Source organism: Elephas maximus, chromosome 22 (genome assembly GCF_024166365.1).
Source record: "Elephas maximus indicus isolate mEleMax1 chromosome 22, mEleMax1 primary haplotype, whole genome shotgun sequence".
In the NCBI taxonomy this organism is placed as follows: domain Eukaryota; kingdom Metazoa; phylum Chordata; class Mammalia; order Proboscidea; family Elephantidae; genus Elephas; species Elephas maximus.
In genome coordinates, this window is record NC_064840.1 from 64,569,322 (window position 1) to 65,722,754 (window position 1,153,433).

The window sequence follows — 1,153,433 nt, forward strand, 5'->3', positions numbered from 1 at the left end:
TAGTTGTCCGACAGGATGAATGGTAAAGGCATTCACTGAGATGACTAAGTTTGGGTGCACAATAAAAATTTACTTTGGGTCATGATGACTTTAAGTTGCCTTTGAAGCATTCAAGTAGAGTTGACAAATAAGTAGCTATGTTACAGACACTGTATCAATTAAGGTTGAATCAGAGAAGCAGGACCATTAGGAGATATATTCTACATATCTATGTAACATATATAGCATTATGGAAGGTGGTTAAGCTGCACAGTCTCTGTAAGATTGTTTTCCCTGTTTCTGATACTGGAGCTTGAAGTCCACAAGGCAGGCAGTCAGGAAAGAAAAATCACAAGCATGCTTGAACCTACAAATGTGAAGAGGAGGAACACTACAAGAAAAGGCTAAAACAAATGTCTCTTCATGTTGCCTCTGACCACAGCAATGGGAGTATTCTGCAGAAGCCAAGGTTCTTCATCACAGAGTGGAGCACAGGCACACATGTGTACACATATGTGCACACACACACACCTGGCCCAGGAGTTGGAGAATCCTTGGCAAGGTAGAGCAGTTGCAAGCTCAGCTCTGCTTCATGCAAACAAGATGAGTCAGTAGGTCAGCAACGTGTATGAACTACAATACAGAAGCACTGCTGCTGTCCTTCCTTCCAGATCTCCTATGAATCTCCTTTATGGCTCACCCTAATAGGAAATAAAAGACAGAGAACTCTGGAAAACGTAGTTCAGCCTAGCCGTGACAGGTGCTGTGCCACATCTGGTGGAGTACTGTAAAGATTGAGACTATTTTTTATGCCTTTTATAAATGATGATTCTCATGTTATATGGTAGTTTTACCCCCATGCATCTGTCAGTTTGTTGTACTGTGTGGGCTTGAGTGTTGGTGTGATGCTGGAAACATTGTCTGATATAGTGCAAGAAAATGAGCCCCTCAGGTTGGAAGGCATTCAAAAGATGACTGGGGAAGAATTGCATCCTCAAAGTAGAGTCAGCCTTAATGACTTGGATGGACTCAAGCTTTTGGGACCTTCATCTGAAGATGTGGCATGGCTCAAAATGAGAAGAAACAGCTGCAAACATCCATTAATAATCAGAATGTGGAATGTAAGTATGAATTTAGGAAAATTGAAAATCGTCAAAAATGAAATGGAACACATAAACATTGATATTTTAGGCATTGGTGAGCTGAAACGGGCTGGTACTGGCCATTTAAAATCAATCGTATGGTCTACTATGCCGGGAATGACAACTTGAAGAGGAATGGCTTTATACTCATCGTCAAAAAGAACATTTCATTTTACTTGAATTCACAATTAACACCCATGGAAGCAGCAGTCAAGAAATCAAAAGACACATTGCATTGGGCAAATCTACTGCAAAAAACCTTTTTAAAGTGTTGAAAAGTAAAGATGCCCACTTGAAGACCAAGCTGTGCCTGACCCAAGCCATGGTGTTTTCAATAGCCTCATAGGCATGTGAAACCTGAACGATGAATAAGGAAGACCTAAGAAGAATTGACACCTTTGAATTGTGTTGGTGAAGAATACTGAGTGTACCATGGACTGCCAAAAGAACAAAAAAATCTGTCCTGGAAAAAGTACAACCAGAATGCTCCTTAGAAGCAAATATGGCAAGACTACATCTCACATACTTTGGACATGTTATCAGGAGGGATTATTCCCTGGAGAAGGTCATCATGCTTGGTAGAGAGTCAATGTAAAAGAGGAAGACCCTTAACGAGAAGGATTGACACAGTGGCTACAATGGGCTCAAACATAACAATGATTGTGAGGATGGCGCAGGACTGGGCAGTGTTTTGTTCTGTTGTACATAGGGTCACTATGAGTTGGAACCAACTTGATGGCACCTAACAACAACAACATGGTAGTTTTAAATGTAAAGGTATACATAGATGCTTTGGGAGCCTTAGAGGGGCTTTTCTCTCAGCTTGGGAATTCAGAGAAATGCTCTAGACCAAGTTGCTTCTTAGAAAATGTGTGTGAAACTAGGAGACAAAAAATGATTAGAATGGAGTTGTAAACAAAGAAAGCATCAAAACAAAGACACAGAAGAAGTATACAAGTCATTTTTTCATTAGATTATAATGTAACAAATTCCAAAATTTCAACGAAAGTTTATTTTGTGCTTGTTTGTTTTGCTCACATTAATTTCCACTGCAGTTGGCTGAATCATTCCTTCTTATCTTCTTCATTCCAAGACTCAGACTGAAAAAGCAGCCTCATCCCTCAAGGGGAATAGAAAAGAACAAATGGAACAACAACTCTTAAAGTTGTTTGGGAAAATTACAGAATTCATTTTCTCTCATATTTCATTGGCCAAAAATTTACATGGCCAGCCCTGACTTCAGTGAGGTAATCCAAAAGACACAAAGTAATAAATGTTGGAGAGACTGGAACACTTATACATTGGTGGTGGGAATGCGAAATGGTACAACAACTTTGGAAATTGATTTGGCACTTCATTAAAAAGCTAGAAATAGAAGTGCCATACAATCCAGCAATCCTACTCCTTAGAATATAAAAACCAGAAAAACCAAGCCCAGTGCTGTCAAGTCGATTCCAACTCATAGTGACCTTAGAATATATCCTACAGAAATAAGAGCTGTCACATGAAAAGATGTATGCACACTCATGTTCATTGCAGCACTGTTCATAAAAGCAAAAAGATGGAAGCAACCTAGGTGCCCATCAACAGATCAATGGATAAACAAATTATGGTATATTCACACGATGGAATACTATGCAATGATAAAGAACAACCATGAATCTGCAAAACATCTCATAACATGGATGAATCTGGAAGGCATTATGCTCAGTGAAATTAGTCAATCACAAAGGGCAAATATTGTATGAGACCACTATTATAAGAACTCGAGAAAAGATTTAAACACAGAAGAAAAAGTTCTTTGATGGTTATAAGGGTGGGGATGAAGGGAAAGGGGAATTCACTGACTAGATAGTAGACAAACGGAAGGACAACACACAATACAAGGGAATTCAGCACCACTGGAATAACCCAAAAGTGAAGAAGTTTCCTGAACGCAGCCAAACTCTTAGAGAGACAGTGTAGCAGGGGCAGGGGTCTGGGAACCATGGTTTCAGTGGATATCTAGGTCAATTGGCATAACAAAGTTTATTAGGAAAATGTTCTGCATCCCACTTTGGTGAGTGGCGTCTGGGGTCTTAAAAGCTAGTGAGCAACCATCTAAGATGCATCAATTGGTCCCAACCCACCTGGAGTAAAGAAGAATGAAGAATACCAAAGACACAGGAAAATATTAGCCCAAGAGACAAAAGGGGCCACATATACCAGAGACTCCATCAGCCTGAGACCAGAAGAACTAGATGGTGCTGGTCTACCACCAATTACCAGGAACACAACACAGAGTCCCTGACAGCACAGGAGATAACTGTGGTGCAGAACTCAAATTCAGGTAAAAAGACCAGACTTAATGTTCTGACTGAGACTAGAGGAACCCCGGAAGACAGAGCCCCTGGACTCTGTGTTAGCCCAGAATTAAAACCATTCCTGAAGCCAACTCTTCAGACAAAGAATAGTCAGGAATTTAGGTATTAAAATGATACTTGTGAAGAGTGTGCTTCTTAGTTCAAGTAGATACATGAGATTACATGGGTAGCTCCTGTCTGGAGGCGAGACAAGAAGGCAGAAAGGGATAGGAGCTGGTTGAATGAACTCGGGAAATATGAGGTGGAAAGGAGGAAAGTACAGCCACATTATAGGGATAGCAACTAGGGTCACATAGCAATATGTGTATAAATTTTTGTATAGCAAACTAACTTGAGCTGTAAACTTTCATCTAAAGCACAATAATAATAATAATAAGGTTAAGAAGAGAAGGAAGGTTGACTATATTGAAGAGAAAAAGAATAATTAATGGTCTTAAAAAAATTAATGGTCTTAAAAAAATAAAAAATGGTCTTAAGAGACATGAAAAGCAATCGGTGCAGTACATCTACATTTTGTAGATGGTAGAAAGCTGGCTGTTTGTTTTGAAGGCTTCAACTTTCTATGTGTGAAATATGCTATGTTTGCTTAGGTTAAAGGATTTGGCAGTTGGATAGGGGGCTAGAATAGAATATAAAGAACAAGAGTCTCCGAGGGAAGTAGGAGAGAGAACAGATAAATGCTAGAACCTTCAGGTAATTGACAGCATTGCCTACTATGAGTTTGTAACGGCTTTAAAAGGCACATTTGTTTGATTTTCTCCACCAACACTAAGTAACCCAGGGGTTTAAAGGGAATACAAGCTTAAGGTTATAAGGGAAAGGTACAGTGGAAACACTGAAGTTCAAGGTAATTGAAGATGTTGGTGTGATAGTGATTGAGGTAATAAACTAAGCGGTCTAAGCTACTTAGAGAAATGAATGAGCCAAAAAGTGGCTGATACCTGAAAGAAAACAGGCCAGCCATGGGGCCAAGACCTGTCAGCAGGTAAATAGTAGATGTAGTTGGAGTGAGGACATGAAGGGCATGACATATAAGAAGTTGAGTTTAGAGAGTGGGATATTTTCACTTAAGGTTTCTGATTTGGTACGGTTCTGATGTCTGGTTGATGATAAGGATTAGGACTAGGGAAGTGTGCAGCTTGAGTGGTGCTTAGGGGAAGGTCTTTAAAGTTGAGTAAAAGAAAGAAATATGAAGATACTAGTTGTGGAAACGGGCATTGAAGTCTGTCTCAGTGATATGAATGGTAGAAATAACATGTATGGCTTCTAAGGAAGGGGAAATTAAGGCAGGCTAGGAAAGAATGGGAAGGCTATTAAGTTGATTCCGACTGTGGTTGGACAAATCCTTAGATGACCCCCAGTGATCCACACCCTTGTGTAATTCCTTCCGTTGAGCGTGGTCAGGACCTGTAACTTGCTCTGACCAATAGAATATGCAGAGTTGATGGGATATCATTCCTGTGTTTATATTTTATTATGTGCAAAAGTGAGTGATTTTGCAGATGTAATTAAGGTCTCTGATTAGTTGAGTTCAAGTTAATCAAAATGAGATTACTCTGGGTGACCCTGATCTACACAGGTAAGCCTATGAAAGACGGTGTACAGGTCAGAGATGGGAGAAGTCAGATTGATGCTCTCCTGCTGGCCTTGAAGAAACAGAGAAACATATTGCAAATTTCTAATGGAGGCACAGTCTCTGAGAGCTAAGATTTCAGTCCTACAATCAGAGAAATTAATTCTGTCAATAACCACATGAGCTTGGAGCAGGACTCCAAGCTTCAGATAAAAACCCAGCCCCAGCTGTCACCTTGAATGTGGTCTTGTGTGACACAGAACAGAGGATCCAGCTAAGCCTTGCCTGGGCTCTGGATCCATGGAAACTATGAGATAATAAGTGTAAATTTTTACACAGCAATGGAAAACTAATAGACCACTTTCAACATACCACCTTATGTTAAGAGGTTAAAATGTTTTCATAAACTGTGGGTAAAATTCTATTAAAAAAAAGTTTTCAACAATCTCTTTTTGCCTTGAACTTTTATTCACTGAGACAAATATGAGATGGTTTCTAAATTAAGATTGTAGATTAGAGCATGGGAAGCAAGCTGTGCAGTAGATGGGTATACAAAGATGTGACGGATCTCAGTCATAACCCTCATTGCTCCTACTTGTCCTTAGTCAGCATGCCTGCACGGAGCAGAAACAAAAGGAACAGGTGCGTCCAGTCAGAGCGGCTTGATCTGCTGACAATCAACACCTCAGGAAAGGACTCTGGGCTAGGAGATGGGTAAAAGAAGGTGTGGGGTTTGTGGAGGGAGCTGAGGCTGAGAATGTGAAAAAGGTGGCAGAAAGGGAAGCCAGGAAAGGAAAGGAGAGCAGACAATCGCTCAGTGTCTGCTTTCAGAGACACACAAGGTTTCATGATGGTTTCTAACATTTCTGTTCTTCCCTAAAATAATTTACTTTCCAACCACTGTGGGAGAGTTTGCCTAGCCAGCCAGTAATGACAGCTCAATTTCATTTATAACCTGTGTTCTACATTCTGAAGTTATTAACAGTAACGTTCAGTCATTCTTGGACACAAAATAGGTCTGCATAAAAGCACCTTCTATTTTCTTTTATTCTGGTGTATCTATAGGCTTCATTATAAGCAAGAAAGAAGAGGCGTTTTGTTGGCTACAACAAAAATTAATGACCATGCAGGAAGAAAGCATTAACAGTTAAATGGAAAGAAGTAGAAAAACGTTTAGTGATATATGAATTCACATCACTTCTACTTACGCAAAACACATTTAATATTTCCGTTTTGTTTTAAAGGTTCACTTTGGAGCCAGAATGCAAACTTTATGAAATTGTTAAGTGCTTCAGACTAAATTCTAAGTCATACTTGGGGACATGGTTAAAGGTTTGTTAAACACACCACAGAGCAGATTAAAGTGGACGATGATTCAGCAAGGTACAGGAGATACAGGGACGCCTTTGATTCACTACTTATGGAATCAGGCTTGAGCTATCACTATAGAGTGATTTCTCGATGGTAAGCCTATAGTCTTGCCTGCTGAAGCTCATGATTATAGGAAGAGGGAAGCTGAGGTTGATTACCAATTCAAGATGGAAAAACAGTTTTTATTGAACTCAAAATGATCTAGTGACCACTAAGAGAAAGCAGAAATCAGAGCAAGAGCCAATATGAATGTATGACCACTGTGTGTGATTTGAGGGTTATTTCTGCATTTAAGACACTGCTTTTAAAACTGTTCATTCATTCATTCAACAAATGTTATGTGTTTACTCTTTATTCAGAGTGATAAAGTGTCTCAGTTATCTAGTGCTGCAGATGGTTTTAACAAAGAGAAATTTATTCTCTCACAGCCTTGGAGGCTAAAAGTCCAATTTCAGGGTGCCAGCTCCAGGGGAAGGCTTTATCTCTCTGTCTGCTGTAGAGGAGGGTCCTTATCATCAACCTTCCCCTGCTCAAGGAGCTTCTCAGTGCAGGAACCTCAGGTCCAAAGCATGCGCTCTGCTTCCCACATTGCTTTCCTGGTAGTATGAGGTCCCTCTGTCTCTCTGGTCACTTTTCTCTTTTATATCTCAAAAGAGATTGACTTAAGATATAACCGAATCTTGTATATTAAGTCCTGCCTCATTAACATAACTGCCTCTAATCCTGCCTCATTAACATCACAGAGGTAGGATTTACAACACAGAGGAAAATCACATCAGATGACAAAATGGTGGACAATCACAAACATAATGCTGGGAATCATAGTCTAGCCTAGTTGACACACAATTCTGGGGGATACAATTTAATCCATAACAATGATCTTGATCTTATTTTCAGTCAAAGGGGTAAATGAATTCCTTCCCTCTCCTGTTTATAAAAGCTATTTGACTAATTACACTATATAATTATTTTGCTAAAAGACCTTTACTTAGGTGAGAATTTGATCATATAGGGTTGGCCGAATTCATCACTATAATTTTACAGCCTGTATATCTACCTCCTTGGCAAGAGTGTCAGAAAAGAAATTTAGTGGGTTAGCATGTTAAATGTACTTATTTTGCAAGTCTGTGGTATAAACTGAAGGAGGCTGATGTTCAGAGTTGCATGAATTTGACTGAGCAAGGGTAGATATATAGAATTTCAGAGAATTATACTTTATATAAGCTACATTTGATGTTTTGTCTTAATATGAAGTAGAAAAAAATATATCAGCAGGACTAGGAAAACAATAGTCCCATTAATAAGCCACTTAATGAAATACCAAAAATAACCAAACCTCTGCTGTCAAGTCGATTCCGACTTATGAGACACTATGGAACAGATAGAACTGCCCCATAGGGTTTCCAAGGAGGGGCTGGTGGATTCGAACTGCAAACCTTTTAGTTTGCAGTCAAGCTCTTAACCACTGTACCACCAGGGCTCCTCTTACAGGGAAAAGGAATACGTGCCAGGGGGAAGCTGTACCAAGACTGAAATGAGACCACAAATTGATTTTGGAGATGGTCCAGTGAGTGCAAGACCTGCCTCTGAAACCAGTGATTTTCAAAGAGCAATGCAAGGAAAAAAATAAATAAATAAAAGATGTTCTTAGCACACTCAGTGGCCTTTTCCTGTATACAAAGAACTTTCAAACCAGAGAGCATATCTTTCTTGTGCTTAGTCTAAACCCATATATATCGTCTTGGTTATCTAGTGCTGCTATAACAGAAATACCACAAATGGATGGCTTCAACAAACGAAAGTTTATTCTCTCACAGTCCAGTAGGCTAGAAGTCAAATTCAGGGCGCTGACTCTAGGGGAAGGCTTTTCTCTCTGTTAGCTCTGGAGGAAGGTCCTTGTCATCCTTCTTCCCTTGGTCTGCAAGCATCTCAGCACAGGGATCTGAGGTCCAAGGGATGTGTTCTGCTCCCAGCGCTGCTTTTTTGGTGGTATCAGGTCCCCATGTCTCTCTGCTCACTTGTCTGTTTTGTATCTCAAAAGAAATTACCTTAAGACACTCCCTAATCTGGTAGATCTCATCAGTATAACTGCCACTAACCAGTCTCATTACATCATAGTGATGGGATTTACAACACATAGTGAAATCACATCAGATGACAAAATGGTAGACAATCATACAATACTGGGAATCATGGCCTAACCAAGTTGACACATATTTTTGGGGAACACAATTCAATCCATGACCTGTATCTTGTACTATATCATGAGCTGTCTAACTTCTCAATCTACCTTTCTGATTCTTTCTTTTTAAAGGAATATGCCTTTTAAGGAACTTCCCAGTTATCTTCTTCAGGGTAAATACTCCCAATCCCTTTAGGATTTTGTAAGAACTATTAATTTCCCTACACTTTTAATCACCTCTCTTGTTTTCCTCTCTGGACTCGATCCAAATTCTAGACATCTCTTTTAACATACTGAAATTAAAAATGGTACAGTGTTATGTTAAGGCCTTGGCCAATTTTGAACAGCATCTATGTTTGTGTGTCTTATTAAAACATCAAAGTCATTGGAAGTCAGTCCTTTTGCACGCTCAAGGTCTGTATAGCTTGGCTGAAAAGCTGTTGCTATTGAGTCAATTCTGATCCATAGTTACCCTATAGGTTAGAGTAGAACTGCCCCATAGAGTTTCCAAGGAGCTGCTGGTGGATTCAAACTGCTGACCTTCTGGTTAGCAGTCAAACTCTCTAACAACTAACCCAGTGCCCAGTACCCAGTGTCGTCGAGTCAATTCTGACTCATACCGACCCTATAGGATGGAGTAGAACTGCCCCATAGAGTTTCCAAGTAGCCCCTGGCAGATTCGAACTGCCAACCCTTTGGTTAGCAACTAAGTCCTCTTAAAATCAGAATAATACAAGTGAGAACTCTGTATCTTGCTGAACAAAGGAATCTGCTGTGGGTGCTTAGAGAGACTTCAGCTCTCTCTAGACATTATTGGCAGGAGCCCTGGTGGCACAGTGGTTAAGCGCATGGCTATTAACTGGAAGATCAGTGGTTCGAACCCACCAGCCACTGTGTGGGAGAAAGATGTGGCAGTCTGCTTCCTTTAAGATTTACAGCTTTGGAAACCCTATGGGGCAGTTCTACTTTGTCCTACAGGGCTGCTATGACTCAGAATTGACTCGACAGCAGTGGGTTGAGTTTGATTGGTTTTAGACATCACTGACATTGTTAGTTCATAGGCAAAGCACTTTAAGCAGCGCTTATTTATAGCCTCTCCTTCAATGAAGTGACATGAGGCTCCCAAGCACTGCTCAAATCACTGCATGATGAACTACATATTAGATGATCTTATGGCACTTCTGTTATTTACTCCCAAGAATCACTTTAGACACATGTATCTCCTTTCTCCAAACTGGGGATAAATCAAATAATGGTCGTTTGACTTCACAGGATTTAGAGCTGATCTAGAATGTGATTTTTCTGCCTTGTGGATGTCGTCATCACCTGGAATTTTCTCTGGCAGACTAATTAAGCTGCACAGATATATAACATTCACAGACTAAGGGGTAAAAGAGATCGCAATTATAGAAGGCTTTTACATTTGTTTTTGCATATCACTTATAGTCATCTGCATGCATTACATATTGCCATATTAAAAAAAAATCACGAGATGTTTACATCCTTTTAAAATGTTCTGACAATGGAATTGGAAAGAATCCTTGATTTAAATGTTGCACAAGTATTAAATGTTTGAAAGGGTGATTACAGATGGGATTTGTATCCAAGCCATTTTCCCCAAACAAGTTATCATCTGCAGGCCACTTAAGTGCAGTTAATTCATTAGAACAAGAAGAACTTGAGTTAAATACATTAGCGATGCACTGTTCATCTGTAATAAGGCTGACTCATGCTAGTAATTTCTTGCACAGTTATTATTCAACATGTACTCTGGAGGCTGGCTAAAAGAGAGAAAAACAATATGAAATGCAGCTTATTTTTAAGTGTCTAGCTTTGAGAATATTCTTTGCATGGTGCTGGCCTAATTCGAGTATCCGAGTATTATGTGCCATGGACAGGTCATAGAAGAGGGTAAGCACATTTCTATGATATCAGACCACCCAGAGAAGGCTGGAGGCCAGGAAATTTAGGAACAGTGTAGAGGATGGGTGGGTTTATTCCCAAAGGCTCATGTTTTCAACTCTGGGTTTGAAATTGCTTCTTACAACAAGCAAAGCCCTCCCGTAGAGCCAGTGACTCACCAGCAGACCTTATTCCCTGAGCAAATGAATTAATTTGGCAGTTGCTGTTCTTCTCCAAGACTAGCCATGTGGTCTGACTGCCTATTTCCTCCTTCCTGGTTTGGAACGAAATGCCTCCCTATCACTTCCTATATTAAATCAAAGCGTGTGTCAGCATCTAGTTGCCTCTAACAAATATTCTCCCTTGTCTTACTCACCTCCTCTTCCGCCTCCACATCTTCCATCCCTAGTCAGTGAGCTCAAGCCCTTCTCCCCCTCCACCAGGCTCTACTGAGAGATTTAGAGTTTCCAAGGTCAGTCCTCCAAATCTCATCACCTTTTCTTAGGTTTTGTGCCTATAAAACTCAAACGTATAAAAGGATAACCAATAACCCCAGTAGAGGTCTCTTTTTACAAACCCTATAATTCTTCCTTTAAAATCTGTGCTTTCCTTGCTAGTGGCTTTATAAACCTCTCCAAGTCTCTTCAATACTACTTCAGGTATTTAGAAATGCGTGCATTTGCAGGATCCCAATCAGCATCCCACTACCCTGGATTAATCTCTGATTTTAAGGAAAGCTAACCATTTTTTCCTACAGTTTAGCTTTAAGCAAACACTTATGTAAGAAGGATTCATGGATGAGGAATTACAAGGATACTCAGTGAATTTGCACATGTTTAGAAGGAGGCAGTCAGTCTACTGTTGTGCAGTGGAGGTAAAAGATGACCAAATATAACAATGCCACCTGGGATTCTTGTTAAAAATACAGACTCAATAGCTAAATCCCCACCCCTAAAAAATCAGACTCCTTGGGGCTAAAACCTGGGAATCTTTGCATGTAAGCCCTATCACTTAACTATTGGATTTGCTCTCTGTCTCTACCTTTTAAGATATAGGCTCCATGGGGACAGGGATTTTTCTGTTTTGTTCACTGCTGTTCAGTGGCTGACACATATTAGTTGCTCAGTATTTACTAGTTGAATGAATAAACTCTTGTTGTTTGGAGACAGCTTTGGAAAGCATTGGTTGGATGGATGGACCTGCGGAGCCAGATGATGCTGGGTTTGAATCCCAACTCTGGCAATTATTAGCTGTGTGACATTGAGGCCATCATTAGTCTTTCTGAGTTTCGATTTCTACATTTTTAAAATGGGGATACTAAATCCTAAAATACATACTTGTTGACTCAGGTCATTGTTAAGCATTGGGGATGATATATGTTAAAAACAATGCCTCACTAAATAAATGTTATCCAATATTACTATTTGGACACCGAAGTAGAGAAAGTTGGTGTGATTTTTATGAGGCCCTGAGGAAGTACATGGGAAAAAAACTGGACATAATGAGGTTGATGGCTGGCATAAGAACTGAGAAGGCTATGTTTGTTTCATGTCATCTTAAGGAACCAAGCTCTCAGGTTCTCTCTAGTGGCACACAGAACGTAAGAAGGGATGGGAAGCCGTCTTTTGAGTAGTGCAATAAAGCCTCCAGAAGAGAATTTGAAACTTACCTTTCAGACACCACGCCACCCTATTACCCCCACAGAATTCTAACAATCCCTCTTTCCACTGACTCTGCTCCGTCTGCTCTGATTCTACTCTGCAGTTGCCAAGTGTTCTTCTGCATTATTTACTGTACTTTCAACTTTCTTTCTGAATCTGTGTCTTTCTTTGATATTCAACCACCTTTCTCTACGTCTCACAATTAACTGTTAATATTAGATCCTATCTTAGAATGTCCCAGTACAGACCACATAGACTGAGTAGACTTTTCATGCCCAGTCACCTCACAGACATTTGGGAAGCTTCTATAGGTGAGTGTTTGTGATTGTACGTTAACCATTAGCATGATCCTTGCTGCCCAGAACGGAAAAGTCTTATGTCCCAAAGTTTGGTAATGTGTGTGTAAGGAGTCTCTTCTGGTCATTTTGCCTGGGAGATTAAGGGGTTGTCATTTTGCTGTTATTGATTGGAGATTGTATAAAGAGATATACATGAAATGCTCAGTGGCTATCACCTAGGTCCCATCAGGATCCATGAGGACAGAGTTTCTATTGAGGAAGGACATTTACATCATTATAAATAACCTTTTATGAGGATGCTTAACTTTATTTTTTGAAGATATACTCTAGCAAGGTATTTTAGATCACATCATTATCAGTTTATTAAGTTCTTAAACCTTAAAACTATCATTACATCATAGTTCCATGTTACACATACGCTAAGCTGGTGGATAAGTTTGATTACTCAGAGAGAGGTGATATACAGATACCTGATCTGGGGCAGTGGTTGGCAGTCAGAGGGCATAGAGGATGTTGACTGCTTCAGGGTGTGTTGTCTGTCTGATTGTCTTCCAGCCTTCCCCTTCAGGAGCAAAGTGTATCAGTAGCGGCAGAAATTCAAAGTAGGCGAATTCTTAGAGGCCAGATTAAAAACTAAATATGCAAAAAAGTTCTCTTTTGTGACTTCGGTGACAGAGTGTAGCACAGGTGAGGAGGAACTCAGCAGGATGAGAGCTGGCACAAGATCCAAGAATATCACTGTGACAGGAGCATATGGGGTGTGGTAAAGTATGAGGCCTCCCAGGACCAGAAGAGGCAAGCCAGATGGAAACACAAGGAAGAGTACCTTACATGAGCCCAGGAGTTCTGCCCCCAACTTACACACACACACACGCACACACACACACACACCCCTACCACTAACCCCTTGAATCAGAGAAGAGAATTTAGGGGCTAGAATTCAAATGCCTCTCCTGGAGGATAATGAACCTATTGTTTGTTATCTATTATTTCATAACCATTTGTCCCAAAACTTAGTGGCAGGAAATAATAAGCATTCATTACCCTATACTTTCTGTGGATTGTGGATTTGAGTGGTGACAATCAAAGTGATGGTTGGGACTTCAGTCATCTAAAGTCTTGACTGGAGCTGGAGGATCTGTTTCCAAGCTCACTCAGTGATCTTTGACGGGAGGCCTCAGGTCCTCACAACATATATCTCTCCATAGAACTACTTGAGTGTCCTCATGATGTTGATTTGGTTTTCCATCAGGAAAGTGATCCAGGAGAAGTAAAAAAATACAATAAACGGAAGGAAGCTACAATGTCCTCATCTCAGAAATCATACACCGTCACTTCCTCCACACTCTATTTATTAGGCGCAAGTCACCAAGTCTAGTTCACACTCAAGCAGAGGGCTACTAAGCTCTACTTCTTGAAGAGAGGAGTATCCGAGAATCTGTGGGCATGTTTTAAAATCACAATGCATTCTCTCACTACAATTTATTTATATTCTTCCCACATGCAAAAAGGGATCCAACCCCTCAGAAGACTCTCAATATTAGCTTGAAATCAGGATGTAGTTATATAAATGAGATACAGGTGTGAGTCGAGCATCTCAAATGTTCCCTAAGTACAACTCCTCAAGTCCAGTTACTCCTGATCTGAAGATCTGGGAACTAAAGAGACAAGCTATCACCCTGTCCCTATGCCCTATATTCAGCAGTGGGGTAGGCACCAGATAACCATTATAGACACCCCTGTTCAAAAACAGGGAACATGAAAGATACACAGGAGTCACTTTTCTATAGCAATTCTGAAATCCATTCAGATACAGGTAAGCAGTTTCTTGACCGGGACTAAAGACCTAAGGATAATTCCCCAGGGCTCTTAACCCCACCCTTGTCTCTGCCTTTTTGAGTCATCCATCCTTTTTCATGAAAGGTAGCATCTTGTGGTCCATGTTTTCATTGGCTTATTTTTGGGTGGATCACCAGGCCTTTCTCCCTAGTTTGTCTTAATTTGGTAGCTCCAGTGAGACCTGTTCAACGTCATGGCAACACGCAAGCCTTTGCTGGCAGATGGGTGGTGAGTGTGCATGAGGCACATTGGCTGGAAATCGAACCTGGGTCACCTGCATGGAAGGCCTAGGACTCGATCCTTCTGCCTGAATACTCTGCTCTCAGATCTCCATATGATTTTCTCCCTCACTCCCTTTAGGGAAACCCTGGTGGCATAGTGGTTAAGTGCTACGGCTGTTAACCAAGAGGTTTGCAGTTCGAATCCCCCAGGCGCTCCTTGGAAACTCTAGGGGGCGGTTCCACTCTATCCTATAGGGGGGCTATGAGTTGGAATCGACTTGACGGTAGTGGGGTGGGGTTTACTCCCTTTAGATTTTTGCTCATGTGTCACATTCTAAGGGAGATCCTAATTACCTTATTTAAAGTTGCTCCCCCAAAAGTCTCAAATCACCTCATCTGTATTATTTTATCCATAGCATTTATCATCATCTATCTATGCATTTTACTTATTTTTATGGAATGTTAGCTATAAGGGAAGTGGCTTTTATTGTTTTATTCACTGCTCTATTGTTCGCACATTGTCAGCAGTCACTAAATATTTTTGAAATGAATAAATATACTATCCACTCATTTCTTCATCCACATCTGCCTGGAATGTTCTTTCTCTCCTGAATTAAATCCAAACCTAGCTGATCAAGACCTATTTCCTCCAGTCACCTTTCCCTCACTAATGGAGTCGTCATTGACTTTCTTCACTTTAACTTTCTCAGCACTCATAGCTACAGCTGAGGTCACATTAATACATACTTGCTTGGTGTGCTCCATTTTTCTCCATCTTGCTCATACAGTCAAGCCTTGCTTGTGTAAATAGATACTTGAGAAGCCATATTCACTTCCCTTTTTGAACCAATCTCTTGCCCCTTTGATGTCATGCAACACGTGCTTTATAAATCCCTGTTTCGTAAACAACTGTTAACCCACTGAAATGAACTTCCTAGCCCAGCACCACTGATTGAAGATGCTCCTTTCAGGACAACACAATGTTTTTGTGAAATGCATATAATCATTTTCTATTTTGTACAGTATTAAGTTCCAGGAAAAAGCAGCTGAGCTACACAAGCAACTCTGATCTAAAACTCACAGCCTTATTATATTCTTTTTAGGAAATGGAATCCACTTTTCCACATGGACTGGAAATCATAAGACATTAAAAATTTTTGAAAAAGCTCCACCGAGATATAGCTTTCTTGCCGCGGTACTCTAAATTACTTCAGCACCATGGAAGGCATTATTATAAAGCACCATGATTTATATGCTCCTGAGCAAGCGTCTCTCAGAGTGTTTGCCAATTAGTTCATTTCTGAGCCAGGTTCTGATATCCCTGCAGATAAATGAGAAGAATCCCTTCATAGGCAACCCAAGCATAAGACAATATCGAAATCAATTATGTCAGCTAAATATTGTCATAAGAACAGCTTTAAATTTTCTGATATTTTGAAATGTTAGAGAAGCTCATCAAAGGATTATATGAAGAATTATGCACATAGATTTTCTTTCTTCTATGGCTTTGACATCTTTCTCTCCTTTTTGTTTTTTTCTAATTAAAGTTCCTTTTTATATCATGACTCAGATTTTGGCTAGAAATGAGATAGTTGGAAACTGTCCCAATCTGCATGTCTTTCTCTCTCTCTCCTTACCTTTGACACCATGCACGTCCACTTTGGTTCCAATAACTCTTCTTAGGTTGTTGAGACACACATGCTGTCTCCGTCATCTAGTGCTGCCATAACAGAAATACCACAACTGGATGGCTTTAACAAAGAGAAATTTATTTCCTCACAGTAAAGGAGGCTAAAAGTCCAAATTCAAGGCATCAGCTCCAGAGGAAGGCTTTCTCTCTCTGTTGGCTCTGGAAGAAGGTCCTTGTCTTCAATCTTCCCCCAGTCGAGGAGCTTCTCAGCTGCAGGGACCCCAGGTCCAGTGGACATGCTCTGCTCCTGGTACTGCTTTCTTGGTGATATGAAGTCCCCCACTCTCTGCTTGCTTCCCTTTTCTTTTATCTCTTGAGAGATAAAAGGTGGTGCAGGCCACACCCCAGGGAAACTCCCTTTACCTTGGAACAGGGAGGTGACCTGTGTAAGGGTGGTGTTACAATCCCATCCTAATCCTCTTAACATAAAATTACAATCACAAAATGGAGGACAACCACACATGGCCTAACCAAGTTGATACACACATTTTGGGGGGGACATAATTCAATCCATGACACATGTACATACCAGTTCTACACACTAAATCAGGAATGTTATACCTTGTGACTAACTTTTGTGAGAGCAAGAAAGTTAGTATTTCCAAAAGAAAAAATAGAAGTTTTCTCAACTATTTTTCACATGCTGAATTAGTACGGTCATCTAATGGCATCTGACTCAAATCTAAAGTTTGTTTCTCTAATTTACAAATAAATTCTACTGGATGCCCCTTCTTTATTTTATCAAAAAGACAACTCATTAACCTATGTTGAAACCTGTTGTTAGTTTAATATTTTAAATAATTTTGTAGAACATACACCACAATATGAGATATATGGACCCTATATACCACTTTAAGCTTACTATAAATTTCTGATGTGTTATTACAGATATAATTGAATTGTGTTACCATTGTTCTTATCAGAGTCATTACTAAAAATATCATCTTATAAGCTAATTGTGAAGAAAAGAATTTATCATATTTAGCTATAGCATACATGTCATACATAGCATACATATGTGTCTGATCCCGGAGCTAAAAGGGCCTCAGAGGTTGACTAATGCATAGATTTATGGCCTTTATTTCACCCCAGCACACCTGAGAAATGCCCATCATCAACAGTATCATTTTTGGTAATGTTTCCTAATGCCACTGTACTAAATTACCATACATTTAATGACTTAACACAAATCTACTATCTTCCAAAACAAAACAAAAAAATCTTAGAGTTCTATATAGCAGAAGACTGAAATGAATTTTATGGGGCTAAAATCACAGTGTTGGCAGAACTACATGCTTTCTGGGGCACTAAAGGAGAATCTGTTTCCTAGCCTTTTTCAGTTTCTAGAGGCCACCTGCATTTCTTGGCTCATGGCCCCTTCTTTGCATCATTTTGACCTCGGCTTCCATTGCTATGTCTCCTCTGACTCTGACATTCCTGCCTCTCTTGTACAAGGACGTTTGTAATTACATTGGCACCACCCAGGTAATCCAGGCTAAACTCTTCAAGTCAAGATCCTTAATTTCATCAAATCTGCAAAATCCCTGTGCCATGTGTAAGGACAAGATCATGAACCAGAACCAGCATAAGACTGGTTCCTATGAGGCTGAGGTCAAATAAACTTCTGCCTTTCCACTTCTCCATTATTTCACTTTTATTTATCTACTGGGTCTGATAATTCGCTGCAGTGGTCACAAAGAGCTCATATGGACTCACAGATTATATTCACAGTGACATAGTTTATTAGGGTAACAACTCAGAAGTAGCAGGATACAAATTGGGATGTGACTCAGAGTCAACATCAGGTAACTCAGGATGCAACTCAGGGAAAGGTATACAGATGAGGTCTGGGAAGACCCCCAAACAGAGAGTGTGTCTCTCCCTTTGTCAGATAATCTCCCTGCTGCAACAGATCTCTTTCAGGGCAACTCTTGGGCAGCTCTCCTCTCAATCAGAATAGCTCTACCTTCAAGTTCCAGGGTTTTTATAGGCTAGCCCATGTAAAAAAAAAAATCAATTACAAGGCAGGCCCCCTAAACAATCTGGGTAAAGGTCAGCTCCTCGCCCAATCCTGGTAAGATGAACTACAGGGTAGGTTGTAAACTAACAATTCCTTGCAAACTGCTTATGTAGATAGTAAACCACCCAATCCCTTCCTTGAAAGACTGCAGACAGACCGATCATTTTGGGAGGATTATGGATTGCTATGAGTTAGAATCAACTCAACTGCAATGGGTATAAACCCAGGGCCAGAAAGACTGTATAAGAGAAACCCATAACACCATGTAAGTTAACATATTCACTGATTACGGGGATCTGGATATAGACATATTTAAAGGGGGAAGAGCATTATTCTGTGGTCCACAGGTAGTAATTCTCAAGTAAGGTGGGGAAAGTATAATAAGAAATATTATTTTGGAGGGAAAAAAAAAACAGTATCATATTATAATTAAAACCGTGAACCCTGATGCCAGAGAGCTTGACTTCAAATTCCAGTTTTACCACACAATAGCTATGACATCTTAAGCAAATTATTGTGCCTTTGTTTTATAATCTGTAAAACTAGGGATGATAATATTAGTATCTATGTCATAATCTTTTAAAGATTCTATGAATTTATACACTTAAACTGTGAAAAAAAATAAAAGAGGCCCCAAAATCTACATGTTTGGAATAGGTGAGGTTTCTACCCATGGTACAGGTCAAAGTCCTTTTTGCATTGTGCTAACAGACCTGCGAAATAAAAGACATCTGAACTGAGCTCACAGTAATGGGTTAATTTACATTCATTCAGGGAGGAAAAGGAGGAGGAGACACAAAACTGTAGCTACCATCAGAAAGAATATTTTTGCAGCAACTGCCCTATCCTTGAAAGATAAGTAAAGTCAAAAAATGCTTGTACAAGCTAACTCCAGAACAGGACGTCTCTAGATTAGCTGATGTATGTATGACTTATAGCTACTAATGATTATTGTTTCTCTAAACTTATCCCATAAAAAAGCCCTTCTCATTTTCTGTACTTTGGAGCAATTTGTAATTTTGTGAATTTTTGCCCAACTGCAAATCTCTTTCATTTTAATTTTAACAGAGACTTCAGTTTTACGCTGACAAACACAGCTAGAACAATTCCTGGCATATAGTTAATGCTCAATAAATATTTGCTATTATTATGTGCCCCCTATTGTCTGAGAATGATTAATCTAATCCAAGCTTCTTTTATACATGAAAACATTGAATCCCAGTAAAATTAAATGATTCACACGAAATAATACAGTGGCGTTGAATTAGAAAACTTGTCACATTAAGATTATTCTGTATTATTGAACCAGCAACTGAGAAATCTATGTTTTCAGTACTGTCAGAGTTGAAAAAGCACCTATTTTCTTATTACCAATAACTCTTAATTAACCTAGTGACATTGTCGATAGCATACTTTACTTTTGCATTAGTAGCGGAACCCTAAGAACACATTTTCCAATTCTTAACTTCCTGTAGCTTGATAGGATTGTACTACATGCTGTAAAGGGTAAGATATTTTGACAGAGTGACAAGAATTTGAGAACATTCCAAAACCTAGCATTTCACAGGATGATTTTGTCCTTGACATTTTTGTACCTTAATAACACTATATGTTGCCATTACAATGTTTAGATGACTTTTAACCTCCATTCAAAATGTGGTTGAGATTTACCCATATTTATAGATTTGATGTTGTCAGATCTGTCCATTAATTCTGCAACATGATCAATCAGCCACTCCACCACCAAATTCTGTCCATAAAACCAAACCCATTGCCATCGAGTCAATTCCGACTCATAGTGACTTTATAAGACAGAGTACAACTGCCCCATAGAGTTTTCAAGGAGCATCTGGTGGGTTCAAACTGTCAACCTTTTGGTTAGCAGCCAAAGCACTTAACCACTATGCCATCAGAGTTTCCATTAGAATAGTCAAATTCAACATACCATGCAAGATGATGAGTTCCAATTATTTTGATTTTGCAGAAACTGTCATTGGCTCTTCATTTTGAACCATGCCTAAGAATCTTTCCAATCTAGGAGTGGGATTTTGAGAGTAGATGTTATCTCTTCCGTGCTTATGATCCTCCCAACCCTATCTGGACTGAAATGAATTTTTCAAAATCTTTTTTTACTGATTTGCTAAGCATAGAGTACAGAGAGAACTATTTTATGTGGAGAATTACTAAGTTAAAGACATGTTATTTTATCTTTCTGACAAAATAGGAATTCTCTACTTACATTTAAAGTCTCTCTTTTCCCCCTTAGCTAACAAATTGAATAGAGTCATGACATTTAAGAGCTGGAAAGGAACATAGAGATTATCCGGTCAAAAGCTCTCATTTTGTAGATGACAAAGGATATGGGAGAAAAAACTTGAGCCAGTTAATTTTAGGAATTTGAAAAAAATCCAGTCATAGAATATTTTTTGGCTCTAGGCCCAAAACATTTCATTTGATTGTGAATAAGATACATTTTTATTCACTCTAAGCTCTTGCCTCTCTGCTCTGTTCTTAAAGGCGAGGCAAATGAGTGTTAATCATCATATGAGCCTTGATGGTACTGTACCCTTTTGCTAAATGATTTTGCTGTTGTTCTGCCAGCTAAAGGTGGCCTTGTGCTCTTGAACATATTTTCAATGACTATTCTACAAGAAATGTTTATATTTTTCTGAACTACTGTGCTTATTCAATTTGTCAGCCTCCACTTTGCATTTGTTTTCCTTTTATGTCAGTCTTTTTTTTTTTTTTTGCAAGCAGCTCTGAAAGAAAAAGTATAAGCCCTTCCTAGATTCTACGACATCTCTATTGGGTTTTTTTTTATTGTATGACCTTGATTAACTGTTTGACTTTCTTCATCTGTAAAATGAAGACAATAACACATACAAAACAGGGTGAGTGCTGTATAATTATAAAATGAAGTGAGGTATCCAAGTGGAGCTTTGGTGGCACAATGGTTAAAGCGCTCGACCGCTAACCAAAAAGTTGGTGAGTCAAACCCATCGACCACTTCATAGAAGAAAGATGTGGCTGTCTACTTGCGCAAAGATCACAGCCTTGCAAACTCTATGGGGCAGTTCTAGTCTGTCATACAAGGTGGCTGTGAGTTGAAATCTACTTGACGGCAGTGGTTTGGTTTGGTTTGGTTTGGATTTATCCAAGCAGACAGTTGCAAGGCACTCACTTAAGTATCATGAGTTAGGGGGATAAAGGGAGTTAGGGGATTTCCAGTAAGAAAGTTATAATAATTGGATCTCTAATGTATCTTAAATCATAGGAAGGGTCTTAACAAAATTGGGGTCTTTCTGTCATTGGCTTTGGAAGTACACTTGTCTGTTGGAAACTGGTTGAATCTGGTATAGTGAGAGGAGCCCTGGTGGCACAATGGTTAAGCACTTGGCTGCTAACCAAAAAATTGGCGGTTTTAACCCACTAGCCGCTTCACAGGAGACAGATGCGGCAGTATGCTTACATAAAGATTACAGCCTTAGAAAGCTTATGGGGCTGTTCTACTCTGTCCTGCAGAGTCTCTATGAGTCAGAACCAACTTGAAGGCAACAGGTTTGATTTCTTTTTGGTTTGTCTGACAGGGTCAGCACTTTAAACCATTTTAGACCTTATTTTTAACAGCTATTAAATAACATCATTATTCCTTCTGGAATAGTCTGAAGTTTCACCTCTAAGTAGAGGAGAGTTAGCTCTCCTTCTCACTTTAAGATAAAATCAGATCGTCACAATTTGCCTATATCAGAAACATTTGAAAAAATAGTGTCACAATGTCTTAGTTTCCTTTGGCTGCTGTAACAAAATACCACAAAATGAGGGCTTTAAAGAACAGAAATTTATTGGCACTTCTGGAAGCTAGGAGTCCAAATTTGGGTATCGGTCATGTTGATTTCTCCTCAGGACTCTGAAAGAGAAACTGTTCCATGCCTCTCTCCTAGTTTCTGGTGGATCCTGGCAATCCTTGGTGTTCCTTGTCTTGGAGCTGAGTCTGCCTCTCCCATCATATGACCATTCTTCCTCTCTGTATCTCTTTGTGTATTTTCTCCTCTTTTATAAGACACCACTCAGATGAAATTAAGACCTACCCTATATATATATATATATATATACCTTATTTTTTTTATACCTTATATTAACTGATAATATTTTACTAATACCTTTCTAAACAAGGTCAAGGTCACAGGCTCCAGGGCTTAGGGCTTCACCATATCTTTTTGGAAAGCACAATTCAGTCCATAACAGACACAAACATAGAAAACTACATCAACACATATGATGGTGTGGTTTAAGTGGTTTAAGAGAAGGTAGCTGGAATGACTATTTAAACCTGTCCTGCTGTCGTGTGCTGTCAACAACCATTAAGCAACAGTGAGAAGAGTGTTTGCTCAGGCCCCAGTGTCCTAAATGCTCTCTTCATTCCCCATAAGAAGATAAACTGATTGAAGAAAGTAGTGTTTTCTACAGAGGGTATATGTTTGGCAATTCCCTTGTAAATCATTTTATTACATACAAATAAGTGTTTATTATATTTATATTTCATATAGAGTGAGACCACCCCTTTGCTTGTCTCAGTCATTTAGGGCTGCTATAACAGAAATACCACAAGTGGATGGCTTTAACAAAGAGAAATTTATTTTCTCACAGTCTACTAGGCTAGAAGTCCAAATTCAGAGCATCAGCTCCAGAGGAAGCCTTCTTCTGTCTGTCTGCTCTGGAGGAAGGTCTTTCTTGTCAATCTTTCCCTGGACTAGGAGCTTCTCTGCACAGGAACACCGGGTCTAAAGCACGCGCTCTGCTCCCATTGCTTCTTTCTTGGTGGTATGAGCTTCCCAACCCTCTGCTTGCTTCCCTTTCCTTTTTATCTCTTAAGAGATAAAAGGTGATGCAGGCCATGCCCCAGGAAAATGCACTTTACATTGGATCAGGAGTGTGACCTGGGTAAGGGTATTACAATCTCACCCTAATCCTTTTTAACATAAAGTTACAATCACAAAATGGGGGGCAACCACACTTGATTTAAGACCATTTCTTTGCCAACCAGATAAGATGAAAAAGAAGCACATATTCTCAGAGTTAGATCACACTGTTGTTTTCCAATCACATTTCAGGTTTTCCCCTCACTTCTTTGGCCATTTCTTAGTCCCCTTTGCTGGTTTGTCTTATCTCCATAACCCCATTATTGAAATCCAACAGTCCTTGGACCTCTTCTATTTTCAGTTTTAGTCCCTCTCTTGGATATATCATTGAGCTTTATGACTGGAGATGCAGTCTACGCACTGGTAACTCTCAAAGAGATATCTCCAGGCTGTTCTGTTTGTTGAACTTCAAACATATATCCTATTGCCTACTCGACATCTTCACTTTGATTGCTTCCAGGCATCTCAGACTTAACAAGTCTCAACCTAAGCTCCTGATCTCCCCAGCCCAAACCTACAATCTAGCAAGTTCCACCCCCCCACCCACTCCAGATAATGACATCTTCATCCTTCCATTGAATTCAGCCAACACATCGGAAGTCATCTTTAACTCCTCTCTTTTTTATCACAGCCTACATCCAAAAGCAAAAACTCCTTGGTGTTCCAGATTCCAACTTAAAACGTATCCAGAATTCAACCACTTCCCACCTCCTCCTCTGACTCTTGCACCAGTAACTGTTACTAAGATTATTGCACCAGCCTCCTCATCTTCCTGCATCTGTCCTTAACCCATTTGCATCTATTCCCAACAAAGTAATCAACATTTTTTTGATAAAATATAAGTCAGGCCATGTCATTCCTCTGCTCAAAACTCTACAATGTTTTCATATCTTACGCAGAGTAAAAGCCAAAGAGCGGGCAATAACCTATATGTTTCTACACTATTGCACCCTTATCCACCTCACACTTAAATTTATCTCCTCCTCTTTCACTTTCCTCTGGGCACACTGGATATTTCTTAAGCATGCTAGGCGTCCTCCCACCTCAGGTCCCTGCCTGGGATACTGCTCTACCAGATGCCGCACAGCACACTGCTTCACTTCCTTTAGGTCTTTGCACTCTTGTCAAATTCAGTGAGACTTTCCTAGGCATCTTGTACGAACGTACAATCTCTCCACCCCTCCCGCCCAAAAATTATCCCTGATTTATTTTTCCCCATAGCACTTATCAGCATCTAGAGTACTATGTATATTTATTAATTCTGCACATAGAGGTCTTCCCATAAGGATGTGTAAACTCCTACAGGGACAAAGGTTTTTGTTGGTTTGTTCACTCTTTTTAACTCAATAATTTGCATTGCTCCTGATACATAATAGGCAATCCATTGTAGTGTTGAATATTAATTATAGAACTTTTTTTTTTTTGCTATGATGATCTGATAGGAACCATACATTTTACATATATCATGTTTTGCTCCTTCCTGTTAGCCATGACTTTATTAATTTAACATAGGTTCTTAAGAGCCTGCTGTGTGCTGTCCATACTGAAAAATACCAAAGATACAGTGGTACACAGAGGAGATATAGTCCTTGCTTCCATGGACCTTAAAAGATACAGACAGAAATAGGCATTAATCAAAAACTCCACACAAATTATTGCATGATTTTGAATTAAATGTTTTTCACGAAAGAAGATGGTTTCAGAGACCACTTAACAAAGAAACCAGGCAGACTGAATTACACATGTAAAAATTGTTGAACTGGCAAATATTTTGTTAGGTATATTTTTACCACAACTGAAAAAAAAAAAAATTCAACAGATTTGAGGTAGACAAAACATAATGAAAGAAATGTTACTTGAGCTAAGATCAGAAGGAAAATGGTGAGGGAGATTTTCAGAAGCAATAAGCAATAACTGCAAAGGCCTCGTAGTGGGAAAATCATGGGATTAAAAAAAGACCTGTATGGCTGTGTAATTCAAGTGAAGAACAGAAAACAAGAGGAAGAATAATGGCATAAGAGGCCAGAGAGGTTTGCAGGTGTCTAAGAGACCTTTTCAGGGATTTAATCTTTATCCTAAGAGCAAGAGGAAGCCAGTGAAGACACTTATACAAGGGGAAGACCTCATCAGATGAGCGTTTTTAGAAAATCACTCTGAATCTGTTACAATATAGGATTGAAAGGGAGCCAGACTGGATACAGGGAGACGATCACGAGAGTTAGCATTTCCATATGGGGAATCCTTCCCACATTTCTGACTCCCAACATAAATGAGTTAAGAATTCATAAAAGCAGGAAAAAGTACCATAACTGGCCTGTGAGAATTAAAGCTTAACAATCAACATAGAGACTCTTGTTGATTTGAAGATATCCACTGACCAAATGATAAAGCAGAGCAGGAAACATTGACATGTGGAGTCAAAGGTTAAGGTCGACAGTGCTTGCAACCAGGACCTAGAGGAGAGAACTGGGCACAATCTGTAATGGATTGAGTTGTGTCCCCAAAAAATATCTGTTGTAAACTCTAACCCCTATACCTGTGATTAGAATCCCATTTAGGAATGAGTTTTCTTTGTTACGTTAATGTGGCACCTTCAGCGTACAGTGTGTCTTAATCCAATCTCTTTTGATATATAAAAAGAGCAGATTAATTAAGGAAACAAGCAAGCAGAAACGGGAGAAGAGAGATGCCAACCCACATGAAGATCACCAAAGAACAGAAGTTCAAAAGAAACAAGAACTTTCCTTCAGAACCGACAGACAGAGAACGCCTTCCCCTAGAGCTGGCATCCTGATTTCGAACGTCTAGCCTCTTAACAGTGAGAGAATAAATTTATATTTGTTAAAGCCACCCACTTGCGGTATTTGTTATAGCAGGACTAGATAACTAAGTTGCAATCTCATCAGTTACTCTTACTTGTAGCTGTTGTCGCATTGTGAGTATGTGTCTTTGGCCCAGTCTGCTTCTAAAGAGTAATAAAGAATATTAATAAATTTACATACATAATATAATATACACAAATCCTATGTGTGGTGTTCCCCAAAATAACAAGTTTTGGAAGCAAAGCCCTTAAGTTGGAATTTTGACACGTTATTTTGACTAAAGTATTAAGCTCATAAGTATTATTAGGACATCTGAATGTTACCTTATTTAAATACTATTCAATAAGTTATTTGCTGTCATTTTCTAGTGTTTGAATACTCACTTCGGGTTGCAGTTCAATGTAAACCCTTTAACAGAAGAAAGGCAGAGGGAATATTGCTGTGGGACATTTCAATGTGAAATCAGAAACTCATCTAAAGTTGGGATCACCAAAAGCAATACGGATTTTGTGGCAAAATCAAAACCAAGGCACGAGGACAGAATATTTTAACCAATAAAAAAGAAAATGAACTTAATTCCCAACTTAAAAATGCCCTCTTAAAAATTTAATCTCCAATGAACAATGTAAAAAAAAATTTTATTTTGGCAGTATTTGTCATGAAATAAAGGTCAAATAAAAACAACAACAACCAAACCAGTCACTGTTGATTCCGACTCATGGAATTCCCATGAGTCTCAGAGTAAAATTACTCCATAGGGTTTCCAAAACTGTGTCTTTTCAGAAGATCACGAGGATTTTCTTCTGAGGCTCCTCTGGTTGGGTTCAAACCACCAACCTCTTAGTTAGTAGTAGAGTACTTAAGCATTTGCATCACCTGAGGACTCTTAAGGGGCAATTCATATGTTTTTAAATTTCATATTAAGAATAACTTCTAAATATTAAATACCTGGGGTTTCTATTTCATTTTAAAATGATTTTATTTGGCATTTATTTTGTGCTAATATTCCCTTTATTTAACGTTTTTGGTAGCCATGTGTCTTTATCAGGGAGAGATCATTTTTACATGCTTTTGAAGTACAATCTTGTCACAATATGTTAGATAACAATAATAATAAAACCAGCATTTATTATATTCCTGTAGGAAACCTCTGAAACCTTTAGTTCCTATCACAGAAAAAAAAAATGCAGTATTTATTATTATAGTCACTCATTTTTTCTTCACTCATTACTATTAATACATGTGAGTGCTGTTAAAATACTATTGCAACCTCCAAAATTACATAAACACAGTGTTATGAAAAATACGTAATACCTCACGATTTTAAGATTTCCAAAGAATTCTCAGGAATTCTGGTCCTCATTGCCAAAACCTGAAGATTTGTGTCTGTCAGGAATTGAGAAACACCAGCAGGAGCGCCGGGAAGAGAGGATAGTATCTTGTACTATGGTGGTAGCAATGAAGAACGAGAAAAGTGGACAGATTCAAGAAATACCAGCAAGTAAAATTCACAGGAGCTATAGATGAACTGGAAACCTTGGAGGCATAGTGGTTAAGTGCTACAGCTGCTAACCAAGAGGTCGGCAGTCTGAATCTACCAGGCACTCCTTGGAAACTATGGGGCAGTTCTACTCTGTCCTATACAGTCACTATGAGTCGGAATCGACTGGATGACAGTGAGTTTGGTTTTTAGTTCGACCCGATGGCACTGGGTACTGGGAGATGAACTGGATGTTGGGAATGACGTAGACTGTCAAGAATCATGTCTATGTTTCTGATTTTTGTGATGGTGGGTGTCACTCATCACAATAGAGAGCACTGGAAGAGGAGCAGTATATTAGTCAGGTTAGGCTGAGTTATGTTTCATAAACAAGCATGTCCCAATTATTACTGAAGTAAAACAGCAGTGGTTCAGAGACAGAAAGTAGATTAGTGGTTGCCTGGAGCTGGGCTTCAGGGTGCCGGTGAGTGTGAGTGGGAGGTGACTGCTAATTTGTATGGGGTTTCTTTTTGGAATATTGAAAATGTTCTAAAATTATCATGTGTTGATCGCAGTATGACTCTGAATATACTAATCGTTTTAAGTGGGTAAATGTTATAGTATGTGAAATGTATCTCAATGAAGATATAATAAATTGGCGCATTTCTCATTCACACATTTCCATTTCAGGTAAGGAGAGTCTACTCCATAGGATGCTCATTTAAGGAAGAAAGCTGATGGTGCTCCAGGGACCTGAAATGATGCTGATCTCCTGGAAAGGGGTAAGGGAATATGGCAAATGCCACAGCAGCTCTTAAAGGTGTATACCTGGAAGTGATACATGTCATTTCTGCTCATAGCCCATTGACTACACGTCATGTAGCCACACTAAACTTCAAACTGGAGGAGGGGCAGAGAAATCCAATCTTACCAGAAAGAAAAGACCCAAAACCAGCACTAATAACTACCAGAAATAAGATTGGATATGAAGAGTTCAACTGTAGTTGTTTTATTTGTGATGCCTTGGCAATGTCCAAAGTAATGTGATTAAGTAGGCATTTGGCTTTGGGGGCCTAGGCACTCAGAAGAAAGGTCTGGACTGGAGACGGAGATCGAGTGATGACTGATAAATTGTTCTTGCTGTTGTTAGGTGCCGTAGAGTCAATTTTTGACTCATAGCAACCTTATGTGACAGAGTAAAACTGCTCCATAGAGTTTTCTAGGCCATAATTTTTACGGAGCCCTGGGGGTGGAGTAGTTTAGAGCTACAGAGAGCTACAGCTTCTAACAAAAAGGTGGGCAGTTTGAATCCACCAGCCACTCTTTGGAAACGCTTTGGGGCAGTTTTACTTTGTCCTGTAAGGTCGCTATGAATCAGAACCAGCTTGATGGCAACAGGCTTGGGTTTTTTACTTATTTATTTATTTTTAATTTGTATGGGAGCACATTGCCAGGTCTTTGTCCCTCAGAGACCCTGAATGTTTTCAAACCACCACCTTTCAGTTAGCATCCGAGCCCTTAACCATTGTACCACCAGGGCTGGTTATAAAGCCATTAGGAGTCCCTGGGTGTTGAAATGGTGAAGCACTAGGCTACTAACAGAAAGGCTGGCAGTTCAGACCTAACCAGAGGTTCCTTGAAAGAGAGGCCTGGTGATTTGCTTCTGAAAGGTCACAGCCATGAAAACCCTATGTAGCAGTTCTACTCTACATTCATGGAGTCACCATGAGTCAGAATTGACTCAACAGCCATTGTTTTTTTTTTTTTTTTTTTAATTTAAAGCCATGGGCGTGGAAATAGATGTCATCTATAGATTCATTATTTCTCCCTGCCATCCATGCACACACACATATACAATCACGCTCTAGCATGACTTCTCTCCTGAGTCACGTGGATTTATAACTATTAAGGAAATACTGGGGTTTGGGGGAGGGTTGTCAAATTCTCATTGATGTCTTGGAAGTATTGAAAGTGGATGAAAGGAATTGGTATTTCATGGTATTTATTGCTATTTTGGAAACCCTGGTGGCATAGTGGTTAAGTGCTACAGCTGCTAACCAAAAGGTCAGCAGTTTGAATCCACCAGGCGCTCCTCAGAAACATTATGTGGCAGTTCTACTCTGTCCTACAGGGTCTCCATGCGTCGGAATCAACTGGATGGCAACGGGTTTGGTTTTTTTTTGTATTTTAGGGTCCCTGGCTGAGGCAAACTGTTAAGTGCTTGATCACTAACAGAAAAGATTGGTGGCTCAAACTCACCCAGAGGCACCTTGGAAGAATGGCCTGGCAATCTGCTTCTGAAAAGTCACAAACTTGAAAACCCTATGGAGCAGTTTTACTTGGCACACATGGGATTGCCATGAGTTGGAATCAACTTGATGGCAACTGTTTTCTTTGTTTGTTTATTGGTATTTTGTGTTTGTCAAAGTTTAAAAGGTCCCCTGCTCAGTGAAGACTTTTTTATCCACTTATGTCACATATGATCTCTTTGCCTTCCAAATTTCAAAGCACTGTATTTAGCTCTTTTTTATAATAAATTCCACAGTCTGCTCTATTATTAAATGTGTTTACATACTTATTTTATCCCTCCTCCTAGACAATAAGTCTCTTGAGTTGAGGTTTGCATTTTAATATTTTCTACAGCCATCATAACACCTGGCATCAAGACTTCTACATTGTACTGCAAAAAAAAAAAAAAGTGTGTTACGTTAACTCATTTCTACAAAAAACTATAAGCTCTGTAAAAGCAGAGAATGAACTTTTTATTCCTTTGTGTTTTGCTTGTGTCTATCATAGTAATTTCCACATAGTTGGTATTTGATAGATACATCAAATATGGGTTGTTTCAGAGAAAGTAAAAAAAGTATTCCGCACATTGCATTTCGAGGTTTTTGCATTGTTTCCAGGTAAATATATATGTATGAAACACCGGAGGTGTCCCTTTCCCTTTGCACAACACAAACTGGAATATCCAAAGTTATTAGTTTCTGCAAAATACAGTATCAAAAATAACTTTGACTTCTCTGTCTCTGACATGTCAAACAGATAAGTTAATGTTTTGTAAGATACTTTATTCTCTGTAAGGTATTCCATGTCCCTGGAACTCCACCTTCAAACCTCAATAACAATTCTCAAATCATTAAATTTTACAGACTAAATTTTATTTTTTTTAATTAAATATAGAATACATCTATATACATCTATTATATACACACGTGTACATACATGGACATGGATTACCATATGATCATTATTGAAGGCATCGTAAATAATTTAATAAAAACTATAACTAGATGTTAGGATCACGTGGAACCAATATAATTACATAAGTAATATCATTATATGTCATATAAAAAAATTTTTTTTTGTATAGGTAATTATAATTGGGAGCAATAATCAGCTCAAGTATACAAAAGCATGATAAAATGAATGTTGAGGTAAAATGATTTAAAATGATTTACCTTATAAGAATTATTATAGAAAAGTATCAATCTAACTAGAATGCCAACATGTTATGAAAAACGGCAAAAATCTAAAGGATAACAAATCTATAAGAAAATAATATTCAGATAATATATGCAGTATCTAAGCCAAGTAGTTAAAAGGTTAAGGGGATACATTTTATTTGTATATTTTACAGAATTTTGCAATAAAGCCCAAGTCTAGAGATCCAAGAGTATAGTCTTAAAGACATGAAACTAATTCAGCTAGTTAGTAATTGTTCCATCTTTCAGGCCTGTTGTTAAACTGAAAATTATTCCCATCATAAGATACCCTCCCAGGAGAGATTTCTCCTCTTTGATTTGTATTGTTTCACTCACTCCTTTATAAATCAAATATGAATGAATATGTGTAAATAAATATATAAGCTTATATAAACGAAATAGATTTACAGTATATAAATACATAAGTAAAATATGTAAATGAAATGTAATACAAATAAATATGTATAAATAAATATAACCAATGAGAACAACCTTGTTATTGTAAATTTGACATTTTTTGTATCAGCACTGAGTAGCAGGGAGGTAGGACTGATGTGGGTACTGTTGAAACAAATTCATGAACCAAAATTCTTACAGCCCTGAATTGTGTTTTAGCTTTCTTTTTGAAATTTTGCTTCAGTTGAACATAACAAATATTTATCGGGCACTTATTTTTTTTTTTATTAGGTACCAGTTAATGTTCTATGATAAAAAAAATGAAGAGAAAACAGTTCTTGTCTTCAAAGAGCTTAGATCTCCATCCCACTATGAATGCCAATCACACCAAGGATTGATTCTTTCTCGTTGCTAAAAACTTTGAAATTCTATTTCCCACCTCCTTCAAAACTACCAGCCTCTCTGGCCCCCATGGATAATGAATTGATTTAGATAAGTGCAGAGCATTTTATCTAGCGAGATAGGTTAACTACCCACTCTTCACTGGTGAAGAAGGCAGTCTGAGGTGAGGCCTTTATCCTTGAATGTACAAGAATAACCAGCCATTGTAACTGATCCCAACAACACATTAGCTCTGTCATTTTTAATTGCCTCAGCTTTAGCACAGTGGGGGGGAAAAAAAAAAAAGCCTCACTCCCCACTTTTCACATATAAACCTTCCAGGATGATATCTCCTGAATGCCTTAGCAGGGCTCTGGAGACAACCAGTCACATATAATGAACTGTAATGGAACTAGCTGCTAAACTAAGCCTGATAATCCCAGCCGTTGAGACTTATCCATGCTGGTGAGGCATGGACTAATTCCCAGTCAGATACTAGCTCAGCATTTGCTGCTGAAGTAAAATCATTTCCAATTACCAACAATGTCTAAAGAGAATCATGCACACTCACCTATTCACACACATACAGCATACACGGAACAGACAGAGCTCACACACACAGACACACCTTATTCCTGGGTTGAAGCAGAGACCAACTGACTCTGAAAAGGCCGATAAATGACATAAAGCTGAGTCTCAGCAACAAATTCTTACAGTGCATTAGAGAGGCAGGGCTTAGCCTGAAATCTTAAGATTCAAATCCCTTAATTTCATTAGGTAGATATAGTTTAAGAAATGTTTTTTCCCTGCTCTTCCTCCATCACTTAATCCTTCCCCCCCGCCCAACCAGGTCTCCCACCATCATCACCTACAGAAAGCCTGCAGATATCACCAAGTCCCTTGACACTGACCACTTTGCATTGTTGATTTCAGGTGCCATTGAGTCCATTCTGTGTAACAGAATGAAAGGTTGCCCAGACTCACACCATCTTCATGATCTTTGGTATAGGTTGTAGAAATACAACCTACATAGGAGAAATATAAAGACAAATTTGGACTTGGAGTAGACTCGAACAGGAAATATGGCATCACGGAATCTCAATTTTCTCTTCCGTGAAAATGGATAAATAATATCTGATTGTAGAAATTCTAAAAGAAGAGGCAGATGGCCAAAAGAGCACCTGGTGGATTGGAACTGCCAACCTTTGGGTTTCACCACTACACCACCAGGGTTTCTGATCAGTGCTCATTTAGGGCTAATAGCTGCAATCTTGTCCACGTTTTTAACTTTTCTGAGGTCCTAATCTCTTAAACAGTATATATAGGCCCTGTGACCAATGCATATAGTTCTTGTATACTAAGTCAACAATTTAGAGAATTCAAGCATTCTTCCTCAGCGCATTTTCAGATGATTTAACTTATTCCAACATAAGTAGTTAATGAATATATTATTTGAGTCAGGTGTCATGTGAAGCTGTCATTAACTCTTAAGAAGATGATTTCTTCTCTACTTCCTTAAAGAGAGAATACATTTGGAGTCAGTCTCATTTCATAGAAAGATGACTAGGCTTTAGAGGTCATTTTGTGATCCTTTCTCTGTCCCTTCTCGATCAAAGAAGACGAGCCCCTTGTCCTGGCAGCAAGCTTGTGTGTGAACCCTACAAAGTGAGCATTTCTTCGACTTCCATCTTCAGAGATATTGAAAAAAGAACACATCCTTTAGTGCCATCAAGAGGATAAGGCCGGCCACAGGTGATGATGAGTAGGTAGAATACATAGGGACTTGACCTTGACTTAGTGAACATGGCACACTGGGAATGGTGCCTTGGCTATAGATTCTGAAACACTTTTAAATGGTACCAACATCATATTATTCATTGTCCATATGCTATGAGCCCCAGAAATGAAGCCTGATTTATAGAAGGTTAAATTTGAGTAGCAAACATGAAAGAGTTTCTTGATGGTTGCCCTTCTTCATTTGATCCTCATTTTGGAGAATAATTACTGATGGATTTTTCCTTATTTTGTCCCGTACCTTGAGGATTCAGTGGTCACAGCCATCTTAGAAGATTTATATACTTTGAGTAATTTTAGTGGAGTTTAAAGTGTAATTCTTCACAGTTTAAGAAAAGTAGTTGTTTCTGAGAAATATACACGTTGAAATTGGAACAACTCATTTTTTGTACTTTCCAGTGGGCAAGAAAAAGCCACTATTTTGCTGAACAAATTATTTTAGGCCTAGTGAACATAACGGGCCGTTCACAGAACCCACATGTAATGTTACCAGAATGTGACGTTAGCTGGTTTCCTGGAAGATGATTATGGTCAATACGAATCTACCAACTTTCTCTCGGGAAACATTTATTGAGTGATTTCTATCTGCATAATGCTTTTTCATATAATCTCTTACCTTTCAAAATAACCTTGGCATTATTACCCTCAATGTACACATAAGGAAAATGAAGCTTGCAAATGACAAGTAACTATCCCAATGTCACATCACAGGAAAGTGGCAGTGTCGGGGTTTTTTATTCCAGATCTGTCTGGTCTCTCCACTACACCAGACTGCCTCCCAGAAGAACACAGTCTTGTCTCAAAGCAGCTGTTCCTTTGTTTTGCTTCTTTCCTATCCTTTGGAACAGGCATGAAATTTCATCCAACATATACGTTTTACACTATATGTTTACAGCTTTTCTAATCATCTTGCCTGTGGATTTTTAAAATTCCTTGCCTTTTTATTGTGTCTAATAAGCCTTACGAAAAAAAGATGGCCATGGCTTTGGTACAACCCCTAATCCCAAAGTGGCGCTCAAGAAACTGCTCAAATTTTAGCGTTGAGGTACACAAAGCCCAGCGTTATAAGAACCAAAGTCCTGCCGTATGAATTATTTCATTTACATAATATGATTTGGGGGCTGGGGAGAAGGATGTTTTCAGCTATCTTAAAAGTTAATCAAGCAAGGCGGGGCCAAGATGGCAGACTAGGTGGACGCTACCGCGGATCCCTCTTGCAACAAAGACTCAGAAAAACAAGTGAATTGATCACATACATAACAATCTACGAACTCTGAACAACAAACACAGATTTAGAGACGGAGAACGAACAAATACGGGGAGACAGCGATTGTTTTCAGAGCCAGGAGCCAGCGCACCAGGCAGGTGACCTTCGGAGCCAGAGTTGGGGCAGAGCCCAGGGGCACAGATGGCACAGACAAGGGGCCCAGCCCTAGCCCCCGAACTCATGCCGGGAGCGAGCCCAGCCAGTTGGCGCTGGCGGCGTGGCAGCGCAGCCAGTGGGAGAAGTTCCCGGGAGGCAGTGACTGGTCTTGGCTCAGGGAGAGCAGCAACCCAGCCGGGGAGCCGTCCCCCTGGGAGTTTGGCGGGAAGTGGGTGGGGCGCGAGTGCGGGGACCACCTACATTTCCCTGAATTGACCCCGGTGGGGGGGTCCAGTCGTTCGTGCGGGAGGCGACCACCCAGTTAGCGCGAGCAGCGTGGCGCGCCGGAGGGAGAAGTCCCCGGGAGGCAGTGGCTGGTCTTGGAGTGGGGAGAGCAGCGTCCCAGCTGGGACGCGCAGTCGCACCCGCTTTGCAGGAGCGGCGTGCAACGCGGCTGGAGGGACAGGGAGCCCCCGGGAGGCAGCGACGGATTTTGGAGACGGGAGTGCACCGTTCCAGTAGGGGAGCCTTAACCTAGGGGGTGGGGCTGACAGCAGAGGATCTGACCGTGACACCAGCGGGCCAGACCCCCCGGGGGGCAATCTCCACACACCCAGTACATATAGGCGACGCGCCCCGAGGAAATCTCAGATATAAGAGTCATTCCAAGTAAGACAAACAACTCTGGCTATATTCTGAGGTGCTACACTCCTAGCTCTCTGATCCCTCCCCCACCCTCCCCAGGTGGCTCCACTAACATCCGAAAAGCCTGAGCCAGAGGGAGAATTCTGATAGGGATCTGACTACATTTTTTTTTAGCTGATTTTCTGGAAAAACTAGTTTCCCAGTGATGGCTCGGAGACAGCAGTCCATATCAAACCACATAAAGAAACAGACCATGACAGCTTCTCCAACCCCCCAAACAAAAGAATCAAAATCATTCCCAAATGAAGATACAATCCTGGAATTATCAGATACAGAATATAAAAAACTAATTTACAGAATGCTTAAAGACATCACAAATGAAATTAGGCTAACTGCAGAAAAAGCCAAGGAACACACTGATAAAACTGTTGAAGAACTCAAAAAGATTATTCAAGAACATAGTGGAAAAATTAACAAGTTGCAAGAATCCATAGAGAGACAGCATGTAGAAATCCAAAAGATTAACAATAAAATTACAGAATTAGACAACGCAATAGGAAGTCAGACGAGCAGACTCGAGCAATTAGAATGTAGACTGGGACATCTGGAGGACCAGGGAATCAACACCAACATAGCTGAAAAAAAATCAGATAAAAGAATTTAAAAAAATGAAGAAACCCTAAGAATCATGTGGGACTCTATCAAGAAGGATAACTTGCGAGTGATTGGAGTCCCAGAACAGGGAGGGGGGACAGAAAACACAGAGAAAATAGTTGAAGAACTCCTGACACAGAACTTCCCTGACATCATGAAAGACGAAAGGATATCTATCCAAGATGCTCATCGAACCCCATTTAAGATTGATCCAAAAAGAAAAACACCAAGACATATTATCATCAAACTTGCCAAAACCAAAGACCAACAGAAAATTTTAAAAGCAGCCAGGGAGAAAAGAAAGGTTTCCTTCAAGGGAGAATCAATAAGTTCAGACTACTCAGCAGAAACCATGCAGGCAAGAAGGGAATGGGACGACATATACAGAGCACTGAAGGAGAAAAACTGCCAACCAAGGATCATATATCCAGCAAAACTCTCTCTGAAATATGAAGGAGAAATTAAGATATTTACAGATAAACACAAGTTTAGAGAATTTGCAAAAACCAAACCAAGGCTACAAGAAATGCTAAAGGAGATTGTTTGGTCAGATGACCAATAATATCAGGTACCAGCACAATACAAGGTCACAAAACAGAACGTCCTGATATCAACTCAAATAGGGAAAGCACAAAAACAAACAAACAAAGATAATTCTAAAAAATAAATAAATAAACAAAATAATATACATAACAGGGAATCATGGAAATCAATAGATAAAAGATCACAATAATCAAAAAGAGGGAATAAATATAGGAGGCATTGAACTGCCAGATGGAGAGTGATACAAGGCGATATAGAACGATACAAGTTAGGTTTTTACTTAGAAAAATAGGGGTAAATAATAAGGTAACCACAAAAAGGAATATCAACTCCATAACTCAAGAAAAACGTAACGACTCAACTAACATAAAGTTAAACATTATGAAAATGAGGATCTCACAATCTACTAAGAAAAACGTCTCAGCACTGTGGAAAAATGAAAGGGCCAACAACACACATGAAGAGGTATCAAAATGACAAAACTAAAAACTTATTTATCTATAATTACCCTGAATGTAAATGGACTAAATGCACCAATAAAGAGACAGAGAGTCACGGACTGGATAAAGAAACAAGATCCATCTATATGCTGCCTTAGACTTAGAGACACAAACAAACTAAAACTCAAAGGATGGAAAAAAATATATCAAGCAAACCATAAGCAAAAAAGAAGAAGAGTAGCAATATTAATTTCTGACAAAATAGACTTTAGACTTAAATCTGCCACAAAGGATAAAGAAGGACACTATATAATGATAAAAGGGACAATTGATCAGGAAGACATAACCATATTAAATATTTATGCACCTAATGACAGGGCTGCAAGATACGTAAATCAAATTTTAACAGAATTGAAAAGTGAGATAGACACCTCCACATTTATAGTGGGAGACTTCAACACACCACTTTCGGAGAAGGACAGGACATCCAGTAAGAAGCTCAATAGAGACACAGAAGACCTACTTAAAACAATCAACCAACTTGACCTCATTGACTTATACAGAACTCTCCACCCAACTGCTGCAAAATATACTTTTTTTCTAGTGCACATGGAACATTCTCTAGAATAGACCACATATTAGGTCATAAAACAAACCTTTGCAGAGTCCAAAACATCGAAATATTACAAAGCATCTTCTCAGACCACAAGACAATGAAACTAGAAATCAATAACAGAAAAACTAGGGAAAAGAAATCAAATACTTGGAAAATGAACAATACCCTCCTGAAAAAAGACTGGGTTATAGAAGACATCAAGGAGGGAATAAGGAAATTCTTAGAAAGCAACGAGAATGAAAATACTTCCTATCAAAACCTCTGGGACACAGCAAAAGCAGTGCTCAGAGGCCAATTTATATCGATAAATGCACACGTACAAAAAGAAGAAAGAGCCAAAATCAGAGAACTGTCCCAACAACTTGAACAAATAGAAAGTGAGCAACAAAAGAACCCATCAGGCACCAGAAGAAAACAAATAATAAAAATTAGAGCTGAACTAAATGAATTAGAGAACAGAAAAACAATTGAAAGAATTAACAAAGCCAAAAGCTGATTCTTTGAAAAAATTAACAAAATTGATAAACCATTAGCTAGACTGACTAAAGAAAAACAGGAAAGGAAACAAATAACCCGAATAAGAAACGAGAAGGACCATATCACAACAGAGCCAAATGAAATTAAAAGAATCATTTCAGATTACTACAAAAAATTGTACTCTAACAAATTTGAAAACCTAGAAGAAATGGATAAATTCTTGGAAAAACACTACCTACCTAAACTAACACATTCAGAAGTAGAACAACTAAATAGACCCATAACAAAAAAAGAGATTGAAACGGTAATCAAAAAACTTCCAACAAAAAAAAGCCCTGGCCCGGACAGCTTCACTGCAGAGTTCTACCAAACCTTCAGAGAAGACTTAACACCACTACTACTGAAGGTATTTCAAAGCATAGAAAAAGACGGAATACTACCCAACTCATTCTATGAAGCTACCATCTCCCTGATACCAAAAGCAGGTAAAGACATTACAAAAAAAGAAAATTATAGCCCTATATCCCTCATGAACATAGATGCAAAAATCCTCAACAAAATTCTAGCCAATAGAATCCAACAACACATCAAAAAAATAATTCACCCTGATCAAGTGGGATTTATACCAGTTATGCAAGGCTGGTTTAATATCAGAAAAACTATTAATGTAATACATCACATAAATAAAACAAAAGATAAAAACCACATGATCTTATCAATAGATGCAGAAAAGGCATTTGACAAAGTTCAACACCTATTTATGATAAAAACTCTTACCAAAATAGGAATTGAAGGAAAATTCCTCAACATAATAAAGGGCATCTATGCAAAGCCAACAGCCAATATCACTCTAAATGGAGAGAACCTGAAAGCATTTCCCTTGAGAACAGGAACCAGACAAGGATGCCCTTTATCACCGCTCTTATTCAACATCGTACTTGAAGTCCTAGCCAGGGCAATTAGGCTAGACAAAGAAATAAAGGGTATCCAGATTGGCAAGGAGGAAGTAAAGCTATCACTATTTGCAGATGACATGATCGCATACACGGAAAACCCTAAGGAATCCTCCAGAAAACTACTGAAACTAATAGAAGAGTTTGGCAGAGTCTCAGGTTATAAAATAAACATACAAAAACCACTTGGATTCCTCTACATCAACAAAAAGAACACCGAAGAGGAAATCACCAAATCAATACCATTCACAGTAGCCACCAAGAAGATAAAATACTTAGGAATAAATCTTACCAAGGATGTAAAAGACCTATACAAAGAAAACTACAAAGCTCTACTACAAGAAATTCAAAAGGACATACTTAAGTGGAAAAACATACCCTGCTCATGGATAGGAAGACTTAACATAGTAAAAATGTCTATTCTACCAAAAGCCATCTATACATATAACGCACTCCCGATCCAAATTCCAATGTCATATTTTAAGGGGATAGAGAAACAAATCACCAATTTCATATGGAAGGGAAAGAACCCCCGGATAAGCAAAGCATTACTGAAAAAGAAGAAGAAAGTGGGAGGCCTCACTCTACCTGATTTCAGAACCTATTATACAGCTACAGTAGTCAAAACAGCCTGGTACTGGTACAACAACAGGCACATAGACCAATGGAACAGAATTGAGAACCCAGATATAAATCCATCCATGTATGAGCAGCTGATACTTGACAAAGGACCAGTGTCAGTTAATTGGGGAAAAGATAGTCTTTTTAACAAATGGTGCTGGCATAACTGGATATCCATTTGCAAAAGAATGAAACAGGACCCATACCTCACACCATGCACAAAAACTAACTCCAAGTGGATCAAAGACCTAAACATAAAGACTAAAACGATAAAGATCATGGAAGAAAAAATAGGGACAACCCTAGGAGCCCTAATACAGGGCATAAACAGAATACAAAACATTACCAAAAATGATGAAGAGAAACCAGATAACTGGGAGCTCCTAAAAATCAAACACCTATGCTCATCTAAAGACTTCACCAAAAGAGTAAAAAGACCACCTACAGATTGGGAAAGAATTTTCAGCTATGACATCTCCAGCCAGTGCCTGATCTCTAAAATCTACATGATTCTGTCAAAACTCAACCACAAAAAGACAAACAACCCAATCAAGAAGTGGGCAAAGGATATGAACACACATTTCACTAAAGAAGATATTCAGGCAGCCAACAGATACATGAGAAAATGCTCCCGATCATTAGCCATTAGAGAAATGCAAATTAAAACTACGATGAGATTCCATCTCACACCAACTAGACTGGCATTAATCCAAAAAACACAAAATAATAAATGTTGGAGAGGCTGCGGAGAGATTAGAACTCTCATACACTGCTGGTGGGAATGTAAAATGGTACAACGACTTTGGAAATCCATCTGTCGTTATCTTAAACAGTTAGAAATAGAACTACCATACAACCCAGAAATCCCACTCCTCGGAATATACTCGAGAGATACAAGAGCCTTCACACAAACAGATATATGCACACCCATGTTTATTGCAGCTCTGTTTACAATAGCAAAAAGTTGGAAGCAACCAAGGTGTCCGTCAACGGATGAATGGGTAAATAAATTGTGGTATATTCACACAATGGAATACTACGCATCGATAAAGAACAGTGACGAATCTCTGAAACATTTCATAACATGGAGGAATCTGGAAGGCATTATGCTGAGTGAAATTAGTCAGAGGCAAAACGACAAATATTGTATAAGACCACTATTATAAGATCCTGAGAAATAGAAAAAACGGAGAAGAACACATACTTTTGTGGTTACGAGGAGGGGAGGGAGGGAGGGTGGGAGAGGGTTTTTTATTGATCAATCAGTAGATAAGAACTGCTTTGGTTGAGGGGAAAGACAACACTCAATACAAGGAAGGTCAGCCCAATTGGACTGGACTAAAAGCAAAGAGGTTTCCGGGATAAAATGAATGCTTCAAAGGTCAGCGGACCAGGGGCTGGGGTCTGGGGAACATGGTTTGAGGGGATTTCTAAATCAATTGGCAAAATAATTCTATTATGAAAACATTCTGCATCCCACTTTGAAATGTGGCGTCTGGGGTCCTAAATGCTAACAAGCCGCCATCTAAGATACATCAATTGGTCTCAACCCACCCGGAGCAAAGGAAAATGAAGAACACCAAGGTCACACAACAACTAAGAACCCAAGAGACAGAAAGGGCCACATGAACCAGAGACCTACATCATCCTGAGACCAGAAGAACTAGTTGGTGCCTGGCCACAATCGATGACTGCCCTGTCAGGGAGCACAACAGAGAACTCCTGAGGGAGCAGGAGATCAGTCGGATACAGACCCCAAATTCTCATAAAAAGACCATACCTAATGGTCTGACTGTGACTAGAGGAATCCCGGTGGCAATGCTCCCCAGACCTTCTGTTGGCACAGGACAGGAACCATCACCGAAGACAACTCATCAGACATGAAAGGGACTGGTCAGCGGGGGGGAGAGAGATACTGATGAAGAGAGAGCTAATTAAATCAGGTGGACACTGGGAAAAAAAAAAAAAAGTTAATCAAGCATCACATCTGGATAAAGTAAGAAAAGAGAGATATCTTAATATGGCATCCCAAAAGGGCTTTGTAAACTAAAAAAATTATGTATGCCCTTTAAAAATATGTTCTCTTTTTCTAAAAGCAACCCAGATAATGTAGGTGGAAAGAAAGTATAAAAATCCAGATTTAATTCTGACCATTATTTTAAGTAGGTGTACTACCTTGGACAAGTCATTTCTCTTGGTTATTTCATTCTAATGAAGAAAATCAGAATCAAAGAGGTTAAATGGTAACTTCCAAAACTATAATTCTTGGTTTTTAGGTTAAATTAAAATCTCTAGGTACATAAGACTAAGAAATAAAAAAAAATATTATAATAGCCCATTCTTCGATGGGTGCCAACGTGGGCTCTTTTAGTAAAGAACCTACTTGACAATTATCAATTGCTTATCAGAATATGTAAAAGTTTCTTCACTCCAAATTTTTTGGTCAGATTATCTATTAAAGAAGTTACATGCATCATAATCCGAAAATGTGTTGGTCAATAAATAATAAAATACAGGAAACAAGCAGGCCATCAAGTTTGTATGATTCAATTGCTAGAAAAAAAATCACTCTTGTTTTATCCCACTCTAAGTCACTGTAGCATCCACCTACATTCCTTAAGCACTTGTTAGCTTCCTGTGCCTCCTCAAATACCCTGACACTTACTATTGCCATGGCCACGAAAGATTCACGGGAACTGTAGAATCTTGATTATTGGATAGGAAACCCACTACATAAGTATCATATGGTAAATACATGATGAAATTCTCGATTCTATCTACACAAATCTCTCTGCCAAACACTGACTAATCTCTGATCTCAACTCACCAATTTAGCTGGAGGCTGGAAAAACAAGCAAGTAAACAAAGGAACAAACAAAACAATTAAAAAATTCTAACAGAAGCCATCTTTAAAAAAACAAAAAGGAAACACATTGAAAAATAGTTATGTTACTAAGAGCAAAATTAAAAAAAAAAAAGGCAACATTCATGTGATCTTTTCGAAGAACAGACAAATCAATTCCAATCCTTGCTTGTGAACATCATTCTTCGGTTCTCCTTAAGCCTGTATTGAGTAGCTATTTTTTGGAAGGTGCTGTACTCTTTTTTTATAGGAAAAAACTATGGCCCAATATCCTAAGGAACTTACCCCATAACAGGAGAGATAGAAATGTACATGTATTATAAATAAAAGAGAATGGGATGGAGGAAAAAATGGCAAAAACTGTATTTGGTGTATGATGACTTTATACATGTGGTAAAATAATTTAAGCCAGATTCATGAAATAATTTTTCAATAAATCAATGGTTTGAAATCAGATAGTTACATTATAATTACCTGAGAAGATTTTTTAAAATATTACTGACTGGGCCTAACACTTAAATGTTCTGATTCAGATGGACTGGGGTAGAGCCGAGACACTGGTATTTTACAAAGGATTCTTAGGTTATTCTAATATGCAGACAGGGTGAAGAACTAATGCATTAAAACATTCTGTTGGTTTCCATCAGACAACAGATGCCCTGTATCCCAACACCTGGCAAATAACAATAAGATCTGGTCTCTCTTTTAAAGGTAAACCCAGTCTAATGGAGATGCTTGCACAGTTAGTTAAATTTGTATCTAATTGGATGACTGGACCATTATGAACTGGAAGGAAGGATTCTTGTGGAGTAACACAAGGCTCTATCCCCTACAAAGACTTGATTAAAGAAAAAGTTCACCTTCATCACACATATGAACCACCACTGGCTGGTAGAGAAATTGTGTATTTGGGACAATTAAATCAAAACTCAAGAATATGCAAACAGAATAGGAAATAGGGTCTTAAAAGACCAACTTGGTCTAAAACCAACAGATCTAAGATCTTAAACTTGAGTTCCAATTATCAGTTGCATAACTGCAGGACAGATGAGTTATAGCTTAAAAAATGCTAGAGAATCAATGGTAAGCTCAGTTGGAGTCAGTTGAAATGATCTGTGAATTCATAATTGAATTAAAAGAACTGTAATATCTAATTTAATTGATGAAATAATCCCACTCTTCTTTTGTTCTTGTCATATTAAACCTGGACCAAGACTTAATGCTTATGCCATCACTCTTGAAAAGAGATACAGATAAATGTAAACAAAACAAGACAAACCAAGACTGCAAAAACTATGTGGAGAATATTGAAGGAATTGAGGTGGAAATTTTAGATTTGGGATTATTGTGGCTGAAAGTAAAGAATGAGCAACTAAAAGTGGCTTAAGGAGTGTTATTTTATCATCTCAAAAAACAAGAAGTTGATAGTTCTGGAATTGGTTCAGTTGTTCAATGATATATCATCAAGGACCCAAATCAATTCTATCATTCTGTTCCATTATCCTTAACTTATTCCCCTTCATGCTGTGGCTTGTTCACTCATGTTAGCAAGATGGCGGCTGGATTATTTCTTCATACAATCTTGTCCAAGTAAAGCAAGGGAATTTTACCTTTGTGTGCCTTTATTTTTTTTTAATTAGGACAAAAGAGCAATCTGTATTTGTCATTGGCCAGAACTGGCCCACTCACTTACCCTAGAATAATCTCTGGTACGAGGAAATAGGGCTACCATCACTAACTTGGAAGAGTAGTGATTCATCTTCAGGACTGGGACCACTCCTTTTTAATGTGAACCACTCCAATATCTAAACAAAAGTCAGGAAAAATGGGGAATGGAATTGGGGTCAGTGAAGCACAGTGTCTGCTGCATAGAGGAAGGTCTCGATAGCTGCATTCCAACATTTAGGTGAAATACACTGTGAGATATGAACAAAAGGTATAAGTAAGACCAATGGAAGAAACCCACAGAGACCAAGATTTTTTTTCATACAGTTGTGCAACAAGTTCCTCAGGAACTTTAGAATTTGATATCATCAGTAATGCAGAATAGAGAAGTTCAAGTATTAGAAGAGTTGTTGACTCAAAAGAACTTTATGATGCCTTTAAGCTCTCTACTTCCACAAATGGATATAATAAAAGTAACAATAGATTTTTTAACATGTCACTGAGCACCTGAGGTCTAAACAAATAATGTAAATAGGTAATTAGGTAATGGATAATTCTCTTCTTCTTCCTCCTGCTCCTCCTCCTTCTCTTCCTCCCCCTCCTCCTCCTCCCTTCTCATTACACTTTATATATTTCCTGTTGCTGCTGTAACAAGCTCAGTGACTTCATAGAATAACAAATTTATTTTCTCACTGTTTGGGAGGTCAGAAGTCTGAAACGAGTAAATGGGGCTGTGTTTCTTCTGGAGGCTCTAAGAGACAATCCATTTTCTTGCCTTTACCAGCTTCTCAAGGCTGTTCACACTCCTTGCTCCTGACCCTGCATCCCTCTGACCATTTCTTCCATCATTACATCACCTTCTCTGACTCTGACACTTTGGCCCCCCTCTTATAAGGACCCTTATAACTACCTTGGGCCCACCCAAATAATCCAAGATAATCTCCCCATCTCAAGATCCTTAACTTAATCACACCTGCAAGTTCCAGGGATTAGGACCTGAACATCGTTAAACCAAACCAGTTGTTGTCAAGTCAGTTCAGACTCACGGTGACCCCACGTGAGTCAGGGTACAGCTGTGCTCCATAGGATTTTCAAGGACTTATTTTTTTGAAGTAGAGCTCCAGGTCTGTCTTTCGAGGTGCCTCTGGGTAGAGTCAAATTGCCAGCCTTTCAGTTAGCATCCGAGTACATTAACTGCACACTCACTTCAAATGTTTGTTTTTTATTTGATCTGTGTAGAATAGCCTAACCAAAAAATATTTAGGATCTGCTTCCCCCAGAAAACAAACATATTAGAACCATCCTTACATTTATATCAAAGAACAGATTTAACACATATTAAGAGTGATATAGATGTACAAACACTAGTGGTTACAAAATAAATATTGCACTGGAAAAACTGTATTTCAGGAACAGTAATGTAACATACGGAAACCCTCGTGGCCTAGTGGTTAAGAGCTACGGCTGCTAACCAAAAGGTCAGCAGTTCAAATCCGCCAGACGCTCCTTGGAAACCCTGTGGGGCAGTTCTACTCTGCCCTTTAGGGTCTCTATGAACCAGAATCAACTTAAAGGCAACAGATTTTTGGTTGTTTAATGTGACATATAACTTTGTGAATAGATTCACCTTCTTTGGACCACACTAACCAGAAGATTGAATGGTAGGAAAAATGTGTTCCCTGAGTGGTAGCAGAGAGAGGATTTTTCAAGTGTCTATGCGATGAGGTTGAGCCATATGGAATGGCGATTTTTCGTAGTTCAAACATAGTTGAGTACAATTAACTCCATATGGTTCAACCCAATATTATCATTCTTTACCTAAGCATCTTCTATAATATTTTTATTATGAAATATTGAAAACACACTGAAAGAGGAATAATATAATGGAAGTTCATGTACCTACCACCTATTTCTGTCAAATCTTATATTAATAATGTAATATACTAGCTTGTGGAACTGTTTTAAACGACTAGAACAATACAGTCGAAGCCCCTATATAGCCTTCCTCCAATCCCAATCTCACCTAGGGACCAGCAGAAAGTATTTTTTTATGGATTTTAATGCTCCCTCACTGGAAGTAGGTTTATCTTTCTTCTATGAAATCAAAATTAATGTGCAGTTTTTATTTTTTGTCCATTGTGCCACTCAATTTGTTTCATAAAAAATTTCTTCCATACATTGGTTTAATCTGATTACACTAAAAAAAAGTTGAATTGTCTCTGTCCATTTTGTCACATATTATTTGCAAAAGGGGCAAAACTAATTTTTAAAGCTTTTCCGAGTTATGTGATTGAGATTGGATGATCACACTGGTCCAAGCCACTGAGCCATCTTTTGACAGATAGTCTCAAAAGCATTGTGCAAGCAAGATGGTTAAGGATAGAATTAGAATGTCATATTCAGATAAGACAATCAATTGATATAAAACAATTAGCCTTTTAATTTCCTCTTTCTTTCTTTCTTTTTTTCTCATTATAGGTTTTCTGTTTGTGCAGATTCTTTCTCTTTTCACCCCTCTTACCAATCAGGTTGATCATCTGCCCTTCTTGGTCATGCCATCCGGGGCCCTGGCTAGGAGGTCCATACTACTTCCTCAACACAAATGGAAAAACCAGCCATGAACATTAAGGACGAGCATTCACAGGGCTCTGAAAACAAAAAATTCAAGCAGTTGTGTTTTAGCAGATTATATCTAGAATGGAGCTCTTTGTATACAAACGCATGTGGGCTTGAATGAGTTCAGATCTGAATTACATGTAGAAATTTTTTTAATTAAAATGTATTGAATGGTAGGAAACATCTACCTCTAGGGGAGCAACTGTTCAATATTCCTTTTAGTCTCTAATTTTGATTAAAGTTCACATCATTGCTTTCTATCTGTGTGCAAGTAGCCATTTCATCCAGAATTATGCTGGCAGCCTTCGGAATTTAGTGGAGGATAGCAAGTTTCTTCTGGAAATGAATAAAAAATTGAAGTTCTTAATGTAAGATATGCTAGTTGAAGTTTAAAATTTCTGCAAACTTTTATTTGGCATTTGAAGTCTACAAACCTCAATTCCTTTGTTGAAACTTCCCTTGCCAAGGGACCCCTGCATTTCATTTCTGTTAAAACAATTTTAGAGGCCAGGAAGCAAGAGTGTTATCTTTGGAAGTACAGGAAGACAAAGTGGAATATTTGATTACTTATGTTTTAATATCCACTTTTTAATTAGATTCAGACAAGGAAAACATGATTATAGCTGTTTCTGATACAAAAACACCCTTTATTTCCACTGAGATAATTTGAAAACCACTGAACTGGTTATCATCAAACTTTTCAATGTGATTTGTCTCTAGCATTGGAGCAAAAATGATTGTAGACTTCACACTCTTAAGATTTGTATATGTGGGTGTGTTTAAATGTATATAATTCTAATAGAGCTGTACACTGGAATGTAGAAAACTTTCACTTGGCAAGTAATTTGCTACGTGTTGAGGCTTTGTGATTGGGTGATACAATATTTAGAATAAATGGTCACAAGTAAGGGTTTGAGAATGAAGCTCTCCAAAATCTCAATTATAATAACCCCACCCTCCAAATACTACCTTTCATTTTTCTAGCTTATTCCTTCTGGTTTGCTGATTCCAACAATCCATTGACCACATTCAAACTAATAATCCTTTGATCTTTCTACCCTGCACCATCATGTCTTCCTTTCCTTCCTTACACACCTGAATTCCATGGTCTGACATAGTTCCCTTGGCCCTCTATAAGCCCACTGCATCGAGTCAATTCCGACTCATAGCGATCCTATAGAACAGAGTAGAACTGCCCCATAGAGTTTCCAAGGAGTGCCTGGCGGATTTGAACTGCCAACCTTTTGGTTAACAGCCATAGCACTTAACCATTACTCCACCAGGGTTTCCTTGGCCATCTATAGCTTTGTCTTTTTTGCTGTAGTGCCCTTATTCTGATTCCCATTTCAGAACAGAGGTATTCGTTCACCCAGCACCCAGGACTATTGGCTGCTCTTGGCTCACAACTGAGTTCCTCCCCCAGGAACTGCCCTCTGCCAAAGGGAGCTGACTTCCCCAAGGTTGCATCTCCTCCTCCCCAGCGACAGATTACATCTAACGACTGATTGACTCAATTAGAGACATGTCTGAAGAGTCATTTCAGGTTCTACTCTCCAAACGGGATTAGCTAAGGCCTGTGCTTTTTGGCAACCACACTGCCTTTCTGCTTCTCCCTCTGATTGATATTACTCCCATTACTCCCATGCCGGTTTATTCCCCTGGATGGCAGCTTAATAAAATACCTGCACACAAGTGCCCATCTCAGAGTCTGCATAGAAGAGAATGAGACGTAAAATAGAACCAACAGTGACCTGGACAGCAGATTCTAAAGTCCGATTTTGAAATTTAATCACCTATCTGCAAGCTGGCAATGAGGACAACATCACTGGTGGGAGGTGGCATTATGACAGCTCCTGGCAGGGACAAGGTGCAATTGGTAAAACTTTCTCTAGTGGTAAACTGAGATGATACACCCATGAAAGAAAATACACTGACAGATACAATGTCTCAGGCCTGTAAGAGATATAAGAAAATACTAGTTATAATAACTATAGAATTGGATGGCTGGTGCTTGGGTATTATTAAAGCACTGTAGAAAGATCATGAAAGACTATGGGTGATTAATTTCTAACTTAAGGCAAAGAGCAAAAGCCTCCTTGGCAGCACGTATGGAGCCTCTCATCTACTGTAGCTGGAGAACAGAGAAAATTGAAGATCAGATTCAGGACTTAATTGATAGTGAAATGCCATAAAAGGTTGAGTTAAAAACAAACAAACAAAAAACTGGCAAGTCTGCTATACAAAGGTTAGGGCCTTTGATACGAAGTAGTGTGATTTGAGATGGGGACAACCGTGTCCCATCAAATATATCAAGTAAATTTGAAAATTTTGAATGCTCAAATTTCCTTGAACATTCTGGGGCTGCAGAAGTGGCCCCCTTCTCCCTTTCAAAGGCTAGTTCTCCCCTCTTGCTTAATTGGAGAAGGTTCTTCCAAGCTCACGCAGGTTGTTGGCAAAATTTATTTCCTTGCAACTGTAAGGCTGAGAACTTCCTTTTTTTTTTTTTTTTTAAATCAATGAGAGATTGCCCTCAGCTACCAGAAGCTACCCACAGATCCCTACCAAGTGACCTTTTCCATAAATGGTTCACCATAGTGAAACTTGGCTTGTCATGACCAGCAGAACATAACCTATGACACCTGGCTAAACCACACAGTGATTAAATACAATTCCCTTCTCACTCATGTCTGCATTCAATCAGTTCAAGATGGCTAGAGAAAAATGCAGAGCAATGCTTATGTCTATCACTTTAAATTCATGACCACTAACCTCAAGAACTTTTTTTTCTTTTTTAACCTCAAGTGGGTCCTTGGGGCTGCCCGGCAATCTTCCTACATTTTCTTTGTCCCATTAACTCTCATGCTTTTTCAGACTACTATTTTATATCATTCCCTTTCTCCTCAAATCTTTAGCATCTCCTGTTCATTCTCAATTTCAGGGAGAAAATTAAAAAAAAAAAAACTTGCTTTTTATTTTAACGGGAAAATAGAAACAATCAGAATAAAAAGTTTTCATGCTTCTACTATCTCATCTGTTCACCTGTCTGCTTTTATTCATACCATCATGCTCCTGGAAAGGGCCACCTGCTCTGCCAGTAGAATTCTATTCCATTCCCTCTTTCCTCAAGGACATTGCTCCAGAAATTCTCACTTCACTACCATGCACAATATTGTTTTTGTCTTTCTAATGGATAGTGCCCCATCTGCATAGAAATATGCTTTCAAACATTCCTCCCTCTTGACACCATTACATCACCCCGCTACTGGCCATTTTTCTGCTCTTCTTTTTAGCAAAGATCCTTGAAAGTGTTGTCTACATACTTACCTCAATACAGCTCTTCACATTCTTTCTTGAGCCTACTATAATAAGGCTCTTACCTTCCCGTTCTATAGAAAAGACTCTTTTGAAGGTTGCCAGTGACCACCATGCTATTAAATTCAGCAGAAAAGTCTCAATCCTCATCTTGTACTATAAGGAATATTCAATGCTGATAATCATTCTCTCTTTTTGGAAAGATTCCATATTATTCTGGTTTTCCATCTGCCTCACCAGGCATTCTTTCTTAATCTTCTTTACCAGTTCTTCCTCATCGTCACGATGTTTTAATGTTGGAATACCCTAGTGTAATGTGGCGTATTCACAAGTTCTTAGTGAAGACTGTTTGGAACAGAACACAGATCAGAAACTGTTCTAATGACGTGGTCAACAGGTGTTAATTACTCACAGAATAAATAGGGCAGGAATGAGTAGAATAGCATACATCATCATCATCTAAGTTTCCGTCCCAGAATAATATGAGAGCACATCTAAGCACATTTCACATCATGTCTTGGGAGGAGAACGCCTAAGTCTGTCTCTCTGGGATTAAATACCAACAGGACAGCCTGTCTACATGTCTATATGCCAAGTAGCAAGTACAGAGTAAGGGGTAATAAAAGGTAAACGTGGAAGGGGTAATAAAAGTGGAAGGCCACCTACAGAGCAATGGACATTACTCATTGCCCTAGTTCAGGAAGGGCGACCATTTCCTGATGGCTCTTCTAGATTTACTGGCATCAGGAGCATCCTTTCCCCCTTTGTTCTACAAAAAGAACTTAAGAGAGTTCTAGATTTCTTCAGGGGGCAATCATCTCCCCCTAAGGCACATCCTTTACTTTGCATGCCTTAATAGCTATTATGTTCATTAGCAGCTAGGGGGACAATGAGGTGGCAATTATAACTTAGCACTCCTGTGCACCCAGCACTTAGGATTCATTCCTTGGACCTTTTCTATATCTAATCTGTTCCCACGATAAATTCATGCAGCATTATGGTGTTAAAAACAATATTTATGCTAATTACTTCCATGTTTATAATATCCCCCAGAACTCTCTTCTGAACACCAGACTAAAATATTCAATTGCCTTTGCAACATATACACTTGAGGTGTCTAGTAGACATCTCAGGCTTAGTATGTCCAAACCTAAAATCCAGTTTTTCACTCCCAAATCTTCTCCTCCCACAGTCTCTTTCATCTCAGTTAATGGCTACTCCATCTTGCCGGTGTCTCAGTTCAGAAGACTGGGAGTTATCCTAGAAGGCACTGATTTCATACCCTACATCCAATCTATTGGTAAATCTGATTGGCATTCTTTTAGAGTCTATCCAGAAGATGACCACTGTTTACCTTCTCCTCTGTCATCTCCCTGCTCCATGCGACCATGATCTCTCCAATTGATTATTACAATATCATTCTAATTGGCCTCCCTGATTTCACACTCTTACTCTCTTACAGTCTGATCTTAATAAAACATCCAGAATAGCCCTTAGAAAACAGAAATTTCATCATGTAATTCTTTTGCTGACTACTTTCCAATGGCTCCTTGATCCACTCAGGGTAGAAATAAAAGTTCTTATAATATCCTGCATGGCCCTATACATTCTGGTCCTTCTTAGCTTTCTGAACTCTCTCCCAGCACGTCCCCTCTTCTTCATTTCATTCTAGCCACACTGTCCTTAAATATTCCCGCATTTCTCTGCCTTCTGGCCCTTGCAGTTGCTATTTCCCGTGCCTTTGCAGGCAATTACAGTTATTGTTGCAGTTGCTTCATTTTTCCTCTTCTACAGATTTTACCAAATGTCATTTCTCTGTGAGAACTTCCCTAAAGTCTAAAATTACATCCCTTCCCTCTCAGCACACACCACACTTTCTATCTCTATTCCCTCCTTTATTTTATCTTCTTATCACTTTTCACCTTTTCGCATACTAAGCTTCATTAGGGCAGGGATTTCTTTGCTATCTTTTCACTGCACAGTACATAGTATGTGTTCAATAATATTTGCTGCATAAATGAATCAATAAAGTAATAAATGAATGAGCAAATTAATTAACTAAACTCTGTCAGCCAGGGTCACACCAGGAAAACAAACAAACCCATTCTTCTCTGTAACACATGGCAACCCCATGTGTTATAGGGTAGAAATGCTCCATAGGGTTTTCGTGGTTATCATCTTTATGGAAGTAGGTTGCCAGGACTTGTGTGTGGTGTGGTGTGTGTGTGTGTGTGTGTGTGTGTTACTACTGGGTGTATTCAAACTGTCAGACTTTAGGTTAAAAAGTCAAGTGCAAACTACGCCACCTAGGGACCACCCAGCAAGAAACAAATGGAAAATTCAAGTGGGGTATTTTAAGGGGTTATTTTCAACTTGTGGACAGAACAGGGTACCAATAAGGATGGTGCAATACCCAGGGAGCCAGGAACAGTGCGGGGTGGTTATCATCCCTATATTTAAAGGAACAAGGAGAAGAATCAGATACCATCATTTGAAGAAGGTAGCTGTAGGACAGAGCTGCCCAAAAGACATTGTGGCCTTCAGTAGGGAAATCAGCAAAGTCAGCAGCCAGTTAGAGGTGGCCCACTAGGAGAGGATCCTGGAAGATAAATACCCAGACCTCAGTCTCCTCTTGCCCTCATATTTCCTACTGATGCTCTGCTTTGGCCAAATCCAGCTGCAGGTCGGAGGAGAAGGAAGTCTCCTAGTACAGTCCCTAACAGCCAACCATCCAAGCACAAAGGGGTAGGGAAGGTTGTAGCATGAATCAGAAGCAAAAGGCAACTGTCTCGCCTATCTACATTTAACCTCGTCACTTACAGTTTCTTACGGAATGGGATAGAACCAACGTATTTTAAAATTAACATACTTTTGCTATAGGAGATAAGTTTAATTTATGCTAGACATTTTTATCCATAACTTTGTTTTCCCAGTGCCTATTCATCACTCATTCTTTTCCTTTTAAAATGAGAATATGCATTCATTGGAAGGTTTGGATTCTTTTTTTTTTTTTACTTTAAATCACTGTAGTTCAGATTGTTTTCTCAAATCAAATACTAACCTTTAAGAGAATGTCTGAAGGCTACATTCTCTGGCCTGTTCTATTTAGGTGAATAGGAAGAAATAGCATTGAAATTTGCCAAAGGCATCTTTGGAAATTTTTTGAAATGAGTTTTTTTTTTTTTTTTTTTAAACAAATGGAAGCAAAGTAAAATAAAAGGAGCTGAAGCAACAGCCCTGCTGAGGAAAGATAAAACTCAGCCCTGGCTAAAAATAACATCCATGACCACTGATGAGAAAGAGGCACGTCTGGTAGAAAGGGTGCATTCATCAGGTGACACTTCCGTGAAGATGCCTACGGCATTCAGGAGATTGTAACTGTGCCAATCTGATGATACTCCTAAGGAGCTAGAGTAGAAGCTCGGCAAAGGTTTAGCATTACTCATAATGTTTAGGTTATAATATAAATATTCTTACAATTTCTTTGCTGTAGGGTTGAGGCTTTTTACTGGTGAAAGAGGCTTACCCTACCTTCATCACACCTTTATTTTAAAAAAGCTTAAACGCACGGGTGTGCACACACACACGGGTAATTGATGCCTCAACAAGTTGGTTAACCCATTGCCGTCGAGTCAATTCTGACTCATAGCGACTCTTTGTACTGAGTAGAACTGCCCCATAAGGTTTCCAGGGGGCGCCTGGTGGATTCAAACTGTCAACCTTTTCATTAGCAGCCAAGCTCTTATTGGAAGGACTTTGGCCCAGTCCTTGAGGCTAAAATGTGATTTCCGTAGACCTAGAGGGTAATGGTATAATACAAAATTGGATAATGCTACTAGACAATTTTAGAGTGATTTTGTTTGGAGACTCTTGTTTTGTGTGCGTTATGCATTTGCTATGAAAATGCTGAGATGGTGGTTTTGTTTTCCTTCTGGCATTTTGTTACTCTGCAATGTATATCTCTCTCTTCTTTATACACTGAGCCCTTGGGATTTGCAATCTATTTCTGTTTGCTCCCATTTCTCTCTCACAACTCAGATGTGCTATCTTTTGCCCCCCTTCTTGTGTCTGTGATTTCCCTTCTAGCATTCTTTATCAGCAAAGAAATGCTCGGTGTGATGGTTACTGTTGTCGTTGCTGTGTGCTGTTGAGTCTATTCTGACTCATAGTTAGCCAACAATACATGTTTGCTTATTTCAGTAAACCACAGTGCCATATCACTTGGATACTTTTTACTCTATCTGTGAACTCTTGGTATCTCTGAATCAGTGGCCCTACCATATTCTTTTTACCCATCTCAGTAAATCCCAATTATAAATCACAAAAAAAAATCTACTTTTCTCACTTTTCTTTAGCCTCTGGACTAACTCAAAGCTTCATTTTCTTTCTCCACATGCAGCCCAGACCCCCTTTCGTGTCCATCCAGGTCTTTAATCAATCTCACTTACTTCAAACCCCGTTCCATCTGTTCTCTTTAGACACTACCCGGTTATTTTTTCCATTGTTCTCCACAGAACTGGGTAATAATCGAAGACAACCAAGAGCAACTTATATAAAATGAAATTACTTGTCTAATTTAGCACTTCTCAACCCCCATTGCCCCCTGGAATCGTCCCTGTCATTGCTTCTCAATATTTAATGCATGTACAAATCACCTGAAGATTTTTGGTAAAAATGTAAATTGTGACTTAATAGACGAAGGGTAAGGGCTCCAAGATTTTAAATTTCTAATTAAGTCCCAAGTGGTGCCAATGCTTCTGGTGGTCCGTGAGGTATAGTTTGAGTAGCAAAGACCTAGAGTGCTTTTAAGAAAATGTTTATGCCAGGGCCTACCACACTAATTAAATCTTTATAGGTGGGGGGCTAGGCACAGGTATTTGTTCAGTGCTGCCCAAGAGATTCTAATAAGTACCCTTGAATGAGAACCACTGGTCTAACTCCAAAATTTGCATGTATTCCACTATGAAACAATGCCTCTTAACAATCATTTATTTTTCTGAAGTATACCTATCTGGAGCCCTTGTGACACAGTGGTTAAGAGCTTGGCTACTAAGCAAAAGCTCGGCAGTTCGAATCCACCAGTTGCTCCTTGGAAACCTTATGGGGCAGTTTTTCTCTGTCCTAGAGGGTCACTATGAGTTGAATTTCATTTTGGGTTTTGATACCTGGCTGAGTATTTTGTTGCGTACTGTTTACCAATTTATCACGTAGTTAAAAAATGAAAAGAGGAAATACGTATTAGTTTCCTGGGGTTATCATAACAAGTTACCACAAATTGGGTGACTTTAAACAAATTTATGCTCCCACAGTCCTGGAGGCCAGAGGTCCAAAATCAGCATCTCTGAGCCAAAACAAGTATGTCAGCAGGACCACGCTCCCCCTGGAGGTTCTAGAGGAGAATCCACTCCTTGCCTCTTCCAGCTTCTGGTGACTGTCGACCTTCCTTAGTTTGTGACTGCATCATCGCTGCTTTCTCTGCCTTTTTCTTCACATCACCTTCTTCTCTGTTTGTCCGCTCTTCTTCCCCCTTCTTCTTATAAGACTATGCGTGATAGCATTTAGGACCCACCCAGATTGTACTTAATCACATCTACAAAGACCCTTTTCAAAATAAGGTAACATTTACAAGTTTCAGGGATTAGGATCTGATATTTTGGGGGGCTCATTAATCAGCCTCCTACAGGAAGCAAAAGGATTTAGAATATCTAATGCAATTTTGAATAAAAAGAGCAAAGTCACAGGACTTACACTATTTGACTTTAAGACTTATTATAAAGTTACAGCAAACAAGACCGTGTGGTACCGGCATTAAGGGTTGCAAAGAAATTAGTGGAATCAAAAACAATCCAGAAACAGACCCACATATGATTAGTACTTTGTTTTTCACAAAGGAACCAAAACAATCTAGTGGAGGAAAGGAAAGTCTTTTCAATAAATGAAGCTGGAACAACTGAATGTTGGCATGGAAAAATATGACCTGTAATTCACATGGATCCCAGACTTAAATATGACCCCTAATTCACGTGGATCCCAGACCTAAATATGAAAGCTCAAATTATAAACCTTTTAGAAGAAATTGTAGAAGGATATCTTCACAACATGGAACAGGCAAAGGCTTATTAGGACAGAAAAAAACAGTAATTAGAAAAAGATGATGAATTACCCTTCATCAAAAATTAGAAATTCTCAATAAAGACATAATTTCAAAAATGAACAAACAGGTCATAGACAAGGAGAAAATATTTGCAAAAACTATATTTGACAAAGATTTAATATTCAGGATATACAAAAAACTCCTACAACTCAGTAACAAAGAGTCAAATCACCCACTTTAAATGGGCAAGATTAAAACAGATAGTTCACGTAGGAAGATATACAAATGGCCAATAGTCACGCGAAAAAAAGTCCTCAACATCATTACTCATCAAGGAAATGCAAATTAAAATCATGAAGAAATACCACTACACACCCACCAAAAGAGCTAAAATTAAAAAGACTGAAAATACTAAATGTTGGCAAGGATGCAGAACAACCAGAACTTTCAAACATTATTGGTGAGAGTCTAAAATGGCACAACGGCTTTGCAAAAAGGGTCTGGCAATTTCTTATCAAACTAAACATACACCCACCTATGACTCAATAATATCACTCAAAGGTATTTACCAAACAGAAACGAAAACATATATTCACAAAAATACTTGAAGAAGGCTGAGAGCTTAGTTCATAATCACCAAAAACTGGAAAAGCCCAGGTGCCCATCGACAGGAAAATGGATAAATAAACTGTGTTAAATTCAAGCAATGGAATATGACAACTCTGCAATGTAGATATTGTTCTCTCCATACTCCACATGAAAAACCTAATATTCAAGCAAACCGTCAATCGTGATCACACCACTGGTAAGTAGAGAAAAAAACAGAAAATAAAGCCATTTGTCAAATTTAGTGCTTTCGATTGTCCTTGCTCAGTTAAAAAGAACAAACTCCTGACACAGACACTAACATGGCTGCATTTCCAAAACATGATGCAGTGGAAGAAGCCTTACACAACAGCGTACATACTGTACTGCTCAGTTGCTATGACATTCTAGAACTGGCAAAGGGGAAATCTTTGGTAGGAAAAAATCTAGAGTGGGAAGAAAAATAGAACAGTGGTTGACTGGAGGGGGTGAGGTTGATGACTCTCTGGAAAAGGGCATGAGGCAATTTTTTGGGTGATGGTAGTGTTCTTATAAGGAGGTTGTGCTACAAAAGTTTATGCATTAGTGGAAATTTAACAAATGGTACATGGCACTGGGTTTTTGGGTACACTTAAATTTGTGCATTGCATTGTGTACAAATTTTACCTAAAGAAAATGAAAGAAATATTGAACCGTAGTTAACACTAAGGGAAAACATATTGATGCGTGCAACTCACTTGGGAATGCATCAAAGACAGGATGGCTTGAAGGATCGATAGATGCATGGATATGTAATAAGTATAGCAAAATGTTAATTTTAGAAAGAATCTAGGTGGTGGTTACAAGGCTGTGCACTGTAAAATTCTTACATTTCAAATTTATAACAATAAAATACTGAAATGAACAGGTTAGGACAAAAACCTTTTGGAGGTTCTGAAAACTCTCTTTTCTGTTAAGAATATCTCCTCTTCTCTACAATAAACAACCCCATCTGTTATACCTTTATATATTTTTTACCACATTTTTGCTATGGAGTTATTCACACTTGTTTCACATTTCTGAAGGAGACGGTTCTAATTTTTTATATGACTTATAAATTTCAGGGCATGAAATTTGGGGTCAGCCAAATACCAAGTTTTAAATTTTAAATCCACTCTGCCCTTCACTTATTAGTATGTAAGTTTAGCCAAGTTACTTTGTTGGTCTTGGTTTTATAATCTGTAATTTGGTAATAATGATAATAATAATATTTTCTTCATAAAACCAAACTGGCAAATTGACATATTTAAGGTTCCTGTTCTGTCTTTATCTTTTTTTAAGACCCTGAGCCTACCACACACTCTTTGTTGTCCCAAACAGTCATATTTCATGGCTTGTTGCTGCACAACCACTGTTTTCCCCAACATACTCACACAATGATATAACTGACTGGACAAGCTTTAAATCAGACAAGTACCCTCTGGCTCGTGGCCCGGCTCAATTAGATGTAGTAAGCCAGTGCCATCGAGTCAATTCCAGGCTAATAGCGACCCTATAGGAGAGAGTAGAACTGCCCTATAGGGTTGTCAAGGAGTGGCTGATGAATTTGAACTGTCGACCTTTCGGTTAGCAGCTGAGCTCTTAGCCACTGCACCCCAAAGGCTCCATAAAACCATACATATGTTTCTCAAAAATATAAACTAAGAGAGTCAGAGAGAGGTAGTAGTTGGTAGTGGGTTCTGAGCTGGACAATCACATAGAGACAAGGGCTTGGGATTCTCTCCATTTGGGCCATATTTATGATTAGTAAGTAAGTAATGTTGATTGTAAGCATGTAAGCAGAGAGAAACAAAAATGTGAGGAGATATGCAGCTTATAAGATATGAATAAAATAGCCTCTATTACTGACTGTCCAATTTCCTGCTCCAATGACGCCTAAGTGTTCTTGATTCTCATCTGCTGTGTACCTAAATTTTCCTTTGGAATTCTTTCACTAAACTCCACTTCCTTTGAAATAGGTTGAATGGATTTCTCATCAGTTAGGATGGACTAGAGTATGCTGCTGCAACACACACACACAGAATCTCAGTGGCTTAAGATAACAAACATTTCTATTCCCGCTCATGCTGCATGCCCGTCTCAAGTTAGCTGAGCCTCTGGCCCACAGTATCTGATGTTTGGAATAAAGAAGCAGTTTCCTTTGGAATCAATCACATAACAAACTACCATGAGCTGGCTCATGAAGCTACCTCACAAAAGACACACTTGTTGTTTTTGCTCCCATATTATTGGTGAAAGGAAGTCACATGTCACATGACCATACATGAGTTCATCAGGGCAGGGATGTAGATCTTCAAGGAGGGGCACTGATATGGATGAATGCTAAACCAATCCATCACAAGATCTATTTGTATAATAAAAAAGAGCACTAAGTGAGGGTAGTGTGTATAACTGGTAAATAATATAGGATAAGTCAGAATAATCTGTCTTTATGAGGGCCTTTGCATATCGAAGGCTTTTCCCAAAGTGTTATAATGGTTTTTATTCATTCATTCTTCAAACATATAGAACAACCAAAAAAAGAAGAAGAAAACCCCATTGCCGTTGAGTGGATTCCTGTTCGTAGCGACTCTACTCGACAGAGTAGAACTGCCCCATAGAGTTTCCACGGAGTGCCTGGTGGATTTGAACTGTTGACCTTTTGGTTAGCAGCCGTAGCTCTTAACCACTACACCACCAGGGTTTCCCAAACATATTGCTATATGCAAGGTAGGATGCAAAGTGCCAGAAATAAAATGAAGAATAAGATAGACACAGATCCTGTAGATAGACACAGATCCTGTACACATGGAGCATAGAAAATAATGGGTAATAAAGGCCAATGAAAAGGAAATTACATTGTCTATTAAGATGCCTATGATAAGACAAATACTGGTGCCTGAAAACATGGGAGGTGAATCTCACTGAGATCTGAGGCACACAAAAGGTCTCTTAGAGAAAGTAACAATAACTGAAAACTGATGAATGAGCAAGAATTAGCCAGGCAAAGGGCAAGAGGGAAAAAGAATTTCTTCTAGACAGAGGGGCCAACAGAATTGCAGACCCAAGGGTAAACATTCAAGGAATTGCAAAAAGATTAAGAGAGGTGGGCAAACAGTTGTTAGCTGTGTGAAGGAAGTTGGACTTTACCCTAAAAGCAGTGAGCAGGTATTAAACAGTTTTATGTAGGGAAGGAGCTTGATCAGATTTGTGTTTTAGAAAGATCACTAAGGATCTAGAAGTTTTCTGGGGGCTTTGGCCTACAGTTAAAGACGTGCATCTATTGGCCAATCCTTGGCCTACACACATACTTGTTCACATTGAACAAAAAAAAGACTGGACACATGTTTCAACTAAACTGTGTGTTTCCTCCCTTTCTCCTCGTAACTGTTTTGTCTGTGGCACGCAGTCCTATGGTGTGCTCCAGTGAGGGCAAAAGCAATGAAATAGAAATTAGACAACCAGGCTCAGCCCCAATCCTGTCACGTTCCTCAAATATGATATTGGGAAAATGGCTTAACTAGTCTGAAAAGTGAGGATAACAGCCTAAATTAAGGGCTTTGAAAAATTATAAATCTATTTAATGTGGGCACCATTACTGGGAGATTTTGAATATTATTAGTAAAAAAAAAAAAAAATGTGAAATAATATAACCTGTTTGGGAACAAACTAGTATGACATAATTTGCTTGTATCATCTGGATACCTCTTATCAATAATCTCCTTGGCAAATAAGATACTCAAGTGCTACTCTTCAGATAGTATTCAGATGTATTAAATGAAATTTCCCTTCAGTTCTGTGGGCGAGAGAGTAAAACAAGAGCTTCTGAGAGACTTGATTAGCCTAACCCAGGAGCCATTTCTGAATACAGAACTTAGTCAATCCACACTCATTGTCCTTTCCTAGTTTGGGTTGGACTTTCCAATTTGCATTTGAAATTCAAAATGTCAGGCCTAATACTCCTGCTGCATCTCTGAGGGCATGACCTGGCCTTTATAACTAAATGTTAAAGCAGAACTCGATGCCTGAGAGTGGCAATTCCATTTTCCAATCCTTGGTGCTGTCAAAGGCACTATGTAATGTGCTGTCAAGCCAGGTCGGTCAAGCTGCAAAGAACACAGCCTCCTTTCTGGATGTCATTCTTGGAATAAGGAGCATCCTGTAGCCACTCGGTAGGGTATACCAATCATAGTGTACCAACAACGTCATCTTCTCTCTACTAAAGAAAACTCACCAGAGAAACCCATTTGGAGGACCCAGAGAGTCAAGCACCCCTGACGTTGCTAAAACATGTTTTATTTTCCCAATTATGCAAATCATTTTTGTTTTTGAGGGATGAGGCAATTGTGAGATGGAAAACTATCCTGTCAATAGATAGATTCAGTCATTTGTCAAAGACGGTCTTTCACGGTCTGCATGATCTACCTGGGTGAGAACAGAAGTATAGTTACTGTGATCCAGAAGAGAGGACTCCTAAAGATTTTAGAGAAACAGAACTAGTTAGTTATTAAAGGATTTTGAATAAGAGATGTTCACATAAAAGCTAGAGCCAAGATATTGTTCAGCTTATTGACTATCTCACTATGGAGATTATAAAAAAAACCTACTTACTAAGGGGATGAACAAACACTGACAAAAATAATTTTGCCAATAGATTAATGAGCGATGAATACTTTTGAAACCAAATCCACAGTAAAAGGGTATCTCTTGAAGGAAATAATGCAAAAGGGAAAAAATGTAGGGAAAAAAATGCATATGGCCCTGACCTGACAGTGAAGCTTAAATAAATGCAGAAATTTAGCAAAAGAAGTGACTTTGTAGAACTTTGGACAATCTCATGGGAATGAGATGACAAAAACAGAGCTCAGGGCCCACCGTGTTGGAGAGGCCTGGTAAATAACTTGAACTTCTAGGTAAGATGCAGAAGGGCCACACCCTAAGAGTAAGAACAACCAAGAACAGACCTGATGTTACAAAATTCTAAATCCCAAATTTGAAACAGCTCTAATTGCCTGCCCAAAAGCAAAAAAGAAATCTTTTCTGGGGAATGATAACATGAGCCAGAGCTTCAATATATCTATATAATTTTTCACAATAAAGTCTGGCATTCAATAAAAAATTATGAGGTATGCCAGGAGGAAGTACTGAAAACGAAGTGAAAAACTATATTCAATACAAGCAGATTCTTAAGCAATTCAAATATTATAGAAATCAGGTACAAGGTATAAAAGAACTGTTATTAATATGGTCATGATAATAGAAGACAGGATGGGAGGATTTACCAGAAAACTACAATCTGTAAAAAAAGACAAAAGGAAATTCTAGATCTGAAAAGGACAATAATTAAAGTTAACTTGATAAATAGGTTTAAAAATAGATTACACAGAGCAGAAGGGAAAAACAGTGAATTCAAAGTAGGACAAAAGAAACACCTAGAAATAAGGATAGGGAAAACAGGCAAGAATGTAAGAACTATATGGGGCACAGTGAAAAGCTATGACATATGTGTAATTGGAGAGAAATGGGGGGGGGAACCATACTTAAACATACATTGAGCAAAATTTTTTTTTCAAAACTGACTAAAAACAAAAAAACCAGGCCATTGAAGCAAGAAACTGCCCATACCCCAAGCAAGTTAATTACAGAGAAAACCACATATAGTGATATCATAGTATAATTTCCAAAAACCAGAAATGAAAGGAAAAGTCTCATAAGCAGACAAAGGAAAAAAAAGACTTGTACACTTTAAAGAAGCAACAAGAAGCTAGAAGGCAGAAGCAATGGAAAATAACAATTAAAAGGATGGGAGAGATAACTGCCAACAAAGAATTCTATATCCAGGGAAAATATACTTCAAGAATGAATACAAATCAAGATGTCTGGAAATGAAGACTAAGTAATTTTTTTCTTTTTTTTTCTTTTTTACCGGTAGACTCGTACTAAAAGAATTATTAAAGAGAGTAATTCAGGCCAAAGGAAAATGGTCCCACCTAGAAACACAGAAATGCAGGAAAGATGAAGGGCAACCGAAACAGTAAATATGTGAGCAGCCATAAACAAATGTTGATTGCATTAAATGATAATCATGCCTTTGGGGTAGAATATAGGTAGAATACAAAACATGACAGAATTACTTACAAATCTAAGAAGAGCAAAAGGCATTAAGTGTTCTTAGGTCCTTTCATTGTTTTGAAGTGGTAAATATTTCAGTTTATGCCACAATTCCAATGTCATGGATCAATTTTGTAATCTCCAGAAAAAAAGATATGAAGAATGAAAAAGTATATAACTGAGTTAAAAAAAAGATGAAGATAATATACTTACTGATCAAAAAAAAAAAGAGGCAAAAAGGAGAGGACTAGGATAGGTGGGTTAAAAAGAAATAAATAGGCTGGTAGTTTTAAAACCAAATACATTAGTAATTAGATTAAATGTAAATAGAATAAATACTTCAGTTAAAAAAACTAAGAATATAAAAATGAATTAAAATATATATATACATATTCAGTCATACACTACTTAACAAAAGACACAGCTTAAACTAAAAAAGAAAAGACACAAAGAGATTTTACCACTAACCAAAAGAAAACTAGAGCACCTCAACTGGTAGATATAATGCAAGGAACATTACCAAAGATAATGAAATTAATGATGAAAGTAACAATGTACGTAGAGAATGAATTCGTTATGAAGATAGAATTAACTAAGCCTAGGTCTTCTCAAGCTTTTTCAAGATCTACTCGCAAAGTTAAAATTTATTAAACATTTATTTCTTTAATTATCAGTTTATGATTCATTTCTTTAATCATCTTATTAATTCTCTCAAGATGGAATTCTAATCATTATGATATGCCCAAGATCTAGCATAGTGTCAAGCATAGACTAGAAACTCAATAAATAATCTTTGATAGAATAGATGTAGAGATGAGTGAGTTGGTGGGTGACTGGTGGGTGAGTGGATGGATGGATGGATGGTCAAGGTCCTGGAAAAGCAGTATATTTTATTTACTTAGTAAATAATATCATACTGAAAAAAACTTGAAGTTGGCTCCGAGTCATGGCAACATTATGTATAACAGAATGAATAGTTACCTGAGCCATCTTCGCGATCTTTGGTATGTTTTAGTCCATTGTTGTGGCTATTTATCTAGCAATAAATTTTAGTAACATAGTTAGGAAGTATCGGGATTATCTGAGTTACAAAAACAATGTATTATAATAATTACAAAACTTAATGAGTGTAGCATGTTAGAAACTTCCAAACCTGATTAAACTTGGCCCCTCATCCTCTGTTTATCTCATTTACTACTAGGCTTTTGCATACACCTCCTTGGATCTTCATGGGCTGATGAGTTATTAGAAAGGCAGAAGTGAATGTTCCTGGATCCTGTAGCCAAATGTCATCAATTTCCTCTAATAGTTATACCAGCTAAACTTAGTTATACATGTTTGTTTGTTTTTCTTCCTGCCAGCTGCTGTCATCTTATTTCTTGTATTATTTAGATCTTAGGCAGTAGGATAAGATGGTAACCAAACACAAAATGTATGTAAAACTATGACTCTCATTCCATGGGTCTCACAGGCTCCTAGTTGAATCATTTTCTGTGGTTTTATTGCTGATCACTGGCCTCATCACCTTTTTTTGCTCTATTACATTCACTCTCCATGTCCCCAAACCAAGTGGTTTTGGACAAAGAAATCAAAAGATTCTTTAAGGAAATCTATCCAGACAACTCTGTGGTCTCTAAAACATTTAAAATCTTTAAGCATCTGCTCAATTTTCGTTCTTGCACAGAAAGGTACCTGCTGCAAAATCATAAATACACTGCACCTTCCTGCAGACCTATAATTGAGTTAGTTTGGTTTCCCTGGCAACCACCACGATTAATTAGAATACTTGAGCATGGTAGGTTTATAGATGCAGAAAATATTTCATGTATAAATAGTGCAATCTGTTTATGCTCAAAGGAATTTTCCCCCTCAGTTGAGACACAGGGGTTAGTTTTTTTTTTTCTTTTTGTGTGGATTAATCACATTTTCTTCCCCATAAACTCTGTAAGTAATACTCAAAGATTAATGTTGATTGAACCTTTTCAGCAAAATATGTCAGCACTGGCACTCTGGATGATTTCTGGCCTGAGTCCTGGGCTCCTGCTGGGTGAGGCATGACTGGGACCATGCTGTATTTAGTGACAGAGCTGATGAAATCACACACCTTTTAGTGTCCTCTGGGTCCTATAGAAGTCCCCGTTCTTTTTGTAAATTAGCTCATTGTACTAACAATTGGGTGTGAGAATATTTATGTGAAAATTGGTTTCTCCCGATGATAAACCTTGCACAAAACCAAAATGAGCTCATCAGTTTGTAAAAAATATATCTTCCAGGCAATTAATATTTCTTTCACTGATATTATTAGCAAAAGACATACAAGAGCTAATGCTTATGAAGGTTTACTCTAGAAATCAGTCATTTATCCTAGTGTTTCAGATATGCAATTTCATTTAATATTCACAGTATTCCTGTGAGATTGCTCCTATGAACTTCATTAGAGATGTTCAGCTGAGGCCTTGATAAGTTAAGCAAATCGCTCAGAGTCACACACTAGTACTAAGTTTGGAGTTGGGTTTAGTTGTTGTTAGGTGCCGTCAAGTCAGTTCTGACTCATAGCGACCCTATGCACAACAGAACCAAACACTGCCCGGTCCTGAGCCATCCTTACAATCATTGTTATGCTTGAGCTCATTGTTCCAGCCACTGTGTCAATCCATCTCGTTGAGGGTCTTCTTCTTTTCCACTGATGCTGTACTTTGCCAAGCATGATGTCCTTCTCCAGAGACTAATCCCTCCTGATAACATGTCCAAAGTATGTAAGACGCAGCCTCGCCATCCTTGCTTCTAAGGAGCATTCTGGTTGTATTTCTTCTAAGACAGAGTTGTTCATTCTTTTGGCAGTCAATGGTATAGTCAATATTCTTCACCAACAGCACCGTTCAAAGGCCTCAATTCTTCTTCAGTCTTCCTTATTCATTGTCCAGCTTTCACATGCATATGATGTAACTGAAAATACCATGGCTTGGGTCAGGCGCACCTTAGTCTTCAAGGTGACATCTTTGCTCTTCAACACTTTGAAGAGGTCCTTTGCAGCAGATTCGCCCAATGCACTGAGTCTTTTGATTTCTTGACTGCTGCTTGCACGGCTATTGATTGTGGATCCAAGTAAAATGAAATCCTTGACAGCTTCAATCTTTTCTCCGTTTACCATGATGTTGCTCATTGGTCAGTTTTGAGGATTTTTGTTTTCTTTATGTTGAGCTGCAATCCATACTGAAGGCTGTGGTCTTTGATCTTCATTAGTAAGTGCTTCAAATCCTTTTCACTTTCAGCAAGGAAGGTCATGTCATCTGCATAACTCAGGTTGTTAATGAGTTTTCCTCCAATCCTGATGCCCCGTTCTTCTTCATATATCCCAGCTTCTTGGATTATTTGCTCAGCATACAGATTGAATAGATATGGTGAAAGAATACAACCCCGACGCACACCTTTCCTGACTTTAAACCAGTCAGTATTCCCTTGTTCTGTTGAAACAACTGCCTCTTGATGTATGTAAAGGTTCCTCATGAGCACAATTAAGGGTTCTGGAATTCCCATTCTTTGCAATGTTATCCATAATTTGTTATGATCCACACAGTCGAATGCCTTTGCATAGTCAATAAAACACAGGTAAATATCCTTCTGATATTCTCTGCTTTCAGGCAGGATCCATCTGACATCACCAGTGATATCCCTGGTTCCACGCTCTGTTCTGAAACTGGCCTGAATTTCTGGCAGTTCCCTATCGATATACTGCTGCAGCCGTTTTTGAATGATCTTCAGCAAAATTTTGCTTGCCTGTGATATTGGTGATATTGTTCTATAATTTCCACATTAGGTTGGATCACCTGTCTTGGGAATAGGCATAAATATGGATTGGATTTTAGGGAGGTTATCTAAATCAAAAGCCTAAGGTATTGATATATCTACCCTATTGTCACTCCTTTTCTTGCAAAGTAGTCATGGAAGAAGGAATAAGAGAGATTCTGACTTTAAATCAAACTAAAAGCCCATTGCTGTCTAGTCGATTCCAACTCACAGCAACGCTGTAGGATAGAGTAGAACCAGCCCACAGGGTTTCCAAGGAGTGGCTGGTGGATTCAAACTGCCTATCTTTTGGTTAGCATCTGAGCTCCTAACAACTGAGTTGGAATCAACTTGATGGCAATGGGCTTGGAATTTACATCAAAATAGGGTTCCCCGAATCCTTTGGTTTGCACGGAATCCATCTCCACCTTTCTTCTGAAACAGATGACGAGGAGTCGGGGAGAGATTACCCAATAAGCAAGGTACGCACGGGTTTACTTGTGCTTACTTACTAATCTGTAGTGCACGATTTCATCTGTTTTGTTTTTTTTTTTTTTGTGGTGAAACCCATGTGAAATTGTTCACTGTACATCAGTAAATAAACACAAGTAAGCCTGTGCATACCTTGCTTACTGGTTTATCCACGCCTGCATGGGGTTCACGTATGATATGCTAACAATTTCTTTTACTGATACACATTTGGCCTAAAACTGACTTCTTTAGTCAGCTACAACTGGATTTCAAGCTGGATTTCAGCATATGTGGGTAAGCTGGGGCCCTGGTGGCACAGTGCTAAAAGAGCTCTGCTGCTAACCGAGTGGTCAGCAGCTCAAATCCACCAGCCACTTCTTGGAAGCCCTATGGGGCAGTTAGTTCTACTATATCCTGTTGGGTCACTATGAGTCAGGATTGGCCCGATGGCAATGGGTTTGGTTTTGGTTTTGGGTTAAGTCTTGTGTACCCAGCCTGTGGGGAACAGCAGAAAAAACGCTGAACTAATGCTAAGGAGTTCTTCTCACTAACCAGATGTTTAGTCTGGGGAAGTGCATTTTCTCACTTTAAAACAGATACCTGGGTGATCACTTATTACCGCTTAGAATTTTAGAGCTGGTAGCGGCTCTAGGGATTACTCGTAGAGGTAGCAATATGAACTCCCACTGAATCTAGAAAATACCATCTAGGGTTATTCCATTTCCTTCCAAGGAAAAGGTACAATATTAACTGCAGAAATTCACCTTATTCTTCTCTTGGCTAAGTACATTCCAGCCCTGAGAAACAATGGGGAACTTAGCTGTTGTCGCAATAATTAACATATTGAAACTAACACAAAGACTCAGGAAAGGTTAATTAAAGTCCTATCTTTTGTCACTTGCCAATTTCACCATTTTTATCTTGTGTTAATAGTAATTTTTCTATTTATCACATAAGGATATCTAGTAAAAAAAAAAAAAAACTGGTTCCATTTTATTAAATTCTATAATGTCCTGAAACCTTAAGAGGGACTTAGGGTGTTTACTAATTTTTACCAGCAACTTGGTAGAACTTCATTGTAACTCTGCTAGCCTCTGTTATAAATACACATTCCTGCTTGCATATTTCAAACTAGGAAATGCATTTATAACATTTTAGAAACTAATTGAACTGCGCTAACATTGTTGATACAGAAACCCTGGTGGCATAGTGGTTAAGTGCTATGGCTGCTAATCTAAAGGTCAGCACTTTGAATCCCCCAGGCGCTCCTTGGAAACTCTGTGGGGCAGTTCTACTCTGCCCTATAGGGTCGCTATGAATCGGAATCGACTCGACGGAAACGGGTTTGGTTTTTTTTTGGAACATTGTTGATATTTCTTGGAAAACATTAGATTATTTTCTAATTTAGATGGATATTCAGTTTTAGGGTTATCATATAAATTGATTTTTGCTAGAGAGGTCTGAAGGTTGCCTTCATTAAATACGACCTGCTGACAACCAGAATCTGTACACTACACAGAATATCAGGCTTATTTGTGTTTTTCCTTCCTTCTTCCCCCGCCCCCGCCTCTCTTCTTTATTTCCCTCCCTTCTTTTCTTTTTCTTCCCAATTCTTTCTGCTCTGAAAAGTAACTGTTTCTCTTAGCCTCTCCTCCTTTACCATATCCCAAACTGTCCTTACTTTACCCCACTCCAGGTAGGAATACAGTTCAACTGACATAGTTTATGAAGCAACTATAGCAATTTAGGTCCTGAAGATGATGGTGAAATAATTTCTGGAAGAGTGGACTGGCAGTTGGAGGTAAGACATTTAATTAAAATTACCTAAAGAGTCTATAACTTCAGCTTTATATTGGTAGCTCCTCTTGAGAGAAAATGAGAGAGCTCACTCAATGGGGGAATAAAAAGTTCTGAGAACTTGCAGGCATTTTTCTAGAGTCATGCTATGAGTGCCCTAAGGACAGGAGCCCCATCTTATTTAGCTCTACATTTCTAGTACCTAGCACAGGCCTGGAAAATCTTAGGGGATCAATAAATATTTGCTGAATTGAAATTTCAACATTTTAATACACTGAACATATTTATTTTTGAGAAACTTAGAACTAGACTTGAGGATTTAACTATTAGAACTAAGGGAATCAGTATGTTTTTGCTCAGCTCTACGGGCCTTTAGTTTGTTATGACAAACTTAATTCATACAAAAGTTACTTCTTTTGATATATGAAAGAATATGATTGAGTTCATGGATTATTAAAATGGTGCTGACAAATTTTACAACTATTATAAACACCAACTTTGATTTTGTTCAGTGCTTCATCCAACTGAAATTCTAAGATGGCTCCACCAGGACCAGAGTGGAGGGAACATAATCATCTTCTGTAATAGACTGAATTATTTTTATATGTGTTGAATTCCTGACCCTGTACTTACGGATATGGTTCTGTTTGGAAACAAGATTTTACTTTTTGTTATGATAATGAAACTGGAGTAGGGTGAGTCCTAAATCTAATCACCTCTGGGCAGAATAGACACAGAGACACACACAGGGAGAGGACTGATGCCATGAGAAGACCCATCTACAAGCAAAGGAATGCCAAGGATTGGCAGCACACACCGGAAATTAGGAAAGAGACCCCCAGAAAGAATTGACATGATGGGGACCCTGATTTCAACTTTTAGCTCCAGAACTGTGGGAAAATAAAATTCTATTCTTTAAAGCCACAAACCTGTGATGTTTTGTTACGGCAGCCCTGAGAAACTAAGACATCTTCCATGGCATCAATCTCAGTAGGTAAGGATATTCCCAGATCGTAACCTTCTGCACTGACTCATTGCCTCAGACTATTGAAAATGTATTTTGAAAACTGGTAAAAGTAATAATGGCTAAAAGCTCTATAAAAAGTCCAACAAGTCTTTTATTACTTCCTATGTCAAGATGCTAATAAAACATTTATTAACTCTCCTGGCATTTGATTATTTTAATTGAAGCCCCTTAATTCTTTTAGCCTGTGCTTTGGAAAACAAACATTCTTTTTACCCAGGTACTTTGTTTCTTCATAGATATATTGTTATATTTCTGTTTGTCTTTCTATACTTAATGCTCTTCATCATTTATCTCCCCTCACATGGCAGCCCCCCAAACCTACAATATTTTGAGCGTTTCACATTCACTCACTAGTTTTTCCCCATATCATGAATCTCTAGGCTTTGACTGTAGAAAGGGACTAAGTTCAACCCAGGGTTCAGGGAATTAATCCCATAGAAGTGCTTTTCAGACAACCCAATTAATATGTCCAAGGAGGAACAGTAGGCTCCAGGAAGATAAAAATTGGTGTTGGTAGTCTACATGTCCTCATTAAGGAACAGCAGGGTTTTCCAAACAACAACAATCCTTCTGCATCAAATAGGTGGCAAAATTTTAGTTCTAGGTACAACCACAGTTCTCTTGGGCCAATAGACTCCAAATGCATAATACAGCAACATTTGTTCCCTGTGCTAATTGTCATTAGGTCTTCCAGTGATCCCCAAGACCAAGCATTTGGCTGCAGCCACCACACAACGTATACCTCCTTCTCCCTCTTCTACTCTGGCTCCCACTTGCCACATCCCATGAAGTACTCCCACCACCATGGCTTTGAGAGACTATGATGAATACCACAAGCGGATGGCTTTAACAAAGAGAAATTCACTCTCTTATAGTTTACAAGGCTACAAGTCCAAATTCAGGGTGGCAGCTTCAGGGAAAGTCTTTCTCTATCTGTCGGCTCTGGAAGAAGGTCCTTGTCATCAAATTTCCCCTAGTCTAGGAGCTTCTCTGTGCAGGGGCCCTGGGTCCAAAGGACATGCTCTGATCCTGGCACTACTTTCTTGGTGGTATGAAGTCCACATGTCTCTCTGCTTGCTTCTCTCTTTCATATTTCAAAAGAGATTGATTTAAGATACAACCTAATCTTATAGATTGAGTTCTGCCTCATTAACATAACTGTGGCTAATTCCACCTCATTAGCATCATAGAGGTAGGATTTTCAACACATAGGAAAGTCACATCAGATGCACAATACTGGGAATCATGGATTAACCAAGTTGACACATTTTGGGGGGGAGGACACAATTCAATCCATGACAGGTCATCTCTGGGAAAGCTCAGCTCTAACTGCAGATCTCTAATCTGCCTTTCTGACAGCTGGCCCAACTGTGTCATTGTTGCCCCAGCTGTGTCATTGTTGCCCCAGCTGTGTCATATCTTCCTTGACATATAGCAACCAAAACTGAACTCATCAACACAGGTAAGAAGCCCTCTTCACCCTCAAATTGTTTGGTATAAAGATAGCAGTATATTGGCTTTTCGGTTTTCACCTTCATTCATGATTGAATTGTGGCTCTATTGGCCTGTAAATTATTGTTTTTATGTCAGAGTCGTTGGCTCTGTAGCATCTCAGAGTGACTCACCTGAGTGTCTGATACGGCTTTTGAGAGATTATAAGGTGTTTGTTAAAATATACATGATAATAACATTAAAAATAGTAATAAAAACTGCCTTTTACTGAGTTACTGAGTTCTTACTTTGTATTGATCAATGCTTGGTGCCTGGGGGGAGAATAGCGTTGGGCCAAGAGCATCAAGACCAAGCTCACGGAAAGGGGATTTTTTCCTCTTCAGTGCTCTTCCCATGAGCATCACTTGTACTTGAAGTAAAGTTCCCACCTGTGATGTGAGCCTGCAATTTTCGTGTCTAATGATAATAACTAACTCATGAAGCACAACCCAATTTACAAAGCCTGTGGACAAATGGCAACTTTCTTGATGCCACAACCCTGAGACCAACAACATAAAGTGACCTGTTTTGTTTTTTTTTTTTATCCTCTCCTTTTTTTTTTTTTTGTAATGTAAGAGGGAACTAAGAGTTAAGGGTTAAGGCCATACAGCACGATGCATGTGGACGCTGTGTGACTGGAACCTATGCCTTTCCCTGCATGCCCCCTGTCCTCACCCTTGCCGTGGCCTTCTCCCTCCCATGCATCTGCCTGTTTAAGAAGACCTTCTTCAGTGGGTTGCAAGCAGGAATGGGATGGGGGGGCCTTCTGACATCTTGGTAGAAAGAAATCTTTCCTCCTGTTTTCCTTTTAACATCACATTTTTGAAGGTCAAAAATAAACTCTTTGGTGGCAGGTTTTTGTATTTCTTGCTTCGTTTCCATATCACTTACCCTGACTAGGCCAAGCAGTTGGCGCTCAATACACATTTCCTAGTGGATTGATTGGCCGGTTGCAGAGATGCAGAAAATTAGTACAGATGGATCAGTTTTCAAGGGTACATCCATGGAGAAGCTGCCTGGCCCGTTTGCTAGCCTTCTGTGTTATTTGTTTGCATTATTTGGCTTAAATTACCCAAGAACCCCTGCATCAGCTCCCATTTTTAGATACTGTTGCTCTATGTTTATTCATCATAGTTGTTATCAAAGCACAGAGCATGAATAAACTACTTAGTAAAGGCTTTCTGAACCTAACACAACAAATTGTTCAGCAGTGCAGAAACAGATGCTCCTTTGCTTCCTGAAAGCTTCTGCAAACAAGTTTCCGGGGTGCCACAGTAGAGGGGTGGGGAGTGGAGTGGCACAGTTCCATGCCGACGGGGCCCAAGTACCCACCACCGGGTAATCAGGTCATTCCCACCCACCTAGCAGCAGGACAGGTGGTGATGTTTTCTTCTTCTCACTGCAGATGCCTGGGATGATGGGAGACCGAAGTACCACACACACCCACAGCCACAGCAGGTGATGACTCAGCGGCGCTGCCAAGCGGGGAGAAGCAACTTGAGCAACTTGAGACCTCTTCTTACTCTGGATAGCAGAGTTTCCCCTGGGCCGCGCTGGGTCCCCTGCACACATACAGACATGGCCCCAGTACACATATGGCTATGTGTGTGATGACACACAAGCACACGTGTGCACACACACACACATGCAGGCATTAACATATCCTTGACAGAAATCTGCCAGCTTGTGCCTAACACACTGCTAAGACAACGACTTAGGTACGTTTCATGTCTGAAATCCAACAGATCTCCTTTCCGCTTATACCTGAAAAAGATGTTTTTAAAAGATGTTACAGGCCACACAGAGATGATTGGTTTAGAACAGGTGGCAGGAAGCAGGATGTGCCCAATGTCCCCTGTCCACTGACTAAACTCAACAGGCACCGGGCCTCTCTCTGAGTGTCTGTCAGGAGGGAGAAAATTGAAACAGAGCAACCATCAGGATACTCCAGCCCAAAACAATGAATAAAATAGTGATCTTCCTGTAACTGCTTATGAAAAGGGGACTCTTATATTCCATTTCCTCTGTGGTGCTCAGTGCTGTTGGATGTGAGATATTCTACAAGTTGTTTAGCTGTTTAATACCACCTAGGAACAGGCTGAGCTGTATTTGTGACATTCGTTAGCACATGCAGATCCATTCATCTCTGTCCTCTTCTTGCTTCAGGAACCAACCTTGCATGGCAAAAAAAAAATGTACACAGAACCCATAAAGACTCACTGGTAGAGTGATAGATCTTTTTTAAACACTGAGGCATTACAGGATTTTATGAAGCAGTGAAACTTTCTCCAGGCATGGGAAGTGCAGACTGACAGAAACCATTTTATCTCCAAGGCCTTAAAGTATAAGTGTCACATCGGACAAGCATAATAGAAGAGGAAAGAAATAATAATTTCAGGAAAGATAGCCAACTCCTCATGCAAAAAGGATCAGACCAGGAAGTATCTAATGATCTTTGAGAGACTTGAGAAGAGGCTAGCCTATATAGCTCCTGAGTTTTTCAGTCAGAGGCACCTTTACCACCTAGCCTGCCCCCCATTTCATTGCAAAAAACAGCATAAAATCAAAGTCATTCAAAATAAAATAAAAAAGCCTTTTCTGAAGTAAATAGTATAGACACTAAGAGAAAAAGATGATCCCATTTTCTTGCCTCATGTACTTCATTTCACCATCACTGTAACAGTTACATGTGTAGTGCTATTTTTCTACAAATCTTTGTTGAGCACCTACTATACACAAGGAGTCCCTGGGGAGGCATAAATGGCTAAGTACGTGGCTGCTAACCAAATGGTTGACAGCTCAAGTCCACCCGGAGGTGCCGCTGAAGAAAAGCCTGGTGATCTACGTCTGAAAAATCAGACATGGAAGACCCTATGGAGCACAGTTCTACTCTGACAAGTGAGGTCTCCAGCCAGGAGCTGGGGTTAACAGGACAGCAAGTAGTTCTGTTTGTTTTGGTTTTTGCGGGAGGACTGTGTGCAAGGCATTACATGCTGGGCGGGTAATGTCAAGTTTCTTGTCATATGAACCATAATTCTTATAGGAGAAGAGTAAACAAAGAAAATAAACAAGATACTTTCACACTGGTCGTAATGACTGTGAAAGAAAGAAGGGCGATATGATAGATTAACAAAAAGGGATGAGTGGGGAGAATAGATTATGTGATTTAAGAAGAAATGTTGTAAAAAAACAACTATGATATGAGCTTGACTAAATGTCCTTCCCTCCATACAGCCCATTTTTGGAAGGAATCTCCAGGGTCTTTAATTCATTCCACTTCTTTATCTTCGGACAAGATGGCTTATAAACCATTGTAGTCAGAGGGATGGCTGCGCTATATGAAAGGCTGTAGATTCCACGTGTTGCTTTTCTAACATTTCAGCATTCTAAATGCCTTTAGTCATGATGTTTCTACTTTGATCCAATTTCCTGCATCACTTAATTTAAGCATCTGTCCTGTTTTGCCAGTTTTAGTAGTTGTTGTTGTTGTTAGGTGCCATTGAGCCGGTTCTGACGCATAGTGACCCTATAGGACAGGATAGAACTGCCCCATAGGGTTTCCAAGGAACAGCTGGCGGATTAGAACTGCCACCCACCTTTTTGGTTAGCAGCAGAGCTCTTAACTGCTGAGGGCCGAAAACTATTATTATCTCACCAGCAAGCCTTCCCTTCTTCAGACAGTAAGTTTATTTTCATTATAAACATACTGTTTTCCAAGCTTCCCCCCCGCCCCCCAACCTTAGTAGCCTCTTCTGGGATGCCTCAAATATTCAGTCTCGTTTGGTTGATCCAAACCCAGCAAGGATGGCTTGGCTACCTAGAAAGAAACTCAAATTACTGGCTCATTCAAGAATACAGGTCATCTTCAGAGCTGCCCATAGTGAAGTATTCCCTGTACATCATTTAACCGCTGTGCCTGCCCCGATATGACACTAACAGACTTAAACCGAGTGGTGGAAGTGATTCCTTAAAGCTGCCTTCATCATTTCACTTCACTGTCACAAACGTTCGATGCCTTCTAATTGCCTAAGACACTGCGTTTTCCCAGCCTCCAAACAGCCATGAGGCTGTTCTTAATTACAGAGCTTTCTTTAGGCTGTGTCTCCACATGGACCGCTCATTTCTCTCACTCTATTACCCTATTTTTCTCTACCTTTCCTCTTCCATTAAGTCATTCTTGTTTGTTTCAGGCCATATTGTTCCTTTTGTGTGTGTGTGAAATACTGTTGGGACTATTATCCAAATACCTTTTTCAGTATACTTCATATATAAAAAACCAAGCCTGTTGCCATCCAGTTGGTTCCAACTCATCGCAACCCTACAGGTCAGAGTAGAACTGCCCCATAAGGTTTCAAGGAGAGGCTGATGGATTCAAACTGCTGACCTTTTGGCTAGCAGCCGAGCTCTTAACTGCTGTGCCACTAGGGCTCATATATTATATTACACATCATATATGTAGCATATTATGTACTTTACATTCTTCTCAACATGGTAGTTGGCACACAGTAGGTACTCAGGAATACTGATTGACAAAGACCTTCAATGTTATACCTTAATTGAGACCCTTGTTGGGTTGAGTTTATGCAAATTAGGCACAAATATTTTCACAGAGGATTTTTGCTTCCTTGAAATTATTTTCATGCAAATTAACTTGAAAGGTTATACAAGCAAAAACATAATTTTATTGCACATTTATTGGAAGAGGATATTACATAATAGCTGCACATTCTGAAAAAATCCAAGAAGTATAGCACCAGAATTACAGCCTAGGCTGACTATAAAACCCATCTGGTCAATATAAGTGGAAGGTGGCTGGAGGTCACTGAATTAAAAATATACCTTTGACTTGTATTGAAATCTGGCTAGACATTTAAAGGTGGCTTCTCTTCTGATGGCGCAGTGGTTAAGAATTTGGCTGCTAACCAAAATGTCGGCTGTTCGAATCCACCAGCCACTCCTTGGAAACACTATGGGGCAGTTCTACTTTGTCCTAGAGGGTCGCTATGAGTTGGAACGTACTTGATGGCAAAAGGTGTGGTTTTTGGTTTGATTTATCTTCTGACGAAAGGAGCCCTGGTGGTGCAGTGGTTAAAAGGCTCAGCTGCTAACTGAAAGGTCACGGGTTTGAACTCACAAGCCAGCTTTGCAGGAGAAACAAGTGATAGTCTGCTTCTGTAAAGATTTCAGTCTTGGAATCCCTGTGGAGCAGTTCTACTCTGTCCTGTAGGGTCACTACGATTTGGGATCAACTCAGTGGCAATAGGTTTGGTTTTTTGTGTTATCTTCTGATGAGCCCAGTGTATGAGCCACCTGTATGAGTCTCAAGTCTGCTTGGATGTGAGATGTACCCAAGATAAACCCAACTCCGTTACAAACAGCGTGTCCTTAGTTATGACATGCTGTGACAGTCGATGGAGAACAAGTGGCCATCCTCTAGGGTAAACTTCTCATTTTTCTTGCACTTTCGCTGATCCTTATATCATTTAGTCATTGTATTCACCACCCTGTAGTCACACACACCAGGGAATTCTAAATGGTGTGAAAAGTGAACATCTGTCTGCTGCAGGATGGGCACATCTGCATCCATTAATTTTTCATCATTTCCCCAAATCAGAGGTCAGATGTTCACAATGTGCTAATGTCCTGGCATCACTTTCCCCTGGATTTCATGCCTGTAAAGCAGATCCTGCAGTTACAAGAAAACAGGGTAGCTTCAGGGGAGAAAGTGTAGAGTTGTGGAGAGCCTACCTCCCACTCTCGGTGAAAAAAAATGTATTTAAAAGATTGCATCTTCAAGAGGATAGAAACAAGGCATCAGCTTGCTTCTTATGAAACATGGCATGATCGCCTTTGTTAGTTCCTATCTGCTTGTTTGGAATAAAATAAGCCTGATTTACGTGCTTGAGAGTTCCTTCTTTTGTATTCTGTTCCTAGACATAATGGCCCGTAACATTATCTTATTTTTCCTTCACCTTCTACCAGAACAGCTTACCAACTATTACCTCTCTCACCCTTTTTTTTTTCTCCATGTATTTCTCCATATTTTTTGTTTTACTTCATCTTTTATCTTCTTATTCCAAAGAGGAAGGCAATGAGCTGATGCTTCCTGACCCCTCTGTTAGCCACTCCACTTGACCAGGTTTTCTCATCCCTTCCCTTTCCATCTGTCACATGTGGTTGGGTATAACGTAGAGAAACAATTTGCAGCAAGTCAGATAATCATAACCCTTTTCAATGGATATCAGGGATTAAAGTCTGCAGTGAACTAACAAACATTTGCTTTGGGGGCTGTGGGGAACCCTCATGAAAATATTACTATTATATTCTTTAGCAACCAACTGTTCTCAGCAACATTGCTGTGGTTAATTACCAATCTCATGGTGTGTTAAATATCTAAAAATAACTATTGATTGTCCTTCTTTACAGGGAGTTGAAATCACAGCAGAAGGGCCACAAAGAGAAAAGGTATTTTTAAAACTTGGATGGTTTCCCAGGTTTTTTTTTTTTTTTTTACTTCCCACTTTCCAAAAATACGAGGTAACTTCAGAGATTTCCCAAGCTATCCTAAGGTTTGGAGAGGGCGTGTTGACATGTTCACTGCCCCTTAGGAAACAAGGCTGTTTTCCTTTCCAGTTTTGCAGTCCGTGTAAGCATTTTGTTAACACTAGGTCAGCTGTTCCAAGTTCACAGTCACTATCAGCATAGACCCCATTACCAAGGGTAAGAAAACACATTTTTGTGTGCCTGGTTTTCTTGAAGTTTCGCCTTTGTTACAACCCATAGCCGTTACTGCTTTTGTGAATAGATTTCCTCCAACAACCCTTCTTCCTTAAATAAAATTGCCTGGCTCCATTTCAGGTTTTTCACGGTAACTCTAAAACACTGCCAACAGCAGGTGCTGGCAACCTCATGGTAATTATCCAGTGGACATAGCACAGAGTTTTTCTTTTTCACAAAAAACAGCAGATTGGCATCCCATTATCAATGGAAGAGTTTGAGTACGTGCTTCCTTTACTTGATCAACCACTGGAAAAGTTCTGTTTGTTTCTGAGGAGCTAACTTTGTTCCAGGTGTTATGGACTACAAAAGGAAAAATAACGCTGGTGTTTTAGATATGTACAGCACTCTACAGTTTATAAAACATTTTCCAAGATGTCATGCTTACCTCCTAACTACCTTTTGTGTTAAGGATTTGACTGTGTTCCTTAGGTTGAAACCCTAACCCCTATACCTGTAAATGTGACTCTGTTTGGAAATAGGTTCTTTTTTTTGAAGATGTTAAGTTAATGAGGTCATATTTGAGTAAAGTGTCTTAATCCCTTTTGCATGCTCTCTTGTAAAAGTAAAGAACAGTTCATAATTCTTGATACTACTCAGAGGAGTTACCCGTCAGCACTAGAAATAGCACTGATCAGGCTGAAGACCTTGTGGGACACTGAGACTTTGGGAGTTATCTTTCCTACTGGGGTGGGGGGAAGAGTAATTTTGGGGGCAACTTGCAGCAATCTCAGACAGTCCATGTTATACATTAAAAACAAAATTAACAAACAAAAATACCTATCGTTGAGTCAGTTCTGACTCATGGTGACCCCATGTGTACAGAGTAGCACTGCTCGATAGGATTTCCATGGCTGTGGCTTTTCCCAAGCATATTACCAGGCCTTTCTTTTGATGCACTTCTGGGTGGGTTCAAACCACCAACCTTTTGTTTAGTAGCTCAACCCTTAAACTGTTTGAGCCACGCACGTACTCTTTGGTCTGCATTGGACTGAAGAGACTGCTATTATCTGACAAGAATTGATGCCTTTGAATCATGGTCCTAGCAAAGAATATTGACTATTCCATGGACTGCCAGAAGGATAAATAAATCTGTCTTGGAAAAACTACAGCCAAAACGCTCCTTCAAAGCGAGGATGGTGAGACTTCGTTTCATATACTTTGTACAAGTTATCAGGAGGGACCAGTCCCTGGAGAAGGACATCACGCTTGGTAAAGCAGACGGTCAGCAAAAAAGAGGAAGACCCTTGATGAGATGGATTGGCACAGCGGCTGCAACAAAGGGTTCAAGCATAACAATGACTGTGAGGACGACACAGGATCTGGCAGTGTTTCGTTCTTTGTACCTAGGGTCACTATGAGTTGGAACCTACTCGATGGCACCTAACAACAACATTTTCTGATAACAGGGAGCTCATAAAGATCCTATATCAGAGCAAGTATGATGAAGGCAATTTGTTAGGTAAATTAATGAGATGTTCATTATCCATCCACCTGTTGATAAACATTTGAGTCATTTTAAGTTTTGGGATATTACAAACAAAGCTACTATAAATATTCATGTACAAGTTTTTCTGTGGACAGATGTTTTATTTCTCTTGGGTAAATATCTAAGCAGTAGAATTTTGTGTTTTGTAAAATGGGCTGTGAATCAATGGAACAAACTCAATCCAACTAACATATTGAGTACATACCAGGTACAAAACTGGTAAAAAAAAAAAAAAATTTTTTTTTTTTTTTAGTAGGCACCGCAAATGATCTAGAAATGATTAAGATGCAATACGTCTTATAATTTGGTTGGGGAAATTTTGTATAAATATAATACAAGTTAAAACAAATTTAGTGAAATAAATTTCATAAATCCTATAAAAACAAACAGGTGTAAGTAAATACTAGGAATTAGACGTTTTGAAGGAAGAAAGATAGGTGGGTTTGCTTTGTTTTCTTATGGCTTCCTATGTGTGGGTCCCGCATCCCTGGTTCATCTGCAGGTTTCCAAAGAAAACTTAATGGGCAAGCCTCTTCCTGCAGAAAGTCAGGGCAAGGATCTGAGAAAGAATTCAGTACAGTGTCTTCTAACCACAATCAAGCCTTCATGCCACTAACCTGGATTTACCCAGTTTAGGTATAAGAGTTGAGATCACTTATCCTTATCATTCATTATCTCTCCCCCTGGACAAGGGGAGAGAGAAGATGATGAATTTAAGGAAAAGAGGAGGTATTCAAAGAAACACATTTTTCATCTTAACGTAGGGATCTAGGCCTGTGCTTAAATGTATAGACATGGAGAGACCCGGAAACTCGATTTCTGCTTGTAGCCCTGTGATGGCTCACAGCAGCAGAGAGGCACCTCCGGGTAATCTTTTTGCTGGCATATATCAGGACGGTGGTTGTCCCCTGGCACCTACACACAGGGCATGTGCAAAGTGAGCCCACGATAAAGTGATTTTTTTTTTAATTTATACTTTTGAATAAAATGCTTGAATAGGTAGCTTTATCCGCTAGCAACTTTTAAACTCAAAATTTATAGTTTTACTCTAGCAGTAAACTCATTTGGGACCACTTACAGGGTTGTTGTAAGATTTAAACAGAGTTAATATATGTGAAAAACACTTGGTCAACAGTAAAATTCTAGACAAATTTAAGAATTTATTTATTTAGTCTGAGTCTTGCTACAGAAAGAAGTTAAGGCTGATTATTTATATTTCTATTAATAGCTGTTCATCTACGGTTTGGCCAGGAGCAAAGCAACTCAGATACTGACTTTAAACACTTGTTCTGATTCTACCATCTCTACCCAGAGCTCTCACGCACTGGAAAAACACTTCCTTAGGAGGGTACGTGTGCCTTTGTGAAGACTGTATGTATGTGCATATATACACACATATATACACATGTGTATATATAGACTATATGTCTATATGTGTAAAAAAATAGTTGCTGTCACATTGATTCCGACTCATTGTAACCCCATGTATGTCAGAGTAGAACTATGTTCCATAGGGTTTTCAATGGCTGATTTTTCAGAAGTAGATCACCAGGGTTTTCTTACAAAGTGCCTTTGGATAGACTCAAACCACCAACCTTTATGTTAGCAGCCAAGTATATTAAGTATTGCATAACCCAAGGATTCCATGTATAGCATTACATATGTATTATACATAGTATTTTGTTTATATATATATATATGTTGTTGCTGTTGTTTAAAAAAACCCATTGCCATTGAGTCGATTCCAACTCATAGTGACCCTATAGGACAGAGTAGAACTGTCCCATAGGGTTTCCAAGGAGCACCTGGCAGATTCATACTGCAGACCTTTTGGTTAGCAGCTGTAGTTGTTGTTGTTAGGTGTCATCAAGCAGATTCTGATTCGTAGCAACCTTATACACAATAGAACAAAACATTATCTGGTCCCGCGCCATCCTCACAATTGTTGTTATTCATGTGTGTGTGTTGGAGCCCTGGTGGCCCAGTGGTTAAGAGCTCGGCTGCTAACCAAAAGGTTGGCAGTTTGAATCCACCAGCCACTCTTTGGAAACCCTATGGGGCAGTTCTGCTGTGTCCTATAGGGTCACTATACACACACACACACACATTTAAAAAAAAAAAAACCTGTTGCTGTCAATCCAATTCTAACTCATAACGACTCTATAGAACAGAGTAGAACTGCCCCATAAGATTTCCAAGGAGCACCTCCTGGATTTGAACTGTCTACGTTTTGTCGACGGCACTGGTTTGCTGGGTTATGTTTTGGTTAGCAGCCGAGCTCTGAACCACTACTCCACCAGCCGTTTGTCAGTTTGTCATACTGTGGTGGCTTGCATGTTGCTAGGATGCTGGAAGCTACCCCGCCAGTACTCCAGCACGGTCACCCATGTAGGACAGGTTTCAGCGGAACTTCCACACTGTCTTCCAGACTAAGACAAAGTAGATCTGCTTCCAAAAACTAGCCAGTGATAACCTTATGGATCATAACAGAACACGCTCCAACTTGCTTGCTTTGGACAGGCCATCCAAAAAACAAAACCAAACCCACTGCCATCGAGTAGATTTCGACTCATAACGACCCTATAGGACAGAGTAAAACTGCCCCATAGAGTTTCCAAGGAACGCCTGGAGGATTCGAACTGCCAACCTTTTGGTTAGCAGCCATTGCACTTAGCCACTACGCCACCAGGGTTTCCGGACAAGCCATCAAGAGGGATTAATCACTGGAGCAGGGCACCATGTTCGGTGAATTACAGGACTGACAAGAGTGTAGGAAGCCCTCAGTGAGATGGATTGGCACAATAGTCTCAGTGATGAACAAGCTGGCAATCATGAGGGTGATGCAGGACTGGGCAATATTTTGTTCTGTTGTACATAAGGTCATCACAAGTCAGAGGAGACTTGATGGCAGCTACCTACCTACATACCTGTCTGCCTATCTATCTATCATCATATATATGTGGCTCTATCTCTCCTGTCTTCTCAGGAATGACATATCAGCATTCAGTTACACTTATGGTACTTGTAATAGTTGGGGAGAAGCTCAACAAGGTGTTTTCATTTATGAGGAAGACTCCAGGGGCAATTCTGCAAGGCAGAGATAATTAATATCCCCCTCTCCTACGCCTCCCAGAGTCTAAGATGTTCCTTCCCCAACTGCTGAGGCTGTTGTTCTCCCTCTCCTGCCACAAAATGTGGCTTAGCCTCTATGCACACCCAGAGCTTTTGTCCAAAAGGGTCACTGCAGAGGAAAAGGGAATTTTTATCAGTCTTACAGAGACCAATTATGCCTCCCTACTCTTCCCTCGTGGGCCTCCCTGGGGGAATCTGCAGCAGTGTACTCAACCAAGTAGTCATTATACTTAACGATCTTGGTGATGTCAGCCAAACAAGATAATTCAAAGACCTGGGCCTCCTATTTAGAATCTCCTTGGGCCCCTTACAGCTGGGCTGTCACCTGGAGGGTGTGCCAAACATGCTGGCCTAGCATTGTCATTAGGGAAAAGAAGAAAACACCATGCTCAAGAATGGTCAGGGAGGAATCAGAGGTTTTCAAAATAGGTCTAATATAATTTACAACCTCTTTTGTCTTGATCGTTACCCAGAAAGTGGCCAAAAGAAGAAGATTCTTCTCTGGGGACAGCTACATTCAATGACTAAACTGCCTTACTAAGATGTGTGGTATAGGAGAAGGTGAGGAGGCTGTTCCAAACTCAACAATAGCAGATGCCTGTGGATGGTAAGGAAAGTGGAAAGTCCATCAAATATATTTACTATTAACCCATTGTTGAGTGTCTGCTACGACAAAATATAACGACTTTTAGTCTGAAATAGACTGGAAAGGTGAAAAAAACGTCATGATTAGTTTCGAATGCCAAAATGGTATGGCCAGAGTCAGCTGGCTGGATTGACACAACAGCACAGTCACCTGAAAATTCTGGCATATGGTGGTAAACTGTACATCAGTAAGATAGAGTCCTTTGTACCAAGTCTATGATGGTGTTTGTGTTGCCCGGTGATGATGATGACCCAGGCAGCAATATGACAATTTGTGCAGTGCAGGCTCATTCAGCAGCTTGACTATAGTTGGTCTCATCAGAGAATAGGTCCTTACTATGGGCATATAAGTGACACAGATGGCTCAATCAGCCGTTGCAGAAAGTATCTTTAATCTGCCCCAAAGAGTGTCTTTAATCTGTCAGTCTGAGGTTTTCCAAGTGGCAGATAGAACAGACGATTGGCAACAGCTCAAGAATCAGTAAAATGCAGCAAAGTTCATCAAGGGGGTTATAGGCCAGAGCTATGAGAACAGCCTTGCATTCTGCCCACCAAGTGAAGCAGCCACGTCCATTTTTAGCTCTGTGTAACTGGTGCAGCAGCCCAGTGGACATCATCAGGTTTCAGCTTAAACAAAACATCAGTTAACCAGGCCCAAACATTTAGAACATCTTTAAATCAAGGACCCCACTGAGCCAGTGGCTTCATTGCAGGCAACAGTGAGAGGAAGTAGTTCTTCCCAGCAGAGGTTGTTGTTTTTCTTAGCAGTCATCAAATTGACCCCAGATTCATGGCAACCCCATGCATACAAAATGGAATGCTGCCACCATCACCATGGTGACTGAACCATCTGTGTCACTTATATTCTTACTATGGGGTAACGAAAGAATCCAAGCACCATCCCCATGATTGGTTGGGTGTTATATCCGCAGCAGAGAGAAAACTGAGATACGGCTGGGGTCAGGCCCTTTACATTCTTGAAATGGGAGCGTTTCCCATTAAATAGCAAGTCTTGTTGGGCCCTTTTCACCTTGTCAGTCAATGAGTACGAATTGATCCAGGCCAAAATAGAAGTATCAGGTTAAAGAGTACCAAAACCTCCATGAGTTAAGGGTCCAGTTTTGACAAGAGCCCAATAGCAAGCTAATAACTACTTTTCAAAAGGGAGGCACTGGGTCTGAATTCCCCATCACCTTCAGGTAGAGGCTGCCTCCTTTTGCCAGATGATCCAATGGGCACAATCCTAAGTCAAGGAGACTTGTAGTACAAAGAGGTCTTTACTGTTTAGGGGCCCCCAAAGGCACTATCACCTCTCTACATGCAACTGATCCCAACTGGGAGAATCCCCTATGGAAAAATAGAGAAGTAAAAGGATAGAAAGCATGAATTCATCCTGTAAATTCAAATTTAGGAAAAAAAAAATCATTAGATTGAATTGGCCCAAAAGCCCTGACCCACCAGGTCATGTGAGCTTTTCTTTCCTACTGCAAACCTTACTCAAATTCCTAGAATTCAGATGCCCCCTCCCTCCACAGGATCGGGTAGGACGTTGACTTGGATGCCTGAAACCAGCAGAACTCTAACAGTTTGAGCCTTCCTCACCCTAAAAATTTTCAGCATATTAATACTGGTGTGTATAGTCTTTGGTACTCCTCGGGGACAGGGAGACCTTCGCCTTACTTCTAATTGTCTTTTGCTTTAAAGAAGTTGATGTTGAAGTAGAGGGAGGGGGAGAGGTCAGGTGGTTCCCATAGCAAGGTATGTTTACTTCCAGTTTTGAACATGGTGGCTACTTCCTGCTCAGCCAAACTAATTTTTTTTTTTCCTTTTTGGCCCACCTAGATTTCTGGAGGAGGACATCACGCTTGGTAAAGTAGAAGGTGAACGAAAAAGAGGAAGACCCTCAACAAGATGGACTCATTGGCTGCAACAATGGGTTTAAGCATAACAACGATTATGAGGCTGGCACAGGACCAGGCACTATTTTGTTCTGTTTTACATAGGGTTGCTACCAGTTAGAAATAACTGGACAATACCTACCAACAACAACAAATTCCTACAATGGCCAGCAAGATCATCACTACTGACATCATCTATTTCAGCTTTGGGAAGCCTTGACACAGCAGCCATAGCCACGTTATTTTCTAGCCAGAAAAACAGGGTTTGAGTCTTTGGTAGATTTGGGCTTGAATTGTACAGTTATATCTTTTTTAAAAAAAAAATAGATAATTCAATGTAAAGATTTATTAATTTCATTATTTACTGCTATTGTGTATTTTTTTTACTTCTTAAATAGCTAAAATTGTTTTTCTTTTTTATAACAGTTTTATTGATATTCATATACCATAAAAATCGCCCTTTTAAAGTGCACAATTCAGTGTTTCTACGTATGTTCACAGAGCTATACAACCAATTTTAGAACCTTCAACACCCTCAAAAGAAGCCTTATATCCATTAGTAGTTACTCCCCATTCATTCCTCTCCAACCTACCCATCGCACCCTTCAGGGCCCAGGAATTATTAATCTGCTTTCTCTTTCTATGGATTTGTCTATTCTAGATATTTCATATAAACAGAATAATACAATATGTGACCCGTTAGCTTCTTCCACTAAGCATGTTATCAAGATTCATTCATGTGGTTTGGTGAGTTTTATTTACTTACGCTTTTAAAAAAATTTTTTTATCCTCAAGATATGATTCTCACAACATGAGACGCCCATGTTAAAGTGTTGGGTTCCTTTTTTTTTTTTTTTTTTGGTGAGGGATATATATTCACAGTGTCATACATCCATCATCACTATCTAATCCCAGAACATTTCCATCACCCTGAAAAGCAACAATGGACCTGCTATCAGTCAATCCCAATTCCCCACTCCTCTCATCCTCTGTCAAGGTTCATTCATGTTAAAAAACAAAACCAAACCAAAACCCACTGCCGTCGAGTCGATTCCAACTCATAGCGACCTTATAAGACAGAGTAGAACTGCCTCACAGAGTTTCCAAGGAGTGCCTGGTGGATTTGAACTGCTGACTTTTTGGTTAGCAGCCATAGCCCCTAACCACTATGACACCAGGGTTTCCAAACCAAACCCACTGCTGTCAAATAGAACTGCCCCACTGGTTTTCCAAGGAGTGGCTGGTGGATTCGAACTGCCAGCTTTGTGGTTAGCAGCCAAGCTCTGAACCACTGTGCCACCAGGGCTTCAGTTTCATGTTATAGCATGTCTCAATACTTCATTCTTTTATGACCGAATATTTTATTATATTTTTATTTCGTTAAGCCATTCATCAGAGGGTGGACATTTCAGTTGTTTCCACTTTTTGGCTACTATGCATATTGATGTTCTATGAACATTTGTGTTCAAGCTTTTGTGTAGATATATGTTTTCTATTTTCTAGGATATACACCTAGATATGGACTTGCTGGGTCATTTGGTAACTTAATGCTCAACTTTTTGAGGAACTGCCAAACTGTTTCCCAAAATGGTTGTACCATTTTTCATTCCAACCAGCAATGTATGAGGCTTATAATTTTTCCACATTCTCACCAACACTTGTTACTATCTGTCTTTTTCATCACAGTCATCCTAGTAGATGTGGAGGTATCTCATTGTGGTTTTGATTTGCATTTTCATAGTGATTAATAATGTTAAGCATCATTTCCCGTGCTTACTGGCCTTTTGCATATCTTCTTTGGAGAAAGATCTGTTCAGATCCTCTGCCCATTTTTTAATTGGGCTAATAGTTCAAGAAGCTGGGCTGTATGAAGAAGAATGCAGCATCAGGATTGGTGGAAGACTCATTAACAACCTGCAGTATGTACATGATACAACTTTGCTTGCTGAAAGTGAAGAGGACCTGAAGCACTTACGGATGAAGATAAAAGACTACAGCCTTCAGGTTACACCTCAACATAAAAAAAAAAAAAATTCTCATAACTGGACTAATAAGCAATATCATGATAAATAGAGAAAATATTGAAATTGTCAAGGATTTTATTTTACTTGGATCCACAATCAACGCCCATGGAAGCAACAGTCAAGAACTCAAACAATGTATTGCATTGGCAAATATGCTGCAAAAGACCTTTTTAAAATGTTGAAAAGCAAAGATGTCACTTTGAGAACTAAGGTGTGCCTGACCTAAGCCATGACATTTTCAATCGCCTCATATGCATGTGAAAGCTAAACTAGGAATAAGGAAGACCACAGAAGAATTGATGCCTTTGAATTATGATGTTAGCAAAGAATATTGAATATATCATGGGCTACCAGGAGAATGAACAAGTCTGTCTTGGAAGAAGTACGGTCACAGTGTTCTTTAGAAGTGATGGATCGCAAGACTTCATCTCATGTACTTTGGACATGTTAGCAGGAAGTACCAGTTCATGGAGAAGGACATCATGCTTGGCAAGGTAGAGAATCAGTGAAAAAGAGGAAGACCCTCAATGAGATGAACTGACACAGTGGCTGCAACAAGGGTCTCAAACACAACAATAATTGTGAGGATGGCACAGGACTCGGTAGTGTTTTGTTCTGTTGTACATAGGGTTGCTATAAGCGGGATCTAACAATAACATTTATCCTTTTATTGTTTACTTGTAGAAGTTTTTTATATATTCTTTGTACAATTCTCTTAACCATTATGTGATTTGCAAATATTTTCTCACATTCCATGTTTTTTTTTTCCATTTTCTTGATGGTGTACTTTGACGCACAAAAGATTTTAATTTTATAAAGTCCAGTTTATCTGTTTGTCTTCTTGTCACTTGCACTTTTAGCTTCCTTTATTTTTTTATCTATGAAGGCTTTGCCTAACCTAAGTTCACAGAGATTTCTGTCTATGTTTTCTTGCAAGTGTTTCATAGTTTTAGCTCTTAGATTTAGGACCATTTTGAGTTAGTTTTTGGGTATGATGTAGGGAAAGGTTTCAAATTCATTCTTTTGCATTGATTGTACCATTCTGTTGAAAGAACTAACCCCCAATTTAATTGTCTTAGTATCTAGGTCTAAAATCAACTGATCATAAATGTAAGTTTATTTCTGGACCCTTAATTTATTCCATTGATCAGTATATGTCTCCTTTTACCACAACAGCACCTATTTTTGAGCCCACCTTATTTCCGAGCATTTACTGCCCCACTGTCAGTAACAAACAGGGGTGGATTCTGCAACAGCTTACAGTAAGCAAGGCACCCACAGGCATAATTGTGTTTGCTTATTAGTCTGTAATGCATGATTTCACATGGGTTTTACTATATTGTAGTGAAAATGCGCACGACAGATTAGTAAGTAAACACAATTTGCTTATGTGATAATCCATCCCTGGTAAAAAAAAAAAAAAAAAAAAAAAAAAAAAACACACCTTATATTCCTACCCGATTTCAACATCAAGAGTAAGGGAGTTTACCGTGACAGTAGGGCTGATCACAATAATTTATCTTTGGGATAGTTCCTCATCTCGGGTTCCTTACCTTCATCAGCATGGAGACATTGTCTGGAACAGCAAGAGCCCAAATATAATTCACTGCCTTATCTATGATATTCCATAGAATTTTGTTTCTCTCAGGGTAATCTCCCCAAGAAGTTAAATGCACTTATAGCTGCCAGATCCCACTGTAAAAAACTCTGAGACTTTTACTGTCATCTTTGGTTGGCTCTAAGGTTTACATAATAGGCTGAGTTATAAGATGGTTCAGCTGCTGCCAGCAGAGAAACTTTGGGAACCCAAATCTTTTCTGATGAGCAGTAAGCACCTCCATCTTTTCTCTGGAGGAAATACTACCTTTACCTTTCAAAACTATAAGCAAACTTGCCTTTTGCTTGAGAGGGAGACACTGTATTTTCCAGGCTATTCCAACAAACCCAGTGATAGCCTTAAAAACAAAGGTCACTTGCAAGATGGGCAGAAGTGTGAAAGATTCATAAAGAATTGTCTCTCACTGCCAATACCCAGACTTTTCCTCCTGCTTGTGGCATCTTTCTGAAGCACACCTCTTAACAGAATGGCAATAGGATATGGGGCTATGAACATAATCCCGTTGATCCTTTTTCTCCTAAGTTTCTCTACTACAGCCTACTTAGTGCCTAAACCACATGACAGAAGGTGTTTTCTTCACTTACCACTGCACACTTTGCTCATGCTTTTCCTTCCTGCTTAAATGACCTCTCTCTCTCTCTCTCTTTCCCTTTTTTGTAACCTTTTCTTTCAAAGGTCATCATTCCTGATACCATCTATTTCAGCTATTTCAGATACCTCACAGAGGCATAACTAGGTATGGAGGTATAGCAGATATTGCACCGGCCCTGGGCACGTAGCACCACTGAGTATTTTCTATTGCAAGTACAGCCAGCAGTGTATTTATGGAAAACGGCACCTATGGCAAGCGCTGAAATGGTGCCCCGTCCAAACATCTGACACCCCTCTTTTAAATAACTTTACCACAACATCAGCTCAGAAATACCAGTCAAGCTCATTATTCTTTTAATTAACACATTACTGTGCTTGAGGAAAAACATTGGGCCATGCTAGGTTAATAGAAATTGCTCAGAGGCACAACATGCCCAGGGCCAGCGCAATACCCTAGATACGCCACTGTCTCCATGAAAACTTTCCAGATGATAACTCCAACTTACATTACCTCTCAGTTCTCAAACTCCTTTGCATCTATTTTCTGTATCGAACACCTGACACTTTTTAATGGATTGTCCCTCTCTAGTTGTTTTTATTGTCCTACTTAGCTTTGTCTTGTTATTAATTTCTCTTCATTTCCCAATCAGTAAAGTAGACTGGGAAGACAATATGGGGAAGCTCTTAGTATTACCTATCTCAGTCACTGCTCCAGGGATGTAGCAGGTATTCCATAAACACCAGTTGGTAAATAACGGAAGCCCAATTTTACTTAGGAAAGGAAAAAAACCTGTGAAGCAAAGCGAAGTCATCCAGTCAATGTGACTTACCCTCCAGCTGTGTCAGCCATCTAGCCCATGGAAGCTTAATAGGAGGAGAGATATCTGGGGCAAGCTGCATTAGGAAAAGCTAATGAACACGAGAAGGGAAAGAATCCATCAGCAATACTCTGTTCACACCACTTTCCAGTGTTGGTACTGCTGGGGAATGGAAAAGTGAGATATAAGTTGCTATGTTCTTGTGCCCAAAAGATAAACAAACAAGCCCAGCTTGCCCAATTCTGTGTTTTGGCATAACCCTCCTGATCCTAACCTTATGTGACATCCATACACATACTGCATATGTGTTTAGATTAAGGAGGTGTCCTAGTGGGAAAAGACAGGATTTTGAAGTTAGTCAGCCCTGGGTTCCACTACTATCTTCTCAGCTTTATTAGCAAAGAAGTTATTAGAAGCAACATGTATACTCTCTGACTTTGTCCATCCATGTGTAAAATGAGAGATAAAGACGATAATCCTGAGAGACTGTTGTGAGGATTAAAGGAGAGGGAGGCAACAGAGCAGTGTGGTTGAGTGTCTGAGTTTGAATCTGTGACTTTGGGCAAAATTCAGCTTCTGCTCCTCATCTGTTAGAGAGGGAAGTTAATAAGACTTACCTCATAGAGTTGTCGTGAGGATTAAATGGGTTAATACACAAAAAGCCACTTAGGACAGTGCTTGGCACATAATAAGACCTCATTAAATTTCATTTTGACTGTGTTATTGCATCTTATAAAGAGCCAGTCCCTGGAGAAGGACATCATGCTTGATAAAGTAAAGGGTCAGCAAAAAAGAGGAAGGCCCTCAATAAGATGGATTGACACGGTGGCTGCAATGATGGCCTCAAGCATAACAACGATTGTGAGGATGATGCAGGATCGGGCAGTGTCTCATTCTGTTGTACGTAGGGTCACTATGAGTCAGAACTTATGAGTGCTAAACTTTGGGGACACTGAGCTAGAATAATAGAAAAAAACTTAATAAGAAAGAGGGTCTTTGAGGCCAAGTAGACTCTATGTGCAGCAACGGTTCCCAATCCAGGCTCCACACCATAACCACCTAGAAAAAAAAAAAAAAATCAAACACCAATGCCCAGGCTTTAGCTCTAGAAATTCTGGTCTAGAATGGTGCCCAGGAATCAGAATATTTTTAGACACCTCAAGTGATTCCTGTTGAGACTCACTAATATTTAAACATCCATATTTTATAAGTTTAAAAAAAAAGAAAAAAGCTCTGAGAAATTGAATGACTTATGGAGGTCACAGAGATAATTTGGACACTAACTCAGCTATCTTCATATTTAAACTAATTCTAAAAAAAAAAAACATGTTTATTGTACTGTAAGTATTTCATTAATCAAGCTTTATATTCACTCCTTCTTGGAAAATATCACAGAGTGAAAGCACTCCACATATTTATTTGCCTAATACGTTTGCCCAGGGAATGTCCAAATCCTTCCAGATTACGAGGGTATTGCGATTTTGCGTTTCATTGTGTCAATGGCTGTCCAAATACTTCCTGAAACACCCACCCCCCAAAGTTCCAGTTTTCTATGTAAATATGGCTGTCTTCGTTTGTTCATAAGTTATATCAAACACTCTCCCTTATATTTAATAGTTAACAGCACAATAAAAAAAAAAACAATGGAGATGACAATTTGAAAAGAGCAATCCCCATCTGGAAAATTTCCAAACAGGCTTTCTAGAGGGAAATAGGGTAGAATGTGGTGTTTCCTGAGCATCCAATAGACACACAACTCATTGATGGCTTTGGGGGTCACTTACCTAGTCTGGATAATTTGAAAAGCAAAGTGAAATGATAGTTCTGAAAAGACCTGGCACTTAAACTATAGAAATATGAACTTAACCATAGAAATATAAACTTAAAGAAACTATAGAAATACAATCCTTTATACCACTAGTAAGCTAAACCAGTACAGCCTTTGCTTCACAGAAACTAGCTAAGTGACATGGAGTAGAATAGTGGCTTTCAGAGAATGTCCATTACTTGGAGGTGCTTTACAGTTTCCATAAATGATTCAGATACTTTTTTTTCTTTATTTCAAACTATTCTAAAACTTGAATTCAAAAGAAAACATGCAAGCTCAATGTATTATCTGAATGTTTAACACAGGATGCTCCGTGCATTTGCTTGAGCGCTAACTGATCAGCTTTATATGTAAATGTTACAAATTTGAATTTATGCAATATTTGTAAACGTGAAGTGCTCTTATTGTTATATATGTTGCAGGTTTGCACAGCATTTCATTACAAAATATGATTCTACGCTTACATATTTGAAAATCATTGAACTAGAGAAAGATCCATAGGAGTGCTTAAAAGCCTCAGAGCTACCGGCACCATTGAAATAAAATAATAACCTGGAAAGAAACAAAATATTTCAAGGGTCTGAGGCATATCAGTGTCTACATATTTATTTGGATGGATTACTAGATAACACATATGTACATATATACTATTTTACAAAACTTATCCAGGAATAAATCTGTAGATCATTTCCTCTTTTTTTTTTTTTTTAAAGGATCTTGAATTGATGATACTTTTTTTTCTTTCCCCCCAGGTGGTCTGTAAATGAAGACTCTATTAGCCTTGGTGAGGAAGAAAAAAAAGATTCCTTTATAGTCTCTTCACCACCTGAAATCTATATCCATAGATTGAAAAGAGGAATACGCTCATGAATAGTAAATCCATCATAGAACACTGATGAATACTTAATGTTCTTATTCTCTTATTTATTGTATCACAGATTTCTACTGCTAGGATTTCCCACAGACTATTGAGGGAAATAGCTTTTGCCTGGGTGAACCACGGTTTGCTTTAATACAACACAGCCCCATGTCAGAGGTACATTAAATATTGCTGATATCTTCTCTCAGTTCTTACCACTGGTTCAGCGAAGACCATGCTTTCAGATCTATAACTTTCACCTTCTCTAGGTCAACCTCTGAGTTTCCATAATGGTGTCAATAATAAAGGGTCTGCTAAAAAAGGAATGACCCAATAGAAAAACCCTATTCTTCCCCCTGAATTGTGCGTTAAGGATAATGGACCAAAGAAATCATTCCAAAGGACAAAACTCAGGGCAGACAAATACCTCCCCAAGCTCTGGGGAGCCACTCACTTTGACGAGTCTGTGCTTTTCCTAGACAGAAAGAAATGCTACTAGATATTACTTCCCACATTCCCCTCTTCTATATTGTAGTTCTTCTTGTGATTATTTGTTTATCTTTGAAAATTGGGAGTATTTTAAAGGTGGTTGCAGTTTTTATTTAGCCCAAAGTTTGCAAAATCCTGAGAAATGCATCTGGATCTGATAAAAGTTGAAGACGGATGCAGTAGGTATATGTGATTTTGGTTGTTCTCCAGTAAGGAAGATCAGTATGTTTGTGCTTACATATAAAGCATGACATTATGATAATCAGGGACAATTTTAACAATTACATGTAAAGGAAAAAGGGTGTGTGTGTGTGTGTGTGTGTGTGTGGCATATGTATGGTACACACACATGCACCTGTACATGCGTGTACCTATGCACTGAGCAGCTTTAGCTTGTAGTAGGTACAAATTGGCATCGCTGCCTTACTCCCAACACTCCCCCAGTGGTTATTTTTAAACCTTCTCCCTCTTCTTCTGATAACCTTACACCCTGGCCATAATTGGTTCCATTATGGACACATGGACCAAACCAACCCATTAGTTATCCTTCTCCAATATTTTTCAGGCAGGAACTGGTGGTAAAGAGGTGCTTTGACCTTTGGTCACAGCACTATGAAAATGTGTATTCAAAGCTGCCATCTTTATTATTTACATCCGCACTTTAGGACACTAGCTATTTTGTTCGGAATATACTTTCCTTGATTTTTGCATGGCCAGCTGCAGTTCATTATTTATTCTCAACTCAAATATCACCTCCTCATAGAAATCTTTTTTTATTTATAAAAATCTGAACTGATCTGCTCCTCACCCAACCACATGCATCTACCGTTCACTTTCAATCACATCACCTTCTTTTATTTTCTTCATAGTCCTTATCATTATTTAAAAATATATACTTGTCTTAATCTTGGCTTTGCTCTTTTATCTCTCTTTATCTTTTCCCTCCAACTTTAAGTTGTGATAAGACCTCATGACTCTCAATGCCTCAAAACCATGAATCTACTCTAGTTATTAATTCAGTTTCAGCTTTGTCTCCTATTGCCATACTTTCATCGATTAAATTTCTAAAACAATTTGATTGGCTTTATTTTGTGTGTGTATGTGTGTATGTGTGCTGCCATGTCAAAAGGAGGCAATCATCTTAAGAATAATCAAACCTGGTGCTAGGTATCTACCCCTGTATTAGGGGGATGATCTTTACCCTAGCTTTATTTTCCTAACTGGCTGGTTTTCCACCAGAAAAGTGGTTTTCAATGTGTGGGCCATAGACCAGCAATCTCAACATCACCTGTAAACATGATAGAATGCAAATTCTCAGGTCTCACCTCGGATCAGATACACCCAAGTGTTTTAATAATCTATGTTTCATCTGTATTTTAATTAGCCCTCTAGGACTTCCAGATCACTGAAGGCAATGGTGGTGGCCTAGCTACTCTTCTCCCAATATTTCCTCCAGAAAATACAGAATAACAAATAAGGAAAGATCAGTCCATACAAAAGCCATGCTCTCAGCATAACTTGAAGACAGAGATTACCCAAACTTCAAGATAACTGTAAATAAAAAAGAAAAATGACCAAATCTCAGTGCACAATTTCTGAGGCATTCACCCCTGCTCTACAGCAAGGCTTTGTGGTGAGCAAAGACAGCTAAGAAAAACTGCTAGGAGGACAGAAGAGGGAAGCCGGAGAAGGAATCTTAGGTCCATCTAAAACTACCACCAGAAATATTGAGTTTACCCTATTTCCAAAAATACTAAAAGAGTATCCAGGTAGATCAGAGCAGAGACTACAGGTAAGTGGACTTAAAAGTATGTGAAATTTGAAGGTTCAGTCCTCAAAATACATAGATTTTGGAGGAGAGAAAAAAGAAGGAAGAAGCATCCATTGATAATAGGAAAAAGCACCAGGGAATTTAAGAGTCCTTCAATTCAAAAGATAACCATAACATTTTAGCGAGGTATAACCCCTTCTTCAAATCCACCAGGAGCTCCTTAGAAACTCTGTGGGGACAGTTCTACTCTGTCCTATAGGGTCGAAATAGGGTCACTTTGAGTCGGAATTGACTCAACGGCAATGGGTTTGGCTTGGTTTTTTTTTGGTAACCCCTTCTTCACCATCAAGTGAGCAAACAAAGAAATGAAAATTCATTAAAGTGTCTGACAGAAGAGGAGCCATTAAACTTGTTGTTAGGTGCCGTTGAGTCGATTCCGACTCACAGGGACCCTATGCACAACAGAATGAAACACTGCCCAGTCCCGCACCATCCTTACAATCGTTATGCTTGAGCTCATTGTGGCAGCCACTGTGTCAATCCACGTTGTTGAGGGTCTTCCTCTTTTCCGCTGACCCTGTACTCTGCCAAGCATGATGTCCTTCTCCAGGGACTGATCCCTCCTGACAACATGCCATCCTTGCCTCTAAGGAGCATTCTGGTTGTACTTCTTCCAAGACAGATTTGTTCGTTCTTTTGTCAGTCCATTGTATATTCAATATTCTTCGCCAACACCACAATTCAAAGGTGTCAACTCTTCTTCAGTCTTCCTTATTCATTGTCCAGCTTTCACATGCATATGATGTGATTGGAAATACCACGGCTTGGGTCAGGCGCACCTTAGTCTTCAGGGTGACATCTTTGCTCTTCATCACTTTGGAGAGGTCCTTTGCAGCAGATTTGCCCAATACAATGCGTCTTTTGATTTCTTGACTGCTGTTTCCATGGCATGTGCAAAGAGCTGGAGATGGAAAACCAAAATGGAAGAACACCCTCGGCGTTTCTCAAGCTGAAAGAACTGAAGAAAAAATTCAAGCCTCAAGTTGCAATAGTGAAGGATTCCATGGGGAAAATAGTAAAAGACGCAGGAAGCATCAAAAGAAGATGGAAGGAATACACAGAGTCATCATACCAAAAAGAATTAGTCGATATTCAACCATTTCAAGAGGTGGCATATGATGAGGAACCAATGGTACTGAAGGAAGAAGTCCAAGCTGCTCTGAAGGCATTGGCGAAAAACAAGGCTCCAGAAAATTGATGGAATATCAATTGAGATGTTTCAACAAACAGATGCAGCGCTGGAGGTGCTCACTCGTCTTTGCCAAGAAATATGGAAGACAGCTTCCTGGCCAACTGACTGGAAGAGATCCATATTTATGCCTATTCCCAAGAAAGGTGATCCAACCGAATGTGGAAATTATAGAACAATATCATTAATATCACAGGCAAGCAAAATTTTGCTGAAGATCACTCAAAAACGGCTGCAGCAGTATATCGACCGGGAACTGCCAGAAATTCAGGCCGGTTTCAGAAGAGGACGTGGAACGAGGGATATCATTGCTGATGTCAGATGGATCCTGGCTGGAAGCAGAGAATACCAGAAGGATGTTTGCCTGTGTTTTATTGACTATGCAAAGGCGTTCGACTGTGTGGATCACAACAAACTATGGACAACACTGCGAAGAATGGGAATTCCAGAACACTTTAATTGTGCCCATGAGGAACCTTTACATAGATCAAGAGGCAGTTGTTCAGACAAAACTAGGGGATACTGATTGGTTCAAAGTCAGGAAAGGTGTGCACCATTAAACTAGGCTCTTGTAAAACATTCCAATAGCACAAACAGATGAACAAGGCAAAAATGTACAGATCCATACAGACAATGGATTCAGCACATACCAACTAAGGAGAATATACCTTCTAACACCCAGAAAAACAACTATGAAGTGGAAGAAAACCATAAGACAAAACTCCGAATGGAATTAAAAATACTCAAACAATGATCTGAGGACATGAAACAGTCTTCAATATATAAAAACTTAGGGAATTCTACACTCATGCGCTTTTCTTAGAGAGTCTACAAATAGGAATTTAAGGATATTTTCATGAAATAATTCTGTCTCTCAGAAAAAAAAAGAAAAAAGGGCAGATCCATTGCCATCGAATTGATTCTAATTCATAGTAACCCTGTGGACAGAATACAACTGCCCCATAGGGCTTCCAAGGGTATAATCTTTATGTAAGCAGACTGCCACATTTTTCTCCCACAGAGCAGCCAGAGGGTTCGAATCATCGCCCTTTCGGTTAGCAGCTAAGCGCTTAACCATTGCACCACTACATATATATATACATAGTTCAAGCTTAAAAAGGAATGAATTACTGATGTATTTCAATGGATGGACTTTGAAAACATCAATCACATATTCTATGATTTCATTTATATGAAATGTCTAAAACAGGCAAATCCATAGAGACAGAAAGTATATTAGTGGCTTCTTAGGGCTCAGGGACTTGGGGTGGGGGTGAGGAGTGGCTCTTAATAGGTAGGAGACTTCCTTCTGGGGTGATGAACATGTTCTAGAATTAATTGTGGTGATGGATGCATGACCGTGGTACTATGCTAAAAACCATTGAATTGTACACTTGAAATGAGTAAATTGTATAAGATGTGAATTATATTTCAATGAAGCTATTTTAAAAAAAAGGCTGAGGAAAGGGAAAAAAAACCTTATGAAAGATGTGAGTTCAATTGTATTAAACAAGAAATTAAACAACCTCAAAATCTTTAAAATATTGACCATGATTATTTCTGGATGGTGATATTAAAAGTTATTTCTTCTTTAGGCTATGACTGCGTTTTCAACATGCCCATATGCTATTTTTAATTTGAAAAATTAATAAACCTTTATTTTAAATTATTAAAAAGGAGAGAAAAAAACTGGCTAATAAAACCATTTCCTCAGCGTGTCAAAGAGAGCCATTTGTGATGAAAAACATCAATAGGAAAGATCTATTCTAGTAATTAAATCCTGGGATGGCTGTATATCAAGACTGGAATCCACTGGACCCATGGCTGAGTAACTCCAAGCTCCGGTGAGCTATAAGAGACTGGCATGCCTGAGAGAGCCAACCTTGACAAAGACCTCTTTTCTAACGATCACCTTGGCTTGCCTCAGGTAGCTCAGACTTGGAATCAAGACACCTGGAGTGACTTACATACTGTATTCAGGCCTCAGTTTGCTCATCTGTACAGTGTACAGATAAAATATACAGAATAATGATCAGATTAGACTACGTCAGTGTTCCCAGGCCTGCAGAATCAGCATCACCAGTGAATTTGATGGAAATTTAAAATTTCAGTTTCCACCCTACACCTATTGAATAAGCAAATCTGTGAATGGGTCTGAGCAATCTGTGTTTTAGCAAAAGCCCCCTGGTGATTCTATGTCTGCTAGAGTTTGAAAAATACTGATCAATATTTCTAAAAAGGTCATGGAAAAAAGTCATTAATCAGCACCAGGGGAGCTTTTTCAACTCATATATCTCCAAACCATGTGCATTCTGAAATGCCCCTTTAAGCTTTTCATTAGCTCTCTCCAACACAGACATACAGGGACCCACATAGACACGCACACATGCACACACTTGAATTGCCTCCATAGTGAGCCATAGTGAACCATTTCACGTGTCCAAACCCAAATCCAAACTCACTGCTGTGAAGTCGATTCTGATTCATAGAGATCCCACAGGGTTTCCAAGGCTGTAAATCTCTACGGAAGCAGACGCCCACATCTTTTTCCCTCAGAGCTGCTGGTGGTTTCGAACTGCCAACCTTTCCGTTAACAGTCAATTGCTTTAACTGCTACACCACCAGGGCTCCTTTTTCATGTGTCCAGTGGTAGACAAAAGAGTTGAAAACCTTCATACAGCTTACCTCCAAATTCTTTCAACTCCAAAATACTGTGGTCTAGCAGTGTGGAAGGAATCATATCACCCCCCTGAAACTGCTAACAGTTTATGTAATTTCTAGGAAGTGTTGGCAGACATTCTTTTGGTTGGGAAAGCATTTTAACACCCCTGAATTCACAACCACTTCTAATTGGAATCAGAAGAAAAGCCTGGCAATCTACTTCCCAAAGGTAACTGCCTTGAGAACTCTATGGAGCAGTTCTATTCTGCAACACATGGGGTTGCCCAGAGCTGGAACAGACTCCATGGCAACTAGTTGTTATTTTTTCCCTGTATTTGGAAATACCTCCTATTGGAACTACTTACTCCTACCTTTTACTGTTCTGTTCTGTTGCACATAGTATTGCAATGAGTAGGAACTAACTCAAGAGCACCTAACAACAATACCACCTATTACTGTGGCCATTTTTTTTTTCCACAACATTCTTCAGTTCTTATATTTAACTCTTGAATTTTTCAAAAACTTCCTGCTGACAGATTAAATTTTTAGAACATTTTTCCTATCTTCCGCCTTCTTTCTGACCCAGTACTTCTTCCCTTCAAGTATGCGATAGCCTTTGGGGGCCAAAAGCTGTGATTTTGAGAGAAGTGTGTGCCATTTAAAATTGGTGGTCTGAGTAGCAGGGTTACAACAAACAACCGTGGCATTTGAGTTGATTCCGACTCAGTGCTGCCCCAATTTTTCGAGTTAGAGCTGCCTGCCACAAACAGCCAATTCTTGAGACGGGGTGAGGTGGGTAGCAAGAATGTTACTAGATATACAAGTATGTGGAGACAGAGAGGATTGATCTTCTCCTAAAGCCATCTGTCTCCCCAAACTACTGGCCAGCTAGGGTTTTAAAGGGAAAAGGGTCCATAAGTTTTAGGGACTTGTGGAATGTGCATTCTCTTTCTTCTGTTTGGTTTCGATGGTCATATCTCAAACATGTTGATCTTTTCCTGCCATTATTCCATTGGCTCAGGGGGTGGCTGGTGCCATCCTTCATCTTGTTTGACACGCTTAGATGGATATCACTTGTTTTCCATGGTCCTAGAAGAAACATTGGTTAACACTTAACATTTTTGAGGAACTAACAGCAGGACCTTACTTGGAGACAGGCTAGGGAACAGAAAGAAGAGAAAGAAGAAGTAAAAAAAATGACTCAGGAACAGTTCAAGATATGGCTGAGCAGCCTGTTTCAATAGCAATTCTATAAGACAGAGTAGAACTGCCCCATAGGGTTTCCAAGGTGGATTTGAACTGCTGACCTTTTTTTGGTTTGCAGCCCTAGCTCTTAACCACTTCGCCACCATGGCTGCACTTCACCACCATAGTTAGTTGGAAGTAAATTTCTAAATGCAATGCTGAGTTTACACACACACATGCACACACACACAGAGAACATACACACACGCTTAAAAGAAAAGGTAATACAAAAAGGCAAAAGTTTCCAAACACATGACTTTTGCCCATTGAAAAGAATCTAAATTTGAATTCTGTTTGTTTTCCATTATTGCTCTCTTCCTTATTTGCTCAGCACATTGTACAAGGCCCAGGGCCTTCGATAAGTGCCTTGATCTAAGAACAGTCTTGGAGGTTGAGCAAGGAAGTGACGATGGACCTCAAGTTAAATATCTTCTCTGACCTTTAGAAAACAACAGAAATAAGCAGATGCAATTTGTTATACTCACATTGTTGACAAGATTGCCATGAGTGCTACAGGCAAAGGCAGCAGCAAAGAGCTTACTTCATCTGCCAACTGTTCTGTGTCTTAAGGGAAGGTGCTGATGCACTCAGTGACTGAACTAAGCCATTTTGCAGAATACATGAATCTTGCCTCTGATCCTGGCACTTAATGACTATGTCGTGGGACTGTGTTCTCTGTGTCAGATACAATCTGTAACGTGAGAACTGCACTATCTCTTTTCCTCCCTTCCTCGTCTTATTTTTCTAAAGCTAAGGAGAAAAAAATTCTGTTACCTATCACTAATGCTTCTATGTTTCCCCAAGTTTCTGTGATTCAGCCTAGAAAAGGTTGATGAGCCTCATGATTTTGTAGGGTTTTGATAATTTCTTCTGCTCAGGGAATTTTTAATAATGATAAGAGGTGTTTGTCTATTTGGTAATTTCTGTCAGACCAGAGAGCTGGAAAGATGAGCCCATAACACACACTAAGAAACACTAGGAAACCCTGGTGGTGTAGTGGTTAAATGCAATGGCTGCTAATCAAAGGGCTGGCAGTTCAAATCTGCCAGGTGGTCCCTTGGAAACTCTATGGGGCAGTTCTACTCTGTCCTATAGGGTCACTACGAGTCGGAATCGACTAGAGGGCACTGGGTTTGGTTTTTGGTTTAACACATACTAAATTGACTGGGAATGGCAACCACACTTGTTTTGCTCTCCGAAGTAATTTGGTACCCATTATAATAAGGATATTTATAATAAGGAATGCAATGTGAAGTCTGTTTATATTTGGAATTTTTTCACTTTTCTTATTAGATTTTCTGATCTATCTAATGCCTTTAATGGAAATATTTGGGGGCCTCAATTTATCCTAGTTCCTTGCTTTCTTCCAAGAAGATATGACACAACCCAGGGATATTTTTACTTTCTTTCTGGCCACAAAGCCTTATAGAACCAAAGGATAGACGAAAGAGTGGAACGACCTTGGAAATACTTGAAGCCTTAGCCTGTTCTCTCAAATCAACCCAAGAGCAATCGGTTGCCTTGAAAGACTGGCCTGACCTTCTCTTCCAAGTGATTATTATTTAATCATCTATTTGTCTGTCCTACAGAATCCTGGATGGATGTCCTGAATTTCAGTAGCTTAACAGGTTACCAAGGAGCGTCCATCGTCTGGATCTCTTTCTCACTCTCCTCATAGTTGCGATAGAGTATATCCTCCTTTTTCACGCCCCACAGAATCTCAAGAGCAATGGCAATATTGAGATGGGTCCTACCACAAGTGTGCTGGATGGTCAGTGTGTTCATTCAACGTCGTGTAATGGAACAATACCCATACTTCACATCTTAACTCTGCAACATACAGGATGCATGATCTTGAGCAAAGTATCGACCCTTTCTAAGAATCAGTTTCTCCTTGTCTGTAAGGTACTATGCTACTGCTGTAGAATTCATCTGTAATTGAAAGCGTGCCAGGCGGTATATCTAATAAATATTAGCTTCTCTTTTTTTCTCCCTCAATTTATATCATTTAAATATATTTAAATCCTAGGGTACTAAACATTATAACAAAATCCCAGATCTCAAGGAAACTATCCAAAAATGGCGTAAGACTAAATTTCTTCTACTGGTAGAATTTTTTGTTTAATTATATAGTTCTTAAGAAAATAATTCACTTTCCTTTCTTGCCTCTCTAAGATTCTTAGGAAGAACAACTTACTGGCGATGACATCAAAATATTGGTGCTATACAGGTGAATGATATTAAAACAGCAGATAATTTTTAAAACCTGTACAATACAAAGACTGGAATCTTTATAAACATATTTATTCACCGGCTTTTGACCAGTTATGGGCTGAAATGTTTTTCGCTATTGAATCTCAAGGCCAGAAGCTTTTCCCTGGGTATCTGCATGGCTGCGTTTATGTATTATGTACAGCTAATCAGGGTAAATGTAATAGTGAGGACATGGAGCAATTGTCAGAGCTAATGACCCAAAACATTACCACCTAACACACTTTTGATGTTCATTTAGTTGGATTAAGTGTGATACTGAATACCAATTAAGAAATCTATTTCTTCGTATCCTGAAGCAGCAAGTATATATTGAGTTAAAAAATGAAATGGCAGCTCTCAGATGTTTTGAAGCTTACTTTTTCACAGATTATTTTCATATTCCACTATCCTTTGTCCCACATGTAATTTAGTGAGGTCATATGAAACTTAACAAAGAGCCCTTGTGGTACAGTGGTTAAACACTAGGCTGCTAACAGGAAGGTCGGCAGTTGGAACCCACCAGCTGCTCCGGGGGAGAAAGATGTGGCTATATACTTCCATAAAGATCACAGCCTTGGAAACCCTATGGGGGTAATCTACTCTATTCTATAGGGTTGCTATGAGTTGGATTCGACTCGATGGCAACAGGTTTGGTGTTTTTTTTTTTTTTGGTTTTATGAAACTTTAAATTCTGGCACTCTTTTGGGAAGTGCTCTGATTGGAGAAACTTCTTCATCTGAATAAACAGCTTCAGGAAAGTCAGGGTATGGTGTGAAAAGGAAGCACATTGATACTATTTCTAGCTGTACCAATTGGCCTTTTTCCACGTACCCATTAGCCACAACAGATAGAACGTGTTGATTTTCATGAATCCTGGAAAGTAATAAAAATCACAAAGCAATGAACACTGTTTCCTTGGTTCAGCTCTCATTTGTCAAACTTTGAAAATGTCACCACATGTTCTAAGATTTAAAGCTTATTTTTTCCAGCCAAATCTATAGGCCCAGCAGATTGATTTTCTCACTGAATTGTTTTGTTTTGTTTTTCCTGAAAAACATCTAAATAATTTCAGTACAATACTTATATTTGTGACTAAAATCAGAACAGAGGAATAGTCAGATCTTCAAAGTAGCCACTTATAATGATCACTGGAGTCCTCTGCCTGCCATTTTCCTTCAAAAAGTATTGTGCATGACAAATCGGGAGGCATGAAATCATTCTCCTGAGAGAACGGTTTATTGTGTCATGAGAAGCTGAAACTTGTCAACCTGTCACTGAAAAGGAAAAAAGGAAGGAGGGAGGAACAGAGGAGGGAAGGAAGGAAGGAAGAGAGGGAGGGAGGAAGGGAAGGGAAGGAAAGGAGGGAGGGAGGAAGGGAAGAAGGAAGGAATGTAGGGAAGGGAGGAAAGAAAGGAGGAAAGGAAGTAAGGAAGGAAAGAAGGAAAGGGAGGAAGGGAAGGAGGGAAGGAAGGAAGAATCATTTAATTCTGTTGGTATTCCATTAGGTTTTCAAGTGTCAGATCTGACAAGTCCTGTGCAACATTTAACTCAACCCTCTTCTTAAACTGTCGGGCTTGTATTGATGAAATTAATGCTGGGCAATCAATCTTTTGAATGCAGATGGATTTCTAGTGCCGAGTTCAGCAGAACTATTAAGAGGAAAGTAAGGGGGTAATAAGCTACACCTATCAGCATTTCTTTATTTAATGGCTGAAAGATGACAGTTTTTCTTTTACTCCTCGAGTTGAAAGAATTATTCAAATGATCAATGCAGAAATGTAGCTTAAATTTTACCTAAATGCTAATGTTTTGTCTACAAGGTAATTCCAAAGTGGTAAGGTTAATGGGCATTCTGTTTCCTATTTGGATCAAGAAATGGTTTTTTGAATCTCTCCTGAGACGCTGTAACATTTCATACCTGCTTCATCATCATTCACCAATATTCATAGACACAGATAAAATTTTCAAGACACCATACAGAGCTTTGTTGGTGATGCAGAAAAAATAGTCCCCCTAAGGACAGTACTATGAAGGAAGTAAAGTGTGCCCTTAGGGACCCTATATTTCTGCCCCACCTCCCCCCTGACCAGTGCCCCCTTCCCCAGGTGCCCCCTGCCTTCTAGAATCTGCCCACTGCTACCCTGAACCTGATGCATTCTGCGTCCCTTCCTCGCTAATCCCAAAGCATCATGCTACAATGCTAAAGTGATTGTAATAATCTAATTTGCATACATGTGTTAATGGTTTATGAGTTTAATGCATTCTCCCTCCCAGGCAACATACTTACATACTTGCATTTTTGCTGGAGCTTCCAGGCCTTTAATCTAAAGGAGAAATCTAACATCCTCAGGATGGTATTTGCTGATTTTAATAGAGCTCAGGGCTACCTCACAGTCCCATATCCAGCCATGTGCAGAAAGAGCAACCTCATGCCACCTCCTCTTTCCTGAAATATGACAAATCAATAGCCAGCTTCCCAAAATGCAATGAAAAGCCCACCGCAAGCCGCAGAAACACACTGTTCTGGTGGCAGCCTCTGGACATACACAGCCCCTGGCAGCACAACTGGCAGAAGCCTACCTGTGTTGTCACACTGACAGCATTGCCATCCATATGAGTGCCTGTCAGTCCTACATCAGATGAAAGGTGCAGGCATCTCAGCCCAAACATGGAAAAGCACCTTCAGTAGTTATTGCTTCCGGGAAGGAGGATTCAGAGGATTGCGTATTCTCCCAACGCTGTGCACCCGTCCCCAGGTGGTGCAAATGGCTAACAAGCTCTACTGTCAATCTGAAGGTCGGAGTCTACCCAGAAGTGCTGCTGGAGAAAAGGCTAGCAGTCTGCCTCCAAAAAAAAAATCAGTCATTGAAAATCCTATGGAGCATAGTTCTCTGACAGACATGAGGTCGCCGTGAGTTGAAATCAACTGGGCAGCCAGAGCAAGAACAAAGAACAGATATATCTGCAGGGGTCTATTTATCTCAGCCCTGACCGTTTCCCACTTTTTCAACTTCCTTGCACAGTTCCCTTTTCCCCTCATTCTCTGTTCTTAATAGCGGCATGAGGGTAGGAATCCATTTTAAAGATGATTTCTAGAAATGTATTCTTTTTTTTTTTTTAACCCAGAGTTTTGATGCTAAAGAATAAGGATTTGCAGGCCTAATTGTTTTTCCAAAGAAAGGAATAATGTGCAACTATTTGGGAAGCTTTTCTTTTCTCTAAGTGCCCTAGCTTCAGACATCCATTATATAGAACTGTTCGGTGGAAGGGTTTTGTACAGAAGACACTGTTTTGTTGCTATCTGTCCCTTCCCAAGTAACAGTGGAACCATCTGGCAGGCAGTAAACAGGGCTCTGCATTAACTGGCTGAGCACAGGAAACCTAACAGTTAGCAATTAATTTTATCCCTGATAATGCAGTGGAAATGATAATCAATGGGACAAAAAATGGACAGCATTGGAAAAGGGCTTGGAAAACACTGCACGTCTACAGATGTAGAGCTTCCTACGCATCCACTCAGATCAGAAATCAAATCAATGTCAGATCATCTTCTAGTTTATGGATCCTATTTGGTTGCATAAGTGGCAGCGCACTGATCATAAATTCCACACAGTCTTCCCTTAATGACCTTAATGGGTTGCCATTATTTTACTGTGCTATCGTTCAAAAAAAGCCCATCTGGTATTCATAAATACATGCAGAGGAGGGTGGACTTTGACAGATATAAATGCAACTGAAGACAATCTTCAGTTCAGGTGGAATCAGAAGATCCTCTGATAAAACCATTTCTCCCTCAATGAGTTTTCATGACGCGTTTGATAGATGCAAAACATTAGTGAGATCAACCCAGGTGCCTAATACAAGGGATTGGTTAAGTAAATTTCGGTTCTTTTACATGACACATTATTATATTAAAATATGTTTACTTGAATTTAAAGGTCATAAAAATACATAAGTGATGAAAAGTATCTAAGTACCATCATCTCTACCATCTAACAAAACTGCATAGACCTAGTAGCAAGTGACTTTCGCTCACTTTGTCTCCGTTTCTTCTCTTCTATGATGAGAAGTGCCTCAGTTTGAGTTCCTCCAGAGCATGCCTTAATTAAGAATTTGGGTACAAGTAGTTTATCAGGGCAATGACCCTCGGAAACACAGTGAAGAGTGAGGAACTGAGAAAAAGAAAAGAAAAAGCAAATCCAGCATGCTAGTGAATGAGCTAACCTTGTGGATAACTGGAGCTCGAGCCTGCTGGAGACCCTCTGAGATACTGTGTGTACCACTTCTCAGGATTGTCCACCAGGGTATTTATTCATCAGCTCTCATTCCCTATTGCTTGGCAGTTGCTCCTAGAACATGTTAGGCCTATTCCATGTGGTCCAAGCATGTTTCCGTGCCCAAGTAGAGAGCTTCAGGAAATCATCAGAGCAAAAGAGCACTGCCTGCAGGGTGGGCCAAGGGGATGTAGTCAGGGTAAAGACAGCGTCTTCTAGAAGGGGGTTGGATTAGATGACCTCTAACATACCTTCAACCCCGAAAAGCATATTTAGCAGACAGGGATAATATTAAATGACCTTGCAGTACATTCTTTAGAATTTTCTACAATAAGCTGTAGAAAGCAGAAAATAAGAAAGTGCTAGAAAGTTGGCAAAATGCTGTCCTTGTTCGGGTTCTCCAGCAGCTGACTCCAAGTCAAGAATTCAATTGCAAGTTTCTTTTTTTTTTTTTTTTCCTTATCTGGAAAGTTATTCCAGGAAAAATCATGGGCTACGAAGAAATCCAACAAAAGGCCTGCTATTAAGTCTATCACCACAGTTGTAAACTAGTCCTCAATCTCCCTGGGGAATTCTGGGAAACACTGTAGGTTATGTCCCAGAGATAATCTGCCTGAGAATCAAGGTAACTGAGGTATTGATTCATCCACTCCCATCAGTCATTTGTTGAAGACTGATTTTAGGGGCGTTATCTTCCCAGTATTTCTGGGCTACTCCATGGGTGTGCAGAGTAGGCTTGGGTGGTCAGAGGATATACTCAGGCAAAGAATTGCAGGTTCTCAGTGCTAGAATTCAGCCAGCTTAGATGGAAATGGTGAAGACAAGGGGATGAGTGCATTACCAGCAGCCATCTGCTACAGAATCAGTTGATAGCTTAAGCCTTATGGAATGCATGAGTCCCTTGGTGGTGCAAACAGTTAAGCACTTGGCTATAACTGAATGGTTGACAGTTCAAATACACCCAGACACACTTCTGAAGAAAATCCTGGCGATCTACTTCTTTAAGGTCACAGCTATTGAAAACCCTATAGAGCATAGTTCTACTCTGAAACACATGGGGTTGCCATGTGCTGGAATAGATTCGACAGCAAACAGTTTGTTTTATATGATATGCTTAGAAGCACTGAGGACCTTGTGACATCTCCTGCATACATCCTATAGCCTGCTGCATTAATCTAGGAAGGCCACTGGAAAAGTAAAAAAAACCTGAACACCAACTCAAGCCTACCGACTCCATTAAGACCCTTCCAATTGACTCTTTGCATGCAAAAGCTGGACAATGAAAAAAGAATAGGTACATTTGAATTGCGATGTTGGTGAAGAATGTCAAATATACCATAGGCTGTCAGAAGAACAGACAAATTAGTTTTAGAAAAGCACAACCGGAATTCATCTTAGAACAGAGGGCGGTGGGACTTGGACTTGTTTACTTCGGACATGCCATCAGCAAAGAGCAATTTCTATAAAAACACATCGTGTTTAGTAGAGGGTCAGCAAAAACAAGGGAAACTTTAATGAAATGGATTGACAGGATAGCCACAACCACAGACTCAAACATACGAAGATCATAGGCACAGGACGGGTCAACGTTTTATTCTGTTATACAAAGTTCACCATGAGTTGGAGCCAACTCGATGGCAAGTAACAAAAACAATAATCACCACAGCCTAGCTTCTTCCTCTTCTTCAAACTCCTCTCTAGTCTACACAAAGTTGTTACCAGTCTTCCTGAATATACAGCAAGTTTTTTGCAGAACAGAACCTCTGTCTCACTATTCTATCCCACTCTCAGTGCCTACCACACAGCAATGTTCCATAAATACTTGTTACCTTGAATATACTTTAAAACTTAAGTGTATTAAAAGCTGACAGAGAATATGCTCTTCAAAATGGTATCTATAGATGGTGGAATTATTTTTTATTTTATTTTGCTGTCTTTTTTTAATAAAAGCAATATATGCTCTCATGGAAAATTTGGAAAGTATGGTAAATTAACTTTTTAAAACTATATTTATATACTTTTCTTACAGTAATGAAGTAAGGAAACAGGCTGCCTCTTAAAATCAAATTTAACCTCACTCCCATAACTAGATTTCTATATCAAAAGTTTCCATTTTCAGATCACTTGGTGATTTGTTATTTCATAATTATTTTTATATGCCTACCTAAAATAACAGTATCATTGTTGAACAAAGCAAAGAAATGGTAAAATTGAAAAGATGACCTGTCCATCTTAATTTCCAGCTTTTCGAAGGGCTCTTTACCTTCTTGCTTCCAGACCTCTCCAGATAATATAGAATACTTCCAGGGACAGCACTTGCCTGATTTAATTTAGAAACTAAAATACACTTCCGTGTAGTGCTGAGCTTATGAATGAAATTCTTTGAACTGTGATGTTCCTCTTTAATTTCAGTGTATCCGTATAACCACCAGTTTAATTTCTCATGTTTTAGAGAAGCCTAGGTTTCAATCAGCACATTATTAACAATTAATGGTCAGATTTAGCATGGGATACTCTAATTTTAATAAAAGACTTCACAGGAAAGGTCACTGAACTCTATAGGATCAATCATTTATCAGCAGTCTTTGGTTTTCACTGAAATATTTATGAATGATAAAATTATTTTGACAAGGCAAAGTTCAATATAGAGGCCATTTCTGACAACATGACATGATTTTATAACAAATTCCTGGGTACAATTACAGTCAGGCCAAATGCTAAGTCAGAGAAAATGGGTAATTTCGTTTTCAACTCGCCAAGGCTAACCATCATTTGATGTGAACCTCCACATGGTCATATATGCAGCATGATCACAGGACCAGATCAAAAGATGCAGCCAAGAATGAAGCTTGAAATAAATATATGAGAAAAATAAAACCGCTCTCCAATGTCTTAGCAAGCAGATGTTTCAGTTTCTAAAGTACATGAGTGTCATTCAATCAAACATATGGTTATAGACAGGAAGAATCAGGTCAACACAATTTTTTTAATGTACAATTGCCCACCCCGCCCTCAACCAAATTGACACAATCGAAACTGACCATAGCATCGTGTTGTTCAATAAAACTGTAGCAGAGATCATAGATGGTTAGGCGGGATGAGAAGGCAGAAAGGGACAGGAGTTGGTTGAATGGACACGGGAAACAGGGTGGAAAGGGAGAGTGTGCTGTCACATTATAGGGATTGCAACTAGGGTCACATAGTAAATTTTTGTATGAGAAACTAACTTGAGCTGTAAACTTTCACCTAAAGCACAATGAAAAAAAAAAAATATGTGTACATGATGGGCATGGTGAATTGGGGCCTTCACCTTGGGGATCACTGGAAGAAAGAATTGTCTTTCAAGTTTCTTTATACAACATATGTAGAAAATTAGCCCATATGCCCTGGCAGCATCACCAAACAAAAAGGTGGGTCGCTTTTTCCACGCAGCCTCAGTCTGGAGGCTTTCGATATTCATTTTAACCTAATTTCACGTGCATACCCTGGGAATCCAGGAGGAAAAGGAAAACATTCTTAAATGTGTGAGCTCACAGTGTGATTTGCCGGCTGGCTCTTAAACAGCCCACACCTCCCAGACCCCATGGTAGGTCAAATCTACAAGGCCTTCCTGTTCAAGAGGAACTACGTTTATTTGGAGAACAGAATATGGTAGGGTGAAATGAATTAACCAACCTTAAAAACAGGTAATTTAAACTGCTTGGTTTATTTCTTTCCATATTATCCTGTAATACAAAATATATCTACATAATTTGGACTCAGTTAAAAGTTTCTGGAGCCAGTCTGAACTTGTTTAACCTTGTTTAAACATAGGACTCCTTGAGTATATGGGCAAAATGAAAAGTGTTTTGGATTTGATACATAGACTTGAAGTGTCAGTAAATTCACATTAATTTAGATTAGACAGAAGTATCCAAAATATAGAAATGTTAACATGATTTTATGTCAAGCATGTAAATATAAAGTATTATACAATTAAACTAGTTCCAAAAGAAGGCTGGGAAACAATTTGTAATATTAATTTGTAATATTAATGAAACTTTTATACTTTTCGCATTAATCATATGCCAGTGAGTGTTGTTTGAGTGGTTTTAGAATTCGTGAAAACAATTAATTTCCTTGAGATTTTGAGGATGACGCTTAGCCCATCTTTATTAGAAACCAGCATAAGAAATAATTATTTTCTACAGATGGTACAGGATTTCCAACTATTAGGCCCTATGCAAGTAATCGCAGATTTCAAATTAGCTAAACTAGAATTTATTAGAATATTTATTACATTTCCAAGATGATTTATTTCTGGAGGAATAGAGCTGACGTTCCATCAAGACAATTACTAATATAAGAGTTAACTCTCTGAACCCGCGAAAAATGAGTTTGTGAAGGTGGGTGGAAACCCTGGTGGCGTAATGGTTAAGTGCTACAGCTGCAAACCAAGAGTCTGGCAGTTCAGATCTGCCAGGCGCTCCTTGGAAACTCTATGGAGCAGTGCTACTCTGTCCAATAGGGTCACTATGAGTAGGAATCCACTCGACGGCAGTGGGTTTGATTTGGTTTGGTTAAAGGTGGGTACCTGCAAAACTGATGGTCTCTGCCAACCTAGATTGAGCTCTGCCTACCTTTCCATTGCTGATCCTCTCCTCCCAAGCAGTCTCATCTCAAGTGTGTTCAATATCTCTTGTCTACAGTCCTCTCAAATGCATCCCACCCTTTCCTTTTCAATTACTGTCCCCCTAGTGCAGTCTCTTGTCCCTCCTGGGGGCCACCTCATCCATATCATTCTCCATGTTCCCCTGAACACAATTCTCCCGCTGTTATTTCTCTATTCAGAAATCTTCAGTGGTCTCCATTCCTTTAGGTATAACATTTGAATTCCCAAACAGTAAATTGGCATAAGTTGAGCAACATATTTATACAGCATATTTTTAAAAAACTCATTGCCGTTGAGTCACTTCCAACTCATAGCACCACTATAGGACAGAGTAGAACTGCCCCATAGGTACAGCATATTCCCAAAAGAAAAAAAAAATTGCACTTGTTCCTGTGATTTTTCTTTGTCTTAATATTCTCATCTGTTGAAAGGGAATACCTACATTAACTGCCTTTCAAAACAACTGGGAACATTAATTAAAAATATGGAAGCGAAAAGGCCCTACAAAGTGTGAAACTCTAAACACATGCATGTTGTCATTATAATTATTCTCTAAAGCCTGTTGGCTTCTTTGCTTAGCAACGTTCCGGTAGAACCAGGGTTTTCATGTTTTCAGACATAACGTGAGCTGACATGCTTGCACTGGCCCTTAATTTCTGTTCTGCCACTGAGGTAAATAAACTAAAGTCAGACACATTTAGCCCCTTGCTGTGAAAGCCATTATTATTATTTTGTATAATTATTGTGCTTACGGATTTTATAATTCTTCCTTTGCATTTGACATTTTACTTGGTGCTCTGTATCCAATTATTGTGCAAATCAATTCAATTTAATCTCACCATCAGCCTCTTGAAACAACGGTTGCAAAACACCAGGCTTCAAAGTCTCTCTCCCTCCCTGCCTTCTCTGAGTCTTCCCTTGGTATTTCCAACATTCACATGTCCTCTTTGGAGATGAACACATAAAGAAACAATGCAAAAGGCAATAAGAAAAGCTTCCAGGATTCTTGTAAGCCTAATTTTCTGAGCCTCAACTAAGAGTCACATTTATAAAATGTACTTCAACGAAAGCTCAGTTACCTATTAAAAAAAAAAACCCAGGGCAGTTACAGTGCCTTAAACTTAACCCCCTGTGCACTTCTCTATCCCACTGAACTCCAACTTGATTAGACATCAAAGATCCCAAGACATTAACTCTGTCTAAAAGGGATGGACATACACACATACACGTACACAAAATCTTGCAGAAGGCATTCTAGCAAAGGTTTCTCAAAGTTTGAACTTGGCAGTTTTTACTTCCTGCATTTATGTGGCAGGTAATTTTCTTGTGTTTTATTCTTCCATACCCAAGGAAAAAAGATGGAATGGAGGAAGTAAAGGAAGAAAGGAAGACAAACAAGAAAAGAAATAAGGAAGCAAAGAAAATAACCAGTAAGTAAATGTTGAAAATAAAATAACGCAAATGAGTGAGATGAAATATATACATACATACACACACACACATATAAAACCTGTTGCCATCAAGTGGATTCTGACTCATAGTGACTGTCTAGGACAGAGTAGAGCTGCCCCATAGGGTTTCCAAGGAGCACCTCGTGGATTTGAACTGCTGATCTTTTGCTTAGCAACCAAACGATATCTATATCTTTCAAGGTCTCATTGCTAGCTTACCTCCTCTGTTTCCCACACAGAGAATCACATAAGTGGTCACTCATTTCCTGGGTTCACTCTAAGTCTGATTTTCAGTCCTACTGATGAGAGAGTTTCCCTTGCCACAGCTGAAAAATAGTAATAATGAAGTACTGTTATTAATCCATGTATTTATGCATCAGCATGAGCCAAACCCTGCTTTTCCATCCAGGCTCAGTGTAGCTCATCCAGGTCTAAAACTTGAAAGGCAAACACATAGCATTTCCTTCCTTTCATTTCCGTGCAGAGTTGTGCAGTAGTAAGACCAGAGCATCAATGTGCTGTCTCAACTCTCTAACGTTCACGTTTTTTCCTGGCTGCTGTTGACACTTTACAATGTGATGCAAGGTAATTACAAAACGTGATTTGTGTTAAGAGCCTTGACAGAGGACATGAAGTATAATTTTCAAAAGAGGGAAGGAGTCAAGGCCATCTTTGTTATTTCAAAAAGACCTTACTAGGTGCATTTTAGAAATATATATTATTAACCTTTTTGTCCTTGCATTTGGTGAGATATTAATTATCAGTATGGAAAAGTATGTTTCTTTCCCTAAAAGATTATCAAAAGTTATTCTAGTTTTATTACTCACCTGAATGACACTACGAACAAAAGAAACCAAAATCAGTGAACAATGGCCGGGACAAGAAAGCCGACCAAGTTGCATTATAAAATATCATCTACATCACAACAGGAATACATTCATTTAGAAGGAAATTAGCGAGATTCTGTTAACAGAATAATGAATAGCTGCAAAGGTTTACCATATCAAAAACCTCTAATTGTGTTCATTAATTCTCAACCCAACATTACTGTGGGAAAACTAAATGTGAACAAAGCAATCATCTCCCTCATATTCTCAGAAACCTGCACAAATGCTTGCTATCCATTGCCTTTACTTCAGAATGTCCCATCTTAATTACTCGGGCAATGTAATGAATACAACACAACAGCCTCTGAAGATAATGAGGAAATGCGTAGATTCAAAATGTGATTTTTAAGCGTTGTATGGGAAGAACACAAGAGATGTTTTAGGTCAAGATACCACTGTAGAGAAAAACAAGCGGTATACCTGAAGAATTCCCACCGTATAGCATAGATTTCAATCTGGCATATCCCAAATATGGGCCAACATTCAGACTCTCAAAGAAGAATTGAACTTACACGATTCAGTGGGAAAACTAAATCAGTCGAATGGGTAATTTGGGAACGTTCAGACTAAATGCCCAGATGAGTGACTGACATTTTCCCTTCGCAAACTGGTGGTTTTGGCAATATCAAACTCAACGTTGATGTCTGTGTTCCGGGGGAAATAAGTTGCAATGTTGCAATTTTTCATTTTTAATAATATTAGTTCTAATTTCTCTAGTGCCTTTTATTCCATTAGCTCAAAGAACTTTTCAAACCACTAATGAATTATATTTCCTGACATTTCAGAAAGGCAGAAAGCATTACATCCATTTTCAGAGCAAAATGCTTCACTGCTAACAGCACCAGCCATTAGAAAGTAACCACAATTTTTAGAAAAATATTTTATCATTTTCTCACTTCCCATTTTATCTCCTGCTTCACAGGTAAATCTGAGGCATTAAGAGGTTTAACAAGATCATCCAAAAAATGGGAAGATCAGACCCTCAATCCCCCCTATTTTTTTGGTCCCACATTGTAAAGTATCCAAAAGAAATGATCTACCGAGAGTTTCCAAACTCTCAAGGGGAGAATAAAGAACACAGGAGAAATGCTCCAACTCCATACTCATCACTAGGCATCTCTATTATCCTTCCTGTATTCATGAGCCTGAAACAGGAAGCTTCAAAGCGAATAGGTTAGATGACAAAAGTTATTTCCCAAAACTGAGTGAATCATTGACAACATCGTCCTTTACACTGTGAGAGAGGAAGCAACTGTCAAAAGAGAGCAACATTAATTTCAGTTCCATTTAAATTCCAAGTCACTTCTTTATCGAAATCCATCTCGAGTGAGTCCTTTTGGGTTTATAAACAAACAAATGACATGAGAGCAACTGAATGAGTTCATTTGTCCCCACCTTAAACAAGAGACTATGATACATTTGAAGGTTATCCTTTCAGGAATTTTTGTTTTTAAAACTTTTCACCTAGGCTAACGGATGACTTTTATCCGTCCTGTGTCTACTGTACTGAACACGTGAAAAAACATAAAATAAGCATTATACTCTCACCTGGCATTTACCTCCTACCTTTACTTCATTTAGATCCTTAATTGCATGTTTCCATCACTATGAAATTAGACACTTTTTTCTTTTTAAAGCACATAGCTCTTCTTTTTTCCCTCTAGACCAGAAGGAATTGGAAGGGTCCTTATGACTCAGATGACATAATTATGGTTCCAGGAATATAAGAGTTCCACAGGCGAGAGTAGGGTGGAGGGGAACTTTATACTAATCTCAGAGGTCATGGTTTTCTGCTTTGTATGAAGTGGAGCAGAAGAGAAGATGAGCAAGTGGACTCGGTAGGGAAATGGAACAACTTACTAGAGTCTTGAGTCAGAACTTTGTGTACTACTGTTGTTGTTGTTGTTAGGTGCTGTTAAGTCAGTTCCGACTCATAGAGACCGGATGTACAACAGAAACATTGCCTGGTCCTGTGCCACCCTCACAATCATTGTTATGCTTGAGCCCATTGTTGCAGCCACTGTGTCAATGCATCCCGTTGAAGATTTTCCTCCTTTTTGCTGACCCTCTCCTTTGCCAAACATGATGTCCTTCTCCAAGGACTGAGTACTGTAGGAATATATTATAAAATCTCAAATTATCAGATATATCCATAGTCAAATAGTAATTCAAGCATACCCTCAGGTTGAATATAAATCCTGTAAAAATTACAGTTACTATCTTAGCTTCCTAGTGCTGCCACTACAAAAAATAACACAAGAGGGTGATTTTAAAGAACGGGAATCTATTTTCTCAGAATTCTGGAGACTAAAAGTCCAAATCAGGTTCTCAGCTGCGTCAATTCCTTCTGTGAGCCTCTCTCCTAGTTTCCAGTGTCTGCCAGCAATCTTTGGCGTTCTGTTGCTTGTAGATAGATGGCATCTATTGTCCTCTGTGTGTGTGTGTGTGTGTGTTCATTTCTATCCTACTCTTTTTATAAGCCATAACTCAGAAATGACTAGGTTTAGGACCCACCCTGCTCCCCATGTGACCTCATTAACATAACAAAAGAAACCCTCTATTTCCAAACAGATCATATTTATAGGTACAGGGGGTAGGACATACTCATATTTTGGGAGGACATAATTTAATCCATAATTCTCCACTCTTTGTCTCTCCACAATTCATGTTCTTCTTACATGCAAGATACAGTCACCCTATCATAGGTACCATAACTGCTCTCTGTATAGATAAAGCAGCTGTCTGTACTGCCTGTCTAGATGTGTATAGCAGTGTATTTCTAAAATACGCACTACAAAGCAGAACAAGCGGGAATAAACACGTTTCCTGAGCTTCCACATAAACCTGTATTTACTCCCCACCAACACCAGATGGCCTTCCACAGCCACGTGTTCACTTTGTCTCTTTCCCCTCCTTAAGGAAAAGTGACAAATATTCAGAATGTTGTGAAAAACACTAAATATAAGTGTGTTGTGAGCACTTTTAGATGAGCATATCATCCATATCTAAAGCTATAGAAAAGCAGAGTCCCCCCGTATAAGTTTTTTCTAAAGAGCTCAATGTTAGATTAGTGATGTACTGCTATTATGTTTTTGGTATTCATGATAATTTCCTTTGGAAATAGAAAAATAGAATTTAGTAGTTCTACTTTACTGTTAGAGATCAATGAGATACCTAAAAAATTAAGTCCATAGCTAGAAGAATCCAGTGGAAGAGAAAGGCCAAGAATTTGGAGCAAGAGGGATCACTTGGATCTTAGAAGCTTAGGTAGAAATTGGCTAAAGTGTAAAGTAGTAAAAGTCATTTCCTATTACCTTTTTGAAATTATCTTTCAAAGAAAGATCAATCTCAAGCCTCAAGCAAAACATGTTAAGATCCCAGAATAAAGCATGCCTTATACTTTTGATTCTTACACTTGTACCCCCTCCCTTTGATTTTTGTTCTTTAGATGTTACTAACTCTACAATATATATGAGGAGCCCTGGTGGTACAAGGATTATTCACTCAGCTGCTAACAGAAAGGCTAGCTCTTTGAAACCACTCAATGGATCAGCGGAAGAAAGGCCTAGCGATCTGTTTCCATAAAGATTAAAAAAAAAAACCAAACCTGTTGCCGTCGAGTCGATTCTGACTCATAGCAACCCTGTAGGACAGAGTAGAACTGTCTCATAGGGTTTCCAAGGGGTGCCTAGTGGATTCGAACTGCCGACCTTTTGGTTAGCAGCCATAGCTCTTAAGCACTATACCACCAGGGCTTCCCCATAAAGATTAAGGAAACCCTATGGAGCAGTTCTACTCTGTCACATACGGTCACTATGAAACAGAGTCGACCAGATGGCACCAAACAACAACAGAAAATATGCACTGATGATACTTTGCTCAAGATTTTGTGAGCACAAGTAACTGAGATATTCCTGTTGCTATGTCACTCAGACGCAACTTGAATAATTGGAACATATTAAGACAGAAAGCAAATGGAATTTCCTTGAAAGGTTTTTGTTTATGCTACTGAAAAAGTAAAATGCATCCTCAAATAATCCCCTTGACACTCGATCTTTGTTAAAGGGCATGTGTTCAGCTACTCCTGTATGCTTTCCATGCCTTTATTAAGCAGTTAAAATGATATTACTAACAGCTTTCTGTAACTAACAAAGACTATTGCTTTTAGCTTGGGTGATGCGTGTTACTTTAAAAATGGGTGAATTGCCCAAAAGGGAGAAAAAAAAAAAAGAATTTAGTCTGTGTTCTATGTGTGAATTTGGTGTCTTTACAAAAGTTGCCTTTCAGCTAGCAGAGACCTTCAGTTCCTGAGGTTCATGTGCTTAGCATAGTGCCAAACGTGTCTTTGTTGCCTATTCGGTTAAGTGCTTCTGGATGGCAGAGGCCATCTTTACTGTATCTATATCTTCCACAAGGCCTAGCACAGTGGGTCAAACTGGGATCAGTGAATATGGGTGAATGACTACATTGGGTGTGTTGAATGAATTTGTGTTGACTTTTTACATTAAGCCAAGAAAAAGAATTTTTTTCTTCTAGATGCTTGACAGGGTTTGAAGCACTCTGAAGGTGCTCTGGAAGAAGCAATACATGATGTGTGCGTAAGATTTCACCAATTGATAGAAATAGGAGTCATGCACCCTATCAGAGGCTCTGGGTTCCAGCCTGAAATCAGGATAGTATGGCCAAAGATAGGATTTACTCTGGCCTAAGAGCATGTAAAAAGCATGTGGGTTCCTGGAACAACTAGATTTCCACTGCAAAAGAATGAAGTTGAACCCATACCTCATACCATATATGAAAATTAACTCAAAATCTATCAACAACCTAAATGTAAGAGGTAAAACCATAAAACTCTTAGAAGAAAACAGAGGGTAAAATCTTCAGGATCTTGTTTTTGCCAATGAACTCTGTGACGTGACACCAAAAGCTTGAGTAACAAAAGACAAGATAGATAGATTGGACTTCATCAAAATTAAAACGTGATGCATTAAAGGACATTATTAAGAAAGTGAAAAGACAACTTACAGAGTGGTAGAAAATATTTGGAAACCATATATCTAATAAGGCCTTAGTAGTCAGAAAAAATAAAGAACTCTCAAGACTCAGCCACAAAAAGACAAACAACTCAGTTAAATAAATAAAGGGAAAATGACTTAAACATTTTACCAAAGAAGATACACAAATGGCCAATAAGCACATGAAAAAGATGCTCAACATCATTCCTGTTGCCCTTGAGTCGATTCCAACTCATAGTGACCCCATAGGGTTTCCAAGGCTGTAAATCTTTACAGAAGCATACTGCCACATCTCTCTCCTGTGGAGCCCTTGGTGGTTTTGAACTGCCAACCTTTTGGTTAGCAGTCAAGCACTTTAATCACTGTGCCACCAGGCTCCTTCAACATCATTACCCATTGTCATCAAGTTGATTCCGATTCAAAATGACCATATAGCACAGAGTAGAACTCTCCTATAGGGTTTCCAAGGAGCAGCTGGTGAATTCAAACTGCCAACATTTTGGTTAGCAGCCATAACTCTTAACCACTACACCACCAGGGCTCCTCAGCACCATTAATCATTAGGAAAATGCAAATCAAAACCATAATGAGATAACACTAGAACATATAAGTAACAAGTGTTGACAAGGATGTGAAGAAACTGTAATCCTGGTACACCGCTGGTGGTAAGGTAAAATGGTGTAGCCACTGTAGAAAACAGTTCGGAGGTTCTACAAAAAGTTAAACATAGAATTATCAGTGGCCCATCAATTCAACTCCTTCAATTCAGTCCCAAAAGAACTGAAAGCAGGGACTCAGATACCAGTGCTCCTGGCAACATTATTCATAATAGCCAAAACGCAGAAACAATCAAAGTCTCCATTGAATGGATGATCAAAAGATGGTATATACATGCACAGGAATACCTTTCAGCGAGAAGAAGGAATGAAAATCTAATACATTTTACAACATGGATGAATCTTGAAAAGTTTATGCTAAGTGAAATAAGTCAGTCACAAACGGACAAATATTGTATGCTCCCACTTATATGAAATATCTAGAATAGGCAAATGCATAGCTTCCAGAGTAGACTAGTAGTTACCAGGGGCTCGGGGTGAGAAATAGAGAGTTATTCCTTAATGGGTACAGAGTTTCCGTTTACAGTGATGAAAAATTTTGGAAATGCTGATGATGGTTGCACAACACTGTGAATGTGGTTAACGTCACTGAATTGTACACTTAAAAAAGGTTAAAATGGCAATTTTTTAATTATGTATATTTTACCATTTTAATTTAAAATGATAGGAAAAGATACTTGGGACCTGGAGGAAGCTAAGAGGGCTACTAGAAACTGGCCAGGAAGTCACAGGAGTAAGTGAAGAAGATTCTGGGTCTCCAACAGATACATATACAGATAAGATATAGATGCATATATGCATATAAACACATACATTATCTTTACATATACATTGGAAACTCAAGAAAATCCTGCCTTGACCTGTCTTGTCCATCTCAATACATCTCCCACTTCCTGAAGATAAGACTACTCAGCTTGACAAGGGTGATTCCTCCCTGTAGTTCTGCTCCAACTGGAGAAACACAGAAGGTGATGGGACAAAAGCAGAAATTAGGGAAAGGGGAAAAGAGGGCCCAACCAGCTGCTCCTTTGTTCTCCTTAATCTCTACACAGAATATAGTGTTTTCCCCTGAAGTCCCCAGACAGAGTAGGGAGTAAGGGTAGCAATACTGAAGAGCTATTACTTTTTCAAGTAGCAGAAGAAGAGATTGACCTTTGGGGGTGAGGCTGGGTATTAAAATGTTCTGTCTGAATTGATCTTTAACATGGGGTTTCGGTCTATAGCTCAAAGGAAGTGAGGCCACATACATCTTTATGTTTTACTTAAGACCCACGGACCTGGATTTGAATTCCAGCTCTACAATCTACACATTTTGTAACCCTGGGCAATTTTAATTTTCTGGAGTGTCCTTTTGTAAAATAGAGCTAATAGATTATAGAGTTTGGTTTTAGTGTTAGGTTTCGGGTTATGGTGAGAATTTACATAACGTGATAAGCAAATGTGATGTAACATATAGAGGGTTTTGTATCATGCGTAGGACATAGTAAGTATTGGCTTTTTCTTCTTATAATCCCCGATGAATGAGGGCTCCAACCACTCTTTCCTACATTTTGAGCCGCATTAGCTTATCAGGGCCCAACATCTAACAAATAATTTCTATTCATTCGAGTTTCTTTCTCATTTTTTGAAAAATATTATAGAGGAAATCATCTTATTAGGAGATGATCAAAGTCCAAAAGTTTTCAGCTTTGTCACCAAGAACTCATTTTGCAAAGAGCATCCCCTTCCTTTCCTTTCTTCCCTTCCTTCTTTTTTCCCTCATTTCTTCTCCTTCCTTACTGCTTTTTCTCCTTTCTTTCCTTCCAGCTCTTTTTTGTGTGTGTGCAAAAGTCACTCCCTAATTCTCTATCACCTTGCAGTTGCTTCATTGTCTCTCTCACACTCAAAATAAAATAAACTCGCCTTAAAATTTTTAAAGTAAAACAACATGTGAATATACACATGTGCATAAATGTTTTCCTTAGAAGTGGAATTACCGAGCCAAAGGGTCTGCGTTTCTTAGTTAATGCCAAATTGTTTTTCAACGGTTACTGTCTGTAACAATTCTTACCCCCACAATGTATGGAAGATCCTGTTTTTGTTGGTTCAAGCCAACTAGAATGGCATTGTTCAATTTGTTGCTTTTTTGCCAATCTGGTGGGTGTATAATGGTGTCTAATAGTTTACTCTGTATTGTTCTGATTACTAAGAGTTGGAGCTCCCTTTCAAATACTTATTAATCATTGAATTCCGTCTTTCCCAACATGCTTTTTTAAATCTTCTGGCCATTTTTCCACAGGATGATAGGAATTTTGTTTTTACTCTTGATACATAACCTTTGACAATTATATGCGTGTGGTGAATGTCTCTTTTCCACTGTGTGGCTTGTCTTCTCACTGTCTTTATGGTGTCTTTTTTATGAATAACCAAAAACTTGTTGCTGTTGAGTCAATTCCAACTCATAGTGACCCTATAGGATAGAGTAGAACTGCCGCATAGGGTTTCCAAGGAGCAGCTGGTCTATTCAAACTGCTGACGTTTTGGTTAGCAGCTGAGCTCTTAACCACTGCGCCACCGGGACTCCTTTGTATGAACAGAAGCTCTTAATTTTAATGTAGTCATTTTATTAATAATTTCCCTTAGAGTTAGTCCTTTTTACCAGTTTTAAAAGAAATTGCACCCTTCCCTGATTTCATGAGTTCAATTCTCTTTTCCCCTGTTTTCAAAAAAGATTGAGTTTACCAGGCACTTGAAAGCTGCTGATTCAGCCTTGATCCAACAGTGTTAAACCATACTTAGAACAATATTTTTCCATTAAATGGAAACTGCTTCAGTGGCAGAAATAATGTTATCCTTTCATTGGTACGATGGCATTGTGAAACGTTCTCATTGCTTTAGACCTGTGGATTGCTGGTTTAAGGCAAAACCCTTCACACAGTATCATCAGGAAAAGATACATTCCTACTGACAGCTTGATTTTAGAGAAAATGCTCCAAAAAAAATATTGGTTCTTCACTAGACAAAGTAGTAAAGGACAGGAGAAATGGCAAGATCACTGAAATATCATTAAGTGTGCTTTAGTTTTATTCAGGATGTGAGATTTTCCTCTATGCTAATAAAGAAATTTAAAAAAAAGTAACAAAATCTCTAAGAGATGGTTAAAATCTCCTGATATCATTTAGCATCCCTTTCTGTGATCGATATCACCAAAGATGTATAGCGCTGCTTATTCTATTGCTTTCATTTTTAAAAAACACAGTCAAGACCTTCTTCTCAAAAGATACCTTCCACTTACTTAAGGGAAGGGAATGTTCCATGATCCACTTAGAAGCATACCACCCTTGTACCCCAGGGCTCAAAATGGACATTCAGACTGCCAAGGCACAAATCAGGAAAATACAGCCACAAATCACTTTTTCAAAATAAAAAGGTCAACTAGTATTCAACTGATTCATTTACAGAGCTCGTTGAAATTAGCTGCATGTTCTTAAATTACGTCTTGATTGAGGACATTTGCCTCATTAATTCTAAACAACTTGATAAGACTGTTAAAGTCTCACACAAAAAAAAGACCAAAAGGACAAATGGCAAATCCTAGAAAATACATCCCCAGAGAGGAGCAATCCAGGACAAGACATCGTGACTGCCACATCCTCCTGTGAACGTCCACATTTTTTTCATTTATTTGTGCCTTCATTTTGCAGCCAGAGAGAACTTTCTAATACAAAAATTGAGTTATATAATTTTCCCCTTTAGTGGATCACTTTTGTCCAATGGAGAAAATCCTTGAGGATCTAGCTCCTGCTACACCTGCCCATTTTGTCTCCACCACACCAGACCCTTTTCTGTTCCTTGAGTTATTTATGCCATGGTTCACCTTTGTAGCTTTTCACCTGCTTTTCCTTCAGCTTCCTTGTTGTTGTTGTTAGGTGCCGTTGTGTCTGTTCATAGTGACCCTACCTACAACAAAATGAAACACTGCCCAGTCCTGTGCCATCCTCACAGTCGTTCTTGTGCCTGAGCCCGTTGTTGCAGCCACTGTGTCAATCCATCTCTTTGAAGGTCTTCCTCTTTTTCGTCGACCCTTGACTTTACCAAGCATGATGTCCTTCTCCGGGAACTGGTCCCTCCCGATAACATGTCCAAAGTGTGTGAGGCATAGTCTCATCATCCTTACTTCAAAGGAACATTCTGGATGTGCTTCCTCCAATACAGACTTACTAGTTCTAAAAAAGATAGTTCTAGCCTAGACTAATTTCTGTTAATCTTTTAGGACTCAACTTCTTAGTCCAGAAAGTCTTCTCTGAACTGGACAAGTCTGCCCTAGATATCCTATTCTGCTGTTAAAAAAAAAAAAAGGTAACAGTCATAGAGTCAATCTCAATTTCCTTCTTTCCCTTAGTATCACAGCTGACACGAGCACTGCTGGGAAGTGAAAATCCACTGCAGCATGGGTCACGAGAACAGGGTTCTTCCACATGACATTAGGGCCATCACTCAATCTTCCCTTCCTTTATGGATTCAAAAGAATCCCTTGATCTGTCCAATTTCTGAGTATTTTAAATTGCAAATTATTACTTCCACCCCCAGTGCAGCCTCCAGTCATGCTTTAACCATCCTATAGGTCAAATAATTTTACTTGGTCGTTATACAGCAACTTCTTAATTCTCCTAATAAATTCAGTTTCCTTCTCTTGATCTTATCAAGCAGTTTTTATCTACTTGGAAACGTAATCAAGGTCAACATTCCTTATAGGAAAGGCAAATATTCCTTGGTTTGAAAGAAGGATAGGTTTATATATTTGACTTTGACTCTAATCTGCCTCAGCGACACCTAGTATTGAGATCACCTTTCAGTCTACGGAACAGATGTAAACTTCAGGGGCCAAATTAATGTCTCCCAAGTTTATTTTTCTGGCTTATTTACTGTCATTTTGTGACCATGAGCTTGTGTAAATTTTTCCTTACAAGCATTCTCTTGGACATGCCCACAATGATAATACAGATAAATACCTTGCCATATCTTTAACCAGTCTTTGGGAAATTGATATCACGATGTTTCTGGTCCTGAAATTCGAAGAAAAAAAGAAAAGGAAAAGCACAAGCATGGTCCCCATCAGCATCTGCTCCTGAGCTGACACTGACCTGGGAGGCATTATAAGGATCCTAGCTGACACTGACCTTGGAGGCATTATGAGGGATTATGTGCAAACACATGGCTCTGTTTGCACATGCACACACTGCTACAGATTGAATTGTATCCCCCTTTGTTTTTTTTTTTTTAAATAAGTGCTGTAACCCCAACTCCTAAACCTGTGGATGTAATCCTGTTTGGAAGTAAAGTTTTCTTTTTTTATGTTCATGAGGCCATATCATTGTAAAGTGTGTCCTAAACCTAATCACTTCTGAGTTATAAAAACAGTAGAGTAGACACAGAAGCAAGTACAAACTGAGGAAGACAGATGCCATATGAGGGCTGTCACGAACCAAGGAATTCCCAGGATTACCAACATGGCTGAAACCCTGATTTGGACTTTTAGCCTCCAGAACTCTGAGAGAATAAATTTCTCTTCTTTAAAGTCATCCACTTGTGATATTTCTGTTACAGCAGCACTAAGTAACTAAAACACACACTTAGATGATTATTAAATCTCTAAGGAACATACGGGTACACACACACGTTGCGTAGATGGAAACCTGGAAACACATTTTGGGGATAGTTTGGATAATGGGTGCTCCACCATGGCCCTTCTGCATGTCTCCCTCAAAAGTGCTGCTCTTCCAGTGGAATAGCCTGGACTTTGTTTTGCTGTCATATCTAGAGATCCTTTTATGTCAAACTACATGTTTTCAACCCTAGATGGAACCAACTTACTGAAAAACTGCTTGTGCTTAGGCTGAGTTATTAATTTAGCCCCAAATTTCAATTTCAGACAGCCTGGGGCTGGCATCCCTAGTTACTAGTGCTCTCACCATCCAAAAGCCCTTTGTACACCCTATAACCTTTGGGTACCTCATTACCCTTTTTGCATGAATATGAGCATGGAATAAAATGAGTGTGAGAGAAACTAGAGCAAAGCAATGCATAAGGCAGAATGGAGGGGGTTCTTTACTCTGCCACCCTCAACTTGGTGACAAACCGGTCAGCATAACGTGAGTGCCAAGATAATTAGTGGGAATGCTCTTTATGGATGCATAATTTCTAACATCTTAAAAAAATATATCTCTACCTGACACTGTGTTCCAAGGTTACTTTTTTTAATGAGCTGGTTGGTATGTGTGAAATATTAATCCTGACACATAAAAATGGAACCACTGCTGACAAGGAAGCCCAATATAGTTTTTCAAATCTCATTTTTATTATTTTTAATTCTTGGTTTTTAAATGCATATTAAGCAGTATAAGACATAAAGGATACCAGCAGACGCCAAAAATACAAATTCGAAATGTTAAGACCTATTGAACGAGTTAGAGTTCGTGTCAAGGTTTCATCACAGCAGGGTTTTATGCACCCACTGATGAACTGATGAAGATTTTAAAAATCTCTTCCTTTTAGAGAACAATACCGTCTGCTGCCCCTTAATTTCCACAATTTTCTTTACAAGCAAGTAGAAATACATTAAAATATATACATAAGAGAGTCCTATCTGCAACTGATATTGGTTCTTCTTTGCAAGACCCAGGCATGATTTTCAGCCAAACTAATTGTCAAAGACAGTTGAAAGGAAACACTAAAATAGAGTTCTGAAAGTACTATTTTGAATTTATTTATCTAGTTCTAACTTATGAGTGGCATGTATCATTTAGGAATGATTCTAACTGTAAGTAACAGATGACACATCGAAGACTGGAGTAAACAATAGAGATCTATTTATTATCTCATTTAAGTAGACAAGTGGTAGATAGACTGATCCAATAATTCAACAATGTGATTGGAACTTTCCCTGGCATTCTGGCTGCTCATCAACATCCTTGTGGTCTCTGAAGTGTAACACAGCTGTCAAACTTTTGCTAGCAAGGGTTTATCTTTTTATACTAAAAACGAAGCTGCCTGCACACACACAAACACAAACACACATACACAACACACACATTTCCTTTTATGCGCATGTACACACTTTCTTTTAAGTCTTATTGGCCAGAATTGGATCACAAGCTGACTCCTATGACAACCACTGGTGTATTTGGTGACAAACCGGTCAGCATAAGATAAGTGCCAAATAATTAGTGGTAATGCTCTTTAATGGCTGCATAATTTTCAGTACATCATAAAAAAAATCTCCACTACGCCTGAAGTTCTCCCTTCAGCCAAAGATTAGACAGGTCTATAAAACAAACAATAACACAAGTGAGGAACATGCTTCTTAGTTCTATTATGTATATGATACCAAATGGGCAACAACACCTGCCCAAAAGCAAAGACAAGAAGGCAGGAAGGGACAGGCAAAATGGATGGATGGAAGTGGGGAATCCAGTGTGGAGAAAGAGAGAGTGTTGACACATCATGGGAATTGCAAACAATGTCACAAAATAATTGGTGTTTGAATTGTTGAATGAGAAACTAATTTGCCCTGTCAACTTTCACCTAAAGCACAATTTAAAAAAAAAAACCTCCACCTGACACTGTTTCAAGGTTTTAATGAGTACTGGTAACTGGGCCAGCTTCACTGAGATGGAGGGTCTCTTTCTACCTCAAAATCAAGGGTCCACTAGAAGGGAATAAGAATAGGAGGCTATTGGATTGGCAATTAATTGTGTCGGCCCCACAGAGCGGACACTGTGCCTCCAACAAATTAGGTCATTAAGAAGTTCTTCCTTAGATTGGCAACCAGTTTGCCTCTATGTGCCTTCATCCTTTAACTTCAATTCATTATTTGCTCCTGGCAGGCCTCCAGGCCTTATAAACCAGGACTCTCATCTCAGAACCAAGTTTTGTAGAATAAATAAACAAACTGTGTTACATTCATACAATGGAATATTATTCAGAAATTAAAATCAATAAGCTATTAAGCCATAAAAAGAATGGAGGAATTTTAAATGCATATTGCTAAGTGAAAGAAGTCAGGTTGACGAAGTTATATACTGCATGATTCTAACTATATGACCTTCTAGAAAAGGCAAAACAATAGAGACAGTAAAAAGGTCAGTTGCTGCCAGGGCTTAGGGGAATATAAGAGGGAAGGCTGACAGGCAAGTGTCCTACTGTGGTGGCTTGCTGTTGCTGTGACAGTGGAAAATTTGACACCAGTGTTTCAAATACCAGCAGGGTCACCCTAGGTGCATAGGTTTCTGCTGAGCCTCCACACTAACATAGACTAGGAAGACGGACCTGACGGTCTACTTCTGAAAAAATTGGCCTATAATACCTTACGAATAACTGCGGAACATTGTCTGATATAGTGCCGAAAGATGAGCCCATTAGCTTGGAAGACACTGAAAAGATGACTGGGGAAGAGCTGCCTCCTCAAAGTAGAGTTGACCTTAATGACGTGGATAGAGTCAAGCTTTCAGGACCTTCATCAGCTGAGGTGACATGACTCAAAATGAGATGAAACAGCTGCAAACATCCATTAATAATAGGAATGTGGAATGTACAAAGTATAAATCTAGGAAAACTGAAAGTCATCAAAAATGAAATGTAACACATAAGCATTGATATCCTAGGCATTAGTGAGCTGATATGGACTGGTATTGGCCATCTGAATCAGAAAATCATAAGGTCTGCTATGCTTGGAATGACAAATTGAAGAGGAAAGTCATAGAGCTCACCCTCAAAAAGAACATTTCAAGACCTATACTGAAGTACAACGCTGTCAGTGATAGGATAATATCCATGTGCCTACAAGGAAGACCAGTTAATACAACTATTATTCAAATTTACACACTAAACACTAAGGCCAAAGATGAAAAAATTGAAGATTTTTACAAACTTCTACAGTATGAAATTGATCAAACATGCAATCAGGAAGCATTGTTAATTACTGCTGATTGGAATTCAAAAGTTAGAAACAAAGAAGCATTGGTAGATTAAAAAAAAAACATGGCCTAGGTTTTAGGTGATAGAAACAATGCCAGAGACTCCGTGATAGAATTTTGCAAGACCAATGACTCCTTCATTGCAAATACCTTTTTTCAACAACATAAACAGCAAATATACATGTGGACCTTGTCAGATGGAATACACAGGAATCAAATAACTACATCTGTGGAAAAAGACAGTGGAAAAGCTCAATATCAGGGTTCTATCCTTTTTTTTTATCCTTTCACTACACTTATTCAATCTATATGCTGAGCAAATAATCCGAGAAGCTGGACTGTATGAAGAAGAACGGGGCAACAGGATTGAAGGAAGACTCATTAACAACCTGCGTTATGCAGATGACACAACCTTGCTGTAGCTGCAAGTGAAGAGGATGTGAAGCACTTGCTGATGAAGATCAAAGACCACAGCCTTCAGATTGGATTACACCTCAACATAAAGAAAACAAAAATTCTTACAACTGGACCAATGAGCAACATCATGATAAACGGAGAAAATATTAAAGTTGTAAAGGATTTCATTTTACTTGCATCGATAATCAATATCCGTGAAAACAGCAGTCAAGAAATCAAAGGGCACTTTGTATTAGGCAAACCTGCTACAAAAGACTTCTTCAAAGTTTTGGAAAGCAAAAATGTCACTTTAAGGGCTAAAGTGCACCTGACCCAAGCCATGGCGTTTTTAATTGCCTTATATACACGTGAAAAATGGACAATGAATACGGAAGACCAAAGAAGAATTGATGCCTTTGAATTATGGTGTTGGAAAAGTAAATTGAATATGCCATGGACTGCCAGAGGATGAAAAAATCTATCTTGGAAATACTAAAGCCAGAATGCTACTCAGAAGCGAGGACGGTGAGACTTTGTCTCACATGCCGTGAACATGTTATCCAAAGGGACCAGACCCTGGAGAAGGACATCGTGCTTGGCGAAGTAAAGAGTCAGTGAAAAAGAGGAAGATCCTCAGCAAGATGGATTGACGTAGTGGCTGCAGCAGTGGGCTCAGGCATAATGATTGTGAAGATGGCACAGGACTGGACAGTGTTTCATTCTGTTGTCCATGGGGTCACTGTGAGTCAGAACTGACTCAAGAGAACCTAACAACAACAACAGGGTATATTTAGAGCAGTGAAACTATTCTTTATGATACTGTAGTGGTGGATACATGATATATGCATTTATCAGACACCATAAACTGCACACAAAGAATGAATCCTAATGTAAATAATGGACTTTAGATAATAATAATGCATTATTATATAAAAATGTACCATACTGTCTTAGTTAACTAGTGCTGCTATAACAGAAACATCACAAGTGGATGGCTTCAACAAACAGAAATTTCTTCTTTCACAGTCCAGTAGGCTAGAAGTCCGAATTCAGGGCACCAGTGCCCAGGGAAGGCTTTCTCTCTGGAGGAAGGTGCTTGTCATCAGTCTTCCCCTGGTCTAGGACCTTCTCAGTGCAGGGACCCCAAGTCCAAAGGACAGGCTCTGCTCCTGGCACTACTTTCTTGGTGGTAGGAGGTTCTGCTGTTTCTCTGCTCATGTCTTTCTTTTATATCTCAAAAGAGATTGACTCAAGACACAACCTAATCTTGTAGATTAAGTCCTGCCTCATTAACATAACTGCCTCTAATCCTGCCTCATTAACATCATAGGGGTAGGATTTACAACATAGAGGAAAATCACTTCAGATGACAAAATGGAAGACAATCACACAATGCTGGGAATCGTGGTCTAGCCAAGTTCACACACATTTTTGGGGAGCACAAATTCAATCCACAGCACACACTAATGCAAGAACTTGATAGGAAAAACTACATGCAGGGCTGGGATTTGGGGTATTGGGAACGTGTTTCATTTTCTGCACAATTTTTCCATAAACCTGAAAATGTTCTAATGTTCTAAACAATATTAATAATTAGTAATTAAAAAGTAAAAGTAAAAGCCTGCATGACTCCAAATTTCACACTATTGCCAACTCGTTCTCTCTCGGTAACTTTTTGCCCTAAATGAGGTAAATTAAAAAAAAAAAAGTAACAGAGAGGAAATGAAGCTTAAAATGCTATTTGTTTCTTCTAAAAACAGCAAAGAACAAAAAACAGCTGATCCAATCCATCTACTATCTTGAGGTTTGGGAGATTGGGCAAATGAAAATATGGGAGTTAAGACCAAACAGGATGATCTTATAACTTATTGTCCTAACTGGAATGTTTTTGAAAGTGAAAGAATACTCTAGTAAATATTAAAGTGGGACAATAGATATTGTTACCGGGTGGAAACCCCAGGTTCTTACTCGGCATGACTCAGATTGGCCAATAAACGAGAGACTGACAATTGATGCAACAAAATGTATTAAGAAAACTTTCTGCATTCCACTTTGGTGAGAGGCATCTGGGGTCTTAAATGCTAGCAAGTGGCTGTCTAAGGTGCATCAATTGGTCTCAACCTACCTGGAGCAAAGGAGAACGAAGAACACCAAAGACATATGGTAAAGGTGAGCCCAAGAGACAGGAAAGGCCACGTAACCCAGAGACTCCATCGGTCTGAGACCCGAAGAACTAGATGGTGCCCAGCTACCACCAGTGACTGCCCTGACAGGGAACACAACAAAGAGTCCCTGATGGAGCAGGAGAACAGTGGGATGCAGAGCTTGAATTCTCATAAAAAGACCAGGCTTAATGGTCTGACTGAGACTGGAGGGACACTGACAGTCATGGTTCCCAGACTCTTCATTAGCCCAAGATTCAACCATTCCCGAAGCTAACTCTCCAGAGAGGGATTGGACTGGACTGTAAGACAATGATACTAGTGAGGAGTGAGCTTCTTGGCTCAAGTAGACACATGAGACTATGTGGGCAACTCCTGTTTAGTGGCAAGATGAGAAAAAAGAAGGGGACAGGAGCTGGTTGAATGTGTAACCGAAGGCCACTTGAGTTCTTGTCCTGTCTTATTAGCCGATTGAAATAAGACAGGCACTGATTGTAAACAGAAAGTGGCAAGTTTATTGTCTGCGCATACAAGAAGCCGTGGGGTCTAGTGAACTTACGGCCACGGCCACGTGCTCGATGACTAAGGGGGCTGGGGAGCTTTTTGTTTCCAATGGTGTCAGGGGGTTGGGTTTGGTACCCGGAATTTTCTGCCTTTAGCCCTCCCATGCCTATATTTGGGGGTGGGCGGGGAGGGGGTCAGCAGAAGGATGCGATTTCAACCTGTGCATGCCTCAAGCTGTAACTAGGGCTAGTCAGTAGAGGGAGCCACTACCTGCTGCGACTTCCTGCTCAAAACAAGCTTGTGGTTAGCAAGACAAAGTGGGGGGGAAGGGGTGTTGATTGGGGTTTTCAATATGGCTGAGCAGCCTGTTTCAAATGGACATGGGGAATACAGGGTGGAGAGGAGGAATGTGCTGAGAGCAGGAGGAGCAGGAGCTGTGAGGAGAGCATCTAGGTGTACAGAGCAAGGTGTGTATGACTTTTTGTAGGAAAGACTGACTTGATTTGTAAACTTTCACCTAAAGCACAATTTAAAAAAAAAAGAAGAGAGAGAAAGACCGAGGTGGGAGAACAAGAAAAGCACATTTATTTTGTTCTGCAAGGAAACGGAGTCAGTTGGATCTGTTGCTGCGAAGACTGCTTGCTAAGGGCGGACAGGCAAGTTACTTTTAAACCCACTAATAGTTACTTTTAAAGGGGTTTACAAGTAGGGAGTTCATAAAGTTACATCAGCAACCTCCTTAATCATACTAGGTAGACATAATGGGGTTTACATATATAACCTCCAAGCAAGAGCAGAATTCAAATGCAAAGCTCGGGGCACGTGGGGGGCAGGGGGTGGGGAGCCCAGCACAGGAAACAATTTTGCAATACAACACTGTAGGGGAGGAAGCCAGGTAAAGAACACAGCACTGTGGGGGTTCTGTCTCACCATGAACATAGGAAAATTAGGACCTATGATTGCCTGAACTGTAAACTGAAACAATAAATAAAAGCTTCCAGAAAACAAAACTTAGGGAGAACAAAATCAAGCCATATCCAATTTAGGGTTCTGGTATTGATGTTCACTTTCTTTGCTTCAATTCTATCTTTAAGAAACTCTTTCCACCGCTCTGCTATTTACAAAGTATGTCTGAATTGCTTTTATGAAGTGTACCTCCCCTCATAAGATTTAAGTCCGGGAGGTTTTGGCTTTTTTGTTCCAGCAAATCTTGTTTATCTGCCTTTTTGGTCTTCCCAGCTTCATTCTCCAGGCCAAGCATTCAGGGAGGGGAAGTTCCAGGAGAGCAGTATGATGAAAAGAGCTTTATCTGCGAAAACTGCGGGGAGCCCGTGCGTCAACGGATCTGAAAGAGATTTTAAGAGTTGTGTTTGTGCTGCTTTTCCTTCAGTGCCCTCTAGGGAAAACTCTCTGGAAAGAAAATTGGCGCTTGAGCCTGACAGGATAGTGGGAAGATCCCTGCCTAACTTTATAGACTCTGTTGAACTATTTTAGGGCTTTAAGAAAATCCAGATAGAAGGGAAAGAGCCAGGATCCCCTGTCAGGAGATGCAGGTGTGATTCTGAGAAGGAGAATAAAACTTTTTTTTCTGTTAATTCCTCACGGTGTAAGTGAAATGAAAGCTTTTAGTCATTTGGTTCCTGAGACTGTGGGAAGGGCCTGCGGGGAAGGCTATCCCCTTTGTCTACCCTGGGAGTGTGGTTGTTAGTTGTTACAGTTGTTAGTTGTTACAGTTGTTAGTTGTTACAGTTGTTAGTTGTTACAGTTGTTAGTTGTTATAGTTGTTAGTTGCCATGGTGTCAATTCTGATTCATGGCATCCCCACGTGTGCAGAGTAGGACTGTGCTCCATAGGGTTTTCAAGGCTGTGAACTTTTGGAAGCAGATCACCAGATCTGTCTTCTGAGGCACATCTAGGTGGGTTTGAACTGCCACCTTTTCGGCTAGTACCTCGTCAGTTTTGCATCAACCATCTGGTATCTGGGAAAACGGGGAGGGGGTGCAGAAGAATGCTATCCCCCATTGTCTGACTTCCTGGGAATGCCGGAGAAAATCAAAGATAGAGGTGCCTAAGGCAAGTCTGAATCAGACCGTCCAGGGTGGAAATTCCCCCATGGAAGAGAGTTGTATGCCCCAAAGGCTGAGGCTGACTTGGTCTCTCTGGTCATTTTCACTCTTGCAGGCTGCAGTGGCATCTTGTATTCCCACCAGCCTGGACGGCAGAGGTGGGATGTGTTGACTGGAACAGTCTGAGCCATTCAGTTGTTCAGCAGGAATGGAAAAACAAACTTAAGGCTCTGACCAAGCCTGCCTGCCTTCATATGCTGTTCCCCTGCTACTCAGCTCCTGATTGATGAGAGAAGGTGGTTAGAGGGTAGAGGGAGGGGGCAGGGAGAGTTTCAGGTGCTCCAAATTAGGGATAATTCAACATATTAGCCTAATGAAGTCAAAAAGTTAATTTGTAGCTGCCAGCTGTTGAAAGGAAAGTTATAAAGCTCCACAGCCCTGCACAGCCCAGTGGGGTAACCGCTGAGGCGGAGCGAAACACACAGAGGACTTTGAATAAACACAATCAACGATGTCAGTGGAGAAAAGCTTGGCAGTGGCCAGGTGGCCTCATGGATGATGAGATAATGGAAATAATGACTGTAGGTGGCCAGGTCTCCAGTGGGGAAAGAAAGGAATATTTCTTTGCTCTGGCACTGGATCTAATCCCTGGCTTACAGCACGCTGTTTTCAGTTGGTGCCAGGCTTCAAGGCCCCTGTTACTACATGGATAACACAGTTAGTGTCAGTTCTTGGTTTTCAGCCTCCTCTGGCAATTTATATTCAGCTCCATCATCCTCCCTCCTTTTTTCTTTCTTTTTTTAATCCACCAACTAGACACTTTTTTTAACTGGCTAATCCCCTGTGCTAACTCTTTTAGGAAGTACGCCTTCTAAGACAAAAGCAAAATTTCCATTGTCATATGCAAACCCAGGTGGTGTAGTGGTTAAGAGCTACAGCTGCCAACAAAAAGGTCAGCAGTTCAAATCCACCAGAAGCTCCTTGGACACCATATGGGGCAATTATACTCTGTCCTACAGGGTCACTATGAGTTGGAATCAACTTGATGGCAACGGGTTTTCTTATGGGAGAGGAGAGTGTATTCTTTCCTATCTTGGTGTGAAGACCATAGTATCACTCACTCTTGGACTCACCATCTCCCACCTGGATGTCAGGCTTGCTAGGCATCAGAGTAGGCACCACCTTAAGGTAACAATCCACGTAACTTCTGACTCTAGGGAAAATGTAAGGGGGCCAGGCAGGTAGTAAGTCCACTGTACTTCAAAAAGAGTATGAAGCTTGCTTCGTCTGTAGAGATTTATTTGAATCCACAGATAGAGCTCCTTTCAACTCCTTCACAACTTTTAGTAGATAGCAGTAATATAGAACGTCTCACACTGTACTGAGGGGAGCCCTGGTGGTACAGTGGTTAAGAGCTCAGCTGCTAACCAAAAGGTTGGTAGTTCGAATCCACCAGCTGCTCCTTGGAAGGCCTATGGAGCATTCTACCCTGTCCTATAGGGTCACTGGGAGTCAGAACCGACTCAAGGGCAACGGGTTTGGTTTGGTTTTATACTGTACTGTGTACATGAGTCTGTGAATGTTCTTCTCCAGTATACTACTATCTCCCCAAGTGAGTTCCAAGTGCCTGGAATTAAAAAATACGTCTGAGTGAATATCTATTGATTGAATTAAAAGCTACTCTTCAGATGGAAGCACCACAGCCCACCCTAGTTTTATTTTACCGTGGTCAAATATGGAAAGCTGTTCACAGCATGTGCTGGAATGCTTAATCACCTACAAAAGTTTTTTTTTTTTTTAATTACCTTATATACTCCTCTGCCCTGACAACTGCTTCTTAAAATGTGTGTACAACAAATTTGAATGTATACTTAACTGGTCTGTTGTCTCTAGACTCAGTTTGGGTCTGAACCTTAGAAAAGTGTTTCTACTAGATCAGGGACTGGTCATACGCAAAAAGAATACCCCCTTGCTTGTTGGAAAGTTATGCAATGCTGTGGTCGTAAGGTTGGGTCTTACTATCTGGCTGGTGATGAAGTCTCCAATCACTCACTCTGTGAAGTGATTTAGGAACTTGGTAAATGAACTGTTGAGGCTCTTTAGGCTTTTTCCCTAGGGCTGGAGGCTCCACCAGCTGCTCTGTAATGGCAACTAAGAGTTCGCTAACACCTAGGTCTGGCCAGGCGCTTGACATGGATCAATGCATTAAGCCCTTCCCACAGTTCCCCAGTACCGATTTTCTCATGTAAGCAGTGGAGATGACAGTCGTTTTACAAGTAAGGAAAATGAGTTTCAGAAAGGGTAAGCAAATTGCCTGAGTTTGCATAGATTGTAAATGGTGAAATTACCATTTGAGCCCAGGACCAAGTAGATTCTAAACAAAAACAAAAACCAACAGTTACCATCTAGTCCACTCCAACTCATGACAACCCGATGTGTGTCAGAGTAGAACTGCACTCCATAGGATCTTTGATAGCTGATTTTTTTTAAGTAGATTGCCAGGCCTTTCTTCCCAGGCACATTTGGTGGACTTGAACCTCCAACCTTTCAGTTAGCAGTGAGTGTGTTAGCCATTTGTACCACCCCAGAATCTCATGTAGATTCTAAAACCCATTAAATCTGTGTTTTTCAACGTGGAGTACAGGACTCCTAGTCCCTAAGGCCAGTGAGGTCTCTAAGAAAATCTATCAATTTTGTGTTTACTTATAGTGGCCATTTATATGAAATATATAAGAAGCCCTGGTGGCACAGTGGTTAATGCTGAGCTGCTAACCAAAAGGTCAGTGGCTGTAATCCACCAGCCACTCTGTGGCAGAAAGATGTGGCCGTCTGCTTCTGTAAACATTTACAGCCTTGGAAATCCTATGGGGCAGTTTTACTCTGTCCTGTAGAGTCACTTCAGTCAGGATCAACTTTCGGGCAATGGGTTTTTTGGGTTGGGGCAGTTCCCTGGGTGACGCAAATGGGTAAGCACTCCACTACTAGCTGAAAGACTGGCGGTTGGAACCCACCCAGAAGACAGGCCTGGTGATCTGCTTCCGAAAGGCGACAGCCTTGAAAACACTGGGGAGAAGTTCTGCTGTGCACACACTGGGCCACTGTGGGTTGGAATCAACTCGATAGCAACTAATACCAATAAGAGTCATCACTTTGGCCATGTAATAATCAATCTGAATCAGTCATCTAATGTGGAAGTTCAAGTTTGTGCTTACAAGTATATTCCTTCCAAGGGATAATCAAGCAGTGTCACGGGATATTTTACATAAAAACCAATGTTTTACCTTGATTCGAATAGGGAAAATGAGTAAGAATGTAGAACCATCGCACGGCCCACAACCTCACAGAAATGAAACTGCACCCGAGCCGTCAAGCTGTAGGCAGATGGCCAGCCAGTTCCCAGCAGAGAGTCCCATCTCTGCATTACCAGCGCAGTCAGAGTACGGTGATAGTAAAAATGAAATAAGGGCTATGTTCATTCCTACTGTCAGCAAAAATGGACGATTTTAAAGCACATTTCAGTAATGCACCAATGCTAAAATTACCAGAATCTTTAATTGAATAAGACACCTTTCCAGAACGAAACTTCATTAAAATTGGCAATCATGAATTAATTGATGACAGATTTGATCAAGTATGTGGTCTGATTAATCTGAACTAGCTAAAAGTGTCCGAAAGATATTAATACTATTTAGGAAAACACAATTACAAGTTAACATTTTCTGTGTCACTGAATTAAAAATACTGAAGAAGATTAAACATGGACCCAAACTTGAGGCTGCTTTTCAATCATTAAATCAAACATTAGCAGTTGAGTTACATCAAAGCAGCATCATGCATCATATTAAATTAATGTTATTAATCTGAATTGTATTGATTTTACCATGTTGTTTTTATACTTAATTTATAAACTTGCTTTGATTTTATGTAAGAGCTATCATCATAGAAACATAGGGAATTTCTATCGAGTTATATGTTAGTATATATTTAGTAATATTTTAACAAATAATTAAGTCAACATTCAGGGCTTACATATATGTATTTTTCTTACTTTAAAATAGTCCATAAATACTTGTGTTTGAGAGAGCTTACACCTTAATATACTGCTTTCTCTAGAAAAAAAAATTAATATCTCAACCTGAGAAAGCCGTGGATAAATATTATATACCAGGTTCATATCCTGGCTAGAGAAGCTGTGCTTTTATTTATTTACTTTTAAATGGTTCCAATGATAAAAGCCACCTGTATCATGCAAAGTTGTTTTTGAAAAAATATATATGCATGCATACAGTGATGGTTAAGGTTGTGTGTCAACTTGGCTGGGCCATGATTCTCAGTGGTTTGGCAGTTATGTAATGATACAGTTTGGCAGTTATGTGATGATGTGGTTTGGCAGTTGTGTAATGATACAGTTTTGCAGTTATGTAATGATGTAGTCATCTTCCATTTTGTGATTTGATGTGAGCAGCCAATCAGTTGAAAGGAAAGTTTCCTTGAGGGTGTGGTCTGCATCCAATATATACAGATATTCTGGCTCACTCTGTCTGGATCCTGCACCTGACTCATCATCTTCTGATCTCTGGTACTGGGAATGTGAACCAGCTCCCTGCCATTTGACCTGCAGATTTTTGGATTCACCAGCTCTCACAGCCCATGAGCCAGGAGCCTACTGTGTGTCCTGCCAATTTTGTGTTCATTAGCCCCTGCAACCACATGAATAAGAAGAAGCCTCCAGCCTGATGCCTGACCCACAGATTTGGGACTTGCTAGCCTCTACAACCATGTGAACCATTTCCTTGAAATAATCTCTGTCTCTCTCTCTATATGTATGTATATACAAAATCACAAGAAATATTAAAGAGAGTCCTCCAGTTAGAAAATCAATAACATCAGATAACAACCCAAGACTAGAACACAGGACAGAACAATCAGATATCAACCAAGACAGGGAAGTCACAAAAATAAATCGAAGCTGAAACACTAAAAATAGGGAAACAGAGACATCACTATGTAAAAGACGATAACATTAAAACAAAAAAGAGGTACTAAATAAGGTAGTCATAGAACTTTCATATGAACAGGAAGTCAAGTTGATATGAAATAAAATATTGGCTTAAACTTAAAAAACAGGGGTAAATATTAAGGTAACCACAAAGGAAACTAACAATCTTACACACCAAAATAAAAAAGAAGAAAAACATAAAGATTCAGCACATACAAAATCAACAACAAAAAAGATGAAAAGAAATTCATTAAAAAAAGACTCAGAACAGAAATTAAGTGGAACAGAGAAACTGTCAACAACACATGAAAAAATACAACAAAATGACAGCACTAAATTCACACCTATCGATAATTACACTCAATGTAAATGGACTAAATGTACCAATAAAGAGACAGAAAGTGACAGAAAGGATAAAAAAAACATGATCTGTCTATATGCTGCCTATAAGAGGAACACCTTAGACTCAAAGGCACAAAGAGGTTAAAACTTGAAGGATGGGAAAAAAACTATATATCAAGCAAACAACAATCAAAACAGAGCAGGAGTGGCAATATTAACCAATGACTAAATAGACTTTAAAGCAAAATCCTCCACAAAGGGTAAGGAAGGACACTATTAAGCACAATAAGTATTTATGCACCCAACAACAGGGTTCCAAAATACATAAAACAAACTCTAACAGGATTGAAAAGAGAAACAGACAGCTCCACAATAGTAGTTGGAGACATCAACATACCACTTTCAGTGAAGGACAGAACATCCAGAAAGAAGCTCAATAAAGACAGGGAAGATCTAAATGCCAATAGCAACCAACTTGACCTCATAGACATATATAGAACAATCCACCCAACAGCAGCCAAGTATACTTACTTTTCCAACCCACATGGACCATTCTCCAGAATAGACCACATATGAGGCCACATGAAAGCCTTAACAGAATCCAAAGCATTGAAATATTACAAAGCATCTTTTCTGACCATAAAGCCATAAAAATAGAAATCAATAACAGAAAAAGCAAGGAAAAAAAATCAAATATGTAAAAAGTGAACAACACTTTGCTCAAAAACTACTGGATTATTGAAGAAATTAAAGACTGAATAAAGCAATTCACAGAATTAAATGGGATGAAAACACATTGTACCAGAACCTTTGGGACACAGCAAAAACAGTGGTCAGAGGTCAATTTATAGCAATAAATGTACACATCCAAAGAGAGGAAAGGGCCAAAATCAAAACATTAGCCCTACAACTCAAACAAATAGAAAGAGAGCAGCAAAAGTAGCTCACAGGCACCAGAAGAAAGGAAATAATATAAATTAGAGCAGGAATAAATGAAATACAGAATAGAAAAATAATTGAAAGAGTTAACAAGACCAAAAGTTGATTCTTGGAAAAAATCAACAAAATCGATAAACCATTGGCCAAACTGTCGAAAGAAAAACAGGAGAGGAAGCAATTAACCTGAATAAGCAATGAGTTGGGCAATGTCACAACAGACTCAACTGAAATTAAAAGAATCATAACAAAATATTATGAAAAATTGCACTCTAACAAATTTGAAAACCTAGAGGAAATGGACAAATTTCTAGAAATACACTACCTACCTAAACTAACACAAACCAAGGTAGAACAACTAAATAAACCTATAACAAAAGAAGAGATTGAAGAGGTAATTAAAAAACCCACAACAAAAAAAAGCCCTGGCCCTGATGGCTTCACTGGAGAATTCTACCAGATTTTCAGAGAAGAGTTAACACCACTACTACTAAAGATATTTCAGAGCACAGAAAAAGATGAAATACTCCCAAAGTCATTTTATGAAGCCAGTATAACCTTGATACCAAAGCCAGGTAAAGACACCACAAAAAAGGAAAATTACAGACCAATATACCTCATGTACATAGACGCAAAAATCCTCAACAAAATTCCAGCCAATAAAATTCAACAACATATCCAAACAATAATTCAATATGGCCAAGTAGGATTCATACCAAGTACGCAGGGATAGTTCATCATTAGAAAAACAATCAATGTAATCCACCACATAAATAAAACAAAAAGTAACAACCACATGATTTTATTAATTGATGCAGAAAAGGCACTTGACAAAGTCTAATACCCATTCATGATAAAAACTCTCAGCAAAAAAGGAATAGAAGGAAAATCCCTTAACATAATAAAGGGCATCTATATAAAGCCAACAGCCAACATCATCCTAAATGAAGAGATCCTGAAAGCATTCCCCTCGAGAACAGGACCAGGTAAGGATGCCCTTTATCGCCACTCTTATTGACCATTGTCTTGGAGGCCCTAGCCAGAGCAATTAGGCTACATAAAGAAATAAAGGGTATCCAGATGGGCACAGAAGAAGTAAAATTATCTCTATTTGCAGATGACATGATCTTGTACATAGAAAACCCTAAGGAATCCTCAAGAAAACTACTGAAACTAATAGAAGAATTCAGCAGAGTAACAGGATACAAGATAAACATATAAAAATCAGTCGGATTCTACACCAACAAAAAAGGACATCAAAGGGGAAATCACCAAATCAATACCATTTACAGTAGCCCCCAAGAAGATAAAATACTTAGGAATAAATCTTACCAGAGATGTAAAAGACCTATACAAACTACAAGACACTACTGCAAGAAACCAAAAGAGACCTACATAAGTGCAAAAACATACCTTGCTCGTGGATAGGAAAATTTTCATATTGTAAAAATGTCTATTCTACCAAAAGCAATCTATAGATACAATGCAATTCCAATCCAAATCCCAATGGCATTTTTTAATGAGATAGAGAAACAAATCACCAACTTCATATGGAAAGGGAAGAGGCCCTAGATAAGTAAAGCATTACTGAAGAAGAAGAACAAAGTGGGAGGCCTCACACTACCTGATTTTAGAAACTATTGTACTGCCACGGTAGTCGAAACAGCCTAGTACTTGTACAACAGCAGATACATAGACCAATGGAACAAAATCGAGAATCCAGATGTAAATTTATCCACCTATGAGTAGCTGATATTTGACAAAGTCTGTTAAATGGGGAAAAGATGGTCTCTTTAAAAATAGTGCTGGCATAACTGGATAATCATCTGTAAAAATATGAAAAAAGACCCATACCTCACACCACATACAAAAACTAACTCAAAATGAATCAAAGACCTAAATATAAAAACTAAAATGAAAAAGGTCATGGGAGAAAAAATAGGGACAACACTAGGAGCCCTAGTACATGGCATAAACAGTATAGAAGTCATTAACAATGCACAAATACCAGAAGAGAAACTAGATAAATGGAAGCTCCTAAAAATGAAAGACTTATGCTCATCTGAAGACTTCACCAAAAAAGTAAAAAGATAACCTAAAGACCGGGAAAAATGTTTTGGCTACAACATATCTGATCAGGGTCTAATCTCTAAAATCTACAAGATACTGCAAAACCTCAACAACAAAAAGACAACCCAATTAAAAAATGGGCAAAAATATGAATAGACACTTCACCAGAAAAGACGTTCAGGCAGCTAACAGATACAGGAGGAAATGCTCATGATCATTAGCCATTAGAGAAATGCAAATCAAAACTGCAATGAGATACTATCTCATCCCAACAAGGCTAGCATTAATTAAAAAAACACAAAATAATAAATGTTAGAGAAGTTGTAGAGAGACTTGAACACTTATACACTGCTGGTGGGAATATAAAATGGTACAACCACTTTGGACATTGATTTGGTGCTTCCTTAAATAGCTAGAGATAGAAGTACCATAAGATCCAGCAATCCCACTCCTTAGAATATATCCTAGAGAAATAAGAGCCGTCACACAAATAGATATATGCACACCCATGTTCATTGCAGGACTGTTCACAATAGCAAAAAGATGGAAACAACCTAGGTGCCCATCAACAGAGGATGGATAAGCAAATTATGGTATATACATACAATGGAATACTAAGCAATGATGAAGAACAATGAGGAATCTGTGAAACATCTCATAACATGGATGAATCTGGAGGGCATTATGCTGAGTGAAATTAGTCAGTTGCGAAAGGACAAATATTGCATGAGACCGCTATTATAAGAACTCAGGAAAATGTTTAAGCACAGAAGAAAACATTCTTTGATGGTTACGGGGTGGGTAGCGAGGGAGAGGCAAATTCACTAACTAGATTGTAGATGAGAATTATCTTAGGTGAAGGGAAGGACAACACACAATACGGGGGAATCAGCTCAACTGGACTAAACCAAAAGCTAAGAAGTTTTCTGAACACAACCAAACACTTCGAGGGACAGAGTAGCATGGTTTCAGGGGACATCTAGGTCAACTGGCATAGCAAAATATATTAAGAAACCATTCTGCATCCCACTTTGGTGAGTGGCATCTGGGGTCTTAAAAGCTAGCAAGTGGCCATCTAAGATGTATCAATTGGTCCCAACCCATGTGGAGCAAAGGAGAATGAAGAACACTAAAGACACATGGAAAATATTAGCCCAAGAGACAAAAGGGCCACATAAACCAGAGACACAATCAGCCTGAGACTGGAAGAACTAGATGGTTCCTGGCTACCACCTATGACTGCCCAACAGGGAACACAAGAGAGAGTCCCTGACGGAGCCAGAGAAAAGTGTGGTGCAGAACTCAAATTCACGTTAAAAAAAAAAAAAAAAAAAACATACACACACTTAATGGTCCGACTGAGACTAGAGGAATCCCACAAGACATGGCCCCAGACTCTCTGTTAACCCAAAACTAAAACCACTCCGGAAGCGAACTCTTCAGACAAAGTCTAGACTGGACTATAAAATATTAAATAATACTCGTGAAGAGTGTGCTTCTTAGTTCAAGCAGATACACGAGACTAAATGAGCAGCTGCTGTCTGGAGGTGGGATGAGAAGGTAGAAAGGGGTAGAAGCTGGTTGAATAGACACAGGAAGCCCAGGATGGAAAGGGGGAGTGTGCTGTCACACTATAGGGATTGCAAGTAGGGTCACATAACAATATGTGTATACATTTTTGTATAAGAAATTAACTTGAGCTGTAAACTTTCACCTAAAGCACAATTGAAAAAAAAAAAAAACTCTATGGTTAAATTGGTAAATTTACAATATTAAAGACGTGATGTCAAAATCAATTTCAGCACTGAATGCCTTGGAGTTTTTCTACTACTTAAAAGCATGAGTCTCCTCCATGACCCAAGGACGCGAGGCCAAATTTCTAGCACTAATGAGATGACATCACGAGAAAGCCAAAGCCGCAAGCAACCACCTAAGATGCATCAATTGGTCCCAACTCACGTGGAGCAAAGGAGAATGAAGAACACCAAAGACTTAAGGTAAAGATGACCCCAAGGGACAGAAAGGGCCACATAAACCAGAGGCTACACCGGACTGAGACTGGAAGAACTAGACAATGCCCATCTACCACTGATGACTGCCCCAAAAGGGAACACAACAGTGAATCTCTGAGGGAGCAGGAGAACGGTGGGATGAAGATCTCAAATTCTTGTAAAAAGACCAGACTTAATGGTCTGAATGAGACTAGAAGGAAATCAGAAGTCATGGCCCCCAGACCCTCTGTTAGCCCAAGGCTGGAACCATTCCTAAAGCCAGCTCCAGTCAGGGATTGGACTGGACTATAGGACAGAAAATGATACTGGTGAGGAGTGAGCTTCATGGGTCAAGTAGACACATGAGACTGTGGGCAGCTCCTGTCTGAAGGCAAGATGGGAAGGCAGAGGGGGACAGGAGCTGGCTGAATGGACACGGGGAATACAGAGTGGAGAGGAGGAGTGTGCTGTCTTATTAGGGGGAGAGCAGCTCGGAGAACATAGCAAGGTGTGTGTACGTTTTTGTATGAGAGACTGACTTGATTTGTAAACTTTCACTTAAGGTACAGTAAAGAAAAAAAAAAAAAAAGCCAAAGTTTCTCTGTTCAAAAACAGTAGAACCATGTGATTTCTAGGGCCTGTTTTTACTTCAAGATACTATGGCATGAAGAAAACAAGATGCCAAAACAGAAGTTTATGGATCAGTTAATCATAAAGCTATGTTTTGACTCTTCAAGCTTCCACAAAGATGCCTGTGAAAACATCTATAGAAGCCAGTCTACACTCATCAATTCTGATGAACTTCTTCATTCAACTTCTTATTAATAATTTTTTTTTTAAGATTTAAAGTTACTTTTAGTTGAATACCATTAAAAATAATCAGGAAGTGCAAAAGAATGGCAAGAATTCTCTAGTGGTCTAAATGATCCTGTTATATTAAATACGCATTTCTCTGCTTATGATACTGCCCTATCTAGTCAACGTATATATGGTGTTTATAGTATCTAGCTAGTTAATTATGATGGCTTGATGACATTTCTGCATTTCTCTCAGCCTCTTGGCCAAAGTGAGTAAATTAAAGGCCAGCCTCGTACTTTATTTTTTTCATACTTTATTAGAGTTTCTACAGGAAAACCAGGTTTGACTGATAGCCCCTCTGCCAGAGATGTAAATCGCTGTGTGTGGGGGGGCTCCCCACATGTTGCTCTGCACCAGTGTTGTCTCCCAATAAGCAAAGGCCTGTTGCAATAAGAGAAAGTCAGCCAGTCAAACTCTGCCACCTCGGCTGCTAAGATATATGAAGACTTCCTTCTCCCGGTCATCAATCCCTACTCACCAAGCATGGGAGGCACTGTCCAAGGCTCTCACTCCCGAAGTCTTGGTAGGGAAAAATGATTGCTGTGCCTTCACCTGTGCCCCACTAGTCTGATTGCATGGGGAGAAGTCAGCAGAACTGCTCCGGGTCCAGCTGCTTGGGCTGCTGTTGAAAAATGTTGAATAATCAAATTGCCCATTTCTGCTCAATTGGTCTAATATATTATCCCAGGCATCCTGAATGCTAATGAAAACTACCTATCATGCCAGTCCATGTCACTCTACTTTATGATCTTATTAAAACCTCAGCATTTCTTCACCCAGTGACAAAGAGTAGAGAGTGGGACAGCTGTCCTCCTGCCTCCAGTGTGGTTCAGACACCCTCCCTGTCACTGCTAACACCTGAATGATTCAGGCCAAATGAGCAGCCTTGGAGTGATATTTTTATACCTGTGACAGGATTGTATAACTTAGAGAAAGGCCATTAGTGGATACAAAGGAATAAGCAGGAAGGGGAAGCAGGTGAAAAGATGGGCAAGTAAATCTTTGAATCTGACTCTTCATCATAAAATGCCCTTCGCGTTTAGATTTAATGAGCTGGTTATCTCATCGACAGGGAAAGTGGAACCGTCGCCTGAGCTTCCCAGCTTTTCTCAAGATGCACTCAATTACATAGGGAAGATCAGCCATATGCAGTAGGCAACAGAATCTCAGTATGGCCTTGTGGCCCTTGAGCCAGGAAAAGCCCTGTAGGAACAACTAACAGCCGTCGGATCTCCAAGACTAAGACTGGGAAGGAACCCAAGAGTTCATGTATTGTGACCCAAATATGATAGAAAGCTAACGAAATGTTAGCTATTTAGACACTTAATGTGCTGCCAGTTTCTTGTATCCTCTTCACTGAAATGGAAATAACACTATTTGCCTAGCTCAATATGGTAGAGACTATTTGACAGAGAGGAACCCCCGAATGGTACAAACAGTTAACACGCTTGGCTGCTAATCAAAATGTTGGTGGTTTCATTCCACCCAGAGACACCTCAGAAGAAAAGCCTGGCAATCTACTTCCAAAAAACCAGCCAGTGAAAATCCTGTGTAGCACAATTCTATTCTGACACACATGGAGTCGCCATGAGTCAGAATCGACTCAGTGGCAACTGGTTTGGTTTGGTTTATTTGACAGAAAGTCCCAAAGCCATATCTATTATCTGTGGGAGGAGAGAGGACCAAACCAAGATTTTCCTCTCAATATTGTTTCATATTAACTATGAAAATCATATGATATTAAAGATACCAAAAAATATATGAATTGTGTTTCTTTTAGACAGGTTTGTTTATAGAAACAAAGAATGTATTTCATATTTGTATGAACAGAATAAATACAATTTCCCAAATTTCTAATTTTTTTTTTTAGTTGTAGAGCAAACATTAGCCTCTGTTTTAAACAAGGCTTATATATAAAGCTGTGCAGTTTTAATTAGTTGTGGTATATTTATGTCTGTGTTTTCACATGTTTTTTCATATGAGAGTTAATAACCCCTAAGCTCACCAGCTAAAAGTCCTAAATCAGATTTCTATAGTCTTAGACCCTACGGAAACCCTGGTGGCGTAGTGGTTAAGTGCTACAGCTGGCAACCAAAACGTTGGCAGTTCTAATCCGCTAGGCGCTCCTTGGAAACTCTATGGTGCAGTTCTACTCTGTCCTATAGGGTCACTAGGAGTCGGAATCGACTCAATGGCGGTGGGTTTTTTTTGTTTGGCTAGACCCTACATTCGTACTATGGATAATTTCCAGGTACCAAATGGCAGGAAGTCATTGTCTTACATTTACTTTGGGCCCCAAACTACAACTCTGTTTTTCATGTCTTGCCCGAGTTGATACCACCTACACCTGCTCAAAATGAGTGGTGCCAATCCTCTTTTGCTTCCTGCTGCCTTCTCCCCACCCTGTACACAGCTTCTGTTCTCACCTCTTTTGCTGTTTGTAACTCCATCTCCTCTTCTCTCCAGATGCATACTGCTCATCTCTCTCTGGCTTATAAGGAAACTCCTTCCTCCCTCTTTTTCTGCACCATATTTTTTTACTGAGGGAGCTCTCGTAACGATTATAGCCAAGAACATCCTGTGGGGCAGTTCTACTCTGTCACATGGGTTCACTATGAGTTGGAATCAACTTGACGGCACCTTACAACAACACTAACAGGGAGATGGTTATAGTGGTAGGGCATCCCCCAGCATAAATGCTCACCACCACCTCAAAGAATACAGGTATTAGAGGTGTAACACACAGACCACTCTTCCCAAGGATGCTGACTCACCTTCGCAGGGCTGTATTGACACATATTCAGACATATCCTTACTGTAATAGAGTTACTTCTAACTGAGGCCTATTATTAGGCCAGATTCCTTCCTTCTTTACTGATATTTTCCCTCAAAGCCTTATAATCCCTCCCTGCAATCTGGCTTCTATCAGAGTCTATTCAGTTTCTCATAAATATCTGTACTTCTCTGTCTCCCAGTTTTGGTCATGGTTTAGGTTCTTGTTCATTGGGTCCTGGTCAAGTTATAAAAAGTGGCTGTTTTTGGGGGGAGAGGTAGCTGTGGTTAAGATGTTTCTTGTTTTTCCTTTTAATCTCACACTCTTGCATATCATACGGTGGATTGTATCCAGCTGGAGCCACACTACCAGTTAGGAAGAGGGCTAGAGAAAAAAGAGAGTAAGAGAGAGAAAGTAAAAGGCTAAAGCCGGCTACCCCTGAGATTAACTGATTTATCTGGACGTTCAATAAATAATGTATTAGATCCAACCTAAGCAAGAGGAAATGTTACAAAGTTTACCTGTGTGGTATTAAACTTTAGCCTAATGACCGTGTCAATATTGGTTATGGAGTTGTTGCATTCTCAAATTTGTTAGACATAGAACCAATATTGTTATCAAGGGAAATACTGCTTGTCTATTCCAAATATCACCTGCAGTTCAAACTTTGTTTTATGTGTCTGAAGGTGCCCATATGAATGCCAGAAAAGCAAAATTGTTTTTAATGTTAGGCTCTTTCTGCTTTTTTATTCTACTCACTCACTACCACAAAGAACACAGCCACAGAAGGAGAACGATGGAAAGCTGTGTGAATTTTTACTCTGCAGGCCAAAAACAAGACCTTTAGTCTATGTAAACTCTCCTCTGTGTGGTTCTGTGTATAGAGGTGTGTGGGTGTGGGTGTGGGTGTGGGTGTGGGTGTGGGTGTGGGTGTGGGTGTGTGTGTGTAAGAGAGAGAGAATCACCATTGATGTTCACCTGTGAAGAGATATTTTCAGAGAGACTAGACTAATAGTAGTGGACTTTAAAAGCAAGGCCCATTTATTGTGCGTTCCAGGGGATAAAATGCTATAAATGTTACTGCTTCAAACCTGACTAATGTTCTCTCCTTTGGATGGCAATTTACTAAGGATAGAGAACCCTGTGGTGGAACTGGACAGAGTGAATCTGCAAAATGAGAAGACCTAGCTTCTGCGCTATTGCTGTCTGACCCCTTTTCAGCCTTTCTATGCCAACTCCCTCCCTCTGCTTTAGTGGAAGAAATATGCAAGATCCAGTCACTCCACCATGCCAGTTACTCAATGTGTTCCATCTGTTAAGTGTGCATGTATTTTCAAAGAAAGCCATCAGTAGAGCTTGATGACTGGTAAATGCCCTACCAAGAACAGAAGGAAATGAAGTATTTAAAATAAAACCCAAAATATCAATAAAGACACTGAGGTAGACATTTAAAGAGATCACTATGAGTTGGAATAGACTTGACAGCAACAGGCTTTATAGGAGGACATGCTGTGATTTTCCCAACTTTCACTGTGTAGACTCACCTCCTTTACCAACATTAAGATGCCTAATGGAAAAAATGCAGCTGATAGACTTTGAGTTTGATCATAGTGAAAGAAGTTTTCCAGTTTTGGCAGAGAGTTTGGAGATAGATCAGTGACATATATTTTAAAGCAAAATTCTGTGGAGGAAAAAAGAGAGGCAATCATTAACTCCAGGGAAATCAAAGAGTGGTACAAGAAGACAATATAATTGTACTACCCTGCTTGGCTCAGCTAAAACACTGGGTATTTAATACATATATTGTGAGGATGGTGGTGGTGGTAGAAGTTATGTGGAACTGGTAGTGTAAGAGTTAAATCCTCATTTTTCATCAAGGAAATTTTTAAAAATACCTTAAACTAAAAATTTAAGAAATAGCAAAGTTATTTAGAAACATGGAGGCAAGTGGCAGAAGAAACAACTAAAAGAGTTAAAGCAGTTGCCTCTGCTGAGTGAATCAGATGGGAATGGGTGGGGCAGCCTCAGGTTCTGCTGTTTTTAAGTCTTGTGTTGTTGTCATTAGGTGCCATTGCATTGATATCAACTCACCTTGCAGGAGATGGGTCTGAACAGGTCTGCCTCCACACCAGAACAGTTAGAATGCTTTCAATTAAAAATAATAGAAAACCTAGACAAAACTTTCTTAAAAATGAAAGTCCAGAGTAAAGGCAACTCCAAGATTATTTAAATCAATGATGTCATCAAGGTGTCATTAAGTCTAGTTCTCCTCATGCTTGCAAGATGCCTGCTGCAGTTCCTGGAAGCCAGACCCAAGAGTGACCAGTAGAAGAAAAGGGAATATTTTGTCCTGTGTCTCTCTTTAAGAATGAGGAATTCTCTTCTAGAAAGCCCCAGCAGGTCTCCTCTCTTATCAAACTATTAAAAACTGGGTCAGATACCCATGCTTAAGTGAATCACTATCAAGGAGATTAGAGAGCATAATTAACTTATACTAACAGGATTTAGAAAACCCTGATGGCATAGTGGTTAAGAGCTACGGCTGCTAACCAAAATATTGGCAGTTTGAATTCACCAAGCATTCCTTGGAAACCTTACGGGGCAGTTCTACTGTGTCCCATAGGGTCTCTATGAGTTGGAATCAATTCTATGGCAATGGGTTTTTGTGTGTGAGGGTGTGTGATATATTCAATATTCTTCGCCAACAACACAATTCAAAGGCGTCAATTCTTCTTCGGTCTTCCTTTTTCATTGTCCAGCTTTCACATGCACATGATGCGATTGAAAATACCATGGCTTGGGTCAGGCGCACCTTAGTCTTCTAGGTGACATCTTTGCTTTTCAACACTTTAAAGAGGTCCCTTGCAGGAGATTTACCCAATGCAATGCATCTTTTGATTTCTTGACTGCTGCTTCCATGGCTGTTGATTGTGGATCCAAGTAAAATGAAATCCTACACATCTTCAATCTTTTCTCCATTTATCATGATGTTGCTCATTGGTCCAGTTGTGAGGATTTTTGTTTTCTTTTTTTTTTATGTTGAGGTGCAATCCATGCTGAAGGCTGTCTTTGATCTTCATTAGTAAGTGCTTCAGGTCCTTTTCACTTTCAGCAAACAAGGTTGTGTTATCTGCATAACGCAGGTTATTAATGAGTCTTCCTCCAATCCTGATGCCCCTTTCTTCTTCATATAGTCCAGTTTCTCGTATTATTTGCTCAGCATACAGTTTGAATAGGTATGGTGAAAGGTACAACCCTGACGCACACCTTTCCTGACTTTAAACCAATCAGTATCCCCTTGCTCTGTCTGAACAACTACTTCTTGATCTATGTAAAGGTTCCTCATGAGCACAATTAAGTGTTCTGGAATTCCCATTCTTTGCAATGTTATCCATAATTTGTTATGATCCACACAGTCAAATGCCCCTGCAAAGTCAATAAAACACAGGTAAACATCCTTCTGGTATTCTCTGCTTTTAGCCAGGATCCATCTGACATCAGCAATGATATTCCTGATTCCACACCCTCTTCTGAAACTGGCCTGAATTTCTGGCAGTTCTCTGTCGATATACTGCTGCAGCTGTTTTTGAATGATCTTCAGCAAAATTTTGCTTGCACATGATATTAATGATATTGTTCTATAGTGTCTGCATTCGGTTGGATCACCTTTCTTGGGAATAGGCATAAATATGGCTCTCTTCTGGTCAGTTGGCCAGGAAGCTTTCTTCCACATTTCTTGGCATAGACTAGTGAGCACCTTCAGCGCTGCATCCGTTTGTTGAAACATCTCAATTGATAGTCCGTCAATTCCTGGAGCCTTGTTTTTCACCAATGCCTTCAGTGGAGCTTTGCCCTCTTCCTTCAGTACCATCGGTTCCTGATCATATGCTACCTCTTGAAATGGATGAACATCGACTAATTCTTTTTGGTACAATGACTCTGTGTCAGGATGCAGGAAGCATCCAAAGAAGATGGAAGGAATACACTGCATCATTATACTGTGAAGGTAGTGCATTAAATGGCTTTGGGCCAGGATACACTTTCTAGTCCATGTAGTGCACAACTGTGCTTAGCAGCCCAGGTGAACATCATTTTTTAAAGACTCAAGCATAGCCAATGAGTGCTAACTTGAGGGCATGCCTAATAGCTACCTGAAGCCAAGGAGAATTTTGACAATAGGCTCAGGGTTGGGGAGAACCAATCTTGGGAGATCAATATATATCCCTGTGTCTTGGCTCCCTCATTTACTAGCTATCGAACAGGCAATTTAGATACTCTAACCCCTACTTTCTCATTTATAAAACAGGAGGAGAGAGAATAATACTAATCCAAAATGTATAGAGCTGTTGTGAGGATTAAACCATATAATTGAAGAAAAAAAATTATCACAACCCCTAGTATATAATTATCATCCAATAAATGTTTACCATTCATTGTGTTATTGTTACCTCAGGGTTACTTTCAAGATTAAGTAAAATAATGCATGCACCGTGTTCAACATCCTGCCTAAAAAAGAGTAATAATATCACGTTGAACAATCCAGGGGACTTAAATTACAACTGTTGTTGTTGTTTTTAGGTGTCTTCTAGTTGGTTTGGACTCATAGTGACCCTATACACAACGGAATAAAACACTACCTCAACCTGCACCACCCTCACAATCTTTGCTATGTTTGAAACTATTGTTGAAGCCAGTGGGTCAATCCATCTCTTTGAGGGTCTTCCTCTTTTTCACTGACCCTCTACTTTACCAAGCATGATGTCCTCCAAGGAATGGTCCCTCCTGATATCATGTCCAGGTACGTGAGAAGAAGTCTCTCCATCCTTGCTTCTAAGGAGCATTCTGGCTGTACTTCTTCCAAGACAGATTTGTTTGTTCTTCTGGCAGTCCATGGTATAGTCAATACAGCATTTACAACTAATACAATGCACAATGCAAACAATGCTACTCAGAGTTGGGTAGCTCAGTGGTCCTGCAGAACAAAGTTCAGTAATTGCTAGATACTATTATTGTTATTAATAATGTCCCATTCATCTTCTCAAAGACCAGATGAGTAGGGGTCTGCCCCTACTCCTTATGTACACATTTCTTGGGCTACACATTGCCATTAACTCTTTCAAGGAGGCTTTGAGGTCTTTGCTGTTTAATCAATTTCTTGTTACAATGAAGAAGGGCCCTGATAAAGTTTGGTCCTGAGACAGTTACTACCTTAGGGGCAATCATGGATTTCCCTTGATGGATTTCCTTAAAAAAAAAAAAAAAAAAGATAGGCTAAATTGCCCTCAAATATAAAACCTTACATGGTTTTATACTTCCTTGTACTGCACCTCATTTAATATCTATATTAGTAATAAAAACCGTCTGAGCAATGCCTCACTATCAGGAAGTTATTTTTCAGGCAACATCAACAATTTGTATTAACAGGAGCATGACGTTTTTCTCAGTAGGGAAGAACCCAAAGAAACTCTAGACACAAAATGACTCTGCTCAAGAGGCCTGTAGGGCTGCCCCTTTCATTATCATGTATGTACCACATTCCTTTTAACAAAAAGAAATTAAATTCTGTGTATATGTTCTATGGCTGTGTAAGTTAATATAAAAAAGCAATTTTTATCTTTTTGCTTGGCTGGAAATGACAAATAGATTTTATCATTAGGGCTAAATACTAAAGACTAGAGGTGGCTGCCCAGGATATCGTATTGAAAAGGATTCTAATGCCCATATCAATGTTTTCATTGGTACCCAATGGAGAGGATTGCATTTTTGCTGAATCTAATCTAATAAGTTCCAGTTGAAGAAATAGAGCCGTGGTGTGATAGGTTGATAAGATTACCATCCTAATTCTGATTACTTTCTCCATTTTTTTTTGGTTGCTTCAATACTCCTGGCAGGGAGGTTATTCTTTTTTTTTTCCTAGTACATTTTGTTTTTTAGAGCAGTCTTAGGTTTACAGAAAGTAGAGAGAGTTCTCGGATGCCCGCTTTCCCTGGTTGCAAAAAATTTCCCGTAGTGTTAACATCTTGCTTTTGTGTGGGACATTTATGACAATTGATGAGCCGACAGTGGCACGTTGTTATTAACGAAAATCTATGGTTTACATTAAGGCCCACTCTTTGTACTGTTCATTTCTATGAGTTTTGACAAATGTTAAAAAGTGTTTATAAGGGCAAGTTAAAATAGCTTCCCTGGGCCAAGAGCCAAACAAAAATTAGTCCCCGTTCACAAAAAAAAAAAAAGCCAGCTTTACAAGGAATCAAAACTTAAGGCAAGTTTTCCTTATCCACATGAGTTAGCAATTGTTATCAGTATGTTAGCAACACTCATCCAATCAAGATAAGCCAGCTTAGCAGTCAGTGACCAACTTTCCCAAAACAAAAGAAAAATTAACTGTGGTTAACCAATCAATGTAAAGGGAGAGATACAAAGTCATCTAAGCTTTAAAGGGGTGTTGTAACTGTGCAAACTCAAGCGTTCCTACCATTTTCTGTTTGGGGAGCTCACTGTTCAGTTTCTTGCTCAATAAACTTTGTTAACTCTAATTGACTCGTTAATTAGTTTTTTTTTCTTTCGACAAAATATATGTCATGTATCCACCATTACAGTATAATACAAAATAGTGTCACTACCCTTAAAATCCCCTGCGCTTCACCTATTAACCCTCCTCTCCTTTCCCTGAACCCCTGGCAATCACTGACCTTTTTACTGTTTCTGTAGTTTTGTCTTTTCCAGAATGTCATATATTTGGGAACATACAGTGTGTAGCTTTTTCAGCCTGAATTCTTTCACTTAGCAATATGCATTTATAGTTCCTCCATGTCCTTTCGTAGCTTGATAGCTCATTGCTTTTCATCACTAAATAATACTCCATAGTTTGGATGTACCATAGTTTGTTTATAAATTCACCTGTGGAAGGATTTCTTGGTTACCTCCAGTACTTGACAATGGTGAATAAAGCTGCTGTAAACATTCGTATGCAGGTTTTTGTATGAGCATAATTTTTTAATTCACTTAGCTAAATACCTAGGAACATGATTGCTGGATCGTATGATAAGACCATGTTCAATTTTGTAAAAAAAAAAAGCTGCCGAAAATTCTTGTTATTCCACATCCTGTCAGTACTTGCTGTTGTCAAGGTTTTAGATTTTAACCATTCTAATTAAATAGGTATATGGAAACCCTGGTGGCGTAGTGGTTAAGTGCTATGGCTGCTAACTAAAAGTTCAGCAGTTCAAATCTGCCAGGCGCTCCTTGGAAACTGTCTGGGGCAGTTCTACTCTGCCCTATAGGGTTGCTATGGGTCAGAATTGACTCGATGGCAGCAGGTTTGGTTTGGTTTTTGAATATGTATATAGGTCCCTGGGTGACACGAAGTTTATGAAAAGTTGGTGATTCAAACCCGTTCAGCAGCGTCATGGAAGAAAAGCTTGGTGCTCTGCTTCTAGAAAGATTAAAGCCAGTAGAACCCTATGGAGTAGTTCTACTGTGTAACACACGGAATGGCCAGGAGTCAGAACTGACTCCATGGCAACAGGTTTCCATTGTTTTTTTCAAAGGTGCATAGGGTTATCTCATTGTTGTTTTGATATGCAATTTCCGAATGACATATGATGTTAGGCATTTTTCTTTGGTAAAGTATCTGTTCAGATCGTTTGGCCATTTTGTAATTGGGTTGTTTGCTTTCCTATTGTTGAGTTTTAAGAGTTCTTTATCAAGATGTTTACCAGATATTTGTTTTCCAAATATTTTCTCCCAGGCTGTGGCTTGTTTTTTCATTCTCTGAACAATGTCTTTTTTCCAGCAAAAGTTTTTAATTTTAGTGAAGCAAAACATTTTTTTTTTCTCTTTTATGGATCAGGCTTTTGGTGTTACATATAAAAATTCACTGCAAAACCCAAAGTCACCTAGATTTTCTTGTTTGTTATCCTCTAGAAATTGTATAGTTTTGCATTTAATACTTAGGTCTTTGAGTTAATTTTCCTGAAATGTGTAAACTGTGTGTCTAGATTTATGTTTTTTGCACACACAGTGGTTGCAGCACCATTTGTGAAAAAGACCATCTTTTTCTATTGAATTGCCTTTGCTCCTTTGTCAAAGATCTGTTAACTATATTCATGTGGGTTTATTTTTGGGCTTTCTATTCTGTTCCAATGATCTGTTTGTCTATTGTTTCACCAATACTGTCTGATCACTGCAGCTTTATAGAATGTCTTGATGTTGTTTGGCATTAGTCCTTCGACTTTGTTTTTCTTTAGCACTGTTTTGGCTACTTGGGGTCTTTTGCCTTTCCTTATATTTTGTCAATATTCAAAACATAAGTTTCTTGAACCTTGTTTGGGATTTTATTGAATACGTAGATAAAGTTTGAAAGAATTAACATCTTGTTAACACAGGGAGTCCCCAGGTTACAAACTTCTGACTTAGGGACTTATGGACAGCTCCTAGTTGCCCTTTAATGTTATGTAAATTTGCCCTCACTTTAAAAAGACTGAACCAACCCCTAATTGCAAAAAATTCTTCATCACAATCACCTTCATTTCCTGCATGTGCAGCATTGAAATCATTGGAAAGACTTTGAGCCTTCTCTTATACTAAAATAAGGCTAAATAAAAGCCATATGCACCTGTTACTGACTAACAAATTTGACTTAAAGGCACAGTTAGGAATGATCTTGTTTGTAATCTGGGGGCTCCCTGTATTCAGTCTTCCTATCCATGAACATGTTTTAAATGAGCCTTTTTTTTTTTTTATATGATTCTATTTTCTTAGAACATCAGTTATACACTTCTTTTTTAATTTTATGTGTGTGCATGTGTGTGGTCACTCTAGAGTTTCTTTAGGTGATGAAAAAACAGTTTCTCTATAGGGCAGGCTATTGTGAAGGAGAACAAAGCCCTTTGACCATATTTCAAAATGATTACCTTCCCCTCCACTTGCTGAAACCGTGAAGGGATTTTTTTATTCTTTTTTTATTTTATTGTACTTTAGGTGAAGGTTTACAGAACAAACTAGTTTCTCATTGAACAGTTAGTACACACATTGTTTTATGACATTGGTTAACAACCCCACGACATGTCAACACTCTCCCTTCTCAACCTTGGGTTTCCTATTATCAGGTTTCTTGCCGCCTCCTGCCTTCTTGTCTTTGCCCCTGGGCTGGTGTTTCCCTTTAGCCTTCTTTTGTTTTATGGGCCTATTCGATCTTTGGCTGAAGGGTGAACCCCAGGAGTGACCTCATTACTGAGCCGAAAGGGTGTCTGTGGGCCATATTTTCAGGATTTCTCCAGTTTCTGTCAGGCCAGCAAATCTGGTCTTTCTTTTTGAGTTAGAATTTTGTTTTACGTTTTTCCACGAGGGAATTTTTATCTGATCTTTACGGTGAGAACCTGGTAGGGCTCCTGGAGGTGTAAGAGTGGGGTCCCTCTAAGGCTGAGCCTCCAAGAATTTTTATCTCTCAAGCTAGTCCATGTTTAGTCTCCAGCAACTAGTCAATTACCCTTTAAGTATTATTACCTGGTGCTGGACCCAGTGGAGGGTTCTGCTCCCAGTGAGCTCTGATTTTCTGTATCTGTCCGTATCTCCAGTTTTCAGAGCTGTAGTTTTCACTATGATCTCAACTATCTGATGGTTTTAAGAAAAGGTTGGTTTTCAGCTTTTTTCCTGTTGTGAAGATGGGAGCAATTACTTCTAAGCTTTTTTCATGTCGAACCAGGAAATGGAAGTCATTTTTTTTTTTTTTTGCTAATTTAACATATTTAATTATTATTATTATTTTTATGTTGTTAATAATATTTGACAATAGAATTACCAGATCCTTCACTTTATTTGGACTTTTATCCTTTACAGACAATTTCACCAGTGTGATTCTAGGCAAATTGATGAGAAAAGGCAAATCCTGACTGAATGAATAATAACAATAGTTTCTTCATAAAACAGCTTCTGCTCCAAATGCCTAATACGAGACAAAGAAATTAAATACAACGTTATAGTGGGAGTGAGTTTACCAAACATTTCTTAGGAGATTCAAACTAAAATAATGCCTACAGAATTAGTGCAGATGAGACCTGAAATAGTTTATGAGGTTAAAAAAAATGTATCCAGACTTTCATTTTTTTACAGTTAGTAAAGTGTAAAGATGCTAGGCAAGCTGTCAGGAGAGCTAACTTCTAAGTCAAATAGAAATTGGGTCTACAGACACCACACACTTATCCAGAGAGATGATTCACATATAAATTTATTAATTCACTGATTTATTCACTTAGTCTAAAAATCTGTACTTATAGACTAAATGAATGAACAAGTTAATACCATGTCCAGGGCAAATTTGCAGGCTAAACACTTAAAACATTGACCCATTAGGGGCTGTTATGGATTGAAGTGTGTCCCCCAGAAATATAGGTTGAAAAACTGACCCTTATTTGTGTGAATGTGATCCTGTTTGGAAATAAGAGTTTTTCTTTTCTTATATTACTGAGGTCTTATCAAAGTAGGGTGAGTCCTAAACCTAATTCCTTCTGAATGCTGTCTTATAAAAAGGGAAAATGAAAGTGGACACACACACACACACACACACACACACACAGAGGAAGAAGTGGCCATGTGAAGAACCATCCACAAGCCAAGGAATACAAAGTAATGCCCAGGGCTACTGATAAGGAGGGAATATGCCCTGGAGCTAATGTCCTGATTTGGACATCTAACCTCAAAAGCCTTGAGACAGTAAGTTTCTGTTCTTTGAAGCCACCCACTTGTGGAATTTTTGTTAAGGCAGCAGTTGGTATCTAAGGCAGGTGCTTTATCTTAATGTTGTCAGTTATCTTCTAGTGGGAGTGCATCATAATGAGACCAGTCTCTAGCTCTACCTAATAATAATAATAGCAATAAAAATAAATATAGTAAGAGCTAATATTGATCACTTATAGTGCCAGGAACTAGGCTCTGTGTTTTGTGTATATCTAATCCAATTACTACTTCAAGTTTCCTCTAGATCACAAAAGTGGCAGCTGTGTCAATTTTCCCATTAAATTTTTACTTTTTTAAAACCCTTTCAAGACCCATGGGACACACTGTATCCCACTCACTTTTTATGGCTCTGGAATCCTTTGGAAGAGGTGTAGTGCTATATTAAGGCATTTAGCCTCAAGGTGAGAGCCTTTTCAAATGCATGAAACTCAAAAATCCTGAGTGGGAGCCTCATTTTTGTGTAGACTGAGCATTGCCTTAGGTGATTCCTCCCGGGTGTGTGAATTTTCTAAAAATCTGACAGATTTTAATAGGTCTGCCTTTACTTTTGTGAGATAAGCCCCCTCACTATGCTTCCCTTTTTCTGTGTTCTTGTTAGAAAGGGCTTATGGTGAAGATAAGCTACTGCGGTCTTCATTTAGTCATAGTGGTCGTTTTCTCCTTTATGCCATTCCTTGTTTCCAGGTGTTACTGTCCCCCTTCTTTTCTAGCTTCTTGAATAATGTCTTTCCAATAATGAATAAATGCATCGTAGTGGCACTTTTCAAGAGATTGGATCGCCTATATGTTATTCTTGACTTGTACTCAATCTTAGGACCCAATCACTGCTCCCACATGTGACAGATAGAATGTAATTCTGCAATATTCCAGAACAGCTCTTTCTGCTTCTTAGCTGTTAGTACTGCTTTTGTTATAACGAAGAACACGTAGTAGTGGTAATTTTCCTGAGATTCAAGTTCCTCGAATTTTATTTATTTTGTCTCTAGATACTGCTTTTGCAGTAATGAAGAATGAATTGTAGTGGTAATTCTCCTGAGATTAAAAAAAAAAAAAATCCCTTGGCTTTATTTACTTATTGGCTTTATTTATTTATTTTGGGCTATAAGTAATGCCTTTGCAGTGAGGAAGAGTGCATTGTACCGTATTTTGAAAAGCTTCATGAAAAATAATAAAAAGGCTAAGAAAAAGGTGACCAGAATAAAATGTATACGCAGTCATTGACAGGTGCCTTCATGTTTTACCTTATGTTTTGCAAACTTTCAAGGAAAAAAAAAAAGGGGTTTTCTCATTGACTCATATTAGCAGAATACATATCGTCCAGAGGACACTGGAACATTAGGGATCCCAGATAATGGGTATCAAAATCCATAACTCATAACAAAATTCTGAATCGATCCTTTAATCGGCATGTTTTCATTAGTGAAAACACATAGTATCAGCAAATAATTCAAAGGAGAAAATACTTGGGTATTTGAAATGGTTAAAAAGGTGCTGATGTAGTACGGTAGCTATAACTACCCTTTCTTACTGCCTTTTCATAGCAGGTAAGATGTATCAGGAACTGTTTTAAGTACTTCGCATGTATTAACTCAACCCCCAAAAGGCTAAGTTACATTTCTATTACTTTAATCATTTCAAATACAAACAACCTGAGGTAATGTGAGATTTAGTAATTTGTCCAAGGTCCCACTAAGTGGTAGGGCGAATATTTTAATCCAGGCAGTCTGGATCCGGAGTTCATACTTTTAAAACTACCCTATGATTATTGAAGCCCTTAATATCTTTTGAATGTTCTTTGCCCATAAGTCATCAGTTACACCAATGATGATGGCCATACCAATGAGGTACACAAACATTTTAAAGGTGTTTCATATAAAGGTTAATTTACATATATATGTAAATTGTTCTTGGGTGTTCTTAGGTACGGTCTAGTCGGTTCTGACTCACAGGGACTCTATATACAACAGAACAAAACACTGCCCAGTCCTGTGCCCATCTCATGATTGTCGTTATGCTGGAGTCCATTGTTGCAGCCACTGTATCAATCCATCTCGTCGAGGGTCTTCCTCTTTTTTGCTGACCCTCTACTTTACCAAGCATGATGTCTTTCTCCAGGGACTGATTCCTTCTGATAATATGTCCAAAGTATGTAAGACATAGTCTCCCCATCCTTGCTTCTAAGGAGCATTCTGGCTGTACTTCTTCCAAGACAGATTTGTTTGTTCTTTTGGCAGTCCATGGTACAGTCAATATTCTTCACCAACACCACAATTCAAAGGCATCAATTCTTCTTCAGTCCTCCTTATTCATTGTCCAACTTTCACATGCATAAGAGGCAATTGAAAACACCATGGCTTGGAACAGACTCACTTTAGTCCTCAAAGTGACATCCTTGCTTTTTAACACTTTAAAGAGGTCTTTTGCAGCAGATTTGCCCAATGCAATGCATCTTTTGATTTCTTAACTGCTGCTTCGATGGATACTGATTGTGGATCCAAGTAAAATGAAGTCCTTTGCAACTTCAATCTTTCCCCCATTTATCATGATACTGCTTATTGGTCCATTTGTGAGGATTTTTTTTTTTTTCTTTATGTTGAGGTATAATCCATACTGAAGGCTGTGGTCTTTGATCTTCATCAGTAAGTGCTTCAAAGCCTCCTCACTCAGCAAGCAAGGATGTGTTATCTGTATAGCACAGGTTGTTGATTAGTCTTCCTCCAATCCTAATGCCCTATTCTTCTTCTCAGATTATTTGCTCAGTATACAGATTGAATAAGTATGGTAAAAGGATACAACCCTGACACATACCTATCCTGACTTCAAACCCCACAGTATCCCCTGGATGTGTTTTAACGACTGCCTCTTGATCTATGTACAGGTTCCTCATGAGCATAATTAAGTGTTCTGGGATTGCCATTCTTCACAATGTTATCCGTAATTTATTATGATCCACACAGTTGAATGCCTTTGCATAGTCAATAAAACACGATAAACCTCTTTCTGGTATTCTCTGCTTTCAGCCAGGATCCATCTGACATCAGCAATGATATCCCTCTTTCCATCCCCTCTGCTGAGTCCAGCTCAAATTTCTGGCAGTTTCCTGTGGATGTACTGCTGCAACCACTTTTGAATGATCTTCAGCAAAATTTCCCTTGCGTGTAGTGTTAATGATATTGTTTGATAATTTACATATTCAATTGGATCACCTTTCTTTGGAATAGGCATAAATATGGACCTCTTCCAGTCAGTTGGCTGGGTAGCTGTCTCCCAAATATACACCCCAGCAGAGTACTTGCTATTCTCTGGTCACTTTTGCATATATTGTTAACATCAAATCATCAAAACATTCCATACTTAAGGCTGAATTCTTAATACCCCCATTATACTGATGGAGAAGCTGAGATACTAGGAGCGTAAGTAGATTTCATGAGCTACGTGTTTGATGGGTGTCATGGATGTGACAGGAATCCAGGTTCTTTGACCTCTAGCCACAGGCTTTTGCCTGAACAAATATGATCTAGACCTACAATAGAAGTCTTAGAACAAAAATTTCCCCAAAATGATTTTTAATTTTACATAATTAAAAACACAATTCTGTTAGAAAACCCCTCCTTTACATCATAGATGAAATGACCACTTTAAATTTCAGTTAAGGAGCCACTAGAGCCTGGGTGGTGCAGTGGTTAAGGGCTTGGCTGTTAACTGAAAGTTCAGCAGTTCAAACCTATCAGCTGCTTTGAGGGAGAAAGATGCAGCAGTCTGTTTCTGAAAAGATTTACAGCCCTGGAAACCCTATGGTGGAGTTCTACTCTGTCCTATAGAGTTACTATGAGTCAAAATTGACTCAACGGTCATGGGTTTGGTTTTGGTTTTAGGGAGCCACCAAACAGGGGGAAGATGACCGTAGTATGAATTTTGGGTACCTCTTTTTTTTTTTACCTAGGCCAGTCATAATAACAACAACTATATTTCCCAAAGGCCCCAGGAGAAGCAGTGTCACAGTTTACCAATGGAAATACGTTGGCCCTAAAGAAGTGAAACTCCCAACTTGTGGTTTGTTTCCCTCCATGCCGCTTAAAATCAATGACCAATTGTTTTCAAATGTGCTCTTCATTTCTCAACCCCCAGACTTCTACTAGATGTCTCATTTGATGGTGTATTCAAGATTGCATTTACTGTGAGCAATAATTTTACTAGGCAATGACTTTGATATAAAAAATCACTCTTGCAATTAAGGAAATTTAAAAGTAATTCCCAGTTGGTAAGTATTAGGTTAATTACATTGGACATTGCATCCCAAAGGAAGAGCTAAAGAAAGGGAAGGGGAAATGTACTCAGACTCTAGACTAAATAAAAAAGAAACATGATACACTCAATTTTGCCCATTTCCCTGTCTTGCCCATCCCCTACCCAGAATGTAATGGAAAGAATTGGTTCTAACTTGAGCTTCTAAACTACAAATAGTTCAAACTTCTTCCCATTCCCATCTCAACTCCACACTCATTTTCAAGACCTCATTCAAGTCCACTTTCTCTATGAATTCTCTTGTTACTTGTTTCCTTACTCCGAGCTATGTACCACACGTTTGTCTTTAATTTTGGATATTCCATTATTTATTGTAAGAGTTTCTTAATCCTTTACATTTCATGTCTGCTAACCAAGTCAACAATCATGACGATGGTGCAGGACTGGGCAATGCTTCCGTCTGTTGTATATAAGATTGTCATGAGTTGGAGCTGACTCAACAGCAACAAAAAACAACAGTCATGTCTTGCCAACTAGGCTTCATGATTCTTGAGAACAGGAACCATATCTTATACTCCCCCTGTATCTTCTGAAGAACCTCGCACGGAGAGAAGACCATAGGTGATTTTGTTGAATGATCTAATTCCTTGCATAGCTCACGTCTCTTGACCAGACTGTCCTGAGCATTCACCTTCTGGGGCCTGAGACACATTTTTTAAATTCAGAAGAGGTTTTTTGATGTATGTGATGGGATCCCTGGTTGTTCACGTTTCTGGTGATTTAGGCAATTTATCTTTCTTGTTGTTACACTGGGCTCTGACCTATCTTGGCTCTCAAAGCCTGAAGTAATGTTACATCATTGAAGTGACTTGGATCGAATTTTCCACATGTCAGAAAAAGTCATCTAACAATAGTGTATTTTTCAGTCAGGCTTAATACACTTAATGCTTAAGTACATCAAACCTAAAACCAAATCAAACCCACTGCCGTCCAGTCGATTCCAACTCATAGCGACCCTATAGAACAAGGTAGAACTGCCCCATAGAGTTTCCAGGGTTCGCCTGGCGGATTCCAACTGCTGACCTCTCGGGTAGCAGCCATAGGTGTTAACCACTACACCACCACGGTTTCCAAGTACATCATGTAGGTTGAAAGTAATTGTAATTTCAATTATATCTGTAAAAGCGTACTTGGCACTGAAAACGGTGGAAGAATGGTGTAAAATCTCAGAGCAAAGATAACCTTCGGCCTCATGTTGGTTTCTGCTTCAATCAAGACTTTTAAATGTATTGAAATTTATAATTGGCGATGTTTCTTTTTTTCCATTCTCTAGTTTAACCTTTGGTGCCCAGCGATACATATAGCAACCATGAACATATTCTGTCTCTGGGGTTATTGGGAAGCTGCTTTCCCACTGATAGCATGTGATGCCTCAAGGCAGGGAACGTTATGACAGTTTGAAATTGGAAAAAAAAAAAAAAAGAATGTGTGCTGCAAATTACTGTTTTTATATGAAGTGTTGAACTTTTAGTAGAAAAATAGAAATTTTGAAAGTTTTTTACACATACGTACCAATAGACCCTGGTGAGAACTCTCGAGTATAATTAGTGGCACTTCATATGTACCAGTAAACACTTTGGGTAGGCTTATGGGAGAGGGCAAGGAAAAAAAAAAAAAACTATTCCGCCTATCAAAAATTCAAACCCATTCAATGATTTAGCCTGCTTCCATTAATGAAAATGCGTGGTATCAACGAAACATTCAAAGCAGAAAATGATTGTGTCACCAAAGGGTTAAAGTGAACAGATAGATGTAAGGGGTGTTCCACTTCAGTTAGGCACTCATTCTTTCCCTCTATTAGAGAATTGTGCTGGCTGGCCATGGAAATGTTTTTCTTCTTATCACAATGCTTCATTGTGTAGTCATGTATTCATTTCTTTTCTTTCTTTTTTTTATCACAATAAAATATAAATACAAAATTTTCAAAAGCTAAATTGTACTTCCAAGCTTGCACTGAAAAACAGCAGTTTTTTTTTTCACCATCCTATTCACTCCTACACAATTCTTGCTCCCCTGAGGCAACCACTTTCAAATGTTTTAGCTGATTCTTTTATTTTTACTTCTGCATTTGTATTTTGATACTACTTTTTGTTGAAATCATTTTTAGTTTTTGTATTTCCTATTGAATTCCTTACTAAAGAGGATAAGCATTTAGTTCTCAATACAAAAACAGCACCCACACGCATGCGCACGTACACGCATATCTACAACATAGCCACGTTCACTTACAAATGCCCCTTCCCTCAGTATAGTATCTTCTTTCCCATTACACTTACATCACATTTTTGTTAGATCAATATTACGTGTTCATATTATTAAGACTGTGAAACAATTATGCACAGTAGGGCCATGTCCTTTATCACTGCCACATTTTTTTGTTGTACAACACTGAGTTTCTTTCTGAGGTCCCTCATAACCACAGTTAATTTGGCTTAGTTATATGTGTCACATTCACAAACTTATCTTCAGCTTCTCTAAAATATTTGAAGATATCGCATATTTTATCTGTTTTATTTTCTCTCTGGCGATATTGATTCTCGAACCCACAGACTTTCTGCTCCAATTTTGATTGGTTGCTCTCTAGGCTTGAAGCACAGCCATCATCCTAGAGCTGCTTTTACCCAAATCCTAGAAATTCCTTTTACTTCTCTTGTTTTAGGTCAGCTGTTTCCTGGATTCCAGGCTTTTCTCTTGCTAGATTTCTCTTTTATTTAATTTTTTTTGTGCTTTAAGTGAAAGTTTATAAATCAAGTCAGTCTCTCATACGAAAACTTATATACACCTTGCTAAATACTCCCAATTGCTCTCCCACTAATCAGACAATCTGCTCCTTCCCTCCACTCTCTTTTCGTGTCCTTTTCACCAGCTTCTAACCCCCTCTACCCTCTCATCTCCCCTCCAGGCAGGAAAGGCCAACATAGTCTCAAGTGTCCACGCATCCAAGAAGCTCACTCCTCACCAGCATCCCTCTCCAACCCATTGTCCAGTCCAATCCATGTCTGAAGAGTTGGCTTTGGGAATGGTTCCTGTCCTGGTCCAGCAGAGGTCTGGGGACCATGACCAGCGGGGTCCTTCTAGTCCCAGTCAGACCATTAAGTCTGTAGATTTTTTTTTTATTTCATGAGTTGATCCTCCTGTAGTTCCCTAAAAAAGAAAATATTAAGACCATTCCTGTCTGAAAATACCTTTATTCTAGCCTCCTAATTTAATGATAGCTAAGCTGGGTACGGAGCCCTGGTGGTGCAGTGGTTAAGAGCTCGACTGCTAACTAGAAGGCCAGCCGTTCAAATCCACCAGCCACTTCTTGAAAACTCTATGGGGCAGTTCTACTCTGTCCTATAGGCCAGCTATGGGTCAGAATCGACTCCATGTTTTTGTTTAGACAGAGTACAGTGTCTCAGGTTGTAATCATTTTTTTTCTCAGAATAGAAGATCCCAACATGTTCTTTTGTCTTTTTTTACTTTGGAAACATTTAGAAACTTCTATCTTACCAAACCAAACCTGTTGTTGTCAAGTCCATTACGATGCATAGCAACCCTGTAAGACAGAGCATAACTGCCCCATAGAGTTTCCAAGGAGCCTGGTGGATTTGAACTGCCAAACTTTTGGTTAGCAGCTGTAGTACTTAACCACTACACCACCAGGCTTTCTTCTCTATCTTAGGTGTTCTAGAATTTCAAAATAATGTTCTGATCGTGGTTGTTTTTCTTTTCTTTTTTTTCTTTCAATGGGACAGATATCAGCTAGTCTCATCAATTTAAAAGTCATGACCTGCCATTTTAGGTTTTTTTTTTTTTAATTTTGCTTTGAGAATGTTTTTCTCTATTTTATCTGTTCTCTCAGGAACTCCTATTATCTTAATAGTAATTTTCAGGTTTGATTCTTTAGTTTTCTTATACCTTCACACCAATTTTCATATTGTTTGCTCTGTTTATGGGAGTTTTTCTCAACAAAAAAGTTGGACCTACATATATTTCTATGGAGTCATTTTAAATTTTGGTATCATAATTCTATATCCCAGAGCTCTTTTTTATTCTCTGACACATTTTTATAGTCTTTTTTTGTTTTTTAGATACATTCCTATTGTACCCATTTGAGAATATTAGTTATAGATGTTTTAAGGTTTTATCCTTTTTAATTTCAGTGTTAATCTTCTTCTCCTTCTATTGTATTTTTCCCACTTACCAAACCCATTGCCATCTAGTTGATTCCAACTCATAGCCACAAAGTAGAACCGCCCCATCCTGACCTTTTGGTTAATCATTGTGCCAGCAGGGCTTTTTTTCCCTCTTAGTTCCTTTTGTTCTCTTTTTCTATTTGGTATCCTTTTATGTTGGGGATCCTTTTATGTTAGAGGCTTTCCTCAAATGCCTACTCATCACTGGCTATCCATTCATATTTTAACATGAGTTACACACACACTAAAAACATCAAAAAAAGAAAAACAAAGCTGCTGAATAGCTCTCTGAATGGACAGGGCTTGTCAACTAGTGGACTTCATGGTTGGGTTATCAGGCTGACCCTGCCTGTCTTGTTTGAGGACCTCCAAATATTAGTTCCCAATGGCCTTTTAGGAGCCCTAGCGGTGCAGTAATTAAGTGCTTGGCATCTAACCAAAGGGTTGGTGGTTTGAACCCACCAGCCACTTCCTGGGAGCAAGATGTAAGCATCGAGAAAATATAGGAAATAAGACAAAGAACATATGTATCTGCATACGCTTTGAAAATCATCTTAGTCATCTTTGCTTCAGATTTTTCCTCTGTCTCTCTCCCTCATTTTTAAAGAACTGGAATATTACAGATGTGTATAGTTAAAGCCTCCTTTAACTTTTCCCATTTTGATTTTTTTTTCTTCACTCCTGAAAACTAATTAATATGACTTCATTTGGTATGTTTTATTCTCATCCATGGTTATGTATTAATGTAGATATATGAAGCCCTAAATAACATGAGGTTTTACTTTGTATGTTCTGACATTCTATGTAAATAATACCATATTGTATGTATTGTTCCGCAACTCTTTTTTCTCTCAACATTGTTTTCCAAATTTATCCATGTTGATATATTTAACAACTGCAAGTCATTCCTTACATACGTTCTTTATTTATGTCTGTCTTTTAGTAGAAGCTTTATAGGACTTGAATCAAGTCTGTAAAGCCCATTCCTTACGTTCACTAGAAGAAGTAATGTAGGTTTAAGGGCCTGGGCTCTGCTATGAGATAGCTCTGGATTCAAATCTAAAATCTTTCATTTACTACCTGCATGATTTAGGGCAAGACACCTAACCCTTTTTAGGCCTTGGCATCATCACTTCTAAAATTTAAATACCAACAATACGGACTTTCCAGTTGTTGTAAAGGTTAAATGAGATAGAATATAATCTTTGGTACGGTATTTGACAATAATAAGTAGTCAAATAATGGAGCAGCTATTATTATATGACGAACAACAGTTCTGTGACTCATAGAATCTAAGAACAGATAATTCAGTTATTTTAGGAGGTTCGAATTCTCTTTGAAGCCCTGGTGGCGCAATGGTTAAGCATTCGGCTGCTAATCAAAACGGCTGAAGTTCGAATCCACCAGGCACTCCTTGAAAACTCTATGGGGCAGTTCTACTCTGCCCTGTAGGGTTGCTACAAGTAGGAATCGACTTAATCCCCTCCACTTAGTATTCTGTCCTTTACTTGAACACCGTCAGTGACTTGAAGATCTTCTAAGACAGCTCATTCCAGTTTTGGACAGTTCTGCAATAAATGATGCTCACTATAAAGAAAAAAAAATCCCTGTAGTTTTTGGCACAATTGGTCTTAGTTCTACCACACAGGACCATGCAGAACGAGTGCAATCCGCCTTTCATATGACACATTTTCAAATATTTGAAGACAAACTCAGGTCCCCCTGAGTCTAATTACATTGAAGAAGAGAACAAAGAAAGAAAAGGAGGGGAATTGGTACATGTCATTGATGGATGAAGCCTCACATATTGAAACAAATAGATGAAAGCAGAGATAAGTACCTTAAATCTTCCTCTTCTACTAGTTCTTCCGAAATGAAAAGCTGTCATCAGTATCTCCCTTTGAGGAAATCTTGTACGTGCTCTTGAAATTTTTTGTTACTTCCTTTTGGGGACCTACCTAGATGGTATTAACGTAAGTGTTACCAAATGGCCTGGGAAATAATCTTTAATCATATCTTTTAAAAAGATTCTTTATTGTAATCTATTATACTTTAAGCCTGAAATGGGTAATGGTAGAAAGGGATGCTCTGATTTTACGAGGCAATAAACTGGTTTCTGAGCAGTCAAACTTTATTGTGAGGCTGACTGCAGATCACTGTATCGGAAGAAGCTATCTCTGAGAATTGTAGAGCTGCTCTCCTTGTAGAGCTATGGCCACGCTCAAAAGAGTTTTGTTAACAAAAACAGTTCTGGTTCCTACTTCCTTATTTGAGTTGCTGACTTTCACTCCAGGTATTGTGTTCAAAACATAAACATCTGTCTGCACACCTTCAACTGAAACCTCTTTCTTAAACTGCTTACTTAGATAAAAACATTAAGATATAGTATTTCTGATTGAATATTAGAAATTCCCCACCCCCCCCCCCCCCCAATCTTGGCAGATTCTTAGTCTTCAGGGTCTTCTGTGAGATGTCAATGAATCTTCCTATGTCCTTTGGACAAGTTGTCCCTCCTTGGAGTCTAAAATGAGAGATCAGGGCAGGGTTTGGCATGTTACATCCCTCTGGCCAAATCCTGCCTACTGTCTGTTTATGTACAGCTCACGAGATAAGAATAACATTTACATTTTTTAAATGGTGGGGAAAAAATCAAAATAAGACTGATACTATCTGAAAATTTATATTAAAATAAAATTTTAGTATCCATAGCCACATCCATTTGTTTATGAATTGTCTGTAGCTGTTCACTCCTTATAATGTCAGAAGTGAGTAGTTTCAACAGAGAAGTTGTAACATATTTACTATGTGGACTTTACTAAAACAGTTTCTCCATTTCTGGGCTAGGGAACAAAGACCCAATAAGTGGGAGAAACTAGGAGCCTCAATTTGAAGGTAAAAAGAGTGAGTGGGGACTTGATAGGAAAGACTCATCAAAGAACTGAGTAAAGTGCCGACAAAGAAAGCTTGGCACTATTTGTATTTCAATGAAAGTCATGGATCACAATTACCAGAAGCTTTTATGATTCCTTAAAAGCTCATCCCGTTTTTGAATAGCTCTGTGAAAATTATACTCACAATAAGGAAAAGCTCTGCAGTTTCTGCACTGTTATCCCACCACCTGGGACCACGCAGAACAAGTTTAATGCCTCTTCCGTATGACAGACTTTCTAATATTTGAAGATAAATACCAAGTCTCCCTGAGGTTAAATGTATTGAAAAAAGGGGAAAATAGGAAAGAAATGAAAAGATGGGAATTGGTAAATTTTAGTGATGGATGAAGCCTCACATATTGAAACATATTTTTTACCCCCACGGGCCAATCACTTTACAATAACTATGAAAAACAACCCTCAAATAAGTTCAGAACTGGCAATTAGTTAGATTTAGAAACAGGGATGGAGATAGTAGCGGAGATAATAAAACTTCTTCCATTAGTTGCTTCAGATGTTGAGCTACTGATGTTGGTGGCAAAGAGAAAGAGGCCTGCCAATTTTGGAGCTAACAGAAGGGAAAGAACCCAGAAAAGAGAGTTGGGGAGTTGAGAGATGGTACCCAAAAGAGAGGCTCTTAAGACAACAACACACTGAGTATTCTCAAGAAAAAAATGTCAAAGACTTGAACATGGGTGAAAGAAAGTACTGGAGGTCTTTTCAGTGAAGTGCTGAGTGTTGTCTAGGAAATTCTCTAGGAATTATCTGATTCTATGGGGTGTTCTTTTTTTTTTTCACTTGTTCTCTTGTTTTAATTTTTTTTAATAATAATTTTTATTGAGCTTTACATGAATGTTTACAAATCAAGTCAGTCTGTCACATATAAGCTTATATACACCTTGCTCCATACTCCCACTTACTCTCCCCCTAATGAGTCAGCCCTTCCAGTTTCTCCTTTCGTGACAATTTTGTCAGTTTCTAACCTTCTCTACCCTCCTGTCTCCCCTCCAGACAGGAGATGCCAACACAGTCTCAAGTGTCCACCTGATACAAGTAGCTCACTCTTCATCATCATCTCTCTCCTACCCATTATCCAGACCCTTCCATGTCTGATGAGTTGTCTTCGGGAATGGTTCCTGTCCTGGGCCAACAGAAGGTTTGGGGACCATGACGGCCAGGATTCCTCTAGTCTCAGTTAGACCATTAAGTCTGGTCTTTTTATAAGAATTTGGGGTCTGCATCCCACTGGTCTCCTGCTCCCTCAGGGGTTCTCTGTTGTGTTCCCTGTCAGGGCAGTCATCAGTTGTGGCCGGGCACCATCTAGTTCTTCTGGTCTCAGGTTGATGTAAGTCTCTGGTTCATGTGGCCCTTTCTGTCTCTTGGGCTCATAGTTATCATGTGACCTTGGTGTTCTTCATTCTCCTTTGATCCAGGTGGGTTGAGACCAATTGATGCATCTTAGTTGGCCGCTTGTTAGCATTTAAGACCCCAGACACCACATTTCAAAGTGGGATACAGAATGTTTTCATAATAAAATTATTTTGCCAATTGACTTAGAAGTCCCCTTAAGCCATAGTCCCCAAACCCCCGCCCTTGCTCTGCTGACCTTAGAAGCATTCAGTTTCTCCCGGAAACTTCTTTGCTTTTGGTCCAGTCCAGTTGAGCTGACCTTCCGTGTATTGAGTATTGTCCTTCCCTTCACCTAAAGTAGTTCTTATCTACTAACTAATCAGTAAATAACCCTCTTCCACCCTCCCGCCCTCGTAACCACAAAAGTATGTGTTCTTCTCAGTTTATACTATTTCTCAAGATCTTATAATAGTGGTCTTCTACACTATTTGTCCTTTTGCCTCTGACTAATTTCACTCAGCATAATGCCTTCCAGGTTCCTCCATGTTATGAAATGTTTCAGAGATTCGTCACTGTTCTTTATCGATGCGTAGTATTCCATTGTGTGAATATACCACAATTTATTTACCCATTCATCCGTTGATGGACACCTTGGTTGCTTCCAGCTTTTTGCTATTGTAAACAGAGCTGCAATAAACATGGGTGTGCATATATCTGTTTGTGTGAAGGCTCTTATTTCTCTAGGGTATATTCCGAGGAGTGGAATTTCTGGGTTGTATGGTAGTTCTATTTCTAAATTTTTAAGAAAATGCCAGATAGGTTTCCAAAGCGGTTGTACCATTTGACATTCCCACCAGCAGTGTATAAGAGTTCCAATCTCTCCTCAGCCTCTCCAACTTTTATTATTTTGTGTTTTTTGGATTAATGCCAGCCTTGTTGGAGTGAGATGGAATCTCATCGTAGTTTTAATTTGCATTTCTCTAATGGCTAATGATCGGGAGCATTTTCTCATGTATCTGTTGGCTGCCTGAATATCTTCTTTAGTGAAGTGCGTGTTCATATCCTTTGCCCACTTCTTGATTGGGTTGTTTGTCTTTTTGTGGTTGAGTTTTGACAGAATCATGTAGATTTTAGAGATCAGGCGCTGGTGTGAGATGTCATAGCTGAAAATTCTTTCCCAGTCTGTAGGTGGTCTTTTTACTCTTTTGGAGAAGTCTTTAGATGAGCATAGGTGTTTGATTTTTAGGAGCTCCCAGTTATCTGGTTTCTCTTCGTCATTTTTGGTAATGTTTTGTATTCTGTTTATGCCTTGTATTAGGGCTCCTAAGGTTGTTCCTATTTTTTCTTCCATGATCTTTATCGTTTTAGTCTTTATGTTTAGGTCTTTGATCCACTTAGAGTTAGTTTTTGTGCATGGTGTGAGGTATGGGTCCTGTTTCATTTTTTTGCAAATGGATATCCAGTTATGCCAGCACCATTTGTTAAAAAGACTACTTTTCCCTAATTAACCGACACTGGGCCCTTGTCAAATATCAGCTGCTCATATATGGATGGATTTATATCTGGGTTCTCAATTCTGTTCCATTGGTCTATGTGCCTGTTGTTGTACCAGTACCAGGCTGTTTTGACTACTGTGGCTGTATAATAGGTTCTAAAATCAGGTAGAGTGAGGCCTCCCACTTTCTTCTTCTTTTTCAGTAATGCTTTACTTATCTGAGGCTTCTTTCCCTTCCATGTGAAGTTGGTGATTTGTTTCTCCATCACATTAAAAAATGTCATTGGAATTTGGATCAGAAGTGCATTGTATGTATAGATGGGTTTTGGTAGAACAGACATTTTTACTATGTTAAGTCTTCCTATCCATGAGCAGGGTATGTTTTTCCACTTAAGTATGTCCTTTTTAGTTTCTTATAGTAGTACTTTGTTGTTTTCTTTATATAGGTCTTTTACATCCTTGGTGAGATTTATTCCTAAGTATTTTATCTTCTTGGGGGCTACTGTGAATGGTATTGATTTGGTGATTTCCTCTTCGATGTTCTTTTTGTTGATGTAGAGGAATCCAAGTGATTTTTGTATGTTTATCTTATAACCTGAGACTCTGCCAAACTCTTCTATTAGTTTCAGTCGTTTTCTGGAGGATTCCTTAGGGTTTTCTGTGTATAAGATCATGTCATCTGCAAATAGAGATAATTTTACTTCCTCCTTGCCAATCTGGATGCCCTTTATTTCTTTGTCTAGCCTAATTGCTCTGGCTAGGACTTCTAGCACAATGTTGAATAAGAGCGGTGATAAAGGGCATCCTTGTCTGGTTCCCGTTCTCAAGGGAAATGCTTTCAGGCTCTCTCCATTTAGAGTGATGTTGGCTGTTGGCTTTGTATAGATGCTCTATGGGGTGTTCTTTTTATTTATTTATTTATTTTATTGACTAGGCTACACTACAGCTTTGTCAGGGTAGAAGTTAAATTATAGAAAACTGATAGTAATGCAAATGATTTTTGTTCATAGAAATGCAAACAGATTTTGTCCAGATGCAATTGATTTCCACGCTATAGAAAAACTAACCCCAAATACTACATTTTATTGCCCTGTAGAATATCAATATATAGGTTAGTATTGCCCGACAGCATATTGAACAATTTTGCATCTATTGTTGCCTTATAGGATATTAACCAGTTTGTTATCTTTTAGAAAATTTATTTCAGAATTCCAAATTTCATGTGTATTTACAAACAAACAAAAAAAACCTGTTGTCATTGAGCTGATTCCGACTCATGGTAAACCCCAGGTGTTACAGAGTAAAGCTGCTCCATAGTGTTTACTTGGCCTTACTCTTTAAGGAAGTAAATCACCAGGCCTTTCTTCCGTGGTGATGTTGGTGGGTACAAACCACCAACCTTTAGGTTAGTAGTAGAGTGCAAACCATTTATGCCACCCATATATACATGACACACATTGTAAATAAATAAATATTAAAAAAAAAGAATTTTTCTTTTTTTGTGTGTGTGTATATCAGCTCTTCAGATTCTTCTTTGAACTACTTTTAATATCTTACCAGTTTCCTCATTAATGAATGAATTATATAAAATCTGTGACATATATTCTTTTGATATTTCCATAAGAGTTATGTTTTTAACTGAAAAAAAAAGTGATTTTAACAGTATGAAGAGTTGTATCAATGTATTCCCTAGAAAATTTCTTCTGACAGATGAATAGATTTATTTTCCTTTTTATGCATTTATTTCCTCTGATTGCACCAAGAAGGAAGCCTCAAGAAGGTGCTAACCTGTCTTGACCATCCTTAATGTCTTTTCATTTTACCTAGTCTGTCAGGTCTGCTGATCTCACTTTCCCTCAGAAGTATTTGTCCTCGGGAAGTCTTTGGTGAGCTGCAGCTTTGGAGAAACTTAGATAGGAACTCAGACTTCCACAGCCCCAAGAAGCTGCAGGTAGTTGAACTCCTTAATTGTGTGCCTTGGTAGTTTGTCCTGTTAGAAACCCTGAATTCCAAGTCCTTACACTTAAGAAGGCTCTGTTCATATATTGTGGCTGAGAAATATCAAGGCAATTTTTTTTTTTTTAATTTAAGAAATAGCACTGTGTAAGAAGACTTGATTTCAACTCTGTCACCAACTATCTTTATAACCTTTGACTAAGCTCTTCATTTCTGTGTTCTACAGCTTTTTTGCTCAATGAGATATTATTACCTACCTCTCAGTGCTTTGAAGAAAGTTTCTAGACACAATATATTTTCTTAATAAATGTTTAAATGTATTACTTAATGTATAAACACAAATAACTTTTATTTAATCCATTCCTTTATTGATATATTCAGTGTTAATGACTGTTGTCATGTCCTTCATCTCCGTTGAGGTCAATCACCAAAGGATGCTCGTGTCTCCCGGGAAATTCCTATCCCCTGGATTACAGTGCTTAGAAGGTTCTGTACATCTGACCCATCTCCCATCCTACTCAATTTATGAAACTCTTCTCTGGTGCCTTCAGTCATCAGCAAACTTCTCATTCATTTTTCTGATTATTCCCCCTTTTTACTCTTGCTGAAATTGGAATCTCACTTTAAAACAAACAACTGCTTCCTCTGTAGCCCTTTTAGGTAGTGACTCTTTTCTCTCCTATCCTTTATCACTAAGGTAGGGGAGGAGTTCTCCTTCCTTCTCATTGCCACTTCCAGACCCTAGAATTTTCCATTTTTGATGCTTATATATTGAGATAATACCACCCACTATCTCTCCTGGTTGCAATCATCTACTAATGCCTGGGTCACTTCCTCTGATTCACTGAAAAGTTATATTCTGGCTCACTGTCATTCTATTCTACATCGTCTTCTGTTTTAAGTTTTGGAGATTTCAGTATATGCATAGACGATTCTTCCACCTCCCTGCTCTCTTACTTCTTTGAATTTTGATTCTCCAATGATTTTTACCTTCCACCCTACCTCAGCCACTCATTGTCATCATCACATTACAGACCAGTAGTGCACAAGCAAGGGCAATTTGGGAATGTTTAGACACATCTTTTGTTGTTAAAACTGGGAAGGCCCTTTTGGTGTTTAAAGGGTAGAGGTAAAGGGCATGCTGCTAAAAAAAACAACCAAACCCATTGCCACTGAGTTGATTCTGACTCATAGCGACCCTGTAGGACAGAGCTGAAGTGCCCCACAGGGTTTCCAAGGAGGGGCTGGTGGATTCAAACTGCTGACCTTTTGACTAGCAGCCAATCTCTTAACTGCTGTAACACCAGGGCTCTTGGCAGGCTGCTAAGCATCCTAGAAATCACAGGGGAAGCACCCTACAAATCACAGGGGAGAAGCACTGTACAAATCACAGGGGAGCCCCACAACAAAGAATCATCTGGCTCCAAATATCAATAGGCTGAGGTTGAGAAACCCTCTTATAGACCTAGTCATTAACAACAAATACATCCCTCCATAAGCTCAGCTTCAAGCTTCTCACTCTCTGACACGCCTTGCAAGAAAACAAGTACCAAAAAAACCCCAGTTCTTCTCTCTTTACAGCAAAGCGTCTTAAAAGAGTAGGTCATACTTGCCGTTTCTTTTCTGCCTTATCATTTTTTCTTTCATCTACTTCAAACAGGCTTTCTCCCACATTACTCCATTTAAACTGATCTTCTTATGGTCATAAGTGACATCTATATTGCTAAATTAAAAGGTCAGTTATTAATCTTCATCTTACTGGACCTATGGGCAGCATTTGACATAGCGATTGTACTCTGCTCTATCACATTTTCTTCACCTGCTTCTTGGACTCCACTCTTCTGATTTTCCTTTTATCTCACTGGCCACTTATTCCTGCTCTCCTTTGTTGATTCTTTCTCATCAGAAGTTGTTAATGTTGGAGTGCCCCAGGACTTGATGCAGTCTTATGGTTTAAAATACCATCTTCATATTGACAACCACCAAATTTATGCCACTCTTCTGAAAGCCAGACTGTCATAGTCAGCTGCATATTCCAAATTTCCACTTGGATGTCTAATAATATTTTGAAACTAACACATATGAAACAGAGCTCCTGGTCTCCACCCTGTCCCGTAGCTTGTTCTTTATTCTGTATCTCCATCCCAGGTAATAACACCTACATACTTCTGGTTGCTCAGACCAAAACTTTGGAGTCATCCTTGATTTTTTTCTTCTGTCACAACATCCATCTATTACATCAGCAAATTGTGCCAGCTGTACTTTCAGAATATATCCATAATTCAAACACCTCTCATTACTTCCACTGCATCTACCCTGAACCAAGCAACAATCATCTCTTGCCTGGATTGTTGTTGTTGTTGTTAACTGCTGCTGAGTCAGCCTCCAAAGCATGGCGCCCCTATGCACATCAGAACAAAATGTGGCTGATTTTAGGAACTAGATCATCAGGCCCACTGACACCTACTTAGCATCATAGCTGAAGGCAAGCTTCCACTGACAGATGGATGGTAGCTCCACATGAGATGCACTGGGTAGAAATCAAACCTGCGTCTCCCATATGAGAAGCGAGAATTCTACCACCGAACCACCTCTTATCTTGCCTGGAATACTGGAGTAGCAATCTCCCTGATTCCCCTTTTCCCCCCACTATAACGTATTCTCAAAAAAGACACCAAAATGATCATGCCAGCCCTGGTGGCACAGTGGTTAAGAGCTCGGCTGCTAACCAAAAGTTGGTCGAATCCACCAAGCACTCCTTGGAAATTATGTGGCGGTTCTACTCTGTCCTATAGGGTCGCTGTGGGTCGAATCGACTGGACTGCAACAGGTTTGGTGTTTGGTTTTATAGGGTTGCTATGAATTGGAATCAACTCAACTGGCAACGGGTGCTCAAATTCCTACAATATCTTCCTTTTTCATGCAGATTGAAGCCAAAGCCCTGTGAGATCAAATATGACCTGCCCGCCTTCACTGAGCTTGTCTCCTACACTCTCACACTTGCACTGCTCCAGGGGCACTGACCTCCTCCCTGTTCCTTGAATACGCCTGCATGCTTCCACCTCAATGCCTTCATAGTGTGGCTCTGTGTGGCTTGAATCCTCTTCTTCCAGGTATCTCTTTTCAGTGAGACCTTGCCTGCAACCGTATCTAAAAATACAACCCTATTCACACCCCTTGAAGCCTCATTCCTCTTTTCTGCTTTATTTTCTTCACACTAATCATTACCATATAACATGCTCAATATTTCACTTATTTAGTTTTTACTTTTTATCTCCCCCCACAAGAATGGAATCTGCGAGAGTGGGGTATTTTGGTTGTTTTGGTCACTGCTGCATTTCCATTGCTTAAAATAGTGCTTCCCCACGTAGTAGATACTCAATAATTTTTTTTTTCCCAATAAATAAAGTTAGCACCTGGATAAAGTAGAGGGACAATTGAATACACAATTAAATAGTGAATAGTGTTGCCTTGGTTTTAAAGAAGGTAAGAAGATACCATTGTTTGGGCCATAAAAGCCCAGAAGACAAGTGGTAATTCTTACCTCTTTCAGTGATAACAGCAAATATACTGTCATTGATTGAATTGTGTCCCCCCCCCCCAAAATTTCTTTTTTTTCCCCAAAAAATGTCAACCTGGTTAGGCCATGATTCCCAGTATTATGTGGTTGTCCTCCATTTTGCGATTGTCATTTTATCTTGAGAGGATTCGGGTAGGATTGTAACACCACCCTTACTCAAGTCACCTCCCTGATCCAATGTAAAGGGAGTTTCCCTGGGGTGTGGCCTGTACCACCTTTTATCTCTCAAGAGATAAAAGGAAAGGGAAGCAAGCAGAGAGTTGGGGACCTCATACCACCAAGAATGCAGCACCAGGAGCACAGCGTGTCCTTTGGACATGGGGTCCCTGCGCCTGAGAAGCTCCTCGACCAGGGGAAGATTGAGGACAAGGACCTTCGTCCAGAACCAACAGAGAAAGAAAGCCTTCCTCTGGAGCTGACACCCTGAATTTGGGTTTGTAACCTACTGGACTGTGAGGAAATAAATTTCTCTTTGTTAAATCCATCCACTTGTGGTATTTCTGTTATGGCGGCACTGGATAACTAAAACATATATAGTTAAGTTTTAGGATGTAATATAATTTTTCACTTATGGCACTGGCAGGAACGCACGAACATTAATGACCCTTCTGAGTATTTGGATTTCTAGAGCTATGTGGCTAGGAAAGCAAACCATCATTGCTTCTCTAGGTATTCTAACCACATTATTCACCTAGAGCTCCTAGGAGAGGACAGAACAGGCCAGGAGTCACTTAAAATTTTTTATTGTATTCCCAACAATTAATTTGGTTTGAAAGTGTTACCCATTGACAGTCACTGTGAAGTTTCCATTCAGTTAAAATACCTGCCTGTTTTTTGTGTAGTACTTACTAGAATACAAAGCTTTTTGCACACACAGTGCTTCATTTGATTTTTGCCTTAGATGGATATGGAAGGTGGGACAGGACATGGATGAAGCTGATTTTACAGATAAGGAAAATGAAGCTCAAAAAGATAAAATGACTTGTCTGAGATTCCACTGCTATGCATGAAAGCCAAGATTAGAACATGTGCCTTCTTAGTTCTAGTCTGGGCTCTTTCTATTTAACGGCACAGCATTGTACCCATGGCTGGAGACCCACCACTCACTCCTTTGAAAGGAAGGAAACGCTGAATTTTTCTCTGAGCTTAGAGGGAGCAAGGTTACTTGACACAAGTCATTAATTGCTTGTAAAGATCCCTCTAGCTTTTTTAAACAAGTCATCTTTACAAGGTTAAGCAAAATATAACTCATTCCCATCAGTTTTAAGGATGTACTTTCTAATGAGTTATAGAGAAACATGGTTAAATCAAGCATTCATAGGCAAAATTTAAAATGTTAAAAAGGTTGCCCTGGGCTTATCACATGTTTGGGGATTCAAAGTTCTTCAAACTGAAAAGAAATGAGTGGGTAAAAAAAAAGGTGGGTAGATGAGAAAAAAGCAACTGAAGAAAATCTGAAGTAAATTAATTCAGGATGGAGGACACAATAGGTCTCTTACTCCATCTTTGGAAAAGTGAATTCTAAAATGTGAACTGTGAGATGTTACTCATATTCATTGAATAAGAGTTATTTGGTAATAAACACACGGAAAATGCTTCAAACCATAGTCTGCCCTGGGTGATTAAAAATCAACATTAGCATAGTTTCTCTTTTCCTCAGTTTCCTCATTTACAAAGTGTGAGTAATAATGGTACTTACTTCATATGGCTATTAGGGGATTATATTTTTTTTTTATGAGTGAATCCATGCAAAGGGCCTGGCACATTGAAAATATTCAGTAAGTGTTAACTACTATTGTTATTTTAAAGTCTTTGAGAGGTCTCACAACTAAGAAATCTCTGTAAATGTGATTGACTCAGTTTTTCCCAAACATGGTTAACCAGATCAGTACCTATTAATGGCATAGCTGTTTGGGGTGTGCTACTGCAGAAAATTCAATGGGTCATAAGGGCTTGAGACACAAAAAAGCAATATGGTAACCTCTTCTGAGTAAGATGCTTACCAAACCAAAACCTGTTGCCATCGAGTTGATTCCAACTCACAGTGACCCTATAGGACAGAGTAGAGCTACCCCATAGGGTTTTCAAGGAGTGCCTGGTGGATTCAAACTGCTGACCTTTTGATTAGCAACCATAGTTCTTAACCACTACGCCACCAGGGTTTCCAGTAAGATGTTTAGTAGTATATTTACCATTGCTAATCTGTTGAATGCTTTTCCCCCTTGTTTTTGTCTGACATTCTTAATCATTGGTGGTGGAGTGGTTGAAACAATGGGATAAATTCTCCACCCCGTCTGTACCCACAGCCATTACAATGTGCCTTTGCAACCATTTTCCATCAAGAGGTTGGTTCCATTTCCCTACCCTTTGAGTCTGAGCTGGTCTTGTGAGGTAATTTTGCCATTAGAGTATGACAGAAATGATAGTTCTCCAGTTCCAAGACTAGGCTTTGAAAAGCTGTGCACGTTTCTATTCCTCTGCTTTTAGAATGAGAATATACTTCAACCTAGCCTATTGGACAATGAAATACATGGAGCAGGGCTTAGTCTTGTTTTCCTAGCCAGAGCCCTAGATATATGAGGGATCCCAGCCTGGAAGAGTCAGCCCCAGCCACCCCTCCAGCTGACCACAGATACATGAATGAGCCTGGCTGAGATCAGCCAAGACAAGTTCAAATCATCCATACCTCCTAGTTGACCAATTGTGAAAACAATAAATGATTGCTATTTTAATCCACAAATTATAGTTTGTTATGCAGCTTTGTTATAACAATAGCTAATACATTATCTTGAAATCTAGCCCAATGGCATTTTTCCCTCACTCAACACAACCTAGATTAAGTGTCACTCCTTTATGCTTCCTTAACAATCTACACTTTTCTCTGTCATAATACTTTTTGTTTGATGGTATGATAATTTCTTAACTCAGAGCAAATCTCTTCAGGGCTGAGTTGATTCTTTCATTTATGAATGGCTGACTTGTACAGAGGATTTGGAACATAGGAGGTAATAGTGCCTGAGTAACTCTTTAATGCTTAGTTGGTACACATTCTCAGCCTCTTAAGGCCCTTGTGTCCTCTGAAAACCAGAAAATAGGTCATCTCAATGATGGAGCACCTACTATGTGCAAGAATGCTATCTTTTTTTTTTTTTTTAATGTTATTTGTCTTAGTGATAGATATATGAGGAACATGTATATGACTCATTATCTGCCTCAAGTTCCTTCTCTCCTAAAATCAGTCATTATGATATGAACACATTATTAATTTTGAGCTCTGTGTATTGAGTACTAACTTTTATATGTGAAAAGTAGTAACACATGCTTATCTTTTCTTGCAGGTATCAGAAAGACACTTAGGTTGAGTACAGAGTTAGCCCTATTGTCATCTCACTGTGGTTATATAACATGCACTCTAGAACATCTCTCTTCAGAACCAGAACTAGCCAGAGACAGGCTGAAATATGCTTATTCATTATAATACTTTTTGAAAATTTACTTTATGCCCACTAAGCTTGATATGATTACCCAAGACTTGGCCAAGCTCGTATAAGCACAGTAGCCAACTGAGTATACTATCTAAGCCTGTCTGGCTCCTAAACCCATTTTGATAACTACTATGCACACTGCCTCTCTAAAAATAAAATAAAAGCTAACACTCATTGATGGCTTACTACTAAGAGCTTTGTGTGCATTTTTTTCTTTGTATTTTCACAGTTTGGATAGAATCTAAAATTCTATTATCATCCACATATTATAGTTGAAGAGAAATGTTAAGTAACTTGCCTGATATCAAATTCTAAATGACAGTCAGGATTTGAACACCGGACTCTGTTATCACACAGTAAATTGTAAATAAATATTTTTTGAATGAATCCATAAACCACTGTCAGAATAAGTTTGATCAAAGTCTACCAAATTTTGGCAATTATAAAATGCATAAATTAGCCACACTGACATAATCCATTCAGAATTAGTTCCTAACTAAATAAAACATTTTTTTAAATGAAGGTTTTTATTAAAAAAAATATTTTGGACAGTTTTTACAGATTCAAACTGATCTGTTAAATATTCATCAGGATGAAGTAGTTATGTCTGGATCTTTAAGCTAGTCACGGTCGTAGTTAAAACCTATTCTGACCAATTCAAACTGGATACATTTGCTTTAACTATTCAAATAATTCTGAAATTTTTGACCAGGTTTTGTCTAATTATTTACCTAGTTTAAGTGAATTAGAACTAATTCTTATCCTACCAGTAGCTTGGAAATCCTGGTGGAGTAGTGGTTAAGAGCTACGGCTGCTAACCAAAATGTCGGCAGTTTGAATCTGTCCTATAGGGCTGATTATGAGTTGGAATCGACTCAGCGACAACGGTTTTTTTTTTTTTTTTTTTTACTAGTAGCTTAAATGCATTTTAATTAGCTTTAAAGCTCTGCTGAGTTAAAGTAGGCAGAACAGTTGAATGCTGTAATCATAGCTGGTGTGTGTATATTCATACCCTTTCCTACCAGTCCAATAAGATGGTACAAAAGAATTACATAATCAAAAAAGTTTAGGCAACACTGCGTATCTCCCACTCTTACAGATTCATCACACCCATGAGGAGTTTAAAGGTTTTGAGAAATCTAGAGAATTATACTTAATTTTCTTCCATAGCTTTCCAAACTTAATCTGAATAAAATTTATTTTCTGTGCAAGCAGTATTTTATAAAACAACAAAAACAATTTGGAAAATACTGGTTTAAACCAATTTTTGACCTTTGGAATTATAACCAACTAGTTTAAAGAGATCAGAATCTAACCTTGTGTAGATCTAAATAGCTTTAATAGGTTCTGACCAGACCTAAGTAGTGATGATAAAATTTTGGGGGAGCTTTCAGCATCTTAAAAACCATTTAAAATAGATGCAGTCAGTTGAGATGTGGAACTTGGTGATTATTTTCTTAATATTTTCCCATGGAGAGGCAGAGAATGTTTTATGCAGTCTGTAAGAATAACCCAAGCATCTTGGGGAATAAAATAAATGATGTCACACTTATGGTATGGCTAAGATTACTTCAGGGTATATCCAACTATATCTCAAGGAAAGGTTGTGCGTGTGTGTGTGTGTGTGTTAGGATGGGCATGTTAGGAGAAGATTTTTGCTTCCTGTAACTTCAGAGTATCTCATTCCTGAAGCCAAAGGGAGAAATTAGGATCAATACAATAACACATATCGGAAATTATCCTTGCGGAGAACATTCTAGCTCCTGCTAGAATGTGGTGGGAGGAGTGTAAAGGGCATCCTCATTGGGATTTCAAAGTTCCACCCATGCAGTATCCTACAATGTCAATAAAAGACTCTTTATTCATAAATAACTGATATGCAGTAATTTACGTCTGTACATTTATCTTGAAAAGTCTGTAACCATCCATTTTTTTTTTTTTTTGCAAACTCTACATAAAACATCCAAACTGTCCATTTTGTTCAATATAATATAACACAGCTGTTTGGCATTACCAAATATATATGTATAGATATTTATAGATATGTACATGTGTTGAAAAAGAAGCCAGCACAGCCTTTTCTAAGAATTCCATCCAAGTATTTACTGTACAACATTCAAAATTTACATTGATAATACAAGGCACAAAAAGTGTTGTATGAAGCCAAGGCCATGCTTTATTCAAACTCTCCCTTCTGGCTTGCTCACTCCTTCAGCTTCATGTCAAATTAAGTGTTCAGCCCTGCTCTTTTTTGGCATTGAACACATCAAATAAAAGTTGAGAGTGAGATGGGTTTGAGATATGAGTCACTTGAAAGAAGCCCCCACTCCCCCCACCCCCACACACCTTCCAAAAATAAACAGAACAAAATGAAATCTGGAAGTTCTTTCATGCAGACACGGAGGTAAGCAATTACTCATATTGTTGGAGTTTGGGTCAGAAGAATCAGCCAGTTTTCCTCTAAATGCTTATGTTTGCGATATTTTGAGGTTGAGTCTTCCTGAATTGCATGTACCAATCAGATACAATTATGAAGAACGGGAAGTTTTAAGTAGGAGTCTTTATTCCAATTTAGAAAAAAAGAAAATTGTTTTCCTGACTAGAAGATTTCCACAGAGTTTTTTTTTTTTTTCCAGCAGAGGGGAGTCTTTCTGAGTGAAATTTTTCGGCTACCCTCTGAAGAGGCTTAGATTGACATCTGGTAAAGGGTGATTTTCTGTCAGCATCATCAGAACTCACTAATGGAAGGATATTGGAATGATTGCATCTATTTCTGATTGTAATGTCAATCTTTTAGTAATGAGGTCAGAAGGCATGATATTCAACTTACTAACTTCCCTCAAATATCACCCCTCTTTTTTGTGATTTCAACAGAACTACAGCTAAATCTTTAACCACCATATATATAATATTTTGAAGGAATTTTATAATTTGTCCAATTTGGAAATCTGTACGTAAATAGTGCTTGAAATAAGCAAAATACTTTTGGGGCTTGGCAAAAACTGAGGCCCAGGGCTTTTTCATTTTGATCACGTCATTTTTAAGGGTACTGATATACATTACCATTCATGCAAGGAATTACATTCCCAAGTATAATGAGATCTTTTATAATTCAAAGCTGTAACTCTGAGAAAAGGCTCACCTCCTGTGGAATTCAATATTGGGGGTGGGGGAGGGGACATTTTTAGCCCAGGCCTCAACATGAAGCTTACTGCCTTTTCTATCTTTGGGTTCAGGCAGAGGGTGGGTTTTAAAGACATGAAGTTTAATGTTATTGTCTTAGGCCCACCTCATGAGGACATTCGAAATCCATGATCTTCACAGCAAAAGGAAAAAGCGATGAGTAACTGCTTCAAAAACCACAATTATTCTATGTGAGTTAAGTTTCCTACTGGAGATCACATTTCTATACACTAGTGACTAACGGGCCAGGTCTGATTTTCATCCCCTTTTGTCTTTCAGAAAAATACAGCACACAGATTGCCATTTCGATTTTGCTGATGACCCTGGAGCGGGGATGTGAAGTCCATGGTAGACACTGGCTCTCCTAAAACTGCTTTTGTAAAAACACCACATGCTGTCAATACAGCCAAACAGCTTATTAACTGCAGCTTTTGAAAGAGTTTGAGAAGTGAAAACACAAAATATGCAACACGTCTAAGATTAGTAACATTTTCACTTTTGTGACACTGGACAAAACACATTCTGCTCGTAGTTCAGAAGAATTCCTATGCAGACAAAACAGTGGAAACTGCGGAAACGGTGGCCGTTCAGCTTTTGGCTAAAGCGTCAATTTTCAAATACAGCGCTATGGCAGCTAACACCAAAGGGCTAATAAAATTTTGTCACTATCTTTAGGACAATATTTGGCTCTCCCATTTGCTGTGGCTGTCACCTCTTGTCCAGGATGTGGGGATTACTAAGGAGTCAGAACTTGACAATGTTTCATGAGGAAAAATGATTAAGATGGCCCTGAGGGGCACATTTTCCAGTTCCTTCACAGTTCCTCTAACCTTCACAGAACTGGAATAAAGGCCTCTGGGAGAACCTGACCTAGTATTCGCCACACTTAAAGGCGGAGTGACTAAGAGATTGAAGAGAAACGGCTAAAAGGGAAAATAAAAGCACACTGAAAAATTTTATAACATTTTGAAATTCACAGGTAAATTTGCTAGAAGTTTGCCAAGTGGAGAATACTATCTCAAACCAAACACTTATACCATTTTAATAATCTACCTTTGCTTATTAATCGTGATGTTGAGAATTCCTGTCAAGGAAAATTATTATAGGAAATCCAGAACTTTTAATCCAAAGAGAACCCCTGTTTTAGTGATTTGACATAATATCCTCTCTCCACGCCAACTGAAAGAAAAATATACGGACCATGGCAAAGGATAAATGTTGCAGTTGGAGATAGAACATAAAAAAGAGAGCACTCCCTCTTTTTAAAGAGAACTACATCTATTCCTTTTCATCTCTTACAAAAAGGCTAATAAAATTTTTGTGAGAGAACATAGGAGTTTTATGAGACTCCCTGCACCGGTAAATGAAGTTTGCATTTAAATCCATACAGTGAGCTTCCTTTTGGCTTAAAGGATTTTAATGTAAACCAGTAAGACTGCTCAAGCAATGCTGTAAAGTCTGTAAATTAACTTTATAATGCTGCAGTCGGGTGAAGCTGTGAAGTTCACCATTTTGGTGGCATAATTTTAAGTCTTGTTCAAAGCATGACTATTAGACACAGATGCCTTTGAGGACCGACAGATTTGGCATGTAAGTGGGCTATTTCATAAAAATTTTCAGTAACCCACCAAGTATTAAAGGCCACTTTTAATATTTTGGTTTCCGTTGCACTGGGAGAATAAGACATTCAAAGTAAGTGCTCAAACTGACAAATCTTTTTAAAGAGGAGTATTTGCAATATGCAAATGTCAAAAGAGCACAAATGCTTAGGTCACAGTAATTAACCAGAAATTCCAGCGTGAGCTAAGTCTTTATCTGATCTGCAACTCCCCTTGGTCTTCTATCACGAAAACATGGGTTCTCTTTGAGTTTCTATTGTAATTCTGCACAGCCTTGACATGCAATGGCCACAAAAGTTCATCTGCTTCTCTAGAAATTCTGTGTACGACCCTAACAGAAACAAAGAGAAATGTAAAAGAAGGGGAAAAATGGACTTAAAAGTGGATTTAAACCTTGGGCTGAAATCAGAGGTGAATCATGTTGTTTCCTTTGTTACTCTATATGATATCATGTTCAAGTGCATTTTCAAAATTCAGGCATATATATATATATATATATATATATATATATATATATATCAGAATTTATATCAGGGATGTCAAGTGATTTACACTCTCATACTTTCTATTGTCCCCTAGAATGAATAAACAAGTTGAGCAAAGTGTGTTCTCCTGATCTAGATATGGTATTTTGAAAGTATGCTTGGAAGTTCTAAGGATTTTTTTGTTCTGTACAATAAGCCTTTGGTTCCTGAGAAAAGCAAGATGCTTTTGAATTTCATGTAGCAAAGCCTTCTATCCAATACAGGGGACCATATATATACCACACATTAGTTAGAAACAATGGCCAACGTATTCAAGTGTTCTTCAATGCCTTATGCTTGGTATCATAAATTCAACCTGTCTTTAGGTCTTCTTCACATGGGTGAAGATTATACCATTTTTTTAAACAAAGGGATGGAAAAAACATTGTTTAAAAACATTAATCATATCCCCACTGCCAAATACTCCCCAACTTTTTTGACTCCCTGCCTACTTTTTTTTTATTCTAATACAGCCAACCACTAAGTAGCTAATTAGTTGCTTTGTGGTTAATCTAGGTCCTTGACTTTGGCGGTCCTGAGTGTGGACAACTAATTAAAATATCCATCAGAAGACAAGCAGGAGCAGATGAATTTATCTTTAGGCTACCGGGACATCTTGTCAAAAATGATTTAACAGGATTAGAAGTGGGAATAACGGGTTAAGATGAAGGTTATGAATTATCTGTGGATTTCAATTCTTCATAATGTCCCTGCCTCTTATTTAAAAAACAGATAATCAGATCAGAATTGATAGCCGTATGTTAATGGCCCTGTAAAGAAAGCATACTTGGTGAGGTTGAGTAATCAGTAATGGGAAGCTCCCTGAACAAGGCCTCAGTTTCTGGAACAGTGCGGTAGAGGTAACCCTCAGGTCTATTTAGATGGATACCATTTAGAGCAAAGACTTGTTTCCCGAGAGGCAAAGGGAGAATGATATACAGCCCTACTGAAAGATTTTGTGATGACATAATACCAAAAAGCCAGAAAATTTCAGGAACCTAGATTTTAAAGTACAGCAAAATCTCTCATGCCATTAAAATAACAATATTGGGGAACCAGGTCAACACCTGTCTTAAAATTTGAGGCCTGAGACATCTGCAGTTCATGCTTCCTGGGGCCTGATTTGACCTCTCCTGTCTCCAGTAATAAGCTGTAATAAGCTGTGCTCTAATAGTACTCTATGCTGCTTGAGTGGCTTAGCTGGGAATGGAGACGGTCTTGCTTTGTGGAGTTAGGAGAAATAAATTTCTATATTGGAAGATCTAAACATAGTCCTTGAAACCTCTCCTTCCTGCTGTAATGGATTAAAAAAAGGGGAGGAAAGAATGTGGGTAGGTTTGTCTTGAAGAAAATGAAGGAGGGGTTCACGTCAAGAACTTATTTGTGGTCTATCTTACTTTTCGATCTTGTCTTCGTTAAGTGGCTAGCATTTACAGGGAATTGGTGCTGGTGTAACGTACTCAGATTCTAAATTCTAAATGCCCTCATTCTCTCCTTGATGTCCTTGAAGTCATACAAATGGGTTGGCAGCCCAGTTACACTTCTAAAAGCAAGTTTTTCAACGATTCCCAACATCACAGTTGCCAGTTGGTAGAAAACTCTGACAATCTGGTATCAGAATCAGCTGCTCCTTTGGGGCACATTATTAAAAACCTGTTTCAAAACATGCACTTATTCAGTGTCTGCCTTCCCAGCTTTATTGTAGCTAATCTTTTCCCACAGCCACTTTTATCTAGATATGCCCCTCACTTTTATCCTTGACTCTCCAAATCTGAGGAGTTCATCAAGTCTTAACCCGAGTGTGGATTCAGAGGGGACAAAGGAGCCCTCTTATATCTAAGGGAGCTTGCATTTTCCCTATTGACACGTTTTACCTATATAAAATTCAATTTCTTCAACCAGGGATTCTCACTGATTGGAAATGAAGGCAAAATTCCCCAAATGCCACTGGGCAGAAAGCTGCCTCTTTCTTTCCCATTTAAAGCAAATGTCCCAAAGCTGGTCGTTGCCTTGTCTCTGGAGAGGACATGGACTAGAGTCCATTTTGCCTGCTGTAGTTGAAGTCGGCTTCATCCAGCTGGGATTCTGTAATATTTGAGAGTTTCATGTGTGTCCTTCCAATCTCTTCAAGGGCACAGGCCAGGGAGTCAAGATCACCATCGTGTTGATGACGAGCTTCCCACAGGTTCAAAATGACAGCAGATGGGCTACTTTGTGTAGCAAAATAAGATAAATTCCTAGACAGAGTTAAACAAACAAACAAAAAAGAACAAAAGAAAAAATAAAGGAAAAAATAAAAATCACCATAAAGGACTTAAAAATGAATTTTAATGGGTATTATTACAATAGAAGTAGAAAGCTACACAAGGCAGGTCTAGGCAGTTTAGTTTTTACCCCAAAAGGCAACAGAAAATACACTCTGGAATGTTATCAATGGCCTCCTCATTCTCCAAGCATTTTCTTAGTCATCACTTTCCTTGAGCTCTGTGTGTGTGTGTGTGTTTCCCTCTTGACCATCCTATCCTTGAAAAGCATATGTGATGATGTAACTTATTTTTCCAAAATATGTACCACCTTGTTATCTCTCCCTTGGTAAACATTAGGGCTGTCAAAGTTTATCTTTGGTTGCTTGTTCTTCCTTTCCTTCCTCAGTGGGCTCATATACTAGGTGGAGTAGTTATCAGCTCCAAATGGAAAGTGTTTAAATCTGCACCTCCAGTTTCATAGGTTAATGGGAACTAGTTACAGATCTCTAAGTGACTTTCGAGTTAGAGATTGGATTGCTTGAATTAGATGTCCCTCAACATTTTCAAACTCAATGCATCAAAATTTGATATCATCTCCATGCTTTCAAATTGTCTCCTTTTCTACCTATAACAAGTATCTCAGGAAATCCAATTTTCCTCTCATTTTTCACTCAAGGAAACTTATTATTATTAACTTTTATTGAGCTTCAAGTGAACGTTTACAAATCAAGGCAGTCTGTCACATATAAGTTTATATACATCTTACTCCGTACTCCCACTTGCTCTCCCCTAATGAGTCAGCCCTTCCAGTCTCTCCTTTCGTGACAATTTTGCCAGCTTCCAACTCTCTCTATCCTCCCATCCCCCCTCCAGACAGGAGATGCCAACACAGTCTCAAGTGTCCACCTGATATAATTAGCTCACTCTTCATCAGCATCTCTCTCCTACCCACTGTCCAGTCCCTTTCATGTCTGATGAGTTGTCTTCGGGGATGGTTCCTGTCCTGTGCCAACAGAAGGTTTGGGGACCATGACCGCCAGGATTCCTCTAGTCACAGTCAGACCATTAAGTATGGTCTTTTTATGAGAATTTGGGGTCTGCATCCCACTGATCTCCTGCTCCCTCAGGGGTTCTCTATTGTGCTCCCTGTCAGGGCAGTCATCGATTGTGGCCGGGCACCAACTAGTTCTTCTGGTCTCAGGATGATGTAGGTCTCTGGTTCATGTGGCCCTTTCTGTCTCTTGGGCTCTTAGTTGTCGTGTGACCTTGGTGTTCTTCATTCTCCTTTGCTCCAGGTGGGTTGAGACCAATTGATGCAACTTAGATGGCCGCTTGTTAGCATTTAAGACCCCAGACGCCACACTTCAAAGTGGCATGCAGGATGTTTTCATAATAGAATTATTTTGCCAATCGACTTAGAAGTCCCCCATAACCATGGTTCCCAAACCCCTGCCCTTGCTCCGCTGACCTTCGAAGCATCCATTTTATCCCGGAAACTTCTTTGCTTTTGGTCCAGTCCAATTGAGCTGACCTTCCATGTACTGAGTGTTGCCCTTCCCTTCACCTAAAGCAGTTCTTATCTACTAATTAATCAGTAAAAAACCCTCTCCCTCCCTCCCTCCCTCCCCCCCATAACCAAAAAAGTATGTGTTCTTCTCAGTTTATACTATTTCTCAAGATCTTATAATAGTGGTCTTATACAATATTTGTCCTTTTGCCTCTGACTAATTTCACTCAGCATAATGCCTTCCAGGTTCCTCCATGTTATGAAATGTTTCAGAGATTCGTCACTGTTCTTTATCGATGCGTAGTATTCCATTGTGTGAATATACCACAATTTATTTACCCATTCATCCATTGATGGATACCTTGGTTGCTTCCAGCTTTTTGCTATTGTAAACAGAGCTGCAATAAACATGGGTGTGCATATATCTGTTTGTGTGAAGGCTCTTGTTTCTCTAGGATATATTCCAAGGAGTGGGATTTCTGGGTTGTATGGTAGTTCTATTTCTAAATTTTTAAGAAAACGCCAGATAGATTTCCAAAGTGGTTGTACCATTTTACATTCCCACCAGCAGTGTATAAGAGTTCCAATCTCTCCGCAGCCTCTCCAACATTTATTATCCTGTGTTTTTTGGATTAATGCCAGCCTTGTTGGAGTGAGATGGAATAAGGAAACTTATTTTTGACTCTTCCCTTTATGTTGATTCTTCCTTTCTGACATACTCATCAGACCCACCCTTTTCTCTCCAGTATGTTCTTAATCGCAGCAAGAGCCTTGAAGCTCTTGTTTCCAAACTTTATATCCAATATTGCCTGCATTCTATCTCCACAATCACTAGGTATCTACTCTCTCTCTTTTCAATGCCTTCCATGGTCTTGCTCAAACTAGCTATAGCAATAAAGATACTTTGACTCAGTCTTCTTCCATCATCAACCCTGACTTAGTTAAAATATTGCTTCTTGCTTTCATTCCATCTATTCTGTTCACTAGCATTGCCCACTTCTTCCCCTTAACCTCTGATTACCAAGATCTTATACTCTTTCAGTAACAAGTACAATATTCATCTCCTCTTTGCTCAAAACGATTTATGTCTTCTCTGAGCTCTATTTATACTTGTGTTGAAACTTCCATGAGTAAAATGATTATCTATTTCATGTGAGAGAACTTTGCCTTTCCAGTGAGACTACAAACTCCTGGAGGGCAAGAATCACATCTAATAATTTTCTGAATCCACTACAACACTTATCATAAAACTAGACATATGTGACAGGCATTTATTCAATAACCACAAACTAAGTAATGGATTAGTATGAGCTTTTTTCAGATATATGATCTTCAGTGAAAAACAAAAAAAAACCTCTTGGACAATAACTTGCTATGATGAAGACTAAGACCTCACCAAGGACTAAAGGTCACTGTTTTTCTTAGGGGCTTTTACATCAGGAATAGAAATGCCACCTCTGGTAAAATTCTAGTGAGTTGAAGAGATTTTCCAGACTCAACCAAGATTTGTCTATTTTGAGGATGGTACCACTTTCCACAACCAAGCCTGACATGTAATAACAAAGTGGACCCATGCATAGAAAAGCACTTGGATGACAAGCAAGCTTTTAACAGCATATTACTGTGAAGATGGCCCAAGATGGTGGCTTAGCCAGACACATCATGTTGTCCCCCTACAGCAAAGACCCAAGAAACCAAGTGAAACAGATAAAGATGACAATCCTGGAATGCTGAGCTTCAAACGGAAGGATAAAGAATGAGATTGAACACCGACTGGAAGGAGAAACTGAATGAGAACAACAAACGAGGAGAGATACAGGGGAGAGATGCCTTGCCAGCTGGCCTAGCACAATGTGGCCATCTTGACATAAAGCCAGCAGTGATCCTGGGTGAGGAGCACAGGAAGGCAATGTCACAGAATTCCCAATAGGAGACAGAGAAACTGTACAGACATACCAGGAGTGAACCAAAGTGAACAGGACATGAAACGTATCTAAGGAGGGAAAGTACAGGAATAAGGGTGAGAGCTCCAGGGATCTATAAGTACGTTACAGCAGGGAGGGAGCCAGGATCCAGAGACAGGACTACCTACCAGCAGCAGTCCCTGACCATTAGGGTGGGTGATGCACACCAAGTAATAGATCTATAGGGTGTCAGCATGAGGACATTTACCCAACTGGAACCCAGGCAACCCCCTCCTCCTCACGCTTGGTTGGGACCAGGTCCTGATTGCTGGCTGCAGCCAACAGGGAGCACCCAGGCAGGTACCCATGCCCGGTGACCAGAGAAGCATGCTTCTCCTCCCCCTGCCTCACTGGTGTCATGAACCCCACCAACTCTGCCACCCCACCCACCCAGGGATGGTAGTATGTGCCCCTCTCTGTCCCCTCACCCAGCTTGCTCTACTTGCCACCTCCCCACCCTGCCAACCTGGCTAGCATGAGTGAGTGCACCTGTGCTGCTGGTCATCTACCACATCCTGCAACTCACCATAACCCCCCACCATCCCTCCATCCAGCAAGCAGCAGAGAGTGTCCCATGCCCCATATGCCTGCCACACCCCCTACCCATCACAACTCTATGCCCACTGCCCCACCCATCTAGCCAGCAGTAGAAAGCACTCGGTATCCCTGGTCACCCACCACGCTCTGATGCCCCCCACCCAGCATGCCCCAGTAAGCTTGCCCACGCCCCTGGCCACACACCACGCCCCCCCCACCTCCCCACCTACCACCTCACCCACCTGGTGAGTGACAGTGAGTGCTTCTGCACTGCTGGTTGCCTTCCACACCAGCTGCCTGCCACCCCGCCCACCTGAGAAGTGGTGAAAGTGCTCCTGTGCTCCCCATCCCCTGCCACAACCTCCTGCTCTCCTGCCTGCTCACATGGAGAGTGCCATCCAACACTCTCATGCCACTGGTCTGATGACAGGTGGGGGCCCACGTACACCCAGTCCACTCCTATCTGCCCTGCACACCCAGTGAACAGTGATGCATGCTCCTCCTGCCTGCCACCGTCCCACCCACCCGGTGACAGCTGGTGAGTGCTCCTATGTCACCAGTGATCACCTGCCCCGCCCCTGATATATCAAAACAAAGCCAGACAAAAAATCAGCACAAAACAAATATAAAATCAATCAATACATAAATAAATAAAATAGCTCCTTAATGCCTTGGAGAGAGCAGACAATAACAAATCATATGAAAAAACAGGATAAGATGGCTCAGACAAGTAAACAAAAGGAAAGAAAACCTTCCTAAAGAAGAAATGATAATGGAACTACCTGAGAAGGAATTCAAAAAACTTAAATTTAGGATCCTGAAAGAGATCAATGAAAACAGAAAAAAACCCTAGAAGAATTTAGGAAAATAATACAAGAAGAAAGTAACTGACTCAAGAGACAATAAGAAACCATGCAAAAACAACAACTAGAAATTCAGAAGATTAACAATAAAATATGAGAAATAGATAAGTCCATGGAAGGACACTGAAGTAGAACTGAATCAATAGAAGAAACAATCAGTGAAATAGACAACAGATCCCTTTATACTAATTTGTTTGAGGAACAATTAAAAAAATGAAGTAAAAATGAAGAAAGCCTAAGAGTTATGTGGGACACCATCAAGGGGAATAATTTACACCTAATAGGAATTTTAATAGGAATTCCAGAAGAGGAAGGAATAAAAAATACAGAGAGAATTTTTGAAGATTATCTTGGCTGAAAACTTCCTAAGTATCATGAAAGACAAGGTTACCATACAAGAAGCTCAGCAAACCTCATACAGGATGGCCCTCAAAAAACTCACCAAGACATATGATAATCAAACTTTCCAAAACCAAAGACAAAGAAATAATTCTGAAAGCAGCCCATTAAAAATGAATTATCATTTACAAAGGGGCACTAAGAAGAACTAGACTGCATCTGGCTACCACTACCAACTACTCTGACCAGGGACACAATAGGAGGTCCAGGTTAGAATGGCATAAAAATATAGATCAAAGCTCCAATTCACACAAAGAAAATCAAACTCACTGGACTGATAAAGATTGGAGGAACCCCTGCTATTGTCCTAAGACACTCTCGTAATCTGGAACTGAAGCCACTCCCAGAAGTCACTTTTCAGCCAAATAATAGTTTGGCCTATAAAATAATAACACCTGTGAGGAACGTGTTCCTTAGAACAATCAACTACACTATTCCTCACTTACCAACTCTCTCATTATCTGGCATTTTACATTTATGGACAATAGTTAAAAGTCTACTATCTGACTATTTTGTGCATTAACAAGGTGGTGGGCATGGTGGCAATGGCTGTGGAGCACCCCTTCCCTTAAGGAGGGTCCTGGTGGCCTCCTAGAAGCTGGGCTGTGCTGCTCTGTGCTCCCTCCTGGTAGCAGGGGCGCCATATCCAGCTGCCAAGAGGGTCCAACTTCCTCCTTGGCCATGGCCTCTGAGTGGAGGCTCAGGCAGCACAGAGCCGGCGGGCACCTGCTCTGCGTTACCAGCTCCTATGTGGCCTGAGGGCTTGCAGCTCAAAATTGCTATGGGGTGGGAAGGGAGGAAAGAAAGAGGCACAGAAGAGGGTATTTGGAAGAAATGCATGCAAGCGAGTTTAATGACATCCCCAAATTAGCCAAACTGGACCTGAAACCTCTGCCTCTGTGGGACTGGTGTGTGGCCAGGCTCCCAGCACCCTTGCAGGAAGCCCCGGCCCTTGGGACTAGACAGGCCCAGAGGGCACAGCAGGATCTGGGATCATGAATGCAGAGTTTTCAGGGGTGGAAATGAGCCCTGGGTGCAGCTTTGCTGGGGAAGTTCTGACCCAGCACAGGAGGAAGGTAAGTAGTTAAGCCGTGGGCCCTCCAGTCACACAGCCCGGCTTTATCCAGCTTTGTCTCCTCCAAACCTCCTTCTCCACAGAGGAATAATCCATATTCGGACTCATCACAGTGACGAGCACATCAACAAAGCTTAGCTATTATTATTTCTATGATCATATTTTCTTTAAAAAAATTAGACAAATGGGTGGTCTAAGAAAAAAACCCCTCCATTTTCACATAATGCCAATTTTGGCATAATGACATGGTCTTAGGAACCTAACTATGCCGATAAGTGGAGAGTTGGGGATAGGAGCCCAAAAGCAAATAAGAGAATGCAGGAGAGGCAGGGACGCTGGACGGATAGAAATGGGAAGACAGGATGGAAATGGGAAGAGTGCCGGCACGTTGCAGGGATAGCAATCAATGTCACAGGACAATTTGTGTATAAATTTTTGAACGGGAAACTGATTTGCTGCGTAAACGTTCACCTAAAACACAATAAGTGTTCAAAAACAAAAACAAAAAGAACCCATTACCATTTACAACCAAAACACCAAAACCAAACCCACTGCCATTGAGTCGATTCCGACTCATAGCGACCCTATAGGGCAGAGTAGAACTGGCCGATATAGTTTCCGAGAAGCCCCTGGAGGAATCGAACTGCTGACCTCTTGCTTAGCAGCCGTAGCACTTAACCACTACGCCACCAGGGTTTCCAACCAACACACACACACACAAATAGTAGTTCTGAGTGAATAAAGTATTGTTTTATTTCAAGGCCTTAAGAGGCTGATTAAAGCCAGTCAGTTGTCAAATAGCAAAAATATAATGGGTCACTATGAGTCGGAATTGACTTGATGGCACTGAGTTTGGTTTTTGTTTTATTATATATAGTTTCCAATCCATATGAATCTTTACTAGAGAGAGGAAGGTCAACTTTAAAATGTTCTTTCTAGTTTTGTTTTGTTTCTCTCTTCTTTCTCTCTCTTCCTCTTTCTCTCACTTCTTTCCTTCCCTCCCTCCCTTCTCTCTCTTTCTCCCTCCCTTCCTCCTTTTCTCTTCTTCCCTTCCTTCCTCCCTTTCTCCTTCCCTCTCTCCCTTCTTTCTTTCATGCTTCCTTTCTTCCCTCCTCCCATCCCTCCTTCCCTCTTTCTCTCCACTCCCCTCTCTCTCCCTCCTTCCTTCCAATCAAATATGATCATTTACATCTACACAAATAGAAATATCAATGCAAACCTTCCCTGAGTAGTTGAAGGGATCCTAGTTCTTCTTACTTAAGAACTTGGTTTTCAATATTGCTTTTTTTTTTCTTGGTCATATGGAAATGTTTGCAGGGAAAGTTGCTATATCTTCAGGTCTAAAAGTAAACCAGTACACCCGAGTGGCATTCAAGGCAGAACACAAACTGAGGGAATAGCTGGGAGAGGGGCAAACTCAGATACTAGGCATGAGAAGACTCTGGGTGGTCTGCGTGAAAATCTCTTTTAATGTACATCTCTAATCATGACTGTAGGCATACTTTTGTTTCTGGCATAGGTAAATAATTCTTTGGGATATCCATTGTTGCATTCATAAAGTAAAATAAAGACAGCAGCCACAACAAGAAATGTATCACCAGCTTTCCCATAATTTTACTGAGGATTTATACTTTGCATTTACTCTTGAATAACAATGGACTAGGGCCCTGGGGAGGTGACTGGAATCAGTTATACTTTATTAAATACCTGGGGTTGACAAACTTTCTCTGTAAAGGACCAGAGAGTAAATATTATTCTTGGCTTTGCAGGCACATGTGATCGCTGTTAGAGCTACTCCATTCTGTCACTGCAGCACAAACGAAACCATAGACAATACACAAATGAAGGAGCATAACTGTGCTTCAATAAAACTTTACAGCTACTGAAATTTTAATGTCATATAATTTTCACCTGTCAGGCCATATTACTTTTCTTTTGATTTTTTTCAACCATTTAAAAATTGAAAAGCTCACAAGCTCTAGAAAAACAGGTGGTGGGCCAGATTCGGCCTGTTGGGCACAGTTTTTCGACCCCTATTCTACACTGTCTTTCAACCCAAACTAGATTCCCAGAGCTGATAGCTATTTGAGAGAAGGTGAGATTGAATTTTCAGCTTTGTGCATTGGAAAGAAGGCACCTAAAGGGCCAACTTACTGAATTCCCAAGCTACATGTCCTGCCTCCCGCACTCTGAGAGCTTTGCCCTCAGTAAATGTTTAGGCAGCCTGGATATTTCAGGATTTGACAGGAACACCTGGGCATAAAAATGTGACAAAAAACTTTAAAAGAGGCATAAAGGATTTATGTTTTGAAGGCTGTGATGAATCTTTGTCCTAACAGAATATTCAAAATATCCATGAATCCGTGGAAGGTGGAAGGATGTGTTACAAGTGCGCTCGACTAGAGGAAGAGCTGCAGAGCCGGAGAACGTCTCTAGTGAGCCAGCTGGTTAGGAAAAGTCCTACAAATCTCCTGGTTTGCAGAACAGATACCTGAGGCTAAAGGAAGTTAAATGACCACAAGAGGCAGAAATATAATTCTCACTTGGCACAGGTCTCTGAACATACTGGAGCAAGTAAAGTGTGCCCGCTAAAGCAAGTTTTAAATTTATTCTTTGAATTTACACAAGCCCACTCAGCATAACACATACAAAGCTCAATTTTCACGGATAGATAAAAGAGCCTATCAGCCTTATTAAAAATAATACAATCAGCCACCAATCTCATTATCAGACATCCTATTCAACTATTTTTACCTGTTTCTACAGGAGAATAATCAATACATAAAAAGACCCTAAAGTCTTATACTGTAGTTTTGTATTCCTCAAAGATAAGCGAGTTACTTTTACTGCTCACACGCGTACAAGCGCATTGTGATTTTTTGATAATTGGTACATTTCTTTACCTCCATGCTACCTTTTTGGGAGCTACTAATTTTATTAGTTATGCCCTTCCTACCTTCTTTTATGAAGCAAGCTGCTAATCCCTATCTACGTGACCCACTTCTCTTCACAATAATGCCAGTGCATTTGATCACCATCAGACAAATGCACACACAATTCAGGGAACGTTGTTAGTACTACAAAATGGAATTCACAGCAATAGTTGATTTTAAGCAGTTTCCTGAGTGTCTTTGATTTCTTTGGAAACATAACTAGAATATTATCAAAAGCATTATTCCTGAATATTCAGGTGGATGCTTGAAATAAAATTATCTTTTTTTATCTTTGAAAAAAAAAAGAAAGTTTAAAGAAGCGAATGTTTAATTGTGCTCATCTCAGATGCTTCAAATTGTTATTTTTTTAATGCACTGAACTTTAGCTCATCTTTTGTCGTACCCTTTTCAAATTCTGACTGACATGAGGAAATTCTGAAAAATAAGATGTTTTTTCATGGTGTCATACTATGCAGAAAAGATGATCTGATTTGTAAAAATTAGAAATTTACTTTAGAATCATTCTCTCTCTTCAGCTCACATTCAGTGTAAACCCTGTAAACTCAATGAATTTATTTTTGTTTTTTGAAACATTCACTAAAGGAGGTTGATAAACCATAAGAGCCACATACAAGCAGGCAGCTGAAAGTGTACCCTAAGACAGTTGAATAAACTTATCCATGTAAGTTCATAGCATAGTAATGGTTTATTAAATTTAATTGTGCTTTGTTGAACCTAAATGCTTTCTATACACCTGAGTTTCTGGGGGTTTGTTTTATTACCATGATTAATTTCATCTTCCTGAGACTTCCCTATCCCCATTCCTCGGCCCCAGTTAAAATCCCATGCTTTACGTGGAAGCCAGGGCGAATCGTTAGCAATTTCACTAGCTAGACACAGGCCAACTTATAATAGTGTATATGGGTCAAAAACGGAATTTTTGCAGAGTATCAATTTTCAAATACACCTTCAAATTAAGCATGTTAAAACTAATAATGGAACTTATTAGGTTAGATTTGAGGATTCTTGGAACCAGTTATTATGCTTTCTGTTTTCTTTTTCAGCACAAAGAGTAGTGAAGAATTTAGAGACCGTGATAAAGGTCTGCCACTTAGAGTCTTCATAAACCGTTACAACACAGAACCAATTTTATGAAAAGGAAAAGTACCTAGATGACCATTCAGTTGAAATTCAGAGATATCAGCATTTCCAAAGTACTTTGAAAGCACGTAAGTCTTCTAGAATCTGTGCAGTATTCAAATGCAAATATATTAGGAAATAACCCAAACTCACTGCCATCCAGTCTACTGGGACTCATAAAGACCCTGTAGGACAGAGTAGAACTGCCCCATAGGGTTTCCAAGGCTGTAAATCTTTATGGAAGCTGACTGCTACATTTTTCTTGCATGGAGCAGCTAGTGGGTTTAAACCATCCACCTTTTGGTTAGCAGCCCAGCTCTTTAACCACTTAGCCACCAGGGTTACAGGGAATAGCAACATCTAAATCTTCAATCTGTTAAAAAAGATTTAAAAAAACCAAACCCATTGCCATCTAGTTGATTCTAACTGGTGGCACAATGGTTAAGAGCTATAGCTGCTAACCAAAAGGTTGACAGTTTGTAGCCGCTCCCAGGAAATCCTGTGAGGCAGTTCTACTCTGTCCTCTAGGGTTGCTATAAGTTGGGCGTGATGGCTAGGTTTTGTTGTTGTTTCTCAATCTGGGACAGTTTCTTTGTTTCTCAAACTGGGAAAGGAAAAAGCAAGAAAAACTACCAAATGAAATCAGCACTTCTCTTTGAATTAAGATACATCATGGAAAAATAGGTCTCATTTCAGTGAATTTTCCTCTTCAATAATCTCAAGACATTTTCCAGAATCCTCAGTTGTGAAGTGGAATGATCACTAGTTATTCAAGAGAAAAGACCACAGTGCTACACCTGAATGAGGAAACAGTGAAACAGTTAAACCCCTCATCTCGCAAAATATTTAGCACGTATTTCAATAGAAAGGGGCAGTAGTGGTTCACTGGTAGAAGTCTCACCTGCCATGAGAAGGGACTCAGGTTCAGTTCCTGGCCAACGCACCTCACGTGTAGCCACCACTTGCCTGTCGGTGGAGACTTGTGAGTTGCTGTGATGCTGAACAAGTTTCAGTGGAGCTTTCAGACTAATATGGACTAGGAGGAAATGCCCGGTGATCGACTTCAGAAAATCAGCCAGTTAAAGCCCTATGGAGCACAACAGCCCGATCCTGCTGTGCATGGGGCTGCCATGAGTTGGAGGCCCCATGACAGCTAACACCATTCTGACCAACCTCACAAATAACTGAAAATAAATATTTACCATAAAAGACACCCTAATGAATAAGGTAAATTCTTATAACTCTATTCAATTTATTAAGACATCATAGTTAGATATACTGACCTCGTTAGCTTTTCTGTACCATTTGAGACAGCGTTTGTGAAGGGGTAATTTAGGCTATAAAGGGGCTTTGACATGCCCACCTTTCCTGAAAACTACATTAGCTTAAAGGAGGGAAACCTATTCCTTCTAAGTCCAGCACAAGCTCACCCCTTTGCCTAGGGAGAATGGAATACCCCTTGTGACCATCCCCTGCAGCTCACGGTAGGAACCTGACTTTGTTTTTCTTGGAGGAACATAAAAAGCGTCTTTCCATATGGCCTTTAGGATGGACACCTGCCACGTGCAAACCATATACAGCTTGTTCATGGCTAAATTTGACCCAGAGCTGCCTGCTTCTAGCTTCATGTTAGTGGACACTTTCATGAGTCATTGGCTTCCGTGGAAAGAAAAGAAGCCCAGCTACTCACTACTTTGTGGTGCTGGTCCCTCTGGGTTGACTAGAAAAAAAAAAAAAAAAAAACCAAACCTGTTGCCACTGAGTTGATTCCAACTCATAGCGACCCTATAGGACAGAGTAGAACTGCTCCATAGAGTTTCCAAGGAGCGCCTGGTGGATTTGAACTGCTGACCTTTTGGTTAGCAGCCGTAGTTCTCAACCACTACGCCACCAGGGTTTCCAATAAGGGCTCTTCAAATTTCAGATCCTGTGTAAATCCACTGGGCCAGAACCAGAAAATCTGATCTGGGCTTTATGGCATTTTGCCTTCAAAAACCTATGTAATTCTATCCCCTTAGGTATTAATTCTCCTGAGAAAAGTCACAAAGATAGTTCTTTGGAAATGACAGCCTCACATCCATTTTTATCATTTAAAGGTTAGAGTGTGTTTTCTAGCCTCCAGCCAGCAAAACAAAGAAAGTTCAGTTTGGTATAATCCTTAGTAAATCCCGAAACACAGGAATGAAAATGTCTAGTCACAGCAGTTGCGAGGCACCCCCTCCGTGGTCACCTGACACTCAAGCAATTCTGTACACATTCCGTACTCTTCTGTCTCCCTCGCTCTTCTCCTCCCTCCTTCCTTCTCCCTAGAGGAAGCTGGCACTGGGTCTCTTTCTCTTCTAGTGAATTCTCAACAGTTATTCAGAGAGAGATTAATAAGCTGCTTTTTGACCTTCTGCCCTTGCCCACTGCCCTCTGGCCATTTCACTGCTGGTTTGCATCCAATTAAGAGGGTGCACAGAGGAAATGGAAGGATATGACCTCAATGTGAGAAGGTTCTGCTTCTCATTAGAGGTCCTGTTGAAAAACTTGGTGGAAAACAAGTTATAGCACTGCATAGCAGCCATGAGTTTCGAAGATTTGCGCATTTTTTTTGTATACCGCGACCCATTACCATTAACATCTGAAGAATGTTTGAGCTCTTTTTACCAGATGACCAATAAGAAACATGTTTCTCAGGCAGGGCTTATACATTTTCAAGCCAGTGCACTATTAGGGAGGATGCTGGGGAACAACTGTTAAGATATAATTTACCTGAACTTTCCATCTTGGAATCCTTTCTTCCATATCGGCTGCTTCCTCCCGCTACCCACCCTCGTGTCTCGTGCATTTTCTCCAGCACCTGTTCCCATAGCAACTTGGTCAAGCTGGCTGTGTATTCACAACAGCTTTGGAATACGAAAATCATGAGCCCTTAAAGAATTCTCTAACAGAGGAATTTCAGGTACTGTGTAAGACCTGAGGAAAAAGACAGTCTCCCTACAGGAGCCATATAGCCTTTTTTTTTGTTTGTTTTTGTTAAGACCAACTTTCAAAATCCTTTGATGCTTGCTCATAATCAATTTTATTCATTAGGAGGCACGTCTTTAGGGTGAAGCACATTATGCTGTAACACTGGTCATGTCATGCCATTCAGGAATAGTTATTGAATTCCCCCTAAGTTGATGGCACTATCTAAGTGCTATTTGTAATTAAAAATGAAAATGAAAATACAAAGCTGTTGTTAAGAGCTTGGCTGCTATCCAAAAGGTCGGTAGTTCAAATCAACCAGCCACTCCCTGGAAACCCTATGGGGCAGTTCAAAACTCTCCTATACGGTTGTAATGAGTCAGAATTGACTCAAGGACAAAGAGTGTGTATGTGTTTTATGAAAGTTTACCGTATTTTATGCAAATAATGCATGCATGCCCTCTACGTTTGTTTACCAGCTGCACCCTCCCTCCTAGAGGCACCCTCACAAATGCCACCAAGTCAATCCTCTTCCACATGTTTCTATTATAAAAACAAGCATAGGGCGCTTTATGAAACTGCCCCACAGGGGGAGGGCACAGCTAGCAAACAAATGCCTAAGTGGCGCGTTATTTGCTTAAAATAGGCACATATGGGGGAATATTTCTAGCTGAAGCAGTTAGCTTTAAATATTATTTAATTTTGTTTAGTCTTTAGCAATGCTGTCTGCCACGCACAACTACATGTTCAATTCCTTATTTCTCATTCCCACCCGCCTACCAATCACAAGTGGCCAACAGCCCTAAAGTAGAGAATTATTACAGCTGAATTTACGGAATAAATGTGCAATCTCAGCTTCGAAAGGCAGCAAGTATGGAATGAGTAATAGTCAAAGCTTGTTCACAGAATCTATAATTGCAACTGTTATCTGTGACATTCTTTGCTAGGTTCTGTAGCTCATTTGGTGTGATCCATATGCCAGGCAAGTTGCAAGGCCACCTGTGATGCCAGCCTCCTAGCACACACCACTGACATTTCTCACATTCTCATGGAGTGCTGAGCTTTTAACTTCATATTTCCTGTCTTTCCTTTCCCATTCAGATCTAAGTGGAAGTGCCTGTGGCGAAAAGGCAGGTTATCATCAATGACATTTGTATTTACCAGAAGGAAGGTAAGAGAATATTTTCACAGGAAATAAAATAAAAGCCAATGTTTCCCTCTAATGCCTTTGCAAACTCTTCTTTCATAATTTGAAGGCTCCTGCTTTACTAGCTTTTTAACAATGGAAAATTGAAAGGAGTGGAAGATGCAAACAGAAGCGTCACAAGATCAAGGAAGGCGAATTCCCTGTAGAAAGATTGGACTAAGTGCTCAGTGAGCATCTTCCTGTTGTGATCCCAGAGTTGATGACATCTTAAGCTACGGAACAGCTTTCTTATTCAATGATATTAGAATATCGATGTGTTTAGATTTGTATGTTTTAACACATATTTATTATTATTACTCCTATACTGTATTATTTGTGACCATCCAAAAAAAGCCCATTGCCTTCGAGCTGATTCTGACTCATAGTGACCCTATAGGACAGAGTAGAACTGCCCCATAGAGTTTCCAAGGAGCGCCTGGTGGATTCGATGTGCTGATCTTTTGGTTAGTATCCATAGCACTTAACCACTACGCCACCAGGGTTTCCAACTTTGTAACCATAAAAGAGTAAAAATAGTAATGATTTGGGAAGTTGCGATGAATTATATCTGAAAATTCCCACCAGGCTTGTCACACGTGTTTCTTTCCATGTAGGAGAAGACATATTTTTGGTACAGTAATGAAAACATCAAAGGAACTTGATAGTTTCTGCTAATGTAATGAGAATTGGCTAACACGATGCAAGATGGTCTTCAATAGTCTTTTTCCTAGTCTGCTTTTCCAAATATTTTGATGAATGTTTCTGCTGAAACCACACCGCTGCATGAGGAGCCTCAAAAAAAAGACCTCATCCTGCCCATCATGAAGAGGCTTGAATGTGGACCTGTGTGAGCAGGCTCAGCTCTCAGTGTTACCTTAATGGAATCAACAGGATCTTATGAAAGTTCTGCTACATGAAGGTTGTTGTTGGATGTTGTGAGTTGATTCCAACTCACAGTGACCCCATGAGGGGGACTTCTTGGCTGTAATCTTTTCTGAAGCAGACTGACAGGTCTTTCTCCTGAGTGGGACCCACTGGGTGGGTTCCAACTGCCAACCTTTCAGTTAGTAGCTGACCACTTAATTATTGTACCAGCTGAACTCCTTCTGCATGAGGGCGGGCTCTTTTAAATCAGGGGCCAGCAAACTAGACAGCACAGGCCAAACTGGGCCACTGCCTGTTTTTTAAATAAAGTGTATTATAACACAGCCATGTCCATTTGTTTACATGTTTCCTATGGCTGCTTTCTCATTATAATGGCACAGTTGAATGGTTGCTGAGTAGCCTGCAAATGCCTGTATATTTATTTACTATCTGGTCTTTTACAGACATAGTTCGCTGACCCCCGGTTTAAATCCTTCCCAACCCACAGTTAGATCACTTTTGGAGAGAAAAGCTACAGAAGAAGCTAGGAAGTGCCACTCACTAAAACAAAACAAAACAAAACAAAAGCAAACCCATTGCTGTCAAGTCGATTCCAACTGATAGTGACCCTACAGAACAGAGTAGAACTACCCCGTAGGGTTTCCCAAGAAACAGCTGGTAGATTCAAACTGCTGACCTCTTGGTTAACAGCCAAATGCTTAACCACTGTACCACCAGGGCTCCCCTCTCACTGAAGTTGAGTATCTATTAACGAAATAAGATGTAAAGACAGAGGAGATTACATACACTTATGATACTGTAGATTGTTATTAATTGAGAAAATTTTAAGGGGAATAACCAACATTCAAGGAGCCCTGTCATGCAGTGGTTAAGCTCTTGGCTGCTAACTGAAAAGCCAATGGTTCAAACCCACCAGCTGCTCCGTGGGAGAACTACGTGGCAGTCTGCTTCTTAAAGATCACAACCTTGGAAAAACCCTATGGGCAGTTCGACTCTGTCCTATAGGGTGGCTATTAGTTGGAATTGACTTAATGGCAATGGGTTTGGTTTTGTTTAACGAACATTCATCGAGAATCTACCACATAGACACTGTGTTAGAAACTTTCCGTAAGGTAAAAAAAAAATTTAATTACTTATGTCAAGGAAATTTAGGCTTTCCAGGAGATGAGGCCTTAGGGAAGAACACAAAAAACAAGCAGATGAACAGACACACCAAGTGCTCCAGTGTCATAACTCCAAACACTGATGGAACATCTGCTCTAATATGGCCATTTACTACTTGTTAGTGCCCAGAGAAAAAAGGCATACTAAACTTAGTCTCCCAGGTGGAAAGGCATTTTTCCCTACTGCGCAAGGCCAAGATGAGATGACTTTGGAGGCAGTCAGTGTAGTTTTCTTATGTATACTGTAAATGGAGAATAAAACAGGAGGTAGGAACATGCACACACTCAATCAGCAAATGAATGACAGCAATGGAGTGGACATTATCTATGTTTGTGGGCATTATCTATGTTTGTGACAATTATTTTTTCTCAATGGTAACTAAAAAGTCATATACTTTTAGAGTCAGATTGGATTATAGAATTAATGTAGTTCAAATTACTTTAACTGCACTTGAAGAAAAAGAAACACAGGTATGGTCAACGATCTAAGAATACTGGTATTTGGGAACAGAGCCAGAGCCGCTACTCTATCTTCTGAGTCCCTGTCCAGTGTTTTTTTTCCACCAAATTATGCTCTCTGGGTTACGTTTTCATTCTTGTCCCCAGGTGGATAAGAAACTACACTTGACATTGTCATCATGTTCATGGGTTATAAACGAGACATCTCGTTCTTCGTAAAAGTTGCTGGAAATTACTCAGCCTAATTCTTTTCTTCCTGTACACTGATACATTTTTGTATTCTTTCGTTTTCAATATATGCCTTCTCAAGACTGTATCTATTCTTTCTGGGCCTGCCTGTCTCTGTAAATTCAGTTTTCTCCTGCAGCAATGCTGCCTCTCTTGACTGTCCTCTCTGAGCCTGACTGCTTTCTCGTTGGGCCCTTCATTCTTGGATTCTGGATCCCTTTTGAAACAGGGAGCAACACTCTATCGTTTCTTGGCAGACATCCCCCCCCGACCCCGCCAAAGAATAAAGAGTCAGATAGGATGTCTGTGGAAATAAAGAACGAAAATTGGAACTGACAGAGCAAGCCAAATAGTAAGAAAATAAGGCTTCACTGCAAAAGAAAGAAAGACAAAAAAAAAAAAAAAGTATTAAAGGAAAGGGGAATAAAATGGTCTGGCAACATTATTTCTCTTTTCTATTCATTGTGGGGAAAGGGGAGGGGAGAATGACTAAGGATTTTATTTGTCAATGCTTTCTCCGTGCTAGCTACACCTCAAGCTGAGCCAAAACTTGCCTGCCCCATCCCTAATTCCCTGCTTTTCCTCATATGAAGTAATAAAGCCCATTATAAATCTCTCTATTCCACTCTCAACTCAACTACAACGTTAGCACAGTAATGGGTAGTGTTGGTTTTATCAGCATAATCATTTGCGGTGCTTAGGCATCCTTTCATTTATTTAATGTCCTCTGGCTTCAGCTGGAGAGTCATCATCCTCAAACTGTCCTGTTTTTATGCGGGGACCCACTTTTGCAGGCTAAGCATATCCCCATTAGAGGATAAATAATGCTAAGGTCGCCCTGTGGTGGGGAGGAGGTATGAGAGATTTACTTCTCTATGAAGCATATCTGTGCTCTGATCACTTAGAAGAACCAAGGCAATGTAGTCTAAGTCCCATTTGGCTGGCCCAACTAGTGAACCTGGAGATGGGACCAAAGGATGACCTTGTCCATGAGGTCCCCAAAGGAGAGAGGTGGCAGGAAATACTATATGGTATCAGGTGCGCTCTTCTCCCATTAGCCAGACCACAGATGAAATATGGTCAGAGGAATCCATAAACACATCAGGGACCAGAAACCAAATGGTTACACCCAACCCACTTTATTTTTCAAAGTTCTCTTTAGTTAAAAAAAAAAAAAAAACTTTTTCAGCATTGTCCACATTTACCTGTTGATGCTGTTTTTCTGTGCTAACATCTGCCAGTCTTTGCCTTTGGCATTGGGGGTATCAAATGTAGCACAAATTCGTTGTCTGATGGAGTAGGGAATTTTGAAGGCTTTGGGGCCAGTCTGTGCAGGGAAAGTGCTGTCCTCTTGTGCAAAGAAAGTGATGGTTTCTCTTTCACTCTATAAACAATATAAGAAAAGTATGATCAGATCCAACTGAAAAATCTGTGTTAACATATAATGCACAAAAGGCTTGCCTGTGGTGATAGACTCAATAAAATACATTGACAAGTTCCCCTCCTTTCTAAAATAGTAAAGAACTTTTCTGGTAGCCTAGTAAATTGTGTACAAGAGATTTACAACAGCCTCTTTCACTCAGAGGAGTCACAATCACCAGCTTCCAACATCCAAAGAGCTGTCACATAAGAACATGCTTAGCCTTTTCCTGTTTGGCTCTCAGGGATAGATATAGAATCAGTAAGAAGAAGCTATCGAATGACAGATTTCCGTTCGGTGCAACACATGACTCTCTGGTACTCAGAAGTGACCAGAGATGAATGAGCTTGATCAAAGGAGTTGACTGCGAAGCCATATGGCAGGAGAGCTGTAAAAGAAAACTGCCTGTATGTTGATCATCTTAAAGTTGTTTTTTTTTTTTTTCTTTTCCTCAGTTCTAAAGTTGCATGATTCTACAGTAAATATTTTGGTCTTGTTTCAGAATTAAATTGCTTTCATAAAGCAGAGCAAGCCATGAGACAGAAATAACATCCGGACTAGCTTGGGGACTTATGCGGTCTGAAAGGCTTTTGCCTGCTGTCTGCCCACCCTGCTTCTAGTTTATACCTGTCCGATGAGATTTAGTCACTGCAGGACATCATAGCAATTAGCATCCTATTCAACATGAAATCCAACAGAAATTGGTCAGATTGGAGCAGGTTGCTGGTGAATTTATATAGACTGACAGAACTTTGGTGCAGTGGTTAAGAGCTTGGCTGGTAACCAAAAGGTCAGCAGCATTTAAGGTCCCTAATAAAATTAAAAAAAAAATTTTAATCAGCTATTCTAATCAAAAGAAAAATTATCTTGGGAAGGGCCAGACCTAATTAGGTAATCCCTTAAAAGAAACAAGAGGCAGCTCTTGAGAGGAGGAAACTCTCCTGCTGGCTTTGAGTAAAGCAAAAAGCCATGTTGTGAACTGCCTATGAAGGGAGCCATGTGGCTAGGATATGAGGGTGGCCTCTAGGAGCTGAGAGTGATCTCTGGCCGATAGATGGCAAGAAAATTATGACATCTGTCCTATAGCTACAAGGAACTGAATTCTTCCAAAAACCTGGAAAAGTCATCTCAAGATGAGACCAGATCCCCAGTCAACACCACTTTAATTTCAGTCTTGTGAGATCCTGAGCAGAGAGCCCAGCTGTGCCATGCCTAAACTTCTAATCTACAAACCTGTGAGATAATAAATGGGTGTTGTTTTAAATTGCTAAATTTGTGGTAATTTGTTAAGCAGCAATAAAAGAGTAATATTGTGGCTATTGTTGTTAGGTGCCGTTGGGTCAGTTTTGACTCATAGCGACCCTATGTACAACCAAACAAAACACTGCCTGGTCCTAAGCCATCCTCACAATCATTGTCGTGCTTGAGTCCATTGTTGCAGCCACCGTGTCAATCCATCTCATTGAGGGTCTTCCTCTTTTTCCCTGACCCTCCACTTTACCAAGCATGATGTCCTACTCCAGGGATTAGTCCCTCCTGATAACATATCCAAAGTATGTGAGGCGAAGTCTTACCATCATTGCTTCTGAGGAGCATTTTGGCTGTACTTCTTCCAAGACAGATTTGCTCATTCTTCTGGCAGTTCATGGTATAGTCAATCTTGTTTGCCAACACCATCATTCAAAGGCATCAATTCTTCAGTCTTCTTTATTCATTGTCCACCTTTTGCACACATATGAGGTGACTGAAAATACCATGGCTTGGGTCAGGCGCATCTTAGTCTTCAAGGTGACATCTTTTCTTTATAATACTTTAGAGAGGTTTTTTGCAGCCAACTTGCCTAACGCAATGCGTCTTTTGATTTCTTGACTGCTGCTTCCACGGGTGTTGATTGTGGATCCAAGTAAAACGAAATCCTTTAAAACTTCAATCTTCAAAGTAATACAAAGGGAAACTTAAGAATCTAATCTAAGATTGGGTTAGAGGGCTAGTTAGGACTGTTTTAACTCCAAGAAGCTCTTCTTCACTTCAGGAACAGGAATTCTCTGTCTTCCTTCAAGTCAACACATGCCCTTTCCGAACTATCTGCCTTCAGTGATTCATGCCTTGATTATTTCTTCTGACCTTTGAATGCAGACATCCCAACCACGGCAGGTCTTCTCAGGTAGTACAAAGGTTCACACAGCTATAAATCATCAGACTGGGTGTATCTGGATTTCAAAAAGGTGCTAATTGAGGAAATTGCTTCACACAGAGATTTTATCAATTTGAGTGATAATGTTTTTTGTCTGTGACATAGCTGAAACTAGAATTCTTAAACCAGTAATCATTTCACGACACCACCCTGCTTCAGGACAAGTACAAAGAAATCCACAGAGTAGAGTGGTTAAGAGAAACACTCTCAGAGTAATATAAGCATTATGTTTCAGGAATTTAAAGTAGGGAAGGCTTCAAGGAGGAGGCGTTTGAGTTGACCTCAAAGGATATGTGAGCATTGGGCACTGACTAAATATAAATTGGATGGATATGTAGTCATTGCAGGCAGAGCGGACAACCTGGTTCCCATATATTAGATGGTGATAAAATAAACCAACTCAGGCTTCTTACTGCATAAAGCAGGTTACACGATACATCATTTTTTTTTACCATGGTTTGTAAAATTTCTTCTAGGCTCTAAAAATGCAAATGAAGTTAGAACAGCTTTCTTGAGTATTTCCTGACTTGAGAGTAGAAACTGGGGGATGGGGGGAAGAATTCTATCCACCTTAACGTGGTAGCTGTCATAGTAAAACAGCACCTGAGGGTATCAACCCGAGCAAAGGTGGCTTGCCAATGAAACTGAAAACTCTGAGTGTTCATGCCAAAGGATCGCAGTAGACAGAGGACTGGCTCTTGAAAGGCCTCATGGCACCTGTGAACTGTCGGCTGAACCCTGTCTTTACTGTCGGCAGAAGAAAGAACACCTGAAGCAAGACATCTTCAGAAAAAACTGGACAACGTGGTCTTATTTGAAGGTGAATAAACTCTTACGTGAGACTAAGTCTAAAAAGAAGTATTTTTTTCTATTTATTACACTTTACTGTGGGCACCCATTTCACTCATAAAGCATCCAAATTTAAATGATTTCCATGCACAAGGATGACACTTTATGTAACATTTATGACGCATTTTAAAAGACATCTGGGCCAAGTAATAAGAATCCTGTAGATACATCACATTTTCTGATTGTTTAAATTAAATATGCAAGAGGAACTGTAGATTTTCCTGCTCTGCACATCTGAGATAAGAGGCTGCTACCTGGTTGGCTTAGGGAGTTGTAAATCCATGAGAAATTCCAAGTATTTTGTCTATTCTGTAACAGGCAAATTATCCCCCAACTTCCACCACTTTTGAAAGGTAAGAGAATTGCTTGAAGGGAAAATTGTAAAATTGTAACAAGCAAGATTCTCATTTAAGTTGCTTTTACGGGGGCGGGGGGGAAGTTTTCAATAATATTACATTAATAAGAAATGATGAAATAAATTTCTTAGGGATTCTTTCTTTCTCTTCAGTATTCGTAAACTCGCTTTGTTCAGGTCTATAAATTTTAGACTGGTCTCACTGTTGTTTTATAGGTTATTGATGGGTAATAATCACTGTGAAATTCAGTTGAGTTCAATTAAAGAGGAACCAACCTACATCTATAGGTTGACATGATAATGACTGCTGTAAAGAACAGGAAGGATATATTACTTCTGCTACTGAAATAACATTTATGCCTGTGGATGAAATGAAGGATGGTATTTATTTGGAAAAGCATTGACATTAGAGGCATAAAGAAACATGATGGATGTGATGGGGAACATAAAGGATCAAAGGCCTTCAGTGAGGATGATCGCTGCACTGATGTGGACATTTAAAAATCAATATCATGATATGTTAAAAAATATATAGAGAGACCTAATACCTCTTATGCTTTGATCATTAAATTTATGAACCAGTGATACTAAGAGAACCCATTAAAGTAAATATAGGCAGTGGGATCTCTGAGCCTAAACGTGCAGGGATTTTTCTTTTTTTGCAGAAGAGATTAAAAAAATTAAAAAAAGAAAGTTGTCATAGATATCTCCGGAAAGCTTCAAAGTGTTTTGTTCCAGATTATTATTGTTGTTGTTGTTTAATCAATAAATCTCTTAGGAGCTTATTCAAGCTACTGAAATGCAGTCTTTTTCGGCCTCCTAGCCATCAAGTATTATGCACTTTAATAACTGAATTATCATTCATAACTCACCGACTGATATAGACCCATGTAATAGATTGAATTGGGTCCCTCAAAATATGTGTCATTTTGGTTAGGTCCCGGTGGTTGCCCTCTATTTTGTTTTTTCCTATGTATTATAAATCATAATCTCTGCCTGTGGTTAAAAAGGATTAGGGTGGGATGCAACATCCTTACCAGGTCATATCACCGAACCAATGTGAAGGGAGTTTCCCTGGGGTGTGGCCTGCACCACCTTCTATCTCTTAAGAGAGCGAAAGGAAAGGGAAGCAAGCAGAGAGTTGGGGACCTCATACCACCAAGAAAGCAGCACCAGGAGCACAGTGTGTCCTTTGGACCTGAGGTTCCTGCGCTGAGATGCTCCCAGACCAAGGGAAGACTGATGCCAAGGACCTTCCTCCAGAGCCAACAGAGAGAGAAAGCCTTCCCCTGGAGCCGGTGTCCTGAATTTGGACTTCTGGCCTACTGGACTGTGACTTCTTTTTGTTAAAGCCATCCACTTGTGGTATTTCTGTTACAGCAGCACTAGATGATGAAGACAACCCACCTCTAGAATTTATCCTGCCTCCCCCTGCCCCCAGGTACTCTTGATTTTTCAATTTTTCAGAGCTATCTGTATCCTCACTTTTAATTTAACCATACCCCACAAAAAACAAGCAGACAAACGAAAACAACAAAAGGGCCAAGTAATTTTTGGGTGAAGAGGACAGTTTTTATTCACTAGATTTATCACCTGACACAGGCTCTTTCCTGGAGTCAGACAACCCCGGGGTTGAAAGGAGCTTGAGTGGTCATTCAATCAAGACATCCATGTGCAGGCACATCTACACGCAGGAAAATCGTTCTATTCTTGAAGCTCTTTAGAATGGACACTTGTTCTGGTCCATCACGCAATGGGTTACATTCAATCTTTTTGTAGTTCTCGATGAAAGAATTTCCCAATTTTCATACACTTCCATGCACTTCAAGACAAAATCATTGCTACTTTGATGTTTCCCACTGATGCCTGACCCCCCAAAGAGAAGACATCCATTATGGACAAGGCCCACACAGTGAAGACTCTGATAAACTAAACAGCCTTGATTGGAATCCTGAAGCAGTGTAGTGTGATAGTCAAGACTGGAAATCAGGTGTCTTAATTCGGAACTCTGGCTCCCATCTCACTAGCTTTATGAAGGTTTATGTCTTTGAGAATGTTGTATCATGTAAAACTGTGATAGTAATGATACTTAACTGCACAGAGTTGTGGTGATTAAATGACAAGTGTGAAAACATACAGGACTGTGCCTGAAATGCAGAAGTTATTAGTTTTCTTCTGACATACAAAATATTAACAAATTAGACTTGTTTAAGAAATACAGTTTATTACAAAGTGATAGAGACACTCTGGGCCAAATTTCTGTAATAATCCGCCAAGCAATTAATAAAGTGTTCCTTGACAGGATCAAAAGGGTGACTGAAGCGTCCAAAATGCAGTAGGCTATAAATTGCATGACTGTAGTCCAATGTTGGATATCTAAATAGTATTCTCATATTTGCCTCCTATTATCAAGAAATACTGTGATGCCACCTTCAAGACCTTTCAAAGTGACTCTAAACTTGCAAAACATTAGAAAACGGATTGAAAGATAAGGAATAAGATTGTGTTTATTAGCTACTTTTCCTTCCATGTACTTCAAGAACTGATTTAAGCAAGCAGCAAAGATACCAGGATGAACCAACGCCATTACAGTCCTCTTTATATAAACATCCTGTACCAGCAGAAGCTGCTCTCCGATACCCAAACCCAAAAACCAAACCCATCGCCATCGAGTCAATTCTGACCCATAGCAACCCTAAAGTACAGACTAGAACTGCCCCATAGGGTTTCCAAGGAGCACCGGGTGGATTCAAAACTGCCGACCTTTTGGTTAGCAGTCATAGCTTTTAACCGCTACACCACCAGGGTTTCCCTTCAATATCCAGGTGCATTAATAAAAAGAAAAAAAAAAAAAAACAAGAAGAAGAAATTAAAACCTGGAATTCTTTTGTTGACCTGTTAACAGACATTCAGGGCAACGTGCATCAGAGGCAAACAATCCCCTCTCGATTCTGCCTTTTCACAGTTGCTCCTGAATACCAGCTCTCCTTGGATTTTTCTTTTGTTTTGATTTTAAAACATTTCTACAAATTTTATTTTACTTTAAAGTGGATTGTGTTAAGTATGCCATGACTACTCAAAAAGGAAGTTCTAAAAATATCCTACCCTGGGCTTCCTGATCTACCTTCACTATCAAAACCATCTCAGCACATAACGCAAATTGGCATTAATGAATGCAAATACTGCATAAACATGCCAGTTAAGACAGCTATCAATTTTGAGGCATGATACTTTGGAAAGTCATCTACTCTTCAGAAAAACTATTTGGGGAATTAGCAATGGCAAATTAGGAATTTGCATAAACAATGAATTGAAATGAGAATGGCAAGAAGCGATAATGTTATAAGGCTTCAAGATTTCAAAAAAAGAAAACAACCTGAAATTGAGTTGTGTATGTATAAATGTCTTAAACCTTCTGCCAAGCCTAAATTATTTATATATATAACCAAAAAAAAAAAAAAAAATTGCTGTCAAGTCAATTCCAATTCATGGAAAGAGTAGAACTGCACTCCATAGGGTTTTCAACAGCTGTGATCTTTTGGAAGTAGATCACCAGCTCTCTCTTCTGAGGTGACAATGGGTGGATCTGGACCACCAACCTTTTTAACATTTTTTTGGTTAGTAGTCTAGAGCTTAACTGTTTGCACCACCCAGGGACTCCTACCTACATGTGTTTGTGTGTGCATATATATATGTACATATATCCCCATCCTACAGGTGGAGCCTAGGTCTGATGGCACAGTGGTTAAGAGCTTGGCTGCTAACCAAAAGGTCAGCAGTTCAAATCCACTAGCTGCTCCTTGAAAACCCTATGGGGCAGTTCTACTCTTGTTCTATATGGTGGCTATGAGTTGGAATCGACCCGATGGCAATGGGTTTAGAGTTCTGGTGGCGCAATGATTAAGCATTCTGTGCTAACTGAAAAGTCAGCCTTTTGAACCTACCCAGCTGCTTTGCAGGAGCAAAATGTGGCAGTCTGCTCCCATAAAGATTTAAAAAAAAAAAACCAAACCCAGTGCCGACGAGTAGATTCCAACTCATAGCGACCCTATAGGACAGAGTAGAACTGCCCCATAGAGTTTCCAAGGAGTGCCTGGCGGATTTGAACTGCCGACCCTTTGGTTAGCAGCCATAGCACTTAACCACTATGACACCAGGGGTTCCCATAAAGATTACAGCCTAGAAAATGCTACAGGGAATTTCTGCTCTGTCCCATAGGGTCTCTATTAGTCAGAATCAATTCGAGGGCAAAGGGTTTGTTGTTTTGTTTAAGCCAGGAATTACCTCAAAATTACTAAAAAAAAACATTACAAACCTCTCCTCCCTTTATTCTGCCTCTCTGCTACTGTCCCCCTTTACCCCCAAATAACCTCTGAGAAAGGTTTGCCACTGTCCTAGTGTCTACTCTATAAACCCAAGTTCAGAACCAGGAAGTCATTCAGTGGTTTGGGGTAAATCAGAGCCATGGCAGAGAGCAGGTGTCTTTTTGCAAAAGTTCCCCAGTGAATTCTCTTTTGGCTCCCATTTTAATTCTGCCCTTCAATAGCGATATGCCCTTGGACAAAGTCTTTTACCTTCTGCACCTCTAATTCCTTATTTTGTAGAATGAGGTTAATATCTACCCTGCCTATAGGGTCACTATGAGTCAGAATTGACTCGACAGCAATGGGTTTGGTTTTTGGTTACCTTATATCATTGTACTGATGAATGTAGGTTTGATGGAAATGTGGGTGTGAAGAACCCCAAGACTGGGGGGCATGAGAAATTATAGGACAAAAAGGAGCCAAGGCCCCAAGACTAAATAACACATATGCGGCAAAACTAGTCAGAACCAGCAGAAAACAGCCTGACGGTGACCTTGTGCCTCTTTATGCTATGTATCTCAACTGTACCATCGGGAGTCAGCCAACAATGAATTTTAGATAATATTCTAAGCCTACTGGGGCTATGAGACTGCGGTTTTGTGTACAAAGAGCCCTGTACCATCTCCTTCCCCAAAGGTCCATTCACAGAGCCTAAGCTGGGCACAAACAAGTAAGTGCTGGAGTACTGGCCAAGGTTTGGCAGTTTGAGCCCACCCACAGATGCCTCAGAGGACGAGCCTAGTGACCTGCTTCTGAAAACCTATGAAGTGGTTCTACCTTGCTGCACACATGGGGTCTCCCTGAGTGAGAATCAACTTGATGGCAACTAACACAAGAAGGCCTTCTGATGGGTTGAATTTCTCTGCCCAGCCAGAAGCTCGCCTCCCTGCTCACTTAACTAGTTGCCCTGTGTGTCAGACTAGACTTGTGCCCCATAGGGTTTTCAATGGCTAATTTTTCAGAAATAGATCATCAGGTTTTTCTTCCGAGGCATCTGTGGGCTGTCTCGAATAGTCAACCTTCTGGTTAGCAACCGAGCGCATTAACCATTTGCAGCATCCAGGAACTCACTTAGCCTCAGAAAAGTCTTTAGTTTACTCGATCAGTAATGAGGGTTAAGAGTAAGTACATTTTGAAGCTCTTTCTCAACCTCTATAGCAAGGCTGAGACAGCTTTGTTTTTCTTATTGTCCTTTAGAATTGGGGTCGAATAACTGGCAGACCAAAGACTCACCTCTAGGATTGATGTCTGCACTTGGAGGATCTGTTCATGGCCTTTGAGCTGCCGGATGCAGATTTTGCAGGACAGCTGGGTGGTGGTGGGCGTGTAGCGCTCCAGGGAGAAGGCACAGTGCAGGGGCTGCCGGTTACTGCACCACACGCGGGAGAACGGGACCTCCTGTAAGGGAGATGGGGGAGAGAAGAGGGGCATGGTGTGCAGAGCCCAGCTGACACGAGTGGAGAACAGAAGAGACTTAACAGCAATAATTGAGACGATGATGACCACGATCGCAGCAGAAATAATTGCATAAGTGACTTTGGTGGAATTGTTGTAGAAATAATGTTCCAGTATACGCCAAGTAGCACAAAAGTAATTAATGTCAATGTCAACTGATAACATTTGAATTCCAAAACCGCACTGCAAGAGCTGAGATTTCACTTGGTGACTCACACAATTAGAAAAAACACCATACAGTTAATCATCGGCTTTTTTTCCAGTTAAAATATATTCTGCTTTTAGAAAATGCCGATGGCCAATCTTCTTTCCTAAGCCTGGGGTAGGATGATATCTTCCCACTTAAATGAAAATTATGCTCAATAATTGGTTGATGGAATTTATCTCCACACCACAAACTCATTCAGACAACTCACACAATATTCCTAATGTGTCCAACAGAAAGATTAATACCTACTGCAATATCACACACACACCCCCAATGGACCACTCCAGAGCAGTCTAATTTGCCAATTCCTCATTCATCCATCTATTCCACAATTATGTATATGGTGCCAGTTAATGGCCAGACACTACATTATTAGTTTCTTATCAGATAAACAATAAGACACTATAAGGAACAATAAAAAATTAAGTTTGGTCTCTACCCTCATGGGTTTTACAAGCAATTTGGTGGCAAAAAACAATTTTTACTAAATGGGGAGTGGGGGAAGTATTATAAAATCTACACAGATCACTTTTTTCCCCAATACCAGGTAGTGTGTGCCACTGATTGGGTTGTGCTCAGACATATGGCTTTGCAATAACGTGGAACAGAAGTCAGCCACTGGTATTCTCTCATGTACTAAATGCTCTGTCCTCCCTACTCAAATCTGGCAGAGCTCTTAGCAATGACCGTATATGACCAACCTCTAGCAATCCTTATCTCACTTCTTTTTCTCATCTCATTAATTTGCTCCTTTGCCTGTTGCTATAAATATAATTTTCTCAAATACTAAATCAGAAAGGTGGCAAAAGGTTTATCAAGTGTGAAAGTCTGAGACTCTGAAGTGTGACTGCTGATGAAGCCAGCATGTGCTACAGGACCAAGGGCCATGATTAAAATTCAGACTCTTCACTTGGAGGAACTGAGCTATCCAGTTGAGCTCTAATCTGCATACTTGTTTCCATACCTTCTTTCTAAATTGCTATATAGAAAATCCCACACATCTTGATTTGAGGTATTGCACCGGGGCAGCCAGCCAGGAGGGATGGATTGTAGAGTGTAGCACACTTGAAGAAAGGAGACTATGGGAACCTAGTCAAACATTTACTCCCACCATGCATCTCAGTCACCAATATATATGGACTTTCATTTGTTTGCTTTTTCTTAACCCTGAACCAAGGGAAAGGCAGTGAACTTCTGCAGTGGTGTCACTAGGTTTGGTGTCATATGGCCTGGCCTATCCCCACCCCTGTGCAGGGTGGGGGCGAGTGACCAGTTACCGCACTGGGTCATGGGTGACACCAACCCCAGTAACGTCACTGCCTTGGTGTCAATTCTTCCCCCTCAACACAGGTGTCCGCCGCTGCTGCTGCTGCTGTGCACCCTGGGGTCATTTTGGTGTCACCTCCTCTGGCAGTGTCAGGGGGGTGCAATCAGCACACTCCTAGTGATGCCACTGAACCTCTGTTTCAGGAAGTAGAGGAAATGACCCAGAGAAGGCCTGTATGTCTGACACTAAGTGACATTTCATTAACATTTCTGTGCAAGGCGTAGTCTGTTAGTACTCAGAACTATCTTTCCATTCTCGCTTCACTTCTCCATGTCAGGGGCTGGAAGCCTAAAAACTACATTTCACAAGTTCTCTTGTCCAAAAAACCCAAACCCCTTGCCACCGAGTGGATTCTGATTCACAGCGATACTATAGAACAGAGTAGAAACCCCATAGGGTTTCCAAAGAATGGCTGGTGAATTCGAACTGCTGACCTTTTGGTTAGCAGCTATAGCTCTTAACCACTACACTACCAGGGCTCAAATTTCAATTCTGCGAGTCGGAGTCATTCAAGCTAGATATAGGAGGGAGAGGAGAAGGAAAAGGCACCACTGCTCCTCCAGTCAGCAGGAAGACCCAAAGGCTTTGACAGTTAGTGCATGCGAAGTTCTCCTGAGAATCAGCTTCTTCAGTGCTTTTGCAGTTTTCTGAAATTCCTGAACTGGCTGTTTCCTAATATCAGGAGTAGTTTTCTCTGACCCTGGCTCCCCTAGCCCTTCCGAAGGTTTTGTAAGCATATAAATCCTTTGATTAAATCTCTCTCTAGCTGAAATACCTTGAGTAGTTTCTGTTTCCCTGGTCAAAATAATTATCTAATGAAACTACCAAGATTTGAAGTTCTCTTAGAAAATTCCACAAGCTGGGAAACAATGAAACGTACCATTAGTGGGTTCCACAGGGTGGCTGTCATCTATCTATAGGAAACCCTGGGACAAGCCCTACACTAATGGTCATGAAGGAAGCTTTGCTTGGAGCACAATTTGCTCAGGCCACCAGCAAGACAGCACAGGTCCGTTTTAGGGAACTTCCTTCTCACTTTCTTCCTATATAGAATTTTTTACTTAGGTTTTCTCTGTTCCCTTCCTGGTAGTAGACATTGCAGCAGAAGACACTTCTGTATGTTGTAGCCTCCCTCTAATCTTTAAATTTTCTCTAAAATACTCAAAAGCACTTTTCACCTGCATCAAATTCTATAACCACATAAAATAAATAATGGTATGTATTTACAAGCTCTGCTATTTCTTTTTGTTGTCTAATCTGATCCTTTTCCTACTTCTCTGGAACCTTCTTACATTTAATAAACTCATGGGTAACGCTTACTTCACATGACAGCCTTCTATGCTTCTCTGTCTACTGAAATTTTCAAGACCTCATATGTTTACATGTGCCCAATCACCATCTCTCTGTCGAGAACTCCAATAGCTACATCAATGTCAGTCTCTGACATTACACCTCTAGTTACTATAAATAATTTTAAATGGACTTTACTTTCCATTGCAATTTTACCATTTCAAAATTAATTACCACCATATTTCTTCTATTGCCATTCTTCTCCAATTTTCCTATCTCCATTAATGGTCTTCTCTCTCCTCACAATAGCTAACTGTAGTAAAAAACTGATCAGTCTTCTGTTCTTCAGTCTACTGTACAGAGCTATTGAGGGTGTCGGAGCTTGACTGGAGAGGCAAACAGAGCAGTTGATTGGTATTCTTGGTGTTACTGGTATTATTTAGGAATAACATTCATTTTCTTTTACCCCTGACCATGGTGGGGTACACCGCAGTAATCAGTTCACCTAGGAACTCTGCTTTAGTCACATAATTCCTTTGTGGCAAAACCATGGTCCCCTGTTGCCCCCCATGTTAAATCTAGTCCTCTGCCTGGCCTTCAAGGGTGTCCGCCATCTTTTGTCCTGTCTTCATTCTCTCCTTTCTGATTTTGATTAGCCCTCAGATGAACTCTCTTCTCTAAACCAGTAAATTTTTTGTAGAGCCTCTTAGTATGTGATTCTTTAATGCAAGTAACTGTAATATAGGGCTCTGTAGTTAACAGGTACTTTTCCCTAACTTTGTTTTGTTTTTTTCTAAAACAACTTTGAGTTATTACAGCGTCATGCAAATCTGTGGACTTCAGAGCCAGGTAGAGCTGAGTTCCAGGTCCAGCTTTAAGCAAGCCTACATTTTCTGGATGGGATTTGAATCCTGGATAATGCTTACCTTCCTAAAAAATATGGCACAGAACTCTTATTTAAAAGAGTCCTTCTCTGGTATCACTTGCTAAATTTTCTATATTTTCTCCTGAAAATATTGGAAGAAAGAAAACTGAGTCATACCCACTGTAGCGATAATCTTTCCTGAGAGAAACACATGACAACCAGCAAGAAAACGCCTCTCTTTTCTCTTTCCACTTCTGACTATGACAGTATCAAAAGAATATTTCTTTTAATTGTTGACTTGAGTAGCGGCTGCCAACAGTGCTCAACAAAACATTTAAAAATAATGGAATTAGCAGCACGGAGATTCGTTTGTTTTTAGGCCAATCATCTTTGCTTTCATTTATTCAAAACACACACACACACACACACACACACGATGCTCACTGAGCTGAGCGGAATTATGTGGCAAGTAATCTGGGAGGACAGAGTGTAGCAAAGTTATGGGTGTTTAAAGAATGGTGGAAATGTTTTCATTTGGATTCCCATTATAATTAGGTTCCTAGCAGATGGAGAGAATGTAAATCACATCCTAGCAGGAGACTGGCACTGGGTCCTCCAAGATACACAGCATGTTGAAAAAGACAGCTGCTTGTATTCTAGGGAGGTGACAGCCTGACTTTGTGTTTTGTTGGGTTTAAAAAATAAATGAATATTTCACTGTATACTGTTTATTACAGCTTCCCCACCCCACAGTTAGCAAGGATTAAAGCTTCAGGTCCCAGCAACCTATTGAAAAAAAAAAAAAATAGAGTTATTTACTTCCTAGACGGGTGTTGCTGACTCTGGAAGGGGACAGTGGCTCACCTCTAATTGTGGAAGAGTCTTAAAGCCTGAGAAGATAATGAAGAATAATTAATTGTTGACTTTGGGGGGACCAGCATTGTGGAGGAAACCCTGGTGGCATACTGGTTAAGTGCTACAGCTGCTAACCAAAAAGTCAGCAGTTCAAATCTGCCAGGCGCTCCTTGGAAACTCTATGCGGCAGTTCTACTCTGTCATATAGGGTCCTGTTTCCTTCTGTTTTCCAGAAGGAAACAGGAAGATTTCCTGGGAGGGTAGGGTTTGGGTACCAACCAGAATATGTCAATTCCCAGAAGGCTCATTTGAAGTTAAGAGAAGGCAGAGAGGAATGAAATGACAAAAGATGCTAAAGGTCTTCTCTGCACTGAGTTGGAAGATGACAGGAAGAATTATTAGTTGAAGGGAGGCCTATAAACTATGTCGGAAATAGTGTGATTTTCTGTCTCTACAATGGCTCTCTGGGATAACAAGAGAAAGGCCCTGTTCGTTCCTAACCACTAAGCCCTAATGAAAAGCTATCGTCCATTGTCTGCGCCAAGTTTGCCAGTACCCAGGATGCTTTACATGAGGTTCAAACAGGCCTGAACACAAACCCTCCCCAAAGCGCTTACATCTACCGCCTGGAGCAAACACAGCATGGCCATTAGGCCAAATGCAATATGCATTCATATGAGCTGGAGGGCTGCAATGATAATGCGGCAAGGAAACTGGTGGGCTGGGGTGGTGAAGGGGAAGGAGGAATAGAGCAGAAAGCCATTTCTGGGTAAGAAAAATGAAGTGAAATGAAAACTCAGTGGCAAGCCTGGTGCAGAGAAAATTAAACTGTTTCTCAGCCTTCCAAGACTCTTTCAAATTATACTCAATTATGAAAGGCAAATATTTATAGACATTCACAACCTTTAAGTAATCCAACCCATCCCAGCAGTAAAAGGTGTTGGGTTTCCTTGCAAGCCAATGCCCTTTGGTGCTGGCTGTCCCTGTTGTATCCTACGAACTCAGAGGGCACTTAGCCCTTCAAGCCTTTTCTGCCCGTGACTCTCTTTGGAATCCCTGGTGTTGAAATTATTATTTAAGTGCTACTGCAAGGTAATAGTTCTTTCATCTGATTTTTTTTTTTTTATCTCTGAGCAATAAACTTAATAGTTACTTTGGACTGAGTCACTGGTATTAAATAAGTGAAATAAGGTCCTTATAACCTATAAAGATGAATAAAGAGAAATTTGCCTGACTATCAGAACTTGCTTTAATACCCTGAAGTTCAATTTACACTAGAAACTTTGAATATTGCTTACTGGAAAATGGAGCCACCTAGGTCTTGAATATCATCAGCAACACATTTATTCATAGGGAACATCTATCCATAAGGAAATGTGCTGAATGTGTCAAAAAAAAAAAAAAAAAAAAGTTTCGGGCCATGATTGTTGTTGCTTTGGATACACTAAAACAATGCAGAAAGGAGCAGTTTCCCAAGGTAATGAGAAGTCTGAGAAGGTAAATAGAAAAATGCAGCCTTCTCCAACTTGGAAATTCTGAATTTTAGCAGGTGACAGGGCTGGTGGTTCACCTTGCCTCTAACTCTCATGCTGCAGTCAGGGTTCTCTCCGTCAGGTTTGGCTTGGTCCCATTCTGACAGGCTGGTATACTTTGTATATAGTTGTAAAAAATAATAATAATAAAAGAAAGAGTGTTACAAGGATGGAAAGGTTAAAAGGCCCCCCAGGGCTCTGCAGGTTAGGCTGATGGGGAGAGCAAAGAAGTGTGAAACCCTTCTGTGAATCCAGGTCAATATGAGTCCACCAGAAGCTTCTCCGGAGTTTTGGAAACACCCTGTCACATGAAGCACATATGCCTGTGGCTTAAGGAATTACAGCATTATTAGCCAGCTCCTTATAATGGCAATACTTATCACTGGGAATTTTCATGGAATTCAGTGGCAGGTCACAAATTGATAAGAGAGCTTCTCATGCTAAGCAGGTAGGGAAAAGTCTGTAAAAATGATACAAAGAGTCTCTAAGTCACCCTGAAACAAAATTTTTTTTTTTAAATCCAATAAAAAGGCCTGTGGACAGTAATATATAAGTATCTTTATTTATAAAAGGTTCTAAAGAGGCATTATCCTTCCTTTGCTTCTCAGTTTACGTCTTCTTCCCATTTTGCCCAATTCATTTGACAGCAACCACTTCATATATGGCTGACAGAAGCTCTTGCTTCCACCTAGTCATAGGTCTCTAACTCAAAATCATCACTCTGAAAAGATTTCTCCCAAGGTTAAACATTGCTGCATATCATGAAAACAATGTCTTATATAATGGGCTGATTTTAATAAACCAAACAACCAACAAACCTTGCTCTACGTTGTTAAGTTGCCATCTTCAACTTATATTGGGCAGCCACTCATAGAGAGAGAAATGTCATATTACCTGACAACCTTTTTCCCTACTGGTTTGAAACTTCTGAATTTAAGATAAAATATTTTATTTCTTGTGTGTGGCCCAAACTGTTACATTTCTGCAACAGTTTTGAAATTAAATCCATACTTACAAAGGAAGAAGAAAATCAAGAGGACCCTCACCAGGGTTGGGGACAGGCTTGTTGGCTAAAACAAAGATGTTTCTTTAGAAACCCATTTGGCCAGTACCTGGCATGCCGTGAATGGTTTAATTCTCCAGAGGAATGGGGGGATATCGAGGACAGAGATCTGAAGACTAAAGGTGTTCCCTTTGAAATGCAGCAACTTTGGTTCTTCCAGTAGTTGTCCACCATGATGCCTTTCATCTGAAACCACTTCCTACAAGAGAGGAAAAACAAAAAAGGAGCCACAATGAAGCACCCAGTTTCTTACACATTTTCTTTTCTTTTAATTGTGCTTAAATGAAGTTTTACAGAACAAATTAGTTTCTCATTAAACAATACATATATTGTTTTGTGACACTGGTTGCCAACCTCACGACGTGACAGCACTCTCCCCCTCTCGACCATGGGTTCCCCATTACCAGCTTTCCTGTCCCCTCCTGACTTCTTGTCCTTGCCCCTGGGCTGGTGAGCCCATTTAGTCTCATTTTGTTTTATAGGCCTGTCTAATCTTTGGCTGGGGGGTGAACCTCAGCGAGAACTTTAGTACTGAGTTAAAAGGGTGTCCGGGGGGCATACTCTCGGGGCTTCTCTAGTCTCTGTCAGACCAGTAAGTCTGTTTTTTTTGTCCTTTTCTTTTGAGTTAGAATTTGTTCTACATTTTTCTCCAGCTCTGTCTGGGACCTCTGTTGTGATCCCTGTCAGAGAAGTCAGTGGTGGTAGCCGGGCACCATCCAGTTGTGCTGGACTCAGTCTGGTGGAGGCTGTGATAGTTGTGGTCCATTAGTCCTTTGGACTAATCTTTCCCTTGTGTCTTTGGTTTTCTTCATTCTCTGTTGCTCCAGACAGGGTGGGATCAGTGGAGTATCTTCGATGGCCACTCAGAAACTTTAAGACCTCAGACACTACTCACGAAAGTAGGATGTAGAACTTTTTCTTTATAAACTATGTTATGCCAATTAAGCTAGATCTCCCCCAAGACCATGGTTCCCAGCCCTCAGCCCAGTAATTCATTCCCTCGGGGAGTTGGATGTGTCTATGAAGCTTTCATGACCTTGCCTTGGTCAAGTTGTGTTGAATTCCCCAGTATCTTACACATTTTCTACCTATGGATATAGATGCTCACAGCCATGTGTCTCCCAGAAATGGCCAAACAACACAATGGGCACATACTTCTTTTGCATCCCTGTGTCACTTGAGGTTCAAAACCAAGGGCTAAATACCAGGTAAGGATTTGGTCAGAAAGAAACAACTGTTCTTTATTATGTGTGTTAAAAACAAACGAACAAACCTGTTGCTGTTCAGTCGATTCTGACTCATGGTGACCCTACAGGACAGAGTAGAACTGCCTCCCAGGGTTTCCAAGGAGCACCTGGTGGATTCGAACTGCCAACCTTCTGGTTAGCAGCTGTAGGTCTTAACCACTATGCCACTAGGGTTTCCATTATGTGTGTTACTCAGGCTTTAAAATGCACTGAGCCTTTCTTTGAAAGAAAGAAGACTTGCCTTTCCCCAAGTAATTGTAACACTGTTGAGTTTCCACAGTTGTGTGCATTTCATTCTGAAATGAACATGATCAAGGGATGCATTCCTGCTTAACCTACCACATCGTATTTCACAATAAACGTAGCAACACCCCCTTCCACTTTGGTTCAATTGTTCTCCGCTAACACAGGCATTATCTGATATTTATTGATTTCTCTGGCTCAAAATAAATGCTACAGAGTGAATGTATTATGTTTATTTTTAGTAATGTTCATAAAGTTATCGTACCAAAGGCCAAGGGAAATTAAGTTGCTTATCAGGTTAGTTTTATCTCAGAAAAAAAAGAAATCAAATTCCTGAAGTAAATATTCTCATATCTTCCACTGAGAGGTCTTTAAGTTTATATTTAATGTGAACACACACACAATTCACATATATTCTATTGAGTATGTTATTTAACTGGTCGCAATTTTGTGATGTTGAGAATCACACTGGAGAGATAACAGGACATGTGATGTAAATGTATTCTAGAAAATGTTAAACTAAGGGGGCAAAATCTTTAGTGTTACTGGAGATTAGAGATCTTCCTAAATCCATTTTTAAAATCACCATTAATCGACTTCTAATTTCATTGCAGAGGCAGGATAAATAAGAAAACTGAAATCCTTTAATTATGTCCTATAATCTTCCCAGGCTCTCAAAAAGGTAAGACAAAGAGGTTTATAAATACATAAAACTAAAATTCCAATTACCAACAGATAAAAGCAGCTTTAGAGGTTATCTAATCCATCTCATGTCTCCACCTAGAATGACATTAATGAAAACATGTCTGACTACGATGAAGCTACCCACCTTCTATCCTTCACATATACATAAATTATTACTAGGTTGTCAAAGTCTTTTTTTTTCCAGGATGAAATGATTCCGTTCCAAGTTCTTTTCTTCAGCTCTTCAGTTGTGCTGGTAGGAGGGGTGTTTTGAGGACCCTCCAAGTCAGTGCTGTCCAATAGAACTTTCTGTGATGATGGAAATGTTCCGTATCTGAACTGTCCAATATGGTAGGTGTTAGCCACAGGTGGCTAGTAAGCACTTAAATGTGGCTGGAGTGACTAAGGAATCAAAGTATTATTTTAATTAATTTAAATATTCATGTGTGGCTAGCGACTACTATACCAGACTCTGCAACTCTAGGTAATTGACAACGTTGTGGATAAGAGTTGGGTATATTAACATGGTAGCCAGTGTCTGATGGGGGCTACGAACAATGAAGGAAAGTGGCAGGGTGGAAAGGAAAGAGAAGTAATTTTGAATGGTTACCACAGGAGAGACGTCAGGCCTTTTACAGACATTTTTCACTGGTTCCTTCTTTTGAGATTTAATGAGCGCCCACCAGAACTATAATTGAGCTAACTGCTGGATGTACACAGTTAAATAATCTCTTCCATCAAGGAGCTCACAGTCTAGTGAGAGGGTCAGAAAAGTAGGCATATGGCTATAATATAATAGGCTAAGTATTACAATCCACCACCGATTTGTCAGTTTGTTGTACTGTGGTGGCTTGCATATTGCTATAATGCTGTAAGCTATGCAACCTATAGGAAACCCTGGTGGTGTAGTGGTTAAGTGCTATGGCTGCTAACCAAAGGGTCGGCAGTTCAAATCCGCCGGGTGCTCCTTGGAAACTCTATGGGGCAGTTCTACTCTGTCCTATAGGGTCACTATGAGTCACTATGAGTCAGAATTGACTCGATGGCACTGGGTTTGGTTTGGTTTTTATGCCACCTATACTTCAAGTACCAGCAGGGTCATCCATGGTGAACAGGTTTCAGAGGGGTTTCCGAACTATCACAGACGAGGAAGAAAGGATTGGTGATTTACTCCCAAAAATTAGCCAATAAAAACCCGATGGATCACAGCAGAATACTGTCCTATATAATGTTGAAAGATCAGCCTGGGTTGGTAGGCACTCAAAATACACAGTGGCCACAACAATGGGTTCCAAATACCACCAGTCATGAAGATGGCACAGGACTGGAACAATGTAGAAAAGGGGGGTGAGAATGGTAGCACAACTCGAAGAATGTAATCAATGTCACTGAACTGTACATGTAGAAAGGGTTGTATTGGTGTATGTTTTGCTGTGTATATTCCCAATAATAACAAAATAAATAAATTTTAAAAAAAGATCTAACTTGCCCTTGATGTACAGAGAAGTAAACTGAGTTTAGGAAATGATTTCTTCAAGGTCATGAGTTATTTAGTGTAGAGTTATGTTAATACTTATAACCACCCAGGATCATCACACTAGAAGGAAACAATGAATTTCGATTGTTAAAAAAAAAAAGTTTGTTGTGACTCCATGTGTGTCACGTGTGTCAGAGTGGAACTGTAAGCCATAGTGTTTTCAATGGCTGATTTTTTGGAAGTAGATCACCAGGCCTTTCTTCCAGAGGAGTTCCTGGGTGGTGCAAATCATTAAGCCTGTGATTACAAACCATAAGGTTGTCAGAACATACCCAGAGGTGCCTTGGAACAAAGGCCTGGCAATCTGCTTCTGAAGGGTCATAGCCTTGAAAGGCCTATGAAGTGTAATTCTACTCTGCAACACATGGGGTCATCATGAGTCAGAACTGACTCCAGGGCAACTGATTTGGTTTGGTTTGGTTTTCTTCCAAGGCCCCTGTGAGTGGATTCAAACCATCAACATTTCAGTTAGAAGCCTATCTCGTTAGCCATTTGTACTACCCAGGGACTCCTATGGATCATTCAGTACCTTATTTATTTTTCTTTTATTTACAGATATAAACATGGAGGTCCCCACCAAGAAAGTGATTTGCCTGAAGCCACATGGTTAGTGATAGAAGACTGAAACAGTACAATTTGATTCATGGTCTAATGGCTTTTCGTACTAGATTATCTTGCCTTTTCTTATACTATGGTTGATTTTTTTTTTAAGAGTAATTTCAAGGTCTGACTGCTATTAACTTAGCCCCATAAATAAATTTTCATTGGTGCAAGATATGTGTACAGGATAATATAAATCAGTCTGTATCTGCCCTGTTGTTGCTATTGGGTACTGTTGAGTCCATTCTGACACACGGTGACCCCATGTGACAGAGTAAAACTACCCAACAGGGCTTTCTTAGCTGTAATCATTATGGAAGCAGATCACCAGGTCTTTTTCCTACAGAGCTGCTGAATGGGTTCGAACTGCCAGTCTTTTAGTTACTGCCCAGTACTTAACCATTGTACCACCAGGGCTTCTTGTATTTGCCCTAGAATTATATATTGTCTAGCAGCCCCTGAAATGCAGAATGGAGAAAATTAGAATTTTTTTAAGTGAATATTTGCTTATATTTAGCACAGTTCAAAGGGGTACACCTTTTTAAATTTATGCTTTAGGATTCAAAATTTAAATACGACCATGATTCATTTTTTTATTACTGTACTTTAGATGAAGATTTACAGAACAAACTAGCTTCTCATTAAACAATTAACACACATATTACTTTGTGACACTGGTTACCGGCTCCATGACATGTCAACACTCTGCCTTCTCGACCTTGAGTTCCCAATCACCAGCTTTCCTTCCTGTCCCCTTCTGCATTCTAGTCCTTGCCCCCGGGCTGGTGTGCCCCTTTAGTCTCATTTTGTTTTATGGGCCTGTCTATTTGAGTTAAATGAAGGTGAGCCTCAGGAGTGACTTCATTACTGAGCTAAAAGGGTGTCTGGGGGCTGTACTCTTGGGGTTTCTCCAGTCTCTGTCAGACCAGTAAGTTTGGTCTTTTTTTTGGAGTTAGCATTTTGTTCTACATTTTTCTCCAGCTCTGTCTGGAACCCCTCATTGTGATCCCTGTCTGAGAAATTAGGGGCAGCAGCCGGGTACCATCCAGTTGTGCTGGACTCAGTCCGGTGGAGGCTGTGGTAGTTGTGGTCCATTAGTCCTTTGGACTAATCTTTCCCTTGTGTCCTTGGTTTTCTTTATTCTCCCTTGCTCCAGATGGGGTGAACCCAGAGCAGTATCTTAGATGGCCGCTCACAAGCGTTTAAGACCCCAGACACTACTCACCAAAGCAGAATGAAGAATGTTTTCTTTATAAGCTATGTTATACCAATTGGGCTAGATGTTCCCTGAGAACTTACTTACTTTAATCTGCACATATGGAACCAACTAAATACGATTAGCAGTATCTCATAATCTCATACAAAAATATGAAGCAATTCTAGTCAGATTTCCTCATTATACTCTAGACCTAGTAAACTACTGTCCAGGACTGGGCTTGTACATCTGTATTTTTAAATGCTCCTCAGATAATTATGATGCCTAACCAGGTAGGGAAGCAGTGATACAAACAAGTCTAAAGAGCTTGTTCTGAATCACTCGCACAAATCTATCACCCCAAGCCTATAGTCTCACATGCTCTGGATTTTTCCTATCTGCCACCTATGCAGTTAGAACTTTCTGTTAAATCTCTGGTTCTGTTGTTAAACTGATATCTGAGGTAATTAAACTAAAAAACAGAGTCTGGCCAGATTTTGGTGTATAAAATGTAGCTAAAGGCTCTGGATGGTGATATTTCTAGTCTCTGCACTTCATCAGCTCACACTGGGAGTTACCAGTCATTCAATTCTAGGAGTTTTGGCCAGGAGAAACTTGTGCTTTGTGCCTTGCTGAGCTCTTTACGTTGATTTAATGAGGCAGGCAGCAATATTTAGGTGTGCTGCAGGGGTACTAAAACAGGCAGGCGGAATTTACATATTTATGAGACAAAACTGTTTGAACACACACACACAGACTCACACACACATGCACACACAAATTGTGTCATTGTGGTATTTGCCTTTAAATGCTTTAGGCGAACAATCCCTCTCGAGGTTGCATTATTGATAAACACGAGAACGACATCTGGAAAGAATCCTTCAAAATTAGATTCTAAATCCCCATTAATGCCAAGTAAGTAATGAGTACTGAGAGGGACCAAAGAGGAGTGTTGGGAGCGACAGAGCAAAAACTCGTTTTTTTCTCTGTTTTCTTTCAAAGAGAAGACAAATCCTTAATCCTTTACTTTCCCTATGTCAAGGTTTGTTTGAGTTAAATGCATATGTGTGTGTGTAATTAAACACAGTAACAAAAAAAGAAAAAAACTAGGCCTTAATATTTTACTCCTTCAAAAACATATCACCATTCCTGGGTCCCTCCTTCCTTTGGTTTGAATTTATCAAAGGGGGCCAAGTCAAACACACAAACAGGAAATGGCAGGTCGCATTATGACAGAAATGCAGAAGCAGGAAGGACGAGAAGTCACTTGGTCCTTCTCTGTCCAGCCTCCTCTCCCCCTCAGGCGGATGACATTTTTATTTATTTATTTTTAACACACCTGAGCTGATTTAATTTTCCATAGAGATGGTTTGAGGTGCGTTTATCAGAACATATCTTCAAATATCTGAAACTAAATTAATTACGTCCTAAGTGAGGTACAAGAGGTACTTTTTGTCATTCAAAGAAACGGCTACTCTTATTCAGATATAATTATCTCCAGAGCAAATGAAAGGCAAGCAGAGTGGCCCTGAAGGAGGACTAGGGGAAGGAGGGCATGACTGAAAATAGAGAATGTTTCTGTTTAATTATGGGAATTCTCTAAGGGATTTTCTTTCTTTTTTCTTTTTTTTTGATGGAGCCTGGCCCCACTAGTTCTGAGAGGATGGAGTGTAGCGTGTGAAAGATGTCCCTCTTGTAAGGTCTCCCAGAGAAAGCACAGAAGTATTTTGTGGGATATAATTTTCCAGTGAGATACAAATAAAATTAAAGACACAGCCATGCCCTTTAACCAGATTTTCTTCTTGGTTAAGCTCACAGCTCTGGTTAGGTACATATTTGTTATTGTTTTTTTGAGATATAACAGAAGCACTACAATAAATAAAGTAGCTGTCACAACCATGTTTGTATTTCTTTCCAAATCAAAATTTGAGGCAAATTCCAAGAGAAGCAACTTCTGTGGAAACGCTCCATGAAAAAATACATACGAACTTTAAGGAGTCAGGTTCTATCAGAGTTACCGAAAGTGAGTCCTGGCTGTACACACCATTTTTAGCTCACACCACATGACTTGGGGGAGCTAATATCAATCCGTGAAGTTTTGTAGAGGTTGAAAAAGTGAACTATGGCCAGGGCTTTCTTAAAGTGGAATTGTCTTAATGGGTTAAAGGAGTTACGGTCAAGTTGACTCCAACTCACGGCGACCCCATGTTTGTCACAGTAGAACTGTGCTCCACAGGGTTTTCAGTGGCCGATGCTTCAGAAGTAGATAGGCAGGCCTTCTTCTAAGGCGCCTCTGAGTGCATGGTGATCTCCAACTTTTTGGTTAACAGTCAAGCGTGTTAACCGTTTGCACCACCCAGGGACTCCCCTTAATGTGTTACTAACTAGATAACTTTTCCTTCTAATTAAATACTATATAAGGAGCCATGAAAAAATATTGCATAGATGATTTGGGATATTAAACTGGTTAAAATGAATCTGCAGAAGGTCCTAAACACAAACACTCAGCAAGAGGAAAATCCAGAAACAAGGTCTTTTCAGAAACAACAACAACAAAAAAAACAGAGACGAAGAGCAGGGAGTAAATGGTTGTTTTCTGGACTAGGAAATCTCAGTTCACAAAAGCTACAAGTTACATTTTAATCTAACAGTGGACCTGAGAAGTTATTCAACCGGCTGTTGGTCTCACAGAACCCTGGGGGAAAGTGTGGCCTTTGCTGGTCATGACAGCTATCACATACATCCTATCAACAACCAAACTCAACTTTAGCAATCAGCTTCATCTGACCTAACAGGAGAAGGGAAGAATCGCTGGAAGTAAATAGATTAGGATGAATGGGGTCAAAGGTATTCCCACTGAAAAACATTTCACAAAATTAAAGAGTTTTACCAATTTAAGAAATAGCTCTAAATCGTGAAATGAAGATATTTAGATTCAATTAGAGGGAGAATAACATTTTTCCTAGCCTCCACTAAGAAAAGTATGTTACCAAAGGGATTGGACAGTAGTTTGAAAAGCTGGGCTTCCGGCCTTGTTTGCAAGACTTCCACTGTAGTTCATATAGCTGAGCTGCCATAGGGTCTGGTAACAATCAACAGGCATGGTACCAGATGATCCGAAAGTCACTGAGAATAAACTCTTCAGGCAAATGCTAACCGGACAGTATATACGTTGGCTGTGAGGCCACTAGTCAAAGAAAATTCCAAGGTGGTTATGAGGGTTGACTTCTGAGGCAGCTGTGGAAAGTAAGTCTGGATAGTCTCAGGTATCAGCAGTAGGTTATTCATCTTTATGCCAATGTACTTGGTCTTTATGACTTGGCTGAGTTACTGAACATCCAACTTGAGTCATGGTGCATTCTGAAACTGTTTAGTGGTACTAGTGATCTGAGGATGAACCACTCCGTTCACTCAATTTTTGTTTGCTTAGTGAATGCCTGCTGGGAATTTTCTCTTAGAAGAAGACTTTTATTGGAGTGCGGGGGAGCAGGTGGAAAGTAGAGAAGGGCAACCACAGGATGTGGTTTACTACTTACACTAAACTTCTTTACCAAATAGCACCCTGACCAACGAAGCCCCTGTTTTGAGCAGTCACAGATGAAGTGTGTCCTTCGTAACGGCCCGTGCTGCTCGAGAATCAGTCAGGGAAGGTCTGGGGACATAGGCTGGCACTGTGTCACTTTCACTGGCTTATGCTCAGGATCCAGGTCACTGTATCTTTCTATTGGTAATCATGAATTTCCAGCTCAGTGTCTCAAACTCTAGTTACTGTGTAACAGACTTAATGATCCAGGACTGGAATAGCTGGGATATGGAATAAGGTGTGTCAAGAGAGCTATGCTATTTATATCTATGGGCACAGCTTACGTAGGCTCTTCTGCATTATTCTTGCTGCTATTAATAAACTTGCACTCTTCGTGAGTAGCTAATTTACAATGAATCTTACATGATTAAAAGTCCCAGAAATGGAAAGGAACCTTGAACCATCTCTGCCCTAGTAGCCCTGATAATTAATAGACTATGTGCCCAGGATATATAATACGGCTGCTTGGTGCTAGGAATAATTTATAATTGTTGTTTTCCAACTACAATCTTCAATTGATTCAAGTAGTTTTCTCACTGCCCTCTGCGTATCATGGAGCCCTGGTGGTGCAGTAGTGAAGAGCCTGGCTGCTAACCAAAACGTTGGCAGTTCAAATCCACCAGCCCCTCCTTGGCAACCCTATGGAGCAATTCTACTTTGGCCTATAGGGTTGCTATGAGTCAGAATTGACGCAAAGGGAGCAAAACTCTGTACATCAAATAACTCCTGTTGTTTCTGGGGATCCAGTCATTTCTTCTTGTCCATGGTATCCCTTTCTCTTTTGCTGCAAAATCTTATTCATACATCAAGGTTCACAAAGAGTTTCCAAAAACTCTCCTCTAACTCCTCCGTCAAGGCTAGGTTTCTGTTTTCTGATAAGTCTCTTTGTGAAACCAGTCGTACGGATTCATCTTTTAGTCCCACTGTAATAGAACTCTCCATTGCTACTGATCTTTAGGGAACCCTGTGCTTTGGTGACAACAAAAGAAGAATTTTAGAAAGAAAAAAAAGGCTGACCTGAAATGCACAAGGAGTATTGTCCACACAATAAACTCTCAAGTTGTAATCCAGGGAGTTACAGGACATGCAGCCAAAAACTGCCACCTTGAGCTGCTTCACGGCACAGTCTGTGATTGGTTCTCCAGTGAGGGCATATGTCCCAAAGCTGTCTAGGAGCACATGGCATGCAAAGGGGTCCAAAAGGCAATAGCAGGATGTCGACTCATCCTCTACTGACATCACTTCCTGTAGAGGAAACACGTGTTAAGTTTTCTCAGTTTAGAAATAAGATGTGACATAACAATTACTTTGCAAGGACATATATACACGCACATAAATTTTTTCAGACTACTTTTATCCTCCTAATTATCTTGATATATATACTGCTCTTTCTTCTATCAACATAATTGTTTAATTCAGCAACTCAAGAAATGGTTATATTCTACATGCTGGAATTCTTGATATAACAAATGTCACTTTGAATTTCCTCCCATTTTTAGTTAATTTGTGCAATGTCCAGTTTAAAAAAGGTGTCTTGGACATTAGCATCAATATACCAGCTCTTATTTATTTATTACCAAGGTCTACTTCTAAAAACCTCATTCCTATCCTTAAGATAATGCTGATTTGTATTCAAACATTTTATCCCCTTGCATTCTGCTAAAAACATTCACAATGGAACATTAAATAAATGACTGTTTGGGACAGGGACTATAATATCTCATCCTCCTTGATAATAACTTAGGTACGTGTGACTGGTTTGATAGAGTACAGGTACAGCACCAGCTGGATGTAAAAGATAGCCAGAAAGAGAAGAAAAAACTATAGTGGTAAAAATCAAGGCAAAGCAAAATATAATGAAAAGGGGACTAAAATATGGTCCCTTTTTGAAGCCCATGGAAATTTACGCCCCAGGAAACTTACCTGTGGTTGTACTAGAACTGAATAAATAGCAGAATGCATTTTGGAACAAAGGAAACGGACTTGTTTTAAGACATGGATGACCAGGGTCAATGTAATCCCTTGCAGCGACTGGGCATTTTCTTCCTCCAAAGAAACATGATTTTCCTTCTACCTCCTTTGCCTGAAGCACTTCCTGGGAGCCAAGATCCCAGGGCTAGCTGAAACAGGTCATTGTGTTCCAACAAGATAATTCACCCGCTTTCATGCAAACTGACTTCAGCTGAACATAAAAGGAATCCCTATCAGACAGCTAGATCAGAGATTTCACTTAAAGTAGTAATTCAACTGCAATCTGTCTTTGCTGGGACTGTCTCCCTTATTGTTAGCCTTCTATTATTTATCTTCATTTTCCTTTCTTGTCTCTCTCTTTTCTTCTCTCCTTGTACTATCTCTTTTACATGTCCTCAAATACCAAAGGAAAGAGACACTCAGAATTCTTTTCAATGCAGTCATTAATTCAGCAAACTTCCATCTCGCACCAACTGTGTTCCTAAAGGAAATCCTGATGGCATAGTGGTTAAGAGATATGGCTGCTAACCAAAAGGTCGGCAGTTCAAATTCACCAGCCACTCCTTGGAAACCGTATGGGGCAGTTCTACTCTGTCCTAAAGGGTTGTTATGAGTCAGAATTGACTCAATGGCAACAGGTTTAGTCTGGTTTTGGTGTTCCTGAATACGAAAATCTAGATACGTTGTAATCTCCGAGATGTTCTTTTCTGAACAGAGCCTGCCTGCCCTATGCCTTCTCCCTACACCACAGAGGCCACAGAGTAAAGTCAATTCGGAAAGGAACAGGGCCTGGAAGGAAGGGAGGCATAGGCATCCATGTCTGTGTGGGTGATGACAACTGCATTCTGAAAGCAGATAATAACAGCTCTGGATTATCTCTTACTTCTCTTTTCCATTATCACGGAAAATAAAGGAGCCAGTACCCTGAAGTTTGAAACATGTGCTCCCGACTCTCTGGAAAATAAGCAAATTTGCTCAAAAATGTCACAGTTGATTCATTGTGTTAAGAGAGGGTAAGGGGAAATCTCTCCCATAGCTGGAACTCAAATCCCATTTTTTTTTTTAAAGGAAGAATTAGCTCTCACCTCCCACTTGCCCTGCTGTGTCCTCTTCTTTAAATGGATAGTCCAGTGCTCAGAGCTGACATCTGCACAGTGTGGTATGGTCAGTGCAAAAGGAGTGGTGACGATCATGTCTGGGGGTCCACAGGTGACTTCAGGACTCAGGAGTACCTCAGATCCATCTGACTGGAGGCTTTACAGTTGGGAAAAGCATCAAAGGCAGAAGCATGTAAAGGAGGTAGCATATTTGAATAAAACTTTAGTTGCAGGCTGGGGTTTGCCTAGGCTGAAAAAAATCCCTCCCAGACGCCCCTCTGGTTTGCCCCCCACACAAGCAAAGGGTTGGTCTGAATAACCTCCAGTTTGGTGGTGAAATGGCAGGCGTTTACCCTGAATGGCTCAAGCGCACAGACTGAGTTAAAGCCTAGATTTCAAATCTAGGTTTTGACAAACAAGCAAAATGACAATGTGCTTCTTTAGGAATAAAGGGCAGAACTGGAGAAATTAAAGACCTGGCTTTTGCGTGATACAGTAGCTGCCGAAGTTGTACTCTTGTTGATAATATATCGATAGTCAAAAGACGAAAACTTTACAGAAATAACTGATCTGGTAATCTTACCATCAGGTTTTCTTTCCCCTACCAACACATTCTACAATATTTCCAATGCCAGTAAGTGATAAAACAAATTATTACGGAATAAAACAGCACTTCAAACATACCCAGATTGAGTATGTCGATTTTGAAAACATTTGTCTTCTGCCAATACACAAATATATAGGTTATACAGTGACAGCATAGTAGATAGTTATACATGTACATAATTGAGTACATTAATATATATCCCTCGACTCTTTCCCATTTTAGATCTAAATTTGAGATCACTCCACCAAAACCTGGTGTTCAGATATTTCTGTGCTGTAAATTATTTACAATGGGGAGTGCGGAGTCATGGAACATAAAAGAAAATGAAACTGAACTAATGGAAAATAATACCACTTCATTGAATGTCTTCCTCTTTCACTTTTTTGTATGTATTTTTTTTTGTTATGGTAAATACATATGTAACAAAACATGTGCCATTTTAACACCCTTCAGGCGTTGTCTATTGTTTCTAATCCCTGCTCCCCAAATAGTTAGGAGGAAGGGGTACATTATAGGACAAGAATCAGTGAGAAGAGTCCAGAAGTCTGCTCATTCTTCCCCAATGCCTCATGTGATCTTAAACAACCTATTTCACCTTCCTTTTGCTGGATTTTCATTGGTAAAAGATAGAGTGATAGACATTATAGTGAATAAAGCAATTCAGGACTTTCAAACAAACAATGCTACATCTGAGCTAGGATGGTGGGTACTACCACCAAAACTTTCATCACATCCAGGAAGGATATTTAAATATGTCAACCCTGATCAACAAAGCAACCCTTTGGGCCACATACCGGTGAAACTTAGTATTAAAACAAAGCTTCTTTCCTGTGATCTTGTATAAACAAACAGCTTTTCTCTGACGGCGTTTAACATGTTACTAATCTCTGAATGACTTTTGCTGCCATCTTTCATTCTCTGTCAAGTTACCAACGGTCACTCTAGCTCATTAGCTATAATTTGCTGCTGCAATAAATCCAAGCCTTATAACTGAACAGGGACATCTTACATCTACTTTATCTAAACCAGGCTTCAATGTTTTCACACCCTCCTCCCCAAGCAGCACTGGAAATGCCTTCCAAAATACTCAGTCTTGCACACAGCTAGCCACAGTCCAAAGCTGACAATTCTTCCTATAGAAGCAAAGTGTAGGTTAGCCTGAAAACATGCCTACATTTACCTATAAGCAGGGCAGGCGAGAGCAGAGGGGGCTGGAAAGCCATGCATTAGCCAGAGCAAATGCTCCACGCAAGGCCTAGAACAATATACTAGAGGTTTGAAAACAATGTAAAATGTAAATGTGAGCCCTAACATGCACAAAGCAGCAGCCCAAATGTGGATGCCTGCCAGCAGCCATTACAGAGGGTTAAGCGCATTTCGTGTCATTGGCGCCTGCATTATTCACAGACAGGAATAGCAGGGATGCTTATGAGTGACCAATGACAAGCTCTGCGAAAAGAACTATTTAATTGCTTTTAGAGGATCATCCCCCTTGTTGAACATATTGTTTAAACATATGGGAATTGGGGGAATTATTTAATGCTAAATGCACTGAAATCAGCTAATTAGATGAACTCTCACACTGGTTGTGAATAGCAAGACTTCTCTCCATAACAACTTACATGGTATTAGGAGTCAGAGGCAGTGCGTATTGAGCGTCAGCCAGAGCATGGGATGGGAGCTTTGCGTTAACCTGGCAGTGGGTATTTCCATCAGTGCAAAGTAAGTAAATCAAGATGTACATCTAATCTCCCAAGTGTGAAAATAGTGTGAGTTGGTGTAGGGTCTCTGGTGAAGGAACAAAACTTAATCTTTTTTTTCATGATTAGTAATAATTTGCCCTTTTCTGCCACCTTCTATCTGTGGCAATCAGAGAGCTTTACAAATATTAATTAAAACTCTTCACACACCTGTGGAGGTAGGTGGTGCCAGCAGAAGGTTACAGTGAAGTCAATCAAAGTAATGAGAGCAAAATAATCCTAAGTTTCTGATTCACAGGCCCCTGCTTTCCGTGGCCAGATTGAACTTTCCTTCTCTGCCTCCACGAGATTTCTGCACAAACCGTTGGCTCTTGTGACATTCTAGGAAACCCTGGTGGCGTAGTGGTTAAGAGCTATGGCTGTTAACCAAAAGGTCGGCAGTTCAAATCCACCAGGCACTCCTTGGAAACTCTATGGGACAGTTCTACCCTGTCCTATAGGGTCCGTATGAGTCGGAATCGACTTGACAGCAATCGGTTTGGTGACATTCTAAGGAAAGATGGGGTGCCGCTGGCAGTGGGGGTGTAGGCCAAGGGTAGCCAAGGCTACAGATTTAGGACATTTGAGGACAGAGGGCTGAAAAGAGACACATTTAGTTTGGTGTGGGCAAACATGAAGATTCATAGATGCCATTTAGGTTTTTCCACATGATAATACATGACAATGGAGCCCTGGTGGTGCAGTGGTTAGGAGCTCAGCTGCTAACTCAGACATTGGCAGTTTGGATCCACCAGCGGTTCCTTGGAAACCCTATGGGGCAGTTCTAGTCTGTCCTATAGGGTTGGTATAAGTTGGAATTCACTCGATGGCAATGAGTTTTGTAATACATGATAAGGAAGTAGTTATGCCCCTGCTGAGGAAAAAACAAAAAAAGGCAATGCATTTTTCTAAATTACTGTGAGCTAAGAACAACTGTGAACTGATAGCAGCAGCAATTTCAGAATCGTGATACCAACCACCTCAAGGTGTCACATACCCTAGTTTGGACTGTAGATTAAGAAATCTTGTCACATGGGACTTCTGCTGCGTATCTTCTTCATAGCATGCCCTCCCTCCCTCCCTCTCTCCCTTTTCCTCTCTCTTTCTTTCACCTTCTCTCTATATAGAGCCTGAGTGGATAAGTGGTTTGCGATTTCTGACCTAAAAGTTGGTGGTTTGAACCACCCAGAGGCTCAGCAGAAGAAGGCCTGTCAGACTGCATCTGTAAAGATTATAGCCTAGAAAACCCTACGGTGCAGTTCTATACTGCAATACACGGGGTTGCCGTGAGTTGGGGACTGACTCGATGGCAGCTAACCATCTATGTATCTATTTGTATGTATGTACATAAATATATATACATATACATACACACACATATACATATATATGTAAATAGAGTTTGAATGCTGTCCATGTTTATGGATATAAAAAGGTCAATAATTTAACAGCCTGGCCTGCATAACCTGGTAGCTTTTTGAGCAACTGTATGGAAACATGGCTGTGAAATCAAATATCTGCTCACACAGTGTGGCTGAGGGTCCTGGGGAAAGCTCTGCCAGGTTTGCAGTTTTGAGCCCTGGAACCTCAAAAGATGCATGCTAAGACAGTGCGCACATGAAGGCCACAGCAGCATTGCACAGGTAATCGGGTAATACAGAAAGACCCACAGTTACCAGAAATGGAAACCAAGCCTATCTCCAGAGAACACATGAAGCGGGTAAAAGCAAACCCCCATATTTTCACTTCTGTCCTTACTGTGCTCCTCATGGCTTCATCCCAATACCATGACCTTTCTATGACCTTTTCTCTGTCATGAAAACCAGACAGTGTGACAGAGGGCAGAGTTCATGGCTTTGGAGCCAGGCAGCCCTGGGTGTAAATCCTGGCTCCCCCTCATGCAGCAAGGGGGTTCTGGACAGGTTAGTTAACCTTTAAGCCTCACTTTCCTCAGATGCAAAATAATACCTACTCTCGGATTCTTCTGAGAGTCAAAAGAAAGAAAGCATAAGGAGCACCTAATACTGTTTGCTCAACAAGTGGATGTTCTGCCTCCCCAGCCCCAAACACCCACCTTTCTTGCCTTCTTATGGGCCTCATTTCTATGGGAACTCTGCTTTCTGAGATGGCTAATTTATTCAATAAATTGGCACTGTATCAATGTACCCTTTAACAAAATTTTGTGCATTGTGGGAATTTGAGGCACACTGGCAACACTACTGGTCTCCCTGCTTTCATCCTTGCCTTCCACAATCAGTCCTCAAGCCAGCAGAGTAATCCCACAAAAAATGCCAGTCTCTTCCCGCCTCAAGCGATAGCTGTTGTTGGTGCTGCTCTGGAGTGCTCTGGGCTGCCTGGAAGTGTTCCCCCAGATACCCACATAATTGGCTCCCTTGTGCCCTTCATGCCTTTGCTCAAATGACACCTACTAATGAGGCTATATTAGGAACCCTGGTGGCATAAGGGTTAAGCACTTGGCTGCTGACCTTTCTAACCGAAAGTTCGGAGGTTCAAACCCAAAAGCCGCCCTGCAGGAGAAAAGAGCAGCAATTTGCTCCCTTAAAGATTATAGCCTAGGAAAACCTATGGGGCAGTTCTACTCTGTCCTGTAGGGCCGCTATGTGTCGGAATCGACTCTATGGCACACAACAACAACAACAATAACAATAAGCCTTTCCTTGGCCATTATATGTAATCGCAACATTTCTCACTCCAGCAGCTGATCTTTGTTTTTTACCTCTTTTTTTATCCTCCACGACACTTAGATGCCTTCTAATATGTTATGTCATTTGGTTACTCATTTTCTGTCTCCTGCCAAGTAGAATGTAGGCTCCACAGGGCAGGGATGCTTGTCTGTTTTGTTCATTGCTGTATTCCCAGTGACTAATATATGCTGGTTGTAAGCATGCAAAAACACTTGTTGGAAAGGACACAAGAGTTAGCTTGAAGCAGTGCCCACTGATCAAATCTGAAGCATTTTGAGAACCAAACTAAATAATGGTAGTAAAAGATTAAAACCCGCTGAATAATAAGAATTCAGGGAATACACTGATACCAAGAAATGAATGAATAAATTCATGAGAAGGGAAAGCCCTTCCTCATAATAGGAAGCCAACTGGAAAATGTGGACAGAGTGATGGAATTAGAAATTATCATCTGGCAACCAACCAGATTGCTACTTGATCTAGTCAAGAATCATCTAATGATGCTAACCTTCTGGGTGAACGTTTGAAGAGTAACAAGAGATTACGTACACAGTCTCAATGTATCTCACCACAAAGAACTTACTGATTACTAAGGGTAAAATATCACTTTACGGTGGGGAAATTTGGAAGACACCACCTAAACCAAGTTAACAAAGTTGACCTTGCCAATAATGGGGCTGATTGGCAGAAAATACCTCCTGATGTGACACACTGAAAAGAACTCAGCATCACTTCCATGCCGGTCCTGCCAAAAGTGCATACCTGGATCTAATCATAAGGAAACAGAATCTAATCATAAGGAAGTATCAGACAAATCCAAATTGAGAGACATATTATAAAATGACTGATTTGTACTCTTAAGAAATGTCAATGTCATGAAACACAAAGACAGACCCAGGAACTGGACTAGATTAAAAAAAATAAGGAGTCTAAAAACACATGGGCATTGAATGGAATGAATGGGCTTGGATTTTCATTTGATCTAAAAGATACTATTGGGATAATAGGTGAAATCTGAATAATATCCAAGGAGTAGGTAATACTATTATGCCAATGTTAATTTCTTGATTTTGGTAATTGTGCTGTGGTTATGTAAGATAATTTCTTGCTTTTTGCATATACACATTGAAGTGTCTAGGAGTAAAGGGAGGTCTTGTCTGCAACATTCTCTTAAATGGTTAAAATACACACACACACACACACACACACAAAGGGAGAAAGAGAGAGGGAGGCAGGCAGAGAAGAATATAGCTAATGTTGGGATATGTTAACACTGGTGAATCTGGGTGCGATGGTTAAGACTGTGTGTCAACTTGGCTGGGTCATGATTCTCAGTGTTTATATGTGATCATTCCCATGATTGAATCTGCTGTGAGTAGCCAATCAGTTGAAAGTGATTTTCCTTGGGGGTGTGGCCTACATCCGAATATAGCAGATGCTCTGGCTTTTTTGCTCACTCTGGATCCTGTGGCTGTCTCCTGTTCATCTGACTTCTGGTTCCTGGGACTTGAGCTATCAGCTTATCTGCCAATCTTGGGATTCGTCAACCTTCACGGCCTGTGAGCAGAAGCCCTGCTCACTGACCTGCCAATCTTGGGTTCACCAGCCCCCGTGGGTACGTGAATCAAGAGAAGCCTCTATCCTGATCCATGGACTTCGGATGTTCCAGCCTCTACAATCTCATGAGCTCTCTCCTTGATATAAATCTCTCTCTTTATATATTTATATACTTCACTGGTTTTGCTTCTCTAGAGAACCCAGCCTGATACACTGGGTTATGATACTTGGGGATTCTTTGCACTATTCTTGCAACTTTTATTAAGTCTGAAGTTATGTCAAAGTAAAAAAAAAAAAAATTCTTGAATGAATGAAGATAGAAGGGCCAGGGTAGGAATATTTCCAAAGTTCTTACAGTGAAATCAACAGGGCCACTGACTACTGTATAAAATGTGTGGAGAGGGGTGATGGAGGTGCTTCAAGTGTCATGGTAAGGTGAGAATCTGAACCATGCCAAGCCGTAACCACCACTCTGCAGAACTCACCCCCACGCCAATGCCAATGTCTACAAAGTCAGCTCCATGGAGGCAGCTGCTCATCATGGCAGGTCTGGAGGTGTGTCAGTGCACATTTTCCTTTTGCTCCATTTCTTGACCTGATGCTAGACTTGTAAGTTGTCACTTTCTTCATGCTAAACAACCAGTTCCAGGTTCCAAAATCAGGTTTTTATTGTTGTTTTTGTCTGCCATGCTGCACTCGGTAATGATCGTCCCCTCCTTTCCTTTTTATGGTCTATATTAGAGATTAAAGTAGGTTTGATCACCTTTACCCAGACTATCACTCAGGAATCCAGGCAGAAGACCCAGGGTCGATACATAATTAAACTATGTTTTAATGGAATAGATATAAAAAGCAGATGGATGGAAGTTGTAGTTTTAAAATTAGAGCTCAGAAAGGAACGTGGCTCCAGCTTCCCATTGTTTTCTGCCCAAGAAGATACCCAATTTTAGCTATTACTATGCTCTTTCTCTTTTGATTAAAACTCTCCTATTTTGACCTGTTGTTGTTGGTGTTGTTGCGAGCTGTAGAGCTGATCCCCACTCGTAGCGGCCCTATAGGACAGAGTAGAACTGCCCCATAGGGTTTCCAAGGAGAGGCTGGTGTGTTTGAACTGCTGGCCTTTTGGTTAGCAGTCTGAGATTTTAACCACTTTGCCACCAGGGCTTCTATTTTGACCTAGGTTACTAAAATTGCTGTGGGTAAACATCTAGGTTTTTGGGTTAGTATTTCCGTTGTTGTCTTTGAGTCATACACCTGACTCACTTTCAAACTCTGACCAGAGGTTTCAGTTCAGTCCCAGGAAATGATATCACAGAATCTTCTGGAGAGCTGGGGCCTTTACAGTCGGCCTGGCTCATCAGTCAACCTCTACACTGCGACTCTGCCTCCTGAGGACTTTAATTCGGTGACAACTATGTATGTTTTAAGAAAACAGAATTCTGGAAAAGGAGAATACGGGATGAGGAACAGAACAGAGGAAGAAGAGTGAAGTTATGCAACATCTTCCCTTTATATTAAAATTAAAAAAAAAATCACCTGCTGTTGATGCTGGTGAAGCTTAAATGCTCAGTATTAAGGCCTTGGCTAAAACCACTATGACTGAAAATTTAACTGCACAGGGATTATTCCTATAACCTCTTTCTCTAAGAAAGCACATTAAGAAGCAAGAATGTCAGGTTAGGGGGTTGATTAGCAGTAACTGAATATCATAGCTCATCAAACCGTTCATTCCATTAGCTGGGGCAAGGAAGGGAGCAGTTAGAACCGTGGATTACATCAAGCAACAAGAGCAATTTACCAAGGATAGAAGCATATGGCTCTACTATTAAAGGGTTTAAAGATCGGGGTCACTCACACAGCATTATCCGAAATACCATCACAGGAAGGGAGATGGCACAAGGGGGGTTTGAGGTGGAAGGCGAATTACATACACACTGGAATGCCTATCAGAATTTGCTGAAATTTGAGCAACACCATGCTGAGATATTAAACTGTTTGCATATGTTAAACGGTTTTAGTTTACACACACTTTCGTAGGGTGTTTATCAATTTATATACTCAAGGAATCACAAATCATGTGTAAATCACCAGTTCCTAGACGCAATTTAAGCCTCATCTTTCATGCAGTGTCTGGCTTGCGATTAGCTTGTTTTCTAGAAGTGATACGGTGCCGTAAAGCGAAAGATAGTGAGGGGCAAAGGCGGAAGACCAGATCCATGCATCATGCTGCTGTGACACTTTCTGTATCTCCTAAGTTTACTCATTTACATTTCAAATCAGGAAAACCAGCTTCTTGGGAGGAAATCTGAGTCCTACTGCATAGAATCATTTGACTTTTGGCTGGGAAAGGACGTAGGAGTAATCAGGTCCAGCATCGTCATTGCTCACATGAAGAAACCAAAGGGCGTGGCATGGGGATGGAGGGACATGGCCAAAGTCCCAGTATAAATGTCCTTCCCAGTTACTGGTGGTGGTGGTGGTGGAGGTGTGTGTATGGGGTGGGGGAAGGGACTGTGGAAGGAACAGATGTTCCCTGGGACATATTCTCCAAATGTGGAAGTTTTAGGGCAAAATGGTGCCATGAACGTAGTTAATATTTTATTGATAGATGCTGGAGAAAGCCTTAGGCAAGCAGGACTTCGAAGCATACAGAGTAGTCAAAACGAAAGCTTATTAGTTTTCTAGTGCTGTTATAACAAATTGTCACAAATTTACTAGCTTACAACAACACAAATTTATTATCTTACAGTTTTGTAGGTCAGAAGTCTCACTGGGCTACAATCAAGCAGGGCTGAGTTCTTTCTGGAAGCTAGAGGGGAGAATCTGTTTCCTTGCTTTTTCCAACTTCCTTTAAGACCACCTGTATTCCTTGACTCCTGGCCCCTTCCTCAATCTTCAAAGCCAGCAGCATAACACCTTCCAATCACTCCCTCCTCTGTTTTATAAGAATCCTTACTTTGGGCCCACCCAGATAATCCAGGATAATCTCTTTATCTCCAAGTCCTTAACTTTAATCACATCTGCAAAGTCCCTTTTGCCATATAAGACAACATATTCATGGATTCCAGGGACTAGGGCTGGACATCTTTAAACCAAAAAAACCAAACCTGTTGCCATCGAGTCGATTCTGACTCAGAGAGAACCTGATAGGACAGAGTAGAGCTGCCCTACAGAGTTTCCAAGGAGTGCCTCGTGGATTTGAACTGCCGACCTTTTTGGTTAAGCAGACATAGCTCTTAAATACTATGCCACCAGGGCTTTGGGCCTTTATTAGGACTACCACAAGGCTTTTTACTGCTTGCTCACTTTGGTGTAAGAACTTAGAGACATTTCTGCTGCTGCTGCCTTCTGGTTGTTTTTTAATCTCCCAGACACCACACATTCTGACCAAGATGTCTCTTTACTTCTTCAGTTTTTTTGTTTTGTTCCTTTTCTGTTTTCCAGAGTGAAACTCCATATCTGCATATAACTTTATGGAGTCCCAGGCTGTTGTTATGGTTTGTATTAAAGATTGTAACCAAGGGAGTAAGGGGGTTGGTTGATTGCCCCCATTTTCAAAGGGCTATGTGGATTGTCTTAGAAAGTACAAAGGCAGACTCAGCTTGGGCAAGTGTCTTCTCCCAGCATTTTTATTAGGCTATAGTTTTTTTTTTTTTATAGCTAAGTGAAGTGGAAAGGATGATATATATATTAAATATTTTAATAGGACAGGTTATTTCTACTTCCAGCATGGGCAATAAAAGAGATGATACATACAAATAAAAATAATTACAGTATGTGGTGTTCCTTTACAATGTGCAATCAAGCTCGTGAACCAATGACTTTCCCCTTATGGAAATAAGGCACACCTTGCATTCACATCTATTAACAACATTCACAAACCATTGTTAGCTTGTCAACAGCATCTTTAATTAAAGCCTCCCCTGGACAACTCCAATCACTTCATATTGTGAGCTCACATGGGCTTCTAAGGTACTTTGATTAAAATGATGGCACTTTTTATTTATGCGTGTTTGTTGGTTTTTTTTTTTTTTGGTGGTGGACTAAGGGGGTGTGGGGGTGGAGTGAGGTCGAAGGAAATCTAAATCTAAAGGGCAAGGTATGGAGAAATTCTCTGTTCAAAAAAAAAAAACAAAAGAAAAAGATCATAAAAATGAGATTGTGAGAGTTCTTTTTTTCCCTTTTTGTTTCTCCATTTTGTTTCTCCTCCTCTTCTCCCTTTTTGGGGGAAATGGTATTATATTTTAACCTAAGTGACTTTGCGACGAAATCATCATGATTTTCCTGGGGAAAGGAGTACAGCCTTCAGCTAAAGGTGCATTAACCCTTCTAGGCCATTAAGATGCCATTTGATAAATTGCCCTTTTATCATACCGCATGGCACGGATAGCCTGAAAGAATTAATGCATTTCCCAAATGGTAGCAATTTTCTCCCCTTGCACTACCAGGAAGAGCCCTTTTGTTTGCTACTTAGAAAGTGCCTTTCCTTGGCAGTTTCCTAAGCATGATATAGAGTTAATTAGTGTCAAATCTCTTCAAAGGTAGTCCATTCTTCCCATAAAAACTTCTAAATCCGACTTCAAGCAACAAACTGGAATCCAAACTCATGATCCACTACTGAACAGAAACAGTGACAAGGCTAGTTCATTCATTTCCATCCACTGCCATCCATCAAGAAAAGCCTGGTGAAGTGGACTGGGACAAAGCTCTTCCAGGAGCCACCTTTCCAGCTTGACTGGTCATTGATCTCCTAATTGAAATGCCAGCCCACCTGGAGTGCATTGTTTGGACCCAAGAGGATACCTTCGAGTAAAATCATAGACTAGAGTACTATAAGAAATAGAAATAGATGCTAAGAACTTGATGCTGGGAGTTGTTTATATTTTTACAAGGCTCTTGACTTTACAGTAAATAATATGTTTACTTCGAATTAATTGTTCCTTTCAGTCTAGGGATGTGATAAACAGTAAAAAAGGAAGAACTCATCATCACTGGGACAGAGCTAAAGCAAATTCCATGGGTCTTCCAGAACTTCCATTATCTATGCAATTAGAAAAATTAAGGAGGCACAAAGAAATAATAATATCAAAAGTTAGCACTGATATAACACTTTAGGTTTGCACCAGACTTCAGATATATACAGTCATTTGATTGCCCTTACCCAAATCTTGCAGCACAATTAGTAATATGCCAGATCCATAGATGATAAAACTGAGACCTAGAGGAAAAGAATGATACGCTCAAAGCCATACAGCCTCTAAGTGGCAAGGGGACTGAAGCGCAGTCCAAATCCCTCTGTCCTCCCCACTCTACTGTGTCACCTTATTTCTGATAATTCTGTATTTCTCAATGTCTAAGTCTGTGCTACTTTCTTGATAATTTATGTATATTATCCATTCACTTCACTGAGTTCAAGAATGGGCCAATTCTTACCTAGGAAGTCAAACATACACACACACATGCTCACACCTACAAACACTAAATAACAAAGGAAGGCGACAGATTTAGTCTGGGGCCCTGGTGGGACAGTGGTTAAGAGCTCGGCTGCTAACCAAAAGGTCGGCAGTTCGAATCCACCAGCCGCTCCTTGGAAACCTTACGGGGTAGATCTACTCTGTCCTGTAGGGTCGCTGTGAGTCAGAATCGACAGCAACAGGTTTTGTTTTTGTTTTGTTTTTAAGGACTGTAAGTATTCTTTTTTAAGTATATTCTATGCCCAAGATCATGACATCTCACTAGTAAGTAGGTTGCTGTCAAAAAGCAGATGTGGGATTTCAATTCAGCAGTCTCTTCGTTCTTGGTTATAAATACTATTTTTGCCTTTTATTTATTTATTCTTTAATCTATTTTTCCCCTTATCTTTTTTTGTTTTTTCTTAGAAGTCAAAGAGCTGTGTATATTCTCTGGAAAGAAATCCAAAGCTGCTCCCGGAGTGACTATTATCACAAACTCTCAAGTGACCTTCAGCTGGCAAATCTCTCTTTACTAATTAATCACCAGTTCCCAAGCCAGAATGCTGGGAATTATCTTCAACTCCTTCATCCCTTTCACCCCATATTAAACACACACACACATACACCCCAGTTGCCAAGTTCCTGTGCAAGTCTTTCTCAAATCTCCCCACTGATAGCACTGTGGGGATTAGTGAACGGACTTAAAATGTTCAAAACTGGAGATAAGGACACTCAAACACAGAGTGACCCTTATTTCTTGCCTAACATGATGTGTTCTGAAGTTGAAAGGGGACATTATTAATAACAGTGTCAGCAAAATGCAACATATTTTACCCAACTCACAAGGACAGTGCTCGTATACTGAAGGCTTGAACTAGGGCAGTGGCCATGGAGAAGGAACAGAAGATATACCTAGAATGCCAACATGATCCTGTGTCCTTAATCTCAAGGCTTAGCAATCCCTACCCACCAGCTGAATTTCAACTTCCTCTAGGGAGAAACAACACTCTACATGATCTGCCGTTGTTAGGTGACTTTAGTTTGTTCCGATCCTATGTACAAGAGAATGAAACGCTGCCCAGTCCTGTGCCATCCTCACAATCGTTGCTATGTTTGAGCCCATTGTTGCAGCCACCGTGTCAATCCATTTCCTTGAGGGTCTTCCAATTTTTCACTGACCCTCTACTTTACTAAGCATAATGTCCTTCTCCAGGGACTGGTCCTCCTGATAACTTGTCCAAAATACGTGAGATGAAGTCTAAGGTGCGTTCTGAAGTTAGAATATCAGGTTACTTAATTCTGTGTGTGTTTAATCAGCTCTGAGCTTTTGCTGTCAATTCCAGGAATACAGATAATGTCCACTGTGTCCCAAACACCACTCTGCCACACATGTATCACTGTCTACTCCACGATATCCGCCCCCACTACCACAGCTGGCAATAAACTCCTCAAGCGTAAGGTACCGTATTCTTTTTACTCCACTGTACTCCATGTATTTGGCACTTCATAGTCATTGAGCTGAACTGAGTTCCAAATATCAGCTGGGAAAACCATCTGATTGGTGCGTAATACCTTGCAATGAGAAGGTGCGGTGTCTCTTGCCTTTTAGCCAGACTGTCTCCCATGCACCAATATCTGGCATCTGATCAGTTACCTGGTGTCAAGGTATAGCCAAAAGCAGGTATTCTTATTTGGAATTCAAGAGGCAAGGTTTTGACCGGGGACCACTACGTTAATCACAGAAACCTCGTAGCAGTGGCTTCGTACCATCCGAGATCTCAGAGCCATCAAACGCTCCAGCAAGGATAGAAGCAATTTCATATTTTACTGGGGATGAGAAGTTGTAGAATGATCTCAAAAGTCTGATTTAACATAAAGAATACTTTACTAAAACAGATTAATTTCATAAAAACTCCCTTTTTAATAAGTAGGCTGGCCAGGTGGCCGGTATTTTAAATCTCATTGATAAAAGATAAACATATACATGCATTCTTTTTAGTCTTCTAGTAAGGATATTCTCCCAAACAGTCTAATCCCACTTCTGAGTGCTTATGTCTTCTGTTAGGCATGATGGGTGAGTAGTTGTGTGTTTAGATGTTTGTTTTGGTTTGTTTTATTCATGCTACCATGAAAGAAAAGCCACATGGAGCCATTTCACAGAAGTAGCCTCTACTACAGTGTTTAATTGTGAGCCCATTACAGGAAGGAAATTCTATCGTCTCCTCCATTTCCCAAAGCTACTTTTTTCTTTTTTCCTAGGCTTGTATTTGGTCTTATCTCATATTTAGCTATTAAAACCAGTGCAACATTTAAGTACCCTAAAAAAGATAATTTTTTATATCACTATTGCCTTTACCTTCCCAAGCTTTACACCAAGATGCACACAGTGGACAGGCCTTCTATATATAGCATTGTATAGCAAAACACACACACTCATACATACACATGTGCACGTGCACACACACAAACAAAAACGAACAAAAAACTGGAAGACAAATTAAACTATCACATTTGGGCTGAGCACAGATTCTAAAAAGTCTCCTTTTGTAAAAGAGTCAGTAAGATCACTTACAACATTTCTGATTCTAGCCTAAGCATCTGGTCAGGAATATCCATATGACAGAATAATTGGAAAAAATAAATGAATGTTTGCCTTTGGTTTCATTTTATTGCTTCTCAGAAGAAAGCTCCATATAATAATTTTCTGGTCCAGTTCTCTACTCTCTGACCATGCGCTGGGGAGGCTCCCAGATGGCGGGAGAGACGGAGTGGGAAGAGAGGGCTACCTCTATGTCATCATCTTATTTGAATACATATTGGGAGAATATCTGCAGTGAGACATTTGATTTTTTAATTCTCTGGTTTGAACATCTTATTTTTATATATTAAAAAACATGATCAAAGCCTTATGACAGAAGATAGAATGAAAACATTTCCCCCAAAAGTACCACAAATCCTTCAATTTGGAGTTTGGGAACTGAGACAGGCATTTTGCATATTACTACTGCTTTTTTTTTTTTTTTTTTACTGCTGGTTTTCTCTCCTCCAAAGGCCTGTGATAGGAAGCTGGGTCTAGCACTGAGCTCGCTGCTTGAATTCCCTGAATCCAGAAGAAATCCAAAGGTTTCAGATTAGCAAATAATCCTGGCAGCCTGGTTTCATGCCACAGCCCTTCCATGAGGCAGCTCTAGCTCCTGTTTCTGCGATGTCACCAAAAGTCGGCTATTTTGTAACTTGGGAAATGCATGGAACCTTACTCTTTGTTCTGTCTGTGGCAGGGCCTGAGGTTCAGTGGAAGGAAGCTGCTTAAGGGAATGTTCTGGCATCCAAGTGACTTGAAAGCAAGGGAAATTATCTGCACTTAGCCACTCTTGAAGACTCCCCCACCACAGCCTTATAGAAACCTGCTGGAGAATGTTGTACCGGAGGCTGGAAATCATTGAGTTATAGCCCTTACACCGGTTTCTTTGTCTGGCTAATTCCTACTCACCTTTTAAGACTCAGCTCAGGAAGCCATCTCCAGGAAGCCATTCTCCCCCTTCTCTCTCCCTGCCTTCCCCTAGAATGGAGTAAAGACTCTCTCTTTTTTCCATTGTTCTGATGAAAGCCTTGCTTCTCATCAAGCACTCTAAAAGCAAGTCTTACTGAACTTGAGACTAGCATGCCTAGCTATTCCTTAAAGAGTTGGGGGCAGGGGGGAGGTGATGTGATGTAGTCTAAAGAATGCACTGTTAGTAAAACATCTGCTTTCATGCCCAATTCTGCCACCACCCACTTGTAAAACCTAAGGCAAACCCGCAAACCTTTCTTGGTCTTAATTCTCAAGTTTATAAAATTGGGATTTTATTATTATTATTTACCATGCAGGATTAGTATAAGAATTAGAAGATATACTGTAGGTAAAATGCTTTATAAAATATACATGTATCAATTGTTGTTGTTGTTGTTAGGTGCCGTCAATTTGGTTCTGACTCATAGTGAGTGTATGCACAACAGAACAAAACACCGACGGGTCGTGCGCCATCCCCACAATTGTTGCTAAGCTTGAACCCATTGTTGCAGCCACTGTGTCAATCCATCTCATTGAGGGTCTTCCTCTTTTCTCCTGACCCTTTACTTTACCAAGCATGATGTCCTTCTCCAGGGACTGTTCCCTCCTGACAGCATGTCCAAAGTATGTGAGACATAGTCTTGCCATCCTTGCTTCCGATAAACATTCTGGGTGTATTTCTTCCAAGACAGATTTGTTCATTCTTTTGGCAGTCCATGGTATCTTCAATATTAATATTAATAATAGTGTATTGATTAGGCTTTCTTATTTTATCACCTTTGAGACTGTTGTGTTCACTGTATTGTATCTCATGCAACTCAGCAGCATCCTTATAAGGTAGGATGGAAGTAGCTACTATTATTTTTAAAATGAAGAAACAGAGGCACAAAGAGTTCAGTTAACCTCCCTAAGGTCACATGAAAGGAGCCCTGGTGGCACAGTGGTTAAAGCGCTTGGCTGCTAACCAAAAGCTTGGTTGTTCTAAACCACTAGCCGCTCTGCTTGAGAAAGATGTAACAGGCAGTCAGCTTCTGTAAAGATTTACAACCTTGGGGACCCTACGGGGCAGTTTTAACCTGAATTTTTTTTTTTTTTTTTTTAATAGGGTCACCGTGAGTTGAAACTGACTCAGCAGCAATGGGTAAAGTCCCATGAATAGTAGTGAAACCAGGGCCTCTGCGCCTGAGCCCACATTCTTAGCCACTGAGGTCAAATGTTTTCTAACATGGTCTTTACTAAGATTTGCACTGGAGTAAAACTTATTTCTAGCCTTTCTGCTCTCAATTCTGTAATGTGTAACAATTTACCCCCAGAGACTTTTAGCAAATTCTCAACAGGCCTCAGACCCTGCCTGCCTCACTCTCAGAGGTCTTACAACGCTATCTGCAGGATGCCTCTTTACAGAGGCCAAGATTTGCAACACAACTTCAGAAAGTTGTTCTCCTAAAGCCTGCTACATCAAGGAGAGGTGGGATCATTTAGTACATGAGCGTTGGAATTGAAGCCAGATATCCAGAGTTCAAGTCTCAATGCTGTCATTAAGTAACGTGCCCTTGGGCAAGTAGCTTAGCTGATGCTTTTTAGTTTTTTTTTTTTTTTTTCTCCATCTCCACAATTGGTATAAAATCCTCTTCCTCAAATGTTATTGTGGAGACTAAATGAGTCAAATGTGTGGGAAGATATTTGGTAAATTATATAATACAGAGGTGAGCAATGATTACTTTTCCAAGAATGCAAAGCCCTGTTTGAGTAATTTAATGTGTGTGTATACACACACATACATATATTTCACATACATACATATACACAAATATGAGTGCATGTGTGTGTTTATATACATACATCTGGAAATTCTGGTGGCACAGTGGTTAAGTGCTACGGCTGCTAATCAAAAGGCCAGTAGTTTGAACCCACCAGGTGCCCAGGCGCTCCTTGGAAACTCTACGGGGCAGTTCTACTTCATCCTATAGGGTTGCTATGAGTTGGAAATCAAGCCAACAGCAAAGGGTTTTTTTTTTTTTTTTTTTTTGGTATATATATATATATATATATATCCAAAAAAAAGTCAGCAGAGATAATTTCCTAAACATTATAATCAACCAAAGCTCTTGATTGCTGGCAGAAGTTGGAAAGATTCGTTATAATGGTTGCTTAAGTCTAAAAATGTAGAGGTAGACAGAGAAAGGAATTTTGAAGAAGAAGGAAAGTGACATCCTTTCGCTTAAAGTACAGAGTCCCCTCTTGCAGGCTTACCGGGAATGCAAACAGGATCCCTCGAGAGAGACCGGGTATGATCAGTTCAGACATTGAACGACCTCACGTTAAGCTTACCAAAAAATCAAAGTATAAGCATACGAAACTATTTGAATACGGGGGCTGCTTTGAGTCTTTGATTCATTCCACACTGCCGTGTCCCTGGAACTCTGGTACAGAATTTGGACCAATGATATCAGTTACAGTTCCATTAAATCGTCACTCCGCTATACCAGGGAGGTAAGTTAGAAACAGGCAATAGGAAAATATCATCCATGTGCAGATGGAATAGCCTTCAATTTAAATAAAGCATGAAGGGGTTGTTTGGGAGCTCCTACAATATTCTGTGTGTATGGAGGTGTTGGAGAGTCAATAACTCCAGTTGTCACATCTATGAACTAAAAGGAGGGAACTCTGGTGGCCCCGAGGCAAAGATGAAAGACTCTCAGTGGTGCTGTTCCAGCTCTGAGGACTTGGAAGAAAATGGGCCTTATCCTGAACACAAGTTCAAAATGGCAGAACAGTATAGAATGAAAATGGATTTTCAAGTGACATTATGAAGAAAGAATGACACTAAATAGCTATATAAATGGTCTTTTCCTGATAAATCACAGGATTAAAAGCTGAAAAACTTAAATCCAAGCAGCTTCCTGGCAGAGATGGAAAAAAAACACCCCAGCGTAGAAAAACGAAAAATAAAAGTAGCGGAAAGACATTTGCTATTTTTAATGGTTTTATAAGTAGTTGAGAGCTACTCAAAAGGGAGAGAGGATTGCCAAGGAAGACTAAATGGCCTGTAGCCCAAGAATTGGTCATTTTCTTAGGAGATAAGAGTATCTAGGAAGATTTCAGCAATGTGAAAAAGAATGTGTGCTTCCTACAATTTTATTTTAACCTCAGTCTAATACATAGGAAAATGTACACCTCACCAGTCTCATATTTGGATAAACTGCTCCTGTTTCCTTCTGCTTTTCTAGACAGCAGTAGTGAACTCACATCTTAGATACAGAAGAATAAATTGAATCGGTTAACACGGGACATACAAAGCTACTGATGTTCCAGGGCACGACCACACTTGGTCCAATCTGTCTTTCGAGGTCTGAAGGCTTTACTGAGTTCTTGGGTATCTCTCCCTCCTATTTCACAATTACCCCATGTCAAATGATCATTATTTTGCTATGCTCTTAAGTCATTTTATTTAAGTCCTTATATGTTTGATTTCTCTTGCATATTCTACTTCTGACCTTCTAAGAAGGATCATCTAACAAGAGACAGGGATTGGGGTAAGTTGTAAATTAGATGCCTATGAAAATGACAAAGAGCCCTAGGCTGGTTTTCACAAAATGAGGTAGAAGATACTGGTGGTGGGTTTGAGAGGAAGAAGTTGAACATAGGCTCACTGGATCAATGACAATGAAGAAAAGAGGATGCCGAGGTAGAATTTGCAGGAGGCTGTGGCAGGACTTCTGTAGGACGATGTGTTTAAAAGTGTACAGTCGATTGTCCATGACCTTAATTTCGAACAGGTATAGTTTTTTTTTTATTTTTATAGTTTCCTATGTAAATCAACCAAAGGGATAAAAAAGAAGTGACTCCCACTCAGGGAACTCTGCTTTTAGATCTGCTTACCCGACTTATCTGACACTTTGAATAAATGCTTCAAAACTCTCCAAGCCTTGATTTTCCTCATTTGCCAAATGGAGGTATGTAGATACCAGCACCTTTTCAGTTGCACAGGTGAAGAATCTAGCTTTGCTGGACTAAGGAAATGTCATGAGAACCCAACATGGTACAGCTACACAGAGATAAGCCCAGACCCTCACCAACAACTGGCTGGCAGAGCTTTTCTTTCTACTACTCTCAAGCCCTGAAGAGCAGAAAGTTAAAGCCATTGGTCATCAACAAATTCTATAGAAATAGTTGTCGAAATCTGTTAAAACCATCTGTTTCTCTGGATGTTTTTCCTTGCAGGGTGGTTCCTTCATGTGTTTTTTGCTAAGAACAAAAAAATCTATTCTAAAATAATCAAGATGCTATGACTAAAAATGCCGAAGCTATCTACCCAGTTTATGAGAAAAATTGCTTTCTGAAGAAGAGTTTGGTTTATCTTGTGTAGAAGAAGGCAACGTTTCCACAAATGTTATAGTTGCACTAAGAAAACAACCAAATTACTTTCATTAGAAGAATATGCGATAACTGAATTATTTAATTCTGTTGGATTTTGTCAGACCTGAAAGCTTTCAGTTCTACTCTGTCCTAGAGGGTCACTAAGGAGCCCTGGTGGTGCAGTGGTCAAAGTACTCAGCTGCTAACCAAAAGATTGGTGGTTTGAACCCACCAGCTGCTCCACGGGAGAAAGATGTGGCACTCAGCTTCCATAAAGATTACAGCCTTGGAAACCCTATGAGGCAGTTCTACTCTGTCCTACAGGGTCCCTATGAGTCGGTATCGACTCTATGGCAACAGGTTTAAAGATTACAGCCTTGGAAACCCTATGAGGCAGTTCTACTCTGTCCTACAGGGTCCCTATGAGTCGGTATCGACTCTATGGCAACAGGTTTAAAGATTACAGCCTTGGAAACCCTATGAGGCAGTTCTACTCTGTCCTACAGGGTCTCTATGAGTTGGTATCGACTCTATGGCAACAGGTTTATAGGGTCACTACGAGTTGGAGTTCACTGGACAGCACGCAACAACAACCAAAGCAACATGTGTGTTTTCATTCTAGCCAATAGTTTGGGGACTGTTTTTCCCCTCTGTGTGGTCAAGTCACTCTCTATCTCACCCACACACTTTTATGTCTTATTATCTTAATAACTTCCAATTTTCTGCAAAGGTTCCATTCCATATCTAACATGTCATTAATATGCCATTCTTCTCTGTCTCTTACCTAGGTTCACCTTGGTTGATGGACATATAAATCTCCCAGGAATTCTCCTCAGGGATGGCACCATGTGGTATGAGTAAACTCACCCCTAAAACAGAAAATCCAAGAGGTTATTCATGAATTTTCCAAATATCTTGAAGCAGCTCAAAATATTATGGATGGTCAAAAAAGGACCTTCTCACAGCAATTCACGAAATCCCAATCCTTGGAAAATTTATAAAGTCCTTAAGTCTATAACAGTGACATAAAGAGGAGCATATTATTTAAGTGAGTGTTCAAATTAGTTTTTTTATTGCAAACTGTTGCAGCATTTTTTGGATCTTTTAAACGATTGTGTGCTTTAAGCCAGGCACTTTCAAACACAGCTGGGGATATAAAAGTTTAGGAGTTTATCAAAGCGTTAGTTAGTCTGCTTCAGATTTTAAAAATGTATTTATCTTGTTTCTGTCCACTCATTTCTGGAAAAGGTACCTGAGATGATGGGTGAGCCATCTAATAGTTTGCTAGATCCTGGGATGAAATAGTTCTACAAATTGTGTATCTGAGTGTAAGTGTAGGGAAGTGCTCAATGCAGTACCGCACTTTGTCGAGGAGACTGGAGAAAGGGTATCTAAGAAGCATAGGAGCTTAATAGGTTGTTGTATAGCCTGTAGTTGGCCCTAAATTTGAAAACAGAGGCTAGAAAGGGCTAAAGTTAGCAGTGACTTAACCATATTCATGCCAATGTCAAGGTGAATAAAACCCAATAGCCTTATTTGAGTAAAATCAGATAATGCAGCGAGGGCAGACACCAGAACCACATCAGGCTGCATTGACAATGTCCCTCTCTCCTCCTGAGTGCTGTCAAGTAAATATTTCATGTTGACCAAAAATGAAAAGTCTAGAGAGAGCAGGGATTCTCTTTAATGTAGCTTCCTGTTTATAAGAAGAAATAAATTAGAGACACAGTAAGATCTTTAGGAAATAAAATCTCAGGGCATCTTTCTATTCTTTGAATAATGCGGCTCTCACCCATTCTCCTTTCATTAGAGCTAATGTAATTGCACAGAAAGCTTTCGGGTTGCTGATGATAATTTAACTCGAGAGATGGCAGGCTTTACTGATACCTTCTACGTGCCTGTTAGCTGCTCTTGAGTCAAGGAATGCAAGACTCATTGCAAAACAAGTTATCTGTGATTCACATTTATGAGCATTATTCAGTAACACACTAGTTATCATCAGTATCTTTCACTAGCACTAAGAATGAGGCACATTTAAATCTTGCTTACAGCCTTTTAACAAGATCCATTTATATTCTGGACCTTAATGTCAATATAGAAGAACTGTAATTGCCATATTTAGGGGCCTTCATTTAAGCTTCTCCTTCCATTTCCTATTCTTCCTTAAATGTGGCTGCCAAATGACGTGGCCTCTATATAACATCCTTCCCTGCTGTTGAGCAGAAGTTGTAATGCACAGGATATTCAGTGTGCTTGGACACCAAACTAAATACATGCCCTAGGCATTTTGTCTGTACCCTTAGTTTGACATAGTACTTCCTCTCTGTTGCCTCTCCTTTTAGGCTGTTATAACAGAGACATCCAGTCCCTATTCTTCATATATAGAAGCATGGGAGACCATCATCAAACAATAATGCTATTTTACATCAATAACACTTAGCACAATGCCTGGCACAGAGTAGGCACTCAATAAATATATCATGAATAAATGAATGAATGGATAGGATTCAAAATTCTTACTGAAAACACCATGTTATGAGATACCAGGGCCTGACGGTCAACTCCTACATCAAATCAGAAGAAATATAGGTATGGACATTTGAGAAGCGCTGTTTGTACAGCAGATCAGATCTCATTCCTTTCAAGTCAGCTTAATTTCCTAGGTTTAGATTGAAACAGTGTTCATAATACTCCCAAATTCAGCCTGAATCAATGGGATCATTGAAGCTTTAAACTGTTTCTTCTTTCCTTCAATCAGAAATTGTACCATTATCCTTTGGATATACTTCTCTCTTGCTACCCAAACAGGCAAATTGTACACAGAGACTGAAGACAGCTCAACAGAGAAGCAAGGGTCGTAGGGGTGGTAATGGTGGCAGCAAGTTTTGTTTTATAAAGAATGAGAGGCACTGTGGGAGAGCTTCATGCCTATGGTCCCCTAAAGAAGCATCCGTGTTCAATATGTCATTCACCAGTTATCTTTGATTAAAGAAAAATATACTTCCCCAAACTACACCTGCTACCTCGACAGCCTTTTATTTGATATGACAACATAACCACCTGTCTGCGTTTCAGATTTCATACTTTGCATAACAAACCATCTTTAAATTGTAGGGACCACCCTGATCTTCTTAGGAAATCATTGCCAGACACCATACGACAATTTTCCATGGATTGCATTAAAACAATCTTATTTCTGTGCCTTGCTTTCTTTACATACTAGCTACCCAGGGCATATTTTGCATTTATGCCCTGCAAATAATAGAGCATAGGTTTCAATTCCCTACACTTATTGGTCCTCAAACTCATTCCCAGGGAACAGCTTCAATCTTGTCCAAGGCTCCTTGTTAGGGGCTTGGAAAATTCTCCTTCCACAAAGGAACTCTTTGGTAATCACTCGTAACACCATCAGAACCTTTTGTTTTTGGCATGAGTGCTTCTCGAGCCAGAGGGAAGGAAGAAGAGCCTCTGGTTCATCCTGATTCATCTCTTCGCTTTCTTTGATTAACATTAAAACAAACGTAGCCAATGAATGTGTTGGCTTTGGCATTCCTCCACGTGCGTATAAATGAGAATGTGTACAAATGAGAAGAGAGAGTGTCGGTCAATTTATTCATCCAATAACTACTGAGAATCTTCTCAGTGCCCAGCACTGAGCTAGAAGGTGAGGAGGAGATAAATGCACAATAACTCAAAGTGTATCTTTATGGGATTCTGCTGTGTATACCCTAGTCACTTTGAGAGGGCAGGAGTTGTGTCTTTTACTTTTTCCAGAAACCATGCTCCTTGTTTATGGATTATTACACAAGAGGGCACTTGGTAAATGTGGCTGATTGGCTCATTTTGAAATGAGTCTCCCATATTCGTCTGCTGGTTATCACCAGGGATGACTGCATTGCACGCAGACCCTCAGACATATTTAAATGAAGATCTCTACCACGTCCTAATCTTCCTGAGGATGAAAATAGAGAGAATTGGAAAGTTAGAAAACAACATCATTGTTAGGGCTGTACTGAGGGGGATATTTGCCTGAAACGGAGTTTGTAAGGAAGCCATTGGTCTGGAACAAGACGACATTCATCAACTCGAATGAATTGCAGTCTCAGGTCACCAAGCTACAAGGTGGATCAGCTGGGTGGAAGAGCAGCATTAGACTAGTCCTATTAGAGACTTAATTTTTATAACATAAAATGTTTGATTTGGAGGGTTCTTTAGCTTCACCCTAGAGAAAATCTGCCAAGGAACATGGCCCTAAAGACCATGATTCAGTGTTAACCTAGTGGACTCTTTTCCCTCTTAGGAGTAAACAGATCAGCCTACTATCTAATTCTCATTGCTCCAAAATCAGGGAAGATATTCACCTCTTCTGTCACCCAGTTAGGTCTCAGATGGAACCCGAAGACTAATCCATAGATAGACATTTTAAAAATGATCTGGTCTGGGCATCTTAAGTATCCTGCCAAAGCATCCAGAAAATCTTCTCCCTCCCAACCAAAAGGAGGAAAAGAAAAAACAAAAAATACTCAAGAACTACTTGTGCTTATGACATATCCCTGAAACTGAAGTTTAAATCCTTATCATTATAGCATTATAGCCAGGTCTAAGGACACTTTTTGGTTTTTAAGGACACTGACAGTGGTCATTAGGTCAGTTACTGATAAAAGTACACTCTGAGTGTCATTTCACTAAATTATCTACTAGTGCTTGGGTAAATATGATACCTGACAGTCCTGGCCTTGGGCTATATCAAAGAATGTTTTCAATGCTTGCTTATCATATCATTGGAAATGTATTTCCAAGGAGTTTAAGCCTTGAGGAACTACTCAAATCTTTTGAGCAAATATGGCTATCAACTCTAATTGGGTATCAAATGGAGTGTTCAGTCCATTCTGAGATGAAGAAAGCAAAAATCTAATCTCAGTGTCGGTTCTAGTTTGCTGTGTAAGTCACGTGGACTTATGGAGCCATGGTGTTTGTAGCTCTGACAAAGGAAGAGCAAACATCGTAACATGGATCTGAGGGGACACGATCATGTAAATATAAAATGTTTACACAAATGCAAGAAAAATACAGACATACACGCTTGTCACTCACCTGTATTTGGCATTACTAAGCGGCCCCCTAAATGGCCAAAGACACCAGTTGTCCTTAGTTCTGTCCTTGTGGGAAGTGATGATAGATTTTGGATGTATGGTGTTTTGTTTCTAGGATGCATTGTACTAAAGCCACGGTTGTTTCCATGGGGAAAAGTCCCAGGATGATTCTTGCCATGGTACTCGGCTCTCTCAGATACTCCCAAAGAAACCACGAATGAGCTCTGGACTTTGACTTTGATGTCTGACAAAGGGTTAAAGAGTGAAGACTCTGTCATGAGTTCCTTATCCAGAGGGTCCTGTAGGCATATGGGCCCACTGTATGTTCGGCTCACGGTCAGGTCTGGTTGCATGGAGGAATTCAGGAGGAGGGAGTTACCTGGTTGAAAGAAAAAAAAAAAGGGTCTGTCACTCAAAAACTATAAGGCACTTCTGTTACCCCTTTCACATCTGCCTCTACTAACTACACAACAAGCTGTGTGGTTGTCAGCTGTTCCACTCAGAACTGGCTCTTCAGGCCCAACCTGCATATCTAGAGTAGTTGTCACAGGCTGGACACCTGTGACCATGGCCGTGGACTCAGGAGCTCTGGAGTCCCTGAATGCCACTGACAAAATCATTAATTTCCCAGAGCTCCTCACGTGTTATCTTTTCAAAACAAGTATTTCTGGCATTCCTTCAGGCAACTACCTCAGGTATTATTGTTCATGTGATTATTTTAACTGGCAAAGAGAAGCTAAAAAAAAGAAAAAAAAAAAAAGGCAGAAGAAAGATGTTTTGTAATCCAGCCTGGAACAAAAATAACACCTGTTCATTTCAAATGGCAGGAGATGACACAGCATGGCGAGTAGGTATTGCTGTTTATAACCGAGGCTGTGTGGTTTCTAACACGTTTCATGTGGAACTCCGGGTGGTTTCTAGACCTGAAGGAAGCGATGATGTGTCCTCAGAGTGAAAGGGTCAGGAAACTTCACGAATTGCTCCACGTCTGAGCGGCCAATTTGCTCTAATAATGCACATGTCACTCTGAGAGTGAAAGGACGCCATTGAGGGATTTTGAGGGACTCGAATTCTACATGAGGAACAAACAGCTTAGAATGGCTTCCTTTCTGTTGCCAAACAAATGAAAAAAACAATCTTTGCAAAAACATAAGAAATTGGACTTTGTCATCTGTTGCGGCTCACCAACTTTTTGAAAGCCAAATATTAAAAAGAAATGCTGTGATATTTTCTTGTGATGAAGTAATCTCATTTTTTAGTAAATAACAAAATAACCTTCAGTCCCAAACCTCCCACCCATATCAGTCCGTCAATGTGACATCTCAAATTGAAACGCAAACCATATTAAACAATTTTCCTTTGGGGCCTGACAAAGACATTGAAGTACGATATTTCTGAAAATGTTACAATTCTAAGCCATACTGTATTAGCCTCTATTTTTTTTCCATTTTCATAATTTGTAGCCATGCTACCACAAAATCTATAATCCTGGATTTTCCCACCTCTTATTCTGATGCTCTAAGAATCCACAATCACAGAGAATGAGATGCCAAATGAGATGAAGTAATTCTGTAGATCTAAAAGATCCTTGGTGATGCATTTTTCATGTTTGAGGCTGTTAAGCCAAGACACAGGCACAATCAAGGAACTGAGCTTTTTAATAGAAGTGTATTGAGTTCTACACGTTACAACCTCGCTCTTGTTTATGGTCTTCCCAGGCAAGGAGTGCAACTGAAGAACCAGCCCACATCCTAAAAGAGTTTTTGGTGTATAAGTTTCCACTGAGACCTGAACAGTCTTTGAGTCTCCTAATTTATCTCAAGCCCTCACCTTCTGAAATTTAATTTTTGCCTATTCTTATAAGACCCTCTTAGCTTATGTGCAACAAAGAGGCAAATACATTTTCCAGAGGCAGACAGCACTTAAATACAAGTTGTCTGACTATACAAGTATTTACATACGATAAAGTCTGCAACTGAAGCAAGCTGACTGCTAACTTGCTTCAAGTCTGATCAGGGGCAGTTCATTAAGGCACTTCAAGCTTCTCTCTGGTAGTACTTTTTAAATTCCCTGATTTCCTTTAAAGCCTCACAGTTCATTGTCCTGGTGAACCAGTTGTACTGCTCAAGACAGGAAGTCGAATACAGTGGAGGTAAAATCATGTGACCATCGATGTGAGATGTATCCGCACAATAAATATAGGGTATGGTAGTGTTTACCAAAGAATTTTTCCTTACATCATTGATTTTTTTAAATTCCTGGCCCAAATTAAAAATGGTCAAGTAAGTTTGGAAAGGCTACATATTTCTCTTAGCAATTCATAATGCATGTAAGTTTTGAGAAGCCCTGAAGTAAAGAGATCTATTTAACCTTATCAAAATCAGCATTCCCCAAACATATTTATGTTAGGAAATCATCACCCTCACCTCCTACCTAGTGCTCTACGTTATATACTGATATTCTGTGCTACGATAAGAAGAAACAACCCACTTTTAGAGCAATATTCACTGCGTTTATTGAGCACCTTCAATATGCCAATGGCTTGTCCATGTTATTCCAGGGAATTTCATCCTCACAAAACCCATGTGAGGTGGGTGTTGGTATCCCCATTTTATAGATGTTGCATAGACGTAAAAATTGAAACTCAGTGTAATTAACTAGGTCATATAGTAATTTGGGGCCCAAATGTATATAATTTCAAAACTGTCTCTCGCACTACTCTATTTCCTCTATTTTTAAGTGTTATGATTTAAGATATGAATACCTTGTTATTTCCTGGAAATATATTTCTAGTTTCTTAGGTAGTATAAAAATTAGTTCCTTTGGATTTATTCCTAATTAAATCACACATACTGTATAGTCAAGTACATGTGGAATGTTCCTATCTAGGGCCGAGCAGACACCTCACACTGAGATTCTCTAAAGTAAGTAGCAAGGACTAAAAACACTCTGGTCTTCTCCGTCCACCTCCCGGTTTGTTTTGCTAGCATGCTTGGGTTTCCCCTTCTGAACCCTGTCAGCTCAAGCACTGCTGAACAGTGAGACCTCCTCTTCTTGGGTGTTATGGGCACTTCTGACACACAATAAGCAGAACTAAAGATGACAATATTGACGATGAGAATCAAGGTAGAAAACTTCACCCCTTAAGAGAGGCGTTTTCATTTTTTTCTGAAATGCAAAGATGTGTGTGTCTCACTGGCACCTGGTGATCAGGAATAGATTTGGTCCATAGAAAAGAATTAAATGACTGCTTTGAAAATGAGTATTACTCTACTGTGATGTGACAGATTTTCCTTCTTCGACAACAAAAGGTTGCTTAGATTTGGCAACAATTGAGAATCATGTAGCCTGGGAATTTCATTTTTTCACTTGGCTAACTGACCTATCATATGTCTTCTGAATTCCTTAAACATTTAGAATTAAAAAAAAAATGCCATCGAGTAAATTCTGACTCATAGAGACCCTACAGAACACAGTAGAACTGCCCCATAGGATTTCCAAGACGGTAAATCTTTACAGAATCAGACTGCCACATCTTTTTTCCTTGGAGTGGCTAGTGGGTTCAAACCACTGAACTTCGGTTAGCAGCCAAGTGCTTTAGCCACTGCATCACCAGGTCTCCTTCGTAATATTTAAAGTAGAAGTAACAAAAATAACCCCACCTAATAAATAGTGTATATAGGGGGAAACCCTAGTGAGGTAGTGGTTAAGAGCTACGACTGCTAACCAAAAGGTCAGCAGTTCAAAATCCACCTTGGAAACTCTATGGGGCACTTCTTCTTCATCCTACATGGTTGCTATGAGTTGGAATTGACTCGATGGCAATGGGTTTTTGGTTTAGTACATAGTGTGGAGCCCTGGTGGTGCAGTGGCTAAGAGCTCAACTGCTAACCAGGGCAGTTCAAATCCACCAGCCACTCCTTGGAAACTCTATGGGGCAGTTCTACTCTGACCTTCAGAGTCACCACGAGTCAGAACCAACTTGATGGCAACAGGTTTTTTTGGAATATATAGTGCAATAAATATATACCTGGGAGGTTGTGGCATGGTAGCTGGTCTCCAACCTTGGATGATCTCTAGTTAACTAAATGAACCATAAGCCCTCAAAGTGGGCTTCTTAAGATACAAAGTTGTATAATCTAAGATGAAATGACTAGTTAAGCTCAACACATATCAAAGGTAGAAAATGTTCCTAATGGTGAACTGAGTTACATTGGTCCTCATAGTAGCCAAGCACTTAAGCAGTTCACTTTATCGAGCCTGGTCTCCTAATGTGTGAAGATGACTCGGCAGCAGCTCCCAGTACCAAGAGCTACCTTCACACAGGACCAAGGCAAGCGCTAGGGGTCCTGTGTGAGTGTAGTCTATGGCACTGAGGATGAGCTGTTGGGGGGACCTACGCCGCTGACCTTGACGGACTGTTTTGAAGTTGAAGGTCTGGAAGCCACCTGTCAATGCAGAAGAGTCAATGACGTCCACGCCATAGTCACTCTGGCTCCGTCTATAAAGAGTGACGCCAATGACCAGGACTGCAACGGCCACGACAGCAGCACCCAAGCCCGAATACAAAGCAATGTCGCTGGCATTCTCGATGCCTGAAAAACAAAAGAGAAATCCTAAATTGGCAACATCGACACAGAGCCAAAGAGCCACCGTGGAAGACAAAACGAAAGGCTATTGGATTTTTGGAACTACTGCACGGAGAAAATGACATTATAACTAACTACAAGTTGTACTCCCCTTCACACAATAATCACATTTCTAAAATGCCTTCTATACATCAAAGGGATGCTAGTCAAATATCTCAACTGCATTAAGTAGTTTACCATTTAGTAGAATCTTGAAGAGAGTAAATTTTGCAAAGAAAATATTTTTTTCTAGTAAAAAAAAAACCAGCTCTATAATTTACTTGTTTTTGGAAGTCAATGTACTTTTAAAAAAAATTCTTTATTGTTATTCAAGGGAGGACATGAGACCCACACACAATGACAAAATATGGGTGGCCTCCTCTGCTTATATATGACCTGGGCACATGCATTCACAGAGGGCATTCTAGGGAGAGGAGATAACGCAAACGTCCATGAGTTAAAGGAGAGAAGACCAGAGCTCACAACAACAAATTTTAACGTTGGCACAAATCATTTAGTTTGAGAGAACACCGGCAACATCGGTTTAGGATACACAATCATTGTGAGAGAATTTTTGTTGTGAGATAGGCAGGTCTGTGGTCCTGGGCGTGGTAGGTCGATAATGGATGTTTTCTGGCATCAATTCAATGCTATGTTCTAAGGTTTTTTTTTTTGTCAAAGAGAACTGAACTCTGAGGGGGCACATGCTTTTCTCCCATACCTCTCCTACTCCATCCTATTGAATGCATGGGCAAAGCAAAAATAAAAGCGTTAGTTTGAATTTAGAGTTTAGGGGTCTCCCCACCCCACCACAAAATGTTTTCTAGGTGTCCTCTGGGCGTGTTTCATTTCCAAGGCACATTCATAAAGGTTACTGCAACTCAGCGTAAGAGATTTATCCGAGACCACATAATCCTAAAAGAGGTGTAATCCTAGAAAGTGTGTGGAAATGGAAGGTGGCAAGTGGTAAACTACATAATCAATCTTCCCACAGATTATGTGGTACGTACACTTAATAGGCCTAAAAGTAATTACTATGTCACCCTGTGTTGGGCTTAGAGAATAAAATAAACCCATCATATATTTACCTTGTAATTGCATGGCACTTACTGTGCCTTCACGGCTTCCTAATATGGTACTTATGTTATCAAATGAGTACTACTAACCACACAAGTAAAGTGAATTTATTTTCAGCAAGGTTAGCGGACTGTAAAATGAGGTGCTACCAAATGAAAGCGTGAACAAGGAAATCAAGCAGAACCAGTTCAGTAATCAGGCAGTGAACACATAAAAATAATTCACAAGGTAGAGTGCAACCAACAGAAACAACAGTATCTGAAAGGTCAGAGGTTTATCCAGTACTTTTAATAACAGCCAGGTGGGTGTTGAGAAACAGTGTGTGGTGTAGACTGTAGTGCTGCCTTCATGTCGGTCGAAACAGGAGAGGGACAAGGATGGAGGCAAACTTCTCAGACTACCCAGAATCATGGGCATGGTGACTGACGCTAACCTTGGAGTTCCAATGTCTGCCTACGTCTACGGGGGTAGCAGGAGAGCAACTATCACTCCTCTTAAGCTCCCACCCTCCCTCTACTCAATTTGTCTTAAGTGAAGCTCCTTGGAGAACATAATTCTACTAAGAGTAGAGAAAGGTCACAGAACACAAGAGATGGCACCAAGCCAGGGGAGCAGGAGCAGTGAGGTCACTTTGGACCAATTAGCCTCTTTTCTTCCCCTTCCTTCCAGTTCCTTAGGCACTGTTGACTGATGACATAATCACCTCCAAGAGGTGTATCCAGGGAGAACACACCTGCTCAGCAACTGAGCACATACCAAGAAACAGCCTGACAGTGCACTGAGTGCAGCTGCTCTACTGCTGAGTTGGCAAAGAAGAGACAAAGACCTCCTTCGAGTCTCAGGTACTAAAACAGGAAGGGCCAGCAGCCAGAGGGTAACCAGGGAAAAAACACCTCTGCTGGAAATGGACATCACTGGACATGACCATCCTAAGACAAAACTGAGTAGCAGGAACAGGTTGTGTTTGTTGCCCTGGGTTCCCACTTGGTCCTTTATGTTCCTTCCCTCTCGCAACCCAGGTAAACAGAATTCTCATTCTCCCTCCAGACACAAGCCTTGTTTTTAGGAAAAAATCTTTATGTATGCCTTCAGACTGAGACATAAATGTTTCAGATGGCTCCACGTGTTTTCTCTTCCAGGAATTTTTTCAGATTCTATTTAAGTCAAGAGAATGAAATACTAAATCACAAAATTTTTAAAAAGTGAGTAAAGGGACTTTGGGAATAGAATGTGGGAAGAAGGAAGAGAGACCTGTATAGAAAACACTGCTTCTTGTAAAGTTTATTCTGACACTTGGTAGGACAGACCTATCTAAAAGCTGGGAGTCAATGGAGGGAGACTTCTATAGAAAGATAATAGATGTGGTATTTATTTTACAAGAACAATCTGTTCTGGGCATTAAAAGTTCATGATATAATAATTTTGTTAATTCAGTAAACATTTGTTGAGGGCCAACCATGTAGTGGGTGGGAGGATGCATAGATGAATTAACACATGGCCCAAATCCTTAGCTGTTTCTTGTCTGAAAATGGTAGAAGACCAGTCAGTAATGAGATTCTGGTATTTCAGGTGCAGTTACAGGGGTCTACTCAAGTACTAAATCCGTTGCCATAGAGTCAATTCAGACTCATAGTGACCCTATAGGACACCATACAACTGCCCCATAGGGTTTCCAAGGAGCAGCTGGTAGATTCGAACTGCCGACCTTTTGGTCAGCAGCTATAGCTCTTAACAACTGTGCCACCAGGGCCCCCAAGTACTCAAAGCCACATGCTTATCTCTCAAGGAATTTAATCAGACGTCTTTACCCAGAGCTCAAGTTCTTCTAAAGTTGGGTCACTGTGCTTCTATCTTCTTTTCCTTTTTTTCTTTCTTCTCTTCTCTGTCTACTCACTTTTACTTCACCTCTTTCTTTTTTCTCTTTTTTGTCCTTGGTCTCTCCCTCTTCTAATCTTTCTTTCCAGTGAAGAAGAGTGGCTTTCTCTAAAAATTTCTGCATGTTTACAAAAGTTGCAGTGGACACTGTTTTTGTGTGCTCAAGACTGACCCAAAAGTATCTGAAGTCCAGTTCTACATGTTCTACTTTGGCTTCAAGGAAGAAGGAAGAAAGTTGTGTATATGTTTGTGTATGAGCACATGTGCACCTGGGGGGTGTCCATGAAAATCATTACATTCATGTGTGTGTTCATGCAAGCACACAAACACACAACTCAACTCTTGTCAGAACACTGGAAGCCACTGCCATTTCTTCCCAGGAAAATCAATCTAGCAACATGACCACATGGTAGGGTCAGCTTTGGGGGCCTCACAGCCTTTTCCATGTCCATTCCTGTGCTCAGGCTCTTTTTTGCTGCGTTGTTATATACTCCAAATTCAACTGTATTTAATGTACCTACTAGGTGGACCCCTGCTAGTGAAAGGTGCTCTACATTCATCACTGAAATCTCCTTCCATCCCCACCAGGCATCTAGCTCCTACTGTTCTCTATCTACCCATCCATCAGGTGCCAGCCCAGCATCCTCCCCCCTTGAAAGTGACTCTGCCCCAAGCCAGAAACCCTGCCAGCCTATTGTGTTCTGAACTCTTATATAGATGTGGTCTCTAACACTCATTTTCCATCATACTTTTTAGTGTTAATTATCCTAGTACCAGAAATCCTGGTGGCCTAGTGGTTAAGAGCTATAGCTACTAACCAAAAGCTCAGTAGTTCGAATCCACCAGGCACTCCTTGGGAATCCTATGGGGCAGTTCTACTCTGTCTTATAGGGTCACTATGAGTCAGAATCAACCAGACAGTAACAGATTTTTTTTCTGTCCTAGTACCAGTGAGTTGGTTTGTTCTCCCTAACTGCTTTAAGCTCTTGAAAAGCAGTGATATCTATATAATTTCTTGCAGAACCTTGGAAATCATTGTGCACAACTATTCACCGATTGCTTGCCTGGCCTCAAACTGTGTGAAGAGACGTATTAAAGTAACCACATTCTTGGGTTGATTTTGGAGTCTCCGCTGCAAGGACTCCCTTCCATTTGCATTTATACTATGTTTGTTTAGACCCATTTGCTCTCTCACATAGACAGCACTGATGGCTGGTTTGCTCAAAGTGATTTTGAACAAAAGTGTTGACACCTTGTGACTGAGGAGTTTATTCTGCCTTTTGTGGACACGAGATGCTTTTTTCTGATTTCATGTCTCCATAAACAGAAGCTTTACATATCGATGAGTTACTGATGTCTTTCCTGAATCCTTTACCCCCATTTTCCTCTATCCGAGGGTCACAAAAGCTTAAGGCAAAGCTTGCAAGGATCCATAATGCGGTTAAATAAAATAATAATAATGTTGTATATAATCTACGGCTTAAAAGCAAAACAAACATAATTGTTTGAGAAGTCTCTTGAATTCCAAACTAGTAGGAACTATTGAGGAATGTGTTCATTGCCAGAAGGGGTATGGGACATCTGCAGAGAAAGGCCCCAGAGATTAATAGAGGCTTGTAAACTGGGACCCGGGAGAGAATATGTTTATGGGTTCATTTGGTCTGGAGAAAAGAGAGCTATAAAGTGACTTCGCGGTGATCTTTAATGCATAAAAAGTTGTTATAAGAAGAGACCACAGTAGGTGCCCAGTGACGGTTCATTTATGATGAAGCTAGTAACCAACTCTTCACCGTCCCTAACGAGAAGTGAAAAGGAGGACGTGGCCTTTTATTACAGCAATTGGGACTCTGGTTAGATATTAAAATGACCTTTTCTACAATGAGAGTTGTTAAAAAACTGAACTGTATTTCTAAGGGAGATTGTGAAATCTTTCAGGAAGTCTCTAAAAAACAGCATGACTTTACAATAGTCTGCAGTTATATTTTATTATTTTTGGTCAAAGCTGGTGAGTAGGGCTAAATGACCTTTCAAAGTCCCTTCCAATGTTCTAGTTCAAGAAATAGGCATTAACAAACTTAAAGGTTTTATGAATTATAATGACATCAGCCATTTAAGGAACCACTATTTCTGAGGGACTAACCAGAAGGGCTCTTTACTTCGTTGGCCTTTCTGTTTTCAACTACTTCCCGTCTAAGACACATATTAGTGACACTTATTAATGGAAAATTTACTCACTTCCTATGTTATAAACTTAGCTATAAATCAGATCAGAATCTACAGGATTAGAATAAGGTACACAGAATTAACAAAGGAGCATAGCAAGTGCATTTCAAAACATTCAGTATTGTATGTGATTTCTTGTTAGATGTTACAGAATGACCATTGGTCCCATTTCAGAAAAAAGAAAAGAAACTTGAATAGAGGATATAAGAGTCAGTAAATTGCTAAGAAATCCACACGATAAATGTTCACAAATAGAAGGCTGAGAGAGGCAATGCAAAGGGAAGACAAGAGAACTTGTACTCCCACGGCAGCAGCCCTGCCAACAAGCTCCCTCCACGTAGCCAGTGCTGTGGATACGGAGTCTCTGTGACAAAATATGTAATTGCATGCTGAAATATGATACGATAGAAGTTATTTTAGAGTTGATTGTACTTGCTCCCATCAAGAAGCAAAACTTTTTTCCTTTAACGCATCAGAAAATAGCTTTTAAAGGTCAGCCATGGTCAGCAATTTCAACTATCTTTGGAAACACTGGTGGCGTAGTGGTTAAGAGCTATGGCTGCTAACCAAAAGGTCAGCAGTTCTAATCTACCAGGTGCTCCTTGGAAACTCCAGGGGGCAGTTCTACTCTGTCCTATAAGGTTGCTATAAGTCCGAATTGACTCGTCGGCAATGGGTTTGGTTTTTTTGGTTTTTGCATTGCTTGGTATCTCATATCGCCTTAACCAATCATCATCTCTGCTTTTCCGGTCTCCCATCCTTGAAAACATCATTATTGTTACTGTGGCGGTTGTTGTCTTATTGTTATAATCAATCACAACAATAGCTAATCTTTAAATAGCACTTACTATATGTGAAGTACTGTTCTAGTACTTTACATTTAATTAACTCATTTTAACCCTCCCAACAACCCTGGAAAACTTCTCAATTTAGTTATATAAAGCAAGGCAAGACAATCAGTTACCTTGCCCAAAGTCCCACAATTGGTAAGTGGTAGAGCTTACCTGGGTAGAGCCCAGGCAGTATGGCTCTAGAATCAATGCTCTTGACCACTCCCTATTTAGCCTATAAAGCCTCGTCCTTCTGATCATGTCACCTGACTAGTTCAGTTCTCAACAATACGAGGAACTCATTACTCAGCACCTACCTTATGCTCCATTCTTTGAGAACTGCAGATATGACCTCATTCTCATTCTCACAACAAAATCTATTAGGTAAGTATTATATTTTTATTTTACAGCTGATCAAACATAGGTTCAAGACTTCATAATAAGAACTGGGAAAATCCAGGATTTGAACACATATCCATCTTCACGCCCAAGCTGCTTAACCATCACACTGCACTGCACCCTTATTTTCCTCTCTGCTCTCTCCACTCCTGTACCCCAGACTAACCTGCTATTACAGATCAAATCATGCCCCCTGCCCCACAATATAGTTGGAATTCTATTTTTTTTTTAACTCCTATATCTGAGGTATAATCCAGTTGGGAAAGTTGTTTTGTTGTTGTTATGTTCACGAGGTCATACCAGTGTTGGGTGTGTCCTAAACCTAATCACGTCTAAGTTATAAAAAGAGCAAATTACACACACACGCACGGGTGTAGGGGGTGGGGTGAGACAGATGCCATGTGAGGGTCATCTATAAGCCGAGAAACCAAGGAAGGTTCAGGGCTGCTAGCAAAGAAGAAATGGGTATAAATGAGACTCTGATTGGGAGTTTTAGCCTCTAGAACTGTGAGGAAAAACATTTGTTTGCTAAAGCCACCTATTTGGGGTATGTGTGTTACAGCAGCACTAGGAGATAAAGACACTTGCCCTGCTGAAGGACATCACAAACTATAAGGACTGGTATCATCAACAGATTGATGGTAGGCAACCTCCCCTGGGCCTTCCTTGCAGCTAATTATTTTATTCATTTTCTGGGTCCAGATAACACTTTTATCAAGACAGCTTCTCTGAACTTTGCTCCCTTCTTTCAAGATCCTTACTTCTCGCCTGTCCATCTTTGTTGCTGGTAAAAAAAATGGAGGTAAGGATATGCAAACGCACTCTCCTACAACCCCAAATTCCTCTGCTCCTTCACACATCTTCCTATCCTTTTCTCTGTTCCCTGAAGAACTGCTCTCCTTCCGTGTCAAGTTGGCTCTGATACAGCCCTCTCCTTCCTCCATGGGGACCTGACCTTATTCATTATTCTCTTTTGGTCTTGCATCTTCAAACTCTTCCTCCACGCTTGGGCCTTCCCCTCTGCCTACAAACATACTCTAGTCTCTCAAATCACTCTTCCCAAATCCTCCCCTCAACTTACTCTCTGATAAACTTCTCAGAGATATAGCCTTCATTACATCTTCTGATTTTTGTGTTTTTTTTTTTTGTTTAAAAGAACTTAAAGCCTTTTTTTTTTATTTAAATTAAATATTTTTAATACATGTTCCTTAATTTCCTCCAATGGTTAACACCAGTCCCAGTTGAAAATAAACAAATAGAAGTAATCATTTGTGTAAGATTAGAAAATGTTCTGGGAAGTATAAAAATAGTTACAAAAAGAAAGCTTTCCCTGCAACTACATCTCCTCCAAAATAACCATGCTTGATAGTATCTCGTGATTCCTTTCAGAAAGGGAAAAAAAAAAAAAAAAATGCCCTTAGTTTTTTCTTTTTCTTCTTTACACTAAAAGGGTAATGCGGTACTTCCTTTTCTGCACTTGCTTTTTCCAAGTGTGATATCTTGGAGATCTTTCCTTATCAGAATATACAGACCTACTTTATTCCTTTTTACATTTGCCTAGCAATTTTTTTTTTTTAGCCCATTGCCAGGCTGTATGATAATTTATTTAATTAGTCCTCTATTGTTACATTCTTTGATTGTTCCCCTAACCCTTCAAAGTCTGTCTTTCACCTAAATCACAGTTCCCTTTTGAAGGTCATTTGTAACTGCAAATGACTTTGTCTTATTCTTGACCACCACTGTGCAGCAAATAGCCAGCCCTCCTTCAAGAAACACCTGTCCCTTAAATTTGATTCTCTTGTCTGCTCCTTCTTTCTTGTTTAATAACTACCCTTTATTCTCCTAGTTTTATATACGGGCTTTAAAGTTCAGTTTTTGGCCCCTTTTCCTTGTTCTATTCTAATCTAATTGGATAGTCACTCATACATAGCGTGTCAATTATACCTTCACACCGAAGAGACTGAAATCACATCTCTCCTCTCTGAAGATCTGGTCTCATATTTCCTTCCTGCTTGCTGGACAAAACCACCAGCATCTTGTGATAACATTTCAAATTTGTCATCTGAATTACAGATTTATCATTTCTATGTTCTTAAATATTTGCTTCTGATAATGACACCACAAGTAACAAGGCTTGAGATTGTTAAGAGTCATCTCTGATTCTGTTTCCATGGACTCCCTCTCCAGTGACTCACATGCCTTACTTACTGATTGTGTCTCCAGTGCCTTCAATCTCAATTTCCAATAGCAGACAGCCCAGTTGACACCTACATTGTACAGTTTCCTCGCTCCTGGTGTCTATGCCCCAATGTTGGATCATTCTAAGCCATATTACCAAAAAAAAAAAACCAAACGCATTGCCATGGAGTCCATTCTGACTCATAGCGACCCCATAGGACAGAGTAGAACCGCCCCGCAGGGTTTCCAAGAAGCAGCCAGTGGTTCCAAACTGCAGACCTTCTGGTTAACAGCCAAACCCTTAACCACTAGCCCACCAGGGCTCCTTAAGCCATATTACATGTAAGTTATTTTTTCCAAAGTATTGGTACTGTCACTCCAATACTTTTCAATGATTCGCTGTTGTTTCTGTTAGGTGCTGTTGAGTTGGTTCCAACTCATGGTGACCCTATGCAAAACAGAAGGCAACAATGACTCTCTAGCATGTATTAAGTCCACTGCAAGGTCTTTATCTTACTGCTGCAGTCACTTTATGCTCCCGCCCCACCCCATATGTCAACTCTTTTCACCTACTTCACATCTATAGGGTCCCTATACTGTATCTAAACCTGGTAAGTCAATTTTTTCAAGTAGAAATTGTACTTCTGCAGACTTTTTTTTTTGCTCAGGCTCTCTTCTAATATCGCCTTCAATTCTAACCATTCTTCCAAGGTTGACAATAAAATCAGCTATTTTATAAAATATTTCTTGATAGTTCACATTCAAATATGTTTTCTTCTTCAATTTAATAAGGTTGCCAAATTTAGCAAACAAAAATAAAAGATACACAATTAATATTGAGTTTCAGAAAAACAATCAAATTTTTAGTGTAAGTACTTCTCATGCAATATTTGGGACATGCTTGTACTAAAAATTTGTTTGTTGCTTACTTGAAATTCAAAGTTAACTGGCTATCCTGTTTTTTATCCGGCAACCCCATTTTAGAACTGCAAAAGAGCTAAGCTTTGGCCCATCAGGCAGGAAGAAAGGTAACAGAGTAAAATAGACTAGGACTTGAACTCCATACCTTGAGAAAACTAATTCCTTATGCTTAATTTCTTATCTGAAATTTGAGAATATAAGATCTATAAAAACTTTGAAAATACCAGTAAGTGTAAGGGTGCAGCCTGTGAATTCACATTTTTAACAAGTACTCTGGGTTATTCTGATACTAAAGGACATACTGGTCCATTTCCTATTTGCTGTGTCTGTGCTTGGTTTTGAGGTATTTAATGAACAAAATTCCATCAGGTCCGTTAAGGGCAGGGTCAGCGATACCACTGAAAATGGTAGTGAGAATAAACATACACTTATGATGAAATAAAAACTAGATAATATAAAAAAAATGAATGTGGTAAGGAAACTACAAATGTTTCACATATATATGGGCTCATTTGAGTCACAGCAGGAATGATTTTGAAGGAGAAAGCAAAGCATGCAATTTGTAGAAAGTGCTGTATTTATATAATTGAAAATGATCAGGAGAAGATGAGGAAAGATGACGGACAAAATAGAAAAAAATTTTTTTTCTAGAATGTGGCTAGAGGATCAGCAACAATGCCAGTAACCTAATGTTAACTTGGGGGACCCTAGAAGTCTGTTGAGAATTTAAAGATATGGCTCAAAGATGTTGTGGTGTTGAAGAAGAATATTGACTATCCCACGGACTGCCAAAAGAATGAACAAATTTGTCCTGGAAGAAGCACAACCAGAATGCTCCTTAGAAGCAAGGCTGGCAAGACTACATTTCATATATCTTGGACATGTTGTCAGAGGGATCAGTCCCTGGAGAAGGACAGAGGGTCAGCGAATAAAAGGAAGATCCTCAATGAGATGGATTGACAGTGGCTGCAACAATGGGCTTAAGCATAACGATTGTGAGGATGGCACAGGACTGGGCACTGTTTCATTCTGTTGCACATAGGGTCACTGTGAGCCAGAATCAACTCAATGGCACCTAACAACAGCTCAAAGATGCAGACAGTTCTATGGGTTCAAGGTCCTATTCAAGTCTACAAGGCCTGAAAAATGTTAAGAAGCCAACGCATGTCCCTTATTTTCTGAGGAATTCTCTACCCTGGTGAAGATCATAGAGGATAGGGATTTCTAGGGTCAACATTATTCTATTACGCATGAAGCCAGAATATTCTGGGAAAAGATGGCAAATGGAATGTGTATTAGTGAGAAGACCATATCTAGTTTTCAGACTTTAAAAAGATATTCAGACCAGTCTTCGGTGGGAATGATTCTGGGAAGCATACACTTTGGGCTTTCATCTAGTGCTGGCACAGAGTAGATAATGACAAATGATCACCTCCTTCCTTACCTTTTTCTCAAATCACTTATTTCTTCTATCTTTATGCAGTTGTTGGAAAGAAGTGTTTCTCCTTTTTTTTCCCACATTTCACTAGGTCAAAACTAGGCTTTGTACAGAATAGTTTCATAATAAATAATACTGCATAAATAGATAAAATAAATGAATACCACATAAATGAATAAGAGTGAGTACATAGAGGCACAAAAAAAAATCTTGCAAGAAGACTGAAGACCATAATTCAACATTTATTGAACATCTAGTACATACTAGGCACAGTGCAAAATACTACAGGTATAATGATGAATAAGACTGTGTATAGAATACCAGGTAGCAGGGACTATGTCTATCAGGTCTAGAATCCAGACTAGTACACAGACAATGAAAATATAGTATGGAAATAAAGAAACAGTTTGAAAGTGGGGTGAATTACAGGAACAACTAACCCAGATCTGGGGAATGGTCAAGGCCTTATGGATGAAGTTGAAACCTAAAAGAGGAATAAGTTAAATAGGTTAAGGGTGATGTGCAGAGAACATGTTTTCAAGCAGAAGCAACAGATACCAGGTGCCACTAGATGCCAAAAAAGGTATTCCTACCCTCTCACCACCACTCACTCTATCCTTCAGCTAAACTAAGAACCTTTGTTTAGCTGAAGGATAGAGTGAGTGGTGGTGAGAGGGTAGGAAGGGTAGTATCTAATGAGGCAGTGGATTAAGTGAAGGTGATATGATTAAGGGAAGTAGGTAGGGGCCAGATTATGTACATATTAATTGTTTTGGACTTCATTTGAAGACTAAAGGTGATCTATTGAAGAAATCTAAAAAGGGAAGTGATGTGATCAGAATTACATTTTAGAAAGATCAGAGAAGTTCATGTAGGGCAAGACTGGACACAGTGAGGCAACTGTAGAAATTCTGGTTAGGAATGATGATGGCCTGAACTTTAAATTTTTTTCTTCTGGTACATCATTTTACTTTTGTTTTCTCTCTTACTACCCTTACTGTTACTTTTCAGTCTCGTCCTCTGACATCCTCTACTTCTAAATGTTGGTGTCCTTCAGGGCTCAGTCCTCAGATCTCTTGTCTTCTCTATCAACACTCATTATCTAGTGATCTCATCCAATCTAATGGTTTTAGGTATCACCTGGACACTGACAAGTTCCAAATTTATGCCATTAGCCAAGATCTTCCCCTGACCTCCAGTCTCATATATATTCACTGCCTTCTCAACCTCTCCATTTAAACGTTTAATAGCTATCTCAAACGTAGCATTTACAACACTAAACTTCTGATTCTCTCCGCAGATTTGCTATACCAGGTCTTTCCCATGTCAGTAATGGCAACTCCACCCTTACAGTTGCAGAGCCGACATTTTGGAAACATCTATAACACCTTTCTTTCTCTCACACTCTATATCCAATCCATTAGCACATTTGCATTTTGACATTGCCTTCAAAAGACATCCAGAATACAGTCCATTTTTACAATTTCCATTGCTACCTACCTGGTCTATGCCATGATCCTCTAGAGCCTATATTATTGTAATGACCTGCTCACAGGTCTCCTAGCTTCTGCTCTTGCTCCCTATAAGCTTATATTCTACCCAGTACTAGGCCATATCACTCTGTATAAAAGTCCTCAACTGCTTCCCATCTCGCTCAGAGTAAAGGTCAAAATCCTTTAAATGGCCTGTATAACACACTCCATAGTTTGCCTGCCCCCCCCCTACTTTTAATTCTGAGCATTCTTCTCTTTGCCACTGTGTTCCAGCCACCTTGACCTCCTTGCTGCTCCTGAAATACTCCAGCCTAGCTTTTATTGTTCCATTTTTCTGGAATGCTCTTCCCCCAGATATCCTGAGTATTTCCTTGATTTTTTTTCAGGCCTCTTCTCAAATGTAATTTTATTACACAGACATTCTCTGAACACTTTATGAAAAAAGCAATACTTCCTGGAGCCCTGCCCAAGGTCTCCTTACCTTGCTTAATCTCTCTCTTTAGCACTTATCACCATCTCCATTGCACTTACCTGGTGTAGTCGAGTCAATTCTCACTCATAGTGACCCTACAGGACATAGTAGAACTGCCCCATAGGGTTTCCAGGGAGTGGCTGGTAGATTTCAACTGCCAACCTTTTGGTTAGTAACCCATCTCTTAACCACTGTGCCACCAGGGCTCCTCCCATAGCACTTAGCACTGTGTATTTTCTGGTTGGTTTGTGTATTTCCTTACCCCTCCGCCCCCGACTAGAACTGTGATCCTTGTGGAAGCAGGAACTGTGTCGTTTTTGCTCACTGCTGATTTTCCACTCCAGAAAACATCTTCGAGCACATTCCAGGGACTCAATAAATAGCTGTTGAATGAATGGAGGCATGGGTTTTGGCAGAGTGGAAATGAAGAGAGGGTGATGAACTTGAGATCTGTTTAGGTGATAGAATAGTCGGATTGAGTCAGAATCCACTCAATGGCAATGGGTTTGTGTGTGTGTGTGTGTGTGTGTGTTGGGGGGAAGGGTACAGGCAATGCATTTTTTGTTGTTGTTGTTGGAGGAGGATGAGGAAGAAGGAGTAGGGAATGCTACCCAGGTGCTGGATCTAGACAACTGAGTCGATGGTACGCTATTCACTGAAGATGGTGGGAGGAGGACAGGTTTAGGGAGGGAGAGGATATGGTCAATTTTGACAAAATTGAGATTGAGATTGCAAGGAGCTAGGCAAGTGATGTCCAGTAGGTAGCTGCCTATGGAACTATCCATTGGATTCATGCCTAACACTCATCTGTATTAGGAATGAAATGACTATGTGGGAAGGAGATAAAGAGCGAATATAGGACGCTGAGTTATTTTCTAGAGGGAAGCTAAATCCTTTTCATCCTGAAGGTGAAATTGCTAAACCAGCCACTCTTCGGGAGCTCACAGCCTTGCAGAACGCTGCATTCCCCAAGCCTCCAAGGAGTCTCACTGTCAGAACACTACCATTTTTCAGTCTGACTCTGGGGGTGCGTGTTTGCCATTCCGAACCTACTATATTTTACTGCACCTCCTGACACTGTTACACAACATTTATTGAAAGCACATTTGACGGTAATGAAGTTTCTATTAACTATGATTAAATCTCATAAAGCACCTGAAGATAATTTAAGATGTGCAGAAGCAGAAAATGAAACATTCGGTTTAGTACATTAGGAAACGTAATTGATTAAATTATCTCATTTACAATAAGTGCTTTCATGAGCTATGCAGTGCACACATTTTCCCCAGTTTGTCATTATGATTTGCCAACAGATACCTTAAGACTTCACTTTCTTCTAACACTTCCTTGCAACTCAAAACGGCCTCCTCTGCCCGCCCGCTCACAGAGGCTTGTGTGCCAGGCTCTGACGGATGCCTTCTCTCCACCAGGCCTTGCCCGGGGATCATGTGTGCAGCTATATATGGGAACAGGTTGTTTCTCAATTATCTTCAAAATTGACTTTGATTTTGCATCAGCGATGATTCATATAGTCTTAAACTAAATCCCCTCTTTCACTGAACAGCCGCAACCTGAATTTGTATAATGCTCTCCTAACCATGCAGCTTCAAGAACCTGGATTGGATTCCTCTGGGAGCCTTTTGCAATCACATTGACTCTGTTAAGGTTTTATTTTTAGGAAATCACAAATTAAAACAGTTTAAGCGATTCCACTGGCAGTATCCAGCAATTAAGCATGGCGCTCAGGAGTGAGAACCCCAAGCAAAAACTAATTCAGCTGTCCCCGAGGACTAGAAATAGCTACTGTGGGGTTTCTGGCTAGAAGTACAGATGTAACAAAATTAGAGTGGCGCGGGATTCACAAACTAAGCGTGAAATTAATTTAAAAAACATACTCATATGTTTCTAAGTAACTCTCCCATTGACCGCCACACGGTCTTGCTTGTGCTGCCCACCAGAACCAGCAGATGGCACGTACTCCATGACAGGGAGGAGGTTAAGAATCCACCCACCTGGGCTGTCACCCTGAGGGGCCTGACACAGGCATGGGCCAGGCTGCTTCCTCTCGCCCTTAGCACGTGCGCTCCCACACACAAATCCACCCGTCCCTAATCTTCCTACGAGGTCAAAGTCAAACATGCATTATGTCGGGGGGCTGCGACTTAAGTATTAATGATCCCTCTATGTGCAGCAGACAGCATGGAAAAGAAGTTAAGAAAGTCTGTTTTATCCTGGTGGCCTAATGGTTAAGAGTTTGGCTGCTAACAAAAGGTCAGCAGTTCAAATCCACCAGGTGCTCCTTGGAAACTCTGTGGGGCAGTTCTACTCTGTCCTATAAGGTCGCTATGAGTGGGAATCGACTGGACCTAACAGGTTTCTTTTTGTTTTGTTTTGTTTTCTGTCTTTGCAAGTAATGGCATCCTTCTATCAATAGCCTGCCTGAAGCAGCATCATGAAGTATGAACGGAACGGGATTTGTTGGACCTTTCTCCCGTGTTTCCTGGCAGCTGTCTTGAGGTACCTGTTTTGCTGTCTATTCTTACAGGGTGGTCTTAGTTCTGCAAAGGAGTTAGCTAATAAAAGCTGTTAATTCTCCTGAGTGATTTGAGTTTGATTCCCTTAGGATTTAGAAGATCAAACGGCATACCTTTTGTACTAGAAGAGGGTCCAGGGCCATCTTCCACAAGCTTGATAAACCAAACCAGTCAGGCAGCTAGAGGTTGCATTGCTGATGCTCTTAACAGCTTGAGCTTTTCCTAGTATGCTTTACATATTTCTGAGTGCATGAGGATCTCCTGGGATCTTATTGGAATGTAGGTGCCCAGAAGCTCCACCATTCCCAGGGATCCTACTTCATTTGTTCTGAGGTGGGGCTTATTTAATCTTATGCCCCCCACCCCCAGATTCTGATTCCTGTGGTCTATAAACACCCTTTTAAGAAATATTTTTCTCAGATATGGTTCTCATCTTGGGCTACCTCTTGGAATCACCTGAGAAGCTTTAAAAAATAGATTCTTGTGTTCTAAACCAGTAACCAGTTGCTGTCCAGTGGATTTGAACTCATTGCAACCCCATGTATGTCAGAGTAGAGCTGTGCTCCATGGGGTTTTCAGTGGCTGATTTTTTTCTTTGGAAGTAGATCATCAGGACTTTTTTCCAAGGCACCTCTAGGTGGACTCGAGCCTCCAACTTTTGGTTAGCAGCTGAGTGTGTTAACAACTTATACCACTCCAGGGATCTGCCTGTGTTCAAACCCTCCTCTCCACTCTACATTCTGATTTAGTTGGCCTGAGGTACAGCCTGGGAATTAAAAAGCCTCCAGGTGATTCTGACATGCACCCAAGGCTGAGAACCATAGGGTCATATGTCAAGCTGCCAAGCATTCTGGCAGTGCTCTGTTTTCCATATCTACCAGATGTACAAAGTGGAGGTGATGCAAAACTTAGTGAGCTCAAGCCAGCCTAACACCCAAAGTCTCCATTTATAATTATTTCACTGTGGAATACCGGTTCCTAATCTACCCAGTTGCCATGGATTCAGTGGGAGGTACGGGTTCCAGTTTGCTTCTCAGGCCCCTCGTCCTTGTAGTCCAGTTTTTGCCAAAGGCTGCTCTCAGGAAAGCGTGTACTGACAAATATTTATTAATTTTAGAGCTATAAATCTCAGACGTAAGACTCCTAGATGACATTTGCAGAGAAACGGACATACAGGCAGAAAGCATCAAGAGGAGAGAGCTACTCTTACTCTGAGAGAGGGGAGGGCTGTGCATATTTCTTTTTGATTTAAACCCTCCTACATGCAACTCCAAACTCACTGAGGAGGAGCTGTGAAAACCCCGGATCATTGGTATGACCTTCAATTCTGTTCGGCTCCTAAACAAATACAACAATAAGGCAGCAAATATGAGAAGAAATTATATCCAGAAGTGGAAAAAAACTTACTTTGGGGTTTTATTTCATGAAGAGGTTTTTTATCTAAAAGAAAGAGAAAAAGAAAGTTGCATTTAATAAATTTACATGGAGCAGATATATTTTCTTTATCAGTCTATGTCAAGCTCTATAAATGAAATATTTTCTCAATTTTTACAGATGATATGACTTATGGTATCCATATTTTTCTTTGCATTCTAAATTTTTAATTTTTCTCTTTCCAAATATTTTTCTAGGATGATTCCTTTTTTTTTTTTAATTCTCTTTCAGGTTGGCTTGAATTTCTCTCAGTTGCATTTACTAATTTCTTTATCAACAGGATGAGAGCAGTGAGCTTGTAGCCTGTCCCTGTTTTATAGACAGCCAGAAGACGGCTCAGATGAGGGATGCCATTGGACTATATATGAGGATAGAAAAATGAACCCGTGGATACATATTTAAAGGGATCCTGCAGTGGTTTGCAGTAACCACTTGCTTGGATAAAAGTTCCAAATTCTGACTGCTTATCATTTTTGGTGGGCTTGGGGGTGTTGTTGTGAGCGTGTTGGAGCTTTGTTTTTCAGAAATCACTCTTCCTGGTTTCACATCTCCATGATCTGTTAAAATCTGTATCATTTTGTAATCACACTTATTTGCAGAGCACAGGTCAGGTGACGTGCATAAAGAGAAAAGACATTTAGCTTTATACTTACAGGGCAGTGGGTGCCAGAGCTCAGGAGAGATTTTAATCAATTCTCCCCACCCACTCTGTCCCCTCATCTCCCATCACCAATGTAACTCTGCAAATTATTTTGAGACCTGGGACCTGTGGCTTACTTTGGGTTTTATACCACACTGCTTCCAATCCCCATCCTCCCTTCCATGGCCCCTCCCAGGCCAACACAACTCCACCACAATGCAGACACCTGGGAAAACCACACTTTTGACACCATGTCAAGATTTCAAATACTTTGCATGGTATTTCATCCTTCTAACTAGTAGTTCCTTCTGAAGGTAGAGAAGGGATACCATCAGACTAAAAGGGCTGAAAAGTCTCCAGGTAGTACAAATGGTTAGCACATTCACTACTAACCAAACAGTTGGAGGTTTGAGTCTACCCAGAGGATCCCAGAAGAAATGCCTGGTGATGTACCTCCGAAAAATCAGCCATTGAAAACCCTGTGGAGCATAGTTGTATTCTGACATACATGGAGTCACCATGACTCAGAATTGACTCAATGGCAACAGATTTACAAGGACTGAAAGCCAAGGTGGGGGAGGGGAACCCATTGCCACTGAGTCAATTTCAACTCATAGTGACCCTACAGGACAGAGCAGAACTGCCCCATAGAGGTTCCAGTGCCTGGTGGATTCGAACTGCCAACCTTTTTGTTAGGAACTGTAGCACTTAACCACTATGCCACCAGGGTTTCCAAAGCTGTTGCTAATCATTCACAGAATCATACAACAGTAGGGCACCTTGAAAGGTCACCTAATGCTGTCCCCTTCCTCCATTTGCCTGAAGGCAAGGCAAGAGAGGCGAGGCTCTGTCATGTTGGATTACGTTTGGAACTGAATCAAATCTAGCACTGTACACATTTGAAAGCTTCGTAAATGTTATCTGACTGACTGCGCCAGAACACCTTCCAGGGAGGCCGACAAGACTATACTGAGAGTCCTCCATGGAATACTCCTTGCCCTAACCCACTCCTGTATTTACTACTGATTATAACAGAAAGCCCTTGCAATATACAAACACAATGAGCTTTCAGTACAGCTCTTGAGTATTTTACAGCTTGATTTGTTGTGGAAGTAGCTTTAAAAGTTGTGTGTGAATCATATTCTTGCCAATGGCCTGCCATTTTTTTTTTTTTTTTTAATGTAGGGTGAAAGTTAGCAGGCAAACGGTAAACCTTTCTTTAAAATGAAAAATCTTCATAAAATGTAATAACTTGTTCAAGTTGATATAATCAAATTCAGAGTTTTACACAGTCAGGTTTCTTAAAACAGAGCACATTTGTATTCTCCTAACTGCACAGATGCAACATTACTGTTTTCCCCGGAACAGGTGGTACCTCCTGAAGTCCAGATGCTAATGCCCTCAAGAATTAGAATAAAATGACTTTGGTTGTTTTAACCTAACTTCAGTTTTTGCTTATTGCCTGGTATCTGAAAGCATTTGGCATGGGTACAGTGATGCTGGCAGGCCAGGGCTAAGATGTCTGAAAGTGATGCATTGCTAGAACTACAGAAGCAGACATGTAGAACATCTGTTTAGAACTCCAGCTGAGCTTAACAGTATTTTCTTATTTCTAAACCACAGGCACGAAGATTATCTTGGGTAGCAAAATGAAACTCCATTAAAACCAGGTGAGATATATAACACCTTGTCAAAAAAATAAATAAATCTAATATAGCTGGTCTACTAAAAAGTTGGGGTAGTGGTGGAGTTCTACTAGGTATAGCTCTGAAGGAAAAAACAGTGAACGGGGCTGAGAAGCCCAGGGCTATGATCCCCAGACAGAGACCTCAGGCCATGGAGGGTACCAGGGCCAAGGAGAGGGACCCTTCGTCCTCTGACCTAGCTCTGGTGTCACTGCTATTGGCTGGGTGGCACTGTGGCATCAGTGGAGACTCTCAGAGTCCTCGTAGTGCAGTAGTTAAGAACTCGGCTGGTAACCAAACGGTTGGCAGTTGGAATCAACCACCCACTCCTGGGAAACTCTATGGGGCAGTTCTACTCTGTCTTTTATGGTCGCTCTGGGTTAGAATCGACCTGATGGCAATGAGTTTTTTTTTGGTAGCTAATAAATAATAATTTCAACATGTTATGATCATGATCGTCAACATGCCTCCTTCAGAGTGAAAAAAAAAATATTTATGATACTGTTTGGAAACAAGTCACACCTTCAAACCAGGAAACTCTAGTGATTTTTCAGAGATAATTGAATGAAGCTTAAGAAACTTGTGTCTACTCGTGGCTCTGCATTATAAGACCAAGAGCAAGTCAAGACTTGTTTCCTGATATGTAAAAAGAAAAGGAGAGACAAAAAGACCCCTGTGGGTCCTCCAAGCTTTTGTTGTTGTTAGGTGCTTTCGAGTCAGCTCCAACTCATAGAGACCTGATGCACAAGAGAACGAAACGCTGCCCAGTCCTGCACCACCCTTACAATCATTGTTATGCTTGAGCCCATTGTTTCAGCCACTGTGTCCATCCACCTCATTGAGGGTCTTCCTCTTTTCTGCTGACCCTGTACTTTTCAAGCATGATGTCCCTCTCCAGGGACTGATCCCTTCTGACAACATGTCCAAAGTATGTAAGATGCAGTCTTGCCATCCTTGCTTCTAAGGAGCATTCTGGTTGTACTTCTTCCAAAACAGGTTTGTTCGGTCTTTTGGCAGTCCATGGTATATTCAATATTCCTTGCCAACACCACAATTCAAAGGTGCCAATTCTTCGGTCTTCCTTATTCATTGTCCAGATTTCACATGCATATGATGCAATCGAAAATACCATGGCTTGGGTCAGGCACACCTTAAGTCTTCAAGGTGACATCTTTGCTCTTTAACACTTTAAAGAGGTCCTTTGCAGCAGATTTGCCCAATGCAATGCATCTTTTGATTTCTTGACTGCTGCTTCCATGGCTGTTGATTGTGGATCCAAGTAAAATGAAATCCTTGACAACTTCAGTCTTTTCTCTGTTTATCATGATGCTGCTCATTGGTCCAGTTGTGAGGATTTTTGTTTTCTTTTTTTTATGTTGAGGTGCAATCCATACTGAAGGCTGTGGTCTTTGATCTTCATTAGTAAGTGCTTCAAGTCCTTTTCATTTTCAGCAAGCAAGGTCATGTCATCTGCATAACACAGGTTGTTAATGAGTCTTCCTCCAATCCTGATGCCTTGTTCCTCTTCATATGCTCCAGCTTCTCAGATTATTTTCTCAGCATACAGATTGAAGAGGTATGGTGAAAGAATACAACCCTGACGCACACCTTTCCTGATTTTAAACCAGTCAGTATCCCCTTGTTCTGTCTGAACAACTGCCTCTTGATCTATGTGCAGGCTCCACATGAGCACAATTAAGTGTTCTGGAATTCCCATTCTTCGCAGTGTTATCCATAGTTTGTTACGATCCGCACAGTCGAATGCCTTTGCATAGTCAATAAAACACAGGTAAACATCCTTCTGGTATTCTCTGCTTTCAGCCAGGATCCATCTGACATTAGCAGTGATATCCTTGGTTCCACGTCCTCTTCTGAAACTGGCCTCAATTTCTGGCAGTTCCCTGTTGATATACTGCTGCAGCCAGTTTTGAATTATCTTCAGCAAAATTTTGCTTGCATGTGATATTAATGATATTGTTCTATAATTTCCACATTCGGTTGGATCACCTTTCTTGGGAATAGGCATGAATATGGATCTCTTCCAGTCAGTTGGCCAGGAAGCTGTCTTCCATATTTCTTGACATAGATATGTGAGCACCTCCAGCGCTGCATCCGTTTGTCGAAACATCTCAATTGATATTCCATCAATTCCTGGAGCTTTGTTTTTCGCCAATGCCTTCAGAGCTTGGACTTCTTTCAGTACCATTGGTTCCTGATCATATGTTACCTCTTGAAATGGCTGAACATAGACTAATTCTTTTTGGTATAATGACTCTGTGTATTCCTTCCATGTTCTTTTGATACTTTCTGCATCATTTAATATTTTCCCCATGGAATCCTTCACTATTGCAACTCAAGGCTTGAATTTTTTCTTCAGTTCTTTCAGCTAGAGAAATGCTGAGCTTGCTCTTCCCTTTTGGTTTTCTATTTCCAGCTCTTTACACATGTGATTACAATACTTCGTCTTCTCGAGCCATCCTTTGAAATCTTCTGTTCAGTTCTTTTACTTCATTATTTCTTCCTTTTGCTTTAGCTGCTCGACATTCGTGAGCAAGTTTTCAGAGTCTCCTCTGACATCCATCTTGGTCTTTTCTTTCTTTCCTGTCTTTTCAATGACCTCTTGTTTTCTTCATGTATGAAGTCCTTTATGTCATTCCACAACTCGTCTACTGGTCTTCGGTCACTAGCGTTCAATGCATCAAATCTATTCTTGAGGTGGTCTCTAAATTCAGGTGGGATATGCTCAAGGTTATATTTTGGCTCTCCTGGACTTGCTCTAATTTTCTTCAGTTTCAGCTTGAACTTGCATATGAGCAATTGATGGTATGTTCCACAGTTGGCCCCTGGCCTTGTTCTGACTGATGGTATTGAGCTTGTCCATCGTCTCTTTCCACAGATGTAGTCAGTTTGATTCCTGTGCGTTCCATCTGGAGAGGTCCATGTGTATAGTCACCGTATATGGTGGTGAAAGAAGGTACTTGCAATGAAGAAGTCGTTGGTCTTGCAAAATTCTATCATTTGATCTCCAGCATTGTTTCTGTCACCAAGGCCACATTTTCCAACTACGGATCCTTCTTCGTTTCCAACTTTTGCATTCCAATCACCAGTAATTATCAATGCATACTGATTGCATGTTTGATCAATTTCAGACTGCAGCAGCTGATAAAAATCTTCTATTTCTTCATCTTTGGCCTTAGTTGTTGGTGCGTAAATTTGAATAACAGTCATATTAACTGGTCTTCCTTGTAGGTGTATGGATATTATCCTATCACTGACAGCGTCGTACCTCAGGATAGATCTTGAAATGTTCTTTTTGATGATGAATGTAACACCATTACCTTTCAAGTTGTCATTCCCAGCACAGACTATATGATTGTCCAATTCAAAATGGTCAATACCAGTCCATTTCAGCTCACTAATGCCCAGGATATCAATGTTTATGCATTCCATTTCATTTTTGACTAATTTCCGTTTTCCTAGATTCATACTTCCTACATTCCAGGTTCCAATTATTAATGGATGTTTACAGCTGTTTCTTCGCATTTTGAGTAGTGCCACATCAGCAAATGAAGGTCCCAAAAGCTTTACTCCATCCACATCATTAAGGTCAACTCTACTTTGGGGAGGCTTCTCTTCCCCAGTCATCTTGTGAGTGCCTTCCAACCTGGGGGGCTCATCTTTCAGCACTATACCAAACCATGTTCTGCTGCTATTCATAAGGGTTTCACCGGCTAGTACTTTTCAGAAGTAGACTGCCAGGTCCTTCTTCCTAGTCTGTCTTCGTCTGGAAGCTCAGCTGAAACCTGTCCTCTATGGGTGACCCTGCTGGTATCTGAATACCGGTGGCACAGCTTCCAGCATGGCAGCAACACGCAAGCCCCCACAGTATGACAAACTGACAGACACGTGGGGGCTTCCAGCTTTAACCCTCTGTAAATCTGGAATAATGGCCAAAGACATTTCCCAGAGATCCACTTGAAATCATTTGCCAGACTGTAACAATGTGGTCCATCATAGGTTGTGTGTCAGCGTAGATCCTCTTACCGAAAAGGCAGCGGGCCTCTTGTGTCCAAAGGACCTTGTGTCCCCTGACATCAGCATTAAAATTAGGTTCTGTTGGATTTTGTGAAATACGAGTGTCTTTACAGCAAGCTGCTACCACAGACATTTTTCCTGCTTGAATTTTCCACTCTAAGACTGTTCTATCATGAGTGGGAGGGAGGCATCCCAGTGGCCTCATTATTTTTTCTAAAAGTCCCCCTCCCCTTTCCACGTCCTTTGCATAATCATTTTCTCACAAGGGTTGGGGCCATGCATCCACTTGGCCTTGATCAACCAAATCCTCTCCACTTTAATTTTACCTCTTTTCAAAGGCCATATTCAAACGACCCGTTAGTAAATTAATCCATTAGGGTTGCGATTCTCAATGTTGGCTGCACATTAGAATCTCTGGGGAGCTTTTGCAAAAATACTCATGCCTGGGCCCCTCGCCAGGAGCTCATGATTAATTGGGGTTTGTGGTTTTTTTTTTTTTTTGGTTTTTGTTTTTGATTACTGAGGGCATTACCACTTCCTGGCAACATCACTGGTCTGTATAGTCAATGTCAGTCTCCCTGAGAGGTCTGGGGGTAGCTATGCTATGCAGATGAGCCCAGAAGGGTCCCTCTTATACCTAGCAGACAGAGAAATGTTACAATTTTGAGCTAGTACCAGCTGAGCTGTAGTTTGGGAAAATCACATTTTCCCCAGAGTTTAACTTGTACAGTGAGAGGTACCTTCTGGGTAAATAGAAATTGAGTATAAGTAATTATAGCTTGTAAGTAAATTATAACTTCTGCTTGTTTCAGCAGCACATATACTAAAATTGGAATGAGACAGAAGATTAGCATGGCCCCCACGCAAGGATGACATGAAAATTTGTCAAGTGTTGCATATTTTTTTCAGCCCTGGTGGCGCAACTGTTAAGCACTTGGCTGCTAGCGGAAATGTTGGCAATTCAAACCCACCCAGCAGTTCCGTGGGAGAAAGATGTGGCAGTCTGCTCCTGTGAAGATTACAGCCAAGAAAACCCTGTGGGGCAGTTCTGCTCTGTCCCATAGGGTCATTACAAGTCAGAATTGACTTGAGAGCACTGAACAACAGTTATAATCATTTTATGTTATTTACAAGTTAAAGATGCAAAGTGTTTTTTAGTGTAATTCTGTTTTTAAATACAGTTGTAAATTGTCATGTTTTCTTTGAAAATCATATTTACTTATTTACACAGCTACTACACAATTATTGTATCTAAAATAAAAAAATATATAGATAAGCACAAAAGAAAATTCACCACTAAGAGATAATCACCGTTAACGCTATTATACATACAAGTTCAGACCTTTTTTTCCTTATTTTATATATATATATATATTTTTTATATATTATACATACATACATATGTATATAAACATGATTATAAAAGTCAGCAGTTGGAAACCACCAGCTGCTCTGGTGGACAAAGATGTGGCAGTCAGCTTCTGTAAAGATTTACAGCCTTGGAAACCCTATGGGACAGTTCTACTCCATCCTATAAGGTCTGTAGGGGTTTGAATTAACTCAGCGGCAGTGGATTTGGTTTATATAATTATATACATGTACACATGCTGTTTTTTTTTTTTTTACACATGCTTAAAAGGAGCCCTGGGGTGTGGTGGTTCAGTACTCGGCTCCTCCTCAGGAGAAAGATGTGGCAGTCTGCTTCCATAAAGATTAGAAAAAATAAAAACATTGCCATCCAGTCTATTCCAACTCACTGCTACCCTATGGGACAGCATAGAACTGCCCCATAGGATTTCTAAGACTATAGTCTTTAGGGAAGTAGGCTGCCACATCCCTCTCCCATGGGGCAGCTGGTGGCTTCAAACTGCCAACCTTTGGGCTGGCAGCTGAGCACTTTAATCACTGCACCACTAGAGCTCCTTTCATAATGATTAATTAACTAACCAACCCATTGCTGTTGAGTCCATTCTGAATCATAGTGACCCTACAGAACAGACTAAAACTGCCCCACAGGGTTTCCAAGGAGTGGCTCGTGGATTCAAACTGCCAACCTTTTGGTTAGTCTTAACTGCTATGTACCAGGGCTCCTCCATAAAGGTTACAGTCTTGGAAATCCTATGGGGTAGTTCCACCCTGCCCTGTAGGTCACTATGAGTCAGAATTGACTTGATGGCAATGGGTTATGCTTATACATATACATAAGCATGAAACCACATGAAATTGCCAATAATTGATCGTTTTTACCTACAAAAACATGGAATTGTCTTTTATATATTTTTCTGTGATCTGCTTTTGTTATTTAGTACTGTGGCGCAAATATCACTCAGTGTTTGTTTCTCTGTGTGAGGCTATATATTGTTGTTGTTAGGTGCCGTCGAGTTGGTTCCAACTCATAGCGACCCTGTGCACAACAGAACGAAATACTGCCCGGTCCTGAGCCATCCTTAAAATCGTTGTTACGCTTGAGCTCCCTGTTGCAGCTACTGTGTCAATCCACCTCGTTGAGGGTCTTCCTCTTTTCCACTGACCCTGTACTCTGCCAAGCATGATGTCTTTCTTCAGGGACTGATCCCTCCTGACAACATATATCCATATGCATATATGGACAGAAGATGGGGGCGGCGATAGAGAAGACAGAGAACAATACACCTTTTTACTTTTTGGTGATTCATTTCTTTTCCACCTTCCTTTAATTTCTGGCTTTGTTTGTTATATGCAAGGCTCCCAACGCATTTCCATGGTATCCATTGTTCTTAGAAGCTGTTTATAGCTGCACCCGTACTCATCCACCACCGCCCCCCCCCCATCCAGCCTTATCCTACCAAGGAACAACTGTGGCCAGCTACATGCAGCCTACAGCCTGCGGATCAAGGAGAGCAGGGCAAAGCAGAGACAGCATAGCCCATATGGATGGATGGGCTCAGTCTCCAAACCATGGAATGGAACGGGGCGGGGGCGGGGGGGTGGGAGAGGGGGAGTGGCCCCACAAAAGTTTTTGGTTTTGATTATTTGCAATCTGCTCCCATCCGTTCTGAATACCAACCAGGGTCTATATAATTTTTGAGATTCGGGCAGAGATCCATTAAACGTATACTAAACACTCACTAAATATCAGGAAGGGGCCAGTCCCTGGAGAAGAACATCATGCTTGGTAAAGCAGAAGGTCAATGAAAAAGAGGAAGACCCTCAACTAGATGGATTGACACAGTGGCTGCGACAATGGGCTCAAGCATAATAATGACTGTGAGAATGGCGTAGGAGCAGGGAGTGTTTTGTTCTGTTGCACATAGGGTCGCTATGAGTTGGAACTGACTCAGTGGCACCTCACAACAACACAGTTAATACCCAGCAGAAGAGTAAGCCCAGAAACAACTCTCTTCTTAGACAGCAATTCAAATATACCATTACGGTTAATGTTTATCATCCTTTTCTTTCACAAAACCCGTCATTTCCCACATTTTCCTCTCCAAAGACCACTCTTATTATTTCTTTCTTCAGAGATCTTATGCTTTGAAACCTTTTCCCACTCAAAGTACATACTTATTAACTATTTTAATTTACCCTTCACATTCTTTGCAATCTGAAATTCCAAGTTGATTCTGAAGTCTGTGGAATAGTCGGTCTTCTTTTCTGTCCCTTCTCTATCCCCTTCTGTGCCAGAATAATTCTCTAGCATCAACATGAAAGAATCTACCATGATTCCACATTGCCTCCAAGTCAGGTCCAAGTGCTCTGTCCACCTTTATGGCCTTCTATCAAGTGGTTCCACCACACCAAATCTAACTTAATCCTCACTACACCTCAACACAAACCCAATGCTCTGGTTAGATAAATCTATCAGCTCTTAAGTCTCCTCTCAGACATTTTGCCCATGTTGTTGTTTCTCCTTGAGTTGTTCTTTCTCCTCTAAGCCACCTGTATAACAATTTCCTGCCTTCAAGGCACAAATCACTTCCTAATTCCTTTATGAAATCTTCGGTCATTATTCTGTTTGCAGGGATCTCTTCCTTCTCTACACAATTTATCTTACTTAACAGTCACTAACATACAATACTTGGGTCCACAATCAATACCCATGGAAACAGCAGTCAAGAAATCAAAAGATGCATCGCATTGGGCAAATCTGCTGCAAAGGACCTCTTTAAAGTGTTGAAGAGCAAAGATGTCACCTTGAAGACTAAAGTGTGCCTGATCCAAGCCATGGTATTTTCAATCCCATCATATGCACGTGAAAGCTGGACAATGAGTAAGGAAGACTGACGAAGAATAGATGCCTTTGAATTGTGGTGTTGGAGAAAAATATTGAATATACCATGGACTGCTAAAAGAACAAACAAATTTGTCTTGCAGGAAGTACAACCAGAATGCTCCTTAGAAGCAAGGATGGTTAGACTGCATCTTACATACTTTGGACATATCTTCAGTCTCTGAAGAGGGATGTCAAGGTTGGTAAAGTACAAGGTCAGTAGAAAAGAGGAGGACCCTCAATGAGATGGATTGACACAGTGGCTGCAACAATGGGTTCAAGAATAACAATGATTGTAAGGACAGCACAGGACCGGGCACTGTTTTGTTCTGTGGTACACAGGGTCGCTATGAGTCAGCATCAACTCCACAGCACCTAACAACAACAACAACAACAGACAATATGGATTTTTTTTCCAAAAAATTAATTACTCTAAGAGTGTTAATTTTATTTTTTTTTTTATACTTTAATAATCATTCTTAGTCATGCAGTAGTTTACAGCTGTGGCTGCTAATCAAAAGGCGGGCAGTTCAAATCCACCAGCTGCTCCTTGGAAAGCCTATGCGGCAGTTCTACACTGTCCTATAGGGTCGCTATGAGTCAGAGATCATTGAAAAGCAATGGGCTGGGTTTGGTTTTAACATGTAAATCATATTTAAATGATCAGCTGGTGAATAATTGTGACTGCTGATAGAGAGTCAGAGCAAGCCAAATGGGGAGGGAGGGTAAAATCAAAAGTTATCTGCTTGATTATTTGCTGATCGGTAGAAAAGAAATTGAAGTTACTATCAGCGTGTTTGGTTTATGCAGACTCTTCCTCTTCCCTGTGACGACAAATAATTAGGGGATGATGCTACACTCTCGGAATGCTATCCAGGACTGCAGGAAATCCCAGGAACTGGCAGATCAGCCTTGGATTAGCACTGGAGAATAATTAGATAAACACAGGGCCTGCTCTGAATTGGCAACATCATCGCACTTGAATATGTCAGGCAGACACTGGCAATGGCAGTGGGGAATCTCTTCTCTGCGTGTTAAAACCGAAAGTTCATTGATGCAGTAGAACACGCAGAAGCATAACCACTAGCTCTTGCATGCACCCTAAAACTCTTCCAAAGATCAAAAACTCAGAAAAATCGCAAGAGCATAAAACATTGCCCATCTCTAGTTTTTGCTGTTTGTATTTTTTAATTTCCTCATTGTATTTTGTTCATTTTTTAAGATCCTGTTCAGAAATTACTCTTCGGAGATCACATTTACTATCCCACATATTACTGGGTTAGTTCAATTCTTGCTTTCTCCTTGCCCGCTTCCCAGCCTGTACAGACATCACAAGATCTAGTATCTCCTTTTAAAATGCAATCTGAGCAAGTCCATGGAGGATATGTGCTGAGAATATGAAGTTTTTAGAGATCCCCCCCGGTTTTCCAATTGGTGATGTGTGTCAGAGAAGTCACTGGGCTCCCCCAAAGACATCTGGGTAATAAATGAAATTTAAGGGCAGGGAATGGCAAAAACACCCACATGAATAAAAACTTAATATCTGAGATGCACATGAGTAAATGAATAAACAGCTCTATTGACATCTTCCACCTGAGAGTTCTTCAGGCTCCTAGCATGTTAATTAAGTGAAGTCAGAAAGGTACCACAACAGATAGCTTATGGGTGTCACTTTTGATGACAATGACCTTCCGGAATTGTCTCTTAGCCAAAGAACACAATTAGTGTGCATTTAGGAGACGTAGTTTCGCCTTCCCCCTTTCTTTTCTTTCAATTGTGGGGTCTCTTTTGCATTTCCCAAACTCAGCTAAATAATGCCAGTAATGGCCATGTTCGTAAGTGATATTTGCATATTTTACTTCTGAGCTAAATCATTTCAATTTCTAGATTATATTTGTATCAACTGGATCATGATGTTCCACCCATTCTTGTTGGTTCTGTATATGTTAGTGTGCTTTTGTGATGCAAATAGAGGATAAAAAATGCTCTTGAGCCACTGCGAACACTTTTAAGCAAGTGTCTCCTAAGACTTCCTTATCAGAAATTGGCCTCCATGTGGTAAAATGCTATTTCCAACTCTGCTCCAAGGGAAGATGCATATTAAAATCCTTTTTCTATCTTATGAATTATTTTGCTATGAATCCCTCCCTCCTATCCTGCTACAGAAATAGATACTCAAAACTGAACAAAAATGTCCAGAGTCTATAATTCAAGCTTAAGGAACCGAGTTTTTGATTAATATCATGGTGATCACATCCTTTTGGGCAGGGGTGACATTCAAATTATTTACAGTCTGGAGTGACACAGATGCCATCCTGTCAGTATAAGCACCAGCCTTATTGTAAGATCATGGTGGCTCACAGTTGTCAAGGTTGTCACTTTAGTTGTTGGAATACAGGGAAAGCTGGGTAGGTAATGGACGGTGGAAATGAGATTTGGAAAGATACTTTTATGACTCTTTACCAATTGCTAAGGAAATATTTTAATATTTTAACAACTGGTATATACAAATTACAGTTCTGTCTTAAAAAAAATGCTTGAAGATGAAATGTGAATTTAGGACTCTTGGCTCCTGAATTGTTTAAAGCTTCGTCAGTCTTCATGCTGCCATACATTCACATAGCAATACAGACTAAGGTATTCGTGTAGATAGTCTATGTCTGTCTTGTTCACCCGCATTCCTAGTACCTAGAATAGCAGATGGAATATTGTGGGTGCTCAATAAATACTTGCTGAATAAATGAGTGCAGAATGAATGAGTGCTACTAAGCCTAAGTTTGTATGAATTCCTAGGTCATTGTAGCTTCTTGATGGAAGTGATTGGAGTGGAATGATAAAGAGGTCTGTTGTGATGATTGAGTCGAGTCCATAGGTAAGGCTGGCATGTATTTTGGTAGGGAAGGGCATGGGGTGACCACCTTTGTTTCATAGCTACAAGTTGCTCTCCTCATTCAAATGGTTAATCTTAAGTGTGACTGGATTAGAATAAATTTTTCCTACAAAGTGGTTAAAAACGAAATGAATTGAAAGTTTAATGTGTGTGTATATGTGTATGAAAACTGCTTATTTAGGATATAGCATAATGATTTTATGTTTTAAAGCTAAGATAAACTTAGAGATCATCTTGTCCAGCCTCCTCATTTTGTAGATATGAACACTAGGCACACAAAGGATGGTGAGACATTTGCCCAAGGTCACACACTAGTTAGTGAAACATCTGAACTGGGACCCAGAACTCCTGACTCCTAGCTCTGAGCACTTTTAAATACTTCCTGGTATCTCTTTAAATGATTATGGCAAATTCACATTCCAGTCCTGCGCCAAACACATGTGCATAAGGCCAGGTCTTTGCTTAATAATGACACTAACTCCAGAGAAAGGGGAAGGTCAGGGTTAATGGAGTTAATAACTACTGATGATGTAAATATCATCCTCAATTTATGTATCTTCCTTCTCACTGATCTTGAAGAGACACATGTATTTAATTTAGAATTTAAGGAGAAAAGGTAAAATCAAAACAAAGAGGTTTTCTCTATTAATTCACTTTGCTCAGCACAGCCCAGAGGCCACTAAATTCTTTAGAGGGGTAGATTACTCAGTTGTAAATCACTTCCCTGATTGGATTCTTCCTATTTCTTTTACAGCCAGGCCACTCTATGATCTCAGACATTAAATCTTTCTCTGATCTAGACTAAAATTTCTTACCCTGGGTTTTGTATTGTTGAATCCCAATTAGATACAGTCCAATACAGAATTTGGAATTTAGAACTGATAAAACAGGGGGATAGTATGTTTTACACGACTAGAAAGCCTTAATTTTGGAAACTTCCTGACTAGATGGAACCTTCAATGTTAGTGGTTATGGACAACCACAATTATTATCCATTAAAAAAAAGAGAGCAACAAAATAAATTAACAATAAATACATACAAATAAAAGAATAAAATACCTAGGAATAAATTTAAGCAGGGATGTGAAAGACTTGTAAACTGAAAAGTACAAAACATTTCTCAAAGAAATTAAATAATAAATAAACGAAAAACAGTCCATGATCATGGACTGGAAGACAATATTGTTAAGATGTCAATACTACTCAAAGTAACCTACATATTGAACACAATCCCTATAGAAATTCTAAAAGCCTGTGTTGTGGGTTGAATTATGTCCCCCCCAAAATGTGTGTATCAGCTTGGTTAGGCCATGATTCCCAGTATTGTGTGGCTGTCCTCCATTTTGTGATTATAATTTTATGTTAAAGAGGATTAGGGTGGGACTGTAACACCCTTACCAGGTTGAATCTCTGATCCAATGTAAACGGAGTTTCCCTGGGATGTGGCCTGCACCATCTTTTATTTCTTAAGAGATAAAAGGAAAGGGAAGTACGCAGGGAGTTGGGGACCTCATATCACCAAGAAATCTGCGCTGGGAGCAGAGCCTATTCTTTGGACCTGAGGTTCCTGTGCTGAGATGCCCCCAGACCAAGGGAAGGCTGATGACAAGGACCTTCCTCCAGAGTAAACAGAGAAAGCAAACCTTCCCCTGGAGCTGGCGCCCTGAATTCAGACTTCTGGCCTACCGGACTGTGAGAGAATAAACTTTTCTTTGTTAAAGCCATCCTCTTGTGGTATTCCTGTTGTAGTAGCATTAGGCGACTACAACAACCCACCTCTAGAATTTATCCTGCCTCCCCCCCAGGTGCTGGAAAACTGGATCTCCACATGCAAAAGAATGTAACTTGATCCATACTTCATATCATATATGAAAATAAACTCAAAATGGATCAGTGACTTTAAACATAAGAACTAAAGTCATAAAACTCTCAGAAGAAAATATAGGTGTAAAGCTTGAATTTGCCAATGGTTTCTTAGATATGACACACAAAGCACAAGCAACAACAAAAAAAAATAAATAGATAAATTGGACTCCATAAAAAAAAAAAAACAACTTTTGCTCATCAAAGGACTTTTCCAAAAAAGTGAAGAAACAACTTACAGAATAGGAGAAACTATTTAGTAACCATGTATCTGATAGGAGTTTAATTAATCCCAAATATATGAAGAACTCCTACAACTCAACAGCAAAGAAGACAACTCGATTAAAAAAATGGACAAAGGACCTGAATAGACATTTCTGCAAAAAAAGATATACGAATGACCAATGAACACATGAAAAGATGTTCAACATCATTAATCACTAAGGAAATGCAAATCAAAACCACAGTGAGAAACTACTTCACACTAGGATGGCTATTATCAGAAAAGCAGAATATAATAAGTGTTTGGGAAGGATGTGGAAACTTTAGAACCCTCCTGCATGGCCGGTGGGAATATAAAATAGTGCAGCTGCTATGGTAAACAGTTTGGAGGCTCCTCAGAAAGTTAAACATAGAATTACCATAAACCAAAAAAAAAACCAAACCCAGTGCCGTTGAGTCGATTCCAACTCATAGCGACCCTATAGGACAGAGTAGAACTGCCCCATAGAGTTTCCAACGAGTGCCTGGCAGATTCAAACTGCCGGCCTTTTGGTAAGCAGCCGTAGCACTTAACCACTATGCCACCAGGGTTTCCAGAATTACTACACAACCCAGCAATTCCAATCCTAGGAATATACCCAAAAGGCTTCAAAGTCGGACTCAAACAGATACTTGTATATCAGTGTTCATTGCAATATTACCCAAAATAGTCAAAAGGGGAAACAACTCAAGTGTCCACCAACAGATGAATGATGAATAAAATGTGTTACATGCATAAAATAGAGTATTATTCAGCCATAAACTTCTCATACATGCTACGACATGGGTCAACGTTGAAAACATTATGCTTAGTGAAATAAGTCAGCCACAAATGGCCAATTATATAAGACCCCATTTATATGAAATATGTAGAATAGGCAAATGCATAGAGACAAAAGCTTATCGATTTTTACCAGGGGTTGGGAGGAATGGGAATACCAAGGAAGGGGAAATGAGTCCTGAGTGTCTGTTGAGGGTGATAAAAAAACTGTTGGAAATGGATTGAGGTGATGGTTGCAAATCATGGTAAACTGAATTAGGGTCACTTAATTATATATGTAAAAATGGTTAAAATCATAAATTTTTTTTTGTTTGTATATTTTACCACCATTAAAAAAGAAAAAAAAAAAAAAGACAGAAAAGAATATAACAAGATTGCTAATATTTGGAATCTGGGAATTAGAATAAGGGAAGTACCAGACATGCAAGAAATTTCATTGTTCCAGAATGGTTGACAAAAAAAGGGTAATTCTGGGGTCTGCAAATTGCTGTAGGAATTATTCTCCTATCACATAGTCTAGCAGTGTGTATGTGTGTGCGTGCTTTCCAATGAGAAAGGATTTCTGAATTGCGCTGACAAATTAAAATTTGCTTTATTAAGAAAATTATTTTCTATCAAGGTTGTTAAAACATACATATTTCACAATATGAGAGAACATTATATATCCCACTTCTAGTGTTGTAAGGTCTGATTTTCTCACTTGTGAATCATCCAGTCTCCTTGGTTTTCTTCCTTCCCTCTCCTGGGCCTTCTCCTTGAGTTATTTCTCTAAATTTTATTTTGGTAAAAATATACTTAACGAAACATATGTCATCTCAACAATTTCTACATGTATAATCCAGTAACATTTATTACATAATTCAAGTGATGAAACCATTCTCCCTATCCTTTTCCAAATTATTCCACTACCATTAATATAACTTCAATACCCCTATGCAAAAACTCCCCTTTTCTTCCTCTCTCCCATCAATGTTAAACACTAATAAGCTTTGGTGTCTATGTTGTTGTTGTTAGGTGCCTTCAAGTGGGTTTCAACTCATAGCGACCCACAGAATGAAACACTCCCTGGACCTGCTCCATCCTCACAATAGTTGCCATGTTTGAGCCCACTGCTGCAGCCACTGTGTCAATACATCTTGTCAAGGGTCTTCCCACTTTCGCTGACCCTCTTATCAAGCATGATGTCTTTCTCCAGGGACTTGTCCCTCCTGATAACATGTCCAAAGTACGTGGGACAAAGTCTTGCCATCCTCACTTCCAAGGAGCACTCTGGCTGTACTTTTTCCAAGACAGGCTTGTTCCTTCCTCATGGTATATTCAATATTCTTCACCAACATAATTCAGAAGGCATCAATTCTTCTTTGGTCTTCCTTTTTCATTGTCCAGCTTTCACTTGCATATGAGGCAAATGAAAATATCACGACTTGGTTGAGTCGCACCTTGGTCCTCAATGTGACATCTTTGCTTTTCAACACTTTAAAGAGGTCTCTTGCAGCAGCTTTGCCCAATGCAATAAATACGTCCTTTGATTCTTGACTGCTGCTTCCACAGGTGTTGATTGTGGATCCAAGTAAAATGAAATCCTTGACAAGCTGAATATTTTCCCCATTTATCATGATGTTGCTTATTGGTCAAGTTGTGAGGATTTTCTTTTTTTTAATGCTGAGTTGTAACCCATACTGAAGGCTGTGGTCTTTGATCTTCATGAGTAAATGCTTCAAGTCCTCTTCGCTTTCAGCAAGGAAGGTTATGTCATCTGCATATTACAGGTTGTTACTGAGTCTTCCTCCAATCCTGATGCTGTGTTCTTCTTCATATAGTCCATTTTCTTGGATTATTTCCTCAACATACGCATTGAATATGTATGGTGAAAGAAAACAAACCTGATGCATATGTTTCTAGATTTTAAATCATGCAGTATTCCCTGTTCTGTTCAAATGACGGCCTGTTGGTCTCTGTGCAGGTTCCACGTGAACACAATTAAGTGTTCTGGAATTCCCACTCTTTGCAATGTTATTCATAATTTCTTATGACCCACACAGTCTAACGCCTTTTCAGAGTTAATAAAACCCGGGTGAACTTCTTTCTGGTATTCTCTACTTTCAGTCAAGATCCATCTGACATCAGCAAAGATATCCCTCGTTCCATATTCTCTTCTGAATTCGCTTTGAATTTCTGGTAGTTCCCTGTTAATGTACTGCTGCAACCATTTTTGAATTATCTTCAGAAAAATTTTAGTTGCTTGTGATACCAATGAATTTTTTTTGATAATTTCTACATTCCATCGGATCACTCTTCTATATAATTGCTTATTTTATATAAGTGAAATCATACAATATTTATCCTTTTGTGACTCACTCATTTCACAAGGCATGATCTTCTCAAGGCTCATTCAAGTTGTGGCATGCTTCAGGACTTCATTTCTCTTTAGGGCTTAGTAGTATTCCATTGTGAGTACACATCACATTTTGTTTATCCATTCGTCTGTTGGAAATTGTGAAAAGTTCAGAAACAGACACTCGTTCTATTTGCCGTCCTACCTTCACTTCTTCGGGGTAGATACCCAGGACTTGGTTGCTGGGCCATATAGGGTTCTAGGTTCAGCCTTTTGAGGAACAACTGAACTGTTTACTATAGTGACTGTACCATTTTACATCCCTTTAGCAATGGATAAGGGTTCCACTTGAGTTGTTTTTAACTATTGGTTAGAATCACAAAATTTTAGAACTGGTTGGGACTTAAGAGATCACCTGGTTTCTCTTTTCCTCAAGACCAAATCCCAACTCTCTGACACAGGAAAGCTGGAAAATAGAGAGTTGATCAGTAGTTCCATGGAAGGATATTGGAATTCTTGTTTGACACAAAGTTTAAGAATCCTTGTGAAATTTTAGCATTCTACTATAAAGTCTGTTTTCCTACAACTGACAGTATGTCTCAAATTACTGCTAAGAAGTGGTATGTATAAAGAGCATAATGTCTCTAACAGATTTTAATGACAGGTACATTTCATTGCGTTAAAAACACTGCATTAATCAGGTATATTAGGAGGTGTATTAACAAAAGATCTAAAGTATTACACTGTCAATACTTTTACAGAACATGGTAAACGTACTTTTTTTTTTTTTTACCACAAGCATCCCTTTAATAGAACAACGCACACACACATACACACAGGATATTAGTATTTATATTATTATTTATACTAATACGAGTGCTTCTTATGAATGCCAATTCCTTTACACCAATTAGCTCATTTCCTCCTTTAAGAGAATTCTTTATTATAGATGCTATTATAATTTCTATTTGATAGATGAGAAAATGTTGGCTTACAGTAATTAAGAAACTTGCTCAAGGTGTTCCTGCTCATAGTATTCCAATCAGAGTTCAAATGCAAGCAATCTGATCCCAGTGTCCTGATTCTTAAACCTCTTTTGTATCTATGGGATGAGAGTGTTCAAGCAGGCTAAGCTCATATATTTCTCCAACTCTAGATTCATGTCCATTTCTTGTCTTTCAAAAAAGAGAATCGACTTACACTGTGAGGGCTGGAACTCAATGGGCATCTTAGTCATTTAGTGCTGGGTCAGCAGTTGGAATCCACCAAGCGCTCCTTGGAAACTCTATGGAGCAATTCTACTCTGTTCTATAGGGTTGCTATTTGTCAGAATCGACTCGATGACACTGGGTTTGGTTTTGGTATAACAAAAATACCACAAGTGGATGGCTTTAACAAAGAGAAGTTTATTCTCTCACAGTCCAGTAAGCTAGAAGTCCAAATTCAGGGCTCTGGCTCCAGGGGAAGGTTTGCTCTCTCTGTCTCCTCTGGAGGAAAAGTCCCTGTCATCAGTCTTCCCTTGGTCTGGGAACATCTCAGCGCAGGAACCTCAGGTCCAACGGGCACGCTCTGCTTCTGGCACTGCTTTCTTCATGGTATGAGGTTCCCAACTCTGCTTACTTCCCTTTCCTTTTATCTCTTGAGCGATAAAAGGTGGTGCAGGCCACATCCCAGGGAAACTCCCTTTATATTGGATCAAGGATGTGACCTGGTGAGGGTGTTACAATCTCACCCTAATCCTCTTCAACATAAAATTACAATCACAAAATGGAGAACAACCACAGAACACTGGGAATCATGGGCCAACCAAGCTACTACACACATTTTTGGGGGGACATAATTCAATCCATGACAACGGGATTGCCTTGTTTTTCTGGGTCTTGCAAGTTTTCCATTCCTTTTAGTGGGAAATGTTTGCGTTTTCACTCTCTGACAGGTTTCTGCCTTACACAGGTTCTGGTTTCACAGGTTTTCTTGTAGTTGGTTTCAAGTCCAAATCACAGAAGATTTTGGAAGGGTATTTATCCTCTGCTGTGAATGCCAAATCAGCCAACACGGCTGCTCAGTCTCTTCGTTTTAGAATGCTCCTTAGTTCAGAGTGCTTCTTGGGGGTGTCACCTACAGAATCTCTTCTCTTTGTACAGTGAAACTTGTGAGAGATGAAACTCAACAAGACTTCCTTGTTTTCCCACATCTCACAAGCTTTCTTCTCTGAAAGGACGTAATCGTACCACTTTTCTATCACTCATTTTAGTGGTTCTGGCTTTCGCAGGCTTTACTGTAGTGGATTTGAATTCTACAGTTTCACTTCCTTATGAAGTGTTTTTAAGCTTTCTAACGGGTTTCTCTCTCCAGTGTGCATGGTCACAGGAACCTCTTATTTGTTTAGTTTTTCTGGGTTTTTATTTTGTTATGTTTTGTTTTTGTCTTTTTCCTCCTTTGCTAAGTAATGTGATCTAGGTACATGTATCCGGCTCTCCAGCTGCCCAAATTTAGTTTTAGGGTCCTTCCTATTTACAGTGGAGGTGTTTCATTTCAATTCCTCTCATAAAACGAACAAAGTTAATAAGGTGTGCTTGAGAGAAACAACCTTCCAGGGAAGATATTTCCAAAGATAAAACAGCATTCCCTGTTCAATTTCCCCCAGAGAATGTAAGCATAGTGAAAAAGCACATACTGGATACGCTGAGGGAGGTGGAATAGAAGCAAAAGGTGGATGGAAGGAGAAAAAGAGAGAGACAGGCAGAATAACTGCCTTGATACCTATTACCTGAGAAACCAGTCATTACTTAAGTTGCTCTGTCATGACTATGTACAGATAGCACAGATCCATGAGGAAATAAAGACAACATGGCTCTCTCAGATGACAAAGGGCATCTTGAGTATTTCAGAGCTGACTGATAAGAAAGGCCACAATTTTTTTCAATGGTTTATGAAAAACACATCAATCACGGATGAATGGATGAAGGCCAATCCTCATTTGGAAGGGGAATTATGTTCAAAAAACAATCAAATGTCTTCATTTATTTATTTATTTTTTATTAACAAGGCACATAAACTGAAAAGTCTATAGTGGGAGGACGTAAGGGGTGAAATTTTATGGAGGTTTTTCTGTATGTGGTTTATCCTTTTTTTCTCTTTACACTAAATTCCACTCAGGATATGGCAATCTAGTGCAAGTCTTCTTATCGCAAGGCACAAAAATGACAGTTTTAGCTTTCTAGAATTAAAACAAACAAAAACGTTTTCACTAAGACACATGATGCTTGAGATCTCTCTGTTTTATTTTCCTTTTTAATTAAACATAATGGAAACTTTAGTCTTGAGCCACTCCACTCTGTCTTGTTAAAGCTTGTTGCTCGCTGGTCTTCTCGTTGGGACCCATAATGGGAGAGCGTTTATCAGGACATAAGGGGGAGTTGTCGCTAAGCTGCTAACGACACCGTATGTGTCCAAAGCTACAGCGTTACTACTCCCGTGGGTCTGCAATATTACACTCCCATTTGCCATGTAAAGAAGGCAACTCTCTGAATTAATCGTTTGTTAGGCAGAAAGGCAGCTCTCGGGTATTGCTAGGAATAATGTATATTTAAAAAAGAACACCTACAATGTACCATAGAAGTCCTGGGTGCTGCAAATCATTACAGTGCTGAGCTACTAAAGGCGGGTTGGCAGTTCAAGCCCACCCAGAGGCACCTCAAAAGAAAGGCCTGGTGATCTGCTTTGGAAAGGTTACAGCTATGAAAACCCTACGGAGCTCAGGTCTACCCTGCAACCCGTGGGGTCACCATGACATGGATTGGACTCAAGGGCAGCCGGTAAGTATGTACTATACATGGAATGGAAATGGATTTTTAATATTAAAACTATTTGAGGAAATTAGCACGCAGTAGAGAACTTCACGGAGTCCTCGGGTGGCGTGAAGGCTGACACGCTGGGCTGCTAACTGAAAGGCTGGTGGTTTGAGTCGACCCAGAGAGGCCTCAGAAGAAAGTCCTGGGAATTTACTTCTGAAAAATCCATAACTCTGCTCTGACCCATATGAGCTCTCCATGAATTAGAGCCGACTTGACGGGAAGAGGAAGCCCTGGGGGCGTAGTGGTTAACGGTTACGGCTGCTAACCAAAGGGTCGGCAGTTCAAAACCACCAGGCGCTCCCTGGAAACTCTATGGGGCAGTTCTACTCTGTCCTGTAGGGTCGCTAGGAGTTGGAAACGACTCAATGGCAATGGGTTTGGTTTTGATGGCAAACAACAACAGGGAGCTTTATGACCACGTATGAATGCACTGTGCTAGCATATATCTTGCTGATGCCGTTTTCATTTTTTGCTACATAGCCCTTAATCAGGTTAGTATTAAGCAATTGAGCAGTGCAGCTGGTTCGGAAATATAAACTTATTGAATACAAAGTTTAAGAACAAATCAAGTATGATTCATAACTCTTTGCCCGAGGAAAGGAGCTAACGGGGCTCGTTTTGGTAAACGGACACCCGTTCATTTTAATGCTCTACACTCAATAGCCCCGCAGGTTTGTCAGTTTGTCGTACTGCGGTGGCTTGCATGTTGCTGTGATGCTGGAAGCAATGCCACTGGTATTTCAAACACCAGCAGAGTCACCCATGGTGGGAATCCAGCAGAGCTTCCAGACTGATAAGGAAGAAGGACCTGGCAGTCTACCTCTGAAGAAACGGGCCAGCGAACGCCTTCTGAATAGCAGTGGAACACTGTCTGATATAGTGCCAGAAGATGAGCCCCGCGGGTTGAAAGGCCCTCAAAATAAGACTGGGGAAGAGTTGTCTCCTCAAAGTAGGGTCAGCCTTGCTGATGTGATTGGACTAAAGCTTTCGGTACCTCCACTCAACGATGTGGCACGACTCACGATGAGAAGAAACAGCTGCAAAATCCATTAATAATCAAAACATGGAATGTGTGACATATGAATCTAGGAAAATTAGAAGCCATCAAAAATGAAATGAAACTCATACAGGTCAATATCCTAGGCATTAGTGAGCTGAAATGGACTAGTATTTGCCATTTTGAATAAGATGATCATATGATGTACTCTGCCGGGAATGGTAAATTTAAGAGGAATGGAGTTGCATTCATCGCCAAAAAGAACATTTCAAGATCTGTCCTGAGGTACAATGCTGTCAGTGATAGGATAATATCCATACCTACAAGGAAGACCAGATAATAGGACTATTATTCAAATTTACCCACCAACCAACAATGCCAAGGATGAGGAAACTGAAGATTTTCATGAACTTCTATAGTCTGAAATTGATCAAACAGGCAATCAAGATGCAATGGTAATTTCTGGGGATTCGAATGCAAAAACTGGAAACAAAAGAAGGATCAATAGTTGGAAAATATGGCCTTGGTGATAGAAATGATGCTGGAGATTGCATGACAGAATTTTTCAAGACCAACCACTTATTCATTGCAAATATCTTGTTTCAATAATACAAATGACGACTCGACATGTGGACCATGCTAGATGGAATACACAGAAATGAAATCGACTACATCTGTGGAAAGAGACAATGGAGAAGCTCAACATCATCAGTCAGAAAAAGGCCAGGGAACAACTTCGGGACACACCATCAATTGCTCATATGCAAGTTAAGCTGAAGCTGAAGAAAATTAGAGCAAGTCCACGAGAGCCAAAATATAACCTTGAGTATATCCCACCTGAATTTAGAGACTATTTCAAGAATAGATTTGATACACTGAATACTAATGACTGAAGACCAGATAAGTTGTGAAATGACATCAAGGATATCATACATGAAGAAAGCAGAAGGTCATTAAAAATACAGGAAAGAGAGAAAAAACCAAAATCGATGTTAGAAGAGACTTTGAAAGTTGTTCTTGAATGGAGGGTAGCTAAAGCAAAAGGAAGAAATGATGAAGTAAAAGAACTGAACAGATTTCAAAGGTGGCTGAAGAAGACAAAGTATTATAATGAAATGTGCAAAGACCTGGAATTAGAAAACCAAAAGGGAAGAACACATCAGGCATTTCTGAAGCAGAAAGAACTGAAGAAAAAATTCAAGCCTCAAGCTGCAATACTGAAGGTTTCTACAGGAAAAATACTGAACGACATAGGAAGCATCAAAAGAGAATAGAAGGAACACACAGAGTCACTATACCGAAAAGAATTGGTCAATATTCAACCGTTTTAGGAGGTAGCATATGATCAAGAACCCATGGGACTGAAGGAAGAAGTCCAAGCTGCACTGAGGGCATTGGTCAAAAACAAGGCTCCAGGAATCAGCAGAATACAAATTGAGATGTTTCAACAAATAGATACAATGCTGGAGGTGCTCATGCATCAATGTCAAGAAATTTGGAAGACAGCTACATGGCCAAGCGACCGGAAGAGATCCATATTTGTGCCCATTCCAAAGAAAGAGCCAACAGAATGCAGAAATTATTGAACAATATCCTTAATATCACATGCAAGTAAAATTTTGCTGAAGATCATTCAAAAGCAGTTGCAGCAGTACACTGACAGGGAACTGCCAGAAATTCAAGCCAAATTCAGAAGAGGACGTGGAAGGACGGATATCATTACTGATGTCAGATGGATCTTGTTTGCAAGCAGAGAATATCAGAAACATGTTTACCCATGTTTTATTGACTATGCTAAGGCATTTGACTGTGTGGATCATAACAAATTATGGGTAACATGGCGAAGAATGGGAATTCCAGAACACTTAATTGTGCTCATGAGGCAGCTATACACAGACCAACAGGTAGAGGTTCAAACAACAAGGGGATACTGCATGGTTTAAAGTCAGGAAAGGTGTGAGTGAAGGTTGTGTCCTTTCACCATACTTGATCCTTCTGCATGCTGAGCAAATAATCCAAGAAGCTGGACTATATGAAGAACATAGCATCAGAGTTAGTAGAAGACTCATTAACAACCTACAGTATGCAGATAACACAACCCTGTTTGCTGAAAGTGAAGAGAACTTGAAGCGCTTACTGACGAAGATCAAAGACTACATACAGCCTTCAGTATGGACTACATCTAACACAAAGGAAACAAAATTCCTCACAAGTGGACCAACAAGCAACATTATGATAAATAGAGAAAATACTGAGGTTGTCAAGGATTTCATTTTACTTGATCCACAATCAACACCCATGGAAGTAGCAGTCAAGAAATCAAAAGATGTATTGTACTGGGCAAATCTGCTGCAAAAGGCCTCTTAAAGTGTTAAAAATTAAAAAGTGAAGATGTCACTTTGAGGACAAAGGTATGCCTGACTCAGACCATGGTATTTCCAATTGCCTTATATTTATGGGAAAGCTGGACACTGAATAAGGAACACCAAAGAATTGATGCCTTTGAATTATGGTATTGGCGAAGAGTACTAAATATACAGTGGACTAACGGAAAAATGAAAGACTCTGTCTTAGAAGAAGTACAGCTAGATTGCTCCTTAAAAACAAGGATGGCTCGTCTCTTGTACTTTGGGCATGTTATTAGGAGAGACTAGACCTTTGAGAAAGACATCATGCTTGGTAAAGTTGTGGGTCAGCAAAGAAGACAAAGACCCTCCACAAGATGGACTAACACAGCGGCTACAACAACGGGCTCAAGCATAGCAACGATTGTGCGGATGGCGCAGGACCAGGCAGTGTTTTGCTCTGTTGTACGTAGGGTTGCTAAGAGTCGGAACTTACTAGGTGGCCCCTAAAAACAACAAGAACAATACTCTATAGGCAATTCTATAAACCACTAGCAAAAAATAAATAAGTTGTTTCAGATGCAATGAACTAATTGTAAGATGAAAGTTTTCAGTCAATATCCCAGGAAATACAGGAAAAGGACCCAGGTAATTACTTTAACAGATAACAACGATGCTTAGGATGGTCCAAGAGGAAACACTTAACAAGGCAACTATTACTTGATGTGCTTGTAGGCTGACCTTCTTACGTGCTTCCTCTAGGTCATTTAAGTAAACATTCAGCAGACAACGTAGCCTGATCATTAGTTGTAGCTGAGGGATGCCTGCTTGCACCTGCTACTGTGAATATATTTGTTCTTGGTGTGTTTTCCAAAATGTCAGTTCACACTTTTCCTATCAATGTGCCCAAGAGAAATACAAAATAAAACAAACAAAAACCCATCTTCTAACTGATATTTCGGTTTTTGAACTGTCAGTGTTGAACCGACCTATCTTATATTATGACCGAAAGGGCAAATTAGCTATCAGGTGGCTCAGCCCTTGAAGATTTCCTCCCTCTTTCAGGCCTCACTGGAACGTCTCTGGCTCTATTCTCACTACATATGTAGGCACTAGTTTTCTCTGAAGCAGATCCATTTAACCATTTCAAGCCAAAGCTCTTAGGTCCATAAACGAAAAAAAAAAAAAAAAAAAAAGATGCCGACAAGTTGATTCCAACTCATAGCAACCCTACAGGACAGAACAGAACTGCCCTATAGGGTTTCCAAAGTGGTAATCTTTACAGAAACAGACTGCCATGTCTTCCTCCTGCAGAGTGGCTGGTGGGATGGAACCGCTGACCTTTCAGTTAGCAGCCAAGCGCTTAACCGCTGTACCTGCAGGGCTCCTTAGTTTCAAACCTGTTGGAATAAAGGCAGAAGGAGCTGGCTCTTCTGGTTCCTTATGATCAAACTAAATGCTTCACCATTTGACCTTTCTATTCCTGTCACGAGGCAAGTACACATCATTTATCTCTGGCCGGGGTTCTCAGAGCATGTTTTTGTTGCTGGGTACTGTCAAGCAGATTCCAACTCATAGCGACCCAATGTGACACAGTAGAACTGAAGCAGTTAAGTTCAGCTGGTATACAGAACAATGGTCAGGAAGCTGTCTGATTCAAAGTCAGAAAACACTCATCCACAAGTTCTTATTTCCTGACTATCACACCAAATAATTATCTTTCTTCTTGGGGAAAGCAATGTTCTAGCATAAAGGTACTGGGTATTCAGTTTATGCTTGCAGTTTGGATCCTTGGACTAACTGCTATTGGCAAGAATTGCCTAATCTCACTTTCACCAGCCTTGGGCATTTATTTTCTTGTTGAGAGCATTTAGGTGTGGCCACCTGTGATAAACAAAACAAAACTAAGATTCTGTGCTACAGTCACAACTGGCCAAGAAAAGATCACATCCAAATATTAAAGTGATTATTCAGAGCTGGCAGCTCCATCACTAGGAGGAATGTAGCCATCACGGACTACAAAGGAAATCCAGATACCTCGCTGAGACCTAAGTAAAATCAAAGAATTGTAGGTCATCCAAGCACCAAGCAATGTCATTGCTAACTCTCCAAGAGAAGTTGGGAATTGGGGAATTGCTTTAGGGCCATGTTTGGCATAAAGGAAAAAAAAAATTAGGGGGAAGAAATTCTCAAATTGTAACATGACCTAGTTCCTTCAACAAAGCAACTGCTCCATAAAGCTGTTCCAAATGCTATTTTAATCAAACCCAGCCTTTGCTGGAGTTATACTCTCAGGGCACAGCTAGTTTCACCAAAAAACTCTGACAGAGTACCAGCCAGAAGCACTGAGTGATGTGGGCATCATGACCACTTCAGTGTCATTTAACTAGACTGCTGTTCATCCCTTCCTGCAGAGACAGTGAAATATTATTCCTTCTTGTTGACGTTGGTTGGTAGCCACTCTACAAATGCAGAACTCTTTCTGTAGTTGGACTCTTATGCGCATACCTTTTCCCACTGACGTGCAAATATAACTCATTCGCCACTATGATTTCACAGGCTTCACCCTCTCTCCCTCGAAAAGCTCAGTCACTGTAGTCCCCAAGTATCTCCAATCATATTTGACAGACATTCTAATATGAATACCATGAACGCAGAGGATGCTAGAAAAATCATTCTTAAGTAGAAAAGGGAATACCAAAAAACTAAACCCACTGTTGTCAAGTTGATTACGACTCATAGCAACCCTATAGGGCAGAGTACGACTGCCCCATGGAGTTTCCAAGGAGCACCTCGTAGATTCGAACTGCTGGCCTCTTGGTTAGCAGCCATAGCACTTAACCACTACGCCACCAGGGTTTCAAGAAAAGGGAACAGAAGGAATAAACAGATACAGGGGTTTTGCAGAGAGTTTACCTACAAAGCTGAACATATTCCAAGCCTCACTGTCGTCCTAGCTATTTTATTTCCAGCATAGGAAAACAGAAACAGAATACTTACTGTAATCTGGGCAGCTAAAACCACCCACGGCCATCGTCCATGGGAAGGGTTCATTCAGTAAACCAATGAAATGCTTTTAGCAATTGCCTGGATTATGGCCATGACTGGCTCTGAAAATAAGAACTGAGTTTTGAACTTCACAAGTGTGTGTATATCTCAGATTTTGGAGCTGGAATCTATGCTTGCCTTACATTCAGTGCTAATAATTCCTTTCACCAGTAAACAGAACTCTTACTCAATTGATAGATGGCTGTACACTTCAGTACAAGTGCAAATAAATAGCATTCCACATAGCCAAAACAAAAACTAGTTATCGTTGAGTCAACTATGGTGACCCCACATTTGCAGAGTAGAACTGCTCTGTAAGTTCTACTCTGGGTGTAACCTCTTGGAAGTGGATCGCCAGGCTTTTCTTCCATGGCACTTCTGGGTGGATTTGAACTGCTAACCTCTCAATTAGTATCCAAGCGCTTAAATGTTTGTACCACCCAGGGACTCCCTAGCATTCACAACAATTACTTTTTATGTCAGGGTCTAGCCGTTGTTCTGTCTTCCATCAGTAAATCTGAGACTAAATCTCATTTTAGTGGTTGAAATCTGATATCCACAGATTTTACCAAGTTAAGTCTAACTGATGATCAATAGGAAAGGTTATTACTATGATCATCCAAAATTGAACCAGGAGCCAAATAGTTATATTATCACAGTTCATTAGCAGACATGAGTTTCATGATTTTAACTCTATAAATTTACAAGTATGGCTACATGTTTAAAAAAAGAAAACAAACAAACAAAAAAAACAGCCATATGTCAAATAAATGTTTCAGAGAAATCTGGTATTAGTTAAGGGTGGTCCTTTTGCTGTTGTTTAGTTTCATTACATTTAGGAAGGGGGAAGGCAGGAAGGCATTTTCAGGAAAGCAAATGGCTAAAATATATGTATTAGAGAGCCTGCTCTTTCATCACTGGGATTGGTGGTTAACTTAACTTTTATTATAGATCTTTGCATTGTATCTCACACATGCAGGACAATCAATACTGGGAATAGTAAATAAAGGCACTATGGACCACCTGTTGGTAACTGATGTCGAGTCGGCCCCCAACGCATGACTACCCCATGTACATCCTACTCCACCCCCATGATTGGCTGCAGATCAGACCACTGGAATCCAATGTGTTTCTACTGGTTCGTTTTAGGAAGCAGATCACCAGGCCTTTCTTCCTAGTCCATCTCAGCATCATAGCAACATGCAAGCTTCCACTGACAGAAGGGTGGTGATTATGCACGAGGTGCATTGGCCGGGAATCAAACCTGGATCTCCTGCATGGAAGGTGAGAATTCTACCACTAGTGCCCTAACAGACTACAAGTAAGTGCTCATTTCAATGTATTAACCATTTGATACTGATTTGTTTTGAAAATACAATATTTAGCAAGTTTGAATGTATTTGCTTTGGCCATATCAATGCAGAAGAATGACTCTAACTCAGATATTTTCCTAAATACTATTATCTTCCCAAAGAAAAAGTGACATATATCCCTAAAAAGATTGCAAACTATTGAGGTACACTGTTTTTTGCTGCATGTTTTACAAGGAATTTCCAAGGAAGGCACCTTAGTTCCAGAAAATGAGCACGTCTACATTTCACGTTTCTTAATGATCCCAGCAAAATCAATACACCTTAGCTCATCTGAACGGGCAAGTGGAGAAGGGATTAATATTTGTTGAACACCTACTCTGTGTCACGAATTGTTCAAATATGTTTTATCATTTAGTCTTTAAAATAACCAAAAATGGGTATTATTTTTGGTATTTACAGTCAGAGAAGTTAAGCAGTTTAGCAACTTGCCAAAGGTCACAGAGATAGTGAGGAAAATACCAAATGAAAACATATCTCTGTTTGACTCTATTTGATCCTTCTATCCTTCCTAACCCAGGTAGACAGCCACTTGGGCATGGTAATAGTGTAGTCTCCAGAATAAAGCAATGACTTGGGAGTTTTTTTTTGGGGGGGAGTTTTGAAATGAACATTCTCTTTCCTAAGCTCTGTCGGACCAATCTGATACAAAGCCACCCACCTCCTCAGGTGTAACATTTTTTTTTTCCCGTTTGTAAGATAATAGTCACAACACAGGTCCCGTGCCACACAACAATGGTCTCTAAAGATTTATTAAATACTTTAGAGTGCTATAAAATTCTTAGGAGAAATATAAACAGACAGTCATCAGTATTAGAATTTCACCAAACTTAAAAACGTGGCTCCTAAAAGGAACAGTGAGACTTAATGAGCAGGTTTTCTCTTAAAACATGGTGTGATTAGATTAATAATAAGCATACAGATTTATAGAACTCATAGTAATAAAATATTTAAAATTATCATCTTCACTAAAAAGCAGCTGTACTTTCCCATGCCCTTATTTTCTTGTCATCACTTTTTTTTCTCGCTTGTTGATTGGGCTTTAGAGTAGCTTACTTGACCAAATTAAGTTGTGAATGTTGGTTCTTTTTATATTACGGACAAACAATGAAGAAATTAAACAGAAGGTGTTACCTAGAATGCAGAGTCCATCTGTGCAGTTTTCAGATTCCTGGCTTAGACCTTCACAGAATTTGCCCCCATTTCTCGGGGGTGGTGCCGTGCACTCCCGAATCCGCAAATGTTCACATTCTGGGCTGCAGACTGACCATTCACTCCACACTTCCCAGCTCCCATCCACTTCAAAGAGAAACAATCAAACAAAAAAAACCTCATTAGGGTGCATCCCTCAGCTGTCCGGAGACTCACCCCAGGGCTGCTGTTGTTCTTAGAACTGGATTTTAAAGAAATAACCACCATCACAACAACAAAACAATGTATCAGTTTATGTTCTCTCCAGGGTTTCTTTCCTAAAGAGATGTGCTAACAAAAGCAGCAGTATAATTCTTTTGCTATTTTAGGATGAGAACAATTACCAATTTTAGGCAAGCATTCCAATTACCAGCACCCTTGGGTTGGCTAGTAATGTCATTATCCATTCTTTCTCAGTCTTTCATTCTCAAGTGCATCTTAGACAGACAGATAAACTATGTGCAGTAACCACTCGTAATCATCCACTTCCTTCTGAGCTGACAATTTAGGGAAGAGAGTAGAATGAACTCTCTTTAAGTCGTAAAAGCCTCTACACAATAAAAAGTGAAACCCACATATATTCATAGTATTAAACTAAAACAGGTCAGTCAAACCCCAAGACACCAGGACTTACATAAATAGAATTTCTTGGGTCATGGATTGCTGCAGTACAGAGAAATGAACAAACTGAATTTAATTCCACTAGAAGTCAACCCTAGAGATTATGGCAGCTGTTCGAGGCAACTGTCCCACTATCTCCTAGGAATTGTTCAACCATGCTTATGTAGGTTATTTAAGATATTGCAATTTTTAATCTAAAGCAATTAGTTCACAGTACAATAATATAAGAAATACTGAACTCAGAGCAAAATGTCTGAGTTCTTGTCCTGGTTCTATCAACCTGGTGGCTGAGCAACTCTGGGCAAGTCACTTAGCCTCATGTTACCATTGCTGTCAAATGAGGATAATAAAACTCACATAGCCTCACGTTACCATTGCTGTCAAATGAGGATAATAAAACTCACAACACAGCGTTAAATGACATTATATGCACAAATGTATCTTGCACAGTGTCTGGCACAGAGTAAGCACTCAATAAATGTTTATTGAATATGAATTCTAACTGAAACGCCAAGATGCTGCTGGTGAGAGCCTCACCTTATCTTTGAGTGAAACTAAATTTGAAATTTTAAGGAAATGAGGCTCTAGTCCAGTGCCTTGGAGTCAATGTTCTGCAGTGTGCATGAGACCCAGGATCAATTTATTTCTCAGTGAGAGTATATCCTTTCCACAAAGAAAGTCATCTTCCATTTCATCTATTTCTCACTGTGTAAATTGGGTGAGAGCCACTAAGAGATGAACAAAGGAACTTACAAAAGCCATCTTTGCTAAATGAAGTCTCTCCCTATTCAGAAAGAAAGGCGAGCATAGTTCAAATGTAATATATAGGCTACTGTGATAGTCTGTGATTTTTGCCAATTTCATTGTAAATAAATACAAAGCTAAAACTCATAAGGTCCATTGGGTGGTTGATGTCCAATGATAAAGGGCCAGATTTTTGGCACCTGTTGTTTTGTGCTTGCAAAGAACTCTCCTAATCCCTGCTAGCTATTATACAAATGCATGCCACAAAATGGGAGAACCCAAGGAGAGAAGGGGATGGCTTAGCATAGTCAAACACTGGTAGATAAAAATACTTCGCAGCATCTGACGTACGGATGGTGAGTGTCCAGTGTCATCTGAATATTTAAAAAAATATGCCCTAAAACATTGCACGGAGGTATTTCACCCATGTTCTTGGCATTACAATGAGCTCCACAGTAGCAACCTTAGACAAAGTCTCCATCCTAAGAACACGGGCGAGGGTAACTTTGGAAAGGAAGGATACCAATTGTTTCACACCAGTTTAAAAGTGTTGGTGGATCAGAAGGGAAAATGGAATCTGCATGTATCTCACCAGGACAAAGAGAAGTGCAGGTTATTTTCTGCACTGACATTCCCTCACAAAAGGCTCCACCATTGAGAGGAGCTGGGTTGGTGCAGGTCCGGGAACGTTTCTGCCATCCTCTACCACAGGGAACATTGCAGGCTGACCACTCTGTCCAGGAAGACCAGCCTCCATTCACTGAGAGAGAAAAATGGGGAGGGGAGGAAAAAAAAAAAAGGAGAGAGGTTTTTACCGATTGCCTGCTATGTGCGAGCCACTGTGCCAGGTGTTGTGAGTCGGGCATCTAGGAATCAAGAGACTATACGGACCCACACTGGCTCCTCTGTCATGACGCAACAGTGGGGTTTACCTCATCTCTGCCCCTTAGCCTACTCATCTGTGATAGCAAGGATGCTTAAAATGTGCTTTGCAGGGAAATTATGAAAAATAGGACGAGCTCATTAAGATAGCTCCAAAGCACTTGAAAATCCACGCATAATTAAGAAAGACAAGCATTTGAAATTCTATCACTTAAAGGCTTCAAAACTAAAACCTGGACTCTTATAATGTGGAAGGGAATCCTTTCCTTAAATAGCTGGGAACTTCTTTTGTACAATACCTGAGATAGTCAGCAAACAGTAGAGTTCGTTTTGGGTGAATTTCATATGCCAGGAGAGCAACAGGCGGACAGCAGATATGGGGAGGGTGGGAGTGGATGTTGGGTTGGAAATGGGTTGGAAGATAGAAGCTGCCCACTTCAATTTTTTTCAAATGTAAACACGATGGTAGAAAATAAACAAGGTTTTATTATCTTAAAGACAGAGAGTGATTAGAAATGTCACTGACTTTCTCATGAAGTCCAGTATTGGATGGAACAGCAAACACATTAATAGCAATAAGAATGAAAGATGTTTTCTCACCTACCAATGGGGAGGCAGGACAGAGGGCTGCCATGGATGACCCCCAATGTCCTTTCAGCTCTGAACATTGAAGGTTTTAATAAAATGTACAGCCCCTCCACTTCTCTGCTTTCCACCCTCCCAATCTTTTCCTAGCCTTTGGGCTGGTCTTACCATAAACCACCACAGTGGCTGAGAGGCTCCTCCTCTTGGCCACGATGTTGGCTGCCATGCAGGTGTAATTCCCTGAGTCCGAGAGCCGCGCTTGCCTGATGATCAGGTTATGGTCAGCCCTGGTATCAATGTTCTCATCTTGCTCAGAGTCAATGGGCTCCTCGTTTTTCAGCCATTCCACCTAAAAGAAGACAAGAATGTAAATTTAAACAGTCATGAAAAAATAAAGATGCTCTTCTGGAATTGGAAGGTGGGAAGCTCTGGTGAGGAGGGGAGAGAGAGATACTTAAATGATAGAGCAAGATAAGGGATTCTTTTCTTAATTTCATATTCCATCCCTTTTCTGTAGTAAATTTAGTATATTCAGAAAATAAATACTCAAGTTAGTAAACAGGAAGCAGGAAAAGAATGCAAATATCCTATTGACTTTGACCTCTTTTCTAAAAATGCAATGGAAAAAAGAAAAGAGGTGATTGCAATTAGGTCGTTTCATTACATTTTGTTTTATTACAACTCTAATGATAGTGTTCTAATAATCGTTCCAAAACCCCCCCTCCCCAAAAAACCCATGGCTGTCGAGTCAATTTCGACTCATAACAACCCTACAGTACAGAGTAGAACTGCCCCATAGGGTTTCCAAGGAGCGCCTGGTGGATTTGAACTGCCGACCTTTTGGTTAGCAGCCGTAGCTCTTAACCACTATGCAACCAGGGTTTCCTGTTCCAAAACGGAGCTCAGAAAATCAATACATATATGCAGAACCTGTATTCTGTGCTAAAGAAGGCACAGATGGTAGGCTTCTGCTCCCCAGATCCTTGTCCCCTCCAAGTTGAGGTGCCCCTTCCTTAGCTCTACTGTTTCATTGAGCAGGCTGGTTTCCCCCTGTGTTAGATGCTTTCTTTTCCTATTTGTCCTCCACTTCCGCTTCTGAACAACATCTCCCCTCTCTGGTGTCACCTTGGTGCACTGGACACATCTCTTGTTTGACAATAACCATTTAGCTATAGTCATTAGCATATGTAAAACAGTCATTTAACAGATGCATAAGAACTGTAATTTAACACAGAATGCAACAGTGGTGAGTGCACCAAAGAGACCTCACACAGATACATATGTATCTGGGGGCATTTCCACACACCCTGCCCGCCATTAACATAGATAATTGAAAGTTGGTTTTAAAGTAAGTCCCCTCGTTTCATTTCTGTATTTAAATCTAAAAAATTCTAATTTATCATCAGTAAACAGGTGGCATCTGCTGCAGAGCAATTTGGTTTAATAATGATTTGTTGGTCTCTGTAAAAATGAATTTATTTAGAAGAAAACCTATAATGATCCTTCAATGTTTATCCCATCTACCACCCCATTAATGAGAGCTCAGAATACCAAAAGTCGTCGTCAGCCAAAATTTACCTTAGTAGAGATAAACTTGAGAGAAGAAAATTATACCAAATAGCCAAGAGATGGGACAGCTACTTTAAAACATAGAGAAGAATTATAAAAGCAGAGTGGTGCAGAGCCATTAAGAAGCAAACCACAGAACCAGCTCCAGGAGTTCCTACGGGATCACCGTGTTCCAGCCTGGAGGTGTAGATGCTAATAATGACCCAGACTCAAAAATACTTCCCTGTTTGGTGGGGATGGAAAAACACTAAATAGACGATAGATAAGTAGTAACTTTGGTGAAGGATAAGACACTATGCAACACTGGGGAAGCCTGCATGACTTGTACAAGGCGAGGTCATGGAAGCTCCATAGACACATCCGAACTCCCTGAGGGATCAAATTGTTGGGCTGAGGGCTGTGGAAACCACGGTCTCAGGGAACATCTAGCTCAAATGGCCTAACACAGTTTATAAAAAAAAAAAAAAATGTTCTACATTCTACTAGTAACATCTGGAATCTTAAAAGCCTGCAAGTGGCCATCTAGGATACTCTACTGATCTCAGTCCTTTGGGAGCAAGGAAGAATGAAGAAAACTAAAGATAAAAGTGAAATATTAGTCCAAAAGACTAATGGACCACATCACCATCAGCTCAATATTATAAGGAGTCCCTGGGTTAGCAAATGGCTAACACATTCAGCTGGTAACTGAAGGCTTGGAGGTTCAAGTCCACCCAGAGATGCCTCAGAAAAAAAAAAAAAAAAAGAAAGGCCTAGTGATTTACTGCCGAACTATTAGCCATTGAAAACCCTGTGGAGCACTGTTCTCTGACACACATGGGTTTGCCAGGAGTAGGAATTGACTAGACAACAACCAGTTTTTGTGCTACATCACTGGAGAGAACAAATTTTGCTAAAATAGGTCTGGAGAACTTTTGGTCAGCCCCTTCTGTCTTTCTTGTTCAGAAATTCAGGGTGTAAATTACCTGGTTTTCTGATTAGTAATTCCCTAGTCTTGCTATTTGAAGCACCCAGAAAACTCAGTACTCCTATACTTCCTCCCAAACAGCTGATCAGGGACCAGGGAATGTCTGGTACTGGTTCATAAGTAAACTTTATTCATTTTAATAGCCAGGAAGAGCTCTGGGGACAGGGTCACTGAGACCTAAACAAAAAGCTTTCCTAAGTGGATCTCGGCACAGGAAGAAATTAAAACCACATTCATCAACTAGAGGTATGGCTTCAAATTAAAAAAAAAAAAAATTACTTATAAATCATACACAATTAAATGATCAATACATTAGAAAAAACACTTGCCACAAATTTGATTGATAAAAGCTTAATTAAAAAAAAGTAAAAAACCATTGCTGTTGAGTTGATTCTGACTCATAGCGACCCCATAGGACAAAGTAGAACAGCCCCCACAGTTTCCAAGGAGCGCCTGGCAGATTTGAGATGCTGACCTTTTGGTTAGCAGACGTAGCCCTTAAACACTGCTCCACCAGGGTTTCCAAAAGCTTAATAATATGAATAGCTTACGTTCTCATGTAAGTTGATGATAAAAACCCACCCAAGTAAACATAAAGATGAATATATAATTCATTTAAAAAAACTTGCCATTAAATATTTGAATAAGTATTTAACACCACTAACAAGACAAAATAATAATAATAATACAATAAGATTTTTCCTTCCACTACAGCAAAGACAGAGCCCTGGTGGCGCAGTGGTTAAGAGCTTGCCTAATAACCAAAAGGTTGGCAATTCAAATCCACCAGCCACTCCTTGGAAACCCTATGGGACACTTATGCTGTTCTACAGGTCACTATGATTCAGAATTGACTAGGCAACAACAGGGTTTTTTTTTTTCCCCCCCCTTGGCTTATAGAAAAGATTAAAATTATACACACACACAAACATACACACACACACAGAAGCAGCCCTGGTGATGCAAATGGTTAAGCACTTGGCTGCTTATGAAAAAGTTGGCAGTTCAAACCCACCCAGTGGCTCCAAGGGATAAAGACCTGGTTTTATGCTTCCATAAAGATTATGGCTAAGAAAACCTATGGGGCAGTTCTACTTTGTCTCATGGGGTCTTTATGAGTCAGAGTTGACTCAACAGCATCCAACAACAACAACACACACACAGATACAGCTTTTGTTTTTCTTGCTGAGAGTGGGAGATATGGGACATTTTACTTGTTGTTGCTCTACCATCTTAACTAACTGGTCTGTCTGCAGCCTCCATTCTTGGTCCTACAGCCAATTCTCCACAAAGTGATCAGAGTATGCCACTTTTAGCTTGGAATCTTTCAATGGTCTCAAATCCCACTTAGAACAAAACCCGAAATCCTTACCAGGCCTAACAAAATCCTTCTGTGTTCTGAACTCCAATCAGTTCTCCACCATATTGGATCCCCCAATAACCTTCTGCTCACTCCATTCCAGCCATTCTGAACTCCCTCCTGTTCCCAGAAGGCTCAAAGCTAGTTCCAACCTCAGAGCCTTAAAAGCTGCTTTCTCTCCCCGGGAGGCCTTTCTCAAAGGTATACCCACTGCTGAATTTCACTTTTCATTTAGGTTTCAGCTCAGACGTTACCTTCTCAGAAATGCCTTCCCTAACAACACTTTCTAAAAGAGCAAACACTCACCCCCCACCCTGCTTTAATTTTCTTCATAATACTTATCTCCACCTGATAGTATCAGAGATGATAATGACTTCTGCCCTTTTAATTATTGTCCTAGGAATGTACCAAAGGAGAATATTAGAGATACAAACAAGGACTTATCCACAATCATTTTTGGTAGGGAAAATAAAATGGGTGGCCAAGCTTCTTGCCAAATAAAACAGCTTTATTTGAATCAATTATGATTCAGAAATATGATGTAGTATTACATAGTCATTAAAAGTCAAGATTTCAACTAAACACAAAAAATTCTCATAATATATGAAAAAGTCAAAATACAAAAACTGTATATTTGGTATTATCACCAATTTGTAAAACAAACAAAAATTTACCAACACAATTATGCTTAAACAATGTGAAAGAAAATACATGTTTCCAGAGGTTTTAAGAGAAGATGGTTCTTTTCTTTCTGAGGGTTAACTGTGGCACATTCAACTAAAAGCTTTATTAATCTAGAAAAATCACTTTGGTTTAAAAATCTCTCTTATTCATCATGTAGCTCAATGATTTCAAATTTATGTTTGGACATAGAATATTTCTCCAAAGCTTATCTGAAATCCCAAAATGAAAAACAGATGAGCAACGAAGGATTTTATGATGGGTGCTGTCATGGATTGAATTGTGTCCCCCCAAAACATCTGTCAGCTTGGCTAGGTCATGATTCCCAGTATTGTACGATTGTCTACCATTTTGTCATCTGATGTGATTTCCCTATGTGTTGTAAATCCTATCACTATGATGTAATAAGATGCAGCAGTTATACTGATGAGATCTACAAGATTAGATAGTGTCTTAAGCCAACCTCTTTTGAGATACAAAAGAGAGAAGCGAGCAGAGAGACATGGGGACCTCATACCACCAAGAAAGCAGCGCCGGCAGCAGAGTGTGTCCTTTGGACCTGAGGTTCCTGGGCTGAGAACCTCCTAGGCCAAGGGACAATTGATAACACGGACCTTCCTCCAGAGCCGACAGAGAGAGAAAGCCTTCCTCTGGAGCTGATGCCCTGAATTTGGACTTGTATCCTACTAGACTGTGAGAGAATAAATTTCTCTTGGTTAAAGCCATCCACTTGTGGTATCTCTGTTATAGCAGCACTAGATAACTGACACAGATGCAAAAGTAAGGGCATCTGAGCCACAGAAGTGAGAGGCCCAATGCTGCATCAGTTGGTCCACAAGGCAGGGCCTCTGTTTGCCTAACTCCAGAGGGGATCACTCACATCCTTGGCTGTCTATGTGAATGATACCCACTAGGCATGTTTCCACCACTTGTCTGTTAGTTTATTGTACTGTGGTGGCTTGACTGTTCCAGTGCTCAAGAGGTTTCAGCAGAGCTTCTGGTCTAAGACAGACTAGGAAGAAAGGCCTGGCACTCTACGTCTGGAAATCAGCCAGTGAAAACCCTATGGATCACGACGGTCTGATACGCAATCTATCATGGGGATGGCACAGGGCCAGGCAGTGTTTTGTTCCATCAGACCTGGGGTTGTCAGGGACACACTCCATAACAGCTAACAACAACGACTACAGGGACGTTTAGTGCATAACCTGTGTCATTGCTATACAACCTACCCTCACCCCACAGACATTGTACTATGATACATACTGGATGGTTTGCTGCTAGATCTCCCCAGGTCATAGTTTGAAAGCAATATAGGATACACGAAGTGTCATAGGTTCATATACATTCTGGTATACTTGGTGTCTGTAGTGTCATGACTGAGATCCATCGATCCAATTATGTCTATAAACAATCAGTACCTTAGTAGACTCCTAACTATGGGGCTATTTTTTACTTGTAGCTTAATAGTTTATCCTTTTAACTGATGGCAGGATCTCTATAAGAAAATCATTTTGGTATTTTCCAGGCTTATAAAAATGACAAATTGCACTTGGATTTATGCATTTGTCACTTCGAGAAATTTTAAAACATTTTTGATGAGCTAAGTGCTCCTAATGTAGAATAGCTGAATAAATAAGATAGAGAAAAAACACTCCCTCCACCAGCAGTTGCAAAAGCAAAGGTTCCTGGGGGCCTGGGAGGTGACATAAATTAGCGAAGTGGTGCTGGGTGCGAGGCATCCCTGTGCACGGCTTGCATATTAAAGACAAGGGACTGTTCTTCATTTCCATGAAGGAACGAGCTCACTTTCATTTTCTTTAGAAACGTTGCACTTTTTGTCTTCTCTCGTTTTTCTACTTGAGATAGAGACACAGATACAGAGAAATGTTGTTCTATGAAAGACAAATAACACTGATAGCACAATGAAAAATGGCAATGAACTCCTCTTTGCTTAATGTATCACTGTCATGGATTGAATTATGTCCACCAAAATGTGTGTATTAACTTGGTTAGGCTATGATTTCCAGTATTGTGTGGTTGTCCTCCATTTTGTGATTGTCATTTTATGTTAAAGAGGATTAGGGTGGGATTGTAACGTCACCCTTGCTCAGGTCACCTCCCTAATCCAATGGAAAGGGGGTTTCCCTGGGGTGCAGCCTGCACCACCTTTTATCTCTCAAGAGATAAAAGGAAAGGGAAATAAGCAGAGAGTTGGAGACCTCAGACCACCAAGGAAGCAGCACCCGAAGCAGAGCACGTCCTTTGGACCCAGGGTCCCTGCGCCTGAGAAGTTCCTTGACCAGGGGAAGATTGAGGACAAGGATCTTCTCCCAGAGCTGATACAGAGAGAAAGCCTTCCCCTGGAGCCAACACTCTGAATTTGGACTTGTAACCTACTAGACTGTGAGAGGAAACCCTGGTGGCGTAGTGGTTAAGTGCTACGGCTGCTAACCAAAGGGTCGGCAGTTCAAATCCACCAGGTGGTGCTTGGAAACTCTGTGGGGCAGTTCTACTCTGTCCTATAAGGTCACTATGAGTCGGAATCGACTCGATGGCACTGGGCTGGGTTAGACTGTGAGAAAATAAATTTCTCTTTGTTAAAGCCATCCACTTGTGGTATTTCTGTTATGGTAGTACTAGGTGACTAAAACAATCACCAAAACAACTAAGCAAAAAAAAATCCTTTGCCATCAAGTTGATTCTGACTCATGGTGACCTCATGGGTTAGAGTAGAACTTCGCTCTATAGGGTTCTCTAGGCTGTAATATTTATAGAAGTAAATTGCTAGGCCTTTCTTCCAAGGCACTGCTGTGTGGGTTCAAACTGCCAACCTTTAGGTTAGCAGTTGAGCACAAACTCTTTGTGCCATCAGGGATGCTATTTGTGGAGTAAGCCTCAGTATTAGGAAGGATGAGAGTGGTGGGGATTGTGGCAAAATGTAGAGCACACTTCTGAGACAATGTGCAGCCACTAATCAGCTTCAGGCTAGATCCTCAATTTTTTATGAGAATCCAGAGATGTGTATTTTTATGTTATATGTCTTGATTTTTACATTATGGTTCACATACAACAAAATAGATTGTGAGGGCAAAAAAACATGATGTAGATTTGCCCCTTCTCCACAGAAAGTACAATACACCTGCTTTCTGACCCCTAGTAGATGTTATTACAGAACAGCTCAATGTCCTTCACCAAAGTTAATTCTTTTAATTAAATCTTCTTCCCCCAGCATCCTAGAATGTCACAGTTCATAGGTGTTTTTACCCACTCTCAAGGCTTTGCCATGGAAATGACTGACAAGCATCAGAGAACTTTTGAACCTATATACAATATTCTGCACGTGTTCTAAGGGCGTAGCATGTATGCTGAGTTCAGAAATTACATGAGATTGCCAGTGTGGGAAAGCCCTAATTATGCTCTTAACAACAGCAATACAGATTTTTAAGTTAGCATTGTGGGATCGATACACTGACCTCCTGGAGGCTAAGGGACATGAGTATCACTGATCCAAATGACCTCACACTATCAGGTCATCTCTTTGACAGAGAAGCTTAATGCTCCTGAAAGGCTGTTGTAGGCATTCATTCCTCAGAGAAACAAGTCTTCATCCTGCTTCAAGGCATTTGGTTCAGATGGATAATCCCAGTTAGGCACTTGTGAAGAGACTAGTTAACTTAGAGATAATGAGCTTATGGATTTGCAGGATGCCGGCATTCATTAGCATAGTGTTATCTACAGATGGTCTGCAATTTGTAGATTTTCCAGTTTATACACAAATCTGGAAAAGCAGACCATCAAAGACAACCAGGTTTCACACTAGACAGTAGGTTCCTGATCAGCCACTCTGGTTAGCTGGGGACAGAAGGTATGCAATTGACAAGCCTATGGATTTTCTCACCAATTGGCCGCATGGTATAATTGCATGGGGAGCCTCCTTTAGAACAGTGATGGACAGATGCTGTGTGGAAGATTTTCTTACCTGCCATCTAGGTTGCATCTGTGTTTGCTGGCATGAGTCATAACATTTCACTTATTTGACCTTTCGTCAGCAACAACTATGTATGTATGCACAGAAAGCTTACATTTAAATGCTCATTTTCATCAGACAGTACTTCAGACTTCTCACGCTCCTGTTCTTGTTCTTGATGTAGGCATAAGAGAATGAGGTTGTGAGACAGATAGAGTTAACTGTGCTGGTGGCTGAACAAAAGAGCTTTAAAAAGATTATTATCTAGACGTTGGTAAACAGGAACCCACCCTGTCAACATGAGATAGGATTGGGAGAGCCCATGAATTACTATCTCCTTCTTAGTGCCTTTCTAGTCCCCTCCTCCTTGCAGGCTCCCTATGTTCAGAGGAGCAGAGTGTGACTGCTGCTTGACCTTCCTTAGCCCTCCAAAGATGGTGATGTAGTGCCAAAGATCAGTGTGCTTGCACTGTATCTCATAATAAGTGATGCCAAGGGCTGCTGAGAGGACTCCATCTTGAGTATCAGCGGGTTCCATCTTAGATTCCAGATGCGTGTGCAACCTAATTAACATACACTGCCATTCTGAGAAGTACCGGCTCCTTGAAAGAAGCCCACTAAATTTTCATCACTCTATTGTCTCCACAGAGCCCATAGAAGCCCTAGTCTTTCTTCCCTTTTTGAGTCAGTCTTTTGGGAGGCTTAGATCCCCCCCACTCCTTTTGCTTGACTCAAGCAAAACAAAGCTTGCTGAAGATAAAGCTTGTCTTTTGCGTATACTCTTGCTCGGGAAAAGACAAGGACCCTTTGTGTCAGACTGGTAATTGGTAGCAGTTGCAAGAGTTTTTATTAGCCCTTTAGAAAGGAAGAAACTGGGTTATAGACAGGAGAAAGCCACTTTAATAAGCCAGTTCTCCTCCCATGAAGTATCCCCAGCCTTCTGTTCTTTGAATTCTAGACAGTGTCAACCTGGAAAACTCCCTTCACATCCCGCAGAAAATGCCAGTAAGAGCCCTTCGTTGACGGTATCTACCTCATGCTCCTATCGCCTAATTCCAATTCACTTTCTTGGGATTTTCTAGACTCAACATAAAAATGGAGTTGCTCATATGTATTACAGACGGAACCTCAGTTTTACAACTTTTGAAGCTTCTCACTTCATCTGCTCATTGCCTGTAATCATTTTCTCTCCACTCTACTAGTTTGAAAGCTCCTTAAGAACATGAACAATATTTTGAAGATTCTTTTATCTTGCATAGAGTGTACTTCTGAGGAAGTTCAGTGGCACCTGCTGAATAAGTTTTCTAGCCCAAATTAGTGTTCATGCAAATCTAGGGACTGCTTTATTTTATGTGTGTGTAATGTACATACACGCATACATTATACACAGATATACACATACATAAAATAAATGTTCAAACTGCATTTTAGGGGTAGGGTTAAGAGAATAGGATATTATTTTTTATTTTAGACCCCAGGGCTAAGCATAGAGTGTGATCTGGAGAGAGATTTCTAGTATAATTACTCTTAAAAATATTCTGGGAGCCACTAATGGTCCATAATGGCTTGATGAAGTCTCATGTTGAATTTCATGCATTCACTCAAGGCATGAGTTATTTAAGAGTAGTACATACCCTTCTCCCCAGTAGAATCAAGGATGGCTCGGGAAGGCAGCCTTGTTGATGGGACAGCTCCCTTCAAGAGGAGCTCTGGGGTGGAGAGACAGGACTACAGAGGGAGTGTGAGCCAAGGAAATACAAGCCACTACAGTTCACAATGTGGTCACTGCCTATATCACCTCTCAAAACTTTTGTGACGTTACCATCTTACAGAATGACAAGCGTGACTAGCATTCTCTCAGAAAACAGACAGAAGGTCGAGGTCTACGTTCTAGCTGGTGAAGAGCTGAACTGAGATAAGTATAGAGGTGGAACAGAGTAGACCAGGAAGAAGTAAAGACATGATTACATAGGAACCATGAGGAGGGCTCTGGACTTCTACTACCTAGGAAACTTGTGTAATTGAGAAATTTTTCATTCAGTTTAAGCCACATCCTGAGTTTAGATCAAATAGATGTTTTCCAGCCTATTAACAATAAGACGTAACATTTCCTGATCTCCTACTATGTGCCAGGTACCCTTTTAAGCACTCTATATGTGTTAATTTAATCCTCAAAAATGGCTTTGAATTGCATGCCATTCTTATTACCTTCGTTTCATAGACAAAGGAACAGAGATGTTAAATAACTTGCCCATGGCCATGTATACAGTAAATAGTAGAGTCAAGCGTTGTCCAAGTTTTTCTCTTACCCACTAAGCTCAGTCATCCATATCATTCACCAGATTTGGCTGGAATGACCATAGGCTATTTGCAAAATTACGTGGAAATACTGATGTCTGTCCCCATTGAGCATCATTTGAAAACATGCTACTTTTATCTTTTCTAAGAAAGAGTTGAAAAAATTTTCTTGACAATGGCAAGGTTGTTAAAGTAAGTATATGGTCTCCCTGGGCAGAAGGGGTATGATTTAAAGGACAGCTCACATTTGATTGCACACATTCCAGTTATATTACTGTGTCAGGATGTTCTGAATGTGACCTGAATTATCTGTGACATCAAAAAGCACTTGAACTTAGTATTTGTCCAGGTATGGCTCCTGGGAAGTTATGCTAGCCCTCTCAAAGATATCTCGTGTTTTCCTTTGCTCTTTGGCAATGAGTAGAAATGAGTGAAGCAAGAGGTCCATGAGATCTTCCTGTGATGATACACCCTCAGTCTTAAAATATTTCAGAAGAACAATTACATCCATGTAATAAGTCTGTTGAGTGACTTATGGTAAAATTTTTGATTTTCTGAGAAAAGGAACATTTATTTCTAGTCTTTTACCTGTCTTGGATATGAATGTAACAATGAGGAATAGGCAAAGGGAATCACAGAGATACTGGCCAGTGTCTTGCAACTTGTGAATAAATACATTCCTATACAAAACATTTGCTCACTTGATCCTCACAACAACCCCAGGGTAGGCACAGAACATTTTATTCTCTCAGTTTTACAGATTATGTGATTTGTGTAAGGCCACACACTTGAGAAATGGTAGAACTAGAAATAGAACCCTTCAGCTAATTTTTCTACCACCAGACATTAGCCATTTTCTTGTTGTATCTTTTGAATCACATTCATATCCAAGACAGGTAAAAGGCTAGAAAGAAATGTTCCTTTTCTCAGAAAATAAAAAAAATTTACCATAAGTCACTCAACAGACTTATCACCTGGACACAGTTGTTTTTCAGAAATATTTTAAGACCGAGGGTGTATCATCACAGGAAGGTCTCATGGACCTCTTGCTCCACTCATTTCTACTCATTGCCAAAAAGCAAAAGAAATCCCTCTTATTGACTACACGATGAGGTGCTGGTCCTTAACTTTTCCTACAATTGTGACTTGGCATTCTCAAGTAAGTCTTAATTGGGACTTAGCAATGGCATGGTATGATGCCCTTCTATTCAAAATAGGGCATATATTCTTCTAATGGAAACCCTGGTGGCGTAGTGGTTAAGTACTACAGCTGATAACCAAGAGGTCGGCAGTTTGAATCCGCCAGGCACTCCTTGGAAACTCTACGGGGCAGTTCTACCCTGTCCTATAGGGTCGCTATGAGTCAGAATTGACTCAACGGCAGTAAGTTTGTTTTTTTTGGTTTGATTCTTCTAATGTTAGTTTAGGCCATTACTTGCTCTGTGACTTTCAGATTACACGTTGCCTGTCCTCTCCTCTCTCCTCGATAATATTTCCTTCAAGTTATTTATAACAGTGCTATCGTGTTTCCTCTTTCATCTTGCTTTTCTTTCCAGGCTCTATAGATTGATTTTAAAGCCACCTACACTGCACTTTCTTCAATTGAGCTCCACTTATCTGATTATGCATCACAAAAGGAAGCAGAAATTCAGCTTAACTGTGAACCCACACAGCTAATGCTCAACGGCAGAATCACACTCACGCAAGTAGCTCCATAGAAGCCTGAATTCTGATTATGGAACTCCATGTTCTGACATTGTGGGTCTCCCGTCAGATCGGTGTTGCCCTTTCACATCCCAGTTTCAGTTATGAAGGCCAGGTGCAGCCTCATGAGATTTTTTTTTCTTAATTCATTTTGACAACTAAATGGTCTCTGATCCACTGTTTACTGAAACTGTAATGTTGTCACAAGTGAAGAATGAGACATGTTTTACGTTAATGTAAAGCATTTACAAGAATGATCAGAGGGAAAGGAGAACGGTAAACAGATGAAACAAATAGAGGAATGGGGCGAGATGGGCAATCTAAGATGATTTGTAAGGGCTGGTACATGCTGCCGTTTGCTTTTCAGTTTTGTTTTCTAGAGCGCAATGGATCTTGGGCTTTGCTGATTCTACCTTTCCTTGCTCCCATCTGCTAGAGGAAAAAGAATTCTGCTCTTAAATCTCTGATGATGCACCACCTCAGACATGCTTCCAACGCTTGATATCCTGAGGAGTGTTCGGAAACATAGTGCAATGTGCCACTCCTTTTGAAGGGATGATTTTCAGGTGGGGAGAACTGGAAAAAGACCGCATAAAGTGGGCTTTCAGCAAGACTCAAAACTGTTGCTGTATTCACATTTCCCCCCATAAATGTCTGCTACGTCAAGAAGGTTTTAAGGTTGGCTGGGGATATTAATATTTCCCTTTTTCTGCTCCTTGCTTGCACTGCCAAGTAACATATACTCAAGTGCTGAGAAAATAACCATCTTATGAAGGATTAAAGCATTAAAGACTCTAAATGCTCATATAATAAACTGGTTCTAAAAGCTAATAGCTTGTTACATACAATTAGATAAAGACACACACACACACATCACTTACCCATGCATGTACACACACACCATTTGAGAAATCAAATCTGCTCAGAATAAAAATGTTAATATCAGCCCCAGTGAAAGGCTAATCATCTAATGATCTACAAAGGAAATGCAGGGACACATATGGATGAGTTCAGCTTCCATATATTGAGTGGCTAAGAATGAATTAGCATAATCATAAATTTGTTCCAATTACAGAAGACAATTATCAGAGATCAGCTTACAGCGTTATCAAAATGAAATCAGCAGAGTGCATCTACATTCCAGGTAGATGCCACTGAGTTAATGGTGCTTAAAAAAAAAAAAAAAAAAGACCCCACACTCATCCATCTTCTATCCGTTTGATCACCGCACACTCCACACAAGTTTTCTCTCAGCTGAAAGGCACGAAGTCATCATATAAAAAGGAAAAAAAAAAATCATATTGTAAGGGGAAAAAAATCATGCTTAATGTTCTAGCACAATAACTGAATCCAAACTCTAAAGTTTTATGTGGATAATTTACCTAGATCAATGGTACGGGTGCTGCTTTAACATTTTAGACAGGGATCTGCATAACCTCTTGTGTTCTATCTGAAATATTGATTAGAAATAAAGTTCTGATTAAGGCTGTCATTACCTGCCCCCAAACAAAAGTTCTTTGTGCAGAAATGTGGTGTTGTTTGCAAACATAGCCCCAATGGTGTTCATATTGTTTGTTTTCATTTTGCCTTGTTAACCATTGCCAACCTGAAAAGAGCACAGGAGAGTCAAAAGGATTTCGTAAAGGAGGGAACAGATTTATTCTCCAAACTGTAGAGCTGAAAAGAACAATTAAAGTAACTATATATATTAGAATACACCCAGCACTTATGGAAACAAAAATTAATAAGGTACTCAAGAGATCACAGATCAGTAAGAAAGATGAAAATGTATTTCGAGTATAATGAAATGTATTGAATTTTGCTTATACAAAGGATGGTAAACCCAGTGGAGCTGAGGTAAGCAAAAAGAGGTTGGAAGGAGGAGGAGGAAAAGAGGAAAAGAAAGAAGAAAACATTTAACTTATATAGAGGGTCTGCTATGTGTCAGATACTATCCTACGCGTTTTCACATCTCAGCCCACTCGATGATGCAGACATTGTTGACTACATTTTCACAGTTAAAAAAACAATTAAGGATCAGAGAAGTTAAATATTCAAGCATGCTCAAAATTCTGCCATCCAAAAACAAAAAATCCTTTCTTCCTCTTCATGGTCGTATCTCTTGAATTCTTCACCACTTCTTCATCCCTTCTCATCACATTTCAATCTGACTTCTACTCTGTTGATTCCATGAATCTGCTCTTCATAAGATTTCCAAGGATCTCCAGGTTGTTAGGTTCAGCGCATGTTGTTCTACCTTCTTACTTACTTGGACTTGAGCAGTAACGATGGCCATTCTTGAACTTCTTTCTTACACTGGTTTTAGAACACCACATGCTCTCTCCTCCTACCTCTCTGGCCACCCACGTGGTGTCTCTTTAGCTGCTTTCACTTTCCCTATACACACACTAACTGTTGTGTTTCTTCAAGTCTCAAGACTAGACCCTTGTCTACTACTCATCATATGCTGTCTCCCCACATGATCTCATCCGGACTCATGGGCCATTTATAATAATACACTGAACTTTCTCAAACTGATATCTTCAGATCACTGGCCCTATGAGCTACAAACTCTAATATTCAGTTACCTACTCAGCATCTCTTTTTGTATGCTTCAAAGGCACTTCAAGTTCAATATGTTGAGTTGGACTTGTTTTTTTCTTTTTTTTCCCCTTGCAGAAATATAAATGAAGAGATGACTTCCTCACCTATCTGACATTAAAATATTTGAAACTTATCATCTGAGAAATGGAGACTGAAAAATTTGAGGAGTTGGTCACATAAAGAGACTTTCACATTAGGAAGATCAGTACTTATACATGATATAAAATATATAGGATGAGACAGGAAACCTTGGTAGCGAATCAACAGCGGGAGGATGAGACAGTGTGGACAAAGCTAGGAACAGAAGGATCCATAGAAGGCTGTGATGATAATGTAGGGAAAGATTATGGTAGCTTGAACTGAAAGTGTTACAGTAGATAAATAATAAAGAGCCTTGAGAAGAAGTTAGAGGATAAAATAGAATGAACAGAAATTTCTGAATGGCTGATATAGGATTAAAGGAAAAAAGAACCAAAATTTGGCACTGATATTTCTGATTCGGACAAATGACATAGGAAATACCAGGTGAAAAGGTAGTTTTTAGATACTGTACTGGTATGTACTGACTGAATACCAACTTGGTTCCTAATAAGCAAACAACTCTTAGAAATGAACAGAAAAACAAGCAAACATGCCAACAGAGAGATGGGCTAAGTAGGTGAATAATTACTATAATGATGAATACAGTTAAGCCTAAGAAGCCCATGTGACAACCGAAATAAATATCTTCAAACCAGATCTCTGCTATAGCTCCAGACCTATACAGTCAGCTACATTTTGTTTTGGTCAAAATTACTCCAGAATCTTCAGCATGAATTGTAATCATAACTATGAGAATACATGAAATCACACAGAAAAAGTTAAAAGAATAAAAAACAGACAAAACAACGGTTTAGGACATAACCCTGAAGAGCAGGATTTTAAGGCTAGGAAGAAGAGACTGCAAAAAAACAAGTTGTGGACTATGAGTTAAGAGAGAAACCAGTAATGTATGTATCATGGAAACCAAGCAAGAAAAATGTTGTAAGTACTGAAAAATCACCCCTGAAGTGACAGATGAGTATAGGTAAAACCCCAGCTTCCATTTCAACATGAAGCTCCTTCTCCAGCAAGTTAATTAAAATCAGTTTAAATGATTCCACTCATGTCCTTGTTGTTTTTAATGTGTATCGTCATCATTCACCATGTCACTCTTTGCTTCTTTTTCTTAATATTCACTAAAACTTTACCAGAATCTACTGGCCTCTTAAAAATATAAATGCCAATTGGCATAACAGAGTTTATAAAGAAAACGTCCTAAATTCTACTCTGGTGAGTAGCGTCTGGGGTCTTAAAAGCCTGTGAGCGGCCATCTAGGACACTCCACTGGTGTCACCCCTCCAGGAGCAAGGAAGAATGAAGAAAACTAAAGACACACGGGTAAGACTGGTCCAAAGGACTAATGGACCACATCTACCACGGTCTCCACCAGATTGAGTCCAGTACAACAAGACGGTGCCCAGCTGCCACTACTGACTGCTCTGACAGGGATCATAATAGAGGGTCCCAGACAGAGCTCGAGAAAAATGTAGAACAAAATTCTAACTCAAAAAGAAAGACCAGACTTCCTGGCCTGACAGAGACTGGAGAAACCCTGAGAGTACAGACCCCGGAAACTGTTTCAGCTCAGTAGTAAGGCCACTCCTGAGGTTCACCCTTCAGCCAAAGATTGGACAGACCCATGGAACAAAACAAGACTAAACGGCCCACCAGCCCTGGGGCAGGGACTGGAAAGTAGGAGGGAATGGGAAAGCTGGAAATAGGGAACCCAGGGTTGAGAAGGGAGGGTGCTGACATGTCGTGGGGTTGTTAACCAATGTCATAGAACAATGTGTGAACTGTTTGATGAGAAACTAGTTTGTTCTGTAAACCTTCATATGAAGTTTAATTAAAAAAAATAAATAAATGCTACCTCTATCTCACTCCTTACACCAAAACAAATTCCAAGCATATAAAATATAATAAATATAACACAAAAGTACCAAAAAAATAAAAAATGAGTGAATATTTTTGTAATATTAGAGTGGGGAAGGAGTTCCTGAATGGTATGAACACCAAAAGATTGACTATCAAAATTTCGAAAGTTTAATATGGCAGAGAGAAGTCATAAGTCAGGTTAAATATGTTAAAAAGATGTTTGCAACATATGACAGAGTGTTTTTATACCAAAATCGGGGGAGATCTTAAATATATTTTGTAATTTACAAAATGGGACCAGTAGTCACGGCAGATGCCCGTCTAATAAAAACAAATGCCAGTCAATATCCTATACCAATATGTATTGCCTAAATATCTACCTGGTCCCTAAGACACAAAGAATACCCTTAAATTAATAGGAAATAAACATTCTAACAGAAAAATGGGCTAAGTACTTGAAGGGATACTTTAGGGGGAGAAATACAAATGACATGTGAAAACATATGAAAAGTTAGCTTAACCTCACCATTAATAAAAATGAAAATGAGATCTTATTTTCAGTTTATCAGCATGGCAAGTATTGAAACTATAATATCTAGGTAAGGGTGTAAGGAAATTATATTTTAATTCACTGTTAGTGATGGTCTAAATCAGTATATCCCCTTCGTAAACAATCTTGTACTTTTTAGCAGAACTGAAGATATCTATATAATTTAATGAAAAGTGTACTGGTGTCCAGGGAATAATTAGTAAAAATGCAGAGACATGTACTAATATATTAATCACAATTTTTTTATAATAATAAAGACACTGGAAAGAACCCAAATGTTGATTAATAGAGTAAATCAATTATGACCCATTTCCTCAATGGAATAGTATGCAACCATCAAAAATAATGAGGTATATTTATTTTAATAGAATGGAAAGTATCTCCTTAAAACATTGAGTATAAAAAGCAGATCCTAAAACTGTGTTTTTATTACATCTACAATCAAACATATATACATTAATATCTAGAAGACAGTTTGCCAGATGTTATTTGTATGGTGGCATTTTGAAGGTAATCAAAATTTTCTTCATAGGGTCCTATATTGCTGTCATTTTCTGTAGGAGCTATTCATCAAATATTCCTGGTTCTGTGCTTTACAGGTATAATTGTACTTCCTGGTGACTTTGTAGTTGGTGGGGTCATGTGACTAGTTCTGGCCAATCAGTTGTCAGTAGAAATGACAAGTCAGTTCCAAGAAGCCAAAAACCAAACCCGTTCGCTATCCAGTTGATTCCAACTCATAGTGTGACTCTACAGGACAGAGTGGAACTGCTCCATGGAGTTTCCAAGGAGTGGCTAGTGGATTTGAACTGCCAACATTTCGATTAGCAGCCGAGCTCTTAGCCAATGTACCAGTAGGGCTCTGTTCCAAGAAAGAGCAATTAACTTCCTGCGTTGAGACTCTCTAAACGTCTCTCTTTCTCTCTCAGCCACAACAGCCGACATTATTTTGGACAATATCTACTCCATCAGCCTCTGTCCTGGAGTAAAGGTGTCATGGAACAGAGATCCCAGCTGACCCGTGCTGGCATGCAGCATGAGGGAGAAACACAACTTTCTTATTTTAAGCTACTAAGATTTCTAAGTTGTTTGTTATTTTATCGTAAAGTCTATCGTCTATTCTATCTTATACAACCTATATTCGGAAGCGGGGGGTGGGGAGAGTGATTGTCACCAAACAAACAAATGTATACTCTCAAGCTGAAACAAAATCTAATACTCCTGATCTCTAAGAAGTAAACAAATTCTTATAAATTACATAGCCTCCTGTTTCACAAACTAATACGGTAACAAGAAAAAATCCATTTCTAGATGGCTGTCAGACAGCGACTATCCCACGTTATGTTTTGTCTTCAGAGATGTCCTCAGTTGGCTATTTCAGACAACCTTGGATTTTGGCAGCATCTTACACAGTGCAGATAATTGTGTCAAAACTCTAGCCTCTAAATCCATGGAGAGAGAGTTCAATGAAATTACATCGCTTTTACATGTCACACTTATTTCAGTTGACCATACAATTTTATTAACAAAACTGAGTGCTTTTACTTTCATTTTTATTTTTTAAGTAACATCGAGAGCTGCATGGTTTCAGACATTGAAGGAGGATTCTAAAAAGAAGTGGCTTTGCATGTCCAACCTTTCTCATTTGGGGAGGGTGTTTATGTTTCTCATTTTAATCAGCCTGGTCAATTAAATTGGACTGTTTTCCTATTGGTTTCTACCCAGTTTATCTTCCTCCTTTTTGCGTTCTGGCTTTTATGAACTTGCTAGCTCAAAGCTGCTTGTCTGGGCTTCACAACACTACAGGGAATGTTTAAAAAATAAACTAAATTGCCTTCGTGACTTCTTTTTTTTAACTTGCTGAAAATGAGATTTTCTAACACAAAACCCCTTCCTTCCTTTTTAATTTAAAATTTGGTGCTAAAATGAACTTACAATATTCCATTAATATCACTAGGGGAGACACTTGTTTTCTATGCAATGAACAGATTAGTTTACAATTCTTCCCTCTCCCTTCCTTTATTGTTATATGACTTTAAAACTGTCTATATAGCCGACATTTCTTAGTGTATCTGCCTTAATAATTAAAAAAAAAAAAAACACTTTTCCATATTACCTCTTGTTTCATGAGCATACATTTACAAAAAAATAAGTAAAATCACTGGGGAGCCCTAGTCTATTACAAAACATTGTTTGCTAGAGGTGTGGTTATAGATCTATCTCAGGACACTTGGAAGGCAATTCTCAATAATCCATTCGAGAAAGGAAAACCATGATCAAAATTGTCAAAAAAGAAGAAGAAGAAAAAAAACATAATTGACTTTGGAATTAAATATCTGATTATTTATTTTGGGACAACTAAATGTATGTATGTCTATACTAAATGCATGTGTCTTAGTCATCTAGTGCTGCTGGAACAGAAGTACCACAGATGGAAGGCTTTAACAAAGAGAAATTAATTCTCTCAGTCTAGTAGGCTACAAGTCCAAATTCAGGGTATCAGCTCCAGGGAAAGGCTTTCTCTCTCAGTCGGCTCAGGATGAAGGCCTTTGTCATCAATCTTCCCCTGGTCGAGGAGCCTCTCAGGTGCAGGAACCCCAAGTCCAAAGGACACACTCTGCTCCCAGTGCTGCTTACTTGGTGATATGAGATCCCCCACTCTCTGCTCTCATCCCTTTCACTTAATCTCTTGTAAGATAAAAGATGGTACAGGCCACACCCCAGGAAAACTCCCTTTACATTGGATCAGGGATGTGACATTAGTACCCAGTGCCATAGAGACATTAGTAAGGGTGTTATAATTCCACCCTAATCCTCATTAACATAAAGTTACAATCACAAATGGAAGACAGCCACACAATACTGGGAATCATGGCCTCACCAAGTTGACACATATGTTTGGGGGGCACAATCCAATCCATGACAGTAAGTATATTCCCTAAATAATCAACTGAAAATTGGGTTAAAAAGTCCACTAGTTTCCTAGAACATATAGACATATGTGGTCCTTTCTCCACAGATGATTCACAAATTGGATAATTTACCTAGAGATTATCTAGACTGGGTTCTGTGTTTAGCTACTGACTCAGCGTAGAGTCAATCTCCTGCTCTGCCTCTGTAAATTGAGGAAAATGGCACCTTCTCTCTCCTGCCTTCCAGGGCTCTTGGGAGGTTCAAAATAAAGCTGTGGCTGAAAGGATTTCTGCAGAAGTGCAGAGTGATAAACTAACGTCATGTGGTAGCAGAATCCAGGAACACAAGGTCTTTGTGGGCTCACTCAGAGTGCAAAGGCAAAAATCTGAGGAGATAAGGCCAGAACAACAGCAGCTTGTAATGGCCCCTGCATGCCAATCAAGGAGATCAAACCGAACCCTGAAGGCACTGAGAAGCCATCAAAAAATTTAACCACAGGATTTTTGCTTAGGATAAATCATTCTGGCAGTAATGTGGAAGGTGATGGATGACACTGGGGGCTAGTGAGGCCAAATAGGAAGCCATTACTCCATTAAGGGAAGAGAAGAGACGACGGCTTGGAATAAGGCAGCACAGTAAAGATGGAGAAGACACAGTGCATGATAAATAAACTTAGAAGTAGTGAAGATCGAACAGGAGAGAAGTGGGGAGTGAAGGAACCTGAGCACAGGTGCATGACTCAAAAGTTGCTAGATGAACAACTGAATTGACATTGGTACCATTAACTGAGATAAAGGGAACAATCGATCGTCTACTAGATGCAAGATAAAACAGTAGGCAGTTTAATATAAAAAAGGCCAACAGCTGGCTGATGGTCACAACCCACTTTCTCATAGCCTGCTTGTTTCAGTTAATAAAGGTGACCTTGTTCAAAAATAAAAGTTAGTGGAAGGCTATCTACTCTGTCTTCATTTCCAACCAAATCACCTCTTATCTGCATTTTCTCTGTAAGGACACATCAAAACAAACCACCATCCAATACTACATTTTCTGTGTAAGTAAGGACACATCAAACAAACCACTATCCAATACTTCTTTTAATCTTTTTCCAACACGGATAGTACCTGAGATAGAAACGAAGGCATTATGTCTGGGAACAATAATGATCAAATTCTTTTTCCCATTTTGAAAAAGCATTCTATCTCCCTGTCTTTATCTTTCTCTCTCCGTCTTCTCTCTAGCTCTCTCTCCCCAGCATGTAGGAATACTCCCGCTAACCACCACTCACCACCGTCACTACCACCACCATCACCAATGCCATGGTGTGCCAGTCAGACTTACAAACACTGCCTAGTGAAAAAGGGCACCTTTGTTTATTTCCCTTGAGAGTTGTTGTTAGCTTGTCATGAATACTCAGGTTACCTTTTGGGCCAAAAGGCTCAAACCGTCAGATGCTCCACAGCTGCCAACGCAATCAATGCTGTCGATCTGTCTAACAGCATTCAAGATTAGGCAACAATGTGAGCTGATTAGAATACAATGAATTGGAGTAAGGACAGGACAGGTGGCTCAGCCAGGAAGTGCTAACATGCCCAGACTCATTTTTTACTAGGCTGTGGGCCACCTGAGGACTAGGAATGTGTCAGCTGATTTTCCTCAGCTCTGAGCAATGTGTCTGGCACACATCAATAACTCTGCAAGCCCATCTACCCACTGGTGTATCCATACACATTGGCTGGTAATAAGTAAACCGTTCTCACAATGCCCTAGAGGAAAGGCACTGTAAAAGCTTCCCCTCTTCCAGACAAACTTGCAAGTGCAATTGACCATTTATGACTTCTTCTCCATTTTAGAGCTGTTCATTTTTAGCCCAGATTTGCCAGTGTAGAATGCTAGTGGGGTGTGATAAATTTATGTCCGGAGGACTTGGCGTCACCTTCTCTGGCTTCTGCATCTTCCCTTCCTCCTCGTGACCCTTGAGCCCCATGACCCTTTCCCTGTAGTATTTACTTTACTTTAAACTAAGAGCCCTCTCTTACGAGCTCTTATTTTTTACACAAATCACAGGTTGAATGTATTGCTCACGTTCTCATCCACACATCTGCAATCCATATCAACTTTAGCAGTAATGCAGTATCACCAGAGGGCATCGTCTGCTTTATGAACTACTGCAACTTGAATAAAGCATGGGGCATGACTTTACTAGACTGGTCTAGTCTGTAATGCTAACTACAGATGAGGCTGCCAGACTACATCTTATTTTAGAGCCTGATTTCATTTAAATCAATCTAAACTACTGCGGATGGCTTTTTTTAAAAAATTCTTTAAGATTCTGCTTTGTTCCCTTTTGACTTTGATAAAAGCAAGAAACACAAGGAAGCACCCTTCCCTTGTTGTGCGTATAGAGAGAAAGTGCTGGAACTGATAAACGTTTATGAAAATAATCAGTCCTGGTGGCAGAAAACATACGCAACTCTGTACCCCTCTCTGGCTCCCTTCTCTCCCTTTTCCCTTGTTTTACTTCATAAACTAACTCCCAGCAGAATCAGAGTGATGAAGGAGTGTCTTTGGTTCTGCATACATTAAAGGGATCAAAACTAAGTGCTGGGTGAGAAACACCACCAGAGAACAGCGAATGTTTCAGATTTCTCTGACCAAACAAAGGACTGGCTGTAGAATCTGAGGTAGGGATCAACTGAAAAGTGAGAGTTAAGGCACTTGACCATGACTTAGAGCAGGATAAGGGCAGGAAGGAAAGCTAATAGTTGAGGTAAACGTTAAAGTAGTAGATTTATCTTGTTCCTCAGTCTCTTTCCATCAAACTCTGCCAATACAGGGCCCATTTCCCAGTCTTACCTATCCACCAGTTAAAAAAAAAAAAAATTCTGTTGCCACCGTGTTGATTCCAACTCATAGCAATCTCACGTGTGTCAGGGTAGAATTGTGCTCCATAGGGTTTTCAGTGGCTGATTTTTCGGAAGTAGGTCACCAGACTTTTCTTCCGAGGTATGCTTCCTTGGGTAGACTCAAACCTCCAACATTTTGGTTAGCAGCCAAGGGCACTAACTGTACAACTCAGGGACTCCTATCCACAAATACCCCTCAAGAATGCCAACCTAAAATCAAACCAAAAACAAGAAAGGCACTAGCACTGACTTCCTTAATCCAAAACTTAGATTCACTGTCATTTTTAGTTTTCTCTAGTCTCAGAAAAGATGGTCTCAAAATTTCCATCATTAGAAATGAACAACAGATCCATGTGCCAGCACATTTCATGTAAGTCTCTCAACAACAATGGATCTCATAAACATTTATTGTTTGAGGCACTGTGTCCTACAGTAGCTAATCTGAAAGCAATTCCAGAGGAACTCACACACTATCTTTTCATTGTCCATATTTACCTAAGGGAGCCCTGGTGGTAAAGAGGTTAAGAGCTCTGGCTGCTAACCAAAAGGTCAGCAGTTCAAAACCACCGGGTGCTCCTTGGAAACCCTATGGGGGCAATTCTACTCTGTCCTATAGCGTCACTATGAGTCAGAATTGACTCAAAGACAACGGGTTTGGTTTTTCGTATTTACCTAAGACCTTCAGAATTTCCAAATACATACATTAGGCAAAGAGGTTTACAGGGAGCAGGGGAATGGTGGCTTGCTCAAAGCTCACTTCCTGGAATAAGAGAAATTAGAACCCAGCCAGACTCAGGCATTAAGCAGTTGGTTGTTGGCAGCCAGAGTTTGCTGTATATGGATGGCCCCAAGGGGAGAGAATCCATCTATTCCCATACCTCCTCCTCAGTTGCCTAGTCCTATGGCGTTATTTTAACTCGATGGATTATTATACACAGACACACACACACACATACATATACATAACTCTGCACCCCCTTTGGCTCCCTTCTCTCCATTTTCCCGTGTTTTACTTCATAAACTAACTCCCCAAAGAATCAGAGTGATGAAGGAGTGTCTTTGGTTCTGCATACATTAAAGGGATCAAAACTAAATGTTGGGTGAGAAACACCACCAGAGAGCAGCGAATGTTCTCCAGGATAAGATGGTTTTTAATGGAGTTGTTCTAAAATGTATCTGCATGTGGAAACGCTAAATACCAGGAAGTCTTGGTTACAGATCACAGACCTCAAATGCATTAATATTGAAGAAGAAAACAGCAGTGGAGCAGATAAGACTGCGTATAGGAACCTACTAAGAAAAAGCCACATTCATCGGGTTTACTTCCTTTTAGTATGGCTGGCTCTAGGTCCAGCCATAATACAGACACAACCATATCTTCTACATTCTTTGTTTTTACCCTTTCTGGACCCTTCCCTTATACTCCTTAATCAATCCATTTCTATCATGTTCTGCCCACAGGTATAAAACGCACCCAGTGCCGTTGAGTCTATCTGAAAATATTTATTTGGAGAGTATATAAATATTTGGATATTAGCTGGGACAAAAGTTTTAACTCTAAGGAGTCAATTTCTGATAGTGGAATTTCAGGCATGATGGGCAAATGAAAGCTAGGTGAGAGTGGATGGAAGTTTCAGGAAATGAAATCTTTAAACCCCCCACCTTAAATGGCTTTCTTCATCAATGCATGTTCTTTTCCTCAGGGCCCGTTGCTATTCTAACTCCGGTTACTCTACTCTTTCGCAAGAACAGGGATGGGATGTGCTTATAGCTTGGGTAATCAAGCTTTTCAAGTACGGAACCTGTAAAAGTCCAGTTACTACTGATGCCCTTCCTAATATTCTCTCCATTGCTTTAGCAATGACATTAGCACTGTGGAGGATGCCATTTAGAAGCCGTTCATGTATGGCATCAATACCTGTTTAAATCACTGTCATCCTTAAGATGGAGCATGAGCTCCTGCCTCTGTGTATGTACACGTAAGTATGATGCATATGTGCCTGCATGCGTGAGCTTGCACAAATATAGCTTGAAGAGGAAGTTAAAGGATAAATAGAGAAGTCTAAAGGAAATGCTGTGAAGAAGTCAGCAGTCACCATGAGATGTAACATTGGTGATTAAACAAACCTCCACAATACCTACATCACTTGATTTGGTAGTTCCATCTTGCCCAAGTGTGCTTTTATGATCATATTGTTATGTCATCAGAATGATAAAAGACATAAATTTTCATTCCACAGAACTGATCACAAACTAGGAGAAGTAGGAGGTCACTTTACCTGCTGTACTGTCTAAACAAATCCATCGAGGGCTCTTGGGTTGTTTAATCACGGTGCTGTCATTTGGTTTGGGTAAGCGTATTTTCCCTTCATTAGATTTAATATATAATGTCATTATAGAATCTGACACTCTGTACTGACTCTTAACTCATAAATCCCAGCCTCTACTTCTATTGCTAAGAACGAAGAAAGGAAAAAAAAAAAAAAAAGAAAGCAAGGAAGTGTGATAAAAACGTATAATGTAACATAATCTTCACCATTCAGATAATGCTACCTCGCCATGCCTCGCCACTCCACTTATTCTTATTGTTGATTTCTCCTGGTTCCACTGTCACATGGGCTATCATGCTGACTTCTGTTTTCTGTGCAATAAGATATGTTGTTTTTAAAAAATGTTTGACTCATGAATCTTTCCAAAAGGTCACTTCCAAACCTTTCCCCACTAATGATGTCAGCTGTTCTTTTTTTTATAACATTGTGCAATCCCTGGGTACTCTCGGACCACAATTTGCCTATTTATAGAGCATCTATAATATAATATGTCCTATCTTTTGTCAGGTGTTAAATGGAATGGAAAGGAGTACAAGACACAGTTCCTGACCTCAAAGATCATGCAATCCAGTTGAGGAGATGTTTCAACAAATGGATGCAGTGCTGGAAGTTCTCACTTGTCTATGCTAAGAAATTTGGAGGACAGCTAGCTCTCCAACCAAATGGAAGAGATCCATATTTATGCCTATTCCAAAAAAAGGTGATCCAACAGAATGGGGAAATTATCGAACAATATCATTCATATCACCAAAAAAAACCCCAAACCAAACCCACTGCCGTCGAGTCGATTCCGACTCACAGCGACCCCATAGAACAGAGTAGAACTGCCCCATAGAGTTTCCAAGGAACACCTGGTGGAGTTGAACTGCTGACCTCTTGATTAGCAGCCTTAGCACTTAACCACTATGCCAGCAGGGTTTCCACTGATACCACGCACAAGTAAAATTTTGCTAAGGATCGTTAAAAAGCGGCTGCAGCAGTATACATTGACATGGAAACATCAGTTCAAGCAGGATTCAGAAGAGGACATGGAATGAGGGTTATCACTGCAGAGGTCAGATGGATCTTGGCTGAAAGCAGATAATACCAGAAAGACGTTTATCTGTGTTTTATTGACTATGCAAAGGCATTCAACTGTGTGGGTCATAACAAATTATGGATAACACTGGGAAGAATGGGAATTCCAGAACACTACTTAATTGTGCTCATGAGGAACCTGTACATAGACCAAGAAGCTGTCACTTGAACAGAGCAAGGGGGTACTGCATGGTTTAAAGTCAGGAAAGGTACGCATCAGGGTTGTATCTTTCACCATACCTATTCAATCTGTATGCTGAACATAATCCGAGAAGCTGGATTATATGAAGAAGAATGGGGCATCAGGATTGGAGGAAGACTCATTAACAAACTGGGATATACAGATAACAGAACCCTGCTTGCTGAAAGTGAAGAGGACTTGAAGCACTTACTGCTGAAGATCAAAGAGCACAGCCTTCAGTATGGATTACACTTCAACATAAAGAAAATGAAAATTCTCACAAGCGAACCAATAAGCAACATCATGATACATGGAGAAAGACTGAAGTTGTCAAGCATTTCATTTTACTTGGATCCACAGTCAATGCCCATGGGAGCTGCAGTCATGAAATCAGACAACGTATTACGTTGGGCGAATCTGCTGCAAAAGACCACTTTAAAATGTTCAAAAGCAAGGATGTCACTTTGAGGAATAAGGTGCACCTGACCCAAGCCATGGTGTTTTCAATCACCTCATATGCATGTGAAAGCTGGACAGTGAATAAGGAAGACCAAAGAAGAACTGATGCCTTTGAATTATGATGTTGGCAAAGAATATTGAATATATCATGGACTGCCAGAAGAATGAACAAATCTGTCTTGGTAGAAGTACAGCCAGAATGCTCCTTAGAAGCGAGGATGGCGAGACTTCATCTCATGTATTTTGGGCATATTATCAAAAGGCACCGGTACCTGGAGAAGGAAATGATGCCTGGCAAAGTAGAGGGTCATCAAAAAAGAGGAAGACCCTCAACGAGATGGATTGAGACAGTGGCTGCAACAATGGGCTCAACATAACAATGATTACAAAGATGGCGCAGGACCGGACAGTGTTTCATTCCGTTGTATGTAAGGTTGCTATGGGTTGGAATTCGATGGCATCTAAAAACAAGATAAAAACATATTTTAAAAATAATATCTTATACTGACCAAATAAAACTGTTTCTCCATTTTATATAATTTTGACTGTCTAAGATCGTTAATCTATTGAGGCCATATATTTTTCAGCTCCAACGGTGAACAAAATCAACCTAAGAAGATGTGAGTTCCATTATGGTTTAGAAAATATATTAAAAAAATACATTTGTTAACTCACAAGGTAATATTAAGATGCTTTCTCATGCAACATCCATGTAGTTATTATGTCTTTGAATGGTAATAAATTACAGAACGTTTTATTTAAAACCTTTCTCTTCTTGCTGCTTGATTTTCCAAGCTCCATTTAAATTTTCATTTTATTAATGAAGCTGTAACACTGTGTCTGATCGGTAAAATGATTCTTTAAAGGTTAAAAAATCCCCTCGCTTGATACCAAATTTCTTAGAAGATCTTCTAATATTATAATATCATAAAAATAGTTACAGTTTCAGGCAAAATGGCAGTAATGTTCAAAAATTATAATATACAACTGGAGCTTAGCTCTTCAGGTTCCTTGGCTATGAGAACCATAAACTTTCATACTTTTCTTTTTTACATATGGATTTAGAATAAGAATACCACTGCACCTAAGAATCTGATTTGGCTCAAGGTGAAACAAAACAAACAAACAAGAAACCCCTCAGCAATTTCAAACACTTAGCCTGGTCTTGTTTGGACAGAGTATGATCATCAAAGACCTACTATTACTTTAAAATAAAAAACATAAGCCTGGTAAAGAGTTGAATATGGTTCTAGACTACTGTATCTGAAAATTAATACTTGTTTTCGATGGTGTGGGTGTGCGCGTGTGGGTGGGCGCATGTGTATATTGTTCAAAAGTTGATGAAAGACAGGAAGAAAGAGAAGGCATACCTACAGTTCACACGTCTATAGGGCTGGTAAGCTACAGTGCTAAATCCCACCGGAACCGTGCTCGTAAAGTTTCCTTGTGTGTTGTCTACAGTAAATAATTCATAGTTTGGGAAATAATACCGCCATTGGTTCTTAAATTCTTGAGACTGCAAAAGTAATAGGTGGGAGATAGATTCTGGATTAAGACAAACCCTTTGGTGAAGGCTGAGCTTTCCAGAGTGTTAAGGTTTGCACTGTGGAGCTTTACAAAGAGTGACTCTCTTGATGGTCTGACCTAACGACAGGAAGGAAGGAGAGCAAGGAAAGAGAAGAAGTTTCATCCTTTCTGGACTCTTCAGCTTATACTCCTTAATCCTGTGTTCAAGAGTGAAGAAAATGCAGTGTTTAACTCTTTATGCTGTTCCCTTGAACAATGGGGGGAATCATATTTAATCTACAGTATTAAAGTTTTATTAACCTTCAACTTCTGAATAAAACCTGGTATGTCTTATAGCTTTGTGTGATTATATTAAAACCAACTGCCGTTGATTTCAACTCACAACAACCCAATAGGACAGAGTAGAATTGCCCCTTAAAGTTTCTAAGGATGTAATGTTTATGGAAGCAGGATGTTGCATCTTTTTCCTGTGGAGTGGCTGGTGGATTGGAACCTCTAACCTTTAAGTTAGCAGCTGAGTGCTTAATGACTGTACCACACCAGAGTTCTTCATGGTTATATTAGAAGGAGTATGTGTTGGAGTCAATAAAATGAAGTATGGCTTGGTAAAACCCACCCCTTGCATTGAGAGGGTTGTATGGCAGCAGGTTCAGAGGCGCTCAGGAGCAAAGTAAGTAGTACTCTGGGCTGGAGAAAGGAATGAGGAGAAGGAGTCCATGACACACCCCACCAGCTGACAGGTTGATGGCTCAGGAGTGGCTATGAGACAGATCTTATTTTTCCCAAATAAAGAAGACGATGATCCATGAGGGGGAAGGCTGATACTTGGATCACGTAAGTAAAACTTAAAAAGTGTACCATGTTCTTTGTGCTGAGCAAAGAAAGGTATAATATCAATAGTTCCCAAATGAGTACATGCATATTCAGATAACATTTTATATAAATATATGACTAAATCTGGATGCAACTTTACACTATCCAAATTTAGAATATAAAGTTACATCCAGTACAAAATGCTGAATTGTAGACAAAAGCCTACACATTATGGCTATTTATTATAATTGGGCTGCTGGCACCTTTCCTTCTCTTGCTTATTCCATACCATCTGCATGGAATGTCCTCTCATAATGATTTGTCTCCTGTGATGGTTTTACTTTCCTCTTCAAAATTTCCATAGCATTCACTGTCTATATTTCAAATCTGAGACTTAGCATATTCTATATCATTAGTTACTTTTCCATAAATGTGTTGTGTCTCCTCAGCTCAATTGGAAATCTCTTATAAGAATGAAATCTGTGAGAATCCCTGATACCTAACTATGTTTATTATGAAATATTTATTATTAAGCTGATGACAATATTGCTTCTTCTTATGAGTAAATTCAGAAATGATCAATGCCGTTCTGATACAGAAGCTGAAATACAAAAGGAGTTAGAGAGATCATTATAAAGCCTATTACCTCTATGCATGACTCCTTAGATACCAATTAAATATCCTAAAGAAATGGGCATTCATCCAATGTCACCAATTGAGAAGGCAATGTCTATGAATATATGTTGTCAGCTAACCCAAAGATTTTCATCTCAGTAAGTGAAGATGACGATATTTCTGGCTAGTACCCCTGTGATAATTGCCAAAAAAACAGATGAATATGAAAAACTTAATTACAGACAGGATAATAGATTGGGCATTTTGGGGCTTCATATGAAACAATTTGATAATCAAATGAACTCTAAAAATTACATGTATGAAGCAGTTTGAAAAAGATTCTGCTATATTATTACCATTTTTCAAATTAGGGAGGAAAAAATAACCCTGCTGAATTTCAGAAGCAAGTGTATTATACACAATCATTTACTTCTGTTGAATGTTCCAGTCCATTCAGTAGTTTAATCTATATTCCACCTTAGAAAGTAGGTCCTGTGCATCATTTTTACCACTTTCGAGACAAAATTTTAGAAATAGAAGTCCATCTGGCTCAATTCTCTTGCTTTTGATCTGAGAAACCGTGGAGTGAGAGGAGTAAAGCAAGTTACTTAATTAGTAATTTTTAGCTAGTATATTAACTGAAGTTAGCCACTCACACCATGGAAAGATACACCAACCCATACAAGAAGAAGAAAGAAAGAAAGGCAGGAAAGAAGGAAGGAAGAAAAGAAAAGAAATAGCTGGGAAAGTTGTTTCTGAAAATATGTGCAGAGAAACCCTTACTTGTAGAGAATAACAATTCTACACAGCATACAAAAAACAAACAACCTTTTTTAAAAGAGTGGTGAAGTACAACAAATAAGGAAGTTTGATTCCAGAGGGTAAGTGAGGTGAGAAACAGGCAGTTTTCACTGGCATATTTGCACTCCTGGGTGAACTGTTTCACACACACAGAACAGGAGACAAAATTTGCTACACAAGTGTAGTACGCAGTCAGATCAGAAACCCATGCACAAAGCAGGTACCATCAAAGGAAAACAACTCACAAAGGATGAACTGGAAAATACACACACACACAAAACAAACAACCAAAAAAAAAAAAAAAAAAAAAACAATGCACAGGAAACTTGCCTTTTCTTGGAGTTAACATTAAGTAAAGCAGGGAAAACAAAAATTCTCTCTTAAATTTTTCTCACCCCAAGTCCATTTTCAAAAGAGTAAGGACAGAGAACTCATGTGATATTAAAGAAGCCTCAAAGGAAAATGTAAAGGGGTAGCAAATAAGAAGTATCCCTAAGTACCTAGAAGAACCAATTACAAATCCTTTCTAGAAAAGCACACTCTAAGCATAGGCCTCAAAGAATTCCTGCAGATAAATTTCAATAAACATGAGCTCACTATAAAAATTAGAATCGTGTATATAAGGAAACCCTGGTGGTGTAGTGGTTAAGTGCTACGGCTGCTAACCAAAGGGTCGGCAGTTTGAATCCGCCAGGTACTCCTTGGAAACTCTATGGGGCAGTTCTACTCTGTCCTATAGGGTGGCTATGAGTCGGAATCGACTCCATGGCACTGGGTTTGGTTTTTTTTTTTTTTTTTTATATAAGGAAACAAGTCCTATGAATGAGAGTCATCAGAAACAACATCGGAAGTATGAGATTTGCAAAGATTGGCAATATTGTAATTAACAAGTCTTTAACATGTTAACAATATTGTAATTAACAAGTCTTAATGGCACTGGGTTTTCTGGGTTTAACATATTTAAACAAAATATGTATGTAACCATCACACATAGCAATGACTCTTTAAAATGGACCAGGAAAGACTGAAATAGAACCAAATTTAAAACTTAAATGAGTAAAATTCAAAATGGAAAATTATACACAGTTGAAGAGAGAGTTTGTGAACTAAAACAAATATAATTAAAACATAAAAAAGCAAAAACCCACTGCTGTCGATTCTGACTCATAGCGACTCTATAGAATAGAGTTTCCAAGGAGTGCCTAGCGGTTTCGAACTGCTGACCTCTTGGTTAGCAGCCATAGCACTTAACCACTACGCCACCAGGGTTTCCAACTAAAACATACGTAATAACAAATTACACACAATGTAACACTGAAGGAGAGAGAGAGAAAAAGATGGCATATATGAGCAAGTGGCTAAAAGACATGAGAAAAGTAGATTAAGAAGGCCTAATACAGTGTGATCCAAGTGCAGTCCACGGACTATTAGCATAAGCATATTCTCAGGCCAGAGCCAGACTGTGGCAGCAATCTGTGGTATAAAAAGCCTTCCAGTTGATTCTTACACAGGCTAAAGTTTGACAAGCATTGGTCTAACAAATCTCTCATCTAGCAGAAAATATATAAAATATGAGAAATAACATTAAACAAATAATGGCTGAGAATTTATTAAAATTAATGAAAGGTACCAAGCTTCAAATTCAAGCACAATGAATCCTAAGTAAAATAAATAAAAAGGAATTCTCATTTATAGTGAAATTGAAGAACACCAAAGACAAGAGAAGGCCTCAAAAACAGCCAGAGAAGAAATTCAGGTAAGAGTCTTGGAAGATTGTAAAAATACAATTGTGAAACTAGTTTAGAGAGGCACCAGTTCATATAAAAGAAGGTTAGATGGTTAGATTAAAGATTTCTTCACAACGATAAAATTCACTGAACACTTAATACCTGAACATGTGTGAGTAGATAAAGAGAAGATTTTCACACGTGGGGAAGTTTAGGGATTGAATTAATGATAACCACATGAAAAACTAACAAAATACATAATTATTCTCTAGGGAAGACAACATATTGTGTAGTAGTAGAAGTAATCAGGCTCTATGTGGTTATCTGTAAATAAATTTTATATAGCCATAGTAAAAAAATGCTTTATAATGATCTAAGAAAAAGTATAATTATATTGAGAATCTGGGGGGACAGGAAGTGTGCTTGCGTGTGGTGAGGTTCAAGAGGTAAGAGAAAGGTAAATTCACGTTTTCTATGAGTAATATAATAGGTAATGCCCCAGTTTAAGAAATCTACATATAATAACTTAAGTATTAAGGAAAATACCAAAAGAAACTGCTAAAATGATTTAAAAAAGGTGTCTCTGAGGAGCAATAAAGATCTTTTACTTTTTTAGCAAGCCTTGTTAATTTAGTTGACCTTTTAAAAGCATACACGAATCAATTTTATAAAATATTAAAATTTTTGCTTCACTGGCAGCAAGTGGAAATTTTAAAAATGTCCAGCTTTGCTGAGTTTGTGAGGCAATGGGGATCTTTTATAGCTGTTGAGAGTTACTTAGATATAACCACTTTTAAAAATAACTTGTTTTTGCATGGCAAAGTGGGCTATGCATTAACTTTACTAAGCCTGTACTCTAGAGATACTCCAGCACATCTGCACCAGGACATGTGTACAAGAATGTAAATAGCAGTACTGTTTGTATATATCTAAAACCTGGAAACAACCCACAGTTCTAAAGTAGGACAGTGACAACATATTGTGATATATTCACACAGAGGAACAGTATACAACAGTGAGAAGAAATGAACTAGAATATACACATTGACTTGGATGAATCTCAAATACATGAAGTTAAATGAAATAAGCAAGACACAGAAGTGTACGATTTTACTTACATAAAGTTCTAAACTAGGCAAAATTAAATAATTATATATCGTATATGATAAATCAGAAAAAAAAAGACAGGAAACTAAAGGAATAATTAGCTCAAATTTCAAAATAGAGGCTACAGGAAAGGACGGTCACAGAATAATGTTAAATTTCTTAAATCGTTTGAGGAATACATGGTTATTCAATATCTTATATATTTTACACTGAAAATATAATATGCTCTCTTTTGTATTTTCCATTAAAAAAATTAAAACATAACCTGGTTCATATTACATAACCAGACTTTATAATTTCTGAAACTGTAGTATCTCAAACTCTCCAAACCATGCTGTTAGCTCTATCCTCTCAACCCTGTTCACTCTTGAATTTTTTATCTGTTCACCATTCACATCCTCCCCTACACCCTGCCAACTGTTAAGATGAATCTTATCTTCTAATTTTGTTGCTGTTGTTGTTAGGTACTGTCCAGTCAGTTTCAATTCATGGCAACCCTACGTACAACAGAATGAAACACTGCCCAGTCCTGCGCCATCCTCACAATCGCTTTGCTTGAGTCCATTGTTGCAGCCGCTGTGTCAATCCACTTTATTGAAGGTCTTCCTCTTTTTCACTGACCCTCTACTTTACCAAGCATGATGTTCTTCTCCAGTGACTGGTGCCTCCTGATAACACGTCCAAGTATGTGAGATAAAGTCTCACCATTGTCGCTTCTAAGAAGCATTATGGCTGTACTTCTTCCAAGATAAATTTGTTTGTTCTTCTGGCCGTCCGTGGTATATTCAATATTTTTCACCAACACTATAATTCAAAGGCGGCAATTCTTCTTCAGTCTTCCTTATTCATTGTCCAGCTTTCACATGCCTATGAGGAGATAGAAAACACCATGGCTTGGGTCAGGCACACCTTAATCCTCAAAGTGATATCTTTGGTTTTGAACACTTCAAAGAGATCTTTTCCAGTAGATTTGCCAAATACAATACGTTCTTTGATTTCTTGACTGCTGCTTCCATGGTCATTGATTATGAATTCAAATAAATTAATATCCTTTACAACTTCAAATTTTTTTCTGCTTACCATGATGTTGCTTATTGGCCCAGTTGTAAGGATTTTTGTTTTCTTTACGTTGAGGTGTAATCCACACTGAAGGCTGTGGTCTCTGGTCTTCATCAGCAAGTGCTTCAAGTCCTCTTCACTTTTAGCAAGCGAGGTTGTATCATCTGCATAATACAGGTTGTTAATGAGTCTTCCTCCTATCCTGGTGTCCCATTCTTCTACATATAGTTCAAATTCCCAGGTTATATGCTCAGCATACAGACTGAATAAGTATGGTGAAAGGATACAACCCTGATGTACAACTTTCTTGACTTTAAACCATGCAGTATGGCCTTGTTCTGTTTGAATGATTGCCTCTTCATCTAAGTACAGATGCCTCATGAACACAATTAAGTGTTCTGGAATTCCCATTCCTTGCATTGTTATCCATAATTTCTTATGATCCACAGAGTCGAATGCGTTTGCATAGTCAATAAAACATGGCTAAACATCTTTCCGGTATTCTTTGCTCTCAGCCGTGATCATCAGATATCAGCAATGATGTACCTAGTTCCGTGAACTCTTCTGAATTCGGCTTAAATATCTGGCAGTTTCCTGTCTATGTATTACTGCAACGGCTTTTGAATAATCTTCAGCAAAATTTTACTTGTGTGTGATATTAATGATATTGTTCAATAATTTATTCATTATGTTGGATCACCTTTCTTTGGAAAAGGCATAAATATGGATCTCTTTCAGTCTGTTGGCCAGGTAGCTCTCTTTCAAATTTCTTGGAATAGATGAGTAAGAGTTTCCAGCACTGCATCCATTTGTTAAAACATCTCAATTGATATTTTGTCAACTCCTGGAGCCTTGTTTTTGTCCTTTCCCTTCAGTGCAACTTGGACCTCTTTCTTCAGTATCATTGGTTCTTGATTATATGCTACCCCTAAAATGGCTGAATGTTGACAAATTCTTTTTGGTACAGTGATTCTGTGTATTCCTTCCATCTTCTTTTGGTGTTTCCTGCATCATTTAATATTTTCCCCATAGAATCCTTCAATATTGCAACTCGAGGCTTGAATTTTTTCTTCAATTCTTTCAGCTTGAGAAATGCTGAGCATGTTCTTCCCTTTTGGTTTTCTATCTTCAGGTCTTTGCACTTTTCAGTCTAATACTTCATGTTGTCTTCTCCAGCTGCCCTTTGAAATTTTCTGTTCAGCACTTTTACATCATCATTTCTTCCTTTTGCTTTAACTACTCTATGTTCAAATGCAACTCTCAGAGTCTCTTCTGACATTCATTTTGGTCTTTTCTTTCTTTCCTGTCTTTTTAATGACCGTTTTCCTTTTTCATGTCTGATGTTCTTGATATCATTCCACAACTTGTCTGGTCTTTGGGTCATTAGTGTTTAACGCATCAAATCTATTCTTGAGAACAACAACAACAAAAAAACCCTGAGAGGGTCTCTAAATTCAGATGGGATATACTCAACGTAATACATGGGTCTCCTGGACTTGCTCTAATTTTCTTCAGCTTCAAGTTGAACTTGCATATGAGCAATTGATGATCTGTTCCCCAGTTGGCCCCTAGACTTGTTCTGACTGACGATATTGAGCTTTTCCATCATCTCTTTCCACAGACATAGTTGATTTGGTTCCTGTGTGTTCCATTTAGACAGGTCCACATGATAGTCACTCTTTATGTTGTTGAAAAAGAAAAGGTATTTGCAATGAAGTCGTCGGTTGCAAAATTCTATCATGGGATTTCTGCTGTCGTTTCTACATCAGAGGCTATATTTTCCAACTACCAACTTTCTTCGTTTTCAACCTTTGCATTCCAATCACCATTAATTATCAGTGCATCTTGATTGCATGTTTGATCAATTTCAGACTACAGAATTAGGAAAAATCTTCAATTTCTTCATCTTTGGTCTTAATGGTTTATGAGTTAGTTTGGATAACATATTAAGTGGTCTTCCTTGTAGGCGTATGGATATTATCCTATCACTAACAGTGTTGTACTTCAGGATAGATCTTGAAATGTTCATTTTGAAGAGGAATGTGACACCATTCCTCCTCAATTTGTCATTCACAACATAGTACACCATACGATTATCTTGTTTAAAATGGCCCATACCAGCATAGTGGACCATATGATTATCTGATTTCAGCTCACTACTTGCCTAGGATATTGATGTTTACGAGTTCCATTTAATTTTTATGACTACCAATTTTCCTAGATTCATATTTTGTACCTTCCATGTTCCAACTATTAATGCATGTTTACAGCTGTTTCTTCTCATTTTCAGTCACCCTACATGTAACCCTGGATCCTCCTAAACCTTCTTTTCTTCTTCTTTGGCTCTTTGTATTCACACAGAGCCTTCCTGATGTGGCTTGACACCTTGGGATCTCCTATTCTACTGCTTCCAATGAAAACTTTCCATCTAGATCGACGGAGTTTATACGTAGATCCCAGAAAAACAGATATCACATGTCTTTACTCCCAACTCAAGGATGTTTCCTTTACACCAGACTGTGTGTGGTGTGTTAAGCAATATAACAGGGACCAGACCACATGAACATCACACTAATCCTGATAGATAAGGGAACTTCTTCTATAAGCAGAGCCTGTCACATGACCAAAAAGCCAAACATCTGTCAGGCTATTGAAAATACACAACCGTGAAGAGATTTATATATATATATATATATACACACACACACACACACGGAAACTCTGGTGGTGTAGTGGTTAAGTGCCACGGCTGCTAACCAAAGGGATGGCAGTTCGAATCCGTCAGGCGCTCCTTGGAAACTCTATGGGGCAGCTCTACTCTATCCTATAGGGTAGCTAGGAGTCGGAATTGACTCGACGGCACTGGGTTTTGGTTTATATATATATATATATTTCTTGAGAAGGTATCTATTTCTCATTGAAAATCATCATGATTTGCAAAGATGCTTGGCCTAGCAATACAAATTCTAGCTCACTGATTTCTGTGCCACAACTGCTGGCCAAATCCTGCATAGCGAGGATAGCAATTCTTTTCTTCAGTGCCTTCATTTTGCAATCCAGGGTAGTGATCATTAAGGGTAAAATACTCCTGCTCAGAGCAATCTATCATATCAGTAACAGCTTTATCAAGGCTAATGGAGGCCCCTGACACCCACAGAGTGTAAGAAATGAGAATAGGAGGGGCTAAGTACCCATAAGGCTTATACCAAGCCAATGATAGAACTGACGCCAGAGCCTTAATCATCAACCACTCTCTATTTTAAATTCCCAGTGCTATGAAATTATTCTTTAGATATGGGTTAAGTGGTTGCTTTTCATAATCTCAGTCTGGTTTGAGTTGAGGGGTTGTGACTTCCCCTGCCTGTTCAGTATAATAGCTTCCCTATATTGTTTTGAGAAATTTTCCCATTTCAGAAATATTATCATCCAATAATTCTAGAAATCTGATTTACAAATGTGATTATGGAAATAAGACCGGATTCCTTTCCTTTGTTCTTTCTCTAAGAATATAATCTCAAAGACAAGCTGAATCTTAGTATGTGACATAAATGCAATATTACCTCCTTCTGATTATTTTTGTTCTTGACATTGGATTCCCTCACTAGACACTATACAGTTGCTTGTACTTTTTATGTATGCCTAGGTCAGTGTTACATAGTTTAGAATATAATCTCTTGGCTATAGGGGAAGTATTTACCTTGTCCAATAAACCTCCTTGGCACAACATCATGCTGAAGTATAATGAACCCCATTTGTCAATGACATGAGTTTACATTATCAGCCCCAAGTTGAACACTACCAAGAGTTATCACTTTACCTCTTGTTCTCTGCAACCTCCCTCACTACTGACTTTTAGACATGGTTGGAAAATCTCTACTTTCTTTGAGGATTCAGGTCTGTGAGGATACTGTGGGAACAAGTACTCCTGTCCCATTTGTTAATGATGTTACCAATTGTAAAAATGGCATGGCAGCGGCATCTGACCTCCTCTAATTTCACAAGGCAGGAGATGAATCAAGATCAACAGCCCAAGGCTGATTCCTATGAGGCGGAGGCCACACACACCTCCTCTTACCAGCCCTTTTTACCAATTCTGACACCATTTGTCCCTCCCACAGTGCACTCTGCTTCTCTGCCGAGCTGTAATGGTCACACAGAACTCATAGACAATACTAACAACTATGGGGTTTTTTAGGGAAGTAACAAGTTACAATTCAAGTTCAGGAATGCTTAGGATATAGTTCTTTGATCAGGATAGGCTTTTCTCAGCCATGCCCTCAGGCAGGTCTTTCCCTGACCCTCAGCCCCTCAGCCTGTCCACCTCGTCTTTGCTCTGCCAAGGCAAGTGTTACAAAGCTCTTTTAGCTCTGCTGATAAGTGCCCAGAGGTACCTCACTCTGCCAGTAAGCCTCAGCCCAAAGGTGCTCAGCTTTCTAGCTCGGTGGGTGGGCAAATCCAGCTCCACCAAGTGCCTGGAGGCACCCTACTCCGTCAGCAAGCCTCCTGCCTGAAGGCACTCAGCTTTCTTGCTCCATGGGCCAGGAGGCCCACTGCACTGTCTCCTGCAGTCTGCTGTTAGTCTTTTGGTTTTGCTGCCACTGTTTCTCTGCCTCTGCTTCTCGCCATCTCTAGTGTTATACCTCTCTCTCTCTGTCTTCCATGTTACAAGCCCTACTCTCTCTCTCTCAGTGTCTCCCTTTAAGCCTAGCAGGATGGCAAAACTGACCAATCCCCTTGTTAGTGCTCAATACATCTCATTTGCATAGCTCCATCTAGTCATTTGGTGGGAGTTACAAAGACTAGGGCTAGAAGTGCCATATTAAGTAATTCACTGCACTGCATGAATAATAAGACGAATATTATTCAGTTACCTTATATACATGCTAAAGTGGGACAATGAAAAAGGAAGACGGAAGAATTGATGCATTCAAATTGTGGTGTTGGTGAAGAGTATTGAATATTCCATCAACTACCACAAGAACAAACAAATAAGTCTTAGAAGAAATACAACCAGAATGCTCCTTAGAAGTGAGGACAGTGAGACTTCATCTGGCTTACTTTGGATCTGTCATCAGGAAAGACCAACATGTTTGACAAAGAAGAGTGTCAGTGAAAACAAAGGAAACCCTCAATGGGATGGACTGGCATGATAGCTGAAACAATGGACTCAACATATCTGCGATCATAAAGATTGTCCAGGATGGGGCAACGTTTAGTTCTCTTGTACATGACTTCGCCACGAGTCAGAGCTGACTGGAAGGCAACTAACAACAACAACAAAAACAAAATGGCAAAATTCCTAGATTTAGGTCACATCATTATACATAAGTAATTTAGGACTCTAAAGATGAGACAAAATGGCTAATGGAAGATTACATTCTATAAAGGAGAGCTATTCGTCTTTTTTTTTTTTTTCCTGTTTTAATTGGAATGTCTACTCATTTTTTCGTTCCTGCAGATAATGCACTATGGTTCATTGTTCTCAGAAGGGACTCCAGGTTGTTTGGAAGGTATATACTGTGTACTTTCAAGTGATACAACACAGGAATCAGTTGACTTCAATTATTTTCCAGTAAGAAATAAATAACCTGGCTATTTTGCTAGAGCCCTGGATCTCTTGATTATAGTTCATGGAAATGAGAACAGCAAATTACCTGAGTTGTCTTTGGAATACCACTTCATCTTGCTAACTTGGGAAGCAAAGATATAGAGAAACATCCAGGCTTCCTTTCTACACTGCTTATATAAGCAGATTTCTCTAATCTAGATCAAAAGATAAAAGAAGTCCAAAACCATTGTCTATACTTCTTTCTAGTTTGTCTTCATTCATAATTAATCAGGAAGTGCATGCACATTTCCACTAGATAAACCATGGAAAAGGACAGCTGAAGATAAGAATATAGGCGATTGTATTTTTTGTACAATCTACTAAGACAGCATTTATCCACTCATTTCAAGATTAGAATCTGGACAATAATCATAAAAATCTAATCCCATAAGCCAGTAAACTCCTTCTTGCCTACCTCCTAAACGTGAAGATTAAGCATTAAACATAATGGAGAAAAATTTAGGAAAAAAATGTGATGCCTGTATAACGTTGGGGGTTCCTAAAGACATATAACTGAATGCACACACACACACGTGTGTGCGTTGTTCTCTCTCTCTCAGACACACAGGCACACACTCAAAACCAGAATTATTAATGATAACTAAGCGTCTTGATAAATGTACCGTGGCCTGAAGAAATAAATTATTTTCTACTGCTGGCTTGTGTGATCCTTATTCTTGATTACAGCAGCAACTTGAATCTCTCTACACTGTGTATAAAAGCCATCGAACCTACATGTGATTATGTTCTGAGTTATAGCTAGCCAGAAAGGCTTGGGTACAAGACATTTTCTCTTGATAAACAATTACTTTCAAAGAATATTTTTTGTTGTTGTTTGTTTATAAGATGCAGGTGAAGTCAGACTGTAGAAACAGCATTAAGATCTGCTAATGAATCATCCTTTTATTTGCACTGGGAATAAGTATTTGAACTCACTGCTGTGTCTATGTTTGAAGAAATACAATTATTGGTTAACAAATGTGCTACATTTAGGTGGTATGACTGGATGAATACTAACTACAAGCAAGCATTGGGTCTGTTATGCTAGAAAAATACAGCTCATCAACGCAAATGTTCCATTTTCACCTAAGCAAATACACATTTATATTGTTAGGTTGAACGTGTTTATCAAGTCAGAGTTATTCTTTTAAAACTAATACTGCTCTTTTCACCAATGACACGTTTATTATGAAAAATGTGGAAAATAAAGAATAAATAATCATCATCAATGATTCCATCATTCAGTGATATGCACTGTTGTAATTTTGGTGTCTATACTGTCTATCTTTTATTACAAATATAAAAACTCATCTATATGTGCACATGTACCCAGTAGCCATTCCCTGGGAACCCTATGGGGCAGCTCTACTCTGTCCTACAGGGTCACTATGAGTCAGAATCGACTTGACGGCAATGGGTTTGGTTTGATACCCATATGGGAGTAGAGGGAAGTATTAGTCTTTAAGAACTATAATGTTGCTGCTATTGTTGGGTGCCATGTCATTTAATTGTCCCCATCGGAGCATTACTGACAAATAACAACAGTGCACAGATGCCCATGTTTTTACAATCCTGGGTCTCTCAATGATAGGGTTGAGGCAGCGTGGTGGCATCAGGAGAAAAGAGAGACAGACAGTGGTGAGCTCATGTTAGTTGACCCACGACCACCTCCTAGTGTTCTCCTGTGCTTCACTCAATAGTTTTTCTGATTCAAACTGCTCCTGAGATCATCACTTTTGCAAAGAAAGTTTTAACCTCGTTGCATAAAGTGTAGTATGTTTCTCTTTGATTTCTCCACGTCTAAACAGGTAACTGCTGATTCTCAACTTCACTTATTCCCTAGATATTTGTAAATTTAAAGCAGAGATTATGCTTTTTTCTGCCTTCCTCAAAACTAGCATAAAGCCTGACCTGTATTATGTGCTCAGAAAGTGTTAAGTTTGCTACAGTGTATGCTAACCTCCTGCATTATATAAAACTTACTTAAAGAATGTTAGTCTATCCTATTTTTTCTTCCAGTTGTTTTTTCATGTCATTTATATTACTTTCAATAGTCTCTGCTGAATTCAACAGGCAGGAAATCCTTTTAGTTTAATTTGAAAATCTTTAGCACAATCACTTTATACATACAAATACACCCATAGACATACTTTTGATTTTAAAAACCCTAAAACACACACACAAGGATCTCATTTAACAGACCTTGCTCTTATCAAGCACCAGTGGGCTTACGTCAGAAGACCATCTGATGGGAGTTGGATGTCTAGGTCTTACCAATCTTTGACTTATGTGCCTCATTCATCTAGACCTTGACCAGAAAGTATCTTGGAGGCCAGAGCGTAGAACAAAAACCTTTAATAGCGTAACCTCCTTTGCTCTGCATTTTAGATCTTCTAAAGGACACCCATACCTACAACCCTTAACCTAATGGTACTGCAGGGAACTGAGCCTCCAGGTTTTCTGCTCTGGCCCAACACTTCACTCAGATCACATATGCTGAAAAAAAGAGCGTGAGGACAAGAAACAAGCAAGAATTCACTGAAAAATACAGATTTTTTTAAATGGAGAAACATTGAAAGTAGCTTCATTAATCTGATGGTTTTCGTGCATTTTTTACCCTTGTTTCTTTCATTACTCTGTTAGGGGGTCGCCAGGAGAGTAAAATGCAAACCAGGCAGCAGGCATGCACCTTCCTAATAGAACACAGTGCATGGACAATGGGCTCAATGATTGATTGATTAGAGAGACGAGGCTGCTGCTTCAGCTTCCTCAAAAAACAGCAAATTAAGCCCAAATAAGGGCTCTGGCTCCCATCCAGAGGAAAGTGCCCTATGCTTCCAGTTCAGGGAAGCTCGTCCAAAGGGTTCTAAGGTGCCTGAAAGAGACATTTACACGAATACAGCATAATCAGATCTGTGCAGAAAGATGGGGTGGAGCGGTGGGCAGGTTGTAAGTATATCTGTGTGAACTCTCCAAATGCCAGAAGCGGGAGGCACTGAACACAGGTAGCGGATATTGGAGCAGCCCTGGTGGCGCAATGACTAAGCACTCGGCTGCTAACTGAAAAGTCAGCAGGTTCAAACACATCCAGAGGTACCTCAGAAGAAAGGCCCGGGGATCTTCTTCTGAAATGTCATAGCTGTGAAAACATTACGGAGCAGAGTTCTACTCTGGAACACAAGAATTCACCAGGAGTTGGAACTGAATCAACAGCAGCGGGTTTTTAGACGTTACTATACTTGTATTCAGAGCCCTGGTGGTGCAGTGGTTAAGAGCTATGGCTGTTAACCAAAAGGTCACCAGTTTGAATACAAGAGTGGGTGTTACAGGGTGAGCACTCTTAGTGCTCAGTTATTTTCAGTCTTCGATAATTAGCCCAGAGATCTTAAAACATGCTCAGAGTGGTTATGGACCTATGAACTGAGTGTAATAAGCTGTTTCAATTCCAAGGCCTACAATGAACTTTAATTCTTGGGGTCTCATAAATATCTGGGATGGGGGGGTTAGCAGGAGAGGGAGGAGATGTTGCATCACCATAAATCAGCACAGCTAGTGAAGAGAGATCTACCGGTCCCAGTTGATGTGCCACAGTGGTTAAAAGCTACGGCTGCTAACCTAAAGGTCAGCAGTTCGAATCTACTCTTTGGAAACCCTATGGGGCAGTTCTACTCTGTCCCATAGGGTTGCTATGAGTCAGAATCGATTTGATGCCAGCAGGTAGGAGGCACTAAATGATTTTGAAGTCATACATGGATCCATTTGCTTCTCAAATCTCAACTGTAGAGCTTTTAAAACAGAGATGGGCTGCACAGAAAAGGAGAGTGAAGAAGTGGGGAAAGACTCAGGGCAGTTGTTCCCAAGTGATAGTGATTTTGCCCCCAGGGGACATTTGTTATGTCTGGAGACATTTTTTGGTTGTCACAATGCGGGGAGAGAGTGCTACTGGCACACCTGGCTAAAAGTCAGAGGTGCCGCTAAACATCCTACCTTGCACCGGACAATCCCAACAACGAAGACTTATCTGGCCAAGTTGTCACTGATGACAAGATGGAGAAACCCTGAATTCGGGAGTCTAATAACTCTCCCCTCTCCTGTAGACAGGAATTAGCAGGACCACAGAAGCTATCGTGTCCTCTCCTGGTGTGTCTCTAGGGTTCAGAGATTTAACCACTCACTGAGTGAACACCTGTTCCATGAGGATACAGATTGTACCTGATTTGGCGTGGGGCAGGGAGAAGGAGGACACAATTCATTATAAATAAAGATGGGGTAAAAAGTATTTTGTAATTACCTAAGAGTGTATCAAAAATGTCTCAAAGGTAGCTAATGTCTGATTAAAATTAAATCTGTATCTGCCAAAAACAGTACTTTCTAGTAATCTTTGAAGTGTGTACTAATTAAACTTAGCAAACGCCTTAAGATCGGCCAGAAACCCAGCTAATAAAGCAATCTGTTGATACGCTTCCTCTCCTGATTAATTTGACAAGTGGACTGAACCGATTTGCACTTAATAGGGTTCATAACAGCACTGTTAGCCAGTGCCAGCTACTTGGTATCAGGGAAAACATAAACCGACTGGTTAAAGCACCTTTCAGAGTCTGAGTGTACGTCTAAGTGTGTAACAGTGGTTTGTCTAATGAAAGGTTTCAGTAAGAGAAAAGACAGAAAAATCTCTAAAACCATATCGTCTCGTATCATTTGTTATTTTTGTGATGAGAAACTTGTAAAAACTTCAGAACATGATGTAAAATACAGTATCAGTAAAATATGACCAAAGCGAAAAGGTACAGTAAAAGAAGGGCCTCTTGATCCCAACACCCGGGTTCTAGCCCTGCTTTCATTAACGCCCAGGTCCTATAGATAATGTGGTTAATTTAACAGTGGTTAAATTTAAGCAGTGAGAGGCAGCAGCACTCCATTTAATTCTTACCATATTAATATGATGATATTGCATTAAGATTTTCCATTTCTAGAAACCAACAAGAATAAAATAAACTCTAGGAAGAGGGAGAGAATCCCATTCACACAGAAGTTATTCCTGAGGCTAACCAGCCAGAGGAGAGGCATGTCTCAGACTGGAAGTGGAAACTAACTGCCTGCAGTGGGCCTTACAGAGAGCTTCCAGGTCCTTGTTCTAGACCACAGGTCTCAGGGTGTTTGAGAGAATTTTCAGGCTAATAAATTGTGAGAAGGTGCTACCGTATCTACCATACGCACCTAGGCAAGGGACTGGGAAAATTAGGTACCTATGAAATTGTGCCAGCCCTTTATATTTTGAGTATAAAAATCTTAAGACAGCACTTGAAGTTGGGATCTGTGAGCCTGGAATTTGAGTTACATGCAGTTCCTGGGTTGCGAATGAGATCTGTTCCTCAGTGTGTCTTTAAGGTGAGTTAGTAGGTAAGTCAGAACAGGTGCATAGGAGCCCTGGCGGTACAGTGGTTAAGCGTTCAGCTGCTGACCAAAAGGCAGGCAGTTCAAATCCACCAGCCACTCCTTGGAAATCCTAGGGGGCATTTCTACTCTGTCCTATAGAGTCCCTATGAGTTAGAATTGACTTGATGGCGATGAATTTGGTTTTTGGGTTTTTAGTGCAAGAAAAAGCTTGAACTCTTCTCAGTGAATTAAAAGCTCCATGTGCGGCAAGTGAAGGTGATTGTGATAAAGTATTTCTTATAATTAAGGGTTGGTTCAATCCTTTCAAAGTGAGGGCAAATATACATAACATTAAAGGGCAAATATGAGCTGTCTGTAAATCAGATGTTCGTAACCTGAGGACTGCCCCTAAATGTATTGCTTTTAAGATCTTTTTTTTTTTTTATTACTCACAGAGCCTGTGCTCGTCTTTCCCAAGCCACACTGAGATAGCAGAATTTGTGTACAGGCTATGTGAACCGAGCCCAGGAACCTGAGCACTAGCCTCTCTTTTCCTTTCTTCCTGTCCAGGAAATGATCCAGGATGGGTTATACTGACTGTCATGAAATGGTGCAAATTCTAGGATATGACTCAATCTTTGATGAAGGCTAATGAAGGACTTGGAACAAGGGATATCACTGCTGATGTGAGATGGATTTTGGCTGAAAGCAGAGAATACCAGAAAGATGATCACCTGTGTTTTACTGACTTTGTAAATGCATGTGACTGTGTGGATCATAACAAATTAAGAATAATATTGCGAAAAATGGGAATGCCAGAAAACTTAATTGTGCTGATGAGGAATCTGTACATGGACCAAAAGGCAGTTGTTCAAACAGAACAAGGAGCTACTGTGTAGTTTAAAGTCAGGAAAGGTGTGTGTCACAGTTGTATCCTTTCACTGTATTTATTCAATCTGTATGCTGAGCAAATAATCTGAGAAGCTGGACTATATGAACAAGAATGGGGTATCAGGATTGAAGGAAGACTCATTAACAACCTGCAATATGCAGATGACACAACCTTGCTTGCTGAAAGGGCTTGAAGCACTTACTGACGAAAATAAAAAACTACAGCCTTCAGTAGGGATTACACCTCAATATATAAAGAAAACAAAAATTCTCACAACTGGACCAATAAGCAACGTCGTGATAAATGAAGAAAAGATTGAAGTTGTCAAGAATTTCATTTACTTGGATCCACAATCAATACCCATGGAAGCAGCAGTCAAGAAATCAAATGATGTAATTCATTGGGCAAATCTGCTGCAAGTGACCTCATTAAAGTGTTGAAAAACAAAGATGTCACTTTGATGACTAAGGTGCGCCTGACCCAACCCATGATATTTTCAATCACCTTATATGCACCCGAAAGCTTGACAATGAATGAGGAAGACTGAAGAAGACCTGATGCCTCTGAATTATGATGTTGGAGAAGAATATACCATGGTCAGCCAGAAGAACGAACAAATCTGTTTTGGAAGAAGTACAGCTAGAGTGCTCCTTGGAAGTGAGGATGGCAAGACTTTGTCTAACATACCAGGAAGGACCAGTCCCTGGAGAAGGACATTATGTTTGGTAAGGTAGAAGGTCAAAGAAAAAGAACAAGACCCTCAACAAGATGGATTTACACTGTGGCTGCAACAATGGGCTCAAACATAGCAAGGACTGTGAGAATGGCGTGGGACCGGGCAGTGTTTCGTTCTGCTGTACATAGAAATGCTATGAATCGGAACCAACTCAAAAGTATCTAACAACAAAACAGCAACATTACTTTTAAAGTGAAAACTGCATGTGATCTCACAGAGGGAAATATAATTATGCCCCTGCAAGCTGTCGATTTACTTCTGATCAGTCCCTCCACCCAGTGACCTATGACTTATATGACCTAGGACTTATGTTGTAGACTTACACGTTTCCTGGTTGGCAGTAAGATATGTCTTATAGTCACAATGCTGCCTGCTGAAAACTGAAAAGAGATTGAATTATCAGCAGCTTTGGGCAGCTGTAAAATACTGTTTGATAGACTTCTTTGTCTTTGTTTCAAATGAGTGGATGGATATGAACATGGAAAAAAATCCTGTTCATTAGCCATACTCACACATATACGACTTCCAGAAGTAGGAGATACTGGTCTCTTCGAGAAACCATTATTTCTAAACCCTAAACTATATTTTGTGAATGTGGACTTAACAATTCTAGGCATTGATTGAGCACAACTCTAATCCAATTTCCTGTTTCAAAAAGCCATGTAAGTAAAGAGAAACTGAGACAAAGCACATGCTCTAAGGGATTAAGGACATTTCAGTGTCCCTAATGACAGTGAGAGAGTGAGAGAGACAGAAAGAGAGAGAAAGGAGGAAATAGTTTTAAAAGGCTAAAGAAACGTAACAGGAAAAAAAAAATTTCTTCCAAATTATCTATTCTACAGAAAATATTTCTTTTAGTAGAATAGATGAATTTGGGCATACTTTAAAATTTATAATCCATTAAATAGGAACTGTTAAATAGATCAGAGCTCAAGAGACATGATAGTTAAGATCACAACTGTGAAAATATCACTGACTTTCCAGGATTTTTTTAATTTTAGAAAGAATAATTAATTGAAATTGGGTAAAAATGGAGTATTTTTTTTTTAATTTTAATAACTCAGAATATAGAGTTCCATTTTTGACTGCAATATCCTTTTAGGTGATCTTTCTCAAGAAAGGCCTATGATAATGGAAGCTGCCTAAGATTATTAACCCCAAAGCTTCTTGCTCATGTAGAATCAGTCATGACAGATTTATGTCATCCACTAGAGATTAAACTCCAGTATCTAAATTTAAGCTACTCAGTCCACATAGGAACAGACCAAGGGGAAAAAAAAAAAAGTTTTGGCCACACTCTAATTGTGAAGTACATCCTTTTGGGTAGTTGAAGTCTTAAAGGGCTGTGTGTTTTCACTCCACAATCTAAGTGAACAGATCATAGTGTGATCATACTATGAGGGTTCAAGGTCAGGGAGTGAATAAAACCATTTTGTGTAACTGAGGAATCCTAAGAGCAGGAAAATATGTGGGCTGGTTTAGATTTAACCTCATTACACATAAAATAGGAATTAAAGCATAAGCAGAATCTACGAAGCCTATTGCCATCGAGCTGATTCCAACTCATGGCGATTCCATGGGTTCTAGGGTTTTCTTGGCTGTAATCTTTGCAGAAGGCAGGTCACTAGGCCTTTCTTCTGCAGTGCCACTGGGAGGATTCGAAATGCCAATCTGTAGGTTAGTAGCCAATTGCAACCTGGTTGCACTACCCAGGGACCTTATGAAGACCCATAGGGGATGCATTAAATATTTTTTAAATGAATCAAATGAATCGTGTATAAGTACATAGTGTAAAAAAGGCAAATGGTTCACATGGCTTATGATAAAAGAGTAGTTCACCTACCCTATGCTTTTGTGTTATATCTCTAGTATTTATATCAATATTATAAACTAATGTACTATTATGGTTATTAGTTGGTTTTTTAGATTTTGGTAATTACCTAATCCTTTCTCAGTACTGAGGATAAGGATTTAATATTATAACACCCTCACTAACACATTTTTCCTATATATCCATATATATATATGGACTCCCTGGGTATGCACAGTTAATGCACTTAGTTGTTAATTGAAAACTTGTAGGTTTGAGTCCACCTAGAAGTGCCTTGGAAGAAAGGTCTGGTAATCTATTTCTTAAAAAATCAGCCATTGAAAACCATATGGAGCACGGTTCTACTCTGACACACATGGGTTTGCTGTGAGTTGGAATCAACAGTACTATATCTATATATAATTAATATTTAAGATTTGCAGTATTAACACTATTTAGCACTGTTTGCATTTAAATTACCTAGTATGCCATGATTACTTTTCTTTCTTGATAATTTTCCCCTCCCCCTTGAATTAATAAGTGCATTGATTTTGGTGTGGTCAATTTTTCTCCCCAATCTCCAAGAGAACTATAAACCTTTCTTAATATAAGCATATAAATCAGTGCTACTTTCTTCTTTGTAATGTCCCTCTTGACCCCTCATTCCAACCAGGGCTACTTGCCTTGCTGCACGGGCTGTTTACCTAAGTAATTGGTCCTGGAATTTTGTTCCCTATCATTCTGGGCATTCCATTGACCTCTGTCTTACACTGGGTCAGTCCCACGCATGTTTGAAAATTTTTTATTCCTTCTTATACTTGAGGCTTACTTTATGTACGCAATCCAAAGTGAGAAGGATGTATCTATCACCGCATCTGAATCACCCTTCCTGATACCTGGCCCACAGGATACTTCATAAGCGCTCACTGGAATAATGAAATGAGCCAAAGTAGGTAAAACTCATATGCCCTTGATTGCTTTTAGCAAAGTCTTAACTAAGTTTCACTACTAATTAAGAGTGTTCATTTTCGTTTTTTTTTTTCCCCCTCTAATTATGGTACAATGACTGAGGCTATTTTCAGGCAACATTACATGAAACATTAATCCTTACTTTATTTGAAGACAAAAAACAAAATATAAATGAATATAATAAAAGTAAAAGATGCAGATAATTATGGTCTGTCCTTCCAAATGTTACCCCAGCTGAGTACCTACTAAGTGCCAAGCAGCACTGAATTCGTCTTCAAGAAGTGCTTTCTGCCCTCCTCCAGGTCTTCCCATGCATACGCAGCATTAATTTTCGTTGGTCCCCATTATCATTATCATCCCCAGTATTTAAGCTACTTTAATTGCCATGAGACACGGTTTGTTCCCCCTACCAAAATATATATATATATATATATACATATATATATATATATACATATATATACACACATGCAGGAAATGTGGGTGAATTGTCTTTGTTCACTGTTGTAAGTAATTAAAAAAAAAAATCCCCTCTTCTTAAAGACGGAAGAAGTGAGAAGAACCTTTAACTGGTAAATACATAATAACACTTGAAATAAAAATAAACAAAGGCAAGATTTCATAAAAGAAGGTACCACAGCCGTTTTCAGCTCTTCCTTTCCATTTTCTCAAGACCTAGAGAGCACTCTCTTGGAGACGCACTCACTGAGGCCAGGGACGAGAGTGACAGCTGGCGGGAATCAGGAACGTAAAAGACTGACATGGTCTATCATGTTGTACATTGGCGTGTGCCTGGGGACTAAAAAGCAGGGTCAGCAATACTCACAGTTCAAAAAGCAGCACTTGAATACTATCACCAGGTGAGTGTCTCTTGAAAGCACCCTCATTACCAGGCAGGAGGGAAGAAGCCCTCTGCTAGGAAATGGAACATACCATTTTTTTCCCCCTTTGATTTAAATCTGTGAAGAATTCCAATTAGCACAAAGAGACACCGAAGCCAACAGAGCAGGCTGAATTCTCCATTTAAGACATTACCGCCATGTGTTTATTTCATCATCAGGGTTTAATACAAGGATACTGTCCAATCCTGGACTATCCCCAGACCAATTAGAGAGGGCTCTCAAAATTTATGGGAACTCTAATCCCATCTCTCACATCCATGCCGAAAATGGGCTCATTAGAGCAGGTACCCTCTCAATTTTACAGTTGTATTATAAAGTTAAAAGGGCCACTCCACAAGTGATTTGGGGCTTTTAAATGGAAAGTGAAATAGAACTACATATGAACTAATTTATTCTATGTACCCAGGCAGCTTTGCTTTCACATAACACCTAAGAAAGATAATTAGTAGTTTTGATTGGTGCTCCAACTGAACCTGAGTGGAGCCAGAATATGTTTGTGACCCAATCACAAAGAAAAGGTGTGATTAAAAAAAAAAAAAAGACAAAAGGGGTAAACTCCTTCAGACTACACATCTGTTTATGGACTTGACATATAACAATGTGTGCAACTAATTAGGAACTACTTTAGGAAAGCAGTGATTTGGAAACTATTAGGAAAACAAAGAACAATTAATTGTACTATGTGTTTGGGCATGATCATATTGCAATTCGGCTTCCCAGGTTTCAACCATTTCTTCCTTATTGGTGGATTTAGAGAGTTTTATTAGCGTTTTCTCTATAGGAAGTCTGAAGGACTGCAGAAAAAGAGCTTCTTGGGCAGGCTTGATGCCTTGGTCCCACTATGGGATAGAACTTGTGACACTGACTTTTGATCTATCCACTGTCAGAGTAGACATACAGGGGTATTGTTGGGGTCATTTTGAATGTTACTGGGATTACTTGCATCTGCTGAGTTGGCAGGAATGCAAGTAGATTTGCCAAAATGTTGGTATGGCAAAGATACAAACAGGACTCATGAATATAGGAGAGATCGGTATGCTTTTAGAGGGCCTGATGGGAGTCCTCACAACTGGTTATGTATTGCACTGTGTCCCCCAAAAACATATGTTGAAGTCTTTATCCTTGTGCTATGAATGTGATTCTGTTTGAAAACAGGGTCTTTGAAGACATTATCAATTAGTTTAACATGAGGTCATACCAGAATAGGGTGGGTTCTAATCCTATATGACTGGTGTCCTTATAAAAGAAGAGAAGACACATGGAGACAGAGAGAAGACGGTCATGTAAAGAGGCATCTACAAGTCAAAGAACACCAAGGATCATGAGCCATCACAAGGAGCTAGGAGAGGGGCACAGAAGAGATTCTCTCTCAGAGCCCTCAGAAGGAATCAACAGGGCCGACACCATGGTTTCATACTCCTAGCCTCCAGAAATGTAAGACAATAGATTTCTGTTTTTAGAAGCCATCCAGTTTGTGGCATTTGGTTATAGCAGCTCTAGGAGACTGACAAATACCTATTGTGCACTTGCCTTGGCAAATGGGTTCCCTCACTGAGGAAGATGGAGTCAAGGAAGGATTCTGTGGGGTCAACTGCTCTGGGAGGCAGTCTGTGTACAGCTAAGCTCTTATACTCTTTACCTAAATCAATGGTTCTACCAAAACAAAACCAAACCCTTTGCCATAGAGTCAATTTGGATTCATAGCAAACCTATAGGACAGAGTAGCATTGCCCCATAGGGTTTCCAAGGAGCAGCTGGTGGATTCAAACTGCCAACCTTATGTTTCTACCGGGAACAATTTTTTTTTTCTAATTTTTATTGTGCTTTAAGTGAAAGTTTAGAAATCAAGACACTCTCATACAAAAATTTATATACACCTTGCTATACACTCCTAGTTGCTCTCCCCCTAATGAGACAGCACACTCCTTCCCTCCACTCTCCATTTTCATGTCCGTTCAGCCAGTTTCTGACCCCCTCTGTCCTCTCGTCTCCCCTCCAGACAAGAGCTGCCCACATAGTCTCATGCATCTACTTGTTCTACCAGGGACAATTTTATCAATATCTGGAGACATTTTTGATTGTTATAGCTGGTAGGGGGGAGAGGGGGGTTCTACTGGCATCCAGTGAACAGAGGGAAAGGATGCTGCTATCTACCCTACAATACACAGAACAGCCCCCTATAAGCAAAGAATTATCCAGCCCCAAATGTCAATAGCGCTGAGGTTGAGAAAACCTGACCCAGATTAAAGGCATGTTATCTTTTACTTCTTTAATTTTAATTTAATTCACCATCTGCTTTGCGACAGATGCATAGTTACTAAAATCTATTACTGGTAGGTACAAAACCCACTGTTAGACTCTATTTGCTTTTTTTTTTTCTCTATGAAATTGATTTACACAAATGAGTACAGAACAAATCAATGGCTCCTGCATAATCCCAGGCAAGTGCAATATAGAATTAGGCGGTAGGTAAGCAGAACTCTAAACGATTAGGGAAAATATAACCACCATGTAGTTTGCTTACTCCATGCCCCCCCCCCCCATATCTCCTCTCAGCCGAAAATGAGATTGCCCAAGATTTCTAGTTTCTTCCTCCCAAATGCAGTTTCCTCCCCTATGTCTACCATATTTTTACTTGGTTTATTCCTGCAAGGGATGGATTGCCTCTCTCCTCTTCAGTGCCCCTCAGTGAGCCTGAGAGAGGGAAGCTGAACACATAGCCTTCTACTGCCTGGATGAGGAGGAAAAAGCTACAAACGTAACTCTTCTCTTTCCTCTTTTCCTTAGGAATTTTGATCTTCAATTTCAACATACATAACAATCTTATTGTATATGTGTCTTTTATTGTTAGTCAGCTCAAGTCCTTTCACGAAAGCAGGCAGGGTATAAATTACAAATAAATAAATGTTGCACAGAAGAGCCCTTTACTACATGCATCATGTGCTATTTATAGCGGGTTTCACGTAGTCTTCATCAATGAACTGCCACCAGTCAGTGTCGTTAAAATGATTTCTTACAACTAAGGCGCATTATCGTGTTTTCCAACCAGGCAAGGCAATGAGTTATTGTAACTTCTGCTCAACTTCTTATTAAGAGCTGAACTGCTTCAGAGCAGAGCTGATTTCCCTGGTAGGTGAGGAGACCTTGGCTGAGCGACAGGAAAAGAGCAAGACTATCAATGGGTTAAGATAATATGTGTATCCCTGTCAAGGTCAAAGACTGTTGCCTACCAATGTGCTGAGTGACAGCACCCCTCCACAAAGGTATCCCTGTATCCCAAAGGTGACCCTCAGTGCAAGTACTTAAAATGAGACCCCTGAGACTGTCACAGCGGAGGGAGAAGCAGAGGAAGATGAGAAGACCTGTAGGTTCTCCCCAGACAAGAACGTATATCATGGTGCCAATGGACAGCGGGGGGCGGGGAGGGGCACAGTGGATTCTTCCAGAAGACTGCATCTGTTTCGTGTAACTTTGTAGAAAAACTCAGAGGGAGAAGAACAACTGTAAAAATTGTTCCCTTATTTACTTGATAATTGTACAAGAAGCTCTTCAGAATCAATATGTGCCATCCCATCATCTGTTTTTTCCCTGATTTGTAACCTTTCAAAATGAAATAACTTGTCTCTAGGTACCCTGGAACTCAGTACACTTCTTCTAAATGCTCTTAATTCTATCAGGCAGATCCACGAAGGTCACTGTAGGCCCAGGAAATGAATTCACACAGCTCTGATGGGAGCTATCGCAAGCTGGAGGATCTTGCGATGCAAATCTTTCTCACGTTAGCACTCCCATTAGTAGGAATGTGTCTTGCTCCAGCGCTCCTATTTTGTAACCTTTGCTACTCCTTTGTGTACTGCCTTGTTTAGTTTACAATTTAACACGAAAGTAAAAAGTGCCAGCTTCCTGGTTCTTAGGGAATAGGAATACCGTGTTCACTTGCCTTGACTGAATGGAAATTTATGGAATTTGGGGGGGAAAAAAAAAGCTTAACAGCTCAACACAAACAAAATGAGTAATGTTTTCATCTTATTCACAAGTTTACAAAGCAGATTCTAAATAATCCTGATTTAAAATTTGAAGAACTGAGAGAGAGAGATATTGTTATCTGGTCTAAGGTTCAGAGACGTTAAGATACCACAGGTCAAAGAGTGGCAGAGTTAAGATCAAAGGCTAGTCTTCTGACTACAGATTTTGGACTCTTTCTAAATTCTAACGGATGACTGGTTTGAGCAAACTACCTGGCTTTGACTCAGCTTCTTACCAAAATTCTACCTTCCATATTACCCTCCTTAGTGCTATGGACTTTGACCTGTGAGTAAATGACTACCTATCTCATGCCTAACCTTGGCTCTGTGATGACAAGTACCTGCCTGGACACACTGCTCTGAGCCTCTATGTGATTGGGAAGTTATACTGGACACTAGGACCTGCAGGGATAGCGATTTGCTCAAATATTTCAAAGGTTGTACTTGGGATCCCCACAGAAAAGAACTTCTCATCCCGGGGAGCAGAAAGCAACTAAATTTTAGACTGGAAGATGAGTGGCCCTAAAATTATTAGCTGGGGTGAGAAAAAAAAAAAAAAGGTCCTTGTAAATCAGAAAAGATGGGACATAAAGGAACACATATAAGGGAGTATTTAGGTTTTTAAATGGGCAGCAAGTTAACAACCACGTAAAGATGTACTCTCGATATACCTGAACATTACGGAGTTGTAATCCAAACATTTTACGTAGTGAGTCATATCCCAGGTAGGGCACAGAATATCAAGGATTCCTGAACTATTGCAGGCAGCATGGCTGCAGGCTCTCCTGTCAGTGGTATCTGGGCACTACTGGAGGGAGGCAGGTGGTCTTACAGAGGGAGCCCCAAACACTGATGTGGAAGGAATTACCTGGGAACCAGACTATTGGAGGAGCCTTGGTGGCACAGCGGTTAAAAGCTCAGCTGCAAAACAAAAGGCCAGCAGTTGGAACCCATCAGCCATTCCTTGGATCAGCTCTACCCTGTCCTATAGGGTTGCTACGAGTTGGAATCTACTGGACAGCAATAGGTTTGAGTTTAGACTATTGGAGGAGCCCTGGTAGTGCAATAGTTAAATTCTTGGCTGCTAATCCAAAAGTTGGCAGTTCAAACCTATGCAGTGGCTCCATAAGAAGACCTGGCAATCTGCCCCCGTAAAGATTACAGCCTTGGAAGCCCTATAGGGGCAGTTCTACTCTGGCCTATAGGGTTGCTATGAACTAGAATTGACTCAACGGCGCACAACAACAGACTGTTGGAAGTCCATTTTGGTACCCGAGAACCAAATTCTCTTCTATGTGGAGGAAGAAAATTATTAAAGCTAGAGCCCCAAGAAAGGAGGCAAGAATCCACGGACAGGCTGTGGAAGTGTTGGATGTCAGAGGTAGTTCTGCACTAGGGAAGTTGCAAAGAAACCACAGTCTGTAGCTGAGAAACAGAGATGGCTGAGTGGGGCAGGGGCTTGACGACACGCACCCTTGTGGAAGAAGGTGAGTCAGCCTAGTCACCTCTCCTTGACTGAGGCCCTCTGGCCTGTAATGTGGTAACAGCTGGGCAAGGCTGGTGTCCCTAGGAGTCTAGGTACACCAAGGCAAAGCTGAAGTGTATTTTTGGATTGACCAGGTACACGGTCCTGCCAAGGACAAGAGAGAGAAAAGAAGGGAATGCCCTGGCTTTGGGGATGTGATATTCAGAGGAGAATTCTGCTTTTCCTCTTACCTTTTTAGTTGCTATTGGTTTAACAGTATACCAGCCACTTTTTATGCCTCTGGACCTCACTGGTAGTAAGTCACTCTGGTTCTAATACATTTGGTGTCAAGGTGGGTCCCTTTTGAAATGTGTGAAGCTCAGCAGAACAGAGTTGGAGCCTCATCGTTGTGTAGGCTGAAGATTCTATTAGGTGATGGGTGATGCTTCTTGGATGTGTTAGTTTTGTAAGTGTATGTCTTCTCCCCTTTATTTCTGTGAGATAAGGCTTGCAAGCATAATTACGGCTTTCCTATGTGGTAGTTAGGGAGCCCTGATGGGTTTGTTTTGTTTTTTTCTGTGTCATATTTGGAAAACCAGAGGTTCCCCATGTAGCCTAATGGAAAGATGCTCACAATAAATTTTCTATTTAGCTCTTATTGGTATACTGTCATACCATAAATTGGTAGCGCCAGAGTGCCACTCATCTTATTGGTGGCTTCTATTACCAGATCATATTTCTCAAAATTCATATTACCAATGAAAATTTGAACAGAATTATTGAGTATGCATTCCAATACTGAAAACACATACCATCAAGTTTTTTTTGTTTATAAGTAAAAATTTGGTAAAGAAAGGGTTAAAGGAATGTGAACCTTGGGCCCAGGGATGGATCAACCAATAAGCAAGGTACGCACAGGCTTACTTGTGTTTACTTACTAACCTGTAGTGCACAATTTCACATGGGTTTCACCACACCAGAGAAACCTGTGTGTACCTTGCTTACCGGTTAATCTGTCCCTGTTTGGTTTGGAGTGCTCTCTTATTCCCTTAGAAAAGAGATGACCTCCACCAGAGGACAATCAAATAAATTTGAGGTTAAATGACACTCAGACTTCAGCATCCCAGGCCCCCTTCCTCAGCCTTCCTAACAGTTGTGGTCATTTGGATATTCCCAAACCAAAAACTAAATCTTCAGCCTAACCCCACTGAAAACACAAAAGAGATTTCTACGTCATCATGTATAACAAACAAAATAAAAGCGGCTGGTCTTTCAGTTCCAGGTTATGGGGGGAATCAAAGTCATATTAAAGGGATGTGTTTTCCAAATAATGTAGGATTTCCTCCTTTGCCTCTTAACAAGGAAGCATAAGTGGAATTTCAACCCAAATAGGAAAAAATGCAAACTTTTCTTCCCAAAATTAATGCAGATCCAGTGACAGCAGGGTTACACGTTTGCCACTGGTTTCCTCTCACAGATGCAGATACCAGGGTAAATAGTTTGGTTACAGCTAGTTCTTGGTCTTAAGTGCAAGGAGGCTCTGATTGCTCTGTGGGAATGCAATAGATTTCTGTGCTTGAGCCTGGAAAAATAGTAAGGCTTTTATGATGAGTGTGATGGACGGGAGCAACACCGGACGCACGTGGAGTGCAAATGCCTATACGTACCCCAGTTAGGAACCCATCTTGATATTTGGGTATCGGACAAATAATGCAGCGGAACTTATTTTTCTGGCTAATATAAAGTCACATTAAATAAGGAAATAAGTAAGTCAAAGTCATGTTAAAACAGGCTCTCAGGAAAGGGCAAGAGCACTGGAATGCAGCTCCCAAAGCTCTGTAACGACTGTCAGTGATCCTCACATAATCATACAATAACAGGCCAGAGGATTAGCGTGCTCAATACCCTCACGTTACAGATGAAGAGACAGAGTTCCAGGGAAACCAAATACACTATCTAAGAGCCATAGGCAGGATCAGAATATGTTCCTTATTCACCTACCCTGTTCAGACTACTTGTTGTATGTGTGAACGTCTTAGGTACTTTTCTGCTTCAATAGACTCTAATTCCCCTAGTCTGTGCATGTGCAACAGTGACAAGGACAAATGAGGCTTGACATCTAATGATCTGCAGGAATTAGGTCGACTCTCCAACAGTGGAGAGCTGAAGCTGCCCAGTAGAGCATGGTGCAGTTGAAAGAACATTCGACCACGAGTCAGAATAGCTGTGTTTAGTATCTCCCTGTCATCGATCAACTGTGTGACTTTAGGTGAAATCATCAGGTCACTCTGGATCTCATTTCCACCTTCCATAAAACTAGACAATGAGGCCAAATGATTTCCAAGACCACTTCCGGCTCAAACATCCTGCATTTGCACAGAGCTGAGGTCACAGATTCACCGTCAAAGGAAACTGCTTCCATTCACAAATGACGGCCCTGTGCACAAAGACATCAATGTGCTGTCTTCAATCCTAATGCCCTTGGGAAGCTTGGCTTAAATTAGGGATAAAGATTGTAACCTACTGGAAGATTTCTTTTCCACAAGTAAATTATCTTGGATCTAAACTAAACTTAATAGCTTTGGTAGCACTTTAACAAGATAACTGAATTGGACATGGAAGACAAACCTAGCCAAATTCCTTCCCCCATTCCCAAAGGAATCAGTATATTAGAGAGGGAAATCTGATCAGGTGTGAAGTCTGAAAATTCTAGAGAAATCCTGGAACATAACCCAAAATAAGAACATGCGATGTGGTCCATAGTGAGAGGTAGGCCATTATCCAACATGCTTCACTGCCATGACATTCCTGGCTTGATATCACGCTGAAACAGAGAAGGACACTGCTGCTGCTCCTGCTTTGGTGCTAGTAAGATTTTAGCTTTGCCTGTCTCCTCTACCCCAGGTACAACCAGTCTGAACAACTTAGTCAATGTCCAAGGAACAGAAAGCTGCCCAAGAGCTAAGCCTTATTTTCTGCAAACAGGACAGCTCATAATTCAAATGAGTGGCTATTAACCCCTGATAATACAGGGATCATACAAAGTAATTTTAGGTAAGGGAAAAAAAAAAAAAAAGCTGCAGATCAATGAATACAAGAGCATTTGTATATGGTCCAAGTCGAAATAGAATCTTTATCAACTAATTCCATTACCATAATAACATTTCCTGTTTAAAAAAATAAAAAGATAAAGCTCAGTCAGTAAAAGCCAGAATTCATCTGTCGTCATGGAAGCAATTATTGAATTTGTTTCATCAGATTAATGAACTTTGGTTAAGAAAATAAAGCCCCAGATAAAGCCTTTTCCACCCGTAAATATCCATGAAATATTTTCAAGGAAAAATGAGAAAGACGTTGCCAGGTGAGAAGAGCTCTAAGCAATTCATTTGAGGAGAGAGAGAGAAAGCTACAGAAAGAGAAGTAAATGACAAAGCAGGGAAAACAAAAACAAACAAAAATTATTACTACCCCTAAATTACAACAAAACTATGAGAGGAGACACCATATGATTACCTCATTTATAATGATCTCAACACTTTTATGACTTGGATGGGGTAACTTAATAACATGGGTGATAAACAGAAGATGCATTAGAACATAGAGGTTTCAGTTACGTGTCCGAATTTGTATTCACTTTTCTGAACCTAAAGTATACTTCTAAGTCTGGGATGACTGAGTTATTTAAAAAGTAGTAAAGTGTCTATGTTCAAACAGCTTTCTACTACTTTGATGGAAACTTGTTGCCGTCGAGGTGATTCTGACTCATAGCAACCCTATAGGACAGAGGAGAACTGCCCCATATGGTTTCCAAGGAGCGCCTATTGGATTTGAACTGCCGACCTTTTGATTAACAGCCGTAGCTCTTAACCACTACCCCACCAGGGGTTATACTTTGACTGAAACAAACCAATAAAAAACATTGTCACCATTATTTGGGGGTGGAGGGGAAGGCTTGTTACTGAAACAGTGCTGGCAGTTGGGGAGAAAAAAGCCAAAGGCTTTGAAGCTCTGGATATGTACACACATTTGTAACTGGACTACGGCTCCCCTCCCTTTCTCTGCTAAGGTACCCACAGGAATACCCACACAGAAAAAAAAGGATCACCAGACAGGAATTTGACTGTATTGTTATTCTGAGATTGATTTCCTCATTTGTACAATGAAGTGCCTGGACAAGTCTCAATAATTATTATGATTAGACCCAGATTAGACGGTCTCTAAGTCTATGAGATACATAGGTTATTTTCTTTAAGGGGCCACTCTGTTGGAAATCTCTAATTATTGTATCATGAAGAGTAAGTCTAATACCATGACACAGCATTAGGCCAGCTCCTCGTAGTCTATGATAACAAGTTTGTTCTCTATCACCTTGTAAAACCGCTTTCTTTTGGAACCTATAAAACCTCTCACTCTAGGGTTATGTGGTGCCTAGTAATTTTAATACCTAATCCATTCCTGAACCCATCAAGTTCAGAGTATTTTGAAAAAGAGGATTGTGTGCAGAGTTGCAAAGTTTTTAAGTTTCAATACTAAAGAAAAGGGAAGAAAGAACGCAGAAGCGTAGACACAGTACACATTTCTTTGAGTTCAAAATATACATGCACACTTTTCATATTAACACCTTTGAAGCCAGGATGTTTTACAGTAGATGACTTCTTCAACTAAAAAGCAGCATTTTTAAAAATATTATTGTTGCTGTTACGTGTCATCGAGTCACTTCCAACTCACAGTGACCCCATGCACAACAGAAGAGAACACTGCCTGGTCCTGTGCCATCCTCACAATCGCTGTTATGCTTGAGGTCATTGTTGTGGCCACTGTGTCAATCCGTCTTGTTGAGGGTCTTCCTCTTTTTCACTGGACCTCTACTTTACCAAGCATGATGTCCTTCTCTAGGGGCTGATCCCTCTTGATAACATGTCCAAAGTATGTGAGACGAAGTCTCACCACCCATGCTTCTAAGGAGCATTCAGGCTGTATTACTACTGCATTACTTATTTTTTAGAGCAGTTTTAGGTGTACAGAAAAATTATGCAGCAAGTACAGAGTTCCTATATGCCCCATCTCCCTGCTGCACACAGTTTTTCCTATTGTTAACATCTTTGTTACAATTTTTTAAGCAAAAGTGATGCAATTAACTAAAGTCCATAGTTTACTTTCAGGTGCTTTCTTGGTATTGCACAGTTCTGTGGGTTTTGACCAATGCATAATCATGTATCTGTCATTGCAGTACCACACAGAACAGTTTAACTGTTCTAGAAATCCCCTGTGCTCCACCACTTTTTTTGTGTGTGTGGTACATAAAGTAATGATTCTTCTTGCGATTGATGTCATGGTAAAGTCTATAAAATATGGTATTATCTCTCTCATGCATACCAGTGCACACCTTTCTCCTCCACCAAAACAAAGCAAAACAATAGATACTGACAGGAAACAAAAAAGAGGATTTTTATTATTATTATTTTTGTGAAGGACCATCAACTGGAGAACAGCATTTGGAATATTTTGTAATGATGAATATTTAAAAATCTTGGGTCATTTTCCATAGGAACAGAAGGGCTGAATTTTGCTAAGTAAAGATGGCTGCATTCTCAGAAGACCCACACAGTATAAATTATTCACCAGGGTAAAAATCGGCATGCCTGCTATGAAGGGAATGGTGACAAATGAATACAATCAAGATGTCCTGAGTGTGCTGAGAACCTGCAGCCCCCTGCTCCTGTCAGTGCAAGACGATGCATCAAACAAATTAGGGCAGAAATTACTGGAATAATTAAGCCAGGTGATTATGTCTGAACGTTATTGTTCAGTACTCGTAACTCTGTCTTAAAGGTCATTGGGTTTCACTCTAGAGGGTATGTATAAAGCTGATAAGAATTAAGGAAGAAGAGGCTAATATGAAGGAACCTATGGAAAGCTTTTTTCGCTTGTTCCTGCTTGAAGTTAAAAACTCCCCTGAGTAAGTTTTGTTCACATTTGTGCTTAATTACCTCAGGAAGATTAAAGAAGTTGTTGTCTTTTAACCACGTCTTAGTAGATAGGTGTTGGAGGGGTAGATGGCAATGGGGAATCAGTTTCTATGGATGTGTAGTTAGCACATAGTAAGTTGTGAGTACTGAGTGTTCACCAAAGTGCTAGTTAGAGTAACAGTCCCTCTTAGACGCAACGGCAACCTCTCACATTGACAGCAGTATCAGAGCCAGGTTACAGATTTTTCCCAAGTGAACAAAGAGACGTGCAGTTCTGAAAAGTCAGACGTCTGGGAGGAAACACCAGCAATTACAAATCACCAAGGCAATTTCATACATAGATTTGGACCCTACATATGTGATGTGTATGCAGGTCGGCCTGATAGTATTATCCAAAAAACGTTTGAACTCATACAAAGAAATAATGAAACATCTCTGTGGTGAGAGCACTGAAGACGCCTAGATGATACATATTCCCAGCATGTGCTCTAGGGGAAGTAATAGCAACCCCGCGAGTAGAGATTTTACCTCCCTAGCTCTGCTTTAATCATTTTCAAGCACTCGTATCTTTCAGATGGCTTTGAACCCAAATGAGCTGAAGGCTACATATGCCCTACTATAAACGCAACACCTTACAGAATCTAATTAATCATTTGCATTCACTTCTAGCCTAAGAGCATGGTTTCCATGGCTTACCAAGCACCGTAATTACATATATGCAGATAGCTAATCACAGTTAAATTCCAAAGGGAGGCTACATTGTAATATTTTGCTTATAATTACAATTTGAAACCAAGTCCAACACAAAATACGGATGGCTATATGTATGGGTTTTTAGGATATTATTATTTTAGCATTTGTTAGATACACTTGAGAAGCTAAGAGTAGTATCTTGAGTTTACACGTTGACTTAATACATCAAGATTTCCTCCTTTCCTTTCTTAATCTAAGTAGCCCAAGGGAAAAAAGTCCATGTGCTATTTTGCAGACAAGGTAGAACATAGGATCAGCTGCCCCTTTACTGACACAGTTCTCATTAGCATTAATAAGAATGCTACCCACACATCAAGAGGAAAACAGAGACCCACAGGTTCTAAACCAAAGCTGCAAGACAGTCCTGCTATCTGCCAAGGAGCAATTTAATTAAACTCTTATTTATGGCCGCTTTCTCCAGTTTTCTAGGTTTCAGAGAGCAGTAGCAAGCAGCACCTGTGTTTGCTTATTACAAAACCAGCCTTACTTACTTTCAACAGGGTTTTTAGATCAATAATCATCGAGACATATTACGCACTCTGACTTGAGAACTGAAGTCAGTATGTCTTCAATGAAAAATGAAACACACTTACTGTATTTGTAACTAATGTTCCTTAAAAGTAAAGCAAGTATTGATATTCCAGGCACACATAAAAACCAAGATCTATAACTAAGTGTGGAAAATGCACACGGCACGCCTTTAATAATCATATCCCATTTCCAATAATGGGAAACAAGGTACAATGACTGCTATAATTCACCTACCCCTTTTTTTTCTTCAGCAAGCACCACATTGTTTTATTACAATGTAGCAATCCTGCTATGTTACATTTTACAGTATGTGTACGAGAACCATAAATACACTAGCCCATCAAAAATACACAGCAATGACTCTCCCGGCTTTAGTGATACTTGCAACTTTGCGTTTTATGTGAATTTCACATTTTTGTTGATGTGTTTGCTATGAAATCGGTACTGCCCAGAAAACAAATTATTTTACATTTCCATTAAAAGCTACAGTAGTAAATAAACCATCAGAGTTTATGTAGATACCCACTAGAACATCGAGGGGAGCCCATTAAAGTGCCAAACCCTGTGTTAAGCATTTGATAAAAAGAGTAGCTATAAGGTGCATTTCTAACATTTTTTTTTCAAGTGATAGAGTTTTAAAGATATTTTATAATACTGTACCAACCTCTGCAGAACACTCAAAAATCAACTGAAGTTTATGTTTGTCAGTAAAGCAGCTGTACAGCTCATCATAACGGAATGCCCTGTCAGGACCAAAAAGGAAAGGGTGATACTGGAAAAGAGAACAAAACGTTACCAGAGACGGCTGGAGTTCATAGACTGCCCGGTTAAAACACACAAGCGCGCGCGTAAGCACACGCGTCCAAAATAAGCATGCAATAGATTACGATAATTAAGGGGTGATAAATAATAATTAACACTCCTGTAATTGAAAAGGCCCTATTTGAAAGAATAAATTAACAAGGAGGTGGATGTAGTCAAATACATAGACAGCATGTGATTTCAATACAGCTGGCTGACAGTGGAGAGGGAAGTACCAGGGCAATTTGTTAATTTAAGGAGATACTGTGAATAGTTTTGAGACACCCCAATTAGGTTTTCCCTTGAAAAATGTGGCTGTAGTTAAATGAAAAGGTGAAAAGGAATGAGGGAACTCATTTGTATACCATATGACTATGTACCAAGCACTGTACCAGTCTGTTTTTTTTTTCCTTTTTCTTTATTGTACTTTAGATAAAGGTTTACAGAGCAAAACTAGCTTCTCATTAAACAAGAAATACACATATTATTTTGTGACACTGGTTGCCAATCTCACAACATGTCAACACTCTCCTCTTCTCAAACTTAGGTTCCCTATTACCAGCTTTCCTGTCCCCTTCTGCCTTCTTATCCTCGCCTCAGGGCAGGTGTGCCCATTTAGTCTCATTTTGTTTTACGTGCCTGTCTAATCTTTGGCTGAAGGGTGAATCTCAGGAGTGACTTCATTACTGAGCTAAAATGGTGTCCAGGGGCCATACTCTCGGGGTTTCTCCCATCTGTGTCAGACCAGTAAGTCTGGTCTTTTTTTTTTTTGAGTTAGAAATTTGTTCTACATTTTTCTCCAGCTCTGTCCAGGACCCTCTATTGTGATCCCTGTCTGGTGGAGGCTGTGGTAGTTGTGGTCCATTAGTCCTTTGGACTAATCTTTCCCTTCTGTCTTTGGTTTTCTTCATTCTCCTTTGCTCCAGAAGGGGTGACACCAGTGGAGTATCTTAGGTGGCCGCTCACAAGCTTTTAAGACCCAGACGCTACTCACCAAAGGAGAATGTAGAACATATTCTTTGTAAACTATGTTATGCCAATTGAGCTAGATGTTCCTGGAGACCTTGGTCTCCACAGCCCTCAGCCCAGTAATTTGGTCCCTCAGGGAGTCTGGATGTGTCTATGGAGCTTTCATGACTTTGCCTTTGTCAAGTACCTGTCATTTCTTCTTGCTTTCTTTCATTCACATCACAGAACAACCCAGATAAGTAGGTATTATTATCACTTTCATTTCTGTGCAAGGGGAAATCAACTTAGAGGGAGTAACTTGTCCAAGATCACAGAGCCAGTGATTGACAGAGGTAGGGTTTTAATTCCTGTCTGCTGACTCCCAAGCCCAGGTCTTTTGTGCATGAATGTGCAAGTCAAATATGCTCTAAGAAAGGTATTCTTGAAAATTAGAATAATGCTGAGGAATTGGTTTGAGAACTATACCAAACAAACAAAAAAACAAATCCTTTGCGTCGAGTCGATTCCGACTCACAATGACCCTATATAGGACAGAGTAGAACTGCCCCATAGGGTTTCCAAGGAACGCCTGGCAGATTTGACCTGCTGACACTTTGGTTAGCAGCCATAGCATTACACCATAAAAAATAGAAGCCAAATAGCACTCATCTTATCTCTATTCTAGTCCACTAGTGTTACATGCAGACAGGGACGGATTACCGAATAAACAAGGTGCACACAAGCTTAATTGCGCTTACTTATTAATGTGTAATGCACAATTTCACCTGTTTTTCACATCTTTGAAATTGTGCACTACAGATTATAAGTAGGCACAGTTAAACCCATGCATACCTTGCTTACTACAAGCTGACGCATTCCACGCTTACTGATTAATCCACCCCTGAGCAGGACTTCGACCTGTTCATTCATATCCGAACCCCTGCTGAGAATTTGCATTTCTAACAAGTTCCTTGACTGGACGGCACTGGGTTGTTTTTTTTTTTTTAACAAGTTCCCAGGTGATGCTAACACTGCTGGTTAAGGACTAATTCTGAGAACCACTAGTAGAGCAAAATTTATATACAGAACAATCACCTAGGGATCTTGTTAAAATGTAGATTCTGATTCAGTATATCTGGGGTGGAAATACAAATTCTCAGCAGGGATTCGAACCAGAATGAACCAGTTCAAAGCCCTTATTACGTAAGTGGAGATGATTAGTCTTTACAATTGACGCTATATATCATTCACTTAAGGAGCCCTGGTGGTTCGGTGGTTAAGAGCTCTGCTGCTAACTGAAAGGTCAGCGGTTTGAACCCACTAGCTGCTCCATGGCAGAAAGATGTAGCAGTCTGCTTCCATAAAGATTTACAGCCTTGGAAATCCTATGGGGCAGTTCTACTCTGTCCTTTAGGGTTGCTATGAGTCCGAATCAACTGGATGGCAATGGATTTGGTTTTTGGCTTGATCAATAGCTCACAAAGTGCCTGATCTATGGTTCTCTCTCTCTTTGTTTTTTTCTTTTCTTTTTTTCAGTTTTGTAGAGATATGAGAAAAATGAGAGCAATATCATGCATTTGCTATAAAGGTAGATTTATTTATGATTTCTAATTCTGAGATTGTATGTCATCATTACATGTCCTTCTCTAAATGAAATAGTGGTTACAGAAAATGACTATTATGTCTTAATGTCCTTCCCTGAAAAAATACATTAAAAGTTGGCAACACTAGGCCAGCCCCTTCTTTTAGGGAGGGAGCAGGTGAGTCACGTTACTGGTCTGTGAAATCCAGACATCTGGGAACCATTCACTGCTCTGAAGGTGAGAGGCCACACAATGGCATAAGCTCACTTGTGTGCAGCTGGAGGAAATACATGGAGAAGCCAAGGGAGAGGATGTTGAGGTAAGAAGGCAGAAAAACAATTCTGGCAAAAACTCAGGCATAAGGGAATAATGAAGCCATCACAAAAAATAATAAAAATAAAATAAAAGGTATGCCTCGGGTGTTCATAGCACATTCTCTGTTCCTGCACCCAAAGTAATAGAGATTTTACTCAGCTAAAGAAAGAAATAAGGAGAACAAACGAACATCCCCATGACTCAAAGTGTGACACGCTGGATGTATTGACCAAGTGCTGGCCCAGCCCATGGGTTGTGACTGGTCTGACAGCTGCCACGGAGAACACCATGATGGCTATCGCAAATGAGACAGGAAGAAGAAATTACCATCCAAGAGGCACGAGGGAAAGAATAATTTATCCTTTTTGCTGACTCTATCACTTGGAGCTAGGATCCATTAGTTATATTGATTCTGGATCTTCCACCTTGACTGGTACAGAGCACTTCCAATGACAAAATCAGGTTGTTCACATTCTTCATTGTTTTACTTTAAAAGTAAATGGATTTGTCGCCGAGAAAACATGACTCCAACATTTGCTACATCCTTAAAACTGAGGGAGATCATGGTTGTTTGGAAAGAATGCATTAGCCCTGACTGGAATATGATGAGCTATCACAGGTTAAACGAGGCAAGTATGAAGGTAGACCAAATTGCTTTAGGAAGATAGTGGATGCAAATCCCACCTCAACAACATCTTACAAGGTGAGAAGAACACACCAAAAACCAAAACCAAACCCAGTGCCCTTGAGTCGATTCGAACTCATAGCGACCCTATAGGACAGAGCAGGACTGCGTAATAGAATTTCCAAGGAGTGCCTGGTGGATTCGAACTGCCGACCCTTTGGTTAGCAGCCATGGCACTTAACCACTATACCACCAGGGTTTCTAGAACAACACACAGGTAGAACTAATTCCCTAAGCAAGCCGGTGGAAAGCTATGGAAAAATAGTAAAATAAGGAGATGAACATATTAATAGAGTTTATTATCTATCTAATACTATTAATAACAAAAATATTTATTGTTTGCTATGTGCTAGGAACTAAAGTAAATGTGAAGTTTTAAATTATCTCATTTAAATTTATCTTCACAGCATTTTTACAAGTCATTATTGCGCTGCTTTGCAGATGGAGACACTGAAGTTGAGAAAGGATATATGATTAAATGAAAATTGCACAGTTAATAAAAGGAGGAGCTTGAATTGGACCCCATGTTCCTGACTTATGATTCCAACACCCATGCTCTTAAGTGAAATGCCTATGATGCCTCTTATGTATTACAGGGCCCCCAAAAGATGGTGTTTTCCAGCCCCTTGCCTTTCAAGTAGAAAAGGCAATGTCTTCACTTAACCGGGGCGGGGGAGGCGGGTTGCGGGGGGTTAACTTGAATGGGTAGTGAGATCGAGGAGAGGATCTGGAACCACATCTTCTGCCTCCCAGGGCTCTTGCTGTCAACATGTCACACTGCCATGACAATCACGTCAAGTGGAGCTTTGGGATGAGTGTGTTCACCTTGGGTTTTGAAAAGATTACAGGGGTAGAGATGGAAGCATATGTTCAAGGAATATGGTATACTCCCCGCTGTGAGCCCTTCGCGTTCTGATATAATTCTCATCCCTCTGCAGGCTCTCCACCTTGAGGTGATTTCTCTGCAGGGTGGTGATCTGATGCAATTCAACCATAGTGTGCATTTTTGACCAGCCAGTCTCAAGTCAGAGATGCAGTCTACAGTCGTGCAGTGTGGATTTTTTCATGTGAAGTTAATTAGGCCTTTGGAGGGGGAGAGAACTAGAGGCAGACTGCAGACAATGGTCGTGTTACAGCAGCCAATCTGATTTGCTCCATGACTTGGGGGATGGATATTATAGCTTCTTGACTCACCATGCTTCTCATACTGATTTGAAAAAAAAAAAATTTATTGACTTTTCGGATAAAGTTTACACAGCAAATTAGGTTCCCATTCAACAATTCATACACACATTTTTCTGTGACACTGGTTACAATCCCCGTAATGTATCAGCACTCTCGCCATTTCTACTCCACCTGCCCTGTTTCCACCCATCCGGTTTCCCTGCCCCTCCTTGCCGTCTCATCTTTCCTTTTTTTGTAAATGTTGACCATTTGGTCTCATACGGTTGATTATTAAAAGGAGCACATTCCTCAGTGTTATTGGTTATTTGTTTTTAACTATTATTTGGCTGAAAGGTGACCTCCAGGAGTGGCTTCAGTTGCAGGTCAAAAGGGTGTCTTAAGGCAATAGTCTCCAGGGTTCCTCCAGTCTCTATCAGTCTAGTAAGTCCTGGTCTTTTTTATGAATTTGAGTTTTGTTCCTTATTTTTTCTCCCATTCAAACTGGGACCTTCTATTGTGTCCCTGGTCAGAATGGTCAGTAGTGGTAGCCAGGCACCATCTAGTTCTTCTGGTCTCAGGTTGTGGTTTCCATGGGCCATTAGTCCTGTGGACCAGTTTCTTCCTTGTATCTTTGGTTTACTTCACTCTCCTTTGCTCCAGAGGGAAAAAGACCAATAGTTGTATCTTAAAGGGCTGCTCACAAGCTTTTAAGTCCCCAGACACTACTCACCAAACTAGGATGTAGAACATGATCTTTATGACCTAAGTTATGCCAATTAACCTAGTTGTCCCAAGATGCAATGGTCCTGAGCCTTCAAACCCAATAAATCAATCCCATGAGGTGTTTTACTATGTCTAGGAAGAATTCATAACTGTGCCCCCTATGTGCTTTATTGTATATATGAATATATATGTAGCACATATAATATGTATATACATATGCCCACAAACATTCCTATGTATGTATGCAGGCACATGTACTCCCATTCGTCTTCCCACACCCATACAGCATGCATATCTATGTAACCACTCATATGTTTTTTGCTTTCATCACTGTTGTTGCAAAATTGTTATGTTAGCCTTTACTGTAGTTGTCCTTTACTCTTGTGTACCTCTCAATATCTTCATTTACCTTGGTCAAGTTGTGCTGGCTTCTACCGTATTGCTTATTGCCTTTCCCATCACCAGAATTAACATGTGTCTGCTATCTTGTAAGTGATTCCTTCTCTCTCCCACTCCCATCCCTGGAAACCATCAAAGGTTGCTTTCTGTGTGTATACTTATTCTTGACTTTTTATAAAAGTCATGTCATGCAATACTTGTCCTTTTGTGTTTGACTTATTTCACTTAGCATAATGTCTTCCAGATCCATCTCTCTTCTAAGGTGTTTTCCAGACTCATCATTATTCTTTAACAACGTGTAGTATACCATTGTATGTATATACCACATTCTGTTCATTCATTCATCCTTTGATGGACACGTACATTGTTTCATCTTTTTGCTATTGTGAAAAATGCTACAACGAACATGGGTGTGCATATGTCTATTCATGTGACTGCTCTTATTTCTCTAAGATATATACCTAGGAGTGGGATCATAAGGTATATCTATTTCTAGCTTTTCAAGTAAGTGCCATACCGTTTTCCATAATGGCTGTACCATTTTACAATCCCACCAGCAGTGTATAAGCAGGGTACAATCTCTCAACCTCACCAGCATTTGTTGTTTTCTGTTTTCTGAAGTGCTATTTTTGCAGGGATGAGATGGTATCTCACTGTAGCTTTGATTTGTATCCCTTTAGCGGCTAATGGGAAACCCTGTTGGTGGAGTGGTTAAGTGCTACAGCTGCTAACCAAGAGGTCGGCAGTTCAAATCCGCCAGGTGCTCCTTGGAAGCCCTATGGGGCAGTTCTACTCTGTCCCGTAGGGTCGCTATGAGTCGGAACCGACTCGACAGCAGTGGGTTTTGTTTTTTTTTCAGTGGCTAATGTTTCGAACCCCAGTCTTCTGTGTGACAGGCAGGGGTATTCACCACTATACTAACAAGGATGCATGGGAAACCTTGTGGCGTAGCGGTTAAGAGCTATGTCTGCTAGCCAAAAGGTCAGCAGTTCAAATCCACCAGGCGCTCCTTGGAAACTCTGTAGAGCAGGTCTACTCTGTCCTGTTGGGTAGCTATGAGTCTGAATCAACTCGACGGCCATGGATTTTTTTTTTGGGGGGGGGGGGTGGTTTAATGGCTAATGGGAAACCCTGGTAGCAGTTAAGTGCTATGACTGCTAACCAAAAGATCAGCAGTTCAAATCCACTAGGTGCTCCTTGAAGATCCTATGGGGCAGTTCTACTCTGTTGTATAGGGTTGTTATAAGCCAGAATCAACTAGACAGCAACGGGTTCTTTTTTTTTTTTTCCAAAATGGCTAATGATCGTGAGCAACTCTTCATGTTCGTTAGCAAATTAAATGCCTTCTCTGGTTAAGTGCCTGCTCATGTGCATTTCCCATTTTTTGATTGGATTGTTTATCTTTTTGTTGTTGAGTTGCTGAAGTTTTCTATACATTTTAGAGATTAGACTCTTATCAGCAGGGGCCAACTAACCAGTAAGCAAGGTACGCACCAGTTTACATTAAGCAAGGTATTTACCGGTTTACTTGTGTGTACTGACTGATTTTTAGTAAACAATTTCACATGGGTATGTGATGAAAAAGAGGTGAAATTGTTCACTATGAATCAGTCAGTACACACAAGTAAACCCATGCATACCTTGCTTATTGGTAATCCAGCCCTACTTGTCAGATATGTTGTTACCAAAAAAATATTTCCCAGTCTGTAGATTCTCTTTTTATTCTGTTGGTAAGGTTTTTTTGATGAACATAAATGCTGAATTTTTAGAAGGTCCCAGTTCTCTACTTTATCTTCTGCTTTTCATGCATTTTTAGTTGTGTTTGATATTGTATTCACTGCAAAAATTAGGACCCTTAGCTTTGTACCTATATTATTTCCAACAGGTTTTGTCAATTTTATTGATCTCAAAGAACCAACATCTTTCACTGATTCTGTTTTTTTTTCTATTTCATTTTTTTCTGCTCTGATCTTTATTATTTCCTTTCTTCTGGTGACTATGGACTTCTTTTGCTGCTCCTTTTCTGTTTGTTCAAGTTACCAGGTTAAGTTACTGATTTGGGGCCTTTTTTTCTTTTTTGATGTATGCATTTATTGCTACAAATTTTTTCTCAGAAAACAGCTTTTGTTGTGTTCCAGGGGTTTTGGTATGTTGTATCTTCATTCTCTTTAAGAATTTTTTAATTTCATTTTTAATTTCTTCTATGATCTAACAATTTTTTAGTAATGTGTTTTTCAGTTTCCATGTATTTAATTTTTTTTCCTTCCTTTTTCTGTTATTGATTTCTAGTTTTATAACATTATGGTCAGAAAAGATGCTTTGTATTATGTTGATGTATTTTAATTTATTGAGTCTTGCTTTGTGGCCTACAATATGGTCTATTCTGGAGAAGGACCCACGTGCATTGGAGAAGAATGTGTACTGTGCTGCTATTGGGTGGTATGTTCTCTGTATGTCTACGAGGTCGAGTTGGTTGATTGTGGTATTTAGATTTTCTGTATCTTTATTGAATTTCTTTCTAGTTGTAAAAAGTGGTATGTTAATTCAAATATCCTACTATTATTGTAGAAATGTCTATTTCTCTTTTCATTTCTGTTAGAGTTTGTTTTATGTATTTTGGAGCTCTATCACTGGGTGCATAAATACATATTATTGCTATGCCTTCTGGTGAATTGACCCTTTAATCATTATATAATGTTTTTCTTTGTCTTTTATAATGGATTTGACTTAAAGTCTATTTTTTCTGAAATTCTTATTGCTATTTCTGCTCTCTTTGGGTTAAGGCTTTCTCGATATATTTTTTTCTATCCTTTCATTTTTTTAACTTATTCATGTCTTTGTGTCTAAGTTCTGTCTCTAGTGGGCAACATATTGATGTGCCATGTTCTTTATCCATTTGCCACTCTTTATCTCTTGATTGGTGCATTTAGTCCATTTATATTCAGCGTGACTAATGATAGGTCCGTGGTGGCGCAGTGATTAAGAACTTGGCTGCTAACCAAAAGGTCAGCACTTTGAAACCACCAGCCGTTCCTTGAAAACCCTATGAGGTAGTTCTACTTTGTCCTATAGGGTAGCTATGAGTCAGAATCAACTCCACGGCAATGGGTTTGGTTTTGTGTTTTATGAATTCGTTACAGTCATTTTGTTATACTTTTGTGTGTGTGTGTGTGGTGTTAACAATTTCTTTGTTCCTCTTAATTTTCTGTGCTGAGTTCTTTTTGTGTATGAATTTTCTTTTTCCATCAATTGTTGTAGTTGTTTTTGGTTTACTGAGCCATTTTGATTTTCTTCTTTATTTTGGTGAGTAGATTTATTAATTTTCTTTGTGGTTAACCTGAAGTTTACCTTTATCCTCCTAAATTTAAAATGGACAGTTATATCTTGGAATCGCCTTACCTTCCTCTCCATATGGAAGTTCTCTAACTATAACACCTTTTATTCTCCCTTTTTGTTTTGAAGTTTTTCTCATTTACAGCTTAACACCTAAGTTCCCTGTAGTCAGTTTTGTACCTTTTTTTTTTTTGGTTTTGTGAAATCTTTATCTGGGTTGGTATCTGGGTGATACTGCCTTTATCTCAAGCTTTTGTCTGAGGTTGTCGGTTCTCTCTCTGAAGGACTCCCTTTAATATCCTCTGTAAGGCTTCCCTGGATTTTACAAGCTCCCTTAATTTCTGCTTATTTGGATGTCTTAGTTTCACTATCATTTTTGAAAGACAATTCTGCTGGATATATGATTCTCGAGTTGGCAATTCTTTTATTTCAGAATTTTATATATGTCATCCCATTGTCTTTTTGCCTGCAAGGTTTCTGACAAGAAATCAGCATTTAGTCTTATTTGTGCCCCTGTGTAATCGGTATTTCATATTTCATAAACTGCTTTCAAGATGCTTTCTCTGTGTTTGGTTTTGAAAAGTGTAGTTATGATATGTCTTGGTGAATTTCTTCTGGGGTCTATCCTGTATGAGATCATTGGAATTCTTGGATGGAAACCTTCGCATCTTTCATGATATCTGGGAAATTTTCTGACCATGTATCTTTAAAAAAAAAAACTCTGTATTTTCTTCCTCTTCTTCTAGAATTCCTGTTGTATGTGAATTATTCCTCTTGATAGTGTCCCACATATTTCTTAGGCTTTCTTCATCCTGTTTTCCAACAAATTAATGTCAAGGGATTTGTCCCCTATTTTGCTGATTCTTTCTTCAATTGACTTGATTCTAATTCTGTGTCCTTCCATTGTGTAATCTGTTTCTGAAATTTTATTGTTATTCGTCTGAATTTCCAGTTGTTGTTTTTGTATGGTTTCTAACTGTCTGTTGAGTCTGTCATTTTATTCTTGTATTGTTTTCCTGAATTCTTTTAGGGTTTTTTCTGTGTTTTCCTTGATCTCTTTGAAGATCCTAAATATAAGTCATTTGAATTCCTTCTCAGGTAATTCTGCTATCATTTCTTCATCAGGAAGGTTTTCTTTCCCTTTATTTTCCTCACTTGTTGAGTCATTCTGTTTCTTCACATGGTTTGTTATTTTCTCCTGTCTCTGAGGCAGTAAGGTGTTATTTTATTTATTTATAATTTTATTGATTGTTGTATGTTTGTTTTGTCCTGATTTTGTTTATTTGTTTGTTTTGTTTTGTTTTCATGTATCAGGTGGGCAGGTGTGCATGTGCTGCTGATCACTGATCTGGCAGAATAAGAGTTTGTGTGGAGCGGCAATGGAGTGTGCGTGATGGGTGTGTGTCACTGCCTGTCATAAGTTCTGTGGCACAGGACTGAAGGCTGATGCTCACTGGGTAGGTGACATGACAGCAGGGGAGGCAGGCAGGATTGGTACACACTGCTGCTGGTCATTGGTCCAGCAGCACAGGAGTGCATCTGCCACCACTTGTGGGTTAGCGGAGGAGCAGGAGGTAGGTGATGGACTGGATGTGTGTGTGCCACTGCCAGGCATCCCTCCAGTGGTGTAGGACCACATGCCTCCACTTGTCGAGCAGGGGGTAATGGCATGGTGGTCACTCACCACCACCAATGGTCCGTCTGGAGGCATGGAAGCATGCACCATTGGTCATCGGGTGGGTGAGGCAGCAGGTGGAAGGGTGACAGGTGGAGTAGGCTTGTGCCACATCTTGCTGGGAAGGTAGGGAGATGTGGTGGTGGTGGCGGGGTGGGCACAAGTCACCACAGGTTGTCTGTCCGGTGGCACGTGTGTTCTGCCATTCATCAGGAGGGCACTGTAATGGTGGGGGTGATGGGTGGGGCAGACACGTGCTGCCACCTGTCATCGGTCCAGCGCCACACAGCCACACTCTGCCTCTTGCTGGGTGGACAAGACAGTTGGAGGGGGTGGCAGGCAGGGCAGGAGGGCATTGTCATTCACAGGCAGGTTGGGGCTGGTTTGGGGGAGCACAAGGGGGCTGTACCACAGTTTCCAGGCAGGTAAGGCAGCAGGAGTGGGAATGGGGCTCACGCCGGTGGTCACTGGGAGGCCAAGGGAGAGAATGTGTTCTTTCCATAGACTGCAGTGCCAACGCACCTTTGAGAGAATATCTGCATCATCTGGATGAAAAGATCCTGGCTCATCGAAACAATAATGGCAACACTCCACAGTCCTTTTTCTGTCCTGAACCCAGCCTTTAGTGAAACACCCTAACAACTTGGTACAGCACTAAGTGGATGAGCTTCACGAATCCCTCTAATGGGATCAAAGTCACCAAATGTGGATGCCAGGGCACTTCCTTAGGCTGCAGCAAGCAATTGGACCTGGCCCCAACCAAATGGGAGCATGGGGGTGCTGCCCAGAGGCTGGTTTGGTAGGGGACCTCCTATGACATCTATGGATCTACTATACTGTGTGTCCCAACCACCCTAGTGGTCGGGGACCACTGCTGGTGATTGGTCCCATCTCTGGTATCTGGCTCCCTCCTTGTTCTGTGATTTCCATGCTCCGGAGCTCTTGCTCACCTTCCCATACTTTCTCTTCTCAGATCTGGTTCTTATCCTGCTCACCTTGCTTCACATCGGGTTTGTCTACACAGTTTCTCTATTTCCTATTTGGAATTCTGTGGAGAGGCCTTCCTGTGCTCCTCACCTAGAGTCATTGCTCGCTTTGTCTCAAGATGGCCACACTGCACTGGGCTGACTGACAGGGCACCTCTAATCTGTAACTCTCCTCATTCGCTGTTTTCATTAAGTTTCTCCTTCCAGTAGGCGTTCAGTCTAATTTTTCATCCTTCCTTTGTAATGCTCAGAGTCCCAGGATTGCCATCTGTATCTGTTTTACTTGGTTTCTCAGGTCTTTGCCGTAGGGGAACGGCACGGTGTGTCTGACTAAGCCACCATCTTGGGCCATCTCCCCATCTCACACAATTTTGTTTCTTCTTATACAGACCTATGTTAACCATCACAACTCAGTTCATGCCCACTCAAACCATTAATTTCTTTGATTACTCATCAATATCTAATGTAATCGCTTTCATTTGAGCACTCTGCCTACTCTTCTCATTTAATCATCCCTTCAACATATATTTTCAGAGTGTCCATTCCACGCCAGTTACTCTGCTAAGGGCTGGCTATGGAGAGACAAATGTGGCATAATATTTCCTGCCTACAATGTGATCACAGGCCACCTATCTGTTGATGCTGGGCTTAATTTGTCAAAAAAAATTATTGAGAAATTCCTATATGCCATTCATTGTGTTACGCACTGTACATAGCATCTTAATGAGGTTATAAGCTTCTCGGAGGCAAAGGCTATCTCAGAGACTGTCAACTGGGGGCAACATTTGGAAATATCTGAACATTCGTGGTTGTCACAAGTGGGAAGAAGGTGCTACTAGAATCTAATGGGGTTAAAAAAAACAGTTGCTATCAAGTGTATTCCAACTCACAGTGATCCCACATGTCAGAGCAGAACTGTGCTCTAGATTTTCAATGGCTTTGCTCTTTCGGAAGTGGATCACCAGGCCTGCCTTCTCAGGTACCTCTGGGTTAAATCACTAATCTTTCAATTAGCGGCCAAACACTTAACCATGGGCAACACCCAGGAACTCCAATCTAATAGGTAACAAAACAAACAAACCCGTTGCCATCAAGTCAATTCCAACTTACAGTGACCCTATAGTAGAGGTTGTTAAATATTCTACAATGTACAGAATAGCCCCCACAAAAGAGAATTATCCAGCCCAAATGCCACCTAGTGTTGACATGAAAATCCCTGCTCTTGCATATGCATCTTCAAGTCAGAGTCAGTGATGAGTGGCAGAAAAGGTAGGGGATTTTCTTTGACTGAAGCTGTCCCCAGTATCCTCAATGATCCAAAGTTGCTTTTGGAAACCAGGAAGCCAGGAAACTCAGGGCTGAAAACCCAATAATAAGGGCATGATTAGGCCAAAGTACAGAAGTGAATTAGAGCTAAATTTCAGACTTGAAAGCCGGAGTATGAAAGGAATAATGGCCCTGATACTTCACATACAGAAGAAAAGGTAAGCCATAACGACATGAGAGAGTCTTGACTGAATAAGCCCAACGGAACAAATGCATCCGGGGTAAAAGTAAATGGAAAGGGTAATTGAGACAATGGCGGAACGGTATGCTGTGAGGAGAAACTCAGTTCACGTGATGAGTTGCAGAGGTGATCCGAGTGAAAACAAAAGGTCTTTCCCTAGACTGCAGTGCCAACACACCTTTGAGAGAATATGTGCGTTACCTGGATGAAAAGATCCTGGCTCACCGAAACAATAATGGCAACACTCTGCAGTCCATTGTCTGTCCAGAACCCAGCCTTTAGTGAAACACCCTAACAACTCGGTAGAGCACTAAGTGGCTGAGCTTCACGCGTGCATCTAATGGGATCAAAGTCACCGGTAAATAGAAGGATCTCAGCACGCTTCAAGGATAATGTGGAGTAAGTACAAAGGAAGCAAAGGAAACTTCAAAGGCTTTGTCAGATAGTTCTGGAAGTCCAAGCTGAATACAGAGGCGAAGAGGTGGTGCGAGGGCATCTAATGACATAAAGCTCTTTGACCCTATCTTCTCCTGCTACTTTTGTTCTGAATGAAGCAAGAGGGGGCACCATTGGAGAAGCTGTGTGGAGTGAACAGAGGAGAGTCGAGCCGGTCATGCTTAGGGGCAGCAGCATCAAGCCTGGCACTGGGCCATGCTGCCCTGGGTCAGAAATACGAAGCGTGTACAGAGTCTACATTGCCTCTAACAAGCTCCATGTAATAGGAACACCAGAAAAGACAAGAGGACTTGGTAACGCAGGCCTGCTGCTTGCTGTTGCTCTGGTGGTGGCCGCAGCACTTGGCAGTGCACTACCGAAAGGAGGCTGCTGCTGCTGTGCGTTTCTTATTTTCATTTTTGAAATTTTTCTGCAAGTTTGAAATTATTTACAAATAAACGCTTTTTAAAAGTTCATCCTGACACTGATATAGAAACACATACTTAATACTTTGTACAGATTTCCCACTTGGAGTCTACAGGGTGCTTGAAGTAAATAATAACAGGGACATTGAAAAACAAGCAAACAAACAAGTACGGCATATCACTCTGATCTAAATCATGCAGGGGCTCCCACTACCTATGAATATTAAAAAAAATCAAAGATTTTCAGAATGGCAGACAAGACTTTTTTGTGACATAGCCTCTGCCTGCCTCCTAGAATTCCAGCTTCAGTGATTCTCCCACTTATTCTTTAACCTCTCTCAGAATAAAGCTAATCGTTCTTTCTGGGCACCTGTGTGCCTTTGACCTTGCTGATCTTGTTCCTTGAGCTGCAATCTCTTGTTCATCCTTCAAAACTTTGTATGGGAATTATATTTTGTGAAGTCTTCATTGACCATCCTGGCCGATGCAAATGATCATGTTCCCTTCTATTTTATTGTTGTTGTTGTTACACGTAGCACACTGTGTTTCTGATACGCATTTACATGTTCATTTCATTTATTAGAATTGTGACCATGTTTCATTTATTGCTGTATCCCCAGAGAAAAAAAGCCATTGATCAAATGCACTGGAATCTACAGAAAGAGATAAAATAAGAAACTGTCTTAGGCTGGGTTCTCTAGAAAAGCAAAACCAGTGAAGCGTATATATATACATAAAGAGAGAGAGATTTATATCAAGGAAATGGCTCGCATAGTTTTTAGAGGCTGGGTAAGGTCCCAGGTGTGTACTGTAGGGGCAGGAAAGAGGATTCTCCTGATTGACATAGCCGCAGGACTGGCGAACCCAAGATGGGCAGGCCAGAAAGTGGGCTGTAGCAGGCTGTGAAGATCGACGCATCTCAAGATCGGCAGTAAGCTGCTAGCTCAAGTTCTAAGAACCAAAGGTCAGATGAACAGAAGCCAGGGGCAGAATCTAGAACATGCAAAAGTCCCAGCAAGGTGAGGAGAAAGGAAGGAGGAAGAGGAGGGGGGAGAGATGAAGGCTGAGGCAGCAGTGAGCCGCCACAGGCCCTGTCTCTGCTGGTACCACTCAGCAGACTCCATCAGGGTGGTGATTGCATATCAAATTTCAACAGGGAAATGATCACAACATTGTACAACTCCCCAAACACTGAGAATCAAGGCTCAGCCAAGTTGACACAAAAACTTAACCATCCCACTGTCCAGGAATTATCTTTGAACTAAATCATTGGACTGAAGGCTTTGATATCAGCAACAACAAACTTTACCTGACACTAAAAGGAAGGTGTCGTTGTTGCTAGGTGACATGCAGTGGGTTCCCACTCGTAGTGACACTATGTACTACAGAACAAAACACTGCCTGGTCATGCACCATATTCACAATTGTTATTATGATTTAGCCCATGTTGCAGCCACCATGTCAGTCCATCCTGTTGACGGTCTTCCTCTTTTTCACTGACCCTCCACTTTGCCAAGCACGATGTCCTTCTCCATGGACTGGTCCCTCCTGAAAATATGGCCAAAGTACATAAGATAAAATCTCGCCATCCTTGCTTCCAAGGAGCATTCTGGCTGTACTTCTTCCAAGACAGACTTGTTTGTTCTTTACATTCATGTGAGGTGATTGAAAATATCATGGCTTGGATCAGGCGCACCGTAGTCCTCAAAGTGACATCTTTACTTTTAAACACTTGAAAGAGGTCTTTTGCATCAGATTTGCCCAGTGCAATATGTCATTTGATTTCTTGACTGCTGCTTCCTTGGGGGTTGTTTGCGGATCTAAGTAAAATGAAATCCTTGACAATGTCAATCTTTTCTCCATTTATCATGATGTGGCTTATTGGTCCAGTTGTGAGGATTTTTGTTTTCTTTATGTTGAGGTGTCATCCATACTGAAGGCTGTGGTCCTTGATCTTCATCAGTGAGTGCTTCAAGTCCTCCTCCGTTTCAGCAAGCAAGGTTGTGTCATCTACACATTGCAGGTCATTAATGAGTCTTCCACCAACCCTGATGCTGCATTCTTCTTTATATAGTCCAGCTTCTAGGATTCTTTGCCTAGAAAGGAAGGTAGTGGGATAAAACAGAAAGGCCCCACCACTGGTCTCACATACACCACTACGTGAATCTCTCCTTCCTCACTTATCAAGTATATGGTGTGTGGTAAATCAGAAGAGACAGTCATGCCATGAGTTTGGGCTTCACAACCGGAGAGAACTAGGCCCCTTACACTCTGAGGGATTCTGGGGAAGTTATTTAATCTAAACTTCAGTTTCCACATCTGTAAGTGAAAATGATAACAGCACCTAACTCAATTGAGAAGATCAAGTAGGATGATTTATGTTACGTATTTAGCATGGAGGGTGGCATGTGTTCCTTAACATATAGTAACTAACAATGATGATCATTAATGAGGGTTCTATCATCTTGTTAGATCACAGTGTTGGATGAAATGGCATAAACAAAACACAGCTCCCAATTCTACTTTCATTCCTATTCTCCCCACTAATTTTTTTTACTTTTATCTTTTTTTTTTTAATTCTTGCCATTAGAGTTCCTGAATGATGCAAACATTAACTGCTTGGCTGTTAACTGAAAGGGTAGGAGTTCAACTCCACCCAAAGTTTCCTCAGGAGAAAGTCCTGGGAGTCTACTTGCAACAAATTAGCCACTGAAAACCCTGTGGAGTGCAGTTCTACTCTGACACACATGGGGTCGCCATGAGTTGGAGTGGATGTAAAAGCAACTGATGATGGTGGTGGTGGGTCATTGCCATGACACATCAACAGCACGAATATTCGTATTGCCTGTTACCTGAATGACTTAGTTAAAAATGAGAATGTGTGTTCTCTAAATAAATGTTCTCTAAGTGTTTGGAACAATGTTCATCGCTACATAATATCCTACTTCTAAATATTCTGAGGTGTTGTAACTAAGGCATTTCAAGTAGTACATAGATAGCACTGTTGAGAGAAAAGAGATTAAACTGACAACCTTTGTTGTTGTTGTATGGCATTGAGTCGATTCCGACACATAGTGACCCTACAGGACAGAGGAGAACTGCCTCATAGGGTTTCCTAGGCTGTAATCTTTATGAGATTACACCTCAACATAAAGAAAATAAAAGTCCTCACAACTGGACAAATAAGCAGTATCAGGATAAACAGAGAAAATATTGATGATGTTAAAGATTTCATTTTACTTAGACCCCTAATCAACACCCATGAAGCAGCAACCAGGAAATCAAACGACACATTGCATTGGACAAATCTACTGCAAAAGATCTCTTTAAAGTGCTAAAAACTAAAGATTTCACTTTAAGGAATAAGGTGTGCCTGACCCAAGCCATGGTGTTTTCAACCGCCTCATATGCATGTGAAAGCTGGACAATGAATAAGGAAGACCAAAGAAGAACTGATGCCTTTGAATTATGGTGTTGGCAAAGAATATTGAATATACCACGGACTGCCAGAAGAATGAACAGACCTATCTTGGAAGAAGTACAGCCAGAATGCTCCTTAGAAGCAAGGATGGCAAGACGTTGTCTCATATACTTTGGACATGCTATCAAGAGGGACCAGTACCTGGAGAAAGACATCATGCTTGGTAAAACAGAGGGTCAGCAAAAAAGAGGAAGACCCTCAAGGAGATAGATTGACACAGTGGCCACAATGACAGGTCAAACATAGCAAAGATTGTGAGGATGACCTAGGACCCAGCGGTATTTCATTCTGTTGTACATAGGGTCACTATGAGTCAGAACTGACTCCACGGAACCTAACAGCAACAATCTTTATGGGAGCAGATGGCCAGGTCTTTTCGCCTGTGGAGCTGCTGATTGGTTCGAACCACTGACTTTACGGTTAGCAGCCAAGCACTCAACTACTGTGTCACCAGAGCTCCTTACTGACCATCTAACCCCTTAAATAACTGACACAGTGGAGTGACTGCACCGGTCAAATTTTGGTAGGAGTAAACAGACCTGTTCTTTCGTTTCCCCGCAGTGATAAACGTAACCTTACCAAAGCCAGAGTTGTCTCCAAAAGGTGCTCTCCAAGTGGTACTGTTGAGCCAGCACGTGAATCATCAATCTGACCCTTCTGCACACAGAGATCAAGGCTTAGGCTGTCGTTTGTAACTTGCAAGGGCTAGTGCTGGCAGTCCAGAGGAAATGTGGAATACTGCATTCAATTAATGAACACATCTTTAGGGAGAATATGTTGGGAGGACCGACAGCCAGATCTGTAAGCCAAAACTGAATCAGCAATTCAAAGAACAGTTCCAACTCAGTTAAGCCCGAGCCAAGAGAGACTCCGGTACATTTAAATCAAAATTCACCACAGCAGGGGATGATCAGCTGGTCAGCTCTGAATGTTGGGAATGCTGGATGCTTTTCTTGGAAGCAGAACTGATACCACCAAGTGACTCTGCGTTACATGGGGATGTGAGCTGTGCAGCTGCTGACTTAGGACCATGTGCCTGTTAATCTGTGGAGTGGAAGCCACAGCAACTCACACAAACCAAGGCTCTGGGAGGATCAGTAAGTCACTCTTTTAGTCAGTGGACTAACTGTGCTGAATCTGAGGTGGCTTTGTGGGAAGATCATAGCTCCTTAAGATATTTCAGAGTGGAGACGCTTGAGAGCTGTGTAGCTCAACGAGAGAGGCCATCTAGGATTCTTTCAGCAGGTAAACATTCTGCCACTGACGCTAAACTGCAGTATAATCAGCTGGGTGTACCCCAGTAGTACCTGTAGGCCACTGCTTATTCTGTAGTCTCTAAACTTCACCATGAAGAGAAATGAGCACATTCTCTTTTACTAGCAGTTATGTGAAAAATCACCCATGGTGTTACTGTACCTTCCTTCTGCCCACAGTTAACCAACAGCAAAAGGCATTCCAGAAGGCAACATTCCTTCCCAAACAGACTAGATAGAGCGCCATTAGGATCTGGAGAGCATGGCAAAGGTTTACCAGAAGCTGTGGTGGTAGGTTTATTGTTTCTGTTTCCATAAGCTCTGCCTAACACACAAACGCAGTCTGGATTTGCTAAGTGACTCAGGCTGCTGCGTGGCGCCCTTCACAGAAACATTAAAATTGGTGCTGTCTCAGCAGGATTGGGCGGGAGTTCTTGATTCAGGCCCACAGAGCATTACCCCTGAGTTACAAAGCTGCAGCGCTTTACATGGAGGCCTCCCAGGCGGCTTTCACTCCTGCATAATTCAAGATATAAAGACTGTTTATGGCTGCTAAACTGTGGAAGAAGACATAGGGCAGAGAAATAGCTCTACGCCTTCATTATGCTAATTGTGAAATCATGTATTTCCTTTCCTGTTATTTTTTGTTTTAATTGTTATTATTGATTGAGTGACTGAGCGATGAATTCTTTGCTGGGCTTCTGACTCTTCCCCCAAACTGCCTTTGCTTCCTCTTCATCCATTTGTTTCTCCTCCCACTTTGAGAAATTTTAAGCAGCAAAAACAAACCCACTGCCATCGAGTCGATTTCTACTCATGTTGTTATTGTTGGGTGTCCTTGAGTTGGTTCCGACTCAGAGTGACCCTATGTAAAACAGAATGAAACATTGCCCAGTCCTGCACCATTCTCACAATCGTTATGCTTGAGCCCATTGTTGCAGCCACCTTGTCAATCCATCTCATTGTTGAGGGTCTTCCTCTTTTTCGCTAACCCTATAGGACAAACTAGTGGATTCGAACAGCTGACCTTTTGGTTAGTGGCCAAGCTCTTAACCACTGCACCACAAGGGCTCCATTTTAAGCACAGTACACAAATGTTACATATTTTTAAAACTCCGGGTTGGTATAAGGAGCCCTGGCAGTGCAGTGGTTAAGTTCTTGGTTGCTAATGGAAAGGTCGGTGGTTCGAACCCACCCTACAGCTGCGGGGGAGAAAGACCTGAAGATCTGTTTCGCTAAAGATTACAACCCTATAGGGAAGTTCTAGTGTCACATGCGGTCACTTTGAAATCAACTCAATGGCACCTAACAACAACAACAACGGGTTGGTATAGGATAAAGGATGTAATTTCCTGCCCCCCCAAAATGGGGGTGGAGACAAAGGGAACGGTAGATGCTTTGTCAGCAGTGTTTCTCCACCCATCCACCCTTACTCAAAGGGATCACTGACATGGCGAAGATCTACACCATCATCTCTAAAATCCAACGAAAACACAGATCCCAGCAGCACCAGATTAGAGGGGGGTAAAGGGCAATCAGGGAACAACAACACTCAGATCTTTCATCACAAAAGTGGGCAACAAAAGTGGAGGGAAAGCTGGGACCTTGTGTGTGCACATATACATATGCAGATGTGTCATCACCTTATCTCCATGCTCCTAGCTGTATATGTGTGAATTAAGATGGTGAACTAATAGAGGACAGGCTTGCTTTCTGACGTAGCTGGTGCTTAGCATGCAATGCCCAACAAATAAAGAAACTTCATCATGGAGCGTCGAAGAGAACAGGCTCTGAAGCCAGATGATCGGGGTTCAGATGTTGGCTCAGTCACTCAGTAAGCTACTGAGTGTCCCTGGGTAAGCTACTTAACCTCTCTGTGCCCCGGTTTCCTTATTTATAGAACTGGTATGCTATTAGTATCCACTTCAAAGTGAAGGGTCTCTGGGTAGCACAGACAGTTAATGTGCTTGCCTGCAAACCAAAAGATGGAGGTTGGAGTCTGTACCGTGAGGCACCTAGGAAGGAAGTCCTGGCAATCCACTTCCAAAATATCAGCCACTGAAAACCCTGCAAAGCACAGTTCTGCTCTAACACATATGAGTTTGCTATGAGTCAGAGTCCACTTGATAGCAATTTTGTGTGTGTGCTTTTTTAATTTCAGAGTGCAGTTGGGAGAATTCAGTGAACAGCGCCTAGCATAGATTATGCACGCAAGCACTGCCTTATAATCGTTTCTCAATGAAAAATACATACATGTATGTGTGTGTGTTTTGGACATATGTATGGAATAAATACATATTTATGTTTATTCCATGTGGAATATATATATATACCAAAAACCAAACTGGTCGCTGTTTAGTCAATTCCAACTCATATTGACCCTGTAGGGCAGAGTAGAACTGACCCATAGGACTTCCAAGGAGTGGCTGGTGGATTCGAACTGCTGACGTTTGGGTTAGCAGCCGAACTCTTAACCACTGCTTGGAAAATAAAGGTTCTACTTTGTGGAGCTGACCTCAGCAGGTGTAGAGAAAAAGGGAAGAGAATGCAAAGGCTAGCAACTAAGGAACTTTGTAACCTCATGCTGGGCCTCTCCCTTTGTCTTTGAAAAACACAATTCTAACATCCGTGCTTTATGCCATCTAGGAATACAGAACAAGAAGGAAGAGAAAAATAAATACAAATCAAGAGCTTGAGATGTCTTCCATCCTTTCTTTTCCAGTAAGGACATGGAGCTTACCAGCTAAGGATGTGGTAAAAGTCAGTGCGTTAAAAGGATTTGTTTAAGGACCACTATTAATGATGAGAGTATTTGGGCTGAAGACATTCATTTTTTAAATAACTTATATTAACATCATTTCCCCATCGTTCTTATGATAGCAATTTTTTTTGGGGGGGGGGCAGGAATGTTTTCAGAGAAGTAATTTACTGACATTTAATTACTAGTATTTAACCAATTCAACAGTCGTTTTTTCTTTAGAGTCCATTAGGTTTCTATTACAATATTATACATTCTAATCAAACGTGGCTTTCTGCAAAGGTCCTCATTGTCAGTCTCCTCAAAGCAAAGTTTATCTGGACTATTAGACATTCCCACTGCTTTGGCTGCACCAAATTAGATTAATTATTTATACTTGAGACCCACTGCTTCAGAACTTGGGCACCTCACTTAACATTTCTCTAGTGAATTATTAATGGTCTTTTTTTTTTTTTTTTTAAGAAAATCCTCGTTTCATTGTCTGTTTGATTGAGGTTAACACAGTAGTGATTCTTGTATTAAACAGTCCAATGTCACAAGATTCTCTCCTGAGTTTTATGCCAATGAGCACATTTGGAACAAATGAAGCTTTCATTAAGAATAGCCTCACAGAGAAGAAGGGTGAAGGGCTTCTTACTTGAAAACTGGCACCAGCCTGGGAAGAAATATTAAAACCACGGGCAAGCCATAGACAGAATCCAGAGTCTACTGTTTATATATCAGGAATAATTAGAGACATGAACGTGACCCTAGGAACTCTCTGCCCCACCCCTTCCTTATTTTCCAGATGAAGAAGGAAGATTATCCTACAAATAGCCCTTATCTTATAGTGACTTGCTTTGTTCTAAGGACCACTTCCAGGTATCTGTCAAAGACAATCTTAACCAAAAATATCCACTGAAGTCCTAAAACCAAGCCATATGTTAGCTTAACTAGACAAAAAAGTCTGCCTCTCAGTCTCTGCTTTGGTATAGGAATTAGGATAATTTCTCCAGGGCGCTAGCTTGGGCAATTTAAGGACTTCCTGCTTGCAGCCTTTGTAAAAATGATGTAAAAGACTTCTTCTAATTTTAGGAAGTTTTAAGAAAGTGAATTTCTTTTAAGTTTCATCATTTTCAGTGTGAAACCTATTAACAGACCAAAATTAAGACTGTCGGTTAGGAAAATGAAGTCAGGAAACTAGTAGAATGCATAGAATCTGAGTAGTGTATCTGAGAGTAGTGTTTCTGGTACCCCTGTGAGTTTGCTGTCTAATAGTCACAGTATTTTTTTATTTTTAGTGTTCTTAGCTTTTGATAAAGGAGCTCTGGTGGCTCAACGAGGGTTAAGCACCCAGCTGCTAACTGGGAGGTCGGCGGTTTGAACCCACCCCGCCGTTCCTCTCCTCAGGAGAAAGAGCTGGTGCTCTGCTCCTGTAAAAATTATAGTCTAGAAAACTCTATGGGGCAGTTCTACTCTGCCCTATATTATGAGTCAGAATCAACTGGATGGCATCTAACAACAACTTCTATTAAAGCACTGAAATTTGCAAATTATTTATTTATAAAATAAGTTACAGCAGTAATCCTTGTCCTACCTTTACTAATTTGCATTCTGATGTAATGCCTTGAGTGAGAGAATGGAACAGTATTGGGGTTAGGTAGGCCATCTTGCCAGCGTAGGGGGAGGGTGGGAAAAGGGAGTCATTTAATCTAACTTCCTACGCTGGTAGAAAGCTCCTTGGGTCATCAGTCTGCCCTTCCCTGATGAGATGTTCACTGCCTGTCCAGGTGTAACCAGTCTACTTATGAACAACTCTGATCTTTGACATATTATCCCGTGCATTGAACTAAAATTTGCCTCTCTCGATTCTATTGCTGTCGCCAGAAACTACACAAATAATTCTATTCCTCACCCACATGTCAGCCCTTCAGACATTTGGAGACAGCAGTCTCTCTTCTTTCCCCTTCCAAGTGTGTGACTAATCTTCTGACTCTTACCACAGGGGTGGGGAGGGGCTCCTTCAGACGCCCTGAGTGTGTCGTTGATCCTACTAGAGTGCCGTACCCTGAAACATCTGCAGCACAAACTTAAGTAGAGAAAGTAGCTTTCTTGGCAATTTAAAATTTGTAAATGCAGCTTAAGATTGAATTACCTTTTTGTGGGGCTATATCGCTGTTGGCATATGTTAAGCCTGCTTCTACATTCCTTCTAAGTTTTTTGCATGAATCGCTCTGAATCCTTGACTTCTTCTCTGGTGCTAGTTTACTGACTTTTTGAGGCTTTATTTCAGGATCTTACATTTACATTCAGTTGTGTTACATGGAATTTAAATGTACCTGGAACAACACTGGCTGCCTTTTTCATATTTCTGTGAGTTTATGCAAATTATTGGTAAATAGTTGAAAGCGGGTGGAGCCAAGCAAAGAACTGTGCCTCCAGACACTGGTGACTGTCTACTCCAGGATGGCATCAGTTCTTTCACTGGTTTTCCCCTCATTCAGGCCATGCACCCAAAAATAATGATGGCAGCCTTTGTCAAGTGCCCTCCTGTTGGAGTTATTTATTTGGAAGGGTATGGAGAGTCTGTTTTAAGGTCTACTTTGAATTTACCGCTGTAGCCTACTTGGTACATTAAACCATCTAGTTTATTTTTTAAAAAAAGAACAAAACTTTAGAACTGAAATTATCACCTATTGCTTGGGATTTGAGAAAAACCTCTTTCATTAAAACCAGTAAGTAGCATTTTATGTTGTTTAAACAGATTCAAGGACATTAAACATAACCTTTGGGAACCTGGGAAACACCACCAGTTGATACTCAATATAGTTTGTTTCTGCTGTAGCCTTGGTGTCTAACATACAGGGAGCCAATGTCCCTAGATGACGATGACGTGTCTTTAGAATGGACTGCCGTTTAAAGCTATAGTGTGCGGCACATAAGGCATTAGCGTTTGCTTACAACCGGTGTTTATCGTGGATGCTAGTGTGAGTGACTTTTAGGAATACGGATGAGACGAGTGTCATAAATTAGGCTAAGGCTTTTTGAGCATATTCAGGACTGGGGTTGTAAAAAGCTGTTCAATTTTGTTGCTCTCTTAACTACGCAGTTGCCATTGGAAGGAATATTTTAGTCTGACCACTTGGAGATTTTATTTACAGGTTGTTTTTTCCTCTAAGGTCTCAGCATAATCACATCAAAGGTCTTACTGTGACTTTTGAGAAAAGAGAACAAAATAAACGATATTTAAGAAATCTAAACAACCATTAGGTGTAGGTATTTAGTCTATAAAGTTTATACTCCAACTTAGGGGGGAAAAAAAGTCTGCCTGAAGCATTGTGCTCTTTTAAGATCTATATGAGATCAGAATGACAACAGCAACTCAAACGGTTAGATACCTTAGGGGACAGTGGGTTTATGTTTATGGAGGAGGAATAACTCAGAAAAGGAGGGTGAGGATGGCTGCACAACTCAAAGAATGTCACTGAATTGTACATGTAGAAACTGTTGAATTGGTCTATGTTTTGTGTGTATATTCTCAACAACAATGAAATAAACTTTTAGAAAAACAGCACATTAGAACATATGTTCCATAATGATCAGAGTTCTTGGCTGCAAGCAACAACTCTGCACTGGTTGGTTTATGCAGGAAAGAACTTTATTAAAAAATATTAGTAGTTCTCAGAACCTCCCAGAAGGCCAAAGAGCCAAGATAGGCTGCTAAAGCAGCAGAAACAATGTTCAACCACAGCATAGGGACTGCTTTAACAACACTTGGCAACACCACCACACTTCAAACACTCTGCATAGCCCACGGCAATGAGATGTGAGAGAGATACCAGTTCTTCCAGGTGTCCCTAAGTGCTGGGCACCTCCATCACCACCACCCTTTCCGGAGGAAAATTTCCACACAAATACTACAGCACATTGCTCACTCTTCAAATCCGCGTTGTGTGGGCAGACCTGACTGGTGAGATTCAACTGCAAAGAAGGCTAGGAAAGTCATTGTTTTGTTTTTTACCTTAAGGAGGTGAGACTCAAGGAAATTCCGCAAACACGAGAAAACATGACAAGATATCTACCGAGTGTACCAGGTCCAAAAGGGCTACTTAAAAGGGCATCTGGAGGGTAAAGGATCACATCTTTTTCTCTCCCACACTTTTGCTTGTAACACTTGGATTGCTCAGGCACACTTCATCAAACAGAAAATATAATATGTTCTTTTATTCGCTCGTGGAACCTACCCTTGTTATATATGTATTCAGGTCTAGTGATCAGTCAGTGAGAAAACTGATTTGGTGCTGAGAGAAAGAAGGGAAGCTTCTTCTTACCCACACTGCATCCACGAAAGCTCTTGACCTTCAGTTTTCGAATTCCAGCAAAGGCTTGACTTCTTGGTGAGATAAAAACAAGAATAGTGCCTGCCATGCAATGACTCTAGGCTAGAAACTGTCGGTTGCTTAGCTTTGGGGCCTTAATTCTCAAAGACATTGAATTATTTTGAGTAGGCTGTTTACCTTGATGTGAGCAGAATTAGCCTTAGACACTAAGCCTTTATGGCAAGTTTTATTGTCCGAGGCAAATATAACCTGTTAAGATTTACCGGCTTTATTAACAGCAATAACCGTTTTACAGCCAACATCAGTAAATCAGGGTTTATTGAGAACTCTACAATTTTAATCTGTGGAAAACCATTAAAATGTCGGATTTTCATTGGACATAATTTCTAACTTTTATGAAAGATAGATTTTCCATTTAATTGGGGAATATAAAAAAGTACAGGGTGGGATAATGAATTGTTTTGAAAAGAGCAAATTGGTTTTAGCTAAACAAGTGTGAAACACTGAAGTTACTATCTTTAGTTAGAACTGTCCCAAGGTTAAGGTTAAAAGTAAATGTAGTCACAAGCCTGTTCTAATACAGTTAGCTTAGTGGATGAGCTCAAGGAGTTTGAAAGCGTTTGAATTATCATCCACTCGCACTTGAAGTGTTTGGAAAAAAGTGTATGTGACCTATTATTTTATCAAACTGGTATCTAAATGAGTCTCATGAGAATGTTCAAGCCCATATAACATCTTTGAAAAGATCTTTTTGGTGACAATAACGCCATTCATAAGATTCTTCAGCGGTGGTAAATAAGGCAGACAAAGCATTTATAGTTACCAGCCTCCGTCACTAACCATTTATTGCTTCCGTGTGATAGATCGCAAGAGAGGGGGAGAAGAATTTTTCGTGTCTTTGTCCTTTGATGGACTTAAAAAGCAAGAAAAGAGGGCAGCGCTGGGAGAGGCAGAACTCAGGGGCAGCACATAGTGAGGTGGGGTGGTCTTAGCTGCTCCCTCCTTCTTCACAGGGCTAAAAGCTAGTTAGGTATTTCAAGAAAGTGTTTTCAGTTTTAATCTGATTCCCCAACAATAATGGGGCCCCACATCCTTTTCTGAGAGCCAGAAGTTCATGAAAAACAGATGGAAAAACTTCCATGCTCATGTGCTGGAAGACTTAACACTGTGAAAAATGTCAATACTACCCAAAGAGATCTATAGATATAATGCAATCCCGGTACAAGTTCCAACAGCATTCTTAACTGAAATGGAAAAATGGATCAGCAAATTTATATGGAAAGAAAAGAGGCCCTGAATAGAATAGCCAAAGCAATACTGAAGAAGAACAAAGTAGGAGGCCTTATACTTCCCAATCTCAATAGATACTATACAGCCAGTCATTAAAACAGCCTAATACTGGCTCAAGGAGGGACAGAAACACCAATGGAACAGAATTGAGAACCCAGGAGTGAATCCATCTATCCATGGGCAGCTGATTTTCAACAGGGTTCAAAGTCCATTCAATGGGGAAGAAACAGTCTCTTTAACAAACGGTGCTGGCCAAACTGGATATCCACTTGCAGAAAAATAAAACAGGATCCATACATCACACCATACAAAAAAACTAACTCAAAATGTATCAGAGACTTAAATGCTAAATCTAAAACTATAAAATTCCTGGAATATAGGGACAAAGGTATAGAGCCTAATTTTCTTATAGAAACAGATTACCAACACAGCTACAAATGCACAAGCAACAGAAGACAAATTAGATAACTGGGACCTCCTAAAAATTAAATGATTATGCTCAACAAAAAACTTTATCGAAAGAGTAAGAAGAGAATCTACAGACCGGGAAAAACACCTTTGGGAATGACATATCTGATGAGCGTCTAATTCCTAAAATACATGGAAAATGTCAGCAACTCAACAACAAAGAGGAAAAAAAAATCCCATTAAAAAAATGGGCAAAGGACATGAACAGACACTTCACTACAAATGACATCCAAGTGGCCAGTAAACACATGACAAGATGCTCATAATCAGTAGCCATTAGAGAAATGCATCAAAACTACAATGAGGTACAATCTCACCCCTGCAAAAATGGCACTGATAGAAAAAAAACAATAAATGTGAGAGAGGTCGGGGGGAGATTGGAAACCTTATCCACAGCTGCTGGGATTGTTAAATGGTACAACCACCGTGGAAAATAGTACGGTGCTTCCTCAAAAGCTAGAAGTAGAAAACTTTATGATCTAGCAATCCAACTCCTAGGTATATGCTAAAGATCTAATAGCAGTGAGAGAATACACATATCCACACCTATGTTCATTGTAGCACTGTTCACAGTAGCAAAAAGATGGTAACAACCTACGCACCCATCAACAGATGAATAGATAAACAAAGTATGGTACATACATACAATGAAATATTACGTAGCTATAAAGAATAACGATTAGTTTGTGAAACATAACAGGGATGGACCAGGAGGATATTATGCTGAGTGAAACAGCTCAATCAAAAAAGGACAAATATTTTATAATGCCACTTTCATAAAAAGACAACAAGAGGTATAAGAACAGAAGTCAATGTTCTTTGGTGGTTACCAGGGATGGGAGGAGAAGGGAGGAGAATCACTCTCTAGAGAGTAGACACTTGTTATTATTATTTTTTTTTAAATAATTTTTATTGGGCTTTAAGTGAAAGTTTACAAGTCAAGTCAGTCTCTCACATATAAACTTATATACACCTTACTACATACTCCCATTTATTCTCCCCCTTAATGAGCCAGCCCGCTCCCTCCTTCCAGTTTCTCCTTTTGTGACCATTTTGTCAGTTTCTAACCCCCTCTCCCCTCCCATCTCCCCTCCAGACAGGAGATGCCAACATAGTCTCGAGACATTTGTTGTTTTTGTTGATGGGAAAGGCAATACTGAATGTGGGTGAAGTGTGCATAACTTGACTAAGGTTAATGATGACACTAAGAAGTGTCATATATATAGTGCTACAGCTGCTAACCAAAAGATTGGCAGTTCGAATCCACCAGGTGCTCCTTGGAAACTCTGTGGGGCAGTGCTACTCTTTCCCTTAGGGCCGCTGGGACATGAAGAGATGTGCACTTACATGGTATTGGGCAAATCTGCTGCAAAAAAACTTCTTCAAAATGTTAAACAAACAAACAAACAAAAGATGTCACTCTGAGGGAGGACTAAGGTGTGCCTGACCCAAGCCATGGTATTTTCAGTTGCCTCCAATGCATGTGAAAGCTGGACAACGTATAAGGAGGACTGAAGAATTGATGCCTTTGAATTATGGTGCTGGTGAAGAATGTTGACTATACCATGGACTGCCAGAAGAATAAACATTTCCAAGTGGAAAAAGTACAGCCAGAATGCTCCTCAGAAGCAAAGACAGCGAGACTTCATCTTATGTACGGTTATCAGAAGGGACCAGAATGGCATCATAGTTTCTAAAGCAGATGTTCAGCAAAAAAGAGGAAGGCCCTCAAGGAGATGGACTAACACAGTGGCTACAACAATGGGCTCAAACACACCAGCTATTGTGAGGACGGCACACGACCAAGCAGTGTTTTGTTCTGTTGTACATGAAGTTGCTATGAGTCAGAAACAACTTGACATTACCCAAAACAATAACATGATCTTCTCACCTACCCTTTTATATGACCCTTTTTCTTCTCCATGACCTCCTCCCTACTATAAAAAAAAAAAAAAAAAATAGGATCCTCCTAATTCCTAGGATGCCATCAATCCCAGACTCCAGGCCTTGGGAGGACAGAAGGCTCTAGAGATGTCAGCCCCAGATGCCTTGCCCTCCTCAGATCCCAAGCCTCCATTTTCTCAGTACTCTGATCTTAGTTTTGCCACCTTATTATCTTTTTAAGAGAGACACAGAATTTACAATAGTTTTAAAGTTAGAATTATTTGTTAGAACAGATTTTAATCCAAAAAACTGTATCTGTAAGGATGGAATGTCAGGTAGCCTAAAAAGCAGATGAACTATCACTGGCCAAAGAGCTCTCAAGCTTCAAAAAGGATAGATGAAACCAACTAAATCCATGTTGTTGTTGTTGTTTGCCATTGAATTGATTCCAACTCACAGCCAACTCATGTGACAGAGTAGAATTGTCCCATAGGGTTTTCTTGGCTGTAATCTTTACAGAAGCAGATTGTCAGATCTTTCTCCCACTGAGCAGCTGGGTGGGTTTGAACTGCCAACCAGGTTATTTAATCATTGCACCACCAGGGCGCCTAACTAAATGGAGGATGACCACACTGGATCACAAAAACGGAGTATGACTACATTATTACATAATTGCCAATTACATAGTTACATAACTGCCAAACCACTGAGAATCATGACCCAGCCAAGCTGACATATAACCTTAACCATCACCGCCAGTGTTACTCTCGCCTTGCACCTCGGCGTTTGTTACTGTCAGACATACATCGTTAATGCACAAAACAGTGCGATAGTAGATTTTTCACTCTTGTAAATTCAAAATGTTGGATAATGAGGTAGTCAGTGTTGTTGTTGTTGTTGTTGTTGTTAGTTGTCCTCAAGATAGCTCCAACTCATGGTGACCTTATGGATAAGAGAATGAAACGTTACCCAATCCTGCACCATTCCCACAATTTTTGGTGTGTTTGAGCCACTGCTGTAGCTATTGTGTCAACCCATCTCATGGAGGCTTTCCCTCATACTCACTGACTCTCTACTTTAACCAAGCATGATGTCCTTTTCTAGTGAGTTCTTATCATGCAAACTACTTTCTCAGATGATATGGATAAATTAATTCCCAAGAAAGTTCTATCTTTTAGAGAGATGTCAATTGTATATGCCATATGAAAAAAAAAAAAAGACTTGAACACGCCTCTAAGGTGCTTATCAATGTGCCACCTAGGAAATCTCCTATTCTACTGTGGAACAAAGCCAGTCTATGTATTGTTGGGCCCTGCTAACCACATCCTCTTCCAGTTTTCACCCCATGGACTCTATTGGAGGTGAACAGGAAGAGGACCAAGAGGCATGGTGGAGAGCGTGGAAAATGGCATGCCCAGGGAAGGTAAACTATGGCTGATAATATTTGATACTGACAATCACATAACTGGTGGATATCCAGGCACAGCTTCCAATCACTGTCACATTGAAGCATCATTCACGGTAGGATTTCGGCATCACTATGAAGTCAATAACCACACTGATCCACTTGGTGATCAGAAGACTACATGGAAAGCATAACAGACATCTCCACATTGAGGGAGACCCCTGCTGTGGAAGAGGATGAACATTTGCACAACATCTTTGTCCTTCTCTCCTTCAACTTTCTTCTCTCACTCTTCCTTCACTTTAACAAAAACACAGATGCTGGCAGTAATAACACTGTGTTAGTATCTATTGCTGAAAGTAAAATAGCTGTAAACATTGGTGTACAGATATAATTAGTATCCAAGTCATGAACAACGGAAATTCCAAAATAACTCAAGTGTTTGGAATTAGGAATGCTTTTCTGCATTAAGATGATGTTATAAATGTTTTTTAGGGTCCCACAATAGCCGATTTAACCCGTAATGTAGCTCACAGACTCTTCATCTATAATACAAAATGTAGAAAACAAAGCTTTTGCCCCTTCTGGCTCAGAATTTCTGTTTTAGACCAGTCTACAACCCCAGCTGCTCTCTGGAATAGGCCTCTATTTAATTTCTGCTAGCCTGGCTCTGAAATTATTCCTAATAAAATATACATGATTAAAATAAAAGAGTGATGAAACATCAAAGGGAGCCTGGGAAGTGAATATCTACGGTCTGGCAACTGTAAAAATGTACATTCTTTCTGATGTGTCTATACTGTGATCCTTCCTCCCCTGGTCAACAACTCTCCCAAATACATTTTCACTAACATTAGGTTGTGCTGTTACTGAAATTTTTTCACATCCCATCCCATTCCATTCCTTGTGGCTCCAGCTGAAAAGGGCCATCAGAAGCAAATGAAAGAAAATGGATTGAGTCAGTAGGCAGAGTTCATTTGCTTCATGAGTAGGTTGCTGAGGCGAGGAAGGAGGGTGTGCCAAGAGCTGCTCCCAAGCCACAGCCTAAGTTCAGCCTTTCCCAAGTGGTGGAACTGATAGGAAGCTGTTGACTTCCTAGAGGCTAGCCTTTTCTCCACAGGGATCCCGTCAATCACAGCTCAGAAGAGCCCCAGAGTCCTTCAAATTCAAAATCCCCTAAATTCTCTAGGGAGATGCTTCACTCTGTGTGTGTGTGTACATGCTTAGGTGAGCACGTACACACACATGTGAATGCACACTCATATATCCATTTGCAGACCAAAGCACGTTGTTGCTTTCAGCCACTACCTTACCAGTCTGCACATCCTTTATCCTTCTCTCCTTTTTTTTTTTTTTTCCAAAAGCTGGTGGAGAGTATTTTATTCACCGTCATGCTAGTACCCAGTACTCCAAGGGAAAAAAAAAAAACTTAAGATTTCACAGTTTTTTCTAGAGTTGGTCCTGGTATAGTTTCAAATATCGACCAACATAGTTAGGAATACTAGTTTTCATTAATATTTAACAAATATTTACTGAGCACTTGCAATGATAGAAGCACTGTTTTATGTTATGGGAATACAGAAATGAGCAAAATAAATAAAAATTCTACCACTAATCCGAGTAGAACACAGGCAAGGTAAATACAGTATTTTTGTATATCCTCAGGCAGAATACAGGCAAGGTAAATACAGTAGTTTTGCTATAAGAGCTAAGGGGAAAGCAGATAAGAGTTTTAGCAAGTATAGGTGTGGAGTTGGAGCCCTGGTGGCTCAGTGGTTAAGAGCTCGGCTGCTAACCAAATGGTCAGCTGTTTGAACCCACCAGCTGCTCCTTGGAAACCCTATGGGGCAGTTCTACTCTGTCCTATAGGGTCACTGTGTCGGAATGACTCAAGGGCAATGGATTTGGTTTGGTTTTTCTTTACGTGTGGGATGGGGGATTGATATTTTCAGCACAGTGTCCAAAGAAGGCTTCACTGGGCAGATGATATTTCAGCAAGTCCTGAAGGAACAAAGGAAGCAATGTAATAACTGGGAAAGATGGTTCCAGCAGAGAGACCATCACATGCAAAGGTCCTGTGGTGAGAGCAAACCTAGTGCATTTAAGGAAAAGCAAGGGGGCCCATGTGGCTACAGAGTAGTAGAAGATAAGGTCAGAAGTAATAGCAGGCCAAGTTATTTTGGGCCATGTAAGGCATCAAAAGAACAAAGACTTTCACTCCAAGTGCCCTGAGGAATCCTTGGACGATTTTGACCAGAGATAGCCCTTAAATGGCTATGAGACCTTTGGTAGGCCATTGATCTGAGTGTCAGTTGTTATGCCTCTAAAATGCAAAGGCTGTGCTAGGTGAGTATCAAAGGTCTCTTACAGCTGTAAAAATTGATTATGAGCCATCTATAGAATGTAAGGTTCCCACAAACAGCCAGCTATTAAAAAGCATCACCTTTCTTGGTACTTCACTCCTCTCTACTGCTGTCAAAATTGACAGTAATGACCCAGCACAGGCTTAGAGGGATGTATGGGTGCACCAGGCACCTTTTCCCAGAGCGAGACACAGGCTAGATATCTTTCTGCATGAAAAATCAGTAAACAGGAATGTTGAGAGATGGGCAGTGACTGTGGCAAACTGCTGACACCTAAGTTAGACTCCCAGAAGCTTGTGGGATGTCACACATGAGATTGAAAAGATCACCCGTGCTGCCTCCCACCCTGCTTGGGAAACTGTGATACACTCTTGGTAGGAAACAAGGAGGAAGCAAGAGAAGATCAAACATCTTTTTGTTCCACATGAAATACCAATCTAAAAATAAGCATTTTCCTTTCTAATCATTTCATATCATGCATGGAGTATTCACTTTAATTTTCAAGTCTGTTTACTTCATGTCTTGGAACCATCTGAGCTTTGAACAGTGTCCACCCAGTATGCTTTCTGTCTAAATATGCAGGTATGTGTGCTTTTTTCATTCCCCTTTATTTTCTCTCCTCCTCTGTCCTTCCAATTACAAAATACCATAGCAATTTTAGCTAAAATGAGAAGCAAAGGATCCTGGATTTTATGTCTGTAATCATCAATGAATAAACAATAGCGTTAAGGACTGTTTCCTAGCTTCCTATATAAGAGTCACAACTGGACTGCTAAACTAGGTCTAAATTTATAAACGAAATGATCATTGTACTAAGCATTCTTTATACTTTTCAGTTTTTTTTTTTTTTCCTCCCAATATTACCTTAGTATCTACATGACCAGTCTATCACAGTATCTCCTAAAAGGTTTCAGGAAGCCTTCCCTATTACTATAGTGCATTATTAGTGACAATTATATTCTAATAGTATGGCAGAAGTTCTAGAAAACAACCAAAGAGCAAAAACCAGATTCCAGATGCCTTACTGTGAAGGCTAAAAGATCAGAGGCCTTATATAGCTCTAAGGCCAGCACAGTGCCTGAAACATCACAGATGCCCAAAGGAAAAAAAAAAGTTTGTAAAATGAACAAATGAAGAGTGAGTGAGTGCAAACACCAGTGAAGCTTGGGACTAAGGGCTCACCTCTTTCCCTGTGTACTTTTTCATGTGACTTTGTTACTGTGAAGGTGGAGATAGGATCCATAATCCAAGGTGTATATCAGGGGGCCCAAGATGTTCCCACCTGCAAGATCTGAGGTCACCCAAAGCAAGAAGAGAAACTACCCGGGCTTCCTCACAAGAGCTTCACATCAACAAAAAGCCAATGAGAGACTTGTTTCCTTCACAGTTTCTTCACCATCTTTAGTAAATGGGTCTGACAGCAAGAATACCAGACAAAGGCTCTTTGTGACTTCACTATGGGCACACAGGACACCGCCTTCTTCCTTCGGAAGAGGCCTGGCTCCTCACCATAGTTGGCCAGAAGGATCTGTCTTACCTCAGCAGCAGGGACTCCCTCTGGGGGCCGGCAGTGCAGGACAATCATGCCTTCAATGGGAACCTCCCTTCCTTGTGGATCTTGTTCAAAGTTTTTCCGTAAATCTGTAAAGAAGCGTGAGATACATGACACTGCATCCAGGGCCAGTATTATCCACATTTGCCAATAAAATAAATGCAATAAAACACTGAGCTTCATGCCACAATCTAAAACAAAAAACCCAACCTAGATACACGCAAAAACAGTCATTTATTTCAGGGTTTCCAGAGGAAAAAAATTCATTTTTCTGAAATATTCAGAAACAAGGTAAACCTTAAAAAATCTCTTTCTAATGCCCTACATTATGTGAAGGATTACAAAAAAAAATTACTGGGGGAACAGGGGAAAGGAAAAACAAATTTAAAAACGTGTTATTTCATGAGTCTTTGCCAGCATTGTCTGCTTAGCATCTAATGAAACACTTAGCCTAATAAATTGCCCTCCACAGGTATTATGCTATTGAGATGCTCATGTATTGTTTTAACTAAAGAATGCATTATTAACCTGTAACCTCTGCTATTCCCTTAACCCCCTAGGGGGCTCTAGAAGATGGTAATAGAGTGAGATTATCTACTAGTCTTTTTATTTGTAACCGCGGAGAAGGGGCAACATTCAACCACAACAAAATCTATAACCTATCCAACCAAACATATAATTAAAAAATGCAACGCCCCCCCAGTCAAACAGCAATGCCCTGTATTTGTGTAGTGCCCTTCATGGAAGGCTCTAGGCACTTTGCAAACAAGCTGCGCTATTAACCTTTTACACATGAATGGGTGAAGCTTGGAGAGGTTAATTGTCTTGCCAGTGGTCACAGGGAGCATGAAAGGCAGCGATGAGAAAAAATTCACTGGGCTTCCTAACACCCTCTCCATTGCAAACCAGCTACACCTCCTTGTCATGGAAAAGGACATACTGAGACAGTATAGAAAGAGCTTCATTTGCATTGCTTTCCAATGGAGCATAGGCTTCATTAAAAATGGTAGGGAGTTGGCCTTTTCTTCTTTAAAAAAAAAATTTTTTTTTTTTTTCTCTTGAGGTATCATGACAACACTTTGATAATTTTACAGCCCAAGTGTAATTCTTGCTGTCACTTGAAAGCACGGGGTAGGAACGCCAAGACAGGCTGTTTACAAGTCTTCCTGAGTAAAAGATTTCCTCCTCCCTCCATGACAATGTATTTTTCTTCAAATTGAGTGTCTCAAATTACGGGCTGTGGATTTATTGATTTAATTTTCTTCAGTGCTTACAATAACATGAAATATGTTCCCTGTAAAGAGCAGAGCTCCAGAATCAGTTACGTCTTTATAAATGGTATAAATACATTAAACTTGCTTTTAGCAAGTCAAAAACACTCAATGAATAACAAGTACAGCCATCCACATATTCACTTTCTTTTGAATTTTGCTCTCAATGTTTTCCTTCCCAGAGGCAACCACTGTCTTTTTTCAGTAGTACTATATTTTTGGAGGCATTCATTAGTATACCAAAACCAAACCCATTGCCGTTGAGTCAATTCTGAATTACAGGGTCAAAAGATCTTAAAAGGACTTGCATTAGGGGCAGGTGGCATGATCTCCTCACACTGGTGTCCACTGAGTTATAAAGCCAGCTTGCTTGCTTGCATGCACAGCCCTTAGGATTCAGAACTTGTATGCCAAGTGTGGTAAAGGCCATATAACTGAAAAGACTAACTGGAAATACTGTCGGTAAACCACCAAATGAAAAACCTCATATTTCCTGCACAATTTGACCGAACACTCTCCTCTGCTGTCTCCTAAGGTATTTTTGAGTCAAAAATCCCTTCTTCAGACCAGGCTTAATGGTCTGAGACCAGAGGAACCCTGATGGTCATGGTCCCCGGAGCCTTTGATAGCGCAAGATTGGAACCATTCCGGAAACTAACTCTACAGACAGGGATTGGTCTGGTCTATAAGATGGACAATGATGCTGGTGAGGAGTGAACTTTGTGGCTCAAGTAGACACATGAGACTATGTGGGCAACTCCTGTCTGGTGGCAAGATGAGAAGCAAGATGGGAACAGGAGCTGGTTGAATGGACATGTGGAATACAGGGTGGAGAGGAGTGTGCTGTCTCATTAAGGGGCGAGCAGCTGGGAGTGCACAGCGGGGTGTGTATGGCTTTTTGTATGAGTGACTGATTTGATTTGTAAACTTTCACCTAAAGCACAACAAATAAATTAAAAAAAAACTCCCTTCTTTATATGACTCATTTATTCATCACAGTGATGTCAAATTTAGTCTATTCGGGTTTAGAGTGAGGAATCCCTGGGTGGCCCAAGTGGTTAAGCACTCAGCTGCTAACAAGAAGATTGGTGGTTCAAATCTCCCCAGAGGTATTTCAGAAGGAAAGCCTGGCAATTTACTTCTGAAAGATCACCACTGAAACCTCAACGGAGTGCAGTTCTACTTTGACGCACATGGGGTCACCATGAGTTGGAATCAACTCAATCGACTCCATGATGGCTGAAAAGGGTTAGTGTGACTCTAACATACAAGATGTCAGTTTGAGAATGAAAAGGGTTGTGTTTTGTACCTTATGTTGTTTTTCTTTTCTTTGATTGCTTTGTCTTCTAAAAGAAGTCTCACTTTTTGCTGCTATATGAAGACTGCAGCTTTGACAACAGCAAATAATATGTATTCAACCAGAAGATGCACCAAAAGCCAGTGCTAGGAATTTCTATTTTATTTTCCAGTTCCATTTCCTGTCTGTGCTCAACAGAAATAAAAAAGGTAAGAAATGTATAGGTTACAGTTACGTCAACCCTCTAAAACTACATTAGCTGATGGAAAGACAACATGAATGAACTCATTTTTCCTCCCCATTCCCAGTCTCTCAATGAAACAGATAATTTAATACACATATACAAAAAGCCAAGCCACCATACATCAGTCAGTTTGTCATACTGTGGTGGCTTGTATGTTTTTTTCAATATCATAAACAGTGACTACATACATGTACCTCACCAGAAGGAAAACATAAGAATGAACCACTACATCTGTGGAAAGAGACTATGGAAAAGTTCAATATCATCAGGCAGAATAAGGCCAGGGGTTGACTGCAGAACAGACCATCAATTGCTCATCTGCAAGTTAACGCTGAAGGTGAAGAAAATTAAAACAAGTCCACTAGAACCAAAATACAGCCTTAAGTACATCTCACCTGAATTTAGAGACTACCTCAAGAACAGGCTTGGCACATTGAAAACTAATGACCGAAGACCAGATGTGTCGTGGGATGGCATTAAGGATATCATAAGTAAAAAAAAGGTCATTAAACAGACAGGAAGGAAATAAAAGACCAAAAGGGGTGTCAGAAGAGACTCTGAAACTTGCTCTTGAAAGTAGAGCAGCTAAAGCAAAAGGAAGAAATGATGAAGTAAAAGAGCTGAACAGAAGATTATAAACGGTTGCTCAGGAAGACAAAGTATTATAATGAAATGTGCAAAGACCAAGAGTTAGAAAACCAAAAGGGAAGAACACACTCAGCATTGCTCAAGCTGAAACTGAAGAAAAAATCTGAACCTTGAGTTGCAATTTTGAAGGACTGTATACACAAAATATTGAACAAATTAGGAAGCATCAAAAGAAGATGGAAGGAATACAGAGTCCTTATACCAAAAAGAATTGGTTGATGTTCAACCATTTCAGGAGGTAGCATGTGATCAAGAACTGATGGTATTGAATAAATAAGTCCAAGTGCCACTGGAGGTGCTGGTGAAAAACAAGGTTCCAGGAATTGACAGAATATCATTGAAATGTTTCAAAAAACGAATATAGTGCTATAGGTGCTCGCACATCTATGTCAAGAAATATTAAAGACACCTTCCTGGCCAACTGACTGAAAGACATCTATATTTATACCCATCCCTAAGAAAGGTGATCCAACAGGATGCAGAAATTATCAAACAATATCATTAATATCACATGCAAGTAAAATTTTTTGCTGAAGATAATTCAAGATAATATAGACAGGGAACTGACAAAAATTCAAGCCAGATTCAGAAGATGACGTGGAACAAGAGATATCATTGCTGATGTCAGATGAATTCTGGTTGAAAGCAGAGAAAACCAGAAAAACGTTTACTTGTGTTTTATTGACTATGCAGAGGCATTAGACTATGTCCCAACCCAAACCCCAGTGCGGTAGAGTCGATTCCAACTCATAGCGACCCTATAGGACACAGTAGAACTGCCCCATAAGTGTAGATCATAACAAATTATGGGTTATATTAGGAGGAATGGGAATTCCAGAACACTTAATTGTGCTCATGAGGAATCTGTACATAGACCAAGAGACATCTGGTCGAACAGAACAAGGGGATATACTTCATGACTCAAAATCAGGAAGAGTGTGTGTGTGTCAGGGTTGTATCTTTTCATCATATTTATTCAAACTGGATGCTGAGCAAATAATCTGAGAAGCTTGACTATACAAAGAAGAACGTGGCATCAGGATTGGAGGAAGACTCATTAACAACCTGCCTTATGCAGATGACACAACCTGGCTTGGTGAAAGTAAAGAGGACCTCACACATTATTGATGAAGATCAAAGACTACAGCCTTCAGTATAGATTACACCTCAACATTAAGAAAACAAAAATCCTCATAATTGGACCGGTAAGCAACATCATGATAAATGAAGAAAAGTTTGAAGTTGTCAAGGATTAATTTTATTTGGATCCAGAATCAATGCCCATGGAAGCAGCTGTCAATAAATCAAATGACATACTGCACTGGGCAAATCAAAAGACCTCTAAAAAGTATTGAAAAGCAAAGATGTCTCTTTGAGGACTAAGATGCCCTGGCGTGAGCCATCATATTTCCAGTCGCCTCATATGTATGGGAAAGCTGGCCAATGAATAGGAATATCAAAGAAGAACTGATGCCTTTGAATTATGGTGTTTGCAAAGAATAGTGAATATATCATAAATTGCAAAAAGAACAAAAAAATCTGTCTTGGAAGGAGTATGGCCAGAGCGCACCTTGGAAGTGAGAATGGCAAGACTTTGTCTCATATACTTTGTACATATTATCAGGAGGGATTTGTCCCTGGAGAAGGACATCATGCTTGGTAAAGTAGAGGGTCAGTGAAAAACAGGAAGATACCTCAACAAGATGGATTGACACAGTGGCTCCAACAATGGACTCAAACATCACAACAATTGCGAGGATGGACAGGGCCAGGAAGTATTTCATCCTGTTGTACATAGGGTCGCTCTATGTACCTAACAACAGCAACATACAAAAAAGGAAAACTCTTTATTGACACTGGGACGTAGTGGATGGTATGATCTATAAACAAGAATTTTTGAAGAATTTCTAGTAGATCATATGCAGGCAGGATCAGATTGAAAAAGGCCTAACCGAACCTGCTACTGTTCTCACTTGATTTTTCAAGAGTCCCTCGAAAATACACATCAAAACTCCTTAATGTGGAGATCAAAAGATTAAAAGCAATGGTGGAGGAATCCAGAAAAAAACGGGGTGTCAAATATCTGAATTCAATAGTGACACTGGACAGCCTACCAGGCATCAAAGATTATACCGATCGAGAAAGTCAAGTGTCACTAAGCCTTGGCTATACCTGATACTAATGCTAAACAAAAGACACTGGCATTTCTGACTCCTAAGAGGGCAACCATGCCAGTTAAATTCCAGATAGCTACTGAAGCTAACAAAACTCTGAAAATAAGCTCTTAGACACAGAAGTAAATGCATTCAGGTCCACCTAGAATTTTCACTGTAGGTTACCCAACATAATTCGCTTCAGAATTTTCCATCTAAATACTTTTAACATCTGTTATTTCCTAGGCTTAAAACAGTGACACACAAACCCATGCAGTTTCTAATAGTAGAGAAAACATCCCTCACCACATATGAAATATTAGACTACCAAAAGGGACAAAGTGTAGAACTCAAATTAAATGACTTCCTCTAAGAAGACAAGAAACAGGAGGTATTTTTAGATGGTTTCTAATTTTAAGTTCTTAAAAGTCAAAAAGGAAAATGCAACTGAGAATCTAGAGTAGAGCTATAAATAGGATAACATCTGAGATCAACGAAGAGTCACCATCAAGAAAAAGAACATAACTGCTGAATTAGAAATATATCATGGAGACAGTAAATAGCATATGGAATATTGCAGAAAACTGAACCAGTGAAACAAAACACAAGCATATCCCTCAGGATCCAGTCGGGAAAATAGGAAACATGGCAGTTCTTTTAACAGAAGGTACTAAGATAAAGATTTAGAGGACTAAAGACGCAAAAGAGGAACAATGGCAAAAGCAGATCCAACGCCTAGGGATGGGTGAATACATAGAAGAAAAAAAAAAAAAAAACAACCCACCGCCGTCAAGTTGATTTCAACTCATAGCAACCCTACAGGACAGAGTAGAACTGCCCCATAGAGTTTCCAAGGAGCGGCCGGTGGATTTGAACTGCCGACCTCTTGGTTAGCAGCCATAGCACTTAACCACTATGCCACCAGGGTTTCTGAATACATAGAAGAGGTTGGTGTTATTAGAACTTTGAAGCTAAGTAAAGGCTCTGTGGAGTTGAGATCCAATCTTCCAAGGAGAGGGCACTGTGAGCTTGGAGCTAGCACCTCAGGAAATTGGTGGGCCCAGGAAGTCAGGCACCAGTGAGTACTCAGATCTCTGCGGAGGGGGCACAAACCTGCCTGGTACTGACATCTCTAAGTGGCAAATTGAAGCAGGTTCCAAGAGGATTTGAAAAAATAAGCAGAAGACAGGAACCCACTCCTATTTACAGATTTAAGAAACTCTGCTGGGTTGATGCTGACAGGGAGAGAAATAAACAGGACTTAGTGCTTTCTCCCTGTTCCTCGTGTCCAGTCTCATCGAGCGCTCCTATTGGTGGATCCTTGCTGGGAGCTAGCAGCAGGCAAGAGTCCCAGTCTCAGCTTCACAAACTGTAGGCCAGTGGGTTTAGAGCTCGGAGGCAATAGCTTGGTAACCAACACAACTCAGGTTAAGAATATTCCTCTAATAGGCCTCTATTAGAGGGTCAGCAAAGGAAAAGAAGACCCTTCTCGATACGGATTAACACCGTGGCTGCAACAACGAACTCAAGCGTGACAATGACCATGAGGATGGTGCAGGATCAGGCAGTGTTCCGTTCTGTTGTACACAGGGTCGCTCTGAGTGGGAACCTACTCTGCGGCACCTAACAACAACGACATATTCTTAGGGGAGCACTGTTAGCATAATGGTTAAGAACTTGCCCGAAAGCAAAAGGTCGGCAGTTCTAATCTTCCAGCCACTCCTTGGAAACCCTATGGGGCAGTTCTACGGTGAGTTGGAATCAACTCGACAGCAACAGGTTTGGTGATATCACTAGTGCCTATTGAAGTAACTGACACAGGGCAGATCCATAATACATACTGTGAAAAACTGAGCTAAGAGGAAAACGATAAAATCAACACAGTTTGGCAGAAAATGTTGAAATAAATGATAAAATTAGGACTTCAAACTGGTTCATTCCATTTCGACCCCCTGCTGGGAATCTGCCTTTCCACTCCCAGATATACTGAGTCAGAATCTACATTTTAACAAGGCCACCGGGTGATTCTTTCTTCTTCTTTTATTAAATTTTACTGTCATTTAGGTGAAAGTAGAAACCTTGGTTGCATAGTGGTTAAGAGTTTGGCTGCTAACCAAAAGATCAGAAGTTCGAATCCACCAGGCACTCCTTGGAAACCCTATAGGGCACTTCTACTCTGTCCTGTAGGGTCGCTGCCAGTTGGAATTGAGTCGATGGCAATGGGTTTGGTTTTATTTATCCACTTATTGTTAGGTGAAAGTTTACAGTGCAAATCAGTTGCTCATTCAAAAATGTATACACACATTGTTTTGTGACATTGGTTACAATCCCCACAATGTACTAACACTCTCCCCCTTTCCACCCTGGATTCCTCGTTTCCATCCATCCAGTTTTCCTGTCCCTTCCTGCCTTCTCGTCTTTGCTTTTGGGCAGGTATTGCCCATTTGGTCTTGTATACTTTACTGAACTAAGAAGCACATTTCTTACATATGTTATTGTTTGTTTCATAGGCCTATCTAATCTTTGGCTGAAAGGTAGACTTCAGGAGTGGCTTCAGTTCTGAGATAGCAGGGTGTCTGAGGGCCACGGTCTCGGGTGTTCCTCCAATCTCTGTAAGACAAGAAAATCTGGTCTATTTCTTTGAATTTGAATTTTATTTTACATGTTCTCCCACTCTGTTTAGGACCCTCTATTATGATCCCTGTCAGAGGTATCGGTGTTGGTAGCCAGGCACCATCTAGTTCTTCTGGGCTCAGGCTGGTGGAGGTTTGGTTCATGTGGTCTATTAGTCCTCTGAACTAATATTTTCCTTGTGTCTTTGGTTTTCTTCATTCTCCTTTGCTCCAGACAGGATAGGACCAATAGATGTATCTTAGATGGCCTCTCGAAAGCTTTTAAGACCCCAGACACTACTCACCAAAGTAGGATGTAGAACATTTTCTTTATGAATTATATTACGCCAATTGACCTAGATGTCCCCTGAGATCATGGTCCCCAGCTCTCAGCCCCAGTAAGTCAGTCCCTCAAGGTGTTTAGAGGTGTCTAGGAAGCTTCTATGACTTTGCCTTGGTCAAGTTGTGCTGACTTCCCCTATATTGTATGTTGTCTTTCCATTCACCAAAGTTAACACTTGTCTACTATTTAGTTAGTGATTTCCCCTCCCCACCCCTTATGGATACATAAGAATTGTCTGGGAATCTATATGAATCCATGGAGATCTTGTTAAAACGGAGATTCTGATTCAGTACATCTGGGGTGGAAATGCAAATTCTCAGCAGGAAATTGAACCAGAATCAGCCAATTTGAGGCCCTGGATAAAATATAATGTAAAGATAGTAAAAAAACACACTAAAAAATAAATATGTGTGTGCGTGTATATACATATAAAATGAGAATTTTAGGCAAGTATAAACAGAGAAAATATTGAAGTTGTCGAGGATTTCATCTTACTCGGATACACAATCAACACCCATGGAAGCAGCAGTCAAGAAATCAAACAACGCATTGCAAATGGGCAAATCTGCTGCAAAAGAACTCTTTAAAGCGTTAAAAAGCAAAAATGTCACCTTGAAGACTAAGGTGCACCTGACTTAAGCCATGCTGTTTTCAGTCGCCTCATATGCATGTAAAAGTTTGGCAGTGAATAAAGAAGACCGAAGAAGATTTGACACCTTTGAATTATGGTGTTGGAGAAGAATATTGAATATACCATGGATTGCCAAAAGAACGAACAAATCTGTCTTGGTAGAAGTACAACCAGAATGCTCCTTAAGAAGCAAGGATGACAAGATTTCATCTCACATACTTGGGATTTGTTATCAGGAGGGGTCAGTTCCTAGAGAAGGACATTATGCTTGGTAAAGTAGAGGGTCAGCAAAAAAGAGCAAGATCCTCAATGAGGTGGACTGACACAGTGGCTGCAACAATGGGCTTAAGCATAACAACGATTGTGAGGATGGCACAGGACTGGGCAGTGTTTCATTCTGTTGTACATAAATAGGGTCGCTATGAGTCGGAACCAACTCAATGGCACCTAACAACAACAACAATATAAAAAGTTGAAAGAACATAGACGATAGTTGATGTAATAATAACAATTATAATAATTCTCTGAGCTCAACAAAAATTTGAGTTTGCAAAAGGGCTCATCACATAGAAGGCAAAATTAATTTATAAACAAAAAAAAGTAGTTACCACATAGATCATGGTTGAAAATTTGAATGTTTATAGAATTAATAATATTGTAAAAACAATAATTTAACAACGATCTTTGCAGAAAAATGAAGACGTGATTAATAAAAGAACAAAAATACGCTATCTCTAGAACTTTGCCCTATTTTATTGTATAAAAATACCAGAGTACAATTAATCAAAGTCTGTGTTTCTTAGAAAAAATAAATAAAAAAAATAAGACCCAATTTTCTATTCTCAAACAAGTTATTATTCGTGAAGAAACGAACAACAATGTAGTCTGAGTCATGACAGGGCTAGGAGACTGTAATCAGTCATATACGCTTCCTGAAAACATTACCCTTAAATAGACTAACTAATGGAAAGGTGGGAACTAATGGGAAGACCCTCAACAAGATGGCTTGACACAGTGGCTGCAACAATGGGCTCAAGCATAACAACAATTGTGAGGACGGCACAGGACCAGGCAGTGTTTCCGTCTGTTGTGCATAGGGTTGCTATGATTCGGAACCAGCCGGACGGCACCTAACAACAACAAAGGAAAGATGACTCAAAGTAATGAATTAAGTATTTGGAGGATGAATTTTTAAGAGCCTTGGCACTTAACATTTTTTAACCTAAATACTTTTTATAATATAGCTGAAATGTTCATGCAATTATCAAAAATCTGGAAACAGAAATACATGTTATATAATAAACATGCATAAGAAATAAGGCTGTGGATTTAAACTGGTGGATCGTATGTTCCAGAGCCCCATTAGGCAATACTGAATACCACCGGAGAAGGTGGGGCTGGATCTGTTACTTCCTAGCTCCTTGGCTCAAGATAAGTATCTTAACCTCTCTTTGTCTCGGTTTCCTCATTTGTAAAACGAGGGTGATAATTCCTATTGCTTATAGTTATGTGAGCCTTAAGTGCTCATATGTGTAAAGTGCTTTCAACCACACTGAGTGCCTAATGGTCTTAATAAAGGCACATTTTTTTTTTACTAAATCCTATTATGAAGCCGTGATGATTAAAATGGAGTGGTTTTGTCATAGCTTAGACATACAAACTAAAACTAAACTAGAATATTTTTCAAAGACACACAAAATAAGTAAGAATAATTATTATATGATAAGAATGACATAAAATAAGTGGGAAAAGGTATTAGAATGACTACCAGCCCTTTTGGAAAAAAAAAATTAGATTTTGTCTTACTACGTATCAAAATGAATCTCGTATTTATAAAAGTTTTTTTTTTTTTAACATAAAACCAACAACAACAACAACAATAAAAACCATTGCTCTCAAATCTATTTCAACTCATAGCAACCCTATATAACAGAATAGAAGTGCCCCATAGGATTTCCAAGGAGCAGGAGCGGCTGGTGGATTCGAGCTGCTGACGTTTTAGTTAGCTGCCATGCCCTTAACCACCGTGCACCAGGGCTCCCATAAAACCACAACAGTAACAAAAGAAAATATTTATTGGTTCATAGGATGGAGAATGCCTTTCCAAATCTAAAACTGAAGCCAGAACCTTAAGGAAAGGATTGATCGGTATTTTTTAACTAAAACATTACAATCAAAGTTATGAGAAAAACCAAAACCTAGTGTGAACTTTTCTGGTGTATAGACAAGACAGAGGGTTCCACACATAATAGCCTTAACATATAAATAACTGTACGCAACAAAATAAGAAAGATAAATAGTATAAAATAAAGTGGAAAAGGGGCATGAAACAGAATTTACAAAAGAGGAGACACAGATGGTTAATATTTAAAAGGTCAATATTACTGTCATCGAATAAATGTTAACTTAAAAAGGCACCAATACGTCTCTTTCCCCTTCCATAGGGGCTTAATTTTGTTTCTTTTAAGTGATAATTTTCACTGTTAGAAAGAGTATGGCAAACTAGATCATCTTAAACATTGCTAGAAGAAATAACAACAGATAAACATGAAGAGCAAGCTGTCAATATGTATCGAAATTGTTCTAAAAGCTCATTTACATGTCCATCAGCTGATGAATGGATAAACAGTAGGTGATCTATCAACACAATGAAATATTATTTGGCAATAAAAAAAGAGTGATGAACTGATGCATGCTGCAACATGGAAGAACTAAAAACATTAAGCTAAGTGAAAGAAGCCAGTTACCAAGGACCACATGTTGTACAATTCCATTTATATAAGATGTCCAGAATAGGTAAATATACAAAGACAAAGTAGATTAGCGGTTGCCTAGGGCTAGTGTAGGTGGGGGGGAAAGGGAACTAACTGATAATAAACATTTTGGGGAGGGGGTTTTATGAAAATGTGCCAAAATTGATTGTGGTGATAATTGCACAACTCTGAATATACTAAAAACCATTGAGTTGTATATTTTAAATACATGTATGGTATGTGAATTGTACCTGCTATTTTAAAAAGTTCATTTCCAAGATTCAAAAATTTCATTTCTGAAGTTTCCTAAGAAAATTATTGGAGAGCTACACAGAAATACTTAGGCATAGTGATATAACTCAAAGCATCCTTTATAATGTTGAGTAATTAGTAACAACCTAAATATTTAATAATAGCAGAATAGGTAATATCTTCTGGTGCCTTCATATAATGAAATACTATACAGACATTAACAATCATGAACCAAAGAACATTTAAGATAGCAGGTAAATGTTTTTAATAAACTGCTAAATAAAATAAAATAGTATGTAGCAATGCTATTTTCTTAATATACTTTTTAAATATTAATAAACTTTCTCCCCAAATGTAGTACTGTACTTTACACAAATAACAGACAACTTCTGCATCTGTTTGTCAACCACTCCCTCTCCCTGTGAGATATTTTCAAATGCACCAATATGCCAATATATATATATTTTTTTACAGCAACATGTATAAATATAAAATGTATGTTATTTGCATAAAAATGCAGTGATTATATTGTTATAGAATTTGTTTATTTTCAAATAAAAGGAGGAACATCTGTGTAAAAAAAATTCATTTTTCAGGTAGCTCTTCTCTTAAATTTGCCTTCAGCTTTTAATAAGTGTGCAATAGCCTCCTTCATTCACTCACACTGTGGGTCGAGGGCCAGACACAGATGCAGGAAGTGGGTGTACACTGCTGAACATGATGACATAGACCATCCTGGCCCTCCCATAACATATACTGTAGCAGGGAGGATAGACATGAAACAAGTAATTAACAGGTGCAGGAATGAGTGATGAGTAGGGAAGTAGAAAGTGCCCTATGAATGTGTCCAGTAGGACCTATCTTAATCTAGGGATTCTCGGGAGGTTTCTCACCGGAAGAGATACCTGAGGCAACACAGAGCATCTCACATGCCTAGATAATACACATGTACTATACTTCATTTAGGAAACCCTGGTGGTGTAGTGGTTAAGAGCTATGCCTGCTAACCAAGAGGTCAGCAGTTCAAATCCACCAGGCACTCCTTGGAAACCACATAGGGCAGTTCTGCTCTGTCCCATAGGGTCACTGTAAGTCGGAACCAACTAGACGGCCATGGGTTTTTTTTTTTTTTAATACCTCATTTGGGGACATTAGGTGGTTTGGTGGTAGAATTCTTGCTTTCAGTGCAGGAGGCCAGGATTTAAGTCCCAGCCAGTGCACCTCATATGGAGCCACCACCTTCTGTCAGTGGGGACTTAAAAGATACTCTACAGGTTTCGGTGAAGTTTCCAGACTACGGTGAACTTGGAAGAAAAGCCTGGTAATCTACTTCTGAAAATCAGCCAGTGAAAGACATATGGGTCTCAATGGTCTGATCAGCAATCCATCATGGGAATGGTGCAGGACTGGGCAGTTTCCTTCAGTGTGCCATGAGTCGGGGACTGACTTGATGGCAGCTAACAACAATGTACCTCATGTATAGTCTCAATCAACCCTTTACTGGCTTAAAAATTAACCTTTTCTGCATATGTATATTTATATATGTATACATACACACATATTTTATATATATATAAAATTTCTTTCTTGCAAGCCTCTGCAAAATGCTTGCATAGCTACCCTCTTTTTTCATACGTGACCACGTTACATAAGGACACTTTTTTATTTGACTTGGACTTCTACTCATACATATTGAAAGTGTGGAGTGTACATAGATTTCTACCTCTGATCTCACTCACAATCATAGTCACTTGGTCTATGGGAAGAAGGAAAATAATAGTTGTCACATTATTTTGTGTAAGGGAACTGAACGGAACATATGCATAAAGAGTGAAGATCTTAAAATGGGGTTTAAAAATATAAAACCCTATCATTTTAAAATAGTAACTGCGTGGGATTATTATATATGTTATAGAAAAAGGCCTAAAAAGAAATCACTCAACATTTCAAAGAACTGTCATTGGATGATTGTGGGTATGTTGATTATTTTTTTTAAATCTGTTTCTGCAGTCTCAAAATATTTATGATGAACATGGATTACTTAACTAAAAAAAACAAAACTCTTTCCTATGTGTTGTCAAGATTGTCTTTACCAGACCACACTCAATCAGAAGCCAGAAGGCAAGTACATTGTTTCATTTTATTGTATCAAGTTTCACTCCTACAGTGTCTATTAAAGAAGGAAGCAAGAAAGACCATATTCTTCAAGCTTTAGTGAATCCTAAAATATTCTTCTTTAATTTGATTTTCGTCATGGAAATCTGTACACATGAAGGTAAAACTTTTCATCTGTCTTGTTCTTTGCCGTAACTTAATAAATATTTGTTGAATAGATACATAAATGAATTTAAAAAAAGTTGCCATCAAGTGGATCCTGACTCATAGCGACCCGATACGACAGAGTAGAACTGCCCCATAGGGTTTCCAAGGAGCACCTGGTGGATTTGAACTGCCATCCTTTTGATTAGCAGGTATAGCCCTGAACCACTACGCTACCAGGGATTCCACATAAATGAATAAAACCCATTGCCGTGGAGTCAATTCCGACTCATAGCGACCCTACAGAACAGAGTAGAACTGCCCTATAGAGTTTTTAAGGAGCACCTGGTAGATCTGAACTGCAGACATTCTGGTTAGCAGCTGCAGCACTTAACCATTACGCCACCAGGGTTTCCACATAAATGAATAGGAGTTCCCATTCCAACTCGTCTGAATGATCATTATGAACTAACAAGCAACTAAATCTCTAATAGTGAAGGTGACTAGGAAAAGCAAAAACATGAACAGACAAATGCATTGCAATGATGCTAAAATAACATACTCATTCCCATCTTCTCTCTCTCTCTCTCTCTCACACACACACACACACGAGCGTGTGTAAGTGTATGAATGATACTGACAAGCATCGGCACAGACTAATTTGAAGCATTACTTTGTCCACTTGTTTTCATTCTCCACCCCATCACCCCATTCACTTCCACAGCAGCAGAATGCCAACCAGGTGCAAAATGACTGGAAAATAAGATACCAGAAGGGAAGAGGAGAGCCAGGTGATGAAACCAGGTACTCAGCTAACCTGTAAATCATATAATCAGCAACAGGGTCATCCAGAGTCAGCAGTACCAGCCAATTAAGTAGTAGATCTGGGGCAACGCAACGGAGAAGCAGCAGCCTCTCCTTCCTCACCCCATGGCCTATTTGGCCTTTTTCTCATTTTCCTTTCATGCTACTATGTTAGAAAAGTCATTGTAGCACAAGAAAATCAATAAAAATTCAATTCCGAATAATAGTTCTTTGCAGCTCAGCAACACCAGGGAGTTATCCGCTCATTCAGTGTTCTGGCAGTTAATGCAATGAAATAAAAATAATTTACTCATTCAAACCAAATCAGCCAGTGAAAAATCACAGTCATTTGTTTTAATAGTCATAGTCACATACATTTGTTAAGATTGCAAGAGGATGGTACGATGTCCCTTTAGATGTCCAAATACACTGATATTCATATCAGCTTTGAGTCTTTCCCACCGATGTTTTTCTGAAGGAACAACAAGCCACATTTGTCATACATAAAAGGAATTTGTAGCTCAGCCAAACAGAGATCATTTGTTGTAATAAAAGCTCTAGTTCAAATGCAGGACAAATGCACGCCAGCAAAATGAAAGTCAAGGCCTTGTGCCTCCATTTGGTTCTGCCTCAGTCCTCAACCCTAGATGGTCAGGACTCAAGAAGTCAGCTACTGACTCCAGTTCCCAAGGGAAGCATATAAAAGGCTACCTGTCAGGTCAGTTCTTTCCTTTTGTGATAAAACCAAAAAACCTGCTGCCGTTGATTCCGACTCATAGTGACCCTACAGGACAAAGTAGAACCGCTTCATAGGGTTTCCAAAGAGCAGCTGAAGGATTCAAACTGCCAGCTTTTTGGTTAGCAGCCAGGCTTTTAATGACTGTGCCACCAGAGCTGTATTTGGAACATTATATACGCTTCCTTTGTTTGCCTGGTTTAAACCCTCTGCCTTGTTTAGATCTATGAATTTCAAACAGTCCTTGACCTGCTTATCTGTATTGATGCCAGGTTGCTCCTACTCTTTATTCATGTATCTTTGCTTTGGATATTCTAGTTCTGATTTCAGTCTTATCTCCTTGAGTGATGAATGGTAGCAAAGCACAGTTCTGCATGTGGGTCTCATTTCCACACATATGTTCCTGACATATATGACCCATCTTCTCATTCCTAAGATTCTAGAATATTGTAGTCATAACTCCTGCTGAGTAAATCTTGCAGAAATAGTGAAGTAGAAAAACCTTTGGTCGTGGTTGAATGTCTCTGGTCCTCCCCACACCCAGCCCGTCGAAGCCAGGCAACGAGCAAACCAAACAAAAAACCTATTGCCCTTGTGTCAGACTAGAACTGTGCTCCACATGGTTTTCAATGACTAAGTTTTCAGAAGTAGATCACCAGGCTTTTCTTTTAAGGTGCCTCTGGGTGGACTCGAACCAGCAGCCCAGTGCTTAACCTCTTGCATCACCGAGGGGCATCTAGGCAATGAGTAGGCTTTGCTTATTGGGGCATCCAGCCTGTGCCTACTGTTGTGGTCCTGCCATGCAGAGATTCCTCAACACTGTTTCCAGGGACACAGACTAACTCTGGGGCTTTATGAGCTATACTGTGCTCTATAGTTCCTCTGCTGGTAAACAGATGTCATCAATAAATCTTTCTATAACTACCACTGTGTATCATTCAGTGCTTGGAACTGGTTTGTTCTGGTTTGAACCCCTGCTGAGAATCTCCATTTCTAACAAGTTCCCAAGTGATGCTAACGCTGCTGGTTAGGAACCAATTCTGAGAATCACTGGTAGAGCAGTGGTTCTAGAAATTTATTATACTTAAGAATTACCTAGGGATCTTGTTAAAATGTAGGTTCTGATTCAGTATATCTGGGAGGTAGAAATGCAAATTCTCAGCAGGGGTTTGAGCCAGAGTAAATCAGTTCAAAGTCCTGGTGCCATTATTCCTTTCACAACAACTAGCATAGTTTATCAGCCAAAAGTGGTGTTGCAAAGGCAATAGTAGGGACATGTTATGGTGGGAAGAAACAACTGCAGTTTTCCAAAATGCTTTGAGCACTAATTTAACCTGCTCTCTATGGAGCCATTCTCAACTCAATAAATCCCATCGTTTGGCTTCTTTGTTTACAAGGACAATAAAACAAAAAATCTATTCAGATTACATCAAGAAATTGAGGATTTACTGAAAAACAGGTAGACAAGAACACTAATTATGAGTCCAGGGCTGATTGGAAATTAAGAAACACCACAAGACCAGGCTTGAATGAAAGAATTAGAACCATAATACTATCAAGTCTTAAAGAGTCTGTTACGTTGCTAAAACAACAGGATGAAGAGATCCAGTGTAGTTCTATTAACTGGGTTTATTCCATAGCCCTCTTAGCATAGACGGAGCTTTTGCCACTCCTGGAACTCCCAGTTAGCTGCAACTCCCTCCAGAATGTGTCTATGGCCTCTACTTATCCGTTGCTTATATTTACTCACAGTTTCTGCTGCCTATTTTTCTTTTGGAGTCTTTCACCTTCTGATGTCACTACAACCGCTGATTCTCTTTCAGGATCAGATGATAACTCAGAAAAATGGGATTCTGTAATTACATGATCATTTTAATTCCTCTTTAATTAATCTCTTATACTGAGGCAGCTCTTTAGGCAACTAACCCACCTAATGAGTGGCTACCTCTGGATCAGGTGTATATGCTTAATCCCATGGCCATGGTAGTGGTTGTATGTGGTAGACAGCATGGCCACCTAGGACTAAGAGGCCATTTAGCACCACTTTCCTCAGCAAGGGACCAGAGATAGGGTCTCCGCTGAAGAGAACCAGGCCCATGGAAGGATTTGTGAGATTTGCTTTGCCCTGAAGTTCCATAAAAGGAACTTCCTGTGTACTGATTGAATTGATTTGGCTGTGTCAATACTCAAAGGGCAGTGGGATTTTGACCTGAACTGCAGACCTCAACAATCTTCAACTAGAAAAGTTATTAGGGTAAAATATAGACCATTCTCTGTTCTCTTGTATTCAAGGCATTAAGTAAAACTGAAACAAAGCTGATAACTCACGTTTTCTATCTTTGCACCACGTTTCACCAAAAGCTATAGGGACAAAAGCTTTAGGGACAAGTTTTACTTACTGCACATTTGGGAGTACTATCGCTTTACTTGCCGTGCTAAGGGGAACATTGAGTCTTAGGTGGATGCAGGAATAGACACTTAACCAAGTGTTTTTGATGAAAAAAGGTAGAAAGAAAATATAGTCCCACGAACCAAAGACTACACTAGGTTGCTCAGTTCACGAAGTCTATGAAAAGACCATGCTGTTCATTCATGAGACTACTTGACCCGTGGACGCAGCACTACAGCCCATTGCAGTTCAGCATCTTGAGGAACACTCCAGTGCAAAACAGACATCATGGTTGATGGGAAAGACAAAGTTTTAAGGACAACACTGACATGAAGAATCATCCCTGTCTTTCCTCAGTGCCTTCCCAGCCTTCCACAGGAAAACAGAGGGATGGAGACTAGCAATGAGTTTAAAAAGAAATGACCTAAAAATAACCTTAAGTTTTCAATATTCACTGCCTGACTGTAATTCAGTAGCAGTATTGCAGAGGGGTGGAAGGCTGAAAAAAACAAAACAGAGTCAGAAAGAAAAAGTCAACCTAGCAGTAAGAACTAACCCACTGCTATCGAGTTGATTCCGACTCACAGGGACTCCAGAGGGTTTCCAAGGATGTAAGTCTCTACAGAAGCAGACTGCCACATCTTTCTCCCACAGAGCCCATGGTGGTTTCGAACTGCCGACCTCTTGGTTAGCAGTCGACCGCTTTAACCACTTCTCCACCAGCAGTAAGAAGAAATTTATATTTTTAACTGCACTATTAGCTTTTTGATCTTCCCCTAACAACAGGTCTTCCTGCAGGCTAGGAAGGTCAATCAGGATAGCGTGTGTCTGGTGGTGTGAGTCTGTAAACGTTGGAATATGCCACCAAACATCCAGCAACCTCCTCGCTTGCTTGGCCCCATACAGCAACTCTGTGGCAGCAATGGAAGTTACCATTTGATTGCTATGAAACAAATCTAGCCAGAGCAATAAAGACCTAAGAGGTCACTTCAGCCAGAAGTTTTTCACTTTGCTTTGTAGTGAAATCCATATTATATGTGAAGTCTTGTAAGGAGGCCTAATAAATATACAGATACAACTAGAGTTGACAAGAGAAAGTCCACCACTTGGAGGCCTGGGAATGCCTTCCAGGAAAAGGGAATGACAAAATGACCTGAAACAGGAACACTGCCACTGCCAGTTGCTGTCAATCAACTCTACTCATAGCGACCCCCCACACGTCAGAGTAGAAATGTGCTCCATCGGGTTTTCAATGGCTGATTTTTTGGAAGTAAATTGGCAGGCCCTTCTTCTGAGGCTCTGGGTTCATGAGAACCTGCAACCTCTCAGGAGCTGAGTCCTTTAACTGTTTGCATCACCCAGTGACTCTGAAACAGGAACAATCGTAGTGTATGTGAAGAAGAAAAAATGTCGCTCTAGTTAGAACACAGGAAGTGGTGAGGAACATTCTAGAATAAGATAAGGTAAGAGGAGGCTGGGGGTCTCAACTCAAGTCTAGTGACCCTTAAATCTCTCTCATGTGGTAAACAGTAGGATTTACAAAATATGACCTTATCATTGTCTTGCTTAAGGTACTTCAGGGGCTCAAACCACATCTTGGATGAAACTAAATTCTTAGCAGAGATTTCAAAGGTCTCCCTAGTCTGACCTACATAATTTTCCTGGATACCACATCTCCTGCCACCTTGCAATGTATCCATCATCAAGAGTGCCATGATTGCTTGTTTTCCACACGGCCAAACTCTTTGATCTTTCTGTGCTTTTCCTCAAACTCCTTCCTTAACCTAGAATGCACGTTCTTTAAATTGTTAACCTTCCTTCTTCCTCAGGAATTAACTCACACATCAACCAGGAAGTGTACCTTAGGCCCCTAGAACCAGCCAACTGTCCCTCTTGTGGGTTCCTCAAACATATCATACTTAACACTAACCACACTCTATTGAAAATACTTATTTATAGCTCTTCATGGCACTGTAAACGCTTCAAAAGTAGGGACGGTATTTTATTATTGTGCTACCTAGAACGTGCTAGATACATAATTCTGCACGGACTGATGTCTGCCACACCTTATTTAGCACACCTTTGCTACTTAGCAAAGATGAACAAACAAGATGTAAATTTTGTTGCTGTTGTTGTTTCCTTATCAGCTGTTTGTATTGCCTGTCATAAAGTGTGTTTTCTTTGGTGGAGAAAATTAGAGATGAAGTGAAATAAAATCTATATCCTTTGCCCTGATAAACTTCCATTGAGTAGGAAGATGGGGGCTGAGAATACGCTTCAGGGAGGAGAAAGAAGACAAGGAAATCAAAGAGGGGGAAAGTGAGTCCCATGTCCCAGAATCTAAGCCATGCCCTTCCTTTGGAGCACAGCACACTAGCATGGAAGTAATGGTAGATAAGCCTGGAGATGCAAGTTAAGGCTGAATTTGAATGGCAGGCAGATACACCTATATTTAATTAAAAAAAAATTAAATTTTGTAGGGTGGAGGAGGCTATGAAAAAATGGGGGGGGCAGGTACAATTATTTATCAACACCATAAAGAAGAGATCCATAACTGAGTTTTAACTAGATGTCTCTCTTGCCTAGTTTTCAAAAAGACCACCCCCAAAGAAGCAAATGAAAATAATGCGATTTTTACGATAAGCCTATGTACAGAAGTTAGGGGTTTCATAGCTTTTCAATGGCTCTTCTCCAAGCTCTTCTCTCATTTTTGGCACTGCTGCATAGATATTCTACAGCTGTCTCAAATAAGTGACATATTTGAATTATATTCAGGATTCACCATATTTTATAGTCGTTTTTTTTTTTTTTTAATCAACAAAACAATGGCTCCATGCTGTGTTTTCTCTCAAGTGGCAAACATGGTATGTGACTGTAACAAGCAAAGGTTTCCTTTATTCCCCGAAATCCCAACTTCCATGTGGAGAAAAGGTCCAAGTGTTAAGAAGGGTTTAACCAACCAAGGGTTAATGGTATAGTCATACCATTTTGTAAGAGATGAAGATGGGAGAGAAGAACAGGGAAGAAAAGCAAGGGCTAAGCAGCCAAATGTTCACACATGAAAATAAACAACTACGAATAATTGACTATCTCTCATTTTGTCAACCGTCCAGCAGCAGAAGTAACAGATGCCACAGCACGCCCGTCTACCTCCAGCTCGACTGAACCAGACAAACGAGAGAGGGCCTGTGAGAGTCCTTCTCCAGAGACGGGCCCCTGCCAACATTGTTGGGGGAATGTGGGTTATTTATTTTTACCTTTATAATAAAATCACTTTTGAAAATGGGTCTCCACTATTTCCAGCCCTAGGCAGTTGGATGGGCAGCCAACATCTACCTGACACAGTGTGGAATTATTAAGGAAAAAACAACAGTGTAAGATGACAGGGTGGGTGGTTTGGCTCCTGAAGCAAAGCCTGTCCTATTTTTTGGTCCACTAAGGTAGCAATGTGCCATGATACACACACACACACACACACACACACACACACACGCAAATTGCTGTCGAGTTCGTCTAGATTCATGGTGATCCCATGTGTGTCAGAATAGAACTGTGCTCTACAGGGTTTTCAATGGCTGATTTTTCAGGAGTAGACCCATAGGCCTTCCTTCTGAGGCACCTCTGGACGGACTTGAACTTCCAACCTTTTAGCTAGCAGCCAAGCACTTAACCATTTGCTCCACCCAGACTCTACACCCTACCGTTCCCTCTCTCTGTCTATATATATACATATGTGTATATGTGTATGTATGTACTACGTATGTATGTATACATATATGCATAACTTGACCATCAGGAGGAATGCAACTTACTCGGATATGAAATAAAAAAGCGATCCCTGCTTTCCTCACGGAAATACTCAAGAACACAGAGATTTTTCTTTCTATGATGGTTTTCACAGTCTGATTTAAAATGACAGATCAACATGGCTTAGTAGCAACAGCACTCAGATAGGAGTAAAAGGATATAAGATCTGGTTCCACATCTGGGTGACCCTTGCTTAAGCCCCTGAACCTCACTCAGCATCGCTTTCCAGCTATTAAATGAGGAAGCTGAGCAGATGGATTAAATCAACATTGCCCAACTAGTGGTTCATAAAGATACTCTACAGTCTTGCTTCTCCAAATATGGTCCAGAAACTGGCAGGATCAACATCACCACGGAGCTTGTAAGAAATATATAACCTCAGACCCTGGACCAGGTTCACTGAGTCATGTTAAGGGGATTATCTACATTTTAACAGGACGCCCAGTTCATTTGTATGTGTGTTAAGAGTTTGAGAAACACTGTTCCTGGGCAGTTGGTCACACATTTATCTGATCAAAAAATCACCTGAATAATATCTTGTTAAAAACAGTTTCCTTAGCCCTTGCTTCAATGTCTGATCCAAGAGGTTTGGGGTGAGAGGCAGAGATTTGTATACTTAACAAATATTATTACGGTTGTTGTGGTTGTAAGGTGTCGTCGAGATGGTTCCTATTCATGGTGACCCTGTACAACAGAATGAAACACTACCTGTTCCTGCACCATCCTCACAATCATTGCTGTGTTTGAGCCCACTGTGGCAACCACTGTGTCAATCCATCTCGTTGAAGGTCTTCCTCTCTTTTGCTGATCCTCTACTTTACCAAGCATGATGTCCTCCTTCTGCTAACATGTCCGAAGTACATGAGACAAAGTCATCGTTGCCTCTAAGGAGCATTCTGGCTGTACTTCTTCCAAGACAGATTTGTTTGTTCCTCTGGCAGTCCATGGTATATTCAATATTCTTAGCCAATACCATAAATCAAATGCATTAATTATTACGGTGGGTGGGTCTATTTCAATGAAAATATGAGTTGCATAGATAAAATACTTCTGTTTACCTTTAAAATGGAATCATCTCTAAGTGGCTGTCAGCCCAGTGGGCTTCTTGGAGCAGTTTGTAGAGATCAGCTAAGCCTGATCATGTCAAGACACTCCAGTCCATCCCTTGGCTGAATGTCCCAGCTGCCATGGGTTTCGACCACTGCAGTTTTTAAATTGTTAAATTCTTAATGAATTATTGGTTAAATGGAGGAAACATAAGGAGCTCTGATGTTGAATTACAATGATTTAATGAATAATATAAAAAAATGATAATAATTTTGCAAAGTCCCCTCAAGATAATTGTCATCAGCTTCATAAGCTACATTCATCTATCAAAATCCATACTTTGCACATTAAGATGTCTTTAGTACTTCAAAAACCAATCTTAAAAGAAGAAACATAGTGACAATTAAATCCAATTTGGCTTTTCATTTATTGGGAATAAAGCCTATCCTCACGCGTAATGTGTTATTTGAGAGAAGTGCTTGCAAATAGCAGCCAGAAATCTCTCTTATCCCAACATTTAGAAACAAAACATGAAAATTATATTTAAAAATAAGTGATTTTTTTTCCTACAAGCAAATCAAAAGAATTCCAATCAAGATCCTAAAGGCAGTTCTCCCTCCCACCACCACTCTTGGTGCCGTTGTACATAGTTAAATTTCAATTTACATTTTAATGTACATTGGTCCCCAAGTCAACTGCAATGTTTAATGACAAATCATGCCTAGAGTTGCATAAATAATTCTAAATAAAGAACCTGTCTTTTCCCTACATGAGAAGAAATTAAAAATATATCTAAATTATATGAAAGACCATATTAATTGCATTTCATAACATAGGTTTTAAAGACTTTCTGATTTTTTTTAATTAACAAGCACATCTTTATTATATACACTCCTGTATATCATATATGAGAACAATAAATTTGTTTTCAATCCCTTAAGAGAGTTCTCAGGTTATTACCATGAAAGTATTTCATGGCTTTAAAATCACTGGAAATGATAGAATGTAAAAGTGTTTTCCAATGTGTGTGTTAGGTTGTTGTTGTTAGGTACTGACTCATAGAGAGAGACCCTACGTACAACAGAACAAAACATTATCCAGTCCTGTGTCATCCTCATGATCGTTGTTATCCTTGAGTCCATTGTTGCAGCCACTGTGTCAATCCATACCATTGAGGGTTTCCTCTTTTTCACTGACCCTCTACTTTACTAAGCATGATGTCCTTCTCCAGGGACTGGTCCCTCCTAATACCATGTTCAAAGTATGAGAGACTAAGTTGCTTCTAAGGAGCATTCTGGCTATACTTCCTCCAAGACAGATTTGTTCTTTCTTTTGGCAGTCCGTGGCATATTCAATGTTCTTCGCCAACACCCTAATTCAAAGGCATAAATTCTTCTTCCATCTTCCTTACTCATTGCCCAGCTTTTGCATGCATTTTTCAAATGTTTAGCATCATTTAATTCTATGACGCTGAAAGACTTAGACACATAGGACTGGCCTAAGATGATTTCTTTTTAAGTACATATATCTATAATCTCCACAGGATTACTAAGGCACTAAAATTGTCATTCATTTCAATTAGTTTCAGTATCTATTAACACACCCACAGGTGAAAGACGCTGGTGCTATGGGGTATCAACTAGGTCATAAAATAATAGTTAATGGTTGATGAGTTCAAACTCTGCGCCAAGCAGTTTTATACACTTAATATTTATTAATACTTCTAGCTCTCACAGTAACTCTATGCAGTAGGTACCATTGCTCTCCTTACTCTGGTTAAAAAACCAAACCCGTTGCTATTGAGTTGATTCCAACTCATAGTGACCCTACAGGACAGAGCAGAACAGTCATACAGGGTTTCCAAGGAGCAACTGCTGGATCCGAAGTGCCAACCTTTTGGTTAGCAGCCAAAACCTTAACCACTGTGTCACCAGGGCCCTGTTACTCTGTTTAGAGCACAGATAATACCTGCTTCCGCTTCACTAGGGAAAAACGTCCTGGCTGGCCTAACCCAGGCCATGCAGGAGAACAGATCTGGACTTGTTAAACAAACAAACAACAACAAAAAACAGTTGCCATCGAATCCGTTCCAACTCCTGGCGACTCCATGAATGTCAGAGTATAACTGTGGTCCAAAAGGTTTTCAGTGGCTGATTCTCTGAAGTAGATTTCCAGGCCTTTCATCTGAGATGCCTCTGGGTGGACTTGAACCTACAACTTCTCGGTTAGAAGCTCAGCCCATTAAATGTCTTTGCCATCCAGGAACTCCTAAAACTTGTTAAGAGAGAGTGAACAGAAACATATTCCCTATCTTGGCTCACTTGTTACTTTAAAGCCATAAAAGATTTGTTGGCCCAAATTAACTAACTATATATTGTTTAGCAGGGCTCTCACATCAAGAACACGGCGGCTTACGAGGTGACCTCTTCTCCCTGGCCTATGAGAACCAAGGCAACATCCAGAGAGGGCCTCCCAAATTGCTAGTATAGTGAAGGTGAAATGCATATTTTAAGAGGAAGATCTCATTTCCCAGGAAACTCAAGTATCTCTGCAAATAGCAGTTCGCTCCTATTCTTAATCCCTAAACCATCTACATCTGCTATGAAGAATTTCTTGAGCCCTCAGATAAATCCCCCTGGTGCTATATTCTTTATAGCACACTCCAAAGGCAGCATTTGAATAAAACAACAATAACCATTTCAGCTCTCCATCTCCTGATTTCTTTCTGGAGGGACTTTTACACTCCTTGGCATAAACAGGGCTCCGTGGGGTTGGGATGATGGGATGGATGGGATGAAGAAGTTGTAAAGGAGAAAAAAACAAGTTTATGTACTTACAAATCTTTTTGAGATTATAAAAGACACTGATGCTGCGCTATGGTGAAGAAATCTTGGACTCGCCTGAAAAACAATGCCCCCAACCCCCAAGTCTCTATCTATCACATCTATCCCTCTCCTTCTGTCTTCTCTCTCTCTCTTTAGTTCTACTTGGGCCAAACAAATGTAGTTTTAAAACCCATTTCCATGTTCTAAGATTCAGAGGGAAGGGATTTAAGAGTAGGCTATAAAAATGCCTTCACGTCTTTAATGTCTCATTTTTTGCAGATTTGCTGGAAAGTACGGTAAACAGTTACTGCTCATCTTTTCCCATCGACGCCCCTTGACCTTTGTCATTGATGGTGTATGGCAGAATCCATTTTTGTGGGTTTCTTTCTCGCAGCAAGTTTTTCCTAGCATTGTTGAGACACCTGTGCTCTGACAATCTATGCAGAATCTCTTAGCCAAACTGATTGGCTGATTGTACTCCAGAGAAAATTATCAAACATTTCAAATATGATTTTAAAAGAGTTAATTTAGGAGAGCTACAGGCAATTCTAATGGTTCCTTGCTGTCATCTAATCTATACTCTGCGGAAGCATCTGGCATCTCTGAAACTCCTCTTCAGTTCTGTTTAACTCTTGTTCATTGCCCTACGCGAGGAGAAGGTCACCAAGGGTGTACTTACAGGCTATGCGCACGGAGGCCTTCCTGCTCTTGGAGGTGCCCAAGTGGCTCCATGCCACACACTGGCACCAATAGTCCTCCGGCCCATGGAAGTCCTCCACCTGCTGCCTAGTGACATTGATGAACACCTCCCGGACTTTCAACCCTGAGGGGGAAAGATAGGGAAATTCAGCTGAGACCACCATATTTCTCCAACAGAAAGTTAAGGTTAGCCAAACCTTTTCTTTTTAATTAAACAATTCTGTTTTTAATCAAGGCAAGGTTTTAATTACTTTGACAATAATATATCACTGCTAATTAAATTCCAACAGCTGAGTAGGCTGGAACACCCAAGTGTAAAGTAAGAGCAACCAATGTGGCTCCAATACAAGAGTTTTCACAGTCCCTTGCCTTAGTGCTTTTTCTTTGTCTGTCTTTGTGTAAAATCTACTATGAGGAATGTAGCAGCAAAGTTAATTAAGGCAATCACCTGAATAACTTGTACAAGCTCGGAATTCTAGAATCTAAACAGAAAAACTCCAAAGACACAGTTCCAGGCTGTTCTAAATGCCCCTATCTCTGGTTATGGCAGCGACACAGGCTCACCCCAGCAGTGTAATTTAAAACAAAGAGAGGCTGGTGAACACACGGGCAGGAGAGGGTGAAAAGGTGGAGAATCTAAAGAAGGGCCAAAGAGTGGGCTTCAAAAGCTCGGGATAACAGAGGCAGTGGGATCCAAAGGGAATGGAACAGTGGGCAAATAGAAAGCAGACAAGTTGAACTACCCTGGTCTTAAAGGCCTGGGAGGAGAGCCCAAGGAAGCCCCAACACAACTGTATGAGGAGGTGAGGAGAAACAAGCCTTTTTCAGAAAGATGACTAAGTCCACATTTGTGGACTAGGATAGAGCTATGAAGACTTTGACCTTTTAATGACCCAGTGCCTTCGAGTCGATTCCAACTCATAGCGGCCCTATAGGACAGAGTAGAACTGCCCCATAGAGTTTCCAAGGAGCGCCTGGCAGATTCAAACTCCTGACCATTTGGTTAGCGGCTGTAGCACTTAACTACTACGCCACCAGGGTTTCCACCTTTTAATGAGTTTTTTTTTTTTTTTTTTAATTACTCTGCATACTCTTTTGAATGGAAACCCTGGTAGCTTAGTGGTCAAGAGCTACGGCTGCCAACCAAAAGGTTGGCAGTTCAAATCTAACAGGTGATCCTTGGAAACCATACAGGGCAGTTCTACTCTGTCCTGTAGGGTTGCTATGAGTCGGAATCAACTCATCACCAACAGGTTTGGTTTGCTTTTCTCTTTTAAATAGTTAGAAAGTTTGCTCGGTGCTTCTCACTGGGAGGTATAGCATCTTTCTTTTCATAACTCTCACCAAGGACTATGGGCCTTTCTTTCTTTGGGAAGAACTGTCACCTTGCATGGAGTGTCAAGGATGGAATGGGACACTCTCCTCATCAGTTAAACCAATGGCACACAGGGTAGCAGCTTTTACAGTCACCTTTCTTTCCCTTTCCATTCCACACACATTCAGGGAGGCTGCGCCTTCCTCTAGGAGAGAAAGTGTGGGAAAAGAGGAGTGCCTAGCATCAGGATAAGCCTTTTACTTAGTCAGTCACTGGAGCCCTGGTGGCACAGTATTTAAGAGCTCAGCTGCCAACCAAAAAGGTCAGCAATTCTAATCCACCAGCCCCTCCTTGGAAACCATGTGGGGCAGTTCTACTCCGTTCTATAGGGTAGCTATGAGAAGGAATCAGCTAGGTGGAACGGGTTTGGTTTTTTTGGTATTCACTCATTACATTTCCACAACACACAGATGCAGTAGATGCTATTGTATTCCCACTTTGCAAGCCAGAGAACTATGACTTAGAGAGGCTGAGTCATTTGTCTACAGTCATACAGACAGAAAATACAGGTCCCAGGGTTTGAGCCTTGCTCTGTCTCACTCACATCAAAGCCAGCACGATGATCAGCCGCCTCTCAACAATTCAATTCTGGGCCCATTTTTTCAGATTCTTATACTATTTAATTATGAAAATGAGACCAACGCATGGGCCTTTAAAGAAAAATTAAGTGCCTACCTATGCTATTTTCTTTAAGTTCAAAAGGCATTCACAAGGCAGAAGCATCAGTGTAATTTAAGTGAACCAGGCGCTCTTGGTGGAGAAGGGGGAACATGATTATATTTTGAGGGTGGTAAGACTTAAAGAAAAAGAATGGAGGTGTAGCATTAATTAGGCTGTGGTAACATTCCCTTCTACCCAACCCATAACATCTTATTTACAGCGTGTGATGGCCACATAAAATATTTATAGTTATGGCCACATAAAACAACATATACAGTTTGAATTATACTTCCTAAATGTGGGAGGTACTACCCACATACTGAAAATCACCTTGATAACCGTTGAGAATTCACTTGGCTCCTTTTGTGAAAAGCACAAAAGGATTCCTTTTTCCCTGTCAGGGAGGTAAGGGTTTTGAAGGGCATCTGCAACATCGCACAGGAGGAAAGAACCCTTAGTGGTGGTTTTGCTATCATTATCGTTGTTGTTTTTACTTTGCACTTAAATAAAAGAAGACGTACGAGTAGGAGGATGGGGGCAAGAAGAAAGAGGAGTTGGCAGGCAAAGAGGAGGGGGGAAATACAGAAAGAGTAATAAAGTAAGATTGTTGCTGTTACTAACGTCTAGGCAGCCCCCAACTCATGGTGACCCCATGTACAATGGGATCCGACTGCTGTGATCTACAGGATTTTCTTTGGCTGTTTTTTTTTTTCCCTAAGAAATACATCGTCAGACCTTTCTTCCTAGTCTGTCTTAGTCTGAAAGCTCTGCTGAAATCTGTTTAGCATCTTAGCAACACGCAAGACTCCACTGACAGACAGGTGGTGGCCTGAAGTACATTGGGCCAGGAACCAAATCCAGGTCTCTCACATGGAAGGTGAGAATTCTAACACTGGACCACCACTGCCTCTAAAGTAATATTATCCTCCCACCAAAATAAAAAGGGGTAGGACAGAAAGCTGAGAGTGGTTGACTAGAGTGGAGCATCCATTTTGGGGATTAAAATGTCAGGTTGAATAGGCAAAAATAGACTCTGGAGAAGAGAGCCTGTTTTATATTTTTCTCTTTGACTTGAGGTAAATGGTGGATGATCCACTTTGAAGAGTTAAATGGAGGTGAGAACAGCAAATGAATGCATCCAGGTGAGCAGTGGAGCAGTTTTACTCAACCAGAGCTCCCCTGTGGCACGACATGGACAGACTACAGAGGCAGAACATCCCACATCCTGGGAAGCAGGGTCTGACCTAAGAAGTGTTTGATATACCTGAAATGTCAGAAATATGTTCAAAGCTAATGGGGAACAGTTCTATTTTTGTCGCTTACTCTGTCTTATAAAACTTTCTTAGCTATCAATTTCCTCTAGGTTGGAAATGAAGACAAGCACTATCTCAAAATAGTTCAAGGTTACCATGTTTATAAAGCAGGCAGTTTCCACATCGCAACCTCAAAACTTGGCTTTGATTTCGTCTAAGAGTCATGTGTAGAAAACTGTACATGTGTGTTTCTGAAAAGCATACACAGCAGACCACAGTACCTATTAGGAGGGTCACAACTGATCTTACACCATTCTGTCAGGAAGTTTCCAACTCCCTCATTCAGACTACATAACCTCAATCGAAAGGAAAATGTTGAGGGCGTGATTTCAAAATTAGGGTGGCTCAATGTGTGGTTCAATTACAAATTCTTCACAGAGACTTCCCATGGGATTGGAAAAGTAAAACATATAAAACCCAACAGCCACTCCCCTCTCCCCCCTACCCAGTTTTTTCCCTACAGGTAGCATCAAAGTAGCAAGTTTCTTTAAAAGGTCAAAGGGATATCACCATGTTCGAAAAAAAATATTGTCTTTCTGGATCAGGCCTTCTTTTTCTTATGTGAGGTCTTCAGCCTTGTCTAACTATCCCCTTTAGGAAAAATAACTCTATTGAATACACACACACACACACACAGACGTATGCATATATGACACTGAGCACTAACGACAGAAGAACAGATGAGTTATGGAATGAAACCAAAGATATCACACATGCAGAAAGCAAAAGGTCATTAAAAAGAAAGGAAAGAAAGAAATCAAGGACATCATACATGCAGAAAGCAAAAGATCATTAAAAAGAAAGAAAAGAGAAAAATGGATGTCAGAAGACACTGAATATTGCTGTTGAATTTTGAGCAGCTAAAGCGAACAGAAGAAATGATGCGGTAAAGAGCTGAACAGAAGATTTGAAAGGGTAGCTGGAAAAGTCAAAGTATTATTATGAAATGTGTAAACACCTGGAGTTAGAAAACCAAAAGGGAAGAACACACTCAACATTTCTCAAGCAGAAAGAACTGAAGAGAAAATTCAAGCCTCGAGTTACAATACTGAAAGATTCTACAGGGAAAATATTAAACGATGTGGGAAGTATCAAAAGAAGATGGAAGGAATACACAGAGTCACTGTACCAAAAAGAATTGGTCGACATTCAACCATTTCAGAAGGGAGCATATGATCAAGAACCGATGGTACTGAAGGAAGAGGTCCAAGCTGCACCAAAGGCATTGGCGACAAACAAGGCTCCAGGAATTCCATGAAATAGTAACTGAGATGTTTCAACAAATGGGTGCACTGCTAGAAGCGCTCACTCATCTACGCCAAGAAATTTGGAAAACAGCTCCCTGGCTAATCGACTGGAAGGCATTTGTACTTGTACCCATTCCCAAGAAAGGTGATTTAACCAAATGCAGAAATTATTAAACAATACCATCAATATCACAGGCAAGTAAAATTTTGCTGAAGATCATTCAAAATCGGTTGTAGCAGAACATCAACAGGGAAATGCCAGAAATTCAAGCTGGATTCAGAAGAGGATGTGGAACATGGGGTATCATTGCTGACATCAGATGGATCATGGCTGAAAGCAGAGAATACCAGAAAGATGTTTCCTGTGTTTTACTGACTATACAAAGTGTTCGACTGTGTGGGTCATAACAAATTATGGATAACATTGTGAAGAATGGGAATTCCAGAATACTTAATTGTGCTCACGAGGAACCTAAACTTAGACCAAGAGGCAGTCATTCAAATAGAACAAAGGGATACTGAAAGGTATGTGTCAAGGTTGTATCCTTTCACCATACTTATTCAATCTGCACGCAGAGTAAATAATCTGAGAAGCTGGACTAAATGAAGAAGAAAGAAGCATCAGGATTGGAGGAATACTCACCAACAACCTGAGATACGCAGATGACACAACCTTGCTTGCTGAAAGTGAAGAGGACTTGAAGCACTTACTGATGAAGACCAAAAACCACAGCCTTCAGTATAGATTTCAACACAAAACAAAAATCCTCACAACTGGTCAATAAGCAACATCACGATAAATGGATAAAAGATTGAATGAAGCTGTCAAGAATTTACTTGGATCCGCAATCAACACCCATGTAAGCAGCAGTCAAGAAATCAAAAGACGCATTACACCGGGCAAATCTGCTTCAAAAGACTTCTTCAAAGTGTTAAAAAGCAAAGATGTCACTTCAAGGACTAAGGTGTGCCTGACCCAAGTTATGGTGTTTTCAATCGCCTCATGTACATGTGAAAACAGGACAATGAATAAGGAAGACCAAAGAAGAACTGATGCCTTTGAATTCTGGTATTGGCAAAGAATATTGATTATACCACGTACTGTCTAAAGAACGAACAAATCTCTTGGAAGAAGTACAGCCAGGATGCTCCTTAGAAGCAAGGATGACGAGGCTTTGTCTCACATGCTTTGGGCATGTTATCAGAAGGGACCGGTCCCTGGAAAAGGACATCATGCTGGGTAAAGTAGAGGATCAGCTAAAGAGAGGAAGACCTTCAATGAGATGGACTGACAGCGGCTGCAGCAATGGACTCAAGTATAACAATGATTCTGAGGACGCTGCAAGGCTATATATATATATATATATATATATATATATACCTTCTCTTTCCGATCTTCAATATAACACTCTCTTGTGATACAAAGATGTGTGCATATTCCTTCTACCTTTTTATTTTTCTGTCTTTCTACCTATCTATCCATCCATGCATCCATGCATCCATCCACCCACCCATCCACCCCCCCACTCATCCACAACGCAAATGTATATACCCAAGAGAAACATCTATGGAAAGCAGCTCTATTTAAGTCCCCACTCCCCCCTCTCCCTGCCCCAACCTCCTCCACTGAAGTTCTTCCAACTGTGATGCTGAAAGAGTGCCTATTTCTACATCTCCCAGGATGATGGCAAACTTGTTCATAGACAATGGTTCAGGAGAGCCCAAAATTTTGGGCAAGTAAAAGATGGCATCTCATAAATAAGAGTAGCATTGTACCTGATAACTTCTATAACTCTAATAAGCATGGAAAAGTCCAACCCTTTAAACTATTGTGCAAATTATAACCATCAGCCTTTGTTAGGGAGTAGAGACTTACAGAATATAAAAAATATGACTATGGTACTGATATGCTAATAAGCTTTCTACGCTGTTGAATGGTTTAGTTGTAGATAGACTAATGCTGGCAGGAGATGAATAATTGCTCTGCATGTACTAAACATAACAGAGCAGCACAGAACTTCATCATTTGTCAGCTTTATTTGTTTAAATGAGAAAAATGCTGACAGCAGTTATTGCTGTAATCCCCTTATTTATCAGAGAGAAAACACTAGTTACTCTGAGCAGGTCTAATCCTGTTGGGGGACTAAAAGTTATAGAATTTTCAAACTAATGGAAGGCATATCCTTCACAGTTCAAAGAAGAAAACTGTAAAAAAAAGGAAAGAAATGGAGAGGAAAAAAGAACTAAAATAATTACTTCTGGTCAGCTTTTAATAAAAGGGCTACAGTGTTTGCCTAAGATCATAACTTGTTCTGTTGAAAACAAAGAATTCTGGAATAGTGTTTAACGTTCAGTACCATGCCAATTCCAGCCCAGTGCCTACTAACAGCTGTCCCCAAGCCTTTTATCTACAGCTCATTATCACACTTCCACAAAGCCCATCAGTAGCATCCTGCTGGGGGTATTGTTGCCAACCAGTTCTCAAATATTCCTGGTGATGGGCACTTGGGGAGGAATTTGAAACAGTTCTCCAATGCATACCTCCCCTCACAGCTTTATGTTCTTCAGTTGTTTGGAAGTTCTCTGTCGTAGGATGCTTGACTTACTAAACTGAATAACTAGATTCAAGAAGGGAAGTGAGAATCCCTCTTCTTCCTCTGAGAAGTATTTCTGAATCCACACCACAAGGACATAGTAAGAGACTAGCAAAGTAGGTTTGGGTGAATTGTTTTCTCATCCCAGTCTTGAAGACTGTTTTCACCCAATATTCATTTTTGACAAGGGTTTTACCCTCTCTGTGCCTCATTTTCCACATTGTAATTTTTTATGCTTGTTTGGGGGCTAACCAAGGGACGGATTATATAGCTTTCCATAGACAAAACTCCAAAGAACTACTTTAATACAACCTCTTGAAGAGCATAGGGCCTTGCTCAGTTCTCTGGGAGCGAGGTGGGGGGGAATTAAACTCCCCATGAAAAACAACAATCTCTTATATTCAAGAGCCTAAGTACCTCAACTGAGATGTGGCTCAGAGATAGCCCCTTCTTATTCCTCTGTTTCCTGAGGAGACAAAAAAGAGCCCGTTCAGCAGAACTGAGCCCACCATTTGTGAAAGGGAATGTTTTTCACTTGTTTCTTACTGATCTGGGATCACCGGTTAAAAAAAAAAAAAAAGAAAATTTCCATCAAGTCGGTTCTAACTCATGACTACCCCTTGTGTGAAGAGCAGAACTGAACTCCATAGGGTTTTCGATGGCTATGATATTTTGAAAGTAGATCCAGGCCTTTCTTCCACAGTGTCTCTAGGTGGAATTGAACCTCCAGACTCTGGTTAGTAGACAAATACTTAACCGTTTGTACCACCTGGAGACTACCATCCCCACTAGAAAACTTACTTGAACAATAAGAGAAAAGCTTCTCCATATTTTGCCTAATAGTGTGTTATCATTACTGATTAATTATAGTAACATTTGTATGACCCTTGAATATATTAAGGTCCCTGGGGGGCACAAATGGTTTGCGTTTGACCTCTATCCAAAAGGTCGGTGGTTCAAACCCACCCATCAGTGCCACACAAGAAAGACCTGAAGATCTGCTTCTGTAGAGATTATAGCCAAGAAAGCCTATGGAGCTCAGTTCTACCTTGTGACACTTGGGGTCACCATAAGTCAGAATCAACTGCATGGCAATGGGTTTACTTTTATTAATGCTATCACACGCATTATCTTATTTCATCTTAACAACACCATGTTCTTATTATTTATATTTTTATTATTACTGTTTTGCCACAAGTCCCATACCATGGGAAATAGATCAAGGGCGCCATGATGTTTGTAACACATATTTATTCTAAAAAAATCTGAGTGCCTCTCCTGGGCCTGCCACTGCGCTAGGTGCTGAAGATACTGTGAAGGAGAAGATAAGATCCCTGCCCTTAAGGAGCTCACAGCCTAGGGATGGAGACATTTTAATCAGCCCCAACAAGGTAAGGTGACAATTGCTACGACAAGAGAAGCATATACTGCTACAAGGTCACATGGAAGGGGTTCAACCTGAGACTGTGCTCTCCCACCTAAGAGTTGAAGACTCTGTCCTCACCCAAGATTTAGCTTGATCTCTAGGGCACAGCTCTGGGCCCCTGGTAAAGACATGTGAACTTGACACACATTTGAAGTTCCAAAAGTCTGAGATATAACAAAGACTTGTCATGGGACTTTAGATCCATTTCTTGGAAGAAATTAGACGTCTTCAGGCCAACATGCTACCCAAAATCCTAAATTAAATATAGATAATTAAAAGGTAGAGCCATATTTCATTTTAATGACAATTAATTTGGGCTAAATGCCTTTTGCTACTTCATCCTAGCAACAAGATTAAAAAGTATTTTGATTAAAAAAAAAAAATCATTCTTTTCACGTGCACTATGCCTAATGAATACTCTTTTGTTTCCCCTGGATAATAACTACCACATGTTTTCCTCAAGAGCACTACAAGTTCAGTCTTAAGTACAGAAACTAAGAATACACCCAAGCTCTCCCGTTTCTTCTACACCAGAGATTAGAATTAATCAGCACAGAGGTGTCTGCCAGAGGAAAGCAAATTAATTTGATGGTGTTGGTTGATAACAGGGAAACTTACGAAGCAGAAGTGAACAAAGTAGGATTATTTAAAGGACAGCTGGTTCCCTGTGAATGACTCTATCCCATCTCATACTCACAGCCTTGTGGGAAGCATGGTCATGATTTCTAACCCTGCTGCCTCAATCAATGCCTTTCCTTTCCCGCAAACTCTGAAATCACCTCCTGCTAGGGGATCACGGCCTGCCATCAGGCACGGATCTTACAACTTGTATCTCCCACAGTGCTAGCATTGGCTCTGAGAATACCACATCAGCTAAATGTAAAGGAAATGAATAAATCCCATGCAAGTACTATACTGCTGTGCTATTCTATGGGTGATGATCATTTAACCTGTTTATAATACCAACACTTTTATCTGCTTTTGAATTGTAAAAGCCCATAATTAGACATCAGGTTTTTGAGGCACAATTACATGTCCATTCAAAAATAATAACAATTTTTATTTATCATTAGAAAGGGTAATCTTGATCAAGTATTTTTTTATTTTTTAGGAGCCCTGGTGGCACAGTGATTAATGTGCTGGGCTGCTAACCAAAAAGTTGGTTTGGTTTGAACCCAGCAGCCGCTTCATAGGAGAAAGATGTAGCAGCCTGCTTCCATAAAGATTTACAGCCTTGGAAATCCCATGGGGCAGTTCTACTCTGTCCTATAGGGTTGCTATGAGTTGGAATGGACTCGATGGCCGTGGGTTTGGTTTTCTGGTTAGGTCCTGGCTAAGCACGTTATTTGTTTTAGGTTAAATAATCCTCACAACAGCTCTATGTGGCAGATAGAGTGCTTATTGCCATCTTGCACATGGCAAAACCTAGGTGAAGTAGGCTAAGTAACACATCTACCCCAAAAGAGCTGGTCAATAGAGAGCCAGACTTCCAACATGGCACCCATGCTGTGAACCACCCAGTTTTTTAAAAGATACTTATGATTCCCATTCCAGATAAATAAATGTAGTTCTGAATGGTGTATAAACAGAAAACACTGAAAAAGTTCAAAGATGTTGCTCAAGAATTTGGGGTGTGAGACAAAATCTCTGGTCAACATCATGAGTTGTTATTAAATTACATAAAGTGGTTAGCTGTTTCCTATGTCTGCTAAGGGTGAAATAGTAGTAAATAGTCTCCAGATTTTTGTAGGAAAGATTACAGTAGGCATAAGAGACCTTCATACTCTGCCACAGGATATACGGAGAACTGATAATAATTTCCAGAAAAACTTTTGAGAATATGTCAGTGCTGTCTGAGAAGCAGAGTACTGAACAAAATCAACTCCGAGATGGGGTGGGGGAATGCATCTATCAAAGTGAGTTTTAAACCTACAAACTATCAATGGACCACTTGAGAGATTGATTATTTCTGTGTCATGTGGCCTAAAATATATGCTTCCCAAATGTACATTGGTGGTTTGTGAATCACTGAAGGTAACTTTAAATTAATGACTTTCTGGAAGATGCTATACTCAAATTCCTATCACCACCACAGAAAAGTTCTTAGATATAAACTTTAAAGATTTAATACATTTTTATTTCTACTCATCTCCCTTTCCTCAACACAATCCATTAATCTCTTATCCCCAGTTGTTTAAAAAGGAAATCACACACAACAAAATCCCCGAAATGATATTCTTTAAAAGGAAGAATATTAGTTTACCGGAGTTGAGACTTTTCCCATAACACATTGGAATACGCATTATTTCACTCATTAGGTTCAATATCTTAGAGGTAAAATAAGATAAGAGCCATTGAGTGTTGGTAAGGGAGCCCCTGTTTTTATTGAACAATAAAGATGTGGTTTTGCTGATTGATAACTCAGCTTCCCACAGGCAATATTATCTTGATTGCCCAGATGTGTTTTGCTTGGTGTTATTGTTATTTGTGTTATTGTTGTCTGTGTGTGTCTACACGTGATATTGAAGCTCTCAATTTCTGTGTTACTGAATACTTCACCCTTTTCTCAGGGACGTGAATCCAGGGCTGGGATTACCTCTTAACTCTAAGCTTCCAGATGTTAACAGGAAAAAAAACACAAGGAAGAAGAGTTCCCATATTTCCAAATGAAATGAGGCAGAACAAATGAAAGAAGATCCCTTGGCTTGTGGAGAGAACTGAAAGTGTACATTACTAAGAGGTATAGCCATGTCTGGGCAAACACAGTAATTCACATCAAATAAATTGTACTTTCTGCAGGAAAGAACTCTAGCTCTGGGTTTTCCAAGCTAAATTGCATGAAAACACACAATCCTTTTTCTTCTTATTTGAACTGTTAGATGACGGGGCCAAATTACCACAAAGACCAAAGGCAGTTTGCAGCCTTTAACAGCTGAAAGGACTTATTGCTTTCAATTTGGAAATACAAAAAGATTCTGTGTCTATTCTAAGCACTCCCATGTCCTACGATTTCCCATTATTTCCCTGAAGAAAGAAAATCTATAAGTAAAATGAGCATCAAAATTCTGTAGGAATTCAGACATGGAGAGTATGTTGTCCAAAGATTTATAAGGTGCCACTTCCAACAGGACTTAGAAAAAAATAGTCACTTTTCTCTCTTTGGTCAAAGGTGGTCCCACTGTCCTTGCCTCTGCGCCATTCACTCCTGCCGGACTTGGAGGAATTATTTTACAGACCCAATCAAAAGCCATTAAGTCTGTAAAGTTAGTCGAGTCCTAGTCTCCAGCTCTGCAATGAAGAACCCAAGGGAGGTAATGCATCTATTTTTCAATACCTGAGGCCATTTTGGTTTCAACCTTAATTGCACTTATGTATTGGTTTGGGGTATAATATCTCCACTCATCTTGCTCCAGTTTCCACTATTGCACTATTAATACAGAGCTTAGGAAACATAATTGCAATGCATGGTAGACAGCAATTTTCATTAACTATACAGAAGAAAACTGTTTAGGGAGAGACATTTCTTTCCTATTGATTCAATCAAAATAGCTTGGAAGAAAAGGTTAGGCTTATTAAATTCTTTTCAAAAAGTAACCTGCTAAAATTTAAATTCTTTCACAGCTGCATTTAAAAAAAATTGGTATATAATCTCTTCAGATTTTCTCATTTATGATTTTTTGTTCTGCCAAGCGACTTTGAAATATGTGACTTTTATTGGCCTTTTCTTTTCTTTTTTTAAGGAAGCGGAAGAGGCAGAGACTTTTACATGGAGGCAGAGAATGCAATCAAGGGTGCTATCTGCAAGACATGGAGTTGCCTAGCAATGCTGTAAGAATTAAAAGGGAAACAATAACAAAATAGAATGCTGTGAAATTACAAGAGGCTGCAACGTTAAATTGGCTTGCAATACTTATCAAGAGGTTTTTAAATGAGACTGGATACAGGATTTGCTAGCAGTGGTATAAAAATTGGCTAATCGTTTTTCAATGTTCTTCTTGTCTTTCCTTTGGAGCAGTTTTGCCCAATGGGATTCTGCTATTTTGAGTTCATTACTGGCAAAATCTAGGGCAAAGACATCTGAAGCTAGGACATACAGCCCCACTGAGCCACTGGTATTTGAGTTCTTTCCAGTTAGACTAATTAAGAATAAGACATATAAGACTTTCATACTCTTCCATTGTTTTGTAGGCTTTTTCTTGCATGGGAGATATTGTTTCCTTTGCCGTCTTCCAAATTTCAGTCTTTCTTCAAAACTGTCATGCCAACCTAAGCAAGACTAATATTGTCACTGATTCAATCTCTTCCAACACCAGCTTTATCCACGTCTTGTACCAGGTGCCTTACTTGGGAGCACAAAATCAGAAACTTCCCTGATACCAAGACTCAATTTGCCCTCTTCTTTTACCTTGATTATGCCAACTCCTTCTTTCAGAATGGAAACTGTCTGCCATCCTGGGAATGTCTCTATATCTTTTGTTGTTACAAACTTTTGTCGAGCAGTGTCAGAAATATAACACAGGAAAGGGGTTAGCCCTTACAGATAGAGTAAAAAAAAAAAAAAAGCCAGGAATAAACTAATAATCCAGTAGAATAAGCACAAGATTAGACACTTGACAACCACAAAACAAGTTCTGATGGAAAATTATAAGCCATGTGCTCAAACCCTCCCCGCCCTCCCCCCCCCACCCCCATCCAGCAAGCTAACTCGTCAATATTTTGATTAGGAAGGAAAGCACAGGAACATGTTAGTAAAAGTGGCTTATACTGTCAAGGAAACATGCCCTGTATCTGTTGTTGTTGTTGGGTGTCATCAATTAGATTCGTAGTGACCCTATGGGACAAAGTAGAACTGCCCCAACAAGTTTTGTAATCTTTTATGGAGGCAGATCACCAGGTCTTTCTCCCATGAAACCACGAAGTGGGGTTTGAACTGCCAACCTTTTGGTTAGCAGCCAAGCACTTAACCAGGGCTGTTCACCTTACATCTATATATTATATTTCTATATCCAGATTGCTACATAAACCTAGGTTCTAGAAACAGCTATGCCATGAACTAGTTGCATCTGTTGATTCTTAAGATGATTAATTTTTAAAGTAGGAGTGTTAAATGTTCACTAAGCTCCCTTCCAGCTCTCGCATTCTGATTCAATACCCTAAGCATGTTTTTGGATACTGAAGAACCAAACCTCTAAAACAAGGTTTTGTATGTTTTTTTCCTCATACTCGATCCATCTGGAATGTGTAGGGAATTGTGATAGGGTTTTAGGTCTTTCCCTACCTTTTGAAGTTATGGGTTTATTCTGCATCCCCAAATCAGCTTAGAACTGTATAATGCTGGCACTGTTGCTATATACAATGTTTAGTGCTTTGTCCTCTTCTTCACTGATTTCTAGGCAGAGGTGGATTAACACATGAAGACCTTTTTGAAATGATTTTCTCCTTTTGCTTTTAGATCACAAAAGACTGCTTATTTCTTTGCTGGCCGGTGAAGCTCCTCTTCCTGACTCCTAAAGAGATATGTCTCTAGGTTCCTTTCCTTTTCATATTGCCCATTCTCTCTTGACAACTCTGCATGGCCTCATTTTTTTCCCCCACTGATAATGACCAAATTTATTTCCTGTCTCTGAATTCTACCAAGTTTTATACCTACATATCTTTGTTACATCCCATAAGCACTTTTTTTGGGGAAAATGGTCTACTGTGTAGCTTTCTGAACTTCCCCTGGACCATCAAGGGATCCTGGAATATTCCCTGATAATGGAGGCTGGGAACTGGGCCTCCCTCTGTGCTAGTTTCTTTTTCTTCTGTTCTGGGTACACAGGCTACTTACTGCTTAAGCGTGAGCATCATGTGACACCTAGCCAACCTCACTGCTCTATCAGTTTCTGGCAGGGAGGGAAAAAGGTGCCTCTTCTGCAGCAAGAGAGGAGAGTGTGCAGACCATCATCCTTGCATCGGCTGCTGTGGGGAGTGACCCACTAGCCATTGTCAACCAACACCCACTATTGAAGCTGATTGTGCTCTGTGTCCTTTCTAGGTAAGTAAAGTGTTGTTCCACACAATGCCTGTGTGTAAGTCATGTCTTTCTTGGTTACCTCAGACCTTGGCTCAACAGTTTGGCATAGCAAACAAGGTCAGCACAGATCAAATTCAACTTGCCTAAGAAATAACCTCAGATTATTCTCCTTGCCGACTTAAGTATTTATAATAATTGCATCACCATTCTTTTAAGATTTCAATTAATTTTATTCTAACTTCTTATGTCATCCATTCAATTAGTTAATAAGTTCTGTTTATTAAAATGCTTCTTATATCAGTTACCTAGTCTTATTTCTGGGGCCATCACTCTTGGACCAAACCTCATTCTCTCTCACCTGGATTACCCAGCAGTTTCCTAACTTCCCCATTCTTCTTTCTCCTTACCATTCCACACATTTCTGCCAAGTTTATCCTTCAAAGTGGAGTTTTAGTCACTGGACTCCTATATTTCAATGGTACTCCACCACCACCACCCAAATATCCATAAAATTATATTATAAAGAACTCCTCACTCAAGCTATGAACTGAATTAATATTTCCAGGTATCTGTTGCAACTCTCCGACATTAATTTTATGTTTCAACCAAACCAAACTTCTTGCTGAATGCATAGTAAGTTTTCTCTCATTTGCTAATACTGTGTTCTTTGGACCACTCACCCTTCTCTCTCACCTCCTATCAGTAGTTGTTAAGTCCAAGAAATCAGTGGCAGTATCTTAACCCATTTTTCAACACTCTGAAAGGCCTAGTCTAGTGTGTTAAAAACCCTTGGCATAGACAATATTTTTTGTTTAAATAAGCTCACTTGAAACTTCCAAATTATATTGAAGTTTCCTGACTAATTTGTAGTCTGATATCTAGTGAGCTGATGGAGTCTGGACTAGAAACAATGTCAGCTGAAGGCCAACCCAGAGTTCTTTCTATTTCTTCACACAGTCTCTCTATCTTTGTTTACTCCTTTGACTATTCCTGAGACCTGATCAAATGAAGGGGGAAAGGCATACTCTACTTGTCCTCTGGGGGAACATAAAATCAATAATCTACCAGGGTTCCACACTGAATCAGAATAAGGTTAAATTTTCAGGTAGTTTCAGAGTATCCAAAATTGAAAAGCATATACTATTTCTGTTACACGTTCTAATATACCCAGTAAACCAGTGCCGTCGACATTCTAATATAGACAGTCATAAATTCTGAAGGTCTTAAGTCAAATGACTTTGCTTTGAAAGCCAGCAATAATTGTACAACCTACTCCAGAGGGTTTTTGTAAAACTGAGTGAGATAATGCATGTTAAATACTTAGATAAGGCCTAGTATATGTAAGTACTCAATAAACATTAGCTGGTATGATTATTATTAGTATCATCACCACTGGTCACCCAAACAGCTCTATAGTTAATAAAGTGAAGACGGTCCTGAAATTCTTTCATATTTTAGAGAAATTAGAATATGGTATCCTAATTTGGGCTCTGCTGCTAAATAATAATCAAAATAACTTAAAGAAGACTCAGAAACCACCAACTGTGGAGAACAAAGTACAACGGAATACTACCCAGTACAAGGGAATACTATCTAGTTTAAAACAACTGAAATTATTCTGCCTAAAGACAGGTTTGGTGAAAGATTTAATATTTGTCTTCTGAGATATTTAGAATTCAGAAAATAAAAGTGACTGCCTAGTTTTATTTTAACTAAGGATATTAACTCCCCTAGCAGATGAAATGTTAACGCTATATAAACCAAACCCATTGCCGTCAAGTCGCTTCCAATTCATAGTGACTCTATAGGACAGAGTAGAACTGCCCCATAGAGTTTCTAAGGAAGTGCCTGGTGGATTTGAATTGCCAATCTTTTGGTTAGCAGCCATAGCACTTAAACAGTACCCCACCGGGGTTTCAAAAAAAAAAAAAGTCCACATACCACATCGGGATAGACTACCAAGAAAGCCACGGAATTATTTAAAGATAACTTTGTATCATATATATCTGAGATATTGTAAATATGACCACATTAAAATAAGATGACAGGCAGCTTACACAGTCTTCCCCAGCCACTAACAAAGTGAAGATCCAAGAAGTTACCATGGCTTTTTCTGATTGTTCCAGCCTTGTTATGGATTGAACTGTGTCCCCCAAAAATATGTGTTGTAAATCCTAACCTCTATGCCTGTGGTTATAATCTCATTTGGGAGTGAGTTATCTTTGTTATGTTAATGAGTCGGGATTAGCATAGAGTGTATCTAGAGTCAATCTCTTTTGAGATATAAAAGAGATGAAACATGCGAGCAGAAGATAGATGTCAAGACACACGGAGATCTTCAAAGAACCAGGAAGCAGAAGCTGAAGAGACAAGGGTCTTCCTTCAGAGTCAACAGAGAGAGAAAGCCTTCCCCTAGAGCTGGCACTTTGAATTCGGACTTCTAGCCTCTTAAACTGTGAAAAAATTAATTTCTGCTTGTTAAAGCTATCTCCTTGTGGTAGTTCCATTATAGTAGCACCAGATAACTAAGACAACCCTCTTACCTGAACTTTCATCCAGACTCTCCTCAGAGACATGCTCATTTTGATGGACCCACTCCCCATTGCATTTGAAGAATATCTGCATGGCTGGCCTGGCTTTGCACCTCAGAGCAATGGGGTTGCTCTTGATTATATAAGCATCATCTGGCTCCTCTATGAAATGAGGCAGTGTCCCAGGAGCTGATGGGATGGATTCAGGAAGGACTTCGCCATTGTCGGTTCCTGCAGAATTGAACAAAACATAGGAGCATCAGAACACAGCCTACCCTGGCAGCACACAAAGCAGAACACAAAGCCCAACCCACACCAGCTCTAAGCTTCTATGCCGGGAAACTTTTCATCATATTAATACAGCATGTTTCTAAGACCTGGGAAAACTAATTATCTTCTAGACGCTGAACTGGCATTAACTGGTACCCCTGCTGCAAAACACCTCTTTAAAGCATTAAAAGGCAAAGATGTCACCTTGAGGACTAAGGTGTGCCTGACCCAAACCATGACATTTTCAATCACCTCATATGCATGAAAGCGCTGGACAATTAATAAGAGAGACGGAAGAAGAATGGATACATTTGAATTATGCTCTGGTAAAGAATACTGAACATACAATGGACTGCCAGAAGAACAAACAAATCCATCTTAGAAGAAGTACAGCAAGAGTGCTCCTTAGAAACGAGGATGGCGAGACTTTGTCTCACATACTTTGGACATACTATCAGGAGGGATCAGTTCCTGGAGAAGGACATCGTGCTTGGTAAAGCAGAGGGTCAGTGAAAAAGAGGAAGACCTTCAGTAAGATTGATTGACACAATGGCTGCAATAATGGGCTCAAACATAGCAATGATTGTGAGGGTGGCACAGGACAAGGCAGCATTTTGTTCTGTTGTACATAGAGTCACTATGAGTCAAAACTGACTCGACAGCACCCAGCAACAACACAAAAGCTGGATATATTTTCTGTGTTACTGGGGAAGTGAAAATTGCAAATAGAAGACCCCTCAAACTGAATGTCTTTACTGAGAGATCTGAGATAAATATCTATGGAGTGAAGAGCTAAATCTCAATACTCGCTCTGGCGACCAGTTACCTCAAAGGGTTCAATGAGGGCTTCAAGCAGCTCTGAAATTTGGAAAACACGGTGGGAATAGTTTGTTCTCTGTGAATGATGGTGGTGTTGGTAATGCATGCTCAGCTATAACTCCATAACATTCCAAATTATCTTTTCTCTTTAGAGATGAAACTTTGGAGATTCTCTGGTATTCTACCTTGAAGAGAATTTCCTCCAATATCTCACCTACATACTATACCTTCCAAAACATGTGAGTTTGTTTTGTCTACTTTGGCTATGACTCTTTGCTCCCAAGCAACAACTTGCTCGCCATATACTATGAATTATACTACTAAAGCTGAGAATATAATCAAATCACTAAAATAGCTAAGAGTTTGCATTTTAGGGCCTATAATCACATCTATTCAAAGGGATGAGATAGATATGATTCTGCCTTAACTTTAAGGAACTGATGAGCAGACAGAAGAAAAACAGAAAGGGACAAAGACTTTGCTTCTCTGCCTCTTTACTACGTTTAACAGGGGTTTTTAAAGCCCAGAAGACATAAAATCAAGAGCAATAAGGTTTGACCGCTGAGCAATATGGAGATGACCAAGATGAGTGATATCTTGTACTGTCCAAAGACAATTCCAGTGAAAGAATAAAGGAACCAAGAACCTCAATAACAACATCAACTATGCCTTCAAAAGTATTATTCCCATTGGGGCCAAACCAGTCTTTAGCCCTAGAGTGGGGGGGAGGTACAGATGTTTAACTTGCTCAGCTGCTAATCAAAAGGTTGGAAGTTCGAGTCCACCCAGAGGTGCCAAGGAAGAAAGGCCTGCTGATCTACTTCTGAAAAATTAATCCTTGAAAACCCTATAGTGTACAGTTTTACTCCAACACACATGGGGCCACCATGAGTCACAACTGACTCGATGACAGCTCATTTACTCAGGGGTAAAGGGAACTAATGAAACCACTGGAAGAGCTATCGTGTTCATCAGGTCCAGATCCCAGGAGAAAACCTGGGAGTGGGGGCCCTTCTGTGACCTAATCTGGCTGTCCGTGTGCCACCAACGTAATTCTGGACAAAAATTGCTTCTTACTACCCATGCTCAAGTCAGATCAGTAAACACTGTCAAAGGTAAACATAAATCTTAATAGTAGGGATAATTTTCTGGGTTAAGAACATTTAAGGGACATTCTCAAATATATCTAAAAAACAAACAAACAAAAAACGAGTATGGACTTCAAGAGATATGACTGCCCGTAATTTCTTTTTGTGTGGGGAAGAAAGTAAAAGACATTGACTTATGAAAAAAAACTCTTGTGTGGGAACACACAAGCCATGTTTGAGTCTGCAATGAATTAAACGTAACAATAGCTTGATTCTCCCAAACAAGATTTTTTTTTCCTTACATACATCAATCTAAGATTAAAAAAATTAAAAAAGAAAAAAGCCTCCTATAACAAAGAGTTTAAGACTCTATTTTTTTTAAGCCTTAAAATGTATTTGTAATGGAAAAGCTCACTCGAGTGTAAGTAATCCAAAGCACCCAAAAGCATCATAAAGTACATATTATAAATAGTACGAAAGCAAAGAGTTTATGTCATAAAAGTACAAGACAGTCACTCAGAAAATAAAATGTGTATGTGTCACATGAAATAAGAGGAATTTCAGGATAGAATCCCAGGGATTTAGGTTTTTTTTTTTTTTTTTTAACATTTTAAATTATATTTAGAATGGACTTCATAAAATACATCATATATTAATTCATTTTGTTACTGGCTGCTCGTGCCAATTTTCATCTTCCAAAAATACCAAGTCCCCGCAGGCTTTCATAAATCCACGCATTAGAGTAAATGACAAAGGTATTAAAAGATTTTATATGGGCATCAAAAGCTCACACTCCCATCAAGGGCTTGAGTTTTGTCCAAAGTAATACATTGTTGCATAAGAGGGTCACCTGATAAAGCATGGAAACCTTGATGGCACAGTGGTTAAGTGCTTTAGCTGTTAACCAAAAGGTCAGCAGTTCGAATCCACCCGGTGCTCCCTGCGAACTCTATGGGGCAGTTCTACTCTGTCCTATAGGGTTGCTTTGAGTCAGAATCGACTCAACAGCAACAGGTTTGGTTTTAGTTTGATAAAGCATGTGAACGCAGCCCTATGGCGGTAGCCTGAGAGAACAGTCACATTTTATAATGATGCATTTTCTTTAATTAGTAACAACGCATGAAGGAATTATGCGAAAAGTGTGAGGGGGTGTCTTAAATCATGTTCTCTAATAGTGAGAAAATGGTAATCGACGTAAAGGAAATGCCAAATAAAGTCACTAGATCATTAGACAAATCAAGTTTTAACCATCCAACTCACAAAACAGAGAGCAAGATCTAATGGTTACCTAATGGTTACCCTTCTGCCATTTTAAGAAATGCCTTTAGATGAAGTGACAAGTTAAGCCCTGACCTGAAACACAGAGCAGGGAAGTGGAATAGATATGTGTGAGGGTAGGTGTGATGGCTATCTCAAGGACCTCCATTAAGGATCAATCAATCTTAACTATTAATGAGGCAATGTTAAAATCACATATGCATAGGAAGAGGGCTGCGATCCACAAAAACAAGGAAAAAATGAAAAAACTCCATGTATTGGAGTAGTGGTGGGAGGGAGAGATTCTAGGCATACATTTACATATGTATTACCATTTATTTGCACAGTCCCAACAAACAAATGAGACAAGTAGAAGTAGGTTGTTAGGTGCCCTTGAGTTGGTTTCGACTCATAGTGACCCTGTGTACAACAGTACAAAATACTGCCCAGTCCTGCATCATCCTCACAATCCATGCTATGTTTGAACCCATTGTTACAACCACTGCGTCAATCCTTCTTGTTAAGAGTCTCCCTCTTTTTCATTGACCCTCTACTCGAGCAAGCATGATGTCCTTCTCCAAGAACTGGTCCCTCCTGATAACATGCCTAAAGTACATGAGATAAAGTTTCGCATTCTTAGCTTCTAAGGAGTGTTCTGGCTGTACTTCTCCCAAGACAGATTTGTTTGTTCTGGCAGTCCATGATATGTTCAATGTTCTTCACAAACACCATCATTCAAAGGCATCCATTCTTCAGTCTTCCTTACTAATTGTCCAGCTTTCACATGCATTTGAGGCCATTGAAAACACCATGGCTTGGGTGAGGTGCACCTTAGTCCTCAAAGTGACATCTTTGAGTTTTAACACTTTAAAGGGGACTTTTGCAGCAGATTTGCCCAATGCAATCTGTGGTTTGATTTCTTGATTGCTGTTTCCATGGGCGTCGACTATGAAGCCAAGTAAACAACTTGACAACTTCAGTATTTTCTCCATTTATCATGATGTTGCTTATTGGTCTAGTTGTAAGGATTTTTGTAGTCTTTGATCTCATCAGTATGTGTTTCCTCTTCAATTTCAGCAAGCAAGGTTGTGTCATCAGCATATCGCAGGTTGTTAATGAGTCTTCCCCCAATCATGATGCCATGTTCTTCTTCATATGGCCCAACTTCTCGGATTATCTACTCTGCATACAGACTGAATAAGTGTGGTGAAAGGATACAACCTTGACACACACCTTTCCTGACTTTGAACCACACAGTATCCTTTTGTTCTGTTCGAATGACTGCATCTTGGTCTAAGTACAGGTTCCCCATGAGCACAATTAAGTGTTCTGGAATTCCCATTCTTCACACTGTTATCTATAATTTGTTATGTCCACACTGTCAAATCCTTTGCATAGTCAACAAAACGCAGGTAAACATCTTTGTGATACTCTCTGCTTTCAGTCAGGATCCATCTGACATCAGCAATGATATCCCATGTTCCACGTCCTCTTGGGAATCTGACTTGAATTTTTAACAGTCCCCTGGTCAATGTACTGTTGCAACCCTTTTTGATGATTTTCAGGAAAATTTTACTTGTGTGTGATATTAATGATACTGTTTGATTATTTCTGCATTCTGTTAGATCATCTTTCTTTGGAACTGGGCACAAATATGGTCCTCTTCCAGTTGTCTGGCCAGGTAGCTGTCTTCCTCGGCATAGATAAGTGAGCACTTCCAGTACTGCACCAATTTGTTGGTATTCAATTGGTAAAAGTAGGAATATGATATATTTACTCTTTTATCTATTTATTTTTGCTTTATATGGTAAAGCACTGGGAGTGGTTTACCTAAGACCACCTATATACCTCACTCCTTCTCAAGTTCCTCACTTGATCGAGGCTCTAATTCCAGGCTGCCACCCATCTGTAATCTTCTCTTACTGTGGTGGCTTGCTTGTTGATATGATGCTGGAAGCTATGCCACTGGTATTTACAGTACCAGTTGGGTCACCCATGGTGAACAAATTTCAACAGAGCTTCCAGACTTAGACTAGGAGAAAGACCTGGAGATCTACTTCTGAAAATCAGGCAATGAAAACCCTACGGATGGCAACAGAGTATTGTCCTATATAGTGCGGGAAGATAAGCCCCCTAGGTTGGAAGACACTATACAATACCCTTAACAAGAGACTCAGACATACCAACAACCATGAACATGGCATAAGACCAGACAGTGAGCCAGCCACCTATTTATTCAAACTACTGATAGTCAAATTCTCTGCTACCGGTGGCCAAAACCAGTTTTCATTGACATAGCTGGATCTTCCTTCTTAATAAACAGTCCCTGAGCTCCAAGCTGCACTTAATTAAAACCCAGTGCCTCCCGCTATTAATGAAAGAATTTTGATAAGTTAAGAAAGGTGGAAATTATGTTAGCAGAAGGTAAAAATAAGACCTGCCATTTATTGAGTGATTATAGGTTATGGTAATAAGCCTTTTACATGGATTAAGTCTTTAAGCTTCCCAACTCTCTCTGAGGGGAGTACTTTAGAATCCATTTTTCACTAGAAGAAATGCTTCCATCATGTATCTTTCCAAAGGTCAAATAGCCATCAGATGGTGGATTCAGAATTTGAACCCAGGTCTCTGACTTTCAGTTCAGATGAATGGAACCTTGGGAGTCTGATGTCCTTTTTTTTTTTTTTTTTTGCCTTGTGGCAAGAGCGGGCAGTGCTCAAAACCAAAAGACAATGATACAAAATGAGACGTTCTCTGTGTGACCATCCAGTACTTACATTAAGTATGATCCCATTGCCTTCAAGTCCATTCTGACTCATGGCAACTCTATAGGACAGAGAAGAGCTGCCCCATAGGGTTTCCAGGAAGAGGCTGGTGGGTTCAAATTCTGGACATTTTGGTTAGCAGACAGACTTTTAACCACTGTGTAACTAGGGCTCCGATCGGTATGACTAAAAAAAACAAAAACAAAAAAAAACGTTGTCATCAAGTCGATTCTGGCTCATAGCGACCCCATAGGACAGAGCAGAACTGCCCCACAGGGTTTCCAAGGAGCAGCTGGTGGATTCAAACTGCCAACCTTTTGGTTAGCAGCCCAACACTTAATGACTTCGCCACCTGGGCTCCAATAAGTATGATACTCACCTTAAGTACCACTCAGTTATCCTATTAGCTGATCTGTGGCTTCAGGTCACATGGGTGTCTTAAAGACACATTCCAGAGAAGTTCTTGAGGAGAAAAAAAATTTTTTTTTTGAGAGAACAGGAAGTACTCAACCAATCATATTCAACTGGCTAGGTGTCCACACCAAAGTCAGAAACAGAAAAAGAGCTAAAGGAAAGTGGTGTTTGAGGTGAAGAAATAAAATAATGAGAAGAATTTTTGAATGTTTCATTCAGATATAGTTTCATCTCTTTTTGAACAGGAATACGTAACAGCGCTGAAACAAACTCTGGTTAAAATGCAAGGAGTACAGCAGGAGACAGTTTCAGCAGGAAAAAAGGGACTGGGGACGAGGGTATTGTCATTCTATTAGGTTTAGCCATCCCAAAGTGCCAATATTTGAACATTTAGATCTATGATGTTTGTAATAGACATGGGTACATGCAGGCCAGAGTCACTCCAAATTTGGTTTCATAAAACCCTGGATAATCAAGGAAGTAAGCTGCCCTGTGGCACAGTAGTTACATGCTCAGCTACTACCCAAAAGGTTGGTGGTTCAAACCCACCAGCTGCTCTGAACTCACAAGCTGCTCCAGTCAGCTTCCATAAAGATTACAGCCTTGGAAATTCCATGGGGCCGTTTTCCTTTATCCTACAGGGACACTAGGAGTTACAATCGACTTGATGACAGCGGGTATCAGCTAAGTAGGCTGGCAATCCAGTGGGTTAGAGTATAAAAGAGGTTAAGCTTCAAGAGGTTTTGAGAAATTTTAACTTTTTTTTGCATTATTTCCTGAGAGGACATTATTTTTAAATACATTTTTTTCCTTTCTATCTCCAAACTACCCTTGTCTTCTCACTATATTGGTATTTGTTCCAAAGCACGAGCAGTGACACTGCCATAGAGCAAAGACTAAATGGGATATGACTAAGGAACTTTAGATGGAATTAGATACCCTGACTTAACATCTGGGTGAACTCTGTGACCTTGGGTGAACGACTGAACTCTGAGGTTCTATTTTTCTCATCCCTAAACTCAGGGATTTAAATTTACTAGTCAGTGTTTTGTGATGTTAAAATGAGATAATTTACATAAACAAACAAACAAAAATTAATGGTTAAACGCTACATAGCTACATAAATATAGTCTGTCACCACCACCACCGCTACCACCATCATCACTCCTGCCTGGATAAGAAACAGCATAAAAAGAAAACAGAGTTATAATTACAATCACTATGATCAGGGTCCCTGGATGGTGAAAACAGATAACACACTCACTGCTAGCCCAAAGTTGGTGGCTTGAGTCTACCCAGAGGTGCCTTGGAATAAACGCCTGATAACCTACTTCTAAAAAATCCGCCACTGAAAACCCTACGGAGCATAATTCTACTCTAACACACACAGAATTGCCATGAATAAGAATTGACTTGATATTAACTGGTTATTCCTACGATCTTCATTCCCAAATATTATTATCCTAATCTTTCTATTCTATTATATATTATTATCCTAATCTTTCTATTATATTACAAATCATAAATATATATTATATTGGATGAAGAGTCATTAGCAACCTGCGATATGCAGATGACACAACCTTTTTTGTTGAAAGTGAGGAGGACTTAAAGCACTTACTGATGAAAATCGAAGACCAAAGCCTTCAGGGTGGATTATGCCTCAACATAAAGAAAACAAAAATCCTCACAACTAGACCAATAAGCAACATTATGATAAACAGAGAAAACACTGAAGTTATAAAGGATTTAATTTTATTTGGACCGACCACAATCAGCGCCCATGGAAGCAGCAGTTAAGAAATCAAACAACGCATCACAGTGGACAAATCTGCCGCGAAAGATCTTTTTAAAGTGTTAAAAAGCAAAGACATCACTTTAAGGACTAAGGTGTGCCTGACCCAAGCTATGCTGTTTTCAATTGCCTCATATGCATGAGAAATCTGGACAATGAATAAGGAAGAGAGAAGAAGAACTGATGTTTTTGAATTATGGTGTTGGTGAAGAATATTGAACATACCATGGCCTGCCAGAAGAATGCGCACATCTTTCTTGGAACAAGTACAGCCAGAGTGCTCATTAGAAGTGAGGATGGCGAAATTTCATCTCACATACTTTGGACATGTTGTCATGTTATCCCTGCAGAAGAACATCACGCTTGGTGGAGTACAGGGTCAGCAAAAAAGAGTGAGACCCTCAAGCAGATGGATTGACATAATGGCTGCAACAATGGGCTCAAACAAAGCAGTGATTGTGGAGATGGCACAGGACCGGGCAGTGTCTCGTTCTGTTGTACCTGGGGTCACTATGAGTCAGAACCAACTCGACGGCACCTACCAAGAACAATTATTGTTATCTTCTCAGATCTGTCATGACACAAATTGATGATTGTAATGTATCTGCTCTTTGCTGCCCATATGCATGTTAGCAAAATTCTATTAAGCCAAAAATCCTGAAAGCATGCTGTGAAGCATCTATTTATTAACTAAACACGTAGTGAATGGTTAGACCATACACCAGGCACTTAGATGTCCTACAAATCAATGTGCTAATACACAACGGATTTCCCATTGGCCAGATCGCAAAACTACTGGCTTTAATAGGCAAGTCATTATTAAATGAAGATTTTATAATATCCCAGGGCCTCCTTACTGCAAAATTTAAATGAAGTAAGCCACCTTAGAAATAGCCCTTTAAATTCTACTTGTTGTCTGTGAGCATATTGGTCGATGGCAGTATGAGCGTCAGAGCAGAAAGTCGTACCCGGGAAACCAAGTTACATAATCTAAAAGACAACACACTAGAGCTGAGTGCTCTGCTTTTGTTTATGTAAATCTGACTTGTCTCCATATGGTTACTTAATTAGGCAGGGGATGCATTTTACCCATTTATTTCAGAACAACAGCCGGAATTTTACATACCAAATATTTAATGCAATTTATGAAACACAGACTTTTTCCCCAAGCCCCAATAAAAATTTTCTTTTTCTCCAAACTCAGAAATGATCGTGCCTCCTTCTAAATCTCTAATAAAAATGGAAATGCTTTCTATTGCTGCATTTCCATAGCTCACCTCACCTGTGTCGATCTCACGTCTTGTCAGGCTAGGATATGATTCCAAAGAGCAGATCTTAAATTCTGCCGAATGAAAGATGGTGAACAACACACACATTCAACGATACTTGAAAAGCCGTTCTTAGTTCCCAAAACAAGTAAATTCAGATTTTAGTGGAGTTTACAAAAGCACATTCAATACTTCCCAAATTGTCACAATTTACCTCATTACATTCAACCTTTTTTTTTTTTGGTGGGGTGGGAGAGCTGATATACATGCCTTTGCTTACTAATGTTAGACCATGTTCTAGGCACTGGGGATTCAAAGATGACTAAGATGTACTGCTTTCCTCAAAGAGCTCAGAAACTAAATATAAACACATAGAATTCCAGAACAATGACAAACATGCTAACAGAATTATGTACAAAGGGCCACAGGAACAAGGAGGAGTGAGAGCCTAACTGTGCTTGGGAGGGTTTGGGGCAGGCCTCACAGTGAAGATTACATTCCAGCATTGGCTGGATATATGAGTTGACCAGGAGGACATACGGGAGGAAGCATTCCAACCTGGAACATGGCATGAGCAGAGATACAAATGTGAGAGGGAAACTGTAGGGAGTGGGCAATGGCTGAAACATACTGTGTTATGAGGGAGTGCCATGGAAAGGAAGTTGGAAAGTTAGGTAGAGCTAAATACCGTCTTCATTAGAATACACATTTTCTTTTTCTTTTTTTATTGTGCTTTAAGTGAAAGTTGACAATTCAAGCCAGTTTCTCATACAAAAACTTATACACACATTGTTATGTGACCCTAGTTGTTCTCCTTACAATGTGACAGCTCACTCCTCTCCACCCTGTATTTCCCATGTCCATTCAACCAGCTCCTGTCCCCCTCTGCCTTTTCATCTCACCTCCGGACAGGAGCTGCCCACATAGTCTCATGTGTCTACTTGACCTAAGAAGCACACCCCTCACCAGTAGCATTTTATGTCTCATAATCCAATCTAATCTTTGTCTAAAGAGTAGGCTTCAGAAATGGTTGTAGTTCTGGGTTAATAGTTTGGGGGCCATGACCTTTGGGGTCCCTCCAGTCTCAGTCAGACCATTAAGTCTGGTCTTTTTACTAGAATTGAGGTCTGCATCCCACTTTTCTCCTGCTCCATCAGGGATTCTCTGTTGTGTTCCCTGTCAGGGCAGTCATTGGTGGTAGCCAGGCACCATCTAGTTCTTCCGATCTCAGGCTGATGGAGTCTCTGGTTTATGCGGCCCTTTCTGTCTCTTGGGCTCATATTTGGCTTGAGTCTTTGGTGTTCTTCATTCTCTTTTGCTCCAGGTAGGTTGAGACCAATTGATGCATCTGAGATGGCTCCTTGCTTGTTTTCAAGACCCCAGACGCCAGTCACCAAAATGGGATGGAGAATGTTTTCTTAATACACTTCGTTATGAAAATTGACCTAAATGTCCCCTGAAGCCATGGTCCCCAGACCCCTGCCCCTGCTACTCAGTCCTTCTAAGTGTTTGGTTGTACTCAGGAAATTTCTTAGCTTTTGGTTTAGTCCAGTTGTACTGACTTTTCCTGTATTCTGTGTTGTCCTTCCCTTCACCTAAGATAATTCTTGTCTACTATCTAGTTAGTGAATACCCTTCTCCCTTCCTCCCCACTCTCGTAACCATCAAATAATGTCGTCTTCTATGTTAAACCTTTTGAGTTCTTATAATGGTGGCCTCTTACAATATTTGTCATTTTGTGACTGACTAATTTCACTCAGCATAATGCCTTCCAGATTCATCCATGTTACAGGATGTTTCACGGATTCACCATTGCTCTTTATTGTTGTGTAGTATTCCATTGTGTGAATATACCATAGTTTGTCCATCTACCCATTGATGGCCACCTTAGTTGTTTCCATCTTTTTGCTATTGTAAACAGTGCTGCAATGAACATGGGTATGCATATATCTAATCACGTGAGGGCTCTTATTTCTCTAGGATATATTCCAAGGAGCGGGACCACAGAATCATACGGTAGTTCTATTTCTAGCTTTTTAAGGAAGCACCAAATCCATTTCCAAAGTGGATTAATGCTAGCCTTGTCGGGGTGAGATGGTATCTCACTGTAGTTTTGATTTGCATTCCTCTAAAAAAAAATGGCTAAAGATCATGAGTATTTCCTCATGTATCTGTTAGCCACCTGAATGTCTTCTTTAGTGAAGTTCCTGTTCATATCCTTTGCCCGCTTTTTTGTTAGGTTATTTGCTTTTTTGTTGTTGAGGTTTGCAGTATCTTGTAGATTTTAGAGATTAGACACTGATCAGATTTGTCGTAGCCAAAATTTTATCCTAGTCTTTAGGTTTTCTTTTTAAGTTTTTTGGTGACGCCTTCGGATGAGCGTAAGTGTTTGATTTTTAGGAGCTCCCAGTTATCTAGTTTCTCTTCTGGTGTTTGTGTATTGTTAGTGATGTTTTGCATACTGCTCATGCTATGTATTAGGGTTCCTAGCATTGTCCTTATTTTTTCTTCCATGATCTTTGTCGTTTTAGATTTTATATTTAGGTCTTCGAACCATTTTGAATTAGTTTTTGTGAATGGTGTGAGGTACGGGTCTTGTTTCACTTTTTTTTGCAGATGGATATCCAGTTATGCCAGCACCATTTGTTAAAGAGACTGTCTTTTCCCCAATTAGCAAATCTTGGACCTTTGTCAAATATCAGCTGCTCATAAGTGGATGAATTTATGTCTGGATTCTCAATTCTGTTCCATTGGTCTACATATCTTTTGTACCACTGCCAGGCTGTTTTGACTTCCGTGACTGTGTAATAGGTTCCAAAATCAGGTAGTGTGAGGCCTCCCACTTTGTTCTTCTTCAGTAATGCTTTACTTATCTGGGGCCACTTCCCTTCCCATATGAAGTTGGTGATTTCTTTCTCCACCATTGGAATTTGGATTGGGATTGCATTGTATCTATAGATCACTTTGGGTAGAGTAGACATTTTCACAATGTTGAGTCTTCCTATCCATGAGCAAGGCATGTTTTTCCACTTATGTCGGTCTCTTTTGGTTTCTTGCAGTAGTATCTTGTTGTTTTCCTTGTATAGGACCTTTATATCTCTGATTAGATTTATTCCTAAGTATTTTATCTTCTTGGAGGATATTATAAATACTATTGATTTGGCAACTTCTTCTTTGATGTTCTCTTTGTTGATATAGAGGAATCCAACTGATTTTTGTTTGTTTATCTTGTATCCTGATATTCTCCTGAACTCTTCTATTAGTTTCAGTAGTTTTTTTGCACATTCTTTAGGGTTTTCTGTGTATAACGTCATATCATCTGCAAATAGAGATACTTTTACTTCTTCCTTACCAATCTGAATGCCCTTTATTTCTTTTTCTAACCTAACTGCTCTGGCTAGGACCTCCAGCACAAAGATGAATAAGAGTGGTGATAAAGGCCTTCCTTGTCTGGTGCCTATTCTCAAGAGGAATGCTTTCAGACTCTCTCCATTTAGGATGATGTTTGCTGTTGGCTTTTTATAAATGCCCTTTATTATGCTGAGGAATTTTCCTTCTATTCCTATTTTGCTGAGAGTTTTTATCACGAATAAGTGTTGGACTTTGTCAAATGCCTTTTATGCATCAATTGATAAGATCATGTGGTTCTCGTCTTTTGTTTTACTTATGTGATGCATTACACAGATTGTTTTTCTAATGTTGAACCATCCCTGCATAGCTGGTATGAATCCCACTTGGTCATGGTGAATTATTTTTTTTATATGTTGTTGAATTTTATTGGCTAGAATTTTGTCGAGGACTTTTGCACCTCAGGTCATGAGGAATATTGGTCTATAATTTTCTTTTTTTGTGGTGTCTTTACCTGGTTTTGGCATCAGGGTTATGCTGGCTTCATAGAATGAGTTTGGGAGTATTCCATCTTTTTCTATGCTCTGAAATACCTTTAGTAAAAAAAAAAAATTTTTTTTTTTTTTTTTTACTTAGTAGTGGTGAATTGTGATGTTGGCAAAGAATATTGACTATACCATGGACTGCCAAAAGGACGCAAAAATCTGTCTTGGAAGAAGTACAACCAGAATTCTCCTTAGAAGCAAGGATGGCAAGACTGTGTCCTACATATTTTGGACACATTGTCAGGAGGGATCAGTCCCTACAGAAGGACACTGTGCTTAGTAAAGTACAGGGTCAGCCAAAAAGAAGAAGACCCTCAAAGAGATGGATTGACACAGTGGCTGCAACAATGGGTTCAAGCATAATAATGATTGTGAAGAGGGTGCACGACCAGACGATGTTTCGTTCTGTGAGTTGGAACTGACTCGAAGGCACCTAACAACAACAATGAGGGCCTACGCTGTTGAAATGGGCCCACACAGGTCTATGCAGGGGTGAAAGACATTCAGAGTCCATGGACCCCTTATGCCTGTGCCTAGGCAAAGGAGTTGTTTCTGCCCTGAGTTCCCAGTTTAGGGAAGTCAGCAGATTATTCTTCCTTGTTTGTTAATTTGTTCCTTCTCCAAGGTGGGGAGAATGGGGCGGGGCATGTGTCAAGTCCTACTTCTGGCCCAGGGAAAGCGGCTATCACTGAAGCCCGCTCTCGACCTGGTAGAGAGTAGGGAAGGGTCAGGTAAAAGGGAGAGAGTTTTTACTCAAAGGAGTGTTTTTTAATCTGCATGGTAGGTTAGACACACATACTTATCTTTTGCCAATTGAGTGTAGCCTTTGCTGACTCTGAAGGCATGAGTGGACTTTCCACCTCTCGGTCTCTCCTGATGTGGAAAATGCATCCTGAACACCACTGTTTGCTTTACCAAGCTTGGAGTGGTGGATCCAGCCTGTGGGACACCAGTTTCCGCCATGTGAGGTCTGGCAACTCCTCGCTGCTTCTGAACCATCTCTGCCTCCCTCTGCTACTCAGTGCGACTCCTCTACTTTGCCCTTGATGTTCAGGGCTCCCAGACTGTCATATATAATCAATTCACTTGTTTATACAGGTCTTTGTTGTTAGAGGGACCACAGGAAGCATCTGACTACTCCACCATCTGGACCCAGCTACCAGAATATATATTTTAAGTAGTTTACTTTGAGATTTGTACTAAAGCTTTAATTCTACTTGACTCTAACATGCCTTGCAGTAGGAATGTTTAGAGACATAGACATAGTCTATGAGTAATTACCAAATTATAGAAGGACAGCTGTCCTGGTTTACAGTACAACCCTGAAACCAGTTTTAAGTGATTCTGTGTGCATACTTTGAATGAGGGAGAGAGCATGTTTGTTCAAACGCAGAGGACAGCCACACTTAGTATGAGGGACATATCTCCCAAGGTGGCCATAAGAAAGGGTTTTTGTTTTTAAATTGAAACCACAGTTTTTGCCCTCAGTTATCTCCAAAGTTGAGACTAAGCCAAGAGATCTTACATGACTTTGTCTACTTAATGGAAACATCCATTAAAACCCAGTGCCATTGAGTCATTTCCAAATCATATTGACCATATAGGGCAGAGAAGAACTGCTCCAGAAGGTTTACAAAGCTGTAGTCTTTACAGAAGCAGACTGCCAGATCTTTCTCTCCCTGAGCAGCTGGTGAGTTTGAACCACCAACCTTTTGGTTAGCAGCCCAGTGCTTAACCATTTTACCAGCAGGGCTCCTTACTGGAAACAAGCAATGAGCAATCAGATGTAGTATGAGGTCTATTCCCATAATAACATCTTTTCTCTGGAGGGATTTTAAAACAACACGTTCAAATTAGCCCAATGAATGATTTGGTTGTTGGTTATTTACTATTTATTTATTTATTTATTCTACTTTTGTATTTTAAACTTCCTAAAATAAATACTTTTATAATTAGAAAAAAAGATATGAACGATTCTCTTTACCAGTGAATGAATATAAAAGGCTCTATTGTACTACAACGTCTTCTAGACTTTAATTCACGGGGTCTAACTTCTGGTACATCAAAATCTATAAATTAGGGGAAAACTGAAAAACAGGTACATCTTTAGGAAAAAATAGAAGAGAATTAAATGAAAAGATTTATAAAAATTATTCATTTTCAAAAGTAAAAAAAAAGTAATATTCTGCTGAGAGTAATGGATGAAGTGGTGCTTATAAATTTTTTCTTAATTTTTTTCCCCAACAATGAATAGATACATTTGTGTATGAATGTGTAACACTGACTACCTTTCAAATTCTTTTGAAAACCTAGTGGGATTTGGGAAAGGTTTTGCTTTCAAAGTGTTATCGCTTTTCATTTGTAACTGACAGTTTCCAAGAGTGAGGCCATTCATAGTTACGGAAAAATGGTTGTTTTAAGGCATCATTGAATGACAGAAAACCAAACAATCAAACACCATTCTCATATATTTTATTCTTGGAAATTACCTTTCAGGAAGAGCTTGGTGTTTTATGTTCTGCACACTAATATAGCAGGGACTTGCAATCTTTTTATGACAAAAAAGAAGAAACAAAAGAGGAAAAACAAAAAGCATAAGGAACAAACACCAACTTCTCTTTGAAATAAATCTACTTCTGTTAGATGTCCGGTCACATTTTTAAGTCAAATTGTGACCATTTAGCCATATATCTCAAAATTTAAATGTGGGCTGAGTTGACCAGAATATGTTTGGATACGATTTTTTGTGTATGGCTCAGACACAGGCAATATAGAGTGGAAGGTCACCCGAGATGAAATTTCAGCCAACTCCCTTATCTTAGAAGTCACTCAGGCCATAAGAGGTTAGACAACTTGTCAAAGAGTTCTAGGGAGCAGTTTTGGGTTAAGGCCTCTTTCTATTCCCATCTAGAACAGTATTTTTCCCTCTGTTATGCTATGGTGCTTGTGTTTTGTGGGACACAAAACATTCAGTTTCACAATTGAATATTATGTTATTGTCTATTGAGACGCTTTACCCAGAAAACAACCTTGTCAAATCTCTTTTATGAAGACAATGTAACTTGCAAATATTCAAGCAAAATCAAGTAACACTAAAAATATAATATTTAACATTTTATGATATATTTTCTACTGCAAATTATGGCCTATTTTTTAAAAATAAAAAGCCTAAATTACAGAAACATGTAAATAATACGCATTTAAAAAATTGCTAACCATTGTCACCAAATTCTCAAAGACTAATGCTATTAATAATTTGACACATTTCATTCTAGTGTTTTTCTTTACGGATGCAATGTTTAAGTTTGTGCACACAGGGCACATACGCATTTGTGACATATTACCTCATTTTGTCACAGCGTTATGAATTTTTCATAAAAGTAGTTCTTGACTGCTTGAAAGTTAGGTATGTCAGTGCTGACCGAACCATTTCCTTACTATTTAACTTTTAGTTATTTCCAAATTTTAGTTTGTTTGTTTTTAATGGATTAGGTCCCCCCAAAATATGCATTGAAATCTTATCCTTTGTACCTGTAAATAGGACCTTGTTTGGAAACAGAGGTTTTCTTTTGTTATGTTAATGAAGCCATGCCAGAGTAGGTAGGGGTCCTAAACCTAATCACTTCTGAGTTACAAAAAGAGCCGAACAGATGCAAAGACACGCACAGGGGAAAGAGGAAGACAGAAGACAGAGACAGATGCATCTACAAGCCCAGGAATGCCAAGGACTGCTGGCAGTAACTAGAAGCTGAAATAGACAAGGAAGGACCTCTCCCTAGAGCCATGCCCTGAATTCAAACTTCTAGCCTCCTGAACTAGGAGAAAATAAAGTTCTGTTCCTTAAAGCCACCCATTTGCGGTACTTGGGTTATAGTAGCACTAGGTGACTAAATCAGCTTTATATTGCTGTTATAATTCTCCCTTTTCATTTATATTCTGATTCCTCTCAAACGTATACCTTCAGCTCAGTCCTCTCTCTGCAACTTCAAATCTGCACATTAAAGCATCTCTATATATATTCAACTAAATGTCCCATAGACCCCCTCAAACTTCATATGCTGAAAACAGAACTTATTGTCTAGCCCCCTCAAAACTGTTCCTTTACCAAGGTCACACGATAACTAAGAGCCCAAGAGACAGAAAGGGCCACATGAACTAGAGACTTACATCATCCTGAAACCAGAAGAACTAGATGGTGTCCGGCTACAACCGATGACTGCCCTGGCAGGGAACACATCAGAGAACCCCTGAGGGAGCAGGAGATCAGTGGGATGCAGACCCCAAATTCTCACAAAAAGACCATACTTAATGGTCTGACTGAGACTAAAGGAATCCCGGCAGTCATGGTCCCCAAACCTTCTTTTGGCCCAGGACAGGAACCATTCCTGAAGACAACTCAGCAGTCATGAAAGGGACTGGACAGTGGGTAGGAGAGAGATGCTGATGAAGAGTGAGCTAATGATATCAGGTGGACACTTGAGACTGTGTTGGCATCTCCTGTCTGGGAGTTAGAAGCTGGCAAAATTGTCACGAAAGGAGAGACTGGAAGGGCTGACTCATTAGGGGGAGAGCAAGTGGGAGAACGGAGTAAGGTGTATATAAACTTATATGTGACAGTCTGACTTGATTTGTAAACGTTCACTTGAGGCTCAATAAAAGTTAATTAAAAAAAAAAAACTGTTCCTTAACCTAAGTTCCCTAAGTAAACAAACATCCCCCAGCATTCACTCAGTTCTCCAGGTTAAAACCTGAAAGTTGCCTACCCCTACCCCAGCCCCCACATTTAATTCATCACACATGAGCCTGCCATGAGTCACAATGGATTCTATGACAGTGGGTGTGCTTTGGTAAGCTCTGCTGATTCTGTCTTCTAAGTATCTTTCAAATTCAGCAGCTGCTCTTTATTCCCATTCCTAAAATGCTGCAATCAATCGGTCGTAACTTTCTCCTACCATTATTCCTGTTTGTCAGCCTCCAATCCATTCTGTACATTGCAAGCAAAATGAGCTTTCCAAAATGCAACTTCAACCATGTTATTGTCTCAAAATCCTTTAACCTTTTGAAAAAATTCCGTATTTCTAAATATAATTTACAAAGACTTTCATGATCTAATTCTTGCTTATATCTCCAGCTTCATATTTAATCACATCACCAGTAACATTCTTTCCCATACTTGTCTCTCAATTGTTTCAGGATGCAAGTGCTCTCCACCTGAAGACTTCACACATGGTTTCCCTTCTGCACCGTGACACTACTTTCTCCCTCTTTTGCATATAGCCTGTTCTCTTCCTTCAGCTTAAACTTAGTTGACGCTTCTGTGAAGTCTTCCTTATGCACACATTCTGGATTACCTTTCCCTTCTTTGTCCTTCCATAATACTTTGTAGGACTATGCAATCATTCATGTATATCAATGTATCTTCCTCTATACTCTAGGGTCTATCGAGGCAAAGGATTTGAGAATCTTGTTCATTATTTGTGTCTTCACAAATAATGTCTAAACAGGTTTGAGCTCATGTTTGTGGAAGGAAGAAACGGATGCAAAGAGGAAGGGTGGAAAGGATGGAAGGAAGAGGAAGAAGGGAAGGAAGGATTTGATGAAGCTTCTTGCTAATTACCTTCACAATACATATGTATTAAGCACCTAGGAGAAGCTGTTAAATTTCTTTTCAAAGGACTCTGCAAATTGACATAGCCACCAGCATTATATGAGTTTACCTATTATCCTCTTCCTCACCAGCATTAAACATAATTTTCTTTGGATATTTGTTAATTTATAGGTAAAAGGAATATGAATTCTTTAATATACATTTCTTGATCACTAGCAAAGCTGAATATTAAAACATAGTTGGCAACTATCTTCATTTACCTTTTGGTAAATTGCTTATTCATATTTTTTAGCATTTCAATTTTATGTTTCACAGAGCTTTAAGAACAACATAGCTGTATCGTATCTAAAAATTGGTAAAACAAAACTCGAATTTATAAAATCTGTTGGATTTGTATCAAGTGCTTAAATAATACCAATAGCACCTTGCTTTCTATATCATTGCTTCCAATTTGTTAATTTATTCATTTATCACCACAGTTGTAAAAATAATTTTGGGTTACACTAGTCAGAGATAAGTTTCACTATTTCAAATGCAACAGAATTTTGACCAGAGGGTTAGCCCTATACAAAAAAAGCTTTCATGCCTGGAAGAATCTACGTCTTTAAAAAAAAAAAAAAAGTCATTATTTCATGAGGGAGATTCATAAGGGAAGGCAGAAGGAACAGGATTTGTCTTCCATCCCTTAATGAGATGACCCTTTTTTGCACAACAAAATCCTTCTTTTGGAAATCATCTAAGATGCTGATATGAGGATGAAGTTTTGATGCTCATATGAAATCCTTTAATTCCTTTGTTATTTTTTCTTAATACACAGATTTAGTTGAGTCTGCTGGGATGTAGTATTTACCAATGACTGACAATACACCACATGACACTGGTGTCCAGCAATAGAATCCTAGTCCTGATTTGATTTGACAGTTATCTCACTGGGATGTGGAACTCCTACATTTTTTTTACAATAGAGGGGGCTTAATTTCCTTATCCTCCTCAGAGAAAATACTAGACACTGCCAGAACCAGATTTATACCAAGTTGTATTTGAAGCACAAAAATATTATTCCTCATGCTATCTTCTATCAAAGGGACAGCATAGTGCAGGGGGACAAATGTGGGTTTTAGAGTTAGACAGAGCTATATTCAAACCCAGCCTTTTACTAATTAGCTGTGTGATCTTAGCCAAGATATCCAACTTACTTGGCCTCCATTCTCTTCCTCGGACAATGAGAATAATATAGTACTACAAGGCTATTGTGCTCATTTAAGCAGGTAAATGTAAAATGACTAGGGTGTGATATGGCATATAAGAGACATTCCATAAGTAATAGAAATTATTACTAGCAATTATTAATTTTTAAAGAAAAACTAAGGAACACAGGTGAAGGATGAAACATAGAGGTGGATTTGCATCTTAGAGATTATTTTTTGTTTGTGAGGGAGAAATTGGTACGGTAAGAGCCCAGTCTACTCAGCAGCATTTCAGGAAATGTCTGAAATTTTGCATGCATTTTTCCTACAAAGCAATATTGAAGATCAAAACCCACTGAGCAAGTCTGAGAACCAGGATGATCTTGGAGGATTAAGGCCACTCGCCTTTGCTAACGTCTTTGGTAAAGAGCTTTACGGACATCACTTAAAGGCCTGCAGTTATGCTTCCAGAATTTGGCATTTGATTTATGAAGCTTAAAAAAAGAAAAGCAACAACAACAAAACCCTACTATACACTTGAGTGGCTTAGTATTACCTAATCAGTTTAATTGCACTGAGGTGAAACCTGGTATGCAAACTGTCAGCAAGAAGAATGGGGGAAAAAGAGCACTCTAATAGAGTAAGTTTAATTGCATTATGTGATTTAATTATTTAGCTATCTCAGCACCCTACCTCCATGTACAAATGAATATGAATCAGACAATCATGTGCATATTGCTAGTTCAGAAAATGCATTACAGTTTGCTATTTATCATTGGTAGGTTGTTAGCTTGCAGGTATCTATGGCTTGTAGCAAGCACTTAATTTTGTTGGCACCCAGGGTCTGGGTCAGGAGATCGGTAATGACCTGTATTACTATTAAACGGGTTTTGAAATGAAAAGAAACAACCGACGCTAGTTGCTACTTTGAGGACGATATTAAACTATCAATCAAATGGGTCAATGTGCCCAAGAGGAATGAAACATTCCCTAACATTTAGAGGTGACTTACAGAGTAAATATCTGGGGAGTACAGAGAATAAGGAAACTTTTCTGGTCAGGAAAGTGGGGATGGAAAGGGAGAGGTTAAGAGTGGATGTTGGTATCATTACACTATGATTTTACTTTGCTGCCTCTCAGAACCTTTTTAGTAGCCCATATGTACATTAAAACAAGTTTGAACATCAATGTTAATTGCAGCATTATTCACAATAGCCAAAAGGTGGAAACAATTCAAATGGCCATCAACAGATGAATTAGGTGTCAAGGATTGAAACGTGTCCCCCCAAAATATGTGTCAGCTTGGTTAGGCCATGATTTGCAGTATTGTGTGGTTGCCTTCCATTTAGTGATTTTCCTATTGTTATAAATCATAATTTCTGCTTGTGGCTAAAGAGGATTAGGGTGGGATGTAACACCCCTGCTCAAGTCACATCCCTGATCCAATGTAAAGGGAGTTTCCCTCAGGTATGGTCCATACAACTTTTTATCTCACAAGAGATAAAAAGAAAGGGAAGCAAGCAGAGAGTTAGGGGGACCTCACACCACCAGGAAACAAGCACCAGGAGCAGACTGCGTCCTTTGGACCCAGGGGGCCTGGGTGGAGAAGCTCCTAGTTCAAGGGGAGATTGACAAGAAGGACCTTCCCCCAAAGCCAACAGAAACAGAAAGCCTTCCCCTGGAGCCGACACCCTGAATTTGGACTTCTAGCCTTCTAGGCTGTCAGAAAATAAATTTCTCTTTGTTAAGTGATCCACTTGTGGTATTTTTATTATACCAGCACTAGATGACCAAGACAATGGGTAAGCAAAATGTGGTATATACATAAAATAGAATATTTTTTCAGCCACAAGGAGAAATGAAGTTCTGAAACATGCTACAACACGGATGAAACTTGAAAACAAGCTAAGTGAAATAAGTCTGGCACAAAAAATAAATATTGTATGATCCCACTTATCTACAGCAGGCAAATGAATACAGACAAGAGTTTACTATTGGTTACCAGGAGCTGGTGAGAAGGGATAGAAGAGTTACTACTTATGGAGTATTAAGTTTATGTTTGGGGTGATAAAAAACTTTTCAAATGGATAGTGATGATGGTTGCACAAGCTAGTGAATGTGATTAATGTCACTGACTTGTACACTTAAAAATGGTTAAAATGCCAATTTGAAAAAATGGGCAAAGGATATGAACAGACACTTCACTATAGAAGACATTCAGGCTGCTAACAGATACATGAGGAAATGCTCATCACCATTAGTCATTAGAAAAATGCAAATCAAAACTACAATGAAATTCCACCTCACTCCAACAAGGACGGCATTAATCCAAAAAACACACAATGAATGTTGGAGAGGTTGTGGAAAGACTGGAACACTTATGCACTGTTGGTGGGAATGTAAAATAGTACGACCATTTTGGAAATTGATATGGCACCTCCTTAAAAAACTAGAAATAGAACCACCATACGATCTAGCAATCCCACTCCTCAGAATATATCCTAGAGAAATACGAGCCTTTACACGAACAGATATATGCACACCCATGTTCATTGCAGCACTGTTTACAATAGCAAAAAGTTGGAAGCAACCAAGGTGCCCATCAATGGATGAATAGATAAATAAATTATGGTATATTCACATAATGGAATACTACACATAAAGAGCAATGATGAATCCATGAAACATTTCACAACATGGAGAAATCTGGAAGGCATTATGCTGAGTGAAATTAGTCAGTTGCAAAAGGGCAAATATTGTATAAGACCCCTATTATAATAACTGGAGAAACAGTTTAAACAGAGAAGAAAGTATTCTTTGATGGTTACGAGAGCGGGGAGGGAAGGAGGGAGAGAGGCTTTCACTAATTAGATAGTAGATAAGTTTTATTTTAGGTGAAGGGAAAGACAATACACAATAAAGAAGAGGTCAATACAACTGGACTAAACCAAAAGCAAAGAAGTTTCCTGAATAAACTGAACACTTCGAAGGCCAGTATAGCAGGGGCAGGGGTCAGGGGACCATGGTTTCAGGGGACATCTAAGTCAACCGGCATAATAAACTCTATTAAGAAAACATTCTGCATCCCACTTTGGAGAGTGGCGTCTGGGGTCTTAAATGCTAATAAGCGGCCATCTAAAATGCATCAATTGGTCTCAACCCACCAGGATCAAAGCAGAATGAAGAACACCAAAGACACAGTGTAAGAGAGAGTCTAAGAGAAAGAAAGGACCACATAAACCAGAGACTATATCAGCCTGAGACCAGAAGAACTAGATGGTGCTCGGCCACAACTGATGACTGCCCTGACAGGGAACACAACAGAGAACCCCTGAGGGAGCAGGAGAGCAGTGGGATACAGACCCCAAATTCTCATAAAAAGACCAGAATTAATGGTCACACTGGGACTAGAAGGACCCCGGAGGCCATGGCCCCCAGAGCTTCCGTTAGCCCAGGACAGGAGTCATTTCCAAAGACAACTCTTCAGACAGGGATTGGACTGGAATATGGGATGGAAAATGATACTGGTGAAGAACGAGCTTCTTGGATCAAGTAGACACATGACTATGTTGGCATCTCCTGTTTGGAGGGGAGATGAGAGGGCAGAGGGGGTCAGAAGCTGGCCAAATGGATACAAGGAGAGAAAGTGGAGGGAAGGAGTGTGCTATCTCATTAGGGGGAGAGTAATTAGGAGTGTATAGCAAGGTGTATGTAAATTTTTGTATGAGAAACTGACCTGATTTGTAAACTTTCCCTTAAAGTACAATAAAAATTAATTAAAAAAAAAACACTGAGAAAAATAAAATGGCTAATTTTCAGGGCCCTGATGGTGCAGCGGTTAAGAGCTACAACTGCTAACCAAAAAGTCAACAGTTCGAATCCACCAGCTACTCCTTGTAAACCCTATGGGACAGTACTACTCTGACTACTCTGTCCTATAGGGTTGCTATGAGTTGGAATTGATTTGACAGCAATGATTTTATATATACATAAGTGTGTGTATATATATTTATATATATATATATACACATACACATATACACACACACACACATATATATATATGTGTATGTATGTATGTTATCAGGTGCCTTCAAGTCTGTTCTGACTCAGAATGAAAGACTGGCTGGTCCTGAGGCATCTTCATGATCACTGTTATGCCTGGGCTTGTTGTTGCAGCCACCGTGTCAATCCATCTCATTGAGGGTCTTCCTCTTTTTCTTTTTCGCTGTCCCTCTACTTTACCAAGCATTATGTCCTTCTCCAGGGGCTGATTCCACATAATAATATGTCTGCCTTAGTTATCTAGTGCTGCTATAACAGAAACGCCACAAGTGGATGGCTCTAATAAAGAGAAATCTATTCTCTCACAGTCCAGCAGGCTAGAAGTCTGAATTCAAAGTACCAGCTCTAGGGGAAGGCCTTGTCTCTCTCTGTTCGTTCTGGGGCGAGATCCTTCTCATCAATCTTCTCTTTGTCTAGCAGCGTCTCAGCACAGGGACTCCAGGTCCAAAGGACTCTTTCTGTTCCTGGCAATGCTTTCTTGATGGTACGAGGTCCTCCTGTCTCTTTGCTAGCTTCTTTCTTTATATCTCAAAAGAGATTGACTTAAAACACAACCTAATCTTGTAGATTGAGTCCTGCCTCATTAACATAACTGCCAGTAATCCTACCTCATTAACAACATAGAGATGAAATTTACAATACATAGGAAAATCATATCAGATGACAAAATCTTGGACAATCACACAATACTGGGAATCATAGATTAGCCGAGCTGATATACATTTTGGGGGGACACAATTCAATCCATGACAATGTCCAAAGTATGTGAGACAAAGTCTTGCCATGCTTTCTTCGAAGGAGCATTCTGGTTATACTTCTTTCAAGACAGACTTGTACATTCATTTGTCACTCTGTGATAAATTCAATTTTCTTTGCCACCACCATAATTCAAATGTGTCAATTCTTCTTTGGTCTTCCTTATTCATTGCCCAGCTTTTGCATGCATATGAGGTGATTGAAAATATCATGGCTTGGGTCCATACCAAACCAAAAAATCAAACCTTTTGCCACTGAGTTGATTCCGACCCATAACAACCCTAGAGGACAGATTAGAACTGCTTCAAAGAGTTTCCAAGGAGTGGCTGGTGGATTTGAACTGCCAACTTTTTGGTTAGCAGCCAAATAGCTTAACCACTGTGCCACCAGGGTCAGGTTCACCTTAGTCCTCAGGGTGACATCTTTGCTTTTTAACACTTTAAAGACAGCTTTTGCTGCAGATTTGCCCAATGCAATGCATCATTTGGTAAGTTCTTAACTGCTGCTTCTCTGGGTGTTGATTGTGGAACCAAGCAAAATGAAATACTTGTCAACTTTGATCTTTTCTCCATTTATCACATAAATTTATCATGGAACGCTGGTGACACAGTGGTTAAGAGCTCGGCTGCTAACCAAAAGGTTGGCAGTTTGAATCCACCAGCTGCTCTTTGGAAAACCTATGGAACAGTTCTATGGGGTCACTATGAGTCAGAATCAACTCATTGGCAATAGGTTTTAGGTTAATAATTCCCACAATAAATTGTTTTTTTTTTAAAAAATAAACACATTTGACTACAGTACTAGCCTGGTAAAGTATAATTTATCTTGCCATTTCAAATACTAAAAAAAGAGAAAAAATGACATTGCAAAATCACAGGAAGAAAACATTTTTTGGTATCTTTTCTTAAAACTGGCGCAAGTACTTTTTAGATACAGTTTTACTTAAATATCTTCAGTTGTTTACAATTTCTACTTAGGTACATCCAGATTCATCAAACCAAAGCCTCTCAAACAGAAGACATGTGAAGTTGTTCCTAGCTGACTTTACATTATGGTTAGTATTCAACGTCAAAATTGCAAAGTAGAAATAAAGCACAGTTAGTACCTGTATATGAAGACAACATAACAATGCCAAAACTTTAAAAATCAATGTCAAGACAGTTTTTAAAGTGCAAAATATGATAAATGCAATGCACAACAATAACTGAGAAAGCTGAAGAGAACGATATTACAAGTGCTTATTGAAAAAAAAAACCAAACAACTCCAGCTGTAGAGTACATTACCATTTCTTCCCTATAATACAGTGCCTAGATAGAAAACAGAAAAAAGCAAACTGAGGCCAAGAAATAATTTCCTCAGTGGACAGATAAGACTATAGTAGGTCAGTTGTAAAAATGCCCAGAACATTCCAGAAGTCACAGTAACCCGATTGGGAGTTGTCCATCTTTTGGGAAGGAATCTCTGAAGTACAATAATTATCACATGTGAGGGATTCAAATCAAAATAACACCTCCTTGGTCACCTGTTATATATAATGCTACTAGTAAGAAAAGGGAATAATATGGGGGTCTTATAGGTAAAGGAATAAGTAATCTCCTAAAAGTCTCAATTCAGAACAAAGAGAAAAAAGAACCAAGGAGAACATAATTGTTTACTATGCAATGTCTCAGAGGCAACATAGAAGGTTTTCTTCTGTTTTTATTTTTATTTTTTCAGGTGAGTCTCCATTACAGAAGGGAACTCATAATAAAATGTGATGAAAGTAGAAGTGAAGACACACAAAATTTTGACCCATGATGAATAAAAGTAGTCATTTACTCCCTCCTTCACAGGACAGGGTCAGGCAGAAGGCAAGAGTGTCTGAGCATGCGTCTGGCACACATGAAGCCATGGATGGCACTGCATGATCAGATATATTGATATATAACATTTACTGGAACAAACTGGATATTTAAATGCCATTTAAAAGAAATGCTGCGGAGTGAATACTCAGAGGTGGCCCATATGTATGAGATAAACATTATCCCTCCTGGTTGATCCCCTTTTCTTGGATGACAGAAATAGAAAATTTCTCTTCGAATGAGAAAGAAAACAATCCTTCCTCTCTGAATTTTCAAAGTTCTTGCAAATCATTCTGAAGAGATTAAAATGTTAACATTAAAAAAAAAAAAACTCACTCTCCTTCCATTTTACCCTGCACCTGTAACCCCACCCCCATCCTGCCCCTACCCAGGAGAAACAACCATAACGACACCACCACAGCAACTTAGACAGAAGACTAAACCGATATAGGACTCCACTTAGCTTCCAGGGTACTACACGCTTGTGAGGTGGTGCCTGCGTCACAGAACCAGGCGAGATTGATGAGGCCAGTTCTCGGCCTTATTGTAACTCCAGTGTCCAAGGACTCAAGAAGCCAATTTCTGACGAATGTGCTGTTCTTCCTATGACTGCAGGGAAGAACAGAAACCTTAAAGATAAATGTGGACCCTGGGTTTGGCTGAAGGTCTGGGCCTGTCGCAAATGCAGATTACTAGTTTTTCTATTAGAAAGTGGAAAACACTAGACTTCAGCTAGATTAATTATATACCAAAGCAATGTTCCCAATTGACAACTATGGACTTAAAAGTAAAACTACTCAAACAGAATTTGTTTCTTTCCTTTTTTCACAGGGAACTTATTCCACTGCTGGGCCATTGTCATACTGCAGTGATTCACAGAGAATGTAATGTTTAATGAGCCAAATATGAAGATAATTATGCCAGTTATATTTGGGATACACACAAAATAACAGAACATATTTGTAGACTTTTTATGAACACTCCAGGGCAGAGAGAAAAGAAGATTTTCTTTTTTAATAGCTGAACTGGATTTTACTATGACTAAGTACCTTTGAAGTAATACATTGCTTTTCTACCCAATTAAAATTAAAAAGCTAGAGTCAAAAGAGCGGGTTTCTAATTTCAGAGGTTCCAAAAGGATTTTTAAATTGCTTGAAACTCCAACTAGATTTTATCCACGTGACCCTCGAAGTGAATAATCAGATCTGTCATTTCTTGAAAATTATCTACCAGTACAACTGTATCTCTTCGAAGTTGTTTACCTTTTTATATCGAATTAATATTCCAGATAAACCAGCACAACAGTACCATGTAACTGAGTAAAAGTTAATTTAAATTACAAAAGCATTTGAAGAAAGACACATTTCTAGACCCATTTAATAAATTTCATTATGTCAAGTTGGTGGACATAAAAAGATAATCATTAACTGATAAATATTGTTAAACAGGTTTCTTCAAGCAAGTGCTCAGAGCAAAGGTGGAAGTCAAAATTATGCTGTTTTGAAAAATACTTCAGAAAATACTTTAGATGGAAATACAGGGTATCTGTTATGAAAAGGGCAGAGACAGGGTAACAGGCTTTGTGAGGCCAAACATGAGCACCCTCATGAAGTCTACTAGTTCACTACAGTTTGCTAAGTCATTCTTATGTAAGTTCCTGGTGTGTAGCTACCACTGTCCATCACCACTATAAAGCCTCTGCCCTCCCACTGGGGAGCACAGAGATTTGCTTTGGTCCTGCTGCTGCCCAGGACTTGCACTGTATGTAAGCATCCCTAATAAACTCCTTTGCTGCCACCCTGGAATTTCCAGTCTCTTCAGTCTTTCAGTGCCCTCCATTTTTGCAGCCAAGTTTCACGTTACACGTCCATGCCAGGACGGGGAGGAAAGGGCAGAGTGGTCCAAACCTATTTTTGGAAACACTGTATATTAATGCTAGAAGGAACCAGGAGTCAATCATCCAATTTAATTCACAGTTCACAGACCAGAAAGTTGGCAATCATAGGATCCAAGTACGTTGTCTAAGTTTACTCCAGTAGTAAATAGTAGAGTCAGTGTCAGGAGGCTAGAAACACATCTCTCAATAGATTTCTTTCTATCATATAATATAGAGGTTCATGTGAAAAACCTGACATTTGCACCCATAGTTGCTTCAAACTATTTCCTTCCTTCCAGATGAAACTTCTTCTCTTTGCATAAACAGCTTTCAGGGTAAAAATATCCCAAGGCATTTCAGGAATTGGCTTGAAATCACAGACCTCATTGCAATCACCTTCACAAGCACATGGAGTTCTGTGAGGGCTCCACTGATCAGAAAAAGGGCAAGTGAAACATTTACCTTCAAGGGAATTTACATTTGGCTCCAGATGAGAGCTCATCAAAGACTAAGGGAATTGAGTTTGGATCACATTAGTGTCAAGGGGGTGTACAACTGATTAGGAAAGTGATTCTTAAAATCAGATTTTAGACACCCAAGGACGACACACCAGTTATCTAAAGCATTGTCACAGAATTTATGCCAAACAACTCTCAGAGCAAAATGAATATTTTTAAATGTTAATTTTAGAATTAGCAGATATTGTAGGAGGCTAGTGGGAGGAATAAGGGGTGTTGCCTGTGATGTTTGGAGGGGCATGGTGTTCTGAAATCTAAGACTTTGGATACTCAATCGTGTGGATGGTTCCTCCAGGGATCTGAAGTTTAATATCTAAGGGAAGCACACGGAGCCTGATAATGCATCGCTGCTCTAAATTTTAACATTTTGATTAAGGTTGGGTTATACAGAATATTCATTAAGGTGCTGATGAGACCCAATTTAGATAAGCATGTTACAACCTTAGAGCAGCTGATTAGAATATCATGTAATTTTTACCATTTTGAAAAGTGGGTATACAAAAAGAGAAGAAACATAAAAGAGGTCAGTGGAGGCACTTCAAATGAAAGAACAATTTTGTAACCCAGGCTTATACTCTCTTTTAAGATTCAAATGGAATTTCAAATCAAATTCCACCAACCAAACTATCCACTGGGTTGGAAACCATGGGATTAGTATCAACTGCTCCTAATTTCAATACCTGATGGGATAGAAGAATGGAAGGCTGAACATTTTTTTAGCTTAGATCTTTTTTTTCCTAATAATTTTGTATTAGTTCACTTTATCAATCACCTTTCCATGTCATTTATGCCATCCCTCTTCTGTAACACATCAGTCAGTTCTAGAACAAGGTCCTTTCCCATCATTTCCTCAAAATAAATAAATCAGTAAAACAATACAAAACAAAAAATTTCCCTACCTTACTTACACAAACTCTTTTTTGGATAGCAGAAATTATTTAACGTCCTGAGAGCTGGAAGATATTTAAAATTCAGGAAAACATAATTTAAATTGGACATCAGATATTTATATTCATAAAAGTAATCTGGCCAGTCCACTGTGTGGTTTGTCCTTCACTCTGACTTTTCACCCTCATCTATTCCCTCTCAAACAGAGAAGAAAAAATATGTATGTTTTTAGGAAAAAAAAAAAAAAATCATTTCCTTCATTTTGTAATACAAAGCAATTTAGATTTGCATAGCCAAGAACTCATTAATACACTGGCTAAACAACAGACTCGGAGCCCTGATGGTACAGTGTTTAAGACCTTAACTGTTAACCAAAAGGTCGGCAGTTCGAATCCACCAGCTGCTTCTTGGAAACTTTATGGGGGCAGTTCTACTCTGTCCTAGAGGGTCATTTTGAGTCTCAATCAACTTAACCGCAATGGGTTTTTTTTTTTTTTTTTTCATTTAAACAATGGGCCAACTCTACCTGATCTTACCCTTTGTTCCTCCTTACCAGTCTCTAAAGGAGCAGGGACAATATAAACAGATATTGTTTTATTAATATAAAATATGTCACCTCTTTTAAAAAGAAGAAATGGCTGCATTCAGACTTTTTTTTTTATGATGAAGTATTTGATGCAATTAAAATTTTTACTTGATTAAATCAATTTGATTAAAATAATATATGTAATGTAGGAAACCCTGGTGGTGCAGTGGTTAAGTGTTACGGCTGCTAACCAAAGGGTCGGCAGTTCAAATCCGCCAGGTGCCCCTTGGAAACTCTACCGGGCAGTTCTACTCTGTCCGATAGGGTCGCTATGAGTCGGAATCGACTCGACGGCACTGGGTTTTTTTTTTTTTTTTGGTTTATACATTAGGTGACTCTGGGTGGTGAAACTGGAAACCGTGGTGGCCTAGTAGTTAAGAGCTATGGATGCTAACCAGAAGGTCGGCAATTCAAATCCACCAGGCGCCCCTTGGAAACTCTATGGGACAGTTCTACTTTGTCCTATAGGGTAGCTATAGGGTCCCCATGAGTCGGAATCAACCCGACGGTGACAGATTTGGTTTTTTGTTTTTTTTTGGGTGGCATAAATGACTATTAGCTGAAAGGCTAGTGGTTCAAACCCACCCAGAGGTGCTTCAAACCCACCCAGAGGTGCTTCAGAACACAGGCCTGGTGATCTGCTTCCGAGAGATCACAACCTTGAAAACCCTATGGAGTAGTTCTACTCTGGACACATGCGGTCATTATGAGTTGGAATCAACTCTCTGGCAACTGACAACAAGTACAATGTATAGATTAGAAACGAAGAAGCTTGATAATAAAAGGGACCTATTTTTTTTATTGCTCAGCCTAAGAATACAGAACTTTCCCAACACTATCACTTTGTAATACTACTTAACATGATCCCCTGCCTCACACTCGAGGGGAGAAAAACACCACTCTATGCTAAATTTTTCTTTTCTTTCTTTTTTTAATCACTCCATCTTTTATGTTTAGAGTTTTACTACATTGGTATACAACCCTAGACAACATACTGCTATTGATTGTTTTTGAAATTCATAAAATTTTTAGCAGAATGTATAAGTTTTTCTGATTGCTTTTTAAAAACCTTTATTAAATATAACTCACGTACCATAAAATTCACCTATTGAAAATGTACGATCAGTATGTTCACGGAGCTGTGCAACCATCACATTTCTTCACCCTAAATGAAACTGTGCCCTTTAGCACATGCCCCCTCTCCCCTCTCCCCCAGTCTCTGGCAATCACTAATCTACTTTCTGTCTCTAGGGATTTGTCGATTCTGGACATTTTGTATAAACGAATCATATGATATATGGCCTTTTATGACTGCCTTCTTTTACTTAGCACCATATGTTCAAGCTTTATCTAGTTATAGCATGTCTCAGTATTTCATTCCTTTTTATTATGAAGTGATATCAGCCATTGAAAACCCAATGGAGCATATGGAATTGCCACGACTCGAAGTTAACAGCAACTGATTGACTATTTCGTTGTATGGATACACGCCACATTTTGTTTATCCATTTATTAGTTGATGAACATTTGGATTGCTTTCACTTTCTCACTACCATGAAGGATGCTGCTATAAACATTCGTGAACAAGTGTTTTGTGTGGACATACGTTTTCATTTCTCTTGGGTATACACCTAGGTATGGAATTGGTGGGCTCAAACACACCAGCAACCATGAAGATGACATACGAACAGGCAATGTTTCGTTCTGTTATACATAAGGTTGCTTGGAATCGACTTGAGGGCAACTAATAACAACATCAACATCGCAGATGCTCTATTTTGACTTTTTAAGGAAATGCCAAACTGTTTTCCACAGCAGTTGCACCATTTTAGATTCCCACTAGCAGTGAAGGTATGAAGATTCTAAAGTTTCCACATCCTTGTCAGCACTTGTTATTGTCTGTCTTTTAGACTATAGCTATCCTAGCGGATGTGAAGATGTATCTCACGGTGGTTTTGTTTTTCATTTCCCTGACAGGTAATGATGTTAAGGATCTTTTCATGTATTTACTGGCCATTTGTATTCTTATGATTGCTTTTTGCACTCAATATTGTTTTTAAATTCACCCTTGCCAATGCATGTGGAGATAGTTTATGCATTTTCATTGTTGCACAGTATACCATTGTGTGGATATATCACAATTTACTTATCCATTCTCCTGTCAATAGACATTTAGGTTGTTTATTTTATTTTTTCTTGTTTTGTTATTTAAAACAATCTGCCATGAACATTCTTTACACCTCTTCTGCTTTACTTTACATAATCACACTCCCCCTTTATTATCAACTAAATAAATACCTAAATAGCAAAATTGGCCTTCATACAACATATCAAAATGCGTAACTGGCCACCCTGTAGGCTACATGCTAAATACAAGCCATTCTCCCAGTACAGTTTGTGTTTGTGTGTACGTGTTATAATTGCATGAAGTCTGCTAAACAAAAAAGGACACACGATGTATTTCCTGAAGGAATGAAGAAATATACACATATACATATTCTTATTTACACATACTTATACTTAAGTATGTGTAAATAAGAATATGTATATGTGTGTATTAAGTAAATATATAATTTATATATAATATAATATATAACATTAAATATAATATATGATATAATATATACAAATATGGAAAGTTCTATATAAACACTGTGAGGTAATCTTGTCATTCCCATTTAGGCCAGTATGAGGTCATATTTTTTTCCATTTTAAGCCCTAAAACGTAGATAGAGATAAACCTGAAAGAGCCATGACTGGAACATCACAAATGATCTAGAGGATGAAACCCTGGGAGAAAATCTAAGGGGAAGCTGGACTTAGGCTGCCTAAAGGAAAAAAAGAACTTAAAATCAGTGTATCAGAATACAAGGGGTTATTTTAACAGGGGAGGTCAGCAGCTGCTCTTCATTACCTTTGGAGAAGGCAAGACGGGATGGGGCTTCAATTATAGAAATAGGATTTTAGATCAAACGTTATGAAAAACATTCCAACTCTAGCATCTGAGACACTAAAATATGTAACCAAAGGGATTTCTGGGCTCCTACTCTGGGATTTTTCAAAGGGCAGAATAAAGAGAGAAATTTTCTAAGATGACTTAAATTTAGCACTGATCACAGGCAAGAGGTGAATTACATCAATGACATACAATTCCTTTGACTATTTATTTCTTTGGAGTCCATGTTTTCGAGGCTTCTGCCTACCAAACAGCATTTGTTAAATAATAACTAATTCTTCCCTATGCTTTTTAATAATTGGGACATATAGAAATTTCCACCTGGACATGAGCCAAAGAAAGCAATCATAATACTTATCTAGATGTTTTCCAGAGAAAATTAAAAACAATATACCTGTTTACTAATAGCAGAACTAATAAATCACCAATGCCATATTCATTGAATAAAATGCTATCTAGCAGTCAGATGGGATAACTGATCTATTTGCCAACATGGATAAGTCTCCCAAAATTTATGTTGCATGAAAAAAAGCATGTTGCAGAAGGATATATTCTATATGATTCCATTCTTATATTTTTTTTATACATTATAGTCATAAGGCAATGCACCTGACCCAAGCCATGGTGTCTGTAATTACCTCATATGCATGTGAGAGCTGGACAGTGTAGAAGGAAGACTGAAGAAGAATTGATGCCTTTGAATTGTGGTGTTGGTGAGGAAACTTGAATATACCACAGACTGCCAAAAGAACGAACAAATCTGTCTTGGAAGAAGTACAACCAGAATGCTTCTTAGAAGCAAGAATGGCAAGAAAACATCCCACATATTTTGGACATGTTATGAGGAGGGATCGGTCCCTAGGGAAGGACATCGTGTTTGGTAAAGTCAAGGGTCAGGGAAAAAGAGGAAGACCCTCAGTGAGATAGACTGACACAGTGGCTGCAACAATAGGCTCAAGCATAACAACGATTGTGAGGATGGCTCAGGGCCCGGCAAAGTTCCGTTCTGTTGTGCACAGGGTTGCTATGAGTCGGAACCAACTTCATGGCACTTAACAACAAGGCAATGCAATATAAATGTGTCTAAAAATATAAAAATAAAATGGATATCAAATTACTGATAGGAGATCCTTTGGGCAAGGGAAAAAAAAGGTATAAGTGAGTGTTAAAGAAGAAAGCATTTTAGTGCTATCTGTACTGTTTTAAGGAAACCCTGGTGGTGTAGTGGTTAAGTGCTATGGCTGCTAACCAAGAGGTCACCAGTTTGAATCCAACAGGTGCTCCTTGGAAACTCTATCAGGCAGTTCTACTCTGTCCTATAGGGTCACTGTGAGTCGGAATCGACTTGACGGCAGTGGGTTGGGTTTGGTTTGGTTTTGATTTATACTGTTGTAAACCGAAAAGTTTCAAACTATAGGCAGTTGTGTCAGATTAAGAATGATGGGGCCAATATGCATTCTTAGGAACAGAAGGTCAGGATGTAAACCATTTAGGAAGAGTGTGTCAAGATGTAAATGACTGTTCTTGGGAAAAATGTGTTCATAACTAACAAAACTGGTCAGGATGTAGATCATTGGGCAAGAATGTGTAAACAACTTGCTCCTGGAACCTATTACAATCATGAGTTACAAAAAAAAAAGGAAACAAAACAAAAAACATTGCTGTCAAGCTGATTCCAACTCATAGTGACCCTATGGGGGACAGAGAACTGCTCCATAGGGTTTCCAAGGAGCAACGGTGGATTTGAACTGCCGATCTTTGAGGTAGCAGTCATAGCTCTTAACCACTACACTACCAAGGCTCCAAGATCATGAATCCAAAAAAACAAACCCATTGCCATAAGGTCAATTTCGATACATAGTGACCCTCGTAGGACAAGGTAGAACTGCCCCACAGAGTTTTCAAGGAGCAGTTAGTGGATTCGAACTTCCAACCTTTTGGTTAGCAGTTGTAGCTCACCATAGCTCTTAACTACTGTGCCACCAGGACTCCTACAATCGTGAATAAACCAAACCAAAAACCCGTTGCTGTTGAGTCAATTCTGACTCATAGCGACCCTATAGGACAGAGTAGAACTGTCCCATAGGGTTTCCAAGGAGCACCTCGTGGATTCAAACTGCCAACCTTTTGATTAGCAGCCAAACTCTTAACCATTAGGCCACCAGGGTTTGCACAATCATGAACAGCTAACTACAATTCCACAATCAAGTATAACCTAACCAGCTAGTGTCTCAAACCTAAGTGGTAACTCGCTCCTCCCTAACCAAGTAATCAACTTTTACATTTCAAAGGATTTCAAGCTGAAGCTAATCTTATTTACAATCAGTCGTTAAACCTCTACCTTTCCTTTCTTCTTATGTGTAGAGATCCCTCTCTTCCCTTGAATGGTGGAGCACTTTGTAATTTTACCTAGTGCTGTCCAGCTATAGCTGTTATTATTCCTCAGTAAAACTCGTTTTCTTTCATGCCTAACAGAGTATGAGGTTTTCTTCTTCGACACTGTTCATTTCTCTTATTAAAAATATGTCAAGCATATATGGAAAATAATACTATTTAATAATTAATAATAATAAATATTAATAATATCAAGGTTAAAGATGGGTACATAATGCTGATTTTTTTCTGCATAAAAAAACTCAGACAACAAATAATCAGAGTCTCAAACTAATAGTAATTATCAATATAACTCTACTGAATTTCAAAAGTTCCAGCCCAAATTAAAGAAACATTGTGGGTAAATACACATTTTTCCTTATGCTTTTCGAAATCCTGAAAATAGTACACGAGCCCCCAACTGTTCTGCATATGCCCCACAGAATCCTCGGACTCTAGGTTTGAAATCAAGAGGAAGGTGGCCTCCCTCAAATCTCTTCCAGCTTCAGAGCAGCACAGTTCTGCACACTAACAATAAATGACACCCTCCCATTTATAGATCCATCCCTGCTTCCTACACCTTAAAAGCAAAAAGTAACAATGACAAAAACATTTCCAAGTTTCAGTTGTCCCTATATTAACATTTTCTTTGTTACAGAATCACCATTCCACCAGCCAGAACTCATTCCTACCTCCTTCCCACTCTGCACCCATGCATCTGTTTCCCAAGTTCTTTGACCAAGATTGTAGGCCAGTCTAGCTATTCTATAAACCTTCCAGCTGCTGTAGTCATGGAAGTCAAAGAGACACATTTCTGGAGATGGTGTAGTTCAGTTGGCTTTGGGGCAAAGGAGAGTAGATGGAGGATCTTGCAAAGGGAGACAGAGACCCAAAAAACCCACTCCCGTTGAGTTGATTCCGACTCATATTAACTCTATGGGAAAGAGTAGAACTGCCCCACAGAGTTTTTAAGGAGTGGTTGGTGGATTTGAATGACTGAGCTTTTGGTTAGCAGCCACGCTCTTTAACCACTTTGCCACCAGGACTCCTCAACTATAAAAAAAAAAGTTGGATAACATCAAAATTTTAAATCAGTCCTTTTTAGATTTTCACACTGAGGTAACCCTAATGGTGAAGAACAGTGGATGCAGATACCTTAAGAGCGCTGATGAGAACAGCCTGATCACAACCAGGAAATTTCTCTGGTGTCATCTATTTCATCTTAAAATTCAGGCAAAATCTGCATTTTGTTTTATGATATAACTAGTTAATCAATACAACAACAAAAAAAGACCCCATATTTTCAAGTAAAATTAACACTCCACAAAGATGTGACCTGTTCAACTGGGATACTTACATACTTGCACACTGCCACTCACCCAAGATAACTCTTCTTGGGAAGCACAAAATGAGCAAAGGTATCTTTGGGACTTGTTCTGGGATAGAGAAGGGATGAAGGAGCCCAGAGCCTGAACGGTGGGTGCATCTGGGAAGGAGAGTAGGGCGTAAATTAGGAGGGAAGTTGAGTGCTTTCCCATTTTACTACTTGGGCCTACCCAATGTCAATGTTGTTTTGCTCCCATTAGTTGATGAAGTGATACAGGAAAGCTTATGATCAACACAGTAGATTCTAACAGATAGGAATGGCTCTGTAACTGGTAGACCACCACCAAGTGAAAAGCCAGGTGACTGGAGCTGCGGAAGTAGACACATTGGTGCAAACAAGAGCAGATTTTCAGAAGCAGAATAGGCAATTCAGATTGAAGCAAGCCATTATTTCCACACTAACCCAAAACAATGCTCTTTATGATAGTATCTGTCTCATTCCAGATTTGTATACAACTTACGGGAATAAAAAAGATGAAATAAAAAAAAAAATCCCATAAAAGATGTTTATGAAGTGGTCTGCAAGTTAGGAAAGTAAGACACTATTTCCAGCTGCATTTTTCATGGAGGGCTTTATGGAGAGAGTAGAAGAGTTCAGCCAAGAAGGATGGTCAAAATGTAAATTTGAAAGATTAAGGAGGATGATGAAACGAAACAGCAATAAAAGCCTGGGGGTTAGGAAATTTACAAAGAGCACACAAGAGACAATAGTCCATTTTGACTGCATCTTGTAGGATACACGGGGTTCTTGGAAGTAAGACAGAAAAGCTGACTCAGGTTCTTAATATCCAGAGACATAAATGTCAGCCCATGAAATTGAGACCGTCCTCTGAGGCAACAGAAGGGTCTTGAGATGACATGGTAAGATTTATGCTTCAGAAAAATTCTGACAGCAGTAATATTATTACTACTTATGATGCCCATAAAGCATTTGGAGAAACAAGGGAAAACCAGTTTTATATTTATTCTGACAGTTTAAAAGGTTGCTGCCATTATGCATGGATTTTTGAAACCTGGTTTTGGTTGATTGTACTGACTTTGCTGCTTATATACCTCACAGACCACAGAGGAATACAGAACTCAGTGGAGGCAGTAAATTACGTGAACCTGAAATCAAACGACAATTTCACCTATACCCATGCACTAGTGTTTCTTTTAGGTTCCATTTACCAGGAAGATGAACAACAATAATTCCAGGCAATGAATTCAGAGCTTTGGCAAGGCCACAAGAGTTTTGCTGAACACAGGAATACAGTGACAGCATGAGGGATGAAAAACATCATTTGCCACGTGAAAGTTCAGAAAAGTACGTGTGTGTGTATGCGTGTGCGCATGTCCTCGAAGCTAGTCTTTCTGAAATTGCTCTAACCACCGGAAATCCATCCACAGCTTCATAGACACTTTAGCAAGCTGGACTCTGATATGAGGCTAGTAGTTTCACTAGACCTTCTCACTTCCAAAGGATCCATAATATAAACTTTCAGAGCCAGCAACGTAATCCTTCTCATCAAATATTTGGGCGACAGGTGGAAAATTGTTCTGCCAGCTGAAGAAGACAAAATCCATTCCTTCTGGCAATTTTCTGCAATGAAAACTTCAGAAATGAATGTGCAATAACTTGTGAAAATAAATTTCAAATATTATCACACAAAAGCAGTGTGCTCAAAATCTCTAACTGTAAACCAACTCCTGCTTCTCTGAATTTTAAAATGTTGATTTCTCTTTGTGTTTGAATTGCCACTAAGAAAAAAAAAAAATTATATATATATATTTTTTTTTCCCCCAGACATAAAAAGCCAGAGAAATGCTAAATTCAAACAACGTAAAGCAGTAAGGGAAGCTTTACTTGGTTAGTAGCATCGCTCAGGCCAGGGCGCGATGATCAAAAGACCATTTTCTATCATTACCTCCTTCCCAGCAACGGTAAGACGATGTCCTTAGAATCGTGTACTGGTTGTATACAAACCAGTCTGGAAACGTATGTGGGCTCCGATTCTTCTTGGCTGATTGCGTGGACTTCCATCTGCTTTCCGATGCAGAGATGGATCACTCTACGCTGCCTATAATGGTTCTAATTTTAAAGGTTTCTCTCAAAAGCCCTCATTTGCTCGCTTCCTAACTGTGTAAGAGTCTGGCAGATGGGTACATGATGGCAGGGGGAGGCTAAAAGGGTTTGTTTGCAGCAAGTTAATAATAGGAAAAGTCTGCACCCCACCCGTCTGAGCCTGCAGTCTTGCACATGGCTGCTCAACCATTCTTTCCTGCCTGGGTCTTCTGCCTATCAGAGTTGAAATGGGTGCTGAGATGTGTAATATCTCCAGCTGAGGGCCAGGTGGGGATTAAGAGTTCTACTATTGAAACACCATATTGAACAGCTTAATTAAATCTCCTCACTTTCATTTGGAGAATTTTTTTTCCTCCTTTTCACAAATAGTATTATTATGTGGCTTGTGTTTGTAAGGAAACCCTGGTGGCCTAGTAGTTAAGAGCTACAACTGCTAACCCAAAGGTCACCAGTGTGAATCCACCTGGCGCTCCTTTGGAAACCTTATGGGAAAATTTTACTCTGTCCGCTAGTGTCACGATGAGTTGGAATGGGCTCGACAGCAACGGGTTTGGTTTTTTGGATTGTGTTTGTAATGATACCCAAGTAATTCCAATTTACTTAGTTGGAATTTTATAAAATCCATTAGTGAAGCGTAGGTTTGAAGATAGCTTAAAATGTTAAACAAATAAAGTGAACAAAATCACCAGTTTAATGCATTTGCTAGTTTTAAAAAGTAAAAACTTTTCATGGATTTTAAAAGAACCCGTTTAATAGGTAAACAACCCCGGGTGTCCTAGTGGCTAAGAGTTCGGCTAATAACCAAAACGTCTGCAGCTCGAATCCACCACGCGCTCTCTGGAAACCCAATGGAGCAGTTCTACTCATAGTGTAGGAAGTGGGGCTGCACAGGCTGGGTGCTGTACAGAGGCCTCGACCAGGGGGCAGCTCGACAGAGGCAAGTGTTGCCCGTGACCCCTTGCCCTGCTCCCGGTGCCCACCTGCCCGCCTGCCGGTCACACCGCAAGCACAGCGAGGGTGGGCGTGCAGGGAGAGAGCCAGGTGGTGGGAGGGGAGGTGGGAGGCTGGAAAAGCCGGAGCGTGGGTTCCAGACCGGGGTTAAATACCTTGGGGGTGGCATCGCTCCACTCTCCAAATGCCCTGGACGAGCTGAGCTGCAGGATTGCGAGGGTGTGCGAGTCAGCAGAGTTGTTCATGTGCAAAATAATCAGATAGTAGATTTTTTTACTCTTGCCATAAATGCAAAATGTCCGATAATGAGACAGTTGATAAATGAGGAGTAGGTGAACACACATTTTTAAAAAGTAAAATATATAGCCTGTTAGATGGTGATATATGCTGTAGCAAAAAATAAAGCAAGAAAGAGGAATGAAGAGTGTTGGGGGAACTGCAACCTAGGATAGTGTGGTTAAGAAGGGCCAGGGAAAGTAAAGACCAAAGGAGGTAAGGAAGCAAATCACGTGGATAACGTTTCAAGCATAGGAAACAGCAAGTGCAAAGGTCCTGAGGTGGATGCATGCCTGGCACGCTGGAGGACTCACAGGAAGTAAGTGGGGGGCAGAGTGAGTATGAGGAGCGGGAAGGTAGGGAGATGCAAAGATGGGGAAGAAATGAGAATAAAGGAGGGAAGAAGAGACAATACACATGTAAGACCTTTCAGGTCACTAGACTTTCAAACTGAGTCTGGAGTGTGATAAACTTTTGTAGGTTCCGGACTAAAGAGTTCATGATCTCACCTTCTTCATGTCTGACCTCTAACCTCTGGCCTACCCTGACAACAGTGCTCAATACTGCAATCTGTGACCCCCTCCACTCCCAGCTCCTCATACCCTGATCTACAATTTCTTTTTCCACAGCACTTTTCATCTTCTAATTTCATTTACTTATTTATAGTGCCCCACCCCCCCCGCTTTTTTTTCCAGTCTCCTCTACTAGAATGGAAGATATACAAAGCCAGGGATTTGTATTGAGTTTTCTCATTTATGAATCACAAGCACCTAAAAGAATCTCAGCAAACATGTGAACCTTATAAACTGTTCTTATTGAGACATGAAGGTGAATTTTTAAAATGCTAAGAACCTTTTCAACACAGCTCTAGAAAGCTTCCATGTTTTGAATGATAAAGGGAAGTTTTGAGGAAGTGAGTACTCAGTAGAAAAAAGCAGTTCTTGGTGCTTCAGTGGTAGAATTCTGGCCTTCTGTGTGGGAGACCCACGTTTGATTCCTGGCCGGTGCTCCTCATGTGCAGTCGCCACTTGTCTGTCAATAAAGATTTGTGTGTTGCTATGACACTGAAAAGGTTTCAGAGGTGCTTCCAGATTAAGAAGGATCAGGAAGAAAGGCCTGGAGAGCTACTTCTGAAAATCAGCCAGCGAGAACCCAACGCATCAGAACAGTGCAATCCACAACTGATCTCGGGGATGGTGAAGGAGCAGGCACCATTTAGTTCTGCCGTACATGGGTTGCCATGAGTTGAAGGCAACTTGCTGGCAACTGACAACAACAACAAAGGGGAAAAAAGAATGGAATGAGGTTGAAAGTCCTCATCCTGAGTGAGCAACAGTGAGACGGAAACTAAAATAGCTTATCTGCTGATGTTTCTCCTCAAGATTTCAACCCCATCCAAAGCTTAAGAAAATGCTCATGGTCGGATTACAAACAAATTGTACCTCAGGATTTCCAATGGAACAGTGTAATTTAAATTTTCCTTTAAGATCTAATTCTTTTTTTTTTTTTTATGAATAATGGTAGAATTTTCCAAGAACCAAAGAGAATGCAACCAGCTAACTAATGAAGTGGCTGAAGCACCGATTAGTCAATTAACGTATAACACGTGGACAGAGAGACCTCCATTTCTTGCTTTCTGTTTCTATGTATGTGTCTTTTGTTCACGGTCTTCAAAATGTGTGGTGAACTGGGTACAGTACCACACAAACACATCTGAAACCTGGCTCAAATTCAATAATTTTAATAGACAATATGCATTTTTACATTGAAACGTCCTTTATTTACACCTACTATTTTAATTTTAGTTTTTTAGTTAATTAAAAATTACAGTAATTTAAATTAGGCTGATGTAACTCTGTACTATCTGTAGAAGGAAGGCTGGCCAAGAAAATTAAAAACGCAAACAAGACTCACGGGAGAGGGGACCGTTGAAGCTAGTTAAACGACAATCCAAACCCGTTGCCGTCCAGTTAATTCCTACTCATAGTGACCCTATAGGACAGGGTAGAGCTGTCCCCATAGGGTTTCCAAAGCTATAATCTTTAATGAAGCAAACTGCCATATCTTTCTCTGCAGAGTGGCTAGTGGGCTGGGATCACCAACCTTTCGGTTAGTAGACTAGTCATCAACCACTTTGTCACCAGGGCTCCTTAAGCTAGTTAAAAGACCCCTGTATTTCAAGGATTTCAGATGCCTCCACTCCAAATGGAGTCCAAGGATCTCCATTTAGTAATCTATTCAGATATCCCCTTTTAAATTTTATTTGCCTGACTATATGAAATGGGAAAGTACTCAATTATCTTTTTTTTTTTTTTTAATTATACTGCAGATTTTTCATGTGTCTTACCATGATACAACCTCCATTAATTGATATGCTAAAGTAGTGAGGTGTTTTGTTTGGTTATGCTTTCTGGTTTGAATCATAGTATCACAGAGGTGGAATAAAATTGAAATATAATCTCATTGTGACATCCTCTAGACTTTTGAATTCCCACTAACATATTGCCCAGTGGGAATTTTGCTGGACTGTATCTGATGATAAGGCAGTCCTGGTGTCTCAAGACTGGCTCTTCCTCCTTCAAAGAGCCAGATGCTCAGAAGGTCTTTGCAGAGGTTAGACAAATCCATTCTGGAGTGAGACAGACAGCTTGGGTTCAGATCCCACCTGCTAGCACTGACTAGTGTGAGGCCATCAGTAATTTATTTAATTCCTCTTAAATCTCTGTCCTTCTATATGTAAAATGGGGATAAACCAAGAGCCTTCCTAGGATGGCTGTGAAAATTAAGACCAAACCAAACCCAGTGCAGTTGAGTCAATTCCAACTCATAGTGACCCTATAGGACAGCGTAGAATTTCCCCATAGAGTTTCCAAAGAACCCCTGGCGGATTTGAACTGCCGACCCATTGGTTAGCAGCCGTAGCACTTAACCGCTACGCCACCAGGGTTTCGGAAAATTAAGACAAATTATGTAAAATGTTTATTTTAGAGCCCAAAAAAGCATAAAAAAGATAGGGGACTATTATTATATCTTGTCCTATAGTGTCACTATGAGTCAGAACTGACTCGACAGCACTGGGTTTGGTTTGATTTTGATTTATCTAATATTGGATAACTTTATGTCAGAAATCATGTCCATTGCACTTATACAAGACTTCATTTCAGCTTTTTCTTGGTGTCTCAAGATTTTGCAGTACATCATGGTGTTAGGTAGTGGCAAAGATCACACTTCATGCTGACCTTAGAGTACAGTCTAGAAGTCACGTTTGAGAGGGGAAGCCTCTGAAGGTTTGATTTTTCCCAAGAGTTGTAAGTTCTTTTATAAATGAGGGAAGGCCAAAAAAAGATTAATTGTGATCTTCTTAGTTGGATTCCAGTTAATTGAGTCTTTACTGTAATTGGCCTTTTCCTCAATTAGCTCAAATTAGTAAATTTTACTGTACATTTATTTCTGTCAAGAATTAATTAATAATTTAGGTGTGACATTAAATAAATACCAGTCATTGATTTATGTGTGTCATCTTTACTAACTTTTTTTTTTTTTTTTATGTCCTTGGAAGCGGCAAGGTGATCAAAAGGAACTTCTGCTTTATCTGTGTGAACCATTTGGAAAAGAAAAAAAGGTAAATAAAAAGAGAAAAACTGTATGCAACTTATACACTGTGAAACTGAGTTGCCTTCCCAAGTGGAGTTGCTGGACAAGCCCGTTTGTGTGCACTGAGCACTAGTAAGGATCATACGTGGCTGTGCATGACACACTTCTTGTCCTCAGGGCAAACTAATGGGATGGGATGCTATGTGTCACAACCTGAACAATGAAGCCTTATTTTCCCCAACAAATCAGAGCCACAAGGTGATGCCTGGTCACAGGTATGAAAACAGGAAAACACACAGTTGGTGATACCTATTTCAACACAGGAAACAGTGAGATAGGATGGAGGGAGGTATTCAGGCAGAAGAAGAATTCAAGGGAAGGAGCCCAGAATGAGGTCCATCCCTGGGTCTCCAAGAACCAAGTTTGCACTGATTAAAACACACACACACACACACACACATATATATATATATATGTTGCTGTTAGGTGCCATCAAGTCAGTTCCCACTCATAGCCACCCTATGCACAACAGAAAGAAACACTACCCTGTCCTGCTGCATCCTCACAGTCTTTGCCATGTTTGAGCTCATTGTTGCAGCTACTGTGTCACTCCATCTCATTGAGGGTCTTCCTCTTTTTCACTGACCCTCTACTTGACTAAGCATGATGTTCTTCTCCAGCGACTGGTCCCCCCGGTCACATGTTCAAAGAAAACAGGATGAAATCTTACTATCCTCGATTCTAAGGAACATTCTGGCTGTACTTGTTCCAAGATTGACACGTTCATTCTTCTGGCAGTCCATGGATATTCAATATTCTTCTTTGGTCTTCCTTATTCATTATCCGGCTGTTGCACGCATATGAGGTGATTGAAAATACCATAGCTTGGGTCAGTTGCACCTTAGTCTTCAAAGTTACGTCTTTGCTTTTGAACAGTTTAAAGAGGTCTTTTGCTACAGATTTGCCCAATGCAATACATAGTTTGATTTTTTGACTGCTTCTTCCAAGGGCACTGATTGCAGATCCAAGCTAAATGAAATCCTTGACATCGTCAATATTTCTCCATTTATTATGATGTCCATTTGTGAGAATTTTTATTTTCTTTTTGGTGAGGTATAACCCATAAGGAGTACTGGTGGTGCAGTGGTTAAAGTGGTCAGCTGCTAACCAAAAGGTCGGCAATTCAAACCCACCAACCACTACGCAGGAGAAAGATGTGGCAGTCTGCTTCCATAAAGATTACAGCCTTGCAAACCCTATGGGGCAGTTCTGCTTGGTCCTATAGGGTCACTATGAGTCGGAATCAGCTCAACAGGAGTGGATTTTTTTGTAATCCATATCGAAGGCTGTAGTCTTTGATCTTCATCAGTAAGTGCTTCAAGTCCTCTTCATTTTCAGCAAGCAAGGTTGTGTCATCTGGATATTGCAGGTTGTTAAATGAGTCTTCCTCCAATCCTGGTATCACGCTCTTCTTCATATAGTCCAGCTTCTTGGATTATCTGCTCAGCATATAGATTGAAGAATTATGGTGAATGGATACAACTCTGGCATGCATATATATATATATATACATATACATATACATATACATATACATATACATATACATATACATATACATATACATATACATATACATATACATATACATATACATATACATATACATATACACACATACATATATTTCTCCTCCAGAAAGTCAGACAAGCTACAAATCTTTACATGGGATACGTATTTGGCCCTGTGCTCCTTCCTGATTGCCGGGCCCTAGGAATTTGCATCCTTTCCTCCCTTTCCAATTCTTGGTCCTGGCACACCTCCCTGCATCCAATGAAGGAGTCAGCCCAGACCTAAGATTTTCCATCTTAGGACCAGGGAGTGATAGAGCAAGGACTTCTAACTTGAAGCATAGGGTTGGCTCTATTAAACCACAGCCCTTGTAATTTACCTAGCTCCCAGCAAGCAAGACTCCTCTCTGTGTCTTTTTTCTTCTAGGCTCCTCTTTATTGATAACAGAGGCACATGACAATCTCACCACCTGCCTGACCATGTTGTCATTGTCAGCACTTTGACCGTGAAGTTGTTCTTAATTGCACACAACCAAGGACAGATGCTTTTAATGGCACCAACATCCACTGTATTTCACCTGCACTGCAGGTTTGTCAATAGGGATTGATGAGCAGGGAAGCCCTGATAGAGATGTGCCTAAGAGGCTCACCCCTATGAAAACATCTTCAAAGGAGATGGATTAATCTGACAAACAGAATTCTGAAAAGCTAGGGCAACATTAAATAAATCAGTGATAGCAACACAGCCAGTCCCATTTACTCCTGAAGGTTGACAGCCCTTTTCCAAATGCCCAGACTCACAAAGCAGTGTCTATGCCACTTGAGATTCACAGGCCCCTTCTAACACACAGTCCCTAGGTGCATACAGTAACCAGCTTGTCCTAGACCACAGCTGCTCTGCCCTGGATCTCTCTTCCCATCATATTCCCAGCAATGATGGAATCAGCATCCAAAGTCACAAAGATGTGACTTTGAGGACTAAGGTGCGAATGACCCTCTCAGAATCCTCATTAGATACGTGTCCGCACAAAGCAAACAGTCCTGAGTCATGTCGCAAGGTATAGTCTTTAAATTGTGAGCTTCATTGTCAGAAATGCTTTAAATTAAAAAACAAAACTGGCCCATCCTTTTCTAACTATGTGAACTTAGGCAAATTATTTAACCTCCAAACCTCAGATGTTTATACATATACACTTAATGGATACTATCGTTGGCTACAGAAGCCCTGGTGGCACTATGGTAAAATACACGGATGCCAATCAAAAGGTCAGTGGTTTGAACCCACCAATGGCTCCATGGGAGAATAGATCTGGTGATCTTCGCCCATAAAGATTACAGCCTTGAAAACCCTATGAGGCATTTCTACTCTCAACTATAGGGTCTCTATGAGTTAGTATTGACTTAATGGCACATGACAACAACGACGATTGTTGGCTATGTTCCTCCTTTTGATGAAAACCTCTGTCTAGTACACTGATATAGGAATAGGCATAGGAAGGAATGTTGGCCGCTGAGACGTGAATGACAGTATGCTACAGGATCTAGGAGAAATGTTTTTCTCCTAAAAAGATGCACCCAAGAAATGATGGCCTTTTCTTCTGCTCCTGCACAGTGTTGTGTCTGGTGCTACTGCAGCTGTCTTGGCACCATGAGTGGGGCCAGCCTGAAGACACGGTAAACACACTGATGATCACAGAATATGAAAACTGAAATTACTGGGTTTCTGGGAGCCTCACTGAACTGCAGAATTAAGAACCTACATTACATTAAATAATAAATATCATTTAGGCCATCTGAGAGGTTTTTTTTTTTCCTGCCACTTGAAGCTGAAAGGATTTAGTTGGAAATAACGACAATAGCATTAAGACATTTCTCAATGTCAAGGATTATTCTAAATATTTAGTATACTTACTCACCTCTAAGGTTTTTAAGGAAACAGAACAGAGAGCTTAAGTAACCTGCTCAATATACCTAGTGTTGTTAGGTGCTGTCGAGTGTCGGTTTTGACTCACGGCAACCTCATGTGACAGAGTATAACTGTCCCATAGAGCTTTCTAGACTGTAATCTTTACAGAAGCAGGTCACCAGGTCATTCTCCTGTGGAGCATCTTGGTGGGTTACAACCTCCAGCCTTTCATTTAGAGCCCAGCACTTAACCTTTTGCACTACCAGGGCTCATATGTCACCCAGAAGGGAGCAGTAAAGTAGGCATTTCAGTCTAGCCAGTCTGGCTCCAGAGCCAACCATTACGCTAAACTGCCTGTCTACTGACAGACACCATCTCATTTAAGAGTATGTCAGTCTTTTGTATTAGCCTTCATTTTCTCTTTCTTGTTTCCCAAATAGTATCATTTTTTTGGACATCCTATCATTGTTCCCAAGTGACTGAGTCCAAGTCATCCTGAAGACAGAAATGTTTTGCCCTGATTCCCTCATAAGTTCAGCACCATGATCGTATCTTACATAGTCTAGAAAAAAATTTTTTCTTTCGAGTGATATCAGTGTCTTGACTAAAAATTTCTGCATTTCTAACAAGTTCCAAGGAAGTTATACATCTGGGGATCTGGTTAATATGTGGATTCTGATTCAATATATCTGGTGTGGAAGTGCAAATTCTCAGCAAGTATTCGAAACTGAACAAGCTGGTTTGAAGCCCTGATTCTTACTCATAGGAGGGAGTAGAACTGCCCCATAAAATAGGGATTCCTAACTCATAATCTTTACAGGAATAGATCGCCAGGTCTTTTCTCCTAAGGAGCAGCTGGCAGGTTCAAGTCACCAACCTTTTATTTAGCAGCTGAGTGTTTAACACTCAGCATCACCAGGGCTCCTTGATTTAAATGAGAGCTAAGCATCTGCATATGACATTTAAGGCTGCCTTCCTCATCTTCTCTTCCTTTGCTCTTACAAAGAACTCATCACATCCCACCTTGTGACCTCTCTACCTACCTTTCATAACTAGGTTGGCAGTTTCATGAAAACCAATGGCATATCTAGGGTATCGCACTGGCCCTGGGTGCACAGAGTCACTGAGCAGCTTCCATTAACTTGGTACGGCCCAACGTCCTTCCTGAAGCACGATAATGAGTTAATCAAAAGATTAACAAGTTTGATTTGTATTTTTGAGCTGATATTATGACAAAGTTATCTAGAAGAGGGGTGCAAATTCAGTGCTTGCCATAGGCACTGTCTTGGTCATGTAGTGTTGCTATAACTGAAATACCACGAGTGAATGGCTTTAATGAAGAGAGATTTTTTTTTTCCTCACAATCTAGTAGGCTAGAGGTCCAAACTCAGGGCGTCAGCTCCAGGGGAAGGCTTTCTCTGTCAGCTCTGGAGGAAGGTCCTTGTCATCAATCTTCCCCTGGACTAGGAGCTTCCCAGTGCAGGAACCCCAGGTCCCAAGGATGTGCTCTGCTCTAAGTGCTGTTTTCTTGGTGATATGAGGCCCCCCCCCCACCCCGCCCGACCCCGCTAGCTTCCTTTTCGTTTTATCTTCTAAGATAAAAGGTGGTGCAGGCCACACCCCAGGGAAACTTCCTTTACATTGGATCAGGGATGTGACCTGAGCAAGGGTGTTACATCCCACCATAATCATCTTTAACATAATCTAATCCCGCCTCATTAACCACAGGCAGAGATTAGGATTTACGACTCACAGGAAAATCATATCAATCACAGAATGGAGGACAACCACATAATACTGGGACTCATGGCCTAACCAAATTGGCACACATTTTGAGGAGACGTAATTCAATCCACGACGGGGACCATTTTCTGTAGATCCACCACTGGCCATATAAGGTTAATAGAAAGGTCAGCGGCATCATGCACCCAGGGTAGTCCAATACCTGCTATACCTGCCATACCATAGTTACACCTGTGAATTTATTGAGGACCATATCTCATACTTCTTGGTTTTTCCAAAGTACCTTGATAACTAAGGCCTAATGTTCATATAGCACCATCTCGGAGACAATGCCTAAGCATGTATGTGCACATTATATATATATAGTCTTTTAATCATCACCATAACACTAAAAGGTCAAAACAAAAGTTTAAGTAATTTGAACCTAGTCATGGCTGATCCAGAATTTGACCCAAGTTTCAGGCTCCAGAGTCTGTGCCCTTTAAGAACAAAGCTGGAATACCTGAACTAAGTGAGAATCAAAAAGCTATTATTTCACCTTCATCTAAGGGTCCCCTGAATATGTGACACTCTCTCCTTCTGAACTTCTCATGCCTCCCCCTGCCTGGACTGACCTCACGTCTTCATTAACTTCTACCTCTTACCCATCCGTCAAGTTACATAGTTAACTGAAGTCAGCCAAGCCTGGCAACCATTTCATAGGTTGAAAGCATGGGAGTTAATATTTCCTACCTTATAGGTTTGTTTTTTAAGGATTAAATCATCTATATATCAAGTGCCAGGCACTTGGCTAGCATGCAGTACCAGGTAGCTATATTTTAATGTTCTTTTCTCTGTCCCACTAGCTTTTTTTAGATCTTAAGATAGCAGATCCAGACACAAGAAGGCAACTTGAATGCACACTCATTATTGATGATGATTCAAAGGGTGTCACATCAGGAGTGGGAGTGGGAATTAACATTCTACCTCCTTTTCTATTAAGTAAACTCCAGCTCAGCCCTTAAGCATTTTAACTAACCAAAACTTACCCTGCTCATTATCTCAGTTTCTCTATGGGAGAATGCAAACATAATGGGGAGAATTAAAAACACAAAGTCCTGAGTGTAAAGTTTAAATCCTCACACCAACTATGCGATCTTGGGCCACTCATTTTACCCATGATTGGTTTTGGGTGCCAGCCACACCGGAGTTTGAGTCTTGGTTTTGCCATGGTAGCTATGTGTTCTTGGCCAGTGTTTCAGGTCATCCAAGGGTCTTATTAACATGCAGGTTTTGATTTAGTTGTTCTGGGAAGACATGAGATTTTGTGCTTCTAATAAATTTTAAAGTGATGCTAATGTGTGTGGCCTATGGAAGGTACTTTCACTAGGAAGGAGTTTAAGCACAATTTACTAGTCTGTTGGAAAAAAAAAAGATGAAAATAAGAATATCTACATAATAGAGCTTTTGTGAGGATTAAATGAAATAATCATATAAAGCACTTACTATAAGTCCTTAGAAAGCACTAGGGTGATGTCTGAGATACTGAGAGGCTCAGGGAGCCTGTGCTTCCATTCGGGGTTATAATGGCAACCCTGAAATTTGATCCTGCTCACAGGCCTATGTGCCAACTCTGCTTAGATTCAAACAGTACTTAGTCTACATAAAAAAGGACTTCAGTTTATAGAAAGGGTAATCTTTATCGAAGCCCTCATCTCCAAATTCACCCCGACCATGAGACTATTTATCTGGTCTTCTGTGCACTTTAAGTAGACTCTGACATGACGCCCTTACACTAGTCAGACACTGCAGAAATTCAGAAGGGTTGTCCTCCCATAAAGCACATTTGTAATTGGCTGCGGGTGACTAACACATTTATCTCTACCAATGAGGATTAATACGCTCATAAAACCCTGGTAGTAGCGGTCTCTTCTCAGCTAAAAGGAATGTGTCATGCCCTTGTAGTCTCTTTTGTATTTTAAATCTGTATTTTATTTATACATATTTACAAAATATACACAATTTAAATATTAAGTGGAACGCAAGGTATCGCCAATGATCAACACCCCCACCTTTATTTAATGCCAAGGGTAAAAAAGGAAACCACGTTCAATAAACATGAACCAATTCCTCAAACACACAGGAAGTTTTATTTGTTAATACATCAAATGAAACACTCAAAAAATATTTGCTCATAAATAAAATTCCAAGGCAGGAGAGGTCTATGAGGCTCATGAGAATCCTGTACTCACTAATAAATGTTCTGAAGATGGTAAGAATGCGGGGGCAGGGGGGTAATCTAATCATTTATCTCTATTCCATCCTTTCTAGCTTTCTTTTCTTTCTTTTTTTAAGATTTAAACTATTTAGGATTTGGGAGGCTTCGGACCTATTCCTTTTACAACTGTCCTTCTGCCCTTGCACAGACAGGCTTCAGAAAACCAAGACAGATGCACATAAGCTTTGGCTGTGGATACGAGATAATCCTCCAAAAACAAACCAAAAAACCAAACCCAGTGCCATCCAGTCAATTCCAACTCATAGTGACCCTATAGGACAGGGTAGAACTGCCCCATACAGTTTCCAAGGAGCACCTGGCAGATCTGAACTGCCAACCCTTTGGTTAACAGCCACAGCACTTAGCCACTACGCCACCAGGGTTTCCAGTCCTCCAAAGAGAGACTTATTTCTACCTCCCTCCCAGCATGCCACCCCCTCCAATACAAGGTCTCAGCCCACTGTGATCTGCATTTGAAAGCTTTCCTTCCCCTCCTTTAAAATCCATGTATGGAAACTCAAATGAAAGGTGCCATCAGCACAAAAAGCAACACCTAGGGGACAAACACTCAGTAGGCAAGCCAGGGAGGGCTCTTTTGGCTTTGACACTTGATCAGGCAGCTCCTGGCAGTGGTGTCACTAAGGGGTTGCAGGGAGGAGGGGGAAACCACACAGGGTGACAGTATCAAAGCAGGTGACACTGAACCGTATAAAATTTTTTGTGCAGTGTTTCAGTGGAAATTTATTATTTTTAATAAAAATATTCCTGTAGTTAGTTATAACAACAAAAAATACTTTTTTGTAAGCCCAGCTTACATGCATTAATATACCTACAAGGCTAAAACTCTATGCTAATTTACTTTTTGAACCTTCTAATGTGCTCTGCTCAGGTCAGAGCTGTCATTATTACCCAAATACAACGATGCTTAAAATCACCTGGTTTGGTCTGCACGTGCTAAGCACACGCTATTGTTTTCGTTGCTGCTGGTGTTTTTAAGAGTCTCTGATTTCGCCAAATTTTCTGGTGTTTTAGCTGCAGTATTGTGGTAGTTAGCATGTGGGGGTGACACCATGAGTTACTACACTGGGTGACACTAGCCCTAGTGACACCCCGGGCACCTGGAAGTGATGAAGTTCTTCTGAGAACTTATTTCTGACACTAAGCCTCTCTATAAAACATAGATAGCTTATTTCCACTGTCTCGGTAATGGCATTTTATGAACTCTGAAAACTTTTCCACAGAGCAGTTTCATGTCTGACTGTCTGCCTGTCTTTGGCCAGTCAGACATTACATATTTATTGAGCACCTACAATATACCAAGTGCTGTGTTAGGCAGGGTGAACAAATCAGACACATTCCCTGACATCACCGTCCAGCTAAGAAGTGTGGTGCTTTAAACGCCTAAGGAAATCTTTCATGCTAGCCGCCCCCACTACATACATACATACACAACTCCCATTTACTTTATAATTTTAACAGTTTTTGAAACTCCTGTCACAGAGATATTTTTGTTTTGTTTTGGTTCGTTTTGTTTTTAACTAATTAAAAAAAAATTCTTAGCTCTTTCCCCTCAAAGTAGACAATATCAGGTGAATTTCACAATGAATTTGGCTTGATTATTTTATTTATGCATGCAGTCAGTCAGTCATTGAGCAACCACTGTTTGCAAAATGCTGCGCTAAGCATGAACATAACAACCAGCCCTCAAGACCTTCATGGTTTAATAGGCAAGGTGGAAGCACCCCCAGTGGGTTAAAACATACTCTGAATAGTATAATTAAGGTTTATACAAAGTGCTATGGGAAGTTCATAAAAAAGAAACAAGGAAAGAGATGTCAAGGATGGCTTTACTGAGTTACCAGTTCATTAAAAAAAAAAATAAGTAGGTGTCCTAATATACATAGCTTGACTAGGAACTTTGGGGTGGTGATGCGTGCCTTTAATGTCTTAAGAACCTAATATAATCAATAAAACAGATAAAGACAAATCTCATTGAAAATTAAGGGACACTGATAAAACACTGGAGCCCTGGTGGCGTAGTAGCTACGAGCTCAGCTAAAAAAAAAAAAAAAATTTTTTTTTTTTTTGGCTACTAACCAAAAAATCGACAGTTCGAATCCGCCGGTCACTCCTTAGAAGCCTTATGAGGCAGTTCTACTCTATCCTATAGGGTTGCTATGAATCGAAATCGACTAGATTGCCACAAGTTTGGTGTTTGTTTGTTTTGATAGAACACAAGGCCTAACATCACTCAAAAATGACATCAATAATTTAAAATGAAAGGTGAAGGTGATAATTTGGTTTTTTGTTGAACGCTGCTTTTGGTTTGAGCAGTGCCCAATAAAGTTTACCCATTCGCAACTGGATAATTTTACTCGCACAAAATCCCATTAGAGTATCAGATGCTTTGCATTTCCAACACAAGCACTAGTGAAACATCGGGAGTGAGCGGGCATGAGATGTCTGAGTCTGCGTTATTCACTGACATTTCTCAATATCTTGCGATGTTCCAACTAACAAGCAATAGCTGAGAATCAATACAGGGTATTAACTGCTACATATTATGAATGCCCTGCTCGGGAAGGAAGACAGGCCTTTTGCACACAGCTTATAAACAGCGTGTAGTGCTCCCATAGCTAAGCCCAGCTTCCCTCCTCCCTGGAAACTATGCTTCTCAATAGTTTTTCAACACAAAAAAACAAAACTTTCAAAGGGCAGTTATATGGGCTTCTCAAAAACTACTTCCTCTAGCTAAACGATGCCAGCAGAGACAGAATTAAAATACATTTACAACATCTGTTTAAAAATTTTCACCCCAGAGGTCAAAGTTTTCCCAACAACAGAACTTGACGCAGTCACTGAATCATGCTTGGTTTGGTGGGAAAAGTTCTATCGTTTGGTCAGTTAAGTTACGATGAATCAAAGAGATAAAATTTCCATGTGGGAGAACGAACTGATGGCAAGGCTATAATATTCAATCTTCCACAAAGGACAACTCCAAACCAAGTTTCTTCCCAAGTGCAATCACTGACTTAGCATAGACGCTTATCAGACCTCCCGTGAATTGTGTGCAAATGTGTGGACTTGCAAACTGGCAGGAGGATGATAATAAATGAAATGGAACCCTGCCCTGATCATAATTGCACCTTCGGTGTGGTGTTTATTCTTAGCTAGAGAAACATTTCATCTACTGAAGCTATTCGTCTGAACCAATCCCCAAGCTCTTCCCTCAACTTGGTTTGCAGATCAATTGCTATGATTAAAGTTAAGGGAATCCAAGGAGCCAACTGCTGAGTCAAATGTTAGGGGTGCTTACTGAAGTGCTATTTCAGCTTGCTTTATAAACCAAGCTGGTTGAGTTGCTGTTTCTAGGCAAGCAAGTTTCAAAACATTGCTGAATGCTTGGAAGCAAGTCTTGGGGAGCAGGATGTGCAGAAGGAAAGACGAACACAGAAATGAAAGCACAGGTAATCCCCAACTTACAACATATCTGAGCTACTCCGATCATCCATGTTTGTTTGTTTGTTGTACATCGTATCGTAATAGGTACTACATACAATGTTGAAGCACATAGTTTGCTGATGTTATCACCCTCAAATGTAATGTTTCCAACCCTCAAAGACAAAGAAAGATCGGATTTATAAAAATACGATAATAAAAGGCAATAATAATGAAAAAAATGAGATACTGGACTTATGTCAGAACTGACTTATGAACAGGGTAGTTGTCGGAACAGAACCCTGTCGTAAGTCAGGGACTACCTGTAATGAGATACACAGCCCTGTGAACAGTGTAGCTTCCTTATCCCCGCTGAATCCAAGTAAACTGAGGATTGAAATTAACAAGACAGGAGGTCTCCGAGAGGCCCAGAGAGCGGCGGTAGGGTGAAAATACAGTGCAGCTGCAGGCCCCTTTACATCAGACAGAAATTACTTGAAGGCCTGTCTCTAAGTCATGCTTTTCTCCTTTTTAATCTGTCAGCCAAACAGAAACATTCAGACTCCTCCAAAATTCTGGTAGGAAAAAAAAAAATGTTTTGACATCCTTTCCTTATCTCTACGTACACTGACTTCTCCCAGCGCTTCTATTCCATAGTATGACAGCACCTACGGCAAGTCCAGATTTCTGAGGCTTGCTCCTTTCCCTGTGATTAAAAACAAGCTTCCAACCATCACCCGGCAACAAGGTTAGCTGTCAAGTTTCCAGTTCCAACTCGGTCTTCCTTTTAATGCCCTGGGCTGAACCCTGAGGCTCTTTGGTTCAGTACCCAGGGAGAGAGCTTGCCTACCCCCTGACTGCTAGTCCCTCATCCAAAGTCCAGAGTCCTCCAAGGCCACACTGAAAGATTCTGTAGAAAAAGTGCCAAAGCTGTGTTTCTAAGAGTCTTCCATCAGAGTTTTAAAAAGGAAATGGGGCTGGGAAGAAAGGTAGAATGAAATGAAACCAGGGCAAAGCAAGTCTCTTCTTACAAAATAGGACTAAAGTGCGATTGAAAGATGCAGAACTAAAATCAAAGAAATTATAACTGACAAATTTTAATGATAGAGATGGGGGCAAATTTCTGATCCGTCAAAATTATTCTGGGCAATTGCACCTGACTAAGTATTCCAAACACTTGACTAAGAACTTAGGCAAGGCACACGGTTCAAATATTAGAATTCTGCTAGTGTATACGAATGACTGGAATAGCAAACAGTTGAATGGGGAAATATACTGCTTTATATTATAATCGCTATCTACCTGTAATTTCTAGGAAATCGATTCTTTCTGTAGATTACAGATTTTCTATCTGTTAAATGAATCTAATAATACTTGGCTTTCTCATAGAATTGTTTTGAAGACTAACAAAAATATCATACAAGAAATAAACATTCTAGGCATCCTAGGAGAGAGGAATATTATAGTAGCATACTTCTATTCTTGAGGTAAATAAGCCTCATCTGCCAATATTAATTCATTATATTAATTCATTATAATGTAAAAAATTGTTAACTAGACAATAAGAGCATGTTCAATAAATTATTTCATTTTCTTTAGAAACATGTTACAATAAACTTTTAAGGTCTGTTCCAAAAAGATGTCCAAGTTTTAATTTGGCACTTCAATATCAAACAGAATAATTTTATATTTAATGTAATAATACAAGTGTCAATAATTTCACAGAGAAGGCAGCTGGCATATTTGTCTACAGTTCAGGAGAGTGAAAACCAAAGGAAAACTGTAAAAATTTAGAAGAGACAAGAAAGTTAAGGAAGATGGGAGATGTCAGGTTGAGGTCTTGACAGTGTAATGGACTTTCATATTGTTGAAGGGATCCATCTACTAGGAAAACATCGCTGAAATCCCCTTTCAGTATATCCAAATGTTAGTTATTTGACAACAATATAACTAAAAATAAAATTAAATCCTAAATTTTTTACATGCACTCCCTTTGTTTAAGAGAAAAATTCACCTATCACTTTAAGTAATTTTCTCCCTGAGACATTCTACCAAAACTTAGAAATGCTGGGTTTCTTGTTCACAGAAAGATGGAGAATCGTTTAATTATTAATTAGAGAAAGAAAACAGGGTATCCAATAAGACTTACTATAAAACAGTCAACAAAACAAACTTGGCATAAAAAAAAAAAATTCAACAATGTTCTCTTGTTTTAAAAAATCCCAAACACTCAATACTACGTATTTTTCTTTCATACGTCTCTTTGGTTTAATTCTACTTGTGGGTTTGGATTTTTTGTTTGTTGTTTGCTTGTTTTGTTTTCTGATACAAACACCCTACAATCACCTTTAAATTGTTTTCCAACTGATAAAGCACATTTACTAATTATAAAGACAGAACCAGAAACACACAGAAGTGCTGCTGAGTTTTAAAGCAATTGGCTTGCAGAGCCACTTTGACACAGCACTTGCCTGCAGTGAGATGGAAAACATGCTTCCTATTTTCCAGGACCAGGAACAGATGCTTCACTTCAAAGCAAACTGTCTTTTGTCACAGGCTTCACTGAAGCAAATCTTAATTGTTAATAAAATTAAAGCATGGATAACAGCAATGTTCAGTTTTATCATGCACACAGCAGCTTCAGGGACCCCAAGCTCTCAATCACTGATGGCTAGTTCTAGCATTTCCTCAATGAAGGATGAAAATGCTAACAGTAACTTTATATTTTCCTCCTTTGCACTCCAAGAAAAGCATCATAGCCCACTGACAAACTATTTTCTTCCAACCTACATTTTGTCCTGGTTAAAATTTAAAGAAAACAAACAAAAGATAGGAAAAAGGAATCTCTAAGCTCTGAGGGCAGAAGTATTAACATGGCTATCTGTTTTATTTGAGCAAACCTTGAAGCTCATTCTTTGCTTAAGGAAATAATGGCAATAAAATATAGACTCACATATGGGTCCTAGGAAAGAAGGCAAAAAAGAGAAGTGCAGCATTCAAGAAAAAATGACAGATAAGAAAAGTAGCTAGTGAAATATTTGAGGCTATTTACTAAACTTTTATGAAGCTCTTGCTTCATAAAAAGCTATCCACCAAAAGGGAGTTGAATGAGACACTTGTCCTCTTATAGGGTTGCAAGAGTGATGAGAAGGAAATGGGTAAAAAAAGCTAAGGTAGAAGGGACCCAATTAATAAGTATTCTTACATAAGCTAATGATAGTAATATACATGGACCTGCTAAACCGATGGCCAGTGGGGTGCACTGAATTGCTATTATATTGCCCTTCTAGCCATGGTCTTGTAACTCCTACAAAATGATTGGGTGGGGTCTGTAAATAAGGTATTTGTGGTCCACCAAGGGGACTGGAAGGCCTGCTAATGCAAATAAGGTGCACAGAACTCTCGTGGGGGTGGGACTTTGCAAATAAGGAGCATGGAACCCTTGTCGGGGCTTGGCCAGTTTTGCTATCCAGCTTGGTTTAAAGAGAGCTAATCCCACAGGTTGGAGGGAGACCTCACTACCATGAAGAAGAAGAGCTGAGATTGGAGGGCAGGTCCTTCGGACCCAAGGGTCCCTGCACCAAGAACCTCCTAGACCCAGGAGAGAGAGAGCTGTAACACTGAAGACCACACAAGACAGCAGAGTCATGGACTAGGCTTGCTGACCCACACAGAAAGAAATCTGAGCACATTCACACAGGAGGCTTCCTTGCAAAGTGAGGTGTCTCTAGGCACTAATTGGCAGAGCTAACTAGCTTTGCAACACTTGCCTGATCAGGATTCAAGGCCAAGATCAAGGGCCTGGTGGCAGAGGCCAGGCCCAAGCAGGACCTGGTAGCGGAGGCCCATCTGTGGGCATGGCCAAGAAGAAGTTGTCGAGGTTGAAGACCTATATCCTGAGTTGTTCCTGTTACTTCCAAGTTAATCCTGATCCTAAATTGTAACCTGCTACTTCTCTAAGAAACTCCGTAATTGTCAGTATGGTCTGTGAGTTCTATGTGGCCACTGCAACAAATTATCAAACCCAGCAAATAACTACAGGGCACCATGGGAGGAACAACTGATGTCAGAATTGGTAAAAAAAAAAAAAAAAACAAGGTCTGGTAGTGGATGTTATGTCTGACATCCGCCTCATAGGAATCAGCTTTGAGATGCTACTGATCTTGGTTCTCCTCCCCCTTCCTACAGTTAGACAAGAAAGTCTTACGCTGCCGCCATTTTACAGTCAGTTTCTGACAAATAAAGGTCTGCATGTAGAATAAATAAGAAAATACTGCTTAAAATACTAGATGCACAAGGCAGGCTAGGGGGCAAAAACAAATCAAACCAAAGTATCCACTGTGTTACAAAGCACCCTCTCATCAACGCATAAGCATCACTCTTAGAGGCTGTAAAAGCCATTAATTATTTCAAGTTGTGGCTCTCCTCACACAGGCAAATAATTTATATGGTATTGCCTCCTTCCTCAAGTATATTTCTGAGTATGTTATGCTACTAATTACCAAGTACAATAATGCTAGGATTCTTCATTTTATGGAAATTCATATATAAAATATTTAGTGTTTAAGAATTAGTTAAAGTTGAAGGAAATAGATCTAGTACTGGAGTTGCTTTAAATAATGACATCTCTTGTGTAAGTCAAGTATAATGTAATTTATCATTTAAAGCCAAGTCTCTCCTGTAAATAAGCAACTTAATAGTCAAAATCATCCAAATCCAGTTAATGATTATTTTGAAAAACTGGATATAGTAAATAAATAACCACATTTTTCTAGGACAGACCGTTTCCATTTTGCTTCAGGAAGTCTTCAAAGATAAGAGCTATGGAAAAAAGTACTTGTTTGATGACACCTACTACAGAAATACCTTATTTATTTAAAATTTACTTATCAACCTCAACTACCCAGATGTACACAAACAAATGGAAAACCCTGGTAGACACTTAACAACCAATATTAATGCTGCAGAGTTCACGCACGAAAATTAGACCTATAATTTTTTTTTCTTTTTATCTGTGCTTACTTTTCAAACAACTTTCAAAACTTACATTACTTAAGTATGCTGTGATAAAAAAAAAAAAAAGATTTGGGGAAAGGAATGATATAAGTGAATGGATGAAATGGAAGGGGAAGAAAGTGCTAAAAACCATTAAGAAAAACTTTGGATAAAAAAAATTACAAAACTCTTTCCTAGAACTCAAGGTGCCATTTGGTGAAATGTCAATCAGCTCTAAACACTTTCACTGAAGCCTCTCTTTTCCAGAGACTGGTAGACTAATAATGTGCATAATAAAAACCTTGAACCACCCCAAAATTTAATAAGGGTCCATTCTATGTGACAGACCAAACTAAGGCATGGTATAAGAGCCCTGGTAGCGCAATGGTTAAGCCTTCTGCTGTTAAGTATAAGGTTGGTGGTTCAAACCCACCCAGAGTCTCTTTGGGAGAAAGACCTGAAGATTTACTTCGATAAAAATTACGGCCAAGAAAACCTTATGTGGCAATTCTACTCTGTCACATGGGATCACTATGAGACATAACTGACTCGATGGCACCCAACAACACCAAGGCATCATATGACGCACTTAAAAATATTTCCATTCAAGATTAGTGGGGTGTTTGCTTCAGTTTGGGAATTTAAAAGGATACTTTGATTATCTGGAAATTTCTCTTCCATGAGCCTACAAAATCCTTAATAAACTATGATAAATAAGGCATTTCTATACTAGTGTTTCTGGTGGCTGCCAAAACAGAGAAAACAGAATTGCTAAATAAGGAAACCCCTGGTCCTAATTAACAAACAACTCAAAAATTTTAAAAATAAAACACACTATTATAGGTTCATTGGCTATCCTTTCCACTGGGCTATATTTAAGCAAGGTGAAAGATTATAGTGGTATATATCTACTTTTATGAGCAGTATTTATTACCTTTAGAAACTAAAAATCTACAACAATATGCATAAAAATAATCAAAGCTGAATGTAACTGTAACAAAGCATAAACTCTGAACCTGTCCAGGATCATGTCTCATGGCTCCAGAGCAGGCGAAACACCACAGACTGCACCGATTATACTACAGTTGCAACAACCCAAAGCGTTATGTTTGTGGAAGCAGACATCACCGATACAGCAGACTCTTTAATAAACAAACAGTTCAGACTGATACAACTGGAAAGTTTCTCAATTCCACAGGCATACGCATTAGGTGCAGTGCTATCATCTACTATAAAGTCAGCAGAAATGGTGAGGTCCCAAAGATTCCGATGATATTTACCTTCTAAGAAGAAGAGTAACTGGATTAAAACTGCTAAAGTTTTGAGCATAATAAAAACCATCTACCAAGCCATAGAGTGGTGAAATGGTAAAGCACCTGACTACTAACAAAAAGGTTGGCAATTCAAACCCACTCAGGGGCAACTCAGAATACAGGCCTGGAGATCTGCTTCTGAAAGGTCACAGCCTAGAATCTCCATGGAGCACAGTTCGATTCTGACACAAATGGGATCGTCATGAGTCAGAATCGACTGGACAACAACTAACAATAACAGACACAGAGAGAGAACTACTCAGGGGGAGATGCCTTGGTTGGCGGTTGGAAATCACCCAGAGGCATCTCAGAAGAAGCCAGGCCTGTTGATCTGTTTCCAAGAAGTCACAACCTTGAAAACCCTATGGAGAAGTTCTACTCTGCACACAGGGGTTCACCATGAGTTGGAATCGACTTAACAGGAAGTAACAACAAGTCAAAATTAAAACACTATGGAGTGGAGCTGGATGATAATGTCTGGGCTTCTGCCTCTGTCCAGTAGAAGAGCACTGCAGGGGGAGTCTCAAGACCCAGAGTCCAACCTTATGGGAGGTTAGTTGTTTGACCTAGAGAAAGTCACTTCAAGTCTCTGAGCCTGGGCCTCCTCAACTGCTCAGTGAGGAGGTGCACTAGAAAATAAAGCTTCTTCCATCTCTAAAATGCTGACCCTCAGAATAGTCTCAGGGAATCTTCTTTGAATCGAAAATTTGAAACGTGTGATCCTTTCATATGGTCAATAATGATATTTAATTGGCTAAAGTAGGTACTCATTTTGCTTTTTTTCTAGTTTCAAAGATAGACTTACATTACTTAATCACATTTACCCAAATCATAGTGACAAATCATAGACATTCTGACCAGCACTGACTTTGATCTCATGGAAGAAACTAGTCTGGATGACGATGACAATACACTCAAGCTTATTATACTAATCACTGCTATTTTAAAGTATAATTTATAAGTTTTTATTTTTCAGAATAAAATCCTCGTAAGTGTCCTGTGGAATAGGAAAGACCAAAGATCATTTTCCCACTTATCCAAAGGAGAAGCTTAGATTTATAATGTCTTTCCTTGGGTCCCACTACGAATCTACATCAGTACTGGGATTTGAACTCTTGGCTCAGTGTCACCACTCTGGGCACCTGGATGTGTGTTAAGGGATGAAGTCCTTCAGACTGCAAGAGCTGGATGAATCACTATTGCAGAGAGAATCTAGCCATACGTAGGCATAAGAAATAGAGCATGCTCCGCGCAGAGCCCAGCAAATGGCTTTTATACCTACTCGTGCTAATTAGGAAATTACTGAAAATATTTCCCATATTAAAACAGCAGCACTCCTCATTGATATGCCACTCTTTCCTTATATGGCAACTCTGCATGAATCAAAGCTGAATAATAATCCATCACTGTGAAAGGTAAATTACTGCTTAGAAAAAAAAAGCAATATGACATTTGAAGCACTCACCGAGAAATAGGCAGCCAGTTCCCATGCAATCTCCAAGCTGCAGAAGGCCCTGGTGACCTCAGCACCATGGAGGAGCCAGGGCCATGGAATGCCATGTGTGACTGGTTCTCAAGACACCAATGTAAATGACGGAGACCACGGGGAGGGAACATTCTTTGATCATTTCCCCTGCGTCTCGCATGTTTTTACATATGCTATCCCATTTGATTTTCATGACACCTCTTGGGTTCTGATCATCTCCCTTTTACACACCAGGCAACTAAATCTCAGCAAAGTTAAAACTGTGCTTAGGGTCTCACTGATGCTAGACCGCGGAGCCAAGAATGACAATAGAAAGTCTGCACGACTTCGAAGACTGTTATTGTTGCTGCCCTGTACCGTGTGCTGTTACTGTTGTTGTTGTTGTTGTTAGGTGCTGTGGGGTTGGTTCTGACTCATAGTGACCCTGTGTACCATAGAACGAAACACTGCCCGGTCCTGCGACATCCTTACAATCGTGTTATGCTTGAGCCCATTGTTGCAGCCACTGTGTCAATCCACCTTGCTGACGGTCTTCCTCTTTTTTGATGACCCTCTACTTTACCAAGCTTGATGTCCTTCTCCAGGGACTGATCATTCCTGATAACATGTCCAAAGTATGTAAGACGCAGTCTCACCATCCTTGCTTCTAAGGAGCATTCTGGTTGTACTTATTCCAAGACAGATTTTTTCTTTTTGGCAGTCCATGGTATATTCAACATTCTTCGCCAACACCACAATTCAAAGGTGTCAATTCTTCTTCAGTCTTCCTTATTCATTGTCCAGCTTTCACACGTGTACAACTTCAGGGTGACATCTTTGCTTTTCAACACTTTTCAGGGTAGCACAAATGGTTTTCACTCAACTACTAACCTAAAGGTTGGTGGGTTGAAACCACTCAGTGTTGCCATGGAACAAAGGCCTGGTGATCTGCTTCTGTAAAGGCCGCAACCAAGAAAACCCCCATGGAGCAGTTCTACTGTGTAACACATGGGGTCGGCGTGAGTCAGAATCGAGTTGACGTGGCAACAGGTTTGTTTGTTTGGTATTGCCTACTCTGTAAAAACTTGAGGTATCCTTCTGAATAGTTCCACAAGGCATTAGGTTAAGTGGGTTAACAGACTAAGTGTTAATCTAGGCTCTAGTGTACAAAATTATGTAAAGCATCATATGCACTCAGCATCACAGAGTGCAGTAATAATTGCCTACTTATAACGTTACAAAGATTAAGTGAGATAGTCCTCATATAAAGTCACAATGCATTGCACATAAAACTAAAATCAAACCCAATGCTGCTGAGTCGATTTCAACTGACAGTGACCCTATAGGACTCAGCAGAACTTCCCTATAGTGTTTTTACGGAAAAAGCTATAGGGTTTTTATGGACTGCCACATCTTTCTCCCTCAGAGGCTGATGGGTTCAAACTGCTGACCTTTTGGATAGTGGCCGAACTCTTAACCACTGTGCCACCAGGACTCCCCACAAAGCACATAGCAAGGATATACTAAATCTGGAAGTAGAGTCCTACATCTTTCTTCCTCTCATTCCAAATTATGGAAATATTAATACATATAGGAGAAATACATATTATTGTTGTTAGTTGCTGCTGAGTCAGCTCCAACTCGTAATAACCTTATGTATAACAGGGCAAACTGTTGCTCAGTTCTGGGCCATCTTCGTGATTATTGGTATGATTGAATACACTGTTATAGCTATAAAAAAAAATAGTAAGGTTATATCCATAAGGTTTTCATTGGTTGATTTTTGGAAGCAGATTGCCATGCCTTTTGTCCTAGTCTGTCTTAGTCTGGAGGCTGCATTGAAACCCGTCCGCAATGGGTGAGCCTGCTGGTATTTGGAATACTGGTGGCATAGCTTCCAGCATCACAGCAACACACAAGCCACCTCAGTAAGACAAACTGACAGATGGGTGGAAGAATAACAAATACTCAAGGTGTTCTAGAAACAAATTCGGAGTGTCCCGGAGAAGTAGGAACCACTGTTGTTATCATGATCACCAGCATCAGAACAAACTTGAAACCAAATAGGAAAGTGGAAGGTTTCAGTCTTTAATCACACCACAAACTATCCTTCCTTCTACCCCTATTTCTGTACATTTTACTTCATAGGGTTTGCCTCTCATGAGTTTATAGATTCCTCCTGTCCTGGAAGAAAATGACTCAACGCAATTATATAAACTATGTTCTGAGTTAGTGGATTACAGCCACCATATTCTTGCCTCAGCAAAATAAATAAATAAAGAGTAAGCTCTTGAGAGTGTTTATATAAGGCAAATATATTTATTACAGTTGTTAAGAGATTAAGAACTGGAGTCAGAGTGCCTGGGTTAGAATCCAGACTCTAATGGCTGCATCAACCTTGGGCAAGTTGCCCAACCTCTCTCTGCCTAGGCTTCCTCCATTGGACATGGCAATAACAATAATACCAACCCCAAGGGTTCTTAAAAGCATTAAATGAGGGATGGGTGGTGCTTGCCATGGTGGTAGCCACATGATACGCACTCAATACATTTTAGCTCTGGTTGCTGAAATGTTAACCTCATGGCAGTTAAGTCAAGGGGGGTTTGGGAGCACTAGGCTGATCCTCCATCCAAACCACACCACCCACACTGGCGCTGCCTAACCATACGATTGGCAGCGGTCAAACATGGAGGATGCGTGCACGGGCTCAATAAGCTAGACTCGGACTCTGCCACAGATTCTGAGGCAGGATACACAACTGCCTTGCTGTCTCCCTAGGGGAATATCATTAAATTAGTTCTTCCCTCTGGCTCCACCTGTAGATAAGAACATAGATTCTACTTCTCAGCGGAGTGATGGAGAAAAGGCAGTTCTTGCTTGGGGGGAATTGAGTTTATATTCATGGTGGTGGAATGTTTTGGATGAGGGTAACGATAATGGTGGCATAACATGAAAAATGGAATCCATGTCATTGAGTTGTAAATGCGGCAGTTGCTGCATTGGTGGATACTTTGGTATATACGTTTTCACCACAATATAAAGGGGGGAGGAAAACTCCTATCTCTGATTATTCTTTCAATAAGTATATATATTTAAAGAGCACGAATTGTGCTCATGGAATTCTCAGGTAGTGCAAATGGTTAATGCATTGGGTTGCCAGCCAAAAGGCAAGAAGTTCAAGTCCACCCACAGGTGCCTTGGAAAAAAGCGCTGGCGATCTATTGCTGAAAAGTTAGTCATTGAACGCCCTATGAAGCACAGTTCTACTATGACACGCACGGGGTCACTATGAGTTTGAATTAATTCGACAGCAACCAGTACAGGGAAAACCGTAGGTACCCACTGGGCTAGGTGCTTGGGAAAACAGCAACGAATGAGACATAGACACGATCCCTGATGTCATGGAATATATGTTTTTGTGTGGGAGAAAGACCCCCCAAAAAAGGTAGATAAAATATAAAATATTTTGTGATAAATGATGTGAAGGAAATACTCAAGATAGAAAGACAAACAAGTTAGAGAACGATCATTGGGCCTATTTTATAAAGGGTGGTCAGGGCTGCCTCATGGAAAAGGTGACATTTCAATTGAAACCTGAAAGATAAAAGGAAGAATATTCCAAGAAGACAAAGGGTATTTGCTATGGTCCTGAGGCAGGAAAGAGATGGTGTGTCCAAAGAACTGAAAGGTGAGTATTGCTGGAGTGACGAACAACGAAGAAAAACTCAAGAGGAGGCCACACTGGTATGGTATGAGCCAAATCATGCAGGGCTTTTTGTGGGTTAAATTGCGTGCTCCAAAAAGATATGCGGAAATCTTAAGCTCAGGTAACTGTGTTTGTGACCTTATTTGGAAATATGGTCTTTAAATAAAGTTAAGGTGAGGTCATAATAGGTTGGGGTAGGCCTGGACACAGACACACTGAGAATGTCATGTTAACATGGAGGCAGAGATTGGAGTGATGCAGCTGTAAGCCACATAACACCAAGGATTGCCTACAACAGCCAAAAGCCAGGAAGACGCATGGAAGGAACCGCCTTTGGGAAGAGAACATGGCAGACGCCTTAATTTAGGGACTTGTATTCTCTGAACTGTGAGAGAATAAATGTCTGTTGTTTTAAGCTGCCCATTTTGTGGTACTTTGCTACAGCAGACTTAGAATTCTAACTAAGCCAAGGGCCTTGAAAGATATGGTATAAATTTTACTGTAAGTTCAGTGGGAAGCCATCAATGGGTCTAAACAGGGGGGTGATGTAACTCAACGTAACCTTTGAAGAACATTACTTTTTTAGGAAGTGAAGAATGGCCTTCAATGGTGCCCATGTGAGAGCAGGGAGGCCTTTAGGAAGCTGCTGCAGGGGAAGTAGGAAGAAAAGGGCCTGGCATAAGGAACTGGTAGTGGTATGTATATAGGGTCGCTATGAGTAGACTCGATGACACTGGGTTTGGTGGGTTGGGTAGTGGTATGTAGAAAATAAGAGAACAAAGATATGTTTGGGAAGATAAGAGATGAAAGCTACTGGTAGCTTGGAGTAGGGTGAGGAAAAAGGAGAAAATGAGAACAACTCTAGAGACTCTGGCCAGACTCAGTGGAAGCCTAAACCATGTGCACAGCCAACACCAGTCACACTAGTCTTCGGCTTTTTGCGGAGCTTCTGACTAAGTAAAATACAATAGAGAGGTTCTGTGAGTTTTCTGTTGTTGTTTTCCTTTTTTTTTTAATTTCCTTTTTTTCCCCTTCCCCATATTCTTAACAGGCTTTTGACAAGGAGGCTGAACTTAATGTCTTGGTGATTGAATATAAATTTGCTTAATTCATTACAGGCAGAGATAAAGGAACTCAGCCTTCCCTTAAGGGTCATTATCTAGATGTGATTATATTGTAAATTGAAGGCAGGTCTCTGGAGGCAGCCAATCGATTGGCCAGTTCATAAGCCCCTCCTCATCCCACCCCATTACGAAGCAGCACAGATTTCCTGCCTAGAATCTCTACTCTGGCAGCCATTGTGTCAACCACACTCTGAGCTTCTGATGTCAGAAAAGCAGTCTAACTGAATGCCTAGAGAAAAACATTAAACTGTTTTCATCTGTTCTTAAGAGCATCTTAAGCTAATATATTGATTTAACCACTGCTCCTGTGGATGGTGTTTTTTAATCAATACTTTCCAGGCTCATGGAGATTAGGGGAGCACAAAAAAATAAAAATAAAAAAAGGCTTAGTTTTATTTGTGCCTTGACACTTACCTGTTACAACAAATGAAGGGATATATAACATCTTTGGTCTCTGGTAGAAGGGAGTCCAGCACTGGAGAAAGAACCATATTACCATTTGGGAAGAGGTGAGATATATTAAAACGCTCTGCATTCTGAGACTAATTTCTACATTTCCATCCTGGTAGGTGACCTAATCTGATGTGTGCTTCAGGAAGCCTACCCAGGAGCAGTGGGCAAAACAGAGAGAGTAGGACTGGCCTCTCATACACACCTTCTGCGGCGAATGGGGAGATAGAGGGATTGAAAATCATGGATACTTCACAGTAGGTAAATTTAGCAGATGATAAGCAAATTCATCTAATTTGGCCACTACTAGTAACCGCACTACTAGTTAGTTGTGGGATGTCACTCTAAACGTATGAAATGAAAAGTCTTTCATATTCCCAATGGTTGAAGGAGATTCTGTATCAACTTGTGCTGTAACGCATAAATCTGAGATTTGGAGGCTTGCCTATCAAGATTCAAAATAAAAATCCTGATGACCAATTTGTATCTCACACAAATTTCTGTGCGTTAAAGCCACCCCTATGGTATTTCTGTTAGAAAAGCGTTAAGAAACTGAGACACCATGTTATCAGTGGATTGTGATTTTTCTGACTGATCCCCCTATGGGTGGATAATCAAGTTGATTCTGCCTTTTTCTGCTGATTGTAGTGCTAGTAAAGCACCTTATACAGTGCCTCGTGCAGAGTAAGCACCCTAATCGATGTTGGTTGCTATTATTGGCAATTTTGACACAGATAGTAAGTGCTGAAGCCATAATTAGACCAATATTTAAGTACCTACATTGTGTTAGATTCAGTGGCAGGTGCTAGAAAAAAACAAAACAAAAGCAATGAAACAGACACAGATACTGACCCCATGGAACTTAGTAGCTACTAAGGTAGCTACAATTACTTATTTCCATGAATCATTGGAGAAATCCTTGCAAATTTTTAGTGATGCTATGTTTCTAGGGTCACTATGAGCCAGAACTGACTCGACAGCACATAACAACAGCAATGTTTATTCTGGAGCCCTGCTGGCACAGTGGTTAAGCCCTCAGCTGCTAACTGAAAGGTCGGTGGTTCAAACCCACTAGCCACTTCACAGAAGGAAGATGTGGCAGTCTGCTTCCATAAGGATTACAGCCTTGGAAACCCACTGTGGCAGTTCTATTCTGTCCTGTAGGGTTGCTGAGCCAGAATCAACTCAATGGCAACCTTTTTTTAAAAGTTCAGTCCCACAGTTCTACTCTGTCCTATAGGGTCGCTATGAGTCAGAATTGACTCGATGGCACTGGGTTTGGTTTGGTTTTGGTTTACCCAGACACGGTGTCATTAACATAACAAAGAACTGCCCCATGGAGCTTCCAAGGAGCACCTGGTGGATTTGAACTGCTGACCTTTTGGTTAGCAGCTGTAGCTCTTAACCACTACGCCACCAGGGTTTCTTCCGCAAGTATAAGGGTAAGGATTTACAACACATAATTTTTGGGAGACACAACTCAATCCATAGCACATGGAATAGTTTGTTAATATTTAAGACAACGGTTACATTTATGTTTATAGACCTGGGGAAATATTCATCATTCAGTGCAGAAAACTGCATATTGTATGATCGTACTTCAGGAATAAAACAAAACACCAATTATATATACATTATATCATCTATATATCTATCTCTCATATGTTTCAAATCTAATTTATCAGGAAATTCTTTTGGCTCCCTCTTTGAAATACACCCAACACCATACATAAAGCGGTGGAGGGCTATTTATTCATCAGGTTCTTAACACTGGTTTATCTTGGAGGGAGTAGGGAGGCTAAAGTGGGGATATTTAAAAACAAGACAATAATAAACAAACCAAAAAACACTGACATGTTATAATGTTAAATAAAACTGTAGCATATAAAATTCTATACATATTATTATAAAATCCAATTAAGTATGTGTATGGACAATGTTTAGAAGATAACATTTTTTAAAGGAAACCACTGATGAGATGACAGGATTGTGATGAGGCTTTATGGGATTTTAGCCTTAGATTTCTATTATTTTATGTGTATGTGTGTGTTTTTCAATAATATTATACTTTTTAATAGACTAAGCCGTGTTTTATACCTGAATTCAAGGGTCGACAAGGATGGTATTGCTAGGGGTGGGGGTTAGAATATTTCTTCTAGAGTTCAATGCTGTATAACACAGAAAACAAGCCAACATGTCATCAAATGTTAAGTACGTGGGGTTTGGAGAGCTGGAACAAATGTACTGCATCAGATGTGATAAAATAAAAAATAATTTTTTTTGTAGTTGTTTTCCATTTTCCTAATACACACTGCCTCAGCTCCTGATAAGAACAGTTATGATATTACTCCTCTGCCTCTGCTCTGTAATCCTCCATCCTGTCAGATGGGCTATGAGCACTTTATTCAATGTTAAAGGTCAATCCTCTCCCCTGGTAGGATATGTTTGCCTGGTAAAATATGTGCACGGCTTTACATGTTAAAAATCAAATAAAGTCAGTTGGTTTCAACAATGATTATTCCATCCACAGAATCATTTAAGAGACTTTGCCACAGAGACTTTTTGAAAGAATCTACTAACTTCTTAGGCTCTCATTCAGTTCACAAATCACAGGCTTTCCGATACAACTCCCCATCTCCTTTTGGAACCTCTCCACTTAGAAGTCTAATTGCCATCTTAACACATAGTCAAAACTAAACTTCTAATGCCTTACCGCAATCCAAACATGCTCTATTGAACTCTCCTCTCTTACCAGTTGCAAAAGAGTTGATTCAGATTCATGGCAACCCCGTATGTGTCAAAATAGAGCTGTGCTCCATAGGGTTTTCAGTGGCTGGTTTTTCTTGAATAGATCACCAGACATTTATTCAGAGGTTCCTCTGGGTGAACATGAACCTCCAACCTTCAGGTTAGCAACTGAGGGTGTCAACTGTTTGCCCCACCCAAGGGTTTCTCCCTTATCTTAGTTAAGAGTAACTCCATCCTTCTAGGCAGTGAGACCAAGATGTCTAGAGACTTTTTTTTTTTAATTTAATGACTTTTAACTCTGTTTTTACTAGTACAAACTAAGTTTAACAGCCCTACAATTTAATGTACTTCTGAACAATCCTACACAAGTCCTACCTTTAGGAGAAGCTCAGAAATGTTTGATAAGGTACAGATTTATTAAATTGTATTTTAATCCAACCTCTATAATTAAAACAAGTACAAAACCATAGTCATATTATGAAGATAAAAATTGAAAAACACCTCTGTGTACTAACATAGAATTAATGCAGTTTTTGAGAATCAAAATATCAGCTGGTTTACTTTGCTTTTATGATGCATATTAACACCTTCCAGTATGACAATATGAAGAATGGAACATCAGGATTGGAGGAAGACTCATTAACAACCTGCTATATATATATATTTTTTTTAATATGAGGATGACACACCTTGCTTGCTGAAAGTGAAGAAGACTTGCAAGAATTTATTGATGAAGATCAAAGACTACAGCCTTCAGTATGGATTACATCTCAACATAATGAAAACAAAAATCCTCACAACTGGGCCAATAAGCAACATCATGATAAATGGAGAAAAGGTTGAACTTGTCAAGGATTTCATTTTACTTGGATCCACAATTAACACCCATGGAAGCTGCAGTCAAGACATCAAAAGACGTGTTGCACTGGGCAAATCTCCTGCAAAAGACCTCTTTAAAGTGTTAAAAAGCAAAGATGTCACTTTGAGGACTTAAGGTGAGCCTGACCCAAGCCATGGTATTTTCAATTGCCTCGTATGCATGCAAAAGCTATATGATGAATAAGGAAGACCAAAGAAGAATTGATGCCTTTCAATTATCATGTTGGCAAAGAATACTGAATATATCACGGACTGCCAGAAAGAACAAGTCTATCATGGAAGAAGTACAGCCAGAGTGCTCTTTGAAAGCAAGGATGGTGACACTTCATCTTACATACTTTGGACACGTTATTAGGAGGGACCAGTCCCATGAGAAGGACATCATGCCTGGTAAAGCAGAGGGTCAATGAAAAAGAGGAAGATCCTCAATCAAATGGATTGACGCACTTGCTGTAACAATGGACTTACACATAGCAAAGACTGTGAGGATGGCATGGGTCCAGGCAGTGTTCCATTCTGTTGTACAAAAGGTTGCTATGAGTCAGAACTGACTGGAGAGCATCTAATAACAACAACAACAATAGCATGACAATGCCACAAAAAAGTATTCACCATTCTTTCAATAACTATTAATTTCCAGTATGCACTACCAGTTGGCAAACTCATTTTTTAATGCCACTAAAATGAGAATTTAAAGGAGCCCTAGTGGCACAGTAGTTAAAACTTTCAATTGTTAACTGAAAGGTCAGCTGTTGGAACCCAGCAGCTGTTCTGCAGGAGAAAGATAAGGTTTAAGATTTATAGCCTTGGAAACCCTGTGGGGCAGTTCTACTCTGTCCTATAGGTTTGCCATGAGTTGGAATCGACTCAACACCAGTAGGTTTTGTTTTGGGTATTTTTTTTTTTTTTTTTGGAAATGGGAATTTAGTCCAAAGATCAAAAGATTCATTTTCATGAGCTATGTGATCATGAAACATGCAGAAGTGAATTTTCAATTCATAAACTACTTCTATTGTTCAGTGAAGAATTATTATTGTTGGCATAATCAAGAGGTTTTTTTTTTTTTTTTGCTTAATTGAAAGCATATCTTACCGTTAGATTAGCTATAGCATGCAAGAGATCTAATAATTCTGCTAAGGCCATGGCAGCCACTTCACCAGCACAGTCTGTTTATACAGTAACAGCTGCCTTGATTAAGCGTCACACACTTCGAGGCCTTCCTCACTATCTAACCAGACATGCGTCATCATTGCTGGGCTTGACTTCTCCTTCCGGCAGCAAAGTCATCACAACCTTTGTCAAATAGCTGCATGATTCTCTTTTTCTCAGAGGGGGAGTGTTGTAAAAGGAATTCATGTCACTTGATTTTCAGCTTCTTTTAGCCAATTCGCATCTTTCTGAAATTCATGAAAAGCTTCTTTCACCAGTTTGTCTAGATCTACTTTGTCTTGAAATTCTAGCTCAAGGTTTCTTTCCAGTACAATGGATACAATCATTAGTAAATCCACAATGACCTGTCTGTACATTGGTTGGTCAGTATTTCCAGTGTGTCTTCAGCAAGAAGACAGAAATTCATCTCATACATGGTCATATCTGACTCGGTTGGTTGCTGTGGCAAATGCTTACAGTGATACTGCTGGATACCCGCTATGGGATCTGCCACACACAGTCATAAAACCCAGTGGGAGTTCTATTTAAAGACCAATCCGTCTGACACCTGATCAGCCAACATCTTCCACTCTGTTGAGGCTGGAAATATCCAACAGGAGTTGTTTCACTTCACTAGGTGACAGCTGATATAAGTCTATGGCTAGCTTGTCTCTGCCAGGGACCTGTAGCTTATACTCCATAGCATGGATGGTTCACCCAACATGAATTTTCAGCACGCCAATGAATAACTCAGGATTATTGGAGATAATCCAGCCAATATGGATGACCAGTTCTTGCTGGATGATTGTTTGCCTCTCATCATAGGTGTTGCAATTATAATAGATAATTGTAAGTGAGCTTAATCACTCTTGGAGACAAAGAATTAGAGATAACCTCTTCTTCATGCCCAAAAGTACCCAGAGTTAACTTGTCTGCCCTGCACTAAAACATTAATGATGGATGGGGCCAGGCTGTCCACTACTTAAAAGACTTGCTGCACAGCGTACAACCAACCAAACTATTTTGCTACCAGTTCTTCTAAAGACTCTCTTAATGTGATAAGAAAATACTACCTTCCTCTATGATAAAGTTGGGAACCTTCTCTTTTGAGCAGTATACCCAGCATAGTCATTCAGTTTTTGAAGAATTTCATGGGTGACTTTGTTTTTCCATTCAGTAATGGTGACATCCCACACTGTTCCAGTTCAGGAGCATTGGAGATGCTGCTTTGTCTTCTGACTTTTGAATGTTTGGGAAGTTCCAATTCTTCAAAACTCTTAAAATTCTGGAAGCTCTTCTGTGTCACTGATTTGTAGAAAGTCAAGTTTTTCTGCTACAGCCCCAGATATTAGTGTCTGTAGATGACCAACATGAACTTCAACTTCTCCAACCATTCCTTTTTCAAAGGCTGCCAGCACATCTAAAGTGGGATTGAACTGGCTACCTCCTATATTATCTTCCAGGATGAAAGCAAGGAAAAGTGGACATCCACACATTTTCCAGTATTTCTTAATGGACTCTAGTGCATTCTTTATGTCATCTATGAGCAGTAAAATATCTTGAGACATGCAGAAATCACTTAGGTCAAAGATGACGAGGTAACAAACTACAGTCTTCCCCAAAATGCCATAAATTTTTGATGTACCGAGGCAGCCAGTGGGCCTATCTGGCCTTCCAGAGAGTTCTAATTTTTTCACTGATATTCTGGTGAAAATAAGCTTTCACAAGCTCCCGCAGAGGCCAAATCTGAATGAGTTCTACCTATTGAGGAGTTTGAGCTTGAATACCATGTTGGCTTTCTGCTATAAGTGCTACAAGAACTGCCAAATCATTTTCCAGTGGGCCCTGATTGGAAGACCTCATACTCACGTTACATGGATTGTGTAGCGGGACATAGTGCTGGACTGAATTAATGACTTTAAAAAAAAATTTTTTTTTTTTTAAATGACTTTAGGACTGATTAATTCACCAACCAGGAGTTTTGCAATGATACAAAGGGCTTGACCCCCAAAGAAATAGTTTTCCATCATGGCCACAGTTGCTATGAAATTGCTTTTGACTACCACAGTTTCTTTCTTCAAGTTCTACAGAGTCAGCTGGCACATAATAGTACTTCAGTACAAGAAGATATCCTTCTGTGGTTTTATGAAGTACTGGAGTCAAAAGATCTTGATGTTCCTTTATTTATTTGGGATCACCTTTAAAAACTCCATCAAGAATCATGTAAAGAAAAAATATGGGAAATTCACATACAGTTCCATCAAATAGCTTAATTTCAGTTGGTTTGCAGTAGCGTCTGTTGGGATCTTCCAGTGATGTTCTATATTCTCAAGGAACACTTAGATCCATATTTTCCTTTTTAATTTCCTAACAATTTTATCCACTTTCTGGCTAAACACAGCTGCATCATCCAGGGCAAATGTAGGATAACTGATGCAGGGGAGCAGGGCAGCATTTGTGTTATGAGATCTTGATTCTCTGGGTAACAGTGAGCACACGGTTTGCCTGTTGCGATTGTGAGCATCAAGATCCACAAATATAACTGACCAAGAACAGCCCTGATTGCCAAAGGGGTCAAATCCATTAATTGCTTCTAGAGCTGCTTTTGATAAGCCAACAGAGCTTAAATGTAGCTCAGTACCATCAGTGTTATATTTGTTCCCACCTTCCCAAACCCCAAAGTAAGACACACAGTAAACTCTTTCTACAGAAAACACAAAATTTTGAATGAACGAGACCTCACCCATGTTGCAGATAATATGGAGTCCTGAGGAAATAATTACCACAAGGTAAAGGAGACAGAGTGGTACTGCATTTATCCGAAGATGACCATAATCTTCATATAAGGAGAAATCATCTCCTGCGTGCACACTGAAAATAGAGTGAAGCACGCTGGGCCTGGATCCTTCTTAAACTACTGCACCTTATCAGCCTGACAAACGCATGCAGCAGTAGAGAATTCCTCTCATACGTTTTACAGCCTAACGCTCCAGCTCATGGGTCCTTCTCTTGTCATCATCAATGCACCTGTATGCAAGAGCCAAAGCCCAGGCCCCAGCAGCATAGTACAGGCTGTCCCGGATCTTGGCCTGCTCATCATTTCCTCATGTTTTCATGGGAAAAAGACCTGTGTTTGGACTTTGATACAGCAACAACGTTGACTTGACAATTCCATAAAAATTATTCAAATTCTGTCTTAGTTGTCTTAGTTATCTACTGTTGCTATAACAGAAATACCGCAAGTGGGTGGTATGAACAAACAGAAATTCATTCTCTCACAGTTTAGAGGGCTAGAAGTCCGAATTCAGGGCTCCAGCTCCAGAGAAAGGCTTTCTCTCTCTATGCGTTGGCTCTCATGCTGTCTCAGGCTGCTGGTCCTGGTTCTGCTGCGCCAGTTCTCTGCTGCTGCTTCTCGCCAGGTATACTGTCTCCGGTGTTACTGCTCTGCTCATTTCCTTCTGAACCCTCACCAGAATTGTCTTTGATGCCCATAATTCCACTAACGGTCACTTCAAGGCAGTCTAGGTTTTACTATTGTTGTTGTTGTTAGGTGCCGTCGAGTCGGTTCCGACTCATAGCAACCCTATGCACAACAGAACAAAACACTGCCCGGTCCTGCGCCATTCTTAAAATCGTTGTTATGCTTGAGCTCATTGTTGCAGCCACTGTGTCAACCCACCTCGTTGAGGGTCTACCTCTTTTCCGCTGATCCTGTACTCTGCCAAGCATGATGTCCTTCTCCGGGGACTGATCCTTCCTGACAACATGTCCAAAGTATGTAACACACAGTCTCGCCATCCTGGCCTCTAAGGAGCATTCCGGCTGCACTTCTTCCAAGAGAGATTTGTTCGTTCTTTTGGCAGTCCATGGTATATTCAATATTCTTCACCAATACCACAATTCAAAGGCATCAACTCTTCTTCAGTCTTCCTTATTCATTGTCCAGCTTTTACATGCATATGATGTGATTGAAAATACCGTGGCTTGGGTCAGGCGCACCTTAGTCTTCAGGGTGACATCCTTGCTCTTCAACACTTTGAAGAGGTCCTTTGCAGCAGATTTGCCCAATGCAATGCATCTTTTGATTTCTTGACTGCTGTTTCCATGGGTGTTGATTGTGGATCCAAGTAAAATGAAATCCTGGACAACTTCAATCTTTTCTCTGTTTACCATGATGTTGCTCATTGGCCCAGCTGTGAGGATTTTTGTTTTCCTTACATTGAGGTGTAATCCATACTGAAGGCTGTGGCCTTTGATCTTCATTAGTAAGTGCTTCAAATCCTCTTCACTTTCAGCAAGCAAGGTTGTGTCATCTGCATAACGCAGGTTGTTAATGAGTCTTCCTCCAATCTTGATGCCCCGTTCTTCTTCATATAGTCCAGCTTCTCGGATTATTTGCTCAGCATACAGATTGAATAGGTATGGTGAAAGAATACAACCCTGACGCACACCTTTCCTGACGTTAAACCAATCAGTATCCCCTTGTTCTGTCCGAACAACTGCCTCTTGATCTATGTAAAGGTTCCTCATGAGCACATTTAAGTGTTCTGGAATTCCCATTCTTTGCAGTGTGATCCATAGTTTGTTATGATCCACACAGTCAAATGCCTTTGCACAGTTAATAAAACACAGGTAAACATCCTTCTGGTATTCTCTGCTTTCAGTCAGGATCCACCTGACATCAGCAATGATATCTCTGGTTCCACGTCCTCTTCTGAAACCGGCCTGAATTTCTGGCAGTTCTCGGTCGACATACTGCTGCAGCCGTTTCAGCAAAATTTTACTTGTGTGTGATATTAATGATGTTGTTCTATAATTTCCACATTCGGTTGGATCACCTTTCTTGGTAATAGGCATAAATATGGATCTCTTCCAGTCAGTTGGCCAGGAAGCTATCTTCCATATTTCTTGGCATAGATGAGTGAGTACCACCACCATTGCATCTGTTTGTTGAAACATCTGCATTGATATTCCATCAGTTGCTGGTGCCTTGTTTTTCGCCAATGCCTTCAGGGCAGCTTGGACTTCTTCCTTCAGTACCATCGGTTCCTGATCACATGCCACCTCTTGAAATGGTTGAATATTGACTAATTCTTTTTGATATAATGACTCTCTGTATTCCTTCCATCTTCTTTTGATGCCTCCTGCGTCATTTAATATTTTCCCCATGGAATCCTTCACTATTGCAACTCAAGGCTTGGATTTTTTCTTCAGTTCTTTCACTTTGAGAAACGCCGAGTGTGTTCTTCCCTCTTGGTTTTCCATCTCCAGCTCTTTGCACATGTCATTATAATACTTTACTTTGTCTTCTTGAGAGGTCCTTTGAAATCTTCAGTTCTTTTACTTCATCAATTCTTCCTTTTGATTTAGCTGCTCGAAGCTCAAGAGCAAGTTTCAGAGTCTCCTCTGACATCCATCTTGGTCTTTTCTTTCTTTCCTGTCTTTTCAGTAACCTCTTGCTTTCTTCATGGATGATGTCCTTGATATCATTCCACAACTCACCTGGCTTTCGGTCACTAGTGTTCAATGTGTCAAATCTGTTCTTGAGATGGTCTCTAAATTCAGGTGGGATATACTCAAGGTCATATTTTGGCTCTCGTGGACTCACTCTGATTTTCTTCAGTTTCAGCTTGAACTTGCATATGAGCAATTGATGGTCTGTTCCGCAGTCAGCCCCTGGCCTTGTTCTGACTGATGATATTGAGCTTTTCCATCGTCTGTTTCCACAGGTGTAGTCAATTTGATTTCTGTGTGTTCCATCTGGCGAGGTCCATGTGTGTAGTCGCTGTTTATATTGGTGAAAGAAGGTATTTGCAATGAAGAAGTCGTTGGTCTTGCAAAATTCTATCATTCGATCTCCAGCATTGTTTTATCACCAAGGCCGTATTTGACAACTACTGATCCTTCTTCTTTGTTTCCAACTTTCGCATTCCAATCACCAGTAATTATCAATGCGTCTTGATTGCATGTTTGATCAATTTCAGACTGCAGCAGCTGATAAAAATCTTCTATTTCTTCATCTTTGGCCCTAGTGGTTGGTGCGTAAATATGAATGATACTCATATTAACTGGTCTTCCTTGTAGGTGTGTGGATATTATCCTATCACTGACAGCATTGTACTTCAGGATAGATCTTGAAACTTTCTTTTTGATGATGAATGCAACACCACTCCTCTTCGAGTTGTCATTCCCAGCATACTAGACTATATGATTGTCCAATTCAAAATGGCCAATACCAGTTCATTTCAACTCACTAATGCCTAGGATATCGATGTTTATGCATTCCATTTCATTTTTGACGATTTCCAATTTTCCTAGATTCATGCTTCATACATTCCATGTTCCCATTATTAATGGATGTTTACAGCTGTTCCTTCTCATTTTGAGTTGTGCCACGTGTCTGTCAGTTTGTCATACTGTGGGGGCTTATGTGTTGCTGTGATGCTGGAAGCTATGCCACCGGTATTCAGATACCGCAGGGTCACCCATGGAGGACAGGTTTCCAGACTAAGACAGACTAAGAAGAAGGACCCGGCAGTCTACTTCTGAAAAGCATTAGCCAGTGAAAACCTTATGAATAGCAGCGGGACATTGTCTGATATACTGCTGGAATATAAGCCCCTCAGGTTAGAAGACACTCAAAAGATGACTGGGGAAGAGCTGCCTCCTCAAAGTAGAGTCGACCTTAATGATGTGGATGGAGTAAAGGTTTTACTATTAGGCACTTTAAAACTTTTTGCGCCTCCATGCATTACTCAATTCCAAAACCGCTTTCTTATTGTAGGTATCAGAGCTTCATTACCAGGTCTTGGAATAATGCTCTTAAGAGGTTCATAAACTGAGCCAGACCTTAAGAAAGCTGGTGGAGAGGAGACAACCGCATCAGGTGAGCTGGCCGTTTCAAATTGTTGACTCTAAACATAAGCGCTGCAGGCTAAATAAACTGCAGCAATTTTGGAAAACTGAGCACTTGGCCTAGGCTCTTTGCTTCACAACCTTTCAGCTCACTTCGTCCATGAGACCCATCCCATCACTGCACTCAGGCACATGCCTTTCTAGAGTCATTCTTGACTCACTCTCTTTTTCTTATAACCCAAATCCAGTTTGACAAGAAATTCTGTTGGCTCTTTCTTCAAAACATTTCCATATCCAAACTGTTTCTTACCATATCCACTGCTCCTATCTTGATCCATCATTTCCTGCTCGGACAAATCATTGTAATACCTTCATAACTACTCTTACTTCTCTCCCTCTTCCCCCACCTTGGGCTCCAACAGTCTCTCCTGATCACAGTAGCCAGAGTGATGGTTTTAAAGGTACATCATTCCATACTTTGCTCAAAACCCTCAAATGACTCCCCATCCCTCATATTTCTCCTGTCAATAGTAAATGCATTCTCCTACCACCCACCCAATGTCTTCTGCTGTAGAGCCTTTCTGTGGGCTTTTCTCTCTGCCTGGAATGTTATTTCAGACATCTACGTTATTAATTCCTCCTAGTTGTTTCACAAAGAGTCCTCGTGGCACTGTGGTTCAGCACTAGGTAAATACAACTCTGGAAATCCTATAGGCCAGTTCTCCTTCATCCTATAGGGTCTCTGTGAGTCAGAATCAACTCAAAGGCAACCTGCATTTTTATTGTTTCACAGGTTACCTTCTCAGTAAGGCCCACCCTAACCACTCCTTACAAATGGCAACCTCTCGAAATCTCCTTTACCTTGCTTTATTTTTTTTTCTGTAGCCCTTATTACCTTGTAGCCTTCTCTATAATTTAATTATTTATGAGATTCCTTGTATATTTTCTGTCCCTCTCTTCACACTAGAACACAAGCCCCAGAGGAGCAGAGATCTTTGTTCTGATGTATCCCAGAAACGTAGAACAGACCTTTCCAGACCTCAGTAAGTATTGCTTAGTGATGATTTCTGCTCTGTTTTGTTTTACCATACCTACAAGGATTTCACTACCAGAAAACTTTCTTCAAGGCTCCTTGGTATTTCTATCAAAGAAAAAAGATCAAATTGTTCTAATGCCAAAATAAAATAATCCTCAAAATTCAGTGTGAATTCTTAACCTCATCAACAGCCCCCTAAGAAAACACAGCCTTTATTCTTCCACTTAATCCAAAATGTCTCACGGTTGTTTAGTTTAGTTTTTTTAATTCGTAGCGTTTTCACGTATTTCTTAAGTGGCAATAGTGTATATTGTTGTTTATAACTTTAGTTTGTCTTTTCTTCAGAAGAATAGTACTATGATAGTGCAACCACATATAAAGGCAAATATAAGGAAATTTATTATCTATAAAGACTGTGTGCTGAATATTCTAAATCGAAATCACTAATGTGTTACTAAAATACAACACAATAAAATACTGAAGGCTAAAATTATCCTTTTTTGTTTACCAAGCTGTTGGTAACTTCACGGATCACCATTAGAGCCGTGGTAGAGGTGGAGCAATTAATAGTCCTGTCCAGAGAACAGAATGATACAGTCATCACATTTTAATGTATATTTTGTTAACGGAGGTGTCAATAGTCATAGAACAGAAACTTTCACCCCAGTAATCACATCTAGAACATCAATCACTAATTTCTGATTCCGTTTTTATGCCTTTTCTAATAAAAGAATGTTACCTTAATAAAGAAGCAAAGCAACCCTATGTCTAACAAATAATTTATCAGATATCCCAGGTGACTTTCTGTCTTAGATTTGAGGCAAAACAGAACTCTCAGTTTTGTGTAGGTCCACACTCCCGAAGGTCAAGGAGAAAGTGCCCCAAAGCCTCCACCATATTGGTTAGACACAGAAAATGCAGTAGTCTATTACTGAAGATGTTGCTATAAACTACACTCATATTTCTGAACTCCAAAGACAAATAAAATCTAAGTCTCTCATTCTAAAGAGATATCATGTTCTCCAAAGAGTTGCCCTTTATTTTGGCTCAGAAAATCCTTAAAACCGTCTTGTACAATGCCTGATTTGAAATGTAATTTAAATAAACTCAGTAGTTAAGAGTGAGGAGCTACAGTGTAATTCAACCAATAGAGCCTTAAATCCCAAATGATCTAATTAAAAGTAGGTTTAAGAATGTTATAGTTGACTTTTTGCTTCCTCAGATACCTCACACTTGATCAAAAAGCACAGAATGTTTAATGTTATCAACATATTTCAATACCACCAGTTTCAGATCTCATATTCAAAAGCATTTAAAATAAAACCCAAATTAAGGATCAGAACTCAGTGTTGATTTCTCCTTTCAGAGACTGATATACTCCTGTAAGTAAATCATGGTCTTATACTTCAAACTTGGTTCCCTTAGGAACAAATGCACCATCCGTCTGTCATTTTATTGTACTGTGGTGGTTTTCATGTTGCTGTCATGGTGGAAGCTGTGCCACTGGTATTGCAAATACTGGCAAGATTACCCACCTAAATAAACCTGTTGCCACTGAGTGGATTCCAGCTCATAGCAACCCTACAGGACAGAGTAGAACTGCCCTATAGGGTTTCCAAGGTCGTAAATCTTTATGGAAGCAGAATGCCACATCTTTCTCCCTCAGAGCAGCTGGGTGGGTTCGGACCACCAATCTTGCAGTTAGCATCAAAGTGTTTAACCACTGAACCACCAGGACTCTTGGGTCACCCACAGTGGACAAGTTTCAGTGGAGCTTCCAGACTAAGACATATTAGGAAAAAGGCCTGGTGGTCTACTTCCAAAAATTAGCCAGTGAGAACTCTATGGACCACAACAGAATATCTGTCTGATACAGTGCTGGAAGATGAGCCTCCTAGGTTGCAAGGCATTCAAAATACACAGTGACCACAACAATGGAGTTAAAGCATACCAACGATCATGAAGATGGTGCAGGACCAGACAACATTTCACTCTGTTGTACATGGGGTTGCCATGAGTCAGTGCCAAGTTGATGGCAACTAACCACAACAGAAGCAAATGACTTTAGCATCAAGTCAGCGAGGGCTGGGAGAATACAAGACTTTGAAATAAGAATCTTAGTGAGAACAGACTGCAAATTAAGTTTGGACATGTCTTAATCCAGCATATTAAAGTACAATTTTGCAGCTTTTTATGAAGACAAGTCACTTTTTGTAGAAGCTGCTCAAGGAAAAAGGGTTTTCATAGGTGAGTTTCTAAGCTAAAAGTTTTCATATGTGAGCCTCTAACCGACTATGGACTTTTGATATCAAGTTAAAGGTTGTTTAGTTGTCAACCTAAAATAGCAAAGTCAGCCTTATCACCATTTAAACCAAGACCACTGTGTGTTGGCTTTCTCACATTTGTTCACTTAATGTTTTCACGCATCACGAAATAAACTGACCAAACTACAAACATTTTGGAAACACCGTCTGTGTTAGTAGTTTGTTTTGCATGTAATTTTACCACAGAAATTCTGAAAGTTGACCTAAAAACTGTCAATATCTAACGGCAATGGCAAGGAAGAACTGGCAAAGGCATGAATTACGTATCTGCAAATATGCCCTTTCTTAAAACAAAATTATCTGTTCATTAATGTAAGGCCTTCTACCTATCTTCATTAGTGGCGTTAGCTTCCTGGCTTAAAATTCAAAATTTCTTATGGCTATTCATTTTTATTTACGAATGATCATGATAAAAAAGTTATCTTCCTAGTCAAACCACTAGCTTTAGGAATAAAAATATAAATAAAAACTCAAAAAAGAGGCAATTCTACTATAATCACCACCAAACATTCAAGTCATTGTAGAGCTATGTAATTTTATGAGTTGCGCCGTGTACCTAGAGATGACCATTGTGTGATAAATTCGTGGGTGTTTGGTAAAAGACTCAGAATAATAAAGCAATGTTACGTTGTTCAACCAGGAGACCCTGAACGTAGCTGCTTTTTAGTTTTTAATATTTTTCCCTCCCGTGCTGTGTAACAGCCACACTTGATTGTCTTTGGGCCGCCAACGAAGTGTCTGTAGCTCCATTCAAATTTTCCCCACACTCACAAATTCACAAACAATTCTTTCTCACAAAAATAACATCATTAGCACTTCATCTTTAAACAACAAGCATCATAAACATCATCCTGTGAAGAAAGAAAGGAGGCTGATTTTCATTCGTGTGATACAGACTTTGAAATTAAGCAGGTAAATGGCAAAATGATACAGAATGGATGAGAAAAAGATGAGACAAAAGAGAAGATAAAATACCACAGGTCTCAGGCTTATAGAAGCAATAGGTACACCAGAAATCATTATTACAGAAAATGAAAAGGAAATTCTTAAACTAATCAAAGACAGAGGGAGGAGGAAAAAAAAAAAAAAAAGGCTACATTCTAAGGCGTGATCACATTGAAATGAGCCCTTGGGATGATTTCAAAATTAAGGGAAATGAATCACAAAAGCAGGCAAATGCTTTTAAAGTACAAAGCAAATTACCTCAGAAGAGTAGAAGATGTGTCTTTTCAAGTACAGCACATCAGATAAACCAGAAGGACCCACAAGAGGGCTGCCTGGGAAATGCAATGGACATAGCTAAACAGTCAAATGCATGCCCCACTGTAAGGATCACAGAAAGAAGAGATTCAGACATTGGAGGTTGGCACTTATTTTCAGAAGCAGGAAGAAGATTAAAAAAAAAAAAAAAAAAAGGCAGTAGCAGCAGCAGAGTGGAAATCAATATTAATGCTGGAATGGAAGATCAAAGCATCACAACCGAATGTCCAGACCCTGGGCTGTGGAGCCTGAAAAAAATGAAAAGCTACATATGCATAATGCTTCATTTATTTTTCCAGCCTGAGCTTTGAGGAGAAAAATAAACAGCAAAGAACTGCTGGAGATGGAAGCTGCCCTCATTTTCCGGGAAGGTCTTAAATTTCACTGGAGGCTAATCTAGGACCTTGGTCTTATAGAACCAAAAAAAAACCACTACCGTCGAGTCGATTCCGACTCGTAGCGACCCTATAGGACAGAGTAGAGCTGCCTGATAGAGTTTCCAAGGAGCGCCTGGCGGATTTGAACTGCTGACCTCTTGGTTAGAAGCCATAGCACTTAACCACTATGCCACCAGGGTTTTGGCCTTCTAGAAGGTAGGAATAACTGAGAGGAGTGAAACAGCCTATAGGGGGCGGTATTGAGGAACGCTGCTTTCTGCTCTAACTCGATGTTGTAAGGTTCAGAGATAAGGCCAGAGAGTATCTACATTCTGCATCACAAGAGGGAACCCTGGTGGCGTAGTGGTTAAGTGCTACGGCTGCTAACTAAAAGATCAGCAGTTCAAACCCACCAGGTACTCCCTGAACTCCATGGGGTCACTATGATCCGGAATCGACTGGACAGCAACTTTTTTTTTTTTTAATCACAGAAGATGCACAGTTTCTTTCTGCTTACAGGCCTTCATACACAACACCACAAAACACTCTCCTCAGAAAATGCTGAGATGAAGAAAAAGATAATCAGAAATTCATGAAATTTAGAATTAGAGGGAAACTTAGCAACCATTTAGTAGGGAGCCTTTACAGCTAGAATAATAAACTAAAACACAGAGAGTATTGGTAGAGTCTGGTAGATTTCACAGCCAAGTCAGGACTAGAACTCATGTTTCCTAGCTTCTAGGCTGCCATTTTGCCTAGTACACTATGCTTGTGAAGTTCTATGACCTAATTTAGTGGTTCTCAAACTTGTGTTTACAGTAGAGTCATTTGGAAGTTGCTAAAAAGTGACGTGTCAATGGCTGTCACACAAAGCAAGAGACAGCAAGTAGGCCCGAATCAGAAGGAAAAATTACTCTAACTCCCACACAGATCCACTACCTTAAATTCAAACCAAGAGACATTAATTGAGCTCTTACTTTGTGCAACATACTGCCAGATGATGGAGAGTCAATGATGGCAAAAACATTGTCCTCAAAGATCTTTCAATCCAGTAACTGCACTACTTATTCCAGGCCAAGCACCCAGTGGGTGCTCCAAAACATCAGTTGGAAATGATGGTGCTAGAACCTGCCAACTGGTGTTTAATAGATGTTTAATAATAAAGAGAAATGATACTTCTCCATATGGACTATCGGTTACAAACTCCCAACAGATGCACAAAATAGGAAAAAAGATGAGTCATTATGATCATAAGTGTCAATAGCCTGGATCTACGCTGAGATATTTTGAAACTGAAACAAAACAAGAAATTTGAATCCAGACCAATTTGTCACCAACCCCTTGTGAAAATAAATACAAAACAGTCTGAATGTTTTCTGGACAAATAATTCTGGAAGAAGGTTTTCAAATTTGGCTTCCTCACCCTGATGACAAGAGGCAGTTGTTCAAACAGAACAAGGGAACACTGAGTGGTTTAAAGTCAAGAAAGGTGTGTGTCTGGGTGGTATACTTTCATAATACTTATTCAACCTGTATGCTGAGCAGATAATCCTAGAAGCTGGACTATATGAAGAAGAACAGAGCAACAGGATTGGAAGAAGACTCATTAACAACCTGTGTTATGCAAATGACACAACCTTGCTTGATGCAAGTGAAGAGGATTTGAAGCGCTTACTGATGAAGATCTGTATGGATTACACCTCAACATAAAGAAAACAAAAATTCTCACAACTGAACCAATATGCAACATCATGATAAAAAGAGAAAAGACTGAAGTTGTCAAAGATTTCCTTTTACTTGGATCCACGATCAACAATGGATGGAAGCAGCAGTCAAGAAATCAAATGACTCATTGCATTGGGCAAATCTGCTGCAGAAGATCTCTTTAAAGGGTTAAAAAGCAAAAATGTCAGCTATGGTGTTTTCAATCACCTCATATGCACACGAAAGCTGGACAATGAATAAGGAAGGCTGAAGAATTGATGCTTTTGAATTATGGCTTTGGCAAAGAATATTGAATATACCATGGACTGCCGAAAGAATGAACGAATCCATCTTGGAAGAAGGACAGCCACGATGCTCCTTAGAAGCAAGGATGGGAAGACTTTGTCTCAAATATTTTGGACATTTTAACAGGAGGGATCAGTCTCTGCATAAGGACATCATGCTTGGCAAAGTAGAGGGTGAACGAAAAAGAGGAAGACCTTCAACGAGATGGGCTGACAAAGTGGCTGCAACAATGGGCTCAAGCACAACAACAATTGTGAGGATGGTGCAGAATCAGGCAGTGTTTTGTCCTGTTGTACACAGGGTCACTATGAGTCGGGACAGACTCAACAGCATCTAACAACAACACAACCACCACCCTTCTACCCACCAGTTCTGACGGGTCACGCCTGGCAAAGCAGCCAGTGCTATGGGTGGGCTCCCTTCGGAAATCACTGGGAAGGTCTGATAAAAAAAGAGGCACAAAATAATAAACCCTGAGTGCCCTGCACACCGTGAACAGAAGCACAAGCAAGCCCAAAGTCTGAGTCTTGAAACAGAGCCAGCACAGGCAAGGAGGTGACCAGGCTCTGGGTGGCTGTCGTGGCTGCTTTTAAGTCACCTCCTGGACCTATATTTGCCTGCTGCATAGACATGTCTCTCAAGCAAAAAAAAAAAAAAAAAAAGGAAGAAAGACAGGCAGACAGACAGAAAAAATAAAAAAGAAAAGAATGGCGGCATGTAGAGAAAAATAGATGAGCAGCAGTCCCAGATTCGGCCCTCCTTTATGTCACTGTTTCATTGGGGTACGCCCATTTTGATTTTCACTGATGCCACTAAGTCTAGGGTCTTGAATTAAGCCCCTTCTTGTTTACTTAACTTTTTTGTTATTGTTGTTAAGTTTGGAGAAAATGAAAGCAAGCAAAACAAAACCAACCAATCAAACACCCTTCCCTTTAAGTTTCCTGGATACATTTTCTTCTTCCCCCAAAATGCTAAAAGCCCAGATAAAAACCCCCAGACTCTCTGGAAAGGAACACTGAACTAAATCCCTGTGTCCTCTCCCTCAGTTTAGACACCCATGACTTAAATCATTTACATAATGATGACCTCACCTACTCAGGCTCCGATTATCAGTCCCACCCACCTAAGGAGATGTTTATGATTCATTCCTTTCCACCACTATAAGGTGTTTTTATTCACTAAACCTTATATGTTAGTTAGGGTAACTGATCTTTTTTACTGCAACAAGAATGGAATCACAGTGGCCTAATCCAAGAAAGCGTTGTTCCTTGACCTTCAAAGCAGGGCAGTTAGTGGCCTAATCCAAGAAAGCGTTGTTCCTGGACCTTCAAAGCAGGGCAGTGGGGGTCCTCCTCCATCCAGGACTCAGGGACCAATAAGCTGGCTTCATCTTGTGAGGCCACCATCTTAACATATAGCCTTCAAGGCTGCTGAGGCAAAAAAAGAGAGAGATGAGGAAACAGACTGCCTTCTTAACGGGCGTCTGCCCACAAGGGACATACCATACTTGTGTTCACTGCCCAGGATTGGTCCCATAACCTCGCCCTAACTGCAAAAGAGGCCAGTACAAATAGGAAAGCTTATGGATTATTTAATGCCCACAAACTCTGCCATGATAACAATAACTATTACTTGCATATAATAACAATCAGCACATATAACGTAAGTGGAAGGATATTTTACCCACATTCCTGTAGTCTATCACTCAACTACTGTTATCCCTGTTTTAGGAGCCAGGGAATATTCTGGTGTTCTAATGAGGAACCTCAGTCAATTGAAAGCCATTTAAAAAGTCAAACTAACAAACAAAATCCTTCTTTTTCCTTTACATACATTAATGATCAGAAAGCAGACAAAACTAAGAACGAAATGTGGTAAACCATCAGGAAAGGGGTGAGCAGAATAGAGAAGAAAAAAGGGACAATTTGTAATAACTTAGTGAATGCATTGCATGAATATACATCTGAATGTAAACATCTCATAAATACAAGTACCATACACATGTAGGCACACACATGCACATGCGCACACACACACAGTCTCTCTCACACATGCATACACACACACACACACACCAAAAACAGCCCAAAATAACACTGCTATATTATCAGTTGTGTGCACATATGGCAGGTTTTTATTTAATGCCCCAAAGCAAATGGAAAATAATTATTACCCTGGTGGTTTCTACCTTTCACCATTCAGTGCTCTTGGTTGAGAATGCTGCCTTAATAAGAAGATGAAAGATCAGATGAGTCTCACATCATTCTTGGAGCTGCAGGGGGCTCTTGAGCTTATACAGGGAATTCTTTCCAATTTAAGGAAAAACGTTTTTAAGATGTATCTTTCAGCTGGTTGGGAAAAAGAGTCTGAGCGAATTGCTCATCATCTACCCATCCATCCAACCATTCAATAACCATTTATTGAATGCCTACCATGTGCCAGGTACTATTCTGAATGCCGGTGATACAGAAGCAATCAAAGCACACAAAAATCCCTGTCCTCGTGGGACTTCTAGGATAAATCTGGATTCCCTAGTTTGCAATGTATTTTCCTAGTTGGTTTTCTTTTTATCTACCTCTCCGCACCCCCTGATGAACCGTTTGCAGATACTACACAACCTTTACCCTTTCTCCTTCCTCCCACATTGTCAACTGAGGTTGGCACCTTCCCTGTAATGGAGGTCATCAGATCTCTCATTTCTTAGAAGTTGTGTTATGCACTGTCAAAGCAATCATGTTCAAAGAAACACTATATTCTACAATGGACAACCTGAGTAGCATTTTCACATTCTGTTTAGCTTGGTCCACTGCTCACTCAGCCTGGTAAGACCACAACTCTGGTCTGCCTTTAGGGTTTGCTGTTGTTATACACACACCCAAACAACTGAATACCTGTGGAAAAGTTGGCTTCCCACACTACATCTTTACACAATGCCTTCCATCCCGGTATCTTCATTTTCTATTTTTCATGCTCTCTCTACTCTCTCTGCTCACATTTCCTCAGGCAAGGACGAGCAAGGTGTCATGGAAAGGTCCAGGTTGACAGGAAACCTGGGTTCTATACTCATCTTGGCAGCTAGTTGCTTCTCTGACTTTAAGCAAGTCTCTTTCACACTTCTGTCTTGGAAGAAGTACAACCAGAATGCTCCTTGGAAGTAAGGATGGTAAGACCACATCTCACATACTTTGGACATGTTATCAGGAGGGACCATTCCCTGGAGAAGGACATTGAGCTTGGTAAAGTAGAGGGTCAGAGAAAAAGAGAAAGACCTCCAACCAGATGGACTGACCCAGTGGCTGCAACAATGGGTTCAAACATAACAATTGTGAGGATGGCGCGGGACCGGGTAGTGTTTCATTGTGTTGTACATAGGGTCACTATGAGTCAGAACTGACTCAATAGCACCTACCAACACAACTTTCACACTTCAAGAGATTCTTGGTTCATAGTCTCGTAAGAAAAACCCATTTGCTCTCTTTTATTTACCAAGGGACTTCATGGTGATACAGACTACATGCCCCATTTTTATTTATTTTTCCCTGAATGATCTCTATTTCCACATATCTTCCCATAAGTATGATATCATTTTATCAGGCTGTGTCTTAATTTCCATTCAAAAAGCAAGGCTACAGTTCATCTGGTTGCTTACCAGGGCATTGTGCATTAGAATCAAACGCTTTATATTTTTCTCAATTTTTGTTTCTCTAAGTAGCTCCTTTTCTAGGTCCCTCCCATGCCGTCATTCATCACAGGTTAAGACCACTTATCAGTTTTCTGCTCATCCTGGCAACCCACTCATGTCCCCAGGAATCATGCCCTCATTTGTGAGCTGCTCTCTTAGTCTGACACTCACCAAATCCTCTCTCTCTTTGCAACGCAGTTTCTAAACTACTGGCTGTTCACTCCTCCTGGCGCCATTCCACTGACTATGCCCAACACTCTGAACATATACACTCTCCTTCACCATGACACACTTTCTGACCTATGGGAATACTGAGTGTTGAGGAGATCTTCTTGTCTAAATACACAAATCTCAAGACTCCCTTTGCTTTCTTATAATAGGGATTTGATCTCTCATTTCCACTTAAGTGGGAAACTTCATTTAAACACTACATGCTTGAGTTCTATCTTACTCTTTCCCCTTTATTTTTGTTGTCTCAACTCCTTAAAACAGAGTCTGAGAAAAATTCAACAGCTCTACCTGTCTAGTACTGAATCACAAAGAAAGCACTGACTTGCTTGTTTTGTTTTTATTTATATAGCCATTACACGGTTGGCAGTAATTTACACTAAGGCATCAATATAGCTCATTGTAACGGCGGCTTCCTCTTTTAATAACTCAGTGGATCTTTAGATACTCACCAAACAGCACATTCTACAATAGCCATCAGGCAAAAGATGGTTCTAACAGTATGTGTTTAATTCATTAAGAAATACATAAAAAAGTGGTTGTGGTCTACTGCATCACAGTAACACTGCCAGAACCCATAGTATTAATTAAGTCTTAACTATGAAAAAGGAAAATAACAAGTATACACACTATCAAGAGAAAGATGTGATAGGATGGAATGTGTTAAGGCAAAATGTTGATGCTTTATTGCTTCTCTCTGGTATTAACTGCTTTGAGGTCCACCAGGGAACTTGAATTAATAAAGCAAAAATTATTTACTGATTTTCCTAATATTTTATATGTTGGTTTGTGAGGCCTTGTAATTTATTTTAATTACCAGAGCCTTCATTGAATGTTTTCTTAGCTAAAATATGACAAGCTTTATGGAGTACCTCCAGTTATAGGTATACGGAGAACTGGGAAGCTGATTTGCCTAATTCGAAAATTCCCTGCTCTTTGTGCAATCTTTCAATCAATGCTCCTACATCATAAAAGAAATCAACAGAAGGTATTTATTTATATAAGGAATGTCTTAGAATGATCATTCCCCTGGATATTGGGGGGCTGAAATAAATGTCAGGACAGGGTGTTCATTGCTAAAAATTATCTGACCCGTCTAGGTGTAGAACGAGTTCCCAAAATACTCCTTCTCAAATGATAGCTCGGTATGAGAAGTGGGGGTTAGGTGTGATCTGGGCAATCAGTTTCACATACTAGAATCAGAAAATCCAAGTTCAAGTGCTAGAACCCCTAATAGCTGGCGTTGTGAACTCAGACTAGTATTTAAACCTCTTTCGGTCAGTTACTATAGTAAAAATATGAAAATTTATCCTTAAACAGTTATTTCAAGGATTATGTTAGATAATCTACGTGAAACAAGTTCTAATGATATAAATAATACAAATGCAGGGCCTTGATGGTAGCAGTGGCAGTAGTGACGGTGGTGGTTTTCTCACCCAACATGGCTGTTATGCTTCACCAGTCAATGCCACACCAACACTATGCTAACTCTTTGAACTAGGTATACACAGGTATGCCTTCCTTCTTCAGCTACACCATGACCTTAATAGTCAGAATTCATGATCAATTTCCCCCAGGTCAACAAAACACCGTGTCCAAAAGAAAAGATGCTCAATAAAAGTTTGTTATATTAATGAGTTAATTACACAGAAGTTTATCATGTTATATCCTGGCAGGCATATGTAGAGAAGGAGATTCTCTATTAAAATCCCACCACCATGTTGAGGTGCTCCCACATCATTTTAATGAGACTGACCTTAAGACCTAACCAGACCTGAGTACATCTCCTCAATTACTAGTTGTATTTATTTACTTCTCTATTCCTGGCTCCTGGCTGAATGATTGTTCATGACTCTATTTAATATTATACTGGAAAGTCATTAGAAATCAAATTCAAAAAGTATTTACCGAGACCAGAGATTTGCCCAGCACTGTGGATGGCAACTAGCAACAACAGATTTACAACACCTTTTATCAATGGTACCCAAAGACAAGGAAAGGCTTAGTGATTATGTAATAGGTGTCATGCATTTAAAGGAACAGAAGGGTAAAAAGTTTGAGCATGCTGTCATTCATTCCCACACCCTAGAAAATTCCTTTGTCATGTGCCTAAATCCTTGCTATCATATTGAGATTTCTTCCTCTCTTAAGGTACAAAAACTGATGCCTGCCAAGCACAAATGTAATAATGGGATCAGGAGATCTGATTTTGAGCTGAAAACCTCATATTGATCATTCGGGTCTTCTTGGGGGAAATGTGTTATATTTTCCTTCAAATATCCTACTCTGGTCAAATAGAAATATTATACAGATTCATAATATCTACCTTTCTGATTTCTCTGTGAGATAAGTAAGCAGTTAGCACAATCAAGCTCCTAGAAAAGTAGAGCAATTATAGCATAGAAAGGATATTAAATATGTATTTAGAAGGCAAGCTAGTTATTAAAATCAAGGCTGCATAGTTCCTTTCCCCCAAAATTTAAGCACTCAGTATACTTATCTGAGTTGCAAAGGATGACTATTTGGGGGGACAGTTCTCCCCTGTCCTATAGGGTCACTATGAGTCAAAATCGACTCAACGCAACGGGTTTGGTTTGGTTTTTTTTGGTATGGGTTCCTTAAGGGACCCTGGTGGCGCGTTGGTGAAATGCTCAGCTGCTGATCAAAAGGTCGGCAGTTCAAACCCACCAGCCACTCTGCAGCAGAAAGATGTGGCAGTCCGCTTCTGTAACTATTTCCAGATTTGGAAACCCTATGGGAGCAGTTCTACTCTGTCCTACAGGGTCTCAGGAGTAGAAGTAGACTCGATGGCTGTGAGTTTATGGGTTCCTTAACTTTGGTTCAGAATATACTATTTCCTTCTATTTATTGACCAGTCTTCGTGTGATGTGTACCACATTAAGCCTTTTCTATACATTTGTTCACTTACTTTAACAGTAAAACAATTTTTTTTCCCCCAGTGGCCTTCAAGTCAATCCTTACTCACGGCGATCCTATGTGTTTTAGAGTAGAACTGCGCGTAGGGTTTTCATTGGCTGTGACCTGCTGGAAGTAGATCATCAGGCCTTTCTACCAGGGCACCTCTGAATACGTTAAAACCACCAACCTTTCAGTTAGTAGCTGAACGTTTAACCATTTGCGCCACCTGGGGCTCCAACAAAACTATTAAACCTAAAAAAAAAAAACAAACCCATTGCTGTTGAGTCAATTCCAACTCATAGCAACCCTATAAGACAGAGGAGAACTGCCTCATAGAGTTTCCAAGGAGCGCCTGGTGGACTCAAACTGCTGACCTTTTGGTTAGCAGCTATAGCACTTAACCACTACGCCACCAGTTAGGTGAGTATTACTATTATTACTTTAAAGATAAAAAAAAAAACCGAAGCTTACAGATACTAAATGAATTACCTAAGGTTAAGTCAAATCTATTTGGCTTCAAGTTTTCAGTTAGTTGGTATATACCCTCCTGATCATCAGGAACTTTTACCTGTGCTGGTCTGGTAAATTAATGACATTCATAATACCTGCTTTCCGTTTCATGAGAATAGGCTAATCACTCCTTTCCCATCACCAGAGCATTTTGAACTTGCTGAGGAAGATGCAATAATAGATTATTTCATATTATCAGCTACCACCCTCTCCAACTCCCACCTTCCACACAGCGTGAATATTGTCTTTATTTTCTTTCTGCAGAGGGTTCTCTGACTACTTTTCTCTAATTCCTAACTCCAGTTAAGAACTTTCCCATTCCCAAACACTCCCACTCCCTCTGTTTTCTCCAACCACCTGTTAATGCAGCGTGCTAAAGAAAAAGATCTTAATTAAGAAGTCATCAACACAGTCCCCTGGAACTCACACCTTCTTTGCCAGGGGCTCTATTTAATGACACCAAGCGTTGTTATTCAGGAATGAGCGCAAAATGTGATTCCAATCACTTTGTAAGATTAAAAGCCCCAAAGCCAGTTGCCATCAGTGGCCAGGTGATAAGCCAGTTATTGTTGGAGACCATACTGGGTTGTGACACACCTTTAAGGAAAGGAGACTCTTGACCTCCAGGCTTACTCATAAATACAATCCCTCAAGGAGGCGGAGGCTACAGACGATAACACTATCAACACTGGGATCACAGCTGTGCAAAGGAATCGCTCAGAACTTAATATCCAAGTTGGGCAATTCATTTCTCCTTTATAAAAAAACACTGAAATCCAACTTTCACCACAATGAGTTACTGTACGCAACATGAAGGATGATTTTGATTTCCCAAAAAGTGCAGGCAAAGCAAGGGAATGCAGGAAGTGATACAAAGAGCTGGTTTTAACCAGTCATAAAGAGAACTGAAGTTCTTATTCATGCTACAACACGGATGAACTTTGAAAACATTTTGCTGGGTAAAATAAGTCAGACGCAAAAGTACAAACATTGTATGATCCCCCTTCTATGAAGTATCTAGAATAGGCAAATACATAGCGATCACAGTAGATTAGTAGTTACTTGGGGAAAGGGGAGAACGGGAAGTTACTGCTTTATGGGGAAACTGAGTTTCTGGGGTGATGTAAAAGCTTTAGAAATTGATAGTGGTGATGTTTGTACAACACTGTGACTACAATGAATGCCACGGGATTATATACTTAAACGTGATTAACATGGAAATTTTTGTTATACTTATTTTACCACAATAAAAAAAAAAAAAGAGGTGGTGCTCTTGCGTCTCCATGAACCATCAAAAGCACTTCTGTAACTCCGTGTACCTGAGTCTTCATTTTCATATGCTTTCAATGATCAGTCATGACTGTAATATTAGTAATCCCTTATTCCAAAAGCATGCATTGCATTCATCAACTATTCCATTCTGAGTGCTATCTTGATTTTGATGTCAAAGGACTTAAGTAAAAACTACATGGAGTCTGGTTAATAGTAATTTAAACTTAGGTTGCTATTTTAAGGAATAAGTTGGCATATTGTAGATTTCTTTTAAAGACATGTAACAAAGACTTCTTAAAGTGTGTGTGTGTATTCTTTTGATAATATTACAGAATTTTACATTCAGTAGGAAAAACAAAACAAAACACAAAGGTCATCCGATACCACTTCCCACCTAGCTTTCACTAAAAGGTGATCTTCCAGCCTTTTGGTTATCAGAAGAACAATCCATGATTACAAAGCTCTTGTAGTCAGATAATGCTTTGTGATATCGGACAAACCCTCCTCCCAAACAACTGCCTGTAGGTTCTGGTTCTGCCCATAATGCCAAATTGAATGAGATGACTTTCTTCCTTCTCAACATGAAAATTCTTTAAATATTTGGAGACAGTTATTAATACATTACTCAAACACACCTGAATGTTTTGTCTGTCATCGTTTCATTATGGCTGGGATGCTTTCAGACATAAAATAATGGCGCTGGATTACTCTGAACATTAGTCCTGCATACCTAAAAGGATGACTCCGACAACCTCACGTATTACAGCTGACTTCAAATTATCTTCCACCCTGCCTTCATAGCTTTACTTGTTTTTTCAACCTGTCAACCCACTCATTTTGAAACCAACTAAGTCACTGTGTCCACACACTCCCCGCACTTCCTCTTCTCATCCGCCCAGAACAGGTATCTCTATGATGACTGTGGCATTGGGAAGGGAAGAGCAGGTAGCTTCGGCTGAGGTCTCAGGAAAGGGTGTTAGAAATGAAAAAACAGCCATTGCTGCTTAATGAATAGACAAATGGCCACTGAATTTGGGGGACTTTTCTAAGGAAGGAGCCTTCAGGAAGGGTTGGTGAGAACATATGAATCTGAACTTATATATTCAAAGCCTACTCGTCAGAAGAAGCTTCAGAGGACATGCTAATTTTACAGTCATATATGTTCACATGACCTGAAATTTCACCACTGGTCAAACTCTCTTCAGATGAGGGCACCCCTGACTTTAATTTTTATTCCAGTAGAAAATCAAAATTAAATAGCAGTAGGCCAGAACACTGTCCCCATTTTCTTCTGACCCTTTGCTAAGGGGGGCTTGGAAAAATGTACTATACAACACACCCACACTCAATGAACCACAATCTCTCATTGGCCTACACTGCACTTGTTAGTGTGCAGTTGTGCTGTTTACAAAAGTCCCGTGAGACAAGGATATGTGTGTGTGTGTATTCATTCTAATATATGTACACGTCCATTTATGTTAAAATGGTCAATCAATGAAATTTTCATTACATGAAATACAAAAAATATTGACATTAGGATTGCAAATACAGGGTTTTTGAAACCCCAAATCTTTCTCATTTTCAACTAAAAATGATGAATTCTGTTTTTGAAAGGGGTCCAAAGAGAAAAGGTCTCATGCTACCGCAAGGAACTTAACTTTTCTAAGGAAATACCTCCATCTTGTGGGGATTTAGGACTCTTAGGATTAGCACCATTTCCAACATGTTGCATTTTTACAATTTGATTCAAAACACATTGGCTCAGGTGTAAAGCTTTTGTATTAGACATTGTGGGGGTATTCAGAGATAAATAATATATAAATCCTATCTTCTGGACATTCACAATCCCAGGTTAGGCACACACACACACACACACACGCCGGCACACATGCACACATGCACATACACAGGTATCTAATAAAAATGTATTGATGCAGGACACAGATTTATGCTAGGTCTTGAAGCCTTCATCAGACTTCAGTAAGTAGACGTGAAGAACAGCTTATCTCCAACATCATGAGCAGCTTAAGTAAAATTATAAAAGTGTGTGTATTAGTTTCCTATCACTGCTGTAACAATCTAGCACAAACCTAGAAGCTTAAAATAACACATATTTATTATCTTAGAGTTCTGTAATTTATAAGTCTGATATGACCATCACTAGACTAAAAATAAGGTGTCGTCAGGGCTGTGTTTCTTGCCAGAAGCTCTAGGGGAGAATCAATTTTCTTGCCTTCTCAGAGTCTAGAAGCCACCCACATTCCTTCACTCATGGCCATTGTCAGAAATGGTGGATAGAGTCCTTCTCATGTAGAATCACTTTGCTTTTCTTCTGTAGTCACATTTCCCTCTCACTCCCCTCTTCTGACTCCCTTTCCCACTTTTAAGAATCCTTGTGATTACCTTGGGCTCACCTGAATAATCCAGAATAATACCTCCATTTCAAGATCAGCCAATTTGCAACTTTAACTCATTAACCAACCAACCAACCAAAAAAAAAAAAAAAAACCCACTGCCGTCGAGTCAATTCCTTAATTACCCTTTGCCTAATATTCACCTAATATGTGAGTATGTTAGGTAACATGGCAAAGGTAATTAAGGTTCATAATGAGCTAATGGATTAGGATGTGGAATATGTGAATATGTCCTATATTTGGGGTGCCATTATTCTGCCTACAACAGTGGGAGAAGACCATATTAAGAGTGGTGAATAGATTGGGTTTCGTATAAAGAAACATAAAGCACATGGGAAGAATGTAATGGTAGATACAATGGAAATGAGAGAACTCAGAGCCTTTGGAAGCTTTGGGGCATGAAGAGATATTATTTGATCTTGTTATAAAGAAGATAACCCTGGCAGCAACATGGAGGAGGGGTTGGAGGAAGCATCTAACCAGAGGTTGGAAGACCAAGTAGATGATCCAAGAGCCCAGGTGGTTACTAATGAACATATGTGGTGAGTATGTGAAGGAAATGCCAGGGATGAAAATACTGTAATGGGAGAACAGACAAGATTTTGACAACTATCACAGCTCTGGAGGGGGAAATTGAGAAGTCTAAGATCACTCGCATTTCAAATGTGAGAAAAAAAACTGATTCTATTATCAGACTTTGGGAGCATAGTAGATGTTACAGAATGGCAGGAGGTGGTTGGGATAAGAACAAAGGTAGATTTACTTGAAGCTAGAGGAGCTGAGAAGATCAGCCAGGAAGACTAGATGAAGTGTGAAAATAAATAGTCAAGGATCGACCTTCGAAGACTGCCTCCATTTAACACGTGAGCAAAGGAAGAAAATAGGGGAAAAGGCTGAGGGAGAATCAAGGAAGACTAGGTACAAGGGGCTTCCAAAAACAAAAAAAACAGTGAAAAATGAAAGCTGCAGAAATGTTGAGCAGAAGTATAATGACCCACAAATCCAGAACACTGCAAATTATGTAGGCACCTCAGCGTAGAAGTAATTCAGCTTTACCAAGGTTTTTTTGTTTGTTTGTTTTGTTTTTTCCCTGTAGGTGAAAGTATTATCATACACCACAAACAAACACAGGTATAACCACTGGCGTGGGAATCATTAGTCAACTACCTTCTAATAAATCAGTGTAAGATTAAGAATCTGCAAATGATTGTGGGCAAGCTGTCATCAAAACATGATTAAAAAACAACTCTCGTTGCACATTTTCTACAGGTCAATCACCATTTATGCACTTTACATTTAATTAAATAAACAAAGGCTTTTGGAGCACAGACAACATCCAGACATTATTATAGGTGCTGGTGAGTGTATCAACAATCAAACAAAGACAGTTGACTTCAGAAGTTTCCATTCTCTTGGATCTAGTACACACAACAACTGTAAGACATATTCTACTAACATGTTTTATAGAAGAGTTACCCGAAGCAGATGTTATTCCTAAAGCAGGTATTATTGCCCAACTTGCCTGTGATGGTAGATGTAAGAGGTGGAATGGGAGCAAAAGCAGGTCGTTTGACTTCAGAGCCCTCATCCTAACCACTGTAGGTACTGCCTCTTCCAGTATTTTGGTACTGCCATCAGTACACATTTAGAAAAAAATGAGACATAACAGACTTTTTTTGGTTAAGGTTTATATTTCTATATGAGCTTTAGCGGCTTTCCAGATTTATATACATACTTATATTTGCCTTCGTATTTTCTCTCTTTTAATTTTTTCAAAAGTCTGGTAGCTAAACCAATAGAAGCAAATGCATCCTGGGAGTCAGCAAGCAGCAGCACAGAGGAGGGGGTGTGCTATGTGGTAGAAATAGATAGAATGTCAATTGTAGGAAGACAGTCAGGTGAAGACAGGACAGACATGCAAAGCCAACTAGAAATCCTTTCAACCTCTACCTGTACAAGTCGTCGTCCTGTCAGGACGAAAACGTCTGTAAAGATACGGATCCAACCTCTACTCAATCCAAAGAAGCATTGGAAGTATAGTGTTGTAAAGTTAAGAGGGCAAAACGTTCTACGTCTTATGAAAGACCAAACAATTAAAAAAATCCATCTGAGCTAGCTACACCCCTACAGATGGTTATAACTGTGTGAGGAAAGACTAAGGAATTAAGTTCCAATATTATTTAAAGCTGGGGTTGGAGCTATAAGACTTTTTAAAACTCTGGAGTAGCTACTTTATAACAACTATCGATGACGCAATGTCTTTGGCAATAATCAAGTTGTTTGTTCCAGCCTATTTTAATCAATAATTCACCCATGCTACAACAGGGACCTCATCTTCCTTGGTGTGACATTTTCTTTCCTTGTTGAATGAAAGTACAATTTAATTCTAGGGAAATTAAGAATTAAGTGCTGAAATAAGGAAGTCAATCAGTCCCTGCATATTACTTTATTTTTCATTAAATTTAAGAATAATTTAAGAATACTCTGGTATAATTGGTATTTTAAATCCATCCTTTGTCTTAAGAGAATTTGCAACAGTAGGCTATCCAAGAGATCACTTGTATCATTCAAGTTTGCACACTTGAAAGACTTTTAAAGCTACAATTTTAAGTTGATAGTTACAAGCAGATTTTTTGTAATTTGTGAACAGTATTGTAACATGAAGAATTAAGATACATTACATTTATAACTTTAATTTATGAGATTTACAAGTGTTATTTAAGCACATGGGAGTTTATTTCTTAATCAGACAATTGAAGTATTTAAAAAGAAAACCGAATATGTTAAATTTATAAGTGCAGTTTAAAATATTTAAGTGATTTAATTAACTAGGTTATGAAAAAAAACCCTTTAAAAGTTGCTAGATTTAGGAAAAGAATAATTAAATTTGTAAATTAAATTTAAAGGCTTAAGAACTGAGGTTTTGAATTTCGTTTTAATTAAATTGATTATTAATACCCAAAACCAAACCAAACAAAAAACCAAAACTGTTGCCATCAAGTTGATTCTGACTCATAGTGACCCTATAGGACAGAACAGAACTTCCACGTAGGGTTTCTAAGGGGCACCTGATGGATTCGAACTGCCGACCTTTTGGTTAAACAGGCAAACGCCCAACCACTGCAACCAAAAAAAAAAACAAATCCATTGCCATCAAGTCAATTCCGACTCACAGCAACCCTTTAGAATAGAGTAGAACTGCACCATTGAGTTTCCAAGGAGTGCCTGGCAGATTCGCGCTGCCGACCTTTTAGTTAGTAGCAGTAGCACTTAACCAAAAAGCTCACGCAGATATCATGCAACCACCTGGAATGTCTGTTTCCTCATCTATTATGAAAGAACTGGATTAAAGAACCTCTAAAACCTTTTCCAGCTCCTCTTAACATCTGAAGGTCTGTGTCCAGCCTGCTGGGCAGAGTTTGTTAGTTTATACATTGTTGATCATATTTACAGTCATCTACAAAGGGCAGCAAGGTCTAATCACAATTCTTATCATGGCGCCACGGGTGTGACCTTCAGCAAGTTGTTTCTCATGTACTGTTACATGACCTCTCCCCCATGAAGTGGACTCCCCAGCACCTGGCTCCCTGGGGTGCCATGAGGAGTAATGAAGCAGGGCTTATAAACTGCCTAACTACAAGGTGTGCTTGAAACAGCTTTCTTTCCTCTTGCTTGTTCCCGTAATGCTAAAAGGCATGTTGTGAACAATGTTCAAAGGGTAGGAAGGATGCACCTCTTTTCCAGCTGGAATGGAATTGCTGTTATTATGTGTTACGATCCATTAATGGTCCTGTATATTGGATTTTTTCAACTCCTCCAGGTGATGAATGGGCTCTCCACCACTGCACACAGCTCCGCTTTGCTCATGGCACCTTTCCAGGTGCAATCCTGAATAGTCTTCTTCCATCAAAGCATAGAAATAGGACATTATGAATACAAGCAATGCAGAAGTGTGAGATAGAAGCTCAGCAGACGGGGAGCTCCAAGATAGAAAGTTCCCAGCTCATCTCCAGGCACAACAGCACTACAGAATTTGCCCACAAATATCCTTCATCTCTACCCAGCTTGCGCGTCACCACTCCTGTCAAAGATTACCACACACTGTGACTTTTGGCTAACCAGCCACGGCAATAACTCACCATTTCGAAAATACTGTAGTTTCTGTTTAGGGGTCTGGGGTCTCAGAGCCGCCATGTCTCATGCTGAAAACACAGTGTCACGTGTAACAATCCCAAGCAGAAGAATCTAATCTGCTTCATTTGCCTAAATGCAAAGGTGAGATAATTAAAACGTAAAGATCTGCTTCTGAGATATCAGGAACGTCATTCTGACCACATTTAAACATTCCTGTTTTGCTTCTGAAATAAAATAGACCACTGAATGACCACAGTTAGAAAAATGTAGATATAGTGATTCACCATTGTTGATGGGGAGGACAAGCAAGCCTTTGCAATGTATTGAAGTAAAGGGCTGAGTGACTCAAATTAGCCAGAGGGGCATATGAACAGGCTAGAGCAAGAAAAAAACAGCCAAAAAGAAGAAGATAAGGAAAATTGCCTCCAATATGTGAGCGAAGGCTTCACGCAGCCTGCAAACATTTAAGGAACTCTGCACCTCATTCTAAACAAAGGGAAAAAGATGCAGAGGTGATAAATAAAACAACCCCTCCAAAATCAATGAATAAAAATTAATTGGCATTGTGGTTTAGCACTGTAGCCATTGCATTTCCTTGGTTTAAACCTTATCTCCTCATGGGATTTTAAGTAATTTGATGAAGCCATGTGTATTTCATGGGCTTTGTGGTCCTGGTGTCATTTCCTGCTAACAAGTTCAGGCTTTGCATTTCACGTGGCAGCATCTGGAACATTTCCTGATGAGGAGTTTGTTTCAACCTACATTTCCAGGAGGAATTTTGAGTTGCTCCACTCTGTTGTCTCTCCAGCTGTCAAGAAAGTCTCCCTGGGGAGAGTATAACCTCTTCTAGGGAAAGCAAGCCTCAGGAAGATAGTGAAAAGGGGAATGTTTCTCCTCTGTGGCTCAGAAAGCAGCAGAGCCAGTATTTGCCAGCTCACTGGCCAATTAGGAATCTTTCAACTTTTCTGGAAGTGAATATAATTTGAAAATCCAGGTTTTACAAGCAAATTTAGGGTTTGTGCATTCAAGGGAGAGGTTATTTTTCTGCTCCATTCCTCCCAAAATTGCAAATCATTCGGGGACGGGCTCTCTCGCTTAGACAGCTGGCAGACACTCACTTGTCACTCCTGTCACTTCCAGTGTTGGGGAGTTCTGTATGGACTGAATCGTAGATGACGGGGCCCTCCAGTTCAGCAACATTTGTCTAAAGACCACGGTGGATCTAAAAATACTTAATGAGCAATGGTCACGCAAATGTGTGTTAGTTCTAGAAGGGCTGTCCAATGGCATAAGATCAAGCTAAAAATATATGCTACAACTTGTTAGAAATCAAAACAGAAGGCTCATTAGTGCAATAAGAAAGTTCCAGATATGAAATTAGATGCTTTCCCATTTGACAGTTAGTACAAGTGGACGCCACCCTCACCCACATCTAAGCTGCATTTAAAAAAAAAAAAAAGAACGAAAGGGGGGAAGAAAGGAAAGGACTGAAAGAGGGAGGGAAGAAGGAAAGAGAAGGCAAGAAAGAAAAGGAAAGATAATATTTGCCTCCACCTAATCTGATGAATAATGCATTGGTGAAGGTGACAGGCTTGTAAAGATGGTGCTAGAGAGTGGGGGCCATGCATCTTCTTAATTTTTCCCTAACACATGCCACGACCTTCAGCTTTGTGACTGGAACATTTGGCCTCAAATGTCAAAAGGCTTGCGCAGTCAGCCCAGCAAATTCGGTGATGTTTTATTGGATTCAGCACAAATTTCAGAATTAACGTGTGCTTAAGCAGTTATACTTCCATAACATTTCAGCCTGAAAGAAAAATGGGGCCAAAGATCTAAAAATTAAAATGTTATTAGCCTGGTTTCCTTGTTATTGGCAACACTATCATTTCTGGTTAGAGGCTTAGGACTGCTGCTTGCAGGTCTCCAGAATCACCGAGCTGACTGAGACAACTCCACGTGCGTGAATGCGACAGCCGCTCTTCGACACTAAGGAACCAAATGGTGTTATCCACAGGGAACCAGGTCTACTTGTAAAATCAGATAGATTAGTCTCTCCAAGAGCTAGGAAAATGAGTTATTAATACATCAATCAATAACTTCAAATGAGATATTCCATCAGCTCGTGGGCTTTCTGAAGTATTTCCCCCCCCACACACACACGTAAGGGAGTAGAGCCAAAAGCGGGAGCGGGGAGATGGAGGAGCCACAGAAAACTCAGGAGGGGGTGGTTTTTAAACGTAGGTAATCAAAACGCTGTTTATTTGGACAATAGGAAATTACAGAAAAATCTATAAAATCGGAAGTTTGCATGAGGTACCTTGGCCTTCAAAAGGGTACTGGCACTCTAGCTTTCCTTCTCGAGCACCTCTCTGAACCTGGATGTTTACCAACCATTTTCTATATCACTGGGCTCTGGTCTAGGTGCACCTATTTTCATCCATCTGGAAGTGTCGCGTGATTTAAGATCGGTGTCTTGGTTTTCCTTTGTGGCATAAGGGTGTGCTTTCCATGCCAGCTTTGTTCTCTTATTTGTTTTCCTTTAGATGCTATTAATTAGAGATGCTGTGTTGCAGTGAAGAGGGACTGAATCCCACGGTCAACAGGTCAGTGCTGGTGGCCTTGGGAAATGGTAGCACTATTCCTACTACCAATTGTGGTGAGCTTTCAGGGCAAGCAACTGACAGGGTCAATAACCACCATTAGCAGTGCTCTGCTGTGGAGTGTATCCTGGAGATCATTTGTGCTCAATTACAGAACTCATGGCTGGGTTCATTGCAAGGCAGGGAAAGGTATCGTTAGGCATTTCTGTGCCAGAAAACACAGTCTCCCCATGAGGGAAGTAAGTTTTATCATCTGTACAAAGAGGGTTACCCTGGGTAATCTCCAAGGTCCTGCCCAAACATTCTGTGCTTGCGAGAGGGGAGGGAGTTGTTTGGCTGCCATATCACTACAGTGCAGAGCAGTCAGCAATGCTCTTCAACAATCAACCACCATAGAATCAACTCCAAGCCCACTATTGAGTTAATCAACTAATGAAGCTTCACAGAGTTTTCACAGGACTGTGATGGTTAATGTCATGTGTCAACTTGGCTAGGCTATGACTTTCAGTGGTTTGGCAGATACTATGTAATCACTTTACATTTTTGTGATCTGATGTGAGCAGCCAATCAGTTAAAAGAGTTTCCTTGAGGGTGGAGCCTACCTCCAGTATATAAATAGATGTTCTGGCAAAGCTCTCTCCCCCGGTCCTGCACAATTCTAGTTGCCTGACCTCCAGTTTTGGGGCTTGAGCCAGCAGAAGCCTTCAGCCTGACGCCACACGTGTAGGCTTTGGATTTGCCAGCCCCCCGCAACTACGTAAGCTAGCAGAAGCCTTCAGCCTCTCCCTGATACGTGGATTTGGGACTTACCAGCCCCCACAACTGTGAAAACAATTTCCTTGAAGTAAATACCCCTCTACACTTATACATGTGCTTCACCGCTTTTGCTCTTCTGCAGAACCCAGACTAAGACAAGATGCTGCATGCTTTACTACCAAGTTGAATAGATCGTTGGAAAAATCACTTGCCAACCTTTCAAAAGATTCTTGGATCATTTGGGATTGTACAGAAATCCCAAAGGCATAGTGCTGTTTTAATAAACTCCTTGATTCAAACATAATCACTGTGCTCTTTTGGACATGGGTTAGGCACTGGGAATAAGAGAATAAATAAGACTTAGTCAGTGACCTCAAGCAAATTTTTCCCACTGGATTCCCAAAATGCTCAGGGGATGAGTATCCTGAAAACTCATAAAGAGAGCAGAGAACAGCCCTCAGGTATGCCCCTTCCCCACAGGTTTGGGGCATTAAAGCACCATTCCAATCTTTCTCCAACTCACCCTCTCAGAATAAGACTCCATATCCCAGACGAAAAGCAAGAACGCATTCCAAAAACTTAAACGACTCATTCAAAATGAGAACACTTGGTTTTATCACAGCAGAAACTGATAAGTTATTGTATCTATTAGACCTATAAAATTACAGGCTTGTTACCTTGGGAAAGATAAATGGTAGATAAGAATCAGCAATACTTACAGAAATTTAGATCCTGGCCTTGCCATTATGTTGAGACTGAGAGGAAAAAAGTATAACGGTACTTGGTGGTCAATTAAAAGTTTACCAGTCTTTACACTGGGAGTACTATCTAATCTGAGGCTTGGAGAAAACTATAAAACCTCATGAGACCAAAGAACCTTTTCAATTATGTCTGGAACCAGGAATATCAGTTAATTATTTTTTAATATTTTAAACGTCAAGCAAATGAAATATAGAGAAACAGAAAGGAAAGGAGGAAGTATTATATATGCCAGGCACTTTACAGGCTCTCTAATATTAAAACAACCCTAATTAGAGGTAGATATTATCCCCCTTTCACAGCAGAGGAAACAAAGACTCGGTCGGAGGCAATAAGAAATTCGCCTATGGAAATACGTCAGCAAATTCCTGAGCCAAGAATCAAAAGCTTTGTCTAAAAGCACTACAAGTAAAAATAGGTGGAAGCATTTCGTGCCTTGCATAGATTATAGCTGCAAAGAAAGTTGAAGCAAGACCCATGTTTAGTGGGTGTGAACTTACAAAAAAAAAAAAAAAAAAAAACCTAACCCATTGCTGTCCAGTTGATTTCAACTCATGGTGACCCTACAGAGCCAGTAGAACTGTCCCATAGGGTTTCCAAGGTTGTACTCTTTACAGAAGGAGCCGTGGTAACCCAGTGGTTAAGTGCCCAGCTGCTAACAGAAAGGCTGGCGGTTCAAAACCATCAGATGCTCGAAGGAAGAAAGACGTGGCAGTCTGCTTCAATAAAGACTACAGCCTTGAAAACCCTATGCGACAGTTCTACTCTGTCCAGTAGGGTTGTTGTGAGTCGGAATCTACTCGATGGCAATAACCAAAACCCACTGCCATTGAATTGATTCCAACTCATAGCAACCCTATAGGACAGAGTAGAACTGTCCCATAGTTCCCAAGGAGTGCCTGGTGGATTTGAACTGCCAACCTCCTGGTTAGCAGCCATAGCTCTTAACCACTAAGCCACCAGTGTTTCCTCGATGGCAATGGGTGGGTGTAATCTTTACGGAAGCCATATCTTTCTCCCATCAACCTTTCATTTAGCAGCCGAACACTTAACCACTGTGCCACCAGGGCTCCTTCCTATCCTAGTAGAGTGGTCCGATACCCACCCCATAAATCCCATTTCCCATGTCCTTTTCTAACAAGCCATAAAATATCATTGAAAAGTGCAGCATTTAGGGCGTAGATTCCTATGTAATGAAGTGAGGTGCCATTGGATTTAACAAACATTCTGACAGGTAAGGTCAATTACATCAATAACTCTTTCTCCCATAGCCCGCTGTGGTCAGGCGGGTCCTGCCTCACCTGACACATTTTTATTTTAAGCAAAGTGATGTTGTGACAAGCCACCCTGAAATACAAGCTTTCTGGGAAAGCATTACTCCCTCCATTCTTACCCTGTTTTAAGGACACAACGCTAAATTTTAGGTAGAAGGAAGGATTTGCAATTGAACTCTAAGCTGCTTGGGCACCCACAAACAGGAGTTAATTTCACCCCAACAAATCTAATTGTTGTGACTTCTTGTCTCCTATACAGAAGTAGATCTCAGAGTGTGGTCCCCTTAGTCAGCAGCAGCAGCATCACCCAGGAACTGGTAAGAAATGTAAATCTTGGCTCTACCCCAGACACAGACTCACAAATTCAGGGCGTGGGACTCAGCGGTCAGTGTTTTAACACGCTCTCCAGGTGATTCTGATACACACTGAAAACTGAGAACCACTGACCTAAAGAGAACAAGAGTCTAGTAAGCCAGGTTCTCAATTAGAGGGGAAGAATCAGAAGCTCCATCTGAATATTACTGCTAGGGAATGTTCTAATGACAATTCTTTCCAAAACGTGGGGTCAGAAATGAGCTTGTCTCTTTTGAAGAATGGGTTCTCTTACTTAAAAAACAGAACAAACAAACCAAACCTTAAATCATGTAGGCCATTCAGTTTATCTTGACTGCTAGGAAGTACCATCTCTATGTGCCTGCTGTTTTGTATACTTTTTTCACAACTGCCACTCTGCACTTTTTACATGGTATGAGAATATCCACTTTAAGTTTAAAAAGTTTATTTTTACAGATGAATATTATGGTCACCAAAGTCAAAAAGTTTTTAATACTTCATAAAATGTGCTTACTTCATATTTGAAAACAGACTGAATTAAGTGGATAGATAGAGTAACCCATTGCCATTCGGTCGATTCCGACTCCGTGACCCTACAGGACAGAGTAGAACTGCCAACCTGTTGTTTTAACAGTTGAGCTTTTCACCACTGTGCCTTCTATATTGCATATTATATGTATATATAATTTTGAGCAGTGTTTCGTTCTGTTGTACATTGTGTCATTACGAGTTGGAATGCACTCAACGGCACCTAACAACAACATAGTTTTGATATATATAATTTTCATGCACACACATATAGATCAAAATTACATAGTAAATTTCACAAACAAAAATTCTCTAGACTCTAAAAAGACTGTATAAGACTGTCAACTTCATGAGAGCAAAAAGTAACCCTTATTCATGAATGTGCTCAATAAATGTTTCTTGGATGATGGAATGAAATCCATGACAGGAGGGGTGTGTGTGTGTGTGTGTGTGTTTCCTTTGCCTTATAAAGGAGTTCTAGAGAACTCTTCTCAAGAGTCAGTTAAAAAAAAAAAAAAAAGCTGCCAAACGACAAACAATTCTTCAGCAGGAACTACTGAGCCTCTTTAGCTAGATGAAGAGATTGCCTGTACCGGCTGGTTCTCTTTTCCTTGTGTGTTCCTGTTCATGATCTCCTTTCTGCTCTTGAGTGCCCCTCTCTCAGCTGAAGAGGTCTGAGAACCACTACAGCAACAATCACGGCCACGGGTTCTCCTTTCCTTTCTACTCGTGTTCCATTCAACGTGAAGAAAGTGAGGCGAAAGAGGGGAAGTTTGTTAAGGGCATATGTGATAGATCACATGGTACATCACAACCCAAGGATTCAAAGATCCAAGTTCAATGTGCAATTAAATACGCTGGCTATGAAAAAGAAATGGGTTCAGTATTAATATTGTTCTAATAGGCTTTCATGTATCTCCCAAGGCTGTATTTTCCTGCCATTAGCAGAAATAGGTGTGTGGGGGGGTGGGGGATGGTTTAGAAAAAAAACAAAGCCAGCCCCTTCTACTGAGTGTGGGCAGGAGGTTAGTTTTACACTCCAGCTAAAAGTAAGCTGAGGAACGTCCTGGTAGGCAGAAGAGTGGGTGGGTGGCAGATGTCTCACTCTGCAGTTTAGGAATACACATTTGAAAGTAGAGTCCTGAATATGCTACCCTCTTGAGATATAAAGCAGGAAAGAGGCCTGCAAGGAGGAAAACCAGACAAAAAAAAAAAAAAGAACTAGGCCAAACAGCAATTAGGAGAAGAAATTAAGTGAGAAAATGCCAGAGGCCTTTATTTTCTGTTTCCTGTTCTCCCACACAAATTTAAAACTCAGTGTTAAAGAATCAGAACTACATTCTTCTTTGACTTGTTCTTAATTGTTTACAGAACTGGGTAGCCCAGATGGCCCCAGGACATCCCTCCAATCATAATCATCTACATTTGGGGGGCCAGGGGCTGCCGGAAGTTTGAACTTCCATATGTAATACTACAGACTTCTGCGTTAACTCTGCCTTAGACTTCTTTTTTAGAACATCTGTTTTTCAAAGCTCTCAAAACACAACACATGTGCTTCATAAATCATAAATCTGCATTCGGATGGAGATGGTGCACAGGATGGGCTCCACTGGTAATGACTGAAAAAGACCCCTGGAATTCTGGGATAAGAATCCAGTGTTCTCATTTACAGAAAATGTTATTAGTGACAGGAACAGAAATTCAAACATAAAAATGCAATTTCACCCTTATGTCACTCACTGAGGTCAGTAATTAAACAGATTTCCTCCCTTTCCAATGAAGACATACAGAATTCAAAAAAGACACCATGGGTATTCTACTGATCTTGAATAAGTGTTAGAGGCAGAAGGCTGCAGGACAAATGCATTATTTAATTTTCCACTATCACACGCTAAACAGCTTTTTTGGACTCTAGACATCAATTTGTTCCAATACTAAAGGGCCCAGTGGTAAAAAGATATGAAAATATTCAAAGTAAACAAATGCCTCCTGAAACTCTTGGATCAGAATACTAATGCTTCCATCTGAAAAGGCCGTAAGTCTGTTATCCTTCCATTAGAAACCTTTCACACAAGTCCATTTGGACAATAAATACGTGCAGCTCATGGAGAGGTAGTCAGTAACATCCATTTATTTTTCTGTGTAATGCCCTTCTTTGTCTGCCTATCTTGTGGAAATTCACCAGCAATACTGTTTTTGTGCTTCAAATCATAAGGAATTCAAAGACAGATAATACCATGTCTCTTTTTAGCCAACTCTGGGTGGTAACTAGGATAGCATCATACATGCTTAGGTGCCTGATAAAAGTTCGTTAACAAAAGATATGAGAATTCTTTTTTACACACACACACAGAAATTCTAAATAATTCAGTTAATAGATTGGCATGGTGCACTTGTGATTCACAATATTGGTTCACAGACCAAGGCATCAGATATTTATTAAGTGGTTAGTATGTGCCAAGCACTGGGCACTGTGCTTTGAACCAGACAGGAGCTGCCCTGTCCATTAAGACCTCATAGAGAGAGAAGTAATGTCTATAAGTCTTTAATTAAATAAATGTATTAAATTACCACTCATTGTCCAAGGGTGGGGTCAGGGGAAGGAGGCTCACAGGAAGTATTAAGGGCTTCCCAAAAGGAAGATCGACTATAGGTTTGCCCCCAAGCAGGAGGACACTATCTCATCATAGGGATTTCAAATTACTTCTCTCAATATCAATGTGCACAACTATGTGAATTTGGGGACAGGACTCAGCAACAGAAAGCTCAACAACACCAAGAGAGAGAACTACAGGTAATTTCAGCCACAAGGGCAAACTGAAATCTCTCTATATTCAGTGATTTTTATTAAAGAGGCATTCTGCTAGGGCCCAGAGAAGAATACAGAATGAACCAGAAGGACAACCCCGTATACCGTTCAAGAACGTGAAGAGATTAAAACTCCAGGACAATCCTTCTTGGGTTGGAGCCTTAGCTCAACCACCTACTTGCTGTGAGACCTTCGGCAAGTCACCTAATCTCTCTACGATTCCATTTCTTCGTTTATAAAATGGAGCTAATAATAGTGTCTACCACTTTATACAGTTGTAAGGACTAAATGTCTGAATACATATTGTTGTTAAGTGCCCTCAAGTCAGTTCCGACTCATAGGGACCCTGTGTACTACAGAACAAAACACTGCCAGTTCCTGCACCATCCTCTCAATCATTGCTGTTTGAGCCCATTGTTTCAGCCACTGTGTCAATCCACCTCATTGAAGGTCTTCTTTTTTGTTGATTTCCCTACTTTACCAAGAATGATGTCCTTCTCCAGGGACTGGTCCCTCCCAATAACATGTTCAAAGTACATGAGATGAAGGTTCACCATTGTTGTTTCTAAGGAGCATTCTAGCTGTCCTTCTTCCAAGACAGATTTGTTCTTTCTTCTGGAAGTACATGGTATACTCAATTTTCTTTACCAACACCATAATTCAAAGGCGTCAATTTTTCTTCAGTCTTCTTTATTCATCGTCCAGTTTTGCAGGCATGAGGTGATTGAAAATATTAGGGTTTAGCTTAAAATTGTGCTTGGCACACAATGGGTATTTCATAAGTAAACCAAAAAAAACAAACTCAGTGCCGTCGAGTCGATTCCGACTCATAGCGACCCTATAAGTATTTGTTAATAAATAGACTATTCACTTAGTCATCTAGGTTATAAAGATTATTACTAGCTCTCCCTAGAGAATGAAGTTAATAATAGTACCTGTGTCACAGGGTGTCATGAGAATTATTTTATCATTGGACATATTAAAAATATTTTTCCTTCCTGAAGTTCTGAGTTAAAGAAGTAATTTAGATATTATTGAAATAGATATCAATATTATGAATAGATAAGCGTGAAAATGGTGGTGCCCAGAATAGGAAAACTCAGGTAGGCATATGGTTGCCTGTCTTACTGAGGATTACTTTCTACATTGGTTGTAGATATTATTAAACTCCTCTGGGCAAGGCACAGGTCCTGTAAACTAATGGTCACCACAAGTGGCATGCACAAATGGAATTTTAGTGAATCATCAGAGTATGGATTTCCTTGACCCAGACTTATTTAGCGCTTAGGAACAAGACATCTCACTCAGGGCTAAGCAGGTCACATTCGCATTTTCTGCCCTCGAGGAGCTTAACATTAAGCTTTGGTATCATGTCAAGTATGATACAATCTAACAGAAAGCGTCACTAAATAGTTTCAGAATAATACAAATTCAGGTCCAGATATTAGAGTATTTCATAAGAAAGATTAGTATGGGTGAAAATGGTCCAAAAATGCATTGTGGAGAAGGAAGATAAATGGTCATTGATTCTTGAAGGATGGTGTCTTAGTCATCTAGTGCTGCTGTAACAGAAATACCAGAAGTGGATGGCTTTAACAAAGAGAAATTTATTTTCTCATAGTCTACCAGGCTAGAAGTCCAAATTCAGGGCCTCAGTTCAACGGAAGGCTTTCTCTCTCTGTCGGCTCTGGAGGAAGGTCTTTCTCATCAATCTTCCTCTAGACTAGGAGCTTCTCTGTGCAGGAAACCTGGGTCTAAAGGACGTGCTCTGCTCCCGGTGCTTCTTTCTTGGTGGTAGGAGGTCCCCAACTCTCTGCTTGCTTCTCTTTCCTTAAAAGATAAAAGGTGGTACGGGCCACACCGCTGGGAACCTCCCTTTACATTGGATCAGGGAGGGGACCTGAGTAAGGGTGGTGTTACAATCCTACCCTAATCCTCTTAACATAAAATTACAATCACAAAATGGAGGACAACCACACAATACTGGGAATCATGGCCTAACCAAATTGATAGACACATTTTGGGGGGGATATAGTTCAGTCCACGACAGACGAGGATGCACAGAATAGTTGCAAAGAAGGGGTAAGACATACTGAATAGACACCACTGGAGGCAAAGACCAAAGACTGGGACACGCGACACAGAGCAGCACATATAAGAGGTCAGTTTAGTTACAATACAGAAAGGCTTTTGATAGGGCTTGTGATATTAAATAACTATCATGTACAAACCTTATGCCAGGTACCAGAGGCACTGAGTTAGAGCAGAGAGTATGGTGAAAAATAACACAGTGTTCTCGACCACACAGAGCTTTCAACACAGTGAAGTACATAAAACAAGCAAAAATAACAAAATGATGGTATGAAATGAGTTAAGCTACATAAAAGAAATTCCAGTTCCCAATTGCATAAAATACGAACTCCATGACAGCAGGAACCAAGTCTGTTTTGTTTATTGTATTGGCAAAGTAGGTGCTCAATGAATATCTGTTTAATGAATGAACACCAAAGAGATATGAACTGTTCTAGAAGGTTGTGGGACGACAGGCCAATAGTGCTGGGAGGGAGTTTGAGAGTCAAGAAATGCTTCATGAATGAGCTGGCACCTGCACTGAGTCAGGGGAAGCAGGCAGCATTTTCGTGACAGGCAGAGTGAAGAGGGAGACTCCAGTGGAGAGGTCCAATGGTGAGTGGAAAAACAGTGGGGGGTGGCACAGGGTTTGTTCTAGGAATAATGAGAAGTTCAACCCAGTTGATGCCAACTAGCAAAGAAGAAAACCTTGACACTCAATACTAAAAAAAGTACACTAATCTCTGGGAGGGTATGTTAAAACATGGATCCTAGGGTCCCGGTTACAGATATTTCAAGTGGAAAGTACAGAATGGGGTTGATAATTTTTTAATGTAAGATAGGGCAGGTATCCTCCCTTTTTTATTGTGGTAAATATATATATACACTTGCCATTTCAACACTTTTATGTATACAATTCACTGACATTAATTATATTTATCAGGTTGTACAACCATCATCACTATACGTTTCCAATTCTCTCCATCACCTTTAACAGAAACTCAGTGTCTCTCAAGCAATAACTCCCCCTTGCCCTCTCCTTCCCACCCCTGGTAACCACTAATACACTTTGGTCTCTATATATTTGCCTATTCTAGATATTTCATTTAAATGAGATCATACAACATTCTTCCTTTTGTGGCTGACATACTTCACTCACTACGATTTCTCAAGGTTCATCCACGGTGCAGCATGTATGAGAACTTCATCTCTCTTCATGGCTGAGTAATATTCCATTATATGCACATAGGTACCACAGTTTGTTTATCCTTTCACACGCTGATGGAGATTTGGGTTGTTTCTACCTTTTGGCTATGGTGAATAGTGCTGCAGTGAACAGTGGTGTGCATGTATCTGTTTGTAAAGATTCTGAATTTGCAAGGCCTCTCAGGTGTTGCTGATGCTGCCTGGCCTCACCCTAATCAAAATCAAATCCATTGCTGTCAAGTTTATTCCAACTCATAGCAACATCATGTGTTACACCATTGAGCCACGACCCATAGAGTTTTCTTGACTGCAATCTTTGCTGAAGCAGACTGCCAGGACTTTTTCCCATGGCACCACAGGGTACATTCAAGCTGCCAACCTTTAAGCGGTTGCGTGCAAATGCTTGGTGCCACCCAGGGACTTCCTGATTTCACAACACTCTTTAAATTACTCTGACCTAAAGGGCATGAACTTAAAGACCAAGAATTTGAGTCAAGTGATGACTATATAGGAAAGTAATGAGAAGGGGGGGGGGAGCTATTTATTAAAAGAACAATTAAGCATTCTATTTTAGGCTCTTTCCCAAATGTTATCATCATCACAATTAAAGCAACTAGAATAATCCGTCATTTACAACCTTTCCTCAAGACAGTCTTAAGAACCCAACATAATATGATAACTAACAGAGTGGGACCCAAAACTCCACTGGGCAGAAACCACATGGGACAACTGTCACTCTGAGATCTTTAGGGGTAGGCCTAGGATAGGAGTGGAAGGAGTCTGAAGGGAATTTCTCTTTAGCATTTATTTATTTACACTAGGTCAGCAGTTCTTTAAAGCAGGTTAATTTCAAATTGATGACAAAACATGTAGCTGCAGCTATGAAGCTCTACAACAGGAGAGGTTTTGGACAGTGCCAGAAGAGAACTGTAAAAAAGAGACGCCTGTTTCAGGGGAGAGTTCAGAAACGTTCAGAGAAGTATTATTTCCTGGCAGGACAGCACTGAATTTCCACACCCTCTGAAGTTCTTCGGTGACTGGTTTTGCAGTCTAGTTATAGCAGCGGACTCCAAAGGAAAAGGATGGGGGAAAAATCTGGGAGCTAGATTTTCTGAAAATCTCAAGCCCTGCATGAAGACGAAAAATGAATAATAAATGCTCTAAGGTAATTCCCCCCCCCCCGCCCACATTATGTCAGTATCCTGATAGGATACACAAGTCAGCTCACCCAAACCTTCTACTGTTTTAATAGAAATTTCTGATGTACTGGGGATGATTACCTGCCAGGTACATTTTTACATTTCTTTCTTTTTGTGTGCGTGTGCTTTACAGAGCATATTAATTTCTCGTTAAACAATTAATACACATATTGTTTTGTGACACTGGTTGCCAACCCCACAACATGTCAACACTCTCCCCTGCTCAACCTTAGGTTCCCCATTACCAGCTTTCGCATCTCCTCCTGCCTTCTAGTCCTTGTCCCTGGTTGATGTGCCCCTTTAGTCTCATTTTGTTTTATGGGCCTGTCTAATCTTTGGCTGTATATACTAATCAAATAATAAGAGAAGCTGGACTATATGAAGAACAGGTCATCAGGAATGGAGGAAGACTCATTAACAACCTGCGTTATGCATATGATACAACCTTGCTTGCTGAAAGTGAAGAGGACTTGAGGCACTCACTGATGAAGGTCAAAGCCACAGCATTCAGGATGGATTACACCTCAACATAAAGAAAACAAAAATCCTCACAGCTGGACCAATGAGCAACAGCATGATAAATGGAGCAAAGATTGACGTTGTGAAGAATTTCATTTTACTTGGATCCACAATCAACACCCATGGAGACAGCAGTCAGGAAATCAAAAGATGCATTACATTGGGCAAATCTGTTGCAAAGGACCCCTTTAAAGTATTGAAAAGCAAAGATGTCACCTTGAAGGCGAAGGTTCACCTGACCTAAGCCATGGTATTTTCAATTGCATCATATGCATGTGAAAGCTGGACAACGAATAAGAAGTCCAAAGAACTGACACCTCTGAATTGTGGTGTTGGTGAAGAATATTGAATATACCATGGACTGCCAAAAGAATGAACAAATCTGTCTTGGAAGAAGTGCAACCAGAATGTTCCTTAGAAGCAAGGATGATAAGACTGTGTATTACATACTTTGGACACGTTGTCAGGAGGAATCAGTCCCTGGAGAAGGACCTCATGCTTGGTAAAGTACAGGGTCAGTGGAAAAGAGATGGATTGACACAGTGGCTGCGACAATGGGCTCAAGCATAACAATGATCGTAAGAATGGAGCAAGAACTGGCAGCATTTCGTTCTGTGGTACCTAAGGTCACTATGAGTTGGAAGTGACTCAATGGCACCTAACAACAACAACAATCTTTGGCTGAAGGCTGAACCTCAGGAGTTAAAAGGGTGTCCAGGTAGGCATATTTTATTAAGCACTTAAATGTCATCTAAGCATCACAATATCTCCCAGGAAAATACTAATATCATCTACATTTTACCGATGAGGTAACAAAATTAAACACCAAACCCATTGCTGTCCAGTCAATTCCAACTCATAGTGACCCTATAGGACAGAGGAGAACTTCCCCATAGGGTTTCCAAGGCTATAATCTTTATGCAAGCAGTCCGTCACATCCTTCTGCCACTGGCGGGTTCAAACTGCCAACCTTTTAGTTGGCAGCCAATTGCTTAAACAGGGCTCCTCGGTAACAGGATTAGAAAAGTTAAATGACTTGTTCAAGGTCAAAAAGATAATACATGCCAGTAGAGGGATTCAACAGGTTTCCATGCTTCCACAGCCTGGAATCTCTTGCCTGTGCTCTGGTACACTAATCCCTTTCTGCAGTTGATAGAGAAATCTTGGGTGGGGTTGCATTTCTCTTACCCCCCTACTCCCCACCAAAAAAAAAGCTCCCATTGAGTCAACTCCAACTCATAGCAACCTCATGTGTGTCAAACTAGAACGGTGCTCGACGGGATTTTCAATGGCTGATTTTTGGGAAGTAGATTGCCAGGCCTTTCTTCCAAGGCTTCAGTGCGTTAACTGTGTGCACCACCCAGGGACTCCTCTCTTACCAGCTGGTTATTTGTTCTGGGGCAAATTACTTAACCCTTGCGAATGTCAAGTTCTTTGTATGTCAAATGGCTTTTATCAATTCAGTAAGTGTTTACTAGATTTGATGACAAACATTTAGCAAATACCTAAATCTACTCAAAATTCAGCTCTCCCATCTTCCTCCACAACTGTTATCATTGTGAAAAATAAGAATAGCCTAAGAGAAGCAGCAGCGTGACACAGTGCCAAAACCAAAACACCAAACCCGTTGCCATTGAGTAGATTCTGACTTATAGGGACTCTACAGGACAGGGTAGAACTGCCCCATAGGGTTTCCAAGGAGTGACTGCTGGATTAGAACTGCCAACTTCTGGTTAGCAGCCAAACTCTTAACCACTGTACCACCAGGGCTCCATAACGTACTGCAGTGTTTCTCAAACTTTCAGGAGCATCAGGATTACTCAGTGAACTTGTTGGTGGCCCCACCTCGAGAGTTGTTCAGCACGTTCCCAGGTGATGCTGTTGGTCCTGCACTGGAGAACCACACTTAAAATTACCGCGTACAGAGTACCTATGAGTCAGAATCAACTTGATGGCAATGGGTTTGGTTTGGCTTGGGTTATATAAGATCACGGACTCATGAGCCATATTGCCTGGGGTTGAGTCTCAGTTTTGATACTGTTCTTTCTAGATGTGGTCAAGTTACTTAATCTCTGAGCCTCTATTTTCTCACCTATAAAACAAAGATAATAACAGCACATAATAGACCTACCTTTTAGATTTGTTATGTTAAATGAATTAACATTTTAAAATACTCAGAACAGCACTTGCTACATAGTAACCAAACCAAAACCCACTGCCATCGAGTTGATTCCATAAAGATTTACAGCCTTGGAAACCCTATAGGGCGGTTCTACTCGGTACTATATAGTTGCTATGAGCTATGAGACATGGTAAACATTTTATGTATTATTCATATTTCCCTAAACATATCAGATAACAGTTTCAAGATTTCTAATACTTTTTGTAACTTGCTTATATTTATTTGTTAACTCCTTTTCAGTTCTTTTGTAATTACTTGCGAGAAAGCCCTTCAGAACTTTACTTTCAGAAACATAAGTCCTTCAAAAATAGAAGGATAATATGTTTACTGAAAGGCTGGGAGTGGATGGGCGTGAGGAAAGGCTAGTTCAGCAATGGACCCATGAAGTCTTACAGGGTGGAATTGGGGATAGACAGCAAGTGAGCTTCCCTCTGAAACCAACACACGTGTATATGGGTTAATGCTTACACCTCTTGTCAGAATGAGGTATTTTAGATTTAAATGATATAATTTGACTCCAAGATGAAAATATCATGGGCCACAGCTAGGGTGATACTATACTTTATCTCCACACCAAGGTGCTTTGGAGATGTTATTACTAATACCTAAAATGGGTCAAAAGGCACAAATGAGACAGTTCTACCTACACCAAAACCAAACCCAACCCATTGCCACCGAGTTGATTCCGACTCACAGTGACCCTACAGGATAGACTAGAATGACCCCATAGGGTTTCGGAGGATCAGCTGGTGGATTCGAACTGCCCAACTTTTGGTTAGCAGCTGTAACTCTTAACCACTGTGCCACCAAGGCTCCGCTGTTCTACCTATAGACACCACTTTTCCATATCATAAATCACTAAATAAAAATCCCTTATCCTCTCCCTGTACCTGATCAACACGGATGAGTCTAAAAAGGTTTGACTTGCGATAGGGGCTTGGGATTTTGATACAGCCTTCGGGAGGACGCATGGTAGAGTTAAGAAAAACAGAGAGTATGCAGTCAGAGAGTCCTGGGTTCAGGGCAGACCAGATCAGAAATTTCTATTCTATATCCACATATTATCTAATTTCTGTTGCCACTGATCTTCCAAGGTTAGGATTGTTTAAGACCCTCCTCCTCCAACTTGATTTCGGAAGATGAATGAATTTGGGGACATCAATCAATCTCTCTCTTTCTGTGTTTGTGTATGTGCATATGTGCACGAGAAGGGAGTGTATCAATTACACACAAACATGCACACTCACATATACTCACTCATTTTATGCATTACTTGAAAGAGAAAAAGAAAATCAATCAGGAGGGGGCCGCTCTAGTGCAATAGACTGTTTACTTTCCAGGAGGTAAACATTTAAACATTCTCGAAATGTTTTGAGTAAACTCAGATTGAATGTACTTCCAAAGTGAAATTAGCCAAGTCCCCCAAGAGTTTATCACACGGTTCACTAGGAAGACCTAGTAGAATGTGCAAAGGGCAGAAAACCAAGCATTGTAACACATCCATGCTTCTGTAGGGCAGAAAGGAGGGGGGAGTTGATGTTTCTTCCAGTGATGACTGCAAACTCAGTTCTGCATGGAGGAGGAACACTCAGAACTGGGAGGCCGAGACTGGGGAAACCTTTCTCTATAAGTGATAGAAAAAGATGTTGCCGTCACATCGATTCCAACTCATAGCAAAGACCCCCGAAATGCTTCTGATCATTAAATGATAATACCAAATAAAGTTAGTTTACTATGCCATATCAAATAATTTCATTTTTAATAAAAATATGTGTTTACACGCCTTTATATATCCCTTTGAATTATGGTGTTGGCAAAGAATATTGCATATACCATAAACTTCCAGAAGAATGAACAAGTCTGCCTTGGAAGAAATACAAGCCAGAATGCTCCTTGGAAGCGAGGATGGCAAGTCTTCGTCTAGTGTACTTTAAATATGTTATCAGGAGGAGCCAGTCCCTGGAGAAGGACATCATACTTGATAAAGTAGAGGGTCAGTGAAAAAGAGGAAGACCCTGGATGAGATGGACTGACACAGCGGCTGCAACAATGGGCTCAAATATAACAACGATGGTGTGGATGGTGCAGGACTGGGCAGTGTTTCTTTCTGTTGTACATAGTGTTGCCATGAGTTGGAATCAATTCAACGGCACCTAACAATAACATATGTGTTTAAATAATTAGTGAGAAAAAAATCCTACAACAATAAATATCAATGTCCCTATCAGAAATAATAAAGTGACCGTTTCTTTTATTTCTCTTCTAAAAGGACTTACATATAGCAAACAATTCCTGATTCTTTTCATGTTACAAAAGAAGATCAGCTATTTCCATCTAATATATCACTTTGGAGACATCTGGATATGGACTTTTTATGCAAAACTAATTTTATTCCACATCCCAGGTGTTTATGCTATAATCAAACTTAACATAAGAAAGTGCAAATTCATTAAAAAAAAAAAAAATCTCATACTTGTAACCACAATTTGTTAAAAAGAGATTTATTTCTAGTCTGAAGCTTATACCATCAGCAGGCAAAGATTAGAAGCAGAAACAATGTAGCGCCCTCCTTCTGGACCTGAGCTAAATATGCTTCAGATTTTCTACTGAAATTCAGCATCTATCTTTTGAGAATCGCCAAAGAACTACACTCACCAACATCATCTACGCTAAGCTCTATTAAATCTTCTTATTCTCTGCCGTTGCCTAACACAAAAATCATGTTTGTGAGGACCATGAAGGAGGGGCGGGAAAAATAATTTGTTCATTCACTCAGTAACTATTTTTGGGTGGTTATTTTTTTTATTATTTTATTTTTTTTTTTATCAGGAGGGACCATTTGGTGGAGAAGGACATCATGCTTGGTGGAGGGTCAACAAAAAAGAGGAAGACTCTCAACGAGATGGATCAACACAGTGGCTACAGCAACGATCTCAAAAACAGCAATAATTATGAGGATGGCACAGGACTGGGCAGTGATTCGTTCTCTTGTACAAAGGTTCGCTAGGAGTCGGAATGGGCTCGATGGCACCTAACAACAACGATAACTGTATAGTCACATGCTATAGTTGGGCTGTGTGACAAAAGAGGTATTGCTTCTAAGCAACATTGCCAAAAAGGACTGAGAGACTCTTCCACTGACATAGGAAATTCTTAAACTTGGTTTTGACATTTGTATGTGACCTATTTTCCCATGAGTAGCTCCAATTTTGCCAGATAATCAGGGAGAAGTCAGTAGAACACTATAGTAGGTATTGTCTGCCTGTCTAGGTACAGAGAGTTGGGTTATAAAATTCTAGATGATTACTTTCCTGTTCTCCCTATTCAGATTTAAACCTAAAGATAGAATGTGGAACAAAAATGAATAATGTCTCCACTCCAGGACCTTCAGCGGCCTCTGCTGCATCAAGATGGAACAAGTACATGAGTCTTCTGTGTGCTTTTATGTTCCCATTTCATCTAAACTTTTCCCATTGATTTAAGTCTGAGCATGCCAGCTTCTGTTTCTGGCTTCCCCCTGCCAGCAGTGATTCAGAAATCTGTGGAGATTCTGACTCCTGTACTACGTTGGCCTACAGAGCAAACCGATTCTCACTAACATTCAGAAATCGCTATCTGCCCCAAGACAGGAGATATGGTAGGTACATATTTTATAGGACTTCTTAGAATATCCTTCTTGGTACTAATAACTACATCTTTCTTAGTAAAATAAACTTGGATTTTAATGCTCCCTGGTGGTACAGTGTTAAGAGCTTGGCTGCTAGTCAAAAGGTTGGCAGTTCAAATCTACCAGCTGCTCCTTGCAAACCCTATGGAGCAGGTCTACCCTGTCCTATGGGCTCGCTAAAAGTCAGAATTAACTCGATGTCAATAGGTTGGGCTGTTTTTTTGGATATAGAATAAGCCTCACAGTGTATGGTGTGGTAGAAAGAATTGGTATGGATACAGACTCCAACATAATGAGATCAATACTTTTCTCTTGCAACTGCCACTTCTAAGTCCAGAGAGGCAAGTTGCTTAACCTCTCTGAGCCTAGACTTCTCATCTATAAAATGGTGTCATAATGTCTTTAATTTACTTAAAGTACTGTAGCATAGTGGTGTGTGTATGTGTGCGTGTGTATGGGTGTGGATCTGTGCACGTGCACGTGAATGTGTGAAAGACTCTTCATTTACAGCGTAGGGCAGTTACTTGTCTGAAGTGGTCTGGCTTGGGTATAATCTAAAGGTTACAGCAGCTACCACAAGCACTTCAGTTACCTGTCTCTGATCAGCAGCTGAGGTTTATTAATTAACATAATAGATTTTTGCAATTGGTTGTAACTGGTGAATTTTGTGATACTGAAATTGTTGTATTGGTTGGAAATGTTATACATACTCTTGCATGAACAAGTTATAAGAAGACCATACCTTTGAAATGGGATCTGAACTTTGCTTCTTAAAAAAAAAAAAAAGCTTCAATTCAGCCATTATTTCAAAAGGTTCCGGTTACCAGTGCTGATTATAAAGTGAAATCTTGCCTTTAGAATAACTGTGTTTGCTGCACTCAATCCTTCATATACGCTGCAGTTGCAACACTTAAAAGAACAAAGTGCTGCATGCTATTATTTACCCAGCATGCAATATGACTAATTTCATATTTTCTTGTTAATAAGTGTTTATATATGTAATGAGATTTGGTCCAAAAATATGTGTGTATAGATATAGACATAGGCATAGGCGTAGGCGTAGGTGTAGACGTAGACGTAGACATAGATATATAGATATAGACATGTATTTATATGGCAGCCAGGTTGTGGGGGAAGATACATATTAACCCTCTCGAATGCTTGAAGGTTACTGCTATTAAAAACCAAACTAAAACCACCACCAAAAAAAAAAAAAAAACCCTAATAATTAAGAATAACCAAATTTGGTTAAGTCAACTCACCACAGTAAAAATAAAAGTAAACGTAACTTTGTATTTTACATGTATATTAGGACAAACAAGAAATACAGAATTCCATGAGGATAAGAGATACATAGAAAGTAATACAAAACGAGGATAAGAGATACATAGAAAGTAGTACAAAAAAGTATTACTGTGCAAACCAAACAGTGATTGGAGTCAGAATTTTCCTGGCACATGGGCTGGGGCCTGCCCTCATTAAAGTCCTAGACGAATTTCTATTTCTTACTGGTTGCTCTTCCTTCTTCCTGTTAGATGATTAATGGTCAGACAATGAATTCTGTTATTTGGCCCTGACTCTCCAGCAGCCCGCACCAGTAGGTGCCATTATATTAAACCCCAAATCAAAGAGATCCTAAACTATAGATACCACTTTGAAAGCTGATGACCCATGTGTAAGATATTCAGTTTCTCAGCTAAATTTCTGACCTACTTCTGCTCTAGGATGTTCCAAAAGTCACAATTTGAGGCAACAATGCAGGGGATGGGGGTTGGCAGTGAAATAAACTGACTTCAAAGTTTCTCTGCTTCCTGGCTACATTGGCAGCTACAGCAGTGAAGAGTAATTAAAACAAGCCCAATCAATAAGCCAGCCTTAGGTAATTTCAGGTCAAGTTCTTCCATTAGAGGAAAACCCAATGCTCACGACAGAGAGTGGGAGTCAGCCACACCAACTGGGCACTGCATGCCCCATACACCTGCAATCTTCCACCAATCAAAGTTGTGGAAAATGTCTAAAAGTCAGGCCTTTACTAAACGTTACTTACAGATCCAGAAAAGCTAGTCACTGCTCTCATCTTGGAACGTTCATAGTCTAGTCAGGGAAACAAGATCACCACATCTGAATCACTGAGCTATATACGTAAAAGTACATGAACCAGGAATAATGTTGTTGTTGTTAGGTGCCGACGAGTTAGTTCCAACTGATAGCTACCCAATGTATAATGGAACGCATCACAGCCTTCACCTGTCCTTCGCCATTCTCACAAACATGGCTATGTTTGAGACCACTCTGTAGCCAGTGTGACATTACATCTCATGGAGGGTCTTCCTCTTTTTTGCTGCCCTTCTACTTTACCAAGTATGATATCCTTCTCCAGGGATTAGTCCCTCCCGATAATATGTCTAAAGTACATGAGATGAAGTCTTGCCAATTGCGTTTCTAAAGAGCATTCTGGCTGTACGTTTTCCAAGGCAGATTTGTTCATCCTTCTGGCAGTCCGAGGTATATTCAATATTCTTTTCCAACACCATAATTTAAAGGCATCAATTTGTCTTTGGTCCTCCTTATTCATTGTCCAGCTTTCTCATGCATATGAGACGACTAAAAATATCCTGGCTTGCGTCGGGTGTACCTTATTCCTTAAAGCGACATCTTTGCTTTTTAATACTTTAAAAAGGTTTTTTGCAGCTGATTTGTACAATACATCATTTGATGCCTTGACTCCTCCTGCTATGGGTGTTGGTTGTGTATCCAAGTAAATTGTCCGTTCATTGTACTGTGATGGCTTGTATTTTGCTGTGATGGTGGATGCTATGCCACCAGTATTTCAAATACTAGCAGAGTCACCCATGGTGGACAGGGTTCAGCGGAGCTTCTAGACTAAGACAGACTAGGAAGAAGGACCTGGCAGTCTACTTCTTGAAAAAAATTGGCCAATGAAAACCTTATGAACAGCAGCGGAACACTGCCTGATACAATGCTGGAAGATGAGCCCCTCAGATAGGAAGGCTCTCAAAATATGACTAGAGAATAGCTGCCTTCTCAAAGTAGAGTCCACCTTAATGTCACGAATGGAATAAAACTTTTGGGAACTACATTTGCTGATGTGGCATGACTCAAAATGAAAAGAAACAGCTGTAAATATCCATTAATAATCAGGTGGTGGAATGTTCGATGTATGGCTATAGGGAAATTGGAAGTCTCCAAAAATGAAATGGAATACATAAAGATCGATACCTTAGGCTTCAGCGAGCTGAAATGTACTGGTATTAGCCATTTTGAATCAGACAATGACAAACTGAAGAAGGATGGTATCGCACTCATCATCAAAAAGAACAATTTGAAATCTGTCCTGAAGTACTAAAATGCTGTCAGTGATAGGATAATATCCATACGCCTATAAAGAAGACCAGTTAATATGACTGTTATTCAAATTTACACACCAACCACTAATGCCAAAGATGAAGAAATTAAAAATTCCTACCAACTTCTGCAGTCTCAAATTGATCAAACTTACAATCAAGATTTACTGATAACTACTAGTGATTGGAAAGTAAAAGTTAGAAACAAAGAAGAAGGATCAGTGGTCGAAAAATATGGCCTTGGTGACACAGACAATGCCAGAGATCGCACGACAGAATTTGACAAGACAAATGACTTATTCACTGCAAATACCTTTTTTCAACAACATAAACAGTGACTATGCATGTGGACCCTGCCAGATGGAATACACAGGAATCAAATCGACTACCTCTGTGGAAAAAGATGATGGAGAAGCTCAATATCATCAGTCAGAAAAGGGCCAGTGGCCAATTGCGGAACAGACCATCAATTGCTCATATGCAAGTTCAAGTTGAAGTTGAAGAAAATTAAAACAAGTCCATGAGGAGCAACATTAGGAAGACAAAAATAGCATTCATTAATCAATGAACATACACAAATTAACTCATGGCAAATGTTTTATGCAGCAGAGTTGTTTAGGGAAGATACAAATTGGCAACAGCAACTAACATTTGCATAGCACTTTCACGCACATTAATATTCCATGTCTTTAATAAGGGCGAGACTTGGCAAGGATGGCTCAGTGAAGCAGGTGAGATGGAAATGGCTTCTAAGTTAGGTGTGATGGGAGTTTAACAAGGGGACCCAGAAAGTCACCAACAGACACAGGCACTGGCTAATCCTCTGGCTGGATACATGTTCAAAGTTTCAAGAAAGTCACAACATAGAACACACGTACAAAAAATAAAATACACTTTTTTTTTTTTTTTTTAATAAAGCAGGCTTCATGAAAAGCTGCCAAAAGTGGATATATTTTCCGAGAGACAGGAGATGACTGAGTCTGGAAGAGTGCACTCAGTAACAGTGATTTTGTTCTTACGATGTGCTCCAGCAGTGCACTGGGGACTTTGAAATAAGACCATTGACACACTTTCAGAAGGCTTTTAGGATCTTAGATAAGCCCAAATGGTGAGATGCTTTGTTTCCTACCTATGAAGAAACAGCTCTGCAAAACAAAAGAGTAAGTTAGAGCCACGAGGGGTAGATTACCACTGCTTAGCAATGCAGGTCGCCAGAGTGAAGGAGTTGAATTTGTGGACAACGGTGGTAAGAAGAACACAGTGAGGATTAGTGGAGGGGATGGGGAGAAAAAGTACTGAGTCTGAAATACACCCAGTCCTCATATATCGACATGGTTATGGTCCAAAGACCAGGTCACTATGCAAAAAGTGGTGTTGTTTGAAAATGGAGAAAGCCCACATCAAATTACAAAATGGAGAATGACTACATCATTACAAAACTGCCAAACCATTGAGAATCATAACCTAGTCAAGTTGATGCATAACCTCAAGCATCATAGACAGCATTACTCTCACCTTGGCATTCATTACTGCCAGACCTTATATCGTTAATGCTCAAAACAGAAGGATGGTAGTTTTTGTTTTTTGCTATTGTAAATGCAAAATGTCAGATGAGATAGTCGGTAAGCGAGGAGTAGGTGTACCTACTTTGTGACCTTTATATCCTATATTACTGCAACTGGATATGGCTTCTTACAACTAAACATAATTTCCCTAACTCCTTTACTTTATCTTAAAAAGTGGATTATGCCAACCTGACAGATTTTGATACTTTTATTTCTGTCAGGAATTCAGTAATAGTTTTGTTTGTTTGTTTTCTTTCTTCAGAGCTACAAAGAGTCCTAGGAAAGATACCTCCCGTATTTAGAAACTGACTCTCTTATACCAAGAATCACAGTAAACTCAAATGCATTTCTGTCTCGTTAGCTGCTGTTGAGTCGACCCTGACTCATGGCAACCCCTCGTACAAGGAAACAAAATGCTGCTGTTCCTGCACCATCCCCATGATCAGTTGGGAATCAGACCATTCTGGTCCACAGAGATTTCATTGGCTGACTTTTAGAAATTAAAAAAAAAAAAAACCCTCTGCCACCAACTCAACTTACAGTGATTCTATAGGATACAGAAGAACTGCCCCATAGGGTTTCCAAGGAGCAGCTGGTAGATTTGAACTGCCAACCTTTTGGCTAGCAGCTTGAGCTCTTAACCACTGTGACACCAGGGCTCCCTTTTGGAAACACTCTTTTTGTAGGTAGTGAAAGTGAAGCCTGGGAAAATGATTTAGGATGTGGCTTCCTCTGACCGAAAAAGGGACTCTGGCTAATACAAGTATTCATTATGTCACAGAAACCAGGCGCTGGCTCTTAAACTTGCCCAAGTAGTAAGACACTTGGAGTTTGTTGATTTGGGAAGAATACCACGAAATATTGATACTCCTCATGCGTTTGTTTTGTCATCTGTTGCCACTCACTGGCAGACAAGCAGCAGTAAACACCAAAGGGAAAAACATCGATCTGAGAGAAACTGTCAATTGAGAACATTCCAACCAAATTAAGGCTGTTGCAAATTAGGAAAAGGCTACTCCCATGTTATTTATTACTATGGACACAGGCTGTTATCTGCTTGCTTAACACAGGCATTGTGCTGGGACATACAGGGCATTACTATTCATTGAGGGCCAGCTGGGCAGCAGGCACTATTTCAAGTACTTTTCAAATCTTATTATTATCTGCATTGTAAGATTTGGAGATAGAGGTTCAGAGTGTTTAAATAACTGGCCCAAGCTTGGGAAATAACTCAGATTGGTAAAATCAATATTTGAACCAGAGTTGTCTAATTTATCAGGCCAGATCCCCAGCTTTCACAACCTTTCTCTCCCAGAAGAGAGGTCCCTTTGTCTTCACTGCAGGAGAAAGATATGGCAGTCTACTTCCATAAAGATTTAAAAAAAAAAAAGATTACAGTCTTGTAAATCCTATGGGACAGTTCTACTCTGTCCTATAGGGTCACGAGTAGGCATCGACTCAACGGCAATGGATTTTTTGGGTTTGTTTATGGCCACTGATAGGATGTATAGGCTTAATCTTGCTGTCTCCATAGCTAGACCTAAACTTGGAATTACTGAACTTTGGACTATAATCTCATGCCCTAACTCGAATAAATGGGCTTCTGATAAATATTTCCTGCTCTTGGATAAGCTGATATCCCAAATTCCCTAGCTATAGGTCTTTGCCAGGTAAGTTCTTCATCATTAACTAGTTTGAACCTGAACTCCAACCTTATGTTTGAAGTTTTGCAACCTACTGCCAACTTTACCAATGCAAATTGTTTGAATGCCAGGATCAGGTTTCATGCTAAAGGGAGTTTTTGTCCTATGTTAAATATTCTCTGCAAAAAAATTATAGGGTGATCCTTGATAGAATATGTGAGTGTAAAGGCATTATAAAGAGTAACCTTTACACAAGGAAACCATAAATCTCTGTTTAAAACAGCCTTGGCTTTATGCAGAGGGCTCTGTCATAGTTTTAAACAATGCCCCTTGGACTCTCAAAACAGTGTCGGTGTGAATGATACATTTTAATGTTATCCTAACTATGTGCACTATTAAGCCACTGGGACAGCATGCAAACAAACTTCATTTAGTCTACTTTTAATTTTCTCATGAGTCTAAAATTGTAGTCTTATTTCCTTTACACAGATGAGTTAAGTGAAAATCAGAGCCGTTAAAATACTTGATTCAAAGTCGCACAATTACTAAGTGGAGGAAAAATTCAAAGCCAGGAAATCTGAACTCAGACCCCATGCAGCCTTTGTGTTCTATCATATTGATTTCACACATGGCTTCCTTAAAAGTCTCTAGAACATCAGCCTGTCTGTCTGACTAGCCAGCAATCCATGTATTTTTTGTCTTTTACAAAATGGATTCACGGTGGCTTATTTTGCATATAATAAGATAGCATAAATGGGATTGAATTTTTAAGCAGGTAATCAAAATGGAGCCAGATATAAAAGTAACATCAAATTATGTAGCATAAAATCCAATATTCTTGTTTCACACAAGAGAAAAGCAATAAATGACAAACTTGAAGTATCTATATGAATAATAATAATTTCAAAAAATCAGCTGCTCGGAAGAAACACAGCTCTTCATGATATTAAGTTCAAAAGGAAGTAAACCATTTCTCCTTGAGGGTACTCATAAAAGGGACAACATGTAATCCAATGAACAAAGATCATAACAACAGCAATACAGTGGACCCAACAACTTTTTATAGGTCCCTTTTCTATAACGTCCTTCAATATTGGCTGATGGCCCCATTCCAAAGTATGATTCAGAGAGAGAGAAACTGATTTTACAACAAGGCAATAAAATGCCATTCAGGTGTACAAATGTTGGCTTGACTTAATTCTTAAGTAGGTATCAGCACATTAATTGTTTAGATTATTTAATGGATATTCTCCAAGCAATCATGTATTGTGTCATTCAGCTGAACACTGATAAATACTGGAAACAACTATCTGCCTGTCTATCTACTACCAAAAAAAGAACTTTGCTGATCTTTCTACATAGATCAAAAGAATTGCTTTTTTTTTTTCTTTAATTGCAGTTTTATCTTACAAATTCACCGTCCATCCACTCATTCCAAGCTGGGGATGCACCATCCATCATTCTACACTGGAGAGGCAATTTAACACGCTTACAAATAAGCCAGCGATCTGGGCAAAATATGACGGTTTTCAGGAAAACACCTAAGAGTTATGCCATATGTTCAGATTTTTATAATAAGAATGATATATGTAATATCCATCCTTAGGACAGGAGGGCATTATTTGTCACTTAGAATAATCAAGTATAAGAAATGAGATTTTTCTTTAACAAAGTATTATTGGAAATTACGGTAATATGTTGAACAATAACATCCACATATTGCTATTAAACATGCATTTAAAATAGTTGCTAGGTATTTTCTTTTATCCCAATGGAGGATCATATACCAGTTAGAACTGAATATTTCATGAAAAAAATAAAATACTGAAACATAGTAGGGATTCAAATCTCACACTAAACAGCCATCTGTTTAAGATTATAGCCCCTCAAGAGTTTGAGCATTATGATAAAACTGCCACAACCATCTACTGAAAATATTCTGTTTCTCGCCTATTATGAGTGAATGTGGAGTTTTGGCTACTATTTATACGGAGATGCTAATCTTAGTACTTCTGTCTTCTGGATAAGTTCATCACACAACCAAACTGAATGCCAATTGTCGAAAATACCAGAAGCCTTCTCAGCTTCTGGTTTTTGGTGCCCTTAAGAACAGTTTCTCAATGTAGAAAGGCTATATTCAGTTTAACTTTTGTTTCTATAATAATAATTTCTTTAAAAAATTATAAGCCCCAAAGCCAATCTTTTCTTTAAATTTTTAAATACAATTAATGAATCTTATTATTCTATTTAGAAATCAAATAAAATTTAACAATGATTTTTAAGGGAGTTTTGACTAATTTTTATTCTCATTTCAAATTCAGCTAAACATCTTCCAACATTTGAAACTGCATTTAACATTTCTGAATGTTTCAACAGTCTCTCAGACAGAATTTACAGAGTAATTAAATTATGGCTAGACTCAAAGATGTTTAAATTATAATGTGAAAAAATACAAAATTTATAAATCAAATGTTGCCATAATATTTACAAGCTTAGTAAGAAACAGCTTAAAATCCAAATCCTAGCTTAAGTAGTTAAATTACAAATTTAAAATTAGAATCATAGGCTGATCTATTTTTCTAAAATTCCAAATATTCTCACACATTGAAAGTACACAAAATATAAAGTGTTAACAAATTCCTTAACATATAAATAGTAATACAATGGAATTAATGCCTTACTGAGTTGGAATGGACTCCATGACAACGGGACTGGTTTTCAGTTATACTTCATACTAAAACTTCCTAAGAATTTGAAAAATACTTATTCTCAAAGAAATAATTATGTCAGAACCCACAATGTAACTAACCTTCTAGTCTAATTTTAGAGTGGATTTCTAAGCATTCTTTGGCTCACAAAATGACCAGAGATACAAGCTAAGTACGTGGATGACTGCATTTTTGATAATTATCCTGAAAGGAAATGCTAAAACTCTTTATGGTTGTCAAGTCAATGACTCTATAACCTAAAAGAGTTGGCTTCCAACACCTGTGACTCAAGTATTACAGCATACCCTTTACAGACACACACACACAAAGTGCTAATTTAGACACATCAGTGAATGAGATTTTACATTTCTCTGGCCCTCAAGCTATCTTTTCAATTTACTCCCAAAAGTTATTCCCCTGCCGGAGTGAAATCTTGTATCCTCTCATATGCTTAGAAAAAAAACACAACTTTTATAGGTATTATAACAATGTACCTAATTAGATGATGGTTATCACACATGGCCTGCTACACTACTTAGTCACGCCACCCACAGTCATTCTACTTATAATCTATAGTTCCTGGCAATTGGAGAATTATTTAGCCAGTCATAGTTTAGCTGGCATATGTATTTTTCCAATTTTCCTCATTAATGGATCAGATGGTCAGAATTTAAAAGTGAAGAAAAAGAGTGTTTTGATACCATAGTAAAATTATATCACAGACTCTTCACTATTATCCTTTTAGAAAGCAAAAATGTTATCCCTGGTGTCTGCATAAGTATGTGGATCATATTTAATTGTTCTTAAATATTTTTGAATTAATCTGTTTATACCGTTTAATATATTTCAAAACAAAACTAAAGATCCACCATATAGGTGATCATATATAAAATAAAAATACAGTTATTTGAAGAAGCCCCCATAAAAACAAATAAAAGAGGATTTTTTTTAACCAAAATCATTGAACTCCCTATAGGCAAACCATGCTCTGAAGTCCTTCCAGCTTTAAGGTAATTCACATTTTATTTAAACAAAGTTTAGCACCAGGTAACGTAAAAAGATTCATGAAATACAGTTTGAAAGGCAAAACAAAACACACACACACACACCTACACACACGGGGCAGATTAACCAGTAAGCAAAGTACACGTGGGCTTAATTGTGTTTACTTACTAATCTGTAGTGCACATGGGTTTCACCACATCTTTGATCTGGTGAAAAAGAGGCACAACTGTGCACTACAGATTAGTAAGTAAACCGTTGCAGTTACCTTGCTTATTGGGTAATCCGTACCTGCACACACACACACACACACCTTGAACAATAGCAAAGGGCTGATTCCCATCTCTTCTTTAATAATTGACAGTATCATTGCTCTGAATCTATTGTTTTCCTGGGAAAATCTTTTTACCGTTACAACATAAATTGTTGATGTTTCTGATTTTTTTTTAATAGAAATTGATCTAAGAAAGAACTTTTATGCTTTTCAGGCACCTCACTTGCTTTTGAATTTTAATATGTCATCAACAATACATGTTATCTCCTAGTTCACTGCATAGTACCTGGGTTCTAAAAAGCTTGGAAGCAGCCGTGCAAGGCACAAATATTGGTGTCTATTCACCTGGAGAAACAGAGAAAGGAGAACCTGGACTAGGACGAGGATATGGGATGCATGACTAATTGTCTCCATGAACAACTGTGCCTTTGCCGTAAGACCAGGAGAAATGGATGGTGCCAGGCTACCATCTGTGACCATTTTGATCAAAGATTCCATAGAAGGATCCTGATCAAAAGGGGGAAAATGCTGAACAGAATTTAAAATTTGCAAAGATGCCAGACTTTTTAGAGCTATGGAGGCTGGATGAACCCCTCAAACTACTACCCTAAGATAATCTTTAAACCTTAAACCAAAAATATCTCCTGAAGTCTTCTTAAAACTGAACAACAGTTTATCTTTACTAGTAAAAAAAAAAAAAAAAAAAGGTCTGCCTTGAGCATTATATGGAGCTATGGCATCACAGTGGTTAATAGCTCAGCTGCTAGCCAAAAGGTCAGCAATTCCAATTTACCAGGCACTCCTTGGAAACCCTGTGGGACAGTTCTACTCTGTCCCATAAGGTCACTATGAGTCAGAAATGACTCCACGGCAACGGGTTTGGTTTGGTTGGGCATTATGCTCTGTTAAGAACTATCTATATGGAATCAAACTGAACAACGGTGACTCAAAAGATTGGACAGGAAACTTAGGGGGCAGTGAGTTTATGTTAATGAGGGAGGAACAACTCAGAAAAGGAGTGGGAGAATGGTTGCACAGCTTGAAGAATGTAATCAATGTCACTAAATTGTACATGTAGAAACTGTTAGCTTTTGCTGTGTATATTCTCAACAACGATAGAATAAATAAGACTTAGGAAAAAAAAAAATGTCAATACTTCCTAATTAGTATACCAGCCACTTCTGAATAAAATTCTGGCACTGTATTTAATAATCACTCAAGATTTATAGCAAAATTATAACATATATGCAAGGAGGAAGAAGAGGAGTTGATGAGAAGAAGAAAAAATAATCATTTTAATGTATTTCTAGAAAACAGTTCCTTACCAAAAGAAAAAAAAAAAAAAAGGCAAAAGGCTAAAAGCAATCGTTCTATTTTTCCAGGTCAGAAGTGAAAAAGACTCTTTCTGCTGTTACATAGCTATTACTTAAAATCACAATGATTTAAAAATCATTCACTTTAATTTCCAGCATCTTCTTCCCAACAGAATAAAAACATTTTTATTTGGAGAGGACTTTAAGGCAACATTTTTTTTTTTTTTTAAACAAATGGAACCATTGGTTCTCATTAGTGGAACTTGGTACATTTTCACTAAAATATTTGCAAACTTAATCCCATAGTTCAGTTTTGTGGATAAGCTAATATATAAAATCAATATGAAATTTATAGGACTTAATTTACCATCAATTATAGTTTAAGATTTCATACATACTATCAGGTTTTTCAATAAAGCTTAAAACTCTTAGTTTCTGAAACAGATTTTAGTGCTTTAACTTAAGCAGTATATAAATATGTTACATATTCTAACTCCTTAATGTCTAAAGACGCATGCTGGTTTTATGAATAAATTAGCTCTAAATGAGGTGAAAATAATAAAATACACTTTCAGCATATATCATAAACTGACTCAGAGTCTGAAAAAGATAGCTTGATAAAGGTTATCATTTATTTGATAAAGTTACACTAGTGTAAATTAGAAGACAGTGTGATTATCAGTGAAAACGTTCCTCTTCCTTGATATGAAGCCAAGCTTTATATTATAATATTTTACCATAGCATCTTCCTTATTTTATGGCCTCTGAATACTGTCATTTTATAACCAATTAAAATGATATAAGAATTAAACATAAATATGCTACTCATTACTATTCTATTCATTTCTGTTAATATTCTGCACTAATTTTTTAATAAAATGTGGAACTATTTTTAACAGTAGTCTTTTCACAACGGAAGTAAACTGTTAATGACTGTTTTTGTTGAGGTGATTGATAGAAATTACTTTATTTAAACTATCATTTATTTCTTCAGCAGTCCATTAGTGCATTTTCCTTCATATCTCATTACCATAATAAACCAAAAACAAAAATTTTAGAAGATCCAGATACAATTTGGAACTCAATAATCCCTAACAAACAGATCATGGATCCAAATATTGGAAGAGAAAAGAAGAGAAACCAATGTTCTTGTGAATACTACTGACCAGGTGAATCTATCTCATCACAGGCCCTTACCAGTGCGTCACATTATTCATCCTACAATTTGATTCCTGTTCCTCTTGGAGAAATTTGGCATACCAATGGGATTTCATCATCCAAATTTTCATGGAAAGAAGAGAGTTAATGAAGACAAATGCTGGCTTTCAGACAGAGTCTTGGAAATCAGGTAAGTATTCAATTACACAAGAATTTATGTTGCACAGCCTCCACCAGACTGAGTCCAGCACAACTAGATGGTGCCCGGCTACCACCACTGACTTCTCTGACAGGAAGCACAATAGAGGGTCCCGGACAGAGCTGGAGAACAATGTAGTATAATATTTTAACTCATAAAAAAAGGCCAGACCTACTGGCCTGATAGAAATTGGAGAAACCCCAAAAGCATGGCTCTCAGACACCCTTTTGGCTCAGTAATGAAGCCACTTCTAAGTTTTACCCTTCAGCCAAAGATCACACAGGCCCATAAAACGAGACTAAAGGGACACACCAGCCCAGGGGCAAGGACTAGAAGGCAGGAGGAGACAGGAAAGCTGGTAAGAGGGAACCCAAGGTTGAGAAGGGAAAGTGCTGACATGTCATGGGGTTGGTAGCCAATATCACAAAACAATATGTGTACTAATTGTTTAATGAGAAGCTAGTTTGTTCTGTAAACACCTATATCTAAAGTACAATAATAAAAAAGTTAAAAAAATTGTTATTAATATGTGCACTGATTAATTGTTCAGGATATAACAGCATAAAAGGCATAGACCCTGATCTCCACTCCAGATGTTTCAGAAATAATCTGGTGAATATATTTTTTATTTATTTGTTCCTTTAACTACACACACACTATTTACCTGAGTAGCCAACTGAAACTTTCTTTATTAGGGTCTCAAGAAATTAATTGTTCTTGGCAGTAGACAAAACTGCCTTGGCCTTGAAAGGAACTGCAGATCAAAAGAACTCAAGCAGGGCAGCCGACTATTTGGAGAATTGAATTGAGAAACTAGAAACCTTTGCTGTCATGTAAATATGAAAAATACACAAAATGTGATTTCAATGCAAGTGAGATAGAGATGGCCCTTATTTATCCGACAAGTGACCCACTTTTACAAGCCTTTCCACCATCAAACACTGTTTCCCTGCTTTTCCACCACTGAACAGACAACATTAATTTCATAGAAATATGCACTAACCACAGAATGCTCTACCCTGAAATGATCCTAATTAAACCAACAAAACCCATTCTGTTGAGCCGATTCCAACTAACAGCAACCCTACAGGACAGAGCTGCCCACAGTGTTTCCAAGGAGCGGCTGGTGGATTCCAGCTGCTGACCTTTCTGTTAGCAGAAGAGCTCTTAACCACTGCTAAGATATTCAGTATAAAGTGTGATGCTGATTGTCAAGGGGACAGTACGCTTTCAGCACCATGGACAGCACCGCAGAACACGGAAGGGAAGGAGTTATTTCAGAAAACAAGGCAATGGAAATTAGAAATCATCTAGTTGAACACATTCCAAGGCTTTATGGTATATAAAACCCTATCACAACAACATATCATCTCATAAAAATGGGAGAATTAAAAATAACATTCTTTAGGGGAAGTCAGGTATTAAAAACAATTATAGAGGTGATTCTATGTGCCTGATGGTATTTTAAATGTTTTATGTGCATAAATTTATCTAATCTTCACAATAACCCCATGATGTATGTGTCGTTACTTTCCTTATTTTATAGATAAGCAAACTGAGATTAAATAACTTGCCCAAGGTCAGAGCTAATACAATGCAGAGTCAGGATTTCAAGCCAGACATTCTGATTGGAGCCCAAGCTCTTAAGCACTCTTCCATGATATGATAAAGAAAATTTATGTTAAAATCAATGTTTTTAAAGACTATGTCATAAAGTTCATTTTAATACTCTAAATTTAATCACAACTTATAAAATAAATGGATTACTTTCATTTAACAAGTGGACAATGCCGCTTAATTTATTTTAAAATAATTTACTATTACTACTATTACTTGAGGTCCTTGGGTAGTAAAAGCCGTTTGCAATGGCTACTAACCTAGGGATTGGTGGTTTGAACCCATCCAGCAGTACTGCAGGAGAAAGACCTAGTAATCTGTTTTCATAAAGATTACAGTCAAGAAAATCCTGTGGAGAATTTCTACTCTGTAATACATGGGGGGGGGGGGATTTTTTTTTTTTTTTAAATACATGGGGTCGCCATGAGTTGAAACTGACTTGATGGCAACTTTTTTTTTAATTTTTATTTGAGACAAAGAACAATTTATGAATTTTTTAAAATTAAATATTACATTGTATTAGACTTGGAAACCAGACATACATTAAGAAAATGTAGACCGAAACTTAACTATGTGTTATGGTGTCAAAAATAGTAGAAAACTGCTTTAATTATCTTATGTATAGAATTCTTGGATTTAATCATAAAAAGTATCCTTTGGTATACATTCACAATGTTTTTTTTTTTCTAAATCATGGCATTTAGATTTTAGGGTGTTATTTCAAGCTCTTCTCAACTAATAATCTGTTGTATTTATAGTTCTTTTACTCCCCAAGGAGCCCAAGTGGCGTAGTAGTCGAGAAGTTAGGCTGCCAACCAAAAAGGTTGGCAGTTTGAATCCATCAACAGCTCCTTGGAAGCCCTATGGAGCAGTTCTACTCTGTCTTATATGGTCGCTATGAGTTGGAATCGATTGGATGGCAAAGAGTTTGGTTTTTTATATACTCCCCAAAGAATAAGAAAATCAGAATATAATTTTGACTGCATTTTTTATTTCCAGTATTTTTTTTCCAAAGTCCTAAAAACATTTTATTATGTTCACATAGTGGACCTTGAAAATATGGTGAAGTTCATCTCGAGATAAATTTTTAGAGCTGTCATCTTTCTTATGCTCCAAATTTCTTAATTTAGGCACAGTATTTTTTTTTTATGAACATAAGTTAAAGAATATGGTTAAGCATAAAATTCAATATATTCTAAACCTTTCATTTCATTTATAGAGACAGATAAGGAGGCTGTGACTAGTTCAAAATCACCCAGGGAATTAATTACAATAATGCACTTTCTGAAACTTTTTCATACCATACAAAAAAAACATTGCTGTCGAGTTGATTCAGACTCACAGTGACCCTGAAGGACAGAGTTTAACTGTCCCACAGGGTTTCCAAAGAGTGCCTGGTGGATTTGAACTGCCAACATTTTGGTTAGCAGCAGTAGCTCTTTGCCACTACGACCATGAAAATATTTAGCATTTTATGAGAATACTCTAGGTGATTTTAAATAAAATGTCTCTTAATTCTTGTCACCAAGGTGCTGATCCCATCTTTTCTCACTCTTTTTATGTCAGGCTTTGAGGTATACCTTACATCTCAAGATAGAAAAAAAGTTGAAACAGGGTTTTTGTCAAAGTCTGAAGAACCACTATAGATACAGAAATGAAATATAGTTGCTTCCCAAATGCAAAAACACTAGGTCTTGAAAATTTTAAAGGCCGTTATAAGGCAAATTAAAACAAAATATGAGACTCTTTAATGACAAATAGCAGATTATCGGTTGTCAGGGGCTAGGAGCTGGGGCAACAATGTACCACAAAGGGGTACTAAGAAACTTTCAGAAGTTATCAAAATGTTCTGTATCTTGATTGCAGTGGTGTCAAAACTCATCAGAGAGAACACTAAAAATTGATAAATGCTTATTATACATAAATTATATCATGATAATTGTAATAAAAATGAAAGAAATACATATTTTCTTATACCTTGTAGAGTATGCTTATAAAACTCATCTTCCCAGAGTATTTTCAGTGTCAAAGGCTAAATAATAACACAATACATTCAAGAAGGGTTAGATTCAAGATATTAGACATCCTCGGGCGTAAGTATGTAAAAACTTGAGGTTGACATAGTAATAACAATTAGGGTTGAACAGAGCAACTTGTCTACACTGCCAGAGATAAAACACAAAACTGGTAGAACCCTAGCTATCCACTGAAATATTCTGAGAAGAGATTACAGGAGAAAAATCTAATAAATTGCTTAATTTATGACTTTGGTTCACTGCTGTGTCTATAAAAAAGCTACAGTTTGAGATTTCTGGCTGAACACTTCCTGACCTCTAAAAGATTGTATCCGCCCCCTTTGTTTCTGCTTTCTCAATGAAACGGGGATACAAAGGAGGAAGAATGCTGCTTTTGAAAAACAGTCCACATTTATGCTGACAATCAACTACGATGTGTGTTTTATACAACGTAAATGAAGCATAAAATAGCCAGGAGATTTCACTTTCCTTGCTACCAAATTTTCCATTTAACCAGCAAACTGGGGCAATGGCTTTTAAGAGGTGGATTAACTCCAGTGTAGCAACTTCTCCCATTCTCATTCCCTCGATGACTAAACCATTAGCATATTAGATTTCTTTGTAAATTGCCTACTTCTTTTCCAGCGATTATTTACTGTTTATTCGAAGGTGGGAAAGCTTTTTACAAAAAGTAAAAATTGTCAGGAGAGCAGCCACCATTTCCCAAGTGAGGATTGGTTTTTGTTGTGTTCTGTGTTTTTGTTTTGTTTTTTCGCTATTGATGTGTCTCTTTGTCACTACTGAAGGTTGGCTTGTTTGTCTTCCCCCAGCTAAGTTAGAAAACTCTGTAAGGATTCTTGCTGGTTAAGGGATCAATATTAACTTGGTAATTAATCTCAGGTGTTCATTAAGATACATGGGTACCCAACAAAAATGTATAAGTAAGTGGTGTGTGTGTACCTGTGTGTATGTGTGTACCATTGTTTCTGTACCCCAGTATATCACTATTATGTTGTACAAAAGAAAATGTATTCTAAGTGGGACAGAAGGGAGCCCGAAAGGAGTTCCATCCACTTCATTCATCCTGTAAGAAAGCAGTGTAAAAACTATGATCTGAGATACCCTTGGTTTCCACAGAATTGTGTAAGGGGATAAGGGAGAAGCAACCTGATCAAGGTTCTTAGCCTAGCCACACCTTGAGTTTCTGGATCATCCATTGTCAGTTTCTCAGGACTTCATTTACCTATTTAAAATATCTGGCTTCCACAAAAGATCTAATTTGAGGGGGAATAAAGCTTGATATCGAAAAGCATCTGCAAATGCAACTCTATGACACACGTCAGATTCCCTGCAACACTGGGTTTTAGATGCAAAAGCCCTAAAATCCTCACAACTGGACCAATAAACAACATCATGACAAATGGAGAAAATACTGAAGTTGTCAAAGATTTCATTTTACTTGGATCCACAAACACCCAGGGAAGTAGCAGTCAAGAAATCCTATGATGCATTGCATTGGGCAAACTGGCTTCAAAAGATCTCTTTAAAGTATTAAAAAGCAAAGATGTCTCCTTGGAGACTAAGATGCACCTGACTTAAGCCATGGGGTGTTTTCAGTCGCCTCACATGCATGCGAAAACTGGACAGTGAACAAGGGAGATCAAAGAAAAATCGATGCCTTTGAATTATGGTGTTGGTGAAGAATATTGAATACACCATGGACTGCCAAAAGAAGGAACAAATCTATCCTGTAAGAAGTATAGCCAGAATGTTCCTTAGAAGCAAGGATGTTGAGACTTCTCACATACTTGGACATGCTATCAGGAGGGATCAGTCCCTGGGGAAGGACATCATACCTGGTAAAGTAGAGAATCAGCAAAAACGAGGAAGACCCTCAAGGAGATGAATTGACACAGTGGTTGCAACGACAGGCTCAAGCATAACAATTGTGAGGACGGTGCAGGACTGGACAGTGTTTCATTCTGTTGTACATAGGGTTGCTACAAGTCAGAACCAACTCAACAGCACCTAACAACAACAACAACAAATCCTAATTTGCCCTGATGCAAAGAGGCTTGTGGTTTTCATTAGCAGCAAGGGGAAAATACATCCCAGAAGCATATGCCTTATGGATGAGCACTCCAGAGAAAACCTCAGTCTGGTCAAGTTGACTTCATACTAGAGATTATCAGCGAGGGCAAAATTGTCAAAGAGACCCAAGGACAAGTTACTCCAGCTTAGTCAGAAAACAAGAGAGGGAGGGGGTTAAAAGAAACTCTGTCAGGGCCAAAGAGGAAAAAGGATTCTAACTGAAATAGTCTGTGAAAAACAATCTCTCCCTACTTTTCCCACACATCATCAGTATATCTGATATTCCTACTCATTCTTCAAAGAGCAGCATAAATCCCTTTATCTCTCAGGGCTGATAGTGGACGAAGATAGCTGGCTCTATTTGGCTTCCGTCCTACTAAAACACATGGGAATTTCTTTGATGATAACAGCAGTTCAGCAAGTACAATTTCATACACCAGCAGGTGGAAAAGCCCTGGACTCCTTATTCTGTTTCCTCATCTGATGGATCCAGCCCAAGGTAGACACAGGTGGGTCTGTGAGGACTGGTGTTCACTTGTATGCATACATGTATATGTGCAGAAGGAGAGAAAGCAACTTAAGTAAGCAGAGATAAAATTTGGCATTGAATCCCCAGCATGTCAGAATCTCTTTATTAGGTGATTTCACCCAGCAGGTTGGACAGAGTAAGTCAAAAGGAAAAAAAATAATGATAATAATGAAAACTGAATTCTACATACTGTGTCCAGCTAGGCCTGGATATCCTCCAGTTCTACCAAAAGTGATTCTGTCAACGCGAGAGGAATAAATCAAGGAAGGTGTATTTCACCTTTAGTGGAGCCAAGTGATTGCAACAATCAACTCATTCATCATCTTTCATCAGTGAGAAATTTAGTAAATAGCAATCGAATAGGCGTCAATAAATGTGTTTAAATAATACCTTGACTTTTACTCACTGTGCTTTTAATTTCGTAAATAAATGCCTTCCACTGGGCGCGCACCCTAGAGTCCAGGCAATCACGTGGATTAAGTACTCTGTTAGCTCTGGAAAGCTGAATGCATCTCAGAGGTCTATCTAACTATAATGGTCCAGGAACACTCAGCCTAAATCTCCCTGCTGTTTAATTTCAAACATTAGAAAGGGGCATGTGGGGGCAACAAAACTCTGAAGTTAAAAATATAACCTTGCAATAAGTTTAAGTTGGCTAACTATACAAACAAGAGACACATGCCTCCAAGTTAAGAAATACAAGCGTAAGGATGCCTCCATGAGACAACTGCAAGATAGCTTACTAATTTTACTAAGCTAACCTCAAAATAACTTCCCTAATGTAGTATTGGAGCCCTTGGTGGTAAGGTGGTTAAGAGCTCAGCTGCTAACCAAAAGGTCGGCAGTTCGAATCCACCAGCGGCAACTTGGACACCTTAAGAGGCAGTTCTGCTCTGTCTTACAGGGTCACTGTGAGTAGGAATTGACTCTACAGAAACTTTTTTTTTTTTAATGCAGTATTGGAAAGGCATATTTGGCAAGGGACAGATAGCCACATTCTGTCTGGTCCCACATAAGTAATGCAGAAGGTGGATGGTGTGATTATTTTTTAAATCACAAACACTGTGATTATTTTATTTATTTACTCCTTTCTTTTTCTAACTTTTCCTCCCATCTCTCATAACCTCTGAAGTTCACTCAGAAGAAAGTAAGGAAACTTAGAGCCCTATTCAATGAGGGACATTTGAAAGAACTCAGAATTACTTGGTCTAAAGAGGAAAAGCCACAGGGAATCTATTGATGGAGGTAGGAGGAGTCATACCTAAGATCCTTGTTTTCAAATACTTGAACAGTTGTCATGTTTAGATGTCCTAGATGGCTCCAAAGGGTAGACATTAAAGGAAGAAAGACTTCAGTTAGATTAGAGGAGAAAAGAATTCCTTCTGGTAGGAGAAAAGAAAACAAACAGACAAAAACAGTTGTCCTCTAGTAGAACCCAACACGTGGCGATTTCACGTACGTCAAAACAGAATTGTGCTTTGTAGGGTTTTCAGTGGCTGATTTTTTGGAAGTAGACTACCCGATCTTTCTCCTCAGGAGCATCTAGGTAGACTTAAACTGCCAACCTTTTGGTTAGCAGCTGAGTGCGTTAATATTTGCACCACCCACAAACTCACAGTGCTATAGTGACAGACGTGGGATCACCATGAGTCAGAACTGACTGGATGGCAACTGGGTGATTCGTTTTGTTCTGTTGTTTGTTTGGCTTTCTGGTCGGTAGCACTGTTTAAACATAAAATGTACTGCCTTAAGAGGTAGTGAAATTCCTGCAGCTGGTGGCATTAGAAAATAAACTGAAGATTAAATACGAGGAGAGTAGAAAGGCAATTCAAAAATCGTACTAGGGGTTAAACTAGATGGTTTTTAGGTTTCCTTTGACCCTTAGAGGGCTAGAAAAGAGGTCATTGCCATTTAACTAGAAAGCAAAGCTTCCCAAATTCAGTCTGCCAGTATAGTCTCTGTCCAGGGCAGAGCAGGGGCAGGGCTGGCATCAAAGAAAGCAGAGGACCTAAGGACAGGAAATGGGAGAAAGTCAATTGGTTCTGAGGAAGGAGAGTCAGAGCCCTTGAGAAATGCATTGTCCTTTAGCAAGTCAATTTGACCTTCCAAAGAACAGCTTTGTTCAAATTTCTATAAACACGTAGTTAACTTACAGCCATGCTGTGGGGCTTAGCGTAACCCTAAAGTGACACGGTACACTGAGCACAGCAGTGTTTTAACCTGGAGGTCTCAGAGGGTGTATACATCAGCATTTACCACATTTTGTGGCTGGATAAACAGAAGCTCCAAGAAGCAAGATGGATAGCTAAGAGGATAATGCATTTAACCAAGGGCTGAAACAGAACCATCCCAGATTTCTGCCTGTTTGCTGTTTCCACACAGGACATGAACTGGCAACAAGCACGTGAGTGAGGCAAACGGCAAAAACTGAGGCCAGCTCCTGCTCTTAACAACTCCCCTAGCACTCACCTTCTCTAGAAGGGGGACAATTTCAGCTCTGTACATAACCACCCACACTGTAACAAATATCCCCACCACTACCCCGCAACCACAGGTTAAACAAGTGAACGAATGAGCCGCCCTACAGAATTTACTGTGGAAGTTTCCAACTCTGATGTGCCAGTCCCTTACCAATATGAAAACATGTGTCATATGTTGAGTTATCTCCTGAAAAACACATCAGTTATGAATCGGGGAAGCTGAAAGTTAGAGAGGGCTTCCACATTTCCTGTTGCTTTGTTGCTTTCAGAGATGTGAGGCCTCAGCCCACCCCTAGAGAGACTAGCGCTGAGGAGTTGAACCTCAGGGTCATTTTGGAATCACCTAGAAAGCTTTGAAAACACAGCTGCGAGGCCTCGCCCTAGATTTATTAAATCAAAACCTCCACTTACGGAGTCTACAGATAAGTCTACGGCTCATACAAGATTCAAAGGATTTATAACTCATTCCTAGACAGCAACCCTGGATCTTCCTTGTCCAGTATGGTAGCCAACAGTTACACGTGGCTACTGGGCACTTGAAATTTGGCAAGTCCAAATTGAGATGCGTAATAGGTATAAAACACACACTGGATTTCTAAGACATTACTAAAAAAAGAGAATCCAAAGTACTGATTATATATTGAAATGATAATATTTGGATAGACTGTGTTAAATCGAATATATTAAAATTAATTTCATTTGGTCCTTTTTGTTTTTTTAAGGTAGAAACTAAAAAAAAAATTGAAATTACATACATGGCTTAGAATATGTATCTATTGGACAGTGCTGCCTTAGATGTATAATCTATTGCTTGGGTAATAACCATGCTACTATTGTATCAGTTACCTCTTCCATTTCTATAGACTGTCATATCTCCAAAGTATAAGCTTCTCCATACATTGTCTCATTTATCTTATTATCTGTACAAAACCTTAATACAAGGAAATTACTCAAGCTTCTTCAGAACTAAGTACTCCTCATTAACTTTTTAGCTTTTATAAAACCCTTACTGTTATCTTATGTCTCAAGCCACTTACTCCAGTTTCATTTTAAATTCTCTGGCTTCAATTTAAACAATAGAATTCACCCTTCGTACTTCTGCAGAAATGATGTTACCTTTACTTTTTAGTCTTCAGGAATATTTTCCAAAGACATTATCATCACAACATGGAGCCTATTAAAAATATAGTCATAATAACACATTTGACAATCAAGTACTACTTGTCTAAAGTGGTATCAGCTCAAGTATTTTTCACTTTACTCTGCGTATTGTGCCAAATCATTGGAAATTTCTATGCCCAGGTGTCTATTAATCAACTGAGAGAAAGAGATAAAATAAATTATATGGTTTCTAATCTGAAGAAAGTTCGGTTCCTTAAGGAAAAAGATTACTGCCCATGTGTGTAAGAGACAATCTACCATAATCTGGAGTAGTAGCATCTGACTGGCAGGGAGAGTCCTTTTCAGAGAGGAGAAATGTCATGTGTGGGTCACGAGGCTGCAGCAATCATGGCATCTGTAGGGCACACCCTGGCCATCCCGGCTTCTTGGTGAAGGTGCTCAAGGACACATGTGCGGTGGTAGGGGCCTAAGTATGAGGAAAGGAATTATAAGCCCCAAGAAGGTGCCCTGCCTGATAAAATCATTTTATATGCATTTGCATAAACACATGACTTATAAGCACTGTTCTCATTCAGATGGAATTACCTCATGCCATATAATTAATCAGTTGTATTGCAGCTGTTTCTCCAAAGCAAAAGGGACAGTTCCATCTGGTGGAGGGTCAGTCCTGGGGTAGAAGTGACAACACATGGATTCCAGCACCAGCTCTTTAAAGAGAAACTATAACCTGGGGCAACAGATGCAAACACGCCACAATCATGAAGATGATGCAGGACTGGGCAACATTTGTATATGTAAAGTCACCATGATCGGGAGCAAACGCAACAGAAACTAACAATAACAACCTGGGCAAGTCACTAAAATATGTGAAGGCTTTATTTTCTCATCTATGGGATACTTATTTGAGAGCAGCCTCAAATATAACATTTGCAAAAATACTCTGTCAATGTAATTTACTATGGCCACAATATCATACTCATAGCCACTTTATGGGACAGAGTAGAACTGCCCCATATGGTTTCCAAGGAGCCACTGGTGGGTTTGAACTGCCAGTTTTTTGGTTAGCAGCCATAGCTCTTAACCACTACACCACCAGGGTTCCTATGAGTCGGAATCGGCTCGACAGCAAAAGGTTTGGTTTTTTGGTTTATGGCCACAATACGGAAAACCAGAAGGAAAATGCACTTGGGAGATAAAATACTAAATTAACGTTTCTTAATTCCAGTTTCCAAATTTATAAAAGGTATAAAGCACCATATACCTTATAAGGCGGTTATGAAAATTAAGTGGAATGATTTACATAAATCACCTGGCAAATAGTAGGTACTTAATAAATGATAGGGTTTTCTCCCATGTTGCTATAAAAAAAATAATAATAATAGCATAAAAACACAGCATGCTTAAAATACCTCTGGGGGGAGGGCATAGTTGGCAAACAAAAGTAGCAGAAGAGTGTTATTTGCTGAGGTATTATTATTCAAATAATGTCAAAGCACATTTAAGTTTTCATGCACACAAGATCAGGATTACTTTTGGCCATATATGAAAAAAATATAATTCTCTATGTGTATAAATATTGAAATTCATGTGGGAAAAAGAACTTCAGCATTCATGGGAAGACGTGCCATCTTACATCATTTTATAGTGTGAGACCTCATTAGTGCTTGAATCTAATGAGTGGTCTCTTACTAGGCTCAGCGACTAAGCTTCTAGACCTTCACTGACAATAGAAGAATATTCTTTCTTTAGAGGACCATCACATCCTCTCTCACGCCAGGACTGATTCAAACACATTCTCCTCAGCAAAACAGAAAGTAACTGAGAGAGAATAGTCTTCCAAATGAACCCCGGTCCTCTCCAACTTCTGAGAATCACATATTTTTACAAGCAAGTTCTTCGGTTTTGCTGTTTCCACAGAGTCCCACTAACAGAAGTCCAACTGTTGCTACCACTGTGTGTCATCAGCTCACAGAAAAAGGGCCACGTTGTGATCTTCCATAACTGTGCAATCTAGAGAATGTAAGGTGTGGGTCTCTCTATACTAAAAGAGCTACAAAGACCCCAGCACTTAGCTACTCGGTTTATAAATAAAAATAAAAAATCATTTTAGAGTTTAAACAGCCAAAAAGTAATTATTAAAAAACATTCTCTTAATGGACATGAAAAAAACAGAAGGTAGAATATGCTGTGCCAAGATGTAATTTTCTTTTGTGTCTTCAAGGACATCAGTGAAAACGTATTTATTCAGAAATCGTCACTGCAAAATATGATTGGCTACGTTTGCTAAGTTTTGCTTTTTGTTCTTTTCCCCCTCACTATTTTTTAAAAATAAATGATGGTATAGAGAAAAGTTTAGACTACTCCAGAGCAATCTAGCTACTTGGTTTTACTATTTTCTTTCAAAAATTATATACTTATTTTTTTTATATATACAATATGATCCCTGCATATTTTATTTTAAGGCTATAAAAATATGCACATAAGAAAAAAATAACACAAACTATATTGAAGTGTAGAAACTACAAAACCAGTTCATATACAACACTGTTGCCAAATAATGAATGGGTGAATTACAAACAATTCCCATTTTTTAAATGTAATTTGAGTCTCTGAAATTAGAATGGCCCTTACTCTCTTAGTATCTTCAGTACCTTTCTGGTATATCTTTGTCAATAACGTAAGTGCCTTCCCTCCAAAATAGTGTAAATTCCCAAACATATTAATTCAGACCAATAGCTGTTTTGTCCTCTTCCTGATATAGTCCATTAGGTGAGTTGTTGAGGCAAATGCCACAGCTGACTCTCCAGGCGGCGCTGGCAGAGCTGGAGCCAGGCTCAGCTCTCCATGTAAAGAGTGTTCAGAGCCTCAGAGCATACTGCCCCTCATCCAGTCCACTTCAGACATCCCGAGAAGCCATGCTTGCTCCCAAAATGCCACAGTTCCCTCATCCACTGAGACTGCTTCTGAGAGAAGAAAAGCACTGAAGCACATACACGCTAAGAGTAAGTCATGTTCCTTCCTTACAGCAAATGTTGATGGGTGGTGGAAGAGTCAGGGCTTTGGAACAAATAGTTCCTAAATGGAGGGTGAAGGGAAAGGGATACGATCAAACCAAAAAAAAGCCAAACCCACTGCCGTCCACTCGATTCCGACTCAAGGGACCCTATAGGAAAGAGAAGAACTGCCCTATAGAGTTTCCAAGGAGCACCTGGTGGATTTGAATGGCCAATCTTTTGGTTAGCAGCCATAGAACTTAACCACAACGCCACCAGGGTGTCCAGGGATATAACAGATGAGTACAAAAAGGGGACTTTTTGAAACTTCACAATTCAGCCTAGAGCCAGCCTTGCAAAGAAAGATAGCATCAACCAACCTACAACTTCGGTCAAAATCTCTGGTAATGCCTGAATAAAGCAGTCACGCATCATTTCTGACCTGCATCCTGCTTGACTTGTCTAACACTTTCACTAATTAAAGGTGATTTTTATTGATCTCCCAGGTCTACTCTTTTATATACTAAGAGGCATGACAGAAATATACATACTCCCTTCCGATGTACTGAAATAGCAATCTCTCCAGAAAACCTATGCTATTAATGCCATTTAATTAATATGGCATCACTATGATTTTTCCACTCCCTTAACATCTTAAACTGTAGGCAATTAAGGGAGGAACAGAAAGACAGAAGGGGCATCTGACTCCCTAGGTGGAACCAGTGTCTTCACAAATGCATCTGCTGGTCTGCTCCTGAGTTGTGGTTTCCACAGACTCCAGACTAACTGTGTTCAAATTAATGGAGACAGCAGGCACTTCACCTTGAGTCCCATTTTCGTATCTTTCTTCAAGATGCATCATAAGGCAGCTTACATAGTCCCTCACTGACAACATCTATGAATAGCCAGACAGGCATCATGGAGGGGAAATAAGGGAAAGAAAACGTAGTGTTAGTTAATTCTAATGAGAAGTTTCCTAGGATGGTAGAGCTATTTTCCAGGTTGTGGATGATATTAAATCAATCAATCTATCAATCTATCTATCAATCTATCAATCTATCTATCAATCTATCAATCTATCTATCTATCTATCTATCTATCTATCTATCTATCTATCTATCTATCTATCTATCTATCTATCTACCTACCTACCTACCTATCCTTCCATCCATCCATCTATATGTGTGTGTGTGTGTGTGTGTGTGTATACAGACAAAAACCCAAAACCAGACCCATTGCCATCGAGTAGATTCCAACTTACAGCAACCATATAGGACAGAGTAGAACTGCCCTATAGAGTTTCCAAGGAGCACCTCGTGGATTTGAACTGCCGACCTTTTGGTTAACAGCTGTAGCTCTTAACCACTATGCCACCAGGGTTTCCATATATACAGACACACATGCATATATATGTTAATACAAATTTTACAGCTTTTATGGGGTACGGTGGTTAGTTACATGTTCTATTCTTATTAAAAAAAGAAAAGGAAAGGAAAGGAAAAAATAGTTGCTCAAATGATTCTTCATTAGCTGGCCAGAAAGATGCAAAAGATTTCTCCCTGTGGGAGTCCAGTCGGCTGTTTAATTGGCATGACTTGTGATACTGGAGCCTTCTTGAGATTTGTATCATACTTCCTGTAAGACAGTGATGTCACTTAAGAAGTGCAGTGGTTTAAAAGCAGGTGCTAATGAGCCAGTTTGTTGTGATATCCGTGGCTGTATTTTGGGAACCATGTAGAGCTGTGAATTCTTGAAGTGATTCTTGAAGGCTTCTGGCTGCTTCTGTTACTGTACTCTAACAGTTCAGATCTTAAAAATACCAATGCCTAGTGCAAGTCACTGGCCATCCCATGACAGTCAGGCTGTTTCCACCCCTAATCAAACATCCTTCCAACCCACAACACACGCCGCACCCTCAACAATGCAAGTTCCAAGACTTTGTGCTGAACAGTTTTTGACACCCCATGTAAGACATTGTAGAGTCAGAGGAAGAGTTGGATTTTCCCGAATCTGCAGGATAAGCCCATTCTTATCACGTTAGTTTTGTGTGTAACGTAATAGTGTTTGTTGATGAGATGTTGAGTAGCAAGGGGAGGGGGGGAGGGGGAGGGGCAAGGCTTTCCTTGATATGCTCCTTGTAATTAAATTCCACCTTTTCCTGGTTTCTGCATCACAAACAGGAATCCTTGGATGGCATTCTGATATATAACTTGAAGACAGGAAAGCAAAAAGCTAAAGCTCAATTCAACAGAGATACTTCATTGTTCAACCAGCCTATAAAGAGGGGTCTATTTTATATCATACCGAAGAGGGGCCGCAACATGGGCTTTCAAATCATCGTTAATGTACATTTGGATTAACAACAATATGCCCAAAATGCCTTTATATGTCAAGTGTGAAGTAAGCTTCTGGATCCCACAGATGGAACTAAAATGAAATGAAATGCTGGCAGTGACTCTATAGACTTGCAAGGGAACAGGTTGAGTCTCTGGTAACAACCGCTCCCTGGAGGCTGTGAGATTGCTGTCAGCAAACCAAGGGAGGCAGGGGTTACCATAATACCAGCAGAGATTATTTCTGAACACCATTGACGTGAGCCCTAGGTAGTAAGAAGCAAAAAAGGACAGGACAAAAAATAAAATAAATAAAAACAATATTTAAAACCAATGAGCTTCAGGGTAGTTCTACACGCCACCCCCACTTTCAAAGCTTGGCACCCATGCTGTAGCAAGCTCAGGGTCTGGAAGGAGGATAGCTCACGACATTCTCAGTGAAATGAATGCACTCAGCTGATTCAAAGTAGCTCACCTAAGCACTGCTCATTGGAGTTGAAAATGAGCACAGTTAAAATCCGGAAACTAGAGTCAAAAGTCCCATTGTCTTCACTCCACTGATTTACAGTGTGACACACATCCTCTGCCTTGGATAATCGCACATCTGTGAACCTGGAGTGATGACTCTTCTGTTGGTTTGCTTAGAAATAGGGAAGCAGAAATCTAACTCGCTGAGAATGTCTCCTTGGTAATTATTTTTCAAGTGAAAAGAGAGATTTCATTTCAGTGGGGAAAGTTAGTCATAACACATAAGCAAATGAAAAGACATTAGGATGTTTAAAGAGAAAATATATTTGTATAACACAATAGACTCATGTCATCAAAAATGAAAAAAAAACTTACTTTGAGCAAAATAAGCATGTAGTGCTGTACTAGCTAGTTCACTTCATGTTATATTGCTTTTCAACACACTTATTTTTTGTTGTTGTTGTTCTCATACGGGTCTGTTGAAGAAAATACATTATTTGTAGAATCCACTCTTTAGCCACATCAGTCCCACTTAAAATGTATAACCAAACCTAATGCAAGCACCCAGACTCACCTTGCCCCACTAGATCTGATGTGAAAATCGCTCCACACATCTTCCCTCAGCCATGACTTCTGGATATGAACTCCTAAGTGTAGACCCCACATCCAAACCGTCCATTTTAAAGAACACTCAAAGATCCAAGCACCATTTCAATGATAACACCTTGCTGTTGAATCATGCACCTTAAAAACTATACAATTATTAACACATATTTATTTCCTTCCTTTCAGATGGAAATGTGTCTGCCACGGAGGCCACACTGTATATAGCCTATTACTGTTGATGAATCCACGCTGTGCATATTTCCTTCTCTTCCAGTTGGAAAAACTCGTGTTATTGTGAACACCATCCTTATGAGAGAAAAGAAATTACACAAACTCAAATGCTTGCTAAAACATAACAAAAGTAAGGTCATTGAGGTCACCTGTATTTTCTTCAGTTCCATCCAATTAGATATTTTTAGAGTCATCATCAGCTTTACCTCTTTTGGTTGACTAGCCATTGTTGCCCAGGCCTTTACAGATCAAGTTATTTATAAAATACTGACCAAAATAAATACCAGATTTAAGCATATTCTCAACTAATCATCTGGAAGTGTTAAAAAATAAAATCAGTGCAATACCATATGAACCTAACTTACTTTCTTTTGATGGGTTGTCTGCTTTTCTTTATTTTGTTTCCTATTATCTCCTTTCAGAGCCCTGGTAGAGCAGTGGTTAACTGCTTGGCTGCAAACCAAAATGTTGGTGGTTCAAACCCACCAACCACTCCATAGGAGAAAGATGTGGCAATCTACTTCTGTAAAGATTATATAGCCTTGGAAACCCTATGGAGAAGTTCTACTCTGTCCTATAGGGTCACAATTAGTCCAATGGAGTGAATGGCAAAGGTTTTTATTTTTCTTAAGGTAGAAAACAGGTAAATATGGAGTACACTATTTATAGGGGGAGCTGTCATGACCTAATGTATAGTTTCCATAAATGTTGTTGTGTCTTTCAAAATACTTAATGTCAAAGATCAGGTAACTAAAATGGACACCAGAATCAGGAAAGTAGTGAGAAGAACTGACCACTGAAAATTCACAATAGCTACCTGGATAATTCTCCATTAGCACAACAAGGGGCTCTCTGCATGTGATTTTCCATGGTCAGTATGTAAGAGACGTATATAACTATCTAGTTAACGGCCTCAGATAGAGAATATTTAAGAAATTAAAGGGTTGTTGTTTTTTTGTTTGTTTCAGAAGGTCAGAGGAAACTAAGTGGCCAGGGTATAGGAGAGAAGGGATGACATTTTTCCCTGTCTCACCTTAAGTGGGAAACCCTGATGGTGTAGTGGTTAAGAGCTACAGCTGCTAACCAAAACGTTGGCAGTTCAAATCCACCAGGTGTTCCTTGGAAACTCTGTGGGGCAATTCTACCTATAGGGTAGCTTTGAGTCGGAGTCCACTCCAAGGCACCAGGTTTTTGTTTCTGTTTTTTTTTTTTTTTAACTTGAGTAGGGTCCTGGTGGTGCAGTGATTAAGAGCTTGGCTGCTAACCAAAAGGTCAGCAATTCGAATCCACTAGACACTCTTAGAAACCCTTCAAGACAGTTCTACTCTGTCCTATAGTACAGGGTCTCTATGAACTTATTTAATACATAAATAAAACTAAAAGGAAAAAAAAAAGAAGCCAGATGGCTTGCATAGTCAGAGAGGCTCTAGAATATTAGTTTTCAACCCTGACTGCAACATCAGAGTCGTCTTTTCATATTGAACAATTAGGCTATCCATTTAGAAAAAAAAGTTAGATACCTCAGTCACATCATATACATATACAAGTATGTTGAGATCAATTATAGATTTAGGAATAAAAACAAACTATAAAATTATTAGAAGAAAGTCTCTTTTTTTTTTGGTAATAATCTTGGGTGAGGCAAAATTTTCTAAACGAAATTTCCTAGATAGCTTCTTTTTTTTTTTCTTTCTTAAGACTCCAGCCTTCCTCCCTCCCCAAACAAATTCTGATTTAGTGGGTCTGAGATGAGGTCTGGGCATATGTACCTTGAAGAACTTCCCCAGCTAATTTGGATTCACAGCCCTAGTTGAGTTCCATTAGGCACTGTGACAGTTACTGGAGAATATTTTCTATTAAATGACAAGAGATAGAGAAAAATAATAAGTCTTCCTGTTCCAGTTATATTTCCATGCTCGTAACTGTGATTGGAAAAGCGATCAAGATTATTAGAATTTGGAAAAACGGCCCTTAAAGTGTTGGAAAAAAAACTGTAGGAACAAATGAGACAACCACTGTGATGGACAAGGGCGTCCCTTCAAATAAGTTCTCAAAGCTCAGCAGAGTTCAGGCTTTGCTGTGGTAAAATGTGAAAAATAAAGCAATGTATGATTTTTCTAAAAGCTCAACACCCACTGAAATTACAGGCTTTTTAAATATTTGAGTCCTTAAATACCGCTTTTTAAAAACGAAACTATCATAATAGCTCATAGTTTTGGGGTTTTTTCCTAGAACTTTAGATTGGTTAAAAAAAAAAAAAAGGAGTTGGAAGACCTATATTAAACTAAAAACAGGGCTATATATATTTTTTCAATAAGCAAAACGAAATAAGGCTAGAAGAAGAGTATACCAAAGGCGGAAACAGAAAGTTGCAGTTTGGGATAGACGGAGACAAGATACCCCGTATTGTAACTGGGTGACAACAATGTAAATCACTACAGATTTTAAACCTTTAATAACAACTGTAGTCTTATACTATGATGAGACAACCCATATATTCAAGGGGACAGAAAGAAGACACAAACATAGTTTCTGCCCTGGAGTGCCTTGGATCTTTTTTGGATTTTAATGTTACGCAATCTTAACTATAGACCTTCAGGAAAGATTAATAAAGTAGGGAAAATTGAACTAGTAGGATCAATTAATGCTGCCACAGCGGTTCTCAACTCCAGCTGCACTTTATAATGACCTGGGCAGATTTAAAAATCAACAATCCACTGATAGTTGGGTCCCATTCCAATCAAGAATTTTGAGGAGGGCTCTAGGAAACAGGTATTATTTTTAAAAGCTCCCGTGAGATGGCTCTAATGCCCAGCCATCATTCAGGCCCATTGATGCTGAATCTGTACTGTAGAAAATCCTATACTAAGGAAAATCTATAGGCTAATTTTACCAGGAAAAAAAAAAACAAAAAAAAAAACCCTGTCTGCTACCAATTTAAAAGATGGATTAAAGTAGCTCCTTTTTCCTCCACTTTTTGTGATTTCTTCTTAGACCAGCCTCACTACTTTCACACAGTATTTGTCAAGATCATAGCCATTCTTTAACTTGAATGGAGGATTTGAGGAATTTGGAATAAGTATTTTTGGGTTTTCCACTCTATTACAAGTTTCCTAGACCAAGAGAAGCTTTCATCAAGATTGAATTATCTGCTTTTACATTTTGTCATGTGACTTAGACAGCAGCAGAAAGTCAAAGGGCAATCATCATCATCATCGATGTCCTCATCATCAGCCCATTTAATGAGTGCCTGTCAGAGGCACAGTGATAGCTGGTATTTTTACATTTTGAATGGTGCGGTAAAAGGCTCTTGGCTTCTGGCTATATTCTTAAGAGTTTAAGAGGGGAGAGAATAAACAGCTGAATGGATTTTTTTTTTTTGGCAAAGTCTGTTAAAACCCTATCTCCAGATGTCCATCTTCAATTTGCCCAAGACAGTAAAGAAGGGGGGGGGTGGGGAACTCCACCTAACACCTATTTGGAAATGCTGGTGGCGTAGTGGTTAAGAGCTACAGCTGCTAACCAAAACGTCGGCAGTTCAGATCCACCAGGCACTCCTTGGAAACCCTGTGGGGCAGTTCTACTCTGTCCTATAGGGTCTCTATGAGTTGGAATTGAGTTTGGTTTTTTTGGTTTAACACCTAATTAGAAAACCTGAGAGTGAAATCTTCAGGAATCTAAGACGCAGGCATGGAACACAGCTAACATAGATTCTTTTAGCTTTGACCACACGGTGCAATTCATGGTTGCTCCTCCAAGTAAACAAACCAGCACTGGCAGGCTTTGTACGCAGCTCCCAGCATTAATCCACTACATGGTGTATTTGCAGCGGCCAATGTAAACAAGAAACTATCTTGACAGCGATATTCAATAGAACCAGGTCCTTTTATATGCTGAAAAGGAATCCAGTGAGACCCACATTTGCATTATCAGTCTCACTGTAGACTGCGTGCCTGTCTTCCCGTCTAAAGAGTTTTCTGGAGCCCTCAATGGAATTATAGTTTGGTTCACTTTCCAGATTACTAGTCTTGGGAGTTGGAACAAGCATCTAACTAGCTGAGCATGATAAACAGAAAGGAGCCAGAGCAGCCTCCCATACCTGATAACAAGCAGTCCACTCACTAGGGAAGGATCCTCGGAACAATGAGCAGAATGGCAAATCTACAAGAGCCTCATTTCATTGTGACAACTTCCTTTCTAAAAAAGCTCAAAGTGCTTTATTTACAGCTGTTGATTCCAATTTTAAGATTCTCATTCCTGAAAGAAACACATGATTTCTGCCATATTAACATATTAAAGATGATAAAACCAGGGCAGGAGAAAGTTAAGTATTCTGCCAGAGGTTATATGAAGCTGTAGCATTTGGGAATAGAAGTTAGGTCTTCCTGATTCTTACTTCAGTGTTTTTTAGTCATTGCATACAAAAAGCAAGGGGCCCAGGCAATGTAAACAGTGAGCATTCTTAGTGCAAGGGAACATTTCTGAAGTCTCTGTCAAATCATTTCTTTTTCCTCAGTGCAATCCTGCTTGTATTTTTAGCATAAGATCAGATCAGAAAGGCCAACAGAACCAATCTAAGCAGAACTTTATCCCCATTAGTGTCAGTGTAGGCAACTTAAGCCTATTTCTAATTGGTGCCCACTGGAGTGTTGTAAAAATAGGACAAGTGGTAGGAGCTCAGGGAACCCACCAGCCAACACTGTATTCAAGGTATACCTGAAGCATCTAAGTCGATGTCAACAAGAACATCAGGCATATATCAGAGGCAACTAAGCAACAATAAAGTAACGAGTGATAAAAACCACCAGGAAAAACAAGAAAGTAAACAACAGCAGACAGAATGTTTTTTCTTCAATAAAAGGTTTTCTGTTCATTGTGAAAGGCCATTCTCCAGCCTTCTCTTCAATGCTTTCCTTGTGTCGCAGGGATACGTGGAGACAAAAGGTGATCTACTTTCTAATTTGGAGTAGAATCAGCCCAAGAAGATGAGGATCATGTTATTCATTTAGCCAAGGAACACCTATTGAACACTTTTTAGTGCAAAACACCAAGGACAATTGTTAGGTGCTGGGAATACATACTGAGAAAGGAAACAAGCACAGTCTTTGTCCACCTGAAGATTGCATTCGAGAGCGCAGAGAGAAAATACACAAGTATATATGTAATACAGGAAACCCTGGTGGCATATTCGTTAAGAGCTATGGCTGCTAACTAAAAGGTTGGCAGTTCAAATCCACCAGGTGCTCCTTGGAAACTCTATGGGGCAGTTCCACTTTGTCCTATAGGGTTGCTATGAGTTGGAATCAACTCGATGGCAACAGGTATGTGTAATACAAGGCCAATGCTATTTATAATGAGATGTGAAGAAAATTAAGTTTTGGCTAAAGGAATTAAGAGTGACAGGAGCTGTGTTTACACGCAAGAGTGACCAGGGTTGTCTTCTCTAAAGAGGTAGCATTCAAGCTGAAATCTAAACGACGCCTAAATATTTCATTCACTAATTTACTTAACTCACTGTTCTAGGAACCCAGTATGCAATAATAAATGACATTCACAAAGCACTTGCTCTACAAAAAATATTTAGGGAGAGAAATAAGAAATGATATTTGTCATCTTTTACAGGACTCAATTTATGCTTTTAGTTGTCCTGTTTGTTCACAAAATATCAAGAATATTCAAATTCACACAGTTCAGGAATTACACATGCAACAGGTTTAAACAGCTTGATCTGCAAATTTCAGGATGGCCTTTCATCCATTCTGAGCTGTCAGGAGACATTTTAGTCCAAGGTAAAAACAAACAGCAAATACACCTTTGAAGGCTGGAATCACCTCCATCGGAGTCCAGGGTGCCATGGGTCAAAGCATTGTTCCTACCAGTAGCCCTCCTGAACTAACCTGACACCTAGTCTCCAGTGGTCTCTCTCAAGTCTGTCAGTACTTTCTACATGGATTACAGCAATCATACAACATAACAAAATAATGATTGTGGAGACTGAGCTATTGATGAGGATTTTTCATTATGGGGAAGGGGCTTCAAGATACTTTCCACTCAAATCAAACACTGAAGCTGAGGTAAAGTCCCCAGTCATATTTCTTACTATAGTGTACAAAGGAACAAAAACACGGTTCCCATAGAAACCTGTAATCCAGTTTGAGGCAAATCTGGAAAGGGAGCAATTTGGAGCTTTGTCCTAAGAATCAGATGATGGAGACTCTATTTTCGCTTCTGCACCAATTTTTTGAGCAACCTTTGCTGAGTTACATAATCCCTTTGAGGCTCAATTTTCTCATCATTGCAATAATGACATGAGGCTTCATATATCTATGCAGAGTCCAATTCAACCCGAGCAGCTCTGCTTTGATCTGTGTTGACTCTTTCTGAACAAGATTTCATTTGAAAAACGTGTATGCCCTAGTGAAACAGCAGTTTGATAATCACTGAGATAAAATTTCTGAAGCTTCTTTCTACTCCACAATACCAATATTCCCATTAAGAACTGTAAACTACTTCTCAGACTTGGGGAGGCAGAAGGGGAGGAACTTTAAAAACAAACTCTGCCTTGCCTTCCAAAGTCACTTGATACTTTCTTCTTTTCAAAGGACAAAGAGACCCTTCCACGGTTATTGCCAGAACTTCACTGTGGCAATTTTGTTAAGTAATCACTAAAGTGGGTCCCCACAGGCATCTTTGTATTTTTTTTTTTAAATGTATAACTTCCTTCACACCTGACAGTTTCCCTTGTTAAAGCGTGTGAGGAAAAATGGCAAAATCAATAATATATTTGCTAAGCTACTAATTTATCCAATAAATATTTATTGAGTGCTTATTACATGGCAGGTGCTAGTTGCTGTTGGAAGTTAGTAGATTGCCTCAAGTTAGAGAACCATCTCCAAATAAATATAAATCCAATACCAGAGAAATGGAGAGTTACCACACTCACAGAGTGGAAGACGCAATACTGTTAAGATGGCGATTTTTCCCGATTTTATCTGCAGGTTCAAAATAATCCCAATCAAAATCCCAGCAAGTTTTTTCTTTTTTTTTTTTGGGGGGGGAGTCAATATTGACAAGCTGATTCTAAAATTTATATGGAAAGGCAAAGGGCCTAAATAGTCAATAAGTCTGAATGAGAAGAACGAAATTGCACACTGCAATTTTAAGATTTACTATAAAACAACAGCAATCAAAAGAGTGTAGTATTGGTGAAAAGACAGACACATAGATCAATGGAACATAAAAGAGAGCCAAGAAATAGATTTACACAATCAGAGCAAACTGATATTTGACAAAATGTGCAAAGGCAATTCAATGGAGAAAAGATTTTTTTTTTCCTTTTTTCCCCCTAACAAATTGGATATATCATATGCTTAAAAAAAAAAAAAAAAAACTAAACCCTTACCTTATACTTTATATAACAATTAACTAACAATAGATTATAGAACTAAATGCAGAACACAAACTCTAACATATCTAGAAGAAAACAGGAGAAAATCTCTGTGGTGTTGGGTATGAGGACATTAGGCTTAGACATGACACCAAAAGTATGATCGAAAAAGAAAAAATTGATAAATTGGACTTAATCAAAATGAAGAACGTCTGCTCTGCAAAAGTCACTGCAAAGAAAAAGACAAGCCATAAACAGGAAGAAATTGTTTTCAAATCATATATTCAATAAAAGACTTATATTCAGAATGTGTAAATAGCTCTCATAACTAAACAATCAAAAAAAAAATCCAGTTTTAAAATGGGAAAGATATTTGAATAGATACATCACCAAACAAGATATAAAGATTTCAATATGCATCTAAAAAGATGTTCAACATCATGAGTGATTAGGAAAATGCAAATTAAGACCATATGAGATATCAGTATGGCTAAATGGCTAACATTAAAAACAAACAAACAAAACTAAAAAAGAACTGACAATACCAAAGACGTGGAGGAACTGGAACTTTCATACATTGCTGGTGAGAATGCAAAATACAAAATGGCATAGCCACATTGAAAAACAATTTGGAAGTTTCTTGTAAAGTTAAATAAACATGCATTTATCATTTTTTTTTTATCATATGGCCCAGCATTCTAGTCCTAAATATTTACCCAAGAGAAATTAAAACATGCACCCATACAAAAATCAGTGCATAAATTTTTAAAGTAACTTTATTCACAATTGCCTCAAACTGAAAACAACTCAAGGGTCCTTCAACTAGCTACCGAATAAATACACTGTGGTACATCCATATGATGGAGTACTATTTAGCAATAAAAAGAGTCAACTATTGATACCGGCAACAACATGAATGAAACTTGTCTTAGTCATCTAGTGCTGCCTATACCAGTAATACCACAAGTGGCTGGCTTTAACAAAGAGAAATTTATTTTCTCAGTCTTGTAGGTTACAAGTCCAAATTCAGGATGTTGGCTCCAGGGGAAGGCTTTCTCTCTCTGTCAGATCTGGGGGAAGGTTCTTGTTTTCAATCTTCCCCTGGTCAAGGAGCTTCTCAGAAGCAGGGACCCCATGTCCCAAGGATACATTCTGCTCCTTATCTGCGTTCTTGGTGGTATGATGTCTCTAACTCTCTGCTTGCTTCCCTTTCCTTTTATCTCTTAAGAGGTGGTGCACTCCACACACCAGGGAAAATCCCTTTACACTGGATCAGGGTTGTGACCTGAGCAAGGGTGTTACATCCCACTCTAATCCTCTTTAACCACAGCCAGAGATTATGATTTATAACACATAGGAAAATCACAAAATGGAGGACAACCACACATGGCCTAACCAAGCAGACACATATTTTGGGGGAACACAACTCAATCCATTACAAAACTCAAAGGCATTATGCTAAATGAAAGAATTTAAAATTAAAAGGCTATATACTGTATGATTCTGTTTATGTAACGTTCTGGAAAATGCAAAACTATATGAATGGAGAACAGCAATTAACCAAACCCACTGCCATCGAGTCGATTCCAACTCATGGCGACCCTATAGAACATAGTAGAACTGCCCCATAGAGTTTCCAAGGAGCGCCTGGTGGATTTGAACTGCCAACCTCTTGGTTAGCAGCCATAGCACTTAACCACTATGCCACCAGGGTTTCCCACCTGTAGAGAGAATTATGATATATACATACAATGAAATATTTCTTAGCTGTTACAGCAGAATAAAGTCCTGATGCACGCCACAACATGGATGAACTCAGAGGACATTATGCAGAGCCAAATAAGTCAGGCACAAAAGGACAAATATTGTATATCACTTCTACGAAATAAACAATTCTAGAGAAACCATCAGTAATTAGTGATTAACAGGGTTAGGAGGGAGGGGGAAAGTGTGGGGGGCGTCGCTGAGAATGCTTTGAATATATGTTCATGGTGGCGGGATAATTTGTGAAAAGACGGCAAGGATGGTTGAAAAGCTTGAAGAATGTAATCAATGTCACTGAATTGTGGGAGTAAAAACTGATGAAATATTGTATGTTCTGTTGTATGTATATCATTATAAAAAGAAGAAGAGAGAGAGCATTCCACTACGAAGTGGTACCGTGAGGTAGATTTTTTGAGGATGACAGAACTACTCTCTAATTACATGGCACTACCCATTTTTCAAAATCCATAACTATACGCTTTGCTGTTTGTAAATTCAAAACATTTTTTAAAAACTTGAGTTCATGGGCTTATGTCTTAGATATCATAGATACCTCTATATGTAGAGGTATCTAGATATCCAGAAAAACTTATCTCTTTCTCCACCTAAGAGGACATTGGTGGTTCAGTGGTAGAATTCTGGCCTTCCATTAGGCAGACCCGGTTCGGTTCCCAGCCAATGCCACCATTCATCTGTCAGTGGAGGCTTGTGTGTTGATACAAGGCTGAAGAGACTTCACCAGAGCTTCCAGGCTAAGTTGGACTAGGAAGAAAGGCTTGGTGATCTACTTTCAAAGGCCAGCCAAGGATAAGCCTATTGATCCCAGTGTTTCAATCAGCACCTGATCCTGGGGATGGTACAGGACTGGGCAGCATTTTATTCCATTGTTACATGGGGTCGTCATGAGTTGGAGGCAACTTGAGGGTAGCTAACAACAACAACAATTTCAATCTTCCTAACTACCAACCTAAATGTTGATTACATTGTGGGATTTTTTTAAGAAGTCCCATGGGTGTATTTGAGTTTTAAATTGTGGTGGTATTGTAATGTTCAATAGTTATCCATACACTTCAATTTAATGCAGGAAACATGAGTTATGGTTTTCTATTTTCTCCACTAAATAACACATTCTAGAAACACTCTGACTGTATAATCAGAGTGTAAATCAGTAGCTGTGTAAATCAGTAGCTAAATATGAACAGAAAGCATTATCACTGGGGCTAACTGTCCAGAGTTAACTTCCCGATAATGGTAATTTAACACAGTGTGACAAAGTCACTCACACGAAGGTGGTGTCTCTAATGCACGTTTTCCTTCCTAAAGCATGTTCTGACCTTTTTATTTCCCTTCTACGTGAGTTCAGACCCTATCATTCTTAAAATAAAGATGTTTATCCCTGGCTGGTCACTTCTACACCATAGTTTTAAGGGAAAAAAAAAAAAATGATGAAGAAGACGGGAGGAGGAAGAGGAGGATACGGAGAGAAAGAATTTCAGAACACAAGTAATTACAAAGAAGGAAGGTGTACGAAATATTCTTTAATGTTTTAACTGCTGAGAGACCTCAAAAACACTGAAATTAAATCAATATATCTGAATACGTTTAAAATAGGTTCTGTTGCCTTCTTCAGAAATATTAATATTTTTTTATATTTCCTTAAAAAGTACCTATCTGAAAATGATGTAAATGGTCCCAAACTTTGCTAGGGAGAGAGCTTATTCAAACTGACCTTAAACTGAAGGGATAATTACAGCTTAGTCTTCCATTCTAAGCTATTATGTTTCTATAATGTGGTCTTTTGGGTCTTTCGGAGAATGTGACCAAATCCAGTGCAATAATGTATGTGTGTGAATATGTGTATCTGTCTGAAGATACATAACTGGACAATCAAAAATAGTTTACACTAAAAAATACTGAAGTGGATAAATATTCTAGAGAACTATAATCCTACCTCAGTCACTAACTAGCTGCGAGGACTTGGACAAGAATTTATATTCTATAGCCTTCAATTTCCTAAATGTAGCAGGTCATTTCAAGCTCTACAATGTTATGAACTTGTGGTAGCTCTTAAAGGAATATGACCACTTCCTGTTTATTCTTCCACCTGGCCACTCTCATGCCTCACTCAGCTCCAGATCCTCTCTAGGAAATACAATCTCTGGAACTGAGGTTGGTGGTGTCTTTACTCTGGGAACTTTTTTAAGCCAAATGACACCACATCTATCTTTCATGATCAGCCCCACATACTGGGATAAGGTATGTTGTTGTTGTTGTTGTTGTTGTTGTTGTGTGCCATCGAGTAGATTTCAACTCACACTGACCCTATGAATAGGGATAAAATATAGCCGTGGAAAATTAAGACAGCTAAATTGTATCCTGATCTGAAAAAGTGGCAGTATTTGCTATTGCTACCCAAGAAGCAAGTGATGGAAAAATTCATTTTCATCAAAAATAACCTGCAAGATCCCACTTTGGAGAATGGTGTCTGTGATCTTATACACTAGCTAGTGGCCATCTAAGATCCATCAACTGGTCTCAACTCACCTGGAGCAAAGGAGGATGAAGAACACCAAAGACACAAGGTAAATATGAGGCCAAGAGACAGAAAGGGCCACATAAGCCAGAGACCAGAAGAACTAGATGGTGCCCGGCTACAACCGATGACTGCCCTGACAGGGAGCACAACAGAGAATCCTTGATGGATCAGGAGAGCGGTGGGATGCAGACCCCAAATTCTTATAAAAAGACCAGACTTAACGGTCTGACTGAGACTAGAAGGATTCCCGTGGTCATGGTCCCCAGACCTTCTGTTAGCCCAAGACAGCAACCATTCCTAAAAGCCAACTCTTCAGACAGGGATTGGACTGGACTATGGGATAGAAAATGATACCGGTGAAGAGTGAGCTTCTTGGATCAAGTAGACACATGAGACTATGTGGGCAGCTCCTGTCTGGAGAAGAGATGAGAGGGCAGAGGGGGTCAGATGGACATGAAAATAGAGAGTGGAGGGAAGGAATGTGCTGTCTCATTAGAGGGAGAGCAACTAAGAGTATACAGCAAAGTGTAAGGCTGACTTGGTTTGTAAACTCTCACTTAAAGCACAATAATAACTAAAAAAATAAAATAACCTGCAAGAAGATGTCTCCTTGAAGGGCAATATTACTCATAATTCCTAAAAACATGTGTAACTTCTTATTACCTCAGTATGCAATAGTAAAAAATAGTTAAGGTTTACCAGTTATTATCATCTTTTGATTCAGCATTCAACATATATCAGTGGAGGGGTTTCAGTTCTTTATTTCTTAAAAAGTAAAGGGGTTGCTATGAGTTGGGGTCGACTTGGTGGTCAATGGTTTGGTTTTTGTATCACCACAGTTTGGAAGATCAAAATTTGTAATCTCTAGTCTATCTTCTTTGAGGTACAATTTCAACATCAAGTCTGAAATATGATAAAATGGAAGAAGGTGTGAAAGTAACCTCATTAAATAAAATGAATTATTTGTACCCCTTAATTAATCAAAATTATTTAAGTAAAGTTAGAATGCTCAGAAAACTTTAAATATTGTATTTCTCCTCCTTGTAGTCCATTTAAATCTGCACATCTATAATAAAGCAAAGATGTCACCTTGAGACTAAGGTGCCCCTGCCCCAAGCCATGGTGTTTTCAATCACCTCATATGCATGTGAAAGCTGAACAATTAATAAGGAAGACCGAAGAGAAGTGACGCCTTTAAATGATGGTTGTTGGCAAAGAATACTGAATATACCATGGACTGCCAAAAGAACAAACAAATCTGTCTTGGAAGAAGTAGAGCCGAGATACTCCTTAGAAGCAAGGATGGCGAGACTTTGTCTCACATACTTTGGACTTGTTATTTAGAAGGGATCAGTCCCTGAAAAAGGACATTTTGCTTGGTAACGTAGAAAGTCAGCAAAAAAGAGGAAGACTCTCCATGAAATGGATTGACACAATGGCTGCAACAATGGGCTCAAGCATAACAACAATCATGAGGACGGTGCAGAACCAGGAAGCGTCTCGTTCTGTTGTATGTAGGGTCGCGATGAACTGACTCAACAGCACCCGACAACAACATAATAATAAAGCTAAATCTTTGAGTTACATATGTCAAAACTCTAAACTCGGCAAATTATATTCACGCAGATATTATTTTTACACACTCCAGCTCAGCATATCAAGAAGAAATACATAGTGACATGTAATAATATTTTTCTGCAGAGAAGAAAGAAGTGCTAAAAGCTGGTCAGAGTTATAACTAGAAAAGAAGATAAAAATTAGAAAATGAATCAACTGTGATAATGTGATTTCTGAACCTGTAAAAAAAAGTTGTGAATAAAAAATATCAAATCCTGGAAACAGTTTAACATTTGAGCAAATTTCATTACCACATGAACACCCATCTTTATGGAAAAAAAAAATATAGGTTTAATTATTTGACACCTCTTCTTTCACCTATTGGGGGATATTGGTTAAATATTTCTAATTATCAAATACATATTATCATTGGCAGGTCAACGTCCTATGCTCTTTAATGCCAGTTGGCCAAATCTGTCCCAAGTCAATGTATGAACCATAATTCAAGCTCAGCTTGAATCCACGAGTATCTCTGAGGGTTTATTTTGTTTTTTTGCTTGCCTACACGATCCATAGAACTTCAGACTATTCTAACATACTAACTAGGGTATAGAGTTAATTTTCTGTGGGAGCCAATATTCTTTTATCTTATCCCACCTGCTTTCTATCATACAAACCACCACTCTCCCCCAATTCACTCCCAACCTTGGGCTTCTTTTTGCTCCTCCTTTCCCCATCATGGCGAAAGCATCTACCATCACTTGCCCTGACATTGCTGCTGCTGCTGCAAATGACGTTGTTTGTAGGAAGTCTGAATTCTTGGCTTCCAAAGCCAGGCCAGATGTTCCTCTGTTCATGTATTGTTTTTAAAAATGCTTTATATTTTCATAAGTGCTGTCAAATATATATATACACACACACACACACACATATATATATAAAGTATATATATATATGCACACACATATATATTTGCAATAATACTGAGATAGCTAATAAAATTCTCATTTTGTAGATAAGGATATTGAGACTCCAAGAGCCTGAATTATAAAGTCACTTCAGCCTCTATTAGTACCGAAAACAAACCCCTTTGCCATGGAGTCCATTCCAACTCAAAGCCACCCGATATAGGTAAGTCGTATCAATCTTGAACGTGCATAAGAATCACCTGGAAATCTTGTTAAAATGCAGATTCTGATTCAGTAAAGTTCTGGGGTTCGTGTAAAGAATCTACATCCCTAACAATCTTGCAGCTGATGTTAAGTCTGCTAGGCTCAAGTCTTATTTTGAGTAGAGAAAGTGTGGACATCACTTGAAACCAAGTCTTCTTCTTCCAAGTCCAATAACTAGTATCTATGCCTTCTCTTCCTTTTCAGACTTGCTGCTGGGGGTCAGGATGGTAGTGGATAACTCACATATGTAACTTAATCTTGCATGGCTTTCATGGCCTCATCCCAAATTATTGAGAGACCTATTCCTCCAGAAGTCTGTAACCATGCTAGGCAAGCCCTCTTCTGCACCCCAGATCCACATACACTTGTCTCTTCCAAGACTCTTTCTAAGAAGTCACTATTTATTACAATGACTGTCATGTGTTTTTAATACAAGAGAAGATATAGGGACTGTATGTCCTGTAACAGTCTGTGTCAGGTCCTTGGGGAGTCACGACTGCAAAAGGGAACACCATCTGTGGGACCTTGGGCTAGCGGAACAAGTGGAAGCAGTACTTGTCAACACCCAGATGATATTCTCAGCACAAGCAAGCCAGAGAGCTGGCATGAGATAACATTCAGTGGGAGGAATGGAGAGAATGCCAGATGAGGGAATGGAGGAGATGACGGTCAGGGAGAGCACTGTCCAGGTGAAAGAGGACTCTGCCCCACGAGGAGGGACCATCTGGATTGAGCTTGGTCTAATTAGTCAGCGGTGGCTAAAGAGGATGGTGATGATTATTCTTTCTGAGGTTAATAAAATCCTCCACATCCGCAGCAGAATTTCTTATTGTAGGTGAACTCAAGGCAATGAGATATTAACACTTTCTCCTACTTCAGGTACCTTTTAAGACGCTACGTCCCTAGTGCCTAGAAAAGTGTCTTACTCAAAGTAGAGACAACATGATGGATCTTGGAATGATGAGGAAGACTGCAGCCTTGAGGAGCAGGCTTTGGGCTGCATACAGAAGCACCCTCATTTCTCTGTTCTTGACTGCTCAGAGTAGGCAGCAACACAAAGTGTTAACACACAGCAACTTTGCTGAGGAGGTGCTCTAAACGCAGCTTTTGTAAATGAACTAATAACAGGATGGGATGATTTGAGGGGCACCATACTGTCTCCCAGAAACCCTGGTTGCACAGTGATTGTGTTACTGCTACTAACCAAAAGGTTGGCAGTTCGAATTCACCAGGCGCTCCTTGGAAACTCTATAGGGCAGTTCTACCCTGTCCTATAGAGTTGCTATGAGTTGGAATCGACTCGAAGGCAATGGGTTTGTTTTTTTTTGTTTTTGTATACTGTCTTCAATGTCTTCAAGATCATAGTTTCCAACTCCTCACTATTCTTTTGGAGTGAAAAAGGAAGAAGAGATAGGCTAGTAAGAATGCTCAGAGAGTAAGGAATAATGAGGACACAAGGAAATCAGGACATTAATGGAGGATTCTAATGCCTCCTGCATTTGAAGAGCCAAGATGAGATGCCACCATCAGACAGCTGAATAGTCATCAAGTTAGTAGATGGCCCAAAGAAACCCAACTCCTAGTGTGTCGTAAGAATGTAGATTCTGTATAAATTTCAAAATCTGACTTTGGTCTATATGGGATAATGACAGGCAAATCAGATGAAGATCTAGTTTTCAGTAAGCCACTCAACATAGCAGAAATAGAACAAACTCCCTTGAACATCAGGCTTTAACATTTGGAAGTGCAGGGTCTTTCAAGACACACCTAGAAGAAGAGTAATGGAGCAGAAAGCAATCATACAAAGGCTGATCAGTGCGTGCCTGGGTGTACACATGAGCAAAAGCTTTCCAGCTCAAATCCATTATTTACAAGGCAAAATTAAGATCAATATTTCTCGCATTTCACTAAGAGTCCAGTCCAGAAGTTGCAAGCAGGCATAAAGAATGGCCGTATTTGCACAGGATAATGCAGACTCCCCGGTTTCCTTTCTGGACTCCTGAAACGGTCTTCATTGTGTATCTTTGTGCAAGGTTGCATTCAAGAAGTTCCGTAAACATTAGACACGTTTTCTCTTTAATTTGTTTCTGGAATAGGAACCCAGGTGATCTTAGCCTGCACAGGGATTCTGTAAGAGACCTCTTCATTCTAGTCCAGTATCTGCTGAACCACTTCCAGTTTTGGTGAAGACAGGAACGATGCTGGACCAAGTACTGTCAATTCCCCCTCTGTAAAATGTTTATTTTGAAAGCATTTTAAGTTAATGAGGTGAAAATGGAGCCCTGGTCACGCAGTGGTTAAGAGCTCAGGTTGCTAACCACCAGCCACTCCTTGAAGACCCTGTGGGGCAGTTCTACTCTGTCCTATAGGGTTGCTATAGTCAGAATTGACTTCACAGCAATGATTTTTTTGTTTTAAGGCATAAATAGGAGACATGCAAACATCTCATTTCTGAAAACAGTTCTCTCCCAGTTTCCTTCTTTCATTATATTTTTTTAGCAGCATCTTTGTCATGATTAAATGGACTCTGTTCCCTTTTAATTTATGAGTATTTTATTTATTATTTTTTTTAAATAAAAGGTCTTGGCTTTTTTATAGCAGGTCTTGCCTGACATTCTTAAGATTACATAATCCTGATACTTATTTCTGGTGATTTAAGAGAATATTGTAAGTTGTATTACTGATGCCAAGATATCCGTAAGGCTGGCTGTCTCCTGGGGACACTTCCAGTGCTAATAAATAGATGTGCTATGTATCAGAAGACATTAGTACCTCCTCCGTTGCGCGTGCACACGCACACACATGCACACACAAGATAAGATGCAAAGACAAATAACTCTGAAGCCAAGGTCAGTGGCAATTACAGGTCCTCTAATTCTACTTTTCCTATCTACCATCCCCAATAGAGACACTTAACTGGGAGGGTTTGTAAGTCATCATAATTATAGTCAATTGTAGATGGGGATGGTGGTAGAATACCTACAAAACTGTCAAAATGTTATTTCTTTCCATGAGCTTGGTCTAGAGACTCTGCATCAACTACTCAGATGATGCCTATAGGCCAGCTTGATAAAAACCAACCTTCATACTAGTATCTTTTTCACTTGAATGACTCAAAGAAAAACATAGGGTCGCTGTGAGTCAATCGATTCGACGGCAATGGGTTTTGGTTTAGACATGAGTGTATGGCTTTGTTTTATTAACCATTAGCAAACATGATATTGGTATCTGTAGTTAAGCCTATAAAAGAAGGAAGTGAAAAGCAAATGAAGGAGGAAGTGTGCTTGACTAACAAAATTTCCCATTAGTTGTTGTTAGTGTGACCTAGGAAAACAAATACCTTGATTGTTAACCACAGCGGTAAAAATATTTTCCTATCTTCAGATACTGGCTAAGTCATATATCAGGAGAATATACACACAAACATATACACACAATTAGTGTCTTACAGATAAATTTATTTAAAATGCTTTTTAATTCTTTATATTTTTTTCCCAACTTATCAGCATGTTTTTTTGACTGCTTATATTTTATTTTTGCTGTTGTTGGTGTTGTAAGAAACAAATTCTCAAATAAAAGTGGCTTAAACTATAAGGATATGCATTAGTTCACATGGTTGGTGCAACCACTGGATGGTGTCATTAAATACCCAGCTCTTTCCATCTTTCTAGTTCGCAGTCATCAGGTTTAGCTACTCATGGTTGTAAGAGGGCTGACACCACCCCAGCCATCCCATTTGTATTAACCCTATCCTAAGGAAAAGAGAAAAAAAAGGCAGTTTCTCCTCACACAGTTTTTATCATGAGGGAGACATTTCTGCAAATCCCCAAGCTGACTACACTCAGACACAATTATTCAACTTCCCCTAGGGTCACAGGTCTAAGACGATCTGGCTAGTGAAGCTTCAGAAAAAGTTAGCTTCTCATCTCTCAGACCCTATACTAGAGGATCATTCTGCTGGCAAAGAGGAACCCTACTGGGTAAGAGTAACCCTACTGGGTAAGCACTCAACCCAGCTTTCAGAATTTCAAATTTAAATTGCTGTATTGAATTAGGATCAATGAAAAGCCTTTATTCTGCAGTTAAAAGTCTCAATTCCAAGTTTCTTTTTTTCTATTCCTTAAAAAGACAAAGATTGTCTTTTTACTAACCTTTGACATATGTATGCACGTGAATATGTGTTGCCCAGATGTAGAGACTGACTTTATAGTAGAAAATATGGGGCTTGAAAATGGATATGCAAACTCTTTGGGCTGAACCTAGTGAAAAATCAAAGCTCTCAGTCTCTAGAGAATAGGGTAGAATAAGAGGAAGGTCGGATGATAGCAGCGGAGGCAAGTTTTCATTCTGTACACAACTTGTAGACCTATTTGTCCTGTTCAGGCCTTTGAAGAAGGTGGCAGTGTGTGTGCACCACCTCTCAGAGGGCTGGCAAGCGGCTGAGATTCTCCCTCGCATCTGGAGTATACTGCTTTGCTTTTAGAAATCTGTTTTGTGTTTGACCACTTATAAGAGGTCCAGCAAATTCGTACCTGCAAGGATGAAATGAATTAATTGATAACTGTTTTTCTTTTTTAAATTACTAGTATTCCTGCTTAAAAAAAATGAAATAAAACAAAAAGAATAAAATGATATTTGGGGAGTGCCCATTTTATTTATAATGCAATTGCTATCAAAACAATGGGCTGGAGCTTTTTTTGCAGAGGAGAAGCATTGCACTACCAAATTGATTCCTTATATATTCAGTAGGATTATAACGGAAAGATAAGCTCAGGGACTTATTGAGAGCGTCCGAAATACAACTTCAGTGGGAAATCAAAAAGCAAATGGAATGAAGAAGAGACAGATTAAAAAAAAAAAAAAAAAAAAAAAAAAACGCCGTTTGGAAGCACTGCTCTTACATAACTATAAATTTAGGGGCTATTTATAGAGTGTCTACTGGCACTGCTGGGTGCTGGCTCTACAGTCCTTGAACTTGTAAGATTTAACAGCATGGCGGGGGAAAAAGATATTAGACAAATAATCACATAAATTAGTATATAATTAATGACTGCTGGATGAGTTGTATGAAAGAAAATAATAGGTTGTTATAGAGACTGATCCAATTTAGAAGAAAGGGGTCAAGACAATTTCTTCCAAGAAAGAGACCAATTAGCATGATGACTGTATTTTCCAGGATACCTACTGACCTAATAAAATTATAAATAACATCTTATTTTACTCTAATTGGTGTCCTGTTTTAGAGAATAAACTATACGATCATCCTATCTGTAAAGTAAGACCTAAAGAATTAACAGGAGTTTGCATAACAGTGAGAAAAGAACATCAGTATTCCCAGTGTATGGAGTAGCTTTTCAAAGACCTGTGGATGGAACAAGCTTGGTGAATTTGAAGAAACGAGAGAAGGTCAGTGTAGCTGCAAAGTAACAGTGAGAAGTTCCAGACAGGGCTGGAGAGGTAGCCAGGGGCTACCTAATGCCATATTACAGACTTTGTAGTTTACAGCAACGTGAAGTCATGCAAGAATTTCAAGTAAAGGAGTAATGTTATCCTGTTTTAAGTAAAATTCTCAGGCTGCTTTGTACAGTATGGGTTGTCGTTGTTAGGTGCCCTAGAGTTCATTAAGACTCATAGTGATTCCATGTGACAGAGCAGGATTGTCCCACAGGGGTTTCTACACTGTAATCTTTATGGGAGCAGATCGCCAGGTCTCTCTCCTGCAGAGCACCTGGGTGGGATCAAACTGCCAATCTTTGAGTTAGTAGCCAATCACTTAATCGTTGTGCCACCAGGGCTCTTTGAGTATGGATTAGAGGAAGGCGAATGTTGAACAGAGAAACCAGCTTGGAGGATACTGCAGCAATCCAGGCTAAAGATGAAAGTGGGCCGGAGAGAAAGAAACTGAATGGACTGAGGATATATTTTAGATGTAGACTAAACAGAACTTGGCAGGGGATTACACGTTGGGGTAAGGGGTCAGGGAGGAAAAACAACTGAAAGGTACACTAAGTTCTCAGCATTATGTTAAGTATTATCAAAGTTTTCAGGAATGTCTGTCTTATATGAAGCAACAATGTTTACGGTAAGTGAGTTGAGACAGTTGTAATTTAGAATGTGATTATGCAGAAAAGAGTTGCCCTGTATCCTTCACTGTAATAAATCATAGCTATGAGTACAACAATATGCTGAGTCTTGCAAGTCCTACTGAGTCATCAAACCTGGGTGTGGTCTTGGGAACCCTCCAGTACAATGATCAAATGCCAAAATGTAGATTTCAGGAGTAAAGTATAACCAATAACAGAAATAAGAGTAGACAAAACAGGCTAAATACCCTCAGGACTACGCTTTCTTGAGGGTCTACTCAGTCTAATACATACTAAATGAGAATTGCTCTCCAAATTAGTGTTTACATGGCTCGTGCACTGGGGCTTTTCCTATCAGTCCCCAAGGAGATAAAGCCACCATACCAAGAAAAGAAAAAAAAAAAAAACCTGGTAAAAATATTTTTTGACATCAAGCTTAAATTTCTCAATGTTCCAATGCCCTGTCTCTACACTGTGCTGAAGAATTCAGTCTGAATTCCACAGCTGTGGGTCACACAGAGAAACGCCTGAAGATTGCAACCAAAGGGGAAGAGTGAGTCTGGCTGATGTCTTGTCTGAGGGGAAAAGAAAAAAAAAAACTATCAGAGGCTGAAGAAGCGCTTACAGATTTTTGCTGAATAGAAAGTGCTTCTGTATCTTTACTCCTGCAAAATACAGCGTTAGCCATCGCCTACTTCTTCTGGGTAGAAAGGAGCTGGCGCTAAAAGAGATGTAAATTTTGAGCAGAATTGGGTGATGATGTGCTGATTATTCATGACCTCTCTCCTTTACTACAGTCCAGCACTGGAAATAATTTACTCTCTATTTTTTTTTTTATTACCCAATTAAAAAATAGGTTCTTTAGGGAAAACCTTCTTCAAATAGAAAATAACAACTCTAGCAATACAGGCAAAAGGAATCCAGACAAACTGTAGGATAATTATTTTATAGCATTGCCCCCACACCACAATCTCCTGAATAGCCTGTTTTTATCTGTTGAAAAGGCTGCCCAAATGGATGCTTTCTTTTGTCTATTGGATTAGTAAATGCCTTATTTGATTAAGTGCTCTATTTACGATAGCTGCCTCTTTTGGGAAAAACAATATTTACTGCTTCTTCATTTTTATGATTAAACAGCAGTCTTAACTGTCCACATGTCCAAGTTATAGTGCTGGATCTTAAAAGAAAGCAATGACAATAGGAACAGTCTTAATTCTCTAAGATGTTACATTGGAATGAAAGGTCTCCCTCCTGACTAGAGGTCCACCAAAGCCCTTAACACACATTACCCATGTAGTGTTTCCTAGTTTCTATGAGGAAAGGGGAAGAGCCCTATCATTTTTTTACAAACATAAATATCTAAGCACTTTAAAGGGAAAGCAAAAATATTTGCCAAGGAAAGCTGAGGGAGGCTGAGATATTCCCATTGCTCCATCTATCTATTCATCCAACAAATGTATTTAAAAAGAGAACGAAAAACCAAACCTATTGCCATCAAGTTGATTCCAACTCATAGCAACCCTACAGGAGAGAGGAGAACTGCCCCCCATAAGGTTTGCAAGGAGCAGCTAGTGGGTTCAACTGGAGATCTTTTGGTTAGCTGAGCTCTTAACCACTGCGCCACCAGGGCTCCAACAAATGTAACAGGCGACAATTAAGTGCCAGGCATTCCGCTAGGTTCTGGGGATGCAAAGAGTAGGAAACCCAACTTACATACATTACCCTTGATCTAAAGATTGTCCCTCACTTCTTTCTGACTACTAATGCGACCTGACAATCATAATGGCAAGATTTCTGTGCAATAAGAGAAATAACATCTTTCCATATTTACAAGAGAAATTCTCCTATTTCCTTAATGTTTCTGCTATATGGATGAAAGAGAGGCTAGCATTACTGTGCTCCATTTTTATTTTATTTTTGTAGTGGCATCTCATTGTGGTTTTTGTTTTAAACAGATTTATTGAAGACCTGTCTCCCTAATTTTTATTTCCCTTTTTTTTCAGACAGTAAAAATACATGCTGCTCATAAAAATGTCAAAGTATCCAGATGTGTATAAAGTAGGAAAAAAAGCCCTTCCACTAGTCCCATCCTATTATTATTAAGTCTTATATAGCCTTTCACATTCTTCTCAGCAAAAAACATATCATTTTTTGAATATTACTTGAAATAAAATGTACATACAGAAAAGTGCCTATGTCATTAGTGAAAGGCTCTTTGTATGCTCTTTCCTCGGTATTTTCATATCTACTGTGAACTAAGTAAAACCAGTTCCCGGATCAAGAAATGTTATAAATACACCACAAAGGGACTGCATGAGTCTGCAACAAAACATTCCAGGTCAAGCATATACACACATGGCATTGTTTCCATAAAGCCTTTAACTCGTCTCTATTGGATGGGCATTTAGGTAATTTCCAATTTTTCACCATGGAGAGAATCATATGGCCCACATTCTGGTCCATGTCATTTTCCTGTTTTGGAAGAACTGCTCTATGACACAAATGTTGTTGGCCCCATGACACAGCGATCAAGTGGTTTTCTTAAAATATCTGTCATTTAAACTCCTAGGGCTGAGAAGAGAAAGACAGGGAAAAAGAAAAACCGAAATACAGGAAGATGAGAAATAGGGAAGGAAAGTAGAGAGGGAGGAAGAAAGAGGGAAAGAAAATAAATTCCTAGGCCAAGTACATATATATTGTTGTTTTTTTTTTTTTTCCCCAGATACACAAAAGTTTAAAACGGAGTTCATCTTCGTTTTAAGTTCAACAGTGGATTATTCTCATCTTATCCAAACTACCATAGAAAAATGCTTCTTCTGGCAATCAGAAACAAAGCAGATGCTTTCACCTTCCCTTACCAGTACCTTCCATAAGAGCCACAAAAGAGTAATGAGGTGGTGTGTGGCTTAATGAGATTATTTTTCATGGCTCAAGACATTATGGTAATGAAAGCGGGAGAAGAAGAAGTGTCACCCCTGAATCGCAGGTGCTTTTCATTTTCAATGACTAAGGTGGTGCACTGAGATCTATCATGTCTTTGGTGCTTCTCAAAGTATGCAAAGACGCTGCTGTTGATGCCTTTAATTTGGTGAGTACTATTTTCAGTGTGCCTGAAAGATGGGAGGATTCCTAATTTATGTAAAGCATTACTGAGAATGATCTATATGACAGGGTGACATAAAAAGCTAAATGCAAGCCATTTCTCACTGAAGATAATTTGAAATAGCATTCTGTCAAGGGAGACATTAGATTACAGAGGATAAAAAGTACGAAGAGGTGCTCACATATTTAGTTATATTTGCATAATCATCTAAAGTAGGTTTCCCATGTCCTCTTGGGGCTACCTAGCATACAATGAGTAGAAGAATAGTTCCCTAAAGTATCATCAGAGAAAAGACTTTTTAAAAAGAACAAAGTATATTAACATTGTCAAACAGACCTCACTGAGATTTGTCCTTATTCCTAGGAAAAAAAAAAAAAAAAAAGCTCTAAAATTCTCACTTGTTTTGTGAATGTAATTGCTGACTACTTACTAAATATCAGAAAATTATCTGCGTCATGAGGATGTTCTGGAAGTCAAAGGCTGCAAGAGGGCAAGGTTTCTGCAATCTCTGTGGGATCCATTTCCCACGTGGGAAGCAACACAATGCCAAAGACGTCCTTGTCCTAATCCCTGGAACCTGTGAATATGTTACCTTTCATGGCAAAAGGGACTTTGCATATGTAATTAAGTTAAAGACCTTGAGATGGGAAGGTTATCCTGGATTTTCCAGGTGGACACAATGTCATCACCAAAACTAAATCCAAATCATTGCCATGAAGTTGACTGCAACCCTAAAGGACAGAGAACTGCCCCAGAGAGTTTCCATGGATCGGCTGGTGGATTCGAACTGCTGAACTTTAGGTTAGCGGCTGAGCTCTTAACCACTGCACCAACAGGGCTCCAATGTAATCACAGGGGTCCTTAAAAGCGGAAAACGGAAATGTAATTAGAGAAGAATGGTCAGAGAGACACAACTTTGCCGACTTTGAAGATAGAGGAAGGAGGCCATTTGTCAGGGAACGTGGGCAACCTATAGAAAATGGAAAGGACAAGGACATGGATTCTCCCCTAGAGCCTTCAGAAAAGAATGTAGTCCTGCTGGCACCTTAATTTTAGCCCAGTAAGACCCATGTTGGACTTCTAACCTATGTAACTATAAAATGGTAAATGTGTGTTTTAAGTCACTAAGATTACAGTAATTTTTTATGTCAGTAGTAGGAAACTAATACATCCCATTTCTCCATCATTAAGTTTGAGAAATGTAACCATCACACGCTCCGTCTCTGTGCTAAAGAATTCTTGGACCAGGCAAAATAAAATATTTACCTTTTGTCTCTGGAAGATAAGACTGAGAATCAAGTAAAAACGCTTACTTACCAGCAAGACTAACAGCTCACCAATACTTGCAGGCAGGCCCTCAATTTGACAGTGTCTGCCAGACCAAAATTTTTATTCCAATAATTTCCCAGTCCTAATCAGTTCCTCGCTTTCCACTCAGGCTTTTTAATTTATAAATATTCTTCCCTGCCTTCCTCTTGAGTGGCTACTAAGACTCCTCAAGTTGACATTATCCCTTCCTGTAGTAAGTCTAATAAACTTAGCTGTGCTTAACCAATGGCTTTTCCTATTTTGGAGGAGGTCACTCACAACATGATGTGCTTCTTCATCGGCATAATTGAAAAATTTCATATACAGCTGTGAAGGCCAAGGAAGGTGAACTGAGATTATACCTTAGACTCCTGCTAAGCGGAGAGGGGAAACGTGAGAATGAAATTCCAGAAATGAAAATGCACGTTGATTAAATACCACTTCTTTTTCATTTTTTCAAATTCTACAATAAATTTTAGGTGGATTTGCTTGTGATGTTGGTATAATACCATCTTCAATAAGTAATTTGCTTGGTTTATGATATGTAGAAAATGCCCTGGTGGCGCAACAGTTTAAGCACTCGGCTGCTAACCGGAAGGCGGGAGATCCGAATCCACCAGCCACTCCGTGGGAGAAAGATGTGGTAGACAGCAACTGGTTTGGGCGTTTTTGGTTTTGTTTTGATGATACACAGAACTGACAAATACAATCTGAAGCTGAGCAGTGATGATGAAGAAGAAGAATTCTGGGAACCTAACTAGGAAAAGTATACGGGATGACTTTTCTTCCCCACTCCATAACCTTGTGTTTTTCACAACATTAAGGCTGAACAAACGTCAAACCTCAATAGAATCAGATCCATCTTTCTCTGAAATGTCTTTATCAAAACTGTGCTATACCTATGCTTAAAGCATATCGCACTCATTATGCCTCTTTCCCAAATGTCATTTCCCCTAGTATGTGCCTGGTTACTAGTCACAGACAGACAGGAAGTTAAGCTCATCCAAGCTGCAAGTTCACACAAAACATTTGGCATTGCCTCTGAAAGCCAATTCTTTTCTGCGTGTGGGATTTGTTTTTGTTCTTTTTTTTTTTTTTAACTCTCTCAGAACAATAGAGAGAGTAGATGGCACATTAGTTTAACCAGTTCAGATGACAATAAAGAAGAGTTATAATCCATTACGTCTGTCAGTTGGAACTGGGTTTTCACTAGTGAACACGAGCAGTTAATCCATAAAGAGGACCTAATGAGATGTTTGAAAATGGAATACATGCATCAGTAAATTTAAAGAGACTTTGCTAGGATTAATGAAATGCTAGAGTATTATCAATGAATAGGAAAAAGTATTTCTTTGGATATGTTTACTTAAAACAAAGAGAATTTTTGCTTAAAAAAAAAGTCTTAATGAGATTTCATTTCTGTTCTACCCCTTAAAAGATTTTGCTTCTCTCTTGGAATTTCCCTTTTCAGAATTATCTTTTCCTTGTTGTTGGGAAACCCGGGTGGCGTAGTGGTTAAGTGCTATGGCTGCTAACTAAAGGGTCAGCAGTTTGAATCCACCAGGCGCTCCTTGGAAACTCAATGGGGCAGTTCTACTTTGTCCTATAGGGTTGCTATGAGTCGGAATCGACTCGACAGCACTGGGTTTGGTTTTGGTTTGGTGGTGTTGTTAGGTGCCATCAAGTCGGTTCTGACTCAGCAAGATCCTATGTACAACAAAACAAAACACTGCCTGGTTCTGCACCATCCCCACAATAGTTGTTATGTTTGTGCCCATCGTTGCAGCCGCTGTGTCAACCCATCTTGTTGAGGGTCTTCCTCCTTTTTGCTGATCCTCCCCTTTACCAAGCATGACGGCCTTCTCCAGGGACTGGTCCCTCCTAATAACATATCCAAAATATTAAGAAGTCTCATCACCCTCCCTTCTAAGGGGCATTCTGGCTGAACTTCTTCTGAGACAGATTTGTTTGTTCTTTTGGCAGTCCATGGTATATATTGTATATTTCGTATGCATTTTCCTTAAATGTTATAATATTGCATATATATAATATTGTGTATTCCTTAAATATTGTAACCATTACTGAGAGAGTTGCCTTAAAAAGATCTTAGAAGAAAGAAGCATTGAAATAATTGACAGCAATAATAATAACTGTGATAATAACTCTAATAACTACTATTTATAAAGGACCCCTATGGGGCAATTCTACTCTGTCCTATAGGGTCACTATGAGGCGGAATCACCTGGAAGGCAACAGGTTTTTTGTTTTGTTTTGTTTTAATATACGCAGGGCTTTGCAAACATATTTTAAGTTAATACTGTTAACAGTTAGGTATAGCAGGTAGATATCTTCTGTTAATAGTCAATGATGATTATGACTATGTAGCTGTAACTGTATCTAGATATTCACACATATATTCTTTCTCATTTCCTCTAACTTCTAATTGTTCTATATGTTGCCCCACAAGACTGACTTTTTTATCAGTCAGAACGTTAACTTCTAGAATTCCATTAAGGAGGTGAACCGTGGATGCAAAGTCATTTCTATACTGCAAAGTAGTTCTCAGCCTTTGTAATACATAGTTAATCATATAAGGAACGAAAGGGTAAGTTATTTAGCAAGTTGTAATATTCTTTTCTGTTTGTTACAAAATAAGAAGAAAAGAAACATGGGTTTTTTTTTTCCTGCAGGCTAAGCTGCATGAGGATTCTGGGCATTAGGATTTTCATAATGACAGTCACAGTATAATACTGTCTTCCAAAGTGCCACCATGATCTCCTTCTTTGCTATGCAATGTGTGTTCCAAGAATCTGCAGCAACAACATCCCCTGAACTTCCTAGAAATGAAGGACGCCACATCCATTCCATTTTACCACGATGCCCTGGTGATTTTCATGCACATGAATATTGGAGAGCACTGATCTAGTTTTACAGCTTGAAAAGGCCGTGAAGTAACAGGAATCGAGAATATAACAGGGCTTCTAAATTCTACCTGTTTATTACACACTGGGGCAAGACACAGCCTACAAAGTTACAATCTCCAGAGACCCTGAGCTCCTGTATTTTTTCTTAAGTCCAAAGGTGGTTCCAGTGTGTAGTCAGTGTTGAAACCACAGATAAAATTGAAAGGAATTTTGTTCCCACACATTTAAGGAACAGCTTTACTCATGCACACCTGAAACATTTCTCAGTCCACTTGTCGACTGTGAAATTCACGAAAGAAACATAAAAAGCAGCCACGATGAACTCTGAATGGATTCAGTAAGAGGAACCACTCCATTCACTCCAAGAGACTCTAAAGTCTCTTTAAAAGATGTCTTACTCATGTTTACTTACCTGGGAAATCTTAGGCTTTCAACAAAGGAGCTGCATTTTTTCATCTCTAAATGCTGACTCCCTTTACCAATGCCACATTTTACCTCAAGAGATAGTTAATTCATCCTGGAACACATCGGCCTCCTCTCAATTCAATAATCAGACAAACTACTAAAAGATAACAGCTACTTAGGAAAATAACATGTTAGAATCTTGGTATCACCGACTATTTTCTATACATTTGTATAGGAACACTGCCCAACAGGATGACTACACATAGAAAAGATGTTTGAATTTAATTGAATGGTTGAAAATAATGCCTAGGGAAGGCCATTTCAACCCGCTCATATGCATGAGGAAAGCTGGACAATGAAAAAGGAAGAGAGAAGAAGAATTGATGCGTTCCAACTGGGATGTTGGCAAAGAATATTGAATATGCCGCAGACTGCCAGATAATGAACAAATCAGTCATAGAAGAAATACAACCAGAATTACTCCTTAAAAGTGATGAAAGTGAGACTTCAGCTGACTTACTTTGGACAGGTCATCAGAAAAGACCAATTCCTAGAAAAGGACATCCCGTTTGGTAAAGAAGAGGGTCATCGAAAACACAGGAAACTCTCATAGAGATGCACTGACACAACAACCTCAACAATGGGCTAAACATATCAACAATCGTGAAGATGGCACTGAACGGGGAACGTTTCGCTCTGTTACACCTAAGTTCGCCATGATTTGTAGTCATCCCAATGGCAACTAACAACATCAAAGTATTAAACTCATCAAAAACCTATAAAGTGATTCCATGCAACTGTGTGAGATCTACTTAACCTTACAGCTTTTTTGTTCAGGCTAACACTGCAAAATGGTAGACTATTCTGATCTTAACTCACAAATGTGTGACAACAAGGAAACTCACTGTCTTTATAACTACATGTTGAACATGCTCAAAACACTGGCAGTGCTGGGCAACCTAGGAAGCAGAGTTAGTTTTAAGAGATCTGGATTAGCTTCTAGTTTTCATATCTTCATTCTTAATAAAAGGCTTAGCCCTGGACAAGACTTAAGGAAATTCCTCTTTGTATTATTCCTTACCCATTTACGGTTCTTAGCTCACATTTTAACGTCCTGCTCTTTCGGAAAACTGACATCATTTCTCTTCTTTCAGCCCATCAAAACCTGCTTTCAGAAAACAGCCAGATGGCATTTACTTACATGCTTTCATAAAACTAAATAGGTCCCTGAGTGGCACACAAGCTTGGTGCTTGACTACTAACCTAAGGGTTGGCTGTTCAAACCTACCCAGCAGCACTATAGAAGAAAGGCCTGATGATCTGCTTCTGTAAAGATTACAGTCAAGAAAAACCCACAGAGCAGTTCTGCTCTATAACACACAGGGTAGGTAGCCATGAGCTGGAGTCAACTCAAGGCAACGGGGTTTTGCAACACTAAATACACAGATCGACCCTTCCAAAAGTATTTTTATTATTAATCAGAATGAAAATAATAAGTAATTCTTTTTGAAATCTTACTATGTCCCAGGCAATGCCTAAAGAAGGATATCATGCTTGGTAAAGTAGAGGGTCAGCGAAAGAGAGGAAGACCCTCAATGAGATGGACTGACACAGTGGTTGCAACAATGGGCTCAAGCATGGCAACAACTGTGAGGATGGTGCAAGACGGGGCAGTGTTTCATTCTGTTGTGCATAGGGTCGCTGTGAGCTGGAACCAACTCGGCAGCACCTAACAACACCACCACCGTCATCCCTGTCCTACAGATGAAGAACCCAAAGATGAAAAACATTAAGAAACGTGCCCAAGGTTACACAGATACCAGGTGGCCTAGCTAGAATCCAAACACAAGTAGTTGGCTCCAGGATCTTCACTCTGAATCTCAACCTTGTATGTGTCTCTACCACCGTTTCTTTACTGCAAGTATTTATTCCATGTTGAAGAAATTTCAAGCACCAGCAAACAGAAAAGCATTTCTGAGCAGGTGAAGAAAGTACTACGGATTCTATGGGAAGAAGGACCCATCTAAGTATATTGCTTAGGCCAGTGGTTCCCATACTTAAGTATGCATCCGATTGACCTGCAGGGGCCAAGATTTTGCATTTCTAACAAGTGTCCAGGTGATACTGATGCTACTGGTCCCAGGAGCAAATTTTGAAAACCACTATGTCCAGAGATGGGGGAGAGGGAGATTCTTTCTCACCATCCAGCATTTGCAAATTGCAATAATCACATTTCATTACCGTATGGACATAAATCACTTCTCATTTTCAATCTTTAATCACTTCTCATTTTCAATCTTTAACGCTCCTCTCATTGCCATCAGAAAATTGCCTGAGTTTAAAAAAAAATTAATAAAGCCTTGTCTCTATCAATTTCTAACAGAGCTTTCAAAGGAAAGGTAAAACTCAAATTGCCCCCTCCCTACACTCACAGATTTAGCCATTTCTTATGTTTAAATTTAATGTGGAAAACCTCCAGTATGCCACTTTTGATAACAAATAACCCTGGATACTCTTCAATGCCATTTCTTCAATTATATTTTCTTTACTGCTCAAACAAGATAAATGGGGGGAATCCAAACAATTTTTCATAGGTCAGAGATTCCGTGCACCTGGTGCAGCTGGAGTTTGCTTAACAGCACAGCGATAGCTCTCCTAAAATTACAACCTAGACATTTTTCCCCTCCTCCGGCTTTTAGTCAATTTACCTTTCAGAGCACTGAACCAGCTTTTACAAAAAAATAATTAACAGAAGAAATCACTCAATCTTCCCACTATAAGACAATAAGGTACTGTTGTTAGAAAGGGAAGCCATTGATTTACAGGCTTTTAGGGCTGAAGGATTTCCCTATTTAAATAATGGTGTGTGCGTGCGTGCATGCGTGAGTGTGTGTGTGTGTGCGTGTGTACGAGGTTGGGGGGATCCCTCTGTAATAAGATATACAGTATTTCTGCTTTTAGCTAACAATTTTAATAATCTCTTATTGGAAAGTTCATCTTTAACTTTGAGCACAAAATGCTGTGGCTGAGCTTGGGTTAAGTGGTTCAGAAATCACTGAGAGCTGAGTTTATTATACTACTTCCACTTGGAAATGTATATTGAAAAGAGAGAAACTGGGGAGAAAGAGGCAGGAGAAAATAATGATGAAATTATGCACGCGTATTGATATCTCAGGGAATATTCTCCTTTACAATTTTGAGAACATCCAGCAATTGTTCACTGCTATGGGTCGTGCCTGAGAACTGAATAAATAAAGTAAACAAACCAACAATAGCCAGCACTGGATCTTATTTAAAAGTGAATCTGAGGTAGCACACATCAACCAGATATAAGATTGTTGGCAGGATATGGCCGGAGGTGTCAGATACTATTTTGAAACATGAGAAAAATTTTGTGCTCAAAAGAAGACAATCCCCTTCTTTGTATTACACAAATGTCCACATAAATCTGAAGAGGGTATCCAGTGTAGTCTTCGTTGAGAAGAGCTGGGCAGAGGGATGTGAACACAGAGCGACTGGTGTGACCCTGTCTAATGGAGTAACCATCTCCATTGAAAGATGGGTGGCATGTAAGTTTCAGGTGGTGCAAGAATGTTAACAAGGAGCTACAAGAGTTTGTGTGCAGAATGACAGCTTGAACAAATCAAAAGAAATTCAGCGCTGGGGAAGATCAATATCTTATCACTTGCACCACTCAAAAGTGGACTGGACAAAGAACTAGAGAATCAGAGGTAAGGAACAATTCCCATGCTGGCAGAGAGGGAAGGGATGGGCAAGATAGAACAGACCTTTCCCATTCTAATTTCTATGATTTCACAGCACTGGAAAAGCCAAAAAAATTCCACTAAAGAAGCAATGGTTGCTAGCAATTGGCTTCTTTCCAAGGTATCTTTGGTTTTACACTGGCATTCTCAGAATACCATTTCCCATACATTTCAAAACATGGCATCGACGATCTGGACTTTGTTTACAACTGCAACTTGAGCGTCTCTTCCAAAGAGCTTCCATGTAATTTACTGCCCCTTATGCAGATTCCAAAGCTAAGATCCATGGTTTCCAGGGTGCTTAGATACTCCCACACTCTGCCAGACTGCTGTCAACTCACAGAGCAAAGAATGCAAACCTTTAGTCATACCAAAGTCCAGGGCTACTTCATGCTAGGTAGATAAACTTCCTTTGGGGAGTCAAATATCTTGATTCTACCCACCACTTTAAACAAATAAGAAAGAAAGAAACTTGATAATTAACACAACCTATAAATTTTTTTTTTTAATAGGTTGTGTAATTTATAAATGTGGGTCAGTTGCTTACCTCTTTCTTCTCTTTGTCCCAGTTTGGGTTTCTGCAACTGCCACCATCTATAACTTTGATTAAGGGTTCTGCATTTCATTAGGCCGCCAAAAGTGCTTAAGGGAAGAAGCAACTATTTCCAAAGAAAAATTCTACCAAATAAATGGGGGTTAACAACAGAAAGCTCTTTTAGAGGGTGGGCTCTGTCCACATGGACTTGAAAGATACAAACTACCTCCAAGTTAAATGGAGAAGAGCGAGAGAGAACCTGGGAAGTAGGACAGGCATGTTTGGGTGTCCACATATGGATGCACCCCCATAGAGAGTGCATATTACGTATCAAAACAAGTATTTACCAAGCCCCTATGCTATGTGCACAACTGTTCTAAACACTGTGGGAAAACGGAGTTAAATACACCTGTAATTTTCTAAGACTACATTATTTTAAATGTTTTTTACTGTATTCATGCACCTATGTGTGCAATGGACTTAGCTTTACTAAATAATTAGGGGCATTTCAACTACAAATCCAGGTCGTCAACTGGAAGCAAAGCCTGAGTCCACAATTTACTTTAACACCACCTGTTCAGCCTCATTTTCCATCATTTCTTCCTATGCTCGATCACAGACCACACTCATTCCTGGCCACCATGCTTTTAACCACGCTATTCCCTCCACCTGAGATGGGCTTTACCTGTTCATTTATCCTTCAACGCACTGTTGAAAGGTCTTGTCTCCTGGAACCTTTCCAGTCACTTCCATGCATTTTTTCCACTATGAACTCAAAGAAATGGGTGTATAATATCTAATTCTAATAACACATCACAACTTGCCTTGTCATTTTCATTCCCTCCATGTGACTGTGAGCTCCTCGAGGGCAAAATCTAATTACCATTCTAGGTGTACAGATGTTCCTAGCCCTTAACTAAGGTATTTAACTGGGACACTTATCTGTAATGGAGTATTGCAAGAAATGGCACAGATTAGTCAGAGAAACACTGGCCTTGAAATAAGAAGGCATAGGATCTAGACTGGACTCTAGTTTTACTAATGGTTAGTGGATAGGCTGTGTATTGTCCTTGGGATGAAGTTTCCTTGTCTATAAAATCAGGATGAAAATAAATTATCCTGTTATTGAATTGCTTAAATGTAGTCTCTGTATAATTTAAAACATAAAGGGCTGTCAAATTATAACTAAAGGTATGTTCTTCTCATACACATCCCAATACGAATTATTTTATGCAAGGTTTCATCTAACAGCTGGGGTTTATTGAGTCTTGAGGAGCCCTGGTGGCACAGTGGTTATGTCAACCACTTGGCTGCTAATCAAAATGATAGCACTTTGAATCCACCAGCTGCTCCTTGGAAACCCTATGGGGCAGTTCTACTCTGTCCTGTAGGTTGCTATGAGTTGGAATTGACTCCATGGCAATAGGTTTCTTTTTTTTTTTTTTTTTTGGATGTAGTGTTGTAGCATAGAATTCCTGAAACTTTCAATCAGAAGTATATGATGGCAGTATTAACAAAATACCTGTAATATCCATGAACCAGACACTTAAGTATGATCAAGGATATACAAGAGAGACACGAACACCCACAGAAACATCAAAGCCACAGTCATATAGCCGGGGCACACACACCTTCACCGGCGTACTAGCCACCTTCAACAAGCAGTGTTTAAGCTGCTAGGCGCTTGTGCCCTTCCTGAGGTATAAAGGTAGAAGCCAAATTCAGACACAGTCAGTACAAGTCTACAAAGCAAAAATCACCTTTGCGATTCTTATTCATCTTTGACAATTTATTACTGATGAAATATTAAAGCCCAGTCCCAAGACAATACATGAGATAAAGTACCTTAGCCAATAAACTTTCAGGTGAAAGAAAAACTGTATTTTTAAAATAAATAATACAGCCTTGAAATCTCATGTCAACCAAAGAAAGCGTTACACTTGTTGAAGACCATGAACGAGTTCAGTTTTCTCTTAGAAAAAGTGACTTGAGGCAATTCTCAAAGTCTCTCCAACATTCTTTTCTTTTCTGTGTAAGGACATCACAAACTCGTAAAGGATGAGAAATACAGTTGTCTGGCCTTAGTTACATATCAAACAATGTCATCAACCGCTACAGGGAAAGCACAGAACCTCCAACTCCAGGCTTCCGGATGCCTTTCAATTCACCTTGACAGATCTTACCTTAGTCTGTGCAGAACGGTGAAGAATTCCTCAAGGTTATTTGAGATTGCTTTGTGTTAGGTCTATTGCATCTGGCTTTTCAGGCACTTGTTACTTAAACAAGTATTTGCTCTGAAATAATCTATAATTACAACGTTATTTTACAATTCCAAAAGGCAAAAGAATTCCTTCAAAATGCTGCCACGTTCGCTTTTGATATTACACCCAACCTTCAAAGAGGTTATCCTGCCAGGGTTCCGACACTCCGTCCACTCACCTTTGAAGCTAATGAAGATTTAATATGAAATGAAAACCCTGGCACAATGCAAAAGCAACAGAAATCAGCGACAAGAAAGCCTGAAGAGGAAAGGAAGTACTGGCTCTGTTAAATCTCGCCGAGGCCAATGTGCAAAGCACAGGCCAGATATATGCTGTGCGATGAAGGCCTTATGCTAGAATCAAAGGCGCAAGACTTCAGTATTTCATGTGACTGTAGTGGCTTGGCAAGGCTAAAATTTTAATAAGTGCTAGCACTCGGCTACTAACCAAAAGATCGGCGGTTCAAACCCACTAGCCATTCAGGGGGAGAAAGATGTGGCAGTCTGCTTCCATAAAGATTTACAGTTTGGGAAACCCTATAGGGCAGTCCGACTCTGTCTAACAGGGTTGCTATGAGTCGGAATCAGCTCAACAGCAGTGGGTATCTAAACTAACGGGAGCCATGGTGACACAGTGGTTAAAGCACTTGGCTGCCAACTGAAATGTCATTGGTTCAAATCCATCAGCCGCTCCATGGGAAAAAGATGTGGCAGTCTGCTTCTGTAAAGATCTGCAGCCGTGGAACCCCACAGGGGAGTTCTACTCTGTCCTTTAAAGTCACTATGAGTCGAAATCAACTTAAGGGCAATGAGTTTTGGGTTTATCTAAATGAATGGTGGAGCCCTGGTGACATAGTGGTTAAGAGCTACGGCTTCTAACCCAAAGGCTGGCAGTTCAAATTCACCAGCTGCTCCTTGAAAACCCTATGGGGCAGTTCTACTCTGTCCTAAGGGGTTGCTATGAATCAGAAATGACTCGAAGGCACCTAACACAACAACAAACTAATGGCAGTGCTCCAGACTGGTGGGCGGGGAGGGGCATGGAGATGCATGAAATAAAGTATTCTAATGACTACTTATAGAGTTACTATGAGTTGAACTCAACTCGACAGAAATAGGTGGTGAGGTGAATGACTACTTAGATTGATGCTTAGATTAGATGGATTGACACACTGGGTGCAACAATGGTCTCAAGCACAGCAACAATTGTAAGGATGGCGCAGGACCTGGCAGTGTTTTGTTCTGTTGTGCTATGAGTTGGAAGTGACTCGAAAGCACCTAACAATAACAACTACTTAATGTAACTCTGTAGAAAATAGATCAGCTTCTCTTGAATTAAATTACTCATTCTAAATAATAATAGTTTAAAACATAATAAAGGCCCATGGCTGCATCCTGTGGAAGACTTGGTAGCAAGGCTGGTGATTATGTTAGTATCTCCCTAAAGCTGAATCACCGAGAAGGCGACTCCTGCGATGCAATAGCTGGAAGGGATCTGTTAACACAGCCAGCAAGACCTGCCGGCTCCTCTCCAACGCTAAAGTCTGCGGTTATAAATCATCCAGGCTTCAGGACCCTGGAATAGGTAGAGGTAAACTACAACAAGATAAAGTATTTGGACTCTAAAGGCAAAATTTAAGTGTCACTTGCTCCGTAAAATCTTTCACGATCACCCCAGCAAACCCACGTAGATCTCATTCAAATTCCTAGGAGTTTTCTCTTCCACTCACCTGGAATGCTTAAGAAGCTGATTTTTAATGTTGGTTATCGTACAAATTTGACTACCTTATATATTTGACTAGACGAATAATTCTTCCTGGCAGGATTTTCTCATACACCCAAGCATTTGTGTGCACACACATGCCCAAGCATATACACACATACACACATCTTTGTATCCATTCACGGAATTGAACACAATACTTCCCTTCTACTCCTTATCTTGGAATATTATTTGTTGGTTACTTAGAAGGTAACAACTAGAGCCTAGAATAGAAGAAAGAGAAGTAAGACCTGGGAAATATGAGGTTAGAGAGATCACTTTATCTGTAGGGCTTTCTTATTTCTCTTTTAAGTGGACATAATATTTGCCACATGTTTAAGGTAAGAACTATGACCACAATACATATATGGTATTGGCTTGAACACAGTTCACACCTGTTATTGTTATTGTTAGGTGCCATCAAGTTGGTTCAGATTCGTAGCAACCCTACGCACAAAGAACAAAACACTGCCCGATCCCACACTGTCCTCACAATTGTTATGCTTGAGCCCATTGCTGCAGCCACTGTGTCAATCCACCTCACTGAGGGTTTTCCTCTTTTTCACTGTCCCTGTTCACACCTAGTAACTGGCATATCACTCTAATCGTCAGTACACTTCCATCCTAATTGTATGGGCCACGATCTACCTTCTCCATTTAATTTGTAATTTTACACTAAACTTTCTACTTCCTGTGCTTTAAAATATCAGCTTCCAATAAGCCTCAATTTCAACTTTCTATTTTTTTTTTTTAGGAGCCCTGGTGTCACAGCGGTTAAGAGCTATGGTGAGCTATGACTGCTAACCAAAGGGCTGGCAGCTGGAATCCACCAGCAGCTACTTGGAAACCCTATGGGGCAGTCCTACTCTGTCCTATAGAGTCGGGATGAGTAGGAATCGACTCGACGGCAATGGGTTTGGTTTATTTTGGTTCAATTTTCTAATTTGAAAGCCAGAATGTTAAGAACCTGAAATTATAATAAAAATGATCAATATTAGTAAAAATCACACTGAAGTAACCCCTAAATGGTGTTCCTCATGAAAAGCTTTCAACAAGCCCCTAAATAAAATTTATGCCTTAGAAAGCAGTATCAGTCTTGTAAACATAATGCAGAGTTCATGTACCCGTATTATCATATATTCAGATGTATAAATATATATTTATGTACATGTTTTTGTGCATATATAAAATTATATTTATGTACATATGTTTTTGTGCATATATAAAATGTATGTGTAGATCAATGTATATGAAAATGACACCTTTACATGCCAAAATTGTACACTGTTTAGGCTCTGAGGCAAGGGGAAGGTAAACCTCATGATGCCTCAATACTCCCTTTATCTCTCCTCATGCGAGTCTTTGCATAAATGTGAGCTGTAGTTTTTGGTTTCTTCTCACTAAGTCTCCTCATTGGGGTCCCAGGTAGAGACTTCAAAGCCATGGAGAGGCACAGGAGACTTACCAGACAGGAGGCATGTGAATGCAACCATGCATTTGGTAGGCCGATCTGGCTGTGGTCGTTTTGGTGCAGGATACCCCAGAAGAGTCAGGAAAACCAGTGAGGAATGCTATCTTGCTTGTTCTTTGGAAGGGCCAGGCACACGTAAGTGCCAAGTACAATGAACACATAAAGAATGAAGGGGAGAGAGTAGATTTCAGTAGACCTAGAGATAGCAGAACTGACCAGGCTTAGTGATGAATGAAATGGAAAGAGAAAAGATAGACATGATGCTAAGATCTACAACTCAGAGGACTGAGGTGCAGTTGGTATGGTGTCATTCACATGAAGAGGGAACAAGGAAAACAGGGTGTTGCGTGGGTTGATGGGAGATGAGGTGAAACATAACTATTTGGGCATCATCATAGCAAAAGGGAAGAACAATGGAGAAGAATTTCAGAGCCTTCACTGACCGGTGGTGTGACCTTGGCAAGACAAATAAATCTCTCTAGGTAACAGTTATCTCCTGTCAAAGGAGGTTGAATTAGATGACTTTGATTCTTTTCTCAGCACAAGAGACCATGATTCTAACATTATCACTCCTATTTCCCTAATCAGCCATATAGGAAATCAAGAGACATATCTATTCTGCTTGGCATAGGAGTTAACTCTGAAAAGAAGACTAGAGAATTATCTTCTCGCCTCCTTTCTAGGCATCTCTCAGTAATGAAGGACACCTGCTGAAACCACGCCACACTTACAACCTGACACAACAGGGGCTCTGCCTTTCTCTTTTTCATGGTGCAAACTGAGCACTCTGAGAAGGCAATGTGATTAACGCCATTGGGTGAACTCCCCAGCCCGCCATTACAATTCCAGACTATACCTGTTCCGTGCCTCATCCTTCCTTCCACAGCACCCCGTCACCCCCATAACACCTTCATAATCCAGGTGTATAAACCTCAGGTGTTTTCAGCTCTCTCTATAGCTTCCACTAGCCAATGTGGTAGAATGAGTTCAAAAACTACGGGGCAGGTGCATGTCTAGGTGGACACATGGATTTCCAGGAGCAGTGAGTATCAGAAACCAGGCCAGGAGCAGACAGGTGCAATGCAAAAGCATGGAAGCTGTGCACTATAGTTGAGTGGGGAATAGCTCACACTTTTAGCAGGAGACATTTGACTGTGGCAAAGGCGCAGTGCCAGGGAGGTCTTAGACAAAGGACAAACATGGGCAGCACCAAGCCAGGTTTGTAGGTTGAGTACACATGCAGAAGTCAGTCTCAGGCAGGAAGACCCTGGGGCACAGGGATTGGCAGGCAAGAGAATCTGAAGCAAACATCACACCTGGTTATTGATTTCAGAGGACAGGGGCCTCTGCTCCAAAAAGGCACTAAGCATCCTTTCTGGTCTGAGAGATGAAAAGGAGGGTTTGCCTTACTCTTCAGAACTGTGTCAATTTCCTCAAGTCCTTTTGCTGTGCCTGGAGCACACACAGGAGGCTAGACACTCCAAGAGAACTGGAGGGTTGACACCAAGTAAAAAGTGCATTGCAAGGTAGAATTTCGTGTTTTGGCAGAAAACCCTACTTATGGGCTTTTGTATCTGAAAGCAGATGCATTTAAGGGCCACAAGTACATATAACAATGGGAAGGATTGCCACAAGGCATCTTAGCCAAGGAGCTAGAGAAGTTAGCAAGCCAGCATACTTATCCTCACAGTATAGTTTGTTTGTTTTTTAAAGTAGTAACATTTTGGGGGTGGAAGGACAGAGCGGAAGTGATGAGCCACGTGGTTCAATGGGAGAATTGTAGACTTCCATGATGCAGACCTGGGTTCAGGTCCCTCATGCTCAGCCAAAACTCAGCTGTCACTGGAGACTTGTGTGTTGCTGTGATGGACTGAATTGCGTCCCCCAAAACTATGTATCAATTTGTTTAGGCCATGATTCTCAGTATTGTGTGACTGTCATCCTTTTTGTTGTAAATCCTACCTCTATGATGCTAATGAGGCAGGATTAGAGGCAGGACTCTATCTACAAATTAGGTTGTGTCTTAATCAATCTCTTTTGACATACAAAAGAGAGAAGCAAGCAGAGAGGCAGGGGGACCTCACACCACCAAAAAAGTAGTACCAGGAGCAAAGCATGTCCTTTGAACCTGGGGTCCCTGCACTAAGAAGCTCCTAGACCAGGGAAAGATTGATGACAAGGACCTCCTTCTGGAGCCAACAGAGAGAGAAAGCCTTCCCCTGGAGCTAGCATCCTGAATTTGGACTTCTAGCCTAGGCTGTGAGAGAATAAACTTCTGTTTGTTGAAGCCATCCACTTGTGGTATTTCTGTTATAGCAGCACTAGGTAACTAAGACAGATGCTGAACAGTTTGCAGCAGAGCTTCCAGGTTAAATGAGGTTAGGAAGAAAGGTCTGGCAATCTATTTCTGAAAAAAATCAGCCAATGAAAACCTATGGATCACAATGGCCAGGTTCTGTACTGCATGGACACCAAATAGTATAAAAGAAATCATGGGAGAGGATAGCACAAAGGCAGCAAAAGCCCTGGATGATTCCGGAATGCTTGCAGTGTGGTGAGAGAATAACAAATGAACCTCATAAAAAGGGAAGCAAAAACAAAGTATATATAATGAAAACAGGCAATTCTCAGGGGAAAACTAACCGTAAGCTCAATGGAAATGCTCCGACTCAGAAGAAGATCACATAAGAAAGCACCCAAATATGACCCTTTTGCTAAATGCCTCAGAAATGTGAGCCATGAGATCACAGGGATCCAGCGAATCCACAAACACAAATGTCTTCTCCTTGCCTCACCTCCAGGCTCCTCTAATACATATGACACCTTTCTATCTACACACAGGTAAACTAGAGTAACACGGGCAAAGGAATCAGAGAAACTCATGCTGTTTCTGAAGCTCTGTTGCAGTTTGCTAATATGTCCCCAAGCTGCTCAGCACGAGGTTGGGCTCAGCAGACTGGGAAGGTGATGTACGGAGCTTTCCCGCTGTGCTGCAATTACAGACACTCTGCTTTAATAATCCCAAACCCAGGACCTGCAGAGACACACTACTCGTTGCTCTTGTGTGTTGCTTGCTGTGCTCTGCAGGGGGCTGTGCTCAGTGGAAGCTGGGTTCAGAGGCCCCCTCAGAATTTAAAATGCAGATAGGACACCTGTACTGCATAGCTCCTGACCCAAGCCAGGGTATTTTCAATCGTCTCATATGCATGTGAAAGCTGGACAATGAATAACGAAGACTGAAGAAGAATTGATGCCTTTGAACTACGGTTTTGGCAAAGAATACTGAATATACCATGGACTGCCAGAAGAACGAACAAATCTGTCTTGGAATAAGTATAGCCCAGATTGCTTCTAAGAAGCAAGGATGGTGAGACTTCATCTCACATACTTTGGACATGTTATCAGATGGACCAGTTCCTGGAGAAGGATATCATGCTCAGTAAAATGGAAAACCAAAAAAAAAAAAAAAACCAAACTTGTTCCCAACGAGTCGATTACCACTCACAGCGACCCCATAGGACAAAGTAGAACTAACTGCCCCATAGAGTTTCCCAGGAGTGCCTGGTGGATTCAAACTGCTGAACTTTTGGTTAGCAGCCATAGCTCTTAGCCACTACGGCACCAGGGTTTCCAGGTAAGATAGAGGGTCATCAAAAAAGAGGAAGACCCTCAATTAAATGGATTGACATAGTGGCTGCAACCATGGGCTCAAACACAGCAACGATTGTGAGGATGGCACAGAACTAGGAAGTGTTTCATTCTGTTGTACATAGGGTATGAGTCAGAACTGGCTGGACAGCACCTAACAACAACGACAACTGCATAGCACAGGACAAGAGTCACTCCAAACCTAAGCCAGGAGAAGGTCCTAACAGAAGGGCTCCCTTCATTACAAAGGTGACAGACTATACTACTATACTCTATATCAGGTTGGATGGATGTTCAAAAATGGTTTTGTGAGGAAAGTCTGCAATGATCCACATACCTAAACAAAAAGTTTTGCTCTCCAGAATTTGCTGGACGACAAGGCACTATGCAAAGTAAGATCTTTGACGGAGGAAAAAAAGTCAGTATACCACTTGGTGCTTTTGCAGAAAAGCTTTATATGGAACTGAGATGACGCTTAGATACCTAAAATACATATATAAGAAGAGGTTAAGCACAAAACAGATGACAAGTCAACTTTCCCAAAGGCAAATGGAAAAGAGGATGAGCCTTAGGAGATGAGGTGTTCAAGAAAATTCTCATGAGAAAGTTATGACTTTTGCAGGCACTTAGAGGATGGTAAGTTTATGGCCTGATTGGGTGAGGAGGGCTTAGGAGAGATTGCTCCTGACTGGTGGAATATGAACAGAAGTGAAGAGGAAGTGAGTGTCCGGCTATAGCAAATACATCATTCTGGAAAGCAACTGAATGTTGTAGAGGTAGCTTAGGGCCAAGGAGTAGACGGCTTTGCATGGACTCCATTCTCTACTGCAAGTTCTTGAGCTGAGGGAATAGCAAGGGAGTCGTAAGTTTGTAGCATATGTCCTCCCTCATATTTTCATTAACTTTCTCTTCTGATCAATGGCATAAACTTGCAAAGTGGCATTTGTTCCTCCTTGCCTCCAAATTACCATGCTGACTCACATACCTGTATCTGAGCATTTTAGCCCAGAGCTTTTCCCAACCAAGCTAACCAGCCACCTTCCCCTGGGTTTTTCTCACTCACTACTGCACCATACATTCTGTGCAGTTTGTTTTGTCCTGCACAGAACATCCCATAAGCCAACATCATATCATTCAACAAATGCTTCATGCTAGAGGAATTCTCTACGGCCTACTGACGGAAGTTACGATAAGCCCTTCTTTCAGGCAAAGGTCTTTCTGCAGAGGCTTACAATATGCGCCCCCTCTTTGCTCCTATCACTGGTGCTGATGTGCTCACTAATGCAAAGAGAAAGTGCCTGGGCCATTCGATTGTACCAAATCAAAGAAAAAGGTAAAACTTAAGGGGCATAGTTTCTACTTTAAAATTGCTCCACTAAAGTATAGCATAATTCACTTTTATAACCTTCATTTCACATGAAATATGAAGTGGTAAATTTTGGGGGGATAAAAAAATATATACAATCTAAGCATTTCTTCAGCACAGTGAGGTATAGGCTTTGTTGGTACAAACCAACTTTTGGGAACTTCTCGGACTTCTTTTGAGATGCAGGAGGTGGGAGAGTACAAAGAAGTGGTTTCACCTGGAATTTTCATATGGCAAGAGAATTTAAAAATGATCAGTGTTCAGGATTTCACTAATGCTCTTGGCTCCTTCTCTAAAAGGATTAAAAACATAATTTCTCTTTTCAAAAATGCCGTTGAACTAATGGGACAGATTCAATTGCCGAGCATTTTCCCTATAGCTTTAGGAACTGCAAACTCCAGGAAATTCAGCTGACTCAGTAGTTTGGATTGGGGAAGAAAATTCTCCACGACCTTTATTTATTCTATTGTTTTCTCTAAAATGTTGGTGATTTCTAACAAATGGAATTCCCACTGTTAAAATTAAATATGGATTGTAAAGCCAACAACCATTAATCTTATTTGGTACCACTGTTACTGTATGAGAATTGGTTTGTCATCACTGAGCACAGTCTGAACTGCAACTCGTGTTTATTTGTGTGTGTGTGCGTGTACACTGTCTTCTCTACTAGATAAAAGCTCATTTGTAGAAGTGGGGTTTCTTAACCACCTCTGATGTCTATATGTGGAAGTGATCGTGCGTATTTTCTTTTTTTCCTTTCTCCTTTCCTAGCACCACGCCAGTGTGGCAATTACCAAGCTGTGGAACATTAGAGAAGCATGCTTCAGTAATCCATACTAATTATCTTGGCCCTTTTAGCAAAGCATTATCAGTAGACACTTTTCATTTCAAATACCATGTGGTCCCTCTGTGGACAGTTGACGTGGAAAATGAATTCATAGAGCTTTTACCCACTCACTTCTTCATATGAGGGAGATGGCATCAACCCAATATGTAAATAATTTTTTTTTGCCATTCTGGATTGTGATTTCCCTATTTTACCCTCGAGGATCAACTCATTAATTTCAATTGTTCATCACAATCCCTAATAACTTGGATACAAGCCTTAACTAAAGTCTACCTAAGTATTATACATGATTTTAAAAAAAAATCAACTAAAAAAATTTATATATATAATGCAGAAAAGGTTGTAAAAAGAACATTTAGCTCCTTATAATAAACCAATTTTCTCATTCTTCTTAGAAAGTTCATTTAGAGAGGAAAATTTGATCTGCTAATTAAAACGAGTGTTACCTCCTCATTAAAGCAGAGCCTCAAAGAATCGCTGGCAAAACTGTGAGCATTTAATTCTCAGTGTATTACAAGGCAATAAAATGTGTTTCATTTTTAAAATTCTGTAATCCAACACTGTCACCAGTTCTGCTTCCTTCACGAAGGGTCTGAATCGATGAAGATTTGGGCTGCACGTTTGGGATCTCAGTAAGGATGTAGAGGGAGCTTAAGTATAAATGAAATGGGAACTTAGTGTGTCCTTCTGAGACCGTCATAAACAAGCATCTGGGAGTTCCCTGGTGCTGGACATGGGTGTGAATGAGGGTGGGCGGAGATGCAGAGGGAGGAGGGTGCTAAGTTGGGTCTCTTTAGGGGCCTGAACCAGCTCTACCATATTTAGTTCATTCTTTGTAAACAAAAGCTTTGCGCATTCTCTAAGCAGAAGGCTGTTCTCAGAGTAACTTTTCATTCTCATCAGAAATGGATGAATACCCTTTAAAAAGTCTTTGTCACTAATATTTCTTCCCTTCGACTTCTCTTGACACCAGTATAACTTTAAATCCTTCACACTAAATCATCATCTTTGGACACCTGGCTGGGAACACCAGGCAAACTCTATTTAAAACACACACTTTCTATCATCATCTAAGTGAATTATTCCTTGCACTAAAAGGCCAAGGAACAGTTGATGGTAAACGCGAAGGAAAGCCGCAGTGGTAATTTCTCCAACCGAAATGCCACCTCATTAGCACGTATCTAGGATGCCCATGAAACTGCAAGTCTGTCACCACAAACCACATGATTTCTCTGCAAAGTTCGTAATCTTCTCTGAGGCAATTCAGTCATGTAAAAAAATAGCCTTTTAAATCCACATCATTCACCCACTTATCCCTTCCCTGAAGACAAAATAAATCCCAAACTACTTTGGAAAAGAAAGCACATCAAAGAAAGAAAGATCATTTTGATCTTCAGAACCCTGGTTCGAATGAGATAAGGAAATGTCTGTACTGATGTATTCTTCAACTTTTTTTTTTGTCCGTAATGACAGCAAAAAAGTAAAGATGAGTTTAGACTCCTAAATCTCAAGTGAACTCTGGGGTTTAGACTTTCAAATAGCGCTCAACTGGGGATGGTCCACTCTGATTTCTTCTCTCAGATCTCTATCTCCTTTCCAAGGTCAGCAATTCTAAATGCCTGGCTGATATGGTCTCAAGATGGGGTAAATTCAAAATAACACATCCTCTGGCTCGTCAAGGAGCCTCTCAGCTGCAGGAATTGTTGGCTTTCTTGCAAAAGAGACAGCAATTAAACCTTCGCCAGCTCATGCCTATGTCCCGGTGCGAGCAGAACAAGCATACGGCCTCATAGTAGGTGCTGCTTATTAACTAGAAAATAAAAGCTGAGTTGAAAGAATACACCAGACAGGAGAAGAGAAGGCTAAGAGCCCATGCTTCACTGCTACATGTCTTTTTTAAGGAACCGCCTATTGTACTGCGGGCTAGGTAACATTTCTCAGTAGGTTTGAAATCATTCAGTGTAGCGCCATATGGTGCAATAATGTCACTGAACAGTGGGGCACAGATAACTCACAATTCATTTCACTTTGTATTCTCATTTGTTTAAAAAGCAAAACTATTCCGAGATGTAACGTTGCCATTTGATATTCTTTGAAATCAGGATAGGCTGAGCAAGAGCGCAGTTATTCTTTTTTACACATGAGGCCACTAACGGATGGAGAAGGTACCTTCAGGAAAGGCTATCTAAGTTGGCCGATGTGTTGGAATGGAAGTGGACCCAGGCAGTGGGAATGGAGATTCTGCTTATCTGCCACACAAGAGAAAGCAAACTTTTGACTCTGGGAGTAAATTGTCCTTTCGCACTCACTGGAGTGGGCAAAGAGACCATATTCAGTCAAAGGAGATTTGAGTGGATTGGGTCAACTAAAATATTCAGACTTACCCATCATGAAACTCAGTATTATTCCTTCCACTTAATTCTGAACCTTTGGCTTCAAATATCAAATAATGGGTGTGGAAGATAAGCCCATCTGCTTCTCAGTAAAACTATACCAGAGAAAAAACAATTGCCACCGAGTCAATTCCTACTCATGGCAACTCCATGTGTCGCTGGATAGAACTGTGCTCCATAGAGTTTTCAAGACTATGGCTTTTCAGGAGCAAATAAATCTCAGTGCCTTTCTTCCGAGGTGCCCCTGGGTCGTTATGAACCACCAATCTTTCAGTTAGTAGTCAGTGCTTAACTGTTTTCATCACCCAGTAATCCTTAAAAATGAACAAGAGTTATTCAATATCAAGGAGCCAGAAAATATTGATGAGTCAAATCAAATAATGGATTTTCACACAAATAACACATTACTTCTTTATTTGTTCACTGGCCATGCCTTCCCCTGGTGAGGTACCCTCACAAGCATGGCCATGCCAATTCTCTTCCACATGTTGCTGTAAAAAATTAGCATAGAAAAAAAAAATTTTTTTTCCCATAGAGTGCTATGAAAATACCTTGTGGGGGAGGGGAGGGTGCAGCCAGGAAACAAATGCAGAAGGCAAGTGTTATTTGCATAAAAATATGGTAATCTCTTTTACCATGTCACTACTGAATGGTCAGTGTGGGGGAAAAAAGTGAAAGAAAGAGCTAGACTCAGATCATAGATTAAGATCGAAAATGCAAACAGAAGATGATATCTTGTCACCATGACTCCTCCATATTCCACTCAATTAGATAACTGTTCATCCTTGTTTGGTTCTGTTGCAAAGGGTCCAACACCCACAAGGTAAGCTCGGTGCTTTCCTTGCTTACCACATCATGTGTATTGAACACTTTCACATGTGAAATCGTTCACTACAAATTAGTAAGTAAGAAAAAGTAAGATGAAGGGTTATAGAACTGTCTTTAACTTTAAACATCTACTATCTAATGGAGAACTATGCAGAAATTCTGACCATGATATACAAGTGAGACAATAAATCTAAAAACAAACCAACAAATAAAAACCCAGAATTAGAAAAGGATGTACAAGAAAGGGGCAGGGATAAAGTCTGAAAGAATTACGACCTGGATCAACCTTTTTTCTTAATATGAGTCTTTTGAAGTGATGACAGCTATGAATGCATAATAAATAGGGGGGAATTATCCAATAAAAAAAAACAACTCTTTGTCGTCGAGTCAATTCCGACTCATAGCGACCCTACAGGACAGGGGAGAACTCCCCCACATGGTTTCCAAGGAGCGCCTGGTAGATTCGAACTGCCAACCTCTTGACTAGTAGCCGTAGCTCTTCAAGGTAAGCTAGGTGCTTACCTTGCTTACCAGATCATCTGTATTGAACTACAAATTAGTAAGTAAGCACAAGTAAGCCCATGCTTACCATGCTTACTGGGTCATCAGCCCCTGTTAGGGATTGTAAATTTGAGAAGAGGCTTTGATTCTGTTGGCAGGTGCTGTAGGGTTGGGAGAGAGACAGATGCCAGCCAAACCTAGAAGCAGAATCTTTGATGTGGTGAAAAATGTGGCGCTGTTCACTACAGATGATCTGGTAAGCAAGGTAAGTACTGTGCTTACCTTGCCTATTGGCTTTAACTTGGTTCAAAACCAGGAAAAACAGACCTTCAATCAATGTCATTCCTTCCCACCCCAGGTGTTTACTAGACAAAGGCTTACGTTTCAATCATAATCCTCAGAAAGCTTTGCATGTCTTTAACACCCTCTGTGTTTTTTTTAAATGATAATGTCAGCACAACATATGCCAAAATATAGCACATCATGAAATGCCTGGGAAGGAACTGTTTAATAAGCATTGGCTTGGAAGAAGCAACAGTGCTTTACATTTCTCTCTTCTACATTGATGGGACCCAGGAGTTACAATCATGATTCAGATGTGACAATCTAATGGCAAAGCAGCTTGAGGTATAAATCGGAATTTCAATTGTCTCCATCTTTACTGTCTAATACACTTTCAAAAAAAAAAAATAAATTTTGTATGAAATGTTTTAACAAGTACATTGTAAATAATTCTATAAAAATTATGGATGGGCTTCTTCAACTACGATTGACTAGGCCGCTTTATCACTTACTCAGTGACTTCACTATTCAGCCTATCTCCGTGAGAGATAGCAACCCTGATTTTGCTACGACTGTAATTTCTTATATTGTTAGAAAACTATTGTTGCACTTGGCTCCATACCAACAAACAGAATGAGTTCAATACCTCAGCACGACTTTCCTGGTTGCTTCATTTCCGCGGCTAAAACTTACTTTCATTCCTTGGTTCTTTTATTTTTTCTGGCTTACAAGAAATAAAGAAGTTGACAGCCTGTTAAAAATATATACACAGCATTCTAAATGGCACACATACAAGCACACCATAAAAATCTCAGGGAAATTAGTGTTTTTTTTTTTTTCTTCATTGATGGTTTTAATTTTAAACACTCAATATTCATATGAAATCTTCCAAACACAACTGCATTGAAAAGGCTTCATACGTTTAAAAAGAATATGACAGAATACATAGTTAAATGTTATACTAAAGATTCATTGTAAATTAAATAGTAAAAGGTATTCAGCAGGTCCAAGTGTGGTTCAAATCCATCTGTTATCACAAACTATATTTTTTTCTTTACTTTAGCATTGCCATATGCCCTGGCACAGCACCCAAGTTTTTTGTTTTTTTTTTTTAATTTTTCATTTGAAAACTCTCCTTAGAAATGAAAAATCAAGGCTAATAACATGGTATTTATTCTGCACTACAGATTATCGAGGACTCATATTTCACTAGGTTCGAATTAGGGAGCCTAGAGACATAATTTAATTAGAGGAAGCCTCCCCTCCAACATGTGTACGCCCGTTTTAGAAATTCTGAGTAAAAAGTTCATCACCAAATTGGCTTCCAAATTATGAAGAAATAAACACAAAATGAAAAAGAAACGCACCGTAGTAATCCCAAGAGTGGGAAACAAAAAATGTAGGAAGGAGAGAAACTCCCGAGGCAAAGTAAGAAGACAGAAAATTGCAACTCAGAAAATAAGTGGGTGGGTTTAATTCTTCAGTCCTTATAACGGGGTGGATTATCCAGTAAACTAGGTAAACACGGGCTTACTTGTGCTTACTTATTAATTTGTAGTGCACAATTGCTCATGGATTTCCCCATACCTGTGAAATTGTTCAGTGCAGGTTACAACTAAGCATAAGTAAACTCGTGTTTGCCTGTTTACTGGGTCCTCCACCTTTGTCAGGGATTGTGAATTTGAAAAGAGCCTTTGAATCAGAAGAAAGGTATTGTGGGACTGGAAAAGAGACAAATGCCAGCCATACCTAGAAGGAGAAGCTTTGATGTGGTGAAAAAAAAAATGTGAAACTGTTCACTACAGATGGTCTGGTAAGCAAGGTAAGCACCATGCTTACCTTGCTTATTCAATAATCCTCCTCTGCCTTACAATATTAACTATGTGGTTATTGAATATACCGGGGGAAAGTAGGGCAGAGAAAGTTCTAATGAAATCGTTATTAAACAAAAGCTCAGAGGCGGTAGGTTTGCTCAGTAGAGACTTCTGAAAGAAAACAAGGAAGACAAAAATACAGAGCAAAACTAGAATTGTCTATGTACCAGCCCGCAGCAACCATCACGCCTGTCCCGAGGGAAGCTGTACGCAGAATAGAAAACAAACTCAGAGAAAAGCTCCACAGGACACATCTTTGGATGGACATACAACTAGACAACTCCCAGTACTACTAGACGAAGCCAACGAGGTAGGAACTATTGAGACTTTGGATTTAAAAGCCTCACAGGGATTAAAGCCCCTCCCTGACAAAGGCAAGAACCATCCCAGGGAACAAGAGCCCCTGCCCATTTCCTGTCCATAAAGACTCCCTATTAGTGTTTTCCTCTTGACTGTGAAAGTACTATCCCTGAAGTGTGTATATACTCAGATTCTATTTTAAAGACACTACAGTCTGACTTTTAAAGGAACATCATTTAAAGGACTATTCATTCATTTAAAGAAATACCTGCTATTTTTAAGAGAATTAATTCAAGATGTAGCTCAAGTTAGCATTTTTTTTTTCTGAACCTCACCCAGCATTATCTAGATGCTGTGAAAATAAAAAATAAATAGCCTACGAAACCAGAATTACACAGGACCTTCAGACACCTCTCCACTAGAGAGTGGGACAATGTGAGAGGCAGGTCACTTCCTTATAATCTGCTAACCACCAGTATCGTTTTACTGTATTTTCAATCCATATATTCTTATATGTGGGTGGTGGTGAGAGTTAACCATTGAGTTGGCACCGACTCATGACAACCTTATGGAGAACAGAACAAAACATTGCCAGGTCCTACACCGTCTTCATGATCATTGGTATATTTAAGTACCTTCCAATGTCAGGGCCTCATCTCTCAGCACTATAACGGATAATAATCTGTGGTGATCCATACGATTATCACTGGCTAATTTTCAGAAGTAGACTGTCAGGCTTTTCTTCCTAATCCATCTTAGCCTGGAAGCTTTGATGAAACCCATTCACCATGGTTGGCCCTGTTGGTATTTGAAATACTGATGGCATAGCTTCCAGCATCATAAGAACATGCAAGCCACCACAGTAAAACAAACTGACAGATGGGCGGTAGACATTCGTATATAAATGTTGTTGAAAGTGAGAAGAAGATAATATTGTATTGATACCAAATTTTTGAGTGTGATAATGATACGGTAGCTATGTAATAAAATGGCTGTGTTTTTAGGAGGGGATACAAACTGAAGTATTCAGGATGAAGCGTAATGGTATCTGCAGCTCCCTTTAAAATAGTTTAGTTAAAAATAATCAGCATGTGTATGAGTGCGTGTGTATATGTGTATGTGAGACGGAGAGTGCACAAGTGTGGTAAAATATTAGTAACTGGTGAATCCGGGTGAAGAGCTGTAATATAAGTAATCATTTTTCCATGCTTTCAACTTATTTGTAGGTGGGAAAAAATTTAAAATAAGAACTGTGGGAAAACACCCGATTAATTAAAATGGTGGTTTTATTCTCAATAACACTATTATATACAGTTGTACCGGTTGCGAAGCCTGTTTATTTCTCTGGCTAGGTATGTGGAAATATATCATTTAATGGGTACAACTTGTCATGTTTTATTCCATCATAAGCTCTATCACATTATTAAATGACTCCAAAGACACAAAACACATTCCCACTGGGTCAATTTTGACTCATAGGGACCCTACAGGACAGAGCAGAACTGCCCCATTGGGTATCCAAGGCTGTAATCTTTACGGAAGCAGACTGCCACATCTTTCTCCCAATTAAACCACCACTTCCAATGAAAAACAAAAGTAGTACTACTGCTGCACGTGTGGGCACAGACACACTTTACAGGAAATCTGCTTGTTAATAAATTACAAACAGAGGACAGTATAGAGAAATAGAGAGACAGGAAGGAAACAAACAAGGTGGAGAGAAAGGAAGGAGCAAAGAGCAGTGTAAAGGATGCAGGTATTGGCAACCTTTTGTCTTGTCCCATACCATGTAACAGAATGATGAACTAGTTTGGTTCACTTGGTAGAACTAACTAAGGCGATGAAAATCAACCTACAGAAGCCATCTTCAAGGCTAATGCAGCCTTGAAGTTCTGCAGTAAAGAAATGACTGGTACCATTTGAAGTCAAGAGATTTGCAGCCTGTTGTTGCTTCCACTAACTAAATTATAACCACTACAGGCATGCCAAACAGCTACACATTGCAAATTATTTTATTAATCTTATTCCACTTGGACTTGTACAAAGGGAGATTGCACAAGGCTGATGATCTCTATTATGACATGAGCTAGGAAAATAATTTCCATTAATCTCAGTTGATTAGGCTTTTTATCAAGCTGTCTACCACGCAACAAAGTAGAATATGTAATATATCTCAAATGATAGTAATCATGCTTTAATAACCTTGTTTTCTTTTATTGACTGCTTTTCAATACATACCCAGTTGTACACATAGCCTCTCAATTACTCAGAGGAAGGAGAACCTAGGTCACGCGTTGTCTAGCATCCGAGAGCACCTCAGATTCTACCGATCGCTGGACCGTTGGTGAATTCATCCACTTAGCAAGTATGCTGCAAGTGGTGAACACTGTTGTAGGTGAATATAATGAGGGATATAACAGACATAGTCTTTGAACTCTAATAGCTCGGAGGAGGGTAAACAATTATACAAGCAAGTAAAGTACATTTTGCTAGATGCCTTGAGAAAAACAGTACAAAACAGGAAAATGTCATCCTTTCTAGACAGCCAGGGAAAAATCACCTGAGAAATGATGTCTAAGCTGAGATCTGAAGACTGAGTAAGAACTAGCCAAAATAAGGGAGAGTGTGTGGTGTATGTGTGTGTGGTAGGGGTCGGGGAGGAAGGGCGTCTAGGGAAAGAGATACTGGGGAAAATGAAAGTTGATCAGCATCTCTACTGGAAGAAGGGCAAGGACAAAGGAAAAGCAGAATGAGCAAAGAATACAAATCCATGCGCCCTCAGATACACCAAGATGTCTGATTAAAAAAAAAAAAAAGTGCGACTGAATAATAAAAACCGGGATTGAATCCCAGCTGCAGCTGCCTTTTGGCCAAGCATTGAGGTAGTTCATATGGAACCACCCATTCTCCCCTCTTTCTCCTTACACTTGACACAAATTCAAGACATTTTGGGGGTAGTGAGTAGAGAGGAAAACAACTCTTAAAAGCTTTTGCTTCAAGCGCTTATTGTGGCTAAAGATTTCATTCTTACTTGTTACATTTATGTCTGACTTTTTCTTCTCTTTCCTTCCCCCAAAATACTAAGGGCAGCTTCTTGTATTGCCTATTTAATATAAACTGTAGCTGAACCCTTTCCTTGTAAGTCAGGGCCTCTGCATTGTTACTTGTTCATTAAACTCTCTTTCTTCTCAGCAGGGGTGTGCCCTCAGCGTTGCCTAGACCTAAAGCTAGCTGGCGTCTAAAAAGAAAAACTGTAAATTATACTAAGTACCAGGTCCTCTTCCCTTCTAGTGATATCCTTCTGAGTTTCTCCAAGTGCCTGGTACCTGCAGAAATTACTCCTGCCGTCTTTGACCAAGGAAGTTCTCAGACTTAGTTCTGTCTACCCTGACTGTAAATGATTGGTAACCATATTTATTACTCACATCTACATATTTTGGGCAAAGCTGCAAGCAAAAAAGATAAACCTCCAATCAGAATCTTGGACAATAACGGAACAGTTCATAGAAACCTTCTTCATTCTCTGGTACAGCTGCCTAGCACCTCGTTGTGCGGATGTATAATAGTTATTCAACCATTCTCCTAGTGTGGACATAAAGGTTGTTTCCAGTGTTTTGTGTTTACAACAATGCAGCAATGAAAAACACTATGCATATGCACTTCCTATTGATGGAGATATAAGAAGGAAGAGTACGTAAAAAACACTCATGTGTCTGCTCCCTTGTGCAAAATGAAACACGGGAAGGAAACACCAGGCACTGATGAGATTAAGGAAACCCTGGTGGCGTAGTGGTTAAGCGCTACAGCTGCTAAACAAGAGGCCAGCAGTTCAAATCCACCAGGCGTTCCTTGGAAACCATGGGGCAGTTCTACAGATATAGGGTTGCTATGAGTCAGAATCAACTCAATGGCAAAGGGTTTGGTTTTTTGGTTTGGAATGAGATTAAATCCAAGAAATAAGCAACCAAATTGGGGTAAAAGGAATCAGGGGAATGACATTTCTCTGAGTAATAACTATTCCTGTACACCTATTTTTTACCTTAGAACTATGTTAATGCTTCGCATACTATATGATAAATCAATGATTAAAATGAATAAGGGTGAGGGGATTGGCATGCAAATACTAAAAATCAACCTATCTTTATTACAAATGAATAACATAACCACACTGGAGGGAGTCTAACCTTGGAAAATAGTGTATTAATAGTATATAAACAATATATATATGTTGTGGTGGTGGTGGTGTTCTGTCGAGTTGATTCTGACTCATAGCAACCCTATCCACACATGTATGTTTGTGTTAAACATAATGTTCAACACACTGTTAAAAGGCAAAGATGTCACTTTGTGGACTAAGGTGCACCTGATCCAAGCCATGGTGTTTTCAGTCGCCTTATACGCATGCAAAAGCTGGACAATGAATATGGAAGACTGAAGAAGAACTGACGACTTTGAGTTGCGATGTGAAAAATATTGAATATACCATGGACTGCCAGAAGAACAAACAAATCTGTCTTGGAAGAAGTACAGCCAGAATGCTCCTTAGAAGCAAGGATGGCAAAACTTCATCTCACATCCTTTGGACATGTTATCAGGGGAGGCCAGTCCCAGGAGAAGGGCACCATAGTGGTGATAATGTAGACGGTCAGCAAAGAAGAGGAAGACCCTCGACGAGATGGATTGACACAGTGGCTGCAACAATGGGCTCAAACATAACCGTGACTGTGAGGACGGTGCAGGACCGGGCAGTGTTTCGTTCGGTTCTATACAGAGTCGCTATGAGCTTGAATTGACTGGATGGCACCTAACAACAACATATATAATCTAAAGATAAAGATGAAAAGAATTGTACACAAACAGTAGTAAGTTCTCTCCTCCACCAGGGGTATGGGTTAATAATTTCAAAACTACCTTTCCTGTATTCTAGTATTAAACAAATAAATTAACATACCACAGAAGATAGGAGCTAGGTTTCTCACCGGCAAATAAGAGAGTTAGAAATAAGGAACAAAGACTAGAATGAACCTTGTCTAGTAAGATTGAAATTAGTGGTATTGGTGTAAACGCATGGATTTTAACATATATACTGACAGATACAGAAACAAACAAAAAGACGTGTCTGCGTGTACGGAAAATAATATTTACATAGTTTCAAAGTATGTCACCACAAGATCATAACAAAAGGAAAAATGGTAACCTGCAACTTACAAATGGAAAAAGACTAACTTTATACAGTAAAACCTAGAAGATAACATCTTAGCCAGATGACCAACGCTAGTCAGCATCACCAGTAATGGGATAAACTGGCATGAAGTGTCTCCTGACATGATGCAATGAGAAGGACACAGCATCACCTCTGTGTTATTCTTACCCAAATGTATAACTGAAACACGACCATGAAGATATACCAGAAAAACCTACATTGAAAGACAAACTACAAAATAACTGGCCAATAAGCTTCAAAAGTTTTAAAAGTCATTAAAAATAATAATAATAAACAGACTGAGGAATTTTTCCAAATTAAAGGAGACTAAAGAGATATGACACTGTATGCAGCCTGTGATCTGGGAATGAACTCTGGACTAGAGAAAAGACATTAGTGGAAGAATTATCAAAATTGGAATAAAGTCTATAGATTTCATGGGTTGGCAAATTAAGGCCAATGACCATCTGTTTTGTAAATAAAGTTTTTTGAAACACAGTCACGTCCATTTGTTTAAGTATTGTCTATGGCTGTTTTTGCACTACACACGCAAAGTTGAGTGTTTGTTATAGAAGTAATGTAGCCAACAACAACAAAAAAAAAATTTACTCTTTGGTCTTTTACAGAAAAAGATTACTGACCTCTATATTAGTAAATTGTACTGTCAAAAAAACCAAATCCACTGCCATCGAGTGGATTTTGACTCACAGGGACCCTATAGGACAGAGCAGAACTGCCCCACGGGGTTTCCAAGGCTGTAATCTTTATGGAAGCAGACTGCTACATCTATCCCCTGTGGAGTATCTGGGAGGTTTGAACTGCCCACCTTCTGGTTAGCAGCCGAGTGCTTTAACCACTCTGCCATCAGGTACTGCACCAATGTTAATTTTATTGTTCTGAAAACTGCACTCTGGTCATTTAAAACGTTAGCATTTGGGTAACGTGAGGAAAGGTTTACATGAATTTTGCTTTGGCAAATGTTTTTTAAGTTTAAAAATACTTCGAAATGAAAGCTTAGAAAAAAAAATCCAAACCTAAGGGCCTAGTTACCTCCACTGTCAAAGTGGTCCAATAATTTGCAAAATGAATCCTTCCTTGGCTTAATACACTGAAGTCTGCAACTTGCTCACCGCTGGTGAGAGATGGCTACCTTTACAGAGGGCTATATACGGAAATGCAAAATCCATGAGGTTAGCCAGAAAGTCCTCGTACCAGAAGGTATTCTGTGTCAGGTCCTGGGCTAAGTACTTTATACATATATCCTTGTAAGGAAGTCCATTTGCAAAAGAGAAAATCCATTTCCTTAAAGATTTCTAATTCCATAAGAACACTTTTGACTACACAGTAAAGTAACCAAGAAAAGTCTACAGAGAAGTAGATCAGACGGTTGATTCAACTGGGAATTGCAACTTAAAAGACTTATTTTTTTAATTTAATTTAATTATGTTTTAGGTGAAAGTGTGCAGCACAAATTAGCTTCTCATTCAAAACCGTATACACAAATTATTTTGTGACATTGGTTGCAATCTCTGCATTGTGTCTGCACTCTCCCCCTTTCCCTTTCCACCCCAGGTTCTCTGTGTCCTTTCCTCCACCTTTCTTGTCCCTTCCTGCCTTCTCATCTTTGCTTTTGGGTAGGTGTTGCCCACTGGGTCTCACAGAACTAAGAAGCACTTTTCTCACCTGTATTGTCTTTTGTTTTACAGGTCTGTCTAATTTTCCGCTAAAAGGTGAACTTTGGGAGTGGCTAACGGTTCTGAGTTAGCAAGATGTCTGAGGGCCATAGTCTCAGGGGTTCCTCCACTCTCTCTCAGACCAGTAAGTCTGAACCTTTTTTGTGAATCTGAATTTCATTCTACATTTTTCTCCTGCTCTGTCCAGAATTCTATATTGTGATCCCTGTCAGAGCAGTTAAAGGTGGTAGCCAGGCACTATCTAGTTCCCCTGGGCTCAGACTGGTGGAAGCTGTGGTTCATACGGTCCCTTAGCCGTTTGGACTAATATTTTCCTGTGTCTTTGGTTTTCTTCATTCTCCTTTGGTCTGAACTTGATGGGACCAATAGATGGCCACTCACATGCTTTTAAGACTCCAGACATTATTCGCCAAAGATGTAGAATATTTTCTTTATGAACTATGTTATGCCAATTGACCTAGATGTCCCTTGAAACCTACTACCCAGCTCTCAGCCCCAGTAACTTGGTCCCGCAAGGTGTTTGGATGTGCCCAGGAAACTTCAATGGCTTTGCCTTGGTCAAGTTGTGCTGACTTCCCCTATATTGTCTGTTGTCTTTCCCTTCACCAAGGTTTACACTTATCTACTATTTAGTTAATGATTTCCCCTCCCCATGTCTCCCCTCCTTAGTACCCATGAAGGATTGTTTTTTTCTGTATGTAAACCTTTTCTTGAGTTTTTATAATAGTTACCTCATACAACATTTGTCTTTTTGTGATTCACTTATTTCACTCAGCATAATGCCCTCCAGATTCATCCGTGTTGTGAGTTGTTTCACAGATCCATCACTGTTCTTTATAGTTGCGTAGTATCTCATGCATAAAAAAAGTAGTCCAAAATTTATTTATCCATTAATTTGCTGATGAATACTTATGTTGTTTCCATCTTTTTGCTATTGTGAATAATGCTGCAATGAACATGGGTGTGCATATGTCTATTCATGTGACAGCTCTTATTTCTCTAGGATATATTCCTAGGAGTAAAATTGCTGGATCTTATGGTATTTCTGGAAACCCTGGTGCCATAGTGGTTAAGTGCTATGGTTGCTAACCAGAAGGTTAGCAGTTCAAATCTGCCAGGCGCTCCTTAGAAACTCTATGGGGCAGTTCTACTCTCTCCTCTAGGGTCGCTATGAGTCGGAATCAACTCGATGGCACTGGGTTTGGGCTTTGGTTTATGCTATTTCTATTTCTAGCTTTTTTAAGGAGGTGCATATCAGTTTCCATAGTAGTTGTACCATTTTACATTCCTACCAGCAGTACATAAGAGTTCCGATCCCCCTGCAACCTCTTCAACATTTATTATTTTCTGCCTTTTTTTTTTTAATCAGTGCCAGTAATGTTGGGGTGAGATAGTATCTCGTTGTAGTTTTGTTTTGCATTTTCTAATGGCTAATAATGGCTAGCATTTTCTCATGTGTCTGCGAGCTGTGTGAATGTCTTCTTTGGTGAAGTGTCTGATCATATCCTTTGCCCATTTTTTAATCAGATTTTTTTGTTGTTGTTACTGAGAATGTTTAAGCATCCTATAAATTTTAGAGATTAGACAATTGTTAGATACGTTGTAGGCAAACTTTTTTTTCCAAGTACGTAGGTTCTCTTTTTACTCTCCTGATGGAGTCCTTTGATAAGCATAATACGTGATTCATTTTTAGGAGCTCCCAGTTATCTAGTTTATCTTCTGGTGTTTGGCACTGTTAGTTATGGTTTGTATTGTATTTATGCCATGAATTAGGGCCCCTAGAAACCCTGGTGTCATAGTGGTTAAGTGTTACAGCTGCTAACCTTAAGGTCAGCAATTCGATCCACCAGGTGCTCCTTGGAAACTCTATGGGGCAGTTCTGCTCTGTCTTATAGGGTTGCTGTGAGTCGGAATCAACTCAACAACAAAGGGTTTTTTTTTGTTTGTTTATTAGGGCCCCTAGTGTTACCCCTATTTTTCCTTCCATGATCTTTGTTATTTTAGGTTTTATAATTAGGTCTTGATCCATTTTGAGTTAGTTTTTGTGTATGGTGCAAGGTATGGCTCCTGATTCATTTTTTTACAGATGGACATCCAGTTTTGCCAGCACCATTTGTTAGACTGTCTTTTTCCCAATTATTGGACTTTGATCCTTTTTTAAAGATCAGCTGACCATAGGTGGATAGGTGGATGGATTTACATCTGGGTTCCTGATTCTGTTCCATTGGACTATGTGCCTACCTACCATCGTATCAATAAACAGTAGGTTGTTTTAACTACCGTTGCTGTACAGTAGGTTCTGAAATCAGACAGTGTGAGTCTTCCTTCTTTCTTCTTTTTCTGCAATAATGCTTTGCTTATCTGGTGCTTCTTTCCTTTCCATATATAAAGGTAATTGTTAGTTTTCCATCTCATTAAAGAATGCTGCTGTTATATGAGTCAGGATTGCACTGTATCTGTAGACTGCTTTGGGTAGAATTGACGTTTTTACAATGTTGTGTCTACCTATCCATGTGCATGGTATGTTTTTCCATTTATGTAGATCTCTTCTGGTTTCTTGTAATAGAGTTCTGTAGTTTTCTTTGCATAGGCCTTTTATGTCCCTGGTTAGATTTATTCCTAAGTATATTATCTTTTTAAAAAAAAAAAAATATATATATATATATAAATGGTATTGTTTCTCGGATTTCCTTTTTGAATTTCCCTTTGTTGGCATATAGGAATCCAACTTATTTTTGTATGCTTATCTTGTATCCTGCTCTCTGCTTATCTTTCTATTAGTTCCAGTAGTTTTCCTGTGGAATCTTAGGGGTTCTCTACGTATAGAATCATATCATCTATGAATAAGGATAGTTTTACTTCTTCCTTTCAAATTTGGGAGACCTTTGTTTCCTCTTCTTGCCTTATTGCTCTAGCTAGACTTATAGCGCATTGTTAAAAAGGAGTGGTGATAAAGGGCATCCTTGTTCCTATTCTCAGGGGGAATGCTTTCAGCTTCTCTCCATTGAGAATGATTTTAGCTGTTGGTGACAGGCCTATTATTACCGAAATATCTCCACACTCAACATCCCAAGTATATTAATGGATGTTTTCTGTCTCTATTTTATTATAAACACTGGCAGAATAAAAAGAACATATCATGCCTGGTGATAAAGGTTAATACCATAATCCATCAGATCTAAGATACTGTTGGTTGTAGGATGCACCCTCATTTTATGTACCACTAAAAGAAAAGGCTTTGCCAATTTTAATCATAAGACATTATCAATTATAAATACACTCAAATTCAGAAATGTTACAATCCAAAAATGTGTACCTATGGAGCCCTGGTGAAGCAGTGGTTAAAAGTTCAGGCTGCTAACCAAAAGGATGGCAGTTCAAATCCACCCGCCATTCCTTGGAAACCCTGTGGGGTAGTTCTACTCTGTCCTATAGGGTCGCTATGAGTCAAAATTGACTCAACAGCAACAGGTTTGTTTTCTTTCTTTTATTTTTAAATGAATGAAATACAATATATAATATACTGCAACTGATCAACATACATTTTCGGAAGTATCTTTTATCTATTTAAGTTGTTCTACATAGAATGCTATTTCAGGGCTGACTTAACAAAAAAAAAAAGTAAACTCAAGTAGATAGTCAGTTAAAGCTCTTGCCATAACTCACACTATTGGGAATGCTGGTCAAGACTGGAATATTTCAGCTCTGGTGAATGAAAGAGAAGTCATCCAAGTAATTCTGAGAACGCAGATTGCCTCCTCCACAGACTCTGTTGGCTTCAAGCTAATCACCTCCTCACAGGTGTCTATATTTCTATTAGTGCTCTGCTCATAGTGTCAAAAGGAGCCCTGGTGGTGCAGAGGTTAAGCACTGCTCTGCTAAACTAAAGGCTGGCAGTTGGAACCCACCGGCTGCTCCATGGAAGAAAGATGTGGCAGTCTGTTTCCATAAAGATTACAGCCTTGGAAACCCTATGGGGCAGTTCTACTCTGTGTTATAGGGTAGCTATGAATTGGAATTGACTCAACCGCAATGGGTTTGGTTTAGAGTGGTGTCAAGGACAGTGAATACACCACCTAAAAGAAATCACTCCAATAGCTAGGGGTTTCTAAGAGGTCAAAACGGGCATCTTGAATATGTTAGACTAAATAGCTAATTGTTTGTGACTTTTGTCTTAAATGTGTATCGTTCTGTGGAGATTGCACAGTCTAATAATTTAAGGTCAAGCTGCTGCTTATGTACATATTTGTTCACTGTCAATGTGAAAATCATGGGCAGCCATGAGATTTCATAGTTAGGTCTTAGCAATCATCCAGTCCAGCTCCTCCACCGTACGGATGAGGAAACAGAGCAGAGAGAGGTGAGAATATTTGCGTAAGCCAAGGTAGACTGATGTAGAGCCAGGACCAGAACCCAGGTGTCCTAAATTCTGGTCTAGTACTCTTTCCATTCCACACTGAAGAGGTCTGAACTTTATTTAATACATACAACTACCCTGAAGCTCCCCACCATCACCCACACTTCATTATCATAATTCTGGCAAACGTGCTGATTTTCAGATATTTTGGCATCTCTAAATTTATTTTCCTTTTTTAAAAAAGAGCCCAAATGTGCTTTTGATGTTTGAGGGTACACGTTTTTAAGGAAAAAAATTTTAAACGGCTTGTAGAAAAATAAAGCTCTCTAAAGCAACGGCAATTTTGCAATCATATTCCAAACACAGTTCTCCATCAGGAGAGGCCAAGCAAAAAGCACAGTAGGATTTTAACTATACTTTATCAGGAGCTGTAGTTTTGAGTTAAAAAAAAAATATACTGCCAACTTCATATAAGTTCTAGGAACAAATATATATATTCATCTGAATATAGCCACCATTTGTACCTACCACCATGCCTATAAAGTTTCCTGTTCTCCTGAAATAGGTCTCACAGGCAGAAATTAATAGATGCTATCCAGAGATACACATACTTGGCTTATCACACAGCTGCAGTTAAACTTCAGACACATGGAAGAGACAAGACAATTCTCTTTCCTAGTAATGACTGGTAACCTATAGATAGTGCATTAAATAAGACAGATTATACAATCCTGGAACACACTCAGCATTCCAGAGAATATGCTGAGCAGAGCATCAAGCCGCCAATCAGCGGCTCAGCAAAGCCCAACATCAGAGACCACATCATCATCTGATTTAATGAGGTTCACAAAAGCTACTTTAAAGGAAGGAAGCATTTGTTAAAATTCAGGATACACAGGGATTCTCCAATTCAAGTACTCTCCTTACAGAACTGAAAGCTTCTGGTGTAAAAAAAAAAAAAAAAAAACGGTGTAGATTACAGAAATTCAACATGTTATAACCGTCTGGAAGGCTTGTTCCCACTTGCACAAGACAAACAGGAGACAACACCGATGTAGGGGCCTGGTGAGATACCACAGCATCTGACCCGAGCTTGATAAGTGTGCTACAGACAGGGCCTTGAAGGGCAGGGAGGGAAACTGTTAACAGCATTGTGAATGAAAAAGACCCTCTACACTCAAACAGCATTCGACTGCATTATTATTTGAGCTGGCACATTAAGTAGAATAATTTCGCCTAAATCAGAAACAAATGAAAACTGATCATAGAGAGTCAGCTGATCGATGTACAGGAACTCTCCATTAACCCTCACTTCCAAGCTTTTACAGTATAATGATAATTGAAATTCATAATTTTTGATCCACTTTCTGAATTATCATGTAAGGATGGAATTTAGAAATATATCCATTAAATGAATATGATTTAGACCATACTTTGAATAAATTACTGTACTATATGCTGAGGGGCTAGAAAATACAAGGGGTGTAATTAAAAAACTCATCACCATCAAGCCAATTTTGACTCATAGTGACCCTATAGGACAGAGTAGAACTGCCCCATAGGGTTTCCAAGGAGCAGCTGGTAGATTTGAACTGCTGATCTTTCAGTTAGCAGCTGATCTCTTAACCACTGTGCCACCAGGTCTCCAAGGGGTGTACTATAGGTATTAAAAGAAAGGAGAGACCTAATGATATTGTCTGTATTCTCTGAAACTAGGTGTTCTGGATTGAATTCTGGCCCCCTGTCTTAGTCATCTAGTGCTGCTATAACAAAAATACCACATGTGGATGGCTTTAACAAGGAGAAATTTATTTTCTCACAGTTTTCTGGTTAGCAGGCTAGACAGCATGAGCACCGACCCCCCCCCCCCATTCCCTTTCCTTTTCTCTCTTGTCTTAGTCATCTAGTGCTGCTATAACAAAAATACCACATGTGGATGGCTTTAACAAGGAGAAATTTATTTTCTCACAGTTTTCTGGTTAGCAGGCTAGACAGCATGAGCACCGACCCCCCCCCCCATTCCCTTTCCTTTTCTCTCTTGTAAAATAAAAGGTGGTGCAGGCCATTCCCCAGGGAAACTCCCTTTACATTGGATCAGGGATATGACTTTAGTGAGGGTGTTACAAACCCACCCTAATCCTCTTTAACATAAAATTACAATCACAAAATGGAGGACAACCACACCATACTGGGAATCATGGCTTAAAGAAGTTGACACATATTTTGGGGGGACACAATTCAATCCATGACACTCCCCCCCCCCCCCAGTAAGAAACACTTATGTATGGTGAGGTCCTGATCCCTGTACCTGTGAATGTGATCCTGTTTGGAAATAGGGTTTTTCTTTTGGCATGTTAATAAGGTTACACAGGAGTAGGATGAGTCCTAAACCTGATCCCTTCTGAACAGTGAATAATAAAGGGGAGCCTGGGTGCCCAAAGGTTATGTGCTCGACTATTAACAGAATGGAGCTCTGGTGGTGCTGTGGTTAAGAGCTCGGCTAACCAAAAGGTCGGCAGTTCGAATCCACCAGCTGCCCCTTGGAAACCCCATGGGGCAGGTTTACTCTGTCCTATAGGGCCGCTATGAATCGGAATCTATTCAATGGCAATGGGCTTGGTTTGTTTTTTGGTTTACTAACCGAATGAAAGGTTGGCGGTTCAAATTCACCCAAAGGTACCTCAGAAAACAGGCATCAGAAGACCTACTTCTGAAAAGTCACAACCTTGAAAACTCTACAGTGCACAGTTCTACTCTGACACACATTCGGTTACCATGAGTCAGAATCAACTGGACAGCAACTAACAACAACAGACAGAGAGCGAGAGATACCCAGGAGGAGACACCATGTGACGATGGAGGCAGCTGCACCTCTAAGCAGCAATGGAGCCCAAGGAATTGACATGGTCAAGACACTGATTTGGACTCTTAGCCTCCCAGACTATGAGAAAATAAACTTCTGTTCTTTAAAGCCACCCGCTCTGTGATATTTTGTTATGGCTGCCGCAGGAAACTAAGATACGAGGTAATCCTTGTCTGGTATAAATGGTAGCTCCATTAATCAGGATATTCAATTGACCAGAATACTCCCTGTTGAAGAATATATTGTTCATGTATGCGACTGTCCTACAACTCACAATCCCCTCACATCCAGAAGGCTCTGATACTGCTGTGAATATTCACAAGCTAAGACACACACAAGGGAATTTGTATTTTAAAGGGGTAATTAGGTTTTCTCATCCCATGGGCATAATCACATGGAAGTCAGTAGCTGGGTAAAGGCTATGTTTTGAGAGAGTTGATCGGCTATGTGCAAGGAAGGAAAAGAAACCACAGGGTCACAGAAATGTTCACGCTTTTGCTAAACGTTAAAGCAAGAATGTAAAACAAAACAAAAATACGTATGTACAAAAACAAATATTCCTGCTTGAAGAGACTATTCTTCTATGTCCACTTTCTGCCTGTATCTTGTCTATTCATAAGCAATCATAATTTTAAATAGTTTAATTCTTAACCCATCCATATAAAAATCCATATTTCCACCCAATAAAGGCATAGAGTTACATCAGCTCCCCAGGAATATCAGAAGACAGATGTTATCCCGGTTCCTAAAATTTTACAAATAGAAAGGCATGAATGGCCGACAAAGGACATAATTATATATATGACAAATCTAAGAACATTTTATGAAAAAAAGAGAAAGTTGAGTAAAATAGTTCAAGAATTAGAAGACTCCTTGAAGGAAGGATGTTGGACTTTGATCCAAATGCATGATATAGCAGATAGGAATAGGAGACTCATTCTAAAAATATGGACAGTAAGCAAGATCTAGAGGAAGCAGAAAAAGTCCCAGTGCCCCATATTTAACATAAATGAGAAAATACTGCTATGTATTACAGTAACTTCCCATTGATCTGGGAGTCACTTACATGGAAGCCTCAATTGCCCATTATGAAGAAGATAATAAGCTAAAAATGAATAAATAAATAAAGTTACTGTTGAACAAAACCCATGGCGTTATTGAAAATGGGCTGAACTGCTTCACTCAGAAAGTCATTAGCCAAAGCATATTTCCTATCAGCCTAATTTATCCATACAGCTCATTCTTAGGTGATGTACCAGGCTCTGTGCCCTGGTGGCATAGTGCTTAAGAGCTACGGTTGCTAACCAAAAGGTCGGCAGTTCAAATCTACCAGGTGCTCCTTGGAAACCCTATGGGGCAGTTCTACTGTGTCCTATAGGGTCGCTATGAGTTGGAATCAACTCGATACAACAGGTTTGGTTTTTGATTTGGTGCTAGGCACTGGCAAGGCCGCATTCAAAAAAACCCAGTCTCTCTTCCCCCAAGTTTCCAGTCTAATAGAAGATAAAGGACGGCAAAAAAGAAATGTCAACAAAGTAATGTATAATAAAAACTATCATGACGGGAAAAAAGAGTGAAACAGGGGCGCATAAGAGAGAAACTTAGCCTGGCCTTGGTGGGTCAGGGAAAGCCTGCTAAAGGACCTGTTCTCCACTCTCAGACCTATGAAGTGGGAGGGGTTAGTGAGATGAAAAGAAAACAGATGAGTGATCCAGGAAGAGGAATCATCAAGAGAAAGACCTGAAGTTAAGGATAAGAAAAGTATATTCAGAAAACAAAAGTATTTTGTACAGTTGGAACATCAAGTGGGAAGTAAAAATAGGTCAGATATGAGACCAGAGGAAGTCAAGGGCAAACTATTCAGAAGTTTATAAGGACTTTGACTTTATTCTCGGGCAACAGAGCCATTAAAGAAATTACATGAAGAAAATCATACCATTGAATTTTCAATTTAGGATGATCATTTTAGCTGCAATGTGGAGAAAAGAAGAGGACAAGACTGGTGTCAGGGAAACCAATTAGAAGATATAAGGGGAACCAGATACGAGATAGTAGTAGCCAAAATGGAGATAATGATTTTTAAAAAGTAGATATGTTCTAAAGAGTTTAGAGAGGTACAAAAGCTCTTTTATCATCACAAATTTACATAAATAATATATTGGGTATTGACCGTTTTCCTGGATGCTGGGAAAACAGAGGCAAACAACATGCAAAGCCTGTTTTAGAGACTGGTTGAACAATGAGTGGGGAAATTGAAGGTATCTTCCAGTGTGTACCTTGTATTTGATGGTACTGCATAACAGTACTCTCAAAGGCAACTTCAATCTGCTCTGATATACCAAGATGATGACCAAAAAAACTATTTTCAAAATGTTTTATGAAAGAAAGAGTAAGTAGAGCTTTGGTACCAAGGGTCAGGTTACATGATGCTAGGATTAAGAAAGAGGATAAAGGCTGAATCCAATATTCAGGTAGTTCTCTCCTGGGCAGGTATTTTCTACCAAGGCAAAGGAGATTAATTTGCTTGGGTATGGCCAGAAGCACAGGTTAACTGATAATCAGCTGGGAAGGAACACTTTGGAGTTCGAGCCAAATGACAGTGTTCAAATCTTCCCAGTACAGTCCTCAGGATCTTGTCCAACTTCTTCAAAAGAAACTAGTTGTGGTGTACTAAAAATGACCACAAATTCCCTGGCAATCCTCCCATGGAGGTTAAGCCTATGCCCCTCCCCTTGAATGTGAGCAGACTGTCACTATATTGACCAATGGAATATGACAGAAGCGACAGTGGGCCAGTTAACAGGTCGGTCCTAAAGAGACTGGCAGCTCCCACGCACCTCTTGGAACACTCTCTCGGAAACATGCTGCCATGGAAGAAGTGTGGCTACCATGATACCACTATGCTGTGAGATGCCGAAGCCACATGGAAAGGCCCTGAAGGATAACATGCCACCCAGAGAGAGCTAAAGGCCAAAGAGAACTGAGGCACCACATGTGTGAGTAAAGAAGCCATCTTGGAAGTGGATCCTCCAGACCCAACTGCCCCACCCTGGATCAGAAACAACCCACTCAGCCAGGCCTTCCTAACATCCTAACCCACAAAATAGTGAGCTACATAAAATGGTTGTTTTAACTCATTAAGTTTTGAAGTAGTTTGTTATGCAACAAAGGATAACTGGAAAAGAATTACACATAAACTGAGAAAACAAGGTCACCTTTTAGAGTTCTAAGTAAAAATTTGCCTCTCTGGTCTCAAACACATTAGTAGCAAAATAGGAGACCAGGTCAATGATGGTAGTTACCATGTAGACTTAACCAAACCAAACCACCAAACCAAACCCATTGCCATAGTGGTGATTTGACTCATAGCAACCCTATAGACTAAAAACCCTGTAGACTAGGCAAGATAAGATAAGGTATGCATAATGAAAATAATAAAGCTCAGTCACCTTGAAAATACACCCAGATGAATCAACTCAAGTTGTACTGGAGTTCACTACCTCTCTGTTAACATGATGCTGACTTTAAGTCCTTATTAACAAAGATGTCATAAACTCATAAAAATTCGCCCAATGAACTTTTCCAATGACAAGCTGTCACTCATGAATTTGAGTGTTGTCCCTGCTTTGCCTAATATATGAGAAGAAAGAAGAAAGCAAGGAGAGGCAAAGGAAAAAGGAATAAGCATATAGGCAGAACTGGCCAACTTACTTCATCGTATTTGCAGCACTGATAACAAGGGTAGCACCAGATTTAGACTTTAAGAAAAAAAAAATAGTAGTACTCAGTGATTCCAATAAATTTTCCTTCTGCTCAAGACGATTTTGCAAATAATACTGAATACACCCCAAACAAGCTACTTTTGGGGGGGTCATCATAATATTTTATTCACATGATATCTTAAATATGTATTTCATTTGTTTTTAGGCTAAGTAATATATTTACATTATCCAAAACCCAAACTTTGTAAACAGTACACAGTAAGAAGTAACCCTCTCATCCCTGCTTCCAATCACTCAGTACCATATCGTGAGGCAACAAATACTATCAGTGTCCTGTATATAGCTCTAGATTTTTTTCAGTGAAAGCACACTTGCTTTTTTTTTGGTATTATATATATATTTATATAAGCACATGTTATATATAAACCACACGTGTACATGTATGGATGTCTGTAATTGTCTCCCTTTACTACATAATCAATACACACAGTCCTGAACCTTACTTCTCACAATATAGTTTGGAGCTTATTCAATATTAATAGATGTAGAGGTATCTTCCTTTACAGAGTAATAATACATAGCATACCGCTCTATATTTAAGCAGACTCTACTGATGAACACGAGGATGCCTGCCATCTTTTGCTTCTTACTAACAATGCTGTGATAAACTGCCTCTTATACACAGCCTTTGCTAGCTTGCAATATATCAATCATATCCAAGATGTGAATGTTCTTGGTCACAGGGTATATGTATTTATAATTCAGATAATTAGTATCAGCTGTGCCTACATAAACCCATTGTCATCAAGTCGATTCTGACTCATAGCAACTCTGTAGGACAGGGTAGAACTTCCCCCTAGTTTCCAAGGAATGCCTGGTGGATTGGAACTGCCAACCTCTTAGTTAGCAGCCATAGCACGTAACCACTTCACCACCAGGGTTTCCTGTGCCTACATAGAGACTGTATAAAGTTACATTCTCAAAGACAATAGTTGAGTTTATCCATAAACATAACAACAGTATTATTAAACATCTGGATTTTCACCAATACATAGGTGAAGTACAGTCATGCCCCGCAGAACATCCACTTGGGCAATGTCCTACCACGTACATGCCCATGGTCCCATAAGGTTATAACAGAGTTCAGAAAAAGACACTTCCAGATACACTAATACAGTAATAATAATGATGATAATGTTCTGATGCATGTCACAAAGTAGCATTCATTTGTTATCACTAGCCATTGTCATGTACCTTGAATTCCTAATATAATAGCCTTTACAGCGGTTGGTGCATAACTATGGGTTGTACATAACTCAGACCTTTGTAACCCAGGGACTGCCTGTAATATGGTGTTCGCACAACGTCCAAATGACATAAAGTCCTATTTCACATTACGCAACACAGGACTGTGTTGGTATTTCAGCATGCTTTTTATTTTGTATTTTTTTCATATATTACTTAAGTTTAAGAGTCATTTGTACTTCCTGTTCTGTGAACTCTTTGTACATTTTTCTACTGACTTATTAGTCTTTTTCATATTGATTTCTAGGAACTCTTTATTTTAAAGAATTTAGCCTTTTGGCCGTAGGAGGGGTTCCAATAAACGTTTTCTCAAATTGCTTTGGTCTTTTGAATGTACTTAGAGTGGTTTTTCCCATGACAATTTTCTTTGATGTAGTTTAATTTATCAAGTTTGTCTTTAATGGCTTCTTCATTTAGGGTGATAGTTGTGCGGGCTGTTTTTGTTGACTTATTTTCTTTTAATATGTCCACTATCTTGCTCCACAAAAAGCAAAAAGATACTATTCAAGCGTCATTATTAAGAAATACCAACATCGACAAAATCTTTATAGAACAAAAAATGTCTTCCAAATCCCTTATTAAAGAATCATTTATTTCCAGCAATATTTGAATCAATGCAATTATAGTGCAACGTAAAAATAAAAAGAAACCAATGGAGAAAATCTCTTGGTTTTCACTAGACAACAGAATTTCATGTACAATTTTTATGTTAATAGTTTTTTATTTACTTTTAAAATTATATATGTAAAAAACAATTGTTGTGAAAAGAGAGGTAAAGACCAGTAAAATCAAGTCAAAACATCTGAAACAACTTCACCCAGAATCACAACTACTACTTATGATTGTATCTTCCTTGTTTTGTTTCAATGCACATGCATATGTAATTTTTAATCAAACCTTGAAACTGATTTTTTCATTTAACAATATAGGAGCATCCTTTCATGTCAGTAACTAAAGTACTACACTCTTGTTTATATAATACCCTCTGTATCACCATTCACCTGTCAGTTTGTGGTGCTGTGATGGTTTGCCATTGCTGAGATGCTGGAAGCTATACCACCAGTACAGTCCTCCCTAGGTACCAGCAGGGGTTAGCTCCAGGAGCCATCCGTCATTCCTCCACCCCTCATCCCCCAACAGATACCAAAATCTGCAGATGCTCACGTCCCTTATATAAAATGGGGTAGCATTTGCATAAGGCATTCAATTGTGTGGACAGTAACAAATTATGGATAACATTACAAAGAACAGGAATTCTAGAACACTTAACTGTGCTCATGAGGAACCTGTACATAGATCAAGAGGCAGCTGTTTGAACAGAGCAAAGGGATACTGCGTGGTTTAAAGCCAGGAAAGGTGTGCCTCAGGGTTTTATCCTTTCACCATGCTTATTCAATCTGTATGCTGAGCAAATAACCTGAGAAGCTAGACTATACGAAGAAGAATGGGGCATCAGGATTGGTGGAGGACTCATTAACAACCTGCGTTATGCAGATGACACAACCTTGCTTGATGCAAATGAAGAAGACTTGAAATACTTATTGATGAAGATCAAAGACCACAGTCTGCAGTACGGATTATACCTCAACACAGAGACGACAAAAATCCTCACAACTGGACCAATAAGCAACAGCATCCTGATAAACAGAGAAAAGACCGAAGTTTTCAAGGATTTCATTTTACTTGGATCCACAATCTACAACGATGGAATGCAGCAGTCAAGAAATCACAGACGCATTGCATTGGGCAAATCTGCTGCAGAAGACCTCCTTAAAGTATTGAAAAGCAAAGATGTCACCTTGAAGGCTAAGTTGCGCCTGACCCAAGGCTTGGTATTTTCAGTTGCCTTACGGCATGTGAAAGCTGGACAGTGACCGAGGAAGACGGAGAAAGAACTGACTCCTTTGAATTACGATGTTGGCGAAGATTACTGAATATACCATGGACTGCCAAAAGAACAAATAAATCTGTCACGGAAGAAGTACAGCCAGAATGCTCCTTACAAGCAAGGATGGCGAGACTTCATCTCACGTACTTCGGACACATTATCTTGCGGTACCAGTCCTGGAGAAGGACATCGTCCTTGGGAGAGTAGAGGGTCAGCGAAAAAGAGGAATATCCTTGATTAGATGGACTGACAGTGACTGCAACAATGGGCTCAAGCATAACAATGACTGAGAGGATGGAGCAGGACCAGGCAGTGTTTCATTTTGTTGTAGATAGGATGGTTACGAGTTGGAATCGACTCTGTGGCACCTAACAACAACAACACAACAGTATTTGCAATATAACCTACACACATCCTCCTGTACACTTTAAATCCACTCTAAACTACTTGTATTACCTAATTCAACGCACAAGCTACGCAAATAGTTATTAGACTGTATCGTTTATGGAATAATGATGAGAAAAAATGTTTGTTTTTTTAAACAATATTTTTGATTTGCAGTTGGTTGAATCCTTGGATGCAGAACCAGTGGATACTGAGGGTTGACTGAATTTCAAATACCAGTAGGGTCACTTTTATACTGTACAGGTTTCACTGGAGCTTCCAGAAGAAGACAAACTAGGGAGAAAGACTTTGTGATCTTCTACAGATTGCCCAATGAAAGCCTTACAGACCACAACAAAACATTGTTCAACTTGCTTGCGTTGGAGTACGTCATCAGGAGGGATCAATTGCTGGATGGTGACATCATCTTTGGGAGAGAGACCCTCAGGGAGAGAGACCCTCAGGGAGATAGACTGGCACAATAGTTGCAATAATGGTCACAATGATGTTGGCAAATGTGAGGATGACACAGGACTAGACGAGGTTTCATTCTCTTATACTTAAGGCCACCATGATTAAACAACCACTACCTATCTAAATATCTATATTTATATATTTTTTCAACCCTTTGATATTGGATATTCAGGTTGTTATTTCTAGTATTTGCAAATACAGTGAAAACCTGTGAGAGCCAGAACTTGATTGGTCTGCCTTGTATTTCTGGGTCTCCCAAGCTTTCTGCCTTTCATAGGGTACAGTCTTAACCATTTTTCTACCCTTCGTTTCAGCAGAAAATATTTGAGTTTTCCTTCTCCAACAGGTTCTGCCTTACACAGGTTCCAGCTTTCACAGGTTTTACTGTACAAAAAATGTGCTGGTGTGTCCTTATGCAAATGTACCTTTGTGTATGTGCACATGATTATTTTTCTTTCTTAGAATAAATTTCGCAATTTGGAATATATAAGTCACGCTGAGATTTTGACCTTAATGCACGTTACCCTCCAAGTTAATTCATCCAATACTAGTTTACCAGTGTATACATGTTCCCATTTCTCATATCCACACCAATACCAGCACTGGTTATTATCATACTTTAATGCTTTGTTAATCTAAACAGGAAAAAAATGGTATTTCCATATTTTAGCTTGCATTTTATTATCAATAATTTAAAAAATAAAAAGTTAAAATTTAATAATCCACTAATGTAAAACATTTCCCACACTAGGCAATGTCCTAATGGCTGTCTTCAAATCTTTTAAAAATTAGTAAATTTCACTTTTTTATTTGTTATTTCATGCTATGAACTTTTTTTTCTTCCTAGAGGATAACAATTACTAGTCTTTATGTGCAGAAGTACTGTTGTTTGGTTCTGTAATCTTTGAGAACAACAGAGGGGAATGGTACTAACTATAATTTAGAGGCAAGGAAGATTCTACACTGATTGGGTCACTTAGCATGATATTTGAGACTTAAAAATATTTACACTGGCATTTTTCAACCTGCTGGCCTTTATAAAATGCAATAAAAATGCACAGATATATTTCATATTCTGAGTTCAGATGCTTTAACTACCGTTGTCAGGAATATTATAGAAATCCTTGTATAAGGTCATCTCTGTCTTTAAAAAGCTATAACTGTTTAAAAGGTTCAGGAGACTTGGTTGGAGACAGGATGAGATCCAAACTGAGTCTCAAGGCTTTGGAAATAAGGCCTCTGCTCAAAGCACTCACACATATATGAATTCTTTCAGCTAATTTGCAGCTCTCAAGGGCGTATGTACATTTATGCTAGTTTTTTCAACCTGGTTGCTTATAAGTTTAATCAAACACACACACACGATCATGCACATACTCGGGTGCACACACACATACAAACACAATGCAGTTTCAAAACTAGCAGAAAGAAATACTATCATTAGAATAACATGGGGTCTCAACACATAAGTTTCTATTTAAAACAAATCTTTATACTAATTTTCAGAATTTGTCCTTTCCCATTAAATGAAACATGAGTGTTGGCCTCTTAATAGAACAGATGATGTGTAAAACAACTACAACAAATGCAACAATCTGCAAGCACCTTGATTGTCATGAAAACGAATTCAAAATGGATTCAAGACCTAAACATAAGAAATAAAACCATAATATTCTTAGAAGAAAATATAGGGGTAATGCTTGATGATCTACTGTTAAAGCTTTTGTATATGGTGTGAGGTAGGGATCCACCTTCATTCTTTTGCATGTGGAAATCCAATTGTCCTAGTACCATTTATTGAACAGGCTATTCTTGCCCCATTGGAAGGACTTAACACCCTTGACAAAAATAAATTGCCCACAGTTGTACAGGTTTATTACTGGACTCCCAATTCTATTCTATTGGTCAATATGTCTCCAGTATGAGATTGTTTTCTTTACTATAGCTGTACACTATCTTTTGCAATCAGGAAGTGTGAGTTCTCCTACTTTGTTGTTCTTCTTCAAAACTGTGTTGGCTCTTCAGGGCCCCTTGCACTTGTAAATAAATTTGAGGGTTGGCTTTTCTAATTCTGGAAATGTGGCTGGTAGAATTTTGATGAGGATTGTGCTGAATTTACAAACTGCTTTGGGTAATATTGACATCTTAACTATATCAAGCCTTCCATTCCATTAACACAGAATGTCCTTCCATTTACTTAAACAAAAACCTGTTGCCTTCAAGTCAACAGGGGCAGATCACCCAGTAAGCAAGGTAAGTACAGGCTTACTTGTGCTTAGTTACTAACCTGTGTGAACAATTTCATATGGGTGTCACCACATCTTTGATTACTTTGCTTACTGGGTGTCATGGATTGAATTGTGTCCCCCCAAAATATGTGTCAACTTAGCTAAAACACTATTTCCAATATTGTGCAGTTGTCCACCATTTTGTCATCTGAGGTGATTTTCCTATGTGTTGTAAATCCTACCTCTATGCTGTTAATGAGGCAATAGTAGAGGCAGTTATGTTAATAAGGCAGGATTCAGTCTAGAAGATTAGGTTGTATCTTGACTCAACCTCTTTTGAAATACAAAAAAGAAGCGAGTAGAGAGACATGGGAATTCACACCACCAAGAAAGCAGCACCAGGTGCAGAAGACGTCCTTTAGACCCAGGATTCCTGCACTGAGAAGCTCCTAGACCAGGGGAAGATTGATGACTAGGACTCTTCCCCAGAACCAACAGAGAAAAGCCTTCCCCTGGAGCTGGTACCCTGAATTCAGACTTCTAGCCTCCTAGACTCTGAGAGAATAAATTTAGCTTTGTTAAAGCCATCCACTTGTGGTATTTCTGTTATAGCAGCACTAGATAAGACACTTGGCAATCCACCCCATCAGAGATTGTAAATTTGAAAAGAGGCTTTGATTCTGTAAGGAAACTGCTATGTGTTTGGGAGAGAGACAGATACCAGCCATACCTAGAAGCAGAATCTTTGATGTGGTGGAAAAAAGTGTGAAACTATACATACACTACAGATTAATAAATAAGCACAAATAAGCCCGTGCTTACCGTGCTTATTGGGTAATCCCACACTGCAAGTCAATTCCGACTCACGTGACCCTAAAGGACAAAGCAGAACTGTCCCATTGGGTTTCCAAGGCAGTAATCTTTACATAAGCTGACTGCCACATCATTTCCCACAGAGCAGCTGGCGCTCCTTAGAAGCGAGGGTGGTGAGACTTCATATCATATAAAAAAAAATTTTTTTTTTTTTTTTTTATACTTTGGGCAAATTCTCAGGAGGGACCAGTCCCTGGAGAAAGACATCACACTTAGTAAAGTAGAGAGTAAGCAAAAAAGAGGAAGACCCTCAACAAGATGCAATGACACAGTTGCTGCAGCAATGGGCTCAAACATAGCAATGACAGTGAAGGTGGTGCAGGATGGGGCAATATTTCGTTCTGCTGTACACAGGGTCTCTATGAGTCAGAACCAACCCAATAGCATCTAGCAACAACAGGGTGGTTAAGCACTCGGCTGCTAACCGAAAAGTTGGTAGTTTGAACCCACCAGCTCCACAGAAGAAAGATGTCCCAGTCTGCCTTCGTAAGGATTTCCAGCCTTAGATACCCTACAGGAGCAGTTCTACTCTGTCCTATAGGGGCTCTATGAGTCAGAATTGATTTGATGGTAAAGGGTTTTTACTTCCTTTCAGTAATACTTCATATTTTTAAGCATAGATACCTTTCATTTCCTTGGTTAAGCTTATTGCTAGGGTTTTTTGTTTCGTTTTCTTTTTGCTTTTTTATTTTTTTAGATGCTATTATAAATGGAATGGTTTCCTATTCTTTTTTTTTTTTTTTCATAATGTTCATTGCTGATATATAGAAGCCTGGCTTATTTCTGGACATTGAACTTATACCTGGCCACTTTGCTAAATTTAGCTTTCTTATGGATTTTGGGGTTTCTGTATGAAAGAGCCCTGGTGGCACAATGGTTAAATACTCGCCTGCTAAATGAAACGTTGGCAGTTCAAACCCACCAGCCAGTCTGCAGGAGAAAGATGTAGCAGTCTGCTTCAGTAAAGATTACAGCCTTGGAAACCCTATGGGGCAACTCTAGTGGTAACATTAATATGATTTTTTAATATTACGATATGTGTCAGCATTTGGAAGATCTACACGAATTCAATGACCCAATATTTCTCAGCTGACCACTGCATGATGTTACAAAGTTAGACATGGAAAAAGATACATTCCAAGCAAGATAAGAGGGTAGAAACAGAGTTGAAAAGTTCTTTAACATAGCTTGCAGTTTCACATAGTAACTTAACTTTAAGAAAATGTCACTTCTCAGATTTTGATGTACTATCAAAATGAATGCCCATAAATATCTTAAAAGGCTATTAAAATACTCCTTCCTTTGTCATATCTACCGGAATATGAAGCTAGATTTTCTTCCTGTACTTCCAAAATAACGTATCCCAAAAGCAACTGAACACAGGAGCAGATATGAGAATCCAGCTTTCTTCTATTAAGTCAGACATTTAAAAAGGTTTGTAAAAATGTAAAATAATGCCATGCTTTTCAGTAATTTTTTGTTTTGGAAAACAATCACTGTTCATAAAAAGATGTTTATATTAACATGCAATGGATGTATGCTGTTATTTCTAAAGGTAAAAACAAATACTCTCTATGTAAGTGTCTATAATTTCATTTCTAACACAGGCAAATTTCTACAGATATAAGCTACACAGGCAAAAGCTCTTTTGGGTCCTCAACAATTCTGAGGACTCTAAAAGAGTCCGGAGACGGAACTCTCTGAGAACCTCTGTTCTAAGGCATGTTCCCAGTACGAACGTTCTGGGCTTAGGCTATCCACGTCTTCAACTTTATTAACATGCAGATTCTCCCCAAAACTCTGCATCTCTATTCTAAACAGGACTGCCAAAGAAAATGTTCATCAGCTGCAAAATATTTGCCAATTTTTACTGCTAGCAATAGGGTATAAGCATCCCTCTCCACATCTTCACCCATTTTTGGAATTATCACAACTTTTAATGCCTGTCGTTGCAATTTCAGAGAAATTGTATTTAATTGTAGCTTTAAAGTCATTTTTCTCATTAGATGACAGTTGCTCAGTGTCATAACCCTGATTTTCAAAAGGTGATATAAAGCTCTGAATAGCACTTCTACAGGCTTTTGTTGTTGTCGTTGTTAGGTGCCACGGAGTCGGCTCCGACTCACAGCAACCCTACGCACAACTGAACGAAACACTGGCCGGTCCTGCGCCATCCTTACAACTGCTGTTAACAGGCTTTGATTACTACAAATAAAGAGGCAAATTTTCACTTAATAAATAATGTTTGGTATCTCCATCTTATGCTGTACTGCCCAATAGGCTTTCTAAATGTTGAACTTGCTTCTTCCCTACAGTGCCAAACAATATTTCAGACACCCTCTCACCTTTCCTACTTTGCCTCCCATTTCTTGTGCTCACAATTTCATTCCATGATATATTTTTAAGTGAAAAAAGCAAATTACTAATATATACAGGCCAATTTTATTTTTGTAAAATGACAAAAATGACATGCAAACTTAAATATATGTTCCTATAGCTGTATTTTTTATAGCTGTATAGGAGCCCTGGTGGTGCAGTAGTTAAAGCTTAGCTGCTAACCAAAAAAGGCAGGCAGTCCAAATCCACAGCTGCTCCTTAGAAACCCCATGGGGCAGTTCTACTCTCTCCTATAGGGTTGCTATGAGTCAGAATCAACTCAATGGCAACTGGTTTGGTTTTTTTTTTTTGGTTATAGTTCTATAAGCAGAAAGACATACGTAATGGAAGACAAAAAGCTGTCAATATTGGTTACCTCAGATAGGGAGACTGGGCTAAAGTCAGAACGGAAGAGAGATACCTCTGTATTTTCTTGTTTTACTTGGTAAAACAAAGAGGTATTACTTCTGAAATCCGAAGAATTCCAAATAAAGAAAGATAAAATAGAACCAAATATGTCTCCTTTGACATTAGTTCTTAATCTCAGGTCATTCATATCAGCTCTGCTTCTGCTAGACCTTCATTCAACCCACCAAAACCCACTGCCGTCGAGTCGATTCTGACTCATAGCGACCCTATAGGCTGTAATAAAATTCCGTAGCATTCCAGGTGACCTCTCTGGCCATGTAGCATTAATTTCAGTTGCGTTCTAGAGAGTACAAGAGTTAAAAATCATCAAACAAAAAGCCCCACAGATTATGATGATCACCATAAACGGCAGGGAACACTGAATTGAAGTGATGCTACTTTCTCTACTTGCTACCTGTGACTACATCAAGGCTCACAGGAGTAGACTTAGCAAGGAGTGATATATTGAGGTTTGAGCAATTCTTGATGGCACTCAAATATCTTTCAGTCAAATCCTAAAGACAATGACACAAGTTGTTCAAAAGAATGCATTCTTAGTAGAGGAAAAAACAGTCCGAGTATGAAGACTCTAGCAAAACTTTCTTTATTCTAAATAGGACACTCAAAAAAAAAAAGGTTATCAGCTGCAATAGACGTGATCACATAAGTGATTTTTGCAATAAATCAGAGTCCATATAAAAGAAGACTGGTGAGTCCCATGTTTATATCACACATGTGCTTACCAACCTTCTTAAAAAAAAAAAAAAAAAAAAGGAACTTTGGGTTACAAAGCCTCTAGAAGAGAATGGCAAAAAATAACCCTACAAACCCCACTGCATGGGTAGAATATTGTCCCATGAGCTGCCACAGCTGCTGCTCGTAAGACCAGCTACTGTTTTGGCTCTTTGCCACAAGGACTCTAATTCTGCTCCAAATGAATTCATTATTTTAACTTGTCAGTTGATGCGATCTGTTGACCATACTCACATTACAAGATTCAAAGGCCATTTTCCAAAACATTAAGTTGTTCTTCACCATTCTTTTAATGGTGGGGAGCACTCTCTCTTATATTTATTTAATTTTTTTTTCAACTTCTGCCAAGCTTCAATTAACCTAAAGAATAATGGCTATTGTGCTCTAATGTAGAAATTGTCCTGTCCATATTGATATATTGTGTTACTCTGAAGGAGTCCAATGTGGTTTTATAGAAGAAAACATAAACAAAAAGAGAAAATCATTGCTGTGAATGCCAATATCTAACACACAACATCATTGCAAGAGAAAAAAAAATGTGTATGTTAAGGAATAATATATGCTGTCCTATCATAATGGTCATATTAATTAAATTCTAATAAGGAGATTCACATTTGGAATAATGGCACCTCATCACCTAGTCAAAATGAGCAACTGATTCCATTGTACGTCCACGACAACGTTTCAAATTTTTCTCTCTAGGTTTTGGTTTTATCAAATACTGCACATTTTCAGCTTAAAAATTCTTAGTTATGTGGAAATAAATTAGCACACACATATGCATTTGTGGGGTGGCGTGTGTGTTTATGTACGTGAACATTAGTAGAATAATTTTTACTTCAGGGTTTTATGTGTTTTCTGCAGTTCAGATATTCATTGAAAATTTTTCTCTTCTACATTATCCCTCCATTTTCTGCTCCAACTATAATCCATATGTTGACTTTGTAGCCATTTGTCGGAAAGAGTATAACAATAGCACATATTTTGAAAGAGAAAAATATCCTTGGAATTCCATTCATCAATGTTTTATACTGACTCATCAAACATATTCATGGAAAAACTTTATGGTCTTAATCACTTCTCATTACTTTCTCCATAAATATAAATTTCATTAGTCATTATCATTTAAATAGTCTCTAATCTGATTTGCAATTCCAGACCAAAAAATTGACTGTTTCTACAGAATTCCTCTGTCGATTCCTACTAGTTTAAATAATTAGCATCCACTGACAGTTTTTGTCTATCTAGCCACAAACTAGAATTTATTTCCTTTTTTTTTCCCCCAGGAGGATTTTTACTTTGTATGTTCCTGTATATTCTGCATATTCAGAGTATTAGGTAAAGCAAAAGGTTTTTGAACTCATTTTTCTTCCTTCTAACAATTTCAACATGATAAGATATGACTTGGGTTTCCTCCAGAGAAAGCATGCACCATGACCTTAGATCTCAAGATATACTATAAACAGACATTAAATGTTGACCATTTGGTATCATATATAGATGATTTTTTAAAGAAGCACAGTACTTACGTGTGATAGTGATTATTTTATGACCCAATCTGTTATTTACCTGAAGGGTGACCTCCTGAAGTGGTTTCAGACAAAGTTTAAAGAGTATCTCAGGGTGATAGTCTCAGGGGTTCTCTAGACTCTCCTGGTCCAGTAAGTCTGGCCTTTTTTTAAGAATCTGAGTTTTGTTCTATATTTTTCTCCCAATCTATCTGGAACCATGTATTGTGTCTCTGGTCAGAAGAGCCAGTAGTGTAGCATGACAACATCTAGTTTTTCTTACCTCAAGATAGACGAGGCCATGGCTCGTGTAGGCTATTAGTCCCGTAGACTCATTTCTTCTTTGAGTTATTTGGTTTCTTTCTTTCTCTTTTGTCCCGGACAATTACAGACCAGTAGTTATATAAAGTTTTTTATTTTTTTTTAGTTATATAACGTAAGCTTTATGTAAGCCTTTAAATCCAGTAAACCAGTCCTACAACGTGTTTGGCTATGTCTAGAAAGTTATCTATAACTCTGCCCCCATGTGCTTTATTATATATGTGAATATTTATGCAGCACACACATATATGTATATGCATTTGCCAACAGATACACCTATACATCCACACACATACACACATATACCTTCCTATACACGTATCTGCATACATATCTACCTGTGTAACCACACACGTTTTTTGGTTGTTATTTCTGTTGTTGCAAAAAATGCATATGTTAAAGCATTTACCAAAAACGTCCCTCATTCTTGCGTATTTCTTAGTGTCATCATTTACCTTGGTCAAGCTGTGCACACTCCACCCACATGCAGTACTGCCTTTCCTATCACCAAAAATAAGTGACTATCTAGAGAGTAATTCCTCCTTCTATGGCTCTGTTTTTCAAACTTTTTTTTTTTTTCCTGTCAGGTCTATATTAGAATCATAAAATCCCCATTCCTACCAGTGGATATGATCCATTTTATTAGGCACTTTCATGCATGAGTTTTTATTCAGTGTTTAAGTAAAAAAAAAAAAAAATCTAATGTGTGCTTCATATTCTCCAAATTTTTGTGAACACACAGAAGAACATTCGAAATAAAAGTTCAGAGCAAAGTCTCAGAGATACAAAGTTAGCGTATTGTGTTTCTGAGCACACAGCTGCATTTACTCTTCTTCCCGTGCTTTTCACTGCCAAAGACGACAAAAACTACTTTCCTGAATAAAAGAAATATATATCTTTACATTAAAATGAAGGTGGAATCATCCAGAACTTACAACACGGAGATGTGGTAGTAAATGTACTCAAAGCAGAGTACAGGAGGGTTTTTATTTCTGGAAATCCTCCGTACGACAAGAAAAACCACACAGTAGGCAATTTTTCTTTATAGGTTTCCTCAGCCAGGTTTGAGTATCTTCTAGTAGGTATTTTGCTCTCATAATCTGCCTGTTTTATGTTAGCTTCTTTTCTCTTCTGATGCATGCAAAGGAGTCACAGAAAATTCTCGATGAAACTCATTAAGTGAAGATACAGCAGGTCAAGGATAAATGTAGACATTATGAAATGTAAGCAGCACTAGCTACAATCAAATATAATTAGATTTCATGCATTCTTTTTAGTTCACACATGGAAGAAAATGTGTATTTTAAGGTAAATGTCTATGATTTAGCAAATACAAAAGTTAAAATACAGATTAAACTTTGCCATATTTGAAACATTAAATGTAATAAGAGTTGCATTGTACAATCCCTTTGACACTACTGCAAAAACCATTATCCGACAGGCTAGAAAACGTGGAGATTATCATTGTATTATATTTACATACAAGCACACAGCCCGCTTATACAAGCCTCAATATCTATGGTATCAAACATTAAAGCAGGAAGAAAATCATTGCACATTTTTGTTTTAAACTTACACTTCTTAAGTAAATTTTATATCTGTTAAGGACACCACGTTTCAAAGAAAATAACATAACGCCTTCCCCCAGTTCTACCACCTAATATTTCCATGCTTTTGAAAGACAAAAACGATACGGTTTGAAGCATCAGGGTACCAGATAACCACTCAGAGAAGCAAAAGATTCAGTGTAGTAAACATCTTTATGAGACCGTACTGGTGGGAGATGAAATTGTAAATGGGGAAGTGTAGATTGCTTTCATTTAGAAAATTGTTGCCATTAAACAGTTTACAAAGAGCCTACTGTTTCTGCGTCATTATCCCCAAGGTTTCAAAGTCAGCATTTCCACAATATTTAAAGCACTTCCAACTTCCTCATAAATATCATTTATATTCCTGCACAGCTATTCAGCATATCAAGAAATATCATTTGGTCTTCTAGAGTTACACAGTAAGATTACCTGAGCCAATGTATGTGAACCTGAAATAAAGACATAGGAGAGGGCAAGATTCTCTCTGAGCCCAATGGAGGAGATCATGTTATTTCACAGCCAAGTTCTACCCAAGACTCAAGGCCATTGTGTTGTTCCACGTGTGAAGACTAGCCCACAAATTCAGTGGGGCCTGTGTCTGCAGTAGCATCTTGCACACTGGGTAACTCCATTGGGGCTGAGCAGCTGGCCCATGTACTGGCATTGCCATTTATATTTTTATTTGCTTTGTCTTGGAAATGGCCTTTCTTGCATATGAGAAAACAGAACCTGACCTAGAATTCTCTTTTCCTATCTCTCCACTTACCCAAATCCCAAAAGAGCCATTTTAAGTCACTGCCTCATTCACGAAGCAACTGCCACAGCTGACATTGGTCACTGCCTTCTCTGAAATTCTGTACCATTTGTCGTTAACACCAATTTTGATAGGTAATCTTATATAACCTTCAGGTGCGCCTTCATGAAGTTCTTGAGAAGCTTAAATATATAACTTTAAGCCATGAGAATGATAAAAGCAGTCCTTAGGTGGAATTTGAAAACAAATTCATTTATGTTCAAAACGGCCAAGCTACAGAATTGTTTAAAGTGCCTTTTTATTTCCGAAGCTCTGAAAAACAATTGATGGCAAGCCACAGCCACAGATGAGATGGTACCACATGTGCTATGACAAGGACTCACCTCTGTGTCAGGAAGAAGGTGAAAGGGAATCAGTTAGCAAAACATTTTTAATTTGCTCATCAAAACTGTAATTCTCACTTAATAGACAATAAAAAAACAAAAAACCCAGTGCCGTCAAGTCGATTCCAACTCATAGCGACCCTATAGGACAGAGTAGAACTGCCCCATAGAGTTTCCAAAGAGCACCTAGCGGATTAGAACTGCTCACCCCTTGGTTAGCAGCCGAGAACTTAACCACGACACCACCAGGGTTTCCTAATAGACAATAGATAAGTGGAAACCTTGGTGAAGGGTAACACAGTACACAGTACTGGGGAAGCCAGCACAACCTGTACAAGGCAAGGTCATGGAAGTTCCATAGATACATCCAAACTCGCTGAGAGACTGATTTGCTGGGCTGAGGGCTATGGGGACTGTGATCTCAGGGAACATCTAGCTCAATTGACATAACATAGTTTATAAAGAAAATGTTCTACATTTTACTTTGGTGAGCAGCGTCTGGGGTCTTGAAAGCCTGTCAGCAGCCATCTAGGATACTCCACTGGTCTCACCTCTTTGGGAGCAAGGAAGAATGAAGAAAACTAAAGATACAAGAGAAAGATTAGTCCAAAGAAGTAATGGACCACATCTACCATAGCCTCCACCAGACTGAGTCCAGTATAACTAGATGGTGCCCAGCTACCACCTCTGACTGCTCAAACAGGGATCACAATAGGGGGTCCCCAATAGACCTGGAGAAAAATGTAGAACAAAATTCTAACACAAAAAGAAAGGCCAGACTTGCTGGCCTGGCAGACACTGGAGAAACCCCAGGAGTACGGCCCCCAGACATCCTTTCAGCTCAGTAATGAGGTCACTCCTGAGGTTCACCCTTCAGCCAAAGATTGAACAGGCCCATGGAACAAAACAAGACTAAAAGGGCCCACCAGCCCTCGGGCAGCGACTTGAAGGCAGCAGGGAACAGGAAAGCTGGTAATAGGGAACACAGGGTTGAGAAGAGTGAGTGTTGACATGTTCTGGGTTGTTAACCAATGTCATAAAACAATGGGTGTACTGTTTGATGAGAAACTAGTTTGTTCTGTAAACCTTCACCTAAAGTACAATAAAAAAAAAGTCATTAAAAAAACTGTAATTCTTGAACACCAAGGTCATACGATAACTAAGAGCCCAAGAGACAGAAAGGGCCACATGAACCAGAGACCTACATCATCCTGAGACCAGAAGAACTAGTTGGTGCCTGGCCACAACTGACGACTGCCCTGACAGGGAGCACAACAGAGAACCCCTGAGGGATCAGGAGATCAGTGGGATGCAGACCCCAAATTCTCATAAAAAGACCAGACTTAATGGTCTGACTGAGACTAGAGGAATCCCAGCGGTCATGGTCCCCAAACCTTCTGTTGGCACAGGACAGGAACCATTCCCGAAGACAACTCAGCAGACATGAAAGGGACTGGACAGTGGGTAGGAGAGAGATGCTGATGAAGAGTGAGCTAATTATATCAGGTGGACACTTGAGACTGTGTTGGCATCTCCTGTCTGGAGGGGGGATGGGACGATAGAGAGAGTTGGAAGCTGGCAAAATTGTCACGAAAGGAGAGACTGGAAGGGCTGACTCATTAGGAGGAGAGCAAGTGGGAGTACGGAGTAAGGTGTATATAAACTTATATGTGACAGTCTGACTTGATTTGTAAACGTTCACTTGAAGCTCAATAAAAGTTAACAAAAAAAAAACTGTAATTCTTTAAGTAGTAAATATAAAAACTATGTGTTCAAAAGCAAATCCCAAACTGGGAAGTAAACAAACAAACAAAAAAGAAAAACCCATCACCCTCGAGTCAATACCAATATCTTTTATCTATTAAGCACTCTTAGAAGACATCAAGAAAAAAACTCAAAATATAAGCTAGAACAATTTGCCAAATTAAAAAAGAAGTAGGTAACACACAAAGAAAAGGATCAACATCAGTAAAGATCAAAGAAATGAGATATTTTAAAATAAGATAGTATTTATTTATTATTTGCCTATCAGATTAACAAAGATTAAAATAAAATTATGATTTTGGTATTTCTGAGGTTCTGGGGAAATTACTGCTCTCATTTATTGCTGGAAGATAATTTGGCAACATACAGCAAAAGTTTTAAAAATTGTAATCATTGATCTAGTAATCCCAATTCTAAGAGTTACCCTAAGAACTGATGAAGTTAATGCATAAATATGTATGCCATGCACCTTACGATAGGAGAAAAGCAGAAATACCACACATATTCAGTAATAGGAGATTGCTGTTTCTGTTGTTAGGTGCTGTCAAGTTGATTTTGACTAAGATCGACCTCATGTGTTACAGAGTAGAGCTACCCCATAGGGTGTTCTTGGCTGTAATCTTTACGAAGCAGGTCGCTGGGTCTTTCTCCCCTAGAGCTGCTGGGTGGGTTTTAACTACCAACTTTTCAGTTATCAGCTGAGCACTTAACTGTTTGTGCCACCAGTACTCCTTAATAGAAGATTAGGTAAATAAATTATAGTCTTCAACTCAATCTACACATCCAATAGCAATGATGACTGTAGATACATAATTGTTCAAGATAAAGTATATGATGCATTGCTCAGTGAGAACAAAAGTCAGAAAAATTAGTCAATATAAATGTGTGACAGAACAAATATGATTAATTAATTAATGCCTTCATATCTTCCCTTCCCCCACCTGATGAAAGCGACTCAGGATAAACCTTTGAGGACGCTTTCCCTCCCATGTCTTTTAAGGAGCGACTGAGCCTTCCAGGCATTTTCTTTCAGATTTCTAATATAATGGAAATCCAGGAAGAAAAAGGAAGGCAGCAGAGGATTCAAGATACCAATCTGGTACCAGGTGGACTTTTCTGGTACTTTTTTAGTGAGACTTTTATTTGGGGAGGAATTCTGTGACAAAGCCACAAGAAGCCCCTTGTGTAAAATCAATCCTGGCTCACAGCCACCCTATAGGACAGAGTAGAACTCTCCCACGTGGTTTCCAAGGCTGTAATCGTTATGGAAGCCGAATGCCACATCTTTCTGCAGCAGAGCAGCTGGTGGGTTCCAACCGCCGACCTCTCAGCAGCTGAGCGCTTTAGCCATTGTGCCACCAAGGTTCCTAGAGCTATAGGAGTCACTCCAAAATATAAATAGGTGTGGGCAGGAAGAAAAAAGAGTATATTTGAGGTGCATCGCCATGTTCTGCATACTTAGTAAATGTTTCCAGATATAAAATTAAGAATTGGTGCTACCCTGAGTTTCCTTTTAGTTGGCCAAGACAAAACCAAACCCACTGCCACCGAGTCGATTCCAACTCATAGCGCTGTGTTCAAAACATCCATCTGTTTTAGTTGGCAGATGGGTTTTTTGAACACAGCACTACTCTGTGTCCAGACTCTGTAGGTTATGGCCAAGGTTCGTGCATGGCTTTACTCTCCGTTTCCTCTGGGTGCTAGATGGCTTAAACATTTAGTTTATGGTTACCTGAATTTACTAATTTTTCTGTAATGAAACTTCATGGCTTACAAAAGAAGAAATATACTTCGCAAACAGTTATTAAAGCCTGCATTGCTACATAAATGCCTCATTTTATTGTCCCAGTGCTGCTTAAGTGTCAGCAGGTGGGTTGCCTTGGTTTCCTGCTCCCTTCCTCCCTGCCTCCCCGCCACCCCAGAAGCAACCCGGAGAAGGATTTAAGTGAAAGTTATTTATTTAGGAGGAGCTGCCAGAAAATGCTGAGAAGTAAGTGGATAATAACTATGACTGTTGGTACAGAGTTATGAAAGGGAAGCAGAGAAAGGCAGGAAGCTGACACAGGGTATAGGCTTGAGTAGGTTACCTATCTGGACCACTGGGCCCAATCCTGCAGAGGACCTCTGGGAGATATTCTCAACTGCTACTAGAAGTGTCTCTCTTTTGGGATGCTTACCCACCAATTCCCTTTCATTAACTTCTTTGGCAATTCCACCCTACCCTGCACTCTGGCCCACCACAGTCAGCCAGGAGAGGCCCACATGGGCAGTTCACCATGGAGTAGTCTTACTTATTTCTTTGTAGATAATGAAAAGCCTGCTCCACCATGATAATGACATACACATTATTCTAGAAGGCCTTTCCTTCCCTACCCTATACCACAGAATAGGTTGCTTTGGTAAAATGTTGTTATTTATATTTTTACAACAATAAAACAGACAAAAAGACTGCTCTAGGTGTCTTGGTATTAGTCAATTATCATGTGGTAGAGTCCACACCTAGCCCAAAAAATGTCAGCGACAACCATCCTGCGGGTAGTTGCCCAGGGTATCTCCCTTGCCTACATTACTATTACCTGCAGTTAGTGTGTTCCCCAAAACTTACCTGACCGTTCTTGTTTTCCTGCAGATACCACAGAGGATTATATCCAACACCTTTGAAATCAAAAGGAGACGTGGGAAGCAACTTTATAAACCCATTATGTGATCACTCAATAGAGAGGCATGGCCCACATACTGAATAAAAACGAGCACAAGAGCATTCTTCCATCTTCTCTCTGTTTGTCCACAAGCCATGGTCTGATCTACTGATCTACGGGGATTCTGAGGTCACAGGGAAAGGTCCTAACTCACAACCTGACTCGTTGAATTTTCTATTACTTACAAGATTCCTATCTGTGAGCTCCACTGGGCCCTAAAAATCCCATGAAGGGCTTTATTCAGACAGCAAATAACCTGGAGGAGAAATCCTTCTTCAAGGCATCAACGGTAAGTTTTTTTCAGACTGTTACAAGATTGATAGCAAAAGCCTTGAAGAAAGGAGAAAAAAATAAAATCTATATTCTACAGTCTTGATATCGTGAAGTATGTCATTTAGGCTACGGTAAAACTGTAGTATTTGATATTTTGCCCAATTTTCCCCAAATATATAAAAAAAATTGTAAACCATCTATATGACAGCTTTTTTTAAAATACTGTTTCTAGTCTCATAAAGCTGAGTTCAGGAAAAATTTCTCTTTCTGTCTCTCTTTGTTAAAAAAAAAAAAACACTAACGGGCTGTAGCTAAATTGTATGTATATTTTACTATTAATTTCATTTACACAAAATATTTGCCATTTTTCTGGTCACTTGCCAATAAAATAATTTATTATTAATAATCTTTCCTTCCAAAAATGTCTGTTCTACCAAATTTACATAATTATTAAGTATCTCAACTTTCTTCTGTCAAAATGACAGACCAAAAAAGGTTTCGCAATGGAGAATGAGAAGAGGAAGAAGTAGATTCAATGGCTGCTAGCATACCCAATGATCAGTTCAATCAACTTTAAATTTCCCCTCTTCAAAAACAAAAGTTCCTCCTTTTCCTTTAATTCTGATTTAGGCTTTTCTGCTTACTTCCTCACTACCTGGAAGGGTACTTGAGTGATGGTCATGTAAAAATTAAAATTCATGTAACATGCAACTCTATACTCAAAAAGAATTGTTGTTTTAAATAAACTCTCCTGTTTTTTTTAAAATACATATTGAAAATGGGTGATAAATGTCTTAAATTAGGCATAACTAGTTTTAAGGGTATTTATTAAAATCATTTATATATTAAGAGTGGGAAATTTTCAAACTTTTCCATACGATCTATATGGCAGAAAGTTCAGAAATTTTGCTCTGAATGGTACAGGCTCTGAAAATTGAATGATTTCTTTGTGATTTAGTTGTGTTAACACAGAATACAGCAGTTGAATATCACAGATAACTGGTATCACAACAGTCACAAGCAAGGGTATGTTCCTAAGTTCTGAAATCAAACATTGTTAGGTCACAGAAGATTAGAAAACTACTCTGTTCTCCTGGGAGTCTTTCACTATCAGGTAGACTGAAGTCAGAATAGATTTTTGACCAAAAAACTTTTTACTGACTTAACATTAGAATTTTTGGCCCCTGAGCTTCAAGACTGGTAATAAACCAACAGGTCTTTTTGCCCTCTTGTATGGCCGCTATGTACATTCCACCACTGAGGTCACCAAATCAGAGCCTTATTTGTTCTCCATGTTTTGCATGTGGATAAATACATATTCAGGGTTTCTCATCTGTTTGTTTTTCCCAAATGTATATCCCAAATAACTAAACACATTGCAAAAAGAGGAGCAATGAATTCTGGACCTTGGTACCCACTGCCATTGCTGTTAAGTCGATTCCAACTCATAGCAACCCTATAGGACAGAGGAGAACTGCCCCATAGGGTTTCCAAGGAGTGGCTGGTAGATTTGAACTGCTGACCTTCTGGTTAGCAGCCAAGCGCTTAACCACTGCGCCGCCATTGTTCCTGGATCACGGTACTAGAGACAAATTCTCCACAAGTCCCAAACCATTTCATAGGTGCTGAATACAGATACTCACTTTCTCTAATCCCATCTGCTGCCTTACTGTTTTCACCCACACTTTCTTATGAGCCCTCAACTCACACCAAACTAGTGATCATATGGCGAATAAAGGAACTGGTTGCTAAACAAAAACCCATAGAGTAAGAACAACTTAAGGTTTTTTTTGTTCAGTTGTTCGATTACCCAGCTACACAAAATGACCCCTAATCCCTATACAACCACTTGCTATGTTGTTAACCTCTCTATGTGTTTTCAGGGATCTACGTCTCTGCACCTGCTGCTGCTTCTTCCTGGAAATGCCTTTCACCTTTTGATGCCCTGGAGAGCTCTTAGTCATCCTTCAATCCCAATTCAAACATCATGTTTTCTGTGAAGGCCTCACTGTAAACACGGTTAATAAACCAAACAGGAACAGAGAGTCCCTCCATATTCTATTACTAGAAAAAGCACGGCGTGCCCAGTCTCACAATAATATAACTGGTCACATTATTTATTTATCTTTCTTCTCCATTATTTTATTAACTCCTGGCTTGATCTAGCATGTTATTCAGCACACAGTTGGCTTTCAGTGAGTATTTAAAAAGGAACGGAGGGATGGAGAGATGAAAGGAGAGAGGGAGGGAGGATGGAAGAAAGGGAGAGGGGAAAAAAGAGACCTTTTATGTATCTGCATAGACCTTTGTAGTTCATAGGTGAGTTAGGGCCTAATGGCAACATGTTTCACTATACAAACTCTTAGATGGATATCCTGTCTCTTTCCTAAGTTCTCTTTCTCATATCTTCTGAGTTATCAGAAGGTCATTTTAAGCATGAAAGCATGGTACTGAAATAACTATCCCTTACACAATGATATTCAGTAAAATGTCCTAAAAGATTAAAAGAAGCTGCCCCAATGTACCTAAGATTTATATCAAGGGAACCTGGGGTGGGATTACTGTCTGGTGGCTTCCAAGGGCCTGATCCAGTTAAGTTGGAGAATGTGATTCGGGATAGAAGTAGGCAGAGTGTATGTAACAAGGCAGGGCAGGGCTGGTGCATGAAGAAAGTGGACTGGGCAAACTGAGGCAGTAGCTAGATGGTTAACCAGCAGGAATGAAAGGTATAAAGGAACTGGATTCTCTCTAAAAAGTGAATAAGAAGGAAAAGTAGCATTGAAGCCAGGGATGGGAACAGAAGCTCTTCCCTGCCCCACCAGCACAATGCCAAACCTGCAAGGGGTAGTTAGAAACCTAGCCTCAAACAGGAAATCTCCATGGTCATTGGAGCATCTGAATAGGTGTTACACACCCACTGCTCTTGGTTCCGATGATCTAGTTCTAGAATTGATCCTAGGGAGTTAAACACTGTTTTCATCTCACTGGCATTTCAAGTCTTATATATACACACACACACACACACAGATAAATCAAAATCAGTTAAAATAAACATTGTTTAAAGGTATTGCTGAATTTTAACCTGTCATACCTATCAATTGCTATCAGCATTTAAAAACAAAAAAAGACAAAAAAAATCTAAAGAATGCCAAATTTCACAATTTGGACAAATTTCCCTTTGGGAAGGCTACTCCTTGGTATCCTCGCCTGTGAGAATTATTTTTTAGTAAGTTTCCAGATCCTAAATAAGAATTTATTACCTTTGTGTTAAATGATCATTTAACTCACAAGAAATTAGGTGGCGGGGGGTGGGGGGGAACGCATTCAAGAAGACCAAGGGAACCAAGTTGGCAGGTTTCATCTTGAGATTCCTTTTAAAACTACTTAGTGGCACTCTGATCAGGAATACTGTACAACGACTTTAATATAATCATTTGCATTCTGCAATCATTTTAAAGCAATGAGAAAGCAAAAGGCAAATTAAATTTCCACTGCGTGCCAATCAATTTGGAGAATACAGAAGTGAAGTAATATCCTAAACACAAAGCTTTAATAATTTATAACTTTGACAGTAATGGCCAAAAATCCGATTACTACTTTGGGAATGTTTAAATTCAACCAACAATTGACTTTCTTGGCTATCTGATTTGTTTTTTTTTTTTTTTGAAAAAGGCAAAAATAATACATTTGCCTACAATGGGGTTTTTAGAGTGTTTCCAACAAAAGTGATCAGAACTTGGGTTTGTTTGCGAGAAAACAGTCTAGTGACATACTGACCTCCCCCTCGCCCCCCAAAAAACCTCACTGCCATGGAGTTAATTCCAACTTATAGCGACCCTACAGGACAGAGTAGAACTGCCCCATAGAGCTTTCAAGGAAAGCCTGGTGGATTTGAACTGCCAACCTTTTGGTTAGCAGCCATAGCTCTAGCCTTTTGGTTAGCAGCCATACCTCTTAACCACCATGCCACCAGGGTTTATGACATACTGAAGGGAACAAAATTCAATGTAGGCCGTGTACCGCACTTGAAGGATAAGAAGAATTATTCACAAATCGGAGCACAGTTTTTAACTCAGTAGGAAAAGCTGACTGCTTTCGTGATGATTGGCAGCAGAAGTCAATATATGTGCCCCAGCTGGCAGACCCACCAAAGAGGTGAAGTGCATAAATAAAATGTCAGTAGTGACCCAAAACATGACTGCCTTGTGTCAGAATGGAAAGAAAGCATTCTGTTTAAAAGCAAGATCTAAATAAGGCACTGCCGGTTAAGTTTCCCCTGTCTCTGCAAAACCCTCAAAGAAAACAACCAGTTTTTAATTGAAGAAATATTAGCAATAACCATGGAAACTCTTACGCAAAATAATCCCTGCACGCTACCAGGTGGTGATGCAGGGATTGAGGGGGCGGGGGAGGGTGGCGGGTCATTAAAAATTGATTAAAGACATTGATGTCTCCCCAAGTGCTTATCTGAAAAAGACAAAATTAAGATCACTCAGCAGTTGAAGTCTGTGATGTATTGTGTCAGAATTTACAACCACTGCAGTATTTCTAAATCATTACTCTCCTACGATGGGGTCAGCATTTTGAATATTACACAGGGAAAAGGAGCTACACATATAAGTAAATAAATACGGAAAATGCAAATGACGGTCCTGACAAAGTAGTTTGGGGGGTGGGGTGGGTATTGGAGCGCTATGGCTCATGGTATCTGTGCGTCCAGCTGTTAGCTGAAAAGACAGAAGGCAGGTGTCAATTAAAATGCAGCACCTAGTTAACTTCATATAGGGCAGTGCTGAGAGAAGAAATGGAAAACTAAAAATAAAATGGAAAATATCTCCATTTACAGAACCCCATGTCTATCTGGACTTGGAAAGTTCCCATCCTCAGAAGAGATTCCTCTCTTCAAGTGCCATTCTACAGTTGGAAGGGGGAAAAAAATGTTTTTTTTCTTTCACCTGTGAAGGCTACCTCCCTTCAGTCATGGAGGGAGGGTGGATGCTCAGCTCTACCTCTCTGTCAGTGGTGCCAGCCGGTGAGCGCAGCTACCTCTCCTGTGATACCTGTCTGGTTTTCAGCATTCAGACCAAAAACATAGCAGCATTGCATCAGGCCGGCCACTGGAGGCTCATACATAAATGCATTCAAACACCACACCTTTCCTTAAACCATCATAAAACTCCCCATGGGTGTAATTAACAGTGATTTCAACTCAATGTTTAGATTTTAGGGAGTGTCAGGATAGTTCAGGAAGTGCTTTATCACATAAGGTGTCCCTGAGTCACAGAATTTTTGAGCTGGAGGCCAATTCTTCTACATGGCAGGGGTTAAATGATATCCCCAAAGTAGTTTTAGCCCTCAATCTAGAGATCATTCCTCAATTACTATGCACCAACTAAAGAAGGGGCTTCAGAATTACATTTTCTTTATCTTACCTCTTCTGTCCTTGACTCTCCATAAATAAATGGATCTTTATCACTAACTGGTAACTAATTGATCACACATTCCATGCATTTTAGTAGAGGAAGAGAAGTCTCTTAGAAAGTGAAGTATCTCACATCAATCTACCGCTTCCAAGGTTGACTGTCACTCTGTTTCGTTTTGCTAATAACCACGCCCATACTTCATGTAACTAGTAAATATATCCTTTAAATACATAGTATTTATTAGACTAACTACTGTACAGCATGTTGGGGTAATCATTTTTCACATAAGTGGATTCTGCTGATAAATAACACTTTTTTTCTAAAGTTTTAAAAGCGTTAAGCAAACATACAAAAAAAGCTTCCGGTTAAGATTTTGCATGCTTACTATGGCCTAGGCACAGAGCTAAGTGCTTTACTTGAATTATTTCATGAGCCTTCCTAGCAAACTTACAGTATAGGTTTCATCTAACAAGTTCAAGTGACTAACCCAATGTTATAAGCCAGTAGATGGTACAGCAAGGATTCAAATCCAAGAAAAAAAAAAAATAATAATTTTTTTTTTTTTTTTTCATTCAACCCAGCCATTCCACTCGCAGGTGTTTAACAAAAGAAATGAAAGCATGTCCACACAAAGACTTGCACAGGGGATGTTCACTGAGGTTTTGTTTGTAATAGCTAAAAAATGGAAACATCCAAATTTCCATCAATAGGTAAATGGGTAAATACCGTCCCATATACACACAAGGGAATACGACTCGGTGATAAAAACGAACAAACTCTTGATGCACACAGAGTATCTGGTTGGTGCAAACGGTTAACGTGCTTGCTGCTAATCAAAAGGACGAAGGTTAGAGTCCACCCAGGGGCACCTGGGAAGAAAGGCATAGTAATCTACTTCCAAAAAGTCAGCCATTGAAAACTCTATGGAGTATAGTTATACTCTGACACATATGGGGCAACCATGAGTTGGTGTCAATTCAGCAACTGGGTATTGATGCAGACAACAACATGAAGGAATCTCAAGATAATTAGGCTGAATGAAATAACATAGATCCAAAAAGAATATATATGCTATCAATACATAAATTTCTAGAAAATGCAAACTAATGTATAGTGATACAAAGCAGATGAATGGTTGCCAGGAAGGGGAGTACAGGGTAGGGAGGGATGGATTCAAAAGAAACAAGAGAAAACTTTTGTGAGTGATGGGTCATTATTGTGATGGTGGTGAAAAGGCAACACCCATGCTGAGGGGTCTATCAACTGCTAGAGAAAGCAGCCACCATAGTCTTTAACGTTGGCTTTTTTCTTTTTTCACTGAGTCACTGGGCTTCAAACAAGCCTCCTGGCCTTCCCAATATAACCAGCCTGTCCTTTAAACTGTTTCAAATATCTTCACAGGCTGATGAATTAATTTTAGTATCTCCCCTTCCCCTTATTTTCTCCTTGTATCCTCTTTTCTCTGTCTCTGCATTCTCAATCTCTCTGCCTTTACATCTGCCCCTCAAAAAATTCCTCTTTGGATAACAATTCCTCAAAAAAAACAGAACAAAAAAAAAAATCAGGACTAAGATTATCTTAATCTAGCAAACAACAAACAAACAATCCCATCAAAAGCAACCTCAAGCAACCCTAGAAAGCACTCAAAAGAAAGGAAATGAAGCTGCATAACATTTTGGGTTTCCCCGGGGGTAAAATGCTTTACTGTGCGACGGCACACTTCACTTATACAATCATCTTTAAACTCACTTATCACTTTATCCACATTTTGTATAATACAGTGAAAAAAATACATTTGAAAGCCAAAGCATCCACGCATTAAGGAGGCCTGTCATGGTTCATATCGAGTTCAATTTTATAGGTTTTTTTATTGCCGCCCCCAGCTACGCCACTATATGGTAATCAAAGTCAGCCTGGTTCATATCATCTTATGTATATTTTAGATTTTCAAACTCAGGGTTAGCAGCCTAACTGTACTTTGTTTTTCAAACATTCTGAAAAATGATAGAGGCCCTGCAAAAACGCATCTAGATTGGATCTAAATGGAATTATACCACTACAGCTGAACTGAAGAGCCAACGGAATAATGCAACGGCTATTGGCCCAATAACTGTGCTCAATCAGCTAGCAGTTTTGAATTATTTTTCCAGTCACCACTTCTGGTTTTTATCTCCCGGAGTTCAGAAGAGATCTTAGAGTTCATTTAAACCTGCCCCCTACTCCATTTTATAAAGAAGTGTTGTGAATTTCTGAGATGGCAAAGCTACAAGAGGCACTGATGTCATTCAAATCTCTATCTTCTAAGTCCAGCATTTGGTTTCCACAAAATACAGCCTCGCTTTGTTACTATGTGTATTCACTTATTTTAATTCAGAAGCATCCACTGAGCAATGAATATGTAACAAATATGGCACGCAATCATGAAAACATAGTATGAACTAGGGTTAAGGACCTGGGCTCTGGACGCTGAGAAATTACCAGTTAGAAACCCAGCTTCATTATGTACTATCTCCGTGACTTTGGACAAATCACCGAGTGACTGTAAAACTTCAAAGAAGTCATTTAATGCCCATGTGTTATTTAGTGCTCTCATTTGCAAATGTGTACAATCAGGGTCTTTGTGAGGATCAAGTGAGATAATGTAACCGAAGCCTCAGCACAGTGCCTGGAATTACCAAGTATTCATTAAATGTTAGCTATTATTATTATTATTATAATTTGAATAAAACATGGTCCATACCTGCTCAAGTGCTAGCAAATGTTGAGTCTAGAGTCAAGGACAGAAGCAATTCATGATAACAGAGTTAGCTCACTACAATAAAGAGGCGTGTGCAACGGGAACCCAAACCAAACCAAACCCACTGCCACTGAGTCAATCCAGACTCACAGTGACCCTGTAGGATAGAGCAGAGCTGCCCCATAGGGTTTCCAAGGCCATAAATCTTTACGGAGACAGACTGCCACATCTTTTGTCCTGCAGAGCGGCTGGTGGTTTCCAACCTTGAACCTTTGAGTTAGCAGCAGAGCACTTAACCTCTGCACAACCAGGGCTCCTTCCAAAGGGGACAGAAGAGAGTAAAATCATTTATTCTGTTTAGGATGAGGCATCCCTGTGCCAAACTGGGTGAACCTCAATTATAAGATTACGTATATATGTATGAATTTTAACTCTGTTTCAGCTTATCACAAACATGGTGTTGCCCAAATATATGGAAATAAGTCAGAAAAAAGGAAATATATAAGCACAACTGAAATAACAAGGAAGATTTTAGCCAGGCACAGGAGGTAATAACCGTATTCAGTATTTTCCTGATAGCTGTCTAGTCTCTGGTCTCATTAGAACTCCAGTCTAATTTATTGCTTGCAGAACTGAGGTCTAATTCTCTCTTTTTTTTTTTTTTTTTTCCAGATATATGGCAGGTCAATAAAAACCAGGAAATTTGGAATATTCTCTACCTACACTATATTTATATGCTGAAGGATGCCTCTTTTTTAAATCAGAAACATAGAATCTTCTTCTATGACAGAAAATGGCAGAAGTGCTGAAGAGTACAGAATGGTAGGGAAAAAAAACTAGGACTTGGTAAGTGTACAATTCCAAAATCAAATTCTGGCTCAACACTGAGCAAGTTATTCGACCTCTTTGAGTACACTTTCCTGTATAAGACAGAATTAATAGTATCTATTTTACCAGTGACTGTGATGATTAGAGAATATACTAATACATGTAAGAGATTAAGCAGAGTACTAACTCTTATTGGATAATAAACAATATCCCCTTGGTATATTATTTTGGAAGAATGCAACAATTAAACTCTGACATTCTGTCTACTAGTAAGGCAATTACTTAACGCTCAACCAATATGGTACCATTAAGACCACCAATCTAGAGTTGAAGTATTGAGGGAAGAAAAGATTGTAATGGAAATCACTCCATCTCCAATGAAAGTAATGGAAAAAACTAAAATAAAAAAACATGGGAGGCATTTCACATATTAATGAATAATATAAAGAAGTTTGCTTTAGCTGAGTGGGAAAACTCAGGTTAGCTTTGGAATTTTCTTCACTCTAGTCTAATAAAGAGCCCTGGTAGTACAGCAGTTAAGCCCTTGGCTGCTAACCAAAAGGTCGGCAGTTAGAACCCACCAGCCACTCCACGGGAGAAAGATGTGGCAGTCTGCTCCTAACCATTACAGCCTTGGAAACCCTATGGAACAGTTCTACTCTGTCCTATAGGGTCACTAGGAGTCGGAATTTGACTCGACGGCAATGGGTTTTGGGCTTTGGTCTAATATTAAGAGTTACAAAGGGGAACTCAACTGTATTTTCTCTGATAATAACGATCAATATAAATTAGACACATTGACTACCAGATACCTACTTATAGTCTATGTACATAACAAGTCATCAATAAGGAGGAATTTTAAGATGTAATCTTTACATAGATCAAGCCTGGCATAATTTCTATTTACAGCAATGCATCGCTATGAGTCAGAATCGGCTCAATGGCAATGGGTTTGTTTTGGGTATGGGTTTAGCAAAATATACCTTACTTTTTTGAATTACCATAAAAACCACAATATGAACAATATCAAGTAGCTTGCAGAAGTTTACATTCCTCCTAATTCTTTTGCAAACTCAAGGAAGAGAGATAAATGAATCTCCCTGCCTGACCCCTTATAAACATCCAACTCTCCGAATACATCTACAGACCCACTGAGTCATGTCCACCAGCTGAGTCATCCACTACACACATTTTCTACTGTCTCCAAAGTCCCGCTTAGATCATACGCTTATTCAGCAATGACCTCCTTCCTGTGGATTCTTTATGCCAGTTCAAATCTGTGCAGCTTTCTCTAGAAGCCATAAGCTGAGTATTTTAGGTGTTTGCAGCATAGGTAACATAGTCGCACACCGGCATTTCAATTGGGGGAAACTGGCAATTGGGGCCAGCAGTGCGGTTTAGTGGGAAATGCTTTGCATTCATATTGGTTTGAATTTTGGCTATCCAATCTTGGGCAAAACATTCCTTCTCTCAGGCTACCACCCTAATAGTTATTACACTTCATAGTGGTTTGGAGACTTAAAGAACGTTATCTGAAATCTCAAAGAGTAAGGTCTAGCATATAGTAGGTGTCAGTCAGGGTTACTGAATGTAACTCTGAGTTTTAACAAATTAGCATTCCCTTGAAGTCCTTCATCTCTTAACTCTGATGAAAGTATTTATAAAATGACATTCACCTATTCAATATACATGTGTTGAGAACGTGTTGCATTTCAGGCACTGTCTAGATGGGGAGCTAGAGCAGTAAGCATACAGAAAAAATCCCTGGTCTCTTGGAGTTTATATTCTAGTGGAGGGAGGCAGACAATAAATAATATGAAAAAGAATAATAATAAAAAAATAAAATATGTAGTAAATTGGTTGGTGTTATATGTCACAGAGGAACACATCCGGAAAAGGGTAGAAGTACTGGGGATTTATGAACTTTTAAATCGAGCAGCCTCACCAAGCAGGTGACATTGAGCAAAGACTTGAAGGAGGTGAGGAAGTGAGTTATGTGGATATCTGAAGGAAGCAGAAGCATAACTAAGGTATGGCAGGTAGGGCCGGTGCCCTGGCCACCACTTGAGGAGCAATGCTAATGAGCAGTTTCTATTGGCCATCGCAGCTTCCATTACCAGCTGTGACAGAACATTCAGCAATGTAAAATTAATTGTCAGAGACACTATTTTCCATAGATAGGCCACTGGGAGGAAGAATGTTCCAGATAGAGGGAACAGGAAGTGCAAAGGTCCAGAGGAGAAAGTGTCTGGTCTTTTCGAGGAAGAACCAAAAACCAAACCCACTGCCGTCCAGTCGATTCCAACTCATAGGGACCCTACAGGACAGAGTAGAACCTCCCCATAGAGTTTCCAAGGAGCGCCTGGCAGATTCGAACTGCCGACCTCTTGGTTAGCAGCTGTAGCACTTAACCACTACACCACCAGGGTTTCCTGAAGAAAAACAAGGAATGTAAAATTGCTGGAGCAGAATAAGTAAGGGTAGAGAAGAAGGAGAAGATGGTCCCAACCATGCTTGGAATTTGCTTTTACTCTGACTGAGATGGGAAGACTGAAACTTTGAGCATAGAGCTAACATGGTCTGGCCCTGACTGCTGTGTTGAGAAGATGATGAAGGGGATCAAGAGCAAAAACAAGGAGACTGGTCAAGAGGCTATTATAACCATCTTGGTGGTAGAGGCTCGGAGTACAAAGGCAGCAGAATAGGGTATGAGGTGGACTGGATGGAATTGAAGGTGCTCTAGTCTAAAGGTAACAAATTTTGTAACAGGTCAGATTTGAAGTATAATGAAAGAAAGGGTTATGATAACAAGCAGAGAATCTGCCGTGATGGATTTAGTATTAACTAATTTGGAGCCCTGGTGGCACAGTGGTTAAGAGCTCAGGCTGCTAACCAAAAGGCTGGCAGTTTGAATCCACCAGCTGCTCTTCAGAAACCCTATGGGGCAGTTCTACTCTGTCCTATAGGGTCGCCATGAGTCAGAATAGACTCGAGGGCAACGGGGTTTAGTATGGGGAAGATGCAGATGGGGGAAAATAGGTTTTGGGAGGGATACTCTGTTTTGAACATATTCACATACAGACAAAAAAATAAAAAAGCTACACTCCACAAAATAAAAACATGGAGAACAAGATGATTTTGTAAGTAAAGGGACTCTGCAAACTCACTTATCGCGATCAGAAAATACAACAGTTGACAAAAGAGCGGCTAATGCAAGAGCAGTGCAAGCAAGGACTTGAGGCGAGGAGACTCAAGAGGGACACAGAGAGAAAGGCACATAAAGAGTAACGAGAATATGTGTGTGACTGGGGAAGAAACAAAAACAGAATACTTCCACATGTGTTATGAAAGAAGCAGTTCACCTCGACGGTAATATGGCGAACGATACTCCTGTGGCCTAAAAGAGTAAATGCAGCTCCTGATACGGATTGGCTGCCTTGAAAAGAAGGTTACGCACTGGGCAAATCTAACTTTATTAAGTTTATGTGTGATGTCTGAGCTGGTATACTAACATTTTCTCTCAAATTTAAGCCTTATCTGCCTTGGGGACCGCTATTGTACCAGGAGACTCAACTCCAACTTCTGTAGTTTACAAGAAGGAAGACTCATAGACACATTTCTGAAATGTAATTTGGATAATAATTAGAGTGAGAAGAAAAATGAGTTTGAGCCTATGCCGTGACTGGAGCTATTCGTTCACAGAGCATAAACTGAGCCAGGGTCTCCGCCAGGAAATGAATGTCAAAAGTCTTGCTCAAAGCCAATGTTTAGACTTGACAATACAAACACAAATAGAACTGCAAATGATGATTTAATTTTACTTCCTGTGGAGGACAGAAGTGTTCGTTGTCTAAACTTAGAGTTTGTGATTAAAAGGATTTAACCCAGTACTATCTGTGACTTTTCAAAGGGATTATCTACACGCCACTAACACAGTGTTAAGCTAAACAAATTTTTTAAGTCAACACTTGCTAAAAGATAATTTCTAGGGTATCTGTCTTTCCTCCAGGAATTTTAAATGCCTTTACAAATGCATACATACACAATAAATGATGGGTGTATCCCTGAATTTTTTGGAGGTCACCCAAATCTTTGCTGGCTTTCATCTAGTCAAATGAAAGAGAACACCCTTGCATTTAAATGGTAGAAATGCCCACTGACACCTTTCTTTACCTCAATTTCCCAACCACACAGACTAAAAATAAATAAATGAACCCACTGACTGTCATCTATCAAAGATCTTCTTACCCTAATCTTCTGTGGATGATTTCTCTAAGTACTGTGTCTAACCGCTGTCACTGCAAACACCCAAATCTCTGGGTTCACACTTCTGATAAATGACTCTTGCAACATTGTACTTGTGAAATCAACTGACCAGCAGGGAGCTCAGAACTCTAACTCAGACTGTCACCTTCAATCCATCATCGTGGACCGGGAGAGAGTCGTAGTTCTACCGTAGCAGACTGTGCCAGGCTTGGAATGAGCAGTTGCAGCCAATTAAGCAGTACAGGGATCAACTTTCCAGGACCCAGCTACAACAGAACATGGATAAGCATCCTGTTTGAAGGGGATATTTGCGTAGTCAATGAAGAGCGAGTTCAAACTCTGGCAGAGTAGCCTTGCCAAGCTCCCATGTGGTCACAAAGCCTGGCCTAAAGGAAGTGTTCTCCCTGACAAATACAGACTTTGTGATACTTTCTCCATAATTTGTAAATTCTCTCTTGGATGTTGGGATGCTGGGGTGAAACTGACTGGCGATAGGTTAGCAAACACTCAGCGTGGGAGGAACACAGCAGAGAAAGCATTCCAGAGCAAAGAGAATCGCTGTCATCATTTGCAAAGGCCATTTAGTCCACGTAAAAATTAACCAATACAATTTACATAGTTTCAAGTGAGTGAGCTGTATGCTCATCACTGAAATATCCTTTGGGAAGCATGGTTTAGAAAACATCATTACGACTATATATTGCAGAACTCAGTGGGCATCTAATTTTAATAGGAGATTTCTCCTGTTCATCTTTCTGCCCAGGTGCTTGGGTAACATGCTCTCGGTGCTTTGCTGTTCTTGGAAATACATATCTGACCATTTCCACGAATTCAGGCAAATCCCCGCCCCACCCCCCGCAACAGGTCAGCCCAGTAGGGACCAGTGTTCACCACGACTCCACCAAAGCTGAACCTTAAAAAAAAAAGTAAAGATGATGCTACTTCTGGGATTTTTTGAGCCAAACACATCAGCGTATCTGCCATTGTCAGCGCCTCTTTGTTGCCCACTTCTAGCTTACTGGGGAATCCTGACTTTGCAGAACTTTACTTCAGAATCAGTGTTATCCCAGTGCTGATGCCTTTTTTATTTCTTTTCCACTGGAAATCCTGGTCTTTGGGTTTCTGTGGTTCTGCTTAACTGCCAGGTGGACCTTGGCCTTCACTTTGCCATTTAAAAAGCTCTCTTCTGGTTTCTGACCATCTACCTTGACCTGTACTTCCTCTGTCTGCCTTCAATTTCCCTGTCTAGTTCCAATGTGCTCCTACAGTCAGATGTTCAAACTCGTTTCTTCAGTCTCAGGAAATGCACACTTTCAGGGTTAACAGGGACACTGTAGGACACCCAGTTCAAACCTACCCAATACACAGCTGCCCCTACAACATTCCAGTCAAAGGGACATTCTGCTCAGGCCTGAATATCTCCATCATGAGTTGTCACCTTCCTCATACAAAAACCCAGTCTGTAATAAGAAATCTGGTAGAAAAGCATAGGTTCTATTGAATTTAAATCATCTTTGAAGTTTTTACCCACTGATCCTATTTCTAAACCTTCAGGATAAAACAAAACGGAGAAGAAGGAATATAGACTTTCAAGGCTAAAAGATCCAAGTTAGGATCCTGGTAGCATCACAGTAACTGGCTCTATGGCCTTGCGTATAATATGCAACTTTTTTGAGCCTCATTTTCTTCAACTACATACTGAGGAACCATGATATGATTTTTTTTAGTGAAGATTGTGTTCTTTTAGTGCCTAGTACAGGGCCTGAAACACAGGGGACATTCAGTAAACATTCCTTACTTTTCTATTTCCCCTTCTTTCCACATGAGCACCAGCCTCTCAGATGTGTGAAGGGCTATCACACCTTTCTCAAGCACTGTCTTCCCCATTTACTTCAACCATTTCCAAGGCAACTTTATTTCATATTCCCTAACGCTCCTGGTCACTCTCCTTTGAACATGAATGAATATTTAAACATGGTACCCAGGACTGAATGCAACGCCTCCTGTGTGTTCTGGCCAGGACATATTACAACTATCACTTCCCTTGATACTGATATTACATTTCTAATAATACATACTCCAAGTTCCGAGTGCTGGCTAACATGGCTGGCACCTGATCACTCAACACAGGCTCCTGCCCAGTCCTCACTTGACCTTATTCTTAGGTTTCTCAATCTTAACTTTTCTGCCTGTTCCTTGTCCTGGCACTTGTTCCTCTTGACCTTTACTACAATGCCACTTACCATCCTCTTACATTTTCACTGGTGTTCTGAGGATTCTCAACCAAGAAGCCATTCCAAGGAGTATGATTCAAGTTAAGCCCCTTTTACAATAATCACCAGAAAACTATAGTTTTTCCGTCCTCAGACCCCAGCTTTTTTGTCTATGTGCTTTAAAAATCGGTTTTAAAAATTAGCTGGTGAACCATGAACTCCAAAGCCCCAAATGCCTTGTTCGTTAATCTCTTATCTTCCTGACCAAAAGAGACTGCTTTGTCATTCCCTCGCTGGACTTAACTGTTTAGCCCTGATTCCCAGGGTCTCCCATCTCCTAGGTCATTATGAATTTCAGTATTTTATTGGCTGAGAACAACCTACTTCATTTGGAACCTTTAATCTTTCCAAGGCTTATTTCTACTTTGAGAAACATGACTATCCCAGATTTAGTCAAGCCAATAAAGGAGGTGGTGAATGCCTGGCACACACCAACAGTGCTGATTTCCTGCACCTATCTCCCTTCTTTTTTTCATGCCAGTGCCAGGGGAAAAGGGGCACGAATACTCCTTAGAGAAATAAGCCTGTTTCACAAAAACTATCCTGGGACAGGTGTGGACTGTCTTCTGCAGCACAGAGAACTAATGAGCATTCATTTCCTGTAACAAGCAAGTTGCTAATTTGATAGAAAAATCCAACTAAATCTGCTGCTTCCCTCACCATATAACATTCACTTTGATTTAGCAACACAGCTATGTCATACTGAATATTAGTTTTGAAATTTTAATTGACTATGTGTCTTTTACTCACTCACCACAAACACCAAGTTTAATCGTTAAGATAGGCTATAAATGAAGTTAACAAACAGCTGAAGTTACCTAGGAGAAGTTTACATAAAAAGCTGCTCAATAAAACAAGCAATAATAATAAAAGGTAATATCTGACAGCACTTTAGAATTTACCAAAAGATTTTTAATGCCTACATTATCTATCTTCAAGTCTTTAAAACAGCTGGAAAACAAAATTTGACACTAAGGATAAGCAATTTGATCTGAACAACTTAAATTGTATATAAAATTGGGAAAGGGAATTCTATTTTTTATATACTTCTTTTTTTTTAAAAAAAATCTCCAAGTGTCTTGCATGGTACTTAGCATACAGTAAGTAGTCCATAAATATCCATTTAATGAATAGATAATTAAATGACTCATTGGTATTCTTACATCTATCTAGATTATGGCATGCTCTCAAGACCTATGAACAGGGGTTTTCTCCTACAGAAATGGACAACTTTGTGAGCCCGAGAGGCCCATGAAGGCAACAACTTTGCTATCTATCATCTCTGTTTAAGTGGTTAAAAGTATGTAGCACTTAATAGGATAGATTCTAGAGACATACTACTTGGGTACAGATTCAGCTCTGACAACATGACTGACAACCTTTCTGTGCTTCAATTTATTCATCAGTAAAATGGAGACAGTAAGGGTACACGTCTCGTTTGGCTTTCCAAGGACAACTTGATTCATACGCACAAAAGTGCTTAGAACAGCATGGAGTTAGTAGTAACATGTTCGGTGCCTGACATGATGCTTGGCACAAATAGCTGCTAAAGTGATATTTGTTGAAAAAATGAATGAACCATCAGACTTGTTTCTACTGGGCAAAATTTATTTTTCAAATTTTATATTCTATATAGTTACTCAAAAATGAGAAAGAGTAGACTGGAAGGTGAAAGGTGGTATCAAGTCGACTCAACAGAAACATGAAGATACAAAATAGACAACATATATTGGCCTGTTCGGGCAAAGCCTAATGCCCCGTTGCTACTGAGTCGATTCCGACTCACAGTAACCCTATAGGACAGAATAGAACTGCCCCACAGGGTTTCCAAGGCTGTAAATCTTTATGGAAACAGGCAGCCACATTTTTCTCCCGCACAGCTGTTGGTGGGTTCAAACCACTGAAGCTTAGGTTAGCAGCTAAGTGTTTAACCATGACAGCACCACCAGAGCTCGAAGTCCACGGCAACAGGTTTGGTTTCTTGAGGCAAAGCCTACTCCTGATTATTACCTCAAAACGGTCCCAGGTATCTTGCAGCACTGTTTACAAGAGTAAAAAGATGGAAGCGACCAAGGTCCCCAACAACTGAGGAATGGATAAATAAATTGTGGTATACTCACAGAATGGAATACTACGCATCGATAAAGAACAGTGAGGAATCTGTGAAACATTTCATAACATGGCGAAAACCGGAAGGAATCATGCTGAGTGAAATTGTTCTTGTTGTTCTTAGGTGCCACTGAGTTGATTCAAACTCATAGCGACCCTACGCACAACAGAACGAAACACTGCCCGGTCCTGCACCATCCTCACAATCATTGTTATGCTTGAGCTCATTGTTGCATCCACTGCGTCAACCCACCTCGTTGAGGGTCTTCCTCTTTTCCGCTGACCCTGTACTCTGGCAAGCACGATGTCCTTCTCTAGGGACTCATACCATCTGACAACCTGTCCAAAGTATGTAAGACGCAGTCTCGCCATCCTTGCTTCTAAGGAGTATTCTGGTCGTACTTCTTCTAAGACAGATTTGTTCATTCTTTTGGCAGTCCATGGTATATTCAATATTCTTCGGCAACACAATTCAAAGGCGTCAACTCTTCTTCCCTCTTCCTTATTCACTGTCCAGTTTTCACATGCGTAGGATGTGATTGAAAATACCATGGCTTGGGTCAGGTGCACCTTAGTCTTCAGGGTGACATCTTTGCTCTTCAACACTTTGAAGAGGTCCTTTGCAGTAGATATGCCCAATGCAATGTGTCTTTTGATTTCTTGACTGCTGCTTCCATGGCTGTTGATTGTGGATCCAAGTAAAATGAAATCCTTGACAACTTCAATCTTTTCTCCGTTTATTATGATGTTGCTCATTGGTCCAGTTGTGAGGATTTATGTTTTCTTTATGTTGAGCTGTAATCCATACTGAAGGCTGTGGTCTTTGATCTTCATTAGTAAGTGCTTCAAGTCCTCTTCCCTTTCAGCAAGAAAGGTTGTGTCATCTGCATAATGCAGGTTGTTAGTGAGTCTTCCTCCAATCTTGATGCCCCGTTCTTCTTCACATAGTCTAGCTTCTCGTATTATTTACTTCTTCAGCATACAGATTAAATAGGTATGGTGAAAGAATACAACCCTGACACACACCTTTCCTGACTTTAAACCAATCACTATCCCCTTGTTCTATCCGAACAACTGCCTCTTTAACTATGTAAAGGTTCCTCATGAGCACAATTAAGTGTTCTGGAATTCCCATTCTTTGCAGTGTTATCCATAGTTTGTTATGATCCACACAGTCGAATGCCTTTGCATAGCCAATAAAAAAAAGGTAAACATCCTTCTGGTATTCTCCGCTTTCAGCCAGGACCCATCTGACATCAGCAATGATATTCCTGGTTCCACGTCCTCTTCTGAAACTGGCCTGAATTTCTGGCAGTTCCCGGTCGATATACTGCTGCAGCCGTTTTTGAATGATCTTCAGCAAATTTTGCTTGCATGTGATATTAATGATTTTGTTCTATAATTTCCACATTCGGTCGGATCACCTTTCTTGGGAATAGGCACAAATATGGATCTCTTCCAGTCAGTTGGCCAGGAAGCTATCTTACATATTTCTTGGTATAGATGAGTGAGCACCTCCAGCGCTGCATCTGTTTGTTGAAACATCTCAATTGATATCCCATCAATTCCTGGAGACTTGTTTTTCGCCAATGCCTTCAGAGCAGCTTGGACTTCTTCCTTCAGTACCATCGGTTCCTGATCACATGCCACCTCTTGAAATGGTTGAATATTGACTAATTCTTTTTGGTATAATGACTCTGTGTATTCCTTCCATCCTCTTTTGAGGCTTCCTGCATCATTTAATAATTTCCCCATGGAATCCTTCACTATTCCAACTCGAGGGTTGAATTTTTTCTTCAGTTCTTTCAGCTTGACAAACGTCGAGCCTGTTCTTCCCTTTTGGTTTCCATCTCCAGCTCTTTGCACATGTCATTACAATACTTTACTTTGTCTCCTCCAGAGGCCCTTTGAAATCTTCTGTTCAGTTCTTTCACTTCATCAATTCTTCCTTTTGCTTTAGCTGCTCGATGCTCAAGAGCAAGTTTCAGAGTCTCCTGTGACATCCACCTTGGTCTTTTCTTTCTTTCTTGTCTTTTCAGTGACCTCTTGCTTTCTTCGTGTATGGTGTCCTTGATGTCATTACACAACTCGTCTGGTCTTCGGTCACTAGTGTTCAATGTGTCAAATCTATTCTTCAGTTGGTCTCTAAATTCAGCTGGGATATACTCAAGGTCATATTTTGGCTCTCGTGGACTTGCTCTGATTTTCTTCAATTTCAGCTTGAACTTGCATATGTGCAATTGATGGTCTGTTCCACAGTTGGCCCCTGGCCTTGTTCTGACTGATGATATTGAGCTTTTCCATCATCTCCTTCCACAGATGTAGCCAATTTGATTTCTGTGTGTTCCATCTGGCAAGGTCCATGTGTATAGTCGCTGTTTATGTTGGTGAAAGAAGGTATTTGCAAAGAAGAAGTTGTCAGTCTTGCAAAATTCTTATCATTCGATCTCTAGCATTGCTTCTATCACCAAGGCCACATTTTCCAACTACTGATCCTTCTTCTTGGTTTCCAACTTTTGCATTCCAATCGCCAGTAATTATCAATGCATCTTGATTGCATGTTCGATCAATTTCAGACTGCAGCAGCTGATAAAAACCCTCTATTTCTTCATCTTTGGCCCTAGTGGTTGGTGCGTAAATTTGAATAATAGACGTATTAACTGGTCTCTCTTGTAGGCATATGGATATTATCCTATCACTGACAGCATTGTACTTCAGGATAGATCTTGAAACGCTCTTTTTCACGATGAATGCAACACCATTCCTCTTCGAGTTGTCATTCCCAGCATAGTAGACTATATGATTGTCTGATTCAAAATGGCCAATACCAGTCCATTTCAGCTCACTAATGCTTAGGATATCAATGTTTATGCATTCCATTTCATTTTTGACGATTTCCAATTTTCCTAGATTCATACTTCGTACACATTCCAGGTTCCGATTATTAATGGATGTTTGCAGTTCTTGTCATTTTGAATCATGCCACATCAGCAAATGAAGGTCCCGAAAGCTTTACTCCATCCACGTCATTAAGGTCGACTCTCCTTTGAGGAGGCAGCTCTTCCCCAGTCATCTTTTGAGTGCCTTCCAACCTGGGGGGCTCATCTTCCAGCACTGTATCAGACAAAGTTCCGCTGCTATTCCTAAGGTTTTCACTGATTAATGCTTTTCAGAAGTAGACTGCCGGGTCCTTCTTCCTAGTCTGTCTTAGTCTGGAAGCTCAGCTGAAATCTGTCCACCATGGGTGAACCTGCTGGTACCTGAATACCGGTGGCATAGCTTCCAGCATCACAGCAACACTCAAGCCCCCACAGTACGAAAAACTGACAGACACGTGGGGAAGTGAAATTATTCAGTTGCAAAAGGACAAATATTGCATAAGACCACTATTATAAGAACTTAAGAAATAGTTTAAACTAAGAAGAAAACATTCTTTTGTGGCTACGAGAGGAGAGAGGTTGGGAGGGTGGGACAGGGGTATTCACTAATTAGATAGTGGATAAGAACTACTTTAGGTGAAGGGAAAGACAACACACAATACAGGGGAGGTCAGCACAACTGGACTAAACCAAAAGCAAAGAAGTTTCCTGAATAAACTGAATGCTTGGAAGCCCAGTGTAGCAGGGGCAGGGGTTTGAGGACCATGATTTCACGGGATGTCTAAGTCAATTGGCATAATAAAATCTATTAAGAAAACATTCTGCATTCCACTTTGAAGAGTGGTGTCTGGGGTCTTAAACACTAGCAAACAGCTATCTAAGATGCATCAATTGGTCTCAACCCGCTTGGATCAAAAGAGAATGAAGAACACCAAGGACACAAGGTAGTTACGACCTCAAGAGACAGAAAGGGCCACCTGAACCAGAAACTACATCATCCTGAGACCAGAAGAACTGGATCATGCCCGGCTACAACCCCGATGACTGCCCTGACAGGAAACACAATAGAGAAGGAGAGCACTGGGATAAAAAAAAAAAAAAAAAAAAATTTTTTTTTTTTTTTTTTTTGCAGACCCCAAATTCTTATAAAAAGACCAGACTTAATGGTCTGACTGCGACTGGAAGGACCCAGGTGGTCACGGCCCCCAGACCTTCTGTTGGCCCAGCACAGGAACCATTCCGGAAGCCAACTCTTCAGACAGGGATTGGACTGGACAATGGGTTGGAGAGGGATGCTGGTGAGGAGTGAGCTTCCTGGATCAGGTGGACACTTGAGACTGTGTTGGCATATCCTGCCTGGAGGGGAGAGGAGAGGGTAGAAGGGGTTAGAAGCTGGAGAAATGGACACAAAAAGAGAGAGTGGAGGGAGAGAGCGGGCTGTCTCATTAGGGGGAGAGTAATTGGCAGTACATAGCAAGGTGTATATAAGTTTTTATGTGAGAGACTGACTTGATTCATATTCTTTCACTTAAAGCACAATAAAAATTAAAAAAAAAAAAAACTGGTCCCAGGTTTCATAATGGCTGAAGAAGGCTTTTCTAATGAAGTTTAATTCATGTAGAAAAGAAAAATAGGGAGAGAAAACAGTAACATGCCAAATATTTTTCTTAATACTTTGCAAATGGAAATGATGTAATGAATCCATCTCTACTTCCTTTGATGGGTGGTTGTACTTTGCCTTTTAGATTAAATAGTGTCTGATTCTATTCTGATATATGCGAAGGTCACATTAGCGCACTGTTAAAACTTGATTGCCTAAGCCGAAATGCCTGAGCTAAAATAAAAAAGACTAAAGATGATATATCTATCGTCAAGAAATACAGCTTGCTTAATGGAAGGACTTGCTGCTATAACTAGATATTATGTGGCAGAAAAAAAAAGTGTCCTATGATTTGTCTGTTTAAACCTGTCAATCCGCCCCCTTTGGAGAGTAGTAAACTCATCAAATCATTACAACGATTTAGAAAGATCATTTAAGAAATCGTAGGTACTGAGGCAAAACCTCGTGCCATGATTAGGAAAAATGAGAAGCATTAAGATACCTATAAATAGGAAATCAACATATTAACCTTTACTTTATTTAAAGAGGCAGACATAACGTGCATTTCAAATGAAGGACGCTGGCATGCGCATTACCTACTCACTTCATTATTAAGTCCTCCGGAGGAGACGGCGGGGGTCGGAGAAGGGATTAAAGCGCGGTTTCATTTAGTCTCCTGGGGGAATCCAAAATTGTATGATATGAAGGCAGGCAGTGTGAGACCACAGGTGAGAGGGGAGTACCCAAAGTAGATGCTCATCCCAAGAAGATAAAAAGGTGAGGATGGAAAATAAAACCCTACACATGTTTTGTCTTAGCTTATGAGGTGCTCCGTTAGAAAAGATTCTCTAATTTAACCCCAAAAAACTCCTTGCCACTGAGTCAATTCTGACTCATTGCAATCCTACAGTACAGAGTAGAACTGCCCCATAGAGTTTCCAGGGAGCGCCTGGTGGATTCGAATTGCCGACCTTTTTGGTTAGCAGCCCTAGCACTTAACCAAGACGCCACCAGGGTTTCCTTTCTAATTTAAAGGAGCCCCCTCAAAAAAAAGAAAAAGAGGAAATTCCCTTATTTGCTTTCAAGTCTATATATAAGAAACAAGAACTGTTAAAAATTTAGAATTTGCCTGAGAAGTAGGCGCTATATGCCAGTGTAGTGGTTGAGCAGTGGTTGAGCGTTTGGCTGCTAATAAAGAGGTCAGCAGTTTGAATCCACCAGCCACTCCTTGGAAACCCTACAGGGCAGTTCTACTCTGTCCTACAGGGTTACTATGAGTCGAAGTCAACTTGATAGCAATGCATTTGTTTTGTTTTGTTTTTTTAAAGAAAAGAAGAAATCCTTGATCAAGTAAATAAATAATCCCTTCAAAAACAGCTAACTGCAAACATCAGAATCTGGTTATACGGTATTATGCATTTCTCTCATAGTGCTGATTAAAAAAAATATTTTTTTCCTACAAACAAGTCTTGATTATGTAAATAATAATACAAGCTAACACCCAGTATGTTCAAGCCACTGAGCTGATCATTTCATGTGTACGTTCATCACTCCTCACGACAAACATGTGGAATAGATACTGTGGGTTTTTGGATTCCTGCCTGCAAAATGGGGATAAACATGCTCATTAAGCAGTTCAAAAGTCTTAATTCACGGTAGTATTGTAAGAGTTGCAACACAGGGTTTGTTAATTAGCATAAAAACAAACAAACAAACAAAAACCCAGTTGCTGTCAAGTAGATTCCAACTCATGGAGAACCCATGTGTTTCAGAGAACTATGCTCCAAAGGGTTTCAAGGTTATGACCTTTCAGAAACAGATTGCCAGGCACCTCTGAGTGGGTTCGAACTGCCAACCTTTCGGTTAGTAGTTTAGCACATAACCATTTGCGTCACCCAGGGACTCCTAATTAGCATAAGGGATGGTGACATGAGTGGCGATCGAGATCTACAAAGCCAGGAGCCTACTGCTTTTCAGACAGCAGGTACAATACAGAGCCCTGATGACCCAGAGGCCCTCAACTTCAAAAGAGATGCTGGCCCCTGATCTGCCTAAATAGATGGCTGGTCCACTTTATCACTGAATCTGCTACACAGTTTACCTCCATGCCCAAAGCTTGCTTGCAATGCCTGAGGACAGAATCAGACTTCTGTGAGTTCACGAAAGCAGGTTGTGCGATAGTTTTTACCTTGCTTACGAACCAATGTTGTCAGGTTTGACTGAATTTATGTCTAAGACCCGCTATCGTTACAGCCCACTACCCAAAAGCAAGTAGTGCGGCAGGGGATACGTAGTCCTTACCACCCTTTAGTCCCCAGAGACTACTGATATTAAAAAAAAAAAAAAGAAAGAAAAAACTTGACAAATGTGAAAGGCCATCTTGTCTTTGGTCACTTTACAGAGTTTCAATTACATCTGAAGCTAATGACCAAAATATAGCCCGTTCCTTTCTGCCTTCCTCAGGATGTAAATGGCCATCAATTTACCTTATTGAAGTCTAGTGAAGCTCCTAGTGAACCCCCATTTTTAAAAGGGGGAAAAGCAGAAGCCGATGGAAAGCTAGTGATAGTGAAATGGTCTTCACCGAAATACACATTTCAGGGAGACACGAACCTACGACATCAGGGAAATCAATACACCTATTAAGGAATACAGATTAATCTGACCTTCATCTAAGCGCACATCATAGCAAGCTTCAGACAGCCTCACATGCAGCCATTAAAGGTTCACGTAACAATAAAAGCAAAACGTGGTCTACTGTTGACAAGCAAATTAAAAATGCACTCTGAAAACTGTAGCAAGTCAACAGTGTCAAGGTCGGTGAGGGAGCAGAGGGAAACAAGCTCAGGTTTCCATAAATGAGATGTTAAGTTGGCCTTGAGGGTATATTTTAATGGGCAGTTATACTGTGGTCCCACACCTCATACGGGGCGGCACGGTGGGGGAATCCAGACATTATCACCATACCTGTGCCACTGCGCTCAAAGATGCCTCCTCAGCTTGAAGTTATTCACACAGACAGCATACGGTCGTGATATGCTACTGTTGGGATCATAGAACCCTTAATTTTTCTAAAGACAACTCTGAAACTCCTAAGTGAGTATTAACTTTTGTCTATTATAGGGCTACACACTCAGACACAATCTGAGTGGATATGGCACAGCTTATTTCAGAAAACTAAGTATTTGTAAGCTTCAGTGTCCAAAGGTCTCTAGTCAAAATCTGTATTCTTACTGAGAATGTGCACACTTTAGCTTAGAACAGTAAAAAAAAATTCTACTCAATGGAAAGGTACTTTCCTGCATCTTTAAATGTCATCAAACTACAGTTCTCAGGTGGAAGAGAAAATAAACTCATAACTACCAAACACCTACCTACCAACATCAGTAGTAGTTACGCTGGTAAGCACTCAATGTATACAACAGGTCTTTATCCTAAAACAACCCTAAAAGGCACGTATCATTAAAATGTTATGGATGATAAAACAGAATCAGATGCTAAGGCACCTGCCCCAGGTCACACTGTTTTTAAGCAGTGAGGCCTGCTTCAAACCCAGCGGTGTCTGACATCCAAGTTTCTCCCTATTGTATCTATCTTAGGAGTTCATGTATTTATCATGTGCTTACTTTTTACACTGCTTGTAAAAAACATTATCTATCAGTTTGTTTGTTTGTTTACCAGTTTCAAAACTCTTAAGCATAGGTGAATGAGAACTAGTACTACCGGGCTTTACTGAGCACCAGAAGATAACTGCTCTTTACATATCAGCACTGGGTTTGTTTTTTGGTTTTTAATCCCCCTAAACATACTTTGGACATGTTGTCAGGAGGGATCAGTCCTTGGAGAAGGACATCATGCTTGGCAGAGCACAGGGTCAACGGAAAAGAGGAAGACCCTCAACAAGGTAAACTGACACAGTGGCTGCAACAATGAGCTCAAGCATAGCAGCGATTTTGAGGATGGCTCAGGATTGGGCAGTGTTTTGTTCTGTTGTGCACAGGGTCGCTATGAGTTAGAACTGACTCGACGGCACCTAACAACAACAATCCCCTGTCAAGGTACTTTGACATTTATGTTGAATTTGGGCTCCAATCTAAGCAGGCCTAGGGGAAGAACACGGAAATGACAATAAAGTGATAGTGTATCTCCCAAGAACTTGTACGTAAAGGAAGTTAGACTGCTTTCTGACAGTTAAATAGTAAAATAAAAGCAGAGACATGTCTAGTCCCCTTTCAGAGACAGACCATCTCCTATACCCAACAAGACTTGAAAATGTATTAATACGTAAGAGGAAAAAAGAGGTCAACTAGAAGGGAGGATAGTTAGAACTAGAGTAAAAAAGAAGACAGTCACTAAAAGAAGTATTGACAGAGCCTGTCCTCACGCTGGGCAGAGGGTATGTTAGGCACTCCCGAGAACAAAGCTGTCTTGCAGGCAGAGCCCTCGAGTGAAAACAGACATAAAAGGCAGCTTTGCCCTGGTGCCGTGACATATCTGACAATTATCAAGAACTGCTCTCAATCTGACTTGGAGCTCACCAAGTAATCAGGCTTCCCAAGTCAGTGGAGGCAGGAATGAGTGCACACGCTAGGTTGATGGGAATGTCTCCTTTGCCTGGCGGTTGCATTTCTCCTTGTGAATTGATGGGCTGGCTGTTTTCCATCCTTTGGTGTCTTTCAAGTTGAGTTAATGTGATTCAGCTTTCTCAGTCAAGGATATCCTGATATAATTTTTGGACTGGTAAGCAAAGGATTATACTTTTAACCATTAGAAATTTACCAAGATATTGTAATGGCCTTTGTGGCCAGTCAGCTGCTGGTTATCTGCTTACCAGAACTGCCTCAACTTCCTTCTTTGAAACATTTACATACAGCTAATCAGGAAGAGGTGTTATCTATCAGCAGATAGAGGTTTTTTTAGTTTGTTTGTTTTTGATGTAACAGGTATACCAATTCTCTAATGATACATAATAAAGGGGGAATAAATTAATTTAAACTGTTATGGGCCATTGACATAGCAAATGTTGATGGAAGATGCACTGGGCAAGAACTAGAAAGTTGGGTTGTTTCCTAACCCTGCTAACCAGTCCCAAAATGTTAGAAAAGTCATTTAACTGTTCTGAGCTTCAATTTCTTTATCCATAAAATGGAGAAATCAAAAAATATGCTGTCTAAGGCCCTTTCATCTCTAACATTCTCTCCCTTTAAGCTGAGATGTTAGCTTCTCCTCTGAAAGTCAGAACATTTATTTTATGCTAAGATGACTTCATTTTCTTTCAAACATTGGCTCTCTGGCTGTCATGTTGCTCTCAGAGATTAAATGAATGTCCTCTGGTGGCTCCTAATCCTGCCAACCCATCTGACAGAATACTTCCTGAAAATCCAAAGTAATATCAGCAATGAAGAACACTCATCTCCACAGTCCCTGCATTATCTTGACCTAACTCACTCATCATATCGAAATGCAGGCTCAATAAATATGCAACCTAAACAATTACAGTCTCGATTAAATCTGTAATCATTTTCATACAGGCTCACGTGAACCATCCCAGAAATCAAGAGGCCAAGAATCACTAAATCAAATAAAATACCAAATCCTCTCATTCTTAAGTAGTTCGGGCAATATATCTGATTTTTCTAAGATGCTAAGTCAGGATTCTGTAAAAACACATTTTCACACCTTGTGAGTTAGTCTGGCAGATGGATGATCACAAAGAAGTTTTGCATGCATTGAATAAGCACCCTGTTGGCACAGTGGTTAAGAATTTGGCTGCTAACCAAAATGTCACCAGTTAGAATCCAGAAGGCACTCACTGGAAACCCTATGGGGCAATTCTACTCTGACCTATAGGGTCACCGTGAGTCTGAATCGACTCAACAGCAACAGGTTTGGGTTTTTTTTTTTTTTTTTTGGTTTTATACATTTACCTTATAGAGACAGAATGTGGACTGGCACCCTTAGAAATCCAACTAACAAATATATTCCTCAAACTCCCTTTCACCCTTCCATTGTCAACTTCACTCATTTATTTATATCAACTAAAATCTTCTGTCTTCTTTATGCGAGGCCATCTAAGATGCATCGGTTGATCCCAACCCACTCAGAGCAAAGCAGAATGAAGAACACTAAAGATACAAGGAAAGTATTAGCCCAAGAGACAAAAGGGACACATAAACCAGAGACTCCATCAGCCTGAGACCGGAAGAACTAGATGGTGCCTGGCTACCACCAATGCCGTCCTGACAGGGAAAACAACAGACAGTCCGTGACGGATAAAAGCATGGTGCAGAACTCAAATTCACGTAAAAAGACCAAACTTAATGGTCTGACTGAGAATGGAGGAACCCCGGGCCCCAGAAGCTCTGTTAATTCAGAACTAAAACCATTCCCAAAGCCCCACTCTTCAGACAAAGATTAGACTGGACTATAAAACATAAATCAATACTCATGAAGTATGTGCTTCTTAGTTCAATCAAATACATGAGACCAAATGGGCAGCTCTTGTCCAGAGGCAGGATGAGAAGGCAGAAAGGGATAAGAGCTGGTTGGATGGACCCAGGAAACCCAGGGTAGAAAGGGGGAGTGTCGTCACATTACAGGGATTGCAGTTAGGGTCACATAAAAATATGTGTATAGATTTTTGTATGAGAAATAAACTTGAGCTATAAACTTTCACCTAAAGCACAATAAAAACATGCATAAAAATAAAATCTTCTGCCTTCATTTGTCACTGTGTAACAAATAAGGCAACTGTAGCTCCCAAAATGTGTTACAAACTCACAATTCTTGCTTCTTCCGAGCAGCTACTAACATTTAGTCAATAGTGTCATATTTGTATTGAAGTTCTTAAATGATGCTTCCTTAATTTAAATAAAACTATATAGCTATTCAACTACCACTACCTCAGATCAAGTTTCTGTCAGCATCCTATTAATGTACCAACTAGCTGGTTGCTTAGCCTCTTTCCAATCTTGTCCTCCTATAGCTCATTCTCCATCGTGCAACTTGACTGATCTTTCTAAATACACAGCTGATCATGTACACCTTCTGATCCTCCTTCTTCAGTGGTGTCCAATGTCCCCAAAATAAAGTCTCAGTTTCTTACGATAGCATACAATGTTCTTCATGATTTGCACCGATCTTCTCTCTCCCCTATGGAGCCAGCAGAGCACAGTGGGTAAGAATCAGGCACCAGAGTCTCATTACTGGTTGCAAAATTCCAAACCTGCCACTTAATAGTATGTGGCCTTGAACAAATTAACAAACCGCTCTGTACCTCAGAGGTGACCAGGGTTGCCAAAAACAGCATCCTCTTCGCTGGAATTGTGTAAGTATTAAAAAAAAAAAAAAAAAAAAAAAAATTTTTTTTTTTTTTTTTTTTTAAGTATTAGTAGATAATAAAATTGGCCACACGTTCTTTTCCTCCCCTCAAGAGGTGAGGTCATTTCTCCAACCCTTTAGTCTGGGTTTGCCATGTGACATGCTTTGGTTAATAAGGTATTGGCAAATGTGCCATAAGCAAAGGCTTGGGAAGTGCTTGAGCACTGGGATATACCCTGTGGCTGATCTTGGAATCTTTTGAATGTCATTTGGGCACGAGTGTCAAGCTTGGGCTTACCAACCGAATGATCAGGCACACATGTCCCAGTCATCTCCGTTGCCCCAGTCAAATGTAAAACAATTCCCAGACATGTGAGTGAGGTCAGTTTAGATTACTCAGTCTAAATGAAGAGCCAGCTGGGCACAAGTGAGCAAATCACCTGAAATCATCGAAGCTTGGCCCAATAGGCTCATCATGATTGTTGCTTTAAGTCACTAAGTCAAGGGTTGTTTGTTATGCAGGAAAAGCTAACTGATATAACACTACTAAATGAATTAATATATACAAAACATTTAAGCACCAGATACATATGAATATAAGCTACTATAATCATTATAACTCAGTGGTCTCTACCTCACATTCTATTTCTACACGGGCCACTTGCATTTGCAATTCTAGAATATATCACGTACTCATATCTCTGGACCTTTCAATGGTTTATCTACTAGAATTTCAGTGTCCTTTTCCTCATCTTGGCAACCTCTTATTTCTCTTAGGTTAACTATATCCTCTTTTAAGGAGTATTTCCTGGCACCACTGTGTGGTCTTACGAGGACCTTCTTTGAATCTCAAGAATTCTATGTTTACTCCACTGTAGCATTTCCATACTGAACAGTTATTACCTATTGATTTGTCTCCCACACTCTTTTACAAGCTCAAAAAGGATAGGAGTTCTACCACTACCGGGTATTGACCCCAGTTTAACTTTAGACTCTTCTTTACCATGGTCAACTTTATCTAACGAACCAGAGTTGATCCTCTAAACAAAATTTATTTGTGTTTTAAGTATCACAATGTTTTCAAATAAACTTCTGTTGAGCCTAGACTACCTTACTATTGTGACACAATTAAAAATAGATAATTATGACTTTACATGTATTCCTATTAAATGTTACCTCATTTGCTCAGAACCTTGTTCCTACTGTTTTTTTTCCCCTGTTTGATGGGAAAGAGGGGCCTTAAGCTTATCATCAACATTAGTTCTCCTTTTAAAATGTGTGTCATGAACACGATGTGCATATTTCCAGGTCCTCGTGGATACCTCTGATCCAAATGTTGGATAGAACTGGACAAAAATTACCTGACTTTTTAAGGCTATTATAAATCTCTCTCAAGAAAAACATTACTCATGTGAGACTCTAACTGTGAAACTAGTTAGAGTTGATCAAGCCTATGTTTCTTCACTTTGGTCAGAATATGTAATGAAATAATTCATATAATTTGCAGAAATTTAGATGAGGCATCTCTTAGTCTAACAATCCAATACCTCTTTCCAAAAATGAGATTAAGCAAGTTTGAAATGATGTGCTTTCAATTAACACATTATGATGGTTAGTGACCTCCGCATTTTTTTTGTGAGCGCTCCAAAGCCATCTGTTTAGTAATTTTGACTAGAATATTTCAAAGGGGAAACTGTAATAATCTATTCTTTTCAGAATCCAAATGTTCCATCAATTTAGAAAACTAGAACAACATTTTCAGTCTCTCGACACCTTTCACGTGCTCAATGAAGTGTAAAAAAATTTAACAGTACGTAACTTCAACACATCAATTCATATTAACAGAGGTTATAGGAATAATAATGTTCGTGAAATTTACTGACATCTTACTATGTGTTAGGCTCTGCTCAAAGTTTTTTAGGTATATAAACTCATTTGATCTTAAAAACAATCTTATCAGGGTCATAATATTATTAAGCCCATGAGAAAGATGTGGCAGTCTGCTTCTGTAAAGATTTACAGCCTTGGAAATCCTATGGAAGTTTTACTCTGTCCTATCAGGTCACTATGAGTCAGGATAGACTCAACTGGCAGTGTGTCTGGTTTTTTGTTGCTGTTATTGTTTAGTTTAACAGATGAAGAGACTAAGGTATAACATGCTTGAGACTTGCCACTCACAAAGCTCCTAAAGGGGCAGAAGTAGGCCTTGAACACGGGCAGTCCTATCCCCAAATCCAGCCTCTTAACGACTATGAGGACAACAAAAACAGAAACTCAAATTTAAGTTTCATCTCTGATATCCGGAGTAACCAATCAAGCCTCTGGCCTGCACGTTCCCATTCAGAAGACATATCAGTGAAAGACCATCAAAAGAGTCTGACCATCTGTGGCAGGAAAGATTTTTGGTTTTTTTTTCCTTCAAGTAATTACAAAACTTCCATGTGGAATGGGATAATTATAGTGATTTTCGATCACTTGGGACACAGTTCTATTTCATTTCATGGAAAAGAAAATTTGATGAGCAGTCCACAATATGCTCAAATGTTTTCTGTACTGCAGCTCAGCACAGTCAAATGCAGGATCACAGGCACAAAGCACCATGACATTAAAGAGCATTATTTTGCTCAGTGACAAAGAAAAGATTTCCATGAACTATATCGGAATCAACTCGATGGCACTGGGGTTTTTGTTTGTTTGTTTTTTAATCTCTCTAGATAAATATTTGAATCAAATTTGCAATTTTCACAACCACACCCTCCTTATATTTTCAGAAAATCACAGTCCATACTAATGACATAATATAAGTGTACTACAATAAGTATTTACTAATACCTATTTCAGGCACCCTGGTGACACAGTGGTTAAACTGCTTGGCTGCTAAGCAAAAGATCAGTGGTTGAATCCACCACCACTCCATGGGAGAAAGATGTGGCAATATGTTTCCGTATAGATTTACAGCCTTGGAAATCCTATGGGGCAGTTCTACTCTGTCCTATAAGATTGCTGTAAGTCAAAATCAACTCTGTGGCAGTAGGTTTTGTTTTGGAATACCTATTCCAGTGCTCGCTATTATAATCCTTTAAGGTGAAATTTCCATTGAATATGAATTCATTATTCTTGTCAACCTGTTGAATTAACTTAATTTGGTTACCTAGCTGTTTGACAGAACCATCTTGCCATCTGATTAAAAAAACTGTCAAATAAGTATGTATTGATACATTAGGTACTCTACTGGTGGAGGAGGGAGAGGATAAGGGGGACTAATTTGACAACTTAGGTACAAAGTGAAAGAGTGAATAAATGTTAAGACCCATTACCCACTACATGCTAGTCAATTCTGGCTCATGGTGGCCCTATGTGTTACAAAGTCAAACTCCTCCACAAGGTTTGCTTGGCTGTGCTCTTTTCATAGAAGCAGATCGCCAGCCTTTCTTCTGACACTGGGTGTGTTTGAACTACCAACTTTTAGGTTAGCAGTCAACGTCAAAATGTTTGTACCACCCAGAGACTTTAAACGTCAGCCAACAGTACCAATTTTGTGAGGGTTTATATCTGTGGAATACTGTCATATGCTAAAACACTAAGTGCTCAAAAAGAGAGAAAAATCAAGACAAAGTCAACACTTCCTTTGATTTCAGTGACTCTGTGTTGATCTGACGTCCCTTAGAAGAAAGCTGGTGTCACTGGCGTTCATAAGTATTCTGAGATGCTAATCAGTTGTTAGGAATCTTATTGCCTATGTCAAAATTCATTTAAAAATATTACCCAGGGTGACAAACTCATCCTGATTCCCTTCAAAAGATCCCTGTATTCAATTTCCACACCTAATAATTCTTAGTCAGGGAGACAAGGTTGGGCTTCCTTGCATTCTTCCAAGCTTGAAATGTAACGTGAGCAGAGAGGAAGACATTAACTGATACACAGGACATTAAACTTTAAAGCTACTGAGGAAAAGTTGTATGTATATATATTTTTAAATCTTGGCAGAGAATGTATTCTGGACATATCTTTAAATGTCTGACTTGCCTACCATAGTAATTTCCAGCATTTTCAAACGGTAGTGAATGCTACAGGCAGTAAAAGCCCAATTACATATTTAACAATGATGTCATCCTGGTTAAACATTTTGGATATTTCTAGAAGCTATGTCGGATCTTGCCACAAGAGGTGTTTTCTGAAGCTGGGTGATGACAGCAAAGCATCACAATGATTTATGGTGCCTGTGACAGCATTCAATTAAATTGTTCTTCACTGATTCTAATTAATTGAAAAACAATGTTAGTTTGGGAAACATGACTTTACCTCCAAGGATGGAATACCGATCGAATGGAATACAGCACCAGCATAAAAGCCCAGAATTAAAAGGAATGAGGGAATTAAAAAAAAAAAAAAGTGGAGTCTTTTTTCTATTGCTGTAGGAAACAGAAGGAAGTGCTTCAATGTGTAGACTAAGGGTCTTGATAGACGAGTTACTGATAGGACAGATTAAAAACACTCCGCTAATTTCATTGAGGACTTAATCTAAGGTTCTCTTCCTTGCACTTTTAAAATAGCTTTGGTCTATTCTCCTTGTCTCGAGGGTCCTCCTCCTCTACCCTTCCTTTACCCATCTTCTCAAATCACTTGCTTTGCAGGCTAGTGCTGCAGATGAGATATAAAGTATTTTAAATTCTATACAATTTCAAGCACTTTAATATTGTTATGAAACCATAGCTCAAGAGTGATGCCTAGGATACATATTTGCTGAATGAAACAAAGGCTCTCCACCCTAACCTGTACTGAGTTTGCTCTCTGGCAGGCGGTGCTCTAAGAGACTTAAACACGTTTATTGCATTTAGTCCTCACAACAGCCCTATGAAGAAGGGATTGTCACATACCTATTCTGTTGTTTTCACTGGGTGACTTTGAGTTGATTTGCAACTCATGGCTACCCCATGTGTTACAGAGTAGAACTGCTCCACAGGGTTTCCTTGGGTGTAATCTTTATAAGAGCAGATTCGCAGGTCTTTCTCCTATGGAGTCACTGGGTGTTTTGAACCTCTAACCTTCAGGTTGGCAGCTGAGACCTTAACCATTGTGCCTATCCCTATTTTAGAGGTGACGAAACAAAGGTTTTCTGAGGTTAAGTAATTCGCCCAGCACAGATCACAGAAAACTCAGGCATGTCTACCAACTGAGTCTGACCTTTTGACAATTAGTACATTATGCAATTTAGAAAACCAAAAAAGAAGAACGTGCTTGGCATTCCTCAAGCTGAAAGAAGCAAAGAAAAAATTCAAACCCCAAGTTACAACATTGAAGGAGTCTACTGGCAAAATATTGAACGACACAGGAAGCATCAAAAGAAGGTAGAAGGAATACAGAGTTACTGTACCAAAAAGAACTGGTCTACGTTCAGTCATTTCAGGTGATCAAGAACCGACAGTATTGAAGGAAGACATCCAAGCTGCACTGAAAACACTGGTGAAAAACAAGGCTCTAGGAAGTGACAGTATACCAATTTAGATGTTCCAACAAACGATGCACTGCTGGAAGTGCTTAATCCTCTATGCCAAGAAATTTGAAAGACAGCTACCTGGCCAACCGACTAGAAGAGAACAATACTTGTGCCCATTACAAAGAAAGGTGATCCAACAGAATGAGAAATTATCGAACAGTATCATTAATATCACACGCAAGTAAAACTTTGCTGAAGATCATCCAAAATCAGTTGTAGCAGTACATCAACAGGGAATTGCCAGAAATTCAAACCAGATTCAGAAGAGGGCGTGTAAGGAGGCATATCATTGCTGATGTCAGATGGATCTCGGCTGAAAGCAGATACTGTCAGAAGGATGTATACCTGTGTTTTATTGACTATGCAAAGGCATTCAATTGTGTAGATCATAAGAAATTATGGATAACATTGTGAAGAATGGGGATTCCAAAACGCTTTCATGTGTTATGGGCCTAGACATAAGCCAAGAGGCAGCCGTTCAAACAGAACAAGGGGATACCGTGTGGTTTAAAATCAGGAAAGTTGTGTGTCAGGGCTGTATCCTTTCTCCATGCTTATTCAATCTGTATGCTGAGCAAATAATCCGAGAGGCTAGACTATCCGAAGAAGAGCACAGCATTAGGACTGGAGGAAGACTCATTAACAACCTGAGACATATAGATGACAACCTTGCTTGCTGAAAGCGAAAAGGCCTTCAAGCACTTATTGATGAAGATCAAAGACTACAGCCTTCAGTACGGATTACAGCTCAACATAAAGAAAACAAAAGCCCATCTCAGGAAACCTCTAGCTCAACTGGCATAAAATAGTTTATAAAGAAATCGTTCTACATTCTACTTTGGTAAGTAGCATCTGGGGCCTTAAAAGTCTGTGAGCAGCCATCGAAGATACTCCACTGGTCCCACTTTGGGAGCAAGGGAGAATGAAGAAAACTAAAAATACAAGGGAAAGATTAGTCTAAAGGACTAATGGACCACAACTACCATGGCCTCCACCAGACTGAGTCCAGTACAACTAGATGGTGCCTGGCTACCACCACTGTCTGCTCTGACAGGGATCACAATAGAGGGTCCTAGACAGAGCTGGAGAAAAATGTAGAACAAAATTTTAACTCACAAAAAAAGACCAGACATACTGGCCTGACAGAGACTAGAGAAATCCCGAGAGTATGGCCCCCAGACACCCTTTTAGCTCAGTAATGAAGTCACTCCTGAGGTTCACCCTTCATCCAAAGATTAGAGAGGCCATAAAACAAAACGAGACTAAAGGGGCACTCCAGCCCAGAGGCAAGGACTAGAAGGCAGAAGCGGACAGGAAAGCTGGTAATAGGGAACTCAGAGTCAAGAAGGGAGAGTGTTGATATGTCGTGAGGTTGTTAACCAATGTCATAAAACAATATGTGTACTAACTGTTTAATGAGAAGCTAGTTTGTTCTGTAAACCTTCATCTAAAGTACAATTAAAAAAAAAAAATCCCCACAACTGGACAAATAAGAAATATCATGATAAACAGAGAAAATGTTGAAGTTGTCAAGGATTTCATTTTACTTGGATCCACAATCAACAGCCATGGAAGCAGCGGTCAAGAAATCAAATGACACGTTGATTGCATTGGGCAAATCTGCTGCAAAAGACCTCTTCAAAGTGTTCAAAAGCAAGGATGTCACTTTGAAGATTAAGGTGCACCTGATCCAAGCCATGGCATTTTCAATCGTCTCATATGCATTTGAAAGTTGGACAATGAATAAGGAAGACCAAAGAAGAATGTATGCATCTGAGTTATGATGCTGGCAAAGAATACTGAATATTTTTTTATGAACTTCTAGAAGAATGAACAAATCTGTCTTGGAAGAAGTACAGCCAGAATGTTCTTTAGTAGCAAGGATGGTGAGACAGAGTCTCATGTATTTTGGACATGTAATCAGAAAGCCACTATGCATTATAAAGTAGAAGGTCAGCAAAAAAGAGGAAGTTCCTCAAAAAAAATGGACTGACACGGTGGCTGCAAAATGGGCTCAAACATAACAACGAATTGTGGGGATGGCATGGGACCGGGAAGTGTTTTATTCTGTTGTACATAGGGTCACTATGAGTTGGAACCGACTTGATGGCACCTAACAACAATAACATTATGTACAGGCCACTGCTCACGTCACTCCTCTGTACAAAATGGCTACCCATCATCCTGGTCCAAACTCATTGGCACAGTGTCCAAGACCTTTTAGAATATTCTCTGAAATAATTTTTTTCATGACCCTGTATTTCCCTATACACATTTCCACATTTACCCTTCTGGCTATTTGTAGATATCTAAACCTGCTACACCATTCACCCAGCCTCAAATTTGCCCCTCTCTCCATCCTTTTACAAAATTATATTCAACTGTATAGACCTGTTACAAATATGTAGCTTTTCATAGACTCTGTTCATATTTACCAAATATCACTTGCCACATTAGAAACTGTCTTTAGTCCCAATAGCTCAGTTTCTCAAGAGGTGTAACTCTACTGTCACCCACATTTTCATCCACAGTACTTTTTCTAGTATGGTAGACACTAGAAAATATTTGTTGGATTAAATTAGAAAAGAATGTATGATTCACTTGGTATATACAAAAACCAAGTGTCTATGCAACTATATTAAACGAACAAAAAACAAGCCCATTGCCCTGGAGTCGATTCCGACTCATAGCGACCCTATAGGACAGGGTAGAACTGCCCCATAGGGTTTCCAAGGTTGTAAATCTTTATGGACACTAACTGCCACATCTTTCTCCCATGGAGTAGCTGGTGGGTTTGAACCTCAGACCTTTTGGTTAGCAGCCAAGTGCTTTAACCACTTCACCCCCAGGGCTACAATACATAATTGCTCAATAACATTTTTTTTTTTTTACCTCCTTTCTTCCTTTGCCCTTTATGTCTAAACCCAAAAAAACCACCCAGTGCCGTCGAGTCAATTCCGACTCATAGCGACCCTAAAGGACAGAGTAGAGCTGCCCCATAGAGTTTCCAAGGGGATCTTAACCACTGTGCCTACTTTATGTCTACTGTTTCTAAACTATTATTTAACAACATGAAGAATGCTATTGTATGAGATATATATATAGTGCTTTTTGCCATTTACAGCTTTGTAAATTAGTTATAAATTCTTAAAGCATTAATAATTTTAGGTAATTTCTGCATACTTCCTCCTCCAACTGTTGTCTTTCATTGATTGATTGGGAGAATAAACAGAAATTTAGTTTCTCTTTTGATTATATACTAAAACATAATCAAATAAAGGAAGTTAAGTATTGATTGCTATGGCATTTTGGTCCTTCTAAAGGTGGCACTCTTAACATTCAAGAAATATTTGAATAAATTGTTATAAAAATCAAGTTCCCAAATAGCTGCCAAGACATGAAGAACTAGAACAGCATCAACACTGCAGAAATGCTTTGTGTATTTAATTTAAAGTTAATACTGCATTTCAGGATTTCTCAGTGAAAACAATGATAAAAATCAAAAGTAGTCAAAATTCAAAACAGTACACTAGGCTGATAATTGTCAAAATGTCTTCGATTATCAGCAATAGAACTACCTAGAATGCTTGTCTAACATGTAATTTCTTGAGCTTCAGCTCTGAACTACTGAATAGCAATCTCTGGCAGATTGGACCTTGGAATTTGCATCTTAAGTAAGTGCCCTAAACCAAAAAAACCAAACACATTGCCTTTGAGTCCATTTGGACTCATAGTGACTCTACAGAATAGAGTGGAACTGCCCCATAGGGTTACCAAACTGTAAATCTTTACAGAAGCAGACTGCCACATCTTTCTCCTGCGGAGTGGCTGGTGGGTTTGAACTTCAGACCTTTTGGTCAGCAGATCAAAATAAGCTCCCTAGGAGATGCTCATGTCTTTTAAAGTTTAAGAACATTCTAAGTTACTAGGTAAAAATAAGCTTTTGTATCTGACAAAAACATGAGAGAAACAGGAATGCTCATATTTTAGACCAGAGTAAAAAATATTTGAAAGTCAATAATAATAACCATTCACAATTTATTTTTTGGACTAATATTTCTTTTTAGTGTCTCTGGTTTTTTTTCAAAGGGTGCTCGCACTTAACCAGTAATCACACTGGGCAAGCAAATTTGTTTTTTCCGGACACATATTTCCCAGGTAGCATAGGCAAAGATCCACAAAAGCTAATGTTCTAAAAAGATTTCCTGGGAGCTGTAAGAAAAAGACTGGATGCACAGTGATTTGTGGGGTTGCCCCTGAGCCAACCAATGATGCGTTGACCAAATCATCTAATACTGGCCTACCTCCTCTGCACTGCTGTGTGGCAGCTGTCACAGGAGTGTGCAAGGCCAGGAATCAAAGTGGTTCCTTCTACTCTGCAGATACGGACTTTTGATCGCAAAGTCACTAATTTGACTCATGATCCAGTTTCTAAATCTATAGGGTGAAAGGGAGATGCTCAGTTCACTAGTAGCATTACTGTCTGTCAGTAAAAAATGTGGGGGATATCACAAGGATGTGGTGAAGAGCTCAGTATTGTTCACTATTGAGGAGTGAGAGCCAAATGACCATGGATCAGCTCTCAGCTAATATTTGTGTATGCGTGCGTGTGGTAAATATATATATATATATATACACATACACATATATATATATCATGGTAAACTCATGTGTGTCAGAGTAGACTGTCTCCACGATATTCAATAACTGATTTTTAGGAAGTACATCACCAAGTCTTTCTTCCAAAACACCTCTGGGTAGACTTAAACCTCAAATTTTTTGGTTAGCAGCCAAGAAGAGCATTACCTTTTGCACCACCTAGGAAATCCACCCGGAGGCACCTTAGAAAAAAGGCCTGGCACACTACTTCCAAAAATCTTCCATTGCAAACCCTATGAAGCACAGTTCTACTCTGACCTAAATGAGTCACCACGAGTCAGAGTTAACTAAACGGCCACTGTTTTTACTGATTAAACTGTATGTGTGTGTATGTGTCTGCGTGTGTGTGTGTCTACATGTTCTTGTTGTGTGTTGAGTTGAATTCCAACATATATACATATATATTTGTGTATATATACGTATACATTCATATAGAATAAAATATTTGCCATTTCAACATTTTTCACGTGCACAATTCAGTGACATTAATTACAGTTATCACGTTGCCCAACCATCACCACTATCTGTTTTATTTTTGTGGAAAGCTGTTCTTCTGCAAGGCACCAGGTGCAAGGTAAGTAGTCAGCAGAGACTACTGCCTTACTGTCACTATGCCCCTCCTATGGCCTGTGGCCACCATCTATCCAACTTGGCTCTCTCCTCCTTTTCCTGCTTCTTCAACTAGTCCAGGCTCAGGTTTCATGTCGAGTAAGTGTTACAGCAGAATGACTCTTTTCTATTAAAGACTGAAACATACAGAGCATGGGACAATCATTATTGATTCACAAGTCGTGGTCATGTTTGCAGTTCTGGTATCAACATTACCCATGCGTTCACTTAAGTCAAAACCATCTCTTCTCAGTAATTGCCATTTTGTATGTATAAATATTGATTGAGCTTCGGTTCCTACTACCAGATGGCCGACCTGCAAAATTCTAATATAGTTGAGGAGATTCAAATAGATTATTGTTCACTGACAGGCACTGGAGACCACAAGGGAAGCCAAAGTTTTATTTCAAAAACAAGTAATTAGAGTAAATAAGGCCCAAATGAATATATTTGTTAATTGGCCCTCCCTGTGGTAGTTGTTAGCTCAAGAATGTTCGGTCATAAAAACATGCTCACGTGTCTATAGTTTCACTATAGGAGCATCCTTGGCCTCATGTCACAAAATGATGTCTCATGTGAGAATAATGCATGGGATAAGCCAATGAGAATTTCATTGTGTCTGCTAGATGTAAAGCTTTGCTAATTACTTGCTGACAGAAGCCCCTCTTGATAGTGACCCATCATACAGAAAGATCATATGCTATGAGATAAAAACTGCCCCCTTGACCACTGACAACAGCAACTTGAAAGATTAGAAAGAAAACTCAGGCAGCAGTGAGTTTATGTTAAGAGGAAAGGAATAACTCAGAAAAGGAGGGTGAGAATGGCTGCACAACTCAAAGAAAGTGATCGATGTCACTAAATGGTGCACGTAGAAACTGTTGAACTGGCACATGTTTTGCTGTATATTCTCAACAAGAGCAACAACAAAACAAATAAAATTTTAGAAATAAATAAAAACTGCCCTTTTTTAAGCTTATATTAATAGACACATATACATATATGCTTATATTGATAGATGTATATACATATAGAATAGGGGCATTAGTGGTTCTGTGGTAGAATTCTCACCTTCCATGTGGGAGACCTGGGTTCGGTTCCCAGCCAGTGTACCTCATACATAGCCACCACTCGTTTGTCAGTGGAGGTCTACATGTTGCTATGATACTATACAGGTTTCAGTGTAGCTTCTAGACTAAAACAAACTAGTAAGAAAAGCCAGGCAATGTGCTTCTGAAAATCAGTCAAGGAAAACCCTCTGGATCACAGTAACTTAATCTGCAACTGATCACTGGAATGACACAGAACTGGCAGTGTTTTGTTCCATGGTGCACGAAGTCACCATACATGGGGGGCTGACTCAATAACAGCTAACAACAACCACAATAACATATATATATATATATATATATAACCCACTGCCATTGAGTCAATTCCGACTCATAGCAACCCTACATATATATATATATATATATATATATATGTAATTACCACCATTCGTCTGTGGCTTTGTCATACTGTGAAAGTGAAGAGGACTTGAAGCACTGACTGATGAAGATCAAAGACTACAACCTTCAGTATAGCTTACACCTCAACATAAAGAAAACAAAAATCCTCACAACTGGACCAATAGGCAACATCATGATAAACGGAGAAATGATTAAAGTTGTCAAGGATTTCATTTTACTTGGATCTACAATTAGTGCCCATGGAAGCAGCAGTCAAGAAATCAATCAACGTATTGCACTGGATAAATCTGCTGCAAAAGACCCCTTTCAAGTGTTAAAAAGCAAAGACGTCACCTTGGGGACTAAGGCATGCCTGACCTAGGCCATGGTATCTTCAGTCATCTCATACGCATGCAAAAGGTAGACAATGAATAAGGGAGACCAAAGAAGAATTGATGCCTTTGAATTACGGTGTTGGCAAAGAATATTTACTATACCACAGACTACCAGAAGAATGAACAAATCTGCCTTGGAAGAAGTACAGCCAGAATGTTCCTCGGAAGCAAGGATGGAGAGAGTTCGTCTCATGTACATTAGGCATGTTATCAGGAGGGATCATTCCCTGGAGAAGGACATCATGCTTGGTAAAGGAGAGGGTCAGCGAAAAAGAGGAAGACCCTCAGCAAGATGGACTGACACAGTGGCTGCAACAATGGGTTCAAACACAGCAACGGTTGTGAGTATGGCAGGGGACCGAGCAGTGTTTTGTTCTGTTGTACATAGGGTCGCTATGAGTTGGAACCAACTCGACAGCACCTGACAACAACAAAAGTATATAGCTATATGGAAAAGCCTTAAAGTAGTTAACTTTATTGCTTACATTGCAAACATTTCTTTCTCTTTAATAAGAACTATATAAGGCATAATCAAAGTGGTATGAAAAAGCTGCCTCTATGGTAAATGAGCAGCAGATTATCATAAACCTCAGCACATACCCTCAATATCTCTAAATAAGTCAATAATTAGGACTTGCACTTTCATATATTCCAAATGAAAACTTCAGGAGGTCTCCCCCACAGACTTTTCCTCTGCAATCAATGTTGCACTTTTGACAACGAATCAATATTAATTGTAAAGTTGCTGCATGGTATTTCCATATGCATGTATAGGGAGACAAGGGCAATTTTATCCCAGAGTGTTCATTCCTCACCTACCCAAAAGACTACAAAAGGGGAAATGCAAGGTTAATTGAACCAGGTATACTGCGAATGATGATAAGTTGCCTTTTCTTTCTATTTCAAACTCTATCACCATCTAAATCTAAGGCAATTTAAATGTGTTTACACAAGCGGGAACTTTTCTTTCTCTTCTCCGTCCTTCCTTCTTACCCCCTCTTTTATCTTTCCCCACTTAACCAAATACTAACTTTTAAGTCAAGTTGATTTTCGACTCCTGGTGATCCCATGTGACAGAGTATAACTGCCCCCATAGGGTTTTCTAAGCTATAATCTTTATGGAAGCAGACTGCCAGGTCTTTCTCCCAAGGAGGCACTGGTGGGTTCAAACCACCAACGCTTCAGTTAGCATCCCAGTGCTTAATACTTTTACCATCAGGGTCCACCAGTAACTACTACCAGTCAAATGGCAGGGTTTCACCGATCTCACGAAATCCTGAAGAATACCTGCTGCTTCCATTAACGATTCCTCTTCAACTGAGTCCTTTGGGAAACAGTAAAATTAAGATAAGAGAACATGACGCTGATAAAAAAATCTTGCCCAGAGGACTTAAAACTGGTTCAGTTGTAATGAGTCATCTTACTTTACAAAGGACTTATTTACCTCAGAATAACTCCTGTGCCTGAATTCTGAGATCTCATATGGGATAGACACATTTTTTATTTGCCAAATGTGAATATATTTCTACTAATGAAATTTTAGATCTGCCAAATTGCCTTTCAACTGCAAATCTCAAATGATGAATTAAAAACAAAGAAACAGAATGATTTTTTTTTTTCCTATCCATGATATTTCAATATCCTGGTTAAACAATTTTGAACTATTTCAAACATAAATGACAATTTAGACTTTTAAAAATGTCTATCCATCCCAGAAGTATATTCTGACTCAAAGCAGATATACTGTGTGAAAACCTTCACTGTCAAATTTCTGAGATAACTCATTACAGTGATGACTTTATTTCAGAAGGCCTCTGTCACAAATTTTCCTATAAACATCTAAAATGGTGGCTCCAGCCACTCCACCAAGCCACCTGTGACAGGTGGTGACTCTAAGTTCTTATAGCCAACAGCATTTGGTGCCCATAGTCTGGCTGCAAAACCCACCTACCTACATGCTGTATGGAACAGGGACATGCCTTCCAAGCAGACACTCAGGGGCAGCAGCCAGTCCCCTGCCTTGATCAGCACATGACCCCCTACCGCAGCCAGATACCTGTGCCTACTCCAATCACCCCTGCCCGTCTAGGACTGTAGGTGAGAGCCTACATGACACACTCAGTGACCGGCTACCTGGACACTTGAACTGAATCCACACAAGAAAAGTAAATGGACTCCTGGGCTCACATACCTAGTAATAGCTCTAGCCACCTGGAGACAGGATGTGAGAGCTTCAAAGATGCCATTAATGAAACTAGCTTACAAGCCCAGTCTACTTGGCCATATCAAAACAAGAAGCTAGCACACAGTAAACTAACATAAAATAAATATGATAATTTATTGATGGCTCAGAGGCAACAATCAATATCGAATCACATAAAGAGGCAGACCATGATGACTTCAGCAAGCCACCAAAACAAAAGCCTGAAGAAACTTTCCATAGGAAGAGAACTTCTGGGAATTACTGGAGGTAGAATTCAGAAGGTTAATATGCAGAACCCTTCAAGAGAACAGGATGGAGATCAGGCAAAATGCGGAACAAGCCAAGGAACACACAGACAAAGCAAGAGTTGAACTTCAGAAGATTATACAAGAGCATAATGACGAATCTAAAAGGCTGCCAGAGTCCATTGAGAAACAGCAAACAGAAGTCAAAAAGATTAACAATAAAATTTCAGAATTAGACAACTCAATTGTAAGTCACAGGAGCAGGATTGAGGCAATGGAAGTCGGAATTTGTGAGACTGAAGATAAAGCACTTGACACCAACTTATCTGAGGAAAAAAAATCAGATAAAAGAATTTAAAAAAATGAAGAAATGCTAAGAATTATGTGAGTCTCTATTAAGAGGAATAACCTGCAAGTGATGGGAGTACCAGAACAGGGGGGATGGGATAACAGAAAATACAGAGATAATTGTTGAATATTTGTTAGCAGAAAACTTCCCTGATATCATGAAAGATGAGAAGATGTCTATCCAAGAAGCTCATCAAACCCCACACAAGTTAGATCCCATAAGAAAGTCACCATGACATATTATAATCAAACTTGCCAAAACCAAAGACGAAGAGAGAATTTTAAGAGTGGCTTTTAGGGATAGATGAAAAGTCATCTACAAAGGAGAGTCAATAAGACTAAGCTCTGACTACTCAGCAGAAGCCATACAGGCAAGAAGGCAATGGGATGACATGCATAAAGCCTTGAATATAAAAAAAAAAAAATGCCAACTAAGAATTATATATCCAGCAAAACTGTCTCTCAAATATGATGGTGAAATCAGGGCATTTCCAGATAAACAGGAGTTTAGGTAAGTTGTAAAAACCAAACCAAAATTACAAGAAATACTAAAAGAAGTCCTCTAGTTAGAAAATCAATAACATTAGATAACAACCCAAGACTAGAACTCTGGACAGAGCAACCAGATATCAAGCCAGATAGGGAAGTCACAAAAATAAATCAAAGCTAAAATATTGAAAATAGGGAAAGAGACATTAATACATAAAAGATGACAACATTAAAACAAAAAAAAAGGGACTAAATAATGCAGTCATAGATCTTTCATATGGAGAGGAAGTCAAGTGATATAAAGAAATATAAGACTGGTTTAAACTTACAAAAATAAGGGTAAATACTAAGGTAACCACAATGGAAACTAACAATCCTACACATCAAAATAAAAAATAAGAAAAACATAAAGACTCAGCAAATACAAAATCAACAACAATGAAAGAGATGAAAACAAAACAAAGAAAAATGACTCAGCACAGAAAATTAAGTGGAACAAAGAAACTGTCAACAACACACACAGAAAAAATACATCAAGATGACAGCACTAAATTCATACCTAAAATAGTCTTCTCTCAGGGACAGCTCGTAAGAGTTACTAAGCAAAGGTTAAATACCCCTTGTGGTGCAACTGTGAAGTGCTCAGCTGCTAACCAAAAGGTTGGCGGTTAGAACCCACCCAGCAATCCCATGGAAGAAAAACCTGGCAATCTGTTTCCATATAGATTACAGCCAAGAAAACCCTATGGGGCAGTTCTACCCTATCACGTGGCATCACTATGAGTAGGAATTCACTGGGTCACACTCAACAACCAAAGGTTACAAATTACTAATATTTCCCTAAGGATTTAAAAACCTAAATATTTAAGAGCCCTCACTCAAAATAATCCCTTTTGGAAGGCAGTACTATCAATAATTTGTAAACAAATAAATACATATTTTCATGGTATTTAGATGAAACCACAGCAAAATTTAGATGTTAGGTCTCACAGAAAATATGACTTCAAATATTACTAATTAAGTAATAATTTAAAGTATGACTAAATTATGATTGTGAAATTATATTTTAAACCTAAAAACAGAATTGGCAACCTAGAGAAACTGAGAAAGAAATTGATGGGTATTAAAGAAAAAAAAAAAAATTTTTTTTTTTTCTTTTGAGGAAGTGAATCATACAGTGACCATTAGATAAGAACACACTGACGCCATCTCATCAAGGAGATTCTACTCTATGGTTGGGGGGAAAAAAAAACTCATTCCAAAGTTCATAATTTTACATTTCTATCATCTAACTTGCATAATTTGCAACCCTGGTGGTGCAGTGGTTAGGAGCTCAGCTGCTAATCAAAAGGCTGTCAGTTCGAATCCACCAGCCGAGTCTTGGAAACCATATGGGGCAGCTCTATTCTGTCCTATAGGGTTGCTATGAGTCGGAAACAACTTGACAGCTATGGATTAACGGATAACGAACAGAAATTTACTTTCCCACAGTTCTGGAGGATAAACATCCAACCAGATTCTTGTCTGTGTCAGTTCTTTGTGTCTCTCTCCTAGTTTCTGGTCTGCTGGTGATCTTTGGCATTCTTTGGTGTTCCTTGGTGTCTGTCTTCCCTGTACACATTTCTGTATCTTTTCTTTTTATAACTCAGAAGTCATTAGTCCGAATACCTACTCTACATTGGTAAGACCTAATTAACCTAACCAAAAAAAAAAAACAACTCGTATTTCCAAGCAGGGTCATATTTACAGGTACAGGAGTTAGAATTTCAACACATTTGAACATGGGGGACATGATTCATTCCATAACAGTAGCACAAAGTACCTTCCTGCTATTCTTTTCTCACTTCAGATAAAGAACAAAATGCTTAGCTATTTGTATATTGAAGAATTGCTTACTTATGTAAAGCTTGGCAAGGGGATCAATATACCTCACACTAAGCCGGACTGTATCTAATCGTATTCCTGCATGTTAAGTGGGAAAAAAAGCTTCATTACTCTCTTTTGTAAAAAGTATAAATTGGGAAACATCAGCAAAGGGAATTTTCCCAAAGTCATAATATCCAAGTAGCACACTCACAATTCTGTTTTGCTTGTTAAAAAAAAAAAAAAAGGAAGCTGAAGCCTAGATTGACAGATTCCTCTGAGTGCACAGAAAAATTCACAGAGGTCACTGACTGTTGTGGAATGTACTCCAATAACAAATAAAATGAAATAATGTGGAGACAGTGGCCATGAAGTCCCCCAAAGTCCCCTTTGTGGCAAAGACATCTGCTAGTCATAACCTAACTCAGGGTTTATCTTATGCAAAGAATTTAACTTTAGGTAATTTCCTTTGCTTCCTGAGACAGAATTCTAAAACTTTAGAACTTCTTGAGTAGTTGAGGTCCCCTGATTATTTTAAACCCTCTGGGCTAACACTTGAGGATATGTGGAAATGAATGGAAGGCTGACCAGCCGATCTCAGGAAGCCAGGGCATAAATCAATCATGTTAAGATTAGTCGATGGTTAATTTTCTACTCTATGTCCTCCTTTCCTCCTAATAACCTCATTGTAACTGGCCTAAAATGGCCTCTCCTATTTTTTTTCTAAATAGAGAGGTCTCCCTGTATGCATAGAGTAACTGCTAGAATCAACTCTGCATCCTTTAATTTCTTTGTGCTTCAGTTTTTAACATGCTACACCCAGGCTCCCTCCAAATGGTTGATTTCATGGCTCTCTAAGTTGGAAGAGAAAGGATTTTTTTGTTTTTTTAACGCCCCTATCTAATTTCATGTGAAGCAGTGGTTAAGTGCTCCAGCTAACCAAAAGGTCTGGACTTCAAATCCATCAGCCACTCCCTGGAAACCCTATGGGGCAGTGCAATTCTGTCTATAGGATGGCTATGAGTCAGAATAGACTCTACGACAATGGGTTTTCTTGTTGCTTGTTTGTTTTGGTATCTAATTTCATAGAATCGCTAGGCTTAAAGGTACAAGTAGAATATCAGTCACTGGGAATTCACCAGCTCTCAAGGAACCCCATGCTATCTTTAGATAGTTTTGACAATAAGCATTCCTTATGTTCAATTAAAATCTGTCCTGTCACTTCCAGGAAACCCTGGCATAGTGGGTAAGAGCTGCAGCTGCTATCCAAAAGGCTGGCAGTTCGAATCCACCAGGCACTACCTGGAAACCGTATGGGGCAGTTCTACAGGTCACTGTGAGTCAGAATCGCCTCGTCGGCAGTAGGGTTTTTTTTTTTTTGTCATTTCCATCCATTGATTCTACTTCTCTCCACTTGGAGTCATGCAAAACAAATCTAGCCCCTCTTCCGTATCTCTTCAAAGATTTGATGACAGCTGTCATGGTTTGCTTATATCTTAAGTAAAACAAAAGACTGAAATTATTTCCATCCCACGAAGATGACCCTCAGGTTAAAGCCAGATGATCATGGAAAATCTCATGAAAGGCCCTGCTTCAATTCTTCAGCCTAAAATAACATAATACATTTCTGTGGCTTTCAAACTAATATAAATGAATATAATAACTTTCTTTTGTTCATGCCCGATTACATTATATTACAACAGCACGACTTCCAGGCCTGGCATGCAAAAGTAATTTATTTTTCTCCCACATCTGTAACTATTTGGGAGCAAAGCTAAGTCTAATTATCCTGCAGACACAGTAAATAGAGCAAACCCAATAGGTCACACTGTGAGTATAGTTCAGGTTGAGAACAATTATTTTATTCCATATAATTTGCATCCAACATTTCATATAGAAAATGAAAGAGAAAAACATAACGCTGGCTAAGAAATTACTGTAGCCTTTAATATTCATTATTTTTTTCCCCTGTTTAATAGCTTTTCTATCTGCAACAGGCGCACACGCACACACACGGTGTAAATGACATGCCTGAATAATTTTCATTAAAAAGTCATTTCCTTTTAGGCTGTGATTCATTTTACTTTGTCTGACATCGATTAAGTTATTATGAAATTAACTAAAATTGCTGGCATATCATTCGATTTGTCTTCTTTTCCTCTTTTTCTTCCCTCTGTACAAAAACAATTGTCCACCATGTGAGCAATGGTCAAAGGCAAGGAACTGGGTTTTCTGCTTGTATCAACAAATACTACCCAATACATATCTTGTTGTTGTTGTTGTTGTTGTTTTTTTTCTTTAGTAGAGGAAAATCTGCTGTCAAAATGAAAACCACTAACAAGCAAGTGTCTTATCTGGGAACCATGTCTGTAACAGGCCACTATTAAGAAATAAAACCAGTACATTTGTGAGGGTTTTTTTTTTTTTTAAGTATTATTATTAGTGAAAAATATGAAACATCAAAATTATTCTCTCGTGAAGCTGAAGGATAAAAACTCAAATCCATGGCAATTTTCCCTGCCAATCAAAGGATTTTGCCTAGATTTCCCTTATTTTAGAAGCCAGATCTCCTCTTGGGGAGATCACTGTGAGTCCCTTGAGAAGGACAGTCTAATAGCCTTTGTTTTCTTAACATGAAAGAGCCCCAAAATGTACAAAACGAAATTAAAAGCGCAATGACAAGGACAAACAACTCAGACTTAATGAAGTACAACTAGGAAAGCTTGGTAAAATAGACCAAGCCTCCAGAGTAAAACGGTTTTAGCTGACCATTTGCATTTTTGTTCCCAATTCATTGCTGTAATGACTAAGATTAACTAAGAAATGCATTAGCATTTTTATTTTTGCCTGTAAAGTGTCCTTGCTTGCTGTTCTCTGAAGGCCGGCCTCATTTCTGCTCACAATCGGCCTCACAGAGGACAATTGATTTTAGACATTCAGGCCTATCAGCATAAGTACAGTTATCAAAAATCAAGAGGGAGAATGTATTCAACTAGGTAAGCTCTCACCACCCAAAACTTCTGCTAAGCAAAAGAATTTTCAGGCTGGAAGTGAAAGTTAAGTGTATGAAATTCTGAGTCCTGTTAGCTCAGATTTAAATGCAAACTCCAGTACTGATGAGCTCTGAGACTTGAGGGGATTAATTTTAATTCTCTAAACTTGTATTGTCCAATACAGCAGCCATTAGCCGTGTACAGTCAGCACAGCTGAGAACTGAATTTTTTGTTTTCTTTCATTTTAATTACTTAAAAGTTAAATTTAAAACCACACTCCATTCAGATACTGGAAAACTTTTAAGCATGTGTGGAACAACTTGGGTATTTAAATCTACCATTTCAACTGTAAATTTTATGAAATTTAAACACAGATCATATATTTCCAATGAAAATGCAGCATGTCCTATACGGTCTCTATGAGTCAGAATCGACTCAATGGCAATGGGTTTTCTACATGTAAATAGGTACCAATTTCAAAGATGTAGTATAAAAAAGAATGTAAAATATCTCGGTAATAATTTTTATGTTGATGGCATGTTAAAATAATATTTTAGAAAAACTGGGTTAAATAATATTAAATTAAATTATTAAAATTAATTGCTTCTTTTTACCTTTTTTAATGTGACTACTAGAAAATTTTGGATTACATATGTGATTTGCGGTATATTTCTATTGGACAATGTAGCTCAAACCTCAGACCTCTTATCTGTAAAATGGGAGCAATAATAACTGCAATGTAGGGTTTTGTAAAAATTAAAAAGCACATAAATAAAGCATATTCCCCAGTATCTGGCATGCCGCTCAAAGAATGGTAATTTTTATTACTATCATCACCCAGTGCAGAGGATTTTTTACTTGAATTTAACATTTAATGCCTTAGAATCCTCTCCTAAAGACTCATCTGAACTTCCTAGACCTATGAACTTCTTTTTTCCTTAATACCTTGAAATACAATGAAATATTTATTTTTACTTTCTCAGATTCTCACCAGTGCTTAATATAAGTGATCTACAAAGAAGTAAAGAAATTACACACATATGTTATATATATATAAGCAAACCAAACTCACTCCCATAGAATGGATTCCGACTCATAGAACAGAGTAGAACTGCCCCATAGGGTTACATATAGACGTATGTTACTACACATATCAACATCCATCCTACCTTCAGATAGCGTCCCTTCAAAATCCCTACTGTGTCTATGCTCTTCCATGTGTACTTCTGTGCATGCTCACACCACACACATACACACACACAGCTACCACTATTATATCTGGTCATGGAAGGTTCTTTAAGTCAGCTTTTGAAAATCCTCTAAAAGCCCTGATGCCACACAGCACCTGAAGAAAGGGAAATAGGTAGGGAGAGAGCCCTGCAGCTCTTTCATTTGGTAATAACATCATTTTGTTGCTTCACATTTCAGTTGCACTTGGGTTAACTTTCCTCTTTTATAAAGCAGGAAACATCCAGAGTCCTCAGAAAAGGAAAGAGTGGAGAGACTGAAATTTCTCCCTGAAAGGATTTTCCAGATTTGGCTCTGGGCCTTCTTCATTTGGTGATTGAGAGCTTCTCTCATTTCTTGAAACACACTAGCCCCACTGAGCAGCTCAATGCTAAATAAATATTTCAAATAAAAGGTTCAGCTGTTGACTTCATCCAAACTGGATTCACGGGAGTCAAATTCTACTCTTTCTCCCTCTCTCTGCTCCCACATTCTCTCACCCCAATTAATCAAGCACAAAATTCTGTTTCTCAAACTCATGGTTTTCTCGTTATTGCTGAATTCCGCAATTCATCCCTTAGTTCCATGGTTTCTTCTTCAACTTTTGACTTTTGAAATAATTTTAGACTTATACTGAGAGTCCCTGTACATCCTTCACCCATATTCCCTATTGTTAATATTTTACATAACCAATGTATAATTATGAAAACCAGAAAATTAACATGGTGCAATATTATTTACTAAATCATAGCCCTTATTAGAATTTAGGCAGTTTCCCCAACAATGTCCCCTTTCTGGTCCAATATCCAATCCAAGGTTCCACATTTCATTGAATTGTCACGTCTCCTAATTCTTCTCCAATCTATGTCAGTTCCTCAGTCTCTTTTTTTTTTTTTTTTAACTCCATGACCTTACAGCTGTAAAAAAAAAAAAAAAGAAAAATTGGCCAGTCATTTTGCAAAATGTCCCTCACTTTGACTTTATCTGATGTTTTCTCAAAATTAGATTTGAGGTTATGCATTTCTGGCACAAGTACCACAAAAGTGATTGATGCTGGGCCCCTCTCAGTGCATCATGTTGTTTTTGGTAGGTGCTGTGGAGTAGGTTCCCACTCATAGTGACCCTATGTACTAGAGAACGAAACATTGCCCAGTCCTGCTCCATCCTCACAATCATTGTTATGCTTGAGCCCATCGCTACAGCCACTATGTCAATCGATCTGGTTGAGGGTCTTTCTCTTCTTTGCCGACCCTGTACTTTACCAAGCATGATATCCTTCTCCAGGGACGGATCCCTCCTGATAACATGTCCAAAGTATGTAAGAAGTAGTCTTGCCATCCTTGCTTCTAAGGAGCATTCTGGCTATACTTCTTCTAAGACAGGTTTGTTCATTCTTTTGGCAGTCCATAGCATATTCAATATTCTTCGCCAATACCGTAATTCAAAGGTGTCAATTCTTCTTCAGTCTTCCTTAGTCATTCTCCAGATTTCGTATGCATGTGACGTGACTGAAAATACCTTCACTTGGGTCAGGTGCACCTTAGCCTTCAAGGTGATATCTTTGCTTTTCAACACTTTAAAGAGGTCTTTCTCAGCAGATTTGCCCAACACAATGCATCTTTTGATATCTTGACTGCTGCTTCCATGGGTGTTGATTGTGGATTCAAGTAAAATGAAATCCTTGACAACTTCAATCTTTTCTCCATTTACCATTATGTGGCTTATTGGTCCACTTGTGGGGATTTTTGTTTTCTTTATGTTGAGGTGCAATCCATACTGAAGGCTGTGGTCTTTGATCTTTATCAATAAGTGCTTCAAGTCCTCTTCACTTTCAGCAAGCAAGGTTGTGTTGTCTGCATAATGCAGTTTGTTAATAAGTCTTCCTCCAATCCTGATGCCCCATTCTGCTTCATACAGTCCAGCTTCTTGGATTATTTGCTCAGCATACAGACTGAATAGATATGGTGATAGGATACAACCCTGAGGCACACTTTTTCTGACTTTAAACCACACAGTATCCTTTTATTTATTTATTCTATAATACTGTCTTTCTTAATTCATTTCTTCCTTTTTTCATTCTTCCCTCTCTCCCTCCCTCCCTCTCTCTCTCCCTCTTTCCTTTCTTCATTCCTTTACATTGTTACAGCTTTGGCCATAAGGAGTTATTTCAGGTTTAATCCTGTTTCCTCTCAACATGCCCCCATTCTTTTTTCTTCCTTATTTTCTGGCACTGCAATATCATATTTTCCCTGCTCCAATTCTAGAATTAGTCATTTGTCCAAGGAGATATGGCTTCAGTTATTGTAAGAACGGTATTTAGAAACCAGCAGCTGGGTAGTAGGTGAGCTAATTCCTTCTGTGGTGTCATTGCTTCTAGTCCCCTTCAATGGACAGAACTAGGAAATACAGGCGGTCCCCAACTTGTGATGGGGCTCCGTTCTGCTGGCTCAGTTGTAGGTCAAGTACTTCCTTTTGCTTTTTAGTTTTCATAGCCTGCTATATAGCAGTGTTTTGAACAGTAAATCATAGCACTGAACATTTGCAAGTAAACATCTGAGAATAATAACATCAGCAAATTACACGCTGCAACACTGTAGGTAGTACATATTACTAAAGTTAAGATGCACAAAAAAACAAAAACAGATCAGCACAGTTCATCGCAACTATAGTATGTCATGAGTCGGGGGTTACATGCACATGTATGTAGAAACATACACACACACAGACACATCAACATTTATTTTCATTTCTGTATGTTATATATTAAAAACCATGAGGTCATATTAATACCTCCAATTCCATCCAAAACCACAGGGTTTATCCCAGAATTAGCCCTTTCTTTATTTGTAACTTCTGCCTCCACTAGTTAGACATTCAGCTCTCCTTCCTTATCTACAAAATATTTACCTATTTGTTCAATCCTAGAAGAGTAAAACTAGGTTCCAAATTACTAATCCACTTCTCTGAGAGAAACAAATTTACTAACTATAGTATTTGTGTAATCTTTTTTGTCTTTACAGTAGCCAGTCAAAATAGTGTTTTCCAAAATTATTTAGGTTAGTTCTTTTCTTGATTCAGATGGTGATTTAAGTCTTTTATTATTGTTATTATAAATAAGTACTGCAGTATTGTCTGTACTTTCCTTTCCTTTATTACTGTTTCTTTTATTACTCTTTTCTTTATTACTTTATTTATAAAGTTTCCTTTATTACCGTTTGTATTCCCTTTGGGTTTCTCCCACATCCTGGTAAACTCCTGGTAAATTTTAATTATTGTTTTTTGGGGGGTATACGAAACATTACTCTGGTTCTAAGAGACAGAGCTACCTAAAGGTATAAGAGAAGTGTTGCTCCCTCCTCCTCATCTCTACTACCCCATTCCCTCCTCTTGGCCCTCTTTCCTCACCCACCTTCTGTAGATAACTAATTTCATTAGTTTTGGATCTATCCTTCCATATTTCTTTTGCACAAATGAGCAGATACAACCATGTTTTTGTGTATCTTTTTTTTTTTTTTTCCTTAAATGAAGGGTAGCATTGAGATAGCATTTTGCCTTTCCATTTAACAGTGTATTCTGGAAATTACTCACTGACAATTGGTTCACAAAAATCTTCCCCAATCTTTGTTTTGCAGCTGCATAGTAATTCACTGTGTGCATGCACATTCTAGCTTATACATCACTGTCCTACGTGTGGACATTTTGGTGGTTTCCAGTATTTGGAAACTACAAACAGTATTGCAATAAATTATCTTGTGCACATGCATTTTCATATTCTTGGAGGTGTATCTTTTATGTAGGTTCCTAGAAGTGAAATTGCTGGGACATGTGGAGTTTTGTTATGTATTTCCAATTTTTCCTCCAGAAGAGTCGTGAATAATCTGCTTTCCCAACCACAATGTGTGAGAATGCCAGGCTCTATAAATTATTGTTCTAACATATCTGCCACAAAGTACAGAAATCATCTAAATTAAAACAAAAGGAAGGAAGGCAGGGAAGGAGGGAAGGAGAGAGGGAGGACGACCCAATGGTCTGAACACATCACTCTCTAGATTAAAAAAATACTTGTTAACTCCAAACTTTCTGTAGAATGAAACTCTTTCATGCCTTTGAAAGTTCCAGCAAGGCTCTTCCAGGTGGACCTGGACTAGGTTCCAGACCAGCCTCATCTTCAGCAACTTTCTTCTGACATTCATTCACCAGGGTTCTTGCCATTTCTCAAACATTTATTCCATGAATGGCTCACAACTTAATAACTTTGCTCACACTCTTCCCTTTACTTGCGATTCCAAATGCTCACCCTTCACTATTTACTTGATATAACTGACTGCCATTCCCCCTTCAAACTCAAATGTCAACCCTGCTTCCTCAGAACAGATTTAGATTTTACATACTCTTTCGTGCTGTGCAAGTTCTTCATTCACACCTTCTTATCAACACGAACCCACTGTGTTATTGTTGGCTCTAAGTACATCTGGCTCCTTTGCACAAGCGTTAAGTCTTTGACAGTGGGGCCATTATCTGACTCAACTTTAAAACGCAAGTACTGCAGGTGCACAAGTTTTCAAATGGATAAAAATAAATAAACAAGACATGAAAATAACATCATCCTTTATTCAAAAGCAAACTTCCCTGTTTCAAATTTCTTCTAGCTAATGGTTTTATTAATGTTCAAGTACCATTTCCCTTAAACACTTTGAAAGAGCAGACACTGATATTTACATCCAGTACTGCCAAGTATATATCCTTCCAACACTTTTCCTCCTGATACTACTTGGAAGTGTGCTCTATATTCTTTGCTTTATTTTCTTAGGATATTCCACACCCCTTGCTGCTACTGAACCTCACAGGTGTGAGCCCAACTTTACAGTTTTGGTTTTTTTTTCCTCATTGACTTTGAGTCAGTTCCGACTCATGGCAACCCTATGTTTTACGGAGTAGAACTGTTCCCCCATAGGGTTTTCTTAGCTGCAGTCTTTACAAAAGCAGATCACAAGTCCTTTATTCTTGCTGCACCACTAGGGAGATGTGAATCTCCAACCTTTAGGGTAGCGCTTCCACCACTCAATAACCTCCTACTCTACGTACACGGAAACCTTGCTGGCATAGTAGTTAAGAGCTATGGCTGCTAACCAAAAGGTTGGCAGTTCAAATCCACCAGGCACTCCTTAGAAACTCTATGGGGCAGTTCTACTCTGTCCCACAGGATCTCTGTGAGTCAGAATCGACCTGACGGCAATGGGTTTGGTTTTGGATTTTTGGTTCTACATACACATACTTCATCAGTGCTCTGTCTCTGCTCCTCTCAATATCTAAACAAACTGAAGCAGTAAACATTCTACAAGTTTAAGTAATCAGTCTTCATACTGACACAGAGTTATGGGACAGTAAAATCTACTGAAATATTAATTTGTGTTTTATTCTAGAACCATAGGCGCCATCTCCACCTCTCCCCTCAACATACATTCAAGAGAGCAAGTAAACCTTTAAATCTAAGATAAATGGATGTTCTTCTTTCCCAGGTGAAACTAACAGAGAGCTGTTTTTTAAAGTATACATTGTTAAAAGCCATGGGGCCAAGTTTGGGGGTGAGGTGGCTGGGAATCCCCAAGAGTGGGAGAAGTCCGGATTGGCTCAAATAAGGGAGAAAAGGCTGACTTTCTTGAGATTAGAAAGAACCACAGGATGTGGATGTGTTTCTGTGAGTGACTGGATCCTGGCTCCTGCTTGCATGCAGACACCAGGTCACTGAGGGGAGGAGGGGAAGGGCTCTAGACCATCAGAGAAGGCTGCCTCCCATGAGCTGCTCTGTCCAGAGCAGCAGAGATGCTGCTGGCTAAGGCCATGGTCTGTGGAGGGGACTCCTATGAGAGGCAGCCCTGAAAGCAGCAGCTCTGAGACTGAGAGGAAAGAGCACCAGCACTGACTGTGAAGTTAACGCACAGTACTCAAAGACTAAAGACCGGGACCCTATACTCTGTTCCAGATGCCAAGAAGCTCCATAATTTTTGACCCCACTCAATAAGATGGAATGCAAAAGTTGGCAACAAAGAAGAATGATTGGCAGTTGGAAAACATGGCCTTGGTGACAGAAACAATGCCAGAGATCGAATGATAGAATTTTGCAAGACCAACGACTTCTTCATTGCAAATACCTTCTTTCACCAACATAAACAGCGGCTGTACACGTGGACCTCACCGGATGGAACACACAGAAATCAAATTGACTACATCTGTGGAAAGAGATGATGGAAAAGCTCAATATCATCAGTCAGAACAAGGCCAGGGGCCAACTGTGGAACAGACCATCAACTGCTCATATGCAAGTTCAAGCTGCAACAAAAGAAAATCAGAGCAAGTCCATGAGAGCCAAAATATGACCTTGAGTATATCCCACCTGAATTTAGAGACCATCTCAAGGATAGATTTGACACGTTGAACACTAGTGGCCAAAGACCAGACGAGCTGTGGAATGACATCAAGGACTTCATACATGAAGAAAGCAAGAGGTCACTGAAAAGACAGGAAAGAAAGAAAAGACCAAGATGGATGTCAGAGGAGAATCTGAAACTTGCTCTTGAGCATCGAGCAGCTAAAGCAAAAGGAAGAATTGATGAAGTGAAAGAACTGAACGGAAGATTTCAAAGGGCGGCTCGAGAAGACAAAGTAAAGTATTATAATGACACGTGCAAAGAGCTGGAGATGGAAAACCAAAAGGGAAGAACACGCTCGGCATTTCTCAAGCTGAAAGAACTGAAGAAAAAATTCAACCCTCGAGTTGCAATAGTGAAGGATTCCATGGGGAAAATATTAAATGACGCAGGAAACATCAAAAGAAGATGGAAGGAATACACAGAGTCATTATACCAAAAAGAATTAGTCTATGTTCAACCATTTCAAGAGGTGGCACATGATCAGGAACCGATGGTACTAAAGGAAGAAGTCCAAGCTGCTCTGAAGGTACTGGCGAAAAAACAAGGCTCCAGGAATTGATGGAATATCAATTGAGATGTTTCAACAAACAGATGCAGCACTGGAGGTGCTCACTCGTCTATGCCAAGAAATATGGAAGATAGCTTCCAGGCCAATGGACTGGAAGAGATCCATATTTATGCCTATTCCCAAGAAAGGTGATCCAACCGAATGTGGAAATTATAGAAGAATATCATTAATATCACACACAAGCAAAATTTTGGGGAAGATCACTCAAAAACGGCTGCAGCAGTATATCAACAGAGAACTGCCAGAAGTTCAGGCCAGTTTCAGAAGAGGACGTGGAAACCAGGGATATCATTGCTGATGTCAGATGGATCCTGGCTGAAAGCAGAGAATACCAGAAGGATGTTTACCTTTTTTTATTGACTATGCAAAGGCATTCGACTGTGTGGATCATAACAAACTATGGATAACATTGCAAAGAATGGGAATTCCAGGACACTTAATTGTGCTCATGAGGAACCTTTACATAGATCAAGAGGCAGTGGTTCAGACAGAACAAGGGGATACTGATTGGTTTAAAGTCAGGAAAGCTGTGCGTCAGGGCTGTATTCTTTCACCATACCTATTTAATCTGTATGCTTAGCAAATAATAGGAGAGACTGGACTATGTAAAGAAGAACAGGGCATCAGGATTGGAGGAAGACTCATTAACAACCTGCGTTATGCAGATGACACAACCTTGCTTGCTGGAACTGAAGAGGGCTTGAAGCACTTGCTAATGAAGATCAAAGACCACAGCCTTCAGTATGGATTACAGCTCAACATTAAAAAAAAAAAAGAAGAAAACAAAAATCCTCACAACTGGACCAATTGGCAACATCATGATAAACGCAGAAAAGATTGAAGTTGTCAAGGATTTCATTTTGCTTGGACCCACAATCAACAGCCATGGAAACAGCAGTTAAGAAATCAAAAGACACACTGTATTGGGTAAATCTGCAGCAAAGGACCTCTTCAAAGGTGCGCCTGACCCAAGCCATGGTATTTTCAATCGCATCATATGCATGTGAAAGCTGGACAATGAATAAGGAAGACCGAAAAAGAATTGACGCCTTTGAATTGTGGTGTTGGTGAAGAATATTGAATATACCACGGACTGCCAAAATAACGAACAAATCTGTCTTGGAAGAAGCACAAGCAGAACGCTCCTTAGAAGCAAGGATGGCAAGACTGCGTCTTACATACTTTGGACGTGTTGTCAGGAGGGATCAGTCCCTGGAGAAGAGTATCATGCTTGGTAGAGTACAAGGTCAGCGAAGAGAGGAAGACCCTCTACGAGGTGGATTGACACAGTGGCTGCACCAATGAGCTCAAGCATAACGACTGTAAGGATGGCTCAGGACAGGGCAGTGTTTCGTTCTGTTGTGCATAGGGTTGCTATGAGTCGGAACCGACTGGACGGCAGCTAACAACATCAGCAACAACTCAATGAGAGGCATGGGGGTCTGCCAGCCTTGATCAAGTCTGGGATCTGGATTCTTAGCATCCTGCTGATTGTAGGTACATACTTGCTAAAACTAACAAACAAAAAAAATGACATCCTACAGCTGAGTACTGGGTAACAAAATTCATGCCCATCCCAGTTATAACCTATTAAACCCCAAAACAACAAGGATGAGAACTTTATGCACCCTCACAGGTAAGTCCTCTAAGACAGTTAAGTAAGGGTTCAGATCAAGGGCAGTGAGAGACAGGCTGGGCCCATATTCTAGTGGGAAGAGAAGGATCCTACTGGAATGAATTCTCAGTCCCTCTGGCTCTTTGGATGCCCTTTGTGGTCTTGGGCTACAGATTCATGGGGACAATCTCCTAAAGGGGTATGATTGTTGTTCTTTGATAACATAACTTGATATGATTACATAACTTAAATCCATCTATACTCTGACTCAAATCATCGGAAATGAAACTCCAGGAAATTGGACACAACATCATTTCAGAAGCACCCACACCCTCCTACTCACATATTTTCTGATTTCTAGATGTCTATAATTTACCTGAAAAATGGAGAAGCTGGCTGGGACTACAATCCAGAACAACCAGTTTTCTTTCAAATTTAATCCAACTGCCAAAATGTATTTGGGTGACTAGTTATGAGCATTTTTTCTGACTAGATAGAAAAGGAAAACTAGCTATATAAAACACTTTACTGTGGGGGTGTAATGAGAAAAAGTGGTCAAATAGAGTTGGTTAGGGACACACTTCACTAATTTGCCTGGAGTCAACCCCATTACATTCAACTGGACAGAGACAAATAAGCTGCCCATGATGTCCAGTGTCTGATACCCATTGCTGTTGAGCCAATTCCGATTCTTAGCGACCCTATAGGACAGAGTAGAACTGCCCTATACAGTTTCTAAGGAGCATCTGATGGATTCGAACTGTCATCCTTATGGTTAGCAGACATAACCAACCCTTAACCACTGTATCACCAGGGTTCCCAATATCTAAATAGTAGAAACCTATCTCTCCCATTGGAGCCCTAGCGGTGCAGTGGTTAAGTGTTCGGCCGCTAACCAAAAGGTCGGCAGTTCGAATCCACCAGCTGCTCCTTGGAAACCCTGTGGGGCAGTTCTACTCTGTCCTATAGGGTCGCTATGAGTCAGAATAGACTCTACGTCAGTGGGTTTGGTTTTCTTGGTTATCTCTCAAGAAATTGTTTTTGTATAAGTTTTTAACTGAAGCAATTTCATATATAAAACTGCCGAACTTTTGGTTAGCAGCTGAGCTCTTAACCACTATGCCACCACGGCTCCATTTCATATACAGGAACTTCAATTCTAAGGGATCCAATAATTCAGTATCACTCTGTGGTTGACTCTGAATACCACAAACTGGCATGGCAGTGCTGAATGCCCTCAGAATACATGATACAAATATGTTTGGGCATTACAGTACGTGGTGTGGTGTGGTGTGTAAAGGAGCTCGGAGGTATATTTACTTTGGGCACTAGAATGCTGTCAGCTGTTTTATTTTAAATTCAAGTTGCTTCATAACCATCTCTGAAAGTTTTGACCAATGTCCAAGATTGCAATGCTACAATAATCAGAACAAAATTTTTCCACTAGAAATGAATTCATAACTGAAGTTCTGAATACGCAGCATGCACTAATCCTGCTTTTTAAAATCCCTAATGGGTTTTACAGCAACGCAATTTGGCAAAGTGAGTAAAATCCTAACATAAAAGATAAAAGTAATTAGAGACGTGGAACAATTTCTTTTTAAATGCCCTGCATGCAATTGGGACACTTTAGTTCCTTCCTGGGAAACGGGAAACCAGTGAAGGAAGAAAATGTAACAAATCAGGAAAAGAATGAGAGAAAATCCAACTGCATCAATCACAAAGGGATTTGGGGTTTGAGAGTTGTTAAAATTCCTGCTAGCTACTCTGACTTTCCAAAATCTTCCATTAAACGGTCTAACTTACAATTAATGAATTTCTCCGTTTAGAAATAGCCTCACTTTACTCAGATGCCAAAATGAGGGCAGACAAAGGATAGTCGGGAACTGAAAGGAATCCAGTGGAACGTTTTAGGGAAAATGTATCTTTTTCTTTTTTTTTTTAATTCTTATTGTGCTTTAAGTGAAAGTTTACAAATCAAGTCAGTTGCTCATACAAAAACTTATATACGCCTTGCTATATGCTCCTAGTTGCTCTCCCCCTAATGAGACAGCACACTCCTCTCTACCCTGTAGTTCCGTGTCCGTTCAGCCAGCTTCTGTCCCCCTCGGCCTTCACATCTCCCCTCCAGACAGGAGCTGCCCACATAGTCTCATGTGTCTATTTGATCCAAGAGGTCACTCCTCACCAGTATCATTTTCTATCTTATAGTCCAGTCCAATCCCTGTCTGAAGAGTTGGCTTTGGGGATGGTTCCTGTCTTGGGCTAACAAGGTCTGCGGACCATGACCTCCAGGGTCCTTCTAGTCTCAGTCAGACCATTAAGTCTGGTCTTTTTACAAGAATTTGAGGTCTGCATCCCACTGTTTTCCTGCTCCTTCAGGGATTCTCTGTTGTATTCCCTGTAATGGCAGTCATCGGCTGTAGCCAGGCACCATCTAGTTCTTCTGGTCTCATCCTGATGTAGTCTCTGATTTATGTAGCCTTTTCTGTTTCTTGGGCTCATAATTACCTTGTGTCTTTGGTGTTCTTCATTCTCCTTTGCTCCATGTGGGTTGAGACCAATTGATGCATCTTAGATGGCTGGTTGCTTGCATTTAAGACCCCAGACGCCACTCTCCAAAATGGAATGCAGAACGTGGGAAAATGTATCCTTTTGACAAGGCTGCACAGAACTCTTTTCGAAACTAATTGCAATCATTTCAAGGAAGTACATATTTTTCCTTGGTTCATGAAGAAAACATTTGGTTTACCCAAAAATAAGTACCTCATCATACATCAAATTGAACCTCATCTTTAGAGCAAATGTGTCCCTCGGAGTTATATCTATATCTGGTTAGCTGACGTCCAATAATGCAACAGGAAGAATGGTTGAGAAGAAATGAAAACTGGAATCAAGACATGTCAGAAGTGGAAATGCTTTAAAAGTTGCACAATCTGTAAAGACACAACCCTAGAAGTAACCCAAGTGTCTAAGATCCAACCACTGTGCACAACTAAAGTCGGGTTCAGAACAAAGTCTTCAGTTTCTCAGCTCAATTTCTTTTTTACTGCACTATGAGGGCTGTCCTCCCACAAGCAGCTCCAGAGGCCCCTGGACATGCTAGATTACCACTGCAAATGATCCTCAGGCTACCAAGAACATAGCAGAAACTTGGTGGAGATGCTTCTTTCATTGTATGTACTGTTAGAATAGTTCCTTGGTTGACTTACAGGATGGTACGGAAGGGATTTCAATGACCTTCACTCTATCTGTTCTTAGCTAATGAGTGGTAATTCTGAGCGCCTCAGTTTTTACTTGGGGGCATTGGTTTTGGGAATTCATTCTATAGTCCTCTCTCCAAGGGTGGCGAGAAGTAGCCAGTCTTTGGCTATGTCTTCCCATTGCTCTGACACACATTCTAGTCACACTTTCTTCAAGTCATATATGTCGGCTATATTTGCCAGATTGAAACGTGGCCTCATTTTTAATGATAATGCCTTTAACAGTTGTCGAGACAGATTTTACAGAAGACTACAGAAATTCATAATTCAAAAACAGCCTTTTCATCTTTATATAAAACTTTGGGGCTCCATGAATAGTTACTTTCATTTGTTGCTTCAAAATGGTACACTCACTAAATTGTGCCACTTGTGTTTCAAATGTTACTTGTTACCATGTAAATACTACTAACATTGTATAAACACAAGTCTTTCACCTCTGTGGCTGACAAGCCCCATACTGTACCTGGGCAGACGTGAAACGGTTCGACAATGCTGATACCCTCATTGTCACAGTGATGGATGAGGAAAAAGGCCAGTGGATTCCCCCTGCCCAGTCTCTGTCAGAGTAAGGCCAGCTTTTCTCCAAGCAAAGCACCTTTCCCCAGGTCACCCCCAGGGAATATGTCCTCAGTAAGAAGCTTAACTTGATAAAGAGCAGAGATTTGCCTCCTACTCAGTGCTCTGGAACAAAGGAACAAACTGGTTATTCTAGAAGCATGAATAAGTAGAATGGATCAATTAATTTGATCTCCCCTCCCCACCCATGGCAATGAGTTTTTTGTTTGTTTTTAGTCTCATATAATAGCAAGGTGAATGCTATCTAGAAAGCTCACTCAGATTTATCTATCATCACCTATGGTCAAAATTTCATTTTATTTACAGATTCATAAAACTCTAAGGAGCCCTGGCAGCACGGTGGTTAAGCACTTGACTGCTAACCAGAAGGTCCACAGTTCAAACCCACCAGCTGCTCTGCAGAAGAAAGATGTGGCAGTCTGCTTTTGTACGGATTACAGCCTTGGAAACTATGGAGCAGTTCTACTCTGTCTTATAGGATCGCTAGAAACTGAACTTGTCCAAAGCTGCATTTGAAACCAAAAAAGATGTGGCAGTCTGTTTTTGTACGGATTACAGCCTTGGAAACTATGGAGCAGTTCTACTCTGTCTTATAGGATCGCTAGAAACTGAACTTGTCCAAAGCTGCATTTGAAACCAGTTGCTACTTCTAAGCAAAACTACAGCCAAACATTTGAGATAAAGGTTATCTTCCCTGTGCTATAGGATGGCCTAGCATGAATGGCACAATCCTGAAGATGACTCAGGGAAGGGCACTTCCCCTGAAGAAAAGCTGGCCTTGCCCTGCGTTGACTGGGCTCGGGGAATCCACAGGCCTCTTTCCTCCTTCAGGAACCTTAGGATGAGGTTATCAGCATTACGCGTCAATCTACATCAGTCAAGCTACAATCTGGGGATTGTAAGCAGGACAAGTGAAGACTTTTGATAACACAGTAAATATTTTATAACAGTACAAACTAATGAACTAACTAAATAAGTAAAGCCAGAAACATATGCATCACCATTTAGTGACTGAACCATTCAGGGGTTAATATCTATCTCAAAGTCAACTAGGATGAGTCTATTTAAAAATCACTGTCAGGAAGGGATCAAATAGAAAAAAAAAAAAATGCACTTTAGGTCAAAGGAGGCAAACCGAGTAAAATAACTTTACTACATAATATATCACTCAGGGCAAGAAATGTTTTACATACAGAAGATAAACATTCTATTTTTTAAATGATTTTTTTTTTGTATTCTTCCTACAGCGACATCAGAAAATAGGTTCATTTTATTTACCAGTGATAACTGAGAGCAGTAACTGAGAAACTGTCATGTCATCTCCAACTCATTACATTAAACCTGGGATTTAGATGGATGGTGCCACTGACAGTGAGGAAAGATGTTTTTGCCACATTTTGGTGCTAATCCACCTCTGTCATCAAAAGCGGTAATTTTTTTATTTAGTTAAAAAATAGTTATGTAAAGTGTGTATTTTAAACAAACATTTCTATTAGCTTAATAAGAGCCAATTATACCCTCTATGAGGGTGTAATTGTTTTCTATGCATAGTTTCTAAACTATAAGATTGTTTCTGCTCAAAGAACATTAAAAAAAAAAGTCATCGAGTCGATTTCAACTATAGTGGCCCTACGGGACAGAGTAGAACTGCCCCATAGGGCTCCCAAGCCTGTAATTCTTTAAGAAAGCCAACAGCGACACCTTCTTCCCATGGAGCGGCTGGTGAGTTTGAACTACACACCTTACGGTCGAGCACAGAGTGCTTTAACCATTGCACCACCAGGGCTCCAAACTTAAATATCACATGATACAGTTTGAGGCAGTCTTCATCATTTTCTATTTATTCACAAAAGAAGATCAAGATTTTCTCTCGCTACCTAGTGATGCAGTGGTTAAGAGCTTGGCTGCTAACCAAAAGGTCAGAGTTCAAATCCACCAGCAACTCCTTGGAAACCCTATGGAGAAGGGGTTCTACGCTGTCCTACAGAGTCACTATGTGTCAGAATTGACTCAACAGTGATTTTTCTTTTTTAAGGTTGTGTGTCAACTCGGTGGGCCATGATGCTCAGTGGTTTGGCAGTAATGTAATGATGTAGTCATCCTCCACAGTATGACCTGATGTGAGTAGCCAATCTGTTGTAAGGAGAGTTTCCTTGGGGGTTTGGGCTGCATCCAATATATATATGGAGATTCCAACAAGGCTCATTTGCTTGCTCTGTATCTTGCATCAGGCTCATCATCTGACCTCCGGTTCCTGGAACTTGAGTCAGGAGCCTGCCATATTGCCTGCTGATCTTGGGGTTCATGAGCCTCTGCAGCCTGTGAGGAAGCAGCCTGCAGCCTTACCTGTCAATCTTGGAATTGTCAGCCTCCACAGCTCCTGAGCCTGCAGCCTGACCACTGACCTGCCCTGCTAATCTTCGAATTAGTTGGCCCCTCCAGCTACGTGAGTCAGGAGAGGCTTCCAGATTGAAGTCTGACCCACAGACTTGAGACTTGCTAGCCTCTACAACTATGTGAGACATTTCCTTGAGATAAATCTCTCTCTTTCTCTCTCTGGTTTTGCTTCTCTAGAGAACCCAGCCTAAGATAGTATTCTCCCTGATTTTTTTCTTAATTTAAAATGAATTCATTCCAAAAAATACTTCCTCCCTCCACCTATATAAATTATTCCTGTTAAAAGCTTGCAAGAGTTACTGAAAGGTCTAGGTACTTGAATGATTCCTGATAGAAGCAATTCTCTACCTGGGAACTCTTAGAAATACTGGTGCCTGGGTCCTACTCTAGTACAACTAAATTAGCATCTCTCAAGTTGGGCCTGGGCACCAGTGTTTTTAAAAGCTCCCCAGGTGATCTTAACACACATCTGAGAGCCACTGCTGCAGGCTAATTTGTGCCTTGTCATGGAACATCTCATTGAGTTCTTCAGTGCTTTAGTGACAGATGTCATTACAGCGAATGCTGACTCTATTCTCAATACTGAGAAATCAACCACGGTTTTTCTATATCGGGTAAAAATTAGCCAGAGAGGCCCCAACAGACAATGTTTTATGAAAAAAAATAAATAACATGGACAAATTTTGTCAAATTGAAAATTACTCTTCCTTGTACCTAATGATGTAGTTTTGCTTTAATGTGTTAAATTAAAACTACCTTTAAAAATAGTTTTTAATAAAATATTTTGCATTTATATGTAGAAATTCTATTTTGTTTACAAATCTATTTTTTATTAAAAAAACTTCACAAGTTGGTATCATCCACCATAGGTCTCACTCAATCTTTTCTTAATGACAGTCCATTCCATTTTCTTGTAAAAACACTTTGTTATTCTACACCACTGCCAACCTCAAGAGTGAAAACTTCCCCAGATAACCTCCTGAGAATATTAAATCATCCAATGAATAATGCTATTGTAGACCATTTATGTTGTTGTTAGTTCCTGTCGAATCGGCTCAGAACCACTGCAATCTTACATAGACCAGTGAAACATTGCCTGGTCTTGTGTCATCCTCACAATTGTTGGTATGTTTGAGCCCATTGTTGCAGCTGCCATGTCAATCCATCTCGTGAAGGATTTTCCTTGTTTTTGCTGATTCTCCACTTTAACAACCATGATATTGTTCTCTAGTGAAGACCATTTATGAGCTGGTATTTTTAGTTTTAGCCAATAGGAGTGTTCATACATCACTAAAAATGTTAGTAAAGGTGGAAAGTCTATCAAAATAAACACACTGATGTTCCCACATCAGTAACAGATTTACCAAAAGCAAAAAGGGGAACCTTGAAAAGTGCCTCACTCTAAATTTTTAAAACATCCATGATAGTATATTTTAAAAGTTCCATTAAAACACAACAGAGAACTCCTGAGGGAGCAGGAGAGCAGTGGGATGCAGACTCCAAATTCTCATAAAAAGACCAGACTTAATGGTCAGACTGGGGCTAGAAGGACCCCAGAAGCCATGGTCCCCAGACCTTCTGTTAGCCCAAGACAGGAACCATTCCCAAAGCCAACTCTTCAGACAGGGATTGGACTGGAATATGGGGATGGAAAATGATAACGGTGAAGAGCGAGCTTCTTCGATCAAGTAGACACGTGAGACTATGTTGATATCTCCTGTCTGGAGGGCAGATTAGAGGGCAGAGGGGGCCAGAAGCTGACTAAATGGACATGACAAGAGAGTAGAGGGAAAGACTGTGCTGTCTCACTAAGGGGAGACAAATTAGGAGTGTACAGCAAAAAAAAAAAAAAAAAAATGGAGTGTATAGCAAGGTGTATGTAAATCTTTGTATGAGAGACTCACCTGATTTGTAAACTTCCACTTAAAGCACAATAAAAATTAATTTAAAAAATTAAAAAGTTCCGTTAATATTATCTGAAGTAGTTGAGTTTATGTTAGTCGGTGAATATTAATTCCCCAGGACAGGAAAACAAGAAGGAAACATATTCATTCTTCTCATCTATTAGAGAGGTAAATAAAGTTCAACATAGAAGTAACATATTTTAAAGAATGCGGGCAGCATTTTCACCCCAGAAAGTATGGTGCTTAGTCAAGTTTCATAAGCTCTTTTCTACATCAGCCTTAGTAACATAGAGGCATTTCTGCAAATATCACATAAACCAAACAACCAAACCCACTGCCATCCAGTCAATTCCAACTCATACCAGTGTCAAAATGACAGGAATCCTGCCCTTCTCCCTACAGAAGAGACCTCACATGTGACAAAAATCTCTGATAAACCATGTATGAAAGCATCAAAAAGTGGTATTAAAGAGGGCCATGAGATCATTTACTGTAAATTTTATTGTTACATATAAGAGACGTCCCTGGGTGGTGCAGTTGCATAAGGCGCTCAGCTGTTAACCTGAAGGTTAGCGGTTTGAGTCTGCCCAGAAGTGCCTTAGAAGAAAGGCCTGGTGGCCAATTTCCAAAAAATCAGCCATTGAAATCCTCTGGATCCCAGTTCCACTCTGATACACTAGCGGTCACCACGAGTCAGGGCCAATTCCAAGGCAACTGGTTTACAGAACAAGAGAGGAGGCTACCATTTTACATTTGCATACTTTGCAACTGCATATTATCAATAAACAGGTACAAGAAAGGAAAACTATGCAATGAAGTTGTTCAAAGGGCTGGCAGCAAGAGAGCCCAGAGCACGTTATCCTGTGGTCTTAGATGCTGTGGTAACACCCACAGCAGTATTCAGAGAACAGCCAGTGATTCGTGAGAAATTTTAAAAAGAGATGCACTATGGGTAGTTTTTTTCTACTTACTTTAAGCAAACTTTATTTGTTTTTTTTAAAGCCAAATCCCTGCCTCTGCAAATTGCTCTGAGCCTTTGGAGGTTTAGAATTGCTCTTCACAACTGAATCCTGCTTAGGTGGATATTAAATGATGGAAAAATACAATATTTTAGTACCTAAAAAATCACCGAGTACCTATGAAGGAACAGATCGTTAAATGTGGAGATTCAAGAGGTGAGAGAAAGATACTTCATAAAGCAAAGAATGTAAAAGTGAGAAGGGTATCTAGATTTAAGACCATATCATAACACCATTCATCAAACTAAGTGGAAAAAGTAGGCTAGGAATGGAGAGAATAATATCTACTCAAAAGGGTCAAAGACACGGCAAGATTTATTTCCTATGAGAATGAAGATGTAAGCATCAGGGGACAGTGGGATGAGAGGGGTCCTAGACCTCAGCTATAACACATGCTCACAGGAGAACCTCCTACAAAAATCCTCTACATAGTTCATAAGGGCATCTTCAGGGAAGGGATAAAGCAATGTTAGAGTTTCAGAACGAAGAGGAGTTGGACAAAAAGAATTAAAAGGAAAGTATTATAACTATTCTTTAGTGTAAAAAACTTTCCCACCCGGAAGCATAAGGGCAGACTATTGATAAATGGTGTCCCTCTTATATCCCATATGAAGTCACCGGGTGGTGCAAATGGAACTGAAAAACTGGCAGTTTGAACCCACCCAGAGGATCGTCAAAAGAAAGTCTTAATGGTATATTTCCAAAAAATCACCACTGACAACTACATCATTACATAACTGCCAGACCACTGAGAATCATGGCCCACCAAGGTGACACACAACCGTAACCATAACAAATACCAAAAACTTCTTCCTTCTTTCTATGAATAAATAGAAAATCATGAAGGCCACATGGGTCTCCATGAGTAGGAACTGACTCCATGACATCTGCTTGTCCAGTACCCCACAAAGATAAGGAGATGGTCATGGAAATATCTCCCTTTCACTGAACCAGGGCAATGCACTCAAAGAGAAAATGGAGAAATGAAGCGTTGTCAGGAAAGAGGTGAATTTCTATCAGGGGAAAGAGTTAAAAGGAACATTTGAAAACAGGGCTTCAGTAGAGAGAGGAGTTTGCCCATAGGGAGAAGAATACACAGAAATGTGATCACAGAACAGACATCTGAAGCACAGGGAAGGCCTGGTGAGGCAAAGCACAGCTCTGTCAGTCCTTGCTAGGGAAGCAGAAAGAGAAGGTTTTGTGCCCAGAGGGATGGGTAAAAAGAATCAAGCTGAGAGACATAATGAGTCGGGAGAAAGGCACACACACATATGCTTTAAATAAAAAGCCATTTTGGAATTTTGTTAGGCAATGGGGAAACACAGACAGAATTCATTAGGGCTGGGAATTAGCGAGATTAATCTGGCAGCCATGTGCACAAAGAATCAGTAGGACAAGGCACTCATGATGGAAGTCCACTTAGAAGCACTCTTTCAGGCAAGAGAAAACTAGGACTAAACTGGTGGTAATGAGAATAAAAAGAAGGGACAGTACACAATTAGAATTTGTCAGCTTCTAAAGCAGTCCTGGTGGCGCCGTGGTTGAAGCACTCTGCTGCTTTCCAAAAGGTCGGCGTTTCGAACCCACCAACTGCTCCAAGGTAGAAAGATGTAGCAGTCTGCTTCAGTAAAGATTCACAGCCTTGGAAACTCTACAGGTAGTTCTACTCTGTCCTATAGGGTCACTATGAGTCAGAATAGACTTGATGGTAGGGGGTTTGAGGACATAATTTGTTACAAGTGGTATCAAGGAAAATTGCAAGTATTGCCAAGCCTAAATGAATTCCGTTTGGCTGACAGAGGGTAAAGACAGTCATCAAAAGGAGGGTGTGTTTCCCGTTACTCTACCCAGCATCCTCATGCTAACAACGCCCCTCCAAAACACATACACACACACACACTTGCATGTTTCACAGACGCAATAAAAAATATGAGGAAGCTCAAGCCTGAATCTAGTACATAAAATGAGACACAAGGAACTCTCACTAAACATTACATGATTGAGTACCGGGATTTCATTACAGACATTTCAAAAATATCCTCTAATGCAGGTTTCTTGAAGAGCGGAGACATTATACACCAACTTCTATAAAGCAAAGGTTGCTTTACTGTACACACATTAGTGTATTTGGATCTTTAATGGCATGATTATGTTCGATTTCTACCATCATCATATCCAGAATTCCGAATTTTTCTTAATCACACAAGGCTATAGATTTCTTCCTCTGTGTCTGTTTGGCTAGAACTGGCTCTAGCTAATTGGAAGCTGGGGATTCTTTACCTTCGGGAGAGCCAGGAGTAACTCAGACGGTAGCCCTATGAGTTGAGACAGAGTCTCTCTCTGTCCCAAAACCTTTCTGAAGCAAATCAAGGTCATTTTAGATTTGTTCATCATCACAGCACTTGTATATGTGCATGAAGGAAGGTGGGAAGGAAGAGCCCGTCCTTTGAGGTTTGCTGTGGTAAGAGTTTCCATTATTAACTGGCCAAAGAAAAAGGATTCCTCCACAGTTTGGCATCTGTTCATTAATCACTTGTGTGAATGTGACCTACAACAAACATACAAAGCACAAAAGTTTCCTCTGCACGGTCAGCTTGGGAGCAATTTGCCACCCATATAAAATTTATATTATTTCTATGCTCTTGGAATACTTTATAGTTTATAACAACAATAGCTCAGAAACAGTGGGTTCTTAATGCCCAACCTCATCTCTCTCAACTGTAAATGTAAACACACCACTACAGGTGGACAACTGAGTGACGTTCCAAACATTCCCTGTAAATTTGTTTTATTTACCTTCCTCTTTTGGAATCACTGAGAGCCCTGGTGGTGCAGTGGTTAAGAGCTTGGCTGTTAACCAAAAAGTCAGGGGTTTGAATCCACCAGCCAGTGTTTGCCTAAGGGGCATTTCTACTCTGCCTTATAGGGTTGCTATCAGCGGGAATCAACTAGATGGCAACAGATTTAAATCACCTGGAGAGTGATGCCTTACATCAATTCTGTAAGCATCAGACACTTACAAAATGACTAAGGACACAGGCATCAAGTCCACCCAGCATCATTAGAATTCAGGATACACTCACTGTCTTCCTCAGTGCATCTCAGCAGCGTGAGAGAGCCTGCAACAGCTCTAGCGAGTTTCCTGGGCTGGTGCTCACAGCAGGGAGCCTGAGACAGGGCAGAAATTGGATTTCTTCAAAGCTGTAAATCCTGGATCTTCCTTAGGGCTGGAGAATCACTCACTGCTGGTAATAATAGCTATAACCCACCATGTAAGGCACTGCACAAGTCTTAACACTCAATAGATAGTTTTTTAAAGAAAATTTGGTTCTACAGGTAATATGCAGTTTTGAACACATGCACCCCGTCCCCTAATTCAGATGCCCACTAAAATGATCAACAACCAGGTCTGGGTTTTGTTTTGTTGTTGTTGTTTTTCCCTAATAAGGAAAAATCTGCTCATATTTTCTGCACCAGAAACTTCAAAAATATTTTGCTAGGTATAATGCAGATGAGATCAGCTTGAGGAAAACACAACTGGATGAAGACATCTTAAATGTGACGGAAGTGTGTCCCCAGAAAGGTTGTGTAAGTAATCCTGGGAAATTAATTCTGGTAATGTCCTTTAAGTAACAGTGGCAAGGGCTGATGATGAGCGTGGGCTGGGTGCAGCCTGAGGCAGATGTAACTTCCCCAGCGCATCTGGAGGCCCAGGAGCTGGAGGGCACTGAGCAGGGACCTACTTAATCCTTACCGGATTAAACCTGGCTTTCCCTAAACCAAAAAACCAAACCCACTGCCGTCGAGTCGATTCCTGCTCATAGCGACTCTATAGGACAGAGCAGAACTGCCCGGTAGAGTTTCCAAGGCACACCTGGGGGATTCAAACTACCGACTTCTTGGTTAACAGCAGTAGCACTTAACTACTACGCCACCAGGGTTTCCTGGCCCTGAAAAATGGAGCAGTCCTGTCTGGCTGCTAACGAGAAGGCCCAAAAAACCAAACCAGGTGCCACAGAGTCTATTTCAACTCACGGGTACCCCACGTGTGTCAGAGTAGAACTGCACTCCAAATGGTTTTCAATGGCTGTGATCTTTTGAAAGCAAATTGCTAGGTCTTTCTCTCTAGGCACACCTGGGTGGATCTGAATTGCCACCCTTGCAGTTAGTAGCCGAGCTCTTTACCGTTTGTGCCGCCCAGACCAGGCAGAGAACTAGACCATATTGGAAGAACCAGACCAGGCAGAGAAAGGAGGTACTAGTCGTGCTAACTCCTGGATGTTGTTGTTGTTGTGTAATGTTGAGTCAATTCCGACTCACAGCAACCCTATATGACGTATCAGAACTGCCCCACAGGGTTTCCAAGGCTGCACACTTTAAGGAAGCAGACTGCCACATCTTTCTCTCAACTCCTGGATACTACAGTAAACACAGAAATAAACTGGCAAATAGATCAAGCTGCCTGGGATACCTTCTTTGATTCTGGCCACCCCTGCCTAAGCTGCTGAATCTCTGACCTTTTCCCTCTTCTTTCACTAAAGATGGAAACATTTGAAGAGCATTCAATAACATCTCTGAGAAAGAATATATTGTAATTATCAGTCGTTGAAAAGCATAGACCTTTCTCCCACAACAAATGTGGAAGAAGTAGGTGATTGTCTACCCAAGAAAAATTTACAACAATAAATAGGAGAACTCATTTTAAATGTATTCTCTTACTAGTACTCAAAAGGACATTGCATTTATGAAATGAGGCCAGAGGCTCATGAAAGGAAGCGGTCCAAGAGCAGGGGAAAGAGAGAAAGTACAGCCTACCAAATTAAAGACCACAATTAAGGCAGCTGGGATTTTGGAAAAAGTTGTATCAGTAAAGTACTAAAAAATAGCTTGAGAAAATTCTCCCAAAGCTCAGGGTGAAGGCAAGGATAAGATGAAGATTAAAAGAAAGAAAAGCTAAAAGACAAAGAAGACAGGAACTGGACAGCTTATATGCATTATACCCGCACCAGAGAGAGAATACATCAGACACAGAAAAAGAGTAATCCCACAAAAGTAGCTGAAATGTTCCTGAACTGAGCAAAATCTCTGAAGATATACAATCCATTTCCCATTCTTTAAAAAACTGTCCAAAAGATATATTCCTGCCAAATGACAAACCAAATGTTTCAATGCTAATTTATTCATTTACAGTGAGAGAGAACTGTCCCAAGGGTTTTATCAGGCAAAACTTACCTGGCTTTTCCCTATATACAAACAGACGTGGGAAACTGAATCATAACTCAGAAGACAGCTTCTTAAGTATGGAATCAAGTGGAGTTGGAGAAATTAAAAGTTTAATGGTATTGGCTATTTCCAAATATCTATAGCCATATCAAAAAAAAAAAAAACCCCAAACCCATTGCCATCGAGTCAATTCTGACTCATAGCAACCCTACAGGACAGAGTAGAACTACCCCATAGAGTTTCCAAGGAGTACCTGGTGGATCTGAACTGCCGACATTTAGTTAGCAGCCATAGCGCTTAACCACTACACTACCAGGGTGCATGAGGTCCCCTAGCAAAAGCTCCCCGTAATCTGTGCTTGCACTGGCCACGTGAGGCTCTTTGCCATAGGTGTCTGAACACTCTGATGCAGTATTTATTAGCTATATTAATTCAACCAGTCAGTTTCCAGTCAACTCCCACATATCTGAGCTTTGATCTATTATATGTCCATACTCAATTTAACACATTTTTGATGTTATGACCACATTATTCTGGGGCAAATCAGTATAACCCCCTGGGCTGACACCTTATCCTGGGAATGGGAAAAAATTTATTCCAAGGGGTAATTACCAAAATCTTCCTAATCGGTGAATAAAAATTACACCTCTTATTTTCAATTTACATGGATCGTTAACAAAAATTTTGATTATATGTTAAACTACCAAGAGAATATTATATCTTCACCCATTCCCACCCAACATAAACACATCCTTCTGCTCTGCCCATGAGAATCTAATTACCTTAGAAATTTTAAAACACTCTGTTTCTGAAAAAGGTCTGGTGCTGGGACAAAAAACACTCAAAAACAAGTGTGTGTGTGTGTGTGTGTGTGTGTGTGTCTGTCTGTCTGTCTGCATAAGCACAGACACACATCTGTGTTAAGGAATACAAACAAAATTGTAGTTAGAGGCAAACCAATAGCCATTACATAAAATGGCTACTTAATCCTTAGCTTTAGGAGACTGATGTAATCTCACCCACTTTACAGATAAGGAAACCAGGGCACAGTGATTTCCTCAAGATCACACAGTGCAAATAATGAAGCTGAGATTAGGTTCCACACATACCAGACCCAAAAGCCAACACTTCTTGCTACAATACACCTGGCCTCCACAGATAATGAAATCAGAGTAAATAAGCATAAATTCAGGAAGCTAAAAGTTGAGCAAAGAAGAAACATGTCTAAGAAAACAAATTCAAATCATCAGTTGTATTATCCCAAGGATGGGAGAGAGGGCCAGGGTCACGTTCCTGTGTATGAAAGACATGTTTTGCTGCATCAATTTGCCATAATGATATTGATTTCTATTTATGAAACCGCTTTTGTCAACACACTTTACCTGAAGTTAGAACACACTAATCCTCAGAGATAGCGACATCTGTTAAAAACCTTTGATTCAAAATACAGATTCCTTCTACTCTAAGTCTTTGGGAGGAGAGGTGGTTGGAAAGACAGGAATAGAGGATAGGGATGATGAGAAATCTGGTTATTGGGGAGAAGCATGGATTTCTTTCCCTGTGTCATTTTAATTGGAAACCCTGGTGGCATAGTGGTTAAGAGCTTCATCAGCTCGAATCCACCAGGCAGCCCCTGGAAACCCTACGGGGCAGGTATACTCTGTCCTATAGGGTCACTATGAGTCAGAATCAACTCGATGACAACAGGCTTATTTTTTTTTGTTTTTGGTCATTTTAATTAAAAATATTTTATAGATTTTTAGAATTGAACAAAATGTCGGCATTTTTAACAGGAGATTAAGTCACTTTGCCTCCTAAAATTTCCTCTGGCAGTGGTTTCCTATAATTAAAATACACTTCAAATGTTTCTGATACAAACAGACACACTTTTAAGTGGTAAAGGGGCTGGTCAGCCCACCTGTGTTAGGGGCCAAATAAAGTAATGAAGTATTGTTGTTAATCTAACTCTACTACCAAAGGACACTACGTGCTGTTTGGTGCAGCAGTGGGATTTGGAAGTCCTCTTCCAGGTTGATAAAATCCCTTGTTATGAATCCCTATATGCCATCATCTTCCTAGCTGGACCCATGCATGCGCATGCGTACACACACGCACAAACACACCCACTGAAACCCAGGGGTGCTGAACCTCATCCAATATTTACTCGGTAAACAGGTTACAAATTCAATCCGGCTAGAGAATCATTTTCTCTCCCTTTTGAGATAGTTTAGTCTGTTAGGAAGGGACTGCTGTGTGCTGGACTTCAGGCAATATGTTCTTAAGACAAATCCTTCCCTGGAGATTTGCTAAATCATCAGAGGAAACCATTTTACTCTTGGCTTTTCACCTTGGCTCTTCTTTTTGCGTTGTGGTGTTTATAACAACTCACAGTCACACAGTTATGGGATGAAACCTATACATTATGATAATCAGAACAAAGTTTACTCTTGAACTGCCAGTTAGTAATCAGTAGCTAAACAGCACAGTCACTTTGGGATTCTCAAAAGTTAAAATGAGCTTCATTCAGCCCATAATTATGCTCGGTCAGTTGAAGTGAACAAATGAGCCTGCCTTCCTGATAAAGCCCCAAAAAAACAAACAAACAAAAAAAAAAAAAACACTGCTTCAAGGAATTGATCTCAATACAAAAATTCCATAAAAGACATAATAATGGCCCTAGGAAGCCTATGAAAAAAAGAAGTGCTTTGAATTCCTGTCTTCCCCCTAGTGTCGTGAAATTTATGGGCCAGGATGTGTAACTTATACTTAAGAAACCTGTCCAGGTTCAATGGACACAATAAGAGTTTCCCGACCCAAGCCAATGAAAACCCATCAGTTGTAAGGCAAGGGTTTTCAAGTATTACCAACCTGCAGTGGTGATGGTATAAAAGCAAAACAAATCCTTCACTGAAATTACATTGAGTACATTTTTGTTGGGTTTCAGCTATTAGTTTTCTTTGACTTTCCTGGGTAAAGTATCTCTGAAATAAATCTTTTGGGGAGCTTTCCAAATACGAAATTCTTTAACATTGTGTTTCTCAGTAGAATTCAGGAAGACCAAGACATTCAGGGAAGTCTGGTTACTTAAATGCAAAAAAAAAAGCCTCGTAAGCTTTTTCTTCTTGACAAGATTTGATGCAAAAAACCAAAGTGCAAAGTTGAGGCAAGGAACTTCAACAGTTAAATCACCCTAAATCAGTCTTGAAACACCTACATGTTATCACACAGCTCTCTCTCTCTCTCTTTGTGTGTGTGTGTGTACAGCATGATGGAGAACAACAGAATGATCATAGACTACACATTCCCACACTCTAAGAACTGTATTAATTGGCTTTAGTGAGTTAATTCAGGAAGTGATGTTTTGTTTTGTGCCCCAGACTTTTAAAACCATGTCTGAAAGGAAGGCTACTGGCATACTCAATACGCAGTTGCTGTCACGAATTCTGTGGGTTGCAATCCAGGTGCCCCCCTTCAGGACTGAAGTGCTTGTTCCCCAGAGCCTGGGAGTGCTGGGAACTGACAGTAGTCAGCTGAGACCCATTCCCCCGACAATTGCGCTAGCCCAGAGGTCCTCAAACTTTCTTGGTTCTGGTAGACTTCCCTGGAATCCCTTAAGTCAAGGGACATCTAAAACCCATTGCCGCAGAGTCGATTCCAACTCATCACGACCCTACAGGATGGAGTAGAACTGCCCCATAGGGTTTCCAAGGAGTAGCACAGCTCCATTTAATAAGTAGGTCAAAACAATTTAGTAGGTATTCATGTCCTAACCACACAGTGCCCACAGACAGTACACGATTTCTCAAGCTTTGGAAGACTGGACGCTGCACCCCTATTTCCACTTTCACACTGATTTTCACAAGGTACTTGCTTTCTATCACAGCGACCAGCTTTGCTGTTGTTGATAGTTGCTGATGAGTCAACTCCAACTCATGGAGACCCCACGTGTGTACAGGAGAACTATACTCCAGGGTGTTAAAGGCTGTGACCTTTCAGAAACAGATCACCAGGCCTGTCTTCTGAGGCATTTCTGGGTGGGTTTGAAACACCAAACTTTCAACTAGTAGTCAAGCACTTAACCATCTGTGCCACCCAGGGACGCCACAGTGACCCGCTTTGAAAAGAAAATAGCCATCTAATGTTGAAACTCTGCACTACCTTGAGCTCACAGTCTGCAATGGAGTCCTGATGTGTCCCAGTGAAATCCACCGTGGAGCAGTTTGAAAACCAATTCTGGGCTGAAGAGGATGGTCACCCTCAAAGTCACACCCCCTCCCTGCAGGCAGGACAAGTCCAGTGACTGCTGAAGGGGGGAGTGGGGCAATGGGTATGCTTAAAGGCCCAGCCACTTGCCTTCATTTGGGACAACTCTGAAGGGTCAGTCTAGTTTTACAACCAGCTGTTGCAACTGCACTGCCATCCAAGCTCTCCCTCTGCCCGGTCCTTCCTCCATCACTCCCCAAAGTGCTGAGTCCAGGGGCACTGTCCAATGAACTTCCTGCATGCTCGTCTCTGGAAGTCTCAGAATTTGCAACCCAGCAAATTCAACCTGTGACAGTTACTTAAAATAAAAACTAACAAAAAGAGAGGAAAACATTACATTTCTCCAGCTGGTCAGCTGAAAATACATTTTAAGTAAAATTGTATTTTTTAAACATCATTTGGCAGTTTTGTTTGGGGCCGCAAAAACACTGCAATTCAACCTCACTTTTTTTCACGAAAATCCAACAATTTCAGAAACAGCCTAACATTGATGCCATTCAACAGCTGCTGTGTTCTCCCAGAGTTTCATTTCAGTGGTGGGGAGACTGACCATATGTTTCACCTAACCAAGGCTCCACTGCACAAGCAGCTAAAAGAAGCTTCAATCCTTATTGTGCTTCCACGATATTTTTATCTACAGCAAAGACATAAAGGCTTCCAAATGTTATCCTTATAGTCACAATTTATTCTAAGCATACGCATCCAAATGGAAGCCCCACAAGAGGAGGAACCCTGCTCATCTTATCCAAGAAGACAGAAGAAGAATTGATGCATTTGAACTGTGGCACTGGCAACGAATACTGAATATACCGTGGACCACCAGAAGAATGAACAAATCAGTCTTAGAAGAAATAAAACCAGAATGCTACTTAGAAGAGGGGGATAGCGAAACTTTGTCTTGCTTACTTTGATACATCTCCAGGAAAGGCTAATCCCTAGAAAAAAAAAAAATCACGTTTAGTAAAGTGGAGGGTCAGCAAAAAGGACATAAACCCTCAATGAGATGGATTGGCAGAGTAGCCACAACAATGGGCCCAAACATATCGAAGATCAAGAAGACACTGCAGGACTGGGCAACATTCCATTCTGGTATACATAAGGTCCTCATGGTTGTGGGCCAACTCAATGGCAACTCACAACAACAACACAGCATTTCCTAGCAAATCACAGGCACGAGATACACATACTCGTTGAATAAAAGAATATTTGAAATCCAGTTTTCATGTTCTTTTTAAGGGTGGTTCTTTTCCTGCAATGTAAATTCAGAACAGAATTCTTTAATCTCTCTTAAAATAGCAGCTGCGAGGGCTGTGGCACGTGTATATTTCAAAAACATGGCTCACCCAAACAGATGTGTTCTGCTGCTGACAAATGGCAGGAGGCCATCCCCAGTAATACGGTAATATATCCACAATGCACATTTCAATGTTAAAAGTGAAAGAAATACATTGTGTGTGTGTGTGTTTGTTTTTATTGCAGCCACAAGTACAGTGCCATAAGTTGGCAACTCAAAGAAATGACTGCCTATAAACTTACTGTATGTTATAGAGCTACTGGAAACCCTGGTGGCGTAGTGGTTAAGTGCTACGGCTGCTAACCAAAGGGTTGGCAGTTCGAATCCGCCAGGTGCTCCTTGAAAACTCTATGGGGCAATTCTACTCTGTCCTATAGGGTCGCCACTATGAGTCGGAATCGACTCGAGGGCACTGGGTTTGGTTTTGGTTTGGTATGGAACTACTGTTTCAGATGACCATGAAGCAGGAGTCTGCTACAGACTTTTAGAAAGCTAAGAGGTTCATAAAAATATAAATGAACAGTGAAGCTCTGTCTTAGATCTTATAATTTAATATCTGACAGGACACAACGTTTTACTTTTAATTTGAAGAATATACTAAACCGCACCAACCACTACTATAAAGATAATTGCACATAGTCTATCAATTTGTCATAATGACTAATTAAGTAAGGCGGGCCGTTGTAGTATTATTGTTGTTGTTAGGCTATTAGCAAGCAAAAGAGACAAGCGCGTAGATAAGACTTACAATTAACTCAATACAGTAAAACCTGTCAAAGCCGGAACTCCTGTAAGGCAGGAACCTGTCAGAGAAGAAAAACTCAAATATTTTCCACTAGTAGTGGTAGAAAAGTAGTAAGACTGCACCCTGTCAAAGGTGGAAACCTTATGAGACCCATAAAAAACAAGACAGTCCTGCCAAGTTCTGGCTCTCAAAGGTTTCATTGTATAACCAAAACCAGAATCAGAAGACAGTCTCTTATAAAGCTACTTCCCCAAGAAGGCGAGTACAGAATGATTCCATTTAAAGGTGGATGGCCATTTGTTGAGGACCCCTGGTGGTGCGGTGGTTAAGTGCTCGACTGCTAGCCGAAAGTTCAGAAATTCAAATCCATCAGCTGTTCCGCAGGAGAAAGATGTGGCAGTCTGCTTCGGCAAAGATTACAGCTTTAGAAACCCTATGGGGCAGTTCTACTCTGTCCCATAGGGTCGCTAAGAGCCAGAATCAAATCGTGGGCAATGGGTTTTTGGCCATTTGTTGTATTAAATCAGTAATTACAGTATAGCAGGTGCAGTGGTATCTAGCACCGAATTCTACAAAGGACAGTTACAACCACATGCAATCTTATATGTGACATTCTAGCAATGGGCTACTTACCACACAATAGTTCACCTGGTCATACTTAACTGCCCAGTGGGCAATGCTTACATTAAATGAGAAAAGTAAGAAGGAAAATAAGAGACTTTCTTTTAGAGGGATACTGAGTTAAATTCCAGTACTATTGGGAAGAACAATATAAGCCTCAATTTTATTTATTGCACTCCATTCAATTTTCTTTTCTTTTTTTTCAGAAAATAAAACATTCAAAGCGAAATGGTAAAACAGATAGCTCTTCCCATATTCAATCCTTAAAATCCTACTCTGTCCTGCTACGTACTTCTTAAACTTCGGTTGGTGAGAAGTACCATCAAAGCTACACTGAGCGCAGGGTTGTATATAAAAGAGGGTACAGATCTACTCTTCAGAGTTACTGACCCGAGTTTGAATCGCCTCACCTACCTGGGTGATCTCAGACACCTTACTTAATCCCCAAAACTTCAGTCTCCTACAGGACACGCCTCGCTGGGTTATTGTGCCGATTAAATAACATAATCTACTAAAGTGCGGAACAGTGCCTAACACGTAAACTGGTGCTGGAGCCCCTGAGTGGCGCAAAGCGTTAAGGTAATCAACTACTAACAGAAAAGTTGGAGCTTCCAGTGCACCGAGAGGCACCTCGGAAGAAAGGCCTGGTGATTTACTTCAGAAAAATCAGCCACTGAAAACCCTATGGAGCACATTGCTACCTTGATACACATAGGGTCACCATAAGTTGGAACTGACTCAATGGTAACTGGAGCTAGAATAGTATCAGTAGCACAGCAGTAGTAGAAATAGTAGTGGTAGGTGTCTGCATTGTGCTAAGCATTAGGGATTAAATGATGAAACGGGCACGGTTCTTGTCCATCACAAGTTTATACTCTACTGGGAAAGTTAAAGGAGAAAAATAAATAGTACAGTCAAAAATGCACTGACAGTACTACAAAAGAATTGGAAACGAGTAACGGTGACAAGCGTTTTTTTTTTTTCTTTTTTTAATTTTTATTGTGTTTAAGTGAAAGTTTACAAATCAAGTCAGTCTCTCATACAGAAATTTATATACACGTTGCTATATACTCCTAGTTGCTCTCCCCTTAATGAGACAGCACACTCCTTCTCTCCACCCTCTATTTCTGTGTCCCTTCAGCCAGCTTCTGTCCCCCTCTGTCTTTTCATCTCCCCTCCAGACAAGAGATGCCCACATAGTCTCATGTGTCTACTTGAGCCAAGAAGCTCACTCCTCACCAGTATCATTTTCTAACCCACAGTCCAGTCCAATCTCTGTCTGAAGAGTTGGCTTTGGGAATGGTTCCTGTCTTGGGCTAACAGAAGGTCTGGGGACCAAGACCTCCAGGGTCCTTCTAGTCTCAGACAACAACAAGCATTAATTATGCAGAGGTGAGTCAAAGAGGGCAACATGGAGAAGGGGGCATTTGAGTTGGATCTCAAAGAATGAGTGAGCAAATTTAAGGCCAATGAGACTGGAAGAGCCATTCTTGGAAAAGAAGAAAGCACTCCCTAGATAGGTGGACAAGAAAGAAGACAAGTGTTCAAGGCCACTTAGGGTATGATTAGAGCTCATATGAACAGCAAACAGGGAGGTGGGAAATGAGCCCACTCTGCACTGGTGCCAGGCTGGGAAGAGCCCCAGATGTTGTTTTATGAGTGTGTGCTTCATTCTCTAGGTCAGATGTCACTCAACTTTTGTTGCTGCAATCTTCTCTCCACCATCGTTTTTTTTAATGCACCCCCAACAGATGTATATTCATTTATATGTAAAATATACACAGTGATATTTTACTAATACAGTGTCTACACAGATTAGCTGTGGGACCTTGCATATGATATTCTCTATGTCTCATTTTCCTCATCCACAAATAAGAATACCAATAGTATCTTTTTCATAGGGATAATGTAAATATTAAATGTTAACATGCACATGAATTATAGAGCAGTGCCCAAAATCTAGTAGGTTCTAAATAAAAGTTTATTATTAATATTATATTGTAAAACATACTGTTAAGCAGAATTTTTAGAGTATTTTAAATAATAAGAGAATATGATAAAAAATATTTTAAAACAACATAGGAAGGACAAGCAGTGTTTGGCAACAGAATCATAAACTAATTCAGACATTTCCAAACTCTCATTTTTAAATGCTCTCTATATTACAGAAGTTTATTTCAAACATTTTACACTTTCACTCATTTTTTATAATGATAAAACAAAACAAAAATCCCACTGCCATCAAGTCGATTCCAACTCACGGCGACCCTATAGAATAGAGTACAACTGCCCCATAGGGCTTCCAAGGAGCAGCTGGTAGATTGAAACCGACCACCTTTTGGGTAGTAGCCGAGCTCTTAACCCACTGTGCCAAAGGGCTCCTTTATAATGGTAAGATACATCAAATGCTATTTTACAGAACTGTTGCTCATTAGGCATCTACTGATACTCACTTGTCATCACAGGGAAGGTCAGCCAATATGGAAGAACTTTCTTTTCAGGAAAGAACATAGGCTTCTCATCTTTAAGTCTGACAACTCTTTAGGTTACTTTGCCTCAAGATAACCAGAGAACCTCAGTTGGTTTAAGAACATTCCTGGTCATTTCCCAACTCGTGACAAAATATGCACAAGGTTTTTTTGATAAACAACAACCATATTGGTGTAACATGCTAGCATTTGTACCTGTCTGGTGTAAGGTTAACTTTTAAAGTAATTACCTGGGGTGATTTTTCATTAACCTACCTTGGAAATCTTTCCAACCCCATGAAAATGGCTGCTCCATTAGTGATAATACTTACAAGGTTTATTTATTGTTTACAGTTGAGAGTTTATCTTCTCTAGTATATGTTTCCCTTAATGGCTCACCAAAACATAATGATAATAATTTAGTCCTTGTAGCAGCTTTATACACAGCCCTGGATTCTTTGACACTCTTCCCATCTACAGGTGTGGATTCCCTTCCATTCCCTTCAATCCAGGTGAGCATGTGAGGTCTTCAATCTACATAGTACGGCAGAAGTGATTTCTAGGGCAAGGTCCTAAAGTACAGCTTCTCTCTGGTTCTCCTGGAACAGAAATTCCATTTTTGGGACACTTCCTCTCAGAACCCAGTTGCCAAGCTGTGAGAAACCTAAACTATGCAAAGATGCCATGTGTAGATGCTCGGCTGACAGTATCAGCCTCGTCTAGGCTTCAAGTCATCTCAGCCCAGACCCCAGACACACGAGTAAAGAAGATTCCACATGATTATAGCCTCAGCCATTCTAGTCACTTGCAGGCAGTCAAGTTTTCCCTGCTGAGGCCCCACGTGTCATGGAGCAGAAACAAGTCATCTGCACTGCACCCCACCAAATTCCTGACCCACAGAATCTAAGAGCATAATAAAATGGTTGTTGTTTTATGCCATTAGGTTTGGGATGGTTTACTAGGCAAAATGGTAACTGGAATAGTCCTTTATTTATCTCACTATTGTAAAATAATTCAGCAAACAACATAAGCTCTGAGCTATTGAAATTGCTGTATTTTTTGTATCTATCCATTTGGCAAACTCCCCATGCTATATAATTTATTCTGATACTTATTTCTTCAAATCTTCACCAGTATTTACTGTGTTTTCCAACAGTATTTGCCAACAAAAGAATACATTTTAATTGGATACCATAATTTTTGCTCTGCATTAGTTCAGCCATTTTCACCAACAAACTTTTCTTCCAGTGGTATGTGGCTAGTTATCCTTTGGTAAAGAAACCTCAAAGAGAGGTCTAAATATTTATCATCAAAGTTAGTGAAAATTTGTAAAATATTGGACTGAATGCTGTTTTTAAACAGAAAGAAAAAAAAATTAGTGATCTCTTTTAATGTTCTGGAGGCCTTTTTTTTACTGTGGAAAATTTCAAACACACGCAGACAGAAATATATAATCAACTTCCATGTACCCATCACCCAGCGTCAACAATTATCAATTCCTGGCTAATCTTACTTCATCTATACCTCTACCCATTTTCCCCACACTCTCAGGCTATTTTGATGTTAATCCCAGACATCCTATAATCCTTAAGCATTTCTGTATGTATATCTAACATACCCGAACCCGCTGCCGTCGAGTCGATTCCGACTCATAGTGACAACCAGCAAACCACAGGCACAGACCAAACCTAGGCTTCACCTTTTATGAATAAGGTTTTATTAGAACAAGTGCCACGTTCATTCATTAATGGACTGTCTATAGCTGTTTACCCCAGCAGAGTTGAATAGTTAAGACAAAGACTATGATCTGCAAAGTCTAAAATATTTACTATCTCCGTTTTATGCAAATTGGTTAAAACTAAGAACATCGCTTAGCAGCCCACTGCAACCTCTCCAGGTTGTGTCAATCTCACTGTCTTGTCAGAATAGCTCATGCACTCCCATGACGGTCCCACCTATGGCTGAGTGGGCATGTGGGTGAATTTGCATTTTATATTTTAGAAAAGCTTAATACCTTTTTTTTCTTTTTTAGATTAAAAGTTAGATAATCAATGAAGCTTGGTGTGGGCATATGAATAATCATTACATAGTAAAATCTGCCTTTTTACATACTGAAATATTTCATTAAAAAAAGACATTTTGCTCCCGCACCCCAAGAGATCACTTTGCTCACCCCACTTTGAAGGCATTGTGGAGGAATTGTCACTCTATTATTTTGCACTCACAACACCTGCAGTGTCTAAGCACACAGATCAATGAATTGATAAGCTACAGCTGTGAATTTGGTCTTTCTATTCCACCGCTAGACATAAATGAGCCCATGTTTTCATTCTCCAAAATGTCATCACATCTTATAACATGACCTTTTTTTTTTTTTTTATGTTTTTGCCATATAATGGGTGACCCACATAAGCTTAGTCTCACAAAATAAAAAGTAGCTTTTTCTGGAAATTTTATTATAATGAATGTAAGAACTACAGCCAAAAGATATGTAAACATTATTTTCTGATAAAGTCATGGCAATTTTATACCACTGAACTTTGAATCCAGTACAATAGGAGTTGCAAATATTTCTGACTCTCATTTGTCAAATGAGAAAGTTACTGTCCACAGGCAAGGAAATTCACCTACAGCCACATTGCAAGTCAGTGGCCAAACCTCGATCAGCCTTGAGGATCTGAAGAACTGAACAACCACCTAATTCTAAATCCAAATGTGAGGTCACTTTGTTCAGTTTGTATTCTTGTATCTACTCTACGATAACTGAGGATTACAATTCAAATGCTCTTTTAAAGCCAAAAGTCTTAATGTTTAGAAGTAAAATCTAGACATGTGGAGCATTCTTACTATCGTGATGGAAAACGTACAATATTAAAAACAAAAAATAATATAAACTAAATATCTATGATATGTCACACACAGATGAAGAAGACATGATCCTTCAAGTTCAATACAAACTGATAGAAACAGGCAATCTATTAATTACAATTTAATACAATAAATGTCACATTTAAGTACAGAATGTCAGAGTGGAGTGATTCATTCTGCCTAATGGAATTATCAGAGGAATTTACAGTGGTGTTCACCTTTGAGATGAGCTTAGGCTAAGTAAGAGTTCATCAACCTGACAGAGAAGTCAAGCAAATTTACGTCTTAAAGGAAAACACGCAAAGGTGCAGAGCTGTGAAGAGTCAACAATATGTTTACATAGTTGGATATGTCCAACTGTGTGTTTTGTAGTTGAATATGGATACAATATGTCATGAAGTTTTGTAAAGTACATGGTGGAGAGTGGTGAGGGATGAACTTGGAATAGCAGATTGAGGTCAAATTACACTTCCAAGGAGTCTGTGCTTTATCTTGAAGGCAACAGGCAACTGTTGCACAATTTAGGAGAATAATAAAACAAGAGCTTTAAAAATAGATCTCTGGAATTAAAGATGAATTATAACATGGAGTATGGGAAAACAGCCAAATCCTGCTCTAGTACCCAGCAGGTCAGGATTCCATCTTGAATTTATGACGTGATTTGTTTGTCTATAAATCACTTTGGCAAACAACACAATTCATTTTTAAGAATGCTGCTGGGAAATGAAGTTTCCAGGTGAAGAAACCTCTTGGAAGGGGAACACTGGATTCTGTAATGGAGCTGGGATTCAAGCAACTCAGATCCCCAATCCCAGAGACTACCTCATCTGGCCTTCCAATGAAATCCTTCTCAACTCTTTCAATACAATCTTAGGCACCTGTGGTTTGGGTGAAATTGTTTCCTACTGAATATAATGCTTTAAATTTAACTGTGCTTGGACAGACCTTTGTTTTATTTTTCCATGCTGATAGATCAATTGATGGTTCATTGGTAAGCAGGCTTACCAAATGCTGATGGTTCAACTGGTAAGTGAGCTTTTAAATCATTTCAAATTGAGCCTAACATAAAAGACAAAATAATAGAAGCCAGAGCTGTCTACTGGGCAAATATTTACACAATCTTTAAAACATTCAATATTTATTCAGTAGACCATAATTGCAGTTTCCAAGACATTAGTCAATGTAAATACATGCTAACTGGAAAGAGGGGGGAGAAGTGGTGCCGAAAGAGAAAAAGCTGAGTGTGGTAAGTGTTTCGTTTTTAATTCCCTCAAGTTTAATATCCTAAAACTGAACACTTTACAGTTTTGTTTTTTTTTAACAGTTTCATAGTATCCTATTAGTTGCACCAAAACCAAGGAACTCTACCGTGCCTTTTAAAATTTAGTGTGCAGGCACACAAGTTTAACGTTGCCCCATTGCCTAGAACCATCCCGTACATCGTGAAGGAAACCTGTTTTAAATGCTGTACCTTGGAGGTGTTATTTGTGCAAGTCAATAAAATGAGATCAAGAAAGCCAGACAACCACAATAACCCATTTTTTTTCCCCCAAACACTGGCTTTATTTCGTGGCCTCAGACTTATTCTTATGAGAGTTGTATTTGGCTTCAAAGAATGAAAAAAGCAGCTGAAGAGCTTAATTAAAATAACCTCCTTCCGAAACTTACCAGCACAATGAAACTTATAAATGCCCCCTATTATAATTCTCTAGAAAACAATCACATAAATCACTTTAAGACTGTCCTCATCAGAGTTAAGAAAACATGTCTCAAAACCGTCTTCCCGTCTGTAATAATAGCAGTTCATATTCTGAACCAATAATACCAAACCCATAAGCCTCCAGTAAACACACACACACACACACACACACCACTAATGAGTTATTTTAAGCCAGACTGTATTTCCCTTAAAAGAGCAACAAAGAAGTCACACACTGAAGTCCTTCCATTGAGGAGTAGGTCTGGCTGACTCCAGCATAATAAACTACTGTTTACCTTTTGGATTCTATTTATGCCACATGCACATTGTTCATCATTATTAAATGATCCTTTTTTTATCTTTCTATGACAGTTACATATTTTAACAGGTGACAGTTTGCCTTTATAAGCAGCAAAACACTAGTTTATTAGTATGCCTGTGTGGCATAAAATAGAGTCCATTTTTTTACTGAAATAACTGGAGGAAAGCAACATCAATTGTGCTAGGTTCTGACTAGCTCAATGGGTATAGAAGGTAGTGGCAATAAATTAAGATAGGTTTGCCTTATTTATGAGTCTTAGGTATTCCTTCACTGTTGCTACTGTGCCTGAATTTTAAGTGGCCCTTTGATGGGCAAGTCCACCTGAAGCAGCATCATAAACGCTTGCACAGTTTCACAATCAATCGCTTCTCTACAGTAAACTCAAGGAAGAGTGTAACTCTACTCTTTAGAACATTCTCTTCATTTCCAGACCACAGGAGTGCAGAAGCCTTAAAAAGACTCACTATGATACCATGGAGTCCCGGAAATGGCAAAGTATGTTCTTTATTGGCTTTAGACTCCATCAAACCCTACCCCAACTCATTCTGGACACAGCCAGCAGTGTCCTGGGTGACTTACTGGATTGGAACAAGGCCTCAGGTCGATTCTTCAGCCTTCTGATTAATGCTGTAGCCACTGGGTTACCACAAAGAAGACACCGTTTCAGAAGGGCAATGGCATTTAAGAATTACAGCTGCCACAAACCCCATTACCATTGCTAGAATTGATATTTAATAATAAACATAAATAAATAAAACCTCTCCTGCAGATAATACTTTGTTGTATGTGCTTTGGGGAGAAAGCAGACAGCCCAGGGAGCACAGAATGCCTTTACCTAGTATTGCCAATGAAGCCCAAGTTAGCAGATCATTTCTATAGTTGCTCGTAGTAAGCACCTCATTGGGTAAAACATGGCCCTTTCAAATGATGGAGTGCTCCAGAGGTGTCTACTGTGGGGCCAGTGTGGTACGGAGCAAAGATAATGGGCCTGGCTGTTGGCTGGGTTATTTGTTTCTCACCTGACAGGTGAACCATTCCTTCTGCATTTTCGAGGAGACGTAGGTAGCTATACCTGTCACTCCGAAGGCAAAATTCACTCAGGAATAACGCTGCCAAGTTCCTGATTTCATTCTCAGGGGTCAGAGGTGTGGCAAATTGGTGCCAGAGGAGGAAGAAGCCGTTTGTTTTCTCAATTAAAATCTTGAGGGGCATGTCTTATTTGTAGCCTTGCATGTTGGGGAAAAATGATAAGGATTGTTTCTTTCCCAGGAAGTTAAAAAGGAAAAATTTAAAAATCTTGGCAACAGAGGAACTATTTTATTTTGCAAATATGCACCCCTCTTGGCCGTCACACCCCCACTGCCTTCTCCAGCTTTTTACCAGCGTCCACACACAAGGGCCCAGAGGATATGTCTTATACATGTTTTCATTACAGCACTTTAAAAAAAAAGATCAGTCAGCCTTTTGCACTCTTCTCTCTCGCTAAAGTTGCTTCTGCCCTTTGAAAATATGAAAGCCCTTGAGTGATTTTATATTTTCAAAGGGTAAAAGTGCTAAAGAGCACGCCTTTATCTCAGAGAGAAGGGAAAAAAGTAAATCAGTCTGCCTATAGTGTTCACCCGGAAAAGGTAAAAATGAACTACTAATGTGATGGGGAGAAGCTACAGCAGCAAGAGTGATTCAGAGAGCACGCTGGAGTCCATGGCTGGAAAACAAAGCGGGAGGCATCAGCCTAAGCTCAGAGCTGTGTGGTGTCGATTTTTAATAGAACCAACTCTTCTCCAAACTGCTACCATGATGGTGAAGGTCCAGTTGGCATTAACTCCCACCTCAGACAATATCGCAGTGTGGGCAAAATTTGTGTCCTGTTCCTATACCCTCCCCATCCTTACTGTCAGCCAGCCACGGTCAACAACAGCTCCCCCTTCCTGAGGCCCTTTCCTTGGTGTGTGGATTCTCTTTCCTTTCAGAGGTCCAGTCTTTTCTTGAACGCACTGCCTTTTCTTCTTTCCCCAACACCTCATTCCACCATTAGGAGTTACTTTATGGAAAGGGTTTGATTTCAGGACTTAACACCTCAGAAGAGTTACCTCACGCAAGGTTATTTGTACTTTCCCTTTTTCCACGGAACATAAGGTTCTGTCTTCCATGAAATGTGCATCTCAGGCCTAGTCAGCCACGGAGGAAAAGGCTTTTCTTACAGCAAGGAGCCTTGCTTTCTTGAGCTGGCTTGAATGCCCTCTCTCTCCCAAAACTTCTTCTGCATAACTCCTACTCAAAATTCATCACGCAGCTCAGTTACTACTTTCTCTGTATAAATTTTCATTCCAAGATTTGGGGGGCTGTTGGTTGTGCTGCCATAGCATACTGTGATTCCTCACCCAACCTACTGCTATGGAGTTGATTCCTACCTCATAGCAACCCTAGGGACAGAGCAGAACTGCCCCATAGGGTTTCCAAGGAGGATTCAAACTGCCGACATTTTGTTTAGCAGCCATAGCTCTTAACCACTGCACAAACAGACAATGCACTATAAATTTTGTTCTTTCAGTTCCTTCAGTAGACTGTAAGGTCTTCACTGGCAGTTACAACAGCTTTCATTTCTAGATCCTAGTTTCTAACACAATGATTCAAATAAACACAGACAAAATATTATATATTAAAACTGTTTTAGATACTTTGCATATATTTACTCAATCTTCATAACACCTCTATGTGGTAGGTACTATTATGTGCCTCCATTTTTGAGATAAGGAGACAGAAGCACAGAAAGTTTAGGTAATTTTCCTATAGCCACACAGCTAATAAGTGATAAAAACTGAATTCTAACTCAAGAAGCCTGATTTCAGGGGCTGTGTACTTTACCAATACTCTTTGCTGCCTTTTTCAAAAAATAATATATGTATACAAACGTACTCAGTAAATAGTTGTTGGATGAATTTTTTTTTAAATCTCAGATCCCTTACTTACAATCTGTATGACCCAGGAAATGTTAGTTAATGTCTCCCAACGTTATTTTCCTTTCCAATCAGAACTGCCTTCTTTTGAAGACTAAATAAATAAGGTCTGCAACCTGGCTAACACAAAGCATGGGTGTGTGAAATGCATGTTAATTTCCCTATCCTAACACCCACCAATGGGGTCAATACTCTTAGTGAGTCGCAGGCAATAAAAGCCCAGTTAGAAATGTAGGTTACTAATTTTACCTCAGGTAATCATTTGGCCTATAATTCATACTGCCAACTATTATTAGTTCGTAAATCAACACATGTACAATCTTTGCCCAAAGCAAGGTCACGTCATACATAACACTCCATGGAAGAGGGCTTTCCTATTGCAATTTTAAACTTAGTTCTCTGGACGTACAGGAAGTACCAGTTTGGCCCTGACAAAGCAAGAGCCGTGATGGGTGGTGTCCAGTCACCAGCAAGCTTCAGACCAGCATGGTTGGCTTGCTAGCACACCCTCCCCCAGAGAGCCAGGCCAGGCACATCCATGCTCACTGTTTGGACTACCAAAGGGAAAAACAAGACCTGTATTCAAGGGCATTTACACAGTAGGAAAAGCTTTAATCTATAAATGGCTTATACCAGAGAAAACCATCAAAGACAGAGAACCAACCCCCCACCCCCTAAAAAAAGGGTTTCAATACACATATGCTTAGGGACCTCTTTATTATACCTGGTAACTAATAAGTGTTTGGAAAAAGCTACTTTGGAAACTAACCACTAAAAAACCAAAAGGAAACCCATTGCTGTTGGGTCCTTTCCGACTCATAGCGACCCTACAGGACAGAGTAGAACTGTCCCATGGGGTTTCCAAGGAGCGCCTGGCGGATTCAAACTGCCGACCTTTCAGATGGCAGCCAAGCTCCTAACCAGGGTCTAAATGGAGTACTGTATCCAAAAAATCCCAGACATTCATGTTCATCCTCTTCATTATAAAGTTAGAAGACACACTGATATAATAACAGGAAGGACTACATGTGTTGGAGCTAGACTAACCTGTGTTTAAATCCCTACTCTTCCAATTGTTGAAAGCATAGACTTAAGAAAATGTTTGAGTTTTAATTTTCTTATTTGTGAAACAGATAATAATGCCGACCTTATAGAGATTTTGTAGGGATTAAAGCATATATATGTAAAGCATCTAGCATCATGCATGGCCCAGAGCAGAAATTCCTTTATCATTTGTAATCATCAGGCCAGATCTCTGTCAATACACAAATAGTCACTGTTCCTGGTCACTCTGCATCCATTCATATATTCCTTTATTCCTTGAATAAAGGAAAAATTGGCCAATCAACAAATATATAGATTCAGAACACAAGCCCCTGTCATAAACACACATTCAACCCACTATGTAGAAGGTTACTAGACACAGAATTCTACTGCCATTGCATATACAGTTGATTCTCCTCGTTTGCAGTAGTCAACAGTCTACAAAGTTGCCGTGAACACTGAGTTAGCAAAAACTAAACTACTGCTCTAGGGAATGTACAGGGTTAAGTTCCTGAGAAGCTCTGGCCCAACATTTTCCTGAACCGATCAATACATAACCTTTTTTTAAATGTGTGTTTCTGTTTAAAAACACTTCACTTAATATATATTGTTGATTCATTAACATCGAACTCACAGCCAACAGTGGTATAACTCATGTCTGAACCAAGCTTACCTAATACACATATTTTCTCCATAAGGCACAGCACAGGCTTTGGATGCTCAGGAACACTAGATAGCACTTCAGCAGTATACCTGGCTTCCATTTTAAATGGCAAAGTCATTGATAAAATTCACCAAAAAATGTGGAAAACATGGCACTGAACAGACCTGAAATAAGAAGGGAGAGCGTAGCCTTCTTTGACCTCAGCTGGGAACGTGTGTCAAATGTTACTTAAATTCTTCATCACTCTGCGAATGACTGCTGAAGTACTACAAGATATGGTTTTGGAGTTACAAATAAATTTTAGCAAGTAGGCAAATTTATCAATATGGAATCTGCAAATAATGAAAATCAACTGTATATGCATACATAGATGGAAAGAATTTTTGTAGATTAGGAATCAAAGAGCCCTTCAATCTGAAGGTGAGCAGTTTGGCTAGGAAGGATGGTAGCAGTGGAGGGAGGGATGGATGAGTTGAGACCCTGCAGTTAAATTACAGGCTTGCGAAAACCACGGCCAGTAGATTTTTGTTTTCTCCACTTTAATTACCTCAGATGCATTTTATTAATAAATCAGTATGAGACAAAGGCAGGAAGGGGAATTGGCAAGGACTCTCTGCTCTAATCTTAACTAACTTTGCCTATGAAAATCCCACTTGTTTGTTTCTATGCAACACCAAGTAAAGAAAAAAATTCAGAATATAATTTGAGTATATCCAGTGATGAAGATCAAAGACTATAGTCCTCAATATGGATTACACCTCATATTAAGAAAAGAGAAGTCCTCACAACTGTACCGATAAGCAACACCATGATAAATGGAGAAAAGACTGAAGCTGTCAAGGATTTCATTTTACTTGGATCCATAATCAATACCCATGGAAACAGCAAAAAATCCATCAGCATATTGCATCGGGCAAATCTGCTGCAAAAGGCCTCTTTAAAGTGTTCAAAAGCAAAGATGTCACTTTAAGGACTAAGGTGTGCCTGACTCAAGCCATGGTATTTTCAATTGCCTGGTATGCATGTGAAAGCTGGACAATGAATAAGGAAGACAAAATTGATGCCTTTGAATTATGGTGTTGAACTTCCAGAAGAACAAACAAATTTGTTTCGGAAGAAGTACAGCCAGAATGCTCCTCAGAAGGTAGGATGGTGAGACTTCAAGTACTTTGGACACGTTATAAGGAGGGATCAGTCCCTGGAGAAGGACATCATGCTAGGTAAAGTGAAAAAGAGGAAGATGCTCAATGAGATGGACTGACACAGTGGCTGCAACAATGGGTTCAAACACAGCAATGATTGTGAGGCAATGTTCAGGGTCGCTATGAGTTGGAAACAACCTGATGGTACCTAACAACAATGATGTCATTGTTCTTGACTACGTTGAGACCACGTTTTACCACAACTGAGACAGCCTCCATACACATAAAGAATAATAATTATTGTAAATAAATGTATCCCAATTTATCTGAGTCTGCTATAGCCAGAAAAACTTTCTTATTATTAGCCAAGGTCTGATTCATTTTGATGCTGAGACAAAAATCCCATATATATGGTTACCAGGAATAGGAAAACCACCTCACAAAGTAGTCTTTGGGGAGTAAAAATAAAACAAAAACTTGCTCTGGATATCAGAGTAGTAATCCAATCTCATTATCAGGATTTTTTTTTTTTTTAATAGTATTCGTTTGTGTCTTTTGATTTGGTAACTCATTTAAAACAAAGCACTACTATAGCTTTCCTGAAGAGCTTGCTCCAGGGGTTTTGGGCATTAGATCAGGACACAGCAGAACTGCCCCACAGGGTTTCCAACAAGCAGCTGGTGGATTCAAACTGCCAATCTTTTGGTTAGCAGCCAAGCTCTTAACCACTGTGCTACCAAGGCTCCAAACAGAACATACAAGATACTTAATACCCGCTAGAACTGCGTGAACGTTCTGAAAAGGATATCAAGGCCAAAGTGTTTGGTTTAGTACTTATCTAATGGGTTGTTTCTCTTTCCAAAAGGTAGAGAATACAGAGGGATTGGTAGAGAACTGCAGAGGTGGTTATTTTTAGGGTATTATCTACTGGAGTGTTCTGTTCTCTTTAACACCTTCCTATATTTTCAAACTCTTTACATGGAGCACTAGCATTTCTATAATTCCAGAAAAAATACATCTAAAAAAGCTACCTGGAGTAGATATGAATAAAGCTCCCCCGGACTCCTCAGTTGTTTTAAGCTAATCATTTAAGTTACTCTTTATAGGGTAAGGTCCCCGGGTGGCAAAATGATTTGCACTTGACTATTGACCTAAAGGTTGGTAGCCTGTACTCATCAGTGGCTCCATAGAAGAAAGGCTTTTATGATCTGCTTCAATAGAGATTAAAGCCAAGGAAACCCCTATGGAGTAACCAACTTGAGAGCAATGGGTTTGGTTTTCTTTTTTTATTTATAAGGTAGAGTCCCTGAGTGGTATAAACGGTTAATGCACTTGGCTGCTAACCAAATAATTGGCAGTCTGAGTCCACCTAAGGGTATCATGGAAGAAAGGCCTGGTAACCTGCTTCTGAAAGGTCACAGCCATTGACAACCCTATCGAGTACAGTTCTACTCTGAAACACGTGGGGTTGCTGTGATTCGAAACTGGTTTGTTTTGCTTCTTTGTTGTTTTATTTTGGTTTTGGTTTAGAGAAGTGTCCCAAATCCTAAACACTCTGCTCACTGACTCAGCTTCCCAACACCCTCCTATCAGGAAGTTCACAGCAGTAATCCAGTCAGGTGAAGCGGACATTGAGAGACACATTACTCACAACCATCTGCCCTCACATGACTCTTCACTCCAATACTTTGATCACCTCAGGATGTTTTTTTTCAGCCCCAACCCTGGGGCCCATGGGTTATTTGTGGCTGGTGTCCTCTTACCTCTTGCCTCCATTCCTTTTGTATAATTTCTTCTTTTTAAATCCCTCTAAATCCTCAACCCAAATACTCAGGGCCATTAAGTGTTCTTCTTATTTCACAAAGGTCCAGCTATAGAGGCTCCTTCCATCAGAATCCCATTGTGCTCTTTTCCTAGCAAAATTTCCCTGACTTGGGACCTTTGAATACTTTCACCAAGTTCTTTAGCTAATTTAGACTACTCTGATAACAGCTAATATGTGGAAGTGTGCTATTTTCCCCACCAGTTTTGTGCTTTACTAGGTAGAAGCAGCACCATGACCTCACTCAAAGAAATGTATGCCTAAATAGTGGAATGTAAAAATATACGTATTAGCTCACTTGACAGGTTTTGGTTTTTTGCTTCTTTGGTTTTTGCGTTTAGAACCACTTGGAAACCTCACTTATACCAAATGTTGCCCTGTGCTATGTGTTAAGACAGCAATGATTAGAAAATTGCCTCTGTCCGCAGAGAGCGACCGACAATCAAGAGTGAGACAAACCTATACTAAAAAAAAAAAAAACACAAAATATGGTCTCATCAGTATAGTAACCTAAGTAATGTCATAATAGAGAAATATTAACATTCAACAAGAAGAAATTAATCTGTAAGGGTGGGGATGATTCATCAAAGTGGTACATGAAAATGGTTCTGTTGAACAAGAGGCATGAACAAGGACAAAAAGATGTGAGTCAGCATCATGTGCTTGGGAAATGTCAAGTGTTTGAATATTAAGTGAACATCATTGTTGGTAATGGACTCAGCTGGTCTAAAGATCTTAGACCTGCCACATCTGTGTCTCTTCACTTCTTTCCCAGCATCTTCATATTGGCTCATACCCCTATACAGTGGCTAGAATTGGCAAGTCCAGTCATTTGCCCATGGCATGATAACAAAGTAGTATTCTGGAAAGAACCTAAGAAAAAAAGATTCAGGGACTCGCCAAGCTGTGCGACCCTGGGCATTGCATTTAAACTCTACAAAATTCAGGGTTCTGATGTGTAATATGATCATGGGTATGCAAATATCATGAGACTAGTTGGATAATTTCTGAAATACTTTTAATTCCAAAAACCAGTTCAGCTTAACAATGATTTATTAAATACATGTTAAGTAAAAGGCAATATATTCTATTCAAGCGTATCAAAGATGAACCAGATGCCTTCCGTCCTCTCAAAAGTTTACAATATAATGGGCAGCAAAAGAGAAATAAGTATACCTAAAACAATATCACAGGACAGAATATGAGAAGTATTAAAAAAAATGTACAAAATGAGTAAAAAATCATGGAGCTCTATCTGAGGCACCACAATAAGGCCAGCTGAGTAGAGGGTACATGAAGGGGACAGTGGGAAATAAGATCATAAAGGTTGGCTGAAGCTATGCCTTGATGAGCCTTTAATGCCAGATTAAAAAACACCAGGCACTTGTGAAACCTTCAAAAACCACACAGGTGACATTGTACTTTGCTGGAAAGGGGAAGGGGTTCCTCCATAAATGGTTTAGAGACAATTGATTATTCACAATATACAATGGAATTGAATCCCTAACTCAAACTCTACGCAGAAAAAAAAAATCTATTCCAGATGGATTAAAGGAATAAATATGAAAGACCAATATGTAAGATTTTAGGAGAAAATATAAGAGAATGTCTTTAATGAGATTTAGGAAGGATTTCCTAAGCATGATACAAAAGGGCTAAACATAATTGATAAAATTGATCACGTTAAAATTAAACATTTTAGTTCATAATACCATAAATAACTCCAGGTCGCCAGAGGATATTAAAAAGTAAGTATTACAAAAAAACAAAAGTAAGCCTCAAACAAGAAGAAATTCAAATCACGCATAATGCATTAATAAAAGGAAAAGGTATTTTTTAAACTCCTATAATTCAATGGAGACGAATAATAGTAAAAATGAGCAAAAGACTTGAGTAGATGTTTCATAGGAGAAATATAAATGGCAAAGAAATATATGAAAGATGTAAGCCTCGTTTAGTATTCAGGGATATAAAAATTAAGTCCATAGAGTCATCATCATATTATACTCATTAAATCAGCAGAAATTTCTAAGCCTGGAAATATCAAGTGGTGGCCTGATTGATATAAAGCGGTGGGGGTTTGTATACTGCTGAAAAACAATTTGGCATTATCTTGGAAATGTTAACCTACTGGCGCTCTAGGCCCCAGTAATCTACTCCTACATGTGAGAAACATTTGAAAATGTGCATCATTTGACATGAACATGAAGGTTCACAGCAGCACTTTTCATCATAGAAAAAAATCTGAAAACAACTCAAATTTCACTGACAGCAAAACGCAGAATTAGGGCATAGTCATGCGATAGAATATTATATTTCAGGGAAGTAAATCAACTATACAAAACAAACAAAAATAAACGCATTGCCACCCAGTCGAATTCGACTCATACCGACCCTACAGGACAGAGCAGAACTGTCCCGCAAGATTGTCAAGGCTGTAAATCTTTATGGGAGCAGAATGCCACATCCTTCTCCTGCTGAATAGCCAGCGGGTTAGCAGCCAAGCGCTTACCCGCTGCACCACCAGGGCTCCTAAAAATCAACTATAAAACCTAAAAAGCCCATTGCCATGGAGTCGATTCTGACTCATAGTGACCATATAGGATAGAGTAGAACTGCCCCATAGGGTTTCCAAGGCTATGATCTTTTCAGAAGCAGACTGCTACATCTTTCTCCCAAGAAGCAGGTGGTAGCTTTGAACTGCTGACCTTCCGGTCAGCAGCTTACTGTTTAACCACTGTACCACCAGAGCTCCTTAAAACAGTACATGCAAAAATACAGATGAATCAGAAACATAATACGGAATTTTAAAAATTGCTGAAAAATGTATAGAATATAATTTAAATATATCTCAAAAAGAAGCAAAAGTAAACTATGTTGAGCAGTGCATGCATATTATTTGCTAGAATTATTTTTAAAAACAAGGGAATGATTAGCATAAATTTCAAGAGTGATACGTTCTAAAGGAGAGGGGTGTACATAAAAGAGAATCATGAGTCAAAGATGTCGATAATCTACTTAAGTTTGGTGGTAAACTCACAGGTAATCATTTTATTTTTATTTTAAATAGCTGTATTTTTCATACACATTAATAAACCATAAAATGTTTCAGAGAGTTTATATTTGATTTAACAATCACTAGAAACACTGGGAAACCCTGGCGATGTAGTGATTAAGACTACAGCTGCTAACCAAAAGGTTGGCTGTCTGAATCCACCAGGCGCTCCTTGGGTAACTCTATGGGGCAGTTCTACTCTGTCGCTATGAGTCAGAATTGACTTGATGGCAACGGGTTTGGTTGGTTTTTAAGGAACTGCTTATGGCGCAAAAGGTTAAGCACTCTGCTACTAACTGCAAGGTAAGTTTGAACCCACCCAGAGGCTCCCTGGCAGAAAGACCTAGTGACCTGCTTCCATAAAGATTAGAACCTGGAAAACCCTATGGGGGCCCGATACGGGTCTGAATCAACTTGAGTGGCACTTAACAAGACGGAACCACCGAGGAGCTGAAAGGCTGGAAGTTAGAACCCACCCAGCAGCTCAGTGGGAGAAAGGCATGGCTACCTGCTCACGTGATTACAGCAGAGAAAACACTACAGGGCAGCTCTAGTCTGTTACATAGGGTCACTATGAGTTGGAATCGACTTGACGGCACCCAACAATAAGAGCAAGGAACCACTGCCAGTTTTGAACAGGGTAGTAATAGTAGAAAAGCTTGTTTTTGGAAGGATGCCTAGGCTAGGTGCCTAAGATGACAAGAGTGTCAGCTACCAAAATCTTTTAGTCAATAACAGTGGGACCTTACCTTACAAAGGAAGAGGGACTACCTTGCCTGCGTCATTTGGACACTAAGGCCACCACAAATATATTCCAAAAAAACAAACCAAATCCACTGCTGTTGGACTGATTCTGACTCATAGTGATCCTATAGGACAGAGGAGAACTGCCCCATAGGGTTTCCAAGGCTGTAAATCTTTACAGAAGCAGACTGCTACGTTTTTTTCTCACAGAGTGGCTGGTTCTGTTGGCAGCCAAATGCTTAACCACTGTGCTACCAGGGCTCCTTACAAAGACATTAACCCACTCATAAATATGATCACTTATCATTTATGCCCTGGGCCTAAATGAGTTAAAGGAAAATAAGAAATCTCTGTTTGTGGGCCTTGTGCTCTTCTCCAGAAGGAAGAGATGTGGTACAATCTCTAATCCTGATTGTGAAAGTCTCTCATATAATTTCCTCCCTTTTATTCATACCTCAGTTCCTCCATCCGAGCAAGGTATGTCCACCTCCCAAAGGCTGAAGTGTTTCATGGCACCATTCAATTTTACTCCCATAAGTCCACAAGTCATGTGAGGCCCAACGTGCAAAGACAAGACTTGGCAGGGAAGGGGAAGAAAATCTTGAGCAGTTATCTTCATCCCTTATACTTAAGCTATGATAGGGATTTCCAAATAATCTTGTATAAATCTCAAAAAAGATCAGTTTCTACATGTATACATAATCAATGTACTCATCAAATCAGCTGCCCTCAATTTTGGGTTTTCAAACTGAGAATCAGCTAAAAACTTAAAAGAGAAAAAAAAAAAGGAGAATTGAAACAAACAAAAATTCCCCAGAGAATCTGATTTGATTACTTTGGAATGGGAGATCCTGGACTTATTAACAACAGAATCATACCATTTCTCTTCAGAAGTTAAATTACACACATATACATTTTTATAAACACCACCACATACCCCATGGCCGCTGAGTCGATTCTGGCTCATAGGGACCATTTAGGACACAGCAGAACTACCCCATAGGGTTTCCAAGGCTGCAAATCTTTAAGGAAGCAGATTGCCACATCTTCCCGCGGAGCAGCTGGTGGGTTCTAACTCCTGACCTTTCAGTTCGTAACTGAGAGGTTTAACCACTGTGTCACCTGGGCTTCTTTTATGAACAAGGGTTACATTAAACATCTGGGGCTCATCTTTCAATCTAACACGTTTCAGTAAGACTAAATACACTTTGAACTATTAAATATCAGTTTTATGTTTTAAAGGAAAAAAAAAAAAAGCAATGCCCACACACATTCAAACCCCCTGTCTATGATTTTCTCCTAACCCTGGGTGACAATATGTACATGCTTGCCTTTCTGTGAGTCTGACGAACTGGCTACGGGTTATGACCAGGGTTTTGTAGATTTAAAGCCTCACCGCCATTTCCAGCAGCAAGATCCTTCACTGATAATTGCTTAAAACCACCAACCCTGCATATTTTGACACCTTGTTGTCGTTAGATGCGGTAGAGTCAGCTCCACTCATGGCTGATCCTATGTACAACAGAACGAAACAGTTTTCAACACCCCATGTGTCTCACACTTTCCCAGCAAGGTGGCTTCAACATGAATAATAAACATTATAGAGGCACCAGAGTTCATTAGTTCCAGCTCAACTACAGGGGTTGTTTTTTGCAAGTTATCCTGGTGTTAGAGATTCAGACCCAGAGATTCTTTAAAATAAAGAGCAATTGGGCACACACGAGAAGAAGTGGCTGAAGCTTTTAAAATTATATATCCAGCCACTCTCTCTGGATGCAGATTTATGGCCTTTTGAGGGTATACTTTAGTAAGCTGCTAATTTCTAAAGCTTTCTTCTTCAAAGAAGCCCAAGTCACAAGTTGCGCAATGAAAGTCTGCTCCACCTGTCGTCTTCTGGGTGATCACTGCCTCCATTTGAGTGACATGACTTCAAAGCACAGGCCTGGCTGGCCATTCAGATTGAAAAGTGCTGCCTTCTCACCAGGTGCCTGGGTGGCACGGTCAGTTCGTACTCGGCTGGCAAATCAAAAGGTTGTTGGTTCGAACCAAGCCAGAGGCACTGTGGGATAAAAAGCCTGGTCATCTGCATCCCTAAGGACTGCAGCCAAGAAGAGCCTATGGAGCAGTTCTACTGACACATGAGGGGTCACCACGAGCTGGAATCAACTCAAGGGCACAAAACACCACCACCTTCTGACCATGCACGAAAACCCAGATTTAAACTCGGAAAAATGGAAATCAGAGGCACTTCGCTTATCCTGTTATGAGTTAGTGGCTATGTAGCAAATTAAAACAAAAACAAGGACTGTGCTCCAAAGGGTTTTTATTGGCTGATTTTTTGAGGCAGATTGCCAGGCCTTTCTTCTAAGGCAGCTCTGGGTGAATCTGAAACCACCAACCTTTCAGTTAGTTGCTAAAAAAAAAACTTAACCTTTTGCGCCACCCAGGGACTCCTTGTAGCAAACATCATTATAAACTTATTTACTTTAAGGCAGGTATACCCATTGCCATCGAATCTATTCTGACTCATAGCGACCCTGTAAGACAGAGTAGAACTGCCCCCTAGGGTTTCCAAGGCTGCTGACCTTTTCGTTCGCAGCTGAATACCTAACCACTGCACACCAGGGCTGGAGTCAAGTATGAAGTTCCACATTCTGCCTCACGACACCAACACCACACAGTATCAGTGGAAATGAAGCGAATATATTATTTCCCAAGCTATTTAAGTTCTACTACTGGACTCACCAGGGGAAAGATGTGGCAGTCTGCTCCTGTAAAGGTTGTTGTTGTTGTTGTTGTTAGGTGCCATCATGAGTCAGTTCCAAATCATAGCGACCCTATGCACAACAGAACGAAACATTGCCTGGTCCTGAGCCATCCTCAATGTTTATGCGTTCCATTTCATTTTTGATGATTTCCAATTTTCCTAGATTCATACTTCGTACATTCCAGGTTCTGGTTATTAATGGATGTTTGCAGCTCTTTCTTCTCATTTTGAGTCGTGCCACATCAGCAAATGAAGGTCCCGAAAGCTTTACTCCATCCACGTCATCAAGGTCATCTCTACTTTGAGGAGGCAGCTCTTCCCCAGTCATCTTTTGAGGGCCTTCCAACCTGGGGGGCTCATCTTCTAGCACTATATCAGACAATGCTCCGCTGCTATTCATAAGGTTTTCCCTGGGTAATGCCTTTCAGAAGTAGACTGCCAGGTCCTTCTTCCTAGTCTTCGTCTGGAAGCTCAGCTGAAACCTGTCCTCCATGGGTCACCCTGTTGGTATCTGAATACTGGCGGCATAGCTTCCAGCATCACAGCAACACGCAATCCCCCACAGTACAACAAACTGACAGACACGTAGGGGCCTGTAAAGATTACAGCCTTGGAAACCCTATGGGGCAGTTCTATTCTGTCGTATAGAAGAGTCACGAGGAGCTGGAATCAACTTGACAGCAATGGATTTGGTTTTGGGGCTTACTGGACTCATACCGGAGCTTCGGTGGCACACTGGTGCAGAGCTCAGGCTGCTAACCAAAAGGCTGGCAATTTGAATCCACCAGCTGCAACTTGGAAGCCCTATAGGGCAGTTCTACTCTCTCCCATAGGGTCACTATGAGTTGGAATCAACTTGATGACAATGAGTTTTTGGACTCATGCTGAGCAAATGTATTACCGAGGATGCAGAATTTAAGTAACTGGCACAAAAGCTTAAGACTCACCCTAAATTTCATCCAAACGTAAAACAAATCTAAAATGCAAACCTCTTCTGCAATATTAATTAGTTCTACTATAATGAACTAACTGGAGCCCCTCAAATCATGGCCCCAGCATTCTGCGATTATGAACAGAGTCAAAGGAGAAAAATCTATCCTATTTCAAAGATGTTTTAGAAAAACATAAACATTTTAAATAAAAGGAAAGCATCCTTTAACAGAAGGGTAAAATGATCAATAGTCTTCAGACTTCTGGTATCATTCTTTTGAATTCCTTTGTACCTGTATTGATTACTTTTTTGTTATCATAAACCTGCAAAGAAACAGAGGTAAGAACACTGGGAAGCTGAAAAGGTGGATTCACGGGCAAGTCCTGACATAAATGACCTCTAAAAGCCATGCAAGCTACTAAACTTCTCTATACCTTGGTTGCTCATATGTGGAATTGGGGCTTTGGCTTAGAAATTTTAGGATTCTTTTCAGTGATCTAATGTCCTGTCTTTTCTTTACAAATACGAAACAGAGGTACAAAGAAATTAAGTGATCAAATCAATGTTTTATGAATTTTAAATCAAAGGCCACTTGGATGCTTTAAACATATTGATGTTAGGCAACTTTAATCTACAAGTCCAGAAAAAGCTTCCTATGCTCATGATTCAAAGACAAATTATTAAAAACAAGGACCAACTGGCACCCTGATCCTTTAAATCTCTTCACAAAATAGGAGAAAGTCATTGCTTTAAGACAAACTGGAAGGCTGAGCGCTGCATCTCATGAATTTTGTCGGAGTGTTTTATTAAAACAATGAGAGGAAGTAAAATCTGAAAATTTAACATAATATTTCAAATATGACTTCTATTAAAAAAGAAAAAGTCTATCTAGCAACCCAGGGCCCACACACTCAACTGAGCAACAATGAGCTGAAGCTGAGGGTTTCCTAATCCCTTCAGCTGCTTTCCACTCAACTCCCTTTTATCGCTAGAGCTGTACAAATACGCCCAAGTTTACAATCGCTGACTTAAGAACAATGAAAATATAAAATTAAATTTCCTTATTGTTGACGTATTCTTGGAAATGCTTAAGCCATGGCTTACCAGCATCCTTCTTCAAGCCCCAGTAATTTGTCCTGCAAATTCCACTCCCTTCATTCAAGGTTTCGATATGTATTTAAAATGCCAGGAAACGCTTCTTGAAATAACAAAAATATTGTGAATAAACGCTCCTGACAACAAAAGGTAGAGCACCACAGAATGGCAAAGCAGGAAGGGGCTTTAAAAACAATATAGTCATTTCTTCTCCTTATAAAACGAAATAAAAAGAATCAGCGAAAAAAGGGATATGGGGAAGGACTCGTAGTCTTGAACTTCCCAGCCCGCCACACTGCTTAATACACTGGAAGCCAGTTTTGACTTGAGGAGAAAAGAGAGCAAGAGAAGGCTGAGTGTTGGGGATTAGGTAGGAGATACCACGAAGGAAAAAATGGAAGTGCCGGAATTAAGGACTGAGAGGCTGACTTTGCAATGAAAATTGTGTCTACATCTCAGGTTTAAGTGTTATTAATGTCACTTAAATTAATGGCACAGAATTTTAATGATGTACGTTGGATATAATGATGATGTATGACATTCTACTAATATGTAATACATACACACAGATAGCCACACACTGCAGCGCTTATCACCTTGACAATTATTAATAATTGCCTGCACAAGCGCCTGTCTTTTCTGCTGGAGGATGTGGTACGGTAGAGTTGTCTTTTTCACAGTGGTATCCCAGAACTGGATGTGCATCCCGAGCTATCTGCTAAAGTTCAAAAAACATCAGATGGACTTTTTTGTTTGTTTCAAGGAGAAAAAAAATTAATGACAATCGTGTTCATTAATTTGACTTTATTTCTTTAGAGCAAAGCCCCCAAATACTTACGTCTCACCCACACACCTCACACTGACAAAACCTGTGAATATCCTGATTGCTTTTTTAAGGTAGACAACTTTGGAAATTTCCTGATGCAAGCGTCTGGCAATCACCTCAGCTGCTTTCTGGCTCTAAGACTGAGGTAGGTGCGGGATTTTGTATTCAGATGAAAGGTGGATTCTCTTTCCCTATCTCCCTTCAAAAGGCTTAAAATACACTTACATTTCTCTGGAAAAGAATTTTCTATTGTGGTCTTTTTTTTTTTTTCTCTACCCTTTAAAAATATAGATTAGATAATTCTCAAGGACACATTGATGAAAACTGTTATTGGAAGTCCAATTGCATTGTGCTGCTAAACTACTTTCAAATCCAAATCAAAAGACTTTCATCTTGTATTACAAATGTACGCAAAAAGAAAAAAATAAAGCACATACGCTCAAAATGAATAACCAAGACAAGGCATTTAGAAAGCCATACAGTTTGAGGAGCCAGTATTACATTTCCAAAAAAGGTTTTGGTGTCTGTAATGATATCTTTAATAAAACCTCAGAATAAATAATGATTTGTGAGTTTGCTATTTTAACTGCTTTAATTTTTTTTTTTTTGGTAGTATTACTGCTTATTTAGTTCCTCAGAATATTTTGTTGTCACTGTTATTTGTCCTCAAGTTGGCTCCCACTCATGGCAATCTTAGGCACAACAGAATGAAACGTTGTCCAGTCCACTATCCTGGACAATGTTCTGTTGCGATCGATATATTTTCATTGGCTACTTTTCTGACGTAGATCCTCAGGCCTTTCTTCCTAGCCTATGTTAGCTTGGAAGCTCCACTGAAACCTGTCTACCATGGGTGACCCTGCTAGTATCTGAAATATCGGTGGCATGGCTTCCAGCATCACAGCAACAAGCCAGCCACCAGAGTATGACAGACTGCCAGACAGGAGGTGGTCAGGATATTTTACATATCACTTGTTTTTTTTTTTATTCCATATAGGGTCGCTATGAGTCGGAACTGACTCGACGGCACTGGCTTTGGTGTTTTGTTTTTTATTCCACATTAAAAAAAATCATTGCCATAGAGTCAATTCTGGCTCATAGGGCCCATATAGGACAGAGGAGAACTGCCCCACAGAGTTTCTAAGGAGCACCTGGTAGATTCCAATTACCAACCTTTTGGTTAGCAGCCGTAGCCCTTAGCCACTACGCCACCAGGGTTTCCTATTCCATACTAAAAAAAAAAAAAAAAAAAACTACAGCTCGCTGTTTTAAGTATATTTCCAATTTTGCTTTCCTCCAATCACTCCAGACATATTTTCTGTCGCCTTTTCCGAGATGTGGCTATCTCTGTTTATGACCACAATAAACATCACAATGTGGACCAGGGAGGCAGCACAGGTATTATTCAGAATTTTTATTCATTGATTTCCCCTTCTCTGTGACACATTCTCACATATCCACACCCCTTTGGCAAATGTAATAAGAGCAGAAATGTTGTTTAGCTAAACTTAAATGTAATTAATCTATTTAGTGATAAAACAGAATTACATGGTAATGTCTAAAAGGCCCCGAAACCTTTTAAGACTAGGCTCCTAGTCCTGGTATTATCTATTGCTACCTATGTCCTAGTATCATCTATTGCTACCTATCTGACTTTGACTTAACAATCTCCAAAACTTAATGTCATCATCCATTCAATGTCAACGTGGATGTGAAGATACAGAGGGATCAAGGTTGTGAAGCCACCATAAAAATGTCAAGTTCCATGCAAATGAATTTTATTCAAAATAGTGTTGCATCTTAATCAATCTTCCTAGAATAGTCTATGTAGAAATGTAAGCTTTTATACTCCATTGAGGGACAAAACAACAACGAAGTAAAACCTCCTTATGGTTATTTAATTCTTGCTCTGGCAACTAAATTTTCCTGAGAGCTTTATCACAATACTAAGTAAATTTTAGAAAACTTAACCAAAGTATTACTTATACCTTACTATAATCAGGCTGCAGTAACAAGTATTACTCAGCAGGTGCTCCCTGAGGGACACTGCCAGGTGCTGGGGAAGTAACAGGAAACAAGATGGATCCCACCAAGCAGAGATCACCGTCTTGCAGCAAACACAGGCTCCCACACCATGTTGTAACAGCACCAATCCCACGGCTTCAAGAATATCAGTATTCCGTACAGACACTGCTCTGTTTTATTTACTTATTTATTAATAATTTATTGCATTTTGCTGTTGCTTCTGTTATTGATAATATACACAACAAAACATACACCAACTCCACAGTTTCTCTAGTGACACTGATTACGCCCTTAGAGTGGTGCAACCATTCGCACCCGCTTTTCTGAGTCGTTCCTCCCCCATTAACAGAAACTCACTGCCCCTAAGGTTCCTATCTAATCTTTCGAGTTGCTGTTGTCACTATGATCCCCTATAGATAGATCTCAAAAAAGTGTCACGTTCAAGGTAGACACTCTTTACTATCCACCCAACTAAGCTAAATCATTGCTTGGTTTTAAGAAGACTTCAGGGGGTATTTTTGGTTGAAGGTTTGAAGGTTATCTCAAGGCAATAGTTTTGAGGGTTCATCCAGCTTGTTGTTTGATTTTGACTATTTTGTTCCACCTCTTTCATAACTGCAGCCTCTTTCTCTCATTATCTTGAACTCAGGATCATTTTTAAGCATAACTCCAGTCAAGACAATACAAAAATGTGACTGTGGGCAAACTGTTCAGCTTCTGGAGAACTCAGTTTCCTTTTTATTACCATAAAGAAATTAATTAGATGCAGACATAAAGCCCCAATTACTTCAAAGGCATTCCAAGCTTCTAAAGTATTGTTAATCCAGAGAAGATATTCCATCTGTCTTTATAAACGCAAGCCATGACATGTTACGTCAGAATGGTACCACTGAATATCTATTAGTTTTATAGGTGGCTGCATGGTTGTCTGAGTTAATACTGACATTTGTGCTTGCCTATTTTTTTTTTTATTATTCTATTAGGAGCCCTGGTGGTACAGTGGTTAAAGCACTAGGCTGCTAACCAAAAGGTCGGCAGTTCGAATCCATCAGCCCTCCGCAGAAGAAAGATATGGCAGTCTGCTTCTGTAAAGATTGGCAACCTTGGAAACCCCTGTGGGGCAGCTGTACTCTGTCCTATAGGGTCACTATGAATCAGAATCGATTCAGCAGCAGTGGGTTTGGTTTGGGTATTCTTCTATTGGCATTTCTGAAACAGTCTTTTATTGAACTCTACTTCATGCTAGCCTGCCGGTGAAGAACAATGGCGAAAATCAAAAACTTGAATTTCTATCATCTACAGAGTCCCTGAGTGGCGCAAACAGTTAAGCGCTTGACAGCTAGCCAAAAGGCTGGCGGTTCAAACAAACCCACAGGTACCTTGAAGGCAGGCCTGGTGATCTGCTTTCGAAAGGTCACAGCCTTGAAAATCCTATGGAGCACAGTTCTACTCTGCACGCACAGGGACACTATGAGTCGGAAACGACTTGACAACAAATATGGTATTTGGTTTTGGTATAGCCTTGCCCTGGTGGTGCAGGGGTTAAGAGTTCTGCTGATAACCAAAAGGTCATGAGTACGAACCAGCCGCTCCTTGCAAACCCTATGGGGCAGTTTTACTCTGTCCCATAGGGTCGCTCTGAGTCAGAATCAACTTGAAGGCAACGGGTTTGGTCTTTTGGTTTTGGCATTGCCTTGTGACTCAAAGAATGGACAACAGACTGGCAGTATAAGCATCACCTGAGAGCTTGTCAGAAATGCAGACTCTCAGGCCCCTCCCTGAGATTCGAAGAATCAGAATCTGCATTTTGACAAGACCTGCAGTAATTCAAACACATATTAATGTTTGAAAAACACTGATTTGTGAGCTTCAAATACCACCAGCTCCATCAGGTATTATCATTTGGTTTCCTCTCTTCCCCCAGTATGTTTTATCAAATTAAATTAAAAATAAATGTCATAACCACTATATAAGTGCTGCTGCTGGCAGAAGCTACCAATGACATTCAAACAACATGACAAAATCTTATTTAGATGCAAATCTTCTCAACGGATATTTAGTAAATTTGCTTTTATAGCAAGTTATTAAAATCTGTCAATGATATTACACAAAACATAGTTATCCCAGTGTTGGCTGGGCTCTTGAAGTGGTCAGGACAATTTCTCCACTTTGACAGCTTAGATATCCAGCTTCCCCTACCTGCCTGCCAATCACCTGTCTTCTAGAATGTCTGCAATGTCATTTTCCCTCAGACTTACCTGATCGAGAAATTACAGTATTCAATTAGGTAATAACAAAGCTTATGTGAAGTCCACCCTTAATCGATCTCCTCATTGTTGCAGTAATATCTTTCCACAAGATCCCTCCTCTCTTTACAGTTGAGGGTTCGAGTGGTGGAATACCCATGTCAAGGTCACTCTTCATCTCTATTTCTCTGGGAACAAAGGCTCTTTTGCCTTCATGAACCAGACACTGGAGGGCAGAAAGTAAAAATGTGCATGAAGCAAAGCTCTCATCGGCCTCATTTGGAAGATAGCTTTTAGTTTTCCAGGTTGCCTCATTTATGAAAACAAAGATCGGAAGTGATTGGCCATAGAGAAAGAATATAGGTCTCCCTTTGCTCTTGTCCTATTGGGGCAATATTAGGAAATACTTCAGGTTTGCCAATCTGAAACACGTACTATATGTCTATGGCTTCTTCTTTAGCCTCATAAACGCAGCGCTAACGTTTCTGCTGCTAAGCTGGAGTTGACTGGGTTAAGAAGGAAGGAGTACAAAGTACTTAGTACACACGGTATTGCACCCATACTCACTTTCAAAAGAAACATCCTAAAAACATAACGGAGTTTGCAGTGGATTTCTAATGCAGTCCAAACTGAATATGTTAACATCCGCCTAATTCTGAAAATTATCTACGCACAGCATGCGTACGCACACAATAAGGCCGTACGATGCAATGTGGCACAAACAATTAAAAGTTCTTTCCAAAGTGGAAATGCAAAATAGAATGAATATCTCTTTTCTATAAATGAATCTAGCCATCTGCCTCACAAAAGCAGCAGCAGGAGAACCCAAAACAGCAGAAACAGCAGCCTCTGCTGTTAGCAATCTATTCTCAAATCTCATGGCCCACACTTCCCCGGCAAACAAGGCTAAAAATACAAGACGTGCAACAAATAGTCCCTTGGGATCTGCCATTCCATGGATGCTGTACGCAATCAGAGTAATATTTTCTGTTGAAATTCAAAATTGGAGGGAAAAAAAAAAGCAAGCTATCATATTAGACACTTGCGTTCAGAATTGTAAGTGTGAATCCAATCCCAAAGTATATTAGGCTGAATGGTGAGAGGGTGCTTGTTTTCATACAACAGAAATCTCTTAGCTTTATCTGAATATATTTATAGATCTATTTAAGCGACTGTAAATTCCTCTATGACTCTGATAGCTAAATAGATACCATTTTAGCACTTTTGTCACCAAAATATAAAACCAAAACCAAACCCAGCGCCGTCGAGTCGATTCCGACTCATAGCGACCCTATAGGACAGAGTAGAACTGCCCCATAGAGTTTCCAAGGAGCGTCTGGCAGATTCGAAGTGCCAACTCTTTGGTTAGCAGCTGTAGCACTTAACCACTATGCCACCAGGGTTTCCCACCAAAATAGAAGGATCATTTAATTTTCAGAGAAGACTAGAAAACTGTTTTTGCTCTGGCCTCTAGTGTCAGATTGCGTGGATTCAAATCCAGGCTCCACCATATACTAACTCCTTGGCCTTGAGCAAGTTATGTTTAACCTCTCTGTGTGCCCCTTTTTCTATTTTAAAGATAGAGATGATAACAGTACTTACCTTATACAGCTACTTTAAGGGCTACATGAGTTAATATGTGTAAAGCTTTTAGAATAATGAATGCCACACACCAAATATAATAATTACTGACATTATATTCAAACAAGGCTTCAAAAAATCCTTTCTCTTCACAAACAGACATAATACAAAAAAAGTGGTAGTAACATGATGGTAGTTCTCATGCCAACAGTGGCCACTTAGAAAATGAGGAGTGAGCAGGTAAGTGTCTTTAGGTATAGCGTGTGCCTGAGAATGACAAGGTAATGTTCACATTGGTTATTCTGCCATGCTGTTAGTTCATGAAGGCGTTAGAACAAGGACGAAGGCAAGACAATGACATAGCTGGCCAACTGGTACTACCAAAAGTAAAGAACAGTCAACATTAATAGCTAAGGTGTGATCAAGGAGGACGAAACACCTGGGCTGTCCATGAACTCCAGCAATGTCCATTAAGAAAACACCCCTTACCCACCTTACTTAAGGGGATGTTATGGAATAAATCTTTCCTTATACACCTGCCTTAGGATTAGCCTTCAATACACGTGCAGCAGGTTTTTTTTGTTTTTTACACGTGGCCTGGGTCTCCAGTCTAGATATTTAAAAAACAAAAAGGCATACAAGAAGAATATCAAATCATCACTCGCTCCTGAACAACGAATCCCTTGATAAGCCATTAAGCTGGCAATGTTTTAAGTTGGGTACTATATTGGGAAGGAAGAAAACAATAAAATACAAGCTTACAAGTGTGAAGTGATAAGGATGATAGTAGAAAATAAACAGATAAGCGCTCCCCTAACTAATAAGACAGTAAAGTCTAGACTATCTGACAGGTTCAGTGAGAATGCCCTGAGACAGGAGAGCTCACTTGGAGGACCCATGGGCTCCATAGGGTACCATATGGAAACCACATACCCAAAGATGGCGCATTCAAAGAGAGATGAAGTATGTAATGGGTCATTTTCTATGACATGATAAAAAAGGGTACCAAGTGTTGTCATTATAAGGCAACGTCAGAACAATTCATCTCTATCCTTAAAAAGATCTACGCTAAAGAGATCTCTCGACCGGACCACTTTGCTGGGTAGGAAAATGAGGTGCCACCGGGATGCTCGAACTAGGAGCAAGTCGAAGAATCAGAAAAGGGTAAGATAAGTAGGAAATTGAGGGAAAGGGCTCTTTTCTCATAGACCTACAAAATTTTTGAGGAAAAGGAACAGGATAAGGAAGGGGGGAGGCCTAAAATACCATTCACTAAGGTGCAAACAACTACAGAATTTACAACTATACGAACTAGACAGATAAACGGATTTAAGTACGTATAAACCATATGACCCTCATGGGTATTTCTCTTGCCATGAATGCATTACTGAAGTTATTGTAGGGAAGGTTTAATTGTCCAGGATTTTTTTTTTTTTAAGTCAAGGAATTGTGTGAAAGCTAAGCCTAGTTAACATTATCTTCCTTTCTGCCTTTAATGACTATGGTATCTTACGTACAGTATCTAATACACGAGCCACAATGAGATCAACAGTAGTACTCCTATTTTTCAAAGAACAACCACAGAGCAATATGACAGTATGATATGGATTCAATTAGCACTTGGCAGGTCATGAATAACTTTTAAACAATGTTCTTTTAAGTTGGAAAGTGTTAAAATATACCGTAATCATGGACCAATGTGTTTTCCTTACGGTATGCCAGCAGGCAACAATATAAACCTGAAGAAGTAAATCTTACTTCCAAAGGAAGGAAAAGAAACATTGATCCTTGGGCTACTCCTAGTTTCTGCAGGCAGTCCCTCGCCCCCCAAGTGTCTTCCTCTCTTACTATATTCAAAGCCAATCATCTGAAATGTTCCTCTGACTTTCTGAGGTTTTTATCTTAACCATAGAGGGAAAGAAGAGAAAAAAGTTGGGAGGGGGGATTGGGGTAATCATCTTGGAAACGGATAAATGATAAACATTGTAAAACAAAACAATGTTCCTGAATTGTTAAAAATTCTCCTACCATCAAATCAAACGGCATAATTCTAAATAGCCAATTGGTAAGCAAACGTAGACTTTCTTGGTTCAGATCAACGTGAAAAGGCTGGTAGAACAAAGACCATTTACTTGGATAAATAAGAACCACCTACAGCCAACCCCATAGAGCATGGTGAGAGTACTGAGCAAGTATGTCCTGCGAGCGTACCTCTTCTTGGTTATAACTGCATGGGGCACCTTCTTGGGATGCGAGACCTCAGGTAACATTGAAACACACCCTCTGTTCTGAAAACCCCAATTTTGCCCATTTCCTGTCCTGTCCAAAGTCAGGTGTATGTGGCTTCACAGGTTTCAGAGCCTGCTTAACACTCATTTCTGGAGGCATCTCTGACAGACGCTAAGAGTAACGGGCTTCGTACCCCAGAAGGTAAAATATTGCAAGGGAAATAGCAGTCAGATCTACTGCTCCGCTCCATGTGTCTTAAACATTACTATGACCTGTGCAAGCCACTTGCTGTAACGAAGCCTGCAGAGTGTACAGTGTGTTTTCCAGGAGACCTTTAAAGAACAGCTTGCAGACAAGAGGTGCTAGCCTTAGTTTCACAGTCGGTGAAACTCCACTCCAAGAAGCTTTTGGCACGTCCCCACCTCTTGTTTACAGCTGGCTTCAAGACAATTTCAAGAACCAAATTCCAAGGAGTCAGTACATAGTCAGTCACTGGTAGGTATTCGGCACCGAAGAGTAAATGAAAACTCAGATTCAGATCAACATTTAGAAAAGAAAAGGCCCGCTCTTCCCGGTAACAGTGTATAGAAACAACTCAGAGTTGACTTTGCAATGAGGTATTCTCCACAGTAAATTAAATGGCAGGAGCTTGCTCTTCTTCCAACAAGGGAGAAAGAATTACGCTTCACCATAACCCAGGGTGTGCAATCAGTGAGACTCAGGTTTAAGCCTTTCCTGCTTTTTAAAAGCTTACTCCATTAAAAAAAAAAAAAAACTTTTGAGGAAATCAAATGCAAACAGTCACAGAACAGATTCATAAAACGGAAAGCCTCTATCCACCTCTCTCTTTAATTCTTCACTCCAGGCAGCACGATTGCTTTTAACACACCGTTAGCTTTTATAAAAATGAGATTATACGGGTGCTTTTGTGATCATCCTCTACCCTTCCTACCCGTCCCTTCTCCCGGCTACTCAGAATACGTGTAGGAGAGCAAGCAGAGCAGAAGGTGAGGCGGCCAGCTCAGTTCCACCTCTGGCCAGGCAAGCATTGGGTAGATCATTTAATGCAATTACATATCCTAAGCCTAAAGGACGGCACACAGGGAAGAAGGGTAAAGGAGGGCGGAAAAGAGAAGCTTCCGGAATATTTCAAAGGTAAAGCCATAGTACTCGAGCTGTCTGAAATTGCCTCTAAGCGTCTTCAAAATAACTCCCTGGGATTTATTTTTAAGTTGATGCTCCCTGTCCTCGCTCAAGGTGGAGCTGAAACCAGTTGCAAAATTTCACTCTGCGGGAGTCCTGAAGAAACAGGAAATGGGGTCTACGCTTCGAGTCGGAATGAAGAGAGATTTCTCCGCCGCTCGCGGGGGCCGTGCGCTCGCTAGCTGGAGGCGCCGGGTGAGCAGCCTCGGGCCAACCGCTTATCCCGGCTCGGCACTGCAGGCGCAGTTAAACCGGGAGGTGCACACAGCTCTCCGGGGCTCCGGCACACACGCGGCCTCCGCGCAGGAAAACCCAGTACTAGCTAGGAGCCGGGACTAGGGTCGCCCAAGGGATGGAAACCACACTTGGCGCAAGCCAGAGGACCCCGGCAAGGGTATTGCTCCCTGAAGGGAAAAAGGCGCCCTCTCGATTCAAACCCCCTAACCCTACAGAGACTCCTCATCATTCAACCATTCTCCCCAGAAACTCTCGGACATCACCATGGGTACCCACCCATGAACGATCTCGCCTTGGAAAGAAGTAGAGGGAACAGGGGAGAGCGAGATGGGAGTGAAGGGGGGACTCTTCAGTCTGCAGCAATTGGGGAGGGCTTGGAAAATGGAGCAGGCGAGCAGTGTAAAGGACAGGGGCCGGGTCACAGCAACCTGTAGGATTGCAGCAGGTCGCAAACTTCGGGTGGGAGGCAGTGGTCCTCTCGGAGGTCCTCGCTCGACTCCCACCCCGTTCGGCTCGGCGCGCGGGGAGGTGCAAGGCGCAACTTGGGAAGCCAACGCCACAGTGCGGGTCCCACTCCGTGTGGCCGGCGCTCCCTCGCCCTCGCTCCCAGGCCAGCCGCCCGCCCTGCCCAGCGCTTGCTTACCTCGGGCAGCCGCGGCCCCCGCCGCCCAGAAGCAGAGTCCCAGCCACGGGAGCCACCGGCGCGCCCCTCCGCCGCCTCCTCCTGCGGCGGCCGCTGTCCCCATGCTCCTCGCCCCACTCCGGAGCCCGGCTCCTCTTCCGCGCCCCGGGAGTCCGCGAGAGGCACGACGAGGCAAGGGCCGAGACGCGGGGGTCCCGGGGGGCTTTAGCGAGCGACTGTTCCACGGCCGCTCCCTAAGGCCCCGGGGCAGGGAGCTCCGAGTCGCCGCCGGACTGGCACCCAGAGAAAGCGCGCGCCTCCATAGCCCCCTACAGAGGGGCGACCGCTGCCGCCACGGCCGCTACCCGAGTCTCCCGCCGGCTCGCCCACAGCCCTCACGCCGCTGGCCGGCGCCGGACTACCGAGCGGAGCCGCGAGTCCACGGCGCTGAGCAGACCCCGCGACCGCCCGGTCTCCGCCCCTCGGCGCGGCAGCCAATGAGCCGGGCCGGGGCGGGGCGCGCGGGGTGGGCGGGCGCGCGGGGTGGGCAGGGGGAGGTGCAGGTGAGCCGGGCGGTGCCTCCACGTGCCCCCAGGTCTCCCCACGCTCTGCAAGTAGCCCCCTCTCCCGGAGAAAGGAACGGAGGCCGGGACCGGGCTGGGGAAGGGAGGACATGCCTGGGGATGTGTGCGCGCAAAGCCCGCAGCCCCCCTGGAGGCGAAAGCAGCGCAGAAAGACGGGGCCATCTCGGCAGCCCCGATGCTGCCAGGAAATCCGCTCAGTTTTCTTCAACTTTGGGTCCTCTCAAAGTCCTGACTCTCCTTCTTCCTTTTTTCCACATCAGCTCAGAAATCCCTCCGGAATAAGTGACAAAAGAAAAAAAAAAGTCAAGTAGGAAAAAAATGACACTGGAACAAATTCAATATTGCGCCTATGCTAAATATATATGTTGTTGTTGTTAGGTGCCGTCGAGTCGGTTCCGACTCATAGCGACCCCGATCCGATACACAACAGAACGGACCCCTGCCGGATCCTGGGCCATCCGTACAATCTATGTTGTTATGCTTGAGCTCATTGTTGCAGCCACTGTGTCAATCCACCTCCTTGAGGGTCTTCCTCTTTTCCGCTGACCCTGTACTCTGCCAAGCATAATGTCCTTCTCCAGGGACCGATCCCTCCTGACAACAATCCAAAGTATGTAAGACGCAGTCTCGCCATCCTTGCTTCTAAGGAGCATTCTGGCCGTACTTCCAATACAGATTGTTCGTTCTTTTGGCAGTCCATGGTATATTCAATATTCTTTGCCAACACCACGTTTCAAAGGAGTCAGTTCTTCTTCTGTCTTCCTTATGTGTGCATATAAATTAAATTTTTTAAAAAATTAAGAGGTGGTAAAATGACAATATTGGGTGCAGCAAGGGCTATATGATCGATTTTTGTTTGAATTATTTTATTTTCCAATTTCTCTTCTGTTGTCCTCATCACTCCGGAATCCTCAGACTTTTGAGAAAGGCCCCACGTTTCTGATACCCATTGCTCATAGTGACCTTATAGGACAGAACAGGACTGCTCCACTGGGCTTCTAAGGCTAAAATCTTTGCTTAAGCACACTGCCACATCTTTCTTCTGAAGAGAGGCTGGTGGGCTCCAACCATCAACCTTTCCGTTAGCAGGCCAGCCCTTAACCAAGGAGCCACCAGAGCTCCTTTGTTTCTGATAGCTTCTGTTTTTGTGTTTTAATTTGGGCCCTGAGAATTGCCGTTCCTATAAATATTAGGGAGTCCTGGTGATTGAGTGGTTAAGAGCTACGGTGAGCTAAGCCTGCTACGAAAAGGTTGGCAGTTCAAATCCACCAGCTGCTACCTGGAAGCCCTACGGGGCAGTTCTACTCTGTCCTACAGGGTCACTATGAGTCAGAATCCACTCATCTGCAATGGGTTTGGATTTTGTTGTTGTTCTTATTTTTGTTATAAGTATCAGAGAGAGATGTGCTGGGCATTTGTGCCTTTATAGCAAGAACAAAGAAGACTTTTTAAAACTATGGTTTGGTTTTACCAAACTGTAAAATCTTTATTCGAGTGCTTTTGAAAGTACCTTACAGTTGCCTCTTATTCTCCCCTTTGCAGAAGGAGGGATTTAAGAGATTGTCCAAGGCCCGACAGTTTCAGAGCCAAGAATACACCCTGATTTTTACTTTGAGTCCCATGTTCTGTAGTCAGGCCATCTCCCCCAGGACTGGGTCCCCAAAATAGTGCCAGAACTTAGCCGGCCCGAATATATGTCCTCTCTTGCCTGGCTGATCCCAATAGAAAATGATGTCTTAGTTTGAAAGAAAGACAACCTTCCCAATAGTTTCTCACTGCCCACGCTCAATATTGATACAAGTACTTTTAAAAAATCCATCTCTCTTGCCAAAGCACTACCTGCTCCCAAACACCTTTCTCTGGAGAATAAACAGTTTAACGTGAGGTAATTGTTCTGGATGAGGTAATTGCACTAACTCGCTTTCTCCTGAAGAAAAAGAGGGTGACGGGCAGAAAGATTGATTCCCTGATAAGCACATATGCCATCCCTCCCCTGAGCGCCATGGAGACACGTGAATGTCAGCTGAAGGAGACAATGGTTTCCAGAGTCTTCTTGTGGCTCAAAAAAACTTTCTGGACCTGGTCAAGGAAGTCAAGTACTGGGGAATGGATGCTTCAAAGCAAAGACTGTTGAAGGGCTGGGTAGGGACTTGCCTGAAAAATCTCTGTAGAATCTTAGTAAATGAGGGTTTTGTCCTTTTCCTCTGAGAAGGTGAATTGAGAATTAATCTACCAAATATGCTTTACCCATGTTCTAGAAAACAGTCATTCATCGTCAGACTTTCCTTATTCTTCAATAGGATGTGGCAGTTCTATCACAAATGAGTATTGTCTTAAAAAGAAAAGAGAAGAGTTACTATGTTTCCAACATGTATTTAAATATTACTACTGTCCCTAGAGGGAAGCAAAAGTGAAAAGAGATTTATTTTGAAAAGGGATCTAGGAAATAGATGAGCTAATTTTTGGTTAATAATTCAAGTAAAATTGAAATGACAAATGAGAGAGGAGAAAAACTATTAACTTTTGGGTGCTCCAGGAATGGGTCTTTCATATATACATTTTTTTCATTTTTTAGCAGAACCAAACTCTGCAAAGTAAGTACTACTATCCCTGTTTGACAGATGAGGAAACTCAGGCTGAGTAGTAGAAGTGATTTGCCCAAAGTCACATAAGTAAGCGACTAAACATCTAGAATGACTCCCCAATGTGTACCATCCTAAAACTGAGATGAAGTTTGAGAAATTGTCTCTTCAACTGGGTTTTTCAAAGATAAACGTTTTTTCTCATCATTCTCAGTAATGTTTAGCTATTGGGCAAAGTTAGACCTTCAATATTAACCCATGTATTATAAGCTGCATATTTATTAATGTACCACAGACTAATACATACAAAAAATCCCTGGTGGCGCGGTGGTTAAGGGCTCAGCTGCTAACGAAAAGATTGGCAGTTCTAACCCACCAGCTGCCTCACGGGAGAAAGATGTGGCAATTGGCTTCCTTAAAGATTACAGCCTTAGAAACCCTATGGACAGTTCTACCCTGTCCTACAGGGTTGCTGTAAGTCAAAATTGACTCCACAGCAATGAGTTTGGTTTTTCGGTAGTATACACAACCGGAACACTTCTTAGAAGAGAGGATGGTGAAGCTTTGGCTTGCTTACTTTTAGACATGTCATCAGGAAACACCAATTGCTAGAAAAGGACATCATGCTTGGTATAGTAGAAGATCAGCAAAAAAGAAGGAAACCCTTAATAAGGTGGATTGACACAATTGCCCCAGTGATTGGCCCAAATATAGCAAAGATTGTGGAGATGGCACAAGACTAGGCAACATTTCATTCTGTTATACATAAGGTCGTCGTAAGTTGGAGCAGAATAGATGGCAACAAACAACAACAGATTAATAAACCCTACATTAATCTAATCCTGATTGTTTTAAAACATGTATGAATTATACTCATTCAAACAAGTCTCCTTTAATATAAAATATCCATTTGGACGGAAAAAGTTAAGGATAGTAGCTACACAAGGTTATTGTCTGAGGCCAAGGAGCAGCAGCATAGAATAATTTAAGAATGGGTCTGAGAATCACCATAACGGGGGTAGGCCTTGACACTACCAGGGAATGTCTGTATGGCCTTGTAGCAAATCATGTAACATCCTCCAGTCTCAACTTCCTCACCTGCAAAACTGTAGATGACTTCTAAGATCAATCTTATTCAAGATCCACCATTTTCAATTTACCATTTTATGATTTTGAATACCCAGTACAACCAAATTGGAAAGTAATCCACCTCTTCTGGGATTTAAAATAATTATGTAAAAAAAAAAAAGCATTGTGTTCTTGAAAGAGTATTTTAAATTATAACCAAGTTATAAATTTAGCTGTAACCAAGTAATATTAATACAATGAATAGACTTGGTAAAGTGTTTTTTTTTTTCAACCCTTTGTTGTTTAAATTGCCTATGTCTTATTTTCTTACACTTCATCCAAAAAAGGTTAAGAGAGAGAAAGTTTCTATTTCCATTGCCTTTTGATCATCTCTAGTCCAGCTTTTCTCAAAACATAGAAAATATTAGAGTTGAACCAAATTTGAAGGCGATAAAGATTGGGCACCAAGAGACATGCCCTTCCAAATACAATTTTTTTAGCAGTCTACTCTAATTCCTTAAGAAGAATTCTGTGTTTGGAAAGTATTATTTAACCATCCTTTTGATATAAGTGGTGAAACTCCAAGTAAAGTTAAGGAAAGCAGAATTATTCTATAGGAATAGAATTTGTTGTCCCAGGAGTTGGGGAACTAAGGGAGGAGCCAAGGAGTTGGTAGAAAGCCATGCCTTGGTTGGTAGAAAGGTGTGACCTTTCCCCTGGGAGCTCCAAATCATCATTAAGGTTATACAGATGATTGAATACTTTATAAAAAATGATTACGTGATTGAATTTTGAACCTAGATTACCGCATACAACATACTCAGAAGAGAGAGAAAGGAAGACATGAAAGCTCTCAGAAAATATGGAGAGTAGAACTACCATGTTCTTGTTCTTGTTAGGTGCTGTTGAGTCAGTTCCAATACACAGCGACCCTATGTATAGGAGAACGAAACACTGCTGGGTCCTGCGCCATGTCCACAATCGTCGTTATGCTTGAGCCCATTGTTGCAGCCACAGTGTCAATCCATCTCTTTGAGGGTCTTCCACTTTTTTGTTGACCCTGTACTTTATGAAGCATGATGTTCTTCTCCAGGGACTGATCTCTCCTGATAACATTTCCAAAGTATGTAAGATGAAGTCTTGCCATCTTTGCCTCCAAGGAGCGTTCTGGTGTACTTCTTCCAAGACAGATTTGTTTGTTCTTTTGGCGGTAGGTAGTATATTCAATATTCTTCACCAAAACCGCAATTCAAAGGCATCAACTCTTCTTCAGTCTTCCTTATTCATTGTCCAGCTTGTGAAGCGATTGAAAGTGTCATGTCTTGGATCAGGCACATCTTAGTCCTCAAAGTGATATCTTGGCTTTTCTTCACTTTAAAAAGGTTTTTTGCAGCAGATTTGTCCAATGCATTGCATCTTTTGATTTCTTGACTGCTACTTCCAAGGGGGTGGATTGTGGATCCAAGCAAAATGAAATTCTTAACGACTTCAATATTTGCTCCATTTATCATGATGTTGCTTATTAGTCCAGCTCTGAGGATTTTTGTTTTCTTAATGTTGAGGTGTAACCCATACTAAAGGCTATAGTCTTTGATCTTCATCAGTAAGCGCTTGAAGTTCTCTTCGGTTTCAGCAAGCAAGGTTGTGTCATCTGCATATTGCTAGTTGTTAATGAGTCTTCCTCCAATCCTGATGCTGCCTTCTTCTTCATATAGTCTACCTTCTCAGATTATTTGCTCAGCGTACAGACTGAATATGTCTGGTGAAAGGATACACCCCTGATGCACACCTTCCTGGTTTTAAACCCCACAGTACCCCCCAGTTCTTTTCCAAAAACTGCCTTATTGTCTATGTATAGGCTCCTCATAGCACAAATGAGTGTTCTGGAGTTCCCATTCTTCACAATATTATCCATAAGTTGTTATGATCCACACAGTTGAATGCCTTTGCATAGTCAGTAAAACATAGGTAAACATCTTTCTGGTGTTCTCTGCTTTCAGCCAAGATCCATCTAACATAACAATTATATCCCACATTCAATGTCCTCTTCTGAATCTGGCTTAAATTTCCGGCAGTACCCTGTCAGTGTATAGCTGTAACAGTGTTTAATTACCTTCAGCAAAATTTTGCTTGAGTGTGACATTAATGATATTGTTCAATAATTTCTTCATTCTGTTAGATCACCTTTCTTTGAAATGAGCACGAATATGGATCTCTTCCAGTCAGTTGGCCAGATAGCTGTCTTCTAAATTTCTTGGCATAGATGAATGAGCACCTCCAGTTGGTTAAAACATCTCGACTGGTATTGTATCAATTCCTGTAGACTTATTTTTCACCAATGCCTTCAGTGCAACTTGGGACTTCTTCCTTCAATGCCAGCAGTACTTGATCATATGCTACCTCTCGAAATGGTTGCTTGTTAACCAACTCTTTCTGGTGCAGTGACTCTGTATTTCTCCCATCTTCTTTTTATGCTTTCTGCATCTTTCAATATTTTTTCCAAAGACTCCTTCAATATTATAACTCGAGACATGAATTTTTTCTTCAGTTCTTTCAGCTTGAGAAATGCTGAGCGTGTTCTTCCTTTTTGGTTTTCTACTTCCAGGTCTCTGCACATGTCATTATAAAACTTTGCTTGGTCTTCTTGAGCTGCCCTTTAAAATCTTCTGTTCAGCACTTTTACTTCATCATCTCTTCGATTCTCTTTAGCTACTCGATGTTCAACAGCAAGTTTCAGAGTCTCTTCTGACATCCATTTTGGTCTTTTATTCCTTTCCCGTCTTTTTAATGACTTTTTGCTTTCTTTATGTATGATATCTGCGATGTCATCCCACAAGCCATCTGGTATTGAGTGATTAGTGTTCAATGTGTCAAATGCATTCTCGAGATGGTCTCTAAATTCAAGTGGGCTATACATAAGTTTCTGCTTTGGTCTCATGGACTTGTTCTTATTTTCTTCAGCTTCAACTTGAATGTGCGTATGAGCAATTGATGGTCTGTTCCAAAGTCTGCCCTGGCCTTGTTCTGACTGATGATATTGAGATTTTCCATCATTTTTTTCTACTGATATAGTTGATTTGATTCCTGTGTTTTGCATCCAGTGAGGTCCACGTTTATAGTGGCCTTTTATGTTGTTGAGAAAAGATATTAGCAATGAAGAAGTTGCTGGTGTTGCAAAATTCTGTCACATGTTCTCTGATGTTAGTTCTCTCACCAAGGTTCTATTTTCTAGCTACCTATCCTTCTTCTTTGTTTCCAACTTTTTCTTTCCAATCACCAGTAATTTCAGACTGTGGAAGTTAGTAAAAATCTTCAATTTCCTCATCTTTAGCATTAGTGATTGTTGCATAAATTTGAATAATAATCCTATTAATTGGTCTTTCTTGTAGGTGTATGGGTATTATCCTATCACTGACAGTATTGTGCTTAAGGAGAGATCTTGAAAAGTTCTTTTTGATTATGAATGTGACTCCATTCCTCTTCAATATTCATTCCCCAAATAGTAGACCATATGATTGTCCAATTCAGGATGGCCATTACTGCTAATGCCTAGGATATTGATCTTTATGTGGTCCATTTCATTTTTAATGACTGCCGATTTTCCTAGATTCATATTTTGTACATTCCATGTTCCAATTATTAATGGATGTTTGCAGCTGTTTCTTCTCAGTTTGACTCATGCCACATCAGCAAATGAAGGTCCTGGAAGCTTTACTCCATCCATGCCATTGAGGCCAACGCTACTTTGAGGAGGCAGCTCTTCCCCAGTGGCATTTTGAGTACCTTCCCACCTGAGAAGCTCATCTTCCTGCAGTATACCAGATGATGTTCTGCTGCTATTCATAAGGTTTTCACTGGCCAGTTTTTTCAGAAATAGACCTCCAAGTCCTTCTTCCTAGCCTGTCTTAGTTTGGAAGTTCCCATGAAACCTGTCCAACATGGATGACAGTGCTGGTATTTTAAATACCTGTGGCATAGCTTCTAGCATTACAGCAACACGTGAGCCAGCAAAGTACAACAAACTGACAGACCTGATTGGAAGTTTAAGGTCATGGTTTCATGTGACATCCCAGTTAATTGACCTACTAACATGTTTAGTGTTTCTGTCCTACCTTCTAGTTTCTTGAGTAGTGCCTGGGATCTTAAAAGCTTGCAAGCAGCCATTCAATGCACTACAACTGATCTCCATTTGCCTGGAGCAACAGAGAAAGGAGAAGCATCAGGGATAGGAGGAGGAGGAAATGGAATGTGTGGCCAACAGCCTCCATGAACAACTGCCTCCTTTGCCATGAAACCAGAAGAACTGGATGATGGCTGGCTACCATTACTGAACATTTTGATCAAAGATTCCAAGAGAGAGTCCTGATCAAAAGAAGAAAAATGATGAACAAAATTTCAAATTCTCATGTACTCCAGACTTTATGGAGCCACGTAGGCTGGATGAATCCCTGAAGCTATCACCCTGAGATAATCTTTAAAACATAAACCACAATATCCCCTGAAGTCTTCTTAAAACCAAACAATAGTTTAGCTTAACTACTAAAAAATGTCTGCCTTGAGCATTATGTTCTTTTAAGAACTACTCTATGGGATCAAAGTAACAACAGCAACTCCAAACATAAGATAGAAACCTTAGAGGGCAGCAAGTTTATGTTAACAAAGGAGGAACAGCTAAGAAAAAGAGGATGAGAATGGTTGTACGACTCAAAAAATGTAGTCAGTATCACTGAAGTGTACATGTAGAAATGGTTGAATTGGTGTATGTTTTGCTGTTTATATCCTCAACAACAAAATAAATTAAAAAAAATAAAAAAGGTATGGAGAAATCTTTTGCCTTCCTTAAATGATAGAACTGGGTCCTTTAGGAGCAGGAAGTGCCTCAATAAAAATCTGAACAAAAGCAAGGTGTCAGAAGGGAGACCCTTGGGGATAGAACATAGCAGTAGGTGAAAGGGAGTGAAGATGTGCACAGGAACGTTAAAAGAAGAGTAGGGAAGAAAGAAGAACTTAAAATGCCTTGACAATTCATTTCTGCATCGTAATTTTAGCTAACTTTCTGTTCTGACTAGCAGTTTCAGCTTAAGGGCTACAACAATCTTTTTCCCTTAATGTTTCTAGAGGCCTTTTAAGTTGCACCTGATTTATTCCATGGACATGGGTCATGGAAAGGCAATCTTCCCACAGCTGGGATGCTAACATTGTAGGCTTCCTCGTCCCTGAACCTGACTACTAAAGCTGAAGGCCCAACTAACAATCTATTTCTAGCTCTGCCACTGCCAGGTGTTTCTGATATAAGCCACTGTCACTATTAATTATACAATTATGATAATAAATACAGGAAGACCAAAAATCAAGTGGATGAAAGGGCAACAGGTGGTAACTTCAACTGGTGAACTTGGCAATACAATTAAATGAGATAGTCTACAAGCGATATTTCCATTGGGAATACTCTGTGCCCGTCATTTCCCCAGGAAGGTCTTGTTCAATCAGAGGCACATTTCCGAAATGCATGCGACTTACGGAGAGCATGCTGAATTTTATTGGCTACTGTGTGTTCATTGTCCAGCTCATGATTCATGAAGCTGCTGGAAGCAGGGGAAAGAAAACAATGTCAATAGCTGGGGAGCTGCAGGTGCTTCACGTGTGTTGTTCTAGGTGTACAATAATCCAGTTTAACAACCTCCCCTGTGAAAGGCAATATGGGATCGTTTGTTAAACTCTCACACATGCAAAATTAGAGAAGTCTATTTTAGATGGTGGTCTAAGAGGCAGCAATAAAGTGCAAAAATTCAATACATTTGTTTAAAAAGGGCAACAGGGCACCAAGATAAGACTCTAACTAAGCAGGTTTTTCCTGACACCGCAAGTGTGCCTTTCCCATTTTCTGCTCTGGGATTTCTTCCTGCAATCAGTCGTGTTGGAGTACCAAGTGCAGCTGCTGACACAGACGAATGAAAGAACTTAAAAATAATAACAAGAAACACAATTCTTTGGCAGTAGAATTAATGTGTTAGAGCTTTCAAAATAATAAACTGTGAGGAGAAAAGATGAGATGTGTTAACTCATAAAAGATGTAGCTTCTGATGACAGAATAACACGCGACCTCTGAGTTACCTGACCTTGGCATTTAGCACCAGAAATGTGACAATTCGCACATCCCAGCATTTGCTATTTTTGTGGTAGCCCAGGCAGAGTCTGTTATCTTTCAATAGTGAAAGGAAATTCTACTATTCTTAGTATGGAATGGAAGATCCTTCTAGGTTTTTGTGGGGTGTATATTGGTGACAAGGACTGCTGGTGGTGCAAAGGTTAAGTACTCGACTGCTAATCAAAAGGATGGTGGTTCGAAGCCACGAGAGACTCTGTGGGGGAAAAGACCTGGTAATCTCCTCCCATAAAGATTACAGCTTAGGAAAACCATGGGGCAGTTCTGCTTTGTCACAATGGGTCACTATGAGTCAGAATCAACTTGGCACCTGACAACAGCATATTGGTGTTGAATTTTTACTGCCCAGTTTTGATTCATTCTTACTCCACCTTTAAACTTCATTCATTCATTTCTTTCTCTTTATCTATGCTAGCAGGTATTGTGGCTGCTGGTGGATAGAGAGGACAAGAGAAGAATCCTTGAAAAATAATTAAAGTGGATTTATAGTCCTTGAAGTGTTCAAAGTCTTATGACTGCCTTGTAGCCTCCACTAGACCCAAAATAGAAGATGGCTGAATATCTGAGGAGAAAATTGTTCTATAGATTCTTGATGGAAATAAAATCAAGAATCCAAAATGTAACAAGTAGAGCAAACTCATATCCCAACTTCCCCATGCCTTCACTTACATTGTGAGATCCTGGATTATTTGATTTCCCTGGAAGTCGCACATCTACCTGGAGCAAATTGTTGGAGTAAGTGGGGTTAAGTACAGAGGAAATGTTTCCAGTTTGCAGACATGAATAGTGTCTTTTGATGCTAAAGCTTCTCTTCTCACTTCTGAACAAAGAAAGGCTAAACAATGGGTGGTGCAAACAGGACAGAATTTGCATGGCAAAGTTGGAGGCTAGAATATGTTTGCTGTTTGGTGTACCAGAGCTAGAAGAAACCTGAGGTACCTGGCCTCTGGAACAAAATGCTACTAATAGAGTGGTAGTAGTCATATTTAGAAAAGAGGCAATAGCCTTTAAACATAACAAGCCACTTTAAAAAAAAAAAATGGCATTTAGAAATCACAAAGCAAACAACAGCTCTCTGAAAGGCAAAACAGATAAGCAATTTATACTTCTTTCTTTTTCTCCTTTTTTAAAATTAATTTTCTTTTTTTCCTTCTCTTCATCTTACTTCCCTTCTGTAATAAGACACTATAAGCAAATCCTGTGGCTAAAAGAAGGATAAAAACTCTGGTAGATCCTTGAAAACAGGGCTTACGTAACTTCTACATGACTCCAATCAGAGACACACAAAGAGAAGATGTTGGCTTAACCGCCAGAGTCTTCTCTAGTTTTCAAGTAAAGTTTTGACTTCCCTGGCCCAGATGCAATACCTGCCTCCTTTTTCCATCTTTATAGTTAAAAAGAAGCTATGAATTTATAATTTGTTATATCTTAAGGCTCAGGGAATAGGTTTAAAAGCATTCATTAATGCTTTTAATGGCCGTCATGCATTTTGAAGGAGAAAAGATTTGCTCTACATGTTAAGTGGTATTTAACTGAAAATAAAATTTAAGGGAATACCATTTGCAATTTAATTCAACCACATGTTTCAGGGCTCTTATCAGGTATAAGGATGACTTCCTCTCAATTCAAGTACCAGCCTCCCTAGAGGGAAAGAATCTAGTTCTAGAGTAGATGGCAGGCATCATTAGAAGGCCGTGAACATTATCAGTGCTTTGGTAAGGAAAGAATCCAAATAATAAATAAAGGTAGAACTCCTTTTATTTCCAAATGATTGACAACATACTTACTTCTCTGCTGAGAAGAAGATGCATGCTGCCATATCTTTCTAGAGTGTGTATGTGTGTCTGTATGTTTGTTTCAAGCAATAGAACTGACATACCTGAGATATTCCTTAAGACTCTAGGAAGATGATTTCTTACCAAAGCAACCTAGTCATTTTGCATTTTAGCTAACCCTTTTCTGCTCTAGAGACATAGGAATAAGAAGTAACATATAAATGAGAAAACTAAACTCATGTAACAGTAAAAATTACCACTGGGTTGATTCTGACTCATGATGATCACAAGTGTGTTAGAGTAGAACTGTGATCCGTAGGGTTTTCAATGGTTAATTTTTTGAAATAGATTGCTAGACTTTTCTTCTGAGGCACCTCTACCTTACCGTATCATACCCGTTGCCGTCAAGTTGATTCCGACTCATAGTGACTCTATAGGACAGAGTAGAACTGCTCCATAGAGTTTCCAAGGAGCACCTGGTGGATTTGAACTGCCAACCTTTTGGTTAGCAGCCGTAGCACTTAACCACTACGCCACCAGGGTTTCCGAGGCACCTCTGGATGGACTCAGACCACCAATCTTTCGGTTAGCAGTTGATCATGCTAACCATTTGCACCATCCAAGAACTCTTACCAAAACCCATTGCCTGGCTCAAAACCAAAATAAATATCTACATGAATCCTCAACAGAACAGAAATGCTAAATGTTAAAAACAAAACAAAACAAAAACCCGTTGCCATTGAGTCGATTCTGATTCATAGCAACCCTATAGGACAGAGTAGAAATGCCCATACAATTTCCAAGGAGTACTTGGTGGATTTAACCTGCCAAACTTTTGGTTAGCAGCTGTAGCACTTACCCACTACACTACCAGGTTTTCCATGCTAAGTGTTGAGTGGGTCTAAACCCGTGAACCTTCTAGGTTCTGGCTATTGAAGCAGGCAGTGTTATAAGTGAGTCTGCATAATACAATGCAATAGGGAATAAATTGCTTCATTGCAAATGGGATACCAAGCAAGTCGCACAGCTTGAAGTAGAGCTTGGGGTGTGATTCTTCAACATAAGAAGAGCCTGAAAGAACTTCAACCAATCGCTGACTGCTTCTAGAAAGGGAGGAACCAAAAAGACACAGCTTCCTTACTGCGAAATGAACCAAACCATACACTGGTTCAAGGACCGACTGTAATATCCCCTGATAATACCACAACTCAAGGCCTGAACAATTTTTATATACCTAGTTTTAAACTAAGGGTCTTGCGTCTAGACTGAAATAATTACAAATCTGAAACCCAAAGAGTGGTAATCACAGACGCAGAAAAACAGCTGGGGGCAGGGATAGAGTGTTTTAACTTGATGTAACAGAATGTTTGAGGTATGGTAAGGTCAAACAAAAATCAAGAGAGGAAGGCCATAAACACTTAAATGTTTATTATATTCACAGTTTCTGGTATTCACAGCATGCCCAGGAGGACCAAATGGGGAAAAACAAATCAGAGATGGGATGTGACAGTGTGCAAGCAGCTGTATTGTGCTTTTTGCAGGACATGTGACAAGGAGAATTCAGAGAAAGTGGGGATTTTATTGGTCAGCTATATTTGAAATTCAAGCCTTGGGGCTCTCGTTTCTCCCAAAGGGGAAATTGAGAGAGCTTCTTATCTAGGTATAGCAGACCAGGGTTGAGAAAGGTTACTTGATGTGGATGTTAAAGCATTATATTAAAAAAATTAGAATATAGTTAATACAAGCAGAAAGGCAATTCTCTCCCTTAAAATAACCATTCAACCCCATACCCTAAAACTTAAAGATAAACCCACTGCCGTTGAATCCATTCCGACTCATAGCCACCCTACAAGACAGAGTAGAACTGCCCCATAGGGTTTCCAAGGAGTGCCTGGTAGATTTGAACTGCCAACCTTTTGGTTAGAAGCCGTAGCTCTTAAGCACTACACCACCAGGGTTTCCCAAAAACTTAAAAATAATATAATGTGAAAAAAATGAAATCAACATTTGGAACATTAATTCACTCCACGTGGAGAAATGATATTATAGAACTATAAAATACGTTTATTTGAAATGTTCAAAGGGAGAAGTGGAAGAACGGAATTTATGACAAAAGTATAAAAGTACATTTAAAAAACAGAAGCAAAATAAACTCAAATGAAATAAGCACAGGTGGATAAGAGAAAAAATAAAAACCTTGGAAGTCGATGATATGATCATTGAGAAAGTAATTCACAATTATTGTATAATTTCAAGGCTCAAAACTGGCAAAGTTGAAGAGAAAATTAGTCAATTTGAAAATACTATTGAGAAAGATATCGAGGTATAGGAAAATGCAAGTTTGATTTTAAAATATGTAATAGAGATTAAAAGATTTAGAGGCTAGATTGAAATAGTTTGGCAAACATCAATTAAGTACTGAAGACTAAGCTCAGATAGGGCGTGGTGAGAAGTAACATTATAAAGGATATGAGATGAAAGATCTCCAGAACTAAAAGAAATAATTATTCAGCTGAAAAATACACTCAAATTTCTAACTAGAATATATTTTAAAAGAACTGAATTGGTCGTTTTCCTCAGGGGGGTTTCAGGGTCTTCTGCCACAAGGAGTATATCATATTCTTCTCCATGTGTCCAGAACCAAGAATGAAGAGAGTTGTTCAGTGACTGTGGTTGGTGTAGCTATCCAACAAGTAGTTTGAAAAAGAAGCTTGCAGTGCACAATTCCTGAAAATAGAATTCAGAAACAAAACAGAATAGAAAAGACCTATAGATATATTGCGTTATCTTACTTACTTTGGTGGGCTGCATAATCCAACAACTATTTTAGAATATTCCATAGTTGATGTAGAATACAAACTTAAGGCTATGGTGGCATCGGAGGTCAGTAAATCATATATACCAAAAAAAAGTTTCAAACTGGAAACAAGCAAAAAAAATATTGAAATCAGCCATTTCAGAGCTGTGAACATTGGGGAAAAGTAAGCAAAAAATAAGTATTTATTCAAAGAAATTGAGAAGAGGTTGGAGTAAGAACAGCGGGAGTGTGTGGTCTTCTTGTGTGGGGATGCTTCTGTCCTTTCTCCTTAACTTGACAGAAGAGAATGATAGCTTTACCAGCACAGGACTGGCCAAAACCCCAGCAGCTTTGCTGCTAGAGGGGTTGACTCAACCTTTACAGGAATAAATCTTGAAGTTTTGTCAGCTATCAGTGAAAAAGTCACTAAGTAGGCAGTTAAAGAGAAACACTTGCAACTGAGCTATCCCAAGATTAAGGTCCCAATTGTGGCAAGAAAAGGAGCATCCAAGATCTTGGAAATGAGAGAGCCATCGAAGGGTTGGGACAAGTTCTTTACAAATACCTGGCTAAATGAGAAAATACATATAGGAGCAAAGGAGACCTAAAAGAGATCAGCAAAATGTAAAAGCCAAGGAAGACTTGGGAACTGGATGCAAATTTCAATGATTCCCAACTCGCAAACAGATATAACTTCAGAGAATGGAGGCTTTACATTACAACTTCAGGTGTTTGAGCATAACCTCTTCCCAAATCATTGGCTAACTACTAAGCTATGCAAACTCAAGGGCATACTTGAGGAAGTTGTACTAAAAAATAAAATGTAATCACAAAACCAAAACCAAAACAAAAGAGCAGAAACATCAGAGATTGTACACTGAAGGGGAGCCAGATTTCACACATAAGTATAGGCAAGGTATAAAACAAAAACAAAATTCAGGGCTATTGCTACAATATACTATTTATTTAAAATGTCTGGCTTTCAGCCAAAAAATCATGACACTTGCAAGGAAACAGGCAAGTGTGAGTTGTACTAAGGAAAAAAAAACAACCAATACAAACTGACTCTGAGTGGGCCCAGAGGCTGGACTCAGCGGGTAAAGATTTCAAATCAGGTATTACAAATTTATCCAAAGAAGTGAACAAAACTGTGGTCAACGAATTAAAGGAAATATCTCAAGCCAATTCAGTAATGAGGGACTTGAATCCCAAAGGAGAAATAGAATCTATAAAAAAAGAAGTAAGTAGAAATTCTAGAGTTCAAAAGTACAATAACTGTCTTAGTTATCTAGTGCTGCTACAACAGAAGCACCGCAAGTGGGTGGCTTTAACAAACAGAATTTCATTCTCTTACAGTTTAGGAGGCTAAAAATCTAAATTTGGGGAGATGACTGTAAGGAACACTTTTATCTCTCTGTCAGCTCTGTGGGAAGGTCCCTGTTCATTGGTTTCATGGTGATCTTCATGTAATGTGGCATCCATCTTCCGCCATCTCTGCGTGCTTGCTTACTTGTTTAAATCTTTTTAACTCTTTTATAGCTCAAAAGACATTTACTTAAGACACACCCTACACAATACTACCTCATTAACATAACAAAGAAAGCTATTCTCAAATGGGTTTTTAACCACAGATGTAAGGATTAGGATTTACAACATACATTTTTGGGGGGACAGAATACAAGCCATAACAATAACCAAGAGAAAATTTCACTAGACTGGCTAAATACATTTGAGATAAAAGAAGATAAAAGGAAGGTAAACAAACAAACAAACAAAACAATTTGTTACCATTAAGTCAATCCCCACTCATAAGGACCCTATAGGACAGAGTAGAACTGTCCCATAGGGTTTCCAAGGAGCAGCCGGTGGATTTGATCTGCCAACCTTTTTGTTAGAAGCCAAGCCAATCTGTTGAGTTAAAAAAACAACAGGGGATGAAAATGGTACACTAAAAAAAAAATTGCTTATCACAAAAGGAGGTCAAAAGAGGAACAATAAGGATATGAGTCAAATATAAATCAAATAGTATCAAGCATTAATCAATAATTACATTGAGTATGACTGGATTAAGCATTCCAATCAAAGGCAAATATCTGTAGATTCAATAACATAGAAAAATTCAACTATATGTATTCTACAAGAAACACATTTTAGATTCAAATAAACAAGTAGGATAAAATAAAAGAATAAAAAAAAAAAGATATAACATGCAAAAAATAACCGTGAGAGAGAAGGAGTGGCTATGTTAATATTAGAAAACAAACTGCAGACAAGGGATATTACAAGGGACAAAAAGAAGCATCTGATTTTGATAAATAGGTCAATACAGCAGGAAGATATGCCAATTATAAATGTAAGAACCTGTCTAAAAACCCCCAGAACATATGAACAAAAATGGACAGAACTGAAAGGAAAAGTAAAGGGCTCTTGATAGAACATTTAACAACCGCCACCACCCCCACAAAAATCAGCAAGGTTATAGAAGACTGACCAACACCATGAACCAACTAGATCTAACTGACGTATTTAGAACACCCCACCCAACAACAACTGAATCCAATTTCTTTTCCAGCACGCATGGAATATTCTCCATTGTTCACCATATGCTAGTCCATAAAATAAGTCTTATACTTAAACCAGTTGCCGTCGAGTCATTTCCAACACATGGTGTTACCATCTACTTCAGAGTAAACTGCGCTCCACAGGATTTCCAGTGACTGATTTTCCAGAAGTAGATCACCAGGCTTTTCTTACGAGGCTCCTCTGGGTGGACTTGAAACACCAGCCTTTCAATTAGTAGCTGGGTGCTTAGCCATTTGTGCCACCCAGGGGCTCCTTAATATACTTAAGACAATTGAAATCATATAAAATATATTCACCAGCCACTATACAATTAAATTAAAAATCAACAATAGAATGACATTTTGAAAACCCCAAATACTTGAAATAGAAAATCTGAAAAGGCCTATATCAGGTAAAGAAAATAAATTAGTAATTAAAAAGCTTTCTCCAAAGATAATCTCAAGCCCAGATGGTTTTGCTGATGAAATCTGTTAAACATTTAAGGAAGAATAATAATTCTATATAAACTCCTCCAGCAAATAGAGGAAGACAATATTTCCAAGTCATTTTATGAGGGCAGTAGAATAAAATAAAATTGAAAGAAAATATTTTTTCGTGAACATAGATGTAAACATACTTGACAAAATATGAGCAAACCCAAGGCTGCAACATATAAAAAAGACTATGCACTATGATCAAAATGGTATATTAACTGATTTCCAGTTATTAAATCAACTTTAAATTCCTGAGATAAATTCACCATAATAATAAAATGAAGGACAAAACCCACATGATCTTATCAATAGATACGCAAACAGCATCTTACAAAGTCCAACGCTGATTCTAAGGAAGCATTTCAAACCACGACGAGTGAAACTGAACTTCCCTAACTTGATAAAGAATAGCTAGGAAAACCTATAGCTATAATCATATTTAAAGGTGAGGTGAAATCTATTCAACATTGTAATTAAGGTTCTAGTTAGTAAAATTAAGCAAGAAAAAAATAAATTAAATGAATACTGATTGGAAAGAAAGGGTCATTCAGATGGCAAGATGTTGTATGCATAAATTCTCAGGATTCTACAAAAAATTTACTAGAACTAGTAAACAAGTAAAAAGGAAGCAAGATAAAAGCCTGATATGCAAAAAAAGCAATATTATTTTTATGTACTATCAACGAACAACCTAAAAATAAAATTAAAAAAAAAGTTTTTCCTTTAATTGGTTTACAGTTTTAATACAATCCTCATGAAAATTCTGGCAGACTTATTTTTAGAAAATGACAAACTGATCCTAAAATGCATATGGAAAAGTAAAAGACCTATAAAAATAAACAATTTTGAAAAAGAAGGACAAATTTGGGAGTCTTACAGTACCAGATTTCAAAACTGTAAAATTACTGTAAAATTACAATAATCAATTCAGTATGGTATTGGAAAACAGAATTGAGACGTAGACCAATGAAACAAAATAGAAAGTCCGGAAATGCACTCATACATTATGGTCAATTTATTTTTGACAAATGTGTTATGGAGATTCAAAGGGACAAAGATAGTAATTTCAACCAACGGTGTTGGAATAATTAGATATTCATATGTAAAAAAGGAACTTAGTCCCTTAATTCCCATCATACATAAAAACGAACTCAAAATATTTTATATAAATACATGTAAGAGCTAAAACTTTAAACGTTCAAAAAGAAAATGGAGAGATTATTTGTGACCTTAGGTTAGGCAAAGATTTCTAAGCTATGACAACGAAAGGATGATGCATAAATGGAAAAAAAAAAAAACTAAATTGGATTTCATCAAAACTTTTGTTTTTCAAAGGCACCCTTAGAAAATGGAATTAGTTACAGGCTAGAATAAAATATTAGCAAATTGTATATTGATTACAGACGTATCCAGAATATATAGAAAAAATACTTATAACTCTACAATAACAGGAAAAAAAAAAAACAACCCCATCAAAAAATGCCCCCAAATTAGAGGAGTTACTTTACCAGTGTGAAAATGAACAGAGACAGCCCAAAAGAGAACAAAGAGAGGCCATTCATTCAGACATGGCTATAGCAAGGGAGTCAGCCACTTGCATTTGGCAGACTCAAAGCCAGGCTAAACCAAAAGCCAAACCTATTGCCATCGAGTCGATTCTGACTCACAGTGATCCTACAGGACAAAGTATAACTGCCCTATAGAGTTTACGAGGAGTGCCTGATGGATTCGAACTCCAGATCTTTTGGTTAGCAGCCGCTCCACCAGGGTTTCCATAAAGGCAGATTAGACAGTGGTAAAGCTTTATGATGAAAAAAGGAGAAGATTTTAGGTAGGGTCTGATGGGAGATTTGGGGCATGGGGAAGGTGGAGGTTGGCTGACTAGAAGCAGGGTATTAAATGTGATTGGTCTGGTAGCATTTTGGATTTCTCTGGTTGGTTCTGAGTTGAAAGCAAAAGCAAAAATGAGGAGAACTGGCAGGTAATGAACAAGCCCAGAATATTCTTGTCCAATTGCAGCAGAAGTTGTGTTTTGGTTTCCTAGACATGTTTTACAGAGGTTGTAGGTTAGAATTCTATTGTCATATATAGTCAGGCCATTCACCATTTGTCTATACAGTCTCTCGTCAGAGAAAACACACACATGACCAATAAGCACACGAAAATCCATTCAACGTTAACTGTCATTAGAGAAATATAAGTTAACATTGCAGCAGTCAGGAAATCAAACAATACATTGTGTTGGGCAGATCTGCTGCAAAAGACCTCTTTAAAGTGTTCAAAATCAAAGATGTCCTTTTGTGGACTAAGGTGCGCCTGACCCAAACCAGGATGTTTTCAACTGCCTCATATGCATGCAAAAGCTGAACAATGAATAAGGAAGACTGAAGAAAAATTATGAATTATGGTTTTGGCATAAGAATATTGAATATGCCCTGGACTGCCAGAAGAACAAACAATCTGTCTTAGAGGAAGTAGAAGGGAGGATACCCAGACTTTGCCTTACGTACATTGGACATGTTATCAGGAGGGACCAGTCCCTAGAGACGGACATCATGCTTGGTAAAGTCGATGGTTAACAAAAAAAGAGGAAAACAGTCAATGGGATGGATTGACACAGTGATTGCAACAAAGGACTCAAACATGGAACAGTTGTGAGGCTGGTGCATCTGGGAAGTGTTTTGTTGTACATAGGGTTGTTATGAGTAGGAACCAACTCAGTGGCACCTAACAACAACGACAACAACAAATTTTTTTTTTTTAAATTAGGAAGGACTGAATTTTAAATAGACTATCTAGAAATCTAAATTATGAAACTTAAAAACTCAATATACAATTAACATAGTTGTTGGTAATTTCTTTGACTTCAGAGACCATATTCTTAACCATTATTCTACATCTGTTTCAATTGTAAGCATTTCTAAGTTTTCCATGTTTTATTTTTTGAATAAAATATCCTTTTTAATCTCAGATAAAAGATGCACAAATGATTACAAGGGTATTCTTTATTCCTGTTTTCACAGACAACTGAGCTAATTTGAACTCTCATGACTTTCATTCCCAGAGTGCAGCAGGACTTTGCTCCATCTCTCCCTGATCTCTAGTGTCTGACAAAATACCTGCCAGTAAATCTTCATATATCTCAGTTACAAACTTACTTTCTGAATCTCAGAATTTACAATGGCTTCTTCTTATTCAGTGAAAATAACTTTATATTGGGATTTTACCCACATCAGCAATCCTCCAGGTTCTCAAAGATTAATGATAGGATATTATATCAAATAATATAAAATATTTTTAATAAATTTCAGCTCCCAAATCTTACAAATGCACAAACTCGAATAATAAACACATTTTCCCTCTTCTTTTAAATGGTAACCTTCTCCAAGTTTCTTTCCCATAGGTTAATAACACTGAGGTAAAACCTTTTTATTTACGTATTTATTTCCCTTTATTACAAGGAGCCCTGGTGGTACACTGGTTAAGCTCTTGATTGCTAATGACAAAGTTGGGGACCCAATCCCACCAGCTGCTCCGTGGGAACAAGGTGTGGCAGTCTGCCCCCGTAAAGGTTACAGCCTTCGGAACCTTATGGGCCAATTCTACTCTGTCCTATGGCTTACTGAGTTGGAATCAGTGGCAAAGGTTTTTTTTTTTTAAGCTTTACTACAATTAAAACCCATTCCAGTGCCCTTGAGTCGATTCCTACTCATAGTGACCCTATAGGACGGAGTAGAACTACCCCATATAAAAAAAAAAAATAGAGTTAGTGTATTGCTTATAAGCCCTAAAAGGAGTTACATCGTTCTTGGACAGGCCAGAGTATCTCAAGCTTTGTTATAGCCAATTATCTAGGTATTTAAAAAGCACGAAAATTCACTAGACACATCACATGGCAAAAATTCACTAGTACATTCCAATCTGCAAGAATTCTAAAATGTGGAGGGTACCCCCCAATATGCAAAATGATGAAGAATATGCCTGGTATATAATTTATACTTTGACTAAAACTCATTGGCAAATGCTGTTTTGTTTCTTTTTATATAAATAAGCCTATTGCAACAAAAGAAAAAAAAAGTTTGAGACTATACCATCCAGTAAATTTTCTTAGCCATTGGATTTAATGGTATTTTACCAGAGACTCCGTCCTATAGGGTCGCTATGAGTCAGAATCGACTCAAGGGCACTGGGTTTTGGGTTACCAGAGACAAAACGATGCCCTGATTCCATTCCTATAAAAGGAGTTACTTTTCCAGAGTACGAGATGGCAATACAAACATGATAATGAAGATTTTCATAAAGATTATAGTCATTCAGAAATACATAGTATTAAGGAAAATTTCTGAGCATTGGTGTTTAGTTGTAGAATCAATTAAGGATACAAAAACGAAAACCTTACTTGGCTTTGTAAAAACCATGTTATTTATAAGCATTTCCATTAGCTATTTAGTAACTAGCATGTGAGAAAAAAATAATTTTGCTAAGTTGGACAGAAAAAGTTAATATCCAACTTTCAGCATTGGTATAAGAATCATCTCCATTTTTTTTTTTTTTTTTGCCACTTTAATTCTCTCACTGCTAATCGAGTCGTGTCTCACCTTGGTGGGTTCAAGAATTTCTTCTCAGTGGTTCATCCTGTATTGATTTGGCTGCTTCATAATAGGAAGCCCACATGAAACTGACAAAAAGAATGTCCAACTGTTTACAGTGAAATAGTAGGAATAGCTAAATAAATAACCCTATGTGTTACTTACAAGATGTGTGTGTGTGTGTGTTGGAGAGTTCTGATTAATCCATCTATTGTGTGGGCAGCGGTGGCATTGAAGGCATGGAAGATGAGGAAGGACCTTGAATGATACATACCAGTCTCTGTTATAACATAATATGTAGCCATTCTTCATTGTAGGGTGTTTTCTAGGTATCATCAGGCTGGTAAAAATAGAATTATCCTCTACACTTAATATATGAACGCATGCATACACATTGGTCAATCTTTTATCCTATGTATTTTTCTTTCTTTGTTGTTGCTTGAGTCATCAAAAATTTCTGGTGCTATGACAACACCAAATAATGTCTATATGAAATGATTTTGAAGATATCCCAAATCTTGTCAACCACAGTTAAACTATTTTCATTTTAGAGACCGATATATAATATATCAACTCTTTTGTAATACAACATTAAGAAAAAAATGAACTCATTCCCATCGAGTTGATTTTGACTCATTGCAAGCCTACAGGACAGAGTAAAACTGCCCCACAGGGTTTCCAAGAAGTGGCTGATGGGTTTGAACTGCCAACCTTTTGCTTAGCAGTTGAGCTCTTAACCGCTGTGCTACCAGGGCTCTGATAATTTCCCACCTAGACCTAAATTCCCAAGTGAGAATAGGTATTCCTTTTGTACAATCTCAGAGCACTTAGCAGTTTCATAAAAGTAAATTTTCATCACTTATCTCCATTAAAGTAAAACACAATTTAGTTCACACCAAAGTAACTATATAATACATTGGTATTATGTTTAAGTTTATTTAAAAGATGAAGTACATGTGTTCTTATTATTTATGTTAGGTTAATGTCATTATCAACTCATAACTTAAAGCAATTATGCAGTACATTGCAAAAATAGTTTGTTAAAGAATGAGTAAAATTATGCATCACGGCATTTAACTTGACCATAGCTTTTCCTACACACCAACACTGCTATTGCTACATTATGGAAAAACACTTTTGAAAATCTAATCAATTTTTTATTTGACACAATGGCAGGCAGCATCCCTCATCTAGGGATCCTAATGATAACCGTGACACAAATAAGATGTACTCACAAAAAATAAACATAAGCGAGGGAGAATTTCAAACACTAAGGAACAAGTCAGAGCAAAGCCACCCAGTAAAAAGAAATGAATTGTATTATCTCTGTGTGTGTGTTAGAGGATTCTGTTTCTTCATGAGTGTGAACTGCAAATCACAAAACGAGAGGGGGAAGAGAAGAGTTTGGGTGGTGCTTGGGAAACTGACCTGCTCACTTCAGATCTTTGGGTACCGTGCTGTGAATGAGAAAGAACAGGTAATTGTCTATGGACGAATTGGAAAAGGCGTTTAGGATTGTATTAGCAAAACACTTCTGGCACAGGGTATGTACAGTTTGAAGAAAAGTGCAAACATAACATGGGAAAGATTGTGCTAAACATATATCTTCCTCTTTAATACAATTGTTTTTATCTGTAGAGCAAATATGACATTACTTGAGTATACGACATCTGTTTGGTGGTGTTTTTTCTCCCCGAATGTAGTTATTTAATTACCAGCATGTAATTAAATGATGCAAAGCTTTCCAAGTGACTCAGTTACAGAATTAAACAAGCCGATAAAAAGGCAAATACATTGATTGGCTATCTGAAAATCATGAATATATGGTTAATTATTATATACATACTTGTACATAAATGTGGAAACCTTGGTGGTGTAGTGCTTAAAAGCTATGGCTGCTAATCAAAAGGTATGTACATGTATATGTGCATGCAAATATATGATATGTATTATATTATATATAAAAGGAAATGGAGATAGAAAGACAAGAGACAGACAGAAGCACACACACACACACACAGAGAAGAAAATTGCATCTTGATTCTTCTCCCCTCGCCTTTAGACACAGAGGAAGAGATCAGCTTTGCATTATTTGATGACACCCTCAAAGTTACAAGGTCTATAAATATGTGCGCACTGAACCAAACCATTGTTTCACATTGTCTTTCTGCACTGGCATCAACTGATTTGAGTATATTTCCATTCATAATCCGATGATCAAGTTCTTCAGAATTAGTGAGCACGTTTAACCTGCAGAAGTTCTCTTCATTCTTCATTTTGTGTCTATTTTCCATTAATATTTCATACCAATCAGGTTTTTTTTTTTTTTTTTTTTTATCATTGGATGTAGAGGTTAAATGACAGCTCCAAAACCAAGAAACCAAACCTGTTGCTGTCGAATTGATTATGACTCATAGCGACCCTATAGGACAGAGTAGAATTGTCCCATAGGGTTTCCAAGGAGCAGCTGGTGGTTTTGAACTCCTGACCTTTTGCTTAGCAGCTGAGATCTTAACCACTGTGCCTACGTGTACAAAATTTGAAGCACATTATAAACATTTTTTAAAATAATTTTTATTGAGCTTTAAGTGAACGTTTACAAATCAAGTCAGTCTGTCACATATAAGCTTATATACACCTTACTCCATACTCCCACTTACTCTCCCCCTAATGAGTCAGCCCTTCCAGTCTCTCCTTTCGTGACAATTTTGCCAGTTTCTAACCCTCTCTACCTTACCATCTTCCCTCCAGACAGGAGATGCCAACACAGTCTCAAGTGTCCACCTGATACAAGTAGCTCACTCTTCATCAGCATCTCTCTCCTACCCATTGTCCAGCATCTCTCTGCTACCCATCAGTCCCTTCCGTGTCTGATGAGTTGTCTTCGGGAATGGTTCCTGTCCTGGGCCAACAGAAGGTTTGGGCATTATAAACATTCTGAAACAAGAAATAACACACGACAGCAAAACTCTGACAGGAGTGACTTCAACTATAAGAACACCTTGAGTGTGCATGGCTTTCTGGCAAACAGTCACAACTGGCAGTGCGCAACGTGTCAAAATGATAAGTGATTCATGTGCCATGGGGAGTTGAACGGACTTGAAGGGTAGTATGACTGCTAGTAAGTTCTGTCTTTTGGCTATTATGGGGATTTTCCCCACACCTATGTGTGGTGTGATGTGAGTGTGACCTTTTTTAGAATTCAGTTAACAGTTGCCTGTTGACACTTGGGTTACAGATTACTTACATAGGAAACCTCTACCACATATCTGGGTGGTGACATGTTGAAGAACCCCAAATATAATGACAGCTATGCTCATTCCTTTATAGGAAGGAGATTCACTGAATTCAATGAAATAGACGCTGTACAACTTTTAATTTTCAAACACCAATCTCACAGTATTCACGCTTCCTAAACAATTGAATCAAAGCCAAGGAGCTAAACCAGACATAATCTGACACCCTAAAACCCAAGAAGGCCTGGTTTAACCGTAACAGAATCTTGAGGAACTGAGGATATGGTCACTTGAGGCTTTTGTTTCAAGTCTAAGATCAAGATTCTTATTCGAGTAAATAAGTAAAAGTAGATGACTACAAGAACTGAAACGTTAGTGAAATCATAAAAACAGAGCATGGGGTTAGGTAACCCACAGTAACATGACAAGATGGACGAAAAAAAATTGCAGCAATTATAAATTATCTCTTAAAAAGTATGGTTCAGTTTGATGAATTAACTGACTTTGGTAGCTGAGTCAGGCATCGCATTTAGAGACGCAGGAAAGGAGAAAGAGTGGTTCTGTGAATCATTGCTACCAGCTAAGAGAGGAATCAACATATTCAATTGCATCAGAAAGGATTTTTTTTTTTTAATTAACTTAAAGTACAGCTTTGTGTGTGAGGGTCAATTTGTGCCAACTTTGCTCATTAAAAAAAAAAAAAAAATCAGATTAAATGCCCATGAAAAGAAAATAGCTTTCACGAGCATATATTGTGTATTGTACCCTCAAGTACTTTCCGGAAAGGCTTTCCCCGGAAAGAAAGACTCTCCCCACATCCCACCTAGTAATATTGGACAGTGTAGAGAGCATCAGAGAAAATGCTCAAGATATTCATGCTTCTTCTTTGATTTTTGTGACAATTTTGCTTTTGTAAAGGATGAAGTGTTTTTCTGAAACTCCCATACGACCAAGGTTTTCGCAAAAATTCATTTTGCAATTCCAGTAGGACAAAGAGTGGCAAGCCCTAGTCCAAAGCACCCATTTACCTTGCTGACTTTGGTGTAATGAATTACTTAATATGACCCTCTAGCCATGGTCTTTGTGACTCACATACAATGAGTGGGACTGTGTAAATAAGGTACATGGAACCTGTGATGACTGGGGTTATGTGTCAACTTGACTAGGCCATGATTCCCAATATTTTGTAGTTGTCCTCCATTTTATGTGTTGTGGGCCCTGATCCCTACATATTGATAAGGCAGGATTGGTGTAGGGTGTGTCTTGGGTCACAACCTCGCAGGATGGCATGACTCAAATCCCGCTCTTACCCAGTTGTGCCTTCCCTGGTGTATGACCTGCATCTAAGGGATATGTGTGAATGACCTAGCATGGCTCGCTCTCTGCATGTGGATCCCACATCTGGTTTGTGATCAGTTGACCTCTGGTTCTTGGGACTTGAGCCAGAGGCCTGCTGTTTGACCTGCCGATTCTAGGATTCGCCAGCTTCCACAGCCCCCGGGGACCAGTGGCTTATTTTCTGACCTGATTCACCAGCTTCCACAGCCTTGTAAGCCAGCAACCTGTGGTCTGAACTGCTGGTTTGGTTTTGTCAGCCCCTGCAGTCACGTGAGTCGGGAGAAGCCTATACCTGATCCACAAATTTGGGACTTGCCAGCCTCCACAACCTTGTGAGCCATTTCCTTCATAAGGTTCATGAGTTCTGTGAGATGTTGAAGCAAATTATAGAACCCAATGATGAGAGGAGAGTGCTGAGGGGAGAGGGAGTACTTGATGTCAGAGATAGTGGAGTGTGGTACAGCAGCTTGGAAAAGTTGAACATGTGGGACATCTTTAACTTCTGCCTCAAAGGAACCAGCTTTGCGCTGATTCTTATAAATGAAATAATTTGTTTACTGACTCTAAACTCCAAGTCTTTACATCATCGACTTCTAATTGGCAAGGAAACATTTGCCTTGTTCAGCACATCTTCTGCTTTTCCCCCATTCCGTGTTTTACTTGTAACGTATGAAACTTCTGCTAGCTATCAGAAGGTAAGAGAGCCTCTATTTCAGACTGACCCTCCTACCAGCAGTAAATGGAGTTTTCTCTTCCTTGCTTCCCTATGGTGGTCTGTATTTCAAGATCTTTCTTCAGTTTTGAGCATACAGCTCCTGCTTTCTTTATAGAAATGAGAGAGGTATTTCATGGCCAGATTAGCAGACGTATTTTTCACCTGAGGAAAGATGGCACTGGGTTGTACAAGCATGAGAAGAACCAAAGAATTTCCTTTATTCTCTTTAACCAAATCCACAGATATGGGAAGCCTTGGAAGAGTCTGGTTATATCTACTTTTCAGTCCATTTGTATTTTTCGGTTGATGGGTAGTAGAGGCAGGCCTACTTCCAGTTTTGCCTATTTTAATGTCTCTGCTAACTGAGAGTGAATTTGGGCAGACGTTAATGTTTTTTCGTGTGATGCAAGAAGCAGAGCTATTTACAAAGGACTCTGGGGGCTTCTTCCAGATGATCTGGATAAGGAGCTCTTTGGGAGCAAGTTGGGGTGGTGAGTGTTTCTTCCAGCTAGAGAGGCTACATTCAAGGCCAGCTTCCTATAGGGCTCACGGCTTCTTTCCTTCAGCAGATTGGCTCTACAACGTCCTAATGGTCCCAGGGTCGGGGCCGGGGGCATTTCCAGGCAATTGGTTTAAGAATTTGCTCCTGATTCTATATTGCCCAGAGTCCAAGCAGTTTGTGTTTCCCTTCACTAGCAATGTTGGGAGGCAATAGAGGGGTGAAGTCAGATGCCGTGTGTGTGTGTGTGTGTGTGTGTGCATGCTTACAAAAAATACACGATTGAAGCCTATAGGTACCTATAGTTATTTATTCTAAAACTACCTCCTTCCAGGTATAAGAAATGCCTGCCCTTGTAGTTGTATAGATTCTGTCTTAAAGCTGGAATAGTGTAAATAAGCTCTAGAGACGGTCCAATTTCTTGACAATATGAAATGTTATTGAATGGATACAGAATAAATACACGACAAACATGAAGCAGGAGAGTGGTTCAACGAGGACCTCACCTTCAGTTCAGAGAAGGCTACATTTCTAGTGGGTGGAATGATTGTGAAGGGATCGGATTTAATAAGCTGGAAGAACTTAGTTGTTTACTGAGGTCCACTGAAAAACCACAGGCAACACAGCTTCCTCCTCTCCTCCATAGATAGCATTTTTCTTCTTGCCTCAAATTTTCCTGCCCAAGAATGGCTTTCATGTTTAACTTTAATCTGAAATACATTATAGGGTAACTTTGATTTTAAAACCCTTCGTAATTCACAAAGCATGTTGAGAGAGATTATTACTTATTTACATTCATAGTAATACTGCATGCAGTTTTAACATTCCCCTGTTTTAATGAAAGAGCTAGAGTTTCCTCTGTAGCGTCTACTGTACTGAAGTGCTAAAATGGAGGGTGAGTGATTTTTACTAAGATCCATAGTGGGAAGAGGGAGGTGGCCTCCACTAAGATGTATCAGCTTCAGTTTAAGCTTTTCCCTTTCTCTTTTTCTTTAGTGTACGGCCAAGGCTTTCAGTTGGTTCTAATTCACTGAAATACAAGAATTTAAAAGATATTTGCTCATGGACACATCCATTTATTTACTTCACTCATTCATTCATTCATCCTTCTCTATATAATAAATATTGAGCAAGTGCCAACCATGTGTTTGGGTTTCCAAAACGAGCATGATAGACAGAGTAGCTATTCTTAATACGGTTGTTCCAACAGAGGGAATAAGAGACATTAAACAAAGAATTTTTTTTTTCTTTTAAGGTATGTATATTACAGAGCTTGGTTTGTGGAATAAAATCATAACTGCTATACACATTATTGGAAACCTTGGTGGCGTGGTGGTTAAGTGCTAAGGCTGGTAACCAAAAGGTTGGCAGTTAGAATCTACCAGGTGCTCCTTGGACACCCTACGGGCCAGTCCTACTCTGTTCATTGGGGTCCCTGTAAATCAAAATGGACTTGATGGCAAAGGGTTTGGTTTTTTTTAATACACGTTATTATATAAAAATAATTAACACAATTGTGATAAGGAATGATATAGGATACTGTGAGAGTGAATAAAATGAAGACTTTGTTGGAATCATACAATGCTTCCCTAAGGAAGAGGAAATTGTGAAAAAGGCTTTGAAAAGAGAAAGAGGTTGACCAGAAGGAAACAAATTGTTTGTGTAACGAGGCAAGTTGGAAAGGGCTGAAGCTTCAGAAGTTGGTATGCCCCAGACACTATAGGAACTTTTAGGAGGTGTTAAAGGTGTTGGTGTTTCTCCTTAGACCAATGGGCTACACTGGTCTTTAAGCAGAGAGATGATTAATTACACTGAACTGCATATTATTGTTATATAATTTATATAATTTTCCTTTTCTTTGAAAAGATGCTTTCTCTTAGTCAAATTTCAAAAGCTTAAAAAAATTATACAGTGAGAAATTTCCCTTCCACCATATCTTTCCACCACCCAGTGCCCCTTCCTGGAGGCAACCAATGTTACTACTTTCTTTTCATCCTTCCAGAAAGGACTTTAGTGTAGACTTAGTTTTATAAAAAAATTAATATGAAAAATATTAGACATCCGTCAAAGTAGAGATAATGATATAATGAACCTCCATGTACCCATATAACTTCATACAATTATCAAATCAGGGCCAATCTTGTACATCTATAACTCCATTACTTTCTCAGAAATCCCTTCACAAACTATTTTGAAACAAATCCTAACCCATTGCTGTTGAGCCAATTCTGACTCATAGTGACCCTACAGGACAGAGTACAACTGCCTCATAGGGTTTCCAAGGAGTGGTTGGTGGATTTGAACTGCCCCCCTTTTGGTTAGCATCTGAGTTCTTAACCACTGCACTATCAGGGCTTCAAAACAAATCCTAGACATCATATAATTTTATATATAAATATTTAAAAATGAATCTCTAAGAAAAAAAAAAACACAAAGTCCCTTTCAAATAGCAAAAAAAAAAAAAAACAAGTGATTTGCCAGTATCATAATCATATCCCAGAAAAATTAAAAAAAAAATTATTATAATAAAATTCTTAGTGTCTTAATTTGGGTTTCCCCTAAAAGCAGATCCTAATACAAGGTTTTGGTGCCAGCATAAACTACCTTGGGTTGTGATTCCAGGAAGCTTTTAAGAGTGGAAGGAAGTAAGCAAGGGAAGATAACTAAGTTCGGAGAAGAGTGCGCTAACGGAGAGGCACTGTTGTGTATAGATAGGACTCAATCCCACCGGGAACCCTTGGAGACACTGTGTGGGGCACCAGTCAGAATTGTCCCACATAGGGTTAAGAAAACTGAACACTTATCCTCTGATAAGTGTCCCTCATGGATTGAGAGCATACTCCCTGGCACTTCTATTCCCAGGGCCAGAGAATTCCCTCAGATGAAAGACTTGAGAAGATTCTGACAGGTCCAAGAATTTTTTGCCTCTGACCTCCGGGGTGGGCTGAGGGAATGTGCAAGGAACATGTAGTCAGTATCTGCTATAAAACTCAGTTTTCACATTGTTTATATAATTTTCACTGTTAGATGAATCGGGATACAAACAAGGTGGATGAATTGTGATTAGTTAATATGTCTTTTAAGCGTCTTCTAACGTATAGGTTCATCCTCCATTCCTCTTTTTTTCTTGCATTTTTTGTTATTGTTATAGAAGCGAGTTCTTTTTCCCACAGAGCTTCTTACAGACTGTATTGTGCAGAGTTTATCTGCATAATGTTGTTTAAATGTTCTGTTGTCTTCTGTAATTCATGGACACTGGTAATTATTATATTCAAGCTTTGCTTTTTTGCCAGAATACTTCATAGTGGTAGTACATTCTTCCAGTAGAAGGCATGTAATTTCCAGTAGTCTCTCTTTGTTGTCATAGCAGTACCTATTGAAAATCACCAATTAGATTCATTAACTCATTAGAGATAGCAAAAAGGGTAATATTCTAATTCTATCATTCCTTTGTCAATTACTAGTGTGAATACTTTTCTAAAGAGAAGCCTGTCTTCATTAACTATCTGGTTGTCCTGTGGTACAGTTACTAAAGTTTAAATCCTTGGTTATTTTCTTTTATCTACGAGTTTTCAAAATAGTGAGTTGGTCTTAGTATTTTTCAAAGGTAATCACTCACTTTCTTGGTATCATTAGGAACCCACAGAGTTAAATAGATTTAACATGTTCTCAATCCACAACAGTTATTTTTGTTGATGTTCAAATTGTCTCATCTTCAACCAATGAACACCTATTCCAATTGGCTCCTAAGTACTTTTGACACAGTCTTAGTCATTTCAGACAGCTTCCTTGTTTTTTTTTGGCATAGAAACACTCATCTTGTTTCATTTATACCCCCAATGACTTTCCCAGACAACTTCTCTCTGACTATTTTGAAAATCGTCTGCTACACAATTTATAGCCTTTTGTTGTTGTTCTTAGGTACCATTGAGTCAATCCTGACTCATAGTGACTCTATATGATAGAGTAGAACTGCCTCATCAGGTTTCTAGGCTATAATCTCTACAGGTGCAAATCACTAGGTCTTTCCTCCCACAGAACCACTGGTGGGTTCCAACCACCGACCTTTTGTTTAGCAGCCAAGTGCTTAACTATTATGTCACCAGGGATCCTTAATTTATAATCCTATAACAGCTATTTCTTCAAAGAGCCATGGTTCTTTTCAATGGGAGATAGCATGTCAAAACCACAGTTGGGTGCTAGGGGAATTATCTGTTACTTAGTTGTTAAAGATTTTTAGGCCGGAGTTAGAAATAAATTTTTTAAAGAAAAAATACACTAGATGCTTCCAGTTAGAAATAAGGCCCAGGGAGATTTTACTTAACATCATTGATCTCACACCAGTATTTCCTTTCCCTTATGCAAAAATCTTAGTTTTCAGAGACACCAATGTAATTACTGATTTGCTTTATCCCACATTGTACGTACACCAGCTTCATAATCATAGTACAACATTATCACCAATGATAATATGACTTAAAAAGCTATTTTAATTTATGATTTGCTTTCTTTAGGATCTATCCCACTGTGGATGTGCAGCAAAATGACCGTGTTTTAAAATTTGTTGAAATATTTCCTCTCTGAATGGCCATGCCAACATTTGAATTACATAGCTGTGATTATGTATTTCATTTTATTTTGATTTTTAGTGATCATTTTTTAATTTTAATTTTGCTTTATAATTAGCTATATTATTTCAAAGTCTAATTTATAAAACCAGGTATATTCAAAGAAGTTTAGCTTGAATCTTTGTTCTCTCTACCTTACTCCCACCTATCCCCTGGAGAGGGACACCATGATGGGCAAAGTACAGGGTCAGTGGAAAAGAGGAAAACCCTCAACAAGGTGGATTGACACGGTGGCTGCAACAATGAGCTCAGGCGTAACGACTGTAAGGATGGTGCAGGACCGGGCAGTGTTTCATTCTGTTGTGCATAGGGTCACTGTGAGTGGGAACCAACTCGACAGCACTTACAACAACAACAACCCCCTATAGGCAACTTTAACAATATAAGCAAAGATGCTGTGATATGTGTCTTAGTTATCTAGTGCTGCTATAATAGAAGTACTTCAAATGGGTGGTTTTAACAAAGAGAAAGTTATTCTCTCACAGTCTAGGAGGCTAGAAGTACAAAATTCAGAGTGGTAGCTCCAGGGGAAGACTTTCCTTCTCTGTTAGCTCTGGCGAAAAGTCCTTGTCATCAATCTTTCCAGTCAAGGAACTTCTCAGCTCAGGGACTCCAGGTCCAAAGGGCACACTATTATCCTGACTCTTGTTTCTTGGTGGTATGAGATCCCCAAGTCTCTCTGCTGGCTTCTCTCTTTTATGTCTCAAAAGAGATTGATTTAAGATACCACCTACTCTTGCAGATTGAGTCCTGCCTCATTAACATAACTGCTGCCTATCCCACCTCATTAACATAACTGCTGCCTATCCCACCTCATTAACATCTTAGAGGTAGAATTTACAACACATAGGAAAATCACATCCGATGACAAAATGGTGGACAGTCACATAATACTTGGAAATCATGGACTAGCCAAGTTGACACACATTTTGGGGGGACACAATTCAATCCACAACAATGTTATATGTGGTTATATACATGTTGTTTTTGTTGTGTGCTATTGGGTTGATTCCGACTTATAGTGACCCTATATGACAGAGTAGATAGACCCCATAGGATTTCCTACACTGTGATCTTTACTGGAGCAGATAGCCAGATCTTTTCTCCTGCAGAGGAGCTGGTGGGTTTGAACCACCAACCTCTTGGTTAGCAGCCAAGAGCTTAACCGTTATGATATGCCAGTATGTATGTATCTCTCTCTTTCTCTCTCTCGATATATATTGCTTGCATCCATATGTATTTATATGTGCGTGTGTGTGTGTATTCAAAAACCAAAACCTACTGCTGTTAAGTTGACTGTGACTCATAGCGACCCTATAGGACAGAGTAGAACTGCCTCATAGGGTTTCCAATGCTGTCAATCTTTATGGAAGCCGACTGCCATGTTTTTCTCCCGAGGAGCGGCCGGTGGGTTTGAACTGCTGACCTTTTGGTTATCAGTCGAACACTTTAACCACCGTGCTACCAGCTCTGGAGAGTATACATACACAAGCACAAATATATATGCACACACACACAAATATTTGTGTATATATGTAGGGGTACATTCACACTTGTGTATGTATTTGTACTCCCCGTTCTTTTAGATAGATAATAACAAACTACACATATCTTTCTGCACCTTTGAGAATTCTTCAAAGTTGGCATTGGGACAATAACTAAGGACAATCTGTCATGCCAGAAGCCGCTGTTGGGTGAGAGAAAGCAAGGCATATACAGATGTGAGACCATGGGTAAACACAAAGCTGAAGTTCATGGCATAGCGTAGTGAATATTTGTGTTGTTTTTGTGGCTTTTCCTAATGAAATTCTTAATTGTTATTTACTTGCTCTTCTTTGTTTGAGGCTGGATTTGCCAGATACAAATGGTTCTTTGATTTGCCTGGGCGAAAGAGTACTCTTGAATTCTAATACAGTTTCACACAGGTTCTAGAAAAACAGGCTGCAAAATTTCCATTGGCACACGCTTCCTTTGTTTTAAGTGTACATCTCATACAAGAAGGCCTTGGCTTTCCAATATATTAGCAATTTAGAAACACAGTTTGCTTTTTTGTCACTTTCAATTTAATGTACCACTTTTTGCATTTAACAGAGTCCGTAATAAGTGAAACTGGATTAGTCGATTTTACCATGGATTACTGTTCAATTTTAGTCAGTTTTCTTTTGCTAGCCCTCTGGAATTAACATAATGAAGTAATATCTGGCACTGGAAGGAAAGCAAAGGCCATTTTCTAGGTTATATGTGGTTTTTATTTTTAAAACACATTATCTTTCAATTCTGTCATGAGAGTTTGTGCTCCCTTATCACCTCAGATACAAAAGCAATGTCAGGTTCTTTCTGTTCACACTAAATCAGGAAAATGAAGTTGGCATTCACCAAAGAAAGCAAGTACATAGCAATGAACTTTACTTACCGACTTGACAAGGTCCATTTTCAAAACTGGTGGGTGCGAGGATGACTAGGGTATAAGAAAGAGAGGATGGGATGGAGGAGTGAGGAGCTTCATGAATGGACGCCATGTGGTGTGAATTGGGTTGGCTGTACTGCAACGTGTGAATTGAAGCACCGAATTGTAACAAGGACACTTTATGAAGCCTTGTGTAACTACATATCTAAATATGTACATACATCTTTTTTCGGTAATGAAATCAACAGATAATTTTGTTGCTAACTGCCATCAAGTGAACTCCAACTCAAGGTAGCTTTATGTACAGAGCAAAACATTGCCCAATCCTGCATCATCCTCACAATCGTTAGCATGTTTGACTCCATCTTTGAGCAACTATGCCAGTCCATCCTACCCAGGGTCTCCTGCTCCCTCGGCGGCCCTCTACTTCACCAAACATGATGTCCTTCTCTAGCTATCGATCCCTCTTGGATGACCTGTCCAAAGCAAGTAATGTTCTACCAAGACCCCCAAAAATTTCATTGGCTAACTTTTGGAAGTAGATTGTTGGGCCTTTCTTCCTTGTCTGAATTATTCTAAAAGTTCTCCTGAAACTTGTCCACCATGAGTGAACATGTTGATATTTGAAATAGTGATGGTATAATTTCCAGCATCATAGCAACACTCAAGCCACCACAATTCTACAAACCAACAGGTTGGTAGCAAAGGGCAATAATCCTAGTAAAATCTCATTTCAAAAATCAAAATAAATTCACTTAACATTATTTCAAGAAAATTTAATACACCCAAAATTGAAACACAAGAAACGAGTAAATTAGAAGATAATTGAAACATAAGAAACAAATAAATTAGTAGGTAAATATCACTTACTAAAAAGAGACTCATTTCTGGTTTCCTTTAAATATCTGCTTCCCTAAAACTCTCAAATATTAGGGCAATTCACTAACATTTGATTTAACTACACATTATATACAGCTGTTAAGCAAAAGAAGGTACATTAATGATGCTCACTTTTATAGCTTTGTCCACATGAGATCATTGGTGACCTTGAGAAATCAATTGCAAATAATTATGTAGTAAGAAGAAGATGGCAAAGAAGTGGGAAAAGCTGATGTAATTTGCTCATGCTTTTATTAAGATAATATTTTTTATTCTTTTCACAAGTCAGGGTGTATGAAAAAGAAGTAGAGTGGCCATGTAAAGATGGAACAGACTCAAGGGAGGGTTTTCTGGTGAATTTTTTTGCAATTGGAATGCAATTTATTTTTAAATATTTAGTTTTTGTTATTTTCAATTTAATACACATACATCTTTACTGGTCTAAGAATGGTTAAAAAAAAAAAAACCAGTACAAAAGCCCAAAATCTTCCTCTCAGCCAAGCCCCTATTTACCTGGGTCCTTCCCTGTTGGTTTCTTGTATGAGTTTCTTATATACCTTTCCTGAGTTTCTTTGCACAAGTAAAAGCAAGTATGGATATGTCACTCGTTATGTTTATGCCTTTTTTAAATAAATTGCATATCTCCTGGTAATTAAAATGATTTGCATTTTCAGGTGATCATCATTGTTGTCGTTAGGAGCCATCTGACTCTCAGTGACTCTGTACAACAGAAGGAAAAACTGCCCGGTCCTGTGTCACAATTGTTGCTATGTTTGAGTCCATTGTTGCAGCCACTGTGTCAATCCACCTTGTTGAGGGCCTTCCTCTTTTTAGCTGATGCCTACTTTACCAAGCACGATGTCCTTCTCCAGGGAGTGGTTCAATGTGATAACATGTCCAAAGTACTTAAAACGAAATCTCGCCATCCTCCTTCTAAGGGACATTCTGGCTGTACTTCTAAGACAGATCTGTTTGTTCTTCTGGAACTCTGTATATAGTCAATACCCTTCGTCAACACCATAATTCAAAGGCATCAGTTCTTCTTTGGTCTTCTTTATTTATTGAACAGTTTTTGCATGCATATGAGGCAATTGAAAACACCATGGCTTGGGTCAGGCGCACCTTAATCTTCAAGGTGACATCTTTACTTTCTAACACTTTAAAGAGGTCTTTTGCAGCAGATTTGCCCAATGCAATGTGTGGTTTGATTTCTTGACTGCTGTTTCCGTGGGCTTTGATTGTGGATCTAAGTAAAATGAAATTCTTGACAACTTCAGTATTTTCTCCATTTATCATGATGTTCCTTATTGGTCTACGTGTGGGGATTCCCATTGTCGTTTTGTTGAGGCTGTAGTCTTTGATCTTCATCAGTAAGTGCTTCAAGCCCTCTTCACTTTCAGCAAGCAAGGTTGTGTTATCTGCATATTGCAGGTTGTTAATGAATCTCCTCCATTCCTGATGCCCCAGTCTTCTTCATACAGTCCAGCTTCTTGGATTATTATTTTCATTATAATACTTTGCCTTCTAGAGCTGCCCTTTGAAATCTTCAGCTCAGCTCTTTTATATGATCATTTCTTGCATTTGCTTTAGCTGCTTGATGTTCAAGAGCAAGTTTTAGAGTCTTCTGACATCCATTTTGGTCTTTTCTTTCTTTCTTGTCTTTTTAATGACCTCTTGCTTTCTTTCTTCATGTATGATGTCCTCAATGTCATCCCATAACTTGTCTGGTCTTCAATCACTAGGGTTCAATGCATTAAATCTATGCTTGAGATGGCCTCTAAATTCAGGTAAGATATACTCAAGGTCATATTTTGCCTCTTGTGGACTTGTTCTAATTTTCTTCAGTTTCAGCTTTAACTGACTTGTGAGCAATTGATGGTCTGTTCCACAGTCGGCCCCTGGACTTGTTCTGACTGATGATATTGAACTTCTCCATAGTCTCTTTCCACAGATGTAGTGAATTTGACTCCTGCGTATTCCATCTGCCGATGTCCATGAGTACAGTTTCCATTCATGTTGTTGAAAAAATATTTGCAATGAAGAAGTCATTGGTCTTGCAAAATTCTCTCATGCCAAATGCTTAACCACTGTATATACATATGTAAATATATATGTATATATACCCATTGCATTAAGTCAGTTTCAACTCATAGTGACCACACACATGCATATATATAATATTTTATTTGCATATTTTTTTCCTTAGAAATGACTGTATTTTTGTCATATATCTGGTGGATTCTTTTACATCCAAAAAAATTTACTAATATATATCACATAGTAAACTGGTCAGTTTTTTTCTTGGACAAAACAAAGGTTTTAAAGCTTCTTTATTTTCAGAAAAGTTTCTGAAATTACATTTTAGAATATTTGTTGCATTTACCTTTTTGTTGTTTTTAAAAAATATGAATATGTTGCTTGCTCTTTGCCTGTTTCCTGTATACCACTTCTCTTATTTTCATTTTAGTTCTTTTTTTTTTTTTCTCACTTCTATATACTTTCTCCTTCACTTGGCTCCTGATCACCTTAGTAACTATTCTCTTTGTATCCTTTCTGATAATCATCATTTCTGTAATCCTTTTGTCTTTCTTGTAGAGTTCTGTCCATTCTTCCCACTTCTTTCTTTTGGGTGACTGTTTTTTCCTTTAGCTCTTTTTTTTGTCCTCTGTGGTCTTTCTTCTTGTAGTGATTACTCAATAATTCATTTCACTGTTGAGATGTTAGCTAAATCTTTAGGTACAACTTGGTGATATTTTTTCTAATGACTGTTCTGTTGGAAAATTTCACTGCTTTTTTTTTTTAAAAAAAAATATTTTTAAAGGATTCTGTGCCACTATTCAGTGATTTAAAGAAATTGCATAAATCCTTATAATACATCACTTGTTCCGTAACTTAGAGAAATTATCCCGACTTGATATTCTCTTGACTTAACTGAGTCATGATCCAAGTTCAGGGAAGGAACTCTAGTCATTACCTTACACGTTCCCTTCTAATTTTAAAATTACCCTGACTTATCGGAAGCAAGAGTTCAAATCCGTAATTGCCCAAATAATGTCACTGCTATGACAAATTTCACAACACGAAGGTCTGTGTCTTTTATATTGGCTTATTAGCACATAGGAAAGTTTTCAAAAAAGCATCAGACCTTTGAGGCAGTCTTATGATAGCTGCTTGACAGCCGATAGACAATTAGCACAGGAAGAAGACAATGATGAAGACTGTTGGCTGTAGTGATTGCTTATTTGTCGCTGATCTTTTTTTAAACTCTGGCTAGAAATATCTTAAATAAGGCTAAGGATATGGATTATAAATACTGGAGCACTTAATGTTTCCCATTCATTAAAAGTTAATATTTCTGCAAATACTTGTTTTTGAAAATTGTCTAGAGTTTTATAAATGATGAGAGAGATCTGGCAATAGTGTCAGGATTAAAAAGAAATCAGTAATATCTTATACTTGCTTAAGAAAACAAAGGAAATCAAATCAACAGAGTAATTTTTTGCCTCTCAGAGAGGCAATTTAGCAGCTTGACTATATGGAAAATTGCGGGTTTAGGGGAAAATATTTCAGATTCAAACGTTACAGGAAAGTTACCCAAGGTGGTCTTTAAAACATCTTATACACTGTTTTTCACAGCAATGCCTAGTTTAAAAAAAAAAAAATAGTTTAAAATAGGGGTTGTTAAATAGGAAAAGCTACAGAGCCTTTATATGAGAAAGCAGGAAAGAGAGATTGTATTTAACACACAAGACATGAAGAAAGAAGCAATCAGGGGGAATTTAAAAAATTATTCTTCAGGTATGAACTTTCTCTCCTTTCTACAGCTGAACTTGCTTTTACACACTCATGGCCCTTAATAGATATTTCTTCAATAAGTCATTGTGTTAGTGTCACTATTAATTATAACCACCAGCACTACTACAATGTAAGGAGGGGAAATGAAGAAAGTAAATGGAAAAAGAAAGCTGTTACAAGGAAGATGCTAGATCAATGTATCATTTGAACATAAAAAAACCCAAACCTGTTGCCATCAAGTGGATTCCAACTCACAGCAACCCTAAAGAACAGAGTAGAACTGCCCCAAAGTGTTTCCAAGGAGCACCTGGTGGACCTGAACTGCCGACCTTTTGGTTAGCAGCCATAGCACTTAACCACTCCGCCACCAGGGTTTCCACATTTGCACATAGTGGTTACAAACAAAGGCTTTGGAGTTTGAGCACACTTAGGTTTTAGCCGTGATTCTACCACCTCTTGTTGTCTGTCACTGGGAAGGTCATTATCAGTCTCTTGAACTCAATTTCCTCAGCTACATAATGGCGATAACAATAGTATGCACCTCACAGAGCTGATATTAGTATTAAATGTCGTAAACCGTGTTAAACACTTGGCATAATATTGACATATTGTAAGGGACAAAAGAAATATTAGCTGCCATCATTATTATGTTATAAATAAAATGTTACGGTAGCATAAGCTGTCTTGCACGAAGCAAATCACCACAAACATCATTGTTTCAAAATAACTTAAAGCCTGGGATATCTATCAACTTGTGACTCAGCCAGGGAATGTAAACTTAGCAAAATAAAAAAATTAAAAAAAGTTACTAAGTAAATCTATACGCTCTATGGCAAGAAAACAGCTTGTGGTAGCAGAGATGATTTGGGGGCCCTCCTGCCCAGTTACGGTAAAACAACTCTGAGGAGGGGATTTGGGCTGAGGACCATATCTGGGTATGCAGGAAATGAGGCTCAATGGTTTTTATGACATTGGCTCATTGAACTTGGAATCTGATTGAATTTATGAAAAGAATCTCTTAAAGTGTTAGTGATCGCTGACAGCGCGTGTCAGGAGACATTAAACGAAAAGAGAGAAAGAGAAATGCCTTATTTTCCTCAGTCAACTGAAGTCTCATTGGGTGGATGGAGGTGGAAGGGTGGATATGCATGGCAAGATTTGAGTACAGCTGGTTCCGTCTACTGTTTCTGATTCAGCTTGTCCTTATTACAATCAAAAGTTAACATTAGGGTCCCATGGGCATAGACCCTCAACCATCAGCCTGTGAAAACTAGTGAATACAGTGGAGATAGCAATGCAAAACTTCACATACCTCAACCATTCTAGATGTTGAAGCTCTTATGGTCTACCGATGTTGACATAAGATTAGTGGTTTGTGAGGAGCCCCATCCTGTGAAAACCACACTCTGTCTGGTTGCATGGAAACCACTCTTGCAGTTGTAGAACATGCCACTAACCTAGCATGGGGTTTCTTTTAACGGGTAATCAACCATTTAGGCAAAATACTGCTCAGTAGTTGAGCAACATAAAAAATGCAGTTTTTGGTCTGTTCATGTAACAATGAACCCAAATGTTTCACTCTCCCTACACCGCTCTAGATGCAGAATGGCAAAGGGGTAAGCACACAGACTTTAAGCCACAAAAAGACCTGAGTTCCAACTCTGAGTTTGTAATTTATAAGCTCTGTACTTTTGGAAAGGTGCACAATCCTCTATATTTGTTTCTTTATCATGATCTCTCCATTAATGGATGCTGTGAAGATTAACTGAAATAATGTTTGTAAAACACTTGACCTACTGTAGACATTACTTAATTTATTTTTTTATTTTTCCATTGAAAAACTCCGCTTATATATTTCCCATCAAAAGAAACTCTGGCAGTGGGGATAGAGAGATGATGAGGGAAGCCAAGATCCATAGGCTCAAGGAGCTCACTCTATTGAAGGGAGGAACGTGAATTATTCTTAATAGCATTTTATGACTAGGCATCAGGTGATGGGTGGACTCCTAGATATTGCACCAACATTTTCTATGTATGAGAATTTTTCTAAGGAAGGGGCCAGAGCTTTCATGAGAGTCCCAAGTGATAGTGATATTGAAATGAACTAAACACTACCTTACCTACTAAATGTGGTTAATAATGCTATCTACCTTAGGGTGATGATGGCAATCAGTTGAGACAGTGTATCTGTTCCTACTTTTGTGCCCTCATACCTGGTAAGTATTCATATTGTTCCATTACCCAAGAATCTGTTCTTACTGGAAGTCAATTAGGAAAAGATTCTTTGCAATGGCAATGTCAATGGTAACGGTAAATATCATCTTTATCATTCCCTCCACGCGCCATTTAGGCGGTGACAAGTTTACCTCCCATGGGGTTCCAGAAGGGCAGCTTCCTCCTCCAGTTCAGGCCCCTCCCGCCCAATACTTTGCTGCTCCTTTTTGCAAAATCCTCACTTCATTTCTATTTTTATCTGTTCTGGGAAATCATATCTTTAGCCCTTGATACCTCCTCTAGAGTGGAGTACCTATGAGTCAATGAAACCTCATTCTTGCTGATATTGACCACCCTTCAAGTACTACATTCCTTTTAGGGATGAAGAGGAACAAGGGGAATAAAATGGGAAAGAAAATCCCATATACTCAGATATATGGAAATGTTTGGTAAAATTCAAAGTGAAATGTGAATCAGCATCATGGGTAATTCTCACTAAGGGTGTATTTTGTTGAGGCAGTGGGCTAATTGTCATTTCTGGATTGCTCATTTAATCGTTATTATAGTCCTATGAGATATAGGAATATTATTATTCTCTTTTTAGAGAAAAGAAATGAGGGTTTAGAGAGGATATGTAATTTGAGGGGTGGGTGGAGGCTGCGAACACAGGCAGACAGCAAATAGAGTGTGGTGTTAAAACTTTTGCTAAACCCAAACCACTGCCGTCGAGTCGATTACTACCTACTCTAAGTATTTTCAGGTCTATGGAACGCTTGTCTTAGACTCTGGAATCTCCTTTACAACACATATAATATAATGTTTATATCTATACCTCAGGCAGTTTTTTAACAGGAATGGAATCATACATGCTAAGACTTTTAAGCATGACAATCAGAAAGATCTAATTTGAAAATTTTCTAGCTGGTTTCTTGATTTAGAACTGCATGCAGATATTTTGCCACTGGCCCAATCTTTTTTTTTTTTTTTTGCAGAGTAATGAGAATATGCAGAAAAACCAGTGAGTGTTGATCTAGTGACAGCAGTCAAGTACTACCAAAAGACATAAACGCCAAAGCCACCAGAAGTAGGGTGTTGGCAATTATTTACATTGCGTATTGTGTTTGCTTTGGTTGTCGACATTTCACTGGACTTTAACTTGCTCATTGCTTTGAAGTAATCAGGCATGGAGGTTTTATTTCCTCCTAGGTAACCAGAATACTGAGACCTGCTAAGAAATCCTGTAGGAAAAAATCCTCAGTTTTCGCCTGATCTTTGTCAAATTCTGAAGGATTTGGAAACCTGCCTCCTTCAGTTATTAATCTGCTTCCTTCTTCCCAGAAACTTCCCTCAACGTTGTAGGGCTTTAAATCTATGAGAAAACTGAAAGCAAATTTGTATTTCTCATAACCCCTTGCCCCAGGAACACTGTATACACCCGGTCACTAAGAAGCTGAATTATTCAAGACCCCAGTGACATATATAAGAAGAGTGGCTTGACGAATACAGAGAATAAGGACAGGCCAGTCACTGTCATCCTAGTTGGAAGTTCCCTTCAGAGGTTACAGAGTCCTTTTTGGTGGGAGGAGACACATTAATTACCCATCCAAAGGGAAAAACACGGGTGTCACTGAATCTGTATTATACTTAGGTACAAGGAAGACCCTGGCTAATGATGTGGCATTAAGCACAAGAAAAATAACTTAAAGTGGACGTCTCAGTTCTTTCACACTGCTCACAACACACCCACAGAGAACAGGAGCAGAGGTGCTTGTTAATACTGGAGGCCTTCCTTAGTATTCAGAGCTTATGCAAGATACCCTCCTTATTAGCTACAAAATGAAGAGGTTCATCAGATTTTCAGCAGCACAAGGTAGTATCAGAATGTGTCTCAGTGGTGATAATGGTGACAGATGTTCCTAACTGGGTACTCTTTGTGGGTGAACAGGGGTTATTACTGTCATTATTGCTTTCTCATCAAGTGCTTACTACAAACTAGGTGCCATATGGGACGGTAAGTTAGCCCCTGTCTTGCCAGGGCCAAGCAGGATTCTATACTAATTTCTCTGAATGGGAATTCTCTCTGGGGTGGCTCAAGCCAGCAAATAGCTTTGATGCTTTTCAGGCTGACAATGTGATTTTCAGCTGTTCTCCATGATACCTCAGAGCCACTTCAGATCTTTGTCACATGCCAACCCAGTGGGGACAAGTTGACTTTGGTCTCCTTATTTCTTCCTTTGGAAAGCTCAAAATTCAATCCCCCTGGAATGTTTTCTGAGAATTCAAATCTATGCTGGCATGAAGGGACGAGTAAGAGATAAGGAGCAGGCATTCTCCAGGGTCCCCTGAATTAGCTGGAGCGTCTGGCCCTACAATGTCAGCAACTTAAAACATTGGGCATAAGATAATAATAAATAACATTTATCAGATACTTGTGCTATAGGCAGTGATGCAAGCATTTCACAGATGTTATCTCATTTAACCCACAATCCTGTATAGAAGGTACTGTTTATATTTCATAACACATATGAGGTATAGGAAGGCTAAGTGACCTATCCATGGTCACACCGATAGTAAGTGATAGGGACAGGCATTGAATCTAGGCATTGTTGCTGACTCCAGAGTCCACATTCTTCAGACTTGGGATATTTCAGAGGCTATATTTCTGTTGCCAAAATAATAGGACCTCAATTTCTTAAATAGCATTCAGTTAAACAAATGAATTCTCATCATGCCCTTTGCAATGTATTTCTTGACATGATGCAAGAAAATCCTGTGACCTTCTGTTGAAACACTGGATTTGGCCTTACTATGGAGCTATTGCTCATATTCTTTTTAAAAGCAATTCTATTTCTCCACAGACATCACTATCTGGATTTGAGAGGCTGTCTGAAAGAGCCTTATTACTGCAGCATGTTGCTGACAAGTAACGCACTATTGCCACCTATTGTAATGGAGAGTAAGTTGATTTACTGCAAAGGATAGTGGGGCTAATAGGAAACATTCAGTATGCAGTTGGGAACCACAATTCATTGTTCTCTGTTCAGAAGCATCTCTTAGTAGCTCAGGGCAACCCACATGCCTGGCTCTCATGGACACCATCTGACCTGAAGAAACCAAAGTCTCACCTCCTCCAGGGTCATGAATTCTATTCACTGATGATGAGTCTAAGGAAGATGATGCAGTCCTTTGACTCTTTCTCTTTAAACTCAGAGTTATCACCATCTTTTGCAGTAGCAGCATTTTGCAGGAAGTCTAATTCTAATAGCATTGGAGCGGCAAGGCTGGGACTAAGCTCCTGGCTGCATCACAGTGTGACAGTGAAAGACATGCCCTCCTGGCCTTTCATGATGGCAGCATTTCCTCTTCCCCCACGGAGATGCAAATAGCAGGTCTCTGGGTTTGGAGGACCATCTACTCCCTTCCACTGCTTCTCGCATTCCAAACTGATCAGGAATTCTCAGGGGGACCCTGCTAGCCACTTTGGTTCCTGACAGCTTAAATAAATCTGTGATCTGATGATCAGTGCTGGGAACATTCACAGAACCAGCCAACATCCTGCGTTTCCTCATTTCTGATTTGCCATGGAACAGGCAAGGGGATGCTGCCAACTCTGGGATATAAATGCTGTGAGGTGGCCATCATCACCCTTCTTTCAGCCTGTGGCTGTTTAAATGCTACCTGGCAAATTCACGCATGTATTAAATAGGGTCAGCTCTTCAAGGACATTAACTTGGATTTCTCTGCATTTATGCTTAACCTTTCTGGCTTACTCTATTTTCTCCTGTGCCAGGATGATACACCCTTTGAGTCTGGCATCACTTCATCTGTCTGTTCTCCTGGGTTAGGGCTTTTCTGGTGATAAACAAGAAACTCCTACACCAGTCCTGAGAAACCCCTCTGTTGTACCAGCTTCTATTTCTTTCCTCCTGGCTCTTCCCATGATTCCTACCCGCTGCCAAGGAAAAGAGGCAGATTATACAATTTATTAAGACCTCCCAATTGTGCTTTGAATAGCAGTTTTGAACTTTACAAAGTTAAATTAAATGTGGTTATTTTTCTGTGTGGCAATGTGGACGTAATTTGAACAAAATTTCAGTATAGGTAACTTATCCTAAGGGATGCAGAAGACACTGCTCGCTCCAGGGACATCCAGCTGCCTTGCTTGCCTCATGGAGGCTCCTGTCTCCATCCACACTCTTCAGTTCAGATCAACAAATGTTAACCAAGTTCAAACTATAAGTCCAACCCTGACGTTCAAAGGTTGAAGCTAAGTAAGGGTAAGGCAAACGAAGAAAGAGCAAAGAACATAAGGAAGGTCAAGGCATAGCTTGGGTGTGAAGTGAGAGGGTTTGCTATTACTAGTATAAAGTATGCATTGGGAGTATCAGAAGGCATTTATTTATGAAGTAAATACAAAGTAGTTAACAGTAACTTAGAAATGGAGAAGGATCGGGTAGTCTTGTCTACATCCTTACCTCCAGGAGCTTAGAATATAGGTGCCTGATACCCAAAACACCAAATCCGTTGCTGTAGAGTTGATTCCGACTCATAGCAACCCTACAGGACAGAGTAGAGCTGTCCCCATAGGGTTTCCAAGGAGTGGCTTGGTGGACTCAAGCTGCCGACTTTTTAGTCAGCAGCCAAGCTCTTAACCACTACGCCACCAGGGTTCCCTAACAGTGTCATTAAATCACTGTCTTTACTAAGCCAAAGGACTCGGAGCCACAGAACTCTTAGGAAAATTTTCAGGCCTAAGGATGGAAGGCATCATGAGAAAACAAGTCATCTGGACAACACTTGTATGTAGGCTCTACCCAGGGAAACTTTATTCCCCTCATCTCTAGCAGATGATGTCAGCTTTAGCTTTGGAAAAAACCTGGAGTTCTATGAAACCCCAGTTTGCAACTGATCACATGGCTTTGCTGCCTAATTTGTCATGGGCCCACTTTGCTTGATTTGGGCAATTTAACCAGCATGAAGATGAATCTGCTGCATGTCCCATAAAAACATGCATCATTTCTCTCCCTCTCCTTGGAGTCTGTACTTGCTGGAACAGTCTCTCATGGGAACTTGTCACCAGGGATAGGTGTGCAATAGGAAAAAAGCGTCAACAGAAACCCAAGGCTCTAACCTTGGTAGTAACAGGTCGAGCACACGTAGGGCATAGTTGGATGTACATTTCAGGGTTGCATAGTGCCCTTCTCTCTTGGCAACCAACAGTGAAAATTGCCCATTTAGCATTGTGATCACCATTCTCTCCAGAAGGAAAAGTACAGCTGCCTCTTTTAATGAAATGGCTCTTTCTTCCTGCTTTAATCAACTGATTGGACCCTCTTTTAGGCTTAAATAATATTAGTCATAAAATCCAATACAGTAAAAAGGATATCAGCAAAAATAGCTAGCTGACCAAGAGGTTATTATCCAAGCCACTTTAAGAAAAGTGTACCCAACTTGTCTTTTAGAGATCTGGGATTTTAACACATATGTAAGGGTGAAAAAACTCAGCAGAATTTTGGAGTGAATGAACATTGCTGATTAAATAATAACAAAAAGGGTATACCTTGTTGAATTGTCTCTAGTTTCGGAACAAAACTTTGCAGCACTTAGACCACTTATTCTCTTCTCAGAAATGCTAGTTCCCAGGACGTTATTCCTCTGCTCTACTCAAACAGTGCTTCTTGGCGGTACTTAAATGTGGCTATTAATTAGACTGGATTCATGACATCCCTGGCATTGTCTACTGCACTTTTATTTATCTCTCATATTGGCATTTTTTTTTTTTTTTGGAAACCCTGGTGGCTTAGTGGTTACGTGCTAAGAGGTCGGCAGTTTGAATCCGCCAGGCGCTGCTTGAAAACTCTATGGGGCAGTTCTACTCTGTCCTATAGTGTCGCTATGAGTGGGAATCCACTCAACGGCAGTGGGTTTTGGTTTTTATTGCCATTTTACTTTTCATAGTTTTGGGGGTGGCGGCTCAGTGTTGAAGAAAGGATGTGGGTTTTGGTGAAGGAACAACCTGGATTTGAATTTGAATTGTCCACTTTACAGGTAGGTGGTTTGCTGCAAATAGGTAACAATTCTCAGCCTCTGTTTGTCTTTAAAATAAGAATAATAATACCTATTTTTCAGGGTTATGATGAGAATGAAATAAAATGTATTCATACTATCTGCCATGGAGTTGATGCTCATTAAACTATTACTATTATGTTTTATCTCTTAAAATGGAAACCCTGACGGTGTAGAGGTTAACAGCCATGGTTGCTAAACAAAAAAGTTGGTGGTTGGAATCCACTAGGCACTCTTTGGAAATCCTATAGGGCAGTTCTACTCTGTCCTATAGCGTCGCTATAAGTCAGAATCCACTCGACGGCAACGGGTTTGTTTGTTTGTTTTGGATTTATCTCTTAAAAAGGATTTTAAAGTCTTGGTAAACTTGCTCTGGGGGAAGCCATCTACTATGTGAGAAGCTCAACTACCCTGAGAAAGCCACGTTGAAAGGAAGCCATGTGGCAAGGCCACTTGGAGAGGAATAAGAAGGGGAAGGCGGCTCAGGAATGAAACCCCAGCCTCCAGACACTACTCCAAAACCCACTGCCTTCGAGTAGATTCCGACTCATAGCGACCCTGTAGGACAGAGTAGAGCTGCCCCATAGAGTTTCCAAACAGCGCCTGGCGGATCTGAACTGCCGACCTCTTAGCACGTTACCACTACGCCACCAGGGTTTCCCCGACACCATTTACCCCCAACTTGTAAATAGAGTTTGTAAATAGAGTAGAATGAGTCACCTCCCCTCCTAACTGGTTTCTCCAGATTTTTTTTTAGGCAATCAGCCAACTTCCTGCCCAAAAAAAGAAAAACAAGAGGCTGGGGTCTGCACACCACAGAACCAGCGAAGACCACATTCTGCTTGCCTGACATGCGCAGAACCATCCACCCCCAGCCTCTGGGTGACCCGGGAACTTTTCTCCCGCTGGGCGGAACTAAAGTTAGCGGCCGAAGATTAGGGGAAGAATTTCATAAGCCAGGGGTCCAGGCCTAAGATCCGGTTTGAGAGACACCCCATTTCCTTTTTGGACTGAGCTCGCGTAGATGGAACCGCCCCTGAACGTCTTTTCTGAGCCAGACCAATCAGTGACCTTGCACCTTCTTGCCAGGACCCTTCCCTAATAAATAATGTCTACGCCCTTGTTCAGGGAGCCATCTTGGCGATGCAAGTCCCCAACCAGATAAAGCTGCAGCTTTTGCTTTCACCCGTTTCGCGTCTCTATGGCCACCGCCAAGCAGACCTGGAACAGTCTAGTTACGGGAAGGCACAAGCCAGAGAGATGCTCAACCAGCTTCCAGCTGCTCCGACCATCCCAGCCCACCACTACACAGGTAAGTGGAAAAGCGGCCAAATGACTCCACCCCTAGCCACCTGACTGCAACTACACGAGGGACCCTGCCCAAAAGGGCCCATCCATAAGGCAGAATAATGAATTGTCATTTTAAGCCAGATTGTGTTTTAACAGGTATTATTTATTACATTGTTTTGTGTTTCCCAAAATCTTGCCCCTACCTTAAACAATCAATCAGTCTTTGCAGGTGGAGTATTATTTCTCCATTATGTGTTTATTAAACTAGAACACCAACATGCCACATCAATGAGTCTCTATAGCAGTATGTTGATTTCAAAGCTCTTAATTTTCTCTCCATAAATTGTCCCAAAGGGGTTCTCTTTTTGCTGACATGTATATATGTGTATTCACAAACATACAAAAATATTTATTATTCATTGAGAGTTTAGGTATGTCACAACTATGTCTAATTCATCAATAAATCACAAAAACAATATCAGGAAACTCACAATGAAAAATATTAAAAAGAAATTTTTTTTGGTTTTGATTATTTTGGTATTTCTCATTGGTCTCCAAGAGAGATTTGTGAATTCTTAGAAAAGGGGAGTGAACATTGTCAAAGGAACTTGAGCCAGGGAGTAATTGCACTCAAATGTTATATTTAGTTTTTGAACTTCCAGGTACTAAAGCAGGAAAAAATAAATAAGTAGGAAAGATTATATTGTGTTTATAGCCTGAAAACAAAACAAAACATGCATATCAATTATTTAAAAGACAGTTTCTGGCACTAAATTTTATGCAAAACAACCTAACACAGCTCCCCTTATTAGAGTTCCTGAGTGAAAATGGACAGTATCTTCAAAAACAATTTTACTAAAAAATACAAACACTTAGATCATGAGGACATTTTTTACAGTGACTGACCCTAAATAAAAAATAAAGATTTAACACTAAATTTTAATTCATCAAAAGTATTTTACTATCTGGTGTGATAGTGGCAAAAGGATGAAGATTGGTGGGGCTAGTGGGTGGGCTGAATTTCTGGAGAAGTGAAGAGAATTAATGCTACTCAGTCCATGTGGAGAGGTCAAAAAAGTGTTGGACACGGAGATGATGAACTATATAGAAGATGACAAAAACTGAATAAGAAAGAAACCAGAGCTACACCCTAGAAATTACCATCAGTGATCAGTAACTAGAAACCTAGATTGAGTTGGTGCGAGAAAGAGGTTCAAAAAACAGACACTGCGTGCACAAAATCCTCAAACTAAAGAGACTTTCTGTAGGGCTGGGCTAGTATTGGTGGTGCCCTAAAGGTGTTCCCTGGCACCTGTTTAATTGCTAGGAGAGGTAATATATCCTAGATTCTCTATTCTCTTTACCAGCAAACTTGATGCAAAGTATATCCAAGAAAGCCTGTAAGATGGTTGTTTAGCTTGTGCCTTATACTACTCTTGGCAGATTCCAGTCCTTCACAGTTTTGTTTCGACACGAGTTGAATGAGAAATAATCTAGATTAATCCCGGAAACAGATTTGGAGTTCAGATTTTCTGTTGATAAGGCAGCATCGTGGGTTAAATTGTGTTCCCCCAAAATATGTGATCAATTTGACTATGCCATGGTTCCCACTATTGTGTGATTGTCCACTGTTTTGTCATCTGATGTGATTTTCCTGTGTTGTAAATCTTATCACTATGGTTTTAATGAGATGGATTAGTGACAGTTATGTTGATGAGATATACGAGATTAGACAGTGTCTTAAGCCAATCTTTTTGAGATATAAGGGAGAGAAGAGAGCAGAGAGATAGGGGGACCTCATACCAGCAAGAAAGCAGCACTGGGAGCAGAGTATGTCATTTGGACCTGGGATCCCTATACCTGAGAAGCTTTTAGTCCAAGGGAAGATTGATGACAAGGACCTTCCTCCAGAGCCGACAGAGAGAGAAAGCCTCCCCTGGAGCTGGCACCCTGAATTTGGACTTCTAGCCTACTAGACTTTGAGAGAATACATTTCTCTTTGATAAAGCCATCCACTCGTGGTGTTGCTATCATAGCAGCTCTAGGTGACTAAGACCTAGCAACATCACTTGCTTTATATACTGGTTGTCTAGATGGAGAGCTAACATTCTGATGATGTTTTGAAGTCTTCTCTGTGTGGGAAAGGATTCTCAACAAAAGCAACAACAATAATGTAATATTATTGTATTATATTAAATCTGTTGCCATCAACTCATAGCGACCCTATAAGACAGGGTAGAACTGCCCTAGAGAGTTTCCAAGGAGTACCTGGTAGATTTGAACTTTTGGTTAGCAGCTGTAGCTCCTAAGCACCATGCAAAATATATACAGACTATATTAAACTGTATGTAATATAGTATGAATATAAAAAAATATTAGTAACTGACATTTTTTACTCTGTGCTGTAATCTGAGCTAAGCACTAATCTCATTTGATCTTATGCAGCAATATTACGCTCTGTAGACTATTATCGTCACCATTTTACCAGTGAGAAAGTGGAACTTAGAAAGATCAAAGTTTCACAGCTTGTAAGGAGCAGTTTTAATCTTCCTGGAGGATTAATATGAACATTTGGCTGTATTCAAGTAGATGGACATTTACCTGTTTATCAATTTACAGAATGAAATTGAGGATTTGTTGCTGCAGCAGATTTAGGAAAGTACCTTAATGAAACTCAATCCCACAAAAACTGATTTGTAATTATGTGTCTTACGTAGAGCAGGGATTGGCAAGCTTTTTCTGTAAAGGGCCAGATAGTAAATATTTTAGGCTTTGAGGGTACAAATACTGAACTCTGCCAATGTGCACGAAAATAGCTATGGACAACATGTAAACAAATGAACGTGGCTGTGTTTCAATAAAACTTTATTTTTAAAATCAGTAGGAGGGGCAGGCTTTAGCTCTTGGGTGTAGCTTGCTAACCTCTGATGTTGATGGAGTATACATATTTACATGATACCTTAAAACCAGTTATACTATATGTAACTATTTCCTAGTTTTATATAATTTATCTGTAATACTAGTGTGATATATAGCTGGTATTTTGTAATAGTACTGTGATATGTAATATATATGAAAAATACAATTAAAAAATGAGAATTCAGTTAAATGTTATAGATTGATTTGTGTATAGATTTTACTGTTTAGGATTCCTAAGTTTTCTCCTCTATAGACAAAATTTTGTTTCATGCTGATAAAATTTTAATTCCGCAATGCATTCTCTTCCTATTAAGAGGTAAGGTCTTACTGATTCAGGAAATCACTTTCTGTGTTAAGACAGTTCTTTAAAAACAAGCGTGCTAACGAAGAGAAAGCTGCTGAAGTGAAGGAAGCAAAGTGGACAAAGATGAAACAGTGCCCACTGAAATAAACCTGTAAGAACAAATTGCCTCCTGGAGATCAAGAACTTCCATTCCTCTGGCTTTTGTAAATCCTTTAGCGATAGCCCAAGATACAACTACAGGTTAAAAGAGGGTTGTTTCTTGTTGTTAGGTGCTGGCGAGTCCCTCTGACTCATAGTAACCCTGTGTAAAACAGAACAAAATGCTGTCCAGTCCTGCCCCAATCCTCACAATCATTGTTATGTTTGAACCCATTATTGCAGCCACTGTGTTAGCCCATCTCCTTGAGGGTCTTCCTCTTTTTCACTGACCGTCTCCCAAGCATGATGTCCATCTCCAAGGACTGATCCCTCCTGACAACATGTCTACAGTAAGTGAGATGAAATCTTGCCCTTCTTGCTTCTGTGGAGCATTCTGCCTTTACTTCTTCCAAGACATATTTGCTTGTTCTTCTGCCAGTCCATGGTATATTCAATATTCTTCACCAACACCATAGTTCAAAGGCGTCAGTTCTTCTTCGGTCTTCCTTATTCATTGTCCAGCTTTTGCATACATGTGAGGTGATTGAAAACACCATGGCTTGGGTCAGGTGCACCTTAGTCGTCAAGGTGACATTTTTGCTTCTGAACACTTTAAAGAGGTCTTTTGCCGCAGATTGGCTCAATGTGAAGAGGGTAATTACTGATAATGTGAAGGGTAATTGTAATGAGCTGAAATAACAGCATTATCACATTTCAAAGCTTGTTACTCCTTTTTTTTTAAGCAAAGAAAAAGATTTCATTAAGGAGTATTTGAAATTGCTCAGCTTAGACGTAATGTAGACATAATATCTAGAGACAGCTAGATGACAGTCTGCTTGAACACAGAGCCCTGCTTGTATTTGCTGAAGCATCAAGGAGAAGAAAATGGCAGGGGCATGCCGAACAAAAGGAAAGATTGTTTTATCCAAAAGATTTGGATATCATGTGTCCTCACCTTAACAGAGGGAGCTATGGAGACCAAGGGCGGAGTTGCTACTTCCGGTGACAGCGGAAATTGCAGACAAAGAAAGGAGGTTGCCGTCTGCAGAGTACTTCATTCACAAGAAAACCAAGACTGTCTTTGTGAATTGATTTTTGAGCTTTTCATCTGAGGTGTGAAAGGAATCACGGTATTTGCCTCTTAAACAAGTGTGTTTGACTATTAGTTATTTTCCTTCGGAGGAAATGAAATCCTTATCAGAGTTTAGCTATGAGAATTTCTGATGCCAGAGAGCGATTTCTTAGAAAAGGAGGTTGGGGGATATAGAAATGTCAGCCTACCCCTGTCTGCTGGGTGCAGCTATTTTCCTCAGTGATTTCTCGTCCGATGTATCTGTTTATCTCATGTCAAGCTATCACGTCAGGACACCCTGTAACAAGTTTAGCTGATGAAGTGTGGGTACCGACTCACACCGGCCAGTGCTCACTCACTGTCTCCCTTGGTGATGAAAATCAGGCTTTATGCTCATCATCCTTGGTGCTTCTTCCTGGAAAAGTTTGGCTAGAGTTCTCATTGTCTGCTAGAAGCAGGAGGCCCACTCTACAGCTTTCCTGCGGAGCGAATCCTCCTACTGATCATGAGCTGAAAGTAAGAAAATTCAGCATGTGGATGTGTCTGAGTGTGCGTACGAGAGAGAGACAGACACAGCGCAGACTTTCTTGTTGAAATGAAAGAGAATTTATGAGTAGGAGCAGACAGCGTTTGCTCCTACTTGGCACCATGCATGAGAAAGAGGCCTGTGTCTTCGTTTTCTTAGGGACTCAGTTCCAGTGAGCTTCAGGGTTGTGTGTGCCAGGGAGAAAGGATTTGGTCGCATGGGGAGAACTAAGAGAACTCATGCAGGCAAGTTCATCTGCAGAGCAAAGCGAGGAAGGATGGAAAAATCCAGGCTGAGGCACAGTGTGTTTCCCTCCAGAATATGAGGCGTCCTCAGAATGAAAACAGCTTTGTAAACAAGCCTTTATTTGAATCTTCACAGCAGTGTCGAGCTCTGAGTGGGCCTTCATGCTACTCTGTAAGCAGCATGCAGCCCCTTGGGGGCAGGGCTGTGGGACCAGGCAGGAGCTGAGAGGATAGGTGCAAAAGCTCTTGGTTACAATTACTTGGACTTTCCCTTGGCCCCTGGGACTCTCTGGCTGGCATGTCTTATTGGCATAAAGTCCCATTCTTAATTATTTTCTGCATGGATTCAAAGGCTTTTTTTCCTCCTGGATCAGATCACACTTCGAGTCTAGGGTTTTCACTTTAGCATTACGTATTTTCAGTTTAATTAAATCCATATCCTAGGAAATGGTGTGTCCTGCCCTTGCCATCCTTCCCAGTAGGATGCTCTTGTAGGCATGAGCTCATCTTCAGTGCTCTTTGGACTAGCCCATAGTTAATTATAAAAACAAAAGTAAAATTATTAAAAGTTATCTGTATTTGATCACTTTAAGGATACAAAATAAACACCCCATTTCCAGGCCTACTTTGTCACCTACTATCCAGATTTTGGAGCCCTGGTGGTGCAGTGGTTAAGAGCTTGGCTCCTAACTGAAAGATCGGCAGTTTGAATCCATCAGTCACTCCTTGGAAACCCTATGGGGCAGTTCTACTTTGTCATATAGGGTTGCTATGAGTCAGATTGGGTTATTTTAATGGCTTCTCATTAGATGGAAGTTACGGCTTTGGGGGAAGATTACAGAGGGATGAATTGCTCTTATCACATCATATCAGAAGGTACAGCATATCAACATGGCTTTTACTGGTGATGTGAACCTCAAACACTTTATTAAAGTAGTATCTACTGGTCTCTGTATTCTTAAGTTATTGTTTTTTCCTGTTCATATTCTTTATTTCCATTGCCGTCGAGTTGATTCTGACCATAACCTTATAAGAAAGAGTAGAGCTGCCCCAAGGGGTCTCCAAGGAGCGCCTAGTGGATTGGAACTACTGCCCTTTTGGTTAGCAGCCAAGCTCTTAACCACTGCACCACCAGGGCTCCATTCTCTTCATTAGAAGCCAGCTACTAGATAAATACCTGGTAGTGGGATTTCTGGGTCGTGCTATAATTGTCTGTTTAACATGATAAGAAACTGGCAAACGGTTTTTAAAAGTGGCTGTACCATTTTGCATTCCTATCAACAATTAATGAAGGTGGATTAGCTTTTTACATGATTTCCACCTCTAGGAACCTAAGTGTGCAGAATATTGTTTGTTTATTCATTGCAAGTACTTACTGTGTTCCTACCATGTATCATGCACGATTTTAGTACTTTTGATAAAGATTACATCAGCTGGGGAGAGAGACAATAAATGCACATATAAATAAATAAGATAATTTTAGGGAGTGACGAGTAGTATTAAGAACATTGTCCTGTGATTGAGATGAAGCGCTTCGAAGAATTATAGCTTTGATAACCAGTACCTAAATTTTCATTTGCTCCACTGACTAAAACTTAATAAAAATTCATGAGACCAATGAATGTGTCATGGATACTCTGAAATGATGGTTTGCAAATGTGTTTTTCAAAGAAAATTCAATAAACTATGATCTTTTATCGGATCTCTGGTTCTAAAATCTCCTTCTTGCAAATCAAGTGAACAGCGATCTCTGGGAATGGGGCTCAAGCATCTGGTTATTTATTTATTTATTGCTGTTCTTGTTGTTTGTTTTGTTTTCTTTTAAATTGAATTTGAAGAGTCGAAGAGCAGAGGAAAAGACAAAAAAGAGAGAGCAGAAATAAAGGGAGTTCTGGTTGGCCATCTAAGGTAAACCTTGCGTGGACTAAAAGATGACTTAAATGTTTGTACCATCAAAAAAAAATAATTCATTTGGGTTGCAGGTATTCTTATCTTTAGAAATGGAAGATAAAAAAAAAAATTACTTTAGAAGATACCATTTAAAGAAACATGTAGTATGGAAACAGGACTGAGCTCAGTGCTTGGCTGTAGGTGGTTTAGGAATTGATTTTCAAAATACTGGATTTGTGGTTGAATAATTTTCCGTTGGAATGGACATCGTGGGATCAGAGCATTTTCCTTGATTCCATCAGATTTCTCTTATGTAGAAATTCAGTAGTTTCCTAACATAAGAAGAGATAGACTTGTTGAAACTGTGGTTTTTGTTAGGCGCCAGTACTTGTCTGTCAGTTTGTTGTTCTGTGGTGGGCCTGAGTGCTGCAGTGATGCTGGAAGCGATGCCACCGGTATTTCAGATGCCAGCAGGATCACCCATGGTGGACAGGTTTCAGTGGAGCTTCCAGACTGAGACACACTTAGGAGGAAGGACCTGGTGATCTAGTCATAATTTTTTTTTTTTTTTTTTTGGTCACTGAAAACTTGATGGATAGCAGCGGAACATTGTCTGATATAGTATTGCAAATAGACATTTTTTAATTAATCGATTAATTAATCACGGAACATTGGCCAACAGAATACCTTAAGAATCTAGAAACCTGTGATGATACCCAGTTTCTGATGTGCTGAAAACTGAGTTGAATATGTTGAAGCTGTTTGTGAGGAAATGGTCCTCTGTAGGAAGGCTGAGCCTGGCAAGAAAATATGGGCTCTATTGGTGATTCTGATATGCAACTAAACCCGATATGCAACTAGAGTTGAGAAAATAGAGTTCCAAGAATTTTAATGGAGATGAATGATAATGATATCTGCTCTGCATCCTAATGGCAATTGTCTTCCAAGCTATGAAACCAACATTTGCCTGTTCTCACAATCATGTAAGGAGCGTATGGATGGCTTCTGGAGATAGTTCAGTCTAGTAGCTTCTTGGGAAAAGTTTTGCTGGTGAGACTGGGGTGTCACTGGAAATTGATGTCTTGCCATATATATTCAGGGTCTTTTGGGGAAGGTTTAGAGCCATTTTTCTACGAATTGAAAAGTTAAGAAATGTCTTATGAGTTAGGAGTAGTTTGGATAGGTCCATATCATTTTGCCTGTGGGATATTATACCAGGAAGCTGAGCTCCAGTATGACTTACTGGCTAATGATTCACACAAATGGGGCAGAAAGATGGACAAGCATAGAAGAGTGTAGGACTGTTGGCCTCATTTAGCATTCACTTCCTCACAACTTCTCTTTAGTTGATCAACAAAATGTTTTAGATAGGTAGAGGCAACTTTCAACTTATTGCTTTTGGTTTCACCTCACTTTTCGCACATAATTTCAGTGAATGACATTTCCCCTGTCAAGATGTGGAAAGACATATAATGAATAAAATGTAGATGAACAGCTGCAGACACACACACACACACACACACACACAAAATTTGATCCAGTTTTGATTTTTTTTTCTTTCTGGTGGACAGATTACTGAACTCAGACCTTTTGCTTGTGTCCATGGTATCATTAGATAGTACTGCATCAAAGGCAAAAAAGACAGTGCCAGGTAAGGAGAGGAAGATAGAATATAAGGAAACCTTTTTTTCCTCATATATTAAAGTAGATAACAATGCTCCAACAATAGGACTTCCTGATGGAATTTTAATTTAATCAGTATTTTAAAAATTAGTGAAGTCAACTGAAGTTAAGCTATTGAAGAATCCTAAAATGGCTAAGGATAAGCCTAGCTTTGTTTACAGATAGGTCAGAGTTTGAGTCGTATGCAACTACCTGTTTTTAATGTGTGGATGAATCAATTGCTTAGTGAATAAATATGGCTTTTTTGTAGTAGAATTAAGGCTGGTCCTGCTGGTGTTTGTCAGGTGGATGCGGGTGTGTTAGAGCTCGTATGTTTTGCAGCAGCTGTCTTCAGGGTCCTGTAGACACTACACATTGATCTGCTTTGCAGCAGCTCCACCTATCGGTAACAAAGAGCAGGGGACAATGAATGCAGGTTGTTTGGCTTCAAGGCAGTTTGCCTGTATTGTACCTCGCTCCTAGCAAACACAAGGCTTCAGCATATGGGATGGACACTTTGAACCGGACACAGCAGCCAAGCTCTTAACCACTGCACCACCAGGGCTCCATTCTCTTATGAGAAAAATAATTTTGTTAACACACAGAAACACAGTGAGAGGATTTGCAGATGAAATGAAGAAAAATGCTGTCTAAGGCTATCAGGCTTCTATCAGGCTTCACATCAGTAACAAGGAGTTTCGTCCCTTGGAAACCCTGTCAGTGGCTGTCTTCTTTTTCCATCTGTGGGTCGGGGAGGAAGTGTGGATCTCCTTAAAGGTAATGAGCTTTGAACATTCCATGATGGAATTCCATTCTGCAGGCCGGCTTCCTGGTTTAGGAATTTCAGAGACCTAGGGAAGTGGGACGGGGGAGGGGGAAGCCCTGGTGGTGCAGTGGTTAAAGCGCTTGGCTGCTAACTGAAAGTTTGGCGGTTTGAATCCACCAGCCTCGCCAAGGGAGAAAGATGTGGCAGTCTGCTTGCGTAAAGATTTGCAGCCTCTTTACCGTAAAGGTTTCTAGCCGTTTTGCTCTGTCCTACAGCGTCGCCATGAGTTGGAATCCACTTGAAAGCAGTAAGTTTGTTTTTTGGATTAGCTGAATGGGTTGCATATTGACATTTCAAAGTATAAAACTCTACTCATCATGTCCTAGGTGGGGTGGTGCCTGTTGGATGGGTGGTTTCTTTAGTAGACCCTTCTTGTTATTTTTGTTAGCTTCTGTGGTTTTGGCCCCTGACTCATGGTGACCCTGCGCTCAATGGAACTAAACGCTGCTAGGTCCTGTGCCATCCACATGATCGTTGTGGCTCGGTCTGTTGTGGTCCATAAGGGTTTCATCGGCTGATTTGCAGAAGTAGATCACCAGGCCTTTCTTCCTCTTCTGTCTTAGTCTGGGAACTGCACCGAAACCACGGGAGTCATAGCAACGTGCAAGCCTCCATTGACAGAAGGATGGTAGTTGTGCATGAGGGGCATTAGTCAGGAATTGAACCTGGGCCTACAGGGTCGCCATGAGTAGGAATCAACTTGGTGGCAACAGGGTTTTTGGTTGTCCATCAGGGAAGGTGAAAATTGCCCCACTGAACCATCGGTACCTCCGTGAATGCTCAGGAAGGCATCATGGCAGTGTTTGTGTTGGAATGGAACTCTTCTGTGGAAGATTCAAAAAGGCATTGAGAATCAGTTTCCCTTAATTTGCATTCCAAGTGTGATTGGAGTCACTTGCAATTTTTTTTTTTTCTGTGGTGGGGAGAAAAGAAAGGGATACTGAACAACACTGGGATTCTGATTTCCTTATGGGCAGCTTTAATATTGTTCTTTGCTTCTGATGACCTACTTCCTTCCTTTTTTCCAAAAATTCAAAATGAGAGGTGAAGGAAGACAGCCAAGTGATTTTTGTGTTCCAAGTATGATCTAAGTCAGTGTTGATGGTGAGGGGCCAAGAGACTATGTTTTTTTTTTTTTCACTTGCTCTCACACCTCAAGCTGTGGACAGGCTTATTGCCAGCAGATAGCCATGACTCTCATGATCATTTATTTTAACTGAATAGCCTCTAGGATCCAGCCCCTCAATTTCTTTCAGTTCTTCTTTATTGAAATCGTATATGAATATAAGAATCTCAGGCAGGTAGGTAGCCATGAAGTAAACAAACCCCTTCCTTATAGTATATGTGATACAATATACTTAGTAAACTCAAATAGATTGGGGTAAAATAATAGCTAACTATTACACTGAGGGACAGAGTAGTAAAAATTGTGATTTGAACTTGGACTTGGCATTTTAAACTTCGTTATTATTAACACAAGGTCCCTGGATGGTGCAAATGGTTTGTGCTCGGCTACTAAGTAAAAGGTTGGTGGTTCAAACCCACTCAGTCACGCTGAAGAAGAAAGGCCTGGTGGTCTGTTTTCATAAAGATTACAGCAAAAAAGAAAAAAAAAAGCATCGATTAAGGGTAGGTATCACAGTCAGTTGATGTCATTTCTGTCAGTAAGTTGTACACCTCTAAAAAGTTGAATTGGCAAAAGCTATGTGGTTGCTATAAGTCAGAATCGACTTGACGGCACTGGGTTTGGTTGTTTTTGGTTTATGTGATAGATACATTTACAACAATGACAAAAAAGAAAACTACTGAGGCTGCTTATGTATAACCAAACAGCTCAAGGAATTTGGTTCCTTGGCTTGGAGGTTTAGGGTCATGGTTTCATGGGACATCCAGTTAAATGGCCTAATAACATGCTTAGTGCTTCTGTTCTACCCTTTAGTTCATTGTGTAGTGCCTGGGGCCTTCAAAGCTTGCAAGTGGCCGGCCAAGGCACAACAATTGGTCTCTATTTGCCTGGAACACAGAGGAAGAAGGAGAGTCAGCAATAGGAGGAGGAAATGGAATGTGTGACTAATTGCCTCCATGAACAACTGTCTCTTTTGCCACGAGATCGAAAGAACTGGATGATGCCTGGCCACCATTACTGAACATTTTCATCAAAGATTCTATAGAAGAGTCCTGATCAAAAGGGGCAAACTGTAGAACAGAATTTCAGATTCTCATAGTGTCTTAGTCATCTAGTGCTGCTGTAACAGAAAGACCACAAATGGACAGCTTTAACAAAGAGAAATTTATTTTTTTGCAGTAAAGTAGACTAAAAGTCCAAATTCAAGACATCTGCCCCGGGAGAAGGCTTTCTCTTTCTGGCAGCCTTCTCGTCAGTGTTCCCCCAGAGGTAGGAGCTTCTTGCAGGGACCCTGGATCCAGAGGACACACTCTGCTCCTGGCACTGCATTCCTGGCAGTATGAGGTCCCCCCTCTGTGTTCGTTTCCCTTTCCTTTTTATCACTTGAGAGAGAAAAGGTGGTGCAGGCCATACCCCAGGGAAATTCCGCTTACATTGGATCAGGGATGTGACTTGGGTGTGTTACAGTCCCACCTTAACCCTCTTTAACATAAAATTACAATCACAAAATGGGGGACAACCACACAATACTGGGAACCATGGCCCAGCCAAATTGATACACACGTTTTTTGGAGGACATAATTCAATCCATGACACATGGAATACAGATTTTCTGGAGCCATGGGGGCTGGATGAACCCCCAAAACTATTGCCCTGAGATAAACTTTAAGCCTTAAACCAAAAGTATTCCCTGAACTCTTCTTAAAACCAAACAGTAGTTTAGTTTAACGAGTAAAGAATGTCTGCCTTGAACATTGTGCTCTTTTAAGATCTATCTATGTGAGATCAAACTGACAACAGCAACTGTGAAGATTAGATAGGAAACTTAAGGGTCAGTGAGTTTATGTTAATGGGGGAGGAACAACTCAGAAAAGAAGTGGCAGAATGGTTGCACAACTCTAAGAATGTAATCAGTGTCACTGAATCGTACATGCAGAAACTGTTGAATTGGTGTATGTTTTGCTGTGCATACCCTCAACAACAACAACAAAATGAATTATTAAAAAAGAGGAAAAAAAAAAGATGGCAGCCAAGAAAACCCCGTAGAGCTCAGTTCTACTGTGTGACACATGGGGTTGCCATGAGTCAGAACAGACTTCTTTTTTTCATTTTTACTGTTAACACAAATAATAATAATTGTTATTTCCTCTCCTTGTCATTTCTTAGAACCAGTTCTAGAGCCATGTATACTCAGTCATTCAAGTCCTGAACGACAAGATGAGTCCCTTTAAGATAGTTCTACCAAACACTTCCATTCAAACAAAATACACTCAGTCAGGCTTACTGGAATTAAGCACCTAGATTATCATCACAAAGGTAAGGGACAGCGTATAATATAGAGATCATTTAACCAAAGTAAGCAAAGGAAGTGCTCCCCCCACCATACACAAAAAACAAACACAAAGCAACAACAACAACAAAAAACACAACAAGCATGAATATCTCACTGCATAGTCTAAAGATTAAAACAAAGCAAAACAAAATTTGAGTTATTATTTAAATGGTATATAAAACAGACTGTTAATTTCTGAGAGATATTTTATGATTAAAAAATTTAAAATGTAATGAGGTTAGATGTATGCGTATTAAAGTAAAAAACTGCAAGAATAACTAATAGTTGTAGGTGACACTATAGAACATCACATAAGGCAGTGTGTGATTAATTAGCAAATGAATCGAACAGCAGTGTGTTCTATGAGCTCATCAGAAGGAGAGGACAGTGGAGGTCTAGAAGGCAAAGGACTCTTGGCTCTGAAAAGGGCTCTGAAAGATAAATACAATTGAGATGATTATATGGCAACATTACTCTTTTCTCGTTCTTAAATCTACTCTGCAGAGGTATCCTACTTTCATCTCTTACGCATTTTCTAGGGTGAGTAGTTTTATGCATCTTAATTCAAGAAAAGCCTAAATACATCATCAAATATGAAAAAAGGTAAAATTTCAGCCTCTTCAAAGAGTCGAGATAAATGAGTAACTACAAAAATAAACAACAATAAATCTTTGATGAGTTGGAAAATATACATAGAGAAATCATTAGACTTTAAGGATTTTTAAAGCAGAGACTATAATAAGTGCTGTTTTTTTTAATAAACTCCAGTGCGTAGCCAAGTGTTTCACACATGATATTTGACACTTCATTTATACATTCATTAATGTTTTCAGTCATTGGCCAAGTGTTTATAGGGTGCTTCTTTTAAGTACAAGACATGGTTTAAAGACCTAGGAAATAAACATTGGTAAAAGACATTGATACTTGACCTCAGGGATCTCTCAAAATAATGGGGAGACAAGCATGTTTAGAGCTAAGGGCAACACAACTTGATAAAATAGTTATGTACACGAAGGGTATAGAAATAAATTCTGATCTTAGAAATAAAGAAATTACCATAGTTTTTTTATAAGCCTTTGGGCCTTGAAGAATAAGAATTTTGACAGCAGTTAATAATGTGAAAATAATTATAATTATAAACATATAATTATAAATAGAATAACAAAGTAGTAAAAGAAGAAAATTAAACAGCTTGAGTGAAATGCTAAACATTTTGGAATAGCAAAACTATAGAGGAGAGAATTGTCAAAGACCCTTGAATGCCCTACTAGGGAATGGGGAATTGGACCTGTCTTTACATCAATGATCTAAGGACCCCACAGGGTTTCCGAGGAGTGCCTGGTGGATTCGAACAGCCGACCTTTGGTTAGCAGCCATAGCTGATAGAGCTGGTGTTTGAAGCTAGGCTTTTTTATCTTTAGCTGACATGTTTCATTTTTTTCCCATAAAAAAGGCACTCTTGTTTATTTGAGTAGCAGTACTGTTTTCTCTCTTAACTCAAGGAGAAAAATACTGTTGAAAAAAATATATGCACCAGAATCAAGATAAATCAACGTCCTAGCTCTAGTAGAATTAGTTGGCTGCAGACAGTGTTTTATGGGCTGTTTCACTACCACGTTAATTAATTTCAAACAAGGAATACATTCTAGCTTTGTTCTGTTTTTCAAGTCTGTGAGTCTGTGTTCCGTCTGTGTGATGATTGCAATGTAGAATTCTACCCTCTGGGAAATCAACCTGACACTGCTCTGAATTGCTCATTGAATATACAAGAATTTGAGTTCTTTAAATTATAAGGGCAGTGTGAAGAGAGTATTTGCTTTCCATGTCCTGATTGGCTGTTTCTTTGTTCCTTCAAGCCAATAACATTAGAGAGTTCAGCTGGAAGAGAGAACTTCAGAATAGCGGATGGGGCTGTGCAGATTGAAAAAAATACATAAGAAGGACCAGGAATATAGTAGTATAGCTGTAGTCAGTATTTCTGAATTTATTATGCTTCTTTGGAAGGACTTTTCAAAAAGGATTAGTTCAGTGGTGACATTTCTTTTTTTTCCCCCATTTTAGTTTACTTTTTTTGAGTATATGAGGTTTATCTGTTAATTTTCGTAAGGCATAACTAAATTCTTATGATAGCCATTTATTTATTAAACAGTTGCTGTGTGCCAAGCAATATGTCAATATGTATTAAGTTATTAAGATATATATATATATATACACACATACGTAATAGATTGAATTGTATCTCTCCAAAAATGTGTGTATCAATTTGGCTGGGCCACAATTCCCAGTATTGTGTGGTCGTCCTCCATTTTATGATTGTAGTTTTATGCTAAAGAGGATTAGGGTGGGATTGTAACACCCTTTCTAAGGTCACATTCCTGATCCAACGTAAAGGTAGTTTCCTTGCAGTGTGGCCTGGACCACCTTTTACCTTACAAGAGATGAAAGCGAGACGAGAGGGGGTATACCTCATACTACCAAGAAAGCAGTGCCAGGAGCAGAGCACGTCTTTTGGTCCTGGGGTCCCTGTGCGAAGAAGCTCCTAGTCTGGGGGAAAATTGATGAGAAGCTGACAGAGAAAGCTCCTCCCTGGAGCTTTGAAAAGTCCCTGAATTTGGACTTTTAGCCTACCTTACTGTGAAGAAATAAATTTCTCTTTGTTAAAGCTGCCCGCTTGTGGTATTTCTGTTGTAGCAGCACTAGATGACTAAGACGACATATATGTATGTATATATATAACTTTAAGATGTTAGGAAAGATATATTTTTATATACACACACACAAACTTTTGTAATCCTCACAGTCACCTTAAAAAGTAGATGCCATTGTCCTCACTAAACAGATGAAGGAAGTGATGGAGCTGGTGTTTGAAGCCAGGCTCTTATATCTTTAGCCGATATGTTTCATGTATTTCACAATCATGACAAGGCTACATAGCCTACCAGGGACCACATGTTAGGACATTAAAAGAAAAGGTCAAAAAAAAAAAGGGATTAATATTTCAGGGAACTGAGACTAAGTGTGAGTTGAATCTTGTATCAACATTCAGTTAAGCTTGTTTTGGGGAATTTCCATAGGATCAACCCAGAATTATTCCTAGTAAAGTTTTAAGGCAACTAGGAAAATGATCATTTCAGGTAGCAACTTGGTTGAAGAATTCTTCTCTGTGATGGGTAGAAGGTAGGAAGATGATAAGGGACAAATTTTGAAGAAGCAGCAGTTCTTTTTACTTCTTAGTTATGGGATGTCCAAGATAATCTCATGGGGTCCCTTTCTCCATTATTATCTGAATCTATGGTCAGCTTGTGAAAAGGAGGAAGGGAGAAACACCTGGTTGTTTTTGGCTGCAGTTGAAAACGTAGCTGGGAAAGGCATGAATTTCCCTCTGTGTACTTCCCCTGAAACACCTGCTTTGCCCAACCCTGGAACATTATGTCACTAACACAGTGCAGGGGAACCATGAGAAGCTCAGAAATGCTAAGGGGCTGCCAACTCCCTGCTGCAAAATCAAAGTCCCTCCACCTCTCCTGCAGTCAAGAAAGTTGTTATTAATTCTCATTGTGATTTTCTCAGGTGAAACACAAATGTGTATAGCTCAACACTCTGTGTGGCTTCAGAAAAGGTCAGTAATTTATCCGCCTGGCCAGAATCACTCAGCAGTATGAACTCTTTTGGCTCTTTGTTTTTTCAGTGGTTATTTGTGAGCATAAATTCATCACTCTTTCTTCATTCTCCATGGAAACAAGGGACAGTTTATCAAATGATCAGACAAATATACAGCTTTTCTCAGCTACTGCCTCTGGAGATACCACCCCCCCCATTACCCGTTTAGGGATCCAGCATCTTGGATCTGTAAGTGTGTGTGTGTCTGTCTGATTGTCTCTCTGTGTATGTTATTTTGAGGGAATGTGTGGTACAGAGGAGTGAGAAATGCCAGTTTGTTCAGCTCTGATCCACTTGGACCTTTTCCTGTCATTTCATTGAGCCACCTCCCTTTCTCTGGAGAACAGGGCAAGAACGCCTCTAACTTGAGGCGTGGAGGCCTGACTTAGACTTCAGGCTTCTCCACCAAATGCGTATTCCCTGGGTGGTCACTTGGCTGTTCTTAGCTGTAGTTCCCTTGACTATAAAATCATTATCATAGTGCTTACCTTATGGGTTTATCATGAGGATGAAAATGAGATGATGTAAGAAAAAGAAGGTTGTAATATGAAGGGTGTCTCATACCTCTAGTGTGGTATTAGCAAGGGTGTCTCAGTAGATGTGATCAGTTCTGCTTTTCTCTTGCCTTGGCCAGCTTACCTGGACAGAAGTTCAGACATAGGTAGTGGCAAGGAAAGGGTCGCAGAGGAGTGAGTCAAGGCTGGTCTGCTAATTGCTGCCAAAACAAGCCAGTGCTCAAAGATGTGCAGATATTCTCTCACTTTTCCAATAACCTAAAGGCCAACCTTTGATATGCTCTTTACCCTCTTCTCTTATATCACTAAGACTAAATGTTTTTCAGCTTTCTATAACTTCTAATACTCCTTGGAGTTTATTGCAAGCAGAACTTACATAAAATATTAGGAATGGAAGGAGGTGTAAGGGAAGGCTGCAAAAATTACAATTTACTTGTAACCTCATACACCCTAGGGGTACATTTGGGACCTGTATTAAATGGAGACATCCTTAGAAATAAGGATAAACCAAACATTGTGGTCTTGTTCCTTTCTTTCTGTTCTTTTTAAGCAAAGAGAATGAAGCTAAGTTCTTTTCATTGGAGCAATTTTTCTTTTAGAATTCTGCGACAGTGTAGCTGATGAGTTTCTGGTTGTCGCCCACTCACGGAGGGTTTGGCATTACTGCTAGTGAGTCCGTTTACATGTTGACATTTCACTTGGACAAGCCAAGGGTTAGTAAGAGATTGAGTTATAAAATAGGTATAGGACACTGGTTTACAAGTTGTTTGTTTATTTTTGTGGATTGCAGATGTGTCCCTGAAAAGGAGTCCAAATATGCTACCTTAAAATAAGACTGGGATTGATGTCAAAAAGTGAGTCATACTCATTAACCCGAAGAACACAGAATGTGTGTGTTCAACTCCAGTGTACCAGAGTACAAAAATAAGGAGATTCAGCATACGCTTTTGCTGTTTTAGAATGTATGTTATTCATCCTTCAGTACTAAGAAAAGCCCCTTGCAAAAAAAAAGCACACTTCTCCATTGGTTCATAGTCATCAGGGAAAGAGTATTCTTCAGTCAGTGATACCATAGAGAACATCTGGTTGAATAACAGATGTTAATGGCAGAATAGCTTTGGTTTGATCAACGATGTAATCAATCATGAAAGTTGTAATTTTAGCAAGGTTTGGATGATTCCTTTAAATAAAGATGGAATAAGTCTGATGGCAACTACCTTATGTAAAAACGATACAGTATGGGAGAAAAGGTGACCATTTACGTTTCCCTTTTAGTTGGGGGAGGATATGAGTGTAGTTTTATGCATTAAAAAGAACATAAAGAAAATATGGGCTACAAAAACTGACCCAGGTTCAATTAATTTATTTAGGAGGTACTTGTTCTGTTTAATGGATGTTTTATGTTTTAGACACTCAGATATAGTGTATGTGAAAGTGGTGTTTAGTTTTACCTTCTCTCTTTAGACAAAAGGGGGAACAACAAAATAAAACAAAATGAAAGAAAATAAAAATAAAGAGAAACAAAAGTAAAATGAGAGTAAAGCGTTCAACGCTCATTCTTCTACCAGTAGGACACTATGAAGTTGAGGCATAAAGAAGAGAAAGGATATAATCTAAAAGTAAAGAAAGAATGCAACCCATCAGGAACTTGACAGGGGAGAGGAAAAGGAGGTGGAAGAATGAAGAAAAAACATCCAGGTGTTCTAGGGAAGATGGTTACAGAATGAATTCGGGGAAGAGATGAACTACTTGCCTACCATTTGTTGCTAAAGTGGCAGGAAAGAAGACTAAATCCCAAGGGCATAGTTCCCAGAGAATTTCTCAGAAGGGCTGTGTGGAAGAGCTGATTATTTGCCATCACCGTCAGAAGTAAGAGGCCTCCCAGCGTAGGGCTGCATCCACCCGTTAGTAACATTGCTGTCTTCACCGCATGGATGCATAGAGATCATATTTCAGTTAAGCAAAATGCCCAAACGTATGTAGCTAGCAAAATTTTTCAAAAGAAAACTAATCCCTATTCATTATACTGAACTCATACATGTCTCTTAGTTCGAACTAGTTTTATGTATAAACACAATGAGAAATATAAGTAGAACCTCTCCGGTGATACTTGTAGTCCAAATGGACTGAGTTTTTCTTACATTCTAAGGGTTTTACATGCACTAAACTCACTTGAGCAGCGCAATAACGTGAGGAAAAGTGCAATTATTTTGCCTCTTTATGGATAAAAAACCAAGGCCCAAAGACATTAAAACTGGCCCAAGTTTTCATGGTCATTAAGTGATAGAATTTGAATTTGAACTCAGACACACTTGTAACTGCCGTGGTATAGTGAATACTTAGAATTTTTTTTGTTAAACTATGATGCAAAAGGAAATTTTGTGCATTATGTTAGTATTTTTTTTTTTTTTCTTACGCCTTTGCTGAGAGCAAAGGAAGGGATGAGCTAATTAGATCCTGTGATGGTAAACCCCATACTTCACCCAAATGAGCAATTCAGTTCTCCTGTACTTCCAACCACATGAAACATACTCTGGTATAAGACTACCAAGCACATGAAACATACATATGCTGGCATAAGGGTGTCTTTTTTTCCTACATCTGTTATGCTGGAAAAAAAAAAAAAATCTTCGAAGGATAAATCTTAAAGCTCAACTTTTCACACATTTTGATGACGACAGTAATTTTCCAAGTGGTAACCAAGAGGCATGTTCTCTATAACAATTTTGAAAAGGATACTTAATCTATATTTGCAAGGAGGATCTTCTTTTTTTTTTTTTTAGAATCTATGAACTGTGACGACATTGAAAGTGCCATAGACTGTTCTTTTTTGTAGGTTCAAAATTAGGAAGTGTTTTCCTTCCTAGAAGCACCAATTTTAAAATAACCCTGTAAATAAGCTTCAGTTCATCAAAGAATGAGAGAAATGGAAAACAATAGCAAAATTTAACTTTTCTTTGTATCAACCTGGAACTTTTTTTTTTTTTTTCCTCCGAGGAGACACTGGCCTCTTGTACCTAAATCCAGGAGCCATAAAATGAAAAGTTAAGGCACACTATCTCAATTCTGGATTCATTTCTGCTAAACCTAGAAAAGTACATCTGTCAATTACATGTATTTCTTTTCCGGCGGCTAGAGAATGCCTGGTGGCACAGTGGTTAAGTGCTACAGTGAGCCACGGCTGCTAATCAAAAGATTGGCAATTCAAAACCACCAGCCGCTCCTTAGACACGTTATGGAGCAGTTCTGCTCTATCCTATAGGTAGCTATTAGTCAAAATTGACTTCCTGGCAGTGGTTTTTTAAGAGAGAATGCAACATTGTGATAAATGGAGACAGTATTGAAGTTTGCAAGGATTTCGTTTTACTTGGATCCACAATCAACACCCATGGAAGCAGCAGTCAGAAAATCAAATGACACATTGCATTGGGCGAATCTGTTGCAAAAGACCTCTTTAAAAAAGTTAAAAAGCAAAGATGTCAGTTTGAGGACTAAGGTGCGCCTGACCCAAGCCGTGCTATTTTCAGTCATTTCGTATGCATACAAAAGCCAGACAATGAATAAGGAAGACCAGAGAAGAATTGATGCCTTTGAATTACGGTGTTGGCAAAGAATATGGAATATACCATGGGCTGCCAGAACAAACAAATCTGTCTTGGAAGAAGTACAGGCAGGATGCTCTTTAGAAGCGAGCACGGCGAGACATCCTATCACGTACTTTGGACATGTTGTCAGGAGGGACCAGTCCCTTGGGGAAGGACATCATGCTTGGTAAACTAGAGGATCAGCAGAAAGGAGGAAGACCTTCAACAAGATGGACTGACACAGTGGCTGCAACAATGAGCTCAAACACGGCTATAATTGTGTGGATAGTGCAGGACCGGAGAGTGTTTCATTATATTGTTCATAATGTCTCTGTGAGTCGGAACTGACTTGACGGCACCTAAAACAAGAAGAGAGAATGCTGTTGCTCAAAGTACAAGAGGATAGAAGTTTCTTACTCTAATCTAATGCTATATTCATGCCAGCTTTGAGGTCTGTATGTGGGACAGCAGACTGTATGAGATCACTTTATAATAAAGTTTTTTGGTTACTGTAAGAACTGAACCTAGCAGAGGCCCAGGATGGATAAGTCATATTCTGAATATCATTCAAGAGTGATGTGTGTTGTTTTGAGGGATGTGTGTGAGCACCTCATGTTGAGGAGTCCCTTTTACTGCATGTGTGTTTTAGAAAGTTAACATGCATCTGGCATTGTTTTATTATTTTTATGTGGCTTTAAAAAGCTGCAGTTCTGTGGAGCTGCAGGGCTTTTGAAAATGAATTCAGCTGACACGTTGAATTGGGATGTATCAAGATGGATGGCAGATTCATATTCCAGGGAATCACATGACCTGCATCAATTTAGTGTGTCCGCTAAAATGTCTAAGGAAAGGGGAAAAATCACATACAGAGATTTCATTTCTGGTAAAACTGGGTTTAGGGAACCTGTGGTTATTAAAGAAACTTTATATTGTGAATTGTTATCTGTGGCTTAAAAGGCTGTAAATATGGTGATATTTCAGTTCAGATTTGGATATCAACAGAATTAATGACTTAGATTTTAGGCAGCCATCTTGGAATCCAAATTAAAAAACTGGGAAGCATGAATGGAGGCTACGGATGTAAGGGGAAAAGTGAGGAGGGCAAATAGTTTAAGATAACAGTATAACAATATACTGGCTTTTATTAAGTGAGTAAACAAAACTATAACAATTTTGCATGGCTCAAGCAACATCGAAAAATGGTTTAGGGATTTTACTAATATCTAGGCAAGACTAGGAAACCCTGGTGGAGTAGTGGTTAAGTGCTACAGCTGTTAACCAAAAGGTCAACAGTTGAAATCCGCCAGGTGCTCCTTGGAAACTCTAAGGGGCAGTTCTACTCTGCCCTATAGTGTCGCTGTGAGTCGGAATCGACTCGACAGCAGCGGGTTTGGTTCTGGTTTTGGTTTTTTGGTTTAGGCAAGATTATTTTTAATGAAAGAATAAATACATTTAATTTTTAACCAAATTTTTTAAATTTACCTACTACATACCAGGTAGGATTTTAGGTAATTGTCATACTGTCAGTCTACCACCTATCTGTCACTTTGTCCTACTGTGGTGCCTTTGGTGTTGCTATGATGCTGGAAGCTACGCCACCAGTATTTCAAACACCAACAGGGCCACTCCTGATGGACAGGTTTCAGAAGAGCTTCCAGTCTGAGAGAGGCTGGGAAGAAAGGCCTGGAGATCTCCTTTAGAAAATTACCCGGTGAAAACCCTATGGATCACAATTAGATGGTACAGGACAAGGAATCATTTTGTTTTCTTTTACATGGGGTCAGCATGAGTCTGAGCCGACTGCATGGAAACCAAGAACAACACAATGCAACCAATAAACAAACTAGATGCCCTTGAAGCTTGTATTTTTGTAGGGATAGATTAAAAAATAAATCATAAATATAAAAATCAAATTGTGCAGCATGCTAGAAATTGATTAGTGCTATAGAATAATGAAAAATAAAACCAGCAGGATTGCAGAGATTAGGAGCGCATGAGAGGAGCTGGTGGAGGGCTGGTGGCTCAGGTTGACCTCAATGAGAAGGTGACATTTGAGAAAAGATTTGAAATAGGTCAGGGAGTTGACCACATGGCTGACAGGGAGAAGCACATTCCAGGCAGAAGAAACATTAAGAAGCCCAGTGACAGAGGGGAAATAGTGTGGGGAGATGTAGTCAGAGGAAGCCAGATTATGTAGTGCCCTGAAGGTCATTGCAATGAATTTGGCTTTTACTCTGAGTGTTTTGGGAAGCCACTAGGGATTTTGAGAGGGGAAGTGAAATAACTTAACTTATATCCTAAAAGAATGACTCTGGCTGCTATGTTGAGAATAGACTGTAGCGATTGAGGATAGGGAGACTTGGTGGTAACTGCAGTAACTCAGATGAGAAAAGATAGAGAGCAGGTGGGGAGATGTGGTGGTTAACATTATGTGTCAACTTGGCTGGACTGCGATTCTTAGAGGTGAGAAATTGGTTGGATTCTGGATATATTTTGAAGGTAGACGAGTAGAGTTTTTTGACAGCTGGAATACGGGATGTAAGAGAAAGAGAGGAGTCAAGAGGAACTCAAAGATTTTTGACTTGGAAAACTGAAAGGATGGAATTGCCATCAATCGACATGAGAAAAACTGAAGAAGATGTGGTTTTTTTGGAAAAGAGCAGAAGTTCAATTATGGACTGTTTGAGGTTGAGTTCTCTCTTACCTATCCAAGGGAGATGCCGAGTAGGCTTTTGTCTATATGGGCTGGGGTTTAGAAGAGGCATCTGTGCCGGAAGTTGGAATATAGGTTAAATCATACGAAGTTGACAATATGTGGCCATTTTTTAACCTAAAAGAACAGAAATTTCATTTTTAAACTTAATAAAAGGAGCCTTGTTGGTGCAGTGGTAAAGTGCTCAGCTGCTAACCAAAATGTCAGCAGTTTGCAGCTACCAGTCACTGTATGGGAGAAAGATGTGGCTTCTCTAAGGATTACAGCTTTGGAAACCTCATTTAGGAAGTTCTGCCCTGTGCTGTAGGGTTGCTATGAGTCAGAATCAACTTGATGGGATGGGGCTTAAACTTAATAAAAAGCTTTGTACCTGGAAGAGATTACCACAGTTGAAAGTACAGTTCCCAAGGATGGGAACTTGAGAGAGTCTTACGTTAAGAGTTTTAAGGAAAGATAAGAGGAACTAGCAAAGAAGTCTAAAATGGAGCAGTCTGTGCAAAAGGGAGAAATTATGTTGTAATGGAAACCAAGTTAAAGAAAAAAATGTGTGAATCCAAGGATGTGATCAGTGAGTCAGATGCTGATGGTAGATTGTGGTAAGATACAGATAAACCAAATCCATTGCCGTCAAGTAGATTCTGGGTCATAGCCACCCAATAGGACAGAGTAGAACTGCCTCATAGGGTTTCCAAGGCTTTAAGTCTTTACAGAAGCAGACTGCCACAAGTTTCTCCTGCAGAGCAGCTGCTGGGTTCAAACCACCGACCTTTTGGTTAGCAGCCGATCACTTTAGCTATTGCACTGCCAGGGCCCCTTAAGATAAGGATAAAAATAGATCATTAAATTTAATAATATGGAGGTCATTGATGACCCTGATAAACTCTTTTCTTGATGTAATGGTAAGAGTTAAAGAATAATTGAAGTAGTTCAAAACAAAGGAGAATTGGAGTTCACTCTTACAATTATTTTCAGAAATTTTGTCATTAAAAAGGAGCAGATAAATGAGGTGTTTGGTGAAAGACTTGGGGTCAGCATAATTATTATTTTTTTAATGTGGGAGAACTGTTAGTATACTTTTTGAAATCAGCCAACAAAGAAGGGAAATTTTGTGATGCAGGAGAGAGAAAGAAATCTTAGTTTCCTAGTGCTGCTATAACAGAAACACCACAAGTGGAGAGTTTTTAGAACAGAAATTTATTTTCTCTTGGTCTAGAAGGCTAGAAAACTGAATTCAGGGCACCAGCTGTAGGGGAAGGTTTCTCTGCCTGTAGACTCTGAGGGAAGGTCCTTATCTCTTTCAGTTTCTGTAGCCCCAGCATTCCTCCACTCCTTGGTGATTTTCTAATGGCATCTATCTTCTCCCAGTTTGTGCTTGCTCCTGTGTCTAATCTGTTTTTACAGCTCAGAAGTGATTAGATTTAGAACACATCCATCATCGATGTGGCCTCACTAGCATAACAAAGAAAACCCTATTCCCAAACAGGATTACATTCACAGGCATAGAAGTTAGGATTCCAACACGTATTTTTGGGGAACACAATTCAATCCATAACAGAGGACAGTTGTTGGAGCAACATACTTGTGTAGACAAGGAGGAATGGAATTTAGTTTACAGTTAGAAGAGCTGGTCTTAGAAAGCAGCATGTACAGTTTAACTATAGAAACAAAATGGAAGGTAGACTATTTGGAGACAAATACCTGTAGGTTGGAAGTTGTACTGATGGAAGTGTGTGGATGTCCTCTTGTAATTGTTTCTATTTCCTTATTGGAAAAAAATTTCAGTTAAATATGAGGAGGAAGGGGAGGATGTGTTGAAGATGGTAAAGAATGTATGAAATCATGTAAGTGATTTGGAGATTGAATAGACTGGGGAAATATAGTGGGATTGTCAGGTGGCACTTTGAAGATGGTGGTCATGAGTTTAAAGTGAGGACAATCAGTATAGTGTATGCCTTTCTCCAGATACTTTCTGCTGCTTAAGTGCGGGTGTGAGTAGGAAGAGAATTGGATTTAATTAGGTTAAGTTTCCCCAGATGAATAGGATGAGTGGCAAGAAAAGCAGCTGAGTTGAGTGTATCTATACAAGAGAATGATTAATGGAAATAAAGTATTAGGAACATAGTACCTAAGCTGTGTAAGGAAACCAGTGCGATATATATAAAAAGGTTGAGGGGAAAGAGAAAAGATGTTAGGATCAATGTATCCAAAGACCTTTGGAGTTGAGGTACTAAAGGCAATGAGTTGGTAAGATAGGGGGTGGCAGTTAGAGACAGGGATGTTTGAAATTAAGACTATGGAAGAGATGAAATTATTGGTAATATGAGGTCTGGCAAGTAAGCCCATGCTTACCTTGCTTACTGGGTAATCCGTTCCTGGTAGGGACTGTAAATTTGAAAAGAGGCTTTGATTCTGTAGGAAGGTGCTGTGGGGTTGGGAGAGAGACACATGCCAGCCATACCTAGAAGCAAAGTCTTTGATGTGTTGAAAAACGTTAAGTTGTTCACTACAGATGATCTGGTAAGCAAGGTAAACACTGTGTGGACAATCCACCCCTGCGTCTAGAATATGATGATGAGGGTGCATGGCTGAGGTAGGAAGGGAGAACAAGTCATTGGAAGAAAGAAGGTCAAGTGAGAGGCCACTGTATTGGAAGTACCATTGGTGCAGTTATTGGCATAGATATTGAAATGATCAAGAGTTAGTTCAGGAGTCGGCTCATTTCATTCTTTGACAATATGATTGAACGTTTTAAGGATATCAACTTACTCTATAGGTTTAAATGCAAATGCATTGAAAGTCACAGAAGGTCCTTTATGGAACTTGAAAACTTCAATAAAAATTCTTCTATGAAAATAAAATGGCTGAGAATCACATAAAACTTTTGAAAATTAAAAATGATAAGGGAGAATTTATACTTTCAGTTATTGAACTATAAATTACAATAAAAACAAAAACAAAACCTGAAAGAAAATAATGTGGTAATTGCCCATGATTAACACAGAGATCAATTTAATAAATACCGCCGAAGTATATAATGGTATATTGGATTTATTGTAGAATAAAACTGGCATCACAAATAAATATGTTGAAAACGGGTATTTAACAACTGAATCTAGGATAAATGATTAACTGTTTGGAAGAAAAATAGACTCCATTACTTAAAATAAACCCTGATGGTGTAGTGGTTAGGTGCTGTGGCTGCTAACCAAAAGGTTGGCAGTTTGAATCCACCAGGTGCTCCTTGGAAACTATGGGGTAGTCCTACTCTGTGGAATCGACTCAACGGCAACAGGTTTGGTTTTGGGTTGTATTTAAAATAAAATGAAATAAAAAAAAAGAGGCACATGAAAAAAATAAACCATAAAGACATGGAAGATAACTCAAGAGAATTAATTTTTGTATCTTAATACAGGAAAGGAACTTTTCAGCAACCTGATAGGACTGACATTTTAAAAAGGTTACTCTGGCTATTGTGTGAAGAATGACTTGGAAGCACAAGATAGATTCAGAGAGATGAGAGGAAGCCGATTGCAGTGTGCAGGTGAAAAATGAAGGTGCTATGCATGAAGAGAGCAGCTTCTGCTGTAGAGAAAACGCACAGCTTTGGGAGGTGAATCAGGAATTATACCCCCAGCTCCAATTACCAGTCTCATCCAAAGTTAATCCCCTGAGGTTGAAAAAACCACTCTTAGAATTTGAGTTTTTCCTGAATCTGTGTTTGGGTATTCCGCTACACAATTTCTCTTCCTTCCTGCCTTCTTTTGTCCTTCCTTCCTTTCGTATTTCCTTCCTTCCTTCTGTCTTTTTCTTTCTTGATGCCGTAACATTTTTTTCTCCTGGAAAATAATTATAGATCGGCAGGTAGCTGCAAAAATAGTTCAGTTCCATGTATTCTTTGACTAGTTTCCCCCAATGAAAATAATTTTTATATTGTAGTAAATAGGAAACAGATATTGGTGTAATACTGTTAACTAGACTTGAAACTTTATTCAGATTTCACCAATTTTACAGGCACTTGTGTGTTTGTGGAAACCCTGGTGGCGTAGTGGTTAAGAACTACGGCTGCTAATCAAAAGGTTGGCACTTCGAATCCACCAGGCGCTCCCTGAAAACTCTGTGACGCAGTTCTACTCTGTCCTATAGGGTTGCTATGAGTCAGAATTGACTCACTCAGTGGCACTGGGTTTGGTTTGGTTTTGTGTGTTTGTGTGTGTGCAGTTTTATGGTTTTATTCCCTGCAGAGATTTGGATAACCACTACCACAATCAAGATACAAAACTGTGTTAGTACCACATAGGGATTCTCTTGTGCTATTCCTTTTAGAGTCACCTCACTTTCCCATCCCTACCACTCATTTGTTCTCCTCTGTATAGCATTGTCATTTTGAGAATGGTGTGTAAATGAAGTCTCTGGGTGGTGCAAATGATTACCATATTAGCTGCTAACTGACAGACTGGAGGTTCAGATTCACCCAGAGGAGCCTTGGAAGAAAGGCTGGGCAATCTACTTCTGAAAAATCAGCAGTTGAAAACTCCATGGAGCGTAGTTTTACTCAGAAATACATGAGGTCACCTTGAGTCAGAATCAACTCGATGGCAACAGGTTTGATTTATATAAATGGAGTCATACAGTAGCTTTTTATATACAGGGTAATGTCCTTGAAATTGTATTATCTATTCCTCACATCCCCAAGAATCAGTTCCTGGATTGATTTATTAATTCTACTGATTTCTTCCTGCCCAGTTTTAACAATTAGCCTTTTTATTTTAATTTTTGAGACCATGTTTTTTCCTCTAAGCACTGTTGCAGTCTTATCCTATATGATCTGATGTATAATATATCATTATTTCTTGATGTTCTGCAAATTCCGTTTTAATTTTCCTCTTTAACACAAGAATGCTTTAAAGGGAGAAGTGAGAATTTTCTGTCCTGGCCCTCTTATAAATAGCTAATTTTATTGCAGCGTGCTCCAGCACTGTACTTGGTACTTCTTCAATGTTGGATCTTATATGAAAGTTTTCTTTATGATTATTTGGTCAGTGTTTGTGAAGGTTTCATGAAGACTCAAAAGGAAAGTATATTCTCTGCTTTCATGATGTAGTTCAATTTGTACCCACTGTTACCTTACTCGTTAATTGTTATTTTTGAAATTTATCGGTTTTTCATTTTATCTTTTCCTCAATTGATCTGCCATTGATGGAGACAGTGAAATAAGCCTTACTTCTACCAGTGTGTCTGTCTATTATGCCTTGTTTTCTGTCTTCTAACTTTGAATGTTTCTATGGAGAAGTCTCAGGCCAGGTGCCATCCCCCCCCCCCAAGTGATTAGATCTTTGACCAGCTATCCAAAAGATATTTGCTTTACTTTTTAATTCTAGTAACTTATTGTGATGGGTTAAAGTGTTAACAATTTTGTGACAGCTTTTTTGGAACACAGTTTGCCTTTTATTCTGAATATTCAGATCTTTTCTTTATTTATAGAAATATTAAATTATAGTTTTTAAACATTTTTAAGTTTCAGTAATTGTCAGTCTTCTTGGGAGACCCAGTTTTAGCTTCTGTTGGAAGCCATGATGCACAGTTCTACCCTGACACACGTGGAGATACTATGAGTCAGAATCGACTTGACAGCAACTGGTTTTATTTTTGTTTTTTTGATTTATTAAAAAATCCTGTTGGGATTGTATTGAAACAATAGATACATCTGGGGATACTATCTATCTTGAGTCTCCCAACCGAGAAAATTGGGATGCCTGTAAAATTGGTGAAATCTGAATAATGTCCCAAGTCTAGTTAAAAGTATTGTATCAATATCTGTTTTCTATTTATATAGGCCTACTATGATTTCACTCATTGATGTTTTCTAACTTTCAGTATACAAATCTTGAACGTATTTTATTAAATTTCACCACTCCCACTGCTGTCAAGTCAATTCTGACTCATAGTGACCCTATAGGACAGGGTAGAACTGTTCCACAGTGTTTCCAAGGAGTGCCTGGTGGCTTTGAACTGACAACCTTTTGGTTAGCAGTCGTAGCTCTTAACCACTACTCCACCAGGATTTCCTTATTAGATTCAGCCTTAAGTATTTATTTTCTTTCTTTCTTTTTTTTTGGTGCTAATGTGGATAGTACTGTTTTTGTAAGTTTTGATTTACAGTTGTTTATTATTGTTGTTAGGTGCCATCAAGTGGGTTCCGACTCATAGTGACCCTGTGTACCACAGAATGAAACACTACCCTGTCCTGTGCCATCCTCACAATTGTTGTTATGCTTGAGCTTATTCTTGCAGCCACTGTGTGAATCCATCTCATTGAGGATCCTCCTCTTTTTAACTGTCTGTCTACTTTAGCAAGCATGATACCTTCTCTAGGAACTTGTCTCTCCCGATAACACGTCCAAAGTGTGTGAGACAAAGCCTCACCATCCTTGCTTCTAATGGACACTCTGTCTGTACTTCTTCCAAGACAGATTTGTTTGTTCTTCTGGAAGTCCATGGTATATCCCATATTCTTCACCAACACCGTAATTCAAAGTCATCAGTTGTTCTTTGGCCTCCTTTATTCGTTGTCCAGCTGTCACATGTATATGAGACGATTGAAAATACCATGGCTTGGGTCAGGTGCACCTTAGTCCTTAAAGTGACATCTTTGCTTTTTAACACTTTAAATAGTTCTTTTGCAGATTTGCCCAATGCAATAGGTCATTTGATTTCTTGACTGCTGCTTCTGAGGGGGTTGATTGTGGATTCAAGTGAAGCAAAATCCTTTACCACTTCAATCTTTTCTCCATCCATCATGATGCTGCTTATTGGTCTGGTTGTGAGGATTTTTGTTTTCTTTAGGTTGAGGTGTAATCCATGCTAAAGGCTGTAGCCTTTGATCTTCATCAGTAAGTGCTTCCAGTCCTCTTCACTTCCCACAAGGAAGGTTGTGCCATCTGCATATCACAGGTTGTTAAAGAATCTTCCTCTGATCCTGATGCCCCATTCTTCATCTTATAGTCCAGTTTCTCGGATGATTTGCTCAGTGTATAGATTGAATAAGTATGGTGAAATGATACAACGCTGACACACACCTTTCTTTACTTTAAACCACACAGTATCCCCTTGTTCTGTTCGAACAACTGCCTCTTGGTTTATGTACAGGCTCCTCACAAGCACAATTAAGTGTTCTGAAATTCCCATTCTTCACAATGTTATTCATAATTTGTCATGATCCACATAGTCAAATGCTTTTACGTAGTCAATAAAACACAGGTAAAAATCTTTCTGGTATTTTCTGCTTTTAACCATGTTCCATCTGACCTCAGCAATGATATCCGTTGTTCCATGCCCTCTTCTGAATCCAGCTTGAATTTCTGGTAGATCCCTGTTGATGTACTGCTGCAACCACTTTTGAATGATCTTCAGCAGAATTTTACTTATGTATGATATTAATGATATCGTTTGATAATTTTTGCATTCTGTTGGAAAATTTTTGTTTGGAATGGGTACAAATATAGATCTCTTCCAGTTGGTTGGCCACGTAGCTGTCTTCCAAATTTCTTGGCGTAGAAGAGTGAGAACTTTCAGCACTGCCTCTATTTGTTGAAACATCTCAATAAGTAGTCTGTCAATTCTGTAGCCTTGTTATTATTAATATATAAAAATGAAATTGGTTTTTGTGTATTGACCTAATATCCAGCACCCTTGCCAAACTCCCTTGTTGTTAGTTGCCGTCAAGTCACTTCTGACTCATGATGACCCCATGTGCACAGAGCAGAACTGCTCCATATAGGGTTTTTAAGGCTGTAACCTTCCAGATGCAAATGGCCAAGCCTGTCTTTTGATGTGTCTCTGGTTGGGTTTGAACTACCAACCATTCAGCTAGTAGTCAGGCGCTTTGCTGTTTACTGAATTTGTCCTAGTAAATTTTTAAAAAGTTCCCTTGGTTTTTTTCTAAATAGAAATGTATACCTCTGTGAATAGAAGCAGCTTTATTTTTCTCTTTTCAAGGTGAATGCCTTTTATTTCTTTTCCTTTTCTCCTTACCCTAGCTAGAATATCCAGTGTCATCTTGAATAGGAGTAGTGAGAGCAGATATCTTTGTTTTTCTTTTTTCCTAAACACAGAGAGAAATTATTCAGTCTTTCGCCATTAATTGTGACACACAGATTAATGTTCAACTTATACTTAAGAATAATGTGGATTCTATTATTTTTTCATGGGGTTTTTAAATCATGTTCAAAAGGTCAAGTTGGCTGGTGGTGTTCACGTTTTCTACATACTAACTTTCTGTTTATTCCGTTGGTTACAGAGAGAGGAATGTCGAAGTTTTCATCTGTAATCGCGGATTTGTCTATTTCGCCTTTTAGGTCTGTCAGTTTTTGCTTCGTGTATTTTAATGTGCTGTATGTTTGTGAATACACATTTAGGATTATTAAGTATTCTTGGTGAATTGACTACATTTATCAGTTGCTCCTTAGAAGCAAGGATGGGAAGACTTTGTCTCACATACTTTGGGCATATTATCACAAAGTTCCTGGAGAAGGACATCATGCTTGGTAAGGTAGAAGGCCAGCAAAAGAGAGGAAGACTCTCAAAAAGACAGATTGATACAGTAACCGCAACAGTGGGCTTGGGCATAGCAACGGTTGTGAGGATGGTGTTTCGTTCTGTTGTACGTAGGGTCACCATGAGTTGGAACCGACTCAACGGCACCTAACGACAACATCAGTTGTCCACTTTGGCAACTAACGACAACATCAGTTGTCCTCTTCATCACTATAATATCAAGAATATTAGTTTGTGTTCTTGCTTATCTGGTCCATTTAGCCCTGCTAGTATGACTTGTTCTGGAGTCTACTTTGTGGGAAACTCATATAAACTCTCCATCTTTATTTCGATTAGTGTTTGTGTGACATACGTATTTGCTATCATTTTACTTTTAAACTATCAGTTTAATAGTAAAGTAGTCTTCATATTTAAAGTGGTTTCTTGTATGCAGCATATATTAGGTATCTCTTTTTAATCAATATGATGATCTGCTTTTAATTGGATATTTAAATTTAATGTAATGATTGATATGATTGAATTTACATCTACCATCTTGCTAGTTGGTCTCTATTTGTTCCATGTACTCTTTCTTCCATTTTAATTACTTTTTGTGTGATATTGAATTGCATAGCATTTTATGATTCCATTTTATCTTCACTGTTATGGGTTATACTTTTAAAAAATGTCTTTGGTTGTTACTCTAGGATTTATAGTATACTTCTTCAATTTATCATGATCTACCTTCAGATAAATTTCATATGGAGATAAAGATCCTTAGATAGTATAATTCCAGTTTTTCCTTCCATCCTTTGTCATATATTTTGCTTTCACATAGTCCAGAAACCACAAAATGCATTATTATTTTGTTTTAGACAGTTAATTATCTTTTGCAGCAATTGAAAATAAGAAAAAAATCCAAACCTTTTATATTTACCTCTATTATTGTCATTTTTGAACTTCTTCTCTTTGGGTAGAACCACATTTCTTTCCAGTATCATATTCTTATAGCTCAAGTACTTGGTTATCATTTTTTATAACATATATCCACTGGTCATGGGCTTTCTCAGCTTTTGTTTATGAAGAGCCGTTATTTTTGGAAAAATATTTTTCAGGGTATAGAATTCCATATTTTAACATTTTTTTCTTCAATTCAGCACATTAAAGATGTCAATCTACTTTTCCCTGGCTCCATAGTTTTTGTTAAGAATATATTCCATGTTTATGGATTGGGAGACAGTATCCTTAAGGTGGCAATACTCTCATCTACAGAGACGAAGAAATCCCTATGAAAAACGTAGCTGGCTTCTTTGTAGAATTGGAAGACTGACCATATGATGTATTATGTATTAGTACTTCATTACTTTTTATGCCTGAGTAATATACCACATTTTGTAGATATTTGGGTTTCCAGCTTTTTATTATTATAAGCAATGCTGCTATTAATATTCTCGTGCAAGTCTTTGTGTGGACATATGTTTCCACTTCAGAATACACCTTGGAATGGAATTCCTGGGTCAAATGGTAATGTCACATTTATTTTCTTTTGAGGAACTACAGGTCTGTTTTCCAAAGTGGCTGCACCATTTCATATTCCCACCAGCAATGTGTGAAGATACTGATTTTTCTGGAATCTTGACAACACTTGTACTAATACATAATACAATATAGATGTATCTTGAAAACCTTATGTTTAATGAAACAAGCCAGTTACAGAACACCACATACTATATAATTACTTTTATATGAAATACAAAGCAGATCATTTGTTGCCTTGGGTTTGGGAGTATGGGGGAATTAAGAATGACATGGTTTTTGGTATCTAAAGGGTATGGGGTTTCTTTGGGGTTGATGAAATGTTCTAAAATTGAGTTCGGTTATAGTTGCACAAACTCTGTGAATATACTAAAAACCACTGAGTTGTACAGTTTAAATGGGTGAATTGTATGGTATGTAAATTATATCTCAGATACAGCTTTGACAAAACTGTTGCCTCCCCCAAAATTCCCCTGGTAGTAATCTGCTGTTCTATTGCATTCAGGAAGGGTTCAGGAAGGGTGCTGAGCTGTCATGGAGCTTTTCTTAGTATGTATGTTCCACTCTTACGTTTTAGGCTTTCCTGCATGTCTGCATAGAAACCCTGGTGGTGTAGTGGTTAAAAGCTACGGCTTTTAACCAAAAGGTCGGCAGTTCGAATCCACCAGGTGCTCCTTGGAAACTATGGGGCAGTTCTACTCTGCCCTGTAGGACTGCTGTGAGTCAGAATCGACTTGACGGCAGTGGGTTTGGGTTTTTGGTTTCGGCATGTCCACACATGCACAGAGGGAGGCCTGTCTCCATTTTGCTTATTACTTGGTGCTTTGACAAGCTGGTGGTAGTTTTCGTTGTGCAACCCCAGTCTGAGGCAGGACCTGTGTGTCTGTGCCTCAAGGGTGGGAATTTTTCAACCTTCTGTCTCTCCTGTCCATCAAAGCCATAGTCTTCCTTTTATCTGTGACAAGTCTTGTGTGGAAGAGGTACCCCATGGTAGGTATCCACCAGTGCTATTGATATAGTCTAGGTTTCGGTAATGTTTTCTGCTATTCTATCAGTAATAGATTTTTTTTCCTTTCTATCTTTCCCACAGATTTTTTTTTTTTTGATCTTTCCACCAGCCACCATAAAGTTTATACAGACCCTGCTTGAAAAAGCATTTGTTACCCCTCCTGAGCACTTGAGGCTTTTGTCTCAAATTAGAAGAATGTCTGATAAGGGGATGTGGGAGGGAATGGGGTAGGGAGTGGGGAAGTGGAAGAGGATGATGAGGCTTTGTGCCTTTTCCCGGTGGCAGCTGATGCCCTCCTGCACATTTGCACTTAAAAGGTGGCTCAAGGTGATCTCTATGCTCCCCAGCCATGTTCCCAATATTTCTTATAGTCACCCTATGACATTCCATGGAAAAGAGCCTACAAATGAATACAGTTGCCTCTTGTGTGTATGGCTTTTATACATTCTGTAACGTTATGCTGTATACACTCAGGCTTCAGCAATATATTAAAATTTTAGTTGATTTCTTACCTGCTTATATGGTGACCAGATCCTCTTCCTCCTGTATTTGTAAGCCAGTTCGCAAATATTGTTTCTCCTTGGAGGGATCTATCCATCTTTGGTTATTCAGGCTACTCTGATGGGTTCAAGAGAAGTTATGATATTTTAGGTTGTGTAGGTTTTTTCATTGTTAGCATGGGAGCGACGCTATTTCCTGCTTTCTACTTCCTAGTGGAAGAGAAACTCCTATTTCCATTACTTTGCCACTACAGATAATTCTGGAGGAAGCATCTAGGTGCATGCATCGTATGCCCTGAGATTTCATTCAGTAAGAGTGGGAATTCCGTGTGATATGGTATGAATGTTTTTAGTTTTGACGGCTCTTTCCAGACTTCTTTCTACAAAGACAACAATTTTTATTTTCTTCTCATATCCCTGTCACCAATAAATGTTAATTTTCTTTTTGATAATTGTTAATCTTAGTGGCATAAAGTTATATTTTATGGTTAATTTAAGGTAAAATTCCCTAATTACTACTAATTTTGGCATTATAATTTTATGTCTATGAATTTTCTTATTCCTACTTTTGCAAATTTTCCTAGGTATTGTTGGTATTTTTCTTGTGATTTTTTTTTTTGGACCTCTGTATTTTTTTTTTTTTTTGTATGTTACAAATATAAGAACTTAGTTTGTCATCTGCATTATAATCTTTTTCAAAACCTATCATTTGTCTCTTGATTTTTTAAAAAATTTTGCATGCAAGGTTTTCCATTTTTATGTATTCAAATATTTGGTTCTTATTAGGTTTTGGGTTTCTTGTGGTTAAAACTGTCTCCCATTCTTAGATTTTAAGCCTGTAATCTCCTAAATTTTCTGCTAAGAGTTTGTTTCAATATAAAAAATAAGTGTGTAATCCATTTGGAATTTATATTTGTATGTCATGTAAAAAAAAGGAATGCAGTATTACTTTTTCCTTAGTTCACAGATTTTTTTCACAGACCCTTTATTTAAAAAAAAAATCCTTTCCCACTGAATTAAAATTTGAATTATTTGATTTCTTAGGTTCTTTTTTGTGGATTTTCCATTTGGTTCCAATACATGTTTATTCCTATGCAATATCACGTCGACTGTATGATAGTAGCTTTTTAAAACTGATACCTCGTACTGTAGATTGCTACACCACCGCTGGAACTGTTCTCCTCTTTCATGCTTTTTTGTACATTCTCAGAAATTTATTACTTTATTTAAACTAAGAGAATTTTATACAGTAGCAAATTGGGCAATTTTAATTTTCTTTTTGTACATTGGTGTATTTTCAATAATAAGCATATTATTTAACTTATAACTAAACATATATATATGTATGAAGAAACACACAGGAAGAATATTAGGATGAGGTCCCTAGCATTTACTCTGGGCTAGGCAGAAGCTCTATAGATAATCGTATTGTAGGATGCCAGCTTTGAAGCCGATGAGGAGAAAGAATAGGCAGTCCCTGCTTCTAAAGCTTGTAAGAGCCCAAAGCTGTGCCCCCAAAGTGGCAGAAGACGGCAGAGAGTCACATTCCATTGAGTACGTTTGTGACATGAAAGGAGAAATGAAATTAGTAGTTTTTTTTTTTTTTGTTTCTATCAAGGCATCTATGAACTGTGGTTTGATATTGCAGCTTGAATAGAGCATCTAGAGGCTTGGTTCACAAATTCTGTTTCAAGGAACATCGGTATCCCTCCTGATGGATACCTAAAGGTGTTCTTTGGTCAAATAAGTGTGGGGAATGCAGCAAATTTTGTCAAAATGTTTGAAAAGTAATCCTGGAGAAAGATGTGCATATAGTTTTATTTAATTCAGCATTTCTCGAATTTAACTTAACAAAGTTTTTTTTTTTTTTTCCTGAGGCATATTTTTAACTTTAAATGGAACTCTCAGAACATACTTTGGAAGATGTTGGTCTGTAGCTGATAGAGAGATTGATCAAATGAGCTTACTAAGCAACTAATAATAGAGGTGGCATTACTGGAGACAAAGAACAAAGTATGCTTACTTAAAATTTTTCTAGAATTAGTTCTGGCTGAAGTAGAAAAACATTATTTTTTTTTTAAATCTTGCAAACATAAACCCGTGGAACAAAACAAGACTAAAGGGGTGCACCAGCCCTGGGGCAGGGACTGGAAGGCAGGAGGGAACAGAAAAGCTGGTAATAGGGAACCCAGGGTGGAGAAGGGAGAGTGTTGAAATGTTGCGGAGTTGTTAACCAATGTCGTAGAACAATGTGTACACTAACTGTTTGATGAGAAGCTAGTTTGTTCTGTAAACCTTCATCTAAAGTACAGCAATAATAATAAAAAAAACCTTACAAACATGAAATCTATCTGAATTCTTGCTAGATTTATATGCTTGGCCATGGATGAAGTCTTGCTTCTGCAAAGGAGGAGAGAAATTTATAACTGTTATAGTTAAAATTCTCATTGCCCTTTCCAATAATGAGCTGATTAAGTCATCATTCATTTTTATTTCTGTGTTGTATATTATTTTCCTTTGAGGCTGACAGTTGGTGTTTAGACTACTTAAGAACAAATCTTTCTCAAGCTTTTCCCTCTTGTCTTCTTCTCTGAAAAGATGCTCAACATTATCTGGAAAAAAAAAATGCTCCTTGTGTCTCCTTTTCCCGTCGCAGTTACTAGTTAACTATCTCTGCCTTCAGCAGAGGTGGAAAGACACATCAGGGTAGAAGCACTGTGGTGAAGTGGTTAAGAGCTCAGCCTGCTAAGAGCAGCTCAAGTCGACCAGCCGCTTCTTGGAAACCCTGTGGGCAGTTCTGCTCTGTCCTGTAGGGTCACTGTGATTCGGAATCGACTTGAAGCAATGTTTTTGTTTGTTTGTTTGTTTTTAGATATACATAGCTGTTCTGAGGAAATTAGAGCACTTCTGCGTCTATTTTATGCTTGTGTTTCTTAGAAAATGTGTATAGATTATGTTTATAAATACTATATACATACACATACATGTGTAAAAAAAATACGTAGATTGATTAAAAAAAAAAAGACTGATTATGTAGCATTTGTTCTTGTTTAAGTTCCTGGGAGCTAAGACAAGGCAGACATTACGTGAAACAGCTATGAGGTATAATAGTGGATCACTGGATGTGGACTGATTTATATCTGACTGTGCTACCTAGGGAACAGTACTGACAAACCTCTGAGGTCTTTTCCAGCTCTAAGATTTTGATCCTTCCCGGAAGAAAACAGTGGTTTCTCAAGAAAAGGCAAAAGTCCCTACATGCCAAAAAATGAAGGAGGCAGTGGCAGAATAGGACTGGGACTCTGGCATTCTATTACCAGCCTGTGATTGTTCTATCAAAACACTTCTTGTCATTTGGTTTCTTTCCTTGCACGGTGCTTTAGAGACCGGTTGGACTAGAAAATGATGTGTTTGGATTTTTGAATTCAGATGGAATGAGTGAAGTCAGCTAGTGACCAGAGGCTTCTGCAGCGTCAGGGAAACAGGCACTGCCAAAGTCCCTGAGGCCTGACCACCTCCTGTCTGAGCAGATGGTTGATGGAAGAGACACCTTGAAAAGCTGAAGAAAGCCAAACTGAAAATGGTCCCTGGGAAGGAGTTTCGGAATGTGGTTGGGCTGTTCCCGACACCTTTTATGTTAGTTTGCTTGTCCTACCTGTTCTTTTGCCCCTTGCAGCCTAGAACAGCCTTTAACTCGCTCTTTGTAAGACTGACTCATTTTTGTTCTTCAAGATTTAGCCTCTAGAGAGCAGCCTTTTTTGATGACCCTCCTGGGCTGGTTTACCTTGTTATTCTCCATTACCTTATGTTTTAAATCATTTATAGCACTCACCACAATATGCAGTTGCTGTGTATTTTTATTTGTTTGCTTGTTTAATACCTCTCTCTCCTGCTGTACTGCAAAAATCTGTGAAGGCCAAGACCATCCCTGTTTTTTGTTTTTTTTTTTCTGTAAGGAAGATAGAAGATGAATTTGATGCATTTGAGTTGTGGTGCTGATGAAGAATATTGACTATACCATGGACTTCTAGAAGCATGAACAAATCTGTCTTAGAAGATATACAACCAGAATGCTCTGTAGAAGCGAGCATGAGGAGGCTTTGGCTCGCTTACTTTGGATAAGTCATTAGGAAAGACCAGTTGCTAGAGTCGGACATTATGTTTGCTAAGAGAGGGTCAGTGAAAATGGTGGAAATACTCAGTGAGATGGATTGACACAGTAGTCACAGCAATGGACTCAAACATACGATCACAAAGATGGTGCAGGACTAGGCAACATTCGTTCTGTTGTACATAAAGGGGCAATGAGTTGGCTCCAATTCTGCAGCTAGTAACAGCAATATCACAGTCAGTATATTTTATGAATAAATATGCTTTATAGATAAATAATTCTGAAACCCATCTTCACATTATTTTTACATTACTAATAACAGAATGACCTGGTAAAACACACATCACATAATGAACACTAAATGAAAGGTAGTGTAAATGATTATTTAAAAAATTAAGAATAAAATTTGGTTAAAAAAAATTGCCCTTGAGTCAATTCTGACTCACGGCAATCCTATGTTTTACAGAGTAGAACTGTGCTACATAGGGTTTTCTTAGCTTAATTTTTATGGAAGCAAATCTCCAGGCCTTTCTCCTTCAGCATTGCTGGGTGGTTCAGTCAACCTTCAGTTTAGTAGTCAAGCACACACTAATACACAAAGCTTTAAAAACACTAAGAAAATACACACGTGTATTTAACATTATACTTAAAATCAGAAGACCTAAAAAAAAAGAAAAAAAAGTATAAGCCTGCTACTTTGGGGGCAGAGAGGGTGGTCAATGATATGATATTGACACATGATAAAGAAAGTATAACTTTAACTTCATTTTATTCTGCTTTCTTTATTTTGGATCTTGCTCTCTGGATTAAGAATGTATAATAGCAATAGAGGAACAAAAATCTTTAATTTTGTAAATACGCTATGAAAGAATATCAGGCTTCTGTGCAAGTATTAAGTTCTCTTGGCTATAATACGTTTCAGGGAATGAGAAGACTTGAAAACCAGAGAAACTCTACTGTCAGGAAGTATGAGTAGGCATCATTTTCTCTATTGCTCCCACTTAGTACAACTAAAAACGTTGAACATTATACATAAAACAAACCTAAGAAGACACTGATAGGTGGAGAGGAAAAGGCACATGGGTTAGAAACCTAGACTCCCAAAATGAGACAGTGATGAGTTCTCTGGGTTTTCTTTTTGTTTCATGTGTCCCATACTTAAAGCTGAACAAGCTGGCAACCCAAAACACCAACGGACACCAAAAAAGAAAAGAAAAAAAAAAAACCACAAGAAAAGTCTGCTCTCTCTACCTAAAGCAGTCAGAAAGGGGCAGCCTAGCAAGGTAGAAGACTTAGACATTAACCATTCTACTTCAGCCAGGCTTCACGGAGAAATAAACTGTGGTCTCATCCTTACCCAGGCAATCAATGGCTGAGTGGGTGATCTGGACTTCTATCATTGCCAGGCAGGTGGGAGGTGCCCCGGCCCTTCACCAGGGTATTGAGAACGAGGTCAAGTAGGAATTCAGGTCTCTCATCCCTGCCAGGAGTTAATGCTATCCTTTCTCTTGCCCATGATGTCATTGGCACCCACGTGAGGTGCCTGGCCATTTCCCCCCACCCTGCAATAATGAGGTAACCCACTCTTTTCCTAATAGGGTGATATTAGAGGAGGACTAGTGTAGGTCAGGACTTTCACCACGACCCAACAGTAACAAGGCTTCCCTCTTGTGATGTCAGTGGAGGCTACAGGGGAGCCATAACAAAGTACTTCTCCCCAGCCCAGCTAAGGCAGTGTCAGTAGAGGTCTAATGGGGAACTGGAACGCTCACCTACACTCAGCAGTAATGAGGAGCCTCTTCATCTCAGATGTCGATGGAAACGAAGAGTAGATGTATCTCTACCCTCATCTAGCAGCAACAGTACGGCACCTCCCTTCCCTTGCCTGAGTGCTGTCATAAAAAGCCAGCTAAAATAGAAGTTTCAAGTAAGGTATAGAGTTTCACAACATAATATATGAAAATGTTGAGTTTTCAATCAATAATCACTTGTCATGCCAAGAATCAGGAAAATGTCAACTTGAATGAGAAACACAATCAATAGTTACCAACATTGAGATGACAGCTAGAATTATTTGACAAAGATAAAGCAGCCATTACAATAATGCTTCAACGAGCAATTACAAAAGACTCAAAACATGAAAATAATGGAAAGCTTCAGCAAAATAAAGAATAGAAAGTCTCAGCAAAGAAATAGAAGATACAAAAAGAACCTAATGGAAATGTTAGAACTGAAAAAGACAATAAAATAAAAATACCAGCGGATGAGCTTGTAATGAGTTTGAAGAAGTTCAGGGCTGATAAAGGAAAAAGGTATATCCCCGAGATAGCATCGTTGCACAACAAGGCATTTCTTGGAGCTGATGAGCTGACAGCCATGTGCAGGGGGTGGTCCCTCTCAGCAGGAGGTCTTCCGGAGGCAATCAGAGCAAGGTGCCACCAGAAGGGGAACCGTGCATGGAAACACTGGGGAAGAGAAGAAGGAGGGGATTGAGTAAAGTATGCCCAGGCTATGTCCTTCTGCAGCAGAGTGTTGACTCTCTGGATCAGGCAGCTCTGAAGAAGATCAGTAATTTGGGTCACAATAACTACAGAGTTTTATTTTATCTATGGCTAGCAGATGTTGGCTGCCTTTTGCATGGTATGTAAAGCAGGTATGCTCGGAGTGGCTAAAAATCTGCTTGTTTGGGCCATTTTTAAAATGGGATGTGTACAAATTTGAGTTTGGCATTGGTGGGCTCATATGGGTTAATGGGCCTCAGCTTGCTGTGAAGAAATAAACAAGCTGGGGCCATCCACAGAGTTCATTTTTCTCTCTTTGATATAATAGAACTCAACAGCAGAATGGGGAAATGGATAGAGGGAAGATGGATAGTAAACTTGAAAACAGAACGATAGAAATAACCTAATCTGGCTCTGGAGACCATGGTCTCAGGAAACATCCAGTTCAATTGGCATAACTTAATTTATAAAGAAAATGTTCTACATTCGGCTTTGGTGAGTAGCGTCTGGGGTCTTAAAAGCCTGTGAGCGGCCATCTGAGATACTCCACTGGTCTCACCTCTTCAGGAGCAAGGGAGAATGAAAACTAAAGATACAAGGGAAAGATTATTCCAAAGGACTTATAGACCACAACTACCACTGCCTCTGCCAGACTGAGTCCAGTACAACTAAATGGTGCCCGACTGCCACCACTGACTGCTCTGACAGGAATTACAATAGAGGGTCCCAGGCAGAGCTGGGGAAAAATGTAGAACAAAATTCTAACTCACAAAAAGACCAGACTTACTGGCCTGACAGAGACTGGAGAAACCCTGAGAGTATGGCCCCTAGACACCCTTTTAGCTCAGTAATAAAGTCACTCCTAAAGTTCACCCTTTAGCCAAAGATTAGACAGGCCCATAAAACGAAACGAGACTAAAGGGGCACACCAGTCCAGGGGCAAGGACTAGAAGGCAGGAAGGGACAGGAAAGCTGGCAATAGGGAACCCAAGTTCGAGAAGGGAGAGTATTGACATGTCCTGGGAGTTGTTAACCAAGGCCATAAAACAATATGTGTACTAACTGTTTAATGAGAAATTAGTTCTGTAAACCTTCATCTAAAGTACAAGAAAAAAAAATTTTTTTAAGAAAAAAAAAAAACCAAAAACCCACAAACTCCAAAAAAGAAATTAACTAACCTGGAAAACAGAGAGAAATAGACTGGGAAAAAGAGAGCTTCAGAGACCTTTGGAACTATAACAAAAGATCTAATATTTGTGTCTTTTGAGTTCAGAAAGGAGAGGCGAGAGAAGGTGAAACTGAAAAGTATCTGAAGAAATAATGGCTGAAAACTACCCCATTAAAAAAGAACATAATCCTACAGATTGAAGAAGTTGGGAGTATCCCAAACATGATGAACTCAAATCCATACCAAGACACATTATAGTCAAAATTCTAAAAACCAAAGGCAGAAAATTTCTTGAAAGCAGCAAGAGAGGAATGATAATTTCCCTTCCTAGAGAGAAAAGCAGTAATTCTAGCAGATTTTTAAAATCAGAAACCATAGAGAACAGCAAGAAGTAGTCGGAATTGACTCAGTGGCCATGGGTGCGGGTAAAAGAAAAGAAATTTCAACCCCAAATCCAGGAAGAAGGAAGGAATAATGGGAAGAGTAAAATTATGTAATAAAAAAGGTTTTCCTTCACGTCTTGAGTATTCTAAATTGTGTTTAATGGTTCAAGCAAAAATTACAACACTGAAGTGATTCTAAATTGACATAGAGGAAATAGTTAAGGCAATTGTATTATTGAAGGGGAAAGATAAAGTGAGATAAATCTTTTTAAAAATTTTGTTGTGGTGAAATAAAGCATTTGCCAGTTCACCCATTTTTACGTATCCAATTCAGTGATATTAACAGTTCTTGCCATGTTGTAAACTTATCACCACTATCCGTTTCTAAATCTTTTCATCACCCTTAAGAGAAACTCAGTACTCCTGAAGTAATACCTTCCCATTTCACCCTCACACGTGCCCCTGTTGTTGTTAGGCGCGTTGGAATCAGTTCGAACTCATAGCGACCCTATAGGACAGAGTAGAACTGCCCCATAGGGTTTCCAAGGAGGGCCTCAAACTGTGGACTTTTTGTTAGCAGCCAAGCTGTCAACCACTGCGCCACCAGGGCCACTTTGGTCTCTATGCATTTGACTGTCTTAGATATTTCATATAAATAGGATCACACACTGTTTGTCCTTTTGTGACTGACTTATTTCACTAAGCAAAATGTTTTCAGGATTCCTCTGTGTTGTAACATGTATCAGAACTTCATTTCTCTTTATGGTTGACTAATATTCTACTGTACATATATACCACATTTTAGGATGAACACTGGAGTTGCTTCTACCTTTTGGCTATAGTGAATAATGCTGCAGTGAACACAGGTGCACAAATATCTGAGGCTCTGCTTTCAGTTATTTTGTTTTTATAACCAGGAGTTGAGTTGTTGGATCATATGATAATTCCATGTTTAACTTTTTGAGTAACTGTCAAACTGTTTTCTACCACGGCTGCTCCATATTGCAATCTCACCAGTAATACACAAGGATTACAGTTTCTCCACATCTAGTGGGATGTTTTTTATACATTACTCAAGCAGGTAAAATGTCAACATTAGTAGACTGTCACTATACATAAACACATACAAGTCAAGTGTAGCAAACACACCTCCCTTAAAAAAAACAAAACAAAAACAAATCCATTGCCATTGAGGTCATTCCAACTCAGAGAGACAGCATAGGACAGAGTAAAACTGCCCCATAGGCTTTCCAAGGAGCAGCTGGTGGATTCAAACTGCCGACCTTTTGGTTAGCAACTGTGGCACTTAACCACTGCACTGCCAGGGCCCCTACCTCCCTTTACATCCCCAGTTTTTTCTTCTTTTATAATGGTCTTAAATATTTTCTCAATGTTTATTTATGGAGCTCTGGTGGTATAGTGGTTTTTAAAAGCTTGGCCACTAACCAAAAGTTCGGCAGTTCGAATCCACCAGCTGCTCCTTGGAAACCCTATGGGGCATAAGGTCGCTATGAGTTGGAATTGACTCGAAGACAGCAGGGCTTAATGTTTATTTAGATCCGCATTAACTCGTTGCCGTCAAGTTAATTTCGACTCATAGCAACCCTATAGGACAGGGTAGAACTGCCCCATAAGGTTTCTGAGGCTGTCATGTTTATGGAGGCCAACTGCCACATCTTTCTCCTGCAGAGCGGCTGATGAGTTTGAGCTGCTGATCTTTGTTAGCAGCCATGCACTTAACCACTGCGCCAGTAGATCTCCTTAGATCCACATTAGACAGTGTCTTAGTTACCTAGTGTTGCCGTAACATAACCACTACAAGTGTGCGAAGCTTTAAAGAACAGATATTTATTTTCTCACAGTCTGGAGGCTCAAATTCCAAATCAGGGTCTTGGCCAGGTCGATTGCTTCTGTGAACCTCTTTCCTAGTTTCTGGTGACTGCCAGTGATCCTCGCCATTCCTTGGCATCTGTCTTCCTTCCCCCTGTGTGTCTCTGTGTCTGTGTTGCCCTTTTCATAACTCAGAAGTGATTAGATTTATGATCCATCCTACTCTGGCATAACATAACAACAGTAACAACAACAAAAAACCCAATTTCTAAACAGGGTCATATTTATAGGTACAGGGATTTGGGTTTCAACACACATTTGGGGGGAAACAATTAAATCCATAACAGACAGTGTTACATTTTTGCTTCAGCCTGGATTGTATTTCCACTCTTTTTGTTTACTGTTTATTCTTCCTTCCTGATGTTCCAAGGTGCCTTCTTATATCATTTTATTTTTGTTTAAAGAACTTCCTTTAGCCATTCTTTCAGTGTAGGCTTTTGTGACAAATTCTGTGTTTTTCTTCATCTGAGAATGGCTTAATTTTCCTTTCATTTCTGAAGGATTTTTTTCCCCCTAGGTATAAGATTCTGGATTGGCATTTCTTTTCACTTAGGACCTGAAAAATATTGTGCCATTTCTTTCTGGCTTCCAGGTGTTTGATGACGTATCCACTACCATTCTAGTTGTTTTCTCTTATAAATAGCATTTATCTTTTGCCGCTTTCAATACTTTTCTTTCCCTTTAGTTTTCGGAGGTTTAACTGTGATACGGTTTTGCGTGAATTTCTTAGGTTTGCTGTGTTTAGGATTCACCCACAGTATTTAACCTATAGGTTTCTGTCTCCTGCCAAATTTGCGTAGTTTTCGGTCAATTTTTCTTCGAGTTCTTTTTTAGCCCTGCACTTCTCATTTCCTTCTGGGACTCCAATGACATGCATGTTGAGCCTTTTGTTGCTGTCCCATGGATTCCCCATGCTCTGTTCATTTACTGATTTTTCAGTCCATATTGAGCAATTTCTTTTGTTCCATCTTCCAGTTCATTGATTCTTTCCTTTGTCCCCTACATCATTCTGTGCTTCAGCCCATTCATTTTCATTTTGCTTACTGTATTTTTCAATTCTGTACTTTTCTTTAGTTCTTCTTTATGTCTTGTATTTCTTTGTTGAGGCTTCCTATTTTTTGTTTCCAGTATTTTTTGTACTTCCTCACTGAAGCATTTTTATGATTGCTGTTTTAGTTTTTTTCCAGCTAATTCTAAAATCTCTGTGATATTGATGTTGAATCTCTTGATTGCCTTTTCCATTCTGCTTGAATTCCTTCTGGTTTTTGGTATGACAAGTTATTTTTTCCACTTGAACCTGAACATTTTCTTATTATGTTATGGGACGCTGGGTCTTATTTAAACATCATAGCTAGTTTTGTTTGACACTGTTCCATCAAGGAATGGTGGGGTGGGAGGGTGAGGGAGGGGACACTGCCTCATTACTGCCAGGTGGAGGTAGAAGTCCATGGGTCCCATTCAACCTCCATTGACATCTGTGGCTGGAGGGACCTCCTTGTGGGCACTGATAAAGTCTTGACTCTACTAGGCCTCCTCTGACACCATCCCCAGTGGAAAGGTATAGGGGCACTTTGTTACAGCTTGGTGGGGATTGAAACCCAAACTCATCACATGGTTTCCTCTGTTAATGTGTGTTGCTGGGGGTGTCTTGTTACTGGTCAATAAAAATGAAAGTCCCAGCTCCCACTCGACAGTCTCTGACACCACTTTGGTGGGGTCCTTGGGTGCCTCCTTAAAGTGTCATGAGAGTAGAAGTGTAGGCTCGCCTTGCAGGCTTTGCCAACTTGGGTGGGAGCTTGGTCATAGTTTAATTTTTTTTTCCCTGTGGTGTTTGACTAAAGTAGAATGGCTGTTGTTTTAAAGTTTTATGTCTTGCTAGACTGCCCTTTTCTTGGTCCTTTGACTGGAGAGAGAGGCTTTTTTTAATCTGCATTTATTGGTGTTTCTGAGTCGGTAGCTATTTCAGCTCTAAGTCTGGAATATATGAAGCAAAAAGAAAACAGAGTACTCACTACCGTGTCATTCCTTATTTTCTGAGGTTCCTAGCCAGTCTGCCTTCTTCCTTCCGTTTTTCAGTCTTCTATGTTTGTTTTATATATAATGTCCAGGGCTTTCAGTTACACTTAGTAGGAAAAATTGAGAAAAAGAGTATCTTCCCAGAAGTGGGAATTTTTATACCGATTTTTAATACATGTGGGTTTATTGCTCCCATTTATTTTGTACTTTCTAAGTTACCTGCATTTCGATGCTTCTTATTTCTCTTTTTTCTCACTTCTAGAACTTATTTCTGTTTCTCATTCATCACCACAAATTTGGTATTATATATTCTCTTCCAGTTGTTTTAGTAAATGCCCTTACATTTTTAATACACATATTTGACTTACCAGACTCAACAAAATACAAAGATCTTATAGTCCTTAATTTCCAATGGCTCCTTCTATCACCTATAGCAAATTATTAATTGTATATTTTGTAATTTTGGTCCATGAAGTGATTTATCATTGGGACTTTCAAGGGAATTTCTAGGTGGCTTCTTTTGAGGTATTTCACTCTAGAGGATTTTTGTATTTTATGCTATGCTCCTTAGAGTTGCCACAGGCCAAGAACTATTTTTTGATCATCTCAAGAGTGAGTATTCTTAAAGGATTAATGTATAATAAACTTAAATCCCAAATACACATGTTATAAATTCTTGGTAGCAGACTTACCCTGAGCACAGAAACCAAGATAAAATAAACAAATACAAAATAGAAGACCCAATCCAAGAAAGAAGCTTCTGTGACTCTTCCTATCTTGCATCTAAATTTTTTTCTAGTCTACCCATTCACTTGCCATATAAAATCAGATGTGCTGCTTTTATATGGCAAGCTCGGTTTCACCTCTCTACCTTGAATGGGCTAAGCCTTCCCTTGTGCCTTCTGTGCTTGTTAAGGTCCTAGCCCTGAAAGAGCTTCAGAAACTGTCCTCTCAAGTTGCTTATGGTACTGAGTTACCTGTTGCTAGATACACTCAAGCATTTATAAAAGAGGTATGTAGTTAGAATATGTGATTACTCAAAACTCCTTTAAGGAGCACTGGTAGTGCAGTGGCTAAGAGCGAGGCTGCTAATGGAAAGGCTGGTGGTTTAAACTCACCCAGTGACTCCGCAGGAGAAAAGATTTGGTGATCTGCTCTTGTAAACATTACAGCCTAGAAAACCCTGTGTGACAGTTCTACTCTGTCACACTGGGTCACTGTGAGTTGAAAATTGACTCCATGGTGTCCAACAACAAGGCCCCACTAATGCTAAGATGATCTGATCATGCATAAATATCTCACGACATTTCATTTCATTGTGTCTTTTATGCAAGATCATTATCTCATGATCGTTGAATGTAAAATGTTCAGAGACCATACCATGTTATATATCATATATCATATAACATGATATGAGTACACAGCAAACATGAAAGGCATAGTGAGAAAGCACTGCATGCCAAAGAGGTGGAATATGGGAAAAAATCACATCTCTTCCTTGGAGATTATAATAAACAAAGACATTTGATTCCTGGCCCAAATGGTGGAACCTTTTCTTTTAAAGATGATGATAAATATAGATGTTCTGTTGCTATCATTGATGACTCAATAAATAAAATCCCAAGACACCTTTCCAAAGTACAGTGTGATATCCGGGATGTTATGAGCAGCTCTGCCTCCTAGTGATGTGTGGAAAATTTGATAAAATGCATCAAATGTTCTGAAGATAAAAGTGCTATGTACCATAAATGATGAGTGATGATCATAATGTTGCAGAATGGCCACAGGAACAAAGACAGTATTGGTACTTGGAACAAAGTGCTTTCTCCTTCCAAACACATTAGCCTTGCCGCTTCTTTATGGCTTGAGTTGTCTCATACATATCCAGCTTAGAAATTCTCTAGACTCATTTGTTCTACCTCCTGGCTTCTCCTAAAGAAATGGAAGGATACCTTCTTGGTCATACCATGTCAGGAAAATATCCCATATCCTCACATGTATATCATTTTAGGCAACTTAACTTAGTCATTTGTTCATCTTCAGAGTCACAAACCAAATCCATTGCCATTGAGTCAATTCCAACTGCAATGGTTAATTGCTTTCACTGAAGAACAACATAAACACAAAATAAGAGGTAGATTAGAACAACCAACATTTTTATTTTATGTTTGCCAGCACATTCTATCAGTGAAAAGGCTATTTACCTTCTCCATGTGAAGTTTGAGGGTTATAAACCTAGGAGTTCATTTGGTTGATCCAGCGCTGGATTATGTCAATGTATGTAAATGATTTTTCTATTCTGCTTAATAATGTAAGCAGTTGGCCACAGTGGGTGACTCATCAGGCTTTTTTTTTAATTCAGGATGGAAAGCATTAGTAAAATTACTGTGAACAATGAATCAGCTTGTACAGCTGAATCACCTTCAAAAATGCTGTTTTTGGCCACAGGTGTTTAGTAGGAGGCTGTTCTGAACTGTTGGCTAGTCCACCTCTCTCCTTGGGTTTGGAGACACACAATAACCTTTATTTCCCTTACAAAAACCCCCGTGTTCTGCTGGGTGAAGGGTGGATCAGATAAGGTGCAGCAAGTGTTCACAACTAAGTGTATCAATGCTTGATTGTCTTTGAAAATCCAAAAGGGAGGAAGAATCCCATTAAAAATAAACTTCACATAATAAAGTGTGATTCACAAACTTAGCAAACCTGCAATGAGTATAAAATATTTTTTATATTCCTGCCACTTTGAACACAGATCCTCAGCACACAGGAGCAGATGTCATATAAACGTATCAGTTGTCTTTTCATTTAAATGACTTTCCCTGTGTCGGTGCTGACAGACTCACTTAGGTTTACTGCTCCAGTTGGTGATATACCAAGAAGACAGCAAACGTCCACTTTTTTAAAGCTTAAACTTTTGGCTCTAAATGCATCATCAAGCAGGTAGTATCGTTAGGCTCAAAAGGCAGACTTTTAAGCTCTATTCATAGTGCCTAATAGGCAAAAGATTAAGTATTTTGGAGGTCCATATTGGGGACTGTGTGATTTTTTTCTGCTGCCTCATCTCAAAATAGTTTCATGGTTTGTCAGGTCTGGAGCCGAGAAGCTCACGTTCGTTCAGTTAAACCTCATCACCAGAAAATACTGAATCAAATTTGCAGATTTTAGGTTTCTATTTTGTAAGAAACTTATACAGAAAAACATTTTTCTGTTACGTTTGGTCACAGCCAAATAGCAAAAAGGCATTTAATGTTTGTTCAAAAAAAAAACAATCGTTACTATACGTTTGGATCATATAAATCACTCAAATTCTTCACCCAAATTTTAAGCATAAATTCTTAACCCTTAAAAAGTTAAGGATACTTTTTCTTGTCCTTAAGACAAGAGCGATTCAGAGCTTGATGTGAGTGAACAATATCAGTTTCCTTTCACATTAAACCATGGCCACATTTCATATTCCCTTTTCTTAAACTATTTTGGGCTCTGAGACAAGATAAAGAAAGGATAAGAAACAGATTTGAAGAAGAGGAGATGAAAAGTTGGAGAAGAGAAATAAAGAAAAAGAAGTAGGAGGAGAAAGAGAGAAGGAAGGATCAGAAAAAGGAAAAGAAGAAATTTCAAAAACCTCAACATCAAAAAAGGAAGACATTATGTCATCCCTATAACCCTCATACCTGTTCACCTCTCAGAAAGGAGATAGTGGAAATAAAGTTACCAAGTTCAGTTATTTTTTGCCATATCCTCTACCTAAAAAACAAAAACAAAAAACTAAACCTGTTGCTCTTGGGTTGATTCCAACTCATAGTGACTCTTAGGTAGGACAGAGGTGTCCAAGGAACAGCTGGTGGATTCAAACTCCTGACTTTTGATTGTGGGCCGAGCTCTTAACCACTGTGCAACCAGGGCTCCATTTGTCTTCTAGTGGATACAAAAACATTTCTTAGAATGTAGGAGTTGTTATATGCAGTCCAGTCAGCATGTTGCCCAATCCTACATCATCCTCAGAACTGTCGATATGGATATGTTTGGCTATGTTAATAGATACAAATTATATTTGAATAAAAAAAAAGAACAAACCTGCTGCCATCAAGTCAATTCCCACTCATAGCAACCCTATAGGACAGAGTAGAACTGCCCCGTAGAGTTTCCAGGGAGCACCTGGTAGATTAGAACTGCCGACCTTTTGGCTAGCAGCTGTAGCACTTAACCCACTGTGCCACCAGGGTTTCCTGTAAATGTATATATATGTGTATAAAAGTGTCTGTATATACATACATACATATATATACACACACACGCCCCTTCCCCCAGTGAAGAAGAGATCGTTTTCAAATGGAGACAATAAATGGGGAAAAAAAGCCTGTTTAGTAGCCAAATGCTTATTTTAAAATGTTTTTTTTTTTTAATTCATCCATTTGATATCAGAACACACAGTAAATCAATGACTTTATGAGAAGAAGAAACTTTTTCAGTTTCGTTATTTATAATCCTAGCATGTCCTGTGATCTTCACAAGAAGTAGTTACAGCACAGAGGATTGGATAGAGGTGAATATGGACTGTTTGCATTAATACTACTTCAGTTTCTGGAATAAACACATCCAAGAAAGCTAAAACCTGATAATAAACTCAAGGTTAACCAATCAATTTGTTTCATTTTAGAGATGAAGAAAATGAGAACCAGAAAGAAGAGAAGGGGAAAGTGTTCAAGGTCACAAAATCAGGTCGTGTTAGAGCTGGGACCTCGATCTCCTGGGTTTGCCCCACAGATCTATGTAGAGGAGGTGGCTGCAGTGGGCGTGGCAGACGTGGAAAAGAAGGTACCAAAAAGTGGATGCAGTTCCAGGATAGGGCAGACCCATTAGGCTGCTTCGGCTGCAAGAGGTTGAAGGAAGCCTGCCAGGTGGAACATAGTAATCAGAGGTGATAGGCAGATAGAGCCTTGGACTGAGATCCAAAACTGGGGCCCAGAAATTGTGGGCCAGTCAATATACATGGATAGGCACTGTCTGGAAACCCTAGTGGCATAGTGGTTAAGTGCTACAGCTGCTAACCAAGAGGTCGGCAGTTCAAATCCACCAGGCACTCCTTGGAAACCATCGGGCAGTTTTACTCTTGTCCTATAGTGTCGCTATGAGTCGGAATTGACTCGACGGCAGTGGGTTTCGGGTTAGGGGCTGTCTGATAGATGACTGATCACTATTAAGGAGGTGTGAAAAGCAGGCCTCAGACTTAGGTCTCCTTTTCAAGGATGATATTTCAGTTCTAAGGGTTGACAGAAATGCAGCAGTCCTGGTCCTAAAGTAAGTCTGCTGATGAGTTAGGAGATAGTAAAACAGGGGCCCTGTATCCAGAAGCAGAGAACAAGATTTGATTTTGGCTTATTATTATTAAAGTGAGACCTCAAGGTTAGATCTAGCAGTCAAGTTGAAGAGTGGCTTAACTGATTCATCTGACTCCTGACTCCTAAATCCTCTTCATTAAAGACCACATTGGTCTTAACCACAGCCTCAGGTGAGATTAAATGGCTGTAACTACTGTGATATGAGAGCCCGATGAAACTGGGATCCAGGAGCTGGCACAGTATCCCTTTTCTAGGCCAATTTGCTTAACAATTCTGTGTTGCATCCCCAATGCTTCGTTAATGAATGAAAGTCATTTGGTATCGGTGTTGGTGGTTTCATTGTTAAGAACCTTATGCATTAGAAGTGAGATTCCAGGAAATAATAACAAACCTATATACATCTGTTCATTTGTTCTTTAGGCAAACGTTTATTCACTGTTTGCTTGCTAGGTTCCAGGAGCTGGGGCCAGGAAGGTACAGACTCTGCCCTCAAGAGGCTTAGATTCCAATGGAGAGAGAGATTTCAATCAACATCTACTTCATGTTAGTTCAGGGTGCTCTGGTAGTGGAGGCAGGGCAGACAGCACCTTGCTTGCTGCTTCCACACTTTGACTTCTGGAGTCCAGAAAAGTTTTCATGATACAAGTGGAGTCTGGTCTTTGGTGGGCACAAGCAGTCACTAGGCAGCTGGCAGTTGCTACAGAGCCTGACAGATGTATACTGCTTCGAAGTCTCCACTTGTTCTTCAGACTTCCCACCCTACCTCATTACCCATTTTAAATATCACCCATGCACTTTTACTCCCAGTAGTCTACTCCCCACTTTCAATTTCAATTTCATGTTTCTAATAACCTTATGACATAAAACTTTTTCAGAAGATTCTTAGTAAGATGCACATTACAAGGTTATTAATTTGTAGATCTGGGATTCCAACTTCAAATTGCCTGTCTCTATGTTGCTTATGCGAAGGTTGTTTGTGTGCTTCCCTGCCCTCCCACAAATACTAAATTTCTTGAAGACATATCAGTACTTCATTCAACTTTTTACTTTTGCTGTCCAAGCATATTTTTTATACATAGTAGGTATTCAATAAATATTTATAACGAAGGCTTTATTTTAAAATGATATGAGGAATGGCCAAAGGTCGAACAATTTGAGCAAAAAAATTAATAAGGTAGTACTGCTATAAAAAAAAACATATAAATAAAACAAGTAGATAAATACACAAATGGGGCAGAACAATTCCGTGCAGAATAATTCCAAATAATTTATGTACACATTCTGCTGTCATAGAAGTGGAGTGTAATTCCCTGCCCCTTAGTCTGGGCTGCACGTGTTGACTTCCTGCTAAAGAGTGTGGGAAGGAGGAAAGAGAGTAACTTTATGGTGGAGGAACATGACAAACACTACCTTAACAGATAATCAAGGTTAACATCAGTAGCAATAAGTCATACTGATAGTATGTATCCTTGATAAGGTGTGATACAAATAGCAACATACCTATATGGTCTTGCTCCCCTAAACCCAAAACCCCTTGAGAAAATCATCAGACAAATCCCAGTTGTGGGATATTATACGAAATACTGGACCACTACTGAAAACTGTCGAAGTCATCCAAAGCAAGGAAAATCTGAGAAAATGCCCCAGCCCAAAGGAGCCTTGGGAAACATGACAACTAAATGTATTGTAGTATCTTGGATGGGATCCTGTAACAGAAAAAAAGCCTTTAGGGAAAAACTGAAGAAATCTGAATGAAGTATGAACTTTAATTAATGATAACGTATCAATATTAGGTCATTAATTATGACAAGTGCACCGTATTAATATAAGATGTTAATTACAGGGGAAACTGGATTTGGAGTATGCAGAATGTCTCTGTATTATCTCTATATAATTTTTCTGTAAGTTTGAAAGAATTTAAAAACTGATATGGAAAAGCCATGCCTCTACATTGATTTCCTTTCATGATCAGATTCTAAATATTAGCTGTCTTGCTTCCTCAAAACAGAAGCTCCTGGTAGGCCATTCCTGTCGTTCCCACCCTTTCTTCCTCACTTCAGATGTCCAAAATTGTCTCGGTGCAGGAGACAAGTGAGGGGAGTGGCAACAAAAGAAGAGTTGTAATGAGTTGGCTCCTATGAAACTTAGCCCATTGAGAAGATTTTAGGGTTCCTCATGGGGTCACCATGAGTCAGAACTGACTTGAGGGCAATGATTTTGTTTGTTTTTGGTTAGGATACTTTTAAGTGTTATCACATCTTTCCAATTCTAAGTTGAAGTATATTCTCTGATGTTATTTGCATTCAATTGCAGGGCTGGGAAAGGAGAACTGTAGGATTCTCTAAAGAAAGGTGGCGTTAAAGGGGAGAGAGAAACCAGAGGTTAAGAGAAACGCTAATGTTATGCCTTAAAAGAACAGAGATTCTTTCAGGCCACTTTTCCTATTGGTAGTTCCCAGGAAAATCAAGGATTCCAGACACATCGAAAGAAGGAATGAGGATTCAGAGACATCACGTACTACTCTGTTTGACGGAGATATTACCACCATGATGAGTCAACTCTAAGATCACCTTCATGGGTATAGTGACTGTATCTGAATGAGATAAAGAATGCCTGGAAACTAGAGATGAGCTGTACACAAGCGAGGGCTTGGACAGAGGGGCGCACCCAGGTGCACCCAGTGGGAGCCTGCCCTCTTCTGTGTGAGTGTAAAGGCACAGCAACTGACTTGTGGAACTGCTGTCACTGTCCTGTCTCTGCCTTAGTCAAGCACTTTTTTAATTTACATCCACTTTTTCATGACAGTCTGTGGTCACTCACTAGCTGTATGTCTTACCTAAATGAGAGTGTAAATTCTCTTCCTCACCAGCCCTGCTTAAAGGAACCATAGTGGTTAAAAGCTATGGCAAGCTACGGCTGCTAACCAAAAGGTTGACAGTTTGAATCTACCAGCCAGTCACTGGAAACCCTATGGGGCAGTTCTGTTCTGTCCTGCAGGATTGCTGTGAGTCGGAAGAAGTATATCTGGTGATCCCATTCCACCAAGAAAGAGGAGGGAGTCTGAAATTTGTCTTCCTGCATTAAACTTGTTTAGTAGCCATAGCACTTAACCACTATGCCACCAGGGTTTCTGGCAGTTAGAAAACACCACACAATCCTTGGAAATTCTTTAGGGCAGTTCTGCTCTGTCCTATAGGGTTGCTATGAGTTGGAATCGACTCGAAGGCAATGTTTTTTTTCGGGGACAGCATTATACCTCAGCAGTCAGACTTCCATCTTCTCTATTATATGACGGATGACTAGATCTTCATGGGTGCATCAGCTGTCTAAATACTTTTGGGACGATCAGTAAGATTGAGGATCTAATAGATAGATTGAACCACTCGGAGAAAATATTGACCATCAGTGACCTGAGGTGTCTCAGTGGTATATAGATAGATCTGCTTACATATTGAATTTATAAATTAATGATATGCACCACCCTGCTTGATTTATGTTAATAAACTGCATTCTTTTATAATGCTGTCACATTGATAATACACCTTACTAAAACGTCAAACTTGATGGTGGTTATCTCTGAGACCCAACCACGGTTCACTTTAGATTTCCCTGAAATTTGCTAGGGAAAGTTAGGCATCCACGGAAGGGAGAGCTTGTGATGATCTTATACTCCAGCACATGGAAAGATCTAGTTTTGATTTTTGGCACTGGATGGATACTATGATGATTAAAAAAAAAAAAAAAATGCCGGCATGTAAATTCTGACTCATAGCGACCTTTATGGAAAGAATGGAACTGCCCCATAGGGTTTCCAAGGATGTAAATCTTTCCAGAAGTAGACTGCCACACCTTTATTCCACAGATTGGCTGGTGAGTTGGAATCGTTGACCTTGTAGGAAGCAGTGGAATGCTTAACCACTGTGCCACCAGGGTTCCTACTATAATGACAGGTGCACAAAAAGTCTCTCTTTTTTTTATTTTCCTAGAAATATATCTCAAGCTTCTCATTTTCTTTGTCTCTAATTAGCAGATAATATCTGTTTGGCCCATCTCAACTGAGCTGTAATAAGACTCAAATGTATGTTAAAAAACTGGCAATTATAAAGGGTCGAATTACATGACCAATGGGATAGACGTAACCTCTACAAATGCCTGCTGCTTGCCTGTGTTTTACAAACACAACCTCAATTAATTTTTACAATAACCTATTGAGGGAGGGGGAGGAAACCCTGGTGGCGTAGTGGTTAAGTGCTACGGCTGCTAACCAAAGGGTCGGCAGTTCAACTCTGCCAGGTGCTCCTTGGAAACTCTATGGGGCAGTTCTACTCTGTCCTATAGAGTCGCTATGAGTCGGAATCGACTCGACGGCACTGGGTTTGGTTTTAGTTTTGGTATTGAGGAAGGGAGATTCAGATGAGTGAAATCTTCTCACAAGTAGACAGGGGCAGAACCAGGCTTTGAAGCCTATGCTGTTCAACTCCCAAGACAGTTATTTTCATTTATCTTTTACGTACAAATGATATCCAGTGTCATTAAAAAAAAAAAAAGTATATGCCTTTCTGTGTCTGTTCAACACTTTACACATTTTCCGGATGTATCTGGACACAAAAAGAAATGGAACTAACACACAAAATCAATCCTTTTACAATTTCTCAATCAACATAATGAAGTGAAATTAGTACTAGCTAAAGAAAGTTAAAAACTGAAACAAAACAATCAGCGGATCTTCTCGAGGCTCCTTGCTTAAGCAACTCACTTAAATTAATATTATCGAGTAACTTCTCTTTGCAGTGCATTGCATTTGGAACTGGGAATATAAAGATAACTAAGGCACTATCCTTGCCTCAGAGATGAACATGCAACCAATTACATAGTAAAATATTGTAGTTCTAAAACAGATTTATCATCAGAATGAAGTGCTATGAACTTGCAACATTAAGAGTTCAGAGAATGTAGAAACTGACAAGGGAGGAAAAAGAGCTGGAAGTCCCAGGTAAAAGTAGGGCAGACAGTCACTAGAAAACGTGATATGTTTGGAGGGCAGTGATTCTCCTCCCCAAAAGTCATTTCCTTCATCTGTGAAATAAGGAGAATATGGTCTTCAAGTTCTTATTAAGCTTTACTTTCCCAAAATGATGTTTTTGCCTTTTTTTTTTTTTGGCTTCTGTTTCTCACATTCTTATATACAGTGTAAGAGAAAATCAGTTGCATGAAGTTGCCCACTATTCTGCAGAAATAACACAAACTTTAATACGGGCTTTTTATTAACAGGCTTATCCACTTGAGCTATAAGCCTTTGAAAAACTTAAAAAATAGGGCTACTTGAAGGCTAAGACTTCCCTTAACAAAAAGCGATTTCATCCCTGAGCACACTTTGTAGTTTCATAGGCATTAAAACAACAAGGGCCTGTATTTACTGAGTTGTAAAAGGGTTAAGCATCAGACATGATGTATTACTAGGGAATGTCATCTGAAATGGATGAGGCTATTGCCCTTCGAGCCAGGCGTGTTGTCGGCCATCAGAGAAATAGCACTGACATTCAGTTACCTCACTATACTTTAAGGTGAAGGATCACTTTGGGCAAGTGGAAGGAAACTTGGAAGTACTTATTTTAAGAAATTGCTCCCAGAGGTTCTAACGAATACCTTTTGTAAATGTTGGCCAAACAGTTCATCACTTCAAGAGACAAAAATATTTCCCCATTTGATTTATTTTAGATTCCAAAGAAACAGAGCTGGTGGTTAATGAGGAGAGAAAAATCTCTGTTAATTCAGAGGCTGTCAGGGGTTGAAAACTTAACTAAATACAAAGTCTACTCATTGTCGTCGAGTTGATTCTGACTCACAGCAACCCTATAGGACAGAGTAGAACTGCCCCATAGAGTTTCCAAGGAGAGCCTGGTGGATTCGAACTGCCAACCTTTTGGTAAAAAGATACAGCTCTTAACCACTACGCCACCAGGGTTTCCTAAATACAAAGTCTAACTTAAGTAAATATGAAAGAGACCTTCCTCACTTCACTGGGATGGTTTTGAGTTTCACACATTATTGTGTTTCCTTAAATATAAGTATTAGGACTTTATTTAGTGGAATGAGTAAAAGGGTCTTATTAAATTGGCAAAATAGAGTTTTTTGTTTTTTTAATGAAACCCTGTGCGTAATATAATAGTTTCCTTCGTCCACTTTACCACAAAATATTTATAAAACACCAATTTTGCATTTGATTTTCTTCCAATATCTATTTTTTCGTATACACTGAGCTTCACGTTCTGGCCTTAGACAAGGCATGGTAGATGGGAGAGTAAATACAGCCACAAGTATGTAATTGTTTGGAAATTGACTGTCACAGGTTACCTCTTGGGGCTTACACCATGTGCTTCTCAAAAGTGGATCTTTTAGGAAACTTGACTGCAGTAAACAACAACAAAAATCTATTAAAATCTGTTGGCATGCCTTTCAACCTTGAGTGTAGATCAGCAGAAATAGAGAAAATTTTCTCTGGAATTTCCAGGCCATTAACAGAAAGAGAGGAACAGAAATGTTATTTTGGGACTACAGACCCCAATCAGGATACTGATGACCTTATCTCCCTGAATAATATTGGATAACTGATTGGATTCAAATGAACTTTTGACTAATAGAATAGATATATCTAAGATGTTGAGAACCTTCATTTTCCCTAGGAACTCGTTCTTAGGTTCCTCTCTACTCACTAAAATAAGGTTTCCCATTACAGGGACAGCCTATGCCTGGAATGGAATGCTTCGCGGGCCTGCAGGAGACACTCCTGTTGCTCCAACCTCTGGCTCTCCAGCTGTTCTCTGAGACTAAGGCCAAATTGATAGTAAGTAGAGACCAGACCAGGGTTGTTTCGAAGTAACAGACCAGGCAAATATGGGGACTCTAGGGAAATGAGTCTCAAAGTGTCCTTTGAGGACCTGCGTAGGAAACAGGTGAGAGGTTGTTAAAAAAATAAGATTCCTTGACCTCACCCAGAGCTACTGGCAGCAACCTAAGAATCTGAATCAACAATTTTATCTCTCTGAGTGATTTTTACGCTCCCTAATGTTTGGGAATCACTAAACTAGATTACTACCACTTGTTTGTCAGTTTGTTGTACTGTGGTGGCTTGTGTGTTACTGTGATAATGAAAGCTATGCCACCAGGATTTTGAATACCAGCAGGGTCACCCATGATGGGTAGGTTTAATGGAGCTTCCACGTGAAGACAGATTAGGAAGAGCCGCCTCTTCAAAGTAGGGTCGGCCTTAATGTCATCGATGGAGAAAAGCTTTGGGGGCTTTTATTTGCTTATGTGGCACCACTCAAAATGAGAAGAAACAGCTGCAAAGATTTATTACTAATTGGAATGTAGAACGTAAAAACTATGGATCAAGGAAAATTGAAAGTTTTCAAGAATGAAATGGAACATTTGAAGATCAACATTCCAGAAATTAGTGAATTGAAATGAAGTGATATTGGTCATTTTGAATTGGACAGTCATCTGGTCTACTATGCTGTGACTGACAAATAGAAGACAAATGCTGTCACATTTATCATCAAAAAGAACATTTCAAGACCTATCCTGAAGTACAACACTGCCAGTGGTAAGACAATATCCATATGCCTACAAGGAAGGCCAGTTAATATGATTACTATTCAGATTTATGTACCAACTACTAATGCCAAAGATGAAGAAATGGAAGATTTTTACCTACTTTGGAAGTCTGAAATTGATCAAACATGCAATCAAGATGCATTGATAATTACTGGTGATTGGATTGTGGAAGTTGGAAACAAAGAAGAAGGATCAGTAGTTGGAAAATACGGCGTTAGTGATAAACTGACACTGGAGATTGCATGACGGAATTTTGCGAGACCAATAATTTATTCATTGGAAATACCTCTTCTCAACAACATAAATGATGTCTATCCACATGGACCTAGCCAGATATAATACACAGGAATCAAATGGATTATATCTATGGAAAGTGAAGATGGAGAAGTACAATATCATCAGTCATCTGGACTCCCCTACAACTAAAAGATGTAACAATTTATCCTTCACTTTATAGGGTTGCTATGAGTAGGAATTGATTCGATGGCAGCAGGTTTGGTTTTTTTGGTTTTTAGAAGGAATACTTCAACATGCCTCACACCACAGGACTCCTAGAAATTTCACTGAGGTTTAAGGCACTTGAATTTTTGTCATATTAATTTGTCACTCTGTCTTGCCAATAAGTCCAGAGTCATTGATACTTCTTCCTTACTGGATCCAATCAACATGTCATCAATGAAATGGACCAGTGTGACATATTGCACTTTGGGCTCCTCATGCCTCTGGATGAACAAGTAAAGAAGGGAGTTACTATATCTACTGGTGTTACTGATCCTGACTACCAAGAGGAAATTAGATTTGTGTTGCATAATGGAGGTAAAGAAGAGTATGTTTGGAATATAAGAGATCCCTTATGGTGTCTCTTAGTACTACCATGCTCTGTGATTAAAGTCAACGGAAAAGTACAGTAACCCAATTCCAACATGACTACTAATGGCCCACACCCTTCAGGAATACAGGTTTGGGTCACCCCACCAGGTAAAGAATCACAACCAGCTGAGGTGCTTACTGAGGGTAAAGGAAATATGGAATGGATGGTGGAACAAGGTAGTTCTAAATACCAGTTGTGACTACATGACCAGTTGCAGAAATGAGAACTGTAATTGTTATGAGTGTTCTTCATTTTTTAAATTTTATGTATATCCATATATATATATATATATGGCAAATATTTTTGCTTTCTTCCCTCCCTTATATGAAATATAAAATGTAAATGGGCTAGTGCATTCTCAGTTGTATGCATGTTAGTTGTATTACACTAAGTTAAGTATGACTTTGTAATTGTCTTTATTTAGAGATTGCATATGGTTTAAGGAGATGTGTACAAGTGACAGGTTGACAAGGGGTGAACTGTGATAGTTAAGGTTGTGGGACAACTTGGCTGGCTCATGATTCTCAGTGGTTTGGCAATTATGTAATGAGGTAGTTTGGCAGTTATGTAATGATGTAAACTGGCAGTTATGTAATGATGTAGTCATCCTTCATTTTGTGATTTGATGTGAGCAGCCAGTCAGTTGAAGAGGGAGTTTTCTTGGGGGCATGGGCTATATCCAATAAATACGGACATTCTGGCAAAGTTTGCACATTAGCTGTGGATCTTGCATTTGTGGCTTGTTGCCATTTGACCTCTGCTTCTCAAGACTTGAACCAACAGCCTGCCATATTGCCTGGTGATTTTGGGATTCATCAGCCTCCGCAGCCTGTGAGCCTGTGGTCTGCTGTCTTACCCACCAATTTTGTGATTCATCAACCTTGTAGTCCGGAACCAAAGATGGGCCCTCTCTCTGCTGATCTTGGGTTCATCACCCCTAGCAACTACATGAATCAAGAGAAGCCTCCAGGCTGATGCCCGACCCACAGACATGGGACTTGGCCAGGCTCTACAATCAGATGAATCATATCCTTGAGATAAATCTCTTTGAATATATATTTATATATATGCTTTCACTGGTTCTTTAGAGAATCCAGCCTAAAACACCAGCCAGTCGACTGGAAGAGATTCACGTATGTGCCCATTTCAAAGAAAGGTGATCCTGTGGATGGCAGAAATTATCAAATGATATCATTAGTATCACATGCAAGTAAATTTTTCCTGGAGAAAATTAAAAAAATGGTTGCAGCAGTACATCGGCAGAGAACTGCCAGAAATTCAAGCCAGATTCAGAAGAGGACATGGAACAAGGGACATCATTGCTGATGTCGAATGGATTTTAGCTGAAAGTAAAGAGTATCGGAAAGACCTGCAGTTATGTTTTCTTGACTATGGAAAGGCCTTGGACTGGGTGAATCATAAAAAATTATGGATAACATTTCAAAGAATGAGAATTCCAGAACACTTAACTGTGCTCATTAAGACAATGATAAACAGAGTAAATATTGAAGTCATCAATGATTTCATTTTACTTGGATCTACAATCAGTGTCCATGGAAGCATCAGTCAAGAAATCAAAAGCAAAGATGTCACTTGGAGGACTAAGGTGCACCTGACCCAAACCATGGTATTTTCAGGTGCCTCAAATGCATGCAAAAGCTGGATAATAAATAAGGAAGACTGAAGAAGAATTGATGCCTTTGAATTATGGTGTTGGTGAAGAACATTGACTATACCATGGAATGCCAGAAAAATGAACAAATCCGTCATGGAAGAAGGATAGCCAGAATACTCCTTAGAAGTAAGAATGATGCGACTTTGTCTTGTTTACTTTGGACATGTTATCAGGTGGAACCAGTCCATCGAGAAGAACATCACGCTTGATAAAGTAGAGGGTCCCAAAAAAGAATAAGACCTTCAATGAGATGAGTTGACAAAGCGGCTGCAGGTGTGGGCTGAAACATAACAATGACTGTGATGATGGCTCAGGACCAGGCAGTGTTTCATTTTGTTGCACATAGGGTCACTGTGAGTCAGAAGCAACTTGATGGCACCTGTCTTAGTTTTCTAGTGCTGCTGTAACAGAAATACTAACAAGTGGATGGTTTTAACAAAGAGAAATTAATTTTCTCATAGTAAAATAGGCTAAAAGTCCAAATTCAAGGTGTCAGCTCCAGGGGAAGGCTTTCTGTCTGTGTCGGCTCTGGAGGAAAGTCTTTCTCGTCAATCTTCCCCTGGTCGAGTAGCTTTTCAAGAGCAGGAATGCCAGGTCCAAAGCACACACACTGCTCCTGGTGCTGCTTTCTTAGTGGTATGAGGTCCTCCTGTCTCTCTGCTTGCTTCTGTCATTTATATTTCAAGAGATTGCCTCAAGACACAATCCAGTCCTGTAGGTTGGGTCTTGTCCCACTAACACAACTGCCACCCATTCTCCCTCATTAATATCATAGAGGCAGGATTTACAACATACAGGAAAATCACACAATACCAGGAATCATGGCCCAGCCCAACTGATACACACATATTTTGGGGGACATAATTCAGTCCATGACATTTCACCCTTTGGCCCCCTAAAAATCACATCTTTGCAACATGCAAAACATATTCATCCTGTCATATCATAGCAAAAGTCTTAACTTCAAGTCCAAAATCCAAAAATTCCTCTTCATCTGTGAAATCTAGAATACAAGTTATTCTGTTCTAGATTTCAAGGGTACAATGGCAAAACAGGCACAAGCTAGATATTTCCATTATAGATGGGTGAAACTGTAGGAAAAGAAGGGGTAACAGGTACCAAACAGGTCAGCAGAACACATTACATTAGCCCTCAAAGCTTTGAAAATAATCCTCTGTTCTGTGAGACAGTTTACACAATGGCCCTGCCCTCCAGCTTCTAGGTATTGGCCACACTCTCTGGATTCTGAGCGGAGGCCCCTTGGCCCTTCCAGGCCCACTGGGACAGCAACCCTGCTCTCTCAGCTTTAGAACCACCATTCTCCTAGTCTATCTGAGTGGCAACTCCACCCGTAGAAACACCGGAGGCCATGGCTCCACCCTTTGAAACTCCTGAGGTCATGGCCATACCTTTTGAGATTGAGGCAGCTGTGCTTCTCGTGTTACCTCTTCAGGTTCTGCTTCCTTGTTTCTTGGCCTCTCGGCTCCTTGAGCCTCACACCTGCATCTGGGCCAAGTGTTCCAAAGCTCAGTAGCCCCTCCAGTAAGTGCCTGAAGGCACCCCACTCCGCCAGGAAGCCTCCTGCACACAGGCACTGAGCTCTCTCCCTCCGTGGATTGGCTCCAGTGCCGTCTCACCCTGGTCTCCTGGCTCTGCTGCTGTTGGTTTTCTGCTGTTGCCACTTCTGTGCCGCTGCAGGTTCTCTGCTGCACTGGTCCTCTGCCTCTGTTGCAACTCTATCCATTCTCAGTTTCAAAAGCTCTTGCACATTTTAGGTATCTGTTAGAGCAGCACCCGACTCTCTCGGTACCAAATTCTCTTAGTTATCTAGTGCTGCTGTAACAGAAATACCACAGGTGAACTGTTTTAACAAAGAGAATTTTATTTTCTCACAGTAAAGTAGGCTAAAAGTCCAAATTGAGGGCGTCAGCTCCAGGGGAAGGCTTTCTCTCTCTTTCAGTTCTGGAGGTAGGTCTTTTTCATCTTCCCCTCGTCAAGGAGCTTCTCAGGCACAGGAACCCCGGATCCAAAGGATGTACTCTGTTCCCGCTGCTGCTTTCTTGGTGGTATGAGGTCCCCCGTCTCTCTGCTTGCTTCTATCATTTGTATCTCAAGAGATTTCCTGAAGACACAGTCAAATCCTGTAGGTTGAGTCCTGCCCCATTAGCACAACTGCTGCCCATCTTCACTCATTAACACCATAGAGGCAGGATTTACGATATATAGGAAAATTATATAATACCAGGAATCATGTCCCAGCCCAATTGATACACACATTTTTGGGGGGACATAATTCAGTCCATGACAGCACCTAACAACAACAACAACAACAACAACAACTACCACCACTACCTAGATCAATAACTGAAAAACCTAATTGATCAGGAGAGTACAGATTATGAAACTGCCTGATATTATGCACCTGGTTCACACTTCATGAAATTGACAGAGTCCTCTAAAATTGCCAAAAAAACAAAAAACAAAAACCAAGCCTGATGAACGGGAGCTATCACTGACTAAAAGGCTCACAACAGAGGCCATTGCATTCAGGAAATTCCCAAATTAGAGTACACAGTGTAAGGATTCCAGAAGCGGAACCTTTAAGATATAAAAAGTGTTGGCACATTGTTGCACAAGTAGCTTGTTCATAACTCTAGTCTTTAAATTTTTAAAAAGCACCTAGACTGCATTGGTAAAAGGAAAAGTGAATGCAACTTCTTAGCCCCCTCCTTCAGTGAACATTTAGGCCTGTGTATTAACATTATCTTCTTATCCCAACCTGCATAGCCAATTTTATGTTCAACTGTTACTAGAAGGGTAAGGGAGAGGGGGAGAGCTTGCACTCGGGAAGAGGAAGAGGCAGGGGTTGGCCACATTCCTCAGTAAGACAATCCCTACAAAGGAAGAGGCAGGGGGTGGTGACATTCCTCAATAAGATGATCCCTGCATCCAAAAAAACCAAACCCATTGCCCTCAAGTGGATTCCTACTCATAGTAGTTAAACTTTAAGCCAAGGAAATGATCTTTACAGGGGCCTTTGATTTGATAAAATCCTTAACTTGATAAAGTCCCTAACTTGATAAGATCTCTAACTTGGTAATTAAACCTTAAGCCAAGGAAATAGTCTTCATGGGGTCTTGTCCTGGCTTTTAAATGTTAATAGAGACAGATCAAGAGACAAAAGGAATATAAAACCCTAAGAAAATGACTGTGGGGCACTCAGATTCTTTCTCTACCTGAGTAGCCCACTTGACAGTTCCTAGTCAAGTGTGCTTTTACTGCTCACCCTCTGCTTGCTAATAAACCTCTGCTCCCTTGGCACTATTTGTTTCAGTGTTTGAATTCTTTCCTACACTGAAGACAAGAACCGAGGCCATTCTCCGGTAACTGAAGGGCATTCCCAATAAGCTGCAGTGATTTTGACTTAACCTACTTATTACTTCAAGACGTAGGTATCAGAGCAATCACAATCATCTCTCCTTGCAAAGTCCCTGAATCATTTCCTACCGCTCCACAAACTAGTTGCTGGCCAGTCAGTTGTGACTCATAGCGACCCCATGTGTGTCAGAGTAGAACCAAGAACCATAGAGTTTTCAGTGGATGACTTTTTGCAAGTAGATCACCCAGGCCTTTCTTCTAAGGCACCTCTAGGTGGACTCGAACTGCCACCCTTTCAGTTAGCAGTCAAGTACTTAACTATTTGCACCACACAAGGACGTCTTCCTACTGCCTAGAACGTAGGGAATTTTGCTTTGCTTTTATGAGTAGGCCCTGGGTTTGGTTTTTTGGTTTTTTTTATGAGTAGGGACCTGGAAACACAGCCAAGGTTCAACACTTAATTATTGATCATTCACCATGTCCTCATATAACCATTGGTCATGGATTGAATTGTGTCCTCTCAAAATATGTGTCAACTTGGTTAGGCCATGATTCTCAGTATTGTGTGGTTGTCCCCCATTTTGCGATTGTAATTTTATGTTAGAGGGGATTAGGGTGGGATTGTAACACCTTTACTAAGATCACATCCCTGATCCAATGTAAAGGAAGTTGCCCTGGAATGTAGCCTGCACCACCCTTTATCTTGCAAGAGATAAAGGGAAACAAGCAGAGAGGGGGAACTTCATACCACCAAGAAAGCAGTACTGAGAGCAGAGCGTGTCCTTTGGGCCCGGGGTTCCTGGGCAGAGAAGCTCCTAGTCCAGGGGAAGACTGATGACAGGGATCTTCCTCTGGGGCCGGTGGAGAGAGAGAGCCTTCCCTGGGAGCTGACGCCCTGAATTTGTACTTGTAGCCTCCTAGACTGTGAGAGAATGGATTTCTCTTTGTTGAAGCCATTCGCTTGTGGGTATTTCTGTTGTAGCAGCACTAGATGCCTAAGACACCATTTATTCCAGAAGGTTTTCTTTCCATATCCTTATTACTTCTGGCCCTTTAAACCTGAGCATTTTATTCTACCTCTTACACAGCCCAAGGTAATAAGCACCAGCAGGTACCATGAGTCATGCTAAGTGTTTCCCATGGAAGAACAGAGCATGATTGAGGTAACAAAAGATTCTTTGTTTAACGCAGTGGATAAAAATCAGCCATACTTCACAACATATCCAGTGTCTCTTGTCATGGGGAGGAAATTGGAAGCATGACTTGTGGCAGTATCTTTGCAGAAATCTGTTCAGGTAGCAGAACACTTAGTCTGTGCCACTTCTGGTAATGAAGTGTTAGAGACGTTGAAGTCAGGTTATTACAAAATTATAATAACCCATGCTTTATTTACTTATGTAATCTTTGCCAATCACTGTGGCACTCAGAGTTCATTACCAATGGAGAGGATATAGTTTAAAACATTTAAATCTGTTATCTTTCAGGGAAAGTTAAAAACTTGCTGAACCTAGTCACTCAGGAAATGATTCATGTGTATAATAAACTGATGACTTAATTTATAAATTATCACTTAAAAGGCAAAAGCAGTTCTCTCATATTCACCATGCATACCTTCCATACTCCACACTATTGTTTCAAGCAAGGATTTTGGCACACTTCTCAGGCAATAACTGGAGAATCTGAGCTCTGGACAGTGGCCTCTGGCATCTCCAAACTTGACACTCCCTCATATTCCCAATCCTTTCCCAGATTTCTTATTCTAGGTGTCTCTACACTTCGGAACTCTCAGTCCTACTACTTTTGGCCTTCATCATTAGTACATATAGAACCAATAAAGAGATACCACGCACTATTGCCTGCCTGGGCGTTATATCACAGTGGCTAAAACACAGGCTCTAGGGCCAGATTTTGGAGGTTTGAATCCTGGCTCAGCCACTTATGATCTGTGTGCTCTTGGCAGGGTGTTGAGGTTTTCTGATCCTTGGTTTTCTTCTTTGTAAATTGGGAATAATATTAGCCTCTATTTTAGGCAGTTGTGAAGACTGAAAGAAATAATATACCTAAAAAACCAAAAAACAAACTTATTGCCATCTAGTTAATTCCAACTCACAGCGACCCTATAGGACAGAGTAAAACTGCCCATAGGGTTTCCAAGGAGCTCCTGGTGGATTTGAACTGCCATCCTTTTGGTTAGCAGCTATAGCTCTTAATCACTGTGCCACCAGGGTTTCCAGTATATCTAAAGCACTTAGAACAGTGTCTGAAACATAGTAAGTCATTATTGTGGAAACGTACTCTATGAAAAAGGGCCTAAAGAGGACATAAATTAATCATTGAGTCTACTACCAGTAGCATGAAGAATGTTGGAAAACTTTCCCTTTTGCCTTGGCATGCCAATGGTGTATTTATCCATCTATCTACAAATAAAGCACAAAAAAAGCAAATGAAGAAGCAAGTGGTCAGATGCACCTTCAGGTGTATCTTCGAACAGATTCAAACTTCCTATCTCAGCCTGTCTAATTTTGGGTAAATTTTGGATTTTTTTACATAGACGGTGAGAAATTCAGACTGCTATACATGTGACTTTTATTCTTTAGGTCCTGTCCTTCTTTCCCTTTTTGAAATAGCACTGCTAGGAGCGTTGTCTTTGATACTGCATCAGAGCAACAGGTTGGGTAAAACTTACATGCTTATATTATTATAATAGAAAGGACACAAGGAGGATACAATGCTGATGAACACCGATCCTGACTTTAAACTGTGCGGTATCCCGTTGTTCTGTTTAAGCTTTTGATCTATGTACAGCTTCCTCATGAGCACTTAATGTGTTCTGGAATTCCCATTCTTCACCTGTTATCCCTAGTTTGTTGCTATCCTCACAGTCAAATGCCTTTGCATAGTCAGTAAAACACAGGTGGACATCTTTCTGGTATTCTCTGCTTTCGGCCAGTATCCATCTGACATCACCAATGATATTCTACATTCTATGTCCCCTTCTGAATCTGGCTTGAATTTCTGGCAGTTCCCTGTTGATGTACTGTTGCAGCTGTTTTTGAATGATCTTTGCAAAATTTTACTTGTATGTAATATTAATTATATTGTTTGATAATTTCCATATTCAGTGGGACCATCTTTATTCAATCTATATGCTGAGTAAATAATCCTAGAAGCTGAAGTATATGAAGAAGAATGAGGCATCAGGATTGGAGGAAGACTCATTAACAAACTCTGTTATGCAGATGGTACAACCATGCTTGTTCAAAGTGAAGAGGACTTGAAGCACTTACTGATGAAGATCAAAGACCACAGCCTTTAGTATGGATTACACCTCAGCATAAAGAAAACAAAAAGCCTCACAGCTGGACCAGTAAGCAACATCATGATAAATGGAGAAAAGATAGAAATTGTTAAGGATTTCATTTTGCTTGAATCCACAATCAATGCCCATGGAAGCAGCAGTCAAGAAATGAAACAACACATTGCATTGGGCAAATCTGCTGCAAAAGACCTCTTTAAAGTGTTAAAAAGCAAAGATGTCCCTTTGAAGAGTAAGATGTGCTTGACCCAAGCCATGTTGTTTTCAGTTGCTTCATATGCATGTGATAGGTGGACGTTGAAGACTGGAGAAGAACTGATGCCCTTGAATTGTGGTATTGGCAAAGAATGTTGAATATACCACGGACTGCCAACAGAATGAACAAATCTGTCTTGGAAGAAGTACAACCAGAATGCTCCTTAGAAGCAGGGATGGCAAGACTAAGTCTCACATACTTTGGATATGTTATCAGGAGGGACTAGTCCCAGGAGAAGGACATCATGCTTGGCAAAGTAGAGGGCCAGCAAAAGAAAGTCCTTCAACAAAATGGACTGACACAGTGGCAGCTACAATGAGCTCAAACATAACAACGATTGTGAGAATGGCACAGGACCGGGCAGTGTTTCCTTCTGTTATACATAGGGTCGCTATGAGTCAGAACTGACTTGACAGCACCTAACAACAACAATTATTGTAATACATTAATTAAATGCACTAGATTTCCCTGTTGGATAATCAATTTTAAATTCTACATGTGTTTGCATCCTGAAATAAAAGAGAAATGAAAACAAACAAAACCATAACAGTAAAAGAAAACCAACCCCACAAACAACAAAAACCCCAGAATTTGGGAATACTGTACAGAGAATTAAATACATGGACCCCTGTGATTTAGAGTTCATATATCTTAAATAGTCTCTTTTTATAAACATTTAAAAAGCAACTAATTTCCCTTCACTAACAGACTTTTTAACAGACTAAGAGCACCTGTCGTTATTGTAAACATTTTAACTGCATGCTAATAAAAGTGTGCCTAGATGATTGAATTATTACTGGCTATTTTTTTTTTTTTTTATTATAAGAACTTAAAATGGGGAAAAACGGAATGTAAATGCTACATTTCCATCCTGTACAGGTCATTTCAGCTGTCCCCCATCATCCAGTTTTTCTCTCATCAGGAGACGCACGAGAGTTGCACTTTGTCACCTCTTAAAAGCCAACAGGGACTTAGGATCTCTTTGGCTTATAAAATGGAAGCAGAAGTACTGCGTGGAGCGTTCATGTAAAGCACTTTATTTTTAACGTTTGGTTCTCTCGTCCACCCAGAGATCATCAGAGCATATGCTGATACGGGAGAGCTGTGAGATGTGAGAAGTCTGGAATGCTGACTTTCACTTGGAAGACAGCTTCCATGAGGTCCACGCAGACTCCCAGTGGACTTCGTGTGAGTGAATAACTTACATTGGATGTAAATTGCAACTTTGGGTCTATCTGTCACAGCTGCATGACTTTGGGCTGATGTGCTACAGCTGCTAACCAAAAAGTCGGCAGCTCAAATCCACTAGGCACTCCTTGGAAACTCTATGAGGCAGCTCTACGTTGTCCTGTAGGGCTGCTATGAGTTGGAATTGACTCAACGGCAACAGGTTTGGTTTCTTTGGATTGTACATTTCAAAACTAAACAGACTTCTGAACCCACAGAGCTTGGGGAACCTTCTGACACTTCGACATTTTGTGGTGAAGGTGGAGAAAGAACAGGAAAGATGAAGCATTTAATAGCAAATTCTTACATCTTATTTCGTGAGTTGAGGAGCAGTGTAGTACAACATCCTCATTTCTCACAGAAATGACTTATAGGAAAGAAAGAGGAAATTTATGTAACCAAGTTCAAACATTTGTCTTTGGCAACCTGTTACTGTTTTTGTGTACTATTCCACGGGGAAAGGGTATGAGAAATAAAAGGTGCGGGCTAGAATGAAAACTCTACTTTGAGAAGGCAGCTCTTCCCCAGTCGTATTTTGAGTGCCTTCCCACCTCATCTTCTGGCACTGTATCAGACAGTGTTCCACTGCTATTTATAAAGTTTTGACTGGTCAATTTTTTGTTAAGAAGTAGATTGTTAGGTTATTCTTCCTAGTCTGTCTTAGTCTGGAAGCTCCACTGAAACCTGTCCATCATGAGTGATTCTGCTGGTATTTGAAATACTGGTGGCACAGCTTCCAGCTTCACAGCAACACACAAGCCACCACAGTATGAAGAACCGACAGAGTGGTGAGCAGCTGCAGAAGACAAAGTATTATAATGAAATGTGCACAGCCAGAGAGTTACAGAACCAAAAAGTAAGAATACGCTTGCCCTGCTCAAGCTGAAAGAACTGAAGAAACAATCCAAGACTTCCATTGCAATATGGGAAGATTCTATGAGCAAAATGTTCAAGTTTCTTGGCACAGATAAGTAAGCTCTTCCAGCATTGCATTCATTTGTTGAAACATCTCAGTTGGTAGTCTGTCCATCCCTAGAGGCTTGTTTTTTGCCAATGACTTCAGTACAGCTTGGATCCCCCCCCTTCGGTACCATTGGTTCTTGATCATATGCTACCTTCTGAAATGGTTAAAGGTCGATCAATTTTTTTGCTACAGTGAGTTTGTGTATTTCTGTGTATTCAGTAGAGGACATGAAGTGAGAATTACCATTGCTGATGTCAGATGGATTGTGGTTGAAAGCAGAGAACACCAGAAAGATATTTTCCTGTATTTTATTGACTATGCAAAGGCATTTGACTGTGTGGATCATAACAAATTATGGATAACATTAGGAAAAATCAGAATTCCAGGATACTTAATTGTGCTCATGTGGAACCTGTACATAGACCAAGAGGCAGTCATTTGAACAGAACAAGGTATACTCTGTGGTTTAAAGTCAGGAAAGGTGTGCATCAGGGTTGTATCCTCTCATCATACTTGTTCATTCTGTATGCTGAGGAAATAATCCGAGAAGCTGGACTATATGAAGAAGAATGGGGCATTAAGATTGGAGGAAGACTCATTAACAACCTGAGAAGTGCAGATGATACAATCTTGCTTGCTGAAAGTGAAGAGGACTTGAAGCACTTACTGATGAAGATCAAAGACCACAGCCTTCAGTATGGATTTTACCTCAACATAAAGAAAACAAAAATCCTCACAACTGGACCTATCAACAGCACCCATGGAAGCAGCAGTCAAGAAATCAAATGATGGATTGCATGGGGCAAATCTGCTGCAAAAGACCACCTCTTTAAAGTGTTAAAAAGCAAAGATGTCACTTGGAGGACTAAGGAGTGCCTGACCCAAGCCATGGTATTTTCAAACACCTTGTATTTATAAGAAAGCTGAACAACGAATAAAGAAAATTGAAGAATAATTGATGCCTTTGAATTATGGTTTGGGCGAAGAATATTGGAAATACCATGGACTGCCAGAAGAATGAACGTATCTATTTCGGAAGAAGTACAGTCAGAAAGCGCCTTAGAAGTGAGGGTGGCGAGACTTAGCCTTGTTTACTTTGGACATGTTATGAGGAGACAGCAGCCCCTGGAGAAGGACGTCATGCTTGGTAAAGTGCAGAGTCAGTGAAAAAGAAGAAACAAGAAAGGTGCTCAACGAAATGGATTGGCGCATGGCTGCAACAGTGGACACAAACACAGGAACAACTGTGAGGATGGCACCGGACTGGGCATTTTTTTGTTCTGTTGTACATAAGTTCACTATGAGTTGGAACCGACTTGTTGGCACCTAGCAACAACAACAAGAAAGAAAACCCTATAGATATTTGCAGTTTTTTAAAGATTTTGACCAGAATTGCTAGTGGAAATGTGAGAATCCTAAATTCAAAATCAAAGATTCATCCTTTCATTCTACTTGAAAAAAGAAATGATGCCTCATGCAGTGTTGCTAGCACCATGTCCCGGATCGAATTCACACTACCACCAAGAGGCACATGGAGAATCAGCTTGCTGCCTCTTTGTGTGACTTATATAAAATATAACAAAAGAAGTAAATAGTGATTGAAAATAAAAAAAGAAAGCTAGCTAATAGCAGAGATGGGTTTAAAATTTGAGTCTTTTGATTGACAGTTCATTGGGGCAGTGTTGTTAAAAGACATTAATTCTATTCCCAAGCTGTGGAACCTTGGACAACTTATTTAACTTCACTAGATTTGGTTTCCTTACTGTAAGAATTGATTGAGTTCTAAATTTCTCCCTCACTTTACTTTTTTACCTTTCGCTTTTCCACTAAGCCATGATTTCTTTGATTTTTCAGTATTAAAGCCTTATCTGTTAGCAGTCATGTGTGAAAGTGCAATGAATTTAGCAAAGAAGAGTTTAGCACGTATCCTCCGGTATACTTTCTGCCTCTACCTTCTTGCCAATTATCAGCATTTACTGGTTGAGGAGCAAATCTTTTTCCTCCTGTCTTCTGCCCTCCCACTGGTTTTTCAGCAAGACTTGTCTGCCTTAGGAGTGCCCCACATTTCCATCTTTTCTGCTAGCTCCTTTTAATTGTGCTCTATGGAAACTTTATGGTACTTTAAGCAAGGGAAGTTCTATGATTTGAAACTTTTCCAGTAGAGTCTTTTCCATCTCTTAGCTTTAATTGAAAATTGGCTTTGCCCAATAGCATCATCTTCCTGGATTCCTCACTTCTGTATTTCCCCCTCCTTGACAACATTTGAAGCAAGTTGGTGGAGTTAAACTTTTTTGTTAACCTTCCTCATGCTGTGGCCACTCCCAGACTATGATTTTACTCAATAGCTTGTTTACCTTTGAGGTCTACACCATTGCCTTTTAGCATCCTTAGCAGACCAACTATGTTCATTACGCTCACCAGTCTACATCTAGGGCATTTCTTCATCTTCTTGAACAAGTATATTGTTGTTTGTTAAGTATCGTCAAGTTGATAAGTTGATTTCGACTCATAGTGACCCCATGTGACAGAGTAGAACTGCTCCGTAGGGTTTTCTAGACTGTCATCTTTATCGGAGCAGACTGCCTGCTCTTTCTCCTGGGGAGCCACTGGACGTGCTTAAACAAACAACCTTTCTGTTAGAAGCCTAGCCCTTAAGTGTTGGACCACTAGGGCTCCTTCAATGAGCATAGTACCTGGCTTGTCATTTTCCCCTTAGCTCTGTTTTCTGCCACTATCTTGGCCTTTATAGTCTGTCCATTTCAGCCATATAATAGGAAGGATGCTCAGTAGACCTTATTGTCAGTCAGTTTTGGGTGCTTTTACTACTCTATCACCTTTTAATCAAACCCTTATCCTAATTCCTTTTTCTGGCTCACAGGCTTTTTACTCCCTTTATAATCTCTAATTCCTGAAACTCTCCTAGTTCTTGTATTCTACCAATTGTTTCTGAATCTCCTTGCCTTCCTACAAAGCCTGGAACCCATAGTCAAACAATTTAGGGGCACTCTCATTAGCATCTTAGATTCCTCCACCACCCCTCTCAACTTTCTGCTACATCTGCTTTATAGGTCCCTAACCCTAGATAACCCCAGCAGACACTCTACTCCTCCTGCTGGGCTGTCAGCAGTAGCCAAAGAAAGTTACAAAACGAAGATAATTGGGGCAACTGCAATTTCATGCTAAGTAGACACAGATAGGACTGCCCTGCTGCTCAGCAACCTTCGATTTATCTGTTTATCTGTGGGGGAAGCAAGAATGCATCCCCCACAGTAACAGTTCCACATTATTAATTTCCTTAGGTCCCCACCCCTACACATGTCATCTGAAGGTCCTAACTGTACCTATTGTATGACAGAATTGAAAACTCTGACTTTTGAGATTCTATACTTTAACATCACAGAGTATATTAGTGTTCTTCCTGTCCTTCTCTCTGCCTATTCTAGCATCGCATAAAATTGTATTTGTTTTTGTCAGTGTTTTGTCCTGTGCACCTGATCCACCTTTAGATCCACCTCCCATAGATTAACTCTCTCCTTTAACATTTTCAAAACCTCCTTAACTACAATTTCTTTCCTTTCCCTGGGTAAATGAGCAAGTCCAGATTCTCTTACTGTAGAAAAACTTTTTTTTTTTTCCTTGATCATCCTTTCTCTAGAATGACCAAATTATCTCTTTATATTTGAGTAAAATTATAGTCTCTCTTTGCCTCTGCCTGGCATTCAAGCTCTCACTCCTTGATATTTACACTTACCTTGGGTGCTCTCCCTGAATTTCTGCTCAGTCAATGGCAATATTTGATTATGAAAGTTAGTCATAATGATCTTTGGAGCTCACATTGACTAGAGTTTTCATGGCCTTACTAGAATTGGATGAAGAGACTAATAGAATATTTATGGCAGATTTGTAGAGTAGATGAAATAGGGAGGAAGAGGCAGTGCTAAGGATTAATTGAAGGGATAACCACAAGATGGGTCTCCAGTCATTCCAACCACAGTGTCTAAGCTTTTGGAAGATACAAATGTGGTAGCAAGAAGGAAGTAACCAAAATTGGCTTCAAGAGGAGATGCCTACAAACAAAAAATAACTAGACACATGCCCAGGATTAGTAAGAAGTTTGGTGTTCAGTCTCTCCTTTTACATAAAGAGTTCACCGAGGTCTTCAAGATCCGTATGTTTCCTGGGTTTCTGTTTTCATGAACTTTTTTTTTGTGTGGGTTTGGTGACATTTCTATCAATACTTATCTTTGTAATCCCTTGATTTAATAGAGTTCAAGTCAAAGAGTAGGTGTTTAGTGAATGCTCACTGAAGTAAATTGAAATGTAGTCAAGTGAAAAAATCAAACCTTAGGACTAGATAAGGTGATTGCAGGTGGGTGGTTGGAAGCTACCACTCAGTGACTACACAAGTGCTCAAAGATGATACCAAGTTTAATAAAGCAAAGAAGCAAACAAACAAACAAAAAACACAAAAACGAACCCATAGCCCTCAAGTCAGTTCCGACTCACAGTGACCCTATAGGACAGAGTAGAACTGCACCATAGAGTTTCCAAGGAGCACCTACTGGATGAACTGCTGGAAACCTTAGTGGTGCTGACCAAGTTTAATGCAGAAAGATAACTATCAGACTCCCTGCTGTTTGCTGGTGTGATGGAATCTCCAAATACATTTCTGTTCTTGGTCAGGATTGGCTTGCAGCTGGGTGGGCAAATGATACTCTCAGTGCGTGAGACTGAGGAGGCCTGGTGAAGGGCGGCAGTCAGTACTCACTCCCGTTTGGCAAAATGCTTTTTCCTCCAAAGAAGATTGAGCACCTTCATTCTTGCAGAGATGGCACATTCCATTTTCAGCTGAATTGAACTCAGATATTTTTTACGATAGGTCTTTGTAATTCAGTGCTGTAACTTTTATTGGGGTCTATATGATATGTTTCTACTATCAGTGCACCTGGAAACACATGTATTTCAGAAAATGAACTCCTAGATGGCAGGAAAATGTTCAGGATTCACTTTGTAGAGGGGCTGGTACAAGTGTCTCATAGAGGTCCTACTTTGATGAGTGACTTCTAATATATAGCAGTACAAATCTGGTCCCAAATAAAACCAGTTTGTAAGTAAAATTACATGGTCAGTGCTGGTAGAAATGCTTCTAGGTCTATCAATATGGCAAAATTTTTGGATTCTCACTCAAACGCAATACTGTACTGGACCCTGGTGAGCAGTGAGTGAAGTTTGGAAGACAGAGCCGTGCCCTGCCTGGTCTCTAGATGAATTATTGCCTTTCCTCCTTTACTGTCCTAACACAACATGAAATGTGACAATGGGACTTCTGGGAAATTCGAGGTAAAGTGGAGGGTTTGATAAACACAGCAGATGTACTGCTGGTGATTTATGTTTTCTCAAGAATGCATACAAATTGAAAATAATTTTTTGTTTGTTTGCTTGAAGTGGACATTTGGCCTATAATTTTAATAGTTTTACTGAGGTATAATTAACATTTGATAAACTGCCTGTATTTATAGTGTACAATTTAATGAGTTTTGACATATCACATTTTAATTGTATACACATTGCTATCAAGATAATGAACATATCCATTATCCCCAAAACTTCCTTATGCCTCTTTATCACTCCTCTCTCCTCTCACTCTCTCCCTAGTCTCTGACCTGAGACAACAATTGATCTGCTTTCCGTCACTGTAGATTAATTGGCTTTTCATAGACTTTTATATAAATGGAAACCTATGGAATGAGCACTTTGATATCTGATTTCTTTCACTCAGCATAATTATTTTGAGAAAAATTCATGTTGCTGTGTGTATCAATAGCTTGTTCCTTTTAACTGGAATAATTTTATTGTTGGATAATATTGCAGATTGTTTATCTGTTCACATATTGATAAGGATTTTGATTGTCTCCAGTTTTCTTCTATTACAAATAAAACTACTGTGTACATTTGTGTACAGGTCTTTGTTTGGGCATATATTTTCATTTCTCTTGGGCAAATATCTAGGAATGAATGTCTGGGTTGTATAGTATGTATGCTTAATTTTAAAGAAACCGTTAAACCTTTTCCCAGAATGGTTGTACCCTTGTCCATTCCCACCAGCAGTAGATGAGGGTTCCAGTTCCTCCACATCCCCACCAACAATTCATAAGGTCACTCTCTTTAATTTTGACCATTCTCATTTTTGTAGCAGTGTCTTTTGAAGAGTAAAAGTTTTTAATACTGATGAAGTCCAAATTATTTATTTTTCCATTTATTATTGTTCGTGATTCTGTGGCCTATTTAAAAAATTGTCGCCAAACCCAGTGTCACTAAGGTTTTCTTCCATGTTGTCTCTTAGAAATTTTAGAGTTTTAAAGTTTAAAGAGATTAAAATGAACACTTACCGTTTTGACCTCACACTTAATCTAAATATCAGTTCTTACCCAACTCTTCTATAGCTGCAACACTTATGAGCTATTTTTGCACCATTTATCTAATCATTCACACTGATTTTTTTTCAGCCTGCTAAGAGCCTGAACAGAGCAAAGAGTGGCTGAAAGTCTGAACGCTGGCATTCTTATTAGGAAGACAAACCAGGACAGCAAATTTAAGCACTTCATTGCCCAGTAATAATTACATTCTTTTTGAAGGCTAACTTGTGGTTCAGTAGTAAGAAACTATTTGGAAAAACATATTGAACTCCTTACTTATGCAAAAAAGAAAGGTGATGGTAGAGATAAACAACATAGTAAACTGCTTGAGGAACTCTATTAGTATATTTTGGGAAAAAGTAGTTGACCATTGGCAGAACTAATAATTTAATCACATTTTCTCTTCCAGTCACTTAAATTCTTTAAATCCAGCCTGCTGCTCATTGAATTGAAGCGCACTGTACTGCCTAATCTGGCTACTTTACTGAAGTTCACCTGGTGGGTAAACATTTTCAGTGCCTTTAATATTCTTTAAACAGTGTAAGTAAATGACTCTTAGGCTTTGACACAATTAACATTTTTTCCATTTTTAAGAATGGATAGAGTCCAAGGTACTATAAATAGTTACAGTCATAGCACAGAGTAACAAAAGAGGGAAAAGCTCAAAAGAGATGGTATTAGTGGCAGGGGGAAGGAAGTACAAAGTCAAATTCTTATGCCAACTGCCTTTTTTTTGGTCTAAACTCGAAGTATTCATAGAGTTGGCATTTTCCACCAAAAAACAACATAAAAAGGTCTCCAGAGTTTTGTGGGGCAAAAGGAAGTCAACGTAAAGAACGATGAAACATCACCAGTAGCACTTGATAAAGGCCGATGGGAAATAGATATGTCAATAAGTAAACAACAGGAAAGCCATGATTAGCACTAGAGGGGTATTGGAAACTCCAGCTGTGACAGAGAACTTTCTTCATTCCTGGGTTCACTGTTCGCTATCAAATGTGTTTCCACAACTAACCACTCCATCAATCATAAATCTACTCACTGTGCTGGGTATTATGGAGAACTATACATCAAGCATAAGGTAGTACCTACCTACCTAGAGCTTATGATTTTTCTAGGAAGGCAAGCCACATTGGCATTTGCCCCAAAGGGGATGTAAAGACACTGAGCTGCTGCTTGCTGTCCGTGAAGCATACTGGGAAAAAAGCAGGGTGAGAGAGTTAATAGGAAGTTGATGGGAACAAGTATTCAGAGGCTAGGCTGGAACAAGTTAAGCAAGTTGGACCTAGTTGACTACCTGAGATAAAAGAGCTTAAGAAGAAAATTTGCCACAGAAGAGAATCAGACAAGAGGGGAACAGTGGTCCAAACTGTTTGCCCTCCTAATTCCTCTGTGAAGTTGTCACCTCATAATAATTATCAGACTATTAGTAATGATAATGAAATTGGTATAACCTGATTTACTAGCTAATATCAAATGTTTACATCTTTTTTTTTTTTAACTTTCAAATTAAAACTGACTTGAGTCTCCATTTATCATTTTGGCAGAATTGTCTGTGAAACCAAAGAGGTTTATTTTCTCCAAGTGCATTATGGCAAGAGAACAGAGAATATAAAGAGTCCAGTAGAGGGCTTCTTCGACTGCTGTGTCTTCTACTCTTGCCAGTCAGTAAAGGACTGGTCCAACAGTCTAAAACTACGTGGTTCAATGATATGATAATGTTCTTTCTGACCCAAATACCTGTAGATGCCTCAGGGGTTATTCAATGGTAAAGATCCATTCCCTCATTGGCATGTTTTTGTTTGCCTCTTTCCAAAGCTCAACTATTGAATTTGATTAGCTACATAAAATATTTTGACTATCATCATTTCTGCTAGGTCATTGGGTGACTATGATCCTTAAATTTGTGTAGTGATGGAGGTCCACTCAAGTGATTCTTTGTCAAAAATAATACAGTCCAAGGTGACTTGTGGTTCCCAGTCAGATAATTTTAAATGACAACTTGTCATAAAAATAGGAACAGAGTGTCTAAGCACTGGGTCATTTAGTTACAATGAATTAAATACATACTGTGTACTAACCTGGATCTGGACCATATTATCTCATTTAACATGTAAACCCATTTTATAAACACTGGCCATGAGAGTGCTGAAATAACTTTCCAGAAAGGACTGTAATTGGCAGTTACTCCACACAATATGCTTTTTCTTCTGTGTCAGAATTGTGCATGCTGACAGTGCACTGGAAACAGTTGATAGCTCTGTCCAGGAGTATAGACCAGAGAAAGACTGTTTCCCAGTCTAAATACCTACAGGGTGTGCACTATGAAAATATTCCATAAAATACTGTACTTTTTTATTTGTAGGAGAAAGACAACATACTTTGGATATAGCTGGGTAACTAGCGCTTGGAGAAGCTCAGGGACTAACAAGACACACACACATACGTTAGAAAAAAATATATATATACAGATCATAAAGGTCCTAAAATATTTATCCATTTAATAACCACTGATTAAGTAAGTGTTCACTATGTTCTAGGCACTAAGACAGGTGCTTGAGACACAAAGTCATGAGCTTTGTTCTTGACAAGTAGTTAAGTGTCAAAACCCAGTCTCTGAACTATCTCAGCAATGGGAAATTGTCAGTTTGAAGAAACCGATAACCACCTTGCTTGGAAGATAGTCCTTATATACTAGACAACTCATTGTAATTACAAAGAGGCCAGGAAAAATAACGTCCTTTTAGAACATATTCCGTGAGTCCTCTAAAACACTCTCAGATTAGAATTTATTTCCTAATTCTTTGAGAAAATAGAAATAATCAAAATAAAACTTCCACAAGAGATTGTCACTGCCTCTACTGTCTTAGGTACTCCTAGCAGTGGAATTCACCCTATCTGCATAAGGATGTCCCTACAGTAATATATCCCTACCCCACATCATTAATGATTTTCTTTCTAATGCATCATTCCTACTCACGTACCTGCATGTCCTCATTCTCCTAACTCCTCATCACTTCCAGCTATCATTTCTCTGTACTCCTTTGCAGGAAAACTTGTTACAAGAGGCTTCTATTCATTATCTCCAATTTGGTTCCTCCCATTTTCCCCCGTAGGGTTTTTGCCTGTAATACTGCACTGAAGTTGCTCTTACCAAGTTCATGCAAGTGCTTCAAGTTGCTAGATCTAATGAACAATTCTCAGTTACCATACTCGTTGCATCGGTAATCCTTCTTTTGGGAATATTTCTCTTACTTGACTTCCAGGGTATCACACTCTCTTCTTTCCTGTCCTTCACGGGCTTTTCCTTCTCAGTCTCCTCATTTGTTTCCTCCTCATCTCTGCCTTCTAGGTGATGTTGGATTAAATTTTTGGACTTCACCTTTTTTGCATCTACTCTTATCTTTTAGTGATCTTTTCTAGTAACCTGGCTTTAAATAGTATCTGTAAGCTGCTGTCTCCCAAATTTGTGTGTCAAGATTAGTCTTCTCCTAGGAATTACAGATTTGTATAGTCAACTCCCCAACTCTGTTACCCCTTTTGTGACTTGTGGAATATATGGTATCCCACCCACTTTATATACCTCTGGAGTTCTTTGGGAGTATAGTTTTCTTGCTGCAAGTATTTGCTTCCTCCAGTGGGGACTTGTGTTAACAGGAAAAGGTGAAAGAAACGTTGGTTGAAGCAAAATAGCTGGGGTATTAGGCAAAATCAGGGGTGGCCTATGTACCCCAATGGAAGATTCCCCACAATAAAGCCTGCTGCCCAAGACCAGTGGGTAGATGGGCTCCCATGAATCATGCGTTTTTATGTATTTTAACTTAATCTTTCTCAAAATCTGTATTCAAAAACATGTTGCCATCAAGTCCATTCCAACTCGTAGAGACCCTGTAGCACAGAGGAGAACTGCCCCGTAGGGTTTCCAAAGAGTGGCTGGTGGATTCAAACTGTAGACTTTTTGGTTAGCAGCAGAGCTCTTAACCACTGTACCACCAGGGCTCCAAATCTATGTTACCACCCAAAAATTTGAACACAGTGACTCAGCATGCATTCCACTACTGAAAACACATGATATTAGCAAGGAATTCAAAGCAGAAGATAGTTGGGTCTAAAATTATACTCATCATTCACATTTTGAGATAGGCATTTCAAACTTATTCTGTCCAAAATTGAACCTGTCTTCTCCTCTAACATGCTCCACCTATAGAGTTTCCTGTCTCAGTTAATGGCATATGCTTACATCCAGTTGCTTAGAAAACTCTTCCAGAAAATATATAATGAAAGACTATAGGCTCTATTATAAAATATATTCAGAACCCCCACTTATAATGACCTCTACTGTAGACACCCTGACCGAGTAGCCGTTTTCTCTTCCCTGGGTTATTGCCATATTCTCATAACTTGTTTCCCTTTTCTGCCATTGCCAAACAGAAACCTATTCTCAATATGCAATCAGAATGGTCTCCTTAAATGTAAATCAGATCATGTCACTCCTCTGCTCCAAACCCTCTAATGGTTTCCCATCCAACTCAAGAAAAATGAAAGAAATTTCAGTAGCGTAGAAGGTCCAACAAAATCTTTACTTCCATTACTTCTAAAATCTCAAAGCTTCTGATATTTCTTTCACTTATTCTGCTCTAGCCACACTGGCCTTTTTGCTGTTCCCCCCCCCCCAACATTTTAGACATGGTTCAGGCCTTTGGAGGTGCTGTTCCCATTTCCCGGAATGTCTTTCCTAGATAGTTGTATGACCTGCTGTCTTTCTTCCCTCATGTCTTTGCTTAGATGTCTCATCAGTGAGGTCTCCCATTATCATTTTATTTACAATTGCAACATTCCAAACTCTCTAACTCTCTTCACTTCTTTTTTTTTTTTTTAGAACTTCTTACCTTTAACCATGCTACATATGTATACTTCTATGAATATAACTAGATAGGTATGTATTTTCAGCCTCCCCTCACTAGAATGTGTGTCTATTAGTATTTTGTTCTATTTTGTTGTTCAGTTCACACATTTAGAATGAATATATGTTATGGCACCGGTACTGGTATTAATTTGTCCGAACAATGGAGGGTGGATCTGGAGTGTGAATAATGAGATAATTTTGGGTGTTTAATAAGTAAAATTGCCATTATTTATTAAGGATTCAGAATATGCCACATCCTACCAAAACAACCCGTGGCCATCGATTTGGTTTTGATTCATAGCAACACTATAGAACAGAGGATTGCCCTGTATGGCTTCCAAGGAGCACCTGGTGGATTCAAACTGCTGACCTTCTGGTTAGCAGCTATAGCTCTTAACGACTACACCACCAGGGTTTCCTTGCCATATCCTAGATTAAGAGTTTTACATTACAGTTTATCTCAATTAACCCTGGCAACATCCGTTAAGGTAATACTGTTCTTGCCCACCTTTACAGGTGAAAAAACTAAAGCAAGAGAGATTAAATAACTTGTCCAAAGCCAAACAACTTTGGAATTAATATTTGAATCCAGACCTTCTGACCCTAGAGCTTATTCTCTTAATCAGCAAGGTAACAATTGACATGAGTCTGCCTTTCTTCTAGGCTCTCCTCCTGAGTTTTGCCTTTTTCATGTGCCACATTCAATTCCGTGTCATATTACAGACATTTTTTTTTGAAGTTATTTTTCATGAAGATGACAAACTCTGTGGAAGAGAGGCCCTACCTTAGTCACCTTTGTGTATATACCTTAGTGTCCAGAGCAGGATATTGCACACAGAAGGAGCTCAGTTCAGTGTTGTATTAAGACATATAAAGGATAATTTCATCACAGTTTGATAACTGATTAAAGTTAAAACAGTAATTTTGCCTTATGGAAGTTTGATTCTAGAGAATCAGGGAAGTTGTCCGATTTCCTTCCTGTTCCTTTCAATTCGTCCTTAGAACCCATTGCATGCCAGGAGTTAGAAACAATACTTTCCCAGATGATGCCAAGTTTATCTTCTTCCAAATGTTGTTTAGTATGTGGTTTTCTGCATCATTCTCAAAAATAGAAGAGATTGATGTCAACAAAACTATAATTATGTGGATTAAGTACCTCATAATTAATTAATTTATGGCAAAGCACTCTTCTAGGTTTGTGAGATATTAAAAGATGATATAAATAAACTTGTCTTCCAATTAGCTTGCAGAGAAAACCCAATTGTCAATAATAAGATGGCTGTCTATTTCTAAACGCAGCTTTCTTTAAATACTATTAATCAGGAAAACAAAAGTTTCTAAAATCTCTTTGAACTAAAAATAAAGAGCCATATAGTACCAGCACTTTTCTTTGGTAGGTTTTCCCATCACAAGTTACGTAATAAAGTTACACTTTTTTCAGTCTTGGACAGCTTTGGATTTATAGCTCTTAAAAACTCTTAAAAGGACACAGCTAAAAATTTAATGGGCATTTCAGCTAAGTCTTTTTAAATTTGTATTAGATTTCCCTTTAGCTTGGGTAAAGCTGTAAAAAAAAAAAATTGCCTGCTTAAAAATGTAATCATCACACAGGAACCTTCCTAAAATCAGCATCAAATAGAATAAAATATATTTTATTAATGATACAATTCACAGAATTACCAGCCCTGCCACTCTCTGCCCTCCGGGGATACTTCTTCCTACTATTACCTGTACACCAGTCACTGGTGTTTGTTCTGTGTAATTTAACCTTCTGATTGCCTTGAATGCTTACTTAATGAAGTAGATTAAGTGAAGTGCTGATTAGGGAGTGTTGACTTCTCTTGGGAAAGTGGACCAGTGAAATCCCTGTGTTGAGATGGAGTACAGGAAGATCCAAACATGACTGAGGAACTGTAATCAAGAGAAGACGTGGACCCTGAGCAGGAACACAACAGAGAACCCCTGAAAGAGCAGGAACACAACAGAGAACCCCTGAAAGAGCAGGAGAGCAGTGGGATTAAAAAAAAAAAAAAAAGACCTCAAATTCTCTTAACAAGACCAGACTTAATGGTCTGAATGAGACTGGAAAGACCCCAGAGGTCATGATCCCCAGACCTTCTGTTAGCCCAAGACAGGAACCATTCCCAAAGCCAGCTCTTCAGACAGGGATTGGACTGGACTATAAGATAGAAAATGATACTGGTGAGAGTAAGCTTCTTGGATCAAGTAGACACATGAGACTATGTGGGCAGCTCCTGTTTGGAGGGGAGATGAAAAGGAACAGGGGGGCAGAAGCTGGCTGAAGGGACACGGAAATAGAGGGTGGAGAGAAGGGAGTATGCCGTCTCATTAGGGGGAGAGCAACTAGGAGTATATAGCAAGGTGTATATAAATTTTCGTATGAAAAGACATGGAAGCTTTGTTTGTTTTCAATTCTAAAGTGAAGCTTAGTAAATAAATGGAGTGTATTTTCAAAGGTACAGTCAACCCTGGGAGTCCACTGAACCTTTTTGAGGTGCAGCTATATTTGTGTTTAAATGCCTTAAATTCTTCTTCAGTAGGTGGCCTTCTTCCATTTTCATCCCAGTAGAGTTTTAAGTACTCAGAATAAAACATAATCAGTCCTTTCTGTCTTGCCTCACTTTGGTTGGTTTATCCTTTTTTCAAAACCAGTAAGATTTTCCTCAAATTTGTCCCTGGTCAGCTGGTCCCCAAGTTTAAGATTTGCTTCACTGTGAACTTCATACCCGCTTTTATAGACTCCCAGCAAGGTGCTGTGGCCTTTGACAAAGAGAGGGGAAAATGCTATTGGTGAATGTTTAATATTTTGCAAATAACAAAATTTTATTATTTTAACTTGTGATTCAGTAAACAATGGATACTTAGTGATCATTTATTAGATGTTAGAAATTTGATTAGGCTTTGTGGATGAACCCCCCAAAAAACCCAAGTTAATTTTTTTTTAAAGTAGTTCATAGTCTCTTTAAGATTCAGTAAAGAATGTTGTCATTATTGGTTGCCATGAATTTGATTCCGACAATGGGTTAGGAACCCTATGTGACAAAGTAGAACTGCCCTGTAGGGTTTCCTAGGTTGTAATCCGGGGCAGATCACAAAGCCTTTTCTCCCATGGAACTGCTGGGTGGGTTCCGACTGCCTAGCTTTTGGTCAGCAGCCAAGCGCTTAACCATTGCACCACCAGGGCTTCCATAAGAATGATCTAATAACTAAGAAATTACATGTAAAGTTTTAAAGTAATATTTGATTATTTGACCTTGAGGCTGGGGATTCAAAAGATATAGGAGGTACAGTTTATCTGTAGTATTTTCCCAATACCTAACATGGATTTTTCCCACTGGAGTAGAAAGAAACAAAGTCAAACGTGTCATGCTGATTGTTCTGCGAGTAAATTTCGACTGGCTAATTGGACTTATCCAGAAAAAAAAATTTTTCTTTATTAAACTGGGAAATTAGGTTCCATTTTAGGGGACAAAAGGCAGTGAGAAGATAAGCTCTTGTTTCTGAGATGTCTTAGGAGGATAAGTTGGCCCAGTTTTAATAGACAGGATGAGGGGGACGTGGCAGCTGCTAAGGGGCATATGAAGCAGCTAAGCCGTAGTTAGACACAGGAGGATCTGTGATTACCATTAATTCCATTTGCTTAGAAGCTGCCCTGAAGACCAATCTCTGCACATAGGCAAACCATGTGTAATTCAGAAGTATTACATCTGCTATAGGATATGTACTGTCCAAGAGCAGAATGTCCAGACTGTGAAAGAATTATGTCCTTGATGCAGAGTTGGGAACACAGAGGAATGATTACTGCCGCTTCCGACTCTTCCTTTATTCTGTTGTTGCAGTTGTTATGTGCCTTGGAGTTGGTTCCAACTAATAGTGACCCTATAGACAGAGTAGAACTGCTGCATAGGGTTTCCAAGGAGTGGCTGGTGGATTCCAACTGCAGACCTTTTTGTTAGCAGCCCAGCTCTTAATCATTATGCCACCGGGACTCCTCCTTTATTCTAGTGCCCCAAATAAAGTGAGTTTTTTTTCCTCTTTTTTTTTTAAGTGTCTGGTGTTAAGAGTACTTAGTTGAGCTGGTTCATGTACTTGTTGTCTTAGGCTGGGTTCTCTAGAGAAGCAAAACCAGTAAATCATATAAAAACATATATAGAGAGAGATTTATATCAAGGAAACAGCTCAGGCTATTGTAGAGGTTAGTATGTTCCAAGCCCTTGGATCAGGATAGAGTCCTTTCCCAATTCACGGAGCCGCAGAAGCTGGTGAACCCAAGAGGAGCAGGTCAGACAGCAGGGCTCCTGCTCACAGACTGTGAAGGTCGAGGAATCCCCAAGGTTGGCAGGAAGGACTGCAAGATTTCTCCTGATTGATGTAGCTGCAGGGGCTGGTAAGCCCAAGATAGCATATCAGGGAGCAGGACTCTTGATGGCAGGCTGTGAAGATCGTTGAATCTCAAGATGGACGTATAAGCTGCTAGCTTAAGTCCCAAGTATCAGAGGTCAGACGAGCAGCTGCTGGGTCCAGAACAAGCCAACAAGTTTTGCAAGCGGAGCAGAAAGGAAGTAGGCAGTGGAAGGTGGAGAGATGAAGGCTGAGGGGGCGGTGAGCAGTCACAGGCCCCACCCCCAGCAGTACCACTCAGCAGATTCCATCATGGGGGTGATCACATATCAGATTTTATCAGGGGAGTGATCAAAACTTTATACGACTGCCAAAACACTGAGCTGACACACGATCTTAACCATCATACTTGTGCTCTAAAAGAATTAAATAAGTTGTTTATAAATTACTCCTGCTAGCCAAAAAAAAACATGCTGCAACACAGCATTAGACAAAGCAATAATTACGTAGATGTCATGAGGCAAAATACAGATTGAAAGAGTGATCTTCTGACCTGCTCCATTATGAGGCTCAAAAGATTTTTAAAAAATGTTTAATCTCCAGTACCTGAACACATGTGCTCAATAAATCTTTGTTTACTAAATTAATTCACAGAAGAAGGATAATACGACAATCTGCACAGGAAAAAGACTCTCCCCTGTGTTTTAATTTCTGAATAAATAAAAAGTATGTTTTAAGGAGCCTTGGTGGAGTAGTGGTTAAGAGCTCAGTTGCTAACCAAAAGATTCGCAGTTCAAATCCACCAGCCACTCCTTGGAAATCCCATGGGGCAGTTCTACTCTGACCTATAGGGTCGCTATGAGTTGGAATTGACTGGAAGGCAACGAGTTTGGTTTTCTGTTTTTTAATTTCCTGATAGTATATGACACGTAGATGCAAAATACCCAAAACCAAAACCAGTGCCATCGAGTCATTTCTGACTTACGGCGACCCTATAGGACAGAGTAGAACTGTCCCATAGAGTTTCCAAGGAGCACTGGCAGATTCGAACTGCCATCCCCCTTTGGTTAGCACTTAACCACTGCGGCACCAGGGTTTCCAGATGCAAAATAATCCCCACATATTCATAAAAATGAGAGGGTACAGAAACCTGTACGTTATTAACCCAGACCCACTGTAGTTTATTAGCATGTCTGTCTTGTTACGCTCAGCCACAGTTCTTTAAGAACAATGAAGTAGGAAGTGGTATTCAATTACATTTATTTGCTTAATTTATCATCCTAATCAATTCCTCTTCATTTTTACTGTGCAGAGAAAGATCCAACCTCAAAGGTGGGTGGCGGGTGGGGAGGGGGACAGCTGCAGGTCATCAGTTATAATGACAAGAATGCAGTGTTTTCTCTGAGATAAAGGAATCTTGATGATAGAATGTCTAATGTAGACAGAGGTAAACTTTTAAAAAAATCTTCATCTAGTTCCAGCTTTAGAAATGATGGGAGATTGTAACTATTCTGGACTGTGTATAACTAAATACATCTATATGACTATACACTCACACACACACACACGCGCGCGCATGTGCACATTATTGGTGGCCATGAGAGGTGACCAAAAGTAAGCAGAATTGGAGAACGTTCAATTCTAAAAGAAGGGACCCACAGTGGGTGAGATCTACTACATTTATATGATTTCTATTCTGAGGGCACTGCTCGTTCTGTATGCCATAGGACAATTAGAATTAAAGCTGAAAACGTCAGTAGTATTGACTTGACATACAACGGCCTGAGTTCAGAGTTACCAGAGCAACTGGAGTTTAGGGAGGGAGGTTCTGGAAAAGAGGGAACTACAGAGGGATGAGTCCAAAAATTTGTGTCTAAACTCTCTTCAAATACTTGCCTGAATATTTAACTGCATGTGTGTGTGACTTCAAAGTGCCCAGCAAAGTTCAACTGCTGGAAGGTGGAGAAGAGATTTCAGTTTCTGCCTTCTGCACGAGAGACAGAGTTTGGAGCTCAAATCCCACCATGCGAGAGGGGCTTGGTGAAAACCACGTAGTTTCCATTGAAGCCCAATAGGGTCATGCCTTAAGATCAAACAGCAAGTCCCGTGGCTAAGGATATACCTAGGATTAAAGATAAAACAAAAACAAAAAATAAAACCTCTCCCATTTGAAGTATAAACCAAGCTTCCAGAAGTAAGTGAGCAATCAATAATTTTACTTCCTGCTAGAATGAAAATCCCTACTCTTTGGAGGAAGATAACTGAATTCTGACTCTCTAGTGTAACATCCACAAGGTAAAGTATGCAATAAAAAATATTAGACATATTAAGAAACCAAAGCATTTAATCATAGTCAGAAGAAAAGCAGTCAATAGAAAGTGATTCTGAGGTGACTTAGAAATTGAAATTAGCATACAATTATATTTTAAAGCACCTGTTATAATTGTACTAAAAGATTAAAGAAACATATGCCTTTAATAAATGCATAGATAGGAAAATATCTGCAGAGAAAAAATATTATAAACAAAAACCAAATGAATACTCTAAAAATGAAAAGTACAATGCCTGAAATTAAAAAAAAAAAAAAAAAGTCCATTGGCTGGGCTTAACAACAGGCTAGAGATGACAAAAGAAAGAGTCAGAGAACTTCAAAACTGATTAATATAAGTTATCCAATATGAAAAATATTAAGAAAAAAATGGAAAAACAGTGAAGAGACTCAGAAGTGTGTGAGAGAATACCAAGTGACTTACAAAGATTTGTTCGTAATTCTGGAAGGAGAGGAAAAAGAAATGAGGAATAGAAAATATTTGAAGAAAATAAGACTGAAAAATCTGCAAATAGATAAAAGACAATTTTAGAGATTTAGGAAGCACACTAAAATCTAAGTAGAATAAATATAAAGAAAATCACAACTAGGTACACCATAGTAAAACAGCTGAGGATCAAAGTCTTGAAAGTAGCCAGAGAAAAATGTCATTGCATGAAGGGCATCAATGTCTTGAATGATAGTTGACTTTTTAGCAAAAAATTATGGATTCCAGAAGATAGTAAAACTTCTTTGAAGTGCTAAAAGTACAGCACAACCACCCTGTAAACTCAGAATTCTGTATCTAGGAATATATCAGTCAAGAATTGAAGCAAAACAAAAAAGACATTAAAAAAAATAAACAACTAAGACATGTCTCAGCTCACCTGCACTAAAAAAAGAAGAGTAAAGGTAGGAGTGAATAATATGGGTGAGAATAGTGTGTGTGTAAATATCAGCAATTCTTTTCTCTCTCAGTTGCTTTAGAGTTTGTTTGGCTATTAAAACAAAATGCATAAATGTTCATGTTGTGGTTTATAGTATATGCAGATGGAATGCATATGAAAATTACATAATAAAGAACGGAATACAATTGCAAGCTTCTTCCATTTTATGTGAAGTTGAACAAGGTAACTCTAAGTAAAAAAAAAACAAAAAACTCTAAGTAGACTGTGAAAATTTATGATTTGAATTGTAATCCAGAAAACAATTGCTAAAAAATAATGTAAATAACTATAGGTTAAAAGTCTGTATATATATATACTATAAAATCTGTGAAAGCTGGAAGCCCTGTAAGGCAAACCTGCCAGAGAAGGAAATTTCAAATATTTTCCCCTAGTAGAAAGCAATAGGAAAGTGATAAGTTGCACTCTGTCAAAGGTGGAAAACTTGGAGATTCGGAAAAATAAAGCAGTCCCACTGAGTTCCAGCTCTCACAGGTTTCACATTAAGTCAAAATAGAGTTCTAAAATATATTGAATTAACTCTGGAGAGGCAGGATATAGGGACAGAGAAAGGAAAAACAAATGGAAAAACAAACAAACAAAAAAAAGAAATTGTAGGCATATATCCAACAATAATTACACTGTGTGGAAATGGATTGAAATATTTTAAACTAAGGAGGATATTGTCAGAGTTGGAAAAAAAATCATGACAACTCTAGTTTATGAGGCATACTTTAAATATAAAGAAAAGAAGAGGTTGGAAAAAGTGAAAAAGTACTATGCTAGCAATAAGCATAAGAAAGCTGGAATAGTTATAGTAATATCAGATAGAAGAGGTTGAAACAGAAGAGAAAAAATTACCATGCTACCAGTGAGTATAAGACCATTGGAGTGGCTATATTAATATTAGATAAGGTAGACTTCAAGACAAGTATTAAGAGAGATAAAAAGGGACATTTCATAATGATAAATATGTCAATTCTTCAGGAAGATACAACAATCATAAATATGTAGGTGCCGAATCACAGAGCTTCAAAATACATACTGTAAATATTGACTGAACTAAAAGGAGAAATGGAAAAATCCATACATTTAGTAGGAAATTTCAACATCCCAGTGTCAGTAATCGACAGAACAAGTAGGCAAAGAGTTAGAAGTCATTAATGCTCAGAACGGCAATATCCATCACCTTGAACTAATTACAGCTTACATGACACTGTACCTAATTACAGAGGCTGTATGTTCTATTCAGGCTACTGTGTATGTTCATCAAGATCAACCATCTACTGGGTCATAAAGCGCATTTCATTCAGCAAGAAAAAAAAAATTGAATGTTTCAATATGGTAAAAAGATTGAAATTTTATACACTATGCCGTCTGATCAAAATGTAATTATATTATAAATTAATACCAAAAAAAATTTATAAAAAAACCAAAATAACCCGTAGGTCAAAGAATAGATTACAAGTGATATTAGAAATTATTTTTACTAAAGAATAAAGAAAAGATAAATGATCAAAATGAATAGAATGAAGCTTCATGAATCTTTAAGAAAACTTGATAGAATTATTGCTTTTTTTTTTTTTTTAAAACAAAGCACAGTGGTTAAGAGCTTGGCTGCTAAACAAAAGGTTGGCAGTTCGAATCCACCAGTTGCTCCTTGGAAACCTTACAGGGAGTTCTACTCTGTCCTGTAGGGTCGCCATGAGTTGGAATTGACGACGGTCTTATCAGTGGTTTACAGTTCTACCTTGAGAAGGTAGAAGGAGAGCAAAGTAAATAACAAAAACACAAATAAGGTAAATAATAAAGACTATAGGGTCTTTTTTATAGGGTCGCTATGAGTGGGAATTGACTCAAAGGCAATGGGTTTGGTTTGGTTTAGAGAAGAAATCACAAATTTCTAGTCTTGTATCAGCAATGAAATACTGTGTATTGGAATAGATTTACAGTAGAAGGGGACTAGTATGAAAAATTTTATGCCACTAAATTTGATAACTCAGATGAAATAGATTCCTTGAAATAAAAACTTACCAAAACTGACACAAGATAAAACAGAAAACCCCAAAACTTTCATCTATTAATATAATTCATTTATTTATATATATATATTTTTAAATCCCACAAAGAAAATTTCAGGTCCAGATTAAGTGATAAATTCCATCAAACTTTAAAAAAAAAAAAAAAAACTATCAATCTTACACAAAATATTTTGAGAAAATAGAGGAGGAACACTGTATTATCTACTTAAGGATAAAACGCTGAGCACGTTATCTCTGTTATGTCCACACCCACCAACTTATTTCCACATTTTACAGACAGGCTGAGCCAATGCAATGGGGCAAGATGGAAATAAAAGGCATATTGATTGGAAAGGAAGAAATAAATGTTGTTTGTTCTCAAATGACATGATGTGGCTAGAAAAGCCTGAAATCTGTAAAATCTACTAGAAATAAGTGAACTATTCAAAGTCAGAAGATGAAATATTAATATTGTATATTAATATGAAATATTAATATACAAAATAAACCCAACCCACTGTTAGTGAGAAACTGGAAATCCTCATGGCGTAGTGGTTAAGAGCTAAGGCTGCTAACCAAAAAGGTCAACAGTTTAAATCCACCAGGCGCTCCTTGGAAACTCTGTGGGGCAGTTCTGCTCTGTCCTGTAGGGTTGCTATGAGTCGGAATTGGCTCGATGGCAGTGGGTTTTTTTAGTGAGAAGCTGGAGCCCCGGTGGCACAGTAGTTAAGAGCTGCAGCTACTATCCAAAAGGCTGGCAGATCGAATCCACTAGCCACTCCCTGGAAACCTTGGGGCAGTCCTACTCAGCCCTATTGGGTTGCTATGATTCGGAATAGGTTGGACAGCAATGAGTAAAATAGGTAGTGAGTTTTAAAAGATTTTAAATAGCATCAAATCATAAAGGACTTGTGAATTACTAGCAAGTTTTTTTTTTTTTTTAGGATGATAGGATGCAAGGTCCCTATACTAAAAACTGCAGAACAGCCCTGCTGAATGAAATTGAACAGAATTACATAAATGGAGAGATACACATATTCATGGGTGGAAAAATATTCTAAGAGGTCAAGTCATGCTAAATTCATCTATAGATTCAGTGCCATCCTGTTTCACATTATTTAACCCAGCATTTTCCAGACTTCTTAAACATCAAAGTCCACTTCGCTTGAAACATATTGACACCTCCAAGTGTACTAGATTGAAAAATGCATCAATTGTATCAACATTACTAATACAAGATCTTTTTCTAAGAAAAGTTTGAAAATAGAGGAAAAACAGAATTGTCCAGCAGGAACAATCTGAAAGATACGGGCAGAGCAGAAGCGGGTCAATAAGGAAGAAAAGTAGAGCATAAGCAGAAAAGCTGATCCTGAGGATGGACTTCAAAAATTCACCGAATTTTAGACTTAATTCTGTTCTGTCTTTTTTTTCTTTCTTCCCGCCGTCTCTGACTTGAGGGGAAGCTCAGCATCTTTGCTGTAAGCACTGCGTAGTTTCTATGAGACGTTAAAGCCCCAGAATGCACAGGTCATGCCTGTTTTATTTACCTTTATATTGGTCAATATCAGGCCGAGGAACTGGATGGTAGATGCCTAACTCATTTTTTCATTCCTTCATTCATTTATTCCTCAGGTATTTAATAAGTCAGGCACTGTTACAGGTACTGGTAAAATCAAAACAAACCGACAAACAAAAGACAAAACCAAACCCATTCATTGCCTTTGAGTTGATTCCGATGAGCGGAACCCCGTGTGTTACAGAGTAAAACCGTGCTGCATTGCGTTTGCTTGGCTGTAGTCTTTACGAAAACGAATCACCAGGTCTTTCTTCCATGATTTCTCTGGGTGGGTTCAAATAGACAATCAAAACAAAGACCCAGCACCATACAGCTGAAAATAAACATCTGTCAAACAAAAGAATGAGTGAAGGAGAAAATAATGGCAATATGGAGGATAACATTTTTTCATACATATTTTTTCATCAGGGTCTGGTAACAACATTGCAGTGTACGCAAAATTAAGCAGTATCATCTCTATTTTATAGTTCCGGAACCTGAAGATGAAAGAGATGGTGGGTTGCTAAAAGCCCCACATGATGGAGCAAGGTCATGTATCTAAGTCTCCAGAGAGGAAATCTCACTTCTGTTCTTCCTTTAAAATAGGTCCAAGAAAGGATGAAAATAGACAAGCCCCACAACTTAGGATTTATTAAGCCTGCCACCTTCTTTGCCCAAGCGTAGGAAAAATGGGTGCTTCAAGTCTTTGCTCGTTGTTCTGCAGCCCAGCTGTGGCTGCCACAGTGACCATGCCTTATTAAAAGGAGAAAGAAGCATGGCTGCTTTGACAGAAGTTTTCTCTTGCGGCCCATAGAGGATCAGACATTCATCATGCGCTGTTATTTATTTATCATATCTTAGACATCCCTCTCAATAGCACACATGTGAAAAAACAGGTTTCTTTTCCCCTGGGAAGGCCAAGGCTGATGAGTGAATAATTAAAAACCGCCTCAACACCTGACACTTGTGTCTCTCTGAAAAGCTGCGAAAGGGCACAGGAACCAAAGAAAGGTTCTCCTTAGGAAGTCAGATCAAACTTTGTCAATACAGGGAGAGTGATGGGAGAATGAGAGGGCGAAGGACTTTGGGGTCATGATGAACCATTAGCTTCAGGTGAGCCGAATGCAGAGGTTCAGTTGAAGAGTAAGTCTGTCATGAGGATGTATAACCACAGTGGTGTTGGGAGATGAGCCCACCAGAGTATTTGGCACTAACCAACTAACTAACCAGTTGCTACCCAGTCGGCCCTGACTCATAGCTACCCAGTGTGTGTTGTAGTAGGCCTGTCCCCTGCAAGGTTTTCAATGGTTGGTTTTTCAGAAGTAGGCCTTTCTTTCAAGGTACCTCTGGGTAGACCCAAACTGTCAACCTTTATGCTAACAGCTGAGCGTTTTAACCATTTGTACCACTACCGTTGACATTAGAAGAGGACTTACAGTTTTAGACTAGACTCCACAGCTTGAGTTAGAGGTGGTTCTTAGTAAAGTTTCTGAAAACCACCTAAAAAATACCACAAAGAAGGTAAAAGAAATGGGAAAATACATGAGTTAACTTGTACAACAACAATAAATATTGAAACCCAGGAAAGGACAACAAACGTTCATTTCCACAGGACACAGAAGAGGAAGAATGGAGCCCATGTCGAAGCAAAGGAATGAAATAATAGACTGAAAATAACTAAAGATCTAATTATCATTTAAATTTTCATCAGCAGCAGATTATTACGGGTTAGGGTACTGTTTTTTCCTTGAAGGATTACTTGATTACCACCCATGTGAGTTTGCACAGATATAGCCTTAGTTTAGAGTGGGGAGCAAGGGATGGTAGGACCTTGGAGGGCCTTGGAGGAACTTTTCCAAAGCCTTAAAGTCTTTCATTCTTTCAGCAACCAAGAAGGCAAAGCTAGTGTTTTTGCTAATGTTCACTGTGAGGTGTCATCCGACGTTGACTGAATTCCCACAGACCTCCAGATGCTGGTAAGTGATCCTGAGTTAGTTTAAAAACATCTTTATATAGCTTTTTAGTTCTCTCTCCTCTAGTTACTGAGAAATGTTCCCAGGAGAATGCAGATAATCTTCTAAGGAAGCATGTTCGTGTTTTCTTAAGCTGTATTTTTCTTCCTAAGGCTTTAGAAGTGTCTGAAATTTTAAGTGTTTTTAGCACTCTGTTAGACAAGGAGAAGGCAATTGCCAAAGTTAATAAAGGGTTTCAATAAAGTAACATAAATGAAAAAGGAACTGTTTGAATTTATTCCTTTCCTCATAGCACTGGCCTTAGACATCTTCCATCTATAATTTGCAGGGGAGAAGGCCAGGAGAGAGGGATAAAACCAAAGTAAATATAAAGATGTCATTTAACTATCCAGGTTAGACAAGAGGTATTTTTTGGAGAAATACCAGCCTTAGTGGCCCTAAGAACTATGATGCAGAAGGTAGACACACATGCCAGGGCCACTCACGAACCAGCCTGATTAATGTAACTGACGTCACTAAGTTGTACACATGAAAAACATGACGTTGGCAAAAAAAAAAAAAAAGGCATGGCAGGTAGTCACATATGTGTCTTGATTTCAGTATACCTCAGAATCCCAAATGCACCCCCAGTCTCTTCTGTTGCCTTAAATTTCATCATTGGAACTTTTTGCTCTTTGACTTAAGGGTTTTGACCATTGTGATGAAGCTTCTGTGGAATATGATGGGGTCAACTGAGAGCCTTTGTACAAGAGCATGAGTTGGTTGGTGAGATCCGTACCTACTAGTTTATTTGGCTAAGAGGTGAAAACGTGATGAGGGCAGAACAGCAGGCATCAGGGATGCAGACAAAAGCAAAGCGGTACTCAGAATAAACTTTGGAAATGATTTAAAAATCTACATTATTATGTTAGCTAGGTCAGATTAAAATGCTTATTGTTGCTGTCATTTTTATCTAGTGCATACTTCGCGTTTGAAACCATGGTGAAGAGGAGCATTGCTAAAACCAGGGTTTCCTTGCCAAAACCTAGAGATGAGCAAATAATGTCTCTGGCTTTAGGAAAAGAAGATGAGATATATTTCAGCAAATACTAAACTATTGGCTGGTGAAAATAATAATAGTTTGATTCTTTTTTAAAAAATGGTTTTATTGAGATATAATTCCCAAACCACACAATTCACGTACTTAAAGTGTACAATTTGGTGGCTTTAGTATATTCACAGAGATGTGCGTCCATAACTAGAATGCATTTTATAACATTTTCATTATCTGAAAAAGAAACCCTGTACTTCACCCTTTAACCAGCATCCCCCGTATTGCTAGCCCAGCAGCCCCAGGTAACCACCAGCCTACCCTCTATTTCTATAGACTTGAATATTCTGGATATTTCATATAAATGGAATTTCAGCTGATTCTTGATTATTATCATATCATTTTTCAGTATCTAATCTTGCCAAGCAGAGCCCTGGTGGCAGAGTGGTTAAGAGCCCAGCTGCTGACCAAAAAGTTGGCAGTTCAAATCCCCGAGCCGCTCCTTGGAAACCCCATGGGGCAGTACTGCTTTGTCCTGGAGGGTCGCTATGAGCTGAAATCGGCTCGATAGCAATGGGTTTTTTTTGGATTAATCTTGCCAAAACATCCTGGTTTTCTTTGTTGCTTAAATTACTGTAATCTCCCTTTAAAATGTCATGTACAAGTTATATGTAAATGTCAGCAAGGATATCACCTTTAAAAAAAAAAAAAATGAAGCACTCCAGAAAACCAAAAAATAAATCTACATAGAACACTAAAAAACGGGGAACTTGTGGTATAAAATAACTGAAGTAACTGACAAAACAAGTTACTCATAGAGTTAATGGTTATGAAAATATTTATAAAATGTAGGAAATGTCTGAAACAATTTGTTAAACAAGATACATGATAAAATAGATGACTGTTCTGTGATGATGGAGGAGCAACAGAAGAAAGAGAAAAGTACGATAATTTCTCAGTTTAACAGAAGAGTTAATAGACACCATTAACATCCTTTCATTGATAATTAGAGAAAAAAAATAGGTTCGATATGCTTTATAAAAACAAGGATTTATAGAATTAAAAAGTGAGTATATAGTCCAATTTAGAGAGGAAAAAAAAAGTCGAAGAAAAATGGTACCTTTAGAACTGAGTAGTCCCCATTTCTGCCTCTGGCGTCCACTTTACATTGGTCATGCCTCCTTTGAAACTGTACTTTGTTCCACAAAACCAGATCTGGTGCCTTTGTGAGCAGATGAACTGCCCACCTTTTGGGTAGCAGCCCCAGCTCTTAACCAGGGCTCCAAAACTCATTGTCCAGTCAGTTCTGACTCATAGAACTGCCCCATAGGGTTTCCAAGGAGAAGCTGGTGGAGGCGAACTGCCAGCCTTTCGAGGTTAACTGCTGAGCTCTTAACCACTGCACCGCCAGGGCTCTTTGTTCCATAGGGACACCTAAACTAGGTTAGAGTTCATCTCCAAATTGAAACAAATCCCCTTAAACTTTGCTCCCACATCAGTCTCAAACTCTCACATTATTAAGTTCAGTCACACACATACTAATTTGCTTAACTGCCCCCCAAGAGGAAAAGAGAACACTTCCGTCCTGTTCATAGATCTATACTATATGCGGTAGACATTGTAGTAATATTTGCTAAATGAGTGAATAAATGGTTGAATTCTTGATCATAAAAGCAGAAGGAGCCAGCAAGATTTTAAAAGACAAACTGTATCAAGCCATCCGTTACGTGGAATACCTCCGAATGTGTTAAGGGCCGTCCTTTAGTGAACGTTAGGAGGATGGACGATGCTCATGATACAACATTAAATGAAAATATAATCCAGTAATTGACATTTTTACTAATAATACACGTGGAGAAAGAGGGACAGAGACAGAGAAAAGAATTCTAGTTAAAGCATTGATTATTTTCTGAGAGGTGAAAATATAACATTAGTTTCTCTCTTCTTTTTAAAAATCTTCGAAGATTGGAAGGGTTTTATTTTATTTTGCTTATTCTAGAAGTTCCCTTTATATTTTTACCTTTTGTAAAAAATGCCTTACTTTCCCTTTTTCCTACTTTTTTGTGGTTTGATTTGGCAGTTTTAAATGTTATCTTTGACTCCCACTCTAACAACCAATGAATTTACTACTTTTCCCATTTTCATTCCCTCTTCCCATTTTTAAAGTTGAATTCTTTATACTTTGTGAGGTCATATTTATATATATTACTTTTTTACCCTTTCCTTCATCCTTGTTTTAGTCTTACATATATAATTAAATATAACAAATGCTGACCATCAGTCCTTTTGCCAAATATATCACATTGTCTTTGGTTGGATGAAGGTCAACCCCCTGGTAGTTTTCTCTGGAAAGACTCATGAGAGCAGCCTGAGTTCTTTCAGGTGTGAACTCATTACCCGTGGCCTTGATAATGGAATGGAAGCTTAGTAGGGTACAACATCCTGGGATTACGCTTTCTTTCTCTGCGTTTCTTTAAAATGCTGCCCCACTGTTGCCTTGCTTTATGTGTTGATTTTCAGAAGTCTAAACTCAACCTTATTTTCTTATTTTTCATTTAGTGTGTAGAGTTCTGAGAATTTTTTCTTTATCTTTGAATTCTAACAGCTTTACTAGGGTATGTTAAGGAGCTCAGCATTCGAGATAATTATTCTAGGAGGCAAACTTTATGTTCCGGACTCAACTTTACTGAGATGCAATGGTTAAAGTGCTTAGCTGCTAATGGAAAGATCGGCAGTTTTGAACCCACCAGTGGCTCTGTGGGAGAAAAGACATGGTCGTCAACGCTCGTAAAAGATTACAGCCCAGGAAACCCTATGGGACAGTTCTGTTCTGTCATATAGGGTTGCTATGAGTTGGCATCGACTCAACAAATGGCACACAACGGCAACAACAACAACAGTTTATATGCATCAAGTCACCATGAGTTGGGAGCCAACTAGAAAGCAGCTAACAAAACAACAATTTATATATGGAATCCTTGGGTGGCACAACAGGTCACATGCTCAGCCACTAACACAAAGGTTGGAGGTTCCATTCTACTCAGAAGCACCTTGGAAAAAAGTTTTGGCAATCTACTTTAAAAAAAATTCACCAGATTGGTTTCTGTTTATGGTGATGGAAAATTAAGCAACAGATATTGGTGATGATTATAGAACATGATTAATGTAATCGATATCACCAAATTATACACATGAAAAACATTAAGTTGGCAAAAAAGGAAAAGACAATAGCAACAACAAAAACCATCACTGCAGTCAAAATACAAGATTACTCATAATCCCAGGAAATTCTCTTATATCCCCTTTGAATCAATAACCCCTCCCACACACATACACACACTTGCACCACGCTGCCACCCCAGCCCCTGGCCCCGGGCAACTGCTGACTTGATTTCTATCATGATACTTTAGATTCGACTCTTCTAGAATTTTATGTAAATGCAGTTACATAGTATGTTCTGCATTGTGTCTGGCTTCTGTTTTGTCTGTCTTCCCTGACTGTCCACAATTTGCTGTGATCTGATTCCCATACAGATTTTAGATTGCTGCAGTTAGCTGATGTCTAGTTGACCCCAACTCATGGTGACCCCATGCACAATGGATCAAAACACTGCCTGGTCCTGTGCCATCCCCATAATTGGTAGCAGATCAGACCATTGTGATTCACAGGGTTTTCACTGGCTGACTTTTGGAATTAGATTGCTGGGCCTTTGCTCCTAGTCCATCTTAGTCTAGGAGCCGAACTGAAAACTGTTCAGCATCATAGCAGTACACAAGCTTCCACTGACAGAGTGCTGGTGACGGCACATGGGAAACACTGGCCAGGAATCAAACCCAGGTCTCCCACATGGAAGGCAAGAATACTATCACTGAACCACAGATTTTAGATATAGAGAGTATGTTGGGATCTCTTTTTCCACGGTCCTATATAGGGTCGCTATGAGTTGGAATCGACTTGATGGCAACGGATATTACTGCCTAAACCTCCAATCTCTAGGAGGAGGTTTTAAGCTGAGGGATCTCATATGAGGGTACCTCAGCCTTAAAAAGGCTGAAGCTTTCAGTTAGTTGGTGACATTTTGTGACCGATTCAACAATAGAATAACAGAGGAGGAGGTGAGTGCTGAGCTGGGAGAGTAGATACTTGGGCAGCCATTTAAAATACCTCCTCATCCTGGGCACAGCTGGGACCTTCGCCTATTAGCTGTATGACCTTGACCAAATTAAATAATCTCACTATGGCTCAATTTACTCGTCTATAAGATGGGGATGATTAATAATAACCACCTCACAGAGTTCTCGTGAGGAGTAAATATGTGAAGAGTTTAGAACGGTGCTGGAACAGGAAAGTGCTCAGTAAGGTGGAGCAATGATTAACACCTACAGCCGCTAACTAAAAGGTCAGCGGTTCGAAACCACCAGCCGCTCTTTGGAAACCCTGTGGGGCAGTTCTACTTTGTCCTATAGGGTCTCTATGAGTCGGAATTGACTTGACCACGAGTTTTTTTTTTTTTTTTTTTATATTGATGATTTTCCCTTTTGGGTGTTCTGCAAGCTCATCTTAGCCAGATTTCCTTCTGACAGGCTTAAACCAGTGAGATGCTCTCTCTTTTTTTTAATCCAATTTTTCATTGTCAGTACCAGGTATATCGATACGATGTGTCTTCATCGATAACGTCTGTCCGAGACTACCACCAAATCATCTATATATTTTCAAGTCCTTTACCTATGGCTACTACTTTGAACTATTAGTTTTCAACCTCTGTTTGATGTTGGACTTTTTTTTTTCTGTGATTTTGTATTTGCTTTGTCTGTGACCTTTTTTCTCACTTCCCCTTTTTCATGCGGTCTCTTCAGTCTTTTCCCTGTTCTCAACATGCGATGGCTTAAGGTGGCAGTGAAAAGGCCTAATAGCTCCGCTGGCATTTTATATCCATTTCTCTGTGTACACGTGATAACAGGTTTGCAGTGTTCTCTGTCTTCTAACGATGATGGTGTGTCTGTGTGTGTCCGTGGATGTTTTATCTATACTTCTTTGTGTATCTGTATGTTATTTAGCAAGATGGGTGGAACGGTTCCAATTTAGATGGGCATCTCTATCCAAGGGCCAAGAGGCACTCTCTCTTTTGTTTTGAAATTCAGTAAAAGTTTTTTTTTTTTTTTTAATTTCAGTAGGACACATATCAAGTTATTTTAACTTTGTGAATAAAATAAAAAAAAAATAGACCCTAGCTCTCAGGACTATAATGTATGTTTGAAATCTTTTAAATAACCACACATAAAAGATATAGATGTTTAGAACCATGTCAGCTCTAAGTCTCAAGTTGAAGACCAAAGGGTTCTGTGACTCAGTCTATTGTATCTGATGTTTTAATCAATAACTTGGGTAAAGGTTTAAAAGGCATTTGTTTCAGATTTTTAGGTGATAAAACTTGGAAAAGGTACCAATAATTTTGATTAGAGCAGTAAGATTAAAAAAGAATCAGGAAGGATGAAAAACTGGATTAAAACCTATCAAATTAATTTAGCACAATGCATGTAGATTCCTTTAGATAAAATTTTTAAAAAATCAATTGCATGGTTATAAACCATGATGAACCTGGGTGTCAGGAATTCTTTTAAAAAAGACCTGATGGTTCTCTGGGGTGTTAAAAGCTTGCTAGTGGCCATCTAGATACAATTGTTGGTCTCCTCATCGGGAGCAAAGAAGAGTGAAGAAAACCAAAGACTCAAGGGAGCAATTAGTCCCAATGACTAATAGACCTCATGAACCACAGCCTACACAGCCTGAGACCAGCTACCACTACTGACGGCTCTGACTGGGATCACAACGGAGGGTCCTGGACAGAGTGGGAGAGAAATAGTAGGAAAAAAATCAAATTCACAAAAAAGACCAGGCTTACTGGTCAGACAGAGACTGGAGGAACCCCCGAGCCTATGGCCCTAAGACACCCTTCTGACCTGGAACTGAAGCCCTTCTCAGAGACCAGCTTTCAGCAAAACCATAGACAGGCCCATAAAATAAGCAATAACACCCAAGAGGAATGTGCGTTTTAGAACAATCAATTATATGAGATCAAACGGGAAACGTTTGCCCAAAAGCAAAGATGAGAAGGCAGGCAGGGGTAGAAAATCAGGACGAAAGAAAACGGGAATCTAGGATGGAAATGAGAGTGCTGACACATTGCGGGGAAGGAAATCTATGTCATGAAACACTGTATGTACAAACATTTGAATGGGAAACTAATTTGCTCTGTAATCTTTCACCTAATGCACAATAAAAATTTAAAAAAGGCCTGACACTTCTAGTTAACTGCAAACAATATAAATCAAACAATATAAATATAGTACATTTGCACAAAAAAGTGTATCAATAGTAGGTTTTGCTACTATAGGCTGTATTGAGCTAAGCACACCTGAAATGCTTTTCAATATGGATTTTGCCAGAACATTTGAAGATTTTGAAACCATTCCATTTTAAAATAATTGGTGTGATTTGCTAAATTTACTTTGAGGAAGAGATTACTTATGGTATCTGGAAGGGGATAGATTAATTCAGTGATGGCTCCAGGAGATGGTCCCAGGGCTAATGGCAGAAGATGATCAGTGCAGCTGATTTCTGCTCAATATAAACAGGCATTTCTAAATATTAATTGAGAAATTCACTGTAAGTATCATCAGCTCCCATTACAGTAGGTTATTAAGCAATGGTTGCTTATAATTTGTGTAGCACATATATGTGCCTTGTGTGGGAGATTATACATAGATGACTTCTAAGATCTTCAACTTTAAAATTATTTAAGTCTGTGATCTTATATTTACACAGAACGGGGACTAAAATGAAAAATAGGACCATAGAGATGAAATGGGTAAGGAGGCCTTCCTTACCTTTATCCTTCCTCCCCATTTTTATAGACAGTTTGGCCAGGTTTATAAGAGACATTATTTATCAGTCATAAACTCAATGAGAGAGCACTTTATGTTCAGATGCAGCCTGGAAGTTGCTGTGTATACAGAGGCCATATGGGATAAAATGCCAGCCTTACCCTGCAGAAGAACACACATCATAACTCTCAGGAGAGACAAAGTGTGACAGTGTAGGATTAGTGGAAAGAGTGACACCATCTGGGTATTAAATATCACTTGTAGAAGGTGTTTTCAGGGTGTTTTTTGAAGCTACAGGACTCCCCCCCCCCGAAATTCTGTGAATGAACAGAGACAACTAGAATTATAGAAATAAATTTGTTGAGGGGTTGTTACTTAGTCTGAACGATTAGTAAATAGGGAGAAATGAAAAGTGTTACGCAATTGGCTGTCAAAAACTATGAAGCTTCTGAGATTTTGCGCTACTTTACTCTGCCCCAGTCACATGGATGCTGCCAGAAGATTCACAGTGCCTGGGTCAGAGACAAAGAGCGTGGAATTACTCACAGTACTAGCAGTGGCCAGAGGATCAGCCTTTTCCTGTACTGAATCCCCAAGCTCAGTTTCCACAGGTGATGTGAAGAGGACCAGGTAACACCTGCACATGCAATGAGATGTATTACAGGAGAGAAACTCTGAGCTTAGAGAATCTGAATCTTTTATATTGGGCAGTAACGGAACTGTCCATCGTTCCTGAGAGACACTATCTGTATCTTCCAAGGCTAGTCAAACGTTTTTGAAAAGGTTGCTCAGGAAAAAAAGCAGTCAGTGCCTGTTCGCAAGACATGTAGAAACATTATCGCCAACATTGTAACTTCACAGCTGATGAGAAAAAAACTCTCCACCAAGACAGACATATCCTTAGCTTCACTTGGTTAGCACTGTAATTAATTTCTAAGAAGAAGGATTAGACACAGTAACCAGGATCATGTTATATATTACTCTTTTTCCTATCTGTACGTCTGTCTTCCTCGCTCTTTCTCATTTCCATATACAGGTACTCTAACAAATTCATCTCATAGTGGACATAAAGGCATTTTTGATTAACTTTTGTCTTCTTTTGACCCCAATGTTCAAAAGTTTCCTACATATTGTTATGGCTCTCTATCTCAATTAGTTGGATTCCACTTGACAACTTCAGTTCTTACGTCTAGAATGGGCAGAATTGGTAAGAACACCGTGATTCTTAAACTCCATTAAGCAAAAGGATCATTTAAAAAGTACATTAAAAAACAAACAAAAAAATAATAACAATATTCTGGACATCAGCTCATAGAATTCTGTTTGAGTAGTTCTAAGGTAGATCCCATAAACCTGCTTTTAAATAAGCGAACTAGGTGATTCTCCCACACTGTATCTGAACAACAGTTTGAGAACTAATGTTATAGAGAGCGTCGCTATCAAGTCCTAATGGGCTGCATATTCAAAAGCACAATAAAATGGTAAGAAACTATGTGAATGAAAGTGCATTAATGTACTTTTATTAGAAAATACTTTTTCAATATTACCAGGCTACGTGTGTGGGCTGACAACACTGTGGAAAGTGGGATCGCAGAGAGAAGTAGAAGTGGGAAGGAGATCTGGAAGGCTTCAAATTTAGAAGAAATAATTGAGTTCTTGTTTGATGATGATGGGTGGTGTCTACAGACGAGTTCATAACTAGACGCAGACTTATTGCCATAATATAAGTTAATCTGATCTGATATAGGTAATGCTTTATTTTCATACCTGAAATTGCCTTTGGTAAGATAGAAGAAGAAATTTTACTATTTGTTTTTTCCAAGGCTTACTTTAGCAAAATCACTGACTGGGTTGCACAAAATGTAATCAAACACGAGGTAGATGTCAGCCCTTCATTTTGCAGTCAGTGGTCACACTCATGTGTTGATATGTATCATTCCTCCTCTACCCCAAGAACTCGGAGCCCTTCAGCTGGACAATTTCAGTGATGCACATGATGCTTTGCTGTCAACACTTCAGCGCATGGTGCCATCGCTCATAGGCCTAAGGTTCTAATAGTCAGCAGTATCAACAACAATAATATATTTGAGACAGGAGGGGAAGAGCCTCAAAAACCTTTCTTTAAGTTTTTTCTTTTCATGCCCAGTTGAAGGAAATAATCATGTGAATTTCTCAAAAAGCAGTGCTTTAGTCTTTACTACAATTAGTTTCTACTATACAGGAAGAAATGGAATGGGAAGAGGTACTTGAAAAAATTATTGCAGTTTTTCCTTGTAGGTATATTCTATTTGAATGCAAAATAATTAGGAAAATGGGTTTCTAATTTTAACAAAAGGTGGCCAATTATGCTAATTTTATAGGAAGATATTTTTAAAAATAATAGTTTTATTTACATTTTCCCCAACATTTTATTGTAAGTTTTAAGCTTAGAGGAACGTAGAAGTGTACCATGAATGCCTGTATTCTACAGCTAATTTTTACTGTATTTCATTATCATATAACTACCTATCTATCCACTGTTTATATGCAAACTCATCTTACTTTTTGATTCATTTTAAAGTCGGTTGTAAAGTAGTAGACTGTAAACAAATATTAGACTATTTAATGATATACATGCTTAAGTGTTTAAAAAAAAAAAATTAGGTACCTCTAAATACTTGAGCCTGAATATTATTAACTAGTATTTCATGTGTGTTTATAGTTTTTAAGGTAAATATTTCACACCACAAAATGCACAAATCTTTAGTGTGTTATTTATTGGGCTTGGCAACTGCATACATCTCTGAAACCGAAATCCGTTTACAGACTGAGAGCATTCTTATTCCCTGGAGCCTTTTTGCTTCATGCCCCTTTCTTGCCAGTATGTATTCCCACGCTCCGAGACGCAACCACTATTCTAATTTTTGCCATTGTAGATTAGTTTTGCCTTTTCAAGAACTTTATATAAGTAGAATCATCTTACGTGATCTTTTATGTAAGACTTCTTTTATTCAGCTCAGTGTTTCGCAATTGTGTATATTGGCATTTGTCTTCTTGCTGTTAAATTGTAGGAATTCTTTATATATTCTGAATATTAAGCCCTTATCAAATATATAGTTCCCAAAATTTGTCTCCCAGTATGTAGGTTATCTCTTCACTTTGTAAATAAAGTCCTTTGATGAACACTTCTAGGTCTGTGTCCATAGTAATTGGAGGCACAAATACAAACAGACGGTTGTACACCAACGTCCACTGCAGCGCTATTCACAATAGCCAAAAGATGGAAACGACCTAAATGTCTATCAGCAGATGAATGGGTAGACAAAATAGGGCATATACATACAATGTAATATTACTCAGCCCTAAAAAGAAATAAATCTTGATGCATGCTACAATATGGATAAACCTTGAAAACATTATGCTGATTGAAATAAGTCATTCACAACAGGTGAATATTGTATAATCCCACATATATGAAATTTCTAGAACAGGCACATGTATAGAGACCGAAGTTTATTAGTGGTTACTAGCACTAGAGGGCAACCCCCTTGCTACAGAGCGGAATTGTTCTTGGCTCTAATCTTTGTGGAAGCAGTTCGCTAGGCCTTTTTCCAAAGAGCTACTGGTTGGGTTCAAACTGCCAATCTTTACATTAGAGGCCAACTACAAACTGCTTGTGCTGAGTTGAGGGCTGACTAGGTGGCTGCTAACAATAACAATAACAACAGGAATAAGAGGAAGGGAAAACTGAGGAGTCGTGGCATAGGGAGCACTGAGTTTCTGTTAAAGGTGATGGAAAAGTTTGAAGATGGTTAGTGGTAATGGTTGCATAATATGATGAACATAATGTCTCTGAATTGTACATATAAAAATGTTGAAATAAAAAATGTTTTGTTATATATATGCATATGTATGTATATATATGCATATATGCGTGTGTGTATATATATACACATATATGCATGTGTGTATATATATACACATAGCACAATACAAGAGAGAAAGTATAAGGTAAAAAAATTAAAATATATTGTTGAGTGTATCAGTAGTTTGTTCCTTTTTATGGATGAGTATTATTCTAAGTGAAAGAATCAAAAGGTTAGATGCTGTATGATTCCAGTTATATGTTATTCTGTAAAAGGGAAAATAAAAGGACAGAAAAAAGATGAGTGGTTTTCTGGGACTAGTAGTAGTTGGAGGGATTAATTACAAATGGGCAGGGGGATCCTTTTTGGGATAATGTACACCACATTACTCAACTATGCATTCGTCCAAATTCATACAACTGTATGCCTAAAAGGGGCACATTTTTATGTGAATTAATTATACCTCAATAAACCTGACTTTTAAACAAGAAGAGAGACTAGAAGAAAAATTGAAAAACAGAAGCAAATATGGACAACTTTTTAAACAAATCTTCCTATAACAAGGAGCAGAAAAAGGGTCGAAATGGGATAAAGAGAATTCTTTCTTTAACATGGGAGAAATTATAGCATGTTTGAATGCTGGCTGGAATGATGGAGTAGAGAGGATGATGCAGGACCAAAAGGGAGGAATTCCTGGAGTGAACTCCTGAGTAGGCAAAAGAGGTAAGACTGACTGAAGAGTGGAAAGATTGGTCTTCGGTATTATTCTTGGTCTTACATAGCAGTAAGACCTTAGAAGGTCTTACTAGATTCTAGTAAAGTCTAAAAATGCTAGTATCACCTATAGCAGTATCCATCACCTGTCTGTCAGTTTATTGTACTGTGATGGCTTGCTTGTTGCTATAACGCTGGAAGCTATGCCACTGTTATTTCAAATATTAGCAGGGTCACGCATGGTCGACAGGCTTCAGCAGAGCTGCCCAACTAAGAGACTAGGAAGAAAGTCTGGTGATCTGCTTAAAAAAACTAGCCAATGAAAACCTTACGGTTTGCAGCAGAACATTGTCCAATAAAGTGCTGGAAGATAATCCCCCTAGGTTGGAAGGTACTACACGATGGCCCCAACAATGGATTCAAATAGAACAACAATCATGAAGATGGCACAGGACCGGGCAAACGTATTGTTTCATTATTTGTATGGTAGACATGGGTGGGTAACTAACAATAACAACAGCAATATAGCAAGATAATAATGATAATAGTGCTCATTGTGTGCTAGGTGTTCTTCAGAATTCTTCATGTATATTGATTCTTTCTACCCTTCCACAATCCTAGGAGGTATTGCAATCCCTAGACCCTTTATAAGACAACAAAACTGAGACACAGAGAGGCTGAGTACCTTGCTCAAAGTCATGTAGTCAGTCAGTCTGGCTTCAGAGTATGTACTTATAAGATAGATGTTTTTGTTTTCAATTTATATTGGAAAACTGAAGCTCAGATAGGTTCATGAACTTGCCAAAAGTCACAGTGCTATTAAGTGTAGAGCTGGGCACACTGAATTCCAAAGGCAAGGCTCTTTCCGAGACTTCCTGTTGTCTTACCTCTGAGAACAGCCCTCCCACAGGTCAGACCAGAGCTCACTACACCTCTCTGGACTGTATTTTTGTTTGTGTAATAGTGAAACCAGAAAGTGTGAATACGCTACTTTTGCCCCTAATCCGTTGTATGAGCTTGGATGGGTTACTTGATCTCTACACACTTCCAGTGTCTGATCTGAAACATGAAAATGATAATAACCAAAGAAAGTCCTGTTCCTGTTGAGTCAGTTTTGACTCATGGCAACCTCATGTGTTACAAAGTAAAAGTGAGATGCATGGGATTTTCTTGGTTGTAATCCTTACGGAAGCAGATTGTCAGGCCTTTCTTTGGTGGCACCACAGGGTGAGTTCGAATCACCAACCTTTTCGTTAGTAGGCAAGTGCAAACTATTTGTACCACCCAGGGACCCCTATAATAATAATTATTATCATAATATTATCTACCTCCTATATGTGAGCATCAAATGAATTGTAATAGTATTCTTCACACAGTAAGCAATCTATGTGGTAGTTACCATTTTAAGTTCTTACACCATGTAATTCCAATGATCATAACATATTAGCTTATGAGGGTAATGTATTTTCAGCAACCATTATTGAATCCTAAATGGTTACATTGCGTTGTGCTAATATACATCTATTTTTATATATATTCACATATACACGTATATATATGTATATATATATAAACTTGTAAACCCTGGTAGCATAGTGGTTAAGAGCTATGGCTGCTAACCAAAAGGTCAGTGGTTCGAATCCACCAGGTGCTCCTTGGAAACCGTATGGGGCAGTTCTACTCTGTCCTATAGGGTCACTATGAGTCGGAATCGACTCGACGGCAACGGGTTTTTTGGTTTTATATATAAACGTACATAAGCAGAGTCATTTACTTTTCAATTCGGAAAGGACATTTTGCTTCACCAACTTCAACCTCGCCCCTTCCCATAACCTTAATGAACTCTTAATGCCCGACTAGACAATTGGGTCAAAAGTGACTAGGTCATATTCAGGGTTGTACCTCCTGCATTGCTCAGTATAGCTCTCAGCTCAGCTCCTGGCAGGCGTTTAATTAATGTTTGTTAAATGAGGACGTTTGACAAGAACAGACATAATAGCTGTGAACAGCAGAAGGGCCTGTGTGCCACGGGAAGCGTTGCCTGTGATCTGCCTCACGTCCCAGCGGAGCATCAGAGGATGACTGTCCCTAGATCACTGCCAAGGACTAGGCCTGGCTGGACATTAGGGATGTGGATGCCAATAAGGAAATGTCAGCAAGGAGGGAGCCACTCATTATTTACAGAAAACTGCAGGGATGCAGGATGGGAATGACGCATCAGGAACCGCTAAAGAGCCTTTTGTTATTGACTGTTCAAAGGCAACCGCTTGTCATCCAGCTTCTGACAAGGGAATAGAGTTTTCCAAAGTGAAATCATTTTCCTAGGTAAATGTATCTTGTGCCCTATGCCATTGCAATGGAACTGACACACTTGGTGTTGGATGCCTTGCATGTGAAGATTTATCATTTAATTATCAGTAAGAACACTGACTAAACCCCAGCTGCTCGGGGAAATTACTTACCCGAAATGCAGGCTTCTCCATAAAAGACCAGGAACTTATTTCTAATCCACAGACTCAAGATTTCAGTTCTCTGAAAGTGTCAAACATTTCAGGCTCCAAGAAAGAGACAAGGAGCCCTAATTATGAGTGATGTAATACATTCCAAATTAGCGAAGCACAAACATGAACTGCTCTGAGAGGCATTTTAGTGGCCTGAAAAGAGATCTGATGAGCTAATTCCTCCCTCCACACACCTAGCTATGCCACCCATCTACCCCTATAAGCTGAAACTTGCAACGTTCTGGAAAATGTCTCTCTCACAGCCGGGAGGGTCACCACACCACTGTTTACAGTGAAAGGAAACATAAAGAATGCCGCTTCTGGGCTTTTCTTCTTTTGCTCTCAGAACCTCAAATCACCATTAAGGGTATAGAGCCTTCAGGCAGCCTGTTTCATTAAGGAAATTTAATCGATGATACTTACAGGTTTGGGGCCTTCACCGATTGTGGCTCTTATGGATACCTCAGGTCTGAATTCAAGTATTGGAGGCAGCGTTCAAAGCGTTCTGCTGTCTTACGGAGTAAACTTTTGAGCACTGGTTCTCAACCAGCTATATATTAGAATCATTTGGGAAGCTGTATAGAACATACTAAAACCTAGCTCCCTCCTTTAGAGATTTTTATTAAAGAGTTCTGGGGTACAGTCCAGGTGTTAGTATTTTTGAAAGGCTCCCCTCAATGATCCATGTATAAATTGCTGGGACTCGTTGTCCATTGTACGAAGGCTCAACTAGTAAATGTTAGATCATCAGGAAGAAGAGCCTGGAATGTCGGAAGATCCCCGGTAGAAGCTGAGTCTTCTCCTTGGCTCCAGATCGAACTGCAGATGACTGTTGCCGTTCCAGCTTCTGCAGGTGACCCTGAGTTTGGGGCTCTAGTAGCATCTTTCTATCTGTTTTTCCTTGAGCCGGAAGGAAGTAGTAGCCTGTGACCATTAATTTCTGGGCTCCATTTTCCCTAGTTGGCGACGCAGTTCTTCTGGCACCTGGTTAAATCACCTCTGCTTTAAAGGCTTGAGAAGATTTTGCTTACCTGGTTGGACTCTGACTGATACATGTCCTGTGTTTAGAAAAATCCGTCCTCAGATGCTACATTTCTCTCAAGCTACTTTCATATTTCTGTGTTCCTCTTAAAATTTATCAGTATTTATTTCTGTGCTTCTCATATTTTACCTTAATCTTTCCTGATCATGCTATCATCTTTACCAGTCCAATCAGACTGTTTTTTTTTCATAACAACCAATTGTGAAATACAATAGATAATTCTCAGTCATTATTTTACTCAATCTCTTAGCAGCATTCCACACAGTTGATTATTCTCTCTCTCTTGAGAGGCATTTATCACTTGGCTTATGGGACAACATACTCTCCTAGAGTTCCTTCTTTCCCATTGGTCACTCCCCATTAGTCCCTTTTTCTAGACCCTCTTGCACTCCTGCATTTTAATGTCAGTGCTAAGGCACTCTGTCCCTAATTCGACTGGAGATGTCACTTGAGGCGGGGGCGAGGGGGACTGGGGAGAAACATCCTGGCTTCTCATCCCTCTTGTCTTCTAGACTCCCTCTAGTGTCAGTCATTCACCAAAGCCAGCAGAAGCCAGGTAATCTCGGAGCCTGGGAAATTTAGCCAGCAGGGGCTTGACCCTGCAGAGGCAGGGAACATCAAGTAGATATGATAGCAGAGAATGTAAGAGATGTTACTGTACATGTTTATTTATGATCAGTAGAAAGAGACAAACGGATGATGCAGAAGAAAGAAAATCAGGGAGGAAGGTGTTTGGTAGACAACTAAAGGGACCTGCCTCACTCCCAAACCTGCTTTTCTCCATCTCAGTAAGAGGCACCACCGTACACCTCATTTCTTAGGCCCCGTATATAGGAATCTCCTTCATACCTGACATGTAGCTGATCCACCAAGAATACAGGAGCATCCTTATTATCTCCTGGTTAAGGTTAGCCACCTCATCCCTTGCTAGGTTATTCCAAGGGCTTCTTAAATGATCTCTCAGCTTTCACTGAATTTCCCTGCAATCCCTCGCCCACACAGAAGACAGAGCCTTTTTAGTAAAATGTAAACAGATCTTTTTACTCCTTTGCTCAAAACCCTTAGCCTCCGTCCAGCCCATAGCCAACGACTATGCCGATTACACACTGCCCGACTGTACGGACTAGCAAATGGATGGAGCCCTTGTCGTTACGCAGTGTAAGAAAACTCTGCGCAGAAAACCAACAAACAAGCAAACAGACTCGTTGTTGTGGCCTTACGTGATTTTCCTTTTCTTGAACTTTCCAACCTTATTTAAATCTCAGGGAGTTTGTATTTGCTCTTCCTTTTACCCGAATGTTTTTCACTGACACCTATGCATGACTTGCCCCCGCATTACATTCAGGCTTTTAGAAGTTATTACTTCACTGAGGACTTCCACGTGTAAAAGACCCTGGTCGTTCTGAAGTTATTCTCTTTTTTCCTTAGTTTGCTTTCTTTTTAATAGCATTTATCTACCTGATACGTATTTTTGTTTTTTTTCCCCCCTTTAAAACATGATTAATTTTTTTTCCCTATCTTGATTTCTGCTATGACTTCAGTTACTGACGCACAGTAGGGGCTTCATACATGTTTGAATAAATGAAGAAAAGTAAGAATGAGTGAACAAATGGTGGAAATATGCTTTTGACAAAGGTGACAGTGCCTTTTGTGTAAATGCCTAAGACTTTGCCAAGAAGCTCATTTCCTGTTGTTGTTGCTGTGGTGGTGTGCCATCGAGTTGATTCCAATTCATAGTGACCATATAGGACAGAGTAGAACCATCCCATAGGGTTTCCAAAGCTCTAATCTTGGTGTTGGCGAAGAATATTGAAATTACCGTTGACTGCCAAAAGAAAGAAAAAATCTGTCTTGGAAAAAGTACAACCAGAATGCTCCTTAGGAGCAGGGGTGGTGAGGCTGTGACTTACATACTTTGGACATGTTGTCAAGAGGGGTCAGTCCCTGGAGAAGGACATCATGCTTGGCAAAGTATAGGGTCAGCGGAAAAGAGGAAGACCCTCAACGAGATGGATTGACACGGTGGCTGCAACAATAGGGTCAAGCATAACAACGATTGTAAGGATGGCGCAGGATCGGGCAGTGTTTTGTTCTGTTGTACATAGGATTGCCATGAGTTGGAGCTGACTCAACAGCACCTAACAACGACAACAACTATCTTAACAGAAACAGATTGCCAGGTCTTTTCGCTTGTACAGCCATTGGCAGGTTTGAAGTGCCAACCTTTGGGTTAGCAATACAAGTATCAGAATGTCAGATAATTGCTGCATTTCATGCAGAAATCAGAAAAATGACTTTCTGTCAAGCCCCATGTCATATGGGCCCTGAGGCACTATTTCTTCTGATCAGTGTTTTCCATGTTCCCCGAAACATTTCCTCCAGACGTCAGCCCTGACTTTTTAAGCAGGCCCCTACAGTCTCGCATGAAAATTGTTCCATCTACTTTTCACCTTCACTGTAAACATAGAGATTCGAATTCAGCCCAAGAAAACAGGTAGGAAACAGCACCAGGACATCACCTGGTGTCTGCTAACTGTACCTCCTCAGTTTCTAAATGAGAAGTTCTTAGATAAGTCTCTGCCAATGGGGGAAATCATTCCTGGCATAGAGAAGAGGGTGTGCTGTCTAGGAATGCAACATCTGACCCCCGACAGCGCCAGCCAGCTTATCCCTGTAATACTTGAATACATGTTCACAAAAAGATTATACAAAGACAGGCTGTGTTGAAGTATTTATGGCAAAACGATATGTCTGAGGTTCGCTTTAAAATAACATGGTGGAGGTAGGGAGTGAAACCCCACTGGCAAATAATTGCTAATTTTGAATTTTGGTGATGGGTACATGAAAATTCATTTTACTCTTTCCTTTGTTTTTTTTTTTTTTACATTTGAATTGTTCTATAATTAAAAGTAAAAAGAAACAGAATTAAAAAATAGTGTGTAAGTATAGCAACAGTAGAATATCACTCACAGTAGTATTGTAGTACTGTTTGCAATTCAGAGTTCTCTCATGGTCTATCTCTAACGAAAACTTCAAGCAAATACATGGGCTTCAACTCAAAGAGGAAACTTTCTCTTCTTTGACAAGTGAGTCTCCTCTGGGAGACAAATTCTTATTTCTAAATCAAATGACACCAAAGGGTATCCAATCCATCTTTCTTGTTATCCCGGTAAAGACTGAGCTTCTAAATGTATCCTGACTCTTTCTGAGGAGAAAGTTGTTACAGTGCCGAAACGACGTCTCCAAGTGAGAGCAGCAGAGCAGACCCACACAGGATTCATCCGTCAGAGTCTTCTCATGGAGGGCACCTTTTCTGCCATCACGTTCTGAAGCCAGATGCTTCAAGCAGAGGGCTGTTGGCAGCAACTGCCACACACAGCGATGCTCATGGCTCCTCCCCCAGAGAGCGAACAAGGTGCGTTCTCATCATTCGTGGTCCTAGATTTTAGTGGCTGGTGCTTAAATGAGACTGGGGGCAAAAGACTCCTTTCTAAGGTGTCATGTATCAACATTTCTGTTCCTTTCTCTTCAGTATTCTTTTCTGAGTAATATATGCTCACCCATCTGGCTACCTGCCCAAGCTCTGCCCTATTAAGCTTGACCTTTGGGTCGACCAGAATAGTTCTTTTCTACATTCACCCAGGGCCTACCTAGCGTTTCTAATCAGTTTATGAGTAAAAGAATTCAGGCAGCTAGGCTCTGTCATTTCTCGGCTGCCTCTTATCGGAAAGCTGGTGCTTTCAGTAGAATTTCTTCTGGCACAGACACTTTTGAAAGACTTCGGTCTTACATCCTGCTGGTGTTTCTGACCAAAAGCAAGGGTGAGTGTTGCAGTCAGCACTTGAGATGCTTTGTTCTTTGGACTCCTAGGTGGGCACTCCTGAAGTAGCCCTGCTAATCAGCAGCAAACTTTGTGTCATAGGTTATTTTTCACCAAGTCTACCTGCTCATAGGCAGAAGGACGAAGTTTGTAAACTACGGAGAAACTGTCTAACAGAGAAACGAAGAGCTCAGACTTCAGCAAGCTAATTACTCCATACCGAAACAGGCCAGGTTGGCCTGAGGCGAAGTTGTGAAGTAGGTGGCATCTGTCTTGCCTTGGTGCCTCCTCGAGGTTTTCTTTTTTTCCTGCTCCCTCTTCTGACTTTCCATTATCTATTTCCCTCCCATGTGCTCAGTATGTCTGTGCTGCTCTGATTTCTCCACACTGAAGAATTAATTTCTTCTAAGATATGCAGATTTTAAGTTTAGTTTCAGACTTCTCACAGGAGAATTTGAGGGACAAGGAGTGCTTGCCTGAAGGGAATGAATAGAGGAATTTCGATACTCAAGGTACTCCGGAGGAGGGTAGATTTTCCCTTTTGGAGAACTTTTCCAGACTGTTCATGTCTACAAAGTGGAATAAAGGGGGAGTCTTGGACACCTGGCTTCCATTTCTCACTTTGTCAGTAATCACCCAGATGACTGGGAAGAATTGGCTTGCCCATGCTGGACTCCTGTCTTTACTTACGCAAAAGGAGTGAGGTAGGCTGAGGATGTCTCAGTGTCTAACACCGTGCCTACACACAGTTTGTGTGCCCTCCAGATACAGGCTAAATGAAAGAGGGAAAACTACTTCCAACTTTACCACTCTGCAAAATAAGTCACATCAAGTAAGCAATAATCTGCTTACATGTCTGTCTAGGCCTGGAATCAGCCTTTCCACCAATGCGCTTGCAATTTCCATTTACTTGGTTGGAAGTTCACAGAGGATGGGGACACTTCCTCAGGTGGTTCAAATTGTTGACAAAATATTGAGAAATTTCAAAGGGACCTCGCAACTCTAAGAGGTATGTTATACTTTAGATTGATATTTGTTCAAGAATGTGTAGAGGACAGGCCAGGCCAGTGATAACCAATGTAGGTGAATTATAGAATATAAAGTGCCCAGGTCACAGTAATCAAGGAGGCTGTAGCATCCATGGAATATTTAAAGCTTCAGGCCCTTTACTGAGAAGGTTAACCAGAAAAACCAAACCCATTGCCATTGAGTCGATGTCGACTCATAGAGACCCTCTAGGACACAGTAGAATGGCCCCATAGGGTTTCCAAGGAGCAGCTGGTGGATTCTAACCGCCGACCTTCTGGTAAACAGGTGAGCTCTGTTAGAGGGTGTTTTTATGAGGCATTTCTTAGGAGAGTTTACGTTTTCTAGAATATTATAGAGAATATATGGATGATGCCAACTTTTATGGATTTTAGACCATTTAGAATCATGCCTACAAACTGTATTTTTTCCATACCCATGACATTCATATTCATTCATTGATTCATTCATTCAAACAGTAAGCTCTTATTTGAAGACGAAGTATTAAATGCCAAATACTGTGTAAGTTTCAGGGGCTATAAAGATGAATAAATGTAGTTTTTGTTACTGTATTTGTTACTGAGGGTCATACAGTCATACAGTAGAGTTAGAAATATGGACAGGTAAACATAATTACATTAATGTAATAAGTATGATAACAGTCACTTTAAAATAAAGTGACTATAGAAAGATTGGAGGAAAGTAAGTCTTTACTAGCTCTGACAGAGGTTAAGTGTCAGGAGTGGCTTTATTGAGGAGGATTTGAGCAGAGTGAAGGTTACTTCTAAATACACAGAGGTAGGAGAGGCCATGACACTACCCCCCAATAAATTGTTTTCTCTTTAGTTTGGGGGAAAATATAAATAGAGGGAAATATTAGAGGATAAGCCTGAAGATGTTGACAGGATTCACTTTATTAAGGGACCGAAGAGTTGAAGTTTTATGCTTAGGCGTTAGGGATTCATGGAGCCCTCTGACAGACAAAGTCAGTTAATAATTGCCAGTCCTGCAAATCTCAAAACCAGTATAGGTCAAACAAACGGGAAAGAGATGCAGAGTGATAGACATACTCTTGGGTTAGAAATCACTTGTGGTGTGTGTGTGTGTGTGTGTGTGAATTAACAAATTTTAATTATTGCATACATTGAGCCTAGAATTATACTCAAGGAACTAACATTTAAAGGAAGTTTACAAACATCGTCATTTTTCTTCAGATCATTTCAAGGAGTCAAGATATAGATGCAAAGAGAAGGGAGAGGAAACTTACAACATAGATATAGGGGCTAAGTGATGTGACCCTACTCTTATGCAAGTAAGTCCTTAGCTGTGAGAGATCACTTGTTTTAGTGTAGTTGGGCCAGCATTGGTGAAAAAGGTAGGTCTCCAGCTTAACTTTTTGAACAATGAATGGATATTAAATTACTAAGGAGGAGGGTGGCTGCAACAATGGGCTCAAGCGTAACAACGATTGTGAGGACGGTGCAGGACTGGGCGGTGTTTTATTTTGTTGTACTTGGGGTCGTTATGGGTTGGAACCGACTTGACGCACCTAACAACAACAAGGTGGGTATAGCATTTCCTCTTAGAAAATTACTGGGAATAAAGACTTGAAAGTGGAATTTACTATTTTGTGATAAAATGAATTGTTTCCTTTTTTTTTTTAAATTAACCAAATCCCCTACTTTATCCAGATTTTTTCAGTTTTTATCCTATACCCTTTTCTGTTTCAGGATCTATCCAGGATGTGTGTGGAAATTTACTTACCATGTCTCCTTAGATGACTTTTGTTTGTGACAGTTTCTCTGACTTGCCTTGCTTTTGACAGCCGTGACAGTTTTGAGCAGTATTGTAGATACATTGGTAGAATGTCCCACAGTTGGGATTTACTTGATGCTCTTTCTATGATTAGACTGGAGTGTGGGTTATTCAGAGGAAGAAGGCAAATACGAAGTTCGATTTTTGCCACATACTATCAAGGGTATATACCAGCAACATGACTTATCACTGTTTATGTTGACCTTGAGTGTCTGTGCAGGTACTGTTTGTCAGGTTCCTCCACTGCAAAGTTACTCCCTACTCCTTTCCATACTGTACTCTTTGGAAGGGAGTCATTACGTGCAATTCAAACTTACAGGGTAGGGGGTTATACTCCATGTCTTTGAGGGCAGAATACATAGATTATCTAGAATTCTTCTGCCCTATTTACTTACTTAATCATTTATTTATATTAGTATATACTCATGAGTATTTAATTTATACTTTGGTTTATAATTCAATACTATTTTATTTACTTTGTTGCTCAAAGTGTCTGAGCTTTGGCCATTGGGAACTATTTCAGTTGACTCTTGTGTCACTTTGACATATCCCCATCAATATGTTTTAGTTTGTTAGTTTATTTTTAGCAATTCCTTGCTTTCTGGAGCTTCAGGGTGCTCCAGGCTCATCTTGGATTTTTCTCTGCCCCAGTTCTAAAATACAGCCACTTCTCCAAGGACACCTGGTTTCTTTTATTGGAGAATGGTTTCAGAGACCAATGTCTGGGTGCTAGTTGTGAACGTTGCTATTGGTATATGTTGCCTCTAGGCCCTCTCAGCTGACAGAGCAAGGAAATACAGGTTTGTATGCTAGCCCAGGAAACCCTGGTGGCGTAGTGGTTAAGTGCTACGGCTGCTAACCGAAAGGGTGGCAGCTCAAATCCGCCAGGCACTCCTTGGAAACGATATGGGGCAGTTCTGCTCTGTCCTGTAGGGTCGCTATGAGTTGGAATCGACTCGTCGGCGGTGGGGTGGGTGGGGTGTGCTAGCCCGTGTATATTTACACATATCTGTAATTATTTCCGTATGCAACCCTCTGTATCTATATTAAGCTAATGATGAGTTTATACTGATGTCTACAACTCTAATCCATCTCCACATGGATAATTCTTGTCTCCCCCCGCCCCCTTTTTTGGTAAATTCCCAATTAAACCATGAAAATTCTGGATTTCATAACTCATCTTTTTATGTAATTGTTTAATTCCAATGTATATGTATGGAAATATCAGATGTATTGACTCATTCCCCTTTGGAATGCAGTTTCATCAACTGGAATACTGTTTTTATGTACAGTTACTTTTAACTTTAGTCTTACAGATGCCACTTATTTCCAGAGTTCCTTAGGTCAGGAATGTTTCTTCCCACTCCCTTCAGTGAAGTTGTTTTGTACAATGTGCAAGTTATATTCTTTTGCCACATTCTGCATTCTATCCTGGAATTCCCCTGACAATAATGTCTTACGCATTTGCATACACTATGGTTTACTCTCTGTGCTGTCAAGTTTTACACATTTTGACAAATGCATAGTGTCATGTATTCACCATTACACTATCATGCAGAATGGTTTCAACACCCCCCAGAATATTCTGTGCTTCACTTATTCAACACCTTCTTTCTTCTAGCCTTTCCCCTGGAACCATTGATCTTTTTATTGTCTTGCCTGTCTTATTGTTTGCCCTTTTCCAGAATGTGATATAATTGAAATCATACAATATGTAACCTTTCAGAATAGTTCCTTTCATTGAAGATTCATCCATTTCTTTTTATGGGTTGAAAGATCATTTCTATTTATTGCAGAAAAATATTTCATCGTATATATGTACGGAGCCCTAGTGGTGCAGTGGGTAAGAGCTCAGCTGCTAACCAAAAGATCAGCAGTTGGAATCCACCAGCTGCTTCTTGGAAACCCTATGAGGTAGTTCTACTCTGTCCTGTAGGGTCGCTATGGGTCCAAAATGACTTGATGGCAGTGAGTTTGTATATGTACTACAAATTTTGTTTATCATATCATGTTCAGAAAGGCTGGTTCAGATTTAGAAAAGGTGAGTGGCCAGATTTTATCCTTTCACCTTACATTTTTAACTAATTTAAGTCCGTTATCAATTAATACTCTATTGTTTCATGTGCCCTGAGGGAACCTCATGACAGAGTATACCTACTTTCTCCTTCCATTCTTTATGACATTGACATTGACTTCAAGTCCTCTAGGGTCTTTGATTTTTGTCTTCTCTCTTGACTTACAGAGTCAATATTTTGAAGCTCTTTTATCTTAAACCCACTGCCGTTATACCAGACCATTGGTGTGGTGGTATGGTGTGGAGGAGGGAAAGCATTCTATAATCATATGATTAAGTCTCAGTCTTTCGTAGGCTTTTGGTTCTGAGATGTGACCCGCATCTGTTGGTATAGGCTTTGTTCTCCCCTCAAGTGAGACAGAAAGGCTAAAGGGAATTGTAATGGCAAAAATTTCCATTTCCCTATTGGGTTGCTGTGAGTTGGAATCGACTCAATGGCAAAGGGTTAGGTTTAGGTTATGTAGGATGTGGCTTTGGTAATGCCTCTTCTCTTGAAAGGTAGGCGATTATTATGTTGAATATTCTAGGTAGATTTCACAATAACTACTCTTTCCTTCCCCTTGCCAGAGGCTCTTTCTTGGACCTACACCCTGAGAAACAGGTGTGGTTCTTGGAGGTAGAATCCACGAAAGTGTGGCAGTCCTCCTAAGATTGCAGTTTAGTCTGCATTAAGCCTCCAGAAATTAATCAAAATTGCCTTTTAAGTGTTCACACTAGCTTATGGCTCCAGTGATCTCTGCTCCAGGTAAGCAGATCTCAACTGTAACTTTGTATAAGCCTGTCCTCCTAGATTTCAGCCTTGCAGTTTGTCCTGCAACCTCAGTTCTCTGATGGGTCCAAGTAAATTTGTTGATTTTTAGTTTGTTTAGCTTTTTCTTGTTGGAACAATGGGAGTGATGACTTGCGAGGTCTTTACATGTTAGAATTGGAAACAGAAGTCAGCCATTTCCTGATTGTCTCTCATTTGGGATCCTAGAACCTTTAGATCCTTGTCTGTTTGCCATGTGGCATGTATTCCTTGTGTCTTGTCAGTTTCAGTTGATCACAGATGATGGGAAGCATTTACCTCTGGAGCAAAAAAGGTAAAATTCAGTTGAATTGAGAACTCTGCTCAACAAAAGCAGGATAGATTCTTAAATGCATTATCAACACTTCTCCTATGCAAGAACCTTTTATAAAAAAAAAGTTCTGAGTTAACATTTTCAGAATGCAACAGTTGGGAACATGGTATCATTCACTCCAAATATTGATGAAGTATCTGTTATATGCCAGACTCTGTGGAGGGTGCTGGGGATATAACGGTTGGTAAGATGGATGTACTTACTACACACATTGATCTTAAACTTTAGAAATGAATACACAATTGCAGTCTATTTAATAGCATGACTTGGAGGAGAATCATTCAGGCATGGAGAAAAAGCGTAACTAAATGCTGGGGCTAGCGATCACAGGAATTGAAAGAAAAAAAGAATTCAGGATAGATGGAGGGTGGAATAAGTTTGAATTCAAAAGGTATAATTGAAGATGATTTAAGGAAGGAACTGCTTTCATAGATGCTGCCAAGGTTAATGGATAACATCAGGAGTTGATACAGTACTTACCACCTGAAGGGACATGGGGAGAGAATGGTTACCAAAATCAAAGGAGAGTTAGAATTGTAGGAGTGGGTGACCAGAGAGGAGATGTGATCCTCAATTGGACAGTGTAGCCTCTACCAGTCACCGAACTGACAAAAAAACATCCAAGGGCATAAAACTTCCCCTGCAGTATGGTGTCATGTACTTGCCTATCATTGGCTGAACATAAACAGAGACAGCAGGTTTCAGGCAGTCCACAGAATGTGACCTTGAACACAAAACAAGGTAGAGCAGGATGGAGAGTGAAACTGGTGGGTTGTAGGGTAGGGTAGCAAATTTGATATTATGGAGCATAGTCCACTCAGTTATCCCTTCAGCTTTCCTTCTTGTTTCTTTACCTAGGTAAAAATTTGTGTTCCTCACAGAGGGAACAAACAAAAACTCATCGGCTAACATATCAAAAAACAAAAACCAAACCTGTTGCCATTGAGTTGATTCCGATTCATAGCGATGCTATAAGACAGAATAGAACTGCCCCATAGGGTTTCCGAGGAGCAGGCGGTGGGTTCAAACTGCTAACCTTTTGGTTAGCAGCCTGAGCTCTTAACCACTGAGCCACCAGGGCTCCAACATATCATCAAAGTGGTGTAAATTAAGTCATATTTCCACACGAAGCCCAAAATATTTGCCTCACTAGTGTTATCCATATTATGTTAAAAGAGGAAGGGAGAGGCATTGAAAGAGCGATTAACAAAATTTATGGATGCAGAGTCCCCACTTCTGTAGCTACCTGTAAAGCCTAAACTGAAAATCAAATGCCTTGTGTCTTTTGGATGGAGTTCAAACCATTATTTCACAGCAACTGGGTGGTCTTACTTGTATTGGATTGCCTCAGTTTTCTATTGTCTAGTACTCTTAACCAATCATAAAAAATAAAAAAAAATAATAAGTTTTTTTATGATTGGTTAAGAGACATCCCAGTGAATCTTTTGAATTTCAGTGGATTCCCTGGTTTCCCTAATTTTCATTGAGTAATCTGGGTGAGGAAACCCTGGTGGCGTAGTGGTTAAGTGCTACAGCACTTAACCAAGAGGTCGCCAGCTCGAATCCTCCAGGTGCTCCTTGGAGACTCTGCTGGGCAGTTCTCTTCCTCATAGGGTTGCTATGAGTTGGAATCGACTCGACGGCAGTGGGTTTGGGTTTTTTGGTTTAATCTGGGTGAATCATCCTCGTCAGTAGGTGTGGAGTCCAAATGGCCAGAGGAAGACTCAGCTTACAATTTAACAGAAACATGACTGTGTTTGCAGTAGAAGCATTTCTTTCTTGAGCACTAGAACTTCCAAACGCACTGCACCCAAGATAATGGGGAAGGGAAGCAGAAATTCCATAAGTGGTATGTGTAATAGTAAAGGATCCTTTGCATTTGCATTCCTTGATTTCAGAACTTATTCATTCCGACGATGGGTAGAGCTTCGCCTGCTCTGTGATGCCCTAGAGCTTATCACTGGCTAGAGAGAAACAGAGGCAAGAGGGTTCAGGTGATATATTGTCCACAAATTTAAGGCATATGCTGCATCTTGTAGAACAAGCCTCTAACCCTGGGTTCTACCAGGAATAAATTGCTGTCTAGTCCATGATGAAAATAGATTCAATATAGTCAGCCTGCCACCAGGGAGATGGTGGCTTTATCTAAGTAATTATGCTCTATTTGGGCTTAGTGTTGGCTTCTACTATTGGCAGTTTGGACACTCAGCCCTTGCTATAGTGTGATCATCCTTAGTGAAGGAAAGTCCATGTTGTTGGGTCCAAGACTGGCCTCCATAGCTGTCATCATGGCTGCTTTTAAGATGTACACATTGAAGAAAAACCAGAATTGATAGAAAAAGAGGCTGACTGACATTTGGCAAATAGGTCATCTTGTCCACCTCCTTTTTAATTAGATGCCTGTTGGTAGACATTTACATGAAATTCAAATATCTTCACGTTTTCTGCAAATTCTAGGAAACCCGTCTACATACCTCTCCCCAAGTCTTCTGCGTCATCAGTCTTTTAGACTTCCTGCAAGTCGCTGACCAGAAGTTACTGCCCATAAATCAATGTATATCTATATCTCAGATCATATCTTCATCAATGAAAATGAACAATCAGATTGTCCTGCCCGAATTTCTCCATATAGGGAGGATTGCTTTTCACTGTTGTTTTTCAGAGTCAACCCTGAGTGGGGGGCTGTAGGGTAGCAACTGTCCTCTTACAGCTGATGCCAGCATAGTATGCATATTTGTCCATAAACCAGGGTCACGAGTTTCCATCCTTTGCTAACTAGTCATACATGTAGGATGAAGGAGAGATAGCAATAGAGTAGAAATAGGTACTAAGGGAACTGGGATAGCCTACCCATGCAGTCTATTTGTAACTTTTGTACCTTCTTAGATTTGGTCTTATGTATATTATTTATATTTAACAATTGAAAACTGCTGCACCATCTGATTTTATGATTCAGCAATCAATCAGATAACATCCAACTCTTGAAGAGCAGTTTGAATTGCACAGTCATGCACTAGGTGTCTAAGGATCAGGTGTTCAGTCTACTAGGGCCCAGTTATAAGACAAAAAAAAATCAAAAGAGATATATCTGTGCTTGCTTTGGCAGCATATGTGCTAAAATTGGAATGATTTTGGACTTCTAATCTCTTAAGCTGTAAGAGAATAAAGTTCGGTGTTTTAAAACCATCTACTTGTGTTTCTGTTATAGCAGCACTGTTAGACAGCTGAGTAGTACAAGATGCAGACACTTGTTTCCTTCCCACTTTAGAATGGGGGGTTTTGACATGCCTCATACCAGTGGACCACTAGAAATGTCAACAATACGGCAGGCCCTGCATTTACTGGGTTTATCTCTCATTTTCTGGCTTACATGTGTCTTATTTAGGCACACAGAGTACTGGCAAGAAATATCCAGGTCCAGTTAGGAAAATTGTCCTCAATGTAATGAACCAGTTTGGTCTCCTAGAGGATATCAAGACCCCCCAGATAGCAAACTGGAGAGTTTATACAGCCCTGCACTTGGTGAGGGTGAATTGCTGTCTCTGATTCTTGAAGGCAAACAGCTTTTGATTATCTTCGTTGATATGGACCGAAAAGAAAATTTGTTTGGTCAATGTCTGTGTATCAAGTAGCAGAGACTGTGTTGATTTGTGCTAGTACATCTCACATTTGGAACTACAGCCACAATAATTAACACCACATGACTAAATTTATAACAATGTATACCATATTTTTACTCAAATGACCCATGCCTTCTACTTTCGTTTGCCAGTCATGCCCTCCCCACCTCTCCTGAGGTATTTTCATAAGCGATGCTATATCCATTTTTTTATATGTTGCTAAAAAAAAATCAGCATAATGTACTTACGAAAATACTTCACGAGGGGTGGGGATGGCGCCATTGACAAACAAACATAAATGACATGCATTATCTGCCTGAAAATATGGTAGTCACTCTCGTAAGACTCTTCTGGGTGTTGTATCATACACACAGGCAAGCTAAATGAGGCAAAAAATCACCCACCCCTACATCTTTTGAAACTTTGAATGGTAGAACTAATCTCTGAAATACCCCAAAGAAAGGGATATTGTTTTTCAGTTACTATCCTGGAGGGTGGGCGTAAGAAAGTTCCAGGAGATCCACTTGACTTTCCTACCAGAATAAACTCTACTTGGAGGGTGAGATCCAATGTAGGCATTCTGCCAATTATTGAGTATTGATGTTTCCTCCCATACATCTATCTAATCTTTGTTCCATATACAGAGTAGAAAAAAAGACAGGGTAGCTATTTGTCCTTAGGCTTCTAGGTCTAGCTTTATTCATCCATAATTAGTAGATACCCAGGACTGCGAACCAGTTAGATAAGTTTTAATCTTGAACTACTTTTCCTGGTAATATTAGCTTACTTTGAAGTAAAAAAAAAAGATTTTTCTGCGGTCAAGAGCCAAAAGAATGATATACAACCATTGGGATCATGTTAGAAAAATTAGGCAGATTAGAGAAATTTCTAAATGTTTCAGTTGAGAGGAAAAAAAAAAAATGAAGCAAGAAGCATAAATACAATCCATTTACCAGCAATGAAGGTTTCTGAGGGTGACTTCTTGCTGGTTTGGATTTTCAGTATAGCCAGATATCTTGCCTCAGATACTGCCTTTTTACAAAATTAGCAGTGGAATAGCTATTATATTTTTCTTTGGTATGGAATAAAATGGCTCATCTCAGAGTCCATAGGAAGGGCGAGAGTACTTGTCTTACAGCGTGGACATCCACACTTATTTTATAAAACACAATAAAGAGTCAGGTTTTCCCCTGGAGGATAATTCAGAAGTGGATGTATTTTCTCATCTTCTGTTTGTACGCTGCTGCCCCAAGACAAATCTGGGCAATGCTTCCTGTGTTATTTCATCAGCGCTTGCCTGCATGTGGTGTTCTCTGAAAGTCGATAATAAATTCCATCCAGACTACAAATTTTATCCCTTAATTTTTAAACTTTATTTGCTTGCATAGACATGAAGATGTTCTTCCCAATAACATAGTTTTAAGTTCCCTAGGATATGAACATGTTTTGTTTTTCTTAATTTTTTCCACTCTATTTTGTATAATCTGGGCTCCTTATAAATTATTGTGTTTCGTAGAAAAACAAAGATGGTATAAATATTCTGTAGACAGTGGCTCCATGTCTAATATTGTATCTTCAGATGATATGTTATTAGCTCACTCATTGACTCCTAATACAGAAAACATCCACGCTGGCAAAAGAAAGATTATGAACGTTGCCTCTTGGTATGAAGAATAATTATTCATTCAGAAACCTTTATTAAATGCCTAATACACGTGACTGTGATGACAAACATAAGAGTGTTGATCTTTTTCCAACATAAAGTTTTAAATAGAAAAATGGGAAAGAGATAAAATAAATTATTACCAAAAAATTGTGGTAACTGCTTCATAGCAGAAGCCCTTATGAGAGCTTTTGAAACAGGAACTTGATGTAGTTGGGGGTGTCAGGGAGAGGCTTTCCTGATGGAGAGAGTTTCAAATTGAAACCTAATCACAAGTAAGATTGGGTAGATGACATATGTGAGTGTTACACACACACACGCACATGAGTGTATTTAGGAAAGAAGACATGTCAGGGAGAGGGAGATTATGTGAAAATAATGAGAAATAAAATATAACAGCATATGTAATAGAGGAAACCAAACAAAACCAAAAGGCTGAGGTAGTGGAAGCATAGAGAATAAGGGGGAAATTGTTAGAATTGAGAAGAGAAGTATTGTACAAGGCCAGCTTAAGGAATTTGGGTTGGATTGGGTTCTAAAAGCAGTGGGAAGACATTTAAGCATGCTAAGTATGGGATTGGACATGATTAAATTTGTGGTTTGGAAAAAATCATGGTGTGTGAGATTACATTGTATTTTCCATGGAAATAGCAGATCATTAATAGGTAAGGAGCCCTGGTGGTACAATGGTTAAGTGCTTAGCTGGTAACTAAAAGTTTAGTGGTTCAACTCACCCACTGGGTCTGTGCGTGAAAAACCTGGCAATCTGCTCCAGTAAATATTTGGGGCAGTTTTACTCTGTCACATGGGATCACCAGCAGTCAAAATCCACTCAGCAGCGTATAACACCAACAACAGAGAAGCTAAAGTGAGCCAACAGTAGGTAACTAGTGTTCTAGTCCAGAATGGAAAGGTTTCCGGTGAATGCCTGGGGTTCCAGTATGAGTGAAGGGTGAGAGAAGTGGTCAGATTAAAATCTAGATGGGATAGGGTTGGGGCGGGGGGAAGAGGTAGATATACAAATGTTACTGTTTATAGATATGGGGAACAGGGCAAGATGAACCAAAAATGCCAAGTATTAGGCATTTTAACTAGTCTTAGAAATTTATAGTTATGTCATTTCAAATGCACCACTGTGTTCATTATTTCACTTAATAGTCGTTGAGCACGCTCTGTGTATACTATGTGGGGCTAAGCCCTGAAGACACTTGTATACCCTAAACATCATATATATCATATATATATGTGTGTATGTGTGTGTATTTATATATATATGCGCCTGAATTCCTTCCTCAGTTTGGATCTGGTCAGGAAAATGGAGCCATTCTAAATATTCCTGGAATAAAAGGCTTCATTATAGGAGTCTGGGTTTAAGAATCTTGAGCAGTAAAGTTCAGGTTGCAGTTGGAAGGTTGAGGAAAAAGTCACTGAAAACTTTAGCCTGAAGCATCAAAGTGGGTGGTTCTTCAAAGTGTTCCGGTAGATGACTGCAAACCTTAATTCTTTGGGAAAAATCCCAACACTTCCCCAGACTGTAGCAATAAGGAGGTAGTTTGCAGAGAAGTCTGAGAAGCCTTCTTTGAGCACTGAATTTGCTCACAATGACTTTCAAAGAAAAATGGCCTCTCTTCCATTCAGCCTTCCAAGTGTTATGCAAATTGCTTTTATAGACAGACTCTACCCAGAACCAGACAGGGAAGGAGAATCTTGAAATTACATTCTGGGCTTCACTCTGCAGAAACAGAAGAGCTCTCACAATGGAAGTGTGTTATTCTAGGTCCTCCAGGAAGTAGACTCCAAAATGGAGCTAAACATGCAAAGGTTTTATTAAAGAAATGCCTGTAAGAGAAAATGAAGAGGGATCTAGGGAATACTGGGAAAGTAATTAGACAGGGATATTATTCTGATCAGTAATGAAGAGTGAGGGAAGGTTGGGTTGAAGTGACTTAGACAAATATGCAGTTTAATGAAGGTTCACCAAGGTATCAGGATGTCTTCAAGCTGGAATTGACCATCAGAGGAATCCCAGGTCTTCCAGAAGCAGGCCTGCCTTATATTCCTGCTACACTGTCATTAGAAGGAGCCCATCCATGGGAAATGTGGTCTCATTCAGATGTGCCAATGGATTTCAGGATTCACAGCGAAGGTTTTTACTCAAGTAACCTCTGCAGTTGGATGTCTATGAGACTCATATTCATGACCACCGTATGGAGATCTAGTGAAAAGCTGGCATCTAACAACCTAGCACAAATCCTGTTGCCTTTGAGTCAACCTAGCATAGTCTACCCTTTTGTCAATTTAGTGTCCATAACACCTCTTTAGCCCATATTTAACTTCTGAATAGCATGATGCAGCTATCCTGACGATAACCAAACACATCCTTACTTTCTCAAAAAAGTGGTGACATCAAGTTGCAGATGTCACTTTTCCCATCCTTGGCGATGTTTATCACTCCTCTATTGCAGTTGCAATCCTTTTTGTGTCTTTAAGAAAACCAAAAACTGAGTTACAAGGTTAACATCTATTAATATATCATATATGAGATAGAAGGTGCATTGGAGAAGGGAAAAAAATAGTATTCCATGGGAATACTAAGAGGTCATAGAAGTCCTTGGGTTCTAGGTATGCTCATTTATACCCTCATCATGTAATGGTAAATCCATTTTCCTTTCACAATCAGGATTAGTTACTGAGCCAATACATAAACTCTTTTGCTTCTTTAGCTGTTAGGTCAGTACATGAGGAACAAAAAGTGGCCAAGTGTCAGTCTCAACCCTTGTAATGTCACATGTAAGTTTTCCTCTTGGAAACTAAGACCTCTAAGCAAATAAAGCCCAAGGTTTTGACTATGAGAAGCAACAACTTAGGTGAGAGGAGACATTCCCATTCCCACCCTTTGGTTCCCACACTTGTGTATGTGCTGATTCAAAGCATATATCATACCTGAAGGACATTCCCTAGCCATGCAAGGGAAGTATTGTAACCCAGGTGGTGCCATAACTTAGCAATTATTCCAAAGAGTGTTTCACTGTTCGACCAGACCACCTCTGCAAATGATCCCCTGTGCACAGTCTCTCAGTTAATAGTGATTGAGTATGCCCTATGGTCAAGACCATCTGTTAGGGGCTGTAGAAACTATATAGCTCAACCCTTATAGAGATGTACAAGACTCAGTTCCTGCCACTCAAAAAGTTTTCAGGCACAACATAGTCACATCAATTGTTTTTTTGTAATTAAGAAGTTGAAACTTTGTTTAAAGAGGTGTAGAGAACATACCATAAGGATTACCGGGAAGGAAAACCACTTCCCATTTGGGGGATAGAAAAGGCAGAATGGAAGAGAAATGAGGAGATGCAGGATTTACTCTAGGTAACGAGAACAAGAGCCAAGTAGTCAAAACATGCAGCAATTTCAGGGACTCAGATAGTAGTCTGAATTGGCAGAAGATAAAACAAACATGAGAGGCGGGAGAGGAAGCTTGAAAGGTGGAGGGATATGAGATCTTTGCAGGAAGTGAAATGTTGCACTAAGGATTTCTTACTGCTGTGGGAAGCAGTAGGAGGTTTTTCTAATGTGTTTGTTTTCTCCCTAAAAATAGTTGCCAAACACAGCAGAAGAGAGGTCAGAGGTTGGATGGGTTTCTGCTGCTTAGCTGTGTGATCTTGGGTGGTAGATAAGTCTCTGAGCTTCAGTTTTATTTTTGGTAAATGTGGGTAATAATACATCCTCCACAAGATTAAGAGGGTGAAATACTTACTGTAGTATCTAGACTTTTATTAAGTAAATATGCCCTGAGACCTTCAGCATGTGCCATGTACTGAATAGTTACTGGGTCGTGATGAAGCTGAAGACAACGCTGAGGTCAGCAGCCATGAGTCAGTAATACGACAGGAACTCTTCTTCAAACCACATTTCACTGAAACTTGACTTACTCCTTTTACTTGTCTTTCATTTCCTTATTTTTTGGGTGAAAAATCGGGTGTAGTAATCACACAGACACACACAAAAGAACTATATATGTATATGAGAGTGTGTGTATAATCTGATTAAACATCAGGTAATAATGTTCATTATTTTAAATCATTTTAGAATTTTAACAGGGTATTATACAGATGTCCCCTTGTTCTCCCCCCACCTTGGCATCATCTGTCTTATAGAAACACATTTTAATTCTGGTAAGCAAAGTCATAATCATTGTGAGTCATAATCATTCTAATAATAGTTTGCCCTTATGATATACGGAAACTGTTCAAAGCACTGAACGTGTGTTACATTATTTAGTGCTCAAAACAACCCTATGAGGTATGCTTATTTTTATCCCCATCTTACAGATGAAAATACTGATATTGAAGAGGGTCAGGTAATTCAACAAAACTTTTTAATTGCTGAGCAGCAGAACTGAGATTAAGAGCTTGATGTTCTATCACACACTCCCTTCAGCCAAAATTAAAATAACCATCATTGTGATGGTTAAGGTTGTGTGTCAGTTTGGCTGGGCCGTGATTCTCGTGGTCCGGGAGTGGTATGATGTTGTGATCACCTCCATGATGGGATCTGCTGTGAGTAGCCAATCAGTTGAAAGGGAGTTTCCTTGGGCATGTGGCTTGCATAGAATATAAGTGGACATTCTGGCAAGGCTCATGGGTTTTTGCTTGCTCCGGATCCCGCAGCTGGCTCCTGTTCACCTGACCACTGGTTCTTGGGACTTGAGCTAGCAGCTTACCTAGTACTGTCTTGCCTGCCGATCTTGGGGTTCATTGATTTTCACAGCCTGTAAACAAGAGCCCTGCTGTCTGACCTGTGGATCTTGAGCTCGCCAGCCCCTGCAGCAACATGAATCAGGAGCAGCCTCCACGCTGATCCACGGACTTGAACGTTCCAGTCTCTACAACTGCATGAGCCTTTTCCTTCATATAAATCTGTGTATATGTTTATACACTTCACCGGTTTTGCCTCTTTAGGGAACTCACCCTAAGACATGCATGATAGTTCAGGCGCCTATGTTCCCCCAGTGGTCCTCCCAGTATCTCCATTATGTTTCTTCATTCTAGGCCTTAAATTTCCACCAAAAGGCAGTAATTTGACTGGTACTCTCTTTAGTTCAGGCGTGTTGCAGTTGACTTGCCTTTGATAAATTCTAATAGCCTTTCTCTATCTGGTCTACATCCTGTACTCTGCCTCAAATTATATTTCTGTGTTTTCCAGTTTGAAATTTTAAAAATATGGAGGAAAATATAGGCTTTCTTCCAGCAAAATTCCTCCTCTTCCTCAGATTTCTGCTCTTTCCCTCTTTCTGCACCAAGCATAAGACAGGTCTGTTTTGTTTGTGTATGGTTACATGAATGGGGCCCTTGGGGTAGAGCATGAGTTTGCCTAGCTGCATTATTTTTTTTTTCCCTTAAGAAGAATGCAAATTTGGAATCAGTTTGAATTGCTGGAGCCATTAGAAGGGTCTTTAAAGACTGCAAGGGGAAAAGGAAGAAACTCACAACACTAGAGGAATTTGAGGAAAGATCAGAGATGTCTAGTAAGGATTTTAAATTTTGTTTGTTGGTACATATGTAAACCTTTTTGTTTGCCTTCCCATGAAAGCTAAATAAAGTGTGTATGCGTGTGAATAACTTGCTAATATATTATGGAATTGGAAATTCTGGGGAAATACCGTGGTGGGGGACCCAGTATGATCTACGATTAGGTGGAGTCAAAAGCCAAGGCAACACATAGGCAGCCAGCCACATCTGGGTTGTTTTTCAGCATCTTTATGTTATCAAACATTGATCTAGCATTTACTGTGAGCCAGACACTATCTATATACTTTAAATATATTAGCGTATTTAATTCTCAGTACAACTCTCTAATAAGTTAGATACCATTATTGGCTTCCTGTTATATACGGAGAAACTGAGGCAGAGGCCAGTTTCTCCATGCCTCCATATTGGCAAGTGCCCAAGGTCACACGATTAGTATGACACCGAGCTAGAATTTGATGCCAGGTAAACTTGTTTCAAAGATCAACTCTTCACCATTATGTTGCACAGTCATGGCTTCTAAAATCCTGTGTTTCACCATGCTATATTTATATTTTCCTCTCTCTCTCCAAACCATGTACCAGAGATACCTAGTGGGGTGTCTACTCACACTTTATTCACTGAGAACTGCCCTCACTCCCAGACAGATAGGAGTCCCATCTTTTTACGATAGGATTCTGACCTCTTGAACCCAGCTGATTTCACCAGGGATTGAAACCTCACCTAGGTAGGGCCAAAAATGTTCTCAGAGCTGGGGATTGAGGATCAAACCACGGTAAAGGTAAGACTCTAAAGAAGGCGTGTGGAGTCCTGCTGTCAAGATCCCTTGGATGCTGTGGCTCCCATCTTCCATTGATAATGTCCTTAGATTTTCTGTGTAACACCTGAGAATCTTTCTAATAAATTTCCTTTATGGTTAACCTAGATTGAGATAGCCCCTATTGTTTGCAACCAAGAGTCTTATCCAAGCCATGGTGCCTCCCATTAGCACTTTTTGCACACAGGCTGCCTGTCAAACAGTTCTCAAATAATAACTCTTCGTCTGTAACCACACATGCTATTATTCCTCCCTCAGCAAAGGGAAGGCATCCTCAAACACACATACACAAAAGGAACTTTAGTTATATTTCACTTTTTTTTTCTACTGCTGTTTTTTCTTGTTATAGCTAGAATTTCCTTTAGGTATTTCAAAGAATATTTATTTTCATGAAATATAAATATTCTATTGAATCTAAATCTTACAACCAATACTAAATGCGGAAGCCACCATTCCTCAATCAAACTGAAATAACACTTATTACCTTGAGATATTACTGAGCCAAGCCATTCCAAAACATGGTGCGCTCACTCTGTAGCGAAGGTCACGGTACAATTACAGTTCTCAGTAGAGGCACTTAGCGAGAGTAGCGATAATACTGAAGAAAAAAAAGCTAGGCAGGAAAGATCATGATATTATTCTTGTGCTATTTTGTTTTTGAGTGTTTTAGTATCAGAAAAACATGTTTATCCCACAAAGTGAAATGAAACAAAAATGCGGTTTAATTCTATTTAAAAATCCAAGTAACTAGTTTTTCAATTAATACATGTATTTTAAAGACCCATTAGGTGCTTGGTGCACCTGGTCTATTTTAGCATTTCTCACTTCTTTGTTCAGTTAACATTTCGATTGGTCTTTGCTTATGCCTCATGTTAAAATCAACCAAGACCAGTATTTTGTGAGTGCCTTTGCTTTAAATCACATTCCAGTTGTTCAAGAAGGGGAAATTCCTGATGAGAATGGATTGACAGTACTGCTGTCCATACATCATTCTCTCTCTGGAGGTTCATTCTTTGCCTTTCTGCCCCATTTGCGGGCTGTGCCTAAATTATTAAGTTCAGAATGTTGAAGCCACATTCCCCTTTGACCTTCTGTGTCTTCTAACTAGCTTGGCCAAGGAGGGACAGGGAAGTCCTTGTTTCTCCTTAATGTTGTAGTTCTCAACCCAGGGCACTTTGATTCCTCCAAGGGATATTTGGCAATGCCTGCAGACATTTTTATTGTCGCAATAGGAGAGAGGGTGCTACTGGCATCTAGCAATAGGGGCCACAGATGCTGCTGAACATTCTACAATGCACAAGTCAGCTTCTCTTGTCCAGCCCAAATTCTCAACAATGCTGGAATTGCAAACCTTGTTTCAGTGTTACAGCGAAATGCAGCGAGATGGTTAAGAGCACGGGTTTTAGAGCCAGAGAGACCTGGTCTTAATTAAATCCTGACTGCCATTTACTAGCTGTGATGCTTTGGGCTAGTAATTTTTTCTGTCTGTGCCTCAATGTCCCTATCTATTAACTAAGATAATAATAAGTATTATTGTTGTGTGAGTTTGTTGGGAAGATTAAATGAGTTAATCCGTGGAAAGCATTAGTGTAGCTCCGAAGCGTTTAGCCTAAGTGCTTAGTAATAAACTGTAAACTTTAGACTCTTTAACTGAGCTGTAAAGTTCTTTCCATAGAAACTTTTCCAGAAAACTAAGGAAAAAATTGAATAAACAAGAGAGTGCAAAAGTGCAAAAATAGACCTTTACAGAGCCAAGATTCCTTATCCTAAAGCCACTGAAGCCCAGTCACCAAGAGGCCTCCCAGACCCAGTTTACCATTTGCCCTGCTCTTGCTCAGTTTGTGTGCAGCACATGTAGAAAACTCAAATGATTATAGGGCATGACAGGTAATATATACGGCACGAGCGGCCCAATGTTGGCATTTTAAACATACAGGAATGTCTTCCACAGAGAAATACGCTCTGTCCCAGTTTTCTTGAATCATGTGGCTCTCTCAGTCTTTTGTGTTCCTGCTGTTGACAGTGACATGGGTACAGAGAACTATTTTTCTACTTTAATCTCTAGAATAGTGTAGTAACAACAATTAACGGCAGCAAACACTTGGCCCTGATCTTGTGGAGATAGTTGTATGTTTGCAAACTGGAGAACGCAAGACTGGCCTTGAAAAGGGTAGTTGCTACTCAACTTCAGATGATGCTTGCTACATGGGAATAGAAGCCCTAAAAAAAAAAAATAAAGACCAAACCCATTGCTGTCAATTTGATTCCAACCCACAGCAACCCTATAGGACAGAGTAGAACTGTTCCATACGGTTTCCAAGAAGTGGCTGATGGATTGGAACTGCCAGCTTTTTGATTAGCAGCTGTATCACTTACCAGTACCTCACCACCAAATCTTTTCATTTTTTGATTTTTATGTGAAACCTCTTGATATTTAAATATTATTTTGTGTTGTTCAAAAACTGCTATTCAGATATAATAAAACATGGCTGAGGACTAAATTTAGCCTAAGGGAAGTCAGTCTACTGCCTCAAGAGTGAAAAATAAAATATATACGTAGAAATTCTTTATCTTTCAATTCCATCACCTGTTACTCAAAGGAAACTCTGGTGGCGTAGTGGTTAAGCACTACGGCTGTTAACCAAAAGGTCAGCAGTTCAAATCTCCCAGGTGCTCCTTGGAAACCCTATGGGGCAGTTCTACTCTGTCAAATACTGTCTCTGTGAGTCGGAATCGACTTGATGACAATGGGTTTGGTTTTGGTTTTATTATTCAAAACTCTCAGTAGGGCCAAATGCATCTCATTCAACAATTATTATTGAATATCCACTGTATGTCTGGAGCTCTGGTGGCACAGTAGTTAAAAACTTGGCTGCTAATCAAAAGGTCAGCAGTTCGTCTCCACCAGCTGCTCCTTGGTAAGCTTTATGGGGCAGTTCTACTCTTTTCTACTCTGTCCTGTAGGGTCGCTATGAGTCAGAATCGACTTGATGGCAACAGGTTTTTCTGTGTGTCTAGTGATGTTCTAAGTACTGAGGATATAGCAGTGAAGAGCTCAAAGTGCGTTGCATTATGAAGCTTGTCTGCTGGTGGGAAGAGACAATGAAAATAAATAAACATACAATATACAGAAGTGACGATATGGGCTATAAAGGAAATACGGAAATATGACAGGCCAAGGAGATAGAGACTGTCTTATGAGGGAACCTCCCCCTGCCCCAAAAGGGGACATTTGAGCAGAGACCTGAAAGAAGTGAGGAAGTGAGCCTTGCTGATGTTTCTGGGAATAGAACTCTAGGCAGTTGGGACAGAAAGTATAAAGGCCCTAAGGCAGACGTTCACTTAGCAGATTTGAAGAACAGCACGAAGATCAACGTGACTCAAGCACAGCCGTGAGAACCAGAGTGGGAAGGCTTGTAGGGCGTGGGAAGGGCTTGGATATTGTTCCCAGTAGATAAGAAACCATAGGTCCCTGGGTGGTGCAAGTGGTTAAGTGCTTGACTACTAGTTGAAAGGCTATTGATTGGAACCCACCTAGAGGTACCTCAGAAGACAGGCCTGGGAATCTACTTTGGAAAGGTCATAGCCTTGAAAACCCTACGGGGTAGTTCTACTCTGCATACGTGAGGTTGCCGTGAGTTGGAATCAAGTCAACAATAACTAACCACAACAGATGGGAAAGCCACTGGAGGAGTCTGAGCACAGAAGTCACCTAGTCTGACTTACATTTGAATAGGATTATTCTGGCTTCTATTTCGTACGGAGAGTAGGGGGACAATTTCAGTTTGAAGTGCTCTGGGAAGAGTTGAGGAGCGCCTGGGTGTTGCAAATTGTTAAGTGCTTGGCTGCTAACCAAATGGTTGATGGTTCGAGTCAATCCAGAATTGCTTGGAAAAAAGGCCTGGCGATCTACTTCCAAAAGATCACAGCCATTGAGACCCTGTGGAGCACAGTTGTACTCTGAAACTCGTGGGGTCACCATGAGTCAGTGTCAACTTGACTGCAACTAGTTTGGTCTTTTTTTTTGGTGGTGGGGAGGATAGTTGAAGCTGACTGTTGGTTGTGCTCAATTGTAGACCCAGCTGAAACTGGCTGTGCAATTTAACACGACGTTTCCCCAACCCCTCCAGTGAAGATGCAGGTTCTCCATGGAGAGTCCCTATCTCTCACTTATCAGCACATTGTGAATGTCCCTGGGCATGATACTCGTTTTATTCTCTAGAGTCTTCTAGGTCCCATAGCTTTGGATATGATCTACCATTTTGCTTTGCCATCTGTGGGTTTGACTCTTAGCTTGTATGGAATCTTCCTAAGCTCGTGTTTACCAAGGGAAGCTGTCTTTGCTTTAAGCCACTCTTCAGTCCTTTTCTTATCCCTGGATTCTGGAATCTCCATCCTAACACCAGCATGCTGTGCTCTTCCACTTGGTCTGGAAGACATCTGAGGGGGATACCTGTGCCCTGGGTTACATTTATCTCTTGCCATCTCTTAGCTAGTAATCAGAAGGCAGCCAACTGTGCATCTCCTGTTCTTTCAACTACTGCACCACCTGCTGGCTTACTTGCCTGTCTTCTTGCTGAACGATGTTTTCATTTTCATCATTTCATTAAGGGCACAGGCTCTGGAGACAGTTAACCTAGGTTGAAATGCTGGTGTTGCCACTTCCAGTTCACATATGCCTTAGGTAAGTAACTCAACCTCTCTCAATTCCCTCCTGTGCCAAATGGGGATGAAAGGACTGATATTCTAGGCTTGGAACCCTGGTGGTACAGTGGTTAAGAGCTCGGCTGCTAACCAAAGGTTTGGCAGTTCGAATCCACCAGCCGCAACTTGGAAACTCTATGGGACAGTTCTACTCTGTCCTATAGGGTCACTGTGAGTGAGAATCGGCTCAAAGGCTACTTTTTTTTTTTTTAAATCACAGGCTTTTTGTGCTTATTAAATGAATTAACACATGTAGAGTACTTAGAACAGTGCCTGCCACATAGTAATCTTTTAATAAAGGCCAGTCGTTGGTATGATTATTACCACTGCTCTCCCTTTACATAATTTAGATGCTTCAAAAAGCATTCAGCATTCCAATATATATAAAATGTGTGTACTTGCTACTCAATAAACCAGTGTTTAAAACAACAAGAATAGTGTCAGTGGCTTACAGAGGTTTGCTGAAAAACATGATCACTATTAGCAAACTGTCACTTGTTTTTTAAATGGGAGAGGAAGAGAAAGATCCTAATTTAAATGAATGGAAGTTGTTTCTATTTCATCAGACTCTGCTAGAATAGATGCTGAGCTGAGGCATTTTAAGTGGAAAAAGGCAACTTCACTTAAATCTTCCTATGGTGTATTCGTTTCTGATCCACTTGGACAGTTAGGTCCCCCATGGGGTGCGGAACAAAGGAAATGGGGGACAGGGTGGGGCAGAGGTTGTATGCTGCTGTCTTTTTCTTTTGTCTTCAGGAAAAATAAATGATCCCAAGAGATCATATTTAGTCTCCTTTTATGGAGAAAGCTCTGGAGAGAGGGAGCAGAGGGATGAGAGAAATACAGCTAAAAAGAAAACAAAAAATAGCTTGGGTAATTAAAAAACCTCATAGTGGGGCTTTTAATTGGTATTTATGCTTTCCTTGCTTTAGGAAATTCAGTGGGTGACAATCTAACATAGAGACAGTCTGAGGCCATCTTTGCTTCTTGAAGGACTCAAGACCAAAACCTAAACCCAGTTGCCTTCGAGGAGATTCTAACTCATGGGGACCCCACAGGTTATAGAGTAGAACTGTGCTCCACAGGGTTTTCTTGGCTCTAATTTTTTTCTTTTTCAGTGGTCTTTTTTATAACTTATTTTGGTTGTCGAGAATGTATACAGCAGAACATACACCAATTCAGCAATTTCTACTATGATTTTAATGGAAGCAGATGGCCAGGCCTTTATTCCACAGTGCTTCTGGGTGGATTTGAACCACCAACCTTTAGGTTAACAGTTGAATGCAAACCATTTGCTCCATCTTTTAATGCATTTCAAAGATTCAGATAGCAGGAAAATCAGTTTTCAAGCAGCTTTTCAAGGACCCTCCTTTAATTATTTCTTCATTCACTTACCAGCTTGTCTTTTTATGAATGATAACTGGAGCCTTGGGACACCCTGTTAAATCCTGACCTTATCTTGTACTTTCTGAATGTGAAATGACGAAGGGGTTGAGGGAAACCGATGATACCAGAGTCTGGAAAGATTTTGAAAAGGAGGACTCACCAAGGGCAGGTTAGTCTCAGAGGGAGGCTTCATCTCATCTGATTTACAGTGTAAAGCCGACTAGACAATTATGTCAAGCTTTCTCCTTATGGAAGGAGCATTACAGCCACAGCTCTTGTTCTAAAAATTGCCTTCCTCTGACCCATAGTATCTCAGCTTATAAATTTCCCCCTTTAACTGCAGCCAAAGTTATACATGTTTAAGTGAACATAATTTAAACGTGCGGATGGATTAACATCTTCCAATCTCAATGCTCTTTAGGAGGTGGTTCATTTTTTCTGTTAGTTCTTTTATAAATCTGCTGCCTCCAATTGCAAAAACTAGTAATTTGGCTTAACCATTGGCCTGGTGTGCTACATCTTCCTTTGAGTTGAATATCTTCCATCTCTGCGTGGCTTCCTGTTAAATATTTATTATTCAACAATGTTGGAAATCAGGTGAGATTTTTGCATCCCAGTAGGACAGAAATATCCCATGCTGAGCCCCTCCCTTAATTAAACCTTCAGATCCTGTCCTTGTAACGCTTGAGTAAAGAACATGAAAGAACAACAGAAGTCTTCAGATTAGGCCAGGCTGTGTTTCCAATGCCATTACATATGTAGTCTTTAAATAGGTAAGAAACAAACAGTATTATGAGACTTCCTTACCTTTACTATAAAACAAGATGAAAAGAAGAAATTTAAGTAATTTAATATACTCAAAACTAATTTATTTAATTGATTACTTCTTTTGTTTTAGGTTTGCTGAAATTGGTGGTGGTGTTAGGTGCCATCAAGCTGATTTTTGACTCTTAGTGATCTCATGTAACAAAGTAGAATTGCCCCACCTGGTTTTCTAGGCTGCAGCGTTTATGGGAGCAGATAGCCAGGTCTTTTCCCCTGTAGAGTGACTGGGTGAGTGTGAACTGCCAACCTTTTAGTTAGCAGTTGAGCGCTTAACTGTCATGCCACCAGGGCACCTTGCTGAAATTCGTAGTAGATGACAAAGGTATATTTGAGGTATGGAAGTGTTTGATCAAATTGCCTTTTATCTCAGTTGTACTGGGGGAAAAGAAAAACTTATGCCCTCTAACATTGGCCTCTGCAGGAGTTCACCACTGTGAGCTCAGTTTCTTACCAAGAAGATGGGTTAGAACACCTTTTGAAGGCTGAGATTAGGTTCATTCTGAAGGTGACTTTACTCATTGGTCTGTCTTCTGCTCTGAAATGTTGTTAACAGATCAACAGGCACCAAGGTGACATTTGTGTTAGTCCTTCCTAAACAGGGTTACAGCCAGGGAGAGCGACGCATGCAAAGCAAAGTCATTTGTCACACAATGACTGTTAAGTCCAAAACAATTTGCTCAACTTGTTCTTGAGGAAAATAGTTATCTTGTCAAATAATAAGATCCTGGTGGTGCAGTGGTTAAGAGCTTGGCTGCTAACCAAAAGGTCGGCTGTTCATATCCACTAGCCACTCCTTGGAAACCCTGTGGGGCAGTTCTACTCTGTCTTATAGGGTTGCTGTGAGTCAGAATCAACTTGACGGCAACGGGTGTTAAATAATAGTAACTTGGGCTCTTTATCGGCAATTCAGAATTCAAATTTCCTGTCAGGGTTGTTTCCCCCCACATTCCTTCCCATGATGGGAAGCGAATGCAGGGGGAGCTGTAGGGAGAATGGCCTGTGATCTTCTCTCCCCTGCGTGGTCCTCTCTGACATTTCTGAATGTGTCTTTCATCCTGCTGGGTCTCTGCTGGGGGTTCTTTGCTGATGTTTCTGTGATGTGGGAGGCCTCACTTGTTTCCTTTGGGTCCCTTGGTAGCACCTGCTGCTTAGTCCAGAATGAAAGGTCAATGACACAGTCTCTGATGTCAAAGTCTCATAATTAGATGCCTCTTCAAATCTTAATCCCAAACCTCTATAATAGGGCCAATACCAAGATGAGGTTAATTACAGAGAATAAACAAGACTTTTTTTCATTATTACTTTTTTACTTAGTTTAGTGGTGTGTAAATTCTGATCTATTTCACAGGGAAACCACTTCTATGTCTTATCTTCTTTAAATGTAGGGATCATTCATACTTTGACATTGGATACAGGGAGGAGGCCAGGTATCACTTTTCTGGCAACAGAGCAAATGCTTAGATGAGTAAAAAATTGACAAAAAGTGATAAACAAGAGTTTTTCAGCCGCTTTCTCCTCCTGTAAATGAAAACACATATCAAGGGAAGGAGGATGGTATCTGAATGGCTTTGCAGCCAACTGATCCATGCAGAATTTAACTGCTTAATAAAGCAAGAAAAACTAGACCAGAATTTCTCTCTGCAGCCTCTAGCCTGCTCGCTCTATAATATTTTAGATTATTGCATATAGCAGACTTTCAATATAAACGTTATTGTACTTAGCACTCTCAGTGCCTCGTACAGTGCAAAGCACATGACAGGCTCTCAATAATATTTGTTAAATGAAGGACGAATGAATAGAATGTTGTATCATGCTGCCACCCATATGGAGAAGCAGATGCTAGAAGAAAGTTACGAGTTTAGTTTTTAAAAAGACAGGAAAATAAAAAAGAGAACAAAGGAGAGGGAAAGTCAGAAGAGAGAAGAAACATGAATCCACGATACTAAAACTAGATTTTCCTATGACATTCATGGTTTATTGTTGTCATTGTTAGGTGCTGTCAAGTCGGTTCCGACTCTTAGTGACCCCACATACAGAATGAAACAGTGCTCAGTCCTGCACCATCATCAGGATCGTTGCTATGTTGGAGCCCATTGTTGCAGCCACTGTGTCAGCCCGTCTCCTTAAGGGTCTTCCTTTTTTTGCTGACCCTCTACTTTACCTCCTGGTAACATGCCCAAAGTATGTGAGGCAACATCTCACCATCCTCACTTCTAAGGAACATTCTGGCTTTACTTCTTCCAAGACAGATTTGTTCGTTCTTCTGTCAGTCCCTGGTATACTAAATATTCTGTACCAATACTATAATTCAAAGGCATCAATTATTCTTTGATCTTCCTTATTCATTGTCCAGTCTTTGCATGCATGTGAGTCAATTGAAAATAACACAGCTTAGGTCAGGCACACCTTAGTCCTCAAAGTGATGTCTTTGCTTTTTAATGCTTTAAAGAGGTCTTTTGCAGTAGATTTGCCCGATGCAATAAGTCATTTGATTTCTTGACTGCTACTTCCATGGGTGTTGATTGTGGATTCAAGTAAAATGAAACCTTGACAACTTCAGTCTCTTCTCTTTTTATCATGATGTTGCTTATTGGTCCAGTTATGAGGATTTATGTTTTCTTAATGTTGAGGTATAATCCATACTGAAAGGCTGTAGTTTTTGATCTTCATAAGTAAGTGCTTCAAGTCCTCTTCACTTTCAGCAAGCCAGGTTGTGTTATTTGCATAAGGCAGGTTGTTAATGAGTCTTTCCCCAATCCTGATACTGCGTTCTTCCGCACATAGTCTACCTTCTCGGACTGTTGCTCAGCATACAGATTGAGTATGTGTTGTAAAAAGATACAGCCCTGACACACACGCTTCCTGATTTTCAGCCACGCAGCATCTGCTTGTTCTGTTTCAATGACTGCCTCTTTTCTTTGTACGGGTTCCTAATGAGCATAGTTAAGTGTTCTGGAATTCCCATTCTTTGCAATGCTATCCATAATGTGTTAATGATCCACACAGTTGAATGCCGTTGCATAGTCAATGAAACACAGGCAAACATCTTTCTGGTAGCCAAGATCCATCTGACATCAGCAATGATATCCCTTGTTCCATATCTTCTTCTAAACCTGGCTTGAATTTCTGGCAGTTCCCTGTTGTTGTCTCGCTGCAACCGTTTTTGAATTATCTTCAGCAAAGTTTTGCTTGGGTGTGATATTAATGATGTTGTTTGATAATTTCTGCATTCTATTGGATCACTTTTCTTTGGAATGAGTACAAATATGGATGTCTTCCAGTTGGTTGGCCAGGTAGCTGTCTTCCAAATTTCTTGCCATACACGAATGAGCTCTTCCAGCTTTGCATCCATTTTTGAAACATCTCAAGTGGTATTCTGTCAATTCCTGGAGCCTTGAAGATGGAAGGAATACAGAGAGTCGTTGTACCAAGAAGAATTGGTCAATATTCAACCATTTCGGGAGGTAGCATCAAGAACTGATGGTACTGAAGAAAGAAGTCCAAGCCGCACTGAAGGCACTGGTGAAAAATGAGGCTCCTGGAATTTATGGTTTACTACTTGTTAGTCTTCGAAAGCTTTGAGTGTATATAAAAATATCTTACAAGTTTTTCTCTATTAAACATAATGTCTTTCAATCTTTATTTTGTTGCTCTTCTTAACTTTTCCTTTTTATGCCTAGTTGCTTTTGTCTTTCAGCAGCTAAAGAACAAGGTAATTCAAATCAGCATATTAAGGAAGTGCAGAATTTCAGGAAGCAGACACTGGAGAATAAATGACTGACCTCATGCACTTCTTCTGGCCCCTCACCAGCATCCAACATTTTCATTTCTCAACAAGTGATGATGCTTCTTTCAAATTAAAAAAACAAAGCCCAAACCAGTTGGCATCAAGTTGAATCTGACTCATGGCAACCCCGCGTTTGCAGAGTAGAACTGTGCTCTCTAGCGTTTTCAAGGCTGTGACCTGTCAGAATCAGATCACTAGGCCATTCTTCTGAGTCCAACAGCCAGCCTTTTGGTTAATAATAGAGCGCTTAACTGTTTGCCCTGCCCAGGGACTCCCTTAAACCCAAAGAGACTTCCAAATCTATGTTAATCCTTATTTGTAACATACACTTTTTCAAAGGTCTGCAGAAAGCCAAAGAAACTTTCTCTGATTTTTTTGATTGTCAGGTCTGGAAAAGCCCAGAAGAAGGGGGACATAGTCTAATGATGCGACAGGAAGCAATAATTCTTCCTTGCTGGCTTTGGTATTTACAGACTGCTGTGGACCCTGAGGCTGGGGCAGCCCCTTGCAGGCAGAGAGGTGATTTCGTGGCTCACAGCACTCTGCAGCCCATCCTTGCCAGTTCATTGCTCAGAAAGCACCTGCACTACATATTTTTATGCCAAGGCCATGAAAATTCAGACAGTGCAGCTGCCCTCAAAATTTCTCATTTCTTACCTGCGGTGGCAAGGTCACTAGGTGGCTGCACAAATAGGCTGTGGGATAGATTGCATATGGCAGGGCAAGCAGATAACAGCAAAGGGATTATATTGAAATGGCACTGAGGCCCTTATGGAGACTTGCTCTTTGCCAGGACAGTTCCACAGCGGTCCTCCAGCTCAGGTCAAACAAATGGGCTTCACTGAAAAAAATTCTGAAAGGCTTCCGCTTATCCACCGTGAGTCTTACCTACTGTCTTATGAGTGTTAACAGTGATTTTTCTCTCTCAGCTTCAGAAGAACCAGGCACATAGTATGATGTCACCTGACTCCACACTTTCCAGATTGGTAAACCTCCAATGCCTCCAAGCCTGTTCCCCTCGGAGATGCATATAGTCTGTGCCTGCTTCACAAAATTGTTATAAAGGTCAGAAAGAAAGAATGAGACTGGAAGTGCCTTCTAAACTAACACAATAGACAAATTTATGGCATAAGTATTAATTTTATGTATCATGTATTTTTTTTCTTCTAGAATTTTCCAGAAGCCAAACTGGCTTCTCCTGGTGTCAGCTTGGAGGTCACTTCCACTATTAGTGTATATAAATGAGACCCAGGCCCTACCCTCAAAGATTCTTTATTGGAAGACTTTCTACATGTATGACTCATGAAGGAGGCAGTTACTTAAAAGGGCAAATTCCAAGAGGAACGCCATAGTGCCCCTAAGAAATATGTTACAGCAAATTCTTGCTCCTAGTCTGACAGTGGGTTTGGTTTTGGTTGGTTAGTCAAATCTAGAGAATTTTTCATCTTTTCAAGATTGTCTTTTTTATCCAATATTCAAGCTTACTACTGTCATTTTTATTCAAAAACATTTTTCTCCTCATGCCCTTTACTTTTCCAGTTTAACGTTTTTAAACTTTCTGTCCTAACTTCCTCATTCGATTCTTAATCCTTATTCCATTTTTCATATACATATTTAACTTTTTGCCTCATGGGATTTAGCCTTTTATCTTAATTTTTTTTCTCTTCTTTTATGTGCTTAACCTTTTATCTCATTGGCTTCTTGCTCTTTATCTTTTATTTTAAATCTCATCTGCTTTAACTTATTGTTTTTAACTTTTAACCTTTTGATTTTATTGTAGCTTTAATTTTTTTATTTTTAACTTTTACTTGATCTTTCCTTTTTATTTTCTCTCATACTTTACTCTCAATATTTTAGTTTTAATTTACATATAACTGTCATTTATTATTTTGAAAAGTAAAAAAAAGTCTTTATCCTCTAATTTTTAAATCAATTTTTTGCTTTTTTTTAATGACTGGCAAGGAAGATGGCTGTAGGTGAGGTGGGATGGGTGAGAATCTGAACCTTAAAACTCAGCGGCCATTTCCTCTGAGTTGTTCCTCACAGGACACTTAGAGGTGTTTCAGTCATTAGGCTAGGTTGCTCAAAAATCTCACTCCAGAAAATCAGGGGGTCTGGGGGGTAAGACTTCTCTTTACGCATTGGTATGTTTGATTTACTGAAGTGGTATCATTTCCTACCGTTGTATCTAACAAGTGCTTATGCAACCTTTTATGTGGTTATAATCCTTGTGAATAAAACTTTATTTGGTTAACTTACCACCAAGAACCAAACTCAACCAGAACTCCACAGCACTCCCATTTCCAGTAACAAACTCCACTTTGGGTCAGATGCCAAGAGATAGTCAAATATGAAACAGTGTACTATGTTGGAAATACCTGGTTTATTAGAGGGGAGGAGTCATAGCAAGTCAAATAGTTTTATTTCTTTAAACCCAAGAACTCCCTGGAATGTGAATCTCACTGATTGTAGTTCGTTTCCAAGATCAAGACTGGTTGAGATTTGAAAGGTAAAGATCTATGTGTGTTGTCTTCTCTAATGAATCTAACATTATTTGTGCCTAAGAGACTAGACTTTAGAATAGTTATCATTCTGATTTCCTAGTTTTAGAACTTACTATTCATTTTGGCAAGCAAGGCCAAAAAATGACATCTCTGTGAACCTTAAGAATGCTAACATTGACTTTCCTATGTCATATAACCTAAAACTATCATCCTTTTCTCGTTTTCTACAAATGGGGTAGGGGTAGAGGTGACTTTATAGCACTTATATTCTTCTTTTAAGGATCTTAATACTTGTTAAACATGATTTTTGATAACCATTTACTTTATCAACATACTCCACGAAAATCATCTCTGCCTTGGAAGCCATTGGGTAATGGTAGAGAGAACTGGTAAACTTACTGAAAGCCATTATTTGAGAGTTACGCATGTACTTTAAATATAAAATTCCTCATCAAAATCAATGATGAAGTTCAGCATCATTAGCCATCGGGGAAATGCAGATTAAAATCACAATGAGATATCACTACACACCTATCGGAATGGCTAAAATAAAGTTTACTGATGCTGCATGCTGGCGAGGACATGGAGAAACTGAATCACTCATGCATTGCTGGTGGGAATGTAAAATGATACAGCAACTAGGGAAAACAGTTCAGAAATTTCTAAAAACACTAAACGTGCAACTGCCATATTACTCAGCAATTGTATTTCTGGACATTTTTTCTCAGAGAAATTAAAATTTGTGTCCAAAATAAAACTTGTACATGAATGTTTATATTATCTTCATTCACAATAGTCTCAAACTGGAAACAACCCAGATTTCCTTCAATGAGTGAATGGTTAAAAAAAACTATGGTACATACATATCATGGAAGACTACTCAGTAACAAAGAAGAAAAAAAAAACCTACTGATAGACACAACCACCTGGTTGAATCTCCAGAGAATTGTGCTGTGTAAAAAAGCCAATCCAAAAAGGTTAAATACTAGCCAGCCAGCCAGCCAGTGCTAGAGGACTCCAATTATATAACACTTTTTCAATGGCAAAATAATAGAAATGTATGACATTATAATGGTTACCAGGGCTTAAGGAGGTGGGTAGGGCAGGAGGGAAGTGGATGTGGCTATAAAAGGGCAACTTGATGGATCTTTGAAGTGATGGAATGTTTTGAATCTTGACTGTATCAGTGTCAGTATCCTGGTTGCAATATTGTGTTTTACTTTTCCACTGGGGGAAACTAGGTAAAGGATACATGAGATCTCTCTGAATAATTTCCTACAGCTGCATGTGAATATACAATTATCTCAAAATGAAACAGTTTAATTAAAAATCAGTGATGAACTCAGCCATTAAGAAAAATGAAGTCCTGATCCATGCTACAACATGGATGAACTTGAAAGACCTTATGCTTAGTGAAATAAGGGAATCACGAAAGGACAAATATTGTATGAGCTCACTTACATGAAAAACAAGAATAGAAAATATGTAGAAACCAAAGTTTATTAGTAATTATCAGGGGCAAGATAGAGGAGAAAGGGAGAGCCCTGGCTTAGGAAGCAGTGAGTGTTTGTAATGGGAAATTTGGCAACAATCATGGGTGATGGTTGCACTACACAATTAATGTAACTGATATCACTAAATTGTATACCTGAAAAATGCTGAATTGGCAAATGTGTTCTATATTTTTTTAAAACAATAAAAAAATCAGTGGTGAATAAAATTTAGTGATACTGGATACACACAAGTTAAATATGGGAAGAAGTTTTAGTTATATGTCAATTCTGGAGTTGGGTGTCATAAGTTGTATCACTGTCATTCATTAATTTATTCATTGTTACTTGTGTCCTATGTGCTAGACACTGCTTTAGGGATGCCTCAAGATGAAGAAACAGCAGCAAAATAAATAAATGTGTTTCTACCCACCAGAGCTTACATTCTAATGGAGGAAGACAACCAGTAAACAACAAAGAAGGATATACAGAGAATATGAGAAAATGACAAGTGCCTTGAAGGAAAACACACGTGCACGTACACACACACTCCAGGATTAGTAGGATAGATAGTATTAGCCAATTGGTTAAGGGTGGGGAACTGTAGCTATTTTATATGAGGTGGTCAGGGAAGGCCTTATTAATAAGTTGATATTTGAGGAGTGACTTAAAGAAAATGAGGAAGCCAGCCACAGGATTATCTGGAGGAAGAGCCTTCCAGGCAGAAGGAATAGCAAGTAAGGTAGGAGTATGTTTCAAATGCTTGAGGAAAAACAAAGAAGGATAGTGTGAATGTCCTGGTAGCCAAGGAGAGAAATGATTTAAGGAAGCAAAGAATATCCAAAATACATAAAACAAACTCTAACAGCATTGAAAAGAGAAATGGACAGCTCCACAATAGTAGTAGGAGACTTCAACACACCGCTTTCAGTGAAGGAAAGAACATCTAGAAAGAAGCTCAGTAAAGACATGAAAGAACTAAATGCCACAACCAACAAACTTGACCCCATAGACATATACAGAACACTCCACCCAACAGCAGCCAAGTATGCTTTCTTTTCCAGTGCACATGGAATGTTCTCCAGAATAGAACAAGTATTAAGTTGCAAAGCAAGCCTTAAAAGAATCCCAAAACATTGAAATATTTCAAAGCATCTTTTCTGACCATAAAGCCATAAAAATGAAAACAATAACAGAAAAAGCAAGGGAAAAAATTAAATATATGGAAACTGAACAACACCTTGCTCAAAAACTGCTGGATTATAGAAGAAGTGAAGAACAGAATAAAGACATTCATAGACTCAAATGAGGATGAAAACACATCTTACCAGAACCTTTGGGAAGGAGCAAAAGCAGTGCTCAGAGGTCAACTTACAGCAATAAATGCACATGTCCAAAAAGAAAGGCCAAAATCAAAACATTAACCCTACAACTCTAACAAATAGAAATAGAGCAGCAAAAATAGGCCTTGGGCACCAGAAGAAAGGAAATAATGAAGATGAGAGCAGGAATAAATGAAATAGAGAATAGAAAAAGAATGGAAAAATCAACCAAATGGATAAACTATTGGTTAAACTGACAAAAACAAGAGAGGAAGCAAATAACCCAAATAAGAAATGATATGGGCAATATCACAACAGACTTAACTGAAATTAAAAGGATCATAACAGAATATTGTGAACAATTGTACTCCAACAAATTTGAAAACCTAGAGGAAATGGACAAATTTCTAGAAACACACTACCTACCTAAACTAACACAAACTGAGGTAGAAAAGCTAAATAAACCTATGACAAAAGAAGAGATAGAAGAGGTAATTAAAAAAAAAAAAAAAAAAAACTCCTAACAACAACAAAAGTTCTGGTCCTGATGGCTTCACTATAGAATTCTACCAAATTTTCAGAGAAGAGTTAACTCCGGTACTAGTGATAGTATTTCAGAGCATAGAAAAAGGAAGAATACTTCCGAACTCATTCTATGAAGCCAGCATAACCCTGGTAACAAAGCCAGGTAAAGACACCACCAAAAAAAAAAAAAAAACTACAGACCAGTATCCCTCATGAACATAGACACAAAAATCCTCAACAAAACTCTAGCCAATAGAATTCAACAACATATCAAAAAAATAATTCAATATGACAAGTGGGATTCATACCAGGTATGCATGGAATTTTCAACACTAAAAAACAAATGTAATTCATCACATAAATAAAACAAAAGATATGAACCACAAGGTCTCATCAATCCATGCAGAAAAGTCAAATTGGCAAGAAAGGAGTAAAAGTGTCCCTATTTGCAGATGATATCATCTTCTACACAGAAAACTCCCCAAGGAATCTACAAGAAAACTACTGGAACTAATAAAAGATTTCAGCAAAGTATCAGTTACAAGATAAACGTACAAAAATCAGTTGCATTCCTCTACACGAAAAAAGAGAACTTCAAAAAGGAAGTCACCAAATCAATACCGTTTATAGTAGCCCCCAAGAAGATAAAATACTTAGAATAAACCTAACCAGAGATGTTAAAGACCTATACAAAGAAAACTACAAGAACGATCTACAGATAAAATGCTATCCTTATTCAACTTCCAAGGACATCTTTTAGTGGGATGGAAAAACAAATCATCAACTTCATACGGAAAGGGAAGAGGCCCTGGATAGAAAGCATTACTGAAGAAGAAGAGGCCTCACACTACCTGATTTTAGAACCTATTATATTGCCACGGTAGTCAAAACAGCCTGGTACTGGTACAACAACAGATACATAGGACAATGGGACAGAATTGAGAATCCAGGCATAAATTCACCCACCTATGAGCAGCTGATATTTGACAAAGGCCCAAAGTCCATTCAATGGGGAAGAGACAGTCTCTTTAGCAAATGGTGCTGGCAAAACTGGATGTCCATTTGCAACAAAATGAAACAAGACCCACACCTCACACCATGTTCAAAAAGAGACTCAAAGTGGATCAAACACCTAAATATAAAATCTAAAGTGATAAAGATCATTAAAGAAAAAATGTAGACACTAGGAGCCTTAATGCATAAACAGAATACAAACCACAACTAACTAATGCACAGCCACCAGAAGAGACACAAGATAACTAGGAGCTCCTAAAAATCAAACACTTATGATCATCAGAAGACTTCACCAAAAGAGTACAAAGAGAACTTACAGACTAGGAAAAAATTTTGGCTACGACAAACCCGGTAAGGGTCTAATCTCTAAAATCTACAAGATACTGCAAAACTTCAACAACAAAAAGACAAATAACCCAATTAAAAAACAGGCAAAGGATATGAACAGACACTTCACTAAAGAAGACATTCAGGTGGCAAACACATACATGAGGAAATGGTCACGATCGTTAGCCAATAGAGAAATGCAAATCCAAACTACAATGAGATACTGTCTCACCCCCAACAAGCTAGCATTAATCCAAAAAAATAAAAAATAATAAATGTTGGCGAGGCTGTGGAGAGACTGGAACACTTACGCACTGCTGGTGGGAATGTAAAATGGTACATTTTACACTTCAGAAATTGATTTGACACTTCCTTAAAAAGCTAGAAATAGAAGTGCCATATGATCCAGCAGTCCCACTCCTTGGAATATATCCTAGAGAAATAAGAGCCGTCACACAAATAGATATATGCACATGCATGTTTACTTCAGTACTGTTCAAAATAGCAAAAAAGATGGAAACAACCTAGATGCCCATCAACAGATAAATGGATAAACAAATTACGGTACATACAGTGGAATACTGTGCAACAATAAAGAACAATGATGAATCCATGAAACATCTCACAACATGGATGAACGTGGAGGGTATTATGCTGAGTGAAATTAGTCACAAAAAGGACAAATATTTTTGAGACCACTATTATAAGAACCCAAGAGAAGGTTTAAACACAGAAGAAAATACTCTTTGGTGGTTATGAGGGTAATGAGGGAGTTAGAGAGGAATTCAGTAACTAGATAGTAGAAAAGAATAATCTTAGGTGAAGGGAAGGACAACACACAATGCAGGGAAAGTCAGCACAACTCAACTAAACCAAAAGCTAAGAAGTTGCCTGAACACAACAAAACACTTTGAGGGACAGAGTAGCTGGGGCTGGGGTCTGGGGACCATGGTTTTGGGGGACATCTAGGTTAATTGGCATAAAAAATTTTACTAAGAAAATGTTCTGCATCCCACTTTGATGAGTGGTGTATGGGGTCTTAGAAGCTTGGGAGCAGCCATCTAAGATGCATCAATTGGCCCCAACCCACTTGGAGCAAAGAAGAATGAAGACCATCAAAAACACAGGAAAATACGAGCCCAAGAGACAAAGGGCCACGTAAACCAGAGACTCCAGCAGCCTGAGATCAGAAGAAATAGATGGTGCCCAGCTACCACCAATGACTGCCCTGACAGGGAACACAATGGAGAGTTCTTGATGGAGTGGGAGAAAAGTGGGGAGCAGAGCTCAAATTCACATAAAAAGACCAGACTTAAAGGTCTGACTGAAACTGGAGGGACCCCAGACACATGGCTCCCAGACACTAAACCCAGAACTAAAACCATCTGGAAGTCCACTCTTCTGACAGAGATTGGACTGGACTATAAAACATAAAATAATATTGGTGAAGAGGGTGCTTCTTAGTTGAAGCAGACACAGGAGATCAAATGGTTGGCTCCTGTCCGGAGGCAGGATGAGAAGGCAGAAACCAACAGGAACTGGTTGAATGGATACAAGAAACCCAGGGTGGGAAGGGAAAGGGTGCTGTCGCCTTATAGGGATTGCAGCTAAAGTCACATAACAATATGTGCATAAATTTGCATGAGAAATTAAATTAAGCCGTAAACTTCCACCTAAAGCACACACACACACAAAAAAAGGTCAAGGCAAAAATAAATAAATAAATAAACAGCTTTGTCAAAAGCTGCTAATAATTCCAATAATCTGGTTATTGAAAATTAACCCTTTATATTTTGTATTATGAAGGATATTGTTGACCTTGACAAAGCTGCTTTGATGGAACAGTGGAGATAAAAGAATTATTAAAGCTGAATTAAGAGAAAGCTGGAGAAAAAGTGAAAATTTGCTAAAAGAGAAATTGATTGGTGACTTGAGGAAACCATAGGGTCAGGAAGAAATTTGTAAAAATGAAAGGTATTTCGTTATGTTTTTATCATAATGAAAGTGATTCTGAAGAGAAGGTAGACTTGATAATGCACGAAGCCAAGGCAACAGTTGTTGGGAAGATGTCCTTAAGTGGTCGTGAGGTGTCTTAGGGTGGGTTCTCTAGATAAGCACAGCCAGTTAAATGTATAAATATATAAAACGATATCTATCAAGGAAATGGCTCATGCGGTTGTAGAGACTAGAACCTCCCAAGTCTGTGGGTCAGGCTGGAGGCTTCTTCTGATTGATATAGCCACAGGGGCTGGCAAACCCAGGATTGGCAGGTCAGAGAACAAGGCACTTCCTCACAGGCCGAGAAGATCAATGAATCCCAAGATCGGCAGGCAAGACTGCAGGTAAGCTGCAAGCTCAAGTCCCAAGAATGAGAAGTCAGACAATAGGAGCCAGCTGCAGGATTTAGAGCCAGCAAAAAAGCCTGCAAGCCTTGCCAGAGAGTCCACCTGTATTTGATGCCGGCCACATCCCTAAGGAAACTACCCTTCAACTGACCGGCTGCTCACAGCAGATCCTATCATGGAGGTGATCACATTATATCCAGTCTTATCTTGGAAATGATCACATCATCACGTGACTGCAATACTACATCTTAACTGCCAAACCACTGAGAATCATGGCCCAGCCAAGTTGACAAACGACCTTAATGATGGAATCTAATGTATAGAGTAGAAGGGTTGAACACAGACTGTTTATTCATAGGGTGTCAAGAAACGATGGCCGCAATACTGCTGCATAACAAACAGCACTGTGTTACAGGGACCTATGTCACTGAGCACTACGAAGCTCTGCAGGTGTGTTGGGGACACAGCCCTAAGCTGGGCTGAATAGGCTGGGAGACTTCGCTCCAAGTGGCAGCAGCCGGGTTAGTTCATTTCCATGGCTTGAGCTCTGGTCTAAATCACACATCACCATGAGCCCAGGCTCATGGTGACAGCTGGAAGGAAGGCCAGCAGTGGAAATGTTTCAGGCCACTTGAGACATGAACTTAGATCTGGCACAGTCACTTTTGTTTGGACAAAACAAATCAGTGTCAAACCCAAAGTTGAAAACTGAGGAAATACACTCCACTTCTTGGTGAGGAGAACTGCCAGAGAAGGTGGCGAAGGATGTGTCTACAGGGAAGGGTGAAGAATCCATTAATAGAGTCTCTCACATGAAGTAATAGGAGTGAAGGCAGCGATATAGGCATGGACTGAGTAAATGGATGGAGGTTGAGGCTATTTTCTTATTGCTCCTATTTCCTTAGAGAAATAAGAATCAAAGTCATGGGCAGGGGTTGAGGATGTTTTAAATGCTTGAGGAAGGCAGGGAAGGTATACGCTTCTAGGAAATCGGAAAATTCATGGACTAGAAATATAGCAGAACTGCAAGGCGGTACCCTGTGTCTGTGAATTTAAGGAGAGACTAGTTGGCATGATGTGCGCGTCCTTCTAGGCTCATTAAGATGCATGGATGCTGGCACTAATTAAGTAGATAGTCGCATTTAACAAAGTTTGCGACTTTGCCGAGGAGTGAGTAGAACACAGAGAGAGGGCTGTGGACGGAGCACTCATCTCCCCTGAACCAGAAGGAGCTAAATGAAAGCAACCGTTCAGAGAAGAGACTGAAAAGTAAAGATTTGGATTAGTGGATGTCCAGTGAATGGTTGTAAGACGAGAGATAGCTGAGAACCTTGAGCTTCTTGTGAGTGAAGTGGACAGAGTTAAGGGGTGGGAAGGGATTCAATCTGATGTTGTTGTTGTTAGCTGCTGTCGAGTCGGTTCTGATTGATAGCAACTCTGTGTACCACAGAACAAAACACTGCACTGCCCTGTGCTATCCTTACAATTGTTGTTATACTTGAGCCCATTGTTGCAGCCAGTGTGTCAATACATCTCGTTAAGGGTCTTCCTCTTTTCTGCTGACCCTATACTTTACCAAGCGTGATGTCCTCCTCCAAGGACTGATCCCCCCGACAACATGTCCAAAATACGTAAGATGCAGGCTAGCCATCCTTGCTTCTAAGAAGCATTCTGGTTGTGCTTCTTCCAAGACAGATTTGTTTGTTCCTTTGGCAGTCCATGGTATATTCAATATTCTTCTCCAGCACAACAATTCAAAGGTGTCAGTTCTTCTTCGGTCTTCTTTATTCATTCTCCAGCTTTCACATGCATATAATGTGACTGAAAATACCACGGCTTGGGTCAGGTGCACCTTAGTCATCAAGGTGATATCTTTGCTTTTCAACACTTTAAAGAGGTCTTTTGCAGCAGATTTGTGCAATGCAACACGTCTTTTGATTTCTTGACTGCTGCTTCCATGGGTGTTGATTGTGGATCCAAGTAAAATGAAATCCTTGACAACCTGATGGTCTGTCTTTTGGAAGCTGCCAGTGTTCCAGGGCAGAGGGTGAGGCTTAACCAGGAACGTGCACAGCTTTGGGGCCCTGACTTCTCCGCTGCTTATGACAGTGTGGGGCCAAGGAAAGGACAAGGACAGTGGGAGCTGATTCCTTTTTGTAGTTTTTCACCCTGAGCAAGAATAACCTGGACTGGAGAACACCCCCCTCAGTTGTGACCTTGATGTACTGCATGGGAGCCCATTTGCACTCATGAGTTAGACTTGAGAGATTAGAAGAAGGAGAAGAGTTGATTGCCAAGGAGGGTTTAAAAATTTGTGGGTGATCTGTGGTTATCTGAGGACCTTTAACTCTACCTTGGGAAAGATATGAACAGACAGTTCACTAAAGAAAGAATACAAAGAGCCAATAAACAGAAAAAAAAAGTTTAACCTCTCTGTGCCCAAGTACATGCAAATTAAGAATACAAGGAGATAACAGATTTCAGGTGTCAAGTTAGCAATGGTAAAAATAATTATACAATTTAAAATTGGTAGAGTAGGGTCAGAGAAGCAATTTTATAACTGCTGGAATAAACTAGTACAAATTTGGTGAAAAATAATTTAGCAACATGTGTAGAGCCTTAAAGAACTCGTTTATTATGATTGTAGGAGTCTACTGAAAAAAATTATTAGAGTGTAGGAAAAGATTTATATATAGGAATGTTTACTGCTTCATAATTTATATGGTGTAGTTAGAATAAACATATATTAAAGATAGGGATGTATTTTAAACTTGGTGATCCATTCATATGATGGAAAACTTTGAGGCCATTAAAAAACATGCTTTCAAAGAGATTTTAATGCAATATTATACTCATAAAAATATTTTTTTAAATATAGGATATGCAAGTATATATGTGTGTGTTATGTATATATGAAATAATATATGTATATGAGTAATATATATACACATATGTATTATTATATGTATATGAATGTGTACATATATATGTATATGTATGTATGTATTATGTATATATATCACACCCGCTCCTCACTTATCGTCATGGTTCGGTTCCAAAGACCAGTCCGTTATGCGTAAATCGGTGTTATGTGAAAATGGTTGGCCATGTTGGGAGTGGCATGATGTGAAGGCACACATGCTGATGGACTCAGAGGAGTTGGTTTCCCCAGCCTTCACGAAGCCAGATGGACTGCCCTGAAACTCATAAAGCCAAAGCCACTTTTTGACTAGGTGCTGGCAATACTTGTTTATTTACATAATTGCAAGAGAACTCAACAACTTTTAAAAAATTTGAGTTGATTTCTTGCCCTTAAACCTGTGTAAATGCTACACTGCTTACGGTTGTTGGGGACACAGCCTCTGCAATTTATTTACCTTTATCACCTCCCTGAACATGGTATGATTTGCTAGAATCTACTGTAGAATCTATAATTTCTTTTTTTAACAGAGCAAACCTTACTCCTCTTAATTAGCTGCTATTAGCTCATTAAACATTCCACATAAAACATTTGCCAATTCTCTTATTGATCAGTATGTTGTTTATCGGCAGGCCAATATCCTACACAAGGAAAAAAGAAGCATGGTATTTATCTATATAGTTGTTGGGACCCATAGTTGATATATTTATCACCTTAGATGGAAAAGATAGAAGGATATGGCTGACTTTCTGCAATCTTTGACTCTGGACATGAATCGGTTAACGCTTCTGGAGCTCAGTATGACATCTGGTTACTGAGCTATTATTGTTTCTATAAAACCTTCCCCATAATACTGTTGTTGTTGTTAGGTGCTGTTGAGTGGACTCCTATTCCTCACAACACTGGTTTGTTGTTGTTGTTAGGCGCCGTCCAGTCAGTTCCAACTCATAGTGACCCCATGCACAACAGAACGAAACACTGCCTGGTACTGCAGCATCCTTACAATCGTCGTTATGCTTGAGCCCATTGTTGGAACCACTGTGTCAGTCCACCTTGTTAAGGGTCTTCCTCTTTTCCTCTGACCCTGTACTTTGCCAAACATGCTGTCCTTCTCCAGGGACTGATCCCTCCTGACAACATGTCCAAAGTAAGTAAGACGCAGTCTTCCCGTCCTTGCCTCTAAGGAGCATTCTGACTGTATTTCTTCCAAGACAGATTTGTTCGTTCTTCTGGCAGTCCATGGTATGTTCAATATTCTTCTCCAGCATCAAAAATCAAAGGCATCAGCTCTTCTTCGGTCTTCCTTATTCATTGTCCAGCTTTCACATGCGTATGATGCAATTGAAAATACCAGGCCTTGGGTCAGGCGCACCTTAGTCTTCAAGGTGACATCCTTGCTCTTCAGCACTTTAAAGAGGTTTTTTTTTTTTTTTTTTTTTGCAGCAGATTTACCCGATGCAGTGCGTCTTTTGATTTCTTGACTGCTGTTTCCATGGGTGTTGATTGTGGATCCAAGTAAAATGAAATCCTTGACACCTTATATCTTTTCTCCGTTTATCATGATGTTGCTCATTGGTCCAGTTGTGAGGATTTTTGCTTTCTTTATGTTGAGGTGCAATCCATACTGAAGGCTGTGGTCTTTAATCTTCATTAGTAAGTGCTTCAAGCCCTCTTCACTTTCAGCAAGCAAGGTTGTGTCATCTGCATAACACAGGTTGTTAACAAGTCTTCCTCCAGTCCTGATGCCCTATTCTTCTTCATATAGTCCAGCTTCTTATATTATTTGCTCAGCATACAGATTGAATAGGTATGGTGAAAGAATACAACCCTGACGCACGCATTTCCTGACTTTAAACCAATCAGTGTCTCCTTGTTCTGTCCAAACAACTGCATCTTGATCTATATAAAGGTTCCTCATGTGCACAATTAAGTGCTCTGGAATTCCCATTCTTTGCAATGTTATCCATAATCTGTTACGATCCACACAGTCGAATGCCTTTGCATAGTCAATAAAAAAAGGTAAGCATCCTTCTGGTATTCTCTGCTTTCAGCCAGGATCCATCTGACATCAGCAGTGATATCTCTGGTTCCACGTCCTCTTCTGAAACTGGCCGGAATTTCTGGCAGTTCCCTGTTGATACACTGCTGCAGCCGTTTTTGAATGATCTTCAGGAAAATTTTGCTTGTGTGTGGTATTAATGATATTGTTCTATAATTTCCACATTCCGTTGGATCACCTTTCTTGGGAATAGGCATAAATATGGATCTCTTTCAGTCAGTTGTCCAGGAAGCTGTCTTCCATATTTCTTGGCATAGAGAAGTGAGCACCTCCAGCTCTGCATCTGTTTGTTGAGACATCTCAATTGATATTCCATCAATTCCTGGAGTCTTGTTTTTTGCCAGTGTCTTCAGAGCAGCTTGAACTTCTTCCTTCAGTGCCATCGGTTCCTGATCATATGCCACCTCTTGAAATGGTTGAACATGGACTAACTCTTTTTGGTATAATGACTCTGTATATTCCTTCCATCTTCTTTTGATGCTTCCCTGCGTCATTTAATATTCTCCCCATGAAATCCTTCACTATTGCAACTTGAGGCTTGTATTTTTTCTTCAGTTGTGTACAACGGAAAAAAATTTTGCCCGGTCCTGGGCCATCCTCACAGTCCCTGCTATATTTGAGCCTATTGTTGCAGCCACTGTGTCAGTTCATCTCTTTGAGGGTCTTTGTCTTTTTTACTGACCCCCTGCTTTACAAAGCACGATGTCCTTCTCCAGGGACTCTTCCCTCCTGATAACATGTCCAAAGTATGTGAGAATTCTCACCATCCCTGCTTCTAAGGAGCATTCTGATTGTATTTCTTCTAAGACAGGTTTGTTTGTTCTTCTGGCAGTCCATGGTATATTAAATATTCTTCCCCAACACCATAATTCAAAGTCATAAATTCTTCTTGGTTCTTCTCATTCATTTTCCAGCTTTCACATGCATATGAGAGATGATTGAGGAAATTTTTGTTTTATGTTGAGGTATGATCTATATTGATGGCTGTAGTCTTTGATCTTCATCAGTAAGTGCTTTAAGTCCTCTTCATTTTCAGCAAGGAAGGTGTGTTATCTGTGTATTTCAGGTTGTTAATGAGTCTTATTTTCTCAGCATATAAATTGAATAAATATTGTGAAGTGATACAGTCCTAACGCACAACTTTTCTGATTTTAAACCACCCTGTATCCCCTTGTTCTATTGGAGCGGCTGCCTCTTGGTCTGTGTACACATTTCACATGAGCACAATTAAGCGTTTTTCAGATTGTTCTGGAATTCCTATTTTTGGCAACGTTATCCATAATTTGTTATGATTCACACAGTCAAATGCCTTTGCGTAGTCGGTAAAACACAGGTAAACATCTTTCTGGTATTCTCTGCTTTCAGTGAAGATCCATCTGACATCAGCAATGATGTCCCTCGTTCTCTTCTGAATCTGACTTGAATTTCTGGCACTCCGGTAGATGCTGCAACCATTTTTGAATCATCGTCAGCAAAATTTTACTTGCATGTGATATTAATGATATTGTTCGATAATTTCTACGTTCAGTTGGATCACCTCTCCTTGGAATGAGCACAAATACGGATCTCTTTCAGTCACTTGGCCAGTTTCTTGGCATAGATGAGCGAATGCTTCCAGCTTTGCATTCTTTTTTTGAAATATCTGAACTGGTATTCCATCAATTCTTGGAGCCTTGTCTTTTGCCAGTGCCTTTAGTGCAGCTTGAATTTCTTTCAACACCATAGGCTTTTGATCCTATGTTACCTCCTGAAATGGTTGAATGTAGACCAATTCTTTTTGGTACATTGACTCTGTACATGTTTCCTATATTGTTCTGGTGTTTCTTTTGCCCATATAATAAAATAAAATAACCAAATCCATTACCGTCAATTCGATTCCAACTCATAGGGACCCTATAGGACACAGTAAATTTCTAAGACTGTAAATCTTTACAGAAGCAGACTGCAGAGCAGGTGGTTTATCCAAATTGTTGATCTTTCAGTTAGCAGCAAGCACTTTAACTACTGCGCCACCAGGGCTCCGTATCTTGCCCCTAGAATCCTTCAGAATTCCAACTTGAGGCTTGAATTTCGGTTGCCAAAATGAATGGTTGCCAAACAATGATTCTCAAACCAATTTAGTGATTGGAATATAACCCCCAATATTTAAGTGACTTGAAATCAATAACTGTATTTAGTGAGTTAATTTAGTTAGGCATATACATATTTTAAACAATTTAATCTTGTAGAGTTTATCAGGAAGTTATACCATCCCAGCTCAAGAAATCACGCAGGGACAGTTTATACAATTTGGAGACGCTGCTATAAAAAAGGAATCCCTGGGTGATGCAGACAGTGAATGTGCCTGGCTGCTAACCAGAAGGTTAGCAGTTTGAGTCCACTGAGAGGCACCTTGAAAGAAAGACCTGGTGATCTGCTCCTGAAAAATCAGCCACTGAACACCTTATGGAGCACAATTCCACTCTGACGACATGGGGTCACCATGAGTTGGCATCAGCTTGACAGCAGCTGGTACTGGTCTTCATAAAAAAATAATATAAAATCAAGTATAAGTATGTTCATCTAGACAAGAAAAATTCACAACAAACTTCCACCTTAAAACAAAAAGCCAACAACTACTATAGCTTCACTTGTTTGTAGAGCCTCTTTCAGAATCTCAGAAGAACCCTTGCAAGTCAGGGACCCTGACACTTAAACTTCCTTAGCTCCATGGTAACTCCGCTTTCGGGTCCTTGGGAGCGTAATTGAAAACAACAACAACATGATGATGGTGTGTATGGTTTGGGTTTATTTGCCTTAAATCTTTTTCAGACCATTTTTCAGATTGTAGCCTTACGATCTGGAGGCGAGGGTATAGTTCATTTGGTGCTTTTGATTGTGACAGCTGAAAGCTACTTCTTAAGAAGAATTTTGGCCTTTTTGCCAGGTACTTTTAAGCTGCCCCTGTGCAGAGAGACAGTGGACTTAAGTACATGGACGTGTCTTTTCCAGATTCTGAACTTGTATAAGAGGATGTCAGCCCGGAGCTTACCTTAGCTTGCAGTTAAGAGAGAAGATTGCAGACTTAAGTGCTCTCCAGACACTTGTCAGAAAGTGCACGGCCTTAAACTCACTGCCCTTAGTGCTTATCCAAAGCTTGGTGGATGGAAACTGTTTATTGCTCACACCCTGCAGGAGATACATTCAATACATTCTTCTAGAAATGAGTGTCATCTTTTTAGAGCAGGGAATGAGTTCCTAGCCAAGGGGACACTGACTGGATTGGTGCTATCCTGGGTCATTATCTAATAGTACTGTGGTGAGGACTTCCCTACATCTACACATTGGCAACTCAGCCACCTTTTCCAAATCTCCTAAAGTCATGAAATACTTTCAGTTCAGAGATTTATTTTCAGAAATTTTAATTATTATTTCTATCAGACTCTCTCTCATAGCTTAAAGACTTCTTAATTCTACCTTCTGCATACTGGGGAGATAAATCTTCACAATTCATAAAGCAGGCACAGCTCTTTCATCTTTAAAAATCTGAAACCAAACCTGTTGCCGTCAAGTCGATTCCAACTCTAGCGACCCTATAGGACAGAGCAGAGCTGCCCCCTAGAGTTCCCAAGGAGTGCCTGGTGGATTCAAGCTGCCACCCTTTTGGTTAGCAGCCGTAGCTCTTAACCATTACACCACTAGGGTCTTTGGAAATCCTCAAATATCCCCATTGTATGCAGAATAAAATCTAAATTTCCTGATTTGGGTTTTGAAGTCGACTTTAACACTTAGGTACTTTTTTTTTTTTTTTTTAATATTTATCTTTGTATGTGTGAGTGTGTGTAATGAATATATATGTAACAAACTTTGAGCTTTCAACAGTTTTCACATGCCCAGCTCAGCAGCATTAATTATGCCCATCGTGGTTTTCAACCATGTTGCTCAACCATCACTTGTGTCCTTTTCCAAATCTTGTAGTGACCTTTAACAAAAGCCGAATGTCCTCCAGGCATTGGGTTTCCTCCTTCCCTTCCCTTCTGTCTTGGTTATCTAGTGCTGCTAGAACAGAAATACCACAAGTGGATGGCTTCAACAAATTTTTTTCTCTCGCAGTCCAGTAGGCAGACTAGAAGTCCAAATTCAGGGTATGAGCTCCAGGGGAAGGCTTTCTGTCTCTGTCGGCTCTGAAAGAAGATCCTTGTCATCCATCTTCCCCTCGTCTAGGAGCTTCTCAGCACAGGGACCCCAAGTTCAAAGGATATGCTCTGTGCCTGGTGCTGCTTTCTTGGTGGTATGTGGTCTCTCTGCTTGCGTCTCTTTTTTATATCTAAAAAGAGATCAGCTCAAGACACAATCGAATCTTGTAGCTTGAGTCCTGCCTCGTTAACATAACTGCCACTAATCCCATCTCATCAATATCGTAGAGGCAGAATTTATAACACATAGGAAAATCACATCAGATGACAAAATGGTGGACAATCACACAGTGCTGGGAACCATGGCCAGCCAAGTTGACAGATATTTTGAGGGGACACAATTCAATCCATGATATCTCCTACCTGCCCCAGGTAACGACTAACAAAATTTGGTCTCTATACACGTGGCTATTCTAGATATTTCAAGTAAGTGAAATCATACAATATTTGTCAGTTGTGACTGGCTTGTTTTACTTGGCATAATGTTTTCAAGGTTCATTCATGTTGTAGCGTGTTTTAGGACCTATTCCAACTAAACCATGAACTTCCCAGACTTTGCCCAATAATTTTTTACTTTGGTTGTAATGTTTTCATTACTCATGTCTGCATAGTTATCCCTCAAGGCACAGTTAAATTTGTACCCTTCTCATGAGCCTGTTCTTAATCATTCAAGGCAGAAATGATCTTTTTTTCTTTCCCGATGCTCCTTGGACTTTTTGTGGGCGTATCTACTATATGCTCATTACAGCTTCTTGTACTAGTGTCTAAGGATCCCTGGTGGTGCAACAGTTAAGCACTTGGATGACAGTTTGAACCCACCCAGAGGCTCCACTGCAGAAAGACCTAGTGATCTGCTCCCATGAAGATTACAGCCTAGGAAACCCTATGTATGGGGCAGCTCTCGTCTGTCACAAGGGGTCGCTGTGAGTTAAAATGGACTGGACGGCACCTAACAACAAAAACAGCAACGTACTTGTGTCTGTTTCTTTCTCCTCCATGACACTGTGTGTCCGTGGGTGACTTTGCATACCCTTGTAAAGACAGAGTTCCTTACACTGAGTCAGCACACATGCAATAAGATAAAAGCATTCAGTTGCACAGGTTCCAGGCTGGCAATAACAAATTCATTATTAGGAAGCAGTTTGTGATATAACAACAAGACTTTAGAATGAATTAGACCATGTATCAAATCCCGATTCTACCATTATCCACGAGCTGGTGACCCTGAGAAAATCAGTTAACCTCTGGAAGCTTCAGTCTGATTGTTTGTAAAATGGGTAGAGTGATACTTACCTGCAGAGACCATTACCATTACATGGATTATTGATAATGCAGCTGCCTGGGTGGCACAGTGAAGCGCTCAACTACTCATTGAAAGGCTGCCGGTTCAGACCCACCCAGAGGCACCTCAAAGAAAGGCCTGTTGGTCTGCATCTGAAAGGTCACAGCCATGAAAACCCTTTTGGACCGCAGTCCTACTCGGAAACACATGCGCTCACCGTGAGTTGGAGTCCACTCAAGAACCACTGATTAGCAATGTAAGTAAAATGAGCAGTGTGTGTTTGATTAATGGGGTGGTTTATTACTGTTTAACTCCCTAATTTCTTGTCTTTGTCTTGAGACTTCTGTGATTCTCCATAGCTGAGAGGATCATATCTGTACCTACTTTAGTTCTGGCCTGTGGGAAAAGGAGGGGACTTACTTGCCTTCATTCTCCACATCTGAGCCAAGACTTTCTCCTTTAATACTGATCCACTCAAAGGAGCTTACACATTTCTCAAGATAACTGAAAGACAATGTTATGCTGTCAGGTTATGAATTCCATCCTAGCAGGCAAAAAATTGAAGGAAATTTAGCAAAGACAGGGCTCTGAAGCATTTCATTCCACAGCCATCAGGGGCCATGTGTAAAATTCCTTAGCTTTGCCTACGGGGGCCAGATATCTTTAGCTACTGTCATTCCCTTCCTTGACTTTTTAAAATTTTATTTCCTTACGGCCTGCATTTTACCAGTGCCTTGTGGGCTGAGGACTAGCTGAGGAGCGAGTGATTAGGCAGTAAGATTCACAGTGCTGTTACCTCGTATCTTATAAAGGTCAGTGACTATATTCTCTTATACACAGATAAATTTCATTCATGTGCACATAAATAAATAAGTGATAAATAAGTGAGCCAGCCCTCTTGGGGATGATTTCGTTGCTGAAAAGAAGAAATACAAAAAAGTGTGTGTATGTATATATATATATATATATATATATAAACCAAACACAGTGCCGTCGAGTATATTCCGACTCATAGCAACCCTGTAGGACAGAGTAGAACTGCCCCATAGAGTTTCCAAGAAGCACCTGGCAGATTCAAACTGCCAACCTTTTGGTTAACAGCTGTAGCACTTAACCACTACACCACCAGGGTTTCCATATGTATATAACCCAGTGCCATCGAGTCGATTTATATATATATGCATATATATACAGACACATATGTATGTATATTCAGGGTATCTCAAAGTGCCTCATAATCATGAATTCGTTATTGCCAGCTCAGGAACTGTACATGTGAATGAGGCAAGCAGCTTGGCCCTGTATCTTCCTAAGTGAGAGAGATGAAGGATTTATTTATTTATTTATTGTTATGAGGCTGAGAGTAGCTATGAGTTGGAATTGACTTGACGGCAGTAGGTTTAATGCGGAGTCTATATAAGACCTTAAACTCTGTTATCTGATTTTTTCCTGGTTGTTGTTCTTCTTAGTTTTTAATCCTAGTAAATTACGCTTACTAGCCCACCTAGGGATTAAGTTCCTGTGAGATGATTTGTCTGGAAATGGTATGCTCCTGGTACGTATATCAACCAATGTCATTCCCATGGATCAGCCATGATTGTCAAAGAAGCACTTCTCATCCAACTCTAGACACCCTGTGGTCTAGTAACCTGGCCATTCATACCCTTAATATACATCCATATCATTACGCATTCTCTCTCAATCTCTCTCTCTCACACACACACACACACACACACACACACACTGACACAAGCATAGTCATTCTTCCTTCTCTTCACGCTATGGTCCTTACCAGTTCTATCTTTACATCTAATAAAGAAAAATGAGAAAAAGTTCAATATGTGATGACATACCAAGGCACTTACCCAAATCCAAGGAGCTGGCTTATGTTTAGGAAATAACCTGTGTGATGTGGGTTTGGCCCAGAGTGTTATATTTATTTGCAGTAAGAAACTAGATTCTTAAAAGTTCTGTTTACTTGAGCAGGAGTGGGTCCTTCAAATACAGCCTTTCATTATCTTGATGCTTCAATATGGCCATCACAAAAGACAGTGTGGTAATAAATGCATCTAAGATGTCCCTATAAAAATGTTTAAAACTTAATCTAATAAATAATTAATAGTCATGAAGCCTACATAGAAATTCTTCAGATACCATTCTCCTGTCCCTTCATGCCTCCCTTTCTTCACGAACCTAAATGCCAAGGATCAACACCTTTCCATATCTAAATAGAGTGTCCTTTCCCCTCAGAGTGCTGATCTGTTTCCGTAGGGGATAGACTCACACACTCACATCAGGTTTAGGTGAACCCTAAAAAGGGACAAATATTTTCCTTTATTTCCAATCAGCTTTATGTAGTTTAGCTAATCCCAACACTGTCTCAACAAAAAGATACGTTCTTGTCACTTTCACACACAGATAAGACTTCTATCAGGGTAGTGGGGGGAAGGCACTGCAATTTTTCAATTTAAACAGCTGCTTGTATTAGTGAAGTCTTGGTTAAACAAATTCCCAGTGAAACACAAGATAAAGGCAAATCTATTAGTATATTAATTGGAAAATTTGTTGCTACATTATGTGTACCAGTGGCGGAAAAAGGAAGGAGAGAGCATCTTGGTGTGATCTGATAATTGCCCATTAACCAATGCAATTAATAAATTCTCCAGACAATTACCTTGACACAAATATTTGCTCAGGCCCACAATGATTATGTTGATAGTGATGACAAAGAGATCTCACACATAGCATTTCACACCTCTACCTCGTCTGCCTGAGCAACCAGATTATCTTACTCACACCCAGGGTGCCCTACTTGCTTGTGTTTGGTTGTGCGATTGCATTCAGGGAACAGGTGGAGACACAGAAGTGAAAAGAATCTATGGAGGGTCAAGTGTTGTATTTCCCCTCCTCAGCTACAGATTTAATGGAAATGGTATTCTTCTTAAATAGTTCTTGGACCACATTTGTGGTATCAGGCATAATGATACCATTAAAAAAATTCCTAAAAAACTGGCTGAAAATTCAGTAAAATTGAATTTGAGTCTTCACATTGACCAGACTTATTCTATTTTCTTGATCAAGTCTTAACAAATGAAAGAGTTAGGTTGGGTGAGTATTGCATGATATCTAAAGTTGCTTATGGCTTAGGAATTGCATGTCTAAAGAATGGATCTCTCTTAGCCTTCATCTCAAGGTAGCTAATCAGTACCAGTATGGCAACCCCATGTATGTCAGAATGGAACTGTGCTCCACAGTGTTTTCAGTAAACGATTTTTTGGAAATAGATAACCAGGCCTTTCTTCTAAAGTGCCTCATTATCTTGGTGGACTCAAACCACCAACCCTTCTGTTAACAGCTGAGTTTTTTAACCATTTGCACCACCTACGGACTCCCAAAGTAGTTAAAGGTACATAATTAATAAAGTAAAAAATCAACCTCCATGAGAAGAAACTTCACTCATAACACTACCCTAACCTGCCCAGCACCGCTATCATAACACTACCCTAACCTGCCCAGCACCGCTATGCCAAGAAGCAATGTCCTGGACCTCAGCCGCAGCACTGTGACTTCACAGTGGAAGGGCATAGAGGTATCCATGCTGCTTAGATCCCAAAATAAAGAAAACTCATTGATTTCCAAACAAACCCTTTGATACCAGTCTAAAAAAAATGAATTCAAATAAAAAGAATCCCAGACTCACTGCTGGATTCGGAGGTGAAGCAAGGGGATTATGTCAGGGGGCAGATGCTATTAAGACTGAAGTCCTTTACGGGAAAACTCTGTCTTCATATTTGCCAGTTGTCCTGTGTTTAAGGTGAATTCAACCTGGCTGTTCGTCTTTCCTGGAACCTTTGCAATTTCATTATTTCTTTCTTGAAGTAATTTGACCAGATGTAGTCAAATGTGACCTAACCAGTGCTTTGTATAAACATTTTTTTCCTTTTTCATATCCAGTACTCCCAACTGGTCTAAAAATAGTCTTGGTCTTTTGACTGCAGAAGTATATTCAACCAGAGTCATCAGGGGATAGTGCACCGTGATGACTGGGTTCATTTTCTTTTTGAAAAGATCAGATTCAATTATGAGATGGATTTTCATATCCAGGAATAATATTTGCCAACGTGGCATAAGGCAGTGTTTCTCCGACTAAGAATTGGGACACATTAGTTGGTCAGGCCACAATAAAAAAAGAAAGGAAAGAAAGAATGTCACATGAATTGAGAAAATATAAAGTATCTCCTCATATGGTTAAGTAATATTTTGTGAAACATTCGTTTCAATTATATATGAGTAAATGCGCCAAGTGTAGTCTGCATATTTATAGGATCACAGTGAAAATGCAATTCCTAACCTGGATTATGTTCAAGAAGTTTTAATGTCACTGTAAAAAGATAAGAAATAATTCTAAAGGAAAGGACGAGAAAATGTTAACCTTAGAAGAGAGGGTCAGCCCAGAGCTGTTATCTACCATGGGAATAACAGTTAAATGTTTCCACTGGGTGTTTCCCTCCCTTCATACCCCACTCTCACTTTTTCTTCATTTTTAAAGAAACAATTGAGTAAGAAAAAATTAACTAACAAACATAAAAATCCCTGAAACAATAGCGATACCTTAAATAAGGCATGTATATGAATTCTGGGAATGGGCTGGCTGTACGGGAGTGTAAGTTCACTGAACATTTCCTATGGAACAGTCAGCAACAGCAGAGAGTGAGGGCTGGTCCTTCAAGCATAGCTTTCTCTGGCTTTTTGTCAGTGGTGCTTGACAAGTAGCTTCAGCTACAAGGATGAGAACATCTTCTAAGTCTTTTCAGCCATTCACACCTTTTAAATTACTTATCATGAGGGGATTTTAATTTTGCTGGTGATGGAAGTTGGGAGGCACATTCTGGAAGGATAATCCCTGAGAGAACGAAGTTCAACCATTAACCTGCACTGAGCTAACAGACAGATCCTGTCTGAACCTTGGAAGGAGAGAATTCCAGGGGTAAAATTCAAGAATATTGCTGTTTTGCCATGTGACTTTACGCAAATAATCTAATCCCAATTAAGTTTTCCTGAAATATCTGGTAGAACAGGGTTTTTTCCTAAAATAATTTTGATTCAATAAACATTTACAGTTACCTGCATGAAAGGCACTGAGCAAAGTGCTAAGGCTATAAGGAAGAACAGGACTCATAAACTTGTGAACTCAACATGAAAACAACTAATATTAATATCAGGCATTATAGAGTATGTTGCATGCCTCATAGAGAATGGGAGAACTAAGACATGTTGAATTAGGCTTTGTGGATCAATAAAAATCCAGGGGTCATTCTCGAACCCTCCTTCTTACCCATGACTTGCTAACAATGCCCAAATCTCATTGTTGTTTCTACAGGTGAGTTTTTTATTGCCACTGCCACTAACTCCACCCAGGCCAACATGACCTCTCACTTCTGTAATTTCTCACATGGATTCCAACCACAGCCTCTAGTTGTCTTTCCTTTTAATTTTTCAACAGGCCAAATAACTTTAGCTTCAGGGCTTCCACACAAGTTTTTCTTTTTTTCTGAACCCTATTGACTAGCGTCTGTTGATGTTTTAAGTCTCAGCTTAAATAATATTCCTACAGGAGAAAATATTAATATCACACACAAGTAAAATTTTGCTAAAGATCGTTCAAAAGCAGTAGCAGCAGTACATCGACAGAGAACTGCCAGAATTTCAAGCTGGATTCAGAAGAGGATGTGGAACAAGGGATATTATTGCTGATGCCAGATGGATTGTGGCTAAAAGCAAAGAATTCTGAAAAAGTGTTTATCTTTGTTTATTGACTATGCAAAGGCATTTGGCTTTGTGGATCGTAACAATTTATGGATAACATTGTGAACAATATGAATTCTAGAATACTTAATTGTGATCATGAGGAACTTCGGTACATAGACCAAGAGGCAGTCGTTCGAACAGAACAAGGGATACCTTAAAGTCAGGAAAGGTGTGTGTCAAGGTTGTATCCTTTTACCATGCTTATTCAATCGGTATGCTGAACAAATAATCTGGAAAGCTGGACTATAAGAGAAAGAACGCATCATCAGAATTGGAGGAAGACTTTTTTAACAGTCTGTGATATGCAGATGATACAACTTTGCTTGCTGAAAGTGAAGAGGATGAAGCACTTACTGATGAAGACCAAAGATCAGTATGGATTGCCCCTCAACATAAAGAAAACAAAAATCTGTACAACTGGACCAATAGGCAACATCATGATAAACAGAGAAGAGATTGATGTTGTCAAGGATTTCATTTTACTTGGATCCACAATCAACACCCATGGAAGCAGCAGTCAAGAAATCAAATGATGCATTGCACTGGGCAGATCTGCTGCAAAATATCTCTTGACAATATTTAAAAGCAAAGGTGTCATTTTGAAGACTAAAGCGCACCTGACCCAAGCCATGGTATTTTCAGTCGCTTCATATCCATGTGAAAACTGGGCAGTGAATAAGGAAGATCAAAGAAGAATCGATGCCTTTGAATTATTGTATTGGTGAAGAATATTGATTATACCATGTGCTGCCAGAAATACGAACAAATCTTTCTTGGAAGAAGTACAGTCAGAATGCTTATTAGAAGTGAGGATGGCAAGACTTCATCTCATCTACTTTGGACTTGTTATCAGGAGGGACAAGTCCCTGGAGAAGGACATCATTTTTGTAGAGCTGAGGATTGGTGCAAAAGAGGAGGACCCTCAATGAAATGGACTGACACAGTGGTTGCAACAATGAGCTCAAGCATAGAAATGATTGTGAGCATGGTGCAGGACCGGGCTGTGTTTTGTTCTGTTGTACATAGGGTTGCTATGAGTCAGAGCCCATTTGACAGCATCTAACAACAACCCTGGTGGCATAATGGTTAAGTGCTACGGCTGCTAACCAAAAGGTTGGCAGTTGAAATCCACCAGGTGCTCCTTGGAAACTCTATGAGGCAGTTCTACTCTGTCCTTTAGGGTCGCTATGAGTCAGAATTGACTCGACGGCAATGGGTATGGTACGGTAACAACAACAACAGGATATGTTACTTGGCCCGTAGGCTGATTAGATTATACTTCTCACAGCACTTCCCCCTCCCCCCCCAGCCTCATCACAACACTCTTATAATTGAACTATAACTTCTGGTTTAATGTTCCTTTCCCCTGCCACGTTACAAATCATACTCACCACCGTATCTACCTAAATTAACAAAGCGATTGGCACGTATTAAGTGTGATAGCTCTGCCTCTACTTCTACATTTAGGTATGTATGTATGTATGTATATACCTATCTATCTGCCTATCTATAACTGTTTTTGAAGCAGTTTCAGCAAGTAGGGTAGATGGATAAAGGAGAGTTGATTAGGGTATTTTGAAAAGAGGGGAGAACATGGTAAAAGTATGGCTCAGGAATGGGATATTATACAGGCGTGGAGAAGGCACTGAGGCTGTAATGCCTGAGTTTTGTCTCAGACCCACAACTTATCAACTGTTCACCACTGGCCAAGTAAATTTTGGAATGGAATAAAAACAGTCCTGCCCATGCCTCTGTGTACCAATTATTGTTCCTAATACCATCTCTCCTTCCTTATATGCTGCATAAGGAGGATGAATATGAAGAAGAAAACCAATAAGAAAAAGACTTATCACCCGTAATTCTCCGTTACCTCTTTTTAAGTTGGTGAAGCAATACTAAATGACTTTCTATAATTTCATTCTGAGAAATTTTTCTCTGGTTTTCTTTTTTATGTTTTGCAGTTTCCCTTCAAGAGAAGGTTTTGGTCTGTTAGAAACCTGGTTCACACAGGAAACGCTGGAAGATATCTTCTATTTTTTCAGCCTGAATTTCCTCACTATGTGCTTGTTAAATACTAAGGAGCCAGCTGTCTTTGCGGAGCCCAGCCCTGGGATCCCGGAGCACAGCCTTGGTACTCACATCCTGGCTGATATTAGGTTCAAAAAAGGATGTTTTCTGTGTCGACAGTGAGAAGAGGGATTTTTCATTTTTCAGCGATGTGCAGTTCAGAGCAAGGGATCCCTGAGACACTTCCTCTCTCCTGTCTTGGTAACAATGAAAGTTCCTTGAGAAGTATGTTTTCACAGAGGGCGCTATCATGCCAGGAATCCTCAAAGCATAATCTGGTATCTGCATTATTGGGGTTAGTTCAGATATGTTTAAAATAGAACATCAACTTCATAAAATCACTTGATTTGAAACATTCTTGGTATAACCTTTTTTTTTTAGAAAGTGGGTTGAGATTACGTGGCACAGTATTGTGGAATGTGATTGGATTTGCTCCCCAGGAGCTCTGAGCAGGGACATATCAATGGGAACTGAGGAGATCTTGGGAGGAGAAGTTTACCTCTTTGGGAGAAGTAGTTCGTCATTGGAATTGCAGGCACATTGGGGGCAGACTGACTTTCAAGTGGTTTAGTGATTTTGCTTAATTTCTCTCTAAATAAAATATCTTCCCTCTCCTTATTGCCTGAAGCTGGGGCAAGGGCAAGACCACTCCCATTGCCCCGTCCTGCTTACATCAGTGGCTTGGGTTTTAGATTTTTGCCATACCATAGCTAGTTAGGTAATCTTCAGCAAGCCAGTGCTTGCCTATCTGAGTCTGTTTCCTCACTTAAAAATTTTGGAAGCTTGTAGTTTTAGTGTTCTTTGTTTTATAAAGCAAGGAATCCCTACATGGTGCAGATGATTAGTGTGCTTGGCTGCCAACCAGAAGGTTGGACATTCGAATCCACCTAGAGGCACATGAGAAAAAAATCCTGGTAATCTACTTCCAAATAACCAGTTGTTGAAAACCCTATGGAGCACAGCTCTACTCTGATATACATGGCATCACCGTGAGTCAGATTCAACTTGAGAGCAGCTAGTTCATTAAACTGAAAATTTAACATCATCCTGATTCCTTCAGAAGGGTAGCTATGTTCTTTAAGCCCCATTGTTATTCCCTTTCATTGTGCACATACTCTTCCGTTATCAACATGGTTAGGTTCCAAAGTGCAGGTCATTAAGTGAAAATTGGCATTATGGAAAAGTGGAGAATGACCACATCAGATCACATAATGGATGCTAACTACATCATTACATAACTGCCAAATTACGTAACTGCCAAATTACATCATTACATAACTGTCAAACTACTGAGAATCATGGCCCAGCCAAGTTGACACATAGCCTTAACCACCATGCCAGCGTTACTCTTGCCTTATACCTCTGTGTTCCTTACTACCAGATGGACGTAGTTAATGTGCAAAATAGTTGGATAGAGGATTTTTTGCTGTTGTCATAAATGCAAAATTTGGATAATGAGATATTCTATAAGTGAGGAGTGGGTGTATACATTATAACATTTCAATATTAAATGTTTACTGAAAACATTAGAGAGGAAGAAACACATGCTGTTATCCTTCTAATTATCTACCAGTTCTTCAAATGTTCAGCCTTTTGAAATAGGGTTACCAGGGAACTATTTTCAAATCAGATAATTCTGCTAACTAAGAGAATTCTTTCTTGGCTCTCAGTAAACTGTGAACTCCTGAAGCTTCCAAGAGTCATTCCATGCTTAAGAGGTGAAAAATATCTTTCCTAAATTAGATCAAATAAAGTAATGTGTGGATAAATGTGTATATAATATTTTAATAAGGGGAGTAGCTTCTGTTTTCTTTGATTATTTCTTCCATTCACGTTGCCCTGAATGGAGAGTGCAGGGGAAGTTGTTAAATTACATTTAATAATAGAGCAGGGCATTTAATGTATATTAATTAAATTCCAGCAGATGGTAAAGGGAGTCCTTGCTGAGTATGAATAAGGGGAGAGAGTTTTAACTGCCATGTAATTAAGCTGAACCTGCAGAAACAATGGAGGTGCGATTACTTTTTTATTAACACATTATACTTACATGTGATGTGGAAGAATTTAATTGCTCTGTAACTCCTATTATGTTAATCCAAGTTGCTCTCACGTCGGGCTCATCTCTGCTCCCAATAAACATGATGGTGCTGCATGAGTCATATTATTCCCAACATGTGTGCAATCATGTTATGCAAGTTGAGAAATGGTCCCAATGTGCCTGGAAGTTCCTCAGTGCCGCAAGGTGGCTGGCAGGGCATGTCTGTTTCCTGCTGAACATTAGTGGATAACTCCAAAACTTTAGGAGAGTAGAAAGAGAGGAGTGAGATTATTATTATTTCTTGCTGTCGTGTGTCTTAAACATACCGTATTTGATAATCAGGTCTTACCCAAGTTAGAGAAAATATTAATAACAGAGAAAACGTATCAAGTTCTACCTTGAGGTTCGTAAGCAAGGGTATATTCTGTCTTATGAGGTCACATATTTGTTTGCAATCAGATCTGTTCATTAGATTTATTTATTACAATGAAGGAATTGTAGTCTTTTTTTTTTTTTTTTTTTCCTGAGGCTGGCCTAGTTTCCAACAATATTTACATGGAATTCTCAGTTAGTTGAAGATCATCTTTGAACTAAAAGAAAAAAAAAAAAATGTAAATCTTATGCTATTAAGATGAGAAGGACCCTTGATTAATGCAGTACTCTGTGATTGGCCCCAGACCTTCTTTAATCTGATTACAGGCATATGAAAACTCATCCCCTATACGCAAAGGTTTCAGTAGCCAACTGTTTGGTAGTTCTTAGCATGATGAATACTCAGGAGAAAAAAATGTATGAGACAGTGCTATCTTTAGTGAATATTTGCTTCCAGAGATAGGTAGTTCTTTATCTGTCCACATTTTCTATCTAGGGAGGTAGATCTTCTTTTACTCTTAAGGACAAATAAACCATAAAAAGAAGCATTACCGATTACCACATCTTCCCTTCTGGAATGATAACCAAAAATCTCGTTGCCGTCAAGTTGATTCTGACTCATGGTGACCCTATAGGATAGAGTAGAACTACCCCATAGAGTTTCCAAGGAGCTCCTGGTGGATTCAAACTGCTGACATTTTCATTAGCAGACATAGCTCTTAACCACTATGCTGGCATGGTTTCCTTTGGAATGATAGGGGTTGGTAATCTATTTCTGTCTTCACGCTCTCTTCTCAAAGGTGGAGTCATTGATGCTTATGCCAGGTGTCTTAGGCTGGGTTTTCTAGAGAAGCAAAACAAGTAAAGTGGGTAAATATATAGAGAGAGAGATTTATATCAAGGAAATGGCTCACACAATTGTAGAGGCTGGAACGTCTGAAGTTCGTGGATCAGGATAGAGGCTTTTCCTGATTCATGTAGCCACAGGGGCTGGCAAACCCAAGATCAGCAGGTTGGAGAGCAGGGCTCTTGCTCACATGCTGTGAAATTTGACGAAACCCAAATCGGCAGATTAGCTGATAGCTCAGGTCCCAAGAAATGGGGGTCAGATGAACAGGAAACAGCCACAGGATCCAGAATGACCAAAAAAGCCTGAACATCTGCTTATATTTGGATGCAGGCCACACCCCCAAGGAAAATCCCTTTCAACTGATTGGCTACTCACAGCAGATTCGATCATGGGAGTGATCCCATATAAACACTGAGAGTCATGGCCCAGCCAAGTTGACACACAGCCTTAACCATCACACCAGCCTTCATTCATCCACTGCAAGCCCTAGATGCTAGTGCGCCCATAGTTGGGGACGACTTGAAGAGCCCTAGTTAAAACCTAGGTGACTGAGTTCAGTGTCAAGCAAAATTTAGTTTTAACCTCATCTTTTTTTTTTTTACTTTTGTTTAAGTACCGGGTCTGCTAATGCCGATCTAAGAACATATCCTGATTTTCAACTCTGATTCCTGTAACTAGATCTCCATTTTCTGAGGCCCAGTGTTGTTGTCTTGCCCAGCACTGAAGCATCTTTAGAATTTAGATGGCGTAAGTAACTCATTCAAGTTTCTGTACTCAGACTGGGTTCATATTTAAATCAATTTGACTTCTAGATTTGAACTCTTACTCACAAAGCTCTGATAACCTTGAGATTGTGCTGTTTTTAACCATGTCTCTTACGTTCAGGGATTCATGGCTTTTGTTTATCCTACTACTTGAAATTCTGCTTAGAAGCACATATTCTGAAATCGTAGCCATTAAATTTCAGGGATTTAAAAAAAAAAACCTAAACACACGTCGTCTTCTTTTTTTTTTTGAATGCAGTAATGAGAAAAAAAAAACGCACACTCTAGAACTGGCTGAGCCACTGACACTCTGGGTAGCCTCGTTCCAGTCATTTACACTCTCTGTTCCTCTGTTTCTTCATATTAAAAGTAGAATGACAATCCCTGCCAATGTAGAATGCCGTAAGCGTCAAGGAAAGGAATGCATGTACTGTCTGTACAGTATGGGTCAGAGACTATAGTGCTAGGCTGCTGGCTTTAACACGTAGCTCAACTGCCAATTAGTTTTGTGATCTTGGGAAAGTTATTTTGTGCCTCAGTCTTCTCATCTGTTAATGGTGATAATAACAGTATCTTCCATACAGGGTTGTTCTGAGAAGTAAGTAAATTATTATATGCAAAATATTTAGTGCACTGGCACGTAGTAGGTGTGACATGTATTTGTTGTTATTATTACACTTCCTGACACATTTAGTGGGCACTCAGGAATAATAATATAGAAGAACTGGAACAATGCTTGCTATGGAGTTAGGTGTCAATAACAAGTAGTTAATGATCCCTGTACTTTTCCTGGAGACCTGGTGGCTCGATGGTTAAGAACTTGGCTGCTAACCAAAAGGTTGGTAATTCAAATCCACCAACAGCTTCTTGGAAACCCTGTGGGGCAGTTCTACTCAGTCCTATACGGTTGCTATGAGTTCGTATCGACCCAGTGGAAATGGGTTTGGGTACTTTCCTGAATAGAAGAATTGTAATGATAACTAGGGTTTTGGGGGTTCCAAGTGATTATAAGATTCTTGCAAACTTCTCAAAGTCTCAGAGATTAAATTGCAAAAGAAATCTTCTAGGATCAGAAAGTTTCCCATATCTGGAATTTGTGTTCCTAAATGATTTGAAGTAAGTTTGTTTTCATTCTTTTCCTCTTCTAGAAAGAGAGTCACAGAAATATTCTAATTGCCTGTGTTTGTGCTAGCCCGTGGAATTTTGGGTTCAAGCATTTTTCAAGTTATTAGGGCCTAGACTTAAAGGAAATTTGCTGCCAGGTTAGGAAAAAAAAAGAGATCCAAGCGATGCATCCTGTTGATATAAGTGCAGGGGAACCAGATCCCTGGGAGCCTCCAGTTGTCTCCCAGGTCAGATGTGCCCGAGAGGTAGGAAACTGATGCTGTGCAGAACACATCATATTACCTCCCCCACTTGAACTTTGAAGGAAGAAGGTAGTTATAGATGTGTGTGTATTATCTTTGGTCTAGGAATACCTGCTTTTTTTTTTTTTTTTTTGTCCAAAAGGTCATTTAAAATATTGGGCTCCCAAAGAATATACTTTTTCTAAAAATTTGTATTTCAAAATTAGAAGCTATTTTAAAACTCACCTGGTTTGGCCACTTATTTTTATCAGATAAAGAACCTGAGCCTTAGAAGCAGAAGAGCCCTGGCACTTGTCACACCGTTTAATTTATATTCCCTCATTCTGACTCCGGTTCTCTTTCTGATGCTGTCATGGAAAACATCGTCAGAGTCACCTGCTGTGTCTAATTAGCCTGGGAGCAGAGGAGTGAACATGATCCCCAGTGAACCCAGTCCCAAATCTTGTGGGAGCATTGCTTGCCTGGAGCTTTTAATAAAACAGATAGAGCCCATGTGTAAATAAGCATCTCCATGTCTGTATGACCCTGACAAGCTTATTGGGTTTACATCAGCGTTCCTTATTGCCAGAACCCCTAGAGATCAAACTTGCCGTTGCTCTCTGCTTCTGGTTCCGTAGCCCAGTGTCTCATTAGAATCATGGCTCCCTCCTTCTTGGAATCTGTTCCTTCCTCCTTTGTCTCTGCAACAAGATTTGCAGGTGGAGTTGCCCTCTCCCAAAGTAAGATTTGAAACAGAGACTAGTATATCTGAACATGCCCACTATAGTCCTAAATGGAACCTCTTTCTAAAAATAAGCCTAAAAAATCAGCCTTCAACTATTAAATTATAAGACAAAATTAATAATTCATTTTTATTAATATGGGTAATTCCTCTGGGTTATTTAAAATGCATGTGGTAGTGCAGTAGGGGCCAAGCTACTATAAATTCATTTCCTCAAGTCAGTCTTAGAATTTTTCTAAGAAACTGGATAAGAAAAAAACCAAACCAAACCCAATGCCATTGAACAGATGTCGATAATCTGACACACTATGGAGGAAAAACAAATCACAATGTATTCAGATTAAAAAAAAAAAAAGACAAATTTCAACAATAAATAAATCCACATTGGCCTTTAAAAATGGAAAGAATATAGAAAATTTTCACTCCTAGAAATAAGATGGAACGTTCCAAGCCTGCTAGTTTTCCATGGTTGGGGTAGAAACACGTAATTTTTCTAACCCATGAGAAGACAGTGAAATGTTCCTCAGGGTAGCAAAATCTCCTGTCTTACTCTGTAATTAAGAAAAATGTGCTAACTTTATGGACATTGGGACCCAAGTTCTTGTTTAGGTGAGTGGAGACTGCTATGCGGGTATCTTGTGAGAGAGTGCGCCTGGCAGCAGATCCAGGAGCCCTGGTGGCACAGTGGTTAAAAGCTTGGCTGCTCAACTAAAGGTTGGGAGTTCAACTCCACCAACAGCTCCTTGGAAACCTTATGGGGCAGTTCTGTCCTGTCCTATAAGGTCACTATGAGTCAGAACCTGGGGGTTGGCAGCAAATTCAGCCATCCAGAATTTGAGGTGTGCTTGACCAATTTTGGCTTGGCAATTTCAAGCATGATGCTTCCTTAGGCTGCAAATAAATCCCAAGACATACAGTCAAATAAAGTAAAACTTCTAAGACGATGTAGGGTAAAACCTATTTCTGACCCTGAGGAAGATGCAATAAGTGGGTCAGTTCACTGTATTTGGGTTTGAACCACACCGACTCAGGCTTGAACTGGATTTTATAGGACTGGGTTTTTCCTCCATTCCTGATGATCCAAAAACATCTCTGTACATTTGCTTGCCTCTGTTCTGTGCAGGTGGCGAGACCACAACATTTTCACTTGTCTCCAGACGAGGTTATGCCTAAATAGGGGGCCTTCATCCGCTTGAAGCACTGCACATTTCTCTACGTTTTAATCGAAGCTCATTTCTTTTCTTTCAGAAATTGGAGCTCGGGTTTCCCACAAGGAATGAGAGCCTGCCCTCCACATTAGGACACTTAATAAATAATAACTGACTCAGACTTAATTTTTATGGTAGCTCAGCTCCAACCTTGACTCATCATTAACCCCTATCTTTCTTGCACACCCTACACAACATTCTCTGTGGGTTCTACATTCAAAACACTTTAAGGAAATGAAACATCTCAACCCACACACCGCTGCTTCCACTCTCTCTAAGACACTGTCATTTGTTCCTTGATTTCGGTTGCCTTAATTTCTGCCCTAACTGGTTTTCCTGCTTTCACCCAAATGCCCTGACAGCCTATTCTCAACACATAGACCAAAAGGGTTCCTTTACAGTGGAAGCCAGACCATGTCATTCATCTTCTCACAATCGTCCAGTAGCTTCACAGATAGGAAACTGGCTTTCACTACCTGGCTGTCCTGAATTCTTTGTACTCTGCCAAGGCTTTCTCTCTCCCAACCGTACTGATTTCATTGCTCATTCTTAAATATTTCAAGCATACCTTCAACTCTCCCAACTTTGGTCCTCTGAATTTGTTGCCTGGAACTCTCCCCCAAAGCCCACATGTTCCTCTCCCTAAATTTCTTCTGTTACTAGAAGGAACTTTTTAAACCAATTTTAACAAAATAGCAAACGCTTCCATCCCTCACATACTTCTTCAATTTCGCCCATAGCATTTATCAGCAGAGATTTTGATTGATTGATTGATCGATTGACTGATCTTCTGTACTATAACCTCCCTGAGACCAAGGGCTTTACTGTGCTCACAGCTGTATTCTGGTATCTAGAACAATGCCGTCAACTGAATATTTGTAGAATGAAAGATTGAAAGGATTATTCTAATTGATTATAACTAATTAAATTAATCTTGAATGGAGCCAACTAGTTTTGAATGGTTCAGACAGATTTTGGCCAAGCCAGAGAAAACCCAAGCCAGTTTTCACACAGGTTTCCTATAACTCAAATAAGTTCTTGACTAGACTGTGAGTTCCTAAAGGAAGGAATATCTTTTATTTTCTGTATATCCCCAAAAGCAGCCATATTCCTGACCCATAGCATGCCCACAATAAATGTTAATGACTTGAACTTTTGCAAAGATAGCGTTTATAAAACAAATTATTTTCATTTGCATCAGATCCACTTACTTTAAATCAGAACTTACTAAAATGATTCCAGAGGTGTCCTTGCAGCTTTTGTAGGAAAAACAAAACACCACAAATTTTAGTAAAACAAAAAGAAAGTTTTATTTGGCATATATTCAAAAAAGCCAAAAGTGGGAAGTGGACAAGCATGCTGCTAGAGCCATGTGTGCGCGAACCCAAGGAAGTATTACAGAATAAGCAAGAATGGGAAAACGGACAAGCATGCTGCCACAGCCATGTCTGCCCGAGTCCAAGGAATGCTACAGAATAAGCAAGAGTGGGAAAACGGACAAGCATGCTGCCACAGCCATGTCTGCCCGAGTCCAAGGAATGCTACAGAGTCATCAATATATATTGACGTTACAAATTGGGCAAAACAATTGAAAGCTTCACCTTTTCACAGATTGGCTAGAAACTGTGATCCTACATTTTGAATCGTCTTTTTTAACAATCGCAGGTACAGGTTTCCGTAATGACAGTCAGGAGGGTCTTCATTGGTCCAAAAAATTTCTATTCACTATTTTTTTTTTTTTAATATGTTAACAGAAAAAGACAAGAGTGGAAAGTGTTTTGTGTTCTGGCTTAAGTGAAGGGTTCCTTAAATGATATTTTCTGAGATTATTTTAGCTATTGTCTTTATACCTCAGGGCCCAGTTGATGTGTCCTGTGAGTCCTTGAGGGCCTAGCTCCAGCTGGGTCACATTCTCTGGGCTCAAGAACAGGAAATAATGATTTTAATATTTCCTAAATCACAACCAATTATGAACTACCTTTGCCATTGTTTTTTCTGGTTTAAAAAAATGCATATATATATATATATATACACACATATATATGTATTTGCCACAATGATCTTGTATTTTACAAAATCGGTTATCAAAAATAGCTTATGCAGTTGGTGTACAGGGTGACTTTATGATTCTCACAAACCAAAAACCAAACCATTGCTCGCAGGATTTCCAAAGCTGTAATCTTTACGACAGCAGACTGCTGCGTCTTTGGAAGAGTGGCTGGTGAGTTTGTTGACTTTTTGATTAGCAGCCAAACACTTAACCACTGTGCCATGAGGGCTCCTCATGACTCTAGTAATATGAAATAAAATAGATTAACATTAATACAAATAGAATGTTTGAACTCTTTAAAGATTTAAAACTAATTGCAATTATAGTATGGCAGAGTAGAAGACTTTCTTCCAAATTAATAAGAAGACCAGTTTTGGCTCTTATATAATTCTCTTGGGGAAAAATTATTGGAGTGCATCCAAAATTACCGAGTGGTCTTCATGGTTTTAAGAAAGAAATTAGAGAAGGAAAAAAATTGCTGGCCTTAGGAAATTAGTGAATTACAAAGTCATAGTTATTATACTAATACGCTTAATATTACTAACACTGCTAACATTTCTAGAGCACTTAACCAAATGTTAAGTACTATATTAAGAGCTTTACGTATAATGATCATTTAATCCTTAAGCAACCCATGGACAGAACCTAATGTTATCTTCACTTTATAAAGGAACTAAGATTAATAGTGTTAAATAGTTTTCTCAAGGTCACACATTGAGTCGTTGATTGAACTTGGGCTGAAACGCAGGTCTTTCTCTCCCAAAAGCCTAGCTTATTAGCTTCCAGCCTAATAAGCTTGGGTCGTCAGTTATATGGCAAAAGGAGGCACCCTACTTTCTCATCAGAATAGTTGCAGAAGTATCATCTAGAGTATACTGGACTTCATATAAGAAAGAGATTTAAAAAAAAAGTATCTGCTCACTTATACAAAAGAAATACAAGGAGGGGTAAATCGGGAAACAAATGAGGTTGTTTACCTAAAAGGAGTGGGTGGGAAAGAACGTGAGAATGGTGGCAGGGTCGTATAGATAAGGAGGAGTGACACTCTTTAAATATACCTTTTTTGTTTAGTTCTAAAAGTTTTATTTAAAAAAAAAAAAAAAAACGATTGCTGTCCAGTTGATTCCAACTCATAGTGACCCCACAGGACAGAGTAGAGCTGCCCCATACAGTTTCCAAGGAGCACCTGCTGGATTGGAACTGCTGACTTTTTGGTTAGCAGCTGTAGCTCTTAACCACTATGCCACCAGGGTGTCCAAAACTCTTATATAGACCCCCAAAATAAAGAATTAAAAACAACCAGGATATTGGGGGAAACCCAGTGGAATTCATACAGTGACAAATGATCCCATCTGCATGAGTCTCCAATAAAATAACCACCCTTGAAAGGGTTTGGGGACGAAAAGAACTGACCTAAACAACCTTGGAAACAAGACTGATTTTATGCTGTGTTTATGTTTTGTATTGTGAGGATAACAACCAGAACTGTATAGTAATATGGCCCTGTAGTTAGTAAGTTTGTTTTTCACAGGGTATGGCTAATAATTTCAAAACTAATATGTGTGTATATTAGGGTTATAAAAATAAGCAAATATAGGTAGTCCCCGACTTACGACTTATTCGAGCTATGACAAACTGCACTTAGAACCATCTGTTTTTTGTTTTTTTGTACATCGTCCTGGGGAGAAATGCATACAGGGAATATGGGAAAAATTGCTGGTATGTGAACACAATCCAAGCATTTGATCAGAAGAATATAGTGGAAGAGATCGGTGGGAAAATCATGCGTATGGCAAGAACACCTTATTTAGAACTTGATATTGACGATGTGAAACAGCTCATAGATCACAGAGAGGAGGCATTCGCAGATCGAGACTTAATGGATTTTGAAGAGGCCAGAAGTGGTGAAGAAGAAAGAAAGAATGAGGAAGAGGAAGGAGAGAAGTTGTCAAAATTCTTTGCAGTGAAAGAATTAACTGGAATTTTTTCTAAAGTAAATCAGGGGCTTCAGTTGCTTGAAAACATGGACCCAACTACTGATCGACTTGCTAAAGTCGATATGCAGATTCAGGAAGCAGTGAGATATTATCTCGAAATATATGAATAAAAAAATAAGAAGACCATACAGACAACTCTCACTGATTTTCTGACTGGAAACACAACCCGCATTGCTAGAGATAATTCAGATGATCGAGAACCTTCCACAAGTGGAGTTGTTACCACAGTTGACAAAATGCAATGTCATCCAACTCTTCCTTGTCGTCAGAGTAAATTTTCATGATTTGTGTATTTTTTTATATATGTTTGCATGTATTAAAATGTATCTGTAAGTTTATATGTAATGTTTCCAACCCCCAAAGACAAATAAAGATCAGATTTACAAAGACATTCATAATGAAAGGCAACAATACTGAAAGCTAAAAAAAGAAAAAAAAAGTAGTTCCTTGACTTATGCCAGAACCTACTTAAGACAGAGTCTTCAGAAGTGAACCCTGCACAATAAAACCTGCAAAAGCCAGAACGTGTGTAAGGCAGAAACCTGTCAGAGAAGGAAAACTCAAATATTTTCCACTAATATGAGCAACAGAAAAGTGTTAAGACTGCGCCATGTCAAAGGCATGTCCCATCAAGTTCCAGCTCTCACAGGTTTCATTGTATGCTGTAGATATTGAGAGCCAGGTTGTTCATTGCCTGAGAAAGATGCTCCAGATAAAAAATGGGAGTTGTGGATTAGGATCAGAAGTGTCGCAGTGCTGGGGAAGCTGACACAACTTGTCCAAGGCAAGGTCATGGAAGCTCCATAGACACATCCAGACTCCCTGAGGGATCGAACTACTGGGCTGAGGGCTGTGGGGACCATGGTTTCTGGAAACATCTAGCTCAACTGGCATAACAGTCTATAAAGAAAATGTTCTACATTCTACTTTGGTGAGTAGCGCCTGGGGTCTTAAAAGCTTGTGAGCGGCCATCTAAAATACTCCACTGGTTTTACCCCATCTGGAACAAGGGAGATGAAGAAAACAAAAGACACAAGGGAAAGATTAATCCAAATGACTGGTGGACCACAACTACCACTGTCTCCACCAGACTGAGTCCAGCACAACTAGATGATGCCCAGCTACCACTACTGACTGCTCTGACAGGAATCACGACAGAGGGTCCTGGACATAGCTGGAGAAAAATGTAGAAAAAATTCTAACTAAAAAAAAGATCAGACTTGCTGGCCTGACAGAGACAGGAGAAATCCTGAGAGTATGGCCCCTGGACCCCCTTTTAGCTCAGTAATGAAATCACTCCTGAGGTTCACCCTTCAGCCAAAGATTAGACAGGCCCATAAAACAAAACGAGACTAAAGGAGCACACCTGCCCTGGGGCAAGAACTAGAAGGCAGGAGGAGACAGGAAGGCTGGTAATAGGGAAGCCAAGAAGGGGAGAGTGTTGACATGTTGTCAGTGTTACAAAACAATATGTGTACTAATTGTTTAATGAGAAGCTACTTTGTTCTCTAAACATTTATATAAAGTACAATTAAAAAAAGTGTTGGTTTGGACTTTTTTTTTAAACATGCATAGAGATGGATAGATAAAATGTTTTTTTGTGATTACATATATATATATTCATTAGCTCTGTCTAAAGTGAGGGCACAGAAGCAAGGACACGTCAGTAGGAATGAACACATCTAGTGCCCAGATATGGGTTTCTAAATACTGTCCTCCAATAAAAGAAACTAGGATTCCCTGGAGAAAAAGTTGATTCCAGGGCTGGGGAAGAGAAAATACAAGATGAGCCTGGAACATCCTGTGGTGCCAAGAAATAAGGAGATGCTTAAAACATGATGGAGACGTGTTGAAAGGACACGGGTGCCAACTGAAGAAAGGTTAAATCTGGGACAACTTGACCAAGAAAATAAATAATGATTCTAGTGGGTTATAACCCATAGAATAAATACCCCTGAGTCCATACTGATATAAATAATTGAATGAATGAATGAATGAATCAGGGAAGGGGGAGCTCATTTTTACAGGAGAATTTCAATTTGTCAACATAGAAGGAATGATGGAAATGAAAAATCACCATGCAATCATTAATCAATCATTAGGGAAACACCACAGCTTTAATTTTTGTAGAAAAGATTCATTGATAGATGTCGGAAATGGTGAGTAAAAGCATAATGCAAAAAAAGATATTTGCATAATCTCAAACTATTGCCCCATAAGATACTTATTAGTTACAAAGGGAAAACAGTAACCATCAAATGATGCTACCTGGCAGACACCACCTTAACCAAGATCAAAATTAACATCACCAATAATAAGCCATATCACACTATGTGCACCGAGAAGGGTCCAGCATCACTTCAGTGGTATAGTATTCTTGTCTACAATGCAGAACCTCAATCTAATCCTGAGAAAATATATGACAACCCAAAAGTGAGGTACATTGTATTAGATACCTGATCAGTATTCTTCAAATGTGTCAAGTTCATGAAAAATAAAGACGGAGGAATGGTCACAAATTGGAGAATGAAGCTACATGACAAATATAATATGGGATCCTGGATTGGAACAAGATGGTAAAGTGGACATTAGTTGGAAAAATGGTGAAATTAGAATGAAGCCTGTAGATAAGCTAATAGTATCATACCAACGTTAATTCTCTGGTTCTGATAATGAATGAATAGACCATTCATTCATTGATATATTTAATTATGTTTATGTACAATGTTAGCATTAGGGGAAGCTGAAGATGAAGGGCACACAGAAACTCGGTGTTTTATATTTGCATTTTTTCTGTAAATTTAAAGATGTTTTGAAAATAAGGTTTAAAACATAAAAACCCTTGGAAATAATACTAAGAGGGCAAGATGAGGGAGTGCAAGCAATTTAAGGGAAATATATTCATCCCCAGGAAGAGAGAAAACAACTTAGGTCGTAAATTCTACTGAGCACCAACTAGACTCATTGTCTTCACATGCAAAAAAGACAGTGCATATATTGTTGCAGATTTCCTGTTGAGGAAGGCAGAGAGCAAGGAGGAAGAGGAAAAGAAAAGGCAGAGACTCATTCAGCATAAAGTGATGCGGTGGAAGAATGCATGTCTTCTGAATACGGAGTAGGCTTGCTCGAGCAATGCATACACGTTTATCTCCACATGAATTGCATAAAAAAAAATGAATGCATGTCTTCTGAATACGGAGTAGGCTTGCTCCAGCAATGCATACACGTTTATCTCCACATCAATTGCATAGTTAGCGATAAAAAGGACTACCTGGTATGTGTGTATTTCTAAGGCATGTAAACACTGAGTTCTCTTCAGAATGTCCAGGTTTTCACATTATCTCTGGAAAGAAGAAGAAGAAGAGAAAAAGGTATTTAGCAGCAGAAGTAACTCCATTAACTTATAACATCTGAATCTCAGTTATATCCAACCTGGCATAAAATTCCATGAGACAGACAAGAATGACATTTAAATGCATGGAGTTGACATACCTACCCCCCCCCCCAGCAAATAACAATGTACAGCCACATTTCTGTAGCCAATTTCACTTCCTAAGTACAATATTTGACGTTTTATTGCAGTGAACGGAATCCCTACCAGCATAGTTGTATTTGTAGGGTTTTCTCCTGGGAATGGGTAAAGCAGCTGCCAATTTTAACTAGCCAGGATAAAGGGCTAGAATAAAGAACCAAAACAGGGAGGTTAAAATAAATTCCTGTTGTAAATTTGAGAGGTGTTGTTAGCAAAAAGTAAAAAGTGAAATAAATATTACCGCTCCTGGACACATCAGTGAAAGTAAAGCAGACACTTGTGTATGTATGATTGCCATCCAAACCAACCAAATTAGGGCCCACAATGAATCAAAGGGAGAAAAAAAAGATGAAAAATAGCATCAGCATCTGTATTTTTACTGTCTGATTCAGCACACATAAAATATACATCCGGTTTTGCAGAGTTTTTATGTATGTTTGGCCAGCTCATACGTACTTGGGGAAGGCTTATTTGGCTGTAAATATCCAGGGATTTTGCTCGTTAGGGTTGTTCCTGGAACTTCCTTTAGGCCCAGGTTTTGATTGCCCACATCTGCATCAAATCTTGAGCCACAGGCCGTCTCAAATGGATCTAATCTATAGCTCTGGGAAAGTTCTGGATGGGAGGAAATTGGGACTCCTGGTTAAGAAATAATTGTGGTATAACATAGGCATTTGATTTACCCATGCTGCCTTTGTCTCTGGAAACACTGGTAGCATAGTGATTAAGTGCTATGGCTGCTAACCAAAAGGTCGGCAGTTCAAATCCACCAGGTGCTCCTTGGACACTCTACGGGGCAGTTCTACCTTTTCCTACAGGGTTGCTATGAGTTGGTAGCGACTCCATGGCAAGAGGTTTGGTTTTTGGTTTGGGTCTCTGTGTCTGTAGCTTAGCAAAATCAATAGCTGCCTGTAATACTCTGTGCTGAGGCAGATATTTAAAGTCATTCATGATTAAGGTCATGGAGCACACAGGGCCTGTGCAAGTCCATTGTGCTTTCTGTGAATCATCAACAAGAGCCTCTGGTATTCCAGCTACCAGCACCACCCAAGTGGTAGAAAAGCATTAGGCAAAAATAAGAAAATCATGTCACTTTATGAAATTATATTCCTATGAGTTAGAATGGCAAAGGCTTAGGAGATAAGTGGGTATAATAATACGAACAAAGTCATTAAGCTTCATGAGAGACCCTTCAGGTAGTTGGTAGATATAGATAATCCTAACGGGAGAAAAGGAAACGTAAAATGTAAAACTTTACCAGATCATCTTTTGCCATGGATTAGGACTTGGCTTCAAAGAGTATCAAGTTGCACTCTGTCAGACAGTACTCTGCAAATGTAAAAAACCAAATCTGTTGCCTTTGAGTCAGTTCTGACTCATAATGACCCAATTGGACAGAGTAGAACTGCCCCATAAAGTTTCTAAGCAGTGGCTGGTGGATTTGAACTGCCCCCTTTTTGGTTAATGGTTGCGCTGTTAACCACTACATCAGCAGGGCTCCTGAAAATGTACACAGGACTCATAAATGATGCCTTAGGCTCAGAATTGTCATTGTCTTGCTTGTCAAGTTCTCATCAATCTTTAAGTGGCTGATTGTTACTCTCCAGAAACCATTAAACACCAAAGAGGACAGAAGGAGATGAGACAGAGCACAGAAAGTATGAATGACGGAGTGAAATAGAAGAGGTGCTTCAAGCACAGACACAAAATGAAGGCAGAAAGGAGGGACACATCACCATGCTTTCCTCGCCTTGGATGGTCATCAGTCAAGAGATTGTACCAACAGTACACAGCAGTCACCCAGAATTTAAGACATTGGATACAGCGATACCGCAATGGATATTTTCTGGATATTTGCAAATCAAGTTTAAAACATATGAAAACATTTGCAAATAATTCTAAGAGGGCAAAGTGAGTATGCAAGCAATTTATATGTAATACATTCATCTTCAGAAAGGGAGAAGACAACTTAGGATAAATATTCTCTACTTCCACCAGTGTGTTATCTTTGGCTTTATCCTTCTAGTGCTGTTGTCTGGGTGATCTCTTCTATCTCTCTACTCTTTCCCTCTCTCCCTCCCGTCTTGCTTTCTGATCACCTCCATTCCGGAATGACATTTCTTTTTAGCAACAGACCCACTGGTTGAGCCCTGTTTCTGCCTTTTGCCTTCCTCTCCCCTGCCTAGATTAAAGAATCTGACAAATGGGCTCCGTTTTATCCCCAGCCCATCCTCCTAAAACCTGAGTCCAAAAGCTTGGAAAATGGAAATGTAAAGACGGGCTTCAAACAAGATGTTATGTCCCTATACTCTAAATATCTACTTGGCCTTAGGTAAGCCACTTAACCTTTCAGAATTTCAATTTTTTCCATCAATAAAATAGATTACTAACATTCTCCACATTGCAGGGCTATTTAAATGATGAACACTGGAGTCATGGTTAAATTCTTTAGGTCATTTCCTCCTCTTCTCCCATGAAATAACTTACTCTTAGGGTTTTGAAACTGGAGACCAAGCACCAATAATCATGGCATGACACCCACCTGAACTACAGATATCTGAGTGGTGCTCAGGATAGGGTGGTAGAATAGGGAGGGAGAAGAGCTGATCTTACAGGGTCACAGGCCTGATTGCCAGAGTTGGGGTGTGATTTCATGATTGCCAGGGTTGGGGTGTGATTTCTCCTCGTGTTGGAATGCAGCAATATGGAACAAGCAATGAATGAGAGTATATACGAGTCAAAGTCCCTAAGAGGGAGTCAAAGTCCAGGTACTGGAGAAACCAACTCTATGCCAAATTTCCGACATAGAGAATGCAGAGAAAAGGGTTTCAGAGGTACAGAGCACCACTTTGGAGGGGAGTGGGGGGAAATCACTACAGTGGGCTGTTCACAGTCATTGATGTGAACCCTAGTAGATGTTTGCAATTTGCCTTTACGGGCTGTGGATCTGTGGTATGTACGTGGGTACGTGGTCAAGACTGGTATCTGGGCCATAGTCAGGACCCACAGCAGGTAGAAAAAATCAAAACACATAGCTAAGGGAGGCCTGTCTTAGGAGGGGAAGAGAAAAAAGAACACTTGTCAAATAATGATGGAGAGTGTCACAGAACCTTTTATCACCACAAAGATGAGGCTTTGGCCAGCAATATCATAATTTTTTACACCTCCCCATAATGTATGCAACAATGTGATCATAGCAGCTGTTTGTGCAATGAAATCTTGTTAAATTGATACAGTTTTACTCAAAACAGCATGAATTTGAAATAGCTATTTCTCCCTAGTTGGCATAAATGTCTTATTGCTCTTAAATGAAATATTAGATAATATATACTTAAAGTCCTTTTTTTTATAGCTCCTTTAATATAGAATTAACAAGGTTTTACTCGATTATTTAGTTTTCTGGTAAAGTGCTCAAGAAGCTTTTACAAAAATAATGGGAAATATGTCCATAATTCTAATCTGTGCCCTGGTGGCGCAACAGTTAAGTGCTCAGTGGCTAACCAAAAGATTGGCTGCTCAAACCCACCCAGGGGCTCCTGGGAGAAAGATCTGGTGATCAGCTTCCATAAAGATTATAGCCAAGAAGACCTTTCGAGGAAGTTCCACTCTGTCATATATGGTCACTGTGAGTCATATGGACTTGATGGCACATCACCACCACCACAACAACACTCTCATTCTGGAAGTTTGAGAAATTTCTTTGGTTGGCAGGGTCAGTCTTCTGTAGGGTGGAAGAAACTATAGTGGACAGGGCTGAGACTTGGAGTTAGCTGAGCTGAATGGTTGCTCTGGAGTGCAGGTAACGGTGGAAGGATAACAAAGCTGCCTTTTACAGATTGAATTGTGTCCACAAAGTATGTGTTGAAATCCTAATGCCTGTACCTATAAATACGATCCTATTTGAAAATAGGGATTTTCATCTGTCAGGGTAATGACGGTGTACCAGTGTAGTGATTAAACCTAATCACTTCTGAGTGATAAAAAGAACCAGATAAACACAGAGATACATACGGGGAAGACAGAGGCTGTTAGTGGAAGCTGAAATAGACAAACAAGGACCTCCCTCTATAAGGCCATACCCTGGATTCCAACTTCCAGCCTCCTGAACTGTGAGAAAGTAAACATCTGTTTTTCAGTCACCCACTTGCAGAAGCATCAGGAGATGAAAATGCTGCGAGAATAGAATATTCCAGGGATGTGCTGTGAAGTAAAATAAGTCTGGACAAGCTCATTGCCTCTGAGAGGAATGGCTAGAGGTGCCCTGAGAGGGAGATGGGCATGCAGCCCTGAAGGAATCCAAGAACAGGCTGCAGATAGCACTGTGAGATGTTCCAATGGTGGTGTTGGCCTCAGACCGGCGTTCGTTTTCGGGGTCTGCCACTTTCAAGCTGGAGGACTTTACGGAAGATGTTTCTGGCCCTGGATCTTTTGTTTGCAGAACAGAGTGCCAACCTAAAATCATGCCAGAGAGCTGAAGTGTAAGCACCAAAAAACCAAATATAAAGATACTGATACTTTATCTCATAGAATGGTTGGAAGGAGTGAAACAGATAAACAAACACCTTGCCATTGGGTCTGTTCCGACTCATAGCAACCCTGCAGGAGGGAATAGAACTGCCTCGTAGGGTTTCCAAGACGGCAAATCTTTACGGAAGGAGACTGCCACATTTTTCTCCTGGTGGATTCGAACTGCCAACCTTTCAGTTAGCAGCCAAGCACATAAGCACTGAACCACCAGGGCTCCTTTGGAGGGATTAGGTGAGTAAAATTATGTGAAAGTGCTCTGCACAATGTAATGCATTGTACAGCCTTACTCATTATTTTATGTATGTGAGGGTAGGGTATGGTTTCTTTCGAATTTTTTTGTCCAAAGATTCAACAGAAAGTTTTCTTATTTCAAATCCCATAATTTTTCTATTACACAATCACAACATGAGAAGTACATGACTCAAATATTGTCTAAAGACCAAAAACCCATTGCCATCGAGTTGATTCCAATTCATAACAACCCTATAGGACAGAGTAAAACTGCCCCCATAGGGTTTCCAAGGAGCGGTTGGTGGATTCAAACTGGCGACCTTTTGGTTGACAGTTGAACTCTTAAAAACACAAATGCAACCCAAGTTATTAAAACTGTTTTTTTTTTTTTTTAGTGTTGTAGTTTTTTTATTAATACTTTTCTTAAAAGGCTCTTATCCCTTGCATGATTTATCTAAAACAGTAACAACCCAATGCATCTGTAACAATGCCTTGACAATAAATAGGGTTATATTTGAATATTCTGAGTTTCTATAAAGACAGTAGCGTAAGAGGCAGTGGAGTGTACTGAGTAAGGAATAGGTTGTAGAGGTAAATCGCCTTTGATCGAATCCCAGTTATGCCACTTAGGAACCATGAAGTCTCCATTCCTTAGTTTCCTAATCAGTAAGTTGGGGATAATAATCATATGTATTTCATAAAGTTCTTTTGAGTTTTAAAGGAGTTAAAACAAGCAAAGTGCTTAGAACAGTGCATAAAAAAAAAAAAACCCACTGCCTTCAAGTCGATTCTGACTCATAGCGACCCTATAGGACAGAGTAGAACTGCCCCCATAGAATTTCCAAGGAGTGCCTGGTGGATTCGAACTGCTGACCATTTGGTTAACAGCCATATCTCTTAACCACTGTGTCACGAGGGTTTCCAGAGTAAACACTCACTAAGTATTAGCTACTGTTATTATTATGGAGAGTCCTGGCAGTGCAGTGGTTAAGCACTGAACTGTTCACCAAGAGGTTAATGGTTCAAATCCACCAGCGGCTCTGCAGGAGAAAAGACCTAGTGACCTGCTCCCTTAAAGATTTACAGTCCAGGAAACACTATAGGGCAGTTCTGCTGTGTCATATAGGGTCACTGTGAATTGAAATTTACAGCATACAACATTATTATAGCATTAGTATTATTAGTATTCATATTGGGGTTGACTGTGATGAAAGAAGAAAATAATTTTTTGAAGGATGTTAAAGTCTTACCAGAAATGTGAAAAGTAAGTTTATATTAAAACAAAACCAGACCTGTTCCTGTTGAGTTAATTCGGACTCGTGACGACCCTGTGTGTGACAGAGTAGAACGGCCCTATTTGGCTTTCTTGGCTGTAATCCTTGTGGAAGCCGATTACCAGGACTTTCTTCCACTGCACTGCTAGGTGGGTTCCAACTGCCAACCTTTAGGTTAGAAGTCAAGCACAAACTGCACCGTCCGTACCTCACCTATAAATCAGAACATAATCACCTTGATATCAGCTACCTCATATACTGTGGATCTCCGTATATTCTCAGTACTTAGCGTGCAGAATTAGGCATAGTAGTTAACTCATAGTGATCAATGATTTAAATGCATGCTCTATTTCTTCCACATCTCCTTCTCGATACTTGTAAACCACTCTGGGGACTTTTCTCTGTGCTCATTTAGGTTTCTTCTAGGTAAGACTCAATGGTTCTTTCCAAATCCAAAATACCTGGACTTCTGAAAAGATTTCATCATAATGAATGACACAGAATTTTAAACGGATGGCCATGGATATAAAACAGCCTGGCGTCTCTGCAGTGAATTATAAATAAAAACCCCATTGGAAGCAGGCTTCACACATGTCCTGTCTGCTGCGCCATGCCGTGTGGCCTTTCTTGCCATGATCTTTTAACTCTCACCCAAATGATCGGGCAGAACTGTGCAGATAGGATAACTGTAGCCCGCCGAAGGGATTGGTCGGTTTTGTCATCCCTCTGGGCTTGAAATGATCCATTCCAGAGGTTGGAAAGAAGAGGCTCCCCCCATCACCAAGGAAGAACAGCCAGAGGAGAGAGCGTGTCCTTTGGACGCTGGACCCCTGCGCTGAGAAGCTCCTAGAACTAGGAGACCAAGAGACAGAGCCAGCTGTAATCCTGAAGGCGGGGAGAAGTGGTGGCAGGAGAGATGGGCAGGAGAGTCTGTGCATGGGCTTCTCAGCCCACAGGGAGAGAAAGCTGAGTGCCTTTGGGCCGAGGCCGAGGGCCAGGGTGAGGCCTGCCTGTGACCACAGCGGGAAGAGACTGTCCTGAGGAAAGAATTGTATCCTGAGTGTTCCTGATCCTGAACTGTAACCTGTTACTTCCCTAATAATCCCCATAATAGTATAATAGTGAGTATTGTCTGTGAGTTCTGTGTGCCCATTGCAATAAATTCTTGAACCCAGCAGAGTGTTGTGGGAGGGATTGTTGGTGTCAGAATTGGTAAAGATGGTGGAGAGAGACGGCATGTCTGACCTCCACCTCATAGGAATCAGTCTTGGGCTGTTGATCTTGTTTCTCCTTCCCCCTGTGAAGTCAGAGGTCAGACACCATCCCTGTCATGGACTGAATTACGTCCCCCCCCCCCAAATGTGTATATCAGTTTGGCTGGGCCATGATTCCTGGTATTGTGTGATTTTCCAATAGGTTGTAAATCCTGCCTCTATGATGTTAATGAGGGAGGATGGACGGCAGTTGTGTTAGTGAGTCAGGACTCAATCTACAAGATTGGATTGTGTCTTGAGGCAATCTCTTGAGATATAAAAGAAAGACGCAAGCAGAGAGACAAGGGGACCTCCTACCACCAAGAAAGCAGTGCCAGGAGCAGAGCCCGTCCTTTGGACCTGAGGTTCCTGGGCAGAGAAGCTCCTAATGTGGGGGAAGATTGATGAGAAGGCCGACAGAGAGAGAAAGGCTTCCCCTGGAGCTGACACCCTGAATTAGCCTACTTTACTGTGAGAAAATAAACTTCTCTTTGTTAAAGCCATCTGCTTGTGGTGTTTCTGTTATAGCAGCGCTAGATGACTTAGACAGCCCCCAAGCCTTTTTTACACTGTCTTTATCTTAATTCTGTATCTCAGTGTAGAGTGTTTTTTGTTTTTCTCATGTGAACAATAAGTAAATTCAAGTAGGTTTGGGAATATTTGAGGCTGAAAGAGGATAAAAGCTAATTGTTCTACTCTCCACCTCCACAGTGCAAGCACATTCAGTCATTGTGGAGAATGACAACCGAGGCACACAGCAAATCACTTATTGCCTGTATTCTTGGAGGCTGATTCCTAAACTGTTTACACACGCACACACACACATGCATGCACGCACAACACACGCACACACGCACACGGAAATTTCAAACGGAAAAGGCAGATTTTATTTCTTGCATTAGAAAAATATTAATGTTCTTTTTTTAAAAATATGAAGGAAATTTAAAAAAATGATATCTTGAAAGAGAAAATTAAACATCAGAGTTAAACTTGCTAATCAAAATGTATTAAAAAAAAATGACTTGGAATTTTTTTTTCCCTCCTCTGTGTGTATGTGTATGTGTGTCTGTATTTCAATTGTGATCTTATAGTTCCTACTGAAACTATATTTTCTTTTTTCATTTAACACCATTTTATCATATTCCTGAATCTCTGTTTTGTAAATAAGGTAAACAGATATATTATTGATTTAATTCCAACAAACTGAATCACAGACAACATTTTGAAGAAAATATTTTTAAAGTCATTTTTTGGCAAGCATTTACTCCCTGCTGCTGGGATTTTTTTACTTCAGCCAAGAATTGTGAACAAAATGTTGATAAAAAATATATTCAAAGCTGAAGCCAATGCAGTAATGAAAATAAAATGTGTAGGGAGAAAAAGAGAAAGCAAAATTTCTGTACTATGTAGTAAAGATTATAGAAAAGTACTCTATTAAGAATTTGGGATCTATTACCAGGAATTGATGTCTAAATTACATGTTTATTGCAAAAATGAAATTAAACATAAACACAATCTTATTAAAAAAAAAAATCTTATTAGTAAATGAAAAAGAGCAAATCTCAATGAGCAGGGGAAACCAGCCTTACTGTGAGCCTCCTCTTTAGCCCCTGGTAGAATAACTACAGATTATCTCTTTAAATGTATGTATAGCATGAGGCTGGTGAAAACAATCTGAACTGCACGTGAAGCACTTGTTATTTTGGAGCAGCTACCAATAAAGAATTTCCTTATACCGTGAAACCTGTAACGGCCAGAACTTGATGGGATTGCCTTGTTTTTCCATGTCTCGCGTGTTTTCTGCCTTTGACGGGGTACAGTCTTATCACTTTTCTACTGCTAGTTTCAGTGGTGATGATATCGAGCTTTTCCATTGTCTCTTTCCACAGATATAGTCAATTTGATTTCTGCGTGTTCCACCTGGCGAGGTCCATGTGTGTAGTCGCCGTTTATGTTGGTGAAAGAAGGTATTTGCAATGGGGAAGTTGTTGGTCTTGCAAAATTCTATCATTCGATCTCCAGCATCGTTTCATTGTTTCTGTCACCAAGGCAGTAGTTTCCAACTACTAATCCTCCTTCTTTGTTTCCAACTTTCGCATTCCAATCGCCAGTAATTATTAATACATCTTGATTGCATGTTTGATCAATTTCAGACTGCAACAGCTGATAAAAGTCTTCTATTCATCTTTGGCCCTAGTGGTTGATGCATAAATATGAATAATAGTCATATTAACTGGTCTTCCTTGTAGGTGTACGGATATTATCCTATCACCGACAGCCTTGTACTTCAGGATAGATCTTGAAACGTTCTTTTTGATGATGAATACAACACCATTCCTCTTCGAGTTGTCATTCCCAGCATAGTAGACTATATGATAGTCCAATTCAAAATGGCCAATACCAGTCCGTTTCAGCTCACTAATGCCTAGGATATCGATGTTTATGCGTTCCATTTCATTTTTGACGATTTCCAATTTTCCTAGATTCATACTTCGTACATTCCAGGTTCCAATTATTAATGGATGTTTGCAGCTGTTTCTTTCTCATTTTGAGTCATGCTACATCAGCAAATGAACTGCCAGAATATCAGGCTGGTTTCAGAAGAGGACATGGAACCAGGGATATCATTGCCAATGTCAGATGGATCCTGGCTGAAAGCAGAGAATACCAGAAAGATGTTTACCTGTGTTTTATTGACTATGCAAAGGCGTTTGACTGTGTGGATCGTAACAAACCCTGGATAACACTGCGAAGAATGGGAATCCCAGAACACTTAATCGTGCTCATGAGGAACCTTTACATAGATCGAGAGGCAGTTGTTTGGACAGAACAAGGGGATACTGATTGGTTTAAAGTCAGGAAAGGTGTGTGCCAGGGTTGTATTCTTTCACCATACCTATTTAATCCGTATGCTGAACAAATAACCCGAGAAGCTGGACTATATGAAGAAGAACGGGGCATCAGGATTGGAGGAAGACTCATTAACAACCTGTGTTATGCAGATGACACAACCCTGCTTGCTGAAAGTGAAGAAGACTTGAAGGACTTACTAATGAAGATCAAAGACCACAGCCATCAGTATGGATTACATCTTAACATAAAGAAAACAAAAATCCTCACAACTGGACCAATGAGCAACATCATGATAAATGGAGAAAAGATTGAAGTTGTCAAGGATTTCATTTTACTTGGATCCACAATCAACGGCCATGGAAGCAGCAGTCAAGAAATCAAAAGATGCATTGCATTGGGTAAATCTCCTGCAAGGGACCTCTTCAAAGTGTTGAAGAGCAAAGATGTCACCCTGAAGACTAAGGTGCACCTGACCCAAGCCATGGTATTTTCAATCACATCACATGCATGTAAAAGCTGGACAATGAATAAGGAAGACCGAAGAAGAGTTGACGCCTTTGAGTTGTGGTGTTGGAGGAGAATATTGAATATACCATGGACTGCCAAAAGAATGAACAAATCCGTTTTGGAAGAAGTGTGGCCAGAATGCTCCTTAGAGGCAAGGATGGTGAGTCTGCCTCTTACATATTTTGGACATGTTGTCAGGAGGGATCAGTCCTTGGAGAAGGGTATCATGCTTGGCAGAGGACAGGGTCAGCGGAGAAAAGGAATACCGTCAACGAAGTGGATTGACACAGTGGCTGCAAGAATGAGCTCCAGCATAACAACAATTGTAAGGATGGCGCAGGACTGGGCAGTTTTTCGTTCTATTGTGCATAGGGTCGCTATGAGTCAGAACCGACTCGATGGCACCTAACAAGAACAACAGTTTTAGTGGAAAATACTTGAGTTTTCCTTTTCTGACAAGTTCCGCCTTATACAGGTTCCGGCTTCCACAGGTGTTACTATAAATGAGTATACTTGGTCTAAGCTGGAATGTCCCCTTCACGTTGATGTTTTAAAAATACCGTCCGTTATCCTCTTCAGGTCATAGACACTAGAGTGCATTATATTCCCAGGTGTGCCCATGTCTCTTGTCCAAGGACGTTGTTAGCATACATAGTAATTCTGTCTTGATTGTCCATTGCTGCATAACAAACCACCCCACAACTTAGTGATTTAAAAGAACAACAGGTGTTTCTTTTTCTTATGACTCTACGTTTTGGGCAGGATGCATATTGCTGACTCATCTCTGCTTTATACTATCTGGGGCCTCAGGTAGGATGACTCAACTGCTAGGGGCTAGAAGTGATGAGGACAGGACAGGTATCTTACCTCCTCTCTCTCCTCATGTAGGTGCTGGCCTTTTCATGTGGTCTTTTCAGCATGGTGGTCTCAGGCTAGTCAGAGTTCTTACATAACAGCTCAGGGCTCCAACAGCAAATATCCCAAGAGACTTGGGCAGAAGCTGAAAGGCTGCTTGTGACCTAAGCTTGGAAGGCACAGGATGTCATTGCTGCTGCATTCTGTTGGTCAGGCAAGTCACTGGTGCCTACCCAGATTCAATGGAAGAGGAGTTAGACTCCACCCCTCAATGGATGGAACAGCCAAGTATGTGACTTTACATTTAAAAAAGCAAACCAAACCCATTGCCATCAAGTCAATTCTGACTCATAGCGACCCTATAGGACAGAGTAGAACTGCCCCCATAGGGTTTGTTAGGAGCACCTTGTGGATTCTAACTGCCAGCCTTTTGGCTAGCAGCCCATAGCAATTAACCACCACACCACCAGGGTTTCCACTCTACATTTAATCTACCACAAATTCAAACATAGAAATGCCTTTCTTTGGAAGGAACTATTTGGTGAAAGAATGATTGGTGAGAAGTATGAGACTGTATTTGAGGACTCATCATAATTCCTTGACTAAGTAAAATAAAAAAAGAGAAGAAAGTAAGATTTGCAGTAGCATTTTCTCCAGCTTGCCTTTTCGATGTTTTGACTCTTAACATACCTTCCTTTCTCAATTCCTAAAAATACGATATCTGGGACCACCTGATCTATACATTCAAGAAATTTCCCTCCTATTGTATTGCATTTTTCTCTTACTTAAATAAAATTAACAAGCTAACAGTATATATTAATATCCACATCTATATCTGTATATCAGAATCACTAGATGTTTTAGTTTTAGAGATGAAACTCTTCATTCTAATATTATCGGGTAAAATCCACACATGACAATTATTTGACATCTATTCAAATTGCCACTGACTATCAGTGATGTTGTGGCCGGTGGTGAGCAAGATAAATTGAATAAAAGGATGAGGGATTTAATGAAAGCCAGAAATTGAGTAGCGTTTTGCTCATAGGTTACAGAATAAGCAGAGGAAGAATGAAAAATTAGGGGAGTTTGAATTAGTCTCGATAATATCTCTGTGGTTTGGAGAAGCAGTACTTGAACGGAGAACGGAGAGAAGAGCAGAAGTGAATTACTATTTTACATGATGGTAGTTTCACCACTCTGAGTCACAGATTCATTCACTCTACATTGCCAGTATAGATATAATGCATGGATTTGTGAATTAAAAACTTCTTTAGTCTTAAAATCTCTAAATCCCCATGGTATCATCCAGCTTCCAGGTTATTAAACCCATAGAACCCCCCTGTTAAAGTGGCAGGAATCGAAAAGATACTTGTTTTATCAGAGTTGAGATAAAAACACTGTTGTTGTTGTTAGCTGCTGTCGAGTTACCCCAACTCATGGCCAACCCATGTGCGACAGAACAGAATGCTGCCCTGCCCTGTGCCGTTTTCATGATCTGTTGCTGATCTGATCATTGTGATCCGTAGGGTTTTCATCGGCCAGTTTTTAGAAGTAGATCGCCAGGTCTTTCTTCCTGGTCTTAGTCTGGAAGCTTCACGGGAACCTGTTCAGCATGATAGCGGCACACAGCCCTCTACTGACAGACAGGTAGTGAATGAGCACGGGGTGCTTTGGCTGGGCATTGTACAGGGTCTTCTGCATGGAAGGCAAGAATTCTATTGCTGAACCACCGGTGGGTGGTACAGACAGGTTCAATGTCCTGGGTCGCTAACAGAAAGGCTGGAGATTTGAATCCACCCAGAAGTGCCTCCAAAGAAAGACCTGACAATCTACTGCTGAAAAAGCAGCCATTGAAAATCCTCTCAGATAAGAACATAGAGCAGAAAAATCCCCCCATTTACTGTTTTTGACGGCCTTGATGGTTCATTTAATACTTTTCACCCCGGAGATTTGCCTACAACCCATATTGTGCAAAGGGTCCTAGCTGCTCCAAATACAGTGCTTTCCCATCTGGTCCTTTCTGGTACCTGATTTTATTCAGAGTTCTTTTATTCCTCAGTTCTCAGACAATCATTATTAAAGTTATGGAGTTGTTCTAAAAAGGAATAGCTGTATAATACTGCCTTTAGAAGAGCTACAATTTATTTGGTATCACCAATAAGTCATACATTGCTCTAAGCACTTTATGTATAATGGTACGTTTTATTCTTACAACAACCCTATGAAATTGTTACCATTAATTATGTCCACATTACAAATGGGAAAACTGAGACAGGAGGGTTAAATTAATTGCTGCGGAGCTTACTCAAATAGCAAGTGGCAGAGCTGTAATTTCAACCTAGGTAGTCTGGATCCAAAGTCAGAATTTCTATACTACCTTTTAAAGGGCTGGCGGAGCACATTGCTATCAAAAATGAGTAAATGCCCACAGAGAAGGAATGATGTTAAACACACATACACACATAATTTAATAATAAGAATTGTGGCCTTTCAGAGCTTTTTGAAATCTCAATACATGGCCACCCACTATCTAGTTGATGGAGCAGCCTGGGAAGGGATGAGGTCTATGGCCATGACTAACATTTGAAGTGGGAGATGTTGAGAGGTAGCCTCAGTTGACACATTCATTCCAGCAGGCAGTACATGGTTTCTAGATAGTATGTATGTTGACTCTGAATAGGCGTAATGTGGCCAACATGATGGAGCTGTGTTAGTAAGGAATGGAGGGTCTTGGACATGACAATTCATAATCTGGTAAGATACAGAGGTCAAAGGGGACAAGCAGTTGAAGCAGTTGGTTTTTTTTTTTTTTTTGAGAGTCAATTGTTGAGGATCCAAGGCTTAAACTCAGTTAATGGAAACTATGGAAAAGGAACAGAGCTGATCTAGAGGTAAGTGTGTCTTAGTTTTGTGTATTAGAGGGTTAGAACAGAACTTCTAAACATTTTCTTCTAAAGGACAAAAAAAAAAAAAGGACAAAGTAGAGCATAAATCAGTTCAGGAGCAGAGGGCATAATAAGAATAATATAAAAGAAAAAGCTATAAAGTCAATTTATTTGAGGACTGATATTTAAAAGAGGGAACAATATAGTACAGATGTTGTTAACTTTTCATATGAGCTCATTGTTGAAAATATGGAATACATAAACAATAAAGATCAAAATAGTAGCCAATTTAAATCGCCTTATTCAGAAATTTCTACTGTTTATCATTGTTATTTTATTTTCTCGTAATCTTTGAAATACGTCTATTTCTTTATAGATATATGTTATAGAATTTGGATAATATTGTATACCCAAGATTGTATATTGCTGAACATTATTCCATTAATCATTGTATTATGAAAATACCATTTAACAGCATGATTTTAATAGGTGCATAATAGTCCATCCTACGAGTGTATTTTAATTAATTTCATCACCCCTACATCTTTTTTTTTTTACATCTTTCAACATTTAGCTAATTGTCTAATTTATTACTATTCTCAGTAATGCAGGAATGAATATCCTTGTACAAAAGTCTCTATGCACATCTTTGGTTATTTCTTAAACATTAGTTTCATGGACAAAGCAGTTTGCTGAATAATTAAACTTATTCAAGGTTTTTATTACAATTTGCCAAATTGTTTTCCGTGAAGATTGTACCTATTTACTTTCCACCACAAACTTCCACCGAAACCTATTATAATCTACCAACCTTAGTCAGTTTTGTGACTGACAATAAAATTGTGTCATCCATTCATTCCATAGAATGAATATTTAATCAACGGAATAGCTACTGTATAAACATGCTGCACCCCAGATCTGCTCTAGGCCCCAGAGAATGAGCCACGGTTTCATATTTGTTATATTTTACATTTCAATAACAACTGGTGAGGCTGGCACATTTTATATGTGTGCTGATTATTTGTATTTCTTCTTTTGTGAATTTTATGTCCTTTGATCATTTTGTTGGAAAGTTAATTTTTTTTTTTAATTGATTTGTAAGGACACATGAAAGGCTGATTTGGTTCAGATTCTATTATAAGAATATTTAAGGGCTTTACAAAATTGTGTAGGCATCGATTTTGATTTGAACTGATTTACTAATTGTTTTTGTTAGTCCATCTATTTATCAAATGTGTGCTGAGATGCAAACTTTCTTTTAGGAACTGAGAGATGCAACAGTAAGATGCTGTCTACTGTCAAGATCACAGACTAGTAGTAGAGAAAAATAATGAGACAAACAATTCTGACAAGTATAACATTTTACTATTAAATATACTTTTTTTCCTATTCAGCATTCACTTATTTTTTTTCCCTTTGCTAGTTGGGAGTATTTTCTCATTTTGTGTCGCTTCGATGGTGGGAACTGCTTGCCTCCCAGCAAAAACACCTAAGGAGCGAGATATTCCCTTTCTCTTCACTCCAGCAGCCACGACTTGGCCGAATGAATTGAGCGCAGACAATAAGATTCTCTCAACCAGAACTTTGCATCTTCAGCAAGTGATACAAACACTAATAGCTGTGTTACTGCCAGTGTGCGGTGGGTGATGATGCCTCTCATGGCATCAGTAGCCTTCAACTTTGTGACAGTGTACCATAGAGGTAGACTAATTGTATTGATCAGGTTGTACTTGCTGAAAGGCAATGGTGACATGTCCTATTTCTAAAACCTGGAAGCTTTCTTGACTAGAGTTAATTCTCCAGGGCAGTCCTTGGGCTTTGAAAACCCTCTCGGAACTCTTTACATTCTCCTAGAAAATTTCCTTTCTCTTAAAATAGAGTTGATTACTCTTATTTGCAACCAAAAGCATGCTAACTGAATCCAGAAGTTAAGTGCAGGAACACAGGAAAAACACAACTCTGGCTCAGTTAAGCAATTAAGGGTTAAAGTTGGCTTTGTTTATAATTTTCGCGAAGCACAAATTTCTTTTTCTATTTTATTTTACTTTTGTATTGGAACATTATTTGGGTCTGGAATCTTATTTTAAAATAGGTCACTAGTCCCAGACGCAACCAAATCCATCTAATGATGGAAAATATCTTTACAGAATCCTGGAAAAGGCTTCTGATCATGAAAAAAAAAATGTTTTTTTTGCCTTAGCAATGTTTTAAGCTGCTGACGAGATCATCATCTTAGCATCATCAATTAGGTAAAACTGTTGGCCATTCTGTCTCTCTCTGTCTTTGGACCTTATGTGCGTGTGTGTTCTCCTATTAAGTCATTCATGCACTCTTTGTGAAAACTTTTTTTGATTTATATAAAAGTTCATTTATCACCTATTTGTTTTCCTAACTCATGGTATCCTTGGATGAAATTATCATGTTCTGTACTTCTTTGTATTACCTCAGTGCTGAGAATAAAATAGGCATTCAAAAAACTGTTGAATGAATTAATTAGTGGGAATCAGGAGTTAGAAAGATAGAGGCAAATATTATACCTTATAATATTGAGCAAAATAGGAGACTTTAGGCATCGTTTTGTTTTGTGGAATCAAAGTGTGCAAAGGTTACATGATATGCAGACTCCCTGAGGGGTGGAATTGCTGGGCCGAGGGCTGTGGGGACCACGGTCTTGGGAAACATCTAGCTCAATTGGCATAACATAGTTTATAAAGAAAATGTTTTACATCCTACTTTGGTGAGTAGCGTCTGGGGTCTTAAAAGCTTGTGAGCAGTCATCTAAGATTCTCCACTGGTCTCACCCTTCCGGGAGCAAGGAAGAATGAAGAAAACTAAAGATACAAGGGAAAGATTAGTCCAAAGGACTAATGGATCACATCTACCATGGCCTCCACTAGACAAGAGTCCAGTAGAACTAGATGGTGCCCGGCTACCACCACTGACTGCTGTGACAGGGATCACAGCAGAAGGTCCTGGACAGAGCTGGAGAGAAATGTAGGACAAAATTCTCACTCAAAAAGAAAGACCAGACTTCCTGGCCTGACAGAGGCTGGAGAAGCCCCGAAAGTATGGCCCCCGGACACTCTTTCAACTCAGTAATGAAGTCACTCCTGACGTTCACCCTTCAGCCAAAGATTAGACAGGCCCATAAAACAAAACGAGCCCGGGGCAAGGATTAGAAGGCAGGAGGGAACAGGAAAGCTGGTAATAGGGAACCCAAGGTTGTGAATGGAGACTGTTGACATGTCGTAATATTGTCAACCAAAGTCATAAAACAAGATGTGTACTAACTGTTTAAGGAGAAACTAGTTTGTTCTGTAAACCCTCATCTGAAGTACAATAAAAAAAAATAAAAGGTTATGTGATGTGTCTAAGTCTTAGGTCTTATGAATGATACAGTCAGGGTTGATGTATGATACAGATCTCTAATGAATGTTCAGGAAAATCTTTTGTTATCCGTACATGATGACAATGATTGTGATTGTGATCATTTAAAGGTGCAGATAGTCTAGATCATAGCCAATTTCTATGTTTAAACAGTTCTTTTTTTAAACAAATTAATTGGCTTGAAATATTATTTAAATTATTTATTGACATGTATCTAAAAAGAGTACTGCTAACCAAAAGGTCAGCAGTTTAAATCCACCAACAGCTCCTTGGAAACCCTGTGGGGCAGTTTTGCTCTATCCTGTGGGGTCACTATGAGTCAGAATCAACTCAACAGCAATGGGTTTGGTTAACTCTACATTATGTCTTTTTCTTGATGTTGACTTCCCTTTTATATAGACACAAAAGTAAATTAGTCCACAGTAAAAAATTGTGGGACAGTGAATATGATACAATAAGCATACTGTATTATTTAATCAGAGGCATCTGTGGTTCAGTTGTGAAATTCTTGCTGTCGCTATGGAGTCCTGGGTTCAATTACTGGGCAGTGCACCTCCTGTGTAGCCACCACCCATTTGTCATCGGAGGCTTACATGTTGCTCTGAGGTTAAACAGGTTTCAGTGGAGCTTCTAGACGAAGAGGAACTAGGAAGAAAATCAGCCAGTGAGAATCCTAGGGATCTTTCTAGAGCCATTGACCTGAGTGAATTCCCAAAACTGTTGCCCTGAGATAATCTTTAAACTTTAAATGTTAAACCAGAAATGTTCCCTGAAGTCTTCTTTAAACCAAACAATAGTTTAATTTAACTAGTAAAGAATGTCTGCCTTGAGCACTGTGCTCCTTTAAGATCTATACAAATTCAACTCAAAGGCAACAGGCTTGGTTTTTTTGTTTTAAATGGGATCAGATGGACAACTCAAGAGATTAGATAGGAAACTCAGGGCAGTGAGTTTATGTCAATAGGGGAGGAAAGACTCAGAGAAGGAGGATGAGAATGGTTGCATGACTTGAGGAATGGAATCAACGTCACTGCGTTGTACATGTAGAAACTGTTGAGTTTGTGTATGTTCTGCTGTGTATATTCTCAACAACAGTAACAACAAACCTATAGGTGGATCAATGGCCTAATCTGCAACCAATCTCAGGGGTGGCACAGGGCCGGGCAGTGTTTCGTTCTGTTGTGCATGGGGTTGTCAGGAGTTCGGGCTGACTCCACGACAGCTAACAACCATGCCATTCATTAATCAGGTTATCCATTGAGACATGTTTAAGCAAGGATAAGAATTTCTCTATGTTGGTCCATATGCCTTACCATATGCCTTATGAAGGATAAAATTATATCATCTTTGTTTTATTTATTGATCTAGTTTCTAGTTGCATGGGTATATTCACTTTGTAAAATAACTAACCTGTATATTTATGATTTGTTGACTTTTGTGTTTGCTATTATATATATATTTTTTATTATATTTAATAAAATATAGAAAACAAACCTGTATATCATTTGGTCTTTAACAAAACAATGAAAGTATAAAGCAAACTTATTTTTAGTGAAAAATGAAATGCAAAACAAGCTTGTTTTATTTCATTTTTGTAAAGTTTTACTGAAGGTAATATGAAACAGTAGAGTGTGCAAGTCCTAAGTACACAATTCAATGAATTTTTCCAAACTAAACACACCCATATAAGTTTGGATCAACAAATACAATATTCCTATTACCCCAGAAGGCATCCTTTTTCCTCTTCCAAGATTATTCACTACCCTGACTTCTAGCTCCAAAAATTGCCTGTTTTTGAATGATATATGTATAATTGGAGCCCTGGTGGTGCAGTGGTTAAGTGCTTCCTTGCTTACCAAAAGATCGGCAGTTTGAATCCACCAGCTGTTCCTTGGAAACCCTATGGGGCAGTTTGACTCTGTCCCGTAGGGTCACCGTGAGTCAGGATCGACTCAATGGCAAGGGTATATGTATAATTATAAAGCATGTTCAATTTTACACCTGGTTCTTATGGTACGTTACATTAAGTTATATTCCATTTAGGATATATTAGTGGTATTACTCCATCTTGTATGCTCCTTTTGATGGCTGCATAGTATTTCTTTATAGGAATAGGCCACAATTTATTTATTTACTCATTATTGACACTGTTGGTAAAATATGAGTTGCTTTGAATGATGCTTCTATGAACATTCTTATGCACATCTTCTGGTGAATACACACACACATTTCTGTTGAGCACCTACCTGGGAATGGAATTGCCCCATCATAAGATCCAAATTTTTTTAAGATCCAAAATCATACAAATTTAAAAATAACAAAACTGAGAGGATATTTACAAATGAAAAAGAATTACTAGTCATTGAAACATTCAAAAATGCTCTCCCCAGAAAGCAGGCATCCTGAAGTGCGTAGCTCATACCAGTTGGCAAACATCTACAGCAGCTTATTTTAGTTTCACCACTTAGCCTTGGAGGGATATTTACATTCCTACCTGTGCAAGATTTTCTCTATTTAAATAGGCTTTGAAGTGGCTCCAATGCTCCCGAGGCAAATTAAAAATGAAATCCAGGAAGAATTGACAGGCTGTTCCCTAGAACTCCGAACAACTCTAATTATGTTACAATACATTTAGATGGCTTAGCATGGAACAGTCTGCCTGCCTTTTGAGAACTGAAGCCCAAGTAGAGTTTCCCCAAAGTGCTTCTCTTGATGTGCTCAGGGAAGCTTCAGCATTACACATGAATGCAAGAAACAATTGTAGGTTTTTGTACTACTTAATTCATCGCCGTGTTTGACTTCTGTTTCCCACGTTCACTAATATGAATGGTTTTGCAATTCTGATTCTAAACCTGAATCTCTGTGCCTATTACCATTTAAGTCTTTGGCACCACTAATGCCTTCATCTTGGCGATCACAAAGATGATCGCAGCATCACGTTCAGTGTAAGTTTCTGAGTCATCAGCCACAAGCTAGGCAAAACACCAGCCCTAGAGAGGCACAGAGTTGAGGGAAGGCAAACACCTAAGCAGGAGAATAATTTGCTCAGCTTTAACAATTCCCATTAACAGAAACTTCTCTGATTGGCACGGCAAACTTTTGCCTTAGCTGCCCCCAGCCCGCTTGCAGGAAGTCCACCAGAGCACCTGCTTTATGTTAGGGTGTTAACAGCAGGAGCTGCAAAGTTCTCTAAGCGGGCTTACCCTGTTTTTTTATACAGGCATCTTGTGTGACATATAAAAAAAAACCCAAAAAACAAATAAGGTGGTAATAAATGAGCAGAAATGTGTCAGACGGCAATGTGTTTCCAAAGGTATCTGCAGGAAGGCAGTGGGGATGTCATAGTTACTGCCTAATTTGCTTGGCTTTCTGTAATCATTTCCATTTATCTGCAATCTAGTTAAAAGCTGCTAGCTAGTTTATCCGTTTCTACGTGGGGATCCATTATAAGAAAGCACTTCTCCTTGCAAAGTAAGATCCATTATTCCCTGTTCCCCAGAGTGAATTATCAAAGGTTAAATTATTTTCTAGACAGGCGCTCCACACCAGTGAACAACTCAATCTATGCTCTTTCATCTTCACATCTTTCTTGCCCTGTGCAATTCTTGTGCTATCTAGCTCTGTCCAATTCCTGTGCTAGTTCATTAGCTATTTCAAATCAGGGCTTCCCCTTTCCTAACAGGCTGTGCAATCCCAGGATATTCTTGGTTTGGGCCCGTTCTTTTCATGACTTCTTGCTTTTCTGTTCACATAGTCAACAACTGGGGGGGGGGAGAAAATAGAGGCCTCATTTTTATTTGCATACTAACCTGCCTTTTGAAAGTTTTATTATTATTTGTGGGAGGAGAATCAGCGATAGGTTTTAGGCAGCAATACACTAGATCTATTTAAATATAAATTTAAATGAGTTAAAATTAAATACTGTGAAAAAATCAGTTCCTCAGTCACATTGACCACATGGCGATGCTCAGTGGCCACATGTAGCTAGTGACCACCTTACTGGACAGTGTAGGTTATAGAATATTTCCATCATTGCACTACTGTACTTGAAAGTCAAATCCTTGTGACCAAGAACTTGACTTCCTAGCCATCCTCATTGCACAGGACATGGTAGGACAAATCTACTTTTCGCAGACAATCATCTGATGCATGTATGCACAGAGGAATCTAACTGATCTCCTGGCAATGCTGAATTGCAACTCACTGGATTTTCTAGTTGAGAAATATAAAAGTGGAAGACCTATAAAGGTCTTGGAAAATTACATAATTAGAAAAACACTTTAAGGAGGAAAATAAATAAATGTATGGCCTGTTACTGAGAAATGAGAGATTAAAACATTTATAGATGTGCATCAGTCACTAATTTAAATGATACTTCAAGCCAGTGAAATAGGAAATGCCATCAGGAAGCGCGTAACTAATTGCAAGAAGTCCAAGGAGTGAGCGAGTGGGTGGGTGGTCAGTGGAAGGTTTTAAAGAGGGACAAAGCCCTGCAAATCTTTTTGGTGTCATCAACACCCTTGGGTTGTGGTGAGGACTATGAGGGTGATCTGGCTACAACAACATCAGTCATCCTTTTCATTACTGACCAGGATTTCAGAGATCTCTTGGCTAGACAGAAGCCCTTCCCTGTTTCTGCTGTAAGTCCCAGAATTTAATGCTCTTGTTTTACTCGATCATTTTACTTGGATCCTCAGATCAATACCAGTGGACACAGCAGTCAAGAAATCAAATGACCCATTGCATTGGGTGAATCTGCTGCAAAAGACCTCTTTAAAGTGTTAAAAAGCAAATATATCACTTCAAGGTTTAAGGTGTACCTGACCCAAGCCATGGTGTTTTCAATCACCTCATATGCATGTGAAAACTAGAAAATGAATAAGGAAGATTGAAGAAGAATTGACACCTTGGAATTAAGGTGTTAGCAAAGAATGTTGAATATACCATGGACTACCAAAAGAACGAACAAATCTGCCTTGGAAGAAGTACAACCAGAATGCTCATTAGAAGCCAGGATGGAGAGACTTTGTCTCATATACTTTGGACATACTTTCAGGAGGGACCAGTCCCTTGAGAAGGGTGTCATGCTTGGTAAAGCAGAGGGTCAGTGAAAGAGAGCAAGTCCCTCAACAAGATGATTGACACAGTGGCTTCAACAATGGGCTCACGCATAACAATGATTATGAGGATGGCACAGGACCAGGCAGTGTTTTGTTCAGTTGTACATAGGGTTGTTATGAGTCAGAACTGACAAGTCGGCACCTAACAACAGATAACAATAATGCTCTGCTGAAAAGGACCCTCGTCTCTGATGGAGAAACTGCCTTCTTGAAATGACCACAGTAGCTCTGCACTCCTCTTGGAATCAATGAACTTGACCCCATCACTTTTCTCTGGACTCTCAGGTCATGTCCACCCTGAAGCCCAGCCTGCTTCCTAAAAGGTCCATCCTGAAGACATCAGGGGAGCTGGCCACTCGCAAGTATGATTTAATACCTTAGACAAAGGAAGGAGGGAGCGTTAGGAACTGATTAAAGAGCTTACAGAAAATAGATATGATTAGGAGAATAATGCTTTGGAAATCCAAGACTGCATGAGAGAAATCCCGCTGGGCAGATTACACTCTGGTGGTCATCAAACTCCTGTATAGTTTACAGCTTGAAGTCACACTGGGAGCTGGGTCCAGGGAGAGGGACTCCATGTGGGGGCCATACAACGGGTGGAGAGAAACACAAGGAATATTCGTTTCTCCAAAATGAAATAATAAGAGCAATTGCTCTCCGCCTTTAATGAAGAAGCAAAGTAGAAAGTGCTTATGGAACATGATTTATTCAATGCATACTACTTCTGGATAATACAACCCCATGCATAGCAGAACAAAATGCTGCCTGGTCCTACACCAGCACCATGATAGGCTGTAGATCAAACCCTTGTGATGCATAGGGTTTTCACTGGCCAATTTTTGCAAGTCTATTCCCAGGCCTTTCTTCCTAGTCTGTCTTAGCCTGGAAGCTTCACTGAAACCTATTCAGCATCATAGCAGCGTGAAAACCACTGCCCAAAAAGGTGCCTTGGCAGGGACAACACAGTAAGCAGCTACTAGGAACGCATCTTACTCAAATTTTAATATTAGGATCTGAGGAAGCAGAATCTACACAGAAGGAATGGAGTGGTCTTGTCGCCAACTTTAACATATCTGTAAATATTTGAGATGGTTCCCAGGGGTAAGTGTGCACACTAATTCCTGGGAGGGAAAGAACTTTCCACTGGAGAAATGTCTTCCTTTTCCAGACTTGATCACAGCCCCAAACACATTAGCTGCCCAGGAATTTCCCCTGCCACTTTTAGTGGTCAAAAGGTAGGAGGAAGCAGACGGGGAAGGAGGGCAGCGTTCCAATCACTTTGTGAGATCCCTGGCAGCCAGGTTTCTGCTTCAAGATGCCACAGTTCAAACCCAATCAGACTTTATTACACAGGGCAGGATCTTGATGAGCTTGTAACCTTATTAACAGTTCTCGGGAGAGATCTGGTGAAGTTATTTGAATATAATTCATCCAGGCAAAAAATTGGCTCATCATTCAGCTCACAAATCTCTCTGTTGACGAGACTGCCAGAACAGAACCACTGTTCCATGTATGGAAACCTTCTTCTAAACCATGCTAAAAAAAAAAAAAAAAATTGTATGGAAAATGCAAGGCATTTTGGGAGTTAAAATAATGACAAAAATAGTAAAAAAAAAAAAATTATGATTTTCTAATTACCATGCATTCTCCATAGACCCTCTGTTTTCCGAAATTCTGCAAATTTGGAGGAGTTATTCTGGTTTTATATATACAGGAGATTGGCATTCTAAGAATTAGTACAATTTTTAAGTTACGCAACTGATAAGAAAGCCATCCTGAAATTTAGGTCTTTCTCATTTGAAATTAGAGGCACCCTCCATTAAACCACATGGTTCCCTGATCTGCTGCCTTGAAAGCAGACACATTTTGCAAACAGATGTGAAGTCTAAGAAGGAATCTTTTAGCTTTTATAATAAGGATTGCTAAATGGTTCACTTTTGCTTTTTTTGTGTTTTTTTTTTTGAACATGTATTAACTGGACATCTGCTCCCTGCTACGGACCAAGTGCCTGACAGAGGAAGAGGGGTTCTTAATTTCATACCTCAAAGGAACAGTAGATTCCCCTCTGCTGCAAGTTTCAACCTGGGGTCCTTCAACTATTATGATAGTCTGAAACCCTGGCAAATAAAAGACAGTGTCTGGGGGCAAAACCAAAATCAAAAGCTGGGCAGGGAGTCCAGCTGTATCTTCCTGAAGAGCAAGGGAGAAAGAGCATTCAGTATTAGGTAACATCACAGAAAGGGCTTTCTCAGTGAAAATCCTAGTGTTGTCTGCAATATATTTCTGGCCAGGATGCACTTAATTACACTGGGCCCTGGAATGAGAAAACATTTGGAGAGGGCCTGAACCCAACCTATACCCTAAGGAAAAGTTCCACTGTCAATCTTCAGATCCGAGAGAAAGAAATCAGTGTTCACTGTTGCAAACCAATGAGATTTTGGGCATGTTTGTTATTGCAGCCAGAGCTGACTAACAAATACACTGGTCTTGTATCCCAAGGCCTAGACTTTGTAATGGATCCCACTAACTGAGGGTTCATTATAGGTTTATACCAGGAAGAGTCGCCTTATTTTTGAGAGTCTTCTGTTTTTATGCATATTTTTGTAAGTTTCTCTGTTCTGTTGGGTTTTAGTCAATAGAATGTATTTATATCCTTCAGGAAGTCACTGTTTCAGCCTTTGGTAGGATCATTTTATTCTTCCATTGCCAGTGTGGACTCGTTCTTATATATATATATTTTTTTATTCTATCTTTTCAATGGAATTTTTAGAGGGAGAAATAAGCTTGCAAATTTAGTTAGTCGTCTTAACCAGGCCTATGTGATTAGATTCCTGTTAATCTCATTGGTATTAGAAATGTGTACTAGGGCAGTTTTCTAAGTAAGGAAGACATCTCCTGTTTGTAGGAAAGTTTTGGAGGCCTAAGAAAATGGTATTTCCATTTGCAGAGAGGTCAAAGATACCTGAGAGAACGCACCTGTCTTTCAGGTGCTTCAATGACCCTTCTTCCTCTCTAATATTCCCATAGTAGGTCACTATGGCAGTATTCGTTCCTTGTGAACTGGTGAAACATTTTGTGATATAAATGAAGTATCATTAAATAATTGACTCTTAATAAAGTGAGGCAAAATATTATGCCAGGAGGCATCAGAGCCAGAGACAATTTCTCAAGGAAGCATAATTGCATGAAGGAACACAGCTGCCTTCTAGCTTAAAACTCCATGCCATTAAGAAGCACTGCTACATCCAGTAGCTATTGGTAATGGGATTTTTAACTCCAAGTTGTAGCTATTCAGATTATTTTCATAGTTTACTCTCAAATTAGCTATCCCCCAGAAATTGTCTGTAGGTATTATATGGTTTGGAGCTAGTAAAATCAAAGGTTAGAAATGAACTTTGCCAAACTCATCCAGCAACCCCCAGGCCAACAATTCTGGTGTTGCCCCCTTTTGCCGGAGTTTAGCATGTTTTGAGAAGCCTTTTATGGTTTTCTCCCAAAGTGTATGTACATGGGCATCCACTTAGTTTGAATTATTATATCATACTTCCAGAAAACTCCTGGTGAAATGTTACCTAGTGTGTTGGTTAAGATTGTGTGTCAACTTGGCTGGGCCATGATTCTCAGTGGTTTGGCAGTTATATAATGATGTAGTTTGCCAGTTATGTAATGATATAGTTTGCAGTTATGTAATGGTATCATTTGGCAGCTACGTAATGATGTAGTTATCCTCCTTTTTGTGATATAATGTAATCACCGTCATGATGTGATCTGATGTGATCAGCCAATCAGTTGTAAAGGGAGCTTCCTTAGGGGCGTGGCCTGTATTCAATACACGGGGATGTTCTGGCAAAGCTTTCCAGCTTTTGTTCACTCTGGATTCTGCATCTAGCTCACCACCATCTGACCTCTGGTTCTCGGGACTTGAGCCAGTGGTCTGCCATATTGCCTGCTGATCTTGGGATTCATCAGCCTTTGCAGTCTGTGAACCAGCAGCCTACCATCTGACCTGCCTATCTTGGGTTCATCAGTACCTGCAGGTAAGTGAGTCAGGAGAAGCTTCAGCCTGACACCTGACCCGCGGACTTCAGACTTGCCAACCTCTATAACCATGTGAGCGATTTCCGTAAGATAAATCTCTCTCTCTATGTATATAAAAAAATTTTTTTTTTATGTATATATATATATATGTATATATGGGGGTCTGGTGCTGTAGTGGTTAAGCATTTGGCCGCTAACTGAAAGGTCGGCAGTTCAAATCCACCAGCTGCTCCTTGGAAGCCCTGTGGAGCAGTTCTACTCTGACCTATAGGGTTGCTATGAGTAGAAATTGACTCAACAGTGTGTTTTGTCTTATATATATATATGTGTATATATATATATATATATATATACACATATGCTTCACTGGCTTTGCTTCTAGAAGCCTGCCTAAGATACCTAGTCATTAGAAACTCTCCTGTCATTAAAACAAAAAGGATGCAAACCAGATGTTTCCAACATTTTAGTCTTCTGGGGTAACCCTTTTAAATAATCTGAATAAAATGGCTCAATACCATATTTAATATAAGTTTCTGTGGTTGTAGCAATGGAGCTAGCCATGAGGAACCTGCTTCACCTTTGTCATTTGATCTTAACCATGACTTTGGCTCTTATCTCCCCAGGACATGTTGGCTCTTGCTGTGCTCCACTTCATTTTCCTGAGTTCTCTAAGGTATATCAGCTTCACTGGCCTGAAATCTATTACTTGTCCCTCACTATGGGGAATATCTAACCATGTCATACTCTCACCTTGAATTCCAGTTTGCTACTATTCCTATCAGCTCTCTCTTCCTGGGAAATCTCTCTTTCACTCCATTTGCCACCTTTCATCCCCAGACTCTATGCAGAGCAACTTAGTCATGTCTTTCTTTTGACCATTTTTAGTAATCTGAAGAGTCTCCTTAAGTCTCACAAAACTGTCCAAATGGAAAAAGAGATATCAGAATCTGAAATGATTGTTATCTGTGAACCTAGAGTGCAGAAGCAGAGACAAAACAGTCATTTTGTTTTCTAAATAGAGTTTCTAAAATTTTTTTCTTGTTGAATCTTAGAGTACCAAAAACCCATTGCTGTGGAGTCAATTCCGACTCGTAGTGACCTTATAGGACAGAGTAGAACTGCCCCATCGAGTTTCCAAGGAATGCCTGGTGGATTTGAACTGCTAAACCTTTTGGTTAGCAGCCGTAGCACTTAACCACTACGCCACCAGGGTTTCCCATATGTAATAGTCATATTATACTAACTGTGGTATTCATCCTCCAAGGTGACCCAGATCATCCCCATTCCCTGGTATTCACATCCTTGCATAGTCCTCTCCCCTATTTTACCAGAAGTGGTCTGTGTCATCAGTAAAAAGCAATGCAGCTTCTATTTTGGTCTCTCTCTCTCTCTCTCTCTCTCATCACTTGCTCTGGGGGAAGCCATATTGTGAGAAATTCTGTGGAGAGACCCATAGGATAAGGAACTCAGGCTTTTTGCTAACAGCCATATGAGTGAGCTTGGAAGTAAATTATCCAGCCCCAGTCAAGTCTTCAGAGATAACAGCCCTGGTCAATAGCTTAGCTACAACTTTATGAAAGCTCCTGAGCCAGAAACACCTAACTAAGCCACTCCCAGATTCCTGACTCTCACAGAAGCTCTGTGAAATGATAAATATTTGTTGTTTTAAGCTACTGTATTCAGGAGTGATTTGATATGCAGCAGTAGATAATTAATATATGGACAAAGCCATCAAACATCTTTGTGTCTACTTTCCTACCTGTAAAATAACATATGACATGTTCTTAGTATACAGTGAAGAATTAACCTTATCCCAAGAGAGATTTGGTCTTTGCCCTCAGCTTCTGGGAAGTGATTCAAGGGCCCTGGCATGTCCCACCTGATAGGAATGTTTTTGTTTGCTTTGGGGGTTTGGCCACCAGACACTCAAACAATGTGATTTATGATGGGGGCTTTGGGTCATGCTATATTAGTTCTAATCTCTGGAGAGGTGATAGAGGCTAAATGTATGAGCCCAGCTGTAGGAGGGGCTGAAGACTATAGATCTGCTGTGTGTCAGCTATGTGATCGAGCCCAATAAAAAACTCCGGAAAGCTACATTCAAATGAGCTTCCAGGGTTGGCAGCCCTAGTGGCACGGTGGTTAAGCATTCCATTGCTAATGAAAGGTCGGTGGTTCAAACCTACCAGCTGCTCCATGGGAGAAAGATGTGACAGTCCCCTTCTATAGCAATTTACAGCTTCGGAAACTTTATAGGGCAGTTCTACTCTGTCCTATGGGGTCACCGTAAGTTGGAATCAATTCGATGGCAATGGGTTTTGGGTATTGTCACACATCATGGCTGGGAGAAATTGTTATCCTTGTCTCCATGGATAATGAGCAACAGAAGCTCCATGTTTGGACTTCTGGACTCTGCCCTAAGTGTTCCCAACCTTGGCTGATTTTAATCTGTATCCTTTCCCTGTAATAAACTGCAACTGTGAGTATAACAACTATAGTGAGTTCTGTGAATCCTCCTAGCAAATTACCAAATCCGACAGTAGTTTTGATAGTCCCCTGAACTTGAAATTGGTGTCAGAAGTGAGGAGTCTTGTGGGGAATGTTCTCTGTAACTTTTCAGTTAGCTAAATTCTTCGTAATCATAGGGGTAGTCTGTCAATGAGACAGTAATAATGCCCAGTGGGAATACTTGATCATTTAGAAAGAAAAATATTTAAATCTAAATTTTTATTATAAAAATATGTACTCTTTATAGAAATCCTTCATAAATGTTATTTTTTAATTTGGCAGTATCTTAACAACTTTTTTGGGACATAAAAGAAACATTGCTTTTTTTTTTTTTTTTTTTTAGTAAACCAACAAAAATAACGTGCATTTATCAATGCGATTATGTTTTATTTTCTTCCACAGAGACATAACAAACTTCTTGGTCTAAGACGTCCTTAAGTTTAGAGATCAATTTTTAATCATGTTTGGTCCTCTGGAATACAACAGTATCACAAGGGCATTTTATTATGTTTTTCATAGTCCTTGACCTCTAGAGAAACTTTTAGCCCTGACAGGGTATTTCAAGAATTAGTGTCAAATTAGCTTTGTGTTGGCCTCGATTGAATTAAATATTTATAGAATTTAAGCAGATTGTCCTGAAAGTCAGTTGGAAAGCATTTGACAGGTAGCTGTTCAGCAGCTGAGTGATGACTTCTCCATGAGTCATGACTTGTTCATATAACCTCTCCTGACTTTGAAAATTATGTGATCTATTCCAGGATATTTGGCAATTTCTATTGCTTTCATTTCCTTGTCGGGCATGTGACCAGCAATCATTTTGTATGTGTCTGACTGACAAGTGACACACATAACTTATTGTGTGTGTCTTCCCTTATGTTCTGTCAAATACTTTTTTATATTAGAACCATCTGTTTCCTTGTGCCTTTGCATGAACAATGACTTTTCCTTTTAATGCAGCATCATAGTGCGTTCTTTCTGAAGACATTTGAAGGTAAATTTTGAAATCCAAATGTAAAACTCAATAGCTTTGTTACTTTTAATATACATATTATAATAAGGTGAATAGATACTTGCATCCCTTGTCTAAATTTACAAACAGCACCATTTCATAACAATGTCCTACCTTTTAATGGTGCGATTTGAAATTTATTTTGACGCAGATTTTAAGATATCCTCATCTTAAGATTGTTAGAATTTGAATGAAATGTATCATAAATTGAAGGAGTGATACATTGGCTGCCTACTCTGTAGGGAGTAGTTTTCATATATTCCTTTAGTTAAGCCTAACAACATCTCTTTGGAGTTATGCACGAGAAGACTGGTGTTCATAAAGGTTCAGTAACTTGCTTAGGCACACAGTATGTATAAGAGATCAAGCCAGGATTTAATTTTAAGTTTTTTTCCTCCAAACATTGGGCTCATTTTATCATACACCGCTGCTTCTCAAATGTTATTATTGATTTTACTGTAGTCTTAATCTGTTCCTACTAAACCACTGTCAGTTCTAGAAGCAATATTATTTGTTTTTATCCTGGAAACTAGAAAAGAATCTAGTACTCATGGTTGCTGTCTTGACGATCACTCTGTTACTGAGCTCACCAGTATGTGTGCAAGCCTCTTGTGCTACAATTTCCATCTTTTCATTACAAGTTGCTGTAGCTCTGGTTTCAGGAAGTAAAGCAGAAAAGAGTTAAGTCAAAGTGAGTCTCAGCAGAGGAATCTGGTATTTTTCTAGAAAATGATTTATTTTACCCAGATTGGCTCAAAAAAGCCAAGTGTCCAAAACATAGATTGTTGATGCCAAATATTTTTTTGAACATCCTTCAGATGAGCTGCTAGCATGCTTAAAGCAAAATAAAACAAACAAAAACTACATATGTCAATGAGGGAGTATTAGGTATACACATATTTACCCATAGAAACACATGTACAGTGAAAAGTTAATTTTATTGCCTCTCTTCCCAGGGTCTGCCTCTAGTCCCTTAAATAAAATAGTTTTTAATTAAGGGGACTCTACAGAGGACCGCATGATTCAAATAAGGACAAAATTCCACAGAGACACCTTAACAGTTCAGAATGGTGTGCTGGCTATGTTATAGAAACCATTTTTCTAACTAGCTAGCTGTTGCTTTATTCAACTTTCTGATCAGCCTACAACTATTTTAGAAGCTAATTATAGATCAAGTTTATAAATTTTAATGTGCCCCTCCATCGGGATTGAGATGGAATATTAGAGTGATTAAAGTCCTCAAATGCCTCCTAGACAGAATGATGGGTCTTTTATAATTTTGGTGTTTAATCTGAAATTTCATGGTGATCACTCCTTGTTTTAGATTAAAGCCTTAGTTTTGCTAGTACATCCAAAGTGCTTACTATTTTATAACTATCCCAAAATAAAATAATGCCATAGAAGCATTATATATATATATACATAATAGATGCACGCACGCACGCACACACACGCACACACACACTCTTACCAGATTTTTACACAAATAGCACACATCTTCTACATTTATTTGCCAGCCATTCCCTCCCTCCAGGAGGTACTTTCCTAAGCACATTATGCTAATTTTCTACAGCAATATGTAAAAAACCTGGTAAAAAAAAACCAGATAAACATCTTTCTGATATTCTCTGCTTTCAGCCGGAGTTCAATGACATCGACAGTCTCTCTCATTCCACCTTTTCTTCTGAATCTGGCTGGGATTTTGGCAGTTCCCTACTGATGCACTGCTGCAACTGTTTTTGAATCATCTTTAGCATAATTTTACTTGCCTGTGATAGTAATGATATTATTTGATAATTTCCCCATTCCTTTGTGTACTAGACATCTCAAATTGATCATAGTCAGTATGGAAGCCCTGACCTTTCCACTAAAGCCTGCTCTTCTCTTTATCTTCCCAGTTTTAATAAATGGCAATTAATTGTCTAGCTCCTTGGGCCAAAAACCATAGAGTGATTCTTGATATCTCTTTCCTTTTGTCTCTCTCCCTTTTCTATCTGTATCTCTGCTTCTACTTCTTTCCCTTTCACCCTGTCTCTCTTCCCCTCTCTGCCTCTCCACATCAAATACGTCAGCAAATCCTGTCAGCTCTACCTTCAGCCTCTTAATGTGTCTCCCCACTTCCATTTTTGTACTTCTAAAACCTGTTTTCAACAAAGTAGCCTAAGTGATTGTGTTAAAACCTAACCCAGCTTATGTCACGCCCTTACCCAAAACCCTCCAAAGGCTTCTGTTTCCACCTAGAGCAAAAACCAGAGTCTTCCAAAAGCTATGGAATTTGTACCCATTCTTTCATAACCGTCATTCCCCATAACACTCTTGCCTAACCTCTTACGATGACTCCTATGATTTACACTTCACTCTCTCTGTTCTGGAAACCCTGGTGGTGTAGTGATTAAGAGCTATGGCTGCCAACCAAAAGGTTGGCAGTTTGAATCTACCAGGCGCTCTCTGGAAACTCTATGGGGCAGTTCTGCTCTGTCCTGTAGGGTTGCTATGAGTCGGAATCTGGTTTAATTTGGTTTTGTTTTCAGTTCTGGTCATTCTTGCGGTGAGTTCCTCTATTCTCCTAGCAGCTTCCCCTCTCACATGTATTTCCCTCATCCTGGAGAATTCCTCTTTCAAATATTCATGTGGTTAGTGATCTTACTGCCTTCAGCTCAATGTTTACATGCTACTTTCTCGCTGAGGACTTTTTTGACCACTTTCTTTAAAACTGCAATCCAGCTCCCATCATTCCCATCCGCTTTTCCTCCTTTAATTTCTCTTCAAATTGGGGTGCAAAGACAGTGTCTGTTTTGAACAATAATGTACTTGTAGTACATAAAACCCTGCATGGCAGATAGGCTCTGTTTAGTAAGGAATTTAATGAGCGAATGAGGGAATGAGTAAATGCTTTCAGTACTTTCTGGTCAATAATCACATAAAAGCCTTGGAGAACCGACCAAAGTGCCTGTACTTATCATATATGTCGGTAAAATCATAATCCAAAAGGGAATGTCCTCATTTGGACTTGAATGGTTGTTGGGTTATCAGTGACTATTTAGTTTCTTAATGATTTAAAGGGTACGTAAGTGGATTTTCCATTCAAGTGCCAAGGTCACTTCAGGAGCTACTGCCGCTCTGGACCATATAAATTTGTACTTTCCACCTTTGAAACAAGACTATAAGCAAGTGCCTTATTAAACGGTTATAGTTTAGTATGTTGCTATAGACAGTGGGGTGGACACGAGATATTTGGTTTTTGATTACCTAGTTAGTACTTTGGGAGTTGCTGGGTGGAACAAACAGTTTAGCTCTGAGCTGTGGCTGTTTTTGTTAGTTGCTGCAGGTTCGATTCCAACTGTGGCAACCCCCCTTGTGCAGAGTGTAACCTTTCCATAGGGTTTCCAAGGTTATGACCTTTCAGAAAGCAGATATCCAGGCCTGTCTCCCAAGACTCCTCTGGGTTCGTTTGAACTGTCAAAACTTTCCACCAGTAGTCAAGTGCTTAAATGTTTGTACCACCAGGGACTCTAAGTGCTGGGCTACTAACTATAAAGGTTGATGTTTCGAACCTACCCAGAGGCACCTTGGAAGAAAGGCCTGGCAACCTGCTTCTGAAAGGTCACAGCCATGAAAATTCTATGGAGTGCAGTTCTTCTTTGAAACACATGGGGTCACCTTGACTCAGAATCCACTTGATGGAAACTTTTTTTAAGTTGGACACTTTCAGTTACAAGAACTATAATTTATATTTTTTAATGATATATTTAACTCTAATAAAAGACAGTTGCACTTCACTAAAGAAGATATTCAGGCAGCTAACAGATACATGAGAAAATGCTCTCGATCATTAGCCATTAGAGAAATGCAAATTAAAACTACGATGAGATTCCATCTCATTCTAACAAGGCTGGCATTAATCCAAAAAACACAAAATAATAAATGTTGGAGAGGCTGCGGAGAGATTGGAACTCTTATACACTGCTGGTGGGAATGTAAAATGGTACCACCACTTTGGAAATCTATCTGGCGTTTTCTTAAAAAGTTAGAAATAGAACTACCATACAACCCAGAAATCCCACTCCTCGGAATATACCCTAGAGAAATAAGAGCCTTCACACAAACAGATATATGCACACCCATGTTTATTGCAGCTGTGTTTACAATAGCAAAAAGCTGGAAGCAACCAAGGTGTCCATCAACGGATGAATGGTTAAATAAATTGTGGTATATTCACACAATGGAATACTACACATCGATAAAAACAGTGACGAATCTGTGAAACATTTCATGACATGGATGAACCTGAAAGGCATTATGCTGAGTGAAATTAGTCAGAGGCAAAAGGACAAATATTGTATAAGACCACTATTATAAGATCTTGAGAAATAGTGTAAACTGAGAAGAACACATACTTTTGTGGTTACGAGGTGGGGAGGGAGGGAGTGTGGGAGAGGGTTATTTACTGATTAGTTAGTAGATAAGAAATACTTTAGGTGAAGGGAAGGACAATACTCAATACACGGAAGGTCAGCTCAACTGGACTGAACCAAAAGCAAAGAAGTTTCCGGGATAAACTGAATGCTTCAAAGGTCAGGAGAGCAAGGGTGGGGGTCTGGGGACTATGGCTTAAGGGGACTTCTAAGTCAATTGGCAAAATAATTGTATTATGAAAACATTCTGCATCCCACATTGAAATGTGGCGTCTGGGGTCTTAAATGCTAACAAGTGGCCATCTAAGATGCATCAGTTGGTCTCAAACCACCTGGATCAAAGAGAATGAAGAACACCAAGGTCACACGATAACTATGAGCCCAAGAGACAGAAAGGGCCACATGAACCAGAGACTTACATCATCCTGAGACCAGAAGAACCAGATGGTGCCCAGCCACAACCGATGACTGCCCTGACAGGGAGCACAACAGAGAACCCCTGAGGGAGCAGGAGATCAGTGGGATGCAGACCCCAAATTCTCATAAAAAGACCAGACTCAATGGTCTGACTGAGACTAGAGGAATCCCGGCAGTCATGGTCCCCAAACCTTCTGTTGGCCCAGGACAGGAACCATTCCCGAAGACAACTCATCAGACATGGAAGGGACTGGACAATGGTTTGGAGAGAGATGCTGATGAAGAGTGAGCTACTTGTATCAGGTGCACACTTGAGACTGTGTTGGCATCTCCTGTCTGGAGGGGAGATAGGAGGGTAGAGAGGGTTAGAAACTGGCAAAATTGTCACGAAAGGAGAGACTGGAAGGAGGGAGCGGGCTGACTCATTAGGGGGAGAGTAAGTGGTAGTATGGAGTAAGGTGTACATAAGCTTATATGTGACAGACTGACTTGATTTGTAAACATTCACTTAAAGCTCAATAAAAATTATTTAAAAAAAAAAGACAGTTGCAGATATCTGCTCAATATTTGCCTGTTGAGACTAATCCAAACCTATTGTATTGTTATTAGCTGTAGTCCCGTTGGCCCCTGAATCACGGTGACCCCATGTACAACACAACGGAACACTGCCTGGTGCTATGTCATCCACATGATCTGTTGTAGATCAGACCCTTGTGATCCGTAGGGTTTTCATTGGCTAATTTTTGGAAGTAGGTAACTAGTCCTTCTTCCTAGTCTGTCTTAGTCTGGAAGCTCAGCGGAATCCTGCTCAGCATCATAGCATCACGTAAGCCTCTACTGACAGACAGGTGGTGGCTACCCATGAGGTGCATTGGCTAGGAATTGAACCCAGGTCTCCCACATGGAAGGCAACCCTTACTGAAACCATTTATTCATGTGACTTTTAGTGCATGACAAACAGTATAGATGCAAGCAGTTAGCTTCATTTATAAAATAATGAGCGATGGAAGTAACTATGAATACATGTGAGGCTGTTTATGTAAGAAGTATTGCCCTGCATTTCTCTGAATTGGTCTTAGGAGTGGAGACTCAGTCCCCAGTAAATTGCCAATTTTATGTTAAGCCAAGCAAATTAAAGAGTGAATATTTGCTTAAGAGCACTATGTAATTTCTTTATGTGTACGGACACAATGTAAAACGTTTTATTAATTTTTATTAGTTGAGTGCCACTCTGCATCAGCATTGTCCATTTCTTCAGCATACATTCCTAGGAGGCAAGACTTTGTTGAACTTTTTTCTAAATAGCAGTGCATGCTGGCGGGTGCTTTATAAATGCCGTTAGACAGTGACTGCCTGTGTTTAATATTTATTGAGCATCTATAGGGACCGCGAGACCTTGGTCCAGGATGAAAAGCTTTAAGAAAGTCTGTACCTAATTAAGAAAAACATGGTCCCTGCTCCCAAGGAGCTTATCTGCTCAGGCAGACAACACTGATGTGGGTGCACAGAGAAAATCAATTTTTTTAGCTAAGTGTACAAAACAACCACCACCGTTATGAAATTGCAGGGTTTATCTTCTTCTCTCGTATCCTTGTTTTCTTTGCAAAGGTTTTATGTTAAATGGCTGGCAAAAAATTGAGGTAGAGGAGCCCAGGAAAGGACAGGGAGATAAGGCAGTGAGAAGAAGGCGTGGTGGTAGGCTGTATGGCTTGAAGGAAGGAGCATTTGGGGGGGGGGGGGCGGAATAGAATTTCTTTAAGTGGTTGCTATGCTTTTTTTATATTTTCCAATAATTATAATACACTATAGTCATGATGATTAATTAACATATGAGTTCAGGTTGCAAAGAAGACCAAATAGAGCTGAATCATATGCTGATTTCCTTTCATTTGGGCATGCTAACAAACGGCCGTAAGAGACAGCAGGATTGGCATGTATTTAAAGCATATCAGAGTTTATTAGGAATAATTTTTAATGAATCCATATTTATACTATCAGAGATTAGAGAACTGGGAATGAAGTAGGAAATAAGTATGAACTTTGGTTCTGTTTATGCTTCTATTGCAAAAATTAATCTTTTTGTTTATTTAGATTCATATTTTGAAGATAACAGGGTTACATCTGGGAGCTACATTTACTAAACCCCCAAAACACCAAACTCGTTGTTGTTGAGTTGATTCCAACTCATAGCGACCCTACAGGACAGAGCAAAACTGCCCCATATGGTTTCCAAGGAGCGGCTCGTGGATTAGAACTTTCAAACATTTGGTTAGCAGCGGAGCTCTTAACCACTGCACCCCAGGGCTCCACTACACTTACTGGCACAATCAAAATGTTTGTTTCAGATACAAAAGTGTTTTTTTTGTTTAAATCAAGAGAAGACTTTAAGTCTCTAATTCACAAGTTTAAACTGTTGTCTTTTGCAGTATTAATTGGAATTGGATCTCTAACTGTGTAGTAATTTCGTTCCTGGTTTCCCAGATGAGGATGACAGTGGGTTAGGAGAAGAGACTAAGAGCCAGAATCCAAAGGCAAACCTGAACGTGAAGGTTGGAAGACGGCCAGATGGATGTTGATCCCAGAAGTCACGGTGAAACCAAAGGTAGAGGCAAAAACGATGTTCAGAGCAAAGAAATGTGAGAACCTGCCAATGAGGCAAAAACTCAAGGCAGATTTCTATTCTCTTTTAACTGCATTGCAAGCCAAAACCTGGGGCTGGGTCTTAGAAGAAAGAAAATCATGAAAAGCATTACAGTGCAGCTAGTACACACACACACACACACACACACACTCACACACACACACTCACACACACACACACACACACACAGAGCTTCCCTTATAATGTGTTCATTAAAGACAAAAATAACCTGAATGAAGTTGGGGAAAGACTATAGATTCAAGTAAATTAAGCAAATACAACAAGATTCTTTCATCGTGAAAAATTCTTCAGGATGATGAGAATACTTTTGCTATGTCCTTACCTTCTTGGTTGCTCTTAACTGGCCCTTGCTTCTAGTCTCTCATCCTTGCCACCGAATATCCTGTTGTTCATTATTATTATTTTGGTATTTGCCTCATTCCTTTTCAGTAGAATAGGAACTCCTTCAGCACCGGGCATATTCATCATTGCATATCCTGAAGTGCCTGCATTAGTCATCAGTCAGTAAAATGTTGTTGTGACATTTTTAAGTATGCAGAAAAAGGCCTGGCTTTATATGATTCTGGGAATACCATTGTTATCTTCATCCTATGTTATTACTGTATCTTGCTTTATCCATTAAAAAACATTGTCTTTGGGTGTCCATTGAAGCTAAGACCCTCAGCTAATACCAATAATGTACAGAATAGGATGAAGAGGAGATTTCGGATGTGTTATGAACAGAGAGACAAAAATAAACAATTATCTGTATATTGGTTTAATTGTGGTAACTCTTTATGTAACAGAATATTTGACATGTCAAAAATTTTCCCATGTACGGTTCAGAGGCATTAATTATGTTCATCATGGTGTGAATATTTTATTGTAGAAATTCACAACTTTGCTACTTCAGAAAGAATGCATTCACATAATAAAACGTAGACTTATAATTCCATTTGACTTCCATGTGCATTCTAGAACTCTCTTTCATATTCACCTTTTTTCCCTAGATAAAACTACATTCTGGGTCTGATAATTTAGCCTCATTTCAGGCAATATTGCTGACTCGCACTTTAGTTATTTCAAAATATTTATTAAGCTTTCAATTTGTGCAAAGTGCTATGAGGGATACAGAAATGAACCAGATACAAATCTTATTTTCCAAAAGCTGCCTAATGCAGTAAGGGAGCTCAGGTCTACTTAAGACAAGAGACAAGTACCATGAAAATTGCTGGAGGGGGTGGGGGAAGAAGGTGGAGGAGGCATTTCCCTTGGGTCCTAATGAGTGGGTACAATTTTAATTAGAGAGTAGGGGAAAGAGCAGTCCATTGAGAATATTGCAATTTTCATAGGAAGTAGGCCATCACATTTTTCTCCAAGGCAGAAATACATCTATAAATATCCAGGAGGATGCTTGCTTTCCAGAAATGTGTCCGGTGCCTTTTCTCTATGAAATGTGGGTTGTGTCTCATTTCTTTAGTTTTTTTTAATTCTCCTGCTGAGTGAGGACATTTTAAGTATTATTAAGCCCACGAAAAAAACTCAAAATCAAACCAGTTGCTGTCAAGTTGATTCTGACTCATGGTGTGTCTGAGTAGAACTGTGCGCCATAGAGTTTTGAAGGCTGTGAGCAAGGCGCCTCTGGGTGGATTTGAATTGCCAACTTCTCAGTTACTAGTTGAGTGCTCAACCATTTGCACCACTCAGGGTCTCCTACTACAGAGCAGTTGGAACTCTTAGAGAGAAAACGAAGTGCAAGCAAAATCCAATGAGGCAGGACGATCTTTCTGTCTCTAACCTTTCCAGCCTTTGAGAGCTAAAAGTGTAGAGATGGGTTGTTCTGTTTGTTTCTTGAGGAAAGGGAAGTTGTTTAAAGGAGAATGGAGTGAAAAACCAATCTGTGTTGCCCTGGGAGGTCCCTGTTCAGCAGTTAGCAGCACGTGGCTGGTACTTGAGATAGAGGGTTTGGGAAGTTAACCAGCATGCACTAAAGCTTGTAGGAAAAGTTCCCTTGAGGAATTAGACATTTTAGAGGAACAATGAAATTTCATTGACTGAGAAGGCCTAAACAAAAACTTTTACCAAAGGTCCTGGGAGACAGAAAGAGCACTGAGAAAACTGTGATGCGGGAGAAGTCAGTGCACTACTTGCTGTAGTTTGCTTGGGAGGCTTTCTCCCTCCTGCCTTGGCCTACTCAAACCCATACCAAGGTCCCTATTCAAGGTCCGGAGGGCCCATCTCTCCCTGCCTGGGATCTCTGAGCTGCTGGCATCTGAGGTCAGGTGCCTGAGCAAGAACCTTTGTCGTCGCAGCTACTCAGGGCTTCTAGCTGCCAGCACATCTGTCCTGGTGAAACAATGCCCATCTTTTAGAGACAGGCTCTCTCTGTGTTCCAAGCTGACAGTTAGTTAATGTAGTAAACAATTCCAGGTCCATGGATAAGTTGAGGGAATTGAGAAGGTACTCAAAGGAGCTTACCTCTTTTCTCAGGAAACAAAGACTTTTGAAGAGAGTCTCAAATAGTGGACTGTTCATGACAGGTGATAATGATAACAGTAACACTAAAGATGTTGATAATGATATTGCTAGTAATAATAACAATAACAAAATAATAGAAAACTCTTATAGGAATTACTATGTGACAGGCATTGTTTTAAGGACTTTACATAAATTAGGTCAGATGATCTACCAAGAAGAAATGATGCATAAGATAAGGCCCTTTCATGCTACCAATATGCAGCTCCTTTGGCAAAGACTGGCTAGATGCTCAAAAGACTTTCTTTTTCTTGGAAACACAAGAAGATGATGTTACCTGGATGTCCTTAACAAATAGGCAGCAACTTTCTGACCAGTGAAAAGGGGGAGAAAGAATTTCGCATTACTCTCTGACCGGGCCGTAAAATGTCGCAGCAGTTCTGGACTCTCTTCCCTCTTGGATGGTCAGAGGCAGAGGATTCCAGAAGAACTCTGAGGAGACGCTAAGGCAGCCTTCCACAGCTGAGGCTCTGTGAGGGAATTAAGGCCCCCAGAAAATTATTTGTGTGACTGTTTCCTCAGCTCTCCTCAGGATGGCACATATTTAGTAGCATTATAAAGGAGTCAATTTATTACCTTCATGGATTCCTTCAGTCATTAGGTCTTGATTTTCCCCTGGAACTCTGAGAAGGTCTTCCCTGGGGGATAATGGTGTCACAAAATGAAAGGATCTTGAATCACTAGTTGGCAGAGAACTGTCATGGACTTCCACATTTGATTTTATACAAGGGGTATATACTCACCAACGTTTGGAAGTTTATGTATTGCCACAGCATAGACTAGCCAACCCAACCAGCTCTTTCAGGAGGAAATTCGTTCCTATCCTCTTTAAACAGTGGCCACACTAAAATGTGTCTGTTGTGAGGTAAAACATTTATGTAAATGTCCTGCTCTGTTTCCTCTTGGCAGTACAATGTGCTTTCTTTGTTCTTCCTTTTTTTCAGGTTCATCCTATCAGGAACAGGAACAGCCTGGCTTGATGGGAAAGGTATCTGTACAGATGATAATAGGAATGTTTTTTGCAAGTGATGGAAGACATGCCGAAGGGACAAAACTAAATACTTAAAGAAAGGAAGACTAGAGAACAGTATCTACCTTCCTTGAAGGGAGAGGATGGTTTAGAAATATGTGCCTTTTCCAAGAGACCCATAGATTTTTTTTTCAATTGTTTTAATGGCTGTGAGGATTAGGATAAGATTGTTGTGAGTCTGATTCATTGACTCAATTAAAACCTAACTGTAATAGAAGATCAGTATTATGACTTGAATCCGATCATATGTGTGTTTGTGTGTTTGCGCGCTTGAGGAAATGCAATGTAGATTATAGTGTTTCTTAGGCCCAAAGATATCCTGAACCATGCAGGTCAACTTATGTTGTTAGGGAAGGCAACTCCTTGAAAGTCCTTTGTTCTCTAGTAGGGAAGTTAGGCTAAAGATCCTTAAAGTTTCTTATAAGCGTAAAACTCTGATAGGAAAGATATTGACAACAGTTATATAGCCTCTTACTTATGCTCTGATCCCCTTAGTTCTTATAGTGTGGGTTCAACCAGGTAACGTTTAATGAAAGCCTAGACATTCTTTCACCATCTGCTTTCACTTGCCTTACGGAGTTGGGGAGGGGTTGGAACAGAACCCTATTATTCCGAGGAAAGGTGCACTGTTGCCTCATTGTTTCATGCATTCTCAACTAAACTACGCTCTCCTTGAGCAGAACTCTATTTTATATGTATATTTTTTTAACCTCGTCCCTATCCGCACATAGTAGAACCTAGTAAAGTGCTCTGCATTTAATGGATGCTGAGACTGATTTATTGATCTCCATGTGTGACAAACAACATGCTGTCATTAAAGATGACTCATATTTATGAATTGTTTAGAGAAATAGTGGCTAATTGTATTTTTAAAGAATAACATAAAACTTGGTGCTTTTCATTTAAAGACATTTATACAAAACTTTGTTAGGAAGCAAGTCTTTATTGTGTGAGCAATCAGGCAATTCTTAAAGCCTCCAGGTTGTAATAAAAAGAACATGAAGTTTACAGAATGGATATTAAAATATTAGAATATTTTAAGGAAGCAAAATGGTAAACACTTTTGAATTTAACTCTTCTGACTCTTCTCTACATTATTTGGATAAGCCATCACTTAGGTTGTTTGTCCATCATATTCTTGCTTTACTACTAAACTTCCTGATAGGGATTGTATCATCATTCAGACTGCAGTAGTACTCATATGGTGATTTAATACGAATAGCATGTATTGAAATAAATGTGAATTTTCAATCACAAACATGTATTGAACACCTATTGTCAGGGACTGAATTGTGTCTCTCAAAAATATGTGTCAGCTTGGCCATGATTCCCAATACTATGTGGTTGTCCTCTATTTTGTGATTGTAATTTTATGTTAAAGAGGATTAGGGTGGGATTGTAACACCCTTACTAGGTCACATCCCTAATCCAAGGTAAAAGCAGTGTCCCTGGGGTGTGGCCTGCACCATCTTCTATCTTACAAGAGATAAAAGGAAAGAGAAGTAAGCAGAGAGTTGGAGACCTCATATGACCAAAAACAAAGCACCAGGAGCAGAGTGTGTCCTTTGAACCCAGGGTTCCTGCACAGAGAAGCGCCTAGTCCAGGAGAAGATTGATAAGAAGGACCTTTCCCCAGAGCCAACAGAGAAAGACTTCCCTTGGAGCTGACACCCTGAATTTGGACTTCTAACCTACTACACTGTGAGAAAATAAATTTCTTCTTGTTAAAGCCATCCACTTGTGGTACTTCTGTTACAGCAGCAGTAGATGACTAAGACGCCTACTATGGTTCAGACATTGCTGAGCACTTTTGGTCATGAGAGAAGCAGGAGGAAAAAGGAAACTCATTTTAAGGTAAAGAAGCAATTGGGGAAAGAAGATTCTCGCTTTAGAGAAATATTTAGCAAAATTTATTTTATAAGTTAATGCATGAGAACACTCGGCTCCTTTCACTATGGCACGAAATAAATTCTGTTAATGGCTCCTGAGGGCATCTCCATCTGTTAAACATCTAAACTAGAGGAGATAACTGGTTAAGTCAGCTGATCAGGCAACAGAAGTCTAAGGAGTCAGGGCATCAGAGTTGACCTCGTTGCAGAGCAGTTGGCTTCACTCTGTTCCGTTAACTCAGAATGTGCCAGACCCAGCTAGCCGCCTCGCCTAGAACAGTGCTACTCCAAGTGGGGTCGGGGGACATAGATGGATCATGGAAGAGTAAGTAAAAAAAGTCACAGTAAGCTTTTAGACCACATTTTGAAACTTTCATAGCAATTTGATGAAGTGATTTTATGCTTGCTGAATCTAGTGATAATTTAAAATTTGGAGCTTGTATTTTGAATGCTTTTTTTTTTAATTTCATTTTTCTACTAATTTTCATTGTACTTTACAAACATATTTGCACAACATAGTCCAAATTAAAACAAAACAACACAAATTTTTGATTACAGATATTTTGAAAAAAGTTGGCATGGGGTGTACTGTATTGTGTACAAGAATGAAATGAGCCCTGGAGCTGGATTGCATGAGTTTAAATGGCAATGCCTTTTTTTTTTTTTTTAAGCTGTGTAATGCTAGGTAAGTTGCATAACTTCTTTATTATTCATTTTTATCATTTCCATTATGGGGAAATTGGGGATTTTTGTGAAGATACAAAGCTCTTAGAACAGTGCCTGGCTTGTGGCAAGTGCTCTTGCTATCATTAGATACAGTGGGTATGGCTGCAACATGGCAGTATAGTCGTGGTAAGAATGCAGGAGGATAGAATCTAAGAAGTGGATTCTGTTAGCCCACTGGTGTCTGCAGTGATTCTCTCCAGAAATAGATACTTGATATGGTCAGAGTCTAACCTTTTAAAAAATTATATTTTAAAGTTTAATGCTTTTATTATGATCTGTTTTATATCAGTTTGCAAATGGCTGGTTGCAAGGCTCTGTACAAGCTATCTTGGTTTAAGTCACAGTTGCAAATAAATTTAGGTGTACTTTCTAGTTCAGCTCCTTCCTTCTGCTGGTTCAGGTAGATGAACCTCCAAACTAAACCAAACCCAGTGCTGTCAAGTCGATTCCGACTCATAGCGACCCTACAGGACAGAGTAGAACTGCCCCATAGAGTTTCCAAGGAGCGCCTGGCAGATTCGAACTGCTGACCTTTCGGTTCGCAGCCGTAGCACTTAACCACTATGCCACCAGGGTTTCCAGATGAACCTCAGATCATGCCAATTTTCTCCATCAGCAGATGTGTATGATTCTTCTTTATTCTTCTTTTTCTGTTTAGAAGATGTGATATGTCTGTTTCTATTTCTTGTATTGGTGCTCCATAATGTAATTTAGAGAATGTAGGATTTATTTGATTCCTTATGACCCTCTCATCACCTCCCAGATTTTCTTTCATTTGCTATTACTCGAGACCAATTACTTTTTTATTCTCTAAACAGTAAGCACATTCAATCAAGGACTAAAATATGATGTAATTCAGATTTTAAAAAGCCAATGTGAGAAACTGGAGAGTCCTTTTAATTTTGGTTAGTGGCCAAGGTTCTGGGTTTCTAGAATGACAACTGTTTATATGTTGGAGTGATATGTTTGAGTCTTGGCTCTTCTGCTTTCAGCTTTGTGATCTTGGACAAGTTACTAAATTCTGTGCCTCAGTTTTCTCATTGCGGAAATGATGATGATCATTCTAAATCACATGACTGTTGTGATAAGTAATAATAGCCACCACTTCGTGAATGAGAGACATACTCTATTCTAAGGAGTGTGTGTACATGCCTGTGGATTATAGATAATATTTAAATTATATATAGATTTTGACCCAGATAATGACGTAGGAAAGTAAAAATGATGATCCCCAATTTACAGATAGAGAACTTGAGTTTAAAGAGCATTACTAACTTGTACTGGGTGACGCAACTAGTTAACAGCAAAGCTGGGAATTGAACCGAGCTCTCCAACTGAAAACCCATGTTTTCCCCCTTGACATCTTCAGAAGAGTTAACGGAAGTGAGAGTATTTTGTAAAACAAGTTTTAAATAAATATCAGGCATTTTTATTATCTGTTTCTACTTCCAGAAACTCCAATTCTATCAATATCAGGTCAGTATTGTTATCTCTATGGCCCACTAACAATCAGCCCTAATTACTTTACTCAACAAGAAGACACAATATTAAGCTGTCACATTTTGAGGCAGCCAATAAAGTCTACCATTTTTAGCCTCTGGCACCAATTGCTTTTCCTACAAGCATCATCATGGTGAATCTGTTGCCAAAGCAGATCTGTCATTTTGAGGCTTGTATTTGGTCAAACTCTATGGGCTCTTTTGAAAAAAAGGCTGACACCAACCCATTGCCTTGGAGTTGTGCCCGATCTCTTCCTCCATGGGCTATGGTTGGAAGTTGCCTCACAAACTCACTGCCCCTCAATGGGAGGAGGGAAAGTGACAATAAAGGGAGAGTTATGGACTGTGAAACCTTGCCCAATAGGCTGTCTTTCCTGTAGTTAGCTAGGAAGGCAAAAATGGATGTTATTAGACAGCAAGTGTCCAGCACTGCAGCTCTCATTGGGCTCTGTCCTTGGTGAGACTCCTTAATGGCTGAGCTTGGAAGGACTGCACAACAGCTGTGCCTGGAGATAGCACACATTGAGCACGATTACGGTAATGTTTTCTTCATTGCTTAAGCAATATAAAAGAAGAGCTGGACAAATACATCAGGCTTTCATCTACGGCACAGGGAGACAGGAGAATGCCAGACAGTTACAAAATGGCAGTTCCTCCTCTCCAGACATAATTGAGTTGTTTAATCTATGGAAAGTAGGAAAGAGAAAAAAATACATAGATCAGCTCTGCTTCTAAAGCAATTTATCAAAGGCCTTTGGGTAATCTGTACAGAAATCACGCAAAACCTACGGAGGTATTTACAATATTTGTGATATAAAAAAAAGTCCTCTCCCAGTTCTGCCGTTAATTTTTGTGCGACTTCAGGAGAGTCATTATCCTATGTCTCAGTTTTTCCATCTGCTAATTTGAGGATAAGGTATCTACTGTATCAACACCACCAAATATAATTTCTAAGAATCAAATAAGATAATGGATCTGAAAGTGTTTTGAAATGTAACTATATAGAACTATATTTATATTAGATATCTAACATGGAGTATATTAAGCATCCAATGGTATAAAGTAGAAAATACTAAAGGAAAATATCATAAAATCCCTATGCATATTATGTCAGGATTTTAAAAATGAGCTCCTTAAATCACACTGAATTAACCATTTCTAAAGACTTCTTACATTTTTGTTTATTTTCATTTTTATCTGCTCAGCTTCTCTTAAAATTGCTAATAAAAGACAATATTTTTCACAAAATCAGACACACTTGCTATTTGCCTTTTAGAATTTGGTGCTTCTCCTGAGAGAATGGCAATTGACAATAATATTCTAAACTGGGAGAAATCCTAGGTCCCATTTTCTATGTGCTTCATCTGCCAGTGGAGGAATAATCAAGAAAAAAATGCACGAGTAAATTTCAACACACACACATCTCTCTATGGCAATCAAAAAAAACCTTCAGTATAAATGTCCTGAGCCTAAAGAGCGTGATGGGCTTACCCTGGTGTTTCTTCCACTCTCAGTTCAGGGCCACTAGATTACATACCCACTTGATTTTTCACGTAACCTAAATTTCCTTTTGAATTTATCTTCTTGGTTGCCCTTGTCCTTTTTGAAGACACCTGAAGAAAGAGCGTCATATAAATATTTTAACGACTTCATTGTAATAAAATCGAAACCAAATCCAGTGCCGTCGAGTCAATTCCGACTCATAGCGACCCTATAGGACAGATTAGAACTGCCCCATAGAGTTTCCAAGGAGAACCTGGCAGATTCGAAGTGCCAGCCCTTTGGTTAGCAGCCGTAGCACTTAACCACTATGCCACCCGGGTTTCTCATTATTGTAATAAGTAGGTTTATTTTCTTCTTTTCCTCGAAAGGAAATAACAACCAGAAGAGACCTGCATAAATGGAAAAGTATACTGTGCTCATGAATAGGAAGACTTAACATAGTGAAAATATCAATTCTACCTAAAGTGGTCTTCAGTTTTTCCATCTGTTAATTTGGGGATACGATACCTACTGCATCAACACCAAATATAATTTCTAAGAATCACATTATGGATCTGAAAGTGTTTTGAAATGTACCAAATACCAACAGCATGCTTTAACAAGGTGGAAAAACTAATCACCAACTTTATATGGAAAGAAAGGTGGCCCTGGATGTGCAAAGAATTATTGAAGGAAAAGAACAAAGTAGGAAGCCTCACACTACCTCATCTCAGAACCTAGCATTCAACCATGGTAGTCAATACAGTCTGGTACTGGTACAATGACAGACACAGACCAATGGAATAGAATCGAGAACCCAGATGTAAATCCATCCACCTGTGGTTAGCTAATATTTGGCAAAGGACCAAAGTCCATCAATTGGTTAAAGACAGTCTTTTTAACAAATGGTGCTGGCAAAACTGGATGTCCATCTGTAAAAAAAATTAAACAGGACCCACACCTCGCACCATACAAAAAACTAACTCAAAATGGATCAAAGTCCTAAATACAAAACCTAAAACAATAAAGGTCATGGAAGAAAAAATAGGGACACGGCTAGGGGCCCTAATGCATGGCATAAATACAATACGAACCATAACTAACAATGTGCAAACACCAGAAGATAGCCCAGATAGCTGGGAGCTCCTAAAAATTTAACACTTAGGCTTATCAAAAAGTTTACCATAAGAGTAAAAAGAGAACCTACAGACTGGGAAAAATTGTTTGGCCCTGACATATCTGACAAGGGTCTGATCTCTAAAATCTCTAGAATACTTCAACACCTGAACAACAACAAAGACAATCCAATTAAAAATTGTTCAAAGGATAGGAGTAGACGCTTCACCAAAGAAGACATTCAGGTGGTTAACAAACACATGAGGAAATACCTTCATTAGCCGTTAAAAAACCCATTAGCCGTTAGAGAAATGCAAATCAAAATTACAATGAGATATTTTCTCACCCCAACGTTACTGGCACGAATAATAATAATAAAAAAAAAAAAACAGAAAATAACTAATGTTGGAGAGGTTGCAGGAAGATTGGAACTCTTACGCACTGCTGGCGGGAATGTAAAAAGTTACAACTATTATGGAAAAAGCAGGAAATAAAAATACCGTAAGATCCATCAATCCCACTCCTAGGAATATATCCTAGAGAAATATGAGTCATCACATGAATAGACACATACACATTCATGTTCATTGCAGCGTTATTCATAATAGTAAAAAGATGGAAACAATCTAAGTGCTCATCAATGGATAAAGGTATAAACAAATTATGGTACATAAACACGATGAAATACAACTAAAGGATAAAGAACAATGATGAATCCGTGAAACATCTCACAACATGGATGAATCTGGAGGACATAATGCTGAGTGAAATAAGTCAATCACAAAAGGACAAATATTGTATGAGACCACTATTATAAAAACCCAAGAAAAGGCTTACAAACAGAAAAAATAATCTTTGATGGGAGGGGAGAGATGGGTAGGGGAAATCACTAAGTAGTTACTAGACAAGTGTTAACTTTGGTGAGGGGAAAGACAACACACATTATAGGGGAAATTAGCACAACTTGACCAAGACAAAGTCACAGAAGCTTCCTAGACACATCTAAACATCTTGAGGGACTGAGTACCTGGCATTGAGGGCTGGGAACTATGGTCTTGGGAGACATCTAGGTCAAAAAGAAAGTGTTCTACATCCTCCTTTGCTGAGTAAGGTCTGGGGTGTTAAAAGTTTGTGAGCGGCCATCTAAGGTACATATATTGGTCCCATCCCATCCGGAGCAAAGCAGAATCAAGAAAACCAAAGATACAAGGAAAATATCAATCCAAAGGACTTATGGACCACATGAATTACCGCCTCCATCAGCCTGAGCCTAAAAGAACTAGATGGTGCCTGGCTACTACCACCAACTGCTCTAACAGGGATCACAATAGAGGGTCCTGGACAGAGCGGGAGAAAAATGTAGAATAAAATCCAAATTCATACACACACACACACACACACACACACACACATATGCACCCACAAACAAAACAGACTTACTTGACTGGCAGAGACTGGAGCAACCTCCAAGACTATGGGCCCAGACATCTTGCTAACTCAGAAATGAAGCCACTCCTGAAGTCCACTTTTCAGACAAAGATTAGACAAGCTTATAACAAACAATAACATATGTGAGGAAGGTGCTCCCTAGTTCAATCAAGTATACAAGACCAAATGGGCACAAAAGCAAAGACAAGAAGGCAGCAAGGGACAGGAAAACTGGACAAATGGACATGGGGAACAAGGGGTGGAAAGGGAAAAGGAGGGGGGAGTGCTGACACAATGTGGGGACTGCAACCAATGTCACAGAACAATTTGTAAATTTTTGAATGAGAAACTAATTTGCACTATAAACTTTCAGCTAAATCACAGTAAAATAAAAAAAAAAATGAATGGCCACATTTACTTGGTTGTATAAATTCTCATGTCTTTGTTATAACATTGGCTAACCTCTACTTTTAATCATATTTTGTGCTTTGAGGTTTGTTATGAGAGGAAGTTGTCTGTTCCTCAGTATTTCAGACTTTTTCTTTAACTGGCTTTCTGTGTAAATTTAAGCACATCCTGGCTGGGGGAAAAAAATGTGTGTATGTGCGTGTTTGTGTTTATACATACATAAGCAAGTCATAGGGAGAATTTTTGTCAATATAAAGGATCTTTATTATACTTAAACTCATACCGCTTTTTTATAAGCATCTAAAATGTTCCAGTATATTGTTTGTTTTCCTTCATTTTTGGTCATTAATCCTTTCCTTGGCTAGTTCCTTCCTTCAGAGATATGCAACAAGATTGATGGCCTCAGACCTTCAACTTCAGTTTTCCTTCTTTTCTATGTTAGGATTAGATTGGGTCATCTCTGGGTTAGAATGATATTAGGTTAGTCTTTTCAGATTGTGTTTAGACCCATATATCAAGAACATACTAAAATTGAGATGGCTTCCCTTGACTGCCCTCTCAAACCAGTTGACCTTTCAAGATTGTTTTACCAGTTGTTTTCTCTTTGCACTCTGTCGATACAGTTTATGTTGAAAGTGTACAGGAAACCATTTCTTAAAACTTCAAAGCCCTACATATATTTCAACTTCCATTATTCCTCTTCTTGTCCAGATAACAAAGTGCATCAAAGAATTTTGGGGTAATTAGATATTTTTGTGTTAGAAAGAACACCATGCTGGGAGGCGGATTACTCTTCAGGTGCTGGGTTTCTAAGTTAGAGCTGTGTAACCAAACCAAAGCCAAAACCAGTGCCGTTGAGTCAATTCCGACTCATGACGACCCTATAGGACAGAGTAGAACTGCCCCATAGAGTTTCCAAGGAGCGCCTGGTAGATTCGAACTGCCGACCCTTTGGTTAGCAGCCACAGTAGCACTTAGCCACTACACCACCAGGGTTTCCTAGAGCTGTGTAACTTGAGGTAAATCAGTGAACATGTCTGATGATGTTAAAACTGCATACTTCACAGAAGTTGAGGAACAAATGATACAGGATATGGAAACCTAATATGAAAGCTATAAATTAATACCAAGATGGATTACATTTTTCTTCATTTTCTTTGGGTTTTGGAGTACTTAATTTGTGATCCTACATTGTCTTAGTTATCTAGTGCTGCTGTAACAGAAATACCACAAGTGAATGTCTTTAACAAATGGGAATTTATTCTCTCACAGTCTCGGAGCGGGAATTTATTCTCTCACAGTCTCGGAGCCTAGAAGTCCAAATTCAGGGTGCTGGCTCCCGGGGACTGCTTTCTCTCTCTGTCGGTTCTGGGGGAGTGTCCTTATCACTACTCTTCCCCTGGTCTAGGAGCTTCTCAGTGCAGGGACATGCTCTGCTCCTGGCACTGCTTTCTAGGTGGTACGAGGTTCCCCTCCTCTCTGCTCTGTTCTCTCTTTTTGTATTTCAAAATAGATAGACTCAGTATAAAACCTAATCCTGTAGACTGAGTCCTGCCTCAATAACATAACTGCCTCTAACCCTGTCTCATTAACATCATAGAGGTAAGGGTTTATAACACGTAGGATAATGATACCAGATCACAAAATGGTGAACAACCACACAATGTTGGGAATCATGGCCTAGCCAAGTTGACACACGTTTTTGGTGGACACAATTCAATCCAAAGTACACATCTCCCACATCTCATTCTCATACTGAAAAAACAATTAGCACTGGAGCTCTGGTGGCAGAGGTTAAGAGCTGCAGCTGCTAACCAAAAGGTTGGCGGTTTGAATTCACCAGCTGCTCCTTGGAAACTCTATGGGGCAGTTCTACTCTGTCTTACAAGGTCGCCATAAGTAGGAGTCAAATCAATGACAATGAGTTTTTTTTTTTTTTTAATAGCCTTAGTATACTGAAACCACTAAGCATATTGGTTTTAGTTTTTCTTCAATGTCTTGTTATATGTGAAAATATATGATGTAATTTCATTGGAATTTGTAGGCAGCCATCCTTCTGGTGGACTAGTTTGACCTTGTCATCTAAGGCCCTTTCATAGCAATGAACTGACCAGCTACCGAGTGGCTCTAAGTCTTCATGGGACAGACGAGGTATGTAAAGTTTTGAAGGACTTAAAAAAAAAAACAAAACACTGTGCCACCAGGGAGGCATATAAAATAAAGCTGCATGAATGGAAACATTTTGACATAGAAATGCTAAGCCTAGGAAGTGATTTAATAGTAGACAAAAATTATAAAAAAGGGTAAGATGATTTAGTTAAAAGAAAGGTGGGGAAATCTTGGTTCTATCCCTGTCTCTATCATGAAACAGAAATGGGATTCTGGGCATATCTTTAGCTAAGAGTTTTCATCCCTAAAAGGAGGTGATTGGTAGAAGATCTTCTAGAAACTTTCTAGCCCTGATCTTTCTGATCCTGATCCTCTCCTCACTTCACTAGTTCCCAGCATAGCCACCATACTGCGTGTCTGTAGGAGTAATGGGCAGCAATAGTAGACATAAGTAAATAAATAACCATATTGTTTTCACCTCTCATATTCCAATGTCCAATTAAGGTTAGGTGGGATCTGAGAGAGGCTGGCCAATTGCTCCAATGCAGCAATTTATAATAAATACATTTCATCTTTCAAAACAAAAAATACAATGCCTACTTATCATAAAACTTATCCTATTGCCAACTTTTAAAGGTGTTGTAATGTTCTGCTTCAGAGCTACTCAGGTTCCTGTCTACTTGGACATAAAATAAATCCTGTCGATAACAGAAAAAAATATTAAGATCAATAGTAATAACTTACAACTTGTTAATTACTTATTATATAAGAACTTAAGTATTCATCTCACCAGAAATTACAATAATACTATAAAGTAGGTACTGGCCTCATGCGATAGATGAGGACTGTGAAGTTCAATAACAGGTCAAATTATACAGGTGGTAAGCAGAAACACTAGGAGATAGGTACCAATTCTAGTTGTCTGTCTTGATGGATTTTCCTGTGATCTAATACTTACCTAGATACAACACTCACTTTCGCACAAAATGTATTAGTATTTTATTCTTGATCCATCGTGCATCTTTAGGATCATCATTCAAATTTTCTTCTCTTTAATTTCTCTACCTGTGAAGTATAAACACTAAATTTCATGTGACCACACAGGCTCTGTGATGGTATTGAGATAATGTGTGGTAAAACAATCTGACTTTCATTATAGATATTACCAAATTTTCTTCATTGTACCATTTGTTGATCCTCAGTTTGATTCCAAACAGAATATCAATCTTCTGTTACTAGTTATCTTAAAATAACGGAAAAGAGATGTTCAAAAATTTGCCTGTACTTAGAGTGACCCTGTGTGTGCAGAGGGGTATGAATACTTTTCCATTCCTGATAATGAGAAAATGAACTAATGTGAGCGAGAACACAAAATGTTACTTTGGTCCTATAGAAGGATCCCATAATATATTTGTCCATAGTTTTAGTGTTTTTCACCATAGACTTAAGGTATCTCCTTAAGAGATAAATGGGTTATAAGTAAATAGTGGAAGTAACCACTCTGGAAAAGAGGTTATTTCCCAAAGAAGAAGAAATTAAAAAAAAAAAAAACAACTAGTCAATATTCCCTTTAAACATTCAAATCCATATTGATGGATTTCTGTGTTCTGTGCCTGGGATGTTTTATCTCTCCCTACTCAAAGAGACCTCCACTTGCCTTTAAAAATTCTCTTGAAATACTCCTTGCCCACGAAAATATTTTAGCTGTACTAGAAAGAAATGGGTGATTTCTGGACCAATCTACTAAGAATGTATCAAGGTCATTTTCCTTTAAAAAAAGTTGTTGTTGGGTGCCCTCAAGTTAATTCTGAGTCATAGGGGCCCCATGTGACAGAGGAGAACTGCCCCATAGTATTTTCTTGGCTATAATCTTTATGGGAGCAGATCACCAGGTCTTTCTCTCGTGGAGCTGCTGGGTGGGTTGGAACTGCCAACTTTCCTGTTAGCAGCCAAGTGTTTAATCATTGTGCTACTGGGTCTCCTTTAAAAAAAAGGTAAATGCCCTAAAATTTGTTTTGGATTATAGGGCAAAGCATGATTTGATTTTAGACTATATATTAGCGGGAATCACATCATGTGTATGTGTTTGATATTTTATGTGTAAATTACTTTTCTTAAGCCACTACAATCTGAAGGAATGTGTGGGTGTGAGTCATCCCAGCCTTAGTCTTTAGCTCCAGTGACTACTGGCTTAATTGCTTGAAAAGCCTATCAAGCACTCTCTTTTCTTTATAGCAGTGGTTCTCAACCCTGGCTGAACGTCAGAATCCCTGAGGAGCTTTTAAAATCACTGACGTCAGGGTTTCATGCCAGACCAATTGAATTTGGATCCCTGAGGGTAGGGCTCAGGCATCAGTGTTTTTAAAAAGCTCCCTAGGTGATTATTATGTGCAGCCAGGGTCGAGAATCACGGCTTTATGGCAAGAGAATTGACACATGCTGTTGTTGTCAGTTATGATCTCTTCTAAAGCTTCCTCTGCCCAGTGCCTCCCATCCTTGTTAACTCTGTAATTCCACTCCTACTCCCTGCTGTAGGATCTATTACTGTTACCCCATCCTGAAGCTGACTTTGGGTTTTGTTGTTGCCATTCCACAGGTCATCTCCTGCACTGTTCTCGTTATTGATGTCTAGTCTCACTTCATGCTAGAATGGAGAAGGGATTACTTACACACCACTAACAGTGCACTTCCCTTTTTTTTTTCCTCTTTCTAATCACTCATGGTGGTATAGCTCTGTTAGTTACTGCTGCTTATTCAGTTTGAAAACCCTGGTGGTGTAGTGATTAAGAGCTACAACTGTTAACCAAAAGGTTGGCAGTTGGAATCCACCAGGCGCTCCTAGGGAACCCTATGGGGCAGTTCTACTCTATCCTATAGGGTATCTATGAGTCAGAATTGACTCAGTGGCAATGGGTTTTGGGTTTCGGTTCAGTTTACTTAGTAGATATGTATGTCTCCTTCTAAGGTCTAGGTCACAAAATGTTTTAATTAATAACCACTCGACGTTCCTCTCAAACCATTCCCCATATTGATTTCAAGTAAGGTGTCTGTAGAAATATTCACCCCAATATTATTTTCCCTTTAAGTGAGTGATTTTTCTCAGTCAATATGCTGCCCAAGAGTTTAAAGGACTCTTACTGTATATACCACTACTTGTTCCAGGGTTCCAATTCTGACATTGGTCATTTACCAACATATACCTTAACACCATCTCTCACATTAGGTTTGTCTCATCCTCATGCAATGAGAATCTACAGCAATTCACCCTGACGGTGCTCAATTCCAGCAATTCCAGCAGCAGAAACTGCTTTCCCCTTCCCACTGGGATCCTTGATAAATGTATATGTATATATTTATATGGAAAACCTGGTGGTGGAATGGTTAAGAGCTACGGCTATTAACCAAAGAGTCAGCAGTTCGAATCCATCAGACTCTCTTTGGATACCCTATGTGGCAGTTCTACTCTGTCCTATAGGGTTGCTATGAGTTAGAATTGACTTGATGGGAATGGGTTTGGTTTTATATATATACATACACACACACAGTATTTTTATGATCCAGGGCCTCACAGAACACTTGCTAGAACTTTATAAACAGTCTTAATAAATGTTTGACAAATTAATGGAAAAATCAATGAATAGTGTCTAATACAAGGCAATTGGTAAGCAAAAGCCTTAGACATTACTTATGGTGCTCATAGTGGTAGTGTTGGGATTTGTAAAGAATAGGAACACAGTTTCATATCCCCTTCTCTCTTTCCAAGTTCACCACACACTAATTCTTTACAGCATAAGTCAGGAAGATGCTCGCCCAGGCCTTTAGGGAGAAGCAGCCTCTGCTGGCCAAGCCAGGTAGGACAGGATCACACACCTGGCCTGAGACCTTGCCCTTGTGCAGACTGGTTGCAGTAATCAGTGTTCTCTTGTGCCATGTAAGCAACGAATTAGGCATCAATGCCAGGGCTTAGTGAACAGAAGCAGATATTCACCCTCGAATATGTAAATCCATTCAGTAGTAATATCTGGCTGCTTCAGCTAAAGTCCCTGACAAGTTAAAAGGAAGCCTAACAGGTATGCCTGTTCCACCTCAGGGAGATAAGATGGGGACAGGTGTGAGAGATGAGGAACTGGAGGAGGGGAAATGGAGTCCTTTGGGTTTCATTTACAAGCTGTTTACTGAAAAATTTAGCGTCTGAACATGCTCTACTGTGTGGTCTTAATCTTTGTTATGTGTTCAGCATCTGGCCATTTTCCCTCCCCTTTCCCTTCTAGCCCTCACCTTCATTGCTGTCTGTTTTAGATGGGAAATAACCATCTTCCTTCCCAAAGACCCGTTAAAAATCGGTAATACAAGGGAACAGTCAGGCTAGCCTGCCGGCCACTCATTCTTTATGAATCATCTGGCAATTTTTTAGTTTGACAATTGCACCTCATATATTTTAATATTGGTTTTGAAAGAAGAAAGCGGAGAACTTCCATTTCTTTACAGCTTCCAGTAATTTCAGCTTGCTCTTTACTTATGTATGAAGCCGACTTGGGTGGAAAGGTTAGAGGCAGATGAATTTCTAGTTGCAGAGCCTGGAAAAGGCCAATAAAATGTGCAATAATCTTAATGCTAAGGTTTCACAGAGCTGCAAGTGTGTTTTATATTCATGGATGACTCTCCTTGGAAATGGTGACAGGGACCTTGTATTTTTTTTTTTTAAAGACTCTTTTTTCTTTGATTTCTCTTCTTAACCCTAGTTTAAAATTTCCCAGACACCTGCTAAACAATAAATAAATAACAAATAGCCCATAAAACCAAAAAAACAAAACCCACCTCTGTTGAGTGGACTCCGACTCATAACAACCCTATAGGACAGAATAGAACTGCCCCATAGAGTTTCCAAGGAGCACCTGGCGGATTCAAACTGCCGACCCTTTGGTTAGCAGCTGTAGCACTTAACCACTATGCCACCAGGGTTTCTAAGTAGCCTATGGGCTTTTAAAATAGCCCATAGTGATTGAAAAGTCTCCCTGTTGAGGGGGGTGGGGAGGAAGAGTTTTGCTTAGGGGGCATTGAGTTTATGTTGATGCTGATAAAGTGATTTGGGAAAAGAAAAGGAGAATGGTTGGTTGCACAGCTTGAATATAAGCCGTGTCACCGAATTGCGTATATAGAAATTGTTGAGTTGATACATGTTTTGTTGTGTCTAATTTCACCACAATAAAAAGAAAAGAGGGCCCCTGGTATTTTCAAGTTCAATGAGCAAAGAATATGAGTTTGTTTGATTTTAATCCTTTCAGGAAAAATCATTAAAGAGTTGGCAACTTCTCTAACCCTAAATATTTGCCAATCTCTCTACCTATGAACTCTGCTTTCCTTAATTTTTATTCATGAATCCATTGGCATTTGTTTGTTTTGTTTTGTTTTACTGTTACACAAAATTGAAGGCCATTAGAAACTCCACAAGACATGATCCAGGAGTAGATGTATCTGTTGTTACCAAAAAAAAAAAAAACTTGTTGCCATCAAGTCGATTCTGACTCATAACAACTTCATAGTTGTAAACAAAACATCTTATGGCTATAGTTACTTATTTAAGTTTCTATATTTATGACAATGATGAAATGGAACTTGAATACCCCTGTTTTGTTCCTGTTGCCATAGGTTAAGAAAAGGAACCCATTGCCATTAAGTCGATTCCGACTTACAGGAGTGGTTAAGTGCTCTGGTTAAGGTCAGCAATCTGAACCCATCAGCTGCTCCGAGGAAGAAAGATGTTGCAGTCTGTTTCGTAAAGATTACAGCCTTGGAATCCCTATGGGGCAGTTCTACTCTGTCCGGTATGGTCAATATGAGTCAGAATCCACTCGACAACAATGGGTTTGGTTTTGGTTTAATAAAACAAAGGAGTCAGGAAGGAAAAAAAAAAAAATGCAGAGGAGATAGGATATCTTTTTAAACATGAGTTTTGGGATTTGAACCACTGTCAGGTTTATCATGTCTACTCTAAAACTTCTGTTCTGTCCTGTTCTAGAAGTTCACATTCTATTCAGTATCACAAACTGTACTTATCACTACACTACAGAGCATCAAAATAATAGCATATTTTTATGGAGATTTGTACTTTCCAAAGCACTCTCATTTTCATTATATCATTTTTATCTTAACAACAATCCTTGAATCATAAAATTATATTGTTAGAAGGGCCCTCCTATGCCATTATTTCTAAAATACTCCCCCAAAGTATGATTTAGTCTCTAATTTTAGAGAATTTACCGTATCATGAGATAAACAATTCCATGAAAAATCTTTTCTCTTTGTAAGTACCAATTGTTCATTTTTGAAAGTTTAGAAATTACACAGTAAATAATAAAATTAAAATAACTGCTAGACTCACCAAGAATTAACTGCTATTAATATTTTGGTATATTCCCATGCTGTCTTTTATCTATGCAAATATATGTAAATAGGTGGAAATGAATTATTACTGTAACAGCCAACACATATACAACTGCATTTGTTGGTGCTTGAGGTAGAAGTTGAGTCCCAGGCAGGTCTTGTTACCGAATGGGACCAGTGCACCAAAGGAGAGGAGGTGAAGATTAGAGATGAGAGGAGGTGGACGGAGAGTGGAGCCAGGAGAAGTGGTAGAAGCTGAAATGCACTGCAGTGTAACTCCTCCCTGTAACTCCCTTAACTTCAGTACATTCAGTCAAAACTCAAATTGCTTATAGTGTGAGTGGATATTTTTATGTAAACTGACAAAAGGATAGGACCTTTTAACTTGGGTGATAAGGCATTAAAATGACATCACACATAGACTTAAGGCCTGGTCAAGAGGGCTTAAGTTGTTGGGAATGAGCAAAAATTTAAGAGATGGTTTTGTATTTCCACAAATCTTGACTTCAGGGTGGAAATCAAACTTAATTAGCTCTCCAAGAGGAAGGGTGCTCACAGATGACTTACGAGTTCCATATACAAATATATGACTTTATAAAATAGTTTTCACATGATCTTAGACTTTGCTTTTTGTCTCTTAGTTTTGCGCAAAATGTTTCCCTTATAGTTACACCTTCTTTAAAAATATGATTTTTAAAATGTGCATTCTATTTGGCATATATAATTGATCTATCACTGATACCAACTCAACGGCAATGGACTTTTTGGGGGGGCGGGGTTTATCACTGATATGTGGTCAATTTTTAATATTATAAACAATGCAGTGAACACTTGTGTATCAAAATTAAGGAGTATAATTATTTATTCTTTCTGATTATTTTTTACAAAATACCTCCAGATGTGAAGTGTTTAGTTTAAAAATAATGCTTTTTTGGATACATATTGCCAAGTTTCCAAAGAGGCTGTACCAATCAATCACCAGTTCTGTCAGCAATTTACGAGTGTAGTGAAAGTTAAATTTTGTCCATCTATCCTGCCAGTTCAGACATTTTTGAATTTTGATTTTTTTATTAATTACATTAGCAGTCCTACTGGGTTTGGCTAATCAAAATAAGCATGTCATCTGTCACATTCAAGACATTGATTAAAAAGTTAATTCAGATAAAGCATGATCAGTGCCCTTGGGAAAACCATATGACAGTTCCATCCAGGTTGATACTTATTCATTTAACAACACTTCTCAAATATGCTCCATCAGTCACTACCCAACTATATCTGTACTGCTTTTTTGCGATCATCATAATCTACTACAATTATTTATTACCTTTTGTGTCTACCTTACCATACCATACTGTGCTGAATACCCTGGGGGAGCTGTGGTTAGGAGCTACGGCGGCTAATCAAGAGGTCGACAGTTCAAATCCACCACGCACTCCTCCGAAACTCTATGGGGCAGTTCTACTCTGTCCCATAGGGGTGCTATGAGTTGGAATTGACTTGATGGCAATCAGTTTTTTAGTTTACTGTACTGCAATCTACTTACTGACTTTTATATCCCCCATCACCAAACAGTGCAATAATACCAATTCATACAACATTCTGAGGGGAAATGATTTACAGTACCAATGGAAACAGGAACAGGTGTCATACGAAATGCTTCAGAGAGGAGGTGACCTCTAATATGGACTTTGACATTTATCAATAGAAGTTTCCTTTATAGGAACAGGGCTAAAGGACCTTCAAAAGCTAGAGAACAACATCTTTTAAAAGCACAGAGATGTGAAATACTATGGTATGAAGAGAACACGTAAGACGTGTTTGATCCCCCACTACAACATAGTGTCAGAGAAAAGAGAGGAGGAATCTAGAAAAGTAAAGCATACAATGTTTTGAAACAAAAGTAAAACCGCATATCTGTCCTTGGCATCTGCAGGTCAGAGAATGAGTTAATGTTTGTTACAGTAAGTAATCTTCTCAGGTTGACCTTAATGGTTTTAGGCACTAAAACAAGAGGTTCAATCCTAACTCCCAATATTTAACTAAAGATTTGAGAACGAGGAGAGATGGAAAGAAAATTTAGCTCTCCATATTTAGTCTACTTTTTTAATCTAGGCTTGTAATTGTTCCGTTGGCTTATTGGTATATTCCTTCCTTCCTTCCTTCCTTCCTTCCTTCCTTCCTTCCTTCCTTCCTTCCTTCCTTCCTTCCTTCCTTCCTTCCTTCCTTCCTTCCTTCCTTCCTTCCTTCCTTCCTCCCTTCCTTCCTTCCTTCCTTCCTCCCTCCCTCCCTCCCTCCCTCCCTCCCTCCCTCCCTCCCTCCCTCCCTCCCTCCCTCCCTCCCTCCCTCCCTCCCTCCCTCCCTCCCTCCCTCCCTCCCTCCCTTTCTTCTTGCCTCCTACCTTCTTGCCTCCCTGCCATCCTCCCTCCCTTCTTTCCTTTTCCTCCTCTTTCTTTTTTTCTCTTTCACTTTTTTAAAACAGAGTAGTACAATTTAGGCCCTTTGAAAGGAAGAGATAAAATAAGCAGAATTATTTCCCCTTTTCCAGCTCCCCATTTGTTTTCTTTTCCCTTATACTGTGGTACCTATAGTCTCTTTTCCCTCTTGAATAATGAGTTCTTACCTTTCTTCTTCATTTGTTACCTGGGTTGCCAGACAGGATGTATTCCAGCAATGATATGGTAGTATATTGAGATTAAGGATATTAGGATGCTTCATAAGGAAAATCCAGTAATTCAAATCAGTAGTCCAAGGACACACAGATGAATAAGATCCTACCCTGCAGATGTTGTTAGCCAGATGTGAGGATGAGAGGTAGGGGGTGGAAATCAGAATTGTGTCAAAGAAGGATTTAGATGGCATCATGAGTATCTAGGTCATCTCAGGGATGGTCATCAGCATTTCAGGGAGATTTGGAGAAGTTCAGGCAGGGCCCCATTCAGCATCTGAGATGATGGGGCCCAGGTCCAGAAGGTGGGGCATTGGAAGCTAACAGGAATTAGGTGGAAAGGAATGAGTGGAAAGACATCCAGTTCCCCAGCCAGTTGACTTATAACTTATTGCGAGGTTCTATCTCAGTAGAAACCTAAGTGAGTGGCCACATTCAATGCATTGTTGGCATAGTGAAGGTCAGGAACGAAACAGCTGTTTAGTTTTCATGCGGGTGCCCTGAGTACTTGCTGATGAGAAAGACTCTCCAGATTTTTGTTGAGGCTTAGTCATCATTTACTTTGGGAACTTGCTGAAATTAAGCTAGCTGTGGGAACTTGCTAAAACCAAGTTAGCTGACAGGAAACCCTGGTGGCATAGTGGTTAAGAGCTATGGCTGCTAACCAAAAGGTTGGCAGTTCAAATCCACCAGGGGCTCCTTGAAAACCCAATGGGGCAGTTCTACTCTGTCATTTAGGGTCACTGAGTCAGAATCAACTCGACGGTTAGGGGGCTGACACCCATTAGAACTGGGGCAAGTGCAGGTTGTATTCCTCGATGAAACCCTGCCCCATATTGTGAATTCTGTTGTGACAGCTTCTGAGATGAAAACTTGCCAAACATTGTGCCAAGAGGCCTTTCAGTGGATCATAAAAATGCTATAAAAACATGAAAATTGCTGCCATAAAAAGAAGAGTTATAACAAAACAGGGAACCTCCTAAATTCAGAAGCTAAGAAATACTGAGAATGAAACTGTTCCACATATTCTGAGGACTTTGTGGGTACAGCATCCCCACAGTCATTGGCACAGGCAAGCACTGTTTGCATTTGTAATATGCTTTAGAAAACTCTCAGCAATATGCCATTAAGCATATGGTCACCTGGCTTTCCGTGGAATTCATCCTTCAGTTGAGTCCCTGCCTAGCTTCGGTGGCTGCACTGAGCACGCTCATTTCATCTGCTCTGTCTCTACTTTGAAAGTACCTACAAAACCCCATATCATGGAAGCAGGTGTTTACATGACACCTGATGCCAGGGACAGAGGATTACATGTTAAATGCATGGTTCAGAATGAAGCCGTCAAACACAATTTATAAAAAGCTCATTTGGAATATTCCTTACTTACGAAGCTGAGGACCAGTCACCTTTCTTCACAACTGCACCTTTGCTTTTATTTCTAGTGTTTTCTTTATTTCCAGTATTTGTTTTTTGAATAAAATTTCTGGATATCCATTAACCACTGGTAATTTGGAGTAAAGCATGCAGGGGTAATTCATTTTCCATATGCCTTTTTATGCAGATGTCGCTGTATTGAGATACAGTAAGTACTGTGCATATATCTGTTATAAAATTCTGAACATGCTTAAGCAATAGTCGTAAACGCATTAAATAACACCATCCCAAGCACTGAGAGCCTCTGTCTGCCAGCTGCGTAAGCCCCTTCTATATGTCACTTTGATGTAATGCACTCCCATTTCTGCTGTTATTAGATGCAAAGTATTTGAAAAGATGTTAGATTGAATTGAAATCTGATTACATCAGGATTTGGGTTTTTGAGATATTGCCTGTTTTTCTAACATACACTGTTCTGTTTTCTTTTTAATCTCACAAATATGTACACACATTCACACCCCTTCATTTGTATCTTCTCTTCTTGACATTCATGGGTCATATGGGATTCCTGAATCTTATTTTAAAATGTAATCAAGATATAAAAAACAAAGCAGTATATCATACATTCCAATAGAGAGAAAGCAAGAAATAAAGACAGGAAGACAGAGGAAGGAAAGGGAAGAGAAAAAAGGAAAAAAAGCAAAAGAAGAAATGTTTAGCCTTTGTTATGATTGTAGCTTACCGGTCTATTGCACATTGGATAAAAGCCTGTAGTTTGCCCATTTGAACTTCTTTAAATTCTAAATCTGTAGGAAATTTAAGAATGTTTCCATATTCATAGCTTCTTACAGTATTTCTTTTTTTCCTTATTCAAGCAGCTTTCATAGGGGAAACTTAAGTCAGTAGAAACACATTGATTAGTTCTCATTATTGCCTTATAGAACGTGTGGTGGTTCAATATAGGTCACACAAGAAAGTGTGAACTGAAGTCATGGGATGTTTTCCTGGTTATTTTATTGGACCTTCAATTTGAAAAGTCACATCTGTTTATGAATATTATATAATCAAAATGTGAGCATGTATCAGGATACTATTATCATATTCTCCAAAGTGATCAAATCATACCTATTCACTTATTTGAAATCTCAATTTCCCCACTGAGGATTCAAGGAGGAAATAAAGAAGTTGTATCTTAGCCAGTGTAGAAAAGGACCCCTCTTTGTAGGGAATTGCAGTTTGAAGGGACAAAGTAATAGAAGTGTATCATACAAGTAGGCTGAATAGCTAGCGTAGAGAGCATCAAGCCAGAGCCTAACAAGAAGCATTGCCTAGGTTAACTGGGCACAGTGTGCATTGGGCCCCAGAATCTCTACCTCATCCAAGTCCAAGAGTTAATTGGACTCAGTGAGACACACATTCAATAAGTTACATTTACAGGGAATGTATGAGTAAACAAGAATGCCAAGGATTTATTTACGATAGTGATAGTACTATCTAGAGTCTCAGTATCCAAGATTTCCAGCCAGGACTTCCCTGATGTCATATGTATATGAAATCATATAAAAAATTAGAAATTTGATTAATGAGTTTGGATTCAGAGCAAAGGGAGGCGGATAATGTTTAGAGTTTGTTTAGATGTGGGAAGTCGGATACCCCACAAGAGATACATATCTGAAGAGGCTATGTTTGTAGCCACTAGAATCAACATCTCTGTCTGACTCACCTAGTGGAACTTGGTTTTCTTCCAGCTCCTAATTCTTTTGTTTTCCTTTTCTGTATTCCATGCTAATCATCCTCTTTCAGTTTGCAATAATTCTATAAAAAGCCTTCTGCTTACTATGCTATAATCACAGGCCCATGCCTCATGGTGGGATAAAAGTCAAATTCAACTTATGGACGATTGGAGTGTCCAAAAACCCAGAGGTCACACATTTACAGATAATCTCTTGGTTTACTTCACAGCTAATCAATGTCATCTATGAACTCTGAAATTCACAACATTAAGTCTCAGGAGGTGTTATGAATTGAATTCTGTTTCCCCAAAACTTAGGTTGACATCCTAACCCTGGTACCTGTTTGTGTGACCTTGTTTAGATATAGGGTCTTTGGGTATATTATCAGTTAATAGGAGATCAGAACACAGTAGAGTGGGTCTTAATATATTCTGACTGGTGTCCTATAAAAGAGGAAAAGAGCTGCAAAGAGATAGACAGACAGGGATGATGCCAAGTGAAAATGCATCTGCAAGCCAAGGAACTCCTGGTGCTACCAGAAACTAAGAAAGGCTCTTTCTGTAGAGAATGTGGAGAAAATATGGCTCAGCCAATATTCTGACTTTAGACTAGCTAACCTCCAGAACTGTGAGACAACAAATTTCTGTTGTTTAAAACTACTCCCTTTGTGGCACTTTGTTATAGCAGCCCTAGGAAACTAATACAGATTATAGTAGTGGGAAGTGGAATTCTGCTGTAACAAATACCTAAAAATGTGGAAGTGGCTTTAGAACTGGGTAACAGGTAGATGTTGGGAGAGTTTTGAGTTGCTAAAAGTAAAAACCTAGATTGCCTTGAAGATACTGTTGGTAGAATTATGAACATTGAAAGCAATTCTGTTGAAGACTCTGAAAGAATAGAGAACTCTAGAGAAAGCTTCTATCATAAATGGAATGTTGCTAGAAATGTGGACATGAACAATTCTTCTGGTGAGGCCTTAAAAAGAAATGATGTACATATAATTGGGCATTGGAGGAAAAACAATCCTTGTTTTAAACTGGTAAAGAACTTTCATGAATTACTTTTGAATATTTTGTGGAAGGCAGAACTTAAAGCTTTGGAAAATTTGCAGCCTATCTATTTTACAAAAACTGAGAAAGTGTACTCTAAAGAAGACACCAAGGGTGTGGCTGGACAATTGTTGCTAATTAGGTGTGAAACTTTTAGATTCAGTTAACATCTGAGCAGAAATGCTTCCAGGTTAAACTGAAAGGGACAAGGATAGAGCAAGAAGAAGTAAGGCTGTCAGACTACTGGGATTCTACAGTTAAGAAACAGGCCAATGAAGCTGCTCAGCTGCAAATATTTGTTGTCCTTCTAGAAAAGGAAAGGATGATACTGAGAGTGATTCAGAGGCTGGCAGGGTTGCTAGCATGTGTCTGGAGGGTGGGGATACCGCCTTGGTTTCAAGGGAGGGGCCACTTCCTGAGTGGAGTGGGGGTGGGGGGCAGGGCCAGCACCCAGGGTCTGGAGGGTAGAATATCCAGCCAAAGAGTATTATTGTAAAGATGGAAATTCAATGGAGTTTGCTCAGATGGATTTGAGACTTGGCTTTGGATTTTGTGTTTTGTTCTTTCCCTCCAGTTTCTCCCTTTTAGAATGAGAATGCCTACACTATGCCTGCACCACCGTTATACTTTGGAAGCAGATAACTTTAGGTCAGGGTTTCGCAGATTGATAGATTGGGAGGAATTTTGCCCTAGGATGAATCCCAGAGTTTCACCCATACCTGATTCAGACGAATTAGAAGATGAGATTTTGGATTAAGCCTGGCATTGACATTGGAATGGGTTAAGACTTTTGGGGATGCTAGGATGGGGAGAATGCATTTTGCATGTGGGAAGGAAGTGAGTTTTGGAGGGCCAGAGGACAGAATGTTACAGATTCAATTGTGTTCCTCAAAAATTTACATTGAAATCCTAACATCTGGTAACTGTGAACCTGTGGTACCTTGTTTGGAAATAGGTTCTTTGAAGATTTTACCAGTTAACGTGAAGTCATAGTAGATTAGGGTAGGTCCTAATCCAACATGCATCATTTCCTATAAAAGAGAGAAGACAGACAGGGAGGGGCGATGCCATGTGAAGATGTATCTACAAGCCAAGGAATGTCTGGGGCTTCCAGAAACTAAGAAAGATGAGAAAGTTTCCTAGAGTTTTGGAAAAAATATGTCCTGCCAGCATCCTGGATTTTGGACCTCCAGAACTGTGAGACAATTGATTTCTGTTGTTTAAAGCCATTCACTTGGTGACACATTGTTATGACAGCTCTAGGAAACTAATAAGGAGATAACCTCCTTTTTTTTTTTGTAAGTATTTGGAGGAATCTTTCTGCCGCACCCATATCCTGTCTACACAGTGTCTACCTAATAAATGCTTTTAGTGTTGGTAGCACAATCCGCCCCCCCTTCACCCCCACTAGCCAGCTAGATTTCATAGTCATCAAGTCCTATTCATTCTTAATATATTATTTCTAGGTTTAACCTCTGTGGTCCCCATCTCACTTCTCCCTCTTATCATTTTCATGCTGGAAATTTTTAATAACAACCTCCCATTGCCATGGAGTCGATTCAGACTCACAGTGACCTTATAGGACAGAGTAGAACTGCCCCATAGGGTTTCCAAGGCTGTAAATCTTTATGGAAGCAGACTGACACATCTTTCTCCTGCAGAGCAGCTGGTAGATTTGAACAGCCGACCTTTCCATTAGCAGCTGAGCCTTTACCCACTGCGACATGAGGGCTCCTTAATTTAAAAAAACCAAACCTGTTGCCGTCGAGTCTATTTCGACTCACAGAGACCCCCTAGGACAGAGCAGAACTCCCCCATACGTTTCCAAGGAGCGCCTGATGGATTTGAACTGCCGACCTTTTGGTTAGCAGCCATAGCTCTAAACCATTACGCCACCAGTGTTTCTGGCTCCTTAATAGGAAATGCAATTTCTCGGCATTCACTCTCTTCTGGGCTCCTTGTATTTCCCAAACAACTCTGTGTATTGATACTAAATCAGTCTTCCTAAAACAATAGACTTCCTACAGCTATTGATCTCTTCTAAACATTGATAAAACCCAAAAAACCAAACCCATGGTGGTTGAGTCCATTTCAACTCATAAGCAACTTTACAGGACTGAGCAGAACTGCCCCATAAAGTTTTCAAGGAGAGGCTGGTGAATTTGAAGTGCTGACCTTTTGATTAGCAGCCATAGCTCTTAACCACTGGGCTACCAGGGCTCCTGATCATTGATTATTGTTAGGTCTCCATTTTCTAAAGTCCAGACTCCTCAACCTGGCCTCTAATAATCTATATGCAACCTACCTATTGAATGTCACCTGCCATAGTTTTCAATAAAAATAAACCTCTTTTCTCTCAGTCCTCCGTGATCCCCTCCTGATTTCCACTCTACTCCCTTTTTGGTAATATGAGCATCGCTTTGTTGTTTTTACCACCACCTATTATTATCTCATCCTACCCAGTATTTGAAACCTGGATTACGTCTCACATTGAGTTACCCCCTTTTCTGACTTAAGTCATGTTCTGGGCACTTGAACCAGATTTGTATTTATGGTTTTTCTCTAAATAGAATACAGTTTCTAGGTGGTTACAAACTTGTTAATTAGTACCAAGTTTGTATGACCACAGCAATGAGTACACTTTACTGATTACACACAAGGAATATACTTTTAAAGTCGTTCTCCAGTCTGCCTTAACCAGTGTTGGCTGTCTCATGTGATGAAATCTTAGGGAACGAGAAGTGACTTTGTCATTTTATATAATGCCACATTCACTTAATAGTTTACTTGGTGATTTGTGATGACAAGAAAAAAGAGGCGCTCTCACTGAAAAAAAAAGAGAAAACAGAAAGCAGTTTATAAAATGAAAGTGGCAAGAATGTTTTTCTCATGATTTTCTGACAGAAAAAGTGTTGTTTCACATTTCTGAAATGATACCTGCATTAAGCTGTAACCGGTGTTCACTCCTTCCTCTTGACCTAGTACTTGTTTTCCTGTTACCTGTCTCCTGACAATCCTCCTCTAGCAGGTTTCGCAATTACCTCCTGTGACCAGGCCAAAAGCACTCCCCTATTGGGTACAGACCAAGTCCTTCAGGACTGTCTTCCCGCATCCGTCCCCCAACTGCTGTCAGAGGACTGAGTACCAGAAAAGCCAAGGGCTGACTATTTCTAAATTCCAGTAAACTGATCCACACCTACTTCTTGCGTTCCCAATATCTTCTGGGAAGCACACAACACAGTAAGTAGCCTTACCAACTGGCAGTTCGGTGAAGCAGGAAATGTGTGGATGGATTTGAAATCATTCAGAAGAGTTTTAGATCTCAACTCCAGCACAAACTATGAGACCTTGGACAAGTTATTAATTTAACTGAGCTTGCATGTCCTTGTAGGTAATACTGGAATGGAGAAGTGACTTACTATCGTTGCCATGAGGCAAACATACTCTAAGGCAGAAGGTTGTACCTCAGACCACATTTCAATTATGACTCTACTTCTAATGAGAATTCTGCCTAGCATCTTCATCAGCAGAATTGGGGATAATAGTACTTATCTCATAGGGTTGTTGGAGAATTGAATGAGTTAATGTATGTCAAATGCTTAGAATAGTACATGCCATGTGCAAAGTGGATACCTGCTAAATAAGGGTTGAGTATTGTTATTGAAAGGACTAAATGAATTAAAATACATGAAGTTTCTACCACAGCGTCTAGAAAGTTGCAGTGCTCTGTAAATATTGCCATCTCCTCATCTCACTTACACACACACACACGTACACACACACGTACAAGTACACACTTTCTTCCCACTTATTGTCAGGCTTCCATTTCCTGTACTGGACTGCCAGTCTCCCTGTTTCTCATCCTTGTATTCCTAAATTAAATTCCACTTAGATCAATCCACATAATGTGTATGGCCATTCTTAGGTCACCTAACACAGGGAGACGGAAGGTGCAATGGCAGTCAATCCGGAGTAGAAGTATACGGTGGTCTTTACAAATTGCTTGCAATGTGTCATTTTTGGAAAATTGACAAAAGCATATGATCATGTTGACACTTTGCTAGGTATACTCAGATGGCCTTGGAAGTGAGGGGCCATGAAGGTAAGCTTTATTAGCTGTGCATATTCCTCTTCTGTGTGATGCCAATCATTACTTAGTCAGGTACAATCTATGAAGCCCAAGTCCTGGTTCAACATTTTAGGTAACCAGAATCACTTATCTTCCTTTTGTGTAACTTAGATTTTCCCCATTTCTCTATCATTGTTCACACCCCTTCTCTCCTCTTTCTTGAGACTTTCCCTCTTTACTGGCTCCTTTCCTTTAAAGAATTTCCCATCACAAAACAGACTTAAAAGCCTACCTCCCCATCAATTTCTTACCTCACAACCAAGATACAGTCTTATTTCTCTTCTTTCTTTCACCATTACAGTTTTCAGAAGAGAAGTCTACAACTATTGTTGATACTTTCTCACTTTCATTCTTATCTCAATCTACTGAAATCTGGTTTCTTCTACTGCAATCCACTGAAAATACCCATGTCATCCTCACCAATGATCTTCTTATTGTTAAATGCAAAAGACTTTTTGATTCCTCAATCTATTGACTTCAACCCACCATTTTGGTTGCTGTGACATTTTAGATTTTTGATATTTTAGTTACAATATACTTAACCAGTCTGGCCAGATAGTTGCATATTGCCTATTTCAGGGTTCATATCTGAGCACACGACTTGTTCAAATTGCACATATGAAGTTTCTGGACCCGGCTCATCCCATTCTGGTTTATTCTGCTGCCTGCTGAGCTCTAAGCTCTTGTTGTGACATTTCCCTCAACGAGAGGCTGTAAATAACATTTTCAGACCACATATGGGGCACTGTGAGAACTGATGCTCATTAAATGTGTTAAGTGAAAGTCATGAGCGGAGTACCAAACATTAGCTATAAATCAAAATTAACCAATGTGACTTGAGTTCTCAGGAGGCAAAATACTTCGAATCTTAAGTAATATGGCTGTCAGGAATCACATTGAAAGGCGCGTTTCTCTCCAAATATGTGCACAGATGAAATGCAAAGAAGTAAGCTGTCAAGATAAATGAGGAGCAGGAAACCTGTTGGTTGGTCCTTGGAATAAGTTAGTATTATAAGGCATTAGTGTTTCCTTCTCAAATGAACCCATGGGGAAAATCCAGATAGACAAACACCCAACTCATAAATGTGAAAACCAAAGAGGATGGCGCCAAGGCCTGACTGCAGTCAGAGCAGTTTACGTGCTTGTTGCTGAACATTTCCATCATTTATATTTACGAAAAAAAAAAAAAAAATTAAATGTTTCCTTAAAAAATTACTAGGTTAATGCTGACTTTTTCAATGGGAGTCAGATTGCAGGGTGGTTTGGGTAATGAGTAGAACTAGGGGTACGTAATAGCTTAGAAGTAAATTTAAAAATTACCAACTGTCAACTATGTTGCAGATACTGCTGCTGAGTCCCAAGGCTAGAAAAACTTATTTATTTATTTATTTTTTTGATTTCTCTAATTCAGTGCATTGCTAAAGCCAGAGTGGTAGAAATCATCCTGGACTATTGCTTCTCCTTTGTCCTAAATAAGCAAATAGCATTTATTTTACATTTTGAAAATCTCTTCAACATGTGTCGTTACCCACATTGCTTCTGACTGCTTCAGGCTTTTATTAACTATAGCATTAGCCTCCTAGTCCCCATTCGTTTTTCTCACTACATTCAAGAAGCCTTTTCTCACTTGCAAAACAGTTCCGTTGGTTTCCTGCTTAAAATTTCTAAATGGCTATCTGTTGTCCCTGTGATAATGTTTAGATTTCTTTGTGCATTCTAAAGGCCCTTCCAAGGTCTGTCTCAGTTCTCACTATTATCTTTCACACTGCCTTAGTCGTCTAGTGCTGCTGTAACAGAAATACCACAAGTGGATGGCTTTAACAAACAGAAGTTTGTTCTCTCACAGTCCAGTAGGCTAGAAGTCCAAATTCAGGGCATCAGCTCCAGGGGAAGGGTTTCTCTGTTGACTCTGGAGAAAGGTCCTTGTCCTCAACCTTCCCTTGGGCTAGGAGCTTCTCTGAGCGGGAACGCTGGGTCCAAAGGACGCATCCTGCTCCAAGTGCTGCTTTCTTAGTGGTATGAGGTCCCCTTGTCTCTCTGCTTGCTTTTCTTATTTATGTCTCAAATAAGATCGGCTCAAGACACAATCCAATCTTGTAGATTGAGCCTTGCCTCATTAATGTAACTGCCGCCTATCCCACCTCATTAACATCATAGAGGTAGGATTTACAACACATAGGAAAATCACATCAGATGACAAAATGGTGGAAAATCACACAATACAGGAAATCGTGGCCTAGCCAAATTAATATATGTATTTTTTGGGGACACAATTCAATCCATGACACACACTGTTCAGTATTTCTGAATGACTGACTCTTTGCTTCAATATGCCATGTTCTAGCATGCTTTCATGCTTCTGTATGTTTACTATCTCTACCTGGAAGAACTTTATCTTCTTTGCTTGAAAACCTGATATTCATGCCAAATTTTACCTGAAGTTTCACTTTAAGTGTTCATTGACTGTCAAGCTGACTTGATATTTCTTATTTCATATTTCCCCTGTTCCTTGTACTTACTTCCATGTAGCATCTCCCAGCCATTCTTTTACCCCACAAAATTGTAGCTCCTTCAGGGCAAGGAGCATGTCTGTATGTCTTCATACTCTGTCGTTGTTGTTGTTTGGTGCCATATAGTCGGTTCTGACTCATAGTGACCCTATGTACAACCAAATAAAACATTTCCCAGTCCTGCACTACCCTCACAATTGTTGCTATGTTTGACCCCATTGTTGTAGCCACTGTGTCAATTCAACTAATTGAGGGTCTTCTTCTTTCTTGATGACCCTCTACCTTCATACTCTAAATACCCAAAATAGTAGTTGGCACCCAATAGGTATGTACTAAATGCATACTAAGGAGCCCTGGTGGCACGTGGTTAAGTGCTCAGCTGCTAACCTTAAGGTCAGTGGTTTGAATCCACCAGCTACTCCGCAGGAGAAAGATGTGGTAGTCTGCTTCCATAAAGATTACAGCCTTGGAAACCCTATGGGGCTGCCCTACTCTGTCCTACAGGTTCCCTATGAGTCAGAATTAACTCAAAGGGAATGGGTAAATGCATGCTGAAGTACAAGAAAAGGCAAATAAGAACATTCTCAGCCTCTGAGGACTTTCTCAGCAAGCAGAACTTGATGCAAAAAACTCATGTGCCCATACTTTATCAGGGAGTACAAACACAGAGGAGCAAAAATGAAGGGTAAAGATTTTGAAATAAGGCAAGAGGGAGAGCAACTATGACAGATATATATCCCAGCTGGCCACCAGAACTGACTGCCCTTCTGTGTAAGATTGTCTTTTGAAATGCCAAATGAACTACTACATCTTAGCTCAGTCCATTCAAAGGGCAAAAGGGGAAAAGAATCTGTTTACTTCCTCCATCTCCCAGTGGGCAACTATCTTCCCAAAGGGACATTAATTGCTCTCCAGTTCCAAATTGCACAAAAATAGTTGTAGAGCCTATTCTGTCACATTTAATGCCTCAAAACAAAAACAAAAAACCCTGGGGCAAGAGGTAAGAGGCATGTGACATAGACATGAAGCAAGAAGTTGTCAGATTGTGGCTGGAGCAGAACAAATGGCCAAGAGGACAGAAGAAAGTTGTAGCTGAGAGGATCTGAGGTAGTGAATAGAAGTTACCTGATACAGTCTACCCCTTGCACCACTCCAATCCACTTTGTGCTCTTATATATCTGGCTCGCACTCTACATACTGGCCTCCATTTTTATGAAAAAAAGGATACAGCTTATATTTTCCCCAGTAAGTGTAATACAAGTTTAAATGGTTGGCCAGCTACAGCCTCAGAAACCTCTTCATATAGAAGATATGTTTAGAAATAAGCTATAATCCCTGTTGTTTCATCTGGTGCCGAGGACGTAGCTGATTTTCATCATCTTTTTACACCAACCAAAGCAGGTTGACCTTGCCTTCTCCAGAAATTTGTGCTTTGATTGGTCTCGTAGCTTGCCTGGCAGGGTGACCAGGCCCACATTCCTGAGTAGCCTCACTCCTTCCTTGTTTTGTTTTCGTGGCCCATGGCTCCAGTAATTCTCCATTGATATCACTGGGCGTGGAAACACCATGACACACCTCAGTAAATCCCAAGATTCAGGTAAACTCCCCATTGCCTACAGTTATTAGCAGAAATTCTGTATCATTTTAGACATTCAGGGTTCATCACCCTATGCGCAAATTAACAACTTTCCGTGCCTATTGATCCACTGTCATGAAGAGTCCAATGTGACTGTATGGTATTAGTAGTTCCTATTTCAATTAATGCTTACCCTACTTTAGTCAGAATTCTTCCTCTTTTTGAAATGATAAACTCTAGCCCAACAGAACATAAGTTTGTGAGAGGAGCAAGACAGATTCTGGAAATCCAGCCAAAAAAACCCATTGACATTGAGTGGATTCCAACTCATAGCGACCCTGTGGGACAGATCAGCCTGCTAGGGGTTCCAAGGCTGTAGTCTTTGCGGAGGCAGATTGTCACATCTTTTTCCTGCAGAGCAGCTGGTAGGTTTAGATCACCGACCTTTCAGTTAGCAGCTGAGCACTTAACCACTGCACCATCAATCATTCTGTTCTGGAAATAGGTCACTAAAATGATGGAGAAAGAAGTCAATCCTATTTCCCGTGATTACCAGATACTTCTGTGTTAACCATTAAGAACTCAGCAACACATCTTGTGCTGGCCTTTGGTTCAGCAGAAAAGTTACCCTTGTCTTGCAGGACTGGCCTGTGATAGGCTGAGCAAACCACTGCATTTCAGAACAGCCTGGAATAAGAGAGAAAGGGAAAAAAGTTTACCAGTTGCTCCCATACTGAGTTGCACATGTGTGGCTATTGAGCGGGTCTTCTGGCATCTCAGACCTCAGTATAAACAGAAAGAATTGGGATGGGTGGTGAGAAATGCCTGGTTTATGTGCGAGGCATTGATATGAGTGTTGGTTTTGTCTGTTTGATGTGAATTCAGTCATAGAGCATCTGGGGCAAAACAAGTGGCCAAGAACATCAAAAGTGATGCGTAAGAGATGTCTGATGCACAGGGATCCACAGTTTAGGTGGGAAGACAGACTTGCAAATATATTATATCGCACACAGACACAGACACACACACACACACACACACACACGGTGGCAGTCGTAGCTTTGCATCATTTCAGTATGCATGAATTTTAGTTACTGTAACTCATGGTTTACTTAAATAACACCAGCCCCCCAAAGACATAGTTTAAATTTTAGTTGCCCTGGTATGCTAACTGTGAATGACTAAATAAAGTACACATTTTGCTGTGAGCTCTTCTGTTCACAACATTAACAGGTGCACATCCTGAACAGTGACCAATCATACCCCTTCTTCCAAAGTGTGTTGTTGGTTGGTCACTGTGCATGTTAGTCAGTTCAGGCACAGAAGCCAATGAGTGTAGTTGTGTTGCCTCCTTGTCTCTCAGTGATAAACATATGTGATATTTTATAAGCACGGATATTTAAAGAGAGGATCGGCCAAAAAGATGAAATCGTGGCAAAGAAACAAGTGATGACACTGGAAAAGAAACTGGAATCTAACATAAATGGAATTATAGAAAAAATAGCTGACTATGGAGTGTTGGCACTGCTGTCGTTTGAAATACTCTTAGATGTACAGCCAAATGGACTATATCCTTGGAAGGAGACAAAGGAGAAGTTTGATATCATCAGTCAAAACAAGAGGCGGGGCTGACTGCAGAACACACCATCAATTGCTAGTATGCAAGCTCAAGTTGAAGCTGAAGAAAATTAAAACAAGTCCATGAGAGCCAAAGTACGACCTTGAGTATATCCTACCTAAATTAAAGATGAAAGGAATGCAAAGATTCACTCTACCAAAAAGAATCGGTTGATGTTCAACCATTTCAGGAGGTAGGGTATGATCAACAACCAATGGTTCTGAAGGAAAAAGTCCACGCTGCACTGAAGGCATTGAAGGAAGACAAGGACCCAGGAACTGATGGAATACCAATTGAGATACTTCAACAAATGGATGCAACAATGGAAGTGCTCACTTTCTGTGCCAAGAAATATGGAGGACAGCCACTTGCCCAACAGACTGGAAGAGATCCATATTTATGTCCTTTCCAAAGAAAGGTGATCCAAAAAAAATGTGGAAATTATCAAAAAAATCATTAATATCACACACAAATAAAGTTTTGCTGAAGATCATTCAAAAATGGTTGCAGCAGTGCATTGACAGGGAACGGCCAGAAATTCAAGCTGGATTCAGAAGAGGATATGGAATGAAGGATATCATTGTTCATGTCAGATGCGTCTTGGCAGAAAGTAGAGAATACCAGAAAAATATTTACTTGTGTTTTATTGACAATGCAAAGACATTCGACTGTTTGGGTCATAGAAAATTATGAATAACATTTCTAAGAATGACAATGCCACGACACTTAATTGTGCTCATGAGGAACCTGTATGTAAAACAAAGAGGAAGTGATGCAAACAGAACAAGAGAGTACTGCGTGGTTTAAAGTCAGAAAAGGTGTGTGTCAGGGTTGTATCTTTTCACCATACTTATTCAGTCTCTATGCTGAGCAAATGATCTGAGAAACTGGAGTATATGAAGAAGAATGCGGCATCAGGATTACAGGAAGACTCATTAACAACCTGTGATATGCAGATGACGCAGCCTTGCTAGCAGAAAGCAGAGGAATTGAAGCACTTACTGATTAAGATCCAGACTACAACGTTCAGTATAGATTACACCTCAACGTAAGAAAATAAAAATCTTCACAACTGGACCAATAAGCAACATCATGATAAACGGAGAAAAGACTGAAGTTGTCAAGGATTTCGTTTTACTTGGATCCATGATCAATGCCCACGGACGCAACAGTCAAGAAATCAAAGGACATACTGCATTGGGCAAATCTGCTGCAAAAGACCTATTTCAAGCATTAAAAAGCAAAGATATCACCTTGAGGACTAAGGTCACCTGCCCTAAGCCATTGTATTTTCAATTGCCTCATATGCATGCAAAAGCTATACAATGAATAAGGAAGACCAAAGAAGAATTGATGCATTTGAATTACCGTATTGGTGAAGAATATTGAATATACCATGGACTGCCAGAAGATCCAACAAACCTGTCTTGGAAGAAGTACAGCCAGAATGCTCCTTAGAAGCAAGAATGGTGAGACTTCATCTCAGATACTTTGGATATGCTATCAGGAGGGACCAGTCCCCTAAAGAAGGACATCATGGTAAACTAGAAAAAAAAAAAAAAACTAGAGGGTCAGTGAAAAAGAGGAAGAGATCCTCAACAAGATGAACTGACACAGTGGCCGCAACAATGGGCTCAAGCATAGCAACAGTTGTGAGGATGGTGCAGGACTGGGCAGTGTTTCGTTCTGTTGCACAGTGTTGCTATAGGTTGGAACTGACACCTAACAACAACATAACTTAAAATTTAGAAACATTGAGAATGAAAGTGTTTTATTTCTTTGTAAAAGATGTACCAAGCAGCTTGAACAGTACTTGCCTTCTTTTCATCTATATGAGCAAGCATCTTTTCTATGCATTAGCTAATTGTCATACTCCAAGCATGAAGTCCTTCTCCAGTGACTGATCCTTCCTGATAACATGTCCAAAGTATGTGAAAAGAAGTCTCACCATGCTTGCTTCTGAGGAGCAGTCTGGCTGTACTTTTTCCAAGGCAGATTTGTTCATTCTTTTGGCAGTCCATTTAAATTATAGTGCAGTAAATAAACATTTGTTCTATTATTTTCATTTTCCTATTCATTTATGTCACGCACGAGGACATCATGCTTGGCAGAGTACAGGGTCAGCAAAAAAGAGGAAGACCCTCAATGAAGTGGATTGACACAGTGGCTGCAGCAGTGAGCTCAAGCATAACAACGATTGTGAGGATGGCTCAGGACCGGGCAGTGTTTCGTTCTGTTGTGCATAGGGTTGCTATGAGTCGGAACGGACTTGACGGCACCTAACAACAACAACAACAATTCATTTATAGGGCATTGTTGGTTCAAGGGCATTGGTGGTGCATTTGTAGAATTCTTAACTTCCATGCAGGAGACCTGGGTTGTGCAGCCACCACCTAGCTGTTGGCAGACGCTTGCGTGTTGCTGTAATGCTTAACAGGTTTTAGTGGAGCTTCCAGACTACGATGGACTAGAAAGAAAGGCCTGGCAATCTACTTCCAAAACTCAGTCAATAAAAACCCTGTGGATAACAAAAGTACAGTCTGCAACCAGTCATGGAGATGATGCAGGACCTGGCACTATTTCCTTTAGTTGTGCGTGGGGTCACCATGAGATGGCCCCGACTCAAAGGCACCTAATAGTAACAACAACATACGTTTATAACCGACAGAAGAGATTTAGTGCTTTGACAAAAAATTTTAAACGTCACAGAAAAATCATAATTATTCTCATTGTTGCTTAAGAATGTTTTGTACAGTTTTAGCACACCTGGTTATTAATATGATCCTGCACCATCCTGCAAAACGAGGACTGCCTCTGTGTGTGTATATATGTTATTCCCATCTTCTCTCTGCGTGGGCACTTTGCTGAACATAGCTTTGTTTCAGCTTTGATAAGAGATAACATTGAGGCTGAGTCTTGAAGGAAGAATAGTTGTTGACCAGGCATAAAAAAGATGGGGAGGGCTGTAATGGTCATTACAGACAAATGAGACAGCTTGTGCAGTGGCCTGACACATGATGGAGTGTGATGAGTTAGGAGAACTGAAAGACAGACGTGTGGGACAGCTAATGCTCAAGTGTGCACATGGTAAAGAGCAGCAGGAGATAAAACTGAAAAGGTCACCTGGTGCCAAGTCTAATAGGGATTTCTCTGCTTGGCTAAGGATTTTCATCTTTATCCTTCAGGTCATGGGAGTCTTTGAAGGATTTTCAGCAGATGAGTGACATGATCAGACTTTTACTTTAGGAGAAGCAATCTGACGAGTTTGGAGGTTGGATGGCGTGGGAGCTTGCAGCTTGGAGACCAGAATTTCAGACCCTGATTAGATAGCAGGTGTAGTATTCTCGGTAAGAAATGAGGGTAGACTGAACTAAGATATATGTGAGTGTACAGTTCCTTCACTTTGCCCTTCATCGTCACTAAAACCTGTTGTTTTCTCAAAATTCAGTCCTTCTAATTTGTCTCAGTAATCCTCTGTTTAAAAAGATAACACATTCCGGTAGATTGAACTGTAGTCATACTAAAACCACCAAAAATCAAACCAGCTGCCGTCAGGTCAATCCGGATTCATAGCCACCCTGTAGGATAGAGTAGGATTACCCTATAGGGTTTCCAAGGAGAGCCTGCTGGATTCGAACTGTTGACCTTTTGGTTGGCAGCCATAGCTCTTAACCACTATACCACCAGAGTTTCTGCATAGTCGTACTGCAGTCTCTCAAATATACCACCAACTCCTGCACCAAGGCAGCCACAGTGCCATCTCTGTTAGGTCTAGCATGAGTTATTTTCTCACTAAAATAATCAGTGATTCCTTCTTCCCTCCTGCATAGGCACTTTGCTGAACAAATCTTTTGTTTCCCCTAACCTGAATAGGGGAAGCTGTTCATGGAAGATGATTTATTAACAAATGGTGTTCTCTTGCTCCTTCCAAGCTGTCTCCTACATTTTAACTTACTGAGCAATGCTAATGAACTCAACATGGGAACTAATGGTTTTCCTTGGGGATGGAGAGAATTAGAAAATTCCCAAGTAAGCTTGAGTTGTAAAGAGAAAGCATTGCCAGATTCAAATTTTAATGATAATATGACGTGTTGCAGAGATAGTTAAGAGAGGGAAGGTCACCAAAGTTTGCTTTTTTCATGCACATTAATATTTTTATGTGCTAATAATGTTCCAGGAACAAGTATGCTATAACCTTTTACATATATTGTTGTTGTTAGCTGGCATTGAGTAGGCCGCCAACTCAAGGCAACCCCACATACAACAGGATTGGACCATTGTGCTCTTTAGGGTTTTCGTTGGCTGATTTTAGGAAGTAGATCACCAGGCCTTTCTTCCTAGTCTATCTTAGTCTGAAAACTCCACTGAAACTTATTTAGCATCAGAGCAACACACAAGCCTCTACTGACTGATAAGTGGTGGCTTTGCTTGAGGTACATTGGCTGGTCTCTTGCATGAACCATTACGGTCCTCTTTATATGTGTAATGATTGAAAAAAAAAAATGAATTCTTTTTTTTTTTTTTACATTACAGATTCCAGCCTCCCAGCATCATTACATAATCTTTTTTTATCCTAATTTGCTTCTCAAATTCAGAAACCAATTATCTCTCACAAGTATAAAGCTTCTCTGAATTATATAGCCTTTGTGGATCTGAATTTTATTCCATAGGAAGGAAAAGAAACCTATGATAAGTGTACATTGCCCTTTATAATCCTAGGATACACCATTTTCTCTAAGAATATACACCAGCCTTTAACCAATGTTATGGTTTCTGAATATTGACTCCTTATTGTTAGTTCTGCCCTTGGTTGAGGTTCTGTCCTTTTCCAGAGAACAGGCCCTGATTTTTTTCTTTGTTAAGACATTATCTATTGTTGTAGATGGCAGTTTGTGATTTCATCACACTCTTGGCAGATATCCTTATTCCTCACAATGATCACATCAACATCAGCGATGAATTTCAATGATAACAATGCCTCCCTTTGGCTTCTTCCAAGGCTGATGCATCTGGCCTCCCTGAATGGTATTCATTAGAGCTCTCTCACCAAGACAATACCATGCCAAAGCCAAGGATGCCAGCCTTTCACTCTTTGACCAATTATCTCCTGGACCTTGTTCAAACTGAAAACAAAAACACCCTGAATAAGTTTACTCATCTTTAGAAGTTAGGAGAATGTATGAAAAGCTAAAAATAAGACTTCAGAGCTCTTTGGATGATGGAAAGAAATAAGAAAGAAGTACTCTATCTAGTTAATATCAGCATTTTAAGTCAGGCACTGCAGAGAAAAGAATGACAGTTCTATATGAATATCCAAAGTGATAATGCAGACAATACTTGGAGTGCAGGGCACATACTTATATTCACAACTATAAGGTAATTCATGATCATTGTATTAAAGCCCTGCAATTTAGCTAAAATGGATTAAAAGAACTTTCTGAACTGCTGTGTCAATTGATGCTATTGTACTATTTTAATGGTTAATGACTACATTAATCAGGTACTTATCACAACACAATCAATGATATAAAAAATCAAGGATGGTAGGACAACGGTGACAGTCAAGTAGGCAAGGCGATTCCTGCTTCTGCAGTCTCAAGAAACACAGTACAATGTAGCAACTGGGAAACACCCACAGCAAAGGAGTAGAGTTATCAGAAAACACTCCAGTCCCAGATTGACCAAGAGGCAAAGTGTCACAGAGATTATAAATTTTGGTGGAAAGCAGCTATATTTTTCTAATCAAAGTATAGACTACACACTGTGAAAGACTGGTTTTCCTGTGTTGGCATGAATAGAAAACATATACTTGCCATTTTATATGAATATGTGCACATATGTTGGTACACATATATAGATATAAATACAAACATATATACAGGTAAACTCCAACATATAAGCTTTAGTAGAGCTTTATTTGAATTCAGGACAAACACCATCATCTTTATTAAGTGATATTCTCTTAGTCATAACTCTCAGTTGGCATTTCAGCAGATCTCCAATACCATTATGTTTAATGATACTATAATATAGCTTAATGATTAAGAGGATGGATTCTGGAGTTATTGCTTGAAAACCATGCAAGATAATTTTTTGATAAAAACAATAGTTACGCCACAAGAATATCCCATTCTCAACAATACTAGATAAAAGAGAGTTAACATTTTTACGTTAATTATACATTTGCTTATGTTCACTGGCATACCTTTTCTTCTCAATTAATGCATTAGCTTCTCAAGGGCAGACAAGGTTTTCAAAACTTTATTTCTGTGTGTGGGTAATGGCTTTACTTATGGACTAAAGGCTTATTGCAAATGATAAATTTAACATGAGATCCCCTCACAGGTTGTGCTAATTTAGATATTATTCTCTGTTCATTATTACCACCACTCCTCTGTCAGTTTGTTGTACTGTGGTGGCTTGCATGTCGCTGTGATGCTGGAAGTTGTGCCACCAGTATTTCCAATACTAGCAGGGTCACCCATGCTCAAGTTATAATATTGAAGAATTTTATGGATAAAATATTGAACAATGCAAGAAGCATTAAAACAAGACGGAATACACAGATTCGCTGTACAAAAAAAGAACTGGTCAACATTCAGCCATTTCAGGAAGAAGCATACCATCAAGAAACGATGGCACTATAGGAAAAAGTCTAAGCAGCTCTGAAGACACTGGTGAAAAAGAAGTCTCCAGGAAATGATGAAATCTCAACCGAGATGTTGCAACAAACTGATGCAGCCCTGGAGGTACTCACTAGTCTTTGCCAAGAAATTTGGGAGGCAGGTACCTGGCCAACCGACCGGAAGAGATACATATTTGTGCTTGTTCCAAAAGAATGTGGAAATTATGAAACAATATCTTTGATATCACACGCCAGCAAAAATTTTGCTGAAGATAATTCAAAAATGGTTCCAGCAATACATCGACAGGAAATTACCAGAAATTCAAGCCGGAGTTAGAAGAGAACATGGAACAAGGAATACCACTGTTGATGTCAGACAAATCTGGGCTGAAATCAGACAATACCACAAAGATGTTTACCAGTATTTTATTGACTATGCCAAGGCATTCCACTCTGTGGATCATAACAAATTATGGATAACTTTGTGAAGAATGGGAATTCCAGAACACTTAATTGTGTTCATGTGGAACCTGTACATAGAACAAGAGGCGGTCGTTCAAACAGAGCAAGGGAATACTGTGTGGTTCAAAATCAGGAAATTTATGTGTCAGAGTTGTATCCTTTCACCATATTTATTCAATTTATATGGTGAACAAATAATCCAAGAAGCTGGGATATATGAAGAAGAACGGGACATCAGGATTAGAGGAAGACTCATTAACAACCTGTGATATGCAGATGACACAGTCTTCTTTGCTGAAACTGAAGAGGACTTGAAGCACTTACTGATGAAGATCAAAGACTACAGCCTTCAGTATGGATTACATCTCAACATAAAGGCAACAAAAATCCTCACAACTGGACCAATAAGCAACATCATGATAAATGGAGAAAATATTGAAGTTGTCAAAGATTTCATTGTACTTGGATCCACGATTAACCCTCGTGAAAACAGCAGTCCAGAAATCAAATGACACATTGCATTGGGCAAATCTGCTGTAAAACACCTCTTTCAAGTGCTAAAAAGCAAAGATACCAGCTTGAGGACTAAGGTGCAGCTGACCCACCCCATGGTGTTTTCAATCACCTCATATGTATGGGAAAGCTAGACAATGAATAAGGAAGACCAGAGAAAAATTGATGCCTTTGAATGATGGTGTTTGTGAAGAATATCCAGTATCCCACGGACAGCGAGATGTCAGATGTCAGATGAGCCCCTACAGTGCTGCATGAAAAATCCTGTTTTCTTTCCTTGGCTTCCTCCCCCACAGTGTTGCATTAAAAATCCTGTTTTCTTTGCTTGGCTTCCTCCCCCACAGTATTGCATGAAAAATCCTGTTTCCTTTGCTGGGTTTCCTCCCATCCAGCTTTGCATTTGAATTCTGCTTTTGCTTGGAGGTTATATGCAAACTCCCACTGTGCCTGTGTAGTATGATTAAGAATGTTGCTGACATAAACTTGTTGGAACTGCCTACTTGTAAACCCCTTAAAAGTAACTTTTCTCCTCGCCCTTGCAGAGCAGTCTTGGTGGCTGTAGCTCCAACTGACTTCTGTTCCTTGCACAATGAAATAAAGGTACATTTCCTGTTCTCCCACCTCAGTCTCTCATTTATTGGCCAATGGAGTCATACCAGGCAAGAACCAGGGGTTTTCACCAGATAACAGAAGAACAACAAATCTGTCTTGGAAAAAGTACAGCTAGATCGCACCTTAGAAGTGAGGGTGGCGAGACTTTGTCTCACATACTTTGGACATGTTATCAGGAGGGACCAGTCCCTGGAGAAGGACATCATGCTTGGTAAAGTAGAGGGTCAGCAAAGAGGAAAACCCTCAATGAGATGGACTGATGACAGTGGCTACAATGGCTCAAACATAGCAACAATTGTGAGGATGGCGCAGAACTGGGCAGTGTTTCATTCTGTTGTACATAGGGTCGCTATGAGTCAGAACTGACTCGATGGCACCTAACAACAAACAACATTATTTAACATTTAGATTGTCTTTTATTTTTTTACTTGTACACGTGACACTGTGGTAAATTTCCAAGAAGTTATAGTTTGCATACATCTTTAAAACTAGGAATATAGTTTTGTATGTGGAATCTCTGAATCAATGCTTAGTAATATTTTGAAGATTTTAATATCATATATCATATAGCCTCCGTTTCTGAAAATACAAATATAGTTTCTAGAGGTCCACTTGTAAGAAAAGGTCTTCTCAATGATCTCTCCCTGTGTCAATGCGCAGCCATTCCCTCAGTAACAGGAGAGCATGCTTACTCTTCCCTTCTGTCCCTGTGTCCTGCTGGCATTGTTTTTGTTTTTATCTTTTTTGTTGTAAAAAGCCCGGGGGTTGTTTATAGTGTAGAGGGATCAGGCAGGAGAGAGGAGAAAGGTAAGCAGAATAGAAGAGAGCCAATGACCAAGGAAACAAGTTTTCATTGGAGTATTTTTGGAATCAAAGTAACCCCAATGACTAAACTGAAAAGAAAGAGATGTGGTGAGACTTTGAATATTATAGGAAAGCCACCCAATCAGAGCAATTGCAGTGACACCTGCCATGAGGAGAAGAAGGGTACAGTTTTTACTCAGGAAAATGAGAAGAAGAGAGAGCTGTACCGATTGTTAGAGACTCCGCCACCAGCCTGTGTTGGTTTCTGCCCCTTCCTTTTGAGAAGGGTAAGCCTTCTTTTAAGCCCTACTAATCCACTGGCTCTAAGGTAACAGCTTATAGTGTGCCTTGAGTCACAAGCAATGGTGAATTTTTCATTTTTTAAGCTTTGCCGTTCTCAGAAAGTGTTTGCTTTTTTAATTGCTCAGCTAGGGTTCATTGGACGCAATCGAACAGCTACCTTTTTAGACGGCACAGGCTGAGAATGGCAGGAACGAGCTGTCAAGAGTCCTCTACCCTTTGAATGGGCTCCATCTGTCTGCTTTCCTCCTGCTGGGGTGAAGGGGAGCAAACCTTTCACCAAGGCTCCGCCGACCGGAGAGGAGGACCGGAAGTCCCTTTCAGACACTAGCCACCAGCAGCAGGAAATAGTCTGCCAAGAGTTTCTCTTTCACAACCAAATGTTAACTGAAAGCCTCAAATTTCAGGAATTTCATTAAACGTGAGAATCACACCTTCTTTTCTTTACCTGCAAAGAGATGCAGCCTCCCTGAGGGAGAAGGCAGTTCTGCTTACTGAGTGCCTCTTTCCTGACTCCCTGCTGACATCCTTGAATAGGGCTGATGCCATAAAAGGGATCCTGTTTCAACTTAGAAGAGGCCTCAGGACAGGACACATTCACCAGGGAGGAAAAGAGAACATTTTCTGTGAGTATTTGCCATTGCCGAGCTACACTTGTAGCAACTGAAGTTCATAAACTTCTGAAATACAATCACCTCGCAAGGAAAACAGCTGTTCCCGCTTGATTTTGCAGACGGTTTTCAAAATATTCTGGGCAGATACTTCATAGCCCGCCCAGAAATTTTCATTTGTACCTCTCACATTTGCTAAAGTGAATCTTTCCTATTTATTGGCAATTTTTCTTACTCTTTTATATCATAAAATGATAGAATTTTAGGGTTGGTAAGAGTGAATTTTGGGAATAGCTTTGCTTTTATGGATTTTTTTTTATTTATGATAGGAATAATTCAGTAAACATATATAAAGCTATTGTGGTTAGTTGTCATTGAGTCAGCTTCAACTCATGGTGACCCCATATACAACAGTACAAAATGTTGCCCAGTTCTGTGCCATCTTCACGTTCTTGGTATGCTCTAGTCCATTGTTACAGCCACTGTATATTTTGAGTGCCTTCCTACCTAGGTGGTTCATCTTGCAGCAGTACATGGAACAATATTCTGTCATGATCTGTGAAGTTTTCACTGACTAATTTTCTAAAGTAGATCACTAGGCCTTTCTTCCTAGTCTGTCTTAGTTCAGAAGCTCCTCTGAAACCTGTCCACCATAGGTGGCCCTACTAGTAAGTGAAATACTGGTGGCATAGCTTCCAGCTTCATAGCAACATCCAAGCCACCATAGTACAACTAACTGACAGGTGGGGGGGAGATATGTAAGTGTAGGTCTGCTGATATCCCATGATTGTATCTACATCCATTGCTACGACTAATAAAATCTCTTCTTTGTCATTCCTGAGACTCCACATGCCTTGGCCTCCATGTTCTCACTGTAAAATGGGTTGACAGAAATAGTTTGCCCTATATTAAGTGTGGAAACCCTGGGTTAAATGCTACAGCTGCAAACCAAAAGGTCAGCAGTTCAAATCCACCAGGCACTCCTTGGAAACTCTATGGGGCAGTTCTACTTTGTCCTATAGGGTCGCTATGAGTCAGAATTGGCAATGGGTTTGGTTTTTTGGTATATTAAGTATAGCAAAATATGAAGAATTAGCCCAATTAAGCATGTACTGTGTTTTAGTGGATGATACATTTTAATCTCTATCAGCAGCTCTTCATATCTATCATAAAGGTGATGAAAACTGTTGGCAAAAAGAACAATCTAGCTACTCTGTAAGACTCAAGTTGCTGACAGCACTGCTTTTCTACAAGTGGGATATGTGTTGTCACCTAAAGACACCATATCATCATGTTTCTGTAAATGTTCAGTGAAATACTGCCCTTGGAACACCTAAAGAGAAGACATTTGTCCACTGCTTCTTTTGGGCGTCTTTCCTCTTCTAACATGTTGAGAAATTAAACTGAGTAGGGGGCATTTCTCCACCACAGACTAGACTTCTCTGTTCACTTGGGATCACCCTTATTTCATTACTATACTCAGGACCATCTACATAATTTGCAAGGTCTACTGTAAAATGATGGTCCTTGGGTGGTGCAAACGGTTGCGGTTGGCTACTAATGGAAAGGTTGGTGCTTTGACCCTACCCAGCAGAGCCACAGAAGAAAGCCCTAGTGATCTGCTTTGATTAAGATTAAAGCTAGGAACACCCTAGGGACTTCAATTTTACTCTGTAACACATGGGTTTGCCATGAGTTGAAACTGACTCAAAGGTAACAATTTTTTTGCGGAGGGGGGCAGTCAGCAGTACAAATCCACCAGCAGCTCCTTGGAAACTCTATGGGGCAGTTCTACACTGTCCTGAAGGGTCTCTATGAGTTGGAATCGACTCGACAGCAATGGGTTTGGTTTTTGGTTTGGTTTATTGTAAAACGAGAGTCCCTGAGTGGTACAAAGAGTTAATGCACTCACCTGCTAACTGAAAGGTTGGAGGTTTGAGTCCCCCCAGAGGCATCTCAGAAGAAAGGCCTGGCCATTTACTTCAGAAAAATCAGCCATTGAAAACTCTATGCAGTGCAGTTCTAATCTGACACACATGGGGTCGCCATGAGTTGGCTTCAACCTGAGCTCAACTGGTAACTGATAGTATAAAACAAGGCCGGTTGTTAAAAAATTATTGAGAATTTCAAGTAATCAACAGCAGACTATTAAACCACATTTGGGGTCCTTCTAAGTAAAGGGCCCTGTGCTAGTATACGGGCTCCACATTCATGTACCCGGCCCTGACTATATTAAACCATTTTCTGTCCGTTCCCCTAACGTTCAGTTTCCTTGCTTTTGTTAGGTGTTGTTGAGTCAGAGTGACAATGTGTACAACAGAACAAAATTTGCCCAGTCCTGCACCATCTTCCGTCCTTGGCCCATTGTTGTAGCCACTGTGTCAATCCATCTTGTTGAGGGTCTTCCTCTTTTTCACTGACTCTCTACTACACCAGGAACTCTGGTGGTGCAGTGGTTAAGAGCTCGGCTGCAAACCAAAAGGTCAGCAGTTCTAATGCATCAGCTGCTCCTTGGAAACCCTGTGGAGCAGTTTACTCAGTTCTATAGGGTTGCTATGAGCCAGATTTAAGTCCATGGCAACAAGTTTGGTTTGGTTTTCTACTTTACGAAGCACAATGTCCTTCTCCAGGGACTGGTTCCTCCTGATAACGTGTCCAAAGTACATGAGAAGAATGTCATCCTTACTTCTAAGGAACATTCTGGCTGTACTTCTTCCAAGACAGATTTGTTCCTTCTTCTGGAGGTCCATGGTATATTCAATATTCTTTGCCAATACCATAATTAAAATATATCACTTCTTCTCTGGTCTTCCTTATTGTTCAGTTTTTGCATGCATATAAGGTGATTAAAAATATGACTTGGGTCAGGTGCTTATTAGTCTTCATACTGAAGGCTGAAGTCATTGATCTTTATCAGTAAGTGCTTCAATTCCTCTTCGCTTTCCACAAGCAAGGTTGTGTCTTCTGCATACCACAGGTTGTTAATGAGTCTTCCTCCAATCCTGATGCCACGTTCTTCTTCATATAGTCCACTTCTCACATTATTTGTTCAACATACAGACTGAATAAGTATTCTGGAAGGACACAACCCTGACACACACTTTTCCTGATTTCAAACCATACAGTGTTCCCTTGTTCATGTTCCACGTGAACACAATAAAGTGTTCTGGAATTCCCATTCTTCACAATGTTATCCGTAATTTGTTAAGACCCACACATTTGAATGCCTTTGTGTAATCTGTAAAACACAGGTAAGGCCCTTTCTGATGTTCTCTGCATTTAGCCAAGATCCATCTGACATCAGCAATGATATCCCTCGTTCTACATCCCCTTCTGAATTTGGCTTGAACCTTTGGCAGTTCCCTTTGGATGCTTTGCTGCAGGTATCTGACAGCTCATCCATCAGTTTGTCGTATTGTGGTGGCTTGTGTGCTACTGTGATGCTGGAAGTCATGCCACTGGTATTTCAAATACCATCAGAGTCACCTATGGTGTACAGGTTTCAGCTGAGCTTTCAGACTAAGACAGACTAGGAAGAAGGACTGGCGATCTACTTAAAAAAAACTGGCCAGTGAAAACCAGCTTCATTAGTCTTCCTTAAGCACACAACTTATTTTTACAAAAGTGGGAAGAGATTTTAGAGAACAGATTACACAGGATTAACGTAATTAAAAGTGCATTTTCATTTTACTCTGTTAACTCCCATAGATTTAATTCATTAAATGAACCCTGTTTGCTTTCAGTCCTTATTTGATTAGCAGATACAATCTCTAACCTTAAGTCTGGAGCCAGTGGTTTAATTTGCTAGTCTGCTTTCTTTATGTCCCTTAATTGGAAAATAAATTGTGTGTTTTCATTCCCTACAAAAAAATGTGTTTTTTTTTTACCTTCACCAGAATCACCCCTCTTGAATTTACGTTGATAATCTTGATTTTAAACCCCCTTTTTCTTTCAGTTTTCTTTAACCTTCTAGCTAAAGCAGTGTCTCTCAATCTTTTTTTTTTCTTTATTTCTCCCCTAAAGAACATTTTTAGACAATTTTTCCTAATAGCCCCCTCTGTGAACTAAAAATTTAATGTTATAGATATAATTTTTTTTCATCTTACAAGAATCAGTATTTTTCCCTTTGGGGATGATTTGCTTAGATATGCATGATCTAAGCAAAAATGCCTCAGGATGTTTTTCAACTCTAGCTACGCATTGTTTCCCTCTCAAAAAATAACAAAAAATCCTGAAACACTAGCTTTTACATTCCCAAATCTCTCGACTAAGATTAGAGTTCTACATCCCCAATTGGGAAATTAGCCTGCAAACATCCGTGCCTTACCACAAGGATGTGCTAAAGAAATGTGCTTTGAACTTACCTGCATTTAATTGCAATTTTATTTCCTTGACTTCTGAGGTCAATTCTCTTCAAAGCTACCATTTGAGGGGGTTGTCTTTAGGGACAGATATTCGCAAAAAGAAAGCAAATTTGCTGTCCTGAAAGGGCAATGATATTATGCAAACTCTAGAAACGTGGGCTTCCTTCCAGCTTGTCAGCTCCAAGAGAGATAATTGATTGACATTCTCTGGACATATAGGGAGATGCCATAAAGCCAGGGTGTGTTTTCTTAATAAATATGACAAAGAGTTGGTGCTGGAATAACTCATCTCTGGATCACAGGACCGTCAACACTGTGCTGGGTGAAGAAGAGAGAGAGAAAAAGAAGCAGATAAAGGACTCCAACGCTTTTGGCCAAATTCTCAGTCCAGCAATGAATGGCCTAGAAGTAGTGGTGGAACACTAACAAAATGCTACCTTGCCTTTTCCTAAAGGCAAACTAAAACTCTCCCAGATCTTTTTCAGTGGTATTATTTCATTGGTTGGTAAATCCTAGGATTCCCTGATTAAAGGCTTTTCCTGATCATCGTAATTAAAGTAATCCTGGTAATCCAGAAGTTCAAGTTGGATTAAGAAGGGGATGTGAAACAGGAGGTACGTTGCAAATTTCGTATGGATTTTGGCTGAAAGCAGAGAATACCGGAAAGGTGTGTACCTGTGTTTTATTATATGAGAAGACATTCGACTGTGTGAATCATAACAAACTATGGAGAATCGTACCAATAATAGGGATATCAGAACACTTCATTATGCTCACGCAGAACGTACACATGGATCCAGAGGAAGGTTCTCAAACAGAACAAGGGGACCCTGTGTGGCTCAGAATTGAAAAAGACATGCAGTGGAATCGTATCCTTCCACCTTACTTGTTCAGTCCTAATGCTGAATAAATAATCTGAGAAGCTGGACTGCATGAAGAAGAACACAGTATCAGGATGGGAGGAAGACTCGTTAAAAACCTGCGATATACAGATAACACGATTTTGCTTGCCAAAAATGAAGCACTTACTGTTTAAAGTCCAAGACCAGAGCCTTCAGTGTAAATTACACCTGAATGAAGAAAACAAAAATCCTCACAACTGGACCAATAAATAACATAATGATAAATGAATAGGAAATTAAGTTGTTAATGATTTCATTCTACTTGGACCCACAGTCAATGTCCATGGAAGCAGTAGCAAGAAATCAAATGATGTATTATTTCATTGGGTAAATCCACTACAAAAGACCTCTTTAAAGTTTCAAAAAGATGTCATTTTGATGATGTGGTAGATTAATTACTTTTGTGTGTGGCCTTTCTAGCTATGTTCTTGTAACTCCCCCCTAGGTGACTGGGTGGGACTGTGTGATAGGGTGATTGCAGCCTACCGAGGGGATTGGTCAGTTTTGCCTTAAAATAGAGCCAATTTCAGAGCAAAAAGGAGGATCCTACCACCCCCAAGGAAGAACAGGCAGGAGCAGAGAGTGCATCCACTGGATCCAGGATTCCTGCACTGAGAAGCTCCTGGAAGCAGGAGAACTAAGAGAGAGAGTGAGAAAAAGCTGTAACCCTGAAGCTGATGAGAAGCAGTGGCGGGAGACACCCAGCAGCAGAAACCGGCAGAAGGAGATTTCACAGTGGGTTTCCTGGCCCATGGAGAGAGATACCTGAGTGCCTCTGGGGAAAGGCCTAGGGCCGGGGAGAGGCGTGCCTGCAAGCACAGCTGGGAAGAGGCTGTCCTGATGGGAGAACTGTACCCTGAGTGTTCCTGAGCCTGAATTGTGACTGTTATTTTCCTAATAAATCCCATAACGTGAGTATGGTCTGTGAGTTCTGTGTGGCCATTGTAACAAATTATCAAACCCAGCGGAGAAGTAGCCTTGTACTGTGTGAAGGATGGTTGGTGTCAGAATTAGTAAAGGTGGCAGAGAAAGGAGGCTTGTCTGGCCTCTACCTCATGGGATTCAGCCTTGCACTGTTGATTTCGGTTCTCTTTCCCCTTGTGGCGTTGGAGAAGGTTAGACACTGCCACCAAGTCAGAATCGACTTGATGGCAATATTTTTTTTTGTGTGTGTGGTATTTTAAAATATCATATTTCTTCATTTACTTGTTTATTTTATGCTTATGATGCTAGAAATTTAAGTTTCTTAAGGGCAGCGATAAGTCTCTTTTGTTTGCTGCTGTATCCCCAGTGCCTAGAGACATCATTATAAATAAAACCAGTAAACCAGTTGCCATCAAATCCATTCTGACTTATGGCTACTCCATGTGTGTCTGAGTAGAGCTGTGCTCCATGAGATTTTCAAAGGCTAATTTCTCAGAAATATATCCCTAGGCCTTTCTTCTGGGACAGCAGTGGGTGAATTTGAACAGCCAACCCGTTGTTTATCAGGAGAGTGTATTAATTGTTTGTACCACCTAGGAGATCCTACTACATGTTGTTGTTAGTTGCCACTGAGTCAATTCCAACTCATGGTGACCCCATATTAGACACTATCTTAGTTATCTAGTGCAGCTGCAACAGAAATACTACAGGTGAATGGCTTTAACAAAGAGAAATTTATTCTTTTACAGTCTGTTAGGCTAGAAGTCTGAATTCAGTGTACCCACTCCAGGGGAAGGCTTTCCCCCTCTGTTGACTCTGGGGGAAGGTCCTTGTCATCAGTCTTCCCCAGTTGAGAAACTTCTCAGCCAAAGGACCCCAGGTCCAAAGGACGCACTATTCTCCTGGCTCTTGTTTCTTGGTGGTATGAGGGCCCCACGTCTCTCTACTGGCTTCTCTCTTTTATATCTCAAAAGAGATTGATTTAAGACACAACCTAATCTTGTGGGTTGAGTCTTGCCGTATTAACATAACTGCTGCTAATTCTAATTCATTAATATCATAGAGGTAGGATTTACAACACATAAGAAAATCACAACAGATGAAAAAATGGTGGGCGAATCACACAATTCTGGAAATCATGGTCTAGCCAACTTGACACACATTTTGGTTGGGAGGGGACCAAATTTAATCCATAACAGACACTAAGTAAATATATTTTAAGTAAATGCTGAGTTGCTTTGGGAGGGCCTTAAGATATCACTAATGAAAATAAATCTCATTTCATTCTAAGCATCCTTGCTCACTGTGGCAATACCTTCCTTAGTCCAGATTCCTGTACAGTCTGCAGTGCTGCCTCACAATTGTTTCCTTAATAGCAACTATTTTTACTTCTTATTATCACATTCTTAGCTATTTGTTCCAAAGCAAAATTCTAATGTCAAGGTTGCTGAGTCCAGAGGATTTCCCAATATTAGCTAGATATGCAGATCAGAGCCAATCATCTTTTATTTTTTTTTTTATTGTGCTTTAAGTGAAAGATTACAGCTCAAGTTAATTTCTCATACAAAAATTTATACATGTATTCTTATGTGACCCTAGTTGCAATCCCTATAATGTGACAGCACACTCTTCCTTTTCACCCTGGGTTTCTTGTGCCCATTCAACCAGCTCCTATCCCTTTGTGCCTTCTCATCCTGCCTTCTGGACAGGAGCTGTCCATTTAGTCTCGTGTATCTACTCAAACTAAGAAGCGCAGTCTTCACGAGTATTATTTTATGTTTTCTAGTCCAGTCTAATCTTCGTCTGAAGAGTTGGCTTTGGGAATTGTTTTAGTTCTGGGTTAATGGAGAGTCAGTGTTTTCTGGGGTTCCTATAGTCTCTGTCAGACCATTAAGTCTGACCTTTTTATGTGAATTTGAGTTCTGCACCACACTTTATTCCAGCTCCGTTAGGGACTCTCTGTCAGGGTGGTCATTGGTGGTAGCTAGGCACCATCTAGTTCTTCTGGTCTCAGGCTGATGGAGTCTTTGGTTTTTGTGGCCGTTTTGTCTCTTGGGTTAATATTTTCCTTGTGTCTTTGGTGTTCTTCATTCTCCTTTGCTCCAGATGGTTAGGGACCAATTGATGCATCTTAGATGGCTACTGGCAAGCTTTTAAGACCTTAGACACCACTCACCAAAGTGGGATGCAGAACATTTTCTTAATAAACTTTGTTGTGCCAGTTGACCTAGATGTCCCCTGAAACCATGGTCCCCAGAACCCAGCCCCTGCTACTCTACCCCTCGAAGTATTTGGTTGTATTCAGGAAACTTCTTAGCTTTTCGTTTAGTACAGTTGCGCTGACTTTTCCTGTATTGTGTGTTGTCCTTCCCTTCACCTAAGATTAATTCTTGTCTACTATCTAGTGAATTCCCCTCTCCCTCTCTCCTCACCCTCTTAACCATCAAAGAATGTTTTCTTCTGTGTTTAAACCTTTTCTTGAGTTCTTGTTATAGGGGTCTCATACAATAGTTGTCTTTTTGCGACTGACTAATTTCACTCAGCATAACGCCTTCCAGATTCATCCATAGAAACAACCATCTTACATAAAATCTTTGGACCCTCATGAAAACCCTGGGTCAACAGGCTAGTTTTCCATTCTAGGTAGTTTCTCCTTTGGCACTCTTGGTTCTTTCCTCCTAGCAGACCTCAGGTGGGAACATCTCAGTAGACAGAGGAGGTCACTTGCAGAATTAAATCTTAAAGGGAAAAAAGTCAGTCTCTCCTTTTCCCTCCAAAGTGGTCTTGAATCTTTATACAAATTTATCTAGAAACCAGTTTTTCATATCAAGGTGTATTTGGAAAAGAGACCTTCCAGGTCATAAAAGATCCTTTTGCCCATCCTTCAGGGCAGTGGATGACTGCTATATTTACACTTGCAAAACTGATGGATTTACATTTGCATAACTCAAAGAATGCTATCCGAACAAAGATTAATTTTAAGGGTTTTTTTTTTTGTTCCTTTAAACTGAAGTGGCAGAGCCTGTATTATATGGCCCATCTAGAGCCCTCTTCAGGAGTGAAGAACTTATTACCATAGCTGCTGGGACTGCTGCAGGCAGACAGCACACACTCCCCAAGGGTCAGCTCCCTTTGAGTGTTGCCTCTGCTAAAGAGAGCAAAGGTCATACCTTTTCATTGGAGACTGCCCACATTCATGACTGGTCTGTGTAGGAATGGAAAGGGCTGGCCCTCTCACACCAACTTGGAACACCTCTGAAGTTTTATGCCATCTTCAGAACTCTCTATAGGGTTCCCTGCAGCTTCCATTGAGACTACATCACAGCTCAGCCTCTCCCTCTGCCAATTCTATCCCCTTCCATTTCCTCCATGGCTATTAATCCTAAAAGTACTCCCAAATAAACTTCCTGCATGTTAATTGCTGTCTCAAAGTTTACTTGCCAGGGAACTCAGCATAAGAGAGCAGAGGAATGGTGGCTATTTTTATTGCTGAGAAACCCATTCCTTTATACAGAAGAAGAAAAAACGAAACCAAAACAAAAAAACCTTGCTCTCAAGTCAACTCCGACTCATAGCAACCCTATGGGATAGAGTAGAACTGCCCTATAGAGTGTCCAAGGAGTGGCAGCTGCTGGATTCAAACTGCAGTCCTTTTGGTTAGGCACTGAGTTCTTCACCACCACACCACCAGGGCTCCATAAAGAAAATCTGTGAATATTTACTAGGCCTTCTTTAGAAAATAAAGGTACTAACCTATGGTTCCAGTAGGGGCTAATCATTGGCTAAGGTTCTGTTGCAATAGAATTAAAAAAAAAAAAAAAGTTCAAAAAAGATGGAAATGAAAGATTAGTTCATTTTATTAGAGCAAAAAAAAAAAAAAATCCACTGCCGTCAAGTCGATACCTTTTATTAGAGAGCAGATAAAATTATGATTGGAATATATCAGGGGAAGAGACAGGTAGCCTACCCTAGATTTTGTGTATAGTACTGACTGGTGATTAAATATTAATTTATGTTTGCATTTTGTTTTATAATTTCTGAAGAATTTTTACATATATTTAACTTATTTTGATGTCTCAATCGATCCTGGAGGGAGGGGAGTAATAATAAAATACTAAATTTGTAGGAATCAGTTTAAATCCTGGAATACACCTTCTTTCCCCAATGTAGGAAGAAGCTTCAGATCCCTCATCTGTAAAAAGGGGAAAAATAATAACCTGTGCCATAGGGGTTTTGTGAAGAATAAATGAAATGCTATTTGTGAAATTCTATAGTAGTGACTAAATGTAGTAAATCCCTGGTGGGCATTATTGATCATCATCACGACCAAACATTATCATCCGCCACCCGCCCCTAGCTCCTTTATACTTTTTCCTGAAGGTAAAGGATAGATCTTGTCATCCACTATTAGTTTTCATTTCTTACCAATATTGGAACTAAGATTCCAGGAAAGTAAACACTCTACCCAAGAGAAATGCAATGACAAGTACTAGAATCAAGACTAAAGTCCTGGTCTTCTGAATGACTGTCAGGAGTGCATCCCAGAACTTTCAAAATGTGTTGAAATTATGCCTCAGAAAATCTGTCTTCTTCCACTTGGTAAAAAAAAGTAGCTACTGAAAATGGAGAAACTGTGAGAAGGTGATGTAATTGCAGTTAAAGTGTAAGATAAAATCTCTAAGAACTGTTTGTTTTCTAGGTACCCTGTTTAACTTATCCCATAACAGGGTGAAAAGAAATTCCAAATACTACACATTTAACAGGGATGTGGTTGACTGTGGTGATTAAGCTGTGGGATCACTTGTGTCTTCTGTAGAAACATAACATTCCGAATGTAAATTGGTAAATATTACTGTCTCACTACCCAGCCTGTCCACAGCGATGTCTAAACTCCCCTCTCTTTCTTTCAGTGTCCTTATAAACCAAAACAGACCTGTTCAATGTGTTTCTACTGTTCTTAATGCCCTGAAGAGGCTGTTTAGTTGGGCGTTTTTATGTACTTATCTGTTTGCTTTTTGGTTTTTAAACGGAGGTTAATTGAGATTTACTTAGGCTTCTGAGGAGTTTTGGGCATTGGCACATTATTATTTTCCAAGATCCTTTAGTCCTGGCACTGAGTCCGTGTGCTTTAACACCACAATGTCTGGAGTGAAATAAACTGCAAAGATTCTCTCTTATATTATTTAAAATACGTATCTCTCTCTTAACACTGTCTAAGCAAAGCTTATCATTGACCCTTACTTTTCCTAAATTTTTGTTTTGAACTTAGCACATGAACTTCCTAAGTAGAGACGGCTAAGGGCAAATTTGAAGAGCTACTCAGCTGCCTTCTAACTTTAAGAAACAAAGCAGCAAACACAACAGAAAGTCCCCGTTGTTGTTGTGTACCATGGAGTTGACTCTGACTCATAGCAACCCTATAAGAAAGAGTAAAACTGCCCGCTAGGGTTTCCCAGGTTGTACTCTTTAGGGGAGTAGATCACCAGGTCTTTTCTTCGTTGGCGCAGCTGGTGGGTTCTAACTGTCCCAATTCAGAAAAGTGGGTCCTTTGGGACTTTTTGGAACCCTGGTGGCACAGTGGTTAAGAGCTCGGCTGCTAACCAGAAGGTGGGCAGTTTGAATCCACCAGCCACTCCTTGGAAACCCCGTGGGGCTGTTCAAGCAAGCATTTAACCGTTGCACCACCAGGGCTTCTAAAAAGTCTCCCTCCCCACCTCACCCCCCCTCCAAAAAAGTTGCCGTTGAGTTGATTGTGACTCATAGCAACCCTAGAGGATAGGGGAGAACTGCCCCATAGGGTTTCCAAGGAGTGGCTGGTGGATTGCAATGCCAACCCTTTGGTTAACAGTGAAGCTTTTAACCACTGTGCCACTAGGGCTCCAAAAAGTTCCAAGGGGCCCAATTTTCTGAATTCAGGCAGTGGTGAAGGCTGAGGTTTTGCAGGATTTTCAGCCGTGGCCCTTTGTAGAGGCTGCAAAGACCACCGGCTTCTGTAGAACCGTATACACACTTGCCTGTTAGGCTAGCACATTAGAAACCCGCCCTTCTCGTATTGTGGAAACATGTCAAAATAGGATTGAAGAAAAAAATACCAAGAAAATTCTTACCAGGTACAGTACTAAGGAAGAATCATTGAATGGCTGAATCTGAAATATGGAAGTTCCTTGGAAATGGTTACATTCGTTGCCCTACTCATTTAGCATGCCTAGAAAATTAGAACCAGCCTAGAGGGGAGATTTACTTTTTCCTAGTCAAATGGTTTGCCCAAGGCCCCTCAGTGTTCATAGTGAAAATCAGGAATTGAAACCGCCAGGCACATCGTGAGGTGAATCTATTTGATGACCTTCAGCATCTGAATAATCTAGGGTTTCTTCATGACACCCATTTCTCTTTCATGTTAATTTCTCTCCCTGCCCCTTCACCCCCAGTCCTGAGATCCCGAGTGGCCTCTTGGAAATCCTCTCATGAGTGAGTCTTAAAATTGTTCACTTTCTGACAAAAACAGCATAATAACAACAAAGGTTAAATCGGTAGGTTTAAATTTTATAGAAAAATTAAATATTTATTCCCCGAAGCCAAAGAACTTTGTATAGTTTTTAGACCTGGAATCAATTTTGAAGACAAATTGTAGAACTTCTAAGGCAAGTTTCTAAAATGGAAATGTTGAAGAAGTCCCTGTAACAAAGTTACCACAGGAGAAGGAAGCTAAGCTGTGCAAGGATGATTTTTCTTTTTCTCACATCTTTGCTCAGTACAGGAATTGTTCCTTTGTCAACAATAAGGGGCAATTTTTGAAACTTCAGTTGAAAAGAGGGCCCATGTTTGACATAAACTAAGAATCTGTCAAAAGCAAGGGCAGACAAGTATAAGTGATTTTATTTTATTTATTTATTGTGTTTTTGTTTGCTATTTAAAAAAATATTTTTCCCAACATTTTATTATGAAAAGTTTTAAATATATAGAGAAGTCAATAAGATAATGAGATTAACAACCATGTAATCATTACCTGTTGTCATTAGGTGCTGTTGAGTCCAACTCATAGCGTCCCTATGTACAAAAGAATGAAACACTGCCTGGTCCTGTGCCATCTTCACAATCGTTATGTTTGAGCCCTTCGTTGCAGCCACTGTGTCAATCCATCTCATTGAGAGTATTCCTCTTTTTCAATGGCCCTCTACTTTACCAAGCATGATGTCCTTTTCCAAGGACTGGTCCCCTCCTGATAACATGTCCAAAGTACACGTGATGAAGTCTCGCCATCCTCACTTCTAAGGAGCATTCTGGCTGTACTTCTTCAAAGACGTATTTGTTGATTCTTTGGCAGTTCACCGTATATTCAATATTCTTCGCTAACACCATAATTCAAATGTGTCAATTTTTCTTCTGTCTTCCTTATTCATTGTCCAGCCTTTGTGTGCATATGAGGCAATAGAAAACACCATGGCTTGAGTGAGGAGCACCTTAGCCCTTAAAGTGACATCATTACCTAGATCTTAAAATTAACGTTTTACTCTGCTTGTTTTATCTAATACTGTCCATCAACCCATCCATCTAATCATCTGTCAATACATCTTTTCTTGATACATTTCTTAATAGGTTATAGAATCAGGTACTTTTCACCACTACACACATCAGAATGCATGTCATTGGTTTGCTTGTTTTTGTTTGTTTACATTTCTGGTTGCAAGAAAGTTTTGTAAAGAGCCTAGGAATTGTGGGGCTCAGTTCCTCAAGAGAGGCCTCCTTCCCTTCCTTTCACAATTATTCATTTATCATCCCTTGTTTATAATTATGGAGCCCTGGTGGCACAGTGGTTAGGGGCTTGGCTGCTAACCAAATGGCTGGCAGTTGGAATCCACCAGCTGCTCCTTGGAAACCCTATGGGGACAGTTCTACTCTGTCTTATAGGATCACTATGATTCGAAATCGATTCGGTGGCAACTTTGTTTTTAATAATTATAATTCAAT

The 1,153,433-nt window shown here is 39.6% G+C and overlaps 1 protein-coding gene and 1 non-coding gene across 10 annotated transcripts; one reads left to right on the top strand and one right to left on the bottom strand.

Moving 5' to 3' along the window:
• Nucleotides 1–187,306: 187,306 nt before the first annotated feature.
• Nucleotides 187,307–817,662, bottom strand: UNC5D (unc-5 netrin receptor D). Of its 9 annotated transcripts, none has more exons than XM_049865155.1 (18): nt 817,274–817,359; nt 563,878–564,001; nt 461,624–461,842; nt 444,430–444,573; nt 417,665–417,768; nt 317,886–318,066; nt 316,843–317,010; nt 314,829–314,993; nt 283,312–283,344; nt 266,246–266,431; nt 261,838–262,215; nt 257,528–257,612; nt 236,762–236,930; nt 234,723–234,950; nt 224,666–224,815; nt 217,255–217,419; nt 208,045–208,223; nt 187,307–189,542 (listed from the first exon to the last, which is right to left on the bottom strand). In XM_049865155.1, exons 2-18 carry the CDS (start codon nt 563,930–563,932, stop codon nt 189,338–189,340), a joined length of 2,814 nt encoding a protein of 937 aa, XP_049721112.1. In that variant the 5' UTR covers nt 563,933–564,001; nt 817,274–817,359; the 3' UTR covers nt 187,307–189,337. The 9 variants fall into 9 exon arrangements, with proteins under 9 accessions (XP_049721112.1, XP_049721117.1, XP_049721116.1 ...); XM_049865160.1 differs by lacking the exon at nt 563,878–564,001 and adding an exon at nt 467,823–467,996 and having other exon boundaries at nt 817,274–817,347; XM_049865159.1 differs by lacking the exon at nt 817,274–817,359 and adding an exon at nt 467,823–467,996 and having other exon boundaries at nt 563,878–563,966.
• Nucleotides 290,498–290,602, top strand: LOC126066170 (U6 spliceosomal RNA). The gene has a single exon (XR_007515025.1). It is a non-coding gene; the product is annotated as a U6 spliceosomal RNA (small nuclear RNA).
• Nucleotides 817,663–1,153,433: the final 335,771 nt, after the last annotated feature.

Bases quoted from the DNA above. Each gene is read 5' to 3' on its own strand.
- UNC5D (XM_049865150.1), bottom strand. From the start codon at position 817,376: ATGGGGACAGCGGCCGCCGCAGGAGGAGGCGGCGGAGGGGCGCGCCGG. The intron at 317,011-317,885 runs GTAAGACCAGCC...TTTCTCTCTCAG, and splicing joins AGCCACTGTGGTGGTTTATG to TGAATGGAGGCTGGTCTTCC. The intron at 208,224-217,254 runs GTGAGTCTTTGG...TATTGTTTATAG, and splicing joins TGCAGACATCAATCCTAGAG to AGTGAAAGAGAAACCATCAC.